Here is a 1,153,433-nt window from a genome sequence, read left to right on the forward strand (position 1 = left end):
GGCCTACACCAGAGCCACGTCAGATCTGAGCCACGTCTACAACCTACACCACAGCTCAAGGCAATGCCAGATCCCTAACCCACTGAGTGACGTCAGGTATTGGACCATCTGCTATGGATTTGATTTGTGGCCTTCAGTAAGTTACCTAACCTCCGAGATCCTTACTTTCCTCAAAGTTAAAGCAAAAGAACTGAATTAAATCATTTAATAAACACTTTTTTCTAAAGGTACATCATATACATCTTAACACGCCTTAAAGACTCCCTATCCTCTTCAGTGCCTTGGGCCACATCTGCTACTCTCGGCTTCCCTTCATCACTTCAGCCTGAGTGAATCTATTTCAGTTCCTGATTGCCCATAAGCTCTCTTTGTTTCCCAGTACTCCCACACTGTAGCCTTACCAGGAAACACTCTGGGCCCTCTCCCTCCTCACTCAACCCATCCAGTATTATCTAATGACATACATTTTTGACTTACGGCTGCTCTTGGGGTCACAAGGGTCCTTAAAAAGGCAAAAGATGAACACTAATAAACACCTCTACAATAAGGTAATGTAATTATGTAACAAATAAAACTCAAAGTTAGTTGTAGCAAAATTGAGGTTCTAAGACCAGGTCCTGCTCTAATTAGAAAGGTGACTAAACATAATCCAGTGACTTCAACCACTTAACCCCTTATCTGTTATCAGTTACCCCCTTATCTGACTTATGAAGTCATTTCCAGAATAAAATTCAATCATAGATAAGAAAGCACTTTTAAATATTTTTAAAATATGAACTAAAATATCACTAACACACACAGGGGGAGACAAAATAAAACACAGATCTTTCCAAGCAATGCTTCGCAAGGAATTCTGGCATCCATGAATTCCCCTAGGTGGATGGACCTGTCCTAAGAAGAGTCTATTAAGGGATAACCCTGAGGTCAATTTTGAGACAGAACATGGCACAAAGTTTGATTTATCCACATTATTTCTCATTCCCAACAACTATTGCTTCCAAAAGGTCATTTTTGGAAAGGTCAGGAAATGGAAATACATGCATCAGAAGAGACTGAAAAAGAGGATCTTCTTTCTCATAAACTCTACAAATGAGTACTTCAAGGTCCCAGTGAGAAAAGACCTTTAAACTCTCCCCATCTTCCACATCAGGATAATAACTGTGGGAAGGATGGGAAGCGCAGATCATATTTTAAGAAGCAATTGGGGCTGTAGAAGCAAGGAGAAGAATCTTGTTGTACTTTCCCACAAATGCTAGACAATTTTACTAATATAGATGCAGGGCCAGTTCTCTGAACATTTTTAAAGTAGAATGTATTCTTACTCCCCCTCCATTCTTGAGTATTTCCTTCTCCCTTTTTGGAGCCTCAATAGGCACAGAATGACATTGGTTACTCCTGGCTGCTCAAGGCAACATTGTGATTGCCCCATCAGCTCCACTCAACAGCTTCCACAATTTACTCGGTCCTTTGCTATTACATTCAGCAAGGCATGAGGCATAAAGAACAGCAACAACAAAAACCCTAAAATCAAAAACCAAATAAACAGTGTTTGTCCCAGCTAGAGTACTATGATCTGTTTGAGACTAAAAAAAAAAAAACAGAGAAACAAAAGATAAGCATAGGGAATTCACAGGGGATACTTCAGGTGGCAAGTGGGAGGTTAGGCTTTAGGTAACAGTGGAAGAAGTCTATTGTCACTGGAAGGAAAAAAGAAGCATGGTTATGAATGAAAGGGCTGTGAAAATTTGATAGTGGACAGATGACTTTGTTGTATTATGATGCTTCTTATTTCTTTGGGAAATGAGGGCCCCTGGAGGGTCAATGGAGAGAGAAGCTGGGAAGGGATCTCAGAGTTGGAAAGCAGATGTAGTAGGGAGCTCCAGGAAGATGGCTGGATAGTTCTGAGGCCAGAGATTTGTGATCATAAATGCAAAGCAGGACCAGCTCACAACAGTTTGTCCCCAGAACTGCAGCCACAATTCAGGTACAGTCTGAAGAGGGCAAATAATTGTCCTGCCAGTTAAGTGAGATGGAGGGGAAGTGTAACAAAGGAGTTGAGGCCGATGACAATAAATGTGATAGACCACGGAGTCTCTCCTGGGCAAAGAGAAAAGTGAGGATAAGGACACACTGCAGAGTTAAAAAGTGTTGGAGTCAATGCATTGGGAGTCTGCATGAGATAATAAAATGTTCAGGTGGACCTCCTGGAGCAGAGAAGCTAGGAAGGAAAGCAGTAGAGAACAAAGTAGACTGCTTACAATTGAGTCTTCAAAGGTGCTACACTTACTGATGATGATGATGGAGAAATATTTTACAAGCTCTTTTGATCAAAGTCCTTAGAAGAAAAGAATTTTACACAGATATGTAGTACACATACATTTTTTATTTAAAAAAATGCTGATCCGGGGAGTTCCCGTCATGGCGCAGTGGTTAACGAATCCGACTAGGAACCATGAGGTTGTGGGTTCGGTCCCTGCCCTTGCTCAGTGGGTTAACGATCCAGTGTTGCCGTGAGCTGTGGTGTAGGTTGCAGACGCGGCTGGGATCCCGCGTTGCTGTGGCTCTAGTGTAGGCCGGTGGCTACAGCTCCGATTGGACCCCTAGCCTGGGAACCTCCATATGCCGCGGGAGCGGCCCAAGAAATAGCAACAACAACAACAACAAAAAGACAAAAGACAAAAAAAAAAATGCTGATCCTTAAAATATACTCAATTTTAAATTCTATTCCATTTCATTTAAACATTCTAGATAGCAAATTTTTTCATCTTCACTGAGGCATCACAATCTGCAGTCTGTTCAAACACTGGTCTAGGATAGGTTCAATTGGGGTAACTAAGGTAGGATAGAATAAAATTATAGAATTGAAGAAAGTATGGACCTCAGGGTCTAGAGTGTTGAACTGCTATTGCAATCACCAAGAATAATGACAGAAGTAGCAGTAAAAAAAAAAAGAAAGAAAGAAAGAAAGAAAGAAAAGAAAAAAGAAAACTATCAGCCAGATGTGAAAACCTTGTATTAATTAATCTTTTCAATAAAAATAAAATATAAGTGAGTAAATGAATGGATAATGCATTACTCTTTACACATTTCAAATCCTTTTTGTAAGTTTACATGTGCAAATAGATTAAAATTAATTAATTAATTTTTTAAATAATTAATTTGTTATCTATTCATTTAACAAACACTTAAGAGGTTTTTGTGAGCCAAGAACTGTGCTAGTTTCTGGGTGGTTGTATATTATAGAGTGGAAAATACTTGGTTTCTACCCTTTCTACCCTCAGGTAGGTAAACTAGTTTGGAATAAAGACATGTAAACAATCACATAAGTAATTAAACAGAGTACCAAGTTGTGGTAAAAGCCTAGAATGCTAGCAGAGAGAACACTGGATTAGAAGTGGTATCTGAGGAATCCTCTTTGAAGTAATGATGTTTTGACTGAATCCCAAAAGACAAGTAAGAGATGGCCATTTGGTAAACCGTTTTTATCTTTCTATACCTTACTTTCTTTTTGAAATGAAATAGTTAAAACAATAGAGTCTCATTTGAAGGATGGAGCCCTAAAGTCCATGTTCAACAACTCTTCTGATTCTTGAATCCTTTCGAAAATATTGCTGCCCAAATGCCAATACAAACTTGCTCTCTTTCAAGAAAGGGCAGTTAGTGAAAACTCTTAAATTACTATTTTAGATACTTTCTCACACATTAATCCCTTCAATCTTCACAACTACCCCAAAGACGTAATGTTCTCTCATTTATAAAGGATAAAACAAATGGGGTTGACCTTGACACAATGGTGATAGTAATCACCATCTCTAGGACTTGTCCCCTGAGTTAACAGTGGCAAGATTTTTCTCTGATGCACTAACGTATGCAAAGCAGCTGCCTAGGTTTAAGGGACGGTTACAAGGTCATAGGAGAATATCTTTGAGTAACCATCTGGCCCTGATCCAATATAAACTCACATCTGTGCCCTCATTTGCATCATGCTCTAGCTAAATCCAGCCAAATGATGGATGTTGCATTCCTTATTGGTTCTCATTCTTTCTAATCGATCAACCCCTATGATTGTAATTAGGCACTAAATCTGGGAATAAAAAGATAGATTTGTAATCCTTCTCCCTTCAAGCACTTACAAATCAATAAGGGAAAGAGAAAACTAAACAGAAGTTTCCAGACCAAGCACAATGAGAAGTGCAGTTAAAGGTAACGAAAGGTTGCTACATGAGCACAAAAAGAAGGATGTATACAATATTCTAACTCTAGGGGCAAAGACAGAGTTTTACAGTGTTTTAAACAAATATCTTTTTTTTACCGTGGAGTCAATTTATTTTTTTTTTCATTTTTAAAAAATGTATTGAAGTATAGTGATTCTGTACAGCAAAGTGATTCAGTTACACATATACACATATCCATTCTTTTTCAGATTCTTTTCCCACATAGGTTATCACAAACTACTGAGTAGACTTCCCTGTGCTACAAGGCAGGGCCCCAATGACCATCCATTCCACATACCATAGTGTGTGCACACGCCAGTCCCAAAGTTCCATCCACCAATCCATCCCTCCCTTCACCTTTCCCCTTTGGCAACCATAAGTTTAAACAAATTGTCTTTTGATACGCGTTCATATTTCAAATCTCCCCCCCCCCCAAAAAAAAAGTTCTAATATACTCCTGAAGGAGCATGCCTCTATCAAGAACTGCAGTATTTGGAGTCCCTGTTGTGGCTCAGCAGGTTAAGAATATGACTAGTATCTACGAGGATATGTGTCTGATCCCTGGCCTTGCTCAGTGGATTAAAGGATCCAGTGTTGCTGTGAGCTGCAGTGTAGGTCACAGCTTGGATCTGGCATTGCTGCGGCTGTGGCTATGGCTGTGGCAAAGGCCAGCAGCTGCAGCTCCCATAGCTCCAATTTAATCCCTAGCCTGGGAACTTCCATATGTCACAGGTGTGGCTTTAAAAAAAGTGGGGGGAAAAAAAGAATTGCAGTATTTTTTTTCCTTACCAGCATTTATTTTCCATAATTTAAACTATACAAATAATAGAAATTTTTTCTTTTTCAAAAGTAAAAAAATGTTGATCATATTAGATATATTTTAAATGTTGATATTAAGTGTATTTAAATATATTTTAGAAAATGTCAAAGAAATAAGAGAAGAAATAGCAACACTGAGTATTTAGACCAGTGATTCTCAACTTCCCTCTTTAGAGTTTTCAGGAGCACATTTAAAACATTCTAATGTCCTGCCTCACCACAGACCAAATTATATCAGCATGGTGGGGTGAGAGTAGCATTCAGGGAGAAGGCATGCTTTTTTTTTTTTTTAACATACTTGCTTACTTCAATATACAGCAAGGGTTGAAACCCACTGAAAGAAATAAAAGGCTTTTTTTTTTCTCTCTCTTCAGTTAGTCCATGGAATTTTCCCAATGGTACTTGGACTTTACTGCATCGATTCATGCTGAGGAAGGCTACTCATTTCTATTCACCAGCACTCATTGATAAAATATTACAATCACTTTTTTTTTTGACAAATAGGAAATTTATTCTATATGTTATCCCATTTTGTATGGCTTTCATCTTTACTATTTAGTATTATCTATTACATTTCAATTTTTCTTTAAAAATTAGCATTATCTTAAATTGTTATATTAGGCAACTAAAATTTATAAAGAAGGAAGCCTTATATACCATTAAATATTTTATATAGCATAATAAAAAGAATAACTTAACTGGTAAGAATAACAAAAATAATACACCCTCTGAAAAGAAGTAAAATATAAAATGCATAAATTGGTTAAAAAACAGTGTAACTATATAAATATGTCCTCACAATTTGTTACATCTTATTGATTCTTCAATACAGGCATTAAACCATTCTAGGTGATGTGATAAACAAGGCATTATAGACTTTACATTGTACCATGGAGAGAAATGGTTATTAATAATACAATTGTAGAACTGTATTATTTAATTGTACAGTGGCATTATTTAATTATAATTATCATAAGTTCTTTGATGGAGAGGAAATCAGAATCAGATCTAAGAAGACTTCAGCATTCCAAGAATGATGTCAAATGACCCCCTTCATGGTGGATTATGCACTTATTTACTATGAGATATATTTCTTCTCCAGAGATTTCCTTGTTTGTGTATCAATTGTAGATTTTTGGTTTGCAGTTATTCTGAAGTTTTGAGATAAGAGTCTATGTGTATATGAGATTGTTTTAAGTTGTTGGTCTCTTAATTGCAAGTACATCTCCAGTGTTCCGCATTTGTACCCACCTCTTCTCATGATTTCTGATTTTGGTGGTATAATTGTGCATGGATGATTTCGTATCTTTATGTATATATACCTTTACTGGTGAGCCTTGTCATTTGTGGAATTTTTGTTTCCTGTTGCTGATCTTTTCTTTCCTGCCTAGAGAAGTTCCTTTAGTATTTGTTGTAAAGCTGGTTTAGTGTTGCTCAATTCTCTTAGCTTTTGCTTATCTGTGAAGCTTTTGATTTCTCCTTCAAATCTGAATGAGAGCCTTGCTAGGTAAAGTAATCTTGGTTGGAGGTTTTTTCCTTTCATCACGTTAAGTATATCATGCCACTCCCTTCTGGCCTGTAGAGTTTCTGCTGAAAAATCTGCTGATAACCTTATTGGGGTTCCCTTGTATGTTACTTGTTTCTTTTTCCTAGCTGCTTTCAAGATTTTGTCTTTGTCTTTAATTTTGGTCAGTTTGATTATTATGTGTCTCAGTATGTTCCTCCTTGTGTTTATTTTATATGGTACTTGTTGTGCTTCCTGGATTTGAGTGAGTGGTTCCTTTCCCATATTAGGGAAGTTTTCAGCTGTTATCTCTTGGAATAATTTTTCTGTGCCCTTCTCTCTCTCTTCTCCTTCTGGCACCCCTATAATACAAATGTTGGTGCGTTTAATGTTGTCCCAGAGTTCCCTGAGACTCTCTTCATTTCTTTTCAATCTTTTTTCTCTTTTCTGTTCTGCACCCGTAATTTCTTCTCATCTGTCCTCCACCTCGCTTATTCGTTCTTTTGCCTCCTGTATTCTTCTGTTAGCTGCTTCTAGTGAATTTTTTATTTCAGTTATTGTCTTTTGCATCTCTTCTTATTTAAGCTTTATATCTTGTATCTCTTTGGTTAGTGTTTCCTATAAGTTATCCATCTTTGCCTCCAGTTTATTTCCAATGTCTTGCATCATCTTCAGCATCAACAGTCTAAAGTCTTTTTCCTGGAGGCTCAGAATTTCCTCATTGCTTAGCTGATTTTCTGAGGTTTTTCCTTTCTCCCTCATCTAAGTTATAGTTCTCTGTCTTTTCATTTTTATAGGTGTTTGGTGTGGTGACCTTTTTATAGATAATAGAGCTGTAGCCTCTCTTACTTCTGATGTCTGCCCCCCTTGTGGCTGAAGTCGGTATGGGGGGCTTGCTGTAGGCTCCCTGATGGGAGGGGCTGATGCCTGCCCACTGGTAGGTGGAGCTGATTCTAATCCCTCTGGTGGGTGGGGCTTAGTCTCTGGATGAGATTAGGGGCTGCTATGTCCCTGAGGCTCTTTAGGTAGCCTGTTTACTGAGGGGTGGGGCTGTGATCCCACCTGGATTGTTGTTTGCCCTGGGGCTTCTCAGCACTGACTGATGGGTGGGGCCAGATTTTCCCAAAATGGCCACCTCCAGAGAAAGGCAACTGCTGAATATTCCCGAGAGCTTTGCCTTCAATGTCCTTCCCTCACAACAAGCCACATTCACCCCTGTTTTCCCAGGATGTCCTCCAAGAACTGCAGTCATGTTTGACCCAGATTCCTGTGGAGACCTCGCTCTGCCCTGGGACCTAGTGCACATGAAAGTCTGTGTGTGCCTTTTAAGAATGGGGTCTCAGTTTCCCCCAGTCCTGTGGAGCTCCTGTGAACAAGCCCCACTGGCCTTCAATGCCAGATGCTCCAGGGGCTCTTTCTCCCAGTGACAGATCCCAGTATGTGAGGGTTTGATGTGGGGCTCAGAACTCTCACTCCTGTAGGTGAGTCTCTGTGAGCCAGTTAGTTTTCAGTCTGTGGAGCTTCCCACCTGGGAGGTATGGGGTTGTTTATATCGCATAATTGCCCCTCCTACCTGTGGATGTGGCCTCCTCTTTTTCTTCTGGAGTAGGGTATGGGTTTCCAGTCCATTTTGGTGGAGACTGCTCAGTCTTTAGTTGTGAATTTTTCAAAATATTACAATCACTTTTCATCTCATCTTCTCGTGGTAAGTCTCTACCTGTACTTGGTTATACATTTATTCATTCATTCAGTACAGCAGTCAACAATTCAACACCACTGAGCACTAACTCTGTGTTCAAGTCAGTGCTAAGAACAGACAATGATGAAGTCACAGTGACTGCCCTTAGGGACTCCTGGTCCTGAGGGACTTTCACTCTGATAGAGTATAGAGGTATGAACAGGCAGGAATGAGGACTCAGGAAAGGAGCATTAACTGTACCTGGGCAAGGAACCAAAGGGGGCATCTCAGGCTTATCAAGGTAGATGATGCTTCAGCTGAGTATTATAAAAAGTGAAAAAGTGGTCATGAATTGTCAACTGTCAGCTCCCTAAAAGTCCATCAGTAAAACCTAAAGAGGAAACAAAGCTAAACTTATTAGACTTAGCACAACAAGGGATAACACCACCTTGACAAAAGTTTAGTAATATCTCAGAAAAGCGAAGGCAGGGAAAGACAGAGGAGTTTGAGACCTGGTCTCAGTGCCTTTGAGGTGGTTTTAGGAAGGTAGGGGATTAGATGGAAAAGGGCAGAGTTTATGATATTATTGTGGATTGGCTTTGAAGCCAGTCTATATGACGAAGATGTTTGTCTTGGTAAGTAAATCATTGTAGCTAGTTCATAGTCTTGTCTTCCAGGAGTGTGTATTTCCTAGAGCAAGTGGCTAAGTTATTTTTGCTTGTTCTCAGTATTATTTAATATAGGGACAAGGAAATATGTCCAGTCCTAGTACTGTTTACCACAGGAATATGAAATTTTGGTTTCTGTACTCACTAAAGGAGATGAAGAAGTGGACAGAAGGAAACTGGGCAATGAGAGCAAAATGTGCAAAGACAAAGCAATAAAACAGAGTATGCTCTAAAAATATCTCTCTTCTTCTTTCTGAATCGAGTCCAAACTCTTTAACTTGATGTTTAACACCTTCTAGTATGTGACGCAACTTACATCTTAAACATTATTTCCTAGTAGTCACCTATAATGCAACCCAAAAAATTGGCCACCATTCCTAATCTTTTTGTGTCTTTGCAGCACTATTTGTGCTTCTTCACATAATAGGGATCAAATCCCAGCAATTTACCATAGATAGGTACTATGGAAAACCTTCTAGTACTAGGGAAAAGACTGCTTGCACCCAAGGAACTTACATATTTTCAGATATGTTATGAAGGGAAATACTGAGCAGTGTGATAGAGGGCAATGGGGTTTTGAAGACACAGTCTTTAAAAAGATCTCCACCCTCTTTGAGGAAAGGGACCATAATTATGCATTTTTGTGATATGCACAACATTTTTCTGACATTGTTGACACTGAAAATCAGTGAGCGAATGAATGAATGCATAAGATACCGCGTTACTGCAGAGAATGTACCTTGAGTGGTTTTTATACAAAAGATTTCCTATGACTTTTAAAAGTCATCTTGATGGCAATTTTTTTTAATTTTTTTTTTGTCTTTTTGCTATTTCTTGGGCCGCTCCTGTGACATATGGAGGTTCCCAGGCTAGGGGTCTAATCAGAGCTGTGGCCGCCAGCCTACGCCAGAGCCACAGCAACGCAGGATCCGAGCCGCATCTGCAACCTACACCACAGCTCACGGCAACGCCGGATCGTTAACCCACTGAGCAAGGGCAGGGACCGAACCCGCAACCTCATGGTTCCTAGTCGGATTCGTTAACCACTGCACCATGATGGGAACTCCTTTTTTTTTTTTTTTAATTTTAAAAGATTATGTTAAAATCTGAATAAATTGTTAATTTATAAAGATAAATTGTTAATATAATTAAATAATTAATATAGTTAGTATAATTCTACATTATATAATTTAATGCAACTGTTAATAATAAATATGCAGTTATAATTTTTTAGTTAACAGATGAAGAAATGATGTTTTGTGTCTGAGAAGTCTCTGTTAGAGCCTTTTAGGGGAGGCTTGTCTTGCTGATAAAGAAGATAAATTGTTCCTAAAATCAATTACAGTTACACAATATTTAATATATTCCCCCCAAACTGATGTAACATATATACCCTTTCTCTCAGGCTTACAGTAAGATTAATAGTCTCTTCTTCACAGAGCAATAAGCTCATTACTCTAACTGCTTTTTCTGGCCAAAAGGAAGAATAACAGAACAATCACATTTTCCCAAAAATAATACACAATGAAGAATGCACCTTTGTGTTTACATGTGAGACTAATAGAACCTGGCTTCAATTATCTGAATGCTAACAATTTTCAAACCCTTACAAAAAAAATTAATTTATCTCTGCCAATTCTTTCTTCAACTCCATCTTTAGACAGGCTTTTAAAGAACTATACATACAAATACTGAACAATAACTATGTATCAGGCACCACACTAAATACTTCATGTCCATTATCTTATTTCATTCCCAAAATACCATAAAGGGGTAGGTACTATTTTAATTCCCTATTACATGTAAGAAAACTAAAGCTCAATGAAATTACTACATATGCCTGCCTGAGTATATTACATGTAAGAAAACTAAAGCTCAATGAAATTACTACATATGCCGGCCTGAACATAAGACAACGCAGAATGTCATTATATAAGTTAACTTTTCAATAACCAAATTAGAATACAAACACAATAAAAATGAGGATAAGAGCTGGACTGAATATATGTATACTGACAAGAAGGTAAACTTTAAAAGTCAAATATGTGCATATTTGATTTATTTTTACATATTTATTTTAAATCACATACCCTGTAAATTAATGCATTATATTAAAAATATTATTTTCCACCCTCAGATGTCATGATACAATTTCATTTACACTCTTAACATCAAAATCTCACATATCACTAGAACACTTTTCTTTTCTTTTCTTTTTTATTTTCTAGGGCCACACCCACAGCTTATGGAGGTTCCCAGGCTAGGGGTCTAATCAGAGCAACAGCTGCCAGCCTATACCAGAGCCACAGCAATAGGGGATCCGAGCCGCATCTGCGACCTACACCACAGCTCACGGCAACGCCGGATCCTTAACCCACTGAGGGAGGCTAGGGATCAAACCTGCAACTTCATGGTTCCTAGTCAGATTCGTTAACCACTGAGCCATCACAGGAACTCCTAGAACACTCTTCTGAGACAAGTAACAGTTTTCCTGAAACAACATTCATATGAAAGTTCCCCAGAGAACAAATAAGAGTTAGATATATTTAGATGATGGATGGATGGATGGATGGATGGATGGATGGATAGATAGATAGATAGGTAGAGATTTATCATAAGGAACTGGCTCCCGTGATTATTTGGGTAAATCCAAAATCTGCAGTATAGGTCGATGGCATGGGAGACCCAGGGAGAGCAGCTGTTTCAGTTGCAAGGCCATCAGGGAGGAAGAGGAAGATGAAATCAGTAGGCAGCTGGCTACTCTCAACCTGGGGAAGGATCAGTCTTTTTTTTTTTTTTTTTTTTGTCTTTTTAGGGCTGCACCTGTAGCATATGGAAGTTCCCAGGCTAGGGGACTAATCAGAGCTACAGCTGCCAGCCACAGCCACAGCCACAGCAATGCCAGATCCGAGCCACATCTGTGACAAATCAGAACTACAGCTGCCAGCCACAGCACAGCTCACAGAAATGCCAGATCCTTAACCCACTGAGTGAGGCCAGGAATCGAACCTGCATCCTCATGGATACCAGTCAGATTCCTTTCCACTGAGCCATGACAGGAACTCCAGATCAGTCTTTTTGTCATAGTCAGACTTTCAACTGATTGGATGAGGCCACCTACATTGTGAAGGATAATCTGCCTTTTTCTACTGATTAAACTGTTACTACAATATACTGTCAAAGTCTACCAAAGTCTGTCCATCTCATCCAAAAACACTCTCACCAAACACCCCAAAAAATGTTTGACCAAATATTTGTGCACACTATGGTCCAGTCAAGTTGACAAAATTAACCATCCTACCGTCTTAACAAGTTGTTTGAGATACAACACTTTTTGAATATGTATATAAAACATACAGTCACAATAAATCTTATCTCAGGGCATAAAAACACACTAGCAGAGTTCCCGTCGTGGCGCAGTGGTTAACGAATCCAACTAGGAACCATGAGGTTGCGGGTTCGATCCCTGGCCTCCCTCAGTGGGTTAACGATCCGGCATTGCCATGAGCTGTGGTGTAGGTCACAGACTCGGCTCGGATCCCCTATTGCTGTGGCTCTGGTGTAGGCTGGCAGCTGTTGCTCTGATTAGACCCCTAACCTGGAACCTCCATATGCTGTGGGAGCACCCCAAGAAATGGCAAAAAGACAAAAACAAAACAAAACAAAACAAAAAAAAACACTAGCATAATAAATTTTACTTTTTTATTTAAAGGTGGTTTATGTTTATGATCTCAATAAAGTAACTTCTCAGATTACTATTTTTAAGCAGTGGTTTTCAAACTTGCATGCTGAAATGACTTGGGAAGTTTTTTTTTTTAAGCTGTTATTGGTCCCAGCTCTAGAGAATCTGATTTAATTGCTATGGAGTGGGGCCTGGGCATAGGAATTTTAAAAGCTCACCAGGTGATTCCAATAACTGTTTGTAAAGTAATCTTTAAGAGACTTTTTTTTATACATCTCCCTGCCATTATGACATCATCCCCTAAGGAAAATCCAGATCCGAGCTATTTCTTCACCTCTTTTTTGCTATGTCCACTAGGTATTCTCCATAAGCTTCCTAAACCAGCACTGACAGAGATCATTTAGAGTTAATGTGACTCAATGCAACAGCAGCAGAAGCATTATACTTCTGATGTTTTGCCATTTTCAAGTCCAAGTTCATAGTAAAATGGATACTTTCACAATGTTCAGCAAAATGTGACTTAGGATAAATAGAAAAGTCAGTTAATAAAGACAGATGAGGAAATGACAAGAGATAATAAAATTGTTAGACAAGGACTTAAAAAACAGTATATACATATACACACACCTATATGTCCTCATTATGTTCAGGTATTCCCTAAATCCTTGAGCAAAGAACACATGAACAGAATGAGAAATGGTAGAAATACCAAAGAACTGAATGGTACTCATAGAGCTATGAATACGATACCCAAAAGGAAAAATTCATTGGATGGGTTTAAGAGCAGATTAGATACTGCAGAAGGAAAGATAAGTGATTTTTAAAAACATAGCGACAGAAATTATCCAAGGTGAAGGATGAGAAAAAAGTTTCAGCTCCACAAATTCTAAACACATCAACATTCCCTTACTGGGATCTCTGTTTCCTCTGCCCAGCAAGACCACCGCTTTCTAGGCTCTACTCCTTTGTGCCATGCCTTGGAAAGGCAGAAAGGTGGAAAACCTGGATGAATGTCAAGTTCACTTCTAGTATTTCCCTCCTATAGAGGATGCCTACTCTGCTCTGCAGGTTGCCCGTGTGTGAAAACAATCGCTTTTTATATTTTGTCCAATTTTACAGTTATTTGTTATAGGACAACAAGACCCATCCCATTATTCCACTCACATCAAATCATTCCATTTTTTTATGAGCCATCCTCCAGCCTGAGATCACTTTCCCAACCTCCTCTTCATCTTCAAAGCCTAACTCTAATTTTTTCTGTTCTTTGATATAAACATTTGCTCTCTCCATGAACATTTACAGGTTTATCACCTCACTTGACATTTATCACATGTACTGGAAGCAGGAATCTGGGAAGAAAGTACTATAGTTTATAGTACTACAATTTTTTAGAATCATCTTCTCTAAAACTTTTCTTCAAATTATCTAAATCTTATAATAAATATCATTCCCTGGCAAAGAAAACACATGCTATAATACCTATGAAAATTACCATTCAAATCAGGTGCAATATATGTAATAACATCCACTTTCATATAAACATTTATATATTTAGATCTCATGCATATACTGTATATATAAATGAGGTCTAATTTATATATACAGTATATGCATGTATTTTTAAACTATATTAACCTCTGAAATAAACTCCAACGTACTTAGTCAAATGTGTCATGCACCAAATTTCTGATGTATCAGAGGATACCAACTAATTAAGGGCTGCCAAACTAACGTGCCTTTGTTTAGTGTCAGAATACAGATCCTCCTGCCAACTCTATGTACTTATTGTCTTCTAAGTATGTAACTAACTAGTCTTTGTATTGTTCTTTTTACAAATTGTGTATATTTGCTTCTATAAAGCTTTACAAGCAAGTCACTGTTACTCACTGGGACGAATCAGAAGTTTCTTCATATACTACAGCTGAAACAAAACTAAAGAAATTAAACAGAAGCTGAGACTAACAGAATATGACGACTGCCATCCTTAAAACCCAATGTCAGGTTATTGAATCCATCAAGACCCTCTCATTTATCCCATTAATTGGCTTATTTCAAGTAAGTTCTAGAATTTTCAATTGTTTGAACCAACCATTAATAAAATATGGAACTAGAGAGTCTCACACTAAGTAAAGTCAGAAAAAGAAAGACAAACACCATGTGATATCACTTACATGTGGAATCTAATATATGGCACAAATGAACCTATTTACAGGAAAGAAACAAACACATGGACGTGGAGAACAGACTTGTGGTTGCCAAAGGGTAGGAGGAAGGAGTGGGATGGACTGAGAGTTTGGGGTTAGTATTTGCATTTGGAGTGGATAAGCAATGAGGTCCTGCTGTATGGCACAGGGAACTATATCCAATCATTTGTGATAGAACATGATGGAAGTTAATATAAGAAAAAGAATGTATACTGGGTCATTTTGCTGTACAGCAGAAATTGACAGAATAATGTAAATGGATTATAATTAAAATTTTTTAACAAATAAAATATTGCTTTTATAAGTTTTATATATTACATGTCCAAGGATGACACCTTTTTTTTTTTTTGGCCTCCAGGTGGCATATGGAGTTCCTGGGCCAGAGATCAGATCCTGTGGCAAGGCCGGATCCCTTAATCCATTGTGCCAGGCCAGTGATCATAACTGTGTTCTGGCGCTGCAGAGACACCACCAATCCCATTGCACCACAGCAGAACTCCTGATATCATTTTTTATTAAAGATAGTTCCCTTCCAAAAATTATTTTGAAAACTACCATTTAAGATGAACAAAAAGCTTCAATGTTCAACATTAGACCTACTCTGGCCCAAATAGTTTGCTTTGGGAGTTACCCTTGTGGCACAGTGGAAATGAATCCGATTAGGAACCATGAGGTTGCAGGTTCAATCCCTGGCCTTGCTCAGTGGGTTAAGGATCCGGTGTTACTGTGGGTTGCAGACACGGCTCAGATCTGATGTTGCTGTGGCTGTGGCGTAGGCCAGCTGCCACAGCTACAATTCAACCCCTAGCCTGGGAACCTCCATATGCCATGAGTGTGGTCCTAAAAAGCAATAGATAAATAAATAAATAAATAAAAATAGTTGCTTTGTCCTGGGCCTTCCTGTCTTTTTCTTGCCCTTCTGTAGTCTCCTTCCCCCATTTCTACCTCCAGTGACAGGCAGAAAAGCTATTTTCATACCATTTTCCTATCATTTATAATAACAGCATAAGTATAACAAAATTTAATATTTCCTCTATTAGTAAACATTCACTTTGTTTTCAATATTTCTTCATTACAACGAATACTATCATAAAGACATTCGGGACTATAAATTCTTTTCTTTTTTAGATTATTTTCTTATGGCACACTCAAAACAATGGAATATTAGATTAAAACTACTATTATCTGTTCCTTAAAAGACTTTTAGCAAATCATTTCAGTAGGTAATGAGAACCACTTCAAATCGGAAAGCAAATACTATCTTACGTCATCTGCTCAAATTTAATTTCGCAGAAGAACCTCTGCCTTTTAAGTCATAGATATGAACCTGTTAGACATTTGTTTTGCATCCCTTGCTCCAGGGAACTTCCCTCACCTCCCCACTATCCCTTGCTCCAGGGAACTTCCCTCACCTCCCCACTACCCCAAGGGTTATGTTCCTTCCTGAGTGCCTTCTGGGGCCTCTTTACTTTTACTTTTTATGGCACTAACTGTTTCATAATTGCTTCTTCATGTTCGCCTCATCTCCAGATTACATGTACCTGCCACCAGAGGCTTTACTTTGTTCACAGATATATCCCTCAGAACCTGGAACAGTGTCTGGCACAAAGCGAAGATACTATAATTTTTGCTGAATTAATTAGTTATCTTTATTAAGGAAGTGACTATCCTTTTCCATGTCCTTGAAAAACCTAGGTTTTGTTGTTTTGTTTTGTTAATTTTTGTCCTGGCACACAGACATACAAAATAATACATTTTGAATGTAGTAATTAACCAATTCATTCACTTTTAAAAAGGACATGATATTACAGAACAAACCAAATCAGATCAGGTATACTGTTTGAGGACCTGGGGATTAGAAAGTGATCTAGCAGTCAGGGTATACATTTGCCTATTTGACATGTGCAGGCAGACAGAATTCACATCAGCCTATCTGCATTTCTGGAGTTTCCTTCATGGCTCAGCGGTCAACCAACCCAACTAGGATCCATGAGGATTTGGATTTGATCCCTGGCCTCGCTCAGTGGGTTAAGGATCTGGCCTTGCTATGAGCTCTGATGTAGGTCGAAGATTTGGCTGGGATCCCACATTGCGATGGCTGTGGCTTAGGCCAGCAGCTATAGCTCTGATTAGACCCCTAGCCTGGGAACTTCCATATGCTATAGGTGTGCCCCTAAAAAGCAAAAAAAAAAAAAAAAAAAAAGCATATCTGCATTTCAGACCTGAACTTACCATTATCTGCATGACCTTAAGCAAGGTCTTTATGCTTCTTGGTTTCAGTTTCCCCATGTATACAATTATGTGGTTAGACCAGATAATCAGTATGTGTTCTTCTAGTTCATTTTAACTTTACTTTGGAAGGGAATTTATTGAGTTATAATCAAGATAATGTGACACACAGAGCTTGATAACCTGAAATTGAGCTGAAATTATGATTTATTTTGTCTTAACTGTAATTTCTTAATTACATTTCTTTGAAAAAACATAAACTACTTGGGAAAGCCTGAGGTAAAGTTAGATGACTGTCCTCTGGTAAGAGACAGTAAATCTGTGTGCCCCTAATGGTAATCAGATGAGTTACTCGGGCCATGATTATGTCTTTGTTCTGGTGGGGAGGTGATTATTGCAGTTGTTGCATAATCAGCCAACATTAAAGCTCAATGTAGCACTTTCAAGATTCTAAAAGCCTTTTCAGATACAGAGCACAAGAAATTGTATATCAACAGTTATTCAAAAAAAAAAAAAAAAAGTAGGGTACTCCCCATACCCATCTCCTTTTGAAAGGCCCAAGTCTAGACACCTTTTAAGACTCCAGGGATAAACCAAATTATCTAGGAATCTAATAGTTTTGCTCCTACAATTTAGTCCCTATTGGAAATGGCCCTAATCCCTCAGTAGACTAATTATTATATATTTGCCCAATTGAATGTGCTAGTCTTGGGAATGGTAAGGGAATAACTATATTCCTCCATCTTCCCCTGGTTTCTCCTAGAGATAAGGCATGAATGTATCACTTGGAGTGCAAGTCAGTAATTGGCGGTGCAAGAGGGAAGCCCACAGCCAGGTCAGGAGTGGTGGGACAGGCTTACATGCTAGAGGAGAGCTCAGAGAGGGCGCAGGGAGAAAGGGAAGACTAGGTGTTGTGCTTAGTAGGCTAGAGGACATGGCCTTTTGAAAGGAGACGAATCATTTCTACCCACATTCCACAGCTTCAGCTTCACTGCAGGGGAGACCAAAAAATATAGCCCTAAAGTGAGTCCAGAAAGAGAAAATTATGTAGCACTGTCACTGATACCCACTATAAGCCCTAGTCCCAAGAAGAAACATGACATCTCAAAAGCACAACTCTATGAGACTTATTGTTAAAGTTTTTCTAACTGAAAAGACTTGGAAATTGATTTCCCAATGATTTTCCTAGAGCCTAAAAAGGTAAGAGAAGCAATGTATTGATTCACACTTATATACTTATCCTCCCTTTTCATCCACACATACCTTCACTCAACAATATTTCTTTTATTCAAGGAAAAACATATCTGATTTTTCCATGAAATAATGCATCTTAAAGGCTGTCCTACATCTATATCTATGTATGCACATAGTACAGAACTAACTCAATCATTTTAATAGTTATTCACTGCACTTCCCTATTAAGTCAGGTTGCTTCCAGAGGACATACTTAAATAAGTACATCTTTAAATACATATGTAGTTATATATAGGTAATACAGATTCCTAGAGGCAAAAAGAATTGGGTTCAAAAGCCAAAAGTTAATGTTAGTACATTGCAGGGATCATTAACTCAACCAAGATGATGTTACATATTTTCTAACTGGTTTTGTTCTGCCCTAATTGTTTAACTTTCATCGTCTTTTTGTGCAGTATTTTATTATAAGAAACTATTATGTACCTTGGCAGCTAAGATGTTCATAGCAAATGTCAGGTCTAGAAGTAGAAATGAAAGCAAAGGCTGTAAGGAAAAGGAGAATGATAGAGAAGGAGAAAAAAAAATCAGTTTAAAAAAGTGAAAGAGGGAGTTCCCATCATGGCACAGCGGAAACAAATCGGATTAGGAACCACGAGGTTGCAGGTTCAATCCCTGGCCTTGCTCAGTGGGCTAAGGATCCAGTGTTGTTATGAGCTGTGGTGTAGGTTGCAGACATGGCTCGGATCTGGCGTTGCTGTGGCTGTGGTGTAGGCCAGGAGCTGTAGCTCCAATTGGACCCCTAGCCTGGGAAACTCATATGCCGTGGGTGCAGCCCTAAAAAGTAAAAAAAAATTTTTTTAATTTAAAAATTAAAATGTGAAAGAGGGAGGAAGGGAAGAATGGAATAAGGGGAGGAAAAGAAAAAAATACAGATAGACAAGCAGAAATTCAGAGAGGAAAGCAGGAAGGACCCCTTGGAAAATTGAATGATGTTTTCAAATTATGTTTCCAAAGCCAGATTAACATTGACACAAAAACCCAAGAAAGAGAGACAGTACAAAAACAGAAAACTTCAAACCACTATCATCTGCGAAATCACCCCTCAAATCCTAAATGAAACATTGGCAATAAAATACAGCAATATATTAATGAACAATTTTCCATAATCCAGTGAGATTCATGCCACAATAAATCCAGTATCTAGATTTCCTAAATACCTCAGTATCCTCACTACCAGAATAGTGCTTTGCACTTTGAATAAATATGTACTAAGTTGATGCTAAATGCATGAATAGCAAAAATATTTAAATATTTAATATAATATTTAAAATATTTAATATAATTCACCATATTAATAGATTTAAGGAGAAAAATTATGTGGTCATCTCTATAGATGCCAAAAAGGCATTAATAAAATTCAGCATATATTCCTGATTAAAAAAAAAACAACTCTTGATAAAATGAGATCCTAACTTAACATTGTTTTAGATAAATCAATTGAGAAACAACTAAAAATTCATAAGAAGCAGTAACAAAGCTCCTTAAGGTGATCCCACAAATTAACTGAAACTTCCAATTTCTTTATGTTCTACTAGAATTTCAGGATAGTATGATAGATATATATATATATATGATATATATATTATTAGAAGCTCTGTTGTTTTTTAATGAGAAAAGAATTATGTGGTTTAAAGAATAAATGTAAGTTCTAATGCACAGTGCAAGATGAAAGTTACATGCATATTATATGGATGAAATCAAAGGAAGTTCTTGCTATCACTTCCAAGTATTCATGCTTAGAACAAAGTAAATGCAAAGTAATTTCTTAGTTTAATAAAAATGAAAGCAGTGTTTCTTCATATTTGTTTTATGTTTAATACTATTGCCTCTTATTTGGCCCAAGTCAGGGCCAAAGCCTTGAAACGACTCCCATTACTGGCAACATACTGGCAGTAGGTGTAAGTAGAACACCCTAGGAAGACTGCTGTGTGAATCTCGGGAAGACAGCCTGTGAGATAAAAAACAAATCTAATAGAAAATATGTCAGGGAGTTCCCGTTATGGTTCGTTAGGTTAGGAATCCTACTAGTATCTACGAGGATGCAGGTTTGATCCCTGGCCTCGCTCAGTGCATTAAGGATCCAGTGTTGCCACAAGCTGCAGCGTAGGTCACAGACATGGCTCAGATCTGGTGTTGCTGTAGCTGTGGCATAAGCCTGCAGCTGCAGCTCCAATTCGAACCCTAGCCTGGAAATTTCCATATGCTACAGGCGCAGCCCTAAAAAGAAAAAAAGAAAAGAGAAAAGAAATCACCACAAATTCAGCTTTGGAGTCAGATTCAGAAGATCAGGAATGTGGTGTCTTGGAGTAAACTAGTTTTATATACGAATGGCAAGGTCTCGTTAAATAGTAATTAAATTTATTAGTATCATTCTGTCGTGAGGTTCAGTCTGTATTTCAAATTTCCATAGTGATCCAAAGGGGACTATCACAGGGGTGTCAACTTGCCACAAAATGATTACCTAGAAATTCTAAGTAAGCCCTGATACATTAAGTATACAAGCTGGGGGATAAATTTCACAACATTGAGTTAGATATCAAAGCATCATGGAATCTCAGTACTAACTTGGTTACAAGGCTATCAAACCCAGCCTTAGTCTGGGTGCATACAATTACTTCAGCCATGAAGTCAATAAAAGCCATTTCTCCTGAGCCCTTCTTGAAATGAGAAAGAGACTGAGTCCTTCAGGAACAGTCAAAATCAGGACAGTTCTCATAAGCATTCTTCCTTCAGTCTTTGCCACTGTTGCCATCTTGTCCAAGAGCTCTCTTTTCTGTATTTTCTACTGTAGTATTCTGAGATTCAATATAATGCTTGGCACATAGTAAGCAAAAAAAGAAATATTTATCCACTGAAATTAGTTGGAATACAATGATAAAACTTTGTTTCCTCAAGAACAAGTCTAGAACATCCATTGGCTAGTTTAGCTACAGCTAGAATTTATGCCAAACACTTTATATTTACTATTGATATTTGCACTTTATTCTAAAAAAAAAAAAAACCTGAAAAAGTAGTTATTATTTCCATTAGGTGACTAACAAAAAAGGAGGTTTAAAGAGATTAACTTGCCCAGACATACAAAATGCAAGAGAAAAAATTTGAATACCTGTTCAAACCCCAAGGCTGCTTTTCCACTCAGGTCTTCTTAGAACTCATTGCTACCTATAATCTCATGGCCAGCCTTCCCCACTCCACATATATACATTAAAAAGAATTGGCAGGGTGACAAACAAAAGCTATTAGATAAACAAACACATATAAAAGAATTCATCTGCTTAGAAATGCTGACTTTCTCATTCTAAGAATGCTTTTTTTGGTTTCGCTTTATCATTTATATATATACAATATATATAAATATATATATATAATATATTATATATAATATATTATATATATTTATATATATAAATTTTATATATATATATATATTGTTTTCTACTGTACAGCATGGTGACCCAGTTACACATACATGTATATGTTCTTTTTTCTCACATTACATGTTCCATCATAAGTGACTAGACAGAGTTCCCAGTGCTACACAGCAGGATCCCATTGCTAATAAACCCCGAAGGCAACATTCTGCATCTATTTACCCCAAGCTCCCAGTCTCTCCCACTCCCTCCCCTTCCCCCTTGGCAACCACATGTCTATTCTCGAAGTCCATGATTTTCTTTTCTGTGGAAAGGTTCCTTTGTGCCGTATATTAGATTCCAGATATGTGATATCATATGGTATTCGTCTTTCTCTTTCTGACTTACTTCACTCAGGATGAGAGTCTCTAGTTACATCCATGTTTCTGCAAATGGCATTACTTCATTCTTTTTTATGGCTGAGTACTATTTGATTGTGTATATACCACATCTTCCTAATCCAATCATCTATCAGTGGACATTTGGGTTGATTCTATGTCTTGGCTATTGTGAATAGTGCTGCAATGAACATGCAGGTGCATGTGTCCTTTTTAAGAAGAGTTTTGTCCAGTTATATGCCCAAGAGTGGGATTGCCGGGTCATGTGGTAGTTCTATGTATAGTTTTCTAAGATAACTCCATACTGTTCTCCACAGTGGCTACACCAGCTTACATTCCCACCAACAGTGCAGGAGGGTTCCCTTTTGGCATTCTCCAGCATCATCGCATTAGTGATTAACTTTTGCTCCTTCATTTCTACAGCAAGGAAATAAACATGATGTCTTTAGGGCACTAGCATGAACTTCACTCTGAAATTTTGCCCTAAAGGGAGAGCTCAGCAAGGGAAGATTGTCTTCCAAAGACTTATACACTAGCCACTTATTTTATGGTTACTGTTATTTTCCTAAACTAAGTTATGTAAGGAAAAGAAAAATACACTTTTAAAAAATTAATATCAAATAACTAATACTCTTTTTTGCATCATTAAAGGTCATGGATTAAATAGCTACCTTCTGACTTATAAACTCCTTTTAATTTTTTTAATAAGAAAATCACAAGAGTTTCTATTGTGGCTCAGTAGTAATGAACCTGACTAGTATCCATGAGGATGCAGGTTTGATTCCTGGCCTGCTCAGTGGGTTGGGCTGCCATGAGCTGTGGTGTAGGTCGCAGATGCAGCTCAGGTCCTGCATTGCTGTGACTGTGGTATGGGCCGGCAGCTACAGCTCAAATTCAACCCCTAGCCTGGGAACTTTCATATGCTGCAGGTATGACCCTACAAAGCAAAAAAAAAAAAAAAAAAGAAAGAAAGAAAGAAAGTCACAGAAAGAGATGTCCGTTCCCAAAGAGAAATATAATAAAATCCAAGGAGGACCTCAGTCAAAAGATAACACTCTCAGATCTCACTGAAATACAACTTCCAGTGGTTAGACCCATCCCTCTGCTAAGCTGTATTTACTCATGTACAGCCTTCAAGTTCATACAAGAGTTTACAACGGCAACGGAAAAATGAGAATCTGGAGGTTGGTGCTTGACAAAATTTTCTGTCATTTGACTTAGCCTATAATACCAATAAATATTTTGCAAAAGACTATTCTGATGTCTTCAATTCACTTCCAGTGAGAATATATTTGCACACACAGGTCTTTTGGTGTAACATTTACTAATGTTGCTATAATGGGGCACTTATTGTTTCATTGTATATTAATAAAGGTTAATGGTCTAGACTTTTTCCTGACAAAATATGACTAAGGGTGAACCTAAGTAGGCAGTAAAGTTGAATCATCCACTGCCTTCAAGGAACATAAACATCAATTTTCTAGCACCTCATATTTACCGATGAAATCACATTAAATGGTGAAATATTAGTTCTTTTAGCTTTCACTTGCTTCCTACAATGTAATAACGAAGCACTGTATCACTTAGTCTGCTCCTATCTTCTGCCAAATTCATCTTTGAGTTTCTGGCAGGGCTGAAAGAATGTGCCTGAGTTGATTATTAATGCTTTATTTTATTAAAAATTAAGCCACCTAGCGTTTTTTACATTCAGTTTCCAGAAGGATAGTCCATAATAGCTGATAAAGGCTACTCTTTGACTATCTTAACACTGAATTGCCTCATTCTAAAGGCTGAAAGCCTATCTCACAACCTGGGCATTTTAATGGTGATGTAAATTATTGACTCCAAAGAAATAACCAACTTTTCAAGGGGCAGCCAACTAAATCCTAGAACAAATTAGGCTCCATGTAAATCAGATAGGAGACAGCCATTATGACTCAGAAGTCACTCTCTGCATCACATGTATTATCAACAAAGCTATTTTCATCATGGTAATTGGCCTGGCCTAGGTGAACAGATTTTAGGACAAATGGATAAAAACCCATAACAAAAATAATCATAAACTTCAAAGTTACCCTAAACATAAACATCTGAAATTTAACCTTTTTGTTATGGCCTATGAAAGGCAGAAGATCCCAAGATACATATATGAAGATGTTTAGTTTCTTCTCCAATATTTACAGCAAGGACTGGTGATCAGACAGTGTAGTACGAATCACCAAACAACCTTTAGTTCATGTTATAACATTAATTGGGTGGCCCTGTGGAAAGTTAATTAAGCTTTCTAGCATATGTCTATCGGGTTGTAAACATAGTATATTTTACTATATCTTCTACATCCCCTTACAGCTATAAAATTTCAAAATTCTACAATAATTTATGATGAAGCATATAAGATCTTTGTTTTGTTCTGCTGAATCTAAGCACTCAGAATTGTGCCTAGCACACAGTAAATTTTCTATAACTATTTCTTGAATGAATGGAGGCATAATTGTTGAATGACCATATTTATAAAGTATGTATCATTTCAGTTTCTTCCTGGCTGTATTATTATTAACATAGAATATGGTATAATGAATTTTTGAAAACTCTCAAGGTACCATAAGCTGAAGTCCATGGTACAGAAAAAGAAGTTAAAGGGAAGTATTTTCTAACTTTTTCACTCTATAAAACTCCCAGGGATGAATATATGAGCAAACACATGCAGTACAAAAGATCAAGATCAATGAAAACTGGTGAATGCTTGGGGAAAAGAAAAAAAGGGTACAACGATTTTATTTTTTAAAAAACTTTGAATATTTAAACAAATATCTCCCAAGCTTCTGAGTTATAAAATGTTAAATTATCAAATTTTAAGACTAGATATTCTGACATCTAAATCACAAAGGAACCTCACCATGGCCTTGGGCATATCTATTTAACTCTTATTATCCACATGCATCAATTGTATTCCAGTTTGAAACCAGGAATACATGGTGACTATAGGAGAAATACCTTTGTTTTCATCATGGTAAGTGGCCTGGGCTATGTGAACAGATTTTAGGACAAATGGATAAAAACTATAACAAGCTGACAAGATGAGTAAGTTGCTGGTTAAGTGAGATGATCCTTTGAGTGAAAGCATTTATATTTGCCTATGTAAATGTTGGAACATACATCCCAAATATTGATTTGAGTGGAATTAATGCTGTTTTGTTGTTGGCAATATATAATCATACATTCAATTTCTACTTAGAGCCATTTCTTGTTTGTGATTGTAAAATTATTTCATTTGTACGGAGTTCCCGTCATGGCGCAGTGGAAACGAATCCGACTAGGAACCATGAGGTTGCGGGTTCAATCCCTGGCCTCGCTCAGTGGGTTAAGGATATGGCGTTGCTGTGAACTGTGGTATAGGTCATAGATGTGACTCGGATCTGGCGTTGCTGCGGGCTGTGGTGTAGGCCAGCAGCTACAGCTCCAATTAGACCCCTAGCCTGGGAACCTCCATATTCCGCAGGTACGGCCCCAAAAGGACAAAAAGTAAAAATAAATAAATAAATAAATAAATAATTCTTTCATCTGTAAACAAGAGATGCTGTCAGCTTAACTGCCACATTAATCTGACCAGATGTAAATATATCCAGGTCTACCATTAACTCCCTTATGTGCCACAATCCGGCACCCATGCATTTTTCTCAAAGCATGTCCACACATTAAGTCCTCCCCTTTACAGTCTTGTACTAACTCCATCACTGCAAATTCCACCCCAAAGCCCCATTTCTCCAATAGAAAGCACCAACTGATACTGATTTAGTGGATCCTTTTACATTTCCTTGCTGTTTTCACTTCTGAATCTATCTGAACTTAATTCACTTCCTTTTGTCTTATACCTATGGGGTCTCCATTTCCTGTTAACCCTTGATCACCTTTTCACAAAGGACCCACAGACAGATATAAAGGGTGTCAGGTTGGTTTTCATGGTTTTCATTGTTCCCTTTTCCCTCTCCTCTGGCTTCCAGGCTGGATCCAGCTGCCTGATGTTGCCCACCATTCCAGACCCCTACTTCCCACTGCCAACATCATTTTAGGTGGCATTATTTTCTACCTTAGGACATAATGCAACTACAACAAAAGCCTTAGGTTAAAGACCTCTGTCTATACCACCACTACCACCTGTGACCCGTGTCACTTTTACTTAACTAAAGATTAAAAACCTCAGACCAGAGAAAAAGTAAGGATCACAGATTACTGAACAAGCAGAAGCTTATTTGGAGTAGGTAGATAAGGCTGAGGTCTATAAGTCATATCAGAAACAGACCCTCTGACTTGATACTATCCAAATTTGGCTATTTTTTTTCAGCTATATCCCAAGTCTCCCCACTTTTATCATTATATCTGAAAACTGAGATTTTGAATGTCAATAAATTATCTCCTCAAATTTTTCTCCTGGCTAACAATATGTGCTGCAGTAATCAGGATTCGATACCATTTACTTAGCATTGACTTGGAGTCACCAGGATACAAGTCCTAGTTTCACAGTCACTTAGTGGCAGAGTTCACTAGCTGTGAGAACTTCTGCAAGTAACTTAGGAGTGTTCTTAGACTTTGTTTCCCAAGCTAAAATGGAAACAACAACTGTAGATTTTGTGGGTCCAACAATGTTTAACAAGAGAACTATTTATAAATGTGTAGGCAGAACTTAGGAATGCAACAAGGAAAGATGCAGTACCCAGAGTTATTAAGACTTAACGATCTCTGGGCCCAAGAGGCAGAAGATGGCAACATAAAACCAGAGAGCTCAGAGAGACCTTGGCAGAGGAAAGCAGTCAACCCAGTGTAAGAGCTGGGCAGGCAGAGAGCTGGGAAGTAAGTACACCGATACCACTTTCTTCCCTTCTCCCAGATCCCACCAGTATATCCCATTAACTGAACTCAACTGGAAGCCAGACAGCAAGACAACCCAACAGAAACTGTCTATAAAAGTCAGCCTCCTGGAGCACCCAAGCAGGAGATAAAGGGTGAGGAGTGGATATGGAGGGGCAACAGAATATATCCATCAAAGTACACATTTCACTCCTCAGCATCCATTCTGACCATTTATCTGGGTGAAAATAATCTATGTCTCTAACACAAATGACAAAAAAAAAACCCATTAACTATTACATTATTACAGAATGAGGCCATACCCAACAACACTTAAAGCATAAAATATTAGCTAGTATTATCACTCTACACATAAAAAAGCAGGAGTTCCTGTTATGGTTCAGTGGGTTAAGGACCCAACACTGGCTCTGTGAAGATACAGGTTCAATCACTGGCCTCATTCAATGGGTTAAGGATCCAGTGTTGCTGAGGCTGTGGCGTAAGCCAGCAGCTACAGGTCTGATTTGACCCCTAGCCTGGGAACCTCCATATGCCACAGGTGCAGCCCTAAAAATAAATTAATTAAATAAATAAATTTAATTAATTAATTAATTAATTAAAATTAATTAATTGATTGATTAATCTCAGTTAATAAATAAGTTAAATAAATAATCTCAGTTAATAAATAAATAATCTCAGTTAATAATCACCACTTCCTTTCCCACCACAAATTTTGTTTACTTTGCAACACCCAAGGATAGAAGGTGTGACTCAATCAAACCTTCATTTAAGAGTCCTTATTGGTCCAGAATTTACTAAGTTGCTACAGTTTTCCATTGACTGGGACTATTGGGCAAAAGAGCACTAAAGAATGTCCTAGCAAACCCCCTATCTTATAACCCTCTTTGCCCTGATGTTGGAACAGCAGCCCACTTCTTCCTTGGTATTTGAGTTTGCTCACTCTGGCAGATGCAGTGACCCCTTTCTCCCTGTTAGTTCAATCCAAGGGTATCCAGGGAGAGTCTTAGCTTTCACTTCTTCAAAACTAGGACTGGATCTCCAACTACAGCACTTCTCTCTCAGTTATATCTCCTCTTGGCTTCCAAATCCATCAAGCCCAAGACTGTGGACACAGATAGCAAAAACAACTTCAGCATGTTGTTTGGCGTAAAAGTGAGAAATGCCACTCCAACCTCCAACTTTTGAATTACAGAGCCCCATATTCTGACTAAGGGGAAGATTGGCCTATGTGGGCTCATGGTTTAAGGCATACACAACAATCTGTATAGCAGCACTGAACATCATAGGGTGTTGTATCAGAGCTGGTACTGAGGCTGCTCCATGGTCATGGGGGGTAAGCAGTAAAAAATCAGTGAATGCTCTGGGCACACACCCATCACTGACTTTCTTTGCTGTAATGCCTGCCGAAGTGGTGGAGGAAATGCTTTGTGGAACAGCATGGTGATGAACTCTGTAGATCTATAACTGGTAGTGCAGGAAGAAGCTCTGAGGGCAGGGTTGCCAATCTGTCCCAGAATATGTGTCCACTCTGATGGGATCAAAACACTGCCTCCTCAGTGCTGAAAGAGGACTGACATAATCAGTTATCACCACATGGCTCTCAGGTTCCCCTGAGGAATAATACCATGTCAGAGATCAGTGCTGGGGAGGGAAAGGCCATGTTTCTGAGCTCATGCAGAGCTTCCAACACTGCTGCCACAGTTGTATTTGTGCACTGATCCATCAAACACAAGCTGGATAAAGAGGTGGATGGCAACTATCAGGCCGAGCTGGTTACCGAGGATCTCCTCCACTGTGGATATCCTCTGTCGGGCATGGAAGTGAGGCACAAGTGTACCCCCTCTGGTGCCCACTGTGAGAGGGGCATCACATACCCCTCTCCCACACCTCCTATTAGACTTCAGCCACAGCCCTGAACCATATCTGCCCCGTGACTACAGGATAGGAGGAATTCTTCAATGTGGCCACTGAGTCTTTCTGATTTTCCACTCATTTCAAGGTTCAAGTATTTCATTGTTCCCTTTTCTCCTTCCCTTGACAAGAAGTTTATCTGTGAATATCCAATCTCAGAATCTTACTTTAGAAGCGTAAATTCTATGGCCATTCTAGATGCAATTATTTTATCAGTCACTTTATCAGTCAAAGCACAATCAAGCTAAACAAAGGAGAATTAAAGAGGCAAAGCTGTGGACACGTTGAAAGAAAGCAACAAGGAATGAATAAAAATACGATCAAAGAAGGTGGGTGGCAGTTCCTGTCATGGCTCAATGGGTAACGAATCCAACTAGAAACGATGAGGTTGCAGGTTCAATCCCTGGCCTTGCTCAGTGGGTTAAGGATCCAACATTGCCGTGAACTGTGGTGTAGGTCACAGATGCGACTCGGATCCGCCATTGCTGTGGCTCTGGAGTAGGCCATCTGATTGAACCCCTAGCCTGGGAACCTTCATATGCCACAGGTGTGGCCCTAAAATGACAAAAAAAAAAAAAAGAAAAAGAAGGTGGGTAATGGGAGGGAAAGGTCTCAGGGAAGGACAAGAACACTTATTGAAAACTACCATATGCCAGGCCCACTATTTATATTGCCTTGTACAACCCTTAAAACACTTACAAAGTAGGCATCATTATTTTGTAAGTGGGAGCCTCAGAGAGTCAAGAAGCTTGCCCAAAGGCACACAGTAGGAAAAAGCCAGAACATGAGTCCAGGTATTTCTGACAGCCCAGACCCTGTGCTTTCCCTTGCCTCATACCACACCAGAAGTGTTCTAGAATCCTCCCTCCTAGCACGGACCCACACCCTCTCCGTTATTTTCCGTATATGGTTCCTTTTCTGACCCTTCTCCCATTATTTAGTTGGTCCAATTTAAACCACCCAGCTAAACACTGACACCTCAATTCCACTCCATTCAGTTAGTATTCTGCCTTGGCCTAGGCTCTGAAGGAGACACAGAAAATAAACGCCTCAGATGGAGGCTTTGTTTATGAACAACTAAAAATGTGATTAATGGAGTTCCTGCTGTGGCACAGTGGGTTAATGATCCCACATTGTCTCTATGGTGCAGCAGGCTAGATCCCCAGTCCTGCACAGTGGGTTAAGGAGTCAGCATTGCAGCAGCTGTAGCATAGGTTATAGCTGTGGCTCAGATTTGATCTGTGGCCTGAGATACTCCACATGCTGCTGGTATGGACCAAAAATTAAAAATTAAAGTCTTACTGATATCACATCTAACAATCTTATTGAAAACCACACATACACACCCACACAATTTATTCTGTCATTTATCAAACCAATATTTCTTGAGGTCTTACTATTGCCATATATGTTTCGGGCAAAGAATCAGTGAATAAAATATATTAAAATTCCTGCTCCCGTAGAGTTTATAGTCTGTTATTTGAAAGAGATGTAAGGGAAGAAGCAGACAATAAATAAAATAAACACAAACAACAGAGTGTTATATAGTGATAAGAAAAAAAGGTAATGGGTGGAGGGTGAGAAGGGCAGCTGTGACTTTAAATAGAATAGTCAGGGGAGGCCCCATTGGGAAAGTGATGTTTCAGAAAGACTGGAAGAAAGGAGGGAATTTTTATTTGTTTAGATGGGAAGAGCATTTCAAGCAGATGGAACTGCAAGTGCAAAGGCCCTGAGGAGGGAGCATGCCAGGCATCTATGAGAAACAGTAAGGAGGCCAGGGTAACTAGAAAATAGTGACTCAAGTAAGGGTCTTACGGCATGAAGTTAAAGAGGTAATAAAGGCCAGACTGTGCAATGCCTTAATGGCTTTAAGAGTTTGATTTCACTCTGAGTGAGATGGGCAGCCCTGAAGAGTTGAAACCAAAGAAGACTATGATATGATTGCTTTTGTTTTTGTTTTCTGATGTTGTTTTGTTTTGTTTCTGTTTATTTAATTTTATTGAAGTACAGTCAATTTACAATGTACTGTTAGTTTTGGGTGTATAGCAAAGTAATTCAGTTATACATATACATAAAAACATTCTCTTAACAGATTCTTTTCCCATATAGGTTATTACAGAATACTGAGTAGAGATCCCTGTGCTATACAGTAGTTCCTTTCTGGCTGTCTATTTTATGTATAGTAGTGTGTATATATTAATGGCAAACTCCTAATTTATCCTTCCTCACCTCATGTCCCCTTTGGTAATTATATTTTTCAAAATCTGTGAACCTGTTTCTGTTTTATGAATAAGTTCATTTGTATCATTTCTTAGATTCCACATATATGATATCATACAATATTTGTCTTCTGTTTGACTTACTTTACTTAGTATAATAATCTCTAGATCCATCCATGTGGCTGCAAATGGCATTATTTCATTCTCTTTTTATGGCTGAGTAAATTTCATCGTATATATGTACCACATCTTCTTTATCTATTCCTCTGTCAATGGACATTTAGGTTGCTTCCATGTCTTGGCTATTGTAAATAGTGCTGCAGTGAACACTGGGATGCATATATCTTTTCAAATTAATGGTTTTGTCCAGATACAGGCCCAGGAGTGTGATTGCTGGATATATGGTAGTTCTATGTTTAGTTTTTAAGGAACTTCCATACAGTTCTTCACAGCAGAAGTCCTAATTTGCATTCCCACCAACAGTGTAGAAGTGATCTCTTTGCTCCACATCCTCTCCAGCATTTGTTATTTGTAGACATTTTGATGATAGCCATTCTGCCGAGTGAGTGATGATACTTCATTGTAGTTTTGATTTGCATTTCTCTAAGAATTGTGATGTTTAGCACGTTTTCATGTGCTCTTTGGCCATCTGTATATCTTCTTTAAGAAATGTCTATTTAGATATTCTGCCCATTTTTTTTTCTTCACTTTATTTATTTATTGTTGTCCAGGGTATGCAGTAGCCTGATGTGGGATCTTAGTTCCCAGACTAAAGACTGAATCTGGGCCACAGCAGTGAAAGCACCAAACTCTAACGACTAGACCACCAGGGAACTTCCCTTTTGCCAATCTTTTTTTTTTTTTGTCTTTTTTGTTGTTATTGTTGTTGCTATTTCTTGGGCCGCTCCCGGGGCATATGGAGGTTCCCAGGCTAGGGGTAGAATCAGAGCTGTAGCCGCCAGCCTACGCCAGAGCCACAGCAACGCGGGATCCGAGCCGCGTCTGCAACCTACACCACAGCTCACAGCAACGCCGGATCGTTAACCCACTGAGCAAGGGCAGGGACCGAACCCGCAACCTCACGGTTCCTAGTCGGATTCGTTAACCACTGTGCCACGACGGGAACTGCTTGCCAATCTTTTTTAATTGGGTTGTTTTTTTGATCTGGAACAGCATGAGCTATTTGTATATTTTGGAGATTAATCCTTTGTTGGTCACTTCATTTGCAAATATTTTTCCTGTTCTGTGGTGTTTTTCATTTTGTTTATGGCTTCCTTTATGTGCAAAAAAATTTTAAGTTTAATTTGGACTCATTTTTTTATTTTTGTTTTGATTTTCATTCCTTTAGGAGATAGATTTGAAAATATATTTCTACAATTTATGTCAAAAAGTTTTCTGCCTATGTTTTCCTCTACAAGTTTTTTTTTTTTAATTAATAATTTTTTTTTCCCCACTGTACAGCAAGGGGGTCAGGTTATCCTTACATGTATACATTACAATTACATTTTTTCCCCCACCCTTTCTTCTGTTGCAACATGAGTATCTAGACAAAGTTCTCAATGCTATTCAGCAGGATCTCCTTGTAAATCTATTCTAAGTTGTGTCTGATAAGCCCAAGCTCCCGATCCCTCCCACTCCCTCCCCCTCCCATCAGGCAGCCACAAGTCTCTTCTCCAAGTCCATGATTTTCTCTTCTGTGGAGATGTTCATTTGTGCTGGATATTAGATTCCAGTTATAAGTGATATCATATGGTATTTGTCTTTGTCTTTCTGGCTCATTTCACTCAGTATGAGAGTCTCTAGCTCCATCCATGCTGCTGCAAATAGCATTATGTCATTCCTTTTTATGGCTGAGTAGTATTCCATTGTGTATATATACCACATCTTCCGAATCCAATCATCTGTCAATGGACATTTGGGTTGTTTCCATGTCTTGGCTATCGTGAATAGTGCTGCAATGAACATGCGGGTGCACGTGTCTCTTTTAAGTTTCTCTACAAGTTTTATAGTAAGTCTTTAATCCATTTTGAGTTTATTTGTGTGTGTGGCATTAGAGAATGTTCTAATTTCATTTTTTTACATTTACCTGACCAGTTTCTCCCAGCACCACTTATTGAAAAGACTATTTTTTCTTCATTGTATATCCTTGACACTGTCATAGATTAGTTGACTATATAGGTGGGTTATTTCTGGGCTTTCTATTCTGTTCCACTGATCCACATGTTTGTTTTGTTTGTTGTGTTTTGATGACTGTAGCTCTGTACTATAGTCTGAAGCCAGAGAATATGATTCCTCCAGCTCCATTTTTATTTCTCAGGATTGCTTTGACTATTCAGGGTCATTTGTGTTTTCATAAAAAATATAAAATTTTTGTCTACTTCTGTGAAAAATTGGTAATTTGACAGAGATTGCATTGAATCTATAGACTACATTGGTAATAGAGTCATTTTGACAATATTGATTCTTCTAATTCAAGGACATGGTATATTGTTCCATCTGTTTGCATCATCTTAGATTTCCTTCATCAACATCTTATGGGTTTCAGAGTACAGGTCTTTTGCCTCCTTAGGTAAGTTTATTCCTAGATATTTTATTATTTTCGATGCAGTGATAAATGAGATTATTTCCTTAATTTCCCCTTCTAATTTTTCATTGTTAGTAATATAGAAATGCAAGAAATTTGTTTACTAATTTTGTATACTGCAAATTTACCAAATTTATTGATGAGCTATAGTAGTTTTCTGGTAGCATCTTTAGGATTTTCTATGTATAGTATCATGTCATCTGCAAACAGGGATAGTTTTACTTCTTCTTTTCCCACCTGGATTCCTTTTACTTCTTTTTCTTCTCTAATTGCCATGGCTAGGACATCCAATACTATGTTGAGTAAGTGGCAAGAGTGAACATCCTTGTCTTATTCCTGATCTTAGAGGAAATACTTTCAGCTTTTCACTATTGAGAATAATGTTTGCTATGGGTTTGTCATATACAGTCTTTATTATGTTGAGGTAGGTTCTCTCTATGCCCACTTTCTGCAGAGTTTTTATCATAAATGGGTGTTGAATTTTGTCAAAAGTTTTTTATGCACCTACTGAGATGATCATATGGTTTCCATTCTTCAGTTTGTTAATGTGGTTGAATGACATCGATTGATTTGCAGATATTGAAAAATCCTTGAATCCTTGAAATAAATCCTACTTTATCATGGTGTATGATCTTTCCAATGTATTGTTGGAGTCAGTTTGCTAGCATTTTGTTGAGGATTTTTGTGTCTGTATTGATCAGTGATATTGGCCTATAATTTTCTTTCTTTTTTGTGATATCTTTGACTAGATTTAGTATCAGGGTGATGTTGGCCTCATAAAATGAGTTTGGGATTGCTCCCTCCTCTGCAATTTTTTGGAATAGTTTCAGAAGGATAGGTGTTAACTCTTCTCTAAATGTTTGAAAGAACTCATGTGAAGCCATCTCATCCTGGACTTCTGTTTGTTAGAAGTTTTTATAATCACAGTTTAATTTCAGAACTTGTGACTGGTCTATTCATATTTTCTGTTTCTTCCTGGTTCAGTCTTGGAAGGTTGGTAGCTTTCTAAAAATTTGTCCATTTCTTCTAGGTTTTCCACTTTATTGGCATATAGTTGCTTGTTGTAGTCTCTTGTGATCTTTTGTATTTCTGTGGTGTCAGTTCTAACTTCTCCTTTTTCATTTCTAGTTTTATTGATTTGCACCTTCTCCTTTTTTTGCTTCATGAGTCTGGTTAAAGTTTTACCAATTTTATTTATCTTTTCAGAAGAACCAATTTTTAGTTTAATTGATCTTTTTGTTGCTTTCCTTGTCACTTTAGTTTATTTCTGCTCTGATCTTTATGATTTCTTCCCATCTCCTAACTTTGGGTTTTATTTGTTCTTCTTTCTCTAGTTGCTTTAGGTGTAATGTTATGTTATTTATTTGAGATTTTTCTTGTTTCTTTAGGTAAAGTTTTATTGCTGTGAACTTCCCTCTTAGAACTGCTTTTGCTGTGTCCCATAGGTTTTGGATTGTCATGTATTCATTGTCATTTGTCTATTTTTTTTTTAATTTCCTCCTTGATTTCTGCAGTAATTCATTGGTTGTTCAGTAATATACTGTTTAGCCTCCATGTGCTTTTTTTTGTAGTTTTTTTTCTTGTAATTGATTTCTAGTTTCACAGTGTTGTGGTCAGAAAAGATACTTGACATGATTTCTATTTCTTTAAATTTACCAAGGTTTGATATGTGGCCCAGCATGAGATCTATCCTGAAGAATGTTCCATGTGCACTTGAGAAGAATGTGTATTCTGCTGCTTTCAGATGGAATGTTCTATATATATCAATTCATCCATCTGGTATAATGTGTCATTTAAGAGCCATATTTTCCTATTGGTTTTCTGTCTGGATAACCTGTCCATTGATGTAAGTGGGGTGTTAAAGTCCCCCACTATTATTGTGTTACTGTTGATTTCTTCTTTTATGGCTGTTAGCATCTGTCTTACATATGGAGGTGCCCCAATGCTGGGTACATATATATTTATAATTGTTATATCTTCTTAGATTGATCTCTTGATCATTATGTGGTATCTTTGTCTCATAAACATCTTTATTTTAAGTCTATTTTATCTGATATGTATCCTGCCACTCCAGTTTTCTTTTTATTTCCATTTGTGTGGAATGATTTTTCCATTCCCTTACTTTCATTCTGTATGTGCCCTAGATCTGAAGTGGGTTTCTCATAGACAGCATATATGCAAGTCTTGTTTTTGTATGTATTCAGTCAGTCTATGTCTTCTGGTTGGAGCATTTAATCCACTTACATTCAATGTAATTACTGGTGTGTATGTACTTATTGCCATTTTCTTAATGTTTTGAAATGGGTTTTGTAGGTCTTTTTTCTTCCCTTTTTCTTTTGTTCCCTTGTGATTTGATGACTATCTTTAGTGCTGTGTTTGCTTTTTCTTTTGTGTGTGTGTATCTCTTGCAGTTTTTTGGTTTGTGGTTCCCATGACGTTTTGATACAGCAGTCTACATATATACAAGATTGTTTTAAGTTTCTGGTTTGTTGCTTTTAATCTTTTTTCTTTGTCTTTAATTTTTCTTAATTCGATTACTGTGTGTCTCAGCATGTTCCTCTGTGGATCTATCCTGTATAGGACTCTCTGCCTTTCTTGGACTTGCATGAGTATTTCCTTTCCCATGTTAGAGAAGTTTTTGGCTATGATCTCTTCAAATATTTTTTTCAGGCCCTTTATCTCTCTTCTCTTTCTGGGACCCCTATAATGGGAATGTTGGTGCATTTGCTGTTGTCCCAGAGGTCTCTGAAACTGCTCTTATTTCTTTTCATTCTTTTTTCTTTATTCTGTTCTGCAATAGTGATTTCCACCACTGTGTCAGCTCACTTATTTGTTCTGCCTCATTTATTCTGCTATTAATTCCTTCCAGTATTTTTCATTTCAGTTATTGTATTGTTCATTTCTGTTTGTTCTTTAAATCTTCTAGCTCTTTGTTAAACATTTCTTATGTCTTCTCAATCTGTATCTCCATTCTTTTTCCAATATCTTGGAAATCTTTACTATCATTCTCTGAATTCTTTTTCAGGTAGACTGCTCATCTGTACTTCACTTGGTTGTTCTTCTGGGGTTTTTAATCCTGTTACTTCATCTAGAACATGTCTCTCTGCCATCTCATTTTTGTCTAACTTTCTGTGTTTATAAAGGTCCCCTTTCTGAAGACTGCAGCGTTGTGGTTAATCTTGCTTCTTCTGTCTGCCCCCAGTGGGTGAGGCTGGTCCAGGGGCTTGTGTAGGCTTCCTGCTGGGAGAGACTGATGCCTGCCCACTGGTGACTAGAGCTGAAATAGTTTTTAAGGTAATTTCTAGCTCTAAGTATCAAGCAAAATGACTTTATATTCCTTCTTCTCCTCCTCTTATCCATAATATGCAATCAGAATTGCAAACTATTTGGAAAAGTCCTTTTTAATAAATGAGTCATAACCCTATAGGGCAGAGGTGCCAGCTCCTTGGGTTTGCGAAAAGGGGATCTGGTGCATGCCTTTCTAGGAGTGGTGGCCTCTGCTGCTCAGCATGGGGGAGCACATCCTGCAGGGTTTGATCTGACTTCTTTTTAATAGGATCACTCTGCTTATTTTGAATGGCTTGTTGGAGGACAAAGTAGAAGTAGAAAGACCAATTAAGAAGCCATTGAAAATACACACACATGGAGTTCCTGTCGTAGCACAGCAGAAACAAATCCGACTGGGAACCATGAGGTCACAGGTTTGATCCCTGGCCTCACTCAGTGGGTAAAGGATCCGGTGTTGCTGTGAGCTGTGGTGTGGTTCACAGACACGGCTCAGATCTGGCATTGCTGTGGCTGTGGTGTGGGCCAGCAGCTGTAGCTCCAATTCGATCTCTAGCCTGGGAACCTCCATATGCCACAAGTGTGGCCCTAAAAAGCAAAAAAAAAGAAAAAAGAAAATACACACACACACTCCAATCTACTTATAGGAGTTTCATCATGTGTTCCTTTTCTAATTTTATAAACATTTAGTGGGAATATACTATATGCAAAGGATATTATATAACCTTCTAGTCTGCCACCTACCCCCAACCAAGAACTTGAAAAGTGGCTGCTATAAACTGAATGTTTTTTTTTTGTTTTTTTGGTTTTTTTATTTTCCCACTGTACAGCAAGGGGGTCAGGTTATCCTTACATGTATACATTACAATTACATTTTTCCCCATATAAACTGAATGTCTGTGTCCCCCAAAATTCATATGTTGGAAACAAATCTCCAATGTGATGGTATTTGGATGTAGGGCCTTTGGGTTATGATTGGGTCAGGAGGAGAGAGCCCCCATAAATAAGATTAGTGCCCTTATAAATGAGGCCCCCAAATGGTCCCTTGCCTCTTCTACCATGTGCAGACAGAGCAAAAAGACAGCTGTCTATGAACCAGCTGTCTATGGCATATTTGGTGTCACCACAGACATATCAAATATGTCTATGGCATATTTGGTATCAAATATGCCAGAGCCTTGTTCTTGGACTCCACTGCCCTCAGAACTGTGAGGAATAAATTTATGCTGTTTATAAGCTACCCAGTCTTTGGTATCTGTTATGGTAGGCCAAAGAGACTATTCTTTACAAATATTGTACAGCCATCTTGTCCGCCAGTAAGATCTGAGAAAGCCTTGAAAAAAATTTTGGATCCTCAATGCCTATCAAAGTAAAGACACACACACAAAAAAGACACCAACTTTCTAGACTGCCATATAATCAGCTTACTATATTTGATATTGTTTCCAAAACTGCTCCTTCTTTCCAAAGAAAAATTGTAGTGTTCATAGAAATATGACTGCAGCCTTTAAAGAAGACACAGATAATATCAACAATTATTTTTATTGAAGAGGACATTTCCACAGAATTCAAAAGAGAACTGCAGTCATTTTTGCTATTAGAAAATATACATAAACATTATTAAAAATTTTTACTTTTCCTAAGATTCCAGGAAAAGGACTTTGTTTTTAAATACCACTTCAGATGTTCTGAAGGCCCAAAGCTCCACAGTAATCCTGCTACTGCCCAGGATGGAGATTACATAACAAGAATTTCTAATCATAAAGCAAGAAGATCAGAGAGGCATGGGGCAGAGTCACTGGGCTTTCTAGCTTTAGCAGATTTCTTATGTGGAAGCAACATCCCATAAAAGCCTTGACTTGAGAAACCGCATTTATGCTCACTGCTCCCGGGATCTTAGGAGAATGAAACAGACCATCATTTCTATCACGCAGTACTCTGACTTGAAGTAAGAGGTTGTGAAAAAGAAAGGAAAAAAATTGGGGGAAGAAGTACCATGATGGAGCTTGAATACCATCTGTTTCACACCTTGATGCCTAGTTTTCTTTCCCATCTCTTCTCAACTAGCTCATGCTTATTTACCCCCCAAGACTCCTCTTGAGCACATCTCTGGCAGAAGTCTTCAGTAGACGCTGAGTGCCCCTGAACCTCCCTAGCACCTTGTACATGTCTATCTTACCACTTAACATATGCTGTATTTGTCTTAAAGCATCATCCTTATATGCTCACTGCTCCTGGGATCACAGGAAAATGAACCAAATCATCATTTCTATCTCCTTTTTAAATACCATTTCCAAAAAAAAAAAAAAAAGGAATCAGTTGGAAGGTGACTACTGACAAGTCATTTTTATTAAATTATTTGTATCAGTTCTACAATAACAAAGTTTTACATCTGTAAATTGAAGATCTTTTTTATTCCTATAAAATAAAGGAATGTCTCAATAAAGAGGTTAAAGCTTTCCAATGTCAGAAGTCTTATTTGTGTCCTTCACATAACAAAGTTTTACATCTGTAAATTGAAGATCTTTTTTATTCCTATAAAATAAAGGAATGTCTCAATAAAGAGGTTAAAGCTTTCCAATGTCAGAAGTCTTATTTGTGTCCTTCACATAAAATAATTGGACAAAATACTGGTCTTTGGATTAAAAAAATTAATACTAACATAATTTATAAAATAACTCATCTTAAAACTATTGACTCCCCTAGAATTACATCGCTAATAAAAAGCTTTAGGGGGAAAAAATTACCGCATCTAGCTGAGCTAAAGGCATTCTATCCATGCTTCAATGTGAGGCCAGTGAGATATCTTCCTTCTAATGTGCTTTGCATGGAAAGGTATTTTTCAGAAGCCTCTTTCACAAGTTTTTTTTTTTTCTGTCTTTTCATCTTTTTGCCATTTCTAGGGCCGCTCCCACAGCATATGGAGGCTCCCAGGCTAGGGATCTATTCGGAGCTGTAGCCCCTGGCCTGCACCACAGCCACAGCAATGCCAGATCCAAGCTGCACCTGCGATCTACACCACAGCTCACAGCAATGCCGGATCCTTAACCCACTTAGTGAGGCCAGGGATTGAACCTGCAACCTCATGGTTCCTAGTCATATTTGCTTCCACTCTGCCATGATGGGAACTTCCCTCTTTCACAGTTTTAATCTCCACGTAGTACTAAGGCTTTTAGCTACATCTGACAAATTTACCTATAATTTTTGTCATTGCAAAAAATGTGGTAGACATATTCCAAATTGGCTAAAATCCAACTGATTTTTTCCAAAGTAGTAACTACCTAATTTAAATTAAAATTATCAAATTAGTATTTAAATATTAATTTGAATTATTAAAAATTAACACAATGGCTCACTCTCTCACTTATTTAAAGTCTTTACTCAAATGTGACCTTTTCAGTGAGTCCCTTCCTGTGTACAGTATTTAAATACTGAATCCCTTAACCCAAAGCAGACACAATCTCCCATTCCTGCTGTATTTTCCTTCACAGCCTGTATCATGTTCTAAAAATTTACTAAATATTTTACTTATTTATCACCAGTGTCAGTTTCACTAGAATGTAAGTTCTCTAAGAATAGGAATTTTGTGTTCACTTTTGTATCCTAAGAACTCAGAAGAATATCCAGCATATAGTGAGTGTTCAATAACTGTTTGTTAAATGAATGAATGAATGAGTGGAAAAATAAAGAACTCTCTTCCAGAAGACATTTAAATACATAACAGACAGACTGCTGTGTAATAGAAACTTTGCTGCTAAATGATACAAACCCAAAAAATGGACTGGATCTTCCATACAAACTCTAGAGGCAAGCAGCACAGATACTAGTGAACTTAGGCTCATATTATCAGAGAATTTGCTTCTGCTTTATCTGTAAATAGGTTTTCTTAGAACAAAGAAAATGATGGTTAAGTTAGCTAAAACCTTATACTAAACAACACAACAATAAAACATTATTCACAATTAGACAAGAGCAGAGTATTTCATAGGCTGGTCCTTCTTTCTCAAAAAAACTAAGTCTAACATTTTTCCAAATTGTACTGGGTATAAATTGTTTGGATAACCTAATCATAACATTAATATAATAGAACTGGCAATATCATAACACCCTAAAAGAAACAAAAAAGAAGGCAATGGCATGGGCATGGTTAAGCTTCCAACAACATGCTTTTTGACTTAGCAATCTCAAAAGGCCTGCTCTCAAGAACTTGAAAATCATTTGTAATAAACTGGGCTCTGTGACTCTGTCAGTTCTTACTTATTACTAATGATTAGATTATAAAGATTGATAATGCCCCATGGTTTGGGTTATTGCTTTTAGAGGACTGGGACAAGGAAAGTGGCTTAAGTCAAATATATTATTTAGAATGACTGCAAATGGAAATTGAATTCAAACAACGAAGGTACAATGCCTAAAACCAAATGCAAAGATTTAATATAAAAACATTGAGGTTTCAACAAACAAAATTGGAATTTACAAAACTGGCTTACAACCTTTTTATTTATTCAAATATTTACTTAGTTCCTCCTATGTATTATTACTACTTTTTTTTTTTTTTGGTCTTTTTAGGGCCTCACCCACAGCATATGGAAGTTCCCAGGCTAGGGGTCTAACTGGAATTACAGTTGCCTGCCTACACCACAGCCACAGCAACGCCAGATCCAAGCTGTGTCTGTGACCTGCACCACAGTTCACAGTAATGCCAGATCCTTAACCCACTGAGTGAGACCAGATATCGAACCCAAGTCCTCATGAATACTTCGTTTCTGCTGAGCCATGACGGGAACACCCTTTTACATATAATGTACATATAATAATGTATAATATGTGCTGTGGTGAACAAGTCTCCTGGTCATCTATTTCTTAAAGAATAGTCAGATATATAAATTCCAGGACCTTCCACTGTGGCTCAACCAGATCGGTAACATCTTGGAAGCACAGGGACTCGGGTTTGATGCCCAGCCCAGCATAGTGGGTTAAGGATCTGGCATTGCCTCAGCTGCAGCTTAGGTTGACACTGCAGCTTGGATCTGATTCCCGGCCTGGGAGTTCCATATGCTGTGGGACAGCCAAAAAAGAAAAATACAAACAATCCAAAAGCATAAGCAAAGAAACAGGAAAGAGAGTATATGGCTTAAGGCAAAATTAGAGCCTGCAATCTTGTCCCTAAATCAAATAAAAATGATTCAGAGAAAAAATGAATCAAATTAGTATTAAAAGTACTGGCGAGGAGTTCCCGTCATGCCTCAGTGGTTAACGAATCCGACTAGGAACCATGAGGTTGTGGGTTCGATCCCTGCCCTTGCTCAGTGGGTTAAGGATCTGGCGTTGGCGTGAGCTGTGGTGTAGGTTGCAGACTCGGCTCGGATCCCGCATGCTGTGGCTCTGGCGTAGGCCGGTGGCTACGGCTCCAATTCGACCCCTAGCCTGGGAACCTCCATATGTTGAAGAAGCAGCCCAAGAAATGGCAAAAAGACAAAAAAAAAAATACTGGTGAATGAAAGGGGAAATGTAGGGGGTAGGGATAAATTAAGAGTTTTGGATTAACATATACACATTACTATATATAAAATAGGTAACCTACTGTATAGTACAGGGAACTCTACTCAATATTCTGTAATAACTTCTAAGTGAAAAGAATCTGAAAGAGAGTGGATATATACATGTATAACTGATTCACTTTGCTATACATCTGAAACTAACACAACACTGTAAATCAACTATACCCCAATAAAAGTTAATTTTTACAAAAAGAAAGTACTGACAAATGTCTTAACAACAACAAAAAATTGATAATTAGTCCTGGTCCTATAACAAGTATTTAGTACCATATTTTCCCTTGAGGACCCTTGACAGTATGTGTTCTTCTTTGATCAATTCAAAACAAATATTTTGTACCATACATTCGACAAATAAACAAACAAACAAACAAAAAAGAGCCATGTCTGGCCGTGAAACAATGCAGAGATCCTCAAACTTTTCTCAGCCAATAATTTTCTTTCTCATCACCACTGATATCACTTCTTATATTCTCCCATATGTTATAATGGCAAAGAGCTCTGGACCAGGAATCATAATGTCTGGATTTTGATTCTGGATCCATCACTAATTATCTACATGAATTTTATGTGAACTGGGAGTTACTTAACATACAACCAACCTCAGTTTTCTCATCTTCAAAATTGGATAGTATCTGCCCTCGCTACCCCACAGGCTGGTTCTAAAAAATATATGGCATAATGTATTTACTAATAACCCATTTAACTACTATGGGGCAAATACTAATTACAATACCCACATCTTCCTTAATGCTATTTGACATTCAAGAGCCTAAGCAACTAGAAAGTGTAATTAATTAAGATATCACTGTATGTTAATTAGAGTCATAGTCCTATCTTTTTAAAATTATTACAGTGGATTTGAACAAAAGGACTTTTTTTTTTTTTTTCTGTATTTTCTAGAGCCGCAGCTGTGGCATATGGAGGTTCCCAGGCTAGGGGTCAAATCAGAGCTGCAGTTGCCGGCCTATGCAAAGAGCCACAGGAACTCGGGATCCAAGCCATGTCTTCAACCTACACCACAACTCACGGCAACGCCGGATCCTTAACCCACTGAGCAAGGCCGGGGATCAAACCCACAACCTCATGGTTCCTAGTCAGATTTGTTAATCAGTGAGCCACAACGGGAACTACTAAAAGGACTTTCTAATTGATATTCTGTGAAGACTTCCAGAAAGAAGTTAAAACTTATTGGGTGTAAATTTTCTATCAAGTTATCTTTTTTAAAAAAACCCTCCATATTCTGCAGTGCTACACTAATTAAACAAGGAGGTCATTAGACCAAGGTGGTTCTAATGCCTTGGCAGCCTATATAAGCAAATCGAGAAGCTTGTAATGCCTCAAAATTAAGAAACAAAACCTGAGAATGACCAATCACACACAGCCAACTAGGCTTTCCCAAAGGAGGAAACTGCTTAACTTTTAACCAATGAAATAATTTCCTTGCTTTGCTTTCATGTGTCCTTATGAAAGTCTTGCCCCTAGCTCCTGTCAGTGGAGCACTCCTAACCACTTCCAATTTGGTGCTGCTTGATTCAAATCAAATCAATTTTTTTGCTCAAACTCAACATGTTTAATATGCCTCGGTTATCTTTTAACAGCAGTATGTCTCACATTTTAATAGAGAAATCTAGGCATCTATCTAGACACTGACCTCTCCTTTCCATCTAGCCTCCCTCTTAATTCATCACCAAGTCAACTGTTCTCAATATTTGTTTAGAAGGCAAGGTCCTTCAGGGTAAATGGAAGACAATGGAACCTCTCCATTTTTTCCCCATGTTATTCATTTTTAGCTCCACCCAGTAAAACAAAAAGGCTCATCCCTCTTATATGGCTACTATCTATTAAGACTGGTACATTTTCCTTGTCGGAAGGTAGGTGAGGGTAATTCAGTCTTATCCCAAGTAGATTACTGAATATTTCTTCAAACCACATGAATACTCTTCCTTAGGTGGTTTTAAATACAGTTTTACTCATGTTAATGCACTCACATTCACATTTTACTCTCTTTTAGTGACTGACATTTTGGGAACCTGCACAGGAGGTGCATCCCTTCGTCAAACTCTAATTTTCTTCCTAGTGATCCTTACTTCTTACCTGGACCCTCTCTCCAAACTGATCTTATAGCTCTTGAAGCCCTTTCTAATTCTGACATCAATTACACTGTGTGTTTTTGTCCAAACATCAACCAATTCCCTAACACCAGCCAAGTGTCCTACAATTCAACTCAGTTCAGTCACATACCTGGAGACAGTCCTACAGGTTAAGGACTCAGTCCCACAAGACTGCTCCTCTACCTGCTGCCCCACCAACTTCAGATGCCAATTGCAAATCTAGGTTGTCATTTGTGCAGCTGGCTACAGATTGGAGGTTCCAACAGCTCCTGCTTGGGTCTGATTAATCTGCTAGAATGGCTCACAGATCTGAAAGACATTTTACTTACTAGATTACCTGTTTAATATAAAAGAACATAACTCAGGAACATCTAGATGGAAGAGATGCACAGGGCAAAGTGTGGGCAAAGAATGAGGAGCTTCTATGCCCTCTCTGGACAGGCCACTCTCCCCAAATCTTCCCATGTTCATCAACCCAGAAGCTCTCCAAAGCCCCTCCTATGGGTTTTTATGGAGGCATCATTATATAGGCATGATTGATTAAATCATTGATAACTGGCAGTTGATGGGCCCTCCAGACCCTCTCCTCTCCTTAGAGGTCAGGAAGTGGGGACTAAAAATTCCAAGCTTCTCATCACATGACTGGCTTTCCTGGCAATCGGTCCTCCTCCTCGGGTGCTGTCCAAAATTCACCTTGTTAACACAACAAAAGACATTTTATTGCTCTCTTCACTTAGAAAATTCCTTGTGGCTCAGCAGGTAAGGACCCAACATTGTTGTCTCCATGAGGATGTGGATCCTTCATGAGGATCTCTGGCTTCGTTCAGTGGGTTAAGGATCCTGCATTACCACAAGCAGCAGTGTAGGTTGCAGACTTGGCTCAGATCTTGCTGTGGCTGTGGTGTAGGCTGACAGCTGCAGCTCCAATTCAACCCAGGGCCCAGGGACTTCCACATGTAGCACGCAAGGCCATAAAAAGAAAAGAAAGAAAGAACATTCCAAGAGTTTTAAGAGCTCTGTGCCATAAATGGTTAACAAAATACCAAATATACATATTTCTTATTATAAATCACAGTATCACATCTTCTAATTCATTTTTTATACTGCAAGCAGAGTGAGCTTTACAAAATATCTATGTTACTCTTTTTCATGAAGCATGTTAATGGCTTCCATTTATCCTAGATTAAAATACAAAGTACTAAACATGATCTACGAGGCTCTCATGACCTGCCCTAGCTTCTCTCCAGTTTCCACCTTATGCCATGTTCTCTATCACTCTCTGCATGGCAGCCCCACTTCCTTCAGTTCTCCAAAGTACGGTATTCCTTCCAACCTTGGATCTTTCACACATATTGTTTCTTCTCTCTGGAGTATTTCCCTAGGTCCAAGGCCCCCCTCCCACATTCTTTGCCTATGAACTTTCTTCCCTAACCTCTCTGACTAGGTGACATTCCCATAATTTAGCCCTCCAACATGTACTTCCTTTTTAAAGCACTCATCCAGATTTAGTAAATTACTAATCCTCTACATATATATTTAATGTCTGTACACTCTTCCAGAATATACACTCAACAGGGCAGGAACTGTATCTTTCTTGTTCATGTTTATGCTTTACATATAGTTTATTATAACACCTGACAAATTAATTCTACTGCAGATGTTTCTATGGGCCCTACTACCCCATACAAAAAACTGTGAAACCCTCAAATGTGTTAATCATTATTGAAGTCATTCATTCTATTCCTCAAATATTTGGTTTTCCTTTTTCTGAGTATTTGGTTAAGTTATACTTCCCCACCCCCTCAAAGGTAGCTGTGATCATGTCACTTGCTTCAGGCAAATGAAATATAGGTGAATGTGATTTGTATTGCTTCCAGGCAGATGCTTTCAGAGGTAGTACACAGTTGCCACATACTGTTTCCCTCTGCCATGGTGACCGACGATACTCCAATATTACACTGGCCTGGGTCTTAGGGTCAGAACTATATGGAGCATGGCTCCAAGATAAATCACAGCAGAAATGTAATATGAGGAAGAAATAAACCTTGCTTTAAATCACTGAGATTTGGAGGGTTTTGTACTACAGTATAATCTAGCTTATTGTGACATTTTATTTTTTGCATTACTACATATCCAACACTTGGTCCAATACTTGACACATAGTAAGTACTCAAAAATGTTTAATGAACTTACTTGAAATTTGATCATGTATATACAGCATAACTTAATCACGTGATTTGTGATTGATTCTCTTTCCGGTTTCAACATTGCCAGAAGTGTTATTTAGTTGAGCAGATCCAACTCTAAATAGTCAGACTAAATCAATTTATCTAGAGAGAAAGACATTTAGGGAGTTCCCTTCTGGTACAGCTGGCTGAGTATCCACATTGTCACTGCAATGGCTGCAGCGGTGCAGGTTCTATCCTTGGCCCAAGAACTTCCACGTGGCTTCAGGTGTGACAAAAAAAGAAAAAGAAAAGAAAAGACAGACATTTAGCCCAACTGGGGTTGATTAATCAGTGATCTCATTCGTTGATTTTCAACCTTTAACGTACATGAGATTCACTCTATAGTGAATTTCCAAAACTTAGGAGCTTCAGCTCCATCCTCAGACTCTGAATTGGGACACTTGGACTGAGGGCTGGCACTTTAAATTGAGAAAAAGCTCCACAGTGATTCTTATGCTCGTAATGACGGAGAATCACAGATACTATCTTTTGTTTAAATCTATCTGAACTCAATGAAGACTTTTTTCCATTTCTTCAATAGCAGAAAAGAAATTCATAAGAAAATACGAAAGAATAGAGGAAACAGAAAGAGTGCTAGTGAAGAAAAATATTTACCAAAATTTCTAGTTAAAAACTCTAGTTTATATATCAACTGGAAAATATTTTCTCATAATCCATTTCCCAGCTTTCCTTTACAATCCCCTTGAGTACTTTAAATATACATAAATTTAATTTAAAAAATAATTTTTTAAAAAAACCTCTTTGAGCAAAAGTACTAAGTGTTGGAAAGGATATGGAACAAATGGAGTACATTATTAGCCGTCTTATAAATCAGTACAGCCGCGGGAGCGGCCCAAGAAATGGCAAAAAGACCAAATAAATAAATAAATCAGTACAACCACTTTGTAAAATAATTGGCAGTATTTACAAAGGTGAACATATGACCATCCTGTGACTCAATAATTACACTCACGGATATACAGCAAAAATATATGCATATTTATAATTGCAAAAAGACAAGTTCTAGAATGTTCATAGCAACACTGTTCATAATAGTCAAACACTGGAAACTATCCAAGTACCCATTGAGAATGGATAATGAATAAATTGTGATATATTCACACAAAGGAACATAGCAGAAGAATAAAATCTACAACTACATGCAACTGTATAGATGAAACTCAAACAATATCAAACAAGAGAATTCAAAGACACAAAAAGAACATACTATAAGGTTGCTTTTAGATAAAGTATAAAAATCGGGAAATATGCTGATAAATAGTCAACATAGGGAGTTTCCATCGTGGCTCAGCAGTAACAAACCCAACTAGTATCCATGAGGATATGAGTTCAATCCCTGGCCTCATTCAGTGGATTAAGGATCCAGCATTGCTGTTAGCTGCAGTGTAGGCCAACAGCTGTAGCTCCAATTCAGCCCCTAGTCTGGGAACTTCCATATGTTGCAGGTATGGCCCAAAAAAAGGGAAAAAAAAAATGTCCACATAGATTTCTAGGAGAAAGAACAACAGAAACCTTTCAGATATTAGCAGAATTCTATTTCTTAATCTGAATGCTGGTCATATGAGTATGTTCAATTTGTGAAAATTCACTGATTATTTATGATAATCACTTATGTGCAATTTTCTATATATAAATTACACGTCAATTTTTAAAAAATCATTTTCAAATCACACAATTAACAAAAGTTAAAAGAGCTCTAAAGACAAAAATAATGGGCAAAAAAACTGGAAAAGTCTGGGAGAAATTTCATTTTGGATAACATTGGATTAAGAAGTTAATCCATTAGACCATGTACATTTTGACCTCTGAAACAAGCTCTACCACCCAGGAAGTAGGTAAAAAACCAGCTCTATTGTTTCTCACTGCTTCCCACAACTCAGAGTCACTGATTCTCTTCAAACCAGGAGACTGGGAATTCAGAAACCTGATAGCCATGAGTCATAGTCAGCTTTCTCCCTCTCTATCAATAGTCTTTCTGCATCTATTCTGAGACTATCATCCTGGCAACTTCTCCCAACAAGATGCTTGGGGTATTACAGAATGTGTTTTTCATAAAATGTGATGAGCAGGATTGGACACAGAAGGCCAAGTAGGCACTGAATCCTAGTTGCCACGCTAGAGAGTTCCCAAGATTCCTTTCCTCTCTTTTAATTGATTAAAAAACCAAGGAGTCAAGACAGAAGATCTATTCTGTCAGTTCTTTCTAGATTTCAACTGACAGAAACTTAGGTAAAATAAAACTGGTAAAATGGGGAAGTTTATTGGGAGAACTCTCGGTTGTTCCATTCATTTGGAATATATTTTGAACAACTTCAGCAAAATGGGCAGAGATCCTCTTGGGCTCCAGGACCAGCTGGGGAGGCAATATCAGGAAGACTAAGCACAAACTTTGGATCTAGACTGCTTGCTTGTGTTTTGCACCTGGCTCTTCTATCTAATCCATGTGCCTATCAAGGATTATGAAAAATACAATAATGCATGTAACACACATGAAACAGTGGCCAAAGTAGAACAAAGTAAGCATTTTATAAACAAATTTTAGCTGTTGTTATTAATAACTAGAGCCAGGAACTTGTTAGGAACTATGTTTCCCAGAATCCCCTTCCTGTAAGGTTCTAAATTGGATTTGGCCAAAGAAAAGGAACTTATGATGAGACTTGGGAGGTGGAAATGAACAGTGATTATTATGCTTATGAGTCTTCAAAATCAGATAGAAAGACAAGAAAACCCAATAGGTCCCACTTCACCTTTTCTCTCCTCTATTCCACGTCCAGCTCTTCTTCCCAGCTGATGGAACTGATGACCATCAACAGCCCCAGGGCTAAGACCAGACACTTGGCTTTGACACACAGAGATGAAAGCCACAAAGAGGTAAGAGCTTCTCCTAAACCTCTCTGTTCACTCAGTCTTCACAGTCCCATGTCAGCAGATGGGCATGTTGGGCTTTTCAGATTCCCCTTCAAGCTCTGTCTGGTCTACCTTACCACTGCTTCAGGAAGACTGAGTAGTGATGTGTTTCCTCATCCACCAATTTCTCATTTTGGAATTTTATTTCCCTAAGGCCTTATTTCCCTAAGGCCTCCCAAAATTGTGTACAGTCTTATTCCTATAATAAATCCTTTATCCCATGACATTCACAGTGGCTCTGCTACTTTTATTAAACCCTGATATGATTATTGGTACTGGATGTGGTTACAGGGAAACAGAACATATAATTTATTTTTAAATTAAAATTTCTATTTTAAGGCAAAAGCACATTCAGATGTGGTTGTAAGATATAATATAGAGAGAACCCATGTACCTTTTACACAGTTTTCCCCAATGGTGATATCCTGCAAAACTGGAGCTCAATATCATCACTGAGTTACAGGTGCTGGTATAGTCAATATACAGAACATTTTCATCACCACAAGGACCCATCATTACGCCCTTCTATAGCCATAGCCTTTGTCAAAAATTAAGTAAGGATATTCATATGCTGATTTATGCGTTTTCTGTTCTGTTACATTGATGTATATGCCTATTCCTTTACCATGTAGCCTTGATTACTGTATCTATAGGATAAGTTGAAATGGGTGGACTGATTCCTCTCATTGTATTTTTTTAACAAAATTGCTTCAGCTATTCTAGTTTTTACCTTTTATATAAAGTTTAAAATAATTTTATTAATAGCTTCAAAAAAATCTTGCTGAGATTTTAATAGAATTGTGTTAAACCTATATAGCAATTTAAGAAGAATCAGATACCTTTATTATGTTGAGCCTTTCCATCCAGGAACATGGTGAATCACTCCATTTATGTAGATCATGTTCGATTTCTTTCATCAGCATTATAGTTTCCAGTGTGCAGTTTCTATACATGCTTTGTAATATTTACCTCTATGTATTTATTTTTTATTGTAAATGGTATTGTATTTTTAATTTAGGTGTCCATGAGCTCAATTGTAATATAAAGGAATACAAGACAATTTTATCTATGTTTATCTTTTATCCTGCTGCCTTGCTGAAACCAATTTTGAGTTCTAGAAGACTCTTTGTAGATTTGGAAGTATAGTCTATGAAGACAATCATGTCATCTGCAAATAGGGACAGTTTTATTTCTTCTTTTCCGATCTATTTGCCTTTTATTTCCTTTTCTTGCATTGCTGCACTGGTTAGAACCGGTGCCATGGGGTTGATTAGGAATGTTTTCTCTGAACCTCCAATTCTTTCCAGACTTCCTAAGCTCCTCCTACAAATGTGTAAGGTTCAATTCTTATAAGTCCCTTATCTTGTAAGCTCATAGAGACTGCTTTCCTGACTAAACCCTGACTCACTCATATGTGCCTAAGACTCCATGTCTTCTTCTCTCTACACATTGACTTAATTCTTTTGTGAAATAAAACTCATATTTTATGGCAAAACAAGAAAAAATTTAAACATAAAATTTGTTTCTGTCCTTTGGCCTCCTATCTTCCCTCTACTGTGCACTGTATACCTCCATCATGCATAGACCAAATCTCCTCCGTCAGCAGAAATCCCTTCTCAACCAAAAACAGCAACATTCCCCTGGCATCAACAAAATGACTCCTTAAAAGATACCATTCCTTCTTGATCTTGTAAGTGGCTTACATGTGAATTATGTAAACTGTCAATAGTGCATCATTTAATGCATAGCCTTCTGTCTCAAAAAACTTATATAACTGTGCCTTGACTTCTAATGGGTGGAACAGTTCCAGAGCTTTCTGAGATGCTCCTCCTAGGTTATAATCCTCAAATTTGGCTCAAATAAAATTTTCCATTTCTTTCTTGGATGAACTATTGATTTTTGGTTGACACTTTTTAAGATATATTTTTATTTGAGGCAATCACAGACTTACAGAAATGTCTTGAGAATATTACGAAACATTTTTTCCCTAAACTATTTGAGGATGTTTTAAAAATGTAATGTCCCATCCTCTACAAATACTTTAGTGGGGGGTTTTTGCCCATACCTATGGTACATGGAAGTTCCAGGGCCAGGGATGGAACCCATGCCACAGCAGCAACCCAAGTCACTGCAGTGACAACACCAGATCCTTAACCCACTGAGCCAGCAAGGAATTCTGATTTTTGGGGGGTTTTGTGGATTTTTTTTTTTTTGGCCATACCCATGGCACATGGAAGTTTCCGGGCCAAGAGTCAAACCAGAGCCACAGCAGTTACAACAATAAATCCTTAACCACTAGGCCACCAAGGAACTCCTTTAGTGTATACTTTATACAAATACTTTTATAAAGCCATATTATAATCATCAAAATCAGAAAATCTATATTGAGCCATTAACCAATAATGTTTAATGTTCAAGCTTAGCCAAATGTCCCAATAATGTCCCTCACAGCAAAGACACCTAGTTCTGAATCTGATGTTGTCTTTTCAACATGTCCTCCTCATGCTTTAGGTAATTCCTCAATTTCTGGCACATAATTGTTCTTTTTCTGTCTCAAACCTGGCATCAGCCATTTCCTCAAAGAGCCCTGTTTCTTTTCTGTGGAGAACAGTATTTAGAAGATAAGATCTGAGCCCTTCATTCTCTGCTCTCTTTCCCATGAAAGCCATCTGTTAAGGACTGAATGTTGACATTTCTCCAAAATTCGTATGTTGAAGCCCTAATCCCCAGTGTGATGGTATTTGGAGTGGAGCGTTTGAGAGATAATTATGTTTAGATGAATTCCATGATGGGATTAGTGTCCTTATAAAAAGGAGAAACCAGAGCTCTCAACCTGGTTGCATGTGAGAACACAGCAAAAAGGTGTCCATCTATAAGCTTAGAAGCAGGTCTTCACCAGCAACAGAATCTTTCCAGTCTCCATAACTATGAGAAATAATGTCTGTTGTTCAAGCCAACTAGTCTTTTGTATTTTGTTGTAATATCCCAGGTTGACTAATATAAGAAATTGGTGCCAAGAGTGGGGGTCCTACTGTAACAAATACCTAAAAATGTGGGAGCAGCTTCGGAACCTGGTAATGTGTAGAGGCTAGCAGAATTTTAAGGTACATGCTAGAAAAAGCCAGTATTGCCATGAAAAGATGGCTAAAGGTGTTTGTGAGGAGGCCTCAGAAGAAAAAAGGAACCTATAGAAGATACCAGAAAACTAGGTTCACCTCTTGGTGGGTGTTAATCTAAAAGATTCAACAAAGCCAAAGATTGGAAGAAGGAAGTATTTATTATGCTTGTATCAATTAAGCAGAACACTGGGGATATTTCCCAAAGGAGTGTCTCCAGTAAAACTGAGGAATTTTGTTTAGTTTTTTTTTTTTTTTTTTTTTTGGTCTTTTTAGGGCATGTGGAGGTTCCCAGGCTAGGGGTCTAATCAGAGCTACAGCTGCTGGCCAGAGCCACAGCCACAGCAACATCAGATCCAAGCCACATCTGCAACCTACACCAGCTCATGGAAACACTGGATCCTCAACCCACTGAGCAAGGCCAGGGATTGAACCTGCAACCTCATGGTTCCTAGTCAGATTTGTTTCCACTGGGCCACAATGGGAACTCCAAAACTGAGGAAGTTTTAAGCTAAGGGTACATACATACACATGAAAGGGCTTGAGCAGAGGAGAGTTCAACGTAGAATTGGGGCAAAGGTGGACAAAGTCTAGGCTTTAGTTGACCAAAGGCAACAAGGGTCAACATCATCATTCCATCCTCCACCTGGGTGGGGCCCTTAGTTCCTGCAGAACTCAAAGAGAGTATCAGATTGTTAGGTATATCCCTTGAGAGGGAACAAGGACTTAGTTTTATTGCTGAGCTGTTGTTTCTTAGCTGCTTTTCCTTTGTTCCTGCATTCCTTTACTTCCTTTAAGATCACTGATTACTGACAAGCATTTTAGCCAGGTTAGATAACAAAATGGCTCAAGCCAAAGTGAGTTCTCTTGTATCAAGAAAGACGTTCCTGGTTTTCTTTCTCCAGGAACCCCCTAACCTATCTGCTTACACTTACATCTTCTTAGAGAATACACAAAAAATCATGAGCAGAATGTGGTTAGAAATATGGACAGTAAGGGCCATTCTGGTGAGGCCGCCAATAAAAATAAGGAACATGTTAGTAGAAACTGGAGGAAAGGTAATCCGTATTGTAAAGAGGCAAAGAACTTGGCCGAATTTTGTTCATATTCTCACTTTTTATGGAAGGAGAACTTGCAAAGAATGAAATCGGGTATCTAGTTGAGATTTCAAAGCAGTGTTAAATGAGTTGCTTGGTTCCTCCTGACTGCTTATAGTAAAATGTGAGAAGAGAAAAAATAAATTTAAAAAAAAGAAAAGAAAACGTTAAACCAGAAAGAATCAGAGCTTAAGGATTTGGAAAATCCTCGGCCTTCCCATATTCCAGAAAATGAGAAAATGTATTCAGAAAAGAACCACTAATGGTATAGTCAAACAGCCATTTAATAAGGCAATCATTATGGGTATAAGCCCCTTCCCTAATCAGGCACCCCAACAGAAGCACTTTCAGTTTGAACTGAGAAAGACAGAGGCAGGATGAAATGAAGGAAAGCTCTCAGACTTCTTAGATGCTACAGATCACAGAGCTCCACAGCTGCCATTGTGTGGTATGCTTCAGAACCACAAGAAATGACCCTGAAGGCAATTCAGAGATGGTCAAGGCTGTTTCTTTGGTTTCAAAGCAAAGGGGATGGGGGCAGGGAGTGGATTGCTATCAACAGGCCAGACAGCAGCCTCTTCAGAGACATGGAGACAAGGTACCTTGGGCGCTAGGGGCAGGGCCACCTGATCCTTTGTGATATGATCCCCATCTGATAGAGTCCTGGGGGTGAGACCCAGGCCAAGCAGAGGAAGAGAAAAGAAAAGAAAAGAAAAGAAACAAGAAAAGAAAAAGAAAAAGACCTTGGTATCCATGTCAGTCCTAGACTCCTCATCTCCCTGTCTCATCCTCCTCACTAATTCAAAGAACTCACTTAAGATTCATCACTTAAAGTTCACCTTCAGTACCACCTATGAGAAGTAGTCTGTGACACCCGACTCCACCACAAGACTGAATTAAGTTTAAAAAAAAAAAAAAAAAGACTGAATTAAGTCTTCTTCCTTTATGCTTCTATAACACTTGATGCATACCTGAATCCACACAACTCAGATTGGGACTCAAACCCTGCCAAAACCCAGACTGGGACTTGAACCCATGTGCTGGTACTCTAACCCAGCCAAAACACAGACTGGGACTTGAACACACTATCTTGTAATTAGTGTCACACACACCTGGTGTCAGGACTTTACTGAAGTTCTTTATGTCTCAGCACAGAAGGAATTCAGCAAGAGGCAAAGTGATAAGTAAGAAGTAGATTTAGTGAGAAAGGTAGAGTGTAGCCATCTTAGAAGGCAAGAGCAGCCTTGAAAATACACATGCCATAGACAGAATGCAGTCCATCTCAAAAGGAGAGCAGCTCCAAATATGGGGCGGTGAGTTTTTATGGGCTGGGTAGTTTCATAGGCTAATGAGTGGGAGGATTATTCCAATTATTTCAGGAAAGGGGCTGGAATTTTCAGGAATTGGACCACCATCCACTTTTTGCCCTTTTAAGGTCAGCCTTGGAACTGTCACGACACCTGTGTGTGTGTCATTTAGCACGCCAGTGTATTACAAAGAGCGTATAATGAGGCTCAAGGTCTCGTGGAAGTCCAATTTTCCGCCATCTTGGGCCCAATAGGTTCCAAACATTATCTGTCCCATCCTCATCATTCCTTTAAAGGTTGTAAAGGTTGTGCCCTGCCCCCTTCCCTCCTGTTTCGTACCTTCTTTAATAAACTTACTACACTGATTTTTAATCATACATTTATGTATTTATTTTCTCCATTAGACTAAAAACATCTTAAAAGCAGACCACCATGTTTTATTCATTTTTGTAACCTGTGTAAAGGTATTATTATTACTCCCTAATTTTATCATTCCATTATTTCCTAGGCACATCTGACATACTAATTTTAGCAATCTTTTTTAAAAATAAGAAGAAACCTTTCAAAATATCTTTATCAGTATCCTCGTTTTAGAGCTCAGGTAAGTGAGACCCATGAAATTTAAGGAGACTTCTCAATTCATAACAGAAGTCAAATGAGAAACCAAATCTCTAGTCTGACAGTCAAGTGTTGTTTCAGTGCCTCGAAAACACTCCTTTATTGCTGTATCTTTATAAGCAAATCCATAAATGATCTATGACAGGCTGCTTCTAAAATGGTCCCCAGTGATCTCCCGTCTCCTGGAATTGTAATCCTCTCCCTGTGTGTGTGGTCTGGAACCCAATGACTTGCTTCTCGTGAATAAAATGCAATTAAAGTGATGGGATGTCACGTCCAAGAATAGATTACGAAAATCTGGGACTTCTGTCCTTGCCACTTTCTCTCTTGCTGGTGCTCTTTTGCTCTTTTTGCTGGCTCACTCTGATGAACCAGGCTGCCTAGGAACTAAAGACAGCCTCAGTTCAACAACCCAGAAAGAACTTAATCCTATTAATAACCATTTCTGTGAGCTTAGAAGCAGATCCTTCCCCAGTTAAGTTTCATATAAGACTACAACCTCAGCTGACACTTTGATTGCAATCTTGTAAGGGTCCTTGTGCTATCCTGTGCCCAGAGTGCTGACCCACGGACACTCTGAAATAATAAATTTTGTTGTTTTAAGCTAAAAAGTTTTGGGGTGAGTTGTAGAAGCAATAGAAAACTAATACAAATTTTGTACCTATAAGTGTCAGGTTACCATACAAATACCTGGAAATGCAATAGTTGCTTTGGAACTAGACTGAAAGGATTTTGAGTAGCATTACTGAGAAATTCTAAGTTGCTTTGAATAGGCTGTTAACAGAAATCTGTATTTTGAAAATGCTGCCAGTGAGGATTCAAAACAAAGTGCAGAAACTAGAAGGAGGATTCCTGTTATGGAGAGTAAGAAAACTTAGCAGAGAGAGGACAAGATGGTGGAGGAGTAGGGGGACACGCTCGCCCTCGCCCACAAACACAACAAAAAAAAAGCACATCTACAGAATAAAGGACTCGCACAGAACAGCAACCAATCGCTGGCAGAAGAACCTAAACTCCAATAACGGCAAGAAGTTCGTGACATTACGGGGCAGAACGGGAGAAAAGAGGAGAGTGAGAGAAGGTGAATCCGAGCGGGATGGGCGCTCCCGAAAGGGAACTGAGGAGGAGAAAGGGATCCCGCACCCTGGAAAGTCACCTACACGGGGGAAAGATCAAATGAACCGGAGGAATCTCCAGATGCAGAGAAGAGTGTAGCAGTAAGTTGGAGTACGGAAAAGCCGATCAAGAACCGAACGGACCATCTGAACTATGGGCACAGTCACCAAAATTGAGATGCCTGGGTGGGGGCTGCGCACCGAGTCCTCGGCTCCAGAGGTTAGTCCCCGGGAAAGGGCCGGGGGACGCCTGGGTGGGGGCTGGGCACCGAGACCTAGGCTCCAGAGGTTAGTCCCCAGGCTGGGGGGGCGGGGGGAGCGGAAACGTGGGGAGGTCTGAAAACCTTGACGGGGCAGACTGCCTGGGAGACTAGAAAACAAAGTGTCGCAGAGGAAGGGAGCAATACTCTAGGGGCGGGAAGTGGAAAGCCGCATCAGAGGGAACCTGGGAAAAGAGCCTGGTCTGCGCCCTGCGGGGAGGAGAGAGAAGAGGGGTGGGTCCCCATAGATACCCCCCACGCCACAGCAAGCTTACAGCCCCGCTAGCTAGCTGAAAGCTGTGCTGTCGTGCATCCCCTCCCCCCACCCCAACCACACCCCTATGCTCTGCCAAACCTGGGGCTGCTGCCATCCAGAGGGGGCTGGCCTCAACAATTGCCTGAACCTACCACCGCAGGGGCTGTCCCTGCACAGGCCTGCTTGCCCTTTGGAGGGGGTACACTTCCGCAGAATAGCACCAAACACCACCAGCCCCCGAGAAAAGGCCTGCAGCCCCAGAAAGCTAGAACAAGCTAGCCAGGCAGTGAATAGATCTGCCCATTACCCGGACGGTTTTTCTGAGTGGGCTGCCCGGGGAGGAGCCTTTCGTTTCAAGGCCCTGCTACCCCCAAGCCCCAGGGGGTGCCCTAGTGGATCTGCTGCATAGACTCAAGCTCCAGGCAGGACCCCCTACAGCCCAGAAAGCTGCAACAAGCCTGGCCAGCGGAAAGATCTCAGATGGTTTTCGAGTTGGGCTGCCCTGGGGGAGGAGCTCTTGGGTTTCCAGTGGCCCTGCTACCCCCCACAGCCCCTAGGGGGTGCCCCACTCCTGCGGAATAGCTGCTCAGAACCACCAGCCCCCTGAAGAGCCCCTGCAGCCAAAAAGCTGCAACAAGCTTGGCCAGACTGTGAAAAGATCGCCCTACATTCTCAGGCCATCCTTCTGAGTTGGGCGCCCTAGGGAAGAGCCTCTTAGGTTCTCAGTGACCCAGATATGCTGCTCCAGCCCAGGGGGTGCTGCTACTCCTGAGGACAGCTGCCCAACGCCAACTCCCTGCAAGAACACCCACATTTGATTGAAAAAAAATTATTTCACCCTACCCCTTCCCCCCTCTCTCCTAGTGCACCCCCCTATTCCCCCCTTCCATATACTATTCATCCCCCCATCCTCCCCCCTCCCCTCTCCCCCCCCCACCCAACTATTCTACCACCTCAACCCCTTGCTAATTCCCCCCCTCCCTTAATCCCACCCCACCCTTCCCCCACCTTTCCTCTTCCCTCTCCTCATTCCCTCCTCCCACTCATTCACTCTCTTGTCCTCTCCTCCCCTTTTTTTTATCTCCCCCCCCCCCCCCCTCCTTCTCCACTTCTCTTTCTTTCCTTTCTTATCTCTCTCTCCCCCCCCCTCCCTTCCACCTTCTACCCCCAACCCTACCACTTAGTTCTCCCCCCCACTCCTTCTAACACGACCCCTGCCCCTAAACCCCCCCCCACCCCTTAACCTTACCCCCCTCCTACCCCTCCACACCACCCCCCCCCACTGCCCCACCCATTGCCCATTCCACCCCCCCCCCTCTTTTCCCCCCCCTCCCCCCCCTCTCTTAGCTCCCCCACTTCCTATTCCCTCTTCTTTTTTTTTCCATCCCCTCATTCCCCCCCACTTTCCTTTTCCCCTCCCCCTTCCCCCCCACCTTCCCACTTCCCTCCCCCCAGAGCAAGATCTGGCATGACAAGTGAAATTGCTACCATACGTGGTGTGGACCCTCCCAGTCCTGTCTGCCTCAGGAAGCTCTTCCTTTGCTTCAAGAACACGTTAAGCCACACACCAACACTCAGAAAAGGCCCCACTGCTCAAAAAAATTGACCAAAACAACTGCCAGCCTCAGTAGGAAATATTCCACGGCAGTGACAAGGCAAACACATGCCAATAATGAGGGAGTACAACTCCTCAGAGAAGAAAACAACAAGCAAGATGAAGAAGCAGAGCAGTTAAACCACCTCCCAGTCAAACCAATCAGGAGAACTCTATCCGAAACAGTCAACACTTGAAATAGATCTCTGGCAGGCTGATCTGCTACACTAACAGCACCGGGACGCTTCATAAAGTAGATATATAGTTACAAATACTGAGGAATACCAGAGAAGATCATGAACGCAGTGAGCAGCACACTCAGGATCAAGTGATCACTAGGAAAATAGAAGTTGAGTGAGCCAAGAAAAACTTTTATAACATTGCATTGCCAGAGATGCAAACTTTGATTTTTGACTAAGTTGGAGTATTTAAAAACCTAGAATGGTACTATGTGCAGTATAGACACGAATCGGTCAGTGATATGGAAGATAGAATACTGGAAGAGTCAGCTCACATCCGGTCAGACATGACAGGTCAGGAAAAAGCCAATGGAAAGTAATATAATTCGAGTCAAACATTAAAAGTCATTAATAAGCTTGGATGGTAATTGGAAAGCAATTTAGGAGTAGCAATACTATGAATGGATGGACGACCTTATGGTGATGTCTTGAATTTTATGCAGATCTTATAATAAAGCCGGGACCAAATTATGTCTAATAATAGGAATTACATTTGAAGGTTTAGTGTCAGGAGTGTTAAGTAAGTTAGTAGAAAAACATAAGTTTAAGAATTAGAAACTAGGGAAAAGAACGGAAACAGAAGGGATTTTGGAGATAGGAGTAGTAGAAAGATACCCTGATTTTAGACCCTAACCGGGGCTGACAATTATTTGAAGAAAGAAACTTATCGAGGGAACCTCGCAAATCTAAAGGAGCTGGGTTTCAGAAGATTCAAGAAGCACAGAGGGCCCCAAACAAACTGAACCCAAAGACCCACACAGACCACCTCATAATAAAAATGGCAAAAGTAGTGATTAAAAGGAGGGATCCTAAAGGCAGCAGAGAAAAACAGAATGTTAACCTACAAGGGAACCCCCATAGAATATCAGCTGACTTCTTCTACAGAAACCACTACAGGCCAGGAGGGAATGGACAGAAAAACGATATTTAAAGTGCTAAAGGAAAAAATTGCAACCTAGAATATCTTCTAGTCCAGCAAGAATATCATTAAAATAGAAGAAGGGACAAATAAAATTTTTCCACAAACAAAAACTTAAAGAATAGACATACTGCACCAAAACCCAGGTTAAGGAAATATTGAAAGGGTTCTCTAAACCAAAAGAAAGGAAGGAAAGGGAAGAAAAAGAAAAAAGAAAAGAAAAAAAAAAGAAGAAGAAGAGGAAGAACTAGGATGAGGAAACCACAATCAGAGAGCAGTCACCCAAATAAGCCAGCATACAGATTTAAATCATGAACAGGCCTCAAACAAAATAAAATTAAAAAGAAAAAAAGAATCATCAAAACCATAAAATGTGGGCAAGGGATTGTTAGGAAGTAAATAACCCTTTGTGTTGTTTGTATGTTTCTCTTTCTTAATTTTAATATAGTAATGAAGTGTTTGACTTACAGGACCATCAGGCTAAAACACACAATTATGGGAAGGGGTTAGCCATTACTTACAAAAACAGGGCAACCCCAAGCCAAAACCAAATATTGCATTGCAAAAAATGAAAAAAAAAAAATAACAAGAGATAATAACAGGAGGACCATCAACCAAAAAAAAAACAAAAGGAAGAATGGGAAGACCCATAGAATCAATGGGAACTTGAGGTCAAATGCACTAAATCATCTCTATCATCTGATCCACCTTAAAATGTCCATGTATGAGCGAGGAAAAGGCAGTTAAGGATGCGAACGCCCCACCCAATCCACAGCCCCGAGTGGCGCCGTGGTGCCCGCAAGCGGCCGCGGAAGCGACCGCCTCGAGAGAACAGAGCCCTAATAGTATAAGCTGCGCCCGGCGCTCCGAATAGGACAAGCAAAGAGTTCCCAAGCCCAAGCTGTGCCACGCGCGCCCCGTTCTAACCAGACACACCTGCCAAGACAGCCGGACAGAGAGACCTCAAGAAGCAAGCTACGATAGGACATTAGACAAAACCTAGGACGGGGAGAGCGGAATCCCGGAATCCGTACACAAGGGATTGAGGAGAATTTAATATTGCCGCGATAAAGAGATTAGAATCTACCAGTTAAAAGCATGCGAGAGAGAGGAAGATATGTGAGAGATGCGACTGTAGGGGAGAGGGGGGGGAAACACAAAAACAACCACCAATATGTCCGCCAAATAGACATGACAGAAAAGCAGGAGTGCAACATCATATCGACAAATAGACTTAAAACAAAAGACCTAAAGAAAGACAAAGAAGGGACATACTTAATGAGTTTAAGGGATCATCCAAGGAGGAGGATGTTACGAGCGTCAACATATATGCCCCAATACAGGAGCACAGATTCATATCCCCCCCTAGTCCCCGCCTTTCCCGCCTAGGGGCAGGCCGCCCCTTGGCCCTCCCACGCACGTAGTCCCGATCGCATAGCACCATTCCAGAGTCCTGCACGTGACGCTAAGCCTGCGCGACTCGACTGCAAATGCTGCGAGTGAAGGTATGATCCGGACCTGAATGCCCCTCCCGGACGGAGGTGGACACGGGCGAAGCGCGCTATTCCTAGCCTGTAACTCAAACTCCGCCCCGCACAGGCGACAAAAACGTGGCTACAAAGACATTTATGTGACCAGGGATGAAAAACGGGAATCGACATGAGCCCGAAGCTGACGTCATAACATGAGCCGAACCCCACCCACTACGACTGGCTGTTCCAAGTGTTTCGCCAGACAAAAGAGAGAGCCGAGTTCCCTCCCAGGTGACAGCAGACAATCCTCTGCAAGACCTACCAGCTACAAAGCCGTAGCAGGCGCACCATGGCGTTATCGCCTTCATGCTCTCTGGCCCCACTAACCCACAGGCCAACAAACCCCGAAACCACCGAAACTCAGCGCAGGAAAGAAGGGAGGACTCCTTACTAGCCACGACGAAACTGTTGTTACGCCTTTCCAAACAGCGAGCCTGTCCAAAGGAGCCTCAGATACCGGCCATAAAAACAGGCAAGCTTCTCGGCATCGCCCCCATCTTGGGCCCCCCCCCCCGCCCACTCTAATAGCATTGAGGAGCATCGACCTTCATCTCAGTATCTCTCGGCCCCCACTGCCCTGACCTTCGCAATCACCCATGGGTGCACCGACGCGACCCCCCCATACTGCCTGGAGCCCCTAAACAACATTTGCCCCGAACCCCTATGGGGTCAATGAGGCACTCAAGAAGGAACTGTCACACCTACCTTGCGCACCCCCTGCTACTACGGACCCCCCCCCCTCGCAAAATCTACAGGGATGCTGCGAAGCAGTGCTCAGAGGGCCATTTCTAGCAATACAGGCCTTTCCACAAAAGAGCCCGCTCCCACCTGGACCCCTTCACCCCTCCCAAAGGGCATTCGCAACGACAGAACAAAAGTCTTCAAGTCCGCCGCCGGACGGCAACCTTCTTCCCGCATCCCGCCGCCCGACATCCACCTAGAGACTCCCCCACCCCTCGAGAACTTATTAAGACCCAAGAGTGGTTCTTGAAAAAGGTAAAAAAATTGACAGCCCCTGGCAGACTCACTAAAAAGAGGGAGACAGAAACCCAAAACCAACATTATAAATGAAAACGGAGAGCCGACGAACTTACCCAGGATCCCGCAGACAAATCCAAAAACCCTAAGAAATCCTATGCCACGCAAGACAATATACCCGGCACCATCCCTAAAAGTTCGCCAAATCTGAGGCAAACGGACGATAAAACACAACAATCTGATGCTTATACAGAACAGATCCTACATCACAAGTCTCGCACTCACAAGCTGACGGACCCATAAAGAAATATGAGTCTAATACCCCAGAGGCAGAGGAGGTCTGTATATGCAGACGCTGCGAGATTGAGAATAAAAGAACCCTCTTTAGAACGATGAAAAAGGAGCGTAGATAACAAGTCGAACAGACCCTAGACTAGACAGTTAACAGCAAGGAACGACAAGAGTGCGAAGAGCACCCAATTAAGCAGAAGAAAAAGACCAGAACTCTACTGCAACATGACCGAACAGTCCCACTCACTAGAAATGAATTGAAGAGGTCATAAAATCCACTCCTACAAATAAAAGTCCGAGGCCAGATGGCTTCACAGGTGAATTTTATCAAACATAAAGAGGAATTGGTGGCCATCCTCCTTAAACTCTTTCAAAAGGTGAAGAAGAAGGAATACTCCCAAAGACATTCTATGATGCCACCATCACCCTCATTCCAAACCAGAAGAGATACCACCAAAAAGAAAAAACTAGCCCCATATCATTGATGAATATAGATGCAAAATCTCAAAAATCTAGCCAACCGAATCCAACAACATATCAAAAAAATTACACCATGACCAGGTTGGGTTCATCCAGTTCAAAGGATGTGGTCAACATACGCAAATCAATCGCATCATACACCACATTAACAAAAAAAAAAGTCAAAATCATATGATCATCTCAATAGACGCAGAAAAAGCATTTGACAAAGCCCAAATCCATCATGTCAAGACCCTCGCCAAAGTGGTATCAGAGGGAACATTCCTGAATTATCAAAGCCATTTATGAAACCCACAGCAAATATAATACTCAATGGGGAAAAACTGAAAGCCTTCTCCCTCAACTGGAACAAGACAGGGATGCCCACTCTCACCACTGCTCTCAACATAGTTTGGAAGTCCTAGCACAAGCACAGCATATAGACAAAACTCAACAAGATACAATCCAAGCAAGAAACAGATCATCTAAACATAGAGTCAACAGCAAGAAAATGAAATAGAGACAATAAGCATAAACACATAGAAAACCCTAAGGACTCAACCCCAAAACTCCTTGAACTGATTATAAATTCAGCAAAGTAGCGGGATATAAGATGAACATTCAGAAGTCAGTGCATTTCTGTATACCAGCAATGAAATATTAGAAAAGGAATACAAAAAACGATACCTTTTAAAATTTGCACCTCACAAATCAAATCAATACCTCGGATACACCTGACCAAGAGGTGAAGGACTAATGATGAGAACTAAATCTTTAATCAAAGAAAAAGAAAGATGTAAAGAAATGGAAAGAGATTCCATGTCCTGGATTGGGAAAATCAATATTGAAAAATGGCCATACTACCCAAAGCAATCTACAGTTCAATGCAATCCCTATCAAATTACCCAGACATTTTTCACAGAACTAGAACAAACAATCCAAACATTTATATGGAACAACAAAAGACCCAGAATCGCCAAAGCAATTGAGAAACAAAACCAAGCAGGAGGCATTACTCTCCAGACTTCAAGAAATACAAAGCCACAGTCATCAAGACAGGTGGTACTGGTATCAAAACAGACAGACAGACCAATGGAACAGAATAGAGAATCCGGAAATAAACCTGACACCATGGTCAATTAATCTTTGACAAGGGAGGCAAGAAAATCAAATGGGAAAAAGAAAGTATTCAGCAAGCATTGCTGGGAACCTGGACAGCTGCATGCAAAGCAATGAACTAGAAACACACCCTCACACCAGCACAAAAATAAACTCAATGGCTGAAAGACTTAAATATATGACAGGACACCATCAAACTCCTAGAAGAAACATAGGCAAAAACACTCTCGACTCAACATCAGGAATATTTTCTCAGGTCAGTCTCCCAAAGCAACGAAATTAGAGCAAAAATAAACCCATGGGACTCATCAAACTGAAAAGCTTTGCACAGCAAAGGAAACCCAAAAGAAAACAAAAAGACAACTTCAGAATGGGAGAAAATAGTTTCAAATGATGCAAAACGAAGGGCTTAATCTCTAGAATATATAAACACTTATCAAACCCAACAGCACAAAAAACCAATCAACAATGGAAAAATGGGCAAAAGACCTGATAGACATTCTCCAAGAAGTATACAGATGGCCAACAAACATGAAAAAATGCTCAACATCGCTGGTTATAAGAGAAATGCAAATAAAACTACCATGAGATATCATCTCACACCAGTCAGAATGGCCATCATTAATAAATCCACAAATAACAAGTGCTAGAGGGGCTGTGGAGAAAAGGGAACCCTCTACACTCTTGGTGGGAATGTAAACTGGTATACAGCCACTATGGAGAAACAGTTGGAGATACCTTAGAAATCTATACATAGAACTTCCATAGGACCCCCGCAATCCCACTCTTGGGCATCTATCCGGACAAAACTCTACTTAAAAGAGACACGTGCACCCGCATGTTCATTGCAGCACTATTCACAATAGCCAGGACATGGAAACAACCCAAATGTCCATCGACAGATGATTGGATTCGGAAGAGGTGGTATATATACACAATGGAATACTACTAAGCCATAAAAAAAGAATGACATAATGCCATTTGCAGCAGCATGGATGGAGCTAGAGAATCTCATACTGAGTGAAATGAGCCAGAAAGACAAAGACAAATACCATATGATATCACTTATAACTGGAATCTAATATCCAGCACAAATGAACATCTCCACAGAAGAGAAAATCATGGACTTGGAGAAGAGACTTGTGGCTGCCTGATGGGAGGGGGAGGGAGTGGGAGGGATCGGGAGCTTGGGGTTATCAGATACAACTTAGAATAGATTTACAAGGAGATCCTGCTGAATAGCATTGAGAACTTTGTCTAGATACTCATGTTGCAACAGAAGAAAGGGTGGGGGAAAAAATGTAATTGTAATGTATACATGTAAGGATAACCTGACCCCCTTGCTGTACAGTGGGAAAATTAAAAAAAAAAAAAAAAAACAAGAAAACTTAGCAACACTGTCACCTGCAGTTCTGTGAAAAACAGAATGTATACCACTAGGCACCATGCTATGAGGAAACCCAAGAGCCACACAAGAGGGTACTTAGAAGTGTTCTGCTGACAGCCCCAGCTGAGGTTCCAGCATGAACTATTTCATTCCCAGCATGAAGGGGAATGAGAAAGCTTTCTCATGATTCTAGACCCCAGTTTTCAAGTTACTCCCAAACATAGAGTCGTCTTCCCATAGAGCAGAGTCCCATATCACAGAGCAGAGATAAGAATTTATTGTGTCCTTCCCAAATTCTTGATTCATGGAATTTGTGACTATAATAAAATGTTTGTCATTTCATTCCACTAAGTTTGGGGTGTCATGTTATGCAGCAATAGTAACTGGAGAAGATTACATCAACAAAAGTTGCAATGGGATCAGAAGGTGGTACTCAAGACCAGGGACAACAAGATATCTCAGTAAGGGTTACCCAGGAAATTAGACAGCATGTGAACCAGACACTTCTCCCCTGGTGCTATGATGTCATTTGCATAAGCTATAACCAGATGACATCCTTAGGAAATAAAAGCAAAATTTCTTAAAAGTGGAAAATAATTTTGATCAAAATGTGAATTTTGAACTAAGTATATATCTTTAAATAAATATTTATTATAAATACTCTATGGTTTATACTGAGAGTGACTGAGTTACTTGCAAAATGGCAACATTGGGAATTTTCCACTGTTTGCAAAAATGGGGGGATTCCAGAGCAAAACTGAGTTCAATTATAGAGAAGTAAAATTTATATTTATGAATTCTTGAGTTGTGCCTGTAAATTTTAAACCCTGCACACTTAACAATTATTTGCTTGTTTTGGTATCTCTATTCTCTACTGACAAAAGTCTTTCAGAGAACCAAGATTATGATTACACTGCTCATTATTCTATTCCTAGCTCCTAGCACATGATTTGTCACATCACAGAAGCACAATAAATATTTGTTGAATGAATAAATGAATAGAAATACATGCTAACTGACAATCATAGGGATCACCATGGTAAAATTCTATTCTCAACTAATAAGCAATTTTAGCAAGTATAAATCTTTTTGTTCACAATCATAAGCACATTATTTCCTCCAATTTAATTTAGTCTCAGGTCTGAGCTTCCTAGTTGTTAGACTATCAAGAATATTATCCCAGGTTTACCAGGGTTCTCTCACTCACCATCATGATAGCCATTGCCTTCATCAGAGTCCAAGCTTGAAATCTGTCCGCTCTTTGCAGCCTCTGTACCTCACTGAGAGCATGAGAACATTGTGTGAAGTTGGACTGTGATTCCATTGCCCTGGCTGCACTCTACAAACATTCCTGTCTGGATGCTGTCATTGTGATGAAACTAAAAAAACTATTGGTCCTTTGACAAGGATCCTCAAGGGTCTCCTCAGAGGCCTGAGTTATAGAGGATGAAATGTCAGTAGATGAAAGCATTCAGGCTAGCAGCTGAATGTGTTGAGAAGGGTCTAGACTACTTTTCCAAGATGCATCAGTACTAATTACCACAACAATTCTCAACTAATGGCAAAATATCCAGCATTTTTGCAATAAAGACAAAGTTAGCCTAAAGACTACATAAACCCTCCCCTCAAAGCAACATTGCATCTCAGGTCAATTTTCTAGATAATAAGTACCCTCTACAAAACCACTGTACTATTTCTACACAGCAAAGAACATTCATCCTGTATAAGCTGCCCCAGTATATGAAACAACAGACCACCAACTGTGCAAGTCACAGTGACCAGGATGGCTTGTCTGAGGCCCTCATTTTTAGTGCTGCTGAATCAAGTGGGACTTACAATTTAGCAGGTGTCAGGGAACACAGACCTCACATCCTACTGGCTGTGAACAAATGGCTTGTCTGAGGCCCTCATTTTTAGTGCTGCTGAATCAAGTGGGACTTACAATTTAGCAGGTGTCAGGGAACACAGACCTCACATCCTACTGGCTGTGAACAAAGCTATCAGGTATATCAGTGGAGTTCACTCCAGACACCAATATACATTATGAGCCAAAAGCACCCCACTGAGACTTAATTTAATTAGTTTAAAAACACAATCTTTATCATTCTAATGCTAAGTAGTTTAAATGGAATGGCTATTATCTTATTATTAAAATACTATGAATGTGAAATAATATTACCAGCTTCCATAAATATTTCATAAGAATTCTCCTTTGTGGTTGTGTACAAAGAATACAACCAGCACACTTTAACTTGCTTCTTCATTACCAGTAACTAAATAATGCAGATACCAGAAACTAATTTTTTAATAATAATCAAAGAGAAATTAAAAGAATCTACTTCCAAAAGGAGGAATTTCCGCAGGTTTACTCTTCTGCATTTAGCTCCATAAGATTAAACATCTCTACAGAAGGAAGAAAATTCAATTGCTTTTACATATAAATTAACTACATTTTTTTCACTGTTATCTATTTACTTGGCTCATGCATTTACTCTGTTTTTTTTTTTTTTGTCTTTTTGCTATTTCTTGGGCCGCTCTCGCGGCATATGGAGGTTCCCAGGCTAGGAGTCGAATCAGAGCTATAGCCACCGGCCTACGCCAGAGCCACAGCAACACAGGATCCGAGCCTCGTCTGCAACCCACACCACAGCTCACAGCAACGCCGGATCCTTAACCCACTGAGCAAGGGCAGGGACCGAACCCACAACCTCATGGTTCCTAGTCGGATTCATTAACCACTGCGCCATGACGGGAACTCCCATGCATTTACTCTAGAAGTTGTCCTTTCAATACAGAAAAACTGGGTCTAAACAAAAAAAATCATCTTAGTTTAAGGAAGAGTTAACACAACTTCCCTCAATCACCTTCCTATTCTCTTCATCCATGTGACAGTATGGCAGGCTAACTTGTTAGTTGTAAATAGGATAAAACCACACTCTTTGCAGTTCTTGAAAACGAAATGTTGAATAAAATAAGTGTTTCTTTTGATCTTTCCATAAAGTACTGCCACATTAATTCTATTACTCTGTGATTCTTTCTTACTAAAACAGAGTGAGTATAATGATGCCTTGTCTCAGGGAGGGTGATGAATTAGGGGAAAAGTAGAGATGGCTTTTGAGTTTCAAAACCCAAGATGCTTAATTTTCAAGGTTTTGAGCTTCCGAGGTCCCAAAATCTAGCTCTTAAAAATATAAAATGTATGCTTTATATAATAGACTGGAAATTACGAAGGAAAAGTCACATTACATCATCTGTGGACTAGACAAAGCCTCCCTTTGACTGCGGGGATGTGGGGCAGGAGCAGGAAGACAGGGGAGAGTGAAACAGAGAGGGCTGTACACTGGTGAATCCCTAAGAAAGAGCCCCTAGAGGCTGGGGATTGGGAGGCAGAGGAATCCTGGAATCTGAGGGGAGAGAGGATCTCTGTCCTTTGTTTTCACATAAAACAGATAGGAACTTGATAGCTGTGTCCTCCATCTGCAGCACAGTAGGAGGATAGTGGAGAGATGCCTGTGGGGCTTGTCTAAATGGAGAGATTTCCCCTTTGTCATTGGGGTTCAGGAGCCCAGCCAAAAGTTTTTTATGTACCAAGTGGGGAACAGAGGCCACATGATTGAGACAGTATAGTAGTGACACACATGGACCAATTACTGAAAGTGGGAAAAATAATGTATATCTCAGCTAACGTCGCAGTGAATAGATGACCATAACCAGGAATGAGAAGAAACCCTCCCAGAGCCCCCAGAAGCCTCTGGAACTCAGATACATGGGGAAAAGTGAAAGAGGGCAGCTACCCCTGAAATGATTGGATTGACTAATATTTCATCTTTACCAGCAGGCAGAATAAGAGTTCAAAATAAAAACTGTTATTAAAAAAGAGTTCTTTTTTATTTATGTATTTGTTTTGTACATTGTGGCCTGAAATCTGCACTTTCTAGATCTGTGTTCTTAAAACAATCCATTTTAAGAATACAAGGACTGTGATTCATCATTTAGGGAAAAAAAAGGGGGGGGGGGAAACTATGTCTTCTTTTATGTTCTTGGCCAGAGTCTCCTGAATTGTCCAGCTCTTGATATTTATGGATTCCCAGAACTGCAGTGAGAAACCATGATGCAGTCCACCTGACATTATTTCTACTGCAAAGGGATTTTTAAACCCTACCTCTAGCTAAACAACTAAGAGTCATAAATAACAAAAAATATTCCTAACCCCAACCTGTCCTCTGAATACTACTACTTTTCAGACACAGAGAACTGGAGATTTCAGCTTGACACACATTTCTTCTATATAAGTAAGAAGATAAATGAAATTTTATTTACAAGAATCTCATTTCACATGTAAAATGTATACCTATACTGTATTACTCAGAGCCTAGAGAAACTTTAGCTCCTGTGTATTTTCCAAATCTCTCTGCATTCCCTCAAAATTGTACCTTAAGGGACCCGTTTTTATCTTAATACATTTTGTAAAGAATAACATTAAATGAAATTGGAAAACTAGATAAATTTGTAATCTTCTGTATAGCTTTTTCTTCTAGAAAAATTTAATCAGTTTTTATAACAAACAGCAATTCCAAAGGTTAAATTATTTTTAAAGTTTCTACCAAGCCAAGAAATGCTCAAGAGGTTACTTATTTAGTTATGTCCACAAAGGAACTCAAGGTGACAAGAGCAAGAGAAAGTTGTATGATTTAACAAGGGCCCCTGTCAGAAAGCAGTCATCAATCCCAGGTCAAGGTTATGTTTGAGAGACAAAAATAGAGAGAGAATAAAATTGGACTTCCCAACACAAATCTTCCACAGACCTGCTTTGTACCTGCACCTCTTGCCCCAGCATCTATGATATTCCTGCTTCACACTGATGTTGTAATTCTCCATGAAATGTTCCCTAACTTGTGACGCCCCCCAACTCTGGCCTTTTTTTCATACATGTATAAATCTTAATAATCTCTTAAGGTCTAATCCAAATACCTCTCTTTCTCTTTTATGCACATGTGTGTGCGCGTACACACACACATACACACACGCACGCACAGGCGAACACACATCTAAGTCCTAATTGTTTTGTTTTTGTTTTTGTTTTTTGTTTTTTGCTTTTTAGGGTTGTACTCGTGGCACATGGAGGTTCCCAGGCTAGGGGTCTAATCGGAGCTACAGCTGCCGGTCTACACCACAACCAGATCTGAGCCATGTCTGCCGACTACACCACAGCTCAAGGCAATGCCGAATCCTTAACCCACTGAGCAAGGCCAGGGATGGAACCTGCAACCTCATGATTACTAGTTGTATTCATTTCTGCTGTGCCACCACAGTAACTCCTAAATACTAATTGTGTATCTCCCCACTATAAACTCAAGACTTCTATAGCTCTCATTGCTAGACCAGTAACACCTTTTTGATCTTCCAATCTGTCAGCTGTGTCTGATTTATCCAATGGACCTTGATATTATTTGAGGGTTGAAAATGTGACTAACATAAGTTTCTTACTCCCAAAAGAGCCCAGAGCCCTGTTAGTACTCAATAAAGCACTTACTGAGTTGAAACAACTCTGAAAAATCTTCCAGAGGATAAAAATTACATTCCTTGACTCCACCAAGAACCTTTCTTGCAATCTTCCACAAAGAAGAATTTACCAGAAGAATGACTCTAGTTGAAGTTGTTGACTATGGGAACTTTACATAGTAGCTAACCTAAGATACCCATAGATACCAATTGCAACTTTTTGTTTAGGGCTTTTGTGCTCTGATTTCGAAGTTTTTCATAGGAAAACTGAAGTTAGCTCTTCCTGAAACCCTCTATTTCAGAGATCATGTTACAAATAAAATAGTAAACTGATGCTAAAGTAGAAATGAACCAGAAGTAGATGGACAATATCTCCCTCAAATCAGACATGACCTTAAAAGTTTAAGACAAAGGCAATTGGCAAAAAAAAAAAAAAAAATCACTTTGAGCATACTTTCTGGAAACTTGTACAAGATATCTTGACAGTATAAAATCATTTAGATTCATCCATCCATCTCTGACAAACAGTACATAAACATAGCCTGTAGTATCTTTCTTCTTTATTAGGCTTCAAGATATATTCCTCCTTCAGTAAATACATATCCCTTCCTTCTAACTTAATCTCTCCAATTTTTTTCCGCAACTGTACATTTCTGGTGCTTAGCTTTTTTTTTTTTTGGTTTTTTTTTTTTTTTTTTTTGGTTTTTAGGGCTGCACCTGTGGCACATGGAGTTTCCCAGTCTAGGGGTCAAATCAGAGCTATGGCTACCAGCCTACACCACAGCCACAGCAACGCAGGATCTGAGCCATGTCTGCAATCCCACACCACAGCTCATAGAAAGGCTAGATTCTTAATCTGCTGAGCGAGGCCAGGGATCCAACCTCCAACCTCATAGTTCCTAGTCGGATTCGTTTCCACTGCTCCATGACAGTAACTCCTCTGCTGATTAGCGTCATGACATCTTGGTAAGTAGTTTTACAGAGCAAACAAACTTTTTTTTCTTTTTGTCTTTTTAGGGCCGCACCCACAGTTCTGATTTGATCCCAGTTTAGGGGTCAAATCAGAACTGCAGGCCTACACCATAGCCACAGCAACGCCAGATCCAGGCCTTGTCTGCAACATACACCACAGCTCATGGCAACACCAGATCCGTAACCCACTGAGTGAGGCCAGGGACTGAACCTGCATCCTCATGGATACTAGTCAGATTCGTTCCTGCTGATCCATGACGGGAATTCCCAAATAAATGTTTTTTAAAAACCATTTTTTCTTGCTTCAAAATTTAATTTCAATCAGAATTCTCCACCAAAAACTATGCATGAAGTTTAAATCAATATACCTAACCTTATTCTGATTCCAGCCTTCAGGTAAAAAAACTTCTTTGTTTTTTTGTTCCCTAACATTTTTTGTTCCCTAACATTTTGTTTATTTGTTCCCTAACATTTTTAAAAATATCAATTACAAGTAACAACCACTATTTATATTCACTGAAAATTATGTTAAGAATTATTCTCATCTTAAAGATACTTGCACCCCAGAGTTCACTGCTGCACTATTTACAATAGCCAAGACAACAAAACAACATAAATGTCCACAGACAGATGAATGGATAAGGAAATGTGGTATATACATACAATGGAATATTACTCGGCCATAAAAGAGGAATGAAATAATGTCATTTTTTGCAGCAACATGAATGGACCTAGATATTATCATACTAAGTGAAGTAAGTCAGAGAAAGACAAAATATATATCACTTATATGTGTAATCTAAAATATGACACAATGAATTTATTTGCAAAACAGAAACAAACTCACAGACACAAAAACTTATAGTTACCAAAGGAGAAGAGGTGGAAGGGATAAAATAGGACGTTTGGATTAGCAAATACAAACTACTTTATATAAAATAGATAAACAATATGGTCCTGCACAGGGAACTCTATTTAATACCTTATAGTGAACTATAATTTAAAAATGTGAAAATAATATATACATATACATAACTAAATCACTTTGCTGTACACCATAATTCTGATACAATGCTGCAAATCAACTATATGTCCATAAAAAAATTATTATTCTCATCTTGGTAAAACACTTTAAGTGCAAACATGTTAATGAAACAAACAAAAAATCACTAACCCTTCATAATGATGATGATAATTAAATAGGATGTTAAAGACCAGATTTCATATCCAAGCTCCTGTATACACAATATGTGTAACCCTAGGCTAGTTACTCAAATTCTGAGTCTCAGTTTCTTCATCTTTAAAATGCTATTATGAAGTTCCCTAGAGGTTTAGTGATTAAGGTTTTGGCATGGTCACTGCTGTGGCGCAGGTTCCATTCCAGATCTGGAAGCTTCTGTATGCTGTGAGTGTGGCCAAAAATAAAATAAAATAAAAATGTTGTTATAAGGATTAAATAAAATAGTTATGTGTGAAGCTCCTAATACAGAATCATCAATGAATACCAGCTCAGAAATTTCTTACCATCATATGCTACAATTATCATTGTTTACCCAAGTAGGGGTTTATTTTTATCACATAACAAGAAGACTTGTTATGAAGGCATAAAGTGCAGTGCTTAAGGAAGACATCCAAGACTCAGGCTCCTTGTGGATCTACCCATTTTAGTAAAGATCTTCATCCTTAGAGTCACAAGATGACTGCTCTACTTCCAGACAATTTGAATTCGTGTTAGCAACATATATCTTTTTCTATCCCTTTACTTTTAATCTCGTTGTGTCTTAATTTTTAAAGTGTGTTTCTTGTAGATAATGTAGTTGGATCAATTCTTTTGAATTTATAGCCAGAAGTGGGATTGTCAGACCATACAGTAGTTCTATTTTTATTTTCTTGAGGAACCTCCATACTGTTTTCCATAGAGGCTACACCAACTTACATTCACACCAACAGTGCACAAGCATTCTAGTTTCTTCAAACCCTCACTAACACTATCTTTGTTTTCTAGGGTTTTTTTTTTAGTGTAACAGCCCTTCAAACAGGAGGAGATATTTTACTGTGGTTTTGCTTTGCATATTCCCTCACGATTAGTGCTTGTTAAGGACACCTGTTGGGGAGTTATAAAGTGGTTAACAGGTTCAATCCCTGGCCTCATTCAGTGGGATAAGGATCTGGTGTTGCTGTGAGCTGTGGTATAGATCACAGACACAGCTTGGATCTCATTTAACTGTGCCTGTGGCTGTGGCTGTGGCATAGGCCAGCGGTTACAGCTCCAATGAGACCCCTAGCCTGGGAACCTCCCATATTCTATGAGTGGGGCCCTGAAATAGCAAAAAAAAAAAAAAAGATACCTGTTGGACAGTTACATTATCTTCTTTGGAAAAATGGCAATTTAATTCCTTTGCTGATTTTTAATCAGGTTATTTGTGAGGTTTTTTTTGATTTTTTGCTATTGAGTTGTAGGAGTTCCTTGTATAATTGATGTATATATGTATATTCATCAGATATATGGTCTATAAGCATTTTCTCCCATTCCATAGTTTGGCTTTTTACTTCGTTGACTTTTTCTTTTGCTATACAGAAGCACTTTAGTTTGATGTAGTTCCACTTTATTTTTGTTTCTGTGACCTGTGGTTTTGATATCACATCCAAAAAATCTTTGCCAAGACCAATATTAGGACATTGTCTCTTATGTTTTCTTTATAATTTCAGATCTTATGTTTAAATCTTTAATCAGTTCTGATTTGATTTTTGTGTTGTGTAAGAGAAGGGTCCAATCTTATTCTTTTAGATGTGGATATCCAGTTCTTTCAGCACTAATTTGTTGAAGACATCATTTCTACACTGCATATTCTTGACACTCTTATCAAAGGTCAGTTAACCATAAATGAATGGATTTAATTCTAGACTCTATTCTGTTCCATTGGTCTATACGTTGTCTTTATGCCAGTACCATACTGTTTTAGCTACTGTAGCTTTGTAATATACTTTGAAATGAGGAGGTCTGGTGCCTCTAGTTTTTATCTTCCCAACATTGATTTAGCTATTTGAGGTCATCTGTGATTCCTTATGAATTTTAGGATTGTTTTTTCCTATTTTTATTAAAAATAACATTGGGATTTTGATATTGATTACACTGAATCTGTAGATCACTTCGGGTAGCATGAACATTTTAACAATATTAAGTCTTTCAGTTTATGAACACAGGATGCTTTTCCATTTATTTGTGCCTTTAATCTCATTTAGCAATGTTTCATAGTTTTCAGTGTACATGTCTTACACTTCCTTAGTTAAGTTTATTTCTAAGGATTTTATCCTTTTTGATGTTTTTATAAGTGGATTATTTTCTTAATTTCTTTTTTGATAGTTTGCTGCTGGTGTATAGAAATGAAACATTTTTTAAAATTGGAGTACATTTGCTTTACAATATTGTGTTACTTTCAGGTGTACAGCAAAGTGATTTGGTTATACATATTTATATGTATATATCTATAACCTTTTTTCTATTCTTTTACATTATTGTTTATTAAAATATATTGAATATAGTTCCCTGTGCTGTACAGTAAATCCTTGTTTATTTTAGAAATGAAACATTTTTATGTTGATTTTGTACCCTGTTGTTTTACTGTATTCACTTATTTGTTAACAACTTTTATTGTGGAGTCTTTAAGGTTTTCTAAATATAAGATAATGTTATCTGCAAACAGAAATAATAATACTTTTTTTTTTCTTTTAGGGCAGCACTGGTACTATATGGAGGTTCCCAATCTAGGGGTTGATTCAGGACCTGTAACCGTGGGCCTACACCATAGTTCATGGCAATGCCAGATCCTTTAACTCACTGAGCGAGGCCAGGGATCAAACCTGCGTCCTCATGGATGCTAGTACAGATAGGTTTCCACTGAGCCACGATGGGAACTCCACTTCTTCCCTTCTGATTTGGGTACTTTTCACATTTTATTCTTGCCTAATGGCTCTGGCTAGTACTTCCAATACTATATTGAATAGAGATATCCTTGTCTCTTTCTGATTTTAGAGGAAAACTTTCAGTTTTGTATGTTTAGCATGATGTTAGCTGTGGGCTTTCCACAGTTGACTTTCATTATATTAAAGTAAAATTCTTCCATAAGAAGACTGGTGAGAGTTTTTATAATGAAAAGGTGTTGAATAATGTCAAATGATTTTTATGCATCTATTGAGATGACCATAACCATATTTACCCTTCATTCTGTTAATGTGGTATATGATTTTAATCAATTTTCCTATGTTGAACCATTCTTTTATCCCAGGAATAAATCCTACTTGATCATGGCATTTTGGTCCTTTATATTGCTGAATTCAATTTTCTAGTATTTTGTTGAGAATTTTTGCACCTAGGACTTCCAGTTGTGGCCAAGCAGAAACAAATTTGACTGGTATCCATGAGGATGCAGGTTCAATCACCAGCCTTGCTCAGTGAGTCAGGGATCTGGCACTGCCATGAGCTGTGATATAGGCTGACAGCTATAGCTTTAATTCCACCCCCTAGCCTGGGAACATCCATATGCCATGGGTGCAGCCCTAAAAAGCAAAAATAAATAAAAATAAACACTATTTGCACTGTGTCTTTAAAATTTAAAAAAAAAAAAAGAATTTTTGCATCTATATTCACCAAGGAGACTGGCTTATAGTTTTCTTGTGGTGTCCCTTTCTGGCTTAGTATCAGGGTAATGATGGTCTCATAAAAACACTCTCAAGTTTGAAAGTGTACTCTTTTTCAATTTTTTAGAAGAGTTAAGAAGAATTGATGTTAATTCTTTAAATGTTTGGTTGTAATTCACCAGTCTTCACTGGTCCTGTACTTTTCTTTGTAGGATGTTTTTAATTACTGATTTGTGATTACCCTCCTCATTTGTTATTACTCTGTTCAAGTTTTCTATTTCTTCACAATTCAGTCTTGGTAGGTTGTATGTTTCTAGGAATTTGTTTCTTCTAGGTTATTCATTTTGTTGGTATATAATTGTACATAATAGTTGCTTATGATCCTTTTTATATTTGAGACATCCACTTTCATTTCTGACTTTGAGTCTTCTCTCTTTTTTTTTTCTTAATTAGTATGGCTAAGGGTATGCCAATTTTATCTCTTCCAAAAATCAACTCTTAGTTTCATCAATTTTTCTATTTTTCCATTCTCTACTTCATTTATTTCCACTCTAATCTTTATTATTTCCTTCCTTCTTACAACTTTGGGCTTATTTTTTTACTTCCTTAAAGTTTAAAGTGTTTTTTTTTTTGAGATCTTTCTTCTCATTAACATAGGCATTTATCACTATAAACTTCCCTCTTAGTACTGCTTTTGCTGCATCCCATAAGTTTTGGTATATTTTTGATTTTCATGTGTCTTAAGATATTTTCTAATATCAATTTCCCTTTCGAATTCTTTGATCCAATGGATATGCAAGAATGAATTGTTTAATTTCCACCTATTTGTGGATTTTCAGTTTTCTTTTTTCTTTTTTTGCTTTTTAGGGCTGCAGTTGCAGCATATGGCAATTCCCAGGCTAGGGGTTGAATCAGAGCTGTAGCTGTTGGCCTATGCCACAGCCACAACAATGCCAGACCTAAGCTGCATTTGCAACTACACCACAGCTCATGACAATGTCAGATCCTTAACCCACTGAGCAGGGCCGGGGATCAAACCTGCATTCTCAAGGATGATAGTCAGATTCATTAACCGCTAAGCCACAACAAGAACTCCTCAGTTTTCTTTCTTTGTTGATTTCTAGTTTCATTCCATTGTGGTCAGAAAAAATACTAAATAAAATTTCAATCTTCTTGATTTTGCTAAGACTCGTTTTGTAACCAAAAATGCCATCTATCCTGGAGTATGTTCTGTGCGTGCTGGAAAAGAATTTTCTGCTGTTGGTTGGAATTTGCTATGAATGTCTGTTAGGTATATTCTGCTGTTGGTTGGAATTTGCTATGAATGTCTGTTAGGTCCACTTAGTCTCTAGTGTTGTTCAAGTCTGTGTTTCCTTAGGTTGATTTTCTGTCTGGATGTTTTCTACCTACCATTGAAAGTTGAATATTGGAGTCTCCTACCATTATTGTATTGCTCTCATTTCTCCCTTTGGATCTGTCAATATTTGTTGTATATATTTAGGTGATCTGCTTTAGGGTACATACATGTTTACAACTGTCATATCTTACTGATGAATTGATCCTTTTACCAGTATATAATCAACTTCTTGTGATAGTTTTTAATTGAAATTTATTTTCTCTAATATAAGTATAGCCATCTCTGCTTTCTTTTAGTTACCATTTGCATGATGTATCTTTTTCCATCATTTTACTTACAGCCTATAAGTATCCTTATATCTATAGTGAGTATATTATAGACAGCATATAATTGGCTCTTTGTTTATTTTTCTTTTTTATTCATTAGCCACTATATGTCTTTTGAATGAGGAGTGTTTGTGTCCCCCCCCCCCAAAAAATTATATGCTGAAATCCTAACCCCTAAAGGTATTAGTAGTTGGGGATTTGGGGAAGTGAATACTCATGATGGTGGAGTCTTCATGAATAAAATTAGTCCTCTAATAAAAGATGTTTCACAGAACTCACTACCATCATGTCATGACACAATGAGAAGGCTGCACCCCAGACAAAAGCTCTAACCCAAATACATCAGCAACCTGATCTTGAACTTCTAACATATAGAACTGTTAAGAAACAAATTTCTGTTGTAAGCTACCCAGTCTGTGATATTTTGCTATAGCAGCCTGAACATCATAGTGTCTCTATGATGACTGTTTTGACTTCCTGTCAGGTAATTCACACATTTCCATTTCTTTAGGGTCAGTATCTGGAGATTCATTTTATTACTTTGGTTGTGTCATGTTTTCCTGTAGTTATGTGTTAACATCCGTGCATTAAAAAAACAAAAGAGGAGTTCCAGTCGTGGCGCAGTGGTTAACGAATCCGACTAGGAACCATGAGGTTGCAGGTTCGGTCCCTGCCCTTGGCTCTGGCGTAGGCCGGTGGCTACAGCTCTGATTAGACCCCTAGCCTGGGAACCTCCACATGCCTCGGAAGTGGCCCAAAGAAATAGCAAAAAGACAAAAAAAAAAGAAAGAAAAATCTCCTGCAGAATTATTGGACCAGCTTTGACTGGGAAAGATCTGCAACCTGGCTAGATTTTGAGTCTTGGTGCCTAGTTGCCCCAAGCATCCATGTTTTTTTGTTTTTTGGTTTTTGTCTTTTCTTTTTTCTCTTGTTTCTTTCTTTTCTTTTCTTTTTTTTTTTTTTCTTCTTTTTTTTTTTTAAGATCCTGTAGTCTCTTGCTCCCTCTGGTGTCTGACTATGCTGGTTTCTTTGGCATTCGATGTGAAGTGAGACAGACTGGTCTTTCAGGGAATGCATTGAAAACCAACAATGTTGGAGACCTGTTTCACGCCTCTCCTTCCCTACTAGAGGAAAAACGTCAGGTCTGTGCCTTTTCCCAATCTTGGAGATCTATGCTAGCTTCGGGGACTCTCCTTCCCCTATTCCTTTGTTCCTACCTGTTCAAGGCATCCATACAATGATGATTCCTTCAGCACTCTATGTGTGGCAGAGCAAAAACCAGCCCCTTGGGGTGCATAGTGAAAGGTGGAGAGGGCAGCCAGTGCTCCACTCCCCCCTCCCATCACATACAACTATAGAAGTCACAGGCTGAGCTGATCTCTCCTGGCACTAAGCTGCACCAGTCTGGGGAAAGGGCTGATGCAGACAAAGTGAGATCCCTCTTCTTACCCATTTCAATCAGCTGTCTTCAGTTCTGTGTTTGGGATACTGCAACTTTTTAGCTGGATTCTGGATTTCTCATAAAGATATGCTGAGTCTGGCTATTCCACCATTTTTCTGACATCACTCAGAAAACTCAGGTGAAATTCATTTTAATGATACATTTTATTTAATCCAATATATCCAAAACCTTGTTCCAACTCACAACCAATACGGCAAAAGCATTAATTAGATGTTTTATATGCTTTTTTACAATCTGAGTCTACGGAATCTAGTGTGTATTTTACATTTACAGTAGATCTCAATGTGGAATAGTCACATTTCAAGTGCTCAATAGCCACATGTAGCGAATGGCTACAATCACTTTATACAGTGCAACTCTAGATCTTCTCCCCATCCATTGCCCTCCAGAGGTATTAATTCTGCTCCCAGGGAGATTCTCTTTGTCTGTTACCCTCTAGGGCTATAAGTGAGGTTGACATTATGGAAAATATCTTTCCTGGAGCTGTACAGTTTTTGTAGCCCATCCATACTCAGTGTACATTTGGAGGATCTACTAGTAAACTCAAAGGTTGAAAAACCACAGAGCTTTGCTTTCTAAGTTTGTGTATCTTTGGCAATAGAATTCCTTCAAAAAATATATATTGCTTCTGCTTCATTCCTTGTAGAGCAATCACAGTCAAATATTTTTATGTAGACATTCTCTTAGGATGTTTTAGGAGTGACCTAAATTTAGGAAAGACCAAGGACCTCAATATGATCTCTTGCTAAGGGCACAACTCTGTTTGCATTAGTTTTGGTGATAACTACAGAAGCAGTTGGCATTTTTATTCCTGCAAAGTTCTCAGTTAATATAGATTGCAGGCTGAAGTAAAGAATGTCTCCCTTTGGCATTCTCTTTGCAGCTCAGCTGTTAACGAACCCAACTATGAGGGCACGGGTTCAATCCCTGGCATCGCTCAGTGGGTTAAGGAGCCAGCGTTGCTGTGACACTACAACAGCGTTGTTGTAGTGTAAGCTGTAGACGTGGCTCATATCCAGCATTGCTGTGGCTGTGGCATAGACCAGCAGCTCTAGCTCTGATTCCACCCCTAGCCTGGGAACTTCCATATGCCATAGGTATGGCCCTAAAAAAAAAAAAAAAAAAAAAAAAAGAATGTCTCCCTTATTAAAGATGTACTTATTTCTGCCCTCGATCGCAGTAACATAGCTAACCACATGGTAAGCTAGGACTAAGAGGGTTCCCAGGATGTAGAATTGTCCTTTTTGGGGTTTTTTTTTTTTAGGGCCACACCCTCAGCATATGAAGGTTCCCAGGCTAGGGGTCGAATTGGAGCGGTAGCCACCAGCCTAAGCCACAACCACAGCAACATGGAATCCGAGCCACATCTGTGACCTACCCCACAGGTCACTGCAATGCCAGATCCTTAACCCACTGAGAGAGGCCAGGGATTGAACCCAAGTCCTCATGAATGCTAGCTGGGTTCATTAACCACTGAGCCACAATGGGAACTCCTACAACTGTCCATTTTAAGACTGGAATAGTCTCAGGCAAACAAGGATGGGTTTGGCACACTAGTCTGCAGACAGGTCTGGTCTAGACTTAGGTTCTCTCACTCAGAATTTTGTTTTCCAAATTTCCATCCCCACTACATTTTGGGATTTGTTATTGTAACAACCTACTTGCAGGTTTTAGATGCTCTGTTTGCTATGGATTGCATTTGAATGCATACATCATAAACCTGATCAGAGAAGCTTAACTAAATCGAGGAATTTTTTTTCCAGGTTTTAGAAGTATGAAAGTAGATAGCCCAAGTCTGGCATGGAAACTCTGTAAAAGCAGAAAGGATTCAGGTTCCATAAAACTTTCTTCTACTTGCCTTGAGCATTTGGCTGTTGTCTTTATGGTCGCAAAATGACTACTCCATCTTCAGGAACTGCATTTGCATTTTAGGCAGGAAGAAAGTTTAGGGTAAGGTACATAAAAAGGTGTATGCCAACTGAGGCTGTAACCAATATTAACCAAAAAAAATTACTTTCTCCGGAGCCCCATCCAATAGAATTCCACAGACATCTCATTGTCTCAGTCATATAGCTACTCCAAGTTGCAAGGGAGTATGGAATATGAGTATTTTTCATGATTTCAGAGATGCCTCTAAAGAATACGGCTCCTGTTAGTAAAGGAGAAGGGAGGGAAGGATGCTGATTGGGTAACTAACTAATTTGTAATTGAATGCTATGTAATATGGCTAAAATTTATTTTATTGAATTTGAAAGAATATATATATATATATATAAACTTTTACAAAAGTAATACTGAAGGACCTACTTTTACACAAAGCTCCTCACAAATGAATTTTCTCCATGATTTGATTAAATTTATGATTTAAATTTCAAGGAAATGTGGATGATTCCAAAGGAATTAGACTGAATCAAAGAGAATTTTGGTAACTCTGGTTCTTGGTCCTTTTTGATAATTCTTCAGTGTCTATGACTATTTAAGCTTGCATAAAGCCAAGGTCATAGACCCTCTCACTTGAGAAATAACAAATTAGTGGAAAATATTGGCAGAAGACACATATTTTGATTACATATTAAAGATTGCTGACTATTTTTTCACATCTAGAGAGAAATATGTTTTCTTCCATTTTTTTAAGTACATTAACCTTTGGGTACATTTTTCATTTTCCCACTTTTAAGACAAGGTATAAAGAAGTAGTTCTCTACTATAAGAAAACTAAGAGTGCAAGCACAATAATAAATGGCAACTTGCACTAGCAACTAGAATTGGAAAGGCAATTGGGAGTGCTTGTGTGTGCAGTAAATAGGAGGGACTCATCCTAAGGAAACGTGCTCCTACTACCTAGAGTTAGGCATTTACTACCATGCAGAAGTTCAGATATAGTGCTGCAAGATTATGTTTAGGATCCTATATTTTATATGAAATTTCCTCAGTTTTAATTATTGGCTTAAAAACAATATACAAAGTAAACATATCACATCCATGAGTCAGATCTGGATTATGATCCATCAGCTGGATACTTCCACTCTACAGAAAAACCCAGAAATTTTTCAAAATGTCAGGTCATTGGAAAGCAGTACAAGAACACCAGATGTTGAGACCTGGAACAGAGATAAAATAAAACCAATAGACCAGATTTGAGGGAGGAGGAAAATGGAGACCACACATGATATGCCCTGATATCATAAAAGTATAATAGGCACTTTAATTATATTTTGCCAAGACTCTTTGTACAGACTTCAGAGCCATTTTAAATTCTTTTCAAAAAATGAGAGTAATCAGAAGATATACAGATTGCCAGCAAACACATGAAAAAACGCTCAACATCTCTGATTATAAGAGAAATGCAAATCAAAACTACCATGAGATATCATCTCACACCAGTCAGAATGGCCATCATTAATAAATCCACAAATAACAAGTGCTGGAGGGGCTGTGGAGAAAAGGGAACCCTCCTACACTCTTGGTGGGAATGTAAACTGGTACAGCCACTATGGAGAACAGTTTGGAGATACCTTAGAAATCTATACATAGAACTTCCATAGGACCCCGCAATCCCACTCTTGGGCATCTATCCGGACAAAACTCTACTTAAAAGAGACACGTGCACCCGCATGTTCATTGCAGCACTATTCACAATAGCCAGGACATGGAAACAACCCAAATGTCCATCGACAGATGATTGGATTCGGAAGAGGTGGTATATATACACAATGGAATATTACTCAGCCATAAAAAAGAATGACATAATGCCATTTGCAGCAGCATGGATGGAACCAGAGACTCTCATACTGAGTGAAATGAGCCAGAAAGACAAATACCATATAATATCACCTGTAACTGGAATCTAATATCCAGCACAAATGAACATCTCCACAGAAAAGAAAATCATGGACTTGGAAAATAGACTTGTGGCTGCCTGATGGGAGAGGGAGGGAGTGGGAGGGATCGGGAGCTTGGGGTTATCAGATACAACTTAGAATAGATTTACAAGGAGATCCTGCTGAGTAGCATTGAGAACTATGTCTAGATACTCATGCTGCAACAGAACAAAGGGTGGGGAAAAATGTATACCTGTAAGGATAACTTAATCCCCTTGCTGTACAGTGGGAAAATAAAAGGAAAAAAAAAAAAAAGCACCTAAAATTCAGAACAGTCCAAATTACCCTCTATAAATGTGCTCTATAGTTTTTCTGTTTACTAACATTAATAAATGTGAACATTTTCCCATTAAAAAAATGATAGTAATCAAAGCACTTCAATAAAAACAGGACTGGCTAGTGTTGTTGGTACCAGTAAATGCTAATGAGTGTCAATAACTGTTTTGCAGACAAAGTACTAGGTCTTAACTTTTGAGCTACAAGTCTCCAAGGCTAGATATTAAAGAGAAGCAAGGGAGTTCCCATTGTGTCTCAGCAGAAGCATTTGGCATTTTTATTCTTACAAAGTTCTCAGTTAATATAGATTACATACTGAAGAGAGAAGATAATGAGCCCATCTGGTTTAAAGTCCAAAATGATTGTGTTAAATAAGAATATCAGGATATTCTATGACTGCAAAACTCATTTGGTTACCTATTACAGCATTCAATGGTGACCTAGTTTGAGCAAAGTGAACAAGGGAATTAAGGTTTCATAGAGGAGAAAATGACAGCAATCCCAGTTACATAAATGTAACTAATTCAATAAAATACAATTTTTCCCCCAGAATTTATTAGCATATCAACTAGATGAAATAAGTCTATACACAGACAGTTCCCATTAGTAACCTTTCCAGTAATAAATCAGATGGCATCATTCTGGATAATGAAAAAGGCCTGACTCTAAAAAGAACAGATGTAGCCCCAAAATACTAAAGTACAACTAAACAAAACCCAAACTCTGAAATTTTAGGACAATTTGTTGATTTATAAAGTACCTCCCACAAATTCATATATGTATATCGAAAACATTCCACATATGCTTCCACCAACGCTGAGTAGGAACATGGTTTTGACACATATGTTTTTACTTCACTTCTCTGGGAGGAATGTATAATCATATTTGCCTTAAATATGTATATTTACATTTATATTTAAATTGTCTTAAATATTTTGCTTTGAATTTACAATGGGACTAGCACACTTGAGAAAACACATTATTAGGAAATGTATTTACTTCCTTAACCATGTGAATTCCAAAAGGGAAAATATTTTCTTATTTCTTAGAAGGTAAAGTAACATTAGAAAATGAAGAAAGGAAGACATCTGTGTGATTAGATAACATGCTAACAGACCCCAAAAATTCACAGCAATACTCCTCTTTGAATATACATCTCTCCTTTCCTTGTCCCTCTTTCTCTCCCTTTCTCGTCCTCTCTCTCTCTCTGTTTCTTTCTGTGTCTCTTGGTCTCTCTTTCTCATGTGCACTGCAACCAAGGCACGTGTAAGTTCCCAGGCCAGGGCTCAAACCCATGCCACAGCAGTGACCCAAGCTACTGCAGTGACAACGCCAGATCCTTAACCCGCTGCACCACCATGGAACTCCTCCCTTCCTTGTCTCTACGACGCAGCAATCATGAAACAATATTTCACATATACCAAAGGTGATAAATAAAAACAATCTCTTAATAAAGAATGAGCTTTTGCTTCTATTGATCTTCTCTGTTTGTGTTTCAATTTCATTCATTTCTCATTTTTGCTTCCTTTCATCATTTTTTTTTGGATTTTTGAGATGATACTTAAATAATTTGAATTATTATTCAAATAATATAAGTGAACCTTTATGTACAATTTTGGGCAATTTCAATGAACTATAAATGAGCTATAAATGAACTTCTATGTACATTTTTGGGCAATTCCTTTTTTTTTTTTTTTTGGTCTTTTTGCCTTTTCTAGGGCCACACCCGTGGCATATGGAGGTTCCCAGGCTAGGGGTCAAATTGGAGCTGTAACCGCTGGCTTACACCACAGCTCACAGCAACGCCAGAACTCTTAACCCACTGAGCGAGGCCAGGGATGGAACCCACAACCTCATGGTTCCTAGTCGGATTCATTAACCACTGAACCACAAGAAGAACTCCTATTTGGGGGCAATTTCAGTGAGCAGAATTTTCACTGTCATTCAATTCTAAATTTATTGTCATTTTCATGGTAACTTCCCTTTTGTCTCATATGTACTACTCTTTTTTAGTTTACTCTATGGAGTCTTCTCAATATTTTTCTATTCTTGATTTTTAATTTTTTTTTTTTTTTGTCTTTTGTTGTTGTTGCTGTTGCTATTTCTTGGGCCGCTCCCGCGGCATATGGAGGTTCCCAGGCTAGGGGTCCAATCGGAGCTGTAGCCACCAGCCTACGCCAGAGCCACAGCAACGCGGGATCCGAGCCGCGTCTGCAACCTACACCACAGCTCACGGCAACGCCAGATCGTTAACCCACTGAGCAAGGGCAGGGACCGAACCCGCAACCTCATGGTTCCTAGTCGGATTCGTTAACCACTGCGCCACGACGGGAACTCCTGATTTTTAATTTAATGTATGTGTTCAGAGGACATGCCCTGACCTTGACTGAAAGACTAAAAATTAATCTTTTGAGGACTAATATCTGTGTCTAACACCAATGTTTATAACTGTTTCATGTATCCTTAAAAAGAATGTATAAAATGTATATTTTCTCTTTTGGAATACAGATCAAGTTATTACTTTTGTTCAGGATCATTACTTTTTATCCACTTGATCTATCAATTTCTGATAAAAAGTTTACTAAAAATCTCCCAATATCTTTGTGAAGTTGTCAAATTTACCTTATAATTATGTTAGTTTTACATTTTGAGACAATATTGGGCACATAGAAGTTCATAATTTTATATCTTCTTAGTTGATTCTTCCTTTTTATTATGTAATAATCCTTATTTCTGATTATGCTTTTTGCCTTAGTTTTTTACTTTGTATTATTTTGTTTTTCCAACTTTTTTGTTATAATTTTTTGATATATATTTTAGCCTTTCATTCATTTTCTTTTCTTTTTTTTTTTTTTTTTGGCTTTTTAGGGCCACCCCCAGAGCATATAGAGAAGGTTCCCAGGCTAGGGGTCACATTGGAGCTACAGCTGCTGGCCTACACTACAGCCACAGCAATGTGGGATCTGAGCCGCATCTCTGACCTATACCACAGCTCGCAGCAACACTGGATCCTTAACCCACTGAGCTAGGCCAGGGATCAAACCTGTGTCCTCATGGATGTTAGTCAGATTTGTTTCTGCTGAGCCACGATGGGAACTTCTATCCCTTTATTTTCTACCTTTCTATGTGGTTTTATTTCAGATTTGGCTCTCAAATATATCACATAGCTGGATTTTGTAATGTTTATCCAATCTAATTATGTCTTTCAATAGGGAAAATTAATACACTTTTACTGAATGTACTATCACACTGGTTATATTTCTAACATTTTCTTTTTTGTTTTCATTTTTTCTCTTTTGCTATTGTATTGATAGTATTATATAATAATAATAACTAAAATTTAGTACAGAGTATAAGGGTGTTACATGGACAAATTCATTTAACCTTCACAACAGCTCTATAAGGGAAGGACTATTAATATCCCCATCTTGCATTTGAGGAACTTGAGGCAGCTTATAAGAGATGCTGTTAGATCTGAACTTATCTAGTTCCAGAAATAGAATTCTTAATCACCACATTGTACTCTTCCTAAGGTATATTTTACAATGATATCTTTTTTTCTTTTTCTTTTTTTTTTTTCTTTTTCTTTTTTTTTTTTTTCTTTTTTTAAGGCCATACCTGCAGTATACAGGAGTTCCCAGGTTAGGGGTCAAATCAGAGCTGCAGCTGCAGGTCTACACCACAGCCACAGCAACAATAGATCCAAGTCGCATCTGTTACCTACACCACAACTTGCAGCAATGCAGGATCCTTAACCCACTGAGCGAGGCTAGGGGTTGAACCTGCATCCTCAGAAACACTAGTCAGATTCTTAACCCAATGAGACATAATGGGAACTCCAACAATGATTTTTAAATGACTTTTTGGTTTCAGAAAAGATTTACACTTACATCTATAAGAATTTTTCAAACTATGAACATTATAGAAAGTCTAACATTAACAACGGAAAATAGGCACAAATATTTTGAAAAACTACTATAATGTTACTCTTCTATTCATCGCCTAAAACTGAGGAGCAGGAGTTCCTCTTGTGGCGCAGCAGAAAAGAATCCAATTAGGAACCGTGAAGTTGCGGGTTTGATCCCTGGCCTCACTCAGTGGGTTAAGGATCTGGCATTGCCATGAGTTGTGATGTAGGTCACAGACAAGGCTGGGATCCTACATTGCTATTGCTGTGGCTGTGGCATAGGCTGGCAGCTGTAGCTCTGATTTGACCCCTAGCCTGGGAACATCCATATACTGTGGGTATGGCCCTAAAAAAAAAAAAAAAAAGAGTAGAGGAAGAAAATCAATATATGGCCTATGATTCTTTTAAATTGCATTTTCCTCCCAAAGCAAAAGAAATAAAAGCAAAAATAAACCAATGGGACCTAATCAAACTGACAAGCTTTTGCACAGCAAAGGAAACCATAAAAAACAAAAACAAAAAGACAACTTACAGAATGGGAGAGAATAGTTTCAAATGATGCAACTGACAAGGGCTTAATCTCTAAAATATACAAACAATTTATACAACTCAACAGCAAAAAACCCAACAACCCCATTGAAAAATGGGCAGAATACCTGAATAGACATTTCTGCAGATGGCCAATAAGCACATGAAAAAAATGTTCAGCATCACTGATTATTAGAGAAATACAAATCAAAACTACTAGGAGGTACCTACCACCTCACACCAGTCAGAATGGCCATCATTAATGAGTCCACAAATAACAAATGCTGGAGAGGGTGTGAAGAAAAGGGGACCCTCCTGCACTGCTGACGGGAATGTAAATTGGTACAACTATTATGGAAAACAGTATGGAGGTACCTCAGAAAACTATATATGGAAATACCATATGACCCAGCAATCCCACTCTTGGGCACATAGCCTGACAATACTTTCCTTGAAAAAGACACATGAACCCGCATGTTCACTGCAGCACTATTCACAATAGCCAAGACATGGAAACAACCCAAATGTCCATCAGCAGATGGATTAGATTAAGCAGATGTTGTATATATACGCAATGGAATACTACTCAGCCATAAAAAAGAACAAAATAATGCCATTTGCAGCAACATGGATGGAACTAGAGACTCTCATACTAAGTGAAGTAAGTCATTAAGAGAAAGACAAACACCATATGATATCACCTATATCTGGAATCTAATATAAAGCACAAATGAACCTTTCTCTAGAAAAGAAAATCATGGACATGGACAACAGACTATGGTTGCCAAGGGGGAGGGAGAGGGATGACTGGGAATTAGGGACTAATAGATGCAAACTATTGCCTTTGAAATAGATAACCAATGAGATCCTGTTGTATAGCACTGGGAACTCTACCTAGTCACTTATGATGGAGCATGATAATGTGAGAAAAAAGAATGTATACATGTATGTGTGACTGGGACACCTCACTGTACAGTAGAAAATTGATAGAACACTGTAAACCAGCTATAATGGAAAAAATAAAAATCATTATTTAAAAAAAGAATATACAAAAGCCAAAAAAACTACATTTTCCAAGTCAAAACCATTCACAAATTAAATCCATTTGAAGAAAAACTACTTTGACTTAGAGAACATAGAGCAAATGATGATCCAGGACTCCTCAGTCTAGGCTTTAAGAAGGTCTATCAACTTCTGCTTTGGTTCTTTGGACCCTAAGCTGGTAGGTAAGAAGTTAAGTCACTAAAGAGAGATGAGATGTGGAGCAGCCTTGAAGAATGCAAGGCAATGTGGAACAAAGGCCACATGAAGAAACACAAATGCCAAAAATGTGAGTGAGGAAGTTATTCCCAGTATTCTAGCCCCCAACCACTCTAGGCAACCCAGCTGAAGGATACCCAGCTGAGACAAACCATCCCCATTCTGCCCTGCCTATAATGGGAAATATGGAATAATTATTGTTTAAGCTATGCTTCCTTTTTCATTTCCACATCAAAGTCTCACACTGATAAATATGATTACTGAAGCCTATGTCATGTGCCTATGGGAGCAATAAGGAGGTCCACCAAACTGTACCCTGACTTCTCCATTAGGGGATGGGAAATAACATGGAAATCCTCTAGTATATGGAAAGGTAAAGGCAAGCATGACTAAGTCAGATGAGCACTACACATACCTAATAGCCATGATATGGAAATGTGAGCCATTAACCATAGATCATGCAATAAATTTAGATGCTACCTGAGAACAGGGACTTTATCTACTGAGTTCAGAGACATCTGCTTTTTTTTTTTTAAGAGCCACATCCGTGGCATGTGGAGGTTCCCAGGCTAGGAGTCCAATCGGAGCTACAGCTGCCAGCCTACACCACAGCCACAGCAACATCAGATCCAAGCCGTGTCTGCAACCTACACCACAACCACAGCTCACGGCATGCCAGATCCTTAACCCACAGAGCAAGGCCAGGGCCCAGACCTGCCACCTCATGGTTCCTAGTCGGATTCATTTCCACTGCACCATGATGGGAACTCCTGAGATATCTGAAAAGAATTTAGCCAATGCATATTAGTCACTATTTGTTAAACAAATAACAAAATTGTGAAAAGCTGATCACATTTTCAACATCTCTCTTTTCAATAGATAATATATCTTTCATGTTGAGAACAAAGAGTTTCCTATATATTTTTTTTCTTTTTGATGACTATTATTTTAAAGATGGAGATGAGGGAAGTAGAAGTAATAACATCTTCTGGGATTTATTAAAGAAATTGCTGATGTGAAAATGGATATATAACAATTAATATAACCTAAAGACTCACAGACATAGAAAACAGAGTGGTTGCCAAGGGGGAATGGGGTAGGGGAGGGATGGATTGGGAGTCTGGGATTAGTAGATGCAAACTATTACATATAGAATTGATAAACAATAGGTCCTACTACATTGCACTGGGAACTATATTCAGTATCCTGTAATAAAGCATAATGGGGAGTTCCCATCGTAGCTCAGTGGTTAATAAACCCAACTAGCATCCATGAGGACACAGGTTCAATCCCTGGACTCACTCAGTGGGTTAAGGATCCAGCGTTGAGCTGTGGTGAAGGTCACAAACATGGCTCGGATCCTGCGTTGCTGCAGCTCTGCGTAGGCTGGTGGCTACAGCTCCAATTGGACCCCTAGCCTGGGAACCTCCACATGCCACGGGTGTGGCCCTAAAAAAAAAAAAAAAAAAGACAAGCATAATGGAAATGGTTTAATACATACACACACACACGCGTGTAAAACTGAATCACTCTGCTATACACTAGAAACTAACACAACATTGTAAATCAACTATAGGTCAATTAAAAAATAAATTTTAAAAAATATATATTATCTAGTTAAGTTATTGAATTTCAAGGACAAAGAAATAGTGTTTCAGCCACTCAAGGGAGAAAACACATATGATAGTTAATTAGAAGTGTCAAGTGAAATGGGCCACAGGGTACCAAAATATTTGGTCAAATATTACCCTGGGTGTGTCTGTGAGAGTATCCCTGAGTCAGATTAACATTTTAAAAGGTAGACTGAGTACAGCAGACTGTCCTCTCTAATGTGGCTAGGCCTCACCTACTCAACTGAAGACTTGAATAGAACAAAAAAATTGAGTTAAGAGGGAACTTTACCTGCCTAACTAATTGAGCTGAGACATCAGTCTTCTGCCCTCAGACGAGAACTTGCACCAATTGGCTCGCCTGGTTTTCAGGCCTCTGAACTCAGACTGAAACTACACTACTCGCTCTCTTGGGTCTCCAGCTTGCCAACTGCAGACCTTGGGACTTGTCAGTCTCCATGTTCATATGAGACATAGATATATATATATCCTATTGGCTGTTCCTCTGGCAGTCCCTGACTAATACAAGCCACCTACAAGGAAAAAAAAAAAATCAAGCTGTCCTCAGAGAGCTCCAAGATGTTCAGTGCTTAAAAAAATAATGATCAAGTTTTCGAAGGAAAGAAACCCAGTGTCTACAGAATCTTGAGAAAGGTAACCAAAGAATTTCATCCACTGCCAGACTATACTTCAAATATAAAAGCAAGTATCTTCACATAGGCAAGATCTCAGGTACACATAGCTATGAGCCTTTTTTGAATATAAAATCTACCTGACAGTGAAATCCAACCAAGAGATGAATAAACAAAAAGATTTTCTTAAATAGAAAAGCTGTGGTGAAACAAGTGATGGCAAGACTTGTGGTTCCAGAACAGCACTGAAATGTTATGAGCTTGAAAACATGAAAATGACAACTTACCTAAGAAATCAGCAGGAGGAAGAAGGGAAAGGAGTAAACATAAAGGCACAAATATTTTCATTTATCATAATGGCAAAATAATAAATAACACTTAAAAATGGAAAAAATTACTCCAAAGACTACTTTTTTCATAACCTCTTGTTGTTAACCTTAAAAGGGTTTTTTCCAAAGTAGTATCTCTTTTCATGGATAAACAGTCATTTCAATTTAGCAATTCCTTCAATCTCACCCATTTTTTTTTCTTCCTTTAAAATGATATGAATTTAATATAAACTTAAATTTTAAAATTTTAATATAAAAAGCAGTAGTTGTAATCTTATTAAAAAATTATTTCTGGGAGTTTCCATTGTGGCTCAGCAGTAACAAATCCGACTAGTACCCATGAGGACACGGGTTCAATCCCTGTCCTCTCTCAGTAGGTTAAGGATCTGCCATTGCCTTGAGCTGTGGTGCAGGTCGCAGACATGGCTGGGATAGGGTGTTGCTTGTGGTGTAGGCTGGCAGCTGCAGTTCCAATTCAACCCCTAGCCTGGGAACTTCCATATGTGGTGGGTGTGGCCTAAAAAGACAAAATAATAATAATAAACAATAAATAAAAAATTATTTCTAACGTCTACATTCAAGTGTACATAGGAAAACGTTGGAAAACTTTTTTTATATGCCTGAGAAAAATAAAGTTTGTCCTAAGGACATTATATCCCACCAAAATGTTTTCCATATTAAAACAGTAACAAACATTCTCAAACATGAAAGAATCCAAGGAAAACAGCAAACTTGACACTTTTCTGGTTCCTTTCTGAGGAACTTTAAAAAAGTTTAATTTGTGCCAGTAAAATTAAACCAATAAAGAAATGAATGAAAAAGATGTGTAATTAGAATTATTTTTATTTTAAAATAGTGGGAGCTGAAACCATCTTCACCGCACAGCTTACTGTCTATATTCACATGACTTTATTATTCCACTGTCATCATCAATATAACTCTACTATTCCAGGAAACTCTTGCCCAGGAAGATAAAAGTTGCAAATAATTTTTTTGCTCATTCCAAGAATGTTATGAAAGATTCATAAATTCGTTAATAAAAAATATAAATGACAATTGACATCCCCAGACTCTGAACCCATCACCTCAATATCTAACAATTTTAAACTACTTAAAGGAAAGAAACCCACTGTCTACAGACAGAAACCCATGGCTCTTATCCAATTCTGATTAAGCCCCGGGACTGGAAGACCAGGCTTAAATAGGACTTCAAGACTCTTATAAATATCCCAACCTTGTCCTCTTCCTCTAAGATGCTAAGACACTGTCAATGCAGTGACACCCCCCCCTTACCATGGTAAGAATAAATTCGGCTTTGTCTTCTCATGAGTTGTTCGGGAGGTATTTTGGGGTAGCCAGCATTCAACAAAAATCATGACTAAGAAAAACAAAAACATAAATCAAGGTAGGAAAGTAATGACAAGAAAACCCAAGCAGACCTCAGAAGGTAAGGACAGGAGGGAGGAGTGACGGGGTGCATGAAAGCTGGAAGCAAGTAAGACCAAGATTCTTTAACAAAGGTCTCAGGTGAGTTTAGCTCCCTTTAGCTGTCTTAAAGATAGCTGTTGCATTCCTTCTTGGGAGGGTGAGGGAACAAAGACCGTCATAACGCCTTTGCCTTCGGTCTGGAGTAGTATTTACCGAAAGTGCGGCTCTCGGACTGCCTACCTCAGAATCATCTGGAGTGTTTGACAGAAATGCATTCTCGACCCTATCAGAACCCCTAGGAGACCTTGGAACAGACATATTTAATAAACTCTGCACATTAAGAAACTCTCACACCAAACCAGAGACTCGTTGAGCTAAAGGGTACAACTGTCATGTTAAAATTACCCTTTCCAGGAGCTTCTGCTGCAGCGGCTGCGGCGGTCGACGCAGCTGGGGGTTCGGGGGCGGGGGGGGGGGGGGCAAGGCGAGGCGGGGCGGGGCGGGGCGGGGCGGGGCTGGCGTCAGGGCGGGGCGGGCCAGTGGGCGGGGCCTGCACGCAGGGGCGGGACTAGGGCAGGAGCCGCAGAGGCAGTGGCTGGAAGCAGAGCTGGAAAGGCCAGTGGGAGGGTCAAGACTAAGGTATGTCTCGCTCACAGAGAGCTGGGCTGCAGTTTCTCACAAGCCGCATCCACAGACATTTTAAGGATGGATACCACTGCTGCGGTGCACAGTGCCTTGAACCTGGAGGCGCTGGAACCCACAGGTAAAGTTTCCTAGGATCTCAAAGTTCAGGCTACCATAGCTGGAGGTGGTATGATCCTCACATGCACAAGTCTGTGATTGGAAAGAAGTTCCTTTTCATGTGGCAACAGCTGTGTATTGGTCGGCTAGGTTTCTCCCAAGTGTTTTATATAAAAATGGAATTAATAAACCATTTTTTTAAATTACTTTGTCCAACATTACCTTTTATTAAAACAGCTTTGACTTTTGTCTTTTTTTTTTTTAACCTTTTCTAGGGCCGTTCCCGCTGCATATGGAGGTTCCCAGGCTAGGGGTCTAATCAGAGCTGTAGCCACCGGTCTACACCAGAGGCACCGCAACTAAGGATCCGAGCCGTGTCTGCGACCTACACCACAGCTCACAGCAACGCTGGATCCTTAACCCACTGAGCGAGGCCAGGGATTGAACCCACAACCTCATGGTTCCTAGTCGGATTCATTAACCACTGAGCCACGACGGGAACTCCATAAAACAGCTTTGACTTTTTAGTTAACACAGCTGAGAACTTTTGGATGGAGTAGATAGTGGCAAAGTAACCTTCAGGAAATCACATGACCAAGTCTTATTTCCTTTCATCCCATTCTCTTCTCAACTCCAGAGAATGCATTTCCCCTTCCCACCTCTAATTTTTTCTGATTGGATGGGAGCCTTCAAGGCAACCTTACTTCTTTGGAGCAACATCACGACTTCCATTCCTTTCATTTTTCGATTATCTGTTTAAAGTTTGTTTCTGTATAGTAATCTCTGTAAGAACAAGGAAAATTTGTTTTACACCTTTTTTTTTTTTTTTTTTTTTAAGGGCTGCATCTGTGGCATATGGAAATTCTCAGGCTAGGGGTCAAATCCGAGCTGTAGATGCGGGCCTCCACCACAGCCCAGCAATGCCAGATCTGAGCCACCTCTGCAATCTGCACCACAGTGCATGGCAATGCCAGATCCTTAACCCACTGAGTGGGGCCAGAGGTTAAACCTGCATCCTCATGAATACTAATCAGATTTGTTTCCACTGCACCATGACTGGAACCCTGGATTCATTTTAATTGAGGAGTACTCACCTTACCTTGTCTCCTGACAAACAGATGTGTATCCACTTCCACCATTGCCACCACCCAGCCCACATGTCCATCATTACCATTGGACTATGAGGTCTTTTTTTTTTTTTCCTTTTTAAGGCCGCACCCACAGCATATGGAAGTTCCCAGACTAAGGGTTGAATTGGAGCTGCAGCTGCAGGCCTACACCACAGCCATAGCAACTCAGGATCTGAGCCATGTCTGCGACCTACAACACAGCTCACAACAACACCAGATCCTTAACCCACTGAGCAAGGCCAGGTATTGAACCTGCATCTTCATGGATACTAGTAGGGTTCATTACTCGCTGAGGTCTTTGAAGATAAGAAAAATATGTCATTAACTGTATCTCCTAAAACACATACCATACTGCCTGCAACAAAATTAATATTTTAATTGTTTACAGTACTTTCTCAGGTTAGCTTTAGCACTTTGTATATCACTAGGTGGACACCACTTCTTTCCTCCAAAGCAAACTTTAAAATGAAATGTATAGTCTCAATTTATCTCACAGGATTTGCTGCAAAGGGAAGTCACTGTGAGTCAGCACATCATGAAGCTATTATGAAGATTTCAGAATGCTTTAAAAACATTCAATATTTCTCCATTGCCCCTTGGAGAGGCTCAGGAAATCTTCCTCCATTACATCTCCTTGTGACTTTATTTTGATTTCTAAACATTTTTGCAGGATATTAAAAGAAACCACTGAGGGAGTTCCCGTCGTGGCGCAGTGGTTAACGAATCCGACTAGGAACCATGAGGTTGTGGGTTCAGTCCCTGCCCTTGCTCAGTGGGTTAACGATCCGGCGTTGCGTGAGCTGTGGTGTAGATTGCAGACGCGGCTCGGATCCCGCGTTGCTGTGGCTCTGGCGTAGGCCGGTGGCTACAGCTCCGATTCAACCCCATATGCCGCGGGAGCGGCCCAAGAAATAGCAACAACAAGAAAGACAAAAAGAAAGACAAAAAAAAAAGAAAGACAAGAAAAGAAACCACTGAGAAAAATCTATGAGGCAGTTTGAATGAGTTGGAATTTGTAAGAACTTTCCTTTTTAACCTGGGACCTCCAGGGACTGGTAATGGAATTTTGCTCTTGAAATTAAGTTCATTCTATCTTTTTCTTTAGAAGCAATAGAGATTCTAGTAACAGTAGGGGCTACCCCCATTGTGGCTCAGTGGGCTAAGAACCTGACTAGTATCCATGAGGATGCGGGTTCCATCCCTGGCCTGGCTCAGTGAGTTAAGGATCTAGTATTGCCCCAAGCTTCAGCTTAGGTTGCAGATGCATCTTGAATCCCGCTTTGCTATGGCTGTGGCGTAGTCCTCAGCTGTGGCTCCAATTTGACCCCTAGCCCAGGAACTTCCATACGCCGTTAAGTACTACAGTAAAAAGAAAATAATAATAATAATGATAATAAAAATAATACTGCTGAACCATATCCCCAGAAATATCATCCAAAGTAACATGTAAATGGGTTAGTCATAGAGGAGGTCAGATGGGGAGTGTTGAGCATAGAGTGCAATTCAAATAACTGTAGTAACTGTGGTTACAAAACAGATTGCAGAGTCTGTAATTCTTGAAAGAAAGGCTACACAAAGTAAAAATAGTAATTTGGCAAAAAACAAATGAAAGTCCAACCAGAGCAAGGGGTAGGAGAAGGAAGGAGGCAAGAGGTGTCAGTGACAACGGAAATAGTGTAATAGTGTCATAAGACTGAGGGACAGATGAAGAGAAAAAAAGATGTGCCTGGACCAGGTACAGGTGTATATAGGACTAATACATGATATACATGTATTTACAACTAGAGAAGAACTAAAGTTAGGAGTTAGTATGTGATAAATATATATTTAAAATTAAAGGAGGATAAATATGTATTTAAAATTCCCAATAAATTGCTTGGGAACAATTGACTAATCTTTTGGAAAATTATAACGTGAGACGATATAATTTAGGAATAACTTCATCTGCAAATAGCAGAAGTCCCAACTCACAGTTGCTTAAATAAATTGGGGATTTATATAGCTCCCCAACAAGAACTCTGGGAATAGCAGTTCAGTACTGACGACAGCTCAACAGTGTCATTCAAGACCCAGGTTTTTTCTCTCTTCACTCCACTGTCATTACTCAGCAGGCTATTTTCCTCATCCTTATCACCTCAGAATATAGATGCCTGGGCACCCTATGGCCTCAGGCCTGTGTTCTAGGCATGGAGAGAGGGGAAACGTAGAAAGCAAAATGGGCAACCAGTCATACATTTACCAAATCGTGACAGTGGTGGCATCTGTAACTGGATTATTTTTATCTGTTTTTTTGTGTGATCTAAATTTTTCCTATAACTGTGTATTGAATTTTGTTAAAAATAAATTATGTCTGTTTCCATTTTGCAGCAAGATTAATTAATCAAGGAAATCATAAATTGCTTTCAAAATCAGTAAGTCTCCTTTGCTCTGTGATTCTTAATATTTTGAATCATCTCCTCAAGTTCTATTTTTAGCACAGACCACTTACTAGTTTCTTCTCATGGAAAATGAGCTGTATGTTCTAAACCCTTGGGAACACAAAAATTACGGGTTATCTTAGCATAATGCTGAATCTCTAAGAACTTTATTTAATGCATTTAGGTAAGCTGTGTATTTCCAAACATCTAATTACAAATATCTATTACAACTGCTAAAAATCATTCCTTGCTTGGTCTTCCCAGAAGGAGAAAATATCGGGTCAGAAGAGAAAAATCAACTTACAATAAACTTTTCAGTAGTTACTGTTATTTTCAGATTTTGCTTACATATTCTATTCTACCCTAGAATATTATCCTTTTTTACCATACAGATGAATATAATTTTTAAGAATTCAATTCATTTATAGAGTAACAAAAAGTTTGCCAGATTTGGGAAAAAAAAAACCAGAAAGGTCAGTGCTTGAGATAGAAATATATCTTCGCTCTTCCCTAAACTAAAATGATTGTTATGATTAAACTGCATGATATACTGAAGATTTTAATGAAGTTATTTTTTAATGTAACATTAATGGTAAAAAAGCACTTAAAGTTCAAAAGAAAAAAAATGGTATTTGAGTGACAGATTTTTCTTCACTCCTGGTCTTCAAAGAACTCAAGAAAGTAATTTTTCACATGCAATTTTCTTAAAAGTTAATATACAACCCTTTAATTACCAATCTGGACTTCCTCTCAATTCCTAGCAATGATGAAGGGAACAGGCATTTACCCAGGCTACTTTCCAGCCCCTAGGGCACAGTTCAGAGTCATTCCTTGTAAATAGAAACAGGCCGAAAACTGCCATTTAATTTTCCCTTCATTCTTTTCTCCACCTGTGGGATTGTGTCTAATTCATGAAAAAATGCACTTTGCGGATTTCTCTTGTAGCACAGCCAGTTAAGGATCCAGTGTTGTCACTGCTATGGCGAGGGTTCAATCCCTGGCCCAGGAAATTCCATATGTCAAGGGCAAGGTCAAAAAAAAAAAAATTAGGAAAAAAGTGCAATTTGTTACATGAACCAAAGCTAGTTATGTTGTCACTCTAATAATAGTCTGAATCCTAGCCTCTCAACTCAAGAGGTCTGTCGTCTTTAACAACTTATTTAACATCATTGGCCCTCAGTTTCCTCACCAGTAAAACAGGTGCCATTGTGAAAATTAAGAAGGAACATGTTTCAGAGTTCCTGACCTGGTAACAAACCTGACTAGTATCCATGAGGTTGCGGGTTCAATCCCCAGCCTCATTCAGTGGTTTAAGGAAAGAGCACTGCTGTGAGCTCTAGTGTAGGTGGCAGATGCAGCTCGGATCTGGCATTGCTATGGCTGTGGCATAGGGCGGAGCTGTAGCTCTGATTCAACCCCAGCCTGGGAATTTCCATACACCACAGGTGCAGCCCTAAAAAGACCGAAAAAAAAAAAATCATGCTTCATTAGTGCTTTGTGCATAGTAACCACTAATATATTTTAGTTGTAATATATATTACATAGTATGTTATATAATTAAAATCTTATCCATTTTTCAAGACTCTTACATTTCTTGTCCAGCTTTCACAATGGAACCATCACCCCATAAGGTAGTCTAAGCAATCTGTCTTTAAGATATGATCTATATTATTTGAGAATATAATTATACCCTGTTTCCTAAGTCATTCCTAGTTCTCCCATGTTCTCTCAAGAGGAGACCTTGTGCCTACAGCATCTCATATCTTGCCCTAATTTTGACTAAAGTAGAATAAGTATACACTGCAATCCAACAGCTCCTATGGTCTGGAGTCATTCTATGTTCTATACTTTCTATAAATGGGTGAGCTCCATCCATCCAACTTCCTTCTCCACTAAGCAGATTCACTTGAGGTTCAGGCCTCAGTTTCTTTGCAAAAAAAAAAACCCAGGTGTCCAGATCCCAGCATCTTTCCCTGAACCCAACCTTCTTGGTTTTCCTCTCTCACTGTCTCCTGCCAGCCTTGTGCATCCAAAGAAATGAGGTTATTCCTGCTTCCTGCCCCACCCCTCTGTCACAGGTAAGGATTATGTCACAAATGTAGTGATAACTTAAGATAAGAATATATATCTTATTTTCATACTAAGTGAAGTAAGCCAGAAAGAGAAAGACAAATACCATATGTTATCACTTACATGTGAAATTAAAATATGAGACAAATGAACTTATTTACCAAACAGAAATAGACTCACAGAAATAGAGAACAGACTTGTGGTTGCCAAAGGGGAGGGGGACGGAGGGGGAATGGATTGGGAGTTTGGGATTAGCACAGGCAAACTTTTGTATATAGAATGGATAAATAATAAGGTCTTGCTGTATAGCACAGGAATATATATTCAATATCCTGTGATAAACCATAATGGAAAAGAATACAAAAAGAATATATGTGTGTGTGTGTGTATATATATATATATATATATATATATATACATATATATGTATATATGTGTGTGTTTATGTGTATAACTGAATCATTTTTCTGTTCAGCAAAAATTCACACAATAGAAATTAACTATATTTCAATTAAAAATAATTTTTAAAAAGAATGTATATCTTAGCAATTGATTAGTCAAACTTTCCGTGTTATCAGAGTTCCCTTTGTGGCTCAGCAGTTAATGAGCCCAACTAGGATCCATGAGGATGCAGTTTCGATCCCAAGCCTCACTCGGTGGGTTAAGGATCTGGCATTGCCACGAGCTGTGGTGTAGGTTGCAGATGCAGCTCCAATCCTGCATTGCTGTAGTTGTGGTATAGGCCAGCAGCTGTAGCTCCAATTCGACCCCTAGCCTGGGAACGTCCATATGCCACAGGTGTAGCCCTAAAAAGGGGGAGGGGACTTTCCTTGGTTTTTAAGTTCTCTTTGCCATAACCTGTTCTCCAGATTGCACCTCCCTTGATATCAGTGTCCTGCTATTGCATTATCATTACCTTTGGGTCCTACCTATTTAACTTTCCCATGAGCACGTGAGGCCAAACTTTCAGCCTGAGCAGAGATTGTGACCAAAAGAATCGAGATTATACAGACCTTTAAGGAGAGGAACACAGTTTATACTTTATCATAATAAGAATTTTGAAAATGGAAGTAATGTGATAAGATTTGCCTTTTAGGAAGATTGCTCTGAGAGCAATGTGAAGATATCTGGATAATATCTTTTTACTATAAACAGCAAACCAATTACAAAAGGGAGGAAAAACCCGAAGGACAGGAAGGCTCAAAGTGACTGAGGAAAAAACATGATGTTAGAAATTAATAAGCAGGTGGAGAGAAGTAGAAGAAAACGCTGCAGAGGCAGAATCAACAGAATTTGATGATTATTTGAATATACTGTAGGGTAAGAAAAGCAGGAAAATTAAATAAGATGCTTAAGGTCAACTATCACACGCATGTTTCTTGCCTCATCAACTTGATTGCATATTTTTCTATATCAGGAACTATTTCAAATGTTTTTATACACATTTTACTGCCCGGAAAATAAGTGTTCAATTAACCAACAAAGAATCAATAAATCTGCCATGTTGTCTGTCACAAGCCTTGTCTATAAGGAATTCTCTTATTGAAATCTAGAACATGAGTTGTGAAACAGTTTTAGCCAGTTTTTCCAGGTTTGCAAGTAAAGAAACACTGACAAAAATTGCACAGATGCCTGGAAACTGGAATACCAATTCACACAGTTTGGAAGGTGATATGCTCACTTGCTTTTTCCCTATGTTATGAATAATCATTAGAGTTAATTTGGCTGGGTACTGATTAAGCTTATTTAATTTAAACCAAACTTAAATTATCTAATTTAAGGCATTGAGGCTGTTCTCAGACTTTAATGAGTATTCAAATCACTTGGAGGGCTTTTTTAAAATAAGATTGCTAAGGGAGTTCCCCTGTGGCACAGTGGGTTAAGGATTGAGCATCACTTCAACGGCTTGGGTTGCTGCTGTCACACTGAATGGGAAAAAAAAAAAAAAGAATCCTAGGCTCAGAGTTTCTGATCAAGTTTCTTAGGATGGAATCCAAGAAATAACTTTGAGAAACACTGCCTTAAAACAATGTTTCCAAAACACTGGTTATAAAAATCACCTAGAGTACCTATTAAAAATAAAGAGTCCCAAGCCCCACGTTTGATTGCCTCTGAATCAGAAGTTTCAGAGAAGGTGTGTAGGGATCTGTTTTTTTAAAGTGCTTCATATGATTCTTATAATCAGCCAAGCTTGGGAATCACTGCCTAAGATCATCCTATGAGGTAGGTACTGTTATTATTCTTATTTTACAAAGGGAAAAACAGAGGATTAGCAAGATTTAGTACTAATAAATGGCAAAGCTCCTAACCCTTCAACTAGAAGACAAACCATCGTTCATTCTGAAATATAAAACATTACTTATAAGGAGGTGCTGTGAGCATCATGGTGACAGAGAACTTAATCTTACTTATTTTAGTATCTCTAAATCCTGGCAAGAGGACACTGAATGGATGGTTTGAACCAAGCCTTGTTAAATAATGCTATGCCTACATAAAATTTAAAAGATAAAGTAGCTAACAACAAACAGACAAACACCCAGTCAGTTCACCCAGTGACATGGCAGAAGGCAGACTGAAATGACCATCTAAATAAATTGACGAGTCAGAGAAAGACACATACATATGATATTACTTATATGTGGAATCTAAAATGTCACACAAATGAACCTATCTATAAAACAAAAACAGACTCACAGACATAGAAAACAAACTTGTGGTTACCATCAGGGAAAGGGCATGGGGGAGGGATAAATTAGGAATTTGGGATTAGCAGATACAAACCAATACATGTAAAATAGATAAACAACAAAGTCCTACCATATAGGGAACTGCACAGGGAACTATATTCAAGTTCCTGTAATAAACCAAAATGGAAAAGAATATGAAAAAGAATATGTGTGTGTGTGTGTGTGTGTGTGTGTGTGTGTATAACTGAATCACTTTGCTATACACCGGAAACTGACACATTGTAAATCAACTACACTTCAACTAAATTAATTAAATGAACTGACTAGAAAATTAAATCAAAATCCCCAACTCAGTAACTCTCAGTAAGCAGAGAAAAAAATAGATATTGATAGTGAAACCAGATAAGTTATTCCACATGTATTTTATAACCAGTTAGATATTTATAACTTAAAAATAAAAAAAGTTATCCTGACATTAAAAGCTTAAAAATGCCTTACAAGTTGTTTTATTAGAATATTCCAGGATTTTCAGAAAATAAATATCACTGTTTGCAGAACTTTTTTTTTTTTTTTGTCTTTTTGCCATTTCTTGGGCCGCTCTGGCAGCATATGGAAGTTCCCAGGCTAAGGGTCGAATCAGAGCTGTAGCCACCGGCCTACGCCAGAGTCACAGCAAGAAGGGATCCGAGCCGCGTCTTCAACCTACACCACAGCTCACGGCAACGCCAGATCCTTAACCCACTGAGCAAGGTCAGGGATCAAACCTGCAACCTTATGGTTCCTAGTCGGATTCGTTAACCACTGAGCCATGAAGGGAACTCTTTTTTTTTTTTTTTTTTGCAGAACTATTACACATGCATACTGTCTTTTAAAAATGTTTCCTCTGAAATCCTCCCCAATTAGATTGAATGACTTTTTTAAATATATAGCAATAAAAATTATTTGGTTTGTAAACATATGTAAATAACAATGGCTAACATTTACAAGTTTGCTATATCTTTTAACACACTTGATCCTCACAACAAACATTTGAGGTAGGTCCTATTAGTTTCATCATTTACAGATAAGGAATTTAGGCCCAGAGTTCACTTAGTAGCAGGTGGAGGAGCCAGGCAATAAACCCAGGCATCTGGGTCCAGAGTTTACAGGTTAAATAAACCATATTATGCTGCCTCCTCTACATTCAATAAAAGAGTAGCATCCTCATTCCACTTACTTATCTGAATTTGCACCTCCAGTTATCATTATTTCCAGTAAGGGAAGCAGATTCTAGATGGAATGGGGATGATAAAGAAGGAGTGATTGAAGGAAGATATGCTTCATTTTGGCCATGGCTTAATCAGACAAAGAAGGTAGTTATTCCAGTTACAAGGGAGAGAAAATGACTGCCAATTACCTTTCAAAGAGCCATTCTATGGGACAAGCAAATTTGGCCAAGTATTTTGAACATTTTCTTAACACACAGCTTGCTACACTGATGTCCTTGAGGATCTGCTTCAAGGATCATATTCCAGGCCATTTGATGGATTCTGATTTGTGGTGCTCAGTCCCACATTCACCCTTTGGATTACAGAATTGCAATATAAGTTGAAACCACTGTCTCTCAGAATTGGAGTGGGGGTTTTAAATAATTCAAATGAATCTGAGAAACTTAAAGCCCCAAACCCACCATGCTTCTCTTGCCAGTGACAGCAGACCTTCCTCCCATCTCCCTTCTCCTGCTGGAGGATCCTGAAATCCCACCCAGAGGACTCCAGTTCTCCTCAGTTTTTGACTTCCTGCCTGAAAATACATGACATGGGTAGGATACCATTTCAATAATAATAATAATAATAATTCATTGTTTTACAAAATTAGATACACAACACATTCATAATAAATGTGTTGAATGAAGGGTTAGAAAAACCCTTAGATGTACACATGTAGCATTAAATTCCAGATTCTGGTGATGCATATTACAGCAACAATCTAGTAGGTCCTAATATTGTCTTCCTAAGCTTATTTTTCTAAGTCTAATCTGATTAAAGAGAGCATAATTAAACAAAGTTTACAAATGTATAATTTCCTTTCTGAACAAAAGAACTCTCCACTGTCTATTAATAAAAATAAGAATGAACTAGGGAGTTCCCATCGTGATGCAGCAGAAACAAATCCAACTAGTATCCATGAGGATGAGGGTTCAATCCCTGGCCTTGCTCAGTGGGTTAAGGATCTGGCATTGCCATGGCTGATGTGTAGGCCAGCAGCTGCAGCTCTGATTCAACCCCTAGCCAGGGAACTTCCATATTCCATGGATACGGCCCTAAAAAGCAAAAAGAAAAAAGAAAAGAAATATACGCCCCTGGTGGCCTAGCGGTTAAAGGATTCAACCTTGTTACTGCTGTGGTGTGGGTCCGATCCCTGGCCTGGAAACTTCTGAATGCCTTAGGCACAGCCAAAAAAAGAATGAAGAACAGATTTTCCTAACACAAGAAAAGTCCTAAAGCAATATTTATTAATTCTATCCTTAACAGCTTTTTTTCAAATTTTTTATTTTTGTCAAAATAATACATGAATATAGTTCAAAATAAAATAGGATGAAAATGAGTTCCCGTTGTGGTGCAGCAGAAACAAGTCCAACTAGGAACCATGAAGGTACCGGTTCAATCCCAGGCCTCGCTCAGTGGGTTAAGGATCTGGCATTGCCATGAGCTACAGTGTAGGCCACAGTTGAGGCTCAAGATCCCACGTTGCTATGGCTGTGGTGTAGGCCAGCAGTTGCAGCTCTGATTTAACCCCTAGCCTGGGAACTTCCATATTCCATGGGTGGGGCCCTAAAAAGAAAAAAGAGAAAGAAAAAAAAAGGGAAGAGCAGTTATCTTTTGTTTTATCTCTCCACATATTCATCTTCCTCTTTAAGGGGAAGTCTTTTCACTATTTACATTGGCAGTTCACATCAAATCTCAAAATACTATCTGCGTGCTGGTATTTTTTAATTTTCTATTTTTTTATTTTATTTATTTTCAGTATGGTTTTTTCACTGCTATGATGTATGGGTATTTAGAGCTGCTGCTTCTAGCCCCATCTATTCTTCATCTTTCTCCCAACACTGTTATATAAGGTTTTGGCACAATTGTTAGCAGCTGTTTACACATTCGGCAATTTGCAAAGCCGAGAATTCTACAGTGATTATATTTCCTTTCCAGTACAGATTTCCTGAGTATCTCATTATTTTTCTTCCCTTCATAAAATTTATTTTTTTATAATAATCCTCCTTTTTGTTCTATTCAATAGAGCAGATCCTCTATGAAATCTCTGTTTTTTCCAGAGACCTCCCTCTTGGTGTCTTCGTCCTGCTGCAAGCTATTTCTCAGGCTTATTTCATGACTATCATCTGAAGGATTTTCTCTGACTGCACTTCTGGAGGCCATCTTTCCTCCTCTAGCTTATTTCCTTATTTTACTAAGAGTATAGGCTCATCAAATTTCACTGAGGAATAAAAGTCATGCAGGGAAGACACACTTTTGCATACCTAAAAATGCATTTGCTCCACCCTCCGCTTGAATTACAATAAGACCGAACATAGAGTACTTAGTTAAAAGTCATCTTTTTCTTAAATCTCTGAAGACTCTATCACCACTATATCCCTGGCACCTCTTTGGCACTCAGTATGTGTTGAATGCAGGAATGGGTGAATATAATACTTTCCAAAACTTTTTAATTCTCTTCTGTTTCCCGCCATATTTCTGTCTCTGCTTTTGTCTTTCATTGCTTTCTAATCCCCCCAACCCAAAATATATAGTGATCGTCTTTTGTCTATTCACATGTTAAAAAGAGACTCTATCCCCGAAAAGCTGATGGAGGGTACTATCCATATGAATGGTTCTCAAAATGTGGTTCTCAGCATCGTCTAGGAGTCTGTTAAAAAGGCAAATTCCCTGGCTTCATCCCAGACATGGTGGATCAGAAATTCAGAAGATGACACCAAGAAATCTGTCTTTTCATAAACATCCAAAGTGATCCTAAAAGTTGAGAATCACATAGGTAGGACCAAGGATGGCACCCACTGCTCTGGGGTTACCTAGGAAGGGAGTGAGCATTTACACAGGGAGATCATTTCTATGGGACCATTTCATTTCTTCAGGGAAGAAATCTTGGGTCTCGTGCCCAGAGGGTAGATAACTAGTGCTCTCCTGGATGGTCAAGAATGGGAGACAGTGACCCAAGCCTCTGATAGGATGACAAAATCAACAAAGTGGCTCTTAGATTACTAGAAACTGCTGCGATTTTTGAACATGGAGCCCTCGTTCCAATTCTCTAAGAGACTTGGCTAACTGGGACAGTAATTAAGTCTTCTGTATCGCCTTTCTTAGACATGTATCATTTCCATGCACTCTCATCACCTGAGGTTGCCTAAGAGTGTCTTTTCTCTTACCACCTAAAAGAATCTGAAAAATACAATTTTTGAAATTACAAGCATTTTGTCATGATATGCACTATTTAATTACTTGCAACTCAAAAAACCAAGAAAGTATGCACAAATTTTGGAAAACAACAAAATATTTCCAGCTCTTCACTTTAGAAAGAAAATTTCCTTCAAAGACCACTGGGTGGCACTTTCTGCTCTGTTTATAATCACTGTTGACCTCTTTCCTTTGGGACAAATCAATAATGGGGTTCCTTTGGCCTCTTTTGGCACCTCCTCAAGATCTTCAAGAGAATAGCTACACTTCAGTGACTTGATTAGTCTTTGGTGACTCAATTAGTCTTTGGTGACTCATTCAATTAGTTTTTCTGTATTAGTAAAATTGAATAACGCCTTACAATTGCTCACTACTCTGTCACAGATTGCACCTATTTTTACTTTGCCCAGAAGGAAATCTGAATACTAAATTCCAAATTCAACAAAATACATCACAGTTGTCTCAGTCTAGTGTTACAGTCAAATGTTACTAACCCTATCACTCTGAGGATATTTTCCGCCCTTGTAACAAAATGAACTTCACAAGTTAAAGATGGTTCCTACAAATAAATACTTCAAGTCCCCTACAGAGAGCAATAACGATGTTCTTCTGAGTTTTATAAAAAAATTTATTCTTGGAGTTCCCGTTATGGCATGTCGGAAACAAATCCAACTAATAACCACGAGGTTGCCAGTTTGATCCCTGGCCTCATTCAGAGGGTTAAGGATCTGGCGTTGTCGTGAGCTGTATTGTAGATCACAGACACAGCTGGGATCCTGTGTTGCTATGGCTGTGGCTGCGGCTGTGGCATAGGCCAGCAGCTCTAGCTCCAATTTGACCCCTAACCTGGGAACCTCCATATGCCTCAGGTGCAGCCTTAAAAAAAAGTATTCTTACAAGTTTAAATAATATGCAAATCAATATCTCATTGATCATCAGAGGATTTCTTTTTTCTTATTTGAGAGGATATCCTAAAGATTGGTCTTCAAAATTTTCCCACGTGTCTAAATTTCATTCATCCTTTAAGAATCAGCTCCTGGTTCATTGCCTCTGATAAACCTTTACCAAATCCTCTTATCCTAAGCTAAATCAGAGCTACACATGCCACTCACATGGCACTTACCACACTTAGAATTATCTCTCTGTGCGTTATACCATCCTCGAAGAGTGAAGCTGTGTTGTAAGCATTTCTATATCCTATTTCTATGGAGCCCATTTCTATAGTGGCACAATGGAGATCTAGTTAGCTTTTCACTTGAAAAGCAATACAGGGGCTTAATTAGTTAGAATCCTGTAACGTTCATTCTTTTTAGTAAGAAGTCAGCAAGTCAGCTAACTTATGAAGTATATTATACAAAATAACACTAGTTAATAAGGGTGGAACTGAGCAGGAAACAACATGATTTCTGGAATGGTGGAGATGGTCAGACTTGGATCTTCCATAAGAGGCAGTTTACGTGATTGCTTCCTGTCTTCTAAAATGTCATGGGGTCTCTTAAAATACATGAGTTTTCATCTGGGGTTTTCCCTTCAAACCCTCACCTGTATCACTAATGCGTGTCGCAAAGGATGTGTATTTTTATAAGAGGAAGCAGAGGAAACACTCATAAAGTTGCTACAGTATTCAAAAAATTAAACAACTTTGAAAGGTCTGGCATACAAATTACAGTCACTGGCATGCAAATTATCACACACTGGCAGCTTCATGAGGTAAAATATAATTCTGTTTCCTTTGAATCTCAGCAGGTTATCTATTATTGGATTGGGGGATTTTAGCTATTTTTAGAGACATTCTAAGCAGAAGTGGTAAAATCTGATCTCCCTAGGAAAAAGGAATTTGACAATGAATAATTTTTTTTTAAGGTCTCAGAGAATGAACTGTGGTTAAATATAAAGAGAAAATATTATTAACGACCCTATCTATGTCTTGTTGGATGAAAAATGCTGAGTCTGTCTGAAGAGATACTAAAGGAAAACCAGACAGTAACCAGTCTTCTTGCTCGGCCAGAAAAATCCCAGTTTTCAGTGCATAAAATGTGTGAAAGTGACCCAGAAAAGATTCTCCCACTGGAACATAGCCCAGCTTCCTGCCTCTTGTGCTGGCTTCCAGGCAGCCTGGCAGCCAAACTAGACAAGAACCAGACGGAGTAGGGGAGAAAAGAGAGTGAAGAATGTGAGTGATTGGGACGACTTCTGTTGATATGAAACATCCCTTCATCAAGTTCTTTTCAACAGTTTGTCTAGTAGAAACCCAGAAAAAGTAAAACAGCATAAAATAAACTCCTTATTTGGTTTCACTCATATCTTTACTAAGAGGAATAAACAGGCAGATTTAAATGTCATTTTATTTCACTCCCTGCCTTGTGTTGTTTGGAGAGAATGGACTATATAATCCCCACTCTGGACTGGATGTTGGTCGCCTGAATGACAGGGAAATCTGTGTCTTTTGGTTGTTGAGAGTTGGAAAGTCCATAAGGCATGTGTTCAAGTTCTGCCACTCAGGCAAGTCATTCTATGAACTTATTATCCTAAAGTAGTAATAATGGGGAAAGCTACTTCACGGGACTTTCGCGTGAGTCAGAAAAGGGAATACTAATAGCAGCCAAAACTTGTAATCTTAGAATAAATACCCAAAAAGTAGTTGTTCATTGAGGAATCATAGACTGCACCAAATGCTTTAGGCAAAAAAGATTTTTGACAACAACCTTCCTTTTTGGAGAACAAAGAAAAAAAAGAAGAAAAAAAAAAAACTGGATTCAGTCACAAGTCTAACTAATGTGCCCAAGAAAAGGTCAACATATTCTGGCAACAAAAGTCCCAAAGACCCAGTGTTTGTCCAGAAGGAATAAGATAAATGAAGATCTGGGCTTTCTGTTCGGGTGTGCATTCCTGAAACCTGGCTTATAAATTTCTTCAAAATGCCATAAACCTCGTCCTCTAGTCACATCCATCACTCAGAGTGGAAACTCTTAGCCCTTTACATTAGATAATGTGTCAAAAACAGAACAGCTATACTTGTTCCTTCAAACTTCAGTGCACTAATACATGTACTCATATTGAAAGGCATTTAAAATTCTTGTTATTTGTAAAATTTATTAATAATAATAATTATATTTTATTTTGGAAAAGTTATGTATGTATACCCATTTTGACAATGACAGGAAACACCCTCGCCAGGTCCGCTATTTTGAAACTGAGCCAATGAAGTAGACAGAAGTAAATCTATTTTCTCCCTCAAACCCATCTCACACTGGGAGTTCCCACTGTGGCATAGCGGGTTAAGGGTCTAGCATTGCTGCAGCTGTAGTGAAGGTCCACTGCCTTGGCTAAGATTCTATCCTATGCCATGGGTGTGGGGGGAAAAAAACACTTTAAGTTCTAATGTAAATAATCAAGTCTGACACTTCAACTGCCAATACAATAATATGTGTTGTTGGTGTGAAAATGCAAGAACTAAAAGGTTATGGGAGTTTCTGTTGTGGCTCTGCGGGTTAAGAACCTGACTAGTATTCATGAGGATGCAATCCTCACCTGGATCAGTGGGTTACGGATCCAGCATTGCGGTGAGCTGTGGTGTAGGTTGCAGACGCAGCTCAGATCCCACATTGCTGTGGTTATGGCATAGGCCGGCAGCTGTAGCTCCAATTTGACCCCTAGCCTGGAAGCTTCCGTATGCCTTAGGTACAGCCCTAAAAAGCAAAAAAGGGAAAAGAAAGAAAGAAAAAGAACAGAAGTGTTAAGCTCTGAAAACTCTCATTTATTCAGTTTGCTTAACCTCTTGCAATGAGCAAATATGATTCAGTTATTCCTGGTGACATCAGTCTAAGGATTGATTCAGAGCAAAGCTAAAGACCTCTGAGGCATGAGCAATTTCTCTCCTCAGTAAGATCTGGGGGTGCCTCTTCTCCACTGTGAGAAACTACAAAGCTATCCATTGAAATATATAACACTCATCATTTTCAAATGTTCCCAGATTTGTACCAGCATCCAAAGATCAATTTTCAAATAACAGTTATCCCTTTATAGAAGGCTTTCTATAAGCACGAGTTCAGTTTACTATTGATAAACTTTAAGGAAAAAGGAATGTCACAAGATACCTTTTTTAATACAATTTTCATTATTGATGAATGGTAAGGCATAAAGTACAAATCATTAGAGTTCCCGTCGTGGCTCAGTGGTTAACAAATCCGACTGGGAACAATGAGGTTGCGGCTTCGATCCCTGGCCTCGCTCAGTAGGTTGGGGATCCGGCATTGCCGTGAGCTGTGGTGTAGGTTGCAGACTCTGCTCAGATCCCGAGTTGCCGTGGCTCTGGCATAGGCTGGCAGCTACAGATCCGATTGGACCCCTGGCCTGGGAATCTCCATATGCTGCGGGAGCAGCCCTAGAAAAGACAAAAAAAAAAGACCAAAAAAAATCATTTATTAAAAAAAATAGCTTGATTCACACAGAACAGTGCCACACGTATTCAGTAAAAATGTGTTGTATAGATTGTATAGATGCAGTGGTCCAAGTTGCCAAGTGCAACTCTGATAAAATTATTTGACATTTCAGAATACAGAATCTATATAATGGTGAGGTATCATAGAAATACATTTGATCTTGGGCCCTGGTTCCTGGTACAGAGACTAAAACCCTGAAATTTCCTACATGATAAGAGTGATAGGTGTGGCTTTTGCTCTAATGAAGTGACTCTTGGCCTCTGGATAGCATCAGAAGTGAGGCTGGTTGCCAGAAAGACCAAGCCTTGATTAGAAGCAGGGAACTTTCAGCCTTATCTCTCAACCTCCTGGGAAAGGGGAGGAACTGGAAATTGCGTTCATTGTCAATCACCAGTGACTTAATCAATCACATGTTTGTAGTGAAATCTCCATAAAAACCCCTAAAGAACAGGGTTCAGAGGCCATCCAGGTTGGTGAGCACACAGAGGTGCTGGGAGAGCGGATGTCCAAAGTGGGCATCCAATGGCCCTCTCCACACCTTGCCCTATGCATCTCTTCCATTTGGCTCTTCTGGGTTGTATCCTTTTATAATAAACTCGCAATGGTAAGTGCCTTTCTGAGTTCTATGAGCAGTTCTAGCAAATGATTAGCTCTGAGGAGATGGTCATACAGCTTGTCAACTCAGAAGCAGAGGTAGTTTGGGACTTGCAAATTGTGTCTAAAGCGGGGAGCAGTCTTGTGGGACTGAGCCCTTTCCTTGTAGGATCTGATCCTAACTCCAGGTAGGTAGTGTCAGGATTAAATTGTTAGACACCAAGTTTGAGTCTGGAGATTTGGAGAACTTAATGGTGTGAGGAAAAAAAAAAAAAAAAAAAAAAACCCACACATTTGGCATCAGAAATTTTATGAGTAAAAGTAATTTAAGTGGTTTTTAAAAAAAAAAAAAGTTTAATGGAAAATCATTTTTTTTAATATTATAAGGCTTAAAATAAAGTTAGAAATGAAAATGGATGTTCACAGGAAAACACAAACCTGAACGTTCATAAGATCTTTATTTGTAATAACTAAATATTAGAAACCCAAATATCCTTCAGTGGAGCAAATGTTTGAGTAAACTTTGGTACATGCATGCAGTGGAATACTACTCAACAATAAAAAGAATGAACTAAATATTGATATAAGTAACGACCTAGAAAATCCTTAAGAGCATTGTGCTGAAAAAAAAAGTTTGGGGCATTCCCATTGTGGCTCAGTGAATTACAAACCCGACGAGTATCCATGAGGATATGGTTTCGATCCCTGCCCTCAATCAGTGGGTGAAGGATTCCATGTTGCCATGAGCTGTGGTGTAGGTCGAAGATGCAGCTCAGATTTGGCGTTGCTGTGGCTATGGCGTAAGCCAGCAGCCACAGCTCCAATTCAACCCCTAGCCTGGGAACTTCCATATGCTGCAAGTGTGGCCCTAAAACACACACACACACAGAGTCAGTTTCAAAGGTTGTATTCTGTATGTTACCTTTTATATAAAATTCTTGAAACAACCAAACTATGACAATGGAGAACAGATTAACAGTGTCTCGGGAGCAGGCGTGTGGGTCAGAGGTTGCAAATCCAAGGAAGTAGCATGATTGAGTTTTCTGTGGTGATGGAACAGTTCTATATCTTAATTGTGGTGGTGGTTACAGGAATCTATACATGGGATTAATTGCACAGAACTATAAATAGGTGTGCATACACACACATACAAGAATGCAAGTTTAAAATGTTAAAAATTGGTGATAGCTAAATTAAGTCAGGTTAACAGTAATGTACCAATGTCCTGGGTTTGATGTTGTATCACAGCAATAAAAGATGACATCAGTGAGGGAAGCTAAGGGTACATGAGGCTCTGTACTATTTGGTAACTTCCCATGAGTCTACAATCATGTCCAAATACAATGTTATTTAAATAGTTAAAATATGGAGTTCTGGTCGTGGCTCAGTGGTTAATGAATCCGACTAAGAACCATGGAGTTTCTGGTTCTATCCCTGGCCTTGCTCAGTGGGTTAAGGATCCTGCGATGCCGTGAGCTGTGGTGTAGGTCGCAGACTCGGCTTGGATCCCGAGTTGCTGTGGCTCTGGCATAGGCTGGCAGCTGCAGCTCCAATTAGACGGCTGGACTGGGAACCTCCATATGCTGCAGGTGTGGCCCTATAAAGACAAATAAAATAAAATAAAATAAGTTAAAATATTATTCATATCAAGAGATCTAAATTTTTCTCTTTAGTTTCTTGTTAACATTGTCTTTTAATTTTATTAGGTTTTAAGAAAATAGGGATTTTTTTCCCCAATGTTATTTTGAGATAATATATGTTGTTATCTTTCCATGGACTATCTTTGATTTCACTTCATTCTGACATGACAGTAGGATTCAGCATTTCATTGACTTTCCCCACTTAAAAAAAAACAAGAGTTCCTTTCACAAGGCATCGGTGAACATTTAAAAATTTTGCTAAAATTTTCATATGTGAGACATTGCATAATATACAGCAGTTTTACTAACACACACACACACACCCCTCCTCTCAAATCAGTGTTCTCTATCTTTACTTGCTCATAGCCTCTGTACCATGTACCACTCTTGCACCCATGACCATGGCCCAGTCTTACTTCAATACAAGCAATATGTACAGATAGTTGTTTTTTGTTGTTGTCGTTTGTTTTTTACCACAAGAAGTTCAATGGCACGTGAAATTTATATTTTCCTAATGCTTAAAAGTTTGTAATTTGTATTAAAAATTATATTGCTGGAAGAAAAATTTTACATGTTACACAGTCTTTGGACTGCTTACGAGTTCCACCCCTCACATTTTTCTTCCTTCCAAAAGCCAGGATTCCCAAAATGTGCCCTTGCTCATGACTTGTAATAACCTGAGAAATGTAATCTGGTCATCTCCATTTTTTTTTTTTTTCTTTTTCAGGTGCATGCACACCATATGGAAGTTCCTGGGCCAGGGACTGAATCCAAACTAGAGCTGCAACCTACACACCACAACTGCAGCGACTGGGGATCCAACCTGGGCCTTCACAAAGACAAGCTGGATCATCGACCCATTGTACCACAGCAAGAACTCACGTGGTCATCTCTTTTGACCAAGTTCTAATTAATTCTCTTTTGGAGATCAGTTCTGCCATATTTTGTGCTTCCTCATCACTCCTGGAATTAAGGAAGCCACATTTTCTCGGTCTTATTTCGCATACAAGCAATAAATTCTAACTTGTTGACTTATCGGTTTAATTTGACAGGAAATCATCAAAGTCCTAATTATCACACTTAGCATTATATATCTTGCTGAATAGATACATACAGAAAGCTAAAATGACACAATGCTATGTTATGTTTAAAAAATGAGGAAAGGAGTTCCCGTTGTGGCTCAGTGGTTAACGAATCCAACTAGGAACCATGAGGTTGCAGGTTTGATCCCTGGCCTTGGTCAGTGGGTTAAAGATCCGGCGTTGTAGTGAGCTGTGGTGTAGGTTGCAGACGCGGCTCGGATCCCTCCTTGCTGTGGCTCTGGTGTAGGCCAGCAGCTACAGCTCCAATTGGACCCCTAGCCTGGGAACCTCCATATACTGCGGGAGAGGCCCAAGAAATGGCAAAAAGACAAAAACAAACAAACAAACAAAAAAGAGTAAAAAAGCATCATATATTGGAAAAAAATAACAACCGTACTCATTGTACAATGTAGCCCATGTAGACACATTGATTTGTTTGTCCAAAATTTCCTGCTTTCTTGAGCCGTGTTCTCTCCTCCATGCAGTTACTATGGGAACAGTCATTTCAGAGCTACTGCATGTTATCTTGTGAAAGCTGATTGTTAGCATCTCTTCCAAATCCACATTCAGTGACATCACTTTGGGAGCTTGAAATTGGCCGTGATGAGAGTTTTTACACCACAGAGACTGGCAATCACCACAAATTGGTCCCTTCCCTCCAGTACCGCCCCCCCCCAACCCTCACCACACCCTGCCTGTAAGATATATTTACTTCATTGGTTTCATAATAAATGTTTATTATAGAAAATCAAATTCTCTTAATTTATACGCAGTCTTATGTTAATTCACCGTTTTATACCCATTCGGTGAATTGCCTTGAAAATGGAAAATACATGACTGCATATACCTTACTTTCTCCCTGTAACCCACTTCAAGGTAAGTTCCAATTGTGGCTCAGTGGATTAAGAATCCGACATAGTGTCTATGAAGATGCAGGTTCGATCCCTGGTGTTGCTCTTTGGGTTAAGGATCCACCACTGCTGCAAGCTGCGGCGTAGGTCACAGATGTACCTCAGATCTGGTGTTGCTGTGGCTGTGGTGTAGGCCAGCAGCTGCAACTCTGATTTGCCTCCTAGCCAGGGAACTTCCATATGCCTCAAGTGGGGCCTTAAAAAGAAAAAAAAAAAGTTAAAAAGTACCACTGGACAGTACTAATCCAAATTCAACTTGAAACTTCAGTCTTCTACTTTCATTACCTTTAATTTCATCCTTCAGAATTTAAAAAATTAGGTCTATCACTCTCTCAGGTGGCATAGTGATTAAGGTCTCAGATTATAAAGGCAAACAGCTTAGTTTCAAATCCTAGCTTCAGACTGACTGGTTGTGGGACTTTAAGAAAGTTGCTTCACTTCTATATATCTCAGTTTTTTAAATCTGTAAAATGAGAATAGAAATAGTACCTTCTTTCTGGGTTATTGTGAGAATTAAATGAGTTAACATGTGCTAAGCTTTCAAAACATTCTCGACAAATCATAAGCTATATAAGAATTTGCTATTATCTACTTATCCATCCATCCTTGGAAATTTCTGCATACAAGATTTCTGCCTTTATGTTCACCTAAAAAACTAAAGAATACTTCTACTTAATGAGATATTTGGTGGTTTTTTCCCATCTTTGTAACTTTTTATAATACCTGATTTTATAGTATGCAAATGCTGTTTATGTAAATATAATAAAGCTTTATTTTATGTATAAATAATGGAATAAGTTCATCTAGAAAAAAACCGATACATAATAGCCAAGAAATTGTCTACATTTTTAAAAAGTTTCAAGGGAATGGTTCTTCTGGACATAAAAATATACTATAGATTTATAATACAAAAATAAAATTAAATTTGTGTTGCAATATATAAAAAGAACAATGAAACAAACTAAATTACCAGGAGTTCCCCCTGGCTCAGCTGTTAACGAATCCGACTAGTATCCATGAGGACGTGGGTTTGGTCCCTGGCTTCGCTAGGCAGGTTAAGGATCCGGAGTTGCCGTGAACTGTGGTATAAGTCACAGACCTGGCTCAGCTCTCGTGTTGCTGTGACTGTGGCAGAGGCCAGCAGCTACAGCTCCGATTTGACCCCTAGCCTGGGAACTTGCATATGCCACAGGTGTTGCCCTAAAAAAGCAAAAAATAAATTAATTAATTAAAATAAACTCTAATTGTACCGTGAAGGGGTTTCCCTGGTGGCTCAGCAGGTTAAGGATCGGGTGTTGTCACTGCTGTGGCTCAAGTGGCTGCTGTGCCATGGGTTCAGTCCCTAGCCTGGTAACTTCCACATGATGTGGGTGTGGCCAAAAAATATTTTTTTTAATTTTGCTATGAATACTGCTCAGAACAATTCCCCCCATTTGGCCTCTGTTAATACGATTTTCTTCCTGTGTGCCTGCTGCTATGATTCAGAATGCTAAGAGTCATGAGGTAAGAGCAGGCTCTAATCTTTGGTGTGTATTCAAAACAAAAATATGTTGACTCACCTCAAAAGAACATCTTACTTGAAGCTCAGTAGTCAGGGACTTGTACGGTACTTTTAGTATCAAGCCCAGGTAATTAATACCTTCAGTTGACTCTTCAAATGGGCTTGAGAGTATAAACGTCTGCAATCGTTTTTTTTTTTTTTTCTTCTAAAACCTGGGTGTAGTGGAGATTTAGTAGTGGCTGTAGGGCACACTAGAGCATATAAAAATTATTCGGATAGAAGCTGAATTTTCACTTAATAGCTGAGAGTTGTTTACTATAATTTAGTAATGTTATTCAAACCCTGTTTTGGCTGCCAATTTTTTGGTGTAAAAATATTTTTCTTAAATGATCATATTGCCAAGTGATGGATTCAGAAATGTTATTGATCACCACAATGTTAGCTTAAGAGCCAGTTCAAACAATCGCACAAAGCTAATCTACACAATTTAAATAATTACAGTAGATGGAAGAGGATCGAAATTTCCGAAGGGATTCCATATTGATTTCATTTTACTTAAAGAAAACAGGCATTGAAAGCAAATGTTTCTACTGGATGATAATTTCAGTTTTCTGCAGAAGTCATTGCTAGGCTCTCAGAGTCAATTGTTTGTCTCTTTCTAGAATGAAATAAGGTGGAGGCGACAAGCCCAGGGAGCACCATGTTTGAAAGAAGGGCTCTCTTTTATCACCTTCTTTCAAGCATTTTCTGCTCTCTCCTCAAAAACGCCCATGCCCTTTGCTGAGGCTTTTCTTCCTCAAGGACATCTGGCACATTGATCTTGCCCGGAACACTTATCACTTACCAGGACAAAGTACCGATAAACTATCCCCAGCAAAATATTAGTGACTTAACTCTATTTTAACTTCATCCTCCTTTTGACTCAGCCGATTCTGATTTTAACCCACCTGTCAGCATATCCACCTCCAGCCTAATCCTGGATTCCCCCCTCCCCAGATTTCTGTGCATTTCTACAGTTAACTCTCTCATATCACTAATGGGCCTTGAATTTTTTTCCCAAGACTTCTTCAATATCACCTCCCATGACTGAAGTGTACCATCATGTGAAACTTGGGTTTATCTCCTTGTTTTCTGCAAAAGGGAATATAGAAAGAAAGAAGAAAAAAAAACCAGACAAATAATTTGTGTGGTAGCTTTTTATGAAGGTCTGGAGACAAGAGATGAGGTTGTATAGCAGCTACATGCACAACGAGTTCAATATTATGTCCCCCAACTTTGAGAGACTCATCCTCTAATATTGCTGAGCTCTCTCTTTCCTTCTTTACAAACAGCATTTCAAAAATACCTCCTCTGGGCCTCTTGCCTTCTGAGATGGCCCGAACTCTTGTCTATGGAATGTGTTAGCTCTTTCTTTTTCTTTTTTTCTTTTTTTTGGTCTTTTTGCCATTTCTTGGGCCGTTCCGAGGCTTATGGAGGTTCCCAGGCTAGGGGTTGAATCGGAGCTGTAACCACCGGCCTAAGCCACAGCCACAGCAACGCGGGATCCAAGCCGAGTCTGCAACCTACACCACAGCTCACCGCAACGCCGGATCCTTAACCCACTGACCAAGGCCAGGGATCAAACCCACAACCTCATGGTTCTCAGTCGCATTCGTTAACCACTGTGCCACGACGGGAACTCCGGAATGTGTATCTCTTTTAACAAATCTACTTCTTACCTATCATTTTTGCCTCTCAGATTCCTTCTGTGCTGAGACATAGAGAATCTGAGCTTCACTAAGTCCTAACACCAGGTGTGCAATTTCTATCACAAGACAGTGGGTTTGAATCCAAGCCCATGGGCTCAAATGCCAATCTGAATTTCATCTGAGGTGCAATTGGATTGAGAGGTGTGTAGTTTCACCCCCAATGCCTAAGAAATTGGCCAACACATAGTAAATGTTGTTGACTAATGTTAAGTAGACATCTAAATACAAAAACCATTACATGCAAAAGAAAAAAAAACACAAAAATACTACCTCTGGTTTCCTCCTTTTATATCCCAAAGACTTATATATATGCTCTAATTAAACATTGGTCTTTTTGCCTGAATCTAATTTTTCTCTCCACTTCTCCAGTCTCTAAAGGCAAGGAAGTGAACGGAGATTTATTTACTCAATGAAATGAACTATGTCACACTCTCTACACTGTAGAATGGGCTACAGTTCATTTTTATTTTATTTTATTATTATTATTACTTTTCTTTTTTTTTTTTTTTGCTAGTTAGGCCACACCCATGGCATACGGAGGGTCCCAGGCTATGGGTCAAATTAGAGCTGTAGCCGCTGGCCTATGCCACAGCTACAGTAACTACAGTAACATAGGATCTGAGCCATGTCTTCAACCCACCCCACAGCTCATTATCAATTTATGCCCAGTCTGGCCATCTATACTCTGCCTCCTTGTTCATATTTCGAAGACAATCCCAAATACCATAATATTTTATCTGTAAAAATTTTTGTATGGATCTCTAAAACTTCATTTAAAAACACATAACCATAACTGCACTATCACAATAAAAATTAAAAGCAATTGTTTTATTTAATCATGATTTGTTTCCTAAGCCTCCCTTCTATTACATAGCACCTGGCACATGGAAGTACCCAATCACTATCTCCTGAACTACTAAACTTCCCGGAATTTTAATTTTGAAAAGGCAATATTCAATCTGGCCTCTCCTTCCAACAAATTCTCTAAACTGCTCAAAACTCAGTACAATATTATCTCCTTTAATGAAAATGTTCCTACTTCTCCCAAGCACAATTAATCACTTTTTCTTGAGGGTTCTTCCAATACATCATCTAGCATGACTCCAAAGATTATATATTGTAATTATTTATTTAGTTGTCCTTATTTACAAATATAGGCATTCCTTAAGTCAGTAATTGAGCCTCATTTATTTCACAGTAAACTCAACTTCCAGAGTTCCTGGTCATGAAAGGAGTTCTTTAAGTATTTAAGGAAAAGAAGAAGAAAGAGAGGGAGGACAAAAGAAGCAGGGCCTTGGTGATGCTCCACAGATAGGAAGTCCACTAGAGCATTCCTATAGCCCTGCCTGCCCTTACCCCACTCCAAAGTAAACATTAGGTACAGGGATGCTTGTCTCTTCTCAATATTGTTCTACCTCTAGCATCTGGAATAGTGCCTAATAAAAGGTTAATAAATAAATATTTATTGAAATGAATGTAGAAAAGGCCTTTACCTTTCCAAAAGATTGATTAGTTGAATGTGATTTCTTAAGTTAAAATATTTCTAGCAATTCCCTTTGTGGCTCAGTGGTAACCAACCTGACTAGTAACCATGAGGATGTGGGTTTGATTCCTGGCCCCACTCAGTGGGTTAAGGATCTGGCATTGCTGTGAGCTGTGGTGTAGGCTGAAAATGCAGCTTGGATCCCGTGTTGCTGTGGCTGTGGTGTAGGCCTGCAGCTGCAGCTCAGATCCAACCCCTAGCATGAGAACTTCCATAGGCCACAAGTGCGGCCCTAAAATCAACCTCATTAACATTTTTAATTACCTAGTATCACAAATTTTTGATAAATCAAAAATTTTATAAACATGTGTCATTTGTTTTCAAACCAGGATGTATTCCTCTCAGAAGTATATGCTATATATTGCCTAAAGGAATGCCTAAGAACCTATAACCCACTAGGAATTTCAGTGTAAACTAAATTTCAGTGCCTTTGGTTGCCAGATCTAAAGGCATAGGTTATTTCTGATCTTTATGTGAATGGTGACTCCACAGAGTTTTCTTATTCCTTCCTTCAGGGGAACTGGATCCATTACCCAGAACTGGAAGGGTGAGCATGCAGGAGGTAGACAGATCTGGAAAATTTTAATTTAAAGAGGTGGAAATTATATTCTACTTATCCTTGGCTCAGAGCACAGGTTCGATTTACTCGGACCTGGAGATATTATTTTATAATTGTTTGGTTGTCAGTAAGCTTTGGGCAATTGAGTCAGAGGCCTCTAATGAATTCTACTGGTCTCTGTCATCCTGGTATTAACTTAAAACAGGTACTCAAAGGCAGATCATCTATTTAACTTTTAAAAAGGCAAATATTCTTAACTTTCAAGAAAAATTGCCAAGTTTTCATCATATCCAGATATTTAGCTGTCAGTTATTGGCACTTGGCAGACTGAAACAAGGGACATACAGAGTAGTGGGGGAACAAAATTATTAAGAATGAAGTATGTGAGATTTCTGTTAACCCCCTGCCTGTACTCTTTCCACCCTCCTTTCAGTAGCCTTCTTCCCTAGAATACTTCAAGTCTTGATATTGTTTAATTCTGTTTTGTCCTCTGTTTTGTCCTAGAGGAAAACAGTCTTGTAATCAAACTCATGCCAAATTTTTCATGACATCCTACTTTATTCTACACACACATGTGCATGTATATACCTTTTTTTTTTTAACCAGGGGACTTCCAATTCATCCTGAGCTCTGTAATCATTTCTCTGAACTACCCATGACTGAAAAAATGCCCCCTTCTCACTAGAATTAAAAGTATCTCATTACGGAGTTCCCGTAGTGGCACAGTGGTTAACGAATCCGACTAGGAACCATGAGGATGTGGGTTTGATTCCTGGCCCCACTCAGTGGGTTAAGGATCTGGTGTTGCTGTGGCTGTGGTGTAGGCCGGTGGCTACAGCTCTGATTCGACCCCTAGCCTGGGAACCTCTGCAGGAAGCGGCCCTAGAAAAGGCAAAAAGACAACAACAACAAAAAAATCTCATTAGGAGAATGAATAGACAAGCCATAAAGTAGGAAAAATATTCTCAAATTACATAATATACCTATATCTATTATATAATAGACCTATATCCAGAATATATAAAGAACTCTTCAAATTCAATAATAAGAAAATAACTCAATAAAAAAGATATTTGAGGGAGTTCCCGTCGTGGCGCAGTGGTTAACGAATCCGACTAGGAACCATGAGGTTGCAGGTTCAGTCCCTGCCCTTGCTCAGTGGGTTAACGATCCGGCGTTGCCGTGAGCTGTGGTGTAGGTTGCAGATGCGGCTCGGATCCTGCGTTGCTGTGGCTCTGGCGTAGGCCGGTGGCTACAGCTCCGATTCAACCCCTAGCCTGGGAATCTCCATATGCCGCGGGAGCGGCCCAAGAAATAGCAACAACAACAACAAAAAAGACAAAAGACAAAAAAAAAGATATTTGAATCAATACTTCACCAAAGAAGATATAAAGATGGCAATAAGCAGGTGAATAGGTGTGCATCATCAATAATAATTAGGAAATGAAAATTAATACTTATAACGAGGTACCACTATTACCTATTAGATTATCTAAATTAAATGACTTACCATGTGAAATATTGGAAAGGATTCAGAATGAGTGGAACTCCCATATGTTAGTGGTAGGGAAGCAAAATAATACAATCATTTTGGAAAACAATTAAGAAGTTTCGTTAAAAATTTAACATACACTTGCCATATGACCCAGCCATTCCACAGCAAGGCATTTACAAAAAAAAAAAAAAAAGCTTAATTTAAACAGTTTTATATATAATAGCTCATACTGATACACAATGAAATACGAGTTAATCTCAAAATAATTATGCCAAGGAAAAGACACCAAACAAAAAGAACACTCTGTATGTCTACTTATATAAAAATCTAAAAAAAAGCAAAGTAAATGGTAGTAACAGAAAGCAGACCAGCAGCTATTTTGAAGACGAGGAAAGAGAAGAGGAGAGGGGAGGGATTGCAAAGAAAATTCAAGGGAATGATAGGTACATAATTATGCTAATTGCAGTGATGGTTTTATGGCTGTCAAAACATGTCAAAATGTGCAAAATTGTGGTTTAGGAGTTCCTGCCATGGTTCAATGGAAATGAATCTGATTAGTATCCATGAGGATGCAAGTTCGATCCCTGGCCTCACTCAGTGGGTTAAGGATCCGGTGTTGCTTTGAGCTGTGGTGTAGGTAGCAGTTGTGGCTCGGATCTGGCATTGCTGTGGCTGTGGCTGGCAGCTACAGATCCAATTCAACCCCTAGTCTGGGAACCTCCATGTGCCATGAGTGCAGCCCCAAAAAGACAAAAAAAGTAAAAAAGATATATGTGGTTTAATGTAAGCTCAATTATGTCTCAATAGAGCTGTTAATATATCTCTATAAGGATAGGGACCAAATATCAATCATATTTTTATCCCTGAGTTCTGGATGATGCCCCGGTACACTGTAAGTATACAACAACATGGCAAGAAGTAGCAGTTGGGAAATAAGGTAAGAGGATGGTGTCCAACTCCTGTGGTCACACAGATTGACTTTGGACAAATAAATCCATCATATCTCACTTTCTATAAGTGGCTGCATAAGAGTTATGCTGAAAACTGAGTCATGGGAATACTTTCAGTTTTTAATAAATGTAGTGGTACAGGGGGTTAATGATCCTGCATCATCACTGCAGCAGCTAAGGTTGCTGCTGTGGCTTGGTTTCAGTCCCTGGCCCAGGAACTTCCACATGTGGCAGGAGCAGCCAAAAAAAAAGTCTATAAAGGATTTAATATTATACATATCGATATAATTCTTTGGGTAACACTTTAGTATATTATTTTCTGTAGTTAGCTGCAGGTGTTCATTGCCCTTTTGACCCACTCTTTTTTGTTATTGTTTTGTTTTGTTTGTATTTTAGGGCCACACCTGCAGCATATGGAAGTTCCCAGGGTAGGGGTCGAATCGGAGCTGCAGCTGCTGGCCTACACCACTGCCACAGCAATGGTGGGATCCGAGCTGAGTCTGCGACCCACACCACAGCACATAGCAACGCCAGATCCTTAACCCACTGAGCGAGGCCAGGGATCAAACCCAAAACCTCAAGGTTCCCAGTCAAATTCATTTCCAATGTGCCATAATGGGAACTCCTGACACCTCCATCTTAAAAAAAAAAAAAATCACCTCTGGGGAAAAAAGGGGGACAGGTAGCTCACACTGTGGCTCAGCAGTAATGGACCCAAATAGTATCCAAGGATGCAGGTTCTATCTCTGGCCTCAGGGAGTTAAGGATCCAGCATTGCCATGAGCTGTGGTGTAAGTCACAGATTTGGCTCAGATCAGACGTGGCTCAGATCTGGCATGCTGTGGCTGTGGTGTAGGCCGGCAGCTGCAGCTCCTATTCAACCCCTAGCCTGAGAACTTCCATATGCTATGGGTGCAGCCCTAAAATGAAAAAAAAAAAAAATCACCTCACTCTAGAAGTCTATATCTACTGTTATTGTTAGATCTGAATATAGAATAATAATAATGCCATTAGTTGGACAGAAAACCTCTGCCAAGTCATTCCTCATCCAACAAGAAAAGGAGAAACACAGAAAGTTGGTAGAAGAGGAAATACAAATGACTCTTAAAGATGTGAAAGATGCTAACTAAATATAAGTTAAAACTATAATGAGATACCATTTTTCATCCCTAAGATTGGCAAAGACCAAAAAAATTGGATAACTTCCTGTATTGGCAAGTGTTGGGGAAAGAAGCACTTATATTCTTTTCTAGTGAAAATGCAGACTTACACACAACATCCATAGAAGACAATTGGGTAATAAGTCTCAAAATTAAAACACACAAAAAAACAAGGGAGTTCCCTAGTGGCCCATCAGGTTAAGGATCTGGCATTGTCACTGCTGTGGCTCAGGGGAACCCCTGGCCCAGGAAACTTTCATATGCCATGGGCACAGCCAAAAAAAAAATTAAATAGTCCATATAATTTAGCCCAACTAACATAGCCTGCTCAGCATAATACTTCAAATTGACGTTAACTGGGAATAAATGCCAGTCGTGCAAATGTCCTCTTTAACACATTGTTTTCTATTAATGTAACTGCATGAATATACAAGAGAATATCTAATATTAAATTTAAATTGTAACATAGATTATTGAAATTAAAGTTTTCACCTCATATTTTTTCTCATTTCTTCTATAAATTTTCATCAAGTGTGTCCATTATTTTTTCTTTTTTTGTCTTTTTTTTCTATTTCTTGGGCCGCTCCCGTGGCATATGGAGGTTCCCAGGCTAGGGGTCAAATCGGAGCTGTAGCTGCTGGCCTACGCCAGAGCCACAGCAAAGCGGGATCCGAGCCGCATCTGCAACCTACACCACAGCTCACGGCTACACCACAGCTCACGGCAACACCGGATCGTTAACCCACTGAGCAAGGCCAGGGACCGAACCCTCAACCTCATGGTTCCTAGTCGGATTCGTTAACCACTGCGCCACGACGGGAACTCCTATTTTTTCTTCTTAAATGCCCTAGCAACCCTATCCAAAAAACAGATAATACCTATGCATAGCTACACAGTATTGGGCCCAAAATATCTTATTTGTCTTAGAGTTCCCTTTGTGGCTCAGTGGAAATGAATCTGACTAGTATCCATGAGGATGCAGGTTCGATCCCTGGCCTTGCTCAGTGGGTTAAGGATCCGGCATTGCCGTGACCTGTGGTGTAAGTCGAAGACGGAGCTTGAATCCAGTTTTGCTGCTGTGGCTGTGGTATAAGACAGCAGATATAGCTCCCATTCAACCCCTAGCCTCGGAACCTCCGTATACTGCAGGTGTGACCCTAAAAAGACAAAAAAAAAAAAAGTCTTATTTGTCTTTATTCTTTCTGTGCTTTGCTCGGGCATAACACATTTGAGGATTTCATTACATGTTTGTTAAATTAATCTGGACACTGCAGGAATCTAAGAAACACTAAAGAACTGCTACTGATGGCAAGGAATTTTTAATATCATGACGTTGGTGATTTTACATGAGGCAAGAGGGCCCTATTTTTGATTCAGAGTCCAAGCAGAATATGCCAAAGCAAATTTAAAATAAGCCACTCACAAACACAGCATATGGAGCAGAGAACTGTAACATCAGGAAGTCATTTTAATATATAACACAAATAAATAGGCAACCAGTGGTTTGTTGAACGTATTAAAAGAACACACGGAGTTCCCATGTGGCTCAGCAGTTAACGAACCCAACCAGCATCCAGGCAGACACAGGTTCAATCCCTGGCCTCACTCAGTGGGTTAAGGATCTGGCGTTGTCTTGAGCTGTGATTATAGGTCGCAGATGCAGCTCAGATCCCAGGTTGCTGTGGCTCTGGCATAGGCTGGCAGCTACAGCTCTGATTGGACCCCTAGCCTGGGAAGCTCCATGTGCACTGGTGTGACACTAAAAAGACAAAAAAAAAAAAAAAGCACATCTTTTGTAAAATGCTATTAATAAGGGCTTGATACTTAAAGTCTGCACTTTGAGTAAATGCGTAATCAAAGACTGGCTTTGGGAGTTCCCGTCGTGGTGCAGTGGTTAACGAATCCCACTAGGAACCATGAGGTTGCAGGTTCAGTCCCTGCCCTTGCTCACTGGGTTAACAATCCGGCATTGCTGTGAGCTGTGGTGTAGGTCGCAGACGAGGCTTGGATCCTTTGTTGCTGTGGCTCTGGCGTAGGCCAGCGGCTACAGCTCCGATTCGACCCCTAGCCTGGGAACCTCCATATGCCGCAGGAGCGGCCCAAGAAATAGCAAAAAAGACAAAAAAAAAATCAACAAGGAAATAGAGGCGTTAAATGATGCATTAGACCAGATGGACTTAATAGATATTTATTGAATATTCCATCCAAAAGCAGCAGAATATGCATTCTTCTCAAATGCACATGGAACATTTTCTAGGATAGATCCCATTCTGGGCCATAAATCAAGCCTCAGTAAATTTAAGAAAATTGAAATCATATCAACCATCTTTTCCAAACACAATTCTGTAAGATTAGAAATCAAGAAGAAGAAGAAGAAAAAAAAAAACTCCACAAACATGTGGAGACTAAACAACATGCTACTAAACAATGAAAGGATCACTGAAGAAATAAAAGAGGAAGTTAAAACATATCTAGAAGCAAATGACAACAAAGACACAACAATCCAAAACATATAGGATGCACCAAAAGCAGTTCTAAGCGGAAGTTTATACCAATACAAGCCTGCCTCAGGAAACAAGAAAAATCTCAAATAAACAACCTAACTTTACACATAAAGCAATTACAGAAAGAATAGACAAAACCCAAAGTTAGCAAAAGGAAAGAAAATATAAAGATAAGAGCAGAAATAAATGAAATAGAAATGAAGAAAAACCATAGAAAAGATCAGTGAAACTAAAAGCTGGTTCTTTGAAAAGATCAACAAAATTGACACACCCTTAGCCAGACTCATCATGGAAAAAAGAGAAGACTCAAATCAATAAAATTAAAAATGAGAAAGGGGAAGTTACAATGGACATCAGAGAAATACAAAGGGTCATAAGAGACTTCCACAAGCAACTATATGCTAATAAAATGGACACCCTAGAAGAAATGGACAAATTCTTAGAAAAGTACAATCTTCCAAAAATAAACCAAGAGGAAACAAAAAAGATGAATGAATCAATCGCAGAGTTTTTTTGAGTACTTAAAATCAAAAGTCCTCAAATTGAAACTGTGATTTAAAAGCTTCCAACAAACAAAAGTCCAGGACCAGATGCTTCACAGGCGAATTCTATCAAACATTTAGATAAGAGTTAACCTATCCTTCTGAAACTATTTCAAAAAATTGCAGAAGAAAAAACACTCCCAAACTCATTCTGGCATCACCCTGATACCAAAACCAGACAAAGATACCACAAAAAAAGAAAATTACAGGCCAATAACACTGATGAACATAGATGTAAAAATCTTTAACAAAATACTAGCAAACTGAATCCAGCAATACATTAAAAGGATCCTACACCATGATCAAGTGGGATTTATCCCAGGGATGCAAGGATTTTTCAATATCCCCAAAGCAATCAGTATGATACACCACGTTAACAAACTGAAGAATAAAAACCATATGATGGAGTTCCCGTCATGGCGCAGTGGTTAACGAATCCGACTAGGAACCATGAGGTTGCGGGTTCAGTCCCTGCCCTTGCTCAGTGGGCTAATGATCTGGTGTTGCTGTGAGCTGTGGTGTAGGTCACAGACGAGGCTTGGATCCCGTGTTGCTATGGCTCTGGCATAGGCCAGTGGCTACAGCTCCGATTCGACCCCTAGCCTGGGAACCTCCATATGCCGTGGGAGCGGCCCTAGAAATGGCAAAAAGACAAAAAAAAAAAAAAAAAACCCATATGATCCTCCCAGTAGACATGGAAAAAGACTTTGACAAAATCCAACACCCATTTCTGACAAAAACCCTTCAGAAAGTGGGCATAGAAGGAATCAACATAATAAAGACCATATATGACAAACCCACAGCTAACATCATTCTCAATGGTGAAAAGCTGAAAGAATTCCCACTGAGATCAGGAACAAGACAAGGTTGTCTACTGTCAAACTATGATTCCACATAGTTTTTTAGGTTGCCACAACAATAAGAGAAGAAAAAGAAATTTTAAAAATTCAAATTGGAAAGGAAGAAGTAAAACTATCACTCTTTGCAGATGACATGATATTATAACTGAGAATCCTAAAGACAATACCAGAAAAGTGTTAGAGCTCATCAATGAATTTGGTAAATTTGCAGGATATGAAATTAACTCACAGAAATCAACTGCATTTCTATATACTAGCAATGAAAGATCAGAAAGAGAAATTAGGGAAACAATCCCATTTACCATTGCATCAGGAAAAATAATAATAATAAAACACCTAGGAATAAACCTATGTAAAGAGACAAAAAAAAAAACCTGTACTCTGAAAACTATAAGACACTGATGAAAGAAATCAAAGATGACACAGATGGAAAGATATACCATGCTCTTGGATAGGAAGAATCAATATTGCCAAAATAACTATATTACTGAAGGCAATGTACAGATTCAATGCAATCCCCATCAAATTACCAATGGCATTTTTCACAGAACTAGAACAAAATATTTTAAGGTTTGTTTGGAAGCACAAAAGACCCGAATAGGCAAAGCAATCCTGAGAAAGAAAAAACAGAGCTGGAGGAATCAGGCTTCTTGACTTTAGACTATACTACAAAGTTATAGTCATCAAAACAGTATAGTACTGGCACAAAAACAGAAATATAGATCAGTGGAACAGGATGGAAAGCCCAGAATTAAACCTATGCACTTATGGTCAACTAATCTATGACACTGGCAAGAATATACAATGGAGAAAAGACAGTCCCTTCAATAAGTAGTGCTGAGAAAACTGGACAGCCACGTGTAAAAGAGTGAGATTACAACACTCCCTAACACCATATACAAAAATAAACTCAAAATGGATTAAAGACCTAAATATAAGACCTGATACTATAAACTCTTAGATACTAAAACTCTTGGAGAAAAACCTAGGCTGAACACTCTCTTATATCAACCACAGCAATATCTTCTCAGATACACGTCTAGAGTAATGACAATAAAAACAAAAATAAACAGGAGTTCCCATCATGGCTCAGTGGTTAACGAATCCAACTAGGAATCATGAGGTTGTGGGTTCGATCCCTGGCCTTGCTCAGTGGGTTGAGGATCCGGTGTTGCTATGAGCTGTGGTGTGGGTCATGGACGCAGCTCAGATCCCACGTTGCTGTAGCTCTGGCATAGACCGGCAGATACAGCTCTGATTAGACCCGTAGCCTGGGAACCTCCATATGCCACAAGAGCAGCCCCAGAAAAGGCAAGAAGACAAAAAAATAAAATAAATAAATGGGACCTAATTAACCTTAAAAGTTTTTTCACAGCAAAGGAAATCCGAAACAAAATGAAAAGACAAGCCACAGAATGGGAGAAAATCTTTGCAAATGAAATGACTAACAAGGGATTAATCTCCAAAATTTATAAACACCTCCTGCAGCTCAATACCAAAAAAACAACCCCATCAAAAAATGGACAGACAGAGTTCCCGTCGTGGCGCAGTGGTTAACGAATCCGACTAGGAACCATGAGGTTGCGCGTTCGGTCCCTGCCCTTGTTCAGTGGGTTAATGATCCGGCGTTGCCGTGAGCTGTGGTGTAGGTTGCAGACGCGGCTCGGATCCCGCGTTGCTGTGGCTCTGGTGTAGGCCGGTGGCTACAGCTCCGATTCAACCCCTAGCCTGGGAACCTCCATATGCCGCGGGAGTGGCCCAAGAAATAGCAACAACAACAACAACAACAAAAAGACAAAAGACAAAAAAAAAATGGACAGAAGAACTAAATAGGCAATTCTCCAAAGAAGACATACAGATGGCCAAAAAACATATGACAAGATGTTCAACATCACTAATGTTTAGGGAAGTGCAATTCAAAACTTCTATGAGAGGAATTCCCATCATGGTACAGCCTAAACAAATCCAACTAGTATGCACTAGGATGGCAGGTTTGATCCTTAGCCTTGCTCAGTGGGTCAGGGATCTGAGCTGTAGTATAAGTTGCAGATGTGGCTCAGATCCCACGTTGCTGAGGCTGTGACATAGGCTGGCAGCTGTAGCTCCAATTCGACCTGGGAATCTCCATGTGCTGTGGGTGTGGCCATAAAAAGCAAAAAAAAAGTAAAAATAAAAATAAAAAACTACTATGAAGCACCACCTTACACCAGCCAGAATGGCCATTATCAAAAAGTCTACAAACAATAAATGTTGGAGAGGGTATGGAGAAAAGGGGACCCTCTTACACTGTTGGTGGGAATGTAAATTGGCATAATCACTGTGGAAAACAGAATGGAGATTCCTCAAAAAAGTAAAAATAGAATTTGCATATAATCCAACAATCCCACTCCTGAGCATCTATCCAGAGAAAATCATAACTCAAAAAGACACATGTACCCTAGTGTCCATTGTAGTACTGTTTACAATAGCCAAGACATGGAAGCAACCTAAATGTCCACTGACAGTGAAGTGGATAAAGAAGATGTGGTACATATACACAATGGAATATTACTTGGCCATAAAAAAGGAATGGAATAATGGCATTTGCAGCAACATGAATGGACCTAGAAATTATCATGCTAAGTGAAATTAGTCAGTGAGACATAAACATGATATGCTATCACTTGTATGTGTAATCTAAAAAAAATACAATGAACTTATTTGAAGAACAAATTGACTTACAGACTTTGAAAAACTTACGGTTACCAAAGGAGACAGTTTGTTGGGGCTTGGGGGGGAAGGGATGGAAATGTACTAAAATTAGGTTGTAGTGATGGCTGTATAACTATAAATATAATAAAATTCATTTGGGTCTGGGGGAGTCTGATTTTTTACTTTTCTACCATGGAAGCCTATTTTTAAAAGTTTCCTTTTCCCTTTAAATATTAAATTCACTATAACAAAGTCATTTTACCAAAAAAGAAAAAAATCTTATAGAAGGAAGGAGGAAGAAACAAAGGAAGGAAGTCAGGCAACAATTTCATCATATTGTAATAACCACATTAAAGCCAGAATAACTTTTTTAGACTAACTTGAAGATTGTTGGAAATTAACGGAAAATTTTTTCACATATTTTGACATACAAGGAAATTCTGGCTTACACATGATTTAACTTGAATTTTATTCTAACTAAAGCAGCCTGTTTGTGGCCTATCAAACATACATTGTACATCTGCTTTAATCATTAAGGAAAAGTGTCCACTGACCAGAAGAATGTCCCTGTTAAAAATGATTGAGGGTGTTCTCATTGAAGCACAGAGGAAACTAATCCGAATAGTATTCATGAGGATGTAGGTTCAACTCCTGGACTCATTCAGTGGGTCAGGGATCCAGTGTGGCCATGAGCTGTGGTATAGGTCGAAGACATGTCTCATGTTGCTATGGCGTAGCCAGGCAGCTGTAACTCCAATTCGACCCCTAGCATGGGAACTTCCATATACCACAGGTGCGACACTAAAAAAAGCAAAAAAGGGAGTTCCTGTCATGGTGCAGCAGAAACAAATCCGACTAGGAACCATGAGGTTGCAGGTTCGATCCCTGCCTCACTCAGTGGGTTAAGGATCCAGCATTGCCGTGAGCTCTGGTGTAGGTCACAGAGAGGCTTGGATCTGGCTTTGCTGTGGCTGTGGTGTAGGCTGGCAGCTGTAGCTCTGATTGGACCCCTAGCTTGGAAACCTCCACGTGCCATGTGTGTGGCCCTAAAAAGCAAAAAATAAATAAATAAATAAAAATAAAGATTGAGGAGTTTCCGATATGGTACAACAGGATCTGTGGTGTCTCTGCAGAGCCAGGACACAGCTTCAATCCCCAACAGTGGGTTAGAGGGATCTGGCATTCCTGCAGCTGCAGCACAGGTTGCAACTACGGCTTGCATGTTATCCCTGGCCTGGGAACTCCATTTGATGCAGGGTGGCCAAAAAAAAAAAAAAAAAGAAAAAGAAAGATTGAATGTCTCCAGTCCTGGGACACCCATGGTCCCTCAATGATAATACCTCCTTCCCAGGTGTCAAAGCCATACTGACTGGCTGGGTACATGCTGATTTATTTGCTGTTTGTTTCGAAAATCTTGAAGGACTGTATCCCTAACTTGTTTGATGTTCTTTGACAAGGTATAAATCTGTGCAGAGACCCTGTTTCTGTGGAGCAGTTCCTCAGAATCATCTAACAGGCTGTCTCCTGGGCTATAGTCTTCAGTTTGGTTCAAAGAAATCTCTTTTTTTTTTCTTCTTTTTTTTTTGCTATTTCTTTGGGCCGCTCCCACGGCACATGGAGGTTCCCAGGCTAGGGGTTGAATCGGAGCTGTAGCCACAGGCCTACGCCAGAGCCACAGCAACATGGGATCCGAGCCGCGTCTGCAACCTACACCACAGCTCACGGCAACGCCGGATCCTTAACCCAGTGAGCAAGGGCAGGGACCGAACCCGCAACCTCATGGTTCCTAGTCGGATTAGTTAACCACTGCACCACAACGGGAACTCCCAGAAATCTCTTTTTTATTCCTGTTCTAGTTTGGTTATTGATTGCCTGCATTGACAATGTAAATGGCCAAAGCACATTACTGGCAGTGGATGCTATAGGACCCTTGGGATTCCCATTACCAGGCCAGGCTCCTATGCACCCTTCTCTAGAGAACTGTCCTCAGCTGTGTGGAGCCACTTTACCAGGGAGTTTACCTGACCCCCACCACCTTCCTGCCCTTCCCCAGCCCCCATTCATAACTTGTGATTGAATCGTACAGGACTATAGAAGTCCAGCCAGCTTTTCCCTACATCTATAGGGCATTTATTTCAGAGACCACCCTTTGAGAAGCAGGCCAAGTCTAGACTTTGCCAAACTCTTATGCAAAATAAGTTATGTGAATAAAATACACATTCATCTTAGAGAGTCACTATCCTAGTCTCTCCCAACTAAAGACCAAGGTTTTCATTTTGTCTTGATCACATAATAACTCTTGCAATATCAAGAGAATAGTTTGCTAATCTGCTTGAGAATTCTCTATGCTGGGAGTTCTCTTATGCTCAGTTAAGGATCCAGTTAAGTTCAGTTAAGTCAAGTCAGTTAAGTGACAATGCGTCACTGCAGCGGCTTGGGTCACTACGGCTATGGTGCAGGTTTGATCCCTAGTCTGGGAACTTCTGCATGCCGTGGGCATAGCCAAAAAAAACAACAAAAAAAGTATTCTCTACGCTGGACTAAGAATGGTGCACTGGAGCAATGAAATGAGAGGTCAGAAAACCAGAGTTCTAGCCCTGGTTCAGCCAGTTATTTATATTAGCCATGTGATATGGGGCAGTCGCATAACCATTATGAATCTTCCTTTCCTCCTCTGTAGATGAATTATACTTGTACCTTCTAATTCTGTAGGTCGGTGTGAGAACAATTGAGCTAATAAATGAAAGAAATAAAACAGGAACAAACAAAAATAGGTCTGGGCTTTCTTCTAATTGAAGAAACTGAGATATATAAAGTATTGTAAAATTAGGAGTTCCTGTCACACAGCGGAAATAAATCCCAACTAGGAACCCTGAGGTTGTGGCTTTGATCCCTGGCCTTGCTCAGTGGGTTAAGGATCCGGCATTGCCGTGAGCTGTGGTGTAGGTCGCAGACACAATTCAGATCCTGAGTTGCTTTGGCTGTAGCATAGGCTGGCAGCTGTAGCTCCGATTTGACCCCTAGCCTGGGAACCTCCATATGCTGGCCCTAAAAAGCAAAAAAATACAAAATGCAAAATAAATAAAGTATTGTAAAATTAGTAATGAACACAGAAATCTCTAATTCTCCAGCGTTATGTTATGTGTGTCTTGTTGAGGAAGGAATGTTTGCAGTATCTGACTGTTCTCACTGGAGCAAATTTAAATTGATTTTGTGAACAGTAAATCAACATTTAATCAAATGTGGTTATTAAGAAAAAGGTATATAGCAATTCTTTCTTCAACGAACCTTTAATTCATATCCCAGAGCTGTTACATTTTTTATTGCACTTGTATTTTCTGAGATTGTAGTTTTATTAATAAGCGAAGGAAATGTTTGTTGCTTTTTTTTTTTAAATACTTACTTGTCTAGATGATTCCTAAGTTTCCTTATTTTGAGTACTTTTCTTATCCCTTGATGACTTTTGGTTTAATCAAGTTTACCACATTTTTTTTCTTTTGATATTGGCCTCCTAAGAAAGGTTTCTTGTGAAGCATTTGTGTTTTTCTAAAGTGCATTACAAGCTTTATTTCCTTTTTCTTTAAATTTTCTTTAGGTATACCTGAGTAATTAAGTAATCATATTATAATTACTTTATAAAAATATTTATTTACAAAAAATAGATTTCCATCTTTGTGTAAAATCAATTTGTAATTCCCAGCTATGTCCTGGCCTCTATATGGAATTCAGGTCATTTAAAGCTTTCTATTGCTAAAAAGGATATCTTAATTTTTAGAAAAATATTCCACATTTCATTATTACTTTCTTATTTACCGCTCACATGTCAGAGCTAGCAGTAATTCCAAGATAATGGACCACTTTATGCAACTTATCTATAAAAGAATTCACTAAAAAACTAAAAGAAGGGATTTCCCTCATGGCACAGCAGGTTGGGGATCTGGCATTGTCACTGCAGAAGCTTGGGTCTCTGCTGTGGCAAAGGTTCAATCCCTGGCCCATAAAATCCCACATGCTGTGGGCATGGCCAAAAAACTAACAGAAAATGTACAAGGACACTGAGCAGAATAATAAGTCGCATTTCTCTTCATCATGCATATCGAAAGCAGCCAGAAGTCAGCCATGAATAAGCTCAGTTACACATATAAGAGTAAACTGAGTCACAAGCAAAACAAATGAGATCATGATTCTTGATCATCTCCTCACTAAAGTTTTATTTTAAATGTCATCTAGCTGAACAAAGTAGACACGATGCTGTATGTCTTCTTAAGATAGTACCCACTGGCTTTGGTATAAGACACTAACTTCACTGTTAGAATTTCAACATTGAATACATACATTGGATTGAATTTTAAGTAATGTGCCCTATAAAGCAACTCAGTGAAAACAGTGTCCTGGAAGCCTGACCTCACCTAAACCTGACCAGTACATAGCTGTCCACTTATGTTCCCCTCTCAAACTGAAGTTTGGCAGTTACATCAACCTCTACATGGATTAAATTTTGAGCCACTGCAGCTGCTGACCTGCAACACCCCCTGAGCAGAGCTCAGGGTGTAAATCAGGAGTGAGGCACTCTGCATTCTGGGAAAACTGGAAGAACAGATCTTCAAACAGTCAGATATTTTTAGAAGATTTTATGTGCCCAATTCTTGCATCTCCTCATAACTAGAAAAACACTAAATCCTTCCTGGTGATGTCTGCTCTTTGTGCCTGGTAGTAACCTTCAAGAGATCAGCAACAAACTTTTGTAAAATGTGTGTATGCTGCATGCACCTCCCCCTCACCTTTACCATATCCTGATATTCCCCCTTCTCCTCCTAGGGTGGTATTTCAGCCTGGTCAGTAGTTAAAGATAAAACAAAGAGGAGTTCCCGTCGTGGCTCAGTGGTTAGGGAATCTGACTAGGAACCATGAGGTTGCGGGTTCGATCCCTGGCCTTGCTCAGTAGGTTAAGGATCTAGCATTGCTGTGAGCTGTGGTATAGGTCAGAGGTGGTTCGGATCCTGCATTGCTGTGGCTGTGGACCCACAGCCTGGGAACCTCCATATACCATGAGTGAGTGCAGCCCTAGAAAAGACAAAAAAGACCAAAAAAAAAAGATAAAACAAAAAATGTCAGTCATCTGTTAATGCAGTCACCTCCAAGAGTGAGAGCCCTACAGGCTGTGAAAACTCAGGATACTGGCCCTGACAGCAGGAGGTGCATATCAAAGGAACTATTTGAGCCCAGGCCTCTTTAGTTCCTGCCCTTTGTTTGCTTTGTCTGTTTGCCATTTCTTGGGCCGCTCCCACGGAGCTGTAGCCAGCAGCCTACGCAAGAGACACAGCAACGCAGGATCCGAGCCGTGTCTGCAAACTACACTACAGCTCATGGTCAACACCAGATCCTTAGCCCACTGAGCAAGGCCAGGGATCGAACCCAAAACCTCATGGTTCCTAGTGGGATTCGATAATCACTGAGCCACGATGGGAACTCCTCCTTCCTGCCCTTTGTTGCAAAAATTCCTATATATCCTAGCTCCTCCCTCACTGTCTCGGAGCAGTTTCTCAGGGCTACCTGAGATGCTGTCTCCAAGGCCTAATTTTGCCCCAGATAAAACTTAACTCTCAACTTTCAGGTTGTGCATTTTTTTCAAGTCAGCACCTTCTACAAAGTTAGATGTACTGTGTGAAGCAGGAGTGGGTGTAGGTGCAGTGTTTAAATTTTGAATCATCCTTTTGGTGTGAACTACATTACTAGAGAGAGACATGCTTGCAGATAACCAAAAGCATAGATAAGCTTCTCAAACATAACGGTGCCTTCTCAGGCAGTAAGGAAGGGTGCCTAGAACAAATGTGTAACAGATAATTTTTTTTTTTTTTTTTGTCTTTTTGCTATTTCTTTGGGCCGCTCCCGCGGCATATGGAGGTTCCCAGGCTAGGGGTCAAATTGGAGCTGTAGCTGCCGGCCTACGCCAGTGCCACAGCAACACGGGATCCAAGCCGCGTCTGCAATCTACACCACAGCTCACAGCAACACCGGATCCTTAACCCACTGAGCAAGGGCAGGGACCGAACCCGCAACCTCATGGTTCCTAGTCGGATTCATTAACCACTCACTGCGCCACGACGGGAACTCCTGTAACAGATAATTTTAAGCATCGACTTGGCTGAGCTATAATGCCAGCTGTTTGGTCAACTATATACTAGTCTAAAGGTTGCCAGGATGATATTTTTTAGATGTGATGAACACTGAAATCTGTACCCTTTAAGTAAAGGAGACCAGTCTCTGTAATGTGGGTAGCCCTCATTTGATCAGTTGAAGGCTAACCAACTCTGCTTCACAACAGCAACATAGAAACCTTATCTGGGATTCCAGGCCCTGCAGATGCTGGACGAAAGATGGCAACTGCTCTTAGATGAATCTCCAGCCTGCCCCACACATTTCAGGCTTACCAGCCCCCACCATCAGGAGACCCAGATCTTTGAAAGAAATCCCTCTCACTCTACACACACACACACACACATACACACACACACACATCCTATTAGTTCTGCTTCTGTGAAGAAGCCTGATTAACAGAATGGTTGTTAATAATTGCCCACCAGAAGCTCCGAGAGACTGAATATATAAATAAGCAATGAATAGAGCACATAGAAAAATGGAATTTTGACCTACACTATGCAGCAACCTCCCCAGAAAACCAACACCCTTATCTACAGTCAACAATCCAGGAAGCCCGCTGCTTTGAGTCAGACTTGCAGGAAACCTGATTGCCACCTCTAGTGACAATCCAGGAAACTAAACAATAACTTTTATAGTTGGCCCCAAATGTTCAGGATTTGGTTAATAACTGACAGCTTCCCTAATTTTTGTCCCTGCTTTTGATACAGGACAGACCCTAGAAATCTGTCATATATGCTCCCTGAGCCAATCACAGGGAATGCCCCCTTCAAGTTAGCTGGCCCACTGCTTCCTTAGGCCAACAGCCTCTTAGCAGCCTCTCATATTTGAAGCCTTCCCTTTTTTTTTTTTTTTTGTCTTTTGTTGTTGTTGCTATTTCTTGGGCCGCTCCCGCGGCATATGGAGGTTCCCAGGCTAGGGGTTGAATCGGAGCTGTAGCCACTGGCCTACGCCAGAGCCACAGCAACGCGGGATCCGAGCCACGTCTGCAACCTACACCACAGCTCACGGCAACGCCGGATCGTTAACCCACTGAGCAAGGGCAGGGACCGAACCCGCAACCTCATGGTTCCTAGTCGGATTCGTTAACCACTGCGCCACGACGGGAACTCCCTGAAGGCTTCCCTTTTTACACCACAAAGCTTTTCCATTCTTGTCTGTTTTTATTTACCTTAGCTTTTTAAAAAACATTTATGACAGCTACTTAATGTTATTCATTTAAAAGTCATCTAACAGTTTGGGAGTTCCCTTCCCCACTCTGTGGTTAACAAACACGACTAGGATTCATCAGGCGGCAGGTTTGATCCCTGGCCTTGCTCAGTGAGTTAAGGATACGGTGTTGCTGTGAGCTGGGTGTGGTGTAGGTTGCAGAAATGGCTCAGATCCCTCGTTGCTGTGGCTGTGGCGTAGGCTGGAAGCCGTAGCTCTGATTTGACCCCTCGCCTGAGAACTTCCTACGCCGCAAGTACGGCCCTAAAAAACAAAACAAAACAAAACAAGCCATCTAACAGTTTTAAATATGGAAATTTTTGGTTCTCATCCATATTAAGATCTTAAAATTTCTACATTCCTTATGTTCTGCTTTCCTTTGAGTCTGCCAAAACCCAAATGACAGTAGCTGACTCTCTAGTAAGTTTAGAATAGCTGTCACTTTTCTCATTCTAAAGATCTTTTGTTTATCCCCACAGCCTTAAAGTACTGAAATGGCAAGAAATCATCTGCCAGAAACCATAGTGGGGTATAATTGACTTCAAAATGCTCCACAGAGACAGAATTTCCACCCTATACACACAATTCAGAATATGCACAATATATAAGAACATGTATTTTTATGTATTCTCTTCCTACCCAGCACTATTATTAATCAACCTCAGTGAGAGGCTTTTGTTTGTTTTTGTTTTTTTGCCCACACCTGTGACATGTGGAAGCTCCCAGGCCAGGTATTGAACCCATGCCACAACAATGACCCAAGCCACTGTACCAACAACACCAGATCCTTAACCTGCTGTACCACAAGGGAACTCCAATGATAGGCTTTTATAACTGAAACAAATGGTGATAGCAAACATAACTGAAAGCTTTTAGTACAAACAATTTTTGAAAATCCACGTATTTACTCATGACTTACTGACAATAACTCGTTGAATATGCACCTAACTATAAAAGATTTTAAAACAAATTTACTGTTTCAAACAATACTGTTTTATATTTCCCTCTATAAAAGTGGCTTTTGGAGTTCCCCAGTGGCCCAACAGTGAAGGATTTGGCATTGTCACTGCTGTGGCTCTGATTTGCTCCCTGGCCCAGGAACCTCCACATGCCATGGGAGCAGCCAAAAAAAAAAAGTGGATTTTTAACCTGCCATGTACAGATTTTATAACTAGTCCGCAAACACTAATAGATGAGCATGATAGTTATACAACTGAATTTATAAAAATGAACTTAAGTGGTTGAAACCTCTAAGAGTTAGGAATTAAAAGAGCCCAGGAATGCAAGTTAATGCATAATATATAAACATAATATAGAAGTATCACAGTGGGATGCATTTGATAATTACATTTATTTTTTTTTAATTGTACAATCTTGAATCAGTAGAATTTCACAGACTTTTCAGATATTTAATTTTTGGCTTATGGTAATTAAGTGTAAACCATCGCTTTGAGTGCTGTTTCCAACAATATACAAAAATCACACTAGATTTAAGAATACTCATTTAATAATTTAAACTCCTCAGAAAACATCAAAATGAATTACCACTATACTGTAAACATGATCAATATAAACCTTAAGCTTGAAAAAAGAACACAATCTCCAACAGCAGCACAAATATCACCTACTTCAGACGCAAATTAACAAAAAGACCTTAACAGAATTATCTGTCAATTACAAAAGGGAAACTTTTTATCAGGGATGATCCCTAGAAGATTATAGTTGTGAAAGGTAATGAGGTGCCTTGGGAATTTTCACCTGAAAATTGTACGAAGGCTCTTTAATGGTCCATTCAATTATTCAGAAGTTTTGGTCTTCTCAGGAAGCAACTTCTAATAGCAATTCTGGAATGCTAGTTGTGACTTGCATTTGTAGGGTGCTGCATTAATGGTGCACAAGAAAAATACATTATTAAACCTTCAGGGAATGACTTCACCTTCTCCAAGAATTCTTTTCTGGAGACTCTCATCTTTTAAATCTACAGTTCAGGAGTCCCTAACATGTCTCAGTGGTAACAAACCCAACAAGTATCCATGAGGACACGGGTTAGATCCCCAGCCCTGCTCAGTGGATTAAGGATCCTGCGTTGCCTCAAGCTGTGGTTTTATGTCTCAGACACGGCTTGGATCCCACCTTGCTGCAGGTGTGGCATAGGCTGGCAGCTATAGCTCCAAATCGACCCCTAGCCTGAGAACTTCCATGCCTTGGGTGCAGTCCTAAAAAGACCAAAAACAAACAAAAAAAACTGCAGTTCGGCTGAGTTCCCTGAACATTTACATACCATGTTTATTGTAGTAAGAGAAGTGAAAATCTTTACAGTTCACAGTAAGGCCATTCCATAAATATAGGGAAACCACTCCTGCCCTGTGCTGTGCCCCAAAATTAAGCACACACACACACTGAAATAATAAAACTTACTGCTGCCTTCAAAGCTTGATCTAGATCGTCCATTAGGTCTTGTTTATCCTCTAAGCCCACAGAGAGTCGAATCAGTGTGTCTCTAATTCCAAGGACTTCTCTGTCACTCTTAGGCACAGATGAATGGGTCATGATTGCCCTGGAAAAAAGAGGGAGCAAATTTTTGATCACTATATTGTAGCAGTGGAATTTCTATTTCACAAATTGCAATTATCTTCAAAATTTTTCCTTTTTTTTAGAGCTTTTTAAATGATTTTTATTTTTTCCATTATAGTTGATTTATAGGGTTCTGTCAATTTTCTACCGTAGAGCAAAGTGACCCAGTCACACATACATGTATACATTCTTTTTCTCACATTATCCTCCATCAGGCTCCATCACAAGTGACTAGAGTTCCCAGTGCCATATAGCAGGATCTCTAAAATTTTTCTACCCTAGATATCAAATGCTTCATATACCTACAATGTTTCAAAGGCAAAAAATTAAGAAATTGTGAAAATTATCTCTTCTAGTTATGATTTTAAAAGAAAACCAAGGAGCTCCCGTCATGGCTCAGTGGAAACAAATCTGACTAGTATCCATTAGGACGGAGGTTCAATCCCTGGCCTTGCTCAGTGGGTTAAGGATCTGGAGTTGCCCTGAGCTGTGGTGTAGGTCACAGATGCGGCTTGGATCTGGCGTTGCTGTGGCTGTGGTGTAGGCCAGCGGCTACAGCTCCAATTAGACCCCTAGCCTGGGAACTTCCATATGCCTCAATTGTAGCCCTAAAAAAAAAAAAGAATAAGAAAAAAAGAAAACCAAGATCTTTTATTATTTTTACACCATCAGTAAGGTATACTCAATCAGACACTGAAGGGACCAGTCAAGCACCTCCAGGCAGGAGGGAAAGACACAGTATCCAATGTGTAGATTTTAACACCAGGCTGAATGAATACTTGGCCAGAAGTCATACACACCGTGACCATCCAGCTGGACCTACGAGAGGACTCTTGGACAAGAGCTGGCCAGCATTAATTCCCTCTGGGTCAAAAGATCAATCCAGAACTGGACTTTGGAGGCAGATTAGGGAAAGACAGCCTAGGATTACTAGTACCGATCGCAAAGCATTAGGAATTCCAGCATGAGGCTCATGACATAAGAGGCCTCAGTAGAGGTTCAAAACCATCTAGCAGGAGTTCCCATTGTGGCGCAGTGGTTAGCGAATCCAACTAGGAACCATGAGGTTGCGGGTTCGGTCCCTGCCCTTGCTCACTGGGTTAAGGATCCGGTGTTGCCGTGAGCTGTGGTGTAGGTTGCAGACGCGGCTCGGATCCCGAGTTGCTGTGGCTCTTGCGTAGGCTGGCAGCTACAGCTACAATTAGACCCCTAGCCTGGGAACCTCCATGTGCCGTGGGAGCGGCCCAAGAAATGGCAAAAAGACAAAAAATAAAAATAAATAAATAAATAAATAAATAAAATCCAAAATTTATGAAAAAAAAAAACCATCTAGCAATGCATGATCATCGTCAGCATGTGTAAGGGTAAAGCACCTCTTATGGGTCAGGTGTTGGAGCAAGAACGGGGAAACCAAGAGTGAGATATTTTCTCTACCCTAGATAACAAAGCAGGAGCTAAAAACTTGAAAACTCAGGAGTTCCCTTGGTGGCTCAGTGGTTAATGAATCCGACTAGGAACGATGAGTTTGCGGGTTCGATCCCTGGTCTTGCTCAGCGGGTTAAGGATCTGGCGTTGCCATGAGCTGTGGTGTAAGGTTGCAGACGTGGCTCGAGAAATGGCAAAAAGACCAAAAAAAAAAAAGAAAGAAAATTCAAAAAATAAAGTAGTCTACAGCGAATGCTGAACAAGCATGGAGGACTGCCAGAGCTCAGAGGAGTGAGAATCTAGGGGACGAGCCATCATGGAGGAGAGGCTTACAGTCTTAAGAAGCACTAAGATGTACACTGACGCCAGCACTCACCCCTGTCCCCCCCACCACCAGAAGGAATCGCTTTCTCCTATCTGCTTCAGGTCCAGAGAAACAAATCTTAGTTGTGCTCAAAGTAAATGAATATCTTCTATCACTATAATGAAGTTGTACATGCAAACATCCTCCTTAAAATGTTCAGCCTTTTTAGGCTCTTAGTTCCTTAAAAGAAAGTAAAAGCATAGAAATAAGAACTTAGGCCTCTGGGACCAATAGAGTTGGGTGTAAATCTCAGCCCCTCCTACTGGGTGTAGGGGCTTGAAAAGTTACCTGTCCTCAAAGTCAGATGTCCATATCTAAAACAACAGTAGCTATCACATTTTATTGCTTACCATCAGACAGGTACTCAACTAAATCTTTTTTTTTTTTTTGCTACTGTTTTTGGGGTTTTTTTAGGGCGACACCTGTGGCATATGTAAGCTCCTGGGCTAAGAGTCAAATAGGAGCTGCAGCTGCTGGCCTACATCACTGTCAAAGCAACGACAGATCCGAGCTGCATCTGCAACCTAGGCTGCAGCTTGAGGCAACATTGGCTCCTTAACCCCCTGAGCAAGGCCAGGGATGGAACCCATATCCTCGCAGACACTATGTCAGATCCTTAACCCACTAAGCCACAAATGGAACTCCTTCAACTAAATCATTTATGTGCATTACTTCATACTCTTAAATGGATAAAAATTGGATATAAAACCTATCTCAGGAGTTCCTGTCGTGGCTCATTGGTAATGAACCCAACTAGTATCCATGAGAACATGAGTTCAATCCCAGGCCCTGCTCAGTGGGTTAAGGATCTGGCGCTGCCGGGTGAAGCTGTGGTGAAGGTCCAACATGAGGCTTGGATCCCACATTGCTGTGGCTATGGTGTAGTCCAGCAGCCATAGATAGCTCAGATTTGACCCCTAGCCTGGGAACTTCTATATGCTGCAGGTGAGGCCCTAAAAACAACCACAACAAAAAACTATCTCAAAAGTCTGTCACAGTTATGAATGGAAGAAACATATACGAATCACTTACAAGCACCTGGAATATTTATGCCTAATAAAAAATAATAATTCATAATAGCAATTAGCATTTATTGGGTACTTAGTATGGATCAAGGCATTAGCTTGGGGATTTCTTTCCCCTATGTTCTCACAACAATCCTAAGAGCTGGGTACAGTGTTATCCACATTTTTACAGTTGAGGAAACTGAGATTGAAAGAAGATAAGTAATTTTCCCAGGGTCACCAAGTTAACACATGTTATTAGGTTCAGAGACCAACCCAGTATACACTAGCTCTACTTTCTTTTCCCTGACTTCAGTGCTGTGCTGGTTGTTGTATTGTTGGGAGACAATGAGGGTGATAGAACAGACAAGCCCTGACACTGGCACTGGGCTTAGAGCATAGCTGCAGTGCCTGAGGGCCAAATAACTTTAAACGAAATCCCCAACTAAATCAGGCAAGGTCTATCTTTTTTTTTTGGGTGGGGGGCACACCCACATGTGAAAGTTACCAGGCCAGGAAATGAACCAGCACCACAGCAGCAACCCAAGCCACTGCACTGACAATGCTGGATCCTTAACTCACTGCCATCACTAGAGAACTCCAGGTAAGGTCTATTTTTAAGAGAGCCTTAAGGTAATACATATTTCATCAAAATAAACCAATTTCATATGCTGAGTGTGCCCTCTTGTGCATCCAGACTTACTAGCAAGCATCTTCCTGAAAAACTAACAAAAACCTCCCTGGGTTATCTTAATTATCTGAATCATTATTTGGGCATAATTATTATTATTTTTTTTTAAGAGTATGAAATTGCCTGACTCTCTCAATAAACTATTTACTATAACAGGGCAGGAAATGCGCCGAAATTTTGGTAAGCCCTGACATTCCTCAGAACATAGTTATTCCAGAAATGTTTATGAAAATTAGAACATAGAAACATACCATTCATTTAATACAGTTGAAAATTAATAGGCAATGACATTGATTTATCCCTGTAATAATTATAATAACATGATCATAGAAACATTGTTAAAAACAGGAGTTCCCACTATGGTATAGTAGTTTAAGAATCTGACAGCAAGACAGGATTAAGATGGAGGAATAGAAGGACTGGAGCGCAACTTCTCTTCTAAAAACAACAAAATTCACAACTAAAGACTGAGCAATCTTCACCAAAATGGACCGGAAACCTTAAAAATACCCTACTCCAGAAGAAATAAGAGGAGGCCATATCAAGAGGCAGGAGGGGCGATTTCAACACAACCCCATACCTCCGGGGTGGAAGCTCCAGACTGAAAACTAACTGGCTCACAGAGACTCACCTACAGGAGTGAGAGTTCTGAGCCCCACATCAAACCCTCACGTGCGGGGATCTGGCACTGGGAGAAAGAGCCCCTGGAGCATCTGGCATTGAAGGCCAGTGGGGCTTGTGCACAGGAGTTCCACAGGACTGGGGGAAACCGAGACCCCATTCTTAAAAGGTGCACACGGACTTTCACGTGCACTAGGTCCCAGGGCAGAGCGAGGTCTCCACAGGAACCTAGGTCAAACATAACTGCAGTTCTTGGAGGACATCCTGGGAAAACAGGGGTGAATGTGGCTTGTTGTGAGGGAAGGACATTGAAGGCAAAGCTCTCGGGAATATTCAGCAGTTGCCTTTCTCTGGAGGTGGCCATTTTGGGAAAATCTGGCCCCACCCGTCAGTCAGTGCCGAGAAACCCCAGGGCAAACAACAATCCAGGTGGGATCACAGCCCCACCCCTCAGTAAACAGGCTACCTAAAGAGCCTCAGGCACACAGCTGCCTCTAATCCCATCCAGAGACAAAGCCCCACCCACCAGAGGGATTAGAATCGGCTCCACCTACCAGTGGGCAGGCATCAGCCCCTCCCATCAGGAAGCCTACAGCAAGCCCCTCATACCGACTTCAGCCACAAGGGGGGCAGACATCAGAAGTAAGAGGCTATAACTCTATTATCTGTAAAAAGGTCACCACACCAAACACCTATAAAAATGAAAAGACAGAGAACTATAACTCAGATGAAGGAGAAAGGAAAAACCCCAGAAAATCAGCTAAGCAATGAGGAGATTCTCAGCCTCCAGGAAAAAGACTTTAGACTGTTGATGCTGAAGATGATGCAAGACATTGGAAATAAACTGGAGGCAAAGATGGATAACTTACAGGAAACACTGACCAAAGAGATACAAGATAAAAAATTTAAACAAGAAGAGATGCAAAAGACAATAACTGAAATAAAAAATTCACTAGAAGCAGCTAACAGAAGAACACAGGAGTCAGAAGAATGAATAAGTAAGGTGGAGGACAGATTAGTGGGAATTACGGATGCAGAACAGAAAAGAGAAAAAAGATTGAAAAGAAATGAAGAGAGTCTCAGAGAACTCTGGGACAACGTTAAACGCACCAACATTTGTATTATAGGGGGTGCCAGAAGGAGAAGAAAGAGAGAAGGAGACAGAAAAAATATTCCAAGAGATAATAGCTGAATAATTCCCTAACATGGGAAAGGAACCACTCATTCAAATCCAGGAAGCACAACAAGTACCATATAAAATAAACACAAGGAGGAACACACCGAGACACATAATAATCAAACTGACCAAAATTAAAGACAAAGACAAAATCTTGAAAGCAGCTAGGAAAAAGAAACAAGCAACATACAAGGGAACCCCAACAAGGTTATCAGCAGATTTTTCAGCAGAAACTCTGCAGGCCAGAAGGGAGTGGCATGATATACTTAACGTGATGAAAGGAAAAAACCTCCAGCCAAGATTACTTTACCCAGCAAGGCTCTCATTCAGATTTGAAGGAGAAATCAAAACCTTCACAGATAAGCAAAAGTTGGGAGAATTCAGCAACACTAAACCAGCCTTACAACAAATACTAAAGGAACTTCTCTAAGCAGGAAAGAAAAGACAGCAACAGGAAGCAAAAATTCCACAAATGACAAGGCTCACCAGTAAAGGTATATATACAGTAAAGATACGAAATCATCCATGCACAATTATACCACCAAAATCAGAAATCATGAGAAGAGGTGGGTACAAATGCGGAACACTGGAGATGTACTTGCAATTAATAGAACAACTTAAAACAATCTCATATACACAGAGACTCTTATATCAAAACTTCAGAATAACTGCAAACCAAAAATCTACAATTGATACACAAACAAGGAAATCTCTGGAGAAGAAATATATCTCATAGTAAATAAGTGCATAATCCACCATAAAGGGGGTCATTTGACATCATTCTTGGAATGCTGAAGTCTTCTTAGATCTGATTCTGATTTCCTCTCCATCAAAGAATTTGATAATTATAATTAAATAATGCAACTGTACAATTAAATAATTCAGTTTTACGATTGTATTATTAATAATCATTTCTCTACATGGTACAAGGTAAGATCTATAATGTCTTATTTATAACATCACCTAGAATGGTGTAATGCCTATGTTGGAGAATCAAAAAGATGTAACAAATTGTGAGGACATATTTATATAGTTACACTGTTTTTTAACCAATTTATGCATTTTATATTTTACTTGTTTTCAGAGGGTGTTTTATTTTTGTTATGCTTACCAGTTAAGTTATTCTTTTTATTATGCTCTATAAAATATTTAATGGTATATAAGGCTTTCTTCTTTATAAATTTTATTTGCATAATATAACAATTTTAATATAATGCTAATTGTTAAAGAAAAATTGAAATGTAATAGATAATACTAAATATTAAGGATGAAAGCCATACAAAATGGGATAAAGTATAGAATAAATTTCCTATTTGTCTCAGCATATTTTCCATTCCACTTCAGCAGATGGAGTCAATCTGTTTCTTAAGATCCATGTTATAATAATCTGTGTGAATGTAATTGTGTTTAAATGCATGTATTTTATTCTGTAAAAAAAAATAAAAATTTCAAAAAAAAAAAAAAAGAATCTGATAGCAGTAGCTCAGGTTGTTGCAGAGGCATGGGTTTAATCCCATGCAGTGCAGTGGGGTAAAGGATCCAGTGTGGCTGTAGCTGTGATATAGGTCACAGCTGTGACTTGGATTGAGTCCCTGGCCTGTGAAATTTCATTGGCCACAGGTGCAGCCATTTAAAATATATATATATATCAGGATATAGCTCAGAAATGCTTGCTGGGACAGGTACTCAATAATAATCATTATTTTAACTATTGAGACCATTTCATAGATGAAAGATTGAAGCTCAAAGGTTAAGTGATTGATGGTCTTAAATTCAGATCTAGCCTGCTTTAACCTCCTCACTCATGGTTTCTGATGCAAAGTCTCAGGGTGAAATTGCTAACATACTCCTGAGTGACATCTGAATAAGCAGCAAAACTTCCTGAATCTTTGTTTCTTTGTCTGTAATGTAAGTTGTTGGACTCTCTGATCGGAGGCTGTTTTGTGTCCTAATATCCTCTGGTGCCTTGATGAAAGTAGATGAATTGTTTCTGTCAGTGAGTGAAGGGCCAGGAATTGGGTTTATCTTAGAGACAACATGAGCCATTCAAGGTTTACTCCAGAGAGAACAGAAAATAAATGGGCTGGATGGTAACAAGTGCCCTCCTCTGACAAATAAGAATGCAGAGGTTATCAGAAACACATTCTCCACCTTCCTGGGAACCTTGAAATTAGCGCTTCTGGTACAAAGTCTCCTGGGTCAGAGGCCTGAGAATTACTGCTGGAATCTCCTTTAGGCAAACAGGAAAAAAGCAATATTTGGGAGGACATAGCTTACTGATTAGTAGCCCCATTAGATTTTTATTTGTCTCCATTCTACTGAGTTAGAGCCCATTCCAACTAGACAGTGCCATGCTGCCCTACTGCTAAATATCTTGAATTATCCCCAATTTTATCCTACTCCTTTTCAAAACAATCATTGGAGCTGAAATCAAAATTAAAATACTGAGAAAAATAGGAGTCCCTGGCAGCATAGTGGGTTAAGGATCCAGCATTGTCACTGAAGCAGCTCAGGTCACTGCTATGGCATGGTTTGGATCCCTGGCCTCAGAATTTCTGCATGCTGCAGGTGCAACCAAAAAAAAAAACAGAAAAACAGAAATATACTTACGGAAGCTCAGCAAGACTTTCATATCCTCCCAAACTCTCAGCCAGAGTAAATAACTATGACAAAGAAAACATTAATTTAGATCTTCCACTAAAACAAAAATACTGAAATCTAAAATTAATGGTTTTAATAAAATGGCCTGGGCAGGGGATAGAATATAATAATGATTATGAATAAACTGTAAATTGAGTTAAAAAAAAACAACTTGGGGAAAAAATGAGAATAAAATCCATAATAATTATTTCACCAATTAGACATACTTTGTATTAATTTTTAAAATACTAAAAGTTGATTAAGGTGAATCTTTAATCTTCCTTATTTGACCTATTACTTAAGTAATACTGAACATGAGCTCTAAAACCTCAGAAGTATTACATTTGAGACCTAGCTCTGTGGTTATCCTTTAAATAAAGAAATCTAATGTCATACACACTTAATTGTTAATAGGTTATCACTTATGAAATTAACACATACATTTAACTCCTTTCTCCATACCCTACTATATTTCTGATTTTAGAAGTGGACGTATTTTAGAACCAGTAGGATTTTGACTAATCTGGCAACATCCTTTTCTTTAGATCTATAGAATTTAAAACTCAGAGTCTTAAATACATTACACATGAGCTTACACATGAGCTCAGTGTAAGCCCAAGGTATGTTTGGAGTTACACAGGCTCTTTCCCAGGGCCCCTGAGAGGCTCCTGCCTCTGTGACTGTTTGACAAAGGCCTCCCTTCTCTCACTCTAGGCAGGTGCAGCCTAAGATGCACAGGGTTTGGATAGTCATTACTAGGCTGGATTTCAGAACAGACTTTTGGCAGTGCACTGCCCCCAAACTACTGAAGTTTCACATAATATTTCATTTGAGGAGTTCCCACTGTAGTGCGATGGGATTGGTGGTGTCTATGCAATGCCAGGACGAAGGTTTGATCCCTCGCCTAGCACAGTGGGTTAAAAGATCCAGCATAGTGGCAGCTGTGGTGTAGGTCACAACTGCAGCTTGAACCTGATCCCTGGCCTGGGAACTCCATATGCCTTGGGGCGGCCAAAAAAGAAAAACTCACTTGAAAAGGTAGTTCACTTTAAATTTAAAAACCAGTACCTTGGAGTTCCTGTTGTGGCTCAGCGGTAACAAACCTGACTAGTATCCATGAGGATGCCAGTGTGATCCCTGGCCTTGCTCAGTGGGTTAAGGATCCAGCATTGCCATGAGCTGTGGTGTAGGTTGCAGATGCAACTCAAATCCTGAATTGCTGTGGCTGTGGCATAGGCCAGCAGATGCAACTCCAATTTGACCCCTAGCCTGGGAACTTCCATATGTGGCAAGTGAGGCCCTAAACACACACACACACAGAGCCATCTGGTTCTTCCATGTGGCTATGGATACTGCTAGGCCTCCAGGAAACTCGTGTTATCACTTATTTTAATTGATGTTCCAACCTTACGCATTTCACAACAAAGAGGCTTGTGGGTGTGACCTATAGGTACAAAAACATTAATCTAAGCTGGGTGGAAGTGAGAAATAATGAATATAATAATGCTAGAAGGTCTTAACTTGTCTACAATTGAAAAACCTGTTCTGAGAGTTTACCTTCAGGCTCTTGAGGAAGGTCTCAGCATGATGAAGGGAGCCCTTGATATAAAAGGCGATCATCCCAGGGCAACCTGTGCACTGACGCTTTGCCAACTCATGCTGAGGATGAGAGGGCAACCCTGTAATCAAAGTCTTATTTTAGAGTTAAACATGTAATTTCAGAACAACAAAAAAGTCACTGTTTTCTTAGCTAAACTGCGAATGAGCCTCGTAAGGAGCTGTATGCCACATTCACATCAGGCCTCTTGTTCTGGCCCCTGTCTATCTCTCTAGCTTCATTTTCACATATCTTCTCTAGCTTGTCCATGCTCTAGCCATACCAGCTTTCTTTACACCAGTGGTACCACACCCTTTTTCATCTCAGGACTTTTGCACAAGCTGTCCCTTTAAGTTGGAACATTCTCCCTACGGACTGCTCCCTTCCCTCTGTTAATTATATCCTCTGATTTCTTGCTTAATATCTGTTTTATCCACCAGACTAGCTCCATGAGGAGAAAGCAATTTCTTTGGGTAATAATTGGATTTTAATTCCTAATACAAAGCCTGGCCAATGGTTGGCAATTAATAAGCAGTTATTTTATTTTGTTTTTGTCTTTTTTAGGGCAGCAGCTGTGGCATAGGGAAATTCCCAGGCTAGGGGTTGAATCGGAGCTACAGCTACCAGCCTACAGACACCACAGCCACAGCCACGCCAGATCCAAGCTTCAGCTGTGACCTACACCACAGCTCGAGGCATTGCCAGATCCTTTAACCCACGGAGCAAGGCCAGGATCAAACCTGCATCCTCATGGATACCAGCTGGGTTTGTTACCGCTGAGCCACCACATTGGGAACTCCCAATAAACAATTATTGAAAGTCTTAAATCCCTTGTACATGCCCTTTGGACAAATACTACCCATTCAGGACACTGCCCAAAACTTTTCTCCCTCCCTCCATCAAAACATACACCAATCAATCCAGAATACATATTAGGGTATTTAGTCTCATGTGTATTTCTGCCTTGGTTTATCTAAATTTCTTGAGGGCAGGGATCAAGTCTAATTCTCCTGTGCACCCAAGACTACATGGCCACATATCTCAAAGGGGTTTAAAATAACTATTTACTTAAGACCAAATTAAAAGAATGGTAACATAAATCCAAAAGGTAGTACTTAAGTCTGCAAACTCCACGTGAGCATTTCTAGATGCTATGAGAGGTGCAGGAATTTTTTAAAAAAGTAAGAGAACTTTGGGGAAACTTTGTACATAGGCATCAAGTTTCAACTTGATAAGTATCAATTCTCAATCTATAGCAGGTAAAAGTTAAAACTAGTGCAGAACAGCAGACTGATAAAATTATAAGCAAATATAAGCCGGCCGGATGGTGAGTGTGAGCATGGGACCAAAAGCAGTTTGGCGCTTGGGAGGTCTTGCTGTAGTAGGAAGATTCTTCAATCACTATGTCAGCTGACACAGATGTTTCTCTTTCTTCACATGATGAGGATCAGGGATCTAAACTTATTCAAAAAGCAAAAGAGGCACCATTTGTCCCCACTGCAATGGCAGGTTTTGCTGCAATCACTGCATGTGGATTATATAAATTGAAGAGCAGGGGAAATACTAAAATACATTCATGTGGCTGCCCAAGGCTTTGTTGTGGGAGCAATGACTCTTGGTATGGGTTACTCCATGTATCAGGAATTCTGGGCACAACCTAAACCTAGAAGAAGAGATGCTGTCTTGGTCTTGGTGGTGCTTGCTTTAGTTAGACATCTCATATTGAGGTTATATGTTTATGTTGAAAATAAATTAAGTGGATCAGACATTAACACAATAATTTGAATACTGGTTTTCTTTCTTGGCGTGATTTGCCTGTCGACCAAGTTACTGGTGACCAGTTTAGTAGCTAGGTTATTCAGGGGAGTCACATTAGCACAAAAGAAACAGGTCACCTTTAAATGCATTTGGTAGTGGTAAAATATCCACCTTCCTAAACATCTCTGTTGAAATTAGTTCTAAAGAAGACACAACTTAGAATAGATTTCCAAGGAGATCCTGCTGAATAGCATTGAGAACTTTGTCTAGAGACTCATGTTGCAACAGAAGAAAGGCTGGGGGAAAAATGTAATTATAATGTATACATGTAAGGATAACCTGACCCCCTTGCTGTACAGTGGGAAAAAAATAATAATAAATAATTAAAAAAAAAAAAAAGAAGACAACATGCCAATCCTGAAATACTCCCAGCTGCTGCAGAATATCACATGCTTTTTGATGTAATGTAGAAATCCTATTTACTCCAGTTAATTTAACTCTTTTCTGACTGCCCTGTGGACTAAGTATTCAGCTTTAAGGGCTGGTTGGCTCTTGAGGTACCCTTTCAGAACAGGGCATGCAATATAACATTATAAGCCTTCTACAACTGACAGTATGTTTGGTGTGTTTTTAAGCCAAACATAAAAAACTGGTAACAGAGCTACATAGAAGTAGTATTTATTACAGAATCATACTTGTAAACAGGAGAATAATTTAATTACGGATCCCCATTTAGCACTTTTATAAATGCAGAGTTATGTTTTGCTGCTGTTATGTTAGAATAATATTTAAATTTCATCTAGAAATAGAAGTATTTGAAGTGCTAATGCAAAAGTAAATGAAAAATACTGTTTAAACATGTGCAGTAAGTTTATTTTCTCTGTAAGCATCATAAATGTTAAACTAAATAAATTATCTATAATGGAGGTTATTGATTTATGAGCAGGCTGGTTTGGTCAGACATTATACGCAAACTTTGGGAGACTATAGAATGCTTTGTTGCACCTGTGAAATTCTCTTGTCTCATCTGAATTTACATTCCATGGTGATAACACCGTAAATGTAGTGTTAATAAAGTAAGTGAACACACACACACACACAAAATCAGAAGCAAATAAACTCGAACGTAAAAGGTCACAATCCTGGAATAGGTATAGACAGACCTTTAAGCTAAAGGCCATCAGAGGAACATCTAATATATAAGACTAATTTTTTTTTTTTTTTTTTGCTTGCGGCATATGGAAGTTTATGATAAGTGAACAACATAAAAATACAAGAAAGTACTTAACATTTATAAATAATGTTACATAAACAGGATGTTTAGAATAACACTTAAAATCCTAGTATAACCACATGTGCTTAGAAAGCAGAATAACATACCAGGATAAATAACTTTTTCTACCAGAGGATGTGATTCCAAAAACTGAGCAACTGCCATTCCATTTTCAAAATGCTTCTCCATGCGGACCTGTAGAGTCTTCAGACCTCGATTGCAGAGGTAGCAGTCAATAGGAGACGGAACTGCTCCAAGAGCTGCAAGATGAACATGTCCTGGGTTGGACTGAAGTTGAGAAGGGACACAGAAAAGTCTCTCACCGATCTTTTCCATTATAGTGACTAAGAGGCTAGCTACAAAACCCAATGTTTGAGTTTTAGTAGGAAAAATTTGGAGTTCCTGTCGTGGTGCAGTGGTTAACGAATCTGACTAGGAACCATGAGGTTGCGGGTTTGATCCCTGGCCCTGCTCATGTGGGTTAAGGATCGGGTGTTGCCGTGAACTGTGGTGTAGGTCGCAGACACGGCTCAGATCCCGAGTTGCTGTGGCTCTGGTGTAGGCCAGTGGTTACAGCTCCGATTCGACCCCGAGCCTGGGAACCCCCATATGCCGTGGGAAACGGCCCTAGAAAAGGCAAAAAGACAAAATAGTAATAATAATATATCAAATTAGAAGCATGAGAAGGAGGCATCAAAGCTGCTTAGAGAAATGGGCTTTAAAATGAGGATAAATGAATATCCTGAAAACTAAGTACAACACAATGATATGAACTTTTCAAATATAAGCATCAGTAGTCCTTTCAATGATTTTAAGGAAAGGACACTGCGCATAGTTTAATCTTGTATTAATACTGAGTGTTCTAGCAGTGTTCTAATTAGCTTTTTTTCTTCCCCTTGGTCTTTTGTCTTTTTATGGCCGCACCCGCGGCGTATGGAGGTTCCCAGGCTAGGGGTCGACTGGAATCGGAGCTATGACTGACAGCCTACACCACAAGGTGGATCCGACCGGTGTCTGTGACCTACACCACAGTTCACCACAACATTGGATCCTTAAAACCCACTGAGAGAGGCCAAGTCAGGGATCGAACCCTCATCCTCATGGATACCAGTTGGGTCCATTATCCACTGAGCCACGACAGGAATTCCCCTAATAAGCTTTTGAATCAAGCAGATTGTGATCTACCATGCCTCCAGGATACCTGCCTCAGTTCTTTCTTTTTATAAATGAAAGGAATTTAGCAAGCAATGTATTTTCCCCAGCATCCCCTTTTGTTACTCTACTACTTATTCCCTCGAAGGGATTTTTTACTTCTAATTATGTCTGTATCTTATCTTTCAGTCAAATTGCAGTTGTAAAATCAAGTCTCTTTCAGTAAACTCTTAACCAAACCTGAGCTAACTAAACAATCTAAACAGAAAACAGATGTTTGAAGATCTGTTGAAAAATATCAGTTTACATCTTAAATGCCATTTAAAATTAATCACCATTCCAGATATAAAAGGTATAAGAAAGCCATTGTTCCAAATGCTTAAAAAAAAAAAAAACAAGTCTTAAAACTAAAAATTCACTTGAGCTTTACCAATTTATAATCAAAATTATTATGGATTTTGTTGTTGGTTTTTTGGAGGGTTTTTTTTTTTCCTGTGCTTGCAGCATGTGGAAGTTCCCAGCCAGGAATGGTACCCATGGCACAGTAGTAACTGGAGCTGCTGAAGTGACAATGCCAGATCCTTAAACTGCTGTGCCACAAGAAAATCCCAAAATTAACGTGAATTGTAAAAATAACAAAACTAATCCCTTGGTCATGTTGTAAAGCCCTATCATGCCATAACTTTTATTTTATTTATTTATTTATTTATTTATTATTATTATTATTTTTTTTTTTTTGTCTTTTTGCTATTTCTTTGGGCCGCTCCCGCGGCATATGGAGGTTCCCAGGCTAGGGGTCCAATCGGAGCTGTAGCCATTGGCCTACACCAGAGCCATAGCAACGCAAGATCCGAGCCGCGTCTGCAACCTACACCACAGCTCAGGGCAACGCTGGATCGTTAACCCACTGAGCAAGAGCAGGGACCGAACCTGCAACCTCAGGTTCCTAGTCGGATTCGTTAACCACTGCGCCACGACGGGAACTCCCATAACTTTTATTTTTAAAACCCAGTTTTTCTATTTTCCTCTAAAAAAAAATCTTATTTTCCCCCTATAGCTCTCATTTCTTCCTAAATTAGTAGAACGCTATTCCTTTACAACATTTAATGGAAATACAAATATCAAACATAGGGGAAATCCAGGCTTTTTAATACTTACAATTTTGCAAGAAACGGAGCCTACTATGAAGAGTCTCAGAATTAAGTGACACTAAGCCCATTACAACATCACTGTGGCCTAAAACAACAAAACCAAAAGCAACAACAACAACAAAAATCTTGTTAAAAAAAGTTGCAAACAATGTATGTTTGTTCCTTGTTTTATAATTTCTAAACATGACTTGGAAAAGCTCTCTGGGAAAAAGCCCTATAGAATAAGTTTAAATATACTTTATTCAATTTAATAGTAGTAAAAGCTATACCTAAACAATAAAATTAAAATCATATTAAATGTTTCTTTTTAGGCTATCAACAGTGTAAAATTATAACCTTTATAGTAAATTTTAACCCTCTGCTGAAAAACCATGAGCATAGTTTTTGTCTGTTTTAAATGGAATCCCGTATTTAATGAAAACATAATTTTCTTACTTTCTACATGTCAGAGAAAATCTGAATAATAATAGAAAAGGGATCAAAATATCAAAGCTGATGCTCTTTTCACCTATCCATGGAAAACAGCACTCAAGTGTAGGCTGTGCATGTCTTACCATTCATATATTTTGTTGCTGAATACATACAAATATCAGCTCCCAGAGCCAAAGGCCGCTGAAATAAATAAAAGGGTTTTATTTTAAATGGGAAATTGCTTGAAAATATGCTCCATTACTTGTCTATTTGCTATTGTAAATTCCATTCCTATTCTAACTTTTCAAAAATACATACATCTTAAAATTTTCCAGGATCTCCGATATTATCTTTCCCTTTTCTCATTCCCACCAAATACAAATACCATGTATTGGACCCAGTATTCAATCCAAAGGCACAAATTCCCTGGAAATGACAGGTAAACCCAAGTGAGCAGGTTTTCTGAACTTGTTTTTTTAGAGCAATTGCTGACCTAAACTGATTTCCTGGAGGAGAGATGTTTGCATTTTATGACTCAGTAAACTCAAAGAATAGCTGACAAACATTCAGCAATTGTCATGTCAAGAAGTATAAAATTAATTTGCTTAGATTTTTAATCATTGTAACCTTATAACATATGTTTTGACCTTGCTTTTATTGACTCTTCATTACTTTTATTTTACTAGTTGTGTCAAGTATAAAATAACTTATGAAGAAATTTGTTTGGATTGTTTTCCCTCACTCAATTTTCCTGGCAAAGTAATCCTTTTTAAATGTCTTTGTTTACAGTGAGGGTTATTTATAGTCAACTTGTTCACTGAAAAATATAACATCAACATCTTTCCATTTATATTTTCTTTAAAATTGTGTGTGTGTGTGTGTGTGTGTGTGTGTGTGTGTGTGTGTGTGTAACCTCACTAGGCAGGGGCTATGAGACTTTTCATTTAGGGTTTCAAAAATAAGATCGGAGTTCCCACTGTGACACAGTGGGGTAAGATCCAGTGTTGTTTCTGTGGCATCAAGGTTTCAATCCCTGGCCCATGGCAGAGGGTTAATGCAGCCAGGCATTACTGCAGTTATGGCATACATCACAGCTATGGCTTGGATTCCATCCTTGGCCTGGGAATTCCATATGCCACAGGTGCAGCGAAGAAGAAAAAAAAAAGGGATGATTTAAGTACTCAAAGCACTATTTACATAGGTATTTGCTCATCTCTAAAGTGATGGGCGCAATGCTGAAAACAAGCAGGGCCCTGTGTGGCTCCTGGGTCCAAAAGCCTATTTCTCCCACTTCTTATTTTTAGGAAATAGGCCTCATTCAGCCTTCAAGACCTTCCTTGAATTCTAATGGGTAGGTTCAAGCAGTTGCTACTCAGGAAAGGGAGAGGCAGCAGAGACAAAGGAGGAGCAGTCAGGAAACAGTGGTGCAGGCTTGGGGCAGGGTCCTGGTTTCTCCTCAAGAGATACACATAGCAGTATCTTTGAGCTCTTCTGTAGAACTGAAACCCCCAATAAATAGAAGATGTTAACTACTTGAAGAAACATTCTTCATTCCAGAAAGGTCATGGTGTGATAATCTCAAGAACAACTAAAACGCCAGCTTTGTGAAGCTCGCCCCTACCCTGATCCTTCCTCACATGTAATGCCAGATCCGAGCAGCATCTGTGACCTACACCACAGATCACAGCAACGCCAGATCCTTAACCCACTGAGCAAGGCCAGGGATCGAACCCACGTCCTCATGGATACTAGTGGGGATTGTTACCACTGAGCCACAATGGAACTCCTAAAGCTACTCGTTTCTACTTCACCCAAAACTCTGTCTCTGTGTTTCTATTTGGCACCAGTGGATAGAGGCTAAGTTTCAGCAACAAGGTCTCTTCCAGTGTTAACATTCTATAAACTCTGTGGTCAAAAGGAAAAACAAAAACCAGTAACTAACATACGTTGATCTTGTTGTGCACCAAGACTATGGTAAATACGTAACTCAGTGAAGTATTTTTCAAAATACTTTACTGGACGTTTATGACTCTAATGCACAGATGGTGAAAAGAGACTAAGAAAAAATAGATCATTCAGATTAAAAAACTGGTAGAGTCATGGCTCACACCCAAACTACCTGAATTCAGAGGTTCTATGCTGCAACTTTATGCTAATATAACCATGTTGTCTTGTGGGATTTATAGAAGATCCAGAAGACAAAAGGAAGGGAAGAAAGAATATATCCAGTTTTCTATGAGGGGAAAACAATGGGAGGACCTTTTCAGAAGATATGCTTTCTGAAACGGATGCATGTGGTTGCCTGGGGACAATGTGATTGTGATTCATTCGACTGGAATGAATCCAGATTGAAATGAAGCAAACTGCAGCCTCCGCCATGAGGAATGTGATGTGGGCTTCAGAAAGGTAGAAAAACTGGACCTATTTTAGTGATAGTAGTAGAAGAAAAAGGGCCAAGCATGATGAGTAACCTGGGCAGGCCCAGGCTAAAACAATTCATACAATATCCTTGAGAATACACAGGAGTCACTATGACTCAGCTAGAGCAATCCTACACTGTGTTAACCGGCCTACTGTAAGAGGTACATGGGTAAAGAGCTGGGATAAAGACTCCCAAGAGTGAAAATCACTTGGGACAAATCAATGATGCCAGAAGATTTTCACTTGGAAACTGACTAGCCAATGTAACTATCAGCCAAAGATACATCATGAGCCAAAGGTAGATGGCCCATGAAGCTGTCTAAATGCCATGTAGCCAGGAAATGTGCTTCATGAAAAGCAGGTAAAACACAGTAGTGCCTTCTGAATAAAACAGAGGACAATGAAGAACAGGTTTATGCAAACTACCAGGGAGTCAGCCACTCACAAGGGAGGCAGCAGCCTGGGTCAAATTCAGGGACCCAGTACAGAATGGGGAATGTAAACAACTGAGCTTTTAAACATCTGTGTAATTGAAGAGCTGGAGAAAATGAGCTGGGGAGTTCCCGTTGTGGCACAGTGGTTAACGAATCCGACTAGGAACCATGAGGTTGTGGGTTCAGTCCCTGCCCTTGCTCAGTGGGTTAAAGATCCGGCATTGCCACGAGCTGTGGTGTAGGTCGCAGACGCGGCTCGGATCCCGCGTTGCTGTGGCTCTGGTGTAGGCCAATGGCTACAGCTCCAATTCAACCCCTAGCCTGGGAACCTCCATATGCCACGGGAGTGGCCCAAGAAATAGCAAAAAGACAAAAAAAAGAAATAGCAAAAAAAGACAAAAAATATATATATATATACAAAGTCACCTACAACACATTAACCTAGGGTTGAAAAGCCATTAACTAAAGGTAGAAAAGATCCAATTTTAATTCTTTGTCTAATTAATGATGTAAACAAATCCTTTCTCTCCTAGTTACAGGTATCTGTTTAGTCTACTAATCATGCAAAAAAATATAATGTTCACTTACCTGGAAATATGCAGACATAAAAGTGTTATCCACAACCAAAATAATATCTCCATGTTTATGGACTATCTGTGCACAGGCTTCAATGTCAATCATCTTCAAGGTAGGGTTTGTGGGTGTTTCAATCCAAACAAGCTAAAATAATTCAGCAAATGACAAAAGTTCATAAAAATAATCTGCACAAACATAATACTCTCATATACTGTAACTATGTTGGAAGACCATGGATGACAAAGTTTGAAGGTCTGAATCTGAATTCTCACCCCATGAATTTCTGGGGTCATAGCTAAGTAACTAACCCTCTATATACCCCTAAGTTTTCATCTATACAATGATTGACAATATGCACCTTATACAGTTGTTATAAGGACCAAATGAGATAATGTACATATAAGCAGAAAAGCACTCAATTTAATTATCGTAATTACTTTCCATTAAAAAAGGAAGAATTCCAAAGACATGGATGGTTCAATGCCTGGGAATTTTGTCCTCAAAAATAAATAAAATAGGTTGTCTAAGGTTACATTCTTGAATTTTCAATAAAGGGAGCTATCCCAGGAGTTACTGGGTGACAGTGGGTTAAGGATACAGCTTACCACTGCAGTGGCTCAAGTTTGATCCCTGGCTCGAGAATCACATGCCTTGAGTGTGGCCAAGAAAAAGAAATCTAAATAAAGAGAACTCCCCCTATTACGCCAAAAATACCCTGAATAGCAACTTAAATGACACCAGGTGCCCAAGAAACTACAAAATAAGTCCCCAGAACTTGAGGAGTACGTTTTTTTCTTTTTAGGGCTGCAACCAAGGCACATGGAAGTTCCCAGGCTAGGGTTGAATTGGAGCCACAGCTGCTGGCCTACTCTACAGTCACAGCAACAGCAATACCAGATCCAAGCCACATCTGTGACCTACACCAAGGCTTGTGGCAATGCCAGATCCTTAACCCACTGAGCAAGGCCAGTGATCAAACCTGCATCCTTGTGGATACTAGTTGAGTTCTTAACCCGCTGAGCCACAATAGGAACTCCTGAGAATGGGTTTAAGAGTGAGGGAAAGAAGGAGTTCCTATTGTGGTGCAGAAGAAACGAATCTGACCAGGAACATGAGGTTGTGTGTTCAATCCCTGGCCTTACTCAGTGGGTTAAGGATCCGGCATTGCCATGAGCTGTGGTTTAGGTTGCAGACTTGGTTGGGATCCCTCGTTGCTATGGCTCTGGTGTAGGCCGGCGGCTACAGCTTCAATTGGACCCCTACCCTGGGAACCTCCATATGTGGCAGATGTGGCCCTAAAAAGACAAAAAGACCAAAAAAAAGGAATTGTCTGCTCTTGCTAACTAAGTCTTCAACAGTCAGCATGTATTGGGTATTATAATAAGCGTTTCACATGCCTTATTTAATTCACACAGCCACCTTTCTATCAAGCAGTTACAAATATCCACATTTTGCAAATAAAAAAATGAGATGGTGGTTAAATAACTTGCCCATGATAATACACCAACTATGATACAGAATTAGAATTTGAATCCCGTTACAGAATGCATGTACGTGTTATCCTACAGTAAACAGGAAAAGTCAGACCTGTCCTAATCTTGATGGATTCCAGTGGCTTCTAGTAAACTGTGTTATTCAGATTTAAATTATGTCCTCGCGTAAACAGAAATGATGAAAATAAAACATCACAAGAAAAACAGACAAACTGAAAATTGAGTTACCTTGGTTTCTGGTGTAATAGCTGCCTCTAGCAATTTGCTTTTGGAACAATCGACAAAAGAAATCTTTAGACCAAATTCAGCTGCCACCTGCCTAAAGTACCTATTTGTACCTGAGGTAGAAGGGAATCAGATAAAATGAAAAGAACATGGTATTAAGAAATATTCATTCCTTACAGTTATAAACACTAAAAATATAAGGAAGTGTCAATCACCAATAAAGAAACAATGAAATCTACATTGCTAGAGTAGTTTCACCATCTTGTATTAAGAATATAAGGCTTTGGGAGTTCCTGTCATGGAGCAGCAGAAATGAATCTGACTAGGAACCATGAGTGTTCAATCCCTGGCCTCGCTCAGTAGGTTGAGGATCCGGCATTGCCCTGAGCTGTGGTGTAGGTCACAGACGTGGCTCGGATCTGGTGTTGCTGTGGCTCTGGCGTAGGCTGGCAGCAACAGCTCTGATTAGACCCCTAGCCTGGGAACTTCTATATGATGAAGGTGCGGCCCTAAAAAGACAAAAGACAAAAAAAAAAGAATATAAGGCTTAAATTTTAAACTAAAAGTTGAGTAATCAAATAGAACATACTTAATACCCACATCAAGGAACATGAAGCAGAAAATGTTTCTTAGAATACACAATCTCTACTCTTCAAACATTAAGTGGCATACTCCCTGAAACATCAATCTTTTTTTGAATAATTCCTTTCTAGGATTCAAATCTAAAATAAATGAACCAATGTCAACGAAATGTTCAAAATAAAATTTTAAACTGATTATACGTTGGTAACAGGAAACAGTTGGTTATCATCCTTTGTACTTCTTCAATCTTTTTGTTATGTGGTTCTAAATGCTCTAACAAATGAGACAATGTAAATCAAACTACAAGAGTTTTACAGCAAAAGAAGATAAATCATTCAACTTAAAATAGTTTCTTTTATAAATACTGTTCTGGATTCGATGTTTATTTATGTAAATTTAAAGAAAAATTTTCTGCTACTAATAGTGAACCAAAAAAGGAAAAAAACTTTATCAAAGATAAACTGGAAGAAGTTCCCATCATGGCACATCGGAAACGAATCTGACTCAGAAACATGAGGTTGCGGCTTCGATCCCTTGCTTCTCTCAGTGGGTTAAGGATCCGATGTTGCCATGAGCTGTGGTGCAGGTCGCAGACATGGCTTGATCCAGTGTTGTTGTGGCTGTGGCTGTGGCCAGCAGCTGTAGCTCCGATTAGACCCCAAGCCACCTCCATATGCTGCAGGCGAGACCCTAAAAAGGAAAAAAAGAAAAAGAAAAAAAAGATAAACCAGAGGAGTTCCCGCTGTGGTGCAGTGGGTTCACACAGTGAGTTAAGACTCCAGCAGCTCAGGTCACTGCAGGGCCAGTTCGGTCCCTGACCAGTACAGTGGGTTAAAAGATCTGGCATTCTTGCAGCTGCAGCATTGATTACAGCTTTGGCTCAGATTCTATCCCTGGCCTGAGAATTTCCATATGCCTCAGCTGTAGCCATTTAAAAAAAAACAGATGAACTGGATTTTTGGTAGACAGACCCTAGGTAATATAAGGTTGAAAAAGAATATAAGGAATTGTCAAAAAAAAAATTTTTTTTTTCAGGGAGTTCCCACTGTGGCTCAGTGGAAACGAATCTGACTAGCATCCATGAGGATGCAGGTTTGATCCCTGGCCTTGCTCAGTGGGTTAAGGACCTGGCACTGACGTGAGCTGTGCCGTAGGTTGCAGATGCAGCACAGATCTGGCATTGCTTTAGCTGTGGTGTAGGCCAGTGGCTGTAGCTCTGATTTGGAACTATAGCCTGGGAACCCCCATATGCTGTGGCTGCTGCCCTAAAAAGAAAAAAAAAAAAAGTTAAGGCCACCTGTCTTCCTTACCTTCCTACCTGCCACTTTATATAAATAGCATTTAAACATTTTGCAATTAAAGTCCTTAAACTTGTATCCATAGATGGGCTTCAAGGGGTAAGATTCCTTGACCTTAAAATTAGAATGATAAATATTGGATGTGGTCTTAAGTATATTTTTGGAAAAAAGAGTCCACAGCTATGAACAGATTTTCAAAATTTTCCCTAAAAAAAAAAAAAAAGAAGGAATAAGGGTTGGGGGCAGCAAGGAATAAAGGTAAAGGGTTGGGTAGAGTTAAGCCCTTTGAGAATGACCTGGGTTATAGTCCATCTTCATTGCAGGTAAAAATTTTAATTTGTAATAGAACATTCTTCTTTTGGCGGAGGCAGGGGTGGGGGGGGTGGGGCCTGCACTCGTAGCATATGGAAGTTCCTAGGCTAGGGATCGAACTGGAGCTACAGCTGCCAACCTACTCCATAGGCATAGCAGCATGGGATCTGAGCCATATCTGCGACCTACACCACAGCTCATGGCAACGCTGGATCCCCAACCCACTGAGTGAGGCCAAAGATCAAACCTGCGTCATGGCTACTAGTTGGATTCGTTTCTGCTGAGCCACCATAGGAACTCTCTAGAAACCTCTCTTTAAACACCATAGTAGAATATGTCTGACAGTTAATCAAATCCAACATCTTCATTCCAGCAGCTTAAGAGAGATTGTTTAATAAAATTGTTATTAAACAATCTCGGAGTTCCCGTCGTGGCGCAGTGGTTAACGAATCCGACTAGGAACCATGAGGTTGCGGGTTCGGTCCCTGCCCTTGCTCGGATCCCACGTTGCTGTGGCTCTGGCGTAGGCCGGTGGCTACAGCTCTGATTCAACCCCTAGCCTGGGAACCTCCATATGCCGCAGGAGCAGCCCAAGAAATAGCAACAACAACAACAACAAAAGACAAAAAAAAAAAAACAATCTCTCTTACAAGTAGTTCTAGAGCATAGACCCTAAGTGTTTATGTTCCTCCTTTACCAAGTCTGAGCCAGCATGGAGGTGTTTATCACACCTTGAAAAGATAATCAATAATCCTGGTAGCATTGTTAATATACTTCAGGACCCATTTTATTGTCCTTAAAATATCAGCTGGCACAGCATGAACGTGAGCTCACGTACCTCCGTATACATCATCCATAGAAATAATCTGGTCTCCTGCTTTTAACAGATGGGTAATAGTCACAGTGGCTGCTAAACCTGAAGCAAAGGCCAAACCTAAAATAAAAACCAAATTAGAGTAAGCCAAAAAGTCAGACCTATAGGTTAAAAACACCTAGAGTATTCACTTGCATCACTTGGCATCCCTGTCTCTGTTGAGAAGAGGACACCATCACTATTAAGTCACCAGAAATCCCCTGCTTAACTCCATCACAAAGTCCCCCTTTCTACTTCAAAGATAAAATCTCTTTAAGATAAAAAAAATACAGGGAGTTTCCGTCATGACTCAGTGGTTAACGAATCCGATTAGAAACCATGAGGTTTTGGGTTCGATCCCTGGCCTCGCTCAGTGGGTCAAGGATCCGGCAATGCCATGAGCTGTGCTGTAGGTGGCAGACGCGGCTCGGATCCCATGTTGCCGTTTCTGCGGCTGTGGCCTAGGCCGGTGGCTACAGCTCCGATTAGACCCCTGGCCTGGGAACGTCCATATGCCGCAGGTGTGGCCCTAGAAAAAGGCAAATAGACAAAAAAAAGATAAAAAATACATAATTTCATTTTGATTATAACATTTCTCTGACAAGCTTTAATGAAATAATTATTTACAAAATTCTGAGATAAAAGATCACTTACCAATTCAATTACAGTTTAAAGGTATCTGGAGTTCCCATCGTGGCGCAGTGGTTAACGAATCCGACTAGGAACCATGAGGTTGCGGGTTCGGTCCCTGCCCTTGCTCAGTGGGTTAACAATCCGGCGTTGCCGTGAGCTGTGGTGTAGGTTGCAGACGCGGCTCGGATCCCGCGTTGCTGTGGCTCTTGCGTAGGCTGGCAGCTACAGCTCCAATTAGACCCCTAGCCTGGGAACCTCCATATGCCGTGGGAGCGGCCCAAGAAATAGCAACAACAACAACAATAACAACAACAACAACAACCAAAAAAAGACAAAAAAAAACAGTTTAAAGGTATCCAACTCTAAAGAAATTTCAAAGTTGAGAAACAGAGCTAAGATATGATTCATCCATTAACTATATGGAAAGACAGTGACTAAAAATCCCAAGGAAACCCCCAAAACTCACACTGACACTCCAATTCCTACACTCCTGCTGGGAGAAAACTCCTAAGATTTTTATTTTCTATTCACTGTTCTTCCCTTATTTAGCATCATTTGTCCAACAAATACAAAGATGATTTAATAGCAATTTACTCCCTTCAGGGCAAAAAACACAAGATTCAAGAGAGTTAATCCCTAATCTCTGAGAGCACATTATCAAGGACACCTGACTCCTACAAATGTTCCCTGGCCCTATTCTCAGACACAAAATAGCAGGTGAATGAACCAGAGTATAAGATAGCTTATATTCTTATAGGTAGTATTATAAAAATGAGTTACCTGTTATCTATTTATATGGACAGCTTCCAATGAAGAGTACATTCACATGAATACTAAATGTCAAATTCTGACATTTTGGAGTTCCCACTGTGGCGCAGCGGAAACGAATCTGACTAGGAACCATGAGGTTTAGGGTTCTATCCCTGGCCTCCCTCAGTGGGTTAAGGATCCGGTGTTGCCCTGAGCTGTGGTATAGGTTGCAGATGCGACTTGGATCTGGCATTGCTGTGGCTGTGGTGTAGGCCAGCAGCTATAGCTCTGATTCGACCCTTAGCCTGGGAACCTCCATATGCCACGGGAGTGGCCCTAGAAAAGAAAAAAAAAAAAGAGAGAGCGAGAGAGAGAGACAAATTCTGACATTTTGCTTCTATTCATATTTATTTTCACCTTATCTTTACATATATGCAAAGTAAGCCATCTGTGGGGACCTTGGGCAAATAATTCAATGTCTTAGAAAAGTAAGAGTGTTGTTGAACTAGCTAATCCTTGTTTCTTTCCACTTTTACATTCTGTGCCTCTATGATTTTTCTCCATACATATAAGAATAGATCCTAGATTTTTTAAAAGTTTTGAAATGAAAATTACTTACTGTACTTAGCCCCATCCAGCACTGCCACTGCTTTTTCCAAGCAGTTCCTGGTGGGATTTCCAGAACGGCTGTACTCAAAACCCTGAAGGAAAGTTAGAGTTCATTATTAGAGATTTAAATTTATTATCAGAGTATTAGACATCTCCACAAGTATGGGTCCACCCTGCCATAATGACTTTCTGTTATTTATGATGTCTGGCCATCGGACAGAAGCAAAACAGTGTCACGGCCAGAGTGGTACAGAGAAGCTCTGAAGTCAGCCAAACTGGATTTAAATGCTGTGTCTGCCACTCACAAAATACATGCCAACAGGTAAGTTACTTAACATTTCCCAGAGCCAATCTCCATACTTATAAAATGGGAATAAGATATAGATATCTATAGTTCATAAAATTGATGTGAAGATAATATTAGATCATGTATAATAAGTTCTCAGAGTTCCCATTGTAGCTCAGCAGAAATGAACCTGCAGGTTCAATCCCCGGCCCCATTCCCTGGCCCCCCTCCGTGGGTTAAGGATCAGTTGTTGCCTTGAGCTGTGGTGTAGAGGTCACAGATGCAGCTCAAATCTGGCCATGCTGTGGCTGTGGCATAGGCCGGCAGCTGTAGTTCTGACATCTAGCCTGGTGACTTCCATATGCCACACCTGCAGCCCTAATAAATAAAAAATAAAAAATAACTTCCCTGTGTGATGCCTATGCAAAACTCTGTTAACCACTAAATTAGCGGTGGGTTTTATTATTAGCATTATTATGTTAGATTCACCTCAACCCATTAATCTAGGGATATTAGGAAATAGCAACCACCTGAACCAACAAGGTAACCCTATTTCTTTCTTTTTTTGTCTTTTTGCCTTTTCTAGGGCCGCTCCTGCGGCATATGGAGGTTCCCAGGCTAGGGGTCAAATTGGAGCTGTAGCCGTCAGCCTACATCACAGCCACAGCAACTCGGGACCCAAGCCGCGTCTGCAACCCACACCACAGCTCATGGCAACGCTGGATCCTTAACCCACTGAGCAAGGCCAGGGATCAAACCAGCAACCTCATGGTTCCTAGTCGGATTTGTTAACCCTTGAGCCATGCCGGGAACTCCCAGTAACCCTATTTCTAACTTACTTTTTGTTTCCTAAAACATAAGTGATGCCTGTTCTGTTTAGTACCCAACAGGAAGCTGTGAACGGATCTTACAAATGCTGAATTCATCCAGTCATTTTGTTTTATTGATATATTTTATTGAAGTATAGTTGATGTACAATATTACATCATAGGTGTACAACATAGTGATTCACAATTTTTTAAAGTCATGTTCCATTTATAGTCATTACACACCACTGCCTATATTCCCTGTACTATGCATTTTTACTACATATTCTTCCAATTCATATATTTCATATATGGTCGTTGGTACCTCTTAATCTCCTGCCCCAATCCTCCCTCTCTCCACTTCCCTTTCCCCACTGATAACCCCTGGTTTGTTCTCTGTCTCTGAGTCTTTTTTTTTTCTCTTATATTCACTAGTTAAGTTTTATTTTTTAGATTTCACATATAAGTGATATCATTTAGTATTTGTCATTCTGTCCATATCCAGTCATTTTATTTAATGTTCATAACCTGCTCTGAAGAGAGTAAAGCCAAATGTTACAGGGAGTGTCAGAGCCAGAATTTAAAGCCAGGATTTAAACACTGACTACAAATCCTCCCACCTCATATAGCACATAACAAAACACAACCACTCTTTACCTCTTTGTTTCTGATCTAGGGGCTACCAGTACTAGTGACATATATTTTTTAAGCTGTGTTGCCTTGTTTCCCTGTTTTTGACAAACTGAGTAGACATATTTTATAGGACTCTAGGATATCCTCATCACACCCCATATCTCCTCGTTGATTGACCTGCAGCTATACCCCAGACAGAAAAAACTGGACTCATGGGAGTTCCCTTCGTGGCGCGGTGGTTAACGAATCCGACTAGGAACCATGAGGTTGCTGGTTCGGTCCCTGCACTTGCTCAGTGGGTTAACGATCTGGCATTGCCGTGAGCTGTGGTGTAGGTCGCAGACGCGGCTCGGATCCCATGTTGCTGTGGCTCTGGCATAGGCCGGTGGGTACAGCTCCAATTGGACCCCTAGCCTGGGAACCTCCATATGCCGTGGGAGCGGCCCAAGAAATAGCAAAAAAAAAAAACTGGACTCAGGTGGTTAAACTGCCATGGAAAGTAGCCCATGTCTCCATAAATATTCACCGCAGAGATTTAACTTTTTTGTGGAGATAGGAAGCATATTTCAGTGGCAAATTCCTACACTCTCACTCATTCGATGGCTTTCCAAACAGAACTGGGAAATTCCGTTGAAATGATGATGCTTTTTGGCATTCCCGTGGTGGCTCAGCAGTTAACAAACCCAGCTAGTATCCAGGAGGATGCAGGTTCGATTCCTGGCCCCGCTCAGTGGGTTAAGGATCCAGCATTGCTGTGAGCTGTGATGTAGACTGCAAACATGGCTCGAGTTTCTGTGGCTCTGGCATAGGCCAGCAGCTGCAGCTCCAGTTCGACCTCTAGACTGGGAACTTCCACATGCCATGGGTGCAGCCCTAAAAAAAAAAGACAAAGACAAAAAAAAAATTCTTTAGTGCTCTTAACTGATTTTTTAAAAGCATCAAAAGGAGTCTGTGGATTTTTACCACCCCGTTGGCTCTCTGAAAACAATCAGCTGTTAATATCATAGCTAAATTATTAACTTCTGCACAAAATGCTGAAGCTTGAACAGCTGCACATTCACAAAGCCCTACATCAGGAAGAAACTGTGTGCTTGGAAGACAGGCTGTGTACACATTTTGTGATTACAAAGTACAGCAGCTAGAAGAATCCTAAACCAGTTGTAGAAATGCCCTTAGAACTCACAAAACAGGAGTTCCCATCGTGGCTCAGTGGTTAATGAATCCGACTAGGAACCATGAGGTTGCAGGTTCGATCCCTGGCCTTGCTCAGTGGGTTAAGGATCCGGCATTGCCATGAGCTGTGGTGTAGGTCACAGACATAGCTCGGATCTGGCGTGGCTGTGGCTCTGGCATAGGCCAGTGGCTACAGCTCCGATTAGACCCCTAGCCTGGGAACCTCCATATGCCGCAGGAGTGGCCCTAGAAAAGGAAAAAAAAAAGAACTCACAAAACAAAAGGCTACACCTAAAAGAATTTTCCTGAATTTATAACACACTAAAGAGGTGTTTGAAGTATAATCAAGGTTTTGGATCTACAAATTTCATTCAGTTATAGTTGACACTTGACTCAGGGGTTAGGTGTGTCAACCACAACTCTCTGATAGTGAAAAATCCATGTATTATTTATAGGGGACCCTCCATATCTGAGGTCCCTCAGTATCCGTGGTTCTGCATCCCCAGATTTTATTTAACCAAACTTGGGTGTGTGCAGCACTACAAATTTTTTTTTTGTCTTTTGTCTTTTTTTTTAGGGCCGCACCTGCAGCATATGGAGGTTCCCAGGCTAGGGGTCTAATCAGAGCTGTTGCTGCCAGCCTACACCACAGATCACATAACACCAGATCCTTAACCCACTGAGCGAGGCCAGGGATCCAACCCGCAACCTCATGGTTCCTAGTCGTATTTGTTTCCGCTGTGCCAAGACGGGAACTCCCACTACAATATTTACTTTTTTTTTTTTTTTTGGTCTTTTTGTCTTTTTTGCCTTTTCTAGGGCCGCTCCCATGGCATATGGAGGTTCCCAGGCTAGGGGTCTAATCGGAGCTATAGCCACTGGCCTACACCAGAGCCACAGCAACATGGGATCTGAGCCACGTCTGCAACCTACACCACCACAGTTCACGGCAACGCCGGATCCTTAACCCACTGAGCAAAGCCAGGGACCAAACCCGCAACCACATGGTTCCTAGTCAGATTCGTTAACCACTGCGCCATGACGGGAACTCCTACAATGTTTACTATTGAAAAAAAATCCATGTGTAAATGAACCTGCACAGTGTAAATCCCTGTTGTTCAATGGTCAACTTAATTTCTTTCAAACCTCAGCAAATTTTAAATACTCCAAGATCCATCAAGTGTGCTACCAAAAAAGAAAAACGCTCAGTGATTAACACAGAGGCTCTCTCATCTATGACTCTGAGTAGGTTTCTTTTCTATAAAAAGGATGCTACCTGTCTTGCCGTCTGACCTCATTGTTGTGAGGATCAAATGGGAAAAGTGTAAAGTGAACATGCGAAATACCAGACTGTGAAATACCAAACTACTGAGCAATTAAAATGTACCATACAGCTTAGTATACATATCAACAATTTATGTGGTGGGAACTATTATTAACCCATTTATACAGGATCAACCTGAAGCTTAGATAAGTAACTTGCTCTAGATCAACCCAGCTCAGAAGAGGTGGTGTCAGAATTCAAAACTAGGTCCTCTGACTACATGGTTTATGCTCTTAATCACTAAGTCACACTAATGCAATGGGTTAGATTATTGCTAGCATTATTGTAGTATAGCACAGCGTAGCCTAATACCCAAGAATGGGTGGGCTTCTAGAGCAGTCTTGGAATCCCAGTTCTACCACTTTAAATGGATACAAACATCCCTAAATCTGAGGTTTTTCATGAGATAAATGAGAACTCAGCTCATACTAGAACTGCTGTTAAGGATTACTTGAGGCAATATATGTAACACACGATATAATACATGTAAGTATGTATATGGCACACAGCAAGTACTCAATAACTATTAATAACTATTGGAACAATATTGAGAATTAATAGCTTTTGGGAATGATCTTGATTCCAGGTGAGTTATAAGGCTCTTAATTTTCTTTTCGCTTAGTCCTTATTATAACTTCATAATTTTTGTCACTAAGGATAACTCAAGGAAGTTGATAGTTTTAAACAGCAACTTTGCCAAAAAAATACGTGAATATCAGTCCAAATCTACACGGCAAGTTGGACAAAGTGTTCCTTCCAGTCCTGCTTATCAAAAGAAATATCACTGAACCATCCAATACAAAGCTTTGCTAGAGGGTAGTAAACATCCTTCCTGATATACACAAATTACGTTTTACAAATTACTTGTGTACCTTTTAAATTTATAAGCCATCTCTTTTTTAATCGCCCAACACTGCACCGCCCCAAACACACCCAGCTCACCGAGTGCTGTCCAGGAGCCTCTTGCTTGAACGTGGTGGACAGTGAGATGGGGGGCACTACAGCTTTGGAGGCCCACTGCTCCGGCTCCTGGCCGGCATGGATGGCCTGAGTGGCGAAATGTTGGAACCTAGGAAGGAAACCGTGTGAGGAGGCGTCTTTTTCCTGCATGTTGAGCTTCGAAGGAAGGACAGAGTTAAAGGATGAGGAAGACATAACTAAGAAATTGCGTCAGCACTTGAAAAGACACAGAAAAATCTGGAGAAACAGGTAAAAGTATGCCAGGCGAGCGGCGGCGAGCGCACAAAAGCTGGACTCTGCAACTCTGATCCGAGACTTTATTAGCGGGCAGATTTCACCTCTGGGCGGAACCAACGCTACCCAATGAGCACAGGCCCCGAGGCGGCCCCAGCTCCTCATTGGCCGGCAGCGGAGGCGTTGCCTAGAGCGTCACCTCCAACGCCCTTTCTCTTACAGGCTGCGGAGTGAAGTCCGAGTCCGTGTTCTCTTGGTGATTGTCACTGCGGGTGAAATTCCTTAGTCCTGGCCCTTGGGGAAATTGCCTGGCTGGCCCCTGTGAGCCACCCGGGCGTCTGTGTGACCTCAGAACGGAGGTTTGCCGGAGATGTGGAGAAAAACTGGCAAGACATTGAAATTGAGTAACCTGTACAGACCACACAAATAACCTTCTCTTCCTGTTGCCTGACCCCTCCCCTCCATCACCAATACCCTTTGTCCTGAGGGTGGCTATGACGGAAACATGCTACCCAGTGGTTAACGAAAATGATGGTCCAAAGTGCCAAATGCGCAGCCTGGATTCTCACTAACAGGGGCAGCCTGCCTTTGAAGGAACGCTGAACTCATAACGACCCAGTACTTGCAGTTGACTGAAACAAGAGTGAGGGTCATATTTTTCTTAAATAGTAGTTAAGCTACTGTAGTGAAGATCTCTAAGCAAGCTGTCTGCTTGCTAAGAGCTATTCAAACTTGAGCTTTTTTCGACCATCATTATCTTCTTTCGAAGCACCCAGAGAAACTCTCCCTGATGGAAAAAAATATATATATATATTATATATATAATATATACATATTATATATAATATATACATAATTGTATATAATATATATACATATATAATGTATATAATATATACATAATATACATAATATATACATATATTATATGTGTATATATATATATTTCAAAGCATGGCTTTGAAAAACTTACTGGAGCCTCAAATCCTACACAAAGTGCCTTCGTTGTGAACATTCTTTTTTTTTTTTTTTTTGTCTTTTGTCTCTCTTTTTTTGTTGTTGTTGTTGCTATTTCTTGGGCCGCTCCAGCAGCATATGGAGGTTCCCAGGCTAGGGGTCGAATCGGAGCTATAGCCGCCGGCCTACGCCAGAGCCACAGCAACGCGGGATCCGAGCCGCGTCTGCAACCTACACCACAGCTCACGGCAATGCCGGATCCTCAACCCACTGAGCAAGGGCAGGGACCGAACCAGCAACCTCATGGTTCCTAGTCGGATTCGTTAACCACTGCGCCACGACGGGAACTCCTCACAAGCATCACTTTAATACAAACAACAAAAATCTCTTTGTTCCCTAAACAATACAGACTTGACCTATTTACTATTGTGATTATTTTTTAGGACTAGGGAATTTAAGAATACTTCTGTTCCTGCAAAGTATTAGCTAAATATCTGAACCTTTATTAAGCTGATTAAGAAAGAAGAGAATATAGAGCTCTTAAATTTTTGCTGAAAGGACTGGGGCAATTTGCTTTTCAAATTAACTACCAGGACACAGCGAGCAGTGCCTAAGGATCTGCAAGATTTCAGAGACCTTACAAAATGTTTAGCCCTGGGGGAAAAAAATGGATGGACTCCAAAACACTGATAGATATTAAGGTATATTTAATTAATATTTTTCTGTTAAAAATATATCAACTGCAACTCATCTCAAGAGTTATATACAGCTTTACATGGTATGCTTTTATGAGATATGATGCTTAGGGACCAGGAGGGCCTAAAACAGTCCTAATTAGTTTACCTCCTAATATTTGTTAACAAGCACCGAATTGGGTAAATATGGATTTTTTTTAGCATTATCATGAAAAAGGATTCTTTAGAAATGACACCAATATAAATGCTCTAAATCAAGGCTTTTTCACTCTCATAAATTGAGAAAATGTTACTAGTATTATGCATCATGGACTCCTATGACTTAGCAACTTGTAGGAATTTATTCTCCAAATATATTCTTACGTGTGTACGACTAAAGATGCTCTTTATACCAAATTTGGCTATTTTTAATAGCAAGATAAGGGGGAAATAGCATAGTTAGTCTGTTTTTGGTACAATTCTGTGATGGGTAGAGTACAGCAGAGAAGCCAAAGCAATGACAACGCCAAATGCTTAACCAGTAGGCCACCAGGGGATTCCATATCACATTATTTTTAGACAGACATATATGATTTAACGTGTGTAAAATTCATTCTAGTTGTAAAAACCATGACTCTGCAGTAGAAGGATAACTTTCTTTACATTTTATTTGCTTTTGTGTTCAAGTTTTATACCATAGGTATATGTTAACTTTTTTTTTTTTGTGGTGCCAATTTTAAGTAGTTTTATTTAAGGCATTGCTTTGCTAACTTTTAATAATAAAAATAATACCAGCAATCCTGATTTTTTTTTTTTTTCTTTTAGGCTGCCCTGCAGAATATGGAGTTCCCAGACCAGGTATCTGGTCCAAGCCACAGTTGTGACCTAAGCCACAGGTGCAGCAATGCTGAGGCCAGGGATAGAAACTGTGTCCCAGCGCTCCCAAGTGGCTGTCAATCCCATTGTGCCACAGCAGGAACTCACCAATACCGATTTTAAAAGAGCAGTTAAGGATTTCCCTGGTGGCTCAGTGGTTAAGGATCCAGTGTTGTCACTGCTGTGGTTTGGATCACTGATATGGCACAGGTTTGATTCCTGGCCCAGGAACTTACACACGCTGTGGGTAAAGCCAAAACATAAATAAAATAAAGTATTTAAGAGCATACTGGTATACTATATTAGGGTTCTCCAGAGAAAGAACCAATAGGAGCAAGAGAGAGAGAAAAAGAAGAAAAAGGAAAAGGGAAAGAGTGTTATTGTAATGAATTGGCTGATATAGATTTAGTCCTAAAGCCAGGAGGCTCAAGATCCTGGAAGAAACAGTATTTTATTTTGAATTGCCTAAAGGTAGGAACAGACTCAAGTCCCAGCTCAAAGACCATTAGACAGGAAGAATTCTCTCTTATTCTGGGCAAGATCAGCTTTTTGTTCTATTCAGGCCTTCACCTGTGTTTTGGTTTTTGCTTTGAGGGTTTTTTGGCCAGAAGTTCCCAGGCCAGGGATCAAATCTGAATTGCAGCTGTGACCTATACCACAGCTGTGGCAACACTGGATCCTTAACCCACCATGCTGGGTCAGGTATCGAACCAGTGCCTTAGAAGTGGCTGGATTGTGATGATCATTGTACAACTATAAATGTAATAAAATTCGTTGAGTAATTTTTAAAAAAGTGTCTGGAGCCACTGTAGATACACTGCCAGGTCCTTAAGTTGCTGTGCCACAGTGAAAACTCCAGGCCTTCAACTGTTTGGATGGGGAACTTCTATAGGACACGGACCAAAATTAAAAATAAATAAATTAATTAATTAAATTAAATGGCAGTTAAGCAAGTTATTTAGGAAAAACTTTTTTTTTTGTCTTTTTGCTATTTCTTTGAGCCGCTCCCGCAGCATATGGAGGTTCCCAGCCTAATTGGAGCTAGAGCCACCGGCCTATGCCAGAGCTACAGCAACGCCAGATCCAAGCCGTGTCTGCAACCTACACCACAGCTCACAGCAACACAGGATCCTTAACCCACTGAGCAAGGCCAGGGATCAAACCCACAACCTCATGGTTCCTAGTCGGATTAATTAAGCACTGAGCCATGACAGGAACTCCACTATGTCATGTTCTTAACCCACTGATCCACGGCAGGAATTCAGGAATATTACATTTTACTTCCAGATTTCCTGGAAGCCAGAGAAAATAAAGATTAATATAAAAGGCCAAGTAACTCCTTAAATCAGTTGAAATGAAATGTGTATTTCTTTAGATAGAAAAGCTTAATTCCAGAAAATTAAAAATGAGAACAAAAAAGGAAAAGAAAGACAACCTTCATTCTAGATGTTGAGTTCTGGAAGATATTTATTTTATGGATTGTTTTATGTACAAAGTACCATAATGTTAAAAGTATACAACTTCAGAACATAAGATTTTGAGAACGTAAAATTTCCATTTTTAAGTTTATAAATAGCTATTATTAATTTCATAGTTGACTCCTAATTTCTCCACTATTTCCTTGGGGAACTGTCTGAGAAATCTGTGGAAAGATCTGGTAAGAATCAGCATGCTAGAACAGCAGTTGCAATAATAACAACAAAAAAAAAGCCTACAACAATATGTACATCCATGTTTTTTTAAAAAAAAATCAACTGGGAGTTCTCATTGTGCTACAGTGGAATCAAATCTGACTAGTATCCGTGAGGATGTAGGTTTGATCCCTGGCCTTGCTCAGTAAGTAGGTTGGGGCTCTGGCTTTGCGGTGAGCTATTGTGTATATAAGATGCAGCTCAGATCCTGCATTGCTGTGGCTGTGGTGTAGGCAGGCAGCTGTAGCTTGGATTTGACCCCTAGCCTGGGAACTTCCATATGCCATGAGTGTGGCCCTAAAAAGCAAAAAAAAAAAAAAAAATTCAACTCTTCACTCTCCCCTTCCTCTTTCCATGCATTCACCCCCTTTCCTAAATTTCAGCAAACTTTTATATGAAAATTTTATGATAAAGGTCATAATTTAATTAAAATATGTGACCGTCTCTAAAGTTTTTTGATACTTAAATTGAAAGAATTTTAAATATTAAAATATTGCTATTGAACTCAGTTCAGCTGCCCCATTCACTCAAAAACCAATACTCAAGAGATGAGTTTCAGTAAGAAAGGAATAGTTGCTTTATTCAGGAGGTGGACAATCTAGCGAGAAGCTGGGCTCGTGTCCAAAAACTATCTCCAAAGATTCTGCTGGACCATTAAATGGAAAATCCTTGGAAGAGGGGGTCAGAGTCTTTGTTATCTTTCATTGAGTGTAGACTTTCTTCTGATTGGTTGGTGATGAGGGGACAGGGTGGTGTTCTAGGAACCTTGTCCTCAGCCTGATATTACCACCCTCCACCTGGGTGGGGGCATAGTTCCTACAGAAGAACTTAAAGATATTGTTCTGTGTATTCCTGGAGGAGAAACCAGGATCTTGACCCAAGACCAAACTATTGTTTCTTGACTCTTCCTCCTTTTTCTTCTGCGTCCCCTCCCTTCCCTAATAAGCAACTGTTTGAATCTGCCCTTTGGAACTCAGGGAAGGTCAAGGATGCTGAATGAAGCCTATTTCCTACAAACAGGAAATGAACATGGAAAGGGCTTGGACCTGCAAGGGCTCCACAGGGTCTTGCTTTATTTCAAGAGTAAGATCCTAGAAATCTGATGACTTGATAGAGATTTCTTGATCTTCATTTTTTTTTTTTTTGGCTTTTTAGGGCCACACTTGGGGCATTTGGATGTTCCCAGGCTAGGGGTCGAATTGGATCTGTAGCTGCTGGTTTACGCCACAGCCACAGCCACAGCAATGCCAGATCTGAGTTGTGTCTGCAACCTACACCACAGCTCACAGCAACACCGGACACTTAACCTACAGAGCGAGTCCAGGGATTGAACCCACATCCTCAGGGATCCTGGTCAGGTTCGCTTCCACTGAGCCACAACAAGAATACCCTGACTTCCACTCTTAATTCTCTCTCTCTCTTTTTTTTTTGTCTTTTTGCCTTTTTGAGGACTGCTCCCATGGCATATGGAGGTTCCCAGGCTAGGGTTCTAATCGGAGCTGTAGCCACTGGCCTATGCCAGAGCCACAGCAATGCCAGATCCAAGCCTCGTCTGCAACTTACACCACAGCTCACAGCAGCACCAGATCCTTAACCCACTGAGCCAGGCCAGGGATCGAACCTGCAACCTCATGGTTCCTAGTCAGATTTGTTAACCACTGAGCCACCATGGGAACTTCTCTTAATTCTCATTTATATGCCTCTGCTGAGCCAAATGGTGACATGAGGTCTATGGGAAGCTGGAAACAAGACAGGAGTCAACATCAGCCCCTACTAGGAAGGTCTGGTCCATCTGATCTCCCTGTCCTATGAGAGGAAAGTATGGAGGTTGGGGATTGTGGAGGCAGCGAGGTCTCATTGTTACCTGAAAAACTGGGTTTGCCCCTTGGTGGTGTCCAGCAAAAACACATAGATGTAGCAAAGAGTGGGAAAAGGAAGGAATATTATCTGCAGCAAGTAAGGAGAACACCAGGGATCTTTCCCAAAGCAGTGTCTCCCCAAATAGCAACACTGGGGAAGTTTTAAGCTAAGGGTACATGCATATTCAAGAAGGGACTAGAGCAGAGAGTAATTAGCATAGAATTGGGGCAAAAGTTAACCAAGTCCAAGCTTTAGTTGACTGATGCTAGGAGGGGCAACAGCATTTTTTCGTCTTCCTCCTGGGTGGGGAAACTCAGTTCCCGCAGAACTCAAAGACTATGAGATTGTTATGCATATCCCTTGAGGGGGAACTAGGACTACTTTATTGACTGCTTTCCCTTCATTCCTGCATTTCCTCTCTTCCCTTAAGATCTCTAATTACTGAGACCTCTTCAGGGGCAAGGTTTATGGCTAGGCTTAGATCACAAAATGACTTACACTAAAAATGGTTTCTCCTATGTCAAGAAAACCATGCCTTGTTCTCTTTCTCCAGGGACCCCCACCCCCACCCCAACCCTATCTGCCTACATCACCAGGGACTGGCAGGAAAAAATAGAATTGCCTTCCTCCACCTACAGCCCTGTCCTATCTCAGGCTACCATAACAACAAGACTTAAGACTCACAGCTGACAAAGGAAAATACAGCTCATTCAGGGGACCATGGTATGTCAGGTTCCCCTGGAAACAATCTTTGCAGTTCTAAGATTTGTGTGCAGGGGGGTTGTTGGGGAGTATTCTTGGGAATAATACTTATAAAGGGTAAAGAGAATTGGGCAGAAGGAGAAACTGAATTGCTGTGCAATTGTAATAGAGGTTTGGCAGGAACTACAGAGCATTCAGGACCTGGAATGGCCCTTCAGATTGTCCTGCCGTAAGTAAGGGGAGATAAGCAGTGAGGATGGGGGCTATCCCAAATGGAGTGGGGGGGGGGGGGTATGTCTTTGGGTCAGATGATTCTCTTTTCCTAAAGGCAATTCCCAGAGAGTGAATTCTGAGTCATCAGTCACAGCACTCAGAGCATCTGGGAGAGGAGTTCCCTCTGTGGCTGGGTGGTAATGAACCCAACTAGTATCCATGAGGATGCAGATTTGATCTCTGGCCTTGCTCAGTGGGTTAAGAATCCAACACTGCCATGAGCTATGGTGTAGGTTGCAGGCATGGCTCAAATCCCAGGTTGCTATGGATGTGATGTAGGCTGGCAGGTTACAGCTCTGATTTGCCCCCTAGCCTGGGAATTTGCATATGCCGTGGGCGGGGCCTTAAAAAGCAAAAACACACAAAAAAGCAAGCAGCTGGCAGAAAGAGTGCCTGAGTCTTGGGGGTCCAGGCGGCACACTACACCATCCACCTAGGGCCTGGGAGTTAACCCTTGTCATCAGCCCCTACTGCAGCTGCCAACCCGCAGAACCCCATGAGTGAAGCTCAGGGTGGAGACCAGGAGTGAGGCACTCTGTGCTCTGGGAAAACTGGAAGAACAGGTCTTCAGATATTTAGATATTTTTAGGAGATTTTTTGAGCCCAAATCTTGCATCTCCTCATATCTAGAAAAAACACTAAAATCCGTCAGTGACGACTGATGTCCATGACCAGTAGTAACCTTCACGAGATCAGTAGCAAACTTCTATAAAATGTGTGCATGTCTGCACACACCTCCCCCCTCACCTTTAAGACATATCTTAATATTTCCCCTTTCCGCTTTGGGGCAGTATTTCAGAGCTATCTGCAATTAGTTGACAAAACAAAAGATGTCATCTGTGAGAATAGCCCCTCACAAGGGTGGGCTAGTGAGCCCTGAGGGAATTCAGGAAAACATATCAAAGGAGTGATTCCAGTAAGTCCAGACCTTTACACCTCCCCATAGAAACTGGTTTTCTGTAAATCTTCTATAAATCTAGTAATCTGTAAATCTTTTGTTCCTACTGCTTCCCCTTTATTGCAAAAACCCATACATCCTTAGCTTCTCCCCTCACCTCCCCAGAGGGGTTTCTCAGGGCTACCTGTGATGCTGTCTCCAGGTTTAAGTCCTAATTTCACCCCAAGTGAAACTTAACTCAATTTTCAGGTTGTATTTTTTTTTTTTAGTTGACAGAGTAAAAGACAGCCAGATTAGTCTGGTCAAATAGAATAAACAGTGAAAAAGAGTATTAGAGAAGCCAGACATCAACTTAAATGTAAATATAAATCATGTTAAAAACAAATTATGAGAATACTAACAGTAACTATGGCAACAGATTTGATGAGACAGGAAATGGATAATGTTCTAGCAAAATGAGCATCACCAAAGTTGACTTAAGAAAGGGACAACTTGAATGGACCAAATAATAGAGATTAGTAAAGTGACCAAAGTTCTACCAATGAAAAATAATCACATACTTAACAGTGCAGATCATTTCAGTGCTACTTTATTTTATTTTATTTTTGTCTTTTTAGGTCTATACCCACAGCTTATGGAGGTTCCCAGGCTAGGGGTCCAATCAGAGCTGTAGCCATCAGCCTAGGCCACAGCCACAGCAACACAGGATCCAAGACACATCTGCCACCTACACCACAGCTCAGGGCAGTGATGGATCATTAACCCACTGAGTGAAGCCAAAGGTTGAACCTGTATCCTCATTGGTACTAGTCAGATTCGTTTTCACTGAGCCATGATGGAAACTCCCCTCAGTGTTACTTTATACAATTCTTCCAAAATATTAATGTTCATAGGAAACTCATTACTAGATCTGATGTTATATCTAAAATTATGAATTTCTAGGAAGCTTCCTGTGATGCTAATACACTACCCACACTTTGAATAGCAAAAATTTGAACGCTTCCAGTCATAGGAAAATATTAACATTCATTTATTTATTTATTTTTAGGGCAACACACATGCATATGGAAGTTCCCAGCCTAGGGGGTCCGCTGTAGCTTCCGGCCTACACCATAGCTCACAGAAATGCTGGGTCCTTTAAGCCACTGAGCAAGACCAGTAATTGAATCCGAATCCTCATGGATACTAGTCAGGTTTATTACTGCTGAACCACAGTGGAAACTCCAAAAAATTATTTGTTTTATTTTATGACGCCAGTATAACTTTAATGTGGAAACATGACAACAATACCATAAAAAGAAGGAAATAAAGGAGGGAGAGAGAGAGGGAGGAAGGAGGGAGCAGTAAAGCTTAGAACAACATTGCTTAATTAGAAATAGACTTCAGCAATATATTAAATAAAAGAGAAACTATGACTAAGTAATGAGTGTGGTTTAAGATCAGAAAATCTATTAATTGAATCCATTAAAGCAACAAATAAAATCATATGATTATAACATGTGCTAAGAAGCAATTGGTAAAAATATAGCCATTATTCCTAATGTTTCTGAAACTCAGCCTCTGTCCACCACTGCCAAATAGAGATGCGGAGACAGTTTTGGACAAAGGAGAAACAAAATAACTTTTATTGCTTCGCCAGACAAAAAGGCCACAGCAGGCTAATGCCCTAAAGATTGGATCATTCACTGAGAGAGAGTAGGAGATGGTCTTACAGCTTTGGAGTGGAAAATAGGGCTACAGTTAAGGATCAGAGTAGATGCAAACTTTCTTTTTATTTTTATTTTTATTTTTATTTTTTATTTTTGTCTTTTTGCCATTTCTTGGGCCGCTCCCGCGGCATATGGAGGTTCCCAGGCTAGGGGTCTAATCGGAGCTGTAGCTGCCAGCCTATGCCAGAGCCACAGCAACGCGGGATCCGAGCCACGTCTGCAACCTACACCACAGCTCACGGCAATGCCGGATCCTCAACCCACTGAGCAAGGGCAGGGACCGAACCCGCAACCTCATGGTTCCTAGTCGGATTCGTTGATCACTGCGCCACAACGGGAACTCCCTCTTTTTATCTATTTTATTTTTATTTTTCGCTTTTTAGGTCTGCAACCACGGCATATGGAAGTTCCCAGGCTGGGGGTCAAATCGGAGCTACAGCTGCCAGCATACACCACAGCCATGGCAATGCAGGATCCAAGCCGCATCTTCGACTTACACCACAGCTCGAGGCAACGTTGGATCCTTTAAACCACTGAGCGAGGCCAGGGATCCAACCTGCAATCTCATGGCTCCTATCGGGTTACTTAACCACTGAGCCACGAAGGGAACTCCCGATGAAAACTTTCATTCTTCTTCAAAGATAGTGTTTAGTGGCCCCAGGCCTGGTTCTGGAGGTCCTCCTTTCTGGAATGAGTAATGCTTCACAACATCTTTCATTTGTTGAGGGTTTAGTTGTGCAAAAGAATTCAAAAATGTTGTTAGGTACATTCCTTGAGGAGAAACCAGGACCCTGCCCCAAAGCTGCACAATGGTCTCTTGACTGCTCCTCCCTGGTCTCTGTATCCTCTCCCTTCCCTAATTAGCAAGTGTTTGATCCTGCCCTTTGGAACTCAGGGAAAGTCATGGAAACTGCATGAAGCCCATTTCCTAAAGACAAGAAATGGGGGACATAGAATGGTTTGTGTGCCCAGGAATCCACAGGGCCCTCCTCAGTTTCACTAATAAAACTTCTAAGTAGTAGTCACAGTGCGACAGAAACGAATCCGACTAGGAACCATGAGGTGGTGGGTTTGATCCCTGGCCTCACTCAGTGGGTTAAAGATCTGGCTTTGCCATGAGCTGTGATGTAGGTTGCGGATCTGGCGTTGCTATGGCTGTAATGTAGGCAGCTGTAGCTCCAATTAGACCCCTGGCCTGGGAACCTCCATATGCCACGAGAGCACCCCTAAAAAGCAAAAGCAAAACAAACAAACAAAACCCCAAAAAACTTCTAAATAAAATGGTAACATAATGAAATTACTCAAATGTAATAATGAGTATATCCAAAACCAGACTTAAATATTATCTTAAGTGATCTAACCTCATTTTACTAAAATTTATATTATTCTCATAAGTAGTTAAGCCTTAAAATAATTTTATTAAAACTTGTAACAGTTTTAGTGTGCTAAAAAACAAAATTCAACTGAGTAAATTTTTTTCTTTTTTTGGCTGTACTCACAGCAGCTGAAAGTTACTAGGCCTGTGATTGAACTTACACCGCAGCAGTGACCCAAGCTGCTTCAATGACAAGGCTGGATACTTAACCCGCTGCACAAGGCAACTCCAGGATGTAATTGGCTTTATTTATTTATTTATTTAGGTCCGCACCCATGGCATATGGAAATTCCCAGGCTAGAGGTCGAATCAGAGCTACAGCTGCTGGCCTACATCACAGCCAGAGCAACACCAGATCCAACTGCATCTGTGACTTACACCACAGCTCCTGGCAACAGTGGATCCTGAACCCACTGAGTGGGGTCAGGGATCCAACCCTGGTCTTCATGGATACTAGTGGGCGTCATATCCACTGAGCCACAAGGGGAAATTCTAATTGGCTTTATTAGGTTATTCATGAACTAATATTGGGCAACTCCCCACCTGGCAAGCAGGAGAGCATGCCAAGGAATAGTGCAAAATGTAAGGTTTTTATTAAAAAATGAAAAAAGATGGGGTAGGGATGTCATTAGTAAAAGAAAAGGAAGGTTTATCTTGGGCCAGGGCATTTCCTATTTTTAGTGGGGAAAGAAATGCAAGAGTTTTGTCATCCAGGTTGCCTCAGCTTCCTTTGGGGTAGGAAATGGGGATGAAAAGGAGTTTCTGCTGTGGCACAGCACAAGATTTGAGCCACATTTGGGAACTATATCACATCTCACAGCAACACCGGATCCTTAACCCACTGAGCAAGACCAGGGATGGAACCTCAGTCCTCATGGGCACTGGTTGGATTCATTTCCGCCGTGCCACAACAGGAACTCCCTCAATTAATTCTTATATTTGGGATAGTTGTCATTTCGTTATTTTGTAACAACTTGTTGTATTCTCTTTACTTTTTTCACTTATTTATTTTTTCCTTTTAGAGCCACACCCATGGCATGTGGAAGTTTCTAGGCTAGGGGTCCAATTAGTGCTGCAGCTGCTGGCTTACACCACAGCTTGTGGCAACACTGGAACCTTAACACACTGTGTTGAGCCAGGGATCGAAGCTGCGTCCCAACGTTCCCAAGACTCTGCCAATCCCACTGTGCCACAGCAGAAATTCCTAAAAATACCTTTTTATACATTTTAAAAATGTCATTATTGAGTTAATGGGCTTTATTAACTGTTTCAATTAACAAAATCATTATGATAAAAATTCTAATACTCAAATTGCTACAAGTTGGTGGGTGGGAATCCCTTTATGAAGGCTTTTTACTCTTAAACCATGTCCCTGACATTTTTGAAATTAGTAAACGAATAGACATTAACATTTTCTTCCAGCCACTCCATTCGATCTCATTATTTTTTTCATGAAGTAGCATTAGGGACAAAAATCTGGGCTGCTAGGGTTGCACATGACTTTTGGTGGTGGGCAAAAGTGCTGCTACTACTGTCAGTGCTAGATCATTTTTAGTAAAGAAATAGAAAAAAAATTTATTTGTAAGTTTATGTCTTTTTTTTTTTTTTTTTAGGGCCTGCAGCCATGGCATATGGAGTCCCAGGCTAGGGGTTGAAATGGAGCTGCAGCTGTCAGCCTACGCCACAGACACAGCAACGCCAGATCCTTAACCCGCTAAGCAAGGCCAGGTGTTGAACCTGCGTCCTCACAAATGCTAGTCAGATTTGTTTCCACTGAGCAATGACAGGAACTCCCTATTTGTAAGTTTATGAATTCACATTTTTTCCAACTCAAAATTTTGTGTTGTGGTAGAGTACTTTTCTTACTGTATGAATTTCAGCAACCACCAAGGCTTTCAACTATGTCCCGGCACTCTACAATCCTCAGTTTTTCTATTCTCTTATTTGCAAAACTGGTATGTTCAAAGGATTGTTTGGACAAATAGGCATGAAAATTTCTAAATTTTTGGTAGAGAGTAGACACATACCCAACATTGGCTTTGGCTATAGATACAAAACTCAAAATTATTTCCCCTTCCTTGGCAATTTCCTTTCCCCTGATCCACAGGCTGTGCTTCAAGCTGCCATGTTAGTATAACTCAACTTCAGCCCTTGTTTGATCTGGAGCTGGTATTATGAGGGAGCCTAGATCAAATTCCCCTTTACAGGCCTTAATTAATATTTTCTTTTTTCTTGAGAAATGATTGAAATTAGTAGATTATAAATGTTCCATTTTCACCAACGTAAATCACTTTAATGTCTATAGGTACCTTCTCCTAAAGATAGAAGACACATTTATCCGAGTTTGTAAGCTGTACACAGCTGGTTCAGTCAGCCATGACTGGAGAGGTGGAGTGGTCATGGAGGATAAAAACTGCCTTGTTTTGGAGTTTCCGTCGTGGTTCAGTGGCTAACGAATCCAACTGGGAACCATGAGGTTTTGGGTTCAGTCCCTGGCCTTGCTCAGTGGGTTAAGGATCCGGCATTGCTGTGAGCTGTGGTGTAGGTCACAGACACAGCTTGGATCCTGCGTTGCTCTGGCTCTAGCGTAGGCCGGCGGCTACAGCGCGAATTGGACCCCTAGCCTGGAAACCTCCTTATGCCATGGGTGTGGCCCTAAAAAAGACCAAAAAAAAAAAAAAAAAACTGCCTTGTTTTGTGGTTTAGCGCATAGAAGGCAATTTCTTAAAGAGGGGTCATTGTGTGCCAAGCAGGCAGCCCCAAAGTATCTATTACTAACTTATAAATGAAATAAATGATCCCTAAGAGGAATTATTGATATTCTAGAGCAGCACAGTTCAATAGAGTTTTCTGTAAGGATGCACATTCTTTCTATTTGTACTTTTCAACATGTAGCCATTAGCCATACCTGGCTTTTCGGTACTTGCAATGTCACTAGTCAACTGAAGAATTGAAGAGATAGAATTAATTTTATATAGTTAAAGTTAATTTAAACTTATTTATTTTTATGGGCACACTAGCAGCATATGGAAATTCCTGAGCCAGAGATCAAATCCAAGCCACAGCTGCAACCTATACTGCAGGTGGCAACACTGGATCCTTTAACCTGCTGCGCTGGGCCAGGGATCAAACCTGTACCTCTGCTGAGACCTGAGCCACTGCATTTGGATTCTTAACCCACTTCACGACAGCCAGGACTCCAAGTTAATTTAAATTTAAATATCCACATGCAAAAAAAAAAAAAAGGAGTTCCCGTCGTGGCGCAGTGGTTAACGAATCCGACTAGGAACCATGAGGTTGAGGGTTCGGTCCCTGCCCTTGCTCAGTGGGTTAATGATCCGGCATTGCCGTGAGCTGTGGTGTAGGTTGCAGACACGGCTTGGATCCCGCGTTGCTGTGGCTCTGGCGTAGGCCGGTGGCTACAGCTCTGATTCAACCCCTAGCCTGGGAACCTCCATATGCCGAGGGAGCAGCCCAAGAAATAGCTACAACAATAACAAAAAAGACAAAAAGACAAAAAAAAAATCCACATGCTATCTATTGTATTAGATAGCACAATTTTAGAATTTTCAGTGAAACCATGTATCATACTTAAGACTTCAGAATTTGTAATCAATCTTGGTTACAAATTTGGTCTTTGCCATTATCTGAATAAATTTAAGTAAGTTATTTTATTTATCCAAGACTCAATTTCTTTTTCAGTAGAAAAGTGGAAATAATTCCTATTTTGTGTAGGATAGTTTTACTCAAAGTGCTGTCTTCATATCAATGTCCATCTGTGGACTATTTACTACAGATCAGAAATTGAGTAAGCAATAGAAATTTTTATAAAAAGTTGACAGTAATTTTATATCTTTTGACTTTAATACAATTTTGTATGACATTTAAATTTGGGGTGGGCGCGTGCCTGTGGCATGTGGAACCCACACCACAGCAGTGACCTGAGCCACCGCATTGACAACACTGGATCCTTAACCTACTGCCCCACAAGGGAACTCCTTTAAAATTTTCATTTCTCTAACCAGTTTTCTTTTTTTTCCTTTTTCCTTTTCTTCCTTTTTTGACTGTCCAACAGCATATAGACTTCCTGAGCAGCTGAAGCTGTGACCTATGCTACAGCCATGCAACACCAGATCCTTAACCCACTGTGCTGGGCCAGGGATGGAACCTGCGTCCCAGTTTTCCAGAAAGTCTGCTGATTCCTCTGAGCCACAGCGGGAACTCCATAGCTAGTTGTAGGTTGTTTTTTTGTTTGTTTGTTTTGTTTTGCATTTTACAAAATATTAATCTTAAACAGATTGGAAATAAAGCTTGTACTTTGTGGTTTGAGAAGTACTGTCAGAGAGTCACCATAAAGGTGGAGGGAAAGGGTCTAGAATGTTATCTGTTTATATAGCAAACAATTGATGAATGGCTATTATTATGAATGTCAGTCTTATAATTTCTCAGTCTCTAAGGTAATAGAAAGAATTTCTCCTTTAAATTGCTCAGAATAGAATCTCATTGGATGATTCTATGACTAGCTAACTATGTCCAGGCACATAAGTCTGTTTCTTCAGACAGCCATAAGGCACAATATTTTAGTCACTTTGAGTTAATAGAAATATAATCTTTTTTTTTTTTTTTCTTTTTAGGGCTACACCCAGGATATATGGAATTTCCCAGGCTAGGGGTCAAATTGGAGCTGCAGCTGCCAACCTACACCACTGCCACAGCAACACGGGATCCAAGCTGTGTCTGCGAACTACACCTCAGCTTATGGCAACACTGGATCCTTAACCTACTGAGTGAGGCCTGGAATTGAACCCTTGTCCTCATGGGTACTAGTCATGTTCATTACCGCTGAGCCACAACCGGAACTCCAGCAATATATTCATTCTAATACTTTTAAGTGCTTTTGATTGAAGAATGTGTTAAAAATGTATGTAAAAAATAAAGTTTGTTACTCCAAGTATTTAATGAAATTTGTATTTGAGTGAGTAAGAATATTATAACAGAATTTAAGCACAGAGGGTGTCCCCATTGTGGCTCAGCAGTTAACAAACCCAAATAGCATCCATGAGGTTGCTGTTCGATCCCTGGCCTTGTTCAGTGGGTTAAGGATCTGACGTTGCTGTGAGCTGTGGAGTAGGTTGCAGACTCTGCTCAGATCCGGTGTTGTTGCTGCGGCTCTGGCATAGGCTGATGGCTACAGCTCCGATTAGACTCCTAACCTGGGAACCTCCATATGTCGCAGGTATGGCCCTGAAAATACAAAAAACAAACAAACAAGCAAAAAAAACCCAAAAACCTAATTAGAAAAGCTTAAACTAAGAACTAAGTTAAAGTTCTTAAACTAAGAATAATTGTCCTATATTGTCTGCATGTGTGTACACACATGCAGAAGGGCAGTTTAAAAAGCCCAAAGGGAGTTCCCGTCATGCCTCATTGGTTAACAAACCTGACTAGCATCCATGAGGACTCGGGCTCGATCCCCGGCCTTGCTCAGTGGGTTAAGGATCTGGCATTGCCTTGAACTGTGGTGTAGGTGCAGCTTGGATCCCACATTGCTGTGGCTGTGGTGTAGGCCAGCAGCTACATCTCTGATTCGACCCCTAGCCTGGGAACTTCCATATGCCACAGGTGAGGCCTTAAAAAGACAATAAATAACAAACATATAAATAAATGTCAATGTCAAAAAAACCATAGTGGCTTCCGGGTCATACTTGACAATTACCACATGGAATGTTTTAATATATCTAAAGAAAAAAATGACAAGTAGGTGCACATGAATTAGGGGATAGGGGTATTTATCACTCAGGAATTCAAAGAAAAAAGAGTTGCAGAGGCACAATTTGGCCCTGGCCATCCAAGCATGGCGTGCTGGTGAGGCATGGGTTGGTGCTCCTCAGGTCTTATAAATCTCCATCTGCCTCACAGACAGAAATTTCATTCCTGTGGAACAGGGCACATCAGCTCACAAAATACAATGCCATTAAACATTAGAATCAAATAACTAACTCCTCTTACTTTGATTCCATGCTCACCAAGCAGCCTTCTGTTTCATTGGCTTTGTATGCCATTTATCTACAGGGGGCTGTGCTGATAAGTAATTCTAAACCCACTCCATCATTAATTTTAGATTGGAATTTTGATATATCAGTCTTTTATCCCTGGCTCTCTGAAGTTCGCCCCTAGAAAACTGACTGACTCTGAAGAAGCTGGCAAAATTAGATTTCTTCACTTGTACTGGGGACAAGCTCAGGGACCGTAGTGAATCTATCACAGCAATTCCACTGTAGAAAGCTCTGGACTGTCAGCCAACATTTTCCAAATGGCAGCTCTTTGCATTCCCTGGGCCAAATGTTCATAACAGTCAGGGAACCACGGTGAGTTAGATTTTAGCAATAGGGGGTCCTCAGTAATTATATGATTGCTTGACTTATTTTTCTACTCTTGATATCATCACAAAATGAACCAGATGATTTTATTATTATTATTATTATTGTCTTTTTGCCTTTTCTAGGGCCGTTTCCCACAGCATATAGAGGTTCCCAGGCTAGGGGTACAATCGAAGCTGTAGCCACCGGCCTACGCCAGAGCTACAGCAACGCGGGATCTGACCATGTCCCCAACCTACACCACAGCTCACAGCAACACTGGATCCTTAACCCACTGAGCAAGGCCAGGAATCGAACCTGTAACCTCATGGTTCCTAGTCGGCTTCGTTAACCACTGCACCACAACGGGAACTCCAGATGATGTTATTTTAGAGGTTGCAAAAATAGAATACAAAATTAAGACAACTCAGAGCTAAAATTATAAAGTTTGAGAAGTGGAAATAAAATTGAGTGTAGTTGAAGTAAAAATAGCATCTTCTCAATGCCTATTTCATAAACTGTTTTTCCCTGTGTCAACTGCTCCACACTAACACTTTCTCAGTACCCATTTTTTCTTTTTCTTTTCTCCTTCTGTCTCTCTCTCCTTTTTTTTTTTTTTTTTTTATTTGCCTGTGGCAAATAAAAGTTCCTGGGCCAGGGATTGAACTTGAGCTGCTGCAGTGACAGCACTGGATCCTTAACCCACTGCACCACAAGAGAACTCCCCTTTTCTTTTATTAATGAGAATGAGGAAATTCTAAGGAGTAAAGATCCAAGAAGCATCTTAAAATCAGAATTGAAGCAGTGCTGCTAAAATTAATAATGCCATCCAGAAATTCCCATTGTGGTTCAGTTTGTTAAGAACCTGACATAGTGTGCTTGAGGATTCGGATTCAATCCCTGGCCTGGCTCACTGAGTTAAGGATCCAGCATTTCTACAAGCTGCGTTGTAGGTCACAGATGAGTCTCCAATCTGGCATTGTTGTGGCTGTGGCAATGGCTGGCATCTGCAGTTCCAATTCAACCCCTAGCCCAGGAACACCCATATGTCACAGGAGTGGCCATTAAAAAAAAAAAAATAGTACCCAGGAAAAAGATAAACGGGAGAAAAAAAACTCAAGGAAGCAAATCTATATAGTAAAGGAAAGTTGTATTATTTTATTAAGGTAATATTACATTGGTTTTTACATATGAGTTTAGGAGCTGTTAGTAAATCACAATTCTGGTTATCACACAGATTTTATGGGAAATGAAGGAAAGGAGCAGACTGAGCAGAAGATACATGAAACAACAAAATTTGTGTTCAATTCCATAAATGCAAGTGGTAGTTATCAATACATAATACTTACCATGTAATAGAATAATTCCCACAATATTCATCAAATTTGAATACAGAAATATAAAAACATCCATAACCCAATTGTACAAGTTGATTAGCACTTATGATGTGCTAGTTCTAAACAACAAAAACAATACTTAGTTTAGGTGACAGATGATAGTGAAACCAAACTTTGTAATGTGAATGACAGAAGCGAACTTTATTCCAGGTAATGGTTTTCAATCTACACACTATGAAGTAGTAAGATTTTATGATTCCATCTAAATACTGATCATAAATCAGGGTTCATTTAAAAAGTAAAATTACAGCATGCATCAAGAAGGTTAAATAGCAACCTAAATGCCCATGTGCAGATGAATGGATGAAGAAGATGTAGTTTATATATACAGTGAGATGGAATATTATTCAGGCATACAAAAGAATGAAATAATGCTATTTTCAGCAAAATGGACCTAGAAATTATCAGACTAAGTGAAGTAAGCCCATCCTCCTAATTTATCCTCCCCTTTCCCCCTTTGGTAACCATAACTTATTTTTCTGTCTGTGGGTCTATTTCTGTTTTGTAAATAAGTTCATGGAAAAAGGCTTGGGCTTTTCTTTTTTGTTTTTCTTTTCCTGCTTTTTAGGGCTGCACCCAAGGCAAATGGAGGGTCTCAGGCAAGGGGCTGAATTGGAGCTACAGCTGCTGGCCACAGCCAAAGCCACAGCCACACCAGATCCTAGCCTTTTCTGCAAAGTACACCACAGCTCATGGCAACGCCAGATCCTTAACTCACTGAGCAAGGTCAGGGATCAAACCTGTGTCTTCATAGATGCTATTCAGATTCACTTCCTCTGAGCCATGAAAGGAAATCCTCCTACTGTATCCTTAACTGATAGTATTTACCCCTTCAAATCACATGAAAACTGCTATCCTGAATTTGGTGTTATTATTTCTAAATATTTAGTTTTTTACTTTAACTATATGTATAACTCTAAATAACACAAACAAATGGTTGAGGGATGAGTAAAGTTGCCAGGTAAAATACAAGTTGACCAGTTAAATTTGAATTTCAGATCAAAAAACAAATTTTTTTATTGTAAGTATATCCCAAATATTGAATGAATATTTCTAATACTTGCTATATTGTCCCATGCAATATTTGGGACATACTTATATTAAAATTATCTGAAATTCAAATTTAACTGGGTGTCATAATTTTATTTGCTAAACCTGGCAGCCTAAGAGGTAAGTGGATGTGGGGTTCTGCATATGCATGAATGAAAGAGTGGGAACTGGGAGCCAGAGACACAACACTTTGGGGACAGTGTGAAGTGACAGTAGCTTAAACTCAAGTTGGTCAGTGTAAAATTGAGTAAAATAGTTCAATTTTAGAGTTATAAGGGAGATAGAAAGATCAAGATTTGGTGACTGGTTGGGAGTTCCCGTTGTGACACAGTGGAAACGAATCCGACTAGGAACCATGAGGTTGCGGGTTTGATCTCTGGCCTCACTCAGTGGGTTAAGGATCTAGCATTACCATGAGCTGTGGTGTAGGTTGCAGACACAGCTCAGATCTGGCATTGCTGTGGCTCTGGCGTAGGTCGGCAGCTACAGCTCCGATTAGACCCATAGCCTGGGAACCTCCATATGCTGAGAGTGTGGCCCTCAAAAGACAAAAAAAAAAAAAAAAGATTTGGTTATTGGTTGTATGTGTAGCTAAATGAGAGAGGGAGGAGTTTAGAATAATAAAAGTGATATACAGGTTTGGCTAGTGGGATTGCTGATGGAGATAAATTCTGTATAGGACATGTTGAGTTAGATGTCCTTTTGAGGAATATTCAGGCTGACAAAGCATGTAGTTGGATGTATTCTGGGGCAGTTAAGTAATTTAAAATAAAAGCAGGAATTCCCACTGTGGTGCAGCAGAAGCGAATTCAACTAATATTCATGAGGTTCAATCCCTGGCCTCACTCAGCGGTTGGGGATCTGGCATTGCCAGGAGCTGTGGTGTAGGTCAAAGATACCGCTTAGATCCACCTTTGCTGTGACTGTGGCGTAGGCAGGCAGTTGCAGCTCTGAATTGACTCCTAGCCTGGAAACTTCCATATCCTGCAGGTTCAGCCCTAAAAGCAAAATTAAATAAATAAATTAATAAATAAAATAAAGCAGGACCAAGAAGCCACGGACATAGCTGATCTATTCTATTTAATTTCTTACTTATCTACCTATTGTGTCTTAACCTCTTCTTTTACTAAAATCCCTTTTCATAGCCTTGTTCTCTTGTTCTATATTTTTGTTGATCCAAAAAAAGTAATTTCATTTACACATGTTGCCCTTTATCTTTTCCTTTTCATTTCACATTGACTTGTCCTTTCATTAAAGTCCTGGCATCTTTTGAGAGAGAGAGAGAGACAGAGAGAGAGAGAGAGAGAGAGAGAGAGAGTGTGTGTGTGTGTGTGTGTGTGTGTGTGTGTGTGTGTGTGTGTGTGTGTGTTATCTGTCTCAGGGGAATTGCTTCCTTCAGGAACTTCCACAGCTCTTGGCTCTGGTTTCCTTGGCAACCCCTGCCTCTCTTATTTTCTTTTCTGATTACTTAAGAGAAATCTGACTAACTCACTAATAATCACTGATCATAAATAGTAGAAGGAAAGAAAAGTGCTCAGCATGGTCTCTGAGAAAGGGAATAGGCAATTTAGAGGAAATAAAAATACCGAGACCTAGGGAGATGGACGTAAAACACGTGAAGGTATTGATTTACCAGGTTTGTTACTTTCATTAGTCAGTGCACTGTTGGCAGTATTGTCAGGGATGATCAAGACAATAACCTCATTAGCTAGGCAGCTGTACCATCTATCCAAGCCAAATTCTGCTGGGCCTCCCTCAACCAATATGGAGTGTAGGAAGTCATATTGTGAAAATATGAAATACAAATCTTCAAAGAAGGAGAAAAAAAAAAGATGATCAAACTTGCTTTAGTGTCTAACTTCAAAATCTATCAGTATACAGAGCAAATAGGAATCCATGAGATTAGTAACTGCTATCTTAATTGTAGGTCTGTTAAAGCATTTGCAAAGTATAACAGTGGAATTTTATTATTTTATATGGTACATTCTATATTGCACACTGTGATACGACTGCTTTTACTAAATAAAGATACCAGGATGGGGATTAAGTGTCTAAAGCTGATACACATTTTTCCTAAAATTTAGAAATATTCATTCTTCGAACCCAGCTTAATCCTCCAGTCAGTATTGGGTTTTAGTGACCAGTAAGGATTTAACAAAATTCTCATTAGAAAAGTTGAGACACCCACTTATCAGAAGGTACTTCTTCCTGCTATTCAAGACAAATGGATCATTGCTTGCATTCTTAGGAGGGAAAGGAAGAACTGTTAGTCTGTAAAACCAGAGTAAGTCTAGGAAATTTAGTTGAGTTACATTGTTGAGTTGTTGGGTTGAATTCTATCTCTGTAACATCTGAATAAAATGTAAATGTGTTGTTTGATGAAGTTATTTATTCATTACTTATTGATGTAAATGATAATCAACATAGTTCGTTATATTTAGTCCAAAACACTATGATAACAGGCCAGTTTTTTGTTTGTTTGTTATCCTCCCAAAGGAAAATCCCACTTTAAGTCCCTGGATGTAGTACTTTCCAGGTCTGCTCTTGCATTTGTCTCATCATCTTTTCCATCTCATTCTCATTATGAAATAGTTTTGTAGTTTGGAGCCCTCGGCCCCTCCTCACCCTGCCCAGACATGTGTTCAGATTGGGCAATGCTGATCAAGGTAATCTTGCCAGCTACAGGGATTTGTTGAGATAACCCAGCCTGAGCCAAACAACACACTCTAGGACATGGAGATTGGACAGGGTCATCTCATGAATGTCAGGCACCAGACCTGGGCAATCTTGGGCCCTCCTTCCAGACCTGAAGGAGGAAGCACGAGGCCCCCGTTACTCTCAGCAGCCATGTTGTGTCCTTGAGGGAAGCTGGTCTTCGGAGGATGCTCCAAATAGGGAGCGGTACCTGAGTGAGTCACTGAGAAACTGACATGCAGTTTGGAGGGACCACTCTTGGAGGCATCTTTCTGTTATGCAAGTCAAAAAATCCCTTTAATTTAAGCTGGTTTCACTTGAATTTGCTGTTGTTAAAAAAAAATGCCACAGTGATATATTTACTCTTGGGCCTTACATAAGTATCCAAGACACTAGTAGTCAGCTAAAGTGTAGTCAGACTGGGATTATCTAATGAATTTATTTAGCATCTCATCACTTAGTTTACATTTCTCTTGGTACATTTTAGTTACTTTGAGGTTTTATATTCTAATTGATTGATTCAACAACTGTTTATTATTAATATTAAGCCTTCACTATTTCACCCTGTGAGGTGCTGTGCATATAACAGTGATAAACATAGTTCCAATACTGGGAAAGCTCAAAGGACTAGTTGAAGAGCTGAAAAGGAATAATGAGGAAGTGTTCAGAAGTTAAAATGGAAAATCAGAAAGAAGCAAAGGAGAGACTCCTATTCAGAATGGTGCTGTTGGATAGGAGAGAAGGAGAAGGAAGGGAGAGTGTCATTAAAGACTCGTGAGGAGTTACTAACTTCTGTTTTTGTGCCATGGACCTTTTTGGCAGTTTGATGAGGCCTATGGATCCATTTTCTTTTTTAGGGCCGCATCCATGGCATATGGAAGTTCCCAGGCTAGGTGTCTAATCCAAACAACAGCTGCTGGCCTATGCCACAGCCATGGCAACGTGGGGCCCGAGCTGCATCTGTGACCTACACTGTAGCTCATGGCAACAGAGGATCCTTAACCCACTGAGCAAGGACAGAGATCAAACCCGCATCCTCATGGATACTAATCAAATTCATTTCTGCTGCACCACAATGGGAACTCCCAGAACAATGCTTTTAAGTGTGTAAAATACTTTGGATTACAAAGGAAATTTACAGAGTATTGAAATAGCTATAAAAATATTTTAAAAGAGTTCCCATCATGGCTCAGTGGTTAATGAATCTGACTAGGAACCATGAGGTTGTGGGTTCGATCAGGCCTTGCTCAGTGGGTTAAGGATCTGACGTTGCCATGAGCTGTGGTGTAGATTGCAGATGCGGCTCGGATCACTCATTGCTGTGGCTCTGGCATAGGATGGCAGCTACAGCTCCAATAAGACCCCTAGCCTGGGAATCTCCATATGCTGCGGGAGCGGCCCTAGAAAAGGCAAAAAAACAAAAAATAAAAAATAAAATAAAATATTTTAAAAAATAAATTTGTGATCTAGTAATATATGTGCTTCTTTATTAGGTCATCGAAGAACAAGATTTATCAGTGGGAATAATTATTAACATAATTTTAGGGAAGTGATGAATGTAAATATTATTTTGAGTTCTCTATAGCAACTATAATGTCATATGAAAATATCTGTGGTTCTTTTCATTGCAAAGGCACAGGTACCTCTAATACTATTGTAGTTTGTGGCTTTATTCATAATAGAAGGATGAGTTAAATTTTATTTAGAATTTTCCTTCAATGTAATTTCCTGGACCCTTGAATTTTATGCCAAGTTAAAAAAAATGTGTGTGAAGAGATAAAATTTAAACTAAATCTTGAGAGATTGAAGGAGGTATGTAGGCAAGTGAAACAGAAATGAATTCAGGACATAGGGAACAGTATATACGAGGGCACAGAGGCATGAGAGAGAATAAGGGAATGTGAGCAGAATGCTTTGGCTAGAGTGAAGAGTGAATTTGGCATTGTGATAGGAGGTTAAGCAAGAAAGTGGCAAAATCTCCTAACTTTGGGATACTGGTTGTTTGTACATTATAGTGTTAAATGCGATGTGTTAACCACTGCGCCACAACGGGAACGCTCTTTTATTTTTATTTATTTATTTATTTTTAGGGCTGCACCTGCGGCATATGGGTCCGATTGGACCTGTAGCTGCCAGCCTACACCAGAGCCACAGCAATGCAGCAGGAGCCGAGCCACATCTACAACTTATACCACAGCTCATGGCAACACAGGATCCTTAACTCTCAACCCACTGAGCTAGGCCAGGAATCGAACCTGTGTACTCATGGATGCTAGTAGGGTTCGTTAACTGCTGAGCCATGACGGGAACTCCCATATTATTCTCTTTATCTCTATTCATCATTTGGATGAATGGGCATCACTTCCTGTGCCTCAGTTGCCTTACCTGTAAAATAGGGACAGAAAGTAGGTCATAGAGTTGTTGTGGGGATTAAATAATATAGTCACATAAAACTTACTTGGAACAATGCCTCACATGTGGTAAGCTCTCAATAAATGACAGTCATCATTAGTATTATATAATATTATAATATCTTTTTCCCCTTGCTCAATCGGCCAACTCATATACATTCTTTACTTCCTCTAGAAAGATTTTCTGATCACTCAACTTATCTTCCCTCCTGATAAAATTAATAACTTCTAAATAATATCAGGATCTCATATAATTACAATTCTTGTATTTTTCACAAGATATTATAAACATATTTCTACATCATTTTTCCCTATTACACTGTGGAGCTGTTAAAAGTAAAGACTGGATATTATTTTTGATGTCTATAGTGTTTGATTTTACTGAGGGGACCCTGAGGAGTTTCCACATCTGTCCATGGGGGACAGCCACTAATAAGGTACTTTTAGATTCTGGATCCAGTGATAAAACAGATATATTGGAAGACTATTTGGTATTAAGTTTTTGATATTAATATGGTTCTGGCCATTCTTCCTGTACTCATCATATATGTGTGTGTGTGTGTGTGCGCGCGCACGCGCGTACACACGTGCGCTTTAAATTGCGTTATATATATATGTGTTAAATATCTGTGTGTTTCATATTTATTCATTTATTTATTGCTTTTTAGGGCTGCACCTATGGTGTATGGAGGTTCCCAGGCCAGGGGTCTAATCAGAGCTGTAGCTGTCAGCCTATGCCAGAGCCACAGCAACGCCAGATGCGAGCCGCATCTGCGGCCTACACCACAGTTCATGGCAATGCCAGATCCTTAACCTACTGAGCAAGGACAAGGATCGAATCTGTAACTTCATGGTTCCTATTTGGATTCATTTCTGCTGCGCCATGAAGGGAACTCCAACGTGTGTTTATGTATGTGTGTTATATGTGTGTGTGCGTGTGTTTTCAAGGTTTTGTTATAGACTGGATGTTAACCTCTCACTCCACACAATCTTTCTTGGGGGGTTCTATTACTTCTGTGGCATCAATTACTATGTAATGATAACTCCTGAATTTTAGCCCAGATTTCTGTTTCCTAAGGTTCATTTCCAAATGTCAAAAATATATGCCGTCCAGGAGTTCTTGTTGTGGCACAGTCGTAGAGAACATGACTGGTATCCGTGAGGATGCAGGTTTGATCCTTGGCCTCATTCAGTGGGTTAAGGATCCGACATTGCCATGAGCTGTGGTACAGGTGGCAGATGTAGCTCATATCTGGTGTTGCTTTGGCTGTGGCCGCCAGCTGCAGCTCCCATTTAACTCCTTCTGGGAACTTCTATATGACATAGGTGTAGCCATAAAAAGCAATATATATATATATATTATATATACATATATAATATATACATTTGCATGTATATATGTCCTATGGGTGAACAACAAAAGCCTTCAGTTCAATATGCCAAAATTGAACTAGTTTTTTTAAACTCAAACTTTCTCCAGCCTCATTTTTTTCTTTTGGCCTCACCCACAGCTTGTTGCTAGGTCAGGGATGAAAGCCACACCACAGCAGCAACCAGAGTTACAGCAGTGACAATGCTGGATTCTTAACCTGCTGTGCCATAAGGGAACTCCCAGCATCACTCTTACTAACTTGGTTTATGCATTCATAATCTCTTGCTACCTGAATTACTACATACTTCTTTTAAACATTACTTATTTTTTTTCTGATAAGAAGTGATACTTTCTTTTTGTAAAAGGTACTTCAGGCAATGCAAGGAATATGTGAATTAGCAATCCTACCTTCCAGAAATAAGTGCTATTCCCCGTGTGACATAGATTCTATCCAACTTTTACATGCATATGTTAACACACATTTTTATTTGATTTATGCAGTCTCTCAGTTTTCTTGTCTCTAGAGTAGCCCACTTAAAATTTTTTTTTTAATCTTTTTTATATGGCCATACCAGTGGCGTATGGAAGTTTCGGGGCCAGGGATGGAAACTGAGCTGCAGCTGCGACCTATGCCACAGCTGTGGCAATAGCAGATCCTTTAACCCACTGTGCAGGGCCGAAGATTGAACATGTGCCTCGACAGTGACCAAAGCCGCTGCAGTCGGATTCTTAACTAGCCACACCATACCAGGAACTCATGTAATCTATTCTTCTTTTTTTCTTTTCTAGGGCCGCACCTGCGGCATATGGAGGTTCCCAGGCTAGGGGTCTAATTGGAGCTGTAGCCACTGGCCTACACCACAGCCACAGCAAAACTGGATCCGAGCCACGTCTGCAACCTACACCACAGCTCATGGCAACGCCAGATCCTTAACCCACTGAGCAAGGCCAGGGATCAAACCCACAACCTCATGGTTCCTAGTCGGATTCGTTAACCACTGAGCCAAGATGGGAACTCCAGATGCTCAATGTCTATTCTTGATATATACTTTTCTAAAGTATGAATGAGTGGGTGACTTTTTTCTAAAAGGCAAACTGCATCATGCTATTCCCCTACTTTTTCTTTTTTTTCTATTCCCCTTTTTAATATTCCCTAAAAGTCTATCCATTTCTTGTAGGATAATGTCTGAACTTTTGAGATGACATAGAAAATCCTGCATGGCCTGACCCCTTTCTGTTTCTCTAGCCCTGCAGTTAGACTTGACAGGTGCTACATTCCTACTTTGATGCACTGGGCAAATTTTTTCAACTGTCAAAGCAAGATTAAAAATAATACTTATCATAAGGAAATAACATATAAAGTGCCAAACCTACAGTCTGGTTTAGCGTTAACAATAAATATTGGCTATTGTGGAAGAATACAATGGTTTTGTATATTTGTGTTCAGTCTTGCTTGCTTTCTGCGTAGAAGGATCCTTGAGGTGCAGATTGCCGGCAAAATGCTTGAACATAATTGGAACAACCCTCGACACTTCATTCCCCCTACCCCAAAGAAAGAAAAGTAAGAAGGGAAAAATGATACTGATTTGAATAGATCTGAAAGAAGATGGGAGGTGAAAACTGAGTGGCAGGGAAAGAGAGAGGACAATTCCCACAGAGTTATTTTTTGGCGGGGAGGTGGGTTGGCCATGTAATGAAAGTGGTGATAAAGTTGGTTTAAGAAAGATTTGAGGAGTTCCCACCCTGGCTCATTGGTTAACAAATCTGACTAGCGTCGGTGAGGACGCAGTGCTTTAAGGATCTGGTTGCAGTGAGTTGTGGTGTAGGTCGCAGATGTGGCTCAGATCCTGCGTGGCTGTGGTGTAGGCCTGCAGCTGTAGCTTGGATTTGACCCCTCCTCTGGGAACCTCCATATGCTCCGAGTGCTGTCCTAAAAAGCAAAAAAAAAAAAAAAAAAAGAGAGATTTGAGAGAAGCAGTTGTAAGAGTAAATGGGACTTTGGAGAGATAAACAGGTTTAAGGTCTTTAGGACTTTTCTAACTCCCCTCCCCTTTGGTTCCCCACAGCCTTAGTTATTTTGTCAAGGCGTTGTGGTCAGATTTACGTTCTTTCAAATTTGGCACTAGGTCGAGGTTGGCCATGAACTAGTCCAGTGATATTCCAGTTACACAAATATTGTTTGCCATCCTTCAGCGTCCACTCCCCATTGCTTTAACTCTGACGTCTGCCTGCAATTCATTCACCCAACAAATATTTAAGTGACCTCCCCTTTCCCAGTCTGCTGAACAGCCTGTTTTCCAAGGTCAGTCCCTAAACTGTTCGGTGGTGCTTTTTCGGACACTCCGACACTAAAATTTGCCTTTTTTTTTTTTTTTTTTGGTGCCACCCAGCACTATACGTTGATTTCATTTTAAGTTATATTTTGTACTCGATTGCCTGTATCTTTCCTCCTCTAATGAGCCCCTTGGAGTCAAAGGTGAAGTTTTATAAGTCTCCTAATTCAATGCATGGTATGAAGTAGATGTTTAGCAAATGTTTACCACACGAGTGTCCTGTGAAATTCAGTGACATCATATCCCGCGTGCCTCGGCGTCAGTCTGTAACCCTTTGCGGGAGGCCTAGAGTCGTCGTTTACAATGTGCACTGAGTATCTCAAACGCCGACTAAATGTTCAGACAGTTCACAAGAAGCGCGTCCACTGGGAGGTCTAGGGCTCGGTCTTCTAGTTCACACTCTCGTTTGAGACGGAGACACATTGCCCGGAAGGCGCAAGCATTCAGCAACTCTGGGAATAGAACGCGCGAGGGAGGGAGCCGGCAGCTCACTTATCGCGGTGTTTCCTCCCACGTCCCTCCCGGGGGAGTTCTCGCGAGAGAAGCCGGAGGAAGATGGCCGTGCCCCGTTTTTCGGTGTGAGGCAGTGGCGGCGGCTGCGTCGGTGGGGACTGGCATCCTGGCGTGGTGGGCACCTGAGCTCTAGCTCCCCCCAGCGAACGCGCGTCCCTTCGTGCCTAGGCGAGAGCCGGCTCTTGCTCCGGGAGATGCGTTTGTCCCGGGCTCGGGGGCGCTCTGGGAGTTCATGCTGCGCTGGAGGCTCCTGGCCACCGCTCTAATCGCCTTGTGCCACCGCAGCGCCAGCTTCGTCGCCAGCGGTGAGCCTCCTGGATCCCCTCTCTGCCCTCGGCGGCGATGACTGGGGAGAAGATCCGCTCACTGCGGAGGGACCACAAGCCCAGCAAAGAAGAGGGGGACTTGCTGGAGCCCGGGGATGAGGAAGCGGCGGCTGCCCTCGGCGGAACCTTTACCGGAGGCAGGATTGGCACAGGTGGCGGCGGCAAAGGCAGCAGAGCCTGTCATAAGATCTTCAGTAACCATCACCACCGACTACAACTGAAGACAGCTCCGGCCTCCTCCAATCCCCCCAGCGTCCCGGCCCTGCCGCTGCACAATTCCTCCGTGACTACCACCTCCCAGTCCCCGGCTCTTTTAGCCGGCACCAACTCCATTGCTGTTGTCGCAGATGGAGGCAGTTGCCCCGCACACTACCCGGTGCACGAGTGCGTCTTCAAGGGGGATGTGAGGAGACTGTCCTCTCTCATCCGCACGCACAATATCGGGCAGAAAGATAATCACGGTGAGGAGTGCTCGCCCCTCTCCACCTCTCCTTCCCAGAGCCTAGGTTGGACCTCCCCAGGGTTCTGAAATCGTAGGCTTCTCTCCAACAGAACCTTCTTTCCTCTCCTTTGCCCATGATCCGAGCCAAATGCCCGTAAATCATGACTGGTTCAGTAATAACATGCCAGTGGTCTCGGGGATTGGTTCTTGTGGTGCAAAGGAATGTCTCTTCTTGCCTACTTCAAACTGTGAGAAGCTGTTTATCTTTTTTTTTTTTTTTTTAATTTACTGGTGTATAGTTGACTTACAATGTTGTATTAGTTTCAGGTGTACAGCAAAGTGAATCAGTTATACATATAAATATATCTGTTATTTTCCCCATATAGGTTATTGCAAACCATTGAGTAGCTTTTCCTTTCCTATACAATAGGTTCTTGTTAATCATTTGTTTTATACAGTAGTGTGTATATGCTATTTCCACCCACCCAATTCCTCCCTTCACCTTTGGTAACCATAAGATTGGTTTTGAAAACTGTGAGTTTCTGTTTTATAAATAAGTTTTTTGTATCATTTTTTATTAGATTTCACATAGAAGTGATAATCCTGTGATATTTGTCTTTCTCTGTCTGACTTCACTCGGTACGATAATCTTTGTCCATCCTTGTTGCTGCAAATGGGATTATTTCATTCTTTTTGATGGCTGAATGGTATTCCACTGTGTATCTGTACCACATCTTTGTACATTCTTCTGTGGATGGATGTTTAGGTTGTGTCCATGTCTTGGCTATTGTAAATTGTGCTGCAGTGAACATTGGTATGTGTGTATCTTTTTGAATTATAGTTTTCTCTGTGTATATGACCAGGAGTGGGATTGCTGGACATATAGTCAGTCTATATTTAGTTTTTTAAGGACCCTCCATTAACTGTCCTCATAGTGGTTGCACCAATTTACATTCCCATCAACAGTGTAGGAGGCTTCCTTTTTCTCCACAGCCTTTCCAGAATTATTGTTTGTAGACTTTTTGATGATGGCTATTGATTTATATTTGGGACATGGCTTCAGTGTGTTGGTCCTTGACTATAAAAAATTTTAGGTTGCCTTTCATTCAGCCTGGGCTTCTTCCTTTCTTTTGGGAACTTTATCTTTTCTTTTTCTACCCTCCTCTCTCCTTGGGTGCTTGAATTTTCAGCATGTAAATTCCCACCCCTCTCATTATCCAGGTTCAAATCCCAACCTGACTGCAACTGGTTGTAATTTCTATATGCCACCAGGTAGTCTGTTTCTTTTCTTTCTTTCTTTTTTTTTTTGCTTTTAGGAAATTTTGATAGAAAGTGTTTACACTCTGAAAATGCTTTGATTTCTGAAAGCCACAGTGCAAATTTGTTGGTATTTGATATTTAGAGCAAGTAAGGTGACTTCTGAGTAGCTAGGATTTTGTTGAAGTAGAGCTTTTAGTTTTCCCCTTGTTTTACACAGATAATTGCTAGCAGTAATGTTTCATCTTGACGACCTGTGACTAAAAATAATAGTGTGATTTCTCATAGTAACTTTATCATATCCTACATGACAAAATATAGTGTCATTTGTTATTTTGTACTAGTACTTTTTTCCTTATTAGCTGAATTTTCTGTTTCTTCTAAAAAACTTAATGTGATTGAGTTGACATTTAAGCAACAGTGAATTTATTAATGAAAACTAATGTAAACACTGATATTTCAACATTTAATAGGTAGACAGTTTTAAACTGGGCAATTGGCAAATATTGTTGATAGTCCTGCTTTTAACTGAACATTACTATTGTATATATTCAGTTAGAACACACTCAACTCTGCTCAAGATAATATAACATTAATGGAATTCTTGCCTGTGGAATAAGCTTCCTTAATTCCACTGGACTCTAGGCTTCTAATCTAAAATTAGGGCAACAATAGAAATTAAAAGGAAAAAAAAAGTAAGATTTCTTTCGGTTGAATAATTTTCTAACAAGTACATTTGTATTCTGAATTTATAATATTGTTATAATATTACTGTCATTTATCAAAAATCAAATCCCCAAAATGTTTCTGAAAGCTGCACCCATTTTTCATTTCAACATTTAATTTGTTTTTGTTTTTGTTTTTTAGGGCCACACTTGCCGCATATGGAAGTTCCCAGGCTAGGAGTCAAATCAAGGGTTGCAGCTGCTGGCCTACGCCACAGCCACAGCAACGCAGGATCCAAGCCATGTCTTCAACCTGCAACCACAGCTCACTGCAACTCCAGATCCTTAACCCACTGAGTGAGGCCAGGGATCAAACCCACATTCTTGTGGATCCTAGTCGGGATCGTTAACCCCTGAGCCACAAAGGGAACTCCCTAAGATTTAATTTATTTCATTCCTACACTTACTTTACTGTTGCTGCAACAAACATAATATTGTTTGTTGATGATAATTGAATGGTAGCCCTTTGCAGAACAGTTTTTAGTGGGAGATGTGTTGTAGCTTTGGGTTGTTTAGCTACTAGGACATTTTTCAGATTGGGTCTTCACAATAGCTATATGGTTTATCTTTTGTCCACTGACTTTATTTCTTACTATAACTGATTTTTTTTTTTTTGTCTTTTTGCTATTTCTTGGGCCGCTCCTGCGGCATATGGAGGTTCCCAGGCTAGGGGTCGAATCGGAGCTGTAGCCACCAGCCTATGCCAGAGCCACAGCAACACAGGATCCGAACCGTGTCTGCAATCTACACCACAGCTCACGGCAACGCCGGATCGTTAACCCGCTGAGCAAGGGCAGGGATCGAACCCACAACCTCATGGTTCCTAGTCGGATTCGTTAACCACTGCGCCATGACGGGAACTCCTATAACTGATTTTTTTTTTAATTTTTATTTTTTTATTACCCAATGAATTTATTACATTTATAGTTGTACAATGATCATCACAATCCAATTTTATAAGATTTCTACTCCACAACCCCAGCACATCCCCCCACCCCCCAAACTGTCTCCTTTGGAGACCATAAGTTTTTCAAAAGTCTGTGAGTCAGTATCTGTTCTGCAAAGAAGTTCATTCTGTTCTTTTTTCAGCTTCCACATGTCAGTGAAAGCATTTGATGTTGGTGTCTCTTTGTCTGACTGATTTCACTGAGCATGATAATTTCTAGGTCTATCCATGTTGCTAAAAATGCTGGTATTTCGTTCCTTTTAATGGCTGTGATATTCCATTGTGTATATGTACCACATCTTCTTGATCCACTCCTCTGTCAATGGACGTTTAGGTTGTTTCCATGTTTTGGCAATTGAAAATAGTGCTGCAGTGAACATCAGGGTACGTGTGTCTTTGTGAGGCATGGTTTTCTCTGGATAGATGCCCAGGAGTGGGATTGCTGGATCAAATGGTAATTTTATTTTTAGTTTTCTGAGGAATCTCCATACTCTTTTCCACAGTGGTTGCACCAATTTACAATCCCACCAACAGTGCAATAGGGTTCCTTTTTCTCCACACCCTCTCCAGCACTTATTGTTTATAGACTTTTGGATGATGGCCATTCTGGCTTGTGTAAGGTGGTATCTCATAGTGGTTTTGATTTGCATTTCTCTAATGATGAGTGATGTTGAACATCTTTTCATGTGTTTTTTGGCCATCTGTATGTCTTCTTTGGAGACTTGTCTGTTTAGATCTTCTGCCCATTTTTTGATGGGGTTGTTTATTTTTTTTTTTTTGGTATTGCGCTGCAGAAGGTGTTTATAACTTTTAGAGATTAATCCTGTGTCAGCTGATTCACTTGCAAAGATTTTCTCCCATTCTGTGGGTTGTTTTTTCATTTTGTTTAGGGTTCCCTTTGCTGTGCAGTCCACTGACTTTAAAATATAGGATTCTGTTACCTTGAAATATACATGAAAACAGATAAAACTTTGTTTTTGAGAGTCGATGCCGTTTGAAAGAAGAGAGAGAGGACTACAACTGACAAGTATGATAGTATAGTATATTAGAACTGATGTTATGGTTGATCACAGAAGATGCTGAATTATAGGATTATTGGGTTTGCATACCTGTAATACAGCATTTACTAGTTGATTTGTTAAAGTACAGATTTTGTTCAAAGTAATTAGAGTCCTAAATACCCTTAAACTCTTTTCTTTAGCCCACTATTATTCTCTTTTTAAATTGTTTTAATATACTGCCTGTTTGAGGAGTTCCCATCGTGGTGCAGCGGAAACGAATCCGACTAGGAACCATGAGGTTGCAGGTTTGATCCCTGGCCACTCAGTGGTTAAGGATCTCGCATTGCCATGAGCTGTGGTGTAGGCTGGCAGCTGTAGCTCCAATTAGACCCCTGGCCTGGGAACCTCCATATGCCTCGGGTGCGGCCCTAAAAAGCAAAAAAAAATTAAAAACACACACACACACACACACACACAACAGCTCTTACAGATTTCACACACACACACACACACACACACACACACAAACAGCTCTTACAGATTTTCTTTAGAGCCCAAATCTCTCACTGTTATTTGTTGTTTCTTTTTTATGTGATGGCACAGATAAATGGGTTGCCTCATCCACATGATAGCCCTTTAGATATTTGACAAGAGCTGTTATGTTCTCCTTATCTTCTAGTTAAATGTTCCTAACTTCTCTATCCATTCTTTATATGACATGGTTTATAAAGTGATAAGAATGATCCCTGAAATATAGTAAATACTATATAAGTGTGTTAAATAAGTAAATGAAGATCTTAGTCATTTTTTTTAGTGAAGCTCTAGTTGTTAATTCTTCACTTTGAGGATGGTGCCCAGACGTAAACTTAGTGTTGAAGCTATAGTAGCCTCGTAAGCAAAGGCAAAGAGACTGTATTTATTGCTCTAATACTCATTTAGTAATGTCTGTTACTAAAGAGCACACATTAAATAATGCAGTGCAAGAATATGTATATTTTTTAATAATGTTTTTTCTCAAGTAAGTGGCTGTCTTTCTGTTCTATCCCTTTCTTGCACTTTTTTTTTTTAAACTTTAAAACAGGACTTTTACTAATTTTTATCTTGTGAGTTTTGACCCTTTATTCTTCTTGTCTGGAAAGCTTATTGAACCCCAGTTTGGTTGCTATTTAGCTTGCTATTCAATAGCCGTTTCTTTCAGTGATCTCTGAATTGAAGAACTTTTTTGGTGTGTGTGTATAGGTATATTAACAAATTATTGTCAAATTAAATAGGAGCAAGGGTAGAACTTTTTCTTTTATGGAAAAACATTGGTTAAGTTTGAATTGTTTTTTCTGAGCCATCAATTATTTTGAGGAATATTGTATTTTGAGGAATATTTGGATCTAAATATATCTCTTGAAATATAAGTTAAATACAATAATAGTCATAATATCATATATATACTGTGATATGTCAATGATTTTGACTCATAGTATATTTAGTAACAGCTTTTTTTGGGGGGTGGGGAAAAAAGGAACATTACATTAAATGTATACAGATTGATTAAACCTCATATTATTAGTATAGCTTTAGTTATGTACCTACCCCCTCCCTTTCCCTTTTTTCAGTGTAGGATTAAACTTTAAGCCTAAGCTTTTTTTCACATTGAGTGTAAAGATTTTTCTATTTTATAAGTAAAATATATATATTTTCCTCATGGTTGGTGCTAATAATTTTCACTTCTTTGAAGACCTTTAAAATTGAGAATACTTCTGAAGTATACAGAAAACTTTCTTGATTTTTGACTGCATTTTCTATTGGTTTTTTTCCCTTTATTAAGTTAAATATCCTTGGAAATTAAGCACCTTGTCTTGGATATTAGTTAGAAGCTTTTAGGTGCCAGAGTGATGAAAGCCCTTGATATATAAATTGCTTAAACCAGCCTTTCATAGATGTGAAAAATTTTTTATCTCTTCTGAGAGATTTGTCTGTTTCTTCTGTGTTTAATTACATTGTCTGACATGTGACAAGCCATCTTTTCTATACACAGTTAATTTCATTTTTACTGAGTTGTAGTGTAATCTTCTTGAAGGTATTTCCCACATGATTAGAGATTTTAAATTTAAGATATAATTCGGTTTGAGAGTATTTCTGCCAATGCAGGTAACAGGTGAAGTGATCAAGAAATGGCTAACTTGTGTCTGGTAGCTAGCAGATTTCCTCAGAGATTTAAAAATGTCATATATTCAGGAGTTCCTGCTGTGGCACAGTGGGTTAAGAATCTGACTGCAGTGGTTCTGTTCACCGTGGAGGTGTGTGTTTGATCCCTGGCCTGGCCCAGTGGGATAAAGGATCTGGCACTGCTGCAGTTTCGGCATAGGTCGCGACTTGGATTCAATCCCTGGCCTTGGCCAGGGAACATGGATATGTCTCAAGAGTGGTCATTGAAAGAAAGGAAGGAAAGAAAATCCGCACTTTCAGAAAGTTTAAAAATGTACATTTGAGAATGGAGACAATAGGATAATCTATTTGTTGCCCATGCAGTATGTTTATTTTGGCTTGTTGCATATAAATCTTCCTTTTGTTATTATTTTCTCTGCTTTGTTTTTGTCACTAACATTCATGATGTAAGTTTCGTAAGAGAATAATACACAGTATGTCTGAGAATAGGTGACTTGTGAAGGTAAACATTGCATGGCAAAAATAAAAGATCTCTCTCTCTCTCTCTTTTTTTTTTTTTTTTGCTTTTTAGAGCCGCACCCGAAGCACATGGAGGTTCCCAGGCTAGGGGTCAAATCGGAGCTGTAGCTGCCAGCCTACACCACAGCCACAGCAAGGCCAGATCCAAGCCTCATCTTCGACCTACACCACAGCTCATGGCAACGCCAGATCCTTAACCCATGGAACGAGGCCAGGGATCGAACCCTAAACCTCATGGCTCCTAGTCAGATTCGTGTCTGCTGCACCACAATGGGAACTGTGCACCAGGACGGGAACTCTGCACCACAACAGAAAAAAAAAAAAAAAAAAAATCTTGAGTTAAGAATCAGGTGAGGATTCAATCCTGTCGTGGCGCAGTGGTTAATGAACCCGACTAGGAACAATTGAGGTTGCGGGTTCAGTGCCTACCTTCGCTCAGTGGGTTAAGGATCTGGCGTTGCCGTGAGCTGTGGTGTAGGTCGCAGATGTGGCTCAGATCACTCATTACTGTGGCTGTGGTGTAGCCTGGCAGCTACAGCTCCAATTAGACCCCTAGCCTGGGAACCTCCATATGCCGCGGGTGTGGCCCTAGAAAAGACAAAAAAAAAGAAGAAGAATTAGGTGAACAGTTGTAGCCAAGAGGTACATCTGATGTGGCATATCTTTAAAAGATAGCTAGTAATTTTGTATGTATCTATTCTTCTCATGTTTTGTAGTCTTTTCTGAATTTTTTTTTCTTTTTCACTCTTTCTTGGGCCGCTCCCGCGGCATATAGAGGTTCCTAGGCTAGGTGTCTAATTGGAGCTGCAGCCGCCGGCCTACGCCAGAGCCACAGCAACTCGGGATCCAAGCCGCGTCTGCAACCTACACCACAGTTCACGGCAACGCCGGATTGTTAACCCACTGAGCAAGGGCAGGGACCGAACCCGCAACCTCATGGTTCCTAGTCGGATTCGTTAACCACTGCGCCACGACGGGAACTCCTTTTCTGAATTTTGTTTTGAGAGGCATTCCTCATTTCCTCATAGAAAAAGGTGGTTTCTGGAGGCCCAAGATACTCCATTAAAGTCTTCTGTACAGTTACTGGGTACAAGGATGACTTGGCTGTGAAATCTGTCACCCCACTGATCTGCGGGGTTGATTCAGTTGATCTTCATGACTATATTGTGACCTTCCTCCTTTCACCTCTCCGTGCATGTACATCTCCAAAAAAAATAGGACTGTCCTAGGGTTAAGTGGCTATGTTTCCTAATGCCATCATCATTAGCACTATAAAACGTGAACTACTACTTGAAATTGTGTTATGAATGCATCTGCAGAGCTACCTCTGCAGAGCTACCTTCACTTAACTTCCTTTGGAAGTTAAGAAAGAGGAATCTTTAACTTCCAACTTTGACAAAAAAAGGAAGCAGAAATGAGCAATTACAGATGATGTGTCCTAGGCATCGTCAATGCAACAGGAACATTCTGGAGGATGTGTTTGAGAATTTATGTCTGCCTCCAAATAATGTCATTCTTAAATCAAAGAGATAAGAGTATGAGGTAATTGTTAGGATGCTTTGGGTTCTAGAAAATGAGTGTAGTTTCTCAAAAATTAGATGGGGGCTGGAAAGACAAGCAATACATTTCTGTTTGTTTATTTTTATTTTTATTTTTATTTTTGGCTTTTAGGGCTGTACCTGCAGCATATGGAAGTTTCTAGGCTAGGTGTTGAATTGGAGCTGCAGCTCCAGGCCTTGCAGGATCCAAGCCATGTCTGACCTACACCATAGCTCACAGCAATGCCGGACCCTTAACCCACTGAGCGAAGCCAGGGATCGAACCTGAAATCTCATGGTTCCTAGTTAGATTTATTTCTGCTGTGCCACAACGGGAACTCCAGTATCTGATTTTATTTTTTTGTCTTTTTGCCTTTTCTAGGGCTGCACCAGCGGCATAGGGAGGTTCCCAGGCTAGGGGTCTAATTGGAGCTGTAGCAGCCGGCCTACGCCAGAGCCACAGCAATGCCAGATCCGAGCAGTGTCTGTGACCTACACCACAGCTCACGACCATGCTGGATCCTTAACCCACTGAGCAAGGGCAGGGATCGAACCCACAACCCCATGGTTCCTAGTCAGATTCGTTAACCACTGAGCCATGACGGGAACTCCAATATCTGATTTTAAAAGACTTTTTCTGGGAGTTCCCGTCGTGGCGCAGTGGTTAACGAATCCGACTAGGAACCATGAGGTTGCGGGTTCGGTCCCTGCCCTTGCTCAGTGGATTAACGATCCGGCGTTGCCGTGAGCTGTGGTGTAGGTTGCAGACGCGGCTTGGATCCCGAGTTGCTGTGGCTCTGGCGTAGGCCGGTGGCTACAGCTCCGATTCAACCCCTAGCCTGGGAACCTCCATATGCCGTGGAGCGGCCCAAAGAAATAGCAAAAAGACAAAAAAAAAAAAAAAACCTTTTCTGGCTGCCTTATGAAGCAGAAAAGAAACTTGGATAGGAATGGGTCAGCTTATCAAGTTATTATAATAATTGGAGATAAGTGGAAATAGTGAGAAGGTAGAGCTAGTACGGAGTTGATGATGGATTGGAAATAATATGTATGTGTATGTGAATTTTAGTAGTATGGTACCATTCATTAGAGGAAACAAAAATTCTCCCTTTTTAGTGCTTGCTTGGATGAGACTTAAAGGTATCTGTAGGAGCTGGAGCTATATTGGTTCTAATAATTGTTATTTCTTGCTTTGCTCCCTAGTTAAGGGACACATGAAGTCAAAACTACTTTTGTAATAATACAAAGTCACTGTTTGCCTTTTTCACTGGGCTAACATTTTTACTGATGGAGAAAAGTGGTTGGTAAAATTGTTGGAACCTTATTAACATGAATCAAGGCATCAGACTGCTAGTAGTCATTGTGTTAATCACTGCCATATATTTCAAGCAGGAAAAAAAAAAAAGCCAGTTTAACAATGTCTTTGATTTTTTGAAGTCTCTCTCTCTCTCTTTTTTTTTGCTTTTTAGAGCTGCACCTGAGGCATATGGAAGTTCCCAGGCTAGAGGTCTAATCAGAGCTATAGCTGCAGGCCTGCACCACAGCTCACAGCAACACGGGATCCTTAACCTGCTGAGAGCAAGGCCAGGGATCGAACACGCAGTGGTTCCTAGTCAGATTCATTTCCACTGTGCCACGATGGGAACTCGTGATTTTTTAAGTCTTAATCTCGAGTACATACTTTTTATATTCTTTGTGACATAATGTGGATTATGCATAATGCTTTTCTGCTTTATGCTGAAGGAACAATAAGGGGAAACATTTGTGCAGTTGTTTGAGTTGTGAGCCAGACTAGCTGCTTTTTTCATGGAACACTGTTTTTTCTTGGAAGATCAGCTTACACACAAACTATGGTTATTCCAATTTGGGTATCTGTTATACATTTTCTGGAAACTGAATGAGGTGAACCTGTTGACCTCAAGGATGACAGTTGACCATATTTGTTGCCAATTAAAAAAAATTCAAGCTTTGAAATGCAAGTTAGAATTTGGAAAACTTGTCTCTATCACTCTAAGCTTGACAGCTTCCTAGTGTTTAAAGATGGTTCTGGTCAGATTGGTGTTATTACCAAATGTGATTTTAAAAATTTTATAAAATGATAGGTGTTGACATTTGGATGATCTGCACTCAGTCAACTAGTATTTTTCAGACTGATCAATGCATGATGTTACAAAATCATGCATCAGTAAAAGATCCATTTAGAGTGCAAGAGACACCAATGAATTTCAATGTATTACAGAACAAAAAGTTTATTAATATGCTTTGAGGTTTCATATGGCAACAAACCTTTACGAAATGACCACTTACTGAGTTTTGGTGTAGTATCAAAAAATACCCCCAATTATTTGAAAAGACTATTAAAATACTCCTCCTTTTTTCAACTCCTTATTGTCTGAATCTGGATTTTCTTCATGTACTTCAATCCAAAACAACATTTACACTTGACAGAATGCAGAAACAGTTGTAAAAACCCAGCTGTCTTCTATTAAGCCAGACATTAAAGACATTTAGTACATTTTAATTTTTTTTTTGTCTTTTTAGGGCCGCACTGGCAGCATAAGGAGGTTCCCAGGCTAGGGGTCTAATCAGAGCTGTAGCCACTAAACTACACCACAGCCACAGCAACGTCAGATCCGAGTTGTGTTTGCGACCTACACCACAACTCACCACAACGCCGGATCCTTAACCCACTAATCGAGGCCAGAGATCGAACCTACAACTCATGGTTCCTAGTTTGATTTATTTCCACTGCACCATAACAGGAACTCCCACATTTTAATTTTTAATTAAAGAATTTAAAATAGTACCGGTCTTGTCATTTTTTGTTTTGTTTTGGAAAATTGGCAATTATGTTTTTCATAAAAAATTTATATTAACATGTAATGGGACTTGTAATTTTAAAATTAATAAGGAAAATTTTAAAACAATTTTGCTTTCTAAAATGGTAAATGTCAATAGGTCAGGTTTATCCATATAAAAGATTTTTGGAGAGTTCTGTTGTGGTGGAGCGAGTTAAGGAACTTGTGTTGTCACTTCAGCAGCTCAGCTTGCTGCTGTGGTGAGGGGTTTGATCCCTGGCCTGGGAACTTCCACATGCTGTGGGTGTGGCTAAAAAATAACAAAAAAAAAGATTTTTTGAACTTTAGTAATTCTTTTTTTTTTTTTAATAGTTTCATGCCATTGTGGTCAGAGAAGATACTTGAAATAATTTCTATATTCTTAAATTTGTTGAGGTTAGCTTTGTGCCCCAGTGTGTGATCAATTCTTGAGAATGTTCCTTGTGCACTTATTGTCTTTTTGCCATTTCTTGGGCCGCTCCCTCAGCATATGGAGGTTCCCAGGCTAGGGGTCTAATTGGAGCTGTAGACACCAGCCTACACCAGAGCCACAGCAACTCGGGATCCGAGCCGTGTCTGCAACCTACACCACAGCTCACGGCAACGCTGGATCCTTAACCCACTGAGCAAGGCCAGGGATCGAACCCACGACCCCATGGTTCCTAGTCAGATTCGTTAACCACTGAGCCACAACAGGAACTCCTGCTTGTGCACTTGAGAAGAATGTATATTCTGATTTTTTTGGATGTAATGTTCTGAAATGTCAATTAAGTCTAACTTTTCTGTTGTGTCCTTTAGGATCTCTGTTGCCTTATTGATTTTCTGTCTAGAGGATCTGTCCACTGTTGTGAGTGGGGTGTTAAAGTCTCCTACTATGATTGTATTCCCCTCAATTTCTCCTTTTATGTCTGTTAGTATTTGTTGTAGATATCTGAGTGCCTCTATATTAGGGGCATATATATTGACGATTGTAATATTCTCTTCTTGAATGGATCCTTTAACCATTAAATAGTGTCCTTCTTTGTCTTTCTTTATGGCCTTGGTTTTAAAGTCTATTTTGTCTGATATGAGTATTGCAACTCCTGCTTTCCTGTCTTGTCTATTGGCATGAAATATCTTTTCCCATCCCCTCACTTTCAATCTATATGTGTCCTTTGCTCTAAGGTGAGTTTCTTGTAGGCAGCAGATCGAAGGTTTTTGCTTTTTTATCCAATCTGTCACTCTGTGTCTTTTGATTGGAGCATTTAGTCCATTGACATTTAAGGTGATTATTGATAGATACATATTTATTGCCATTTTAAACCTTGTTTTCCAGTTGACTCTATGTTTCTCTTCTTTTCTTTTTTGGGTTGGATGGTTTCCATTTATTTTATGCTTGAGTAATTTTCAGTTTTTGTGAATGTAATGTTTGGTTTTGGTTTGTGATTGCCCTTTTTTTTATTTTTATTTTTTAATGAGAGTTTTTATTTATTTATTTTTTTTGTTTTTGTCTTTTTGCTATTTCTTGGGCCACTCCCGCGGCATATGGAGGTTCCCAGGCTAGGTGTCTAATCGGAGCTGCAGCCGCCGGCCTACGCCAGAGCCACAGCAATGCGGGGGTCCAAGCCGCGTCTGCGACCTACACCACAGCTCATGGCAACGCCGGATCGTTAACCCACTGAGCAAGGGCAGGGACGGAACCCGAAACCTCATGGTTCCTAGTCGGATTCGTTAACCACTGCGCCATGACGGGAACTCCTGATTGCCCTTTTTTTTTAAGCAAGTTAAGCCCTTCCTATATCTGCTTGCTTTTGCCTGATAGTCATATAGGCTCAGACACATCATTAAAATAAGAAAGAGAATCTATATTTTCTTACTTTCCTTCCCCACATTGTATGATTTTGATGTCTTTTTTTTTTAAGATCTTCATATTTAGATCTGTATGCTGGCTTATTTAACTGATTGCTTTCCAATTGTGGTTTCCTCCATCCTAAATCTTCTTTTTCTCTTTTTCCTCTCTCTCTCTTTTTTAATTTAGAGAAGCTCTTTCAGTATTTCTTTTAGAATGGGTTTAGTATTGCTGTATTCTTTTAGCTTTTGTTTGTTGGAGAAATTCTTTATTTCCCCTTCTAATTTAAATGATATTCTTGCTGGATAGAGTATTCTAGGTTGCAATTTTTTTCCTTTCAGCACTTTAAATGTATCTTGCCATTTCCTTCTGGCCTGTCGTGTTTCTGTAGAGAAATCCACTGAATTATGGGGGTTCCCTTATAATTAATGCTTTGCTTTTATCTGATCTTTAGTAATTCTTAAGAGTAAAATGGAGACTTGAGACCACAAAGTTTGAAATCTGTTGGGACAGTAAAAAGAATGCTAATTTTAGAGCCATGATTTCCACAATTCCTAGATATGTAATTGTAGGAAATTACTGAAGTACACAGCATAGTGCTGAGCACATACTGTATAAAAGAGGGCCTGTAAATGCCAGCCATTTGATTGATAATTCGCATACTTTAACACTATTGTGGTCTTAATAATATTGGAATGTCTTGCACTCATTTAACAAAACAGAGCTCAGTTTTGTTTAGTAAGGTAGACAACCAAAGTATCTAATTTCAGATTAAAAGTATATTTTGAAAAATTACCAGAAGGTTGTTTTAAGTCTTTAGTGTCCTTTGTGTAGCCAATTAACTTAAGCAGCAGGCTGAGGACTTAAAAAACTAAGGGGGTAGTTGATGAAGGTTCAAAACCTGGATGCTTGAGCATTTCCTTTCATGATACATTTGGTCAGTAAAATAAATGTGGTGTTTGGTAGATAGTAATGTTGATGATGATTATTTTGCATTTAAAATATTGAAATCAGAATTTCCCATCGTGGCTTAGCAGTTAACGAACCTGATTAGCATCCATGAGGACGTGAGTTCGATCCCTGTGCCTGCACAGTGGGTTAAGGATCCAGCGTTGCTGTGAGCTATGGTGTAGGTCACAGATGTGGCTCAGATACTGTGCTGCGGTGGCTGTGGTATAGGCCAGCAGCTACAGCTACAGTTCATCCTCTAGCCTGGGGACTTCCATATGCCATGGATGAGGCCCTAAAAAGACAAAGACAATAGATAAATAAATAAATAAATAAATAAATAAATAAATAAAATATTGAAATCATAGTGTGACATTTGGCAACCTTTTAAAAAAATTTTTTTGGAGTGTAGTTCACGTACAATGTTGTGGTAGTTTCAATGTACCGACATTTGGCCTTCTTGATTGTAGTATGTATTTCTGATTATGTTCTTACCTGTAAAGTGAGAGGGATTGGATTGTTGAACTCAAAGTCATTTCTAGTTTATAAATCTTTTGAAATTGTGATTCATTTGGACTTGTAATGGGAAGTTTCATTTGTAACTTCAGTAGGTACTGATGGTTTTACCTCTTCATCTATATGTTCCTGGAGGATTTAAGAAAACAGAGTAATTATCTAGGTGCATATATGCCTTGATTTCTTCATGTATGTGCTGTGTCTAAACTCTAGTGAGTCTCCTTAATTTGTGTAGTTTACATGCTACAAAACTATAAAAAGATATGGAAGAATGCATTGTAAAAATAAAATTCCCTCCCACACGTTTTTACCCACCTAATTATCCTCTTTGGCAACAACTACTCTTATCAGTGCCTTGTTTTCTTTTTCTGCTACCATTTAGAACATGGTAATTTCTTTCCCTCCTGAAAGATAGAGAAGTGAATAGAAAAAAACTATTATTACCTTTTTTACTATTGGGACAAAAATGGATATTTAGAAATACATATGTTTGATTTTAATTTTTTTTTTAACTGTCAAATTTCTATCTCCAGCCTAGACTTCTCCTTGGAGTTCCAGATTTTGTAATTATCTCTGCTTGGAAATCTCAGAGATGTTTCAGAATTTACTTGTCCAAAATGGGTTTATCTTATTCCACCACCTCCTACCTGGCCATCCAGTAAATCACATCATTTAGCTGTCCAGTTCTCAGGCTTCAACATTGGGATCATCCTTTAGATCACCCCCTCATTTTACCCATATACATCCAACAGGTTATATTGAATTTGTCTACTTTCTGTCTCCACTGCTACCACTTTGAGACCAACCAATTTTTATTATTTTTTCCTCTATAATACTGCGCTAGACTCATAACTAGTCCCCCTATGTCCCTCACCATTCTATTCTCTGGTAAGAACAGTGATTTTTTTGTTTTGTTTTGTTTTAATTATAGTCAATTTACAAGGTTGTGCCAGTTTCTGTTGCATAGCAAAGTGACTCATTCATACATATATATGTATATATTCCTTTTTTTTTTTCCCATCACAGTGTATCCTGGGAGATTGGATATAGTTCCCTGTGCTATACAGTAGGATCTCATTGCTTATCCATTTGAAACATAATGGTTTACATCTACTAACCCCAAACTCCCAGTCCATCTTACTCCCTCCCCTCTTGCCCTTGGCAACCACAAGTCTGTTTTCTATGTCTGTGAGTCTGTTTCTGTTTTGTAGATAGGGTCATTTGTGCAATATTTTAGATTCCACATGTAAGTGATATCATATGATGTTTGTCTTTCTCTTTCAGATTTACTTCACTTAGTATGGTAATCTCTAGTTGCATCCATGTTGCTGCAAATGGCATTATTTCATTCTGTTTTATGGCTGAGTAGTATTCCATTGTATATATGTACCACATCTTAATCCATTCGTCTGTTATGGACACCTAGATTGTTTCCATGTCTTAGCTATTGTGAATAGTGCTGCTATGAATGTAGGGGTGCATGTATCTTTTTTTTTTTTTTCTTTTTTGGTCGTATGTACAGCATATGGAAGTTTCTAGGCCAGGGGGTGAATCCAAGCCACAGCTGTGACCTCTGCTAAAGTTGTGGCAACACTGGATCCTTAACCCACTACTCTGGGGCAGGGATGGAACCTGTGCCCCAGTGTGACCCAAGCCACTGGGTCCTTAACCTACTGCACCATAGTGGGAGCTCCAGGTGTACATGTATCTTTTTGAATTATAGTTTTGTCCGCATATATGACCAGGAGTGGGATTACTGGATCATATGGCAGTTCGATTTTTGGTTTTCTGTAGAACCTCCATACTGTTTACTTAGTGGTTTTTACCAATTTGCTTTCCTACTGACAGTGTAGAAGGGTTCCCTTTTCTCCATATTTGTTATTTGTAGATTTATTAATGATGGCCATTTGAATGGTGTGAGGTGGTACCTCATGGTGTTTTTGATTTATGTTTCTCTAATAATTAGTGATATTGAGCATCTTTTCATGTGCCTACTGGCTGTTCATATGTTTTCTTTGGAAAAATGTCTGTTTAGAAGTCTTCTGGCCATTTTTCAATTGTTTGTTTGTTTGTTTTGTTGTGTAGTGGCATGAGTTGATTGTATATTTTGGAGATTAAGCCCTTGTTGGTTGCATTGTTTGCAACTATTTTCTCCTATTCCATAGATTGTGGTAGTTCCTGGCCCAGGGATTGTACCCAGGCCACAGCTATAACCAGAGCTGCAGCAGTGACAATGCAGGGTGATTCTCAGTCTGCTGAGCTCTGAGGGAACTCTGAAATTTTTCTATTATACTTTATTACAAGATATTGAATATAATTCCTTGTGCTATACAGTAGGATCTTGTTGTTTTTCTATTTTATATGTGGAAATGTGCATTGACAGATTTTAAGTAACAACGTTTATGTTTTGGGGGGATAAAAAACAAGGCTAAATATTTTAGCAGAGAGGGCTGGAAACTGAAAATTGAAATCACATATTTGGAAAATAAGTAGAAATTCTCAAATCGAAAAATACAACAACTGAATTAAAAACCAAGTAAATGGACTTTCTAACACGTTAGATGCTGAAGACAGAATTTCTTTTATCTTTTTAGGGCTGCACCTGCAGCATATGGAGGTTCCCAGGCTAGGGGTCTAATTGGAGCTGTTGCTGCTGGCCTATGCCAGAGCCACAGCAACATGGGATCCGAGCTGCATCTTCAACCTACACCACAGCTCACGGCAACGCCCTATCCTTAACCCACTGAGCGAGGCCAGGGATCGAATCTGCAACCTCATGGTTCCTAGTCGGATTTGTTTCCGCCATGCCAAGATGGGAACTCCTGAAGACCGAATCTGTTATCTTGGAAATCGTTCAAAAGAAAATATCCACAATGAAAAATGGAAAGGGATGAAGTTCCCTAGTGGATCAGTGGGTTGAGGATCTAGCATTGTCACTGCTGTGGCATGGGTTTGATCCCTTTCCCAGATAACTTCACATGCTGTGGGAGCAGCCAAAAAATAAGTTAAAAAAAAAAGAAAAATGGAAAGGGAAAGTTTTTTTTAAAATTTAATTAGAAAGGGTAAAACAGAGTTTTATGTTAGTTGAATCCCAGGAGAAAAGAGAGAAAATGGGGCTAAAGCAATATCTGAAGAGATAATTGCTGATAATTTTGATGAAAGACGCTAATTTGGATTTAAGAAGTCCAACCCAAACAGAATTAAAAAAAGGATTCCACATTGGAGTGAAATGGCTGGAGAAAAACGAAACAATTAAGTGCAGCTAGAAAAGTTACATTACTTTCAAGGGAGCAGTAGAAATTCCTATAGCTTCTCAACAAAAAAGGAAACCTTAAGACCACATAGAATACTGAAGAAAATAACCAATCAAGAATTATATACCCAGTACAATATCTTTCAAGATTGAAGTTGAACATTTAGAAACAAAACCTGAGAGAATTCGCTTACTGAAATATCAATAAAAGAAATACTGAAAGATTGTTTCAGATAGAAGAAAAGTGATTCTGATAGAAGATTAGAGAGGTAGGAAGAAATAAAGAGTGATGAAAATGATAAGTAAAACTAAATGAATATTGACTCCATCAGGTAAAAATAAAAGCTCATGGGACTAGATTACAGTATACAAGTCTGTAATGACGTTAGTCTTCTGAGGTCATTGACTTGCTCTCAAGAAGGGTAATGTGCCTTTTATCATTAGACTTTGATAAACCAAAGATGCATATTGCAAACTCTAGAGTTGTGCTAATAGAAATACAATGCAAGTCACATTTATAACTAAATTTTCTAATAGCCACATAAAAAGTAGGTGAAATTAATTTTAATACTGTATTTTATTTAACCTGAATTATCCAGAATATTAACATGATGAGACTATAAAACATTATTGAGATATTTTACACTCTTGTTTTTCATATTAAGTCTTCAAATCCAAGTAGGATTTGAATGGCACATTTCACTTCAGACTAGCCATATTTCAAATGTGCAGTGACCATATGTAACTACTCTATTGGGGTAGTACATCTCTAGAATAACTCTAGGATAAAAGAATAGTAAAATTTAAAAAACGTGCTTCCAGGAGTTCCTGTCGTGGCGCAGTGGTTAACAAATCTGACTAGGAACCATGAGGTTGCAGGTTCGATCCCTGGCCTTGCTTAGTGGGTTAAGGATTGGGCGTTGCTGTGAGCTGTGGTGTAGGTCACAGATGCGGCTCGAATCTGGCATTGCTGCGGCTCTGGTGTAGGCCGGTGGCTACAGCTCTGATTCGACCCCTAGCCTGGGAACCTCCATATGCCGTTGGTATGGCCCTAGAAAAGACAAAAAAAAAAAAAAAAACCAAAAAACAACAACAACAACAACAAAAAAACGTGCTTCCATTCATAGATGAAAGAACAAAATGGAATAATGAAAATAATCTCGAAGAAGGTGAGAAAAGTGATTAAAAAAGACATGAACTGGCAGGACAAATAGAAAACACCAAGCTTGATGGTAAACTTAAATTGCAGTCTCGAATTAAGCAGAATATATGAGACTGGATTAAATGCTCCAGTTGAAAGACAAATATGATCTTAGTGAAAATACACCCAACCACGTGAAGTTGGAAACACAGTTGAAGTTTAACAATATATAAAGCTTGAAAGTGAGAAGTTCTTCTCTGGTGCAGCAGGTTTAGGATCCGGTATTTTTACTGCAGCAGCTTGGGTTGGTGCTGTGGTGGTTCAGTCCCTGACCTGGAAACTTCTACTTGCTGTAGGCCTGGCCAAAAGAAAAAGTGAAAGGAGTGAAAAATATATTCCATGTAAATATTAATTAAAAATTTTGGTGTAGTTGAATTAGGTTTTTTTGGGCCATACCTGGCCCCCTCAAAAAAAAAGTTAGTTGTTGTTTTTTTTCTGGACCAGGGATTGAACCTATTCCACAGTGGTGATCTGAGCCACAGAAGTGAAAATGTCAGATCTTTAGCCACTAGACCAATAGGGAACTCCCTATGTTGGTTTTAAAGCAGAAACAACTGAGATAAAGAGAGGTGCTTCAAGATGAAAAATCATTCATTGAACCAGGAAAGTATAAGGATTTGATTTGTACTTAACGTAAGCCTGAAAATATATCAATTAAAAGTTGGTAGAACTACTAGATGACGTAGAAACTCTCAATTTTAGTGGGAGATTTTAACATTCCTCTTTTTTTAAACAACAAACTGATAGAAAAACAGTAAGGATATAAAAGATTTGAACACACTGGATTTAGCAGGTTTATATGAAATTCTGCATGCAAACCATGCAGGATACATATTCTTTTCAAGGATACAGAAAGCATTTACAAAAATTGACCAAATACGACAAATATGAGAATAAAGCAACTCTCAACATGTTTCAGATTAAAGTTATACTGATCAGAGTGCAATTAAACTATAAATTATTAATAAAAATACAAATGTATATTAGGAAAATATGAAAAAATCAAGCATCTAAGAATCCATTTCAAGAAATTAGAAAAAGAGTAACTCAATTTGTTCGGTTTCCTAATTTGAGTCTGTTTTACCAAAATACCATAGAAGAAAAGAAATAAAAGATTTATTGAATTAGAAAAAATAGATATTAAGTAGCAACATGCCAAAACCTTATTCTTTAAAAATATGCACAAAATTAAAAAACTTCAGACTGATCAAAGAAAAAGGACATAAATAACAAATGTGAATGGAAAGTGGGGCATTTTATAAACTCTAATGTCATTAGTAAATTGCAGAAGATTATTATGAACAAAATGCATGATAATAAATGACAATTTAGATGACATGGACAGAATCCTAGAGAAACTTAACTTGTCAAAACTCACACAGAAAGGAAATAGAAAATGTAAGTACTCTTATTATTAAAGACAATGAATCCAAAATAAAATGAGGCCTACTAGTACAGGCAAACATGTAGTTAAGCACACACAAATATGATATCAAAACCAGCAATTAAGAGAAAAGGAGAGTACAAATGCAGGATACTGGAAAAGCATTTGCAATTAAGAGACTAGCAACTTAATTTTGTGTGTATAGACTGCTATATAAAAACCTCATGGTACTGTGAACCAAAAATCTGCAATAGACACACACATACACACAAAAGCAATCCAAATACAAGACTACAGGTAGTCGTCAAACCACAAGAGAAGTGAATCGAAGGACAAAGAAAGGAAAAAAGAACAACAAAAGCAAATGCAAAATAATTAACAAAATGGCAGTAAGAAATTACCTATCAATAATTATTTTAAATGTAAATGGATTAAATGCTCCAACCCAAAGACATAGACTGGCAGAATGGATATAAAAACAAGACACAAATATATGCTGTCTACAAGAGACCCACTTCAGTTCTAGGGACACTATATATAGATTGACAGTAGGAGGATGGAAAAAGATATTCCATGCAAACAGAAATCAAAGCCATCTCATATCAGACAAAATAGACTTTAGACAGTTACAAGAGAAAGACATTACATAATGATAAAAGGATCAATCAAGAAGAAGATGTAATAGTTATAAATATATATGCACCCAACATAGCAACACCTCAGTATGTAAGGCAACTGCTAACAGCCATAAAAGGAGAAATCAACAATAACACAATAATAGTGGGAGACTTTTAACACCCCACTTAAAGCAGTAGACAGATCAGACAGACAGAAAATCAATAAGGAAACATTGGCCTTAAATGATGCACTTGACCAGATGGACCTAATTGATATTTATAGAACATTGCATTCAAAAGCAGCATGATACACATTCTTCTTATGCGTACATGGAATATTTTCCAGGATAGATCACATTCTGGGCCACAAATCAAGACTTGGTAAATTTCCAAAAATTGAAATCTGATATATCAAGTAACTTTTCTTATCGCAGCATGATAAGACTAGCTAAAAATCACCTGTAAGGAAAACTGCATAAAGCAAAAACGTGGATACTAAATAATATGTTACTGAACAACCAATGGATCACTGAAGAAATCAAAGAATAAAACAATACATAGAGACAAATTAAAACAAAAATACCGTGATCCAAAACCTGTGGGATGCAGCAAAAGCAGTTCCAAGCAGGAAATTTGTAGCAATACAAGCTTACCACAAGAAACAAGAAAAATCTCAACCTAACCTTACACCTAAAGCAACTAGAAAAAGAAGAACAAACATAACTCAAAGTGAATAGAAGGAAAGAAATAATAAAGATCAGAGCAGAAATAAATAGAGATGAAGAAAACAATATAAAAGGTAAATGAAACTAAAAGCCTATACTTTGATAAAGTCAACAAAAGTGATTAATCCTTAGCCAGAATCATCAAGGAACAAAAGGAAAGGACTCAAATCAATAAAATTAGGGAGTTCCCATTGTTGCTCAGCAGTAACAAACCCAACTAATATCCACGAGGAAGTGGGTTTGATCCCTGACCCCACTTGGGGGGTTAAGGATCCAGCGTTGCTGTGACCTGCAATGTAGGTTGCAGACGTGGCTCAGGTCTGGTGTTGCTGTGGCTGTGGCATAGGCTGGCAGCTGCAGTTCTGATTTAATCAGTAGCCTGGAAATTTCTGTATGCCTTGGGTGCAGCCCTAAAAATAAAAATAAATTAAAAAAAAAATGAAAAGGGGGAAGTTACAGTGAACATCACAGAAATACAAGGATTGTAAGAGACAACTGCAGGCAAATGTATGTCACTAAAATGAACTACCTAGAAGAAACAGACAAATAGAAAGGTAAAATCTTCCAAAGACTGAATGAACCAGGGAGAAATAGAAAAGATGAACAGACAAATCAGAAGTATTAAAATTGAAAATGTGATTTTAAAAATTCCAACAAACCAAAGTCCAGGATCGTATGACACACAGGTAAATTCTACCAAATACTTAGAGAAGATTTAACACCTATCCTTCTGAGACTATTCCAAAAAATTGCAGACTAAGGAGCACTCTCAAACTTACTCTACAAGGCCGCTATCACCCTGATGCCAAAACCAGACAAAGCACAAAAAAATTTGCAGGCCAGTATCACTGATGATGCAGAAATCCTCAACAGAATATTAAAAGGATCATACACCATAATCAAGTGGGATTTATCCCAGAGATGCAAGGATTTTTTAGTATCTGCAAATCAATCAGTATGATTCACCACATGAACAGATTGAAGAATGAAAATCATGTGATCATCTTAATAGATGGAGGAAAAACTTTTGACAAATTCCAACACTCATTTATGAAAAAAGAAAAAAAAAACCTCCAGAAAGTGGGCATAGAGGAAGTCTACCTCAACATAATAAACTCCATTTATGGGAGTTCCCATAGTGGCTCAGTGGTTAACGAACCTGACTAGTATCCATGAGGATTCAGGTTCCATCCCTGGCCTCGCTCAGTGGGTTCAGAATCTGGCATTGCCATGAGCTGTGGTGCAGGTCACAGACATGTCTCGGCCCTAGCCTGGGAACCTCCATATGCCACAGGCACAGCCCTAAAAAGACAAAAAGATACACTCATACACAAAAAAAGCCATATATGGTAAACCGAAACTAAAATCATTCTCAATGGTGAAAAGCTGATGTAATTTCTGCTAACATCAGGAAAAAGACAAGAATGTCCACTCTCACTAATTTTATTCAACATAGTTTTGGAAGTCCTAGCCATGGCAGTCTGAGAACAAAAAGGAAATAAAAGAAATCCAGATTGTAAAAGACAAAACTGTCCCTGTTTGCAGATGACAGCATAGATAATCTAAGAACGCTATCAGAAAACTAGAGTTCATCTATACAGTCAGTAAAGTTGTAGGATACAAAGTTAATACACAGAAATCTCTTGTGTTTCTGTATTCTAACAGTGAAAGTTCAGAAAGAGAAATTAAGGAAATAATTCCATTTACCATTGCATCAAAAAGAAAAAAAATATCAAAAATATCTAGGAATAAACCTAAGGAGGCAGAAGACTTGTACTCTGAAAATACTATAAGATGCTATTGAAAGAAATTGAAGATGACACAAACAGATGGAAATATATACCATATTCTTGAATTGGAAGAATCCATACTCTCCAAGTGACTTTGCTACTCAAGGCAGTCTACAGTTTCAGTGCAATCTCTATCAAATTACTAATGGCATTTTTCACAGAAATAGAACAAAAAATTAAAAAATGTGTATGGAAACACAAAAGATCCTGAATAGCCAAAGCAATCCTAAGAAATGAAAATGGAGCTGGAGGTATCAGGCTTCTTGACTTCAGAATATACTGCAAAGCTTTAATTGTCAAAACAGTATGGTCCTGGCACAAAAACAAAAAACTCTATCAATGAAATAGGATAGAAAGTCTAGAAATAAACCCACACATTTAAGGTCAATTAATCTGTGTTGAAGTAGGTAAAAATATACAATGGAGAAAAAGATAGTCTCTTCAATAAGTGGTGATCAGAAAACTGGACAGCTACATTTAAAAGAATGAAATTAGAACATTGTCTAACATTATACACAAAAATACACTCAGAATGTATTAAGGATGGATACTATAAAACTCCTAGAAGAAAATGTAGAGAGAACAGTCTGACATAAATTGCAGCAATAGCTTTCAGATCCACTTCCTGGAGTTCCTGTTGTTGCTCAGTGGTAACAAACTTGATTAGTATCCATGAGGACACAGGTTTGATCCCTAGCCTTTCTCAGTGGGTTAAGGATCTGGCATTGCCATGAGCTGCGGTGTAGGTCACAGATGTGGCTTGGATCTAGTATTACTGTGGCTGTGGTGGTGTAGGTCTGTGGCTACAGCTCCAATTCGACCCCTAGCCTGGGAACTTTGCTGCTGAAGCAATGCTATAAAGACAAAACAAACATACAAACAAGCAAACAAAGCAAAAAAAAAAAAAAACCCAAAACGAACAATCAAAAAATAGATCCACTTCCTAGAGTAATGAAAATTAAAATGGGACCTAATTAAACTTAATGTTGTTGCACAGCAAAAGAATGCATAAACAAAATGAAAAGACAGCCCCCAGAATGGGAGAAAATATTTGCAAATGAAGCAGTAAACAAGGGGTTAATCTCCAAATATACAAACAACTCATGCTGCTCGATATATGAAAAACAAACAAACCCAGTCAAACCATGGGCCAAAGATCCAAATCGACATTTCTCCAGAGAGGACAGACAGATGGCCACCCCAGCCCACAAGAATAGATGCTCAACATTGCTAATTATTAAAAAAATACAAATCAAAACTACTCTGAGGTACCATTTACACCAGCCAGAATGACCATCATCAAAAAGTCAAAACGGAACCCTCCTGCAGTGTTTGTGGGAGTGTTAATTGGTACAGCCGCTATGCAAAACAGTGTGGAGGGTCCTCAAAAAACTAAAAATGGAACTACTATATGATTCTGCAATCCCACTCTTAGGCATCTATCCAGAGAAAACCATAATTCAAAAAGATATATGCTTCCCAATGTTCATTTCTGCACTGTTTATAATAGCCAAGCCATGGAAACAATGTAAATGTCCCTTAACAGAGGAATGGATAAAGAAGATGTGGTACATATATACAATGAATATTACTCAGCCATAAAAAAAGAAAAAATAATGCCATTTGCAGCAGCTTGGATGTATTTGGAGATTATCATGCTAAGTGAACTAAGTCAAACAGTGACAGACAAACATCATTTGATAACAATTATGTATGGAATCTAAAAAAGGATACAAATGAATTTATTTGCAGAACAGAAACAGTCTCGCAAACGTTGAAAACAAACTTATGGTTACCAGAGGGAACAGATGGCAGGGAAGAGTGGACTGGTGGCTTGGGATTGGCACATGCTGACTGGCCAAGGGGAACCTGCTGTATAGCACAGGGAACTCTACCAATATTCTGTGATAATGTATATGGGAAAAGAATCTGAAAATGAGTGGGTGTGTGTTTATGTGTAACTAAATTGTTGTACAGTAGGAGTTATCACAACATTGTAAATCAACTATACTTCAGTAAAACTTCAAAAAATGAAAAAAGATAACCAATAAGAACAGCAGCAACAACAAAGGAAATTGAAACTTATATACGTGGATTTCTTGTTTTCTCTAGCTTTATCAGAAACAAAATGTATTTTGTTTAGAATAACAAGGTACTGTGCATTTTGAGACATAAGAAATTATCGTTGCAACATACTGTATTTTTTTAAATTGAGGTATAATTGACATAACAATGTTTTATTAGTTTCAGGTGTATAATACAGTGATTTTGTATTTGTATACGGTGAAATGATCACCACAAGATGTTTGGTTAACATCCATCATCATACATAGTTCAAAATACTTTTTTTTTGGTTGTGATGAGAACTTTTAAGATCTACTCTTAGCAACTTTCAAATATGCAACATATAATACTGCTAACTGTAGTAGCCATGCTGTACTTTATATCCCCATGACTTATTTTTTTAACTGAAAGTTTGTGGCTTTTGATTGCCTTCACCCTTTTCAACCATCATGCACTTTCCACCTTTGGCATCCACCAATCTGATCTCAGTGTGTGTGTATGATATTATATATTATTTATATTTTATATATATATATATTTTTAAAGATTCCACATTTGCATTAGATCATATGATACTGGTCTTTATCTGACTCTCTTCATTTAGTATAATGTGTTCAAGATCCATCCATATTGTAGATGGTAAGATTTCATTCTTTTTTAATGGCTGAATAATATTCCACTGTATGTATATAAATACATAAAACATATACATGTATAATATATCTGCTTGTGAGTCTGCCTCCTAGTCTCTGGCCTGGTGGCTCATCTAAGGCTTCTGTCCTGATCCCAGTCAGGTCAGTTCCCTGGGGGATGCTCTGTGTTTGGAATATTTACTGGAAGGTCTGCCTCTCTACAGTCACCATGGTGCATGCTGGCCTCAGGTGGCTCTGCTGCTGCTCTGACCTAATGAAAGCTCAGAGCTAGGGGCCACTGTAGAGTGCTTTCTAGGCAATCAGAAAGCATTATTCAGCCATTAAAAAGAATGAAATCTTGCCATCTAGCTGCCCTGCCAACAGCTAGGGATTGGTCTCTAGTCCTGATGGGTAGGCCTGGGGACTTGGCAGAATTCACAGGATTGGGGGAACCCTTAATATGAATTGCAGTTATTTTTAATAAAAGGGGCATTTGCAATAAGAATATATACATTTTTATATTATATATAAATAATTATATTTTGGTAATATATATACACAAACAGCGGAATATTTTATATATATCTACACACACCACATTTTATTTATTCATTAATTTGTCGATGTTCACTTAGGTTGTTTCCATATCTTGGCTATTGTAAATAATGCTGTAATGAACATGGGAGTGCATATATTTTTTCCAGTTAGTGTTTTCATTTTCTTTTATTTATTAAAACTTGAAGACTGGGGTTGGATCCTATTGATATTTGTGAGCAAGTATGGGTATATAGTAGGTATTTAAGTTGTGTGCTGAATGAACAAAGAATAGTATAATAGAAAAATTAGAAGCAAAGGAATCTGAAATCTGTTCGGAGAAGAAATTCCAAAAGCAAAATGGATTACCTTTTATGGGGGTTGGCATTTGGGGGAGAGGAGTAGGATACATTGTGTTTAGAAACCATAGCATCTTCTAACTTTGACTTGGCCACATAAGCAGGTTCATTTTATAGTTACATTATTTTTGCTTAAAATCATTCTGAAATTTGAAGGAGCTAAAACCACTTTTAAATGATTTTTCCAATGTTTTTACACTAATTAAAAAACTTTTTTTAATTTTAGGAAACACTCCTTTACATCTTGCTGTGATGCTAGGAAATAAAGGTTAGTAAATATTTTCTTTTTTTGTTTAATTTCACCCATGGATTATCAGTTTAAAAATTTTAAGATGAGTTTTATGTTTTGAGTTAAAAAAAAAATCACCTGATTATTTGATGTGCTAATTGAGTTTAGGATTCAGTATATTAAGAATCACAAATCCTTTGTCTTTTTCCATAGCACTTTTTTTCAAAGAGTTATTGGAAGTCTTGTACTAACCTTATGCCTTTTGAAACTTTTTTTTCCTTTTTTTTTTTTAGGGCCTTGTGTGAGGCATATGGAAGTTCCCAGGCTAGGGGTCAAGTCAGAGCTGTAGCTGCTGGCCTACACCACAGCCATAGCAGTGCCATATCTGAGCTGTGTCTGCAGTCTACACCATAACTCATGACAATGTCAGATCCTTAACCTATTGAGCGAGGCCAGGAATTGGACCCACGTCCTCATGGATATTAGTTGGATTCGTTACCACTGAGCCACTATGGGAACTCCAAAACTTTTTTTTTCTTTTTTGAACATTTTATCAAGCAAGTGTTCATAATTTCAGGAGATTCTTACTTCCAAATATTGTTTTATTAATTATTGTAATACTTTTAAAATTCAGAGTTTTATAGGATTTCTTTAATATGGACTGTTTTGTATATCTAAACTCCTAAGTCTAGGCTTTTTATTGTAGATAATTATAAAAACTTAGTACTTGTTTATTTTTCAAAATAGGTAAAGAAAGAAAACCAACTTATATACAGGGGATAAAAAGATCTACTTTTTAAGGCTATTTCTAGATGTAATAAAATCTTAGTTATCTAGATTCCTAGTAATCCTGGAAAGTGAGGATTCCAGACAGCTGACTGACAACCTTTCAAGTTTTATATATATATAAATTTTTTTGGCTGCAACTGCGACATGTCATGTGGAAGTTCCCGCCCAGAGATCAAACCCATGCTACTGCAGTGACCCAAGCTGCAGTGATGACAACATCAGATCCTAACCTCCTGTACCACAAGTGTACTCCAAGTGTTATATTTTTAAATTTTGTGTTTGATAAAAATCTTTGGAAAATATATACTCTTGAATTTTTAAACAGGCTGATTAATTTTTGTTAACACTTTCCTTTCTGATGATCTAGCAGTATCATTATGAACATCTCTTATTATTTAAGACCTGATTCTTTTTTCTCTTTTTGGCTGCACCCCTGGCATACAGAAGTTCCTGGGCAGGGTATCAAACCCATGCCACGGCTGTAACCAGAGCCACATCAGTGACAACACCAGGTCCTTAACCCACTGAGCCACAAGGGAACTCTTGTTATTGTTGTGTAGTGTAATATAGTTGTTGTTGTAAGCATTTGATTTGAATGCATGATGATTTGAAGGGTGCCACTAGACCTTGCTTTGTTGAAAAACAAAATTCTTTTGCTAGTTTGGCTTTTAAGTTCATATACTTAAGCATGTGATTTGTAGGAAATTTGATTTTGATTTTATTATTACTTAAATTGGGGACTCAAATCTTTAATTCTTTAGTTAGGCTATTTTTTTTCTCCTTATAAGGAACAGATTCATTTGAGTAACTTTTTTTTTCTTTTTTTTCTTTTGTCTTTTTAGGGTCACACCTGTGGCATATGGAGGTTCCTGGGCTAGGGGTCTAATCAAAGCTGTAGCTGCTGGCCTGAGCCACAGCCATAGCAACGCTAGATCTTAGCCATGTCTGTGACCTACACCACAGTTCACGGCAACACCGGATCCTTAATCCACTGAGCAAGGCTAGGGATCGAACCTGCGTCCTCATGGATGTTAGTCAGATTTGTTTCTGCTGAGCCACGAAGGGAACTCCTCACTTGAGTAACTTCTAAGTAGAGAGATTCATTAAGTAAGAGTCTGTTGGAGTTCCCACAGTGACACAGTGTGTTAATGACCTGGCTTGTCTTGCGTTGCTGTTTCTGTCCCCAACCTGGCGCATTGGGTTAAGGATCTGGAGTTGCTACAGCTTTGGAATAGGTTGCAGATGCAGCTCAGCTTCCATCCCTGGCCTGGGAACTTCCATATGCTGTGAGTGTGGCTGAAAAAGGGAAGAGTCTACTATTATAGAAATTCAAGATATGGGGACCCAGCTATGTTTTAGGAAGAGCAGTAACCAAGACAGTTTGGGAGATCAGCTATCTTTCCTGCCTCCCCTCTCTTCTTTCCTCCCTTCCTACTTCCCTCCCTTCCCCCCACTTCTCCTTTCCATCCTCCCCTCTTACTCCCCCCCCAACCTTCCTCCTCCCCTTCATACCTCTATGCCTGCCTGCGCCATGATGGGAACTCTGGTTCCTGACTTTCTGAACAAAAAGTTTTATTGGTCTAGTTTATCTCAAGCCAGGTCACAGTGATTGGTAACTGGCAATTTCATGAACTGTCCTTGGGATATAGATTTCTTCTTGTGAAATTAGCTTTAGCTAGGTTGGCTTGGGGTTAGAGCTGAGACTAGAAGAGGAAATCAGGAATACAGAGGAAGAGGAGTTCCCAACGTGGCTCAGTGGTTAACAAATCTGACTAAGACCCATGAGGTTGCGGGTTCGATCTCTGCCCTTGCTCAGTGGGTTAAGGGTTCGGCGTTGCCGTGAGCTGTGGTGTAGGTCGCAGAGGTGTCTCATGTCCCGTGTTGCTCTGGCCCTGGTGTAGGCTGGCGGCTACAGCTCCGATTCAACCTCTAGCCTGGGAACCTCCATATGCCGTGGGAGCGGCCCAAGAAATGGCAAAAAGACAAAAAAAAAAAAAAAAGGAATACAGAGGAAGAATATTTAATTTAGCAGGAATATGGGCAAGGCAGACCATGATAGTCATCTCTAGAATAGCTACCTTGGTAAAAAGATATCAGATGTAGTTGGCTAAATTTTAAATTTGATCACTAAAAACTTATGCTTTCTTTTTTTTCTTTTTCTTTTTTTGTCTTTTTGCTGTTTCTTTGGGCCGCTCCCACGGCATATGGAGGTTCCCAGGCTAGGGGTCTAATCGGAGCTGTAGCTGCCAGCCTACGCCAGAGCCACAGCAACGCGGGATCCGAGCCGCGTCTGCAATCTACACCACAGCTCACGGCAATGCCGGATCGTTAACCCACTGAGCAAGGGCAGGGACCGAACCCGCAACCTCATGGTTCCTAGTCGGGTTCGTTAACCACTGCACCACGACGGGAACTCCTGGTAGATTTTTTTTTTTTTTTTAGTGCTTTATACATATTTATTAATTTAACTCAACAATCATGTGAGGCAGTTACTATCATTATCCCCATTTTATAGATGAAAAAAGCTCTGAGAAGTTAAGCAACTTTTCCAGAGTAAAGTGGCAGTTTTTTAAATTTTTTTATCTTTTTGCCTTTTCTAGGGCTGCTCCCGCAGCATATGGAAATTCCCAGGCTAGGGGTCTAATTGGAGCTGTAGCCACCGGCCTACGCCAGAGCCATAGCAATGCAGGATCCGAGCCACGTCTGCGACCTACACCACAGCTCACAGCAACGCCGGATCCTTAACCCACTGAGCAAGGCCAGGGATCCAACCCTCAACCTCATGGTTCCTAGTCGGATTCGTTAACCACTGTGCCACGACGGGAACTCCGTGAAGTGGCCGTTTTGACTTGAACTTGGAGTATCTTATTTCAGACCTTGGATTCCTATTTATAATGCTGAACTGCCTTGCTCTCTTTTCACTGTGAGCCACTCAAAAAGGAAATGATCTAAATCAAAGTTAGCTAATATGCAACATGCTTCCCTTCTGTTTTCATGGCAGACATAGTTAATTGGATTCCAAGTCTGATTGCTGTTCTATATTTAGTATTTTAATAGTAAATATGGATTTAAGAGGATTTGACTATGGAATGAACATATTTACCATCTTAGGTCTCTTTGTTCTAATTTTAGGTGGAGGTATTTTTATGCTTCATCACAGGATTATATCAGCCTATCCAAAATGTGTTTCACAGAACATTAATTTCGTGGGATGTTGATAAGTGTTTAGAGGAAAATAGTGTTTCCAGGTCAACTTGGTTTGGAAAATAGCAGGGTAATAAGTATTAAGCAGTTTTCTTTATTGTGGGCCTTCTCTAGAACTTTGTTATACTAATATTCATTCTTTCTGAATTGGAGCCTTCTGTTGGATATACAGTTATTGTTCCCAACAATTATTTGATGTTATCTCTTTTTCACAAGTATCTTTCTTGTGTTTTTTTTTTTTTTTTCTTCTTTTTATGGCTGCACCTGGGGCATATGGAAGTTCCCAGGCTAGGGGTTGAATCAGAGCTGTAGCTGGCTGCTACAGCCACAGCAACACCAGATCCAAGCCACGTCTGCGACCTACACCACAGCTCATGGCAATGACAGATCCTTAACCCACTGAGTGAGGCCAGGGATCGAACCTGCATCCTCTTGGATATTAGTTGGGTTTGTACCACTGAGCCACAACAGGAACTCCTCTTTTTCACAAGTATCTTGAGAGACTAGAGTTCTATGGAACATATTTTTTGAAACACTTAGATGATTCACCATCTGCAAACAATACCAGTATTTGCTCTTCCTGTGTCCTTTTCATGTGGAGTAGATATAGCCATTAATATACTGATCAATTTATAATTTTCCATTTACATTTTTCCATGTGTTCTTTTTTGCTTTTTTATTTTTGGCCTTTTAATATTTTGATATTTGATTATTCAAGAGTGAGATTGATATATGTAGTGGAAGATAAAATGTCTACCTTATATTTAAATCTATAAATTACTTTTAGGAGTTCCCGTTGTCGCTAAGTGGTTAACGAATCCGACTAGGAACCATGAGGTTGAGGGTTGGATCCCTGGCCTCACTCAGTGGGTTAAAGATCTGGTATTGCCCTGAGCTGCGGTGTAGGTTGCAGGCGAGGCTTGGTTTCCACATTGCTGTGGCTCTGGCTTAGGCCAGCAGCAACAGCTCCGATTCGACCCCTAGTCTGGGAACCTCCACATGCCATGGGTGCGGCTCTAGAAAAGACAAAAAGACCAAATAAATAAATAAATAAATAAATAACTTTTACATTATACCATTGTTTGGCCTCTTCCATTTATTCTCTTTTATCTTCTCTTTTAGAGATTTAAACCTTTAATGATATCATTGTTGAAGGGGACTTTATTTTTTTGTGTGTCTTTTTTGTCTTTTTAGGGCCGTACTTGCGGCATATGGAGGTTCCCAGGCTAGGGGTCTAATCAGAGTGTTGCTGCTGGCCTATGCCACAGCCACAGCAATGTGGGATCTGAGCCGCATCTGTGACCTACACCAGAGCTCACGGCAACGCTGGATCCTTAACCCACTGAGCGAGGCCAGGGTGGAACCCCAAACCTCATGGTTCCTAATAGGATTCGTTTCCGCTGCTCCACGATGGGAACTCCATATCATGAAATTCTTAAAAGTCTTTAGCTATCTATCCATGTTTATGTTCCCCAACTTCTTTATTTATGCACACATACACATATTTATATAAAACCCTATGGTAGGTTTCCTTAGGAGTAGATCCATTTTATTTATTTTAAAAAATTCTTTTTAGATGGTCTGTCATCTTCTCTCCTTATTAACTCCCTTCTACCATTAAACCTAGTAACCCATGTTAACAGGCCTGCTAGATATTCTTCCATAGTTTTCTTCATGCTTATTATTTTATACAAGTATATGTGTCTATATCTGAACACACACTCATGATTTTTTAACTATTCCTTTTGTAAAAATGTGGTGCCTGTACACTTCTGCATTGAGCATAAATATTATATCATTTATCAGTACAATGTAGACATTTATTTCAGCCTGTTGAAATGGCTTAAATTTATTTCTATTTTTTTGTCTTTTTTTTTGTCTTTTCTAGGGCTTCACATGTGGCACAAGGAGGTTCCCAGGCTAGGAGTCTAGTTGTAGCTGTAGCTGCCAACCTATACCAGAGCCACAGCAACGCGTGACCTGAGCCACATCTGTGACCTACACCACAGCTCAGGGCTAAGCCGGATCCTTAACCCACTGAGCAAGGCCAGGGATCGAACCCACAACCTCATGGTTCCTAGTCAGATTCATTAACCACTGAGCCACAGCGGGAACTCCCTATTTCTATTTTTAACATTTGTCATTTTTTCTTTCAATGCTTTCTTATGAATAATTTTAAATATACAGAGACACTGAGAGATTATCACAACAAACATTCAGATACTCTCTACCTACCTTTAATAGTTGTTATTTTATCATATTTGCTTTATCTTAGTGTGTTATATATTTAATATTTTTACTGTACCATTTGAAAACTATATGTAGCCATCATGACATTTTACACCAAATACTTCACCATGTATTTCTAATAAGGATATTTTCCTTTATAACCACCATATCATTATCACACCTCAGAAAAATAGTAATATTGTTATAATATCTAATCATATTTGATTTTTTTTCATTTGTTCCAAAATGTCTTTTCTGGGTTTTTCGTATTGAATCAAGATCTGATTGAAGTTCATTCATTATATTTGGTTATTATGTCTCAGATAATCTAGAAAAGATTACCTACCTTTCCCCCTGTCTTTTGAACCTGACATTTTTTTTTTTGTATGTGAAAGGCTTTAAACAATTTTTTTTTGTATAGACCTGACTTTTTGAAGTATCTTGCCCAGTTAATTTGTATGTCTCCCATCTTAGTTTTGCCTGATTATTTTCTCATGATGTTATCTAATTTGTTCCTTATATCTTTTCTATAAATCAATAATTAGCTATAGAAGCTTGATTAGATTCAGATTAAACACTTCTGAAAGAATACTGCATAGGTGAAGTTAAGAACTTTGTATTGGAGTTCCCGTCGTGGCGCAGTGGTTAACGAATCCGACTAGGAACCATGGGGTTGCGGGTTCGGTCCCTGCCCTTGCTCAGTGGGTTAACGATCTGGCGTTGCCATGAGCTGTGGACGAGGCTCGGATCCCGTGTTGCTGTGGCTCTGGCGTAGGCCAGTGGCTACAGCTCCGATTCGACCCCTAGCCTGGGAACCTCCATGTGCCGCAGGAGCGGCCCAAAGAAATAGCAAAAAGACAAAAAAAAAAAACCAAAAAACTTTGTATTGCATCATATTAGTAAACATATATGTAATTTTAAGTTATCCCACTACTACTGTCACTAAATTTTGATCACATGTTTTGAGATGATAATCTCCAGGTTTCTCCATGTAAAGGAATAGTTTTCTCTTTATTACATCATCCTGTGATGCTACTTAGTCATACACACACACACACACACACACGTATATATATTCTCTTTCCTAGCTTTTTACCTAGTGGCTTTAGCTTTCATTGAGGACTTTACCTATATCAGTGATTACATTGGGGTTATACTCTGCTGATTTTCTAGTTTTATCATATATTCTATATTAGCTATCATTCTTCTGTAAGGAACTCATTGCCTTCTTATTTTTTTATTTTTTATTTTTTGCCTTCTTATTTTTTGATGTCATTCTGAGTCTATCTATTATTTTTTGTTTAATTTTTTTTTTTTCCTTTTCAATGCTCAGTTTCTCAGATTTGGCCAGTGGCTGGTCATTCAAGTGAATCCTTTGTCCTTCTGACTCTCTTTTAAAAAAAATGCCTACGTATTACTCCAGGAGTGTAGAAGCATTATACTTTAGTCAGTCATTACCCCATTATGGATATTCATATTTGCATTATAAATAATGCTAAAATAAACACTCTTGTACATATATTCTTGTATACAACCAGCGTACTTTCTTAAACATCTTTGTAAAATTTCTGTATTTATTTTACTTTATTCTAATATAATTTCGTAGTAGGATAGATACTCCTTCTATTACTAGTAATAGTACTAAAATAGTGCCATTCTTACTCCACCTCAGCTCACTTGCTTTATATTACAACTGTCATAACAACCTTGTTTCCTTCAGAGTACTTATCATTATTTGTTTTGTTTTGGCTTTTTACTTATTATATTTTAACCTAAGATGTGAGTTATCTGATAGCAAGATCTCATCTTCTCACTGATATCTAGGACCTAGTACTTAGAAATGGCAAATAATGGGTACTAGGTAAATATTTGGTATAAGACTGAATGAGTGAATCATTCATCTAGGGAATTTATTTTTTTTTATTTTTTATTTTTTTTTGTCTTTTTGCTATTTCTTGGGCCGCTCCCGTGGCACATGGAGGTTCCCAGGCTAGGGGTCAAATTGGAGCTGTAGCTGCCAGCCTACGCCAGTGCCACAGCAAAGTGGGATCCGAGCCGCGTCTGCAACCTACACCACAGCTCACTGCAATGCCGGATCGTTAACCCACTGAGCAAGGGCAGGGACCGAACTCGCAATCTCATGGTTCCTAGTCGGATTCGTTAACCACTGCGCCACGAGGGGAACTCCCATCTAGGGAATTTAAATTGGATAGTCATTGTAAATTTCCCATGAGCCCTCAGTTTCAAATGTTTTTCTGCCTTTTATTATGCTTTTTATTTTTGTTTAATTTTTTTTTTTTTGCTTTTTTTAAGGGCCACGTGTGCAGCATATGGAAGTTCCCAGGCTAGGAGCTGAATCACAGCTACAGCTGCTGGCTTACCCCACAGCCACTGGCCTACCCTACAACCACAGCAACAAAAGATCCCAGCTGCGTCTGAGACCTACACCACAGTTCATGGCAATGCCAGATACTTAACCAACTGAACAAGGCCGTGGATCGAACCCACATTCTCCTGGATACTAGTTGGATTTGTTACTGCTGAGCCACAACAGGAACTCCTTTTTTTTTTTTTTTTTTTTTTGGCCTTTTTAGGGCCTCACCCATGGCATGTGGAGGTTCCCAGGCTAGGGGTCAAATTGGAGCTGTAGTTGCTGGCCTACGCCACAGCCACAGCAACTCAGGATCCAAGCTGAATCTGTGATCTACAGCACAGCTCATAGCAACACTGGATCCTTAACCCACTGAGAGAGGCCAGGGATCGAACCCAAGTCCTTATGGATACTATTTGGGTTCATTAACCACTGAGCCACGACAGGAACTCTAGCTTTTTATTTTTAATTAAAAAAAAAATTTCTAGGAGTTCCCGTCATGGCACGGCAAAAACGAAACTGACTAGGATCCATGAAGACACAGGTTCGATCCCTGACCTCTCTCAGTAGATTAAGGATCTGGCATTGCCATGAGCTGTGGTGTAGGTCTCAGATGTGGCTCGGATTCCGCATTGCTGTGGTGTAGCAATTCTACTCCTAGCCTGGGAACCTCCATATGCTGCAGATGTGGCCCTAAAAAAATAAAGAAAAAAATTCCTCAACCTATAAGGGTTTTTACCTTAGACTTTTTTTTTTCTTTTGTAGAAAACTTTTATCCATGTCATGATGTATCATGTTAGTTCTTATTTTAAGACTCAGTTCAGATTACAAGTATCCCCAATGTTAAATGTTGGAAATGCCCCAGCCACTGGAGCTGGGAAGAGTAAATATTATATAAACAAAACAATTGAAACCACAAAATCCATTGATAAAGTACTACATAAGTTTTCCTTGAATAACTGGAAATGTTGAGAGCAGTGTTTTATACCCACTACTCCTGAACTTATTAGCCAAGATCCAAGAGGCCTGAGATCCCTCATTGCATCCTGAGATATCCCTTGTTTTGGGAACTTGTTCTGAGCATAGATTTTTTTTCTTAAATGTAATTATTCTGTCTCTGTGGCGTAGTCTTCAGTATTCTCCTTAAATTTCTCTGGGTGACTGTGCCTGGGCTAGGTGGTGAGCCAAGTATACCTTAGATCTTTTTTTTGATTAGAAGACTGTCCACATATGTCTTGTAACCATAAACAAGTTTTTGCCCTTTTTGGTTTTTTTATGAACTAAACAAAATTGTAAAATTTGAAAAATAAGAGTTTATGGAAACATTAGTGATCCTTTTTAAAAATACTTTTTTTCCCCCTGAAATAAATAATGAGCTTACCATTTGACCTTACAGACATACAAATCCTCTTTTGGGTCTTATAGTAGGAATTTTTTTTAATAATGATTTTTATTTTTTCCATTATAGCTGGTTTACAGTGTTCTGTCAATTTTCTACTGTACAGCAAGGTGACCCAGTCACACGTACATGTATACATTCTTTTTTCTCACATTATCATGTTCCATCATAAGTGACTAGATATAGTTCCCAGTGCTATACAGCAGGATCTCATTGCTTATGCATTCCAAAGGCAATAGTTTGCATCTGTTAACCCCAAGTTCCCAGTCCATCCCTCTCCCTCCCCCTCCCCTTGGCAACCACAAGTCTGTTCTCCATGACCATGGGTTTCTTTTCTGTGGAAAGGTTCATTTGTGCTGTATATTAGATTCCAGATATGAGTGATATCATATGGTGTTTGTCTTTCTCTTAATGACTTACTTCACTTAGTATGAGAGTCTCTAGTCCCTTCCATGTTGCTGCAAATGGCATTATTTTATTCTTTTTATGGCTGAGTAGTATTCCATTGTGTATATATACCTCATCCTCTTAATCCGAGATAGTAGGAATTTTAATGTAAATTATTCTTGAGGTTCTTGGGTTATCTTTGAGAGTATGGAAACATTCTCAAAATACCCTTGGGGGAGTTCCTATCATGGCTCAGTGGTTAATGAACCTGACTAGTATCCATGAGGATGCGGGTTCAATCCCTGGCCTTGCTCAGTGGGTTATGGATCCAGCATTGCCGTGATCTGTGGTATAGGTCACAGACGCAGCTCAGATCCTGCGTTGCTGTGGCTGTGGCATAAGCCAGCAACTACAGCTCTGATTGGACCCCTAGCCTGGGAACCGCCATATGCTGTGGGTGTGGCCCTAAAAAGACAAAAGACAAAAAAAATACCCTTTTGATTAGGGAACATAATAGTTTCTTTTCAATTTATTTTTAGGTGATAAAATAGATACTTCTTGAATCTAAAAATCTGAAACAATCCTGTTTATGTACATAGGAATTTTAAGAATTATTTAATTATTTATATAGTACAGTACTTATTTCATATATCTATTTATAATAATTTGATTTCTTCAGTTTTTACATGATTTTTAAATTTAGAGATTTTAAAAATTGCATGATTGGGAGTTCCTGTGGTGGCACAGTGGTTAACGAATCTGACTAGGAACCATGAAGTTGTGGGTTCGATCCCTGGCCTTGTTCAGTGGGTTAAGGATCCGGCGTTGCCGTGAGCTGTGGTGTAGGTCGCAGACGTGGCTCGAATCTGGCGTTGCTGTGGCTGTGGTGTAGGCCAGCGGCTACAGCTCCGATTAGACCCCTAGCCTGGGAACCTCCACATGCCGCAGGAGCGGCCCTAGAAAAGGCAAAAAGACAAAAAAAAATGCATGATATTTGATGTTATTACCTCTTTATGTTTCAGAATGTGCCCACTTACTTTTGGCTCACAATGCTCCAGTAAAGGTGAAAAATGCTCAGGGATGGAGCCCGCTGGCAGAAGCCATCAGTTATGGAGATAGACAGATGAGTAAGCAAAATAAATGATTGTTGTTGATATATATTATTAAAAGATGAAGTGATGCACTTGAAATATTTTCCATTTACTATAACTTTCTATACTATGAAAAGTTTGCAATTACTTATAAACTTACATATGAATTATTCATGACTTTATATATATAATTACCATTATTATATGTATAAATATACCTAGATAAAAATATAGATAGACATACAACATTATATCAATCAATTGACAACATATTGATTATTTGTTATGTACTGTGATCACCACAATAAATCTAGTTAACCTCTGTCACCGTATATAGTTAGAGTATTTCTGTTTTTCTTGTGATGAGAACTTTTAAGATCTGCTCTTTTAGCAACTTTCATATATGCAGTACAGTATTGTTAACTGTAGTCAACATGCTGTACATTATACGCCCATGATTTATTTATTTTAGAGCTGGACGTTTATACCTTTTGACTCCCTTATCCATTTTTTCTTGCACCCCATCCCCAATAGTTCCAATTTCTTATCTATATTGAGACCTAGCTGTTTTCTGTCTCTCTGGGAGTTACTTATGGTTTATATAGATTTATTATGGTATATTTATGTAATGGTAGTTTTAGGAATTCCATCAGCCTCTATTTTATTTTTGTAGCATATCAAAAGTTAGTTTGGAGGAAAGAGACAGCAGTCCATGTTGGTTTGCAGTCTTAATGGGAACTGTCAGTCTTTTTCATTTGCATCTCAACTTTACATTTCTTTCCCCAACTCCTTAAGTAGATTAACTTCTCTTCCTTATACACTTTCAAAGTGGTCCCCTCTTTACCTTTGCAGTATTCAGCATGCTTCTAAATAATTGTCCAGTGTCTCTTCCCTACTCTATCCTGACAATATAAGCTTTGTGAGAACTCAAGTCATTAATATGTTATTCATCCTTTCATTTCTGGGTCCTAAAACAATGATTAGCACAGGTATTTGTTTAGTTAATTAATGAAGAAAATAAAAACTGCAAAGAAAAGCTGAGACTAGAAAATTTTTTTCTGAAAAGTACTAGATTAGGATTTTCATTAAAATTTTTTTAAGTTGTACTGAAGTATAGTTGATTTATGATGTTGTGATAATTTCTGCTGTACACCAGTGATTCATTTATATATATACACACACATCTATTCTTTTTGAGATTCTTTTCCCATGTAGAGTATCACAGAACATTGGGTAGATTGATTGAATTGTTTGTTTTTTAGATATTGAGCTGTATGAGTTGTTTGTATATTTTGGAGATTAATCCCTTGTTGGTTGCTTCATTTACAAATATTTTCTCCCATTCTGTGGGTTGTCTTTTCGTTTTGTTTATGGTATCCTTTGTTATGCAAAAGCTTTTAAGTTTTGTTAGGTCCCTATTGGGTTTTTATTTACCAAAATTCTCCTACGTTGTTAAAAACTTTATAATATTTTTTCTTATAAGACAGGATTTCCCTTGTGGTACAGTGGGTTAAGGATCTGGTATTGTTACTGCAGAGGCTTGGGTCACTGCTGTGGTGTGGGTTTGATCCTTGGCCCAGAAGCGTCCATATGCCATGGGCATGGCCAAAAAAAAAAAAAGGCAAACAAACAAAAAATAAAAACACCAAAAAAGAAAGTGACAGTTACTATAGGAAGTTATTGAGAAAAAAAGGAGGTAATTTCACCAAGAGATGACCATTGTTAATATGTTGTTATATTTTCTTCTAGTTTCTTTTTCTGGTCATGTTACTTTTCTATTTAAACCTTTTAAAAATTCCTATTTGTGGGATGAAGACCAGAATCTCTAACTTGATTTCTGAGATCCAGTATGATAATGTCTTTTATCTGCATCCTTATCTTATGATGAGTTTCCACATGATTTTGATGTGTCAGCTCTTCTGGCTTTTCAGTTGCTTATACTCACACTTCCTTTCCCTTCAGATCTCAGTTCAAGTATAGGGAAGTCTTCTCTGACCATATACGAAGCCAGAATGCTACCCGTCACTTCCATTAGGCAGTAGGCTTCATTAGGGCAGGGATTGTCTCTTTGTTTCTTAAGTACCTACCAGGTGCATCGGAAACATAGTAGGAGTGTGCAATTAACTTTGATGTTGAGGAACCCATCTTAGTTGGGTGAGAGAGACCAGTGAATATTCTGCAGGATTCTGAAATATTTACAAAGTACTAAGGGGAAGCAGTTGAGGGAGAAAGTAAATCTCATTTTGGCACAGCGTTTGGTTTATTTGAGCTGAGTCTCAAAGGATTTTAGCAGTTAATGAGGTGGGTAAGGACATTCTAGCTGATTTACAGTGTTGTGCCAGTTTCTGCTGTACAGCAGAGTAACCCAGTCATATATATACACACACACACACATATATATATACACACACATATATATATACATACATATATATATGTATATATGTATATATATATATATATATACACACACACATTCTTTTTCTCACATTATCCTTCATCATGTTCTATCACAAGAGATTTGCAGAGGAGTTCCCATCTTGGTTTAGCGGAAATAAATCCGACTAGTATCCATGAGGATGCATGTTTGATCCCAGGCCTCACTTAATGGGTTAAGGATCCATTGTTGCCATGAGCTGTGGTGTAGGTTACAGACAAGGCTCGGATCTGGCGTTGCTATGGCTGTGGTGTAGACCAGTGGCTACAGCTCTGATTTGACCCCTCGCCTAGGAACTTCTATATGCCGTGGGTGTGGCCCTAAATAGAAAAAAAAAAATTTACAGAGATCTGCAAAACATCAGATGACTTTAAAGCAGGAATTGATATTATTAGATAAGCCTAAAGACTTTTTTTTATGGCCACATCCATGGCATATGGAAGTTCCTGGGCCAGGGATTGAATCTGAGCCACAGCTGCAACCTGCAGGGATCCCAGGCTGGGGATTGAACCCGAGCTGCTGCAGTTGGATTCTTAACCCACTGTGCCACAGCAGAAACTCCAAGCCTGAAGACTTTTAAAATGAGTAGGGAGGCAAGAGAGTTTTAGAGGGAAAAAAAAAAAAAAAGATTTTTTTTTTTCCTCTTTAGAGCCACACCCACGGCATATGGAGGTTCCCAGGCTAGGGGTCCAATCAGAGCTGTAGCTGCTGGCCTAGACCACAGCCACAGCAGTTCGGGATTTCAGCCATGCCTATGACCTACGCCACAGCTCATGGCAACGCCAGATCCTTAACCCACTGAGCAAAGCCAGGGATTGAACCTACATCCTCATGACTACTAGTCAGATTCATTTCCACTGAGCTACGGTGGGAACTCCTAGAAAAAAATTCTTTAGAACAAATGTGGTAAACTTGACTTAAATAAAAGATAATGTATTTAGAAACATAAGGGATAGATTAGAAAGATAAATGAAAGAATCAACTGTGGTGGATTATCTCTTGGACATGGGTAGTAATGGAAGGATCCAGAGTAACTCCAAGGAATCTATCATGCATTAATGGGAATCTCATTAAATAATCGATATATAGAGTATAAGAAAAAGGACAGTAGGGGTTTTAATTCATCGTTAGGTTTGTTGAGTTTGAATTTTCTGTAGTGTGATCCAGGTAGAATTATCCAAGTAAGAAGTAGGAAATAATTAGACTGGAGCATAGAAGGAAGTGGAAGGCAGAAAATACGCATTTAAGTAGTGCTTGAAGCAGTAGCTTCAAAAGCCTTAAGCACAACAAACTGAAAAACTTTAAAATTACTTATATGGGAGAAGAAGGAAGAGAAAGTTAAGTAAGTTGTGGTTTACTGGAGTTCTTTGAGTTTTTTATGAATTCTGTCTAATACCATCCACATTCTCTAAAGCTAATTTTAATCTTCATTATTAATTAGTGTAAATAAGATTCTTACAATATGGAGGTACAAATATTGATTCTCCCAAAATATTCTGGTAGTTTTGTCTAATTGTGATCTGAGTGTTTGTTTCTGCTTCCATAAGGAAGCTTGAGTTGATGTTTTTTGTTTTTTGTTTGGGTTTTTTTTTTTTTTTGGCTTTTTGGGGCATTGCTCTTGGTGTATGGAGGTTCCCAGGCTAGGGGTCTAATTGGAGCTGTTTCTGCCAGCCTACACCACAGCCACAGCAACGCCAGATCCAAGCCCTGTCTGTGACCTACGCCACAGCTCAGGGCAGTGCCAGATCCTTAACCCACTGAGCGAGGCCAGGGATCACACCCACAACCTCATCATTCCTAGTTGGATTAGTTTCCACTGCACCACGATGGGAACTCTCTGTTTGGGTTTTTTAGGGCTGCTTTGGCAACAATATGGAAGTTCCCAGGCTAGGGGTTGAGTCGGAGGTATAGCTGCTGGCCTATACCACAGCCAGAGCAAAGCCAGATCTGAGCTCTGTCTGCAAACTACACCACAACTCGCAGCAATGCTGGATCCTTAACCCACTGAGTGAGGCCAGGGATTAAACCTGCATCCTCAGGGATGCTTAGTTGGGTTTGTAACCTGTTGAGCCACAACAAGAACTCATTATAGAACAAGAATCTCTTTTCCTGTATTATTATGCTATATGTAGTGGTTGTCATTACATTTTTAATAATGTTTGGTTATTTTAACATAATTTTCTATTATTTACTGAATGTCTTCCATCAGTTAAAGTATATTTAGCTGATAGAAACTATATGGCTTTTGCTTTTCATTAAGATACCATTTTTCTATTTAGGAAATTAATTCATTCTTTATATCAACAAGGGTCTGTTTGAATTTGAAGGCAATGTAGATTGAAAAAACATTTATTAGAGTATTCGAGATTATAGTGGAGAAGAAATATAAAAAGAATTCTATAACATTCAGGTAATATAGCTGTGATATTAAAGTTAATTTATAATGAACATGAATGTTAGCCAGATTCATATAAATTGAATCTGTAATGAACCTTAATGTTTATCTAGGTTATTCTCATAATTTATTTGGATTTTATAGACCAGAAAAGAATTTTATTTGAAGATTGATGTAAAGTAGCTGACTTTCATTGTAGCATATAAGAACTTAAAAAAAGTGCTTTCCTCTGTTATCATTGCATTTAAAAAAAAGACATTTTGAAACCAAAAATAGTAGAAAGAATAGTCCTTAAATTGAAAAAAGTATAATTTATAAAAAAAAAATTCCACCCAGTTTTATCATTTGTCTGCATATCACTGGAAACTTGAATAGTTGGGCACTGAAATGTAGACTTGTGTTTGGGACCTGCTGACCTAGGTCACAGAGCTAGTGTATACCTGAAACTAGGTCCTATGTTCTCTAACTTCTAGGTCTTATCTCCTTCTTTCCTGAAAGAAAGATGTTTAGTAATTTAAGCATTACTCTTTGAATTTTGACTTTTAAAGATATATTGGAATTATAGATAGACTTATGGTTAAAAATAAGTATAGATTCTGCTATTTTCCATATTATTCCTTGAGCTTTTCCTAATTTGGCCTATGTGGACCAAACAAATCTGGTTTAAACTTTTACTGCTTTTTTCTGTGTCTACTCCCCACCCTACCCCACCTTATACTTCTGTATCCCACATAGGGCATTAAGTAGTTTATAAGAATACATACTGTAAAGTAGTAAAAATTACAGTATTTGGTATGTATACGTGTGTGCGTGCACACGCACGCGCGTGTGTGTGTGTGTGTGTGTGTGTGTGTGTGTGTATACACGGAAATGGGACCAGGAGGAAATCAGCATGTATTGATGTATATGTTTTTTCTTCTCTGTACATTTTTTCATCTTATCTTTTGCTAGGCTTATTTCATTTTAAGGCTGATATTTTCCCTTGTTTCAGTAAATGTTAGGAATTGATTGATTTTGCTAGTTAGTTTTAGATCTTTATCCTAATAAATAAAACTTGTATTTACCTAATTGCAAGCATAGTAGTAAGCAGTTTATATTGAGCCTTTAGTAGATTTTACTTTATTCTTATATACAAATGAAAAAAAGAAATTGAAGTTTAGGGAAATTAAGTGTTCCATTTTTACACAGCTAATAAGTAGTGAAGCTGTGGTTTGTGCTTAGGCAATTTGTCTAAATCTCTGTCTCTTAAGTTTTAAGAAAACACTGTGGAGGCTTTCAGATTTTATTAGTCAGGGGTTCTTTTCACAGATAAATAGGTGCCTTTTAGCATTTTTTAGTGCCATATTGGTTGTATGTAAGACTACAACCTAAAGTGAAAGAAGAGCAGATTCAACTGGTAACAGTTGCAGATAATTACATTTTTTTTTTTTTTCTTTTTAGGGCCACATCCACGGCATATGGAGGTTCCCAGGCTAGGGGTCTATCAGAGCTACAGCTGCCAGCCTACACCACAGCCATAGCAACTCAGGATCTGAGCCTCGTCTGCGACCTGCACCACAGCTCACAACAAGGCCAGATCCTTAACCCACTGAGTGAAGCCAGGGATCAAACCTCAACCTCATGGTTCCTAGTTGGATTTGTTTCTGCTGTGCCACTACGGGAACTCCAATTCCATTTTTAGAAAAGTAATGCCCAGTGGGATTTTTGAGCTCTTCTGTCTTTGAGATCTCCTTCTGTCTTTGAGATCTCCTTCTAGATCAGTGCTGACAACAGGACACTGCATCATCTGACTGAGGTTAGTAAATCTTGTCTCAGTCAGATAAAACCTTACTGATAGCTAAAAACCAGCAAAACTGGAGTTCCATTTTTGGTGTAGTGGGTAGGTATGGCTCAGTGGATAGGGATCCAACTAGGAACCTTGAAGTTGCAGGTTCAATCCTTGCCCTCCCTCAGTGGGTTAAAGATCTGGTTCTGCCATGAGCTGTGGTGTAGGTTACAGACACGGCTCAAATCCTGCGCTGCTGTGGCTATGGCGTAGGTTGGCAGCTCTAGCTCCAATTCAACCCCTAGCCTGGGAACTAACACATGCCGCTAGTGTGGCCCTAAAAAGCAAAAAATAAAAAAATAAAAATAGAAACCAGCAAAACCAGTGTGAATATGTTTTAGGTTGATATTGATGTATTTCTTTTCAGTTTTCCTTAAGGATCATAAGAGTTTTGCTAAAGTGTTTAGTTTATTCATAGTATCCATGATATAGCTCTGTGTGATATGCCAATGGTATTTTCCAGTATAGTGAAATTTTTTAAATAAATTTTTTATTGAGGTATAATTGGCAATGTAGTGTGGGGAAATTTATATTAAATTAAAAATTTTTAATTTAAATTTTAGTTACAGCTCTTTTAAGGAAGCTTAAGCAGCAATCCAGGGAAAGTGTTGAAGAAAAACGACCTCGATTATTAAAAGCCCTGAAAGAGGTAGGGTAAATTTCTTTGCTGTTTTTGCACCTAAATAGTAAGTGTACTTTTAAGCATTTTTTAAAATACAGTTTAATTTCTCACTAATTATTAAGCGTTAAGAAGTGGTAAAAATTCTCCTTCAATTAAGAAATAATGACATCACAAAATACTCTGACTATAATGTATAAATGTAATCTTATGGGAAGCGTTATTTACTTTGAACTAGGAAGGTAGATAAAGAATTATTGCTTTCAATAAATTAGAGAAGAGCTGTAAAAAAAAAGGAGGTAGGTCAATCAATGGGAGTAATTTTCCTTTGTCCTTTGGATGAGAAGATTTTCCACAGGCTGAAGCTGCTGCTGCTAGTACAAGCAGTTTACATTTTCTTTACATAACAAAACTCTTACTTTATGATGGTGAGAGCTGGGTGTGCTGGCACAGAAAGGGAGAGAGGTTTGTTTCTGTTACTTTTTTCCTCTGTATATTTGATGCCTGAAAGAACTGCGGGAGAAAGATCTGTTGTCATGACTGAGTCGTCTTTTAGGTATGCTTTTTTCTTTAAATCTAAATTTTTTGAGAATATTTGATACAGTAGTTCCCCAAATAGTTACAGTTTTAGGTGTTTAGCTTCTAATTTGTGAAATAAAAATTTTCTCTATAGATCACATATGACGATATACTTCAGATTTAGTGTTACCACTTTATTATTATTATTTTTGCTTTTTTAAGGGCCATATCCTCAGCATGTGGAAGTTACCAGGCTAGGGGTCAAATTGGAGCTACAGCTGGCATCCTACACCATAGCCACAGCAATGTAGGATCCGAGCCGAGTATGACCTATGCCATAGCTCACTGCAACGCCAGATTCCCGACCCACTGATTGAGGCCAGGAATGGAACCTGCATCCTCATGGATACTAGTCAGATTTGTTTCTGCTGTGCCACAATAGGAACTCCTATTGTTATCACTTTATAGAAAAAAGTTTCTGTCACAGTGGGTGATTTTGTTAGGAGCTATACAAATAATCATTTTAGAAGTCATTTTTTATAACACTTCTAAAGTTATTAACTACCTGGCCTGGTAACTTCCACATGCTGAGGGTGTGGCCCCCTCCCCAAAAGTTAAACATATTAAAGATTTTGAGTTATCTTGTGGCACAGCAGGTTAAGGATCTGGCATTGTCACTGTAGTGGTCATTGCTCTGGCATGGGTTCAGTCCCTGGCATGGGAACTTCCACATGCCATGGGTATGACCAAAAAAAATAAAATTATTAACTGTTTTTATAGTATGACAATGTTATTTTGGTTATATTGAGAAACGGAATATTTACTGATGCAAATTTATTTATTTTTAAATTTTTTTTCAAAATTTTATTTTTAAAGTTTTTATCTATTTTTTTTCTTTTTAGGGCCCCACCCATGACATATGGAGGTTCCCAGACTAGGGGTCGAATTGGAGCTACAGCTGCCAGCCTACACCATAGCCACAGCAATGCCGAGCTGCGTCTTTGACCTACACCACAGCTCATGGCAACGCCACATCCTTAACCCACTGAACAAGGCCAGGGATTGAACCTGCATTCTCATGGATGCTAGTCGGGTTGGTTAACCATTGAGCCATGATGGGAACTCCACTGATGCAAATTTAAATGCCTATCAATTTCAGATATGTTCTTATGTGATTAAAATGTAAAATCTAGAGTCGTATGTATTTTCCGTTGTAGATAAGTGTAGCGATGTCTGCTATTGTAATGTTTCATTTTAAGTAATAACAATATATAAAAAAAGAGATAAACATATATATTTTTTGAGTTTCCAACGCCAAACATTGAAATTATTTCCTCTTCCTATCTATAGACCATTAATGATAATAGATTTTTTAAAAGCAAAATATTAAGTAGGTATAAGAACTGCTAACAAAGGTGTGCATTCAATAATTATTCGTATTTCATTTCTCAGCTAGGTGACTTTTATCTAGAGCTTCACTGGGATTTTCAAAGCTGGGGTAAGAGTGTGCTATGTTTTACTCTAAAATACATATATATGCAGAAATGCAAGTGCAAAAATAACTTATATAAAAATGTTAACTAATACTTGCCTGAGGGAAATTTAAATACTTTTCATCACATTGAATATAATAGTTATAAATCCCTATTATCCCAACTTGATCAGTAACTTTCATAATTATTACTTTTAAGATTTGGGAATTCCCACTGTAGTGTGGTGGGTTAATATTCCACCTTGTCTCTGTTTAGGGTTGCCGGATTGATCCTTGGTCTGGCGCAGTGGGTTAAGGGGATCCAGCATTGCCACAGATTGGGGCTCTGATTAGATTCCTGACTTAGGAACTTCCATATACTGTGAGTGAGGCTGAAAAGAGAAAAAAAATAGTTGCTCCAGAAAAAGGATTGAGAAGCTCCCGTCATGGCTCAGTGCTTAATGAACACAACTAGCATCCATGAGGATGTGGGTTCGATCCCTGGCCTTACTCAGTGGGTTAAGGATCCAGCATTGCCGGGAGCTGTGGTGTAGGTCACAGATGTGGCTCGGATCCTGCATTGCTGTGGCTCTGGCGTAGGCCAGCAGCTATAGCTCTGATTCAACCCCTAGCCTGGGAATCTCCATATACTGCGGGTGCACCCCTAAAAAGCAAAAACAAACAAAAAAACCCCAGAAAAATGATTGAAAATTGTCTTGTCTTTTATTTTTTATTTTTTTAAACAAAATGCTTGTTCAAATATTACTCTAATTTAATATAAGGAATTTTCAGAGGGAAGAGAAGAATAACTGTGGGATTACTAGGTTATTGAATTTAGGGAAGTTTGAAATTTAGTCTTTAGATCCCTGAATGTGAAGAATTTGGTTAACATTTGATTTATTATATTTTGTCATCTTTCAATCACTTTTCTGCTTTTATTGCATGCTTTATAGCTGCTGTCTTAACATTATTTGGTTGCACACTCTTTCACTTATTTATGAAAGATGTTAATTCCTATGTATTTTACAGTCATTTATTGATTTACCTTTGGCAAGGTAAGTTTTCTCTCCTCTCCATTTTAAACATGAGTCTACTTAGGGAGAAAACTTTCATGTCTGAATACGAAGTTTCTTCGTAATGACCTTTACTAAGTAAACAGCTATCCAAACAACTAAATTTTGGGTTAAAAAACTTTTTAATAGGAAGTTTCCTTGTGGTGCAGTGGAGTAAGGATCCAGGCTTGCTGCAGCTGTCGGGCAGGCTGCAACTGTGCTGTGGGATTGATCCTTGGCCCAGGAACTTTCACATGCCATAAGTGTGGCAAAAAAACCCCAAAAAACCCCACAACTTTTAAATGTAATGTATATATAGGTTTGGGTATAATGTGCTTAACATGATTTTTAAAGCATCTGAATTAATTTTTATGACGTAAAGATAATTGAATGCTTATTACTGCCAAAGTAATCATAAAATAGTCATAAAAATGAATCAGAAATTGACAACTATAGAAACCACTCAATGTTTCACATGAATACTTTCAGACTCTTCAATTCTTACAAATGTGTGTGTGTACACATATATAAATATATATATATTCAGCATTGGTTTTTTAAAAATAGAATCATACTATTATGTCATCATGCATTTTGTCATTTTTACTTCATATATCATGGGTATCTTATATTTCAGTCCATGAGGAAGTATTTTGCATATATTTGTGTGTGTGTGTATTTTTTTTTTTCCTTTTCTTTTTAGGGGTGCACCTGTGGCATGTGGAAGTACCCAGGCTAGGGTTCGAATTGGAGCTGGTGCTGCTGGTCTATACCACAGCCACAGCAACATGAGATCCCAGCCGCATCTGTGACCTATACCATAGCTCATGGCAACGCCAGATCCCCAACCCACTGAGTGAGACCAGGGATCAAACCCGCATCCTCATGGACACTAGTAGGATTTGTTTCCACTGCGCCATGATGGGAATTCCAGAAGTACTTCATTCATATATATATATATATATATATATATTTTTTTTTTTTTTTTTTTTTGCCTTTTCTAGGGCCGCTCCTGCGGCATATGGCGGTTCCCAGGCTAGGGGTCGAATTGGAGCTGTAGCCACCCGCCTGCGCCAGAGCCAGGATCCGAGCCACATCTGTGACCCACCACTATAGCTCACAGCAACGCCGGATCCTTAACCCACTGAGCAAGGCCAGGGATCGAACCCACAACCTCATGGTTCCTAGTCGGATTTGTTAACCAGTGAGCCACGATGGGAACTCCAGTACTTCATATTTTTAACAGCTGCATAATACCTTACAGCATGGTTGATTGAAGTTTTCCTAGTGTAATTTCTAAATGTAAAATTTTAATCCCTAAATACAATCAATTTTTTCCAATATTGTTGCAACTTTAAGCTCATCAGGCTAGTTTTGTGTCCATCAAAATTATACATGATTTTGTTTAACTCTGATAGGTACTTTCTGCTCTATATATTATTCAGAAGTTCCAGTGTCATAGAACACTGAGAGAAAAAAAAAGTTTTGTAATAGCACAGTATAATAAAAGTTCTCCAAATTAGATTGGCCTAAAGACTGAATATTTTTTCACAGTGTTTTTTCCACCTGTAAAGACCCTAGTCATTCTTGGTGATCCTAAACTGAGGCTGTTCTTTGAAAATATTGGCTCTTTAACTGATTGTCTTAGTAATTGTTAGTGGTTTGAATTCTAAAAGTCAGTTTATCTTGCTGAGAAAAATGTTTTAAAATGTTTTAAAATCGACATTTCAGAAGTTGTGACTGAGTGGGTTAAGAACCCGACTAGTATCCATGAGGATGCGGGTTCAATCCCTGGCCTCGCTCAATGAGTTAAGGATCCAGTGTTGCTGCAAGCTGCAGTGTAGGTTGCAGATGCAGCTTGGATCTGGTGTGGCTGTAGCTGTGGTGTAGGCTAGCAGCTGCAGCTAAGATTTGACCCCTTGCCTGGGAACTTCCATATGCCTCACATGTGGCCCTGAAAGAACAGACTAAATAAATAAATAAATAAAATTTGACATTTCAATTATATGAAGAAATAGAAATGGATGTAATTACTCCTGAAGTTGTGTATAGTATCTATAGTTAAAAACACATTGTAAATATTGCATAGTCAAGTTCATTATGCAACCACTGAATTGCTTGTTTAAAGTGTTGCCTCTTTAAGAACTTGACTTTTACTTTATAGAAAAGTTAGCACATCTGTTTCATTATTGATGAAGGATTTTACTGATTTCATGTCAAAGTTACTAGTACCTGATTGTAAGATGCATCTGTAATTTAAAAAACTAAAGTCATTGGCCAGATTTTTAGTTTAGACACTTGGGATTAAAACGTATTGGATAATCTCTTTTATTAGGTTTGATTACCAAGCTTTTCCCCTAGAGTTTAGGCATGTTCCCTCCCCTTTTAAGATACCTCATTTTTTTTTTAAAGCAACCCCAAAATAAGGGGAAGTTAAGAAATAATTGAGATTCAGGGTTAAGTTTAATTTATAGGTACTGGAGCATGCAAGCTCTACTTTTTCTCCTTTAGTGTATGGCTAAAAATAACCTCAGGCTTGATCAATAGCAAGTCTGAAGGCAACTAAATTATTCTAATGTGAATTTTTAGGTATAGAATCAGAAGTACTGGCTCCTAACTGTTTTGACATGGCAAATCAGATATCTTTCCTGAGCCTCAACTTCTTCATTTATGAAATGGGGATAGATAATAATAACTGCTTCACCTATTTCAAGCTTTTGTTTTGGTGTAGATGAAATGAAATCATATTTTTAAAGGAAGCCCCTTAGATACTGTAAAGTGTTAAATAATTTATAGCCTTATAATCACTACAAATTTAGCATTATGTATATAGCATGTTTCAACAGAAAAACTAATAGTTTTTTCTTTATCTCATTATCTACAGAATATCCATCCTGCATTTGGGACTATTATTTGCATACTATAGATGGAAAACATTAGGCTTAGAAACTCTTCTTAAAATCGGGGAGTAAGTAATAGCAAAACCAAAATTAAAATTTAGAGACTTTTCATTTTTCAGTTCAGTGGCCTGCGATACCTTTTAGGACTGTGTTAGGCTCTCAGATTATGCTGAGATAATTTAATATATAGAGAGCTTAAATTTTCAATTTACATGAGGAAAGAAAGTCATCATAGAATTTTCTCTCTACATTCCCTTCCTCCTTTTCTGATTTTTTTTCAAGCATCATTTCAATGAATTATTATTATTATTATTATTATTATTTTTTAATGGCTGCACTCACAGCATATGGAAGTTGCTGAGCCAGGGATCAAATCCTCTGCCATGACTGCAGCAGTGCTGGATCCTTACCCACTATGCCACAGCAAGATCTCCCTCTTTTTCTGATTTTTGATAAATGGGTATTGGTATGCGAGTCTAAATTTTGTTTTGGTAGGTTACTGTACTACTTCAAAAGATGTAATAAATTTAAATTAAGTTAGAGTGCTGTCTTCTTCTAATCTTTTTTGTGCTATACAAAATATTTAAGGACAGGAAAACTGAATCTCAGTTAATGAAAGAAGAACTTTGATCATTTCTATAGATTTATGCTATTGTTCTTCTTCTCAAGTTGTTTTGTATAAGGAAAAATTTTATCAGAAAATGATTTCTTATGCTCTTTGACCAGGGTAACTCTTAGTTGATATTCCCTCTGAGCAGTAAAATTTTCTTATTTTTGTAAAATAAAAAGTCTGGTGAATTGTTTGCAGTGCTGGAAATCATTTTGGATTAAATGACCTGTAAGAATTTAAAAAGAGATTGTTTTATTTGGTATTCCTTTAATGTTAATTAGAAAATACTGATCTCTTTGGGAAAGATAACTAAAAACTAGTCTTTAATTTTCTTCAGTGTCTTTATTTCTTTGTAACCCAGGCTGATTTATCATCCATTTTCAAAACACTGAATTTTGTAAAATATACATGTAATGTATCTTACACACACACAAACACACACTTACATACACATGTACTTGTGATATGGTATTTAATTTCAAGAATTTTAAGTTGCACATTTTTTCTTATTTTGGTATTTGGTATTTGGTAGTTTATTATGTAGCTATAAGCAGATTTATTCATCCATAGAATACTCATATTTCCCCAAAATATAGCAGATAATGAATAATAAACTATTAGAATATAGCTTTGTGATATGAATGTGAGCAACACTGGAATGTAGATGTCTATAAATCAGTAGTATGTTTTCATTTTATAAATTTTGAAACTGAGGTACAGTGAGCTTAAGTAACCAAGGTCACATATTTTGGATTCAAACTCAAATTCAACTATCTAGCTCTAAATATTTCTTTTTCTATTATACATGTTACTTTCTGGTATTTATTTAAATTATATTTAGAGCATCAGATGGAATCCAGGTTTATTTGGTTACCCATTCAGGAGGGTTTAGTTACCATAGGGCATTGTTTTCCCACTTGTAGTATCCTGCAGTATATACCAAAGAGTAGCAGTGTATCAGCTCTGCTACTCTTGTATTATTTGGGGGGTAGTGAACTATATGTTGTAATTACAGTTAAATAGATATTTGAAGTTGCTCAAAATGGCTTTATATATTATTTTTACGTGGAAAAATACTATTTTAAAGGGAAGTACACAATTTTGGTGAAATAGTAAAATGTTTACATTACTCTTCTAATTAAAAAAGTCTGTAGTACTTTAGGTGATAATTTTTTACCTTTTCTTTTTAAAAATGCAGTGCCTTTACTTTCCCGAATTCTGCCTTCTGATGCATGTAAAATATACAAACAAGGTATCACTATCAGGTAAGGTGATTTTGATTTTTTTCTGAGTAACAGATAATTTAATCTAGAGGAAGCTTTTTTATCTCTAGTAGTAGTTTACAGTAAGATGTAGTACTTTATAACTTAAACATGTTGTAATATAAATATAAAACTATTTTATCTCATTTGATATGCTACAGATAAAGAACAAAGACATAAAATCTTGACTAAAACAAAGGTTATTCAACTACAGACTATATAGAAGGCAAGTGGAGTGAAGATTATGATATAATACTAAGAAGATTTAAGATGGTCATCTTCCTCTTCCTAGCTTTATAGGAAAAAGGGGACATAAAATGAAGACCCAACTCTTGTCTTTTTTTATTCATTCCTCTACCTACGCCTCCCTCCTCTGTCTACCCATCTATGCTTTTGTCCATCTATTCAGTCATCTATTCATTCTAGTGAACACTTGAAAGCTAATTTTAATTTTTTTCTATTCCCATTTAAAACTAGGATTAATTTTTGGATCTTAGGGGGAATCTATTTATTTTACTTATTTCAGAATTTTACTTTTATCAGTATTTCTTTAGCTTTATATTAGTATAGGTATATTAATAAGTTATACATCTAAGCTATATGTAATGCTAGTGAATATGCCAACTTTTTAATATATTCATATGTATTAATATATTTTTATATGTATAAAATGTTGTATGTCTTCATCTATCCAGAATGTTAGTTTGAGTATGTAATGGTGTAGAACTAGAGATGTCTTAAAAGGTTATCTTATATAAACTCTTCATTTTGTAGATTAGAAAGTTCAGACCCATGGAGTGATTTTTATGAACATTTTGCAAATTAATGACCGAGTCAAGACCTCTCTGACTTTCTCTCAGTTCTTATCATATCACAAGGCAGAAATTTAAAAAAAATCAACACTTTATGATATTTATTATACAATATGTTGAATTATAGTTAAGAGAATCTTTAGTTGGAAGTAAGTTCTAGGGTAATTATTCTCAAGCAATAGAATTTGATTAAGGTAGAATTTTCTGGGTTTTTGCTTTTAAAAATATCCTCCTCAGGAGTTCCTGTCATGGCTCAGTGGTTAATGAATCTGACTAGGAACCATGAGGTTGCGGGTTTGATCCCTGGCCATGCTCAATGGGTTAAGGATCCGGCATTTGGGGTAGCTGGATCTGGCGTTTCTATGGCTCTGGCATAGGCTGGCGGCTACAGCTCCGATTAGACCCCTATCCTGGGAACCTCCGTATGCCGCAGGTGTGGCCCTAGAAAAGGCAAAAAGACAAAAAAAAAACAAAACTCCTCAGATGTTTCTGATTATGAACATGCTTATGCACATTAAATTCATAGTCATTAAAAAAACTTGGAAAATACAGAAAAATGTAGAAGAAATACTAAGAAAGGATTTGATAATGATGTAGATTTAATTTAGTAGCCTGTTGTTAGCAATATATTATGGTTGTCAAAAATTATCAGTTTAAAAATGTTTAATATAGGTACTTGCCAAAGGTAGTAGGTAGATAACTTGGGAGAATAGTATTACCATCCATGTGCAACTAACTAAAGTTTAGTATTAGTTCTCTTTGATTATTATAGGAGAAAAGGAGTTTCTTTCTTTTAAAAAATTCTGTCATGGAGTTCCTGCTGTGACCCAGTGGGATCTGTGGTATTTTGGGAGCATTGGAATGCAGGTTCGATCCCTGGCCAGGCACAGTGAGTTAAGGAACCAGCATTGCTGCAGCTGCAGCCTGGGTGGCAACTGCAGCTCGGATCTGTTCCCTGCCCCGGGAACTCAATATGCCTTGGGGCGGGGGGCCAAAAAAAGAAAAAAAAAATTGTTTCACATTTATATATGACTTTTAAAATTAAATGACATGACACATATTACATAATAAATACAGATGATAAAACCACAAAATTGCTAAAATAGAGACATAAGAATAAGAATCTGAGGGAGAATAACTATGTCAAGAATGTAGGTTAAGGGGAAGCTGCTGTAATTAAGCAAGACACTGAAACCTGAGTTTGCTAGCCGCTGAGATTGAAGGGGAAATGTGAAATGTGATAGTTTCAAGAGTGCTGTTATCAAACTTTACTAGATTAATGGAGAAGATGGGTTGTAGGATGTATGGCAAAGGTTTTTTGCATAGATAAAGAATTATTTTAAAGAAAAAAAGTCTGTTAACATTAAGTAACAACTTTCAGATTATCATAATTAGTTTTTTTAAACATCACTTCAAATGAATTTTACTTGAATCTCATGACAGCCATGTGATCATTTAAAGTATCTTCTTTGGTTTCAAGGAGAAATAGGAAAGAAATAGTAGAAATAGGAAAGTGAGCAACTTTATTGTTAAGAATACTAACAAATATTTTCATATTTTCACTATTAATAATTATGAAGTAATCTATAACCACTGACTGAAATGATCATTGAAGATTGCCTATTTGGGCTATTTCTCTCTTAAGGGCAGGCCCTATTTCCTTTTTTAATACTACTTGGGCATTTTTAAAGGTTTTATCTGAAAAAGAACATTGCTCTTTTTCTTATTTATTTATTTACTTTTTTTTTCTTTTCTTTTTTCTTTTTTTTTTTTTTTTTTGTTGTTGTTATTTCTTGGGCCGCTCCTGCGGTATATGGAGGTTCCCAGGCTAGGGGTCCAATCGGAGCTGTAGCCACCGGCCTACGCCAGAGCCACAGCAACGTGGGATCCGAGCCGCGTCTGCAACCTACACCACAGCTCACGGCAACGCCGGATCCTTAACCCACTGAGCAAGGGCAGGGACTGAACCCGCAACCTCATGGTTCCTAGTCGGATTCGTTAACCACTGCGCCACGACGGGAACTCCTATTTACTTTTTTATTTGCTTTTTAGGGCTGCCCACACGGCATATGAAAGTTCCCAGGCTAGGGATCAAATCGGAGCTACAGCTGCCACCCACAGCAATGTGGGATCTGAGCTGGTTCTGCAACCTACACCACAGCTCACAGCAAGGCCCAATCCTTAACCCACTGAGTGAGGCCAGGGATCAAACCTGCGTTCTTATGGATACTAGTCAGATTCATTTCTGCTGTGCCACAACGGAAACTCCTGAAAAAGAACATTTTCTATTCAAATCTTTCATTTGTATAAAGAATTTTTTGTTCTTTGTGGTGAATTACATGGCAAAAATTAAAAATATTTAGGACCATAGGCTTCAAGCCAAGGATAGTTAATACATTAAAATACCATCATGATAAATTGTATCATTATGAGATAGGAATGATAGTTTACTTGGCTACCTAATTTGTCTAATATCTAAGATATATTAGATAGTCTTCTTTCAGCTGCAGATTTTAAAACATATATAAAGATTGACTATGACTGATTTTAGGTATGGCTAGATTTAAGAGCTCAAATGTCGCCACATTGGTCTGTCTTTGTGTCTGTCTGTCTCTCTGTTTACCTTTTCTCTCACTATTCCCATTCCCACCCCTTGTATCCCACTAGTATTCCGACTATGTTTACCCAGGACAGGCAAGAAGGGAATGGAGACAAAAGACTGTTCTGGCCCATTTCTTCTTCTTCTTTTTTTTTTTTTTTTTTTTTTTTTTGTGGGGCATAGAGTTCCCTGGTAGCTGAAGCTTGGAATCCAAATAGGCCACTCATAAAGTGATCTGTTCCTTAGCCCACATCTTACAAAGGTAGGGAATAAGCCCCTTATACTGGCATTATTTTTTTCTTATGCCACACGTACAAGCAACAACAATATATGCTTGGCAATACAGGCAGCCAGTGGCAGCAGGTGGCAGCAAGTAGCCCCCTGGAAGTGGACCAGGAGCTAGAATTCAGCTATAAAGCAGCAGAAAGAGTTCACTCCGACAGGAGTTGATGACTTCTTGATTCAATTCTAAGGGATATGTATAGTTTATATGGCTCAGAAAAGAGCCCCTTATATATAGGGTAACCATACTTCCCTATTCATCCCTGTTGTCCTAGTAAAATTATTAATAGTATCACCTTCACTTTTAAAAGTTACTAGTTTTGGTGATAAATTATATATAACCCTAGTTATTCTTTCAATGCAACATGCAAAATATGTTTCATTCTTTGGCTTTTGCTATACAGGGAACAGTAATGACCACTCACTTTACCTTGTCTATGGTGAAAACTGAAAAATATACAAAGTAATGAATTCTTATATTGCATTAGAAACTTAGTGGCCAGGGTGGATCTCTCACAAAAACTTAAAGGAGTTTCCTTGGGTGTGACCAGCATCTCTTAATAGCTGTGTGAACCTATTTCTTAGATTAAGGACTGTTTTGAGCAGCCAGTCAGAGATCCTGATCTACAAAGCCTTGTGCAAGATTGAAGCACTTCATGGGAGTTACTGTTGTGGTGCAACAGAAATGAATATGACTAGTATCCATGGGGATGTAGGTTCAATCCCCAGCCTTGATCAGTGGGTTGGGGATCTGGCTTTGTGGTGAGCTGTAGTATAGATTGCAGACACTGTTAGAATCCTGAGTTGCTATGGCTTGTGGCTGTGACTGACAGCTACAGCTGTGATTTGACCCCTAGCCTGGGAACTTCTATATGCTGCAGGTATGATCCTAAAAAGCAAAAAAAAAAAAAAAAAGATTGAGGCACTTCAGGGTACTTGTGAACTTTTCTACTCCATTATTCTTCCCATTTTCTGCAAGTAGTGATTTGTGTAATTTATCAGGTAGATCATGCCAGGGTCTTAGTTACAGTGAGCACAACAAATATACAAGTGTGTGAATCTATGAGTATTTGCCACAGGGATGAGCTATATTGTTCTCAAGCTGTGGAGATGAAAAGAAAATGCTAGGAAAGAGAATTCTGATCTTAATTTGGGAAGTCAAACAGAAAAGCCAAGAATTTGTAGTAAGTTAAATGATTTGTCAAGTTGAAAGATGAAGCAAGGATTGGCATCCTATCATTAAGTATATGCATAGATATAGAGCATAAGGATAAGACTGTGGACATTGTCTTTAATCTAAGAATGTGGTCCATCCATTGCTATACCCCCCTTATATGCAATTGACCTTTGAAGACACCAGTTTGAACTGCGTGGGCCCATTACAGACAGATCTTTTTCTTTTTCTTTTTTTTTTTTTGGTCTTTTTGCTATTTCTTGGGCCGCTCCCGCGGCATATGGAGGTTCCCAGGCTAGGGGTCAAATCGGAGCTGTGGTCACTGGCCTACGCCAGAGCCACAGCCGAGCCGAGTCTGCAACCTTCACCACAGCTCACGGCAACGCTGGATCCTTAACCCACTGAGCAAGGGCAGGGACCGAACCCACAACCTCATAGTTCCTAGTCGGATTTGTTAACCACTGCGCCACGACAGGAACTCCATCTTTTTCAACAAATATGTACTATAGTACTGCATGATCCAGGGTTGGTTGAATCTGAGGATGTGGAACTGTGGATATGGAGACTGTAAAATTATATGTGGGTGGGGATGGGTGTCAGTGCCCCAAAGCCATGTGTTCAAGGGTCAGCTGTACTCTGCTGAGCTAGCAACGTGATCCTAAAGGGATCAAACAATGTTAGACAGGTCTGCTTTCCTTTTCCACCCTTCTCAATTGAAGTAACTTTTAAGCAGTAGCCACAGTAAGTGAAATGATATATATTCAAAATTCTGTTGGTGTTTTTTAATGTTTTTTTTTAAATTTAGCTTTCATATATAAATTTGACTTTGAAATATGGTATTAATATCTTGGTTTGAGTTTGGAAGGAACAAAGCTTTTTTAATTAATTTGGAGTTTTATTGGAATTTTATTTGTCAGAATTTCTCATCCCCCCATCTTTCACAGGCTTGACACTACTCTCATAGACTTTACTGACATGAAGTGCCAACGAGGGGATTTAAGCTTCATTTTCAATGGGGATGCGGCACCCTCTGAATCTTTTGTAGTGTTAGACAATGAACAAAAAGTTTATCAGCGAATACATCATGAGGTGAGCATGTTGTCTTACCGGTATTACTGTAAATGGTTTAAAATATATCTATGTATGCAACCAAACCTCAGTGTAATTGTCTTAAAAGTTTAAGGCAGTGTTGAGATGATTCATTCCTAAAACTTTCATTTTCTTACCTCTAGCTTTAAAAAAAATTTTTCCCTCATCTGTTCTGTATCCTGACCAATCGACTGAGTCTGTTTATTCTTAATTCACTGATGATCTCCTAGTTAAACAAACTCCAATGTCTCTTGGTTCTCATTTGTTGAACCTATACTGGCCCTTTCATCAATTATTATCTAGCTACCTTAGTTTCTTTTATTGTTATGAGCCATCTCTATCTCTTTAATATGAATGCCTCTTTTGGCTCTCTGTCTGTGTACCCTTTTACTTTTCCTAACTCTTTGGCTACTTTTCTTTTCTCTGTCTTTTCGCTCTTAAAGTACAAAATTATACTCCTTTTAAAAATATACCTCCATGTTGGTATTGCTTCCATACGCACCATTATCCTTATCTCTTGTTCCCTGAATGCCCCTTTCCCTGCTATAAGCCAAAGAAAAAGCTTTTCTAGTGTCTGTATATCATTGATAGCCCTACAAATGTTTTGAAGTCAATATTTTGTTTTGTCACTTTGCATTTTGTTTTATTTTTCACCACTTCCTTTCCTCATATTGTCATTCAATCATATCTTGTAGCTCCTTCCTCGACATCTCTTAAATTAGACCTTCTTATACCATATCTGTTGATGAAACCTTAGTTATCTTGTAAGTATACTATTAAAATAAATAGTTTCCTGGTGTTTCCATCATGGCTCAGCAGTAATGAACCCGACTAGTATCCTTAAAGATGTGGGTTTGATCCCTGGCCTCACTCAGTGGGTTAAGGATCTGGCGTTGCTGTGAGTTGTGGTGTAGGTTGCAGATGTGGCTTGGATCTGGTGTTGCTGTGGCTGTGGTGTAGGCCGGCGGCTGCAGCTCCAATTAGACCAGTAACCTGGGAACTTTTCCGTATGCCACAGGTGCGGCCCTAAAAAGACAAATAAAATTAAAAAATAAAATTCCTAACTGGCACTGAGCAAGGAAGATATAAAATTTAGAGAAGAAAAAAAGACATTCCGTATGGGGGAAACAAGATGAGTAAAATCAGGGAAGTAGGAATAAGTTTACTTGGGAAACAGAAAAGCAATCTATCTGCAGTGAAGATTTCTTTTATTGAGCATTGGAACATGGTTTAAGGAAGGCCTTAACAGCCAGATAAAATAGTTTAAGATATGCTCTAGGTGGTAACAGAGAATCATGGATTCTTAAACAAGGTATTGATATGATCAAAAAGTAGTTTAAGTGAATAAATCTTATATAGTTCTTTGACTTTTCCTCCTAACCTCTCTTCCTTCCCAAACATTTATCAAGGACCTAATGCTGGATACTGCAAGGTGCTATAGACAGACCAATTGTATTAATAGTATATAGTTGTCTCTTGGTATCGGTGGGGAATTGGTTCTAGGAACCCCCAAGGATATAAAAATCCAACCTTCGCTCAAGTCCATTATATAAAATGGTATAGTATTTGCATACAACCTATGTGTACTCTCCCATATACTTTAGTTCATCTCTAGATTACTTATAATACCTAATACAATGTAAATCCTTTGTAAATAGTTGTAAATACAATGTAAATGCTATGTAAATAGTTAACACCATGGCAAATTTAAGTTTTGCTTTTTGGAACTTTCTGGAATTTTTTTCCCCCAAATAAATATATATTTTTGGGCTGTGCCCTCAGCATGTCGAAGCTCCTGGCCCAGGGATTGAACCTATACACAGCTGTAGCCAGAGCCACAGCAGTGACAATGCCAAATCCTTAACCTGTTGAGCCATAAGGGAACGCCTCCCCAAATATTTTTGATCCTAGATTGGTTAAATCCCCAGATGCAGAAGCTGCAAATATGGAAGTCCAATTATGTATCAACTGCTATCATATATTAAACATTAATTGCTTAATATATGCTTTTTGGGACTGTAATCTAAATACAGCTCTTCTCATTAAATCCTTAAAATAACCTTTCAAGGATTTCCCATTATGGCTCAGCAGAAACGAATCTGACCAGCATCCATGAGGACCAGGTTTGATCCTTGGCCTAGCTCAATGGGTAAAGGATCTGGCGCTGCTGTGAGCTGTGGTGTAGGTCACAGATGTGGCTCAGATCTGACATTGCTGTGGCCATGGTGTAGGCCAGCAGCTATAGCTCCGATTTGACCCCTAACCTGGGAACCTTCATATGCTATGGGTGCAGCCCTAAAAAGCAAAAAAAAAAAAACAAAAAAACCCCTTCAAAATAAATAGTATTTTTTATCTCGATTTCATCGATGAGAAAATTGAGGCTTTTAAATGTTAAATAATACCTCTAAGATCACACAGCTAGTATTCAAGATGGATTGGAAAAGGAAGAGTGGAAGTGGGGAAAATATGTTTTTATAGTTATAGGCATACTTTGCTTTATTGTTCTTCACAGATACCACATATTCTATAAATTGAAGGGTTATGACAACCCTGTGTCTAGCAGGTTTGTTTGTGCCATTTTTCTGATAGTATTTGCTTATTTTATGTCCCCATGTCACATTTTGGTAATTCTTCAAATATTTTGAACCCTCCACCAGCCAACAGATTATAATCTGCTGAAGGTTTAGATGATGGTTAGCATTTTTTAGCAATAAAGTATTTTTAAATAAAGGTATATACCATGTTTTTTTTAAAACATGATGCTACTGCTCAATGAGTAGACTGCAGTCTAGTGCATGTGATGGTCATGCCACTGATAGAAATGGGCATTTGGGAAAGGAAACAGGTTTGGGTTTTAGGTGATGTTCATATTGAATTGGTTGCTAAAATCAGTGAACTTGTTTCAGCCCTGTCTTTATTAGACTTTTCTGAAGTATTTGCGTTATTGGTAACTCAATTCTTTTTTTTTTTTTATTGTCTTTTTGCCATTTTCTTGGGCCGCTCTTGTGGCATATGGAGGTTCCCAGGCTAGGGGTCTAATTGGAGCTGTAGCCGCTGGTCTACACCAGAGCCACAACAACTCGGGATCCGAGCCACATCTGCAACCTACACCACAGCTCCCGGCAATGCTGAATCCTTAACCCACTGAGCAAGGCCAGGGATCGAACCCGCAACCTCATGGTTCCTAGTCGGATTCGTCAACCACTGAGCCACGACGGGAATTCCGGTAACTCAGTTCTTAAAATTTTTATTTCTTCATGATTTGTTCTTGGTCGATAAATTTTTTTCCCCACATCTCCTTCTTACTCTTTTTTTTGCCTGTTCCTTTTTCTCTGTTCATTTCTTTAACATTGATATGCCCTTAATGTGTTTCTTATTTTTACAAACTGCCAGAATAATCTCTTCCATTCCCACAGCTCTCACTACTTCTTATCAGTTGATAATTCACAGGTATGTATTTGCATCTTAGGTAGATCTTCTGAGTAGGGACTTGTCTATTTAAATGCCTAGTGGATATCATTATGTCTCCCAGATACCTCAAATGCAGCTTATTTAAGACTTAACTAATTATTTTTCCTCCATAAAGGGGAAATGCCCTCTCTTCCATTTTCTTTATTTTGGTAATTTTTACCATTCTGTGTTAAGCAAGAAAACTGGGAGTTTTTTGTACATCTTTTCTCCCACTGTCATGTTTCCTTTTTTTTTTTTTTTTTTGTCCTTTTGCTATTTCTTTGGGCTGCTCCTGCGGCATATGGAGGTTCCCAGGCTAGGGGTAGAATCGGAGCTGTAGCCACTGGCCTATGCCAGAGCCACAGCAACGCGGGATCCGAGCCACATCTGCAACCTACACCACAGCTCACGGCAACGCTGGATCATTAACCCGCTGAGCAAGGCCAGGGACCGAACCCGCAACCTCATGGTTCCTAGTTGGATTCGTTAACCACTGCGCCACGATGGGAACTCCTCTTTTTTTTTTTTTTTTGTCTATGTTTCTTAATTAGAAAACATGTGTGGTCATTTTTGTCTCCCTATTGTATTATAATTATCCCTTTTTTATTCATACTGCCATAATTTAGATATTCATTATATCAACTGGACTGTTACAAAAGTCTCATAAATAATTTTCCTAAAAAAAAAAAAAGAAGAAGAAAAAGGAGTTACCGTCGTGGTGCAGTGGTTAACGAATCCGACCAGGAACCATGAGGTTGCGGGTTCTGTCCCTGGCCTTGCTCAGTGGGTTAACGATCCGGCGTTGCCGTGAGCTGTGGTGTAGGTTGCAGACGTGGCTCGGATCCCGCGTTGCTGTGGCTCTGGCGTAGGCCGGTGGCTGCAGCTCCGATTCAACCCCTAGCCTGGGAACCTCCATATGCTGCGGGAGCGGCCCAAGAAATGGCAACAACAACAACAAGACAAAAGACAAAAAAAAATAATAATAATTTTCCTAGCCCTCTTCTCTGCTTTTAAATTATCTCAAATATTGGAGATGGATTAAACATTGAAAACAAATTCATGAAACTTGTCTTCCTTAAAGACACTTCTTCAGCATGTCATGGTTCCTTCTGTGACCTGGCTTTTGCTCACTTTTCCATCCTTTTCCTTACCTTATCATAGATATCCTCATGCTGAGTTCTTTGCAGCTTTTTCTAAGCTGTTTAGTGTTTCATTCTTTTGATCATGTTGTTTCCACTTCCTGAAATACCCTTCTTGTTGCACCCTCACATGGGCCACCTACTTAGTGTTACTTCTTCCCCTGTTAGGTGACCACTGTTTTCTTTATGTTCCCACTAAATCTGGCACCAAGGAGCTTCTAATACTTTTTTTTTCTGTGTATATGACTTTCTTCCTCTTTTGGGCTAAGCTCCCCAAGGTTATGGAGATGTTTTAGTTGTGTCCTCTGGTATGTAATACAGCATTAGTGCTTCCTAGGGTTTGGCAGACACTTTCTGTAAAGGGAGAGAGAGTAAATATTTTAGATATTTAAATTTATTTGCAGGTCATATGGTCTTTGTAACAACTACTCAACTCTGTTGTTAATAGTGTTAAAGCCACCATAGATAATATATAAATGAATGAGTATGGCTGTATTCTAATCAAAATTTGTTTTTACTTATAAACACTGGTGGTGGAATGGATTTGACCGCTGGCCGTAGTTTGCTGATCATTATTCTGGACCCTTAGATATTACTAAATAATTTGGTTTCTTCTGTATTGAATGATAACAGGGTAGCTAACTAGGCAATAGATGAGTTAGAAAGACGGTATTAAAAGACGGTATTAATGCCAGTAGTATAAATATTAGCTGATTTTATGGTATCAATGAAATCACTAACAACCTAATATCTAGGTTATATGTGTGCATATTTTATATCTAAAAGAATACTAAAAGCTAGATTTTGAGCATTAACACTCAAGGCAGGGAATACTTGTTTTTTATCCTAATATGTGTACATAAGTAACAACTGTTCATTAAGTATTTGTTGAATGAGTGTAATTGAGCAACAGGTATTTTTCAGTCATATGGTTAGGAGATAATCTATGATTTTTTTTTTTTTGTCTTTTGTCCTTTTTAGGGCCACATCCGCAACACATGGAGGTTCCCAGGCCAGGAGTCCAATTGGAGCTGTTGCTGCCAGCCTACGCCAGAGCCTCAGCAATGCCAGATCTGAGCCGCATCTGCGACCTACACCACAGCTAACAGCAATGCCGGATCCCTAACCCACTGAGCAAGGCCAGGGATTGAACCCACAACTTCATGGTTCCTAGTTGAATTCGTTTCTGCTGCGCCATGATGGGAACTTCCCTATGATTTATAGAAGAGTTCTGTTTCAAATGTTTATTTGAAAATTGGGGAGTTCCTGCTGTGGCACAGTGGATTAAGAATCCAACTGTAGCGGCTTGGGTCGATAGAGGCATAGGTTCGATCCCTAACCTGGCACAGTGGCTTAAAGGATCCAGTGTTGCCTCAGCTGAAGCTCAGATTCATTCCCTGGCCTGGAACTTCCATATGCAGTGGGTATGGCCATAAAAATTTTTTTTTTAATTAAAAAATTTTTTTTTGAAAATGGGATATTTGAAACTTAAAACAAATTTCTTCATAGGTAATGTTGTATATAGTTTTATTCCCAAGCTAATAAATAAAATCCTAATTGATTTATAACATATTTGCAGCATGGTGTTTAATAGTTCTGTACAATCTATGCCAGCCCAAATTTTTCTTTAGGAAATTGTGTTCAGAATTAGTTTGGAATTGACAGAACACTGTAAATCAAGTCTAATGGAAAAAATAAAAATCATAAAAAAAAGAATTAGTTTGGGTTACCAGGAATACATTTTCACCTGTTACAGCCTTATCATTAACGTCAAGACTTTCCATCCCTCACTTGTAAGGGTGAAGGAAATGGTACTATCTCAGTTCCAAGGTATTACTGTTTTTTTCTATAGACTTATAGATTCAGAAATGGACTATATCTGGGTGAAAGTTTGGTGGCTAAGGGTAGAAAGTGGGCTTCTTGGGAATCTAGAAATCAGGAGGTGTGGAAAATGAGTCTAGTCATTGTAAACCTTATGGATGGTTCTCATTCTTCAGTCAGCTGTCTAGGTTCTGCCTTTTTTTCTTAGGATTCTGTAGTCCTAAGTATCAGAGAATCTCTCTTGGCCTATTATAGAATAAAACCTCATCTAATACCTTCTCATTTACCCCTTTGTACCTGATCACTTAGTCTTCCATCTCTGAAGCAGGAACAAAGCTTTCTCTTTTAGAAAATAATTATTGATCAATTATTATATGTCAGCACTGGGGAATTTGATGAAGCAAGACTAACAATTGAGTTTAGAAATCATGGGTTGATATTTATGAAGAAGATCCCATGTGGCCTCCTTTCCTTTCTTTCCTCCCTTCCCCCTCTTTCGTACCCTTCTTCCCTTCCTTTCTTCCCCTTAGAACTATTGGGAAAGAAAGGCTTAAATGATAGTGGTGGGTCTTTAGATTAAAAAGAACTGAATAAAATTATTCACTTAATGAAAACAAAACCTTCCTATAGGCATTTTGTCTCAGTCCTATCTACTTAGTCTTTTATAATTACTCTACATGCTCTGAGAATTGTTTCCATTACATATCTGAAAGAGGTTAACACTACTATGTTTCATGTGTCCTGTATTTTTACATTCTTAATTACTCCTAATTCTAACTTATTGAGATATACGAAGTTAAAACTTTTATAATTGTTTTTAGAGTAAGTAGCACTTCACATTTTTTAGAATCAGTCCTTTTTGTTTTGTGTTTTTGTTTTTTGAAATCTGTAATACTTTAATTGTGGATATTTTCATATATGGCATTAATAACCTTTGAAAACTTAGATTCTTATATTTAACTTTTGTCCTCACCCCAGGAATCAGAGATGGAGACAGAAGAAGAGGTTGACATTTTAATGAGTAGTGATATTTACTCTGCAACTTTATCAACCAAATCAATTTCTTTCACACGTGCCCAAACAGGATGGCTTTTTCGAGAAGATAAAACAGTATGTACAAATCTAGATTTTTACACTTTAAAAATTGTCTAGTATTTAATGTGTCAAAATAATATGATGGAAATGTCTTCAAATAGTTTATTCTCTTCTACCTGAATCCAAAGAGTTATAATGGTTACAGAATTGGAAGATATTACAGAAACCAGGAGAGAAAGTTTAGCTCATTTGAATTTTATGTGGAAAAATATTCTTGTTGTCAGCTGCCTTGTTATTACACAGGGGACAGTGTCTTCACATGGTTCCATTTTATTTCTAATCCGTTATTTCTTAAGAAGATCACAGAGAGATACACTCTTAAATTCATTTCCCTGGACCGTTTTTCTTTCTATTTTTAGACTTTTAAGCTATTTATTTACCCAATATCTGTCTCTCATTATCCCATACATATGACTAAAATTAAATAAACTTACATTTCTGCAACACACTGTTATTAAATTAAATCTTGGTGGAGCTTTCCCCATTAGCAAATTGTAAATTCTTTCCATAATTCCCATTTCATCTGTGAGCAAGAGGCTATATAAGGCTGTTCAAAGTATGCTCAAATGTTTTAAAATGGATGTATGAAGAAGCATGTTATAAAATTTTAAAATAAGGAATGAGTAACATATCAGGTAAGGGTCAAGATTTTAAGAATTATATTTATCTTTTATACACATGGTAGAAATGACATATAAAAATAGCTTCTATTAGTCACGGTTCTCTGAAACAAAATCAGTAGGAGGTTTATATCTCTATCTGTGTATATGTTTATATTTGCATATAGATGTGTCTGTACATATAGAGATAAGAGATGGGTGAGGAAGAGGATTTATTTTAAGGAATTGGTTTGTATGAATGTAGGAGCTCGTGAGTCTGAAATTTGTGGAGTAGTTTAATAGGTTGGAAATTCAGAGAAGAGTTGATACAGTCTTGAGTTTGAAGTCTATAGGCTAGAATAGTAGGCAGGGTTTCTATGTTGCAGTCTTGAGGCAGAATTGCTTTTCTTTTGAGAGACCTTAGTCTTTGCTCTTAAGGCCTGTGATTGATTGGTTACGACTTTCCCACATTATGGAAAGTAATCTGCTTTACCTCAGGTCTACTGATTTAAGTGTTAATTAATCTAAAAAATGCCTTCTCAGCAACATCTTAGACTTACATTTGACTGAATAATCAGGTGTCATAGTCTAGCCAAACTGACATTTAAAATTAATCACACAATCTTAATACTTGAAGCTGAAAAATCCTGTTGACTACTGCTCACAATCCCAAAGTCCTTTGCAGAAGGTTATTCAGCTGAATATCCTCCAAACCTTTTTTTAATGCTTAATCTACATAAATATATATCCATAATAATATGTAGTTTTCATTATTGATATGTTATTTTTTCATAAAGTGTCATACTGTATCTATTGTATTGCAGCTTTTTTTTTTCAGTCTTTAGTATGTCTTAGAAGTGTTTTCAGTAGTTACTACATTCTTTTCAGCAGTTACTACATTCTTTTCAGCAACTCCATAGTATTCCATAATATAGGTATGTTGTAATTTACTTATGGAGTCTTATTTTTGGACATCTAGATGGACACATGTTTGTGTCCAGTTTTCTCCCACTATAAATGATGTAACATTTACTATCCTTCAAAAGCCTTTGCATTGTCTGTTATAGATAGCAAGAAGTGAAGTAGCTGGATTATTGGGACTCTACATTTAAATTTTTTTTTTTTGGTTGCACCCAGGACATTTGGAAGTCCCCAGGCCAGGGATTGAACCCCTCTGCAGCAGCAGCTTGAGCTGCTGCAGTGACAATGCCAGATCCTTAACCTACTGTGCCACAAGACAACTCCCTGATATGAGGGTTTTTTTTGTTGTTGTTTTGTTATGGCCGTACCCACAGCATATGGAAGTTCTTGGGCCAGGCTTTGAATCCAAGCCATAGCTTTGACCTAGCAGCAGCTGCAGCAATGCCAGATCCTTTAACCCGCTGCGTCAGTGTGGAGATGGAATCCATACCTCCACAGCAACATGAGCTGCTGCAGATGGAGTCTTAACCCACTATGCCATAGCAGGAGCTCCTGGTTTATTATTTATTTATTTATTTATTTATTTATTTATTTATTTTTTGTCTTTTTGCTATTTCTTGGGCTGCTCCCGCGGTATATGGAGGTTCCCAGGCTAGGGGTCGAATCGGAGCTGTAGCCACCGGCCTACGCCAGAGCCACAGCAACGCGGGATCCGAGCTGCGTCTGCAACCTACACCACAGCTCATGGCAACGCCGGATCGTTAACCCACTGAGCAAGGGCAGGGACCGAACCCGCAACCTCATGGTTCCTAGTCGGATTCGTTAACCACTGCGCCACGACGGGAACTCCTCCTGGTTTATTTTTAATAAATTCTTTTATATTTTAAGATTTCAAAATTTGTTCATTATCACCTGAGTATTTCTCAAACACAGAAAAATTCTCACTGTGAGATCTAGGTTCATCAGTTTTCCTCTCTAAGCCTCTTTGGTAACAAGTAGCCCTATAGGATTCCCAGTTGTGAGATGCTACACTGCAGTCCATTTGTGGGCTTAAAGTCTTATTTGTTTGTACTCTGTTCTTCTGGACAGCATTAGAAGGATAACTTCAAGAGAAGATAAAAATTGAAGCTGCTGCTCATCTAGTGCTACTGCTAAGCAGCTTAAAGCTCTTGAAGAGTGTCTAGGTGGTCTTCTTAAATCTTTGACAGGTGAGGGAGTCAGTAATGCTTATGGTTCCCATTTTGTAGGTAGAAATAGGTACAGAATGTTTTGCTTTCTAGTGACTGGTAAGGAAGCCACCAAAAGGAAGGTGGAAATAGAACAACTCTAAACACATAGTTTTGGAATGCCAGAACACTGCAGCAAGATGGAGAACACTTGCACTTGTTTTCAGTAAGTTATTGATCCTGTTTTTTCAGGTAAGTTATTTCAGACTCTGACCACACCTGTGGGTTAAAAAAGGTGAAGGTAAACGTTGAAGGAGGACTCTTTTCTTGATGTCCTTTTATTCCATTTGAGTTTCGCTAGCCCCGACCCATAATGTAAGCACATAATTGTATTGGTGAGCAGGAATACTTGGTTGTTCTCTCTTTGTTGAAAGAAGCAAGCAATTGTAACTTGTTTGGTCCATTAGAGAATATTGGAACAGGTACTTAATTTTAGTAGTATTAGAAATTTTTATGTCACTTAGACTATTTCTTTTTATTTCACTTTTTTTCTATCTATAAAATGGGAACATTAATTATCCCTGACCCCTCCTTGTTACTCATGATATTTGACTGTCAGCTAAATTGAGTTTTCAGATAGCTTTCTGCTACTTGGGAGTAGATTCTGAAGGAATATGATATGGTGTTTTTTAAGATTTAATTCATTTACGGATTAACTACTGTCCATGTGTATTATAAATTTTCCTTTACAAATTTGAAATGTGTAGTTTTCTGTATTTTTAACTTAATAGACTGTATAAGATAATTTGATAATTTCAAATACCAAAGGAATATTTTTACCTAAATGTTACAAATTTATGGAAAAATTATATATTACTTTGAAAATTTTAAAAATTTAAGGTAAACTTAATTTGTTGTATTATTTTGAAATATTTGATTTTGTTTTAGGAAAGGGTAGGAAACTTTCTGGCAGACTTTTACCTGGTGAATGGACTTGTTTTAGAATCAAGAAAAAGAAGAGAACATCTCAGTGAAGAAGATATTCTTCGAAATAAGGCTATTATGGAGAGTTTGAGTAAAGGTGGAAACATAATGGAACAGAATTTTGAGGTATAACTTTTACTTTTCTCAGTGTTCTAAGGAGAGAGGAGGTAGACTTCATTCCTGGCCTTCAGTGAGTTTATATAGTACACTCAGATTCTGTTTACCGTGTATCAGCTTTTGTTTTTCTGTGATATGGCCTTTGGTGATTTTTTTTGTGAATCTGTGCTTTGTCTTTGAGTCTTTACTAATGAACAGATTAAAAATTTATAAGCATGAAACCTAGTGTTAATTTTTAAATTACATCCGTTTACATATATCCTCTTTCCTACTTCAGGAACTGAAATCTTCTGTTTCTTTGAAGGCCTAGTAGCTAGAAATCTATCTATTTTATGAAGTTATTTCTAAGAAGCCTATATCTTCTCATAAATTTTTTATTCGGTTTGTATTTATTAAAAGCATGTTACATGCAAAGAATTGTGTGACATTAGGGAAAGGGGAGGGGAAACAAGGAAATACATATGTATATGAGACATGGTAACTGCCTCTGCAGTCTTATTCCCTAAGATGAATTGGATGGGTTCTTAAGTTGGTTTTTTTTTTTAACAATTTTAGACTTGTATAAAAAAGTACTAAAATGATATAAAGAATTCCTTCATCAAGATTCTCCAAATGTTCAATAAAACTAAAAAAAAAAAAAAATCCCAAATGTTAACATTTTACTACATTTTTTTATAGCAGTATTTTTCAGATTGTAGGATGGGGTCCCCTTGGTCGATTATGAATTCAATTTAGTGGGCTGTGACCACCTTTTTTTCTTTTCTTTTTCATTCTCTAAATTCAGATAATAGAGAAAAACTAGAGCACATAGTGTGGGTCCTTATTACTTTATGAAACAGTAGTGTCAGCGGTGTATGTTGTGTATATGTGCCATATATGTGTGAGTGCTGGGTTATAGCGTAAAATGTGAGTTACAGTCATAAAAGGATTTTTTTTTTTGTCTTTTGCCTTTTCTAGGGCTGCTTCCCGCAGCATATGGAGGTTCCCAGGCTAGGCGTTGAATAGGAGCTGTAGCCACTGGCCTATGCCAGAACCACAGCAACATGGGATCCGAGCCGTGTCTTCGACCTACACCACAGCTCATGGCAACGCCGGATCCTTAACCCACTGAGCAAGGCCAGGGATCGAACCTGCAACCTCATGGTTGCTAGTTGGATTCGTTAATCACTGAGCCACGACAGGAACTCCATAGTCATAAAAAGATTAAAGGCTGTTATGAGGAGGCTTGAATTTCTTAAATGTTCAGTCTTTATGATATTGTGCCAGATTACATTTTAGGGATACACAAAATTTTCATAATAACATGCCAGGTTTCACCTAATTCGTGGTATTACTTTGTGTGCCAGGAAAATTATTTTAACGTGTAGTAAGTTCATATGTTGAGTGAATCAGCCATAGTTTAGTTAAATGAGTACAGAATGTAAAGTGTATAAGAATCCACATTAGGAGTTCCTACTGTGGCACAGTGGGTTAAGAATCTGACTGCAGCAGCTTGGGTTGTTGTGGAGGTGAGGGTTCTATCTTTGGCCCAGTGCAGTAGGTCGCAGCTGCAGCCTGGATTCCATCCCTGGCCTGGGAACTTCCAGATGCCATGGGTGTGACCATAAAAAAAATGGCTTTTCAGGGCTGCACCACAGTGTATGGAAGTTCCCAGGCAGTGGTCAAATCCAAGCCACAGTTTTGAGCCTATGCCACAGCTACAGCAACACCTGGATCTGAGCCGCATCTGTGACCTATACCACAGCTCACGGAAATGCCGGATACTTAATCCACTGAGTGAGGCCAGGGATTGAACCCACATCCTCCCTAGTCGGATTTGTTAACTGCTGAGCCACAAAGGGAAGTCCAGAAATGATTTTTTTTGTGGTGGTACTTATTGCTGCCTTTGTTTAATTTTGTAGCAGACTATTTTGAGGACAAGTACTCAAATTTACTTTTCTTTAGGGCAGACATTGTAACTTTGATGCACTTGAATTGTTAAAGAGGTTTTAAAATGACATTTTATTTTTTATTTTTATTTTTTTTAAATTTATTCTATACTTTATCCTAATTTTATGGCTTTCATCTTTACTACTTAGTTTTATCTATTACATTTCAATTTTTCTTTAAAAATTACCATTATATTAAATTGTTATATTATGCAACTAAAATTTATAAAGAAGAAAGCCTTATATACCATTAAATATTTTATATAGCATAGTAAAAAGAATAACTTAACTGGTAAGCATAACAAAAATAATACACCCTCTGAAAAGAAGTAAAATATAAAATGCATAAATTGGTTAAAAAACAGTGTAACTATATAAATATGTCCTCACAATTTGTTCCATCTCATTGATTCTTCAATAAAGGCATTACACCATTCTAGGTGATGTGATAAACAAGACATTATAGACTTTACATTGTACCATGGAGAGAAATGGTTATTAATAATACAATTGTAGAACCGTATTATTTAATTGTACAGTGGCATTATTTAATTATAATTACCATAATTTCTTTGATGGAGAGGAAATCAGAATCAGATCTAAGAAGACTTCAGCATTCCAAGAATGATGTCAAATGACCCCCTTCATGGTGGATTATGCAATTATTTACTGTGAGATATATTTCTTCTCCAGAGATTCCTTGTTTGTGTATCAATTGTAGATTTTTGGTTTGCAGTTATTCTGAAGTTTTGATATGAGTCTATATGTATATGAGAGTGTTTTATGTTGTTGTTCTCTCTTTTTTTTTTGTCTTTTGTCTTTTTTGTTGTTGTTGTTGTTGCTATTTCTTGGGCCGCTCCCGCGGCATATGGAGGTTCCCAGGCTAGGGGTCGAATCGGAGCTGTAGCCACCGGCCTACGCCAGAGCCACAGCAACGCGGGATCCGAGCTGCGTCTGCAACCTACACCACAGCTCACGGCAACGCTGGATTGTTAACCCACTGAGCAAGGGCAGGGACTGAACCCGCAACCTCATGGTTCCTAGTCGGATTCGTTAACCACTGCACCACGACGGGAACTCCTGTTGTTGTTCTCTTAATTGGAAGTTCATCTCCAGTGTCCCGCATTTGTACCCACCTCTTCTCATGATTTCTGATTTTGATGGTATAATTGTGCATGGATGATTTCGTATCTTTATTGTATATATACCTTTACTGGTGAGCCTTGTCATTTGTGGAATTTTTGTTTCCTGTTGCTGATCTTTTCTTTCCTGCCTAGAGAAGTTCCTTTAGTATTTGTTGTAAGGCTGGTTTAGTGTTGCTGAATTCTCTCAGATTTTGCTTATCTGAGAAGGTTTTTATTTCTCCTTCAAATCTGAATGAGAGCCTTGTTGGGTAGAGTATTCTTGGTTGGAGGTTTTTTCCTTTCATCACATTAAGTATATCATGCCACTCCCTTCTGGACTGCAGAGTTTATGCTGAAAAATCTGCTGATAACCTTGTTGGGGTTCCCTTGTATGTTACTTGTTTCTTTTCCCTAGCTGCTTTCAAGATTTTCTCTTTGTCTTTAATTTTGGTCAGTTTGATTATTATGTGTCTCGGTATGTTCCTCCTTGGGCTTATTTTATATCGTACTCGTTGTGCCTCCTGGATTTGAGTGAGTGATTCCTTTCCCATATTAGGGAAATTTTCGGCTATTATCTCTTGGAATATTTTTTCTGTCTCCTTCTCTCTTTCTTCTCCTTCTGGCACCCCTATAATACGGATGTTGGTGCATTTAATGTTGTCCCAGAGTTCTCTGAGACTCTCTTCATTTCTTTTCAATCTTTTTTCTCTTTTCTGTTCTGCATTCGTAATTTCTTCTAATCTGTCCTCCACCTCGCTTATTCATTCTTCTGTCTCCTGTATTCTGCTGTTAGCTGCTTCTAGTGAATTTTTTATTTCAGTTATTGTCTTTTGCATCTCTTCTTATTTAAATTTTTTATCTTGTATCTCTTTGGTCAGTGTTTCCTGTAAGTTATCCATCTTTGCCTCCAGTTTATTTCCAATGTCTTGCATCATCTTCAGCATCAACAGTCTAAAGTCTTTTTCCTGGAGGCTGAGAATCTCCTCATTGCTTAGCTGATTTTCTGGGGTTTTTCCTTTCTCCTTCATCTGAGTTATAGTTCTCTGTCTTTTCATTTTCATAGGTGTTTGGTGTGGTGACCTTTTTACAGATAATAGAGTTATAGCCTCTCTTACTTCTGATGTCTGCCCCCCTTGTGGCTGAAGTCGGTATGGGGGGGCTTGCTGTAGGCTCCCTGATGGGAGGGGCTGATGCCTGCCCACTGGTAGGTGGAGCCGATTCTAATCCCTCTGGTGGGTGGGGCTTTGTCTCTGGATGGGATTAGGGGCAGCTGTGTGCCTGAGGCTCTTTAGGTAGCCTGTTTACTGAGGGGTGGGGCTATGATCCCACCTGGATTGTTGTTTGCCCTGGGGCTTCTCAGCACTGACTGACGGGTGGGGCCAGATTTTCCCAAAATGGCCACCTCCAGAGAAAGGCAACTGCTGAATATTCCCGAGAGCTTTGCCTTCAATGTCCTTCCCTCACAACAAGCCACATTCACCCCTGTTTTCCCAGGATGTCCTCCAAGAACTGCAGTTATGTTTGACCTAGGTTCCTGTGGAGACCTCGCTCTGCCCTGGGACCTAGTGCACGTGAAAGTCTGTGTGCACCTTTTAAGAATGGGGTCTCGGTTTGCCCTAGTCCTGTGGAACTCCTGTGCACAAGCCCCACTGGCCTTCAATGCCAGATGCTCCAGGGGCTCTTTCTCCCAGTGACAGATCCCAGCATGTGAGGGTTTGATGTGGGGCTCAGAACTCTCCTGTAGGTGAGTCTCTGTGAGCCAGTTAGTTTTCAGTCTGTGGAGCTTCCCACCCGGGAGGTATGGGGTTGTTTATATCACGAAATCACCCCTCCTACCTATGGATGTGGCGTCCTCTTTTTCTTCTGGAGTAGGGTAAGGGTTTCTGGTCCATTTAGGTGGAGACTGCTCAGTCTTTAGTTGTGAATTTTATTGTTTTTAGGAGAGAAGTTGAGCTCCAGTCCTTCTATTCCGCCATCTTAATCCCGTCTCCCTAAAATGACATTTTAATCATGTATAATTTTTTACATTAAAATTAAAGCATAGTTTAATTCCAAATACCTACATAATAGAACAAAAGAATATGAATTAAGTAATTCAACTTTTTTTTTTTTGCCTTTTTAGGGCCGCACCTGTGGTATATGGAGGTTCCCAGGCTAGGGGTTCTAATCCAAGTTGTTGCTGCCGGCCTACACCAGAGCCATAGCAACACCAGATCTGAGCCACGTCTTCGACCTACACTGCAGCTCATGGCTACGCCAGATCCTTAACCCACTGAGCGAGGCCAGGTATTGAACCCGCAACTTCATGGTTCCTAGTCAGATTTGTTTCCACTGCGCCACGACGGGAACTCCAATAATTCAACTTTTAACTTCTGATCAGAAATCAAAGGAAGTAGTTCCTGAGCATTCTGTTAATTAGCTTTTTCACATATTATCTCATTTAATTATTAATTACTATAATGACTAATGAGATGACTGTCATTGCCCAATTTTGTCTGAAGGAGAGATTTAAAGAAATTAATATACCTAAAGTCACAAAGCTATAACAAAGATGGGTTTTGCTTTTGGTCCTCTTACCCTAAATTTTTCTTGTTCTTGCTCTAAGTTCCTGCTCCCTGTCTGCTTTTGTTATATAGTCTCTTCTTTATGTGTTACAGATGTTTAACAAGTCTTAGCAATTCTTTCAAAATATTGTGAAGTTGAAATTGGAAAAGTAATGAGGGGACCTTGCTATTTGTAAATGTAGTAAAAATCAGTATTGCAGTGTTTTTTTTTCAGCGATGTGTCTAGAACATACTAGTTAAAAAATATGTTTTTTGCTTTGGAGCATTATTGAAAATTTCAAGAACTAGAAAATATGTATGACTATTATGATTGTTTTCAAAAGACATGAAAATGTTATGTTTTAAAGCCACATTTTAATGGAATTTCAGTTCTTAGAAATAAATGTCTAGTCCTTTTCAGAATGAATTTATCTTTTTTATTCTAAATGAATAGCTTTTGAGTTTCTTCTTTTCCTCCAGCCAAATACTTTTTTAAATTCCTATTAGAGATAGCTTATTGGTACCATTTAGGGAGAATTATTTTTCATTTAACTAGTTTTGCCATGCTTACTCTTTCTTTCCCCTTTCCTTTCCAGACATAGTTCAAATATTTAGTATATATTTTTGACAATATTTTTTGGCCATGCCTGCAGCATCTGGAAGTTCCTAGGCCAAGAATTGAACCTGTGCCATAGCAGCAACCCAAGCCACTGCAGTTGCCAGAGCCTTAACCCACTGTGCCACAAGAGAACTCCTATAATATTTTTTATGGTAAAATGTAAGTGCTCAGAAATCTTTAAGTCAGGGATACTCACTCCTGTATTTTTGGTGCTTTTTTCATCTTTGTCCTAACCAATTATTGTTGGAGAAGGGAGCAGTGCCCCATTTACACCTTAGGCTGTCACTATAAAAGTGTTGTGTGCCAGCCTATATATACACAGAATATCAAGTTAAACTCTATTTATGATTATGTATCTTTTAATATATAAAATCAATAACACAGATATAAAATACATGAATGTCTTAAACTTCTAGAAACTTTTGCCATGCAGAATATTAGAATATAACAAATCTAGCAATAAATAAAAATTATTTCTTATCTACTTTAAGGAAAACAGACATTAGACGTTTACATTTAATTATGTAGGAAAGATTTGATGTCATTTCCGTTCCAGAGCTTATTGACATGGAGAAATAACATTAGAAAGCCATCTGATTTTCTACAGCAGCCTTCACGTCTTCCTGTTTCATTAGATGGTAGCTATGGGAACAGTATAGAGGGAACACTGAAGGGTGAACTAGAGGTGTCAGTGTATAACAAAGGATCAATTAGATAAACATAAACCCAGAAGGACCTTATTAAAGTGTAATAACTGATATTCATAATGATGAGGTAAAGTACTCATCATTATTTTCAGTACAGTCTCTACTACGATGGGGAATGTTTAATGTATAGTTTAGAAAGATTTCTATTGGAAATAGAAGAAACTGCCTAGAGAAGTTTATTACCTGGAAAAAAATATATGACACGCCACATTATCTAACTATGCCAGGAAAATGACTCTTTACTATGATTTTATATATATATATATATATATATATATATATATATATATATATATATATGATAATGGATATGTGTGTGTAATACAGCCAAATACATACAGGTAATAAATTTAGTGGAAGTAAGAATAGACAAATTTTAAGCAGTGTTCTGAAAGAGAAATCGATCATGATGTACTTCGGTTAAGAGATTTGAATGGAGGTGTGATTAGTCTTTGCTGTGGTTCTGGATTGGAACATCTGTTGTAAATGTTTTCAGTCATTTCCACAGGTTCTATTACATGCACACAGGTTTGTTACAGGTTCTTTTAGCATATATCTGTCTACCTTCTGCAGTATCACAAGACACTGTCTTACCTAATGTTTTGTTAAAATATTTATGATAGTCACTAACTACCTTTTAAGCCCACTTGTCCTTCTGATAGCTATTGCCACATGCCATACTACTGTGTGTAATATCCTATTTTATGTATCATATTTGGAATTGGTTATGATGAAAGTTTGGCTCATTATAAGAGATTCCAAAATAACAGTAACCTAAGGTAGGAGTTTTTCTCTCTCATAAAAAAATCTGAGTTTATGTGGTTTCTTTGCTCTGTGAGTTAATCTCAGACCTAGCCTTTTTGGTTTTATTTCTTACCATTTCTAGGATCTGGCCCTTGTCTACATGGTATATGGTGGTTTATTACCTGTCTAGTATTCTAGCTATTAGGAGTAAATTGTTCCTAATAGCAGTTAGGAAGGAGTGGGTATGGTTGTTCTGAGAACCCAATCAGAAATTACATACATCACTCTGCTAAAATCCCATTGGTTAGAACTTAGTTACATGGTAACACTTAGCTAGCTGTAAAAATGGCTAGTACGTCTTTAAGAAGTCATGTGTCTGGGAACTGGAAGAAAAACTCCTTTACAACAAAGAACAGGAGAAGATTTATTGAGTAGATCACTAGTATTCTCTAATGTCTCATTGTTAGATATGTACGTGATGCTTCAGTTACCGCATAAACACTAGTAACTCTCACCTAATATATACCTTCACTTCCAACCTTACTCCTGATCACCAGGTCTGTAGTGCTGTTGCCTATCTCCACTTGGATAAACATAGCTATCTAAGATACAGTATGTTTAAATCTAGTTAAATTTTTTTCCTTCTTCCTGTCTTCTCTGCCCTGAGTAGAAGCACCATTATCTGCTACCATTACCCAAGCCAGAAACCTGAAATTTGTCCTTGGACTTCTTGGCTTTCCTTACCTTTGCATGTGATTGATGACAAAAATCCTAAAGATCTTTTAAATCTATTTCTCATTCTCCAGTTTGAAATGGCCACCTTTATTATTTCCCATTTGAATTACTGAGATAGCTTCTTAATTTATGCATTGTTATCAGAATGATCTGTCTGAAATAGGTTGAACTATGTAAAGCCTATGCTCAGTAACTAAAATGTAGAGTATTTACTATGTGTAAGGCATTGCTTTAAGTATGTTGTGCCCAACAAGCTATTTTTATCCTTGCAGTGGCCCTGTAAGGTTATATAGTTGACTGAACTGAGACAAAGGAAGTTGAAAAATTTGTCCTAAGTCAGCTAGTAATTGGTAAAGACAGGATTTGATCAGTCTGGCTCCAACGTTTTTTCTTTTTTTTTCTTTTTAGGTCCGCACTTGCTGTATATGGAAGTTCCCAGGTTAGGGGTCAAATCAGAGCTAAGGTGCCAGCCACAGCCATAGCCATAGCAACACAGGATCCGAGCCATGTCTGCAAATTACACCACAGCTCACGGCAATGCTAGAACCATAACCTACTGTGTGAGGCCAGGGATTGAACCTGCAACCTCATGGTTCCTAGTCGGATTTGTTTCCGTTGTGCCACAATGGGAACTCCCAGTATTTGTTTTAAAAACTACATTATATTGCTCACAGTATTTGTCTATTGCTTTCTGAGTAAAATACAATCTACTTAGTGCACAAACCTTTTCGAACTACTTTTTCTCTTCTGTGTCTTGCCCACCTACCCTTGTGTCTAGCTATATTCCCTTCATGTATGCTACTTATACCAACTAAACACACCACAGTTGTAGTTCCCTAATACAGCATACCTTTCCTCACCATTGTGCTCTCCTCAGTCTCCCTTAACCGGTTGTTTTGTTCTCTTTCTTTTAGACTTCTCCACTAGGAGACATCATTGCTGGCACATCTTTTTGGCCACCCCAGTCTGGGTCAGAGAAACTCTTCTCTGTGCTTATATGCCATCTTTCTGATCCCCCTACCATGGCACCCAACACCCTGGATTATAATTATCTACTTTCTTTGTGTTTCTTTGTAAGCTTCTCAGGGGCAGCCTGTCATCTTACATTTTGCCTGATGCGCAAAAGCTGTTAGTTTCCTTTCTTCCTGTATTCTTTTGCTGCTACTCAGAGATCATCAATGGTTTCTAACCAACAAAACTTATGGCTTTTTTTTCCGGGCTTCTTTTTCTATAATGTCTTTCTTTGTATTGTGATATTTAAACATACACATTCTTCTTCTCATAGTATCTTCTATCATGTCTATCACCAGAGATTGGATATAATTCCTTGTGGTATACAGTAGGACCTCATTGCGTATCCATTCTAAATGTAACAGCTTGCATCTACTAGCCCCAAACTCCCTGTCCGTCCCTCTCCCTCCCCATTCCCCTTGGCAACCATTAGTCTGTTCTTTATGTCTGTGAATCTTTTTCTGTTCTGTAGGTGGGTTCATTATGCCATATTTTACATTTCCTGTATAAGTGATATATAGTATTTGTTTCTCTTTCTGACTTACTTTACTTAGTATGAGAATCTCTAGTTGCATCCATGTTGCTGCGAACGGCATTATTTCATTCTTTATGACTGAGTAGTATTCTATTGTGTATAGGTAACACATCTTCTTAATCCATTCATCTGTTGATGGATATTTAGGTTGTTTCCAAATCTTGGCTATTGTGAACAGTGCTGTTTATGAACTCATACAACTCAACACCAAAAAAACCAAAAACTCAATTGAAAAATGGGCAGAAGACATCAATAGACATTTCTCCAAAGAAGACATATGGATGGCCGGCAGGCACATGAAAAAAATGTGCAGCATCACTAATTATTAGAGAAATGCAAATCAAAGCTACAATGAGTTATCACCTCACACTGGTCAGAATGGCCATCGTTAATAAGTCTACAAATAACAAATGCTGGAGAGGGTGTGGAGAAAAGGGTACCCTCCTACACCATTGGTGGGAATGTAAATTGGTATAACCACTATGGATAAGAGAATGGAGGTTCCTCAGAAAACTGATATCATATGATCCAGCAGTCCCACTCCTGGGCATATATTGAGCCAATTCACTTTTGTGTTTTCAGCATCTTTGATATTAACAAACTTAATATGCTGCCTATTAACATCTTAAACTCATGTCCCAAACTGTACTTCTCTGAATGGGACCTTCTCCCAGTGATACTATTTTATATCTTATTTATATCAGTCTTTCATTTATTGCCCTTTTGCTCTACAGTTTGTCTTGTTAGCTTTTTGTTTTGACTTCTACTGCCACTCCCTTAGTTCTTTATTGCCAGTTCATCCTGTAGTGATCCAGATTCTTAGTTAATGAAGAAAAGGTGTAAGTTTTAAAATCTGACTTGACCTTTACCAGTGTTGATGGTCTCCCTTTTGATATCCCTCCTTAGTTCAAATCAGTCTAGTGGGTTTTTTGTTTGTTTGTTTGTTTTTTGTCTTTTTGCCATTTCTTGGGCCACTCTCCCGTGGCATATGGAGGTTCCCAGGCTAGGGGTCAAATCAGAGCTGCAGCCGCTGGCCTATGCCACAGCCACAGCAACGTGGGATCCGAGCCTCATCTGCAACCTACACCACAGCTCATGGCAACGCCGGATCCTTAACCTGCTGAGCAAGGCCAGGGATCGAACCTGCAAACTCATGGTTCCTAGTTGGATTCATTAACCACTGAGCCACGACAGGAACTCCTCAGTCTAGTGTTTTTGCAATTCTCCCTGTCCAAAATATTCTTTAGTTCTCTTTTCTGAACTCCTATACTGCTCAGTTTTTTAAAAGCTCATTTTTTTTTTAATTTATTTTTGTCTTTTTGCTATTTCTTGGGCTGCTCCCGTGGCATATGGAGATTCCCAGGCTAGGGTCTAATTGGAGCTGTAGCCACTGGCCTACACCAGAGCCACAGCAACACAGGATCCGAGCCGCGTCTGCAACCTACACCACAGCTCACGGCAACGCCGGATCGTTAACCCACTGAGCAAGGGCAGGGACCGAACCTGCAACCTTATGGTTCCTATTCGGATTCGTTAACCACTGCGCCACCACGGGAACTCCTCATTTGGTTTTTAATCATTTAATATTTTGTATTCCTGATTAACTGTCCATGTTTATATGTGTTTTTTCGTTCCAACTCTGAATTGTAAACTCCTTGAAATCAGGGTTAGTTTTATACTTCTTTTTAGTTCCCATGTTCATCTAGAGACATTTAAGGTGATTAAAACATTGAACGAATGGATTTTTTTTTTGAGATTAAAAAATGATAATAAATGTTACTGATGGGGCTTAAATCACCATGGAACTATCTCAGAAGCAACCTCTTGAAGCATTGTATTGAAGAGATTAAGTAGATTGTAGTTTATTGTATGTTTCAATTTATATTTTAAAAAATATTTTCTTTTCCCCATCCTCTTGGTCTCTGTCTCCTTTTTTCCTTCTTGCTCCTCCCTCTTTCTTTCTTATTTTTTGGCAGCCGAGTCGAAGACAGTCCCTTACCCCGCCTCCACAGAACACTATTACATGGGAAGAATATATATCTGCTGAAAATGGAAAGTAAGTATTGTTCTGTTTATGATTTAAAATTTATTTTATTTTATTTATTTTTGCCCATGCTTGTGGCATTTGGAAGTTCCTGGGCCAGGGAGCTAAACCACAGCAGCTACCCATGCCATTGCAGTGACTAGATCCTAAACCTGCTGAGCCACAAGGGAACTCCTACTCTTTGCTTTTTAGAAAAAAAGCAATTGTAAAAACATTCATATGTAAATATTTAGGTGTAAAATTTATTTTATAGAGAATTATTATTAGAGTTTTGTCTGAAGCAGATCTTTTACTTCTTAAAATATGGGTGGAACATGATGAGGGAAAAGAAGCCCCACTTACATTCTCTCTTTGAATAAGTTGTAGATCCTTCTTTTTTACATTACTCTTGCCAGTTTATATACAACAAAAAAGCCTACAGAGCACTCTTCTAGGGAAATATGAGGAACGTCCCAATGCAGTTGATTATCTGAGTTTTTCATTATAGGATAAGCTCTATATTCTGTTATTATCCTGAGTCTTTAGCAAGGTGTTCAAGGCCATTCACTGTTTATCTACGTTTTTACCTTTCCAAGCTCATCTCCTGTCATCATTCCTTTGTTTCTGCCTATGCCAGATTACTTCTTACTATCCTTACACAAGATGTTTGCTTAATGTTGTATTGCTAATACTTAGTAGAGTACCTAGCATGTAGCTTGTATCTAGTTAATGTTTATTGAATAAAAAAGTGATGAATAAATAGTTTATTTTGAATGAATAAATAAATAAAAAGTTTTTTTTCTTGCCAATCACGTCAAAGAAGTACAGTCCTTTATAGAAAATATTCTTTTGGTGGAGAATAAAATGTTACCCACCTTCATGCTTAGGAAGAAGTTGTCTTTTTCTTTTGATGTTGAAAGGTTAATTGTTATACTTTTATAACTTCTCTAAAATGGTTACATCTTATTCTAAAATGAATATAAAATTCTTTATTCTTTACATCATTTTTTGATCAGTGCTGAGAAATATTGACAATGAAAGAGTTTGAATTGAATAAGTGATTTTAAAGATATACAATATGATATATTTTTTTTTCCCTTTTTAGGGTGGCACCCACAGCATATGGAGGTTCCCAGGCTAGGAGTCAAATTGGAGTTACAGCTGCCGGCCTATGCTACAGTCACAGCAATGCAGGATCCAAGTGCGTCTGTGACCTAGACCACAGCTCATGGCCACACCAGGTCCTTAACCCACTGAGCAAGGCCAGGGATCAAACCTGTGCCCTCATAGTTGTTAGTCAGATTCGTTAACTGCTGAGCCATGACGGGAACTCCTACAATGTAATTTTTAAAGTTTATTTTTTTCTAGTGACTTGCTTTGTTTCTAAAAATAGCGATTTTTCAGTGTTCAGGGTTTTGATAATTTTTTATGAACTTTTACACTTTGCTTTTTTTCTTGTAACCCTTGTCTCATTTATTATACATGTCTCATTTCCTTTTAGCATAATTTTATTTCTATGCTCAGAGTAAGAAAAAATATTAATGAATATCATTGGAGGATGACAGATCTTCTTAGGAAGTAGATAGCATATGGAAAAAGTTTCCTAATTTTTATTTTCTTTTTATTTTAGAGCTCCTCATCTGGGTAGAGAACTGGTGTGCAAAGAAAGTAAGAAAACTTTTAAAGCCACAATAGCTATGAGCCAGGAATTTCCCTTGGGAATTGAATCGTAAGTTTATTACTAATACAAGTTATGAAAGAAGCTACTAAATTCTAATGGCTCTAATAATATTTCTGTCTGAATGATGCATTTGAAGGCTTTGAACTGTAAAAGCAAATAGCCATTGCTCTTTCTAGAAGTTTTCTGACTCACAAAATATTAACATTTTAATCATTTTTCCAGATAAATTTTTGAAGTTTTTTAAAATATCATAAAAATAATACATGAATACATGTTTACTGTGAAAAAAATCTAACAGAAGTTTATTGAATAAAAATGGCAGTTTTATTTCACCTCACTAATCAGTTAACAGGTAAATAACTGGTGTATTTCTATCTAGATTTTTCTCTGTGTTTTTGCACAGAGAGAGGCGTTCCTGTCTTGGCTCAGTGGTAACAAACCTGACCAGTATTCATGAGGATGTGGGTTCGATACTTGGCCCCACTCAGTGGGTTAAGGATCCGGTGTTACCATGAGCTGTGGTATAGGTTGCAGATATAGCTCCGATCTGGGGGGGCATGGCTATGGCTATGGTGTAGGCTGGCAGCTGCAGCTCCGATTTGACCCCTATCCTGGGAACCTCCATATGCCACAGGTGTAGCCCTAAAAAAAAAAAAGGGGGAATAGTCTACATTTTGTTCTGTTCCTTTTTTTTTTTTTCCTTTTAAAGGTGTATCTTGGAGTTCTTACAATAATTACATTATCTATCTTTTTCTTCTTTCCTTGGTATTTTGTAGCATTGATGTACTGTTACTTATTTTATCATCTCCCCAACTGATAAACATTTAATTATTTGTAGTTTGTCACCATTATAAACAATACTCCAGTGACCATCTTGAATATATCCTTTTAAACATGTATACATAAGATGCTCGTTAAAAAAAAAAATCAATTTGGAGGGATGGGTGGAATGGGAGGTGGTTAGTTAGAGCCGATTCTGAACTGTTAACTTCATGCTTCTCACTAAAGTAGGAAATGAATTGAAGCTCTAGGCTTTCCTTCCTAGATCCTTCTACGTCCAGTCTGGCCTAATACAATAAGAAAAATTCTCATAGAAGAGAGCAGGACCCTTATTTTTCTACAGATTCTATTCACATTACATACTCTCCAAGAGCCAAGCTTTAGAAGAGTTGACAGAATTCAGTATACAGTCCTTAAGCTATTGATCATAGAGGGAAATAGATAAACAGTTCTCAGAAGATGTGGGAAGGGAGTTAGCCATACATACAAATCTATGTGCCTAATTTATCATATCTTGGTCCCAAATGACTCCAAGATACATCAGACTTTACATATATATATATGTATATATTATATTTATATATTATATTTTACATATATTCTAATGAAGACAAAAACTGGCAAATTATAAGATGCTGTCAGTTTTAGGAGTTATCACAATTTCAGAGGGTGTTAGTATGTTAAAAAAATGAGTATCTTAGAATTTATAAAATGTGGAAATTGTAACCATTCCTTTGAAAAAAGTAAAATAAGGAACAAAGAATGTAAAAGTCAAAGAACTCAGTCAAAGAACAGAAGAAGATTCTTTGTAAATACTATAGAAAACATAAAAAGAACGTGAAATTGGTAAACTAGATCACTCTGAGATGTTAATACAAGAGAGTGGAATGGAAATTGTAAAGCTAAGGAAATAAGCACTAAATAGCAGTGATGTGAAACAAATACATTAGAAACAACAATGAACAGAATAGATGTAGCCAAAAATTAAATTTTGATAGCTTATAGTGAATCTTTTTTTTTTTTTTGTCTTTTTGCCTTTTCTAGGGCCACTCCCGCGGCATATGGAGGTTCCCAGGCTAGGGGTCTAATGGGAGTGGTAGCTGCCAGCCTATGCCAGAGGCACAGCAATGCGGGATCCGAGCTGCGTCTGCGACCTACACCACAGCTCACGGCAGCGCTGGATCCTTAAACCACTGAGCAAGGCCAGGGATCGAACCCTCAACCTCATGGTTCCTAGTCGGATTTGTTAACCACTGCGCCACAATGGGAACTCAAGCTTATAATGAATCTGATGAAAGAAAAAATTGATAGGGAAAATAACAGTGATTATTTTTATTAAATTATTGGGTTTCAGTTGTTAATAGGGAACTCTAAAGGCATTCAGGCAGAAAAGGGGTAAAATGTAAGCCTGGCCTTACATTTTTTTCACATCATGACATTTCGGGTTTTTTTTAAATGATGTTATTTTGATCAATATCTTTGTTAATCAGGCTGGGTTATAATGACCTTTGCATATTTCCAGAATTTTTTTTTTTTTTAATTTTTAGGGCCACATCTGTGGCATATGGAGGCTCCCAGGCTAGGGATTGAATTGGAGCTGTAGCCGCTGGCCTACACCACACCCACAGCAATGCCAGATCCCAGCTGCATCTGTGATCTACACTGCAGCTCATGGCAATGCTGGATCCTTAACCCACTGAGCGAGGCCAGAGATCGAACCTGTGTCCTCGTTGATTCTAGTCAGATTTGTTTCCACTGAGCCACGATGGGAAATCCACCAGGACATTCTGAGGCAAAGAAGGTGTGATCTGATAATATATCTAGATAAAATGTCCCTTACATATCAAGGCAATTGAAAAGGACACAGAGGAATTCAGTAAATATAGCAGACAAGAGTCCTTTTTGAAAGAAAAATAGTTAATTCTTGAAAATGAGATTCATCCAACCAAAAGAAGAAAGGAGAAATTATAGCATAATGACTAGTGTAATACTGAATGCTAGGAAATCTTGAGAAATTGTAGTTGAGGGAAAGAGTATCAACTGAATTTTTTTTTTTTTCTTTTTTAGGTTCGCACCCACAGCTCCTGGAAATTCCCAGGCGAGGAGTCAAATTGGAGCTGTTGCTGCCTGCCTACGCCCCAGCCAAAGCAACTCCAGATCCAAGCCACCTCTGCAACCTACACCACAGCTCATGGCAACACTGGATATCCCACCCACTGAGTGAGGCCAGGGATCAAACCCAGATCCTCATGGATCCTAGTCAGATTTGTTAACTACTGAGCCACGAAGGGAACCCCAGAAACTGAAATTTTATGCCACTCAGATTTCCCTTCATTTTGCAAAAAACAAACATTCTTTTATCAGATCTATAAGAAACTGAGGAATACTAAACACATAAGTGCCTTTCACACTCAGAAAATTGCCAGTGAAATTCAGGCATCTAAACAGTGAGACTAAAGAACTCAGGAATATGTAGGCTTCAGGAAAAATATCATTGTAAGGCTTGAATCTACTGAAATATAGATCTAACATCAAACAATTGGCAGTTCCTGTTATGGCTCAGCAGTTAATGAACCCAACTATCATCCATGAGGACATGGGTTTGATCCCTGGCCTTGCTCAGCGGGTTAAGGATCCAGCATTGCCATGAGCTGTGGTATAGGTCATAGGTTGCACACATGGCTCGGATCCTACATTGCTGTGGCTCTCGCATAGGCTGGAAGCTACAGCTCTGATTGGACTCCTAGCCTGAGAACCTCCATATGCTGCAGGAGCAGCCCCAAAACGACAAAAAACAAACAAACAAACAAACAAAAAAAACAAACAACTGTGGAAATTACTGTTGTACAATAAACTTTTGAAGTTATAACTTTGCCACAGTAAAAAGAATAATAAAAAAAAATCAGGCCGTAGAAGGTGTCATTTCCTCATAGTTAATATTTGAAAGTCAATAATATTGTGTAAGTGGGAAGCATGTAATTTTAAAATAGCGTAAGAGACAATGAAATCAATTTAAAAATTATTTTTCTCCTTCCATTTTTCAGATTATTGAATGTTTTGGAAGTCATAGCTCCCTTCAAGCACTTTAATAAGCTTAGAGAATTTGTTCAGATGAAACTTCCTCCAGGCTTTCCTGTAAAACTAGGTAAGAGAAAAATTTACATGTAAGTTCAGTGTCTATTAGAAATATGGAGCTGTTTATTAACATTTAATAAGAAATATGCGTTGAAGGAAAATGGATTTCATGGTTTTTATTTTTATACAGTTTTTTATATAATAGCATGCATTGATATTCATATTTTGTCAAATATATAAAGTACCTTATGAAAATTCTAATTCTACTTGGTTTAAATCAAATATATGCAATATACAAATATTTCATTCAAGAGGGTGTGGGTGAACTTAGGATGCTCTCTGATAATGTTTTCATGTGAAATAGGAAGACTGGATTTTAGCCCAAATTTTCAGCAGACTCTGAGTTTCTAAATAATGGGGATGTTTCTGGAATCAGCAGTCATTATTCTGGTTTAAAGTCATACTTACTACATTTTATTTTTCAGTCTTTTTTAATTAAAAAAATTTTTATTTTATCTTTTTTTAACTTATTTTTTAGTCTTAAGTGTTTAAACTTAATTTCATTTTAAACAATAATCTTTCAAGACAGTAAACTCTTATTTTTGTACATATTTATCTTTCTAACTGTATCAGAAAATTGGGAACAAGACACCGTTTTAAAGGTCTTTTAGAAGTTGAGGCTTGGAGTTCCTGTCATGGCTCAGCAGTTAACGAACCTGACTAGTATCCATGAGAACGTGGTTTTGATCCCTGGCCTTGCTCAGTGGGTTAAGGATCTGGTGTTGCAGCGAGCTGTGGTGTAGGTTGCTGATGTGGCTTGGATCCCACGTTGTTGTGGCTCTGGCGTAGGCCAGCAGCTACAGCTCCAATTAGACCCCTAGCCTGGGAACCTCCATATGCCATGGGTGTAGCCCTAAAAGAAAATGACCAAAAAAAAAAAAAAAAAGAAAAAGAAAAAAGTTGAGGCTTAGATATAGCATTAATTTAAGGATGGCCTTCAATACCATCCATCAATCCAGCCACCAAATATTTAATCAGTGCTTGCTGTTTACTAGACTCTTTTTTAGGGATGAGGGACAACAAAAATCTCTGTCCTTTTGGTGTTTACATTCTGGGTGAGGTGCAGGGGTATTAGATAGTAAATATAACCTTTATATGTAATTCCTTAGATATATCTTTTGCTTGTTACACTCAGTATTACTGAAACTGCATCTCAGAATAATTAGGCCAAAATGCTTTTGTTGCTAAAAATTAAACCCAATCTTCTCAACTTTCCAAACGTTGGAAAACATTTTGTGGATTAAAGTGGATTTTAAAACATGTTCTCAATATGTCATTCTAGATTATCTTTGAGATGAAAAAGCACTGGGAACCCAATGTCTACTTGAATAAACTAGTAATAAGATTCTAGGCAGAAATGGTTAGCAAACAAGAGCTGAGTGTTTGGGCTCTGAATAGTGATCTTCACAGGAGCATATCCACAGAGGCTTAAAATCCCACTGCAGTTATGTGTAGACAGAAAATAGTTCAAGCATTGACTCTCTTCTATGTACTGTGTTTAAGAGACACAGTGACAAACTAGAATAAAGGGCAGAGATTAAATATAAGAAATTACTACAGTATCCACATTTTAAGAATTTCTTTAAGAATTCTTTATAAGTAAAAAATTTAAAATTATTATTATTGTTTTGTCTGCACCTACAGCATTCAGAAGTTCCTAGGCCAGGGATGGAACCTGAACCATAGCAGTGACAATGCTGAATCCCCAACCACTAGGCCATCACAGAACTCTAATATCACATTTTTAAAGTCCCACATCCAAATCAAACCTGACAAAACAATGCAGAAGAAATACTTTGAGTATATGGAAAGGAAAAAAAGTCTACAATACTTTTTTTACACATATTTTTTGATGTAGAGCATATGCTTAACAAGGGATTTGTAGTTTTTTGCTTGTACACTTATTGGGGGTTTGCTTACCAATCTGTCTTGTTTCTTCATCCTCCTTTTGAAGTGACCCTATAAAACTCGAGTCCTAGGTCAGTTTAATCTTCCATCATTTCTGTTTCTATATTTAGGGTAGAAGTTACAATTGAGGGGAAAAATTTAGAAATTGTTAATACAATTACTTGTTTTCAAAATCAGCCACAGCTTAAATGCTGATTATGAATCATCTTTTCTCTGATTTGCTATTTCTCTCATTGTGCTTTCAAAGGCTAAATTTAAGCCTCTTTCACCCATCACCACCTCACCATCCCAACCACTCCTTCCTCCCACAGTCTAGGCAGATGATTTTTGTTTCCTTGGTTACAATGAAAGGCCACCAGAAAGGAGACCTCCCTCATTACTCCCACCCCTTATACACATGTATTTGCCCCAAGCCTTATCTTTTCCTCTAATTTTCCTATCTCAGTGAAAGTGGTGACACTTTTTTTAGCTTGAATAATCTATTTGTACTGTGGATCTATTTTTCTCCTCACTTCATTAAAACATTTACTCTATCATTCTCCCCATATTTGTCCTTTACCTTCCAACTCCTTCTGTACCACCTTTTTCCTCTTAGCTATTAGGCTTTGTTCAGGTCTTTCTCCTTTTAAAATTGAATTAGGGGAGTTCCCGTCGTGGCGCAGTGGTTCACGAATCCGACTAGGAACCATGAGGTTGCAGGTTCGGTCCCTGCCCTTGCTCAGTGGGTTAACGATCTGGCGTTGCCGTGAGCTGTGGTGTAGGTTGCAGACGTGGCTCGGATCCCGCGTTGCTGTGGCTCTGGCGTAGGCCGGTGGCTGCAGCTCCGATTCAACCCCTAGCCTGGGAACCTCCATATGCCACGGGAGCGACCCAAGAAATAGCAACAACAACAAAAGACAAAAATAAAATAAAATAAAAGCTTTAAAAAATAAAATAAAATAAAATTGAATTAACCTAATAAAATAATCCTTTTAGGTCCACCCTATCCAACACTTGCCTTTAATCTTTTCATATTCAAGCTGCTTGAAAATTTACTTTTAGCTCTTCATTTTTTCTGTTTACCTTAAATTATATTATAAATGGGGGAAGATGATGGGAGATAAAGAGAGGCAAAGTTTTTCTACTTCACTTGAATTATTAAAATGACACCAGGAGTTCCCGTCGTGGCGCAGTGGTTAACGAATCCGACTAGGAACCATGGGGTTGCGGGTTTGGTCCCTGCCCTTGCTCAGTGGGTTAACGATCCGGCGTTGCCATGAGCTGTGGTGTAGGTTGCAGACGCGGCTTGGATCCTGCGTTGCTGTGGCTCTGGCGTAGGCCGGCGGCGACAGCTCCGATTAGACCCCTAGCCTGGGAACCTCCATATGCCGCGGGAGCGGCCCAAGAAATAGCAACAGCAACAACAACAACAACTACAGCAACAAAAAAGGCAAAAAGACAAAACAACAAAACAAAAAAACAAAAAAACAAAAAACAAAACAAAAAAAATGACACCAGGAATCTGTGATAAGTTAGTTATATATGGTATATACCTAAAGCAACTGCTAAAGAAGGTGTACAAAGAGATACACTCAAAAACACTATAAATAGGGAGTTCCTGTTATGGCTCAGCAGGTAACAATCCCACTAGTTTCCATGAGGATGCAGGTTCAATCCCTGGCCTGGGTTTGATCCCTGGCCTTGCTCAGTGGGTTAAGAATCTGGCATTGCCTTGAGCTGTGGTGTAGGTTACAGACACAGCTTGAATCCTGCCTTACTGTGGCAGTGGTTTAGGCCAGCGGTTGCAGCTCCGATTTGACCCTAGCCTGGGAACTTCCATATGCCGCGGGTGCAGCCCTAAAATGACAAAAGGCAAAAAAAAAAAAGATGAAATTCTAAAAAGTAGTCTTGTAACCTACAGGAAGACAAGAAAAATAACTGAAAAGGAGAGACAACAAACAAAAAATGAAACAGTGGACTTAGGTCTTAGTATATAAATAATTTCATTAAATGTAAATAGTCTAAGTAGACCATTTAGAAGATATAGAAAAATGGCTGAAAAAAAAAAACATGACCCAACTATATGCTATCTTTAAGAAACTCGCTTCTCGGAGTTCCCGTCGTGGCGCAGTGGTTAACGAATCCGACTAGGAACCATGAGGTTGCGGGTTCGATCCCTGCCCCTGCTCAGTGGGTTAATGATCCGGCGTTGCCGTGAGCTGTGGTGTAGGTTACAGATGCGGCTTGGATCCCGAGTTGCTGTGGCTCTGGCGTAGGCCGGTGGCTACAGCTCTGATTAGGCCCCTAGCCTGAGAGTCTCCATATGCCACGGGAGTGGCTCAAAGAAATAGCAAAAAGACAAAAAAAAAAAAAAGAAACTCGCTTCAAATATGGTATTGGCACGTTGAAAGTGAAAAGATAGAAAAAGATATATCATGTAAACATTAATCAAAGGATTAGAGGACTAGCCATATTAATACTAGATACAGTAGATTTCAGAGCAAAGAAAATTATTGGGGGGGAGGACATTATATAATGATATAGGAGTCAACCCATGAAGAAGAATAGCAATCTTAAATGTATAAACACCAAAAAACAGAGCTACAAGATAGGTGAAGCAAAAACTGAATGAAAAGAAAAATAGATTTTCATTTATAACTGGAGTCTTCTGCACCCTTTTCACAACAGTCAAGAAACAACTAGAAAGAAAATCAGTAAGGATACTATAGATAGCTCTAGAACACTATAAACCAAGGTACCTAATTGGCATTTATAGTTTACCCAACATCAGAATACACTTTTTTTTTCAAAGTACTCATGGAACATATAGCAAGATAGGCCATATTTTGGGCCATAGAACAAACCTCAATAATTAAAAAAGAGTTGAAAACCAGTCACAGTAGAATCAAAGTAGAAATTAATGTAATAGAAAGATAACAGGTGAATGAATATCCATTTTTGTGGTATTCTGTTATTCACTCTTCTAAGTAATATACAGGTCAATGGAGAAATCTCAAGGGAAAATAATATATAGAACTGGATGAAAATGAAATTACAAGAGTCAAAGTTTGTGGAATATAGCTAAAGCAGTGCTGACTGGGAAATTTATAACACGAAATTTATAACATTAAAAAAAGAGAAAGTCTCAACTCAATAATTTGAGCTCTTGCTTCAAGAACTTAGAAGAGCATATACAGAGTTCCTATTGTGGCACAAAAGAAACAAACCCAACTAGGAACCATGAGGTGGTGGGTTAGATCCCTGGCCTCGATCAATGGGTTAAGGATCCAGCATTGCCGTGAGTTGTGGTGTAGGTCGCAGATGTGGCTCGGATCTGGCATTGCTGTGGCTGTGGTGTAGGCCGGTGGCTACAGCTCCAATTAGACCCCTAGCCTGGGAACCTCCATATGTCTCAGGTGTGACCCTGAAAAGCCAAAAAACAAAAACCAAAAAAAAAAAAAAAAGAGCATATACACCCACGGCAAGCAGAAGAAAGGAATGAAATAGAAATAAATGAAAGAGAAAACAGAAAAAATAAAGTCATTGTAGCAGAGGGCTGGTCCTTTGAAAAGATTGATAAAAATCGACAAATTTGTAGCAAAACTGATAAAAAAAAAAATCAAACAGGAAAACACAACAGACCCTGCAGAAATCAAAAGAATAAGTGTAATAAGGGGAGTTCCCGTCGTGGCGCAGTGGTTAACGAATCTGACTAGGAACCATGAGGTTGCGGGTTCGATCCCTGGCCTTGTCAGTGGGTTAAGGCTCTGGTGTTGCCGTGAGCTATGGTGTAGGTTGCAGATGCGGCTTGGATCCCGAGTTGCTGTGGCTCTGGTGTAGGCCTGCGGCTACAGCTCCGATTTGACCCCTAGCCTGGGAACCTCCATATGCCGTGGGAGCAGCCCTAGAAAAGGCAAAAAGACAAAAAAAAAATTGTAATAAAGAATGAAAGGGGAAAAAAGGCATTCAGAACAGAAAGGAAGAAATAAAATCTTCCCTATTTGGAAATGACATGATACTATGAGTCGAAATTCCAAAGATTCTTAAAACAAACTAGAAATGATATGTTTTGCAAGATGGTAGGGTATAAATTAAACATACAAAAATTAGTAGTATTTCTGTGTATTAGCATTGAACACACAGACACCAAAGTTAAATATTTTTTTACTATTGCAAAAAAGGAAATACTTAAATATAAATTTAATAAAACATTTATAATACTTGTATGCAGAAAATTACACAACACTGATGAAAGAAATCAAAGAAGATCTAAACAAATGTAGAGATGTACCATGCTCTTGGATTGGAAGACTCAACATAGGAAAGGTGTTAATTCTCCTCTGAGAGATATATGGGTTTAACATAATTTTTATCACAATCCTATCTATCTATATTTTTTGTAGATATAGATAAGATTATTTTAAAATTTACAGGGAAGGCAAAGAAACTAGAATATCTATACTAGTTTTCTACGGCTGCATAACAGACACCAGAAACTGTGAATGGCCTAAACAATAGACATGTTTTGCTGCATAGTTGTGGAGATTAGAAATCTGCAGTTAAGGTATCAGCAGATTGGTTCCTTTTGCAGAGTATGAGAGAAAATCTGTTTCATGCCTCTCTCCTAACTTGTGATGAATTTTCTTGGCTTGTAGAAATATCACCTCAGGCTTTGTCTTCATCTTCACTTGGTATTCTTTTCCTGTGTGTGTGTGTGTGTGTGTCCAAGTTTCCCCTTTTTGTAAGGACACTAGCCATTGAGTTAGGGACTACTGTAATGATTTTTAACTTGATTACGTCTGCAAAGACCTTCTCTCAAAAAATAGTCACATTCTTAGGTTCTGGGAATAGGTCATTTTTGGAGAGGAAAGAATTCAACTCATTACCATAGTAGCCAAAACAATTTTGAAAAAGAATAAAGTGTGAATAATCAGTCTGTTCAATTTCATTATAGCTATAGTAAATTAAGACTGTATGGTATTGGCCAAGATAAAAATATATAAATCAACATAAGAGAACAAAAATCCAGAAACAGGTTCTCATAAATATGCTCAACTGATACATATATTTGTTTATGGCTGCACCAGTGGCATATGGAAGTTCCCAGGCCAGGGACTGAATCTGAGTTATAGCTTCGTTGTGCCACAGCTGTGGCAACACCCACTAAGCCACAGCGGGAACTTCTCAACTGAATTTTGATAAAGGTAGAAAAGCAGTTTATTGGAGGAATGGATAGCCTTTTCAATAAATGATGCTGGACGATTGGACATGCAAAAGCAAAATAATGAACCTCCACGTAAATCCTACACTTGATACAAAAAATAACTGGAAATGAGTCATGGACTTAAATGTAAAATAAAACAGTTAAAGCTTAGGAAATAAACATAGAAGAAATTCTTTGGGATCTATGTTTAAACAAAGAGTTCTTTTTATATATATATATTTTATTTTATTTTCCCACTGTACAGCAAGGGGATCAAGTTATCCTTACAGGTATACATTTTTTTCCCCCCTACTCTTTGTTCTGTTGCAGCATGAGTTTCTAGACATAGTTCTCAATGCTACTCAGCAGGATCTCCTTGTAAATCTATTCTAAGTTGTGTCTGATAATCCCAAGCTTCCGATCCCTCCCACTCCCTCCCTCTCCCATCAGGCAGCCACAAGTCTATTTTCCAAGTCTATGATTTTCTTTTCTGTGGAGATGTTCATTTGTGCTGTATATTAGATTCCAGTTGTAAGTGATATCATATGGTGTTTGTCCTTCTGGCTCATTTCACTCAGTATGAGAGTCTCTAGTTCCATCCATGTTGCTGCAAATGGCATTACGTCATTCTTTTTTAATGGCTGAGTAGTATTCCATTGTGTATATATACCACATCTTCCTAATCCAATCATCTGTCGATGGACATTTGGGTTGTTTCCATGTCCTGGCTATTGTGAATAGTGCTGCAATGAAGATGCGGGTGCACGTGTCTCTTTTAAGGAGAGTTTTGTCTGGATAGATGCCCAAGAGTGGTATTGCGGGGTCATATGGAAGTTCTATGTATAGATTTCTAAGGTATTTCCAAACTGTTCTCCATAGTGGCTGTACCAGTTGACATTCCCACCAACAGTGCAGGAGGGTTCCCTTTTCTCCTCAACCCCTCCAGCACTTGTTGTTTGTGGACTTATTAATGATGGCCATTCTGACTGGTGTGAGGTGGTATGTCATGGTAGTTTTGATTTGCATTTCTCTTATAATCAGCGATGTTGAGCATTTTTTCATGTGTTTGCTGGCCATCTGTATATCTTCCTTGGAGAAATGTCTATTCAGGTCTTTTGCCCATTTTTCCATTGATTGATTGGCTTTTTGGCTGTTGGGTTGTATAAGTTGTTTATATATTCTAGAGATTAAGCCCTTGTCGGTTGCATCATTTGAATCTATTTTCTCCCATTCTGTAAGTTGTCTTTCTGTTTTCTTTTGGGTTTCCTTTGCTGTGCCAAAGCTTTTCAGTTTGATGAGGTCCCATGGGTTTATTTTTGCTCTAATTTCGATTGCTTTGGAAGACTGACCTGAGAAAATATTCCTGATGTTGATGTCAGAGAGTGTTTTGCCTATGTTTTCTTCTAGGAGTTTGATGGTGTCCTGTCGTATATTTAAGTCTTTCAGCCATTTGGAGTGTATTTTTGTGCATGGTGTGAGGGTGTGTTCTAGTTTCACTGCTTTGCATGCAGCTGTCCAGGTTTCCCAGCAATGCTTGCTGAATAGACTTTCTTTTTCCCATTTGATGTTCTTGCCTCCCTTGTCAAAGATGAATTGACCATAGGTGTCAGGGTTTATTTCCGGGTTCTCTATTCTGTTCTATTGGTCTGTCTATTTTGATACCAGTACCACACTGTTTTGATGACTGTGGTTTGTAATATTTCTTGAAGTCTGGGAGAGTTATGCCTCCTGCTTGGTTTTTGTTTCTCAGGATTTCTTTGGCGATTCTGGGTCTTTTGTTGTTCCATATAAATTTTTGCATTGTTTTAAACAAAGAGTTCTTAGACTTAACACCACAGGCATGACCCACAAAAGAAAAAAAAAATCAATAAATTGGACTTCTTTAAAGGTAAAAACTCTTTGCTCCGTGAAAGACCCAGTTAAGAGTAAAAAAACACAAGAACTCTTAAAACTCATCAGTAACAAAATAAACAAGTCAATTAGAAAAGAGCAGAAGACCTAAAAGAGACATTTCACCCAATAAGGATATGTAGTGGAAAATAAGCACAGGAACAAAGTTCTGGAATTCGCTGGTGGCACAGTGCGTTAAGGTTCTGGTGTTGTCACTGCTGGGGCTCTGGTTACAGCTGTGGCTTGGGTTTGCTCTCTGGCCTGGGAACTTCTGCAAGCCTCAGGCATGGCCAAAAAAGAAAAAAAGAACAGGGTTCAGTATCATTAACCATTAGGGAAATGCAGATTAAAACCACAATGAGATGTCACTATATACGCCTAACAGAATGGCTAAAATAAAAAATTGTGACAACTCCAAATTTTTGTGCAGATGTGGAGCAACTGAATCACTCACAGTTACTGGTGATTATGTAAAATGGAACAGCCACTCTGTTTTTTTGTTTGCTTGCTTTTTGCCATTTCTTGGGCTGCTTCCGTGGCACATGGAGGTTCCCAGGCTAGGGGTCGAGTCAGAGCTGTAGCTACCAGCCTACGCCAGGGTCACAGCAATGTGGCATCCGAGCCGTGTCTGCAACCTACACCACAGCTCACGGCAACGCCAGAGCCTTAACCCACTGACAAGGCCAGGGATCGAACCCTCAACCTCATGGTTCCTAGTCAGATTCGTTAACCACTGAGCCACGACGGGAACTCCTCCTCCCACTTCTTTAATATAGTTCTCTTGATTTTCTTCTTGCCTCTCTGTTTGCTCCTTCTAGAGCACATCTCTCCTTCTACTTTTGTCACCCTACATTATATACTCATTACATCTGCCTTAACTTAAGCCAAAACATGTTACCACTATGCTCACAACCATCCACTAATTTCCGTCTCATCCAGAGTAAAAGCCAAAGACTTTTCCTTGACTTAAACCCCCTAAACCCCCTTTTCCTTGATTTGGCTGCCTGTTTCTCCTCTGACCTCATCTTCTGCCAGTTATTCCCTTACCCATTTGGCTGCAGCCACACTCATCTCCCAGCTCTTCACAGAGTAAACCAGACATTTTCATTTTAGGGCTTTTGTACTTATTCCCTCTACTTGGAATTTTCTTTCCCTAGGGTGCTGTATAGTTTTTATCCCCAGTCTTTGCTGAATTGTCACTTTATTGAGGTTTTCCTTTGAACCCTAATTAAGAACTCTCTTATCCTCAGTGTTGAAATTCCCTATCTCCCTGCTTGCTTTATTTTTGTCTAGATACTTAGTCATAATTACTTTTTATTCGTTTGTTGATTGTATCTCCCAACCAGGATATAATCTCCATAAATGATTTGTTTTCTCCTGTTTACTACTGCATATCCAATGCCTAAAACAAGGGTCATCAAACTTTTTCTGAAAGATAATAAATATCTTAGACTTCGCAGGCCATATGGTTTCTGTCACAACTGTTCAACTCTTGTTGGAGAATGAAAACAGCCATAGACAATAAACAATATGTTCCCATAAAACCTTACTATGGACAATGAAGTTTGAATGTCATGTAATTTTGTCTGCATGAAACATTATTCTTTTGTGTTTTTTAAAAACCATTAAAAAATGTGAAATCTTGTCTCAGCTCACAGGCCTTACGAAAACAGGCCAGGCAATGGGCCATAGTTTATCGGTCTCTGAATTAAAACAGCATCGTCACTTAATAGGCACAAATGAATGATCTTTTTTTTTTTTTTCCAGAAATAACTGGAAACACTGTAATCCTTATGTTGATTTAATTTTTTTGAATCTTAAATGCTAAATACTCAATTTCACATTCATAGAATCATTTCAGTTTTAAGGAAGCTTTAGAGTTTTTTTTTTGTTGATGAAATCCCTGGGGCCCATAAATTAAATCATTTGTCGGACTCAGAACTTAAGTTTTATAATTTGTGTTTTTTCCAGTAAATCATATTAGGAACAAAACTAAGCAGAGTGATTAAAGTATTTGGCCACTTTCAGTGTCGTTTCACTCATAATTTCAGCTAAAAATATATTTTCTTTAGAAGAATATTAGGCTCTGGTGGTATATTACTGCAACTCTGATGATAATATTTTTTATCCCATGTATTTAAGTAATGAATTTTTAGTGTCTTAAAACAAGAGGATGTATTTCATTTGTTAGAATGAAAAATTCAGCTCAGATTCAGAATATATGCACTGTAATTTGAAGATATCAGAAGGCACTAAGTACAAATGTAGCCATCCCTTTGCCCCCAAGAAAAAGGAAAAAAAAAAACCTAGTGGAACCTGCCATTATAATTCTAAGATTGGGGAGCAATGGGACGTTGAGTTTCTGATGTAATTCTTAATGCCTTGGTGTCTTTCTCTCCTCACCAGTAGCCAGACTCTTCCCGCAAACACACACTCGATATTAGACAATTATTAGGATTTGTCTGATCCTTGAATAATGCTTTTTTACATTTTAAGGAGTATGGATATCTCTAATAGTATGTTACAGTCTATAAAGAGGTTACCATTTCATTTTACAGTGTTATCATTGATTGTCCTTTCTAGATATACCCGTGTTTCCTACGATCACAGCCACTGTGACTTTTCAGGAGTTTCGATATGATGAATTTGATGGCTCCATCTTTACAATACCTGATGACTACAAGGAAGACCCAAGCCGTTTTCCTGATCTTTAACTGACACGGAAAATGATGTCATCTAAAACCAAGGAAAATAAGAGAATGCAGAGACCCCAGAAGTGAATCCAGATAGAAGGGACAAATGCTTTCATTGAAGAAAAGGGAATCATGTTGAATCAACACATCAGTGATAATAATGAAATGGGCCTCAAATAAGAATTTCAGCAGGTTTCCTGATGTGCCATTTTCAGTCTTTTTAGAAATATACATATTATAAGTGTAATAGTTTGACACCTTAATGACCCCAAGTCCTTCTTATGTAAAAACAGCTATGAGTGCTGTGATTTGTTTTTAAAAATTTTTACACTTCTTGTTGAAATATATATGCATATAAATATATCTTATCTATATCTAAAACACTCCTGGACCATTAACATAAATTAAATGTCTTAAGAGATAAGAAGCCCTTTTAAACTTGTCATCTTATATTCAAGGTGACCTTTATAAATATTCCTTCAAGTTTTGTTTTCACAAAATGTAAAGTATGTAACATTATGTATAGTTCAGTAATTTGAATGTTTGTTCAACATAATGAACTAGAAGGAATGCAGTTTTCTGTAGATGAATGAACCAAATGGTAACCATTAAACAGTTGCATTTATATGTTGCAATACATTTCAGAAGGAGCATTCACTCTGCAGGGAATAAGGTACCTCCTTTAGCACCTTAGTGCAATTCATTGTGGTGCTATTTGTTTTTACTTGAATTCTTTCTTCAATGGAAAATGTTTGGTACTGATCTTCCTTTCACAGAACCTCTAATTTTTTTGTTTTTCTATACTTGAGTTTAAAAGTCCTTTTTGTGTTCCTAATAAGGTATGGTTAGCAAAAGATATTCTTCTAAATCTGAGCACTTTAAAAAAAATTCCAAATTTTTAGACTTGCTTCACATTAAGTGCACATCATTCTGATTTTTCATTTGTTTTTAATGGAAAATGGATGCAATTAAAAAAATCACATATTATCACATATTTTGGACATCCCTACATATTTAATGCTTTCAAAATAAGGTAAAAACATTTTATATGCTAACAGACTATATTTGTTAAAAGTTAAATTCCAGAAACATATACACAAGATTCACAATTCTTACTGTTTTTTTAAGTCACAAGAAAATATTTATTGATTTTAATTATCTCCAAAGTGTTAACATCATGCATTACTCATTTTTGCACTTAAAACTTTTCATACTTATTCCAAGATGGTTTGAAGGTCCAAGAATGAAAATAAATTAGGGAGAATAATGTTTAACAGTCATAAAATGTTATGTTGTATTAGAGCTTAGCTAAAGAAATGTTTTTTTAAATGTATCCTGATAAATGTCTCAGAATGCATCTGTCAAGTTTTTTAGAGTGACCAGTATTTTAAACTTTTTCCAGGATTTTAAATAATTTGAATGAGTTTAGAGACCTTTATTGAAGAGATGATTTATTTAAAATTCCAAAGCATCAACCATAAGGAAAATTTTATAATAAACATCTTTAAAGCTGCATCTTCCATGATGATACATATACTACATTGCATATGTTGAGATTTTAGTAAATACTTTTTATAATGAAGAAAATAATCATAGTTAAAAATTCAAAGACCAATTACTACCTTATGTAGGTCTATTGAATTTTGTGGAAAGAGTGGGTAAAGGTTTATTGAATAGAAATTGATCCCTATTATTTTGGGAATGTTTGTTGATCAAGTGACCTAGAGATTCTATTATCCTGTCTGATTATATGAGGTTTGAGACACTGAAAGGCAATAGCACTGTTGCTTTTAGGCTCCCTGACTTTGTGGGAACATGGTATACTTTCAGGAATATATTGCAGATTTTCAGTGGGGGAAAAATGGTAAATTGAAGCTTGGGATTTATCAATTTTGCTGGGTTACACTGGAGGTAGGAAGACTACTGAAAACTTTTGCAGTTATTTGGAATTTGTTTTTAACTTTCCTCAAGAATAGTAGAGATTATCCATTCCAAAATGTCTTTTATCTGATCACAGAGGACAAGCAAATGTCAGTATCTCTTATGATGGTGAAAATAAGGAGTTATTTAATGCAAATAAACTTTTCACAATATTAGACTTTTCAAAATGTGCCTTTTACTCCAACTAAGGAATGAAACTATATGCTCTTTCAAGTAAGTAAGTAGATAAAAACAATATATATTTTGATACTCTTACCTGAAAATCTAGATTTTCGTAATGTAGGTGTGTAAAATTCTTTATGCTTTCCACAGAGAATTGATTGAAAAAGTTGCTTAAACTTGGGGGATGATAAAATGGTTATCCTCGGAGTTCCCATCATGGCGCAGCGGAAATGAATCTCATTTCATGAGAACCATGAGGTTGCGGTTCCATCCCTGGCTTCGCTCAGTGGGTTAAGGATCTGGCATTGCTGTGAGCTATGGTGTATGTCGCAGATGCAGCTCTGAATCTGGCATTGCTGTGGCTATGGTGTGGGCTGGCAGCTCCAGCTCCGATTAGACCCCTAACCTGGGAACCTCCATATGCCATGGGTGTGGCCGACAAAAGCAAAAAAAAAAAGGTTACCCTTTATGGCCATTTAGAAATGCTTACTATTTCTGCCACCAGAAATATGTAGGTTTCAGTATGTAGGATACTTATCCTTAAAAAAATTATTCCTAGAGACAATTTACCTGTTTGCAGACATTCATGTACACAGAATGATCAAACTTCACAAAAGGGAGGCGTAAAGCAGCTGCTGATTATTTTGAGTATAGTTACATACAGTGGTCTGGACACAGACACATTTCAGGGACACTGATAGCTGACAGAAGCTCTCAGTTTCTCCTGCTTGGAACTGGTTTTGAGCCCCACTCACACTAATTAACAATGTGTTTTCATGGTGGTGTACATGCATAGCTCATCATCCAGATCTTGGGGGAGGGTGGTGAATAATGAGTGTGTAATCAAGGCTTCTCCCTAGAACTAAGTTCACAGCAGACATTTGTTATACTTTTATTTGTAAACCACAAACATGGTTGAGAAAAAGTTGTAAAAAACCAGGTGAACTACTTCTAGTGTGCTAGCCTTTAACACTGAGCAAGACAATTACGGATTAGTATGGACACGATATAACTCCAGCAAAAGACATCTCAACCATGTTTTCTAAAATTAACAAAATGCATTCCCTCCAAAATTGCTATATTTGGAAACTTTCAAAGACAACTGACATTGAAACTTACCTCAGAGATAGGTGGATAGGAGATATTAAATCACTTGTAAAGACAGTAAAACGAAACTTGGTAAAAGGCCATCATTTGTATATTATGAATTAGCAAAAATTACTGCAAAGCATTTTGTCAGAAATTTGGACAGTAGTATCTTAAATTGCCACTTAAAAATGTCATCTTGAACAATACATTTTTAGATCATGTGACCATCCTTATAGTACTACCTAATGATAAACCTTTAAAATTGTCATAGCTCATTTTAGTGCTTGTAGCCATAATGGCACCTAAGGTACATAGAATTCTAATTATCTGTTTACTGCAACACCTAAAAAATAAAGCAAATTTCCTAAGGGTTTTTAAAAAAAAGTACTTGGCAATCATTTCTGAATTTGATATTTTGCAGGTGAAAATGACTGATTACCCTAAAGTAGAAACTGTGTGATATTAAAAAAAAAAGACCCACCTGTAGCTATCAGATTTTCTTGGTCATTGAAAATGGCTGACAGTGAATGGCTGGTAAGTTTTAAATAATGAGTATGGGTAGTTTTGAAGGCTAGAAGTGAAGGAGGAATTATGTAGTCTATATGTGTTATGTCTTACTGCAGTTGCTTTAAGACCTGACCTGAGTTTCAGCCCATCCTTGTAGGTTCATCCAGCTTGTGGTTCCAACTTACTCTTACCCTTCCAACTATTCATTTCTTGACTGCCTGGGGGGCTTTAATCTCCAGCATCAGATGCACAGCATGGAGAATAACTAAGAGACTATTAAACTGGCTTCCACAATTAAGGTCAAATCTCTGTAACCAATCTTTGCAAACTGTTGTGCTCCTTTGAATGAATGCTGACTGATAAGACCAAATTGATGCTTGCTGTCCAAAACTTAAGTAAAATTTAATTAAGTAAAATTTAACTTTTTCACAGTGAATCAGAAGGCAGTTTTTGCATTTAGTGTATTGATAAAATTTTGACCCTAGACCTTCAATTTCTTATGCACAAATCATACTTTAGCTTTAAAAAAAAAATCACATATTGACATGAGTAATTGACAATGCACCAGGGAAAAAATCTTTTCAAAGTGAGACTTTTAAAAAAGAACGTAAAAACTCTACTTCCTCAATTATTTTTGAAAGGACATTGTTTAAAAAAAATTACTAAATCAGGAGTTCCCATCGTGGTGTAGCAGAAACTAATCCAACTAGGAACCATAAAGATGCAGGTTCAATCCCTGGCCTCGCTCAGTGGGTTAAGGATCCAGTGTTGTCGTGAGCTGTGGTGTAGGTTGCAGATGAGGCTCAGATCTGATGTGGCTGTGGTGTAGGCTGCAAGCTGTAGCTCTGATTGGACCTCTGGCTTGGAAACCTCCATATGCCATGGGGGTGACCCTAAAAAGCAATAAACAAATAAATTACTAAATCAACTGTATTTTAACTTAAAAAATTTTTTTAATTAAAAAAATTTTAAAAGATTATATAAGATCCTTTCTCTGGATCATCTTAGATGATTAGTCATGCCTACTATAATCTGTAAGTATATTCTTAAGAATATTCCACTGGTAAAGAATTAGCATGGTTCACATGTGCTATTTTGGTAAAGAATGTCTAAATTTTACATATACTTTGGCATTATAAAATGAAAATACAACAAAAATAAAACTAAAACAGACTTCAAAAAATCAACTCCTGATTTACTCATTTAAAAAATACCTCTTGGAGTCCCCGTTGTGGCTCAGCAGTAACGAATCCTACTAGTAACCATGAGACTGCGGCTTCAATCCCTGGCCTTGCTCAGTGGGTTAAGGATCTGGCATTGCTATGAGCTGTGGTGTAGATTAGCTTTGATTTGACCCCTAGCCTGGGAATTTAAATATGCTGCGGGTACAGCCTTAAAGACAAAAATAAAAAAGAGCTCTTGGGAGTTTCTCTTATGGCTCACTAGGTTAAGGACCCAATGTAGTCTCTAAGCATGTGGGTTTGATCCTTGGCCTTGCTCAGAGTGATTTAGGGATCTGGTGTTGTCACAAGCTGTGGCATAGGACACAAATGCAGCTTGGACCTGGTGTTTTGGTGGCTGCAGAGTAGACTTCAGCTGCAGCTCCAATTTGACCTCTAGCCTGGGAACTTGCATATGCCACAGCTGCAGTTGTAAAAAGAAAATAAAAAGGAAATTTCTTGTGGCTCAGCAGGTTAAGGATCAGTTATTGTCACTATTGAGGCTCCATTTCAATCCCTGGCCTGGCCTGGCAACTTCCACATATCCCAGGTGCAGCCACAAAGAGAAAAAAAAAAAAAAAAAAAAAAACTGCTTCTGCTAAAAAACAGAAGTAATACCTCAGTAATAGATACATATTCCGGATGCTGTTGAAAGTACTAGTAGCATTTCCATTACAACCATATTTAAACACAGCTATGTGTACTTGATTAGAAAAATATTTTAGACAGCACAAGAGTGAAATGGATTAGCTAAGTTAGAGACAAAAGGAACAGAAATCTCAATTCCAGTTTAGATGTCTACCAGATAAACAATGAGATCCTGCTATATAGGAACTACATCCAATCACTTGTGACAGAACATAATAGAATGAGAAAAATAATGTATACGTATGTCTAACTGGGTCATTCCACGGTACAGCAGAGACTGACAGAACATTGTAAAGGAACTAAAATAATAAAATCTTTTTTTTGTTTTTTTTGGTCTTTTCTAGGGCCACACCTGCGGCATATGGAGGTTTCCAGGCTAGGGGGTCCAGTCAGGGCTGTTGCTGCTGGCCCATGCCACAGCCATAGCAACTCGTGATCCGAGCTGCATCTGTGACCTACACCACAGTTCTCGGCAACGCTGGATCCTTAACCCACTGATCGAGGCCAGGGATCAAACCCACCTCATGGTTCCTAGTCGGATTCGTTAACCACTGCACCACGACGGGAACTCCCTAAAATAAAATCTTTAAAAGGTACATTTAAAAAAAGAGACCTATCAATTTTCAAACAGCTAGTGCCCAACTGAAGTGGTACTGTTCTGAAAAAGTTATGCAGGCTATACGATAACCAACACTAGAACCTCAGTTTTAGGATGCAATTCCAACGTTAATGTAAAATTAGTTTTCACTGTTACCCAGTTTTTCTTGTTTTCCTTAAGTAAATAACATTTTTCTACCTTCCACATGTAATCACTACCAAGAAGCTTATTATCCAAATCCTATCTTCACAAAAATGAAATGGCAAATACAGACTTCTCCAAAGCCTTACCCGCATGAAATATATCTTAGTGCTTTTGCTAAAACATTATTACCTCAAACTATATAGTTTTGAAAAGCTCCATTATTAAGTAACAGGTACCATTTACTGACCCAGGCACACAGGACTACAGATATTTTCCTACCAACTACTTTGCAAAGTAGCTAACATTCCCATTTTACAGATAGGAAAATGAGGGTAAGTTGAAACAGGTCTCTCCAGATGCAAATGAAGCTGAAATTCATGACTGTCGGACTCCTTTATATAGCCACTACCTCATTCACTCTTTTAAGAATTTAAGCAAAAAAATAGCACAAACATTTTTCTAACAAAACCACTTTTATTTTTTTAATCATTTTCACTACCAAATACAGAACAAAACTTGGTGTGGAGGCAGTGTTCACTTGATTTCGACTGGTTTATCTGTATTAAAGGCTCATGTCCCAGTGCCACGCTACCTTTGTGCATAAATGTTCACTGAAAAATAACCTAAATATGGACTCCCTTCAGTGTAGCATGTTAAGTCAATGTCACTATTGTAAAGCCAAAAATTTCATTAATCCCTTTAAAGTTAACTTATTTGTATTCAGAGATCAGAAGTGAGGGAGTAGAATTTTAGTAGTATTAGGCTTAACCAAGTGAAACTGCCAATAATTTGTTCTTAATTTACAAAAAATGACAATGTCATACGGTTCAACCTTTAAATTTTTTTGATATTTTTTAAGTTTAAAGTGTGTTTAAAAATGCAATGATTATTAGGACGGATACTAGAACTTCTTACTATAGACAAAATTCCTTTTCATAAAATCTTTAAAAAGTTACTACAAACTGTAAAAAGAATGCTGCTTGTCTATACGGCATTTCAATTTTAAAAGTTAAAAAAAAAAAAAACCAACTTGGATAAAAGCTACAATTCCAAGTCTCATTTCCCCCTTAATCCTAACCACTCAAACACTACTCATAAGTGAATAAATATACTATTTAGTATTGTACAGTAGATACATACCATTGAGTTTCTACACTATTCCAGAAAAGTATGTTTATATTCACCAAAAATATAATTTTACTAGATATAGGTGGGATCATCTGTTCATCCTAAAGTTCATTGCTTTTCTCAACCCTACACACAAAATATAAGAAATAAAATTACACTTAGAAAAAGACTGTTTTAGATAGAAATTAAACTAATTTTAACAATTCTGATGACAACTAATCACTACAGTGATGGATTTCATCTTACTAAAGTAAAATATGTAGACTGAAAGGGGAAAGAACTTGATTTGTAAAATGAATGAGGTAAGTGTCATACATTCAACAGTGTAAATAAATACAAATACAGTTTTATAGGAACATAAACATAAGTTTAAGGGTTTTATTATCAAAGTCTTGTAAAACAATTTCAGAAACTGTACATCAACATGGCACAGACTGTAGCCTACTTTTGTTTTTACTGCACAAAAGTGAAGCCTGGAAACTCCTATAAGAAAACAGTTGCCTAACTACTTTGCATTTAACATGGAATCACTGTGTGCATAAGATTACTACTGCGGTAACAGTAACACAAAATTTATTGGTTGTATACAACTTGAGATCAAATAAAAAGTACATTATCAAGTAGATTTGTCTTTTTTTTTTTTTTTTTAAAGCATATGAAGGTCAATTTAAAATGCACTATCCCCTTTTTCCAACAATGAGATTAAAACAAATTAATAAAAGTGAAAACTGAAAATGAGGACGAGAAATGACTTGCTTTTACAGATGGACTTCAGGATAGGCAGATAGTTTTCACTGATGTAAATGTGGAATAAATTATTTTAGGAAAAAAAAATCCTAAATACCTTATGAAAAAGTATACAACTCTACTTCAAAATATGCTATTTACTTAACTGCCAAAGACAGTTTCACTTGAAATCTTGTTTCTGTAATTAAAGCCTAATTATAGCCATCAAAAAAGGTTAGTGCATATATAACCTTTTGAAGTTAAACAAAAACCACAAAAATTTAGCCACAAGGCTTAAAAGATTATCTATTTCAAATGCTCATTTCCAGATGTAACTATAAGAATGTTAATTTGTCATGTCAACAAACAAGACCATAAGTAGATCCATCATGTTGGAGGATTTTAATGACATTTAGGGTATTCCTGCCACAATTAACATGCAATCAGTGCATTCCCTACATGGCTCTATTACGGCAATGAATCAAATTCTAGAAATACTATAAGTGAACTTACTTAATAAAGGAGATCATACAACATAAACAATCCATGCCTGCTGTAGATGCATGCAGCTTTTCATTTTTGTCATGAAGCAGCACCAGGATAGTAAAACTGCTTGGTTACTTGATCGATTTCACCCTGTCATAAATTGGTTACCCATGTATCACCTTCTAAAAGCTTTTGGATGTAATAATATCAACATCAGGAGCTTTATAACCATTTATAACTCAGAGCTGTATACATCTAGGTTTGAGATGAACAAACACAGCATTAAGAAATCACACAGAGGAATGACACTGATGCACGTATACAGTGGGATTCCCACAGAGGCAACATTCAGTCACTCATATCCATGTCTTCTTCATGATGATCATCCCCATTCACTTTGGACTCTCTTAGTGAATCACCAGTTCCCTTTTCCACAGAACATTCTTTTGTTTTAGGGGAACCTGGTTCTGTTGGTTTCCTTTCCTCCTTTTTTTCTTTCTCACTGTCATACCCCTGTTCCTCTTCATCGTAATCCCGTGTAACCTGCTTTGCCAAGGAGAATAGTAAAAGTAAACGTCTTCACAGGAAAATCAATTCTTTAAAGTAATAGCACCACCCCAAACACCAAAATAAATTAGTTTGTAAACATACTTTTACATCTTTATCACTCTCTGATTTTCGTTCCCGTTCCTTTTCCTTCTCTTTACTTTTCTTCTTCTTGCTTGTGGATCGTTCTCTTTCGTCTCTGCTTCTTTCTTTGTCTTTATCTTTCTTCTTCTCCTTTTTGTGTCTAGGATGACAGTAAAATGCTCACAAGATGCTTGATATGAACTCCTCAAGAAGTTTCACCATTAATTAAACAGCAATAAGTTTACACTTGTTTTAGATGGCAAACATGACCCAAGTTCATTTGCTACAAAGGGGACGGCAAAGATCCAATTAAATCACTGGATACAAAGCTGTACACAAGTAAGATAGGCAAGAAGAATGTAACCTGGTTATAGGTCTAAAAAGCCCAATCCTAAACAGTGTTTACTCTAAGACAGAAGGGAACCTATCAGCACACTCTTAAGCATTTTTACTCCTGAAAAGGAAGAAAAACTCTAGAACATTTTCTGAAAAATAGATCTAAAAGATTAATATTCTTACCTCCTAGGGGATGGTGAGCGAGACAACTTTCTCTTGGGAGACCTAGGCTTTTTAGGAGATCTTGTGCCACTTCTGCTTCTTCGTCGTCGTCTCTCTCTAGAACCACAAATGTGCCAACTAGATTTTAAAATACAGTATTATCCCAAAGATGCAGACACATCATTGCAGATGTATCTACAATGGAGCTCCATTAAAAACAGGATTCTGATCATGCAAAACCATTTGTAAATACTCTTTCAAGCTGAAGAATCAAATGAGTAATAAAAATTGCAATTCTTTTTGCAAACTATGTACCTTTCCTTTAATGCCCTGAAGAAAAAACCTAATTTCAAGAAATTCTTCTTAGAGACATTCTATCAACAAAACATTAGAAATATTACACTTGAGGAAAAAACTAACAAAGTCTTCATTCAAGGAAAAACAGTCTGAAATACAGTATTATTTAAGGAATCAATTTTAGATTCATTCAGTGGCTAGAACATGTTTGGATAATATGTTATGAAAGGCAGCTGCTAATAAAATCTACAATTACTTCTAAATCATTAGGTAAAATTTAGAAAACTATAGAGTTAGTGGCAACAGAGAGATCAAAGTGACCTCCCCTTGTCCAGCAATCCATGCCCTACACTCCACTCCCTGCTTTGAACAATTAGCTTTAAGATGTTCCCTCTCATGGAGTTTCTGTCGTGGTGCAGCAGAAACGAATCCAACTAGGAACCATGAAGTTTCGGGTTTGATCCTTGGCCTTGCTCAGTGGGTTAAGGATCTGGCATTGCTGTGAGCTATAGTGTAGGTTGCAGACGTGGTTTGGATCTGGTGTTGCTGCAGCTGTGGTGTAGGCCAGGGACTGTATCTCTATTTAGAACCCTAGCCTGGGAACCTCCATTTGCCATGAGTATGGCCCTAAAAGGCAAAAACAAACAAACAAACAAAAACCCTCTCTAAACTTTTTTTTTGACTTTAAGGCAATCTTCAGATTCAATACCACTCCTAGCAAATACTAATGGTAGAGAGTTCCTGTTGTGAGGGAGTAGAGACGAATCTGACTAGTAACCATGAGGATGTGGGTTTAATTCCTGGCCTCACTCACTGGGTTAAGGATGCCATGTTGCCATGAGCTGTGGTATAGATTGTAGACTTGGCTTGGACCCCACGTTGCTGTGGCCCACAGCTATTGCTTGATTCAACTCCTAGCCTGGCAACTTCCATATGCTACACATGTGGCCCTAAAAAAGCAAAAACAACCCCCCACAAAGAACAATGGCATTTTCCACAGAACTAGAACAAATAATTTAAAAAACTGTAGGGAAACATGAAAGACCCTAAATAGACAAAATAAACTTGAGAAAGAAAAACAGAGCCAGAGGAATCACACTCCTTGGCCTCAGACTATATTATATAAAGCTACAGCCATCAAAACAGTATGGGGAGTTCCCGTTGTGGCGCAGTGGTTAACGAATCCGACTAGGAACCATGAGGTTGCGGGTTCGGTCCCTGCCCTTGCTCAGTGGGTTAACGATCCGGCGTTGCCGTGAGCTGTGGTGTAGGTTGCAGACGTGGCTCGGATCCCGCATTGCTGTGGCTCTGGCGTAGGCCGGTGGCTACAGCTCCCATTCAACCCCTAGCCTGGGAACCTCCATATGCCGCGGGAGCGGCCCAAGAAATATCAACAACAACAACAAAAAAGAGAAAAAAAACAAAAAACAAAAAAAAAACAAACCAGTATGGTACTGGGCACGAAAAAAAGAAATACAGATCAATGGAACAGTACAGAAAGCCCAGAAATAAACCCATGCAGCTATGGTCAATTAATCCACAACCAGAAAGCAAGAATAGAATATAAACGGAGAAAAATATCCAACATGTATAAACAGCTCATACAACTCAACATCAAAAAACCAATTACATTAAAAAATGGGCAGAAGAACTGAATAGACATTTTTCCAAAGAGGAAATGCAGATGGCTGACAAGCACATGAAATGATGCTCAACACTCAGGGAAATGAAAATCAAACCACCTTAAGTCATCACCTCACACCTGTCAGAATGGCTATTACCAAAAAGAACATAAATAAATGTTGGCAAGGACGTGGAGAAAGGGGAACCCTCATATACTGTTGGTGGGAATGTAAGTTGGCACAGCCACTGTGCAAAACAGTATGGAGGTTTATGAAAACACTAAAAATGGAACTATAATATAACCTAAATTCTACTCCCAGAAATACATCTGAAAAAACCAAAAACACTTTAACTTGAAAAGATAACATGCACCCCAATGTTCACAGCAGCATTATTTACAATTGCCAAGATATGGAATCAACTTGAATGTTCACCAACAGATGGATGGATAGGAGTTCCCGTTGTGGCACAGTGGAAATGAATCCAACCAGGAACCATGAGGTTGCAGGTTTGATCCCTGGCCTCACTCAGTGGGTTAAGGACCTGGCGTTGCTGCAAGCTGTGCTGCAGGTCGCAGACATGGCTTGGATCCAGCGTTGCTCTTGCTGTGGTGTAGGCTGGCAGCTGTAGCTCCAATTTGACCCCTGGCCTGGGAACCTCCATATGCCATGGGTGCAGCCCTAAAAAAAAAAGAAAACAACAACAACAAAAAACAGATGGATAAAGAGGATGTAGTACATATACATAATAGATTACTACTGAGTCAAAGAAAAGAATGAAATTTTGCCATTTGCTGCAACATAGACGGATTTGGAAAGCATTATGCAAAGTGAAAAATGTCTCCTGATGAAGTAAAAGTTGTGTGCGGTGTTTCCAGGACAGGGGTATAAATATATATACTTTTGTCTTTTGTCTTTTTTAGGGCCGCGGGGGAGCCTATACCACAGCCACAGCAATTCGGGATCCCAGATGGGTCTGCGATCTACACCACAGCTCAAGGCAATGCTGGATCCTCAACCCACTGGGCAGGGCCAGGGACTGAACCCTCCTCATGGATACTAGTTGGGTTCGTTAACCACTGAACCACGATGGGAACTCATATATGTTTATTTTTAAAGAAAACATTCCACACCCTGAAAAGAAATCCCATATCCTTTAGCTATCACACTCCAACTACTAATCTACTTCGTCTTTCTAGATTTATTCATTCTGGACACCACATCTGAATGGAATCATACAACATGTGATCCTCTGGCTCACCTGGCATTATGTTTTCAAGGCTCATTCATACTTTTTATCAGCACTTTGTTTCTTTTTTACTGCTGAATAGTAATCTACTGTATGGATGTAGAATTTTGTTTCCCCATGTTAGTTAATGGACATTTGGGTTGAATTTCTGGTTATGAATAACTTTGCTACAAACATTCATGTGCAAGTTCTTGTGTGGACATTTTTGTTTTTCCTGGGCACATCCCCAGGAACAAAACTGCTATGTCAAAAAACTAAGTTTAACTTCTTTAGGAATTGCCAAACCATTTTCTAGAGCAGCTGCACAATTTTACATTAATTCTTTCTATGACAGAGTTGTAAGAGTTTTTTAAAAAATACATTCTAGCTACAAGACCCTTACTGGAAACATAATTTGAAATTATTTTTCTAGCACCCTGTGGGGTGTTTTACTTCTTGACTGTTCTTTGAAACACATTTTTAGTTTGATTATTCCCAACTTATCTATTTCTTTTTTTTTTTGTCTTTTTGCCTTTTCTAGGGCCGCTCCTGCGGCATATGGAGGTTCCCAAGGCTAGGGGTCTAATTGGAGCTGTACCTGCCAGCCTATGCCACAGCCACAGCAACAAGGGATCCAAGCCGCATGTGCAACCTACACCACAGCTCACGGCAACACCGGATCCTTAACCCACTGATCGAGGCCAGGGATGGAACCCGCAATCTCATGGTTCCTAGTTGGATTCGTTAACCACTGAGCCATGACGGGAATTCCCTATTTCTCTTCTGTTGCTCATGCCTTTGGTCATATCTAGGGTATCACTGCCAAATTCAAGGTTATGAATGTTTACTTGTACGTTTTCTTCTAAGAAGCTTTTAGTTTTACCTTTTACATTTAAGTCTTTTATCTACTTTTAGTTAATGTTTATGTACAGTGTGATCCTCCAAGTGAATTTAAATAATCAAGATTAAGAAAACAAACATTGAGGTAAAACATGTAAATGAGATTAAGAGAAAATGGAATTAAGTATGGCCAGCCCTTACTATCATATGAATTCCACATTAAGTATGAAAAAAATATTTTCTGAGAATAACATCTGCAATACTGAATTTTCACTACAGCAGGTTAAAGACAGATTAGTCCTCTAATGACACAAATTACTTGCTTGCCTCTGATTATTTTATCAATGAACCACTACATATGGGAAAAAATATTTTGAGTATTAACACGTGCATATTTTAAGTATAACTAAGGATAATAAAATGAATTTAATGTAATAATGCGGTATACTTTTGCCATTAAAACTTAAGTGTTGGGGGGGGGAAACCACAAAACAAATGAATTAAGGATGTGAAATGCATATAGCAAACATAAAAACTGACCTCTGTTGAATTCCCTATTTTTAAAAGTATACTCTATACCATAAATTTTAAGTGAAAAGAAAAACTTCGGGTTGTTCTTCAAAAACTATCTTTAAAAAGAAACTTCACCACTGAAACATTCAGCTATGCACTGGAAAACATTTCATGATCACAGGCTATTGACAGTCTTGCAAACAAAGTTTTAAAAAATACCAAGAATTCATAATACCACTCTACCTGCTTGCACTTCTGGAACGTCTGGCTGTGCTATAACTTTTTGGTGGTGTTTTGGAACGTTTCTTTTCTTTGTCTTCTTTCTTTTTGTCTCTAATAAATGAACACAATTCATGAATATGTTAAAGTCAGCTAATACATAATTCTATCTCACTAGAGATCCAAACAAAAGTACAATGAAATCTAACTCCATTCTTAAAATGTTTTCCTGATAAGAACTATAAAAAAATACTAACTCAAGTGGCATATCATAAAGAACTTTAAAAAAAATCCTAATTTCCCAGTCTTATTCCATATAAAACTTCTCTCCAGGAGCAAAGCAGTCTATCTGGCAAGAAAACAAGTATATTGGCCAGTTTCTTGGTTTATCTAGCGATAAACACTAACAGTTTTATTAAATAATTTTCTGTAGGCTCTTCAACAGAAGATTAACAGTTTCCCAACCTACCCTGATTCTAAGTTCTCTACTGTCAGGCCAAAACTTATACAGTACTACTAAAATTTGTCATCCATATTATCGGTTATTCTTTCAAAGCACACACCCCACATTAACCTCTATCATGGATGAAGCCAACCTTCTAACTTTTTTCCTGCTACTGTATTTTCTGGGCTATTCAAAGCTATTAGAAAAAATATCATAATGGACTGGCTGGTAATACAAGCATGCCTAGAGTCTAAATCTTTTCACAGATTCTTTTAAATTTTTATTCTCCACATTTTTTTCTTCCCAAAATTCTATGCGGAAGATAATCAATATATACACATATGTCCCTTATACCCATAAACACATACCTATTTTCAACCATTCATAGTTTTAAAGTCTCTCTCTGTTTGTTCTAAACTAACCACCCCACCCCCCACCCCCGTGCATTCTCTATTTCTTTCCTTTCCATCTGTTAACCTGCTCCATCAGTTACCTGCTCTATTCATTCAAGAGTTACTATCTAATTCCTAGATTACTTGAACAGTCCCTTAGGTGGTCCTGGTCATGTTTTCCACAAATTGATGCTTATATCCCTTATAAGCAATCTTTCAAAGTACAAACTTGAAAATATTAATTCCCCATTCATCACTTTTCAATTTGTTTCGGTTCCTTCTTGGATCAGCTGCAAACTCCTTACTGTGAACAACAAAGCCTTATATATGTGTGATCTGTTTCTCTAACATTCCTCACCTTATTTACTGTTCCTTTCACATCAAAATACTTGCTATTTCAAAAATTCATGCTAATTTTGTAAACATTCTCTACCTGAAACCATGACCCACTCCTCTTTCTGAGTGCAGTTAAACTGACTGCAATGGCCATGCCTTTGTAATACATTTTTCTTTCTCTTAGTATAAAGAAAGTTCCTTCAGGGAAGGAATGCCTAATTGTTCTTTATATAATAGATGTTTCACTAAATCAGCTTGTTTGATTGACTGAATTAAGAGATGACTAACTCTAAAACATAACTAAAAGCCTCACCAGAGGCTGAACACTCAGTAAACCTCCCATTAACTTCTGTTCCCAGTTGAGTTACACAATTACGAAGAATAAATGTTGTTGCTTCCCCTACCCCGTGGTCCTTATTATTTTAATAACATAATATATAAAAGGGTAAAGTAGTAAAAAATAAAGAGCTGCTTCTAAAAATTGAGGCAAATATTTTAGAAAGATATAAAGGACAGGTGTTAAAAAAAAGTGAAATTGTACTATGTGACAATTTATAAATGGGAAAAAAATCTAGGTATTTTCAAGTAACAGAGTTCCCTGGATACTTTTACGGACAGTTCAAATGAAAAGACAGTGATTTGGTATCAAGATGAGGCTTATTAACTTCAAAGGGTTTGGCTATACACACACACACACACATAAAAATACATATATAAAGATTATTGAATGTGTGTTTTAAGCTGAAATAAAATGTTAAGGTGAGGATGCCTGTCTTTTAAGGAATTCTCACTTTAACTCTCTACTGTCCCCATATCACTGGATACAAGACCCTTAAGCATGCAATACTTAGTTCACATTTATAAGGTGCTCAAGATAAGATATACAAAGATGAATTAAGGCATGATTGTCTGCCATAAAACTCTTTGGCTTATCCAGAGGAATGCCTCGTAACACTAAATCCTTAGCAATAGTTGAAAGGAAAGGAGGTAGTGGAGCGGCAAAGAATTTTTACCACAAAGATATCTCGCCAGTCTCCTAAGACTTTGGTTACTCCCTCTTTTGTCATTAGAGCAGCAGTATCCAGGGGCGTTAGGAACTCTAAAATGTGTCTTCCCACTAAGAGCTAAGAATTTTTTTCTGTACCTGTTTTTTGATGTGCTCCTTGACCTCCTACCCCTCTCTCTGGAATGAGATCTTCTCCGTCTTGGACTTTTGGATCGTCGCCTACTCCTTGACTTAGAGTGTGATCGCCTTCTTGATCTGCTTCTTGATCGCCTAATAACGTAAAAGAAAGCAAATACACATATATACATGCAAAAAGACTAGATGTTTTGACCATTTCACATAACCATCAGATAATAGATTCAGATATACAGGCTAACCATCAGTAAGTGAGGGTAACTTCCTGCCATTATTTATTTACTCTACACAATAAATACTTTTGATACCCGAGGAATTAGTAATACCGTTTAACATCTGGAATTGCTAACCCTTTAATCTTATGCTCAACTCATCAAACCAGTCCTCCTATGCCCATGTAGTTGAAACTACAACTACAAACTTAAAAATACTACTAGAGAATGAAGAAAAAAAAAAACCAAAAACTGACTCATTTCTATCATTTCACAATTACATAGCATTTTAGCAGGTATGTCTTATTTGATTCCTTACTATAGCAAACTAAATCCATTTACCACTTATCAAATACTTATTTATGCCCAGGACATGCTCTGTAAAAATTAACCCTAACTTATTTAACTAATAGTAAACCTCATAAAGCACAGGTGCCATTATTAAAACTATTCTGTGGAGTTCCCGTCGTGGCGCAGTGGTTAACGAATCTGACTAGGAACCATGAGGTTGCGGGTTCGGTCCCTGGCCCTTGCTCAGTGGGTTAATGATCCGGCGTTGCTGTGAGCTGTGGTGTAGGTTGCAGACGCGGCTCAGATCCCGCGTTGCTGTGGCTCTGGTGTAGGCTGGTGGCTACAGCTCCGATTGGACCCCTAGCCTGGGAACCTCCATATGCCACAGGAGCGGCCCAAGAAATAGCAAAAAGACAAAAAAAAACAACTATTCTGTAATTCCCGTCATGGCTCAGCAGGAACAAATCCGACTAGTATCCATGAGGATGCGGGTTCGATCCCTGGCCTCGATCAATGGGTCAGAAATCCAGCATCCTCATGGATCCTAGTCGGATTTGTTTCTGCTGAGCCAGACGGGAATTACAGTATAGGAGTAATTTAAATGAAATTATAAAGTCTAGCTCAGTGCCCTAGTATAGACATATATGAAATACTGACTCCCTTTTCTTTTCTTCCTGATGTGCTAATAAATATAGCATCTGTTACCACCATTTTCTAAAACAGCTGTTTCAAAACCCATCAGTAGTACTGTCAGATCAAATTCAATACATTTTTATTTTTACTCATCTCTTATTTTTGACGATATCTGAAACTATTTACTAAAACAATCACTCTCACTAACATGTCTATATCCTACGGAAATTTTCATATAATGCTTGTCTACCTTTCTCTATGCTCCATAAGGACAGGGTGTGTGTGTGTGTGTTTGTGTGTACATATATATATATATATTTCTGTCTTATTCAACACTGTACCCTTGAGCAATTATTATGGTGCCGGACTTCAAGAAAAGGTACTACCAATATATTTTGAGTGAAATACCCTTAAAATATCAAAACCACTGGAGTTCCTGTCATGGCTCAGTGGAAATAAATCTGACTAGCATCCATTAGGATGCAGGTTTGATCCCTGGCCTCACTCAGTGGGTTAAAGGATCTGGCGTTGCCATGAGCTGTGGTGTAGGTCACAGACATGGCTCAGATCCCGTGTTGATGTGGCCGTGGTATAGGCCAGCAGCTATAGCACCAATCTGACCCCTAGCCTGGGAACCTCCATATAAAGCTCTATGAAGACCAAAAAAGGGGGAAAAAAAAATCCAAACCATCACTTTCTTATTAAGAATTATAAAGAAATACTGGAAAACCAAAATTGATGCTATTAAAATGAATTAGTATTGCTCATCTTTTGAGGATTTTGGCTTTAAGAAAATTTTAAGTGAACAGTCATTTTAGCTAACCCCCTGTAACATACACATGTATTCTCTAATGTATACAAGAAAAAAAAACTAGAAAAAGTAAGTCCATTATTGCAGGTTCCCATTTAAATAAAGTGACTGATAATATAGTTTTAGAAAATCTAATAAGCAAAGGTAGTGTATCAATTTATTTACTATAAGGTCCTGAAACTGCTACTTTCAGGAGCACTGCACTACAGAGCAATTTTGACAGAGTTTATATAAGCTTTTGAAGATTAGAAAAGTATAGAGATGATCATATATTCTAATTCAAAATAATGGTCATTTTATATTCCATGATGCTTAAAATACTACAACTCAAAAAAAGTCTTTGTTATGATGTGTTACTACGAGTGTCTAAAAGCACTTTGTTCAGGAAAATAAATGTTTCACTGATATTTCCCATTGATCCTAATTAAAATAGGTCTCCTTTTTAGGAGTTAAACTAAGCTATAAAAGCACTTGTCCTGCAAGGTCAAGATTCTAAGCATATGCACAACTCAAGAGATGTTGGAGGTTTGCTCCTAGACTACCGCAATAAATGGAGTAACATAATAAAGGGAGTCACAATCACTTTTCGGTTTCCTAGTTCATATAAAAGTTGTTTGAAGTTCCTGGTGTGGCTCCCTGGGTTAAGGACCCGACATAGTGTCCATGAGGATGCGGGTTTGATCCCTGGCCTTGCTCAGTGGGTTGAGGATCTGGTGTTGCTACAAGCTGCAGTGTAGGTTGCAGGCAGGTCACAGATGTGGCTTGAATCTAGCATTGCTATTGCTGTGGCATGTGCTGGTAGCCACAGCTTCAATTCAACCCCTAACCAGGGAACTTCCATATTTCATAAAAAGCAGGTGCAGCCATAAAAATGTAAAAAGTTTTATTTATTTAGCATTTTAAAATTTTATTTATTTCCACTGTACAGCATGGGGACCAAGTTACACATACACGTATACGTAATTTTTCCTCCCACTGTCGTGTTGTAAGTATCTAGACATATTTCTAGTGTTACACAGCAGGATCTCATTGTAAATCCATTCCAAGAACAACAGCTTGCATCCATTAACCCCAAGCTCCCAATCTCTCCCACTAAAAGTTTTATTTATACTATACCATAGTCTATGAAACGTGCAATTGTATTATACCTAAAAATCAGTGCACATGCCATAATTTTTAAATATTGTAAAAAGTTTTAAAAATGGAGTTTCTATTGTGGCTCAGTGGGTTAAACCCAAGTGTAGTCTTCGTGAAGATGAAAGGTTCGATCCTTGGCCTTGCTCAGCGGGTTAAGGATCTAGTGTTGCTGCAAAGTGAGGAATGGGTTGCAGATGCAGCCTGGATCCAGTGTTCCTGTGGCTGTAGTTGTAGGCATGCAGCTGTAGGTACAATTCAACCCATAGCTCAGGAATTTCCATATGCCACAGCTGTGGCTATAAAAAGAGGTGACATATTCTAGATTTGGGTTTTTGAAAGACATCTTCATTTTATTTGCTTTTTAGGGCTGCACCCATGGCATACGGAAGTCGAATCAGACTACAGCTGCTGGTCAATGCCACAATCACAGCAACACCGGATCTAAGCCACATCTGCGACCTACACCACAGCTCAAGACAATGCCAGATCCTTAACCCACTGAGCGAGGCCAGAGACTGAACCCGCATCATCATGGATCCTAGTCAGGTTCGTTGAACCGCTGAACCACGAATGGAACTCCCTTTTCTTTTCTGAAAGCTATCTTTAAGAATGAGATGGCTAGAGAAAGGGGGATGAGAGAAACACCACATGAAACAATCCTGTAACATGCTGCTACAGACTAAATGTTTGTATCTTCCCAAAATTCTTATGTGAATCCAAATAGCCAGTGTGATGATACTAGGTTATAAAGGCACAGCTTTCATGAACAGGATTAATGCCTATATGAAAAAAGTCTCAGTGACCCCCTGATCCATTCCATTACATGAGGACATAGCAAAGACAGTGGATTATAAATGAGGAAGAAGGTCTTCACCAGACACCAAATTTGCTGGCACCTTGATCTTGGACTTCTCAGGTTTCAGAACTGTGAGAAATAAATTTCTTTTGTTTATAAGTCACCTGATCTATGGTATTCTGTTATAGCAGCTGAATTGACTTAAGACACAGTCCAAGAACTGACTTAACAATGTTATGGGGTCCATTTCAAAATAAAAGATATGATTTACCTTTCCCACTGTCAACATTTGCACTAACGTTGCAAAAGCAATGGTGGTGTAAAAGTACTGGCATCTCCTTCTTACAAATCAAGACAGTGGCAACTAAACCTCCCTATTAGTTACTGTATTCTTCTTCACTGGCAGCATGCATTTGCAGTAAACAGAGAAAGAAGGAAAAAAAAAAAAAAGGAAAAACCCCACTCCTGACATTTTCACTAAGAATATTCTTGATAAAGCAGTAAAAACCATTAATTTTATTAAATCTAGTCCCCTGAGTACTAGTAAAGTACTAGTATTATATAGATTTAATACTGTTATATTAAACCTAGTCACTTGGAGGAGTTCCCGCCATGGCACAGCAAAAACAAATCCGACTAGGAGCCATGAGGTTGCAGGTTCGATCCCTGGCCTTGCTCAATGGGTTAAAGATCCAGCGTTGCCATGAGCTGTGGTGTAGGTCGTTGAAGCTGCTTGGATCTTGCTGTGGCTGTGGTGTAGGCCAGTGGCTACAGCTCCGATTAGACCCCTAGCCTGGGAACCTCCACATGCCGTGGGTGCGGCCCTAAAAAAAGACAAAAAAAACAAAAACAAAAAACAAAAACAAAACCATCTAGTGGCTTTGGGAATATTCTGTGCAATGAAATGTAAAGTACACACAAATCATTTCTGATACTTATTCAAGTTCAATGACTGTGTCAAAGAAGACACTCCTGTAATTTGAGTGTTGAGTTTATCTAACTGGCTTTTGCCAGTAAAACATCACCTTTACTTAAAAGAACAAACTGACATATCAGTTTTTCAAACTTGGGTATTTGGCAGACATTTTCATAAAAGAATGAATAATGTTTATCATTTCAAGGAAAACACATTTGTTGCCAATGGTAAAAGCTGAGCTTTCAAGAGAAAATTAAATTTTGGAGAACCTGAACCCACTATTGTGAACCTGACAGCCTCCTAATATAAAACAAGATATGTTAATATTTGAAAACTTGCATAATGAACTAAATTAATTATTTTCCAATTCACAAATGTCTAATGTTACAAAAGCATGCCTGGGAAAAAGATCCAAAATATAAGAAAGATTAATAGATTTTAAGTGTCTCAGGAGTCTAGTGGAAAGTCAGAACTAGAATTCAAATCAAGTTTCAAGTCCATTAGTACCTTCCATAGTACTAACTGATTTTACTGCTCAAATCTCAGTGGCTTCTTCCTATCTCTGGATTTTTTTGGGGGGGGGGTTGTTTAAAGTATCAATCACCTTTTCAGCCCATATCTTTTCTTCATTTGTATGTATGTCAACACTTACACTCTGCTAACCGCAGTGTTTACTAAAACCACTTTCGCCAGGAGCTAATTAGGTTATCAAGTAGCAGATTAAGCTATTACATTTAGAATGGATAAGCAATGAGGTCCTACTTTATAGCACAGGGAACTGTATCTTCTGGGATAGAACATGATAGAAAAGAGTATGAGAAAATGTGTATGTATGTATGACTGTGTCACTATGCTGTACAGCAGAAATTGGCACAACACTGCAAATCAACTGCACTTAGATTAAAAAAAAAAGAATGTGACATGCAGAAATCGTTTTTGTCTGAGGTACAACCCACTACCAAAAGCAATCACTCTAACCTGTGCCTAGAAGATGAGGGCGTCCTCCTCCTCCTAGAACGCGATCTTGACCTTGAGTGCCTTCGTTTTTCTTCTTTCTTATCTGGATTTAAAAGGAAAGGAATTTGAATTTAGAAGTCATTAAGTAGGAAGATTGTTCCCATTCAGGAAGTATTCTAAAAACCTAATACCTTAATTTTTGTCTTTTACACATGCTCTTTAAATTCAGGTTGCCAAAGATTCCTTTGACTATTTCATCTGCCAGACTTATTAGGACGCTGTAAGGTGTTATCCATAAAACCATTTATGAAAAGAATTACCTTTCTTATTCTTTACTCTTTAGAGGTTTCTAAGTCAGACGAGTCCCTTCTTCCATTCCCAGACTCTACTTTTATCTAAACACAGCTACAATTATCCCAGATTAAAACTTTAATCTTCACATGTTTATGTATTAATAGTACCTCCCGCAAAAGTACTTGTGTAAAAAGCATACTTAAAAATACATTTATAATAAATAAAAATACAGAAGTTAAAATTCTTAGTCCAGCAAAAAGTTCCTTCTTTCATTCATCACTTAGCTCTAGGCTCCTTTCCTAAATAAATAGTCTAATAAACAGGCACAACGTTTGGCCCCCATATCCAGAAAGTAATGATTCATGTGCACTTTTCACTCTATTTCTGTGAGAGAAGTGGATTTTTAGTAAGCTAGCTCTCTTCTCAATCTCTCTTCTTCCTTACAAATTTTTAATTGGGTAAGTTAGGGAACAGAGCTAGAATGATCTGTCACCATTTCCTAGTTTTTAAATAACACATAAATTCTTTTAACTTAGGACCTAACAAGATAAATAAAGTCACACCATTCTTTATACAAAGACTATTAGCTAAGTGAAACTGAGTTCCTCCCTTACATTCAGATCATTTCATTAATAGAATTCGATATGTCATTATTAATAAATTCACAAAAATCTTGGGGCAAAAATTAATAAAGAAACCATGTTTAGTCATTTCAGTTATGAGTTTTCAATGAAAACATAAGCAAGTGTTCTTGTTTTGGAGTCACACAGGTCCAGAGCTGTCTATCTAAAGTTCCTACTTTTGCCATGTGACCTTGGGCTAATTAGTTAATATTTTGGTGATTAAATGAGATAATACACACAAAGCATTTGGTATTAACTTACGCATGATACTTTAAAAATTATTTTCCTAATACTATATATATATATAAAATACCATTTACTAATGGAGTGAAAAATATAAATAAAACATTATTTTTAATAGGAAAAAAAAATTTCAGGACCAAAGATCCAAATACATATAGGCAGACAATGGGATAACCATTCATTTCATCTCAAAAAGATAATCTGCAGGAGTTCCTGTCATGGCTCAGCAGAAACCAATCTGACTACTATCCACAGGATGCGGGTTCAATCCCTGGCCTCACTCAGTGGGTTAAGGATCTGGTGTTGCTGTGAGCTGTGGTATAGGCAGGCAGCTGTAGCCCTGATTTGACTCCTAGCCTGGGAACTTTGATATGCTGCGGGTGTGGCCCTAAAAAGCAAACGACCATCTGCAAGAATAATATATTTGCTTTTCTTTAAACAGATGGCAGACACATCTTTAGTAGGTTTTCTTGGTCAAATGAAAGACTAAAAATCAAAGAGCCTGCCCCAACTTACATGAATATAAATGATTAAAAAACAATCAAAAAACCACCAAAACATCACACCACGTATTAAATAATCGCAGGCAGTAATATTTTTGAAGGAATCATTCCCTGTTTAGGGAGTGGGCATTGTCTGTGTTATACCCTGGTAGGATTTTAGTAACATCCCTGGCCCTGTACCCACTAAAAGCAGTTGGTACCAGTATGACAACTACCTGTCTCCTGATACCTCCAAATACGTCTGGGTGACGGCCCTACCCATACCACCCGCCACATTCCAAATGAGAATCACAGTACTATATGATCTTTTACCAAAATACGGAAAGTTAAAACAAACAAACAAAAAAACTAGAGTATTATTCAACAAATTTCCAAGCATAATTGCATAAAGCCATTTTACCTGGTTCTATAGCAGCAGAAATTAAGGACTGTGCTTCTCGTACTCTCTTCATGGCTTCCTCTATTTCTTTACTAGAGGTATCTGATTTCAGACTTGGTGAAACAAGACCAGCAGCTACATGATTCAACCTGGATCAGAACCAAGAACTGTTTGTGGAATATTTTAAAACATACTAACATTTCAAAATTTTGGTAAGATTTGCCTTAAAAGAGTGTTCCACAATAATTTTATAGTAAAATCATATATAGCATACTAGCCTTTTGAATATTTACAATGGCACCTGCATTTTAAAAGACTCAGAAACATGTTGCATAAAAAAAAAAATCTATTTAATTTTGCTGAACATCCATTAACTTTCCATACACATTTTGAGAAGTGTTAGTATATGGGAATATGCTGATGCTGAAGATTTTTGATTAACAGAACTTTCCAATCATATTATGTAAAAACTTTCTACATCATCATAATTTGTTGGGGAAGAGCATTACACGTTTGCAAATGAGGAGAAAATGAGACAGAAGCCAACAAGAGCACAGAAATTACTAATGAAATTCTTCCCTGAAAAGGCTAAAGATGCACCCCTTAAGGGTTTACAGAAGTAAAAAAAATACTGCAGACACCAAAACAAGGATGGTAGTTATTTGTGGGTAGAGTGGGAACTATAATAAAGAATGGGTACCCAGGGGGTTTTAACTGTATTGGTAATATTTTATAAGCTGGGCTTTTTACCTGATAATTTTTAAGGAAAAAAAATGCCACTAACTACTATAATCAAATCATTCTTTCTTGCCTCCCCCCATATTCTCCCACTACAGTGACTTTCACAAGGTTAGAAAGAAAAAGCATTAAGTTTAATATACTAAGAAATTACTAAATAATGAATTTGTGATAGCTAACAAGTAGGAGATGCAACAGTTATAGCATGAAGAGAACTTTTCAAAGCACCTAAAAGATGTTGACTATAAGATGTTGACTAAATGTGATATTACTACTCTTTTAGCCTGGGCTTTTACTCCTTTTCCCTCATTTCTATCTTCCTCTAATTCATCCCCCAGGGCTTAGTTAGCTTCTCTGATCTTTGAACTAAATTCTCCTTGCAGTAAGTTCCCACTGCACTCCTGTACTTCCAGTTGGATGCACATGTTTTGCTATAATTAATAACTAGAATATAAATGCTATGAAAAGTATCTACTATGAACCTTATAGTAGATACTCAATATAATTTTTAAAATGAATTAACTAAAGATAAAACCTAGCTCTTTTCTTATCATCTTAGTTTAAGCTATTTACAATGATTCTCAAGACTTACACTAAGAAATTACACCAAAACAAAACCCTTTATACATGAGCTCACCTCTGGACTTTTCTCCTTGTTTGTAGAAAACATAATTATGTACTCATGCCTTAATTTTATTTTAGCTATCAAAAAACAACTGTTCTCTAGACATTCACATACTGCATCTGTATCACCAACAGAAACAAAGAAAAAACCCTTACTTGGGATCAACAGTACTCATAAGCTTCAGCAACTGGTCTGCAGCAAGAGACTACAAAAACAAAAAATGTAACAGTGAGAACACATAAAACGATAAATGATTGCTAGTTTATTTTTTTGGTATGTTTCAATGTCCTTGGACAATCTGGCAAACCTATAAAAACTAACATATTCCAGGCACGACAATGACCAACAGAAATATAATGCTAGCCAATACGTTACATAAAGTATTCTAGTAGCCACATTAGAAAAATTTCTAAAAGGTGACATTAGTGACTACAGTACTGAATATCCATAGCTGTTTTATCAAGTTAAATATGAAGATTATGAAGCTCTACAGTCTAGATTTTACCGGGTTACTTCTTGCTTATTTTAAGACTTTGAGGGAAAGTAACATTTTAAAGAAATATGTAAAATAAAACTGAAAGTACTCAGTAATCAAAAGATTTCCATAAAGACTTTAGAAAAAAATTAAGCCAAATTACAGTGAGAGCAAACAAAAAATTTCCAAGTGTGATAAAACAAATTTTGAACACATTCTCATCCTTACATGACTTTTGTTCTGACTTTTAACAACACTGATGAGGTGTTAGCTTCCTTCTCTACTTTGAATTTTATAAAATGACAAAATCTTTAATGGGCAAGGGGCTAATAATGCAATGACCTCTAAAATCTTTCATTAACAAGTTTACATATGAAAAAATTATTTCTGTAACAGTTATCTCCTATTCTTGAAATGCAAACATTCAATGCAACAAACTTGTTAATTACAAAAATGAGCTCAGAGGTGAAGGGCATTAAGTTATACCTGAGAATTCAAGTTTGCTCCAGGAAGCCCAAGTGCAGCAAGGGCAGGATCAAGAGTAGGAGCTCCCAAAGCAGCCAGTGGAACAGCGCCGATCTGTGAAATTTCAAATTTTATTTATTTAAAATTTTGTTTTTGTTCCTTACAACTGGAGGGCTAGTCAACTTTTCTTCTTCCCCTATTATAGGGTCAGATAATAACTAGTTTAAGACTACAGGCTATGTGGCTCTGTTGCAGCTAATTTAACTATGCCACCATAGATCAAAAACAGTCATAGGCAATACATAAACAAATGTCCACTGCTGCATTCCAATAAAAATTAACCAAAAATGGGGGAGGGGTGTCCCTGGCCCAAGAGCTATAGTTTGCCTAATCTGGCTATATGTAATGGCTTTATTTTTTATTCATCACAGCACAATTATTCTTAAAATCAGAATTCATAAAAAATTAAAGTTTTTGATACATTCTCATGCTATTTATATTTATTGTTTCTTAGCTCCAAATCCACTGTTTTTTGCCCTGTTGTGACAGTGAATGCAACAGCCTTATAAGCACTAATCTGACGGCTAGCATGATGTTAAGCTGTAGGGGGAGCTGGAAGGACACTAACTGTGGAAGAGGTTTCACTTTCTAATTCCTATATCCCCTTTCTGTTACTGCAATAATACAAGGGATACACAGTGGCCTTCACCTCAGCAAGTTTCAGTGCTATCCTCTTAGGGAGCTTCCCAGCAAGTTCATGGCATCCCAGAGAACTTCTCTATTATCTACTCTTTGGAAGGAGGTCTGAGTCTTAGCTTCAAGGAGGAAGAGGAGCCCCTTCATCTAAATGTGTTTCTTGTATTTTCTTCCTCAGCCCTAGAAGCAGCGGTTGTTTCCTATTCTTGCAATTCCTGTACTCATTACAGTTCCCTTAGTAATCTCCTCTTACTAGTCAGTAATTCCTTAAGCTCTTCCTCTTCAAATTATGGTATGATTCAGTCATCTGCCAGACTTAATTCTGATTAATCAATTTAGTGCACACGAACCATGCAAAATCCTATAGCTTTGGGAGTAGTCTGACCTTTTCTACAAGCACTGTGCTAAAAACTCTCCTAGTTTCATTATTATTAAGTAAATAAAAGGTACCAAACTTCCTGTAATTTAACTGTTTACTGAGTACAGTTAAAATACTGATAATGCAGTTGATCCTTGAACACCCCAAGGACTAGGGGTCCTAACTCCCCATGAAATGAAAATCCACCTGGAACTTTTCAGTCAGCTCTTCACAGCTGATGTTTTGCATACCTGGATTCAACCAACCCTAGGGCCATGTAGTACCGTAGTATATATTAACTGAAAAAAATCCTCATGTTAAGTATACCAAGCAGTTCAAATTCATGTTGTTCATCAATTGTACTATTATAAAAATGGCATAACTATTATCCAGTTTTATACATCAAAGGTATCTACAAATTTCCCAGATCCTTGAATTCATCTTTATTTTAAGCCAGTTACTTAATGCAAACCCCAAGAGCAAAAGATCAAAGGGTGTGGAGAAAGGGAAAAAAAAGTCTGAACTTCACCTTAATTTTCTTTCCTGGTCCAAATTAACAAAGTATTTTAAACAACATGTTCAACAGAAGTCTTATACCTCATGAGATTCCCCACCCCCATAGAGTTACTTATAGGCTATTTTAAGAGCTGGGTGACAAAATCAATAAAAGATGTACAATTTTCAGAATGTTCTTAAAATGCAAACTTCCAAGACATTCTCTTTAATATTTATGATTATAAATACAGCCTTTCACAATGCTTTAGACCATGTGATAACACTCTGTGAACCATAATCACAATAGCACTTGAGAAGCTCAAATTATGTTTAGCTTTTTCCACAATTCTGTATTCTTTTCCTACTTAAAGAATTCAATAGAACTAATACCTGGGTAAGTGGGTTAGGGGTAGGCAGGAGTCCACCACCAGGCAGAAGACCTGCCACTGCATTAGCTGGTGCCAACAGAGACAAAGCCTTAGTCTCATCAGGAATAACTCCTGCAGAGAAACATCCTTGCATTAGAACACACTCTTTTGCAAGACAGAAAACACACAAAAACACCCAGAAAATGTCTCCCTGATACACCACCTGAGTTTGTTGAAAGTACTTATGTTCGCTAAAATATAAAACTTGATTTCTATGATTATTTATCATTAATTTTATGTCAGAATGAAACTTCAATGTGTGAAAATTTGTTTCCTTTTCTCTACAAATGGTTAAGTTTCTAGAGTAAAAAAAAATAGCACAATACACACTACTTTTTTGTTAACACTGCCAAGATTTCATCACCTGTACTCGATTTTTAAGTCATGAACCAAACGTAAGCAAGCACAGTCGGTTCTCCAGGGGTGTGCTCTCAACTTTCAAAAGCTGTTTTATGAACAACGACTCGTGTCGGCTGCTTCACTATAAAGCACACAGAAAAATCAAGATACACAAGACAAAAAAAGTTTGATTTAGGGGTTAATAATATGGTACAGTTACTATGATTTTCTTTTACACCTACCATACAAATTTTGTAAAAATTAAGAGAAGAAAAGTATGTAAAGGAAATATTCTGTTGGAATCAAGCGTAGGGCTTTTGCTGACTCATGAAAATGAATATGAATGTTTCTGAAGGTCTCTGAATACACACAGGATGTGTGTGTGGGAGTGAGAGAGAAAGAGAGAGAATAGGTAAAACAACATGGCACATTCCTTACCTGTACAGTAAAATGCTTTATGTTCCAACATGTGCCATGCTAACCATACCAAAAAATGCTTCTATAAAGTGTCAGTTCAAAAACTAACTTAGCCAAACACCTAAAGCCAAAAAATGACATGTATGTCTGTTTTTAAAGCCTAATCTGTGTATTCAGATAAAATCTAAGGGTCCTAAGACAAATATTTAAGTAGACAATTTAAATTCTATCCAACAGCAAAAGCCCTATACAGATGGATTAATCTGTTAATGTGCCCAAGCCCCCAAAATGAGAGTTCAATAATACAATTAAACTACATATTTGCAAATACCAGTAGTATTTCTGTAATACATATTAAGAAACTGCATCTCATCATAAAACATACAATATGTACAGGGCACTTAAGAGAAACTGGATAAGCTGCAGAAGAAAACTGTTGGGTGGTATTTTCAGCAGGGCCTGGTATATAGTTCAGGCTGAACCAGGGAAAAGAACTGTAAAACACAACAACAAAAAAGAAAAACCACTGTTAAATAAAGGTAATGGTTCCTTCCACCTAAACTGAGAAGTGCCGATAATATAAACAAATGTATACTACACAGCACTGTTATCTTGCTTGTGTCAGAGCTGTCATCAATTTAGATACCAAGAGTTATGAAGGGGGGGAGAGGGGAGAAGATCATTTAGATACAGGGCATTAATGCATCATTATTAACAAACCTACAAAGATTATGGGATAATTTTGCATGCAAAATTATGTCTCAAGAGGATATTAAGTTAACATCTTACTAAAATTAGTGCATTTGCAACATTTCTGGCAAACTAAATTCCTCTTGAATTTACTGAGAGACACCTGGTAGAAGATCTGCATCCATTAAAAAAAAAAGTCATGCATCTGATCCTCTGATTAAAAAAAGACTATTTAAAAATAAAACTACAATTTAAAAATAGCAATGAGGCCCCTCACCAGTTAATTTTCATGCGTCAAGAGTATTTTTTTTACTGCTGCTTTGATAGAACCATGAAATACTGCATGAATGTGTAGAAACGAAAGAAAAAGAAACAGACAAAAGAAACAAACATTAACCAAGGAACCTAAATAATCCCCAAATCCATTACTATTAAGAGTTCCTTCCAAATCCAGCTATCTCAATTTTACCAATTAAGACTACTCCTTACCGTAGAGGCTTTTTTTTTTCTCCCAAATAGACTTTGTACCTATTGTTTTAAAACACTGACCAAGAAAGAACCAACACCAAAGTGTAAGAGCTAAAACCAGGGTGAAGGGTGACAAAGGGATTGAGGACCTCAGTTATTTAGTGGAGGTGACATTAATACAGCATACCATACTAGTAATTAAATACACTAAAAAAAGATTCCAGAACTAAACATTTCTACAATTCTATATATATATATATATATATATATATATATATATATATATATATTCCCTAAATATTTCACTTGCTAAACAGATCCAAAAAAATTACTAAAGTCTAAAAATACTTATGAAAGTCAGATTTATATGATATACTGTATTATGTTCAGGGCTTGGGATACTGAGCCAATAAAAATTCTTTAAATTTAAAGGCTAACTAATGTTTTGCAATTTACTCACATGACTTGACCCTTGTTCCAAAAGTTAGGTTCTACATTTTACTTATCCTAAATTGGAATTCTGTAAATTTTTTCTTGGGATAAGTCTTATCTTACAACAGGCACACTGATAAAAAAGAAATTGCTGAATAAAAACAAACTAACTAGTTTCAGCACACATACACATATATATATATGTATATATATTTAAAAAAACCCTTAAAATTGGGCTCATACACTTTAATATAATGGAGATAGATCGGTTATTATATAGCATGCCTTAACCCATCTATGAATGCAACTTACTTCTTTAGAATACCACAGAGGCAATTTTTCTAAGTTTTAAGGACCAGACACTTCACAACTTTTACAAGGAATGGTGTAAATGTTCACATTGGTATGCAAAGATCTAAGATAGCATCTAAAGTTAACAACATCAAGATTCTGATTCCACTGACCAGTTACACTAAGGGAAGGGGAAAGCATTTAAATCCTGGTCAGCATGTATGTCAATAAAATTCAGTTTTAACATATTTCAGTGACTTCTTTGAATTTAGTTACCAAAAAGCAAATAAAGTAGCAGTACATTGGGAACAAACTAATTGTAAAATATGCCTTAGAAAGTTTTACAAAATGGAATTAGGACAGTGCTGTCTTGTCACAGTGGCTTTTTTAGATCCAAAAACCCTGCTCATTATTTTTCTGTCAAATTACTTTAACAGCCTAAAATGTAAAAAGAAAGAAAATGTAGTTAACAAATGGTTACACCGGGAAAACACTTGGGGGACTTGAGTGCTTGCTGGCCTTTAGTTAATGTCTAGAATCCCCTGTAGCTGCAGAGGACCCACTGTTTTTCAGTCATCTGGAAGAGTTTTGCATTTGCCTTCTCCACTATAAAAATCACACACACAAATAACAGAGAGAAGAATTTATTATTTAGAGATATTCTAGAAAATATAGCAAGAATGAACAAGAAAATCTGGCATAAAAACAAAACACCCAGTGCCCATCTGGCACCTAAGCTATAGGAAATCTTAAACTTTCATAAAAACCAAAATCATTGTGACCCTTGGTATACTGGAATTCGATGTGGGATATATTTTTTAAAGTTATCAATGAGAGGAATCACTAAGGAAATAAAACCAACCTAGTCATATTTATTCAAAACAGAAATAACATCATGCATTTATTTGAAGGATTCTATAATGTGCATGGAGTGAACCATTCACCTTCAGGACTTTTTCATAAAATGCAATGTTAAATTAACTACGCAGATGTATCTTAAGGAATTACCATCAGGGATACAATTTTAATGAACTTTAAAATGTTTCAAAAGAATGCAAAATGTTAAACATCTTATAAAAACATCTGATTTTGAATTTTGAAATTAAAAAACTGTTTTCAAGTAAAAATATGGACCACAGTATAACAAGGGTTTCAAAATGTTAACAGCTTATATTTTTAACATGCTACCAATGCTCACTCTAAAACTACACTGAGGTAGATGGTCATCATAGGATGCCCACAAAGATAGTTAAACAAAGCACAAACCTTCTGCATATGGTACGACTATCAAAGCTCTGTCAACGAATACAGTGTTTGTCAGATGCTGTGCCACAACTGCTGAGTCTGGATCATGGAACTTAACAAAGCAGACACGGGATGAGACTGGCAAAGGCGAATCACTAAAAAAAAACAAAACAAAACAAAAAAAAACACAAAACAAAAAATAGATAAAAGAGAAAAATTATCAGCTAAAACACAAACAAATGATTCACAAATACTTGTAGTCACGAAGTGAAAGAGGCAGATAAAAATATGTAACTGCACATACTAACCAGGTTTTAAAAAAACGACATTTCTAATTAAGTACTACCCACAGAAATGACTGTAGCAAATTGCACCTAGACAAAAACACTGTATCAAGCTAAAACAGTTTGAAAAAGTCTCAGAAACGACCGCAAAATGTCAACATCTATTTCATAATACAAACACTAGCCTTTTAAAAACACAGGTAACAAGTAATATAATAGTTTTAGCTTAGAAAATTTTCCATTATGGCTAACTTTCCAGAGTTAAAAAAAATTTCTTTCCACTTCAGGGACAAAAGAATGTCGTGGGAAAGCACATCTATTTGACAACTGAGTTTTCTTGACCTGCCTATTAAATGCCCTGACCTTTCACCTACAGAATATTAGAACTCCTAGACATTATAAATAATTAAGGCTCTCTCACTTAGAGGACTTTCACAAAATCACACATGGGGATAATACTCCACCCCCTACCCAATACATTAGGCAAAATTTCAATAAGCAAAAGTCACTTTCCTCAGCAATTGCTTTCTTATGTAAAACAAAAACAAGTTGCTAAGACGCAAATAGTGATAACTCAAAGTAAGAGTGGGGAGCAGGGCTGTTCTTTCCTAAAATAAAAGGTTGTTGAAATTTCTGCCCCTAAACTCTGTGAAAGGGAAAGATTAAATAAAGACAGGGGTTGCCCTCTAACAGCAAACCAAAAGCTATTTGAAAATCAATGCCCTAAGACAGTTAATAATCATGTCATCCTTCCTTGGTTTACAACAGAATTAACGGTGGTGGGGGGGGGGGGAAAACCAATTAAATCAAGATCTCTCATGAATGAAGTACTGCAGTCTCCTTTTTTAAATTCTCCCTGACAATTTTAATATGCACACAGAGTAGAGAACCACTGCTTTAACAAGCCAATTACATCTTGAGATTCAATAATGAAAAGGGAAATCTCTTAATATTTTTCAATTATTAGAATGGAGTTATTGTAAACTTTTCTGAGAAAATGAGATTTTCATTTATAAAAAAATGTAATGACATCATATTTGGTCACACTAAGTATTTCAGATATAAGTATTTAAAAAGAAAGTTTCTTATAACTTGGGTGCAATATGAAAATTAAAACTTCTTATAATGTGAAGACCAACATTAAGCCAATAACCTGAGAACACTGTTAAAATGTCTAATGTAGATTAATTTCCCTAAACCGCACTGTCCACATTAGGCACGGATCCTAGGCACGGATCCTTATCGAGGTTCAAAGCAAAGCTGTCAATATGTAAATCCAAATGGATTTAAGCAATTTTGTTACAGAAGATACTGCCAAGTGTTTTTGAGAGAATACAGTGTTTTCTTTTTAATGTGAAGTCTTAGCTGTCTAAAATTTAACAATGTTGTACCTAGTATAGCGAAAAGAATGCTGCTTTATTAGTTTTGGTACTAAAGTTACACATAGCCCTTTGCATTTCTTTTCGGACATCTGCATTTTTACAACTAAATTCAAAAGTGCTTCAAATGTTTATGCTCTTAACACCTAACACGATGCCTTGGGAAGTAGCAAGCACTTAAGTGACAGCTAGCATTTTTTTGACACCATCTACTGTCAACTAACTACAAGAAAAAAAAATGACTGTCAAACAATGGACTCTTAAAGATAAAATATGAACAATTTAAATATGGAAAAGACAGTCACAGAAAGACAACACAAAATGGCAAATATTGACCTCTCCCCATTTTAGATGGTCTTGTTTAAAACCATTGCTATTTGGCCCCACAATTAAACTGTTACATTTTCTCAGTTAAAATTGATAAAAAAAACACGTTACAATAGAGAACTGATACAGGAAATTCTTTTCATACCCTAGAATTTTGCACAAGAATCACTTCCAAAAATATGATAGTCTACTCCTCATCTTTAGGAATTAACATAGAAGAGGCAATGCAGTTGAAAAAGAACTGAGGAGCAAGATAAGTAAGCCTTCTGTGATGCTTTCCTCCTTAAGAGTAGCAGTGGTACTATTTCTACTGTTTCTTAAAAGTGTCCTCTAAGAATTGTTTCAGAATCTTCTGGGAGGCACACATAAAATTCAGATTTCTGCTTTCCATCTCAAGCCCACTGAATCTGAGAATCCCTTTTTTATAAGAAGGCTTTGATTCTTAACAAGACCCCCACTACTGTTCATGCTTACTAAAGTAGAACTTTTGGTTGGTTGTTACTGAGCTAAGAGATTTCTGAGCAGAGAATTTTGAGCTTATAAACAAAGCATCTCCTAAGCCATCACCCCCACCAAGAGCAAGTGTATGGACTGTGTTGACCTCCCATGCCCTTCTCCTAATCGTAAAGAAACACAGTAAAAATGTTGCATTATTAAAACAAAACCAAAAAACTTTAAAGGTAAATCATGTTCTCTCCCCTCCCTAACTATATTAAATTACTTATGTGATCATTAAAGCATCTACTTTTGGTCACTTCAAAGTCAGTAATGAATTTAAATTTATCTGCAGTGTTATAGTAGCATTCAATTACTACATGACTGACATATGCTTCCCAGGGATTATTTCATAAGTTATGGTCTCCATTCTGAAATTCCTCTAATACCAAACATTTGAAGAATACCTGCTAGGTGTAAAATGATTTCACTCACAAGTTGTTTGGCTAAATCAAGGAAATCCTGATCAAGAGGTAAAAAAGAATCATAACATTGGGGTTCAAATACTAGTTCTGACACCAGTAGAGGAGCCTGGGTAAACAAAAACAAGCTATGTGAATTTCAGTTCACTCATTTGTAAAACAAGGTAAGATACCTCCTTCCTCTGAATATGTAAGGAATGAGCAAGATAAAAACACGAAAGCATCTAGCATGTAACAAACAATGTTGAATTTCAAATACGTTATTTTAGGAAAAACTAGAATCAAAATGACCTTTTCTTCTAAAAGGAAGAATAAGAGAATACTGACAGATGCTTTAAGATTATCTATAGCTAAGGCTATCACACTGAAAAGTGGAATACTATTTCTGGTGAAGACAGAGCATATTATCACTGGGTGAAATTATAGGCCAGCAATTTCTGGCTTAAAAGAACCAAGAAAGATAAATTCAATAATGGAGCAAAGGGAGAAACCTTCTTGAGGAGGCTTGCCGGTGAAGTGTTTGGCATAACCACAGTCTCAGGAATTTTTCCCTCACACAGGCGTTTATAACTCAAATTAGAGTTTCTGCAGGTGTGGGGGTAGGGCTTCGTCATTTAAGTACTTTAAAAGTGCCCCCTCCAGGTAATGCCAATGAACCCAAGGGCTCTCATATTCTTAAAGAGTGAGGAAGTCAAACTTGTCAGTTGGTGAATGGTTCTACAGAGAAAAAGCTGTTCAATTGAACAGAGAAGGCAGGGAACAGGGGTGAGGTATTTTTATATAAGGTGATTAGGTGACCATCTGGGCAACAAAAGAAAGCAAGAATGTCATGGTCATATCTAGAATAAGAGTTCCAGGTGGATATGAATTCCTTTTGGGAGAAATACACACACCCATTAAAAAAACAAAACAAAACAAAAAAAAACAGTAAATCTGTTTAAAATCAATAAAATTTTATATACGCTGAGCCATTCAAACTTATTCTATGAATAGAGTAAATTTTTGGAATTTTTTGGAATGATGAACCCTCTTAGACTACTAGGACTCCATAGCACATTATGCCTGGCAAACTACTGTTGAGAACTATAGTAAGGTTAAAGAAACTGCCAATAAAGCTTTTATAAATTGTACAAGTCAGAATAACTACTGGACTTAAATTATTAAAAAAAAAATCATTAAATGAACAAAAGCAAGCATCTAACATTCATGCTACTCATATTGGAAAGGCCACCAAGATAATGTATAAATACCTTCCCTGTACATTTTCAGAAGAGAAAATGATCTGTATGCCCCAACATACATGAAAGAGTCAAAGAGCAAAAATGCGTCAACATTTTTCTCTTCCTCCCAGTACAGGGAAAGGAATCCTCTTAATGCATGGCACCCCAAGTGCTACAAAGCAAAAATTCAGAATCTGTTCCATCCTGACTCCCTCTAAGATAGGGATCATTTATTAGGCAAAAAAACCCCTTTGTCATCTTTTTATAAAACATCATTAAAAACAACATCTTCAAAATAAACAAAGCATGTTATAATAAGCAACTATAAAAAATTCTCAGTGACTTGTGGAACTGGAAATAATTCTTCATAAATCCAGTATCCCACATAGTTTTAGTAGTAACATGATTACAATCAAGTAATCAAAAATACTCAGATGTGTCACTTTTTTTTACTCCCATTTTACTGGTTAGTTTTACTAATGATTTAATAAAGAGTATGTTGTGATAAAATAACAGCAGAATGTCTACTATGAAAGGTATTTGTCCTTCATTGTTACAGCAAATTTCTGTTGAAAATAACTATAATGAAACATGCTGTTTCCAGAATTCTACACTTCATGTAAATTAATAACTTTGAAACATCCCTCCACAGATACATTTCCTCCAAATTAAATACAACATGTGAAAACATCAATATCATCTAAAAACACTTAAAAAAATTTTTTTTCTTTTTTCTTTTTAGGGTGGCACCCGCGGCATACAGAGGTTCCCAGGCTAGAGGTTGAATCAGGAGCTGTAGCTGCTGGCCTACCCCACAGCTACAGCAACGCCAGATCCGGGCTGTGCCTGTGACCTACCCCACCACTCAGGGCAACACTGGATCCTTTAACCCACTGAGCAAGGCCAGGGATGGAACCTGTGTCCTCATGGATGCTAGTCAGATTCGTTTCCGATGAGCCATGATGGGAACTCATTTGAAAATACTTTAAGTGATAAAATATGAAAATACTTAACGAATACCACAGTATAAGCAACTTATATTAGCTATTTTAGAGAGGCCTACAGAGGGTAATGGTTTACTGCAGCCACAACAGTGGATCCCTGGAGAATTCCAACATCATAGAACTCTCATTGTACAGCGAGCGGGTACTGAGTACACAATGACCATAAAATCGGAACTTTCACTCTTCCCCAAGAGCACAGTACTGTGTCAAGTTTTTGTTCTAATATTTATCACATCTTGTCATAGCATCCATAAATTATTTTTTCTTCAGTTATTGCACTCATTTAATATTTGGTGATAAAAATAAGAAATGTGAGACAACAGAATAAAAACAAAAAGCATATACACTTAAAAAATTAACATTCTATAAAATTCCTTCTGGAGAACAATTCTTAAATATCATAAATGTGTCCATTATTTAAACAAAGGAAAAGCTTAGATTTCAGCTATAACTCATTTTGTCATAAAAAGCACTCAAGCTCCCTGAATTAACTGTCAAAAAGAGTATTAACTCTGAATTATATTCACTGGACCAGAGTTACTAAACAATATTTACCAATAAGCGAACAACAGCCTACAAAGTTCAATATCAAATTCGCATAGAAAAGAATGATTGTTAAACACTTAATTTTTAAAAAGACACGAACCTATATACAAAACATAAAACGTGCAGTTTGTCTTGCTTTAAGTGCCTAAAGGAGGACCAAGCCGGCACAATTTAAAGGGGAAAAAAAAAAAAAAAGAATTCCAAGACTAGCCAGTGTTCCCTAATCCCCCGAAGCTCGGCTCCGTATTAGTAGGCCTTACTTCCGTAAGTAAACCCAACAGCCTGCCTCCGTTAAAGCTAAAGGAACCTAGCTCTAGGAAGCACTGACAAGGCCCCAGGAAATGGTGCGGGTTAGGCCCAGGCTGGGGAGGAGTTAAGCAGAAACGGTGATGGTGGACCATACTCACTCAGGCGGGAAGAGGCGCAGTTCGTCGATCTTGCCTAGGAAACCGAAGAGGGTCCGCATCTGCTCAGAGCTAGCGCTCGGGGAGACATTAGTCACCTGGATTACCTCGGTGCCGCCGCCTCCGCCGCCGCCGCCTCCGCCCCCCGGCCCGCCGCTGGGGCCCGGGCCCGCAGTGCTGGGGACGACGGTAGTGTTGCTCATGGCGCTGCTCACGTTCTCGCTCCTGCTTTAACACATCAAACACACAACAAACAGTGAGAGGGAGGGGGAAGAGGAACCGGTTCGCTGAAGAGAAGACAGAACGTTGTCCGGAGCTACAGCCGCTGCTTCCGTCGCCGCCGTTTCTCCTCCCTGCCGCTCGCCGGGGAAGGCGGGGGGAGAGGGAGGAAAAGAGCGCGCGAGTTCGAGACCACGAGAAAACAAACGGCCGCCCCCACCTCGCCTCCAACCACCTCAATTGCTGCCCGAGTTCCCCAGAATGCCTTGCGGGGCAGGGCGCGTCACCCTCGGCCCCGCCCCTCGTCGGCCCAGCAAAGCCTCACTCCAGCTAGTGAAACGCGAGGGATCACGCTCTAAGGCGTCTCAGCGCCCCCCCCCTTTTATTTTAAAAAAGCATGTGTTCACTCCTCACCAAAAACTGCATACTTTAGCAACCATTCTTATTAAAAAGTCCACGGTATTTATTTCTTTATATAGAGTATCTGCAGATCTGTCCAGTTAGTAATGAAATTTACCTCCTAGCTTTCAAGATTTTCCTCCCCACCCCTATAAAATTTTCTGAAACTTTACTGTATACAAATCTTGGTAACATTAAATGTGTAACGAATTTGCTTTGTCAGTAAAGTCAGAAAAATATTTTAATGTTCACATTACAGCTTTATAAGCTAATTGCACAAGTTCACTTTAAAGAGCAGTTTACAATACCTAAATATATTTAAGTATATGATGAAAATTTCTAGAGTAATTTACGTGCATATCCTTGCTTAAGGTAATTTTGAAGCTTTTGACTATGTAGCTATTCTTGCCTAATTTTTCAATCTCATGTGAACTATTCTCCCACTTCCACCAGGTGTTGTTATCCAGGGACTCGCAGTTCCTCAAAACATGCCAAAATCTTTTCACTGTGCCTTTACACAAATTATTAATGACTTGCCTCGTTTTATCTAACTGCAGTCCTCCATAAGGGCCTTCCTTGCCTCACTGCACAACTTCCACAAGGAGAGTTAGGGTTTCTTTCCACTCAACAAAAGCGTGTATATATTTGTTATATTGACCTGTGTCCCCGACAAAGCTCTGAGTTTTCTGGGTCAATTTAGGACCTAGCATGTCTATCACATAGTCAATGTCCAACAAATATGTTGAACACACGCCTTAATGACAGTGTCATTTATCCTAAGGCAATTGTTAAATAATTTACTTGATGCTAGATATTTGTAGAGGTGAAAACCTGAGGCCTTATAGAACACTTTCATTGGTAAATACCTCTGTGGAATAATGCAGCTGAGAGTGTAATTTTTGAGATATTAGAAACCGAAGTTACTGAGATTTGGATGTAGAGCCAGTTTGCTAGGTTTACTTACTAGTTAAGTCATTATGCTAGTTTTTTTTTTTTTTTTTTTGGGGGGGTCGCACTCATGGCACATGTTGGTTCCCAGGCTAGGGGTCTAATTGGAGCTATGGCTGCGGGCCTATACCACAGCCACGACAAGGCCAGATCCAAGCTGAGTCTGTGACCTACACCACACTCACTGGCAACACCGGATCCTTAACCCACTGAGCGAGGCCAGAGATGGAACCTGCAAACTCATGGTTCCTAGTTGGATTCATTTCCGCTGTGCCACGACGGGAACTCCATTTCTGCTAGTTCTTATATGAAGGGATGGGTTGGTTGAATGTAAGCCTAGCAAAATTACAACTAATTGAATGTCATTCATAAATGCGTACCTGTGACTATAAAATATGTCAGATAATTAATTTTCTTATTTTGAATCAGACATCTATAACTACTAATTACAGGTTCTTGAGAGTTTGATAGAATTAATTGGTTTATCAGGACCCACAAAATGGAGGCCAGCACAGTGGGTGGGCCCACAAAACAAATCTAAACCTAAATCAACATGCACTTATAGGAAACATCTGTCAAGGAAACCTAATATAAACAAATGGCAGTCTTCCACCTGAGCTTTACCTAGTTTACCTTCCCCTAAAAAACAAGGCACTAGCCTTATAAGGAGATTCTCCATCTCCTGGCCAAAGCTTTTCTAATCCTCTATAAAACTCTCTTTTGTGCTCTCTTGCTTGTCAGGTGCTACACCCCCCTAATCCATGGTTGTTTTCCTTTGAATAAGTGACATCAAACTCCTTACTAAATTGTTTTAGTTTTGTCACTTTACAAGTTTAACACTTATTAGAAATGGCTATTATGTGCCAAGCATACTACAATGTTCTTTGATAAAAGGACAAATAACACAAGGGCAAGATACATGACTCATTTTTTTTTAATGTTAACATTTTTTTTATTCTCTGTGGTGGATATGCAGAAATCTTTTATTCTACACTTTTCTATATGTTTTATATATTACATAACTAAAATTACAAATTCAAGCCAAAGAAAAATAGTTTCCATGATCATCTTTTACATCATCAGAAGCCAGTTAAGTATAACTTAACATACAAATAGATGGTGCTTCCATATGTAGTAACAGAGTAGAAAAAATAATCTTATTCTAATAAGGAGGATTTCTGAATATTTCATTTGGAAACCATCTAGCAGCTAAAAAAATATTGGACTTAAAAGTCAGAAGACCAGCTTAAAATACTATCTTGTCATTAACTGTGATTTGAGGAGATTTCACTTCACTTCTAAAAAGCTACTTCAGGCAGAAGCTGAGTAAGGAGCTGAATCATAATTCTGAAGATCTTTTAGGTCAAATAAACAGATCAAATAACTAAATAACCACCTTGTATTATCATTGTCTTCTCCCCATAGGAATGAAATACCTAAAGGCAAGTAACAAATATATCAAAGAAAACAGCAAATATATTCAATCTATACCAGCTTTAAATCACTTTAGATTTATTTAGGCTCCAAATTAAACAAGATTATAAAAAGTACAAAACCTGTAAACAAGTACCACACCTGTTTTATTTACCTTAATCCCAGGATCATGAAAATATTAAAACAAACTCACAAATTCCTTCAAATATTATGCACTAACTATGTTTCAGGATTTTCCTAGCCACTATAAATACTGCAGAGAAAAAAGAAAGGCAATGTCTTGATCTCATGAAATTCTAGGTCCAATAGGGCAAACTCTCAATAAACAAAAACAAAGGCGTAAGGGAGTAACATACTGTTATGAAAATAAAATAGGATAGGAGATGGGGGAGAAAGGGTTATCACAGAAGAGACATTAAAAGGAACAAGCAAGCCATTTGAATTTCTGGGGGAAGAGTAATCCAGGCAGTGGAGATAGCCACTCAGAAAGGTTCTGAGGGTAGTAACAAGTTTGAAGCTTTCAAGGAAAGCAGGAAGACCATTCTTTGTTGACCAAATGCTTTCCAGTTTATATTTCAGAGAAACTTATAAGATGATCCTGTCAGTATCATGTGGAAAGTGAAGTGAAAGAAGAATGCACAAGCAAGAGCCACAGCTCATTTTTAAGAGTGGGTCTGGGAAGGTTTCCAGTTATATTCGAATGAAGAATATTACCAGTTTACTACAAGTTAATGCTATTTTCTAATCCAAAATAAAAAGTAACCTGCCATTTTGGCTCGTAGTCATATTACAGCCTATTAATCATTACTTAGCTTAGACATACACTTTATAGTCCATGATTTCCGACAGGCTTTTGAAATATAGAAATTAAGACTACTGATAGTAGGGCTTTATTGCTCACAGGTGGGGACCTGCCACTACCACCACACTGCTAAGAAAAACCTAAAGCAGTGCTTAATATTGGAAGGAAAGTCTGTTAAGGAATATTAGGAAATAATACTTTATGCAAATCCTCAAAGACAATACCAATCCTCTCAGTCATAATGAACATGTTTTAGTTTTTTCCAGTATCAAGGTTCTAAAAGATCTCATGTATAAAAGAATGAAACAAGCCTATCTTACACTACTCACAAAAATTAACTTGAAGTGGACTAAAGACTTCAGTGTAACACCTGAAATTATAAAACTCCTAGAACACAGGAAAAAAAGTTCGCTGATGTAGGACTTAGGAATGACATCTTAGACATCTAAAGCATAGGCAACAAAATGAAAAACAAGTAGGACTACATCAAACTAAAAAAGCTTCTGTACAGCAAAGAAAACCATCAATAAAATTAAAAGACAACCTATGGAATGGGAGAAAATATTTCCAAACCATATTATCTGATAAGGGGTTAATAACTAAAATATACAGGGACCTCCAAAACACCTCACATCTGTTAGAATGACTAGCATCAAATTGAGTAGATAAATGCTGAGGAGTATGTGGAGAAAAGGGAACCCTTGTGCACTACTGGTGGGAATGTAAACTGGTTCAGCCACTATGGAAACAGAAACACTATGCCAAGATACCTGTATCCCCATGTTCATAACTGCATCATACACAATAGCTAAGACATGGAAACAACCTAAGTGTCCATCAACGCATGAACAGAAAAAGAAGTTGTGGTATATATACATATGTATATGCATATAATGGAGTATTATTCAGCCAAAAAAAAAAAAGAGGAAATCCTGCCATCTGTGACAACATGATGGGCTTTAGGGCATTATGCTAAGTTAAATAAGTCAGACAGAGCAACACAAATACTGTATGATCTCATTTGTATGCGTCTCTAAAAAACAAAGAAACAAAACCAAACTCATAAAAAAAAAAAGACTAGATTTGTGGTTTTCAGAGGTGGGGGTGGGATAAAGGAGAATTGAAAGGTGGTCAAATGTGGGGAGCCGAGAAAATGCAGGGACTCAAAACAAGGACCTTGCCTGACAGCAGAAAAACCTGAAGGCAGGTTTCTAACCAAGGAAGGGAGCTCACCTGAATGGTACAAGCTGACGGTGGGCTCCTGGTCAGGATAAAAAGCTCACCTGAACAGTTCAAGCTGAAGGTGGGCCTCTGGTCAGGATAAAAAGCCTGCCTGCGCGGGACAAGCCGAGAGCAGACCTCAAGTTACACAGCTCTCATTTTGATGTTGATGGGGAAGAACTGGGGCTTTCCTGGGAAAACAATTTCCATGTTTGCACAGAGAACATGGGTTGTTTCTTGGGTGACCTAGTCTTTCCTGTTGTTTTGTTATTCAGTTTTCCTCAGTCTTTCCTAATTATTTACTTATTATTATTTCCCATTCTTAACAAAGTTACAACAATAATATAGTAAGAATTTCATCCTAAAAGACTTTCCCGTATTTAAATCCAACTTAATTAAAACATAGTGTTTATCTACTAATTAGTTATACAGTAAACTTTAGAGTTAGGATTTTAATGAGGTTCATAGAAGTTAGACATATATTATTCTTGACCAAAAGACACCTAGCTATGAGTTATAGAAACTTTTAAGTGATAGCTAGTTAAGTTGGTTTATATTTTCTTACACTGTCTCCCTGCCATAACGCTTTAAAGATAAGCACCAGTCTAAAAACAAGATTTGTGAATGCCAAATTCTTGTGTCCATGACCTCTTCAACTTGTGGAGACTTGCTGGCCATGGGATGGTTTGTACTGAGTCTCCTCCTTTCCACATGATGTATTGTACCTAATTGCCCTTAAATTGTACTCACTAAATTTAGTTAAGACAAAGATGTTAGAACGTGATGTATAGCTGCTGTACCACGTAAAAGTTAACCAATGTACTTTTAACACTATGATGTAATCTGCAGTGAAAAACTGTCTATATAATCTACCACTTTTGCCAATAAAATTTGAGCAGTCCAGAGCCCTGAAAGAAGGGACACAGAGGCTGTCTCCGTTGCAAAAGCCGACATCCGTCCCTCTCCTTTGGCAAAAAGTGTATACTCCCTGGCCGCCGGAGCCAGCCTCCGGCAACAGTCAAATGGTACAAACTTCCAGTTATAATGAGTACTAGGGACGTAATGTACAACATATCTATACTTATACTACTATCTATAAGACATGATGAATATTAACCTTGTAGTAATCATTTCGAGATACATATAAGTAAAATTGTTATGCTGTATGCTTAAACTTATAATACAGTGCTGTATGTCAGTCATACCTCAACAAAACTGGAAAAAAGAACAGTTAAAGATATTTCTAAGAAAAAGATCTCACATATCTAGATGGACGTTCTTCAATTAAAGACATTGTAAACATAGGTATGTATAATAACTCTACTCACTGAACATCATGTTCCCAATAGGATAGGTCAAATCCCATTATTGTTAGCTAATTGTGTTCATACTATTGGAAAAGATTGTACAGTCTTCCAAATTGACACAATTTTGTAAATCTGCACAAGCAACAGGTCTTTTATAAAATCAGTTGTTTAGCAGCTCTTTCCCTCTAGCAAATACACATTTTGAGGACAAGGAAGACCATGTAATGTATTGATCTCTGTGTTTCTGATACACAAGAACATTTTACTGGAACAAAGTAAGCATTTGACAAAAACTTACTGAGTATCACCTATATGCTCAAAATTTTACAAATGCCTAACCCAATTCTCTCAACAAAGGCTTGGTGAATGAAGACAGGAATGGTTTTGTTAGATGTACAAGGAAGGTTGGTTGAGAAACCCTCAAAGTATTTAGCTATATATTTCCCCCCATAGCTATGGAAAGCAGTAAGAAAAACCTAGGAAATACTGCTGCTTACAAATTGTAACTTTAAAAAAACTTACCTGCAGATCTATTTCGTTCTTCTACTTCTACAAGTTAGATAATTGTATTTTGCTTCTAGTTCTATAAATTAGAAAATTATATAAATATTAATATCTATTTAAAAATCAAAACTCTAAAAGCCCATGCTCCCCTTTCTGCTCTATCTAAATGAAGGGGAAAGACCAAAGATTGAGAAAGCATTAGGGAACTGATGGACAGAAGGACAGAGACATAAGGGACAGAAAAAAGTCTACTTAAGTTTATTTCTAAATACTTATTTTGTTAACTTATATTGCCTGTTGACATCAGAGATTCTATATCTACATTTTAAAATTGACAGTCTGGGTCTGTGAATATTTTGAAATTGTGCCCATTTTTCAAAGCTTTGTTTTTAAAAAGTAGTTCAGGCATTAGATATTGTTGTGTATATCCATATGCATAGCACCCTCAGTTATTGTCCATATGTATGGCTTGGAAAATCAATTCATTTGTAACAGATTTTTTTGGCTTTTGGATTGAATGGGGTCAAGAGAAATATCTGGAGGGGGCAAGCTCCAGGTATTGACTACCCACTACTATCATCTATGTTACATAAGATTCTTTTATTTTTTATTTATTTATTTATTTATTTATTTATTTATTTATTATTTATTTAGCTTTTTAGGGCTGCACCCATGGCATATGGAAGTTTCCAGGCTAGGGGTCCAACTGTAGCTACAGCTGCTACAGCTGCCGGCCTACGCCACAGCCAAAGCAACATGGGATCCAAGTCACGCCTGCAACCTACACCACAGCTCACAGCAATGCCAGATCCTTAACCCACTGAGTGAGGCCAGGGATCGAACTGGCAACCTCATGGTTACTGGTCAGATTTGTTTCTGCTGCGCCACAATGGGAACTTCCTAAGATTCTTTTAAAGTAGCAACTAAAAAAACAACATTTGAGGAAAAAAAAATCCAGTAGCTATATGTGTCTTTAAGTAAATAGTTTCAAGCATTTTAATATTAAAGAGTTTTCCCCAATCAAGGAATTAAACATTTGTACCATTTGAGCTCTTTTCCCCCTTAAGCTAAAAAACTTTCTCTTCATGAAGGAAATTTATTTCTAAAGTGTCTCATACCCGATAAAATCGAAAGTGTACTCAACTTAGTAATTTGAGGATCTACATTAATTGAATGCTTTTAAAATGCCCTTTAATCTTCACAACACTTAAAAGCTGCGGGAGTGTGCAAAAATATAAGCCTCAAGTCAAACCAAAGGGGCTCTTCTACCAATTAAGATATTTGTGATCTTTGGCTTATTTGTGCTTCAACCTCCTTATCTGAAAAATAGGGATAATAATGCCTACCTTGCTGAGTTGTTTTTAGGATAAAGTGAGAGAACTACTACAAATGCTTAGAAAACATAGATAAGTACTATTATTATCCCTACTCTACAATTTAAAAATCTTTTCTTTTGAAAAATTGTTTCCTCAACTGGGTTCCGTTTTTATACCATCGCTCTATTTTAGGCTCGTACCTTGCAATACTTGTACTTCATCATTCATATAATTAATCAGAAGAGTTACTTTAGGAGTTCCCGTCATGGCGCATGGGAAACCAATCCCACTAGAAACATGAGGTTGCAGGTTCAATCTCTGGCCTCACTCAGTGGGTTAAGGATCTGGCATTGCCGTGAGCTGTGGTGTAGGTCACACACGTGGCTCAGATCTGGTGTTGGCTGGTGGCTACAGCTCTGATTCAACCCCCTAGCCTGGGAACCTCCATATGCCAAGGGTGCGGCCGTAAAAAGACAAAACAAACAAGAGAAAAGAGTTACTTTATATAGTATGAAGTATCTCTAAGTTAAAATCCCACATCTTACACATTTTAATATAGTTTTTTTGTGGCATATTCTTTTTTTTTTTTTCTTTTTAGGGCCTCATCTGATGCATAGGGAAGTTTCCAGGCTAGGGATCGATCAGAGCTGCAGCTGCTGGCCTACGCCACAGCCAGAGCAACTCAGGATCCGAACCTTGTCTGTGACCTACACCACAGCTCAGGGCAACACCAGGTCCTCAACCCACTGAGTGAAGCCAAGGATTGAACCTGCATCCTCATGGTTACTAGCAGGGTTTGTTACCACTGAGCCACAATGGGAACTCCTTTTGCAGCATTTCTAAAAAAAGATTATAAAATAATATAAATGTTAAATATTCAAACGATGAGTGTAGAAAAGTAGAAGTTCCCCATACGATTCTCCTATGTTCTCACTACTATAACAGGCAAATGTGAGCCTCAGTTTCCTTATGTGAATGGGGATAATGATACCATTTAAGGTTAAGATTAGAAATATAATGGATATGAAGCACCTAACACAGTGCCCAGCACATAAGTACTCAACAAATGGTATATGGTAATGGTGTATACCTTTACAAGTCTGTGTTCAACAACTTCTTTTCAACAGATGAATAACAATAATGCTTGAGTGTAACCTTAGAGCATTACTGTCAAATGTGAAAGTTTACTCTGTAAACTGTTAAGCGGTGGTAAACATGTGAAATATACTATTATTAGATGCCCTTTCTTCTTTAAGAGGCTGCTGTAAAGGAAACATGACAACAGATTTCAGATTTTCACATTCATTTTGCTCCTAAAGCAGCACTTTACCAATAGTATGTGTAGACAGATGATAAAACATTTCTTTTTTGATAAAACATAAACACTTCATGGAAAACTCTTTCTAGGAAGGCTTCAATTACTTTTCTATATTTTTAGAACAAGAATGTTATTCTAATTTTAAAAAGATACAAAACAACTCTACATATGCTTGATCAATCTTAAAACTACAATGACGCGGGTTAGAGCAACAGACTACCAAATGACCAAAGCTACAAGTGGGGGAAAAAAAAAAAAAAAAAAAGCAAAATATCTGTAAGTATAAGCAAAGAGATCCTGCTGTATAGCACTAGGAACTATATCTAGTCACTTATGATGGAGCACGATAACGTGAGAAAAAGGAATGTTTATGTGTATGTGTGACTGGGAAACCTTGCTGTACAGCAGAAAATTGACAGAACACTGTAAACCAGCAATGATGGAAAAAAATAAAAATCATTAAATAAAAAATATATCTATATCAGTAAGCACATGAAACAATCCAATTTCCTGACATGTACTAAATCTGAAGGCCCTAATGGTTTTTTCCTTCAACCGCCATCTTAGCTACTTGAAATTATGAACTGCAGTTGGTTTCAAGCCACAATTAGCTCGTGTTGAAGTAGAAACTCTCATACTAAGTGAAGTAAGTCAGAAAGAGAAAGACAAATAGTGTAAGACATCATTTACATCTGGAATCTAATATATGGCACAAACAAACCTTTCCATAGAAAAGAAACTCATGCACTTGGAGACTAGACTTGTGGCTGCCGAGGGGGAGGGGGAGGGGGAGGGATGGGATGGACTGGGAATTTGGGTTAATAGATGCAAATAATTGCCTTTGGAATGGATAGACAATGAGATCCTGCTATATAGCACTGGGAACTGTGTCTGGTCACTTATGATGGAGCATGATAATGTGAGAAAAAGGAGTGGATATTGTGTATGTGTGACTGGATCAACTTACTGTACAGTAGAAAATTGACAGAATACTGTAAACCAGCTATAAAGGAAAAAATGAAAATCATTTAAAAATTAAAAAAAAAAATGTGAAGACATTGATCAAATAATTATTTTTAAGGAATGAAGAGATGATGGAAAGATAGCTTTTTAGGAAATGAGGAACAAAAGAGAAATAAAAGGCCAGCATTTCCAAAATGGAAAAAAAAAAGCTATATTAACAGTAAATAAATTTAGTGATGAGTGCAAAACATGTATCTCTAGAAAGAAGAAAAGCAAAAGCTGAGTTGATAGATTTTCACTGTGGGTATCAATGTTTACTATATTTTAAACCCCCACTTCCAATAATAGTACCATCAAATCATTTAAGTATATGTAACTGTGATATTTTAAAGGATGGGGGGAAAAACCTGATGTAGAAAAAAAGTAGTGGGCAGTCTTGAAGGTATTCTGAAAGTTAAGCTAACATTTATTTTAATTGCAATTGTTGAGTATAAATATTCCACCTCCAAATTTGACAAATCAAATTTTTAAATAAAAATCTGTCAACTATGAATGTCAACAAACCATTAAAATTATTAACATTTTCTCTCTCATCAACTTAAGTTAGTATTAAAAATATAGTCTCAGGGGCCATATCTTGTCATATTAAATCTGTTGGGGATGTTTATTCACACAAATAGTATTTGCCATACATACTTAATTTCTCTGTTTTTGAAGTATTGAGCAAATAGAGTTGCAAGTCACATCCAAAAGGCAAGGGTGATATGAAGTCAAATTTTAAAATAGTGGATTTTGATTAAAACGAATTTTTAAACAGATTTATTTGGCAGTGGTTTTGTATTTGTTTATAAAATTAAAGACAGAATAGTATTATGCAGTACATTCTCTGGTTTGGTGTCCTAATTTTATCTCTATATTACTTCACTACTTTAAACATTTATAAAACCTACACAATTGTTAAAATTAAGACTTTAAATCAAAGAACACATTAATCTTGGAAAAATGAGAAAGAAAACAGCTATTAAATATTAGGAGTAAGAATCACTATGGATAATAGAAAACACTTTCAGCTGATTTTAGAAAAACAAATACCATAAATGCTTTTTATTTAATGACCTAAGCAATACCACTTTACAACCCCCACCTGTTTTAGATTCCTTTTTTCAACAGATAGAAAATTTACCGAAAAAAAGCGAAGCTAAAGCAATTAAGATAAAAAAAATCTTTTCTACTTTTTTTCATATGAAAAACACTAGCAATGTAAAAGCCTTTTTATAAGAAGACAATGAAAATGATATTTCCCTAAAGCTAGTGTACTAAAATTCTTTTGCACTGAAAGTAGACAAAAACAGAAGACTCAACATTTATATTAAATATTAAACCTCCTAGAGCAAGCCCATTGCTTCCTGATTCAAAAGTAAGAAAGAGAAGCACAAGGAACATACAAAGGATATACAAATGAATAATCTAAAATAAAATGCACTCTGGAAAAAATTACCACACCTAGCTCCAATAACAACAAAATACAATTCAAAGCCACATTTGAAACTATGTCATTTCCTTTACCACGATTTCTCAATTTGCCTCAATAAATTCATCTTATCAATTGCACCTTTCAGCTCTAAAAATGTCTAACACGTATCAATGTTCATAACACAGCCATTTTTGAAAATGTCTTATTACATTTTAATGACAGTGATAAGCAATTCTATATTACTTGAATAAGTCGTCTTCATCTCCATTACGGAACTGAACAGCATTCTTTGGCCAATATAATTCTTAGGCTCAAAATTTTTTGGTTTCTTCACTTTTTGTTTTCATTTAGCGAAGCCAGAAGAGTGAAAACTTCTATACTTTAATAAGATGAGTAAAATAAATTGTAGCTAGGCAAATTATGTTACAAAAATAGTCTCCAGCCCCCACATAGGAGGTACCTGTTCCATATTATTTTAATAACACATTTTTTTAAAAAAGCAAATACTGCCCAGTCTAGCCAATTTTCTTCAATGTAGTATTAGAAGTCCTAGCCATAGCAATCATACAAAAAAAAAAAAAAGAAAAAAGAAAAAGAAAGAAAAGGTGTCCAAGTTGGAAGAAAAGAGGTAAAATTGTCCTTATGTGAGGATGACGTGATACTACATACAGAAATCCTAAAGACTCCACACAAAAACTACTCCATCTGATAAAAGAATTCAGCAAAGTAGCAGGACACACGATTAACATTCAGAAATTGGCTGCATTTCTGTTTACTAACAAGGAAATATTTAAAAAGAAATATAAAAAACCCAATACCTTTTAAAATCATACCCCCCAAAATAAAATACCTAGGAATAAATCTAAGGAGGTGAAGGACTTATATGCTGAGAACTATAAAACATTAGTAAAGGAAATTAAAGAGGACTCAAAGAAATGGAAAGATATGCCATGCTCCTGGATTGGAAGAATTGTTAAAATGGCCATACTGCCCAAAGCAATCTACCGATATAATGCAATCCCTATCAAATTACCCATTACATTTTCCACAGAACAAGAGTAATACAAAAATTGATATGGAACCATAAAAGACCCAGAATTGCCAAAGCAATCCTGAGGGGAAAAAAATGAAGCAGGAGGCATAACTCTCCAAGAGACAATATTACAAAGCTACAGTAATCAAGACAGTGTGGTACTGATTCAAAAACAGACATATGGACCAACAGAACAGAAAAGCAGGCCCAGATATAAACCCAGACACTTAATGTCAATTAACCTTAGACAAAGGAGGCAAGAACATAAAATGGGAAGAAGTCTCTTTAGCAAGTGGTGCTAGGAAAACTGGACAGCTGCATGTAGACCAATAAAACCAGAACACAGCCTCACACCATGCACACAATTAAACTCAAAATGGCTTAAAGACTTGAACATAAGATATGACACCATAAAACTCCTAGAAGAGAACAGAGGCAAAACATTCTGACATCAACTCGTACAAATGTTTTCTTAGCTCAGTCTCCCAAAGCAATACAAATAAACAAATGGGACCTAATCAAACTTACAAGCTTTTGTATAGCAAAGAAAACCATAAGAAAAATGAAAAGACAACCTATGGAATGGGAGAAAAATAGCCACAAACTATGCAACTGACAAGGGCCTAATCACCAAAATATACAAATAACTCATGTGGTTCAAACATCTAAAAAACAAGGAACCCGATCTAAAAATAGGCAGAAGACCTAAACAGACATTTTTTCCAAAGAAGACATATAGATAGCCAGCAGGCACATGAAAAAATGCTCAACATCACTAATTATTAGAGAAATGCAAATCAAAACTACAATGAGGTACCATCTCACACTAGTAAGAATGGCCATCATTAATAAGTCTACAAATAACAAACACTGGAGAGGGTGTGGAGAATAGGGAACCCTCCTCCACTGCTGGTAGGAATGTAAATTGGTACAACCACCATGGAAAACAATATAGAGTTTCCTCAGAAAACTAAATGTAGAACTACCATATGATCTAACAACCCCACTCTTGGGCATATATCTGGACAAAACTACAATTCAAAAAGATATCTGCACCCGTATGTTCATTGCAGCACTATTCACAATAGCCAAGACATGGATACAGCCTAAATGTCCATTGACAGATGACTGAATTAAGAAGATGTGGTACATATACACAATGGAATACTGCTCAGCCATAAAAAAGAATGAAATAATGCCATCACGGCAGCATGGATGCAACTAGAGATTCTCATACTAAGTGAAGTCAGAAAGAGAAAGACAAATACCATATGATAACACTTATATGTGGAAACTAAAATACTGCACAAATGAACCTATCTACAAAACAGAAACTGACTTGAAGACATGGAGAATAGACTTGTTGCCCAGGGAGGGGTGAAGGAGGGGTGAAGGAGTGGGATTGGCTAGGAGTTTGAGGTTAACAAATGCAAACTACTACATTTAGAATGGATAGACAATACTGTCCTACAGTATAGCACAGGGAACTATATCTAATCTCCCGGGATAGTGGTACTGATTCAAAAACATATGGACCTGTGATGGAAAATGATATTTAAAAAAAAAAAGAAAAAAATTATATATAAATATATATATATGTATGAATGTGTCACTTTGCTGTACAACAGAAATTGGCACAACACTGTAAACCAACTATACTTTAATACAAATAAATAAATAAATAAAAGCAAATACTTTAGCTTACATGCTCATGTTGAAAAAAAGTTGGATTTTTTGTTTTAAGCATTCTTTCCAAAGTAATACAAATGATACAAAGTGCTAATTCCCATGAATATAACTATATACAATTACACTTTCTCATAAAAAAGCTCAATTGATAAGCTTTCAATTTCCATCAATTTAAAATAAAACACATAATTTTTCTGAGTCCATGAAATAATAATTTTCACCGAAACTGCTCAATCCGTACTTGCTACACAGGTACAATACACAGTGTATTATAGATATATTCTAGTAAAATTTTTACACACATTATTTTATATCTATTGAAGCTTACCACAAGTGTACAGTCACTTGGACTTTTCAGAATTACTCTGCCATTAATCAGGATATGCTTCTCATACAAAATGCAACAATATTTCAATATAATAATTAAATGTCAATAATGTAATATTTCACTTCAAGTACAATAAATCAAAAACTACACCTTGCCTCTAATTTTTCAAGAACATTGCACTAAAAAAGAATCTATTGTAGGGGGGAGAGGTGGCTACTGTAAAATTTTATACTTCAACAGTTAATCCTCCAAAGGTAGGCTGTTAACATCCTGCAACAAAGAAAAATAGTTTTCTCTAATAAATAAGTATCTTTTAAAACATAATTGAAGTGTCCCTTAAAATGGTTCTAGGACAAAAGCAAGTTGTAAATGATGAAATAAAAGCAATTAGGCAAATCATAATGATTAATAAGAAAGGTTTTAGAGATATCCAGGTTCAAATGCCTGGTCATACCCTCGTAGAAATTTGAACTTTGGCAAGTTTTTAAATTCCTCGTAGCTGCAATTCCTTCTGGTCATTGTGCTAAATATCAGATAGTAAGGTATTGTCAGCACTGAGCCTGACACTGAGGGCTCAATAACTACAATGATTACTGTAAAGACAAACTTAGGGTAGTGGTGGTGTTTACTGGTGACCCTGCAAAAACTGCTATGGTCCTTGCTTTAAAACGCACTCTTTGCTTGCTTGGTAGTGTAATTCCTGATACTTTTCTGTTCCCTTTCAATGCAAAGAACTCCACAGAATTAAGGGGGAAAAAAAAAAATCAAGCGGCGGGGGGGGAGGGGGGGAAGGTAGTTTAAAAACGAAATGTTATGGTTCGCAAACACTTGAGACTCAAGCAAAACTGCGTGTGTGAATTTGTCAATGGGCTGTCGTCTCACCTTTTAAACCCTAACGATCCCAGTCGAGTTGACAGGGGCTTAGGAGGCTATTTCCTGCTGTTGTTTTCAAAACAAAATCACTTCAGGAGAAAGAAAAGTCTAGCACCCTGGACAATACTAAAGGTGACTAGTTATTAATTACTTATTGAATGACTCGTTAAACTTGTACATTTCAGACACTTTGCAAGATAAGGGACTTTTGAACAAAATTTTTCATGTTCTATTTTGAATTAGATGGAGTCCCTTTCTTCACAAAATGCTCAATATTTTAAGTTCAATATTTTTATCTTCACCTAATTATTTTTAAAAAAATTAGATAGGCATGATCATCCCTAAATTGAAGAAAAAAGACAGCTTTACAAGTTGTCAAGTAAACTTTATACAGCGTGTAAGCTACAAAAGCAGCTGGGATTCGAACTCGTTTCTCTTGTGCTCCGAAGTCCAAGCTTTTTTCGCTACACTGAAGCTCGCGCTTCCACTTGTCTTCCTAAACCGCCCGGTATAGAGAACATTCATTATGAAGCTTTCCCTCCCCTTTTCTGTTGCCGACTCTTCCATTTCAAACTACCTCGTATGCTGGCCATAAACTCCATACGACAACGGGCAAAGGTGCACTAATTCTAGAAGCCAGAGTATAGGCCCGAAGAAAAGAAACTGGTTTTACTTTCTACGCGGAAAGGAGGTTTGGCCAGCACCACCAGCGACAAACACAGGCAGGGGTCCAGAGACTACAGACCGCGCCCAGGTCTCAAGTTTTAGTCAAGGCCCACGTCCGGCCAGGCGAGGGGAGAAGAGAAGGTTATCCTTTCCTGACACCCTCGCCGAGGCGGGAGCGCAGAAGAGAAGGTTGGAGGTGCAGTAACAGTGCACAAGATAAACTCAAACCCCTTCTTCAGCCCGTTAAACGCACTTACTTGAGCAAAGTAATTCCAAGACACAAGGCCGGCACCGGCAACGGGAAGGGCTCCTCTGTCCTCCTGCCTCAGGCGCTCGCGATGACGACATCAGAACCGCGCCGCCGAGAGCGAAGGCCCGGCGCACGGAGCACGCGCTCCCGGCAGGGGCGGGGCAGCCCAGTGGCGCCACCTTTAAGCGTCACGGGCGGGGCTTTGCTTCTGGATTTCGGGGTTTGAACATGTCGCGGCTGAAGGGAGTAGCTGGTCGGGATCCCCGAGCGGGTTTCCGAAATGAGAGGAGAGACTGCGCTGCCTCAGTACCCCAGGGACTACTAAAGGCGGCAAGGAAGAGCGGCCAGTTAAACCTGTCGGGCCGCAACCTCAGTGAAGGTAAGATCCAAATGGAAGACCCGATTTGGGAGCCTGGCAGAAAGTAGTTTGCCCCACGTATCCTCCCTTTCCTCTCTCTGGCTTGGCTTTGGCCACATTTTCCCCAGACGCTTAGCCAGGATCTCTGTCCTCGAAATCCGGCACTAATCACATTTCCACTGGTTCGGTCAGCCTGTTCGGTTCCTGCTTTTCGCTCCGGATATGTCTGTTGCAGGGATTGTGCTGGGAATATGGTCAGAATTTAAACTGGGTTCTTTCTGGGATTCTCACATTTTATGGGATAAACGCGACTGAATTAGGAATCAAATGACAGGCAAATGATTTGTTTCTTTGGTGCTCTGTTTATCTTAATTTAGTCGCTTAGGGCACTTACCAACGCTAAAATTCTCTATATAAAATACAGCATTTATGAACTTGTGAACTTAGAGTGAATGCTACTGTTCCTTGTCAAGACCCTTTTCTGTGTGCAACTCCTACAAGGTGTAATGAGCATATTTCCTAAATTGAGGATCAAATAGATGCCATACAGAGTGAATTTGGTGTATCCTGGAAAATCTAGTGAAGATAAGCACAAATCTGGATACCATGAATGAATAATAGCCAGCTGCTCTTCTGATTTTCTGTTCTGTAAGGGAGAGAGTGGGAAGTGGGGAAAGAGAATATGGCATTCCTCCTGTAATGTTTTCCTCTACGTATATTCAGGTTTTAGGCTATGTGGGATTAAACCTTTCCTTTCCTTCTAATGATTACTTTTTTATTGTGCCGTGTATAGAATTAACCATGTAAATAAAAGGATATATGACAGAAATCTCTGCTCTATCTAGAAAGGATTTTTTGTTTTTGTTTTTTGCTTTTTAGGCCCCCACCCGCGGCATATGGAGGTTCCACGGCTAGCGGTCGAATGGATCTACAGCTGCTGGCCTGCGCCACAGCCACAGTAATGCGGGATCCTTAACCCACTGAACAAGGCCAGGGATTGAACCCAATTCCTCATGGTTGCTAGTCAGGTTCTTTAACCGCTGAGCCACGAAGGGAACTCCTAGAAAAGGTTTTAATCACTGGGAACACAAATCTTTTAAAATGACAGATGTGCAGATACACTTGATTTTCCCAAAGCCTGGAACTTTTTACTTAATACCTGACTAGGATTCACTCCTTTGCTTCCTGCAGGAGTCTGCTCAGATAGGCCCTTCCTAACTACTCTATCTAAATAACATTGCTAACATTGTATTCTCTAACCTGCTTTGTAATAGTATTTATCACTATCAGAATTTATATTATTTACTTATTGTCTTCTCTGCCCTCCACTGCACTATTAGTTCCATGTGGTCAAGGAGCTTTGTTTTGTTCATTGTTGTGTCCCTAGTACTCATAGAATACTTGGTACTTAGTCGGTTCTTATTAGAAGGAATAAGTAAATAAACTAATATTCTTAAATACTATGTGTGTGCGGGATGTACTTAATGATTGGACCCAGATGGTTTAGTCTGTTAACATTTCAGGCAGCAAATTAGTTTTGACTCTTAACTCTATGATGATAGGAATCAAGGCCATTTAGGTCATTATTGTAATCCTAGGAAATGATGTTGAAGGTAGAGTATTTCATAGGAGACAAAAGATATAAATAAGAGAGGCACATGGTTTTTGTAGCTTATATATCAAAAAGGAATCTTTGTTACCATAATATAAAAGGTTTTTCTTTATCTAATTGTAGACTTCAACTTCATCTCTTGTCACTCAGCCTTTGATAGTCAAGTTGCTGTAATTGTGAATTATTTATAGTTCATAATTAACTGTGGGGCCATCTTTCTTATCTCCATATCTTTGCTCATGTAACTTTGAGATGCTTCCTCTCCTTGTGCTTTCTCATTTACAATGTGGTGTAATAATAGGACTTACTGAGGTTTAAATGAGATAATATAAAGTGCCTGGTACATAAAATACACAGTAAAAATTGGCTCTTGTGGTTTTTCCAGATTTCCTGTTTTAAATCTCACCCGCTAAATCAGTGTTATGACCAAGAATTATCTTTCCAAAACAAAGTTCTTATTGTGTCATTCATATTTAATGACTCCACAGTCCACAAGATTCAGTGTAAAGTTCTTAGTACAACATTCAAAAGCCTTTTATTTGTTTTGTTTTGGCCAAGCCCACAGTATGTGGAAGTTCCCAGGTCAGGGACTGAACCTGAGTCACAGCAGTGACCTGAGCTGCTGCAGTGACAATACTACAGCACAAGAGAATTCCTCAATAGCCTTTTTTTTTTTGGTCTTTTTAGGGCCACAGCTGTGGCACATGGAGGTTCCCAGGCTGGGGTTGAATTGGAGCTGTAGGTGCTAAGCCACAGCAATGCTGGATCCAAGCCACATTTGTGACCTACACCACAGCTCACAGCAATGCGGGACCCTTAACCCACTGAGTGAGGCCAGGGATCAAACCTGCATCCTCATGGATGCTAGTCAGATTCATTTCCACCAAACCACAATGGGAACTCCTCAAAAGCCTTTTGAAATTTTGCTCCTAAGTATTTACAATAAGGCCTCTTGTCTCTTTTCAGAATCCTATACTTTAAAAATGACAACAAAAAATTGTCTTTTCCTTAAACAACCATAATTTAAGAAAAAAATTTAGAGCTGTTTTAGGTTTCCAGAAAATTAAACAGGTAGTACAGAGAGTTCTCATATATCTTCTCTTCCCAGCTCATAGTTTCCCCTATTATTAACACCTTACATTTATGATACATTTGTCACAATTGATCAACCAATATTGATATATCATTATTAAAGTCTATTGTTTGTATTACTTTTCACTCTTAGTCTTATATAATACTATGAGTTTTGTTTTGTTTTGTTTTTAGGGCTGCAGCTGCAGCATATAGAAGTTCCCCAGCTAAGGGTCTAATCAGAGCTACAGCTGCCAGCCTATGCCATAGCCACAGAATTGCCAGATTCATGCCACATCTTTGACCTACACCGCAGCTTGAGACAACTCCAGATCTTTAATCCACTGAACAAGACCAGGGATTGAATCCACATTGTTCTGGATACTAGTTGGGTTTGTTTCTGCTGAGCCACAATGGGAACTCCAATTCTATGAGTTTTGACAAATGCACAATGTCACGTATCCCCTATTATAATGTCTTATAGAATATCTACTCACCTGGAAGCATAGTTTCTTTCTGGAATTATTTGTTATTAAAATATGAATGCTTTGGTTAATTCTTATTAGCTGTTTAGAATATGACAGCAAATTCCATTAAAACCGTCAGTATCGAAATAGGGTCAAGCTAAATAGTATAGCAGAACATGGATAATATAGATTTAAGGATATTATTTAAAACCTTGTAAATGTATGATTCGTGTTACACTTTTTTATCATGTCACAACAAATTACATGCTGAGTATGGCAAATTTTCATTACCCTAAAACAGACAACATGACTTCTTGAAGCCTAGGAGCCCTAGACCTATTTTCTTAATTCCACAAATGGAAACTGACCAAACTGCTTTCTTCAAGATAAGGAAGGAAATCCTTACACTCAAATTTCTCTTTCAAATAATATTGTTTCCAAACTTATTGCCTTCTTTAATAAGCTATCCACTTAGCAATCTTTCTGTCAGTTCAATAGTGTGGTTTCCCTTAGAATTTATAGCATTCTTTTGTTCTAAACTCTTGGCACCTCTTACTTTCATTCCGTTTTTGATGAGTCATCCCAAAACACTCCTAAACTAATATTCTGCCATGACCATGCAAGCACAAGACAACAATCAATACCTCATATTCAGTTCTATTTTATCTGGTACAATGAAAAAGAGCAGCAATATCTATATTGAACAAACAGTGATATATTCTATTACCACGTTTTTGCTTATAAAAAGAACTAATTCTTTTTTTTTTTTTTTTCCCTTTTTAGGCTGCTCTCGGGGCATGTGGAAGTTCCTGGGCCATGGATCCAGGGATTGAACCTGAGCCACAGCAGTGACCCAAGCTACTACAGTAATAACACCAGATCCTTAATCTGCTGTGCTGCGAGAGAACTCCAAAACAAGCTAATTCTTAAACAGTCCTTAGATATGAAAGCACAAAGAAAGTGCCTTAATCCATATGTGATGGCAGAATCTTGAGATGAACGTTTAATTTTTGATTTACTGAAATCCAGGGAAATCTGCTTGGATTATAAAACAAGGAACTAGATAGTTAGTTGAAAACCCCATTCCTATTTCTTGATCTGTTGAAATAGTTTTAACAGTTAATATTTCAATCTCTTGAGATGTGTATCTCAAGTTATTACCAATGCCAAAGTTTGTTTAATAAATTAGTGCAAATTTAAACTTACCTCTGTATTAATACCATGTTTACTAATTTGCATATTAATATGTTTTCTTGAGTAGGAGAGAAAAAATACAAACAGGGAAGAATGGAAGAATGAAACTATAGTTATAGTTTCAGTGAGGCTTATCATCACTATAAAACTGAATGTACCCTCAAGTTAATAAATTCAAGCATGTTTTTCTCTTAAATAGATTAGTAAACATGTTTCTTTTTTATGTTTAACATGGTTTCATTTTTTTTCTTACAATATCTACCACTTCAGAAAAGAACAGTTTTTTTCATGCATTGTAAAATAACAGTGGTTCACTTGTTCTAAACCATAAAGATATATCCCATTAAATCAACCTAAAACTGCAATTGAGTTAATGCCTTCCATATAACTTTTTATTTTTATTCTAGGGGTATGTGTGTGTTTCTCATTGAACTAATGATAGCTTGAAAGTGACACTATAATACTTTGGTTTGTCATTATTGAATTCTTTTAATGTAATGAGGCCATCGATGGCCATGAAAAAAATACTTGGATAAAATTGGAGTGTTTATCAATGAGCTTCCCTGATCCTTTACACAGTGACTTGATTTATTGGTTTATTACTTTTTTTTTTTTTTGTCTTTTATAGGGCCACATCTGTGGCATATGGAGGTTCCCAGACTAGGGGTCTAATCGGAGTTGTAGCCACCAGCCTATGCCAGAGCCACAGCAACGCCAGATCTGAGCCATGTCTGCGACCTACCACAGCTCACGGCAACACCGGGTCCTTAACCCACTGAGCAAGGGCAGGGACTGAACCCGCAACCTCATGGTTCCTAGTTGGATTCGTTAACCACTTCGCCACGACGGGAATTCCTTTTTTTTTTTTTTCCAATGTATTACATCTTTTTTTTTTTTTTGAAAAGATTTTTAAATCTCATTGTTGGTCCTGTAGTTTACCAACTACACATTTATTCATCCATGTAAACACAATTTTAGACGTGTTTTTTATTTCTTCTCTGTTTCTTTACCTACCCACTTGTAAGTATCTTCCTCAAATTAGACAGTTCTCTGCCATCAACCCATTTGTGAGTCCTTATTTCTGTAATTAGTTGTTGTCAATGGAGGAAAGAATGATATGCCAAAAAACATGTAAGAAATCTTTTTTGAGTTTTTGTTAAGTGTCATGCTGTCTATTATGGAAATCTCAGTCACATATATCTCTTTAATTTTTAATTAACCAAAATTTAAAGAAATTAAAAATCAAGTTCTTCTATCACTAGCCATATTATAAGTGCTCATTGGCTGTATGCAGCTAGTGTCTACAATATAGACTAAGGCAGACAGGATATTTCCATCATTGCAGAAAATTCTGTTGGGTAGTACTACTTAAAGGTATTATCTATCTTGTGAGAAATATATATACACACATACTTCAGTTTTTTTATTCATTCATATATATGCACATATATATTCATGAAATTACCTTAATATAGTGCATCATCTGTATTTTAAAATTCGACACTTTTTATTTTTATTAGGGCATAATTTGCAAACAGTACATGCATTCATTTTAAGTATATAGTTAATGAGTTTTGACAAACATGTACAATTATGTAACCATCATCAAGATCAAGACAAAGAACGTTTCCAGCGCTCGAAAAGTTCTCCTTGCTGTCAGTCCATACCCACTGCTAGCTCCATGGAAGCAGTGATCTTTTTGTCGATATAGATTAGCCCCTTGTAGAATTTCATTCAATTTGTTTGTTTTAGACTTCTTTGGCATTGTATAATTTTTTTTGAAGTTCATCACTGCTATGATGCGGTTTTGATCCCTGGGATCTACTTGGCATTAGTTTTATTTAACTTAATTAATTAATTTTATTTATTTTGGTCTTTTTGTCTTTTTTAGCCCCGCACCTGCGGCATATGGAGGTTTCCGGGCTAGGCGTCTAATTGGAGCTGTAACCGCCAGCCTATACCAGAGCCATAGCAATGCCAGTTCCGAGCCGCGTCTGCAACCTATACCACAGCTCACAGCAACGCTGGATCCTTAACCCACTGAGCAAGGCCAGGGATCGAACTCAAAACCTCCTGGTTCCTAGTCGGATTCGTTTCCACTGCGCCATGATGGGAACTCCATTGGCATAAATTTTAAAGTGTGTCACAAGGTAAACGTTGAGGTTAATTTTTTATCTATCTAAACATTTGTTGAAAAGACTATGTGGGAGTTCCCATTGTGGCTCAGTATCTATGAGGACTCGGGTTGGATCCCTGGCCTCGCTCAGTGACTTAAGGATCCAGCATTGCCATGAGCTGTGATTAGGTCACAGGCGCAGCTTGGATCCCGAATTGCTGTGGCTCTGGCATAGACTGGCAGCTGCAGCTCAGATTCTACTCCTAGCCTGGTGCAGCCCTAAAAGAAAAAGACGGTTGTGCAGAGAATGTATGTAGTAAATATAGTTGAATGGAGGTAAGAGTGATGTCTAATATGTAAAATACATTCTCCATATTCTGTTTTGGAATAAAATCAGTGTTCATGCTAATGTAAGTCGTACTTCATTGGTATTTGTTTCATTTGTTTATTTATTTATTTGGTCTTTTTGGTATGTCTTTGGGCCGCTCCCACATCATATGGAGGTTTCCAGGCTAGGGGTCGGATCGGAGCTGTAGCCACCGGCCTACGCCAGAGCCACAGCAACGCGGGATCCGAGCCGCGTCTGCGACCCACACCACAGCTCACGGCAACACCGGATCCTTAACCCACTGAGCAAGGGCAGGGACCGAACCCGCAACCTCATGGTTCCTAGTTGGATTCGTTAACCACTGCGCCACGATGGGAACTCCTGTTTCATTTATTTGAAAGGGTTTTTTTTTTAATGTTCGAGAAATTTTCTTTCAGTAGATAAGCTGAATTACTATTATAAACATGTACTTCCTAATATCTCTAATTTCTTTCTTTTTTTTTTTTTTTTGGTGTGGAAATAGTGCCTCAGTGTGTTTGGAGAATAAATGTGGATATCCCTGAGGAAGCTAATCAGAATCTTTCATTCAGTGCTACTGAGCGATGGTGGGAACAAACAGATTTGACCAAACTAATCATATCAAACAATAAACTTCAATCGCTTAGTGATGATCTCCGCCTCCTGCCTGCATTGACTGTTCTTGATGTAAGTTGACTAATTATAAATATGGGACTTTAGTTGAAGAGACTTTAAAGCTAAACTTAGGCTTTGAGAAGCAGAAAACTCATGTTTTCTTGGTAGAGTGCAAGGAAGAATAACAAATTATTTTGTTAGGCATAGCACAATGTTAGAGTGCAGTCAGAACATCAGGCTTCCAGTTCTGATTCTTCCACATGGTAACTGTGTGAACTTGGGAAAGTTACCTCTCTGTCCTTCAGTTTTCATATCTGTAAACCAGGAATGATAGTACAACTCTTTTTCAAAATTGTTCTTTGAATTAAATGAGTTAATGCATGCAAACAGAATCGGTATTTAACAAGTGGTTATTGCTGCTCATCTTTTAAAAATTGCTGTTATTTTTATCATTATTATTATTCCAGATGTTAAAGCAAGTTCTTAAGACTGATTTTTTTTTAACATACCTCTAACAGTGACTTAAATTATTGGGTTTAAATTTTTGTGTCTTTATTCAGGGACTGTGGTTTTAGGTAGTTGCACATCATGTGGTACAATAAAGCATGAGTAGTCTGTTTCACAATCTACAGGCTTCTTTTATGCTTTACCTAGGTTCATCAAAAATCTTCCAATCCATGTCAGAAAGAGTTGGATATAGTCATGTTTCTAGGGAAGTTTTCATTTTCTTCACTTGTAAAGTGAATGGATTGGAGTAAGATTCCTTGTGTCTTGAAAACAGTGTGATTCTGTTAAGAACATGAGAAATTCCCCCTCATTTATTTTTCATAAATGTTGACGTAAATCATATCATCATAGGGCTGTTCGTCTCTACCCCTTTCATCTCTCACTTGAGATTGAATTCCACTCAGTTGGGTGAAGAGATTTTGTTTTTTTTAATCGTAGTATTTAAAATTGATGTTTTATCACTTCATTATTTCTGAATAGCAGTTTGATTGATTTCAACCTCCTTTTTTTCTTCTATACTCAGTCAAATTACTAATGGCCCAATGATGTTATTGAATTAAAAGAATGAAATTTATCATCAGTTTTGTACAATGGCAAAGCTCATTGTTAATTATAAGACCAAGATATTGACTGTGTCTTTTGATAACTTTTAGATACACGATAATCAGCTGACATCCCTTCCTTCCGCTATAAGAGAGTTAGAAAATCTTCAGAAACTTAATGTCAGGTAAAATTTAAGCTTATTTATGTTAATATTGCTAGTATAAAGGTATAAATCTAATATTCTTTAAAAATTTTTTGTAACATCCAAAAAATGTTTTGTATTATCCCAGAAAGCGGTTAAAACAGAATAAAAATTTTAAGCTTTTTTTTTCTTTGGCTCCTCCTGTGGGCTGTGGAAATTCCTGGACCAGGGATCTAACCTTTACCACAGCAGCAACCCGAACCGCTGCACTGACTGCTGGATCCTTAACTTGCTGTGCCATATGGGAACTCCAAGAATTTTAAGTTAAAATTCTCAGATTATTTTATTTTTTTGGTCTTAGAATTGCCTACGTATTTTCTGGTTTTACAAATTTAAGGCCAGTTGATTTTTTTTAATACTTTTTATTTTTTTGAAATAATTCTTAGTGTTTATATTCAAAATCTTTGTTGACATCTCAAGTTTTAATTTACTTTGATATTCTAAAACATATCTAGGTGTTAAGCAATAAAAAGAAATTTAAAATAATTCTTTCATTAGTGAGGAAAATTTCATGTTTTTGACATGAGTAGTTTTTAAACTTTTCTGGAGATTCCTGGGATTCCCTGGATATGCTTCTGGTACTCATTTATAGGTACGTGAGAGGCCAAGATGGCTAAGGTTCTAGCTAATTCTTTTTGCCCTTCAATTTGTCTAGACTTTCAAGAAAGAATAACTGCCTAATGTGTTGTATATACACAGGGGAAAGGGATTAGGGAAGATTTACTTCAGAAGAAAAGAAAAAGAATTAAGTGTTCAAAATATAGTTTGAAAAGTTGTGGCTTATAAAATTTACATTGTTATAGATCTACCTAACATAACATGATCAAATCTCAGTTAGCTGGAATTTACTGGTTTGAGGGAGAACTGCTCTTTATTTTTTATTTTTTATTTTTTTTGTCTTTTTTTAGCTATTTCTTGGGCCGCTCCCGTGGCATATGGAGGTTCCCAGGCTAGGGGTCCAATTGGAGCTGTAGCTGCCGGCCTACGCCAGAGCCACAGCAACGCGGGATCCGAGCCACGTCTGCAACCTACACCACAGCTCACGGCAACGCTGGATCATTAACCCACTGAGCAAGGGCAGGGATCGAACCCGCAACCTCATGGTTCCTAGTCGGATTCGTTAACCACTGCGCCACGACGGGAACTCCAGAACTGCTCTTTAAATAATAGTCCTTATCTGGTGAAAAACTTAAAATTACCATAAATTATCAAAATTATCTATACAAAATATTGTTTTAGCATTTTTTTGCTAATTATTTAGACCTGCATCAGAACGTCTTCCCATACAAGCCAAAGGCAAGATGTGGCTTGAAAAGTAAGAGAGGGGAGGGTTGAAAGGAAGAGGAGAGAGTATGGAGCTGGTGTGGCTTTAGTTTCTACAAGAGTATGAGCTATGGATGGAGGAAATAGATGAGGAGAGGAAAAGAATTAGAATTACATCTTTGCCCAACTAGGTCTCTGTCAAATATACAAAGATTTCAGTTAAATAACCAACAATACCAACCACTTTTTGTTTGTTTGTTTTCTGTTGTATTTTAGGGCCCCACCCGCGGCATATGGAGGCTCCCAGGCTAGGGGTCCAATTGGAGCTACAGCTGCTGGCCTATGCCAGAGCCTCAGCAACACCAGATCCGAGCTCCATCTGCGACCTACACCACAGTTCACAGCAACGCCAGATCCTTAACCCACTGAGCGAGGCCAGAGATCTAACCCACAACCTCATGGTTCGTAGTTGGATTCGTTTCCGCTGCGCCACGACAGGAACTCCCAACCAGTTTTTAACAATTCTTTGTTCATATTTTAGAAGACATCTTTTGGCATTTTTGTTCCAGCTAGTTTTATTTTAATGTCATTTAAGGTCATTGTTACACCCTTTTATTTCCCATTTCCTGTCTGTTACTTGTGAAGTAATTGTATATGGAATGACAGTAGAGTCAAATTCTCAAAGGAGTAGTTAATTTGTCATGAATCTAGGAACAAGTCAAGGCATCTCTTAATCATCAGTGACTTGGGACTGAATGTCCAATAAGCTGAATATCTCTACAGAATGATTGAACTGAAAGTTAAGACCAAATTCAAATAAGATTGGAGTAACATATTTCATTTAACTAGGCAGGTCAGGTCCTTGAAACAGAAATAGCTATTTTTGTCTTGAGTGTTAAATCGAAACCTAGTCCCCTTGTAAAATATGATTTCATTGTAGTGTTTAGTATGTGCATATCTTTGTCAAAATTCTAAAACTCAGGCACAATACAATTTTTTTTTTTTTGGCTTTTTAGGGCTGCACCCTTGGCATACGGAGGTTCCCAGGCTAGGGGTCTAATTGGAGATACACCTGCCGACCTATACCACAGCTGCAGCAATGCCAGATCCAAGCCACGTCTGCAGCCTACACCACAGTTCATGGCAACGCTGGATCCTTAACCCAGTGATTGAGGCCAGGGATTGAACCCACAACCTCATGATTCCTAGTTGGATTCCTTTCCACTGTGCCATGATGGGAACTCCGAGTATAAAAATTTAGAGGCAGTGTATTCTTTTACATTATATGTAAAATCAAGTTGATTAAGAGGAGCCAATCAAAGTTTCACAAATTATATGTTTGGTTAAAATATATAACTTACTTCTTTGAAACTCTCAATTTGATTATATTCAGATTACTCATTTTAATGAGCATATACTTTTAGGACATAAAATTGGATAAATACTTAAAATTAGCAACCTTACTTCATTTTTTAAAATGAGCCCATGTAGTTGGTTAGCAGAAATGCTTTTATAAATATTTATTGTGTTTTCACTAAATTATTCAGCATTTGTTTTTATCAATCAATAGCCATAACAAGCTGAAAATACTCCCTGAAGAAATTACAAATCTAAGAAACTTGAAGGGCCTGTATCTCCAGCATAATGAACTAACTTGCATACCAGAGGGATTTGAACAACTTTTCAACTTAGAAGATTTAGTAAGTTTTAATTTTACAATATTTAATTAATTTGAGGCCAATGGGATTTTTTCAACAGACTGAAAAATTGGATGTATGATGAAATCATGGGTACATGGATAGCTGATTGTATGACTATAGATTATTATAAACTGTGCATTACAATTAGATTGCTAAATTAATAATTGTAAATTTATTTTTCCTATGTTATTCTTATAAAGGAAATCACTTTAATTTAGGAATAGAGTTTGAGAAAGGGGCTGATAAAGACGACTTTGTTATTTAGAAGCTTTTACAGCTTAGTAAAATAAAGGAAAGGTGTTTTTAGCATCTACCAATCCCCCTTTTTATATCCATTCCTGTCTCCTCCTCTATTGCCCTTATGGCCTCTGTCCTCTGAGTGTCTAGATAATGCCATCAGGGCCTGCCTTTTCTTTCCTCTTTTTCAAAATGGATACATTTCCTGGTAAAATTTTCATTCCATCCATTTCACATTTTAAATAGAGATTACTTTAGAGGAATACAAATATTATTTTAATCATATTAAGAATAATACAAACAATAGACACTTCGCTTTATATATAGAAAAGTAGATGGTTTATCCCGTTATAGATAAGAAACTAAGGCTCATAAAAAAAGTAACCTATTTGAAATCATGAAACTAATAAGTAAGGAATTCAGAAATTTAATGTAAGACCATTTGACTTCAAAGTGTATTTTTTTTCTCCCACTTTACTGCAGAGGGAAGTAAGACACTATAGTAAGGTATCCTGTCTGAAAGACTTAAGCTGTATTGGATTAGATGTTCTAATAATAAATCTCTCTACATAGTTATTTCATGTTACATTCTTCTTTTCACTACTACGTGTTTTGAAAAACTCATTAGCCTTAAAGTTTATTTTTTATTAAAGGAAAAAATTGCTTCTTTTACTTTTCTCTTGATATTTTCCCCATCTGTTCTAGTGTTTGAAATCAAAATAGATGCTCTCCCCAAGCATTTCTTCATTATCTCTTTGTTTTTCAATCTGATCAGATTGGGATAAGGTTTGAAAAGTAAGGCATAGGTAGATGAAATGATGGCAAAGGAGGGAACTGTCAGATTTTCTTATAAAATTTAGCAGTAAAACACAGCAGTTGATTTAAATTTAAAGAGTCTGGTAGAAAGCTGAAAGGAAACCTAATGAACTGTAGCAGTTCCCAGTTGTTTCCTTATGAGTTCCAAGATAGTCATTTGAATAATGAAAGGATGTTTTAGTTGAAAATTGTGTTCTTAAGGATGCAATATCAAATAAATCATAAAAGTGAGCAACAGTATATTAAGACATTAAAAGCATAATATCTGTAATCATTTAAGCAAGTAATATTTCTTTTTTTTTATTTTTTGGTCTTTTTGCCTTTTCTAGGGCCGCTCTCGCCGCATATGGAAGTTCCCAGGCTAGGGGTCGGATCGGAGCTGTAGCTGCCAGCCTATGCCAGAGCCATAGCAAAGAGGGATCCGAGCCACATCTGCAAACTGTACCACAGCTCATGGCAACACCAGATCCTTAACCCACTGAGCAGGGCCAGGGATCAAACCGCAACTTCATGGTTCCTAGTCAGATTCATTAATCACTGAGCCATGACAGGAACTCCACAAGTAATATTTCTTAGTTACATAAAAACTGATTAGTATAATGGTACTAAGTGATATATACTGTACTTATTTTCTATCTAATTTAATTATTAACTATAATAATTAAATATTTAACTATTAGTAATTCTGTTGTTTTGAATTCTTTAAAATTTCTTAAGAATTTGTGACTTAATTTTTCCCTTATCAGAAACTTGTTTCGTTTTTAGCTTTTGATTTTGAAATAATTTTATTTATTTATTTTTTATTTTTTTGTCTTTTTTTTTTTTGCTATTTCTTGGGCCGCTCCCCCAGCATATGGAGGTTCCCAGGCTAGTGGTTGATTCGGAGCTGCAGCCACCGGCCTATGCCAGAGCCACAGCAACACTGAATCCGAGCCGCGTCTGCAACCTACACCACAGCTCATGGCAATGCCGGATCTTAACTCACTGAGCAAGGACAGGGATCGAACCCTCAACCTCATGGTTCCTAGTCGGATTCTTTAACCACTGAGCCATGATGGGAACTCCGATTTTGAAATAATTTTAGATTTTACAGAAAAGTTATAAAGGTAGTACAGAGAGTTCACATATAGCCTTCACCCACCTTAATGGGTGAACATTATATAACCATGGGACATTTGTAAAAACTAAGAAATTGACAGTGGTATACTATTACTAACTAAACTACCGATTTTATAGTATTTTCCCAGTTTTTCCGCTAATGTCCTTTTTTTTTTGTTCCAGGATCCAGTCCAGAATACTACATTGCACTTAGTGTCAGTAACTTTTGATATTACAAAATATTTATGTATTAGTAATCTGTTGATTCTTAGACCTTAGAGTATTTGAGTTGTAGATTATTATGTTGTATGTCATAGATTATGATAATAAATTATTTTGTTATAATAATAGTATTTTTTGTGAAAATGCTGATCTAGCAGTTTTCCTCTTTCTTTCTTCTTAACTTAGTGATACAGAATGCAGTTTCATATTAGACTCAATCATAGTCTTCAGCGAACAGTTCCTTTAAGTCATTTTTTTCTAATTCATCGTTACCACTGGCCTTACCTAACAGTTTGATGATAGCTGGTAGAATACTTATACCTGATTTAAATGTCAAATATATGATTCATAACATTGTCTTTTGAAAGGAATTTAAAAAAATTCTCTTGTAACTATGTAAAGAAAAAAACAGGAAGAAAACTTAAAGCAACATCAAGATATGGAGATTAATTAGGCAAGCTTGAGTGGAAACTAGAGAGTAGAGTAGACTTTTGTTCTTAGTTAAAGCAGAGTTGCTGAGGTCAGCAGAAGAACCAAGAGGGAATGTTTTTTCCCTTCCAAAGTTAAAATGGCTGGGTTTTTTTCAGACTTATTTTTGTTCTTTCATGAATTTTATTTCTTGCAAAGATGTTTTTCATTTCATATTATAATTTAGCCATACTGTTTGCCTGATTTATCATAGGTACTGAATAAATATTAGATGAACAAAGGGTTTTTTTAAAAAAGATGCTGCATGATATACTATGGCTTAGTATTAACAGAAACCTTTATGTAAAATGTTTTTGATTGATAATTCATTTTAATTTCTCTGCTACATTATTAGGCATATAGCAGGCCCACAGAATGTATTAAGGTAATAAGTGATGATTTGTGAAATTGTCAGTGAATCAGGGTTACAAATGATATCACCTCTAAATCAGCTTTTTTGTTTTTGTTCTTTTTAATGTTGCAATGCCTTCTAAATTCTGAAATCCTTTTTAGGGATCATTTACTTATTTTTTTAAATTTACTTGTTCATTTGTTTTGTCTTTCTCTTTTTAAAGGATCTTTCAAACAATCGCCTTACAAGTATTCCTGCTAGCTTTTCTTCTCTATCCAGTGTGGTGCGACTCAATATTTCCAGTAATCAACTGAAGAGTTTACCAGCAGAAATAAGTGGAATGAAAAGTAAATCTCTATTTTAAAAATAAATTAATTTGAAGTTGATGCTACTTACATTTAGAAAAATAAATTTTAATATACTTAGTTATAAAGAATTATGTAATAAATTTTATGGCGGTAAATGCAAACAATAACAACTAGTCAGATTTTCTTCAAGCCATTGTCTGGCAAGTTCCTAAAGAATTGCCACTAAAAGGATACTTTGGCATATCAAAAAGAGAAAAAGAAAAATAAGATTATAAATTGTAGTAAAATTATATATCTGAGGAATTGATTAGATTTTGAGCCATGCTCTCTCTTCATTTGTTTACTCAACATTCACTGTGAGGTTATTCCCCTCTCATAGATGATTACCACCTATGAAATGTGGTTCTGTCATAGCTGTATCCTCCTTGAGGTTCATAAGTTACAATGTGCAGAGATGGTTTAGTTTTGCCCAAATTGGTAATCCTATTTTTTTTTTTTTTTGGCCTTTCTAGAGCTCCACCTGCAACATGTCGAAGAAGTTTCCAGGCTAGGGGTCGAGTCAGAGCTGTAGCTGCTAGCCTACACCATAGCCAGAGAAATGCCAGATCTGAGGCATATCTGTCACCTATACCACAGTTCATGGTGGCACCAGATCCTTAACCCTCTGTGCAAGGCCAGGGATTGAACCTGCATCTTCATGGATACTAGTGGGGTTTCTTACCATTGAGCCACGACAGGAACACTGTCAATCCTTTTTTAAAAAAAGATGTTAAAATTTAGTGGTTCTAGGAGTTCCCTTATGGTATAGTGGGTTAAAGATCTGGTGTTGTCACTGTAACAGCTCAGGTTGCTGCTGTGGCACTGTTTGATCCCCGGCCTGGGGATTTCCATATGCTATGGGTGCAGCCCCCCCCAATTTTTTTTTGGTAGTTCTATTAAAGTTTTACCATTGCCATTTTTTTTCTGTCTTTTTTTTTGGTCTTTTTTGGCAGGGCTATGTCCAAGGCATATGGATGTTCCCAGGCTAGGGGTCTAATTGGAGCTGTAGCTGCCGGCCTACACCACAGCCATAGCAATGTGGATCCGAGCTGCATCTGTGACCTACATCACAGCTCACGGCAATGCCAGATCCTTAATCCCTGAGGCAGGGATCAAACCTGTGTCCTCATGGATGCTAGTCAGATTCATTTCAACTGAGCCACAGTGGGAACTCCTGAACCATTATATTTGAAGCACTATAGAACTAATATTAAAGGATAAAAAAATTGAAGTTACATTTCAATACCTTTTAAATAAGTACACTTAGTTGTGTTGGAATTCTTGGTTTAGAGTCCAGATTCATTATAGTGAATTTATGCGTAAAGGCAAACTATAATTGATAACCACACTGTGTCAACTATAATGAGCCTTTTCATTTTTTCAAATCTCCCTTTTGTGGAGGAGGTCATAGATGTGGTTTCATATAATGATTATAGATCATTTTGAGGTAAATTTGTAAAATGGTGCTGTTTTTCTTTAGTGTATAATTGACTAACATATTAGTTTCAGGTATACTACATAGTGATATTTTTATACATTACAAAATGATCACTTGTGCTGTTTTACTTTAGATTAATGGTTATTTGTCATTTATAATAGGAATGCATAAATTAAATCTGCCATAAATAGAATAGACATTTTAGGGTAGCCTTTACTTGTGATACCAGTAGTTGGCTCTGCTTTTTTCATTTTTCAATAAAATAATTAGAAAATAGAGCTAAACATTAAATATGATATCTGGAGTAAGTATATAAGAAGCATAGGTTCTTGGTTTTTTTTCCCAAATTGAGTAGAAATATTGAGAGATAGGAAGAGATAGTAAAATCAATAGAAAAATACATTGAACTTAGAGCAGTTTTTCTAATATACTATATAAGTATGCTCAGATGCTTTCTGTCCTTCATCATGACAGTGAAACTTTTAAGCTATCATGAGTGGGACATTTAGTTATTTTGTTATTTCACTATTCATGACCAAATTCCAAGAACAATATCTAACATTTGAATAGCTCTTTGTAACTAAAAGTGCTTTCAAATATATTATTTTGCCATCATAATAGTTCTACAGGTTAGTGGGATGCATAGAATTTACATTTTAAATATTCAGAAACATGGGCTTAGAAACTAGCAAATTTAGAACTAGGGTTTGCATCTTCTAACTCCATCCCCATTGCTCTTTCTGCACCATGCTGCTTGTATTCTCAGTTGATGCTCTTAAAAGCTAGTTTCTAAATTTAAAACGAACTTGTTTGATAGAATTTACTGAATCTGGGGTAGATCGGGTTGTGACATTTTTCTCAGTGCTCTAGCCAAATAATACATAAATTTTCCTATTATAAGTTGCAAGCAGTACTTTACATTTGTTCTGGAAACGGTTAACTTCTTTAAACACTGAAGAAGTCTAAGGCAGTGGATCAGTTCAGTCTTGAATTATGTTAAAGTTGACAGGCTCAAAGTACAGGAAAAAAGGTCGTAAAATATTGCCTATTCAAACTATAGGGTTGAGAGTAAATTGTGGAAAATACATGTTGGCCATTATAAGTGGAAGAGTCTTAATATTGATTAGAGAGAAAACTACTTATTGCATTCTTAAGAGAAAGAAGACCTTTATTTTTTTCCATTTTTGTTTTCTGTACTGCCTTTTAAGAAAGGAAGATCCAGGAGGTAAGAGAGAGATGCTACAAGTGAGAACATTCTCCTTGAGCTATAGTATATCTTCTTGTCAAGAGGGCTAGCTAAGGGGTTAGAAAAAACATGTCATTTAAGAGAAATTAGAAGAAGAAAGGGAGAGAGACAATACAAAATAAGAGGGAATACATAGAAATCCAAAGGTGTTTGATAGAACATCAGCGTGCCTATTTTAACTACAGATGTGTCTAAGCTACTACTGGCCAGTTACTTGACATTCATTCACACAACTAGAATGCATATATATTTGTCTTTAAATACCTTAAACCTTTTCTATTTATTTATTTATTTATTTACTTACTTACTTATTTATTTATTTATTTTGCTTTTTAGGCCCTCAACCAGAGCATATGGAAGTTCCCAGATAGGGGTTGAATTAGAGCTGCAGCCACCAGCCTGTGCCACAGCCACAGCAACAGCAGGATCCGAACTGTATCTGTGACCTACACCACACACAGCTCACAGCAATACCAGATACTTAACCCACTGAGCCAGGCCAGGGATCAAACCCGCATCCTCATGAATACTAGTTGAGTTTGTCACCCCTGAGAACTCTGAGCTTTTTCTTTTTAAATATGTATAATTATTGAGGGAAATAATATCTCTGAATATATAGTTTATATACTTTAGAGTTGTCATTGTTTTTTTGTTTTTTGTTTTTTTGCCACGGCAGGAGTTCAGTGGCTTGATGTGAGATCTCAGTTCCCAGATCAAGGCTTGAACCTGGGCTGCATTGATGAAAGTGCCAAATCCTAACCATTAGACTACTAGGGAACTGCCTATTTTAGAGTACTTTATAAGAGTACTAGAATACTTTGTGTGTTTTTTTTTTTTGGTGGGGGGGGGCAGGCGGCGAAGGAGAAAAAATAGCTTTATTGCTTTGCCAGGCAAAGGAGGCCTCAGCAGGCTAATACCTTAAAGACTCTAGAATACCTGTTTTTTAAGTCTTTACAAAGATGACCTGGACTATTAAACATTAACTTTAATGTCATTATTTCCCCTTAATTATAATTAAATGTAAAAAATCTGTACCTTACATTTATATAATTCAGTGGTATTCTAGGATTTTTGATTATTGTGGCGGTATAGAACCTCATAGGTTTGTAAGTGCACATGATTACGTACATATTTTTTGAATGTATATACAACTATAAGCCAGTATTTTTTTCTCTATTAAGGTATTTTTGTGTTTCACTGAATGTATATTACAGGATTAAAGCATTTGGATTGTAACTCAAATCTCTTGGAAACTATACCTCCTGAATTGGCTAGCATGGAATCACTAGAATTGCTTTATTTGCGGAGGAATAAATTACGTTTTCTACCAGAATTTCCTTCTTGTAAATTGTTAAAGGTACTATTTAGTTGATTATTAAATGTTCATTTTCTGAAAGTTAATCATGAAAATGAGATTTTAAACTTATTTTACTTTGGGAATATATACTATGTGCTGCTTTTTCCTGTATTTATAATGTTCAGAATTTTAATATGACTAAGTATATTAATGATACTGTTAATAATAGATTTTTTAAACATTAATATCAGCTTTAAAATAAGAGTTTGCCTATTTAATCTGGAAGGTAGTTTATAACTGGAGAAGTATAGATAATGAGGCTAACAAAATGAATTGGGCCATAGTATAGGTAACCTGAAATAGCAGAAAGGAATATATATCCTGTTCTATAAACTGTCAACTTAAGTTTACCTGATCATAAGGTCTGTTTAAAGTTAATTACTTTTTTTGATGTTAAGTATATAATATTAACATGATATTTAAATTTGCCATGCTTTGCTTTCCTTTGTGTATACTTTTATGCCTTAGTATTAATTTATTTTAAATAGAATAGTGACAGAGATGGAAAGGACTGAAAAATTATTTAATAAGATTAATTATCTGTCTGACAATCAGATTGTGTTAATGGGAAATCAGTATATATATATAATAATAATAATGTTGAACAATAAACTTATAAATAAGTTTTAAAACTTATACTCATTTGTTTAAAAATTTTAATTTTTCATGAGTATCCAAGAATCCATCAGTTATTGGATTTGTATTTTTACTAATTCTATAAATTAACTAAGTCATTTCTCTGCTTTGGTTTCTAAACTTTGAACTTTCTACCAGATTAAACTTTTATTTTTAAATTACTAGAAAATTCTTGAAAATTCTCTTTTTTGCCATTTTTCTTTAGCCGTAAGATAGCTTAAGTATAATTAAGAATTTAAGCATGTTTATAATTAGAAAATTATGTGTTTTCCATGTGTTTTTGAGTGACTTAAGATTTCAATTTTATAGAAAAATATACATGATTGATCTTAATCTTTGGTTTTGTAGGAATTACATGTAGGTGAAAACCAGATTGAAATGTTAGGGGCAGAACATCTTAAGCATCTGAATTCTATCCTTGTGCTGGACCTGCGGGATAACAAGTTAAAATCTGTTCCAGATGAAATCACACTCCTACAGTCTTTGGAAAGGCTTGACCTAAGCAACAATGACATTAGTAGGTAAGTTTAAAGGTGGAATGAATAAGAAATCATGTCTGTATTGGTTTTAATTGATAAATTTAAAAAATGTTGTAGAGATCTTTTTGGTAACTTGAATTCAATATATGTCATTGAGTAGGTATATGTGCAGACCTACAAAGAGTAATTAGAATTTTTCTGGAGTTCTGGTTGTGGCTCAGCAGTTAACAAACCCAACTGGTGTATATGAGGACACAGGTTCCATCCATGGCCTTGCTTAGTGGGTTAAGGATCCAGCGTTGCCGTGAGCTGTGGTGTAGGTTGCAGATGCAGCTTGGATCCTGCCTTGCTGAGGCTGTGGTATAGGCTGGCAGCTGTAGCTCCAATTTGATCCCTAGCCTGGGAACCTCCATGTGCTGAGGATGCAGCCCTAAAATGACAAAAAAAAAAAAAAGAATTTTTCCTTGGCATCAAGCTTAAATGTGCTAACAGAATCAATTTTATTTACAAGTTACTCCATTCTCCTAGAACACAAAACTCTAGGAAAGGTAGATTTTTATTTCTTTCATTTACTGCTATATCTCTAAACTCATAAATCAGTGCCTGAGTACATAAAAGCTGCCTTAAATATTTATTGAATTTATTAAATGAATGTATAGCCATGGAAGAAATATGAAATGCTTTGAGGGCTTAAAGAAGATAGCAGGAATCACAATTTACTGAGAAGAAATCACGGTAGACTTTGTGGAAAAAGTAAAAGTTTTAGATGATATTTAGGACCAGGACTTGAGTGAAGCAAGTCAATTGCCTAGAGCACAAAATTTTAAAATACACTCACAGGGTCATGCCTCACTCCAGGCCACCAAGTAATCTTTGAAGGATGACCATGATTTTCAGGTGCTCGTATAAGTGGTCAGAATGACTCACTTGGTGACAGGAAATTGTACCAACAAAGCTTTGAAAGTTCAGAAACTTGGGATATATTCAGAGAACAGCAGAGAATCAAATTGAATTGGTAAACAGGGTGCAAGGAGGGAGATTGTAAGAATGTAGGTCTTGAAAGGTAAGTTGAGGCCTTGTGGAAGAGATCCTTGAAGTGCTGTGAAGAGCCAGTTTTCATGAGTTAAGAGGTGAGGAGCTTAAGGACAAAATCAACTTAATTGTAATCTCATTAAAGAAATTAATTGATAGTGGCTTGGATCCTTTGAATAGGTGTGGTTTTGTAGATGGGAATTCTAAATAAATTCTATTAGATGAATCTTACAATATTTATCACTAAAGAGTACTTGCTATATCCAGTTTACTCTACTGATAGCTTTGTAGGTTTCCCTCCTATGTAATAAGGACCTAAACTGTAATGACAATGGGAATGGAAAGAAAAGGAAATATGTGAGAGGTGTGATGAGTTAGAGTAAGTAGTATTTAGCAATTGATTGCCTGTGTTGGAGATGCAGTGGAAGAGGGCAGTGAGCAAAGAATCGTAAAAAGTTGTAGAACCATAATTTTTAGAGATGGAGTTATTTTACAAATATTTTGTAAAAAGACTCAGACTTACCTAGGATTGTACACCAGTTATGTGTCTGAGGTTTTGTGTTTCTCTGTGAGAAACATGGTTTGCTATTCACAGGGAAAGGGTTAATCAAGGCAGACCTTCCATGTGTATATTTCAATAAATTTTAAAAATCGAAATTACTTTCACAGTACCATGGCTTATGGTATGTCTTGACCATAGATTTGAAAGCTTGGACATTGACCATTTGTTCTACTCACTTCAGTTTAATGACAGAATTAATAAGTGACCTGGATATACTTATAACTAATGAATGAAATTATTGCTTGCCTCATAAATACTGATGCATTCATTTTTCCCCATAGCAGTTTTATTTTGGCTACTACATAAAAGCAGTAGAAAGCAAATATTTAAAACAAAATAGTGGAGTTCGCATTGTGACTCAGTGGTTAATGAACCCAACTAGTATCCATGAGGATGTGGGTTCGATCCCTGGCCTCACTCAGTGGGTTGGGGATCCAGCGTTGCCTTGAGCTGTAGTGTAGGTTGCAGACACAGCTTGGATCCTGTGTTGCTGTAGCTGTGGCATAGGCCAGCAGCTACAACCCCAATTTGACCCCTAGCCTGGGCAGCTCCATATGCCACTGCTGCAGCCCTAAAAAGACAAAAAATAAATAAATAAATAAAACAAAATAGTGACAAATAATATTTAAGTAAAATATTCGGTACAAATATATGTTCTGATATATATGTTTTTCTTTCTTCAGAGCTCTAGGTATAAAGTGTGTATATATCACAGGGCCATGAACATAATGAAGCTAATAATATTAGTTTCTTTTCTTTCCTCTAATCTGATACTTCCTAGATATAAGACCATTCTATTGTTCATTTTGTATCTCTCCAGAATATCCTTTACCAAAATATGGATTCCTCACAATGCTACCAGAGTAATTTTTATAAACTTTAAATTATCATGTCATTCTACTAAAAAACTTTGATGGTTCTCCATTGTTATAGCACTGTTTCCCGAATATGGCTGTGTATCAGACCCATGTGAGAAGCTTTAAGAAAAAAATGCAAACATTGAGGCAACAATGAATCAAAATCTTTTGACAATGGGACCTTAGACTTGTTTGTTTTAAAAAATTCTTAGGAGATTTTGATGTCTCTGGTTTCCTTGGTAACCAGTCTTACAAGAAAAAGCTGAAACTTTATCTTAACAGTCAAGTACATCTCATAGTAGGACTTCAGTCATTCTCTCTTTGTCATCTTTCACTGCTATAGGTATCTCAGTCTCTGACTACACTGAACTGGAAATACACTGACTATTCTTCATTTTGTTTCTTTACCTTAGAATGCCACTTTCCTGCCTGACTGCCTGATTGAATTCCATTCTTTTTAGGTCCAAATCCAGGCTTTGCTACTCTCTTCTCCCCATAGTTCCCTTGGTAATTCTACTTTGCTACTCTCAAAGCAACTCCTTGTTTGACATTTATCATATTTTATATATAAAATATATGTATATAGTCTTATGTTAATTTGTTGTATATAATTTACATACAGTAAAATTTACCAATTAAAGTGTATAATCTGATGATTTATGCCAACTGTGTATGTTTGTGTAACTGTTGTCACAGTCATGAAGAACATTTTTGTTTCCCTAAGTTTTCTTCATATGTTTCTCAGTCAATTCCCTTTTCATACCCCCAGTCCCTAGCAACCACTGATATACCGTATCACTGTAGTTTTGCCTTTTAAAAAACATCATACAAATGAAATCACAGTTTATAGTTTTTGTCTTTCTTCATGTCATAAAGCTTTTGCGATTTATTCTTGTGCTTTGTTTATCGGTAGTTCATTCATTTTTATTGCTGAGTGTTATTGCATTACACATATATACCACAATTTATTCATCTCTTCACTAGTTAGTTGATGGCTATTTGGATTGCTTTCAATTTTCTAACTATTGTGAACATTCATGTAAGTCTTTGGTTGGACATTATTTTCATTTTTCCTGGGTAAATATGTAGGAGTGGGATTGCTTAATTGTATGGTAAGTGTATGTTTAATTTCAAAAAAAAATTCCACTTTCCAGAGTAGCTCTACTACTTTATATGCTCATCAGCACCATATTTCCTATATTTTAATTAGCCAAATATGTGTGTTTTTCCTTTGTTCAACTAAAAACTTCTTAAGAGAAGGAATATTGATATCCCTATAACCATGCCTAATATATTATAGATGCTTAATAAATTTTGCAGTTGACTATTTATGTGCTTTCTTTTTGTGTATCAAAGATAAAAATGACTTTCCCTATTGAATGAAAATATGAACTGTCATGAAAATTTATTCTTTTTTGTCATTTTTTTTTCATTTAGGAAGAGTTTTATTTGCTTGTATTTACTTTTTATTACTGGATACAATTTAGCAAATGTTTTATATTTCACATTCTTTTTTAGCAATCACAGTATGACTATAGAAACAAAATTTTTTTTTCCCCTTTTTAGAGCTGCACTTACAACATATGGAAGTTTCCAGGCCAGGGGTCAAATCAGAACTACAGCTGCCAGCCTATACCACAGCCACAGAGCAACGTGGGATCTGAGCTGCATCTGCAACCTACACCACAGCTTACGACAACACTGGATCCTTAACCCACTGAGCAAGGCCAGGGATTGAACCCACCCATATCCTCATAGATCCTAGTTGGGTTCATTAACCACTGAGCCATGAAGAGAACTCCCAGAAACAAAAATTTTTCTTACATTTTTGGCATCTATTTTAGGCCTACATTTCTTGGGCTTTCTTTGACATCGTTTTGTAATATACAGTTTGTCATATTTTTTTCCATTTTTAAATGATTTTTATGTTTTCTATTATAGTTGGTTTATAGAGTATGTCATATATTTTTAGTTTATAGTCAGCTCTTTGGTTGAATACTTACCCTTAATGTTTTCTTAAATTCAATTTAATCTTTTGTAGTCTGCCCTGTTCATTAGGAAAACTTCATTTGAAATTCCTGGCACTGGAAGGAAATCCTTTAAGAACAATTCGAAGAGAAATTATAAATGTAAGCATATTTAGAATTCAAGCTCTGGTCTTTAAATTTTATATTTAAAAATATGTGTTTATCTATAAAACTGCAGTGTGTGTCTTGGTAAGTATGTGTCTTTCTCTTCACCTTTTCAGAAAGGAACTCAAGAAGTCTTAAAATATCTACGAAGCAAGATTAAAGGTACTTTTCTATTTTCTCCTGTATTTTGAAGGATAACATGAAATGTGATGAAGTGTTGGTTAATAGTATGTAAATTTATATGTATTTCATGAATAAACATTTAGAGAAAATGGTCCCTGGCAGGTGTGGCTCTAATTCTGAATCCATTTAGGCCATAAATATGCTGAAATTATAAAAACATCCTTAAATTCATAGTAATAATGCTCTATCCTTAATCTCTTTGATTTCTGTTATAGTGTACCAATCAGAAAATATAACAAAGATTCTATAAACACCGAATGCTTTATATTTGAAAAAAGAGCAAAATAAATATCAGGTATAATATTATAAGTTCTGTTGCCTGGGAGGCATAGTAACATATTTGCATATCTTAACATTTATAATTTTGGTATGTTCTGACAAAAATAACGACAAAACATATTTTTTTAGGATATGCTAATTTAGCATAAACATGCACCAAAAGAGAAAATGACACCATAAATTTAATTTTTCTTTTGTCTTTCTAGGGCTGCACCCACAGCATATGGAAGTTGCTGGGCTAGGGGTAGAATTGGAGCTGTAGCTGCCCACCTACACCATAGGCACAGACACATTACGTCCAAGCTGAGTCTGCAACCTACACCACAGCTCACAGCAACACCAGATCCTTAAACCACTGAGCTGGGCCAAAGATTGAACCTGTGTCCTCAAGGATACTAGTAAAATTTGTTACCACTGAGCCATGACGGGAACGCCCATAAATTTAATTTTTAATACTTCACAAAAATTGTGATATATCCAATTTTTATTTCATGTGTGTTGTTACAGCACGCACTAGAACATTAAGAAAAAAATTTTTGTACCAGTGTAATGCTGCATAACAAACCACTCCAACAATTAGTGGTAAAATACAGCAGGTATTAATTTACCTCACAACTCTATTGGTTATGTGCAGCCTAGCCTAGCACCATATTGCTAGTCAGTGTATGATAAATAAAGAAGATAATTGTTAACTTCAGCAATTTACATTTTCCACTCTGCCTTTCAAACAACCTTTAACATAATTTTCCAAAGACTCACTTTTTGCCAATTAGAGAATTTCCTTTTGTCTCCAGGTGTACTTTCTCCTAAAGAAAAATTTGATTATTTTGACATAAATCAGAGGTCCTGTCAGAATAATAAAAATTTTTGAGGGAATTTTTTAGGACTAGTTTTAGGTTTAGGACAAAATTGGGAGGAAGGTACAGAGATTTCCCGTATATCGTCTCCCTGCACACATGCATAGCCTCCTCCAATATCAGCATCATTCACCAGAATAGTACATTGTTTTTTTTTTTTTTTTTTACAAAGGAAGAGCCTTTATTGACAAATCTTAATCACCCCAAGTGCTTAGTTTTTTTAGGATTAACTCTTGGTGTTAAATATTCTGTGGGTTTGGGCAAATATATAATGACATACATTCATCATTATGATATCATACAAAGTATTGTCACTGCCCTAAAAATCCTCTGTGTTCTGTCTGTTCATCCTCCCTCACCCCGTGATCCTGCCATCCCTGGCAACCACTGATCTTTTTCTTCTCTCTGTAGTTACACATTTTCCAGAATGTCACATAATTGGAATCAGTCTGTAACCTTTTCAGATTGGCTTCTTTCACTTAGTAATATGCTTTTAAGCTTCTCCCATGTCTTTTCAAGGCCTGATAGTTCATTTATTTTGGGGGTTGAATGATATTTTATTGTTTGGATGTACCAAAGTTTATCTGTTCACCTACTGAAAGACATTTCGGTTGCTTCCAAGTGTTGACAGTTATGAATAAAGCTACTATATTTTGCATATGGATGTTCTGTTGTTTCAGCATCATTTGTGGAAAAGACTGTCTTTGTTCCATTGCTCTACCTTTGCTCTTTTGTCAAAGATCAGTTGACTACACTTATGAGGGTCTATTTATGGATTCTCTATTTTATTCATTGATCTCTTTTCTTTTGCCAATATCTTGACTACTTATAGTAAGTCTTGAAGTTGGACAACATCGGTCTTCCAATTTTGTTCTTTTCCTTCAATATCGTGTTGACTATTCTGCCTCTCTTGCCTCTCCATATAAATGTTAGAATAAGTATATTGATACTGACAAAATAACTTGCTGGGAATTGGGTTGGGATTGCCTTGCATATATAAAGTGGGAAAGAACTGACATCTTGACAGTGCTGCATCTTTCTATCCATAAACACGGGATATCACTCCATTTATTTAGAGCTTTGATTTCATTCATCAAAGTTTTGAGTTTTCCTTTGTTGTTCTTATTCATATTTTATTAGATTTATACCTGTGTATTTCATTTTTGATGCTAATGTAAATGGTAATTTGTTTTTATTTCAAGCTCTGCTTGTTTCTCATTGATATAGAGGAAAAACTTCACTTTCATTTATAGACCTTGTATCCTGCAACCTTACTATAATCACCTATTAGTTCTAGGATGTTGTTTTTGGATCTTCTAACAAAATGATCATGTCGTCAGTGAACGAAGACAGTTTTATGTCCTCCTTTTCAATCTATGTACCTATTACCTCATTTCTTGCTTTATTACATTATCAAGAACTTCCTCCAGTGTAATATTGAAGAAGAGTGATGAAAAGGGATGTCCTTGCCTTGTACCTGATCTTAGGGTGGCAGTTTCAAGTTTCTCAACATTACTTATGATGTTAGTTTTAGGGTTGTTATAAGTTTTATCGAGTTGAGAAAGTTTACTGAGTTCTTATCATGAATGGTTGTTGGATTTTATCAAACACACATTTTATGCATTTTTTTTTTTTTCTTTTTAGGGCTGCACCTGCAGCATGTGGAGGCTCCCAGGCTATGGGTCGAATCAGAGCTGCAGCTGCTACCCTTTGCCACAGCCACAACCACAGCCACAATGCCACCAGATCCAAGCTGCCTCTGCACTCTATGCCACAGCTCACGACAACACCAGATACTTAACCCACTGAGTGAGGCCAGGGATGGGATCTGTATCCTCATGGATACTAGGCGAGTTCTTAACCCACTGAGCCATAATGGAGACTTCATTTTATGCATCTATTGATATGACCAATATGACCATATATATATATATATATATATATTTTTTTTTTTTTTTTTTTAGCCTGTTGATGTGAAGGATTACATTAGCTGAAATTTTTTTTTTTTGGCTGTGCCTATGGCATGTGGAAATTTCCAGGCCAGGGATCAAACCCTTGCCATAGCAGTGACCCAAGCCACTGCAGTGACAAGACCAGATCCTTAATGCATTGAGAAACACAGGAACTCCTTTTTATACTTTTTAATATTAGGTTTGCAGGTATTTTTGTTGAAGATTTTTACATGTATGTTCATGAGAGATGCTGCTTGCTACTTTTTTTTCCTTGTAATGTCTTTTCTTTGGTATTAGGGTAATACCAGCCTCACAGAATGAGTTAGGAAGTATTCCCTCTATGTCTATCTTCAAAAAAAAGATTATAGGTGGTTGGTATAATTTCTTCCTTAAATGTTTGGTAGAATTCACCAGTCAACCTACCTGGGCCTGGTGCTTTCTGTTTTGAAGGTTATTAATTATTGATTTAATTTCTTTAGTAAGTATAGGCCTATTCAGTTTAACTTTTTTCTTGTATAAGTTTTGGAAGATTGTGTATTTCAAGAAATTGGTCCATTTCATCTAGGTTATCAAAATTTTGGACACAGATTTGTTCTTACTATCATCTCATTATCCTTTTCATATCCATGATGTCCTCTCTTTCATTTCTGATATTAGTAATTTGTGTCCTCTCTCTTTTTTTTATTTATCCTGGCGTTAGAGGCATATTGATTTTATTGGTCTTATTGACTTTTCTCTATTGATTTCTGTTTTCAATTTCATCAGTTTCTGCTCTAATTCTTATTTCTTTTGTTCTTACTTTGGATTTTCTTTTCTTTTTCTAATTTCCTAATGTGTAAACTTAGATTATTGATGGTAGATCGTTCTTCTTTTCTAGTACATGTATTTAGTGCTATAACTTTCCCTCTAAAACACTGCTTTCACTGAACCCAACAAATTTTAATAAGATGTGTTTTTATTTTTGAAATGTTCAAAATTTTTAAAATTTCTTTTTAGATTTCTTGTTTGAACTATGTGTTATTTAGGAACATGTTGTATAATCTCCATATATTTTGGGAATTTCCAGTTGTCTTTCTGCTGTCGATTTCTAGTTTAATTCCATCGTGGTCTATGAGCAGACTTTGTTTGATATATATACTTTAAAATTTTTAAGGGTATGTTTTCTGTCATTTTAATGTACAAGATTGATTAAATATATTAGGATTTATACTGTTGTATTGTAAATGACTTCTCACCCATTGGTCAGGACTTACATTATGGCCACTTATATAAAGGGAGCTAGGAAATAGAACTTTTTTTTTTGAATAAAAAGGCAACTTTATTATCATGTAATTCATGTGCCATACAATTCTGTCATTAAAACTATACAATTAAATGTTTTTTGCTATGTTATGATAAGTGCAACCATTGCCACAATCAGTTTTAAACATTTTCACCACCTCAAAAAGGTGATTATGAATAATGCTGTGATAAACATTTATTTATAAGTTTCAGTGTGAAGTTATGTTTTTATTTCTCTTGCATATATATCTAGAAGTGGAATTGTTGGGTCATATGGTGATTTTGTGTTAGGTCACTTAAGAACTGCCAGACTGTTTTACAAAGCAGCTGACCAGTTTACATTCTAATCAGCATCGTATCTAGTTCTTCTACATTCTCACTAACACTTGCTTTCTGACTTTCTGAATCTAGCCATTCTAGCAGATATAAAGTAGTGTTTCACTGTAGATTTGATTTGCATTTTCCTGATGACTAATGATGTTGAGCATCATGTGCTTATTAGCCATTTACACATCTTTGGAGAAATGCCTCTTGAGATCTTTTGCCCAGTTTTTAGTTGGGTTAGTTTTTTATGTATTATAGATATATCTCTTATCATATATACGATTTGCAAATATTTTCCAATCTTCTGTGAGTTGTCTTTTCATTTTCTTTTCTTTTCTTTTTCTTTTTGGCTGCACTCGCCAAGTTTCTGGACCAGGGATTGAACTCAAACCACAGCAGCAACCTAAGGCTGGCTGTAGTGACAATGCCAGATCCTTAACTCACTGGACCACAAAGGAACTCCTCCGTTTTCGTGATAGTGTCCTTTGAAACACAAGTTTTTTAAAAAATTTTGATGAGGAGTTCCCGTCGTGACGCAGTGGTTAACGAATCCGACTAGGAACCATGGGGTTGCAGGTTCGGTCCCTGCCCTTGCTCAGTGGGTTAACGATCCGGCATTGCCGTGAGCTGTGGTGTAGGTTGCAGACGAGGCTCGGATCCCGCGTTGCTGTGGCTCTGGCGTAGGCTGGTGGCTACAGCTCCGATTCGACCCCTAGCCTGGGAACCTCCATATGCTGTGGGAGCGGCCCAAGAAATAGCAACAACAACAAACAACAAGACAAAAAAAAAATTTTGATGAAGTCATTGTCTTTCTCTTTTTGCTTATTATGCCTTTGGTTTCATATCTAAACATCCTTTGCAAAATCCCGTTTTATGAAGATTTTTCCCCTACATTTTCTTCTAAGACTTTTATACTTTTGCTCTTACATTCAAGTCTTTGATCTTTTCGTTGATTTTTATATATGATGTGACATCGGCTCCAATTTCATTCTTTTGCATTTGACTGTAGTTTCTGGGCATCATTTGTTGAAAAAATTTCTCTTCTCACTGAATGGTCTTGGTATTTTTTGTTAAATATCAGTTGACCATAAATGTAGGATTCATTCTGAGCTCTCAGTTTTATTACATTGATCTCTGTGTCCATCCCGTGCCAGTACTACACCATCTTAATTACCATTACTTTGTGGTAAGTTTTGAAATCAGGAAATTTAAGTCTTCCTACTTTATCCTTCTTTCTCAGGTTTTTTTGGCTATGTTGGGCTTCTTGTAATACAACACAACTTCTACAATTAGCTTGTTAATTTCTACAAAGAAGTCAGCTGGGATTCTGATAGCAATTACATTGAATCTACTTGTCATTTGAGTTATCGGAAATAAAACATATGAAAAGACATTTTCACCAATAATATCTCAAGATCATGGATACTACTTTTAAGTATTTTCGAGAATTTTAAAAATGACTTTGTAGTATAAATATTGGTTTTAAATAACTTTTATTTTGCCAGATGACGGACTGAGCCAAAGTGACTGTGTTACTGAGACTGCCATGACATTACCAAGTGAATCTAGAGTCAATATACATGCCATCATCACACTAAAAACATTAGACTATAGGTATGTAATTCTTTTTTTTAATGTTGCAAGGAAACTTTCAGAAATGATCCTTTAGAAAAATGACAATTGATGAAGAAGAATTCATCAGTATTCATTAGTACTTAGAATAATAGCAATTCAAAAACTGTGAAGAGATAAAAGCATATTAAAAGTACAGTGAATTTAAATGCCCATCCTTAGGTAATTTTTATTTATTATGCTTAAGAGATAGATATATGGTTATTAATAATAAAAATTTCATAATGAACATTTTATTATTATAAAAAAGAGTAACTATTGATTGGTGATAAAATTTCTTGACTCAGTAACTGGAATCCAGAGAGAATTTTATATTGGAGAGGGAGTCCTATATTGGTAACTGAACTGCCTTCTCAACAGTCAAGATAAGTCTTCGTTTCAGATTTGTTGTGTTTCATTTATGTAGAAGTCACTACTCTAAGCCAACTTCCTTCTTTGACACTGTAACACAAGGTAGTAGTCTTCCATATTTGTAGTTGTGTCCCTCTTCTCATGGCATAACATAGCAATTTAGCATGTGCTTATTTTCCACATAATTTAACCATTTCTTCAGTAGATATTTTTGGAGCCTACTAGGTATCAAATTCTATGCTAGGTGTTGTAATACACTGAATGGTCAGACTTGATTCTTTTTTTTTTTTTGTCTTTTTGTCTTTTCTAGGGCCACACCTGCAGCATATGGAGGTTCCCAGGCTAGGGGTCTAACTGGAGCTGTAGCCGCCAGCCTATGCCAGAGACACAGTAAAGCCAGGTCCAAGCCACATCTGTGACCTACACCACAGCTCACGGCAACACCAGATCCTTAACCCACTGAGCAAGGCCAGGGATTGAACCCGCAACCTCATGGTTCCTAGCCAGATTCGTTAACCACTGAGCCATGATGGGAATTCCTCAGACTTGATTCTTGCCTTAGAATTTCTTAGCTTAGAGTTTCTTTTATTTTTGGCTTTTATTCCCCCTACGCTAAATGGATACCATATACTGAGTTTCTTATACTATGATGGACACTGTACTAGGCACTTTACATATATATCTTGCTTTTAATTGTCTAAACAGTCTATTAAGTAGTATTGATACAATTTTTTTGCAGGGGGGGATAACCATTCCCATTCTTTAAAGGCATAGGTATCACAAAAGCATAGTAAGGATAGCACTTAAGATCATATATCTTAGGTTGTTTTGATTGTAATTTATTGTAATTTGTCAATGACTTTAATTGGAAAGGAGTATCCAATTTTTTTTTTTTTTGGCTGTGTCCATGGCATGTGAAAGTTCCTGGGCCAGGGATCCACCCAAGCCACTGCAGTGACAGGGTGGTGTCCTTAACCCGCTGCACCACAGGAGAACGCCAGTGTATCCTATTTAAAATTTAAATTATTTACCAATCTTAAGGCATAAATGCCTTCAACTAAAGTTTTTAAAATAGCATAAATCTTCAAAGTTTGATTAGAGTAAATCTGTTCCCCGTGACTTGAGCATTTCTGATTCAAAAGATAAAAATGCTGCATTTGCACAGCAGAAAATGAGGCCCTAAAGCAGCAGAAGACATGATAACTGTGAAATTTAGCCTTTTATCTTTCTCTATTATAGTGTTTTTCTTATAAAATTCTTCCATGTCCCACATTATATGTAATATTGTTTTCTTGTTCATACAGTCATTCATTTGGCATTCCATTAGAGATTATTTTTATTTTTTTCTTTTTAGAGCATATAGAAGTTCCTGGGCTAAGGGTTGAATTGGATCTGCAGTGGTCAGCCTACACCATGGCCACAGCAGTGCTGGATCTGAGCTGTGTCTGTGACCTATGCTGCAACCCAGCAGTGCTGGATCCTTAACCCACTGATGGAGGCCAGGGATCGAACCCGCATCATCATGGACACTGCACCAGGTTCTTAACCTGCTGAGCCATAATGGGAACTCCAGAAGATTCTTTTAAGTGGACAGTGTTAGGCATAAAAATTTGTAAAAGAACATAAGCATAACAGCTAATTATAACCTCAAATTGTTAAATCCCAGAACATGTGGCACAATGTGTATGGCCCAATATGTTGTCTGATTCCTAACAGTTAACATTTTGTGGGTTGCAAGGATTTTGTGGCATTCTTTACAGAACTTTACAATCAGCTACTTTGAAAAAACCTCCTTATGAAATCTTTAAAAGCCTTTACAAATTAAAAGCAATAATCATATCTTTCCAAACTGCTAAGAATGATACATGTCTCAACCATTTTTCATTTAGTGATAAACAAACAGCTTTGATTCCTGATGAAGTGTTTGATGCAGTAAAAAGTAATGCTATCACTTCAGTTAACTTCAGTAAGAATCACCTGTGTGAAATTCCCAAAAGGTAAGAACTGTTCATACTGCTATTTCTGTTAAGTTTTGACTCATTCTCAGTTTTGCTTGCATCTTAGTTTCATGAATAATTATTTTTCATAGTTTTTAAATTAGAAGGTATATGTGATTTTTTCATTTTAATATTTGAGGGATGCGCTAAACTTTACTTAAGTATTCCCTGAGATAGTTACTTAGAACATTTGTTCTAAGAGAAATATAGGTTAAAACCTTTTTCTTTTACATTTTAAACTTGGAAAATAGGTATTAGGATTATTAAAAGTATTAAATTACTTTTTCGTATCAGAGGAAAAGTTCTAAGAGACCATCTGAAGTCAGGTCCATGTAGATTAATAGGAACTTGGGGCTTTATGTTAATGAATTGCCAAGCCATTGACTTTTTCCACTGTTAGTAAAGGCAGAATTGACTGAACCCTGTTAATGTTTTCCTCCAGAAAAGGATTCTTCATTTACAAATATTAGGAGTCGTTTGCATTGTATTTTGTATTGTTTAATACATCTCTATGAATGTTAATTATAGCAAAATCTTTTTTTTTATTTTATTTTCCCACTGTACAGCAAGGGGATCAAGTTATCCTTACATGTATACATTACAATTACATTTTTTCCCCCACCCTTTGTTCTGTTGCAACATGAGTATCTAGACAAAGTTCTCAATGCTACTCAGCAGGATCTCCTTGTAAATCTATTCTAAGTTGTGTCTGATAAGCCCAAGCTCCCGATCCCTCCCACTCCCTCCCCCTCCCATCAGGCAATTATAGCAAAATCTTTAGGTTATGAGAGAAAATTAATATAATATTGAACTTCTAAAAATGCATGTTATTTTGTCATTAACTATATACACAAAGAAAGCTGACAAATAACCTTGCAATTAAAACAGCAGTGTGGGAAATAGGATAGGGTAATGATAAAGAACTTAGGCAATAAACTCAGTTGCTTGTATCTGTATCCCAGATATACGAAGTTTGTGGCTTTGGACAGGTTAACTAGCTACACTTAGTTTCCTCAACTCTGAAGTAGAGAAAATAATAGACCTATTTACAAAATACAAATTAAATCATATAATCCACATAAAGCATTTAACCAGTGCCTAGCACTTAGTAAGTACTTAGTACTTAAGAAAAAAAGATGTATTGGGAAAATAAAATGGCTTTCATCTGACTGCCAAATTTTTTTAGATAATGAAAATTTTTTAAAAGTCAAACTATTATTTGCTCTCCATTTACAGAGAATAATTTGAGGAATATAGATCTTGAAAGAGAATTCCCTGGTGGTTTGGTAGCTTAAGGATCTGATATTGTCACTGCTGTGGTGAGAGTCAGATCCATGGCCTGGGAACTTCCATAGAAGCAACAACAACAAAAAAAAAAAAAAAGAAGAGGAGAGGAAAGAGTGAAAAAGAAAAGAAAAAAAGTGGAGTTCCTTTGGTGGCTCAGTGGTTAAGGAACCTGACTTAGGAACCTTTAGGATGCGGGTTTGATCCCTGACCTCGCTCAGTGGGTTAAGGATCTAGCATTGCTGTGTGCTGTGGTATAGGTCACAGATGTGGCTCGGATCCTATGTTGCTGTGGCTGTGGTGTAGGCCAGCAGCTGTAGTTCCGGTTCAACCCTTAGCGTGGGAACTTCCACATGCTGTGGGTGTAGCCCTAAAAAGCAAAAGAAAAAAGAAAAAGGAATTCCACTGTGAAAGGCCATCTAGTCCTCCTTTTTCTTTTATTTAAAGCACTCAGAAGATATTTAATAGAATAGTTGAGCAGGTAGATTTGCTCTCGGATAGGTTTGCCTTGGAGATCCTGGATCAAACAAGCTAATTGGGGATGAAGATGGAAAGAATTAAAAAATATTAATTACTTTCTCATTTTATCTTTTTATCCCACAGTCTGATTATTTTTATGGAAAACAATATGCTTTTCTGTTACTGGTTATTTCATCATGCTTTAGTAATTCTGAAGGCCAAGAAAGAAAGATAATAAAGACATACTTTGCTCCAGAGAATTTTTGAACCACTTTCCCTTTAAAAAAAATTTTTTTTTCACAAGTCACACTTTTCACCATATTATTTTATTTCACTTGATTTTGTCTTCCTGGGGCCACACCCACAGCATATGGAAGTTCCCAGGCTAGCAGTTGAATTGGAGCTTTAGCTGCTGGCCTGTATCACAGCCACAGCAATGCAGGATCCAAGCCACATATGCAACCTATACCATAGCTCACAGCAACACTGGAGCAAGTCCAGGGATAGAACCTGCATCCTCATGGATACTAGTTGGGTTTGTTACTGGTGAGCCACAATGGGAACTCCAATAATTTTTAGTTTAACTTTTGCTTTTTGGCAAATCATATATACCATTTTCTGTTCTATAATTAATACCGTACTTTCAAACTGCTAACCTTGACGAGGCTTACTTAGAAATATTTAATTCTTCCTAAGTATTTGGCTTAAGTTGCTTAGTAGTAACACTTAGCAAACCTAGGAATTAACTTAGTGTTTTCTTGCAGTCATGATTAAATGATACTTTGGATAACAGATACTACACTTTTAAAATGTTGACATATCATATTTAAAAAACATTTTACAGTACTACATAATTCTGCTACTTAGAAGTTGTTATATTATGGAGTCTAAAGCAAAAACTATATTACAGAATATATGTCTAATAATTTATTTTATGGATTCAAATCATTAACAGAATATAGTGTAAACATTGCCTAGGTTTGATCTTTTTTTTGCCCATAATTGGTTTAATATAAACTGAATATTTTCTTAAACTTCAACATACATTTAAGGTCAAATAGAAATTCTTGGACAGATAATATTACACTTCTTTAAAAATATGTTTTTATCACTTAAACATCCAAACTGAAATTTTTGTGAAAAAGTAAAAGTTACAGAAAAGCTTAATTTTTAAAAAGATTTTTTTTCTCTGTGGTCTGCTTATAGTTTTAAAGTTTTGACAGTAATCAAGTATTAACATTTAAAAATTATTTTTGTTTCAGGATTGTGGAAATGAAAGAAATGGTTTCTGATGTCAATCTCAGTTTTAATAAGCTTTCCTTTATATCCTTGGAATTATGTATGCTTCAAAAATTGACTTTTTTAGATCTCAGGTATTTATTGAGAATATTGTTTTACTTTTAACAATAACCTATCTTTGTGTTTTACCTAACTTTTGCCTTTTATCTCATGTTTTTATAAGAAAATAAATTAGTCTTTAGTTACTAGCAATATTTTAGGAAAAATTTACAATTAAGCATTTAGGAGATATTTTAATCAGATGTCACTGGAAAGCAATTTACAAGTTATGTGATAAGACAGAATTATTCAAAATGTTAGAAAATATTAACACAGTCTTTAGATCCAAGCTTAAGCAAAATTACAGATAATGCATGGAAAGTGTTTGCTTCACAATGTTTCTTTCCTCTTTAGCATGAAACTATCAAAACCCTAAGCTGTTACAGCAGCTAGCATGATTTCTCTTAAAAAGAAGCTTTTTGGTTCCAAAATATTGCATTAATCATATAAGGCAAGAAATAAAGAAAAGGAACACTATGAACAGCAACAAAAAGAATATAAACTATTTAAGGCTCTGCAGAGGTTATAGGAAATTTAAGTATGTCCTGGGAGTTCCCTAGTGGTCTAGTTATTGGGATTCAGTGCTTTCACCACTGTGCCTAGGTTCAATCCCTGGTTTGGAAACTGAGATCCCACCTGAAGGCGCTGCATGCTGGGGGATGGGGAGGAGCAGGAATATGTCCTAAGTTGAAGTGACAGTATCAGAAGAGTCATAGTTTTTGAAGATAAGAATAGGTATTTCACGGTTAGATAGTCATTTATTTGCTTGGGCTTTAAAACTTGATTTTTAGAATGTATCTCTACTACCTGAGCCTCTTACTGACCATATGTTGTTACTAGTATGTTTTTAGTTTATTTAAAGTACAGTTGCTCTTGCTTTCTTCAAACAATGGTTAAATTATAATAAGCTAGTTATACCTGTTTGAGGATTTATTCTTTCTGTAGAGACCAATTTTTTTTTTTTCTCGTGAGGTTAAAGCAAATATACTAATCCTCTGCTCCTACTAAATGTGGAATTACTTCTGTTTTCCAGAGGCAGTTACATTGGCAAAACAGTTTAAAACCACATTTTAGTTCAGTATTAATGGAGCAGTGATAATGAATTCATGCCCCTATTGTTGCTGTCTTTATTTCTTTCATCTCATTATCCTGAGAGAGAAAGAGAGAAAGAGTGTGTGTGTGTGTGTGTGTGTGTGTGTGTGTGTATGCGTGTATGCCTCTGTCTACAACTGTACCTGGCAGTTTCTAATTAAGTGACTAAAATACACTTCTGTGTTTGATATCAGTAGATATAAGACTCTAGGAAAAGATAGAAACCAGAAGGGGGTTATTCAGCACAAATTAATAAAGACAACTGGAAAAAGGTACAGAGAAAAGAAAAATGAACATATGTTGCGTTGTAGAAAGTATGACTCTTATGTTAGGCTTGTCTTCTGAATGCAAAAAAGTAGGTTAGAGAAAATTATTCAGTTGTGATAGATAGCCATCTAGTTGCATATAATTTACTCACAAATATTTTCTATTGCTAATATTTATCTTGCCTCTGAAATGCTTCTACCTTGTTAAACGTTCTTTTAACATCGTTCCCAGATCCTTCCAGTAGTAAATGAGATTCCCTTTACTACTGTTTCATTGTAAAAACTAAAAAACTACATATTGTGCAAATTGAAATTCTAAATTTAAGAGTAGAAGTGAACTCACTTAATACCTATGTCGTAGAAGGCTCCAAGTTTCTAAATATACAGAATCTCTTTACTTTCCTGTTTCATTTTTTCATTAATTTTTCAATTCTTCTTGAAGTAGAATTTCATGACTATATGTGATATGTGTATTTTAATCAAATACTTATCATATACTTGTGCTATCAAATAATATAGTTTTTTGTTGTTGTTGTGGGTTTTTTTTTTTTTTGCTTTTTAAGGCATATGGACGTTCCCCGGCTAGGGGTCAAACTAGCTACAGCTGCTGGCCTACGCCACAGCCACAGCAGTGCCAGATCCGAGCTGTGTCCGCAACCTGCACCATAGCTCCTGGCAACACCAGACCCTTAACCCACTGAGTGAGGCCAGGGATTGAACACACATCCTCATGGATACCAGTCAGATTTGTTTCCGCTGTGCCACAGTGGGAACTCCAAATAAGGTAGTATTTACAAGCATGACCTAAAGGGCTGTGATTGTGGAAATGTGTGTGTGTGGGGGGGGGGGTTGTCTTTTGAGGGCCGCTCCCACGGCATACGGAAGTTCTCAGGCTAGGGGTCGAATTGGAGCTGTAGCCACCAGCCACAGCCATAGCCACAGCAACACCAGATCCTTAAACCACTGAGTTAGGCCAGGGATTGATCCCGCATCCTTATGGATACTAGTCGGGTTTGTTAACTGCTGAGCCACAACAGGAACTCCTAATTGTGGAAATATTGTTGATTGCAATTTGAAAGAAATAAGGGATTAGTTTACAGTGTTTACCCTGTTAAATCTTTTATTAAGGAGTTGTTTGCATTATCAGTTGGTTGCACATTGGTATTAGGATTTGGCACATTAATCAAATACTTGAGGCAGCTGACTAACTCAGAATTCTCAGGATGCAGCCTTAATGAAATCAAGAATTGACAAACTGAGCTCATAATTTTTTTTGAAGTAATTCTTTTATTTATTTATTTATTTTTTGTCTTTTTGCTATTTCTTTGGGCCGCTCCCGCGGCATATGGAGGTTCCCAGGCCAGGGGTCGAATCGGAGCTGTAGCCACCGGCCTACGCCAGAGCCACAGCAATGCGGGATCCAAGCCGCATCGGCGAGCTACACCACAGCTCATGGCAACGCCGGATTGTTAACCCACTGAGCAAGGGCAGGGACCGAACCCGCAACCTCATGGTTCTTAGTCGGATTCGTTAACCACTGCGCCACGACGGAAACTCCGAGCTCATAATTTTTTTTGTCTGATTAACAGTTTAATTATAAGTTAAAGTTGTACAAATTTTCAAACTTTGTAAATCATTGTTTTCTTTCTATTTTAGGAATAATTTTTTAAATTCTTTGCCTGAAGAAATGGAATCATTGGTAAGACTACAAACAATCAATCTTTCTTTTAATAGGTAAGAAACAGAACTGACAGATCTGAATAATAATAATTCTGTGGAAAATTTCTAGGTCTTATTATAGAATACAACTAAAAGAACCAAATAAACAAAAAGGTGCAATGTTTTTTCTTTATTTAAATATCCAGGTTTATTTTCACTTAGTTCTACTTAGAATTAAAGGTGATGTTGCTTGCTAAGAATTTTCGCAACTGATGTCTAGTAGATTTTTTGTTCCTTTTAACCGTTTTGAGAAATTTGTAGCCTAGTAGGAAGACAAATATGCAAATAAATAATTGTAATTGCCAAAGTAGAAGCACAAAGACATAGGTGTTTCAAGAGATCATTTGAAGGTATAGAGGAGGTAAGTTTGAAACTAAGACTTGAAAAATAGATATTTGCCAGACATACAGGGACAGGACATCCCACTTGGAGCAAATTGCATCTACTACAGTACAAGATATGAAGAAAATGCTGTGTTTGGAACACTTGAAGAAGTTCAGTATGGCTCGGACCACAAAGTGAAGAAGTGGAAGAGTCGAAATAACAAATGAAATTGGGCATATAAGCAGTGGTCAGCCTTTTGAAAGCTTTTTATACCTGATGAAGTTTAAATTTTATTTTGAAAACACTACGAGGATACTACTAGTAATTAAGAATAACTAATATTTGGAGTTCCCATTGTGGTGCAGCTGAAATGAATCCGATTAGAAACCATGAGGTTGCAGGTTCAATCCCTGGCCTTGCTCAGTGGGTTAAGGATCCAGTGTTGCCGCGAGCTGTGGTATAGGTCGCAGACGTGGCTTGGATCCCACATTGCTGTGGCTGTGGTGTAGGCCAGCAGCTGTAGCTTCCATTCGACCCCTAGCCTGGGAACCCCCGTATGCTGCAGGTATAGCCCTAAAAAGCAAAAAAAAAAAAAAAAAGTATTTATTGAGAGGTTATTTATTGATATTTATTATCTACTGACATTGGACTAAATATTTTACACATATTACCTCATTTAATCCTCACAAAAGCCCTACATGGTTGGTTCTGTTATTGTGTTCATTTAGAAATTGAGAATTGTTGGAGTTCCCTGGTAGCCTAGTGGTTAAGGATTTGATCTGTGTCATTGCTATGGCTTGGATTCCATCCCTGACCTGGGAACTTCCGCACATCATGAGCATGCCATAGAAATCCAGGAATAGGATTTAAGTAATTTACCTAATGTTCACATTGATTATAGAGCAAGGATTTGAGTCAAGGTGTTTTGATTCCGGAAGTTGAGCTCTTAACAGCTATGTCATAATGTTTCCTATGATGAAAGTTGATTCTGGTTAACAACTTAATATAAATATTAATAACTAACATTTATTATAACAGATATTGTCCCAAGGTCTTCATATACATTAATTCAATCCTTGTAACAAGTATATAAGTTTAGAACTATTATTCCTCATTTATAGATGAGAAATCTAAGGCACAGTGATGTTAAAATACTTACTATTTAGGATTTTGTTCTGACTCCTCTATTTTTTGTTTTCTTATGGGTAGGTTATTACCGTTGTCATTATTTAAAAATGTATGCACTTCTCATATTTCTTCTAGTTTTTATTTGTGGAATTGAACTATCCGTTCTCTAAGCTACGCCTAACTTTTGTGTATTAAGTGGTGAGCTACATCTTTTTAAATTACCTTGTTCATAGGTTGTGGGGGAAGAAGAGGAGGGACTGCCTAGGGGTGGTTTTATCCACCTGCACTCCTGATTATTGACTCTCTGGTCCCTCTGGAACTTCAGAGCTGCCTTGAGTTTACACGTCATTGTTGCTTTTTTTTTTTTTTTTTTTTTTTAAATGTCCTGGCAGCATAGGAAGGGAAGTATGGGGAAGTGAAAAGGCCACAGCTATAAAACTTTCCTTCAGCCCATCCTTGTCTTTTCTAGTTGAGGCTGCAGGTCGCCTCATACTAAAACATACAAGCCTCTGTCCCCGAAGAGATCGAGAATTTTGTGTTAATTTTTGAGTATTGTTCTGAGAGCCATCAGCCTTTCCATCTCTTTTGTAGCATCTTTAGGGTTTCTTTTGATGAGAAAGCTAGCAGCCTATACTAGTTTTGTCATTTTTTTCAACAACCAAATGAGTGCGTTTTTGGTTGTTGAAAAAAATGACAAAACTAGTCATTTTTGAGGCTTAAGTCAAAGCAAAGTATAAATCTCTAATTTTTACTTACGATATTGGCAGTGATTCGGTTTTGTAAGAAGTAAAAGTAAGCTAAAAAAAAACCCTACATTGAGACATTTTATATAGAGCATTTCAGGAAGATTTCCTTGTCTTCTGAATGAGAAAAGAAAAACATGGGAGAATTTACTCCAAACTTTTGTTTTATCTTATACATTAAATAGAAATGGTTACAAGTCTGTCCACTTACCATATATTTCAACATTTCCAAAATTAGTCTATATTCTAAAATATTCTGTGAAATTGAGTGCAGAACTTAAACCAAATATAAAAAGTTTATGTTAAGAAGGCTTTATCTCATGATATCAAACTTAGGATCATCTATTCAAAGGAATGATTGTGCCTCTGATTCCTATATATTTAGGTGTACTGTTCATATTTTAATAGGTTCAAAATACTACCTGAAGTTCTGTATCGAATTCCCACACTTGAAACAATTTTGATTAGTAACAATCAGGTTGGATCTGTGGACCCTCAGAAAATGAAGACAATGGAAAATCTGATCACATTGGACCTTCAAAATAATGACCTCCTACAGATTCCACCAGAGCTTGGTAATTGTGTGAACTTAAGGTAAATGCACCATTCTACTAAGTTTTTCCATTTTTTTAATTTGTTGAAGTGTTGTTTATTTTGTTTTGTTTTTTTGTGGTAATCTTGCAGGCAATTTGAAATAAAAAATTTAATGTCCTATTGAAATAACAGGTAACAAAACTCAGAATCCTGGAGTTCCCGTCGTGGCGCAGTGGTTAACGAATCCGACTAGGAACCATGAGGTTGCGGGTTTGGTCCCTACCCTTGCTCAGTGGGTTAACAATCCGGTGTTGCCATGAGCTGTGGTGTAGGTTGCAGACGCGGCTCGGATCCCGCGTTGCTGTGGCTCTGGTGTAGGCCGGTGGCTACAGCTCCGATTCAACCCCTAGCCTGGGAACCTCCATATGCCGTGGGAGCGGCCCAAGAAATAGCAACAACAACAATAACAACAACAACAAAAGACAGAAAAAAAAAAAAACCCTCAGAATCCCAATTCTGTTTTTCAAATTTTACCAAATATATTTTTTAGTTTTGTTTAAATAGTATAAACAAATACTATATATTTATAGTATTTATATAAATACTATAAATCAGTAATAACTGATTGTTTTTCATGATACTTAGCACTGTGCATGTGTATAACCTGAAACCACTGGAAATATAAATTCCTTAGCTGTGCATATAGGGTTTTTCAGAATCTGATTATATTATAGATTACCACCATTTATTTCAAGTCCAGAAGGGTCTTTGTTACTCTCCTGTTATCCCAGTCCCAAGTGCCTTTATCCTGCTTTTATGTTGTAAGCCACATGGGAACTCCAGCCTTTACCCTGCTTTCATTGGGTTAAGTATCACCTTTGAAAATATTTCCTATACTCCAGGCAGAGTTAGTCCCTCCTCTAATTTCCCATCTGCTTTGTTTCTTTGTCCTACCTTATTTTACTTTTGGCCACTCACAGCATGTGGAAGTTCCCATTCCAGGGATTAAACCCACGCCACAGCATCACCCAAGCCACTGCAGTGACAAAACCAGATCCTTAACCCACTGCACCATCAGTGAACTCCTCTTTGTCCTCCTTTAGAAAGAAGTTATCCCAGTGCCTAGAACATGGTAAGCACCTAATAAGTGCTTGTTAAGTGACTATAAAGGGAACTGGAGATGTGAACAGAAAGCCCTGTGTCTAAACAGAATGTGTCAGAATAGTGTAATTTGGGGGGGGGGTCTTTTTGTGTTTTTAGGGCCACCCCCACGTCATATGGAGGTTCCCAGGCTAGGGGTCCAGTTGCAGCCACAGCAACGGCAGATCCAAGCTGCGTCTGCAACCTACACCACAGCTCACGGCAACGCCGGATCCTTAACCCACTGAGTGAGGCCAGGGATCCAACCTGCAACAATGGTTCCTAGTTGGATTCGTTTCTGCTGCACCATTACAGGAACTCCCAGAATAGTTTAATTATTGAAAAATGCATATGATAATTTAGCATATTTTACTAGGACAGCACTAGTATCTGCTCTGTACCCCATATTACTGAATTATAGAAGGCAAGTAAATTAATTCTTATGTGCTGTAGTTGTATTCTATTAAGTCTCTGTGAACACCAAATTAGTAAATACTGAACCATTATTACTCTCTGTGTGAATTAGGCTCCTTCAAGCTCTGGTCACATTTTCATCAATCAGTCAGTACATAACCTTGTGTTATGTGTGTTTCTGTATTATGACACCTTATTTAATATTATCGATTCATCAATATTGAACTATGCCAAACAGCACTGTGACTTATGCCTGAATGAAGCTTTTTTAATATATATATTTTCTCTGTAAGGTACATGACATCCTTCTTATGCTTAGAAAAACTAGACGCTTCAGCATTATACTTGTAGGCCATATTAAACTACAAAATCACCACAAAAAGTACAAACATACAAAAATGTCACAATAAATACACAGTGGAAAGGACACTTGTTTACAGTATGAGAGCTGAGGCAAAAAAGGCAGTGTCACTTTGATCTCAGCTAGGAATGTATCTGTTAAGTGACTCAAATTTTTTGCTGCTCTATGCATGTCCAAAGGTGACCTTCAAAGTTCCACATGTATTGATCTGTGAGTTACAAATAAATTTTAGTGAGTAGGCAAACTAGCAGTGGAGTCCGTGAGTAATAAAGATTGACTGTAATGAACTTTTTTTCTGTAAATTAAGAAAATCGCTCTTTAAAAGAATTCCCAAGGCACATAGAAATATTTTAAGATATAATTTAGATTTTCTGTATAACATGTTGTGAATCCTAAAATCTCTGCCTTATAATTTATGTCATTAGTTATGTAAAGAAACAAATCAACCAGGCCTTAAATCTTAAACTGAACCATATTTCAGAGCATTTTAGATTTTATATGCGTATCTAGTCAAGGAGGGAGTGAGAGGTCAGACAAGTGTTAACGTTTCCCAGTGTGGAGAAGGATACATTGACTGTGTTATAGTCTTTGATTTGAGTGTTTGTCAGTTTGCTCATTCTAACACTTGTGCAAATATAATTCAGCCATTTAGTACATGATCATCATAGGATTGAGAAGGTAATGAGTAAAATGATGGTTCATATCACAGCTCTTCTATTTAATAGCTGTGCAATCTTGGTTTTTTTTTTGTTTTTTTTTTTTTTTTTTGCTTTTTAGGGCCACACCTGCAGCATATGGAATTTCCCAGGCTAGGGGTCCATTCGGAACTACAGCTGCTGGCCTACACCAGAGCCACAGCAACTAGGGATCTGAACAGCGTCTGCAAACTACACCACAGCTCACGGCAACACTAGATCCTTAACCCACAGAGCAAGGCCAGGGATCAAACCCACAACCTCATGGTTACTAGTCAGATTGATTTCCACTGTGCCACAATGGGAACTCCTGGTCAAGTCTTTCTTACCTTCCTGAACTTCTGTTTCCTTATCTATAAAATAGAAATATTAATGGTGACTACATCATAGAGTTGTTAAGAGAGTCAGTGAATGTAAATTAGAACAGTACCTTTCGCATAATAAGTATTCAATCAGTGTTGCTATAACTGTAGTTATTATTCCAACTGTTTAAATCCTTAGATTTGAAAATGGACAAAACTTTAAAAACACGTACATTTTTATGAAATAGCACATGAAGTTAGTAGAAAAGCTTCCTAATGGAAAAATGTTAAAATTCTTAATTTCTCTCTTTTGTTTAGAACACTACTACTAGATGGAAATCCATTCCGGGTTCCACGAGCAGCCATATTAATGAAAGGAACAGCTGCTATTCTGGAATATTTGAGAGACCGAATCCCTAGTTAAATTGGAATTGTTATATAATCTTTGTCATGTTAATATTTAGAATTCTTAAATTGATAACATTTTTCTAGGGTATCACGTACATTTATAATGGTGTAACCACATATAGTGTTCCTAATTTGCTCTGAATGTTTTTCATAAGATTTACCCAACTCACTTTCATTCCCTTATAATAATTTCTTCAAAAGTGAATTTTTATTTATCATTGTTTAATACTTTTATAATGACAAATAATTTTTGTAGAGGTGGGATTTTTTTTCCTATTTCTGTTTGTGTTATATATGTTATGACCAACTGACTTGAATATGACCATCCAATTTCTACCTTTTTATTGGATATAAAATTGAATTTTATTTAATACTGTTTGTTGAGATTTACAAAAACAAGGCTTTTCATTACCCATGATAGGACTTTTTTTGATGCGGTTAGTGTCAGTATAAGTTTTAAATGAATATTTACTGTCTTGTTTTTGTTTTAAAGTAGTTGAAATTTTTTCCTAACCTTTTTCCCATGTTTTATGAATTCATTTTGTCAGGGTTTCTAATGTCACAGAAATGCTACACAAGATATCACTATTGGTAGAGAAAATAGTAAAAGTGTTGCTATAATTGCCCTCACAATTTTGAATTTAAAACTTTACCAACTGTTTTAAAGATGTCTTAGTATTAAGTTTCCATACAATAATCTACTACTTCTGGATTCAAGAAATTTGAAGAAATTGAATCTGCATATTTTTCCCATAGAGTGTGAGCATTTAAAAAAATACCTTTGTTCTTTAAAAAATAAGTACTGAAATTTTATTAATTCTATGTATAACAGCAACAGAGAATAACTAATGCATGAAAATCTTGAACTGTATTTTTTTTAAATACTTACTGAGCAGGTATTTGTATATATAATCTACTCTGTTGATCTGTTCTAATCCATCCTTGTGCATTTTCTTAATTTCCATGGCCTTAATTTTTAAATTTGCTTGTAATCTCAGTAACTAAATTGTAGTCATGTGGTAATTTTCTAAAAGGAATCTGTTATAGGTGAACTTGATTTAATAAAAATTAAATATAAACATTTGTATTTATTTCAGAAATATCAGAAGTAGGCTAATGAGTCATTATAAAACTTACCATGTGATTCTATTAAGTAACCAATCAATAGAACGTATATTAGTTTATATAAATAGATGAGTAGGTACGTATGTAGGTAGATAATTAAATAGCCTTTGGATGATTGAGGCATGCTCATATTATGAAAAAAAAATTATTGCTAATAAAAATACTACATGTTCATTAAAAAGTTATGTTTTTCAATTTTTTTTTTGTCTTTTTGCCATTTCTTGGGCCGCTCCCGCGGCATGTGGAGGTTCCCAGGCTAGGGGTCTAATCGGAGCTGTAGCTGCCGGCCTACGCCAGAGCCACAGCAACGCAGGATCCGAGCCACGTCTGCAACCTACACCACAGCTCACGGCAACACCAGATCGGTAACCCACTGAGCAAGGGCAGGGATCGAAACCGCAACCTCATGGTTCCTAGTCGGATTCGTTAACCACTGCGCCACGACGGGAACTCCTGTTTTTCAAATATTGATTACAGTGTTTATGTTTTTGTTTTAAAAGAAACATGCCCTTTTCATACAAGGACTCTGGCTGCCTAAGAAATCTGATATTAAACAAAAGACACTTTACAATAAGGTGACATTTTATTATTTATACAATAAAGAGACTTCTTATATTATTCAAAACACTTTTTTAAATACTGAAAAAGTTGAGTACACCAAAGCCGAAAAATGGCTCTGCTATACACTGCACAGCATTATTTTAGTCCCTGTATTTTGTATCTGTACAGAAAGCATCTTCAAAATGCATTCTAATCACATTGTACACCTTTACTGATTAGTGTCAATACGTAAAATAAAACTGGAGAATACAGCTTGCATTTGCAAATTAACTGACAAAGTAATTTCACTGATTCAGTAAATTTAAAATGTAGATTCATAGGACTTCTTTGCACATAAAATGAAGCAGCTTTCAAGGTTGTCATGATCTCATACTGCAAAAAAACCATTAACTACATTCACAATCTATGTTAATAAAGTAGTAAATATGTCTTCATTCAGTTTTTATTTACATCTATATGTAGTTCAACTAAAAAGTACTGTTAATTGTGATACAGTAGTATTTTTAACACATACAAAAATGACAATTTTTATATATAATTTAAGCTCAAAATCACAATTATCTCAAAATATTAATTACAATACAGCCATTTCAATTAAACATGTCATGATTTAATTTTTTATAAAATGGTAAAATTTTTTATTAAAGTAAGCAATTTGTTTTGAATTGGCTAGATAGAGTTCACCCATGTAGAAAACCTTAAATGGTAAGAGGTGTTTCCGGCCCCCTCCCAACCCAAATTTGAGTACAGCCACCTAGGCTAGCAAAGAGACAGAAAAGGCCCCAATTTATAAAGATTAAGCCTCTTTTGCTATACTGCTGTGGCTTGTTTTTTCCATAAAAGCTTTACAAGGGGAGTGTCAGTAAACGATGCAGTGAGATGCATGCATTAATATACAATATGTCTACATGAGATGTGTTTCCTCTAGTGCACATTAAAATGTTCACAAAGACTGCAAAATAAGTCATAAGTAAAGAAGCACTTATAAAGATCTACCAATGGCAAATTGTAAACTTGAAAATTACTTGATAGTATCAGGAGTGTCTTTGAAAACAGATCCCAATTCAAGTTCTTTCTGGCTAAAGGAGCTCTGGCCTTAAGATGTCACTGTTGTGCTGCACATATGGTAGTGAAGTCAGATGTCATAAAGGAATATGAGTCTAGAGTCTGTCTTCATTTTACTAAAATAATGGCCCAATGTTGCATCACTGCTTAGATTTTTTTTTAAACTTACAGAAGAGTGAAATATTTCACTGATGAAGTTCTGTGACCTCAAAAGGAAAATGGAAAATTTGTGCGTGTGCATGTGTTTAGCATATGGAAAGTATTAATATAAATAGGTAGAATTAGAGCTTCATTATGCAGTAAAGGATTATGCCCCAAAATAACTGAGGCCAAAAGAAATCAATTATCACATAGTTTAGAGATGAAAGAATTTTCATGAATACTTAAAGAAAAATTCTAAAAACAGTATCTTTTAAATTCTTAATCAATTAAAGTCCTATCACTATCTTTGTTTAGAATTGATGTTGTTAATTTAATATTTCTTTTCTGAATAGAAAGAGACAGTAGTTCCTATGGTTTACTTATATACAGCTGGGTGGGGGCGTGCCCTTGGGTGGTTATGAAGTGGGAAAAATGAAACTACAGTACTTGCAAACCCGACTTTTGCAAAGTCACTTTTGATGGTCTTTGAAATTTACAAACAGAATTCAACAATTATTTTTAACCTCTGATTTTCACCTAGGAAAGAATTCCTCCTTCACATGAAGACAATGTCACTGTCCTCAAGCTTCCTTTAGCCCCTTCTATACACTATTTTGAGACAAAAATATCTGGTTTACCTGTCTATCAGTTATCTTTCTCTTCATTCCAAACAGAAAAACTAAGACTTGCATTTCTGAGGAGGAAAACAGGGTTGGGGATGCTAAAGGGAAATGCCTAAACACTATAAAGCAGTATTAAACATTTATTGCATTCCATTGACACTAGGTGTCATCAAAGCTAAAACCAAAGGTTCCAGAGTAAAACTTAAAACATTCCTTTCTGCCCTGAACAGATGCCTTTCCCACATTCAAGACCAATAAGAGTCCTCTGAGTGGAAAGACTGCAAGTATTGAAAATAAAATATATTTAATCAGTACATTCTGAAAATAAATGACCATAGCAAATATGGGAACCGCTTTCAGTTCATCCGCCTGAGAATTTCATCTTGGTTTTCCTGTGAACTATTCAAAAAATTACCTAAGATTTCCTGACTAAATAAGGGAAGGGGAAGAGGAAGAGAAAGATACAAAGAAATATGTGATTTTTTTCCATTCATCAGATACTTCCCCTAATCTAGCTATTATAAGGGTCAGTTGACCTGCATACCTGGGCATTATTTCACCTCATTATTTTATCTGTGCAAAACAAGCGTGCAAAGAAAAACACCTATGTGTGTCTATACAGAGACATAAAACCTGAGTCACAATAAAAAGTTTTTAATATAAGAAAACTTTTTTAATGTAGGAAAATAACTCTTAAAGGGCCAAAAATACCTTTGTACAATATAATCTGCTAACTTTAAAACCTCGATGTGCTAAAGCATCACATATTTTATAAGACCCAACCAACAAAAGGAATCATTTACAATTTTATTAACTATAACTTACATACCCATATTTTAATTTCTAACATCTATTTTCATTCCCCTGAATTCATGAACTTTTCTGAAAAAAAAAAAAAAGCACATTCAAATACGAGGACTGTTTAATTTCTCATGAACAGTTCCTGCTTTTTTCTAAATATTGAGGACATAGGAGGTTTGGGGTTGCTAGGCATATAACTTAATGTCAAGCCACAAAGGAATTCTAAAATTCGAAAGAAAATGTATAACCTATTTTTAAAGGACATTACCTGGAATAATATTTTGTGGATAGAGTTGAGTCAAAGTCTGCATGAAACTATTCTTGTTTGCAGGCTCCCTTTCAGCAGACTATTATTAACTCTTAAAAACTCTTTTCTCTACATTCCATTTCCTTGGCTTTCATTTTATTTCATTTCCTTTGCTTTCCACACTTGAACCCTGAATTGTGCCAGCTGAAGCTGGTTCACATTCAGCCACCAGTTAGTGTCCTCTTCACTTATCTACATTCTTTGTTAACTCTTCCTCTTTAGGAGCTCAGTTTCCTGAGATGACTCCCTGATCTTCTCTCAGGTGCCACTTTACTATTTATTGGAAGAAAATCCTTTTAAACGCCCCACTGTCTTATCATTAGACACCGATTTAAGGCTAATTCAAGACATACTTATTCCCTGGGCTGTACACATTTCAGATGCACACTGAGTACATTTTATAAGAAAATGAGTGCAAGTTGCTTCTCCCCATGCTGCCCCCAGATGGCACTGTCACTAATTACACCTTTATGTCAGTTCTGACACTTAGAAGGAAGGGGAAGCCTCCTGAACCAAATGGTTCAATCCTTGCATCTGTATTGGATATAAGTGCCTTTGCATACCTGCACTAACAGGTGAAGGGATTCTGAACAGTGCCCTCGAATCCTGAGTTTCCTCTCGGTCAGCAGGCCTGGTTTGGAGAAAGGGCGGAAAATGCATGTGGTAGAGGAAGGGGTTACAGGCATTAGCCTGGGAACTGTAGTCTCTTGCTGCCTTTTTACGTGACACTTGCCTGAGGATCACTAGAAGGATTTTGTATTGTGCAGAAGGCTAAAAGCAGAGTCACAATTTCTCTGCCAACAGACTTGTTACCATGGGAACCAATGCAGAAAAATGAAAACATGACAAGAAGCTGAGAATTAAATGTAGAGAAAATATTTGACAGAGAGTTGATTTCTACAATTTGAACATCTGAGATTTAAAGAAACAGGCTATTCTTTGTGTGGCCAGAACAATGAAAATGGACAAAATGACTTGCCAGTCATGGAGGCTACGTGGGGAATGCAGGAAGAAAGCAGTAAGCATGCTGTACTTTGCATAAGGGGGGACTCTGTACCCTGGTGATGTTGAACTCTTCGTCCCAAACGTTAAATTAGCCATATGATCAAAGATGCCCTTCACAGGCATGTCCATGCTTACTTAGCTTGATGAGTGAAAGCAGCCTGTTGTAACAGTGCTCACATTTTCAAAGCCCGCACACACTGCCTGACCAGAGTACTGCACACCTAAAGTGTTACTGCTTGAAACATCTTCCCAAGTACTACAAAACAAAAAAACCAAAAAGCACAGCTTTCAAATCTGCAGTCCCCCAGCACCCCCGCCACCTCCACCAGGCAGCTATTGTAAGTAAGCTAGAATTTAAATGAGTTTTATTTAGAAAACTGTTATTTCACTTTACCTGATAAGTCCTTCTTTGTCATTCTGGAGTTAATAATAAACTGATCAAACCAGACCAGGATTCCAGGACAATCTATAACAAGGACTTGAGTTTCAGCCTAATCTGTGAAAGCAGACCTACTTACTGTACTTTCAGAGGCTCCAGGGAGACACCTGTCTGGTCCACAAAGCTTTTCAAAAGGCTACTTTCTGAAATGCCATGATTAATGCCTCATTCCTGTGATGTCAGCCTTTGGCCCGTATTTAAATGCAATTACCCTGAGGAGATGAGGGAAGGTCTCACTGTAAATGACTTTACCCTTCCTAGAGAGCTACTTTCCAAGCAGTAGTGACATCCTTCACCCGAACCATGCTCCCAACACACACGAATTAAAAACTAGAAACAATATCACCCAGGAAGTAGGAGACAAGCCATTATTGTATAGTGTCTTTAGGGTACATTTGACTTCAAATGGTCTGAATGAAATGAAGGACACTGGACATAGATTTCACTGGAAATGCTTTTTTCTTTCTCACTAATGACTTGCTGTTCTACTGGTTAGAATTCCTTACTGACTCCTTTGACACTCTCAGCAATGAGTTCTTAAAATGCCAGAGGCCCATTACATTTTTGTTTTTTTCCAAGAGTGCATACAGTTCTGAAATCCAATAAAATGCCTTATTTTTCTGCAACCCGCTGAGCGTTTGGAGGCAAACTTGATAATAAATAGAAATTTGACCATAGTGCTCTTGCTTATGCTAAAATATCTTCTTATATCAATATTTCAATGAGTTTCAGGATGTGAGACATCTATGCGTGATTTTTCCAGGTAGAAAGCATTAGAATAACCTGATGCAAGACTAATCTTTAAAGCTACCTGAAGCACTGCTTTATACCAAGGACAGTTAAGCAGATCTCTTTTTGAGATAGGGAAGTAAATATAATAAATGGGGTCTTCACTAGCAGTTATGCCTGTGAATTTGATGTATGATAAGAAACTGCTTCTTTTGATTTCTCTTATGGTCTCTAAAATCAGGCAGCAGATGCCTGGAGGAAGACTAACTTGTCTGCATTAAACTAAAGAATGATTAGCTTTTTCTGTGTGTGTTTTAATACTGATTCTCTTTGTGTGTGAGTGTGTGTGTGTGTGTGTGTGTGTGTCCTTTTTTTAGGGCCGTACCTGTGGCATATGGAAGTTCCCATGCTAGGGGTTAAATTGGAGCTGCCGCTGCTGGCCTACACCAGAGCCACAGCAACGCCAGATACGAGTCATGTCTGCCATCTACACGGCAGCTTGAGGCAACACCGGATCCTTAGGCCATTGAGCAAGGCCAGGGATCGAACCCATGTCCTCAAGGATACTAGTCAGATTGATTACGGCTGAGCCATGACAGGAACTCTAATACTGATTCTCTTATTGGCACATCATACCTTGGACAAACATGAGCTCCTTCAGGCTGAGAGGCCATCTGATGTTATTGTATTTAATAGAATTTAAAGAATTTATATTTAAGAAGGTAAAGCTGTTATAACACATCTCTTGATGTACTGAGAATTTAAATTTGACTCTGTTTTTTAAACAATTTGATTTCTCCTCCCAGTTTTTTGAGGTTGTATAAGCGATTCCCTGCTCTATCATACACCTTAAAGAGTCATAGACAAAACTTCTACATGGTTTTCTCTAGTTTATCATACTAGTTCAGCATCTAGTTCACAAAAAAGCCAATCTTGCAATATTAGGACATTTACTGCTTTCAACTGCCACAGATGTTTGGAAATTAAAACAGTTGATTTGTGAGTGGAATGATGATGTCTGCATAGAAGGCATACGATGAGTAAGTCTCTATAGAGAGCTCATGTACAGGATGAAGACTGTTATAAATAGGTAACAATATTGTTTGAGTACTGGAAACGTGCTCAGAGAGTAGATTTCAGGTGCTCTCACCACACCCAAAATAGCAACCAAATGAGGAGATGAGAGGTTATTTAGATTGACTGTAGTAATCATTTCCCTAGGTTTTTGTATATCAAATAAGCATGCCGTAGTCCTTAAATGTATATAATTCTAATTAAAAAACTGAAAAAAAAAAAAAAAGACTGGCATCACACTCTAGCTGTTCTTTCTGGATGAAGGTGACATTTTGACTAAATAATTCACTTTAATAGCACACCTTAAAAATTGCCTTTCTATATTGACCACTGACTATACCTCGTAGATGCTGGGATTTTTCCAATACCTTTCAAACTTGGTCTTCAGTGAAATGCCCAAAGTAATATCTGAGAGTCAGAATCCCTGTGAGTAAGAATTTAAAAAGCACGGTCTCATTTCCAGATGCGAGCATGCTGCACAGTCCATCGCAAATTGTTTTAATTAAATCCTACTTTCTAAGTTGATGCACAAAGACACGAAGTTGCTCCAGAGTAAAACCCACCACATCTCACCAAATGGCAGCTAATTTTCCAGAACATGGTTGACCTCATGTGTCTTTTTTTTTTTTTGGACCTCATATACTTCTTTAATCCCCCCTTAATTAGACAGTTGCTAGCCCACCTCTAGGTTAATCCTAAACTGAGCGTGAAAATTCTTGATTTTACCCTCAAAGAGCAAACAAAAATTTTGGGATTTTGTTGCATGTAAAACTGTCTCTGCTATTTCTCTTGCTAGTATAATCTCTGAGAAGATTCTTCCCTCCGAAGAACTTGTGGGAATTTAGATGCCTTCAACCTCTTAGTGCCTAAGAGATGTTGTCAGGGCCACTGAAATGGTCAACACCAGAGGGTCCTTAGAGAAAGCTGTGCGGATTGGCCACGTAGGCATTTCAGCCACCCATCTCAATGGCACACGTGATTCTTGGTCTGTATCTGTATAGTTCTGGGCACGCTTTAGCTTTCTACTTCCTAGAAAATTTTATCACAAATACTCTACAAGGACTTCCCATTGTTGTGGCTCTGTGGTTAACGAACCCAACTAGTATCCGTGAGGATGCCGGTTCAATCCCTGGCATCGCTCAGTGGGTTAAGGATCCAGCATTGCCATGAGCTGAGCTGTGGCATAGGTCGCAGGTATGGCTCAGACTTGGCGTTGCTGTGGCTGTACCATAGGCCAGTGGAACCAATTCAACCCCTAGACCGGGAACCTCCATATGCTGTGGGTGGGCCCTAAAAGACAAAAAAATAAAAATTACTCAAGTTGCAATTCTTACTGAACTCAAACGGCTCCTGTTCTTAAACACAAAGAATCTTCCTAATAGGGAGGTGTTTATGAATAGCAAAGAGTGTGATCTTTTCCTTATATATAAGTACATAAGTATTTAGAACATGCAAATCCACCAGAAGTATCTACGCTTTTAAGGTGTTTAAACCTCAAATTAATTTAAAGCAAAGATTTCAAGAAACACTAAAGATTAACTGTCTGTTCTCTCGTTTTCCTGCGATTGACGGTAGTGGAACCATAGACCTTTGTTATCAGGCTTTGGAGCTCTCTCTCCAGGAAAAAAGAGCTGCCCTTGATTTCTGACTTTGACCCCTGGGGCAACCCTTTGGAAGGACAAAACTAAATGAAAGAGGAAAATGAGACCTTAGCCCAGTGACCGTCCTTGCCAGATATTGTTCGTTCTAGACGCTACTGTAGTTACTTACATTCTCACTGTCACCTGAGACTTTGTCCTTTTTGGAAAAGACTATGTATAAGGGACAGGAGCCTCTCTTCCCAAGGGAATAGAAAAGGACTCCTCATCCGCATTAGAAAAACAACAAAGCCGAAAGGAAACATTTGCTATTTTATTGCACTGGAAAGAAACGATAATACACTCTCCCCTCATATTTTGTACCCACAGAGTAGCATTTTTAAAAACTTTTATGTGTCTGTCTCCCCATTAGACTGCTTCTTAGCGGAGGGACCATGGCTTATTTGTATTATTTATATCTCCCACTGTTCTCAAAATCCTTTGCTCATTTATGTATGTTTATTAAATTGAATGTACAGCAAGAATAACATAAATTGTTTTAATCAGGGATAATTGTTCTTAAAGGATAAACACAGAGTGGCTAAAGGACAAATCTTACTTAGAAAAGAATTCCTTAACCACCTCTCTAAGCTATCCATCTATTCAAACCTACGTACAAGCCTGAGAGAATATTCTCAGTATATAGTGCTGTAGGGGTGTAGGTAAATGTGCTGGGCATATTTATGGTAAATTTAAAAAGAAAAGAAGAAGGAGTTCCTGTCGTGGTTCAGTGGTTAACAAATCTGACTAGGAACCACGAGGTTGCGGGTTTGATCCCTGGCCTTGCTCAGTGGGTTAAGGATCTGGCATTGCTGTGAGCTGTGTAGGTCACAGATGCGGCTCGGATCCCACGTTGCTGTGGCTCTGGCGTAGGCCGGTGGCTACAGCTCCGATTTGACCCCGAGCCTGGGAACCTCCATATGCTTTGGGTGTGTGGCCCTAGAAAAGACAGAAGGACAAAAAAAAAAAAAACCAAGACATTTTATAATGTCTTTGGTATTTTATAATGATCGAGGTCACAGGGAGAACAGCTAGCTATCATTTTTGGGAAACATGGGAAAACCTGAAAAAAAAAAAGTGCCTGATTGTGTGTGTGTGTGTGTGGAGAGAGTCTTCAGTTTGAATTTCTCTGAGAAAATGGTCACAACAGATCTGTAACATTTGCTAGCAACATTCATAGTTTCATAAAGAGCATAGCAGAGTGATGGCCTCTGCTCGAGAATCTGTCCTGATCAGCACACTGTGTGATTCTGTCAAATACAAAATACTTCCTGCTGAGTTGGATGACACCACAAGTGTGGCTGAAAATTAGGTCCAAAGACTGGCTCTCAGAGATGGGTAATTTAAAACAAACAGAAGGACAACACGTAAGGACAAGGGTTACTAGTTAAGAACAGTTTGTATAATGATAACATAGAGGAAAAATCAAATTAGGAGAATGAGACTTGCCCACGAACTAACAACATCTTACAGGTGATTTCTGGCTTAATGGACAATAGAAATAAGTCTTGAATGTGTCCATCATTCACTTATTTTGCTGGGAGGTGACACAGTTGGACAATCAGCAGCTAGGTGGGAGGGGGGAAGCCTGTGAGGAGTGATGCAGGCATTTTAAACAATGGTTCCTCACTGCTTTCTGTTTTTCCTTTTTTAAATTTACAGACAGCCACACACGCGGCACATGGAAGTTCCCAGGCCAGGGGTCGAATTGGAGCAATGTGGTTTCCCAGCCGCATCTATGACCTACACCATACTTGCAGCAATGCCAGGTCCTTACCCCACTGAGCGAGGCCAGGGATCCAGGCCACAGCCTCACAGACATATGTCAGGTTCTTAACCTCTGAGCCACAGTGGGAACTCCCCTCCCTGCTTTCTTTTCATCCCTCAGCTGCTTAGGGCTCCTCACCACAATCCAAACTGGGTGATTTTCTCATTTGTTGTACCCCCAAACAGCTTCCCAGCCTCTTTACTTTATGGCACAGAGAGAAAACGACCATGTTTGTGCTGCAGCAGGGGGTACAGGTGAGTAAAACAGAGATGGTCGCTCCAAGCCCCAGGTGAAAGCAATAGGCCACTGGTCCCTGTGCTCTGAGACGATCTCAGTTCTTGGGAGAACTAAGCTGACTGCTAGATAGAAAGCGCTGCCGCTGAGATTGCTCCCAGGAATGCAAAATTTAAATTCTCTATACGTGACCGAGAAAGTATTCTAGGTGCTAGCCGATGCCAAAAATTTAGAGGCAGTGCAGTACCACCCACCTTAACAAAACCAAACAAAAAACCCCACTCTTGGACAAATATAGCTTTCAATTCACTTTCTCATCATTGTCAGTACAAATTCTTCCTAATTTTCATTCTAATATTTAGTTCCAGATTCTATAACCAAACCTATCATGAAAGGCTTTTGAAAGTCTGAGAAAGGATGGAAAAAAAAAAAAAGGTAACTAAAAAAAGCCAAAAGTTGTATTCAAAAGAATGCAACCATTCTTTGCGGACACCTTCTAGATTTGCTTAAAAATGTGTGGCCATGCTGCGTACAATTTAAATTTGTTTAGGAGATCAGTTTCTTTTCTGAAAAGAGAGGAAGCATACTTAGTAAGCAAACCCAAGATGCTGCACTAAAATTGGCCGGCTCGAGGTCATAGAGAAGGTGTAAAGCACTAACCCCCAAAGAAGGTTTGACCGAATTTGCTATGAACACTTGGCGAGCATGTGGCCAGAAGGAAACTGTTTCCTTTGGAGCAAACTAGAGGATTGAAATAGCTTTACATAGACTTTGGGAAAGAACACCCATGTTTTCTTTCTAGTTTTGCTTGGGTTTAGAAGAAACAAAGATTAAATGGTTAGCAGAGAAGTGCCATGAACTCACAAATAAGTAAGCTTTTGATGGACTTGGCAAAGGGGAGGCCCAAACAAGGATGCTGGCTAAGCTCTGAGGATGAGGATATAATTCACCTAGAAGAATAAACAGAAACATTTGGTTTTAAAAACAGTGATCTAGCCATTAGAGGCCTTGACTTCCAAATGCCCAAGAACCAAAATAGCTTGAAGACACATGCCACCAAGGCTGCCAGGGGCTCTGTGCCTGCAATGCCCAGATATTCTGGCTGAAAGAAGGGAGACTGGGGGAGATTGGAAACTCCCCTTTGAATCTGATGATCACTTTATGGGATACATTTTGAAATATATTCCTTATTCACTTTATAATAAATTCTGATTATAATATGCTAATTACTTGTACACATAGATAAAATGAAAAATTAGGAGTTTATACTAGATACCTTGTTACTGCTACGTGTCAGATACATACATTCATACTGGACTAGTATTAGAATTACAGAGCCAAGGCTATGCTAGGCACATGTAACTCCTGATGTTTAAGCTATGGAGAGCTCATTCAAAAATACATATTTTAAATAATTTGTAGCAAATATCCTTCCACATATTTGGAATGAGCATATCTGAAGGAAGTTTGTTAAAATAATGATAGGTAGGCACAAAATATTTGGAAAACAGAAGCAAGTTAGAGAACTATTAAACTGGTAGATATAATCATTAAGCCAAACAACTAGAATATCAAAACTTGAAATCACATGTTCACTTGAGGCTCAGAGAGAGAGCAGAGTCTCTCTGTAACTGGGTCCTGGGTGGTTGATACAACCTGGGAGGTTTAGTCAAAAAAGACAGAACTGTTTAAAATAGGCTCAAAGCTTTTAATATTTTTTCTATTATTGTTTAATAGCATTGTTTAAATTTAGAGCATTATTTAAAATTTATTCTCTCAAAAAAGTATGGAAAGGGGTGTTAAGAGTTTTATCAACAGTTTATAGACAGTTATTTTAGTAACAGTTATACCATCACAAGCATAAACAAGGACTGTTGAGATAATGTGGCTATGCAAGCCACAGACTTGCTGCGACTTTGATACATAATAAGATATAGGGCTCCCTCTAGTGGCAGCTCTTCCAAATGGCAGACATGTTCTTGAAAAATGTGGAACTGTTCCATGTATGAGGATAGTATATGTCAGACTTGAATCTGGTAATTTAAAAGGAAGGTCTCACTGGGCTGAAACAGATGATTTATTGTTTACCAGGGCGGGTTACTGAGGAAAGTAGTAGCCTGTTCTTTGGAGGAATTTAATTCTTCCCTGAAGGCTGATAGGTGAACCAGATCCTCTCAAGGTCCTTTTCTGTCTTATGATAGAACAATCATTTTCATTTCCTGGCAGAACTTTTACCTCTGCTATATTGTTTGATAATAACCTTTATTTCAGAGAGGTGCTCTGGCAATATTTTTAAATAAGTTTTAGTGATTCTTCCTTTACTGAGAAGTTACTGGACTAAAAATGACCCACTATGTTACCAAAGTAGTTTCTCGTAATGAATGGCAATTACATGAAACGTATTTCTAATATATGCCTTATTTTTCATTTTGAATTCTTTCCACCACTGGAAGAGTATCAGGGAGGAAAGCTACCAGAAGAGCTGAAAGCTCACTCTTTTGGCCAGAAGAGATGGGAGGGAGAGAGAAGGAATTCTGGGACTGTCTGAAGGAGGGGTATGGCCACGAGGGGACTGGAGGGTGCATCTGAATTTGGGTCTGATCGCTGTAATCCAGTTTCTGTTCTTCTCTGCCAGTCCTTTTTCTCTATTATTTTCCCTTTCTCATTCTTATTCCCTTAATAACTTATTAATTTCTCTCCTTCATCCAGCTATTCTTACTCTTACTTTTCTAAAATACTCTTACTTAAAATACTTAAAGTACTCTTAGTTTTACAATACTCTTACCCACTTACTACTCTAAATAATGTTACTCTCTCATTGCAATTAATATTACACTTTTCATTTCCTTTTTCTTTTTTCATCTTTTTTTTTTTTTTTTTTTTGGCCGCACCCATGACATGGAGAAGTTACCGGGCCAGGGATCAAACCTGCACCACAGCAGCGACATGAGCCAGAGCAGTGACAGTGCGGGATCCTTAACCCACTAAACCACCAGGGAATTCCTACGCTTTTCATTCTCACTTCATTTTTGTTCAAACAGAAATTGGCATTCTTTTCCTCACGTAAATATATAGACATTGAGCTATAAGACCAAAGTGTAGGCATCTGGACAGTTTGAGGCACCATACTATCAAAGAAAATGATGGAAGTTTCCTTCAAGATATACTTAGGGTTTCTAGACATAAAATTTAATGAAAAGAAGCCATAATCAGCCTTTTAGCAAATTCTCCTCTTATAAAGAGGAGACATCAAATTTGCATCAAACAAAGAAATTAAAAGGCAGAGGAGGCAGTTGGGGTAATTAGTATTATTAGTACAAGCAAAATAGTAAATGATAAATGGATTTAATGTTTGAGACTGTCTTACTCAATTCTGTAGTCAGTTTGCTATGAAATCCAAATAGAAAAAATTGGGAAAAACTGTTGAAAGAAAGCTAAGAAGGAAATGCTTTATTTGTAAAGAAAGTAAGATCCTATGAAGTAATCAGAGAACTTTGGTTAGAAGCTTACTAACCTAGTGTTTTCTCCACTTAGACACTTTTTTTTCAGGGGCTGGATTCCATTTTTTCCCCACTACAAGAGAAGTATCTAATGAAGGCAATGCCAATGGCAGTGTAAATAATTTTCTTTCTACTTCGAGATCAACAGGCTAGAATCTGACCTCTACAATAGTTTAGGAGGGGGACCGTGGTTTTTATCAAGGTTGCCGGATTTTCTGTGATCTTTGTAAATAGTTAATCATGTTAATTTTTGCAGTGGCCCGTAAATTCTGCCCAGAGTATATTTCATTTTCACTTTAGGGGTGCAGCTAGTGGAATCTGTCCATGAAATGATCCAAAATGCAGTGTGAAAATATCATAGTCATGCAGAACTATGGCCACAGGCTTGAGGATAGAATTTTCTTTATTCTAGAACAGACAGCATGAGGCAGTAGTTACATTAAATTTTAGAGCTAAATTGAGGTTGAGGATGCCCTCTTCTCAACGGCCTTTCCCTGACCCCATCACCTATCATAGCTCCCATACCTCCAAATTTTAAAAATACCTTTGGCAAAGTAATCTTCCAAGTCACAGTGTACAGCTAGAAGACCTAAACTAAAACCAGATCTAACCATGTCCTTTTGTCTCCTTTGTTCACAGAGTCACTGTACCTCTCCAGGCCTTGGGCCTCTGGTAAAATAAAGGAGTCTTGAGTCTCTCTATGATGCCTATAAGACCAAAACCATGGCTCTGTAAGTTCAACCTTATGCAGTCATTTCTCTAAGAGATTGCTGGCATCAATAGGCAGGACTTCTTCCAAGAAGAGAAATAAAACCCAAGCAAATCAAAAGGCTAGACATTATGTACTCCGATTAAATGAACAAAAGCCACTTCTTAAACTTTTTGGACAGTATTAAGGTCCATACAACACATGAAAGAGAAATTAAATGCAACTGTTGCAGCACAGCACAAGAACCTAAAAGGTCTTAGAAGAACTGCCGAGGACGGGAGGAGGATTGGGTTACAAGGCAGAATTAAAAAAGGGAAAATTAGGAAGGAACTGAGGATGTGCATATTTCATGATTTAAGGTTACTATGCAAATTGAACATCATCTTCCTGATTAATTCAGTATTTATTAGGTGTGTTTATGTGCCAGACCTATCTACTGGATCATTGTACAGATATTTATTGAGCACCTACTATGCTTCTGACTCTATGACAGGCACAAGTGATACAAAGTAAGCAAAACCAGACGTGCCCTCTGAAAGCTCTTCTGTCTAGAGTGTCTCTTTTAAGTTTTGTCTGATCCTTTCAAGGACTGTGCAGGTGACAGGAGAGAAAGAACAAATGTATATCAAGCCTCTATATGACCTTCGGTGGAAAGTGAGAAGTACTATAAAGTATTCAAAAAATAGCATGATGGTATTCATTTGAAGAAGAGACATTTCTTCCAATTAAGACTAGGGAACATTTTCTGGTGATGCTCAAACTGAACCCTGAAGGCTGACTGTAATTTTGATAATTCAGAAAGGGGAGGGTTGAGGAAGCCATTCCAGTAGAGAAAGTATTGTGGGCAAAGGCTGAAATAGGAAAGTACTCATTGAAAAGTAAGGACTTTCAGGTGTCTAAACACCAAGCGTGTCTAGACTGGGTGAAGAAAAACAAGCATTTCCTAGATTCAGGTAATCAAAACTTTCCTTGGTAGAATAAACAGGTGTCTATGATATGTGAATAGGTGTGATCCAACCTCATGCAAACAGTGTTTTCACAGGATGGGCTAAATAGCACACCATGAAAATATTCTTCACCACACTGAGGGAGTGAAGTAAGTCAACATGAAGTGCAGCCAGCTGAGTGAATATTCAACTCATTGCATTTCTGAGTGGGTCATTCTAAGACTGGATCCTATGGACTCACATGCTCCCTGGAATAGTCGATTAGGGGCAGTGGTCATAGGAAGGACCCTTTGGGGACATTTAGCATAGAAGAATCTCTTCAATCAAACATGCCAAGCCTTTTATAACACTGACTTCCATCTCTTTCCCCCATTGTGTTGGGGGTATATAGACACAATGCTGGTTGAGGGACATTCACTTATTCTAATAGTCTCTCTCTTCTTTGGGAATGAACAAACTAGCAAAATTCTATTCCAGATTTAAGGGATTACAGTTGCCATTTATATTGTCCAGTAAGGCATCCACTGTTGCCACTTCTAACCCATCAAATACTGTCCTAAGTCTAGGGAAACCTTCAGAGCAGCTTCCCAAAGGCCATAGGATGCAGTAGGGAGACAGCTTCAAATGGAACAACGATGCGCAAACCCCAAAGTGAGTTGACTAAAAATGCTGGTTCCATTTGAGATCCACGGGCTGAGGGTGGGGACAAAGGGACTCACCACATTGCCTTGTACTGCCTTTGATCTGGAAGTTCTCTCATCTTTCCACTTGATTGTAAGATTCTGTGCAGAGGAGACCATGTTATAGCCCTTGGAGTGCCTGGTGTCTAGTCGATGCTCAACAAATATTTATAAACATTGCATTTAATGCTTTCGTTAAATTCTTCAATAAAATGTCCCCCAAATGTTTTGAATTTATGAAAGACATACCTTAGGCATCTGAGATTCAGCTACAGTAACTGTTCTCCTATGGAGGAATTACAGAATTTGCTGATGAAAATAAAAGTCTCTATACTTTTACTCTAAGTAAAGAGATACTTAACTACTTGTAGGCTGCTAAGTCACCATGTTATTTTAAAGAAACTGGCACAAATAATACAATTGGGCAACGGTGATAGTTTCAGGAAAAATCACATGTACTTTTCAAAAGTAGAAAAAGATTGGATGATTCATTTAACTTTTTTCTCAATACTCATTCCTAGACACGTTGAAACTTATGCTAGTTTAAAGAACGAGACATTTTAAAACTTTTTTTAAGGAGAAAAGAAAATTATGCCAGGTTTGAAAAATCATACCTGTAGAACTTTGACCCTTGGGTTTTGCGGGGGGTGGGGAGGAGGTGCAGAGGAGGCCTACACTGGCTCCAACACCAGACTAACAAAAGTAACAGGATTTCAGTGCGTTCTTCATAAACACTATTGAATTGCACAGTCTTCTACTCTGAGGTGCTGCTAACAAACACAAAATTAGGCAAAGAAAGAGGGTTTTGTAGCCCAGGAAAATTTAGGGAGGTATTGGTGCGGCTGCAGAGTCTGCCTCACATTCAGGCCGGCTTCCTAGCTTGCTTGGCACTCAGTGGGTTGTTACAAAGTGTGAGCTGACTGTTGCCCAAAACCAAACAGGGGAAACACTACCAGATGAAGTAATGCTTCTAAAGTTGGAGCCAGTGAATTATTTTCCTTGTCTGTTTTTCTCTCCTTACTTCCCATAGAACTGCTCTCAGGGAAAATAATGATAATCACATAGTTGAAAGTCCAAGGGCTTCAATATTCCTAGGTTTTCATTTATTCTTTTTTATTTTTGTCATACCTGTGGCATGTGGAAGTTCCTGGGCCAGGGATCACCACAGCAGTGACCCTGGGTTGATACAGTGACAATGCCAGATCCTTAACCCACTGCACCACCTGGGAACTCCTTCATTTATTCTTTTTAATAAAAACTTGGAGTGAACTTTCACCATCCATTTATCAGAAATCTTTGCATTCTCCAAAGTAGAAGTCATACAGTTTATACCCTTACAGGCAGTGTTTCCAAGCCATTTTCTTGCAGACAGTGTCAAAGGTGAGGAAGATTGGAACCTCCCATAAAAATCAGCTGGGAGGTTCAGAGAGAGTCCTCAATATGTAAAATTCAACATTTTGAAAACAGAACAGTTCTATTAAGGCATTGCCACTCTCACCCTTGTGCATAAGCTTTGTTGGATGTTGTCAGAGACATCATGCTTTGAGCTTTGGTTAAAGCAACTAATCAGGTTCCTTGATCATCCAAGGAAGTTCCTCCCACTTGGAAGCTGGAACCGAACCATCAGCTGATACTCAGGGGTCTCAAAACAGAACTCTAAGGGGGCCTCTTATCCGTGTGTCAGCGGGATACAAGCAGCCATCCACTGCCTTTGGGACATCATGGGGAATTGGAGGAATGGATCTATAGCAGCAACAGCAGCAATGAAGAGAGGTTGGTTTTGCATACTGGAAAGAGAAACACCCTCAGCAGATTCAGAATACAAGTAGAAGATGTGACTGCATCTGCCTTAGTTCTGAACAGTGGGGTGTTTCAAAAATACTCCTCTGAATACTTTAGATCAAATGAAGCTGAAAGGATGCCTAGGAGAGTGCACACCCAGGATCACCTATAATATTAACCAACATGCTTTCTATGCTGCACATTTATTTTTCCACAGCCCACCTTCTATTTTCTTGCTATAATGGATACTTGGTGGGGGAGGCGGGGTGTCTTGCTGAGTGAAGGGGAAATACATTCTGGACCAAGTCAGGATGCTTTTCTTTTTTCTTTTCTTTTCTTTTTGCCTTTTTAGAGCCACACCTGTGGCATATGGAAGTTCCCAGGCTAGGGGATGAATCTGAGCTATAGCCATTGGCATATACCACAGCAACACAGGATCTGAGCCGCATCTGCACCACAGCTTGGGGCAACTCTGGATCCTTAACCCACTGAGCAGGGCTAGGGATTGAACCCACGTCCTCAAGGATACTCATTGGGTTCATTTCCACTGACCACAATGGGAACTCCCAGGATGCTTTTCTAAATGAAAGGTGTATTGCTAAGGAAAAAAGTTCATGCAAATGATCTTGAATCTGAAGATTTCCCCTCAATTCTCGGATGATCAGATAACTACAACCATAAGAGAGGGCACATCACCAACCCAGTGTTTGAAAATTTTATTCAGACTCAGAAAGATTTAGCATTTCTATGAGAGGAACGTTAGGGAAACGCAACCCTACTTTTCTTGATACTACTTAAAGGACCCATCTTCTTAACTTATTAGAGTGCATTATTTGCATAACTTTTTACTGACCATGTATTTCAGTTAATCTGCTATTTGGTCAGTACGTCAGGAATTAGTCAAACATGTTGGCTGATTGAATTTACCAAAGACTTAGCAATAGTCCTATGCCAACATGGTTTTTTATCTGCTTATTTTGTAGTGCCTTTTGTTAAGAGTATATTCGTCAGAGTAGACATTTTTTTTTTTGTCTTTTTGCCTTTTCTAGAGCCGCTCCCGCGGCATATGGAGGTTCCCAGGCCAGGGGTCGAATCGGAGCTGTAGCTGCCAGCCTACACCAGAGCCACAGAAATGCGGCATCCGAGTCGCGTCTGCGACCTACACCACAGCTCATGGCAATGCCGGATCGTAAACCCACTGAGCAAGGGCAGGGATCGAACCTGCAACCTCATGGTTCCTAGTCAGATTCGTTAACCACTGTGCCACAACGGGACCTCCAAAGTAGACATTCTTGATCTGTGTGCCAAAGAGGGGCAGAAATTTATTGGGGAGAGCCTTAAAAGCCAATGGAAATACAAGTTGACAAACACACTATATTTTCCAAAGCTTTAAATTGTGGTGGAGATATTAATTTTATAATTAAAGGTAAAATGTTTTTCTAGCTTCCTTCATCAATCATTTCGGCAAAGTCAGATACTTTTTACCTAATATTTAAATATATAAAACTAATTTCTTCAAAGGTTTCCTCCCTTTGAATATTTCCTCTCTTTAGCTCACTAAGATATTCCCGTCCTACTTTTAAAAAGTAATCATCGTTAAGATTAAAAACTAGTTAATGCTGATTTGTTACCCTCTCTTTAAAACTGTTCTCCGTCTTGAAGGTGGTAATCCAACGTAAGGACCAGAAACAATGAAGGTTGTTTGACATCTCTGTAATTACAATTCTTATTAACTAGGACACACATATTTTATAGGTTTTGATGAACAATAAATTAGCATGATGCAAATGTTTGTATATTATACTGACTTTCAATATTCCTTGTGAAAAGCACCCTTATATTTTGAAATCACTATGTTTGTTTAGGTAGCTTGTATTGTTTGGCAGGCTGGAATTGTCTATCATGAGAGCTTTTGTGACAATGTATGATAAGCCATGTAAAATAGTTTAAAAAACTATTTTAAACTAACGCATATTTGGCTTGCAAAATCTGCAGCAGTTCTACTAATCATTTTTAGTGCTGATTCTTTCCACCTCTGATTTTTCTCATTCCCCTCCATTGTGTCTTACTGATCTGTCAGGTAGAGACAGCTTCCTCAGCAGAAAGATCCCAGTACAAATCAAAGACCAAGGTAGGTCAATTGGCGTCAGAATGAATTCTACTCTTTTTTTTTTTTTTTTGTGGCTGTTGATTTTCTTTCTTTTCTTTCTTTCTTTCTTTCTTTCTTTCTTTCTTTCTTTCTTTCTTTCTTTCTTTCTTTCTTTCTTTCTTTCTTTCTTTCTTTCTTTCAGGCATACATCCTTAACAATTGTTTGTTTTTGTGAACATAGGCCAGATTCTAATTTCAGGCATCAAAACCAGTTGTTCCAAAAAAGCCAATACTCAACAATCAGTGTGCTACTGGTTTTGGGCACTCATGGAATTGATTAGATTTTTTCTTCCCCCTTTAACTGGTTAGTGATTTTTTTTTTTTTTTTTCAGTCAACCTAAAAAAAAAAAATGCTTCTTTTCATTATTACCTGCCTTTTTTTCAGCATGCAGCATGGCAGTACCATTGACAATGAGGTGCTTTGGCACATCAGATTTCTTTTCCAGTTGGTCAGGGATCCCTTTTCTCTTTTCCTCATTTCCTGAAAACAGGAAGGATTAAAGCATGGCCCAAGACAATGCTGACACATCAGGAGTGGTAGAGAAGTTTACTAGGATCAGGATCCTTTCAGCTTGGCCTCAGAAACTTCTCCTGAAGCCCTGGGTTTGATGTGGGAACCTGACATAAGAAAAAAGACTTGGAAAGTCCCTTCTCTGGCTTTTCTCCCACCTCGCCCATAAAATATTAAATAAAACTAATGGGATGATTTGAAGTGCTTCATTGCCACCAAACTATACCCATGAGTTTGTTTTTCCTATAAGTGATCCTGCAGGGCCAGTAAGGGCCTCTCTCTTAATTTAATGATGATCCTCCTATAACAGTGGCTGAATAGGGTGGCTTGGTGTGAGTTTTTGACAAAGAAAAAAATTAGGCTCTGAAAGACATTTCTCATCAGAAATTGTCCATATATTAAAATGCATTTAAAAGTTACTTCTGGGAAGCATACTGGTTAAACATTTAATCATTTGCTGAATGTCAAAGCCTATAAAATCATAATATAATGTTACCCTGACATAAAGCAACATCAAAATTAGTGCATCATTTATAAAGTGAAGTATCATTTGCCTTCAAGTGACAAATTCTATTGCCAAAAAAATACCACTGTACTTCTAATAAGTGACACTCATTTTAATAGACCCTACAAAAATACAATATTTTCAATATCCCCATAAAACAGTTAACTTACAAATATTACTCTCAGAGCTTTGGTGATATTAATATATGACAGTATTGTGAAAATCTTAACAAAATACTTGGAACACTAGCAAGTAAAGGAAATTCACTATATATATATTTTTTTTTAAAAAAAAAGAGCTATGTGAAAATATGAGAGAGGTTGCCTATAACCCACTCTGGGAAATTATTCTGGAATTTCAAATTAATATTTTAATCAAATTAATGACAAATATATAAAAGAAATATTTTTAAAGGATTATAAAGTGACTTTTTAATCATTTATAGAGGAAAACAGTTCCAATGTAAAAATAACTAATAATGTACTAAATATGCTTGTCTTTGTTTTTGGTGAGACAGAATTTGAGATTTTATACACTTTGAAACTTTTGGGTAAAAAAGTATTTTCTCCATTTCTGCCTTCAAAAATAGGCACTCAAATTAATAACACAGGTAGACCATGGCTCTGAGAAATTATATTTGAAGTTTCATATTTAAATACCAAAGTTTATTTTATCACCCACTATAACTTTCTAACAATAGTCTTTCTTAATGATAAATTTTATCAATACCCCAAACTCATTTTAAATGATTTAAAAGTAGCAAATTGGATAAAGCAACACACAAATAAATTCCACATTTACAAGTAAAGAAATCACAGAGGCTACAGTTTATAATCAACATAGACTTGAAAGAAATAAAGCAACACCTTTCCTGCCACCCATCATTCACTGCTTAAATTTGTGGTGAAAAAGATTTATCTATAATGACCTTTAGTCTGTTTCTTAACTCTGCATGTATTGTAATTAGCTGAAGGCATCGAACAAATTAGTTTGTCCTATTTTTATTTGGGTCCCAGAGATAAATGGCTAATTTATGAAATATTTCACTCTGTGTTATGAGAATTTAGCAAATGAATATGGAACCAAATATAAACACTTTATACCATATGTACAGTTACTTTCATAAGGCATTATCATGTAATTTTTATTGAAAAAAGATTCAATATAGTAAAGTCTTATTTTAAGATATATTTTCTTTCTCAATCCGAGATGTTTAGTTTATGAAAATATTGTTTTTTTTCTCTATATTCTTTTTGTATATAGGCCAACATATACCTTGTGCTAGAAATATTTTATGGGAATTACAATTCTTTATATTCGTATTTTCTATATAAAGGCATATACAACTTTGAGGCAGTGTTTCTGATGGAGAGCAGAATTCGTAAAGAGCTTGTGTGTGCTTCCGTGCTCTGAAATTATATGAAATCCACTTCGAGAAGAAACTTATTTGATTAAAAAAAAAAACAAGAACAAAAACAAAACTGCACCAATGCACAGCCAGAGGCTGACAGTTAAAACTAATACATAACCACATGAACATCATATTTATATAGTTAACATTTTTAAGGATGATCAATGCTAACATGTAGTATTATACATTTGGCACTAATGTTTGCCATTGGTCCAGCAATTGGCAAAGTTTGTTTCTATGTATAAATTTATTTTTGAACATTAGGTCTGGCTAGACGTATCTTCACTATTTATAAAAAATATTTAGACAGTAAGCTCACGTTGAATAACTAGGTCTACTGTGTTCTGGAAACTCTTCAGTAGTAATACAGCTTTTTCATGTTCCATATGTACAAAACTATGTCCGTTTGCCTGTAAATGCACAAATAAAACAGGATGATCAGTGTAAGATACTTATCACTCTATCATTGTTTATAATAATAAGATTCAAGGGAGTATTAAGCAACCAAAAGTCATCTGTTTTTAAAATCCAGCTAGAAAGTGCAACTATAGAATTGCAGCTATAGAAACAGCTAATTACCTTCACCACACTTCAACTCAACTTATTAATTCAGCAAGTATTTATCAAGTCTCTAGTGTATCCTACTTGAGACTGTCCTAGCATAGTCCTGGCCACTAGGCTAATCATAGAGAAACACTGGTGAGTAACAGACAGATACACTTGAAATATGGTTATTGTTTTTTTTTTTTTTGGTCTTTTTGCCTTTTCCTAGGGCCACTCCGCGGCACATGGAGGTTCCCACAGCTCACGGCAACACTGGATCCTTAACCCACTGAGCAAGGCCAGGGATTGAACCCGCAACCTCATGGTTCTTAGTTGGATTCGTCCACTGTGCCACAACAGGAACTCCGATTTATATATTTTTATATTAAAAGGATAATTTTTATTTCCCTCATTGTTTAATGATGTTTATTTTTTTCACTATACCTGATTTACAGTGCTGTCAATTTTCTACTGTACAGCAAGGTGACTTAGTCACACATACACATATACATTCCTTTTTCTCACATTCTCATGCTCCATCATAAGTGACTAGATATAGTCCCCAGTGCTATACGGCAGGATCTCATTGTTTATCTACTATAAGTGCAATAGTTTGCATCTCTTAACCCCAGACTCCCAGTCCATCCCACTCCCTCACGCTCCCCCTTGGCAACCACAAGTCTGTTCTCCAAGTCCATGCATTTCTTTTCTGTGGAAAGGTTCATTTGTGCCGTATATTAGATTCCAGATATAAGTGTTGTCATATGGTATTTGTCTTTCTCTTTCTGACTTGACTTCACTTAGTATGAGGGCTTCTTCCCTCATTGTTAAATGCAAATATATTCATTATTTATACCAGTAATTCTCAATCCCATGCAGAAATGAATTAGTTTCTGTGTGAGCTAGGCTAATCCTGTTACTCTATAAATGAAAGAGCTACACCTCAGAGAGGCCAAGCAACATGACTAAGGTCACGCAGCTTGGGATGAATCATCTGATACCACAATATTCCTTCTAATTATTTCTCCCAATACTTCACTGATATAATACCTCACAACTGCTGTCAGTGATTTGAACTGATATTTCACTGATCATGATGAAACAATGAACACTTTTTCCTTAAAATTGCTGCTGTATCACCTCCTAACATAATATTTTTTTCTTTACTGTGGTTGCAAAGCTGTCATTCTCATGTGGATTCCTAACAGGTTTAATTTCACTTATTTGGGAAATACTGGTATAAATAACATTTAGTCCTAAGTTAAAAATCTACAGAAATGCTGAACCTCACATTCTTACAGTTTTAACTGTGGCTTCATTGTATTGTAGCTACATGTGAACTTTCTCAAAAATGAAAAGACTAAATTAGACTATCTGCTTGGGCAGTGAAGCTTGAGAGGAAATAGATTAAAAAGGGTAAAACTCTTAGGGTAGAATCTATAAATTTGGCATCTGACTGGATAAGGGTATAAGAAGCAAACAAGATTCAAATGGTAATGCCATTAACGGAAAATGGGAACCTTGGAGGAAGAGTAGGCAAGAGAAGACAATGTAAATTGTGATACTGATGACACATGAAAGGAAAATGTTGTTCATATATTTAGAAATAAGAGACTGGGGTTCAGTAAGGAGGTCAGAGTGGCAGCAAAGGCTAGGCTTTTACTGCAGTCTGGCTTTTACCACATGGAATACTGAGAGGTTTATCGAGAAATTCAGTTTAAAAGGGAGCACTGTGAAAGGAAGGAAATCTAACTAGGGGAAGCAGAATGGGGTTGTTGAGCAGAATGGAAAAGACAGAATTTGTTGTTGACCTAAGCATCTAGGTACATCTATCTGAAGTGAGGGAAGGCAAGGTGAAACAGGACCCAATCCTTCCTGCCAGAGGACAGCAGGAAGCTGGCTCTAGCCTGATAGCTGATCTAAAGAATAGGCATTCTCTTGGGTACCAGTGCTTTGAAGGGGAGGGAACAGGAAAACTGGCAGGAGGAGAACTGGAAAGGGTGATCCTGAAAGGCATCATGGTAGAGGGCTCATAAAAGTATCAGGAAAGCCAAGAGGATCAAGTCATTTTTAGTGGCTTCAATCAACACTAGTTTTCTGCAGTAGAGAGGAGAGAGCAGAGAAAAGCATAGTTAGATTAAGTCTGGCCTTGAATCTTGGTCCATTTCCAATAAACCAGGCTTCAAGATGTTCAGGTCCACATCCAGGTTCTGATTCAAGGCTAGAGAGACCCCTTGTATAAATTAGCTTTTAATGTGGCATTAAAGCATTGGCTTTTAGTTTTCATGCTTTGTAAGCACAAATGGTAGTTTATAAAGTTGGAAACTCAAATCAAGAGCTGATGTCTCATAAGGAAATATGTAGGTTGATAAATTAGATCACTGAGTCAAATAAACATTAGGACTCTACCTGTAATTCTAGTCCCCAGAAATGTTTTGGATCTAAGCCAGAGCTTTGGTGAATCTCAAGAGGCCTATTTAAAAGACCACAACTAGGACTGCTTGGGAATGGCTTCAGTTACCAGAAGGATTCTGAAAGACCAGAAGGCAAATTATTTTAGAAAGTTTATTAAAGGCTAAAAGAATTAATACAGGTCAAGTGCTTAGGACAGGGCCTGGCACACTATAAACAACTGATAAATGTTAGCTTCTACTATTCATATTACTTCACTATTACTCCCTTGAATTTAAGACACATAATTTGTATTAAGCCACAAGAATAGAAGGACAAAATGTCAAAGGAAGGAACTTGTTTTTTCTTGTTTCGTTAACTTTAACTTTTTTAAAAGATGAAAATGTGAGGATCAGAGAGATTACATGAAATAGCCAAGCTCACACAGCTAGGGGTTAGATGAGAATTTATGTCTCAACTCTCTGAGTCTTGACAAAATTCATTTCATTGGGTGTTGTTAGGTCAAAACAAATGTTTTAGGTTCATTAAATGAATTCATGTTTTAAGATTAATTGAGCTGTTTCTCGATGTAGGCCACTATGATGCCAGGGGAGGCAATGACAGAAGGGGTTGGAAGAAGGGTTTGAATGGAAGGAGGAGAGAGAATCTCGGTTTTCGAGAACTTTCTTCTTCCTTAGGACAGAAGAGCTAAGAGAATTTATATTGTGTTTGTTAAAGTGCATATGGTTACCTGGCTTACATCTTTGATGGGTCAAACAGGGAATCAGACAGTTATGTTACTACTATGTATCTGTAGGGCTTTTCCAATTAAAATGAAGACCAAAAGAATCATAACATTTCAACTAGAAAGGTTTTCTTTTCTTTTTCTTTTTGGCCATGGTGTGCAGTGGCTTGATGGGGAAATCACAGTCCCTGGACCAAGGATTAAACCCAGGTTACAGTGGTGAAACACCAAGTCCTAAGTACTAGACCACCAGGGAACTCCCTCAACTCTAAAGGTTTTGCGTGTGTGAATAGAACTGAGGAAATAAAGGCAGATACTATGCAATATTAATTGCAGAGTATAAATCCAAGGATGCTTTGAAACAAATGCATCTAATCTATAGCTACACATTTGATATTTTGAATACGTGTATAATACAAATGCAAAAGATGATCTGGCTTTTTTTTTTTTCTTTCTTGCATTTTCTAGGGCCGTACCTGCAGCATATGGAGGTTCCCAGGCTATGGGTCTAGTCAGAGGTGTAGCTGGCAGCCTACACCAGAGCCACAGCAATGCTGGATCTGAGCTGCATCTGCGACCTACACCACAGCTCACAGCAACGAAGGATCCTTAATCCACTGAGCAAGGCCAGGGATCGAACCTGCAATCTCATGGTTCCTAGTTGGATTTGTTAACCACTGGCTATGTCGGGAACTCCTGATTTGGCTTAAAAATTTTTTTTTATTATAGTTGATTTATGATATTTTGTTAATCTCTGCTGTACAGCAAAGTGATCCAGTTTTACATATATGTAAAATGTATACACATATACATTCTTTTCCTCATACTATCTTCTTCTATCATGTTCTATCACAAGTGATTATTTGAAGAATAAATGCTAAATTAATAAAGTTCTCAAATATGTTGCTACAGAGTTCCTGTTGTGGGTCAGCAGGTTAAGAACCTCACTAGTATCCATGAGGACACAGGTTTGATCCCTGGCCCCTCTCAGGATCCAGCGTTGCTGTGAGCTGTTGTGTAGGTCACAGATACAGCTGGGATCTGGCATTGCTGTAACTGTGATGTAGGCTGGAAGCTCTGATTCAGCCTCTAGCCTGGGAACTTCCATATGCTGCAGGTGCAGCCCCCAAAAGAAAAAAAAAGAAATATGTTGCCACACAGACTGTCATAGATTATACCAAAATGTGTGCAATTTTGAAGAAATTGTAACAATGAAAAATGAGAAATAAGTGAATGGCTTATGAAATGCAGTTAAAAAGAAAAAAATCTAGGAAAGAAAAGATATTCTGAAAATTTTATGCTTCAAGAATGTATAATTAATGGGTTTTTGGCTTTAGCTGATTTGAAAGTATAAGGGGTCACTTTATGATAATTTTTATGTTATTTCCAGAGATACCCTTCCTTGTTTTAATTCCATTTGACATCTGTGTCACAAAATGTTTTTAAATTGCCCTTTTGCATTATGTAGACATGAAAAGATAGAGAGTTAATGAAAATATTTGCAATTCCAACAAAACGTAAGAGCTTTGCAATTACAGCTCATCAATTCACTGTAAAACACACTCGTTTCAGGATTTCATCCTCTTGTTCCTTCCTGAATTTATCTTTGATGTTCTTCTGGTAAATGTCTTAAGTGGATAAATTATGGATGTTTAAACTACAGAAATTCTCCAGAGGATGCTGTAATTCTCCCAGAAATTCTGTTGTACCCCTATGACTCAAAGCCTGAAATTTTTAAAAACTAGTTTTTGAAAAGCCTTGGCCACAACATTGGTGGGATTATTCAATAAAAAGGACAGCGTTACTCTTTGTAGAATCTAAAAGAGAAATGAGCTTAGAGACTTGGAATGTGATATTGAATGGACTTACACTCACCTTCAAGGGACATTTAAAGGGCCAGTACACATGTATTTTGTGTGTTAGATATGTATATTGGTACATTAATATAGTGTACTTTGAATGCCTATAGCTCTTGGGATGAGGGAATATGAAAATACATAGCAATTATGGGGCAAGTCCTTCCAGTTCTCTAATCCTGATAGCCAGACATTATGAAACCAAACAGTGGGAATCTTAGGTAATTATAATTGTTTCACATTACCCAAAATTATGTCCCACTGCAGAATTTTAATTTGAGAGAGTACTCATTAAATATTAGGATGTAGTTAGGGCTGACTATACTGTGTAATCAATACTATGTTGACTATATGCCAAGTCTTTTGAAAATTTTCCCTTTCTATCAAAAATCTGAACTACGGACCTTAAAGTCTCAGAGAGTTCCAGTGAAAAATTTACACTGCATTTTTTAAGTGTGAGAAAGTTTGAAGTTTTAGTGGGTTTTACTGTAGTAGTAAAATTTTCTCATGGAATAAAACACAGATAAGAATTTCTCTTCTGTCTTAAGTGCACACCTACTGCAGCTTAATGTTTCTTGAATTCAGGCTCAAAGAAAAAGACATGGCAAGATAGAAAAGACTCAAACTGAAGACTTTGTCAATTACTTGCATAGAAACTCAGGGCATGGAAGCCACAAGATAGTATCCTGATGCTATAGACTTACTTGCCTGCTTTGATTTTAGAATACCAGTTTTCTTCCTATCAAACATGTTGAATGAGCATCCTAGCTAATGATTCCCTAATTTGGTTTATAAGCAGTTCCCAACAAGCTAAACTTTATTTCTTTTATTTCACCGTGAAAGCAACTACAAACTCAACCTCTCATATTCAGGGAACTCTGTGTAGTCAGGGTGGCCCCTGTTTTGGTGGAGAGCTTGCTGTTAAAAGAAGACAGTCTGGGAATTGATTTTCACACATGTTTGAAGTCAGCTTTTTCCCGTCTCTCTTAACTCATGTCTACTTCCTGGGCTAGGTTGTGTTAAGGTAGAAACTTAGTTACATTGTCCACATTGCTCAGCATAATACTTTGTACATAATGGGCATTTAATGCATATTTTCCAAATCAATAAATAGAAAGTGTGATAAATATGATGCTATCAGTAAAATTTTCTCCAGTGGAATCAGTATCATGTAATAGAAAAAGCTCAAATAAATTAACCTCTGTCAACAATAGATAACTTGCAGGGTTGATGTGTGTTATAAATGACACAATATGGGTGCTTAATATTATTTTTATTTTGGCCAAATTTTGGACGTTAGAGCCGGCTTAATGAATTTAACTTTTTAAAACTGGTCTTCATGTTTTACTCAGCATCTAAATACTATTTTTTGAATCTGTATTGAACTTTATATATGAATAACAAACCAAATGGATAAAGATATGCAGTGAAACTCCAGCATAGAAAAGCATACCCATTTAAAAACTTATTTTTGTTTGTCTTCTAACCATGCTGTATTTTAAAAACATTTTTCCAATGTATTTTATCATTATAAATGATAATTTCTCTGAACCCTGGGAGTTACATGATGCTGAACCCCGCCCCCCCCCCACCCCTACCACCTGCCTTTCCCCAAACTTCTCCATTGTTTTTGATTTTCAACCACCAAAAAAGGTCAATTATAAAAAAGTGTTAACTAATTTAGCCTTGTTGGAAAATGTTTGGTGAAATTTCCAAATACTTAAAAGTTTATTTCTTTAAGGGCCTCACATTTCATTTTAACCCTAACTAAAAATTCTCCTATTTTGTAGCCTTCCTGGGGAGAAATTTTTTAAAATTTAGAGAATTACGCATACTCTAAACCATTCTTAACGACTCATGATAATAATTAGGAGCATGAATATTCTCGGGAATAAAGCCATGGACTCAGTTAATTGCTTCTGTAAGAGACATTCCCCTAAGTATGTTCTCTGGAAGTAATTAATTGATGTTGTTGGTAAAGAGGGTTGTATAGTTAAATATGTCAGGAAATATAAGTTTATAAGATCTTTCGAGTTCTCAGGACATTAGAACATTGTGAAATTCTGAAATAAGGGATAGAATCTAAGGTGGCTATGAAACTTCTGTGAGTAAAAAATCTTTTTAAAAAAAGGTATCTTGGAATTCCTGTTGTGGTGCAGGGGAAACTAATCCGACTAGTATCCATGAGGATGTGGGTTTGATCCCTGGTATCCATCAGTGGGTTGGGGATCTGGTGTTCCTGTGAGCCATGGTGTAGGTCGCAGACATTGCTCGGATCCCATGTTGCTGTGGCTGTGTAGGCCGGCAGCTGTAGCTCCAATTTGACCCTAGCCTGGGAACTTCCATACGCCGCAAGTGCAGCCCTTAAAAGGCAAAAAAAAAAAAAAAAAAAAAAAAGGATCTTAAGGGATTCCATTGGGAAAGGCTATTCTATACTGAATAAGTCTGCTGTACTTTTTGAATTTCGTTTCTTTTGGTCTACATATTTCCTAGACAGTAGAACTGTTAGCTATGGCTTCCTGCTCAGGCAATGTGCCTGGATCCAGAGGCATTCCTCTTGGTGGTCTGGAAAACTAAGTAAAAGACTACAAGTATGAAATAAACTCTTCTACAAGTAAAGGGCATGAGATTTAGCGCATGGCGTTTGCAACACTAATTATGGCTTCCTGAAAGCATTTCATTTGTTTAACTTTGTTGAATAAATAAACTTTGATAAGATAATACTGTTAGCAGCTGGTCATTAAAAGAGGTATACAATTTCCATTCAGAAAAGGAAGGTTTAGAATTCCTGCCGTGGCGCAGAGGGTTAAGAATTCAACTGCAGTGGTTAGGGTCACTGTGGAGGCACAGGTTCAATCCCTGGTCCAGCACAGGGGGTTAAAGGATCTGGTTTTGCCCCAGCTGCAGCTCAGTCAGATTCAGTCCCTGGCCTGGGAACTTCCAAATGCTGTCGGTATGGCCATTTAAAAAAAAAAAAAGGGTAAGGTTTGATTCAGTGGTTGTATACAGATAGAGAACTGTATATCTGTATACCACTGACACAGCCATCCACAGACATTTATTTCATTTAGACTTCTGGGAAGTCTAAACTTTCTTTTTTCATTCTGAACGTTGAAAGCTATCACTCACTATCTTCTCCTCACCTCCACCCCCACTCCAAGCCCTGTCCATGTTTGAATTCTCCAACTCAATGAGAATCTTTAAAAGTCTGGGGTTTTCTTTCTTCATGCCTGGTAAAATAGAACTGAATGCCATAAATCAATTATAAATCTTTGTGTGTGTGTGTGTGTGTGTGTGTGTGGTCTTTTTGCCTTTTCTAGGGCCGCTCCTGCGGTATATGGGGGTTCCCAGGCTAGGGGTATAATCGGAGCTGTAGCTGCCAGCCTTCACCAGAGCCACAGCAACTCAGGATCTGAGCCGCATCTGCACCTACACCACAGCTCACGGCAACGCCGGATCCTTAACCCACTGAGCAAGGGCAGGGACAGAACCCGCAACCTCATGGTTCCTAGTCGGATTCATTAACCATTGAGCCACGACGGGAACGCCCTAACTATAAATCTTTTACTCCTTCTTCTCCTGCCCAAGTTGGGCTCTTGTCTGAGGAAGGGGTGGGGTAGGTAAATGAAGAGGGTAGGGATTGGCTGCCATGATAGCCTAGAATTCAGTGTACCTACAAGTGAGCTGTAGGTTATAATTGTGAGTCATGTTAAGTATAAAGTACAATATATTCTTTTTTCCAATCTATTCATCTTTTCAACAAACTATAACTAATACATTTTCTATATTTAAATATATATTTAAATTGTAAAATGGATAATTAATTAAACTGGATTTTTTTGTTTGTTTTTTTAGGGCTGCACCTGCGGCGTATGGAGGTTTCCAGGCTAGGGGTTGAATTAGAGCTGTATCCACTGGCCTACTCCACAGCCACAGGGATGCCAGATCCGGGCCTCGTCTGCAGCCTACACCATAGCTCACCACATTGCTGGATCCTTAACTTACTGAGGGAGGCCAGGGATAGACCTGCGTTCTCAAGGATTTGTTTTTGTTTTTGTTTTTTTAGGGCCGCACCTGTGGCACATGGAAATTCCTAGGCTAGGGGTCAAATCCGAGCTAGAGCTGCCAGCCTACATGTCAGATCCTACAGCCACAGCAATGTAGGATCTGAGCCGAATCTGCAGCCTACACCACAGCTTATGGCAATGCTGGATCCTTAACCCACTGAGTGAGGCCAGGGATTGAACCTGCATCCTCATGGATACTAGTCAGATTTGTTTCTACTGAGCCACAATGGGAACTCCTAAACTGAATTTTTTAACTGGACAGAACATTAGAAAAAAGAAATGGTGATATTAAACCAACAAAACTGCCACTTCAAAAATGGTCAAATATGGGCACATTCACATGGTTCAACTGAATAACGTTTTTTATGGTTCATAAGCTCTCACTTATTCTCTCTCACTCTTCTGTAATTGGACTTTACAGAAGGGGAGGCTGTGAAGGGTCAGTTCCCCTAGTACAGTGCTCTTCCTCATGCTACACTGTCTTAACACAAAATGACTTACTAATGAGCACAGCAAGTCATTTGAATATGCTCATGAATTATAGTATCTATTCTAGGAAAATGAATAGTAAAATGACAGAAAAATTATGTGAATATGTTTTAATTAATATCATCTCTTAATATACACACCTTCCTGTAATTCAGATAACAAGCTTATAATACCATAGCAGACTAAGAAGAGAGTTGTAAGTAAAAAGAGTTACAGAAAAAGAAAGAGCTAGCTCTTGTATAATAAATTCTGGGTTTGGGGGAGATTTTGGAAAGGTATATCTCTTGCTAGTTTATGTGTCTTTTGCTATTTGCTATTGGGTTAGATCAAACCCAGTAACTGCCATTACTTAAAGGAGGGCTCACTTTTTGCTTTTTCCTTTTACCTTGATTTTCCAGGTTGTATGTTGTCATTAAGTTCTGTAAATAAATTTGTTCTAGTGCAGATATATTCTAATGATCTTGTGATAGGTAACTCAGTGTTATAAACTCATTTTTCTAGAGTTTTTTAAACAAAGAGCCACAGTATTTTAAAGAGACAAAAATATAACTTGCTCTCTTAGCATCTGATGTTGACAATGAGTTCAGTTTAGAATTAGCCATTTTTATTTCCTTCGGAAAGTATAATGGGTCACTTGTGCTTTATAACTAGTATGAATGAAACTATAAATACAGCAATTTATTTGATTAAGGTTTAAGAGCATTTTTCTTTTACTGAAAATGGACTTTGATTTTATTGTACTAGATACAAATGAGTTCTATAGCAAAGATAAAATGTTACATCCTTGATAGTCATTTGTCAAGAGAAGAGACATTTCAGGTGCAGCTCTTCTGCAGTTTTTGAGGATTTTAACTGATTTGGCTACCAATTCTCTCCTACTTCTTGCATGTGAATTCATTTCTCTGTGCCCTTTACTGTTGCTGTATGCCTCTCAGAAACTAGAAATACTAAATTCTCATTTTCCTACCTATAACCCTTCTAGAATTTCACAGCCAGAAGCTCATTCCATCCTTGCAACTAGATATTATCTTTAAAAAATTTTTTATTATAGTTGATTTACAATGTTCTGTCAATTTTTGCTGTACTGCAAAGTGATCCAGTTATATATATATATATATATATATATATATATATATATATATAGTCAATTCTCATTTCCTTCTGGATATCTATATCTGTATCTATCTCTATCTCTCTATTGATACATTTTTAATATCCAGTAAAGTATATTTCTTTTTTTTTTCTTTTTCTTTTTTTCTTTTTTTGTCTTTCTGTCTTTTCCAGGGCCGCATCCACGGCATATGGAGGTTCCCAGGCTAGGGATCCAATCAGAGCTGTAGCCACTGGCCTACACCAGAGCCACAGCAACACGGGACCCGAGCCGCGTCTGTGACTTACATCACAGCTCAGGGCAACGCCAGATCCTCAACCTGCTGAGTGACACCAGGAATCGAACCCACAACCTCACAGTTCCTAGCTGGATTCATTAACCACTGAGCCACACCAGGAACTTATATTTCTTTTCTGACTCTGAAAGGAAAAACCTTTCTTTTCCTCCCTCTGTCATGGATGAAGGCAACTTCCCAAACTTGTTTTAAGCTATGGGATGCTTTTCCGCTCAGCCTGGTATTCTAATAGATCAGAGATCTGAGATTAACTGGTTTCATTTTTTTACAGACTCTGAGATTCAAAATAATGTTTTTGAAATTCAGTAGAGAAAAAAACTTGCCACTTCCTTTGCTAAACAGCTGTATGTACCAAGTGCTAGGGAGTTACATTATCAGATTATTCTTAGCTCTTTTCCATGAGAATTGATAAAATTATTGAACAGTTGAGTTTTTGAGCTGGGGGACCTCTGATGCACTATAAACCACAGTTAATGTTAATATAATGAATGTGAGTTCTATTGACATGATATAAAATGCCTACGATCAGAGGGCTAGCTGGGCAATTAAAAAATATAGAACTTCAGGAGTTCCCATCATTGCTCAGTGGGAATGAATCTGACCAGCATCCATGAGGACACAGGTTCGATCCCTGGCCTCACTCAGTGGATTAAAGATCCAGCGTTGCCCTGGGCTGTGGTATAGGTCACAGAGGCAGCTCAGATCCCGTGTTGCTGTGGCTGTGGTGTAGGCTGGCAGCTACCATTCTGATTTGACCCCTAGCCTGGGAACCTCCATATGCCTCGGGCATAGCCCTAAAAAGACAAAAAAAAAAAAAAAAAGAACTTCAATAATAAACTGGTTACGAAAATTTTAGATTATTTTATGTATCTTTTTGTTTCAGTGTTTTAACTCAAAAAGGCAACTGCTGACCTGGTATTCTGCCTGCATGGAATGGACTTCGACCTTTTGAATAGTATTTCTACTGTGACATTGCCACAGGTTGGAGCAAAACCATAGTCTTTTCAGATAATTATCACTTTTGAAAACTTCAGTTTTTATGATCTTGATAGCTAGTTTAAAATATTTGTGAGAATAAAATATTATGAAAATGTATGAATATAGGGTTTCTACTTTTCTAAGGTTCTTCGAGAGGGTTCAGTAAATAGGAGGAAGAAGACCTACTCAGAGCTGAGTTGCATTCTGGTAATTATTTGCACAGCCAGCCTGACTGGAAGGCCCTTTCCCACACATCCTGTATTCTTAGTGTCCCTGATTCTTCAGTTTATTATGTAGAATCACTTTATAATTTCTTCAAATGGTCAAATCTATGCAATGTCAGCTTTACCCAGTTATATAGTGGGAAATTTCTGTGGTCATAAGTCCAAATATTGAATCTTAAATAAAATTTTTTAAAGTGCTTTTTATTATTTAAATGTCTTTTTTGTCTTTTTGTCATTTCTTGGGCCGCTCCTGCGGCATATGGAGGTTCCCAGGCTAGGGGTCGAATCAGAGCTGTAGCTGCCGGCCTACACCACAGCTCACAGCAATGCCAGGTCCTTAACCCACTGAGCAAGGCCAGGGATCAAACCCGCAACCTCATGGTTCCTAGTCGGATTCGTTAACCACTGCACCACGACGGGAACTCCTGAATCTTAAATAAATTGATGACGCTTAGGAATCTTGCTCTGTTATGCAGGAAATGATTAAGTGAAAGTGAATTTAGAGAGAAGGACAAAGAAAGCAAAATGGATAAGGTTACACCACGCATGTATTTAACTATTTTCTGGAGTGATCCTTTTCTGATACACAGAGCTTTAAGTTAGAGAAATGTCTTTTCCATCACACAATATATTTTAAAAAGTCATCTTATATATAGCTGAACTTTGTTCAAGCATCTGTGCAGGGGGAGTAGATGGATATAAGCATGTGTTTCACATTATTCAAACAGTAATAAGCTTACTAATAAGAAATTAAACATGGGCCAGTACCTTCTCACTCATCTAAAGTCACATATACACCCTATTTGGGTACTTCATTATTCTTATTTACATTTCCTAGCAATGCATAGATTCTTGTACAAATCAATTCTTACAGCTCCAAAATAACACTATTTATTTAAACAAAAATATGCAGAACACCTGCCATGGCCAGGTACAGGGTGTACAGGATTCTATCAGACTGAAATGGCTTCTGACTTGCCTCTCAACCCGCACCCTCCATCAAAGGCAAATCAGAAATGTAAGAAGAACTTATTTTCAATTATTTAATTCAAGTCATTCAACTTAAAAACATGGGTACATATTTGTTTCAATGCTGGCCTTGGAAAGCACTGCTTTTTATGTGTCTTACCTGAAGGATTTTGTCACCAGGCTGCAGCAGGTTGGATGCTGGTCCATCAGGCTGAACCCTAGTAACAAAGATACCCTATAAGTCAGAAGTAACAGAGGTTAGGATTCTATTTTCAAGACCTAGGTCTACTTAAACAATTTTTTCATTCATATAGAAAACAGAGAAAACATATTAAAAACAGTTTATACATGTAAAGTTCAAAGATTATTACAGTATTTTAAGCAAGGTACCACCTTCCAAATCAAGTTTAAGAAAAGCAACATTTTTACTTGCATAAAAAATTCTCATATTGCTTTCAATAAATTAATGTCACAATATATTCTTAATTTGTTTCTTAAATAATTTGGTATATAGTAAGTACTAAACCATCTTTTGTATAACTTCTAAAATTGTCTTATTCATCATTGAAAATATCTCCTACCTGATAGGTTGTAAATTCAATGTACACTTTAAAAATGTTACCAGAATTATATATAATACTGGTTTATTAATAAATATTACTTCATGTTAATGAGAATTTTAAAGTAAAACGAATAAATTCAATGTGGGAAAATTCCAACATGAATATTAAATATATTTTGTGTCTGCATAGCTACAAAATTCCTAACATGATTTAGTTTATAAAAAAGTCAAATTAATTTTACCTATTATGTACACAAAGCAAACATTTATTGAAGATCTCCTATTTGCTAGACTTTCATTGCTAGTACTATAGAGATATATAGAATATAATTTTGGCTTCAGTGAGCTCACAATACAGTAGAAGTCAAGAAAACCACCAACTGTAAAACAGTATTGCAAGTATTATGGTAGTGGTATGATAGATTATTTAAAAAATTTCCAAGACATGGAAGCAACCTAAATGTCCATCAACAGATGAATAGATTAAGAAGATGTGGTACATAAACACAATGGAATACTACTCAGCCATAAAGAATATGAAATAATGTCATTTGCAGCAACATGGATGCAACTGGAGATTCCCATACCAAGTGAAGTCAGAAAGAGAAAGACAAATACCATATGATATCACTTATACATGGAATCTAAAACATGGCACAAATGAACCTGTCTACAAAACAGAAACAGACTCACAGTCACAGAGAACAAACTCACAAACATAAAGAACAGACCTGTGGTTCTCTAGGGGGAAAGGGGAGGGAGTGGGATGGATGGGGAGTTTGGGGTTGGTAGATGCAAACTATTACATTTAGAATAGATAAGCAATGAGGTCCTACTGTATGTATAGCACAGGGAACTATATCCAATCTCTTGGGATAGAACATGATGGAAGATAGTATGAGAAAGATAGTATGAGAAAGTCACTATGCCGTATAGCAGAAATTGACATAACACTATAAATCAACTATACTTTAATAAAAAAAGTTGCATCTGGCTTATCCTTAGAGTGTCAGAGCTTCTAATTATGAGAGTATTATAGCTACAGAACATTATGTGTGGTATAAGAAACACTATTTTTGCTGAAACTTGTTTATGTGTATATTTGTGTGGGAGATTATTTGCAAGGATACACTCCTACATACCAGCAGTGGTTGTACTGTGTAATGAGACATCATATAAATGTATGCATATATTTTTTCTTTCTTTTTGCTTATCTGTGTTTTCCAATTTTTCTGTGGTGATAAGGCACTACTTACAGCATTAGGAAAATAGTAAAAACTTAAAAAAAACTTTTAAGTTAATGGTGTCACTATTTGGAGTGATATTCAAACGGCTAGTTACTTTGATCAGTTCAGTTGTACAAAAGGTCAGTTCAGAAGGAAAAAGAGAAGTGGTTGTTGGAAAAGGACAGTTAAATAAGGCACAGTGGTTAATCCACTAGACCAGTGAGTGTACGGGTTGTGAAAACAAATATAATGCCTACAGTCCTTTTAATACTGGGCACATAACTCTCATACTCCATCATTCTAGGAGACTATATACTCAGTTCCAGAGGTCCCCCTCTTTGCTCTTTGAGTCTCTGTTACAACAGGCAGAATGACACTACGGCCTAAAATAAGCCACTACATTTCTAGGTGATGAAGGTGAAATTGTTTTGACTATTATTTTATCGCAGCAGTCCAAGTCTGTGTTACCTAGTTAATTTTGATTGCTTTTCTTCAGCTCATTGTGCAGAAACAGTTTTAATAATATTTGTATGAATCCAGACCATAACAGCTAAATTATGGCCAGCATGTCTGCAAAGTTGAGAGGAACTAGCAACACGCCACTACCTCACTGCTGAAAGAATACAAATGTAGCGCAGGTTTAATTTCATCCATCACAAAGCTCCACGGGATCCAACTACTGTTCTGAAGACTTGTTTTGAAGCTTACTGTTATGGTAGCCATAGTCTTCCAAAACACTTACTGCAGTTTTCTAAAGCTTTAATATTTCTTTTCAATCAATAAATTTTAGAGACTAAGAAATTGCTACTGCCCTTTGGTATGATTTCCTTTCTCCTATGCAGATATATTATTAGCCAGCATATTGCCACATTAGTTGAAACAGCAGTGAATGTTGTGTTTGATAATGGTCTGTAGTATTTATTATTTGTGGAGGTGGAATGTTTCCCAAAAGATTGCCTGAAAATGCCAGTGCACTGATTTTCCACTGTATTTATGTATATAAACACTGTCATATGAAAGAGACCACATAACTATGGATCTATTTTGTGGCCTCTGTTAGGATGAATATTGATGAGAAATAAGAAAACTTTGACACTGTTTTAAAAAGGTTCATTGTAGCAGTATGTCACCCTTTCAACAAATTAATTTTATTCTGACTTCAGAGATTACTTTGACACTGATGATAGATTTTTGTGAAGAAGCATCAGACTATTTATATTCTGAAAAATTAGAACAATAACTTCCCACTGCTTGGTAAAAAGCCATCTTCTAACTTCCAAACAGCAGTAAGCCATCAAAGATCCAAATCATGGCATATGACCAATTTCATAACTCTGCTGGCAAGATTTAAAATATTATCCTTGCTTATAACATCTGGGAGAGTGCTAAATGTGGAACGAACTGTCATGTAATATGTTCAAACTAGTGAAACAACTTGCCCTAAGTTTACAGCAAATCGATTTTGCCCAGGGAAGGAAAACACCTTAGCAACTCTTTTTTAATGAGTAGTGTGTATTAGGTTATTTATTTATTTATTTATTTTATTTTATTTTTGCTGCTGCTGTAATAAGTTACCACAAACTTAGTGGCTTAACACATCGCACACTTATTATCTAACAGTTTGGTAGGTTAGATCTCCAACTCAGGTCTCACAATCTACCACAAAGGTGTTGGCAGGGCTGCATTACTTCCTGGAATCTCTAGAGGAGAATGTTTCCTTGTGTTTTCCAGATTTTAGGAAATGCCCATATTCCTAGACTCATGGTTCCCCTTCTCCCATCTTCAAGGCTAGGACTGACTATTCGTCTATATTCACAGCTCCCTCTGACCACAGCTAAGAAAGATTCTCTGGTTTTTTGGAGTTCCTGTCATGGCTCAGGGGTAACGAACCCAACTAGGATACATGAGGCTATGGGTTTGATCCCTGGCCTCACTCAGAGGGTTAAGGATCCGGCATTGCCTTAAGCTATGGTGTAGGTCGCAGAAGTGGCTTGTTGCGGTAGCTGTGCATAGGCCCACAGCCTGATTCAGTCCCTAGCCTGAGAACTTCCATATGCTGTAGGCGTGGCCCTAAAAGAAAAAAAAAAAAGATTATCTGTTTTTAAGGACCTATGCAATTAGATTGAGCCTACTTGCATCCAGGATAATCTCCTCATTTCAAATTCCATAATTTACTATCAACTGCAAAGTCCCTTTTGCCATGTAATGTAACATATTCACAGGTTCTAGGAATTAGGATGTGACTATATTTGGGAAGCCTTTTTTTTTTTCCTGTCTACCACTCAGTGTAAGAAGTGACTAGGAAGCATAGCTCTGGGGTTAACCTGCCTGTGTTTATCATTTAGAAATTGGTGACCTCAGGCTAAATTAATTAACTTTTGTTAACCTCTTCTCATCAGTAAAATGGTTAAAATAATGGTTTATACCTCATAGTGATTATATTAAGTGAGTGAATTCATACAAAACACTTAGATCAGTGGATGGCACTCAATACAGAGTCAATAAATGTTATTATAATTATTGGAAGTGTGAAGATTGAGCTACAATCCAAGGTATTTTTACCCAGAAAAACCTACATTGAGAGATTGCTGAGTCTCCCAGAGCCAGATTTATTTTCAGGAAATCCTCCTGGAGTGTATTGAAAGGCCAACGTTTGTTATCTTTTCCTTCAATTCCCAACAGATAAGAGGATTTGCATCTTTTATTTAGGGGCGAGATGGGAAGAGGGTTGGGAAGTCTCTTCTATATCATCTATGGTTTCTTAGCGGTGGTTCTCCATGATAATGGCTTCAATTGTAGTTAACTCTTTTTTTTTTTGTCTTTTTGTCTTTTTGTTGTTGTTGTTGTTGTTGTTGCTATTTCTTGGGCCACTCCCGCAGCATATGGAGGTTCCCAGGCTAGGGGTTGAATCGGAGCTGTAGCCACCGGCCTACGCCAGAGCCACAGCAATGCGGGATCCGAGCCGCGTCTGCAACCTACACCACAGCTCACGGCAACGCCGGATCGCCAACCCACTGAGCAAGGGCAGGGACCGAACCCACAACCTCATGGTTCCTAGTCGGATTCGTTTGTAGTTAACTCTTAATAGTGGACATGGGTCCTAACAAGAGGGCTTTCTGATGGTTCTTTTCCTTCTTAATTTCTCTCTTTCTCTCTTTTTCTTTTTCTTTTTTTTTTTTTTTCTTTTTGCAGTGCCTATGGCCTGCAAAAGTTCCCAAGCCAGTGAACTTGTGCCACAGCAGCAACAATGCTGAGTCCTTAGCCACCGGGCCATCAGGGAATTCCTCTGATGGTTCTTAATAACTTTTAGAAGCTATTTCTTTTGGCAGCTCCAAGTCAGGATCATCAACTCTGTAACAATGGCTGCTAGAATTTAATTAATGGCTATGGAATTTCTGAGTGTGTTTTTCTAATGTTTCCAGGCTCAAGGCCAACGCCAGTGGTCTTCCTTTAGTATCACGTCTACAGGGCATCTCACAACCAACCAAGATAAGTTTTTAAGTCCTTTCCAAGAACCAAGTCTTTACTCCCATCAGACACCAATATCTGTGTGTGCTTGAGAGAGACACAGACCCTATGGACTCGTGCATCACATAGGGACCCCCACGGGTTTGAACTAAAGCTAATCTAGAGAGTGCTGGCTGGATGCTACAAAAAGGCATGACCTGTTGCCATTTCATATTTCTTCCCCGGAGTTTAAACCGGTCTTCATATAAGTCATAAATGGTTTTCCCAAGAGTGTCCATAATAGATTTTTTTAAAAAGTTTTACCTTTCACAAGTAATTTAGAAAAAGGATGAGTATAAGTTTCTCCAGAGTGTTAAGATCTGACCTTGTCTTAATGGTTACCTAGCTTGTACACCTCTAGACATAAACCTTGAAGGACTCAGAAAGTTAGTCTGCAAGGCCAACATTTACCATTCTAACTTTAGAGGAGAAAGGAACTTTATATGGCTATTTAATGATGAAGGTGAATGACTGTGACAGTCTCAGCTATTGTAAATGTAGACACCAAAATAGAACTTGTCTTAAGGGAACTGCAACTTCACTTTGTGAAATACGTTTTTTTTAAAAATTCTGAAAAACTTTGGCTCTAGCTGATGCTAAGAAATTGGTTTCTAGAAACGCCATATCTCAAATAAACATTGCATAGTATTATAATTATAATTCAGAACATTTTGGTTAAATATTATAGAATATGGTATTTTATGATTTCATATTATAGAAATTCAGAGTGTTTCTGGAGGAAAAAAAATGACTCATAAAAATAGCAAACACATCCATAGATTAAATAGTTTGTAAGGGGAAATTTTTTTGGGGGCGTCATATATTGGCAAATTTTTTTTTCCCATGAATTGTGCAAGACTAATAGTAAGCTTTGTTATGGCTCACAGAAGCAGCATTACACACATAGTAGACTGTATTTACTTAATCCCTGTGATTATTAGAAGACTTGATACATCAAGAATAAAGGTGTTATCAATACTTTTACTTCCGAGAATCCAAAAGTGTGATGACAAAATATTTTAAGGTTAATTGCTAAGAGTCATATCTTAGGCTTTAAATGATTTGCCAGCTTAACAACTGAGGAATTTATATGTTGCAAGAGAAGAGATTTATCCCACAACCATTAGAAACTAAAGATGAAGGTAAAGGGAGAAAAGAGGGAAAGAAAAGAGAGAAAGAGAAAAAAGAAGGTCATTGACAGCTGAATATAGTACTTCAGTGTATGACTGAACTTTACCTGACAAGACAACGAAATGTAAAATCCATAAAAGGTGAACAAAAAGAAGAATCACTTTAGAAACCTTAAAAATGTGAGCCTCAAAAGACAGAGGTACAAATAAAAATGATACAGCTGACAAAAGTCCTCTAAAAACTTCACAAAGATCTTATGCATAGATGTTTAAAGAAATTCTAAACTCTCATGAATTTTTAAATAAAGAAATATTAAAATAAAAATCACTTGGCTGCATTTGTAAAAAAAATTATTAATAATGCATTGGAGGAACAAGGAGACTAATAAACACATAGAAATTGGCTATGCAATTACAAATATCTTAGTGACAATATGATGAAGTGATTCTAACAGAAGAAATACACTCACATCATTCTTTTATGTCACTGTAAAGGTTTGTTTAGTAGTCCTGCCCCCCAAAAATATATATAGACAGATATATAGGTTTCAAGATACTGCCTTTATGACTTGATAAAAGCATCCAAAAAGCAAACAGTTTATTTCCTTTTATCTGAGATTCCTGTTAGAAATGACAAATTGACTATGGGAGTATTTCTTATACTTTGATGCTGATCATCATGCTCTTTTTTCTTTTGGGGAATTTGAATATAAGAGTTAATGTTTGGCTTTGGTTATTCTACATAGACATACTTTGTTTTCCTGTGCTTCATTTAATTTTTAAATTTTTTTTGTCTTTTGTCTTTTTAGGGCCGCACCTGCAGCAGGTTAGGGGTCAGTTCAGAGCTACAGCTACTGGCCTATGCCACAGCCACAGCAACACCACATCCGAGCCGTGTCTGCAACCTACACCACAGCTCACGGCAACACCGCATCCTTAACCTACTGGGCAAGGCCAGGGATCAAACCCGCAACCTCATGGTTCCTAGTTGGATTCATTTCCGCTGTGCCACGATGGGAACTCCTGCTTCACTTTGTTACTTTTACTTTATTGCACTTTACAGAAACTGTATTTTTTTCTTTTTTTTTTTTTACAAAATGAAAGTTTGTGGCAACCTTCCATCAAGCAAATCTATTAGTGTCATTTTCCCAACATTATCTGCTAATTTCAGTTTCTGTGTCACATTTTGGTAATTCTCTTAATATTTAACTTTTTAAAAAATATTTTTATTCTATTTGTCGTGGTGAGCTGTAATCAGTGATCTTTGATGTTACTACTACAACTCACTGAAGGCTCAGATGATGGTTAGCATTTTTTGGCAGTAAAGTTATTTTTAAATTAAGATATGTACATTGTTTTTTAGACATAATGCTATTTCACACTTACTAGACTACAATATAGTGTAAACATAACTTTTAAATGCACTGGGAAACCAAAACTTTTGCAAGACTCATTTTATTGCAATATTCCTTTTATTGGAGTGGTCTGGAATGAAACTGCAATATCTGAGGTATTCCTGTAGGAATTATAATCATCATTTGCCTTTAATTAATTGCTCTAGCATTCCAATTTTACCTATGAACTAAAAAAAAATCTCTGGGAGTCTGTCTCCTGTGACTGAAAGTACGTTTGCTTCCTGTTTATTTCTGTGTAAAATTCTCAAGCTTAAAAAAAGATGTTTCTTGCATTTGATTTCCATATTTTCTTTTAAAAATAAATTATCACACTCTTTTGCATACTGTCTTTCCAGATTTCTTGCATCTTTTGGGGGAAAACAAACAAAATATTTTCCATTTCTTTTATTTTATGAATTCTATAAAACTTGTATTTAATATGAGACCTCAACTGGTGGTAAATATTTGGATTGCTGGGGTTCACACAGGTTACTGGTTCTGTTGGAGCCCCTACCAGCTTTTCTTCTCGGCTTATACATAGCATAAAATAATAGAAATTATTGAAAACAAGAATGGGTAACTGTAGGTGGCTGTGGATCTCCATCCTAGCTATTCCTAAAATAGTACCGGTGATCAGCTTTCTGATTATCATCGCTGCAGGCTCCCCCGAAGCCCCTTCGGCTATAGACCTTTTAGATGCTATCTACACCATTTCACAATAATGAATTGAAAAGTGAAAAATTCAGTCAACACCCCCCCCCCTTTTTTGGTCACTTATTCTAAAATAAGCTGAAACATTGTTTTGTTGTAAGCTACATTCAAACTATGATTCTTTTAGATTCAATATGGTTTTATTTAATGGCCAACACATTGGTGTAGAGTCAGACCATACTGGAAGTATTGCTTAGAGCTGGCCTTGAAATCAGGAGGTCAAAAACACCAGTAGCAAATGCACAGAAGACACTATACTTGTGGATTCCCGGTACAGTGACTGACAAAGTGGCTCTTGGGTTTAAGCTGTGCATTGTCAATGTGTGGTAGAGTGAAAAGGGAAGGGTTTTTTTTTTCTCACTTTTTGGTCTCTATATTTCTATATTATTTGAATTTTTTTTTTCTTTCTTGGGCACACCTCTGGCACATGGAGATTCCCAGGCTAGGGGTCAAATCGGAGCTGCAGCTGCTGGCCTACTCCACAGCCACAGCAACAATGGATTCGAGCTGGTCCGTAACCTACACTACAGCTCAACACAATGCCAGATCCTTAACCCACTGAACAAGGCCAGGGATTGAACCAAATCCTCGTGGACACTAGTGGGGTTTGTTACCACTGAGCCATAATGGAGACTCCCATATTATTTGAATTTTTATAGTGACAATGTTTCATTTATCACTTGTGTACATTCTTTTTCTTTTTAGGGCTTCACCTGCAGCATAAGGAGGGTCCTGGTCTAGGGGCTGAATTGGGGTTGCAGCTGCCAGCCAAGGCTACAGCCACAGCCACAACAATACCAGGTCCGAGTTGTGTCTGTGAGCTATACCACAGCTCACAGAAATACTGGATCCTTAACCCACTGAGTGAGGCCAGGACTGAACCTACATCCTCATGGATACTAGTCGGGTTCTTTACCCACTGATCCAAAATGGGAACTCCTGTTATTTGTGCATTTTTTTTGTTTTGTTTGGTCGTCTGTCTTTTTAGGGCCATAACCGGGGCATATGGAGGTTCCCAGGTTAGGGTCTAATTGGAGGTACAGCTGCCGGCCTACACCACAGCTCACACACAGCAACACCGGATCCTTAACCCACTGAGAGAGGCCAGGGACCGAACCCACAACCTCATGGTTCCTAGTCAGATTTGTTTCCACTGCGCCACGATGGGAACTCCACTTGTGTAATTTTTTAAGCGGTGTAAGGTAAAGAAAAAAAGACTTTGCAGTTGTACCTATCTGAGACTATGATGACTTTAAAAGGTGATTATGTTATCTAGAGTAAAGGCATTGAAATTGCTTTTCATGAGCCGCAGAAGTTATCTAAGTAAAAGGGGTTATCGATTCTCTGTCTCTTTGACCATTCTCATGTTACGGCTCACAGGTGGACACCTTCAAGAGAACTGAGGCCGCCCCAACTGGTGTGTGCAAGTCATACAAAGCGCAACATATCATGGGTCTTGCTGCAGTGTAGGAATAAGCAAATCTTATACCTTAGTCCAGGTATTCTCCTAAATTAGTCATTTGGGAGCAAGGCAGAAGCATTTTTTAAAATAGGGGATATAATGATTGAATGATATTTCTCTCTCAATAAAGAGATCTTAGGATACCTCAATAAACATGGAGAAATACAAATTTAAGATATGATTCTTCTCTAATCACTTTAATGTTTAGTCTAAGACTCCCTGTTTTCTGTTAATGAATACCTTGGAGGATAAATGATAGTACTTTGTTATAGGAATGTGGTTTGTGTATAGTGATGGGGTTTGATCCACTAGGTTTCAAATATAGGCAGTAATTTCTACTCCATTATACTTAAAAAATAGAATTGGTTACTAAGACCATTTATAACTATATTAATATTATAAAGATGATTTCAATTAAATAAATGCATAATTGTAATTTTGTATTTCACACAGTTATCCTAAACTGTTATGACTTACTGCTTAATGTAACTCTGCATTTATTAAAAATGTATTTTTAAAATATATTTTATTGTATTTTAATTATATATGTATACTTCTTTTTTTTTTTTTTTGTCTTTTTGCCATTTCTTGGGCCGCCCCTGTGGCATATGGAGGTTCCTGGGCTAGGGGTCGAATCGGAGCTGTAGCTGCCAGCCTACGCTAGAGCCACAGCAACGCAGGATCCGAGCCACGTCTGTGACCTACACCACAGCTCACGGCAACGCCGGAACCTTGACCCACTGAGCAAGGGCAGGGATTGAACCCGCAACCTCATGGTTCCTAGTCGGATTCACTAACCACTGCACCACAACGGGAACTCCTATATATGTATACATTTTTAAATAACATACCTTAAATTTTGATCTAGTAGGCTTTTTAATTGCAACCTACACCACAGCTCACAGCAACGCAGGATCCTTAACCTTCTGAGTGAGGCCAGGGATCGAACCCACAACCTCATGGCTCCTAGGTGGATTCATTAACCACTGAGCCACAACGGAAACTCCACTCTAGCAACTTATATAGCTGGTTAAACATTTTGGCCTTAATTTTACTGTAAAATATTTTACTGATTGCTAAAAAAAAAATCACAAAATGATAGCAATTTCAATTCTAGCGTTTTTTTTTCCCTAAATATATTTTTGAATTAAAATGACCCAATCAATGTTCTTATTTAAGAGGTACTTTTTCTTTTAGGGCTGCACCCACGGCATAAAGAAGTTCCCAGGCTAGGGTTCCAATTGGAGCTGCAGCTACCAGCCTACGCTACGGCCACAGCAACGCTAGATCTGAGTGCTAGATCTGCACCCTACACTGCAGCTCATGGCAACCCTGGCTCCTTAACCCACTGAGGGGGGCCAGGGATCAAACTGGCATCATCATGGATACTACTCAGGTTCATTACTGCTGTGGCATAACGGGAACTCCTAAAAGGTACTTTTTAATTGCATTATTTTTTGATAGGTATGACGGAATGATATTTTCTTAAAGAACGAAGTCTGTGTTGAGTTATATTTTATTACATTCTTACACAAGTTGAAATCTTTACATATCTTCTTTATAATATCTTGACACTGAAATGATCCAGTTGTCTAAGGCACACTGCCATGCCTTCTTAAAAGGCCTCATATAGTTGGTCATATCTGTAGTTATTCTATTAATAGGAGATTAGGAAGAGTACATTTCTATCAATATTTCTGAATAGAGTCAGGATTTTTTTTTTAACATATAAGACAAAGAACAGAATAGGAAAAAATATTCATTAAAAAAATTCTTACTTTTAATGTTCTCATATGACCAAGAGGCATTCTGAATCCCAAACTACAATGTGACTAGGATGCAGCTTTAATAATTGTGATGTAAAATAATTTATGCTTATTATTTATTTTAAAAATTCAGTTTTACATGTAAAAAGATCTGTTTCAATCCCTTCCTAAATTCCTAAAAATGCAGGGTATAAAAATATTATATCTATTCCTTGCTTCTAAATGTTACTTTCACATAAGTAACAGATGATCCAAATTACTTTGCATGACATAATCACTTGAATAGAATAAGGATGCGACAGATATATAAATTATAAGATTAATTTAGAAATGTGTAAAATAAATCATATTTGTCTAGGAGTTGTACAAAATGAAGGAAATGTGTTAATGTAGTTTAATATTTATGTAGTAAATACAAATCAAATGATGTGTGAAGCTGTAGACAGATATGTTTGCTATTCTTGATTTTTATCTTCATGGAGAACGCATGACAAGAAATAGACATATGGAATGTACCTTTTCATGAGTTAAGAGAATATCTTTTGCAACTTTTTGTTTATGGATCACCCAATGTAATGAGGCTGAGCAAACCTGGAAAACTATTCTTGTGCATTTTCAAATTTGCTCCTGCAAGCGCACCTCTGGGTATTGCTATCCCCAGATAAAGGTATCAAATAAATACTTTGGATCTGCACATTTAACTTTTCTTCTCTTTTTAACATTAATCATATGAAAACATTTATTTGATGCAATACCCATCTCTACACCATTTTTTTGTCTTGTCTTTTTTTTTGGCCACACCCGCGGCACATGGAAGTTACCAGGCTAGGGGTCGAATCAGAGCTGCAGCTGCCAACCTATACCACAGACACAGCAATGCCAGATTTGAACCACATCTGTGACCTACACCACAGCTCATGGCAACACCAGATGCTTAACCACCTGAGTGAGCCCAGGGAGTGAACCCACATCCTCATGGACACTAGTCGGGTTTGTTATTGTTGAGCCATGACAGGAACTCCCAACACCATTTTCTTCCCCTAAGGGTGGAAGGTGGGATGTAAATAAGAGGGGCCTAAGTCTTGTTGCAGGCTGTTTGGCATCAGTTTTATAGAATTTATATAGAATAAGATACAGTAATTTATTCTGAAATTCCAGAACATTTATTTAGAGTTTATTGGTGATTAGAGTATTTCACATTTACCATGCCTCCAATATACTTCCTTGGTCTTGGGTTTTATCTGTACCATAGACAAATTAAGCATTTAAAAAAGAATATGGATTGTTTCTTCCATCATTTATGTGTCTATAAGCAGACCGCGCAAATGGGTGGAAATATGGGTGGGCTCTCTGGCATCTGCTGAGCATGAGATAAAACTGTAGAGAATATGGATTTTTTGGTCCCGGGGTCCCAGGATATATATTTCCTGCTGTGAAATGATTTGAAGATATTTATAATACAGCTTCCATTTTGATCCTGTGACCTGCTAATTGTTCATGGATCGTTCAGAGTATATCGAGAAAGGGCTGTGAATTTTCCTTAATATCTGTAAACTTCAGAATATTAGTCCTTCCTTCTCAAATGAATCAAGGAGGGCTATCAGTCCCTGAATGATGAACTATGTGAATGCATTATTAAAAATTCATTTATTTTCAGAGTCTTGGGCTGCCTTATGAAATCACACAACAACGTCATATCAATCATCCATTGATCCATTCTTCCTAACATCATCTGGTGGATACAATATTGGCATATTACTTAAATTTTGCAATCATGAATTACTATTTTATGAATATTTAAATATAGGAAAAGTTTATTGTGGTTTCTTTTGAGGTGGAATCTACACTGTAATAATAGCTTATTCCAAAAGTTATATAAATGCTTAGCAATCCAATGTATACAGTATGCCTCTAATTATTTAAGTTCAATAGAGAATAAATAAATACATGCTGACTTCCAAGGACTTGTTGATGCAAATATCTAAGCTGTAACAATGAGAGTGTTCTGTAATTCTTTTAATATTAGATGATTATATTAGTCTCAACTCTACAGGGTATACATTTGTCACATGGCTCTTCGGCTAAGTGACATTTGCAGATAGAGATATGCATCACAGTGCTTATTAAGAGAAAAGGATTTGGAGACAGATCAGTTTGTATTCACATCTTGTTTGCTGCAGGTCAGCTAAATGACCTTGGACAAATTAATTAACCCCGTGGGTTATCAACAAAATGGGGAGTAATACTCAAGTAACACAAGTTGTTATGAAGATCAGGTAAGTTCCTATGTATGAAGAACCTAATACAATGAATAGCACATTATAGATACTCAATAAAAGGCTATACTTTTATTATTATCATCAGATGTGCTGTATCAAAATTTTATCTCTTGGGAGCATCTTGACTTGACAGCAATGTTTCTCTTTAAAAATAAACCAGATAATGGCTCCCATCTACTTCACTGGGAGGGCAAAAGCAAGCCTTATGTAAGGCCATTTTCATCTGGTTTTCCAAGTATGTAAAGGCTGTTTTCACCTGGCAGTGAACCCCAAAAAATGAATTCCACGATGAATGAGTTGGGTTGTTCAACTACTAAATATTGTTCCTGTAATATCATGAATTGCCTGACTGATTTGCTCCATCCGTTTAACCCAAGGAGATCATAGTTGATTAGGACTACCTTGGGGTCTTTGAGAAGAGTTAAATTTGCAAAACCAGATGCTGTTCTAAGCTCTTAGAGTCTGGTACCAAACAGTCTTCATATCTGGCTTAACCCTGATTTCTCCCTAAAGCCTCGGTTAACTTTTGGACTGTACCAAGAGTTGTTCTGCAATATTCTCACACTACCACAGAACCTAAACTGGAACTTCTACCAGACTGGATGACACAACTTTTGGCCCAGCTCCATACTCTCGGCTCTTTGAGATGACGACTTCATGCTTTTCCTATCTAACTGTATACCAGGTAATTGATTTGGATGCTACTTCACAGTGGTCCTTGGCATTTGGCTGAAACAGTGGTTTCTAGCAATTGTAATGAAGAGACTGGAATGAACTTTTGACACTTTGGTACAGAAAATCTTCAATGACTCTAAGACATTCAGATATCTTGCATACTTAGAATTTTGAATGGCATTACAAAACACTTAAACATTCATTAATAGTAAGTAAAATAATGTGTGTTTTGGAAACTACTTCTAATCCATGACTTTTTATTAGAAGAAAGTATGCATCATATTAAAGTTTAAGCTTTTGCATGACTACAATTCTTTATAAAGCATCAACTTCTGATCCAGGCACTATATGTTGAATTAAAATATGTATGTAATTTGGTTCTCCTCACTCTCAGCTATAAATTAGCCAATTTTTGAAAAAAATCTGTTTTTCAGCATTGGAGAGAGGAGTACTTTTAAAATTCATTTTCATTTCCTTACTGTTTGGTATTTTTGGTTTGGCATAGGCACTGGGTTCTATTCTAAATTTTATGCAACCACTAAAAAGACAGGGCACTGGGGTTAAGAATATGCAACTGAATTTCCTAGAGATTACAATTCCTTTCCTTGTGAATGAATTAAACTCTTATAGAAATTATCAGAGCCAATGTCTTTAGATCCCTTCCACACTTTAAGTAGTCATCACATGGTTAGTGTGATCAATAAATTAAAGGCAATCTGAGTCTTCAAGAAACTTGGAACTTTTAATTACTCCCATCCATTTTGCAATAATAGAGACTCGCTTTTCAGATTTAAAGTGTTTTAGAAAGTAATCAGGGAAAGAAAAGTGCTTTTGAGGGGAAATCTTTCAATGGATATTATGTAATTCAAGCTCTATATATGTTGCCTTTAAGAGAAAATTATACGATCATAGAAATAGTTCAGTTTCATAGAGTCATCAAAATGAGAAATTAAATTAATAGTTATAAAGCGTTCATATTCTTCATAGCAGAAGGATTACAGGCAATGATTTGAAAGACTTACACTTACTGTCCCCTTCAGTTGAAAACAACAGTATAAAAGAAATAGCATTCAAAAGCCATCTTGACTATCTAGCAACTTGTGTGTCCTTAATTGAAAAATATTTATTGATTACCCTGTGGCTTCCAAAAATATAGTGAAAAGATGTATATGCTGGTGAGAAAAGAGAGAAAAACATGTCTTTTGAATTTAAATGATAATGAATATGAATGATAATGTTAACTTTTCATGGAAAAAACTTACGGAGGCAATGTAAAACCAAAAAGAGGGATCGAGATGATTAAGACAATGATTTGGGACTTTCATTTTTTATTTTTTGTCTTTTTAGGGCCTCACCCATGGCATATGAGAGTTCCCAGGCTAGGGGTCAAATCAGAGCTACAGCTGCCAGCCTACACCACAGCCACAGGAACTTGGGATCCTAGCCGTGTCTGTGACCTAACCACAGCTTACGGCAATGCTGGATCCTTAACCCACTGAGCGAGGCCAGGGATCGAGCCCATGTCCTCAAGGATACTAGTCAGATTTGTTACTGCTGAGCCACAACAGGAACTCCCAATTTGGGACTTTTAAAAATACAATCATGTGTTTCTGATAATTTTGAACTTTCATATTTTTTATCTTAAGATATATTAAAAATTTCTTCAAGTTCAGTAAACACTTGGTGCTACTAAGCCATGAATAGTTAAATTCTATTAAATCAATGATTATCCTATCATTTCAAAATGGAAATGTAGCAGTTACTTATGCATGAACTTTTCTAACTGGAATTCCCATAATTATATAGGGCTGCCTCACACACATTCCTTATACATGAAGAACTACTTCAACCAGTTGACCAAAGGAACTCCTATCTATGGCTACTGGGGATTTCTTTCCAGGTCCTTCCATTCTAATGTGTATGGTAGTTCTTCATCTTGGTCCAACCTCTTCCTTTCTTCTTCAGAAAGGAGAGGAAGAAGGGCGTGATGAATGGTAGAAAATAAAAAGATTAGGAAGAAGTAGAGGAAAATAAGGGATTAAAGGCTAGAGAAATACCTAGAGTAGGGACATCTGAATTTTTTTCAGAAACAAGTCTTTTGATCAGAAATTGATGTGTGAGCTATTTTTTTAATAGTGGTGAATTCAAAGGATCTTCACCAGCTTATAACTGAAAGGTAAATCCTGTGGAGATTTTGTTCATATCTAATTTCTGTCTTACTGCATCATCCCAAAGTTTTATGATGTGATTTAATGCAATTAAATTTGATGAAGTCAAATGTAAATAGTTTCAATTATCAGAGTTCCCATTGTGATGCAGCAGAAGAGAATCTGACTAGGAACCATGAGGTTGCGGGTTCGATCCCTGGCCTTGCTCAGTGGGTTGAGGATCCAGCGTTGCCATCAGCTGTGGTGTAGGTTTCAGATGCGGCTCGGATCTGATGTTGCTGTGGTATAGGCCAGCAACTGTAGCTCTGATTCGACCCCTGGCCTGGGAACCTCCATATGCTGTAGGTGCGGCCCTAAAAAGCAAAAAAAAAAAAAAAAAAAGAGTTTCACTTATCATCAAATTATAATTACTAATTGTTTAAAAGCAGAGCTTTTTAAATACTGATGGTAGAGGGCAAATCATGTAACTCATAGTATATATATATATATATTTTAAATAAAAAAGTCAAGTGGTTCCCAGAGGGATCAGACAGGCCAGATGTTTGGCAGTGGTTGAGGTTAGAGCTGGCGATGGAGGTGAAACTTTAATCCTGGTTTGACAAATACGGGTAAGAATGAGAGAAGGACCTGATTCCTCTGCCATGCCTAACTCTGATTTTCTCATACAATATTTGTTCTTTGTGGTCTTTCAGTTCTACAGTTCTATTAGTGAAATACTTTATGACATGATGGATTAAAGAGATGTCAGTCAGCTGGCCCTAGTACTGAATCATTATTTAATCATTCTGGTACTATGAGAAAACATTTTCCCAAATAAATGCTTTTGGAAATGCTTTATTAGGAATCACGTGCATTTCCTCCTTTAAAAATATATACTATTGTGAACAAAACAAAAAGCATAAACACAAGCAACTTTCAAAGAGAATGCTTAAATTCTTAATCTTAGGATTTGTCAAGCATGGCAATGAATTCTTTTTTCCCCCCCATGCTGAAAAGTTTCCAATTGGCTTCTTAGTTAACTAGCTTATTAAGGCATAGTAAAAACACTTAAAATCACACACACAAAAAAAATTGCCACAGTGGAATACAGTGTTTTTCTAATGAAAATTGGCAATAAGAAATTCACTTCTTACCTTGTCAGAAGGCTTAAAAGGATTTCCTTGTCCGCTAATTCCACCACTGATACTAAATCCAAGGCCAGGATTCTTCTCTATTCTCACACAAAACTACGTAAAAAAGATACAGAAAGGTAATCAAATACATATAAAAACTAAATATCTTCAAATAACTGTATCCAATTAGAGAAGATTTACATTTTATTTATCTCAGGGCTAGCCTATATTAACCTGCTCCACAAAAGACAGTATAAATTTTGATAAAATACTTAATGTTTCTATAGGCATCAGTTATGATTGCAACTGACTTAAAATAACCTGGGCAAGAGACATGAGTACGTATTTATTCATCACGGTGTGCAGGACTAAATTTTGATTAGTAGTTTTCAAAAATTAAAATCCTTTTAACAATGAAAAGATTGTGCATTATTTTTATTATCTACTTTAAATGCACATAAATTCTGAATAATTAGAAAGGACCATATGACTAAGTGAAAGAAAATTTGCAATGTGGAGTTGGGGAAAAGATGGCTATTTAATTTAAACAAGTTGTTACTCTTTCCAGGAGAGAAGAACAAATCATCTCCTTGGTAGATAACTCTACTGTTTAGAAATAGCACTATTTTTAATTTGAGAAAGGGGAGAGGTTTTACCTATAGTTTGAGTAAAGGTGAAACAAAGGAAGAATGAAACACTCAGTAAAAAGAATTTGGGGTTTTGGCAGCAGGTCCTGAGGAGGCAGTTACAGATCTTAGGGGAAAGAGAAAAACATTAAAAAAGAGAGAGGTGAAAAATATGGAGAAATTGTGACAGGGAAGAATGGATAAATAGGACTGTGAAGGTTAATATTCTAGTATTCTGTGCTCTATAACTCCCTAAACTCCAAATCATCAATGAAATCTGTTAGACATCAGAGTCTTATGCTTTGCAGTTCTATGGGGAAAGGATGGCATTAGCAGTTAGTCCACCTTGGAGTGAAGCTGTAGTAAAGACAATAGCTGTTATAAGAAATGATACGAAGAAAGTAGATCAAGAATTCAGCAGAAGTGAAATCAATGCCAGGAATGATGTAGACAAACTATAATAAACCTAGGAATTCATGATGATCCTGATCCGGGGAATGCGTATGTGTGGGCTCTGGTGAAAATGCTAGTTTTCCAAGTAAAGTTTGGACAGGGTGACCCCAGATATAGGAAAGACTTGGGACCACAGAGGGAGCATATGGTTTGGTTTCATAAAGGGAAAAAAAACCCCCAACTTTTATAACTTTTTTTTTTGTCTTTTTGCTATTTCTTTGGGCCGCTCCCGCGGCATATGGAGGTTCCCAGGCTAGGGGTCGAATCGGAGCTGTAGCCACCGGCCAGAGCCACAGCAACGCGGGATCCGAGCCGCGTCTGCAACCTACACCACAGCTCACGGCGGCAACGCCGGATCGTTAACCCAGTGAGCAAGGGCAGGGACCGAACCCGCAACCTCATGGTTCCTAGTCGGATTCGTTAACCACTGCGCCACGACGGGAACTCCTTTATAACTTTTAAATACAGAACAAATACTGGAACTAGGCTGAACCAAATATTACCAGAGATTAGCAGGCAAATGACTAATAAAGAGTTAAGGGAAAAAGTCTAAAGAAATACATTAGCATATATTTTCTATTTATATAAATATACACTGGAAATGTTCTTAAAGATGACTGGAAGTGTTTGCTTTCTTAAAGGGCTTAATGTTTTCCCCAGCAGCACTGGTTAGTTTATTAATTTGCTTATGGGCAAAGGAAAATTACAATATGCTCTCTACATTTGTATAATGAAGGTACATTTAAGCCTTACCTCTTAGATCCTTCAAGGCAAACTTGCATCCTATTCCTGACTTAATTAGCATATATTGTGAGTCTATGGGAACTAGATCAAATAGGTTTGGCCATTTAATGAGACTATTCTTAATTCACTGTCACATCTTTAATAGCAAATATAATGTTTAACTATTACATAGTTCACCTGCAACACAAGGACAAAAAACTATCCACTAATGTAATTTTTATGATAGAGTCATTAATGAACAATTTCTAAATGAGGAGTAACTGCAATTACCATAACTACTCTCCTATGTTTTTATTTTAAAGATAGGTTTAATTACAACTTTTCCTTTAATTGAACTGAATTTGTTAAAACCAGTTCACATAGGTGCTGGATACTACAGTTTCTAATAGTTTTGTGTTTATATGGCTCACGGTCTATGGATATGAACATATAATAGCTCGCTGTAGCTCAAAGGAATATTTTAGCTTTATTCAACATACGAGTTCTCCTTGCAGACATTTTTTATTAGTAGTATTAATTAGAAAATGGGAAAAAAGGAACTAATATGACTTAAACATTTTACCTTTGCATTTTCCCATATATCTGTGCATTTCCAATTAGGTTATTTAAACTTTGGGTTGTATCTTTCTAATGTGAACATTTTATATTGCATAGTGTAATATGTAGAAAGTATATATGCACTTCCGGCTTTACCCAGATCCCTGTAAAATCTACATAGAAACATATGCAACGGATTTTATTTACAAAGTAAATTGCTGAGAATATTTTCCAGTCATTCTCTTTCAAGGTAGTGACTGTATCTATTTTATATGATTGTCAATCTGGAGAGAACTAAAAATCTAAGGAAAGCAAATTTCATATGTGCCAAGTATATGAAGAACTACCTCAATATATTTTTTAATAATGGAAATAACAAAGATGACACTGTGGTTTTATAAATATGACAAACAGCCATAAATTCTGATCTGAAGCTAGACGCCCCTTGGGGATGCTATGGTATGGCTAATAAGTTGGGCTGTGACTGTTGTGTCCCATAAAGCATGTCAGAGAGAGTATTCATGTCACATACAAGGAGTTCCACCTGTCTGCTGAGGCCCAAAGGGCCCATAAAATGTTAAGAGGAGAGAATTCCTCACAGCTGAGAAAGGGTCTGAAACTAAAGAGGTTTTGCAAAGAGGAGATGGGATGCTCTAGCAAAAGGTCAGACTTAGGAGGCTACTAAGTAGCTTATATAATGAAAATCCGCTTTTCAATTTTCTATTAAGATATTGATATCAAGAGGTGAACTCTGACTGAAAATATAAGTAACAGCTTGGCAGTGAATGATGCATTTGCCTCAGAGTTGGCTTCCATCATTTGACTTTACTTGATATTTCTGGTCTGTGTTAATCTTGCTCTAATTAAAAGAGTGGGTTTTATCTTGGAAAGGCTCGTGACCAAATGGATTGTTATGTAGCAGTAAGACTCTGTGAGGTCATAATCTATAATCTCTAGAAGACAGCAATCTGATTTGGTCTTGCAGTGCTCTAAAACCCAGTAGAAAGAGCAAAGAAAATAGTTGCGCGGGTGTGTGTGGGTGTGTGTGTACTTCAGGATTAGAGAGTTGCTATTACAGAAAGATACCTGGTGATTCTATAAATAACTTGCTTACCATGCTTTGTTCTAATGAGCATTCTCTTTAAAGTCTGTATTCTAAAGCTTTCAGTGGATTCTTACTGTTTTTGCTGCTCAAGATCTATTCATCCTTTTTCTGACAGATATAACCTCAACTTCTCTTTGAAGAATCACTGACTTCTCTACCCTCAGACTGTATGCTTTCGATGAGTCATGTTATCTAGACCTAAAACAAAGCAGTGTATTCCCTAGAAATATGACTGTCTATAGGATGGGCAGTTAACCCAATCAAACAGGAGCAGTGAGATGCCTATCAAGATTTTTCAGGAAAGAGAATCTTAATCTTTCTTGTTAGCTTTAAATCTGAGAGGGTCTGGAGCTCTTGAGCTATCTTTATACCCTGAGGAAAAAGCCTTTTTGAGATGGGAATCATCCCATGGAGAAAGTCATGATTTCCTCCAAGCCTAGCAGTAAGCCTTATCTGAAGCTGCCCCCATCCCTGGAGTTTCAGTTTACATGAGTTGAAACAGTCTTTTTTTGCTTAAGTCTGATTAGGTTGAGTCACTCATAACCAAGAGGCATAGCTGATTAAAAAAAAAAAAAATGGAAAAGAAGGTAGCTTATTTCTAGATATAAAAGAATTGGCTTATCTTTTATTTTAAAGAAGAAACAAATTACATACTTGCTTGAAAAGCCTTTTGGGAAGTGAAGTAAGCAAAACTTCAAATAATCTGTACTATAGGAAATTCAAGGTAAGGTTTTGATCTGTTGGAGGATTGTTAATTGCTGAACCCTAAGAAAGAATCTTGTAAATAAAAAATGTTTCACTTCTGAGGCCATTTCCAGGCCTGGAAACTGAAGAGTATTATCATAGAGAAGCTCTGGTGGAGAAGCATCCTCATCCACTGGATTTTTATGAAAGTAGGACATCTGAATCACCTCCTGGTGTTTCTTTTTTACCTCTTCATTGACTATCTAGAACAATGGGTGGCACATAGTTAGCACTCAGCTTTTGGTTGAATAAACAAATGAGGTGTGACATGCCTGTTTGGCAAAAGATACTCTCAATTATTCACTGTCAAAAGTGTATGATGATCTTTCTTAGAACAGATGCTGAGTTTTTAGAAGATGTGTCAGTTGTTCAAAGTGCTTCAATTATATTATTACTGGTTAGAAAAACCATTGTAGCGTTGAAAGTGAAAATTGCTGTGCAAATTATGATTCATGCCTTCATTCCACAAATATTTATTGATTTTCTACCAAGTGTCAGGCACCTTATCAGATAGACAAAAAAATTCCTTGCCCTTATGGAACTTAGATTCTAATGAGGAAGACAGTAAATATGTGAACTATAAATAATTTCAAATAGCGAGATGAGCTATGAAAAAGAATAAAGCAGAAAAGGTGGCAGAGATGATGGAACAGGAGTGAGGAGCTATTTTAGGTAGTCAAGAGGGCCTCTCCGAGAATGTGACATTTGAGCTGAAATATGAATGAGGTAAAGGATGAAGCAACAGACAATAGGAAAAATGAGAAAACTATTCCAGGCAGGGAGAACAGTAATTTTAAATGCCCTAAAGACAGATGGGTCTTTTAAAGTCAAGAAACAAAAAAACGGTGTAAGGATAGACTTAGAGATCAATGAAAAGGAATTAAGAATCAAGAGATAAACCCTAATATTTGTGACGAATTGATATTAAACAAAAGGTCCATGGTAATTCAATGACGGCAGAATAATATTTTAAACAAACGGTATAAGGACAGCTGGATGCCTACATGCAAAATAATGCCTTTTACTTCCACCTCACGCCATACATAAAAATTAATGCAAAATAAATAAGGGACTAAATGGAAGAGCTAAAACTATAAAACACTAAGTAGAAAGTACAAGAGTAAATCTCCATGATCTTGAGTTAGGCAATGATTTCTTATATATGAAACCAAATGTTACAAAGGAGATGACTGACTTTATCAAAATTAAAAATTTTGGTGCTTTAAAGAGATCATCAAGAAGTGAAAAGACAATCCGCAGAATGGGAGAAAATATTTACAAATCATCAATATGATTAGTGTTTTGTATCCATAATATATGAATGTTAAAAAATTCAAATAACCCAATTAAAAATGGCAAAGAATTTCCACAGTTATTCAAAGAAAACATATGAATGACTCGTAAACACATGAAAAGACCTTCAACATCATTAGTTATTAGAGAAATATAACTTGAAAGCACAATGAGATACTATTTCACAAGATGGCTATAATAAAAAAGACAGGAATTCCCGTTGTAGCTCAATGCGTTAAGAACCCAACCAGTATCCATGAGGATGCAGGTTTAATCCCTGGCCTCACTCAGTGGGTTAAGGATCCAACATTGCCACAAGCTCTGGTATAGGTTGTAGCTGCAGCTAATCTGTGGTGTAAGCTGGCAGCTACACCTCCAATTTGACCCCAGCCTTGGAACTTCCATATACTGCAGGTACGGTGATAAAAAGAAAAAAAAGACAAAAAAATTTAAAAAGACAGACACTAACAATAACAAATATTGATGAGGATGTGGAGATATTAGAACATTTGTTCATTGCTGGTGGGAGTGAAATGCAGCAGACACTTATGAAGAGTTTAGGGAGTTCCTGTTGTGGTACAGTGGAAATGAATCCAACTAGTAACTATGAGATTTTGGGTTCTATCCCTGGTCTTTCTCAGTGGGTCAAGGATCTGGCATTGCCATGAGCTGTGATATAGGTCACAGACGCAGCTCATACCCTACATTGCTGTGGCTGTGGCATAGGACGGTAGCAGTAGTTCCAATTCGACCCGTAGCCTGGGAAACTTCATTTGCTGTGGGTGCGGCCCTAAAAAGCAAAAAGCAAAAAAAAGAAGTTTAGAAGCTCCCTAAAAATGATAAGTATAGTTACCATATAACAAAGCAATTTCATTCCTAGGTAACTACACACCAGAAAGCATACATTCACATACAGACTTGTTTGTGAATGTTCATAGCAGTATTATTCATCATGACCAAAAAGTGGAAACAACCCAAATGTCCATCAGCTGATGAAAGAATGAGCAGTATTCTTAGAATACTGGAATATATAATATAATGGAATATTATTTGGCAATAAAAAGGAATGAATTACTGATAAATGCTACACTTAGCACATTATGCTAATTGAAATTAGCCAGTCACAAAACCCCTCACATATTATATGAACTCATTTACATGAAACATCCAGAACAGACAAATGTATGGAGGCACAAAGTAGTTGAAGATTGTCCAGGGCTGGGAGGGGAAAAGAGGTGGGGGCACATGGAAGATGACTGATAATGGGTAAAACTTTCTTTTTGGAATGATGAAAATGTTTAAAAATTAGATTATAGTGATGGTTGTACAACTGTACACATATACTAAAAACCACTGAATTGTTCACTTTAAATAGATAAACTTTATGGGGTGTAAATTATATCAATAAAGCTATTAAAAGCAACATCAATGACAAGATCAGCATGACTAGTGAGAAAATAGCTTAAGAGTAGGAGAGAGTGCAGGGGCTAGATCTGTAGGCACTTTATGTCACTGTAAGATTTATAAGGATTCAGAAATTTCAAATTAAGCAGAAGAGCGACACTCTGATTTACGTTTTTTTTTTTTTTTTTTTTTTTGGCCATGCCCATGGCATGAGGAAGTACCTGGGCCAGGGACTGAACCTGTGCCATAGCCATGACAACATTGGATCCTTAACCTGCTGAGCCACCAGGGAACTCCTGATTTGTGATTTAAAAAGATCACACTGGCAGGGAAAAATAGACTGTATAGAGGCAACTGGAAGAAGAGAAAAACAGGTGGCTACTGAAGCAGATAGGAGTGAGGTGATGGTCGAAAAGGTGGTGCCAATACAGGTAATGGAAAGTGGTGAATTCATAAAATATTTGAATGGATTTGCTATGTAGTTTACATGGGCTGTGAGAAAGGGGAATCAGGTATCTTCGGCCATAGCAACAAAACCAGCCATTAATTGAAATGGGGAAATCTAGAGGAGATGCAGTTTTGTAGGTGCAGGGCCAAGCAATGAAGACTTCCTTTTGATTATGCTCAGTTTAAGGACATTCATTGGACATCCAGGTTGAGATATCAACAAGAAAGTAATTGAATATAAACATGTGGAGTATAGGGGAGAGGCCAGGGCTGGAGATAGATAAATTTTGAAGTCATCTATCCTGGAAATGAAAGAGATCATATAGGTGTGAGTATGAATGCAAAAGAGGAGAGTGTCAAGGTCTGACCACTAGATAGCGCTACCTTTTAAAGGTCGGGAACAAAGAGGAGCCGATAATGAAATCAGGAAAGAATGGCTCCTGTGGAAAGAGGAAAACCAGAAGTGATAGCCAAGTGAAAATAATATAAAGAAAGAGGTCAGTCACACTACATGTTGAGAGATCAAATGAGATGAGGATGGAGATTTGACTGTGGGACTTGACAGAAGTAGAGGAGTGCTTCATGACACGTAAATTAAACTTGAAATAAAATTTGCTGCTACTTTTACTTTAAGTTCCTGATTTTCTTGCTTATTATATAACAGTGCTTATATCATAAAGAGTGCTATGCAATTATAAAGTTTTATAATTTTCGTTGTGATTAACATTAATGTGCACTGCACAGACACATGAAATCTATATGAAACTTATCTGCAATTCTCCAATTTTTTTTTCCTTTTTAGGCTGTGCTTGCTGCAATATGGAAGTTCCCAGGCTAGGGGTGGAGTAGGAGGGTAGCTGCTGGCCTATACCACAGCCCTGGAAATGCAGGATCCTTCACCCACTGAGCAAGGCCAGGGATTGAACCTGCATCCTTTTTTTTTTTTTTTTTGTCTTTTTGATATTTCTTTGGGCCGCTCCCGCGGCATATGGAGGTTCCCAGGCTAGGGGTCGAATCGGAGCTGTAGCCACTGGCCTACACCAGAGCCACAGCAACGCGGGATCCGAGCCGCGTCTGCAACCTACACCACAGCTCACGGCAACGCCGGATCGTTAACCCACTGAGCAAGGGCAGGGACCGAACCCTCAACCTCATGGTTCCTAGTCAGATTCGTTAACCACTGCGCCACGACGGGAACTCCTGAACCTGCATCCTTATTGATACTAGTCGGGTTCCTTAATGCTGAGCCACGATGGGAACTCCTCTCCAAAATTTCTAATGAACCTGTGTGATAGACTCAAAAAGGTAATACTAATTATAAAAAATATATAAATGTTAATATTCAAGAATAATTACCATTTTTTGATCTTTCTTCTATTTTCATATCTTTTTCTGTTGGGAATTAGAGATGCAAGTCCAACTCAAAGGGCTAAGATTTATTTTGAAATAAAAAACATACTAATAGACTGATGAATAAAATCCTTTGAGTAGCATTTTCTAGGTCTTTTTCAGAAAAAAGAAAAAGCCAACTCTGTCTGTATCTAGCAAGTAGAAACTTAGATTTTTTTTTTTTAGTATATAAATGAATTTTAAAGGTTAGTCAGTTCATTTCCTTCATTTTACACTTCAGAATACCAAGGAGATCATACACATATGTAGCGGAACACTGAGAGAAGTCCTGTGATTCCTACTGCAGTGTTTACGACTACATGACTACACGAAACTCATGAAGTCAATTTGCAGAATTTGTGGTGTTGAGTTAGACATTATTTATGTTGAACTATGAAATTTCAGAGTTGCAGCATGACTTTGGTCACTGAAGAGTGAAATTCTTTGGGAAAAATATACATCAGTAGCAGAATGAGGTAAAGGATGTACCTGAAATCATTTGAGCAAATAATATACATTAAAAGCATTTTAACATCTATTTTCTAACCATCTTTATTAAATTATTTCCTTTTACTTTTAAAATTCTTTTTTTTTTCCGCCTTTTGTCTTTTTAGGGCCGCACCCACTGCATATGGAGGTTCCCAGGCTAGGGGTCTAGTCAGAGCTACAGCTGCTGGCCTGCACCATGTTTCCATAGCAATGCCAGATCTGAGCCACTTCTGTGACCTACAGCTCACGGCAACGCCGGATCCTTAACCCACTGAAAGAGACCAGGGATCGAACCCTCAATCTCATGGTTCCTAGTTGATTCCTTTCCACTGAACCATGAAGGGAACTCCCCTAATTTAAAATTTCTTAATTAAAAATCTCCATCTTTCCAAGTTGTTCTTCTTACATTAAACACTCAGAATAAAGTATTTTTCTGACTTGGCCCCAATATAGGAAAGCCTTGCCTGGGACGCTTGTAAGCCCTTTAGGCAGCTGATTAGAGCATCTAAAGAAATGTTTGTAATCATGTGTCAGCCAACTGCTTCATGTACTCCACATATTAGTAAGTATTAAAATGATTTCTTCCAGGGTAGACTAGCCATAGTCTCCTTCTGGGAAGGTTTCAGAGCTCCCGTCCCCTTCTCCGCCCCCCACCCCAATGGATGTGAATTGCTTTGCATAATTCAAGACGATATTTCTAATGTAATTCTAGTGTAATGTTATAAGTTTTCTTTCAGGCACAAACTTTAGTTAGAATGTATGTTCACAGGAACTGGCAAGAGACTTCTGTGGAGCTCTGGCCATCCTGACATGTTAGGTTCATTAGCGAGTATGTTCTCTTGTCTGGGGAAGACATGGACTCAAGGGTGCATTTTTCTATCTTTACTCCTCTAGTGTGGGCTTACTCTTGAATTCTATGTTTGGCTGTAGTACAGCGGGCTGAAGCATGTAATGCGGTAGACTCATGAAACTGGATTTTTTTTTTTTTGTCTTTTTGCCATTTCTAGGGCTGCTCCCACGGCATATGGAGGTTCCCAGGCCAGGGGTCTAATCGGAACTGACCACAGCTCCACCAGAGGCACAGCAATGCGGGATCCAAGCCGTGTCTGTGACCTACACCATAGCTCAGGGCAATGCCGGATCGTTAACCCACTGAGAAAGGGCAGGGATCGAACCCGCAACCTCATGGTTCCTAGTCGGATTCGTTAACCACTGTGCCATGACGGGAACTCCCATAAAACTGGATTTTAATTTCAGCTCAGCTTCTCTGAATCTTAGCTTTCTAGTCAATAAAACAAGAACTGCTCTAACCATCACAACATTATTGGTGAGATTAAATCAGTTAATATGTGAAATGGTTTTGAGACATCTGAAGTATCATGCTGATGTTTTTCCTTCCTATTTCTGCTTTGGGATCTATATGTTCCACATACGCAAATATGCTTTGCCGTGGATTATACATTTGTAAAGAGAAAAACTAAGTTTATGTTAGTTTCTTTAAAAAAAAATCTGTAAGTTAAGGATAGCTTATGTATACTCCTAAATAGTATTAATGGAAATATGTTATTCAGTTGGTAAATTGTTGAGCTATATAATTATCTCACATTTCAGTTCTCAGCCTTAGATATGGAATAGAATCATCTGGGGAGTTTCAAAAATTCCCATTACCCAGCTCACATCCAGACAAATAAGTTTCTTTGGGGATGAGGCCAGAGCATCAGTATTTTTCAAAGCTCCTGAGCAATATCCACATTGCATTTGGAGGTTTCTCAAAAAAACTAAAATAGAACTACCATATGAACCAGCAGCATACTTGGTTATATATGCAGAAAAAATGAAAATACTAATTTGAAAAGATACATGCACTCCAATGTTCATAGAAGCACTATTACAATAGCCAAGACATGGAAACAACCCAAGTGCCCATCCATAGATAACTGAATAAAGGAGATGTGGTATATATACACAATGGAATACTACTAAGCCATAAAAAAAGATGAAAAATTTTTGCCATTTGCAATAACGTGGAAGGACTTGCAGGGTATTATGCCAAATGAAATGAGTCAGACAGAGAAAGACAAATACTGTATGATATCTTTTATGTGGAATCTAAAGGAATAGAACAAATGAATGTATATGTAACAAAGAAACAGACACACAGATATAGAATACCAACTTGCAGTTACCAAAGAGGAAAGGGAAGTGTGAAGGGACAAATTAGGGCTATGGGATTAGCAGACACAAACTACCACGTACAAAATAGATAAACAACAGGGAATTATAGCCACTATCTTGTAATAGTTTATAATGGGATATAATCTGCAAAAATACTGAATCACTACATTGTACACCTAAAACTAATATAATGTGGTAAATCAACCACACTTCAGTAAAAAAATCTCAGCAGATTCTAATGTATACCTAAGGTTAAGAACAACTGATATAAAGTATTACTTTAGGGAGTTCCCATCGTGACTCAGTGGTTAACAAATCCAACTAGGAACCATGAGGTTGGGGGTTCGATCCCCGTCCTTGCTCAGTGGGTTAAGGATCCAGCGTTGCCATGAGCTGTAGTGTAGGTTGCAGACGTGGCTCGGATCCCGCATTGCTGTGGCTCTGGTGTAGGCCAGTGGCTACAGCTCCGATGAGACCCCTAGCCTGGGAACTTCCATATGTGACGGAAGCGGCCCTAGAAAAGGCAAAAAGAAAAAAAAAGTATTACTTTATTGTGAAGGTGAGGATAAGGTGAATAGGATCTTTAAGTTTCTTCACTTGGACTGGCAAACAAAGAGAAGTGCTGACAGGATGGACAGATGGCTAAGAATTTTTCATGTGCAATGAGAAGAAGTCAAGTATTCACTCTCTGGCTTTCTTCAGCTCACTACTTAGTGTACTTATTATTCTCTATTATGTTCATCAATAATCAAAATGGTTTATGCATTAGAATTTCTTTCTAAATAAAACTCTGATAATGAACTTCAAGCAACATGCACATTATTTTGTTGCAGAAATCTGTCAAAAAGAATATCCATTATTGTATACCATATTTCTATCTATAGAAATTAATACCTTGAATCTGGGGGGCACTTTGTGGTTTAAAAGTCACTTCCATATATTTTATGTCATTTAATCCCAGGGTTGAAAACAGACTTGATACTTAATGTCTATGAAAAATAAGTGTGTAAAAATAAGTGTATTAAGTTATAATTCTTAGATATTTTGCCCTGTTTTATTGTGGTGGATAGCTTGAAAGCTGAGATGATTTCATCATTGAGGAGGAATTACAAAGAACTACACGTTGGTGACAGCAGAGCATTACACCAAGTGTGGGGCCCTTCCAAGGGCAAGACTTTGTGCAACTGCACAGTTCATACACCTGAAGCCAGGTGTGTGTGTGAAAGACATGTACCATGTGAGCACATGTACACTATATATGGTATAAAGAGCATTGTGGGCACTAAATTTATGACAATCATTATCCCTTCTTTTCCTATTTTCATTCAGACGTCTCTTTCCTGAACTAAAAAAAAAAATATGTATTCGTTTTAATCAGTTATGTTTTTTACCTTTAGCACTTCAATAAGTGATAACTTTTTAAAAATAAAATAAAAAATATATAAAAACAAACAAAATTGTAAAAAAAAAAAAAAAAGAGAGTTCCCATCATGGCGCAGCAGAAACAAATCTGACTAGGAACCATGAGGTTGTGGGTTTGATCCCTGGCCTTGCTCAGCAGGTTAAGGATCTGGCATTGCCGTGAGCTGTGGTGTAGGTCCCAGACGTGGCTCAGATCTGGTGTTGCTGAGGCATGGTGTAGGCTGGCGGCAACAGCTCCGATTAGACCCCTAGCCTGGGAACTTCCATATGCTGTGGGTGTGGTCCTAAAAAGACAAAAGACAAAAAAAAATTATAAAAATAAAATCTCTAAGCTTTAATTGAAATTATTTTGCTGTATCATGCTGTACATAGCATGTCTATAATGTCTCCTTGTGCTTAAAAATTATGAACAATTTAGGTTTTTATGTATTGTACTTGACCAAAGTTTTTTTTCCCCACACTTGTGGCATGCAGAAGTTCCCGGGCCAAGGACTGAACCTGTATCACAGCAGTGACAATCTTGAGTCCTTTACTACTAGGTCATCCGGGAACTCCCATAATTGAACAAATTTAACATTGTTATGATCATTTAAGAAAACTGTTTTTCTCTTTATGGCCCTTTTAATGAATCGCTAGAAATTCCTTATGAAAATGGAGTATCTTGATTTATACGCCTGAAACTCATACTCGAAATTTTCAGTTACCACCTCGGTCTTTGCACTTCAATCACTACTTTATAATTTTCATGTGAAACTATATAGTTCTTGAATGTTTTATATATTTTCCTCCGTTTCTTCTTGTTAAATATGGAAAAAGTCTTGCTTTAAAGCACACACACACAAATTAGAGATGTCTGAATTTTCAACAGAAAAATGACTTAGTAAAGTAAAAATACATGAAATATTTTTATTGTGAGAATGAATTGCAGAAATTTCAGCTTTTTTGTTTTTATATCTGTAGAGTAGGGAGGATGGGCGCGATAATCATTAAGTTCTCTCCTGTATTTTAAGTCTTAAAATCATTTCTATTTCTTTTTTTTGTTTGTTTTTCCTCTCGTTAGAGCCACACCCACTGCATATGGAAGTTCTCAGGCTAGGGGTTGAATCAGAGCTGCAGCTACCAGCCTGTGCTACCAGGCACAACCACACTGGATCCGAGCCTCGTCTGCCACCTACACAGCAGCTTGAGGCAATGGTAGATCCTTAACCCACTGAGCAAGGCCCAGGGATCGAACCCCCACCCTCACAGAGAAAACATCGGATCCTTAACCCGCTGAGCCACAGCAGGAACTCTCATTTCTATTTCTTCTGTTTCCTATTTCTTTACCCTCAGTTTCAGGCTTACTTTGTAAACATATGGGCGTGTATCATTTGACTCTTACAAAAACTTTTTGAATGTTGTGGTCGGGGTGTGTGTGTGTGTGTGTGTGTGTGTGTGTGTGTGTAAGGTTTTCAGTTTATAAGGAAAAGAAAAACAACCTTATCAAAGAGTTAACGCCTTGGCCAGGGTGACACAACTAATAAAAGTTAACGTGTGAAACTCAAACTCCAAATTCTGAGACCTACCCCTGGTACTTTCTTTCCTGAATGCTATAGAGCTAAAGGAAGAAGTGGAGAGGTTAGAAAAAGAGCTGAAAGAAAACAGCGTTGTAGCTGGTGGTGTGCTGGGAAATGTTTGGGAGCTGGCTGGGGGGAGGGAGCCCCTGATGGGTAGTGTTTCCTCCTTTCCCCAGTGTAGTTATCCCCACATTTTCAACTTATAAATGTGATGTCACCGAAGGTGGAATTGGGAAGAGATGCACACAGCAAGGAGCCAGGATAAGTCAGCTCCAGCATGACACTGCAGTGGACAAATACTACCCCACATCATGAAGAATGAAACTGTCTCCAGATTTGTAACTCAGGGGAGGGGGGAACACAATTTGAGGACTAGTACTAGTTGTTTAAAGCCTCCTTGGCTTTCTTGTAATTACTCCAAAGTTTTCAAATCATTTAGCTTGAAACCGAGGCAGAAAAAAATGGGAAGACAAAAGAAATTACACTTAAGCACCTTCCTTAATACAGCCATTGAAGGTTTAAGTTTTCACCTCTCAGTTTAAAGGACACCTGATGTTGTTAGATCCGCACATGAAAACACTTGCAAGTGACTATAGATACATCCTCTGAAAGAATCATGATGTTTTAAATTTAATAAGCATATAAACTGAAACTTAGTAATTCTCTAAGTCAAGCTATACAATTTATGTATTTTTTTTTAAGAAATGATGTAAAAAAAGACCTTTAAATTTAGAGTGTTCAGGAAAACTACATCCTAATACTGAAGCTACTATTCCAGGTAGGTGAAACAGAGGGCCTTGATCTCAGTGGATTTTAAATGTGCTGATTCTGGAAGAAAAAAATAATTGTAATAACGTATTTTATTAATTATTCCTGCAAATAGGAATAACCAAATCAGAGAACTGGACTGAGGTTATGATATTTGTGAGGAGAGGGTATGAATGATTTTTAACCTAAGAGGACTATAGTAAAGCTTGATTTAAAACTTTATTAACTTTTTAGAATCTTTGGAGAGGTAAAAACCTCGCACCATTACCTGATTAAAGACACTTCTCTGGCTTATTTTTCTTTAGAACAAACATTTGGCTTAGATCAAAGCAAGACAGGAACAAAATTATCTTAAAAACCCCCATGATTCTGAGAATGATTAATATATAATCTTGGCTTCAAGGAGGTATTAAGAGAAGCAGGTGATGTCTAGAGCAGCTCAGATCCAAGTAATACATGGCTCTTAACAGCATAAAGGAAAAAACTGGAGAGTGAAAATAATCTTGTCTAGTATATTTAGAAAACAAGAAGGGTGAAACTTCGAGTAAGCAATAATGAAGTGAAACTTTTATAAACCGTACTAAGGGGTTAGTGAAGTTAGTGGGAACTTTGCCTAATTATCTGAAGAAAGAAATAAGAGAAAGGAATTTTCTGAGAGTGTTAAGATCTTGATGTCTTTCTAAGCTTAATATAACTCAATAGATGAGGTCGTATTCAGTGTTCCAGTCTTAAGGAAGAAAAACAGATTCTACAATGGAAAAGCATAATCCTAATTTTAGATAGGTCAGAAGAGCAGCAATTTTTTTTTATGACATTGCACTTAATCAGTAAATTTTGGTACATTTCAGAAATGCTTCCCTCCTAACTACTCTTTATCATTTTTCTTCTTAGCAAAGCTTATCTCTGTACTATTTAATAATCAAAAGTAAGACTTTTAAAAAATGTTCCTGCAAAGAGAGAGGAATATACAGTTTACTTTTATGACTGTCAGTTTCATCCCAGGCCTTGGTAAACTCACCTAATCCATTGAAGCTCTTTGTAACATTCAAAAGCTGTGCTGTAGAGCTATGTTGGAGTGAGGAGTGGGTAGAAAAAGGTTTCTGATAAACCAGAAAAACTATTCGACTTCTTCAATTTTTCCTTATGTGAAATGGATGTTTTACTGACCATTAATTCCTATATGTTGTGAGAGTGATGGGACTTTCCCAAACATTTCCTAAAAAATCTTCAGTTGTAAAAAGTCTTCTCACCTGCTCTGGATATCCATCCATACTCCTTTGCCCTTTAGTTTGAATTAAGCACCGTCCAGGCTGAGGTCCCCGGGTGGCCTGTGAAGAGGGGATCTGAATAGGCAATGGTGACTGAAATTGCTGGATGGTCACTTTGTTTATGTTTCCCTCGTATGGCTGCTGCTCCCGGCTACGATGCTGAAGGCTTTGGGACCCCATCAAGGTCTGGATGTGGCTGCCTGCCTGTGAAGAAGATAATCTGTCAGAAGATTTGTGGTATAGAAAAGATGTGGTTAGTGTAGACAAAAGCATGCCGAATACCTCTCTGGTAAGTAAAACGGCATCATTTGGGTTTTTAGCCACGGCTGGGAAGGATAATGAAGAAACAGAAAGGGTCCCCCTACTGTGAATTTGTGAAAATGTTAATATCAGAGCAAGGGTGCAGTAAATACATTTGCAGTCATCTGATAGCTTGCCAAAGATTATTTTAACCCCCATTTTAAGGGAACAAAGTTCAGCCTGAAAAATCTCAAGAAGAAAAAAGGTACAGTTTAAAAAGTAAAGTGGAACTCTATCTGGCATTTCATTTTGAATAGTAGCAGGAAGGGAGACGTAATATTTGAAACATTGGGTGGAAATGATAGAACCCAGTTCCTAATTTCCATGCAAAAGGATTGAATTGCATATTTTCCTTTATGCCACACACACATATAGTAGGCTCGCTGAGGTAAGCATAATCTGTATTTATTAGTTTTCCACATTATTAAACCAAGAGCATAGTTTTTGTAACCTTGAAGTTCCATTAAAAATGAATCATGTGGGGTTCCCATTGTGGTGCAGCAGAAACAAATCTGACTAGTAACCATGAGGCTGCAGGTTCGATCCCTGGCCTCGCTTAACCAGTAGGTTAAGGATCTGCTGTTGCCGTGAGCTGTGATGTAGGCTGCAGATGTGGCTTGGATCTGGTGTTGCTGTGGCTGTGGTACAGGCCAGCAGCTACAGTTCCGATTAGACCCCTAGCATGGGAACATGCATATGCTGCAGATGCGGCCCTTAAAAAAAAAAAAAAAAAAGAATCATGTGATAAATTCCTGTGAGTTTCTGCAGCCCATGGAAGCACTAGATACGGAAAGGTCTAAGGGAGCTCCGCATGCAGATCATCTTGACATGAACTTTCAGAGAGATTCATCAGTACCTCATTTAAAGCAACATCAGTCCTTTATCAACCCTTAAGGGTGGATGTTGGAGGAGAAAGAGGATGCTCACTTCGGTCTCCCATCTTTAAATGATGTGGTGCTAAAAAATAACCCTATATCTTGTTCACTCCGATTTTCTCACCTTCATTCTAGCATCAGCTCCTTGAGTCATTCTACCTGGTATCTTTTCTATCAAGCAAGCCATTATGTTTGTGAGCTGATAACCTTCATTTAAAAATGGAGTATGATTTAACATGGATGTCGAACATGGGAAGAGAAGCTTATCATTAATACTTTTAAACACATGTTTTAGTACTGTGCTTGGTACTTCATCCATTACTACAGAAGGATCTGAGGGATTACTTTCTAGATATTCATTTTCTTTCTTGTTGATCTTTTCAGCGCAGGTACTTTGGAATTCAAAAGTAAATTTCACCTTGGAATTCATCAGTTAGGAAAGTCTGTGAATCTTCCTGACTAATCAAGATTTTTAATACTATGAAAAAGTCAGATTGCTCCATCATAAGTGACTAGATATAGTTCCCAGTGCTATACAGCAGGAACTCATGTACAGTAGAAAATTGACAGACCACTGTAAACCAGCTATAATGGAAAAAATAAAAATCATTATAAAAAAGTCAGATTGGAGGAATAAAGGGAAAATATTAAACAAGTTTTCAAGGAAAAGATGAATTTTAATTATTTTAAAGTTCTTAACGAAGAGCAACATAAGAGACATACAGAAATGGCAGTGATCATGGAAAATAAATCAGAGAAGATGGAAGGCATATTGCTTTGATTCCAAACAAGAGGTCATGTCGGTGAGAAAAATATTCAGAATTATCTGGCAATACGTAGGGAAAAGTAAGCAATCATTCTGAATAATTTTAGATATCCAACTTGTGCTATCATGTGCAATTTTTTTACATTCAAAAACAAAGATATTTCAGTCATGGGAAATTGCAGGAAAAGATGCAAAAGAACATTTTGAGTTATAACAGCGCAATATCAAAGTGATTATCAATCCAATACTATCCAACACAATTAACCAGGGATCACAAAACTATCATAAACACAACTAAAACAACCTCATGAAGGCAAATATGTATTTCTCTAATGTATCTATCTCCTTCTCAGAAATCTAAATGAAAGATGTCACAACTCTCTCCACCATTCTAGAAGACTGAACATCTTCTGGTCAAGTTTTTCCCTACTGCAAATGCAATTCCCTCCTACCTCCATGAAATTTCATGTTCTCTTGTTTGACAGGAGGGGAAAGCCATAATAAACCTAGTATCACATTTTGAGCTGCCGTATGCTGAATGAACTAACTGGCCTACTGAGTTACTTACGCAGTTAAAGAAAATGACTTCCTGGATTTAGAGGAGTTGGTGCTGTAGGCTGACTAATGCTGACTGGCCTGGCTACTGAGCAATCAAGTTGATTTTACATTTATACCTGCTTCTCATTTCCACTAGTATAATATTCATGGGTCTTCAGTTATTGCTTGAGTCAGTGGAAAAGAGGAAGACTGGATGTTTAATTGAAAGTGACAGACAAGTAAAGAATTTTTACACCCAGAAAAACTTAGAGGGACCCAGCATACTAACATAGTTTTAGTCCCATGATGCATAATCCACATGAGAAAATCAATAAAGATTGCTTATTAGTTATTTCATTGACAAGAATATTATAGTAGTGTCCAAGGGTAAAGAAACCCTGTCTGTATTATAGAACTATAATAATCTTTAGATTTATTTCTTTATTTTCTATGTAACTTTATTTTTCATTATAGTTGATTTATAATGTTCTATCAATTTCTACTGTATAGCAAAGTGACCCAGTTACACATATATATATACATTCTTTTTCTCATATTATCTTCTATCATGTCCTGCACAAGTGATTAGATATAGTTTCCCATGCTATACAGCAGGACCTCACTGCTTATCCATTCTAAATGTAATAGTTTGCATCTACTAATCCCAACTCCTAGTCCATACCACTCCCTCCCCTTCCCCCTTGACAACCATAAATCTGTTCTCTTTATCTGTGAGATACATGCAGCCCTATGTTCTTAGCAGCACTATTCACAATAGCCAAGACATGGAAACAACCTAAATGTTCATCAACAGATGAAGGAATGAAGATGTGGTACATATACACAATGGAATACTACTCAGCCATAAAAAAGTACGAAATAATGCTATTTGCAGCAAGATATATGGAACTAGAAATTCTCATACTAAGTGAAGTAAACCAGAAAAAGACAAATACCATATGATATAGCTTATATGTGGAATCTAAAATGTGGCGCAAATGAACCTATCTGCAGAATAGATTTATTTATTTATTATTTTCTTTTTTGGCCACCCCAGGGGATACGGAATTTCCCAGGCCAGGGATCAGATTTGTGCTGCAGTGCAACCTACACCACACCTGTAGCAATGCTGGATCCTTAACCCACCTTGCCTGCCTGGGGATCAAACCTGCATCTCAGTGCTCCTGAGTTGACACAGATCCCATTGTACCACAGTGGGAACTCCCCTTTAGTTTTATTTTTTATGGTTTATTTTTTTCTTCAGATGGGACAATTTGAGCTTTAATTATGCTTTCATTTGAAACTCTTTGGGGGCAAGCACCGTGTCCTGCTTACCATCTTTAATAACTGGCTCAGTAACTGGCATTTAATAAACAATGGCTACCGTCCAAACACTAGGTGCCAGACAATTTACTAAAATTTGCCTTACATACTACCTCCTTTAATCCCTACAATAGCACTAAGGGATAGTTAGCATTTATTACTATTACTTAATTTTACTGAGGAGGAAACTAAGGTTTGGAAAGGTTAAGGAACTTTCCCAAGTAATTTGCACAACTGGTAAACTGGCAGGACTGGGACTTGAATCAAGGCTGTTTGACAACCAAAGTTCATGCTCTTAAACACAAAATTATATTGCAGCCACCTTTGCCCCCAAATTGATTCTCTCCCTCCAGTACTTGAACTGTGAAATGAAAAGGAACCACACATGGAACAAAAGGATCAAGTTGTTCAGGAAGGATATATTAAATTTCTTTAGTTAATGAATTAGGTCTAGTGTCTATCTTATTTTACTTTATTTTTTTATTTTTTGTCTTTTCAAGGGCCGCACCCGAGGCATATGGAGGTTCCCAAGCTAAGGGTCCAATCGGAGCTGTAGCGGCCGGCCTACGTCAGAACCACAGCAACGGGGGATCTCAGCCGCATCTGCAACCTACACCACAGCTCATGGCAATGCCAGATCCTTAACCCACTGAGCGAGGCCAGGGATCAAACCTGCAGCCTCAGGGTTCCTAGTCAGATTCGTTAACCACTGAGCTACTATGGGAACTCCATCTAGCGTCTATTTTAGATCCTAGGTTTGTGACTTAGAACTTCATATTTAAGCAAATAGGAGAATGCGCTATGTATTTAGTAATCTTTTCCATGATTATGAAATAACGAAGCTCATGTTCTCAGGTAGTTTGGAAAAACATAAAGTGAGCAAGGAAGGAACATTATGTAAAATGATTCTGTTCACATCAGTAGCAGTTTTTTCACTCTCTCCTGGGGCTATAGGCGGCTATGAATGGGGGTGGGGAATGACAGCTACAGAAAGCAAATAATTAACACTAAATTTTGTGTAAAGTTAAGCAAACATAAATGACACAAGGCATCTAAGGGGACAATTATGGTGTGGAGGAACTGTAAAGAGAAATGTTTTTGACTGGTACAGTGGTTTAAGAAAGGTGATGAAAATGTAGAAAATGTCAAGAAGCTGGATTTGTTGAAGCAGAGGGTTAGCTATGAGAACACTGACTCATATTTAAGGAGAATTTGAACATGAGGGTTTCTATAAAGCCTGAGCTACACATTTTGAATGATAAAAAGAAATAGAGAAGATTTGACATTTGTTTTGAACTTTCAAGGGGAGATTGGACAAAACATCATGTATTTGAGGAGAATAGTGTAGAATATGATGTTTTCAAGTTGACCCCCCAAAATACTGTCAAGATTTAAAGGGAAAAACTCCAATATCCAAAGGACCCAAGGAGATATTTTTGTCAAAGCCATAGAAGAAATGTGATTTGACACCAAGTGGTGCTGTTCATACATACAATTCATCCCATAGCAACTCAAGCTTATTATGTGGAAATTGGGAGGTTTTGTATATATAAAATAAATGATGTTTTCACTAAAATGATGTTGTGGTTCACACTATTCTTTTAGAAAAGAGTGTTAGACTGAGACCTGTATTACTTAATTTTGTTATCTGTTTTACTCCCCATTTTGGCTCTTGGACCACCTATGGTTGCTTCCAAAAATCAAACACAACCTCAAAGGATGACAATATATGCCACTGCAAATATTCAAATGGACACAATTCCTTCTCTAAAATTAGGTCCAAAAGAGTTCTAAAGATGTTTGGAGAAGAATCATGTACAAGGGCTAATTAAATAATTGATTTCAAGGAAACAGCCACACTCATCTAAATGACTCAGTTTAAATAATTCTGTAAACAAACAACAAAACAGTCCTATCACTTTCTACAGGGACTCTTTTTATTGATTGACTGATTTTTTTTTCTTTTTTGGGCCATACCTGTGGCATATGGAAGTTCCCAGGCTAGGGGTTGAATCAGAGCTGCAGCTTCTGGCCTACACCTCAGCCACAGCAATGCCAGATCCAAGTATCTGCAACCTGTGCTGCAACTTGTGGCAATGCCAGATCCTTAACCCACTGAGTGAAGCCAGTAATTGAACCTGCATCCTTGTGGATATTAGTCCAGTTCTTAAGCCACTGAGCACAATAGGAACTCCCTCTCTCTTTTTTTTTTATCTTTTTTTCTTCTTTTAACATGCAAGTTAACTTTTAGCAATCAGGTAGTAGGGCTTCTGCTTCCAGGAAGATGGAATAGACATACTTTCCCCTATCCCCTCCATTAAGAGGGAACCTCCACTGAGGTATCAATGGAGACCATCCAGGAAGCTGAAACTTCAATCCCCACCTAGTGATAATAAGGAGATTTTGCCTCAGTGTCATTGGAGACTAAATGGAGAAATTGGACTTGTACTTCCACGTGGCCAAAATGAAGCAGTGCCCCTTCCTTGCCCACCTGGAGTGGTGTCAGAGAAGGCCAGCTGCAACAGATAGTTCAAATACAATCCAGAGTTTTATAACTAATACTTTTTAAATGTCTAGGTTTCAATCATACCAAGAACCAGGAAAATCTCAAAGAAAAAAGAACAATCAACAGATGTTGACGCATAAAGGACAGAAATTAGAATTACCTGACCAAGATTTTTTAGGACAGTAATTTTTAAAAAATGCTTCAGTGACTAATTACACATATGTTTGAAACAAATAAAAAAAACAAAACAGAAACCCACCTAAGAAATATAATGTCTAAGCAAAGAATGAGAAGATTCAAAGAAGAAACAAACGGAATTTTAGAGCTAGAAAATATAGTAAGAATGTAGAGAATATTTGAAAGAAATAGTAAACTGAAAGACAGGGCAGTAGAAATGATCCAATCTGTGACAGAAACATATTGAAAAAAAAAAATCAACAGAGTCCCAGGGACTCTGTTCAAAAGTCCCAACAGTCATAGTATCAAAGAAGAGGAGAAAGAAAGTGGGGCCAAGAAATTAAAAGAAGAAATAATGGCTGAAAAATTCTGAAATTTGGCAAAAGAAAAAATCCTATAGATTTAAGAAACAGAGAGAATCCCACACCGGGTAAACCCAAAGAAATCCATGCATAGACATATAATAATTAAACTTCTAAAAATGAAAGACAAAGAAAAAATCTTAAAAACAGAGAAAATTACATCTTATCTATAAAGGAAAACAATTTGAAGGGCAGCGGATATCTCATCAAAAAACACAGAGGACAGGAGGAAGTGGCACAATATTTTTCAAGTGCTAAAGGAAAAGAACTGGCAATCCAACATCCTATACTCATGAAAATATTCTTTAGCAATCAAAGATACATTGAAAAATTCTCAGATGAGAGCAAATAAAGAGAATTTGTCAACATTTGACTTATTCTAAAATAATGGCTAAAGGAATTTCTCTAAATCAAAAGAAAATGATAAAAGAAAAAAAAACTGGGAACATCAGGAAAGGAGAAAGAACACAACAAGCAAATATATGGGAAAACACAATGAGCTTTCTTTATCTTCTTGAATTTTCAAAATTATGTTTGATGATTGAAGTAAAATTACAGTATTATCTGAGGTGATTCAAAATGTTTGTAGAGGAAATATTTAAGACAATTATAAACAGAGGAGGTTGAAGGGATATAAAGGGAGGTAAGGTTTCTGTATTTCATTTGAACTGCTAAGTGATGACGGGAGTAGACTTTTATAAGCTATGTATATATAATGCAATACTAGGAATAATCACTAAAGAAGATGCCCCAAAAGATATATTAAAAACACTATAGGAATTCCCGTCGTGGCGCAGCAGAAGCAAATCCAACTAGGAAACATGAGGTTGTGGGTTTGATCCCTGGCCTCGATCAGCGGGTTAAGGATCCAGTGTTGCTGTTAACTGTGGTGTAGGTTGCAGGTGAGGCTCAGATCTGGCATTGCTGTGCGGTGGCATAGGCTGGCAGCTGTAGCTCCGATTAGACCTTTAGCCTGGGAACCTCCATATGCTGCAGGTGTGGCCCTAAAAAGCAAAAACAAAACCAATCCACTATAGATAAATAAATTAAATTCTAAAAATATTCAAACAACTAAGAGGAAGAAGGATAAAGAACAGAGAAGCAAAAAAAAAAAAGAACAGAAAACAAAACAAATTAAGACTTAAGACTTAATGTGTCAATTATTAAATTATATGCAAAGAGACTAATTACCCGAATAAAAAGACAGAACTTGGCAAGGAGGATAAAGAACATTACTCAACTTTATGAAGACTATAAGAAATCACTTCAAATACAATGAGGCCGGCAGAAATTGAAAGGATCAAAAATAAATATGCAAATAACAAATTAAAGACAAAGACATGTGGCTATATCAACATGAGATAAAGTAGATTTCAGAGCAAAGAAAATATACTAGGAATAGAGAGGAATTTTATATGATGAAAGAAGAGTCAATCCACCAAGAAGATACAGAGATCCTAAATGTATACACAACAAAAAATAGAGATTCAAATGTGTAAAGCAAAATTGATAAAACTAAGAAAAAAATAGACAAATTCTACAATTCAACAGCCAAAAAAACCAACAACCTAGTGGAAAAATGGGTAAAAGACCTGAATAGACATTTCTCCAAGGTAGATATACAATGGCCAACAAGCGCATGAAAAAATGCTCAACATAACTGATTATTAGAGAAATGCAAACCAAAACTATCATTAGATACCACCTCACACCAGCCAGAATGGTCCTCATTAATAAATCCACAAATAACAAGTGCTGGAGGGGATGTGGAGAAAAGGGAACCCTCCTGCACTGTTGGTGGGAATGTAAGCTGGTACAACCACTGTGGAGAACAGTATGGAGGTACCTTAGAAATCTGTACATACATAGATCTACCATATTACCCAGCAACCCCACTTTCGGGCATATATCCAGACAAAACTTTCCTTAAAAAAGACACATGCACCCGCATGTTTACTGCAGCTCTATTCACAATAGCCAAGACATGGAAACAACCCCAAATGTCCATCAACAGATGATTGGATTAGGAAGATACACACACACACACACACACACACACACACACACACACACACACACACACTGGAATACTACTCAGCCATAAAAAAGAATGAAATAATGCCATCTGCAGCAACATGGATGGGACTGGAGACTCTCATACTGAGTGAAATAAGTCAGAAAGACAAAGACAAGAACCATATGATATCACTTATATCTGGAATCTAACATATGGCACAAATGAACCTTTCCAGAGAAAAGAAAATCATGGACTTGGAGAACAGACTTGTGGCTGCCCAGGGGGAGGGGGAGGGAGTGGAATGGAGTGGGAGCTTGGTGTTAACGGATGCAAACTATTGCCTTTGGAATTGGATTAACAATGAGATCCTGCTGTGTAGCACTGAGAACTATGTCTAGTTACTTATCATGGAGTATGATAATGGGAGAAAAAAATATGTATACATGTATGTGTAACTGGGTCCCAATGCTGTACAGTGGAAAAAAAGTTGTGTTGGGAAAGTAACAACAACAACAACAAAGAATTCACAGAAAAAAAAAAAGAAATAGACAAATCCATAATTGTTAGAGTTGGAGATTTCAACACCCTCCTCTCAACAATTGATAGATCTAGACTGAAAATTAGCAAGAAAATAGAATAATTCAACAATACCATCAACTAACCAGATTTAATTATCACTTAAAGAACATTCTATCAGGAGTTCCTGTTTTGGCTCAGCGGAAACGAACCCGACTAGGAACCATGAGGTTGTGGGTTCAATCCCCGGCCTTGCTCAGTGGGATAAGGATCCGGCACTGGTGTTGCCGTGAGCTGTGGTGTAGGTCACAGATGTGGCTCGGATCTGGCATTGCTGTGGCTGTGGCATAGGCTGGCAGCTGTAGCTCTGATAAGACCCCTAGCCTGGGAACTTCCACATGCCACTAGTGTGGCCCTAAAAAAATCCAAAAAACCAAAACAAAAACAAACATTCTATCAGACAGCAGCAGAATATATGTTCTCTTCAAATTCCCACAGACTATTTACTAAGACAGATTATACTGCAATTTGTAAAACAAATCTCAACAAATTTAAAAGAACCGAAATCACACAGAAAGTGTTCCCCCAATAACTATAAAATCAAACTAGGAATCAATGACAGAAAGGTAAAAGGAAAATATCCAAACACTTGGGAGCTAAACAACGTAGTTCCAAATTATTCACAGGTCAGAGAAGAAGTCTCAAGGGAAATAAAACAATACACTGACTTTAAAGTAAATGAAAATTTGTAAAACAAAGTTCAAGTAATGCATATAGTAGAAAAGAAGACACCTCCAATCAATAATTAAGATACTACCTCAATTGCTTAGAAAAATAAGAGTCAAATAAACCAAAAGCAAGCAGAAGAAAGGAAATAATAAAAAGAGCAGAAATCAATGAAACAAAATAAACTGCAGATAAAATAAATAAAACAAAGAGCTGGTTCTTTGAAAAGATCAATAAAATCTACACACTTCCAGCAAGACTGAAAAAAAAAAAAAAGAAGACACAAATCATCAAAATCAGGAGTGAAGGGATATCACTACAAATCCTGAAGACATCATAAGGATAAGAAGGTAATATTGCAAATACATCTACACACAAATTTGACAACCCATATAAAATGGGCCATTTCCTCAAAAAACACAAACTATCATAACTCACCCAATATGAAATAGATAATTTGAATAGTCCTGAAACCATTAAGATTGGAAACTATAATTTAAAAACTCCCAGGAAAGAAATCTCCAGGTCCAGAAGGTTACACTAGAGAATTCTATCGAACATTTAAATAAAAGATAACAGTAATTCTACACATTCTTTTCTAATAATAGAAGAGGAGGGAACACTTCCCAGGTTATTTTATGAACAAAACCAGATAAGGACAATACAAAAACAAACAAACAAAAACAGAAAGAAAGGAAGAAAGAAAAACAAAACTATAGACAAATATCCTTTATGAATATAGATGCAAAAATCCTTAACAAAATATTGGCAAGTAAAATTCAGCAATATATAAAAAAATTAAACATCATGACTAAGTGGGGCTTATCTGAACAATACAAAGCTTCTTCAATATTTGAAATCAACAAATACAATGCATCATATTAATGGACTACAGAAGAAAAATACCATGATCCTATCAATGGAAGCAGAATATATTTCACAAAATACAACATCTATTCATGATAAAAACTCTTAGAAATATAGGAACGGAGGGGAACTTCCTCTCCTTGATAAAAAACTTTTACAAAAATGTACAGCTAACCTTATACTTAGTTAAAAAATGAATGCTTCCTACCTAAGGTCAAGAATAAGTCATAGATGTACACACTCATTCTTATTCAACATAGTGCTGGAAGATCTAGTCAGTAGGATAAGGCAAGAAAAGGAAATAAAAGGCATGGAGATAAAGAGGAAAAAATTAATTGCCCTTATTTGCAGATTACATAACTATTTGCCTAGAAAATCCCAAAGAATTAACAAAAAAATTCCTAGAACTAATGAATTTAGCAGGGTTGCAAGATACAAGATCAAGTGTATTTATGTTATGTTAGCAACGAACAATATGTGGACATCAAAATTTAATTGAAATACCATATATAGTCACTCAAAAAAAAAAAAGTGAAACACAGGCGTAAAACAAACAAAGCTTATGCAGGGTTTATATGCTGAAAACTACACAATGTTGATGAAAGATATCAAGGAAGATTTAAATAAATAGTGAGACATACTGTATTTATGGACTGGAAGACTTAACATAGTAAAGATGTCAATTTGCTCCACACACGTTTGACAAATTCCTATCAAAACCCGTCAAGATTTTTTTATATAGCGATAATATTATTCTAATATTTTTATTGAAAGCTAATTAAACTAGAATAGCTAATGTAATTTTGTAAAAGAAGAATAAAATAAGAATCAACCTATCTGGTTTGGGATTACTGTAGTTGCAGTAATCAAGACTGTGTGGTACTGGCAGAGGGACAGACAGACCAATGGAACAGATCAGAGAATCTATAAGTAGACCCACCAAAATATACCCAAAGGATTCTTGGCAGAGGTACAAAAGCAATTCAATGAAGGAAAGATGGTCTTTTCAACAAATGTCTCTGACACAATGGGACGTCCGTAGGCAAAAGAAGTCAAGCTTGGCATAAGAATTAACTCAAAATAAATCATAGACTTAAATCTAAAATGTTAAGAGAATTAAAAAATATGCCACAGAGCTTGAGAAAATATTAGCAAACCACATATTTGACAAAGGATATTATCTGGAGTAAACAAAGAACTCTTAAAACTTAGGAGTAGGACACTAAATCCATTTGGAATAATGCTCAAAAGATATGAAGATGTTCTTCACCAAAGAGGACATACAGATGGCAGCAGAGAAGCATATGAAAAGATGTTCAGCACTTAAATTCAAGTTAAAGCCACAATGAGGTACTACTAGTGCATATCAGAATGAATAAAAGAAAACATGGTGAAAACAAGAAATGCTGACAATGATGAGGAGTAACTGGCTGGCTCACAGATGCTGCTGAACAGGTAAAATGGTAGAGCCACCCTGGAAAAACATTTGGCAGTTTCTTAAAAAACTAAGCAGGCGTTCAGCCTGGTACCATATCGTTCAGCAATGACATTCCTGGACATTTATCCCAGAGACTTAGAAAGACTTGTGTTCACACAAAAACCTACCCACGAATGTTTAGAGCAGATTTCCTCATAATAGTCCCAAACTGGAACCAATCTAGGATTTCCTTCAGTGGGTGAGTGATTAAAAAACAGTTAACAGAAAAGAAAATCATGGACACGGAGAACAAACTTGTATTTGCCAAGGGGGAGAGGGAGGGAATGGGATGGCCTGGGAATATGGGGTTAGTAGATGCAAACTGTTGCCTTTGGAATGGGTAAGCAATGAGATCCTGCTGTATAGCACTGGGAACTACATCTAGTCACTTATGATGGAGCATGATGATATGAGAAAAAGGAATGGATATGTGTATGTGTGACTGGGTCACCTTGGTGTACAGTAGAAAATTGACAGAACACTGTAAACCAACTATAATGGAAAAAATAAAAATCATTATTAAAAATTAGAAAAAAGAAATCCTAAATATTCCAACCTATGAAAATTCACCAATCACTCAACTCCATAATTCCCATTCCCATAAACTTTGTTTTACTCAGAGAGGTTGTGCCTTACAAGTTATTTGTTAGCATGCAGTAAATTATGCATTTTGGTGCAGATTTTGAGAAGTTGCCGCTTTTATGGGAGGGACAGCATATACAAATTAAACAGAAATTCTTTCGTAAGTGGAGATACTACTACTTACTCTTCACTAATATGACTATTATTTAGATTACAGTGATTCACCTTCATTTTTTTTTCCTCTAGATACCTCCATATTCACCACTGTATATGTTTTCAAGATACCTGTCCAGGTGAAGAGAACAGCCTGTGTTCATGTATAAGATTTCAAAGGAATGCTAACTCATTACTTTGGTCTCATTAACAACCTGCTATTAAGAACAAAGCTAAATGAAGATTTAGCTTGTTCACAATGAATATAAATTTTTATCCAAAATAATAAATGTTATAATAGCTGCCACTAATTAAACATGTATGAGAGGCACTATGATAAGTGTTTTACATCATGACCTTAATTTTTAGAACACTCTACAGGTATGTATCATTGTCTTCTCTTCCCAGATAAGGAAATTGACCAGAAAAGTGTAATACATGCTCAAGGGTCAATTAAAGACAAAGTTAAGGCTCAAAGTTTCTCCTGTGTTCCTACCTGAAAGAAAAAAGGAGCAAGATCTTAGGAGTTAATAAAAAGTAGGAAGTTTTTTTTTTGTACAGCCTGGGGTATAGCTTAGTTATTACGAATTAGTGTAATCATCATTTTGCGGGACTTGCCTCAACATTCAGTGCAGTTTTATCACTTTCACAATTGGTTTTGGTGACAGGATTTAACGTTATTCTGTGGAAAACGGAGATGGTATCAAACAGGTAGGAGTAATACGAACTTAGATGATATAATCAAGAATTTTGATGAGCTAAATTATTGAGAAACAAAATGAACAAAATGGACTGAATTCAATATGATGGAAAAATTTGTAGATAAGTTTCAGACATGCTTAGGATTCCTGATTCTGTTCCTTCTGAGATTCATAAAGGTAAAGAATTTGCAAGTGTTTCAGATTAAAAAAGAATGAAGACTTGGAAAATAAGCACATTTAGGAATAGCTAACATATTTGACTCTTTTGACTCTTATAGGGTCAAGAAGAACAAGTTGAAGAGGACTAAAAAAAATTTTTTTTAATATATGACTGGTGTCAGGATTTTTTTTCCCCTCTCTTTTTAACAAAGAACATAAGAAATGATACCAAGTTGTGGCAAAAAGTCCTAGCTAAATATATATCAAACATACCACTGAAGGTTATTTGCTATTGCAACGGGGCTATGCTGTAATGTTTCCTGAAATTTTTTGGTTGCTTGGTTGGATGTATATCAATATATTAGTCATATAATAGAGTGGTAGAACCAGACATTACTGGGCTCCAATCCTTCGTTCCTCACTTCCATGCCCCTGGCTCCTTTTCTCATAAGGTTGTAGTGAGCATAAGAGAGTATTTATCTCAAGCCCCTTAGTACAGTGCCTACTATGTATCGTAGGTAACTGTTTTATGATTATAAGAACCAAACCATCAGGCTTTTTCTTCTTGTTTTATTTGTATTCAGACAGGGCAGTTTTGATGCCAAGAATCAATGTTCTCTCATTTGGGCATTAGAGGACAAACCTGCACAAATATGAGGAAAGGAGCTCTGAAGCTTGAAGAAGGGGTCAAGAAAAAGTTCTTTCCTCTGCCCTGGGGATTTGTTGACAGTGCATCCTGTGGCACACTGCAGTTTTGTGGAGTGGGGCATTCAAATTATTTGCTGATCTTAAATTTTTTAGAGTCAAATACTGGTGATAAATGTCAGTACTTCAAATGACAGTTGAAAAAGGTGAGGCAATAGGGCTTTTTCTTTCAGTGCTTATGCCTTAGGATGGCAGCTGGTTGATATCTGTAGGCAGTCATTTGTGGCTTATTGATTCTCTGTAAGCAGATTCTTCTATGATTAAATGTCAACTTACAAAACATAGCTCTAGAATTGGAAATTATTCACCAAAATGAAAAAACAACAGAGGATCCACAATAGTACAAATGATGGAGTTAGAGCTAAGTCTACACTTTCTACCTACAATTTGTTGTGTGATGATGCTGACGTCTATATTCCTGAAATAAAACAAAAAGGGAGATGTTAGTAATAACAATAAAAGTTTGACTATAATTTACTTGATGCTTGAGAGCTCTAGGCACCTATGGGTTGTGGAGAAAGTCAGATAAAAATCAAGTGGTAAGAAGTGCAATCTTATCATTTTGACATCTTTAATCATCTGTCAATTGTCATGTTGTTTAGGTCTTCAAATTACCTACTCAATCACTGACATTTTCATTATAATGGATTAATTTTGCATTTTCTTTTTGCTTTTAGATTTCTTCCAAAATTAAGATAGTATAAATGTTACTGAGTTATATCAATTTTCTGAAGTAGAATAGTTGTTTGTTTTAGGGAACAACTATGTTAAGAATTGATTAAATAAGTAGTTTTAATCAGCCACTCTTTCTATCATTAAGTCTGTGGCAAGTTTTTTTTTTTTTTTTCCTACCTCTCACTTAATAGCCATTTCATAGACACTCTTTGGGTTTGCACTTTAATTAAGGAATTATAATTTAGAGTCAATATGGATGAGAACAATCTCCTGATTTTATGATAATGATGTTCCTTACTTGGAGACAGCTATGTTGTTGCACTGGTATTATGAGATAAAGGAATATGCTTTGTGAGTTAAATAATTAATGTTGTGTTAAGCAAATCCAATACAAAAGTGACTGTGAGTCTAAATAATATTTTATTCAGCTGTCTCTCTTGCTGTAAGTTAGAGAATAATTTTTTCATTTAAATTTCTACAATTTCATATCTGTATTATTTTTGAGAACAATTTTTAATTACATAACAGAAATAGAGTAAATTTTAAAAATACTTATGAATTAAATGATACTGCAATCAACTGATTAAAATATACCATCTTGGCTATTCAGATTAACAAAAGAAATATTTGAAATGATCATTAAATAGAGGAAATTATTTAATTGATTTTTTTTCAAACCTTCTTCCTGATTCAGCTACTATTACTAAGTGTATGGAACTGCCTCTGAAGGATCCCATTGTCATGAAATTTTTGACTTCCTATTTTTGCTTTGGCAATTAATTCTTGTTTAACAAACATCTACTTTTGCTTTGGCCATTTTTTTTTTGTCTTTTTGCCTTTTCTAGGGCCACTCCCACGGCATATAGAGTTCCCAAGCTAGGGGTCCAATCAGAGCTGTAGCCACCGGCCTACACCAGAGCCACAGCAACGCAGGATCCGAGCCGCGTCTGTGACCCACACCACAGCTCACGGCAACACCAGATCCTTAACCCACTGAGCAAGGCCAGGGATCGAACCCACAACCTCATGGTTCTTAGTCGGATTCATTAAACACTGCATCACGATGGGAACTCCTGGCCATTAATTCTTGTTTAACAAACATATCTTTATATATTCTTCATCCTTTTCTCTCTTATATCAATAATTATTAATTATGGAGGGATTTGAATCTAACTGGATGTGTTCATTCTTATTTCTCTAGTATAGCAAAAGGCATGGCTGAATGGACTCACTAGAAAAGGTAACACGATCATCAGACAATAACCTTTGTTTTAAAATAGTACATTTAATTCATCGGAAAAACAGTTCTAATGCCTGTAACCCAAAAGAAACGCAACTTGAAATTTTCAAGACAGGATTTGAGCCCTTATCTTCTAACTCCTCTAATTGTTCTTTGGATTGTTCTACATATTTTGACTTGTACAACAGTCTCATACAGTGCATTTTTATCCTGCTCCAAAACAATAACTGATATTTATTCCATAAGGATCACCCTGAAGCAAATCTAACAGAGACAGAGGCATATATTTGTTAGGGAGGGGAAATTGGAGGATGTCTTAATATAGTCGATAAACATAAGCATCAAAAATTTGAAAGAGCCTTCAATAGGTGTTTGATAGATGCCTAAACATGTCATCAATAATTGATCTGTAACCATGAAAGTCCCATAAGATTTTTTTTTGGTCTTTTTTTGTCTTTTCTAGGGCCGCATTCATGGCATATGGAGGTTGCCAAGCTAGGGGTCTAATCAGAGCTGTAGGTGCCGGCGTATACCAGAGCCACAGCAACAGGGGATCCGAGCCGCATCTGCGACCCACACCACAGCTCATGGCAATGCCAGAGCCTTAACCCACTGAGCAAGGGCAGGGATCGAACCTGCAACCTCATGGTTCCTAGTCGGATCTGTTAACCAATGAGCCACGATGGGAACTCCTCATAAGATATAATTTTCACCTATTTCTCTTATCCCTAACTCTTCCTAACCTGGTGAGCTTATTTATATCTGTGGGCACATATCTGGAATCTAATATTCCAAATGAACCTTTCCACAGAAAAGAAACTCATGGACCAGAAGAACAGACTTGTGGTTGTCAGCAGGGAGGGAGTGGGGTGAACTGGGAGTTTGGGGTTAATAGATGCAAACTACTGAATTTGGAGTGGGTAAGCAATGAGATCCTGCTTTATACCACAGGGAACCATATCTAGTCACTTGTAATGGAACCTGATGGAGGATTAATGTGATAAAAAGAATATGTATATATATGTATGATTAGATCACTTTTCTGTGCAGTAGAAATGGACATAACACTGTAAATCAATTCTTGCGGAAAAATAAAAATCATTACAAAAAATGAAAAGGGAGGACGCTAAAAAAAAAATCAGTAGGTATGTTTACTTCTCAGGCAACTGGTGTGATTGGAACTGTTGTGTCAAACTCCCTTTTCAACTTAAAGGTGAAATTAAGGTGTGGATACTTAATATTCACACAAATATTCAGTTCCAGATCATTTCTGGATATCAAAATTCCGAGGAAAGTGGAGTTGTGTTATTACAGCTCTAGAGAGTCATTTTTAAAGTTCTGCTAAGGATAGAGGTTCTTTTTCATTTGGAGACATTTGGTATCCTCCCATGGTGCTATTTTCTTTTTTAAACTTGTGTCCCTTGATAGAAATGGCTTTTGGTCAAGAGAAAAACTCTGCACATATTTGTATAAGAAATATCTCTCTGGGGGAACAGATAGTGCTAAAAGTTTTTGTTTTTGATAATTAAAAAAATCTCTATTTATATAACTTCATCAATCTGCCCTTTCACTGATCCACTTCTCATTTTGGGTGCAGACCTCACTGACAGCAAATGCATTTGACAGCTATTTCTTCTTGAAGTTCAGCAGCCTCAGTAGAAATGACAACAGCATGAGTAGGGGACACTGGAAGAGGTTGGTTGAGGGAAACAAGGAGAATGTCAACCTCCCAACTGACTCAAAAAGATCTCTTTCCTATTGTTTATAAATACATTTGGAGTTCAAAATGACTTTATACAAAGGATTCCAATCTGTTGTTGAGTTTCAGTGATGTCCCAGTCTACCAGAAGAAAAATTTATTCCAACCAGTGCAAAATTTGCTCTTATCAGAGAAGAAAAATGAGGTCTGGGAAAGACAGTCAGAAAAGAGGGAGGCAGGATTGTCCTTGGCATAACTCACAGTAATAAATACTGTTTTCATTTGCTTATGGACTGATGAAGTCAAGGCATTACCCCTGGGCATTCTTCACTGTTAATAATGTATATTGCTTTAGGTGAGAAGAAATACAAAGCCTCAGGCAAAACTTACACTACTTGACATATTTCTTTCTGTAAAAGGAGAGTTTAGCTACAGCATTGACATTCACTAAAATTTCAGAATCATTTTCTTAATTTCAATTTTACTTTAAACTAGAACAAATATTCTTGACTTTACTTGATGGAAATAAATTTGACTTTCATATTTGTTGCATCCACATCTTGACTTGCTCTCGTATAGCCTCATCTCTCAGTTTTCCAATATTTAAAATTTCATCTCTCTTTTTTTGTCCATTCTAGACTTTATTTCTAGGTAAGTGAGCTACATCCATCCTCCACCCTTGTTCCAATTCTCACTCCCAGCCTGTAAGGAATTCCAGCAGCAATATTACCAGTCTCAGTTAAATTACAAAAGCCAAGAATTGCAGTTACTTTTATTCCAGTTCCACATATAGAGTACTGACATAATTGTTTTTTAAGGCAGAAGGCTTGGAGAAAATTAGTTTGCAATGACTACAATTTAAAGATTACATATTTTAGGTAAGATTTTTTTTTTATATAGCAGAACAAAAAATGGTTTTATTTGAATGACTGCATGTATCAATTTTTCTTAAGTCGATATTTATTTATTTATTTATTTACTTTTTTGCTTTTTAGGGCCATGCCTGCGGCATACGGAAGTTCCCAGGCCAGGGGTTGAATTGGAGCTGCAGGTGTTGGCCTATACCACAGCTGTAGCAATGTGGGACCTGAGTCACGTCTGCGACCTACGCCACAGCTCACGCAATGCCTGATTCTTAACCCACTGAGTGAGGCCAGGGATTGAACCCACATCCTCATGGATACTGGTCAGGTCTTTACCACTGAGAACTAATGGGAATTCCCAAGTTGCTCTTCTTTTAAACATCTAATTCTCATTTTAAAATGACATCGATTTACTGTCATCCTACGAAAAATTCTACAGTACACTGATTTTTGCTACCAAGTGAAAAATCAATCCCAGAAGTAGTTTGATTCAGTTGTTTTAAACACAAATGATGGCTTGGTTGTATGGTCAACAGCAAATTTTGAAAATTTAAGATTTTCAAAACATGTTTTAGACCTTATCTTTCTAAATGTGTATGAAAAGAAACATTGAGGTGCATTTTATTATAAAATGTGATTAACTTCCAGATTATAATAAGGCATGAATAGTTCTTCCAGAAATTTAACACAAAATTAGAAAAAAATACTTCATATGGTCTAGGAAAGCAAAAATTCTGATTTGGGGGCCTGTGAAAGAAAAGATTAAAAGGACAGGAGTTCCCATTGTGGCGCAGTGGTTAACGAATCTGACTAGGAACCATGAGGCTGCAGGTTCGATCCCTGGCCTTGCTCAGTGGGTTAAGGATCCGGCATTGCTGTGAGCTGTGGTGTAGGTTGCAGATGTGGCTAAGATCCCATGTTACTGTGGCTCTGGTGTAGGCCGGTGGCTGCATCTCCAATTCGACCCCTAGCCTGGGAACCTCCATATGCCGCGGGAGCGGCCCTAGAAAAGACAAAAAAAAAAAAAAAGAAAGAAAAAAAAGAAAGATTAAAAGGACATATAAATGATCAAACATCACATAATTTCTCTCAAATTTCTTTTAGTTTCTCCTAGTGAGTTCCTGGGCATGCCTCAGAGATGACAAGTATCTGGAAATCCTGAAGCTCTTACTGGCTGAGCTGGCAAGTTCAGCATAAGGAAAAGGTTTGTAAGCCAAGACTAAGTTAGCTGCATTTTTATACCTTTCTATTCTGATGTGGACCCTTGACACCCACCTTTATTATTCTAGTTAAGTGATGTTATTTTGCACTTAACTTAGAATAAGACACCTGAGGAGGGAAGCGTCACCAGCTCGAAAGAAACCTTTGAATAGCTAGTCCTTACATATTGAAAAATTTTCAGATTTAATTTCACTAGAATTTTAAACTTTCTTGGTATCCTTTCCAGAAGGGAAATGTTTTAAATTTTATTTTAATATGCCACTTCAGCCTTTTTACTGCAATGTTTTTCTGCCCCAGCATTTCAACATATCCTTACAGGTATTATCCTTCAGTTTTAAATCTCCTCAGGGATATTCAACCTGTTTACGACTCTCAATACTTTTAAAAGAGTTCGTCATTTCAGAATCAGGGAAAAACAGTCTTGTCCTTCCTATGGAGAATTTTACCAAATCAGAGTGTAGTGTCGGATTTTAAAACTCTATCCATTTATATTTTGCACTATGACCTTTGTACTATATTTAGTCACCCATGTGATCTTGGCAAGTAACTTAACCTAAATTCTAGATCACTGAGAAAGTCTAAACTCAATTTCTTCTTTCATTAAATTGGACAAAAATCATATAGTCTACCTCATATTATGGTTGTGAGGATTAGATGAACAAATACGTTAAAGCACTCTGCATAATGCTTGATCCAGAGTAGTATTTAATGTTTAGTATCTAACTGTTCTTACCACAGCGACTATGGCATAATCCAATAGACTGAAGCAGTAAAAGCAATGGTATGATAGGACTCTAAAATATAAGTACTTCTTCTGATAGTACTGTTGTTTTCAGCTACTGTAAAAGTTTTTAATAGCAGTTCTCAAAGTGCTCAAGTAGTGTTGCCTGGAATTCAGAAGAGGATTTATATTATTTCGATGTGCTTCTCGCAGTAATTCCCAGATGTTTTGAATTAATGGGCATCAGAATTTGAGATTTTGGAGACTGACATAGAAAGAGAGACTTAAATGCTACCACCTACTATTACACCACTAAAAAAACAAAATAAAATAAAAATAAAGCTATGATTTAATGTTCTTAACTTTGCCATATATTAGCCACTCTCAGGTACTTAGAACAATGACAATAGATACAGGAGCAAAACTCTTTCCAAAAGATGAACTCATTTTGTTTCATTATTTTATGTATCTAAACCACAGCTTGGAGGATACCCACATTTGTTCTCCTATAATGCTTTGAGTACTGCTAGGCATAGCCGTAAGTATTACCAATACTAGTTTAAGAACTATGATAGCTAGAACAGAGAGCCACAAGTTCAAAGACTTTCTAAAATGGATTTCACACTGAATCTCTGCACAGTAGTTTCTGATCACAGTAGTGTCACACAGTAGCATTATCATAGCAGTAACATCATAGTAGTGTCTCTAGGTATAGTGATAAGATTTTAAAAAATCTTCTGCAGAGACTTTGAGAAAGACTTAAATGGGGTACTGGCTAAGACTTCACTACTTATTATCCTTTGACTCCCCACTGTAGTTTAATTTCTGATTTTTTCATACTTATCCTAATTAGTCTCATGACTACTCCTTTCAGGACAGCTGCAAGACTAACATTGACTTTAAAAGACATTCACTGTAGAATAAAATGTAAACTCAAAATATAATAGTACAACTTTCATATCTATTTTGGTAAATCCTGCAGCCCAGACTAATAATCCCATTACCATTTTCAATTCCTTAGGTCAATTCCCACTATAATGGTAACTTAGTATCTTTAATTAATACATAATAAAAATTAAATTGGAATATTTAGAGCATTCTTTATTCTCTTTACTCTGGGAGGTAACAGGTAAACATGTCTAATTATAGGTTCTAAAATCTCAGACTTTGGGCAAAAGTACCCGTATAGGGTAGTCAAAAAATGTTTATGCTAATATCAAGCCAAAAGATACTACCAAAAAAGACAATTATAGGCCAATATCTTTGATGAATATACATGCAAAAATTCTCAACAAAATTTTAGCCAACTGAATCCAACAAAACATAAAAAAAAAACATACACCACGACCAAGTGGAATGCATCCTAAGTTCACAAGGATAGGTCAACATATGCAAACCAATCAATGTCATAACACTACATGAACAAAAAAAGAGTAAAAACAACCACATGATCATCTCAATAGATAAAGGAAAAGCATCTGATAAAATCCAACATCCACTCTTGACAAAAACTTTTACCAAAGTGGGTGTAGAGGGAACATATCCTAACATACAAAAGCCATTTACCACAAACGAACAGCCAATATAATACTCAGCAGAGAAAAGTTGAGTCTTTCTGCTAAAATTTGGAACAAGACAAGGATGCCTTCTCTCACCACTTTTACGCAATATAATATTGGAAATGCTAGCTAGCCACAGCAAGAGAAAAAGAAAAAAAAGAGATCAGTTGAATTTCTGTATAATAACAATGAAATATCACAAAGGAAATATAAAAAATACCTTTTAAAATCACACCCCCAAAAATTAAATACCTAGGAATAAACCTGACCCAGGAGGTCAAAGATTCATATGCTGAGAACTATAAAACATTAATCATGGGAATTAAAGAGGATTCAAAGAAATGAAAAGATATGCCATGCTCCTGGGTTGGAAGAATTTATGTCATTAAAATGGCCATAATACCCAAAGCAATCTATAGATTTAATGCAATCCCTATCAAATTACTCATTACATTTTTCACAGAAGTAGAACAAACAATCCAAAAATTTATATGGAGTCATAAAAGATCCAGAGTTGCCAAAAAAATCCTGAGGGGGGGGGGGAAGCAGCAGGTATAACTCTCCCAGACTTCAGACAATATTACAAAGCTACAGTAATCAAGACAGTGTAGTAATGGTACAAAAACAGACATACATACCAATGGAACAGAATAGAGAACCCAGAAACAAACCCAGACACCTATGGTCAATTAAACTTTGACAAAGGAGGCAAGAATATAAAACAGGCAAAAGACAGCCTTTTCAACAAGTGGTGCTGGGAAAACTGGACAGCTGCATGAAATCAATGAAACTCCTAGAAGAGAACATAGGCAAAACAATCTCTAACATAAACCACACAAATGTTTTCTTAGGTCAGTCTCCCAAGGCTATAGAAATAAAAACGAAAAGAAACCAATGGGATCTCATCAAACTTATAAGCTTTTTCACAGCAAAGGAAACTGAAAAAAACTGAAAAGATAACCTACAGAATGGGAGAAGATAGTTGCAAATGATGCAGTTGACAAGGGCCTAATCTCCAAAATATACAAATAACCCATGCAATTCAACAGCAAGAAAATAAACAACCTAAGTAGACATTTTCTCCAAAGAAGACATACAGATGGCCAGTAAGCACGTGAAAGAATGCTCACCATCACTAATTATTAGAGAAATGCCAATCAAAACTACAATGAGGTACTACCTTACACAGCTCAGAATGGCTATCATTAATATCTACAAATATCAAATGCTAGAGAGAGTGTGGAGAAAAGGCAACCCTCCTATTCTGTTGGTGGGAATGTAAATTGGTACAACCACTGTGGAAAACAGTATGGAGGTTCCTCAGAGAACCAAACATAGAACTACCATATGATCCAGCAATCCCACTCTTGGGCATATATCTGGACAAAACTACGATTCAAAAATATCCATGCACCCATATGTTCATAGCAGCACTATTCACAGTAGCCAAGACATGGAAACAACCTAAATGTCCATTGACAGATGAGTGGATCAAGAAGACGTGGTACATGCACAGAGTGGAATACTACTGAGCCATAAAAAGAATAAAATGATGCCATTTGCTGCAACATAAATGCAACTAGATATTTTCATATAAGTGAAGTAAGTCAGAAAGAGAAGGAATAAATATAATATGATAACACTTATATGTGGAATCTAATATATGGCACAAATGAACCTATCTACAGAACAGAAACAGATTCGGAGACATGGAGAACAGACTTGTGACTGCCAAGGTGGAGGATGGAAGAGAGACTGGGATGGACTGGGAGTTTGGGGTTAGTAGATGTAAACTATTAAATTTCGAACGGATAATCAATGCGGTTCTGCTGTATAGCACAGGGAACTAACTATATCCAATCACTTGGGATAGAATATGATGGAACACAATATGAAAAAAAGTCCCATAATATGAGACTGGGTCACATTGCTATACAGCAGAAATTGACACAACATTGTAAATCAACTACAGTTTAATAAAAAAATAAAAAATAAATAAAACTTCAGATTTTAGGCAAAGGTGTCATAACACAGGGCAGTCAGAAAATGTTTATGCTAGTAGGAGGAAGATATGAGTTTACACATGAAAGACATGATAAAATTTTAAAGGAGTATTACATTATTTCACACTTGAGAATTTTAAAAGGCTAATGAAGTTTTCAGATATATTAATTATTATTATTATTGTTATTTTTTAGGGCCGCATCTGCAGCATATGGAAGTTCCCAGGCTAGGGGTCAAATTAGAGCTGCAGCTGCCAGCCTATACCGCAGCCACAGCAATGGCCAGATCCAATCCTCATTTGTGACCTACACTGCAGCTCCCAGCAATGCCAGATCCTTTAACTCCCTGAGCAAGGCCAGGGATTGAATGTGCACCTTCCTTGGATATTAGTTGGGTTCTTAACCCGCTGAGCTGCAACAGGAACTCTAGATTAATTACTTTAGACGTTAACAAGAATAACTAGCTCACAAATGTTTAACCAATGCAGAACTGCACAAGATTCTCAAAGCAAGTAGAGAAGCAAGCAAACGATCATCATGACTTGTATTGATATGATTAAACAAAATATTATGGACTTTGAAAACAGATTTCATGTAAAATGGATGTATGAATAGATAATGCAAACCCTTGTTAATTTCATTTATAGTGATAAATGATTATGGCTTTTCCTTTTATGGGAAAATCATAGTCGGCCTTTTCATCTATGTAAGTAATTATGATTCCCTCCTTTGGTCAAGCTATGTAAGAGTTCTTGCTTGGCTCTGATAGGTACTCCTTCAATTTCCTACCATCACATTCATGCTCTCTTCTTTCCTCGTAAAAAAGCAGATTTCCCTATTTTCCTGAGATTTTCAACTTCCTCTTCATCAATGACTTCTCATCACCCTTTGAATATGATCTGGTGTCTGTCATACTTATTCCTTTATAGATTGTACCATAATTCTCTCTGTCCTTTTAAAAGGAAGCTCCTTTCTTTCCTTTCTTGCATTTTCTAGGTTTCTGTCTCTCTTTCTTTCTTTTTCCCTTCCTTCCTTCCTTCCTTCCTTCCTTCCTTCCTTCCTTCCTTCCTTCCTTCCTTCCTTCCTTCCTTCCTTTTCTTTCTTTTTTCTAGGGCCAAACCTGTGACACATGAAAGTTCCCAGGCTAGGGGTAGAATCCGAGCTACAGCTACTGGCTTACACACAGTGACAGCAACGTGGGATCCGAGCTGCACAGTTCATGGCCGGATCCTTAACCCACTGAGCAAGGCCGGGGATCAAATCCACATCCACGTGGATACTAGTCAGATTCATTTCTACTGCGCCTCGACGGGAACTCCTATCTCTGTTTCTTAATGTAGGTTCCTATGGATTCTGCCCCATCAACTGAGTAAATCACTTTTGCTACAACCACCAATGACATTTTTGTTGATAAATCCAAGGAATCTTTAGTGCTTATTTATTTTTATTTTGCACCATGTGATACTGTTGATCCTTCCCTCCTTTAAACATTTTTTTTTTCTACTCATTTCCATGATGGCACTGTCCCTTGTTTTTCCTTCTACAGTTTTTTAGTGGACATTGGAATTGAAAGCCCCATCTATTCTATATTCTACTCCAACTTATTAGTCAAAGCAATTATATAATTCTATTCAACTTGCTAGTGGTAAGAAGTTCTTAGCTATTTTGGATCAATGAGATGTAAAAAGTTTGTTGGGGGATTTAGGGAAGAACAGTTCAGCTTGTAGAGATAGCTACTGGAAACTGGTTCTCTCTCCTGAAGGAGGAAACTTCTATCTTCAACTGTCATAGGTAATCATCTTATAAGAGGGACCAATTTTAGGATAAAATCAACAGTGTGAATGGAAGAGTTGAGAGGGAAAAAAATATAAGCATTTAAAATTATGTAAGTGAAGCCTAATCTGAGGCTTTTCTTAGATTTTGCCTACTTCTTAAGTTAGCGAAATATTTCTTTAATGTTCAAGGCTGGACTTTTCTATAACTTGTGATAGGTAGAACCTTACTGGTAAAATCTTTGGTCATTCCTCCTCTATTCTTTTTTCTGAGAACATGTCTTAAATGTAGCTGTTCTTTTGCATTCTGTGTCTTCTGTCTCATTCACAGCTCAGTTATGGCTTATGTTTTGATGACTGCTAAGCTTGTATCTCCAGCTAAGCATTCTCTCCTGAACTTCAGAAAAATATATCTAAATATCCACTAAAAATTTCCACTCAGATTTTCTAAAGGTACCTTAAGTCAACATATTAAAATAAACTTTCCTCCCCTCCTCTGCTTCCACCTATTATTCTTTTGCTTTCTCATCTTAGTGAATGGCACATCATTTCTCATACAAATTAGAAATCTAGGTATCAATCTTGGAACTTTTATTGGTCTCCTATGCCCTATGTCTAGTCAATCACAGGATCACATTGGCTCTACCTTTTAAGAGTATATTGAATCTTCACATTTCTCTCTACCACCATTGGTCCATCTACTTTTCCCCAGATCACAATAGACGCTTTATAACTGTTTCCATGGCCTCTAGTCTTTCTCCTCTCCAATAGTCTCTGAAAAGCTACCAAAATGTTCTTTAGATGAAAATTTAATGATGTCTCTCTCCTATTTAAAACACTTCAATGTTCCTCTTCTCATTTCTTTCAGTATAAAGCTCAGCATAATCTGGTTTATGCTTATCCCCTAGCCTTATTTTACACTACTCTTCTCTCTTTAATTTCTTTACTAAACAGGTGTCTTTTTCAGGTGCTCTCATAGCCCTGTATCCCATCTTCACAGGATTAACCACACTATACTATTTACCTACAGTGCTGGATATTGATAAATAGGCAGATTAATAACACGCATAAAACTTGCAAATCAGGGTATTAAAAATTATTGGGGGTAAAATAATTTGATATTTAATATATACATTTTAAAAAGCTCTGAAGTATTCATTAAGGGAAAAAATCATCCCCTAGGATACAAAGAAAGTATGTGATTATGTACTATATTTGTTATGAAGCACAATTATAAACATTCATGAACTAAAGAACTAGAGTGTAAAAACCACAATTCACCTTAAATAGAGCAGTACTACTACTGATATCAGCTTCCTCCCTGATCCTACACCAAGCCTTCCCTTTAGAGATAACCATAGTTCTAAATTTCATGTTAACATTCTCTTATAAAAATGGTTCCCTCGCTCATACCCTTATGCTTAAATATGCATTTTTAGTTTTACTTGTTTTTGAGATTTATAAATATGAAATTCTTGATATGTGCCATCTTTTGAAAATTGTTTTTCACTTAAATTATTCTTTTAATGCCTATATATGTTATCCTAACTATACTTAAATTTTCATTGCTGTAAAATATTCCTTTGCATGAATAACAGAATTTATTTGCACACCTTCCTTGTGATGGACATATAGGTTTATCTAGTTTTCTACTATTGTAAATATTATAAGTATCTTAAATAACATACATGAAAGTTTTTCTAGGATAATATTTTAGGAAGGCAGGTGTTAGAATGTAGGATATGTGCATATCCAGCTTTATAAGATAATTTTTTGCCAATATGATTGTACTTTATACTCCCACAAGAAGTATAAAAGAGTTTCCATTGCTCTTATACTTGCAAACAACTTATATTTTCTTACTTATTTTTGTCAGACTAATATCATTTTCCTATTTCCCTGACTGATAAAAAGGTTAGTTTTATTTTAACATTTTACTCTCCTGATTCCCTTGTATTTTACCATATTTTTGGTATTGTGTTATGTCTTACCATATTGATTTTTAGAAGTTTAAAAAAATATACTCTGGAATATCAATTCCCTATCCCCCGTGTTACAATTATCTTCTAGGTTATAACTCTCATTTTACTCCCTTTATGGTGACTTAACATGAAGTCTCACAATTACCTACTTATGACTGAACCTACTTCAATACACTAACAGGTCCTAGAGGAAGACACCATACTGTATCTTGTTTATTTCTGTCCCCTAACATCTAGCAGGTACGTAACACATGTGCTTCTTTCCACACACAGTTGCTCACTACATGTTTGATGAATGAATGACAGGATGAATGAATTGCTATGACTTTTGAAATGGCAAATCAATCTTTTTTGTGGTCAAATTTTATTTTATGGAAATTGGCTACGCTATGGTGCTGAATCCAAGAGAGTCAGAAATCTACATGACACAGTTTCCTGTTCTTGGACTTCAAAGGTGGATGTCAGGCATGAATAAGAGGCAAGAGATCTTCAGAGAGGTGGCAGGATGTTGTTTATAAAAATTCATCACCAGCTCTGAAAAAATTCATTCTTTTCAATGCATTATAGTTAACCAAACTCCCTATTGTAAGACAATATTTAGCCTAAGTTTATCACAATGTTAGAAATGATGTTAAGACGCAAGATATGGATTACATGTTACAATGGATATGCAAGGTTCACGGTTTGTGTCATTAATTTGAAATTGGTTACCTTTTTAGTAATGGTGTCCGGAGGTACATCCCGCCTCCCAAGTGGATAAGGATTCCATTGGCCACTAGGAGATACATCTTCTTGTCCATTGTCTAAAATGTTGCTTTGCTGGGACGGGGTCTATTGCAAAAATGGTATGGCATTCTTTAGTAATGTAATAGAAGCTTATCATAGTTTTCTGAAAAGAGTCCCCATGATTATGGTAAAATTAATTTTGTTTAATTGCAGAAAAACATGTATCCTGAACTGGAGGTATTATTACACACTATTTACTTGGTAAGAATTGTAAATTAACAGCTTTTTGGAAGCAATAAGAAATTCAATGAAAAGGATCATCTTATAGTTATTTACTGACTTTTAAAGAGAAGTTTAAATTTACAGTACCAGGATAAAAATAATCAGAATAAAATTAATCAATTGTTAAAAACCACCATATTTAAAACGTGCTTAATTTGTTTCTTTAGTATGATCTTACCATTTAGAATATAAACTGAAACCATATCATACCTAGTATGTAACTTCCAATATTCCAAAGCTTAACCTAAAACAAATGTTATAAAGCTGTATTGATTCCGGGAGCATGTGTCTTGCACTAATCCAAAATGGTCCTAATCATAGTATGGTGTGAGATTAGTACTATGATATTATCTATGAATCACTCTGAGGGAGAGACTAACACATCAAAAATTATTGCACTATTAGAATTTCAGTGTAAATAAATCATGACTGCTATTTCAAATTTATTTATTGCATAAATCACTTGTGCATTAAAATTTAAACTCTTCATATATATTTTATTTTTTAGCTGATTTACTGCTTATTATTTTTAACAAATATTACTACTCCTATCTTTGTTATTACTAATACTAGATATTTTGGGAAGTCTCTGTAGTCTGCCCTGAGTAACAGAAAGAAAGTAATCATATGGCCTCCAGTGGAGGGATATGGTAATAGCATATTTTTCCTGAGGAAGCAGATTAACTTTTTGCATAGGCTTTCTCCTTCCCTAACCTACAGCATATACAAGTACCGCTTGATTTCCTGGGGAATTCTTATCTGGGTGAGGTATTATTTATGCCGTTTTCTCCATGTGTTTTGGAGGATCCCTATGGATAAATAAAGCCTGGTTAGAAAGTGAATCTGCAGCTCGTTGTCTGAAGAACTGTCCTCCAACCCTGGAATGAGAGAACTGGACCTTTCTCCTCATAATATGGTGCAGATGGCCTGCTTGCCAGGCTTCATCTGGTTATATGGAGTGGCCCTAATTGTTCTCCTTTAGAAAACAATTATATAACCACTCTATCTGCATTTTGACTACATGCATTTTTAAAAAGCATTGCTTGGAACTATTTAAAAATAATATTGGAAGTTCCCGGGTGGCATAGCAGGTTAAGGATCCAGCATTGCTGCAGCTAGGGAGCAGGTCACAATAGGCTCAGGTTTGATCCCTGGCCTGGGAACTTCTATATGCCATGAGAGGAGCCAAAAAAAAAAAAAAAAAACACCAAAATTAATGAAGCAAAATTAGATGAACTTTTCCTAGGGTCTAATCAGTATGGTGAAAGGGAAGAGATTTTCTTTTCGTACTTTGGCCATGAGAATTGCTTTTTCATGAGCTTGTCAGAAAGATGAAAAAACAGAAAATGGGTATTGAATTGAAGCTCTTGGGTTAGTTAGGAATGAATTTATACCTATTTCTTTGAAAATGAAATGCAGGTACCATATTTGAAGTCTATATTATTTGAAAATAACCAGAGAGCTATTCAATGCCCATCTGTCTGTTTTCAAGTATTACTTTTACAGTCTTAACCCTTTCCAGACTACTGTGTTTGCATGTGTCCACACGCAATTTTTCTAGATATTAACATGACAAATAAAATTGTTTAAAATTAAGCAGTTAAAGCATACTGATGCAGAGTTGGCACTACTGATTGCTGTTTTCTTTTTGAATTTCTAGTACCCATGTATTTTCTGGTTTGGTTTATTCTCCAATGACGTGGGGTAATAAATATGTTCATCTGTGTGTAGAACACAGATTTTTGAAGAGTGGCCAGAATTCAACACAGATAATCCTTTTTTTCCCTCCATATCACCCCTAATCTCTATCTCTATTTCCTCTACCAAACTTGCTTCAGCTGCGCAGGCATGACTCCTAGTCACAGAGAGCAACTCAGAATTGCAAAATTCTTTTTAACATAAAAAAGGCTAAATCCTTAGTTGAAATCCTGATGTCGTGATATAGATTCTTCATTAGTTTAGCAATTAATCTCTCTCTTTTTAAAATGAGCATCAACAACTACACCAATTCCTTAACATTACAGAGGCCAAAGAAAACATAAACATGCAAACATATGAAAAAAATATTTTCCCTAGACAGCAAAATTAAAGGAATTTTCTTGAAAGCACTTTCCTTTATTAACTTTAAGAATGCTCTGGCCTCTTTCCCTTAAGTGAGACACTCTAGGTGTGACTTAAGTTTGCAGAAATAGAAAGACCATGAAAAAAATTATTAATGTTTGGGAGGGAGGAAATCAAGAGAGAATTATTTAGTGGGTTCACATCCTTTCCCAAAAGGAGTGAGTATAGCTATTTACAAAAAATTTTACTTTTGATAAAGTGCTGCTGAACTCTCTCTCTCTCTAAAATGCAGTTGCTTAGTTGTTAAAATTCTATGAAAAGTTAAAGAGGAGTAACTGAAAAATGTAAAAATAAGTAATGAAGCTATCACTATTGAAAGTTATTATTTCAAAGAAAATAACCAGATTGAGGTTCAGTTATTTATTCAATTATGTTTAGTAGCACATTGTAGTTATTTTCTTTACATAATTTAAAAGATTAAGAATTAGTCTTCCTCATCATTTATAACTAATTAAATATAAAAGACATGGAAAATCAGCATAATGTACCATTTCTTCAGACTCTAAATTCTGCAGATCCTTAATATTTCAAAATAAAAGAGGAAACGGTCAGTGTGATTTACTGAAAAACCAGAAATTATATTTATTAAGAAGTTCAGCAATGCTAGAGAAATTTTGTTGAACAGATGCTCGTCCCAAAGATAACTGTGGACATCTGTAGATTTAGCATTTATGATTTAGACTCCTGTGAATTATCACAAGTATCTATTGGGAGAAGTAATTTCCAATTTCGTTGAGACATAAATGTGCATGAATATGGGTGTCTGCATGTCCCTCTATATATCTGTGTATGTATGAGCATGTACATGAGTATGTACATACATGTGCATATCTGTGTGTCCATATGTGAGTTTATGCGGATGTACAGGATTCACATATATGCGTAAATAAGCTTAGCTGATCCATAGCTTTGCTCTTGACTATTAATTGATGGGTGCACTGAAAGCTTGGGAAATGCACTTATTGCATTTTGTTGGAGAAATTATATGAGACCAGAATCAGGACTTGGCACTTTGCCAAATTGAATATATCCCTTAAGAATTCAAGTATCTGTTTGACTTCGTTATGGCACATATCACAAGGCACATATCACAAGGGTATTAAAAAAAAAGTGTGTTAAAAACTTTCCCCAAAGTATTTTTGGTGAAATTATTGTTATATTATTCTCTTTTTACTGAAAAAAGTAGGTTATAAAGACAAAGCTTGGATATAAATCATTATGATGGTAATTTAATGCCCAGATGTTTTTTAAACTAGTATCTCATCATAATGGTGAGGAAGCATCTATGAGTACTAAGATTATTTTGGTAACTTTATTCACTTTCTATAAAGATTTATGGTGATTTGTAGGCTGAAGGCTTTCTTCCTAATTAGAAAGATAAGTGGATACTTCCTGAGCCATAGGTAGCCAATAATAAATGCAGCAAAATCAATAGAAACTATAGGCATAAATTGCCCCAAGGTGCTGTATAAATCTTGCTTTGCTTTCAGCAATCAAAACAAAGCAAAACAAAACTGGAATTAAGTAAGTAACCCTTGGAACTAGAGTGAATGAATGCATATTAAATATTAGTATGATTTGATCCTGAGTCTTTTGCATAGATCCAAAAGAAAGGACATTAGAAATTTAAAATGAGTTCAAGTGTAAACTTTGCGACCTAAACTTCTCTAATTCAAAACATTGTGGAATGAGTATCACCTAATAAAACAGATAGTGAGGCCATTTTTTTTTTCCAGGCAAAATTGTATTAAAAGATTATTTAATACATATATTTCCATGATTTCAAATTCCTTCCTCTGAAATTATAATTTATATTAGTGTCTGTTTCAATAAGCCAATAAGCAGTAAGAGCTATGGTATAATATTATGGTGGTAGAAGTTAAAAAGAAAGAACAAGAAAAAAGCATCAATTTCTCCAGTGTAGAAGACACCACACGTTGATATTGGCAGCTGGACACCTGCAGATGGGGAGTTAGAAAAGGCCAGTGGTTTGTCTCTTGTCTCTGGAGCCACCGTAGCATGGATGATTACCTCGTACTTTCCTTTGGTATTTCACTGCTACCAACATATTTCTTGGTGCTTCAAGTAGATCTTAAAGAGCACAAGGTAGCTACTAGCATTTATTAAACTTGGCTAGCTAAGAGAATACTGTATCTGCAGCATAAAGGGGATAACTTGGGTCATGATAGGTTTTGGACTAGTTAATATATTCTACTTGTGTATTATTTTCTCTATCCTATAATACATACTTTTCTGGATTGTTATGAAGATGATATAAGATAATAATGTATACAAAAGAGTTTTGGTAATTATTATGGGTTATGTTCTATAAAATGTAAGGTTTTATAAACATTTGAGAAGACATCATCGTATAGCAGAAACAGCAGAGATTTGGATGCCAAGCAGAGTCAGATTCAAATTCTCCTACCATGCTAGGTGCAGGGGTTACAATCGTAAAACAGAAAAAATATGAGTTCTTTTGTGTAACACATGAGCCTCTCTATACAATAGTGATAAATATTTCCATTGAGGGTTTTTGTAAGGGTTGTAAAAAAAAAAAAAAATTTAAAGTATCTCATGGTACCAGGTACATAGCAAATTTTCAAAAAATCCTAATCTTTATTCTTTTCCTATTGAAATATTTTTCCTACCATTAATCTGGATAATAAAAACAATAGTTTGAGCTGACATTTTACAGTATTATATTTCTCTTTGATAACATAAAATTTCAAGACAATAGCTAAGCTCAATTACAATGGAACACATCCAAAGAAGCACACTGAACCATTAATAACGTCATAGAAAATTGCCTTAAATGCTTTTTGGAGAGGCAGTTAATAAGTGATAAATGAATAAATGAATGAATGAAGGGATAAATAAGTCAATAAACATAAATATGAATAATTTATAATTTAAGAGATGATTTATAGGTCTTAGATGTTCTGGTTATAAGTACTATTAATTTTTTAGGAAATTAGAATAAGCATCAAAAAATGAAAACATTAAAGGATATTAAATTTATTTAACTCATTTTGTGGTTGCATTTATTTGCATTTTGTTAATATTATAAAAGGTTTTATAAAATTACCATAGAAAATATAATTCACTATTTATAATATAGAAAGCCTAAATTTAGCTTGTAGTCCATGAAAAATGTATAATACTCAATATGGAATGTTATAAATATGGAGAAAAATAAAAACATTCAAAACACATAGCAAAATCTGGGAGTCTTTTCTTTTTTATCCACATAAATATTTGCTGTATAAATAATTTATCAAGTTCAGAGTTCTTCAATCTTCATTCAAAATAGCTACATACTTTAATTAGTTTATTACAGATGTGTCTAAAAGAAAATTGAGAAAAAAACAGATATGTTTTGGTAACCTAAAAAAAACCCCCAAAAACCTCAAACCAAAAAACCAAATAATGTGCTGAGTCAGGAGCTCAGGTAGCACAAATACTGCCTTTTTGTCAGTTTCCCTAACAGAGGGATGGGAAGGTAGGAATCACAAAACGTGCCCTCTCTGGGTACATAACTTGCGAAAAGACAGTCTCAGTGTAAGAGAGAAAATATTAAAAGTGCTCCTTTCTCATAATTGCAGGAAGTAAGCCTTGCCAGCCGTGTAGGGAAAGGGTCTGGATTTCAGGGCCCGAATGTTCCCTGGGGAGGGCACCACCTACGCAAAAGTATGCTGCAGTTCCACATCTGGTGCTTAACTGGTAATATGTGAACATGTTCATTTAGATTCCTTAGGACACTTCATTCTTTTTAGGGCACCCCAGAGTCATTTACCACAGCACCTAATTAGAGATGGATGGCCAGCATTAGCATTCAGGAATTTTATGAATAAAAAAATAGCTCCAGGATTTCCATGGGAGAATAAACAGGTTTGCCAGTGGCTTTTGTTTGTTTGTTTTGTCTTTTGTCTTATTAGGGCTGAACCCATGGCATATGGAGGTTCCCAGGCTAGGGGGTCCAATCAGAGCTGTAGCCGCCGGCCTACAGAGGATCAGAGCCACAGTAACAGGGGATCAGAGCTGCGTCTGGGACCTATACCACAGCTCACGGCAATGCCAGATCCTTAACCCACTGAGTGAGGCCAGGGATCAAACCCACAACCTCATGGTTCCTAGTCGGATTCGTTAACCATTGAGCCACGACAGGAACTCCAAAGGTTTGTCAGTTTTATCTACTGAAAATATTTGTATTTTGATCTTACTCTATATTTTAATGCAATCAGAGGCTGTAATGATATCTTAAATAGTTAATACTAATTTTTATTTTTTATTTTTTGGCTATTTTATTTTGTTTTTTTAAATTTTTTTTTCCTGTAGCATATGGAGGTTCCCAGGCTAGGGGTATAATTGGAGCTGTTGCCACCAGCCTCCGCCAGGGCCACAGCACCACCTGATTCAAGCCATGTCTGCGACTGTCTGTTGACCCCAGGGCAACGCCGGATCCTTAACCCACTGAGAGAGGCCAGGGATCAAACCTGAAACCTCACGGTTTCTAGCTGGATTGTTTCCCCTGCGCCAGGATGGGAACTCCCAAATTTTTATTATCTCAAATAGCAAGACAAAAGTATTGCAATAGGTTTTTAATGCATTTGTAAATCAAAGGCAAATAGTTTTTGCCTATCTTCTATCCTGGTGAAAAGGGTTCCAGGAAACTTAGCCTCAAGCATAGGAGTGTCACCTACGAATAGTCCATGGAGCCAGGCAAGGAGAATCTGAGAGGCTGCACCTTAAGAGAGGCTGACCCTAAAGCTTGACAGAAAAAACAAATAAATTTTCAAATGAAGAAGCTCTGCAGAACAGAGATATCTGAATACAAAGGCAAAAGGGCAGAGATTTAGATAGGAATCCATGGAAGGAAACAGAGCCTGGAGTAGTCTTTAAATTGATTATACACCCAGTGCCCACAACTGATAACGTTCCTGCAATAGCGGCAGGGTAGGAAAGTTGCCCCAGATCCCTAACTGCCTACAGTTTGCAGGTCTTCAACTGATTAGGAGCAATGGAATAATTGCCCTGACCCTTTTATATCCCTTGCCTTCTCTCTTTCTTTTTTTCTTTTTTACGTAGATAATAAACTATTTGATGATAATTCATTTTGAGAGAGATTCTTTCAATATTTACTTATTCTTTTCAGTGGGGAGGATCCTGGATGGCAGCACATTATTTATTTATTTATACTGATTTACAACATTGTGTTAGTTTCAGGTATTCAGCAAAGTGATTTGATTCTATCTATCTATCCATCTATCTAGCTATCCTTTTTCAGATTCTTTTCTATAACTGAATTATTTTTGGCTTGAAATTTTTTTTTTTGCTTTTTAGGGCCACACTCGTGGCATATGGATGTTCCCAGGCTAGGGGTCTAATCAGAGCTGCAGCTGCCGGCCCACACCAGGGCCACAGCTATGCCAGATCTGAGCCACGTCTGTGACCTACATCACAGATCAAGGCAATACCGGATCCTTAATCCACTGACCAAGGCCAGGGATTGAACCTGCAACTGCAAGGTTCCTAGTTGGATTCATTTCTGCTGCACCATGATGGGAACTTCTTGGTTTGGAATTTAATGTAACCTCCAAAGAGAATTTGCTAGGTCATCTCTATGCCCAAGTGAGGAAGGTTGCAACATCTCCAGATATTAGAACTCTGCCATATTTCCACTGTACATCATCTTAGAGCTATAGTAATAGCTAATGAATCTGTTAACTAGGGTACCCAAAACATCAGAAAATTAATAGAGCAACACAGAGGTATCTAAGGTATATCTGGAGAATAATTTATACATTGAGGAGTGGTGTATCAAGTGTATTACCACTTTTCGGACACTGAATATATCTGTATTAGTCTATAGACTGATGAGACAATAGGGTTAAAAACTAAACAAAAGAAGGGGCTATCCATGTGATATAATTTCAAGGGATTCAAGCAATAGCTTCTTTTTTACCAAGATCTCTCTAATCTGTTCACTGTATTTTGAAATTCTATCATTGTAGTTTAAGGGTTTGATTTCTATTTAATTGCCAAGTCCTCTAGGAAAGGTGTCTATTTAAGTTGTTATAGCTCCTTTGTTGCTTAGTGCAAATAAGTTTCAAGGCCTTTGTGAACACTGGTTTTGTTAGAGCAGAAGGTGAAAGCCCTGGGCATGAAGAGAGGTGCCCGTGAAAAAGTCTTACTGATAGTAGTGGGCTGGAGCCAGCTTGTCCTAGCCCACTAGAACTGACTATACTCAGGCCCAGTTCTGAGTTCAGGGATGTCAAGTCACTACTTTGAAACCGATCAGAGAGGAAGTGTTTTATCACTAACGGAGGCAAACACCACAAATCAGGGCCTTATTTTTCTCCCTGGAAAAAGTACCCTTATAACTCTGGTCCTGCAACAGGAGACTGAAAATAGATTTTTTTTTTTTCCCCAAAGTGATCATGGGAGATAAAAAAAAAAGCTCTGAATATAAATATCACTTTTTTTATTCTCCTTGAATAGGAAGCAAGCTACCCAGAGTTAGGGATTGTTATTAAGACTAATTTGACAATAAAACATGAGGTCAAAGTCTTCTTTCTGCCCTTCACTTTGCTGGAATGGCAGTTCGTTCCATATGGTCACTAATTTTATTAAAGAGCATTTGGAGGCTCCCATCATTCTGTTATTTTTACTTGTGCACTGCTTTTTTCATAAAAGTTTATTAGGTTAAAGACTACATTAATAACATAATTATAATGACATATTGGGTGAAAATGACTCATTAGTCTCCATTGAAATAGAACTAAGACAGCCGGTATTAGTCAATTTGAACAGGTAAAATGTGCATTTTCTGTTTTGCTTGAATAAAACAAGTAAAAATGGTCCTTTGACAATGGAAATGTTTCCTCCTACAATATATTCCCTTTCAAATGAGCCCACATTATTATTTAAAACCATGTGAACTTTCTACTTTTCCACTAACCCAGGATGAGTAAGAATTTGCTAGCTAAGCCACAGATTTGTTTCTCATGCTTTACTTCTTTGTGATATTTCCCACAAAGAAAATGGGCTGAAGAAGCATTTAGAGGTGTCGATCACTTAATTTTCATACTAATTTATAGGCCTATATCTTTTCCAAAGGAATCAACTGAAATTTAATAATAATTTCTAGTTCTTTTCTCAGAACGTATAAGCAAGAAAATATAGGGCTGTTTCCAAAATTTTTTTTTAAAAGTATGTGTATATATGTGTGTGTGTGTTTATATGTATATATATAGAGAGATATATAGACACACCAAAGAAAGAAAAACAAAGAATAAATGAAAATAAATAATTAAAACAAATGAGTCTAGAAGCAACACAAAAAGCCATGTACCTGCTCAATCCAAAAAGCAAAGCTGTTAAGCAGGAACCTGATATAATCAGTCTAGCTATAAATATTCATTTAGCAGCTACGAGTTTGGGCTCTACATTATTTGCCCTTGTGCTTTTTGGACTCCTGAGAGTCAATAAGCAGGGTTATATGAACAGCCTAAACACATTACATGAACAAACAACATTAATTGGCTTTGGTATGCTGACACATGTAGGGCAGTCTATACTTACTTTCTGAAGAGGTAGTTCTTGTAGATCAAATTTAGACTTAGTCTGCAAGTTTAAAGTCATGCTTCTGCCTGCATGCATTGCTGAAATACCTCCATAGGGCAGCATGCCAAGGTTAACTGTGTTGTGTTTGTAAGCAGCATTCTGAGTAGAGGAAATAATCATGTGACAGGATGTGAACACATGCTCAACAAACTGCTTATTACATGAACATGTTTAAATTTATAACATTTAACTTTAAGCAGGCAAACGGTAACTTTCTTTTTTAAACATGCACTTGATCAGACAGAAGCATACAGTAAACGGTGTTAGTTATGCACATAATGAGTACCATCCAAAACTACAGAAAAGACAAAAAGCCAAAATAACATTCTGTTTTACATTTGCTGCCAACTCGAAGGCATAAAACCTCGTATCTCATTTATAATTACTGTAGTGACTTTGGACACATGTCCATTGGTGGTAGTTTATTAATTTAAAAATTTCAGACAGTGAGGTCTTCACCAAATTTTGTCAGCTGCAAATCTCATGGTCTCTTTCATATTGTGAGATTAGCACACACAAAAGACAAAGAGCAGCTTCTAGTTCTGCCTCAAAACTAATGCACTGCAGCATGAAAGCCAAAATCAGTTGCCTTTGTTTCTCAGTCTGTAGGCATAATTATGGCCACTCAGAAAAAGAGCTGGTCAAAAATCATTCAATCTGACTAGTGGATGATTGAATTTACTGATTAACTTAGTTAAACCAGTCAAGTTGTGTGTGAATCAAAATATTCTTTTTTTGTTGTTTCTTAAAAATTACATTTTAAATTGGAGAAATTTCATAATGAAACTAAAGGAACTATGATTTGAACTATTAATGCTATTTATCTGCTATATACATTCTAGTGATATTTGCATTATGGCTAGCATTCTATAGGGGCCTCTAAAGGTATTCCTAGTGTCTACTAGAGAGTTTTTTCTTCTGTGGAACTTCATTTAAAAAACAAAACCTTTTGTATACCCTGTCATCAAATTGTTTCCATCAGTACCATCTCCACTTTCTACCTATCATAGAAATGTAATAATTGACAGCGTTTGGCCCTCGTAGGTAATTCACTTAATTTGGAAAAAAAAAAAATCTACAGAGGTTAACCTGTTATGGTTTAAAAACCTGAATATTATTGGACATTAACAGCAGGCAGCTATTCTATTCTGAGGGCATTATTTGAAAAGAAATGAGTTTTATCATCAGAATTTCATTGAACTCAACTGAAAGACTGTCATACTCCTGATGGTGTGCTTGTGTACCAGTCATATTTGCTATGGATCCCTGATTATTTCATCCAGAGCTTTTTTTCATTTGTCACCATGTCAAAATTGAAAAGGACACTGAACATTTCAATCTAGCACTTGAATGATTCTTTAAGGTTTAAAATTACTTCAGTCTAGGGCTCTCTCGGCTATTATGGAAGAGTAGTCGTTTTAGCCATATGGAGTTCATGCTTTAAATTCTCTCAGTCCAGTGGGGCTCAGTAGTGCATGAGCCTTGTGGTTAAACAAAGGAGAAAAACAGGCATCTTTCATCTAGGGTAGTGCTTGGAGGTGCCTCTCTAAGGTCAACACCCAAGCAAGATCTTTAACTAACATTACATTGAGTTGTGCCACATATCCAATGTTTAGATATGTCCAGAACTGCTTCTAGCAGTTCTCTTTTATAAGGAATGGGCAAAGATCTTGTAGTTTCTAGGGTAACTATTTGATTCCCAGGGTTCAAACCACTCAACTAAATTCCACTGTGATGGAAGTGCACCATGTCTGGTGTAATCTTTTTTTGGACAGAATGTTAAGTATCACAGTACAAAACTGTTTTCTCTTAACAAGCCTGTACTCCAGTATGCTGAATTTATCTTGTTTTGAAGTAAGATACAGCCTGAATAGCTCAGTTACTCCACTGAAAGGAGGGAAGAAAAGTTATTCAGAGGAAAGAGGGAGAGCTTCTAGGATTCAAGAGCTTGAAGCAATACTGTAAGGTACTTTAATTTCTTGGAATTAAATGAGAAGTTATTAAATATACATTGAAATTACTCTGAAAAATGAAAGACAAACTGAGGGAGTTATAAACACACAAGGGATACATGAAGACTAAAAAAGAGAGGTGTTGTCACAGCAATGGAAAAATACACACGAGTTTCAGTTCTCTGGATCTGGGAAGAGCAAGGCTCCCAAACTTCGGCTGGTTCAAATCCTCCTCCCCGAGTCCTATTCTCCTCCCTCCAAATTCCTGCTCCAACTAGAAGAGTCATCAACTTTTCAGTAAATCTGATCAAAGGAAAGGAACCATTTGTCTGGGAAGCCAGTAAATAAATGATAGTACCAAATGCTTAGAACTTTGTCTTTTCTTTTTCATACTTTGTTTTCACTCACTCCTCTGTTGCCTCAAATTACAGTCATTGTATATATGCTCCCACAGCTTCTTATAACCTTTCTTGGCTAGTTCATCTTACCCTGTTACGTATGGTCGTGTCTACACGAGGCCAGAGTACTGTTTTATTTGGCCCCAAATATTTTCGCCCTCCAAGTTATTTGTCTACATGGAGGGTGTAACTTGAGGTAAGGCATGGTGACAACCGACCAGGTGTCTCCCACTGACAACCAGTCATGAAGCTTTGATGAGGCTCCCTTCAATGGGACTGAGCACACCTATTTGAAACAGACATTCTGATGAAATATTCTGCAAGTCAGAACTGGTTTCCACATTGAGAAACTAACACCCACACCCACATTTATTAGTTTACTCTTTCCCTGTACATAATTGTTTTCTTGTCATGTAGACACGACCTACAAACAATATAATCATTTTAAAAGAGTACACCTGAAAACATAAAATTCAACGTTAAGAAAATACGTAATAAACGCAGTGACCTGTGCTTCTAGCAGGACACCAGATAAAATCAAACTATTGAGTGAAACATTCTAATGGTATATTACCCAGATCCCCAATTTACACTAAGCATTTAAACCTAGAACATGAGAACAAATGGTCCTATTTTATAAAAAGGACTTTTAAGAGTCTAAGGTCGATGCAAAGTACACAAAGCCCTCTATACCAAAACCACAAAGTATACTCGGTGGTGATGCTCAAGTGAGCATAGTTCTAGAAAATGAAACACCAGATTTCTCTTAAGAGAGCTATCAACCACAACAAAAAAGCAATTCTAGGCCTTATATATGTATTTTTTTACTGTCCCCAATTACTATGCATTCCATGATTTGTTGTGATTTAATTTTTTACTGAATTGGCGTTAATTTCCCCCTTTTATCTGCAATATACACACTAATTTGAACATTTGTAGTCTTCATAAAGACATCACCTATTTTTGTTGTCTGGAGTATGATTTGAATTAAAACCTTTCTCTTTATTCGGAAACCAACATTTTAAATGTCAGGATTTTCATTAAATAAAATAATGTGTAGGAGGGCTTTCAATCTCTGCTTATTTTATGTTTCTGTTTCTTGCTGGGAAGATTATTGCTCATTAGATGTAATAACTTTAGTAGTCCCACAGCAGTAACTATATGCAGATTTTATAAACAAATGAGGTCTGACTTTAACATAAGTGAGTCCATGCAGAAGGGGGCAAAATACTCACTTTTTATAGGTTCAGTAAAAATCACACTCTTTAGGTCCCTAAAGAACCGTTTTGTGTCCTAGGAGAGGCATTTTGCCTTCATGGCTAGAAAGCAATTGAAGCACCATCCCGTATAATAGAGTTGAATTCTTTCTTGCTAGCCATATTTAGGATAGTTTTGAGAAATAATTCACCTACAGGTTATGAACTCTCAAAGAGCGTTAAACAATATCCATGAAAAACTATTATGATCAATTTCCCCACAAGATAAAGAGAAATGAAATGCTGATCATCTACTCATTCATGTAGTTCATGCTTCACTACATGTGCTTAGAAATGCCAATAACGTAAAACTAAAGGCAGGAGGGATATTCTTACAGAGAAAGGCCAAACATACCCTGTCTAACCTTCTAGCTTCTATATGTCTAAGCAGCTGTTGTCTCCAGTCTGCAGGCATTTTACCACAGCTCTCCTCTCCCTTCACTGGAGTAGGCCTCGTCTTTATATCACTGTTATCTGATGGCTTGTCACCATAGTTACCCAAGTTATAGTCAGATGGTATTTTTTCCAAAAGAGCTGCCATAGTAGGCCTAGCTGAAACTGGCCTGGTCTGGGAGGCACCGTAACTCTCTGTACTGTAGCTTCTTGCCGACAATGGCCTTCTTTGGGTAAGGTTTTTAACTGGAAAACTTCCCGCCTGAGCTTTCACTTCTTGATATGAAGGGTGTTCATCTTCATACCTGCCATTCCTTTTCAGGAACTGGGACTCAGTCACTGAAACGCTGCTTTGGCGATCCATACCTCCCCTGTACGGAGGCCGGCCGTACCTATCACTCGGAGGCAGCTCATGAGGTTCACTGACCCTTCTAAACATGGCCATTTCGGTGGAACTCGCCAGGGAGTCAGCTCGTCTCAAGAAGCCAGCCCTGGCGCCTTGGCTCGCAAACTGGGCATTGACCACAGCATCCTCATTAACCGATGGCTGAGAAAAGGAAAACATTTGCTCCATGGGTGGGTATCCTCTGTAAGCTCTGGGACTAACCAAATCCTTGGCGATGGTTTTGCCGGGCTGTTGCACGTACTCAGAATTGTGTTGAAAAGGGGGTGGTATCCTCTTTTCGGCTTTGACTTCCACTGCTCCTTGGGGATTGAAGCTTTGGTCAAACTGATAGACTTTTTTCGTCATGGAGGCTTTCTGTTGCTGTGGCCCTTTACTACTTCCGTAAGTGAGCATCTCGTCGTCCAGCATTGGGACTGACTGGCTTCGAGACATGCTGGACATACCATGCTCTGGTCCCAACATTTTATCGGGGCGTTCGTGACTTCCTAAGGGATCACTCCCAGAAGCATAGTTTTCTAATGGTATATTATAAACCTTGTAGGTACCAATGTCAATCTCATCGATACTCTGTGACTTTTTGAACTTATTGGACTTGATATCTTTCATTAGCGGGGAAAGCCTCTCTGTGCTTTTGCTAATGGAAATAACACCTTTAGAAGATTCTGGGCGGCAGTGGATTTGAGAAAAGACATTACTGAGACTCCTGTTGGGGTTAGTATCGTGATACTCCCATGGTACTCCTGGAGAAAAAGGACTAGGTATTTCAGCAGGTTCTTTCATATGTTCTTTCCTTTCAGGCAATGGGCTGGTGGTAGGGGTTGTCTCTAATTTGGAAGGGAAAGCAGTCCTGTCTTCGAAAGGACTAGGGGTTCTGGTCCAATTCTGCCAAGGATTGGAAGGAGGCACTTCTGTTTCGGGTGTGTGTCTGTGTGTAGATTGCTCAAGTTCCAGGGGAACGCCAACAATCCTATCCTGCCTAATCAAAGGCCTGCGTCCGTGAGAAGATGTGCTTCTAGATTTTGAACTTAGGAGAGGATTACTGTTGGCATTCTCGCCTGTGGTCTCCTCTGCCACAAACCCTGTGTTATCATAATGTGAGCCATCAGTCCAGTTGTCAGCGAAAGCATCACTCATTGGCAGCCGGTCAGGACGCTGTGGTAGATTCCCTGGGGGGACAGCCTCCCGCTGGCTGAGTAATGGCTTTGCATCAAGAGGCTGTGGGAAAGATTGTGCAATCCTGTGGACACAATGGGAAGAAGAGGTGTGACAATGAGGAAGATATAGGTCTTGGCCAGAAAGAGAACAAGCAGGCTAGAATGCCACCATCCTTTGTTTAATTGATCATTCATTCACACCTCACTAATGATTAAGAATTGCATTGTTGGAGGTCCCATTGTGGCTCAGCAGAAATGAATCTGACTAGTATCCAGGAGGACGCAGGTTTGATCCCTGGCCTCGCTCAGTGGGTTAAGGATCCTGTGATGTCGTGAGATGTGGTGTAGGTTGAAGATGCGGCTCGGATCCCATGTTGCTGTGGCTGTGGCATAAGGTCAGCTGCTACGGTTCTGATTTGACCCCTAGCCTGGGAAGCTCCATATGCCTCAGGTGTGGCCCTTAAAAAAAAAAAAAAGAATTGCATTGTTATTTCCTGTCCAAAAAAATTCAACGCTTTACCTTGTTTTAACTTATATTTCTTCTCTGTAATCATCACCTTCTAATATATGTAATTTACTTACCAATTTATTATGCATTGTCTTGTGTCCTTTGCTAGAATGTAAACTCATGAGGGCAGAGGTTTTTTTCTCTTCAGGCCTAGCATAGTGCTTGGCACACAGTAGGTACTAAGTATATATTTGTTGAATGAATGAATGAATGAGTAAATAAAAGAAATATAGAGCTTTTCAGTAAAGGTCCTGAAACCTGCCTGATAATTAGAACTACCCGATTCCTGGTCCCATCTCTGTAATTTCTGATTCAGTACATTTCCAAACTGCTGATTGAGAGTACCTTTCTTATCAATACTTGGTCTACCTAATGAACCTAAACTGTCTTCAAATAACACAATCGAGGGCCAGGTATTGGAATACATTAAATCCATTTTATAGTGAATGCATTCACATATCTTTTCCTAGAGTGTATGTTATATTATATTATATTATATTATGACTTTGGCTCATTGGCATGTTTATTCCAGTGACCACCGTATCTCTAGAAAATACTCATTTTTTAGTTTATTCTAAACCATTTGCATACTAATGATACTGAATTATATATTTTTTATTAGTGAGAGACAGATTTTTAAGTGCTTTTGCTAACTGACAAAAGGTACATTTAGAAGGTATCTCCAAAAATACCTAAATCAGTCTCAGCTTGTATAACAAATAGTGAATTTATAAACCGAGAGAGTATTTGTATCATTGGCATCAATGAGTATAAATAGTTATTCATTAATTACCAAGGACTATATTTCTAATAGTAGTGATTTTATCAGTAAAATATGAGTAAAAGTCATTGACAATTTTTATTTGCTATTTGCAGTGTAAAACATAGCAAAAAGTCACAAAACAAGGGAACCAGAACTGGGCAAATACTACCTCACAGGGCCCTTTGTTGCACTCCATTGCTTTGATTTTAATCTGTCTATAAAATGGAAGTAATATAGAGGAGGACCCATTTTGGGGAGATTAAATACTTTTACTTACATTCTAACCTTTCCAGGTGGTGATAAAATGATAATGATGAAGATGCTGATGAAACATTCATTGAATGTTTACTTTGTGCTAGACTTTCTATCATCTAACTTTAATTCGTAACATCATTTTGGATGGTGAAAGTCCAAATGTGTCATGATTGTGGATTGAGGCAAACATACTTTTTGATCCAATTAAATTATTTTTTTTGTTCTGTCATCTTAACCTGTTAATTTCCTACCATCTCTCTCATAAACAATGGTTTTGCTGCATAAAAGGGATTCATCCCCTCTTGGAAATCTCGGGGGGACTACATTTGCTTACCTGTCCCTTCTGTCTTCTATGTCACTCATGTGCTGAATACAATTCCCAAATTAGAAGATTCCATTTTTTTAAAAGTTGCTGAAAATAAGCATTTGGGGACAGAAAAGAGGGAATTCTAAACACACCTGTTACCCCACAAAGAATTATGTACTGCATCTTTAGCTGTTGTCTGCAAGGACCCCACTTTAACCCGGGTGTTAGAGGATCCTGAGGAAGCCTGGGAAGGTGAGTAGTCTGAGTAAGTGCCTGAGGAAACACTGTTATTCAGACAGTGAGTTTTGTCAACTTCAGACTCATCAGTTGATTCTGCAAGGTAAAGGGGAAAATATTATCATGCTACATATACTGACAAGTATCAAAACAAAAAAGCAAGTAAGAAAAACAGCATATTGATTAAAGTGAGATATGCGTATTTGTAAACAATTTCTATAGACTACAGTGTATCATAATTTACTGGCAATTCATCATGCACATGCAGTTGTGGCATATTTTCCACATCGGATTCACAATGTTACCTTTTTTGTCCTTCCCTAGCAGAACAAGTTTGGGTGGGTAGAGAGGGGTCTCAGCTAATGAAGGGTGAAGTTCCCCAATCCTCATTTCATTAGCTGGATGAACAAAAGAATCCTGAGAGATATAATACAGGACAAGGAAAGTAAACATTTAAACATTGGTTAACCAAGATGGCAATATCCTTATTTGGCTCAGCTATAAGATGGGGCTCCAGAATTTAATTCACTGTGGCATACTAGGAGAAGTGAATTATATGTATCTCTGAGGTAAGCACTAAAATGTTTTGTTTTCTAATTTAAATGAGCCCCTTTATTCATCAGACAGTTTTCTGAAAGCTGTTTATAAGCCTGGCACTGTGCAAAGAACTGTGGAGTTTCCAAAGAAAGACAAAATGTCACCCATGCCCCATGGAAGCTTACACTAGTTAGGGAGATATATATATAATTCATAAAACAGGGTTGGATTATAAGAAGTCATATATAAGTAATACAATACATACATATATAATATATACACAAGTAACAGTTCTAAGGGGTGAACTCTTAAGAGGTCAAAGAGGAAAGAATATATCACTGACCAACTAGATTTTTTTTTGAATCCTTAACAAAGTTAATGCACAATTGGGCCCTACAATTCTTGCTTTTATTGCCATCTCCCTCTTTTTTTTTAGTCTTTTCTAGGGCTGCACCCTTAGCACATGGAGGTTCCAAGGCTAGGGTTCTAATCGGAGCTGCAGCTGCCGGCCTACACCACAGTCACAGGAACGCCAGATCCGAGCAGAGTCTGTGACCTACACCACAGCTCATGGCAATGCTGGATCCTTAACCCACTGAGCGAGGCCAGGGATCAAATCTGCAACCTCATGGTTCCTAGTCGGATTCATTAACCAGGACAGGAACTCCCGCCATCTCCCTCTTAATTCCTTCTGTTTTTCAAGTGACCATCTCAATTTCTTTAGTTCTACCATGGTTTCTAGTTTTCTTATGATTAATCTAGGCTGCTAAATTTTCATTATAAAATCACTCCCGGAGTTCCTGTCATGGCGCAGTGGTTAACGAATCCCACTAGGAACCATGAGGTTGCGGGTTTGATCCCTGCCCTTGCTCAGTGGGTTGAGGATCCAGCATTGCCGTGAGCTGTGGTGTAGGTTGCAGACACGGTTTGGATCCTGCGTTGCTGTGGCTCTGGCGTAGGCTGACAGCTACAGCTCTGATTAGACCCCTAGCCTGGGAACCTCCATATGCCGCGGGAACAGCTCTAGAAAAGGCAAAAAGACAAAAAAAAAAAAAAAATCATTCCCTAAGTGTAATGAGCAACACTGGTACAGGAATATAACTTTATGAAAAATAAACATATTAAAAACCATGAATTTTAAACTTCTGTAATTCAAATTATTATCCCAACTAACCAGGTAGTGGGAGAACATTAGGGAAGGCAAGAATACCAAATTCTCACTTACTTCTAGATATAAAAATGGCTTATTTATGTTCATGAGTAAGTAGTGATATAAGTTTATGCACAGAAGTTATCTTTTTCATTAGCCTTTATGTTAATTTGAATTCAAAGATTTTTTTTCATTTATTAATACTTGTTTGAAATATTAATGCAATACATTTATAAATATTTTGTTAAATTTGAGAAAGAATATACTTGAGGACAAAAATATAGTAAATGAAATGTCCCCGCCTTATAACTAACTGGTTGGTAATGATCAGATAGAAACTCTTACTATAAATTTTATCCCTTCCTCCACCACCAGGTTTCCTATGTGACAAATTTCAGGTCTTTAGGTATTGCTGAGAAAAATCCATTGCTTTAACTCTTGGCTTAACTCTGTCTATTGGGTTGCTTTTGATTAGTTTTGTATGGGAAGATTTGCTTATGAAAAGCCTGGGTATATCTGACACTTTAAAAAAAAAAAGTTTTTCAGTAGAAGAAGACTGGAATATCATCTAGTTCAATCCTGTTTTTACCAAGAGGTGGATTCTGAGACTGAGTAAGGCCCAGGCTCATACAGATAATTAGACAAAGACAGGACTCTTTTAGACTATAGTTCAGTGATTTTCCCTACTGTTGTTGCCTCCTGGTGAGCTCAGCTGTGAGGACTTTAGAGACGTGACACGCAGTCTTGGATTTGAAGAGAACCAGAAAAGAGAATGGGATTGATGGACGTTCTGGAGATGAAGAAGAAAATCTGTTTGCATAGATTTTGAAAATTATTTCAAAAGTTTAGCATAAGAAACTTTTGATAAAGTTTTACATTGAGAGAATAGAGAATAAAAGCCTTTACACACGTTTGGAAAAACTGCAAGTTTGAGGAATGATACTATGAAAGGTGTAAAATATGTTAAGACAAAAATTTTAAGTGGCATATTTGTTTTATTCTTGCTTTAGTTTTATTAACCAGATTACCTTGTTAATAAACTGTAACTCTCTAGATCTGATTCAATTTATCAATAAAATGAAGGTAACAGATAACAGGAATTAGTGCACATTTCTGTCTAGTACTAGCATTCTATGAATTTAAATATAACATTTGTTGAAATAATATTTTGAAAAGGAAATATCCTCATGACTTTACAACATAGAAGCATAAACATTTTGTTTTAGTCAAAAACAAACAAATAAAATAGTTGTACAAGCACAGAAATGTAAATATAATGAAAGGTTCCACTACTTTTTCCCCCCCATGCCTTATACATTCAGTATGCAAGTTATCTTGTACGTATAGATCAAATATTCACACTTGTATCCCCAAACTGTGACTGGAGCTCTGCATGGTAACTACGGTTTGACTCATATTTAAGTCTCTGGCTTTGCTCAAGAATTTCTATTTTGAATCAACAAGAGTCCTAGGGACTAGGAAAAATAATATCAGCTAGTCATGAACTTGCATCTCTTCTCTAGCATTTTGTGGTACTTCACCTAGGTAGAGGACTACTACTGAAGCAAGAATAATGGGTTTAAACTGACCCAGCTAGACTCTTATCTTTCTTAGCAAAACGATGATAAAGATGATGATGATGATGACAATGGCCATCAGTTACAGAGAATCTGTTACATATCTGCTTCGATGTTACTATGCTAATCACTTTATTTTATCCCTTGCAATTATGTAAAAGATAACCTTATTTTTATTGTTACTAATTATTTTAATTTTTTAAAATCATCTTTGCTTTATAGATAATGAAATGGAAGCTCAGAAAGGTAAACTAATAATTCCAAGTCACAAGCTTAAGAGGTGGTAGAGCCAGGATTTGAACTGGGGTCTGTCCTTCTTGAAGGTCTATTATGTGACACTGTATATGCTATATTGTCTTCCCTAAGAGAAGCTCACTTCTCAAATGGGCGCCACATAATAGACAACGTTAACTATCCAACAACGGACACTGATAATCGACTTTGCCTCCTTTAAATCTTTTATAAATAGGCTGGAAGAATCGAGTTAGTGTTAGAAAAGTGGGTGAAAAGTTTTTGGGACTGCTATTAGGGGTAAAGACAGTGGAAGTAGTAGGGAGTCAAATTTAGTGGGGGTCCCATTATAAGTACACTGAATCATAATTTTTCTGGTGAGGGGACAGAGATTGAGGGGAAAGAAAAGGTACCCCCTCCCTTCTTCTATTTTATGCCATTGCCCTTCCACTGTTTAAACTAAATCTTGGTGAAAGGGAGCCTAAGAAGGAAGTCAAAAGGGAAAAAAAAAAAAAAAAAGGTTGTATCTGAGCTTGTGAGTCAAAGTCTAGTATTAATAAAAGAAAACTTTCAAGAGTAATTGACTATCCTCTTTTCCACAGGAGAAAGATGTGATTCCTCTTTAGAGGTGAAATAGGACTGAGATTCATAATAAAGGCAAAAGTGCATACCTTTACGAACGTGGTGGACATGGTGAATGAAGAGGGATCGATGAGAAGTTTTCTGAAATGCAAGTTAGTGACTCACAGAAGGACTAAAGGAAGATGGGGCAGGATCTTCTGTGCAAGAGGAGGGAATGGTTATTTACTGTCGCTTTCCTCTGGGCCAAGAACTGTGCTTGGAACTGTTATAAATATTTGTTTTCCTCTGATTTCATCTCCACAAAAACTGCAAAACAGTGTTATTACTATCTATATTTTTTAAAGTAAAGAAACCAAGGCTGAGAAAGGTTTCAGTGACTAGTCAAGGTCACACAATTAGTAACAAGGTAGAGTCAAATTTTGAATTCATACCTTTAGACTCTGAAGTCCTTTCTCCTGTTCCCAAACTGTGTTCCTGAGGCACCGATGGTGCTGTTGCTAATTCACAGGGACACATGGGTTATTTTCAGCATTTGAGGGACAAAAAAGCAATACATGACATACATCAATCAGATACTGTGAGAACTGCTGTCTTGAGGTAGCTCTCATTTTCACCACTCGATAGCACATTTCTTTTGATTTTAGTCTTTGTGAATCTATGTTTTTGGTGGTTTCTGTGATCAAAAATCAAATGCCATTAGAAATTGGAGCTGTAGTATCCAATATGATTCTAAGATTTGAGAAGGTAGATGGTGTCCAGTAGGTGCATAATTCCATTATTAAGTAGTTTTTGTTATTTGAGAATGAAATAAACAGCTATTTTCTCTTTAAATTTATGTGTGCTATTTTTCAAATAACCACTAAGTGGGGTATAAGTATATACTAAGTTGTTCACACCTAACAACTTAATAAATGGAACTGTTAGTTATTTCTTTTGGTCTAGGATCACTATAACAAAATTATTAAGACATTAAAGGCATTCATATACCAAGAGTTTAAGAACCTCTAGCCTTTAATTAGTTTACATCACAACTTTATTCACTGTACTATTCTCCTTCCTTCTTTTCCTCCTCCTTCCTTGCCCTCCTCATTCCACAATATCCTCTACCATATTTTACCATTACTCATAATATTAGTGTACATGATATAGATACCTTATATTTTCAGGGTTGAGAAAGATTTCATTTTATTGGCCATTGGGTAGATTATTATTTCTAGAATACATGTTATTCAACGTAGAGGTGATAACATGTGGATAGGTAAGATAGCCAACAATCAATCATTCATTCAACAAACACTCAGAGAAGTTGCCCTTGCCTTGAATTACCTTCTAATTGGATGAAGAGACAGACATGTCGCCAGAGTTAAAACACTGGACTGCTATCAGTCATTTACTTACTCCACAGATATTTCTACTTCATACCAGGCACTGTGCTAGACACTAAGAGGACAATGATGGGCAAGACAGAAGTGGTCCTTGCCTCCATGAAATGCACAATCGTGAAGCTAATAAACAAAATTATCATTAATGTTTCGTTATATTTAATGCTAATAAGTAGGGTGATGTGATAGAGAAAATCCAAGAGACCTATTGATCAGAGTGATCAGGGAAGGCCTTCCTGTTGAGGTATAACCTTTATACTGAAACTTGAAGGATGAGGAAGTGATGGCCATATAAAGAACAGGGTGCTACAGACTGGATGTTTCTGTCCCCTCCACAAATTTATATATTGAAACCTATATGATGGTATTTGGAGCCTGGGCCTTTGGGATGTGATTAGGTCAGAGGGTGGAACCCTCTTAAATGAGATTAGCACCCTTATAAAAGAGACCCTAGAGGGCTCCCAGATCCCTTTTGCTGTCTGAGGTCACAAAAAGAAGATGTCTGGTTAAGAACAAAGGAAGTGGTCCCTCACAGACACTGAATCTGCTGGTGCCATGAGCTTGGACTTTCCAGCCTCCAGAACTATGAGAAATGAATGTTTTTGCCTTTCCTGAGAGACCAATAGCTAGCACCTGGGTTTAACTGTATACTAGCTCCTGGTATCTTTGTACCTTTGAAGCTTTGGTTTTAAGTCTCTTGAATTTTTGAAATCTGGCTTCTTTAAAAAAAAGGTTTCTAAGTCATCCAGTCTATGATATTCTGTTTTAGCAGTTCAGACAGACTAAGACACTGGAAAAAAGCAAATGCAAACTACACAAGGTATATATAAAGGAAAATGGGGGCAGAAGAGAATCTTCATATCTCAACTGCCTTGTTCTTATGGCTCTCCTGACCACATTCTCTGTCTACAATAATATGTTAAAACTCTTGGCCTAGAGTTGGCAAATAGAAAGTAATCAATTAATGTGATTTATCTTCCCTTTCCCCTCTTTCTCTGCTGCATTTTTAACCCTTCTTTTTTCTTTCTGTTTTCTGCTTCTGGTTCTTCCTACCTCTGTTTTCCATATTTAACCACATAGGTAGGTATATCATGCAAGCAGGTACTACCTTCTTCAATATTCTTGGCAGTGTGATCTAAGTAATGATGACCTTAAAATGGCCTAACATATAACAAAATTCCATAACAGACACTGATCAACTAGATACTTGGTTATCTGCATTTATTATATTTGGAAGTAGAATGAAGTATGGTCCCTTAATTTGAAGGCAGTTATTCAGAAGGGGAGGATGATACAGAAAGCAACATCTTGCTCTAGGAGGGCTAAAAGTTTGGGGAAAGAAGATATAGAATTTTGGTTTTAGAAAAAGTGTTTATAATATCAGTGAAATTTCTACTCAAGAGGAAAAAGCCAGTAGAAGAGGAAAATGAAGAAAGAGTGGGATGAATCAAGGAAATAAATATAAAGCTGAAAGTTGAGCTTTAGTCTTATTTAGATTGACTACTCTAGCTAATTAAGAGTTAATTAGCTAGGCATTACAAAGTCACTATAGTGTTTTTTTTTTTTTTCCTAAGGAGGGCAACATTAGATGTGTGTGTTTTAATTGAAGTGTAGTTGATTTACAATGTTGTTTTAGTTTTATCGAAACTAAAAGTGATTCAGTTATATGTATATATAGGTGTGTATATACATACATGTTCTTTTCCATATTCTTTTCATTATAGGTTATTGCAAGATACTGAATGTAGTAGATTAGATGTGTGTTTCAAAAAGATGATTAGCAAAGCAATGAAGTGGCTGGGGACAAGGTAAGCCAAGAAATTGACAGTTCTTATAGAAATGCAGGACAGAGTTGAGGGCCTGAAGAGATAGAGGAGATACATTTAAATGAAAATTTATAGACACTGGAAATTTTTCGGAAAGGCAGGGAGTGAAGAGAAAGAAGAAAAAAGAAATCAAGATACTTTGTAGATTTCTACCTTGAGTGAATTGGTAGCTATTGGTGCCAGCTGAGATTAAGACTAGGCTTACAGATGCAGAAGCAAATCTGAGGAGGAAATATTACATTTAATTTTGGATTTGTTAAACTTGAAGTACATGTGGGACAATTTCCAGATTTTTCTCTATTATCAGGTTACTATTAAATACATGACCAGAGCCATCTTTTTCCCACTTCACCTCTCCCATTCCCATATTAAGCAATTTTAGGATCTACTAATTTTGTAGTACAGTTATTCAATTTATGGGTAATCTTGACCTCACAGTTATTTTGATGTTAAATTGTGATGACATGAGATCTAAATATAAAGTGTATGTTTATTTATTTATTTATTTATTTGGCCTTTTTTCCATTTCTTGGGCCGCTCCCGGGGTATATGGAGGTTCCCAGGCTAGGGGTCCAATCAGAGCTGAGCTGCCAGCCTACGCCAGAGCCACAGCAACGTGGGATCCGAGCCGCATCTGCGACCCACACCACAGCTCACGGCAACGCCGGATCGTTAACCCACTGAGCAAGGGCGGGGACCGAACCCGCAACCTTAAGGTTCCTAGTCGGATTCGTTAACCACTGCGCCACGCCACGACGGGAACTCTGAGTGTATGTATATTTAGTGTGTACCTGCTAAATACTGGTTGTTTTCTTTTTTTACATTATTGAATTATCTTAGGGGTAAAAGTTTGTTGCTTTGCTATAGAATATTTATACTATTTTAGAAAAAAGGTACAAAAATACTGATTTTATAAGCAAAATGAAAAAAAAAACAATGAAAATGAATATTTACTTAAATTTTCTTCCCAGATACCTAGCTGTATTCCTTTCTTCTGGGGCAGGCTGGTATTTCCATTGGGAGATGTGTACATCCTGCTTATTTTTGCTTAAGCATTATTTCTCTTTGAATGACTTCCTCTCTTTTTGACTTTAAAAGAATCACCCAGTCTTTAATATGTGATTCAACCTTAAACATTTCATGTATTTTTTAAACTGGCAACGATGGCTTATCTTTCCAATTTCTTAGAGTATTATATTCTCCATCACACAACCAATTATGTTAGCATATTTTATATGTTTTCTAATTTATTCATCTATGTTAAGTTTACCTGGTTAGGCTGTAAATTATTTGGGGACTAGTCACACATTTTATATTTCTTTTCTCTCTCTCACAGTGTTTAGCACAGTGCTAAATATACAGTTGGTGTTTAATCAATGCAACAAACTGATGCTTTAAAATGCAGATTTGTAAAAGAGTTTTGTCAACTTAGATATTTGAGCAGCAGGTACAGGAACTTCTAGATGTACTCAGACCAATTATGTTTCTAATGAAGATAAAAAAATGATAATCAAATTAGTTGAAGAGTAGATGAGACAGTACAGAGGTGGCAAAAAATGGAGTTGAATTCTTTTCAGACCATACAAATTGATAAGGATGAGTATCTGGTTCATTTTAAAATATAAGAACTAAGCTTCATATTAGATTCCATAAAGCTAAATTTCAAAGTTATTGCCCCCTTTTTACTGTTTATAGTAGTGTTTCCTATAAAGGGTGTAAACCAAACACAAAACCATTTTAAAGAATTGGCCCTAAATCTGATCAAGAATTTTAATGAGATTTACATAATAATAATAATAATAATAATAACTTCATTTAGTCTTTTCTGATGACTCATATAATAAAAGGCTGGGATAGTCAGAGGAATATCATGAAAATGATTTAATACACTTACTGGTCAGGCCTAGCTGGGTGTGTAAATTATTCCTTCTGTGTGTATTGGAACTTTTGGAGCTGTATTACTGATTTTAGGCCATGAGGGTGTCATTTATTAAAGGCAACCCTCATAGTTTGAAAGAGTAGAGAGACTCATTTATACATTAGGAAAAAAAAATGCACTTATCAAGAAAGATCTGTTCACTTAAAAAAAAACATTTAGTAATTCCAAAAAATCCAAACCACACTGGCAATTACCAATAACCTTGAAATACCTCCACTGTAATCTCCTTTGGGGCTACAGGCCACTTGTGTTCATATTTTTCTTTCACAGTTTGCTCCGTGTTAGCAGTTGGATTTGAACTCTCAACACGCACTCCATGGCTTGGTTTACCCACCAGATTTTGAACAGATTTTACCATATTCTTTAAATCCTCTGGATAAGGAGTTGGATATCGTTTTAGGTTTATTTCAACCTAGAAGTTTATAAAAAGAAATTTAACATAAAAATACTTTCAGCAAGCATGTCCACACAACTATTCCATTTTATATGTAGTAGTATAACCAAATGCAATATAGTGAGTGTTGAGTTGGCTGAATAACTGTGCTGTAGAGTAGAACACATGGTGTTCTTTTTTCATTCTGCCTCCTGGGACTTCTCTCTATCCCTGACCACCCTTCTAGATTAAAAACATCTTTTGGATTGTATCTTATCTCTAAGACCCACTCTACAGATGGCTGTAATAGCAGTAGGTCAAACATTTAAGTGACTGGTAATCTATGAAAAATTTAATCAATGTACTATCAATTGCTTTTATAATTTAGAGGCTGTTCTCTTCCCTATCTTAATTATCTATAAGTAATTATTTTGATGTTAAAATATCTTTGGAATATCAATCTAGATTTATGAAGGAGACTCCAAGAGATTTACAAGTAGAGTTATCATATTAAAAAATGGGGCATTGACAGTATCTGCTATCAAATACGTACTTGTGCTATGTTAATTAGCATGATACATCAAAAGGTAGGGGAGCTAAGTCCTAATAATACCTATGTTATTATAGGTAATATCCTTCAGAGAAGCTCTTATGTTTAGTTTTACCCTAGTAAAGTAACATAGTTTATAGCTACATCTTACATTAAAGAGATAAAAAATTGAGAACATTAAGATATTCTAAGTAAATATGTAAATTTTGGCTTATATTTATCTAGATATTTATTTCCACTCTTGAATTCATTTTTGGTGTCTCAATCTTACTTTAGGGAATATGTACATTAATTATTCACATTTAATTTTGAAAGAGAAAATATGAGACATTCCACAGAATATCCCACCATCAGAGTACTTATACGTAAGAAGGTATAGATACAAATTATCCATGCTGATTAAAAAGGATGGGAGGAAACATAAGGGGCAGATTTACTTGGCCTGGTTTATTCCAACAGTCATGTCTTTTTGTATCTGAGTAGAACCAACTTTACAAAATGGAATGGTTTGTGTGATTGTGGTGAGTATGTGCTGTGAAAAGTGTGTGAAGGTGGGCTGGAGGAGAGGAGAAGCTAAAAGAAGGAGAGTGGGAATGAGAGATAAAAGAAGGAGAAGGGAGGAGCACACATGCCCACCCCTACACAGCTGTGTAACATATGAAATGTAAGAAACTATGAGAGTGGTATAGATCTGAGAGTTGTAAATATGAATTGAAACACTTTTGCTCATCTGCAGTTTTAGCTAATCCACCAACTTTGTTAGTCTAGTAACGCATCTTCCCATATCTCACTGTCCACATCAAATACCGGGGTTGGACCTCTCTGGAAGATCTCTAACATTCTTTTCAGTACTAAAATGCAGAATTATTTTTCCAATAAGTTCTTTTGAAAACCAATGAAAAACCAGATAATTTTGTTAGTGTAAATACCATTAAAATGTAATTTAATCTTTAATATACTGAAGAAAATAAGGATGGAGTTAAGAATATATAAAAATAAAGCTACAAAAATGTAACCCAAGAAAAAACTTGACTTTACATGAAAAGAAGTAGTTGTTAGAGTGTAATATATATATATATATATATATATATATATATATATATATATATATAATCTTAGAGTACTTTATAATGCATTCTTAAATAAAAATAAAAAAGAATGATAGCCATGCTAGACAAAGTCTATTGGGATGCATGCATTCTTGGATCTGCTGTTTAAATTGGTATTAGGAATAGTAATCACAAATTTAAAACTAAGTTTTAAATTATATTGTTGAACTTGTTTAAAAGTACTTAACATCAAAGGGCTAAAAGTCAAAAAACTATGTTTAAAAATGTAAATTATAGAATGGTATGACCATTATTCCAATTAAGAGGATCTTTTAATTTTTAAAAACCAGTGCTATATGAATGAAAAATAATTTTTGAATAGAACATTAAATTAAAATTTTATACACCTTAAAAATCCTCAGTGCTAAAATTATTGAATCAAAGGCAAAAAAGTAGGAAGTGTTCTTTTTTAATTGAATTAAATACTACATTCAATAGCATAATCTATTTTTGTAGATGTTGTGTCTCATCTGACACAATTAGATGCCTGTTTACTAATGGCCATGATACTGATACTTTCTGGTTATTTAATAAGCAAGTTAATGAGATATTTTGGTCACACCACGAGAATATATTTGGGTATTTTATCTCTGTAAAAATATTTAAATCTAGAAACATAAGTGGATTTGCCATGAAGCTAATGAAGCTTATGCTTTAGGGTCTGTCAATGGCATGGGCTCGTTCCAAAGCCTTGTGAGGGCCCCACTTATGTATTTCCCTGGTTATTTTATATTCTTTTCCTTAAAAAGGCCCCTCTCCAAACTGTGGAAGCCTCAGGTCTCATAAAACTTGGATTTGTTCCACCTATACAATAAGATCCTTTCTTCCCATTTGCTAGCCCATCGCAGAATTTACTGGACTTAGAGTCAGAAGACCAAAATTTAAGCCATAGATTTGCTCCTGACTAGTTATCAGCCACAAATCTTTCTGTCCACTTGCTACTCATGTGAAATGGGAATGATAGTATCTTGGGTTAATCTACATTTCAAATGAGATAATAAATATGAAAGTACTTTGAAATTTTTTAAGTTCTATGTAGAGATTAGTCTAATACCAGATTATACTTATGTATTATTAAAATATGGATTCTTTTGGCAATCTATCTATATATATATATGTGTGTGTGTGTGTATGTCTAATCATAATACTTGTAACTGTCTGGATTATTTTTCAGATTGTATGTAGCAACAACTATTTATTTATTCAATATCTGCCATATGCCAGGCACCATGCAAAATATTTTACAGTGATATTTATTATTAGGTATTTACATAATAAATAATACCTTATTATTTGCCATACAGATTTAAATATAAATGAATAATAAATGGTTATAACTAATATATTAATTAATCAGTAATCTATAATTAACTATAATTAGATCTCATTTAAATTGCACAACCTATTGTAGCATCTGCTTCCACTGTACAAAAAGAAAACAGGAGCTTAAAGGGAGTAAATTACTTGAAAGTCATACAGCTATAGGTAGTAATGCTCAGATTCAAACTAAGGTCTTTGATTCTGAAGCTTATGCTATACAGGTATTTGGCACAGAGCTATTCTCTGGTATAGGTGCAGCAGTATTTGTACAGTCTTATGGAGGAAATAGTTTAAGTCTAAAGTAGGAATTTTATTGAGTTAAATATGAGAATTTCAATTTTTAAAACATAGTTAACACAATATTTATAATTTATTTTAAAATGAAACTATGGTATTTTATAATTCTGCTATACTCATAAGCTGTGTAAAAGCATATCTTACACCTTTTTACAGATTGTTTTGCCTCATTATTTTTCAGCTCATGTGTGATGTGATTCAGAAATGAATAAATATGATCAAAAACACAATTATATTAATAGTTCAATAATGTCCAAATACAAAAGCAGTTTCTTTACATTTCTAAATATATAGGCTATAAATACTCCCTTATTCTAATATGGGCATAAAGAATATTTAATAGGTGAGAAAAATTTATCAATTACATTCTTACCAAAATGTTGTCTTTATCACTCACCATAAAGTATTTGCTCATTTTACATATACATTTTATTAAAATGCAAGATTTTCACCAAATGTTATTTTAATTTTGGAAAATAGAAGTGTTTGACATTATATATATATCTCAGACCTAATCAAAGTGCAGTAAATGCAAATAGCAGCTGCAAGATGTTGGAGACTCCTAGAGATTTAGCAATGAAGAATTAATGTTAGTAGCTAGGGCATTTAGAAATAATATCTTGAATTCACATAGAACTACGCTTTTCTCATATAATGATGAAATTTTAATTTGATTTGATTATAATTCCAGTAAGAGAAATACTAGTCAATATGTTGATTATTAATTGTTATATATCTTATTCTAAGAATTAAATGGAACATTTCACATAGAAAGGAAACCTATAGCAGTTTTAGTTAGGATTCTCAGCTTGCCTTATATTGTAGAAAGAATATAAGACATAGAATAAGAATCTAGTCCATTACATGTAGATGATAAGTTTATAAAAATGCATTGTTCTTCCATATCCCATTACGATTTTTTTTCATTAAACACCCCGCCCGCTGGATAAGGAAGCCCTACTTGCCACAACTCCCAAGCCAATCTTCTCTTACAGGAATTCTCATAATCTGTACCTTCAAATTAAAGGGAAATTGAGGTTTTCAACAGATTCCATCTTTGTGCTCAAAGTTCTCTCAGCACATTTCAATTCAAATCTCATGCAGTTTTAAGAATCAAGTTTTAGCTATTTAATCTCCCCAGAATTGATATTATAAAAAATATGTTTGTCTGGGGACAATTTAGATTGCATCAGTAGTGTCATCAACATTCTGCCCGACTATTGGTATTCCCACACTTTAAATTAAATAAAAAATCTTTACAAAGGAAAACATAAATAAAAACAAAGCACCCAACTCGAAAACCATGCCAGATATCCCACTGATAGGCACCTCGTATTGATGTTCCCTCCCCTCTGACTCAGTTCTCCCCACCCCACTGCCAGTGTCAATGAACAAAAAATTAAATTGGGATCAAACACTGGCAATTGGAAGATTTCTATACGACCAACATTTCTCTCCCCAAATCATGCAGAACATACCCCATAAACCACTGTTCCAAGGTTGCCTCTACATAGGGGATTCTCCTACCCAAAACACCTAGGCCTACCTGTCTGCCACTTAGAGAGGGAAGAGTGGTGGATTGTGCTGCAACTGGCAATGGAGTACACATGCTCCTCTCCTGCTGGAGGCCACTTATACAACCCCATGCCAGCTGTGGGTCATTCTGGGGGACGGGCATATCTTGGATCTGCTGATCACACCTGGCCCATGGTGTGCAGCAATCGCCAGACAGTCTGGCAGGTTGGAGAGTAATCCCACGCTGGCCCCTTTCCCAGGGGGCTTGGCAGGAGTGATCCTGTGGGAGAAGGAATCTCCATTTTCTGGGAGAAAGAGGAGCACTGTAGCAAAACTTTCACTTTATCATTTTTCTATTCTTGATTTTTTTTTTCATTCTGGGTAATGCATTTAAAACAACCATCAGAAAATCAGTTTTAACTCTGTGTAATAAAACAGTACCAATATCACATGAAGCTAAAGGGTCACACTTTCTTTACACAATGCAGCATTCATACTACACTAAACACATTCTAAGTAGGGCATTATACTCTAGTCCATTTGGAAGTTGATGGCATAGGTCAGTGGTTCCTTTTAAATTTTTATGTAAATTAAAGGTAAAATGGTGCTAAATTTAATGTACATGTAATGAACCAAAAAGCATATTAACTTAGTGTAAGATTTCAGCATATTTCATTCATCATACTTACATGATGATTTATTTAGAAGTTTGTTTGTGTTCTAATTTGTCCAATAGCCAATGCCATTGAAACTATTCAAATTAGTCAAAGCCAAGTAGTTTGAGATTTTGGGAAATACATTGTTTCATCAATATATAAAATAAAATAAATACAGATAAATATAAAGAAAATGTACTCTAAAGTATAATGAACCTACTCTGATTATAAACAAACCTGATCACATAACACACAAACAGGGCTTCTAAATAACTGTTTGCATTTACTGTATTTTATGTTTTCATTGACGTATATACCAGAGTATATTAAATGCATTCTTTTCTTCTTGGAGCCTTTGAATATAGATTTTTTTTTTTTAGGAAAAAGTATGTAGTTTTTGACATTAAATGAAATAAAAGAATGAATCAGAGGTCCAGAGTAGAATGCATCATCCATTGGTTCCGGATTTAACATATAAAATCCTCACAAGAAGAATCAAAATGTTCTAAAAGTCTTTTTTTTTTTTCTGGTTTATTTTTAGTTAAAAAATGTCTCTTTGGTTATTAGATAGCACTAATCAACCACTCAGAAACATTTTTTTTTAAGCCCAAATCCTTAACAAAATTGTCATTTTGATTTGGGAATCCATTTCAGGCTTTCCACAATGATATCAGGTAGGCCTTGTCAATTACTTTACTGACTAATTCCAGTAAGGTTGTAGAGTGTGTTGGTTTAGAAACTGTGAGAATGAGGGGCAGAAAATAACACATAACACAGTCTAGATCTATTAATAGGATGCATACACAATTACTTAAGTACTTAGTCACTAAGGATGGAGCTGTTAGTGCTCATGGCAGAAAAAGTGCACAAATAATACCATAAAAATTAGTGAGAGATTCAAGGTGTTGCCATGATGATAACATGAAGATATAATGTTGATATAATCCATATAAATTCTGATATTTTCAAGTTTATATATTGGAAAAACATAAACTTCAAAATTCAACCCTGTTACCTGACTTAGATTAGTGTCAATAAAGGATTTTTTTTTTTTTTTTTGCCGCATCCACAGCATGGGGAATTTCTCAGGCTAGGGATCAAACCTGTGCCACATGAGTGACCTGAGCCACTGCGTGACAACGTTGGATCCTTAACTCTCTGAGCCACATGGGAATGCCAAGAATTTTCAAGAATAGGCTTTAGGATGAAGAATTTGAAATTACTTCCTCTAAGGGACATTACCTGCTGTTGGGCAATCACCTCCATTAAAACCTGTCTTTACGTTTAAGAAGACTCATAGAGTTTTCTCAAGTATCTCAGTGACATAGAATCTTCCAAAGATTTTAATGCCAATGTAATATGTTACTCCATTGGCTCTTTCACAAATGTGTATTTCGGCCTCATACAGTCTGCATGATGATTTGCCTTGCTCAGCGATTAAAAAAACAAAACACATTTCAGTGTTTCAAAGATGTAATAAGGGGCTTAGGTGAAGCTCAGAGCCCAGACTTTTTTGTCTTGTTTTGTTTTGTTTTTTGCTTTCTCTCAGCTTGAATCTCCTTCATGTTGTCATTCTGTAAGATGGGGTGGCATAACACATTTGCTCAGTCAGGATGTTAGTCTCATTCTGAAGCACAACAATGGTTCCAAAGTCACCATCCCACTATAATGAAAGCTACCACGGCGAGACTTGAAGATGTATCCGACCTTCTAACAGAGGTCAGTCAATTAGTCCCAAAATCTGTTTAAATAACAACAGTGAACAAACAAAAACAATGAGAAGAAACAGGAAAACAAAAATTAAAAGGTTCACCTTAACTTTCCCAGCATTTTCATCATCTTCCTTTTTGTCTTCAAATTCAAAGGCGACAGTCATGCGTTGTTGTCTCTGTTCTTCCCACAGGGTAGGGTTAAAGCTGTCACTGTCTGACTGGAAATCTACAGGTAGATTCCAAAGTTATTGGTTTTTTTTTTTTTTAACATAAGTTGTTACGGATAGAGTTTAGTACACTATGCAAAAAAGGGTGATGGTACTAAAAAACAAATACAAAAATAAAAAAGAAAAGAAAATATTAAAAAAAAACAGAAAGGAGGAAAATAAAGGAAGAAAGAAAGGAAGAAAGAAAAAACAAAGGGGGGAAATTTCCTTGATATTTATTACACAATCTTTCAACACCTTAACTCACACTCGGCTTTGCTAAGTATATGTTAATCATATTGGTTTTCCAATATACAGAACAGGCTCTCCATAGCATAATTATGATAACAGAGAGAGCTAGACTCAGTTATTTTAAACTATTTTCTCTTTTAATCCTCAAAACAGCACAATGATAGTACTAACATAATCCTCAATTTATTTATTATTTTATTTTATTTTATTTTCCCACTGTACAGCAAGGGGATCAAGTTATCCTTACATGTATACATTACATTTACATTTTTTTCCCCACCCTTTGTTCTGTTGCAACATGAGTATCTAGACAAAGTTCTCAATGCTACTCAGCAGGATCTCCTTGTAAATCTATTCTAAATTGTGTCTGATAATCCCCAAGCTCCCTCTCCCATCAGGCAGCCACAAGTCTTTTCTCCAAGTCCATGACTTTCTTTTCTGAGGAGATGTTCATTTCTGCTGATAATCCTCAATTTAATAATGAGAAAACTGTAGCTCAGTTTTAAGAGACTTGTTCAAAGCCATGTAGTTTCTCCATGGCCAATGCAAGATTCTATTTCATGTCTGTGTAACTACAGAGTCCATTATTGTAACCACAAATCTCTATCAGGATTTTATAAAAGGTACTCCACAACTTTGGTTCTGCAATAAACTCTCCAAGATTGCAACCTTTCTTTTTGCTGTTTTGTGTGTCTGGTGGGGGGCACTAAAGGGGTGCTTGGTGTTATGGTAAAAAACATGGGAAAAATCTTTTTAACATTCCTTAAACATTTAGGTCTCAATTAGTCTAAATGTGTCTCAACAGGGGAAAGAAATGACTTATCGATATTTAATTTATATGTTGGTTAATGGTAATATCATCTTTTTACTATCATTGTGAAGATCACATGAAAATACAATAAAAGCGTTTAGTTTAGGCTAAATTCTTTCCTAAAAGGGTGATCTTTATTATACAAAACTTTGTTGCAAGGAAATCTGAAAATTCATTTATTATACTTCTGCCTGAAAAAGCAAAGGATGACTTGCTTAAAGTTCAAGAAAACTTTTCTACTACCAATTCTGTTTTCCTCAAAGGAAAACAAAACAAACAAAACAAACTAGGCTAATTCCTTAACATCACATCTTACATAACTAGATTTACCTCATTCCCTGGAACAAATTAGATATTTACTCAGATTAGATCTCAGAAGTGGCCAGTGAATATGAGATACTTTTCATTTTCCACATATCCTTTCAAAATGAAATATTTTGTTAATCTAAGGATATTAAAATGAAAACATATGTAAAGTTGCATGAAGAAAACAGATTCCTTACTTAAGATTTTTCTTATACCATATGTAAACATGGTGGCTTTTCTTTCATAAAGTCAAAAGATCAAGTTTACTTACTGACACCTGAAAAATACATATGAAACAATCTTTCCATTCCTACTTCCGTTAAGTCAAACTTTTAATAAAAATACCCTAAAATCTCAAAATGATTCATTTTACTTATTAAACAAAAAAACTAAAGTCACTTATTGTAAGTATCCTAAAAACAAGAAATACATAAACAAATAGTTTTATTTATTTATTTATTTTGCCTTTTTGCCTTTTCTAGGGCTGCTCCCATGGCATATGGAAATTCCCAGGCTAGGGGTCTAATCGGAGCTGTAGATGCCTGCCAACGCCAGAGCCACAACAACATGGGATCCAAGTCGTGTTGGCGACCTCCACCACAGCTCACGGCAGTGTCGGATCCCTAACCCACTGAGCAAGGGCAGGGATTGAACCCGAAACCTCATGGTTCCTAGCGTTCCTAGTCGGATTCATTAATCACTGAGCCACAACGGGAACTCCCTACAAATAGTTTCTTTTAAAAGTTTGTCTCATTTACATGGATTGGGTGGATTTAATCCATGGGTGGATTAATGTGGGTTTATTGTTTTGAGAATTACTGTTACTATAAGACTGTGGTAAATGTGCATGGCCTGGGCTAGCCTGGACTAAGGAGCCTATGCTGAGTTCCAAATGGTAAGGGATAAACCTCCTTTAGAAATTTTATGAATACTGTGATCATAGGATAGAAGATTTTATTATTGAAAAAGGTTTAGGTTTTTAAAAAATTATTCCTATCATAATTGCTAACATTGTTTTAGAAAAACCCAACTTGAAAAAGAAAATTTGGGAGTTCCTGTTGTGGCGCAGCAGAAACAAATCCAACTAGTATCTGTGGGGATGCCGGTTCAATCCCTGACCTCCATCAGTGAGTTAAGGATTCACTGTTGCCATGTGCTGTGGTGCAGGTCGGCAGCTGTAGCTCCGATTTGACTCCTAGCCTGGGACCTTCCATGTGCCGTGGGTGTGGCCCTAAAATAAATAAATAAATACATAAAATAAAGCAAAAGAAAAAAAGAAATTTGGTCATTATCTGCAAGTCATCTATTTACGGTTGCCTCTTAACATGGAACAATTTAGTGCCTGAGATCCCAGGACTAAATGTTTAAACTGTGTTCATGAAATTAGTAAAGACAGGAAATAAACCAGCTTATGGAACCTTTCTTAAGATCTGACTCTTGGCTCATTCCAATTAGCTGGGTACCACATTTGGTTAATTAGTTCTTTATCTTGCAATCCACCAAGAGATGATGTTGCTCCTGAAAGTCAATATGATTTTCATGAAAGATACAAAGAGGAAGACTTATGTTTTTGAAATCTTACTTAAAATATTATGATATTGAAGATAAGATTCATGCTTAGAGTTAACTCCTAAGTGATTTATGTGTGCCATGTAATTATCTTTTTTTTTCCCCATTATAGTTGGTTTACAGTGTTCTGTCAATTTCTACTGTATAGCAAAGTGACCCAGTCACACACATGTACTTATCTTTATAGTCATGCCATGTGCTGGTACTGGTCAGAGTTGAGAATAAAATTAATCCCCTTTTCCCACCATCATCCAAGTACAGAATGACTGTTTACCTTCATCACCACGAGGTTGCTGGGGAAACATGTAGTTAGTCAACACTCTTTGCTTTGTTTCTGGATGGGCTTCAGTCTGTAAAGGGATAAGGGCTTTGGACTGGAAGCAAAGGAAACAAATTAGATTAACAAGGTAGCAAATATGAAGAATATTTCATTTATATAAGATTAAGGTCAATAGTCTGGCCTCGCTGTGCTGAATGAACAATTAATTAAAAGAAAAGTGAGGAAAAAGGTAAAATAAAGTACAGCATAAAATAAGACTATTGTAGAGAACTACTTTGAAATTCTCATAATGATATTTTCTTTTTCTCTACTACATTCTTTTATAAAACCTATTCATTTCCACTGAGAATGTCAACTTTAATTCTGAAGAGCCCAAAATACATTAAATTTATTTCAACTAAGTAAACTTTTGGTTTAGTTCTACATGTCTGTTCATTTTCATGAACTGTTGCACTAAAACGACAAAAATGGAATTTGCTATCAAATTCATACTATACATAAGACCATCTATGAATTTAATTAGGTTAAAACATAAGCATTTATTTTTAAGAGAAAATTTGTAACCAAAGGCAGAGTCTGCAAACACATAAGCTACTGTACTTGTATCTGATATATCACAATATATTTACTTATGTAAGGTAATATTTAATTCTTTATTATTAAATGTAAATTTCAGATATACTATTTTGAATGTTTTTTGAACTTTGACATTATATACTATATATAAATATATTGAAAATGGTCATCTAAATATGCTTATTTCATGACATTTATTAATGACTGAAGCACAAAGGGGATTTGGGATACCAACTAGTCTCATGAAAATGTGTCAGAATCATATTAAATTGCTGTTCTAAATAAAAGCAAAATGATGCAGTCACTGTTCTGTTCATTTTCCCACCAGAATAAAAAAACGATATCAGGGGATTTTTTTTTTAAACTGCAAGACTGTAGAATAGACTGTTCCATTAGCATGTTCACATTGATTCCAGAAATTATTTATTTATAATGATATATTGATGCCTTGAAAATTCTATAGTCCATTGATAAGACTTGAATTTGAATGACAATATAATTTTTTATTTAGTATAAAGAACTATAATGGAAATCCTTTATAATGGAAGCAAGGACTATAATGGCTGTAGAACTATAAACATTATTCTTACACTCACAGTTCACATTTTGCTATTTTAATTTTTTCACAAAAGTAGTTTAGCACCTATAAATCTGAACAATTAACTCATTTACCAGTAATGCTACTTTTATGCTCAGAAAATAATGGTAACACACTAAATTCAAGATGATTTATTTTCACTTGGTTATTCACATTTTGGGATAGGATGTTTTAAACTATAGGATTACAAGAAAAAAAGTAAATAGAAGAAAAATAAACTATGTCAAAACTGTCTATCGCCAGTTTTTCTGGTGGCACATCAGATGCCTTAATTTCGTGTAATTTTCCAGTTAAAATTATTCACTAACACTCAATTACTGATTCAATTATAGTCTATTTTCATATGTATGAGAATCAATATTAAAGCGGTTTCACAGAAAATACTGATAATGGCAACAAAAGATATCTGCAAATTTTTTTGAATAAAATTTTAGAATTAAGTTGATTATAATTAAAAGTATGAGAAAAAAAGGAACATGGAGGATAATAATTCCCTCTTGTGGGGATTGTGCTAATGATTTCTTATTCTTTATCTTCAGAGATATAATTAAAGTTTGTCCTCTAAGGACATGTATGTACCACCTGGAAAAATGATCATTTTGTGTATTAGATCTCTGAGAATGAAGTAGATGCTAAAGTGAAGTTTTTAAAGGGAGTGAGAATTATAGCACATTTTTGTCCACGGCAGTGAAATATATATTTGTATTGCTACTTTCACAAAAATCTCTCCTCCAGGGGATAAAGAATCTCTATTTTGCAGTAATTGCCAATTATCTACTGGGACTAAGTAAAGTTTTAATTATAGTTCATTTTAATAAAACAAAATAAATCAGGTAATAAAAAATTTTACCTGATTGTCAGAAAGCCACAAAGCTGCAAGCTCCTTAAGTTTGGTAAATGAAAATGGTAAATTCTTCAATCTGCAAAAGCAAGAAAATTCTAATAGCATGGATGAAGATGGATAAAGTTCATTTTTTCAAAGAATTATTTAAAATACTGTTAACTTATTCATTTCATTATTCTCTCCACTTTTTTTCCCCATTCAGTAGCCTAGCCAATCTTTAAAAAGCAAGAATCTCTAGTTAGCAACCCTTCAAAGGCATCCCATCATATCCAGGATAAAATCCCAAATTCTTAACATGCCTTGTCAGACCTCACAAGATCTGATCCCCTAAAACCTCTCCAGAGCTGCTTCTGTCACTCTTCCTGATCTAGTCCCATCATTGCCACTGGCCTTCTAGCAGCCTACTCCGAGGATTAGCTCTCCACCTGCAATACTCTTTCTCCTGTACCTCACTTAACTAAAATGCCACATATTCTTTAGCTCTTAGCTTAAATGCCATATTTTTCAAAGAGGCTTCTCTTGACTTGTTTAAATTTCTTTCCCCAACCGATTCTCAAAGCACCTGTATTTCCCTACATTGACCATAACACAGTTTGTAGTAAACATATTATACATTTATTTTTGTGATTATTTTTTTACCATCTGATATCCCTTCAAAACTGAAGGATCCAGAGGGCAAGAAGCTGTCTCCATCTTACTACTAAAGGAATTTACACCTCTTAATGTTGTTTTGACTCCTCAAAGTGTGCTCTTCTGTTCTTTTATGCCTCATACGTTGTGCGGTAGATATTCAAAGAAGGAATCTTTTAAAATAGCTTTTTGAGATATGTGAAATTGCCATCAGCCTTGGTATTCAATCAAAATAATTTCTTTAGATTTGACTTCAGTCTGTGGAGGGCCCAATCACCAACTGTCTCCTTCGACATACTATATGATATCCATGAAATTGTGCACAATCAATATATTGTGAATACATGGCTTACAATCATAGCTAGTCAGCATAGTGAATAATTCAAATAAGGCACACCACTTTATTTTTTTTTCTTTTTCCTTTTTCTTTTCTTTTTTTTGTCTTTTTGCCTTTTCTAGGGCCGCTCGCATGGCATATGGAGGTTCCCAGGCTAGGGGTCAGTTCAGAGCTACAGCTACTGGCCTATGCCACAGCCACAGCAACGCCACATCCGAGCCGTGTCTGCAACCTACACCACAGCTCATGGCAACGCCGGATCCTTAACCCACTGAGCAAGGCCAGGGATCAAACCTGCAACCTCATGGTTCCTAGTCAGATTTGTCAACCACTGTGCCACGACGGGAACTCCAGCACACCAATGATAATTTATTGTTACTTTCTGAATGTTCACTTTTGAATACAGATAAACATTTTAGGATAACTTAGAATGAAAATTTCCTTAAGTCTTTACTATGCTGGAATTCTATCAGCCAAATGATGGATACCTATATTTTGATAACAGAAGTGGAAAACACTAAATAATTAATAACAATTATGGAAACAATAGTACATGCAAAAGCAGTTAAGCACGATCAAATAATTTAATAAACATGAAAAGATCTGACAAGCCAATAAGCTTATCAACAGAATGTGGATTGGCTAGATAACTTTCAGAAGGATATAATAACCCTTCTGAGCTAATAAATTTCTGTAAAACATAAGTGAGGCTATAAAGAAGAATAACAGATTAAATTACATCAATTATTTATTAATAGGATTATTTGCTATCTTATCATTTACTGAACAAAATTGCCTATAAAAGTTTTTTCTAATTTTTCATTATTTAATTTCATTTAAGCCAGAAGTTGTGAGGGAAGGTTTATGGGGGGAATTTTCCACATCACATGGCGATGAAATAAAAGTGGAGTATCAATTCTGCTACATCACAATTACATGAGGGGAAAACTCTCCAAAATCGTATACAATATTTAAGATAAATCATTAGTCAAGTCATAAATGTAGAGTATAGAGAAAAGAAAGTGTTGGAGAAGGAGATTACCTGCGTTTTTCCTTGCTATTCCAGTGACCACTATTGAAAGTGAGCCTTTACTGAGTATGAAAATGTGCAGTAAATTGATTCTAAGAGCAATTAATCTTGCCAGTATAAAAAAATCTTTGTTCCTGAACTAAAATGCCAAATTGAAAAAAATCTATTATGTTTTAAACATAAAATAGGAATAAGCATGACTTTTGGATAACATTTAATATTTAATCTTTTATCCAAACAGTTCATTCTCCAATAGTAATGTTCAACTTTGGTCTCAGCTCTGACTGAATATTGATTTTAATCTCAGGTTAAGATTAATTGGCTAATTCATCAATTAAAAAATATTAATTTGGATATATATATACTATGTTTTAATCACTGTATTAGGGATAAATTAGCTTATATTTCTGATCTAATGGAATATTTTTAAACTTCTGTAACTGAGCAGGACTGTGTGAGGGGGAGGCCTTTTTAGAGTAGACCCCCATTCATGTACTCCACCGGTGTTTCTGTCTATTAATCAGAGAAGTGAGAAAATATAGAGAAAAAGGAAAATAGTCAACTAAGACCAAAAAAAAATAATAGCTTAGTCATTCAACAAAGTCAAGAACTTTTAGTTCTTCTTCAAGGACTATAGACAATATTCTGGGCCATGTCCTTGGAGCTGTTTTGCAGGTGCTGAAGCCCATACTGGGTAGAAGAAGTTAACTGTGTGCTGCCCACCAACAAGTAGACCCCAGACTGGTTGGAACCAGAGGTTGATGATACTGACTCCCAATTACTTCACAACCAACCAATCAGGAAAATGTCCATGAGCTGATCATGCCCTGTTCCTCAAACACTATAAGATTCCTCCCTACCCACTCCAAGGGGACACAGTCCTTGAGGCACTAGCCTGCTGTGTTCCTCTTTGCCTGGCAATTAAAGCTGCTTTTTCTATTTCCTCCAACTCTGTCTCCACATTTCTATTTGGCATCAGTTTACAGCGGCAGCCAATATTTCGGCAACACTCCTAATATTATGAGATTCTCAATGTCTAATTTATATCTTTTTCACTAGCATTTAGCAATGTGTCTGTCCCATGGGTAGGTACTTATATATGCTATATTTGATGGATAAATACCTCCATTAGCATTCCTATGAGTCATTTAAAACTATTTTATAAGCATATTTTCTATATCATCATGCAAATTACTAATGCATAAAATTTGAGCAGACCATGAATTTAGGAGAGACTTCTAGTGCTTCATGAAAACCCTCCTTCATTTTCTTGTCTGGTAATTCAGTCAAAACCAGAAATAGAGTTGATTTGACATGAGTTACTCTTGCTGCACCAAGCTATGAAACTTCTGTGTCACCTTTATTTTGAAAATAAAATTCTGAAGCTTTTTAAAAAATGTTTTATTCCTTACCTGGGAATATTATTGGGCTACCAAGTGAATGTGTTTTGAAATCTACATTATTATTTTTTCTTAAACTAATAAACAAATGATAATTCCCACACTTAGTGCAACTTTGGAATCTGAACATTCTCCATGATTCCATAGAAGCTAATCTTTGATACTTTTGTTGCAAAGTCTTTCAGCTTTTATTTTATCATTTGTCTGACTGAAACTTAATGAAAACAGAGTTCAAGTGTCTATTCTACTCCATAATCACTTTATATTCTGGGCTGGTATTTTTAGTCAATATTTATTTTTTTGTCCTTTCCTATTTGAGGACAATTATGGTGGAAAGGAAATTGAACTGCATTGTTACCTTTTCTTTTTACCCATTCTCCAATGTAACACTTTGGTCATGAGAAGAGGGCCTATCCTTTCTTTGTCCTGTTCTGAATGCGACTACATGGCCATCTGGTTGTCCTTACTGTACAAACCTTATGACTTTCGAGTACTAGGTTCTTGGCAATATTCTTACCAGTATTCTGGTGGTGTAGACAGTATATACAAAGCTCAATTAATTTACTGGAGACATAAATATGTACATGAAAACATACATATACACCTATGCACATATTTTTACTAATAAATTGTGTATCTTTATTACAATTATTTTTACATGTCTTTATAATATTATGCTTTCTGAATATGGTAGGTTTTTGGTATGTAAATTTGGGTGTATGAATTTTATATAACTTTAATATATATAATATATGCTTTTATATAATCAAATAATATCTTGAAATATCAGTTTAAAAATAAATTTAGCTCATCATTTTCTAAATGGATATTTGCATACTTTTATAAATATTTGCATTCCATATACCTCATAAGACAGAACATTTTTTCAAAATTATTAATAAGAAAAAGAATTTGCTTTCAGAAAATAACTAATATGCGATTATGAAATGTTGTAGCAATACCTGTTGTCACTCAAATTTAAGACTCTTAGTTTCTGCATCTGTCCAATCTCTTCAGGAAGAAATTCCAGTTTATTGGAGCGTAGAGACATAACTGTTACATTCTTACAGCTTCCAATCTATTGGTAACAAAAAGAAAATAAGTAAAGAATCACAGTATAAGCCATTTTTATATTAATATTTATAATTTATAAAGTAAATTGATTTTTAGATTTCTTTATCACTTTTAAGAATCTGTGTACTGTTTCATTTTTTATAATCTGTGTTTAAAATATGTGTATATAAATGATATATTCATTTAGATATTAAGGCAATGTATATCTCATATTCTTTTACATATGCTCACCTTATATTCTGAGCAGTTATTTTTAGTCAATATTTTTTTTTGTCCTTTCCTATTTGAGGACAATTATGGTGGAAGGAAGAATTTCCTTTATAATTTTATGATTACAATGCTAGTGTCATTGTTTTCATAATTCATATTGTTTTTGTCCATCCAAGTAACTACTAATAACCTATATTTATATTAGTTCATACATACTCAGAAATGGAGTATTGTTGACTTTTTGGACCTTGGAAAAGTTGTTTTGCTTCACATTACAATAGTATTTGTGATTTTTATTCATAACTTTCGGCTCTAAAATAATGATATATGGATTATTATTCTTGTACTATGAAAGCTGAAAATATTAAATTGAAAATATACTTCACAGTTTTTTCTTGACACTAATAAACAAAAGTCCCATTCAAAGATAGTGCTAATGTACTATTTTGGTGGATCCTGAAGTTAAAATAATATGCAACACGATACTTTAAAAAACTTATTTACATTAAAAAACTTTCACTTAGAAACTGAAATGTAATTATCTCAAAATTTTACTTATTAACTATTCTTAAAAGCAAGATATATGTTAGTTAAACTTGTATGCCTTAGCATGAATTAATTTACAATATTTTATAAATATTTTTGGCAAGCAATGTTTAAGTCAAATGCATTTTCTGGGTCAAATATAAGAACTTATCACTTGTCATTTAAAAAATAATAATTAACAAATATATGCATTTTTACTTCAACACATGAAGCCACATTGCTACTGCACCAGTTAGGATTTAATCCCAAAACAGATTCATTAAAAGTTAATTAACAGAAACAGTTTGGGAATTCCCTTCATGGCTCAGCAGTTAACAAACATCTATGAGGATGCAGGTTCGATCCCTGGCCTCCCTCCGTGGGTTAAGGATCTGGTGTTGCCATGAGCTGTGGTATAGGCTGCAGTCTCAGCTTGGATCCCTGCGTGGCTGTGGCTGTGGCTCCAATTTGACTCCTATCCTCGGAACTTCCATATGCCGTGGGTGTGGCCCTAAAAAGCAAAAAAGAAAGAAAGAAAGAAACAAGTTGATTCCTCACTTCTCTGGGTAATTCTGGAAGGAAGTTCTCATCAACTGCTAATGTTCGAAGACTGTGAAGGTAGCCAATAGTAGAAGGTAGAGATTCCAGTTCATTACAGCTACAGTCAAATTCTTCTAATAAAGATAAACTGAAAATTTAAACACATTAGTTAGACATTTTAAAAGGTCAGATGGCAAAAAATTTTTGAAGAAGCAATATATTTAAATCTACCAACTGAAGTTATTTATCAAACAATTCCATAGTATTATCTGAGTTAATTTATTAGTTCAGCCAAATGGTTCAATACCATTAAATAAGTGGTTCAATTTGGTAAAAAAAAAAAAAAAAGTATAGTTTATTTTTCCTCTTTCTTAATCCACCTGTCAATTTAACTGAGCCATTGACAGAAGATTTTGTTTGTTTTTCATTTTTATACAACTTAGATGTCATTTGCAGTCAGATGCTCATAATGTGTATCTTGGAATGAATGCATATACCTGGCATGAGCAGGGAGAAGGACACAGAGGGCAGGTCCGAGAAAGGTGAGAGAAGGGGGCCAAAATTTGAACAAAAAATACTGACTCAATGCTAGATATTTTACTAAGCAATTTATTAGAGATAAAAATAACTTGTCTTTTCCTTATAAAAACTTGGAGTTCTCTGATGGCGCAGCAAGTTAAGGATCTGGCATTGTCATTGCAGTGGCTTGGACTACTGCTGTGGTGCAGGTTCAATCCCCGGCCTGGGGAACTTCTGCATGCTGCATGCATGCTCCCCCTCCACAAAAAAACTCTATCAGATATCTAATATTTTAAACCCATTTTTCACATAAGGAAATTGAGGCATAAAGAGGCTAAGTAATTGCCCAAAGCCGCACAAAGTAGGGAAGCTAGCACCTAAATGCAGATGATTTGGCTCCACTGTATTTTCTTGCCCCTCAGCTTGTGCATTGGTAGCAGAGGCTACGGGGAGGGCTCATTTCAGCCTGCAGATACGTTTTGTTTGGTTTACATAGTATTTTAAAAAGTGATAAACCCTACATAACGACTCAGACTTTTCTTGCCTCTTGAAAAAGAGGATCTACCAATACTAGTCTTTATTCTTCCATGATAAGTAATGGAAATGGAGTAATTAATGGCTACTGCCTTCAGATGACCACAGTTCTCCACTTTGCCACATTCCCCACCACTCCACATTTAGCCCCCTTTATCCCAAATCCACAGAAAGAAATTATACGAATACACATTCAAGTTATCACAAGGGAACAAGTCATTTCATTACTAGGTTTGAGATAGCTCGGAAAGAAAGAGGGCCTGGTGCAGAGAAAGCACTAGCTCTATTTAAGTTGTCACTGATGTTAATATTACTACATTGTTATTATCATTCATATCATTGATTTACTGTTACGGGAAGAAATCCTCAAGGGTGATGAGCTCATTTTTGAAAAGGGAAGAATGAATTAGAGGTCTTTGGTGCAAGGTTGTAAAATCGGCTTCCTTTTTTATATCTTAGAACTAGCTGGCTTGAATGCAATTTATTCCCATCATTTAGTTAACAAGTGAACAGAGATTAAGCATTTGGGTTTTAAGTTAGAATGGATTTGTGTTTCAGCTCTGTCACTTACTAGACATAGTATCTCAATATCGAAAAATAAAATGACAACGGCTCAAAAATCAAAGCTGCTTTTATTTACTGCCAGGCAAGGGACACACAGAAGAAATTCACTTAGTAGTGCTCTGAGGGGGAAAATTCAGTGCCAGAAGGGAGTGGGGCAAGAGGTCATGATGATTATGTTCATTAACGATGAAAAATATGCATTATGGAGAGGGCGGAGTAAGTTCACAAGTCTGTGTACAAGTAGGTAACTCAAGTCCTATTATTCATGGGTCAGGGAAGAATCTAATTCAGTCAAGTCCAGTCTGACCCTGATCAGATCCGTAACTCATGATTCATGGTCCTTAACATCTTTAACTGGTTAGAACCCAGACGTGGTGAAACACAGTATTCAGCTGTGAATAATAGCTCCGAGGCAAATGCTTTTCCTTTTATAGACAACTCATGTTACTTTTCTATAGGCCTTAGTATCTTTGTATTTGCAATGAGGATACTGATAATTCCTGCTTCATGTACTGGCTTTATTTCACGAAATAATGAAAGTAAAGAACTTAGTATAATACCTGCCATAAAATACACTCAGGAAACCTATTCCCTTTTAATTAGTGAACCCTGAGAAATGAACCTCTAAATCCTTTGAGGCCCCCCACATGCAAGGGTGATCATATCACTGGGTGTGCATTGGTGGGGGCAGAAATCAATATACATGGGAAACCCAGTAATAGTTTGTTTCTTAAAAAACTCTAGTGCAGTGTTGTACACATAAAATACACTAAGTAAATTTGGTAGAATTTAATGAAAGAGGCTTCTATGAATAGTTTGGGGTCCTGTACTCAGCAAGAGGTCATAAAATATCAGAGATTTTTTAAAATAAAACCTTCAGATGCATGTTCAGAGGTAGAAGTCAAAGAATTAAACAATTGAAAATATAATTAAAGTTTCTTATTTTTTTCCTTCTTTCATCAAAACATGGTTTGAGGTTAGTCTTGAGTCACAGTAAGACAGTCCTACCTTGCACAGTTATGAAATGCACAGATTCCAGTTACCAGGGTTTCCTTAAATCACATTAGTTTCCCAACAACATGGCTCAAATTTCAATTACCTCAACATATTAATCGTGAGGCACTGCATAAAGTATGAGTTTTGCTGCTAACTCTTCAATCCATAAATCACAATGTAAATAACAGATGTGCATCGTGATCAGTGGCTAGTCACATTACTTTTTTTTTTCAGTCTGTCAGTGATCAGCCTCTGCACATCCGCTACTCAGTTCACATACGAACAGTAAATCTTACAGTGGTACTGCCTTTTTGTCAATCAGCCGTAAAGAGATACTTTAACATTTAAAGCACTACTCATGTTGGATAAGGCTCTTGGTCATCGCAATTCTCTTGGAGATTTAAATGACAATGTGAAAATTTGCTTTTTATCACTAAGGACAACTTCAGTAATCCAACCAATGGACTGAAGAATTATTTCAACTTTGAAAGCCTGTTATCTTACAGAGATTTGTGAATAGGCTATTGATGCTACAACTGGAGATCCTACAGTTTCTTTAGCTGAATTTTTGAAGAAATATGACATAAAGCATACAATTGAAAATATTTAAGCATCATAGCAGAAAGTAACAGCAAGTATGTGCATGTAGTATAGCAGAAACTTTTAGCCTACTGTGTAAATAATTTTGCAGGATTTGAACTGAACATAAATGGAATTACAGAAGAAAGAGCTGACTGTGGGAAGCTGACTGCCACTATTCAAGAGCCCATAGATATGCTGGCAGAGGAACAAAGTGAAGATAATTTTGTTGATGCCAATGATAAAGTGGTTGCAATGAAAAAGGATGAAGATGTCCCAGAAGGAGTGATCCTGGCAATAAACTTTGCATTAAAGGAAATCTCAGAGATATTTCATGATATCGAAAGCACAAGGGATAAAAGTTTGCTAGCAAAAAACGCAACAACCCAAATGAAAAATGGGCAAAAGACCTGAATAGACATTTCTCCAAAGATATACAGTTAGCCAAAAAGCACGTGAAAAAAATGCTCAACATCACCAATTATTATTAGAGAAATGCAAATCAAAACTACTATGAGATACCATCTCTCACCAGTCAGAATGGCCATCATTAATAAGTTCACAAATAACAAATGCTGGAGAGGGTGTGGAGAAAAGGGTATGCTCCTACACTGTTGTTGGGAATGTAAATTGGTACAACCTCTATGGAAACAGTATGGAGGTATCTCATAAAACTAAATATAGAACTACCATAAGACCCAGCAATCCCACTCTTGGGCATATATCTTGTCAAAACTTTCCTTGAAAAAGATACATGCACCCGTTATGTTCATTGCAGCACTATTCACAATAGCCAAGACGTAGAAACAATCAAAATGTCCATCAACAGATGAATGGATTAAAAAGTGGTGTATATATACACAATATAATACTACTTAGCCATAAAAAGAACAAAATAATGCCATTTGCAGCAACATGGATGGAACTAGAGCCTCTCATACTAAGTGACATAGGTCAGAGAGAGAAAGACAAATACCATATGATATCACTTATATCTTGAATCTAATATGCAGCACAAATAAACCTTTCCACAGAAAAGAAACTCATGGACTTGAAGAACAGACTTGTGGTTGCCAAGGAGGAGGGGGAGGGAGTGTGATGGACTGGGAATCTGAAGTTTATAATGCAAACTATTTAATTTGGAGTGGATATGCAATGAGGTCCTGCTATAGCACAGGGATCTTTATCTAGTCACTTGTGATGGAACATGATGGAGGAAAATGTGAGAAAAGCAATGTACATATGTATGTGTGACTGGGTCACTTTGCTGTACAGTAGAAATTGACAGAACACTGTAAACCAACTATAATGGAAAAAATAAAAGTCATTTTAAAAAAAAAGATAAAAGTTTGGAAGTTGATCCAGGCTTAAAAAGAGTATGACAATTCATTAACTCACAGAAAAGATGTTTGGAAAGAATTATAACTTCCACAATGATAAGAAGGCAAGTAGTGTTTAAATTAATTTTGATAAAATTTTCACCAAAAAACCCTTTAATTTTTGATGTTCCTAAATAATGACAGTGTATTAAATATATATTGGTTTTATTACTTTTCCATTTCTCTATATATTTATAACCAACAGCAACAGTAGTTAATATTTTGAAAAGGTTTAAAGACCTTTCATCAGAACAATCATATTTCCCCATTGATTATTATGAGTATTTTGCATATTTCAGCATCCATGGTTTCATAGTCCCCTACTACTATGCAGAGTGAGGACTTCCTGCAATAAAAAGAAAACATTTTTACTGTACCACAGCCTATACTGAATTAACAACTTATAGCCTGAAATTATTTTACATCTTTGGGTTACAAAGAAAAGCTATTAGGTGCAAAACAGATGTCCTTCAATGAACTCTGAAATTCAGAGGATTCAAACTCAAAATCTAACATTTCAGCTGACTTCATTGATGGCTACCTTGCTGGAAATCACCTAAGGTACTTTAATACAGGATCTTATATGAAACCAGCTGTACCGCAAATTATAACAGGCATTCAAAAGACAGACCAAAATAAATGAAATAGGTCTGACAGAAAAAAGCATATATCTTATCATCTCACTTATGTGTCGAATCCAAAAACACTTATGTGTGGAATCCAAAAACAAACAAAAAAACCAAAAAAGCAATAAAACAACCAAGCTCACAGATACAGTGAATGGATCAGTGTTTGCGAGAATTGGAGAGTGGGGCAGGGGGTGGGAAAAATGGGTGAAGGTGATATAAACCAACTTCCAGTTGTAAAACAAATGTCATGGGGAGATAATGTATAGCATCATAACTATAGTTAATAACATGGGATCGTATATTTGAAAGTTGTTAAGAGAATAGATCTTAAAAGGTCTCATCATAAGAAAAAAAATTTTGTAACTATGTTTGATGACAATGTTAACTAGACTTACGGTAGAGCTCACTTTGCAATATATACAAACATCCAAATCATCCTGCTATATACCTGAAACTATGTTATCCTTTGAACAAAAAAAAGGACAAAAGCTATCTTTTTTTTTTTTTTAGAAGTCTTTTCTTTAATCTATAACAGTACGGATTAAAAGCAAAAAGAAGCTGCAAAAGAAGTGTAAAGTACTTTAAAGCAATGCTTCCCAAACTTTAGTGTGCATATGAATCACCAAGAGGGAGTTCCTGTCATGGCTCGGTGGTTAATGAATCCAACAAGGAACCATGAGGTTGTGTGTTCGATCCCTGGCCTCGCTCAGTGGGTTAAGGATCTGGTGTTGCAGGGAGCTGTGGTGTAGGCCAGCAGCTATAGCTCCGATTAGACCCCTAGCTTGGGAACCTCCATATGCTGTGAAAGCGGCCCTAGAAAAGGCAAAAAGACAAAAAAAAAAAAAAAGAATCACCAAGAGAACTTGCTAAAATGAAGTGATTGAGGCAGGGCTCAGATTCTCATTCGTAACAAGCTACTAGGTGAGGTAGAGCTGTTGGTCCTGGGACTAGATATTTTAAAATAAAGTTCTTGGAGATATTTCAAGAGTAACATTAAAACACACACACACACACAACATATATTAATGACAGCTAAAAGCCACATATAAATATTACAAGAGTTGTGTTCAGTAAGGCTTGCCTTAGCTAACATATAAGTGCAAGTGACACAATTGGAAATACTAATGCTTGACATTCAACAACAATATTGACTTAATTTTCTAAATATATTCTCTAATTTTTCTCTTTAGTTTGGTCACCATGAATTAGTCTTGCATGAGAAGATATTATGATATCATTAACCCTCAATTACCTCTAGCTAATAGGGAATATAGTACATTGATAATCTATATTTTCACTTTAACATAATTTATGCCTATTAGGAACCATTAGATACCATTAAATTTTTTATTACTGTAGATGCTAATAAATTTAAAAATAAATGACTTTGGGCTTCACTTTCTTAGCTCACTTTTAACTCTTAACAAAAGCAATGTGACTCAGTGGAGACTGTTCACATAGGTTTGAGTTCTAATTCTAGCGTGGCCACTAAATAGGGAGTGAACTTCATCTATTTATTAATCCTTGTTTCCTCATCTATAAAATTGGTTGATAATGCCTGATATATAGAGTATCAGTGAAAGAGGATTCAACATGTGCTACCTTGCTAGCACATTGATCTTGGACTTCGGTTTTAGAACCATGAGAAATAAAATTTCTACTGTTTTAGCTACCCAGTCTATGATATTTTATTACAGCAGCCTGAGCAGAGCAAGACAATGCATTATCATATTTGTAAATAAGTATAAAATATTTTTCTTTTTAAAAACTGGATGTTTCATTCATGTTATATTACTAATCCTCACTTAGATGAACATAAGTGAGGATCAATAAATAAATGTCTTTTTGCTTACTGTTATTGATGACTATTTTTTGAAGGCTATCTAACAATAAGTCTCACAATAACTTCTGAGAATGTATTACCATTTACATTTTACAGATGAGAAAACTGAAGCTCTGAAATGTAAAGTGACACATCAAAGGTCAATTAGTTAACGAGTAGAGAAGTCAGGATTGAAATCCAAGTCTAGTTGCAAAGCTTGCAAAAATATTCCCCTGTGCCATACTACCTAGGTACAATGAAGGAGATTAAAATGTTTAAGACATGATATTAATCCTTCAGGAGCCCATATTCTAGTGGGGAAGGCATGACATTGTAACTGAAAAGTTAAATGATGAAACGAAAGCTAAATAAGAGGCTGATATAAGAAATGGAAAAATACCACAGGTTAGTCATCTCTATATAAAGATTTCCTAAATCTTATTTGTCCATGAAGGTTATCTTTATGTCATACCTATTAAAAACTCAAGTAATGACTTTTTAGAGGAACATAATTTAGGAAATGCTGGTCTAGTTAGTAGGTGCACTAGAGCTTTTAATTTAGAGGAAGAAGCTGCAGTGGTCTGGGTGAGCAGAGGGAGAATAAGTCTTAAAAAGAAGTAAACATATTTTTTGAACCCAGATTCCCCAAATTTGAATTAATATATTTTTTTTTACCTTAATGGACTTTTTAAAAAACATTTATTGAATGGGTGAGCCTTTTCTATTTATTAAAATTTTCAATCATCACACCATTCTCATGAGGTAGGCATTATTACTATGATTTCCACTTTTCTGAGAATAAATCTAAGGCTCTACCCAATAGCACATTGAAGAGCCAAGTTCTGGGCCCAAAAGGACTGGCTCCAGAGCCAAAGCAAACTTACCACTGTGGTGAACTTCTCTAAGGGAGCTTCATTTTAAACCAGCATCTCAGGCAATTCTGATGCAGGCACAATGGAATAGGATTTGAGAACATAGTTATCTGACAACTGTGTAAGTAAGCTGAGTCCACATAATGGATCTCAAATTTTAGCACCTATCAGAATCCCTGGAAGGGCTTGTTAACACAACAGATTGCTGGTCCAATGCCCTTGGTTTCTAATTCAGTAGATCTGGGACTGTCTCTGCACGTCTATCAAGTTCCCAGTTGAAATTGATGCCATTGGTGAGGGGGCCACAGGTTGAGCACCAGTCTGGACTAGATAATGGAACAACTTGAGTATTAGTGTGAAGGAATTTGGGTTTTATCCAAGGCAGTGTTATGTGTGTGCATGTGTGTGTGCATGCACATACACATGTGCTTTGTTTGTAACTTTTTGACTAGAATAACATCACATGATACAAAATTCAAAAAGTACAGAGGATATACAATAAAAGCAATTCTCCCTATTTTACTCTATTGCCCAGCCCCCAAATTCTCCTCCCCAAAACCATGTACATTTCTGGTTTCCTCTGTATCCTTCCATGCTTAGGGAACAGAGGGAGGTACCAGAAGAATAAAGTTCACTTATTTTCTTGTTATTGTAGACTACTGGAATCTGCCATCCAGGGTATTGATGCCAAATAAACTAAACATCTGGATCAATGAATTAGAATTTTAGACATATGTGGAAAGTACAAATGAGGAAACTAAGCCACAGAGAGTTTAAATTATTTGTCCAGGTTCACACAGTAAGTGGTAGAGCCAGGGTTCATAGCCATGGTACTTGACTCCAAAGCCAGTGCTCCTTGCATTATCCCCCAGGAGTCTGAGGCCCATAGGAAAGAAGCAATTTACTCAGCTTTGCACAGTTACTTAGATTTTCTCATTCCAGTCAGCGATCTTTCTCTTTGACCACACTCTATGACGGAATGACTTTTTAAAATACCCGTTCAGATGTCTGAGCTTTTATTGCTTTTTTCCCAAACTACAAAGCTAAGAGAGAGAGGGTTTAACACGTGTTTTCTCTTCCTGGAAGATCTTTTGCTTTTAGAGCAATGGGGCCCTTAAATGGCCAAATATTACAAAATGTCTGATTCAACTATCACATATACATGCTAAGAAGCATTATACATCAATTAACAGTTTAGCTTTGAAATCTGGTAACTTGTCTCAGCCTCTGTTTCTGCATCTGTTGATGGGAAGATAATAATATACACTGAATAGTGGTGTTGGGACCTTTAAATAAGCATGCATGCAACTGTAAACCAACTATAAGGGAAAAAATTAAAAAATCATTAATTAAAAAAAGAATGCATGCAAAGCAAACATGTATCTGGCACAATGTGAAAACACACAAAAAAGTTGTTTATTACTATTTTCATTGCATATACAGTTCTTAGAGTGGCTGGAATTCTAGGCACAAATAAGGTTCAATGACAAAAATAACTAATTTTACAAGTCATTTGGCACAAAAGTCATAGAATCAATTTCAACTGCGAAAGATGTTGAAAATGAATTCTTCCAGCAATTTTTACTACTTGGATTATTAGAAATTATCAAAGTGAAGTCTAACCTATTGAAATATTCTATGTACAGAATGAGAACATTTTTGGTCACTACAGTTGACAATAACATTTTGGGGGTGGTAACGAATCTGACTAGTATCCATGAGGATGAGGGTTCAATCCTTGGCCTTGCTCAGTGGGTTAAGGATCTGGCATTGCTATGAGCTGTGGTGCAGGTTGCAGACGCGGCTCAGATCTGGCGTTGCGGTGGCTGTGGTGTAGGCTGGGAGCTACAGTCCAATTTGAAGACCCCTAGCCTGGGAACTTCCATATGCCAGGGGTGTGTCTGTAAAAAGACAAAAAAAAAAAAAAAAGGTGTGCAGGAGCTCTAGGTAGAATATCTCATAGTAAAATCATACTATGAGTAGAATATCTCATAGTAAAATCCTACTACTTACAAATCACTTTCTGCACATGATCTGGGTGCCATTAAATAGAATTCTAACCAAATTTCATCTCTAGATTTGGACTGAAACTCTGATCTATCATTTCTGAATTCCCTAAGGAAAGCAACGCCATTACGATAATAATAATAACAGACCATTATTATTATTATTTTTACTTCATACAGATTGCTTATTAAGGTACACTATAAAATTTTAGAAATTTAGTTTTTTTTTTTTTCCACAGGTGAAGTGACAACATAAGTTAGGTAATGGCTGTCATAATTTTACTATCCAAACCATAATGTGATATAGAACAGAAATCTTCAACTTTTTCATTTTAGGACCTCTTTACACTCTTAAATATCACTGGTAACCCTAAAGAACTTTTGTTTATATGGTTTATATCTATTGGTATATACTATAGTAACATTAAAACAGGAATTTTAAAACTACTTATTATTCATTCTTAAATAACAATAAATCTGTGGCATATTAACATAGGTAACATTTTTATACAAAGTAACTATATTTCCAAAACAAAAATATTTAGTGAGAAGAGTGACATTTTATTTTTGCAAATCTCCTTAATGTTTAGCTTAATAGAAGGTAACTGGATTCTCATAACTGCTTATATATTCAATCTGCTGCAGGATGTTGTTTTGATTAAATTATATATAAAAAATTCAACCTCACACAGATATGTAGTTGGAAAAGGGAAGAAAGACTATTTTAATAGACTTTTTGGATAATCATGATTATTCTTTGATACTACACCAAAATTCACCAAGTGGCATTTTTTTAGGGGATACAGTAACTGCAAGGTAGAGTCTGAAATACATCAATGAATCTTCTTATTCTTCACACTAATACATTAAAATCAACTAGTCTTTTTGCACTATGAATGATTCTATATCTCATGTCTGATTTTGTAGCTCATGCATTGGTCATTTGGAAAATGTTGCTTCACTGAGTTAAAAAAAAATCCAAATGTTGACACAGTTCATAGTACAGTGACAACAAATCACACTCATTATCACACCAGTAATATCACACCAGTCTAATTATAAAAGCCTGTAAGTATCAAGAAGCTGTTAAACTCACAGTGGCAGATTCAAATTTTCCAAAATTCTAATTTTCTTGATAGATCATTGTTGGCAACAAATACTGTCAGTTGTTTTGCTTGAAGTGACAAGCTCACTTTGTTGATTTTTGACGAAATGACTGCTGAATACCCGTCTGAATAACCACAGCTTGTCAGTGCTTCTTCCTCTTTTTAAAATAGACTTTATTTTTATAGCCGTTTTAGGTTCACAGCAAAATTGAGCAGAAGGTTCAGATTTCCCATATACTTCCCACTGCTTTTTTCCCCATTAAAAAAATTAAACTATATTTGATTTATAATGTTGTGCCAATTTCTGCTGTACAACAAAGGGATTCAACTATATATGTATTCTTTTTTATATGATTTTTCATCATGGTCTATTCTAGGAGATTAGATATAGTTCCCTGTATCTTACTACTTTTTTTTATTCTTCTTTTTCTTACTTAATAAAATTGCTTTAATCAAAGGAAGGCAACAGTACTTAAAAGTAACTTAAAAAAAAGATCTTTTATAAGATTCTTTTTTTTTTTTTTTACCATTTCTTGGGCCGCTCCCGCGGCATATGGAGGTTCCCAGGCTAGGGGTCCAATTGGAGCTGTTGCAGAGCCACAGCAACGCAGGATCCGAGCCGCGTCTGCGACCTACACCACAGCGCATGGCAACGCCGGATCGTTAACCCACTGAGCAAGAGCAGGGATCGAACCTGCAACCTCATGGTTCCTAGTCGGATTCGTTAACCACTGCGCCACGACGGGAACTCCATTTTTTTTTTTTTTTTTTTTTTGAGATTCTTAACCTTCATCCCTCTGCAGCAGTAATCAACTTTTGAATTGACTAGATCCATTTATCTTTGATAAATCTTTTCAGGGCAAATAATTACCAGTTAAAAATTAAAAAAAAAATGAAAAGAAAATTAAGTATGTAAATAACCTAGCATCCAAGTTCACTTGTATACTAAAAAAGTAACTCTTCTTTGCCTATTTTTAGGTTATCAAACCTCTTTAATTTGCCTTTACAAGAGCAAGGGTAGCTAGTTTATACAAATTTATATAATAAATATAAACGTAAGTGTGAAAATACCAATCATGACCATAACAGGGATAAACAAAGCTGAATTCAATTTCCCCTGAGTATTGACCTGAAGAAGGAAAGTTAGTACCTAATAATATAATTAAAGAGAAAGAATTTTAAAAATGTCAGACTGATAAAGATGGTTACTTAAATATACCCAAAGGAAAATAAATTTCTCTCTACTTTATATTGAAGAAAATGGAGGTAACTGAAGAGAAACATGTGACATATGGTGTGGACATTAAAACACTAAAAACGGCTGAGACTTACTATTCTCTAAAGTCTGAACTTTAGAATTTAGTCAATCTGTTCTATTCTTTGAAAGTGGGGTTTCCCATACTAATGGTTACTTGCCAGCTTGGGGTGAAGGAGGAAGATTGTAAAGGGCACAGGAAAGCTTTGGTTTTGACAAATATGTTACCATCTTGATTGTGGTTTCATCACCTTATGTGAACGTCAAGACCTCAAATTGTACAACTCTACATATGTACAGTTTATTGTATGTCAATTATTCCTAATAAATCTGTTTTTTTTTAAAATGCAGGCTTCCACCCCACCCCAAATATACCTGAATCTGTTAAATTATGGATTTATATAATTTTTCACATGAAATGAGGGGCAAGATTCCTATAAAATTGCCTTATATAATTTTAGAATGAAAACAGCTCACTGATTTCTCACCTTACACAAATCATAAACAAAAGCATTTCAGTGAAACATTGATAACAACATACACACATTTCCTAAAGAACTGTGAATCAAACATTAATGGTAACATAAAATTATAAATAAACTGCTCTCAAACAAATGCAATATACTTTCTCCTTAAAAGGCAAGAAGGTCTTTTCAACATGAAGCATCTTAAAAAGCAAACTAAAACAGATGCTTATCTCCTTAGAGTCTAAAAATACATTAAATTTCTGAAAATATCATTTTACTAACAGTGTAATGGTAACATATACATAATGCAGATCTTCATAAAAATTGATTTGAATTTGTGAGACATATTTAAGTGAATTTAGAGCTGCTACTCAGTCAAAAACATCAAATTAATAGTATCTGGAAAATTATAGGCAATGGTATAATTGAAGGTCTGGGTAATCACTTTGCTTATGAAAGAGTCATGGTTAACTATTTCTTATGATATTATATGCTTAAGTGTCAGTGCAATGTTCATATATAAAATTAAAATAAGATGCACACAAATACATAACTAAAATATGGTCTAAAATGAGTTTACATAAGAACACGATTATTGATACCTCCAGTAGAAAATGTTTTAAAGTAGAGAACTCAGTATATTATTTTGCTTCTGACTTTGGAGAGATTGGCTGGTATGAAATTTTGGCACTTACTTTCCGATTGTATTGGGTAGCATTGTAAGTTGATTGTCATCTACTTTTAGAGTAGTTAGTTTTTTCAACAATCCTAAAACAGAGAAGAAGATTTATTACCACACAAGAATGGATTTCTGATGGAAAATACAATATAAAAGAAATAAAAGTAATTGCTAGTGATGAATGTTGGTCATACTAATTGGATGCACTATGCTTATATTAACCTAAAAACTGTATTTTTGCGTCCAGTCTTGACCTTCCAGTTGCAAAAAATTTACTTACATCAATGGGAGTTCAAGTGCATTACTGGAGACAAGTAAACAAAACACAGGGCTCCACAGAAACCTGAGTTGGCGGTACTTCTACCACATTTCCCTTTTCTATTATGCAGCAAATGGATCAGATGAATTCATCAAGCCAGTTGTGATTCAATATTTAATTAACTTGTAAGCACTAATAACTAACTTTCCTGTTGTGATACAAATTGAAAACAAATCTGAATTAAGCCTAATAATCAACGAATGGGTACACAAGTACTGCAGTCTAGTGGTTATAATTATAGACTTGGAAAATTACAACATGACTTCATACACTTTTTTGTTACCATAAATCCTTGACTTGGATCAGGAATAAGCACAAAAACTTGCCATTTTGAATATACTAAGCAGAAGGGGCCAAGAATTGAAGTTCCAGCTATTTATATTTCACTACCTGATTTATGCCCTCCATACCCTACTGCTTGATTTACTCCTATTCCCAGGGTTTTAATGAGCAAAAATCACAGAGAGTTGAAGAACAGCTTCCTTTACCCAGCCAAAACATAACCCATAGTATCAATATGGCTTAAATAGCCAAAATCCAAGAGCAAAGCATTAACAGTGGTTAATTTTTATTTTATGTTGGAGCTATATGCTCTAGACAACTTTTCTAGAAAACTTGTTCTGATGGATATAGTAGGTTCCATGAGCAAATATGTTTGGAAAATGCTAAATTAAACAAAATCAACTAGATTTCTTTGATCAAGTTTTCCTAGAAACTGTTGAATATGCTAATACCGCAGGGTGACTCTCTAAAATGATTGTGGAACTTGTGTGCACACACAGAGTTACCTTTTATAGAGGTGTTGTGCGAACATGCTCTGAGAAGCACTGCTGTAGGTCATGCCTACCCACTGCAAGTATTTTGAGCCTTCCTTAAATGGCAAAAAGTAAATCACAAAAAATCTGAAATAAAACTTTTTGTACCATAAGTTTCAGTATTCTCAGTTACCTATTCTGCAGAAGCACTCAGAATCTCTACTCTAGTGAGAAATGTTTCTCACTATCAGACTGCTGTGAGAAAGTACCTACAATATTTGGAGCTTAATACATCACCTTGTGCCCTTAGGATACGAGGCTGAAAACAGCAGCACCTGGGAAAGAGGACAGTTCTTATTGGGGTATTTTATCTCTGAAATTTGAACACTGCCATATTCATATTTATCTATGTTCAAAGGGTGACTGAGTCACTTAAGCTTTTCTAGTGTGTGTGTAAAAAACTATCGACTTTGGAAATGTAAAAGAACTCTTGAACTTGTTCATCAATTGTTAAAATAAAACTGGGTACTAGGAATTACAACTAAATTTTTTATGAGTTGTTAGACCTGATAAAACTACTGCATCTGCCCGACACTGGAGCCAGAGAAGGGTTGACATTCATCACTTGACTGGCTCAGGAGACATGCGGGGCTGGGTTGCAAAGCAGTCTTTAAGAAAATCTCAGTCCCCAGGTCTGAGAAAATCTTCGAGCAGGATAGGGATTAAGAAGAAAAGATTAGTCAGCAGTGTTTTGGGTTTTTTTTCCCCAAAGAATGGAGTAGTGGCTCCGACAGTTGACAGAGGCTGCTACAGCTTTAAAAGTTAGGCTTCCTTCCTTAGTTACACGTCTGTGGGCTTAAAGGAACGTCACACATTTGTGGTGTGACTACGTTGTCACCCATATATTCCACCCAAGGGTATGCTCTTTGGACAGATCCTAGAGCTTCTGTAGGAATCTGCTTGTCTGGAAAATGACTGGAGTGGAAAAATGTCATCAGCCTCAGCTCTGTTGCTCATGACTTCCTTTGGTGGATAATTCCCTTACTGTATATCTGTATCATATCCGCTTGGACTCTCTTCTACTCTCAGGAATCAAGGAACCATTTTATCCTATTCCTTCCTCATTTCCCAACCTCTTTATCCTATATTCCCAACTAAGACATACTGAAAAGAGAAAAGAGGTCTTTTACTATGATTTTAGCTGTGTATTAAACACTGATATAATTTGTTGTCAAAAATAGAAAATATTTACATAGCACTTATGAATATATACTAGAATTTTGAAAGCTAATAGCTGTGTACTTATCAAATCTAAGATTATAATAATTATATTATTACAAGAGCTAAAATTGATTGAGCACTTATAATGTGTCAGGTATTGTTCTAAGCAATTTTACATATATTAATTCATTTTCTCAAAATAATCTCCTGATGCAGGTACTAATATTACTTCTGCACTTAAAAGACAGTGAAACTAAGGTACAGAGAGATTAAACAGCTTGTGGAGGGTCACTCAGCCAGGAAGGCAGGAAAGCTGGAATCTGCATTCAGGTAGCTAGATTGCAAAACCCACATCCTTCACCACTAAGTGAATAAGATTAATTATTTTGGGAAGTAAAAAAAAAATATATTCTCCTTTAGAAAGTTTCTCTGCTATCCAAAGAAGCTGATTATTAAAATTCTATCTAGAAAAGGAAAAGAGCCCCTTTCACTTTCCCTGGAACCTACACAAGTAAAGGGACTCAGCATACATAGAGTTTGTTGTTAAATATACCACTTCATTCAAATGCCCCGTAGTTGCAGAATTAAAATAGGAGTAAAGGAAGTAAAGATTTTTAGTTGCTACTTTCCTTTATTAATACTGTGACTTTTCTTGTCTTCTATTCTTTTAAATGTTGGTAGCCCAATAGACAATCAATGCTCAAATAAAAAAGACAAGAAGCAATTTTTCATCCAGTTGGAATCCATTAATTAATTTAGGGCCTTTGAACAGAGTTCTTAGTCTTCTATCCCAGGTATTTCTCTTGATCAATAAGAAAATTCTCAGAGGAGGGTCCATCATTCTACATGTATAATCAGGTACTCTGGAACCTCTGTAGATGTATAAATGCAATTTTCCCTAAAAGGTCAAAAGAATCCAAAGAGTTCAAAGAGCAATCTAATAACAATGCTCTTTTAAAAATTATTTTAATTTTATTTTCAGTTATTTTGTGTCTTTTGATGGTGGAACTTGTATTTTTTTTTTTTGACTTTTAGTGTTTTCTTTTTTTTTTTTCTTTCCTATGGCTGCACCTACGGGCATATAGATGTTCGTGGGCTGGAGGTGAACTGGACCTGCAGCTGCCGGTCTATACCACAGCCAGAGCAATGTCGGATCTGAGCTTCATCTGCAAACTACACTGCAGCTTGTGGCAATGCCAGATCCTTAACACAATGAGTGAGGCCAGGGATTGAACCCATAGCCTCACAGACACTATGTTGAGTTCTTAACATGCTGAGCCACAACAGGAACTCCCCAAAGGTACTTTCTTAATTTGAGAACCACTCAGATTCTAAATGAAGGTGTTAAATATATAATAACACTTGCCTGTGCTAATCTGTTTAATGCTGGCCAAAGATCTAATCTGATATTTTCTATCACCTATACATGCTGCTTTCCCCAGACCAGAAGGCTATTTTTCTAGTCTGCTTTTTCAAGGGGAGATATTTTAAATAATTATATCATCTTTTATTTCACTATGTGACTTTTTCATTTCCAGAATTTCTAATTGGTTCTTCTTCTTCTTTTTTTTTTTAGGGCTGCACCCATGGCATTTGGAGGGTCCCAGGTTAAGGGCCCAATCAGAGCTACAGCTGTCGGCCTACACCACAGCCATAGCAACATGGAATCCTTAACCCACTGAGCGAGGCCAGGGATTAAACTTGTAACCTCATGGTTCCTAGTCAGATTCGTTTTCGATGTGCCACAATGGGAACTCCTTTTTATTATTTATTTATTTATTTATTTATTTATTTATTTATTTATTTATTTATTCTAATTGGTTCTTTTTTAAAACCACCTGTTCTTGGTCATAGCTCCTGTTTTTATTTTTTTAAGTTATTAAAAATATTTACAAATATTTTTTCCTTTTATCTATTTGAGGTTCTGCACATACTTAAAATAATTGTTTCCATTGCTTGATAACTTCGGTTTCCCTTGGGGTAAGTTTTCCTACTGTCTGAGTTTTTGGTTGTTGTAATAAGTTTTCCTTTAAAATTTTTGCTTTCATGCTCATTCGAGAGGGTGAATATTTTCTCCTCACCTATGCTCACCCCTCCTGTCTGGTTACTTTTATGGTTACCTCCAGCTGACCCCCAAGTTTCTGAAGTTCAGAACCAGGTCTTTTATTAGCAACATAGGGTTCTCATTCAATGTGGATTTGAAGATTCAGTCCAAACCAGCTTGTGACATGCTAATTTTCAGCCATGAATCTGTATCTGTTCTCTCCTCCCACCCTTGCTCCAGATATTAGTTGCAGTGTTTTTCAGTCTCTTTTCTCATAAAAGAGTTACCTGCCTCAATCTTCAAAGTTTCTATTTCCCTATTACACTTAAGGTCCTTTTGTTTTTATACTGCAGGAACAGAATCTATGGCTGCCACTTCTGTTTGTGGTCTGGAGACCACTGGGCCTGGGGTCACTGCTGTTTCCATTATATCTCAGGTCCAGGTATATGTTCATTCTTCTTAAGCAGGGCCAAATTATTTTATTTACTAAATGTTTAAGGAGGATTTACTATACACCAGCATAGTTCTTTGTATGGAGGAGGAAGTAATGAACAAAAATACGTTCTTCTAATGTAAGTGGTTATTCTATTCTCATTATGTCTTTGAAGAGGTATGGGGTGGTGACTGAGTAGGAGGAGAACTTGTAGTATTTTGAGCAGATGGTTATCTTAACCAGATGACCATTCCTATTATCTTGACCAGAGGATGCTCTTTCAAACAATTATATTTCCTTACCTTCTACAACATAAAATACTATTTTCTAAGCTTATCTGATCATAAGATCCATTTAGGATGTTTAATGAGAATACAGAACAAAGGGCCTATTACACACATTGAATCAGAATTTTCACAGAAAGAGTCTGGAAACATAGAAGTGTTTAGTAAAGCTCTCAGATAAGTTTCATGGTGGAGTAAGGTGGAGAAACACTGTTGTGAAAATATATAATTATATAAATTAAAGCCATCAAATCTACAAAGAAAGAAATTGTAGCCCATTTTGTTAAAATTAGTATTCTCTATTAGCCCGAAAAAAATAGTGAAAATGGAAGCAATAAAATATTGAAGAAAAAATTGGGAAACTGACTTATATTCCAGCTTCTTTTCAATCAGACTACCTAGGTTGTGACCTAATTTTCATTAATAAGTTCCATTATTAATAAGTTCCAGGAATATGACACATCTAATTCAAAGAGTGTTAAACACTATATTTCAAAGTTAAGTAGTTTGATAATTACTCTCCTAGGTGTGTCCTCTAGTAAATAATAATGGTAATGTATCTATACAAAAGATTTAATCTCTATTTAAGTTAGATTCTTTCATTATTTTACTCATAAAAATTTATGACCAAAATGGATTGAGTGGTGAATATATATTAATAGATAAAATATATGCCCTCCTGGATATTAACAGCATGTAAAAGATGAGGTGTCTTTTTTTTTTAGTTTATAGTTCTCACCTATAGAACTATAAAGACACTTTATATTTATTATGCTATCCTTATGTTATTCCTAGATTATAACAATGTTACAACAATATTAAAAATAGAATATAGCAATCCTGGGGATATAAGATACTGTAATTCTATAGTGATAAAAGGAGACATTCTTGGTTATCTAAGTACTCTTAATCTAAGATATATACTCCTCATACTAACTTTTTACAACTTAGATCTAAAATTTTAAAATCTATCAATTCAGGATCATTTTAATAGAAGAGGCTTTTTAAATTTGACAGCTAGAGTTACCTCTTCATTTAAAGATATTGGTAAAATATTTTATTATCTCGAATGATGATCATTCTAATTTATTAAAATCATGCTAACAGTATATTCCCTACCTCTGCAGACAAACCACAGTGACAAAAAAGAAAACAGTGTATTTGACATAAGCATTCATGACAAAATACTATGTTCTCACCTATAGAGTCAGGCAACTGTTGCAACATATTGGATGACAGTAAGAGGTCCTCCAGGGCTTCACATCCAGAAATGTCCATGTCAACTGTTTCTATTCTGTTTTTTGACATATCCAGGTATACCAACATCTTTAACTTCCCTATAGACTTGATGACATTGCATAAACTCAGGGTTAGTTGAGAAACTTTCACCAGATATTTTAAAGTTGTAAAGACCACAACTAGAAAATTAATCTTAAAAGCAAATGCAACAATAACAAGTGCTGGTGAGAATGTAAAGAAACTGTAATCCTCATACCTTTCTATTAGGAATGTAAAACTATGCAGCCACTTTGGAAAACAGCTGGGCCATTCCTCAAACTGTTAAACATAGAGTTTCCATATGACCCAGCAATCCCTAGGTACACACTCAAGAATAAAACATATGTCCACACAGAAACACGAATGTTCGAAGTAGTGTTATTCACAACAGTCAAAAAGTGGAAATAACTCATCAATTGATGAAAAAATAAAATGTGGTATATTCATAAGCTGGAGTATTATTTAGCAATAGAAGCAATGATACATGCTACAGAATGGATGAACTTTGAAAATATATGCAGTAAAAGATGCCGGTCACAAAAGACCACCTGTTGTATGATTCCATTTATACGAATTGTCCAGAATAGGCAAATCTATGGCAAGAGAAAGTAGACTGGGGTTTCTAGAGGCCAGGAGGGAGGTCAGGAGGAAGGGAGTAACCGCTAGCGGCTTCCGGTTTCTTTTAACGGTAATAAAAATGTTCTAAAAATTAGATTGTGGTGATGTCTGTTCAATTATATGAGTATTCTAAAAGCCATTTAACTGTGTGTCTTAAATGGGTGAATTTTATGATATGTAAATATATCTCAATATAGAGGTATATGTTAAAAGATAACACAATATTAATTTCAAAGTTGCCACTGAACTAAATAAATACATGAAAGAAAGAAAGTTGCTACCAAAACAACATACACTGACATGCTGATTCTTACAATTTCAGATGCAGCAGAAAGGTATAAAGTGTGATTTGGACTTTATCCTACTAAGTAGAATCAATATTTTGTCCATTCAACTGTTCTTTTTGCGGATTTACTATGTACCACAGCTTGTGTTGAAGAACAGTCATGAATAAGTCAGCTAAGCATGGGGAGAGACTTGTCATGATACAGATAAAGTCTTTATCTTTAAGGCGCTCATAGCAGTGAAGGGAACTGTCAAATAAGCAAATAATTATAATACGTATGATATGTGCAATAACAAAAGCATGCAGCGAATGCCATAGAAACACAGGGCTGCAAATGGCCTGGAAGGCATTACTTGTCAAGAGAAGTCTGTACTTGTCTGTACCTGGAAAGGAGCACGGAGAAGTGTGTAAAAGCACAGTGTGTTTGAGGAAGTGTGGGAAATTCACAATCACTGAATATAGTGATGAAGGTAAGATTATAAGAAGCAGGCTAGCTGTTAAAAGGCCTTACATGTTATGTGAGGATTATGTGAACTCTTATAGGCAAGGAGAGCTATTCCAGGCTTTTAGGATGGCAAATGACATAATCAGATTTGTGGCTTGAAATAATAATTTCCGGGAAATGTGATGGGAAGATTCATGCCTAGAGTTAGAGGAGATCTGGCAGGATTCGAAGGATCTGGGAGATGAAGGGACTTGAGTTAAGGCAGCAAAAGTGAGGATGAAGAGGGGATGGGCTCGAGAAAAACTGAGAAGTGGAATAATTGGATTGGTATCTGACTGCTGAGGACAGGAGAGGAATCAAGTCAAATGCTGGGTGAGGAGTGAACAGTGAGCACTTAGATGGGACATAAATCCCAGGAATTAGAGCAAGATGAAATTCTTCATTTTTTTTTTTTCCTTTAAGGGAATGTTTGGCAAATATATATTCCCCACACATCTGTGGTCAGTGGTTCATCTATTTGTTGGTCTCCTTGCATATATTTTACTATACTGTCTCTAATTATTTGACAGAGTATAAATAAACAAATATTGCATTAACAAATTTATAACACAAAAACACTCGGCCCTGTGCTAAGTACCTTATCTATTAGCTGATTTAATACTTTATATTCTTGATACTCAAAGTGTGTTTTACAGACCAGCAGCATTGGCACAACTTGGGAGCTTGTCAAAAATGTAGCATCTCAGACCCACCCCAGACCTACTGAATCAGAATCTGCACTTTGACAAACATTAAAACTTAGAGGTTAAGGAACATCAGACATTGGGTTCCCTGAGAAATGGAGACCAAGGGAAATTTATGAGAGGGATTCCTGGGATTAATACTAGTGGAAAGAAAGAGGGAAGGAAGGAAGCAGGACAGCAGATGAAGAGCTTGGGCTGTGATGAAGTTTTGAGGACTTCCCCAGCTGACCAAGGAGTTCCGAAATTGGGACTGCCCTGAGGTTGTCTTGAGTAGGGTGATGGGGTCAGGCCTTCATACCCTTGCCTTGGTTGACCTTGGAGGGATATTTCCTGGACTAGGAGTCCAAGCCTGTGTGAGAAAATTCTCATCAGCTGAGGCAATGCCTGAAGAAATTAGAAAGCTGCAAGCAGCATTCTCATAGGCTGGGGGAATAGAGTGGGTTCTTCATTCCAAGAAGATGGCGTATGACAGGATTCACTACAAGGAACATTCCAATGTTGTCCCATTAATAAGAGGAGCTAATATTCAAACTCACTTTTATCAGATTACAGACTCAAAGCCTATTGATTAGATTGGCACTGCTTGACCTCTCACTCACTGGTAATTAACCCAGCACTTATCTCTAGCTCTGCCCCTTCAGCTCCCCATTGGGCAGAGAGTGTGAACACAGTCTTAGAGTTGAAGAGCTGCTAGGTTAGAAATTGAGTACTTGGAGTTCCTGTCGTGGCTCAGAGGTTAACGAATCTGACTAGGAACCATGAGGTTGTGGGTTCGATCCCTGGCCTTGCTCAGTGGGTTGAGGATCTGGCGCTGCCGTGAGCTGTGATGTAGGTTGCAGACGCGGCTCAGATCTGGCATTGCTCTGGCTGTGGCATAGGCTGGAGGCTACAGCTCCGATTAGACCCCTTGCCTGGGAACCTCCATATGCCGCAGGTGTGGCCCTAGAAAAGGCAAAAAGACAAAAAAAAAAAAAAGGAAAAAGAAGCTGAGTACTTTGGGTGAGTCAGGCCAGAGGGATGACTTTCTCCTCATGCCTGGAAATGTGTCATTGGAAAAACACTGTCACTTTACTTACAACATGCTACCCCGAGGAACTATTATGTTACCTTAGCTTATCTCTTCTGGTGAACACAGAAAGAATGATATATGTGTATGTGTGTGCGTTTCTTTTTTTTGTTCCTTTATCCTGAGAAAATTTCTTTTCTCTTGGAAGCTTCCTGAAATGCTGTCTCCATCACACCTCAACGTTTTGGTGTGAAGGTTCTAAACATCTTTTTATGGGGAAACAAAATAACACTTTGATGTTTATTTTCAAGTCTTTCTAAACCCTACTTTTCAAGGCAATAGTAGCCTGGACTGATAAAGGCTTTTGAGGCTCAGTGTCTCAGAGTTCTTGAGGATATTAAATATTGCTCCAACATCTTTCTGGACATAAGAGAGGTCTACAGATGAGCAGTGGACAACAAATAACAAATGTGGAAGCCATCACAAGCAACAGAAGACATTGCAGTTCACTGTTTACAGTCATATTTTAATTGACTGATCTTAGAGTGATGGTCACAAGAGAGAGCTACGTAGCAAACTAATTTTTGACCATTATCTATTTGCTGTTTGGGTTTTTTTTTTGTCTTTTGTCTTTTTGCCATTTCTTGGGCTGCTCCCATGGCATATGGAGGTTCCCAGGCTAGGGGTCTAATCAGAGCTGTAGCCACTGACCCACACCACAGCTCACGGCAACGCCAGATCCTTAACCCACTGAGCGAGGCCAGGGATGGAACCTGCAACCTCATGGTTCCTAGTCAGATTCGTTAACCACTGAGCCACGATGGGAACTCCCTCTATTTGCTGTTTTAACTTATGAAAAACAGAGTGGAAAAATGATAGCCCAGCTTCCAAAAGTTTTTAAAAAGTATATTAGCTTAATGTATGATGATACATGAACTAATAATAAAATGAACTTGCTTTTTCTCCCCCTATGTCTTGTGACACTAAATATTTAGGATTAATCATGCTATGAAACTGACAGATGTGGGTTGAAGACTGCCTTCAAGATTAACCTTTCAAAGTCAAGCATTTCCCTGCCTGTTTAAGGCAGGGAGGTATGGGGTATTCCCACAAGGAGAATCACATAATGTGGAATTCAAGTGTACTAACTAAAGCAAGAAATCCACTTAAAGCTGGCAGTCTATACGAAAAATCTACCTTTGAAACAGACAAATTAGACTGAACTCTCTGTTTTGCAGAAGGCTTAATCACTACGTTTCCATTTAAATAATACACTTAACTAAGGAATGCAAAGTCTGAGTTGATTTCCAAGATTGAATTTTGGGAACATAACAAAGAGCCTAATTCTCATTTGCACCTTCTATTGATTCTCTAGCAACAGCATTTTGGAGCATCATAGTGAACAAGAGCCTCTGGAGCTGGTTTGAATTACAGTTACACCATTTACTGGCCATGTGACCTTGGCCCAGTTATTTACTTTTTCTATTTCAATTTCTTCATCTATAACATGGGGATGGTAATAAGCCCTACTTCATGAAGTTGTTACAGGGATTTGGAGAGTCATTTGTAAAACACCTACATAGTGCCTAGCCCGTGATAAATTCTATGTAAGTGTTTTTGAATAAATAAATAGATTGAAGAAGCAGGTATAGAATTTTTCCAACTAGATATACATTCTGATTCCTCAATCAGCAAGAAATTGATCACTGTCTTACTTGTGCTGGAGTAAGTGTCTTACTTGTGTGCTCCAGGGTTTGTACATACCTTGAATACGACACAAATCAGTCTCTGTTATATGCAGTGGAATCCCGATTTGTCTCTCCTCTTATGTGTGAGCCCCTCAAACAAATATATTCAAGGTCATTGCATATATTATCTTTGTAATCCTGATATTAGCATGGTTTCTAGTTCATAGAGGTATATTTGTAAATAGTTTTTGAATAAATCAATAAATAGAAAATGTGCATGCTTTCTGTTTTGCATCTATGATGATAGCAGAAATGCATTCTTTTGGTATGAGAAGACAGTATTTTTTTTATCATCTTCTGTCAGATTTTCTTCTTTGTATAGTCTCATGCTTGTTCAAAAGACGATAAGCTTCTTGTTCTTGTTACTTCTGTAATTATTTTAAGGAAATTTTTAATGTCAATTCAAAGAAGGAATAGATTGGGCTTTGGGAACACACATCTAAACCTCAGTGGCTGAAGAATTATTACACATCCAGCTGCTCTGGTTACTCAGCCCAATGCAAGGATTTAGATTTGGCTTTCACCACTGGAAGGCTTGTGGTTAGTCTGGTTAGAGCATGCGCACATGTGTCTGTGTGTGTGCGCTTACATATGAGTGCATGTGTTATGAGTGGCAAGAGGAAGTGTTTTATGGAAAGCCATTCTTTCACCGGATGGAAAAGGAATGAGTAGTCACACTCAATGAGTTGACTGGTAAACCTAATATTCGGGAGGTATTACTGGTTTTTCTGTTAGTTGAGAAAAAAAAATTGGCTCTAGTTTAACTTTCTATTTTTAACACTTTATGCTCCCTGCCTTCATAAAAAATTCAAATAGGTTCTATTAGAAATGACCTGAACTGAGAAAGAATTTTTGTTTCGTGAAAGAGCTCTAGCAGTATGAGCAGAAACTGTTATCTAGTTACCGATAAGAAGGTTAATTTTGCAAAACTAAAACTGGGTATTATATAGAGCATTTTCTTTTTTTACATAACAACATGAATTTTTCAGCTTTTGAAAAATAGTAAGTATGGAAAGAAATGAAAAATATACTCCTAGAGAGAACAAGAAAAATCTTTCATACACCTATTTACACACCTATGACAATCACGAAAGGTATATAAAATATTAAAATATAAATTAGTGAAAAAACATTTAGTGACTGAAATCTCCTAAAAAAATGTTTAACTTTGAGATGAAAACATTGAGATTTAAGATGTAACATTAATCAATATCTGTTACAACTAATACACAACGTAGGTGTTAGACAACATGGCGTAATAAAAACTTACATACCCCAGGCAGCACTTGCAATGCATTGTTATCCATCCACAACTCCCTTAAATTCTGTATTTGATCCAGAACTTCAGGCTGGAAAAGAAGTAGGGAGAAAGGAGGGAGAAGAAGAAAACTAAATTAGTCTTTTCTTATCATAATATAAGATGTAATTTCTTGGATCTGGACCTTTTCTTTGGGAATCTAGTATTAATTCTCTAAGAAATTCCATGTTTAACAGAACTCCTTCAGCAAAACTGGTAGTCACGGAGGTAGCCAACCTAGAATTGATGTAGAAACAATAAGAACAACAATAATAAAAGTTAGAATCTATTACTCTCCTTAACACTCCATAATACTCTGTCTTCTTCACTAGAGAATAAGTTTTGAAGAGCAGAGAAAGGTTTAGTTTGAAATCACTTTATTCTTATATCCCCTTGTTTGCCACACTGTTTAGTAAATAGTAGGTTTTCATCAAAATTGTGTACTAGTCCCATACACATAAACATCTCTCCTCTCCCTCAACAGGCACTACGTTATCATGATGTGATAATAGTATGAATAAGACACATTAATTTCTTATCTTTTCATTTACTCAACAAATAATTATTTCTTGAATAATGAGTATGACTACTATGTAAAAGATACAATGCAGGATCCACAGTTATTCAAACCCAGTTCATGCTTTGAAGTAGCTGATCATCTGATGGGGAGATAAATGCATATAAGTAACTAAAACACAAAGCATCATGTGGGAGAAAGGAATAATGTAGACAAGCTCAAAGAAGACAGAATATGATTCAAATGTAATATACAGTGCAAAATGAAACACTTTAATACCTTAACTAGAAGCTAAATTCTATTGCCTGGGCAGCAGACTATGTAGAGAAGACAGAGGTTGCTATTGCTGCCAACATCATTTCTTGATTTATAGACCTTTCCTGATTTCTTTCCAGAAATTATCCCTTCCCCCACTATGAGGCCACCTGCTTCTCTTGATGTTGATTCCTTTTTTACCATTGCAGGGAACTGACAAAGTCCTAAGTGCATTCTATTCACCTGGCCAAAAGATTTGGCTCCACAATCCATTCAGAATAGATAAGAAGAAATGGATCTTTGGGAATTCTAGGGAAAAGCTCATTCTCTCGCCTTCTAGATTTGAAACTGTAAGGGTACAGCCCTGGGAGTTTAAGGCATGAAAAAAGTGGGAGAGCCTGTTTGAATTCAAAGATAGATCCTGATGACATCATATAAGCTCAGAATTAAGCCATAGTTGAAGTCAGATTTTTTGTCTCCTCCAAGTGAAAAAATCATCACTGAAATAAAATACAACCATAGTTCATAAAATTTCAGACATAATTAGGAAAGCCAGTGTGTTCGATAGAATACTTTAGAAAAGAATGGAATTATATCGATGTTACTACAAGAATATTGATAATTGTGGGTCAGACCATACTCTTCAGAGACTTCCAGAACTATTTTGGAGATTGTCTGTGATACCTCTAGCCTACAACTGCAGTGGAATGTGGTACTATTTTTGAGAGGTGCTTCACAAAGATCAAAATCTAAAGTTATGCATGGAAAAAAGTTAGGACTGTGTGAGTAATTGGGAGTGGATATTTTTGTGTAGGAAACCATGCCCACGGTCACTTAGATCATAGCGAACAGGTGGTGAACTTCTCCACCTCTGCATTGGAAGACATCAGTCATAGGGTGCAATTTTTCTAAGTCTAGGAGAGGAGAAAGAGTTGTATACCTGATAAGTTCAAGCAAACTTACATATGTAATAAGACAGAGATTAGTGGATAAGCTTAAAACAATGAGCATTATTCAGGACAGACTAGACTGTGTTGTGGTAGCAAATTAATGCTGAAATCTCAGTGACTTAACATAACAGGATTACTTCTCACTCCCACTACATGTCCAGGGGGGATTTCCATCCCCACGATCTTGTGTTGCCACCAAATCAAGACTTCCAGAAGAATCAAAGCAGAGAAGAGCGAATATGGAAATTAGCCACTATTCTTAAAGATCTTGGTCTGGAAGTGACACTTTTCACTTCTGCTTCCAGCTCATTATCTAGAACTGTTTATATGGCATGGAGCTAAGTTTAGGGAAGGCTGGGAAATGTAGGAGGAGTTCATGAAATATTTGGTGACTACTACTGCCCTTGCCACACAGTGACAGTGCATGAAAAAAAGAATGACAAGTATGAATATGTAGTACTTTCATAATTTAGTTTTTCCTTTATTCACTATATACTTGATTAAACAGCTTCTAAGTTCCAGGCATTGCTCTAGAACCATAATGCACGATACGGTCTCTGCCCTCAAGAAACTCACCTCTATTTCTTGAGCAAACATACAAATGAATGTAAAGAAGGGAGAACCTACACGCTTTAGTACAAAGGGAAATCAGACAAGGATTCATGGAGCTGAGATGAGAAGGTGCTGGTCAGAAGAGAGGAGAGGAGAGTAAGCATATTTTAGACAGAAGCTGAGTGGCTTCTCTGTTGAAGATAAATAAGCAACAGCATGGTGTATGAAGGAAAACCATGGGCAGTTTGCCTTCCTGGAGTGCTAAGTTTGAAAGGAAATAAGTAGTAGAAAATGAGGCTAACAAAAGAGAATGGTGTCTATGAAGGCCTCATGTTTTATTAAGGAGATAGGAATTTATCTTATGGTTCAAGGAGTGTCACTAAAAGTTTTCTAATAGGAAGTGATATTTTATATAGATTACTTTATCCTGGTCATAAAAGGAAAAGAAGAAACCAGAAAAGCTTTGTAGGACCAGTAATAAAAGAGCTAATGAGAAATAAAGAGAAGTTGGATTCAGGAAACTTTTAGAAGAGGTATGTCCCCCGGTTTCCCAGCACGTGGTGGTGTTACCACTGGAAAGACAGAATACGGACGTAGGACCAGATTTATGAAAGAGACCGAATTCAGTTTTGATCATGATTAGTTGTAAGTTCTTGTGAGATACAGGTGGAGATGTCCAGAAATCATCTGGCTATTAAAATCTGAAGCTCAGGGGATAGCTTTGGGCTGCACTAAGGATGTACAAATTTTTTACTTTTGGAAGTAGAAGCGGGAGTTCATGTGGACGAACTCCCTGATGGGAACGTGAAGCAAATCAGAGGTGCATCTAACTGAGGAGGGAACCCTATGGAACTCTTAACACTTGAGAATTAAAAACAGCAAAGCCCATTGACAATTCCTGGGGTGGGGAGGGAATAGAATCTGGGTAATAAAATAAAGTTTAACTTTTTTTTTTTGTGCTTTGTCTAGTTTCACTTGCTCTTAGAGTGCTACCTCAAGAGGTTAGCTCCCAACACTTCAGACCAGAGATCCCAGGGCTAAATGGCTGTGCCAACACCTCAGCTCAGCAGCCCTGTGAGAAGGGATGGGCATGCACAGCAACTCAAGATGGTGGCGGTGGGCTGTGTGCAGAGATGCTGTAGCCACTGCATCTGGAGCCTGAGGACACACTGCACCAGCCTAGGAGAACTCTGCTACCTCCCACCCCCTCCCAGATCCCTACAAAGCAGCCCCATCCTGGTCTTTTCATGAAGAGCATGTGCTCTAGAGAGCAAGCTTGCACCTCTCCATTCTCCAACCAAAGAGCAAGACTTTCCTTTTGCTTCAGAACTGAACACAGTCTTGCTCTCTTGGCACCAAGGATGCTGGGCAGGAAGACCCATGTGATTCAAAAGGGTCAGTATCAGAAGGGCAAACTACAGAAGAAGGCAAGAAGAAATGGAGTCCCAGAGAGTAAGGGGTTACTGAAGTCTAATGAACAACTTTCCTTTAGAATAAGGAAGTGGGGAGGGATAAATGGTGTATGGTAGGTGGGCACTGTAGAGGGAAGGCTGGAAGTTGACAGAAAGCATGTCTGAAGGTCTTAAATTCTCTTGCTGAAGTAAGGAGCAAGGCAGTCTGTTGAGCAGGCAGGGCAAGGTTTTTGTATACAAAGAGCACTTAAGAAGAATGGTTCACACTGGAATTGCTTGCAGAGAATAAAGACGGACATTAAGGGCAATCAAAAGAGTTCTATCAGTGACAATTATTTTAACTTTTTGGGGAGCCAGGTGGGGGAATGACAGTCTAATGACAGCTTAGGGAAAAACAGAAGAAACAAGAGATGTTTCCGTGAGATCAGAGAGGAGTGTAGTAGGACTGAAGGATTGAGAGAAGTAGGATTAAGAAATGAGAATGAGAGCAGAAGTTAGGAGTTCAAGATTTCTAAAGCTGTTCCAGGCCATGATGAAGCTCAAGTTATAACCCTGGGTAGTATGAAGTCTTGGGGCGTCGGGGCAGCGGAGGATGCCGTGGGAACATAAAGCCTTGCATGATGTCTAAGGATTTGGATTACCTTTGGTGGATGGCATAACTTGCCCCCTTGGCTGTGTCAGAGACAAAATGGCAGATAAAATTGACTAATCATACCTCTAAAATATCACTCACACTGGGTTCTCCTGAGGCAGCCAAGACTACTTGGAAAGGGGTAATTGGGGTTAACCAATATTTCTCTTTTATTTCAGAACTTCTCAATTTATTTAATAATATAATAAGGTACTAATAGTCCTACTTTATGGAAGAAGTATCTAATAATAATTTCCTGGAGAAAATGAGAATAGTTTGATGGAGGTTGCATAACTACAGCTGAGATTGTTACTCAGTTCTCCTGGCTCCAAAGATGACATCATGGTACAGCTTAAAACTGACATACTGAAATAATGAAGAATGCTAGTGATCACAAATGCCCAATAAAGAAAGTAAAGCATATGCCAGACTTCTAAAAAGAGATAATATTTTTATTACAGGATGTTATAATAAAAAGTGCTACAGTAGAAATTTTAGCAACTTTCTAATAAAAGCAGAGACAAAATATATTTAGCAGATCAATACATAACCATCCTGAAGCAATATAAAGATGATGCAATGACATCTCATGATCAATAGACACTTTTAAAGTAGATCTTGGAATTAAACTAAATGGCGTATATCCAACCCAACACATGAATTGCCTTCTTTCATATCACTTAATTTCACTCCCAAAGTCAATTGTTTCCATTAAAAATGAGTGGACTAACGCAAGAATGGCTTGGCATATTCAATGCTGGCAAAGGTGCTGCGAGCTGGGCACTCATATAAATGGCTTTGATGATTGTAAGTTAGTGTAGTCTTTTAGGAAAATATTTTCAAATATATATGTCATGTCTCAAAAGTGTTCATATTTGCCTTTGGGCAACTATCTTACCAAAATCATGTGAAATATAGAAAAATATTATTGCAGAAAAATTTCATTGTAGAATAATTAATAATATTAAAAAGTTGGTCACAATCCAAATAAACAACAGCACAAGGAAAGAGAAAACCAAATTGCGATAAAATCATTTGTTAGTATAGTACACAACAATGAAAATAAATAATCTATATTTTAATATAAGACATATCTTGCAAACAATATTGAATTAAAAACTAAGTATAGAATTCTCTGATGGTCTAGTGATTAGGACCCAGTGCTTTCACTGCTGCAGCCCAGGTTCAGTCTCTATCAATCTCTAATATGGGAGCTGAGATCCCACATCAAGCCACTGCACACCATGGTCAAAAAATTTTTTTGAAAAGAAAACTCATGTAGAGCAAATCAACTTGCAAAAATTTTTTAAATGGTATATATTTATGAATACATATATGTATAGTAAAAATAGGAATATGTAGAATAGAAGCACACCAAATTAAAAATAGTAATTGTCCTGAAATTGGAATAGGACCAGGAGCTCTAACTCAAATACAAAAAAGTTAATATTTTTTTAATTAGCAAGTTTTTGATATGTTACTGTAAAATTTTTATATTTTTATATGTTTTCATTTTTTATAATGTTAGAAAAAATATGATGGAATAATGACTTATTTTTTCTTCTTTTGCATTTTTTCTGTATTTTCCAAATTTCCCATATTATGTAGGCATTAATTTAATCATAGAATCAGAGAACATTTCAGTGTCTTTTCTTTACATTTACATTTACTTAAAGCACTTTAGAATTCTCTTTGAAGTGCTCTTACTTTGATTAGTTGAAATGAGCTAAGAAAATGGTTACACAAATTTTAACATAAATAGAACATATGTTTTGCATTAACGAAATCAGTCCTGCCATGTATATGCAGTTTTAGTCTGTCCTCTTGATTTGACTATATATATTACTTTTATTCCACTAATTTGGATAACAGAGTTTGCTTATATTTATTTATATGCCTATCAATTTTTTTCTTCTAATGAGGTTAAGAGAAATGATAACTGTAAAACATAACAACTGACAGTTACCTAATTTTGTCAAAATTTAACTAAGTAACTTTAAAAGTTAAAAAGAGAACTTCATAGCTTAAGTGTTTTAAAACTGATGAGATTATCTGGCAGATACAGTAATAATGAAAAATTCTTATTCCAAGAAACTATGCAGAACTGGAAAGCAACAGTATGGAATCAGGTTCAAAACATGGATAAACGCAGACACCTATGGTCAATTAATCTTTGACAAAGGAGGCAGGAATATAAAATGGGAAAAAAAAACAAACATCTCTTCAGCAAGTGGTGCTGGGAAAACTGGACAGCTGTTTGTAAATCAATGAGACTAGAACGCACCCTCACACCATGCACAAAAATAAACTCAAAATGGCTTAGAGGCTTAAAATACAAGACAAGACACCATAAAACTCCTAAAAGAGAGCATAGGCAAAACATTCTTTGACATTAACTGTACAAATGTTTTCTTAGGTCAGTCACCCAAGGCCACAGAAATAAAAACAAAAACAAACCAATGGGACCTAATCAAACTTACAAGCTTTTGCATATCAAAAGAAACTGTAAAAAACAAACAAACAACAATAACAAAAAAACCAAAAAGACAACCTATGGAATGGGAGGAATGGGAGAAAATACTTTCAAATGATGTGACTAACAAGGGCTTAATCTCTAAAATATACAAACAGCTTATACAACTCAACAGCAAAAAAACCAACAATCCAATCGAAAGATGGGCAGAGACCTGAATAGACATTTCTCTAAAGAAGATACACAGATGGCCAACAAGCATGTGAAAAAATGCTCAACAACCCTGATTATTAGAGGAATGCAAATCAAAACTACTATGAGGTACCACCTCACACCTGTCAGAATGGCCATCATTAACAAGTCAACAAATAACAAATGCTGGAGAGGGTGTGGAGAAAAGGGTACCCTCCTTCACTGTTGGTGGGAATATAAACCGGTACAACCACTATGGAAAACAGTATGGAGGTATCTCATAAAACTAAATATAGAACTACCACAAGACCCAGCAATCCCACTCTTGGGCATATACCCTGTCAAAACTTTCCTTGAAAAAGATATATGCACCCGTTATGTTCATTGCAGCACTATTCACAATAGCCAAGACATGGAAACAACCTAAATGTCCATCTACAGATGAATGAATTAAGAAGACGTGGTACATATACACAATGGAATACTACTCAGCCATAAAAAGAACAAAATAATGCCATTTGCAGCAACATGGATAGAACTAGAGACTCTCATACTAAGTGACATAGGTCAGAAAGAGAAAGACAAATACCATATGATATCATTTATATCTGGAATCTAATATATGGCACAAATGAAACTACCTACAGAAAAGAATCAAACTTATTGTCTTGGAGTACAGACTTGTGGTTGCCGAGGGGGAGAGAGCAGAATGGACTGGGAGTTTGTGGTTAGTAGATACAGACTGTTGCATTTGGAGTGGATAAGCAATGAGATCCTGCTGTATACCACGGGGAACTATATCTAGTCACTTGTGATGGAACTTAATTGAAGATAATGTGAGAAAAAAAATGTTTGTGTGTGTATGACTAGGTCACTCTGCTGTACAGCAGAAATTGACAGAACATTGTAAATCAACTATAATAGAAAAAATAAAAATCTTAACCCCCAAATGCTTATAAATATACAAGAAGGTGGTTTCTCAAATCAATAAGTGTAAAAACTCAATGCAAATCTAAAAAATTATGTTCTCTAATCAAAGTGACCTAATTATGATATTTCATTGAGATGTTTCAGTTGTTTATTTGTACTAAATTTTGAGATTAATACTTCAAAGTATTACTTCATTTCTTTTACCAGTTTTGTTTGATAATGTTAGAGTTTACAATTTGCCAAGGAAGCATGACTATATTTTAAGACACTTTCCTTGATTTTCCTCCACTTTTTTTTTTTTTTTTAAATTTAACAATGCACTGGGAGTTCCCGTCGTGCCTCAGTGGTTAACGAATCCAATAGGAACCATGAGGTTGTGGGTTCGATCCATGGCCTTGTTCAGTGGGTTAAGGATCTGGCGTTGCCGTGGGCTATGGTGTAAGTTGCAGACGTGGCTCGGATCCCGAGTTGCTGTGGCCCTGGTGTAGGTCGGTGGCTACAGCTCCGATTCAACCCCTAGCCTGGGAACCTCCATATACTGTGGGAGCGGCCCTAGTAAAGGCAAAAAGACAAAAAACACCAAAAAACAATGCACTTAGCTTATTACTAGCTCTATAGCTCTCATAACTAGGAAAACTTTTATTTATGCATTCCATGGTGCACTGTTGAAACTCTTTCCGGTACACAAAATTAAATGACTAAAATTGTTCAGCTTTTGATGACTAGCCTATTTGTTCAATCTCTCAATTGTTCTGTTCTACACGCTTTAGACTATTTAACTTCTCCAATTAATTTCTTTGGGGATAAAAAGTTAGCTCTATAGGGTCTGAACCTATTTCCAGTTTACATTAGTTTCACGTTTCTCAATTTTATTTCAGATGTCACTCCTACTAAAATGTTCATAAATTTTAAAGCTTTGGTTTTGGTTATGATTAAGCGACACATAGGAAAAACATTTTTATATTTTAGAAATCACACACACACCAAAAAAAACACAGGAGTTCCTGTCGTGGTGTAGCGGAAATGAATCCGACTAGGAACCATGAGGTTTTGGGTTCAATCCCTGGCCTCACTCAGTGGGTTAAGGATCTGGTGTTGCTATGGCTGTGCTGTAGGCCGGCAGTTGTAGTTCCAATTTGACCCCTAGCCTGGGAACTCCATATGCCGTGGGTACAGTCCTAAAAAGACAAAACAACAACAACAACAAAAAATATATATATATATATATATCACAAATTATTGAATGAATAAATAGCCTTCCTGACAATAATTAATGAAATGCATTGCTATAAAACAAGATTAATTTATAAGAAATTAAAATGCTTTCAGCCATAAACTATTATATTTTAATATATATATGAGTACAGTATGTTCCATTTAAATACTCAAATGAATATATTTATGGCACACAGGAAGTAATCCACAGATGACATAATGTTGTCACAGAGGGACAATCCATTAAAGGACTGAATTAGTATCCAAAATGATCTGAAAATATCGGTAGATTCATTAATTCACTAGTTTATAAGAACATTCATTCAATCATGCAAAGAAGGCACTATAAATGTCTATGGGAGTATAATTCAGACTGTGACAGGGTTGTTTCAAAATCTTTTCTGTCCATATCCTGTTCTACATGCAACATATGTGGGCTGTTCCCCTCTACGTGCTTAAGCCTTAAGTGTCTTCAATAAACCAGAGTTTATTCAGAATATCTGGAGACCATGCCACAGGAGAAATGCTTAACATGCCTCAAACTGTCAGGCTGAAGAACAGAAGATGTTAAGTGTCAAAGATACCCATATTTGAATATATAAGGGTTGTTGTAAGGAAGAGTGGCTGGGTCTGTCCTCTCTTTATTTCCAATTCAGAACTAGAATCAATAAGGGATACTGCAGGAAAGTGAATGTAAGTAAGTCTCACAACTAGATCTGTCTAAAATGAAATAATCTAATTTCCTTTAGAAGATAGTCACTCTTTTCTCAAAGGAACACATAGCTCCCTAAGAAGATTTGCATAAAAAGAACCAAACAATAATAATAAAAGCTAATTTCTATTGGTTATTTACGATAGTAAGGCAATTTTCAAACTGTAGATTATTCATGTTGAATCTTCACAACTATTACTGGGCAGGTAGATACTAATTTGAACAGGCAATCAGTAGAATGATTAAGGGCATGGCATGGCTTTAGGAGCTAGACTGAGTTCAGATCCAGGCTTCATCACTTACTTGCTATAAAATGTTGACTTGGGTTCCTCTTCTGTAACAGGTAGATGACAGTACAACTACCCACAGAGGAGGAAAATGAGGAATAACTGTTACAACATTTAAAGCACTTCTAAATGCCAGGTTCTAAGTGTTAGTGCTCAAGGCTCAGTGACTGTGAGCAATTATCCCCATTTTGTAGACAAGGATATTCAGGCATACAAATGCAAATTACTGGGCCAAGAATTATATGGCTAATATACAGGGAAGACAAAAGCATGATCTTAAACTTTTGTAAGATATGATGAATAAGGTTCAAAAGGAGAGGAGTATTCCACAGCAAAGGTATTGTGCACATCTTGCATGATGCTACTTTGGTGGGTGGCCTTAGAATGAAGGTGCCAAAGGAGATCAGATGCTAAAGATAGACTTTAATTCATTTAAGAATTTTATTCAGTTAATATTTATTAAGAGTCTATTATGTGCCAGGCATGGGAGAAAGTGTAGTGAATTAAACAACCAAGCTCTCATGACATTCACAAACATTCTGGTGTTTCATGTCTCTTAGGCTGGGTCCTACAAAATGTTAACAACTAGACGAGGGAAAGCAATTCCGGTTTCATGATTTCTACTCTGTGTACCACCCTCCACCTAGACTGCAAACTTTGATAACCTTGTTTCAATCTAAATTTAACAGTAAAAATTGTATAACACATCCATTCTGTCTCATCATTCAAACTAGCCCTCTTGCCTTCTTTCTCCAAAAAACTGCAGCTACTTTCTTTCTCCACCCTTTCATCACACTGCAGCCCTAGGCCATTTCATCATGTCCACTTTTGCTTGAAACAGTTTTTCTATCACCCAAAGAATACAAAGCTGGCATACCTTGACCACATGTGATACAATGACTCTCATCTGACCCTTGCTTACTTCTCAGCCTTTTCTTTCACGGCACCCTCATTTAAATGTGAACCTCAAGAAAAAGCCAACTATTTGCTGTTCTCAAAGGCATTAAGCTTTATCTTGCAACAAGGTCTTTGTAAATGGTGTTCTCTAAGCTTGTTCACCTAATCCCTGATTGGGTTAGAAATCCTCCCTTCTGTGTTGGCATCCCTACTGTAGCCCTTTGCAAATTATGCTGTGAGCTCCCTGAAGCAGAGAATTGCATCTTGTTTACCTCTGTATTTCCAATTCCTTTCATAGTACACACTTGTGCACACTAGTGCTTTAAAATTTCCAACTGAATTGAACAAAACAATCTATATTCATAATCCATTTTTTCTTCCACACTATCTCGGTAACTCACTACCAAAATCCTACTTACCCTTTGTCATCACAAATATCTGTATCACTTCTGAATCTCAACTGCAAATACCACTGGTGGACCATAAGCTCCTGTACTTCTATCTCACTTATTCCAGTAGCCTAGAACCTCTTCAAGCAGTTAATGATTCTATATCACTGATATGCTAAATTTACCTTTATTCATCTAGCTTTTCTTCTTTATCATGCTGAGATTCATGATTAAACGTTCCAACATTATAAAGAGTTTCTTCCAAACATTTGGAAAACGTGTCCTCTTTCCTTTTGTCACATTTACCTAGATGAATTTATTTTTGAATAGACAATCCTATTTTCCCTGAGAAGTTACTTTTTAACTTTCTGAGACTATTTTATTGTTCTTCAATCTTGTAGCCCCTTCTTTTCCCAGTTCATAACTTAGCCTATTGGTCTCTAAAATAAATGAACAAGCAAACAAACAACCAGAGGTGGACTTATTCCAAAGGTAATGAAGGTTAAGCTTAAGCCTCTCACATGCATGGTTAGAAAAAATTGCAGAGGCATATCTTTAAAAACAATTGGTTAAGATTGCAGTTTTTTTGCTACCTAGACTTTCCTTCCATCATACTTTCCTGGGTGTACTGGCACATTTGGAGTCAGCTTTAGTTTAAGTTGAGTTGAGGATGCATTAAGTTTGGATTTAGTGCAATATGATTTTGTGCTTTGGAGTCACTTCTGGAGTTGGATTTAGTGCAACATGTTTATGTGTTTTGTAGTCACTTCTGGAGTTCTCTTTCATTAACCACCTCTACCCCATTCTCCCCCACGCCCCAAATTTCTGTCATTTTTTGTCCATTTCAGCTCTGGATCATATATCTTCAATCTTTTCTTGTCTTTGCAGGGATCCAGAGCTGGAGTAATCTTTTTTCCCAACATACCTAGTCTCTACTAGGTCACCCCCCAAAGCATTCAAACATGCTTTAGTTTGTCTCATCATTAAATAAAAATACTACTTTCATTTCCTCTATAATCTCTTCCAGCTTTTTTTCCATTTGTTTGCTCTTCTTCACAGAAACACTTTAGAAAAAGTTTGGCCATGATTTACCTTTGCTTTTTTATCTCCCATGTACCCTTAAAGCCACTTAAATGTTTCACTCAAAACTGCTCTTGTGAAAATCATCATGACCTGTATTTTGAGGCTGGGGTCCCTAAAATACAGCTACATAAGCCATACGTAGAACTTAATTGCTAAAATTAGACAATAAAGGATAAATAGCAAATCAGGAAAGAAAAAATAATGTTAAAGTAGAAATGAAAAACTTATATTAAGGACCAGTTGGTTAAAGAAAATTTTATAGGTGTAAGTATTTTCCAGATACAGAAAAAATGGGTAGATCTCAATGCAATTTTAAATTTTAGAATCATTATATATGATGATATATGGAAGTCCATTAGCGCAAAGTATAATATTGGTTAACTATATAATTTCCATGTTATACATATTTTCTCCATCTCATTAATATTTGAAATGTTGGAAATACAGACATATACTCTTAGATACACCATATTCTACAATTTACACATACCTATGAGCTAATGTTTGAAAATATCTAAAATCGCTTCATTTTTTCAGATAAGATAAATATTTTTTCCAATATACTTTATACAACTGAAGGAAAAATGATTCCGAGTCATTATTTTTTATTTACCACTGTTATTCAATCCCCTAATAATTCACAATAGCAGTGAGAATTGTTTTTAATGGAACTTCTAAGAAATATGTAAAAATCTATGTATAGCAGTAGTCTTATTTTTTATAGATACTGGGAAAATTCTTTTTCTATTACCACTTGATGATAACATTATTGAATTTTACTTAGTACAGTGAAAGTTAGTATATCTGGCAAACCAAAAACCTGAAATCTTTTGAAATTGCTAGTTCCATACTCATTGTTGTGACCTTTTGGAGCAGTGTGCTTATTACCAAAAATATCACCAATGACCTTTGAAGTTCATCAAGATGTACAGCAAAACTGATGTACTTTCTGAATCATAAATGACTACTTCTATTCAGAGTGATGTCAATGTAATTCAGAATTTAAATTCTTTGAGAATCAGTAATCAATATCTGGTATATAAGATAATGAGTTTTCTATGAAACTGTATAATGCTCAATGATTTGTACAGAAAACCACAGAGAAATTACGTCACCAGTCAGCTAAGCAGTAAGAAATGTATCAAATAAGAAATTGGATTGTCAAGTACGCATGCATATCTTTTCTGCCTGAAAGCCAGTAAATGATAAGACTTCATGCCTTATGTCAGTATCTTAAATTTGTTCAGTAGAAGTGAGAACATGTATTAAAAACTAAAAATCTTTCCATGTGAAGAGCATTTTGTAATGTGTTTGGTGGCAAGAGTGGCTCATTAGAGGTAGGCAGAAACAGAGCCAAGACAAGACCCATTTATATTTGGGTTTAAAGATAGCCTGCCTTTAATTTGTGGTAATTAGGAAATGGGAAAATGAGTCATCACCATTGTATCCTTACCACTTAGCCTTAGGCTTAATACATATTTATTAAATGAAAAACTAAAAAATAGTATTATCTATAATTAGAAGCCTTTAATCTTGCTGCACTTTACTTTTCCCATTAGAGAAGTGGAAACCCTTATACTTATTCTACTTATTTCACTGCATAGTAATGGTATTTAAATCAATAAAATCTTGTATGTTACACATTATGGGCTTTATTTATTTAATTATTTTTCTGACTCCAACAGCAGCATGTGTAAGTTCCCGGGCCAGGGATTGAACCCACACTGCAGTTTTGACCTGTGCCACAGTTAGGGCAACACCAGATCCTTAGCCCACTGTGCCAAATGGGGACTTCCCATTACAAGCTTTTAAACTGCATTTTGAGAACCATAAATACATCTAAACATTATTAGAGCTCCATGAGTTATTTTAAATAAACACTGAGTTATTAATTTTGCATATTTTAATTTCATTATTCCTTAACATACTATAGTTTATTTATCAATCCTGAATAAGTCACTTCTACATTTACAACATAATCTAATATTTACCCTTCACTTATACATTTATTCTCAATTAAGGATCAGATCAGAACACAGATGGTATAAGTACTGCTGCATATTTATTACATGTGTTTTGCCATAACCCACATAGAACAATACAAACTGGTAAAGAAAATTGATAACGTGCTATAACATTTATCCCTAAACCTGGTTGGTCTAATACTTCATATCATCATCATCATCATCATCATCATCATCATTATAATAATAACTAAACCTAGCAACTTATAATTTCTCATTATTAGTATTCAAACTTAGAATATTTATTTGTAAATATTCTAACTGACCACTTTGGAAATTTGACAACTACTTACCAAGCACCAAGCTCATGTCCAGTGCCCCCTTATGGGATATAGGTGCATGTGCATGTGGGGGAGGGAAAACTCAAGAGTATTACAATGCGACCTCAAACAAAATATAGATACAGGTAAATGGAGAGAGATATGGGATCCGGGACTAAATACTGTGGTAAAAATTATAGTGGTACACAAAGCTAAAGAACAAATAAAATGAAGGAGGAAAATAATATCCATCTATCTGATCAGATATTTTATTTTTTTTTCTATTTGTAAGCACATTCTACTTTTAGCACAGGTTCAGTGATGGAGTAAGAAACAGGGAAGATACAAGTTATGTTGTTATCATTTAGCAGTTTATCCAGCTATTCTTGTCTTGCAGCTTTGTGTTTCATTTTACACAGTTGCCACCTAACATTCCTCCCTTTCCTTAAAAAAGGGAAAAGGGGCAAAGATCTCTTCTGAAACATCTTCCTGACCAGATACTTTATAACTAGTGAGAGAATAAAGTCAATTATGTCTTTGGTCAGATTTTAACATTTCCTTGTTTCCAGATTTGCTTTAAAACACTTCAAAATTCTCAGCTTTATTTTTCTTTGCCCAAATTCTATCATATGAACTACACTAATAAACTATATATTTTTTAATAGTTTCATGCAACAGTTGAAAGAGCTGTTTGCCAGGGTATATTAACCTGTCAATATAGTTCTACATCAGTGCACCCAAATTATTCCTATGGTACTGTGTTGATTCCTTTATTAACCCCCATTTGAGGGCTAATTACTGCTCTGTAATTTAGTAAAATTATAATATTTATTGGTGCAATCTACAAGGATCAAGGTTATATAATTTGAAATTACATGCTCGACTGTTTTGCTTGTCATTGTAAAAAATTTGGTTGTTTTATCAGACAAATTGTTCTTTTATAATACAAATGAACAGTGCGTTTTGAGGTTGTAACTCAGCTCAATGTGTACTGCATCAACTTCAAATGAAAAATTTCCTTATCTATATGATCTTGCCTAATATTTATTAAGGCGAAAGCATCTTCATATACTTTCGCCTTAATAACCTGGCTTTCTACCCTCACTTTTGTGATTCCCTCTCAATCTATCATTGAAGTCACTCACCGTGCTCCTTTCTAAGCCCCCATCTGCCCAAAGTGCTTTTCCTCCTTTTCTTTTCCTGGCTAGTTTTCACTCATCTTTTATTTATTTATTTATTTTTGTCTTTTTAGGGCCATACCAGCAGCATAAGGAGGTTGCCAGTGAGGCAGAACACTAACTCAGGTTGTTAGTGTGGGAGCATGGGCTCTGATACTTTCTTTTGATACGGATATTTTTTTAACCTTTGTGGCTTAAGGGCTCCAGGAGTAACATTATAGGAAATGCTGCATTCCCCACAGACTGTTTACTGTAGGAAATGTGGATCTCTAGCCCACTCCTCAACTGATAAAAAGGAATGAGAGGAATGATGACTTAATCTAAGGAAAGAAAAGGACAAAGAAACCAAAAAACTCACATGGGACATTTCCAACCCAAAAAGCCCTATTGGATAAGGAATGATATAGGTAATTGAACAAGGCCAATGGGAGAAAACCACACCTTTCTGGACCCCACATTGGTACCCCTCCCCACTGTTAAGAGAGAAAAATCCCTATAGGACAATAGCGAAGGGGTCTCTTCTCCCCCCTCCCAGCTGTCCTGGGAGCTATTTGCTTTTCTTTAATAAAGACTTTGCTTGCTTGCTGCCTGTGTGTTCACGGAGTTCACTCTTCCGACTGCCGTGAACAAGAACCCAGATTCTGGTATCATATTTCTGGTATCATTGGGCTCGGGGTTGAATTGGAGCCGTAGCTGTTGACCTACACCACAGCCCCAGCAATGCCAGATCCTTAGCCCACTGAACAAGGACAGGGATCGAACTTGTGTCCTCATGGATGCTAGTCAGATTCATTTCCCCTGAGTCATGACAGGAACTCCCCACTCATCTTCTAGATTCGGTTCAAGATCACTCCTTCAGGAAAGTGTCTGTATGGCCAAACTCCATGAGTCAATCCTCAATGCTTGTCATGACTGGAATTTTACATTTCTGAGCATACTTGATGAATATTTGTTTTCCTCGCTAGACTATCCACTCCTCCAGGGCATGGACTATCTCTGTTTTTGCTTTACTTTTGTATCCTAGGAATCTGATAGAGTGGCCAATACATGTATTCTTCGAACAGATTTTATTGACCACCTAACATACATCAAGCACTGAGCTTAGTGGGGGGGGGGATATAAGAGAGAATAAAACACAGTTATAAACCTACATTCATCCATCCAAGAGTTACTGAAGGAATGAATGAATAACAACTTGTTGATACTAAGTGGATTACTTCATATTAATCTCTCTTCTATATAAGAATGAACCTTTCAATTTGTGTCATGCACAAGGTCCTTTACCATTAATATCTTGTGTACAGTGCTTTGCAAGTAGTAGCTTGCTAATAATAATCATTTAGCAGCTTGATCAATAAACGAATGTCCCACTGGATTAATTACAGATATATAGATTAATACCTGGCTATGTTACAGGTCCAAAGGGATATATTTTAACTGCAAATTTATTATCCTTTTTGTAATAAGTCATTCTTTTCTTCATGTGAACAGAATCATTTTTTAAAAGTGTTGTCTATCATTATTATGATTAATATTCAAATTCATATAACCGAGTCAGTAAGGGATTTTGCTTAAAATATGAATTCCTACAAATGATGAGAAAATAAAAGTTTCCCAGGCTTCAATTGGCAACATATGCTATGGTCTACTTTTTTCTTTTTCATACAGAGTTATGAACAGATGCTTGGGCAGGTTAATTCTGTACTAAATCTTGTACTTCTACATGTGCCATGGAGGTGGATGCTCGCCAAGATAGCACTGTAGCTCCCTTGTTGGTCATTAATCACATCAAAAGCACTTATTTTGGCTTTTATTAAATTAAAATGAAAATGAGAGTGCTGCTAACAAAGGTTTATTTTATACAGTGGGGAGGCAGCCTCATCTCTCATTCCTCTGCCACAAGAACCTTGCTCTTGTTAAACTAATCTAATCATCCACCCTCAGCATGCTTGTGTTTCCTCAACTCCATCTATGATCATATCAGTCTCCTGGCCATGATTCTCTCTCCACTCCTCACCCATCCAACCAACTCATTATTCAAGGCCCAGCAAATCCAATGCCTTAGGAAAAGCTTTTAAAAATTACATTAGTCATCAGTCATCCTATTAACATACAATTGCACAGTGTTTGAAAATCTGCTCTGTTTAAACAGCTAGGCCATATGCTTAAGGGAAATACAGAGAGTAGGTAGTCACCTGCTTTCTCTTATGATGCTATAGTTTAAGACAGGAAAAAAAAGTTAGCATTCATTCAATAAATACTTATTAACTGGTGACCATTTAAAAATTTACTCTGGGAGTTCTCTTGCAGAGCAGTGGGTTAAGGATTCAGTGTTGTCACTGCAGTGGCTTGGACCACTGTTGTGGCTCAGGTTTTATCCCTGGCCTGGGAACTTCCACATGCTGTGGGCTTGGACAAAAAGAAAAAAAAAAGGAATATAAAAATAAAAATTTACTGTGGATAAGAATCACCTAAAAAGTTTGATAAAATGTAGATTCTTGGGCTCCACATGAAACCACTGAATCAGAATTTCTGAGAGTGTGACCCAAAAGTCAAACATTTTTTTTTGTCTTTTTTTTTTTTTGCTATTTCTTTGGGCCGCTCCCGTGGCATACGGAGGTTCCCAGGCTAGGGGTCGAATCGGAGCTGTAGCCACTGGCCTACGCCAGAGCCACAGCAACGCGGGATCCGAGCTGCGATCCGAGCTGCGTCTGCAACCTACACCACAGCTCATGGCAACGCCGGATCGTTAACCCACTGAGCAAGGGCAGGGACCGAACCCGCAACCTCATGGTTCCTAGTCGGATTCGTTAACCACTGCGCCACGACGGGAACTCCTCAAAAATCAAACATTTTAACAAATGCTGATGGTAGCATTTGAACATGCCTTTTTTTTTTAGGGCTGCCTCTGCAGCATTTGAAGTTTCCAGGCTAGGGGTTGAATTGGACTACAGCCACAGCCATAGCCATAGCAACTCCTGATCTGAGCTGAGTCTGTGACCTATATAACAGCTCACATCAACACTGGATCCTTAACCCACTGAGTGAGGCCAGGGATTAAACCCACATCCTCATGGATGCTAGTCAGAATATTTTCTGCTGTTACACAAGGGGAACTACAAGCATGCTTTTTAAATATACACTGCTTGGACACGGGGGTTACTGAGATGAATGCACAGATTCTTTGCCCTCAAGAAGCTCATATCCTAGTTAGGACAGGTGGTTAATCACAAGACAAACTGAATTTTATGTAATGATTACCTCAGAAAATAGAATAGGCTTGTGAGATGGTTTCAAGGACCATAGCAGATGGAAAGAATTAGTCATTCTGGACACACTGAAACTATGTTAGCCTCACTAGGTTTTAAGAGATGAAAATCTCTCAATGGGCAATATTCACCAATCAGTAGAGGAGGTAGAAGGAAAAGCTCTGCTCTGTGATTATGCACCTACACGGTTAAGGACAGCTATGCTGTAAGAAAGTAATGTGTACAGTGGAGATCTCCTTAGAGAGGGTTTTATAGGAGGGAAAGGTTATTTCTAGCTAGTAACATCAGGGTATTTTGAGGGAGGCAGTGCATTTGAGTTGGGCCTTGAGGAAGGTTAGAATTTACAAACTACAATATAGACACGTGCACGAGGGAAAGTGAGGCTATTCCAGAAAGAAGAATCGGTACAGGCAAGGACACAGAAGCAGGAATGCAAGCTGCATGTAGGGAGAATAGCAAGCAATTTAATTTGGCTTAAGTGAAGGGTATGAGAAGGATAACTTTATTTTTCTTGTAGTTGTGGGTTTAGGGAAACACTATAGGAAGGCAAACTGGATCAGATGGTAGGAGACCTTGAGTATTAGACCTCAGGGTAGCATTTATTGCTTGGCCAACTCATTTGACACTCAATACACACTACTTTTTAATGCTTTGTCTCCCTAACAAACTTATATTTTCCTTGAAGGCAGGGGTATGTTTCATATTTCCTTCTAAGTACCTCGGAATGCGGTATAATGCCTGACACACAGCAGAAGTTTGTTTCCTAAACTGTTATAACAATTTTCACTTATCACTGTTTTTAATCTTTTCTAATAAAAGTTCTAGCTCCTACCACAATTTCTGACACAGAGTAGATTGTAAATTTTTAAAAAATTGTTGATTTAGTGATTGATTCCCTCTTCATATTAGGGATAAAATTTTAAATGTAAACTTGTACATATTACTCTCTTATGTAAAAATTTTCAGGCTATCTTTCATTAGATAAGTACCCAATACTTAGCATGACATTCAAAGACTCTAATGGTTTTACTTCAGTTCTTTTTCAAATCCTGCCTCCTTCTATTCTACAAAAGTATCTGTTAACCAGAATATCTAACCACTTAAAGTTCTCCAAGCTTACTCTTCTGTTTTATCCATGGATAACTTCCATGAGCTGTTCTCTTTCCCCCACTTACCTTTCAAGTCTTCCCTTGCCTTGAACCTCTCTGTGTTTCCCTCTGAAAGTCACTGTTCAATATTCCTGTTTTATTGTCTGTCTATCTATCCATCTACTTTTTGTCTGTTAAATGTGGTGCTATCATTTGCATTTCTCTTATTAGGCTTGGATTTCTGAAAGGTAAAGTTTATGTTTTATTCATCTTTATATCCTCAGTGCTTGCAGAGTAACTGAATAAACATGGTGTAAATGTATGGTGAATAAAGAAACAGCAAATTGATTCAGACGTCAAAATGGGTTTATCTCCCATCTCTCCCCAAGTTCCACTGAAGAAACAAAATAGAAACTAAACTAAAAACAAATAAAAGGGAAACTATGCTGCTGCTAATAAACAGAAAATGGTAAAACTAAGTAACCAGAAACAGAGAATCTTGTAGAAGAGAAAAAGCAGATTCAATTATATTTAAAAAATGTAATGCTAATCACCTACGACTTAATATAAGCCAAAATGGTCCCTCTGGGAAGTCAGAATTGCTTGGTTTATCTAATGTGTTTTGAAAGTTTGTGTAAATTAGTACTGCCTTTGAGGGGGAAAACTTGCAGCATCTATTAAAATGAAATACGCATAGCCAGTGTTCCAGAATTTCTACTCTAAGAAGCCATTCTTTGCAAATATGTGCAATGGTATGCAAAAACTTGGTCACTGCATCATTAAAATAGCAAAATATTGGAAACAATATTCATATCCATCAATGGCTTATAGATTAAATAAACAATGTGACACCCATTGTAGGGAACTACATATAACTTTTTAAAGAGAATAAAAAAAATGTACAATGCCCATGATAAATTCTTAAGTGAAAAAAAATGCATACGTACGTTTGTAAATGCATAGAAAAAAATGTGGTATGCCAGACATTAAATGTGCCTATCTCTAGACTTGAAGGATGCTAAGGGGGATTTTTCTCTTTTTAACTTCTACATTACCATCACTTCTATAACTAAAGAGTAGTATAAACAATTGAACATTTTAAACTAGGAACACTTCCAGACATGGAATAGTGCAGGCTGAGAGCAAAACATATTAGTCCATAAGGAATAACTGAAGGACTTCTAGATAGTCAGGATTAGTACTTAGAATTATTTCACTATTTGAGACTGCTCATTAAAGATCTGTCCCATTGACTTCTAATATTCAAGTAGAGAAGGAGGCAGTATTCCAGCTGATTTTAGGTTGGCATAACAAAAACAGCAATGAAGTTCTACTATGTATTTATCCTTATTAGTAATTCTTCTTCCACATCTTACAGTGAAGTACAGCTTTAGCCTCTAGAAAACCCCTAACAATGACCAGAAAAGATGGTATGTTGAGGCGCCCTCTGCTGATTGTAGGTCTCAACCAGAGTACCTCATGATAGGTAGCTGACCATAGCATTTGATTATCCAGGCATGGATAGCAGACTGTGACCTAGAGATTTGTCACCTAAAGAAGGGCCCTCTGCTGCCGTCCATCTTTCCTGAAGGCCCCAAATGATATCTGCTTTTTTGTCTACCTGCTTGCTCACCCACCAGGGCCAATTTGTAGTATCCTGCTTAAGGACTCTGTTTAGGGGCAGGAAAGTAGGGGAAGGGAAATAGAACTTAATTCTATGAGATAGAATTATTTTACAGTTGGAGTGGTTCAGTACTGTGCCTTTCTCAGGGAAGCCTAAAAGTCTGGCATGGACTCTCAACTGAGATAAAGGTCGTGGGCTAATTAACAATTTATAATGCACTAAAGTTTGGAACTTCCCTAGTGGATTTGTTTATTGGGGCTTATACCTTGCCATCACCAGTCGAACAGCCTGCATTGGCCATGTGTACAGAAGGGCATGAAAGGTGCCACTGGAGACTTTTAGGGAGCCCTCATGAAACTAAGATTCATCATACAAATCTTGGTGGTTTTATCCAGAGATGAAGCATGTCCTTGTGTTAATAATAAGGACTTTGGGAAGCTGTACTTGGAAGGCTCTTGGGCCCCAAGTATTTGCCTGCATTCTCTTTCTACTGCTTTACAGTATAATTTGCCTTTATTGGAAATCTTATGTGAGAATGCTCTGTGGAGTCTCACAAATCCTTTCAATTATCCGTGTTGTAATTTCTGCAAGAACCATGAATAAAATATAATGCTGCATCACAATTCTGAAAACCTAGGTGCTTAAATCAACACTCATTTAGTAGTTCACAGTTCTGTAGGTCAGAAGACAGGGCATTATGTAGTTGTGTTCTCCACTTAGGGTCTCAAAAGGCTGAAATTGTGGTACTAGCTAGACTTCATTACCATGTGGAACTTGGCATCCTCTCGCAAACTCATGCAAACATGGCAGGATTCAGTTATTGAGCATTGTATGAAGAAGGTCCATGTTTCTTTGCTTGCTGTCAGCTATTGCCTTGCTAGGGTCACTCTTAGGTCTAGACACTCCTTATTCCTTGAAATATGGCTCCTAACATGAGCCCCCTCACACTTTCAATCTCTTTAATTAAGAAGAGCCTATTCCCTTTCAAAGGATAACCTAATTCGGTCAGATTCACCCAGGATAATCCCTTTATTTAAGGCTGATTTGGGAATTTTATTACATCTGCAAAATCATGTCACAGTAGTACTTATATTGGCGTCTGATTGAAAAACTGAGAGGGTGCAGATCATGGGGACCATCTTAGAATTCTGCCTTCCACAATAGACCCAGTTGTTAATTGAGCCTATTCATATAGACTATAGAATTATGTTCTGTGGAGCCCCAAGAAGTAGGAGAAGACAGGGTATGACACCTCTCTCTCATTTGAACAGGGTGTCCCTAGTTTTATCCATTGTACACAATTATAGTCTATATAAATTGTAGCTATTACGTTTTGTTTATACTATTTCTTTTGGTAATGACATCTGACTTCATAGTTTTAAACTGTATGTTTAGGCTGATGTTTCTTAAACATATTTATCTGGCTTGAACTTCTGCCCAGACTCATAGTTAACAACCTTTTTCACATCTCCATTTGGATATATAATAGGCAAATCAAATGTAAGATTTCCAGTTGTGGGAACATTAAGATAATACGGGAATAATATAGCATACAATTAAAAAACCTTAAGATTTCCAGAATAAAGCTGATATTTCCCTTTAAAACTATATCTCTTGTCACCAGAATCTCTAGCTGGATTGATTAGTTCAGGTCTTCTCTTATACAAAGATAGTCCATACAAAATGGGAAATTTTTTCAAATGTGCTGACACCAAAACAAAAGTATCACAGAACATTAATAAACAGGGAAACATGGCCCAAACAGAGAAACAAAATAAATCTCCAAAACCAACACCAAAGAAATAAAGACATATGAATTATCTAAGAATTCAAAATAACCATCATAAAAATGCTCAATAAACTTAGGAAAATGAGTTAAAAAAAATCTTTTTTTTTTTTTTTTTTTTTTTAAAAACCCAGAACATTTGGAGCTGAAAAATACCATAGCTGAACTGGAAAATTCACTAGGAGTGTTCAACAGCAGATGTGATCAAGCAGAAGAAAAGATGAGACAATTGAAATTACCCAACCAGATGAAAAAGAGGAAAAAGAATGAAAAAGAGTGAAGAAAGCTCAAGGGATTTATAGGATACCATAAAATGTATCAGTACATGCATTATGAAAATTCCAAAAGAAGAGAGAGACAAAGGCAGAAAGCTTTATATTTAAAGAAATAATGGCCCCAAACTCTCCAAATCTGGGGAAGGAAGTGGACATTCAAATTAAAGAAGACTTTAGATTTCTAAAAAAGATGAACTCAAAAAAATCAATATCCAGACACCTTATAATCAAAGTGTCAAAAGCCAAAGGCAAAGATAGAATTTTGAAAACGATAGAGACATGACTATTTCATGCAAGGGAACTCCCATAAAACTATCAGCAGATTTCTCAGCAAAAACCTTGCAAGACAGAATAGTGTGTGATGGTACACTGCAAGTACAAGAAGAAAAAAACTTCCAACCAAAAATACTACATATGACAAAAAACTGTACTTCAAAAATGAAGATGAAATAAAGGCTTTTCAAATAACTTCCCTCCTTCCCCCACCCCCCAAAAAAGAAAAACAAAAGCTGAGAGAGTTTCAACATCTGCCTTATAAGGAGTCTTTAAAAGAGTCCAATTTGAAATGAAGAGTCCAATTTGAAATGCTGAACAAGAGCACTAAAACATGCAAAAGCATAAGCTTGCTCATAAACATAAATATATAGGTAAATGCAAATTACTATAATTCTGTAAAAATAGTACTATAATTCCGTATAAATCACAGTTAATTGTGCTATAGAAGTTAAAAGACAAACGTATAAGAAGTTATAACTAAAAATAAATTAATAGACACACAATATTAAAAATGTAATTTATGACAGCAGTAACAAAGTGTGGGGAGGGAGAAGTAAAAGTGTAGTTTTTGTATACAATTCAAGTTATTTTTAGCTTAAAGTAAATTCATATAAAATGTTTTATGTAAGTCCCATGGTAAAAACAAAACAAAAAAGCTATTGATAGAAGATATGAAAAGGAAAGCAAAAAAAGGAATTGAAACATGTCACTACAAAAAAAATCAACAAAACAGAAAGGAAAACAGTGAGAAATAAGACAAAGCAGACAAAAAATGGATCTGAGCCTCGCCTGCAACCTACACCACAGCTCATGGCTGGATCCTTAACCCACTGATCGAGGCCGTGAAATCGAACCCACAACCTCATGGTTCCTAGTCGGATTCATTTCTGCTGCACCACTGCAGGAACTCCAAGAGATTCACTTTAGATTTAAAGACACACATAGGCTGAAAGTAAAAAGATGGGAAAAGATATTCCATGCAAATGGTAACGAAAGAGAACGGGGTGGCCACACTTACATCAGATAGACTTTAAATTAAGTGCTGTTAAGAGACAAAGAAGGAAATTGTGATAAAAGAGTCAATTCATTAGGATATAATATTTATAACACAAATATATATAGGCACCCAATATTAAAGAATCCAAATGTATAAAGAAAACATTGGGAGTTCCCGTCGTGGCGCAGTGGTTAGCGAATCCGACTAGGAACCATGAGGTTGCGGGTTCGGTCCCTGCCCTTGCTCAGTGGGTTAATGACCCGGCGTTGCCTTGAGCTGTGGTGTAGGTTGCAGACGCGGATCGGATCCCGAGTTGCTGTGGCTCTGGCGTAGGCCGGTGGCTACAGCTCCGATTGGACCCCTAGCCTGGGAACCTCCATATGCCGCGGGAGCGGCCCAAGAAATAGCAAAAAGAAAAAAAGAAAACATTGAAAGAACTTAATATAAGAATAAACAGGAACATAATAATCATAGGGGACTATAAAACCCCAGTTTCACTAATGGATAGCACAGTCATACAGAAGATCAAGCAAGCAGAAGACCCTAACAACAAACACCACAGACCAAATGGACCCAGCAGACATACACAGAGCATTTCTTGCAACAGCAGCAGAATCTACATTCTTCTCAAGCACATATGAAACATTTTTTGGGATAGGGTACATATTAGATGATGAAACAAGTCTTAAAAAGTTTAAGATTGAACTAATAACAATTATATTACCAAGTATATTTTCTGACCACATGGAGGGAAACTAGAAATTAATAGCAGAAGAAAGGCTGTAAAGTTCACGAATATGTGGAAATTAAATAACACACTCTTGAGCAACCAAAGGGTCCAGAAAGACATTAAAATGAAACTAGAAAATATCTGGAAACAAAAATGAAAATGTAACATATCAAAAACTCAGTGTGGTGCAGCAAAAGCAGCACTAAAAGGGAAGATTATACTGATAAGAACCCTATGTCAAAAAAAAGAAAGATCTCAAATAAACAACCTAACTTTATACCTCAAGGAACTAGAAAAGAAAGAATAAATGAAGCCCAAAGTTAGCAGAGGAAGGAATAATAAAAATTCAGGCAGAATTAAATGAAATAAGGAATAAAAAATGATAGAAAAAATCAATGAAAATTAATGAAACAAAGTTTTTTTCTGAAAAGATATAAAGTTGACATATATTTGACTAAACTAAGAAAAAAGAGAAAATTCAAACAAATACTCTCAGAAATATAAAAGGAAACATTAAAACTGATGTTACAGAAATTAAAAAAAAAAAAGATTGGCGTTTCCATCGTGGCTCAGTGGTTAACAAATCTGACAAAGAACCATGAGGTTGCAGGTTTGATACCTGGCCTCTCTCAGTGGGTTAAGGATCTGGCGTTGCCATGAGCTGATGTGTAGGTTGCAGATACGGCTTGGATCCTGTGTTGCTGTGGCTCTGGTGGAGGCTGGTGGCTACAGCTCCAATTAGACCCTAGCCTGGGAACCTCCATACGCCAGCCACGGGTGCGGCCCTAGGAGAGCCAAAAAGATTAAAAAAAAAAAAAAAAAAGAGCACAAGAGATTACTACAAAGAATCATGTACCACCAAATTGGAAAACTTAGGAGAAATGTATAAATTCCTAGAAATATATACCTACCAAGATTGAATTAAAACCTGGATAGACCAATAACGAAGAAATTGAATCAATAATCAAAAATCTCCCAAGACCAACAACAAAACAATCAGGGCCAGATGGTTTTACTGACTAATTCTATCAAATATTTATAGAAGAATTTAAGCCAATATTTTTCAAGCTCTACAAAAAATTGAAGAGGAGGGAACACACACGAACTCATTTTATGAGGTCAGCATTACCTTGATACTAAAATCAGGCAAAGATACTACAGAAGCAAGCAAGCAAGCAAACAAACAAAAAACCAACTATGGAATACAATCCCTATAAACATAGATGAAAAAATTTCCAACGAAATCCTAGCAAACTGAATGTAACAGCACACTAAAGAGATCATTCACCATGACCATGTGGGATTCATCCTGATGAGGCAGGAAGTTTCAACACATGAAAATTAATCAATGAGTTGATACACAACTGAATGAAGGGTAAAATACATGCTTGTCTCTAGATGCAGAATCAACATCCTTTCATGATAGAAACACATAAGGAACTAGAAATAAAAGGAAGCACCTCAATGTAATAAATGCCAAATGTGAAAAGTCCACAGCTAACATTATACTCAACAGTGAAAAACTTGAAGCTTTTCTTCTAAGATCAGAAACAAAGCAAGGATGTCCACTTTCACCATTTCTCTTCAACATAGTCCTGGAAGTCCCAGCCAGAATAATTGGGCAAGAAAAAGATGCAAAATGCATCCAAATCAGAAAGGAAGAGGTAAAATTATGTCTGTTCTCAGAGGTAAAACTATCTCTGTTCTCTGTTCTCTGCAAAACATGGTTTTGCAGGTATAAAACCCTAAAGACTCCTCCAAAAACTGTTAGAACCAATCAAAAAATTTGGTACAGTGGTAGGATACAAAATCAACATTCAAAAATAAGTTGCATTTCTATATACTGTCATAAAAGTATCTGAAAAGGAAATCAAGAAAATAATTTCATTTACAATAGAATCAAAGTGAATAAAATACTTACAAATAAATTTAACCAAGGTAGTGAAATACTTGTTTACTGAGAACTATAGAACATTGATGAAAGAAATTGAAGAAGATATAAATAAATGGAGAGTTACCCCATGTTTATGGATTACAAGACACAATATTTTAAAAATGTTGGAGTTCCTGTCATGGCTCAGTGGTAACAAACCTGACTAGTATCCATGAGGATTCAGGTTCCATCCCTGGCTTAGTGGGTTAAGAATCCGGCGTTGCCGTGAGCTGTGGTGCAGGTTGCAGATGTGACTCGGATCCCGTGTTGATATGGCTGTGGTGTAGACTAGCAGCTGCAGCTCTGATTTGACCCCTAGCCTGGGAACCTCCATATGCCGAAGATGCGGCCCTGAAAAGGGGAAAAAAAAAGTCCACACTACCCAAAGTGATCTAAAGATTCTATGTAATCACTATCATGAATGTTTTTTTAGATCCTGTGAGGCAGCCTGACGAAGTGTTCACATGGCCATATGAACACAATTTACACAAATCTTTTTTAATATAAAAAGAAAAACAATTCACATACCATAAGTATTATCCTTTCAGAATATAGAGTTGATTGATTTTTACAATACTTACAAAGTTGTGTATCCACTATAACTATATAATTGTAGAGAATTTCATCACCTGCCTCCCCCCAAAAAACCATACTCATTCTCTCCAATCTTCCCTCCTCCCTAGATACTACTAGGGAGGAAACTACTAATGTAATGGAAACTATTAATCTACTTTCTGTAACTGTGAATTTGTCTACTCTGGTCAGTAATCATGTAATACATGACCTTTTGTTTCTAGGTTCTTTCATTTAGCATGATGTTTTCAAGGTTCATCTATATCAGTCCTTAATACTTTGTTATTGCCAAATATATTCCATCATATGGACGTTCTGCATCATGTTTATCCATTTATTAGTTAATGGATACTTTAATTTTTTCCATTTTTTGGGCTATTATGAATATGCTGCTATGAATATTCTTGTGCAAGTTTTTTGTGTGGACATATACTTTATTTTTTTTATTACTTAATGAATTTCACTACATTAATAGGTGTACAACAATCATCACAACCAAATTTTACAGCACGTCTATGCCAAACTCTCAGTACATTCCCCTACCCCACACCCTGTCTCCTTTGGAAACCGTAAGTGGTGTGGACATACATTTTAAATTCTCCTGGGTAGTGTGGTAGGGTGAAGAATAGTTCCCCACAGATGTGTATATCCTACTCGCTGGGACCTGTGAATATATTACCTTATATGGAAAAGGAGACTTTACAGATATGATTAATTTAGGGATCTTGGGATGGAGAGATTATCTGAGTGGCCCAATGCAATCACAAGTGTCCTTATAAGGGAGAAATAGGAAGGTGAGGGAAGGCAGAGTGGGAGATGTGACGACAGAAGAGGCTTAAAGTAATGCAAAGAAGGGGCCCTGAGCTGAGGAATGTAAGTGGCTTTTAGAACTTGGGGAAAGAGAAAATGGGTATTTCTCTAGAGACTTCGGAAGGAATACAACCATGAGGACACCCACAGAACTTTAAAATAATATTGTGTTGTGTTATATGTGTTATTTTAAGCTACCAAATTTGTCCATAATTTGTTACAGTTCAACAATAGGCCTTGTATTTTGGAACTTGGCAGTGGGTTACTGCTGTAACAAATACTAAAACTTCAGAAGTGGCTTTGGAATTGGGTGGTAAACAGAAGCTACAAAAAGCCTAGCTGAAAGTTTATGATAGAAAAAGCCTAGATTGCCTTGAACATGGTAGAAATATGGATGACAACGAATCTCTGCTATTGAGGACTCAGAAGGAAGTGAAGAGCATGATAAGGACACTCTTTATCTTCTTAGACAATACCTAAATTATCATGAAAAGAATTCTCATAGTAATATGGACTCTAAGGGCATTGCTAACGAGGGCTCAGGAGGAAATAAGGAACATGTTAACATGGAAAAAGGAGTAAAGGGGATCTTTTTTCTATAGTAGCTGAAATGTCTGATACAATCATGTGAAAACCATAATTTAAAAAAAATTTTTTTTTTGTCTTATGTTTTTAATAGGGCCATATCCGCAGCACATGGAGGTTCCCAGGCTAGGGGTCTAATCGGAGCTGTAGCTGCCGGCCTATGCTAGAGCCACAGCAACACCAGATCCGAGCCGCGTCTGTGACCTACACCACAGCTCACAGCAACGCCGGATCCCTAACCCACTGAGTGAGGCCAGGGATAGAACCTGCAACCTCATGGTTCCTAGTTGGATTCGTTTCTGCTGCACTAAGATGGGAACTCCTAAAAAGCATAATTTGTAAGAGGTAAATTAGATATTTAGCTGGAGAGATTTCCAAGCAAAATTTTTATGGTGTGGCCTGATTTCTACTTGCTGATTGTAACAAAACACAAGAGGAAAGAGTAAATTCAAAGAACTATTAAGGAAAATAAACCAGGACTTGGCTTGGGAAATGCTCATCCTATTCAGACTACAAAACAGGCTAACATTAAGAGATTCACAGCCAGGAAAGTGTGCTCTGGAAATAAAGTCAAGGTGTGCCAGGGCAAACCTTTGCTAATGCCTTGTAAGGATTCAGGGTCAAAGTATTCATTTATTCACAGAAAGTTCTAACTGCTTAAGCAGGGGTCTCTGGAACCTGTTAGACATTTTAGAGGAAGCCGAGAATAGAGATGGGATTACCCAGGAAAGATCTGTGAGGAACCTCTTATATAATCAAGAAATCTTCAAGAAACAAATTGGAGACACACAAAGCTCGTTAGACCATTGTAGCAACAGAAACGCTGCCTGCATGGACTGGAAGAAACAGGGAGAGAGAGGATGAAATGAGAGACTGTCAGACTCCTAAAATTCTACAGGAAGGAAACAGGCTGATAAATATACTTAGCTGCAAAACCATGCTTTCCTTCCTGGAAAAGTAAGAATGATGCAGAGGGTAAAGCCATAGGCACAGAACAATGAGTCTTGAGCTACAGAGGTTATTCCCAGGCCATGAAACTTCGTGAAGTTTGCTGGGGTGCATTTTGAAATTGGTTTTGAGTGTAGACTACGTCTGTCCTTCCATTCCCCACCCTCCTCTTTTTGCATGGGAATGTCTATAACTGTTACCCTCTGCCTGTTACACAATCATATTTTGGAAGCAGACTGGCTGTTTTCTAGTTTTACAGGTGGAGAGGGATTTAGCCACAGGATAGATGATACCCAGCACCTTTCCCAGGCCAAACCTAGATGTTTTAGTTGATGAAATTTGGGACTTTTAAGCTGATGAGATTAAATGAGATCTGTTCTTGAGTTGATTTTGTAATGACTGAGAATTTTAGAGAGCTCAGATTGAGGTGGGTACACTTTCACGTGGTTAGACGTGAATTTGAAGGAACAGAGACCTTACTACTGGTTGAGCGATGGATTTACAAAGATGTACATGTCTTAATACTCTGAGCCTGTGAATATATTACCTTATAGGGTAAAAGATAATTGGCAGATATGATTAAGTCAAACATTTTAAAGAGATTATCCTGGATTATCTCAGTGACCCCAAAATAATCACAAAAGTCCTTATGTGAGAGATGCTGGGGAGTTGGAAAAGACAGAGAAACAGATGTGATGATGGAAGTGGAATCAGAGTAGGAGACATAAATGACAGATAAAGAGATTGAAGTAGTATGAGAAAGGGACTACTAGCCAAGGAATGGAGGTAGCCTCTAGGAGCTGGAAAAGGCAAGGAACAGATACCCTCATGAATCCTCTAGAAGGGTCAAAGCCCTGAAGACACTTAGATTTGAGGACTTCTGACCTACAGGACCGAAAGATAATAAATTTGTATTGTTTTGAGCCCCTAAATCTGTGGTCATTTGTTACAGATCAGCAATAAGAAAGGAATACAGATCTGTGCCGAAGCCTGAAATGCTGGGTAAAAGTAAAATCTTGTTAACTATAATTTTATCCTGACCCTCATTATGTTGCCATGGAATGCCTACAGGGATTTTGGGGAGATAGATAAAAGGAAATTGCATAGGAATACATTTAATACAGGTTTAACTGAATATATTTATATGGTTGCAATCATGCCTGCCTATAGTTAACTTGTTGTTAGCCATCTAGAGTAGAAATGACTTTCAGAAATACTCCTCTTGTCCATTATGTCAACTCCCTTGACAATCATGACCTGAAGGTATAGGTTCAGGGAAAGTATTGGTACATGATATGTCCTTTGGTTCTTAGCACCACAGTATCTAGATAGGGGAGGAGAAACAAGGCTTTAAATGTAGGGAGCCAGAGGTTTTCTCAAATCTGACAATCCTAAAATTTTACAAGCATATCAATGAAAATTTGTAAAGATAAAAAATAGTTTCCAAAAAAATGCTCAACATCGCTGATTATAAGAGAAATGCAAATCAAAACTACCATGAGATACCACCTCACACCAGTCAGAATGGCCATCATTAATAAATCCACAAATAACAAGTGCTGGAGGGGCTGTGGAGAAAAGGGAACCCTCCTGCACTCTTGGTGGGAATGTAAACTGGTACAGCCACTATGGAGAACAGTTTGGAGATACCTTAGAAATCTATACATAGAACTTCCATATGACCCCGCAATCCCACTCTTGGGCATCTATCCGGACAAAACTCTACTTAAAAGAGACATGTGCACCCGCATGTTCATTGCAGCACTATTCACAATAGCCAGGACATGGAAACAACCCAAATGTCCATCAACAGATAATTGGATTCGGAAGAGGTGGTATATATATACACAATGGAATACTACTCAGCCATAAAAAAGAATGACATAATGCCATTTGCAGCAACATGGATGGAACTAGAGAATCTCATACTGAGTGAAATGAGCCAGAAAGACAAAGACAAATACCATATGATATCACTTATAACTGAAATCTAATATCCAGCACAAATGAACATCTCCTCAGAAAAGAAAATCATGGACTTGGAGAAGAGACTTGTGGCTGCCTGATGGGAGGAGGAGGGAGTGGGAGGGATCGGGAGCTTGGGCTTATCAGACACAACTTAGAATAGATATACAAGGAGATCCTGCTGAATAGCATTGAGAACTTTGTCTAGATACTCTTGTTGCAACAGAAGAAAGGGTGGGGGAAAAAATGTAATTGTAATGTATACATGTAACAATAACTTGATCCCCTTGCTGTACAGTGGGAAAAAAAAAAAGTTTCCAAATTATCAGTAGTAAAAACCATGATAAAGGAAAGCCTGGATAATTTTTCTATTATTGCCATAGAAAATTATATACAAAGTATTTGTCATGTGAAAAGACTGTCAAAGAGCATGAAGCCAACATATAGGGGGAAAAATGAGTAGCAGAGATGTGTGCTATTATGCTGTTTTTTTGGATTTAATGATTTGATGTTTATGATGTTTTTCAGCTTTTCAAAATTGTATCCTATTTAATTTGTAATTTTAAATTCATAGTTTACTCATCTTAAGGAAATACTCACTTTTGTACTTGATCATGTGTTCCTAATTTTGTATTTTTTTTTCCCACACCCACGGCATATGGAGGTTCCTAGGCTTGGGGTCTAATTGGAGCTGTAGCCACCAACCTATGCCGGAGCCACAGCAAAGCAGGATCCAAGCCACATCTGTGACCTACACCACAGCTCAGGCAATGCCGGATCCTTAACCCACTGAGCGAGGCCAGGGATTGAACCCACAACCTCATGGTTCCTAGTTGAATTTGTTAACCATTGAGCCATGATGGGAACTCCTTGTATTATTTTTGAAAGAAGGGGTTCCTAATTTTACATGTTCAGATCCTTCTGGCTATATTTTTAAAATTTATCTAGAGAAGTTCCCTGGTTGCTCAGTGGATTAAGGATCTGGTGTTGTCACTGCTATGGCTCATATCACTACTGTGGTACAGGTTTGATCCCGACCCAAAAACTTCCATATGCCAAGGTCATGGGCAAAAAAGAAAGAAAAGAAAAGAAAAGAAAATCTACTGAGAAAACTCCTTAACACTTCCAATGCTGCTATTACCCCAATCCAGGGCACTACCATTTCTTACCTATACTATTGCAATAACTTCTTAACTGGTCTCTTTGATTCCACCTTGCCCTTTATTCTGGGCATAATAGTCAAAATGATTCTGGTAATATAATGTGATGTAGTATAAGGAACTTAACTTACTGTAACCTAATGTAATACAATGTAACAATATAAGGCAGACCATGGATTCTACTTGTTCAAAAGCATCTTACTCAGAATAAAAGCCAAAATCCTTCAAATGTCTTATAGGATTCTACCTCTCCCTGTGCAGCCACCTCTCAGCTTCCTCAATTAACTTATCACCTAGTCTTTTCACTTCTGCTACTCCAGGTATGCTAGTCTTCTTGCTGTCCACAAGGCAGGCTTGTTCTCATCTCAGGTGTTCATACTTCCTGTTCCTGCTTTCACCTAGGTATTAACATGGTTCACTCTCTCAGCTTCCTTAGGTTTTTATTAAAGTGTCATCTACCGAGTGAAGCTTCCTTGTCCACCCTAATTAGAACTAAACTCTTCATTCATGCAAACACACACACCCAGACCCCCACATCCACTCACATCCACTCTCTTGCTCTCTCCATAACCCTTTATTGTCCTCCTTAGCACTTTCATTGTCCTCTAGTTTTGGTTTGCTGTGTAACCTAAAACTGAATAAATATTTTAATAAATTTCATTTAGATAACACATCCAGATATTATTTCAGCATATAAGTGAAGAAGATATATTTTGAATTTGATTACTTTAAATGTTTTTTGTTAGGTTTGGGGTGATTCACAATCCCTATTCACAACTCAAGAATATTCTCATGGCTTTACTTGGTGATTGTATAATATGCCTATTTTCTTTGTAAAGTCTTGATTATAAATTTGATCTCTTACTTAACATAGTTTACCCGGATTCAGTCAGAAATAATTTCTTTTTCTTTAAATTCTCTGGTTGAAATCTTGACAGAATCGCCAGGGCACTTGACTACATTGAAATATATGGCATTCTTAGAAGAAAATCTATTTATGGAAAGGAAAACAGAGCTAATTAATTTCACTTATAGTGCAGTCTTATTGCAACAATGAGAAATGGCAATGAGGGCAAAAACTGCTTCCTTTGAAAACAGAGATATTTTATTGCTAGAAAAGGGAAAGTTTAAAATCAAGAAATTAGTTTAAAAAAAAATTCTTTTATTTGTTGTGTGACATTCGAGATTGCTTATTATTGCCCTAGGTTAACAGATGTTGCATTTATGTAAGCGAAGACCCCAGTTTGATCCTCCTATTAAAAAAAGCTTCCATAATTATTTTCATATATGATATATATATATATATTTTAATTGAATGAGTCATCAAAGATTCCTTTCAAATTCCAGAGTTAGTGGAAATACATTTTAAAAAAAAATCTATTGGTCACAGTTCTTTTTTTTTTTTTTTTTTTTTGTCTTTTTGCTACTTCTTTGGGCCGCTTCTGCGGCACATGGAGGCTCCCAGGCTAGGGGTCGAATCGGAGCTGTAGCCACCAGTCTACGCCAGAGCCACAGCAATGAGGGATCCGAGCCGCGTCTGCAACCTACACCACAGCTCACGGCAACGCCGGATCCTTAACCCACTGAGCAAGGGCAGGGACCGAACCCGCAACCTCATGGTTCCCAGACGGACCGTCAACCACTGCGCCACGACGGGAACTCCAGGTCACAGTTCTAAATGTTTTACTTTAAAGTTTCATGGAGAAACTCATTTAGAAGTATGTCTCAAGTGAATTGCAGTTGATTCCTCAAAGGATACCTAATTATGGAATGATTGCTCTTCAGATAAAGTATTTCCTCCACCTCTATTACTGTCTAGTTTGAATTAAAAATTTTCAATTTATGTAGGCATGATTCTGATGATGAGAATTGACTGAAGTCTTCACTTTTACAATCAAATGATTCATTCATTCATTTGAAATATTTATCAAGTGCCAGTTGGGAGCCTGATACTCTACTAGGTGCAGGGAAAACTTTCTGGAGAAAATGATGTCAAAGTTGAATTGGCAAAAGTAAACACTTGTTTTATTTTAAATGTTTAAGCTACTGCCTTTTAGCTGTGGCCCATGTTTCTAATATTCTCCTTTGTAATTCTGAGGTTAATGCTTCTGTTTTGACAGGTGGCTCTGTATCAGGCACTGACAACTGGTTATACTGGAGAGAGCCTGGGAGGTTAGAGGAGGAAGAAGGGACCTGCTCCTTCTACATACTTCCTGGGCATTTTGGCATCTCAATAGCAACACTGCTCGCTGCAATGACACTAAACTTCAGCAACAGTGGTTGCTGGATGGCTGGTGATGATGAAAAATTGCATTTTTATTACTTTGTTCTTATAAACTTTACTTGAAGAATAATTAACAAAATTTTATTAGTAGGTGTGGAAAACCTATGTTGTAATTATTTATAAAGGATATGTAAATATAATGCTTGCCTCGGGTATAAATGCATCCTAGGTAATTAAAAATGAGCACACCTTGAGTGAACTAGGAAGTTGAAGTCATTGGTTGTTATGCTTTTGGTGAAGTTTAATTTAATTCTTTTTTTTTTGTCTTTTTGCCTTTTCTAGGGCCACTCCTGTGGCATATGGAGGTTCCCAGGCTAGGGGTCTAATCAGAGCTTTTGCTGCTGGCCTACACCAGAGCCACAGCAACGCGGGATCTGAGCCATGTCTGTGACCTATACCACAGCTCATGGCAATGCTGGATCCTTAACCCACTGAGCAAGGCCAGGGATCGAACTTGCAACCTCATGGTTCCTAGTCAGATTCTTTAACCACTGGGCCACTATGGGAACTCCAATTTAATTCTAATCAATTTAAATTACAAGTTAAAACAGAGCTCAACTGTTTCAAATTTCTATGAAAGCACATTCATATAATTTATAAAGCCAAACAGATATTCTATACAATTGGCATTTCTTCTCAGTTATATCATTCAGAGTGTCTCCATTGTTTATTTGATTTATCTATTTGAATTTTTTGTTTGATTCTATGAAATAAAGTGAAAAGAGTCAATAGCAACAAATTCAGTTTGAATATTGAGATTAGAAATTCTTACTTACTGTGATATATAGCCTTACTAATTAAGCATTTGAAACAGTGACTTTTAGAGTACAGACCACTTTTTAAGCTTTACTATGAAGAAGTTTTATGGAATATAAATCCTCTAATACAGTCCATGGCTGGCTAAATTTGTGAAATCTTTTATGGCTTGACATACTGTTTTGAATATTAGATAGTTAAAATGATGATACTCATTTCCTGATGAATTCTCTGAACTTACATTCAATCCATCTTTGTATGTGTTTAAAAAATGTTTATCATAGCAAATTTTTTTTTTAATTTTTAAACATTTTTGTTGCTGTCATTTAGGTGTTTTGGTTTTTAAAAATTCATGTCTTGTTCTTTAATCCAGAATTTGAGTGGCCTGTAGTTTAGAAATATTTGTCAGTAATTGACACATTAAACAGCTCAAAGAATTGAAAATACTCTTGAAATGATCTCAGTGTCATGCCATAAACTCTGGAGACTGAAGGTGGGCTAATGTTTAGTAGAGAGGCAGAAGTACTTTTAGGAACATGAAATAAATATTTTAAAGTTACCCCTTGTCTGATTACTTTTCCAGAAAGCAAATACAAAATAATTAATAAAATGGTCTTTCAAAATCAGTTATGATGTCATAGCCATATTCATATTTAATCCAAATTCCAGCAGGAGAAACAGAAAATATAGATAAAAGGCTACATTTGAGGATATAAAGACTGTTAATTTTCCAAAACTGATGAAAAACATGAACCCACAGAGAAAGTATATGAGAATAATATGTACCAATCTTATGCATGATCATAGATATTAAAAAACCCCACACAGGACTGAACTGAATATAGTTTATACAGAAGGGCATAATCATCATTATATCATGATCATACTGGATCTACTTTAGAGATGCAAAGGTGATTTCACATGAGAAACTATATAGTTTACAGCATTAACAGATGAAAGGAGAAAAAATATTATTTCAATAAATGCAAAAAAACATTTTATATAGTTTGGCATCTCTTCATGATAAATTAGAACTAGGAAGGTATGTTCTGAACCTATTAAAACCATCTAAAACTAGTACTAAAGAATATTTTAATGACAAACATTAAATGCACCTCCGTTAAAATCAGGAATAAAAATTTTCTTCTCTTCAACTATTCACAGATTATTTGATTAGCTACCAAAAATACCTAGAGAATCTACAGACAAATTATTCATATTATGAAGTTTAGTAACTAGATATAAGTAAAAAAGCCAAAAGTCAAATTTATTACTAGATCCCTGCAAAACAAAACAAAACAAAACAAAAAAACAGGTGTAGGATACTATAACTTTTGAAAAATTACACTTATAACTACAACAAAAAGATAAGGCACATAGGAATAAACTAACTGAAAATGGACAAAACCTTTTTTTGAAGGAAACTAAAATTTCATTAAAGATACTAAAATGGACAAAAAAATGGAGATTGTCATGTTTGATGTCAAAAAAGTATCACAAAAAATCAATTCTCCATTGTCTGTCCAATCAAAATTGATTTACAGAATGCATTTCTAATTAAATTCTAACACTGTTTTTTCTTTGTGAGAAAACTCAAAAAATACTTCTACAATTCAGGTGTCTAAAATGTCCAGGAGTTCCTGTTGTGGCTCAGTGGTTAATGAATCTGACTAGAAACCATGAGGTTGCAGGTTCGATCCCTGGCCTTGCTCAGTGGGTTAAGGATTCAGTGTTGCTGTGAGCTGTGGTGTAGGTCCCAGACACAGCTTGGATCCCGCATTGCTGTGGCTCTGGTGTAGGCTGGTATCTGCAGCTCTGATTAGATCCCTAGCCTGGGAACCTCCATATGCTGTGCATGCGGCTCTAGAAAAGGCAAAAAGGCAAAAATAAATAAAATAAAATAAAACAAAATAAGATAAAATAAAATAAAATGTCCAGGTGCCTATGTTGTAGACACTTGTCTTACCAGATTCAAAAACTTAATGTTTGTGTTAAGACAGTGTGGTCTTGGAATTCCCATCGTGGCTCAGTGGTTAATGAATCCAAATAGGAACCATGAGGTTGAGGGTTTGATCCCTGGCCTTGCTCAGTGGGTTAAGGATCAAGCGTTGCCGTGAGCTGTGGTGTAGGTTGCAGACGTGGCTCAGATCCCGCATTGCTGTGGCTCTGGCGTAGGCCAGCAGCAAAAGCTCCGATTAGACCCCTAGCCTGGGAACCTCCACATGCTGCGGGAGCGGCCCAAGAAATGGCAAAAAGACAAAAAAAAAAAAAAAAGACAGTGTGGTCTTAGTACCAAGAGGGTAAAAAGATTAATGAAGAAAGTAACCTATGAACATATAGAAATCATATTTTGTTAAGAGGGGGCATTCTTATTCAAGTGAAAAGTAAGGACTACTTAATATTGCTTGGAAAACTGGGTATCTGTTAAGAAAAAAATAAATACACAATACAAAAAATGCCAAGATGGAAATAAATTTGCTTATAAATGAAACCGTCATTTTTTTTTTGAAGAAAACATATGAAAAGATCTATTTGACTTTGAGGAGCTACAAACTTCTTAAGCAAGACACAAAATGTGCTAGACATAAAACTTACACATTTTATTATATTACTGTTAAGAACTTCTGGTCATCAAAAGATATTATTAAGAAAGTAAAAAGATTTGGTAGAGACTCAGAGGAGGTATCTGTAGTACTTATAACCAACAAGGGATTAATATCTACAATGTATAAAAGATCTCTGGAAATCTACAAGACAACTAAGAGGAAAAATGGCCAAAAAATACATAAACAGGCATTTCATAAAAGAGGAAACACAAATGGCCACAAGCTTCCCAAAAAAATTTCATTCACATTAGAAGTCATAGATATGCAAATTAAGATCATAATGAGATGCAAAAATAAAAGTCTAGCAGGTGAAGATGAAGATATGAAGCTTGGAAACTCTTAACACATTGCCGATGAATAACTATTTTGAAAACAAAACATTATTTTTCAAGTTGAATATGTATACAACTTATGACCAAGAAATCCTTCACTTCCAAACATATGTCTTAGAGAAACTCTTACACATGTGCACTTATAGGAATATTCATAGCAGCAATGTAATAAAAATTAGGTTAAAATGATTGCCCATGAAGAAAATAAAGGGTAAGTAAAGTTGTAATATAGTCGTATTTTTAGAAAGCTTGAGAACAAACAAAGTGAAACAATATGATATTTAGAGACACATGCAAATTACAGAATGTTAAATAAAATTCAGGATTGTAGTTACCTCTTGGAATAAGGCAGAATTAAGTAAGAGCATACAGGTAGCTCTTACTAGTGATGTGCTAGTTCACAAGAATATGGTGGTGGGTTTAGATGCATTTTATTGTGCTTTGTAACTTTACATATATTACATATATTATTTTATGCATATAAAATTTGATATAATAAAATTTCAAGCCTCTTTATTTTTATTATTTACTCCTAAATTAAAGTTTTATTTCACTGTTTTGTGGCTGCTATTTGACAGTATTCCTAATTCAGCTGCAAAGAAAGCTAAAGACTTACAATGTCTGTAAAGAATCTAATTGCTTGAATTTGATAGTCATGCATTAATATAAAAATAGAATGCACACTATAATTTTTTTTTTACTTATTGTCATCTCTCCACATCTGTCTCTTTCCCATGCCACACAAAATGAATCTCTAACACTAATCTCTTAGGTGTCAATATCTAGCTACAGATTGGAATTTAATTCCCTTTCCTCCAGGCCTCTTATCAGAGCAAATTCTCTTATTTTCACATTAAAAATTGTTACTGTCAGAGAAACAACAGTTAGACACACATATATGGTTAATAAAAGTCAAATATTTGCTTAAAAGTAAGTAACATTAGAAATGTGAAGTTCCAGAATTATAGTTTCCTCTCCACCTTGCCAAATAACTGAGTATTAGCAAATAAAGCATCTCAGTATAAATGCAAAAAAAAAAATTAAGGGACATATTTTGTGACAAGTATGAAATTTTGGGAGTTCAAAAGTAAAAAATGTTTTTGCTCAGATGATTTTTTTAGACATCATTTAGCTTAAGTTAAAAAAAATATATATTTAAGTTATTTTTACTAAGCATATTTTCAAAAAATAATTATACACTATTAGCCTTTGTTGATACAAATATTTATAGTAAAATATTGACTCACAAAGTATTCATACCAAATGCTTGCAAAATTATATATTTGACAGAACTGAAATTTACTTGAAACATACACTGTGTTTATTATAGATTATCTCAAAAACTCTATGAGATAGATGGGATTTATACCATTACTTTTATTCTTTTTTTTCTTTTTTCTTTTTTTTTTTTTTAAGGATCACGCCGGAGGCATGTGGAATTTCCTGAGCTAGGGGTCAAATTGAAGCTGCAGCTGCCAGCCTATGCCATAGCCACAGCCACAGCAATGCAGGATTTGAGCCGTGTCTGCAGCCTACACCACAGCTCACAGCCACGCCAGATCCTTAACCCACTGAGCAAGGCCAGGAATCAAACCTGCATCTTATGGATACTAGTTGGGTTCATTACTGCTAAGCCACAACGGGAACTCCGATATCCTTATTTTATTGACGAAGTTGAGGATAGAGATTGAGCTACAGACCCAAAGGTATCCATCTAGCCAGGGACAGAGCTGAGTTAAGCTTCAGTTGTCCAAATCCATTTTCCATGTTCTTTCATCTACTAGGTCAATTTATAGCTCTTCATGAAATCATGGTCAGATCTAACTTCTTAAGAACCAATTTAAAAACTACCAGTATAAACTAGTTTTGCCACTGTTATTCACCACCTTCAACCAATCTCTTCACCCACATTAATAAATATCTCCTTTATGAAGTTCCCTTTGTGGCTCAGCAGTAATGAGCCCAACTAGTATCCATGAGGATACAGGTTTGATCCCTGGCCTTGCTCAGTGGGTTAAGGATCTGGCATTGCTGTGAGCTGTGGTGTAAGTCACAGAAGTGGCTTAGATCCTATGTTGCTGTGACTGTGGTATAGCCTGGCAGCTACAGCTTCAATGTGACCCCTAGCTTGGGAACTTTTATAGGCCGCACAGGTGTGGCCCTAAAAATGCAAAAATAAATAAGTAAATAAATAAACAAATAAATAAATATCTCCTTTAAAAATGCCAGTGGTGCTTAAAATTATGTATGGGGCCCTCTTGTCCTACTCTCTGGTTGAGGCCATCATGCGAGCTGCCCCAACAGTGTTGAGGTATCCAAAGCAGAGCAAGCTTGGCAGTGCAATGCAGCAAGCAGAGGAAAGCTCCAAAGTTCATTTTTTTCTGCACCTCTCTGTTTGTCTATCTCGTGGACTCTCAGATCCTATAGACTGGCTAGGGGGCCACTATTGAGGTTATGGCTGATGAGGTTCCTTTGAAACAGGAGGGAAGGGGGCAGGGACCAACTCTTAAAAAGTGATAAAGCTGTTGAGGACATGATATAAGCTTGTTAGAACCAACTATGTCTAAGACAGCAAAAGATTTGATTTCCAGGAGACCCTGAGCCTCATTATATGCTCATTGTAATACATTAGCTAAGTAACACACACGCAGGTGCCATAGCAGTTCTGAGGCCAGCCCTAAAAGGCCAAAAGTGGGTGCTGGCCCAAATCCTAGAAATCCCCGCCCCTTCTCCAAAATAATTGGAATAATCCTCCTACTTGTTAGCTTATGAAATTATCCAGCCTATAAATACTCACCACTGCATATTTTGAGGCCTTGATTAACTTTTGAGCTGGACTGAATTCTGTCTATAGAATGTGTCTTCCTAGGGCCTCTCACCTTTTGAGATTGTCCACACTCTATAGAGTGTGTATCTCCCTAAATAAATCCACTTCTTACCTATCACCTTGTCTCTCACTGACTTCTTTCTGTGCTGCGAAATAAAGAACCTGAGTTTCAGTAAGTCTTAAAAGTCCTGACACCAGCTGGGTGGTTTTGACTAGAGGACTGTGGACTCGAATCCCAGTTCGTGGCTTCAAGTCTCAATCTGAATCTTGGCTGGATCTGAATCCCATCCAAGTTATGCAGTTTCACCTTCACAACAGAAACCAGGGTGGAGGCTAGGTGATGGCATTGCCAGCAAGAGGGAGATGGCCAGTGCCCCTAGGGAGTACTGCCCGAGCCAAAAGAACTGACTTCAGTTTCAGAACTGCAGATTTAACACAGGAGGCAATATCAGCTGCAGACATCAGCCCAGCAGCCAGCACTGATGAAAACCAGCCTGAGGCCAGGGGGTTCCTTTCCCTCTTATCAGAAAGGCATGTAGCTTCCTTTGCACTTATCCTTCTTTTTTCTTTTTCTTTCTTTCTTTCCTTTTTTTTTTTTAAGAATTTGAGGTTTTATTTTATTTTATTTTATTATTTTATTTTACTTTTTGGCTGCACTCGTGGCATAGAGAAGCTCCTGGGCCAGAGATCAAACCCAAGCCACAGCAGTAACCTAAGCCACGGCAGTGGCAACACCAAGTCCTCAACTGCTAAGCTACTGGGGAGCTCCTCAAATTTCATCTAAAGGACACAAGCAGAGGAAGACCGGTAGGATACAGAGAATTTCTATGCAAAGAAGGTGAAAATAACCTAAAGGGACTATGTAACTTCTGAAACTATATTTAACTTCTGATCACAGAAGAATAGAAGTCAGTTTTTACCCTCAATCAACAGCTGATAGATGCTGGAATAATGATCAAAGTAGTTACAGTCAAATTAAAATAAACTTTGTACATTCAAGTTGGAGTGTGAATTACACCCTCTTACCCCTGTACACTGGCACTTACTGCGAATGACTTTTTTCCATGCATTATCTCATTTAATTCTCCTACAATCGCTGGAAGGGAGGAATCACTACACTCTACATTTTATAGAAGAGGAAAATGAGGCTTAGAGAGGTTAAGTCATGTGTACAAGGCCACATAACTAGCAACATGGCTGGGAAATAAAAACTGATTATTCATTTAAACGCTTTAATTTAAAAATGGTTAAAACACATTTTAGATAAATTGATTTTTGAAATTTGAAGATGTTCAAGTGGAAGACTTCTGAATAAAACAGGCATTTGAGATTTTGGTCTTCAGGAACATTTCAAGAAAACTTAAGTCTGAAAGGAGCATTTAAAATTCTGCCAATTTGGCTGGCAGTGAAGTCATAAAATATGTTCACTAGAAAGGCATTTGCAGTACAATTGGAAATAAAGGGCCATTGACCACTTCTCTTATGCTATGCCCTGAAGCAGCCTCCAAGGCAGAAGTGTTCAAGGTATGGACTTTGACTTAATCAAGTCTTGGCTTAAGTCCCATTCAACCATATAAAAGCTCTGTGAGTCAGTGACCACTTTGAGCTCATTTCCATAAACTTAACATGGTAATTCAGGATTAAATGAAGCAACATATATAACATACTGAACATGGTGACACAGCTGGTGCTCAAAAGTGGCAATGTGCCTCTGCCTGTTCCCTTTCTCTCCCTTTCTTTCTAGTTAATCCAATATTATCCAGTTCTCTGTGGCTTAGTATATAGTTAAGCAATCACTTTAATTCCAGATTTTATTTTGTTTTTATATTTAGCAAATGCAAATGTGCACTTGATGATTTAATACCTGAGGTTACAAAGACAGAGCAAAAGAAATAATCTCCTGGAGTATATTTATCAAGATTAGACAATGCATTTGCTTACCAGCTCACTGAATTCATTATTGCCTAGGTCAAGTCTTTCCAACTGGCCCAGTTTGTGCATTGACCTATAACAGACAGAGAAAAATACTATTGTGAGGCAGTGCATGACACTTTGTTCCAAAAGACATACTACCTACCTCTCTTATCAGATTTACCTGGGTTCATAGTGCACAGAATTCATGGTAATTTTCAGGGAGCAGTAAATTGCAAATATACAATAACAAATGCAAACTGCTGCTTGAAAAACTTTAGCGGCTTACCGTGTTTCAAAATGCAGTCTATGGTTGGAGAACAGGCCTGGCTGCTTAACAAACATCTGGGAAGCATGTTAAATAAATATCTATACCAGTATGAGGTCCAGGTTGGGGTTCCAACATCCATATTTTTAAGAAACCCCACATACTTGAGAACAAGAACCAATGGATAAACCCAATTCTTAGCAAAGTATTCTGAAATTCCATAATACGGCCACAATTTCATCATCAATCTTGTCATTTTTCCACTTCCACAATTTCATCATCAATCTTGTCATTTTCCACTTCCTCTGTTATGGACAAACCTTTTTCTCTCCTTTTTAAATTGAGGTATAGTTGGTTTATAATATGTTTCAGATGTACAACATAGTGATATAACTTTTAAAGGTTATATTTCTTTTATAGCTTTGTAAAACATTGGCTATATTCTCTGTGCTATACTATAAATCCTTGTAGCTTATTTATTTTATACATAGTAGTTTGTACTTCTTAATCCCCTACCTCTAACTTTTGTCTCATTGTCTCCTAAACATATTGGCTTGCATTGTTGCTACAGTTTTGAACAATTGCAAACCTTATAAGAGTTGGTGCCAAAGATTAGAGGTACAAAGCATATGTCATGTACAATCAACATTTATCAAACCATTCTCCAGTATAACTTATAAGAAAATATAGCATTTTTCTGATTTTCAAGTTTTTTATCTTCCCACTAACCATAATACTGCCTTCAAGTCCTGACTCTATAGAAACTCTGCAGGTACTGTTAACTCAAAAAAAAAAAAAAATTAGGTCCTTCATCTTTAAATCCACGTAGTAATTATCTTAAAGAGTTTTTATAAGGAACAAATGAAATACTACTGTAATATCCAGGCTCTGTCAGGCACACAGAAATGCAAAAAAATAAATGTGTACTCTTTCTTCACTTGGGAACTGTTACTGAAAGATGGTTATATGTTAGACAATCTTATGGGGTCTGGGAAATAACACTGGGTAAAAAGAAGCAAAAATTCCTGCTCAAGAGGACTTTACATTCCAAATAAGTCAAGGTTTTAAGTGCTATGGAGAAAAGTTAAGCAGAAGAGGAAGACAGAAATAATTAATATAACAAGATTGCAATTTTTGTTAGGGTAATCAGGTAAGGTCTCACTGAGAAGAAATTTGAGCTCATGCTTTAAGGAAATGAAGACACATGCTGGTGCCTAGACTCTAAAGCAGGGACACGTGGTTTACTTGAAGACATGCCAGGTGACCAAAGTGAGGGAGAGGAGAGGTAAGGCGATGACAATGGGAAGTTAGATAACATGGGGTATTATAGCTCAACGTAGAGACTTTGGCTTTGATTTTTAGTAAGATGGAGGGTCACTGAAAGGTATTGATCAAAGGCATATTGAAGTGACTGTTTTAGAAGGATATCTATGATTTCAGGCTTATAAAAAGGCTGAGGAGGACCAAGCTGGAAGCTGGGAGATCCAACAGGAGGCTAATGAAATAGGCTAAATGAGAGGTGATGATGGTTTGGCCAGGTTGGTGGCAGTGAAGGTGGTGAGAAGTAGTTGGATTCTTGACACATTTAAGATTAGATCAAATGTTTTGCTACTGAAATGGCTATAGGGAGTAAGAGAAAGAGTTGAATGTGACTAAAAGTATGTTCTGATTTGAGCAACTAGAAGAATGAAATTGAACTGCAGCTTCATCAATGGAGAAGACAGGATGGAATAGGGTTTGGGATAGATCAGAGGTTTGGTTTTATATGTTTTCACCTCTGTCCAGCCTCTCTAAGATTCCCCCCAAAAGATAAATACCTGAGGTGATGGATAGGTTACTTAACTAGATGGGAAGAATCTTTTCACAATATATACTTATATTAAATTATCACAATGTACATTTTCAATACCTTACTGGTTTATTTATCAATTGTATTAAGTGAAGATGTGTGTATGTTGTATGTACATTATCACAATGTACATTTTCAATACCTTACTGGCTTATTTATCAATTATACCTAACCTCAGTAAGGAGCAAGAAGAAAGTATTTGTATTAAGTGAAGATGTGTGATATGTTGTACTTGAAGGTCCTAAAACAAATTTTGTTAGTTATGTGATTCATCTTTTTTTTTTTTTCTTGTCTTTTGTCTTTTTAGGGCTGCACTTATGGCATATGGAAGTTCCCAGGCTAGGGGTCAAATCAGAGCTGTAGCTGCTGGCCTACACCACAGCCATAGCAATGTAGGATCCGAGCTGTATCTGTGACCTACACCACAGCTCACTGCAATTCTGGATCCTTAACCCACGGAGCAAAGTCAAGGATTGAACCCGCATCCTCCTGTATATTAGTTGGGTTTGTTAACCACTGAGCCACGACAGGAACTCCAAATTCTTTTTTTTTTTTCCGAAGCTAAAAATGGATGACCCCTTAAATCATCTCTTGTATGATAGAGTTTCCAGACTTCTAAAGACTCTGATGGTCTTCATAAATGCTTCTCTTCCAAACAGGTTCAGGTTCAAATCCAATATCCTTGTTTTGTAGAGAAAGCTTTATTGGAACATAGCATGGTCATTTGTTAACATATTATCTATGGCTGTTTTGTACTGCAATGGCAGAATTGAGTAGTGAGACAGAGACAATATGGACCACAGAATCTCTGAAGACCAAATGGCACTCAGAATTAAACACTGTTCTTTACATGTGACAATATCTAAAGAAACCATTATTTCTTACGTTTCTAATAGTGTAGTTTAAGTTTGATTCCTTTTGTGTGGGTTTAGGTAGCCTCTATGTCACTGCTAAGACTTTTTCTTTTACCATCCTAGTCTTCACCTACTGCTTCTGAAATCTTAGCCTTATACATTCATATCTAATTTTAAATTAATAGCATCCCTTCGTACCATTTCTTTGACATTCTTCTGAATGGACATTTTTCCTTTTGCTTGCTCTGGCTTTCCCATGATGTTTTCTAAACTAGTTCTTAAAGCTTAAGTTCTGTTATCTAAAATATATTTTCTTCTACTTTAATTTTTTTCTTATTTTATATTCTTGATCCTCATTTCCATTAATTACAATCACCAAAGTTTCATTCCACTATTACACTCTTATTTCCTTTTTTTTGTGTGTGTGTGTGTGTGTGTTTGCCTTTTCTAGGGCAGCTCCTGCGGCATACGGAGGTTCCCGGCTAGGGTCTAATCGGAGCTGCCTATGCCAGAGCCACAGCACCAAGGGATCCAAGCTGCCTCTGTGACCTATACCACAGCTTATGGCAACGCTGAATCCTTAACCCACTGAGCAAGGCCAGGGATCAAACCCGCAACCTCATGGTTCCTAGTTGGATTCATTAACCACTGAGCCACGACAGGAACTCCTGCTTCCATTTTCCCATATGATTTTTTACATATCTTTAAATTTTTGCATATCTTTTGCATATCTTTAAATTCTTATTTGTTTTTTGAATATGCCATTCTGTATTATTTCCTACATTTTACAACTTTCAAAATGACTGTCTTGTACCCACAAGATTTTAGACAGCCTATTGCTTTTCATGTTCATGTGCTAGTTGCTAAACTGTAAATCATTCTGTCAAATTGTCCAAAAAAAGTTCCTTTTAGGTGAACATATGGAATAGATTTTTAGTTTCATCAGGATACAAACAAGTAAGACATAAAAATAAAATAGAGCTCATGGTATTTTTATTTTACTAGTGTTCTTTGAGAATGTTCATTCATTCACTTTGTGCTTCTTACGGCAGGTGCCATTTGAGCCCTGGAATTACAAAGATTCCTGGGATGCAGGGTTTCTCAGCCTTGGCACTATTGATATTTTAGACCAGTGAATTCTTTGATAAAATTAACACTGAAAATTGAAATATTTTTTGTTAGTGTTCTAATTAGTTCACCCCTGCTAGACTGGAGCTCCATGAGAGCAAATGATTTATCAGTCTTATAAATAGCATCTCAATCAATGTTTGTTGAATGAAGAAAGTCATACAGGCATCAAAGAATGATTCCTTACTGGTGAGACATTTGAATTCTAGAATATTTACAAAGACAAATCCCTAGATTTTTATCAGGCATCACAATTAATTAACAATTGCCAAGAAGATATACTGATAGGCCTGTTTTAATGAACATGTAACCAATATACATTAGCTTACTTACTGTAAACTATGCATGATGATAGAAGCAGATAAGGTTGAGGTTTATCTGTCCTGGGATAGCTATGTCTTGTATTAAGTTGACTTCCTGACATTGCCAATGATAGCTTTTGAAAAAATCCAAATAACAAAAGAAATACCAGGCGAAATATTTAGGTGAGTTTTTCATTTCTTTGGATATCTGGAATATAGTAGCTAAACTATGAATGGAGAGTAGTTAAGAGCACAGACTTGGGATTCAGACAACCTAGGTCCAAATCTCAGTTCTACACCTCACTAGGTATTTAAACAAATTAAAGAATGTCTTTGCGCCTGAGTTTTCTCATCAGCAATATGGCAATGATGATGAGAATCCTTATATCATAGGGTTATTTTGATGATTAGAACAGGTAATAGAGGTGAAGCAGCAAAATAATGCCTGACCTATGGCAGGTGCTCTTTAAAAGTTGGGTATTGAAATATTTATGGAAGAATTTCAGAGTTGGAAATATTTTGAGAGATACTGAGGTCAGAGTTTGCTGACATTTTCCTAAGGACTTATAACAAATGTTGCATAATTTTGAAAAAATTCAGATGATCAGTACATTTTGGCAAAATTTGCTTAAAAATGTTAAATAGATTTCTTATTGATGCCACTTCTCAGAAAATATACACATGTTTGTTGTGGTTATCTAACAAACTGAATTAGTTTAGACTATTTCCTGTTTTATCTGACAAAATCAATTTTTTAGGAATTTTAAAAATTATGGTCAATTTATAATGTTGTGGCGATTTCTGCTATACAGCAAAGTGAACCAGTCATACATATAATATATATTCCCTTTCTTATACTGTCTTCCATGATGGTCTCTTTTCTTTCCTACAGAACATTTCTTAGACTATGACAACATTTTTAACAATTTTTTTTTGCAGATGATGAATTGTCCATCCCACTCCATGAAATCATAGACATACTTAGTCCATGAAAACACAGACCTAGGTGTATTTAAATATCCTATCATGAGTACAGGAGTTAAATTTGGTCAGATCATCCTCATTTGTCTGCTTGAAACTCTGACTGGTCAGGCTCTACATCTCAGCTCCCAATATTCACTTCAGGATCTTCTTGCATTTATGACTGTTTTGGACATGGTTCCATTGTCTGACTTTCACATTCTCCTTAAAAGACCATGCTTATTTTTGCCACTTGGCCTCATTCGCTGCAACTTTACGAAAAAGAAAAGCTCACTTTTTACTAGAGGAGACTTGGTGACTTATTCAAGGTCACACAGAAAGTTAATGACAGCACTGATACAGAATCATCTCCTTTCCTAGCAGCGTCCAGTCACCTAAGTCTGGCCTGAATTGTTTGGCTTGACCATTATTTAAATATGAATGTTTTTATGAAAAGTATATGCACTACGGCTCACTAACTATAGTCTATGCCAGGGGTCAGCAAATATTTTCTATTAAAGGCTAGACAGAAGTGTTTCATGCTCTGTGGGTTATATGGTCTCTGTCTCAACTACTCATTTCTGCCACTATAGTGCAAAAGAGCCATAGATGATATGTTAGCAAATGGACATGGCTGTGTTCCAATAAAACTTTATTTATAAAAAAGGAGTTAACAAATTTGGACCATAATCCATGGTTTTCCAACCTGTCTACATGAGTCTTTAAAATCTTATATCTAGATAGCTCCATGGATTTATGCTATAAGCCTGGCGCATAAGAATATTTAAGTCTTCAAAACTTGATATAACAGAAAAATTATGGACAGGAAATGTTTATTATTTACTAGATAACTATTTATATTTATACCCTATTTGAAGTTCTCATTTCTTAGGGTACATTTTACTGGAATCTAGGGACATTTGTTCTTAATATTGTCATTTGGTTGCATTTGTGAAAATTAAGTCCTTACTATCATGCCATTACTTTTTAGCATTTATCTAATTGCAAACCTGGAAAAATACTCCACTTGGAGCAATGACAGGAAATAATGCAATATCTTGGTGCATCTGTCACTTTTACAAAATTATACAATCTATGATTTCCTTTTCATCAGGTTCAGAGGTTTTATCTATTTAAGTGTTCAATGACTTCTGAAGCCACATAAAGTTGGCAGGATTTTTGTTTCTTCATAAATTCCCAGTGCAGTAACTTCAGTTTGCTGACTCTCGCAGGATTCTGCAAATTTTTTTGGCATGAGCTTATTCATTCCAGCTTTTAACTTGTCTTTCAAATGTTCTTAAACACTCTCTAATTAGTGGCTATTCATGTCACAAGGATAGGAAAACTCCCCTCCAATGTTTCTTTCTTACTGGAACTTAGGGAAAGAATATACTATTTTTTCCACTTAATCTGTGTCCTATGTTAAATGGACATTATCATTCTATACATTGGACCTACCAGTTTTGCCACATTACCATGTTCTTTTCTTGTTTATAATCTTTCTTTAAATGAATGTTCTATTATACATTTTTGAAATAAATCATCCCTGAGAGTACAGGTACTAAAGACAGGATATTCTTTAAAAATGCAACTACTGGCATACTTCATTTTGAAGAAGTACACACTTAGTATTTTTACACACCAGGAAAAATTTAAAATCTAGTGTCCAATGACCTATCATAATTTCTATGATAAAACGTTTTCTATAAAAATTCTCCAACGATTATTACTATATCTTAAACCAACGTCACAGCTACAATATATATGTATCCTCCACCATTTCAATTCAACTTCCTCCTACGAACAACAGCAAAAAGATTAACTGCTCCTGGATCTTCCAGAAGGAAATGTTGCCAAACTAACACCTATTATTTTGTCAAAGAATATTGGGAAGACAATTTTTTTTAGATTAATTTGTGAATGCTTCTCAATTAAGATGTTCTTCCTTGTAGGATTTAAATTACTATAATAAATATTTAAAATATATAATTTGCTTCTGTCGTGTATTTTGAGTATTTCCTTGAGAACATTTTTTTCCTTTTAAATATTCAACATTTAAAGTTTAGGCTGATTTCATGATGTCTTATTGGAAAAAAATTTCTTTCCTATAACTATTTATCTCTAATTTAACACATAACATGAAAAAAAATCTGTATAAAGAAATAAACTCACAAGTAACCCCTCATGAATACTGCTAGTTTATACAGCAAAGTAAATTTCTCCAATGAAATAGACTGAAGTGTACAATGGAACTTTGAGAACAGCAACCAACTATAAGCCAAATTCTACACTACTCCTTTTAATGAAAAGTTTAATTAGACTAACAAGAAGCCTAAATTTCATTACTCTTGCTCTAGTCTTCTTGGGTTTATGACCAGAATCAATCATTCATTCACTCTGGACATGAATTTTCCCACTGGCCAAAAATTATTGTTCATTCCTAACTCATGACAATGTAGCAAAGATATAATTCACTTATAAGACTTTCCGAGCCCTTTGTGGAGGAACAGTGCCATATAAGCAGGAACTATAAAATTATGTCCGTGGATGGCCACATTGCAGGAACTGAAGCTCCTACCTTGCACTGAAGCAGTCTTATCAAAAGGTTATGGGAAACATAAGCAGCTATGAAGATGCTCATTTTCACTAGAATATGCTGCAACCTGTATGCTCATGAAAATATTTTGAATGCCACTGAAAAAATACTCAGGCAAAGTTTAGGGTTTTTTTTATTTTTTGTCTTTTTTTGCCTTTTCTCAGGCTGCTCCCATGGCATATGAAGGTTCCCAGGCTAGGGGTCTAATTGGAGCTCTAGCCACCGGCCTACACCAGAGCCACAGCAACACAGGATCCAAGCCACATCTGAGACCTATACCACAGCTTACAACACTGGATCCTTAACCCACTGAGCAAGGCCAGGGATCGAACCTGCAACCTCATGGTTCCTAGTCAGATTCGTTAACCACTGCACCACGACAGGAACTCCGAAGTTTAGTTATTTTAAAACTCTTACAGATAACTGAGAAGGGAACTACAGAAAGTTCCTTTTCTAAAAGACTCTTCTCACATACACAGGCTCCTTGTTTCAGGCTCATTATTTCTTCCTATTATTCACTGAAAAAAGTACTACTTGTAATATTAGGCATTCTAAATACTAATTTGTGTAATTTTATGTAGATTTGGCCTGGGGTTGTTGATACCCTGACTGATGCATAATACAGACACAACCCTGTGACTAAGATATCAGAGAGTTTGAACTTCAGCAGATGAAGGCCTTTGAGAATAATCTGCCAATGTAGCCATGGCTGGTTTCCCAGGCAACTGTCATTTCCTTTCCCTCTCTTCCTTGCCAATGCCCTGCATCAGAGACTGGAAATGCCAGATAGTCACGAGGCAGACCTCCTCCGCAACTAGGATAGGAGCATATGACTCAGATCATATGACTCAGAATAGGAAGAAGAGAAGAGATTCAGAGGGAGATTCTGAAAAAGATCTTTCTCCTTGATTTAAAAGAAGGAGGGAAGCATAAGAATGTTTTCCTTATCCCTCTTTTTTTTCATGGTTGGATGAGAATAGGATGTCTGGAGTTGCAGCAGACACTATAAAACCATGAGGTAACAAGTCCAAGGATGAAAGCCAACATGTTGGGAACAGCAGTGTAGAAAAACCAAAAAAGTCTGAGCTTTTGACAAAATCAGTAAGCTACTGAAACCAGCTCTGGAACTGTATACCTTGAGACTTTGTTATTGATCACAAGCTACCTACTATTTAAAAAGTCATTTTTACTCAAAATCTTGTTTCTTACAGCCAAAAGCATACTTTTAAGTACATGCATTCTACTGAGTTATCAGGTACCGACAAGAGTGTCACGTGGCTTGCTGGTGGCAGATCTAAAGGAAAAGTCAAGGTCTTTTAAGTCCCAGAAGTGTCTGATACGCCAAGCACTTTTTAAAAGTCCTGATTTATTAATTTGAGTTTTAGTAGATTTTAGGCAAAAAAAAGAAGAGAAAAGAAATACAATGAACAGTTTTAACACGTTTACTCTTGATTAGAAAAAAATGGACAATACTAAGCTAACAAGCAAATGAATATCTTACTACTTTAATTAGGTACAAAGGTGTTTTTGGTATCATGAGAGATAATGTGCATTTTAAATAATTTAAGAATAAATAGAGAATACGCATGAAAGTATTTGCATAGCTTCTGCAGCTTTAATTGATTTTATTTTTCTGCTTTTATTGAGATATAATTGAAACACAGCACTGTATACATTTTGTGTTCAGTAAAATGATTTGCCTCACATACATCATGAAATGATGACCACAATAAGTGTAGTAAACATCCATCATCTCATGTAGAGACAAAATAAAAGGAAAAGAAGAAAACTTTTTCCTTGTGATGAGCACTCTTAGGAGGTGCTCTCTAAACAACTTTCATATATAACATACACCTGTTAATTACACTAACCATGTGGTACATTAAATCCCTAGTACTTACTTCTCTTCTAACTAGAAATTTGTACTTTTTGACCACCTTTTTCCATTTTCTCCTCCCTGCTCCCTCCTCTATGGCAACCACACATCTGATCTCTTTTTCTATGAGATTGTTTGTTCGGTTTTTTGTGTTGTTGTTGTTGTTGTTGCCATTTCTTGGGCCGCTCCCGCGGCACATGTTGGTTCCCAGGTTAGGGGTTGAATCAGAGCTGTAGCCACTGGCCCACGCCAGAGCCACAGCAACGCGGGATCCGAGCCACGTCTGCAACCTACACCACAGCTCACGGCAACGCCGGATCGTTAACCCACTGAGCAAGGCCAGGGACAGAACCCTCAACCTCATGGTTCCTAGTCGGATTCGTTAACCACTGCACCACCACGGGAACTCCCTGTTTGGTTTTTGAAGTATAATTGACCTACAAACTATGTTAGTTCCTGATGCACACCATAGTGACTTGACAATTCTATACACTGCAAAACGATCGCCATAATGTGCAGTTACCGTCTGTCACTATACAAAGATTATTATTGACTACATTCTCCATGCCGTGCATTTCATCCCTGTTACACATGTATTTTGTAACTAGAAGTTGGTATCATTTAATCTCCCTCATCTATTTCACTCACGCCCCCATCCCTCTCCCCTCTGGCAACCATCTGTTTGTTCTCTGTGTTTGTGACTCTCTTTCTGTTTTGCTTTGTTTGTTCATTTGTTTTGTTTTTCAGATTCTACATATAAGTGAAATCACACGGTATTTATCTTTCTCTGTCTGACTTATTTAGCACAATACCTTCTAAGTCCAACAACACGCAAAGTAGTTTGTGCTTTTTCTTTCCTGCATTTGACTTATCAATATTCTAGTTTTCCATTTTTACAATTTCATTTCCACAAATTATTCTGTGAGTTTTGGTATGATTTCTGATGTTTGTAATTTCTGTTTTTCAGAAACCATGTCTGTGATTCTATATATATTCTGTTTTTTTTTCTTTTTAATATTTCATAGTTTCAGAAACAAGGTAAGGCTGTTACTATTTTTTAAGTCTGTATTCCTTTTCTCTTTTATATTTATTCTATCTTCAGAGAAGATTGCTCCACAAATCTTTTGCTCTATATTCAGGTTATTCTTAAAATAATATTTGCTTCAGCCTCAAATAGATATTTTTTCTTCTATGTATTTATTATTGGAGATTCTTCCCTTACTATTTGAATGCTAAAATGTACATTACCGGTGTCTATCAATACACTGAAATATTATTATATTTTATTTAATAATTGGAATGATACGTGCATTCAGCTGCACATGTTCAACTTATAATAGCAATTTAAGAACAGATTTGATTAGGGTAACTTTTTGATTGGTCTTAACCAGGACTAAATTCTTCCCTATGAATATAATTTAGCATGAATATTATCATGCTAAAATATGATTATAACAATCAGTACTTAGAAGTGAAATAAAATACAATAGGGTAGCTATCAGAAATAATGGACTTGGAGTTCCCGTCGTGGCACAGCGGTTAACGAATCCGACTAGGAACCATGAGGTTGCGGGTTCGGTCCCTGCCCTTGCTCAGTGGGTTGGTGATCCAGTGTTGTCGTGAGCTGTGGTGTGGGTCGCAGAAGCGGCTCGGATCCCGCGTTGCTGTGGCTCTGGCGTAGGCCAGTGGCTACAGCTCCGATTGGACCTCTAGCCTGGGAACCTCCATATGCCGTGGGAGCGGCCCAACAAATGGCAAAAAGACAAAAAAAAAAAGAAAAGAAAAGAAAAGAAATAATGGACTGTACAATAGAAATAACAATGGGTAAGAAATCAACGCTAGATGAGACCATTGTGAAGTGTGCTTCATAAGGAAAACTCATTTCAGTCAAAGAACTGTAAAAGACACTGAGGTCTAATTGCATATTTCTTGTGGGTAATTGTATTTATATAAAGGCAATCTTGCTTTTTAAAAATTATAAGTTCAACCACTCCCTCTCAACATACTGACAAAAAAATTATATTTCTGAACCTGAATTTTATTGGGGGAAAATTACCTTTTCGTTAATGCTGCAAAACACTTAGCTAGTTGCCCAGAGAGGAAGAAAAGTCTGATTCTTCATATCATCATTGTTGACAAAAGGGCAGCTTGATTATCCTTACTTTTGTACTGTCCTGATACTTTACAAATCCCTTATAAATTAAGCCTTTTAAATTCATTAACCAAATTATTCTTTCATTAATATAACAAACATCTACTGAGCACATATCAGATGCTAAGGGCTGGGACTAAGATGTGGACACTGCCTTCAGGTACCTCACAACTTCGTGAAGTAGACAGAAAAACTTACAAATTTACAATAATAATGGACAATATGAACTTTTTATTATGTATATGCAAGTGATTCAAGGATTAACAGAACAAACAGAGTCCCCGCACTTACGGGGCTTCTATTCTATCAGAAAACTCAGAAATTAAATGATTTTGAAATGAATGTGTTAATTTATTATACCCTGAGGTTCATGCTACCCAGATGGTGTGAGAGTTCTGTGAGAACTTGTAATTCAGGGACCGACCTAGAAAAGGCTTCATTATCAGATCATACTGGAATTAGGGCTTCAGAGATGAAGAGTTCACCAGGTGGAGAAGGCACAAAAGGGAATTCCAAGCAAGGAAAATGATACAACCATCAGAATTCACCTATGTATTAAAGTATTTGACTTATTCTGGAAATGCAAAAGTAACTTCTCAATAAAATTCTCTGCAACCTGAGGTGACTCAGAGGAGTTCTTTGTTTTCCTAACATTAGTGTCCAAAGAAGAGAGAGAAAGTTCTTTCTCAAGACCAATTCACTCATGGAGAAGACTGGTTCAGAACTCTCCTCCTGTCAGGCAATAGTGCGTCATGTTCCCAGGATCTAACTGGTCTTCATACCATGAGCAGAACTCACAGGTCTTGGGGATGGAGAACCATCAGTGCCAAAATGAAAAGCTGGAGCCCACCTCCCCTATAAGGAAAGGAAGGAGTGATTGTCCCCATAAAGCCATAGTAAAACCAAATTGCCTCTTACTTCACTATTTCCTAGTTTGATGAATGGTACCACTACTCTCCTTGGAGCCTAAAATAGAAACTTGGAAGCTATTCTCTATCACTTGGAAGGTGATAGAGAAACTTTTTTTCTCTACCACCTTCCAAATGAGTCAAGTACAAACGCCTGTTTATTCTACCTCCATCTTATGTCTTGAATATATGTTCCCTTTTCATTCTCTCTGCCTGACGCAGAGAAGGCTTTATATCAGATAATAATGGAGTTAGCGCTTAAGAGATAAAGAGTTCCTTAGCTCCTCTCACTTGTTAGTTTACTTACTTCTTGGACTATGGTGACCCAGGCCTTGGCAACAGCCTCTTTGCCAGTCTGCCTGCCATCAGTTCCTTCCAATCCGTACTGATTATTGTCACCAGAATAACCCACAAAATAATTTGGTCATGGCATTTCTGGGCTCAGAAATCAAATTATTTTAGGAAAAGTTCCAAGTTCCTCAGCATTGCATTCAAGGAAATTTATAATTTGACACCAGCTTACCTTTCTGGTTTTATTTCCTGCAAAAAACTTTATACATATTATAATCTACAGCCATTTATAGTATCCTAAATGAGCTAGGTTCTCAAATGGGATTCATTCATGGTAGATTTAGCTTTGGAGGTCATAAGGCTAAATTTAGCCTTTTTAAATATATCTGAGTACTTCTCAGATTGAAAAAAAAAATGCAGTTGAGAGTAAATGCATTTTTATGAGGAGCAATTGCCAGGGACAATATTTGTTATGATCTCACCACTTAAAATAATATTATGTCATCATATTATTATAATTATTATAGATCAAAACAACAACGACAAAAAATAAAACCTTTCGGTTGTAGGAAACCAACATGAAGTCCCTCATATGAAGCTGAGAAGTAGATTATTTAAAAATCTTGGAGTTCTCACCGTGGTGCAGTGGGTTAAGAGTCCACCTGCAGCGGCTCCATAGCTGCGGAGGTGCAGGTTTGAACCCTGGTCCAGCACAGTGGGTTAAAGGATCCACCACTGCTGCAGCTGCAGCATATTTCACCACTGTGGCTCAGATTCAGTCCCTGGCCTGGGAACTTCCATATGCCATGGGTGCAGCCATGAAGTTCATAAAGTTAAAAACAACAATAGCAACAAAATATAACTCTCTTTGTAAGGGATGCAATGTACAATATGATGATGAATACAAGTAACTGCTGTATGATATGTACCAGAGTTATTGAGAGGAAATCCTAAGAATTCTCACCATAAGGAAAGAAATTTCTTTTTCTTTTTTTCTTTTTATTGCACCTAAATGAGATGATGGATACTAACTAAACATGGAAGCAATCATTTCCATGATGTTGTACACTTTATTTATTTATTTATTTGTCTTTTTGCCTTTTCTAGCGCTGCTCTCATGGCATATGCATGTTCCCAGGGCAGGGGACGGATCGAAGCTATAGCCGCCGGCCTACACCAGAGCCACAGCAATGAGGGATCAAGCCGCATCTGCAAACTACACCACAGCTCACGGCAACGCCGGATCCTTAACCCACTGAGCAAGGCCATGGATCTAACCCGCAACCTCATGGTTCCCAGTCGGATTTGTTAACCACTTTGCCACGATGGGTACTCCCCATGATGTTGTACACTTTAAACTTATACAGTGATGTATGTCAATAATATATCAATAAAACTGGGGGAAAATGAAGAAAACTTGATATAACTAAGAGTCACCACATATTCAGATAAAAGGAAAGTAAACAAACAAAAAATCTATGTAAAGAAGTTTGTCTTAGAACATCAGTGAGTAGTAGGAAGAGTCTATTACTATCTCCAATTTAAGAGCTATTAAAATAGACATAGATTCTGGGATTTACAATAAGGAACCAGAAGTAATGGAATCTCTATTATGGTGACTTTTTTTCAAATTCAACCGTTCTTCTAAACCATTTAACACCACTGAATCTTCTCTATTCATCTAGTTTACAGGTAACAGACTTATCACTAATAGCACTTCTTAGTTAGACTAGGGGTTTTCAAGTTATATCCTGCAAGCCAAATCTGGCCCACTGTCAGTTGTTACATAGTCTACAAATAAGGAATAGTTTTTATATTTTTAAATAGTTGAAAAAAATCAAAAGAAGAATATAATATTTCACAACATGAAAATGATACGAAATTCAAAATTTTCAGTCCTTAGATAAATATTTATTATTTGGCCCATTGCAGGAAAAAGTTTTCTGATCCTTGACCTAAAGTGATATGTCTTATGGACTGAGTGTTTGTGTCCCCTAGGAATTCATATGCTGAAGTCCCAATCCTTGATGTGATGGTATTTGGGGATGGGGCTTTGGAGAGATAATTAGATTTAGATGAGGTCACAATGTCCCCATAACAGCATTATTGTCCTTAGAAGAAGAGGAAGAGAGACTAGATCCTCCTCTCTCTGCCCTGTGAGGACACTGAGAAAAGGCATTATCTGCAAGTCAGGGAGGGGGCCTGAATTAGCCAACATTTTGATCTTAGGCCTCCCACCCACCACAACTATGAGAAATGAATTTCTGTTGTTTAAATCACCTGTCATGGCACCCTGAGCTGACTAATACAATAACTAAAGTTTGGAAATTGTAGGCTTGGTAATTTTTTAATTGCCTGCCCTACATCTGGCGTTTTGATAATTCCCACTTTTGGAATCTTGGTAGGATGCAAAGCTTATCTACTGAGAAGGGAAAAGGAGCCCTGATAGCTGACAGCTGACAGCTGAGAGCTAGCCTGGTTGCTACCACCAAGCACTAAACTGTGGTACTTCCCTGCTGATCACAAGTAATTTCACAAAATTATCTAACTCAGTTGAGGACTCTTCAGACAATGATGGAACAAAACAAAAACAAGTCAACTACAAAAATCATACCTGAATAGACACAAAAGCTGACCTTGTGCTTCTATCACAATGAGGGATTACTGTTTCTCCAAGGGCAACTCCAGCTCCTCTCTAATCTTCTGGTCTCATAGGTTAAAAAACACTAAAATCTCTAATAACCAAATATCCCAGAGAATACCCAGTCCAGAAGAGACAATGGCCTTCTTAAATCTTCTCCAAAATCACCTGTAAGTCCCTCCTAGTTCCCTCTTACCGAGGTACTCTCTGGTTCTCCATGGCAGGCAGCCTCCCTTGCTAAAGCAATTAATAAACCAAATGTTGATGAGTAAGTATCTGCAGTGGGTTTTGCCTGTTGCGGATCAACATCCCTTTTAGAAGCCAGACACCTGGTTCTCAAGCATCAGTGAGCTGGACATGGGGGCTATACAAGTCAGACACACGTTCCCTTCTCTCCACAGCAGCTAACTGGGGAGAATTCATTAGGGCTTGAGCAGTAGAAACAGCAGTGACAGTAACAGAGATGGCAGGGGGATTAGCAGTGGTCCGTACCCAGGGCTGGCAGGATATCAGTGACAAACTGTGGCATTCAGTATTCAGTGTTGGCAATAATACTATTGAGTTTTTTTTTTGTTTTTCGTTGTTGTTTTTTGGCCAAGCCCACAGCATACGGAAGTTCCAGGGCCAGGACTGAACTGGAAGCACAGCAGTTGACAACACGAGATCCCTAACTTGCTAAGCCACCAGGGAACTCCCACACTTTTCATTTTTTAAATTTCTTTTGCCTGTTCCTCCTAAGATTTACTTGTCTTATCGTCAGTTCTTCCATTTATGCAATGTCCTATCATTAGAGTCTCTTTCAGCTTAAATTACAGAGTTGGTTATCATGAAACTAGTTAAGAACCTATTGATAATAACAATATTCTATCTATGGTCTGCATGCAACTTCAAGCATTTTATGACTGAAATGTAATTCTCTAGCCACAGATCTCTTCTAGGATCTAGGTTTAAAGTTTTTATTGTTTACTTAACAGTTTTGCATACACCATATGAATATCCAATTGATCATGTTGAAAACAAAATTAGTCATCTTTCCAGCCCTCCTCTATCTTGTCTGTGAGTTGATACCACCTAAAGCAGAAACCCATGACTAATTATTCACCAAGAACCCACTATGGGTTCTACTCTCTCTGAAGTCTATTTCTTCTCATTTCTATAGTCACCTTCATAGCTCTAGTCCAATGCTTTGTTTCTCCCATGGATTTCTTCCACGGCCTCCTCCACTGGTTACTGTGTCTTCCATTGTGCCCTCTAGAGTACGCTCTCCACAGAGAAGCCACAGAAATCTTTGTAAAATGAAAGTCACATGATGTAATATAAAACCTCTCTTTTGGCTCCCTTTTGCCAGAACCAAGTCATTTCCAGAATAAAAATTCAAATGATACTGGCATGTTCAGAAATACTCTTTTTTTCTCTCTTTTTTTTCCTTTTAAGGCCCCACTTGGGGCATATGGAAGTTCCCAAGCTAGGGGTCTCATTGGAGCTGTAGCTGCCAGTCTACATACACCACAGCCATAACAACATCAGATCCGAGCTGCGTCTGCAACCTATGCCACAGCTTGCAGCAACGCTGAATCCTTTAACCAACTGAGCGAGACCAGGGGTGGAACCCGCATTCTCATGGATACTAGTTGTATTCTGAACCTGCTGAGCCACAGTGGGAACTCCCAGAAATGCTCTTGAGTGAAGACTTCCAGGATATGTTCAAGCGTACTACATGGAACTTGTAACGGTATGCATGTTTCTAATAGAGATTCTTTTTGGTCTCTATTCTATGCTCTAAAATCTTTGCCAAGCCTGATGCAACAAAGTGTCACGGTATAAGTTGATCTATTCATTCGTTTAACAAATATTATTAAACATCTGCTATGTACTACCCCTTTTTCTAAGACATGATAGATAAGTGTAAAACAGATTAAGTCTGCCCTCAAGGAGCTGCCACTTTAGTGGGAGACAGGTGTGAAAAGGAAATAAACATAAATATACATCACATAGTAGTAAATGCAATGAAGACAATAAAGCAGGGTGAGAACAATTGAGAGTATCTGAAGAGCTGCTACTTCAAATAAAACGGTCAGAGAAAGCCATTTTGAAAAACTAACGTTTTATCAAAGTTCTGAAGGAAGTGAAGCAACATAATGACACAATGTAGCAGTTATAAACACAGAAGACTAGACTGTGTAAGATCACAAGTTCTGTAGTCACACTGTCCAGGGTCAAATTTGAATTCTGACACCTACAAGCCTTTTGATCTTGGGCAGGTATTTAACCTCCCTATGCCTCAGGTTCCCTATAAAATGGAGACAGTGTGAGTATTACATTGTTGGGTTTACATCTACTTACTTAAATGTTAGTAGATGTAAAGTGCTCAGAGCACATGATAAATACTCAAGAAGAGAAGTTATTCTTGGAGTTCCCATCCTGGTGCAAGGGAAAAAAATCTGACTAGGAACCATGAGGTTATGGGTTCGATCCCTGGCCTTGCTCAGTGGGATAAGGATCTGGCATTGCCGTGAGCTGTGGTGTAGTTCGCAGACATGGCTGGGATCTAGCGTTGCTGTGGCTGTGGCATAGGCTGGCAGCTATAGCTCCAATTAGACCCCTAAGAACCTCCATATGCCACGAGTGTGGCCCTAAAAAAGGAAAAAAAAAAGTTATTCTTATTCTAAAAACTGTATGCTAAAACAAATAATTGAGGTAATGAAGAAAAACTTTCAACATTATATAATGTAATCCATAATCTGTCAACAATATGGGAAACAAAACCTTTAGTAGAAACCACCTAATGAAGACTCAGAGGCTAAAGTTTGAGCAGGTGCATAAGAAACCACAAAGAAAAATGTCCTATCATTCATCCACATATTTACTGAATACCTACTATGTGCTAAGCACCAAGGCAGACAATAGAAATGGAGGTAAGAAAGTTAGACATTATTTTTTTTCAGAAATTTTATGGTATAACAAGACATACAGTAAAATAGTAATTACAGTAAAAAGTATACAGTAATGTATAGTATATACAAGGAAGTTCTATAGGTGTATTTAACTGGAATAGTAATAAGGGCTATGAAATCAAAAGCATACATGCCATGTTCATTGCAGCACTATTCACAATAGCCAGGACATGGAAACAACCCAAATGTCCATCAACAGATGATTGGATTCGGAAGAGGTGGTATATATACACAATGGAATACTACTCAGCCATAAAAAAGAATGACATAATGCCATTTGCAGCAACATGGATGGAACTAGAGAATCTCATACTGAGTGAAATGAGCCAGAAAGACAAAGACAAATACCATATGATATCACTTATAACTGGAATCTAATATCCAGCACAAATGAACATCTCCTCAGAAAAGAAAATCATGGACTTGGAGAAGAGACTTGTGGCTGCCTGATGGGAGGGGGAGGGAGTGGGAGGGATCAGGAGCTTGGGCTTATCAGACACAACTTAGAATAGATGTACAAGGAGATCCTGCTGAGTAGCATTGAGAACTTTGTCTAGATACTCATGTTGCAACAGAAGAAAGGGTGGGGGAAAAATGTAATTGTAATGTATACATGTAAGGATAACCTGATCCCCTTGCTGTACAGTGGGAAAAAAAAAATTAAAAAAAAAACATACATGCCAGATAATGCATAGAAAATCATCTAGAGTGAACGAAACCATTTCATTAGCCTCACTTTTAATTTCAACTGTTTTTTTTTTTTTTTGGTCTTTTTGCTATTTCTTTGGGCCGCTGCTGAGGCATGTGGAGGTTCCCAGGCTAGGGGTCGAATCAGAGCTGTAGCCACTGGCCTACGCCAGAGCCACAGCAACACAAGATCCAAGCCGCGTCTGCAACCTACACCACAGCTCACGGCAACGCCGGATCGTTAACCCACTGAGCAAGGGCAGGGACCGAACCCGCAACCTCATGGTTCCTAGTCGGATTCGTTAACCACTGCGCCACGACGGGAACTCCTATTTCAACTGTTAATCAAAGTGTAAGCTACCTATGAAAGAGTACATACCAGAAGTATAATGCTCACTGAATTTTCATATACTGAATTGGCTACCTATGTAATCAATACCAAGATGAAGAAACAAAATGTTTTCAGAGTCTGAAATCAGGCTCCCTCATGCACCCTTTTAGTCACTAACTTACCTCCTAAAAGATAACTACTATTATAATTTCCAATAGCACAGACTAGTTTTGCCTCATGAAAAAATATATATATTCCTTGTGCCTGATTTCTTTCCTTAAATATTTATAGAGACTTGTATATGACTATTCATAGCAGCCTACTCATAACAGTGAAAAACTGGAAAAAAACACCTCAAATATCTATCAAGAGGTGAAAAGATAAAGAAATTGTGCTATATTTATACAATGGAATAATACTTAGTAGTAAAAATTGATAACCATCACAAGATGGACAAATAAAATAATACTCAGTTAAAGAAGCCAGAGCAACAACAAACAAACAAACACAGAATATACTCTACAATCACATTCACATAAAATGCTGGAAAATTCAAATTCATCTGTAGGGACAGAAAGCAGAATAGCGCTTGTCCAGATGAGGCATGGGTAAGCAGTACCAAGAGGAAACTTTTTCAGGTGATGGATATTCATTATCTTGACAGTGGTGATCCTTTTGCTGATATATATATATATATGTTTCGATACTCATCAAATTGTACACTTTCAACATGTGCAATTCCTTAGAGTCATTACTTCAGTGAAACTTTTTTTTTTTTTAAGAGTTGGCTACTTTACTAACAAATGTTACCAACACTTTCTTGAATTCAGTATGTATTCAAACCTCTAAAAATTATGATCACACATCCTCAAAACTTCAATCCAGTTTGAATGGACTCTACCTTGCTATACCTGGTAATTAAGAACAAGACTTTTTTTTTTTAGGGCCATACCCACAGCATATGGAGGTTCCCAGGCTAAGGGTCCAATCGGAGCTGTTACTGTCAGTCTACACCAGAGCCACAGCAACGCCAAATATGAGCTGCACATGCGACCTACACCACAGCTCCCGGCAACGCCAGATCCTTAACCCACTGAGCAAGGCCAGGGATCGAACCCACAACCTCATAGTTCCCAGTCAGATTCCTTTATGCTGTGCCACGATGGGAATTCCAGAACAAGACTTTTTGAGTCAAGCTGCTGCCAGGGTTAGAATCTTTCCACTTCTTCTTACCAGTTTTGTAACTTTGTGCAATTAATTTCTTTATGTTTCAGTGTCTTATAAAATAAGGACAGTACTAAAGCCTACTTCCAAGAGTTAATGTGAGGGCTATATAAATTAATATAGGCAAAGAATTCAGAACTCAATAAATATTAGCAATTATATTACCTATAAATGTTAAATTCTGTTTTCTATATTAGGTAAAATTAAATGGCCAGTATCCCCTGAAAAATTGACTGAATTGGGCTTGTTTCTTTTTACTGATCTAACCATTATACTGACATAAAAACTCTACTTGAATAGGCTGTGCCATACTTTTTAAACCCCATTTCTTGATATGCACAAGCTAATATATCCAATACAAAAAAAATCCTAGTACTTTACATAATTCATTAGTATCTGATTCATCTCTCTACTTTTGCACATGACTTTCCTTGGCTAGAATATCTCTTCCATAGAACCAAGAACTTAATGAAAGGATCAAATATATGTTTCAAATTCTCAACACATAGTATAGCGCTCGACACATTGCAAGTTTTCATTAAACGTTGGGCAAGTTTTCCTTGATCTAATTTTCATTCTCTTATAGAATTTTCTGTCACTAATGCTAAATACATTTATTTCTTATTTTGTTCCCTAAGCTAGGTATTAAAGGAATATACTGTTTTACTCTTCTTGTAGAATTACTAAATGCCAAAACTAGGATGATAGTTTAGCGATTGCCATCTCAATGTATCTATATTTATTGTTCCTTTTTAATCCTCTTTATTTCCAAGTCATTTTTTTTTTTTACAATTATAGGTGCCCACATAAACCTATTCATCCAGAGAAGACTGATGAGGATTACATTCTTTTGCTTTTTCCTAGAAATTTTCCAGTTTCTACTTGGTTCCCTAAAGAGTAAAATGTATATCAATTACATATATCACAGAAAAAAGTTTGATTTTCAAGCATGATAAATGTTATATATCAAAAAGTAAATTTAGAAATATCTTCCAGCAGCAAATGCTTTGATATTAGAAGCTACACAGTTTCTGTATTTATCTACATCAAGGAATACTGAAAACACATTGTTCGGTAATTACTATAGAAATATCCCCAGTTGCGTTAACTGCATTTATGATAATTACTGCAGAAAATTTATATTCCAAAGTTTTACCAGTTTCTGTGAAATTTTTCTGTAAAGTATCAACTTATAATTACAATGCTAAACATTTGTCCCCAGGAGAAATATAATGTGGAATTAATATAATCAATAAATAACATAAGCTAACACAAAATCCGTTCATTGCCTGTGGCACTAAGGACATTATTTATATGGTAGCAAATAACATTAAAGTTCTTATTACCTGAGCAGAAAATATCTTTTATACCTTTCTTACTAGGTTAACGTACAGATCAAAAGTTTACTGTTGAAAGCTTTGAAAAATTAAATGCATGTTAGCCGCATAAGGTATTGTTACATTTACAATCTCATATGTTAGGAAATGCAAAAGAAGAAATCACCTTGATGTTAAAAGTTTGGAAATATAAAATTGATAGTTAAAGACACTGAGCCATAAATTAAAAGCAGGAATGGGAGGTCCTTGGTGGCTTAGCAGTTAAGGATCCGGCATTGTCACTGCTGTGGCTTGGGTCATTGCAGCAGCCTGGGTTTGATCCATGGTCTGGGAACTTCCACATGCTACGGATAGGGCCAAAAAAAAAAAAAAAAAAGGCAGGAATGAAACCCTACATTATTACAAATTGATACTCCATAACCCTATGAAACCATTGATCATTTCCTTGATTTATCATTATGAGGACTGGTAAATCTACGAGTCCAGAACCTAAAACATACCATGACATTTTTTAAAAAAGCATCTCAAAAGAAAAAGCAATCCTTGTCATATGTGACAAATATCCATAATCTAGAGGAGGCATTAATAGAATTTGATTCCTGATCAAGTTTCTCTGAGATAAATCATCAAGTGAACACCATCAGCATAGATAATTTGAAGTTGCTAAAAATATAATTTAAGAACTATAATCTGTAGGCAAGACAGTGCAGTCAATACATTATGAAGCAACAGAGGAAGAAATGGGTTTGAACCCAGGTTCTGCCACTTTCTACTCTGCTTAATTTCTGAGACTCAAGTTTCCTCATTGGTTAAAAAAAGTGACCACACGTCCCTTACACTGTTACAAGGTTTAGTGAAACAAAGTTTGTGGATAAAGAGCCTGGTATACCCACTAAATAAACATTACACTGTTACAAGGTTTAGTGAAACAATGTTTGTGGATAAAGAGCCTGGTATACCCACTAAATAAACATTCATTCCCTTTCACTGTCAAGGAACACAAGATCACTTATAGGCTAAATCAGTTTTGTCTAGATTACTGTTTTATCTGAGGGGAAGACAAAGACTGAGTTGTAATGTACATGACTTCATCTGGCTTCAGGTCTATCAAAATGTCAGCCACTCAGAACAGAAGAGATTTAAAAATATGTATTGCTGTGTTTAAGTACATTATTTGCTTTTTTTTATGGAATGTTATCCCAACATTTATTTTCTCTTGAGTTTTAACTCCTGCCTTAAATATCAACCCTTCCTTGTTACTCCCACAGTCAAAAACTTTTAATAGCTGCCAGTTAGCCAGAACCATCTCAATCCACCTTTGCACTTCTACTTCCACGACTCATTTTAACTTTTCTGACTGTCAGCAAAATCAGGCCATTCCATAAATACTCCCTGTACTTTCTCACAGCCTTCATTTCCTCCACAAGTATACCACTGCTTTCTTCCCAAGAGCTGAAATATAACTTCCCCTTTAAAACCTAGGTCAAATGTTCTCAAATGTGTTCTTACTTCCAACTGGAAGTAATCTTATTTTCTCTCAGTATTTATGGGGTGATTACTTTTCTCCCTTTCTTTCTTTCCTTTCTTCCTCATTAGCTATGCATACTCTTTGCAAGCTGCTATGCTAGGAGCTCTGCAGGATGAATAAAACAACAAACCTGGCCCCAAGAAATTTGCAATTTAAGTAATGTGAAAAATAGAATACATATATATATATATATGTATAACTGGGTCGCTCTGCTATACAGCAGAAATTGACAGAACACTGTAAATCAACTATAATAAAAAATTTTAAAAGAAATTTACAATTCAAAAAAACACAAAGGCAAAGCACATAAATAAATGACTAAAATTTAGGTATAATGCAGAGGATGGAAGAATAGAACTGTAGGCCTTATATATTGGAAGATTAAAGTATGGATAGGAAGAAACCAGTATAGACAATAAGAAACCAGAGGATATTAGATGAGAAAGGCCAGAATAATTACCTTAAGTAAAACATATGCACTAAATTTTAGAATGATGGACTAAAATTATATTTTAATAATTCAAATGAAAGTAACACCTAAACAAGTACTCAAACAATAGTCCAGTAGCCTGATTAATTGAGACTAGCAGCACATAGATGTATTGGTTTCACTGGGGGTTCTGATTAGAATAATTCTTACAACAATTTCAAAATTTCTGAATAGATATAGAATGCCTTTAGAATTTAATCAGATTGTTTTTTATTACATAGAACACTATTTAAACACTAAGCAGGAAATTATATTTCCTTGATTGCCACATGTCGTCAGATCATTCGACACACTGAACTTTGGACAAAGTAGTTTACTAGCCACTGGAGATGCAGTGATGAAGAGGATGTAGTCTTGTCTTCAAAGAGGTCAAGGAAACAGACCCTTAAACAACTGATTATAATATAACATGAGAACTTTTTGGCAACATTATATTCAAAGTCCTATATGTGGTACAGATAGGCAACCAGAGAAGTTTTCACAGAAGCATTGACATGTGTGCTAGACCTTAGTCAGATTAATATATGGAAGCAGAGCTATAGTCAACCCCAAACAGTTTTAATGTAATATGCTTTATGGTTGGCTTTACAGATTTGTTATTAATTGCATTTGAACATGGCTGTGCCTATTGTCTGGGAAATCCTTTTCAAATTGAATCATAAAGCCAGAGAGGGAAGTTCTGATTTATAGAGTAATCTGGAAACAGTCTGATTTGGTCAGCCTTTTCCCTTGTTTCCTTATATATGCCAAGAATAAAACACCCTCTGACGAAAGCCCTTTGAATTTCACTTCCAAAAATGTCTCCCAAGTCTATTTACTTTCCTTGACCGTTCTGTTGTAACGGTCACCTTCTCTTTGCCAGATTACAGCACTGGTCTCCCTGTTCTCCGTATTCACTCCTATAATTCCCTTGTCAAAGATGCTTAAGGAAACATTGCCTCCAAATGACAACTTCTTTCCTTAAGTTATTTGATGGTTAAGAGGATCTAATCACGTGGTTCATAGCCTTTCTCATTGATAGTTTCTGTCTTACTGTATAATACATCAAAACTCGCAGGGAAAGCTTCCTCTCTTACCCCATGTAAACCTCTTATTTCTGCCATCATGTTCACCCCATTTTCTACTTTTGTCTGTCTCTTTCCTCAGGGCTGGACTAAGTCTCATGGCGTACATCCCCGATGAATCACGTCTCCTCACCTCTGCCTTCCATATGGAGGAGAGTACAATTCTTCTTTAAAAAATTTCCTTTGAAAGAATCTTTTCAGTGACTGTTGTCTTTTCTCCTCTCACAAAACAGAGGTGGGGGAAGAAACTAAGTAGGCAAAGGCAGAGGAAAAAAAAAATCTACCTTATCCAATTTCATTTAAATGTCTCTTTTCCTCCTTAAACCCAGAGAATGCAAATACTTCTCCTATGTCTCTGACCATCTCATAGAGTGATCCTATGATTTAAGTATATTAGTATAGCTTTCATCTCTTCTCTTTTTAAGACCAAAGTTTGTTTTTCAGCTGGTGGATACTCCTCATTACTCTACCAGAAGCAAACAGACCACACCAACATTCAGGACTCTGGATATGTCCTACCCACTCCAAGCCACTTTAGGGAACTCACCTTTGGAATTGAGATCTAGTTCTTACCCTTGCATGGCCCCAGAAGGTCTCTAACTAGGGATTAGAAGTCTCTGTTCAATCCCTGAGGCCACAGTGGACGAGTCTCTTAAGAGGTAGAGAGTGGCCAGTTCATTCCAGCTTCTCTTGGTAAGCCCTTGGGAAACCTGTGTTGGTTGCTTTGTTCTGAGGTTTCCGCCTTGGTTCACCTGGTTACTGGCCTGAAGCCAATCATGACATTAAGCCCGGAGATTTTTGTTAGGCTCTCCTATTTAGTTGTTTCTTTGTTTCTGAGCTTGTCCTTCCTGTACACCCAAGTGGTGGGCTATTCTGGCCAGCACTTAGTCCTTTTATCACTGCAATCCTGTGATTTTTCTAGTAACTAGTAGTCTACACAAGCAACTCCCAAACTTGCTTTGTCTTCTGTCTCACAGTAGCAGCTAGATCAGCATGGTAGCCCTTCTTGGCTAGTGGGGGGTGGAACTTGAAAGCATATCCAGAGAATCAGCCAGTAGCCCTCTTTGTCTGCAGAAAGAACTTATTTTTTTATGACCTTTTTATTGGGTGGCTAATAATGCCATGAAGTGTTTCTCGAAGTGAATAAGAATTTTTTAACCAATCCTGCATTATCTAAATAATTGCAATTCCAGTCTCAGTGTGCCCAACCACATTGTCCCAAGTGGTTTCTAAGGAAAATACAGATTGTTCTAGATTCACTCGCCCTTTACTTTTTTTCTATACAGTTTTATTGAAGTATAGTTGATTTACAATGTTGTAATAATTTCTGCTGTACAACGAAGTGATTCAGTTATACATATACACACATTCATTCTTTTTCAAATTCTTTTCCCTATTGATTATCACAGAATATTGGGTACAGTTCCCTGTGCTGTACAGCAGGTCCCTGATGGCCAGTTATTCCACATACTACTGTGTGTATATGCCAATCCCAAGCCTTAAATCCATCCCTCCCCACTACCTGCCCCCTTTGGTAACCATGAGTTTGTTTTCAAAGTCTGGGAGTCTGTTTCTGTTCTGAAAATAAGTTCATTGGTATCCTTTTTAAAGATACCATATACAAGCGATATCATGGATGTTTTGTCTTTCACTGTCTGACTAACTTCACTTAGTATGATGATCTCTAGGACCACCCATGTTGCTATAAATATAATAAAGGCCATATATGACAAACCCACTGCTAACATCATTCTCAACAGTGAAAAGCTGAAAGAATTCCCACTAAAATCAGGAACAACACAAGGATGTCTGCTCTTATCACTTCTTTTTTTTTTTGCCTTTTGCCTTTTTAGGGCCACACCCACAGCATATGGAGGTTCCCAGGCTAGGGGTAGAATTGGAACTAAGCTTCTGGCCTACACCACAGCCACAGCAATGCAGGATCTGAGCCGTATGTGTGACCCACGCCATAGCTCATGGCAATGCCAGATCCTTAACCCACTGAGCAAGGCCATGGATCGAACACATGTCTTCATGGATACTAGTTGGGTTTGTTAACCACTGAACCACTATGGAAACTCTTGCTCTTGTCACATCTATTCAACATAATTTTGGAAGTCCTAGCCATAGCAGGTAGAGAAGAAAAAGAAATAAAAGCAATCCAAATTGGAGAGGAAGAAGTAAAACTATCCCTGTTTGCAGATGGCATGATACTATACTAGAAAGTCCTAAAGACACTACAAGAAAACTTTGAGAGCTCATCAATGAATTTGATAAGGTTGCAGGATGCAAAGTTAATACACAGAAATTGATTGCATTTCTATATACTAATAATGAAAGAGAAAGAGAAATTAGGGGAATAATCACATTTACCCCATCTCATCAAAAAGAATAAAATACCTAGGAATAAACCCATGTAAAGAGATGAAGACTTGCACACTGAAAACTATAAGATATAATGACAGACATCAAAAGTGACACAAACAGATGAAAAGGTATACTATCCTTTGGGATTAGAAGAATCAATATTGTCAAAATGACTATATGATCCAAGGCAATCTACAGATTAGACATAATTCATATCAAATTACCAGTGGCATTTTTCACAGAAATAGAACAAAAAATTTTTAATTTGTATGGAAACACAAAAGGCCCCAGATAGCTAAAATAATCCTGAGAAAGAAAAACAAAGCTGGAAAAATCAGGCTCCTTCACCTCAGACTATAGTACAAAGCTATAATCATCAACAACTGATCCATGTTGAAGGAGGCAAGAACATACAATGGAGAAAAAACAGTCTCTTTAATATGTGGTGTTGGGAAAACTGGATAGCTACATGTAAAAGAATGAAATTAGCACATTCTCCAACATCATAGACAAAAATAAACTTGAAACGGATTGATTAAAGATCTAAATATAAGACCAAATATTATAAAACTCTTAGAGGAAAACATAGGCTGAACACTCTAACATAAACCACAACAATATCTTTTCATATCCATCTCCTAATGAAAATAAAACCAAAAATAAACAAATGGCACCTAATTAAACTTAAAAGTTTTGCTCAGCAAAGGGAAACCATAAACAAAATGAAAAGACAACCCACAGAATAGAAGAAAATATTTGCAAATTAAGCAACTGACAAAGAATTAATCCTAAAATACATAAACAACTCATGCAGCTCAACATAAAAACAAACAAACAAACAAACAAAAAAACCCAAAAGCCCAAAACAACCCAATTAAAAAAGAAATGGGCAGGAGATCAAAACAGATTATTTCTCCAAAGGAGATATCTAGATGGCAAAAAAAAAAAAAAAAAAAAAAAAAACAGAAACAAAAACAAAAACCATGAAAACATGCTCAACATCACTAATTATTTTATTTATCACAAATTAAAACTGCAATGAGGCATCACCTTATACCAGCCAGAATGGCCATCATCAAAAAGTCTACAAACAAAAAAGGCTGGAGACGGTTTGGAGAAAAGGGAACATTTTTACACTGTTAGTGGGAATTTAAATTGGTGCAACCACTATGAAAAGCAGTATGGATGTTCCTCAAAAAACTAAAAATGAACTACCATATGGTCCCACTCCTGGGCATCTATTCAGAGAAAACCATAATTCAAAAAGATATATGCACCCCAATGTTCACTGCAGCACGATTTATAATAACTAAGACCTAGAAACAACCTAACATCCATAAACAAAGGAATGAATAAAGAAGAAAATGTGGTACATATATATGACGGCATGTTACTCAGCCATTAAAAACCTAAATGATGACCCTTTCTAACTGCAGATGCTAGTTGGTTATGATTTATTGGTTTTCTCTAAGGCAATGTATTCTTTAGAAAAGTGGTTATAATCTAAGAAGTTAACAAGCTTGTGATATCTCCAAGTAGTAATCACAAACAGGAAGTCCAATGTTTGGAAATACCCATTGCAAACCTTTAAGTTGCAGTGGAAACAAATGTTCAAGATTTAGTCTTCAACACATTTTATTAAAATATCTTGACTGATTTTCTTCTACTTTCATGTTATTATGCACTTCTGATTCTTCTACTTTAATAAATTCTCTTTCCATGCCACCCTGTCCTCACGTTCTTGGTGCCTTTGTATTCGCCACACCTTGGCCAGGTTCACTCAACATCTTTCTCATGGGCTGTTTTCCCAGTATTCATAGTCTTATGAGGAGTGAAATACCTCTGTTCCTTTTGTCTCATAACGATCCGATAGAAACCTCAAAAACATGCTGAGTGAAGGAGGCCAGACACAAAATTTTATGATTCAGTTTACATGAAATGTTCAGAAAAGGCAAATTTATAGACAGGAAACAGAATAGTGGTTGCCAGGGGCTGGAGAGAGAACTGAGAGATCAGATGGAGGACCGGCTGTGACTGAGACAAGGGATGTTGGTAGAGATGATGGAAATGCTGAAAACTGCATTGTGGTGATGATTTTAGTATAAATCCAATAAAAATTATTAAATTGTACACTTTAATAGGTGGACTTTATGTTTGTAATATACACCTCAATAAAGCTGTTAAAAAATATTGTGTGGCTTTTGTTCTTTGCTTCTTTAGTGAAGTTCTCTGTGAATCTTTTTTTTACATAATGATTTTTACTTTTTTCCATTACAGCTGGTTTACAGTGTTCTGTCAATTTTCTACTGCACAGCATGGTGACCCAGTGATACATACATGTACTTAATACATTTTAACCCATTATTCACAAATCTATCATTCCTCTACTTAAAACTCTTTCTTTCAAACTGTTTTACCTAAAAAATGAAGTCCAACCAAGGCACATGGGCCTTTTATGTTATTTCCCTATTTACTTCATGGCTACTCATTCCTCACACAGGCTATTTTGCATGTTTAATTCCTTGTGACATATTTTCTTTTTAAGCAACACCCCTTCTGCCCACTTGTTAGATTCAAATTTTTGTTCACAAGATTCCTCAGGCTTTGCTTCCTTTGTAAATTTTTACCAGGACTCTGCTGATAGGATTAAGCATCACTTTACACTATTTCTGTTCAGGTTGTCACCTTTCTATAATCCTGTGTAACATGCTGCATTCCATGTAATGCTTTCCTTGCTTATATTGTCTCTGTTCCTTTCCTTACCAAACTGCAATCTGCCTAATGGCAGGGGCTCTGTTGTATTTGATGTTTTTAATGTTAATCACAGAGCTTGACACACAGTAGGCCCCTTACATTTACTGAGCTGGACTGAATTAAAGGCTTGCCTTCTATCCAACATTTGCCCAAGCACAAGGAATGACTCAGAGTTCTGTTTCCAATGTTATATCCTTATATATCAAACAACTGAAATCAAAGCAAGTTGTATGTACTGGATGAAAGGCAGGGGGAATTTATTGGTTTTATAGAAGATTTTTACTTCAAGGAGATTTTGAGCAACTGTGTGGTTTCCACATCCTTAGGCTGTTCTCCTCCCTTCTGTTCTGAAACTGTTATTTTTACTGTAAAGACATCCAGATGCTATAGCTTTGCCCTACTAATATTTTCTGGCTTTCTGCCAATAAATACATAGAAACTATCAGTCTTTATCCAATTTATATTGATTGCATGTGGCAGAAGCAAGTATTATAAAATAAAACCGACAACACCTAACATGACTACTTTGTGTTTTGTTTATGACCAGTGATTTGTAAAACAGTCATATATATTTTTTTTGCGTGTGTGTGTGTGTGTGTGTGTGACAAAAGTTAGATCTGCCAGTTTGGCTCCAGGAAAAGTTGACTTTATTGAAAAGAAAAGACAAAATGGCAGAAATGTTAATTGTAAACTTGTTATGAACTGAAAAATAGGGATGGGAGAGTATATGGAATTCTTAATACACATGCAGGAGCCTGCAATTTCTGAGAAAGACAAGAAAGATATATTTTACTTTCTGAGGCACTTCTGAGAGCCATAAAAACTGACTTCTCTTCATGACTTGTCAAGAAAATGTCGAAAGGCAATTCAATATATTTTTCACGTGGTGCCCAGGTGCCTGGGAAGGACACATATCTTACAAGGAAGGAAATGATTCTGTCGTCCTTGGTATCCTGGAAAATGGCTAAGCATATATTGTGCTGCTTTCTTAAGTTATTCTGTATTTTAGTTATCAATGTACATTTGGTCAAATTTTGGTTTAATATGTATAGCCCACCACCTGTGAATGTATAATCAATAGAATATAATTCTAAAAGATAGCTCAATAGGAGATGGCTACTCTTTCAATCATAACAAATGCGTATAAACACATCTTATATGTCATCTAGTTTAAAAAATATATATGACGCCTCAGCATAAAAGATTAGAGTGCCATAAACACTGTAAAGGCATTTACAATCATTTACACTTGTTGGAACACTAACAGTGACACAGCATTAATAGTGAGCAAAAACAAATCACATATTATAGTTAATGATATTTGATTTAATTTTAGTAATCATTTCTGCTGATACAGTTTTAAACATTCCATTTTGACAATAATTATTTGTTACTTGTTAATGCCTTTTCATTGAGAAAAGTTTCCTTTATCCCATACATACAAGCTCTTAATGGTAATACAGTATCATAAGAGCAGAAATGCCCCATGGTTTATTGCAGTAAGGTCCTGCCAATAAGACCAGAAATGCAACATGGTTTACTGCAGTAAGGTCCTGCCAATAAAATAATTATCCAACAGAACTATTGTACATTGCTGCGGACTTTAACCGCAGGTCTGTGAAAACAGACTTTAACAATGGAAAATCCATTTCCTCATTTGGAACATGATAGAGGCAGAACAGCAATATTTATTATATACTTTAAAGCTGCTTTCATGCCAGGTGTTTTAAATAATCTTGAAAATGGTATGTGAAGGACATGGTAAGAATGTAACTGAGCTAGTGCCCTGTGGGGCTCTTTGTCACACAGCCTTTCGGTGTCCTCCATTTCTCATTTTTAGGGATTAAACTTCAGTCTCCTTGACATTCCCTGAGTTCCAAAGGACAGTTGCTAATGAGGGGATGCAGAGATCAGGAAGGAGCAGTCAAGAGACAAGAGTGTAGCCCTGGGGCAGGGTCCTGGTTCCTCCTTAAGGAATATACATAACAATATCTTTAAGCCTTTCTACAGAACTAAAACCCCCAACAAGTGGAAGAACTACTAGATGAAGCATTCTTCATTCCAGGAAGAAGGAGGACCACCAGAGCCAGTTCTTGGGCCACTAAACACCATCTTTGGAAGACAATACAAACATGCCTCAATCCTGATGCTTATCTGCAGCCCTATTTTCCACTCCCCAAACTATAAAACCACCTCCTAATCCTTTCCAAGGGGGGGCGCAGTCTTTAAGGCATTAGCCTGCTGTGGCCTCCTTTGCCTGGCAAAGCAATAAAGCTATCTTTTTCTTCTTCAACCAAAACTCAAAACTGTGTTTCTATTTGGCAGTGACGGGCAGAGGCAGAGTTTCGGCAACAAGAACACATTATAAACTACACTAAAATAACACGATTTATTTTAGAGTCTGAGATTTACTTTTGTGTTCTTAGAAGAGCAGTATACCTTTCAATATATCGTTTCTAGAGATATATATGTAATATATGTGAAAATGACAGAAGTTAATGGGCATATGACACACACCTAAAAACAATGTTGTATAAACTCAAGTAGATTTATGAAGGTTTACATAAGATCTTTATAAGGACTCATGGAAAAGTCAGTATTTATACAATTTGAACTGAAACCCAATATCCACATTCATATGTATATATGCTTTTTACAAAGGGCTATGCATTTGAGGCCATTATTTTATAAATTCACATAATTAAAATCGGTAAAAAAGAATGGAAATACTGAGAAAAGTACATTTCGACTCAGTGTCGATTTTGTTTAGAGAAAATAAAATAGAAACAAACAATAACAACAAATAAAAATACTATTAATCTCAATGAATCTATCTTGCTCTTATCTGGTTTATGAAAACAACCTTCAAATTATATTTAATAAAGCAATAGTTCCAATAGAACTAAATTCTTTCTATCTTGCCTGTTCCAAAACGAGCAAAGATGGGGTGAAGAATGACCATGTTGTACTGCGCCAAGATGAAGATCTCTGGATGCTAAATTTCAAACTCTTCAAAATGTCAGTATGAAATGTATCGTACTTTTCTAAGTCAAATTTATAAAATGTTAAAAGCAAATGCACCGATTAACTGTTATTTATTTTTCAAACACACCATTACAGAGAGTTGTTTTACATGCAAATCGAAATGTTATGTCATTGAACTGTATACAAAGCCAATGTGGTTAATTAACAAATGTGTTTTATAGTTACAAAATAACTGTTTCACATTAAATTACATAAAATGAAAGAATAAATAAAACCAGTCAGTCACTGGCTTTCCATATTATGACTGGGGCCATCTAGGAATAACCCTTTTCTTTATAAAATAAGTGCAGAATGAAACACCAGTAGCAGGTACAGCAGAAAACCTGGACAACTCTATTCCGTCTCTGAAGTTTATAACGTACCAGAGAAATGCTTACTTACTGCATTAGGATGCTGTTTAAAATGAGGCTTATTCTGATCTATTTAAAAAATATTTATACAAAAATTATATGTGACAGCAGCTTTATATAAACTAAGAGTGAAACAAATTGGACAAAAAATATGGGTATTAATGTTTTTCTGAGGCTGATAAAATTTCATATTCATTGAAAGGTAAGGTAACTGAACACACTTGGGAAAAAAATCAGGTTTCTCTAGATTAGTCAGAAATGCCATTGTTAAACTTTAACAAAGACCAAACATTTTGCATAACACTAGGCAGTAGGAAGGCAGCCCCCATCAGCAGGTAGCACAGCGAAAATGTTTGGTTTCACAGTATAGTTTGGGAGAACTACCTCTACAAAGTCTACTCGTGCTGATGCTCCTGATGCTGCCATTTCTGGTGCCCGAAAAGCTGCTGCCTCCACATCCTCTGTTGTAGGTGTCACTGTATAGTCTCAGGCGATTGGGCAAGGGGCACACTCTGGATCTTCAGATGCTAAGATGAGAAAAATCAATTTCAATGCCCAAAAGATGGAACTCCTAATGCAGAAGGTGACTAAAATAATGACCAACTGGTCTACAGCACAGGGAGGTGAAATGTTTGTTTGTTTTAATATAATTTCATATAAATAGGCTATAAACAAGATTTTTGTAAAGCAGGACAGTTTTAGGACTAGGCAAATACTAGATGGGATAAAAACAAGAAAATCAAGCTGAGTGGACAAGATGTGTAAAAACATGCATATTTCCTAAAAGGAGAAAGCAAAACATCTACATAAAAATCATTGAGTAAAACCATTCTCATGAAACTAACTTGACTAAATTTTTATTTCCAAGGTTATTTCTACTCATTTAAATTAATTCTATAATAACAAGCATTCCTGATGCATGTTATTTAAGGCAGAACACAAATGAACACATTAGTATCACTCTGAGTTTCAGTATCCCTTTTTTCCTCTGAAAATAACAAAATTTGTCTTTTTTTTTTTTTTTTGCCTTTTCTAGGGCCGCTACCACAGCACATGGAGGTTCCCAGGCTAGGGGTCTAATTGGAGCTGTAGCTGCCGGCCTATGCCACAGCCACAGCAACAGGGGATCCGAGCCACGTCTGCGACCTACACCACAGTTTACAGCAACGCCGATCCTTAACCCACTGAGCAAGGCCAGGGATCGAACCGGCAAGCTCATGGTTCCTAGTCAGATTCGTTAACCACTGAGCCACCACGGGAACTCCTGAAAATAACAAAATTTGGTTTATCAATGTCTTCTGTTATATACAATTTTCTTCTTAAATATATCATTCCCATCATATGTAGAATAATTCAGCTTGATCTACAGTGTTTGACAAAAGCTCTTATATGAGAAAACATCACTGACAAAAATCAGTGAGATACATATGCAAGGGAACATACTGTAATAGAGTACATTTTATTATATTAAAAGAATTTTGAGTGGAAGAATGTTCTGATTTGTAAAAATAATCATTTTATTTTTTAATTTAATATTTAAAAAAGCAACTTTTGACCAGCATCTTCATGTTTCAATAAAAATATGTGTTATTTGTATTTTAAAACATATTTAAAAAAAAGTTAATTTGATTTTTTTTAAGCATATATGAGAACAAAATCATTTACAAAGTATTTGCATCTCTGGAAACACAGCAATAGCTCAAATGAATATACAATGACTATTTTGAATTAAATCAGTTAAATAACCATCTTTTTACTTTAAAAATTGGCATTTTTATGACAGTCATTTTTACAGCTTTTGCACCTGAATCCATTATATTTGATATACTGTAAAGTGACAAATGATCATAAATTATAATGAGAGACTCTTATTGAACATAATTTTTCAGCAGGAGCCATCCTGAATCAATTAATCATGCTACTACTCTACCTTAATTTTTCCCTCCTTTTTTTCAAGAAAAGCCACCAATCATGTTTCAGTTAATGACTTATACATATTTTACTTATAACTCTGATGTACATTTTACTCAAGTTAATTAAATGCTGTAATTTTACTAACATATAATGATTTAAAAATTGGATATGCTTAAGTAGCAAAACAAAGCAAATTATCATTTCTCAGATAAATGCAATTATGGTTATACATAATTTTAAATGATGATTGAATACCTTATCTGCATTAGAAATTTCTCTTTTGCTCCAATTAAAAAGATTTATTTTTAAATTAAAAATAAAAATATAATTTTATATTACAGTATGTTTACATACAACTAAAATTAATGTACATTAATTTTAAAGCATTTTCACAGTAGCAGGCAAGAACTAGAGTCTTCAGATTCATGATTGTTAATTACATTAGAAGAATATGACAAATGGTATAAAAGTTGAACAATTTCATGCTTACAATAGGTAAATCAAACATGTTCATAACGTGCTTGAACAAAAATTATCTATCTGCATGTTTAATTGACAGCAATACATACACAGATTGTTAATGAGTATATTTTGTTTCAGAATTTGTTAGAGTATTTTTTAAAATTTATTTATTTTGGGATATAATATTAAATGGTTACTTAAAGAGGTATTTTTTTTTGAAAAATTGATACAGCTCTTTTACAACATTATCTTAACTCTCTCAAATTTCATTGTTTACATTCTTGATTTAGTGATAGGAAGAAAATAACAGCATGTTACAAAGAGTGTCATGTTTCCTATTTTATATACATGACTATATAAATTAGATGAGGATAATGCTATACAGTTCAAGTTCAAGCTTACATTGAATATAATAGTGCATTTTTTTGTATTTTTCTTGCATAATTTGAAATATGCAACTGGATAGCTGCCAAACTTAAAACAATGAAATCTTGGTGTTTTGCCTCAGACCTCTCTGCTCTATCATTTGACCTTCTCATAGGGCATATAGATTATTCAAGAATGAATTTGTCTAACAGAATAGTAAGGTAGCAGTCAATGTTCTCATTCTACTACTGAACCAAACAAAATTCAACACCAGATGAAAGCTGAAAGTATTACAACATACAGTTTGGCTTTGATGATGGTAAAGCTAGAGCACGAGGACAAATCATTTTCTTTAAACATCATGGGGATCATGTATCAGTTAATGACATACATATTTTACTTATAACTCTGATGCAAATTTTACTCTAATTAAATGCTGTAATTTTACTAACATATAATGATTTAAACATTGGGTATGCTTAAATTGCAAAACAAAGCAAATGATCATTTCTCAGTTAAATCTTTATAATGGCAAATAATATTTTATTCTTTAAATACACTGCATAAAATTTTCCAACCTACATGCCACTTGCAGTATGAGATTATTAAATTCAATGAGTTAAGAATGGGTTTTTATTATAAAATGCACTCATCTGACAGAGTAGTCTTCAGTTGACTATATAAAAAGTTGAATTAACAAATAGAATTGTGTCCAAGTTAAATCAATTTATAAAATTCCTTTGCTTTAAAATATATCTTGTAACATTTTGAAATACTTTGCTGATATATCCTAAGGTATTTCAAAGAAGCTTAGTACAAAAATGTAAGAGTGTCATATCTATGCCCTCCAAGTCACTACAGAAGTACATTAACAGGCAGAGAAGGGAGGAAGTGACAGACTCTGTTTGGAGAATTCAAGAAATCATTCCAAGTGATAATCTGAATCTTTATTTTTCAATAAGAGATTACCATATAGTGAAAAAGAGGGAAATCTAGGCATAGCGAATTGCATGTATGAATTTATTAAAACTTTAAAGCAAATAAGTTATTAGAAAGGGTGAGATAGTCTTTCCTGAGGAAGCTTAATATGGAGAGGATTGTTAAAAGATGAAGCAACTTGTCACATGTCCTTAAATATTTATTTCTATACTTCTTTTTGCTCAATGTTAAAGAAGGTGTTTCAGGTGAAATTCTTACTTGTGTACTTGGTCCTAAGTCCTGCCAACCTTTTCTAGGAAGCATCTGGCTTAAGTTTTCTTCTCTTTCTCCTTCAGTGTACCCTCTCTACTTTTCCTTTTTCTTTGGCTGTGTGCAATCTACACTTCTGCTACCTCCTCTTCTATATATATATATGTCATATTTACTTCAAATTAACATTTATTTCTTGGTCATTGAACTAAAATGTATTGAGCTTCTACTGTGGGGGGGGGGCATGTGCTAAACAAAGGAGAGCAAGGTGAATTGGTCTCTCCTCTTTTCTTCTCTTCTGAATAGGGCAGTCTATCTTACTTCCTCACCAAATAGTCACTCATCAATCCACTGCTCTCTGGATTTCTAGCCTTTCTAATTTAATAAAACTGCCTCAATTTTAGGGCGTTAGTATTACTAGTGGTTAAACCATGCCAGTTTTGGTGACCTAGAAAAGTCTAGAACTGACTTCCACTGATTTGCTGTTGTCTGTTGACCTTAAGCTTCTCGAGTCACTGTTTTCTTAATCTGTAAAACAGACACAATGATCCTTCCCTCAGTTTTGAGTGAAGCTCAAAATGAAATATAACTATATGCTTTATAATGCTTTACACAGTGCCCAGCACAGAGAAGTTCAAGGAATTGTTGTTAGGTATCCATGTCCAACAATCCTTCCAATTCTAAATCCAACTAACATTTCCCTTTTTTTCTATTTGAAGGCTCTTTAGATTGTTGATGGTTCCCTTCATCCAAGCTCTTTACTTCCTCAGATTCTATGATGAGGCACCCTTCTGCTTTATCTCATACGTTCATGTCTCCTCCATGGGCTTATGTTCTGCCATGCTATAAGTGCTGATTTTCTGTTCTAAGTCCATTGCTCTCATCACTCAGATACACAGATCTGCTTCCATGATTTCAAGTAATATATGTACTAACAACACCCCAAACTAGACTTCTGGCTCTATTATCTGTCTTTGAGTTTCAGATTCTTACACCTAACTCTATACTAGGTAGAGAACTGAATCTCCCCAAATTAAATTCATAGTTTGCCCTCCAGACTAGCTCCTCTCTCTGGATTTATTATTATTATTGTATTTGTTTCACATTCCTTTACATTCACTGCTTTAAAGTGGATCATTAGTTCTTGTCTGAGTTATTACAAAATACTGATAATCTACCTTTTCTCTCTCAAAACCATATTCTACGTGGTTAACAAAGGAAATTTAACCACATCCCTCTCTGTTACAGGCTGAATTGTGTCTCCCCTTCCTCATATATTGAAATCTTTTTTTTTTTTTTGTCTTTTCTAGGGCTGCACTCTCGGCATATGGAGGTTCCCAGGCTAGGGGTGTAATTGGAGCTGTAGCCGCCGGCCTAAGCCAGAGCATCAGCAATGTGGGATCAGAGCCGCATCTGCGACCTACACTACAGCTCATGGCAATGCTGGATCCCCAACCCACCGAGTGAGGCCAGGGATTGAACCCACAACCTCATGGTTCCTAGTCGGATTCGTTACCTACTGAGCCACGATGGGGACTCCAATATGTTGAAATCTTAACCCCTAAAACATCAGAATCTGACTGTACTTAGAAACAGGGTTTTTAAAGAGATAATTAAGTTAAAATGAGGTCATAAGGGTGGACCTTAATCCAATATAACTGGTGTCCTTATAACAGAAGATATGGACAGATTCACAGAGGAAGACTATGTGAAGACACAAGGAGAAGTCAGCTATGTGCAAGTCAGGGTGAGAGACCTCAGAAGAAACCAGCCCTGCTGACATGTTGATCTTAGACTGCTAACCTCCAAGACTATGAGAAAATAAAGCCACCAAGTTTGTTACTCTGTAATGATGGGGCTAGCACATACATGCATTACCCTGTGTATATTTCTCTAACCGTTGTTCACAGTATGTTGGAGAGAATCTCAACATAATGAGCTCTCATAGGGCTACCATGCCTTCCTATTGAGCTTCCTTTCTGAGCACTCTCTGCCATCGTGCACTACTTCAGCAACCCTCAACTGTTTCCAGATCCCCGTGCACACTGTATTCCGCACTTTTTTGTACCTCTACTACTACTGTCCTCTTCATATGGCTAATTTCTTTCTTGTTTGTTTATTTATTGTGGCCACAACCTCAGCATATGGAAGTTCCTGGTTGAAGGTGTGAATCCAACCGATTCTTTAACCCACTGTGCCAGGCTGGGATTGAACCTACATTCTGCAGTGACCCAAGCGGCTGCAGTCAGATTCTTTGTTTTTGTCTTAAAAGAAATTTTATTTTGTACTTTTTTTTTTTAATTTTTATTTTTTGTCTTTTTAGGGCGGCTCCCATGGTGTGGCACTTGGAGATTCCCAGGCTAGGGGTCTTATTAGAGCTACAGCTGCTGGCCTACCCCACAGGCACAGCAATGCCGGATCCGAGCTGCATCTGTGACCTGCACCACAGCTCAGAGCAAAGCCGGATCCTTAACCCACTCAGCAAGGCCAGGGAATCTAACCCACAATCTCATGGTTCCTGGTCAGATTCATTTCTGCTGCACCATGATGGGAACTCCAGCAGTCAGATTCTTAACCCCCTGAGCCATAGCAAGAATTCCTCTAGTCCTTTATTTTTTATTTTATTTTATTTTTTTCTGTCTTTTTGACTTTTCTAGGGTGCTCCTGAGGCACATGGAGGTTCCCAGGCTAGGGGTCTAATTGGAGCCATAGCCGCTGGCCTAAGCTACAGCCACAGCAATGCCAGATCTGAGCCATGTCTGTGACCTCCACCACAGCTCACGGCAATGTCAGATCATTAACCCACTGAGCGAGGCCAGGGATCGAACCCGCAACCTCATGGTTCCTAGTCAGATTCGTTAACCACTGCGCCACAACGAGAATTCCCCTCTAGTCCTTTAGACTCAGCTTAATCATTACCTTTCCAAGGAGCCATCCCTTACCCTACTGATTTTTTTCTTTTTCTTTTCAGGGCTGCACCTGCAGCATATGGAAGTTCCCAGGCTTGGGGTCGAATCAGGACTGCACCTGCTGGCCTACACCACAGCCACAGCAATGCCAGATCCGAGCTGAGTCTCCGACCTACACCACAGCTCATGGCAATGCCGATCCTTAAGCCAGTGAGTGAGGCCAAGGATTGAACCTTCATCCTCATGAGCTGGAACAGGAACTCCCCTAAATTGATTTTTTGACTAATGCACATAGAAAATTTATAAAATATAAATAAATAAAAAGATGGGGGAAAGTCATCGTATACTTTTAACCCTAGTCTGACCATTATAACTTCAGTGCTTTATCTCCTAAATATATCTTGTGTCTTTCCTCTCCACCTCATGTCATTCATCTAAACTGGTCCACAGCACATCTAAGTTATTGAAATGGTCTCTAAATCCATCTTTACGTTTCCAGATACCTTCCAATCACCTTTCATCATCTACAAATTTGCTTCATAACTGCTAAGACAACTGTTAAGAATTCAAAGAGATCATGCCACGCTTCAGCTTAATGTTCTTCAGTGGATTCCCACATATTTCAATACCATGTTTTAACCCTTTGTAGGGCTCTGTACTTAGGGTTTTATAGGGATTATTCAATCAATCTTGCAACCCTCTGAGGAAATCAGCTATTTTTCCATTTTTAAAGAATTTTTCTTAAATAACTTTAATGTGACTATTTGCTTAAGTGTCAGTGTGCCTAACTCCATCCTCAGACTGAGAACTTGGACAAAAAAATCTATAAAACTAAGTTACTAAAAAAAAATTGCTAAAGCATCTAATATAAATGTTGACAAAATCTTCATTGTAGATTCAAGGTAGAAAGGATACTAAAAGAGAAAGAGGAGACTAAAAAATAAAGGACTTGTAATAAAATCACAGTCAGAACTGAAATAAATTTTTTTTTTACATTTCTCAGTTCCTTTGGCATAGAAATGTATGATAATTTGGCAAAGTCCCCTGTGATAAAGTCTACTAAACTCATGACTAAACTAGTATATTTATACTGGTGTCCCTAAGGGCCTGTAAAAAATATAATATAGTACTCCCACTGTGAGTTTAAATATATATATAAACTTTAAGGTTTAGTAGATTCACAAATGTTGGAAAAACAATAAACATATTGTGAAAAATATTATTATTCTAAGAGTAACTCAATAAATCATAAACAGTAATCGATAGAGGCACATATTCATCATTTCAAACATGGAAACTTAATGGAGCCATGACAGAAAGCAATAATTACCAAAGGAGCACTAATGCAGATTTGATATTTAGCGCTAACAAATTAATTTTGAAGTTAATTGAAAAGAAACTTTGCTTTGAATAACACTATGTAAGTAATGGTTATTGTGATGCTTTTTACTATGACTTTTAAGAATGTTTTGATATAAACCTTATATAGGATACCTGGTTATACATATATTCTCTAAGGCAGGATTATAATAAGATGTTTTAAAAATAGAAAATGATAAGTAATCCTTGAAATCAGAAGGTCTTTGTCTAAAAAGTCTGGATGCCATCAGATCCTAACTTCTAAAAATTCTTTAAATTTACTTTGGGAGGATGAAAAGATACACCTTTCTACCATGCAGCCTGCTGTTGTGTGCTATATATGGCTGAATATTCACATTTTCTTTAGCTTTAATGGCTATACTTCCAGATCTTACACCTTCCCCAATTCTGACACAGCAAACCTGTCTCCCTTGGAAACCACATCTCCTATAAAGAACCATTAGCTTTAGTGGAGAGGAAGTAGGGAGAGGATTCCACTTTCTCTCATTTTTGCCATGTATTCTTTTCTTTTCAGTCCTAGTGCCTTAAACCACACAGGCACACATGCACACACACACACACACACACACACACACACACACACACACACACCAAATCTCCTTTTGCCATTGGAAAGAAGACTCAATTTCCTTTTCAATATTGGAGTATTAGAAATAATAATAGACTTCCAGAAAAAGCATTTTGTTGAATTTATCTTAGGTTTCATTCTTTTGCCATTTGAAAATTCGCCCCTTAGATGAATACAAATCAACTCATAATGAAAAGTTAGATAAGGTATATTTAGACACAGTTATTCCTTTTCAAACATTGCATATACCACAAAATTTTCTTTTGGCAGGAGCACCTAGGAGCTTTGTCTTGATTCATTACTACTAGTGGATCTGAAGTTATTCTGGTCATGGGCTGATTTTCAGATCACTCCCGAGGTGACTGGTACTTTGTTCAGTAACTCTGCCTCTCTGTCACCTCTATAAAAGGAACTTTGATCAGTGGCTCACTTATCCTGGTGTTTTAAGGGCCTTAGTTCCTTTGCTATAGGAATCTGATGGCTATTAGAGTTGACTCCTAAAAGTTCACCATTGCTCCATTCCATCAGCTACACTTAGTTCTTGCTTCTAATAACCAGGCTTCATATAGCCTAGGGCTTGATATAGCTGGTATTTAATGAATATTTGCTGAATATTGGCTGGATGTTTTGAAGCAGGTCAATTGACACCTCTGCTAGGATCATAGCTGGTATGTAAGTATACGCACTGGTAATCAGTTTACCCTTTTCAGGCAAAGGAAGTTATTTTCTCTAGATTTATTGGGAATAAAGTGGAAGTAGTTCCCTTCTGCTAGAATATTCTCAGGTAGAATAACAAGAATCACCCTAATTTTGTATTTTTGGTCTATACTCACTCTGTCCCTGATAGCTAATTGCAGCAAGCAACATTCTACTTGCAAATGGATACTGAAAGGTTCTCAAGGGCAAGCTTATTTTTGTGCCCTCATATTCCTCTTTACCAGAAAAAAATAGTCAACTTCCCTTGGAGAGCAACAATTGCCATATCAGTATGTCTAAGCCTGAACCATATCTCATTTATTTGTCTAAATATTCAAATTTCTCTAGCATATGACATGGTATTGCCTCTATGATTCCATGTAGCCAGTGGGAAAAAAAGACTGTCTCCACACCTTTTCTTCTTTGGTTACAAAGTTCCCACTGAAGACTAGAGGTTTTTAATATTCTTTGTTTTAAGGGTTAATACCTTTTATTTGTGTTTCATCAGTGGCAGAAATCTTGCAAACTGTCGTTCAGTCTAGTGATACAATTGTCATAGTGCCTTAAATAGTTAATACTCTTTTTTTTAAGAACATCAACAAACATGGACTACATTTAGTGACCAAATTATTGAGTACTACCTGCCACAGTGCTTAAAAGATTCAAAATGGGCTTCACTAGCCCTCTGTTCTGGCCGATATGTTTTTTACATGCATTGTTAATAGTATTTGTTTGAAGCTGCATTGAATATCATCCTAGATTTTTATTTTTAATTTTGTCAAGGAAGGAGTTCATGTTGTGCCTAAGTGGTAACAAACCCAATGTGGATACATGAGGATGCAGGTTTGATCCCTGGCCTTGCTCAGTGGGTTAAGGATCTGGCATTGCCATGAGCTGTGCTATAGGTCACAGATGCGGCTGGAATCTGGCGTTGCTGTGGCTGTGGTATAGGCCAGCAGCTTCAGCTCCAATGCGACCCCTAGCCTGGGAAACTCCATGTGTTGTGGGCGTGGATCTAAAAACCAAAAACCAAACCAAAACAAAAAATTTTGTCAAGGGAACTCATCCATCCATTCATCCATCCAATTAGCCTTTCATTTATTCAACATTCTTGTTACTGCTCTAGGCAACAGAGATGGAAATATGAAAGACATTCCGCCACAAATGACACTGTTGGCATGCAAGTGAAATAAGCAAGTAAAGAGACAATTATAGCAATAGGATATTTTTTTTTTTCCTGCTAAGAGAGAACAGAAAAGGGATGATTGAGCCCTTTTCTGAGTGGGTTCAGAAAAGGTTCTCTGGAGGAGTTATCTCCACTGAATTACAATGAATAAGTGAATTAGTTCATAAAAGAGTAGGGAAATGTGTACAAGGCAGAAGGAAGGAAACATACATAAAGGCCCAGAGATGAGTGTGGTTCGGCGTGACTGGAGCATAACATGTGGGGAGGAGAAGAAGAGATAGCTGAAAGGCAGGCAACACTGGATCATTAACCCACTGAGCAAGGCCAGTGATCAAACCCACATCCTCACAGAAACAATGCCAGGTTCTTAACCCACTGAGCCACAATGGGAACTCCCAAGGGCCATTATCTTAAGGTGCATAGATATTTTTTCTTGAAGGTCATTGAAATTTTAAAGGGTTTTAATGTAGAAAATGACTTAAGATTTGTACTTTAGTTCTGGAAAAACATAGTAGAGGGTGCAAGAGTGGAAGCAGGGGAATAGATGATTTTAATAGCTGAGGCATGAAATAATGATAAGCTGAACTAAAACTATGACAAGGGAAACAAAGGAAAAATAGATTCAAAAGGAACTACTTATAGTTGTAATTTTATATTTATTTATGTGATTATTTGATTACTAGCTATCTCTTTTTTAAAATATAAGCTCCATGGATACAAAGATAGGGCTTATTTTTGCCTACCATCATATCTCCTATGCCTAACATGGTGCTTGGCACAAAATGCTTAATAAGGATTTGTTGAGTGAATTCTATAATGAATTAATTTTAAAAGTACATTCATATTAAATGCATGTTGTGAACTGAACTGGACAGTGTACTAGGCAGTGAGTATTCAGTGATGAATTAACCAGGCAAGATTCTTGCTCTCAAGGAGAAATTTCAGAAAGTGGAGAAACAATAAGTAAGAGAACATATGATACTCATCAGTGTTACAAAGAAATTAGAATTTTAGGAAGTGCTGGGATTGGAGAGTCTCCTTTAGATGGAAGGATTGTCAAAGAGTTTTAGAGCAAGTGACATCTGATTGAAGATACGGATGATAAAAGAGGAGCCAGCCACAGGTGGATCTGGGGGCAGAGAGTTCCAGACAGAAGGAAATGAATAAGCCAATTAGACAGAGTTGACAGAACTTGTTGACTGATTGGATGTGGGAGTAAGAAATAGGTCTAGGATGAATCACAGGATCTAGAAAACATTATTTCTATTATTTCTAAGAGAGTTTGAGGATACTGGAAAAAGTACAGACAGTGATGTAAACATTAAGTTCAGCACTGGAATTGTTTGGCTTTTAGGTACTTATGAGGCCCTGAAGTAAGGAGACAGCAATTCATCCCCAAGATACTTTCTAAGAATAGAAAGGATATAGGCCACAACTCCAAAGGGTTGTTACAATAGTGTTCTCCAGATGAAACTCCTTAGCTAACAGTTTCTTTGGCTGATACATTTGGGGCAAGTCTTCCCAGTACGTCCTACTATTCATGACCAGTAGACATCACTCTGTTCAGAATTCTTTAACTTGGCCACCCAAATGTAACATGACTATTAGTTATTGGAAGGCTTTGGACAAGACCAATTATTTCCAGGCAGAAATCTGGAAATCTAGACCCTTCTACTGCACTCTTCACTACATAGCTTCCACACTGTTTTAATTTCTGCTTTCTTAAAAAAAAAAAAAAAAAGTTTCACCTCTGTTGAACGAGGCCCAATGGCTGGAGGATCTCATCCACGACTTTTGGCCAGCAAAGTAATTCTACATGTCATCTACCTACTACCATTTTTTCTTGTCCAACCTAGACTTGAGGATTGGGATCAGAGCTGTGTGGTATGCTGCAAATATGTTTCAATACTAATCTTAGGCCATAGACAGTTTCCTTTAAGCCATTGATGAGAAGAGAGAAAATGAAATGTCTTTACTGAGGATACTTCCACGTTAATTTTGAAAGGTGCTGGACTGACTAATGACCATCCAAGGTAGAAAGGGCCCTTTGTGTAGAGACATACCAGTTTCTTTCATCAATGTTTAATTTTTTTTTAGAACAGAAAAATAAACTATTGCTATCTATATACCTATTTCATCTCCAAATATCTTACAAATACCTTTATTCACTTTAGTAGTATATTAGGGCTTAGTTCTTCTAAGCATACATGAGTATGATTATGTGGTTAGCAAATAACATAACTGTTACCACCAGTTATTTCTACTCAGATTTATGTCAGATAGATCTATCTTGGAAGCCCTAATCTATTTCTAAGTGTTGTACAATATTGGGCAAGTTGTTCAATCTTAAGACTTGTTTTCCCCATTTATAAAATGGAAACTGATAATGGTACCTATATTATAGTGATAATATATGGATTAAATATATTGATAAATATAAAACACTTTAACTCAGTCCTGGGCAGAAATAAAATATTGTGAAATGACTGCTGCTATTGTTATTATAGCTGCTAAAGAATTCATAGAGACCAGTTTAAGTCATAAGAGTAAGTTTTGTTTCTTAACAATTTTAAAATGATGGATGTAAGATTTTAAAAGGCAAGCTTGAAGAGCTTGAGTTCTCTTGGGTGCCAAGAACTTCTCCAGATAATGTGTAACAAAGAATGATCCAGACAAGAAATACAATGACAGTCAACTATTTAGCAAAATAAAATCCAATGAAGAATGTTCATTTTATGGAGTAAGGCTTTTAAAGTTAAACAACATTAAAAAAAAAAAACCTATCAGACAATTAATGTCTGCTTAAAGAAAGAAAAAGAAAGAACTAGAATGGTGGATTAAATCATGTAAATTGTGGAAACCATTGGAAAATGATAAGTGAGTTCATAAGCTGACTGTAGTGGAAATGGATATATTCAATATAAATATCCACTCACGTCATTTAGTTCAGTTTAACTTATTAATAAAGGAAAATTAGCACAGTTTCTTCAAATATTAATACACCTTATTAAAATCTAACTAATTGGAATATGTTCCCTAAGAAAAATTTTTTGATTTAAAAGCAAGTCAAAATGAACAAACATTTTTTCAGTTTAAAGAAGCTTTTCTCACTGTTTTGGATTCCTTACCCCTTTCTCAACTTTACTAGTTCTTACCAAAAGCATTATATGTAGAGAAAGGTTGACACTTACATTTTCATAATTTAGCTAAGAAAAGCTTCCTCCAAAGTGATTAATTTCTACTTGTCAAAAGAAACTTAATGTCAGAATTCACTAACCTTAACTGCCACCAGAGCAAAATCAAAGGGAATAAAAATTTTGATTCAACTTATAATAAAAGTCTTCACTAACCAACAGAGAGAAGACAGAATATTCAGATTAGCTGTCTGTCAACAGTGTGTTGAACTGGAGGATCATAATTGATATAAGGATGGTAGTTTTTTGTTTTTTTGCTTTTTAGGGCTGCACCTGTGGCATGTGGAGATTCCCAGGCTAGGGGTCTAGTCGGAGCTGTAGCTGCTGGCTTATGCCAGAGCCACAGCAATGCCAGATCTGAGCCATGTCTGTGACCTACACCACAGCTCTTGGCAATGCCAGATCCTTAACTCACTGAGCGAGGCCAGGGATCGAATCTACAACCTCATGGTTCTTAGTCGGATTTGTTTCCCCTGCACCACAACGGGAACTCCCAATGATGATAGTTTTGATAACAGAGTGTAGTATATCTACTATATACATAAGTGATACTAATATAATGCTAGAAAAGCTACAGTAAACTTAATCTGAATAATGAAAGATGAATAATGCATGTTTTTATTGTCTGAAAATTTTAAAATACTGCCTTCATCTAGTTGGAAATTATCAAACCCCTCAATTCTGATACACTTATTAATGTAATCCTCATATACACACTCAGCAGAAACATGCAGTATTATGGGCTGCATGTGAAGCAGTGGATTTGGGTTTGGGGTTGATCTGAGAAAACCCTTTTGGAGGAAGGAGGGGAGATAATTTTTGTTGATGAGTAATGACCTTCATTTACTTATCAGTTACCTAGGGTTAAGAGTGGCAATTTATAGTTGCAAAACCCATTTCCATCAACTTAACCCTTTCCAGATCTTTCCAGAAAGTCTGTCCTAAATTGCCTCATTAGTTCCATTGTCTATTAAACACCTGACTGGAATATGAATACCACCCAAATTTTATCCTTCTTATTTGTGTGTAAAGAGGCTCTTTGTTGTATGTCAACACAGAAGCTCAGCTAAACTGTGTTTTGTGTGTGTGCTGATTGAAAAAAGAATATAGACGTCCCATATTATCTTGTCTAATTATCTTGCCTCTTGAAGCTATGTGGAGCAGGATCATCATTCAAATGACTCTATTCTTTCTACATCACAGAATGAGGAAAAAGATGTTTTCCTTGCCAACAGTGATTATCTGTTGAGCTTGCTTAACAGGAAGATCACCAAGAAAACAGGTGCAGTAGAGAAGAATCGGATTATTCAATCAAGTCAAACATATAAAACTACATCCTGAGTTTTCATAATTCGAGTGGGTTATTTTAGTCAGAAATTATTTTTTGTGTCTTTGCTGTAGGTTTTCTCATGCTATAAGTTGTGGTGGCATGCTCTGAATGCATTAAAAGATTCATGCCCCCATTAAACAAGTCAGCAAAAATTCAATGCAGTAGCTCTGAGTCTGTAACACCACCACACATTATTTATGAAAGCTATCCAGAATGTCAAATTATTCCAGTTCATCCTTATGATTATGTGGCTGTTTGAATTATACTGCTTACTGCCATTATCTGAACTAGAACCTGTTATAGCAAGTTATGGACCTGAACAAGCACATATATATGTTAATTGGAATTTGGCATGTGTATGAAGTGTTGATGAGGTTCTCAAGATGCCACAGAATTCTGGTTAAGAACAACTTTTCTTTTTCTTTTGCTATTTCTTGGGTCGCTCCCGTGGCAGATGGAGGTTCCCAGGCTAGGGGTCGAATCGAAGCTGTAGCCACCGGCCTACGCCAGAGCCACAGCAACGCGGGATCCGAGCCGCGTCTGCAACCTACACCACAGCTCACGGCAACGCTGGATCGTTAACCCACTAAGCAAGGGCAGGGACCGAACCTGCAACCTCATGGTTCCTAGTCGGATTTGTTAACCACTGCGCCACGATGGGAACTCCCAAGAACAACTTTTCTAAATTGACTGCAGATAATTCAAAGGTTTTGAATTAATCTTTATATGATTTTCATGGATATTCAGGTGATTATATTCTTTTTATTTAAGACAAGAACACTGTGAAAACATAATAGATCTTAATCTAGTTATTAACAAGTAAGTATGGAAATAACAAAGAAAGTTGAATACTTGATTTTAAAAGTATCATTCAATGGATAAATATTACCAAACAGCAAAAATATACATATCTTCATTATACACTACGTGAACAAAAAATAATACATTGAAATGTTTCAAAGATTGTTTCTATAAATCAACACATTTTTTTTTCAGTCATACAAATGAGCCATATGTCTACTCAAGGCTTTGAATAATGAGGTTTTTTTTTATGATTTTTATTTTTTCCATTATAGTTGATATATAGAGTTCCTGTCAATTTCTACAGTACAGCAAAGTGACCCAGTCATACATATATTTATTCCTTTTCTCACATTATCCTCCATCATGTTCCATCACAAGTGACTAAATATAGTTCTCTATGCTATACAGCAGGATCTCATTGTGTATCAACTTCAGATGAAATAGTTTGCATCCATTAAGCCAGAAATCCCAGTCCATCCCACTCCTTCCCCCTCCCTCTTGGCAACCACAAGTCTGTACTCCAAGTCCATGAGTTTCTTTTCTGTGGAAAGGTTCATTTGTGCCATATATTAGATTCCAGATGTAAGTGATATCATATGGTATTTGTCTTTTTCTGATTTATTTCACTTACTATTAGACTCTTTAGTTCCATTCATGTTGCTGGGAATGACATTATTTTGTTCTTTTTTATGGCTGGGTAGTATTCCATTGTGTATATATACCACAGATCGTCTTAATCCAATCATCTGTTGATGGGCATTGAGGTTGTTTCCATGTCTTGGCTATTGTGAATAGTGCTGCAATGAATATATGGATGCATGTGTCTTTTTCAAGGAAAGTTTTCCCAGATATATACCTAAGAGAGGGATTGCTGGGTCATATGGTAGTTGTATATTTAGTTTTCTCAGGTACTTCCATACTGTTTTCCATAGTGGTTGTACCAATTTACATTCCCACCAACTGTGCAGGAGAGTGCCCTTTTCTCCACACCCTCTCTAGCATTTATTATTTGTGGACTTGCTAATGACAGCCATTCCGACAGGTGTGAGGTGGTAACTCATAGTAGTTTCGATTAGCATTTGTCTAATAATTAGTGTTATAGAGCATTTTTTCATGTGCTTTTTGACTATCTGTACATCTTCTTTGGAGAAATGTCTACTCAGGTCTTTTGCCCATTTTTCAATTGTGTTCTTGGTGTTTTTGCTCTAAGTTGTTTGTATATTTTAGATATAAAGCCCTGGTCAGTTGCATCATTTGAAACTATTTTCTCCCATTCCGTAGGTTGTCTTTTCGTGTTTTTTTTTTTAACGAAAAAACAAAAGCTTGTCAGTTTGATTAGGTCCCATTGGTTTATTTTTGCTTTTATTTCTGTTGCCTTGGAAAACTGACCCAAGAAACATTTGTATGGTTGATGTCAGAGAGTGTTTTGCCTATGTTCTCTTTTAGGAGGGTTATGGTGTCTTGCTTTATGTTTAAGTCTTTAAGCCATTTTGAGTTTTTGTGCACAGTGTTAGAGTATGTTCCAGTTTCACTGATTTACAGGTGGCTGTCCAGTTTTCCCAGCACTACTTATTGAAAAGACTGTCTTTTTCCTATTTTATATTCTTGCTTCCTTTGTTGATGATTAATTGACTGTAGGTGTCTGGGTTTATTTCTGGGTTCTCTCTTTTGTTCCATTGGTCTGTATGTCTGTTTTGGTACAGATACCACACTGTCCTGATTACTGTAGCTTTGTAACATTGACTGAAGTCCAGGAGAGTTATCCCTCCTGCTTGGTTTTTGTGCCTCAGGATTGCTTTGGCAATTCTGGGTCTTTAATGGTTCCACATAAATTTTTGGATGGTTTGTGGTAGTTCTGTGGAAATTGTCATGAGTGATTTGATAAGGATTGCATTTAAACTGTAGATTGCTTTGGGTAGTATGGCCATTTTTGTGATATTAATTCTTCCAACCAAGGAGCATGGAATATCTTTTCGTTTCTTTAAATCCTCTTTAATTTCCTTGATTAATGTTTTATAGTTCTCAGCATATAAGTCTCTCACTTCCTTGGTGAGGTTTATTCCCAGGTATTTAATTTTTGGGGGGTGCAATTTTAAAAGGTATTGTATTTTTGTATTCCTTTTCTAATATTTCATTGTTAGTATGTAGAAATGCAACTTATTTCTGAATGTTAACCTTGTATTCTGCTACTTTGCTGAATATGTTGATCTGTTTGAGTAGTGTTTATGTGGAGCCCTTAGGGTTTTCTATATATAGTATCATGTCATCTGCATAGAGTGAAAATTTTACCTCTTCTCTTCCAATTTGGATATGCTTTATTTCTTTTGTTTGTCTGATTGCTGTGGCTAGGACTTCCAATACTATGTTGAATGACAGTGGTGAGAGTGGGCTTCCTTGTCTTGCTCCAGATTCTACTGGGAAGGCTTTCAGCTTTTCTCCATTGACCATTATATTTGCTGTGGGTTTGTCATAAAGGGTTTTTATTATGTTCCCTCTATACCCACTTTGGTAAGGGTTTTTATCATGAATGGATGTTGGACTTTGTCAAATGCTTTTTCTGCCTCTATTGAGAGAATCACGTGGTTTTTGACTTTTCTTTTGTTAATGTGGTGTATGATGTTGATTGATTTGCTTGTGAACCTGGGATGAATTCCATTTGGTCATGGTGTATGATCTTTTTTATATATTATTGGGTTAAGTTGGCTAAAATTTTTTTGACAATTTTTGGTTTCATATTCATCAAAGATATTGGCCTATAATCTTTTTTTGGTAGTATCTTTGTCTGGTTTTGGTATTAGGGTGATGGTGGCTTCATAGAATGTCTTTGGGACATACTTCTTCAACCTTTTGGAGAAATTTAAGGAGGATGGGTATAAGTTCTTTTTTGTATGTTTGGTAGAATTCACCTGTGAGACCATTTTGTCCTGGATTTTTGTTTGTAGGGAGTGTTTTTTATTACATATTCAATTTCGTTTTTACTGATAGGTCGTTCAATTGATCTGTTTCTTCTTGATTCAGTTTTGGTGGGCTGTATGTCTCTAGAAAGTTGTCCATTTCTTTTAGGTTGTCAAATTTGTTGGCATATAATTGTTCATAGTATTCTCTTATTTACTTATTTATTTATTTTTTGTATTTCTGCAGTATCTGTTCAGATTTCTCCTTTTTCATTTATTATTTTGTTTATTTGAGTCCTTTTTCTCCTCTTCTTGGTGATTCTGGCCAGATGTTTGTCAATTTTGTTTACCCTTTCAAAGAACTAAGCTCTTAGTTTTATTGATTTTTTTCTATTTTTTATTGAATATTTTATTGATTTCCTCTCTGATCTATATGATTTCCTTCCTTCGTTGACTTTGGGTTTTGTTTGTTCTTCTTCTAATTCTTTTAGGTATTAGGTTAAGTTGTTGATTTGAGATTAATCTTCTTTTCTGAGGAAGGCCTGTATCACTAAGAACCTCCCTCTATGATGCCCACTGCGCTTGTGGCATCACATAAATTTTAAATGGTTGTGTTTTCATAATCATTTGTCTTGAGGTATTTTTTACTTTCCTTTTTGATTTCCTCATTGACCCATTGGTTTTTTAGTAGCATGTTGTTTAGACTCCATGTCGTCAGTTTTTTCTCATTTCTTTTCCTGTGGTTGATTTCTAGTTTCACGCCATTGTGGTCAGAGAAAATACTTGAAATAATTTCTATACTCTTAAATGTGTTGAGATTAGCTTTCTGCCCTAGTATGTGGTCAATTCTTGAGAATGTTCCATTTGCACTTGGGAAAAAAATGTAAATTCTGACTTTTTTAGATATAATGTCCTGAAAATGTCAATGAGGTCTAACTTTTCTATTGTGTCATTTAGGATCTCTGTTGCCTTATTGATTTTCTGTCTAGAGGATCTGTCCATTGATGTGAGTGGGATGTTAAAGTTTCCTAATATTATTGTATTCCCATCAATTTCTCCTTTTATGTCTGTTAGTATTTGTTGTATGTATTTGGGTGCTCCCTATATAAGGGGCATTTACATTGACTATTATAACCTCTTCTTGAATGGATCCTTTATCATTAATAATGTCCTTCTTTGTCTTTCTTTATTGCCTTGTTTTAAAGTCTATTTTGTCTGATGTGAGTATTTCTACTTCTGCTTTCCTGCCTCTTCCATTGGCATGAAATATCTTTTTCCATCCTCTCACTTTCAATTTATATGTGTCCTTTGCCCTAAGGTGAGTCTCTTGTAGACAGCAGACTGTAGGCTCTTGCTTTTTATCCAATCTGCCATTCTATGTCTTTTGATTGGAGCATTCAGTCCATTGACATTTAAGGTAATTACTGATAAATATGTATTTTTTGCCATTAAACCTTGTTTTCCAGTTGATTCTATGTTTCTCCTTTGTTCCTTTCTTTTTTTGGTTGGTTGATTTCCTTTTATTTTATGCTTGTGTCCTTTTCTTTTTAGTTTTTGTAAATGTAATGTTTGGTTTTGATTTATGGTTGCTCTGTTTTTCAAGTACGCTAACCCCTTCCTATATATGCCTGCTTTAGCCTGATAGTAATATAGGCTCAAACACATTTTAAAAAAAAGAGTTGGATTTTCTTCCTTTCCTTCCTCACATTTTATGATTTTGAAGTCCTTTTTTAAACATCTTCCTGTTTGTCCCTTCACTGTTCCTTCTTTTAATCGTCACTTTTCAATAGTTTTTTCTTTTCCCTTTAGATCTGTATATTGGCTTATTTAAGTGATTGTTTTCCAATTGTGATTTCCTCCATCCTATTTCTTCTTACTTCATTTTTATTTAGAGAAGCCCTTTCAGTATTTCTTTTAGAATGGATTCAGTATTGCTGTACTCTTTTAGCTTTTGTTTGTTGGAGAAATTCTTTATTTCCCCTTCTAATTTAAATGACATTCTTGCTGTACAGAATATTCTAGGTTGCAAATTTTTTCTTTTCAGCACTTTAAATATATCTTGCCACTCCCTTCTGGCCTGTAGTGTTTCTGTAGAGAAATCAGCTGATATTCTTATGGGGATTTCCTTATAATTTATGCTTTATTTTTCTCTTGCTTCCTTTAGAATCCTCTATCTTTTAACTTCTGCCATTTTTATTATAATATGTCTTAGTGTGGGCCTGTTTGAGTTCAACTTGTTTGGGGATCTCTGTGCTTCCTGTATCTTGATATCTGTTTCCTTTAGATTTGGAAAGTTTTCAGACATAATTTCTTCGAATATAGTTTCAATCCCCTTTTCTTTTCTTCTCCTTCTGGAATTCCTATTATGTGTAAATTGTCCCACTTAATATTATCCCATCAATATTGCTTTCATGTTTTTTTTCATTTGGTGTTCTCTCTGCTGTCCTGACTGGGTGATTTCCATTATTCTATCTTCCAAGTCACTAATTCGTTCCTCTGCATTATTCTTTCTGCTCTTCAGTGACTTTAACTCAGTTTGTATCTCTGCAAATGAATTTTATTATTTTTCTTGGCTCCTCCTTATATTTTGTAGTTCCTTTCTAAAGTAATCTGAATTATTGTTTATATTTGCTCTTAATTCCTTGATATTCAGCCTTAATTCCTTCAGAATTTTTACTACCTTCTTTTTGAACTCATTGTCTATTAGACTGCAGAGGTGGTACAGGCAACTTCTAGTTGCAGGGCCCTGGAAAATGGTAATGAGCCTCAGGCAGATTTAGGCAGTGCCTGGAGCATTTGGCAGTGGCAGCAGCAGGGTGTGTGAGTTCCCAGGGGAGCGAGAGCAATAAGGGTGGTGTTCAGTCACAAAGCCCTTCTCTGGGGTGCCATTTGAGATGATCGGGGCTGCAAGTGGTGCCTGTTTACAGACCCATCGTAGTGGTTGGCCATGCCCACTTCTAGAGTCAGAGATAACTGTGGTGATTTACCCCTGCTACCTGTAGACCACCCAAGAAGCACTACATCCTACTTAGCCCACACAGGAGGTGCTGCACTGGCTGCTTCTAGTTGCCTGGTCCTGGGAAGTGACAGTGATCAGGCATGTGTGGGTGGTGCCTGGAGCATTTGGCAGCAGCAGCAGCATGGCAGGTATGTTCTCAGGGGAGTGAGAGCAACAATGGGTGGTGCTCGGTTGCTATGCCCTCTTTTTTGCTAATCTCTGAGGTGACTGCAGCCACAGGTAGAGGCTTTTCACAGATCTGGTTTCTGAGATGATTGCTATGGTTTGTCCCCACCACCTGTAGATCACGCAAGAGATGCTGCCCCAATGCCATTAGCCCACACAAGAGGTGCCCAGCCACCTGTAGCCTGCACAAGAGGTGCCCAGTCTCCCATAGCCTGAGCAAGTGGCCTCTTGCCACCTGCCACCTGTGCTAGAGATGCCCTGCCCTCCAAGAGTCCACGCATGTGCAAAGTAAGAGATTCCTATGGTGGTCCACCCTTCCCCTTCTTGCCATCCCCAACAATGGTGCCTTGCTTCTCCTGTGGGCCCAGACATCCTCCCAGATTCCCTTGGCTATGGAATTCCACTCCCAAGCCCATGGCACACTGCTCCCTAACCCCTCAGGCTGTCTTCACACAGCCAACCCTAGTCCTCTCCCCAGAACCGACCTCCAGAGCCTGAGTGTCAGTGCCCAGCACCTGGGCAAATGTCTCAGTCTGTGGTGTCCAGGGCTGGTGGTGCAGATATCTGTGTGGCTCTTACTTTGCTTTTCCCCCCATCAGTCCAGCTGCAGCACTTTTCTCAGTGACTTTGAGGTCCCTCTGTCTCAGATGATCTCCATGTTGATAAGTTGGCTTCCCAGGGTGTGAGTTCATTTTCTCTTCAACAGCTCCCTCTCAGGAGTGCTAATCCCAACTTGATTCCTTTTCTTTCTCTCTCTCTCTCTCTTTTTTTTGTTCTACCTAGTTATGTGGAGGGTTTTGTGCCCTTTTTTTAGGTTTAAGTTCTTCTGCCAGCATTCAGTGGATGTTCTGTGCAAATGGTTCTACATGTAGATGTGTTTTTTTTTATGTGTTTGTGGGAGAAGGTGAGCACAACATCTTACTCCTCCACCATCTTGATCCTTCTCTAATGAATTGTTTTGACTAGAATACAGTTGCCAGATTTCAGCAAAAGAGTATGGGACACGTGATTTGGAGTGTGGTGTACACAGGATAATGCCCAATTGCAATTATGCTATAGGTGTATTGCCTTCTGGTTTTGCTTTATGATTCCGAGTTAAAATATGCATTCTGTGAAAACAAATACCATTTATTTTTTCATTTATTCAGTGATTGATTGTTTAACTTTGTGCAAGGTGGGATGCCAGGGATTGAGGAGGTTACTATAATAAATAAGGCAAAAGGACTGAGAGGACAGTTTTCAGAAACTAGAGGTCAGATAACTCAAGAAATGCAAAATGAGCACTTTCACCATGGCAATTTAGTGCAAATATCATATGACTCATGGTTTAGTGGGACAGAGGGGGTGATTCTAATATCAGTATTTTGGCTTCCTGAGCAGTAGTTATCTGGATCCTGCTGTGTTAATTGCCAGTGTAAGTTACAGCAAAGCAGGAGCAGAATTGTGGTAAACTTGGAACCCATAGGCCCTCTCAAAATTCCCAACTCGAAGGACGAAGGGAGAAAAGAAAAGAGAACATGCAGAGAGTCCTTCTAGTATGGTAATATTGTGTAGCCCACACAGGTTTGCCCTCTTCTCTATGAATTTCTTTTAATCTTGAGCATGGACTATTACATATCTGAGTCCCTCTGAGAAGCTTCTTTTGTTTCTTTTTTGTTCCCTCCCTCTGCAAGCTTAAGAACCATTTACCATGTATCCACTATGTCAACACTATTAGGTATAATATACATATTATATCATCTTAATGCCTAAGTTCATCCATGTGGGAAACTGAAGTTGAAAGAGGCTAAATCACTTGCTCTAAGACACACAGTAAGGGGTGAAAGAAATTTGAATTCATGTTTGCCCAGTCTAGAGCTAAAGCCAACATCACTTGGCCATGATAGTTTCAACCTGCTCTTGATATAAACAAGGAACCATGGGTTGGGCTAAGGAAAAATATTCCAGATTTTATTTTGTAAACACTATGCTGTACAGCAGAAATTGATACAATACTGTAAATCAACTATGCTCTAATAAAATTTAAAAAAATTTTTATCTGCTGTATAGCATAGGAAACTTAACCCAAAATTCTGTGATAATCCACATGGGAAAAGAATCTGAAAAAGAATGGATGTGTGTACATGTATAACTGAATTACTTTGTTGTATGGCAGAAATGATTACAACATTGTAAATCAACTATACTTCAGTAAAACTATAAAAACTGAATGAAAACAGAGAAAACAAAGCACCAATTGAATTTTTAATTTAAAAAAACCCAGTATATTCTGGAAATTGAAGTATTTTAAAAGAAGATTTTTAAGTTTACTTCTAAACTGTTGAAACAGCTCATTTAACAGCTGTTTTTTCCCAAAGCAATACTTATTTTTATTACACACTTTTCAAGCAATAACTTTATTTTGTAAGAGACAAATAAAGATTCTGAACTAATTTTGCATCAGGCCACTCCAGGTATGATGGCTAAAAAATATTTTATACCAAAAAATTCTACTCCTGTTTCATCTTACTGTTTAGCAGTCCCAGAAGGAAAAATCAGTATGAATTTTTGTTTGAAAATGCATGTGTAGAAAAATAACAGAAAACAATAGAAGAAATTTGGGGGAAGTTAATTATCCTTGTTACAATTACATCATAGGTTTCAGCTTGAAAATTAGCCAGATTTACCTATTAAATAGTTAATTTTCAGGTAGAACAGGAATAGCAAATATAATCAGTTTAATGAGATTTTGTATCATCTGTTGAAAAATTTTTAAAAGGAATGCCTGCCAAATTTTATAAGGGAGTACATTTTATTCATGGACCAATACTGAATGTTAGCCCTTATATTTAGTAAAAAAAACATACAAAATATCATATAAGTTACTGAATTACAACTGAAGCAAGAATTTCAGGTTTCTGTTACTATAAAAGGTAACAGTTATCCATTGCCCAAATCAACTGAGTTCATATTTCTCATCTACTTTCTGCCATAATTTGCTAAGTTTCAGTTCTGCCTTCATTTTGGATTGAACTCTTTAACATACTTCTTTCCATGACAGTCCAAATCCTTTTAAATGCAACATTTCCTATTAGGACTTATACCTAAAAGGAAAAAATAAAAGGTGCTAATTTCTCGATGATAACTCAAGTAGAAAGGAATTCCATTAAAACATGGCTTATCTTACCATTTCGGATAGATCACAAACCACCAAATAATGGTTTCTTCAATACAACAGTGGAACACACCATATATCATCTATTAGTGTTCTTTCTTTGTTTTGCTTTATTTTTCATAATGGTATTCTTATCAAGGGGATGTGCAGTAGTTGCGTATGGGTATGAAGGATGATTTAAAGATTTTGTAAGCATTCCCAAGAAGAGTGTGTTTAATAAGCCATAGGAGCTTTGGTAAAATGTCTATAGAAAATTGTAATTACTTTGTGGATATTCTGATACAAAGTCTTTTAAGTGGTTTGCTTCTCAGGCAAGAACATTTGGCAATCTAGAAGAGGCCATATTGCCTCACAGTACATTGTACCTTAGTTATTTCTTTCTTTAGAACCTATTTTCATTTTTACATAAGGCTATGGAAATTCATTCCATATAAAAAGTACTATAACAAATTTTCTTATAAGGAAAAATATTCAAAAAATATATCCAGAGATAATAATTATTTTTTCAATTAAGATAGATATCATATTGAGTAACTAGTCCAAGAAAGTAAATAAAGTCCATGCATAAGCATCAGTTTAAGTCACATTTTTATATCGCTAACATTTCTTTTTTTTTTTTTTGTCTTTGTTGTTGTTGTTGTTGTTGTTGCTGTTGTTGCTATTTCTTGGGCCGCTCCCCAGGCATATGGAGGTTCCCAGGCTAGAGGTCCAATCGGAGCTGTAGCCACCAGCCTACGCCAGAGCCACAGCAACGCTGGATCCGAGCCGCGTCTGCAACCTACACCACAGCTCACGGCAACACCAGATCATTAACCCACTGAGCAAGGGCAGGGACCGAACCCTCAACCTCATGGTTCCTAGGCGGATTCATTAACCACTGCGCCATGACGGGAACTCCAACATTTCTTTTTAAAAGCAACAGACAGCAACAATCAACTTGCCATGTGTAGTGTGCTCTCTTCAAGGCTAACAATGAGTGGGATGGCTAAAAGTATGTAAGAGAAATAAAATGAAAAACAATGTGCATTGTGCTTGAGTTAATTTTTCAGTAATCAAGTACCAGCTTCAGTGGACAAGTTATTTAATGAGAAAATATCACTGAATTTAACTTCCTATTCCTTTTTGGTTCTTCCCATCAACCAGGTATTCCCCAGGTGCCCACCAAATGCTTGGCAATGTTTAAGGAACTAAAACACTTCTTTCCACAACACACTGCCTGCCTTCACTCATCAAAAAGTTCCTTGAGAACTTTCCTTATACCCCACTTTTGTTGCCAATAAAAAGATGAATAAATAATATATAATTCATCCCTTTAAAAGTTTACTGTCTTCTTGGGGATACGCATAGACAACAAATCCAATATAACATGATACAACCTGTCATAGAGGAAGGTACAAAATGCTGTGGTAGCAAAGCATAGGGAATAACTACTTGTGCCTGAAGTGTCAGGAGACACTTTATAGAGAAACTGGCATTTGGATTGTACTTTAATGATTCATAGTATATAAAAAAGAGAGGAGGTCAAATAAAACTTTTCTTCCTGACCCCTTCATACCCTCAGTTACTCCATCCCCCATCTTGGACTCGGTAGCCCCAGACCCCAGTCTCTCTCCTGTAAACATCCTAAGTTCCCTTGCTCCTCTCCTCCTCCATCTGGCGCTCCTGGCAAAACCCAGTCAGCTGTCTCCTTCTTTGCCTGCAGCAAAGTACCTGACTTTCTGAAGAAGACTCCTCAACTCTGCTGAACGGAGTTCCTTCAAATATATAACCTTATATTTCAAATGGGCAGTCAATTTGAATGCCAGATGATCCTATGACACCACCCTTGTGTATTCGCTTTCCTATTCACTAAGAGAACTTTTCTCTCACACATTCTCTCATTTCCTCAAATATCCAACATTCCCTACTCCCTCTCAATCACTCTTCTTCACACATCGTAGAGAAAATCAAAGCAACTGGTTGAGAACCTTCTTATCTTTCTACTCCCAAGCCATCAATCTATATAGTTGTATATCTCTTTTCTCTAGGACTCCCATGGTTCCACATTGGAAGCATCCTTGCTTCTATGGCCACTTCCTCTACTTGTGCTCTGCATCATATTGGCTTACCTCCTCAGGCTTTTGATGTTGTAATTATTTCCCTGCTCTCTCACATTGTTAATTCCTTTGTTTCTACTGGATCATTCCCATCAGCTTGCACATATGCTTTAACATCACCTTTCTTAACAAGTCCTTTTCCTGACACCATACCCTCATCCAGTTACTGCTTCCTTTTCACTGTTCATCCAGCACCTATTCTCCTTGAAAGAATTGTCTGTTACTTGTCTTCTTTTGCTAATCTCTATTCTATCCTCCACCACACTTCAATGAGGCTGCTCATAATGCATTACTGAAATAGCTCTTATCAATAACCTGGATCTTCCTAATGTCAATACTCAGTTTTATGTTCCCATCATACTTCACCTCCAAATAGTGTTTGATACAACTGACCTCTTTTTTTCTAGACTTCAGTGGCACTTCCTGCATTTGCTTTCCTTCTTAAGTCTCTGGTTGTTCATTTTTGGGATCTTTTGTAGGATCTTCATCCATGCTTGAACTATAAATATCAAAGTGTCCTGGGCTCAATTCTGGGTCCTCATCTCTTCTCTATTTATACTCTCAATTGGTTACTTTGACAAATGTCTTATTCCTAAAATATCATCTATAGAGTGATAACTATTAACTTTTTAACTCCATTTTCCTGAGCATATGATTTATGTATTAAAATACCTACACTCGATTATATAATGGGCATATCCCACTTTTCACTGCCAATATCAAATTTCTGATTCCCTGCACCTGCTCCACTTCAGTTTTTCTCTGTATCAGGAAATTATGCCACAGGCCATCTTGTTAGTCAAACCCAGTCTTTGGGAATGCTCCTTAATACCTATCTTTTTGTCTTACCACAAATTCTTTCCATTAGCAAGGCTCAACCACTAAATGAATCCCAAATCTGACCACTTACCATTTTAAGAGCTAAAATCCTAGACAAAGCCGTCATTGCTTCTTGTCTACACTATTGCTATCATATCTTAACTGATGTCCTTTCAGTTTTTCCACCTAGACTCCCTTTGCTGCAGAGAAGCCATACTGATCTTTATAAATATTTGAGCAAACACACTTCTTCATCATGAGGTTTGTCATTACAATTGGATTTCCAAACATGACTCACAGACACTTCATTTTGTCCCACCTGCCTCTCATACCTCATCTCATACCCCTTCAATTTGTCATCACTATGTTCTGGCTACATTGGCCTTTTCATTCCTGACACATTAGGCTTGCTCCTGTCACAAGTGTTGTTGAATCTGCTGTTCTTTGTTGGTTTTACTCTTCCTCTAGAACTTCGTATTATTCTCAAAATTCAAATCATGCAAATGCCACATTTTCACAAAGGTCTTTTCTGACCAGTCTAGCCAAAGGAAAACAAACAAAACAAAACTAAAAACAAAAAACAAAAATCAGAATGAAAAAGTCCACAAAACCAACAATAAACCAATGAAACCAAAACCCTCCCCAAACCCAATCACTTCATATAATGTTATCATGTTTTTGTTATAGAAATGATTTGTCTCATTCACTGTCTATTTGTTTATTGTCTGTCTCCCTCAACCAGACTTGATGGTCTTTGAAGAAGAGAGAATCTGTCTTTATTTTTCATTATCATATTGCCATATCCTCTAGCACACTGACTAGTGTCTGAAACATGTTAAGTACATGTTCACTTATTATTCTTATTATTTTTTGGCTGTGCCTGTGACATGTGGAAGTTCACAGGCCAGGGAACTGAACCTGCACAACAGCGGCAATCAGAGCCACAGTAGTGACAATGCCAGATTCTTAACCCATTGTGTCACAAGGGTACTCCAATTAAAGTTTTTGGTTTATTTTTGGCCATGCCTTTGGCATGTGGAAGTTCCGAGGTCATAGTTAAAGTGATTTTTAAATGAAGTGAGAATTTATTGTGAGTATACAGAGGCAAAAACCTGCAAGTCATACTTAGGGAAATTAATTGAGAGTGGTTGGAGGGAACTTTAGGGGTCAGACTGTGAAGGGTCTTGAATGCCATGTTTATTGTTTTGGATATTATTGTAAAAGTAATGGGAAGCCAAAGATTTCAAATTTTATATCCTCTCTTACATAGAGCCTTTAGTTATGAGATCTTCCTTATAAAACGAAGTATATGTGAGTATATTTTAAAAATGTATTCCTACTTAATTGGATGTAATATTTGAAGAGATGCCCTTTAAGATTCTATTTAGGAGTTCCTGCTGTGGCTCAGCAATAATGAACCTGAATAGTACCCATGAGGAAGTGGGTTCGATCCCTGGCCTTGCTCAGTGGGTTAAGGATCCGGTTGCTGTGAGCTGTGGCATAGGTCAGAGTGGTTCGGATCCTATGTAACTGTGGCTGTGGTATAGACCAGCCACTGAAGCTCCAATGTGACCCCTAGCCTGGGAACTTCCATATGCCTCAGGTGCAGCCCTAAAAAGCAAAAAAATAAAAATAATAATAATAATAAAAATTAAGAAATATTCTATTTAGTATAAGAAATGTTTTTCATCTTGCTTTTGGAAATCTGACAAAATATTTATTTATTTATTTATTTATTTATTTATTTATTTATTATTACTATTTTTTTGGTCTTTTTTTTGCCTTTTCCAGAGCCACTCCTGCGGCATGTGGAGGTTCCCAGGCTAGGGGTCTAATCAGAACCGTAGCCACCGGCCTATGCCAGAGCCACAGCAACGCAGGATCTGAGCCGCGTCTGCAACCTACACCACAGCTCATGGCACGCCAGATCCTTAACCCACTGAGCAAGGCCAGGGATTGAATCCGGAACCTCATGGTTCCTGGTCGGATTTGTTAACCACTGTGCCACGATGGGAACTCCCTGACAAAATATGTTATCAAAGTAAAGTTTTTCTAGAAATATGTTCAATTTAGAAAAGTTTTACTATAATTAGAAAAAATCAATAGACTTAATAATGTTTTCATTTAATTAAAACACATAGTTTATCTAAATTGCCACTAAACATTTCCTAATAAAGAATGTGTTATTCTTACTTTTTTAAACCACCTCATGAGCATATTTCCTACCCCATCTTTTTAGAATAAATGTAAATATTTACACCTAATGTTTGATAAGAGTCATAGCACTTTAATCTGATTAATTTTTTCTTTCTTTCTCTCTTTCTTTCTTTTGCTTTTTAGGGCTATGCCCATGGCATATGGAAGTTCCCAGGCTAGGGGTTGAATCAGAGCTGCAGCTGCCAGCCTATACCACAGCCATAGCAGCACGGGACCCAAGCCTTGTCTGCAACCTACACCACAGCTCTAGGCAATGCCAGGTCCTTAACCCACTGAGAGTGGCCAGGGATCGAACCTGCATCCTCCTGCATACTAGTCAGGTTTGTTTCCACTGAGCCACAATGAGAACTCCTGAATAATGTTATTTCTAATCCTACTTATAAAATTACACATTTACTTCATAACTAGAAAAAATTGTTACTATGTACTAAAGGTTAACAGAGGTCTTTTTAATGTACTGAATTAAGTTTAACTATAAAGAATAAAATGAATAGAAATAAAGTATAGTTAGGTAAAGGTTTGGGATCATTCCGAGTATAAATAATGTAAAACCAAACATAATGGAATAGGAAGTTTGTCAAGAAAGAAATCACAATTTTTAAAAACCATAAAAGGGTAAACTAAAATTTCATATTACTAAAAGGAAATATAAAATATACATCCAAGGAAATTAATGTTGTGAAGTTAATATCTTATGTGAATTTTTGTTTTTAATATTGCTCAGGCACTGATCTTAAATGTCACAGAAGCTGTGGAAAACTATAGCAACTTAGAAATATTTCCTTTGCGTCTGTTCAGCCGAAAATCAAGCTTTTTTAGGATGTATTTTGCATATTGAAAGACCTGAATTAACCCTGACTTGAGTAGAGAGAAGACTGCAGGCAAGAAGGAAACAGAAAACCTTTGGAAAGTTACATATATTTCATTTGTCCTATATAAGCCAACTATCAATAATAGTTTATTGTTTATTCATCAAATCCTTTTCTTTTCTTTTCCTTTTTATAGCCTCACCTGTGATGTATGGAAGTTCCCAGGCTAATGGTCAAAATAGAGCTTCAGCTGCAGGCCTGCGTGCCACAGCCACAGTGACACTGGACCATTAACTGGCTGAACAAGACCAGGGCTCAAACCTGCATTCTCATGGACATTATGTTGGGTTCTTAACCCACTGAGCCAGAACAGGAACTCCAACAGTCCTCTTAAAAAGTGAAAATTAAAATACGGATGGTGATGAAATCTTTTAAAATGCTGGAATAAAGAAGCATCACCGTCGGTTTTTTTACTGCCCGTTCCAAAATAATACAGACGAGCCCTAGTGAAAATCAAGTCCTCGATTCCTCCTGAGTGCCCCGTTACTGAGACTCTGCCATTCCAAAATGGGTAATTTGGAAGGAAAAAGCATACTGCTCAGCAGTTGCTTCCTTGACAGTTGGTCTAGGAGTTGGAGCTTCAAATAACATATTCAAGATGATAAACAAACAAACAAAAACAACAAAAAAGCACTCTCACAAAATGAAGCTTATTAGATTCCTGAGTCAAACCATAATTAGATCAAAATTCCTGTGAAAACTCTGCCTTAAAAAATACTCTAGCACATTTTCTAAGCTACCACTCTGAAGGTAGACTCCACAGCTAATTTCAGAGCAAAAGTAATGGGAAAAAAAGGGATGGTTTGCAGTTATTTTTTTTGGAAGGTTCCAACAAAGACGCTTGGAGGTATAAAGGTGTATTGTATACTGTATGTGGCAGGAAGACCCTGTGGGATGGTGCATGCTGAAATGTAATGACACTAAAAACGTTGAATTCAAACTATGAAAAGTCTTGACATGTTTGTTGTCTGCAAGTTGTGGGAAGTCATTGTTAGCTTTTACATTGACATATATCACAGTGTTTTTAGTTGCAAAGCTCTGATAACAATAAAGAGATGGATTCCAATGGAGGAGATAAGAATGGGGAGTTACTGAAGGCTAAAGCAAGTAATATTAAGACTTCAAGGAGTGCAGTGACAAGTGCTGGAGAAGAGTGTTTCAACGTGACATAAATTGATGAACAGTGGACTAGGGGGTAGTAGGAGAGGAAAATCCAGTTGAGATTTCTAATTTCTGTAATCGTATTATCATCAGGCAGTTTATAATAAGATGTCTGGGGTTTTTGTTTGGTTTTTCTATGGAGTGGTAGGAGGAGAAGAGGAACGAAGCTCTCACTTTTGATATGTGGTGAATATTCCATTTTAGATCTGGCTATTGGAATATGGAACTAGAAACTAGGTAAATGTTTGCTATTCACTACTACAGAAGTAATATGAAACCACAGGAGTAGATCTGTCACCAAGGTCCTTTGTGTCTATGTATTTTTCTAGTCTAAGACTCTGGGACCAAGATCAACAATAATGTAAAGTTCTGAATATGTATTTAGTAAAGATACTACATTTATTCATAAAGGGATAAGCAATCATCTACATTAAATTGTTTGAATTTGCAAATCTGAAAATGGATATATTCCTCTCTGTGTTTGTTGAGAATTTTTATTATTTTTTATCATGTCTTTTAGTATCCAAGTTCAATTTACCCAAAGAAATTAAAAATCTTAAAAAAAAGGTCTTTAAGATTTGATAACTAGATATTTAGCTGAAGTTTTTATGTGCTTTACTGAGAGACAATCATTTGCATTCTCATTATAGTAGCACTTGAAAAATAAGAAAGGCATATTAGCATGATGTTATTTTAAGACTTTATTATTAAAGAAATTCTAAAAAAACTCCCTTTCTAATAAAGATATTTTTATGAGATAAAATAAAAAAATATATAATTCATGCTAATCTTCTTGAGCACTTTTAATACATCTAAGTACCAGAGTATACTATTTTCTTGAAATACCTTTCTGATTCTAAATGATCACAAGATTCATTTTCATCAACTATTATCCAAACTATATTTTACAGTTTATAAAACTAATGACCACCTCGTATTCTTCTAAAATGATGCTGAAATTCACAGAAATTAAATAATTCCCAAATAAGAAGCAAGGGCCTGATACAAATCCAGGTTTGTCTGACTGCAAAGTATGTCCCCATTCAAATCCATTCTAGCTCTTCTCAGGTGAAACAGATCTAAGCACAGGTGAATTGTTCCCTGAGAGACTAAGCCTTAAGATCTTACGAAACTGAAGCCATAGCACTTTCAACCTTGCTTTATATCAGGTCATTTTCATCTTTTGGTAAATTTAATCATCAGGGATCAGAGTGTCTATTGATTGAAATACTCTGAAAAGAGCGATTTAAACCTCTGGTTTTATTTGGCTTTTGTGCCCTCTCCCTAGCACCTCACTGGACTTGACACAAACTTAGCTAACCATAATACTCTCAATTTTAATCTCAAGTTGAAAGTATAAGGCTAAAAAGAAATATAATTAGTTCATGAGATAGAGAGCTCACACTTTTGTGAATTGTTGGAAAGCATGTTTGCTATTTTGGAAGGGATTCTAATAATCACATTGTTACAATGCATTATAATTTGTAGTATGCTTTTAAATATAATGTCATACTTATCATTTATTTCATTTGAATATAAACTATCAGACCAGGTGAGAGGTAGTAAAAATCCTAGTTCTAATGGCAATTCTCTAAAATCAGAGGGCACTTTGGTTACCCTTGATTAGCTAGCTTGTCACATTGTCACTTTTGATAAAGATAACATGGAATGGGATGGTACTATGGGTTTAACAAAACACTACGCCTTGTAAATTGATATACGTTAGTAAAACCATAAAGTAATATGATTATAAAAACACAATGTATCCAATTAGGTACTAGAGTCACAAAATCAGAGTTAATAGAAACATCAAAAAGCTATTCTGTAAGCTGTGTCTGACAATGGAACTTATGTTACAATAGCACTAAGGAACCTATTGAATGTATTTCATTGTAGTAACAAGAACGGTAATGCCAAATGAGATAAATTCATTAATAGGACACTGAAATGAGAATAGAAAATGACCTAGTCACACCTGTCCAGCTCAGAATACATATTATTTTACGGATTTTTCTTCATTAGGCTGACAATGGTAACTGGTAGGAAAATAGATAACAAAGAGAAAGAGTTTAAAAAAAAGAAAACATGACAGGTATATTAATTTTTTTGTAAGTCTGCCTAGAATCTTATACAAAAGAATAAATGAATTTATATGAAAATTAACTTAATATTATATAAAAAGAATAAATGAACTTATGTGAAAATTAAAAACGTTATTTACAAATGAATAGAAATTTGAGTCAAAATTATGAATATACAGTATTTACTGCCATTCAGGTTAGGAGACAATCCACAACATATATATTATTCACATATGTAAACCCTCTATCACTGAAATTCTCATTTTTATAAACAGTTAAGCATTTTAGTACATAAGTGCATATTCCCTCCTTGTCCTCTATATATGCAAGTTTTTCAGACAGTGCTTTTAGTTATAATGTCTCTGTGTTGATAGTGGGATTTTTATTTTTAAAGAATTTATATTTGAAAATAGCCTTTTAAAATAAATTTTTTTATAGAAACAATAAAAAATTACAAAAAACTTTCAAAGTACCACACAAATAACTTTTCTGAACTACATGACAGTAAACTGCAAACATGGTGTCCCATCTTCCCCCAATACCTCAGTGTGTACTTTCTAAAAGAACATTCTCCTACCAAACCAAAAGCAACAATCCAAATTAAGAAATTAACACTGATACCTGTCAGTAGCTAACCCTCTGACCCCACGAAAGTTTTCAAAGTTTTGCCAGGTGTCCCAATAACTTTTTTGACATATACAGCAAAAGAACAAATTCAGAATCACTGCTTTTAGTTATAATGTCTCTTTATAGTCTCTTCAATCTGAAACATGATTTTCTTGACTTTAATGATCTAATGTTTCTCAGTAACAGTGCTTTAATGTAGCTCTGGTTTTAATTTATATTTACATTTCAAGGGGATCTTTTTCTTCGAGAATGTCCAGATAAGGTATGTTTCTGCACCTTCTGTGAATATATGTGTGTTATGTATATGTCTACAGAAGGGGGTACTGTAGAGTTTCTAAACCTATTTTTCGGGGGGGGGGGAAATAATAAAAGCAGTGATGCCCAAGGAATAAAATCATGTAAGTAATAGATACACCATTTACTAGTTTTTTTGTTTGTTTGTTATGTTTTGTTTTTGCCTTTTTAGGGCTGCACCTGCAGCATATGGGGGTTCCCAGGCTAGGGGTCAAATTGGAGCTGTAGCCACTTAATTTACAACACAGCACAGCCACACCAGATCTGAGCCATGTCTGCGGACCTACGCCACAGCTCATGGGAATACCGGATCCTTAACCCACTGAGGGAGGTCAGGTATTGACCTGCATCCTCATGGATACTAGTCAGATTCATTTCCTCTGAACCATGACAGAAACTCCATAGAAGCTATTAGTTTTTATGCATACATAGTCCAGTAGTTTGACAGTATCATTCATGCTTGTGCTTGAGAAAGTTTTCCTCTAAATAATTTCTTAATGACTTTTTCTATAGAGTTCAAAAATTTTCATAGATTAGAGTGAAATATAATCCTATTAACAACACCAAGGAAAATTTTCTCAATAAAATATTATCTTTTGAGTGAATATGCTAGACTAAAATAATCCATTCAACAAATTTCGTCCTTTAAAATTGGGAGGGCCCTTTTTTGGGGTGCTCTGTCACAGTATACTAGGTATTTCGGTATGGCATATTTTACATAAAAGCCAAATTATGTACTTCTAGGTGAAGATAAAAATGTGAAAACTCACAATGGGCCATGAATATCCTGAAAATAGAAACAATTGGGATTGTATAATTAATACTTTTCTAGATTCCATAGCTTTTTTCAGCTTCTCAAAGTAGTCAAGGATCTAAAAGAGGCCATTGGACATCACTTCTCCGATCTGAATCCATTCTTCCAACAACTTTTAGAATTCCTTATCCACCCAGGTCCTCCGTTTTTCCTCTTTGGATTTGTTCACCAAGGTTTACTTATTTACTGACATTGCCCTAGAAATTCTATTGGAACATGTTTGAAATATTACTCCCTTAGTCAGTGTATTATGACAGCAGACTGAGGAAATCATGCTTCATGCCTTGTGTACCCAGAAGGCATGGAAAACATAAACATTAACATTAACTGAGTCCATTTCCTTTTCTTCATATTACTTCATATTTTCATAATTACCAGAGACACGTTTACCGATAATGATTTTTTGAGTCAAGATGAATACAGTCATAATGAATTATCAGTGGACAGGCCATATTTTAACTCTGAAGTTTGAGAAAAATTCTCATAAAAATAGAAAAGTTTTATTTAAACATAATCCCCAGCATTATTGCTAACCATTTATATGCTATTATATTACTTCGATAGAAAAACTTCCTAAACTTCATTAAAAAATTCTTATCCTTTATTTTTGTCCCAACATATGTATCTTGACTAAATGTATCACTTTTCAATGACAAAAATCAAAGAAATAAGTTATACTACTTTTGGATTTTCTCTATGTGTTATAAATATTAATCACTTTAATTTGAAATTATATTCTTCCCTTATCATGCTTTAGCTATTATATGTAATTTGAAACCACCTGAAGAAGTATGTGTGTGCATATGTGTGCATGTTTAAAAGCCAAATCTCAGGTATCAGCCATTGAGAACTGCTAATTATTTATCCTTTTTTTTGCCTCTGTGATGCTCATGAAAGACTCATTATACTTATTTGGTATCCCATATAGTTTTCTATGGGAAAAAATAATCAGGTGACACAAAATGTCCAGGTCAAATGACAGATATTTCCCATTGTGAATCAATATATCAGCATTCTTGTTTATTCATGGAGTGTTACCTATCGGTATTATTTTAGGCACTGGAGATTCAGCAATGACAAAAAAGAAAAAACATTCTTTTTTAAAAACAGACTTAATATCCTCCTGAGGAGATCATCTCCAAGCAAAGAGTTGATGGAATTCAGAGAACCATAAGTGAGAAAATCAAATGGAAGAGTGAAATGGTATAAAGGCTAAATAGGAACAACTTGATAGGATGTGATCAGGGAAAGCCTCTAAGGAGGTAACATTTGAAGAAAGAAAGAAATCCTAAGGAAGATCAAGTCTGCAAATATTTGAGGTAAGAGAATTCCAGATGGAGAAACAGAGCAAATCTCCAAAATGGGAACAACCTCATTTTTGGACTATCCCTCAAAAGAATAATAAAGAGGATAATTTTGCCATGAGGAAAAATTTTATCACAGAATTTAGTTTTTTCTTTTACTTTTTGGTTATCTAGTTTTTCCATAATGTCCTCAATTATTACACATAATCAAGACTGTATCAATGCTTTTTCAAGCAAACATGTACCTGAGCAATTTAATTTTCTCACTCATTGTTATATCTAGAAGGGTGATAATGAAGGAACAGTGTGAAAAAATTTATAATACTAAATTCTATTTAATAACAAAGAATTTATCCTAAACTCTGCACATAGCAAAATGTCTCCATGAGTTTACTTTAAAAGACACCTTTTAATACATGTTATGTCATAATTCTTACATACATTTTTCACAGCATGCCAGGCATATAGAATTTAAGACAGAAGACGAAAAGAGAAAAATCACTGAGGACCCACTCAAAAGTTGGCATCTCGTTTGTGACCCTGAGGAAATCATACTTACTTTTTGGAGTGACTACTTAAAAAAACTAAAATTGTTTTCCTGAAACTATCTTTCTTCCTATATTTTCATTGGAAGTGCAAAATAAAGGATAGGAGGGAGCTCTCACATATCTTTCAGTTACAGGTCCAGATTGGTGATCGAAAGGTACATAGAAAAAACACAGTCTATTTTCATTCAAGACAGACTGTCCACAATTCTCATGTGTATACACATCAAACCTAGGATAAGGTTCTCCATAGTTTGTGCATGTCCTTGATTCTTTTGTCCATAAGGTAAAAGCTAAGCACAGTAGATTGAAAATAACTTTGAAGATGTTTTTAAATGGAAAAACTGTAGCAGCTATACAAATGACACAAGCATAACCACCTACCAAGGAGACCAATGTCATTTCTATACATCTTCACAATTTTTTTTTTATACCAAAGTAAAATGCATGTCATTCTACCTATTTGAATTGCTGAATTCTACTTCATGCTGGGCCAGAGTATCAAAGCCTGCAGAATACCCACACACGGCTGATGAGCACTCTTTGCTCCAAACTGCTCGCGCAGCTCTCTCATGTGAAGGCTATATTGGCAATCTATAGTCAGGCTTCAATTTATATTTAAAATTTACATTTGAAAATATATATTTAGAAACCTGACAACCTATGTCAGATTTATTTTTCCGTTATATCCAAACGGTTATTTAAGAACAGAGGGGAAAGGATTCTCTTCCATACTGTCAATATTTTCTCTTTGACCCAAATGTATGCATTTAGAGGAAAGCAACAATGCTCTTTCATCATGGTTTAGTTTGTGTTTAGCCTTGTTTCCACTCCACTTTAAATGCACACATTTAAAACATGAGGGATGGAGATGCATTGGCAGTAGACTAATGCTGAACAAATAATAGTCTCAATCACATTCACATCTCTGTGCTCCCATGTGGAAGAGGTGCCTTCCATTAGAACTATGCATAATACTTTGGCTTTGAGAAAGGTCACTCAGAGGTGACGGGTGTCCAGAGATGGAGACATTTCCTCCTTTTCACGTTCTCCCTTTGTCTTCCACTTACGGAGGAATGAATAGGTGTTCTATCTCTATGTTTATATTTAAATGAAATCACATAATTATTGAAAGCTTCATACTGCATAACAGAATTTTCATACACATGTGTATCAAAATGTACTTGAGAGTATTTTATTGATATATTGGTTGAAAAGCAATCAGTGAAATTCAGTGTAGTTTGCTTAGAGAAAGAATTTAAAAAGAGAAAGATAAAATTAAGTTTTGGTTCAGCATATGAAAGGTCTCTAAATCCTGCTGGTATGTTTGAAAATTTAATCACTGAAGTCAGTATTTTTCTGCAGTACCACAGGAGTTATAATAGCAATACAGTACTTTCAGTATTTTAATTTGTAATATATACAAGTCATAATGATTTATTTGAGTAAAAAAAAACCTCCACTTTAATTAAATTTTGGACTTTCAAAAATATTTTTTCTGTATTGCACAAAATTCTATTATTGGTCATAAATAAGGTAAAGCAGGGTGAAATGAAGAATTTTATTAAACTAAACATTGCATAAAATTTTGCAGATTAGCTTCGACATAAAAATATTGTTTTTATATAAAGCAGATTTTAAATAGACTATTTAAAAAGTACAGCTTCCAAGAATGTATGAATATAAATTTTCTGCCAAACCACTCTAGGATCTCTAGAAAAATTCTAATTATTTTCATGAAATATTTTTGTATATTTTTGCTTTAAAAACGGAAAACTATCACACTCCATAAATTAACTTGAAGAGTTAAGTATTCTATTAGGTTGGACCTTTTGAAACTGTTGATTGTCTGAGGGGTATAAAAAGTCAATTTCATAAGTTTCAATGCAGTAATTTCCTGGAGTGTATATTCGTCTAGGAAAAGAATCTTAAGTGGACTCTTCCCACCTTTACTTGCAATTATACAATTTTATAAGCCATATATTCTTACTTAATATGAATCTCCTATAGTATACTGTATTTTTCAGCCTCTAGAAAAAAATCATAGAGAAATTAACCCAATCATAATGACAAAGTATAGTCAAGATTTAAAAAGTTATTTTTTTTTCCTATGAGTGAAAAATCACAAATTAAAATCTAGAAAATACCAGTCACTTACTTTGGTAGAGTTTTCAAATGATTTTCTCTTAACTCCAATATCCGCAATTTGGCAAGTCTGTAAAAATGAATTTAAAAATCACTTCTTAATATTTCTCCATAAAACAATATTCTTGTGGTAAAGTTAGCTGTCACTCTATTCTATTGTCCAAACAACTATGTCCAAACATTACATACCATGGTTAGAGATTTTTAAGAATTATGAAAACCGATTATGAGTAGGGTTGCATCAACACTGGACAATGACCAATATTGCTTTCCTAAAAATAAAGACCTTTCAAAGATATCATTGAGTCCAAGTCATCTAAATTTCCTAAGTTTTATAAAAATGTATTCACTGTTGTTTAATTATATGCATTCAACATCTTGGATGTCTACTAAATACTAGAGTCTTTGTTCACTTTTGTTAAATTATAAAACCTTTTTAGATTATAAGAATAAAACAGAGCATTTCTGGCAGATAATTTACATAAAATTGAATTCCAATCCCAAGTGGTTTGGGTTTTGGTATTATGTAACTGTTTGCCCCCATTATTCCCCCTATATGAAGACGAGCAAAAGACAACTAATAAAATTCAAGACAAAAAACTTGTGCACATGATACAATTAATTAAACACTTCTTTCTTTTTTTTTGTCTTTTTCAGGGGGTTGCACCTGTGGCATATGGAAGTTCCCAGGCTAGGGGTTGAATTGGAGCTGCAACTGCTGGCCTACACCACAGCTACAGCAACACCAGCCAGATCCAAGCCTCATCTGCAACCTATATCACAGCTCAAGGCAGTGTCAGATCCTTTAACCCACTGAGCAAGGCCAGGGATCAAACCCAGGTACTCATGGATTCTAGTCGGGTTCATTACTGCTGAGCCACAATGGGAACTCCTAATTGAACATTTCTGATCTGATAAATCAAAAACACTATCTGTAGTGTTGTGATCGGTGCCAGAGGGAAAATCTAGTTTATATGAACAAATGGTGAAGTACCAATCACTTAGAAAGTAGGCAAATGCTCCTTTGAATATCTGAATTTTCAAAACCATCTGGGTGTACAGTATTTGTAGGTATTGTGGTATCATCATCCACAAAAAAGTGAGGGAATTTGGAAAAACTTTTGAGGTTTTTCTGTATGCAACTGGAGGCTGCTACCTGTTAAAAGACTACATTATTCCACTGAGTTCTTTTTCTTTTTTTCTTTTTTTTTTTTTGTCTTTTCTAGGGCCGCTTCCTGTAGCATATGGAAGTTCCCAGGCTAGGGGTCTAATCGGAGCTGTAGCCACTGACCTACACCAGAGCCACAGCGGCATAGGATCCGAGCCTCGTCTGTGACCTACACCATAGCTCACGGCAAGGCAGGATCCTTAACCCACTGAGCGGGGCCAGGTACTGAACCTGCAAGCTCACGGTTCCTAGTTGGATTCGTTAACCACTGAGCCATGACGGGAGCTCCTCCACTGAGTTCTTCTTAATGTTATGTTTTAGCTTCTGCCAGCAGATGGGTGTCAACTTATATTTAGAATGTTATTTGAACAATTTCAAAGATGATCACTTAGAAAAATACAGTTAACAATAAACTTAAAATGTCTTAACTTTTAATATTACTTTTATATTTAAAATAGCCAAGACATGGAAACAAAGTTTCCATTGACAGATGAATGGATAAAGAAAATGTATTTAATATATATGCATTATGGAATATTCAGCCATAAAAAAGAAAAAAAAGTCCTGCCACTTGCAACAACGTGGTCCAATATGGATGGACTCTTGAGGATATTATGTTAAGTCAAATAAGTTGGGCAGAGAAAGACAAATACTGTATGATCTCGCTTACATGTGAAATCTAAAAAGAAAAAAAAAAGAAAAAGAGATGAGATCAGAGACAGGGGTGGGCGTGGGGGAATTAGATGAAGGTGATCAAAAGATACAACTTTACATTTAGAAAATAAAGAAGCACTGGGGATGTAATACATAATAAGGTGACTATAGTTAACACTGCTGTATGGTATATGGTATATCTGAAAGTTGCTAAGAGAATAATTCTCAAAATTCTCATCATGAGGAAAAAAAACTTTTTTGTAATTTATGAGGTAATGAACATTAACTAATTTTTTTGTTGTTTTTTTTTGCCATTTCTTGGGCCGCTCCCGCAGCATATGGAGGTTCCCAGGCTAGGGGTCCAATCAGAGCTGTAGCCACCAGCCACAGCAACGTGGATCCGAGCCGCATCTGCAGCCTACACCACAGCTCACGGCAATGCCTGATCCTTAACCCACTGAGCAAGGGCAGGAATCGAACCCACAACCTCCTGGTTCCTGGTCAGTTAACTACTGAGACACAACGGGAACTCCCTATTAACTAAATTTATTGTGCCAATCATCGTGCAATAAATATATCGTCATTATGTGTATATCTTAAACTCATAGAGTGCTGTATGTCAATTATATCTCAATAAAACCGAAGGAGAAAAAAAAACTCACTCTAAAACACCTAGAAAATATTAAGTATAAAAATATTAAAGATAAAAAGATGAAAAAATATCATCCATAGTTTCACTCAGGAAAACACAGTTTATATACAGTTATGATATGTTTTAAACATAATAGGAATTAAAAACTTCTAGGCAAGATTATGAATTGCTACATGGTATTGACATATGGATGCACCTTAACATATTTAGCCAGTCTCTGAGATGGATGTGTGCTTCCATATTTTTCATATTGTAAATAATGATAAACATCCTTGTTCATAAATCCTAGTGTGATATATGATGATATGATTTCTTTCTAGAAGGTAACCACAACGTTGTAAATATTTCCCGATCCTTTAAAGCACACTTGGAAGTTCCCTTAGTGGCTCAGGGGTTAAAATACCCGACTAGGATCCATGAGGATGTGGGTTTGATCCCTGGCCTCGCTCAGTGGGTTAAGAATCGGGTATTGCTCTGAGCTGTGGTGTAGGTGGCAGATGCGACTCGGATCCCACTTGCTGTGGCTGTGGTGTAGGCTGGCAGCTGCAGCTCAGATTGGACCCCTAGCCTAGGAACTTCCATATACCATGAGTGTGGCCCTAAAAAGTAAAAATAAAAAAAGCACACTGCGTTGCATGGAGTATATAATATTCTGCAATCTCAGTTTCACCAGTAGTGTGATGTTATCTCTTTCTTCATACTCTGTAAACAGTTTTACAGGTTCCATCCATTTATTGTTACATTTGTATTACTTATGATGATAAACTTTTTATGTGTTATCAATTTATACATTTATTTTGAACTGCTTGTACATGTCATTTACCCATTTTTTCTAATGAGACCTTTGTTTTCATACTCATTTGCAAGAATGCTTTATAAGTATATAATTTGCTTTCTGTATACGGTAGAAAGATTTTCCCATTTATTACTTTACCTTAATATTAAAGGTTTTCTACTATTATTTTATTTTAAAGCATTTATATATTCAAACCTGTCCATTCATTTGTGATATTTTCTTTTGTTTCTATGCGATAAAGGTATTTTCCAACCCAGGAATCAAAAATATTCATGTGCATTTTTTCCAAATCATTTCTGACTTTTTTAAAATTTAACTCTTTAATTCATCTGGAATTTGATTGTTAACGACATGAAAAAGCCTAATTTCAGTTCATTTTTTGCAAAATGTTTCACTAATTGACATGGTCTCATTTATTGGATAATAACTGGGTATCTTCAACTACAATGGTCACTTGACACCTTACCTACTGGTGCTGGTAAAGTGCTTCCCTTAAAGTGAAATACAATTGTATCATTTACATTTCTTATTCTTACCTTCCAAAATTGGCTGGAAGAAATTCAAGAAAGGCGTCATTCAGGTAGAGCTGGGTCAGGTTTAGAAGCTGCGTGAAGCCATCAGGGAGTCTAGAAAGGAGTTAAAGGTTTAATCACTGTATCAATGTTGCCATAGAAACAGAACAAAAATATATATCTCTAAGGAGAAAAAATAGAAGTGTAATACATTTTTCAACTCTCCTTTGGTATCACAGTAATGGAAGAATTTATTGACCGTGTTGTTACAGCTTGAAAATTTTGCCTGTTATTAAAATAAATGGCATTCACCCACCTCCACACTGCTCTCCTATGCTGAGATTTATGTCACTGCCACAGAGAGCGACATCATTTCTTACTGTTGTCCTAACTTTATGCACACCCGTGAGATATTTTTATGGAAATTTCAAGTTTATGTCATGTTTTTAAATTTTATTTATTTATTTATTTATTATTTTTTTTCTGTTGTGCCTGGGGCTTGCAGAAGTTCCTGGGTTAGGGATTGAACCTGGGCCACAGGAGTGACCCTAGACACAGCAGTGGCAATGCCGGATCCTTAACCTACTGAACGACCAGGGAACTCCCTAATGTTCTTTCCCAATAGAATATTCACATATATAGTCAGGCAAGGCTATCTACTCTTTCTCTTAATCATTAAAATTTGTTTACAGATTGTAACAATGACGACTAAAGCTGCCCAACATGAAAAGAGAAGGAATATTTTGTCCCCTTAACTGATAATTTCTTTAATGCAGGTCCAACATAGTTGTACATTATAATTCAAATTGATTCAATTCATGTGCACTAAGAATGAATAAGAACATTGAAACAGTAATTAAACAGCATCCTAAAGACTGAAGAAGCATTAAAAGAGTTGAGAAAATATCCTTTGGGAAAATCTTAACAGTTAGATCAAATAATTATTTGAAATGTTTAAATAATTTTTACTAAGAAGAATTAAATCAAGAATTTTTCTTAAAAGGATATTGATTTTTTATAATTAAATTTCTATTTAAATACTTAATGCCTTTATCTATGCTTTAGACAAGACTATGTTCTTTTACAAAATACTTCTAAGTAGTGTTCAAATTTGTCTTCTCTTCTCGCTCCTTGCATTGACTGACAAATTAAAAAGTTGCCTCTACTCACTACTTTTTACTACTCCTCAAGCCATTGCTTTCTGGCACCTACCCCAATTCTATTTCTGAAACTGTATTCACCAAAGCCTCTGATGACCTCTTAAGTCCCAATTCCATTACTTTCATTTCATTTCTAATCCACACTGCCTATCAGCAGTTGCCATCATTGCTCCCTCCTTCTCGGCTTCTAACAAACAATTTTTCCTGCTCTCCCTCCTACTCCTGGAACACTATATCTGAGTTTCTTTTCACGTTTTTTTCTTCCTCTGCCCAATAATTTTTTATGGAATATTTTATGTATATAAAAGAGTATATGTGTGCCCACAATACTTTTTGTCTTTTTAGGGCTTCACTCATGGCATATGCAGGTTCCCAGGCTAGGGGGTGAATTGGAGCTACAGCTGCCGGCCTACGCCACAGCCACAGCAGTGCCAGATCTGAGCCGTCTCTGCGACCTACACCACAGCTCACGACTCAGTCAGATCCTTAACTCACTGAGTGAGGCCAGGGATAGAACCTGTGTCCTCATGGATACTAGTCAGATTCATTTCTGCCGAGCCTTGATGGGAACTCCCAATATAATTTAATAAACAGAACCAGTATCTTTAAACTGGTTATGGCTTTCTATCTGCTTCACAAATTCCTGAATGATGTTTACTATTCTGCTTTTTCAGGAGTTTTACCACATCTATTTAAATCCATAAAATAGAGTCACATAGTTTTCCATTATATAGATCAAATCATATTATGAATACTTTTTTTGAGACTTTAAAAAAAATTCACATTAAGTAATTCATTTACTAACTGAAGTTCATTCATTTTGATGTAGATGACTGATCACTGTAGCATAGCATTCCATTGTATGAATAGACCACAATTTATTTATCATTCTGAACTGAATATTACAGTTGTTTCTACTTTCTTTGTAGATTTTTCTATTTCAAACACTGCTTCATAAATTGTACAAAAGATTACTTATGTTATATTACTGGTTGCAAAAGATTAATGTCCCTAGGAAGAGCTCTCAAGTGTTGACTAGCAAGAGTATTAATACCTCTGCTCCCTCACCCACTGTGCCTGACAACTCTAATACGTGTTTAAACTGTTTCCCAGAGTTCCCCCGAAAGTTTAAGGTCCAGGGGTCCATACTAGAATAAATAATTTGATAACACTTCCTTAATAAGTATTTCCTGAGATCATTTTCTAAATATATTGCTTGAATTCTTTTCTAAACTTTTTTTTTCCCAGAGAATCCAAACTAAACACAATTAATATTGTTATATCAACTTGTAGGAATTCTTTATACACTCAGGACAATGACCTTATATATATATATATATATATATATATATATATATATATATATATATATATATATATCTTCTTTCACTTTGTATTTTGGAAATGAATTGTTTGTACATGGTTTCATAGAGGATGTTTCCATAAATTTGCTCTCAAAGGGAGGTAGGATTCATAAAAGCAGATAAGAGGCAGGGGAGGAGTGAGAGTTTTTATAATGTAGAGGAAAAATTCACCTGAAATGGGTGACAAAGAGATGAGCCTAGAGGGATTGCTTTATGCATGAGAGTATTAGAAGTTAAGATTTGAGACTATTACTAGCGGCCAAGATTTAGAGGATGTTCAATGCTTAACTCAAAGGTCTGAACTTTATCCTATAAGATTAAACCATCTATTGTGGGTCTTTGTTTTACTCAATGTTTTCATTTCTTATACATTAGTGGTCATATCCTAATAGTCCAAGAGTTTTTATGATGATGGCACAGATGTTCAAAAGATTTCAATTCAATTTAGCTACTATCTTTAATGTACTTTTGGTTCCTATAGTCATTCAAAAAAAGAAATCATTTATGACTTTTCAAAAAAGAAGATTAATGGGTATGAAATAAAAAGTGCTAAAACCTTTGATCTAATAATTTATTTTAATGTTGTAACATCAATAAATAAACATCCTTTAAAAGAACTAATTTTCTAGTTATAGGGATATTTGAATGACAGTTTACCTTAGTCTATTATTCACGTATACATGCAGTAAATGGTATTACGTTGCACTCCTTTTTGATCAAAAATATATTTTTTTTATGCTTTTTCTCTGGCCAAGTTTATGCTAAAGGAAAATCTGGCACTTGCATAGAGCATTTCTCTAAGGATTTAAGAACTGACTACATTGGGCAGCTTCCAATTGCAAAACTGGACTGCCAAAAATAAGTTATATGTATAAAAAAAAGCCAGAATACAAAGTAAGATAGTTTTTTTCAGACTGGTTATAAACAAAGACATGTTGACATTTTATATTGAATGTTTCTTTTTAAAAAATGTAGAATTAAAGGGTATATTTATACAATATGTCTTGTTTAATAAGTAGTATGTGTATTTTTTTAATTTCAATTTACTTCAATAAGAATTAGTTGAATGGTTACCCTGGCACTTATTCAAAATTATTGTCTTCTTCCTAAGTTCCCCCATAATATTTTATTCAAAGATTTAGCAAAATGCTTGTAGCAATTATGTTTTGTACAAGTGTTGGGAATTTTTTATTCCTGGAATAAATTATACATTCTTTGAGAAGGAATTTTTTAATCTTCTCAATGATCTAGCATTGTATTTTGAAAACATATCATTTGAAAAATATGTAGTCAGTAAGTCTGTTAAAGGGACATTCAACTTTATTTACTATTAATTTTATAGTATGATTCTGTAGTTTTAATAGTGACAATGGTTCCACATGTCAACATTACCATTTTCAGGGAATGTACAAGGACCCACAAGGACGATGATATTCCTTAGCAAACCAGATAAACTTGAGAAAGGTGAAAATCATAGGTTGTCTTTATGCTCCTCCAAGATAGTCAACGAAATCCAACATTTTACACTAAGGGAACTCTAACGAAATGTTTTCCCTTCCCTAAAGTAACTGGTGATTTTCCACATTTGATTGATCTATTAAAAAATTCAATGTATAGATTTTTTAATATGTATTGGTAAATAATTCTCTTCCTAAGGAAACAACTTCATTTTATTAATGGCTTACCTTAAAGTAGCATATTCAAACTACAATAAAGAAAAGATACTAGAATCAGATAACCAAAATGTTTAGTGGTTTAGCACATGGGCATTTATGTCAGAAGACCTAAGTTTGAATCACAGTTCTTTCAACTATTTATCCCTGTGACCTTTGCAAATTAATCTTTGTAAGACTCAGTTTCCTTTTTGTAATATGATGATAATATTATCCACTTTCAGATTTGCTCCAATGAGTAAATGATTATTTGCCCCATATCAAGAACTCACTAGATGGGAGCAGTTTTATTACTTTTCCTTGGTGTTGTTTTTATTATGAATTTTCAATATTAATGAGAATACTAATTTAAATACTTATATTAATGCTAATTTTATTGTTGGAGAAGGCAAATTAAAATTGGCTACAGACGTCCTTGTTTCAACATTTTTCTTTTCTGATTGCGTTTGCTTTAGAAGTTTCATGAAAACATATTGCAGGTATGTGACCTACAATAGAACAGTTAAATGAAATTAAAATACAGGTGCTGTAAGTTGTGATTAAAAAGTCAATGTAAGAACTTCTACTCTAATTGGAAAGATATTTTACACATAAACATTTAATTTATAAGCTTAAGATTATAAAATTAACATTATGTTATCAAAGAACATTTAGAAAATAGAGGAAGGAAAAATACTGCTCATAATTCCACCTCCCTTAATACAACCATTATTACCATTTCATTTATTTATTTTTGACCTTATTTCCAATTAATTATTTTAGCATCACTGCAAACTCGTATCATGATTTCTCCCTTACTTTGTAATTATTTTTCAATTTTCTTATATAACCAGAGTGACTACATAATCTATCATTCAAAGTAGGACACTTTTGAGAGTTAAAAGGGAGCTATTATTAATCATGGCACATCAAGAAGTATAAATGGGATGGCTTGTGCAAACAAAGACATATGGTCACCCTACATATAATCTTCATATCCATTCAGTAGATGTACCATGATTTATTAATTATTTCCTTATTGTAGAGCATTAAGAACTTCTCAAATTTTTCAAAATCTATCTTTTAATTTAAACCAAAATCAAAATATTTCTTCAGAATTTGTGAAACACAATAAAGGGAACCCAGAAATGTAAATACTATCTTTGTGCATTTCTGTATATAAAAAGGTATATAGATAATATTTACCTACTTCATAATTGCTGTGAAGATGAAAATGAAATAATGTATCTAAAAACCAGAGACATGATAGGTTCTCAGCAAGAAGTTGTTATTTTCAATTTTATAATTTTCATCAGTGACTTGGTTAAGGCGTTCAGACTATACCATAAAGTTCACATCTAAAGGTAAAACTAGGGCAATAACACTGAAAACTGTAACTTTCATATTGTATCAGAGAAAATAAAGAGAAAAGCAAAGAAGAAAAAAATGAATGAAACCTAAATCTGTTTTTAAAAGAACAATAAAATTGATAAATCTCTAGTATAACAAATCAAGCAAAAAAAGAAAAAAAAAGAAAAATTATTGATACCAGAAATGAAACAGAGAGGATCACTAGAGAACTTACAGATATTAAAGGGCTAATAAAAGAATATCATTAAAAGCAAGATGCCAGAGTTCCCATTGTGACTCAGTGGAAAAGAACCTGACTAGCATCCATGAAGATACAGGTTCAATCCCTGGCCTTGCTCAATGATCTGGCATTGCCCTGAGCTGTGGTGTAGGTCACAGATGCTGACATTGCTGTGGCTGTGGTATAGGCCAGCGGCTACAGCTCTGATTCAACCCCTACCCTGGGAACTTTCATATGTCATGGGTGTGGCCCTAAAAAGGCAAAAAAAAAAAAAAAAACCCCAAAAAAACCCTAAAGTGAGATTCCAATACATTTGAAAACATACGAAATGCACAAACTCCTAAAAAACATAAACTACCAGAAATCACTCAAGAAAAAAAAATTTGGTAATTTAGGTAATTAGGTAATTTGAATAACCCTATAACTATTTAAAATTATGAAGATTAAATTTGTAATTAAAACTTTTACTGACAAATTTTACCAATATTTAAGTAAAATTCTATACAATCTCTTGCAGAAAATAGAAGAGAACATTTCCCAACTATTTTATGGGGCCAGTTTTACCCTGATACTGAAACTAGACAAAGAAATTACAGGAAAAGAAATTTCAGACTAATAGACCTCATGAATTTAGATGGGAAAATCCTCTACAAAATATTATCAACTCAGAGCCTATTAATGTATAAAAAGTGTAATACTTCATGAACAGGTAGACTTTGTCTGTATCATCAAAAAAAACCTTTGACAAAATTCAACATCTATTATAATGAAGTTTCAGCAAAACAGATATCAAAGATGTGGCAGTCTCCATGATCTTTGTTCCAGAAGTTCAGAAAATCTTCTCCTCTTGAAAACTAGTGACTTGCTTCTAATCAGTGGAATGCAGCAAATAGGACATCATTCTCACAACCATATTATATCATATGACTCTACCTTGCTAGGATACTCACTCTAATCTGAGTGAGCTTGAAAAGGTTTTTCTCCAGTTGAGCCTCCACTTGAGAATACAGCTTGACTGATGCTTTGATAGCAGCCTAGTGAAACTCTCAAACAGGGAACCCAGCTAAAGCATTTTCAGATTCCTGATCCACAGAAATTTAGAGATAAAAAATGTGCGTTGTTTAAGCCACAAAAGTGTGTGGTAATTTCTTTTTTTTTTTCCTCTCTTTCTTTCTTTTTTTTTTGTCTTTTTGCCATTTCTTGGGCCTCTTCTGTGGCATGTGGAGGTTCCCAGGCTAGGGGTCGAATTGGAGCTGTAGCCACCGGTCTACGCCAGAGCCACAGCACGCAGGATCCGAGCCGCGTCTGCAACCTACACCACAGCTCACGGCAACACCAGATCATTAACCCACTGAGCAAGGCCAGGGATCGAACCCTCAACCTCATGGTTCTTAGATTCATTAACCACTGTGCCACGATGGGAACTCCTTTATTTATTTATTTATTTATTATTTATCTATTTATTTTTTGTGTGTGTGTGGTAATTTCTTATACAGCATTAGAAAACTAACACAGATTTTGGTACTTGGAATTGGGATTCTGTTGTAATAAATTCCTAAAAAAATGTGGAGTGGCTTTGAAACAAGTAAGTGGTCAGAGACTGCATGACTCTTGAGGAGTATCATAGAGAAAGACTAGATCTTGAAAAGTTTGAAAGTAGAAATCTAAACTTTGAGGGCCCTGCTGGTATGAGCTCAAAAGGAAGTGAGAAATAAGTTAATGAAAATTACCTAAGCCTGATAAAGGGCATGTATTTAAAAAACCAGTAAGTAAAAATCATATATAATAATGTAAGTCTGAATACTTTCTTTCTAAGATTTGGAATAAGGCAATGATGTCTATTATCATCTCTTCTATTCAACATTGTAGGGGAGGTCCTCGCCAGGATAATAAGGCAAAATAAATAAATGAAAGACTTACAGAATGAAAAGCATGAAATAAAAACATCTTTTTTTTTTGTCTTTTGTCTTTTTAGGGCCAAAGCTAGAGCTAGAGGTTGAATCAGAGCTGCAGCCACTGGCCTATACCACAGCCACAGCAATGCCAGATCTGAGTCACGTCTGCGACCTACCACAGCTCACGGCAATGCCGAATCCTTAACCCACTGAGCAAGGCCAGGGATTGAACCTGCGTCCTCATGGATGCTAGTCAGATTCGCTTCCACTGAGCCACAACGGGAACTTTATTCACAAGTGACATGATAGTCTACATAGAAAATCTCACCCCTTCCCCCATAAATCTACAAAATATTTACCCAGAACTAATAAGTGAATTTATTAAGGTGGCAGAGTATAAGGTCAATATACAATGATAAATTGTATTTATATATATCAGCAATAAACAATTTAATGATAGAAAAATCATTTGTAATTGCCTCTCAGACATGAAATTCTTGGAATAAAATGAACAAACATGTGCAATATTTGTACACTTAAATCTGTAAAACATTGATAAATTCTTTTTAAAGATCTAAATCAGTATAGAGATATACTATGTTAAAAGATAGGAATACTTAATATCTTTCTCATGTTAATTTTACCCAATTAATATAAAGATTCAATACAGGGACCTAGTCAAACTGACAACCTTTTGCATAGCAAAGGAAACCATCAAAAAAACCCCAAAAAGACAACTTAAAGAATGGGAGAAAATAGTTTCAAATGACACAACCAACAAGGGCTTAATTTCTAAAACATATAAATAACTTATACAACTCAACAGCAAAAAAGCCAACAACCCCATTGAAAAATGGGCAGAATACCTGAATAGACATTTCTCCAAAGAAGATATACAGATGGCCAACAAGCACATGAAAAAATGCTCAACATCATTGATTATTAGAGAAATGCAAATCAAAACTACTATGAGGTACCACCTCGCACCAGTCAGAATGGCCATTATTAATAAGTGCAGAAATAAATGCTGGAGAGGGTGTGGAGTAAAGGGAACCCTTCTGCCCTGTTGGTGGGAATGTAAATTGGTACAACCAATATGGAAAACAGTATGGAAGCTCTTAGAAAACTAAATACTGGAGTTCCCGTCATGGCGCAGTGGTTAACGAATCCAACTAGGAACCATGAGGTTGTGGGTTCTATCCCTGCCCTTGCTCAGTGGGTTAACGATCCGGCATTGCCATGAGCTGTGGTGTAGGTTGCAGACGTGGCTCGGATCCCAAGTTGCTGTGGCTCTGGCATAGGCTGGCAGCTACAGCTCCGATTCGACCCCTAGCCTGGGAAACTCCATATGCAGTGGGAGCGGCCCAAGAAATGGCAAAAAGACAAAAAAAAAAAAAGAAAAGAAAAGAAAACTAAATACACAACTACCATATGACCTAGCAATCCCACTCTTGGGCACATATCCAGACAATACTTTCCTTGAAAAAGACCCATACACCCACATGTTCATTGCAGCACTATTCACAATAGCCAAGATATGGAAACAACCCAAATGTCCTTCAACAGACGATTGGATTAGGAAGATGTGGTATATATACACAATGGAATACTACTCAGCCATAAAAAAGAACAAAATATACCATTTGCAGCAACATGGATGGGACTAGAGACTCTCATACTAAGTAAATCAGAAAGAGGAAGACGTATTCTATGATATCACATATCTGGAATCTAACATATGGCATAAATGAACCTTTCCACAGAAAGGAAAATCATGGACATGGAGAATAGACTTGTGGTTGCCAATGGGGAGGGGGAGGGAGTGGGATGGACTGGGAATTTGGGGTTAATAGATGCAAACTATTTCCTTTGGAATGGATAAGCAATGAGATCCTGCTGTATAGCACTGGGAAATATATCTAGTCACTTGCATTGGAGCATGACAATAATAAAGAATGTATGTATGTATGTGTAACTGGGTCACCTTGCTGTACAGTAGAAAATTGACAGAACACTGTAAACAAGCTATAATGGAAAAAAAGAAAGTCACTATAAAAAAATAAAATAGATAAACAACAAGGACCTAATGTATAGCAGAGGGAATGGCATTTAACATATTGAATAAACTATAATGAAAAAAAGATTCAATACAATCCCTATCAATATTCCACAAGGCTTTTATATTTTTGTAGAAATTGACAAGTTGATTATAAAAATTATATGGAAAAGTAAAGGGTAGAGAATAGCCCAAATAATTTTTTTTTGTCTTTTTGCCATTTCTTGGGCCACTCCCACAGCATATGGAGGTTCCCAGGCTAGGGGTCTAATCAGAGCCATAGCCACCAGCCTACGCCAGAGCCACCGGCCTACGCCAGAGCCATAGCAATGCGGGATCCGAGCCGTGTCTGCAACCTACACCACAGCTCACAGCAACACCGGATCCTTAACCCACTGAGTAAGGCCAGGGATTGAACCTGAAACCTCATGGTTCCTAGTGGGATTCGTTAACCACTGAGCCACGACGGGAACTCCAAGCCAAAATAATTTTGATACAGAAGGACGAAGATGAGGGACTCACATTCCCTGATCATATGAATTACTACAAACTACAGTAATTAAGATAGTATAAAATTGGTTAGGAGAGGCATACAATTGACACAAAAAATAAAGAATCCAGAAATGGATCCAAACACAAATGCTCAACTGATTTACAAAACAGATATTCAAATAATTTTATAAAGAAAGGATAATCTTGTCAACAATGGTACTAGAACAATTAGATATCTATTTGTAATAAATAAATAAAAGAACCAGGACCCTCATACCTTACAGCTTACATGTATATAAAAATCAATTTTAAATGGATTGTAGACCTAAGTGTAAACCCAAATCACAAAATTCCAGAGGAAAGTATAGGGGAAAATCTTTATGACTATGAATTTAGTAAAGATCACTTAGACAAGGACAAGAAGCATAAACCATAAAAAAATTATAAATAGGCCTTCATCAAAGTGAAAGCCTTTTTAATTTTGAAAATCACTATTTAAGAAAGAGGTCATAGGAGCAAATATTTGCAAATAAATATCTGGTTTTTACCCAGAATTTATAAGGAATTCTTACAATTCAATAAGAAAAAAAAAGTCAATAGAAATGAACAAAAATTTTGAATTTTTACCAAAGAAGCAATACAGATTGTAAATAAAAACATGGAAAAATGCTAACTTGACCTTAAAACTGTAAATTTACACTACAGTGAGATATGACAATGAGCTACCATGTCTACTGGGCTGTCTAAAATAGAAAACATAAATAACTGATAGTACCAAATTAAGGCAATAATGAAAAACAATAGAAACTATAATCAATTACTAGTGGGAATGAACAATGAAATTGTTATTTTGGAAAACAATTTGGAAATTTCTTCTAAGGCTAAACATGCACATAACATACTACCCAGAAAACTAGTCCTAGGTATTTACCCCATAGAGGTGAAAATGTATATTACACAAACACCTATACAGAAATGTTTACACCTACTTTATTCATAATAGCCCCAAGGTGGAAACAACTTAAGTGTCAATTGACGAATACATTTAAAAATTGTGTTATATTCATACAATGGAATTTTATCTAGAAATAAATGGGAATATAGTATTGATTCTTGAAATGGCATGAATAAATCTCAAAATCACTGAGTTAAGTAAAAGAAGAGACAAAGTATGCCACCACTTATATAATCTTTTGGAAAAGGCAAAACCATGGGGACAGAAATAAGATCAGTAGATGACTGGGGTGAAGGAACTTTTTGGGAGGATGGAAACAGTCCATATTTTGATCACGGTTTTTGTTTCACAACTGTAGACATTTGTCAAAATTCACTGAGCCATATACCTTAAAGGGTGAATTTTACTGTATATAAATTATATCTTAAAAAAAAAACAACCTGACTTTAAAACTGGTATACTATTTAAACAGACTTTGAGGAATTTTTAAACAATGGATTCCCAAATTTGTTTTTAGTGTTAGGTATTTTTTGATGAAATTGGTTATATTCATTTATCTTTTAAAAAGTTAAATATATAAAAGGAATTCAGAAATAGCCAATAAAACTATAGAGTTGAAGCTCTTAAATGATGTCATTTATCATATGATTTCTTGTCCCAAAGACCTGACTGTGATTTCTAAATATGATGGGCTATTAAAGAACTAGAAATCAAAAGAATTCATCATCTGCCCTGGATCATGACTTAAGTCAAGGACATATTTGTAGTTTTAATGTGAGAATTTAGCAATATGTATTCCTTTTTTTGAGAAAATTGCATTTTGGTCTGAGAGTTTTGGAGAATACTTTTCAGTTTTTTTTGTTTGTTTTTTATTTTTTGTCCTGCCATATTCTTCTTTTGAGGTAGCAAAGTTATATCTTTTAAATATGTTTTATTTCTTGATGTTTCAAATTTTCTACTAAAGGCCTCAAGTTATTTCACAAACCATGCACTATAGAGAATCTCATCTAAACTTCTATCTCATCTTTTATGTTCTGTTCATTTCTAGTCTCATCTACAGCCTCTTCTCATGATCCATAGAGAAACCATCTTCACAACGCCCTCTCCTCAAATCTACTGATGAAAAATTACCTTTAAATTCCTTTGATAAATTTCCATTTGTCTTTTTCTGGAAATACTAGGTTCACTAAATGCCTCTTCAATAAGCTTCCACTTTTCCCAATCTTCCCAACTTCATGTGGGCAAAGAACTGAGGGATTTTTCTCAAATCTTGTCAGTTTCTGTATAATTAAAATGCCACTCTTTCTTTGCAACTCATTATCTGCACCCCAATACTACTGATTGGTTTTAACCACTTCCAAACATTCCTACAACTTTCAATACACTTTCTCAACTCTATGTCCACCTCATATGTTAAGAGACTTTAAAATTTAGGTTCATGGCTCATCCAATCCCTTTGCTTCATGATTTCTTGACCTATTTGATTCCATAGCACACTCTATTATTCTGATATAATTGTAATTTGAAACATGGTCACATGCTGGGTCTCACTTTTCCACAGCATTTCTCTAACAGATCAAGAAACACAAATATGGGTTTCTGGCTGTGGTGCAGTGGGTCAAGGATCCAACTGCAGCCGCTCAGCTTGCTGCAAAGGTGTGGGTTTGATCCCCAGCATTGAGTAGTGGGTTAAGGGTCTGGTGTTTACGCAGCAGTGGCATAGGTTGCAGCTGCGGCTTGGATTTGATCCCTGGCCTGGGAAACTCCATGTACCACAAGTGCTGCAAAAAAAGAGAAGGAAAAAAAGAAAGAAAGAGAGAGAGAGAGAGAGAGAAGGAAGGAAGGAAGGAAAGGAAGGAAGGAAGGAAGGAAGGAAGGAAGGAAGGAAGGAAGACAAATTCTCTTTTTCTGATCACAGCATTTTTACCATCCATGACTTCCATTTGGCTATCCTCATAGCATTGTCTTTTTGCCCTTCCTGTAATCTCTGGTACAAAATACTCCCATTTTCTGATCATACTTAATTCATTTTCCAGCTTGAATTACATAATGAGCTATTTTCTTTTTTCTTTTTTTTGCTTTTTAGGGCCACACCACGGCATATGGAGTCCCAGGCTAGAGGTCAAATCTGAGCTACAACTGCCGGCCTACGCCACAGCCACAGCAATGCAGGATCCGAGCCTCGTCTGTGACCTACACCACAACTTAGGGCAACGATGGATCCTTAATCCACTGAGCAAGGCCAGGGACTGAACCTAAAACCTCATGGTTACTAGTCAGGTTGTTTCCTCTGCACCACAATAGGAACTCCATGATTGGCTGTTTTCATGCACTTTACACCCTTGCACTCTCTTGAACTTTCATCAGAAACTTGATGCTAATTTTCCAGCATGACCATAACTAATAACTGTTTTCCTAGTTTTACTACTCTTCCATGGAATGCTGTCTGAGACTCGCAAAAAATGATGACAAGGTTTGCTTCAAAGTAATGCCGTCTTGTGCCAATTAGGACTTCACTGTTACACAACAATGCTTTTAATCATCTTCTGTTGAACTATTCTGATTTGATTATTCCTTTCCCATCATTCTATTAAATTGAATTTTAAATACAACATTAAAAGTCATTTACTATGAGTTTCCTTTATCTTGATACATAATTATCCAGAGGAAGCATAAATATAAATAAAATGTAAGTGCTCATACTCACTTAGAAATTGGATTGACACTGGCTTCAATAATTGTTAAACATTTACAGCACTTTATGTTTTCTGGGAATTCTTGTACACCTAAAATTTAAAAGAAAAAGAGTACATGAAAATATACTATAGTTCTAATATAAAGAATAATTATTGCACACTGTAAATATGATAAGGCTAATCATGAGTAAGAATAATAACTTAATATTATACATTAGTGCCATATAATACACATATACATTATAAATATAATGTGAATATTAAATAATATTTTATGACAGTAACAATTTGAAATTAGGATATAAAATTGAGAACACTTGTATATTTAGCATAAGTCTTTGCTCTTTACTAACCTAAAGAAATAAAGTTGGATTTATTTAGTTGTCACAGTGCTGCTACTAAAGAAAGGGAAAATCAGTAGATATAAGAAAACAGAAAATAAAATCTTTACTCTGTTCATTTTATAAGACTGGGAAGAATGAAAATGCATATTGGAAAGATATCTAAGGACAAATAATAAAACTGATAGATATTCCAAAACTAATAAGAAGCTCCAAAACATTTTTTTGCAGGTCTTCCCTACTGGCGCAGATATAGCTCTGCAGCTGCCTGAGAGGGTGAGAAGGTGAGCAGCCCTTCCTGGAGTCCTCTCTGGAGTCTCTGAGGCAGCCAGCCTGGCCGATTGCCCTTGGAGAACTGCTCATCTGCTGTCACAGCTGTGCTGTTGGCTGTGTGTCAAAAGTGTACATGTTTTTCTTACTGAAAATCGGTAAGCCACAAACCTAATCCATAAATGTGATGGGCAGAAGAATAAAAGTTGTGGAGGATGCTTCAATCAGTTGATTATAAATGACTTATATATAAAGTGGACCACTCCATATCCACCAGTTCCACAAGGATTAAAAAAGCAAAACAAAATGAGGTTAAAAAAAAAAGAAAAAAAAAACAGTCAGGAAGTTCCAAAAAGCAAAACTTGAATTTGCCACACATTGGCAACTATTTTCATAGCACTGGCATTTCATCGAGTATTATAAGCAATCTAGAGATGACTGAAAATGTACAGGTGGATGTGCTGTGCGTAAGTTATATGGAAATACTGCACCATTTTATATAAGGGACTTGAGCACCTTCGGATTCTGGTATCCGCAGAGGTTCTGGAACAAATCCCCCACAGATACTGAGGAACAGCTTCTAAAAGAAGTTAGAAGAGACAACAGCTATGCTATAGAAAGCTGTTCCTATATCCCTGCAGTACTGCTTGCTCTTCATTTTTCAAACTATGACTAAGCATGTAAAAAATGTGCATAAAGTACTAGTCCTGCTACTTAATTTGTATCTGACAGAAGGATAAGTAACACTTTATGGGAGAATTTAGTTGAACTTTTTTTTTTTTCCCCCCCGGCCATGCCTGTGGCATGTGGAAGTTCCAGGGCCAGGATCAAACCCAAGCCACAGCAGTGACAATGCCAAATTCTTTACTGCTAAGTCATGAGGGAATGCCTAGTAGAACTTTTGATGATAGATAATCAAGGAAAAAATAAAAAAAAAAAAACCAACTTTCCAGGGTCTCTTGACCTTACCACCATGTCCACAGGGGATGTGTGTGTGTGTGGGGGGGGGTGTTGGGAAGCCGAAGGAAACAAGTCATTCACTGCAGAGTAAGGGCACAAAAGATGGTGTGGGGATAATTCTCATGCCACTTCTCCCTCTGTGAAGGTGCATCTGAAACTATGCTGAGCTAAAATTACTGCTGAAGTGTTTTGGCATTTTACCAAGAACTCAAGGAGGATTAGGAGCACCATTATGTATGAATTGAATGAGAAAGGCCAATTCTCTTTATTGGGAAGGTCATAACACCTGGAGCTGCCCTTATTAACCAGACGTTAACAAAATAGCAAAGAAATCAATAAACGAACCCTTGAGCTATCCTCAACATTTCCCCTAGCGTTCATAGTCACTTCGGATACTGCAACCAACAGGGGTATAAGGGTTTTCTTTTCTCCTTTTAGCTTCTTCTCTTCAGTCCCCAGTCTGGGCTCATTACAAGCTCATGTGCCTGATGCTTCATCTCCACAGGTTCCTACCTTAGGATGATATTTCCTTAAATTATGTGTAAACCAAGACATGGAAGCAGAAGCAAATCAAAATGCAATTTTGAAGAAAAGACTGTACCTCTTTATCTCTACTGAAAATGGAATTCCCTGCTGTGGTGAAAATGCTACCACATTATTTGCTTAAAATGTTGTTTACAATTTAAACTTCAAATTGTTCAGAGCAGAGTCTATTAGATTAAAGTGGAATCCCAATTTTATCACTTACTGGTTGGGTAACCCTAGGCAAGTCATTCAAATGTCCAATGTGTTAGTTTCCTACTCTGAATTATGCTTATTCTATGAATGGATACATCAGAGAGTTGTACTGAGGATTGAAAGAGATAAAGTAGATAAAGTAACTGAAAGTGTTGCATATATGTTATCTATAATTATTAGAAACAAATCGAAGCAGAGGGTGTCTGTCAACAAAGGAACAATCATGTTGAAAATGAGCTGGCTTGAACAAATTTTAAAAGTTATTTACCTAAGAGACCAGCAAAGAGGTAGGAATTAGTGTGCTGAAACAATTATCTCAATATCTTATCACTATGATAGCTGAGATAGATATTCTTGGAGATGGGAAATAAATGAAAAATATGTATTTATAAATATATACACTTGTATATTATAATGTAAACATATAAATAAATGTACTGCTAGTCTATGCTGAGAAATATTTTGTATTTTTGCAGAGGTTTTTAGCTATCTTAATCTACTTGTGAAAGTTGGAATACATTTAGAAAAATAGGTCGCCAAGGGAATTTTGCCTATATACCAATATATGGCCCTTAGACTTTAGGAAAAGCTCCTAGAGTATATATCTTCATCTCACAGTTCGGTCTAAACGTGGTGAGTGGCATAGCACAGTAGTTAAAAGCACAGGTTGGAAGGATGACAGAATCTCAGTATTGTCACTTAACTAGCCATGCAATCTTACTCAGACGTTATAGTATCTGAATGTCACTTATTCATTTATTGCCTAATTCAAAACATTGTTCTGAGTATTAGATAGTGTGAATGTAAAGCACTTAATAGCATGTCAGTCACTTAATAAGCACCTAATAAATACTAGATAAAAGTTCATGTATTAACAAGAGGAAATTTGACTTACACTTCTTTACGCCACTATGTAAAATAATTTAATTCTTTTAATAACCCTGTGAGACATTAGGAAATATTATTTTCATTTTATAGATAAAGAGCCACAAATTCACAGAGATTAGCTGACTTACTTAAACACCTAATAGGTGTTTATAGATGGAACAGATATAGGTGGAATTTAATTAAATTTTTTAACACCGTTTTCCTCTTTACCACATTACTTCTTATTAAAATTGGGTTAGATTTTATTGTAGAGCCCACATTTTTATTAACCAATCTTTGCAACTGGTCTTTCTCACCCTCTGAAACAGTGTGTTTGATTTGTAAAAACGATTTTATATATATGTGTGTGTGTGTACACTCTTCAGTTCTAAAAAAGTTCACACACGCACATGCACGTGTGCACTTTTTACTGATTTTCAAATAATTTATACAGAAATAGAACTTTAACAATATATCTTATACCAGGCAGTTTTACTTGTGATTATTGTAAGAAACAGATTCAAGCATTTTGTAGACCATACAACTCAAGCTTTAATTCTTATTTTTCAGTTGAGACACCACATAAACTTTCCTACTCAGGCCCATAAGGAACTCTCTTCTATAGGCACCATGAGCTCAATTCTTTTGGGAATCCCTGGAGATTCTAGCTCATTACATTTATATTAGACTCAAACCCAGTCTGAACAACCAATAAGGACTGAACTCTAAAAAAACTACATGGAATGCACTGTGTTTTATAGGCAAAATGATATATATAGTTTAAAAAACAGACAATTGCCTTATTCAAAAATAGCAGATGACATCAATAAATGTCTACCCTCCAAATTAGGACACTTCAATAACTATGCCATAAAATCTACTTTGAGTATGTCCAAAGATACTGTCAAATGAGAAATAACATACCTGCATTTAAATTTAAAACACCTTGGAAACAAAGCCTTCAATGCAATGGAGTTATTCAAAATTTCATTAAAAAATATGAATACCTTGAAGAACAAAAGACGTAATAGACTGCTTTATCTGATTGTTTTCTTTGTTTTTTCCTTCAAAAAAAATTAGATTGAAAAAGTTCCTGCTTGCTCAACTTTTAATTATTTAAGAACTAATCCACTTTGTAGGGTTTTTATTCTTCTCTTTCCTGCTGCCTCCATTTGAACACTGCACTGTTCAGTCATTCTTCCACCAGAGAAGGGAGGGGGGAGAATTCTGAAATCAATCAAATATAGGTCTTTCCTACCCAGCATGGGAGAAATTGAAAGTCCACAGGTGAATTTAAGTTTTAGTATATTCAATTAATTGTTTTTATTTGGATTGCCCTATTACTAATGCAGACAACCTAGTATTCACAGAAGAATCTTAAGTCTGTAATTAATACAGTTTTCAACTTTAAGTATAAAAAACTTGGCGTCCAAATGAAAGTCAAAACTATAAGTGTCACAGAAATTTTGTTAGGTTTTAAGTTGGCTTTAAGTTGTTATTAAAATATGAAAGCAAATATTTTACCCATACAATAGATAATAGATAATAATAGATAGCAATAGATAATAGATAATAATCTATGTGGCAAACAATTTTGTGATTATCAAATATAGAACATAATAATAGCAACAGCAACATTGATTCCTGTCTCATAAATGGAAGATCCTTGAGAGGCAAACCTGAGTGAAAGACATTTCTATAACATATAAGCTATAAGTCATTTATATATTCAACAAATATTTATTGAATGCTTATTCTGTGTTAGAAATTGTACTAAACTTTGATGATACAATGAGAGAAAGATGGATATGTTCTCTTAATTTGGGGAGCTTATATTCTGGCAAAGGGATATTTACAATCAACCATAAATGTTTTAGAAATGAGACATGCTATGGAAAATATAATTAGAGCAAAATAAAGATGGATCAAAAATGCTTGAAAAATCTCAAACTTAACAAGGGTGATAAGGTTTAGCCGTATTGATTGGAAAGATGGCAGTTGAGGGAAGACTTGAAGACAGTGAAAAAGATAGGAATACAGATACCTAGAACCTGAAAGCAGAAAGTAAGAGAATCTCAGGCAGAGGGAATAGACAGTGAAGATGCTATAAAGTTTATTCCTGGTATATTCTAATAATAGCAAGGAGGTCAGTGTGGCTAGAACACAGTGAGGAAGAGAAGAGTAGCAAAAAAATAGGTTAGAAAATTAAGAAGGGTATGTATGGTGGGGAGGTGAGGGTGTCAGCTCATGTATGGACTTTCAGGTCATTACAAGAGCTTTGGTTTTTACTCTGAACAAAATAGAGAAACACTGAAGGATACAAGTGTGATAAGGTCTGATTTTTAATTTGAGAGTATCACTCTTGCTCCTGAGTAAGGTAGCCCATCTGAGAGGGAGGCCAATTATAAGCTGTTGTAAGAAATTCTAAGGAGAGTTGATGGTGGCTTGGATGCAGGGTGGGAGCAGTGGAGGGAGAAGGAAGTGGGTGGAAACTGGTCAGTTTCTTTCGAATAGAAGACCTGATGGATTGGATGTAGATTATGAAAGAAAAAAGGAAATCATGGATAATTCTAGGTTTTTTTCTCCCGAGCAACTTGAATAAAGGATTTGTCTTGAACCTATATGGAAAATAAAATATGTGAAATAGGTTTTGGACAGAAGATAAAGAATTTTCTTTTGGATTTGTAATTTGAGATGTCCATTAGACTTCTAAGAGAAGCTGTCAGGTATATGTAGAAGAGAGGTCTAGACTGTAGATTTCAAAATGCAAAATTCATTGTTATTTAGACAGTATTTAAACCATGAATCAAATATGAGCACCAATGATGTAAATGTAGATAGTGAAGAATAAAGGACCAATGACTGAGCCATTAATTACTCCAAAATAAGACTGGAGAGAAGAGGAAGAATCAACACAGCAGACTGAACAACATCAGTCAGCGAGGTGGGATAAAAAAAAAATAAGAGGATTGTCTTAGAAGTCAAATGAAGAAAATGTATAAGGTAGGAAGAAATGGTCAAGTGTTTCAAATGATGTTCATAGGTCAAGTAAGATGATGACCAAAAAATTGCCTTTGGATTTGGTAATGAGGAGATCAGTGTGACTTCAACTGGAGTAGAAGGCTTAAAGCCAGGTGGGTTTAAGAGAGGATAAGAGGAAAGGATTTGCAGTTAGAGAATATAGACAACTTTATCTAGATGTTTTGCTGCATCAAAAGGGGTGAGGAACTATTATGGGAAGAAGATGCAAGATGTTTTCTTTAGAAATGTTAGGAATAACAGCATGTATGTATGCTGATTAACATAAACACGTAGAGAGAAAAATCTTGATGATATGGTAGAAACTCAGGAGAATTGCTACAGTGATATCCATGGGCAGGCAAGAAGAATGCTTATCCAATGGAGAGACTGGTTTCAGAGAGAAACAGGAGTAGTTCACCTGCACTAACAGGCAGAAATGAGAGAGTATGGGTGCAAATGTTGGTAGATAGGTAGATAAGGATGGTTCACAGTTTGCAAATTATCCTTTGAGACCTTTAAGTTTCTCAGTGGGGTAGGATCAATGGCCATGAACATGGGAAAGAAGGTGTAGGAGGTTTGAAGACAGAAGAGAACATGTGAAATAGTCACCAGAGGAGGAGAGTCAATAGACCAAGGAAGTACAATATGATCTTTGGAAAGCGATAAGGCTGCACTTCAGAATTACAATCATGAATGTCAAGTTATCTCTATCAGTGTGGCTGGGTGTTTTTTTTCCAGATCCTTTCAAACCCAAGTAGAGAACTAGATTCAGATAGGGTAGTAATTTTACTGAGCATGTGCAGGGATGTGAGAAAGAAGCAATGTGTCAAGGGGATCATCTGATGACTGACCACAAGATTCAAGCCATGCAAAAAGGGCAGAGCATCATCAAGGCCAAGAGAATTCCCGAAAAGATGGTAGTATTAATAGAGTGATGGTTCTGATGGGATTGAAGGAGGGATGGAGTGGTATAAGAGGGAGTGTTCTGGGAAGAGAGAAGGATGGAGTCAGTTAGCATTCAATTTCTTGATATTCCTTTTTTTTTTTGTCTTTTTGCCTTTTCTAGGGCCACTCCAATGGCATATGGAGGTTCCCAGAGTAGGGGTCGAATCAGAGCTGTAGCTGCTGGCCTACACCAGAGCCACAGCAACTTGGGATCCGAACCGAGTCTGCGACCTACACCACAGCTCATGGCAATGCCAGATCCTTAACCCACTGAGCAAGGCCAGGGATCAAACCTGCAACCTCATCGTTCCTAGTTAGATTTGTTAATCACTGAGCCATGAAGGGAACTCCTCAATTTCTTGATATTCTTGACAGTAGATCAGACTTAGGAAAGCAACGGAAATTCAGCAAGAGTCTGTTAAATTGTACCTAATGATATTGTTATGTAAATACCCTGAAGCAATGAACTAAAATGCTTTACAAACACCTGATCTTAATAAATACCCTGAAGCAATGAACTAAAATGCTTTACAAACACCTGATCTTAACTACGGATGTTTTAGATTCAAATTACCTTTTCTAAGATGAAAGGTAACTTTCTTTCCACACTAACATAATATAAAAGACTTCCTACAAATACCAAATTTTTAATGATTTAGCATTGTCTCAAATTCATTGAAATTTATGTTCATTACTTATACATTTTTATATAAATCTGTACACACCATAATAGTTATGGATAGTGTATTTTGAAATGCTTCTTTTCTGAATTTCAGAGATATCATCATCCCAAATGACTTACTCCATGGTGGACATGCTTTAGGCTGAAAATGAGTAAAACTTAAATATCTTATATAAAAAGGAGGGAAATATATGTATAATATTTTAGCATTTTCATTTAATATTTTAAGTATGGTATGAATTTTTAAATATTCCCAATTTTGAGAAGGCAAGGCATGGTTGTGGATATCTATTAAATTGGATTAGATTTAGGAACAGAAAGAATATATTTTATGGAGAAAACCTTATAAGCACTTTGCTTTATTTCATCTTCACGGCAATACTGTTAAGTGATTTATTATTCCTATTTAACTAATAAAGAAACTGAGGCCTAGAGGCTAGCTAGGATTTGAAACCAAGCCAAACTTATTCCAAAAACTATCACATTTTACATTTATTGAGCTGCTTCCATCAAATCCAGGATTCAAACTACTTTGGAGGTATCCATTTTAGCTACTCAGGATTGACAGTGCAACATTTACAATAGAGCACTATGTACTGGAATTGTGCCATATAGACTCTCCAGGTCAAACACAAAAAGCCTCAACTTTCTAAAACCCTTGAGTTTAATGCACACTCAAGCTTGACTATGATGTGGCCTTCTCACAGAGGCACTATAAATTGCCTTTATTCTATGATGACTTTTGGTCAAATTTCAGATAGCATCAACTTTCTGGCACTTTGAATGCATTGCTCAGGTAATAAAATTCTTTATCTTTGAATTTAATATATTGACTTATATAAGCTATAAGCTTAGTTCAGGATCTTTGTCTTCTTTATATATTGTTCAATCAACAGCTATTAGAAGGGATAAACAAGAAGAGGGGGTTACTCAAAATAGGCAAAGTATCAGTATGAAAACGTGATAACTGATGGTCTGATAATAACAGAGGTGATGGGAAAACAGCAAAGTTAACATCAGAACTCTTAGAATCTACCTTTCTTATTTTATGTAGAAGTCGGCAGCTCCACATACTAAATAATTTAGTAACACAAACCATAATGAACCCTAGTCAATCTGGAAAAGTTAAATTGTAATCATTATACCCACTGAAAGAAAATAATGAAACATTGTTGGGATAATTTCCAGTAAGAATGATTCAAATAAAGTTTTAAAATTTGACGTGTAGAGGGATAAACTGTAATTTTGGAGGGAAAATTATTTTCGGTATAAACCCACATTCCCCAAGGATATTTAGTAAATGAGACAATATTCAATTAAGTAGGAAGTAATGATTACAGTTAGATTTCTGAGGGGCAATCTCTTACAGGAGAAAGCAAAAACATTCACCAATTAAGTTAGTAAATTTGTGGGAAACTGCACAAGTCAATCATACCTTAAAGAGAGACAGAGAAAGAGGGAAAAAAAGAACAGAGTGGAGGATTTGCTTTACTTCCAATCCTAGTGAAGGGAGCCAAGAACTGAATAGGAACCCAAGCAAGGAAAGTTAAAGGTCTCCTGTTAGACTGCCTATTTTAATGGCATTATCAAGAGAAAAAAAAAATGAAGGTGAAGTAATCAATACTTTGAGACAAGTCATGCAATTGATTCTGCCTTTGGGACATGTCTGCCTGGAGAAAATTTTGAGTTTTTATGGCCTTGATCGACAATGAGTTCATTCACAGAGGCATGAACCCGACTTGGTCAAAAATTAAAATGGCACTTGACACCCTCCTCACCCTCTCTCTGCTTCAACAACGAATATATTGAATCCATATTATGTGAAATGGACCTATTTAATAATCTTATTTCATATTTTACTTATGATTTTTTCTTTCATTACCAACCAACCACTTCACTGAGCATTTACTTTGTCTGCACTTTGACAGCAGCTATTGTGGATCTAGAAACAGTGCAAGGTGCAGTGGTTTTTGTTTCCAAAAAGTTTATATTGAAGTTACACTGGCCTAATGGAGAGAGGACTCAAAATGCTTCATTACCAGTTCGATTTTGTTCTTTTACAATTTCCAGGAATTTACAGGTACACAGAAGACAGATTAATCAACCAGTTCAGGAAAGACTCTTCTATGACTCTAGAAAAAACTTATCTGTCTAGGTGGCAGAGCCCAACAAGGATGAGGGGATGGAAGGGTTCCTTTCTTCCTTATATTTAGATTTATTACCAGACCATAAACTCTATGCCACATGGAGTGAGTGCTGATAGCATTCATAAAAATTATTTGTTGATTTTATTTCCCAAAGACATTAGTAAGAGTTAAAAGTCCTGGCATCCAGCTAAGAAGGTGGCAAGAGAGCAGACCTGGTTTTTGTTGCCATCATATTCTTTAATGAAAATAGAAGGAGTCAATCCTCTGTTATTAACACTATAATTTCTTGAGCAGAAGTATATTCTGTGAAAAGGAAAGTAATCTTATATTGGGGGAAGTGCTAGTGATTTTCAGATAAATAGCATATTAAGTGTGTTGAAAGGGAGGCATTTAATAGGGCAAAATAGCAAGCTTTACTCTAAACAAATGGCCTAATGATTTGCCAAACATCAAAGAGCATATTTGTTGGTAATTGAGAACAACTGCATGGTAATATTTTCTCCCCAACCCACATAAACCATTCTAAAATAGACTTCTCTAAGAATTTATATATACTCTACCAGAGTCCCTATTCTTCTGTTAATATACTCAACATTTTAAAGATTTTTATCATTTAACTAGTTGCTCATATCATCTTTCTCTAGCATGCTTAAGAGAAACGCCCCCTTTTCACTGAAAGCTGAAGATACTATTTGTCTTCAGTGTTTTGCATGTATTTGGGGAAGGGGTGGAATAATTGGCAAGTCAGTAAAACACATAATAATGCCTTCAACTCTGATTGCCTTTCATTATAACTAACAACAGTGATTTTGCCCACTATGATGCTGTTCAAACCCATTCTTGTATAGAAATAAGTTTTAGAGGATGAGAGAAAAATCACTTAATTGCTGCAGAATTAGGAAGGGCTTTCACATTAATTCATTTTCATTAAAGTCCTTAAATTATACTGTCATAGTTTCTCCGAAGCTATGACAAATCAACAATCAGACTTAAAACTGAATCACTGGCTAATTAAACCTTACCATTCATTTTCTTGCTTTATCATATAAAACAATTTACTCCATTATGACCATGTATCAGCTCCACAAACAAGCATAGACCATTTATTCAGACATCTCACTATCATAAAATGCATTTATCTCTGAGGGACATAGATTTTTATTTTACTACAGCATTAAGATCTGAAGAATAAAGGATAAAAGATCCATTGGCATGGAAAGCCAATGCATTTACCCAAGGATTGCTGTAAAAAATTTTGGGAAGAGAGGAAGCATGATTTAAATGCAGCATGAGTATTTATTTACTCCCTCTGTCTCTGTCTCTGGCAGAGAAAGAGAGAGAGAGAAAGGTTAATGTACTTATTTTTAAAAAGAAAAAAATAGAATTTTTATTGAACACAAGAAGTTAAAATCTCATTTCTAGTTAATTTTGTTCCAGTTCATTAGTTATGTTCAATGTTCTAAGTAGGTAAATGTTCCAAATACTGCATGCTTTCAATGTTTCAAGTATACAGATGTCACTAAGATAGAGCATTTGTCCTAGAAAAGCCTATTATATAGTGAAAAATTAAATGATCCCAGCCTATATTCAATAACCTGAGAATTTGCATTTTTTATTACAAGAAACAAAGAATATTTAAAACACTGATCACATCCTAGGCCACAATGTGAAAGTCAATGAATAATAAGTCATCCAGGCCATGTGGTGTGCAACTATTTCAATAAAAATAATATAATAAAGAAGCTTCAAGTATAATAGAATACTAAAAACAACCAAGTAAACTCTAAGAAAGTGTGTGTGGGGCACAATAAAAGCAGCTGCAGTATAAAGTAGACACATAGAAATTAGTGATTGGAAAATAAAGCAATCAAGCAACCAATATTAAGACTAATAAGTCAAAAGGGAATTACTTGAAAGATAAGTGAAGTAGACAAATCTCTGGTAGCATAGAAGATAAAACATATATGATAGATGGAATAATTAAACAATATTAGGAATACAAAGAAAGAAACAGCCATGAATGTGGTAGAGATTTATAAAACACATAAGATAAGCCTATGGACAATGTTTTACCATAAAATTGAACATCTGGATGATGGAATAGATTATTTCCCAGGAAATTATAACTTACGAAAAAGTGACTCAAGATGATATAAAGGCTATGAGAATGGAAAAGAAAAATAAAACTGTCAGATGAAGATGATATGCTTTTATACATAATAATTCAAAAGAATCTATTGCTTATAAATTCAAATTTATAATTCAGCACCATGGCCGAATGTAAGAGTAAAATATCAAAATTAGTAATGTTTCTAGACGGCATTAACAAAAATTAGAAAAAAAGTTCTTTCTAAAGGGAATATAGCTTATAAAATTGGCAACTTAAACTACTTTGCGATAATTCTAATGAAATACATGCAGATCCTCTTGAAAGAAATCAAAAAACCTTTATTGAAAGGCACAAAATAAGATCTAAATAAAGGTAAATACCATGTTCATGGATTATAATACCACCACAAAATATCAATTTATCCCAAATTAATCTTTAAATTCAAGCCAATTAAAAAAATTCCAATAGATTGCTGATGAACCTCAACAAGTTAACCTAAAATTTATATAAAGAACTGAGCACCAAAAATAGCAAGACACATTTTTAAAAAGAAAGACTTGTATTTTCAGATATTAAAACTTAATACTAAGTCACAGTGATTAGACAATATGATATTGGTGAAAGAATAAGCAAATAAGAAGATGGAGCAGGACAGAGAATTTGAAGTAAATGTCCTTTCATGTAAAGAGATATAAATTAGAAAACACATTAATAAATGTTGGAAGAACAACTACTCATCTATTCATACGGAAAAAACTTTGATAATATATAGCACAAAAAACAAGTTGCAAATGAATTAAAGCCTTAAATGTGGAAAGAAAAACTAGTTGTTTTAGAAGAAAATGTAGACAAATATCTTTATGATATTAGCATAGGAAATAATTTCTTATATACGCTGTAAAAATACAGCCAAAAAAGAGGAGAGTGATACATTTTAGTACATTAAAATTCGCAACTTCTCTATGACAAATGGCATCCCAAGCCAAGTGAAAAGACAAACCACAGACTGGTAGATGATATTTGTAACCCATGTAACCAACAAGGGACTAGTATTCACAGTATATAAATCTTTCAAATCGCTGAGAACCTAACAGCAAACAATCGAAAATAAAAATGGATCAAAAAAGACAATTTGTAGAGAAAGATACTCTATAATTCCTAATAAAAAGAAATAAAAAATGCCAACTCCACTGGTGATTAGGGAAATATGAATTAAAATACTGAGCTACCCTTATAAAATCATCTGATTGGCCAACATTTAAAATATCAAATAACTCAAGTATTGACAAGGATACGGAGCAGTGGCAACTTTGTTACTCTGCCGGTACAATGAGATGCGCATTGATCTTTAAGGACAAATTTTAGAAACATAATGTAAAATGACAACTTGCAGAATAATACACACAATGTGTTAGCATTTCATTGAAATTTTAAACACACTGAGAAGAAGGAAAAAGGGATGGGAATGAGAATTCATAAGTTTATGTAATGTTTTATTCGTTAAAAACCTACAGTGTTATATCTATAATAAATGTTAACACTTTAATCTACATGGTGGGTGCATTGCTGTCTCATATTTTCTTCATGCTTAAAATGTTTAATCATTAAAAAATTAAAACTACATAAATATTTTAATATAACAAAGTATAGTGTTTTTAATACTAAATTGAGTTCTGAATGATAAGTAAGATTGAACCATGTGAAAAGAGGTGTGAAAGGTGATTTAGGCAGAGGAAATGACGTCCTAAGTAGAGTCATGGAGATGGTGCAACAGCATTAAATATTTAAGGCAGCTTTTCAATATCTAGCTCATAAAGTTAAAAAGTGCAAATCATCTGTAGTGAGATGAGTGGATAGGATGGAAGAGTAGGTGGTCAATTGTGGGGCTTTTCATGCTGTGTTAGGGAGGCTATAGTCTTCCTGGATCAGCTGAAATATCTCAAGTAGGAGAGGAACCTTGTCAGATTTGCAATTTAGAAAGAGCACTAAGGATATTTTGTGGAGAATAGGTTTGGGAACGGTGGTAGCAATAACCAGGATGGGGAGATCAATTGGGAGGGTAATTCATAGTCTCAGAAACAGACAAGATGCTAAATTAAGATGATAACAATGGGGGCAGTTCCCATCGTGGCTCAGCGGTAACACACCCAACTAGTGTCCATTAGGATGAGGGTTCAACCCCTGGCCTTGTTCAGTGGGTTAAGGATCCAGCATTGCCGTGAGCTGTGGGGTAGGTCACAGACTTGGCTCAGTCTGTGTTGCTGTGGTTGCGGCTGTGGCTATGGCTGTGGCCGTGGCCGGCAGCTGCAGCTCTGATTCGACCCCTAGCCTGGGAACTTCCATACTCTGCAGTGTGGATCTAAAAAGCAAAAAAAAAAAAAAAAAAAGAGAAAAAGAAAAAAAATGATGAGAATGGTGAGAAGGAAACAGATGACATATTTCAGAGGAAAAACTGGCAGGATTTGGTCCATGGGAGTCAGCGGAAAGAATTGATTTTTACCCTGAATGCCTGTGTGGATATTAGTAGCATTAACAGAAAACTAGGTATAATGGAAGAAAAGCATATCTGGGTGGATGATGAGTTTGGTTTTAAATACATCATGTCTGGAGGTGTTTGTGGATCACACTGTAGCTATGTCCAGGCTGCAGTTGGCTATACCAGTCTGAAGCCCAAAGAAGAGGTCAAAGCTTGATGTGAACAGGTCATTATTCCAAGAACAAGGACATTAAATATATTACTATTTGGCAGCTTGGAGCTGATTTTAGTGGTTACTCATCACTTATTGGAGCATCTTTCTATCTTTTCTAGCACTCAGTTACATTTAACAGATCCCAGTGTAAGAGGTGGGGAACCCTATACTATGTAGGGTCCCTAACGTAATGCAATGTAAATATGTATTATATATTTTAAAATAATGCTAAGGTATAATGTTTATTTACCTGCTAAACATTTGGTGAGCCCCTGCCATGTACTGATATTGTGTTAGCAGCTCCAAGCAGAGAAATGAATAAGACAGCCCCTGATTTAAAGGGTTTTACAATGTATTCAAATACTTAGGGATGTAGAGAAATTGAAATACAAAGTGAGGTATGCTCAAAGCAAAAACATATACAAAGTATAAAGATATAATGAAAGAAGGAGTTATTAATTACATTTGTGTATAGAATGTCAGGAAAATTTCCCATAATAAGTGACATCAGAAATGTCTTTTTAAAGGTGAAGAGGACTCTGGTTGATGAGGGACAATAGTGGGAGGACAGTTGGTTTTACCTGAGGATGAAATGGAAGGGAGATGGGTTAGTTGGAGACATGGCTAGACAGGTAGTAAGAACTATTCACACAAACTTTACAGATATCTTTGTGCCCACAATAGTTCACTTATCTAGGGGTTTTAATATAAAATCATATTTTTTAAATAATGCAAGGAAAAATGGTGAATCCAGGATGACAGCTGGAAGAATTAGATATGAAAAGACTGGAGTCACAAGGACAACCAAGATCAGATTTAACCTGTCTCCAGTTGAATTAGTCTCATCATAAGGAGTCACTCATCAAATTCCAACACAATTCAAGCAAAAGTTTACCTAGATTGACTTGAATGACTAGCACTTAAACATTCTATTTTCTGTTCCTAAATACCAATACTGATTACATTCTCTTAGGTCTTGGCTCTTTTCCTCCAGGGCTATTCCAACCTTGTCAAACTGTGAGGCTGACACTGCACTTATTTTCTGCTCTCTGCTATTTCTTCACTTGACAGACTCCTAAAGGATATATTATCCTCCCTTAGTAACTGTCTCAGTCTCTGCCACAGAACTCAGTGACAGCTTTCTAGGTATACTTTTGCAAAAAGACTGATGTGTTGAAATTTTTTACTGTTTGTGTAACTTCTAGCAATGGCTGATATGCCATCATGTTCATCAAACCTTTTGTACTATACTAACTTTGCAGAATTATTTGAAATGTCTTCCTTGTTTTTTTGCCTAAGTATTTTCACGATGTAGAGATCATAAGCGTAGCGAACAGTCCCTAAATACTGCTTCCCAGGACATCTAATCATGCTCATAAGCTTATTTCTGAGTAGAAGTACAACTTGCAGTTTACAGCCTGGCCACAAAAATTTCCTGATACAAGAGGACCACTAGGAGAAGATTATAATGTTCATAAAAATGTCATATTTCTTAGGATTTTCATGTTTATATTTAGTGATTAATTTTCTCTTGGTTCTTTTTAAGAATATGATGGTATTTTTTTTTTTTTACTTGAACTATCCTGCCCAAAGGTTAAGGGATGTGTTATATTTGGCCATATAACATTTCTCAGAAATTGTTATTTGAAAATAGAATTTGATGTGTGAATGTATATAAGTATAGAAGCAGCATTAATTGTTATGAAGGTACAGACATATCAATTCACAAAAGTATGTGGCCTGTAAATCTATTTTTAAAAGGATAAAGGTAGGCCTTCATGTCATTTTTCCAATCAGCCTAAATCTAGTTGTTGTTCTCTCTCTTATTCAGCAAACAGTCCTTTTAAGACTGTCTTTCTAGTTTCATTGATTTGCATGCAGCTGTCCAGATTTACCAGCAATTCTTGCTGAATAGACTGTCTTTTTTCCAATTTATGTTCTTGCCTCCTTTGTCAAAGATTAATTGACCATAGATGTCAGGGCTTATTTCTGCGTTCTCTGTTCTGTTCCATTGGTCTGTCTGTTTTGGTACCAGTACCACACTGTCTTGATGACTGTGGCTTTGTAATATTGCTTGAGGTCTGGGAGAGTTATGCCTCCTGCTTGGTTTTTGTTTCTCAGGATTGCTTTGGCAAGTCTGGGTTTTCTGTGGTTCCATATAAATTTTTGGATTGTTTGTTCTAGTTCTGTGAAAAATGTCATGGGTAATTTGATAGAGATTGCATTGAATCTATAGATTGCTTTGGGTCGTATGGCCATTTTTACAATATTAATTTTTCCAATCCAGGAACATGGAGTATCTTTCCATGTCTTTATGTCTTCTTTCATTTCCTTGATTAACGTTTTATAGTTCTTGGCATATAGGCCCTTTGCCTCCTTGGCCAGGTGTATTCCCAGGTATTTGGTTTTTGGGTTGCAATTTTAAAAGGTATTGTGTTTTTGTATTCCTTTTCTAAAGTTTTATTGTTGGTAGACAGAAATGCTACTGATTTCTGAATGTTAATCTTATATCCTGCTACTATGCTGAATATGTTGATCAGTTCAAGTAGTTTTTGGGTTGAGTCCTTAGGGTTTTCTATGTATAGTATCATGTCGTCTGCATACAGTGACAGTTTTATCTCTTCTCTTCCTATTTGGATGCCTTTTATTTCTTTTGTTTGTCTGATTGCTGTGGCTAGGACTTCCAATACTATGTTGAATGAAAGTGGTGAGAGTGGGCTTCCTTGTCTTGTTCCAGATTCTACTGGGAAGGCTTTCGGTTTTTCTCCATTGACTATTATATTTGCTGTGGGTTTGTCATGGTTTTTATTATGTTCCCTCTACACTCACTTTGGTAAGGGTTTTTATCATGAATGGATGTTGGACTTTGTCAAATGCTTTTTCTGCATCTATTGAGATGATCATATGGTTTTTGACTTTTCTTTTGTTAATGTGGTGTATGATGTTTGTTGATTTGCGTATGTTGCCCACATGTTCATTGCAGCTCTATTCACAATAGCCAAGACATGGAAACAACCCAAATGTCCATTAACAGACAATTGGATTAGGAAGATGTGGTATATATAAACAATGGAATACTACTCAGCCATAAAAAGAACAAAATAATGCCATTTGCAGCAACATGGATGGAACTAGAGATTCTCATACTGAGTGAAGTAAGTCAGAAAGAGAAAGACAAATACCATATGGTATCACTCATATATGGTATCTAATATACAGCACAAATGAACCTTTCCACAGAAAAGAAACTCATGGACTTGGAAAACAGACTTGTGGTTGCCTGGGGGGGAGAAGGAAGGAGTGGGAGAGATTGGGAGCTTGGGGCTAACGGATGCAAACTATAACTTTTGGAATGGACTAACAATGAGATCCTGCTGTGTATCACTGAGAACTATGTCTAGATACTTACAACACAGCACAACAATGGGAGAGAAAATTGTTTACATGTATGTGTAACTGGGTCCCCATGCTGTACAGTGGGGAAAAAAAAGTGTGTTGGGGGAAATAACAATAAAAAATAAATTAAAAAAAAAACTGTCTTTCTGAAAACCCTCTAAGTGGTAGGTCAAGTTGGTGTAGAAAGATGTGTGTCCTCATTATACTCTATCGTTCCCTTCAAATGAAATGCTCTCCTTTATTCAGATGCTGCTGTGTTTCATGGAACACCTCAAGCCATATATTTTTCTTGAACTCTTCCCTAGTAATAAAGTGGTCTTTATTAATCTTATTCACTAAGAATTTACAACTATAAATTGTGCTGTAATTAGCCATTTCATTGTAGTGTTTTATGATCCCATTGATTATTTATAGTTCTTCTTCTCTCCCCAGGGACATGGTAAACTTTTCTATGACTCTCATAGACTTGAAGGCATCCCTAGCCAATTTAACTGGGTACAGTTCAACAAGTGTTCCATGTTCCAGGAGGACCATTCATTCATGAATCCATTCAATAAATTGTGTTAACCTCCTACAATGTGCCACACACTGTTTTAGGCAGTAGAGATATATCAGTGACCAAAACAACAATAAAAAATTGAAACATTACTGCATTTTAATCTGAGTTAGGGGAATCTAGACAATACACAAACAATTTAAACATATAGTTTGTTAGTTTTTCTTAAAGGCTACTAAGAAAATCAAACAAGGAAGGGAATGAGGGTATTCTTTTAATGGATAAAAATAGCAGAATATTCATTTTAAATAGGATAGGCCAAAATTTATTACATATGCCATGTTTACATGTGATCAAGAGATTTTCCTGGTATTCCTTAAAAAGATGGATTAAATTAAGGTCCTTATTTATCTAGACTATCAAGCTAATCTTACTTGACTTCTTTTTTTTCTAGCTTGCACACATTAGTTTTTTCCCCCTTTAAAAAAAACCAATTTGAGGCATCAATGATTCACAAAGAACTGCACATATTTAATGTATACAAATGGATGAATTTAAACATATGCAAACACCAATGATATCGTCATCACAAAGTAACAGACACATCCAACGCCTCCCAGAGTGTCCTCATGTTCCCTTGGTTTTCTTTTCTCCTTCTTTCTCTTTTTTTGTGTGGTAAGAACACTTAGCATGGGATCTACCCTCTCAACAAATTCTGAAGTGTATAATATTGTTAACTATGGGCATTTTGTTGGATGGCAAATCTCTAGAATTTATTCATCCAGCACAAATGAAAATTTATACCCATTGAATAACAATTCCTGTGTGGGCTTGCTTATTGTTTCTTAATGTAACTTTACCTAACTACACTGACTGGATTATGTTCTGCAATATGTATGTCCTTCACCTCCAATGTATCTTCACACACAATTGTTTACTTAATTATCCATCATAACTTGTTTAATGCCTAATGCAGATACTGTAATGTAAGTTTCATGAGGGCAGGGATCTGTTCTGTTCATGCCTGTGTCTTTGGCATCAAGCATATTGCCTGAAGTTACCAAAGCAGTACACACACACACACACACACACACACAATTTAACAGACTAGCTTAATGATGGAGGAGTCATGTTTTATATCCTCACAGTGCCTAAACAATAACCCTTTTGACTGATCTTTGCTTTATTTTAATAAAATGGAATACCAAGTTTATCTGGAAGGAGATGAAGATTTAATGAAACACGAGGATATAGGAGACTCCCACAGACAATTAGAAGAAAACATTATCAACATGACTATCAACAAAATCACCAGACACAACAAGTTTGGCCACAAATATTCCAAATACTATTGAGCACTTATTATTCACCAGGAATTGCTCTAAACTAATGTATTTGAGATACATCAGTGACCAAAACAGAATAAAATCCTTCTTGTCACATAATAGCATTTAAATTTGGGGGTGGGAGAGGATATACGAATACAAAAGATAATTAAAGTATATGTATCGAGAAGACTGTCAGTGCTATAGGTAAAAAGTGGAGCAGAGTAAGGGAAATTGGAAGTTCAATTCCAAGTAGGGTGAACAAGTAGGTCTCACTGAGCAAATGATACCTGAGACTGTTGGAAACAATTTTACTCTAAGAATGAGGTAAATAAACAGTGTAAAGTCAGGAAAATATTCTTGAAAAGATTAAATCACATATCTAAATCCAGAGTGAAACAAGGCCTGGATGAGTCAGGGACTTTAGTAAGAGGAGGGAAGAGAAGTGTTCTGTCTTTGATTTATAATTTAGGATTTAACTTTTCAACAACATTAAGCTAGAGTTGCAACGACATCAGAGAAAAAGTGTTTTATCATTTGCTAAGAGAAAACATTAAAGCACATTCTCAGTTAAAAATTCATGTTATTTAGAGAGTAAATGAGAAACTTACCATTTTTACTGATGTCGAGTTCTTTAAGGTTAACTAAACTAGCAATGGTGGTTGGCAGATTTGAAAGGTCGTTATCAGGAATACTTAGTTTTCTTAGAGCTTGACAGTTGAACAATTGCTGTAAAAAGAAAATGATGATTAATTAGCTCTCAATTTGGTTAAATCCATTCATATATAAAGGTGGTAACAAAATTCAAAGCACCTTTACAAAAGTGGTAGGAAAATGATCAACTACAAAAGTCTCACCTATATCCATCCTCTGGATTCTTTTCAGAATTTTTTCACATTCCATTCCCATGTTAGTGCCTCTGCTACCCAGATCCCCCACCTAAGGTACTCTACCTTTCCTCCTTCAGTTTAACATTAATGTTCAATTTGCCGCTGAGCCAGTGGAATTTTTTTCTTTGAAATAATTTTTGGAGTTGCCCCTTCCTTTTTATTCCCACAGCTACCAGGATTACTTCAATTCTCTTTCTCCATTACCACAAATTACTTCCATTTAATCACACTGAAGAGTTGTTTATCTGACATGCAAGAACTGTAATACAGTTGGATACAGGAGATCACATTTCTTTTGTTGTCTCCCCACCGCCCCCACCCCAACTGCTTCATAAATATCTAGCAAATGAAACATTTATTTCTGATATTTGGCAAAAACAAAAACAAACAAAAAAAAACCCACTAGTGGTTGATTCATTTCTGCCACCAGTCCAAAAGCATTAGACAGGGAAGAGTCAAGTGTTAATGCAATAGTTCTCAAATACAGCATGGTTTTAATCAATGGTGGTTAGAGGTAGGTTAAAATGTGGGTTCTTGGGGTTCCCATCATGGTGCAGGGGAAATGAATCTACAAAACATGAGGTTGTGGGTTCGACCCCTGGCCTCACTCAGTGGGTTGAGGATCTGGTGTTGCCATGACCTGTTGTGTAGTTTGCAGGCATGGCTCGGATCCAATGTTGCTGTAGCTGTGGTGTAGTCTGGCAGCTGTAGCTCTGATTGGACCCCTCGCCAGGGAACCTCCATTTGCAGTGGGTGCAGCCCTAAAAAAAATTAAAAAATAAAATGTGGGTTCTTGGGTTTTACCCAAAGAGGTACCAATATCGTGGGTCTGGGATGGGGTCAAAATCTGCATTTTTAACAAGCATTCTAATGATCTGGTTATTTTTATTTAGGTATTTCCAGTATCATGTTTCTGGAAACAATAAGTTAGATTTTTTAGCTATGTCCATTTCATCTTGACTACTCAAGATTTGAACAGCTGGGACAGAATTTTTGATTCATTTCTGGAAGAATTATCTTAATGAGATCTTTTCTGTTTGACATTTCTAATTCTGTTTTGCTAAATTTCCACAGATGAAGTCTGGTGTCCATGACTATGCAGTTGGCCCTCAGTACATTTAACTATTGCTTGTTCTTACATGTAATTCATAATTTATAAGCAAAAACATGGCTGTTATTTCTTAACTCATTAGCTTTTTAAAAATAGATTGTGCTAGACTTAATTAAGACAAAATCTGTAGTTTCTTGCTTTTGGTTAGTCATTTTTGGCTCCTTACAGAGTATTTGCAATACTTCAGGTAGTGCTAGAATTGCAATATTTTCCACAGAAATGTTGTTACTTCTTTCTATAAAATCTAAAAAAAGATAACTTCATGAATAGTTTCCACTAACTACTAATTTTCTCTCAAAAACAGATAAATATATGTCTATATTCATGGTGAAAGCTAATTTAAAATTTTGTCCAGTCTCTTTTATTCTGTTAGAACCATTACATCTACATGCAATGTGGCTTGATTTAAAATAATCAATTGCTGGGGAGTTCCCATCATAGAATAGGGGAAACGAATCTGACTAGCATCCATGAGGATGCAGGTTCGCTCCCTGGCCTTGCTCAGTGGGTTAAGGACTCAGCATTGCTGTGAGCTGTGGTATAGGTTGCAGACTTGGCTTGGATCCCACGTTGCTGTGGCTGTGGCATAGGCTAGTGGCTACAGCTCCTATTTGACCCTTAGCCTGGGAACCTTCATATGCCACAGGTGCAGACCTAAAAAGACCAACAATAAATAAATAAATAAAATAATCAATTGCCTTATGGCTGACATTGGTAAGATGTAATAACTACTCTTTAGTCTGATTTCTACAACCATTTTATGCAAATTTCAGACAAATAATTTTCCAAACTGAGTTTTTTTGTGTGTGTGTAAATTCAAGTCGCATTATCTCAACTAGATTCTCAGATTATATCAAGAATTAATAGAGGTCCCTGTATTCTTTTCCAGTTTTAGATGAAGCCGTATTTGGAACAAAGAAACTCCTGAACATACTATTTCATAAGAGAATTCAAGATCTCTCTGGTAGAGAGGCTAAGAGCATAGCATTTGGAATCAGATTGATGTGGATTCCATGCCCATGCATCTACTTACTAGCTGTATAATCTTGGGCAAGTTATCTCACATCCCTGAATCCTATCAATTTCCACATCTGTAAAATGGGATCAAGAACATTATCTAACTTGCAGGATTGTTGTAAATGTGTTACTATATGTCATCAGTTCTAAGTCTTTCATTTTTTCACATATTAACATCTTTGACATTTGGGATGCATCTTCCAATCGAAATTGTTGCATTTTTCTTTTGACTGCACCCACAGCATATAGAAGTTCCCAGGCCCATGCTGCAGCAACAACCCAAGCCACAGCAATGACAATGCCAGGTCCTTAACCTACTGAGCCATCATGGATTGTTAGCTTTTTAAGCAGGTTTTTTTTTTTTTTTTCCTTAGTAGTTACTACAATAATGGTAATGGTGTGTCTTATAATCAGTGGCCTTGGATTTGATGAAGTGAATTGTTTGTAAAAATGTATAACAGTATTTGGCCCATAGTAGAGCTTGGTAACTGTCAGTCATTATTAATAAAGAAACAGAGGTATATCTACATAATAATCTATATTTTACTTTTTCTAGATGATGAGGTCTTTGACAGCAGGAGTCATGTCTGGTTCATCTTGGCATCAACCTGTTTCACCTTTACATATATCAAAGTGACTAGCATAGTGGCTTATACATATTATGTTGTTATGGTGAGTAAGTGTCTTTGAAAGTATACTTAGGTAAAGGGGAAATGAAGAGAATGTTAAGTTCTAGCTAAGAGTGATACTTTACTGGTTTGGAAGTTTCAGGCAGATAAACAATCTCAGTGGAATCTAAATTCCACAAACAAAGCAGAGAACATTTGAATATGAGTCATGACATCTATAAAATTGGCAAGGAAATTAAGAAGGCATTTTAATGGTTCTTTCAATATTCAAGCTTTGAATGAAAAATGAAGTGAAGAAAGATCGTGAAATAGCGGTAATTCTTCAATATAGTCTAAAACAACAAATATAATTAATAGCTAATTAAAGAAAGACTGTTAATGATTATGGTTATCCTGCCTTTCATATGCTAATAATATTTCACAATTCAAAAAATTGTTTTGAGTCTTAAAATATTTGTGTACTAAATGGTTCTTTTTCTTGGGCTGAAGGAAGCAATTTAACTCTGACAGAAATTGGTTTGAGAAGAGTATGCAGTTTAAATGACTGACTCCAAAAAGTAATGGTTAGGTCTTTTCTAAGAGAGCTGACTAAAAAGAGAAAGGCCTGAGCATCGAAAGTAAGAACATATTTGGGACCAAAAGTGCATATTCTAAAAAGCATTATTCATTAATTTATGAAATTTATTAATTTAGTGTTAGTGCTACAAACGAGACACTATGCTGAGTGCAAGGGACACAAAATGAATAAGACACAGCAACTGAGCCCGGAAACTTAGTTAAAATTTAGTATTTAGATATTAAATACTGTGTGAAAGTATTTAAAACATCACATGTGAAGACAGAACAGTGGTAGAATATCTGTCCTGGTTTACGGTGATGATGGTGATGAGGCTGATCCATGCAAGTATTTCTGGAAGAGGTAATGAAACAATGGATCACCTAAGAGCCAGCACAAGTTAGAGGAGGAGAATGTTGTCCTTGTAGCATCTAAAGATACTCCCAATTCAAAGACTGTATAACTCAAACTAGTTTCAAATATTTGCTTGCCAACATAAGGAGACTTGCTCTTAGAGTCTTCCCTTAATGGCTTGTAGTCTTTCCTATGTCATAATAAAGCTATATTTTATTCTGGAAAAAAAAGTTTTGAGTCCACAACATCTACATGCATTTAAAATATATTTATTAAATACCTATTATATGGTATGGACTATGTTCAGCACTGAAGATAAAGACATGAAAAAATAACCATTAACCTTTGTGTTCAGCATATGATGGACTAAATATTCAAAGAAAAACTTTTTAGTGCAGCAAAATCACACACACACACACACATTCCTTTATGGCATAGTTGAACTCTGGCTGTAAAATATGGCAATTTCTCAAATTCCAGAATAACAAGAAAATGCTAATACACAGAGTTAAGTGGGTCTGTATTCAGCTTTTGCTCTGGGGCATCCATTGGTCTCTGGTGACTGAAGACTGAGGGGTTTTTTTGCAGGTGGAAGGATAGAAAGCTGCTTGACATCTGAACAGAGGTCAGAGATATGTTTAGTGACTACTCTGTACACAGCTGAGGTCTCCTAAGGGTGACACCCTCAGTGAGTGGAGTGAAAAGAAGAAAACTGGGTTCTGCAAAAGGAGTCAGTGGTGAATGCATGACTTTCTCGGTTTTGGCTCTGAGGGAAGTGGAGAGAAAGATAGAGAGAATAAAAGAAAATGTCTAAATGTGGGATTAAAATATAATGTCAGTCAAAACAGAAAATAATACAGTAGTGGCATAAAAATAGATATATAGATGAGTAGGACAGAATTGAGACCCAGAAATAAACATAGTCAACTAATATTTGACAAGGGAGCCAAAAAGATGCAACAGGGAAGGGACAGTTTCTTTAATAAATAATATTGGGAAAAATGGATAACTGCAAGCAGAACAATGGGAATCGGACCCCATCTTATACCACTCACAAAAAAATACTCTAAATGGATTAAAGATTTAAAGGGTAAGACTTGAAACTGCAGAATTCCTAGAAGAAAACATAGGGGAAAGAGCTCTTTGACAACGGTCTTGGCAAAGATTTTTTGGATATGACACCGAAAGCAAAGGCAACAAAAGCAAAAATAAGCAAGTAGGACTGCATCAAACTATAAGGTCTGCACACAGCAAAAGAAGCAATCAGGAAAAAAAATGCAACCTACAGAATGGGAGAAAATACCTTCAAACCATTTACCCAAAAAGGGGTTAATATCCTAAATATACATGAAACTCATACAACTCAATAGTAAAAGAAAAATCTAATTAAAAATGGACAATATTTGAATAGACATTTTTCCAAAGAAAACATACAAATGGCCAACCAGTGCATGGAAAGATACTCAATATCACTAACCATCAGGAAATGCAAATCAAAACCACAATGAGATAAGAACTCACACCTGTTAGAATGGCTATGATCAAAAAGACAAGAAATAGCAAATGTTGGAGAAGATGTGGAGAAAGGGGAACCCGTGTACATTGTTGATGGGAATGTAAACACATATGCACGACACAATCTATGATAGGCTGAATCCCCAGATGCAGAACCACAGATCTGGTCAGCCAACTGGGGGCTGGAGCAACACATGCATATACCTGAGGGTATATAATACATATTTTTAAAAGTCATAGTGATAAAATAAGAGCCCATATTCCTCAATCCAGTTCAAGAAAGCTATTTTATTCTCTTCCCAATCATGTCCCTTTGTCTCCTACCCAACCCCCCCCAAAACAACCAATTTCTCACTCCCTCACTTTTTACCCCATGTCTAGTAATCCTAAAAATATACATTGTTTGGATTTGTCTGTTAATCTTTATATGAATGGAATAATATGATAAGCTTCTTTTGTAACTTGACTTTTTCATTTAATGCTGTGTTATTAACATTATTTCATGCACAGATATCTACAATCTCTCCAACCCACCTCTACTATTTTATGCTTCCTATAACACAATTTTTCTCCTATGTTCTACTGTTCATTGACTTTTGGTTTATTTCTCTTTTTTTGGAACAACAAATGAGATGTATTCTTATATACATCTGCCGATGCACATATACAACATTTCTCTGAGGAGGTAAGCATTTCATTCAAATTTACTAAGTAACGGAATTATAGAACATGTTTTCCAATGTGGCTGTGACAATTTAAAGTGCTACCAACAGAGATAGGAGTTCTTACTTCTTCATATTATTTCCAAAATTTGACATGTTCAGACTATTTTTTCCAATCTGAGGTATGTAAAATGGTAACACACTTTACCCATTACATAAGAAAAAATAATTGAACACCCTTTTGTGTTTTATTCATCTGTAAGGGCTCATCACATTCTGGATACTAATTCTTTGACAGTCCTCTCAATATATGGCTCATCAATCCATTTATTTTATGGTGGTTTTTGATAAAAAGACATTTACAATAGTCAAATTTATCGCACAGTTTTAATATGTGCAGATGGTCTCCTATTTTTTTCCTCCTAAATATTTTAATGCTTTTATTTGACTCTTCTGGAATTTATTTTTGAGAATGATGTGAAGTAAGGATGCATTCTTTTCTCTTTATAGATGACCATTTGTGCCATTTTAAAAACAGGGCATTACTTTTCCATTGCTTCGCAAGACAGATTCTGTGGTATATCTGATTTCCACATAAGTATGGGTCAGTCTTTGGATTTTCTGTTTCTAGTCCATTGGTCTATTTGTCTATCTCTCATTCCAGTTGGGTCATCAGAAACCTATGACTGTGATCTCTGCTTGTGCTAGAGAAGAATGGGGAAGGAACATCAGAGGATTCCTGGAGAAAGGAGAAGTGGTCTGAGTGAGGGGAACTTTTATGAGCAGAAGGTGGAGAGGGGATTAGGGGCAAATTGGGAAGAGCAAGGCAGCTCAGGAAGCTATAATGAGATGAAAGGACCAAAGGTATGGTGGCATGGCAAACAGTTAAAAGTGGCTTTATTCTAAGCTTTGTGACAGGGATAGAAAATGCAGATTTTAGCCAGAATATGAAAGGGTATATGAGTCAGGGCTTTAGGGAGTATGGAGTTAGTAGAGGCAATCTATTACATATAGAATGGAGGAACAATAAGGTCCTTCTGTCTAGCACAGGGAACTATATCCAATCTCCTTGGATAGAATATGACAGAAAATAATACATAAAAAAGACTGTGTATGTATCTGTGACTGAGTCACTTTGCTGTACCTTAGAAATTAGCACATTTTAAATCAACTATATTTTAATAAATAAATAAATAAAAAGGAAGAGCCAGGGCTTTGTATTACAGGAGGTGTTTGGATGGTGATTTTTAATCATTTTTGATTCAACATTATGGATACTATCTCCAGGAACACACGCACATACAAACACGCATGTGCACATGTACACACACACACACACTCTCTCTCTCTCATCCAATGTCAAGGAACATGCAAATAAATGGAAGTCCATGCATGGCTCTGTGGACCAGGTCAAGGACCTCTGTAATAGATGATATCATGTTACTTCTGAAAAAGGAAACGTGATCAGGTCCATCTCCTCTCTCCTCTTTTTTTGGGACAAAGTCCAAATTTCTTAATATGGCATTTGATGTCCTTTACATCTCCAGAGTCTCACCTTGTCAGTCCCCTGTCTCCTGTCTTTTTCTTACACCTTCCCTTCTGCTGCCCTGCATTATCACATTTCCAGTCACACTCGGTAGGTACCAGTTTCCACATTCACCTTGCTGTACCTTGCCTTTTTTTCACCCCACTTTCCCTCTTTCCCACTTTCCCTCTACCCGCTACTCTAAGCTCAGGCCCCCTCACCTTTCAGGTCGCAGCTTAAGACTGGTTTACATGCACTATTTGTGTACTTTCATAACATTCTGTATGTATCCCCATTGAAGCCTGGATGCCCCTGTTTGGGGATTATTAGACCGTAAGCTTCTTTAGTTTCTTCAGCATCTGCAGTGTACAGTGCAATGCCTGACACATGGTATTTTCTCAGTAAATAGTTGTTCTTTCACGAATATTCTTAGGCAGGGGAGTGGCAAATAATAAGATAGTGCCATTTCTTGAGTGCCTATTATATAGGTGCTAGGCAGTCAACTAGATTTTTAAAGTATACAATCTACTTCTTGCAACAATGTTGCAAGGGAGGTATTATTATCCCTATTTTGCAGATGAGAAAACTCAGGAGTTTAACTTTTACAAGGTCATATACATAGGAAGTGTCCAAGCCAGCACTCAAATTCAGTTTTGTTTGGTAAAAAGCCATTTCTACCACAGTGCATTTCTCCCTCTGTACCACTACATCTGTGCTTTGGAAAGATAATAGTGACAACTGACATCAGGTGGTGGGTTTCTGGGAGGGGAAAGTGAATCAGACAAGGGTAACCAGCAGCTCATCATAATGTCTTATGGGGATTAGGGAAGAAGAATCAGATTCAGTAACTATCTTTTGACAGCAAGGATCTAAATTAGAGTAAATGTGAGTATATGCTATAGTACTCTATAACACTGAAGTGCTATGTAAATGCAAACTATAATAATTTGAATTAGCATTTTATTATCACCTTTATAATGAGGCTTGGAAAATTAAGGATGCAATAACAACTATGGATATGAATGACTAGATCTGAAAACATAGTTCCTTAGAAAAAAATAAGAAATGTTTATTTTTTCACCACAAATTAAGCAAAAAAGTATTAGTTTCTTGTGAATTAAAAAATAAATAAATAAACCTTTTTCCTGAGAAGTGTCATGTAAGATCATACATATTCAATGAGAGGGTTATTGATGCCATGCGTTGGCACAAGTGGCTTCCACCAGGGAAAAGAACTGATTATTTAATGAGTTGGCATTACTGGATGGCTGGTTTCTTAGAAGTTCTTCCTTTGAATTCCTTTAAGTGTTCAGGTGATAGCATTTCCAAATTCATTTGAAAGCTGTTTCAAAGAAAGAATTATTTTGTGCATTCTATAGTAAAATGTTTTAAAATTCTTTAGTTTAATACAAGCTTTAATAATTAACTTTAGTTAGGAAAGAGCCAACTCAAAAATGGTTTTAATGCATGCATTTGGTGAAATAATAAGTTTCTAATTATGACAGTCATTAACTTTTTTCTTTCTTTTCTTCCTCCCTCCCTCCTCTTTCCTTCCTTCCTCTCTTCTCTCTTTCCTTCCTCTTCTTCCTAACTTCTTCCTTTCTTTCCTTCCCATTTCCCTTCCTTCCTGACTGCTTGTATTCAGTGAGCACCTCTTGAACAACTACTCAGTAGCAGACATATTGCCAGGATCCAAAGGTGAATAACAAAGCATTCTCTTCCTCAAGTTTACCATCAACTGGTGGTTATACTACACACACACAATGACATGCAATTAAGCAAACAGTAGATGAAAACAACAACGTGCGGTGCATTGTATTCCAAGAGAAACATTCCTAGATTTGCTCTTAACCTAGAGAATGTGGATGCTGGGATTTGTGTGTCCTTCCAACTATTCTACTCTGCTCCCCCCACCCTCAACATTATCTATCACCCATCCCTTTGATGTTCATAAGCAGGGAAGTGAATGACTCAGATTTTTGTTTCTGCAAAAGTGGCACCTATGTCTAGAAGCAGGCAGACCAAAGACTGCAACATCTAGGTGAAAAATAATGGGTGTCTTAGTTAAGGCACTGTCGGGAAAGGTGAGGAGGAAGACGCGTTGGGAGGAGGAGAAATCATTAAGACTTGGTGCCAGTGCTGTACAGGCAGTCACAGGAGGGAGGATTTTGCAATGCAACAGCACTTTAAGGTTTCCAGTACTAGGGAGCTGTGGGCTGGAGTAGGAGGTCTGGGGCTGGACTGATGCTGGTAGCATCAAATATGATTGAAGCTGAAGGGGAAGGGAACACGTAACACCTTCTAGAGCATTTTGGCAATTTCGAAACTGCTGCAGAGAAGAGCTCCTTTCCTCCTTGTGGAAAGATGGCAGTGACAATAAAAACTCAGGCATTTTATCCTAGAAAACAATAAATATCATTGTTGCTGATTTTAAAATAAAGATCTTTTCAGCAGCAGTTTGTCCAATGGTGGTGTTGAGTCATTTCTCCTCCTGGAACAGCAAGTTTATGTTAGCATTTGTCATTATCTTAGAAGAAAAGGAATCTGTTTTATTGGAATAATACCTGTCTGTTTGAATATACAAAGCATGACATTTGCTATACTCATTTAAAATTTTTAAAATGAAAATATTCTTTAATTTACATATTCATGATTATTTTACTTGATGGTAGCAAGTTAATAACACCAAGAAAGAAATCAGAAAAAGTGAAAAGACAGATATAAAACCACTGCTTTCAATGTTCTTAATTTTTATTTCTGTCTTTTGTCTTTTTAGGGTCACATCTGTGGCATATGGAGGTTCCCAGGCTAGAAGTCAAATTGGAGCTGTCACTGCCGGCCTATGCCACAGCCACAGCAATGTGGGATCCGAGCTGCATCTTCGACCTACACCACAGCTCACAGCAATGCCATATCCTTAATCCCCTGAGCAAGTCCAGGGATTGAACCTGAGTCCTCATGGGTAAGAGTCAGGTTCGTTAACCACTGAGCCATGATGGGAACTCCTAAATGTTCTTATTTTTGACCTAGCTCACTTATTGCCAGGTGTTTGGGGAAAATTCCTGGTAATCTCTCTAGTACTTAAGACAGGTGATGTGTGTGTGTGTGCGTGTGCATGCACCTGTGCCATTGAAAATTTCTCCTGTTGCTTTTTAAATAACTACTAATTTGTTTAAAAATTTTGGTTAATTAACATTTATAAAAGTATTGGCTTTGTCTTTAGAGAGTAATCAATACGTTGTGTGAACCACTGGGTTGAATGATATGCATTTATATAAGTATAAGCTGGTATATATGTATATATGTGTGTGTATATATTTAATTATTTTATTGTCTATGCTTTAATCATTTCTAGGTACCAAAAACCCAACATGTGCTGACTAGCTCTGTCCAGGTCAGTAAACCAAAGAGCAGATGGCTTATGCTATAGCTGAAGTCTCTTTATTCTCTTGTAGTCATAATGGAAAGATTATACCTTTTGGAGGTAAGCAGACCTAAATCTGAATTCTGATTTCACACTTAACAAGTCACATGCTATTGAAAAATTCCATATATTTTGTCTAAGGCTCAATTTATCATTTAAAAAGCCTAACTACACTGCACCCTAGTCTTATCTGTAACAGTGCACTTTCACCTAGCAGACTCCTTGACTCTCCAGCAGAGCAGGGAACAGTTGTCTTTCTGCTGTGCTTTAGCATAATATTGTGTACATATATCTACAATACACTTTTGCAAAATCATAATTATTTGTACAACAAATATTCAGCGAGACCCTAACTTTGAATCAAACATTACATTTCCTAAAGAAACAAAGATTTAATAGACATAGTCTCATATTTTAGTGTCTTTCTTCTTCAATCCTATTTCCCCAGAATAGAGTAGAGATTGAGTAAATATGTATTGAATGAATAACTACATTAGGCTTGGTAAGTGCAGCTGTAGAATCATACCCACGGTAATATGGAGACAGAGAGGAGAGCTAAATAACTGCACCAGTGAGTGAAGAATGAAGGTTGTGGGAGAAGGTGGCAACTGAGATGAATTTTGAAGTAGCATATGAGGCAGAGGAAACAGCATGAGCTTAGAGGCAAGAAAGAGCTTTGTGCTTGAGGAACACTGTCTGTGAGAGCAAGAGTAGGTGACTGGAGAAGCAAGCTGTAGCTGGGTAATGAGATGGCATTGGCATTATTTGTGCAGGAGCATGGCTCCCATTGGCATGATTTGTGCAGGAGCATGGCTTTTTTCTGTAAGTTGGAGAGAAGACAGGGAATAGGCTTAACCTTGGTTACAACCTGGTCATATTTACATTTGGATATATTACTGTTGGCTCTGTGAAGAATACATTGGGAAAAACAAAAGCAGATTTAAAACATATCAATAAAGAGACTGTTTTATTAGTCTGCTGGAAGATGGTGAGGGCCTGACAAAGGCTCTCTTCAGAAGGTTGAAAGATTAGGTTTAAGAAATATTTAGGGGGTAAAATTGATTGGACTTGGCCACTGATGTGGTGTGGAAGATAAGCAGGAAGAGTAAAGAATGATAGGGTCCTGGTATTGGGACTAAATGGACACCAACTAAGAGCAGAGCAGGAGACAGGTTTCAAGGGGGAAATCAGATCTGTTGAGTGTGAATATTCCAGTAAGTGCAGAAAGCACATATAAATCTGAGGATTGAGATAGGGCTGCGCTGGCACAATGGATCTGGGAGTCTTCAATGTGGGGGCTGAGACCATGAGGAAGGATGAGCATGATAATCTAGAGAGAATAGGAAGATCAGGAAGCTGCCCTCTCCACTCCCCTCAAGTTGTTACTGTACAAGTTACAAATGACACTGTATTGCCCCACTGAATGGATTATCCAATTTTCACCCTACTTGGCCTCCCTTCTCCCTTTGATGGTGTCATCACTCCCTCCTTAGAAGCCTTCGTTCCCTTGATTTCCATACCTCTGTTCTAAACAGAGCTCCGACTTCTGTCTGTGGGCACCTGCCACACACTGTTGGCCTTGGCCTGCTCCAGTTCTCCTGAGAGTGTTTCTCTGCAGGTGGGTGGCAGTGTTCCACAGGCAATGGCAGAAGCAGCCATCATTTAAGTTAACGAGTAAATTCATGTGGTGAACATATTTTACAAGCTTTTACATAGTCAATTCTTAATTATTTAGAACAAAGTAAGAGATCCTTTATTCCTATTAAAGGCCACTGACACACAGAATAGAGACAACTGAGAGCCATGGGAATTAAATTCAACACAATTAACCTCTATTGCCACCTCAAAAAAAGAAAGAAAGAAAGAGAGAAAGGAAGAAAGAAAGAAAAAAGAGAAGAAAACAACCGGTAATTCATCCACATAAAATTTAAAGGAAACAATATTTAATGTTCTAGGCAATCAAATAGCACGCACACATATACACACATCAAAATGAAAAATCAATAGAAGGCTACACTGTTATCAGGAAATCAAGAAGCAGTAAAAAAGGCTTCTAAGGAGAGAGAGGGAGACTACTGACATTTTCTCTAATCTCTGGTCAAGATTTAACTCACATTATGGAAACAGCAAACCATGTCTTTGTATAGAAAGGATAAATATCTCTAGAATTTTGTTAAAATTAATTTTCACATAAAATTTGGAAGAATAGATATCTGCGAAAGATTTTCTATCTTTTTACATCTCTATTAATTTAGAAAAGAAAATAACTCCCTTCCTGTAAAGTGGTAGACCATTTCTCATTTTATAGAAGAAAGTCAACAAACACTTCAGTGTTCTTTATGGTATCACAGTCCATAAAAATTGCCACCATTCGTTGAAGGGTTTATGTTTTGCCAGTTATGTTTTACTCACACTTCACATACATTATGTTATTTAATCTATAACAATGAAGAAAAATTATCACCAAATCAGTAGATGACAAAAATAAGATACAGGTAAAACAATCTGACAAGGGAGATGGTACCTCCTAGATGGGGGAGGAGAAACTAGGATTAAAGATCTCCCTCAAACTCAAATCTGCCTGATTCTAAAGTTCTACTTCTTTCCACTACACCAGTGGAATCTCACTGCTAAATACTCTTCATGTCAGCAACCAGAATGTCTAGTGAAATTTTGGAGCTACACTTGGAAGTTAAATAATACCATCTAATAGGCAAAATGTGCACCTAGATTATTCACAGCCTTTGCTTCTCTTCCTTCCCATCATCTCAGCACTTTTGGAGCTGTCATTATCTATGGAGTCTTGTCAAGGGCCTTTTAACCTTCTACCTTAGTACCTCTAACACTAGAAAACAGCCAACATGATTTTTTGTCTTTATAATTCACATGAATTTTGTGTTTGATTTCATAACATATTTAAATTCCTCTTAGAAATCTCAGCATTAATTGTCAATCTCAGAAAAATATACCACATGTGTGCTATAGTAGATACTAACTTATGGGCTCAAGTATCTGTACTAATTTTTGGAAGCAATTGTTCACATGGTGATTTTTACATATGACTCTAGGTCAGTTTTAAGGATGGTCAACCTCTCAATCCTACTGACATAATCCCATGTTTCTACAAGTTGAGCATAGCCTGACTTCCCAGGAGTACTTGGTTAAGAATTAGATCTTTAAATTGTTTAAACCTAATAAATCCTATAGAGAAATTATTTCTCCAGAAATTTAAAAGATTTAGAGAAAACGAAGAAAATTAAAAAAACTTCAGTAAAAAAAATTTTTTTAAAAATAGTTTAGAGAAATAATACTCCATCAGTTTCCTTTCCTATACTAAGGGCTATGCTGGGAAATGAATAATATTAAAACCTGTAATAATCTGTTCACTATTAGAAGAACTACTGAAAAGACTAGATAGCAGATGTTGACTCTATAAATTTACATTTCACTTTTTATGTCATTTAATTTGCTCAGATGATACCTTATGATTTTTCTTGAGCAGCAGGCATGTTATTTATCAAGGTGTCTTACGGATCATTTTCCAAAGAAAGTACCATATTATATTGGTCAGATTTGGTCAGAGCTACTCAAAGTTTAACCCCTGGTGCTTCTTCTCTTCCAGATCAATTTTCTTTCTTTCTTTTTGTTTTTATAAAAACATTATATCAATTCACCGTTCTTTCATTTCCATCTCATCATTCCTGTTCTAACAGTGGTTGTTTTAAACTTTTCAAGCTACTATTTCTTGTACTTCCTTCTATATTTCTAGAGAATATACATGTACCTTTACTTCTTGCTTATCAATTGTAGCCACTATTTATTTCATATATTTCAGTTAAGTCATATCACTTTGCATGACCACAAGCACCATCACTCTCTTTTTCTTCATCTTCCCAATACACTTAAATCCAAATTCTTAGTTAAATCGACAATGTTTTGTTTGAACCCGATGTTTGCTTTGTTTTTTAGTTTCTTTACTTTTTATTTACTCAGTTTTCTATGCATATATCTTTAATAGTTTCCAAATGCTCAAACAGCTCTGTCAAACGCCCAACGGTAATATTAGCATTCAAAATGCTTAAAGCACATTAGAGTTTGATAGTTTCACATTTTATCCTGGAGGACCTCCTCACTCCTGCACCCAGTACAGCCAGCCCCCATCTGGGCATATTACTCTCTCACTGTGATGCACATATGGCTTCCACAGATACTCATTTGTAGCTCTGCTGAATTGGGCTCTGGTTTCCTGGATCCCATACCTTCTTTCTTTTGGTTTCCTCCCATATGGTCTAAGAGAAACCTGGGAGTCACCTGTGACTCATTTTGCTTCTTACCCAGAAATCAAGCTATCACACAGATAGATGACCAAATTCAGTAAATTTTGCTTTCCCAAATCTTTGCCAATCTGTGTCCTTTGTGTAATCTTCAGGGTCACTACCCTGAGCCACTACCTCTCACAGATTCCTTACAAACTCTGCCTAAACGGTCTCCTTGCCTCTAGGTTTAATATTTTATGTCTATTCTTAGCGCAGCTAGAGCTATCATTCTAAAATGCATATTTGATCTTGCTGCTACTCAGATAAAACTTTTAAATGAATTTCCATATATTTTAGTGTAAAATTCAAACTCCATATCTTAGCATGGAAGGCTTTTATAATTTCTACAGCCTCATTTCTCCCATTCTCTCTTTCGCACTATGTATTTAAGCAATACTTAACTTCCAATTTCTTACTTATCTGTGTCTTAGGTGCAATGATATTCCTTAGGGGAAACATGAAACTGAATAGTTCCAAAACACCCACTGTTTCCCTACCCATTATAATAGCATACTTGATACAGTTCCTTTTTCCAATGTCTGTTTTTCTTGCTAACGAGTACATAAATCTGTTCAATGGTTATTTTCCCAGTGACTAGCAAGTATCTCGAACATAGTAAATATTCGATGATTATTTTTTCATGAAGAAATTCATGAATATACATATAAGGTTGTGATATCAATTTTCTACAGGCGCTAGATAGGTAACTTCATTACCAGGGTCAGCTTGGGTGACATCTGTGGCAAACTAAATCTGCTGCATCAAAAGAACCCAATGATAGGAGATAATAAAATCCACCTAAGTTTTCCCACTTGAGCATACTGAGCACATGGACACCACCAGATTGTTTTTTTTTTGTTTTTTTTTTTTTTGTTTTTTTTAAATAGAGGCCAGGAATCTAGACGTTTATTGCAGAAGTTAATATTTTACCAGTTGGATATAACTCATTTTAGAAAAATAGGTCAAACAAAACATGGCTGCTTATTTCTGATCTCTGGTTGAAAGATTTTTATTGCCAGCCCTGCTCTGAGGAGGCTTGGTTTCAGCTCTCTCAGTATCTTTTGGTGTCTTTATGAGAATACTCAACTGATAGCGCACAATTTCCATCCAAAATGGAATCTGCCATGTTTCTGTACACAAGAGCCCCTTCCAGTATATTTTTAATAATATCATTTTCCCAGTTCTCTAGGATGAAAATCTAATCATCCTTGATTCCTCCTTCTTATTTATCCTCCAGACTCTAGTGAAATGCTCAATTCCAGAAAGTTTTCCTTCAGATTTATAGTTGAAAGGACATGGGATTTGGAGTAATATGGGCCCAAGTTTGTCCTCTGTGAACTTTGACATTTCCTAACCTTTGGGAAATTCTTTTAACCTCATTGTGTTTCAGTGTCCTTGGGTTTAGAATATTTTATTATTGTTACAAAACGTCAGAACACCTCCCTTGAAGCCCTGTATATTATTTTGCAAAGAGTAAGACCTCTAACAGTGGCCAGAGGTGAGGAAGGACAGAAAATATTGGTAGATATCAGCATAGAACAAAGAAAATAAAATTCTCCCTTAATTTTTTCCTTAATTTTTGAGGTTGATTCTGGGGGTTGAAATGAAGTGATGTAATTTTTGTGGATCCTCCATAATCTACTGCCTAGTATAATACACTTTACATGTTTTTCTTACTGTCAAACTCTAAGCACTTTATTCATATAAAATAGAGCTTCCACACAGCATTTTCTCAAATTAAGGAATGTGCTCTCTCACTCTAGAAGCAGTCAAGGGAAGGATGTCACAGAACATACTTTTACATGTATGGTGGCAGAGGGCGAAATAAGTCCTTTAAAATGCCTTTCAAGCTTAAGTTTTTGTAACTCACTCATTTGAGACGCATTTTAACAGATAAAAAGGATAAACAATAGAAGGAAGTATCCTGACAGAGAAGTACCTACAGTTACTGGTTATTATCACAGAAGCGCTGTAGTAAGTGTAAAGAGTTCTGAAAAGAGAGGACTTAGGTTTAGCACAAGTTCTGACATGAATTCATCTCATGCCTTCCAACATTCTGCTTTAAGCCCTTTGAACTTCAGTTTCTTCATCTGCATTAGATGCTAACAAATTTGTTTCTGCCCATTTCCTAGGACTGCAGTGAGCAGCAAATAGTATAAAGCACGCGAAAGCACTATAAAAACAGCAAAGTGCTATATGACATTTGAGCTAAGAGAAATGGCTTATTTTGATGAGAAAGGGTATATGTTTGATGGAGTTGATTTGCTTCTTTAATATAAATTTAGACAAATATATTACTACAATAACAAAAATTTCATTGGTGAACAAATGGCTATGCATTTGTTTATAATATGGATTTGCAGTTGTGTCAGTTTTTGATTTCTTTTTATTAGAGGCCTTTAAAAAAAAAAACAACTGGCCATTTTAGATGAAGATGAGTATTTTTACTTAAGCCTCAAAATCATATCTCAGGCTCAAAATCAATAGGCGCTGAAGATCTTGCTTTACATGAAAAAAAGAACCGAAAGGTATGAACTGCTGCACAGAATTCATAAGACAATGGTAGTAAGGGGCATACACTGCAGCTCTTGTGAGGAAGGTACTGCCAAACACCCACATGTAACCATGACGTTTATTTAAGATTCAAATTCCACATGCCTCCCATATCTTATACAATGAAGGATGCCCTTAAAAAGAAGGTTGAGGTTCCAAAGGAAGAAGCGGAATGGATTCTGGACAAGCAACAAAAAGTGCCCTCCAATAATCTTCATATATCTGCAAAATTTATTAATCCTTTCCTCTTTTAATTCACTGATATCTGCTACTTAGGATTTGAGCGCCTGAAGTCATGTTTTTCTTAGACCATTATATAAAATTGTTTGAAATCAAGGGTTCTTGCTTGTATAATGAGAAGTCTAATGACCTCGCAGGAGCCAAAGAAGAAATATTTTCAGGGGGAAAATTCTGAGTTGCTTGTTCATAATTATGCTTTGTTTACCAAAATGTTGAATGAACATTGATTATTTTTTTTCTCTCAAAGTGGAATCTTTCAGAGGGAAAGAAACTACTTGTATCACTATAGTTGCTGATGAAGCAACTGTCATGCTTGGAAAATATGAAAAGCTTCCCTCTAGATTAAACATGGCTTAAATTTGCAAATGTAGAATGCAAAAGCTGAGACTTGTTTAATAAAGTTGCCTCATTTAAAAAAAAATTTAAAATAAACAGATAATTCCTTAAGTGTTTGTTTTGCAGAAATATAGAACCATCCATAACCTTGGCATGTTAAGGAGAGTAGCTTCACCTATATCTATGGAGCCAATAAAAGTGAGAAAAATGACCTTTTCCAACTCTCTCACTCCTTCAAAGATACTCAATGTGCAACCATGTGTATGATTCTGTCCTCTAATGCCAAAAGTATGGAATTATCTGAATATAATAAAACCATGTCCAAAATAAAATGGCCACATGAGTGATGCATAAATAATCAAAAATTGACTATGTTTACTCTCCTGCCTAAAGCAAGATAAATTCTATACTTTTGGCATTGGAGGACAAAATCATACAAATCTCTTCTTTTATTGCAATTACTCTGGCATTCATGTATACAGTTTTTCTTTTTCACTAAATAATGTAGACAGACTCTCTCGGAGCCCAAGGGAAAGTAAAACGAAGGACAAGTTTGTGAAGAACACTGGTTATACGTGGAAAATTTTAAATAACTTTTTCTTACTCAGATTTCTATTTTTGTTCGAAATGTTTTATTGCTTCAAAAGTTGATATTATGAATAATTTCTCTATTATGCATGTCAGTGAGAAACTGGAACTTTACTGTAGCACCCCATTCAGTTTTTGAATTGTTTTATCTTCCAGCTGAAGACTTACTCATCTGATCATTTACTGCTAACCTTTACCCAAATATCAAATCTCACTGAAATTTCAATTTGAATGAAAACTCATTTGCTAATTTTTACTGCCAATTTTGTGGAAATGTTTAAAAACAATTTAGGTAAAATATATACATTGATTTGTTAATTCACTCAGCAAACATTTCTTGAGTACCAATTATGGGCAGACAACTGTTCTAGGAGCCAGGAATACATTACTGAACAAGACCACAAGTTTGTAGTCTCACAAAACCTACATTACTGCACAAAGAGAATGAAAATATTAAGTAATGGCAAGAATCATGATGAAAATGAAGCCGAGAAATTGCTGGGAGACTGCTAGGTTGAAAGGACACTAAATGCCTCTTTAAGAAGTGACCTTTTTATTTTGAGTTTGGAGTGACAGGGAGGAATCAACCATGCAGATCTGAGAAAGCAAATTCCAGGCAAAGGGAATACTCGAGGGTAGGAATGAGTGATGCAGGTTCAGAGACCAGAAAGAAGCTGAGTGTGCAATGAATGAGGAGAAGAGCTGTACAAGCTACAGTAGAAGGTATAGATAGAGGGCTAAACCCTGTAAACTGAAGTAAGCCAGGAAAGGCCCTAAGGTTTTTGTTTGTTTGTTTGTTTTTGTTTTTTTTTGTTTTTTTTAGGGCTGAACCTGCAGCATATGGACGCTCCCAGGCTAGGTGTCAAATCAGAGCTGCAGCTGGAGCCTATGCTACAGCCACAGCAATGCCAAATCTGAGCTACATCTTCAATCTAAGCCACAGTTTGTGGTAATTCAAGATCCTTAACCCATTCAGTGAGGCCAGGGATCGAACTCACATCCTCAGGACGCTATGTTGGGCTCTTAACCTGCTAAACCACAATGGGAACTCTAATATTTTATCCTAAGGAAGATAGGTGCCACTGAAGAATTTTTTTTTAAAAATAGTGACAGCAGGGAGTTCTTGTGTGGCTCAGCAGTAACAAACCCGACTAGTATCCATGAGGAAGTAGGTTCAGCCCTTGGCTTTGCTCAGTGGGTTAAAGACCCAGCATTGCCATGAGCTGCAGTGTAGGTCGCAGATGTGGCTCGGATCCTGCATTGCTATGGCTGTGGTATAGCTCTGATTCGACCCCTAGCCTGGGAACTTCCATATGCTGTGGGTGCAGCCTAAAAAAAGAAAAACAATAGTGATATTCAATAACATATATTTTTAAAATACCACTTTGGCTACCATGTGGGAATATGTTGTGGTAAGTTAAGGGTGGTGTCAAAGAGATTAGAGGCTACAGTAGTTATTCAGGTGAGAAGCTGATGGTTTCAGCTAGATTGGTAGGAGTGAAGAAAAAAAGAAGCACTTCAGATTATGCTCTGTAGGTAGTTAATAAGATTTCCTAATAGCATGGATTTGGAAGATAGAAGATTAAGGCCTAAAAAGAGATTTAGAAAGTGTTCCTATTGATAAATCAGGAAAGCAAGGAGAGAAGGGGTTGCTATGGATATTGGAGGAAGCCATGTGCTGTTGTCATGGAAGCTAAGAACAGAAGGTGTCTTAAGAGAAGAGAGTATTTAACAGAGAGATTGATTTAGATGACGGAAGAAGGAGCAGTGTATTTGCTAGTACAGAGTAATTGGTGACCGTGAGTAAGAGTAATAGGGTGGGAACCCAGTGAAAGGGTTGGACAGACAATGGTGGATATACACAGGATATACACATTTTTCTTAAAGGATTTTGCTGAGAGGGAAAGCAGAGAAATAAGACAAGCTAGAGAGAAGTCTGAGGTCAAGATAAGTTTTTGCTTGTTTTTTTAAGATCAATGGCATTAAAGCACATTTGTACACTAATGAGAATAAATTAGAAGAAAGAGGGAGAAACTAAAAGAAGGAAATAGGTAATGTAGTTATAGGAGAAAAGTCCTGAAGACAAAAGGACACGGGAATCACAGAATGTAAGAAAGGGTTGCCTCTGAAAGGAACAGGTATACTTCATCCATTGTAATAAGAGAGAGGAAAGAAAATATCGTACAGATGATGATGGCTGGTAGGATCTAAGGAACATGATGGATACTGAATTTACTTCAAATAATAACAGTCTTCATATGTTAAAGAAATACTGGAATTGATAAGCCAAGAAGATGGCAAGTGGCAGTCTTTCCATGAGAGGAAAGGATGGGTGAATAGAGTGTGTGAAACTTAGGGTTATAGAGGAATGTAATATACAAAGGGAATTAAGGTTCTTAAATGTATGAACTAGCTATATTTTGTGAACTTTTTCTTGAAGTGGTGGGCAGTTAAGAAACAGATATCAAAGCCAAGTTCTTCTAAAGTCGTATGAGCTTATCTATCTGCACCAGTGTGTTAGCAGTAGAAAACAAAAAGAAGACAAAAGGAAGACCTGAATAAACAGGAGAAGACAGGAGATGCAAAATTTATTGAGCATCTACTGGGTGCTAGGTACTTCATATGTAGTAGTATATGGCATCTACTGGGTGCTAGGTACTTCATATGCAGTAGTATATGTTCTACGACTGGTTAACACAATTGAATCGTATTAGAAATCTTCTAGAGATATAATTAAGCCTAAAATTTTGTTGGGGGGAATGAGTAGTGGTGTTGGCATTGTTATTTTGTATAAGATAATGGGTAAAGCCTCTCTGGTGTGGTGGTGATATTTGAGCAGAGCCCTGAAAGAAATGGTGGAGTAGGCCGTGTGGACAAGCAATGCTGGCAGAGAAAGCCAAGTCTCTGAGCAGGGCACTTGCTTGGCTCTTATGTGTAGGCTCAGCACAAACAGCTCCAACATAGTTGTCAGAACCCATTTGTTGTTCATTAACTTGAGCTCTATTTTACCTGCTGGCTGCTGGCATGATCCAGGTTCATTTTTGCTGCTTCTTTATTTTTCTTAAGAGTCAGTGAGGATTTCTTCCATTTCATGGCCAATGACTGGATTCAAGCCATGACAAAATTTTCGCCAGTCTAAAACATCCCTCTTTGAAAAATTCTTGTTTGCTTTATATTGGATCATCAATGTCTCAGCTATACAGCTCTGCATGAGTGGCCAACGTGGAGTAGTGAGCATCATGCAACTGTTTCCCTGAAGACCTTGTTGGCACCTGGCTTTCCAAGGTCTGTTTTCTTCCCAAGAAAAGCAACTGTAGATATGGAGCCTTTTTTTCTAGCATCTTTAAGCTTACTGACAATGTTGTACATTGGATGTGATACTGTTAAGATGATGAAGCATCTGGGAAGCATGTCCTTGAAAAAATGGACAAAGAAACTTGGAAACTTGTCTTGGAAAACAGAACTCTAAAGCAAAGTATATGAATTCTTTTAAAAGATTTTAAGGATCAAGGCAGCAATTCCAGAATCATAATTCCTTGTCCCAAAAAGGCATGTCTTAGTAATCTTTGTATCATTCTAAGTGCCTAGCCAAGTTTTAGATGGATAGATAGGTGACTGGATCTACATAATTAACATGTCTCAGGACTTTCTAATAGTCAGAACTTTCCAATAATACAATTGTCTGCTTCTTAAGTAACTTTTTCCACTCATGGAAAGGTTCATGAAGAGGATGAATGGTGGTTGCAAGAGATAAATGACTCTATGTTACATATTAGAAAGTAAATATTACATATATTAGATATGTATCTAATAAATAGACATTTCTGTACTAGGTGGAAAGTTGGACTAGTTATTATAGGTTCTTGGAAAGCAATGATCTCTGCCAACACATGCATGGGGCCCAGAGCAAAACTCCAGTTATGCACTGAGCTTTTGACTTGTTACTGCAGCATAATCTATTCTAATGATTACAGTCTTTGGTAACAGTTTTGGATAGGAATTTAACATCTCATGTGGCTAAAAGAAGTTATATTTTCTGGTCTCAATTTACTTACAATAATTGAGGGCTAAATAAAACAGTTTCCAAAGCTGCATTTACTCAAAAACTTTGTGATTCTGTGAGTCAAGAAAACTCTCTGGAGACGTGGTGGTAGAATCTATCACAAATATGCTGGTACAGCAATAACCTGTCAACCGCTATGGACAGAGAATTGTTTTCCCCTAGAAGCCGTCTTTGGAAATTTCAGTTAGGAATGAAGTCATGCCACATTTTCTGATTGAGTCAATATCCAGAACTATCTTGAAATGTTATAAAATCTTACTGATTAACCCAGGGTAATTAACATGGTAATTTTCCCTCATCTGTGATAAGAGAATAATAAATACCAAATGTTGGATTTTTTTTTATTCCGGGTACTCCACAAATATTATCTCATCAAGTACCCTATCTACCTATGTATGCATGTATGCATGTATGTATGTATGCGTATGTCTCTACCTATCATCTATCTAAACACAGATGCTATTATTTTCCCAGTTTTGCTGGTGAAGAAACTGAGGCTTTCAGAAAATAAAATACCTTCCCAATCGATTAACACTGCTAGGATCTAATTCTAGGTTGTCTGAGTCCAAAGCTCAGGTCCTTAATTTCTAAAATACCTCTGGACAGATACATGGCGAAAACTTTGTAAATAGAGCATTTCAGTTTCAGTCCCATCCTCTTTTACATATGGATAAATTGACCTCTTATACCAAATTCACTGTCTGTGCCTTTCAATTTTGGTCACACATCAGCTTATCAAAGTTATTTGTTCTCTTTCTTAAAGTTCCTTGCCAGTTTCAAGAAGTTTCTCTGTGGTTTTCCCCTTTATTGCTCTTTTCTTCCACATTCTCCTTTCCACATTATTTCATATATAATATACACCTGTGATGATCTATTTACTCTGTCTATAATTTTAAGTTCCCAATTCTAAACAACAAGCAAAGCAGGACTAAATTATAAGCTGTGTGGGTTCTATCGCTGTGTGAAAGGCATGACATTCTATAGTTTTACCTTTTACTACAGAAAATTAAGCAACACAGACTGAACTATTCCTGATAAAAAAAACTTCCTGTTCTTTCATATCTATATTTGCATCTTTTCTGAAACATTCTTGACATTCTTTTCCTAACGCCATCAACCTTGACTCTTTGTTCTGTACCATTTGTATAAGATCTTACAGTAGAGATTAATGGCCAGCTAGAATATTCTCTGTATAAAATATCAAAAAGAAAAGAATAGAAGTACTTATATAAGGTGATTCTCTCCGTAAAGTAACATCAAGAACACAGATGGTTGGAGTTCCTGCTATAGCACAGTGGGTTAAGAATCCAACTACAGGAGGAGTTCCCGTCATGGCTCAGCAGTTAGCAAACCTGACTAGCATCCATGAGGACTTGGGTTTGATCCCTGGCCTCACTCAGTGGGTTAAGGATCTGGTGTTGCTGTGAGATGTGGTGTAGGTTGCTGATGCGCCTCGGATCCCCAGTTGCCATGGCTCTGGCATAGGCCAGCAGCTACAGTTCCAATTGGACCCCTAGCCTGGGAAGCTCCATATGCTGTGAGTGTAGCCCTAAAAGAAAAAAAAAAAGAATCCAACTGCAGCAGCTTGGGTGGTAGTAGAGGTGTTTCCAGGTCCTGTACAGTGGGTTAAGGATCCAGCATTGCTGCAATTGTGGTGGAGGTCACAGCTGCAGTTCAGTTTCAATCCCTGACCTGGGGAACTTCCACATTCAGCGGGTGTGTAGCCATTAAAAAATACTGGAGTTCCTGCTGTGGTACAGAGGAAACGAATCCAACTGGTATTGATGAGGATGTGGGTTCGATTCCTGGCTTCACTCAGTGGGTTAAGGATCCAGCATTGCCATGAGCTGTGGTATAGGTTGCAGACACAGTTCAGATCCCATGTTGCTGTGGCTGTGGTGTAGGACAGAAGCTGTAGCTCCAATTCAACCCCTAGCCTGGGAACTTCCACACGCCTTGGGTGCAGTCCTAAAAAGCAAAAAAAAAAAAAAAAAAAAAAAATAATAATAATAATATAGATGATTTTCTCATTATTCAACAAATCTAAAAACACAATGATGAGAATGTTAAAGTAATATAAAGAACACAATAAAATAATACGGCAGATAGAAATACTTTATCTAATCTAACTTTGAAAGATTTAAATCCCCTAAAAGCCCAATACTTTGCCTGTAAGTCCTTACAAACTTTGACTAAGGGCAACTTTTCCTCATGAAACAATGATTTTACCACATTTTGTTTGCAGTGTATTTTGGGGTAACCTCCCCAACAGTTCCACCTTGTTCACTTGTGTTGCTCCCAGCAATTACAACTCCACAGGAGTGACCCATCATTGTTTAGCCCAATCAGCATGATCCCATTTTCCTCGACATAGTGGATCCCACTGCAAAGGGACTGGATCAACAATGAACATGGGATAGAATGAAGGCCAGTGAGATCTAAGATAAGAAATTCTGGGGGAAATGCTTTCTGTTCTTGGGAAAAGGCAGTTTTACAAAGCTAAATATTTCTCCTTGGAGATGAACTCTAGAATATTCTAGCCATTCCTCCCCTATGAGAGAAAGCCAGCCTCAGAATAAAGCTGATCACACACAAGCAAATGGAAACATACCAGAGCCTGTCCCGAGATGCATTATCCATTTATGTGAGTCTATCAAGCCTGTTTCATAAGTCATTTTGGATTGGGTTTTCTATTACTTGAAACACAGATGAACAATGAACCCTAATTCATACATCATTTAATTTGTTTCTTAATTTACCCATTTTTCTAATAATACACTTTTAATAATCCATGTACTTTTATGATCATATCTCAAAGTCAGATAATTTAGATCATATCTCAATATGAGACGCATTAGAAGAAATTAACTTACAGGGCTATTTTAAGAAAGTAACAATATTGAACTTTGGGAGCCAAAGAAACCTTGAGAGATTATGTGAAAGATTTAGAACTGTATAAAGCATACCAATAACAAAAGACAACCATTTCTTGAAATCTAATGCATTGGAAAAGGGTATTAAGTCCTTGGTTTGGGAGTTCCCACAGTGGCTCATCAGTAACGAACCCCACTGGTATCCATGAGGATGCGGTTTCAATCCCTGGCCTTGCTCAGTGGGTTAAGGATCCAACCTTGCAGATGCAGCTTGGATCCTACGTTGCTGTGGCTGTGGTGTAGGCCAGCAACTGCAGCTCCCATTTGACCCCTAGCCTGGGAACTTCCATATGCTGCAGGTGTGGCCCTAAAAAGGAAAAAAAAAAAAAAATCCTTGGTTCACTTGTATTATTTTTATTTATTGTTAATCCAAGGCCTCTTAATTAAGATCGTAGTGACTAACTTGATATATAAAACTCCAGTGGCATTATCTGCCTGATGCATCAAGTCAAATGATGCTGTGTGACTATCAAGGCCTTTCACAATCCAGGTTCTCTCTGCTCCCCTACTCTACCTACATATCTCAGCACTTATCCACTTGTGCCTGCAGCCCCAGACTCTTCACAGCTTTGCTGCCCTTATCCTCCCTGTCTCCATATATACCATCTTAGTTTGCACATCTGTGCTTTTTGGTTAAGTCCTCCCCTGACCTCTCCAAGAGTGGAACTCTTTGCTGTACATAAGCTCTACCACAGTATTTGGTTCTCTGGTTCTGATTATATATTACTGTGCATTTGCCTCTAATGCTTCAGTTTTCTCTGTAATTAGACTGTCATATCTTGAGAGTAAGGATGGAGATTTATTTCTCTTGTAACTCCCCTAAAGCCTCAAATACTGTGTAGCAGAGTAGACATTACATAAAGACATACTTGATTAATTAACAATGTTTTTACTATTTGTCTTACAGAATCTATAGCATGGATCTAGAAAAAGATTTTAAATGACTGGTTTGGCTTAAGGCTGCCAGATTTAGCAAATACAAATACAAGATGTCCAGTTAAAATTTACTTTCAAATAAATAACAAACTTTTATTTTATTTTATTTTTTGTCTTTTTAGAGCCATACCTGTGGCATATGGAAGTTACCAGGTCTAATCAGAGCTGCAGCTGCTAGCCTATGCCACAGCCACAGCAATGCCAGATCTGAGCTGCACCTGCGACCTACACCACAGCTCATGTCAACTCTGGATCCTTAACCCACTGAGCACAGGTAGGAATGGAACTTGGGTCCTCATGGATACTACTTGGGTTCATAACTGCTGAGCCACAATGGGAACTCCAACAAACTTTTTTTTTTCTTTAGTATTGCTTATCAGATGCAATATTTGGGGCATAATTATACTAAAAACAAACAAACAAACAAAAAACAAAACCAAAAAAAAAAAAGCCAAGAAATCTGCTTTTGTTTTTTAGTTTAAAATTTAAATTTTATTGGCTGTCCTTTATTTCAGTCGTTTAACCTTATGCAGTTTTGCTAATTAAGTCCTATAGGACATGAAGTTCCTTGCATGGTTTCTTCTAGCAGCAACAACACATAGATTGATTACCCATTATGTGCAAGTCACCCTGCATCCTCATGTACAAGAAGCAAAGATGAATAAGATGCTACCTCTGCCCGGAAGTAGTTCATAGTCTGCTGGGAGACACAGCCCATTTCAGTCCAGCCTCTACTTAATGTACCATCTGGATGTTAATCCATATGGCCAAGAACCTCTCTAGGTCTGACACAGCCCTCCTGGGCAAAAGTAAAGTACACAGGTTTATAAGTTTAAAAGTAGACATTAAATAATTCCTGTCTCTGAGGTGTTATATAATAAAACACCATAGTTCATCATCCTAAACGAAAACAATTATTCATAAATTCTTTTGATCAGAACATTTTACTCAGCTTTTGATAATTTAGTTTTTTTATGAAAGATCTCTTTCTTGTTCCTGAATATTTAATATGCATTTTTTAGCAAAAGAAATGGTATAAGGTATTGCATGACATTTTCTCCCTCTGAGACACTGCAGAAATGCCATGCCAACTACTTAATGTGAGTCACTTACTGAGCTGATCAACAGAATCCAATGATTTAGATTTCAAACCTTCTGCTGTGTGGCTTTGGCCATAGCAGACATTTTCTTTGCATAGAAAAATGTCATAACAGCAGTGTGTGTGTGTATGTGTGTATAAAGTTCGACATTGTTTAAAAATTTTAGCTTCACTATATGTATTAGTTGTAGGCCAAATAAATTCAAATTTCAGAAATAACAGGCTTTTTTTTCATTAAAGTATCACTGATTCTCTGTGTGTGTGTAAAGGGATTTCCTAGACTTAGAATATATAATTTAAGACTTTAAAACAATTTCACCTTAACATAAAACACACGAGTTTTTAGCTCTTGAATAGGAAGTATCATGTCTTCCTTTTCTTTTCTAAACATAAGCTACTGACCTCAAGACACCATCTGTACTTCCTTGGAGATCATATTAAATTAAGATAAAAAGGCATAATACATAAAATGATGATTTCCATGGAGTTCAATTGTTTTTTAGTGTATCACATGGAGTTGTAAATGGAGTGGTATTTAAAGGCAATGAGAATATTAGGAAAAGTTCTATTAAATTGAATGATTTGTCGATTACCAAGATACAAGGCTATAGGTAGCATTCTCCTTATGCCAAATCCTTGGAAACTGGGAGATACTCATTTAAAGTAAATATTTCAGGTCGTCAACAATTACCTTTGGTAGCTCTTCAATTTGATTGGCATCTAGGTAAAGCTCTTCTAAAGTCCGTTCAAAGTTAAAGACCTCCTTTGGCACCTGCTGAAGGCTGCAGTGGGAATAATCTAACACCGAGATGATTTCTTCTTCACCTCGGAAACATCGGCACGGCACCAGACGGCCGATGATTTTCCGCTTGGTGGTCATCTCCAGGCACTGCACTAGAGAAGGACAGAAAAAAACAGCAACTGCTTAACCACTTGCCTTTCGAAGGCATTCTTTACAATATTTACAGCTCAGACAATTAATTATGGTATATATTTGATAATTATAAAATGCTTTAAAGTTTACACAGGGCATGTGTGTGCATTATATCATTTACTCCTTAAACCGCCCTCCAAGCTATATGACAGGTTTTTATTCCCATTTAACATGCAAAGAAATGGATTCAGGAGTTCACACTGTGACTCGGCAGGGTACGAACCTGACTGGTATCCATGAGGATGCGGGTTTGATCCCTGGCCCACTCAGCGGGTCGGGGATCCAGCGTTGCCCTGAGCTGTAGTGTAGGTCACAGTCTTGGCTCAGCTCCCCCATTGCTGTGGCTATGGCTGGCAGCTGTAGCTCTGAGTGGACCCCTCGCCTGGGAACTTCCATATGCTGCAGGTGCAGCCCTAAAAACCAAAACCAAGCAACCAACCAAACAAAAGAAATGGGTTCAGAAAGGTTCAGAGAGTTCTCATCCTCATATAGTTTTGGAATGGCAGAACTAGCCCAGAATACAATCATGACTCAGAGCAATGCTTACAGTTGCATTTGAAACATGGATCTATAATACGCATATGTTTAAATTTTTCACAAATTGCAGTGCAGAGCAGAAACCTCCACAATGTGTTGGAAGAAAAATACAGTTCTCTCATTTCTGCAAAATAGTCAAGTTTTACCCATATGTTTATGATATCCTTCCTCTTTTTGACTCAAATTTATTCCAGTAATCAATATATATATAACCAATTATAAATCCTTTGATTTTAATGGGAGAAAACATTTGTAGTAGAAATCTCTGACTTCCTGGCATATCTTTCTCTAGGTGAAACTGACCAAATGCCATGAAATCTTGCATAGATTGGTATCATGGCATCTATACCATTTTTTTTAAATTATTGTTTTTCATGTCATTCTTTTCCTGGACAGTAAACCTATTGTGGATAAGAAGCTGTGTTTTGTTCATTTTTACATTTGTTTTGGTGCTTGACATATAGTAGATATGCAATAACAAATGTAAAATGAACAAATGAATGAGTGAATGAATAAATAAAATTTTTTGAGACTCTCCCCTCAACCACCATAAGATACTGATCATTTGCTTGAAAAACTTCTCATTCAAACTAAAAGGTCACTACCTCTGTGAATGTCTTCCTTTGAGCTCCCAGAACACTAATCACATTGCTCCCTAATTATGTGTACTATTTTCCCATGTATGGAGTGAGTTCTTGGAAGAGAGGATCTTGTCTTATTCATCTTTGAATTCGCAGTACACAGTACAGTTTGTCATCTACAGAAATGTATTGAATGAGCATCAGTTTGAAAGCTGCATTGAGTTTGTTGATTTATTTTTACTTATCAACACAAACCTATTGCCAAAAGAGAAAATAGTTTACAAAAATAATACAGCATTTTGTTTTCAAATGCCTTAGATTAAATCATGTGGAGGCAAATAAGTAAAAGATGCTTAGGAGATGTTGAAAGTTCAACCCAAAGCCATCCTTATTCCTCCTTTAACTTTCGAAATAAATAAAATCATATTTTGGGGACAGGTTCATGAGTCAGCTCTTTTAGATGGTTATTTGCACATGGTGATCTGCAGAAGGCTGACAAAAAACACTAAAAAGATGACCTTTCTTCTCTATCACTTTCTATCTCTTGAACCTTTATGCTTCTCATTTCTGGGAGCTTGAATCAAATGGTTTTGTAACTGTTATTTTACTTGAGCTTATTTGAAAGCCCTACTTGTAGACTGGTCTCTATGTGGGATCTGGCCTATATTAAGCAGCCAGTAAATACATTTGGTAAATATATGACATATATTAGGCACACAGTAAATGTTTGTTGAGGTTACTGTAGTTGTAAAGGTAAATGATGATCGCTCAGGCTATGATAGTGACAGTGAGGATGGAGAGAAGTGATAGATTGGAAAGATATTTAGAAGCAGAATCTAAAGTATGGGTGATATATTAAATGAGGTGGAAGAGGAGACTGTGGAATCAGGGGAAGTCTTAAAAAATTCCCAGGCTTTTAATTTGTCACTGGTAGCCACACTGACTACCCAGCTGTGATGCCATAGAACTGACTTAAGTCATGCATCCTGTCTGCCTCTATGATTCACAGGTGAAGAATCAGTTGTTCACAGATTTTTTTTTTTTTTTTGTCCAGTGCCTTGCACTTACCCTTTTGTGGTAAACCATGTGATTATTTCTTGATAACTTGTCTGTTGCTGTGATTGCATTTTTTTTTTTTTTTAATGATGAAGAGGAAGAAGAGAATATCTAGGCCTGTACTTAAACTATTTGGCCAGAGTGTCTGCCATCCACTAAGACTTTTGCAATTTCGTTCACTTAGGATTGCTCCCCCTATCATTGATCCCCAGAGTAAGTTCTTCTGGCTATTTGTCTACAGCTTGTTTCATTCTTACAATGGGCTGAGCTTTCCTCTGGACCACTTTCTATTTCTTTCAATTCCTCTGAACTGAGATTACATCAGAATCAATAACTTCACTGATCCTCTCCACTGAAGGCACTCCCCCTCAAACTCTCAATAATATGTGGTTTATTTACAATCTTTAAAAGTGGAACATGCTGATTTCTCATCCTTTAAATACTTCAGGGTTGGAAAGTGGAACCGTTATCCCCCAAGCTCTCTAAAAACTAATATCCTTCTTTCATCCTATAAAGGCCCTATTCCTCTGATGCTCTCATTATCTGGCAGTAATATCTTTTTCTACTCTTCCTCATACCATTCATTTACTATATCTTGAACCCATTGATGACTTTGGTGTCTCCTTTATGGACTATCTCTCTATCATAACTCCTTATATTTCTGATTTATGCTCTCTGCACATAATAGCTTTCAACATTTTTTCCCCACCTCACATTTTTAAATACTTTGATTGCAGTGCTACTCCGTGACTTTTCCTTTACAGGTTTCTAGTACATAACATGATGGTTTACATGTCTTCTAACAAATTCCCACACACTTCTAGCCGACCAAAATATATTTAGCAATTTCATTTCAGATTTATAGTACTTATTTTATTATGACTACAAAACCACTGTAATTCAAATACATTTTACTTCTTGTGCATCTTTTCGTTTCCTTAAAGGTTCTTTTATGTATTTATTTGGTTAGTTTTGCTATGTACCTTTCGATAGTTCACTTTCCTAACTGTCTGCTCTTGGTATAATGAAACATGTATAATCTGCCACTCCACCCCCTCTCCCACCCCCCGGAATAATCCTTCAGGAGCACTGACTTCCTGCTCCTTTCTGGAATGCTTGCTTTTCTAGACCTGGAATTTCCCTTCACTGTCATTCTGTAAATTTGACATTCCTTTCTTCTGTTTTATTCTTATTTCCTGGACCCCATGTCTTTTTCTTTCTAGATTTATTGCAATATAACAACCAATGGTGGAATATAGCATCCAGTAACTTAATGTGAAAGAATCTATGGCAGGAACATTTTTGAGACCTTTGCACATATGAATAGGGATTCATTTCACCCACAAACAATTGAAAGTTTGGCTGGACACATGCTTCTAGGAGAGAAATACTTTTCTTTATAAATTTGAAGATATTTTGAATGTAATATTTTCTAGCTTTTAAGGTGTTGCTGGGAAATCCAGCTCCATTACTCTTCAAAAATCCTGTTTTATACCCACCCACCTTCCCCTCTGCCAGAACATTTTAGAATTCTTATCTTATTTATAGTCTTTTGAAATTTCATGACAATGTGCTTTGATTTTTCTTTTTTTAATCCATTATACCGGGGACTTGATGGGCCTTTTCACTTTAGAAGCACTTATTCTTCAATTATGTTAATCTTATGGTATTTAATTGATAATTTCCTCCTCTTCCTTATTTTTATTTTCTTTTTCTGTAATCCTGATTGGTTGTACGTAAGACCTATCTCAGAATTATGCTGTAATTCAATTATTTTTTCTTATAATTTCTATGTTTTTTTGTCTTTTTATTTTATTTTCTAGGAGATTTCCTCAAATTTATCTTCTAAATCCCATCTACTGTATTATCTTTTATCTGATAACAGGTTTCTACCATCCATAGATGACTTGTTGCTTTCTAAATGCATGTACTTTTTTCACAGTATCATGTTTTATTTCAGGATGCCATATCACTTTCATTTCTCCCAGAAGATAGTAACTACAGACTTTTTTTTTAACCTTTCCCCCCTGCTCCTTGCATTTTTTCCTGAGATCTATTTTCTGCTTGCTTCTTTCGGTCTATATTTTGTGATAGGGGTTTTCCACAAATATCTTTTGATGCCTGGCTGTCCTTCAGTATTGAAAAGCGACATTCTAAAGAGCTAATTGGAAGTTTTGTATGCATGACAGGTTTCACTGCAGGATGACTGGCAACACGCCAAAGAATATTCTGGTCTTCTGCTTGAGGCATAACTATGCTGTTTTATATATAAAGATTTAAGTCATTTTTCTATTTTCAGTACTAAGTTCCTTTAGTTCTTCGTGCAGTACCTGTTGTCTCTAAGACTCTAAGGAGGTCCATAATATTTGCATCCCTTTGTGGGTACTTTACAATGTAGCTGACTATGAACTTGTTATATAGATGAATATAAATTATATCTTTTCTCCCTGTCTCCTTAGAATTTGTTGAAATCTCTTATCTCCTGGGATCTTCTCTTCAATTTCTTCTCTCCTTGCGTACATGCACATTTTAAAATTCCTTTTAGTTTAGTGGAATTTTAGTTGTAAGTTAAGATAAATAAGGAAGGTGGGCAATTAATGTCCATGTTTAAAAGCAAGTTTTCCTGGAGTTCCTGCTATGGCACAAAGGGATCAGCAATGTCTCTAAAGCACCAGGACGCAGCTTCCATCCCTGGCCAGGGCATTGGCTTAAAGGATCTGGCATTGCCCAGCTGCAGTGTAGGTCACACCTGCATCTGATTCCTTGGCCAGAAAACTCCATATACCTATGGGTGGTTAAAAAAAAAAAAAAAAAAGTAATCTCCCCTTCCCCGACTGAACAGAAAATTACATATTTCTTTCAAAAACACTCTCTTCCTTTGGCTCCTGTGACTTCACACCCCTCTGACATTAGCCTTCTGCTCTGGTTCCTCCATATCAACCTTTTGAGAAAGTGTCATCTTCTCTACTGAACATTCAGATATACAGTATTAGAGGTTTCTCTCCCTAGGCTTGGGGCCCTTCTAATTGTACACTCTCTTCCTTTCAGTCTTTACAATCTCACTCACCTTTCTCAACTTTTTTATTTAACTTTGATGAGGGATGGCTATAAAGCTTTTCAAATCTCTTTTCAGATTTATTTCCTTCTTCATTTAAACTTTGTGTTTTACGAGCATCTCAAACATAACATGTTCAAACTTGAGTGATGCTCTTCAAAGGTAGTCAAGAGCTTGGACTCCAGAGCCAACTCCCTGGCTGTGTGACTCTGGACACATTGTTTGATGTTTTACCTTGATACATTTATTCATGTCTAAAATAGCAGAGTATACACCAAGCACTTAAAAGTCTGTCTTCAAGTTTTAAGCATTCGCTAAATGTTAGCAATGACTGTCCTGCTCAAACCTCCTTTTCTCAGACTCGGTGGATAGCGATACCCTCCACCTGGTTTCTCAAGATAGAAATCTTGTTATTGTTCCTGACTCTTCTCGTGTCCTCATTTCCCACATCCGACAATCACCAAGTCCTAATCCTTCAATAGCCTAAACATATTCTGATTCAGGTCTATTTTTCTTCATTTCAACTGCCCAGCATGCTGTTTCAAACTATTATCTCGTGCATTTGTGCCTGTCTCTCTCTTTCTGTTGTTCCTCCACCACATGAAGCTGGGGTGATCTTTTAACCACACAAACATTATTATGTCATCTTCCTTCTTTACATATGCCAATGACTCCTCTCTGCCCTCCAGGCAAAGTCCAACATTTTTACTGTGGCTTGTAAGTATGATGTGGTCCTCTGATCTGACTGCTGCCTTCCACACCCACACTCAGCTCTCTGTGCAGCCTGGCCAGGTACTAGTCTTCTCATTGTTTTCTATGCTCTTTGTATTCATGGTTTCCTTTGTATTTCTAGGACTATATATGATCTTTCTTTTACTAGGGCCTTCAGAAATAGGGCTGCATTTGCACAAGGTGCATTTCCTTGTTCTTTTAAAAAAATTTATATTAGAAGGGAAAATATCCTTCCTTTATTCAATATGTTCCAACTCAGTATGTCCTCTTCGTTCTTTGTTCCAACTACATGCTGTAATACCCTTTGATCACATTTTAATTACTTATTCAAATCAGTCTTGCTCACTAGACTGAAACCTCTGTGACCACAGGGACCATGGCTAGCCTGTTCAACAATGTTTATTTCCAGTAACTTGTCTAGGATCTGGTTCAGAGTAGATAGTTTAAAAACAGTAACTGTATTAGTAAGTGAATAGGGAGCTAAAGATTATTATAATGGCTTTATTTGTATAGTCCTTGCAAAAGTTCAAAACAATTTGCAATCTATCACCTTGCTTTTTTATGAGAAATAGGCATTCATGTATTATTTCCTGTATTTCAATACAAAACCAATTAAAGTTTAGTAAGTCTGTGATGTGCAAAAGGTCACACACAGAGTAATTAGTAGCCCTGAGATTAGATTTCTTATCTCCTTATCCCAAAGCCATCCCTTTTTTTTTCCATTAGCAGACCTTACATTACATTGACAGTGATATATACATATATATATAAATCAGCATATGAGAATTTATCAAACATGAATTTACTAGCAGTTCTACCATACACACACACACACACACATTCACATGCACACTTGATAGTTATTTACATATAGAATATTTCATGAGTGCAAACAGAATGAAAGGGTAGCAGTGAGGGAAATAACATCATTCATTCATCTGGTGATAAGAGTTAAAAAATTTTTTTTTGAATGTCAGAAGTATAGAAATATAGTAAGGTAAAATGGAGAAGGTGTTTCAGGAACTGAGTGGAGCATAACATATAAGAAAACACATGCTATACAGAAGCATCTTATACCTTCTTCTGAAACATGACTATTGGCAGTATATGGAAGAAACATATAGCTTCACACCTAGTGTATGGACTTTGACTCAGAAGCAATCTAATTTCCTGTTTTACTCCATATCCTTAGCAAACATCCAAAGAGGAATTCTTCGATTTTTAATTTTTCAAAGGGATTTTAAAAGGCAAGAGGAAAACAAGTATTCATCTCTTCCTGTTAATGTCTTTCCAGTAAGTTCCTTAAATCAAAGATAAGAGCATCCTTTTTTGGATTCTCTTTTCTCTGGAATCATATATTTAAAAAAAAATCTAAATTGAATAACTAAAGGGGATTTTTTTTTCTTCAATCCCAATATGTAGTTAGTGGTCTCCTTTTCGAAATTCTCCTGAGTCAAATGCATTTAAAGAGCAGGCCTCCATAACATGGTCTAACCTAGGTGAAGTAATGAAAAGACACTCATCTCGCTACATTCTTCAAATCCTTCTATATTCATACTTTACACCAAAGAGAATTTCAACCACTTGAGAATTATGCCTATGGTAGTTAACTCAAACAGTTAAAAAAAAAATCTATATATCTATATATCTATATATCAAAACACCTAAAGTTCAATACTTTTGTATTCCCTAGGATTTTTAGACTGATGGATGCCCATGCTATGCTTGCGCAATACTTTTTCCCTGGAAAGTTAAAAGGACAAAGGAGAGTTCAATCTTTCCAAGATTTCTTGTGATAAATACTCTGGCTGTCCTCATTAGTTGGCACAGTCTTACATTTTTTCAAAGGACAAATGTTTCTAATTTCTTCACTGAGAAACCCTTGCTTTACTAAGTGTGCCACAGGGATATGGAAACCTGCCAGCCTCTCTCCATGTCCTACTTCAAGAAACATCTTTAAAACCATTATCTAACCTTGAAGTATGTCTCTGAAACCCCCTCATCAAGACAACATACATGGTGATCCTAGCATTTCAAGTGGCGCATCTGAGATTTGCTTGTTTTTTGATTGTTGACATGATCACATTTCAAAACTACTCAGATTTCATGGGTTTGTTTTCATCTTATCATTACACTATCTGAAAGCCGGCAATTGTTATCCCCAATTTGACTCGCTATCCTTACAAGGAAATCAGACTGTCTTCATGAAGATCAATGGACTATTATCAAGATAAACACACTTGTGGTCTTTACTGCTGATGTTATCACATCAGCAATCCAAATAAGAAATAAAGAAGGAAAGCATGTGCCTGGTACCGACAAAAAGTTTTTTTTTTTTTAAATATTTCTGAGTTCTGCTTTTAGACAAGTGACTTCTTTTAAGACAGCAATGCTTCTGTTCTCTTTCCTCACATATTTCCCGGGAATTTTCATCCACTGACTCCAGAGAGTCTCTTTCTAGGAATGATTCCTAGTGTAAACCATCATGTGTGATTTATAGTTTCTAACTTCCTAATGAACCACCTGTCTTTAAAACTCAACGTAACTTGAAAATATTTTTTGCTAAGCTCCTATTCCATACCCGACACTGTGCTTTCTTCTTGATTGCTTGTTTCGATTAGTTTTCTTGTTTTAATTCTCTTAATTCTGTACCTCACAGTCATCTTTTACTACTCCTTTTTTTTCTTCTGGAATAGGTATTCAATGTCTTCCCCTTCCTCTCCTTACCATTAAATCTAGTTCAGACCCTTACCATTTCCTAGTTGTACTGCCCAAACAAATACAGTACAAAAGTGTACTATTTCCAGATGTCTTTCCTTTCCAATCATTTATTCAACATATATTTACTAAACGTTTACTATGTGCTGGGTACTGGGTACCATGGTGGGAAATACCATTGAATAAAAGAGCTATGGTCCTGGCTCTAATGGATTTACTGGTAGTAAGGGAGATAAACACAGACTAAAAAATTAAGCAAATCAATCCATAATTGTTCATTGTGATAAATGTGCTAAAAGAGTCTAAAGTTTTATCTATTTTACATATTTTCACATATATTAAGTATCTTGATTAATCCCTCAAAATGCATATCCATTCCCCAGTTTAGAACCTTCATTGAGTCTACATTTTCTTTTCTTTCTTTTTTCTTTTTCTCTCTCTCTTCCTCTCTTTCTTTTCTTTTCTTTTTTTTCTTTTTTTTTTTTTTTTTTTTTGCTTTTTAGGGCCACACCTGCAGCATATGGAAGTTCTTGGGCTAGGGGTGAAATCAGAGCTGTAGCTGCAGGCCTACATGACAACCACAGCCATGCGGGATCCGAGCCTCATCTGCAACCTACACCACAGCTCAGGGCAATGCCGGATCCTTAACCCACTGAGTGAGGCCAGGGATAGAACCCGCAACCTCATGGTTCCTAGTCGGATTTGTTTCCACTGGGCCATGACGGGAACTCCTGTTTTATTCTTTGATTTACTTAAGTCCTTGCCTACTAGTCATAGTGTGCCACAGTTTAAAAAAAAAAAAAAAAGATATACAGAATGAGTTTGGATCACTTATTGAAACTCTAATTCTTTTTAAAGTCTTCTCCAACTATTCCAGACTATAAATAAAGCTGCTATTCTTCTTCCTCTTCCTCACTATCATTATTGCCATCTTCACACTAACTACTCTAAACAATGCCAACATAAGCATTATAGAATCAACCTGGAAAAAAATCTCCTTAGAGAAGATTTGTACTGAATGGTGGCATTTACAAGCTTATTCAAAAAAATCTCTCCTGATTGTATCACATATGTGAGTAATGATATAGTGATACTTCTGTTCTTCTTTCTACATAACCCTCTCTTAGAATTTTTATCTACTGATTTAAATATGCACATATGGCTGCATAGGACAGAATAAAGCAAACTTCAAGCTTAGATTAAAAATAACACAAGTTCAGAAAAAAGTTCTTATTCTAATAAAATACCACAGTTATGTTTCTTAACGAATTTCACTTTCAGGCAAGTTGTGAACCTGAGCCATGAGCAATAAGAAGAAACGAATTTCTAAGTATTAGGGCACTCGCAAAGATCTAACTTTCAAAAGGTAGGTAACCTAAAGCAGTGAGTCTCTGGAATAATATCTGAAGGCTTATTTATATAGATACAGAATAAGGAAGTAGAAGAGAGGTTGTCTATACAGGCAATTTAATTAATGATACCTTAAGTTTGATTGGAACCTTAATCACTTGCTTCATTCTTGAATAAATTACTCAGATGATGGTCTTATACCTCACTATTTCCCAAGATATTTTTATACTGTGGTATAAGATAATGCCTGATGTTATTAATGATGGCTGAGTTATTAAGAATAAGATTAATTATTCAGCATGGTTTATTGAGAAGCCAGTGATATGTATAATATGTATAGACATAATTTAATCAATTATTTTATTTAATAAAAATTTGAATATAGTTACTATTTATTTTTTTTTAAAGTTCACCCTATGTGAAACACTTTACTCCACACTTTCTTCCAATGGCTTGAGTTGAGGCTTCAGTGAGAGCCAGTAAGAAAGCATTTTCCATAGAGTTGTCTCAGCTCAAGGATTCCTTGCCTTTTGAGATGTGACACAATGTCAATATGGTGCCCTTCACGAGACATGATGAAAGACCTACATTTTCAATCTGATATAAACAACTTAGAGAAAGCATTTTTAAATGGCATTTCATGCTGCTTTATATTCATTCTTCAATCATAACTATGGATAGCTTCTGATATTGTTTCTGTTCATTAATATTCTAATTAATGCTGATGATGGTGGTACTTGTGCCTTCAGGATGGTTAGAGCAAATTTGCAATTTTGAAACTCAACTAAATAAACAAGGCTTCTGTGATAATTTTTAATCAATTAAGACTCTTTGGGTATAAAGCTAGGCATTTACTTGATAACTGGAAAGATTTTAAGGCAGTCATGAAATATATAAGCCTGCTTGAGGTCACCTTCAGGCTGAAAGAAGAGTTAAAAGAAAAATTAATTTAAAGAACTTTCTGGGGAGTTCCCGTCATGGCTCAGTGGTTAATGAATCCGACTAGGAACCGTGAGTTTGCAGGTTTGATCCCTGGCCTTGCTCAGTGGGTTAACGATCCGGCGTTGCCGTGAGCTGTGGTGTAGGTTGCAGACGCGGCTCAGATCCCACATGGCTGTGGCTCTGGTGTAGGCCAGTGGCTACAGCTCCTATTCGACCCCTAGCCTGGGAACCTCCACATGCCACAGGAGCGGCCCCAGAAAAGGCAGAAAGACAAAAAAAAAAAAGAAAAGAACTTTCTGCAAGGAAGTTAAAGGACTGTGAGAAGGCTTAATAATCGTTAAATGAAAAGTTCATGGAAGAGTAACATGGAAGAATCAGAGGCTCATTTTAAAAATGAACTATTTTTTGCTATGATTCTGAGTTTTTTCCACTGTTCGTCTCTGACGTGAGTTTAAAAGCATAATTTCAAACAACAATTTAAAACATCCTAAGTATTTACTTATCTTTATTCATTTTGTAAATAATAAATGTTACATATGGAATTTTGTGGTTTATATTCTTACTGAATTGAAGAATAATTTAGGAGATAATTTAAAGCAACAGGATTTGAGAGAACTAAGAGAATGAAATCAGCAGCCAAATTGTGCAAAGAGAATTGGAAAAAGCCTAAAGAATGTAGGTGAGCTCTATGAATGCAAAGCGCCTGCCGAACTAACAGGGTCCTGCTGGTAGACAGAACGTACTTCAAAAAGACCACATGCTACCAGAGTAATCGTTTCTAAAATTCAAATCTGAACATGTCTAAAACTCTTCGCAGGCTCCGTGCTACCTCACCATGAACTCTGTATTCCCAAGCCGAGGGTATAAGGCTCTGCCAAGACTTCAGTCTCCTGGCGGACCACGTTCATGCTTTCCCTTCGGTGCCTTCTTGCCTTTGCATTTCCTGTTCTTCTCCTCAACCATCTGGCCTGCTCATCTCCCCATCGGTTATTCTTCCTTATCCCTTTCAACTAAACTCAGAGATTATCCTTGAAGAAAAATGGTCCTCTGCTATCTCTGTTACAGGTGAACTGTACCCTTCCCAAGTTCATGTGTTGAAGTTCTAACCTTCAGTACCTCAGAAAGTGACCTTATTTGAAAATAGGATTGTTATAGGGACAATTAGTTAAGATGAGGTCCACTGTAGGCAGGATTCTACTCCAGAATGACTGATATTCTTAGAAAAAGAAGGCATGGGAAAAAAAAAAAAAGAAAGAAAGAAAGAAAGAAAAAGAAGGCATGTGAAGAGAGAGACAAACATAGAGAGAGAAATGTAGAGAGAAACGGTGATGTCCATCTCCAAGCCAAGGAGAAAGTCTTTGAACAGATCCTTCCAACAGACCTCAAAAGGAACCAACATCTGGACTTACTACTTCTAGCCTTCAGAATTATGAGACAATAAATTTCTGTTGCTTGAACCAACTAGTGTGTGGTCTTTGTTACAGCAGCCTTAGCAAACCAATAAAACCCCCTTCTTCGGCTTCCAAGCAAAAGCCAGGTGCTCTTTTCCAGCGTCTGTAGAACCCAGGACCCGATATGGAAAAGACTTATTACAACTCTTTCCTTGTAAATCTATTGAGGTAGCATTCATTAGGCCATGAGTTCTGTCTTTTTGTTGTTGTTGTTCTCTTAATGAGGCAGACGTGCAATGAAATTCTCTTTTGTACAGATGAGTGAATAGAGGAAGAAATGAAAATTTTGTTTGGTCTTAAATTCACCAATCTGTTGAAGAAGATGTAAAACTGCAATTTCAGATGCAAGTAAAACTTTACAACAAATGTATAAAATTAGATACTCTGAAAAACAATATGTGTGATACCACAGAATGAACAAAATGGATAGGTTGCCCCTTCATTCTCAGAAATAAACATCCTGGAAAATAAGTGACTCTCCATGTCTTTAATCAGTACACATCGGAAATATAATAAACTATTTGAATCTAAAAATTTAACCCAGGAGTTCCCGTCATGGCACAGTGGTTAGGAACCATGAGGTTGAGGGTTCGATCCCTGCCCTTGCTCAGCAGGTTAAGAATCTGGTGTCGCCGTGAGCTGTGGTGTAGGTCGCAGATGCAGCTCGGATCCCACGTTGCTATGGTTCTGGTGTAGGCTGGAGACTACAGCTCCGATTCGACACCTAGCCTGGGAACCTCCATATGCTGCGGGAGTGGCCCAAGAAATGGCAAAAAGACCAAAAAAAAAAAAAATATATATATATATATAGAGAGAGAGAGAGAGAAAATAAAATAAAATAATAAAAATTTAACCCAAAGAGTTAAAGATTTCAAAAGTGTCTTGAAAAATTGATAGTTGGTTGTCATTTAGAAATGAAGGGTGTATCTTATTTAGAATAAGCGGTTCTAATAGAAAAAGGAGCACTGCATGTCAACATGGATATCCTAAACAGACAGTGGAAAAAAAATTGAAGAACATCCGAGAGAGGATTATAAAAACAGAAATTATACTACCTTAGAATATACACTATTAACCTCCAGGTCATGTGAAATGTATATGAATGACGTTTTTCTATTCTTTCTTTTCTTTTTTTTTGTCTTTTTGCCATTTCTTGGGCCACTCCCACGGCATATGGAGGTTCCCAGGCTAGGGGTTGAATCGGAGCTGTAGCTGCCGGCCTACGCCAGAGCCACAGCAACGTGGGATCCGAGCCGCCTCTGCAACCTACACCACCGCTCACGGCAACACCGGATCTTTAACCCACTGAGCAGGGGCAGGGATAGAACCCTCAACCTCATAGTTCCTAGCCAGATTTGTTAACCACTGCTCCACGGGGAACTCCTGAATGACAGTTTTCTAATGAACATTATCACACTGTCATAAAGAGAAAAAAATAGGAGTAATGAGGGAAGAGCTGTTTAGATATTTTGGGACACATAATTCTGCTCAATCAAAACTTTCTTACTTAAAATTCCATTTGTTATTTTCTTCAGAACATAAAGTGGTATCTATTTATTATTTAGAATTTGGAAAATATAGAAAAGTATAAGAAGTTAAAAGTCACCATATTCCTATCATCCAGGAATAAAACACTGCTAACATAGTGGAGTATTTCCTATCATTAAAGTTTGCACTCTGAATACACACATAAAGACACATGCCTACACATACAACAGATACATATATTACTGAGATTAAATATATAGTTTTGTGTCATGCTTTTCTACTAAGCATTATACTATAAACATTTTCTCATATCATTAAATATTCCTTAAAACATACTTTTTGAACACTGTGAAATACTCTGCTGTGAGTGGGTGTACCAGTTTATTTGACTAATCTTCTTATCCTAGAAATTTATAGTTTCTTATTTTCCCAAATTATAACTAATGCTTTGATAAATAACCTCAAATATAAGTTCTTATGCATTTCCTAGATGAAAAGAATTTGAGCACTGTTATTCTTCTTGATAAATATTGCACAATTGCTCAACTATTTGTTCTAGTTGATACAGCCTAGAATATTATATATGAATACCCAACTCCTTGCACTATTGCCAGCAGATGTTATCAGTTTATTTTCAGTCTTTGTCAGTTTGATAGACAGTGTTTTTAATTCAAAGTGTTTTTAATCTCTTCTTATTTGTTCCTCCTTGGATATATGCTTATAAAATCAATTTGCTGAATACACTTAACTCAATGGCTTATAAATAAGAAACATTGTATTTTTTAAACATCATATCTGGGAACTCTCTTCTCCCCTCCTGGACAAGAACTTCTGCCAATCCCATAGCTTTCTAAACTTTTAGTTATAGGAATGGTCTCATTTAAATAATTAGGCTCTTTCATGAGCATAGTTCCAGTACACTGTGTGAATAATCCAGCTCTTTTTGGAAGTTTTTTTACTGGCCATGGATTTTGGCAGATGAGTCCATATAAGAGAACCAACTAATGTACATAAAAGGTACATCTTTATATGTGAATGGTTAATAGAATTTAATCTCTCATTTGGTTGTGTATTTCAGATTGTGTGTTGACAATAATGTGAATAAATGGGGACAAAATATTTCTAAGATTTTGTTCTCCATTGTCACTAACAGACTCTTTCAAATGGAAATGCCTCTTGATAGCATTTCTGTTGACTGACCTTGAAATCTAAATATCCTCAGCTTTAGATCAAGAATGTTTATTTTTCCTACTGACACAGGATGTCACAGACCAAATAATTCTTTTACTAATTCAAATTCAATGTTGTACTTTGTTTACAAGCCCAGTTAGAGCTCAATCCACCTCTCGCAATTATAGTGAGATTAACATATGAATGCTGTCAGAACAAATCTTCTTTCTAATTCACATTTTCTAGATATATGTAGAACAAAATAAGGTACAGAAATGTGCATCAATGGAGACAAAATGCACCTGGTTTCTCATTACGTAGCAACAACTGTCTTCCTAGACTGGCTCTGAAATTAGGGCTAAATCTAATCTGAAGCAGCAAAGTAACATATTTTCATCATTCTCCTGGGCCATCTGCTTAGTTCTTAAGGATAATAGACAATAATTCATTAAAAGGATTTATATTGTATTAGTGTGATTGCATGTGTGTATTAGGTTGAGGGCATGCAGTGTTAAAGCAGGGGAAAAGATGAACACTTTGAGATAAGTGAATACACCAGATAATTAAGCAATCTTTTAGCTTCTTAGCTTATACTGTAGAAATATTTTTCCCCATAGTAAAGGGGATCTACATATTTAGAATGATTAATTTTTTTTCCTGCTTGTCTCAGTTATTGTGAGTATTGGGGATCTATTTTGCAAAGATTATGATAGATATAGTTGGGTAAAGTATAGAAATTAAAAAGAATTTAATCACTTTTTAGAACATTTTCCACTTAGAAATAGAGCAATATGTACAATCATACAACCAAGATATCAGTGTAAGAGGCAAAACATTTTTTTTTCTTGTTATAAGTTTACATTTCAGGTAAGTCTCTCAGATTGTCTTCCCCAGTTAATTTTTCTCCCCTGTATGGATTCTTTTATTGTCTTCTACTCTCACTGTTCTTTAAAATGATAATAATGTTTAACATAGGCTTTCATTTTTTTCTCCCCCAAGTTTAACCTTCTTAACGTACTGCCATTTTTCAGTTAATCAGTGTCAACACTCATCTAGTCTTCGAAATTACAATCTTTGTTTAATCCTCCACTCTTTATTTTCTATCATTTTACATGTTATCAGTATCACAGATGAATCAGAGTTTTCAAATGAGGCCTCTACTCTCTGTAATTGTTGTTGGAATGTTGGATCATTTTGTTTTTACTTCCCTTAACTTCTTAAATAGCTTTCTAGTTGGTTTCGTATAACCTACCCTGCAAATACTGTTGAATTCTTCCACCTAACACACATCCACAACACCTCTGCATTCTTCCGTGATTTTGAAAATGCATTTCTCTACCAGTGATGTCTTTTTTTTTTTTTTTAACTTGGAGAAATCTTTTTTTTTTAAATAATGATTTTTATTTTTCCCTATAGCTGGTTCACAGTGTCCTGTTAATTCTCTATTGTACAGCAAGGTGTCCCAGTCACACATACATGTATACATTCTTTTTTCTCACATTATCATGCTCCATCATAAGTGACTAGATATAGTTCCCAGAGGAACTATATCTGGGAACTATATAGAGCAGGACCTCATTGCTATAGAGCAGGACCTCATTGCTTATCCATTCCAAAGGCAATGGTTTGCATCTATTAACCCTAAATTCCCAGTCTGTCACACTCCCTCTCCCTTCCCCTTGGCAACCACAACTTGGAAAAATCTTATTCGTCCTTAGGACAGCTCAAATGACACTCCCTCTGCAAATCTTTTCCAATGTCTTCAGCATGTATATTACATCTCTTCTTTTGCCCTTAGAAGGCCTTCTAGCTTTTATTCTAGTAAATTGTCAAAGCTCATTCTATGCATTATCAGGACCCCCACCTGCTCATCCCTGACCAAGACAGATCATTCTAGAATTCTTTACTTTAAGAGTAGCCCTCCCTAGCCAGCTGAGGTCTCAAATTTCTTTTCTAAATTTCAAAAGAAAGTCAAAGGACTTTCATGCTTTACTAGACATCACATTCAGGTGACATCTGAATGATGAATCATCTTCCTTATGAAATGTCTTCTGTAGTAACATTTATGTTTTAAATAACCATTGGCAGGTTGTAAGAAACATAATCAGATGCTGACTCTGCTTTCTTTCACAATAGTATATCGCTTTTTTTTTTTTTTAAAGCAAAGCCATGGCTCAGAAATGCTACTTTGCTTTAGGTACAAGATAATATGTATCAATCTTTAAAAATTCTTTGTCATTTATAGATTACAATTATGTTCTTTTACATAATAAAAAACATATTGACAAAGTTGAAAGCCCTAATATAATTATATTTTCAGTCACTAATATTTGAAATAATGAAGAGTTATCTATGGCATATCTCCATGAAATAAAAGTCACCCTATTTTCCTGCTTTACTCTGAAAATGACTGACATGCTAGTGTAGAATTTCATAAACATTATTAAATAAATGGGTCTCATATCCCCAAATTATTCACAGCAATGGCTGAGAATCTCACAATATTTATACAGACAGGCACAAAGATATATATTCACAAATGTAAATATCTTCTCATGCCATATAATCTGAAGACATTAAATATATCCAAAATAAAACATATAAGGTAATATAAAATTATTTTACTCATAAAAATATTTTGCCTCTAAAATTACTATTGGTTTGGAAATCTTTTCACTGGAAATATTTTTTGCTGGTTGATTATATATAACTCATATAAAGCAGCATCCTTATAAGTATACTATATTAAGATATCAAGAAACCTGTATTCTAATCCTAATTCCAATACAAAGCAATGTGTCTTAAACTATTTGATGTTTAGTTGTTCTTGAGTAATAATTTTAGACTAAAATAGCTCAGATCCTTACAAAGTAATATTTTATGAATCAAATTATTTCAAATACTTAGCTCTGCATTATTCTATTTAGAATATATGAGGATTTTAGGCATTTTTTTCTTCTGAGTTTTTATGTCACATACTTTGCATTAGCATACACATACACAAACATAGTTTTAGATTTCTGTTCTTGTTCTTTTCAAATTATGCTCAAGTCTCCATCATTGTTTAATTTTTATCATCACTCTCTGAATGATTTGTGTTGGATTAAACAAATGAAGTTCATCTTGAAACATCCCAAGGATTCTAAGTGGGGAGATGATCTGATCAGATCTCCATTTATGTCTTGCTCCACAGTGAAGAATAGCTGAGCAAGTCTGGGAAACCAATTAGGAGGTTTGTGACGACGTTGTGGCCAGCAAGAAGGTAGTGATGCCAGAAGAAAATACAATAAATGATTTAGTAAATGAATAAATTAGAGTTATGATCAGCAAGACTGGAAGTTGGCTGCTCATGGTTGGAAAGTTTCCTTTAGCTTTCTCCTACACCGAATATCTTTGCAGGCTAGTAGAGTTTGGTTATTTCTTCCACGCCTTCTCATGCGTGTCTCTGTTTTTTCTTTTTATGGCTAATCATTGTCAAATGTCTGCTTCTCACCTCCAGTTCTCATCTACACCGCATTTTGGTGATCTCTACTTTCACTGCCGGTGCCCAACATTTTCCTCTTGTCTGAGGTTTGTCTTTCCTTTTGGTTTCCTATTCTTTCCTGCTTTTACTCACTCCCTCAGGTCTTAGATTACATGTCACCTCTGTGGCATTTTCCTGATCCTCCTAGATTAGATTATGGAGTTGTCTGATTTAGCAAACAAAAAATAATGAAACAAACAACATCAAAAGCTGGGATACTCAGTTAAATTGAGAATTAAGACAAGCAATAGAGAATAAAAGTATGTCCCATGTAATATTTGGGACATGCTCATACCAAAAAATATTTGCAATGCAAATTTAATTGGGCATTCTATACTTTAACTGCTAAGACCAGACTGGGAGCTGCACCTGAGGCATATGGAAGTTCCCTGGCTAGGGGTTGAATTGGAGCTACAGCTGCTGGCCTATGCCACAGCCACAGCAACATGGAATCAGAGCCATATCTGCAACCCTACCACAGCTCACAGAAACACAGGATCCCTAACCCACTTAACAAGGCCAGGGATCAAACCTGCATCCTCATAGATACTAATCAGATTTGTTTCCACTGTGTCACAACAGGAACTCCTGGGAGCCTTTGCTGAATGCTCCTACATAACTCAGTGAACTCAGTACTTTTGCCTAAGGTAATATAATTGTTTAAATGCCTACCTTCCTCGTTAACCTGCAGAATAAGATAGATGCAAGTCTGCCTTTCCTCACTGCAGTTCCTCCAGTGCCCACTAGTGCAATGCCTGGCACATAGTGCATAATTAATGAAAATATATTTTGTGTAAATTTATGAATGGATATATCTACTAATCTGCTCTTGTTTGGAAGTTGGCAATTGTGGGCTGAATAGATGACAAAGGCATTTTTTTTTTTTTTTTACTGTAAACTTTTTAAGTGAATTCAGTTTGATTAATGATAGTTCTTTGACAGCTTAAGCTAGTACCCAGTTTCTCCTTTGGTTATTGACAACTTGATAATTCAGATTTATAGCCACCATTATACATAAATTAAACTTATTTTTGTAAGATATGACTTTAAATCTTCAGCAACTAACTCTTCATTACATTAAATGAGATATAAATTATCTAACAGTTAACCAGTAAATTGACTAGTTAACTAGTAAATAGCCTGTGTTTCCGTTAATAACAAAAATGTAAATATTCAGAGCAATTTTTAAAAAAAAAAAAAAGAACACAAGGGACTGTCAAATCACTTAACTTTCTTTTTTTTTTTTGTCTTTTTGTCTCTTTGCCATTTCTTGGGCCGCTCCTCGGCATATGGAAGTTCCCAGGCTAGGGGTTGAATGGGAGCTGTAGCTGCCAGCCTACACACACACACAGCAACGCAGGATCCGAGCCGCATCTGCAACCTACACCACAGCTCACAGCAATGCCGGATCCTCAGCCCACTGAGCAAGGCCAGGGATTGAACCCGCAACCTCATGGTTCCTAGTCGGATTTGTTAACCACTGAGCCACGACAGGAACTCCCAAATCACTTAACTTTCTAAAAGTGTCCTCCCAATCTTGTTTCAGTCTTGTTGCACTCTCTCATTCTGTATCTATTCTGAGACTATTCAGTTTAAATCATTCTGTAGCTGCTAAGCAGCCTTGGTGGTAGAAAGATAGTCTCAAGCCATCCTGAGCCTTGGTGAGTTAGAAGCATTCCTTCTACATTCCTGGGTTTCCAGGAGACCTGCTGAAAGCCTATGGCTGTCCTCCATGATGACTAATATCTTTAATTACTGTGCTTACCCTTATCTCAGCCAGCCTTCCACTAGCTCCAGCAAGGCCAAGGGAAACTCTCTAATTTACATCATGGTATTTTCTAGCAAGTGCCTATCCCTCTACTTTTTCTTTTCCAAGTTAGAAAGCAAGAGATGGAAAAAGAAATTTGATTTTCTTCTCTTTGGCCTTTATACATAAGCTCTAAGCTCAACCTAATCTTAACGGTGTTCTTTCCCAACATCATTTCACCTCTGTTACCATAGAGACTAAATACTGCTGTCTTGCTTTTAGTCAGGTCTCTCAAACTCTCTTTATTGTTCAATACAGGAATTTTACATTATACTCAGTAACCTAAAAATTGCTGTTTGGGGCACAATTATAGTCTGCTTTTTCTCCCTAAGGAATTTCTCACTTGGGCCATCTTTTTCTAGGTCCTATTTGTTTCCAAGCTATTAAGAGTGCTCCAAAAACTTATTCCTGCTTATCTACTTTTTACTGAGTCTCCAGGGTCCACTTACGTTTTTTTCTTTTCAAGCTGCCAAGAGTCAAATTTGTAATTCCTGATAGTTTATTAAGTAAAACACTTTAGCTCTTTCTGTGTCTTATTTCTCTCACATGAACTACCCTTGGGGGGCCTTGCTTTTTACAACTAACAGATCCATCAGTGTGTTGTTTTTGAATAAAAACATCCTTTTTTTTTCTCTCTCTTTCTCAGAGGGGTACTATTCAATATTTCTAAGCTACTAGTTCAAACAACAGCCTACTGATAAACTAGCACTACTTACAATAAGAAAAACACATAAAGGCCATTTTTAGACGGGAGGCCTTTTGTTTTCAAGAGTTCCAGATTTCAATTTTGAAGGATACTTGATGAACTTACAATGGAGAAAAATAAAAGAGTAAAAACTAGCATAGAAAATATTTTTAAAAAATAGGTTTGTATCTTTTATAGTGCCTCTAAAAATACTCAGCTGCAGATTAGTACCGGCTCTGGGGTAGGTAAAGCACAATGATGAGAGGACGTAAATGGCCAATGAAATTATAAGATCAAGGTTCAAATTTCAGCTCTACTCATGATTAGCTCTATCATCCCAGTTGCCTTCCCAAGGAAAGAACACTATGTTAATTGCTAAACACAACCGAATGAAGTACTCAATGTAAAATTTCTTATTAGATCTCAGCACATTTTTCTTTTTCTATCGTCTCAGTGAGACAAAGATGGTCCTTCTCAAGCAATTCAGCCCTCAGTTGGAACCCAAAGGGGTTCTCAGGGCTTATTGATAAACAAGATAACTTTTCCCTCTGGAATAAAAGGCAGCTCCTGCCAAAACATGGTCAGAGTCCCTGTTGGACATGTGCAATGTGAGCCCACAATCAAATTCCCTGATTTGAGGTTGTGAAATAAATGCAGCAAAAACTCCTTCTTCTACTACCTTCTTGTCACACAAAAAAAGCAAAAAACTAAATTCCAGGTGTAATATTTACTAAATGATTCAGCTCCTTAGTCTTTGATCCAAAATTTGAGTAGAAGACTGTGGTAAGTTTATGGATATAAGGATAGATCCAGGCAGGGAAAGACACAACCACAAGACAGCAGGATTTCACAATAAGGTTTGTTGGTGGCACTTGGACTAGTTTGCAAGAGAGCTCTGGGGAGTGCCTTAAGGGGGGGGAGACCTTCCAGAGACAGTGGTGTGGGATGACCACCAGAAGGGGACTGGACAAGGGAAAGGAACTGGAGAAGAGGCTTGTAGGTCAGGTTGTTTTCAGCAGTAAGATGGGGAGTCTCTGAGTTGGAAGTGCTATGAAGGGTAGCAGCTTCTTCTGTAGCCATAGGGTTTGTCTTATCCATGGCTAGCATATTCTGGGTGCAATTTTATAGGGCGTGTAAAGCAGGCACACTCTAAATGGCTAAAATAATGCTTTGGGGGCTCTATTTAAGGCAATCATGTGTGTAAGAATCTGAGTTTGGCTCTGGTAGGCTTTGAGCCAGCAGTTTTAGCCTGCCATGACCACAGACGATGGGGGCAATACACAGAGGTCACGCTTTCAGAACCTTGGTTGACAACTTTATTGTCTGAAATCAATTCAAGGGCTGATAGGTATCAAAGGCAAAGTAAAGATAATGATGGTGATAATAATAATGATGGCTACATTAATTAGATGAGGAACGGCCCTAAACCTCCTAACATGGAGAAAATGCTGGCAGCTTTCGTCCCTTTATACAGATTAGGAGACTAAGTCCCAAAAGTAATGAATGGATCATGATTCAAACTCAGAACAGTCTAACTACAAAAACTGTATTTATCCTCTACACAAAATCCCTTCTTATCATGAAAATGGACCATCATATTAAAATTAACCTAACTATCCAGATAGAAAGTTTCATCCTTCAGAAGATGTTCTGTTCCTCTGAAAGAGAATCATTACTTAGCTTATTCACAAATACTGATGAGGTCTTTTTGAAAATCAGTTTTTGATGATCTAAAATGTTTCATTCATTCAAATATTATTGAATTATGTTAAAATATGAAGAAAATATTCAGCAATTTTTATTTCTGTAAAAACCTAAAAATAGAAAACTAGTAATTATAAATAAAGTTCCTTGTTTTTTCTCAAAGAGCTGAAGATACAGCAACGTGTCTTAGCAAATGTTTGCATATTAAACATGGTAGAGTTGTTGAATAAATAATTATTGTCTATTCTTAGTGAATGAGTCAAAAAAAGTAATTAAATCTTATAGGAATTAAAAAAGCAAGCTATATAACAGTATTTCTGCAGTACTTAGTCTCACAAATTCCAAATGCCATTTTTGGAACTCAAAAATTGTGAAATAATCTCAACATATGCCATAGAGGCTTGTAGAAAAGCAGAAAAATTATTATTTTAAAAATAACGGAGCAGTATTAATGTTACTAAATATATACATTTTCCCAAGCATCAAATTCTGAGCATTTTTACCATCAAAAGTAAGCTAGATTTACAATTAAATTTCTGTTGCTTTCATTGAATTAAACAAAAACTTTTGAACAAAAAACAAATTCATGAGTCCACAATGCAGAGAGAGAGAGACTGAAAAGGGAACTTACTGAAAGAATACTAATATACTAATACAGTGTAGAAAAATGATAGAATATGCCCTTTTGACAATCCCTAATGGCAATTCAGTAATGGATCATCAATGGATGCTAAAACTATTGGGTAAAAGTTGTTGGAGTCAGGATGTTCAAATACTTTCAAAACCCACACACTATTTACCAGATGCAAAGGAGAAAACCTACCATCGAGGGATTTGACACCACCTCAATCTAGTGGTCAAATTTAGTATCATCTATTGAGAGACAAATTGTCATTATACACCATCCGATGCGATAAGAAGTAATCAGTGCCAACAATCTAGTACCTTGCTTAATGAGTCTATGATACAAATCCGGCATCTAGGATATTTTAAGAGGTGATGAGGCAAGACATTCTAAAAATTTAATGTCATGTAATTATTAGGACTAAAGGGATATAAAGACAAAAATGTACACACATTGATTGATTTCAAAACAAAACAGCCATAAATGGCATTTGGGGGACAATTTGAGAAATACGCACCACATATTTGATGACACCATGGATAACTGTAAATATCTTTGGCATGACAATGGTGTAGTTTTGGAGAAGGCTGTCCTTATTTTAGGAGCTATAGAGTACAACCTTTAAAGATAAAAATATCATAATGCCTCTAACTTACAGGGAGAAAGATAAAGCCAACGTGGCTATTTGCTGATAGTTGGTGGAATCTAGGAAAAAGATATAGGGCACTCCTTTGTCTTTTTTTTTTTATTAATAATGGATATTTCTGAAAATTTAGAAAATATTTCTTATTGTTTTCATGGTGTTTATTTGCATACTGCCATTGGATAAAGAAGCTGTTTATCCACACAATTTTAAAAATTATTTATCAGTCTTTTGCCCATAGTGCACTAAAATGGAATTTTAAAAAATATGCCTCAAGCAAAAACAACAACAAAAAGTAAGTACCAAAGGGAATAGGAAGTCAGGGAATAAGTGAAGAGTTCAAAACTGTTATTCAGATATTTTACTTGCAAAGTAACTCTATCCTTAAAAATCTACCCAGAACTGAATGTATAGAAAGTCATGCATAATTGCTTATAAAAGCAAATTCAGAATAACTTAAAATATAGTCATAAAGGATTGGTTAAGTAAATATAGAATATACAGGAGTTCCCGTTGGGGCGCAGTGGTTGACAAATCCGACTAGGAACCATAAGGTTGAGGTTCAATCCCTGCCCTTGCTCAGTGGGTTAAGGATCCGGCGTTGCCGTGAGCTGTGGTGTAGGTCGCAGATACTGCTCAGATCCCGCGTTGCTGTGGCTGTGGCGTAGGCCGGTGGCTATAGCTCCAATTCGACCCCTAGCCTGGGAACCTCCATATGCTGCGGGAGTGGCTCAAGAAATTGCAAAAAGACAAAAAAAAAACAAAAAAAAATATATAGAATATACATATATTAGAATACTACACAACCTTTAAAAATGATGTAGATGAATAATGTTTACTTTCGTTATATTACCCTACTCTGGTTCATACGGCTCTCATTCATTCAGAGATAATAATGTAAAATCCACATAATTACTACTTTTAATTCAAGACTGATGACATTTAATGAGAGAATCTTTGCCATGTACTGCTAAGAGAAAAAAGCTGAGCAAGTTACATATTCAGAATTATTCTTTTTCATGAGTGTGAGTCTATGTGAGTGCATGCGTGTGTGTTTAGGTAATGGTACCCGAAGCTGAATAGGGTTATCTCTGATGGCTTATGGATACTTCAAATTTTCTTTGATTTAAGTATATGTATTTTCTAACTTTTCTACGATGATGATGTTTTACCCGAGTAATAAGATAAAACATTAATATAAAACAAAATAAAGTTAAATAGGGTTCTGAACTCTTGATAAATATGTCTGACATTCTCAATCTGGTATTTATGCCATTTTCTGTGAAGCTCCGACTTTTGCAATGTCCCTTGTTACAAGTAAGAGCACCACATCATCAACTCAAACTTCTATTTATGACCACATGGAGACTGCGACAGCAGAGAGTAAGCCCAGCTAAGTTGCTTATGGTAGGATTAGTGCAATTAACAGTGATAAGAAAGCACGAAGGATGATTTCTAAGAAGGCAAACTTGCTTGTTTAGATGCATTTGAGCAAAACCACAATTTTATCAAAGATATTATTTCTCTGCATAAAAACAGGTGCTATGTTGAGAAAACAGTGAAAGAAGGTTTTAGTGCTAGCAAAGAATGGTTTGATAGCTTAAAGAAAAGTTGAGCATGACATTTAACTACCGAAATTTAGGAGAAGGCTGCAAAAACTGATGTGGGAGGCCCCGATTTCAACAAATTTCCCACTATTATTCAGAAATGAAATTAAAAATAAATTGGGAGTCACTTGTACCTAAGACCAGATGAGTCAGGTACTCAGTTAATGCAAATAAGGAAACATAAGCAGAAAATAACAAATACTTAAACCATGTTATTATCCTTGTTTTCTGGATGACTTAAATAAAATTACTTCACTGACTTAATTTTCACACTCTCTTCTCTGTCCCTGGGTGAATAATGTACCCTCTCATAGAATCTGAAGAAAGGCATGTTCACAGAGAAGTGGAACAAGGACCAATTATAAGCTTAATTGCATGTCTAACAGGGAACATCAAGTATCATCAGGAATCTTGCCAGAATTCTGTTAAAGGGCTTTGGATTAAGAGTCAGGGGACCTGAGTGCTAGTCCCAGTTCTGCCATTAAGTAGCCACATGATCCTGAGTCAAATCCCTAAACCGTTGTCATCAATAAATAGAGGATATTGGTACCCATTTCTAAGATTCTGTAACTTTACCATGCCTTAAATAAATAAAAAAATACTCCAATTATTACTATTTTTTGTCTTTCCTACCAAAACCCATCTAGATCTCTTCCTCACTGGAATCTCCCCTAGGAATTAGATATTCTTTTCACATCTACCCAGTACAGAGCCTCTGGATTAATTCCCAAGCCACTGACTAACTCTTACTTTTTCAGGAATGTATGAAGGCCCTATTAACTATAAAAGGCTTTATTCCTACGGTGTTAAAATGGTTTCCTATAAAAGTATATTTGGGCAAAGCTATGCTCAAAGGAGCATCTAGATAATCCAGTCTGTGTTCACATCTAATTTTTCAGTTCAAGGAAAATACAGTAATTTTGTTTATAAAAAGGAGATAGAGCCAATTCCTCTTTTTGTGAAAATTTAGGGTCAAAATATTGCAAGTATTTATGACGCCTAGTTGAAATATTGCAGAAATTCTCTATATCTTCTTCAGTAGAGGGGCTCCATTATTATATTTACTGAAATCTAATTTTTCTCCAGATTGTCATCTCTTTTATCAATAACCATCCTTATCTCTTTCCCTCACAACAGAATGCTCACATACAGAACATTAAAATAGCTACCATTTGAGAGTTCCAAAATTTGAACAAGATATTTAGATTCTTTATTTTCAAACTTTTAGATGTCCTTTTTTAATTGACTAGAACTTTTTGAATTTCTTAGTGATTGCATATTTTAGTCAAAATTGTGTACATCTTTGGGACTGTTACCTATAGACATGTTACCTATTTTTCATTAGATTGTTAACACCGTCCAGTTTTTTAATACTATAAAAAAACTTTGAAAATTTTATATGCCATAGTGTTAAATGTTTCCTTTATTTTAAAAGTCTCAATTTTTCTTGAAGTTATGTTCCAGACGTTTTTCAAAAACGTCAATATTTTTAAAATTGGCTAAGTATAATTACTGCTAAATTGGAATTATTTTGGCAACTTGCAATACATGTGTATTAATGGATTATTTTTCTATTTTATTATATTTTCTAAAAATTAAGTGGTTTGAAGAATTGGTCTATAGTTTGCATAAACAAATCAAGTAAAATACTCTGTCTAGTGGTGGGGTTTTTTTGGGCGGGGCGGGGGGGGGACTGCTCTGTCCGTGGCATGTGGAAATTTTTAGGCCCGGGATAGAACCAATGCCACAGATGTGACCCAAGCCAGAGAAGTGTAGTGACAATGCTGGATCCTTTAACTGCTAGGCCATCAGGGAACTCCCAAGTGTTTTAAAATAAATTATCTAGTTAGTAATCAGAATGTCATGTTTTTCCTATAAAGCGTTATACACTTAGGACAGTATAAAGGACATTTTTGTGTTTTATCTCAAAATACCAAATAATAACTTTATTGCTAATAATAAGCAAGATCTTTTAAGAGAGTCATTCCTTTTTCATAAGTACTTATAAACTGTTCGGAACATCTGATGTTATTCTCTTGTCCTCAAAATGCATCAGTAGAGAATCCTTGGATAGATCTGCTAACATTCACAGATGGAGACCACTTTCAATAAGTTTAGCTCTGAACATTTTGTTTCAGATAATTGTTTCCCAATTTGCCATTTAAAGGAGATGTGAACACCTTTCAAAATTACAATCTGAGCAAAAATCAACTTTGGAAAATGAGTTTTGCTTTGTGTTATTATTTTTTTTTCTTCAGAAGGTTAAGTTAGTTGCAATTTACTTACTGTTAGATATTCCAAATGGATCTTATTTTCTTGTGCTGCTTCCACATTTTGGTAAAACAGTAGTGGATTTATATTATTGCCCAATAGCTAGTCTATTAGCACACTCTTTAGCGATTTGTTCCTTTCCCTTAGGCGTAGCTGCAAACCTCTAAGGCAAAGTTCACTCTCTCAGTTGCCAAATTGGTAATAACATTAATGGAACAGTAGGATCCTTGATTGTAGATGAAATTTGTGTGGGTTTTTTTTTTTTTTCCTAGTAGAAAAAGTTGATCTGCTCTCTTAAAATGAAAGGAAATGTAATTAATTTCCACATTTCCTTGGCTGATGATCAGGGAAGGAGCTGGAATTTGGAGTCTAGTGTTCTCTTTCCAACTCTCTTAGCCTCCACAATGGCAGATATTTTGATGTGGTAATAACTACCCAATCTGTCTTGTTCACAAGGAGAGCTTTGCACAGTAGGGGAAGCCAATGAACTGCAGGATGGCTTTATCCTTCTTTCCCTTGCTGCATATTTTATGGCCTTTAATGTAGCTTCATTCCTTATTAAATGCATTCTCCAGGCAATTTGACAGATGGGACTGATTTTTTTTTTCTTTTCTTTCCTTTTCTCTTCTTTTTTTTTTTTTTGGTGTTTATATGTATTTTCAAAGCAAGAACAGATCTGCCTTTTTCAAACAGTCTCCAATTAGAACTCCATAAAGCTGTATATAACTTAGGGTTTTTTGGGGGGAGGGTTGTGGTTTTATGGGGATTCAGTATATTAGAACTTGACAGTTTCCAAAAATAAAGCCTGTCAATACATCCTAAATATTAAACTATTCTATTGATAATTTGAGAATAAAAATAAAAACATGGCCTCACAAATTCTGAAAAAAGTAATAAAACTGCCATTAAATACACATTCCAGGTGACTTCTATAGACGGTTGATGTTATACTAAACACCGACAGAGAACCAAGGATGCAGGGTGATAAAAGTGGTTGGCATGATGGTTTAAATGCATATTGATTCAAATGCCTCCTGGGAACTATTTTTACACCATCCTCACACTCAGAGTTGCCATAAATTAATAATCACCAAAATGATGAACAGCTTTTATTTAACCTTTTTCTATATTCATGAGTATGTGATTATGGTAAAATTTCATATTTATAATTGTACAGTCCGTTTACTTAGTGTCTTCTTCTAAGGAAATAGAAAGCCTCACATGAAATATGTAAAACCAGACTGTTCACTGCAGTCAGAGCCTTGCAGTGATACATCAAGACTTGGTTTGTAATTTCTAAATTCCTTAACTTAGAGTTCCTATGGAAAGCCTCCTTTCAATTGGTAATTGATTTAGGAAAAGCAATTCTATAAAATATGGTTATGTTTCACATAACATGAATTAATAGCAATGGCCATGGAAATCCATTTAGGCTTACATCTGCCCATAAGGTGCAAAAGAAGCTAAGAGCAACAATCACTGAAGAACAGTGAAGAAAAAGAAAGCTACTTAATGGGAGGTCACATAAGTAAAAGAAGCATCTATCTAAGAAGAATACTTGGCAGTAAAGGAGTCAGCTGGCAAGAAGGTGGTGGGGGTTGAAATGTGGAAGAGAGGGTTATTGGCTGCAATAATAAAATCTCTCACTGCGAAGCATTTAAAATGGTAGCCTAGCCCTTCACATTCATTTTGCCCACTTTCTCCTGGGATGCTGTGAGGCACTGCCAAACCTAGATCCCCTTGTACCATGGAATGAACCATTCATTCTTCCAGCTGCTGGAAGGTTGCCTAGGAATGGCTCACAGGTGCATTCTTCTCTGCACTGTCTTTTGCTGAAGGAACTCCCCCCTCTCCTCAAACTCCTGCAATGACTGGTTGATACTTGTTTAAAAGCCCAGCTACCTTGGTTTAGCTGGTAAGCACTCCCAAATAATCCTTATCTTTATCTTGGAGCCTATTTCAAGGAACTCAATAAGATAATAATCTTTATCTCAGAGCCCATTTCAAGGAACTGAACTGAAGACACACTTTGGTCCTTAGCCTATATTATTATGAATTTCTTCCCCAGGTCCTCTACAATATCTCAACCACCAGATTCCATGAACACTTAGGTTTCTTTGCAGCTTTTATTTAACTCTCTTGACCTTTTTTTTTCTTTTTCTTTTTTGCTTCCGTGAACTCACTTAACCCCAATCCTCTTCCCACCTCTCTAGTGTTTTTTGTTTTTAAACCCACATTTTGCTCTTCTTTTTGTTTGTTTGTTTTTGCTTTTTATGGCTGCACGTGCAGCACATGGAAGTTCCCAGGTAAGGGACTGAATAGGAGCTGAAACTGCTGGCCTACACCACAGCCATAGCAATGTGGGACGTGAGCCACATCTGTGGGTCCCAAGCCACATCTGTGACATAGCACACTGCAATGCCAGATCCTTAACCCAAGGATCGAGGCCAGAGATCGAACCCCCATCCTAACAGATACCAGTCAGGTTCGTTACCACTGAGCCACAAGTGGAACAAGTTTTCTCTTTTTATTTTACTTTTTCTTGAGAAATCTCATTTACTCTCTTAGCTCTGGCTCTCATTATCATGGTAAAATCTCCTAAATCCACATTTTTAGTTCAGATCTACCCTATATTTCAAAAAACCTACTTGGTATTATTCCTTGGATAATCCATGGCTGCTCCTGACAGCCATGCTGTGTACCTCCTAGCATGATCCTCATAAATCTACTCTTTACCCTGCAGTCAGAGGTGTGATACTCAATGCATTAATAATGACTGCTATTGACATTGCTCCATTGTTGTTGCTTTAAGGAGTTGTTCCATTCCTATTTCATAAACATATGACTCTAGAGTTTTATAACACTGGTAAAATTTTATGAGTCCTCTCCATCCAATTTTTCTCATGCAACTCTTTTATCCTGGAAACACAGTAGAGAGAGAATGGTCCTTTGAGTCATATAGAAATAGATTGTAATACTGATTTTCCATTTAGTAGTTGTGTTATCAATGGAAAAGTCAGTTAACTAGCTTCTCTGCAGCTCAGTTTCTCATCTTATAGAGAGATCATGATGGCTAAGTGAGAAAATCTGTGTGTAAATGACCTCGGACTACATAAAAGTCAATAAATGCCAATTTCCCTCCCTTCTGTGCTTCCTTTCCTCTCCAGGTTTATGGTTCCAGCTATGGTTTAAACAGCTCAGTTCCTAAATTTCAGCTAGAAAGTTCTCAACCAGACTACAAGTAGCAGCTGGGGTTCTTTCTTCAGCACAAGTAGGAATAAAGTCAGATAGATGTGGCTGCACCGGGAACTCATTCACCTGGCATCAGAACACGTCATGACACAGAAGCCAGGATGCTGACTCGTGTGGAGATCCCCAAAACAGCACAGATCTGGCCAGGAGCCTGGAGTGTGCAGCTGGTAGTGATCTCCCTCTGCCCATCGTGGCTTGAGAGTCAAGTACAGTCTGTGTCAACTTCTCTCCTTATTTCTAACTTTGTCTCATGCAATTACTACTTTGCGGGTCACCCAAAATGACTTTCTTTTTTGTTTGTTTGTTTTGGCTACATGCACAGCATGTGAAATTTCCCAGGCCAGGGACTGAACCCACACCAAAGTTGCAGCCTGTGCCACACTGAGGCAACACTGGATGGATCCTTAACCTGCTGTGCCACAAAGTAACTTCCCACAATGACTTTCCTTTCTCACATAATATTCATAAGCTTTAGACACCTAAGTTGTGTATTGGCATTACAGGCTCGAAAGAGTCATGTCGTCAATTTCATTCTTTAGATTTCGAATTTCTGTCCAGATAGATGCTATGTGTAACCTGTAACAACTGGTTATCAACTTTAGGTTATTCTTTTTTTTTTTTTTTTTTTTTTTTGCCTTTTGTCTTTTTAGGGCTGCTCCTGAGGCATATGGAGGTTCACAGGCTAGGGGTCTAATTGAAGCTATAGCTGCCAGCCTATGCCAGAGCCCCAACAATGCCAGATCCAAGCCATGTCTGCAACCTATACATCACAGCTTATGGCAATGCCAGATCCTTAACCCACTGAGCGAGGCCAGGGATCAAACCCGAAACCTCATGGTTCCTAATTGGATTCATTTCCACTGGGCCATGACGGGAACTCCAACTTTAGGTTATTCTTCATGGACAATATTATATTATTTTTATTTTCCTCTGAGTGTTTAGCAAACACAATAACTGATGCACTCACTGTAGGATATTCACGGGGAGGTTTTTTTTTAAAGTAGGATAATAGGCTTATTACACTTTAAGGAATAAAATAATTATTTGAAATAACAGCTGAAGAGGATTTATTTAAAAATAGCAAGTTCTCATAGTACATTAAAATGATTTTATTTACAGGAATTCAGTAATTACACAATTGTGCATTTTTTGTGGGTCTCTCTACCATTCACAAGTACAGGTCTCTGTGATTTTTCATCTCAAAAGGTGGCATCCTGACTGATTTTTATATCTCCTGTTCCTCTCCAATCTAATACATTTTTCACGCGGTTAACAGAATTCCTGTTTCAAATCATAGCCCTGCACTATCACTCCTCTGTACAAAGCACACACTCATGAGTATGTGGACTTCTTCTGTTTTATTTATGGCTATATCCCCACTACCAGAACAGGGGCTAGCATATAGTCAATGCTCAATAACTATTGGTTGAATAAATAAATCCTAGTGTATAATTAGCACAAATTTGTCCCTTTGGGAGATAATTTGCCAGTTTTATACTCTTCTTTACAAACTACAATGAAAAATTTTATTCCAAAAATGTTTACAAGAAGTTAGTAAGTTATGAATACAAATAATGCTCTAAATATATTTTCTTTTGAAATATATTTGTCCAATTTGATCTGTATTTTTTGATTCTTAAAAAATTATTATAAGTAATGTTTCCTGTGTGCCCACCATGTGCCATGCGTCCTGTTGCTTCTTATTCTAATCCATTTCTCATACTCTTCTCAGATTTACATTTCATAAGAATAACACAAAATATCTCATTTACAAAGGCATGGTTTTTGTCATTTTTGTTTGATGCTTTTTTCTCAACACCTAGATGATTTTATAAGACAGGTACCATTATCCTCATTTTACAGATGAGAAAAGAGATGCAGTGAAAGGTTAAGGAATGTGCTCAATATTACACAGCTTTACATGGTAATGCTGGACTTTAAACTAGATGATTCAACTCCAGAACATTCATTTTAACCAGTGGATTCTATCACCTCTGTGACATATATCTTTGTATAATTTATGCCTATCTAACACTGTAACTTGTAAAGAATAAAATATCTCTATCACATGAGCTGAATAGTGGTAAAAGTAAGTTTTAATTTCCAAATACTTGTGAGGGATTTTGTCCAAATAATGTATAGGGATTATCCAGTAAAACATGGAGGTAGGTAAAAAATAGCCCAAGAGGACTTCTGGCAACTTATTTGGTTTCAGAAAAATAAAAATCATCAGTATTTTTCTCCTTTTCCTGGCATTTTGAGATCTTTTTTTTTTTTTTTCTCTTAACCCAGTAAGTCTAAAATGAGGTTTTACTATTTCTTGTTTACTGACATTTCTTCTCTAGAACATAACATTTTTCAGGACAACTGCATAAAAGTGTGAAACCATCTCTGCATTTCATATCAAATATAAAACATTCCATAATTGTAAAGACAGACTCTTCCAAATGAATTAAGGTTAAAATAATGAAATAATTTAGGAAGACAGATTTCCTGTACTTATAATTTACAAGAACTAAATAACTCCTTCCAGAGAATTAATTACCCATATAAATTATATGCAGAAGAGTTATAGCAAAAATTAGTTAATTTCATTACAAAAAGAAAAGACGTATTTTGCATCTCATAGCTAAAAAGATGACAGAAACTAGCATAAACAAAATCAAAGCTTAGCTAGGGAAAATATTTGTAATACACTTGAAAGAAAGAAGGATTAGTATATATATGTATATATATATATATACACACACATAGTATATATACATATATGTATATATATACATATTTACACACACACAAGGTCTAGGTAGAGAGTGATAAGAAAAAACTAACACAATAAAAAAGTAGAAATAATATACAATTTACAGAAGAGCATATCACTAATACAGATATGAAACAATGCTGAATCTCTCTAGTAGTCAGGGAAATCAACTTGAAGTACTTCAGATATTACTATATGTTCAGCGCAATGAAAAAAATAAGAAAAGTGATTACAACCTCTTGTGCGTGGCAAAGTGAGGACAGGATACTTACATACAGAATTTTGTGGCAATCCAAACCATCACAGCTTTAAAATACCATACCCATCTAGGACGTTCACAGGGTAATACGCGTCATATGCATCACTATAGATAATAGTAAAAACGAGAACAAGCTCTACACAGGAGAATTTTACAAGCTCTACCAAAGATTACAAAAAGGCATGCCATTATATATAACAACTTGATCGCTCCTACAATATGCTGGCATAGATGCAAACAGTCTACAAATATGGTCACTTAGAACAGCACTGCTTGTGAGTGCAAAAGACTGGAAGTGGTATAAATGGACATGATGTACTATTAAGGAATTGTAAAAAAAAAAGAAAAGAAAAGAAAAGAAGGAAATTCTTTACAAGCAGATATCAGATTATCTCCTATATTTTCCATTATGTGGAAAAAACAAGCTTATTGAACAGTGTCTTAAAATGCTATCTATCCAGAAAAGAAGCAAAAAAAATGTGTGTCCTTAGGCTTGTATGTTGGGAAAATGTTTTTGGAAATTTGTATAAGAAATTGATAGTACCAGTTACTTCTCTCTAAACAGGATAGAGTTGAAAGAGACTTTCTTCAGTTTATATCATATGGAAGGTTTGATTTTTAAAATGTATAACCTATTACTTATTAATATTAATAATAATTTGTAGTACAACAATATTAATGTACTTAACTCCATGGAACTGTATGCTTAAAATGGTAAATCTTATTTTATGTATATTGTACCTTAATAAAATAATTTTAATTACATATATAAGTATATATGTGTGTGTGTATTTTTTTGTTGTTGTTGTTGTTGTTGTTGCTATTTCTTGGGCCGCTCCCGCGGCATATGGAGGTTCCCAGGCTAGGGGTTGAATCGAGCCGTAGCCACCGGCCTACGCCAGAGCCACAGCAACGCAGGATCCGAGCCGCGTCTGCAACCTACACCACAGCTCACGGCAACGCCAGATCGTTAACCCACTGAGCAAGGGCAGGGACCGAACCCGCAACCTCATGGTTCCTAGTCGGATTCGTTAACCACTGCGCCACGATGGGAACTCCGTATTTTTTTAAGTATACTTATATTCCAGCAAGCCTGGGTGTGTATCTCTTAGAAACACGTCAATAAATAATTCAAGTTAGCTCATATACAATTATATTAAGTGTTAAATCCCTATTAGGTATAAGGAATTATTTAATAAAACTTATCTATATGTCATAAATTCTAAGGAACTAATGAACAAAATAACACATTTATGAATGGATACATAGCGGTGGTATGTCCATACAATGAAATATACTCAGTGTTACAAAAATAAGTAATCAAGCCATGAAAAGACATGGAGGAAACTTAAATGACTATAAGCAATAGAGCCAAACTAAAAAGGCTGCATACTGTTTGATTTAAAATATATGCCATTCTGGAAAAGGCAAATCGGTAGACAATAAAAAAATCAGTGGTTGCCAGGAATTAGGAGGCATGATGGACAGAGGACTTTTAGGGTAGTGAAACCATTCTGTGTGATACTATAATGGTGGATGTCATTATACATTTGCCCCAACCCACAGAATGTAAAACACCAAGAGTGAATCCTAATGTGAACTATGAACTTTGGGTAAAAATGATCTGTCGGTGTAGGTCATCAGCTGTAGGACATGTACCATTCTGGTGAGGGGTGTTGATTGTGAGGAAGGCTATGCACATTTGGGTCATGTGATATATGGGGAATCACTTTACATTCTCTTCAATTTCGCTATGAATTTAAAACTGCTCTAAAAATAGTTTATTTTAGGAATTCCCTTGTGGCACAGTGGGTCGAGGATCTGGCGTTGTCACTGTGGAAGCTTGGATTGCTGCTGTGGTGTGGGTTTGATCCTTAGCTTGGGATCTTTCGCATGCCATGGCATGGCCAAAAAATATTTTAAAAAATTAAATAAAAAAAGTTTATTATGAAAAAATTTAAGAGCAAAAAAAGAAAACATGAGCAAAAAAAGAAAACATGCATCAGTCTATTTTAGTTAATATGTAAACATTTCTGTTCTACTGAAAAACAATGCATTCAAAAGTGGGTTTTGGCAGCAGCAATTCTCCTAGAGAGAGAAACTGGAAAAACCATGCAAATTTAAACATCTGCTTTAATACATCAGAAAGCTGATAAAGCTACAAAGCTAGCTGGGTTACATTTTGAGAGTGGAAAAGCCAAAGACAGTGAGCTAAACATCAGAAGCTCCTTTTTCTATAGGCATTTGCCAATTCTATGACAGAAAATATAGTCTGAGAATCTGGCTTTAGCGTGGTCAGAAAGCCACAGCTAGGGAAAGATAAATAAGAACAGTTTTGGGAATTCATTTTTTTTTTGGTTGTTTTTTATTTTATTTTATTTTTTGTCGTTTTAGGCCTGTGCCTGTGGCATATGCGGGTTCCCAGGCTAGGGATTGAATCAGAACTATAGTTGGTGGCCTATACCACAGACACAGCAATGCTTGATCCAAGCTCCATCTGTGACCTACATTGCAGCTCATGGCAACGCTAGATCCTTAACCGACTGAATGAGGCCAGGGATTGAACCCACATCCTCAAAGAGACAATGTTGGAATGCCAGCTTTGGGTGATCCTGTGAGCCTAATGTGAAAATTAAAGAACTGAGAAAATGTAAATGTATATTTCATCTCTCTTTTAAGTCATTTGCAGTATTTTGGCTTTTTTTTTGGGGGGGGGGAGGCCGCACCCACGGCATATGGAAGTTCCCAGGCTAGGGGTCTAATCAGAGCTACAGCTGCAGGCCTATGCCACAGCCACAGCAATGTGGGATCAGAGCTGCCTCTGCAACCTACACCACAGCTCAGGGCAACACTGGATCTTTAGCCCTCTGAGCAAGGCCAGGGATAGAACCTGCAACCTCATGGTTCCTAGTCAGATTTGTTTCTGCTGCGCCACAATGGGAACTCCCATTTGCAGTATTTTGATGTGTCAGGATACAGAAAACTAGAGTTTTATTAACAAACCTCTGAAACACAGGGAAGGATGTGTTGCCTTTCCCAGCAAAGATTCATGTGGGGCAAGGATAATGGTGAACACACCAAGATTTCAGTTGAAAATCTTAAAGTCTACATGTTAGAAACGGATCAACCAGAGAGAGACTGAGATAATTCATCACTGTCCCTGAAAAAAATTTGGTGAAACAGTTATTCTACTTTAATTTCCTAAATATTATCACCTAGAGAGTCTAAAATTACTTAAATACATGGAATCATTATGACCAAATTATAAGGGAATAAACAGACACTAAAAATACAGGCATAGGTGATTAAGATACTATAATTATCAGACAAGACTTTAACTACAATTGATATGTTCAAGAAAACAGTAGGAAAGATGGACACAATCAGATGAAAGTAAATAGAATTTCACCAAATAATTAGAATATGTATAAAAGGATCAAATATATATTTTATAATTGAAAAATACAGAATCTGAAATTCAGAACTCCAGTAAATAAATTTAAAATTAGATTAAAAATTGGACTTACGAACTGAAGACAGATCAGAGAGAAGATCCAACTAAAATAAGAGGGGAAAAGAATGTAAAATAAATAGAATATAAGAAAAATGCAGAGCACAGTGAACAGAGGTAACATATATGTAGCTTAAGTACCAGAAAGAAGAAAGAAGAGACTGAAACAGCACTTGCAAAAGATGATAGTTAAGAAGGTTACAAAACTGATAAAAGCTTTAACCTAGAAATTTAAGAAAATTCACAAACTTAAAGTGAAATAACTGGAAAGACAACCTCATCTAGGCTTATCACAATCAAAATGCTAAAACTAAAACTAAAGAGAAAATCTTAAAAGGCATCTAAACAACAACAACAACAAAACACAATTTAAAAAAATGGGCAAAGGACTTGAACAGACATTTCTCCTAAAAAGACTAAGAACAATGAATATGTGAAAAGATGCTCAACATTACCAATTACTGGGGAAATGCAAATTAAATCCACAATGAGATATCATCCCATATTTGTTAGGGTGACTACTATTAAAAAAAAAAAAAAAAAACCCACAAAATGAGTGTTGGCTGGATACGGAAAAATTTGGTTTGCCTGTGGTTTATGCACTATTGGTAGAAAAACAAAACGGTGCAATCACTACAGAAAACAGCATGGCAATTCTCAAGACAACTAAAAAGAAAATTACCAGGATTTCCACTTCCGGATATAAACCCAAAAGAACTGAAAGCAGTAATTTGAAGAGATATTTGTACACCCGTGTTCCTAGCAGCACTACTCACAATAGGCAAAAGGTGGAAGCGACTCACATATCTGCCAACAGATGACTGGATAAACAATAAGTGTTAGATACTTAAAACAGAATATTATTCCAGAGTAAAAGAAAGGGAATTCTGACACATGCTGCAACAATGGATGAACCTGGAGGGTATCATGCTAAAGGAAATAAGTTGGTAACCAAAGGACAAATACTGTTTGATTTCACTCATATGAGGTCCCTGGAGCAGTCAAATTCATAGAGAAAGAAAGTAGAATAGTAGCTGCCAGAGGCTGGTGGGAAGGAGAACAGGGAGTTATTGTTTAATGGGTGCAGAGTTTCAGTTTTGCAAGATGGAAAGAGTTATGGAGATGGACAAAACCAGGTGAACGTGCCTAACATTAGTGAACTGTACACCTAAAAGTGGTTAAGGTGTAAAATTTTACATCATGTGTACATACACATAGTTAAAAATCATTTTAAAAAGACTTTAAAACCATGAAGCAACAAAACAAATAATAATTAAAAGAGTACCAATAAGACTAATAACTTCCTTCCCAAGAGAGAGAAGGGAGATTATAACACAACGGAATGGCATCTTTGAAATGCTGAAAGAAATTCTATATCCAATAAAAAAGTTAAGAAGCAAAGATGAAAACTGATAAAATTTCTTTCTAGCACTTTGGCCCTTAAAAAAAAATACCATAGTCCTTCAGACATAAGGAAAATATTTCCAAATGGAAACAGAGATATGCAGGGAGAAATGAAAAACAGTAGAAAGGGTAAATATGCAGGTAAGATAGACACTGATTGTACAAAACATTAAGAGAAATGTCTTAAATGATGGTTAAGATATCTGTAGAAAAACACATCATGGTAATAATGGAGAAAGATGGAATCATAGTCTTCCAAGACTCTATCAATATCAGAGAACTGTTAAAAGTAACTATTTAGAAGTTCCTGTCATGGCGCAGTGGTTAACGAATCCGACTAGGAACCATGAGGTTGCGGGTTCGATCCCTGGCCTTGCTCAGTGGGTTAAGGTATAGGTTGCAGACACGGCTCGGATCCCGCGTTACTGTGGCTCTGGTGTAGGCCTGCAGCTGTAGCTCTGATTAGACCCCTAGCCTGGGAACCTCCATATGCCCGTGGGAGCAGCCCAAGAAATGGCAAAAAGACAAAAAAAAAAAGTAACTATTTATATTAAACTGTAATAACTCAAGGATGAGCGCTGAAATATCTAGAGTAACCACTATGAGATCACTATCAGTATATATTTAATCCAAAATCCAGAAGAATGCAATAAAGGAGAGAAAAAGGAACCTAACCAGGTGAGTTAAAGAGAAAATAAATAGTAACATGGTAGATATAAACCCCAACTATATCAGCAATTATATAAATGTAAATGGATTAATTACTCCAAGTAAAAGATCAATATTACCAGATCAGATTTTTTTAAAGGCTATGATGCTTACAATAAATCATAGGTATAAGAACACAAGAAGATTAATAGTAGAAGGAAGCCAGAGAAATACTATGCAAATATTATCTAAAACAAAGCTAACAGTATTTGTAGTAAAAACCCAAGAGTAGCTTTTTAAAGCAAGAAATCATCATTAAAGATAAAAAAGGGACATTTCACAGTGATAAAGTGGTCAGTCCATAAGGAATGTAAATGTTAACTGTGGTTATGTAAGTTTGGTGTCCTTTCAAGCAATTTTCACTTTGTTCTCATACATTCATGTACTGTTTAAATTTTTACAATGAGCATGGGTTTTATATACATACATATAAATAGAAATAAAACAAAAAAGCTATTTTTATTGTGGACAAAGAAAGGAAGAAAGTAATACAAAGATGTAAGAGTAATCTGTTAAATTAAAAGTTTAGAAAGATTTGATGGCTAATTTGCCCTAATTAGAACTATAAAAATTAAGTTTATAGTGACGGGGCAAGAAACATAAAAACAGCACTAATGAGAATCAGGTGGAAAATCTCACATAAAAGTGTTATATAATCTCATTTTCCTCTTATTATCATTTGCTTATTTAAGGATTTGAAGATAGTCAAATCATTATGAGTGTATTTTCTGCAAGAAGAGGGTAACAATAATTTGGAAAGAATGGGAAACAATCCAAAGGGGGGAAAGTGTTGATTCATTTTCGTTCATTCACTAATTACTTATAAGTACCTACCATGTGCCAGGTACTGGTTGAAATCATTACTTATGATGCTATATGTATATATACCCACACACATTGGTCTCTGTTTCCAGTCCTTGACCCAGAGTTCTTGAAACCCTTATAAATTTTTAATTGATAAAATCAATAGGAACATCTTTTATTCTTTTGTGGGGGAGGGCATATGGAGGTTGCCAGACTAGGGGTTGAATCGCAGCTAGAGTTGCTGACCTAAGACACAGCCACAGCAACACCAGATCCGCAACATGTCTGCGCCCTATACCTCAGCTCACAGCAACACTGGATCCTTAACCCACTGAGCAAGGCCAGAGATTGAACCTGCATCCCTATGGATACTAATCAGGTTTGTTAACTGCTGAGCTGCAATGGGAACTCCAAACACCTTTTTTTCTAATTATTGATCTTTGACCCTGGTTCCCAAACCCTGGTCCTAAATCCCTTGGAGTTTCCTGGGTGATAGGAGTATCTTTTATTCTAATGAGGCAACTCTGGGTGGGCTTCTGGAGTGGAGACTGGTCCCTGGAAAGACCTTGATTAAAAGCTTGGCATTTTCAGCTCTTTCTCCCATTTTCCACGATGGAGAGAGGGCCTGAAAATAGAGTTAATAATAGATCATACCTATGTGAAGAAGCTTCCATAAATCCAATGGGGTTCAGAGCTCTTCCAGGCTGGCAAACTCATCCACGCCAGGAGGGTGACACATCTTAACTCCATGGAGACCCTTGCCCTATGTATCTCTTCACCTGGCCATTCATCTGTATCTTTTAATATACCTTTAATAAGCTGGTAAATCTAAGTGTTTCCTGAGTTCTGTGAGCTGTTCGAGCAATTAATCAGATCCAAGGGGCATAAGTCTTCAGAACCTCCAACTTGTAGCCGAGTCAGACAGAATTTGTGGATGATCTGTCCCTTGCAATTGCCATCTAAAATGTGTGTGTGTGTGTGTGTGTGTGTGTGAAGGGACAGTTGAGTGTAACAACTGAGTTAAATTGTAGGATACCCAGCTGGTGTCACAAAAAATTGCTTGTCGTGGGGAAAATTCTTCATACATTGGTGTCAGAAGTGTTGTGAGTATGACAGCAGTATGAGGAGAGAAACAAGTGCACTGAGTTTTCCCCAACGCAGAAGCATTTGTCAGCCTACTGTGGAAAATCATTCATGAGGTTATTAAATGAAATAACAAAAGGTCACTTATATTTGATAGGATTACCCAGTAATAAAGATTTCCCTAACCGAATTATAGTAAATTGAATTAGCTCTTCAAATTATGGGAAGTTTTGAGCGAAATTTCTTAGTCCTAAGACTAAGTAAACCTGAGTTAAAAAACATAATTCTATTATTGGGATTGCTATAGGAAGGACACAAAGTAAAGAATAAAAGTACTATATTGAAAGGCTTCATAAATCCATCCAGCTTCCAAAGTTGGATTATCTCCTTTAGGACTTCCAATGACTGACTAATTGTCATGTCCAAAACCTTTCTGTCCTCGGCCATTCTTCTCCTAGGCTTTTCAGTAGCATTTAACACAGCTGACCTTTATGAATCCTTCTGCTTCTTTGGCTGCTTTAAAACAAAAGAAAATCAGCACTGGAAGCCAGTTTTTCTCTTCCTTCTAAATATTGCTCAGTCTTTGTTGCCAATTCCTCTACTTCTAAACAGAATTTTGATGACTGAATATTGATGATCTTGGGAATTGTACTGTGGTAATGTTTCTTTTTCACTCTGGCTGGTTAAACTCTGGTGGCTTCGACCACTCTCCCTATTCAGATAAACCAATATGTCTTCTAGTTCTATAGCTCTAGTTCTGCATTTCCACCAACCCTGTGATATCCTCATTCTGCTACGCTAGAGGCACACTGATTTCACACTGAAACTAAAGTAACTAATTTAACATCCTTTACTGAAAGCAAACTCTTCTTTTAATGTTCCAGGTCTCAAATAATGGAATCACTATTCCTCCAAACCAGGCTCCTAGAGATACCAAAGAAGGTATTTCTTTCAAATCAAAATTGTCCTCTCTCTATTGCCACCATTTAGTTTGTCTCCTGAAATTTCCCACCTGGATTACTTCAAGCATCAATCTCTTTGTGTCCACAGTCTCTACCAAGAGTCTACCAGATGTTTTTCTTATGTACTTTCTTCAATACCTTTAAATCTATGGTCTTCTTCATTTCTTTCTGAGCTAAAATTGAGGCTATTACCAATACATTCCTAAAAAATTTTCACAATTTTCTCTCCTTTAATACAAAGATAGGCTAACTGAACTATCTTTGTATTAAAAAAGAATCTGAAAAAATATGTAATAACTGAATCACTTTGTTGAACACCTGAAACTAACAGAATATTGTAAATCAATTGTACTTTAATTTTTAAAAAGTCTTTCAATATTGATGGTGCTTTCCTTTCCATCATCTTACAGTGCAAGCTTGTATGACTGTATGACAATTCAAGATAAAAAGTCTAAATTTAAAAACCAAATACAGGAGTTCCCGTAGTGGCTCAGCGGAAACGAATCTGAGTAGCATGCATGAGGATGCAGGTTCAATCCCTGGTCTCACTCAGTGGGTTAAGGATCTGACATTGCCATGAGCTGTGGTGTAGGTGGCCGACACGGCTTGGATCTGACGTTGCTGTGGCTGTGGCATAGGTGGGGGACTACAGCTCTGAGTCGACCCCTAACCTGGGAACCTCCATATGTCATGGGTAAGGCCCTAAAAATAAAGACCAAAAAAAAAAAAAATCAAGTGCATTAAAGCTTTTAATTTACATTATAATGATGTTTTTCATCTCTACTGAGTCACTGCTTAGCATTTTTCTTGTCAAAATGAGTGGTTCAGACTGTATAAATATTTGATAGTTTATATGTAAAAAGTTTATCATCCATGAGTTGTCATTTATGAAGCCTCGAAAGATTGAAAGGGAAGAAACTTCTGCTGATTTATATAATTCTTTAGGAATCTGTATTATTAAGAAATTAAAACACAATTTTAAACATTTTTATAATTATATAAATTTCTACTACTCTAGGATTTTAAATATAAAACCATAAAAAAACATAAAAATTTCTACAATATTCTGATTGTGGATACTGCCATTATTTCTTATATATATATATTCTCTTTGCAAATATATTTCAATCACTATTACCATTAAAAATGCCCACTGAATTAAGAACCATATTAAGTTTATCTTAAAAATATATGTATATTATGTATATATGGGCACATAAGGATATTTATGTGTATTTATATGTAATTTTAACATGTAAAATAAGTTTCTACTTGCAAACTTAGTTCCTTAACACATAACAATGAAAGATTTGATGTAAAAACTTTCTAAAATCCTTTTTGTTGATTCTATTATAATCCTCAAGATATATCTGTGGAGAAAAAGTCAACTCCATCCACTTTAATACGGAACAATGAGATTTTCAAGGAATCTTCTTGCCATTTAAATAATCTTATTTACTCTTCAAGTCCTTTTTGTACCCATTCACCCAAACATTTCATGTTCTTATCATTGAACCTCCTATTTCACTTCTTGCAAATGCCAGTGAGTACTAATAAAGGGAAAGCTCCTGCTTTGCGATTGTATTTTGATATTACTTTGAAATTTTGAAATGTAACCTTCAAAAGTGAATGTAATTTCACTCTACCTCTTAAAAGCATGATTGTTAATATAATTTCTATTAATGGTTAAGGAGAGGAATTAATGTATTTATATCATGGTTAAATATGTCACAATGCAAGGGGAGATATGACTCGATTTAAAGGAACATCTTTTTTTTTTTTTTGCCTTTTTAGGGCTGTACCCATGGCATATGCAAGTTCCCAGGCTAGGGGTCGAATCATAGTTATAGCTGCCAACCTATAGCACAGCCACAGTTACAGAGGAGCCAGGCTGCTTCTGCGACCTACATGGCAGTTCATGGGAACGCCAGATCCCTAACCTGCTGAGCGGGGCCAGGGCTCAAACCCGCATCCTCATGGATCCTAGTTGGGTTCGTTAACCACTGAGCCATGATGGGAACTCCTATTTAAAGGAATATATTTTGAATTGGGGTTCTGAAAATAACACCTGAGAGAGAATACAACATTCTAACTCATCTTTAGTTATCAGTTAATCAGTTTCCTGAAATCTGTAGTTATCATTTTACTTCCTATTTTTTGTGATGTAATATAGTTAACACAAATACTATTAAGTATAATTTTAAACTTACAAGACTATTTGGTCATTATCAAGTAAAATTCCCAGAATACTACTAAATTCTATGTACTTAAGCATAGTAAAATAACATAGTATCTACTTGCTAGTTATTCCTGTCTCTGCAGACTTCTAGGTTGTGACCACTTTGACTTGCATTTTTTTCATGTAGCGGGCTCCTTTAAAAAAAAAGAAAATGTAAAAAATTTTAATTAACTGTATTTATTAATTGACAAATGCATCTAAATGAACATAAAAAGCAAGAATGGATTGTGAAGAGCTTAATCAGATGCTTTTCTAATTGTCAGATTACACAGCCTATCAGCATATTTCCACAAACACTACCACGTTAGGTATCTGAGCTGTGAATATATAAATTCAGTGTGGAACAAAAGGATGATATTATTATTTAATATTCCCTCTTAAAATAACGCTTCACCAGCTGCAAGGAAAATTCTTTGTATAGTGATTTTCTTCCTTGTCTGATTTATTCCTAATAATTAAAAAATAAATGTGCAATGTATTTTCTTTGTTTTTAAAAATTATAAAACAGAATTTCTTTTAACATATTTCAAAATTTAGAAGCTTTTAGGTCAGAGTTGCCTTTTACTCTAGTTATCCTGAGTGAATAAAGTTTTATGTTCTTAATGTTAAACTTTAAATCCTGATTTGGTAAATCCCAGTACTCATTAAACAAAGTGCTTTGACACTAGCACTTATTATAATGTGTATATATTCATAGCTTAATGTGTTCAATATATTAGAATTACAATAACTTAGCCTAAAATACTCATATATATTTGCAATAAGAAAGTATTTTACAAAAGTGACTTCCATGAGATTAATGCAGCTATACACATACAACCCATGGTTGATATGAGGAAAAAAAGAGCAAAATGATGCCTTGAAATTATTTGTTTGAATATTTAATAAAAAGCCTTTATATTTATAAAATGCAGAATCTCTACAAAATTATTAAATATATAGGTCAGGACACTTGGGACTCTCTATTTATTTGTAAAACAGAGAAGAATCCACACCATGCACAGAATCAGGCAGGGCCTGATGTGTTTCAAAAGTCGTAAGTGGCAGCTTTCTTGTTATTTTCCGAATAAAGTCAATAATAAATAAAGTCAACTGTACACAGTAAGACTTAGATACTAAAAAAAATTCTTGAAATTAGGATATTCTGGAAAGTTATAAATGTAGTAAAAAAAAATATATATATATATATACCAGTTAAAATGCTGAATACTGTGTTTCTTTAATTGATGTAATTCTTTACTTATATAAAATGCCCAGTTGTAGTATAAAGTTTAGCAAATCATGTGTTTGGGCTGAAGTAATTTTCTGATTATAAATGCATTATTAAGATGAAATAGAAATAAAAAAATTTATACTTATAATTATTGTTAGTAATTTTACATTTTAATTTATATTAGAATTAAAAGTGTTTTATAAACCACCATTACACTGTTACATTATGAAATGCTTATAGTCTACAATATATTATCCTGAATTTTATAGAAATATAAATATATAGTCTGATTAAATACTATTTAATACAGTCTAGGCCTACAAATTATAAAACTGAAATCATCTATTTTAACTTCCTTATCCACAAAATAGCAGTCATAATTAAACCTTAAGTGTACCATAAAGAGTTTTTAGAAGAAGTTATAAAAGTAAATTCTTAATAGTTAAGCACCTGCTTAGGAGAAAGGTATTTATTATTATTTTGTTTTATTGTAACAAGTAAAAATATAAGCCTAAAATATATTATTCTGTACCCAAGAAAGTGATATATACTTAAAAATAAATTATTGTATTCTTGTATTCTTTTATTTTTTTGCTGTTTTTTGAAGTCAAAAATTGCCCTCCCACTTTCAATCAGGTTCATCATTCAATATAATGAAAGAAATACACATCTGAATTTAGAAAAATAGATTATTACTATAACTACATTATTTTATTATATTATACTACATGATACAGTACAATATACTATTGTAATAACAATTATGTTATTATTATATTTATACTATTATAGTATAATATATAGTTATGCTATTTTAATGATGGACTTGCTTTTGTTCTCTGCAAATCACTGAAACTGGGTCCTGCCACAGCTCATGAGATATGCACACTCTTCAGAGAAGGGAAATAAATTATGTTAGGAAGATACACACTCTTAAGCATAGCGGTTTAATTCCTCAAGAGACCTAATAATCTTAGTTATGGGTAACATCACATTTTTAAGGCCAATGTTGAAGGGAAAGCAAAAGAACCTCTGTTATAGAGACCAGCACACCAGCCTTGGTAGTTTCCTTTTACTACCTTAAAATAAGATCTTTAAAAAATTTTTTTGTCTAGTTTTTGTTTGTTTTTTGTTTCGTTTTGTTTTTTCATTACTATCTCTGTGCTGGGGGGTCTAGGATACCCTCAGCTAAGTGCTTGAGCCTCCAGGTTAAAGTCCATTTTAAAAGATTCATTTGGAGACCTTATATACAGAAGCATTGTTGGAAAGCTTTTTGAAAGGTTCCTTGCTTTGGGCTAAGTTCTTTTGTGTATTTCTGGTTTTCAGTTTTTAGTCAACATTCTTGAAATATGACCTCCTCACTCAATACCTTAATTGTATATAAATGATGAGACCAAAAAAAAAAAAAAAATCCCCATTCACTCTGTGCATTAGGCAGATACTAATTCTTACTAGCTCCGGCTCCTGATTACAACCTTTTCCTTCCTGCATTTCTTTTTTTAATATGTTTCGATGGCCCCAGCTGCATTTAACCCCAGTTTGAGCAGCCCCTTTGTCCTGCTACTCAAAAGTAGAAAGTACACATGAAAAGTCCTTAAGTTATAAGTTCCTTCTTAAAATATAGCCTTCTTAAAACAAGACCTTCTTAAAACAAGACTTTCTTAGAACAAGACCTTTTCAGTTATGCTCCTCATCAGTGTTTATCACTCAGTGGACTCTGCAATATTTAACAAGTGTTGGTATGGCACTTGAGCTATGACTGCACAGTAAATAGGCCAGATTGAGATGCCCAGCACTACAACTCCCAGCTTCACATTTCAATTATATTTAAATAAGATTGTCTAATGCAAGTGTTTAACTATTCATTAAAATTAACCTTTCAAATTCAGAGTGCCAGTGGGCACTCTTGATAACACTAAAGTTTTAGATTTAGATTCCCAACCACTATTGTATAAATGAAAAATTCAGGGGGTTTGAAATGTCAAGCATGCTTTGAAACAGAACTTTAACTCTGCCTCATGGTTAATGTTCTCTTAGTGTTTTGTGATGTGATTACAAACAGTCATTGACTATTTAATGCAATAATGTTCTTGGAGCTAATGAAGAACAGGCACTGAATATCAAAGAAATTCAATAGCAGTAACCCAAGCAAGAATTCTGGCAGAGAACATATTTAGGTTGAACTGCCAGCTTGAAAGACTTTAAATAGCCATAGTCTGTTAACTATTTGGGGAGGAATTTCACCACAGCCATCCCTAGCAGGTGCAAATCTACTGTATTTTTGAAGGTCACTAGCATCTTCAGAAAATTCACCAAGATTTGTTGTCAAATCTTGCAGGTATCCACATATGAGAATCAATGTCAGGGGCTTTCAAGAGAGCATGAGACCATACCTCCAACACTAGATTTGTGAGATTCAGGTGGAACAAAGGATCTCTTGGCAGTAGCACTGTCAATCATTTGAATTTAAAGGCAGAGCCTCCAAGTCCAGATATGAAGCTCTTTCAGAAACTAGAGGGCAAAACAGAATTTTAATATAAGACTGAGGTCTCTGTGGGCTATGGGATAAATTATGAATAAGCCCCCTACATGAACTTATGCAATGCAGATTTAATTATAATCTGAGACATAATATGACAGAAGTGTGTGCAATGTACTGCAGGACACTGGAGGAGGGGGTTCTCCACACAATCTGGGGGTGATGGAAGGCTTCTGACTCAGCAGTCAATCAGTGCCTTGGATGTCTCAAGTATTTTATACAATTTTACTAAATTTTAATTGAATATCAATCAATAAAACCAAGATTCCTTACATTTCTTCCATTTGTATGTTCTACCTTAAAGTCTATACAGAAGACAGGAAAAAAAAAAATGGCAGAGTCTCCTGAATCACTCTGAGGCTCTCATTATTCCTTTTGCGTGTACTGCCCTCTCTAAATTCCTTCAGCTCTACAGGGAAAGGAGGAACAGACAAGTATAGAACTGCTTGACCTGCACGGTGCTGGCAAGAAAAGGAAGCCCTACGGCTGAAAGGAAAGCTCTGGGCTAGATGGAGCCATGCTCTCTGCCTCTTTCGCTTTAAGTCTCCTGTCTTGACTTTTTTTAGAATGTATTTTCTCAACTATTATCCCAAGAAATGAATCTTAAAGTTTTGCTTCACATATTCACATACGCATTTGCATATATCGATTTTTCCTCATTTTATAACAAATGATAATTCATACACAATAACAATATTCCTTAAGCATCCTGAAACAGAAATGAAGTCATAAATTGAGATAAGCCCATATTTTTTCTTTCTTGTCTAATACAAAGTTTCATGGTAGTGACAATCATTAGACAATTGAATACAAGCACCAAAACTGCATGGAAGGGAATAAAATGAGTACTCTGAACTGGATAACAAAGGAGTAGGTTGGATGATGGTTCAGACATATTTCCTTCCCAATCTTCATATATCCAAGGGACGAGTGTACCATTGACTTTGGGCTTGGCTCGTGACTTGTTTTGGCCAATAAAGGAGGTGGAAGTAATGGTGGTCCAGTTCTGAGTCTAAGCCTTACAAGTCCTTATGAGTTTTTTTGTTCATACTGTTACACCTCAGCCATGTGTAAAGGCTATGAAATGAACATGACCAGATTAGTCCACTGGTCCTATGAAGAAAATGAGAGCTATATGGAGCAGAGTTGTAAGCGGAGGCACCCTAGGTCAGCTGATATCCAACTGACTTCAGACTGAACAAGCCCAAACGAGATCAGCAGAGCCAGCAAACCAAGCCCAACCTGGCTCAACACACTCCGAACCAACATCAGACATTTGGGCTAAATAAACATCAATTATCGTATGCCACTGAGATCTTGCTGTTTTTAGCTATGTAGCATGACTGTAGTCATAGCTAACTGTCACATATCAGATGAGGCAGTCAGGGAAGACTTCACTGAGAAGATAATATATAAGGAGATGCCTAAGGAATGAGAGAGAGATGATTATGTAAGCAGCTGATAAGAAAACTCCTGGGAGAAAGATCAACATTCAAAAAGACACTAAGGTATGCGGCATGCTTTAAGGAACTAAACAGGGACCAGTATACCTGAGCCTCACTGACAGGAATAGATTGGGGCAAAATCTATAAATCTATAAATCAGTCCTTGTATGCCCTGGTGAGAAATTAATTTTTAAAATTTCCAAGAGTCAGTAGAAGCTTCCGATTATCTGTTCAACTAGCTAAGAAGTGGAAAATGAGTTGGAAGAGAGGACAAGGAATCTTTAACTTGAAAGTGAACTTCTACAGCAAGCACATTATTTGTACTTCAGTTTTGTGCATTATATGTGTATATGTATGTATACACACATCTATATAGTGGTTTTGTGAGTGCTGATGGAGATCAGAGGCCTTTCCATACTTCTTCATGGTGCTGCTACCTGGTAGGCCAGGTGTGACAGGTAAGAGCAGGACGTTCTGGAAGCTCTAACCAATTTCACAGAAAACTCTGCTGATCTCTCAGCCTAATTTTATTGGCCTAATAGTGTACATAATTTCTCTTACTCGGTGGTATTTTTATAATACTACTACCTTCTTATACCACTCCATAGAAACATGTGGACCAGCAGAGCATATATTATTCAATAAGGGACACAAACGAGTCATAAATAGCCTACTGGCATCTCACCTTGGCCTGAGTCTCTATTGCTTTTTGTCGATTCTAAAGTCACTCTGCTTCCTCACTGGTCTCTAAGACTACTTTCTATACTATAACATAGCCTAGAGGTAACTTCCTGAAACATTTCATTGTTAAGTGTTTGACTTGAGGGAATAAGGGTGAAGAAAAGGAGAACTAACATTTACTGAGTGCATCTTTTACTCCAGATATTGTCCTAAGTGATTAGCGATGATATTTCTCTCAGGTTAGTTTTCCCTAGCAGCAGACTCTGTCTAAGACAAAGATTTGAGAGCAAATACTTTATCTGGGAGGCAATCTTAGAAAACATCAGTAGAAAAAAAAAAGTGAAACAGGGAAGGGAAGGAAGCCAGTATATGGATGTGTAATGAAGCGATTGTCACTGTGGGCAACTAAGACTCATCCACGTGGAACAGACCTCAGGGTGAGCCATCAGAGGATGAGGAATGTGGGATATTTACTCTCCAAATCTTATCTGTGAATGACGGAAGGCTGGACCTGGAGCCATTAAATCCTCTGAACTTCCAGGCTGCGCTGAACATAAGCTGAAATGAGATTCTCAACACAATTTGACAGTGCTTGCATTTAGATGCCAGGAGCACCTAGTAGAATATTAACGGACGGGAGGATCTGGGAGGGCCCCCAACAGCAACAGAATCTTCTTCTCATTTATTCCCCACGAATGTCACTGTTTTAGAGAGATTTTCCCCGATCACTTCATTTCAAGATACATACTCCAGTTTTCTATCTTTTGTTCCTTCCCTTCTAAGCTCTTATCACAATCACCCATTTGCTCTTTAAGTTGCTTCTTGCTTGTATATTTTCTGAATTTGTTACTAGACTGTGAGCAAAATGAAGTCGGGAACTGAGTTTATTTGTTTAATAAGGCTAAGTAAAAGTAGGAACCCAGTATTTGTTGAATTAACTATTGAGTGACAGCCTTATAAGGTAGAGAGCGTGACCTTCATTGCTGAATGGGTTTACTAAGGCCATATTGGTGGTGATAGAATTCCAAACCAGGAAGATCTGACACAAAATCCCACACTTTTTACAACACTGTGATAATGACATCAAGCTGTTTTTCCTATTTCCTGCCTCAGAAAACTCAATTATTTCCTATTTCTTACATCATTAAATCTAAATTCCTCTGCCTTACTTTCAATTCCTTCTGTAGTCTGGCTAGTTAGATTCATATTGTATCTTACGAAAAAATTAGTGCACAAATACATTATAGGATGAATGTAATGTTGCTTGAAACCTTATGTGGAAATGACTTGCAGGCTGCTTATTGTCAACAATTAATGTAATATGAGAATAGTGTGATCTGCCTCTAAAAAGACTAACGTGAAAGGCTAAATGCATATAAATATAACTTCTAGAGCAGTGAGGGGATGGGTGTTAGTGATGGTGCATACAAGGCTCTTTTTCTGAGGTCAAAATGACTAGAACTCGGAATAACTGATAACAGGACAGAAAAATTCCTTTTATCAATGCATGATGACTGATTTTGTTTTAGATGTTGGGCCTGAACAAAAAAAACCTCCACAACTACAGAAGCAAAATGGAACCAGAAAAAATGAAGTTAGAAATAGGAGAGCAAGAAAACAATGTATCCCTTCTTATATTTGCTAATGATGGGTTGATATTTCATTTACATTATCTCATTTAAAAGCCTTAGGACCAGGTCATTAGCATGACTGTAGGGCTTGACAAAAGCATGAAAATAATTTAGCTTTCAGTCATGCAGTAACAAAATTACTGAAAGTAAAGAGCTGCAGCCTGAGTCCTAGGGTGAAAATTCACATAAGAAATCATTACGTAGGGGTTCCCATTGTGGAGCAGTGGAAATCCAACTAGTATCACTGAGGATGCGGGTTCCATCCCTGGCTTTGCTCAGTGGGTTGGGGATCCAACATTGCTGTGAACTGTGGTGTAGGTCACAGACTTGGCTTGGATCCCATGTTGCTGGGCTGTGGCTGTGGCTGGCAGGTATAGCTACAATTCAACCTGGGAACCTCCATATGCCCCAGGTGCAGCCTAAAAGCAAGTAAATAAATAAATAAATAAATAAATAAATAAATAAATAAATAAATAAATTTAAAAAATCATTAAGTAATAATATGATGGGTTTTGTTGCTTTTTGCTTTTTGTTTTTGAGGAAAGATGTGGTTGAATGTATTGATTGACCAAAAATATTTGAAGCATTCCCTATACTATTGCTTCTCTTTATGGGTGTTTCTTCCCATGAGGATCATAATTCTTGCCCCAAGGATGTTAGTCTAGGTTATGGGACTCCCCTAGGCTAATGGAATACAAGTCAAGGAGAAGCCTGGGAGTCTACTAATGATCTTCCTCTGTGACAAATCCTAGCTATGGGCTCCCTTTTCTTTCTAGATTCCAGAACAATGAGATGATGGAATAGCACCCCAGTCTATATGCAGCCAACATATAATGGTAGTGGAAAATAAGCCTTTGTTGTTGTAAACACTAAGATATAAGGTTGTTTATTATTAAAACAGTGAAAGTTGTGTCTGAAAACGTGGGGAAAAGTGTCTTTCTAATTCTTGGTAAGTTTGCAAATTAAAATTGAGATCTTGAAGAAAACCACTTTCTATTCATAATTTTAAAAGCTTAATGTAAGAAAAATTATAATTGGTATTTATGATATTCGAAAGAGCTTAATATGTTTGGGTATAAGTGCATAGATTCCAAATGAAATGAGAAATAAATTATTCTTTGAGTTGCGACGTTTAGTTGAAAAACAAGGGAGATTTTATTCAGCTGGTTACTAATAGTATTGTAATGCTTACAAAAACTTGAAATTTACTATGTTTATATATTTAATTGATTAGATTTGCAAGAGTGGTTTAACTCCTTGGGAAGATTTTGCTTGTTATATCAGGGTGGGAAATACTTAATAAAGAAGATACAATGTATTAGATTTATAGAGAAAATAAAAACATTTAACAAAAATTTTAGGTAATAAAGTTTTAAAGTGATTGTTAAAACTAACCAGATTTATATGTAGAAAAAGATTATATATTCAGCCTTAAATAATACTGAAGAACTAGTTTTAAGTTAAAAAATGTAACTTGCATAAAACGAAAATTAAGTAAAAATTGCAAATAGCCAAAAATTGTCTTTACTGTGCACAAAAGTCATCTTTTAACATAAAAAAACTCACAGCAATAAAAGTCACCATGAAGTAGTAAAATAATTCCCGTTTTATAAATTAGGAAATGAAGACTCAGAAAAATTAAAGTTGCCCCAAACAAAAATTATGGTAATTTACTCAGTTTGGTAATTCTACAATTTGTAAAATGGCTTTTAAATGCTTCATAAAATGTACTTTATTCTCTTTTTTGCATTTCAAATGTTAATGCATGTTCACTTATAAAAGCTTTCTAAATCTTATCCATAAATACGATCTTAGCTATTACAGATATTTGCATGTTGAAAAAAAAAATTCTCTGGTTGATTATTCTTTTAAAAATATTTTTCTTCCCCAACTGGATAGATTATTCCTTAAGAGAAGAAATGTATTCTACCTGAAGTGACTGAGAAAGAAAGAAAGGAAGGAAGGAAGGAAGGAAGGAAGGAAGGAAGGAAGGAAGGAAGGAAGGAGGGAGGGAAGGAAGGAAGAAAAAAAGAACGAAAGAACGAAAGAAACAGGTACACAGCAGGTTCTCAGAAAGTGCTCACTGAGCTAATGAATAAAGTTTCATAAAAAATAGGCATTTTATTTTATTATCATTTTGCTTCCTTTTTTATGTCCATCATAAAAGAATTTGAAGAAGCTTATAATAAAAGATAGGTACAAACTAGTTTTAAGTTAAAAAAAAATAGAACTGTAAAAAGGAAACGAAAGAAAAGATCTTATTATAGGACTAATATATTTACTGTGACTTAGCATGGAATACATCTCTCCGTTTCCCTGGAAGAGAGGCAACAGGGCAAACAAAAGCAGAGGCCACACATTTTCTTAATCTGTTTCAAGGAAGCACATTAATTCTGAGGCAGAATTCCTAAAGGTGTTTAATTTTCAATTTACATAGCGTACAACCTAAAACGCCTATAAATAATAGCATTGACCAAATCCTTTACTTTTTCACGTGTAGTAAAGAAACAGAAGACTTTTCAATAAAATAAATAATAATAAGTCAAATGCATGATTATATCTATCTACCTACCTATCTATTCTTTTATGTGAATAGCCTTTTACTATGAAGTATTTTTCGGTTAGTTAAAGGGTAAGTCTCAAAATGAAGTTAATACATGTTAACGCACATTATATACATGGTATATATGTGTACATGCACACATATATTTGTGTGATTTGGGGAATTTAAAGCAACATTTATATCATCTGTTGAAGGATTCCCATTGATCATGTAACCAAGCAGGGCCCTGTGCAACTCCTGGCCCCAAAGCCTTTCTGTGTCCCCCATTTCTTGTTCTTAGGAAATGGGCCTCATTCAGCCTCCATGACCTTCCCTGAGTTCCAAGAACAGTTTCAGATGTTGCTAATCAGGGAAGGAAGCAAGAGAGGAAGAGTCAAAAACAACAGTATAGCCTTGGGGCAAGATCCTGGTTCCCTATCAAGGGATACACATAATAATATAGGCATCTTATACACCTAAGAGAAGAGTTCTTCATGCTTCTTTTAGAAATGAATCCTTTAAAACTGAACAGCTTAGAGTTCTTCCTTGTCCTTCTCCCTGGCTTAATTGCACCCTACATGCAATTGCCTGTAAACAAACGATTAGGCATCCGGAGCAAAATTGCCTCTAGGTTAAAGATTATTAGCACATGATGCTTTTCAGGAGCTTTCTAGTTTATTCAAATCTCTGATCAATATGCCCTTTTCTCAAGTACTATTATTCCAGGCCCAGAAGACCACCATCATGATCATACCAAGATTTCCTGACTCCAGCTTTGATGACTAAGATTTCCCCAAAGAAAGAATGCATGTTTGTCCCAATCCTGATTTCTATCTGAAAACCTGTATTCTTTTCCTTTTCACTACAGAACTCCTCACAATTCTTTCGAAAGGGATGGGAGGTACAGTCTTTTAAGGCATTAGCCTGCTGTGACCCCTGCTTTGCCTGGAAAGCAAAAAGCTATCTTTTTCTCCTCCACCCCAAACTCTATCTCTGTGTTTCAGTTTGGCACCGGCAGACAGAAGCTGAATTTCAGCACCAATCAGAAATTTAGATATTTAATAGAACGTTCATATGTAACTAGGTGATATCTTAAAGCACTCCAAAAATTATGCCATCCTTGGATAAATTAGAGTTAGTGCAATTTAAAATTAAAAAATAACCTCCTCTATATTCTCACGGTCACATCTAAAAATTTATCTAAGATACATAGAATTGACTTTGAAATTGAAATAAATGAGTAGTAATTTTATGAAACAAAGTACAGAGTTGTTTTTGCACTGAAGCATTAAACAATTAGAGAAAGTAAATAATCTATTTTTAACCATATATCTTAATAAATGATGCCAGAAAGTCATATTTCCGTGACATTTTTCAAGATAAAATAAATTAGGACAAGGTAAAAGTGAAATGTTGTTTTGAGTTGGAGGTAAGACTCATTTAAAAGTTTTGGTATTTTTCAGACTCTTTTAGGTTATCACGAGAACTGAGAAGCATTAAGCAATTGAAGCCTGGAGTCTATGCAGATGAATCAGTGAGCTGGGAACAGGCCACCCCATGAACTTTGCTTAATGATGGTGTAGATAATACATGGCCCCAGAAATATAAGTTATGTTTATGAAATAAACATTGCATTTGATCCTAAGAGAGGAAAACATGTTTCCATAATGGCTAGTCATAAAACTGCTCATCCTTTCCTGACTGTCACTGATTTTTTTTTTTAAACACAAACAGTCATTGTGGCTATTAAGTACAGATGATAGTATGCCTAGAATACTGTCTACATTTCACATATCATCTGAAATGTTCATCTCATTAATATGCTTTCCAAGTGCTATAATTACATATTCAATCAAAACTCACTTTTACATCCTTTATATTTTTGAAGTTTATTTCTCTCTTATACTCAGTCTTGACTGTATCTTTTAGTATAAATTGTGGTTCTTAAATGTTGGCAAGTATCGCCTTTGAGTCAAGAATTAAAGAGTCAGCCTTTAATATTCTTTTTTCCCTTTTTTTCCCCTTCCCAATTAATTTGATAACAAGTTTAGTTAAGCTTTTGGCTGAAGTGAGGGGAAAATCTGAAAAACAATAAAAACCTAGGAAAAAGCTTAGAAATCATTTCGTGGTTGATGATGCAGGAACGATTGTTCCACCATGGATTATTTCTGGTAATATTGTCTAGCCAAAGTATTATGAATAACAAGATGTGAGCAAAAATGTTGCCAATCACAAAAGCTGTCATGTTTACTGTCATCTCTAGTACTTGACTTCAAAAGAGAGCAATAAGAACGGATGCACTTTATGATGTGCTTTATCTTGCCTGACAGTAAACTGATAGGCATGTGACAAGCTGAACGCTACAAGTGAAAATATGTTCTTGATTAAACATGGTGCGTGAAGACCCGTGAGCCGATAGGTAACATTATTCACTCCAGTCATGCAGCCAAAAAGTCATATATAGTTTTGCTCTAAAATTAAAAAGGAAGTATTTAGCTTTAGTCTTGATCACAGGTGTCCAAATTCACACAAACTAAAACAACACCACGCCTGTTCAGATATTTTTTTATAAAAGGATGTAAATGAATTAACAAATTTAGGAAGTGTATATGCAAAGAATTTCTTGGCTTTATATCACATGGACACATCATCGATTCAAACAATTAAAATATGTAAAATGTAATCTTTGTTTTATACAATATTGGATATACCATTTTAAAATCTTTGAGTACAAATAGGCTTTGTACATTAATTTGAAAACAAATGAAGCCAACTCTCTAAAATAGCATGCTCCAGTTGAGTTTTCTTGAATAAAACTCGACAATCTTCCAAGGGGGCTAGAATACATTCCTTGCTTTTGGGACTTTTATTTCATAGAAACACCTACTCTGCATACAGAACATTCTCACAAGGATCAGAGTTTTAATTGTGTTGGGGCCCAAGGCAGGCCACCCCAAAATATGCCTCAATAGACATGTTATTTTGAATTACAGCTACTTAAGAAATGGCCAATGCAGAGGGACACATTGGGCCTCCCACCTCTTTGAAAGCAGGAAATAAACCTCACATGGAAAGGTGCACTTCCGGCCTCTGGAGGTAGAAAGACCCCCTTACCGACAGAGAGAGGGACTTAGAGGGGAGAAGCCTATAATAAATAAAACTGTTACTTCTTTAATTGACTACCCCAAGCCCAAACTTCTTGAATTCTTCCTGATTGAGCATCTCAAACCTAATTTTTTCATCTTATCAATTCCTCACAAATATATTGTTTCTTTGTCTAGAAAATATTACAGTTGCCTGCTTTGACCACTTCTCAGGTCCTCTTTCAGTAAGACATCCATGCATATGAATTCAAATGTGTTTCTTTTTCTCCTGTTCATCTGTTTTGTATTGATTTTATTATTAGTCCAGTCCAAAGAACTCAAATGGGGCCAAGGGAGATATGTCCCTCTTTCTGATAGTTGCTTTTGGGTCCAGCTGTAAACTCCAAGGAACATGAATTTGTAAATACACCACTGACTTGATTAGTTATCAGTTTAATGACATTTTCAATTAATATGAACAATAAAACATAGAAACTGCAGTATATGTATTTTTGGGGGCTGTACCCACAGCATGAAAAAGTTCTCAGGCCAGAGATGGAATGTGAACCACAGCAGTGACAACACCAGATCCTTAACTGCTAGGCCACCAGGGAACTCCCTATGTATTTTTTTTAAGGAATATGTCTTTTGGTTTTCATTAATTACTGCATTCATGTAGCAAGTATTTACCAAGCATATCCATATGCCAGGCACTGAGAGCAGCACTGGTGATACAGATGGGACAGAATCACAGTCCCTGTCTCCACAGGGCTGACTCTGGTGAAGCAAAAAAGACATAACACTTTATTAATAGTGTTACTGCTTTGGAGGGGGGTATTTTATGCCAACTTGGTTTAAATAGGCCTGAAATATTTGAAAGGTACTGATTTTCAAACTGATATGTTGTTCTTTTAAGATACTTAGTTTCTTTGCATGCAATATCTCGTTTGACAATTTAGAGAGCAATTTTCTTGAGGCTTGGTGTGTATCATCCACCATTTTAAAGCCGTGAGTATAGTTTTATCTAGCATAATTTAAAAAAAAATTACCTTGAGCCTAATGCAAATCACTGAGGTTTTGAAGTTAGGTCTGCAGCAGGTCAGAAGTCAGGATGCCAGAGGTTAACAAGAGAGAGGTGCCCACAACGGGGCACAGAAGGGTCATGGGCTTCAAACTACAGTGGAAACCTCCAGGGAAGTTTTCAGGCCAACAAGGATTCCTTCTTTAAGGGAATGGCCTCAACACAAAATGCAATATGACCCTAGTCTTGGGCATAAAGTCTCAAACTGGGCTGATCAAATTCTCTCTCTGCTGAGAAATAAAACTTGACATGCAGAGAGTGATTTTGAACCTTTGGAACTGAATCATATGAATAGAAGCTTTTGAGAGAGAACAGCCTTGGACTCCTACTCCTCAGTTCCCTAGAATCTTCTAGCTCCCTGTCCCTTCTTTCTTCTTTTGTTCTTTTCTTTCCCTTGGCTTGAGTGAGGCAGTTGGAAGTGCCTCCAAGCTCCTAGATAATTTTTTTTTCAGGGCAAGCTTTTCTATTCTATGAAGTAGTGGCACAAACCTCAGCAGGGGTAGAACTAGCTCATGGTCGCTGGCTTATTCTGTTTTCTCATCTAATGCTGGAAGGGCAGGGCATGAAAGTGCCAGATTAATGGGTTTTCTAGGCCAGCAGAAGAACTAGATGTACTAATAAGTATAATAGGATGTTCAAATACAGACTATCAGAAGCAGCAAGATACTATACAGGTGACATTCCAAAGCCGCACTGATGTATACAGAATTTACCAAGTAATACTAGCATCAAATAACTATATAGGATTTACTATATTCCAGGAATTGTCCTAAGACTTTTACATTTATTAGCTAATTTGATCATCCTCATTTTTTTCAATGAATAAATTGAGACCCAGAGAGATTAAGAAATGTACCTGTGTCACAAAACTAGTAGGTGGTAAAGCTATCAGTCAAATGCAGACAGCTTGGCTCCAGTTCTTTGTTCTGAACTATTCTAATCTGTTGTGTGCCAGCGAAGTTCAAGTACTGCAACTTCTGGATACCTCCCACTCCCACTGCCTGCCCCACCACCTGTACTCCTGCCAGATCAATGATTTAAAAGGGATCAGAGTACTGAAAGACACGGAGAATTTGTAAAGGAATTTCTTTGGAGTAGCTATTGCCATGGCGTGAGCACCTTTCCCACCCATGGGTAAGGAAGCTCTCCTGGTTGGCCTTTCTATCTAGAACAGGATTCTATATGTTGATGTGCAGTCATATCATGGCAGACAGGACCCGCCAGAACCTCTACCAGAGCTGGTTCATGGTTGTACAAGGGGACTGTTGTTGGCCACTTCTCAGGATTCTCTGAGGAGACATTTTCCTTAGACTTCCTATGGTATTATCCTATTTTCCCTTCATGGATGTGGAAGAAGTTATGTGATTGGTATGTTCTGAAGAAAAATTGAGTGCTCAGACCCCTTCCCTCCCTTCTTTCTGGAGGCTGCCTGGGACATCTGGTTTTGCCCTGAGTTTCCAGTTGTACAGCACAAGGCCTGGTGGAATGAAGCTACATGGGTAATTCTTAGGAAGGTACTGGTAGCAATGTAATGCACTTGAGCTATATTCTCCAATGTCAGTTTTATCAGTAATAAACATCAATAGACAAAAAAGTGAATTTTAGTGACTCAAATAGCACCTGGAGAAGTTTTTAATGGGACCAGGGCATGTGGCTATGGGCTTTTAGCTTTAGCAAGTAGGCCACTCAAGATTTGATTAGGATTTATTGTAGTTCACAGCAGTTTTATTCCCAAGCAAGTGGTGGTTTTTGCGCCAATGGGACTGTTTTATCAATACTCTATTGGCCCTGCTGACCTTAGTGGACACTGGGCACAGCATTTAAGCTACTGCAGTTTGACTTTGAGCTTTGGTCTGGATACTCACATGAGCCTGGTCCATGGCCTCTTTAAATCAGAATACCTCAGTGTGGATGCACTCACAGAAGAGTCGTTAATTTGATTAATAAACCATGAAAAGTATCGGGGAAGCCTTATAACAAAGAGAATCTTTCCCTTCCTAGGTGTAATTGAAAAGACAAAAAACGAGTCTTCGAAATGACTGCAAACATAAAGGCCCCAAAAATAAATAATAAAATTTGTGTTTGGAGCAATTGGTTGTCAAGAACTGAGTTTGTTAAGGTATCCAGAAGGAATTGGAATAGTATGAAAAGAGGCATGCTTCAGTTTTATTAGCAGAGCAGATGCAGTAGAAAAATAAAAACAAAATAAAGGAAAACTGGTTAATTACACTAGAGGCAAAGACAGCTTGCCTCAGGAGACATATTGAGCTTTTTTAGAATGTATTAGACATATGAAATAGAAAATGAGAATTTGCAGGCAAGAGAAACAAATATTAAAAGGAAATGGATAGAGTCAGCTCCGATGAATCTTAACGAAGAAAGTGGAAAAGTAAGAGATGTTTCAGTTGCACCAAGTCAAAAAATTGTGACTGGAGCTTAAAGAAGTCTACCCAAAGCAGAGAGACAGGATTTCAGAGCACAGTCTGCAGTGAATCCCCAAGAGATGGCAGGGTCTGGGAAACTACTGAGGATGTGGCCTTTCAAAACTATAGGAAAAAAAAAAAAAAAAAAGCCCAGGGTGAGAGCAATTGACAACTACAACTCAAAGATTGGGGACAAGAAACCAAAGCACAAAATCCGCAAAATCTATCTTATTGGCAGGAAACCCACAAAATATATTTAAAGTATTCGTCAATGAGTTTCAAAGCGATAAAATCATTATGGGTAAGGTTCCAGGTATTGCCTTGCTCTAATTTGCCAAAAACTTAGAGACTTATCATTTAAAGGAAGATCTAGTAAAGACAAGATTTAGTAGAGGAGACATATTATAAGAAAAGGCATGCTGAACAATGAGATTAAGTCTAGGCTTGATTTTGATCATGACTTCATGGGAAATTTCTTCCTGAGTTGGATTCATTCATGGGAGGATGGATACGATTTGTTTGAATTGTGCAGGCTTTTGAAAGACTCAGAATTTACTAATTTTGTATCTGAGATATAGGAGACCTCATGAGACAAAATTTAGGAAAAAATGTTAGAAAAAAAAATTGAGTCCAAAAGCAATGAAAAGCTAAAAAACAAAGTACAGTAAATAGTGCTACTTTCACATTATTAAAGAAAAAAATAGACTGACTAAGAGAATAATTTAAACTCTTAGAAATTAAGTTCAGACTCACTGAAATAGGGTGGCCAGATTTAGCAAATAAAAATTAAGTACATTGTAGTGGTTAATTTCCTGCATCCAAAAAAAATTTTTAAATAAAAAGTAAAAAATAAAAACAAGAGTTCCCTTTGTGGCTCAGTGGTAATGAACCCAACTCGTATCCATGAGGACATGGGTTCAATCCCTGGCCCTGCTCAGTGGGTTAAGGATCTGATGTCGCCATGAGCTGTGGTACAGATTACAGCCGTGGTTCTGATCTGACATTGCCGTGGTTGTGGTGTAAGGCCAGCAGCTGTAGTTCCTATTCAACCCCTAGGCTGGGAACTTCCATATTCTGTGGGTGAAGCTCAAAAAAAAAGAGAGAGAGAGAAAGAAAGAATGAAATTATTTTTATATATTTTATATTCTTTTATACCTTTATTTTATATAATAAAATTATTATGGATCATTGAAGAAATCAAAGAGGAAATTAAAAAATTAAAAGATACATAGAGACAAATGACAATGAAGATACAACAATCGAAAACCTATGGGACACAGCAAAAGCAGTCATGAGAGGAAAGTTTATAGCAATACAATTTTATCTAAGGAGAGAAGAAAAAAATGCAAATAAACAATAGGGAAGGAAGACCAGACAAAGCACAAAAGAAGGAAAGAAATAATAAATATTAGAACAGAGATTAATAACATAGAGACAAAGAAAACAATTGAGATCAATGAAATCAAAAGTTGTTTCTTTGAAAAAATAAAAAAAATTGATAAACCATTAGCCAGACTCAACTAGAAAAAAAGGGAGAGGGTTCAAAATGATAAAATTATAAATGAAAAAGAAGTTACAAATGACACTGCAGAAATACAAAGGATCATGAAAGACTACTATGAGCCAATAAAATGGACAACCTAGAAGAAATGGACAGATTCTTAGAAAGGTACAATCTACCAACACTGAACCAGGAAGAAACAAAAAATGTGAATAGACCAGTCACAAGTACTGAAATGAAAACGTGATTAAAAAATTTCCAGAAAACAAAACTCCAGGCTTCACAGCTGAGTTCTACCAAACATTCAGGGAAGAGTTAACACCTCTTCTTTTGAAACTTTTCCAGTAAGTTGCAGAGAAAGGAACACTCCCAAGTTCATTCTATGAAGCCACCATTACCCTGATACCAAAACCAGACAAAGATACCACAAAAAAAGAAAATTACAGGCCAATATCACTGATGGACATACATGCAAAAATCCTCAACAAAATATTAGCAAACTGCATACAAATATACATTAAAAAGATCATACACCATGATCAAGTAGGATTTATCCCAGGGATGCAAGGATTCTTCGATATCCACAAATGTATCATTGTGATAGATCACATCAATAAGCTGAAAAATAAAAACCATATGATCCTCTCAATAGATGCAGAAAAAGCTTTTGATAATGCCACAATAACAACTCGAGATACCAAGGCTTAGGTGAGCTACCATAGTGGCAAATTGTCACACATTCTTTCTAGGAGAGTTAGCACTGTTCATGAATCCACTGGAAGAGGACAGGAAAAAGAAGCTCTACATATAGACTCTGCCTCTGGTGTCTTCCCTTGACTGTATTTAATCTATATCCTTTCCCTCTGATAAACCATAACTGTGAATGTAAAAAAAAAGAAAAAGCTTTTGATAAAATTAAACACCCATTCCCCCATTCCTGATAAAAACTATCCAGAGAGTGGGTATAGAGGGGAACTACCTCAATATAATAAAAGCCATTTATGACAAACTCACAGCTAACATCATTCTCAATTGTGAAAAACTGAAAGCATTTCCATTAAGATCAGGAACAAGACAAGGCTATTCTTTCATCAATGTTGTTCAATATAGTCTTGGAAGTCCTAGCCATGGCAATCAGAGAGCAAAAAGAAATAAAAGGAATCCAGATTGGAAGAAAAGACGTAAAACTATCACTGTTTGCAGATGACATGATTTTATACCTAGAAAATCATAAGATACTACCAGAAAACTATTAGAGCTCATCAATGAACTTGGTAAAGAGCAGGATACAAAATTAATACACAGAAATCGATTACATTTCTATATGCTAACAATGAAAGATAAGAAAGTGAATTAGGGAAATAATCCCATTTATCTTTGGTTTTTTTTGTTTTTTGTTTTTTTTTTTATTTTTTTTGTTTTTGCCATTTCTTGAGCCGCTCCCACAGCATATGGAGGTTCCCAGGCTAGGGGTCTAATCGGAGCTGTAGCTGCCAGCCTAAGCCAGAGCCACAGCAACTCAGGATCCGAGCCACATCTGCGACCTACACCATAGCTCATGGCAACACCGTATTGTTAACCCACCAAGCAAGGGCAGGGATGAAACCCGCAACCTCATGGTTCCTAGTCGGATTTGTTAACCACTGTGCCATGACGTGAACTCTTTTTTTTTTTTCCCATTTACCACTGTATCAAAAAGAATAAAATACCTATGAATAAACCTACCTAAAGAGACAACATACCTGTACTCCGAAAACTATAAGATGCTGATGAAAGAACTCAAAGAAGACCCAAATAGATGGAAAAATATACCATGCTCTTGGATTAGAAAAACTGATACAGAAAAAATGACAATACTACCTAAGGCAATGTACAGAGTCAATGCAATCCCTATCAAATTACCAGTGACATTCTTTACAGAACCAGAACAAAATATTTTAAAATTTGTATGGGAACACAAAAGACCTTGAATAGCCAAAGCACGATTGAAAGGAAAAAACAAAACTGGAGAAATGAGGCTCCCCAACTTCAGACTCTACTACAAAGCTACAGTCATCAAAACAGTATGGTACTAGCACAAAAACAGGAATATAGATTAATGGAACAGGCTATAAAGTCCAGAAATAAACCCAAACACCTATGGTCAATTTAATCTATGACAAAGGAGGCAAAAAATTACAGTGGAAGAAAGATAGTCTCTTCAATAAATTGTGCTGGGAAAACAGGACAACTGCATGTATGAGAATGAAATTAGAACACTGTCTAACACCATACACAAAAATAAACTCAAAATGGATTAAAGACCTAAATGTAAAGCCAGATACTATAAAACTCCTAGAGGAAAACATAGGCAGAATGCTCTTTGACATAAATCACAGCAAAATCTTGTTTGATCTACCTTCTATAATAAAGAAAATAAAGACACAAATGAACCAATGGGACCTAATTAAGCTCAAAAGCTTCTGCACAGCAAAGGAAACCATTAAAAAAATGAAAAGACAACCCATGGAATGGGAGAAAATTTTTTCAACTGTCTCAGCAAAGTTTTAATCTCTAAAATATACAACTCATACAACTCAACAGCAAAAAAAACCCAAACAACCCAATTGAAAAATGGGTAGAAGACCTAAATAGACATTTCACCAAAGAAGACATACAGCAGGCACATGAAAAAAATGCTCAACATCACTGATTATTAGAGAAATTCAAATCAAAATTATAATGAGGTACCACACCTCACAGCTGCCAGAATGGCCATCATTAACAAGTCAATAAATAGCAAATGCTGGAAGGGTGTTGAGAAAAGGGGACCCTCCTACACTGTGGTGGGAATGTAAATTGGTATAACCACTATGGAAAACAGTATAGAAATACTTCAGGAAACTACAGAACTACCACATGGTCTAGCAATCCCACTCCTAGGCATTCATCCATACAAACATTTCATTGAATAAGACACTTTCATCTGTATACTCATCACAGCATTATTTACAATAGCCAAGACATGGAAACAACCTAAATGCCCACTGACAGATGAATGGATTAGGAGGATGTGGTTCATATGCAATGGAATACTACTCAGCAATAAAAAGGACAAAATAATGCTATTTGCAGCAACATGGATAGAACTAGAGACTCTCATACTAAGTGAAGTCAGTCAAAAAAAGATACCATATGATATCACTTATATGTGAAGTCTAAAATATAGCACAAATGATCTATCGACAAAACAGAAAAGATCATGGACTTGTAGGACAGACTCGTGTTTGGCAGAGGGGAGGGGGAGGGATTAGAACGGATTGGGAGTCTGGAGTTAGTAGATTAAAACTCTTGCATTTGGAGTGGATGGGCAATGAGATCCTGCTGTATAGCACAGGGAACTGTGTATCTAATCACTGGTGATGTAACATGATGGAGGATAATGTGAGAAAAATAATGTATATATACGTATAACTGGGTCACTTTGCTGTACAGCAGAAATTAACAGAACACTGTAAATAAATCATAAAAATTTTAAAAATAAAAACTAAAAAATAAAATTATCATAAACTTGAAAAAAAAAGAAAGAAAGAATAAAATTTTCTGCGTCAAACTGACTGGACCACAGTGCCCACATATGTGGTCAAACATTACTCTGGATGCTTCTATGAGGGGGTTTTTAGAAGAGATTGACATTTAAATCAGCAGACTTTGAATAAAAAAGACTGCCCTCCATAATGATTGTGGGACACATCCAATCAGTTGAAGGTCTTTATAGAAAAAGACTAACTTCCTAGAAAAAGAAGGAATTTTGCTAGTAGGTGGACTTGAGACTTGTGTTGCACTATCAGCTGCTCCATGGCCCTCCAGCCTGCAGATTCTGGATTGCCAGCCTCTATAATCATGTGAGCCAACTTCTTTAAAAACATAGATACACATATCACATAAACGTAAAATCTACTGTTTCTGTTTTTCCACAGAACCCAAATACAAATACCAACACCCAATTAAGTTTGAGTTTCAGATAAGAAATGAATAATATTTTAGTTTTAAATATGCCCTAAATATTGTCTGAGATGTATTAACACTAAAAAATTGCTTATCTGAATTCAAATTTAACCAGGTGTCTTGTAATTTATGTGGCAACATTAGCTGAACATCAGTAGGACAACAGAGAGAGCTGAAATACAATGTGCCTATTTCACTTCTGTGAAAATGCTAGGGCAGAAAGAAATTCTACTCAAGGCCTTCTTGGAGCAGTCCAATGTTAAGAAAAGCAAGTTTCTTGAAAGAGTAGACATCCTCATTAAGTCCCCAAAGGCACACATTTCTGCAGTAACAATAGCTGCTTTAGTCCAGGAACATGCTGAGGTTAATTCTCCAGGTAAGAATGATAGCAGTTACATAGGCCTAAGCAATTCCATAGCAGTATACATGGCAAAGGATACTAGGTTTCTAGGACCAAAAACACATGCTCACCAGACTTAGTAGAAACCATGCCACTAGCCAAATTCTCATTCAGCCCATAACTGGCACTCAAAGGGGCAAACTTTTTTTTTTTTTTTTTTTGTCTTTTTAGGGCCAGACCCTTGGCATATGGAGGTTCCCAGGCTAGGGGTCAAATTGGAGCTGCAGTCACCAGCCTACACCACAGCCACAGCAACGCCAGATCTGAGCCACGTCTGTGACCTACACCACAGCTCAAGGGACCCTTAACCCACTGAGCAAGGCCAGGGATTGAACCTGCACCCTCACAGATGCTAGCCAGATTCATTTCCACTGAGCCACAACGGGAACTCCCAAAGGGGCAAACATTTTTAAAGATTTAAAATTATTGGATTGTGAAAAAAGGCACTGCAAACAAGTTGAACTTGGGTATTCAGCATTGCAAGTTTCTAAACTTTGCAAAAAGACAAAAGTGTCTTAATAGCTTCTTTCCTTTGAGAAGAGATAGTAGGAACAGTTGATTAATCCCCCACATAACACATTGCATCATGCCAAAGTTTACTTTTGAATGGGAGAGTTCTCCCAGTTGAATTTAAATGCAGAAGTCACACATAGAGTTTACAACTTGTAAACTCTTTGTTCTGATGTTGTCTTTTGTAAAATCCCTATTTTCGTATTCTCCCTACTTGAAATTGCCCTCAAATCTCTCTCCACTCCTAAATCCTCCATAACTTTGCTCTATTTTTCCACAATATGAATCACCTTCTAATGAATTATAACTTATTTATGTTGTTTAATGTCTGCTTTCCCCAACAAGAGCATAACTGTTGGGAATGGAAATGGGTACCTGTTTTGGTTTTTTAATTTTTTCCCACTATGTATCACAAACATCCAGAACAGGGAGAGAAGCACTCAGTAGACACCAAAACAGTAGATCTCTGTGGAATAAATGAATGTAATTTAAGCATATGGCAGAAGCTTTGCTAACCATGTAGAGCATTATTTGGGAAAACAAGTAGAACATAGAATGAAGTGTCAAGGTGTTGGTTTACAGTGGGCGTGGGCTGAAATCTATATTGCTCCTCCTCACTGCCTCCAATGATACCACAAGAGTCCACGAAAGAATAGTAATTGATATACAGCAGGGATTACCTTAATAAATTCCCCTACAGTTATCTAATGCATAAGCCCAGCAGTTTAAGAAATAAAAATTCTAAGAAACACTGTAAGTTTATGTATGCTTACATACACTAAGATATATGCTTCTATCCAGGCATCTTCGTGAGATCTCTCCACACAGATCTCCCCAACACTCTTGACCTCCTACCTCATTCCTAACTCTTATTAGGAAATGCAGTGATTTATCTGACTCAAATATTAAAGGAGAACTAGACAGGAGTAGGCCAGTCCCTTCCTCAATTTTTCTTTGGGGGGAAGCTGCTTCAGGAAAGACATAGCACATGGATCTATTTCTCAATGCTATAAATTTTGTAGGAGGAATTCCCCATGTGAATAGGCCTGTTTTTGGTTTGTTTTTGTACAGCTTTGGCTCAGTGGGTAAGTATGCATATATCTTGAATGTAGTATGGCCAAACATCTCAGCTATGTCCTTCAACTGAGCTTTTATTTATTTATTCTTTAATTTATTGAGGTATAGTTGATTTATAATATTGTATTAATTTCTGCTGTATAGCAAAGTGATTCAGTATACATATACACATACACATTCTAATATAGAATATTGAATAGATTTCCTTCTATGATACAGCAAGTCCTTGTTGACCATCCATTCCATACACAATAATGTGCATCCAATCCATCTCTCCTATCTTCCTTTCCCCTTTGGTAACCATAAGTTTGTTTTTTAATTCTGTGAGTCTGTTTCTATTTTGTAAATAAATTCACTTATGTCATTTTTTAAAGATTCCACAGATAAGTGATATTATATAATATTTGTCTTCCTCTGTCTAATTTAATTTACTTAGTATGATAATTTCTCAGTGCATCCATGTTGCTGCAAGTGCATTACTTCATTCTGTTTTATGGTTGAGTAATATTCCATTGTACATATGTACCACATTTTCTTTTTTTAATCCATTCCTCTGTTGATGGACATTTAGGTTACTTCGATGTCTTGACTGTTATAAACAGTGCTGTAATTTTTTCAAATTATCGTATTCTCTGGATATATTCCCAGGAGTAGAATTACTAGATCATATGTAGGTAGTTCTATTTTTAGTTTTTTGAGGAATCTCCATACTGTTTTGCACAGTTTTTTGTACCAACTTACATTCCCACCAACAATGTAGGAAAGTGCCCTTTTCTCCACACCCTGTCAGCACTTACTGTTTGTAGACCTTTTGATGATGGCCATTCTGGCTGGTGTAAGGTGGTACTTCAGAGTAATTTTGTTTCGCATCTTTCTAATAATTAGCAATATTAGCATCTTTCATGTGTTTTCTGTCTTTGAGCAAATATCTATTTAGATCTTCTGCCCATTTTTTGATTGGGTTGTTTGTTTCTCTGATATTGACCTGTACAAGTTGTTTGTATATTTTGGAGATTAATCCTTTGTCAGTTGCTTCATTTGAAAATATTCTCTCCCATTCTGTGGGCTTTTTCATTTTGTTTAGTTTCCTTTGATATGCCTGGATATTTCTATTTCTTTCTGGTTTAATGTTGGAAAGTTGTACCTTTGTAAGAATTTGCCCATTCCTCTAGATCATCAATTTTAGTGGCATATAGTTTCTTGTAGCAGTCTATCATGATCCTTTATATTTTTGTGCTGTACACTTAACTTCTCCTTTTTCATTTCTGATTTCATTGATTTGAGCACTCTCCTTTTTTTCATGACCAGTTTGACTAAAGAATTATCAATTTTGTTTATCTTCTCAAAGAACCAGATTTTAGTTTCACTGATCTCTTCTATTGCTTTCTTCATTTCTACTTAATTTATTTCTTCTCTAATCTTTATGATTTCTTTCCTTCCACTAATTTTTCTTTCTCTAGGTCCTTTCGGTGTAAGGTTAGGTTGTTTCTTTGAGATTTTTCTTATTTCCTGAGGTAAGACTGTATTGCTATGAACTTCTTAGAACTGCTTTTACTGCATCGCCAAAGTTTTGGATCATCCCATCTTCATTGTCATTTGTCTCTAGGTATTTTTTTAATTCATCTTTGATTTCTTCAGTGATCCACTGGTTGTTTAATAGCATATACCTTAGTCTCCACATATTTGTGTTTCTTAATTTTTTTCATGTAATTGATTCCTATCTTCATAGCGTTGTGGTCAGAAAAGATGCTTCATATGATTTCAGTTTTCTTAAATTTAGTGAGGCTTGATTTGTGACCCAAGATGTCTATCCCAGAGAATATACCACGTACACTTGAGAAGAATCTGTATTCTGCTACTTTTGGATAGAATGTTCTTAAATATCAATTAAGGCTATCTAGTCTAAGTGTCATTTAAGACCTCTGTTTTATTCATTTTATTTTCATTATAGTTGATTTACAGTGTTGTGTCACTCTTTGCTGTACAGCATTGTGATCCAGTCATACATATATGTATACACATTATTTTTCTCATATTATCTTTCATTGTGTTCTATCCCAACAGATTGTATCTAATTCCCTATGTTGTAGAGTAGAACCTCATTGCTTATCCATTCTAAATGTAATAGTTTGCATCTACCAACCTCAAACTCCTCATCCATCCCACTTCATATATTTACAATTGTTATATCTTCTTTGATTGTTATGTAGTGTCCTTCTCTGTCTCTTGTAATTTTCTTTATTTTAATGTCTATTTTGTCTGATATAAGCATTACTACTCAGGCTTTCTTTTGATTTCCATTTTCATGGAATATCTTCTCCCATCGCCTCATTTTCAGTCTGTATGTGTCCCTAGATCTGAAGTAAGTCTCTTGTAGATGGCATATACACAGGTCTTGTTTTTGTATCCATTCAACTAGTCTTTATCTTTTGGTTGGTGCATTTAGTCCATTTACATTTAAGGTATTTATTGATATGTGTGTTCTTACCGACATTTTGTTAATTGCTTTTTTTAGGATCACACCCATGGCATATGGAAGTTCCCAGATGAGGGACTGAATCCAAGCTGTAGCTGTTACTTACTCTGCAGCTTCAGTAGCACAAGATCCTTTAACCCAGAGTACTAGGCAGGGAATCAAACCCACACCTCTTCAGTCAGATTCTTTTTTTTTTTAAGTCTATTTTCTCTCTGTGGTTCAGACTAAGTGATTCTTTTGTTCTTTTTCTTTTACTTTTTCTCTTTTTTTTTTTTGTCTTTTTGCCATTTCTTGGGCCGCTCCCTCGGCATATGGAGGTTCCAAGGTTAGGCGTCGAATCGGAGCTGTAGCTGCCAGCCTACGCCAGAGCCACAGCAACTCAGGATCCAAGCCGCATCTGCGAGCTACACCACAGCTCATGGCAATGCCGGGTGGTTAACCCACTGAGCAAGGGCAGGGATCGAACCCTCAACCTCATGGTTCCTAGTCGGATTCGTTAACCACTGCGCCAGGACGGGAACTCCTACAGTCAGATTCTTATCAGTCAGATACAACCTGAGACACTGCAGTCAGATTCTTAACCCACTAAGCCATAGCAACAACTCCCAATTTATTAATTCTTTTGGGTTTGGTTTTTTTTTTTTTTGGCCTTTTTTCTTCCCTTCCTTTTTTGTTCTCTTGTGATTTGATAGCTCTCTTTAGTGTTGTGTTTTTCTTATTTGTGTGTATCTATTTTAGATCTTTGGTCTGCAATCACCATGTGGTTTTGATATAGCAGTCTATATATGCAAGACTATTTTAAGTTGATGGTCTCTTAATTTCAAATGCCTTTCCAATATCCTGCAATCATACTCTCCTTTTCTCATGATTGTTGGTTTTAATATTATATTTGTGCGTAGATGATTTCCTACCTTTATTGTGTGTTTGGTTTTACCAATGAGCCTTCTCATTTGTTATTTTCTTGTTTCCAGTTGTGGCCTTTTCTTTTCTGTTTAGAGAAGTTCCTTTAGCATTTGATGTAAAGCTAGTTTGGTGGTACTGAATTCTCTTAGCTTCTGTCTGTAAAGCTTTTGATTTCTCCATAAAAGCTGAATAACAGCCTTGCTGAGTAGAGTATTCTTGTCACAGGCTTTTCTCTTTCAATACTTTAAATATATTGTGCTACTCCCTTATTGCCTGCAGAATTTCTGCTGAAAAATCAGCTTATAAAAATATATATATATATATATATATATATATATATATATATATTTTTTTTTTTTTTTGCTTTTCCCTAGTTACTTTTAATATTTTCCCTTTCTCTTTAATTTTGGTCAGTTTTATTAATTTGTGTCTTGGAGTTTTTCTCCTTGGGTTTATTCTATATGGAACTCACTGTGCTTCCCAGACTTAATTTAGTGTTTCCTTTCCCATGTTAGAAAAAATTTCAGCTATTATTGCTTCAAATATTTTATCAGGCACTTTCTCTCTCTCTTCTCCTTCTAGGTCCTTTATGATGCAAATGTTGGTGCATTTAATGTTGTCCCAGAAGTCTGAGACTGTCCTAATTTCTTTTCATTTTTATCTTTATTTTGTTTATTCTGTTCTGCATAAGTGATTTCCACCTCTCTCTCTTCCAGCTACTTTTCCATTCTTTTGCCTCAGTTATTCTGCTATTGATTTTTTCTAGGGTATTTTTCATTTCAGTTATTGTATTATTCATCTCTATTTGCTTGTTCTTTAAATTTTCTAGCTCTTTGTTGAAACTTTCTTGCAACTCCTCAATCTCTGCCTCCATTCTTTTCCCAAGATCTTGGATCATTTTATCATCATTATTCTGAATTCTTTTTCAGATAGATGTCTATCTCCACCTCATTTAGTTGTTTTGTGCTTTTTTATCTTGTTCCTTCACCTAAAATATATTTCTCTGCCACCTCATTTCTAGCTTTATGTGTTTGTGGTCTCTTTTCCTAAGGCTGCAGGATCATAGTTCCTCTTAATTCTGGTGTGGTGAAATTGGTCCAGGGGCTTGTGCAGGCTTCCTGTTGGGTGGGAATGGTGCTTGCCCACCAGCAGGTGAAGCTGGGACTTGTCCCTCTAGTGGGCAGGGCTGTGTCCAGGGTGTGTTTAGAGGTGGTTGGGAACTTCAGTACAGCTGTAGGCATCTTGTCTGCTTCTGGGTGGAGCTGTTTTCTATCCTGCTGGTTGTTTGGCTTGATGTGTTCCAGCATTGGAGACTGCAGGCTATTGGGCAGGCCAGCTCTGGATGCCAAACGACCTCTGGGAGAGATCATACCAATCAATATTCTCTGGGCCCCCTGTCACCAGTGACCTTGCCCCTCTTGTGGGTCTCAGTCAACCTTCCCCTCTCCAGGAGACCCTTTAAGATCCACAGGTAGGTATAGCCTAGGCTCCTATAGATTTCCTGCTTTGTGCCGGGTCCCAGTGCACCTGAAATCCCGTGTGAACTAAGACTGGAGTCTCTGTTTTCCCCCTTTCTGTGGAGTTCCTGCACTCAAGCCCCACTGGCCTTCGAAGTCAAATGCTGTGGGGTGGGGTGGAGGTTCTTCCCATTTCCACCTTCTCAGGTTTGGGAGCCTGACATGGGGCTTAAAATTCTCATTCCTGTGGGAAAACCTCTGAGATAGAATTATTTTCTAGTTTGTGGGTTATCCAACCAGAAGGTATGGAATTTGGTTATATCATAAACATGGCCTCTGGCCATCTCATTGTGGCCATTACTTTGTCCTTGAATGAAACATGTCCTTTTTGGTAGGTTCCAGTCTTTTCTGTCAATGGTTGTTCAGCAGTTAGTTGTGATTTTGGTGTTTTTGTGAAAGGAAGTAAGTTCAAGTCTTTCTATTCCACCATCTTGTCCTGAAGCAAAGGGCTGCTTTTTTGTCTAGATGTTTGCTGCCTCTTTCCTCAGCATGTGCTGGCTGTTTTCCCCTTGATATGGTATATGCAGGCGTGGGAGCCCTTTCACCCTCCTGGGACAGCAAGGGCAGGGCTTGGCACTTGCTTGTATGTTTTGCAGGGGTGAGGGGAGCTAGCACACCCCTGGAACAATGGGGAGGGTCTGTTGCTGGCTTGCTGGTTTTGTGGGAGTATCTGGGGCTCACTGTAATCCTGGCAGAGAAGGGGCAGGTTTTGGAGGGGCAAATGGGACTAGCACACTCCTGGGACATTGCAGGGCAAAGCTTGTTGCCTGCTTGCACGTCTCCTAGCTACTCCTGGCCTCTGAAGACCACAGTGGTGGCAGAGGCTCGCACCTGCCCCTAGATCTCTTGTAGGTGGCACCTTGTTACCTGTGAGCACTCACAGGGGAAGAAGCTCTTATGGCAATCCTACACCTGTCCTTACATGACCCTTAACAATGGTACCTTGCCTTTCTGGCAGGACCAGGTTTCTTCCAAGTAGACCCTCTTATGTTACAGTCCAACCTCTTCAGGGTGTCTCTGCAAAGCCAACCTTGGTCGTCTCCCTGGGTCTCACTTCTGAAGACTGAGTTTCAGCTCCCAGCCCCCACTTGTTCCAACGGTCAAGCACCTCAAGCTGGGGAGCAGGGGGTGTCGGTGCTGACCATCTATGCAGGTTATTCTCCCTTTTGCCTTCAACAAATTGGTTGCTACTCTTTCCTCCTAGACTCCAAAGCTCCCTTCCTATCCAAGCTTATCTCCCTGCCAGCAAAAGGCTTCCCAGGGTGCAAAAACCTTTTCTCCCTCACAGCTTTCTCCTTGGGACACAAGCCTTGTCCTGACTCCTTTCTCTTTCTCCTCTTTTTTCTTTCTTTTTCCCTTTGCCCTACCTGGCCTTGTGGGGGTTTTCTTTCCCTTTTGGAAATCTGAGGTCTTCTGATGGAGTTCAGTAGATGTTCCCTGTGAATCACTCCACATGTAGATGTATTTTTAAAGTTTTTGTAGGAGGAGGTGAACTCCGCATCGTATTCCTCCGCCATCTTGATCCCATCCCTCCCAATCTAGCTGATAAAAGTAATAAAGTTAATGCTTGATCTCTAACTGCCTGATAGCTTGTCAATATCATAATTAATTCCAACACTGATGTTTTAGACATATGGGTGTTAATTTATAATTCTTTATAACTCTGGAATACAGAAGTTATCTCTTGGATGCCTTTAAACTACAATTAATACCATGGCCTGAATCAAGTTGTATCTTTTATAGTTTGTTCTTTCTTTTGTTTGTTTATTAAACTTTTATTAGAGTGATAGTTATATATCAAATATTGTGCTTAATGTTAATAGACAAATAAGTTGTATGTTGAAAAAAAATGGAGTTAGCTCATGGCTCAGTGTGTAAAGGATCCTATGTTCTCACTACTGCGGCTGTGGTTACAGCTGTGGAGCAGGTTCAATCCCTGGCCGAAGAACTTTTGCATACAAAAAAAAAGAAAGTATCTGCCCACCCTTACGCAGCTCACAGCTCAATGGGAAAGAAATGGACATGCAAGCAAAAGATAAGATACTGTGCTGTAAGCACTGCATTAACTATTTGTCCAAAGTGTTTCATGGAATGATAGGAGGGAAGACCTGCCCAATGCCAAGAAGAGAAAGAGAATCTTTTATAAAGAAGGAATAAATTAGTAGGGTGGTTACTACTGAAATAAGTGGAAGATATCGAAAGGGCTGAAATTTTATTTGAAAATCTTTCACCAAGTGAGAAACCAACCCTTAGCAAAAATATGTAGTAGATGAATTTGTTTTTCAAAATCCTCATCTATGTAACCATTTTTTGACCTTTCTTTTCTCTTCCTGGGTGTCCAAAGATTTCTTAATATTTGACTCCTTCCAGTGACTGAGATCAGTGATCTAAAATCAGTTTTATGTTAAAGAGTCTTAGGAATTGACTATCATTACCCTCAAAGGAATTTGCATTTTAAAAGAAGTCCAGTGGAAATTCAAGCCCTAACATGAATGGTTTGCTAAGCTAGAGGTGCTAGGAAAGTAAATGCTAGTGGATCTTTTTCTAAAATTATTTCATAAGAATTATCTTGGGAGAAATCTCCTTGTAGGTAACCCAAGGAAGCTGGTTTAAACCTGTGGGAATTCCAAAGAAAAGTTTAAGATATATTTTTGCCTGAATTTCTATTACTACCTTGAATAGAAAATCTGTCTAAAATACAGTAACTTTGTACTAAGTTTGCATGAGTTTGATTTCATTTCTGATTGGCCTAAGAATGTTCAGGCTATGAACCTAATTTAATCTAATCTCCATTTAATCTTATTTTTACATCATGTCAAAATTATTAGTGACTAACATGTGTTACTTACACATGTGGGCTGATAAAAACCCAAGTTTAAAATGAAACATTATTTTTTGTTAAGATACTCTATACTCACAGTATATAATAGAAAGCCATAAATTTAATAAGATTTCCTGGCTAATAAGAAATCACTGACCACTTGTTTCTCTTGAGTCCCCTTGCACTAAAATCATACACACTATTTCTTTGGCTTTGCTGTAGGACTTAAGAACCTTAAAGAAAGACCTAAAAAATGAGGAGTGGGGGAGACCAGTCTCCTGGAATGGATGTGCTGAACTAAAGAGATGATTAGAGCTGGGTAGGAATGTATAATTCAGCAACACTGATGTTTTAGACATATGGGTGTTGATTTATAATTCTTTAAGTTATACATACATGTTATATACATTTTTTGTATGATAGTTTATGTTTTAAAAAATCTAAGGATTAAGCAAAAAGTGAATTCTGAGAGCTAAAATGAGAACACAGAATACTATCATGTACGCATATAGCATGGAATGGTAGAAAAAAGATACTCTGAAGTCAAACTTATGTTTGCATTCCAGCTTTTGCATTTACTAGCTATATGACATTGCATTATTACTTGATATGTCTGAGATCCTATAGCCTCGTCTATGAAATGTGAGTGATAACTGGTTAAGTTTGAAAGAAAGAAGCGCTGGCTATAAAATGGAAGGAAGATGTACAGGAAATGGGTTTTATTCCAAATCAGAAAGAAACTGTACTTTAAGGAAAGTTAACAGAGCAACTGAAGATGATGGACATATAGCTGCCCACAAATTGGAGACATTAGACAGGAAAAGAGGGCACTGAATGATAAATAAGGGCCTGGAGGTCACTTTAATATCAGTACCCAGATACCCAATCTCCCAGGTACCACCTGTTACTTCCCTTTTCCTATTCCCATCCCTAAAATATTTTAGGATAGCTAACTACATATAGACAAATATACACTGCAAGCATTAGTATGGGATGTAGTGTTAAATAACCTTAACTGCTCCATTATGCTAAACCTAGTGGCAAATACATTATCTTCCTTTCATTTCCTTACATCACCTAGGATTATTTACTACTAAACCAGCTCTTGAAAGTATAATAAACTTAAACCAGTGAGTACATAGCATTCTTATGGTGTATACTAATGGTACAGGAATAGGGATTTATCCCAGTTTAGGCTAGTGAAATGATTGGAAACATTTTTAGAAGCATCTGGGAGGTTTCCTAGCATAAAGAGAAACCTGGGTAAATACAGTAACTCTTCCTCTGTACAGTGACATTATTATGCACATGTGTGAGGTCTGTAGCCACATAGCATGGTGCCACCAGCCTGAGGATCTCATCAAATTTCCTTAGCAGATATGAGCTCTTTCCCACTCCCCACTTCATAAGACCCCTGACCAAGTGAGTCATCAATACCATACTTGAGACATTGGGGCATAGTTTAAAATAGGAATCTGGTAAAGAAATCAAGTATCTGGAATTTGAGATGAGGTCAACTAGAAGAAGGGTAAGCTTAGGCTCTTTTAAATTAATGCACTCCACCTCTTATATTGCATTTAAGGTTCCCCACTTCTTTATCTGTTTACTATAAATCCATCCAAGGATTGATTAGTATTCAAGCCTTCATTCATTGACACATATTTAATATAAAATTCTTTGTTTCTTTTTAGGGCTGCACCTGTGACATATGGAAGTTTCCAGGCTAGGTGTCAAACTAGAGCTGTAGCTGCCAGCCTATGCCATAGCCACAGCAAACACGGGATCCAAGCCGCGTCTGCGACCTACACCACAGTTCATGGCAACAATGGATCCTTAACCCACAGAGCAAGGGCAGGGATCAAACCTGCATCCTCATGGAAACTAGTCAGGTTCATTACTGCTATGCCAGCATGGGAACTCCAAATATAAATTTCTAAGTGAGGATGGTGTACCAGCTCTCTGAAAGAGATACAGAATGCCAAAAGAAGAGGTAGCTAGAAAGTAAGAATCACAGCACAAGTGAAAGGTGACAACATGATACAGAGGGAAGTCCAGATTGAATTCTAAATACCAATGGGTCTTCATAAAACTGTCCTTGAATTATCAGGGAAAGGTTAAATAATGTTCAATAATTTCAATAACATGAAAGCAGGAACCCGAGTAAGTATCATGACTTTTAACAAACTGGTTAATACAGGAATATTTTGACATTTGGAAAAGTAGCTTTCAATTACTTGAAAACAAAATATTTTTAAATGTTATCTCCTGATAATATACAATAGATTATTTATATTAAGGAAAAATATCAATGCTATAAGGATAGGATTATTTTATTAGAAATTTAAATTTTATAAGAAAGTAAAATAAAGAAAAAACTCTTCAATGAGCTTTTCTTATTATGCAGAAAATGAATAGATAGGCTTTGTGGAATTTTGGTTTACACAGTATTGACTCAGGGTAATTTCAAGGCAAAAATATACTTTCATAGATATTTCTCTATATGAAAATAATTATGTTGTTTTTTTCTTTTAAACAGGCCACAGTTCCAATGATGCAACCAAGAATTAATTAGCCATGGAAAACTAAATTGGACTAAGGAAAAAAAAAGACATCATAGTAAAGCAATTAAAACAAAGTTGGAGAAAATATAAATTTGTAAAAAATAAATTGAAGTCATAAACATTTAGGCTTGAACTACCATATGACCCAGAAATCCCTCTCTTAGGCATGTAACCGGACAAAACTTTTCTTGAAAAAGACACATGCACCCATATGTTCATTGCAGCACTATTCACAATAGCCAAGACATGGAAACAACCTAAATGTCCATCAACATAGGAATGGATTAAGATCCATGATATATATACACAATGGAATGAATACTACTCAGCCATGAAAAAGAAAAAATAATGCTATTTGCAGCAACATGGATGGAACTAGAGACTCTCATACTAAGTGAAGTAAGTCAGAAGGACAAAGACAAATACCATATGGTATCACTTATATTTGGAATGTAATATACAGCACAAAGGAAACTTTCCACAGAAAAGAAAATCATAGACATGGAGAATAGACTTGTGGTTGCCCAGGTGGAAGGGGAAAGAGTGGAATGAACTGTAAATTTGGGGTTAACAGAGGCAAACTATTGCTTTTGGAATGGATAAACAATGAGATCCTGCTGTATAGCACTGGGAACTATGTCTAGTCACTTACAGAGCATGATAATGTGAGGAAAAAAGAATGTATACATGTATGTGTAACTGGGTCACCTTGCTGTACAGTAGAAAACTGACAGGACACTGTAAACAAGCTATAATGGAAAAAATAAAAATCATTATAAATGAAAATAAATAAATAAATATTTAGGCTTGTTACAGCCTCTTGAATGAACTGACCCCTTTATCATTATGAAATCATCTTCTTTATTATGTTTTACTTTGAACTTACTTTTTCTAATATAAATATATTCACTCGTTTTCATTTAAATACTTATAAATCTTAAATATATATAACTCCTTTTCATATTGTTATATTTAAAAAGTATTTATTACAGGCAACATTTTTTTTTTCTTTTTTAACAAATCTGACAAGCTTTGGCTTGTAATTGAGGTATTTACACCATTCACACTTAATGTAATTATTGATCTATTAAAGCTTATGTCTGCCATTTTGTTTTCTGTTCCATTGGTTTCTCATTCCTCTGTTTCTTTTTCCTTGCCTTCCTGTGGCTTACGTGAACATTTTTTAGTTTAATTTCATTTATTTATAACTTCTTTAGTAGAAATAATGAAGTAGCAGCCATATTGACAATGTACATGTAGCAAGGACCTACAGGAGACCTCTAGAACTGAAACGCGGCCCTCAGCTGGAAGTCAGCAAAAAATAGAGCTCTTGGTCACAGAACCATAAGAGAACTAATTCTGCCAACAGCCTAGGAAAGCTTGGAAGTAGATTCTTCCCTAGTTGACTTTATGAAAAGACTTCAGCCTGATGACACCCTGAGGCAGGAACCTAGCCAGGCTCTGCCTGGATTCTTTACTCCAGAAACTGTAGGATACATTTTTTTTTTTTTTTTTAGGGCAGCACCCTTGGCATATGGAGATCTCAGGCTAGGGGTCAAATCACAACTGCAAATGCCAGCCTACACCACAGCCACACCAACTCGGGATCCGAGCCACATTAGCAACCTACACCACAGCTCACAGCAACACCAGATCCCCAACCCACTGAGTAAAGCCAGGGATCAAACCCATGATAACTAACACAGTATCACAAAGAGATTATTGTTAGTCTAAATGAAAACTCTTTAAGCAGATTGATTGGGTAGGAGCGAGACTGCATTGATTTGGAGAAGTGAATAGGGGGTATGTAAATGGAGAGAGTACAGATGACTCCTTAGAGAGGTTTGCCTAAGAAGAAAATGAGAATGTAGGGCTGTAGGTGAATGGTGCTTTTGGTTTTGAAGACAAAGGTTTTATTTATTTATTTTTTAAACGGGAAGTAACTTGAACATGCTTAAAAGTCTTTTACAAGAATCAATTTTTACTGAAAGTTTGCTTGACTATACTAGATGTAGCATCAATATAAGTCACATGAAATAATTTTTAAGAGCTATGTCTGTTGAACTAATGTTAATATTAACATTGAAAATATTGTAAAAGAACATAAAAGATTATAAACGAAAGCAGTATGAATTATGTTATTTAGCAAAATCCTCTTTGCAATATATCTAAATGCAAGAGGGCTCTGCATCTGGAGGATCCTATTGTCTGAGTCAAGTTCTGCTATTCTTTCAATTTTCAGTAAAGAGAAGCTACTACCATTTGGCTTTCTATGATGATTTTCTAAGATGGCAGTTTTCCATAGGGGTTGACCAGTAAGTCTGGGTCTAGATCCCACTTTGAATTTGTAGAATCATAGGGAAAGAACCTGTGTTAGACTAACTGTATGAGACAAATTACTATCTAACACAAATTACTATCCAACACTGCTGCAAGAATTCTAGCTTTATGTCATGAGTTTACAACTTGTTCCTTTCTAAAAATAGTGGTTATTTCTAAAAATAGTGGTTATAATTCATATAGATTTTCATTTCTATGTTCAAAACCTGCTTTGCTATCTTCAAATGGTTAGTTTGAAATAAGAACAATAGCAATAAGTGAAAAGCAAGAGAGAATGGAAAAAAAAAACTTGCAATGTCTGAACTTCTATACCAGGTACTTAATATACATCTTTCTTAATTCTCCAAACAATCCTTCAAGGTAGGTTCTTTCATTATCCTCATTTTCCAAATAAGTAAACTGAATCTTAGATTAAAAAAATAATACCCAAGGACCTGTAGCTGGTTATATTAAGTGTCACATTAGAGAATAAAATTTTATGTGTGACTGAAAAGTTAATGTCTTAATTAATTGCAATAATATCTTGCTCCTATTCTAAAAAAGACTTCTTTCTTAGGGAATTAACACTGACCTGTACAGGACAAGAAGTAGTATTCATTAAACTAACAAGGGATAATGAAGACCTCTCTGCCAGAAAATAACACTTTATACACTTCTCCCTTCTTGTTATGTCTTTCATGGTCAAATATAGTTAATCCAGCTGAGTTCCCTGTAGTGATGAATCCAATCGTTGAGGACTTGCTTGTTATAACACAAGCAACAGTTAGGTTATTTATCCTATATCAGACAAGACTTAACTCTGAAATATGTTTATCCTTATTAGTTTTTTGTATCTATGATGATTTAATGTCATCTGCAACCAGTCATTTGATTTCAGCTAGTGGTTTCAGACTTGAGCTTCCATCAGAATCTCTTGCAGGGCCTTCTCAAAACATAGATGACTGGATCTGCCCTTCACGGGTTTGGATTCAGTAAATGTGGGTTGTGGTGCTTAAAATGTACATTTCTAACAACTTCCCAGATGCTCTTCCTGCTAGTCTAAAGACCACCTCTGAGAACCACTAGCCAGAACCACAGTTTCAAAACATTTTCTATAAAAAATTAAATGAGTACTGTTGGCTTTGTAGGCCATTGAGTCTCATTCACAACTACTCAACGTTTCCTTTGCCATGGAAAGCAGCCATAAACAATACCTAAATAAATGGGATATGGCTGTGTTTCAATAAAATGTTATTTACAGAAACAGGTGTCAGGATGGATTTTATAAATGGACCATAGTTGGTCAGCCTCTGGCTTAGAACAACTCACAAAGAGAGATCTGAAAAATCACTTTGCATATGTTAAATAGCATCTCTGTGATAATCAACTATAGATTTATTCACAAAAAATCCTTTCTAAATTTCTAAATTAAATCTGCAGACTTATACCAGAGACTAAGCTGATGGTGTTAAACCAGCATAAAGGAGAAACCTCAAAGCTTTCTCATGAACCAATAAAAAAGCAAGTTTTATACAAGAGGCTGAATCTTAGAAACATTTTTTGTTTTAACATACCCATGACCTGTATCTTCATTTTCAAATTTTAGTTTTAACTCGATAGTGCTTACAATGTTAGTAACAAGCTATAAATATACCAACTAAAACTAACGCTGTATTGAATGACATAGATGCCAACCCAATCAGATTATCTATTGACTATAATAAAATGAAACAAAACAAAAACATTCTATTTTCCATCAGTAGACCTGGATTTACTATACTTGGGTCTTTTATCCAGAATGGTGTACTTCAAATTAATTTAAAATGCCAATATAAGCTTAAAAGTCTACTAAACTGTATATACCGGTGAACCCACTGCATTAGGCTTGTCTTTCTAAAATATAATTCCTGTAAAAATACATAATTCAGATACGTTTTTGTCATAATGGATTATAAATTAGTTCCTTGAAAATAATTACGTGCAAATGCTGTGAGGAAAGCTAGTATTATAGGTCATCTTATAAACTTAAAATGCAAATTATTATGTCAAACATCTCCAACAATGCTACAGACTAGAAATACATAGATAAAATCTCTACGATTATAATTGCAATATTTAAATAATTTAAAGATGGATTAAAATGACTTTATGATGGGATACATGTCTTTCAGCTTTCGAAATCTTTTCCTAAATTTGATTTAAATCAAATGTTTCAATTTGATCAATAGGCTTATATTTACCACTAGACATTTATTCTTTAGTCTAATGCAGTGGTTTTCAAAGAGTTCTCAGTTTTCAAAAAAAGCTTGAAAGAGGATTATGGTCAAATGAAACTGGAAAATATTTATTTTAAACACATTTAAACTTTTTTTTTTTAACTTTAGGACTTCTTAGAAACATTAATATTCATGGAATACATATCTAAGAAAGATGTGGTAAACTGTGCAGGCTTTTCCAATCCCATTTGAACATGGAACCAAATTATCAGCAGAGCATTTTGAAGTACAAGAGAAACATTCAAGGAAACAATGTTCTTATTGCCTGAGTCCAGGTACCATGTGATAATAGGTTTCTTAAAAAAATTCAATTAGATTCAACAAGTATTTGTTAAGAACCTCTATTATTTGACTTACCACTTAAAGGTTAATCCTTGAGCTTTGCTCTGTTACTCACCAAAGTCTATCTAGAACACAGTTAATCCTATGAAACATACTTACACTCCTCTTCGGGCCTCTTCCGAAGTGCTGCACGGACTTCTTTACAAGGACTTCTCTGATATTGGGGGGGATTCCTTCCCCTTATTAGGTTCTCCATCCTGTAGGAGGAAATCAAAAGAGCATATTAATACCAAAGTCTTGAAAAATTTTGACAAGTGGTTTAAATCAAGAGTCAACAATTCTGGTACCTACATATGCTTGGCAGACCACACCATTGAGAGGATCTAGCAAAGAGGAAGACAGTAAGGAGTGGTGGGGACTGTGGTTAACTGGAGCATGCTTGACTTTTCCAAGGCATTCCTATTTATTTATTTATTTATTTATTTATATAGGTCTTTTTGCCTTTTCTAGGGCCACTCCCACCACATATGGAGATTCCCAGGTTAGGGGTCTAATCGGAGCTATAGCCACTGGCCTATGCCAGAGCCAGAGCCACAGCAACGAGGAATCCGAGCCGCATCTGCAACCTACATCACAGCTCATGGCAACACCGGATCCTTAACCCACTGAGCAAGGCCAGGGATCAAACCCGCAATCTCATGGTTCCTAGTCAGTTTCGTTAACTGCTGCACCACAAACGTAACTCCAAGGCATACCAATTTAAAAAATATAAAAACACATGTGGATGAAACTCACACACACATTCTCCAATTAGAGACTGTTACAGACTGAATATTTGTGTCCCTGACCCCTGTATCCCCTAATTCATAAGTTGAAACCCTAATGCCCAAGGTAATGGTATTTGAATGTGGAACCCTTGGGAGGTAACTAGGTTTAGTTGAGGTCATGAGAGTGGGGCATGCATGATGAGATTAGTGTTTTTATAAGATGAGGAAAAGAGACCAGAGCTTGCTCTCCCCTGCCATATGAGGACACAGTGAGAAGGCAGTCATCTACAAACCAGGAGGAGGGGACTCACCAGGAACTGAATCTGCTGGTGCCTTGATCTTAGACTTCCCAGCCTCCAAAACAGCGAGGAATAAATGTCTGTTGTTTAAGCCACCCAGTCTGTGGTATTTTTTTATAGCAGCCTAGGACTAAGTCAGGGATCCACTGACTTATAAAGCAAACAAATTTATCAAAAATCAAGTTGCCCTTTAGAAAGAAAGATATTATCTTTCACCAACATTCTGAATATCAGTTTTCAGGAGCTGAATTGCTCCTTTCCTTCCATGCTAATAATTAAATTGAGAGGGGTTTTCTAATTCTAAAAACTGTGACTTCTTGAAAATGTAATTAAGGAGTTCCCTGTGGCTTAGGGGTAATGAACCTGACTAGTATCTATGAGGATGTGGGTTCTATTCCTGGTCTCACTCAGTGGGTTAAGGATTTGGCATTGCCATGTACTACAATGTAGGATGCAAACATGGCTCGGATTTGGTGTTGGCCATAGCTGTGGCTGTGGGGTAGGCTGGCAGCTGCAGCTCGGATTCAACCCCTAAACAGGGAATTTCCACATGCTGCAGGTGTGGCCCTAAAAGGCAAAAAAAAAAAAAAAAAAAAGAGAGAAAGAAAAGAAAATATAGTTAATATAAAGTGTACTTCTCAGTTACTTTCAATACTGTCCACCAGAAAATAATATAAATGGGCCAAATGAAACTTGGGTTGGCATATTAAACAGCATGTATTCTGTGATCAGTATTTTCTGGTTTTAGTAAACCTTACAGTTTTGTGTCACCAATGCATATTTTGTTTATTTTGAAAACATTAAAAAACTATTGCTTGTCCAAGAGGTGAAAATTCAGAACGAAACAATAGTATTTACCATTTTGAAAATATAAACACAGCTTCTTACCATTTACGTAATTACTCTAATGGGATAGCACAGCTTTTTGACAACTGTGTTGGCTGGCAGCATATATTGAAAACAGGTATGGTTGTTATGGGTTACAGTGGTGGTCTCCTAAGTTTAGTGATACAGAGAATTGTATTTCCAGTGCCTAGAGAGGAAACTAGGAAAGGATAATCCAATAAAAGCAATATGTAAAATGGTGTGAAATATGAGATACTGGAATAAAGCTTTTCCTATGAGAAGCTGTCACTGGTTCCTAAAAACACTTCCAAATATACTTCCTGAAATGAATCCATTCATAGGTAGGGACTGCTTATGAGCTATGTATGTCTGCACTCATATGCCTGTGATCACGTATATAAAGAACAAGACAATATTCTTCAATGTGTGATGATAACTTGAAACTTAGTTTCACTTGAAGTTTATTTCAAGTGAGAAAATGAGTTATTTATCTCAATGTTATGATAACACAATGACAGGAAATCAAGTGCAAACCTCAAGAGTTTAAGACATAATTTAAGACATAATTTGCTTTAATACTATTTATGGGGGAAATTATGCTTCCAGGACTATCCCTGCAGTTGCACTATGAGGATTAGCCACATAAATTATATAAAATGTTCTAGTTTCTGACTCTTGAATTAATTCAATGCACAAGTTTGATTACATGTTTCAGCAAATGCATGAATTTTCATGGTGATATAATAACAATTTAAGTGAACTTGTAATTAATCACTAGTATTTACAAGCTCAAGAGAGTAAAATACGACAAACAAATGCAAGTATCTATGTGAAATTGTGATGTAACTTTAAAAACCAATTTTAGTCATCATGATTATATGGATAAAGGATGACAACTTACCCTGGTTGGAAATCCATGTAAACCACTCTCTTGGATAGGCTATTAATTTTCCTTTTATATATCTGACTATCGAGTATGTGGGGAAAAAAAGTGGCCTAGTTGATTTCCATACAACTATGTTTTAGAGTATGTCATATAAGTTAGAAAGTACTGCCAAGGGCTCAAAGAAAGTTGAACTTACATGAGTGCTATTGGCATCAAAGATCATCAGGGATCATGGTGCCCAGACGTTGCATTAGGGTAACGCTCACAAGTAGACGTGCAAGAGATTATGCAGAGTTAGCAATGCAGCACAGTTTAAATGCAACAAGCCTGGATTGTGGAATCAGACTGCCTGGGATCAACTGCCTTTCTGCCTCTTAAAGGATGATTTTAGGGAAAGATACTTAGCTACTCTATACCTTAATTTTTTTCATCAGTAAATGGGGATAACATTGGCTACCTCATAGAATTGTTGTGAGGATTAAATATGTTTATACTACATATCTGCTTACACTGTATCCACCACAATGCAAGAGCTCAGCAAATATAATTATTATTAATCATAGTTATCCTCCCAAAATGAAATTGTATATTATTTTAAGTGTACAGTTATGTTGGGAAAAATATGAAATCTAGCCTTTATTTAATAAAGGAAAAAAAAAACAGAGGACACTGTCGAGAAAAAAATTCCAACTAAATTAATGTTCTAGTTATTAGATAAACACAAAGCATTCACGCATCTGAATTGCTCATTTTTGAAATGAAGACCTTAATAAGCTATACTTCATTTTATTCATTAAGGTTTAAAGGATTATTATATGGCAATCTTACAAGGATAGTAAGATGGATAAAAGTGGGTTGGTATCCACATGAATTAAATAAACTGCTAAATAAATTACTCTTTCTTAGAGAATTCAGAAAATATTTCAAAATTGTATAGTGCTATTTAACCTTAACAAGAACAATGAATATATCTTGTAACATGTTACCATTTATCGTTTATTCCATTTAATCATTATAACAATAGAAAGAACTTTTTAAAGATGAATAAGCTAACGTTTAGAAATGTTCAGTGAACTGATCATGGCCACACAGGAAGTAAGAGATGCAACTGAGACTTAAGGTTTTCTGATTTTTTAACCTTTTTCTACTTGCTTTTTAACCAACTATTTCCATGACTCTATGCTTAACTATAGATAATTTCACTAGGAGACTAAGTGCTTGAGATTCTACTATGTTGTGCATATTTAATTTTTGATGAAATTCTTATTGAACATGATATTTATGTTATATATGCTTATATGTAAATAGTACATATTACATATAAATATACTACTACACATATATATATATCTGTAAAATATTTATCTGCTAAGTACACGTCGATTTTTAATCATTTAGCTATTTTCATTGAAAAGTTTGCTTCTGTTAGTGATATTTTAAGTTTTTAGAACCATCAAAAAGATAACTGGGGTCAAGGAAACTCAGTATAAACTATATCTACAAAACAATAATAGATGAAAAAACTTAAAACAGCATAAAAAGTCCTTTTGCTCATTGGAATGCTAAATGTTATACCCAGTAGAAAATACACTTTGAACAAAATTAAATGTTTTACACAACTATGTTAATATCCAAACTCTTATATAACTTCATCTTCTTGAAACTATGCTACTTGAACTCTTCCACCGGTGTCATCTGTGATCTACAGCTTGCATTAAATGGTCAGACAAAATGACCAAGAATGAAGTCTTGGAGCACCGCCAGGACACAGCAAAGAAGCCATTCTAGCTACTCTCAAGCTTGGCATGCCACCAGTAGGAGTGTGTTAACAATTCCAGCAAGGAGAGATTAAGTGTGATGACCACCAGCAAGACAGATGCTCTAACAACTCATTGAAGAGCTCTGAAAACTGCAGCCTACACGTCAACTGCTGGGAAGAAATAAGGGCAGCCAGATTAACATCAAAGAGCATGAAAAAGCAATCAAAGGTTATGAGCAACTGTATTCACAACTCTCTTTGGTTTCTCCCAAACTTAGGTCACAAAATCATCTGAGGAGCTTTAAACAAATATAGACCCTACCATTCCCGGTACTGAAGATTTTCATTCAGTAGACTTGGGTCAGGTCCATACATTTTTTTAACATTAATCAAGTACTTCTAAAGTAGTCTTACACTGGTCTGAATATCAGCCACCGGGGACCCCTGAAAATAAAAAATATATACTTGAAGATGTAGGAAAAGGAAGTTCAGTGAATTCATTGCTGATACAGAGGTAAGGTGAGGGCCTGGTGAGAAGACTGCAGTTAGGACAGACACTATAAAAAATGAAAAGAGTAGCCAAAGTGACAGAGTCCAAGGCTTGCAAGTTGTCTGGAGTTCAACCAGATGAACCTGGAGGCTGACAATTTATAATGATGATAATATCACAGAGAAATGATATCCTCCATCAAGTTTTGGCAGACACAGGTGGATCAGAAAGTAAGTGTGGGCTGACCTAGAATTGTGGAGTGGGTTGACAATGTGGCTAGTCAGTAAAGAAAGGGAAGTACTGGTAAAATATGGTTGAAGTGGATTTTCACAGGAAGGATGAGGACAAGGAAGAATGACTGAATCCCTGAGGTATAAGAGAGTTGGATTAAGAAAATAAAAATATCAACTATCAGTATCTCTACAATGCCTATTATGTGCCAGGTGCTATATTAGATTATATATATATATATATATATATATATATATATATATATATATATAGTGTCTATATTATTCTCATTTTACCTATGACTAATCTAAGGCTCAGAGATGTTAAATAACTTGCTTAGGATCACATAGCAAGTAAGTGCAAAAATCAGAATTTAAATCCAGATCTGACTCCAGAGCCCATGGGGTCAACTACTATGTGAACTGCATAACAGAAAAGTCTTTGATGATGGAAATGCTCAATACCTGTGCTGTCCAATACAGTAGCTGCTATCTTTATATAATAGTTGAGCAGTTGGCATATAACCAGTGTGTTTGAGGAACTGAATTTGAGATTTTTAAAATTTGATTTTTAATTTATTGAAATTTAAATTTCAAGAGTGATAGGTGACAACTGTCATATAAGTACAGCAGGTCTAGATGCCCCTATTTATTTAACATATGACTGGTGAAAATCCACTTTTCCACTGAAGACCTCTAAATTAAAGTCAGCATAAGCAAGGAAGAAAAGCCTTAGAAAAGTATTGTGTATGAAGATCTTTTGGAGAGAAACAAACAACTTAACTCCTCACTCTAGAATTGGCTCGAAGTAACCCCCTAGGAACTTCCTTGCAAAAACACACTTTTCATGCAACTATGATTTTCAATTACAAAGCTCTTGTCCTAGCACATCCAAGTGTTTTGGATATACACTCGAAACCTCTTCCTATCACAGGGGCTTCTCACATGCTGCTTCCTTTGCCTCAAATGATTCTTCTCCTACTCCATCTGAATAACTCTTAATCATCCTTCTAGTCCTCATTGTAATATGATTTTTTAAGAGAGTTTTCTTTAACCTCTTAACTTAATTAGATCTCCAACTATGATTCCATCCTGCAGCCTAGAGTTTTCCATCATGACACGTACCATAAATTGCAATTATATATTAGCCATCCGGAATTTCTGTTTAATGTCTGCCTTGGTTCTGGTCTGTAAGCTCCATGAAGGCAGAGACAATGTCAGTTTTATTCTCCACTCTATTGGAAGAATTTAGCACAGTGCTTGGCATTCATACCCATTGCTTGAATGAATGAATACATCTACTGCTCCTAATCTTGCCATAGGGAAAATATATGATGCTGGGATCACTATGTGTGATCTAGGTGTTCAATCTAGTGAGTGGGCTTCCAAACACTGCAGCTGTCAGCCCATCATCCCCAAACCATGTGCTTTCCTTCAGTCATTCCCCGGTACCCCTAACACTTTCCTTACAGGTCATCACCTTGATTTTTCAATAGCCTCTCACCATCCCACTCTTCACCCAGCAGCCAAGCCTGAACAGACCACAGAGAGCAGGTCAAATTGCCCCAGATTCCCTCCTTGCGGGACCTAGGAGATGAGAGGAGGAGAAGGAGAGGAAATAGAACATCAGGGAGCTTTTTCCTCAGAGAGAAACAACACTTCGAGGACTTTAGCAGAACAAGGGGAATTTGTTGTGGCCACATAGGGGGATTACGAATAAGAAAAGAGCTTTTATTAGACATCAAAAGATCAATTAAAGAACGAAATCAGGGAGTTCTCATTGTGGCTCAGTGGCAACGAACCCAACTAGCATCCATGAGGATACAGGCTTGATCCCTGGCCCTGCTCAGTGGGTTAAGGATCTGGCACTGAGTGAGCTGCAGTGTAGGATGCAGATGTGTCTTGGATCCAGTGTTGCTGTGGCTGTGGTATAGGCCAGCAGCTGCATTTCCAATTTTACCCCTAGCCTGGGAATGTCTATATATCACAGGTGTAGCCCTAAAAATATATATATATATAAAAAATTAAAATAATAGAAAAATATACCATGCTCTTGGATTGAAAAAATCAATATTGTCAAAATGACTATGCTACCCAAGGCAATATATAGGTTCAATGCAATCCCTGTCAAATTACTAAGGACATTCTTCACAAAACTAAAACAGAATATTTTAAAATTTGTATGAAAACACAAGAGGCCCTGAATAGCCAGAACGATATTGAAAAAGAACAACAAAAATGGAGGAATCAAGCTTCCTGACTTCAGACAATACTACAAAGCTACAGTTATCAAAACAATATGGTATTGGCACAAAAACAGAAATATAAATCAATGGAAAGGACAGAAAGCCCAGAAATAAACCCAAGCATCTATGGTCAACTAATCTATTACCAAGGAGGCAAGAACATACAGTGGAAGAAAGATGGTCTCTTCAATAAATGGTGCTGGGAAAACTAGAAAGCCACCTGTAAAAGAATGAAAATAGAACACTAACACCATACACAAAAATAAACTCACAGTGGGAATTCCCGTTATGGCACAGTGCAAATGAATCCGACTAGGAACCATGAGGTTGCGGGTTCCACCCCTGGCCTTGTTCAGTGGGTTAAGGATCTGGCATTGCTATGAGCTGTAGTGTAGGTCACAGATGCAGCTCAGATCCTGTGTTGCTGTGGCTCTGGTGTAGGCTGGCAGCAATAGTTCCGAATGGACCCCTAGCCAGGGAATCTCCATATGCCTTGGGTGCAGCCCTAAAAAGCCAAAAAAAAAAAAAAACCTCACAATGGATTAAAGACCTAAATATAAGTCCAGACAGTATAAAACTCCTAGAGGAAAACATAGGCAGAATGCTCTTTGAAATAAATCACAGCGACATCTTGTTTCATCCACCTTCTAGAATAATGAAAATAGAGATACACAAATAAGCCAATGGGACTGAATTAAACTCAAAAGGCTTTGCATGGCAAAGGAAACCATTAAAAAAATGAAAAGACAACCCACAGAATGGGAGAAAATCTTTGCAAATGATGTAACAGACAAGGGCCTAATATCCAAAATATACAAACAACTCAAACAACTCAACAACAAAAAAACAAACAACCCAATTGAAAAATAGGCAGAAGACCTAAACAGATAATTCTCAAAGAAGTACATACAGATGGCCAACAGGCATGTGAAAAAATGCTCAACATCACTAATTATTATAGAAATGCAAATCAAAACCGCAATGAGGTAACACCTCACACCAGTCACAATGTCCACCATTAACAAGGCAACAAATAACAAATGTAGGGGAGGGTGTGGAGAAAAGGGGACTCTCCTACACTGTTGTGGGAATGTAAATCAGTACAACCACTATGGAAAACACTATGGAGATATGTCAGGGAACTGTGTGTGACTGGGTCACTTTGCAGTACCACAGAAATTGAGAAAATGTAAATCAACTATAATTTTTCAAAAATTTAAAAATTATAAAAGAAAAAAGAATAAAGAAAAGTACTGGCAAAATTTCACATTGGAAAACAAAATAAAAGCACACTTATCAAAATCAGGACTACACTTCAGTTAGATTAGTTAGAAGAGCGCCTGCTATTACATTCCATGTTTCCCAAGATGAAAAATAGGACTAAAAGCTAAAATGAAACTTTGAAACAAATGTGGTCAAATAGCACCCTTAAAGAGCAAACGGACAAAATTAAAGTATCATGTAAGAACTGAATAGTGAGAAAAATACTTCAGTGTATTTGTTTTGTTAAATGATATTGTAATTGCTTGAACCAAAATTGATAGCTGTATTGCTTTTTAAATTGTTTTAAAATTTTTTATATTATTAGGAAATGATTTAAGGTGAAATAGAAAATCAGTTTATTTAAATAAAGGCCATGAAATTATACAAAAAAAAAGCAATATCAACTTGTTTTGCTTATAAGATGCCAAAGATATGGAGGCTATTTGTTCTCCTACCACTGACCTTAATACTGTATTTGCTGCTTTGTGAGCACAACCCAAACTGGAAATATGTACTGCTTAATTGGCCTATTTGATAAATAGACAATTTAGACACACTCCTAAATGAAGTTCAGTGCACAAGCAATGAATTGAGTATTTGCAAACGGATTTACTTTATGCTCAATAGACTCCTTAAGACTGCTTAAGGAATTTTAAAAAATTATTTAACTAGATATAAAATAAAGTACAAAGAGTAAATATCCTTGACTTCTTAGTTTCTAGAAAACTAAAAAGCTCATTTAAGAGTTCCCACTATGATACCTTGGGTTAAGGATCCAATATTGCCATAGCTGTGGTGTTGGTTGCAGCTGTGGCTCAGATTCTCGACCCCTGGCCTGGGAACTTCCATATACCACAGGTGCGGCAAAAAAAATTTCAATTATATTTTAATAATTAAATGATCAAATAAATGTAGCCATTTTCCAAAAAGTCAAGAAGCATTTCATTAAGCCTTTATTTAATTTGATTATAAGCAGAATTAGGCACAATGAGCTACATACCTACAAAAAAAATAAAATCCTCTCATTTAGAATGATTATCTATACGAGCAGGAATCTTAGTAAGATATGTATAAAATATGGTAGCATTTGTTGCCTTCAATCTGACAATGAATGTACAAGGAGAACTTCTATTAAAGTACAAAGCCATACAACATTGACTACAATCTGAAATTTTGCCCTATTAGTTCTGTGGTAAAGATGGTACTAGCGTTCAATTAGTCAGAGTCCAAGGATTAAAATGTCTGTCATGTGACATAATTCAAACATCTTTTTTTTTTTCATAGCAACTCCGTCTTTCTTAGAGTCCCTAAACATAGTGCCTAGACCATGGTAAACACTCCATAAATATTTAACAAATGATTTAATGGATAGATGACAGAAGTCTGCTTCTTTTGTAGCAGGGACATTTGGAAGATTCCTCTTTTTTCATTCCAAACTTTACCCATCCTTGAAGGCCTATTTTGAAGTTCCAATTCCACTCAGAAACAAATCCAACCACTTCGAATATACACGGTGTTTGTTTTCTCAATCTTCCAGGTTATATCAATTAAACTTTTGGAAGAGGAACCAGTGACTTTCCAGCTAGTGTTATTCTTCATCTCAGTGTCTGAGCCCTTTCCTCATATAGATTCTAAGCCATTTGAGCGCTTTGACATAACAAACTACTATTCTCCAAATACTTTCATATAATTTATTTCATCTTATTTGCTTGACAATTCTGAAGCAGGTGTCAGCATATCGCAAGACATGTTTCTTTGAAAATTCCATCTTTACTTTACCCTTCTTTACTTTATCCCATCTTCTTGCCTTACTTTATCCCATCTTCCTGCTTGAAAAACAGTAAATGACTTAAGCTTAAGAACTGTTATGTGCCTAGAGGTCAGAGTAAGAGCTTAACCTTTTACCCCCAAAGTGGCTTTTAAAATAGTAAAAGAACTTATATAATAGTAAACAAACCCTGTATCATCCACACACAGCCACTCCTCACTTGATCTCTTCTAAAGAGCACAATAAAAGCAGTGTGATTTCTTGAGGCAGGGCTCTTGGTCCCTGAGACCTTGAGTCCCCCGGTTCCCACCTTTACTTAAGATAAATGTCTCTGTGTCTTGTTTTATGTCAACTTTTTTTTCTTTAAGTTCCACAGCACCCGTTCTTCAGCCCCATCCTGCTGAGCTGGCCTCTGGCATCAGCACATCACTATTTATAGACAAGAAAATTGGAAGCCTGAGCAATTAAGTGACATATGTAAAGTAACACAGAAGGGCAAAAGGAAGGACTTGAACTTAAGGTCCTTTGATTCCCAAATCACAGCATTCATTTCAAAATGCCACTAAGCATAGAAAATATTGTCAGCGTTTTCTTTCACGTCTAGTGTCTCACAAAGTTTTCTTACTGATTTGTATACATTCCCTAAATCTTAAAACATGGAATATTTATGTTATTGTCACTTTGACTTATGCTTCTGTAAGTCTAAAAACTATATGCAAATAATTCATGGCAAATTAAAATAAATAAAAATAATAAGAATTTTTAAAATGAAAGTGTGCTTAAGCTGCATATGGAAAAAGGGAGAAAAATATTGCTATGTTATTTTTGGAATTAGTAATTAGTGGTTTGTTTTACCCAGAGAAAGGGAAGAGCAAGGGGCAGTGTGCTATGATCATCCATCCCTACAAAGATCTAAAGCCAAGCGACTCCCCAGCACTTCAGAATTCCTTCTTTGGCTTTGAATTCAGGAAAAAAGAGGGAAGCAAAGAAGCAATGGAAAGTGCTCTTGCTTTTTCACTGAGCTGCCTTTTTTTTTTTTTTTAAAGAAACTTGAGTCTATATTCAGCACAGTGAAACAAACTCCATACCAAACTAGAACCAAACCAGAATCATGAATGCCTATGAAGCATAAAGCAGTCATTAAGAAGTCTCAAGTGTTTATAAAGATCCAATTTGAAGTCCAAATGACAGCGCAAAAATAATCAATACCCAATTAGCTCAGTCGATAATGTTGAGTTGATATTTAATAAGAAGAAATTGAATGAAATTAAATAGCAAGATTGTTGCAAGGGGAAAACAATGTCTTAACTACACTTAAAGTGCCTGGAAAGAGAGAGAAATGCCTAGCAGAATAGGAAGATAGGTGAAGCACAGTCCAGTTGGAAAAGAGTCAGATGCTTGATTTTTAAAGCAGAAAATGACTTACCAAACATTAAAGAATCATCAGTAGTTTCAGAGGAGAAACCTATTTTTACACTGCCATGTCACACATTTAGGGACTGACAAATATAATAGCATTGTTTTCATCTTTTTTCAAGGAAAAAATTCAAAATAGATGGGCATCATTTTGGACTTCTTGCATTGTAGATCCTACTTGTTCTTTTTTTTTAAAGTTGTATTGAATTATAATTTATTTACCATCCTGTGATAATTTCTGCTGTACAACGAAGTGAATTAGTTATGGATATATATAAACATATCTTTTTTTTCAGATTCTTTTTCCATAGAGGTTATTACAGAATATTGGGTAGAGTTCCCTATAACAGCAGGTCCCCGCTGACCATCCATTCCATATAAAATAATGTGCATATGCCAATCCAAAATCTCTACCTTTCCTGAACAACAAATAAAAACTAGAATGTAAATGGTATATAATTTACTCTATAGAGTTGTAGCAAACAATTGTTCCATGAAAAAATCTATGAAATTAATGAGAAGAGCATGTGTAGAACTGGGAAAAAAGTCCAGTTCCTCATAAATTTAGCAACACACTATTCACAAAATTCTAGTTTTAAACTGATTTACTTTTCTCCTATTTATTAAAAAAAAAACTTTGTGTTTTTTCTCACATACAAAGTGGTACTGTATCAGAAATCTATTATCTTTATGACAGTATTTTATGAACAAATTGAATTGGTACAATGAATAACAATCTTCCTTAGTAAAGCTCCATACAGAAATAATTAGGTTATACACAAGGTTTAGGAATATGTTCATTGCCAAAATCACACACACACAACAATTAAGTTCACTAAACTCAGGTATTCAGAAAATCAATCCTTTAATGCAACATAAATTAAGTAGACGAATTAATAAAACATTCACCTACAAAAATGAGTGACATTCACACAATGGAAAAAAATGTAAAGATGGCATAATAAGAAATAAACCAATATGTCCAAAATTTATTCAAAAGATGTTTATTTTACCCTCAAGAGCAAAAACAGAGCTGGTAATGTAGAAGAAATACATCAATTAAAAAATGGTGAGAATTCTTGAAAAAGTTCTAATGTTGAATCAACATACTTATGTAAAAATAAAACTGACACAAAGAAATACAGAAAAATGCTAGACTAGTACCACACAGGTTATAATAATATTACCAAAATTTTATCTGAACTATCCATCTTTCTCTCTCTTTTTTTTTTTTTGGTCTTTTTGCCTTTTTCTAGGGCCGCTCCTGTGGCACATGGAGGTTCCCACGCTAGGGGTCTAATCGGAGCTTTTGCTGCTGGCCTATGCCAGAGCCACAGCAACGCGGGATCTGAGCCACATCTATGACCTATACCACAGCTCACTGCAATGCTGGATCCTTAACCCATTGAGCAAGGCCAGGGATTGAACCCGCAACCTCATGGTTCCTAGTCGGATTTGTTAACAACTGTGCCACAACGGGAACTCCTGAACTATCCATCATTTTTTAAATGTAAGAGCATATGGAAACTATTTCTTTAAAAAAACTGTATTTTTAGTAAGGTGAAATACAATATAACTACCTGCCATCTAGAAATGAACACAATTTAATACATATTTTTAAGCTCAGTTTGTTTCCTTTTCTCCATTCCTTCCCCCACACACTTTGACTTTAAAGGTAGAGGAGGAAGGGAAGAATCGGGAGGGTAGGAATAACACATACACATCACTGTATAAAATAGATGATTAACAAGAAAGTACTGTATAGCTCAGGAAAACCTGCCCAAGAGTTTGCAATAACCTCTACGGGAGAAAAAACGGATAGATTTCTCTGTATGGCTCATTCACCTTACTCTACACCTGAAACTAGTACAACATTGTAAATCAACTATAAGCCAATAAAATTAATTTAAAAAATAAAGGTAAAGGAAAACCCTTGTGTCAACATTTGGGTTTCACGATTTTCAGTAAATGTTTATGAAATGAGAAGACCAATGCCACCAGAATGTATAATCATCTCTCCTCTGGAAAGTCTTCTTTGATTTTACCCACCACCCCAGCTATCCTCTGTCTCCTACACAAACGTTTTATCATCCTTTCCTCCACTAAAAATCCTTGAGGGCAGAAGTTATATCATTCCTGAGGATCTAACACAATTCACAGAACATGGTAGAAATTAAATATTCATTTTTAAATAATTGAATGAATAGGTGATGTTAGAAATAAATGCATGCCCTGTACAGTTCCTCAGTGATCTACGGTTATACCTCTTCATATATATTATTTATTCGTCATGAAGAGCCTATGGGCTTAGTATATTATAGATGAAGAAATTAAGACTCACTTGCCCAAGGAAGTTTAGCAGCAAAGCTGGACTAACGTTTGGATTTTCTGATTCCTGCTGATCTTTGCACCTGAGCACAGCTGCCTCTATGCGCTGCTCATTTCCAAGTGATTCCACTTTCACTTGGGGCCTCTTTAAATCTCAGAGAAGGGGCTACTATGACTTACGGCAGTTGTTTAGATGCAGAAAAAAAAATGTTTTGCAAGAAAAGCATATACTCCTTTCTATAAGTGAAATGAGGATAGCTGGCAAATCTGAAGTAATATTATTATTTTTCCAAATGTGCATAAACATCTAAATATATACTACAATGTATAATATAAACTTGATATCATAGTCTTTATAGTCCAGAGGTGCAAAGATCAAGTTCTCCCCCAGAGTTCTGCCTTCAGCCTGCTCTCCTTTTGCATTGTATCCTTGGGGTACCCTTTCAGCTATAGTTACATCCCACAGGCCAATGGCTCTTAGTCACTAGACCATGAGATTTTTGAATGTTAGGACAATGTTCCCCCAGTAAATTTTCTAGAATTGTCACACAGGAGATACTCAGCATTTTCTGTAAAAAAAATAAACTGTTATGATTAATTAAGTGATACTGTTTGATGGCTTTCATTCTTACTGATGAGAAAAAAAAGAATACTTCATAATCAGAATCCTATTCATAATTTCTATGATGTTTTAAAGCACAGCAACTTTCAATCTCTTAGTATCTTATACTAAGATAAGAAAAATAGAACATGCTGTATCTTTTACTAAGAAAAGAAGAGTCTCAAGATGAGTCATCTGTTTAAGAAGATATGCTTCTGGGAAAAACCCAATTAAGTTTCTATTTGAGACTGAGTGAGTACCTGAACTACTCAGATGGACATCAACATAATATGTACTAATTCTAGGAGCATTTAAAACAATCTTTTGGCTTTTCTAAAAATTTATGGAGTCACAACAAAAGATCACATGCCATGGAGCATATCAACTTCACCTGGCATTTTGTTCTTAGTCCCTTTCCATTACACAGCCAGAAGGGTTTGATTTTGTTTCCTTTTGCTTCCTTTTTTTTTTTTTTTGCTTTTTAGGGCCACATTCTTGGCATATGGAAGTTCCCAGGCTAGGGGTTGAATCAGAGCTACAGTTGCCAGCCTACATCACATCCACAGCCACACTAGATACCAGCTGTGTCTGCAACCTACACCACAGCTCACAGCAACGCCGGATCCTTGACCCACTGAGCAAGGCCAGGGATCAAACCCAAATCTTCATGGATACTAGTTGGATTCGTTTGTGCTGGGCCGCAATGAGAACTCCTTCTTTTGCTTATTTTCTACTGGCTTCTTTTGTGGGTAAATAAATACTTTATCCGTGAAAGGAATGTTAGAGGATGCATTCACAGCCTCTCTCCTACAACCCTTACTTCCCTATGGTCTATGGTCAATTCAGCAGCCTGGCAGTCTTTTAAAGTCATGAGTCAGGTTGTATCACTGCCCGGAGCCCAGCACTGGAGGATTTCCATTCTACCAGAGCAAAACCCCAAGTCCTTACCATAGCCTTCAAGGCCCCTTTGTGTTCTGCTACCTGTAAACTCTCCTCACATCCTTTCCTTCCTCTTATTAGTCAATCCACTTGAACATAGGTAGGCTCCTGCCTTATGCCTTTACTCTGGCAGTGTAGTCTCTCTGGATCCCCTTCACTTCGGTCAGGTCTTTACTCAAAAGGTGCCATTTCAGGCAGTTCCCGTAGTGGCGCAGTGGTTAACGAATCCGACTGGGAACCATGAGGTTGTAGGTTTGGTCCCTGCCCTTGCTCAGAGGGTTAACGATCCGGCGTTGCCGTGAGCTGTGGTGTAGGTTGCAGACGCGGCTCGGATCCCGAGTTGCTGTGGCTCTGGTGTAGGCCGGTGGCTGCAGCTCCGATTCGACCCCTAGCCTGGGAACCTTCATATGCCGCGGGAGCGGCCCAAAGAAATAGCAAAGACAAAAAAAAAAAAAAAAAAAAAAAGTTGCCATTTCAATGATGTCTATCTTGACAAAAACATTTGATAATGAACTTTGAACAGCTCTCCCAAGAGTTCATGCCTTTACTAATACTCATGATCCTCCTTGTCTTGTTCTAACTTTGTCTTTATCCTAGTGTTTATTAACTTCTAACATAATCTTTTAATCTACTTCTATGCAGAATTTAGTGTTCATTGACTGTAAAAGTCCATATGTGCTTTCAAAAGAACGTATATAATCCGCGCCTGCGACCTTCACCACAGCTCCCAGCAACGCCGGATCAACCCACTAAGCAAGGCCAGGGATCGAACCTGCATCCTCATGGACACTAGTCAGATTCGTTTCTGCTGAGCCACAATGGGAAATCCCCCCTCCCCTTTTTATAACTCTGATTAAATGTAAGTTAGACCTTTGCACTCTATCCTTGGTGCTTCTTATACTCTTGTGCTGGGAATCCCCTCTTTACCCCTCTGATCCGCCCTTCTCCACTCTGCTCTGTGTCCTGGCACACTAACCTCTGTGTCATACATCAACAAAGTTCCCTGGCCTCTCGCATCCAGGAGTGTTTGGTCAGTGAAAGGTACCAGCAGGGTACTGAGTGCAGGAGGAGGGGAGTGGGGGTATTTATATCCCCACCTGCATCCTTAGCAGGTTGTGGGTCAGCATTAGCTGCATTCTCCTACCAAAGGTTGCAGTTTCTCTCAGGTGACTCTTTGCTATAGCTACAATTATTGCTCTGTCCAGTTTCTTGCAACCTCCTTTTCTATGCTCCTTTACACATGGGGTGAAGATGACTCCCCCCCGCTGTTCTTAGTCTCTGGAGTTGCTTCAGCCTGTCTGGCTGGTTTCTTTCATTCTGCCTATCCTGTTTTTATAAATCCGCCTGGTTATTTTCATAGACTCCTGTTCTTTTCTCACATTTTCATTCCTTATTTCTTAAAGCACATACATTTAAGAAAATTCCAATATCTGAAGATTTTGTGATTTGATTCTTCTGGTCCTTGTTTCTGCTGAATCTGATTGATGGTGTCATGTTTCTTACGGTGTCTGTTTTTTTTGTGTGTGTTATCATTTCACATGATGAGCTCATTGTTCTTGGAAATTTTATCTTTGAGGATTTTTTGAGGTCCCAATTGAAATGTAGTGACCATAGAGAATATCCAAGTTTTACTTTCTGATTGCCTGGCCATTTCCAGACACTATAATAGAAGTTCAAGATTTCTAGAGTTTAGCAGATGCCCTTAAGGCAAAATCCAGCTTTAATTCTTACCCAGAGTTTTCTCCTGGATTTATTATTTGCCTACTTCCTTATTTTCAAACCAGTTCAGCAATCATTTAAAGAAATACGATTTACATTTTATCCATATTTTTAAGTTTTTTCATGGGAAGGTACTTTCAGAGTTAAATAATTAGTGTTTCATGTTGACAGTAATAGAAGTTATATTTTAAAATAAACAAATTCATTTATCATAATGACGTATTTTGTAAAAGACAAAAACCAACAGGAATTACTTAAAATACTTCCATTGTATTCAACATATGAAGAAACTGGGCCTTAGAAATGCTAAGTGTGTAAGTTGCAGAATAAGAAGCAGGAAAAAAAGAATTCAAATTTACATTTCTCTAATTCCAAAATCTCTATGCTACAAGACCTCTGTTAACCCTGGCTTCTTTATATTATGTCAGAATAATATTGCTAAGAATATATAAAATTACTTTAGGTTCAAGTCAAAGCCCTTAAATGCCCAAGCTATCAGTACAACAGTGATGATTAAAAAAAAAAAAAACAGCTGCTATAAGGTACACTAGAGTAGAATCAATAAAATGGTAAATAGATTCCAATCATTTTCACTTTTAGTAAACGAAAGAAATTTACTTCACTTGGAAGAAATAATCTGTGAGCAAGAATGGAGGATAAATAGATCCATGTGTGAACTGGAGATTGGCACTTGCCATCTGCCTCTATGTGGATCGAATCATGAACCACTGCAGCTGCTGACCCTCAACACCCCCGAAAGGAACTCAGGGAGGAGATCAAGAGTGAGGCACTCTGTGCTCTGGGAAAACTGGCAGAACAGGTCTTCAGATAGTTAGATATTTTCAGGAGAAGATGCCCAATTCTTGCATCTTCTTGTATCTAGAAAAGCACTAAAATCCTTCATAGTGACATTTGCTCCTCATGACTAGTAATAACCTTCATGAGACTAGCAGCAACATTCTGCAAAATGTGTGCGTGACTGCATGTACCTCCCCCTTCAACAAAATCGCATATATACTGACATTTCTCCTGCCTTTTTGGAGTGGTATTTCAGAACTATCTCAAATGCTGCCTCCCAGCCTATAGTCCTCATTTTGCCCCAAATAAAACTTAATTCTCGGCTTTTAAGTTGTGCATATTTTTAAGTCGACACATGTATACTTGGTAAAGAATTTAAATAAATGGATGGCCTGAAAGAAAACAGGATAAAAAAAAAATACAATTTCATCAGGACTATTCCTAAACAAAATTTTTTAATAAGAAAAAATGCATCTGCATGAGCCCTTACGTCTCTTTTTGTTCAGTTTCCTCATGCCTCATGCTTTCTCCACTTTTAATCTACCTAGTTTCTCTGAAGATCTGGGTGAGTCAATAACATCTTATGGTGGCTTCATTCAATATTACTACTTACACTATTTTTTATGTAGAATATAGATGACAAAAAAATACATATGCATTTTACTTATGGTGATTCAGACACATAGCACCTAGATAAAGGGGCTTCTTGGGAGTCTTTACAGTACTTTTCAAATTAGACAATATTAAGTAAACTTCTAATCTGGTTTCACAAACAGTTCTAGTTATTCTGAAGTAATTCTACCTATAAGAAATGTCTTGAAGCACTGGTAATCCTTTACACAAAATCATCTATTTAAAAGACAGTGCAGAGTTCCCATCGTGGCTCAGTGGTTGGCGAATCTGACTAGGAACCATGAGGTTGCGGGTTTGATCCCTGGCCTCCTCAGTGGATTAAGGATCTGGCATTGCCGTGAGCTGTGGTGTAGGTCACAGACGCGGCTCGGAGTAGGCCTGCGACTACAGCTCCAATTAGACCCCTAGCCTGGGAACCTCCATATGCCCTGGCAGCAGCCCTAGAAAAGGCAAAAAGACAAAAAAAAAAGTGCATTAGAATTCTAATAAATTGCTATTTTAAACAAATAACTACACTGTTCTTGACTAGTCATGTAACTGAGTACTTGGGACCCTATGAGACCTTCCTGGGACAGGGCCTTCTTTCAAGTCCTTTGCTTTAGGGCCTCTCTGAAGTACGGGATGCACATTTCCTGACTTGTCTTAAATATGAAAAGCCCCCACCCAATGGAAGATATTAACTACTTGATGACTCTGAGCACTTAGCGCCCCCCCCCCCCCCCCGCCCCAGGCTCCCTGGAGCCTAAGGATTGACAATGTTAACCCCTGTGATCCCGCCCTGTTACCTCACCATCAGCCAATCAGAAAGTTGTGCATGATCTGATCACTTATCCTGTGACCTCTCTCCCTCACCTGGCTTTCCAAAATGCTTTGTTGAAAACCCTCAGCAGCATTCAGGGTTTTGAGGCCCTAAGCCACTGGTTTCCTTGCCTGGCCTAGCAAAAATCTCTGCTCCAAACTCTGACATTTTGGTTTGGCCTCACCATGCATGGGACATGTGAACTTGTACTAACAATTTTACTTTTAAAATATTACTTTCCTTTTGGTCTTTTAGAATGTGGCTGAAACTCAGCCTTTGTCCACTGGAGCCAAATAGAAACATAGAGTTTTGGGTGAAGGAGAAAAAAAATAGTTTTTATTGCTTTGCTGGGAAAAGGAGGCCACAGCAGGGCACAGATCATGCCCTCTTTTGGGAGAGAATAGGAGGTGGTCTCATAGTTTTGGAGTAGAAAATAGGGCCAGAGATAGGCATCAGCACAGATGCAAGCCTTCTTTCTTCTTCAACATTGGTGTTTAGTACCCCCGGGGCTAGTTCTGGTGGTCCTCCTTCTTTCCGAATGAAGAATGCTTCATCAAGTATTTAACATACTTCTTTTGTTGGGGGTTTTAGTTCTGCCAGAAGAGCTCAAAAGATACTGTTGTGTGTATCCCTTGAGAGAAATCACGACCCTGCCCCAAGGCTGCATGATTGTTTCTTGGCTGCTCCTTCCTTGTCCCTTCGCTCACTCCTTTCACTATTAACAAGTGTCTGAACCTACCCTTTGGAACTCATGGAAGGTCATGGAGGCTGAACAAGGCCAATTTCCTAAAAGCAAGAAAAGGGGGACATATTTCTATATACCCAGGAGCCCCACAGGGTCCTGCTTGGTTTCAAGATAAATCAGAGAGGAACAGTATTTCAGGAATATTTATCACTATTAGAAGCATACAAGTGCTGGTGGGAAATTAGGTCAGTGTGAATATGGGTCAGTTACCAGTGCCTCCTCACACACACGCAGACTGACAACCCAAGTATCTAGTTTGGAGTCTAAAATTGAAGGTGGATTCTTATGCCTTAATAAATCATCCTGGCTTTGCGCTTAACTGAGTATTTATCTATTATATTTTCCTTTCCTTCATTTTTTTTTTAAATTTTTTGTAACTGTAACATAGTGACGGACCAGAGTAGTGACTTCTTGATGCTGTCCATTATACGGCCACTAAAATGATTTATCTCTTCTGTCATTAACACCATAGACATTGATCAGCATTTAAGCAATCTTCAGGATCTAAAGCTCCTACTTAATAGAAACACTCATTTGAAACTCTACTTTTTATATTGAGAGAAATATTTATGTAGAAAGACATGCTAAATAGTCTGGGGAATCTTGTTAGGAAACTAAAGCCACAAGTGGATGACTTCATCATTTTTAAAAAATGATTAATTTTTTCCCATTTATCTATGAGTATATACAAAATAAGCTAAATGTCATTCTTTCACATGTTACACAGCACCGATCTTTTTGATGTTTTAATTAGAAAATCAGTAACGTGTTGAAATGGGATGTACTGTTCTACACATAGGTTTTTAATTAGTCCTCTTGATATTTACTGCCTCTCTTTCCCTTGGTTCTGTTTTCTAGATTAGTGGTTCTCAAATGTTGTACTGACAAAAAACTTCACCAGGGAAATAAGAAAAATAAGCAATGTTTTGAGGTTTGTTTTAAGCAATCTTTTTGGAATTAAAATATTCTTTCTCATAAAATGGTGGTGATTAATAAAAGGTAAATTTATCCTTATTTTCTAATAAAATGTTGTCCCAATTTAAAAAACTGCATTGCTCTGTGAAATTCCAATGTCTGGGGACCACAGAATATGATCATGGGGAGAATCTTTGGAGAAACTCTTGACTAACTTGGTAACCTGGAGGTTGGCCTTGCTTGGAGAAAATATAAAAAGCAAGGGGAAGTGCTCCTGGCACACAGCAGGCATTCCAAAAACAGTAGCTGAGTGATTGTTAAATGAATAAAAGTACAATTGCAAATACAGATGGATATATTTGAATGTGTGTTGTCTAGTCAAAGGTTTTGCACTCTGAATGAACTGTAAGGGAGATCTGCTCAGCAGCACTGTAACGATAAACACTACAGCTTATCTTTTAAATAATCCCTTCTATAATTTTGGAATTCTATATTGCTATTAAATCCATTTTCTGTGGGTGGGGTTTTTAAAAATTAAGGACTCATGGTCAATCATATTTTTTCCAAACACATAAGCAATAACTCTTCATAGGGGTAAAGTTAAACAGCTACAGTTGGTGTGGGAGTGGAAGTAATTTTCCAGTTCAGCATCATAGCCACCCTTTCTATTGGGTGAAATAGAAGAGGGCATCTTTTTTATCTTGGAAAAAAAAATTGAGAAACATTGATCTAGAATGCTACTGTGAGTTTAACAGTGTTCATTGCAAAGCGCTAAAAATAATCATGTTTACTTATCTTCTATTCAGATACTGAGAAGCCTCAACTATCTGAATAGCTGAAACTATGCAAGGAAGCCAATAGCAACACAAAAATAAAACCTCTAAATCTTATAAAAACAAATTTTGTTCTGAGACTTACATGAGATTATACACATAAAATGCTTACAGGAGTACATGGTGCTCAGTAAGCAATCAATAAACTCTAGCTAATCTTATTGTAGTATATCAATATTTGTAATCATGATATTTAACGATGAGGAAAAGTCTAAATTATATTTACTCTATTTTATTGACAAAGGCAAAGAAAAGTGCATACTATGGTTAGGAAAATGTCCATCAAAAACTTTTCAATAAAATGAATACCGAGGCTTAATGATCCTGCTTCAATTAATAAACTAATAACCAAAATGTATTCAAAATGTATAATTTATGTAACTCATTTTCGCTCACAGTTACCCTATGAGGTCAGCTTTTCATAGAGGAGGATATAATTGCTCAAGGTCACTCACAGCTAGAAAGTGGTGGAACTGGAATTTGAATTCAGGCCATTTGGCTCTAGAGCCCACACTATTAACCAAGAGAATTGGACAACTCTTCTTTTAAAACTAAAATTTATTGTACCTATATAATGCCTATGTGTTGTCTTATTTAACCTTCCAAACACCATTATGGGATAACATTTTTTCCTAATTGTGCTGGAAAAGTGAAAAGTTATTGCCATACACAAGTGGTTAACTTGGAGCCTTCTCATTATAAGCACGCGGAGGAGGCATCTTAGAATACAGTGTAGAATTAGACTTGTGAATCCTGGCAACCATGGGTTACTATAGGTATTCACTAGTCCTGACTATCAACTCTAGAAAGCAGAAACTGAGCCACATTCACTGCTAGACTCAATGTCATTCAAAGTACTTAGGACAAATCAGTACCTAATTTGATATGTGTTAAAACAATATTGGCATAAGTTTTTGATAAGCCAAGACCTGGAGTTTCAACTGCAATGCATTTCAGAGGAAGTGTCACTTGGAAACATATGGGTCAGTCAACAAAGAAAAGTTACCACTCATGTTCACTTAATGCAAATGAAACCAACCAACACATTGTTTCAAAGAGTATTAGTCAGCCATAGTGTTACAAGCTCATATAAAAAAATGTATAAAATTTTCTATTCCCAGGATAGCTCATCAGGCCCTGTTAACATTATTGAAACACTTGCTGTTTTGTTCATGTTATTACATAGTTTATTATTATTACAAAAGCTATTAGATCCACTATTAGGATAGTTAATATACCATCTCATAAATTTAAGAACTCAAATTTTCAGCAATTCTTAAAGCAATGTTTGAGAGTAAAATTTCTAAATTTGACAAGTAAGAATGTTTCCACATTGGTGCTTATTTTACTATAAATTCTTTAAATTCTTTGACACATTCTAGTAGATGCCCTTGTATCCTTTCCCCCCTTTTTACCAACAGAGCCCCAATTTTGTTTGCGATAGTGGGTCCCAACCTTCTTTGAATCTAGGGATAGCAATGTGACTTACTCTAGGCCAAAGTTCCGTAAGCCAAGGTCAGTAGAGGCTTCTGGGAAATCTCTTTAAAAAAGACAAGCGCTGTTGATTTTATGTCTGTTTCTTCCCTTTGCCTTTTCTCTTCTTCCAGATTGTAACATGGGTGTGATGGTAGAAATGGTGCATGCAAACAGGCAGGAAACAAGCAGGGTGAAAGCCACATGTCTGGGCAGACAGTTGGAAAAAGCTGGGGTTTCTGGTGGCATCTCTGAGCTACTTCACTGGCCTGATCCTACTACTTATAGTGGGGGTAAGTATAGAAAAAACGAACAAAAACACATGTTGGTTTAAGTCAGTTTGGGGGGATTTATATTACTAGTCATTGAATGTAATTCAAAACTGATACAAATGTCCTTTAGTAATAAATGTATCCAAGGGGACATAGAAAATCTGTGAATTCTTTTATTTAAACCCATTAAGTATTTATTGAGCAGAAATTTATCACAGAAATCTGAGCCATTTCACAGCTTTCTCAACATGCCTAACTTGCTCTAGGGATTCATTTACTTACTGGCCTGATGACACCAATCAGCTGTGAGATATGGAATACTGCACCATCTCAGAAGAAAACCCCAGTTATGAAGAACAGCAACAGGGTACACAAACTGAAGCCAATCGCTTGAATTACTGGCCAGTAGATCGGGTATGGGTAATTCTGATAATTTATCACCCAAATGTCTATTTTTTACTAATTTCATTTCTGAGAGGTACATCCCATTAGCGTTATTAAAACAATGTAGTGAATAAATGGCAGGCAAGTTGCCATATTTGCTATTAACTTGTCTTAACTTTTCTCTCACATGTTTGCAGAAGGAAATTAAATGCAGCTTCTCTTGCGGCCTAACAGCAGCCATCATCTATTTAAAAATGAACCTATAATGCACAGACAAAGTACACTGGGTAAAGGTTCAGGCATGACTTTTTCAAACTGAAAAGTAATGTGTGAAGAATGGTAACTTTGCTTTTTCACCTAGCGTCACTTCGTAAGTGCACTGTTGGGAGGCATTTTGAGGTCTATTCGGCACATACTCTGTGATAAGGCTGGCCACTTAAACAAGGGTTGGTCTTTCTTCTTATCAGAACTCTAATTTTGGAACCAAGTATCTATTAGGAATTTATATTGGAATAAACATACTTAAGATAGATCTTTTCTTACCCATTTTTGTTTAAATAAAAAGTAACCAGTTTACAGTTTAATATTTCACCTAAAATTGTTTTTTGATTTTCTACATAGTTTTTTATTTATTTTTTGGTAAGATGAAGATGGAGATGCACTAAAAGAGAAGTGAAATAACAACCTAACTAAACCAGTGACACACAATTAAAACTTTCACATTTGGGGGGGGGTCTTTTTCTGGAGTTTCTTGTATAGCTATATTTTTATATTCTTATCCTGTTTCTAAGATAAATATAGAGATCTTGATATCATGTCTTTGCTTTTCCCACTGTGCTTTTGACTTTTAAATAAATTACCCAATATATTTTATCTGCTGCTGCCTTTTAAAATAACTCTAGCAGATGTGAGGTAAAATAGTCTTTTCATGGACAGATATGCTTAGATTTCCAAAATACCATTATGACCAAAAAGGAGGCATAATTTGATGTCAACTACAAAGAAAATTACAAGTAAATTTGTTTCAAACTTTAATTTTTTTTTACGTCACTATTAGAGCTAATTTGTAAACTAGGTTAAACTGCCTGGAAAACAATTTTAAGTATTTTTATTTCTTTAAATAGATTTAAACATTTGAAAATATATATGAATAATATGAATAAATATTAAAAACTTAGCTTATTCATTTCTCTAATTTCTTTCCCAAATTTAATTATACTCAGGTAGTACCTCTGGCTTTTCAACTAATTAGAAAGAATTGACATTCGTCACTTGTTTTTATGAATCTAGATGTGCCAAACTGTCTTGGCAGATCATTTAGCTGGAGGCCTCAGTCCATTATGCTTGAATTGACATCTATACTTGTCACCACTGCTGTAACTTTCATATGAGGGCAGCATTCCTACCGGTGGCAGCTATAATCAAATGAAAAATGTGCTAACATATACCCATTAAATTAGGTAAGCTATTGACAGTGCCAAAGAAATGATGCTTGCATATGTTCCCAAATTCTGCCCAAGTGTGTCTGCAAATTTAAAACTCTCAGTGCATTTAAAAAGAAAAAATTTAAAATTTCAGATTATAATAAATTGCACATTATATTTTATTCAGAAGGTGTGGCTTAGCAACGTGAATTGCATATAAATTCAATTATAGGCATGCAAGTACAAACAAAGACTCTAGAGAGAGCCCAAAATGGGTGCTTAATGAATACTTACTAGGTATATGAAATGATGTATTCCTGCATAACAAAAGATATAGATGCTTAGTGCTTCTTATTAGAAAGTTTTTTTGAGAACATGCCAAGGCATTTTTTTAAAAAAAATTTGATCTGTTTTTATGAGGAAAAAGTAGAACTAACAGTAGATAATAGGGAAAGAATTTGCTATGAAGGGAAAAAAAACACACAAATAAAGAAGTAACTTTTTATTGTTGTGCTATATTCTTGAGTTTCACTACCAGATAGTCAAATTGACTTAACTATTTTGTTTGGGATTATAGATACATTTTCTTACTGCATTTTATAATCTCTTATTGCATGCTTGTCTGTTATCATCCATACAGGATTTCTATCTGTACTGAGGTCATGCCTCATTTCCATGTGACTGTCATCGAAGGTTAAGAATCAGCCTATGAGGGAGTCTGTCTTGAAATCCACCTCATTCTTTAAGCCATTCTTAAGAGCCTTCATCAGTATAGGGCTGCTTGCAGAATAAACCGGGCAGTTTGTTAATTGTCTAAGGGCCCTTGAGTTAGGAAGTCTGTTCACCAAACCATATGCTCCTGAATGGAGCTACACCTGCATGGAGGAAGGCAAGTCTCCTTTCAATTAGCACCAAGGTGCCAGATGGGCTAGCCGTGTCTTTGCTGACATTTGTCCTAGAGGGTTTCTGGAGATTTCTGAATTACTCCACTCTTATCTTCTTCCAATTCCATTATCCAAAGATGTCAAGATTTATTTTCTTAAAAAGATAATTATAAAAAGATGAATATAACTCTCTGTCTTAACAGTTTGATGGTTCCTCATATTCCAAATATTAAATGAAATTTCATATGTCATAAAAAGTCCTTCAAAATCTGAAGCCTAGCAACCTTCCCAGCATTCACACTCATTCTTCCATAGCCCTGGAAATCCGCCTAAAGTCTGGCTCAGGCAAAGCAAATGGATCATTCCTCACTTTCCAGAGCACAAAAATATTTTTTTCCCAATCAAAATGGGGAAATAATAATAATAACTAATAATAACAACAACTAACAATTTTGGAGTTGCCACTGTGTCTAGGCACCATTCTAAGCACTTTATGAGGTAAAGTAGTTACTATTATTATTTCCACTTTATAGATGAGCAAACTGAGGCACAGAGAAGTAAAGTAACTTACACAACATCATGTAGCTAATGAGTGGTGGAGCCAGGATTGAAGACTACGGAGAACGAGACGGAGAGTCTAAGAATATCTGTAAGCTCACATTTCAATAAAAATAATCTCTTAGAAAACTGCGTATCTTGAAAAACTGCAATTTAAGATGATTCATACATCTTTACTTCTATGTCAGCACACTTTTATTTTCTCAAAACAATAATAATATAGTCTCAACATTTTCTGCTGGTTTTCTATAATCCACAGAAACAATTCCTCTTCAAACGCATGCTTTGTGTTGTCTAGAACATGTCTCATCACTTATTTTTACCAGGTGTCTCCAAAATCCAAAATCCACTTCAAATGTTTGTAACAGAGAGAACTGAATACACGGACATTGGTGACACAGGAGGAGGACAAGCTGAGAAGCCCAGCAGGGGACAGAGATTAGCAGCAGCGGGAAGGCACTATCAATACTCATTTGTAGAAACAGCGGGAGGAGGTGTGTTTCTGAAGCCCAGACATCAATTCACTTGGATGAAGCTGAACCATGGTAGGTCTGCCTGGGAGGAGCCAGAACCACAGGGGAAAAGGACTGTCTTCTCCCTTTCCTCTTTCTCTCTCCTCCAACCAGAATCTCCCATAACTAGTTCTAACCAGAAACCATCACGGGACCATGGACAAGGTAAAGGAAGCCGTGAGGCCCAGGTTGTGCACATCTGGTGATCGCCTTATTCTTAGGCTTTCTTCAAGAAAATCTCCTGCTCCTCTTAGATTCCCCCACAGATACAGACAATTCACTTGTAATAACACCTCAAGTAGTATTTTTTAAAATAAAATAAATAATAGTTAACAATTTGTGAGCAAGTATCAATTGTGCTCCATATACCCCATCCTCTTTTAAACCACCAACCATCAGGACAACCAGGTCTATATTTTCTCCTAGAAGGAAAAGTTCTATGAGGACAGGGTCCATGTCTATCTTGTTCCCTGCTATTAGCTGAGCATTTAGTATAGGTCTTACCATGCAGTAGGAAAACCATGATTTTTTATTGAATCATTAAATTTCCTTAAAATAAATCTGAAAAAAGGACTTTGGGCTAAGTTTTAAAAAGAATTTTTATGCTAGCTAAAGGTATTTTCATTTGCATTCTGAGAAACTCACTTGAAGAATTACTTACTTTAAAACCTAACCAGCAGCAAATCAGAATGCTGGACACAACGAATAGTCACAAATTTCCAGATGATTAGGCTATGTATTAACATTTGAGGAAAGCCATGTCAAAATGTATTTATTTGAATGAGTATAACCTGTTTCAGAGTTTTTCTGAAGCAAATTTTGTATGAAGTTTGTGACTTGTGGTATGTATTCCTCTTTAGAATTGATGGAATTTCCTTAAAATATTAATTCATTTATTATTAATATTCGTAGTCATGTAAAGAAAGAGTAAAATCATTTTGAATTATTATATTTTTGGCCATACCTGTGGCATATGGAAGTTCTCTGGCCAAGGATAAAATCTAAGCCACATCAGTGACCCATGACATAGCAGTGACAGCATCAGGTCCTTAACCTGCTGAGCTTCCAGGGAACTCCCAGACTAAAATCATTTAATGAATAAAGGTTTCTAAGTCTTAAACAGTTTTTTTTTCTTTTAGTAGATTCTTATTTAACATAGAAAAAGAGAACCACAGCTCTGCTGGCAATCAAGAAGCCTAAGCAATGTGGGGCAGAAAGAATGGGAGACATTATCATTGGCCAATTCAACAGCTGTTCCCATTTTTTAAAAAATTAAACTCCAATTTGGTTTGAGAGAATGATGCACATATTCCCAAGGTATGAACAATGCCTGTTAAAGCAATGCATGGGAATCAAGTTCTTCCCCAGACATATATTTTCGAAGCCTCCTTACATGTGAGCATGTGAGCCCATTTTGGCCTATGGATGGTAAGATTATTAAGGGGTTTCTTGGAATGATACTCCTTCCCAGAAAAAAAAGAAAAAAAAATCCTCTTTTATGCCAAATCCTTATTTCTTGTGGCAGTGCTTGGGATTGAGGATTCCACTTGAGACCTAAGATTCATAAAAGCCAAGAGAAACAGAGGGTCCCGAATATTGTAAATCTAAGAAAGAAGCAAACCCCAGAATTTCCTCCCTTTAGACGTCTTACTAAGTTAGTTTAAACCCTTGTTTGGTATATTCTGGCAAAGGAAAAGTAAACCAAAAATTATATATATCTTAGCAGCAAAATCAGAATAGTACTTTAACCAGAAATGTACTTTCTTTGTTAGAAGAAAAATTAAAAAAAAAAAACTAAGTATATGCTGGGAGTAGATGTAATTCTACTCAATGTAAATCCAAACAGAAATCATGTTCAATAAATTTTTATTATAAAAATTTTTCAAAATAATATATCCTCCTTGATCAACAGAAATGGCTCCTATAGTGTCCTGGCAGACATAAATGCAAAATTGCACCATAGAGAGCAGTCTGTCATGCAGAAAAAGTGAGACAAGTGGGATATTTACAGAAAGTTATTCCAACTGAAAATAAACTTAAAATCTAAAATACTGATTCCATGGAGAAACCACCCAACATATGATGGGCCTTCAAAACAATAAAAGGCACAATTTCATTCCACAAGCATGATAGATAATAGAAGCAATAGAGCCAATTTTTTTTTTTTTTTTTTAGTGTTCAATGATATAAAGGAATAAATATACTCCAGAAAACAAGAAAATGAGTGTGTGTGTGTGTGTCTAAAATATATCTAGTTAATGAGCTAGCTATCTCAGGTGAATTTGGAAAAGAAGGAAATAGAAATTAAATATATAGTCTCTGAAATAAATAAAACATAAATCTAAAGGTTAAACAGCAAAATAAAATCAACAGAAGAGAAAACTAGTACATTACAAGACTGTCCTGAAAATTCACCCCATATGCAGCATGCAGACTAGATGAGAAATATGAAATAAATATTAAAAAGCATGTCTGCTGTTCATATTATATGTATATAGTACATACATATAAGAGGATTTTGAAAAGGAGAGAATGAGGTAGAAGAGGTATTAAAAGAATTGATAGAGATTTTTTCCAGAATAAATAAATAATAAGCTTCAAATGAAAGGAGGCCACTGCTTCAAGCAAAACAAATAAAAGTAAATCTACATCTAAATCAGTTGCAGTGTGAATACAAAACATTAAACGAAAAGATAAGGTCTTAAAAGGGGATAGTAAGAATGGTGGCTGATTTTATGAGCAAAAGTGGTAGCCAGAATTAAAATGCCTTCAGTGTTGAAAAAAAAAAAATGGTGACATCTTAAAATTTCACTTTGCATACACTTTTAACACTCAAGACTGAGAGCAAAATAAAGGCATTTTCATTAAAAAGTTGGTATCCTTCTACTTCACAGAATCTTTAAAGGCCACGCTATAAGAAGAAAGCTAAATTTGGGGATGTGAGAAGGAAAAATCACTGGTCAGCAAAGACATTAGTATAATATATTGGTAAAATCTAAATTGGTATTGCACTTAAAAATTAAATGAGACTAAATCTGTAGCCTTTAAAGTTAATAATAATGGAACTGAAACGCTCGACAATGACAAAATGGGAAATTAGATAACAACTACTCTTTTGTTTTTCATCTTAACCAAATCCTAACCTTTAGCACTCTTCTTCCATTCTTACAGGCCGCAGTTCTTCAACCAGTATTTGCCAACCATTTCTATCTCATGTTTCAATCTTTCTCTGCCTTCCCAGTTAATCTGTGATATGGTTAAGGAGACTGTATCAAGGACTATTTGCTAGATTAGAAAATGTTGACATTCAGGAGTTCCCGTCGTGGCGCAGTGGTTAATGAATCCGACTAGGAACCATGAGGTTGCAGGTTCGGTCCCTGCCCTTGCTCAGTGGGTTGACGATCCGGCGTTGCCCTGAGCTGTGGTGTAGGTTGCAGACGCGGCTCGGATCCCGCGTTGCTGTGGTTCTGGCGTAGGCCTGTGGCTACAGCTCCGATTCAACCCCTAGCCTGGGAACCTCCATATGCCACGGGAGCGGCCCAAGAAATAGCAACAACAACAACAACAACAAAAAGACAAAAAAAAAAAAAGAAAATGTTGACATTCAAATTGGACATCAATATTTAACTTTCATTTTGCCAAGAAACTACAAAGCCAAATATGGGTGATTTCCTAATATCTTGTTTTTATACCACTGTTGCTGAAAATGTCATAATATATACCACATGCTATTACAACTGTTTGAATTATAATGGATTTGCTAATTTACACTATTTTATTGCTTTATTCCCAAAAGATGAAGAAAAATGTGAAACAATGGCTTAAGTGGAAATCTATGCAAAAATAATCATCAGACCCTTAGGGCTTTTTAAAAATGCCTCCCAGCAAATGAAAAAAAAAAAAAAAGAATGTAAAATAAATATATGAGACTCCAGCACTTTAACATCAATTCTTAGTTATTGATATAGCTACAAAAAATGAAATTAAAAACATATGGCAGAGGGAGTTCCCGTCGTGGCTCAGTGGTTAATGAATCCGACTAGGAACCATGAGGTTGCAGGTTCGACCCCTGGCCTTGCTCAGTGGGTTAAGGAGCTGGTGTTGCGGTGAGCTGTGGTGTAGGCTGCAGACGCGGCTCGGATCCCGCGTTGCTGTGGCTCTGGCGTAGGCCGGTGGCTACACCTCTGATTAGACCCCTAGCCTGGGAAGCTCCATATGCCGTGGAAGCTGCCCTAGAAAAGGCAAAAAGACAAAAAAAAAAAAAAGGCATGTATCATCCACACATTTCTGTTTTAAAAAAGGGAGTAGATCTGCCAGCTTAATTTTAAGTATGCTATCCAATTAGCCATTGTGTATATTTTTAATCATTCATATAAATAATATACTATCCATAATCTTTGAATGTCCATGGCATATCATCATAACAAACTATTATAAACTGTCCACTATAAGTTCTGAAACTTAATATAACATGACCTCTGACCTTGAGGATTTTATCTGGGACAAGAGGGAAAGCCCTCATTATATTTTATTTTATTTGTTTAGTAGAAAAATCTTTTGGGGACCAAAATTTATCACTGTTCTAAATTAAAAGCAGTTAGGACTTTTTATAGTATGATTTCTATAAAACTTGATCTTTAGTTATGGCATTATAAAAGTACAGTAATATATTTTTTTATTTCTATTCTTTATAAGATATATTTTTTCATTAACCATCAAGTTATTTACTACAAACATATTTTCTAAAAAAGATAGTAGAGAGTAGTGGCTAAGATCCTATGCCCTGGAGTTGGATGATTTGCTTTCGAATAGCAGTTAAAACACTGGATTGCTTGTGCTCCATGCTCTTTTCCCTGACCTATAAAAAATGATGAATGATGGGAAACATGAAGAAAATTTCCTGAAAGTTGAATAAGCAGAGAAAAAAATTAGAGATATCAATTTTGAGAATTAAGTATCTTGACTTATTAAAATTTCAAAAAAGAACACAAAGATGGAGAAAAGCTATGAAAATGAAATTTTCTGGAACTCTTGGCCGAAACCTCTATGTTGTGAAAGCCCACCGTAGCACCAAATATTTTATGATGTTTAATGCTATAACACAGCAAATGCAATTAAAAATCTCATTTTGGAAAGGCTTGTTACTAGTATACAGAAATTCAATTAAGTTTTGCATATCTAACATACATATTTTGAACTTGTATTAGTCTTAGTAGTTATGTTGTAGATTCCTTTGGTTTCCTATAAGATCAATCATGTCATCTGATAATTTTTTTTTTAAGGTTTACTTCTTTTCCAAACTTTATGCTTTACTTTACTGCAGTAGCCAGAGCCCCCAGTACAATGTTGAATACAAGTCCTGGGAGTAGATATTTTTGCTTTGTTCCCTATATGAGAGGAATACCTTCAATCAATCATTGAGTAAAATGTTAGCTGTGGATTTTCATAGGTACTCTTATTAGATGGAGAAAGTTCTTATCTATTTCAGAAATTGCTAAGGATTTTTATGATTAAAGGATATTGCATCTTGTGAGACACTTTTTTTGCACCTGTTGTGATGGTCATATGATTTCTTCATTCTGTTAATATGGTGATTTACACTAATTTGCGAATGTTAAGCCTCATATAAACTTCACTCATATGTGATGTATTCTCATTTTTATATATTTCCATATTCATTTTGTTAACACTTTGTTATAAATAAGAATATGGAAAATCTGAATATCACTCTTAATCACCTTAATCTTATCGACATTCATGTAATATTATAGCCAACAACTGCAGAATATTTTGTTTTTCCTTTGGTGCACATGAGACAGCTGTGGTGTAGGCTGGGAACTTCCATATGCTGTGGGTGCCACCCTAAAAAAATAAATATATAAATGTTTTTTAATTCAAAATATTTAGGGATTTTCTAGTTTTTTAAAAAAGGTTTAGTTCCACTAATTTATTTCCACTGTAATCAGAGAACAAACCCCATGTGTCAACAAAGGGTTGCATGGCTTTCTTCCAAAACCATGTTGTTCTTCCAAAACAACATGGAAACAACCTAAATGTCCATCGACAGAGGAGTGGATAAAGAAGATGGGATACATATACACAATGGAATACTACTCAGCCATTAAAAGGAACGAAATACTGGCATTTTTAGCAACATGGATGGATCTAGAAATTATCATGCTAAGTGAAGTCAGTCAGACAATGAGACACCAACATCAAATGCTTTCACTGACATGTGGAATCTGAAAAAAGGACACAATGAACTTCTTTGCAGAACAGATACTGAGTCCCAGACTTTGAAAAACTTATGATTTCCAAAGGAGACAGTTTGGGGGGTGAGGAGATGCGCTGGGGGTGTGGGATGGAAATCCTATAAAATTTCATTGTGATGATTGTTGTACAACTATAAATGTAATAAATTCATTGATTAATTTAAAAAAAGAAAAAAAAATTCAAGCCCACCACCCATTAAAAAAAATCAAAAACAATTACACTATTTTAAGATTCCTGTAAACGGTTTATATTAATCTGGCATTAATCCTTCCACTAGTTGAGTAAAGCAAACAAATAATTTGAGAGTAATGGGAGAACAGAGAGAGAATTGGGGGTAGTTTAGCTACACCCACCACTTGGCCTAGCAAGGAACAAGCTATGGCCAATCTATCCCAATACAAATTACTCATCATTAGGAAAGAGAGAGTAAACTGCAGAAGAATGCGGGCTGCACCTTTTAGAAAACAGCTGAGGGAAGCTGGAGGAGAAAAAGCTGTCCAGGAATTTCTGTCATACAAGTGTAGACGCACGAAGGACCCACTTCTACAGGCTCCTTTGCAGATTTTAGTTACTACCTATGCCCCACAAGAAGGGTGGCAGTTAACACCCTCCACTCAGAAAGTACAGATGCAAGATGTCATGTGGTAAACATCAACTCAAGTCTTTATAAGGGTTAGATCAGCAACCTTTCTTTTGCTTCCAGGACCAACACAAAAGAGGAGAAACTGTTTTAGAAGCGGAGGAAGAGAAGTGAAGAAGCAGATCATTTCACTCACCTACTAAACTGAAGACTTGCCTAGAAGGCAAAGAAGGATTTGCTTTGTGATTGAAGTTTTAAAATTGTGGAATCTACCTAAAGTGTTTTTAAGGGGCAGGAAAGGCATAATGTGGCTGAAGACAGTTATTAATGGGAGAGAAAACCCTCAAAACTGATGTCTGAATCTCACTAAAGCAAGACATTTCATAAGTAGGATTAATTATAAAACAAGCTTTAGGAGTTCCTGTTGTGGCACAATGGAAAGGAATCCAACTAGTATCCATGAGGAGTCAGTTTCAATCCCTGGCCTCTCAGTGAGTTAAGGATCCGGTGTTGCCATGAGCTGTAGTGCAGGTCAGACTTGGCTCAGATCTGGAATTGCTGTGGCTGTGATGTAGTCTGGTGGCTACATCAAGTCATTGAGATTTAAATTAAGATTACTTTAAATTTCCTTTTAACATATTTGTCTTCTAATGTAAATATACTTACATTAATGTTAACAATGAAAATCTACATGATTTTCTGTCTCTGTGTTTGACAATCCTGGAGGTAGGTATCTCTTGCTACTCCAGTATGAAACAACACTGAAAATGGCAACAATAACTTGTTACAGGAAATAGCTAACACTGTCATTTGAGACTGCGAACTAACTAAAACTAATTTGCTAAAATTGAACAGTAAACTGAAACAGTTTATATATCAAGCCTATCAGCTTACTCATCAAGACTAATTCAAGACACTTGCCTAGCTATACTCAACAATTCAAAGCCATTGTCATAAACCATCCAAAACCCAACCAGTTCCCTACCTTCAAGAGCCACCTTAAAATCATCCAACCTAGGTTCTAAAATCCTAAAAATATTTTCCCCAGATCTCTCAATTCTATACTATTAAAACTGTCAGGAGGATCTTCTCTAATTACTGCACTAGGTTGACTATGCTAAGCTGTGTTTAATCAACACATTTTCTAGGTGTTCTGTTGGGAAGCTGACAGTAGACGATTCCTGGAAGTGCCATTGGGATCTAGTCAAGTTATCCTAACTGCTGTGGCTCAAAACCCCTGACGTGGAAAAGGCTCTCCCTTGTATTTCCTTGAATCTCCCACTCAGGAGTGTCTCCAATTGTGATAGTGAGAAAGGTTCTTCATTGGATTTGAGCTCTGCTTTCTTTTCTAAAGCTTCTGAATGTTAAATTTCTTTTTTGTCTAGGAATCTTCTGTCTGTTCAGATTTTAAAGTAGTTATCTTTGATGGAAAAAATAACACAACTAACAATACAACCAATGGTCTCTTTATACTTGTCACTTTCCATGGTGAGTCTATAAAGGAACAATCTATTGAAAGAAAATGATAAGTTTGGTAAGCCCAGTCTAGGTCTGTTCTAAAGCCTCAAAACAGACAAGTTTAGAGGGATTGTCAGACTGGCTCCTTTTAAAATTACTTTGCCTTGGTTTATACTGTTTATAACATGTTCTTTCTCCTACAGCAATTATGGATTGCATCTCTAAAAATTAATTGTCTGTAATACCTAAATAAAGGATTTCAATCTCTACCATTATGATATTATGTTCCTGGAGATTTCATCAGCTGGAAAAGACAGCAGAAAAAAATCTCCATTAAGACAATAAAAGGACATTATCAGGTACTGTTAACAATGAACACAATAGTAAAAGGCTAGAGTGTCATTCCTCACATCTACATCCTCTGAAGACCTCAAGCCGAAGACTTTAAGGGGCAAACTTTGAGGAGTTCCTGCCTTGGCACAGCAAGTTAAGGATCCGGCATTTTCTCTGCAGCAGCTTGGGTTGCTGCTGAGGTGCAGGTTCAATCCCCAGCCCAGCACAGTGGGTTAAGGATCTGGCATTGCTGTAGCTATAGCTTAGGTCGCAGCTGAAGCTCAGATCCCATTCCCGACCAGGTAATTTCCACATGCTGTGGTGCAGCCAAAAAAAAAGAAAGAAAAGATAAAAAGGAGCAAATTTTGTGGGCATGATAAAGTGTTTGCAAAGACTTTCAGAGCAAGTGGACAATTGCATGAAGCAGGCAGCTGCCACTGAAAACCCATAGAACAAAATTCACATATCTAGAGTCACAGACTCAGTCTTATCTGGATTGGCATGCTTTTGTTTTTTAGTTTTTGTAGCTATTTTATAACTTCTTTACTGTTTTGAATTTCTGTGTTATTAACAGGTATTTTTCATTTGGAAATTATGATATCTTAAAGTCCCTATCTTTAATATTGCTTTTTGCATTCTTAAACTTTGGTATAAGTCAAATATCAGGCAACAACTAACTTTCTTGTGTTAGACTAAAACATATGACCAATCCAGCTGTTGGACTTGTATTCATTTTTATTTCAGTTCCATCCATCTTCCTATGATACCCGTTTAAAATAATAAGTGAGTTGGTCTTTTGGGTAGTTGGACTGAACTATGAGGGCATTTATAGAGGGCAAATAATGCAACAAGCCAGAAAGTCATAAATTGAAAACCACTTTAAGGATGCACCTATATGAGAAGGCTCTTGTCTTCGCAGAATCAACACTCTGAGTCCTTTCATAGGCTCATTTCTATGGCAAAATTTTCAAAGATAATAGAGCTTGGTAAAAAAGGTAAATAAGTACTGGCATCTATTCTGAGGTTGTTTGACTTTTATAAAAGTAATATGAAAATCACATGACTAAAACTCAGCTCTAAACTCTTTTGCTTTATGCCTGTCAGATGATCTCCATATTAGAAATTTCATTGTCTGGTGCATTGCTACTTACTGATGAAGATGGCAGAACTTTTAAATGCTGTTCAACAATACAATTTGATTTCAACTGAAACAGATCATTGAATGGCCTCTAAAAAAACTATTGTTGGATTTGGGACACAAAAGCCTATTGGTTACTATCTACAATTTAGATAGGATCCTTTACCTCAATAAACTAATACCTGCAATCAAGATGGTCTCTGATATTTCTCAGAGTCTAGTTTGGACCATTCATTTTCCCCCTTTAAAAGAAAATAGATAATCCAAGAAGGATAAAACTGGGTCTCAGTCTGAGTTTAAAACTTTAACCTCTGAAGGCAAAATTCTGATTGCTTTCTTCAACTTACAAGCCTATTTATTTCAAATTGTATAAGAGCCTTGAAAACTGGATGGACTCCTACCTACTTTAGCACATGGAACAGTAAGAAAACACAGTAATAGGCCAGACACTTACTCACCCAAGAGATTCACAAAATTGGAAGACAGTGTTTCAAAATAGAGCTGCTTTAGATATAATACCGACAGCTTTGGGTGGCACATGTGTGTGTTTTCTTAGGTGAAGAATGTTGTACTTATATTCTAACATATTTCTATGGTTCCAGATAAAACAAAATAATTCCAGAAAACAAATAAATAATACAACTAGGTAATTTCTCTAATGTCTCCATATCAGTTCTGCAGGTTCTTTAGACTGTGGATAGATGAATGCTTGTCTCTTGGCTTATTTTATGCTCTTAATTTGGAAGCAGACTGAGGACTCTGATTATCATATTTCTATTTTTTAAGTGTGGCAGGGATCAACTTTGTGATTTCCAGAGTCTTAAATGCTGCCACATAGTGACTGTTCTATTTCATCAAATGACACAACAAACAATCTTTCAAGAAAAAGAATGAGAATATGTGCCACTTACAGAAACTGGGATGTCTACCATCAGCAGCTGATCACATGACCTGCTACCACATGATCATGGCATCTGTATGAAGTATGGGTCTGGATTAATCATTACCGGACCAAGATGGTCTACATCACAGTTTAGGATTAGAAATGACCATTCTAATAGTCACAAATGACCATTAAAAGAATGGGACTGGAGTTCCTGTCGTGGCGCAGTGGTTAACGAACCCGACTGGGAACCATGATGTTGCGGGTTCGATCCCTCGCCTTGCTCAGTGGGTTAAGGATCTGGCGTTGCCATAAGCTGTGGTGTAGGTCGCAGATGCAGCTCGGATCCCGCATTGCTATGGCCCTGGTGCAGGCTGGCAGCTACAGCTCCAATTAGATCCCTAGATGGGAACCTCCATATGCCGGGGGAGCGGCCCTAGAAAAGACAAAAAAAAGAATGGGGCTAAAAACTGCAAGAAGTGTGCATCCTCAACACTGTTAAACAATGAGAACAGGATGACTTTCCTGTACCTAAATTAAGCAATACTGAGTCAATACATACTTCCCTGTCCCAATGTAATTATCGAGAGCAAGTAAAATAAATTTGGTACAACTCTAGGAAATACTTGCTACTCAAAGATAATTCCATAAAATAACCAAAAATTTTATTTGTCAAGATTAATATATTATTTACCAAAACTTATTTCACTGTACCCTGCAATCCCAACCCATTTCTCTCTTTGCAAAGTCTGCATTGTAGCCTCAGACAAGGCTCTTAAACCCTAAAACAATCCTACCTTGACCTCCCTTTTCTGAGACACTAGTAAGATCATCTCAAGGTGGTGTTTTATTGTAAAAACTGCACTGAGCTTAAAAAACTTAGCTTTGTTTCATCAGCACGTGTCTTTGCTCATGTTTTAGGAAATTCTTAGTTTATCTTTGAGAAAATCAACTGTCGATGTGTTGAAATTATTCTACATAATTAAGTATAAATCACACAAGAAGAAAGAAATGTATCAGGAAATAAATTAACTATAGGGAAAGAGACTACATAAGATAAAGAAATCACAAAAGGTCATCCACCAACATCTACAAATACTCATAAAAGGGATGAGAGAGTGAAGAGAACTGATGTGTATTTGGAAACCTCTCTTGAGAAGGGGTTTGATACTTTACATATACTATTTCATTTAATTATAAAAACAACCCTACTGATTCTCCAAAATTTTAGGCAAGGAAATAGAACTAATGAGATTAAACATCTTGCCTATGCTACCATGTATAGTTAGTGACAGAGACGTGATAAGAAATCAGATATTCTGGAGACCCCGTCATGGTGCAGAGGAAACGAATCCGACTAGGAACCATGAAGTTGCAGGTTCCATCCCTAGCCTTGCTCAGTGACTTAAGGATCCAGCGTTGCCATGAGTTGTGGTGTAGGTTGAAGACACGGCTTGGATCCCGTGTTGCTGTGGCTATGGTGTAGGCCAGCAGCTATAGCTCTGATTGGACCCCTCTCCCAGGAACCTCCATATGCCACAGGTGCAGCCCTAAAAAGCAAAAAATAAAATAAAGTAAATAAAATATAAAAGAAATTACAATCTTAATGGAAAATATAACAACTGCAACAGACTCATGGAAGAATTTAAAAAAATCTAAATTTATTTAAGACTATTAAAGACATTCATCCAGGAGTTTAAAACCTACTGCCAATATAAAAAATCAAACAGCCACAAAAACTCCCACTTAGCTAGATGGTCCAGATAATATAAATTTATCCTACACAAACTATTCTAGAGAAACGAAAGAAAAAGAAAGTGAGAGAGAAAAGAGAAAGGGAGGAAAGGTGGAAAGAATATAGAGGAAAGGAAGTGAAAAAAAAAAGGGGGGAATGTTCTCCAAGTAATATGAAGTCACTAGAAACTTTATGTAAGAGAACAAGACAAGGGCAATAGGAGAGAAGAAAATTAGAGTCTACTTTCATTCATAAACATAGCAGAAATAAAATATTAGCAAGCTAAATCCAGTCAGTATAAATATTTGTATCATTCATGATCAATATAAGTTCATTCCAATAATGCATGGCTGGTTTAACTTTAAACAGTCTATTATAATTTTTCCAATGAACATATTAAAGTAGAAAAACTATGACTACCCCAGTAGGTGCTAAAATTTTAAGGTAAATTTCAACTCTTAGTTTTTCATCTCTCTCTCTCTCTACTCATATATATATATATATATATATATATATATATATGAATCTTTATCCATTCATCCATTGACAGACACTTGGGTTATTTCCACATCTTGGTTATTGTGTTAGAAGGGCTATCATAAAGAAGATTAGAGATAAGTATTGGTGAGAATATGGAAAAAAAGGAATCCTTGTACGTTGTTGGTGTGGATGTAAACTGGTTTAGCCACTATGGAAAATAGTATGGAGTTCCCTCAAAATATGAAAAAATAGAAAAAATATAATATTATCTAGAAATCCCACACCTGGGCACACATTTAAATTTTAAAAATAGGATAGCGAAAAAATATCTGCACTCCCATGTTTTTTGTCGCATTATTCATAATAGCCAAGATGTGACAACCATTTTTAAAATAAACATGACTAATGTATGTGTACGCCTTACTTTGCTATCTCTTTAATGACATTGGTTTCATAGATAGGTACTGTTAATTTTTACATACAAACTACCAATTTTTTGGTCGTTTTCTTTGAGCAAACATTATGCTTTTGCTCTGGATGATGATTTTAAAAATGCAGAAGTGGAAAATAGATTATATTACAATGTTGCTATAAAATAAATTCCAATAGGAAAATTCTAATTATGTTCATTATATAAGTATTTCAGTATGGACAAAAAGATTAAAAATTTAGTCAATTAATTTTGTCAAAAATACAAAGCTGCATTACTTGGTTACTCATACCATTTATGCTATTAGCTCTGAGTTCTTCTCTTTTGATCTTATCTTTATTACCTATTCTAGATTCCTATAATTACTGCTTTACCTAATTAATTCAATGCACCAAAATTATTATTTCCATAATAGATTCAATAATTATTTAAAAATAGTTTTATATCATTTTCTTCCTTTCCGTCTTTTAGTAATTAAAAATTAATCACACTCACTAAGCTTAAAGCAAACACTAAAATTATTCAAATATTTGAATGTTAGACACTTCCCACTGCTCATTCCCCAATTTTCTTCTCCAGTCTATTTTCTTTTATATTTATTCAATCTTCAGTCAAGTTTCTGCCTATATTGTTAGAACTGTTGGCCTCCTGTGATCATCCTTAAGCTTAGACACCATAACCTGTCATGTAACCAGGGGCTGAGATGCCAGTGGCTACAGTGTAACAAGTTCAAAATACCCTGAGAGAGGTGGTCACAGTAATTGCCCCACATAAACAGAAAGTTTAGAGAGGAAAGGGTTATTTGCATTCTATGGACACAAAAAGCATGAGTCTACTTCTGTTTAAGGGAATTCTGAGGTTGTTAAGAGAATGAGCCTTGCCTTCACTTCTCACGCAGAACACATAAAATGATACAAAGTTTCAACAGAACCACAAGTTTTGTAATTTCACTGAATGACAATTGTAAATAATACAAATAAAAAAGAAAGGAAAAATTCCCTATTTGGAAATTATAAAAATACCCTACTTAACTCTTAGGTTAGAGAGAACATTAATACAAGAACTTGAAACTATTTAACAAAATTTTAGCCTTAAAATTATGTAGTTATTCATTAATTTATTCATTAATTCACTATTCAAATCACTGAGGTTCCAGAGATGAACAAGACAAGCACAATCCTTGCTTGGTTGGTTTACAGTTTTGTTGGGGAAGAGATAAAAGCACATACTCATTAACTCATTCATATACTCAATAAGCCAATAAGTTATCAAGTAATCAAAGTGCAGAAAACCCCGAGAAAAACAAGAGCAAAATATAATAAATAAAAGTATAATTATGAGTACCCAAAAACATAAAAGAGAAAAATAAATGTAAAACAGTTTCTTGAAAAAAATTTAGTAGAGTGGGATTCTACATAGTAATTATATAAAAAAGATTAATCAAAAGTATGCAAAATTAAGTATGAATAACATAGAAAATTAAAAATGGTATAATGGAATTTTTGGCACTCGATTATTGAGTCAACAAATACTTACTGACCTTGTAATATATCCCAGGTACTGTGCTAAGAAGCATTGAGGATACAACGGTGAGCAAAGCTGAGTGTCTTCTTTCCTCACATAGCTCAAAGTCTACCATGAGGTGTACAAAAAGTATTCAGGGAAGGAAAATAAAATGTGGTAAGTACTAGAAGAATGGAAAGGTACTATGGACACACCTAAGCATGCCTACTCACCCTATCTTTGAAATTCAAAGAAGGGTTATAGGAAGAAATGCATGAGTTTCTTCCAGAAGGAACATCTTGCAAGAAAGTCTGTAAGGTTAGAAAGAACACATTTTATTAGATAATCTAAACAAGATTAAGACTGCCTGGTGCAGAGAGAAGAAAAATATTAAGAGGGGAAAAAGAAGTTGTATTGAAAACAGATGTCAATCAAAAAGTCTTTGTAAGCCATAATAAATTTTAACCTTAGGTCACTGGAAGTCTTTGGAATGACTTGAGTAAGAGGCAGACATGATCAGATTTAAGATGAAGATGAACACACTGGCCTGTATAAAGTCAAAAATAAGATTATCCACATACTGAGAAGGCTGATTATTGGGTCAAGTTTCTTTATCCAGCAGTTAGCTAGAGTGTAGTCAGATACTAAAGTAAAGATTGGGGTTATAGGGAAAGGTGGTGTCAGAAGCCTAAGCAGAAGCCTTAGTGCAGAAGCCTAAGCAAGGCACTACTGCCTAATTTAACAGAGTTCTTTACTGAGGGTGATCTGACACCAGCCGCAACAAAACAATATCTTCTCTCCCCTTTTTGGCTATTACTCTTGGTCAAAAGCTATTTCAAGGCTTATAGAGAGAGGAAAGAAGACAGATGGACAGGGCAGGCTGCTGGTATTCCTTAGTCCCTGGCCACAGTGATATCAAATAGAACTAGAAAATCACAATATCCCTAAATTATCAACATTACATCAAGGTCAGAGGTGATTATTACTGCTACAAAACACAGAGTGTAAAATGAAGAAAGAGGAGGTCCTATGGCAATACTCAGAGGGATATCAACAATTAAGAAATGTGAGTTAAAGAAGTGTCAAGACTGTGAGGTAGTGAGAAAACAGGGAACAAACAACATGAGTAGGGTATGGTGTTATGTAAAACAAGAAAAAAGATTTCATGGAAGTTGTTGTCACTGTGGCCATTAGCGGTCTTGGCAAGAGCAATTTTGGTGCAGTGATAAAGACAGAAATCATGCTGCAGTAGATTAAGCTGTGTAACTGGGTTTTGAGAAGTGCAGGCAATCAATGTAGACAATTTCCTCAGAGCGAGTGATTTCTGAGGCATGTGACCCAGAAGCCAGTAAGAAAAACAGTGACAGGAGTTTCCGTTGTGGCTCTGCAGCTCACAAACCTGACTAGTATCCATGAGGATGCGGGCTTGATCCCTGGCCTCGATCAGTGGGTTAAGGATTTGGCGTTGTCATGAGCTGTGGTATAGGTCGCAGACGTGGCTTAGATCCTGCATTGCTGTGGCTGAGGTGTAGGCAGGCAGCTGCAGCTCCAATTTGACTTCTAGCCTGGGAACTTCCACATGTCGTGGTTGTGGCCCTACAAAGATAAAAGAAACAACAACAACAAAAAGAGCGAGAGAGAGAGATGGAAGTTCCTGTTGTGGCTCAGTGGTTAACAAATCTGACTGGGAACCATGAGGTTGTGGGTTTGATCCCTGGCCTTGCTCAGTGGATTAAGGATCCAGCATTGCTGTGAGCTGTGATGAAGGTCGCAGCTCCAATTAGACCCTTAGCCTGGGAACCTCCCAATGCCGCAGGAAGCGGCCCTAGAAAAGGCAAAAAAGACCAAAAAAAAAAGGAGAGAGAAAGAAAAAGAGTGACAGATGTGACTACATAGCTATCAGGCAATTTATAAGACAATGGGAAAAATATTTATAATACACATTTATAAAATTATAAATAGCTCCTAGAAATATAAAGATAAAAGGTTAAATAATACAAGCAGGAAATTAATAGAAAAAGTAGCCAATGAATACTTGAGAATGTGCTGATATCATTACTAAAAAAATTAAAGCAGTGAAGTACAATATTTTACTTTTATATTTTCAAACTTAGTTATTCATACATAGTAAAGGTAGTAAGTATAGATAAATGGAAGAGTAGATGGGCTGGTAATCATTATACACATTTTTGTAAGGCAATTTGGCAGTAAATACCAAGGTTTTAAACACTGAAATCCCAGGACATGTCAATAGCAAGCCTGAAAATCTACCCTAGAAGTAGAAATATGTGCTAATTTCACAACTGTCTGGAATAGCAACTTTTTTTTTTTGTCTTTTTGCCATTTCTTGGGCCTCGCCCACAGCATATGGAGGTTCCCAGGCTAGGGGTTGAATCAGAGCTGTAGCTGCCGGCCTACACCAGAGCCACAGCAACATGGGATCCGAGCCAAGTCTGCAACCTACATCACAGCTCATGGCAACACTGGACCCTTAACCCACTGAGCAAGGCCAGGGATCGAACCCGCAACCTCATGGTTCCTAGTCAGATTCGCTAACCACTGAGCCACGACGGGAACTCCTGGAATAGCAACAATATTGAATGGTCCTCCAGAAGAAAGGGGCAACCCATTTAAGAAGGTTTGCTGTGAACAGGAGGAAATAAATGGATGGTTGAGAAAGGGGACACGAGATAATATAGTGAAGAGCAAGTTGTTAGTTGTTGATGGGAGACAGTTGTGAAAGATTAAATGAAGAAGGGAGGGAACAAGTAGAGAGAGATGTTGGAATAGAGACACAGTGGATGCAGGAAAAAGACAATGTAATCCCAAGTAAGAGCAGCAGATAAGAACTGCAATATATGAGGGAAGAAAAGAGGACAGGTACACGTGCCAGTATGATTATAGGGTAGGTGACAAAAGACTGAAAGATTTCACATCAGATGGTGTCTATATTCTCTAAAAGCAGCATAGTTGGTGAGAGTTGGATGAGTATTCAAGTTAGATTTTTAGAGACATGAGGAAGATTAAAAAGTAAGCAGTGTATAATACAATGAGAACAAAAAAATAATAGTAAAATACAGAAATATTAACTCTAATGGCATCAGTCTATGGGGTTATTTACTTTTCTCAATAGATAATAAAGGCAGAGAGAACTTCGTGAGTAGGAAGAACAAAGAGAAAGGAACTGAGGATGTATTGGAGAGACAGGGGTTAAAGTGATACACTGAGTCAAAAGTAGGTCAAAAGGGAAATGAAACTGAATTGATAGAAAGTATGGAGTTTTTATGGGAATAGGATCTCAATGTGTTTGGATAATGGGTGATAGGCTGAGTGACTGAGCTTGGAGAAATGCAGGCTGCAGAGTGAGGTGCTTAAGTAAAGTTATGAAGAGTTGGTATTTCCAGCTGAAGAGAACCAAAGCATGGATAATATGCTCCTTGAAGGAAATACTGTACTAAATACATAAAACTCTCAATCAATCTTAATTTATAGTTTTATTTGCAGTTTAAACAAAATTCCTATGCAACTGAAAATGGCATCAAAATGGTTATTATAATGCCTTTTTGAGAAGAGCCAATAGATTTTTAATAGGTTTTATTTTTTAGAGAAGTTTTAGGTTTACAGCAAAATTAAAGAGAAAGTATGCTGAGTTTTTATATACTCCCTGTCCCCTCCAATCCGAAGCCTCCTCACCTATCTACATCCCATACCAGAATGGTATATTGGTCACAGCTGCATCCATTATTACCTGTTGAGCCACAATGAGAACTCCCACAGATACGTATTTTTGAAAATATTTTCTTTCATGCTCTGGTTTGTCTTCTCATTATCTTGACAGTGTCTTCTATATAGCATACATTTTTACTTTTAATGAATTTCAGCTTAACAATTATTTCTTTCATGGATCATGCCTTTGGTGCTCTGCCTAAAAAAATCAACCTTAAGATCATCTAGATTTTATCATACTTTATCTTCTAGGAGTTTTATAGTTTGGCAATTTCAATATGATAGAGGATCCATTTGAAGTTAATTTTTGTGAATGTTTAAGATCTGTGTCTAGATTAATTTTTTTTACATGTAGATGTCCAGTTTTTCCAGAACTATTTGTTTAGAGAGACTATCTTTTCTCCATTGTTCCTTTATTTCTTTGTCAAAGATCAGTTAATCATATTTGCATGGATCCATTTTTGGACTCTCTCTTATGTTCCATTGATCTATTTGCCCATTCTTTCACCAATTCCATAGTGTCTTGATTACTATAGCTTTATAGTAAGCTAGAATTTGGGTAGTTCCAGTTCTCTGACTTTGTTCTTCTCCTTCGATATTGTGTTGGCTATTCTGGACTTTTCATATGAACTTTAGTATAAACACATCTTATACTAAAATTTATACTATCTCACAAAATAACTTGCTGAGATTTTGATTGAGGTTATGTTGAACATACAGATTAACTTGAAAAGGACTAACATCGTGACAATATTGAGTGTCCCTATCAATAAATATGAACTGAATCTCCATTTTTTAGTTCCTCTTTGATTTCATCAGAGTTTGTAGTTTTCCTTATATAGATATTATACATGTTTTGATAGATTTGTGCCTAAGTATTTCATATCTTGGGGTGCTAATATAAATGATATAATGATTTTAATTTCAAATTTCAAGCCTTCATTGCTGCTGCATAAGAAAACAACTCTAGATATTTGTAAATAGAGCCTAAGTATTTCAAATAACCCATGGGTCAAAGAGGAAATAAAAATAAAAATCAGAAAATATTTTTCAAAGAATAACAGTAAGTATGTCAAATACCAAAACTTTGAGAAGTTTATAGGTATATTTTTTGTAGCTAAACTTGTTTATAGCCAAAATTTTAAAGAACTTATAGACATAAATTCATGTATTAATTAAAAAGACTGAAAATCAATAATCAAGAATACATTTATATAAATTAGAAGAAAAAGCACATGAAATTAAGCTCCTAAAAGTAAATTTGAAAGAAAATACAGCATAAAATAATGCAATATAATTAAATATATAATAGAAGAAATGAATAATGACGGAAGTTGGTTATTTGGAAAGAATGACAAAATTAATGAAGCTTCTTACTAAGATTGATTCAGAAGAAAATAGAGAAGGTGTATATAATATCAGGAAAGAAATGAAGCCATCACTAGAAGTTCTGCAAAATTAACAATTATTAAAGGCTATTATGAATAACATTATGTTCATATATTTGAAATTTAGATGAAAGTTAAATTTCAAGTAAAACACAACCTATCAAAATAAGGGAAAAAAAATCAGAAGACTCCTAAAATTATTAAAGCCATATAGCTTGTAATTAAAACCTCCCCACAAAAAAAACTGCTTGCTCACATAGCTTTGGCAGTAAATTCTACTAATTATTTAAGGGAGAAATAATGCCAACTTTACACATACTTTCTGAGAATATAATAAAAAGAAAAACTGTCCAACTCATTTATGCAATTAATTTCATTCTGATATTAAAGAAATCTGTCAGAACAGTATGCGAAAAGCTTTGACCCCAATGAAACATAAATAAAAATTACTGGAGTTCCCAATGTGGGTCAGCAGGTTAAGGACATGACTTTGTCTCTCTAAGGATGTGGGTTCCATCCCTGGCCTCACTCAATAAGTTAAGGATCTGGCATTGCCATAAGCTATGGTGAGGGTCACAGATGCTGCTGAGACCCAGTGTTGCTGTGGCTGTGACAAAGGCCCCAGCTGCAGCCCCAGTTCCATCCCTAACCCAGGAACTTCCACATGCCCCAGGTGCGGCTGTAAAAAAAATAAAATTAAAATTAAAAAATAAAAATAAATTAATAAAAATTACTAAAAAAATAAGCAATTGAATTTTTCAATATATGGAAAAGCTATTATATCATGATCTGGTTGGGCTCACTATAGAAATGCAGAGTTGCTTTAACTTCTGGAAAAAAATTGATGTAATCCATAACATTGAATAAAAAGCATTTAATTTTAAAATCGTAATACTTTTATCTGAAAAGCATATGATAAATTTCAATATTTAATCACAAAAAATACTCTTAGCAATATAGGGATAGCAAAAAATTTCCTTAAACTGATAAAGGATATTTACCAAAAACATATCAAATATAACACTTAATGGTGGAATGTTGGAATTTTCTTCTGATTCTAAAAATTAGACAAAGGTCTTCCCTATTATTATTTATATCTTATGTTGTATTTATAGCTCTATAAGGTAAGAAAAAGAAACATGATGTATAAAGATTATTAAAAAAGTTACAAATACAGATGATACAAATGTATGTACACAGCAAATCACCAAAAATCTAGAATAAATTATTACAATTAACAAGAGATTAGCAACAAAAGGTATGGCTACAAGACTGATATTTAAAAATCAATCTTATTTCCAAATACTAGAAACAATATTTTGGGAAATTATACAAGTTGGAAAAATTACCATTCACAATAGCATAAAAATATACAAGAGGAGAATGAATTAGGCATACAATATCTTACAGAATATCATGAAATATTGTTGGGGGAAAGTAAAGAGCTACAGAGCTAGAGTATATGTAGATTGGAAGATATGATAGAAAGATTAATTCTCTGCAATTTATGCTATTTATATTTTATTTATATTGTAATAAAATCCTAATCAAAATCACAATAGGGTGGCTTTTTTGAGGTATTAGACAAATTGTTTCTAAAATGCATATTAAAATGGATCTAGTAGAGTCTGATATCATGTAACAGAGATAAGGATCTATGTAAGTATAGGAAATTATAGAAATATAGAGCATATAGCCAAACCAATATAGAAGAAAAACAAAGAGGGAGGCTATTCTCATAAATAGTATGAGTTATTATAAAACTATAGTAATTAAAATATGTAATAATAGCTTAAAGATGGAAAAATAAATCAATAGGAAAAAATTAAGGTCAAGGAAGAAAAGATACATATCTGAATAGTTGGTTAGTAATAAAAATGATACTGCTAAACACGGGAAAAGGATTAGCTTTTCAATAAATACCGCTAGATGAACTGGATAGCCATCTTGGAAAAAACAAAATAAAACTTAAAATCTACCTTACATTACATATGAAAATCAAATATAAATGAGTATAGATTGAATATAAAAAGCAAAAAAAGTAAAGCTTCTAGTGATAATATCTTCATAACTATGACAGCCAAATATTTTTAAAGATATGAAAAGCATAACCCACTCAAAAAGGATTGACCAATTACATGTTAAAATCTATAAACTTTCTGCTTATTAAACATAAGTGGGAAAATCAGCCATGGAGGGGGAAAGATATTGCAATCACATTTAGTGAATCTAAAATATTTAAACATACTATTTAAAGAAACTCTACTAATAAATAAGAAAATGATGACCTGAAAAAAAAATACATATGAGTATTGAACAGGAACTTCATAAATAAACATATCCAACTGTCTAATACACATATAAAAGATGCTCAACATGATTAGTCATCAGGAAAACGTTAATAGAAACCACAATAAGATTCTACTTACATGTCTACTGGAACAGCTAAAATTTAAAATTACCGAGAGTATTGTTCACAGGGATTGATGTTTAACAGCAGGAATTCTCTGTTGAAGTGATTGTAAGCAGTTCAATAACTCTGAGAAACAATTTGCCACTATTTGATGGAGTTGAATATACATATATTTTATGATCAAGCCATTAGACCACTGGGTGCCAAAGAAATGTGTGTGCAGGTACAGGACATGAGTGTTTACTGTAATGTTATTTATAGTATCCCCAAACTGGGGACACGCAAAGTGCATTATCATTATAAACGAAGACATGGACACAAGTATATTCAAGAATGGAGATTAATCAAAAATAAATATGGATAAACAATCTCATAAATGCAATACTCACTGAAAGAAGAGGACAGAAAAGTGAAGTGATAGACGTTTTTAAAACAATAATGAAAACTTCAATTAAAAACTTTTTTTTGAAATCTTGACTCATAGAGTATGGAGGTTTAAATTTGCACCTGATAGTCGTACTACTAGGGAAAAACCACAGTTATGGGTTTTTATAATATAAGGCCTAGTTCTTGAGGCATTCATGTGGTAAAGTAGTTGGTTTAAACTGAGAAATCAAATGTAATATTTAGTCACACAGGCCTGTTGTTTCTTGTAGCAAAGTGACATATCTTTGAAATTTAGATAGAAATATTAGTTTTCTCTCAGTTGATTGAGATTATTCTATTTTTCTATGTCAATGGATAATCCCTCCATCACTAAATCACTAAGGACTGCAGCAAATTTATCTTTTGCCTTCTGGTACCATTTAAAACTTTATAACCCAGAGAGTATTGACTTGAGTTAGCTGAATTTTAAATTAATTGTTCTTCAGAAGGTTTTTATGAAACCATGTCCCTGTGGTTGATTGGGGCTTAAAGTCCTCTAAAGGAGTGTCGATTTCTACTGTTTGTTTTACTTTGAAGAATTTTACCTTCAGATTAGATCAGAAGTCAAGGTAAGGATTTAAAAATTCTTATTCCTTTCTCAAAGCTCCAAAGGGGCAAGAAATCTGGACTCTGATTTATAAAAATTCTCTGGGCACTCCCAGGAATGCCAGACAAGTTGGTTCTTACCCAGACTAGGCAGATCAGGGACAAAGAACCACCTCTAGCAGCCACCTCTAATAAAGTTGTAAGCTTCTAACTGTTGAGTATATTTAGTATCTTGAGTTTTCACTTGCTAAATTGAATACCAGTCTGATCTCTAATACATTTCAGAGAATTATTGGAAAGATCTTTCCTACACTTGGAAAAGCCTATGATTAGAGCACTGTGCTTTTCCCCTGAGACATCACACCTCCTAAAATCCATTAGAGTTCTTTTTGCCACGTCCATTTCAAGATGAGTTTCTATACAGTTCTTTCCATTCTGAACATTATGTCAGGTATTCAGTTTCAATAAGAGCCAGTATTTCCTATGTGTTCCACATCTCTAGACAGTGATGCATAATGTCCATCATCGCATCTCTTCTTCTGGTTATAGAATAATGATTAGTTGTCCTGAAGTCCATATTAGAGATGCAAAGGCCATATAAAATAACAGAGTATTTCCAAGTTATAAGAAAAAGGACAATTTTTTTCATGACCTTTTCAAATAGATTAGCATGCAATAAATGGTCATGAACTAATTGACAAGCCATATATAGACAAAAGTCATTTAGATAACAACTATAATGAAAATATGGTAAGCCCAGACAAGAAAGTTTCTTTCCAAACCTAGTACCAAGAAAACAATGATTTAGAAGTCATCTACTTTCTGTGTGACATTTATCCTCATAGGATTTTCCACCTACATCGATAATTAGTAAACTCAGAAGGGTAGAAATCATTTTTATCTATAGTTACAGGGAATGAACAACAGTTATATATAAGACAGTATTAAGACAGAAGTGGAGGATGGTAGGATTTCTTTGTTTAAGGAAGTTGAGTTTATTTTCAAAGTAAGCCAAGTAAACAAATAAATGATGTAAAATATAATAAAGTCTCTAGGAAAGATACAAATAGAAGATGGGGTGTTCAGAAATGGGAAAGATTATACATAAAAATCTAGTAAAGCTTTGGGAAAAAAGAATTTAGCCAGACACTGAAGAATCAAAAGCACTCAATAAAGGCGTAAATTGGTTGGAGAGAACATTACTGATGAAAGAAAAGGCATAGGCACGTAAAAGGTCGAGAGTGCAATACAAGTTAGGAAAAGAGTGATCCTGCCCAGTAAGGGTTTAGAGAAAGTACATGGCAGTATGGGAAGAAATGCCAAGGCAGAGGAAGAAGTTTGGGATAAATTCCAAGTTGAAATTTTTACTTAATTCAAGAGATACTTGAGGGGCATTGGACAAATATTTGAACTATGGGAGAGATTCCATCAATCAAAAATGAGTAGGAATATTTGGATTGGGGCAAATAGAAAAAAGACAAAAGGCAGATGAATTATATAGCCTATTTATTGCAACAATTCTAGAAGAGGGTGATGAGATACTTAACAGGAAGAATGGCAGCAAAGAAGGAGGGTGGTGATAAATTTACTTCTTCCAGAGACTGAACTTGCTAGAGCAGTTGCTACTAGGTAGTCGGGAGTCTAGTACAGCTATATCTTTCCAAATGAGAACCATGGAACCTGACAAGGCAATTTTCAAGCTAGCACTTTGAGCATAGAAAAATAAAATCATACTTTAGTAAAGAGATTGCATATGACTATTAAACAACTATGAAATTTTATATGATATTTTAGCCAGGAAATTTTGTTTGTTTTGTTTTGTTTTTCTCTTTTAAAGCCACATTTGCAGCATATGCATGTTCCTAGGATAGAGGTCGAATTGGAGCTGCAGCTTCCAGCCTATGACATAGCCACAGCAACACCAGATCTGGGCCACATCTGTGACCTATGATGCAGCTTATGGAAACACCAGATCCTTAACCCACTGAGTGAGCCCAGGGATCGAACCCAACACATTCTTAACCCACAGAGCCACAATGGGAACTCCTTAGCTAGGAAATTTTCCAGTGGGAGAAAATCTTCCAAATGCATCTGAGTCTAGAACATGATCGAAATTCAGTTCTAAAGATTTCCTAAAATCCTAAGATTCCAAACAATATGAGTTAGAGAATCTGTGAAAACTAATAAAATCTATAGAAAATCAGATGGCCAGGATTTGACTTAGGAGAGCTATTTTTTTTTTTTTTTTTATAAAGGAGTTTAAAGAAATGGAAAGAATAAGACAATGGAATTGAATAAATCTAGTTTTGAATTCCAGTTCCAGAAGATGTTGGGTAACTTACCTCACTGTCTTACATTGAAATTTCCTCTTCTATAAAATGAGGATAACAATGCTATCTCATGGGATTTTTATGAATATTACTTCAGATATAAAAGTAAAGCACACTGTTAATACCTATTTATCATGAGGGTTCAATTACAGAAAAAAGAGGACACCATATTTACAAAGCAAATAGCAAATAAAAATGAATAGGAAAAGATGAGAACAATCCTTGGAAGAAATATTGTCAAGAACATTCCACTGCATTTCCATTAAAATAGTTATAATTTCAAAATAAAAACAAAAAATTAGTGACAAGAGTGACATTATTTACATTATTGAAAGCTCCTTTTAATGTTGGTTGAATGTAACCGGATTTTCACATCTGCTCTTGTGTATGAAGAAAATTTAGCTTCACGTAGATAAGTAGTTGGAAAAGGGAGAAGTATTTTAAGATAATTTTGGATACTCACTGATACTACATGAAAGCTTATTTCTTAAAGCCTCCTTTTAATATGGAATCTAATCATATCAATAAAGCTTTAATCTTAAAATCCATGGCTCTGTCTTTCATTTTGAGTGGATAGTTTACCGATATGTGATTTTTACAGTATCTAGCACAGCACCGGTCATTTAGAAAACCCTGGAGCACTGAGTTATACATATCTCCCAAATGGTGGCATATTTCACTATACAATATCATATTATCCCCAAACCTGTCAGAAAAGTATTTGGACACTGGGGAGCCTTCAAGCTTATAGTGGCACAAACAAGTTTTCCAAAATTCTAATTTTCACTTGAAACTCTGAATTTTACCATTTGCTACCACAAATACTGACAATTATTGTCCTTGAAATAATTGACTCACTTTATTAACTTCTGAGGAAATTTCTGCCAAATACCCACGTCTGAATTATCTGTTCTTTCAAGCAGAAATAGTAGTCCAAGGGAAAAAAAAAAAGACAAATTCAATTTGAAACCCAAACAATAGAACAAGGGCTTTTACGCTAGATAATCAGTGGACTTGGGTATGCAACAGAAGTGCTTTATGCATAATTCCCATTTCTTCATACAGAATATAAAAAGATGTGCACTTGAAAGGTAAAGATTTACTAAAATAATCAATCTTTCTTCATCAAGGTCATTCTTTTACATTTATTTTTTATTTTATTATTTTTTATCTTTTCTTTATTATTATTATTTTTTAATAGTCATTTCTCCAATACAATTTTTTTCTACTGTACAGCATGGTCATTCTTAAGAGAAACTAGTAATGTTTTGACAGCTAGCAAGTGTCAGTGAAAACGATAGTACTGTTACAGTTTGATGGCACTGCTTTGACTCATGTGAAGGCACCAGCAGCTTTGCTCACCATCACTTTTTTTCACCATCAGTGCAAATATCAACATAATGATAAAGACATTATTATTATTATTATTATTATTATTATTATTATTATTATTATTAGTCTGCAGCATATTTTGCCTGTGACATGTGGAAGTTCCCAGGCTATGGGTTGAATTAGAGGTACAGCTGCTGGCCTACACCACAGTCATAGCAACACAGGATCTGAGCCATGTCTGCAACCTACACCACAGCTCAAGGCAACACAGGATTCTTAATCTACTGAACAAAGCCAGGAATTGAACCAGTGTCCTCATGGATACTAGTCGAGTTTGTTATAGCTCAACCATGATGGAAACTCCAAGACTCCAAGTCTTAACAACCTGCCTAGTCACGCATCGTAATTACTATGGACCATTCCTTCTCTAAAAGTTTTCTATTATGGCTCTTTTTTTTTGGGGGGGGGGTTATACTCCATCATTGCATATTATTGCTATGTATGAGGCTGTGGGTTACTTTTTCTTTTAATTCTCATCTGCTAACCCACAAGGAACCATGTATTGTCCCATGTATTGTCCCTATGTTTTAACCTGGATCCGGTAACTAAATTAGGATTTGGGGTTGCCTTGATGGAAGAGAAATGAGAAAAATGTCCTCTGATGGGAAAAAGAATGAAACAATTATGTGATGTTCTGAAGAGTAGACTATAACAGACAGTGCTAGTGCTCAAGTACTCAGCATTTTCCAGGTTCTTCCCTTCTTCCTGAGCAAAGTGAGAGTACTTTTTTCTACACACCTTTGGCATGGCCTTGTGACTTATCTTTGAACAATGGAATGTGAGTGTAAGTGATGTGTGATACTTTCTGAGTATATAACTGCCTCAATCTCTTTTCTCATCTTGTGGGTGGTGAGGAAACTTCCAAAGATTTAAAGAGAGTAAATGAAAAAACAAATAAATAAATAAATAAAGCCTGGATCCCTGAATGACTGCTTGTGTAGAGTGCACTCTATTGACCTGTACTGGACTTTGAGAAAAAAAAATAAAGTGAAGTAAGCCTTTTATTACATTTGCTGAGATGAGCGCCCCCCCCCTTTTTTTTTGGTGGTTGTTATACCGGTCAGCTATACTGACCATAAGGGTTGAGATGCTGTCTTGCAGGCAAGACTATTTCTTCCACTTGGTAGACTCAAGCCCCACAACTCTGAGTACTTCTGAATTTTGACTCTAAGTATATAACACACATTTCAACTCAAAACAGATTTTCACAGCACACTCTATCCTTGTTGCTAATGTGTTCGTCTTAACACTCCTAAGATAATTCTGACCTTTTTTCTTTAAACTGGTGATCCAATAACTATTGATTGGGAACCTACTAGTGCCAGGCACTGCGGCAGGTGCTGGTGGTACAGTGATAAGCAAATCAGATGTGACCCCTCACTTCCTATAAATGATATGTTTGCTTCTGCTGACTTACTTTCATTTGACTTGTATCTTCTTGATTTATGTTAGATGCCATCCTAGTCCTTCCCAGAACTGAACTCTAACCTCCAGCTGCTGCTACCCATACTCCAAGGAAATTGGGACATCCATTCAACTATCACAGCTGCCAGCAAAATGTATGCAAAAGAGAACAACACTTGCAATGAAACTGGACACCAGACGATTGCAGGTTTTGTTATTGATAAGAAAGAGAATTTCTTTGTCATGTAATTTGGGACAAATAGATGTAGGATAAAAATGCAAATACTGTATGGAAATTAAATTCTTCTCAAAGAACAGTGAATGACCTTGGCTTCCAACAGTTAAAGTTAGGCACAATTTCTGACAGAATTTCTTTAAGAATGCATGTTCCTTTTACTTTCATGCAGTAGAGTCTGAACATGAAAGTTTCATTAGATTGGGAAGTACTTCACTATGGAATCAATCTCATTGTCCCTACTCTGCCCTACCTCTTGCCATTATGAATGTGTCCCTTCTACTTTAAAATACAGGCTATTTCATTTCTCTGGATACTTGATAAAGTTAATATTTTTGACATGTCTTTAAAGCAGAATCCAAATTACCTTTGGTCATTCATTAGCAATGTGGAGTACTTGGAGTACTTTAAGTGAAATTTATTTTTCAAATTGTCTTTCTAGGCTTTAGATTATTATTTTCCCTCACCATGAAATCTATGAATATATCAAGTCATCAAACCTTTGGAAAAGACGTTCCCACTGTTTTCTACATTACAATAATGATAAATTTAAATAAAAGATTGCTGAATTAATTGAGGAAGCAGACACTCAAGACTTGAAGGCTTCATTTTTTTTTCTTTAAACATTTCATTACAAGAGTTCTATTACAGGTTTATATACAGTACAGTGGTACTAAAGATTTTTATTGTAACAGAGAATTATTAATCTGTTAATATTTTAGAATGTAAGCAGGAAAAAGCTAGGCACACTTTTTAACAATAACCAAAATGACTTGGATTTTACTGATAAAAACCCACTTTCTACATACCTAAAATTGACATTAAATTTTATTTGCTGCAATGTGATTATAGCCTGAAGTTTTTAAAAAATTTATTCAATGTTTATGGTAAGCTTCTTGAAGAGGGAGATATTAAGAATCATACTTTTTTGTATACTTTGCAGTGCTAGCACAGCACTGCTTTCAAAAATGCATTTGAGAAATATTTACTGAATTCCTTTAATTTTTTGTCTTTTAAATTACAGTAAATTCAGTTTCCTTAATAAGAAACTTGGTAATACTTACTTGGTGATTAAGTCTCAAATTCTTGTCTTCTCTGTGATGAAGGTGTTTATTGGATGGATGGGGTGAGAGTGGGCTGTGGGATATTAGAAAGTGATTGCTTCCTGATTATTGAGGGTTTTCTCATTTCAGTGTATGCTTATAACATTGTAATTTTAAAAATTATTTACAATTATACTGATTTTGCTAAAATAATGTTTTTTATTAACCTCACAGTAATATTAACCTGCATTTCATACAACTGATTTTTTATACCCTTTCCCCTCAAATTTCTTACTTCATTAACATATGTATATGTGCATATATACAATTGCATGTACATGTACAGTCTCTTGTTTCAAGAATGTGTTTAACTTAAGTCCACTTATAGAGATTTAACTGAAGGTTTATTTTTCCTCACATTATTAGAATTTTGAAAGTAGGAAGCTGTGGACATTGATTTAATAGCTCAACAAAGTCATCTCCTTGTTCTTTTTATTATTTTGGTATTTTGCTCAAGATAGTTACTGTAGATTTCTTTCAGCTTGATAACGTGGGAGAATGAATAGTATCAATAGCCTCTGGTTCATTTATTAGAAAAGAAAAACCATTTCAAGAATACCCTAGTAGTCTTCTGTTAATGTTTCACTGACCAGAATTATTGTTATAAGGCCAAGCCTAGATGCAAGTAGCAAAGGAGAAGGAAACTAAGAGTATTTGGTACAAAAGCATTTATAAATTCTTTATAAAAGGGATTAAATAGTTGATAAAATCCAACAAATTATCTTCAAGTAGGAAGAGTAATTTCATGGATCTATATTCCAGTGTATTTAAATTTAATCTGAGTATCTTATACAAATTATTTGGCTAAAATTAAAGAAGAAAACTACCCCAAACTCTTTTAAAGACAGCAACACAATACACCTGGACTAGTTTTTATCCTATGCAGTGGGATACAATGCAGAGGTATCTATATGTTACACTGAGGAACATTTTATATAACCTGTGTCTTGCCTCCAAATGTGTGGCAAATTGTTTCTAGTCATTCAAGTAATTAGAGTTGCCTGGTGTTATTAGGAATTCCACTCATTGCCACAGTAAGTAGATTAGTTGCATTTTACAAATGAGATGATCACGAAAGTTGTTAAATTTCTGTATCCCTCAAGTCACACAGAAGTTAATAGGAGAGCCAAGATAAGTAATCAGTGCCAAGAAAGGGAACAGGAATGAGACAATGAAAGTTGCCTAAGGGTGATCTAAATTGCTCCTTTCCCTTTCAGCACAAAAGAACACAGCCCGAATTGGTGTTTGGTCCAAGATATCAACATGCCACAGAGGCCAGGACAAACAGAGCTTTATCTGCCTACAGCACTGATAGGTAAAAATGAACACATTCCCTAGCTGATTTGCATTCAGTTTTAGTGGTGTAGAAAAGAGTGATAAAGTTATCACATACTCCAGGGTTGTATTCCAATTGTATTTAATATTGCCTGAAATATGTTGACAATGAAATTTGGTATGGAAATTGTTATAATGAACAGTTTATTATTATGCTCCTGGGTCTCTATCTTAACAATAAAGTTCTCTGAGAAAAGAACCTGTGTCTGTCATACTCATTTTACCTCTCATGTGCCACTTCAAGCACAGATGTGATTAACAAATGCTCCTGATAATTTAAATAAACCCATAAATTTTTCCAGTGGAGAGCCTACGTATGTATATGACATGTATTCATGGATATATCTTACTATGAAAAAAAAGTGAACTGGTTTATCAAGAACAGAGCTATCAGATGTATAATTAGATGAATGGTTTCCAATTGCTGAAACTCTATGAATGATAGTATTGTATTCTCATAATTATATACTAGATATAGAGTTTTATATATTTCTCATTAGTCCTTACTATTTTCTAGGCTGCTAATGACAATTCATAATTGTTTTTCATTGTCCCTTCCTCTTGGCTATGTTGGGGTTTTTTTTGTTTTTTGTTTTTTGTTTGTCTTTTTGCTTTTTATTCTGTAAGCGCAACTTAATGACACCAGGAAGACAATTTTCCAGAAAAATTCCTCTTTTCTAGCTTCCTCACATAAGTGGAGTTTCAAGAAGTGATCACCTCAGAGGTTATCCAAATGCCTACATTTGCCAAATCTACAAACATGTTGCTTTGCTCAACATTTGTAAATATATGTTCACTCAAGCACCAAGTATTTCAAATCAAATGGGCCAAATGCATGCTAGTCAGTGTGCTAGGGGCTAAGAATACAACAGTGAACAAGACATACGCCTCTCCTCACCCACTGTACAGCCAAGCAAAAGAAGCAGCAAACATAATACACTGTGGTTCACGCCACAAGAGATGCATTGAGCGATTACACATGGAGGTCACTGAGAGACACTTCACGCTGACTGGAAGGTGATGCGAGCATTGAAAACTTGACAGCTGAGTGAAAGTTCATAAGTGAAGATGATGAGGGAAGCTAAGATTGTTTCAGGAAGAAGAACTATGGAAAGACCAAGAAGTGAGAAAAAAAAAAAAAACAGGCCAATTTAGAGACCCTAAATTTATTTAATGTATCTAGAGCTTAGAGTAGTAAGAGTGAAAGAATGAGCCTTGTTTTTGTACTTGTTATGTGAAGTTGGGCAAGTTACTTGATTTGGGTAAGTTATTTAAACTTCTCAGCCTCAGTTCTCATTTGTATAGTAGAGATAATGATACTTTCAATACAGAGTTGTTATAAAAGTGACTATATGTATACATATATTTAATTTAACAAAATTAAGTTAAAAACATTGGGTATGTATTAAATAATTTACATTTACCTGGTGTAAAATATACAAACTAATTTAAGGAAACAGGTCCTCACACCAACACTCAAATTCCTGGTATGTTCTTTCACTATTATAGATATTCCCTCAAGCCAAAAGGAAGCTTCTATGTCAGTAACAAGAGTTTCAGAATAAACCTAATCTTCTGATTAAAAATACAGGATAACAGCTTATTTTCAAGACAGGCTGTAGTTACTTTCTATTAATTAAACTCCTGTATATCAGATCCTATAGCAGAACATACAATAACCTAATTCTTAAACTTTTCACAAATTTAATTCATATGTATTCAAATATTTTCTGGGTATTGGAATATTAATTCCAATAAAAAAGTATAGAAAATTACATAAAATATATTTGCTATTGATTGTAAAAATGCATGAGTGATGATTTTTTAAAAAACCTTAGCTCTGGTTTTGATGTATTCACTTTAACCTCTACAGTCTTAAAAATCTATAGTATAATATTTTGTTGCAGAAAACACTGACTTGACATATTTTTTTTCTTTTTACAGTCGCACCTGTGGCATATGGAAATTCCCAGACCAGAGGTCAAATTGGAGTGGCAGCCATAGCCTACATTGCAGCCACAGCAGTAACGGATCTGAGCTACATCTGCAACCTACACTGCAGTTTGTGGCAATGCCAGATCCTAAACCTGATGACCCACAAGAGGAACTCCTGGTTTGGCATACTTTTTTTTCTTTCTTTTTTTCTTTTTCTTTTTTTTTTTTTTTTTTTTTTTTTTGCTTTTTAGAGCCGCATTTGAACCATGTGGAGGTTCCCAGGCTAGGGGTCTAATCAGAGCTACAGCTGCCAGCCTATGCCAGAGCCACAGCAATGCAGGATCCGAGCCACGTCTGTGACCTACACCACAGCTCACAGCAGCAATGCCGGGATCATTGACCCACTGAGTGAGGCAAGGGATTGAACCTGCAATCTTATGGTTCCCACTCGGATTCATTTCCACTGTGCCACGATGGGAACTCCTTTTTTTTTTTTGTTAATTTTTTTGCTTTTTAGGACTGCACCTGCAGCATATGGAAGTTCTCAGGGTAGGAGTCAAATTGGAGCTGCAGCTGCTGGCCTCCTCCACAGCCACAGCAACATGCAATCCAAGCCACATCTGTGACCTGCACCACAGCTCACAGCAATGCTAGATCCTTAACCCACTGAGTGGGGCCAGGTATCAAATCGGCATCTTCATGGATACTAGTTGGGTTCACAACCCACTGAGCCACAAAGGGAACACTCTGGCATACTATTTTAAATGCAGTTTGCTCAAATGCATTTATTTACTTTTAAAACAATATTGGTCAATAATATACCATAATAGAAATTTAAAGACATCATAAAAATGTGGATAACACAGAACAGCAAAGAAAAAACCCGTAAGTCAATCCTCATTATTTGAAGATTATATGAGTTTATAAAATTTGCCTTTTCAAAAAAATTTATTTGTAAATCCCGATCCAATATTTGTGGCACTTCTGTGGTCATTTCTGGCTGCATGCATGTACAGAGTGGCACAAAAATTACATAGTTCAATGTGCACATTTCCAGATGAGGTTGAACATGGTGCTGCTTTGCTTTTTTCATCTTTCATACCTCAAACAAGTATCTTTTTGTAGTCTTCAATGCCACACTTTTGCATGTTTGTACTTTTTGTTGGTGCTTTTGCTCTGAAGATATTCCCCAAGCATTGCATTGAAGTGCTATTTAGTGTTCCTAATTATAAGAAAGCTGGCAGGCACCATATGGAGAAAATGTGTTTGATAAGCTTCACCCAGGCATGAGTTACAGTGCTATTTGGCCATGAGCTCATTGTTACTGAGTCAACAAGATATATTATATAAGGTGTCTTCAAACAGAACATACATAAAACAAGGTTGTATATTCACCAGTTAACAAAAGCCTTGTGACCAGAGGTTTGCAGGAACCTACCCCTGTAGTTTGCCTAGGAACAATGACTCAGTACTCACTAATTCAGTGTTAGCAGCAACCTTAAAAGAACATAATTATCATGAATAATCAAAATCAATTGTCCTGACAAAATTTACCTCATAAAATTTTAAAATGCTACAAATCTAAAATAAGGTCAATATGATGAAAGGTAAATGACAATTTAGGAAAAATATTTGCAGCACTTGGGATAGCAAAGGTTTAGTATCAATAATGTGTGAGAAAACAAAAAAATATGAAAATAAAATATAGTAAGATCCAATTGACTTTAATTCATTTTGCTAAAATTATAGTTAAAATCATGGATCACAAACTTCAAAAGTATTAAGGAAAAATTTGAAGTAAAAAAAAAAGTTGTTGACATAAGTGTTTTGATAATGAAAGTATCTTTGTTGGAAGAACATTTAGCCAATATTTATGTACATTTCCATAATACTTTAATTAAATTTATACCTAGTCTGTATCTTTTCATCATAAATTTGAATTTCTTGCCTAAGTGCATTTAATAATAGCAATAATCTTTCTTATAAATAGGTTTAATAAAAAATTCAAGAACTGTTTTTGTGTAACTGTGAGCCTGAAGATGCCTGTTATAAAAAACAAAACAAAACTGAATTTGGTAAAATATTCTGTGTAGAAAACTGTTTTTCTGTAAATTTGTGAAATATTTTTGTTTTGGAGATTAAATATACTCACAAGTCTTGTAACAGTTTAACCACTATGTGTTAATTAAGAAATGTGTTTTTTGGTAAGATTAGGAACATTTTTTTAAAAGAACTGTTTCTTTAAAATGTTCTATAAAAAACATTCAACATGTCTCTAATCTAATTACATTAAAATACAAAAAAAAAAAAAACAAAACCAAGCCCCAAAACTTTGTCCATTCTTCCACAATGGCAAGTACTGCCGTGAACAAAATACCAAGAGACAATTTAGTAAAGTACTTCAAAAGGCACTACTCATGATCACTAGCAATCATGAAAATAGGAAACAATGAGTTACCAATATCAGAATATATATATATATATATATTTCCATGTATATATATATATTTCCATGTGTATATATATATATATATTTCCATGTATATATATATATATTTCCATGTATATATATATATTTATATTTCCATGTATATAAGGAAATATATATATATTTCCATGTATATAAGGAAAAATGAGGGAGAAAAGAACAGATTAAACATCATCACTGATTAGCCAAATCTAGATCATGGAAAATTTTTGAGGAAAAATGATCTTATTTCTTCAACACATAAATTGCCTAAAAAGGAACAGGAAGTCATTACAGAGTTCAATTCTTGTCTGTGAAAGATATATATACTGAGCAGTTATAGGTGAAGTGATATATTATATGAATTTTTAAAAATAATATTATAGTAAATAAACATCAGCATAGATATAACAGAGCAGAAAAGTAATAATCACTGTTGAAGCTGGCTTATGGGTTACACTGGGGTTCGATCCAACATTCTACTTTTTTGTATATATGAAAAAAACATGGAAAGTAATTCTGGAAGGTAGTTTGTAAAATGCCAGTTGTCCTTTCATTTCTATATATATTATTCTATATGAATAGTTGGCAAGAATGTTCAGTGCTTATTGCAGCACTGCATAAGAAAAAATATGAAAAAGAATGAATATCTAAAAATGGACTACTAGTGAAATAAAATACACATATATCATTCATTAAAAATCATAACTGATAAGAATGATTATTCACATTTGCTAAAAATAGGGCTTTGATGTTAAGCAGAAAGGTTCAAATTATATCTATGTCTCCTACCAGCTGGTGGCCAGTATAAACTACCTCATGCATGTGAGCTTCAGCTTATTCATCCATAAACTCATAAGAGTAATAGCACTCATATGAATGAGATATTTTTAGGGTTAAGTGTTATTAGTGTTTATTTCTTTGTGGTGTGATCACTGTTGATCTTTCCTTCCTTACACATTTTTTTTCTTCTGTTTCTGTATGATTCTCTCAGATTGCATAAATGTAAGCAATTAACAAATTTATCTAACCTTTTGATTTAATACAATATTTTTTCTTCAGCTTAGAATAATGTCAATATTAACATAGTAAGTTATTTTCTACTGTTGTTATATCTAATGAATCATACGTAGAAGTGGGTTAGACTTGAACAGAGGATAAAATGTCGTATTATCTGGCTGAATGTACAGAATAAAAGCAACATTCTAAGAATTACAAGAAAACAAAGTTGGCTCAAGTTCAAATTGTGATGCTCACATTCTGCCTCCATTCTTTTTTTTTTGTTTTCACCAACCAGCTTTCTCATCAAACTAAAAAGCCTAATGTGTTCATCTTGCCTCTGCTAATCATCAAATACCCCATTATCTGAAAGTGTCTCTATGGAGAAATACCAATTTTATAAATATTATGTTGTATTAGACTATATGAACTCCTTTCCTGCTATGTATCTTAAATTAAAGATATATATAACAATTTAGAAAAAATTCCAGTTCTTATTTTAAAGCTATTTAAGTAAAATATTTGATAGAATATAAGATCTCTGAGTGTGGGGGTCTTAACATGTCTGGTTTGCTTCTATATCTCCATCACTCACCAAAATGTCCAGTATATTGAGAGCACTTATATATTCACAAAATTTGCTGAAGACGTTGACAGGAAATTAAGTTAGGAACTGGCAAGGTGACTGTTTTGGAAAATTTTTAAAGATCTTTTAAGGTGTTGTGGGGTGACCAGCAGACAAGACTCTACCTGAGTGCCTGACAGAGCCATCACATCATGTGATCACTTCCAGAAAACAGGTGAGTAGTGCAGCAGAGAATTTCAAACATGGTCTCAGAAGTCGCAGGTGACAGGAGGTGGTGCCACAGTGTTTGGGGGTGAGGATGATGCCAACAGTCTTACAGAGCTTTGGAACATGAGGTGGAGGGCTGTGGCAGAGGTGGTGGCCAAAGCAGAAGATGGCCAGAGAAAGATGCCTTCAAGAGTCCTTTCAGGTTAGTCTTGCAGACAGAAAGAAATGAAAGTGCAAAGGAATAAAAGTTTGGTAGAGTTTGGCAAAAGCCATTTGTAGTTGGGCCATGTCAACGGATCACCAGTGTTTCTACACTGTTGAAAAATCACCTGGACTACAATAGAATGTTAGTTTTGTTCCTGGAAAATGAAAAATCCAAAGTGAGAAAGCCCAAGATAGCATCCTAGAGCGGAGAAAAGAATGTTACTACCTTGAATGTCAGCTACTCCCTTTGGAAGAAAAACGTATTTCAAAACAAAGAGAAGAACCTGTTCAAAACCAGTAGGTATGTCCCTTTAGCATGAACTCTGATGGCCATGATGACTCCAAGGACTTATTTGGGAAGGATTTAGCTCAAGTTCCTCTTCAGGAGGCTGACTTTTTAGAGCGAGGAGATTCATTACAAACAGAAGTGCCAATACCTCTATTCCTCAAGACAGATTTGATTTTGAATATTCTAGTTCAGGTGAACATAATCTACTGACAATGTCTTTCATAAAAATCTGTCCATCTACAAAATTTGAACAAAAATTTTAATGATTTTGGTAATTTGATACTATGGAAGACTTTGAAACAAATCATTAATCAGAGTTCTTTTTTTAATTGGAAAGAAATAGATTTTCAGACGCTCTCATAAACAAACACATCTGAAAATGCAGAATGAAATGTATGTCAATGGAACAAGGACAAAATTAATTTATTACCGAGACGGATTCATCTAGAAAGAATTACTAACACAAAAGAAGTCATTTTTGAGCCTAAATTAGAATAAACTAAACCTGAGGTTAGAAATTCAAAACAAGGAAAAAAAATAAAAGAAAAGCTAACATAAAGAGAAAATCAAAGTGTATATTAAGGTATAGAGAGAAGAAAATTAAAATTAAACAAAAAATTATGTCTATAAATATTTGGATGAATCTGGCAGCTCTGTCAGTTTCAGAAATGCTTACAATCTTAATTTGGTGTCATGTTACTCCTTTCTGACAGAACAAAATGAAAAATGATTCTAAAAGAGAAGAAAGTAACAATGAGTCTAAAATGAGCACTGGCAAATTAAGTCTAGGAGATGACCATGACGACATTTTTTTTTACCTTCCAGAACTCCTGCTTGTATATTCAAAATCTTGCCAACTCATCAGATAAGGAGTCCCACCACCAGGTCTCCACTAAAAGAGCAGTAAAACATACCAATGGGAAAGAAAAAAAAAAGACTGAGGATTCCAAACCATATAAAATTTTGTCAGTGTACCACCTGAAACATTTCAGGCACCTCATCTTATTCTGAAGGATATAAATGTCTCCTTGTCTTCTGCAGAGAACATTAGAAAATCAAATATTTTTCCAAAAAAGAGGAGTTCCCATGGTGGCTCAGTGGTTAACGAATCCGACTAGGAACCATGAGGTTGCTAGTTCGATCCCTGGACTTGCTCAGTGGGTTAAGGATCCGGCGTTGCCATGAGCTGTGATGTAGGTTGCAGATGTGGCTTGGCTCCTGAGTTGCCGTGGCTCTGGCATAGGCCAGCGGCTACAGCTCCGATTGGACCCCCTAGCCTAGGAACCTCCATATGCCATGAGAGTGGCCCAAGAAATGGTAAAAAAGACAAAAAATATATATACATTTTTTCCAAAAAAGAATAAAGTCCAGCATTAACCTTGCCTAAGTGTAGGTGAGCAGAGTGAACCATCAGCCTCTCCTATTTTCCAACAATAATAATAAAAAAAACACTCAAAAAAATATCAATCAAATACAATGATGCTTTTGTTGAATGGATATTGTTGAAATTCATCCTACACCTTTCCCCCTCCTTTTCTCAAAGAGAGAACTGGTAAGATAGTATGTAAGTGAGTCAAACCGGCATGGAAATTTCTTCAAAACTATTCTGAAAATATGAGGTTTTACCTTAAGCCTTTAATAAACTCAGGCTTATTTTTTTCCTTTAAATATAAATAGCTGGAGTTGAGTACTCGAGTTGAGTACTCTAGTAAATATATACTTACTTTACTGGAAACCAATGAGATGTTTTAATTATGTTTTGGCATCTTAATTTTTTTTAAAGCCAGAGAGATGACAGTCAGTGATTGTTGAAGATAGATGGAGGGGCTTTTGAAACTCCTTACTACAATATTTGAGTAAAGGTAACTCCTTGATATTCAAAATAGGATACGCCCTAAACCGCTTATGAACCCCTTATACCACTGTCATATTTAATTTCTCAAATACATTTGACCCTTGGACAACATGGCAGTTAATCAGAGTATAACTTACACTGTGCCCTCTCTATCCAGAGTTCCTGCAAACCCACACATTCAACCACCCACAAACGGTGTGTATTGTAGTATTTACTACTGAAAAAAAAAATCAGTGTACAAGTGGACAGTGCAGTTCAAAGCCACTTTGCTCAAGGTCAGCTATAAAAGATTTGAGATTGTGATAAGAGAGTTGATGGTTTCTTAAGGTTGGGGACTAGATAAGTGACTAGATCTAAACAAGCTTTACACTGTTTAAAGTTATGCCTCAGAAAAATTATAAATGTTAAATGTGTGAATTCCAAGGGCATTTTGTACTTGCCCTGTATAGAGTTTTCCACCAACCACGTGAGAAGGGATTAGCGCTGTTCAGAAAGTTGGAGACATGTACAGGCACAGGTGTATATAATCTTTCAATTTCTATAGCATTTGTACTTTGTTCCTTTAAAAATAAAATTCTTTACAAGATAAAATAGTAATTTTGAGATTGATTTACAATTTAGTTTTTAGAAAGTATTACTCTAGCACTTTGGGATCTAGCATTGGGATACTTCTCTACAACTGGCACACTTATTTTTCCAGCTAGAACTCTCACTGAACCCTAAGTTCTAGTCAAAGTCAATGTTCATTCTAAAAACGTAAGTAAAGAAGAAGAACTCATGTATTCCTGTTGTTATGTTGTTTTTCCATGACACATCTTGACCTTATCTTGGACTACTGAAATCCTTTCCATCCTTCAAAACTCTTACTGAATATTGCCATTTCTAGGGACTGTCCTCCACTACCCAAGCCAGCAGATGTCTCTATCTAAACAGAACTAGAGTCAGATAGCACTTGACCACGTACCTCAATTGCAGGTATTGATAATATACACATTCCATCCGCTAACAGACCTAACTACTTCTAAAGAAGACATGTCATCTTAATTTGTTTTGGCATCCTCAATGGCACATAGTCAAGCACCTTGCACAAAGCAAGTTGTCAACAGCTTTGTTGAATGCATTCTACATTTCTAATAGAACAATCCAGTTCTGCCAGGAAAATCATCCTTACTAAGATGAGAAGACACCTGTCTAGCCAACCAATCACTGTGATGTCCAATGAGGTGCCCTATGTCAAAACCAGATTGCTCTCACACATTTATTGATGACTAATTTTCAATATTTTTCTTACATATACATGATATATCTTTTCTAATTCATTGCCATGATACTATGAGTAGTTCTTTAAGTTTCTTTTACAGAGTAGGTACTTTTAAATTTATATTATTTCATCTTTCAAATCCTGAAGTGGCAGGAAGTTTCTCAGAGCCACCTAATCCTGCCACCTCACCTAATGCCAGGAAACTCAGGGGCTTGTGATAAAAATATTGGTGGATTCAGATCTACTTATAAACTAATTACAGCAAAGCCCATAAAACAATAAAAAGTGATGCCAAAGACATCATACTCCTTCACTAAAACCTAATCTATCATGCATGTTATTGTCTTGGGGTTGTGCTCTCTACAGGAGCTAATCCAATAAACCAAATCACTAAATCAAGTTAAAGTATTAATGACCTAATGTTTTTTCTAGTTCCAAATAACATTTTAATCTTAACAGAAGACTTCAATAACTCATCTGCCTCTCAACACTAGAGAGGATTATTTGAGGATTTTACAAGTTGTAAATTATTTTAAAGGGCCAATATAAAACATCCCATTATTTTTATTGACATTTACTTAAAATAAAAAATGATTTTGTTTTGAAGACCAAAAATAAAGTTGTGGTATTTAGCTCTATGGGCTAGGACCAAATCGGGAATGACTCTGCCAAATAAAATAAAATTAGTAAACTGTGTAATTGAGGGGCTTGGAATTTTAGATCTTGAAACTGGGAATAGCATATCCACCTATGTAAAGTTCCAGAAAGAGCAACAAGGAAGTCACAATTTGTATTCTAAAAAAGTCCCAGATAAGGTGTTCCCGTTGTAGCTCAGCTGGTTAAGAATTCAACATAGTGTCCATGAGGATGCTGGTTCGACCCCTGGCCTTGCTCAGTGGCTTAAGCATCTGGCGTGGCTGCAAGCTGCAGCCTAGGTCATGTAGGTCACAGATGCGGCTCAAATCTGGCGTTGCTATGGCATAGAACCCAGCTGCAGCTCCAATTTGACCACTGACCTGGGACCTTCCATATGTCGCAGGCACAGCTGTCAATAAAAAAATAAGTAAATAAATAAATAAACAAGTCCCAGATACACAATTTGTTTCCCTAGGTCCAAATAAAAGGGGGGAAAAAAAGTCTTGAAATATTCTAGAGCTTAGTAAGAGAGAAAAAGCAATTTATACAGCTGATATAAATAAATTTAAAAATTTAGTCTATATGTTTGAAAAAGATTCACTTATTTTCTAACCAAATTTTTGAGAATTAAATCTAACGAATAAGAAAGAATGAAAAGGCACAAGTAGAACAACTACAGGGAGACTGGTTACTACACACTTCCTAACTTGTCATCCACGTTCTGATATCCCAAATTACATACAATAAATTTAAATTCTAAAAAATTTGAAATGTGGAGATTATTAAAGGGATATTACATAGGAATAAAAGCATTTGAGTTGTATGATACCAAATATCTAGCCCCTAGGATCTAAAAAGGAATAAATAAAACAAAGATTTCTACATATTTTTAAAAAATCTATTTCCACTAGTGTTTTGGATTAAGGTATTAGTCAAACAGAAATTATAATGTGTAAAAATATCTGGTAAAATGGTATTTCAGTAATGAAATATAATTAGTATGGATTATACTAAATGTAGGAGCTACATTTTTATGTAATGAAAAGAATTATGATATACATTATTACGTAATGACAAGACATAAAATATAATTACTGTAACATATCAAATTATTTTCAACATACTTAAGCTCTTTTCCTAACATCAAGGGAGCTCTTCCATTTATCAAATCTATCAACAGCATTACCAGATTTCACCAGGATCGTGTAACTAACACAAGTTATGGATATTATTCTGAATCATCTTAATTTTACTATATAAGCTGCTTACTGGTAGCAGACTGCATAGTGGCCTCAAAACCATATATCCAGGTCCTAAACTCTGATACCTGTGAATGTAATCTTATTTGCAAAAAGGGTCTTTGAATCTCCAGGTGAGATTATGCAAATTTAGGGTGGATCTTGCATCCAATTACAAGTTCCACACAAGTGAGACAGAAAAAGACAACAGAGACACAGGGGAAAGCCATGTGAAGATGGAGTTAGGTATGAGAGTGATGCGTGTATAAACCAGATTGCTAAAGGCTGCCTGAGCATAAGTCACCAGAATCTAAAAGACAGGCACAGGACAGACTGGTTTTCCCTCAGAGAGAAATCTTCCTCCAGAAGGAATCAACCCTGCTCCCACATAGATTTCAGACTTCTGGTTTCCAGAGCTATGAGAAAATACATTTCTGTTGTTTTAGGTCTCTTAGTTTGTTGTAATTTGTTACACCATTCCTAGAAACTAATATAATACAATAGAACAAAAGTGTAAAAATAATAATAATATCCATAATTTTAAAATTAACTTTGTTTTGCCAAAATCTATTTCACTTAGAATTTTCCATTTTCATGGAGTTCCTGCTGTGGAGCAGTGGAAATGAATCTGACTAGGAACCATGAGGTTGAGGGTTTGACCCCTGGCCTCATTCAGTGGTTTAAGGATCCAGTGTTGTCATGAGCTCTGGTGTAGGTCACAGATGCGGCTCGGATCCCACGTTGCTGTGGCTGTGGTGTAGGCTGGCATCTGTAGCTCTGATTTGACCCCTAGCCTGGGAACCTCCCTATGCCGCAGGTGTGGCCCTAAAAAGCCAAAAAAAAAAAAAAAAAATTCCATTTTAAGGTTTGTAAACTTCAGACATACAATAAAATACATATCAAAATCTAGCTATATAGCACTTGTAAGACTCTCTGGTCTATTTCAAAGAACATTTACTCTCTGGTAGTTTAATTTGTGTACAATATTCTACGCATTAAGCATTATGTTCAATCTTGTACCACTGATTAGGAATACTGCTTTTGTCATTTAGTACCATCAATCATGAAAATGTAAAAAGAAATAAATATATGGATTGGAGTGAACCCATTTGGAGATGACAAAAAGATGTTAAAATTAGAACAGAGAGACAGAAAATCTGGGTTCTATTTCTTGCTCTGGCATTTTAAAGTCATGGGATTAACTTTCTTTATTTGTAAAGTAAAACTGACAAAATTTTCTCACCTATCTCTTTAAGATTCTCTTTGAAATAAGATGAAACATATATGAAAGTGTTTTATATATTGTTGGGGTTAGATCCTTGAAAGTTTTCTTAAAATTGATGTTTTATAATCATAAAATTACAAAGAAAATATATGTGCGAACCAGTAAAAGTACTTCTATAAAACTGAATACAGCTGTCAATAGCAGTGCCTTCTTTAAAAAAAAAAAAAAAAAGGAGCTTCTTCTAAAGGTGAAAAGTAATACATTAGACTAACATAATTTAAATTTGAAAATCTTTTGGGGCTTAAAGAAATGTATATTCATCTTATTCTTGTTAAAAAACAAAAAAGAAGAAAGTGTGAAAGAAGTTTGGAGCACTACACGATGTCTTTATTTTTTCATGGTGATCTGGCAAAAGTTTTTAATTGATATTTGTTTAAAAACACTTATCATGGGAGTTCCTGCTATGGCACAGCAGGCTAAGGATCCAGCATTGTCTCTATGGTGGCTCAGGTTCAATCCCCAGCCCAGCAGAGAGGGTTAAGGATCTGGCATTGCCACAGCAGTGGCATAAGTTGCAGTGGCAGCTCAGATTCTATCCCCAGCCTTGGAACTTCCATATGCCATGTGTGCAGCCATAAAAAATAAAAAAATAAAAAAAAAATACTTGCCATTAACAATTTGAAGATTATGTTGTTAAGAATTACTATATTGGCAGGGGAAAAGGTGCTAACCTAAGGAACTCTAAATGAAAGGAGTCCATTAAAGGCAAAAATAATTGCACATAAGTATTGTTCTCTAGTTAAGTTGTCTACCACAAGAGAATGATTTAACAATGCTGAAACCATTATACATGTATAGTGGGATTGAACAAATAAGTAAATGGATGGTGAATGGTGGAAACTACGTTCTCACTCTTGGGATGGATGTAGAGAGAACCAAGAAGAGGAAAGTAGGATGATCCATGTGGTGATGCATTAGAGTTGGAGACAATATAAACTCATGTTTAACCTAACACAGATACAGACAGTTATACATGGAAATCTTTCTGGGCATGCATATATACATATTAAATGAATGCACACATATATTTCTTTATTCTGTTAGCTGAGAGGGCCTGGAGGCAATGGCATCCCAGTAGCAATAACACACCTAGTGTTCAAATTTTGGTTTCTAATACCATACTACCATTTTTTTTTTTTTGGCTGTGCCTACAGCATACAGATGTTCCCAAGCCAGGACTGAACCCACACCACAGCATCAACCCAAACCACAGCAGTGACAATGCCAAACCTTTAATCCACTGTACCACCTGGCATCTCCATTTAATAACATTCTTTAATAAAAGTTTCCAGAGGTCCTTGGAAATACACAAAATGAGCCTGGAGTATCTTCTAGCACCACAAAGTAAGGAAATGATACAAAACTACAGGTGTGTGCCAAAGGAACACAGGAGTCAAATAAGAGAGCACTAATAATGGTTAAAGCTGGAAAATTTTGAGCAACAAATAAGCCATATTGGATTATAACTATATACAAGTACAAAATAAACATCCATGATTCCTCTTGGCACATTATCACTGTGTTCTTCCTCCCCAAATCCCACAGTCTTAGTCTAATCATAAGAAAAACATAACACAAGTCTCAATAGAGGGATATTCTAAAAAAAAAATCTGACCAGTATGCTTCAACATTGTTAAGGTCATCAAAAAGAAGGAAAACTGGAAAACTTAACATAGTCTAGAGGAGTCTAGGGAGACATGATAACAGAATGCAATGTCATATCCTAGACGACAGAAATAGAAAAAGGATGTTAGGTAAGAACTAAGAAAATATGAGTAAAGTATGGCCATTAATTAATAGTTATATATCAATATTTGCTAACTAATGGTGATAAATGTACTATATATTACTAATGTAATATACTAAAGGGGAAGGTTGGCATGAGGATATATGGTAACTCCCTATATTATCTTTGCATTTTTTTTCTATAATCTAAATGCATTACTCCTAAAAATGTTTAAAAAATCATTACAGTCATGGAATTCTAGAGAAAAAAGGGGACTATTCCCCCATTCCAATGACCTCACTTTACATGTGAAACCAAAATACACACTTGCTCACAGTCACAAAAGTTATTAAATTAACTAAACTGAAATTTGTACTTAGTTCAATGTTTGTCCTCTATACTATGAAATCAATTTATTACTGAAGACAAATATAAAATTCATGGTTTCACTTTTCTATTACTTGTTGATGATGCCATTTCAAAGGAGTTCATAGTAATTTGCTACCAGCAGATTTAACTGAAAAAATACCACTTAGAGAATATCATACCATACATTTGATTTTTTTAATTAACCGAATATACTGAAAATGACCTTTTCTAAACATTATGTATGTCCCTTTCTATAATTCAGTGATTCCCTAAGGTAAATTTAGATGTGTATTTTTGTTTGTCTTCCAATTCCAACTTTGGTCCTTGCAATGTCTTTGTGGAGATCATCTATATCTTCCTCCATAACTACATTTGTAGTTTTTTCTTTGTTAGATACTTCACTAGCCTTCAGTAGCCAGTTCCCTTCTTCAATCTTGTTAGTTCTAGGAAATCTGCTACATTGTATTTGAGGGGACCAGAAACACAGAAAATCTTCCGTTCTGCTACTTTTTACCAATATAACTTGAAGTAAATCTGTAACTTTTGTGAGCTTTTAAGGACTGTATAAATATACAATGACATATATGCTAAACTCTATGTATAAATCTTAATTTTGTTTTTATAGAAAATGAAAGTAGGTAACTAAGCTTATAAGAAGATTTTGGACAAAAATATTTACAGTAGAAATGAATAGTACTGATAACCAATTAATATTTATGGAGACTTAGCCTTTATTTAGAGTTTATCAGATGTCTGGTACTATACTAAAGTGCTTGATATCTATTATTATATTAAATAGCTATGTAGTATATTTGTTATAATTTTATTGACATTGGAAGAAATTAAGCCCCAGAGAGACTATATCACTGTCCACGAGAGCTCTAGTGCTGAAATTTGGTGGGCATAATTTTTTTCAACTTGGATTAGTTTGCTTTATCTTATTTTATTTTGACTAGATTAAAAAAAATGATGTGAATACCATATGTACTCAATTCTATTTATATGATCCTAGGCCTATTATCCTCTTTGGTCCTTTGACCCTTCATTTATAAATCTGAGATCATTTCTACCTCACCCTCATGAGGTATACATTAGCTAAATATAGGACATGAGCGATGAATGCTCTTTTTCTTTTTTATACTTTCCCTGAAGAGATTCTTCCTAGAGCTTCAGGCACATGTGAAGCACTTATTATGCTTCATTTGTCATGCCAAGTCAGGTAAGAAAAGTGTGTGGACAAAATATATGCAGTCCATGGTGACTCTGAAATAGTCTGAAGCAGGTATATATAAAAGAAAGAGAAAAAAGGCTCAAAAGAGACCATGGTTAATAATGTTCAGTAGAAATACCTGGAATGTGAAATCTGTAGAATGCTGGATCATTGACTTTACTAATGGCATCCATGACAACTAATTGCATCCAGTATCCCTCTGTGCATTTTGGCTGGAAACATCTTGGTATGGTGTTATGGTTGATTTTATGTGTGAACTTGGCTGGGCTACAGTGTCCAGGTATTCGATCAAACTTTATTCTGGATGTTTCCGTGAAAATTTTTGGGGGGACAAGATTAACATTTAAATTGGTAGACTCTGAAGAAGTGGATTACCCTTTGATTCTTCAGAGACCTCTTCCAATAGTTCAGGACCTTAAGAGAAAAGGATTGACCTGCCTTCCCTTCTGCCTGCACCCCTCCTCCCCCATTATGCAAAGCAAGATCAAATCTTGCCAGGAACTCCCTTTGGACTTGAACTGAAATTTCTATGAGTCTCCAGCTTGCTGGCTTGTCCCATGTGATCTGGGAGTTATAAAACCAGAATCAATAACCATGTGAGCCAATTCCTCAAATTTTGATTAAAAAAAAAAAGTGTGTGTGCGTAGATACAGATACAAATTTTATATGTAAAAGTTCTCCAGTCTGTTTCTCTGGAGAACTCTGTAAGAGAGTATATAGCATTCTGGGCCTGACTTAAACATTTAATGATGTAGTGGGAAGATACATATAATGGGAACAGACTTCCTTTCAGTCAGAGCTCTGCAATTTCCTAATTCTTGGTTAAGTTTCTTTGGTTGCTTCTTATTTACTCTACTCCACGGGACTTCTATTTTCTGTATTTAGGATATGGTGGTAATCACATCTACCCTATAAAACATCTGTGAATATCAACATACATGAAAGGTATTTTCTAATTATAAGGTATAATATTGGGGATCATAATTATTCTTACCATGCTAAACATCTCACATTGCTTTCTAGGAAAAGATCAGTTGAGGAATGGAGATAAAGGGACTTTTCCCTAGAGAAGCATAGCCTATGCCTCAGAAAACCTAAACTTGGCTTTTGGAGAACTCTTTGCAAAAAAAATTTTTTTTCTTTTCTTTTTTTTTTTTTTGTCTTTTTAGGGTCACACCGGCAGCACATGGAGGTTCCCTGGCTAGGGGTTGAACTGGAGCTGCAGCTGCCGGCCTACGCCGCAGCCACATCAATGTAAAATCTGAGCCGTGTCTATGACCTACACCACAGCTCATGGTAATGCCGATCCTTAACCCACTGCATAAGGCCAGGGATTGAACCTGTGTCCTGATGAATGCCCGTCAGTTTTGTTTCCACTGAGCCATGATGGGAACTCCTGGAAAAAATTCTAATACAAAGAAATATCTCATAAATTTGGATGATAACAACAAGCCTCCCCTCACATCAACCACACACCAATTAAATGTTCAAGAAAGCCTTTACCAAGATTACCAGACCAGAATTGCACTACTGTGTCTACTCAAGATATTGCCATCACTATGTATTTTAATTTACCTAACCCAGATCAAAACATAGTTCCTGATATTTCATCACAGATCATATTCCTGAAAGTTTAGTCTCTAGACCGTAAGTAAATGAAGTTTAGTAACCTGACCCTTGACAGCATCAGAGCTGGAAAAACAATGTAAGTAGTTAACTGTGACTAAACATATCTTTCAAGGCATGCCTTAATCAAAGGGACAACACATTGAGATTTAAATCTATTCAATGATACATTAACAGAATTTTGCTCCTTAAATCAATTTTCCTTACACATAAAAATTCCATTTGATGGATAAGAACAGGACCTCACAGAATACTGTGATTTTCTTTTCTGTCAGCTCTTCCTTGCTTTTTCCTCTCTCCCTGTTTTCCATGAATGTGATTTAAATGAGCTCACTGAGTCACAAAAGTGTTTGCAAAGGTGCAAATTACAAGACAAGTGATCACAAAATGTGATATTGATTTAATATCCTTGTAGTTCATGTTGAAGTTACAGGAAGTTGGACATTATCAAAAATAGGTAAGTCCTTCAGACATCTCTTCTCAGTATCTTTTCTACACTCACTCTAAAACCTGGCCAATTTGAGGTTTCAAGTCAATAACCTCTTTTCAGTTAACAGCAACTTAACTGAGCATTTATTATGGGTCAAGCAGTTTCCTAGATGCTACAGACACTGTGCTTGATGCAGGGATGAATTATCTTGAAGATTGATTATTTAAATTACACTTGGTGGGGCCAGTCTTATTTAAAGAAAATTTTTATTTTTAGTACTTGGTGGAAGGAGATAAAGTTTAGAGGAGCTGAGAAAGATAGTAAGTTGTTCTTCCTTCTAAAGACTCAGAGAAACCAAACCCTTTAAACAATAACAGATTCCAATAGCTTAGAAAATCACTTGTACTCTGTGTAGTCTCTGGGACTTTTGCATGTGAATTTTTTTTTAATTTTAAATTAAAAAAAATGTTTTTTAATCTCTGACCATGGCTTTCTCCATCTTCTTCCCCACCTCTTCCCAAGATGTAAGTGTCACTTCCACTCAGAAGTTCTGTCTTTTATGTCTATGTTCAATGATAATGTTCCCCTCTCAAATAATCATGTATTTTCCCTTTTCTCAGATATATAATGCTAGCTTCAGTTTTATTTTGCTTTTCCTACAAAACTATTAACATTATGACACCATGCATTTGTTTATTGATATTTATCTTTAGGGCACACAGAAGCATTCAAAATATATGCGTCAAATAAATAAATAAATGGATCAGTTAAGCCACAATCAGTACAGAAATTACAGATCCTTTCCCTAAATCTAATGACCTTCATGTCTCTACCTCATTCATTCTTTCATTTATTCATTCAACAGTTACCTCGAAATCAGAATTAAATCCTAAACATGTTCTGCTTAAGAAAATATGTCTGGATATGAATGAATTAATTAACAAGGTCATCAGTAATTGATGTTGAAATACTTATTATTTTCATTATACTCTACAAATTACTTAGTTTTAAAATATTCATCAAATATCACCTATTTCCCTCTTATCCTTTCACACCCCCAACACACTAGAATATAAGCCCCACGAACACAGGGATTTTTGACCTTGTGTTCAGTGCTAAATTCTTAGAATAAGTTCTAAGTTCTTACAGTAGGCCTGGTATACAGTAATTACTCAATACATATTTGTTTCATGAATAAAATAATAAATTAATGAATATACAGCAGAAAGAACTGTGGCTTACAGGTTAAAGCTCTGGACTCAGATCCTGGCTGGGAAACTCTAATAGTTCCAACTCCACAGTGTTTTGTGAAGATTAAATATGATAATGTTTGTGAAAGAAAATGGGAAACACTGACTGTCAGGAATTATCAGTAATACTGAATCAAGAAAACATCCTCTTATAATAAGACTGATCAAAGATAACAGTAGTATTTATTGGGTTGTATTTTTCAGGTTTATGATAGTCAGTGATAAGTTAAATTAATTTCTGAAATTAATCTCCCTGTCTCACCAATGCACCAAGGGACTGGTACCAGTTGTTACCAATTAACACACCATAACTAGCTCAGTGTGGATCGTGTGCAGCTTTTACACCAGTGAAGGAGGGGAAGGAGAGGGAACGCTGCTCACAATCCAACCGCACACTCCACAACTGAATCCAAAGATGCACCGGTGGGTGACCTCCATTTCTGTTCTCCAAGGAGGTACAAGGAAATTTTTTAAAGTTATAATTCCCAACGAGAATGTAAATGGTTCAGGTTCTACCTGGTGATGAATTTCCCACAAATCCAAAAGATTTACTTCCCATTCATTTAAAATGAAAGAAAAAGGTTCACTCCAATTAAAGCTGAAAATGTGTTTACAGCCACTGTTTAGCTATAAAACAGGTTAGTTATCTTTCTGAGGCACTTTAATAGATATTGCTTCCATCCATGGGTTTAACTCCAGTCATTAACACTAAGGGCTCTAGAATCCAATGGCCAGAATTTTTGTTCTGGTTTCACCATTTAATTTGCTGTGTGGTCTTGAGCAAGTCACTTACTCTTTTTTAATCCAGAAGTGATACTAACACTAGCGCTGTTGTGAAGAGTAAAGAAGATAATCCTAATTAAATAATTAAAATAATGCTTGAAACAAATGAAGTGCTCTTATTATGAAGAAGGACTTGCCTTAGAACAGAAAACAAAAAGTCTTTGCTTTTAAGTACCTGGATAGTCCTTCTCCAGCAGACACAGACCCACAGGTATCACTGTTCATTTGTAGTGATTGAGGGTAATTACTTAGAATGGTCAAATAAAAGGTAATTAAATTCTCACATCAGATCACATAACCTACTCTATATGAGACAGTTTAATAGCCTGAGTAGGCAATCACTTACTTAATATATTATTAAATATATATATTAAAATAAAAATGTGTGCTTTACTATAAAAGCTGAGCAAGTTAAATTTACTGGAAACTTAAGTAGTATAGTTACAGTTAAATATTTTTCAAAGGGGCCAATGATGAGATATTTGTCATGATTTTATAATATACGAAATCTATTATTCAGGTGCCATCTGGCAGAGTTAATTGCTGTTGGAATGTGTAATGTGGTACATCATTTCGCCACACTTGACATGGCATAAAGCCAGCACAGGTAAGCTTTACTAAGTGTGGTATAGCCCATTGCACCAATGGAGCAAGAAAACGAAGGGAAGGGAAATCATGTTGAAAGTTAGCAGCTGCACATAAGAAATTACTATTGAAAAACATACGCGTTAGCAGGCAGCTGTTGGTCCAGGAGCAGTTAGAAGTCAGAATTTCTGGGTTTGAAATTCAGCCCTTTTTATTACCAGCTGCAGATCTTAACAAGTTACTTAATATTCTTGTGCCCTACTTTCTTCATCTGAAAAATGGGCACTATGGTTGTACCTATTTCATAAGGCAGGTATGAGGTTTAAATGAAGCAATTCATGTGAAATGTTTAAAACAGTGCCCGATATATGGTAAATACTCAAAAAAGTAACAACGATCATTTTTACAAAACTCTCTCTAGGTACAGTGATATCATCTTCTATGTAGGCTGATATTAAAAGGGAATGATGTACGACTTCTTCTCCCTCTTTAGGATAATTTAGGTAACACTTCCTCCAGGTTGGGTAGGAGTTAGGCAAATAGGTAGCAGAGGCACTGAAGAGAGAAGCAACATAAGAAATGGAATGCAGGAGTTCCCGTCGTGGCGCAGTGGTTAACAAATCCAACTAGGAACCATGAGGTTGCAGGTTCGGTCCCTGCCCTTGCTCAGTGGGTTAACGATCCGGCGTTGCCGTGAGCTGTGGTGTAGGTTGCAGACGCGGCTCGGATCCCACGTTGCTGTGGCTCTGGTGTAGGCCGGTGGCTATGGCTCCGATTAGACCCCTAGCCTGGGAATCTCCATATGCCGCAGAAGCGGCCCTAGAAAAGGCAAAAAGACAAGAGAAGACAAGACAAGACAAGACAGAAAGAAAGACAGACAGAAAGACAGAAAGACAGACAGAAAGACAGACAGACAGAAAGAAAGAAAGAAAGAAAGAAAGAAAGAAAGAAAGAAAGAAAGAAAGAAAGAAAGAGAAAAGAAATGGAATGCAAAGGCAGGATTTGACCAGATATAGAATTCGAAAAGTTAGTTGTTTGCACTGGAGACTACGACTCAGGGGGAAAACATGGGTGGTAGAGAGACCAGTTAAAATGCCATTGGAATACTTCAGGCCAGAGATTTGAGGATCTGGACTAAGGCTCCCATAACGAGATGAGAAAATTACAGGTGAGCATGAAAGTCTGTATGAATAGAGCATGGATACAACTTAGCAATGAAAAAGATGTAGGAAGCTAAGAAGAGCAAGAATTCAATTTCAAGACCTGAGAAGCAGGTTATAAAAGTAATTCCAAAGGCATTTCAGAACCATCAGGAGCCATAATAGAATTGTTAGCACCAGACCAGAACCTTCCGGGGGTTACTTTGAAGGAGAGGGAACAATTACACTTAGGTTCCTGTTTATATTCTGGAATGCCTGCCAAATTAAATTGGTAACAGAAAGCACAAAAATTAGTGTAATCCTTTCAGAAAATAATTTGATAATATGTGTAAGGAGGTATAAAACTCTTCCCAATACATCACACAAAATTTTTACTTCTAATAAATTATTTCAATGTGTTTAGAAACTAAGGGATAAAGAGCTATGTATACAAAAAATGTGACTGGACATTACTGACAACAGCGAAAATGTCTGCAAAGCTGGAACGACTTTCAAGAGAAGGCTAGTTGCGTAGCACACAAACTTCATAGGACGTTATACAGACAATAAGAATTACACATTTTAATAACTCGTACCACTTACTGAATTCACTGTACTAGACACTTGATAGATTTCATTTAACCATCATAATTCTCAATAGTAAGTATTGTTACCCCCATTTTACAAGGAGAAAATTAGACTGCAGAGAAATTAAGATATTTCCTAAGGTCACCTGCTAACAAGTGGCAAAGGGGACTAGAGAGATTGCCTGGGATGGATCGTGTTAGGGGATTAGGATCAGTTTGTGTGTTGATGGCTGTAAGAAGTTCCCAGCTCTTGCATCCGCAGATGGGAAATAGCAGAGTATGGATTTTTTTTTTTTTCTTTTTATAGCCACATCCACAGCACATGGAAGTTCCTGGGCTAGGGGTCAAATCGGAGCTTCAGCTGCCAGCTTATGCTACATCCATGGCAACACTGGATCCAAGCTGCTTCTGTGAACTATGCCACAGCTTGTCAGGTCCTTAACCTACTGAGCCACAATGGGAACTCCCAGAACAAGGAATTAATCTAAGGTCGGGTTCATCTGACTACAAAAGCTGTGCTCTATACACCAGCTTACCAAGTCACGTTTAAATGAGAAGAGATGAACATCACACACAGTCTATGGTTTCAACTGTGAAAAGCGTACACCCAAAAAATAAATAAAAGAAGGATACAGGAGAAATGAGAACAGTTGGGTTGTGAAAGTTTAAAAAATTTTCTTAGATGGAGTTCCCATTGTGGTTCAGCAGGTTAAGGACCTGACATTGTCTCTGTGAGGATGCAGGCTCAATCCCTGGCCTGGCTCAGTGGGTTAAGGAACTGGAGTTGCAGATGTGGTTCAGATCCAGTGTTGCCATGAATGTGGCATGAGCCTCAGTTGCAGCTCCATTTTGACTCCTAGCCCAGGAAATTTCATATGCTTCATGTGTGGCTGTAAAAAGAAGAAGAAAGAAGAAAAATTTCCTTAGATATTGTTTCAATTTGGTTTCATGAAGAAAGGACATTTAAAGGCAATTTAAAGCCAAGTAGGTATTTAAGTTTAAAAAACTTTTATAGTATATTTCACACACCCAAGTCTCTTGTTGATATCTCAAACTGTCAATACATTTAAATTTTTTTTTAAATTTTTTTTTCTTTTTAGTTCCTGGGCTGGGGATTGAATCTATCTCAGCTGCAACTGCCAGCCTATACCACAGCCACAGCAACGCCAGTTTCAAGCTGAGTCTGTGACCTACACCGCAGCTTGTGGGAACGCTGGATCCTTAACCCACTGGGGGAGGCCAGGGATTGAACCTGCATCCTCATGGATACTAGTTGGGTTCTTAACCCACTGAGCCACAATGGGAACTCTACAATTTTTTTTTAAATACAAAAAGATTTATTGAATATCTACTATTGGCTTAAGAATAAATGTGAATATATCTTTAACCACCCATGAATTGATTCTAAAAGTAAAACAGTATAAAACAGTAAAAAGCATGCAGTAGATGTTCAAATACAGTTTAATTATTAAAACCACTTGGATTCTACTGTGGGTTTTTCATAAACTTACATTATTTTTCACTAATTTGCTTATAATAGAATATAATTCCTTTCTCAATTATTCCAAGAATAATCAAATTTCTAAATACAGAATTTTCATTTCAAATGCTCCATTACTCACCCTCCCTTCCATGCTACATATTGCAAAGTCAGACAAACTTAATTCTCTGGAAAAAAAACAATCCTTTGAAAAAACATAGCATAAAACAACATATTAATTATAGATATTTACGTAAAAATAAAAAACTAAAACCTTTATGAGGCATTATATGGTAGCACTTACATGTCAGGATTTCTAGGTTTGAATCCTAGCTCTGTCTCTTAAGACCTGGAGAAAAATCACTCATCCTTTGCAATCACACGATATTATTTTATTTATTTTTTCCTTATTTGTAAAATTGAGAAGATAAAATTCCTTTCTCCCAGAGATGTTGTCAAGCTTAAATACATGTCAAACATTTACCAAAGTATGCCTGATCAATGAGAATACTTGGTGTTATCATTAAATCTAACAACAAGATACTTGGCTTTTCTAATCCCAATATAAATTCGTAAATTTTCACAGTGCCCTCTAAGTGCCCAGTTTCGCTTTAGCCAAAATCTTAGTAGAGATACAATTGCCATAAATTTAGTCCTGACCTCAAATCAGGCAATCCTTACCCTCTAGATAGAAAATTTACATTGGCGTTTGGCTAGCATAGATACTTTACAATGGAATGACCTAAAGCTCAAAAGTTATGAAAACTGTTCAATGTTTCCAAAATTCAGCTTTTTTGAGCAAAAAAAATGTACTCATTCTCCTTTTTTTCCCCTATTATTTTGTCAGGGATAAAATGTAATCTCTCTGAATTTTTGATTCTTGATTTTTTCAGGTGATGCCCTTATATTATTTTGAAATGGCAGATTTTACATAATGATTTAATTTCATTTAAAATTTTGTTAAAGTGGATCATCTGCTTCTTTTTATAGACTGAAGAGATAACAGATGTGTGTGCTGGTATGTGTGTGTGTGTGCATGTGTGGGGTGGGGGCAGGAAAGATGAAAAGGCATATGAGTCAGGCAAGACAACCTACACTACCTTATTGTAGCATGTGGCACAAAGTAATTGCCCTTACTCCTCTCTAGACTATAAAGTACTTAAGAGTAAGCGCATTCCCAGAACTTGACATAGCACCTTGCACACAGAGAACATAATTAGATTAATATGTATTTTCAGTAAGTATTTACAGGACAAAGAGAAAAAAATGAAAGAGGAAATAAATGGAGGAATGAGAATAGTAAGAGAAATGAGGAAAGTTTTTGTATGACTAAGGTAAGATGGGAGCACTGCCTTAAAGAGCTATTTACACAGATAGATGTGTTAAATCTGCTAATGTTTTCTTAATAAGATTTTTTTTTGGCCTCACCCACAGCAAAGGATCAAAGTTCCTGGGCCAAGGTCAAATCCAAGCCGCAGCTGTGACCTACACCACACTGTGCCTGGCCAGGGATTGAACCCGTACCTCAGCAGAGACCAGGGCCACCGTGGAAACATGTGATCCTTAACCTGCTGTGACACAGCAGACACTCTCTAATGAGAATTTTTAAATGGCCATTTCTTGATTGATCTGATTCCTATTACTCTAATTGGATGAAGAAATGGATAATTACCCACCTAATCACCAATCCTGAATCACAGAATTTTGGTGAACTTCCTTATAGCAGAGAAAAAGGAAGAATATTTATCTTGGTGATACTGGGTTATGAAAAACTGAAACCAGAGGGAGCTGTCAAAATACCAAAGGTAAGATTTACAAACATCCATAGAATGTAAATCCATCATGGAAGGTATTGTTTTTATTATGCTTTTCTATAGGGAGAGTATTTGAGGATCATGCGGCTTTACTTCAAAGCATACAATTGATGTTTGCTGGGCAGAACATTCTGCCAAATAGCTTCTTGCTCCCCGCCTTCTTAATGAAGTGGTAACACAAAGTGTTCCCAACAACATTAGACACTGGTGTGAAAAAATGGAACTAAATGTATGTGAAGTAGAAGCTCTCCCACGGTAACAGCATACCCCATCTTTTTGGGGCACTGATGATCCAAGTTTTTGTTTCTGCCTGTTTATTTTGAGGCAATCTTTAGAAAGTCCCAAGGGGTAAAGCAAATGAACTCCTCTAACTGCTAGTTACAATGTCGTCCTCTGGTATGCTCACCAGAAGCAACAATCAATGATTATATCCTGCTATTTTCATAGGAGTTTTTGAGTTTATTTTCCCATTTCAACTAATCATTTTTATCCTCATCTAAGAAAAATTAGACTTCAACTAATGTATGTACACAGTAATATAGATTAATTAATACACATTAATAATTAATTAATATAATTAATTAATACACATTAATCTATTAAATATAGATTGCCTATATTTAAGCAAAACAGCTATACACTCTAGCCACTATTTCTTTAGTAATAACGTCAATAAAGGATTATCAGTGATGTTGTATAGTCTCATATTTTAAAAAGTGTTTTCATATTTATTCTCCTTCAATTCGTAAATCTCTGTGACATAAACAGAATTCAAAGAGACTAACTTTCTGCAAAGGTCATAAACTTTACGGATTTTTGACATCTATGGCTTACATTTAATATTATGCCTGGGCTAATGAGCTGGCTAGAATTGGACATGGTCAGCTGAAGAGGATACCTGTTGCCAGGTGCAACTAGGTCAAGATTGGGATTGTGAGGATTAATTAGATACACCATCAAGTTAGAAACCTGGACTATACATCTACTACCTCTTTAATGCTCCGAAGACATGTATTCACCTGAAATTCTAGTCAATTTTATATTAGCATAACACTTGTTGTAGCAAGGATTTCTAAAGAAAACTCTCCATTCCCCTTTGTTGCTAACATTTTTGGAGTACCATAGGCTTACTTTGTGCAGAGTATTATTTTTTGTTGGGCAAAAGTTGCAAAAGTTCATGGCTGATAAAGCAATAATCGTTAGCTACTACATTTATTGTTAATATTATTAGAGTTTGCTGATTCTGACTGCCAACCAACTCTGTTAAGAGCTATGAGAGAATATAGCATAACTTTACTGAGCACCTATCATGCTCTGGAAATTTACTGGGTGGTCCATTGACATTATCACATATAATACTCACAATAAATTCATCAGATATTAGCCTGAGTTTGTAGATAAGAACACTTAGGCACAGCTTTGTCTTCAATTTATACTCTAAAGGGGATACAGAAGATAACAACGAGCAATCGAACTTGTTACCTATGCTTTTGGAAAAATTTTAGGATATAATCCTAAACAACAATAGAAACTCTAAATTGCAGAAACTAATAATATTATGACCATGCAATATTTGGATATATTTCATGGATAATATTCTTCCCTACATTTTCTTCCTACCCTCTCTGCAGTGGCCTTCACTGCAGAGAGGACGAATATAGCTGAAAACAAAGAAGTTATTGCTAAGCCTTGAATTTCAAAATAGAGTGTTTAAAGCCCCTATCAGGTACAAACACTTGTTGAGATAAAGGTTTTTCTTAGAATTTCAAAAGCTGGACATTAAGTATCCAGCTAGAAGAAAAAAATGGCATAGTTTGGGACTATCATCCACATATTACAAATAAGTGCTTGGTGACTTAATACCTGACTTCCTACCCCAAAAGAAACAGGCATTTCACCATACAGAAATAGGAAATAATTCAAAGTGAACAAAAACTGTATGGATGCCATGCATGCCTAATGATTGGTTAATTGTTAAGATTAAAACTTCCAGATGAGTGTGACAGAAATATCCAAATGGTTCTAATGGTGTCTTTTCCCAAAATACAATCCTAGGAGTCTACAAGGCTTCTTAAAACACCCCAGATCCATCCCACATCTGGCACCTGGGCAACACTGCAGGGAAGGGGGTGGTCTCTAAAGACATGAGCCTAAGAGTCACCTCATAGACTTCTTCATACCCCAGTGAGACCCAAAGGTTCCTAAACCAAATGTTCCTGAGTTGAGCACAAAAGTGCCAAAAGGACAGATATATATACAGGAATGGGGAGTTGAGGTAAGGTGAACATAACATGCAGATACCTAAGCGATCATTGGTCCTGGTGGGATATACGGAAATGTTAGTGGCCCAAGAACTGGGTTGACCCAGTCGCTGAAAACCTCAACAGAGGCCAGAGAGCAGAGGAAGAGGGTAGCATGGTGAATACGTATCCAGGTGTCCCTCTCCCTCTCTCTCTCTCTCTCTCTGTCTCTCTCTCTCTCTCTCTCTCTCTCACACACACACACACACACACACAGCAGTAGCAGCAACATGGAAAAGAAGAGCAATATATACTGTATACTGTTTTAGAGAAAAAGTAACTTGATAAATTTGCCAAGAAGATATACACTTAACAAGTACACATGAGAGCTTACGAGATACTTTGTATGAGTCGAATAGATTTTTTTTTTTTTAATTTTCAGGGCCATACCCACAGCATATGGAAGTTCCCAGGCTAGGACTCAAATCAGAGCTGCAGCTGCCAGCCTACACTACAGACACAGCAATGGGGGATCCGAGCCATGTCTGCAAACTATAACACAGCTCATGGTAACGCCAGATCCTTAACCAACTGAGTGACACCAAGGATTGAACCTGCATCTTCATGGATACTAGTCGGATTGCTGTGCCACAAGGGGAACTCCCACAAATAGATTTAAAGGGCTGCATTTTGGAACGTCAGAGTTTGTGACTGTGACTGTGTAAGTTTTAACCTACTAAAATATTAACACTTTAATAGTTCATAAGTTTACAGAACATTCCCATCTATTCATCTTTAATACTTCACAAAAATTTTCCTCTATCTTATTTGATTCTCATAGCTAAATGGTGGAGATATACATATTACTATTTTCTTTATACAGATACAAAGAAACAACTGTTAGAAAAGTTATACAGCCCATTTCAAATTTCCTAGTTTATTACCTGGTAAATCTAGAACCCAAATCCAGATTTTATAATGCCAAAGCCTGTATATTCTCCACTATTCTATATTGGCTTGATTTTATTTAATGATGATATACTCAATTTACAAAATTAAATGTTTAGAATCTTTCATCTACGTCTAATGATAAGAAACAGTCAATTTAGTGTATAAACTTTATCACATTATGCCTGATGAAATTCGTTATATGTATATACAGGTTGGTCATCAATTTTTTATTAAGTTCATTTGTTCTTTTGCTACCATTTATTCCTCAAGTATTTATTGAAATAGGTACCATGGGCTAAGAGCTGGGGTGTACAAAGAAGAATATACTACTTCTGATATCATAAGGCTCATCCTAGCAGGAAAGACACATAAACAATTAAAATATAATTAGCCTTCTGGTAGAGGTATATGCAAATTACAGAGGAAAAGCTACTGACTTTTTTTGGACTGAAAGAAAGAGAAATGTTATAGAAAGGCTTCATGGAGAAAGTGATATTTGTAACTAGGACCTAAAGAATGAGTAAAAGTTTGCCAGTATTTCTGGAAGATACAATGGCTTGGGGGAAGGCAGGGTACAGTTTTGCAACTTCTAGACCAGAATATTAAAATAATATGACCAAAATATTAAAAGCATGGAGGAGAAGTTAGAGCAGAAGTCACCGTGTGTATATGCAGCTCATGTCAAAGAGTCTGAACACAGGGAGTCAGGGATGCTTTTGAATCAGGAGAACCTCCCAAATTTCACAGTCTCAAGGCCAGAGAGCCTAACAGAGGATGGATGGGAGGAAGAAGAGTCCAGAGGAAGCGAGGGACAGTCAGGGGTCACTGTCGCAGGGCAAAAGCGACAAAAGGGGTCCTGAACTGAAGGACCAGTAGCGAGACCAACAGTGGAGGGATTTGAAGGGTATTTAGGAATTAGAGATCACAAAACTACAAGAAAAAGTATAGGCTGGTAAGGGAGGGAAGAAGTAAGAGATTTTAAATTTGGGTGACTGAGTAAAAAATGTAAGCAATAATCAAATAAAAGTGATTTAAGAAAGAAGACATTTTCTATTAGTAAAGTACCCTATGACATTAGACCATATTTTAACACATGCTTACTTAAAATTTCCCAGATAACAGGCATCTAGGTAACAAACACACAATATATTTCTTTAGGTAAATATACTAAAGGAAAGAAAATATTACCCCCTACAAATGACATCATTTAGACACAGTTGTGAAAAGAGCATGAACGTGTTAGGTGTTGCTAGAATCGCTTGGGCTCTGTCTTGCTCCTCAGAATTCAGAAAACAGTAATTCCAAATTTTAGCAATAAATAAGATGCCATAGGCTCTTTGATTTTGTTGCCTAGTAATGGACAAAGGAATACTGTTTGGAGAAAAAAAAAAACAGGTATTTATGTAATGTCCATTAAATTCTTAAATAAATTCAAATGCCAAGAATAAAGTTAGCTAAAAATGCTAAAATTAATTAGTTAGAAATGCTAATATTTACATGAATAGTTTGATTTTAAAAATCTACACTGGCATTTACTAAACTGAAAAGACATTTTTCAATTAAAATAAAATAAATTCCACTTACTGGAATTATTTTCGTTACTGGCATCCATTGGCTCACCTAATCCTCCTTCAATACCCTATCAGGATAGAACCGCTTGTCATAGTCTACACATCAGAACCCAAGGCTCAGGGAGATTAGTCTGTCCATGATCTTCCAGCTGGAAAACAGCAGCACCAGAGCTTGTTCCAGACCAGCGGAAGCTGAAGCCCTTGCTCCTGACCACAAATGCTACATGATCTCCCTTCAAGTTTTGTCTTTATGATCAACAAAACATACATTTCACTGCGACCTTGGGCAACTCACTGATACTTTTAGGGGAAGTATGGACTCAATAAGGGGAGTGGTATAAGGACTACATTTATTAAGCCTCAATTAGTACTGCTAGGCTCTTTACTTGTTGCTTTGTACCTATGTAATCTGCAAAACCTTTGAGGGAGATTATAATTATTATTGTGATTGTACCCATTTTACAGAGGGGTAAACTACAGATCAGAGAGGAAGAGGAATCCAAGGCTTACATCTTACTGGTAAAGAGTAATGGAAACCCAGGGGGATGTTCTGGCCACTTCATCCCCATGTCTCTTCCTCTGAAGGCATATACAAGTTCTCTTTGGAGACCTCAGCTCTGTTTAAACTGAGAGGAATGTCTGCATAAAGAAGGATCAGAGAATAAGTTTGAGAAAGTTGTAAGTGAAATTTGAAAGCTTGTGAGCTTCAACTTAAAAATATCAAGATTTTCATAAGCAGTGGGGAATTACTGGATATCTCCCAGAAGGAAAATTAATTTTATAGGGAAGGCCTTTACAAAGATTAATTTGACAGATGGGTGAGGGAGACTAAAGTCAGAAAAAACAGTTACATAATGTATTAAATTCTTACATATAGGGAAAGACATAAAAGGAAATAAAAACTTAAGTGTGTCAATATTTGAAATTGACAACAATTTAATTTTATTTTGGAATTTCGTTTATCATGTGACATAACTGGAGGTAGTAAGCCTGACAGTCAAACCAGCTCTTAGTACCTCAATTTTTTAACAATAGCAGAGTTAATTCTACAATATCCCTCTGTTCTCTGTAGATTCCTATACATATCTATAGTCCTTCCATTTTAAGAACCATTTTTGTAAGCAAAGATTTTTATTTAGTTGACACTCAGCATTTTTGTGATATGAAGGAACCAGAAGTATTATCTTGAATAAACAATGGGGAAGTTTGCAAATTAAAAACTTTAGAACTATTTTTTTGGTAATAGTCTGTGTAGTTCTTCCTGAATCCACCAGTGTGGCTGGCAGAGTCATCCTGACAAGGTCAGTGGCCTTCATTTAACCGGCTGCAAGTGTTTTATCACATACTGCACTTCTAAGAATGTTTACTGTGATTGCCCACAATTTATTCTTGACATCTGCAGGCTCTCTCAAAGCTTCTCTGTTTGTGTTTAGGGTGCAAATAAGTATCGACATCACAGATACACCCATGTGCAATGGGAATTATTTTTACAATAGTGACTTAATTTACAAATATATAAATTATGTGCAAGGTATAGACTACTTATCTTTTCAAAAGCTTTATGTTTCATCTAGCCTCATCTATGCAAATGGTAAGTGTATGCCCAGGAGAAAAAAAGATTACAGTATTCTACAACATGAACTTTGCTTGTGCAATAAAACTTTTCCTATAACTATCTTTTCAACAAAAGAGGGAACGAGTTTTTAGTCTATAAATTGTGCATATTCCCTTTCTCTTCTTAATTTAGCACGAAGACCTTTAATGAATATATATACACGTATATGTAACATAATATACTATATATCATATTATTTCTTTCCTAAAAATATATTCTCACAGAAGTGGTGAGGATTACCTAAAGGAAAAAATGATAGTATCCCTGGATGATAGTAGGTCTTAAATGACCATAGGTCTAGAACAAATGTTAGCTTCTTTCTTCTCTTTTTATTCCATCTGTACATAAATTCATTTGTTTAGGACTGTCATATGCCCACTATGATATATGGAATAACTGGCCAACAGGGACCTGTGGTATAACACAGGGAACGCTGCTCAATATTCAGTGATAATCTATATGGGAAGAGAATCTGAAAAAGAATGGATGTGTTTGCCTGTATCACTGAATCGCTTTGCTGTACCGCAAAAATTATCACAACATTGTACATCAACTATAGGTCAATGAAATTTTTTAAATGAAAAAAATTAAAAATAAAATCCACTTCATCAATGTCCTAGATAAACTATTTCAAAGGATTAGAAAGATAAAACTGTAGATCGGTAGAGCAGTTCACATTCAATAAACATGTATGGAGCCTGCTGTATAGCACTGCGCTATATGCAGAGGGTCAAAAAGAGAATATGATGGCAGAGGCTTTCCACAGGAAGTGATCACTGGGGTGAACCAGGTACATAGAGCAGGTAATGAGAACAGCACAGGAAAAGACCCTGAGGTTGTGGGAAACAGACCTCTGTAAGCACCAAAAGAGGGCCAACATTTTCAGACATTATAGGAAGTCAAGCTGGAATGTGGATACTAACCAGACTTGAGGGACTTATAGAAAAAGACTATGCATTTTGATCTTCCTCCCAAAACAAAGGGCAAATCAGTAAACTGTTTTCATTTGAGAGGAGACAGGAGGATTCAATTTGGATGTCCAAAGTATTACTAAGACAACCATGTGCTAGATACCTTTTATTACATAAATTATTTACTCATCACAAAATTTATGTGAAATGGGGATTATTATGCTCATTTCAAGGATAAGTAAATTATGATGTATAGGGTTAAAAATAACTGTCCTAATGTTACTCAGCAAGAATGGAGGAGCAGAAAAAAAAATTAAATCTGTTATTTTTGGTCTGATTGCAATTGAACTACGCATATCACTAAACCACAGAGGCCAGCAAAATAAAACTTTGACAGATATTTGCGAAAATAAAAATTTCAAGTCCAGGATGGCAAATCTCAAGAGAGTAATAATAGGATAGCCAACAAGGATAATAAGAAGTCCATGTCTTGTAATATAGAAGACCCTCAAAATACCCTCAAATAGTTCTGTCATATAGGATAATAGAGAAATGAAATTCTGAGGAAATAATCATTCGGTCCACCTTTGCCTCTGCAGCTCTTTTTTGCTGATCTGCTTGGGGTTTACTTTCAATAAAACTGTAACCAATCTCAACAGGATATTTAGGATGAGGGAAGTAAGGGATCCCAAGCTCTGACAAAATCAAAAAGCAAAAGCCAAAAGCAAAGCTAATGCCAAAACTGAAGAGCTATATTCAGCAAAATGAGTAAGTCTTTCCAACTGCCTCAGATTAGCCTAGAATCCTGTTTTCCTTATCTTTTGCTTATTTAGCTGAGCACAGAAGATACTCAGTAAGAGGCAAAACTGGCATCCCCAAATACCTTTCTGTCCTGGAGAGGCCTCAAATATACACTGATAATTGGTGTGATACAGTGAAACCCTCTAGGAGTCTCTGTGTAGATATCACCCTCAGCAAATTAAAGGAAAAAAAGGAAGAGTTAATGCAATGCAACCCTGTTTGTACCATGAGACAATTCAAATGACTTTGTTCAACTTTAATTCTCATGGTAATCTGTAACTGAAAATAAATAATGCCTGTCTTTTCTTAAAAATTTTTCCCTATTGGGAGTAAAATGTTTTTCTGTTAAGACAGAAGGTGAGAACTTATAAAATAATTTTATTTTGGTATGCTAATTCTTGAAGATAAAACACAGTGATTTTCAAACACAGCAATCTCACTTGTCTCTGTCTTATGCATTAGAGTTTTGGGTACTATTTCACTTGATAAAAACACTCCACAATTACAAAGATGTTTGGAAACCACTCATTTAGTGGTGATCGTTACCATTCAACGCAGGAGTCCAGTGGTTTCAAAAGAACACCAAGGAAGGTTAAACATGAACGATAAAACATATTTGCCTTTGAAGAACTTATTTTAATTATAAATATTTCTAATTTTAATGGTTTCATCTGTTATCAGAAAAGGAAACCAAAAAATAAAATTTGTAAAACTATAGTTCATGAAATAAATAATGGTTATAACATAAAGTTCTAGATAAAGGAGACCTGAACAAAAAGAAAATATGTAAGGTTTTGAACATTAAAGGGAATTTCAGATTACAGCTTTATCAACTGATACTTATTTATTAGTTATTTGAAAGTTCCACAGCAAAAAAAAAAAAGACTTTAAAAATCAAAATCATGCCACAGATCCTTTAGATTTTCATAAAAAATAAAAATTTTATTTCATAACTAAGCTTCAGCACTTGAAAAGATAAGAAATTCTGTTTCCCCCAGCTAAAAGCAAATTAGTATTAATCTGAATTTTAAGATGAATGTTATTTTTTTCTAAGTGCCTCATGGTAAGGTAATAATTAAGCTAGAGAAATAGTTGGGCACAGCCAAAATAATTTGATAAATTTGTAAAATACATTTGAATGCAAGAAAAAAATCAAAATATATTCACAAAAAGTACTATATTAAACAGATCTGGATGCTAGCCAGGATAAAAGAAAAACAAACACAAAAACAAAAACAATAAAGTTCCCTTTGCGGCTCAATGGCTAACGAAACTGACTAGCATCCATGAGGACACGAGTTAATCCCTGGCCTCCCTCAGTGGGTTAAGGATCTGGCGTTGCCATGAGCTGTGGTGTAGATTGCATATGCAGCTCAGATTCCACGTTGTGTGGCTGCGGCATATAGCCATAGCTCGGATTCAACCCCTAGCTTGGGAACATCCATACGCTCCTGGTGTGGCCCTAAAAACACAAACACAAACAACAACAAAGAAGAGACATAAGAGAACTCACAGTGGATATCTACTGCTGCTGTAAACTTTGGTGAAGGCAGTTGTGTTATGTCAGGAAAACTCTTTTTGAGCATAAATGCTAAGAATGCTACTTAAGCCACAGACAAAGATTTGGAAAGAGTCAGAGTTTCTAACATCATCTCAAAGCTTTGATACCAGATACCATTCATTTTCTTGCCATGCTCCACACTTGGTTATATGACTTGCTTTGACCAATAGAATGTGAATGGACATAAAATATGATATGCGTGAGCAGAAGAGTCCACTGAATTTGAATGGGTCAGTTTGGCCTCTTGTTCCTGACCTCAACCAGGAGACCAATACATCCCAGATAGGGGCGGCTCTACTCCTGGAAACTGCAGGGTGAAGACTGGATGAACACAGCCAAGCTGAGTTTCTGCCACCCCACACTTCTGTAAGTGAGAAATAAATGCCTATGGTTGTAAGCCACTGAAATGCTCTTGGATTTTTGGTTACCACTGCAAATGCTAACTGGAAGAGGTAAAATAATATTTTACTTAGGTTAATCCATAAATTGTTAGTTACTTGCAGCTGGACACATTCCTAAATAAGGTATCAATAACATGTACCTAAATAAAAGATTATCACTTTACTTAAATATGCACTCTCTGGGCAGCAATTTACATTGTTTCAACTGGACAAACTTAGCACCAGGAAATCATAAAGGTGGAGGGCTCCAGGAAAAGGACCACGCAAGGGGTAATTTGCAAATGTGTATGGCCTTGCCCAGAGAGTCCACAGTATGGCTGCCTGGGTGGCTACAGGGCTACACGAGGGTATGATGTACTTGAGATGGGCTGCTTAAAACAAACTATACCAATGGTTAATAGCCTTCTGTTCATCTCAGGTAACCGAATATAAAAGGACCAGGAGTAAACTGTCCTTTCCAAATTTTAAAGCATAATGGAAAGAGGTAGAAGAAATCAATATTCAGATGGAATGAAAACACATTTGTGTTTTCATGCCAGCAAATAATTAGAAGAAAACCAAGAGAGCAAAATAAAGTGAGTCACTCGAATGCATACCCAATTATCACTTCTTTGAAAACATATTTTTCCTTAAAAAGAGCCTTTAATTATTTTCCCCACAAAAGTGTTCACTATATTTCCAGTAATTGTATATGGGAATGTTTAGTATTATAAAACTGATGCTCTAATTCATGCTTCCTCAATATGTCAGCCAGTTATTGTTTCCTTAATATTCATGTCAATGTTCTAGTTATACTTGAACAGATTAGCTCCCTCTCTAGGATCCTTCAGACAATAAATTGTATCTCCATGTGTCCAGTTGTTCCTGTCAGAAATCCTGGAATAATCCCTGATACTACACTTTTTCTCACTAGTCCTCTCCCACTATCAATTCGGCAAGAAACACAAGAGTTTCTACAAAGCATATCTCATTTCTCTTTACCTCTTTCAGTTTCCATTACCAAAATCCTAGTGCAAGAAACCTTAGTCTCCTGCCCAACCAACTGTAAATATCCTCTAATTTATAAATCCCTATTTCCTCTCTGACCTTCTTCTAATGTGTTTTAACAAAGCAGCTCAAGTTTTCATTTGAAATATCAATCAGTTCACACCACTCTTCTGTTTAAAAATGCTTAGTGACGCCACACAGGATGTAGACTAAAATCTTTAAATTCTTAACCGAGTCAATAAATTCTGAGATGATCTGGTTCATGTCTGTCTTATATATGCCAATCTCTCCATGCTCCCAAATATTCAGCCACATTGGCCTCTTTCTGGTCACACTGCCTTCCAATGAATGCACCTCCTTCTTCTGATTTAGTCGTTGCCTTCCATCATTTGCCCAGCCTGGAATTTGCTTTCTCCCTCTTTGCCTGGTTAACTCCTAACATTTCAGATGTCATATTTAAATATCAGTTCATCAGAGATGCTATTTCTCATGCTCAGATCCCTATTCTAGTCACTCTCAGTACCTTGGTCTTTTCCTTCCTAGCTCTTGTCATAACTTGAACGTGGACATTCCTAGAGAGATCATTTGTTTAATTCTGTCTACCCCATTAGGCTATAAGCACCGAAAACAGGGGTCACATGTGTAATTAGCCTTGCCGAGCACAAGACATGGCACAGAGTACCAGCACAATAAGTACTTAGAATGGATGAATAAATGCATGAACTTCAGTAAAATTTATTAAGCTGAGGAAATGTTGCAGATTCTAGTAGATATAGTAGAGTTTTTTTTATTATAAATATTGTCCCCACAAGCTACAGAATAAGAAAATATGTATCTCCCTGGTTTCTTCAATTTTTTCACCAATCACAGGAGTCCCTACAGTGTTGTACAAGAACAACAGCAGAATACTTAGACTTCAGGTGTATCAGAATATACGTGTGTACACAAAATTATACATTGAAAAAGCCAAAGTGCTTCAACCCTATACAAACTTCTCAAGCAGAGTGATCTTTGTATCTTTTAAATACAGCTTTGTTAATTATTATAATTTTAATCAGTCAAAAAACAGTATGCATTTTTATATTAAAATGTAAACTAGAGGTATGTTCCTATAAAGCCCTGTAATTGTGACCCCACAAACTGGACATCAGGATTCTACTTTGATTAGAATTCCACTCCATGAATTTGAAAGGAAGGAAAGGTTAGGCTATCTTTAGTAACAAACAACTCCCCCAAATCTTAACACATCAACATATTCACTCTTGTCTTTCTACATGTTGAAAAGGATGAACTTATTTAATGTAGTTGTTCAGTGACCAGGTTGATGGAGGCTCCATTGGGACACATCTTTCTTTCTTTTTTTTTTTTTTTTGCTTTTTAGGGCTACACCTGTGGCATGTGAAGGTTCCCAGGCTAGGGATCGAATCCAGGCTACAGCTGCGGGCCTATGCCACAGTCATGTGGGATCCAAGCCGCATCTGCGACCTACACCACAGCTCATGGCAACACCGGATCCTGAACCCACTAAGCAAGGCCAGGGATTGAACCCGAAAACCCATGGTTCCTAGTCGGATTTGTTTCTGCTGTGCAATGGGAACTCCGGGACACATGTTTCTATAATCAATATCTCAGGGGAAGAACAAATAATGCACTAGGTCACAGATATTCCTATTCAAAAGAGATACTCCTCATTCTTAGCTCCTATTGCATTGGCCAAGGTAAATCACATGACAGCCTAACTTCAAAGAGAGACTGGGAATTTAAATCCTATGATGTTTTCAAAAGAGAAAGGAAGACGCAGTCTAGGGGAACCACACTAAAGCCTGCAAAAGAGTCAGAGGCATTCAGTGGCGTAAGTGAAACCATTCATTCACACAACATGCCATTTTTTTTTTTCCTATGCTATGCTGTGAGCTAGTTTGCTAGGGATAAAAAAATCAATCAAGCCCCTGTACATGTGCCGGTTTTAGAGACAGTCATTTGAACAGTTCCTTAATAATGCTAAGAATGATGCATATTCACATTTCGAGGCATCCTGAAAAGACCAGCTTAAGGTGATCTTGGATGGTCACACAAATCACACAATTTAAAGAGTTGATCTTTTAAAAAGGTAATCAAAGAACTTGAGACTTCATTAAACTATATTCACATTCTATATATTTTTCATTTAACTAAACACACTAAAAAGAATGTACCAGCTTAATCGTTATCTTTACTCAGCTTCAAGGTAAATTTCTCACTTGTCTCAGATCCAGAAGAAAGTGTAAAACATTTCAAGTTGCATCATAGAGTTTTTTGTTGCCCTGCTTTTCAGGGTAAAAACTGAAAGGTACTATATTCCTTTTATAATGTGAGTCCACCAGATTATAATTCTTGACTCTCAATAAAATGTTCTATCTTTTGTACCAAAATGTACACTATCATCCTTTGTTAAACAATAATATTGAAAACACTAAGTGACATTTAAGATGAGAAAAGGTTCATCCATATTCTCAGAATCCAAATCCAACTTCCTTTTTGTTCTGCATTCCTGATTTTTACAAATTGTCATGCAAAGAAATTCTACCTGGAAAAAGGGGAAGAAGATTAAGAATATATTCCAATCTAAAATTAATGGATAACTTTACACATTGAAAGAAGACATGTATCCTTGAGGTCTGGGGCCTCCCTGGTCACAGGCAGTGCCAAAAGGAGTGACAAGTGCATCCCCAAGATCAACTACAGAGAGACTGAAATTGTTCCACTAGCCATCACTATTACACCATGTAGTCATAGCTGAATTTATGCTAATTAATAAACAATGGACAAAATACATACCTTGCCAACTGTTTCAGGAGACAAGGCTCAGGGAGTGTATTTAGGATAGGCTACACAGAAAGTATACCTAGGACTAAGAGCGTGACATATATATACAGTTATATTTAGGAAAAACAGACATTAAACACTGTTTATATAAACCTTGCTCTAACTTTTTTACTCCCCAGCACATTTTAGACTTTAAGATAAATGCATTCTCAATGACCCATTTTCCTAGTTTTTCCAACATATTTTCATCAATGGGTATCTACTCCGTCTCAGTTCAGAATGTGATCCTGTTAATCTATACATTTGTAATAGCTTATTTTCTTTATAATTTTTATGGAGAAAATAAATATGTACTGCAGTTCTCATAGTTTCTCCTGTACCAAAGTACAAAAGTACATTGCCTTTCCTCTTGTTCATATCCCACTTTGGTATCTACTGTGTTTGAGTTTCAGCAGCTTGCTTTTTGTCTGCAGGAAGCAAACCTTAGTTATGTCGAGGCTGAAAAAGCAAGCAAGCAAGAAAATACACAAGCAAGCAAGCAAACACAAAACATCCTTACTCCTTAGAGTACATGTCTAAATAACATCTCTTCAAATAGCATTAGATATTTTGAAAGATTAAACAGGTATTATTATGGAGGCTCAAAACCTGGGCCGGTAAAGGTTGACATCTTGTCTTATCTTCAATCTAATCTTAAAACACTCAGATTTTGTCATGTAAAATGGTGTGTGGGATTATATTCACAGATGCAGAAACATGTTCCGTTTTATCACACCCACAGGTCCCAGAACAGTACACTGAAAGCTGGCATGAATTAGAACCATTCCACAAATGAAAAGCATAGCTAATATGCTGATATGTAATGCATCAATTTAGTCATGTTTTTTCTTCAATTTTCAGCATTATTGCCATGATAAGAAGTTTTAATTCATCCTTTAAAAAGGGTTATTAGATGTGACTATGTAGTTATGTCCTGTTAAATAAATACTTTTGTTTGTAGATATTTCTATATTATTTATAAACCAAATTCATGTTTTGAGCTGTATATTATAATTTTAAAAATGTTTTGTAAGTATTACTAATAGATTTTGGCAGCAGATTAGAAAATATCTTGCCTTCAGTTTTCCCAGTAATCAAAGCTTCTAGGTAAAGTGGACTCAGAATTTTAGCATTAGAAAAAAATATTAAATGAGGAGCCCTTATTCAAATTTGTCTGATTAAAGAACGAAGAACTTCTTTCTTTAAAGTCATAACACTCATAACCTGACAGACAAACAAATATTTAACAGTAAGAGGAAATTCATTATTTCAGAGGACCCTTCAAAATGTAATGTAATGCAAAAAGAATTAAAAGAAATGAGTATTTTTGAATTTTTAAATTTTTTTTGGCCATGCCCACAGCCTACAGAAGTTCACAAGCCAGTGATCAAACTTGAGCCACAGCAGTGACAGGGATAATCCTTAACCGGCTGTGCCACCAGTGAATTCTCAAAATGAGTATGTTTTTTAAAATTGAAACTGCATCATACTTTATTTTCCTGATTAAAAATCTTTCCTAATCAATATACAAGGCAATATATTTTAGAAGAGTCTAACCTTACTTTAAATAATTCTTGCTTTTTGCTAAGAAAACTCACGGATTAATCTTTCATGAAATTAGCAAATTTAGAAGAGAATTCATTTATCTAAAATGAATTGAACATTACTCCATCACCTACTATTAATTTAGTTGGCATTATACCAAATAGATCAATAATATAACATTTTAATTCTCATTAAAAAGGATATAGTATTGGAATTCAGACTGCTTTAATATTAGTGAAATTTAATTCCATATTCCTTAAATAAAGGTACCTTTAAAAAAGAAAATATTAATAAATGTAAAATTTATAGAATTAAACTGCCTAGACAGTCAAATCAAAATGGAAAGATAAGGCAATTGTCCAAAAAACATAAGCCAAATAAAAACTAAGGCCAAAGTTCAAGTGAAAAATGAAATGAGAAAAAAATATATTTTGGGTGGGTCATCAGATTGGCTGGCTTCATTAACTGGATTTATTGGATTAAGGTTGTTTTCCCCGTTTCCCTTTGTTCAGGTGTTAAAAACCCCACTAATTCCAAGGGTGTGGTTTTACTGGCAGAGGTTGGGAGCCAAGTGATCTGGTTGTATTTATGTTTTTCTTACTAACAGATGCGTGACCTTGAATAAGAAAGCAAACTTTCCTTTTTTGTAAAGTAAGACCCTCTCACATCCTTTCCATTTCTGAAGTGCTATGATCTCACGAAATGGTAAGATTACAGCTATATGAGAGTATGTACTTTAAAACAGAACGATTACAGCTGTCTGTGTATGTGTGTGGTATGCCCAATGTTCAGCAATATGGTATTACCCTAAGGGCACTGCTAATATTTAACAATCACTGGAAGTTTAAATAGATATTTGATTTAATTACAATAGCTTTTATAATTGTCTTAAGAAATTAATCACACTTGAAGTAGGGGAAAGAACATTTTTTCCATGTCTTGAATTACACTGACTCAGAATAACACTGGAGTAAATATTCAATGTGCTATTAGTGCTCAAAGCGTGGTCTGAGGAACATCTCCAACCTGCATGATTCTGGAAGATGCCTACTTGTGGTAAGAACTGCAATGGTGAATACATTAGATGCAGAACACTCAATCAGATAACCCTCAAGTCTAATTATTTACATTTTAAATTATTTTAGTTACACCATTTGTGTCACATTAATTCTCCAAATTCAGCTGACACATTTTTGGCTTTGTGTCCATTACTCACCTTTTTAGTGAAGCAAATGTCTTCATTACATTTAGGCACTATCTCAATAAGGTTCATTTCTTGCCTTTCCTTCCATTACCAAAGCATCTGATAATGCAGACAGCCATCTACAAAATATTTTGCCTCTACACAAACATATCTTTATCTCTTTCGATATGATAGCAGCATAAAAGCCTGTAATTTTTTTTTCTTGGTGAGTTAAGTAAAATAGCCCTCTTACACTGTTTTTACCATCTTTTCCTCTCCTGGCTCTGTATTCCACAGTACCACCTCCTTCCCTCTATCCCTGTGAAAAATCCTATAATGATAGTACTTACACTGTCAGTATTTTTCTTTTCAGGTCGCCTATTTTTTCTGTATAATTGAAATCTATAGCTTCTTACTTGTTGTCATACTGTTTTACCTCTTGAACGGCACAAAATTTAATTCTCTTCATCTGAACATACACGTACCCTGCAATCCCCTCGTTCTCAATAAATCTGTTATATTACCACCCTGGGCCTGGTATCACTCTCTCCTGAAGTTAAACATGCCCCCAAACTTACTGAACTTCATGTACAGCAAAACTACCCTCACACAACTGAAGAAATCACATCTTTAAGAAGCCAGTAAATTAATTAGCTGAACAATTACAACTGCATCTACTCCAGTGTTAAAATAAACAGATCATGCCAATGCTAATATAAATTTCAAAACTTCATCTCTGGTAACTATTATTGCTTTCATGTTTATTCAAGTAAAATAATATTTTTGTATAGAGATTTTAATTTATAATGAAAGTGAGTATATGCAGGAAATCCTTTGGGCTATTAAATTTATTTAATAATTTTTCCATGTGTCACTGAATGACACATGGTAATTTTTCATTATGGTTAATAATTTAAATAGCACATGCGATACTCCTCAAGAGGTTTATATATCGAATATATCATCAGAGTTTCAAAGTGGATATGACAGCTATTGACTCAAAACTTGTTTTATTGAACACTTCTTTAATATATTTTGATATGACAGATTGTAACAGCTTATTAAATGTTCCCATCATGAATTAAGTATGCCAGGAAGATAAGCAGCATTATCTTCTATACCAATATTAAATGGCGCTCACAAAAGTAATCGGTGCATTGCCAGATATGTAGATCACTTTGTAAAGCTGTTTCAAAATATTAAGTTTTCTTTATTCAATAGCAAATAATTCAATGAGCTACAGAATTCAGTCATTTAACAAGCATCAATTTTTGCTTATGAAGGAGACGGCATAGTATGGAGAAAAAGGTACAGGAGCCAAATTTGGGTTTAAATCTTCATCACTGACTAGCTACGTTACATGGACTTACCACTTTTCTCTTTGAAGCCAAATTTTCTAACCTTTAAATGGTAAGAATAATGTCTCTTAAAGGATTATTTTGAAGTAAAACACCTGACTCATGGTAGGTTACAATAGAGCTGGTAGCTGTTATTATAATTATGATTACAGTTCACGCACTATGGCTAAGGAAGCAAGATGACAAAGGATGGTTCCTGACCACAGAGGCTCATGAATGTTAAGCATAATCACTTAATTCCAAGACAGGAAATAAATACATTTAACTATTTCAATGGCATACCTCAAAAACTAACATACCGTCGTGACATACACACACACACAATTATAGTGGTAAACCTGATTTGTACCAAAAAGTTTATGTTGTAATCTTCTAAAATGTACCACTTTGTCATATTATTTGCTATGTACTAGAATTATAAATTAGCAATCATCACTACTTCTATTTTACAGCATTAAATGAGGCTGATTTATATCACCAAGCTCATGTATTAATTCTGGAAGCACCTATGGTTTTCTTAATCCTCTTTCACTACCTCAGGATAATTCACTAGAGTATTTTTTATAAAAACATGAATATTTCCAATGATTCAAACTTGATTCATAAAACATGGTTAGAAAGCTCATAAAGGAATAAGATTATTGATTTCCTTCATAAAGGATAAATACTGATTGTGTCAAAAATATTATTGATCATTTTCCAAACATTGTTGATTTATAGTACCACTTTTAAATTTTAGTTTTAGTGACAACTCATGAATCAGTATTTTAACCAAATACAAAACTATACTCTGGGGGACCACAAAATCAGGGTGGTCTGATTTTGTGGTCCCCCAGAGTATAATTTAATAGTTACAGTATATGGTCAAATTGCTATTTTAATATTAAAATTCCAATTTTTAATCCTATACATTAAAAACCCTCCACTGAATACTGATATAGTGACATAATAAAGAGCTTCAAAGTCAAAATGTCAGAGTTATCAGAAGATCCTAGAATCATCTTCAATATGTTTTTCCTTGGAGATATGAATTACTTAATGGTCAATTGGCTTGGCACAAACTAAAGGTCTATTCTGTGTCACAGATGTGAATTAATGGTCTCCCCAAGTTATTCTGCAAATTCATGTGACTAATTAGACGTACCCAAAAAAGAATAAAAGCATCTATTGTTACTGGAGAGAACAAAATACTCCAAGTAATGTCTTTTTTTGATGATCAGTGAGTGTAATTGTTATACTCAGTGAATAACATATATTCTCTATATGAAGATTTTTTCCAAAATTTATGAAATAATTTATCTGAAGGAAAAAAAAATGGAGTAAGGATCTAGAAATAAATCACATGGTAATTTATCAATAGTTGTTTACTCTTTGTTTACTCTGTTAATTTGAGTATGAAATTATGGAATGAGGGATCCATCCTTATATTGAGGCAAAAGTCATCAGAAGATAAAATCATAGTAAAAAGAGGTGTAATTTTGATACATCAATGAAGATATAATTTATCTTCATATTTTCAGCTGTTTTTAAAAGTGGACATTTTAAGTCATAATTGAAGAAACCAGATTTTTATATCAAGTATTACCATTACCAAGAACTGCAAGTGAGAGAGATCTAAGAAATACTCCTGGGAATTGACACTATGTGGATAACATGGTAATTTAATGGTTTCATAATTGATAAAAATTATAGTGAAATTAATTTATATCTTCACAGTTTTTGAAAATCCAAAGCACACAAAAATAATACAGATTCACAAAAACACTTTAAGCTATATTCTGTATTTTACAGAGGAAGCAGAAAAATTAAAAGCTTACAAACAAAAGTGGAATGAGATTTTAATTGAGAAAATTTTCTACTGCCACCCTAAAGCAGCACTAAAATTCAGAATAAAACATGGCCACTGTAACTGAAACAGGTTTATTTCTTTAAGAAGTGGTTTCTAATTCTGAAGCTGCATATGTGCAGGCACACGTGATGGGGAATGTAAGGGTTGCCATGGTAAGTACACATCTTTTCTTGGACAGTCAAGTATTTTTAAAAAATGTATAAAGAAGTCTCACTTCATAATATGTCATGGAAATTGACTCTGCTTTCCTTACCACCACATATTAGTATGATGCAATGCAGCACAAGACAGAAATAGCCCACATTTTTTTTTTTTTTTAACTTCAGCCCATTAAGATCACTTATAAAACAAGGAGTGAAAAATGAAATAAGAAACTCCCGAGTAACTCTAATTACATGATGAGTCCAGACCAAGTTCTAGCTCCATGAAATTAACAAATAATCACACTTCAGGACATTCCACAGGCCTGATAAACTCCGTGGGAGGCCAAACACAAACATCGCTAAACACTATCCTCAGTATACTTTATAGTCATGACTTATTTCTAAGGAAAAATAAATTCATTCCTACATCCCTACTTTCTCATTCCTTCCCGGTGTGATCAATGGCTTCAAGAAGTGGGGATCTGACTCTGCTGTACTGTCTTTTGCACAAAATCTCGTGGTGGTTTTCTAAGAGTCAACTTAAGACGCCTAGATAGAGGCGTGACACTTGGACTGGGGAGGTGGCAGAATCTGTTTCCAAACGCAGCAGGTTCTGAGGCGCTAGAGAACCCACGTGTGCAGAGGCTGGAGAACTTTTCCGCCACGTCTCCGGAAGGAATGCCTCACTTTTAAACAGGGGGCTAGCTAGGGCGAGGAGTGGGGGTGGGTGGCAGGTGGGCAGTAAAGGAGGAGAGATTGGTGGTGGCGGGGAGCAGAAGGTTCAAATCCTTCACAGGTATCTACATGTGCTTCTCCACATTCTATTCTCGCCCCCGTCAACTTTATTATTTTTCCCTCTTATAGGTGGACTTAAGCAACAGGGATGCTGAGCATCTCATAGGCTCAGCCTGGAACAAAGAAAATCGAGTTCCTAATACTGTATCTCTCCCGTTGGAGATCACGTGTCCTGCTTTCGCTGGAATGCACTCTTCTCGCCCACGCTATGAAATCTCTATTGTGCTTAGAAATTTTACCCAGGTTAAAATGTGCTCACATACTAATTGCTTTGCATCTACCAAGAGAACCACATTTCAACGTAAACAGGTACACATATTTACGTGGTTGACCCAGTTACCACTGCAGGTAAATTCGATGTGTCGAAAGTGTATTGGGAAAGTAATGGAAAAGAGCAGGTGGAGGACCTTTATATCATATCAGTCTCACTGAGCGCCACCCCCAACCTCCTTTTCTAATTTCTTTTGAAGGAGAACTTCGAAAGGAACATGGGAGTCGTGGGAGTCGCAGATGGTTCCTTTCTGAAGCCGATTCCCCCGGGAGTTGTGAAAGTGACCCCTTCCCTTCTTCGCCTGGCACTGCGCCCTCTCGCCCAGCCCGCCTGCTTTGTGACTTGGTGGGGAGGAGATAGTGAGGGAGAGGGCGGAGGCGGGTCCTTTATTCAGCCCTGATGGCCAAGAAGTAGTGTAATGAAGCAATTTTGCAGCCATCTCCGTTATTATGAAGTCACACTATTTTTAAAGGCATTCTGTACAACCCTATCCCCTCACCCCCCAAACACTAAGACAGGAGACCTTTGGCAGCTAGTTTAATTCTCCAGGAGCCAAGGTGCCATGGTTATTGTAATGTTAATGTGCTTCCCTCCTTTTCCACGTAGCATCCGAAACTAGTCCTGCATCCTTAATGATTCTAAGAGGAGGATGCAAGATGCTGAATGGGCGCCCAGCCCCGGGATTGGAAATAGTGCAGGTTCACCAGCTTGGCGGTGCAACACAAAGGAGATGTCTGGGCAGGAGTTACCTAGCTTAGGGAAAAGGAGACATCGCTTTCCCTGACTTCCAGGAAGAAAGCTTTCACTCCATCGCTCCCCGACTTCTTTTGGTTCTCCAATATGTTATACTCCTTCTTCCCCTCCAAACCCCCCAAACCGCACCCTTTCCCTTCAATCCCCAATGGCAGAAAGAGCTTATAATTATATATATATTCGAACAAATAAGACATCAAACAGTAATACTGAAGCTTCTAAGATAAAAGGACAGATGAGACCTGCCACAAGTGTGTGTGTGTGTGTGTGTGTGTGTGTGTGAGAGAGAGAGAGAGTGAGAGAGGGGGTAGGGGGAGGGAGAATAAAGGAGCGCTTCATCCTTTAGATACCTTCGGGAAAAAGCTGACTGGAGATACCCAAGATGATAAAGAGCTAAAATCAACCTCAGCTCAACCAAAGGTCCCAGCACCAGCGCCAAAACTCGCTCTTTACCTTTCCTTTTCGCAATATGTAACCCTTTAAGCTCTCCTGCTAGCGCAGACCACTGGGTGCTCCCCTGCACCCGCACAGCTAGCACCCCATTCCAAATGCCCCGCAACCTACCACATCCCCGCCGCCTCCACGGGCCACCACGCAAGCAGCTCCCAGAGAGCGCTGAAGGCTCGGGTCCTCCCACCCCCGCCCCGCGCCGGCCGCCTGGGTCCCGCATCTCCGGCGCTCACTGTCACCAAGGCTACGAACGGTGAGACCCCCGCACACACACACCCCACCCCCGGCCACGGAGCGATAGTGTCCTACTCACATCACCGGCGAGAGAAACTGCCCATGAGGTTCTGGAGAGAGTGAATCGTGCAGCTGCCAAGGGTTATTCCTTAAAGTGTTCGGGGGTCCGCAGTGGAGTGAGCACGAGGGTCCTCGGAGGAGAGGAGGGGCGAAGAAGAAGAGGAGGCGAACGAGGGGATTCCAGGCAGGGGCCACGTTAGACCATGGTGCCGGTGTCCTTCAGGTGGACGGCTGGAGAGGTTCCGGCGGGAAGCTGCCGAGGGGAAACCCGAAGCGCTGGCGGGGGAGGCAGGAGCGCTTCCACTCCCCAGCTTCCGCCTGCCCTGCGCGCCGCGCTAGCGACCGCAGCAGCAGCGGCGGCGGCGGCGGCGGTGGCGGAGGCGCAGCTCCCTCCCCACCCCCAGAAGGCTCCACAGACAATAAATCCTGGGCGGAGAAGAGATGAGCAGGAAAGGCGAATCTTGCACTCAACTCTGTAACACCCTCGGCCCGCTGCCGCGCCTTTCCTGGGCGAGGATCCCCGGAGACCCAGGCGCAGCGGGCGGTTCCGAAGGGCCAGGCGCTCCCGCGGCTGCAGGCGACGGCTGTGGCCCGAGTGGGTGGTTGCCGGTCCTTCCGGCGAGAACCCGCTGCCAACAGGCTGAGTGTCCGTGGCTTCAAGCCTGGGGTTCGCCCGGAGTGGGGTCCTCCTCGGTGCAGTGGCTCGGTGCACAGGTGCCAGGATTGGCAGGCGAGGAGGCGCTGCTCTTGGCTCTTGGCTGTGTCTCCCTGCTCTCCCCGCCCCCTCTCTTTTTTCCCACCCCCTTTTCCGACGACACCAGCTGCAGCTGCTTCGAAGTGTGAAAAATGTCAAGGAGATTTTCCAGCAAAGGGGAAGGGGGTGGCCACGTTCACAACCCTCGGCCCCTTTTTGACATTCTCGCCTTGCCCCTCTGACCTCTACTCGGTTTCCCCCAAATTGTGAGAAGAAAAAAAATCCCAGTCTGGCGGAGAACTGAAATGGTCGCAGTCTCCTGGCTCCAGCACAGGCTGTTTTTAGAGAGCGGGACTATAGGCCGAGCTTTCTGGGTTCTCTCAGTCGCCCGCTGTGCGCCAGGCAGGTGCTGGAGGCACTGCGCCTGGCAGCGCGCGGCCGCCGGGCTCCCCTTGCTGCTGGACCTGCCCGCCGCGCTGGAGCGGTGCCGCTCGGCGTCCTGCAGCGCGGGCGACTCCGCCGCACCAGCGCCTCCCGGCCTCTGCGCCTTCTGAGCGCCCCTGCACCCGCACCGGCTCGGTGACGCTGCGCTCGTGGCTCCGCAGGCTGCTGCTCTTGCTATCTCAGCAAAGAGGCGGCCGGGAGCGCCTCCTCGGGGTTTCCTCCCCCGCCCGCCTTCCCCGCTGCAGGTTGTTGGCTGCCAAGGAGAAAAGTCTCTGCTAGCGGGTCGGTCGCTTCACATCAGTCACAGCAACGACCTCTGTGCCTGTTCTCACGTTCCCCTCTCATTTTGGAGCCGGGGCTGCTGCCCTGGGAGTGAGCAGAAAGAGAAGGGGTTTTCCAACTACCCTTCATGTTTTCACCGCCACTCCTCCTGCCTCGAACACACACTCACACACACTCACGTAAAGGCACACACAGCCACTTTATTCTCTCACGCTTCTCCTTAAACTCTCATAAACAGCAATATGTTAAGAAAAATATTGACGAAGCTAGTGCTATATTTAGACTTCTCTTTTATTCTCTAAACCCGACGGGTCAATTCTCTCTTTGAAATTAGATTTATTATTTTGGAATCATTTTTGTTTTCTTTTGTGGAATATAGGCTGTAGGCTTTTTGTTTCCTCATTATAAGAAAGAAGGAATTCCCCTTTGGTTCTCTACATGGCTAATACAGTCAGACTGCATGGCATTCAATTGCCACTGTGGGGTGGATGCAAGCTCACAGTTTACTGAAAAGAAAATGCATTTGCTCATATTCTTAGATTTGCCAAGCTAAAATCTTCAAGGTCAAAAAGCATCTTCTGACTGCTAGGGATTGTCAAGGAAGAGACTTTGGAGATTGACACCTAATTTGCAGAGTACCAAGAATGATTATTTTTCACTTACCCGGGCCATGAAGGTGGGCTGAATTTTAAGGATAACGTCCCAGTATATCATATTATTTGCATGTAGAAGAAAAACGAGATGGGAGTATATTTTGAAAAGGCAGATTATTTTAAAAATGTGTTATAAAACACCACCAAGAAAGGGTTTGAAATGGCAATGAGATGAAAATAACATTAAAAGGACACATTTTTTAATTGACCTCTGTAGAGCTGTATTTTTTCATCCATTGTTTTGTCCTTGTAAACAGTTGCCACATCTCAGTGTCTGGGCTGGATGGAAAATTGTTTGGAGCTGATTCTAATCCCTCTGGTGGGTGGGGCTCAGTCGCTGCATGGGATTAGAGGCAGCTGTGTGCCTGAGGGGTCTTTAGGTAGCCTGTTTACTGAGGGGCAGAGCTGTGATCCCACCTGGATTGTTGTTTGCCCTGGGGCTTCTCAGCCCTGACTGATGGGTGGGGCCACATTTTCCTAAAATTGCCACCTCTAGAGAAAGGCACAGCTGCTGAATATTCCCAAGAGCTTTGCTTTCAATGTCCATCCCTCACAACAAGTCACATTCACCCCTGTTTTCCCAGGAGGTCCTCCAAGAACTGCAGTCAGGTTTGACCCAGATTCCTATGGAGACCTTGCTCTGCCCTGGGACCCAGTGCATGTGAAAGTCCGTGTGCGCCTTTTAAGAATGGGGTCTCCGTTTCCCCCAGTCCCCTGGAGCTCCTGTGCACAAGCCCCACTGGCCTTCAATGCCAGATGCTCCAGGGGCTCTTTCTCCCAGTGCCAGATCCCCGCACGTGAGGGTTTGATGTGGGGCTCAGAGCTCTCACTCCTGTAGGTGAGTCTCTGTGAACCAGTTAGTTTTCAGTCTGTGGAGCTTCCCACCCCAGAGGTATGGGGTTGTTTAGATGAAAAACTTTAGGTATCAGTTGAAAACTGAAAAAAACATAACCTCACACAATTATACAATTGTAGCAATCCTTTACAGGCTTCCAGTTCTCTTGGATACGGTTTGCACAGAACTTTCACATATAGTCTTTCATTTAATCCTTTCCTAAAACTGGTGGATAACATTTTCCACACTTATAGGAAGGGCACGAACACTCATCTCAGAAAGGTACCCAATTGCCCTGAATTTCAACTCAGAATTTCTTATTTTAACTCCAGGATTCATTCCTTTTACCAAAATACTTGGAAAAAAAAATTTTAATTTAAAATCATAGCCAACTATGAAGAAACCACAGATCCTTACAAATAGGTGAGATACCTACCAATGAAGTTACCTCCCCTGTGTTAAGTGAAACTGTTTTCCTAAGTGAAAACAAAATTTTCCCTTCCAGTGGGGAGAAATCTCAAATTAAAAATTGATGTAATATGTAATATATTTCAAACCATATGTTCTCCTTTCCTCTTTGTAATATCCAAGAATCTTCATTTCAGACCATAGAGATCCAAATAGATAAAAAGATTTTAAATATGTGCAGGTGTAATGCAGTGCCTATGGGTTTTAACAAACATGATTTTACTGTTAAAAAAAACATAAGAAGGAAGAAGAGTATTCTCTTTGGAATAGGCTTTGTATACAATGGCCCGATTTTTTCCCCTAAGACTTCCAATCTTGAACAAATTTTGGCCACCTTCACTATTTAAACAATGAAGCATATTGAAGAGATTTCAGTGGTTTCATAGAATTACAGAACTATTGAAATGCAAATGTGGGTGCTGTCTTGAAATTCCAAGTTGCCCTGTCATCTACACTCTGGAAATGCAGATGACTGTCTGAAGATTGGAAAAAGATGAATGCTGAATATCCTTAGGCTGTCACTCAAGCAGAGGTCCAACACCAAAACCAGTAACAACTTTAAAAATTAGATCAAGGCAGTTTTAACAGATTAGTTGTTCAGATTACATCTATAAATGTCTAAACTTTACACCCACAAAATTTTATAAACTGTTAATCAATTCCTTTGAGTCACACTACTAAAATTTTTGAAATGGATATCTAGTATGTCAATCCTTGTCCTAAAAGATTTCCTCTTTGGAGATTCCTGATTTTAAAAAACCTCCGTATGGAAAGTACAATACTTTCAATTTTACCAACCATTAACATCCTAGCAGATTTGGCTTAATTAGATATGAGTCCTTGGGGAAACAGAAAGCGTTGTTAAATTTTGATTATGGGGATACAGATTTGAAGACCTTGGAGCTGGTAGATCTTTTTTTTTTTTTTTTCTTTGTCTTTTGTTGTTGTTGTTGTTGCTATTTCTTGGGCCGCTCCCGCGGCATATGGAGGTTCCCAGGCTAGGGGTTGATTCGGAGCTGTAGCCACCGGCCTACGCCAGAGCCACAGCAACGCGGAAACCTAGCGGCGTCTGCAGCCTACACCACAGCTCACAGCAACGCCGGATCGTTAACCCACTGAGCAAGGGCAGGGACCGAACCCGCAACCTCATGGTTCCTAGTCAGATTCGTTAACCACTGCGCCACGACGGGAACTCCCTGGAGCTGGTAGATCTTGATAGGTCGGGATCAGGATCAGTGGGGGTGCCATAAGTGAATGGCCTGCTGTTAGCTTTTGAAAACAGGGAGAAGCTCTGAACAGGAAGTGGGAGTCATTAGGTTCTTCCTCAAATTAATCTGTTAGATGGCCTTTACTGTGACACTAACCACTCAGATTAACAGTAAATTCGGCTAAAGAAAATGGTTATTGTTACATTTAATTACTTTGGATAATATTTTAATATTTTATTTTTAATTAAAAAGAAATTTACATACATAAATTACAATGAACACTGATGTACCCATCATGCACCTTAAGAAGGAAAATATGAATATTGACACTTCCTCTACCATTCCTCTGTGTCTTCTCCTCTCACCCCACAAAGCTAACCTCATTCCTAAATTTTTTACTTATTTGTACATTTGTACATTAATAAAATTCATGCCCTTTTGCTGCTAACAATGTTTTTATATTGCTTTGGAAAATTAATCCTTATAGAAATGCAGTATGTATTCTTTTGCAACTTGCTTTCGATTTTGAAAAAACTACCCTATGTTTGTGAGAATGAATCATCTTGATATGTGTCACTCTGATTCACTAATTTTTACTACTACATGATAGTGTATCTGATGACAGTTTTTGCTTTTATAAGTAATGCTGTTATGAACATGTTTGTTTATATCTCTTTATGTGTATATATGACTATTTTTCTATTTTATATGCCATCTAGGAGTGGATTTCCTGGGTTGTAGAGTATATTCAATATTCAAGTGTTTTCAAACAGTTTACATTTCCACTAAAATTTATAAAAGTTTTCTTTAATCCACATCTTGGTAGAACTTGGTATTACCAGACACTTTCATACTGTCCTGTCCAGTCTGAGGGGTGTGAAATGGTATTTCATTACAGCCTAAATGCATGTTTTCCTGCTTACTTATGAGACTGAGTACTTTTTATATTTGTTAACTATCCAAATTTCCAATGTGAATTGTTTATATATTTTATGCATTTTTCAACTTGGATTTTCTTGATGTGTTTATGCGTATCGTGGATTCCAATCCATTGTCAGTTTTAGCTCATCTTCAGTTTTCATACTATGGTACATTTTTATGAAAAGTTTTGATTTAATGTCAACTTAATCAGTACTTTATGATATGTGCTTTGTATCTAGTTTAAGAAAATCTTTACCATCCCAAGAATATAAATACAAGAATATAAATATATTTTCCTATACTGCATGCTAAAACTTTTATAATTAGATTTTTTTTTTTTCTTTTAGGGCTGCACCTGAGGCATATGGAAGTTCCCGGGCCGGGGGTCATATTGGAGCTGCAGCTGCCAGCCTACACCACAGCCATAGCAAAGCAGGATCTGAGCCAAATCTGTGACCTACATCACAGCTTATGGCAACAGCAGACTCTTAACCCACTGAGCGAGGCCAGGGATGGAATCAGCATCCTCATGAATACTAGTCAGGTTCGTTACTACTGAGCCATGACAGAACTCCCTCCTAAACTTTTATAATTAGAATTTTTATCTTTCAGACTTTAAACTATCTGAAAATGACTAGATAGGATAAGCTCTTGTGATTTTACAATCTGTTTTTTTTTTCTTTAAAAGAATAATTTTTTTTTTAGCAGCAGAAAAGTTCATTGTCTATCTAATTTTTTTTATTAAAGTATAGTGGATTTACAATGTTGTGCCAATTTCTTCTGTAAAGCCAAGTGACTCAGACACATACACTCATACACACACCACATATATGCTCTTTTTTTAATATTATATTCCATCATGGTCTTTCCAAGAGATAACAGTGTGAGAAAAATTAAAGAAGCTATCATGGATCTACTTTTGCTTAAGAATTAATAGCCCAAAAAGAAAGAATGAAGAAAAGTCAAAGACATTTTTAAAAAAGTATGATGAAATGCTTTGTTTTCCCTCGCAATATTTATTATGAAATTATAGTACTTTAGTCTAGTTTTCAACTGAAACAATTGAGAGAGATAGATGGAACCAAATACAAAGACTGAAACTTGAACAATAATTGGGAGGCAGAAGTCAGTCAGTTATCTCATCAGGAGTATAATTGAAACATAAACCAGAATTAATTCCTACCTCACTCCATACATAGAACTACATCATACTGGCAATATTCTCTCACAAGCAGTTCATAGCAAATGTAACATACCAGTACTCCAGTAGGGAGTTTATCTTAAATAAAATACAAGTAGGAGTTCCCGTCGTGGTGCAGTGGTTAACGAATCCGACTAGGAACCATAAGGTTGCAGGTTCGGTCCCTGCCCTTGCTCAGTGGGTTAACGATCCGGCGTTGCCGTGAGCTGTGGTGTAGGTCGCAGACACGGCTCGGATCCCGCGTTGCTGTGGCTCTGGCGTAGGCCGGTTGAATCGTACAGCTCCGATTCAACCCCTAGCCTGGGAACCTCTATATGCCGTGGGAGCGGCCCAAAGAAATAGCAAAAAGACAAAAAATAAATAAATAAAATAAAATAAAATAAAATACAAGTAAAAAGACCAGCTAGGAAGAATTAAATACATATTTTTTAAACAGTGTAGATGAGTTCAATAACACATCAATGCGTAAACATTTTCTGAGAATGTCTTGGACATCTCTGGGTAATATCACGTATATATAAAATCATAAAACACACTTTTTTCCTCCTAAAAATAATATGTATACTTAAAGCAACTGGAAGTTCTTTCTGATTCTGAAGTTACATTATCCCATGATAATAAATTTAAATACAGTACATTATTATTAATTTGAGGATTTTGGCATTATAAAATAATAGGTAGGGAATTAATGGTTTTAATTTTTTTTTTTTAAATGACAGCTATAAACTGCTGAAGAACTTTCAGTGGTCTGCAAGTATAGGAATTCAAACTGCGTAACTAATCAGAGTTCAAAGGGTTTCATCCACACACAGTGAGCCTGTGCAACATCCACTTTTCCCTTAGATAACATAGTCTTTAATCCAAGAATCAGTACATTTTAATATTAAGTTGGTGCTAAATCAGTCAGTAAGGAAACACCACTTTCCTTAGAAGTTCAGATAAAATAGTATTTGTTGCTTTTTTTTTTTTTTTCCCCAGCTTTGGGCTTTTTTACAACTGCAGATGGATAAATGAAAAATTAGCTATAGTCAAATGCTTCTAATGGTTCTACCTTTCAAATAACTACTAGTGTAGTCCTTGTTATCAGCAGGATCGTGGAGTCCTGCTGGCCCATCCTATAGGCATGCTTTATTTTGTTGCTCTTCACTTTATTGCACATCACAGATGTTGTTTTTATAAATTGAAACTTTGTGGCAACTGAGCACTGAGCAAATCTACGTGAGCTATTTTTCTAATAACATTTGCTCACTTTTTGTCTCTGTCACAATTCAGAAATTCTCAAAAGATTTTAAGCTTTTTTCATTATTATAATTTGAAATAATTATAATATAATGTAATATAATATTTGCTATGGTAATCTGTGATCAGTGATCTTTAATGTTACTGTTGTAATTCCTTTGGGGTGCCACAAACTGCACCCATGTTAGAGAGTGAACTTAATCATTAAATGTGTGTGTTCTGGTGGTTCCACTGACCAGACAGTCCTCCATTTCTCTCCCTCTCCTAGGACCTCCCTATTCCCTGAGACACAACACTATTGCCAATCAATAACCTTACACGGCCTCTAAATTTTTAAGTGAAAAGAACAATGTCTCACTTTAAATCAAAAGCTAGAAATGATTAATCTGCCAAGATTACTTACTAAAGGAAGGCATGTTGAAAGCTAAGATAGGCATCTTCCACCACACAGTTGGTCAAGTTGTGAATGCAAAGGAAAAGTTCTCAAAGGAAATTAAATGTGCTACTCCAGCAAACACACATATGGAAAAGAAAGCAACATGTGGTTACTGCTGATATGGAGACGGTTTTAGTGGTCTGGATAGAAGATCAAACCAACCACAACTTTCCTAAACCACAGCCCAATCCAGAACAAGGCCCTAACTCTCTTCAATTCTAGGAAGCCTGAGAGAGGTGAGGAAATGGCAGAGAAAAGTTTGAAGTTGTCAGAGGTTGGTTCATTAAGTTTAAGGAAAGAAGCCATTTCCATAAATGAGTGTCAGGTGAAGCAGAAAGTGCTGATGTAGAAGCTGTAGCAATTTATCCAGAAGATTTAGTTAAGATGACTAATGAAGGTGGTTACACTAAACAAGATTGTCAATGTCGTGAAGCAACCTTTTATTGGAAGAAGATGCCACTTGGACTTTCAGAGCTGGAGAGGAGACGTCAATATGTAGCTTCAAACAAAGGGCAAACCAACTCTCTTTTTATGGGCTAACACGGTTGGTGACTTTAAGTTGAAGCCAATGCTCACTCAGTATTCCAAAAGTTCTAGATGCCTTAAGAATTATGCTAAGTCTACTCTGCCAGTGATCCATAAACAGAACAGCAAAACCTGGATGGCATCAAATTTGTTTACAACATGGTTTACTGAATATTTTAAGCCCAGTATTGAGACCTCCTGCTCAGAAAAAGACTCCTTTAAAAATATTACTGTTCATTGACAGTGTGCCTGAGCACCCAAGACCCCTGGTGGAGATGTACAATGAGATTAGTGTTGTTTTCATGCCTGCTTAGACAACATCCATTCTGCTGCACATGGATCAAAGAGTCATTTTGATTTTCAAGCCTTGTTATTTAAGAAATGTATTTTGTAAGTTTATAGGTGTCATAGATAGTGAAGACATTCCTCTAATGGATCTGGGCAAAGTAAATTGAAAACTTTCTGGGGAGTTCCAACTGTAGCACAGCAGGTTAAGCCCCTGGCATTGTTTCTGTGATGGCATGGGTTCAATCTCCAGCCCAGAGCAGCATGTTAAGGATATGGCATTGCAGCAGCTACAGCGTAGGTTGTAGCTGCAATTCAGATTCAATCTGGCCCAGGAACTTCCATATGCCACAGGTGTGTGTGTGTGTGGGGGGGGAGACTCACCATTCTAAATGTCTTTAAGAATGTTTGTGACTCATGGTGGAAAGAGGTCAAAATATCAACATTGACAAGAGTTTGGAAGGGCTGATTCCAACCTTCCTGCATGACTTTGAGAAGTTCAAGACTTCAGTGGAGTAAGTAACTGCAGACATGATGGAGAGAGAGAACTAGAATTCTAACTCTAAATTCAAGAGAACTACAATTAGAAGTGAAACTTAAAGATATGACTGAATTGCTGCACTCTCATGATAAAACTTTAATGAATGAGGAATTTCTTTTTTTCTTTTTGGTCTTTTTAAGGCCACACCCACAGCATATGGAGGTCCCAGGCTAGGGGTCCAATTGGAGCTGTAGCCACCAGCCTACACTGCAACCACGGCAATGCTAGATCCAAGCTGCATCTTACACCACAGGTCACAGCAACGCCAGATCATTAACCCACTAAGCAAGGCCAGGATTGAACTGGTACCCTCATGGATACTAGCTGGGTTCATTAACCACTGGGCCATGACAGGAATAACAGGAATTTCTTTTTATGGATAAGCAAATAAGGTGGTTTCTTCAGATGGAAACCACTCCTGGTGAAGATAATGCAAAGATTGTTGAAATGACAGCAAAGGATTTAGAATATTAAAAAGTTAGTTGATAAAATAGTGGCAAGGTTTGAGAAGATTGGTTCCAATTTTGAAACCAATGTGGGTAAAATGCTGTCAAATAGCACTGCATGCTTCAGAGAAACTGTTCATGAAAGGAAGAGTCAACAGATATGGCAAATTTTAATGTTGTCTTATTTTAAGAAATTGTCACATTCACCCCAACCTTCAGCAACCACCACCCTGATGAGTCAGCAGCCAGCAAATTTGGGGCATGACCCTCCACCAGCAAAATGATTATGATTTGTAAAAGTCTCAGATAATGATTAGCATTTTTTAGCAATAAAGTATTTTTAAATTAATCTATGTACATTTTTTAGACATAATGCTATTACAAACTTAATAGACTACAGTATAGTATCAACATAACTTTTATGTGCACTTGGAAACCAAAATATTTGTGGGATGTTTTATTTCAATATGCACTTTATTGAGGTGGTCTGAAACTGAACACACAGTGTCTCCAAGGAGTGCTTGTAACTGTATAGTTGAAAGAGAATTCTTAGAAGAGAATGTCTTTCCATTCAAAGATGGGAAAATAGACATATGCAGAGGAATATTTATGCTACATTTTTGTTTATTATGTGAAACCACATCTAAACCCAAATGGAAATGATGGAGGCAAATATAAATTCAATATAATTATAATTTGATTATGGCAAGATATACTAAGCTGTGATATCGCTGTCTATTTGCCTGACAGAAAAAAGTCAAATAGTGGTGCTAAACAGTAAGTTCAGAAATTTGATGAATTTTAAAAATTACTTATTTTTAGTAAAAGCCAGATAGAATAGTTTGGACATAGGTAGTCAGGAGCCCAGGACTTTTTGGTTAGTTCTCTTTTGCCTACTTCAAGATGAAGGAAGTGCCTTTTGGTATATAAATCCAACTGGACTATTTCAATATATTCCAGAATGGTAATATTTAGTATAGATACTGAGCATATTTCAAGGTGGAGACTCGATGCTATTGATTTATAAGAATAACTGGTATAAAGTTACATTGCTTGCTATTATCCAATTTTATTTAGGTTTTCAACCTTATCATTAGAAAAAAATATTTGGTATCACAACATTGTAAATCAACCGTACTTCAATAAAATTTTTTTAAAAGTATTTGGTTACCATATAACAAGTAGAAATAGATTCATTTAGATTCAGGATAACATTTTGTTTCAGTAAAATTTTCTTCCTGAAAATAGAATTACAAAACCTTCCAATTCCAAATTTTGGGGGTAAATGAAAATTTCTAGTTTGACATATTATTCTTCAATAATAATTTAGATGGTATATTATTCAATGTTGAAAGTTGTTATTCTGTATTATTTTGAAGATATTATTCTGTAGGTTTTGGTTTTCATGGCTACTGTTGAAATATATCCTCTTGGTCTAATTGTCATTTCTCTGGAGCCAATTATTCTTTTCATTCTTGTGGTCATTGTGATAGCCTATTTTTGTCTTTGAATACTCTGTGTTTAGGCATGAATTTCCTTCCCTATCATTTCCTAGCTTTATTTAATTTATTTCTATTTATGCTGTTGGAGATTAAAAATTGATGTTGGAAAAAAAATTCAGCCTTTACCTTTTTATACACTGTCTCTTCCATTCCCTATAATCTCTCTCTTATTTTATCTTCTATATCACTAACTACTCTTTAATCTTACTCTTTGTCTCTCTGTGTTGTATTTTTTGTAATATGTAGCCTTTATCTTCCAGTTAACTGATTCTCTCTCAACTAGCTAATGTAATTGTTTAACCTACTATTGAATTTTGAGTCCCATTTATTATAATTTCAACAAGATTTTTTTACATATAAATTTTTCTGATCTGTTCTGAAAGCATCATGTTGCATGTCCATGTTTCTGATTCACTCTTTTATATTGAATGCTGGTCTAATAATTTCAATATCTGTGGTTCAAGGAGTCTAATTTGGGGTGGGAATTTTATTTATTTATTTATTTGCTTTTTTAGGGCCTTACCTGCAGTATATGGAAGTACCGGGACAAGGGGTCAAATTGGAGCTGCAGCAGACGGCCTACAGCACAGCCACAGCAATGCAAGATCCAAGCCACATATGTGACCTACCCACAGCTCATGGCAACACCAGATCCCTGACCCACTGAGCAAGGCCAAGGATTGAACCCACATTCTCATGGACACAAGTCAGGTTCATTACTGCTGAGCCACAACAGAAACTTCCTGGGGTGGGGATTTATGTTCTCCTGACTCATGGTAATATATTTACTTGGATTCTGAGCTCATTATCAGTTGGATATTACATGTGCAAATAATGTGAACCCTTGGTTAAAGTTATTTCCTTCCAATAAAGATTTGCACTTTTTTTCAGGTGACACAGAGAGCTAGCTACCCAAATTATTTTAATTTTTAGCTGTGGGTTTCCCAGATTACTCAAATAAGTCCAAAGTGCTCAATAAAACATATCTGTGATTATAAATGCTAAAAAGACTTTCTTCCCCACCCAGAGACAAGGTTGAAACAATGTGCTTTGTAATTACTATTTTCCAGGAGTAAGTATTTTTACATTAAACTTTTGGTGAAAATGCAGGCCTTCAAATTTTCTGTCTTTAAGTAGGGGTTTCAGTGAATTCTCACCTATACTAGGCTAAAAGTCTAGTGTCCTACTCAGCCTATTACTAGGGAGATTCTAGATTACTTGGCAAATTTAGCACATACCTTCAGAAGAGTTGTGTACACACACACACACACACACACACACACACACATATGATAACGTCTCGGTCCATCGATGTTGCTGCAAATGGCATTATTTCATTTTTTTTATGGCCGAGTAATATTTCATTGTATATATGTACCACATCCTCTTTATCCATTCCTCTATTGATGGACATTTAGGTTGCTTCCATGTCTTGGCTATCGTAAACAGCGTTGCAATGAATATTGGGGTGCATGTATCTTTTCAAATTATGCTTTTTTTTTCTGGATAGATGTCCAGGAATGGGATTACTAGATCATATTGTAGAGCTCTGTTTTTAGTTTTTTTAGGAACTGCCACACTCTTTTCCAGAGCACTGGTATCAATTTGGATGCCCACCAATAGCGCAGGAGGTTCCCACTTCAGAGGAGTTGTATATTTGATGCTTCTTACCACTGTGGTTCCTATTTTCAATCTTTTTGTCTTCTAATAATTTATCTTCTTTCTTGGAAGTTGTCCCCAAAAATGATAAAAAAGAAGGATTATTATTTTATACAGAATTTCTAGATGTTTTGTCCTAGAAGTGTTTTAATGATATTTGGGTTGCTGTATTTTGGAAATAGGACTATTTATCTATTGCATCACAGTTTTGAGATGACATTTTTTAGTGTCATAACGTTAAACTTACTTATTGACACTGGGTAAATGGTAAATGGTGATTGGTAAATCATCTTTTAAATCTTCCTAATGTAATAGACAAACACACTTGATGTTTTAATTTGTATATCTGCAATAATTATTAAATTGAAGTTAAGCATTATACCTTTTATGAAAATCTGAAATGCAGAGGATATGCCATATTACCTATATGTAGACAAGATGATTTTTTTCATCATATTTTTTACCTGTGGCAAGAAAATAACCAGAAATGAGACAATGATATAGAAATGAAGAACTTCCCTATAGAAAATTAGTTTCTAGTTAAATCTCATGAGACCTTAGTAATAAAAGGAAAAGGTGCTGAAGTTTTCTGAATTCATTACATGTCTTCACAACCCCAACCCCTAGGTCCTTTTCCTCATTTCTCTACCAAGAAAAATGTCACAGATCTGAAAAATCTCTGATATCTTCCTGGATTTCAACCTCATCAATAAATAAACTTCACCCAGTTGATTTAAAGAATGTTTTGGTGTTCAGCCCTAAAAAACAAACAAACAAAAAAGAATGTTTTAGTGTTCGGTCAGGAATTTGGCATCATGTGAATATAGCTAAAGGGTTTTTGATAACTTTATTCTTCCCATCAGACACTAAGAGTGCACACTGGGTAACCTTCAACCTCAGTAACACTTGCTTAGTTTCATTGCTTGAAAATACCATACACCAGTATCTCTGAGCTTGGATTACTTAGTGCATTTGTTCCTGCATAAGAAAATAAAATTAAATACAGTTCACTGTCAGTCATTTTGCTTTAAGCTTGGTATTTGATTTCAAATAGAAATGAATAGTATGTGTTTCTTTACGGTGGTTTCTCTGGTACTACAAAGCATTTAAAAATAATAAGTAAGAATCTAGGAGTGTTGAGAATGAATAGATAATATGAAAATCATCAAGAATGCAATTTATTCACAGTATTAAAACAGTGGAGGTGGTTTTAACTTTCATCATATGAATAGATATTGGATCAGGATGCAGATATTATCTTCTAAAGTCTAAAATAACTGGGAAGATTTTACCATTGCTATTTAACCTTTATGTATTGTATATCTCTGAACATGTCAAGATATATTGCTAGTTCTCTAAAATATACACTTTATTAATTTAAGAATTCCATGCTTATACTAACATTAAATTTAAACAGATTATTTTACTTCTCTAGAAATAAATCACAATTTTATATTGGTAGCAGAATTATTACACAAAAAATGAATTTAAAGTTGAACTGGCTGCTTATATTACCCACAGTGAATTTAAATGTCTTTTAAGACTGTAATGTATACCAAATGATTTAAGTAAAAATTCCTTTTTATTTTACTTTACCATTGTTTTTCCTATGCCCGCTAATATGTCTGATTTTTGGAAATTATATATGCCAGTAGCAGACTTTCAGTTCTGTTTTCAATGAACATGAATGAAAAATGAATTCATCTTTAATGAGTACCTACTATGTGCAAAGCACTTTCATTGAAAAAAAGAATATAAATTACACTGCCTTATTTGCATGACCAGCAGAGGCATCTAGGTCTATTAGAGAATAGGAAGAAGGTCAGAAATTCTATTTATGTGATGAGGTTTATTCAGCAATCTATAGAGTTGATGCTACTGCCTGTTATCTTGCTCCACTGTGATTCTGAGAATTTCTTTACATCTAGAAGTTAGAATCTTTTTAAAATTGTTTTGTTTGTTTTCTTCCCAAGAAGGAGTCCACTATTTTAACCCCCAGAAGGCTACTTTCTGTTGTACCATCTCCAGAAAATTGTTTTTGATGATGTATCTATCAATCCCTGCCTCTAAATTCCCACAAACTTTTACAATAAAGATGAAATAGACCGAGCTTTTGTCTTCCAAGATTTTAAACTCCAGTGATCTCACACAGATGTTGTTTAGAAAAATTCTAACAAAAAATGGGCTATTGGATTCTCTTATGTCAGTAAAAAAAAAAAAAAAAGAAAAAGAAAATCAATTATATACACTATTTCAGAAGTGATGGAGATAAGGAAATAGTCCTTTCACTAATTCTTTTTTCCAGATAGTCTATTCTATAAATAAACAACAAACAAACAAAAAAACATAGAATAGAGCAGTACCTAGTGCAAAGAACTATGGGTGACATAAGGAAGTAAGGTGCAATTCCTCAAAGTAAGTTCAATCCAGTAAGGAGCTTAAAATACATACATATCTTTGACAATTATTTACAACTCATTGTTTTCTAAGATGTGATGATTCATAGTAGTTGAGTGAGTTTATTATTTTATTTTTCTGAAGATTGGAATGGGCATGAAAGCTGAAGGTAGAAGTTAATACTGGATACATTATTCTGCAAATAAAGTGGGCAGTGAGTGACAGTGTTTACAATTGACATGAACAAGAAATCTAAGAGGAAGGGAGCGGCTATGTACAATACTGGCCACTACTTGGTGAAGAATTACAGAAGAGATCCCAGGGAATGAGATAGTGTGAGGTAGAAAAGTCAGAAATTATGGGGGTCAAATGGCAAATTCAGCCCCATGACACCATCAAATCTGTGGAGAAGGGAATAAACTGAGGAAATTCTGAGTGTGTTTAAATTTCTTAAAGTAAGCTATAAAGGAATGATGTTTACGGTGGTTTCCTACTTAGAAGAGAAGGCACTTGAATAAGACCTTAAAGCTTGAGAAGAAAGAAGAAGATTTGGAGAATAACGTAAAAACACTTCATTTCCAAATTTAATATAGTATTTAATATAGTATTTAAGAATCCTATATTGGTCGTACTACTTTTTAAAAAATAATAAATATTATCTAAGTAACTTAGATTATTACTTTTATAGTTCAGATATGTTTTTCATGCATGTTTGCTTGCAATTCTCCAGCTTACACCACAGGTGCACCTGACATCACAAGTGGCTGTGATTACCCTTTACATGACTTTTTCCTCTTCCAAACTTTTCCCTCCAGCTTCTTTATTCTCTGCATGGCTTTTTAACTGGAAAATATGATAGATCTTTGAGTTAAAAAGAAAGCAATTTAGTTATGTTCAAATTGTGTTTAAAATGCTCAAAGAAAAATATTGTCGGGGGAGTAATATGAGTGAGTGATCTGCCACATTAGGCAATAGTGCTGCATGTTAAAAAATCAGAATCAAGTTTTCAAATGCAATAAAAGAGGTTTTACTGTAATGTGAGTTCCTTGAGATCACAAGCTTTATCTCTCCATTGCTGGGCATGTATCATGTGCTCATTAAATTTTTGTTTAATGGGTATTTGCTGCATTAATATAAATCATTCACTGATTAGTGGAAAATGATGAAGTTAAAGTTGAGTAGAGTTATGAATTCATTCACCTATTTCTTCAATGAAAACTGATTAAGTTCTAACAATGTTTAGGGAACTACTTCTGGTACTGGAGCTATAACAGACTAGCATATTCTGACTGTAACTCAAGGAGATTCCAAGGGAGTAGGAAAGATAGAAGGAGAAAGCATTAAAAAGCAGAAACAAGAGAGGATGTTTCAGATTGTAAAGCTACCATTATATAACTTCAAAAAATGTTTTTGGAGATGAGATTAAGATGGTGGAATAGAAGGACTGGAGTTCAACTTCTCTTCTAAAAACAACAAAATCACAACCAAATGCTGAGCAATCTTCAGTCAAATGGACTGGAAACTTTCAAAAAGATATCCTACTCCAGAAGACAAAGAGAAGGCCACATCAAGAGGTAGGATGGGCAATTATGCAACATAAACAACCCCATACCTTCTGGGTGGGAAGCCCCATGGATTAGAAAGTAACTATCTCACACTCACCTACAGAAGTGAAAGTTCTGAGCCCATGTCAAGTCCCCACACCTGGGGATCTGGCATTGGGAGAAAGAGACCTCAGAGAATCTGGCATTGAAGGCCAGTGAGGCTTGTGCACAGGAGCTACAGAGGACTGGGGGAAATGGAGACTCCAGTCTTAAAAGGCCACACACAGACCTTCACATGCACTGGGTCCCAGGGCAAAGAAAAATCTCCATAGGACCTGGGTCAAACCTGACTGCAGTTCTTGAAGGACCTCCTGAGAAAAATGGGGTGAATGTGGCTTGTTGTGAGGGAAGGACAGTGGAAACAAAGCTCTGGGGAATATTCAGCAGCATGCTTTTCTCTCGAGGTGGCCATTTTGGGAAAATCTGGCCCTAACCATCAACGCTCAGAAGCCCTTGGCCAAAAAACAATGCAGGTGGGATCACAGCCCTAACCATCAGTAAAAAGGCTGCCTAAAGACCCCCAGGCACACAGTACCCTCTAGTCTCACTCAGAGACAAAGCTCCACCCACCAGAGGGATAGGAATCAGCTCCACCTAACAGTGGGCGGGCACCAGTCCCTCCCATCAGGAAGCCTACAGCAAGCCCCTGGACCAACGTCAGCCACAAGGGGGGTAGACACCAGAAGTAAGAGAGGCTACAACCCTATTATCTGTAAAAAGGTCACCATGCCAAAAACCTGTAAAAATGAAAAGACAGAGAACAATAACTCAGGTGAGGAGGAAAGAAAAAAAAAAACCTCAGAAAATCAACTAAGTGATCAGGAGATTCTCAGCCTCCAGGAAAAAAAAGACTTTAAACTGTTGATGCTGAAGAAGATGCAAGACATTGGAAATAAACTGGAGGCAAAGATGGATAATTTACAGGAAACACTGACCAAAGAGATACAAGACATAAAACTTAAACAAGAAGAGATGCAAAATAAAATAACTGAAATAAAAAATTCATTAGAAGCAGCCAACAGCAGAATACAGGAGGCAGAAGAATGAATCAGTGAGGTGGAGGACAGATTAGTGGAAATCACAGATGCAGAACAGAAAAGAGAAAAAAGATTGAAAACAAATGAAGAGAGTCTCAAGGACTCTGGGACAATGTTAAATGCACCAACATCTGTATTATAGGGGTGTCAGAAGGAGAAGAGAGAGAGAAAGGGACAGAAAAAATACTCGAAGATATAATAGACAAAAACTTCCCTAATATGGGAAAGGAACCACTCACTCAAATCCAGGAAGCACAACAGGTACCATACAAAATAAGCCCCAGGAGGAACACCCCGAGACACATGTTAATCAAACTGATGAAAATTAAAGACAAAGAGAAAATATTGAAAGCAGCTAGGGAAAAGAAACAAATGACATACAAGTGAACCCCAATAAGGTTATCAGCAGATTTTTCAGCAGAAACTCTGCAGGCCAGCAGGGAGTGGCATGATATACTTAACATGATGAAAGGAAAAAACCTCCAACCAAGATTAATTCACCCAGCAAGGCTCTCACTCAGATTTGAAGAAGAAATCAAAAACTTTGCAGATAAGCAAAAGCTAAGGGGATTCGGCAGCACTAAACCAGCTTTACAACAAACACTAAAAGAACTTCTCTAGTCAGAAAAGAAAAGGCCACAACAGGAAACAAAAATATCACAAATGACAAGGCTCACCAGTAAAGGTATAGATACAGTAAAGATACAAAATCATCCATGCACAATTATGCCCCTGAAATCAGAAACTGTGAGAAGAGAAGGGTACAAATGCAGGACACTGGAGATGCACTTGCAATTAAGAAACCAACAACTTAAAACAATCTCATATATATATATATATATATATATATATATATATATATATATATATATATATACAGACCCTTATATCAACACTTCAGAGGAACTGCACAACACTTCAGAGGAACTACAAACCAAAAACCTACAATTGATACACAAATAAGAGAAATCAACTCATATACAACACTAAAGATAGTCATCAAACCACAAGAGGAGAGAACTAGAGAGGAATGGAAGAAAAAAGAGCAACAAAAACAAATCCAAAGCAAATCATAAAATGGCAATAAGAACATACATATCAATAATTACCTTAACTGTTAATGGACTAAATGCCCCAACCAAAAGACAGAGACTGGCTGAATGGATACACAAACAAGACCCATGTATATGCTATCTTCCAGAGACCCACTTCACTTCTAGGGATACATACCAATTGAAAGTGAGAGGATGGAAGAAAATATTCCATGCAAATGGGAATCAAAAGAAAGCTGGATTACTCACATCAGACAAAATAGACCTTAAATTGAAGAACACTTTAAGAGACAAGGAAGGTCACTACATAATGATCAAAGGATCAATCCATGAAAAAGATATAACAATTTTAAATCTACACACACAACTTCGGATTACCACAATATATAAGGCAACTATGAACAACCTTAAAAGGACAAATCGGGAGTTCCCGTCGTGGCGCAGTGGTTAACGAATCTGACTAGGAACCATGAGGTTGCCGGTTCGGTCCCTGCCCTTGCTCAGTGTGTTAACGATCCGGCATTGCCGTGAGCTGTGGTGTAGGTTGCAGACGCGGCTCGGATCCCGCGTTGCTGTGGCTCTGGCGTAGGCCAGTGGCTCCAGCTCCAATTCGACCCCTAGCCTGGGAACCTCCATATGCCGCAGGAGCGGCCCAAGAAATAGCAAAAAAAAGACAAAAAAAAAAAAGGACAAGTTGACTATAACACAGTAATGGGGGGGACTCTAACACTCCACTTACAGCAATGGACAGATCATCCAGACAGAAAACCAATAAGGAAACACAGGCCCTGAATGAAGCATTAGACCAGATGGACTTAATAGATATTCATAGGACATTCCATCCAAAAGCAACAGAATATACATTCTTCTCAAGTGGACATGGAACATTCTCTAAGATTGATCCCATCCTGGGCTACAAATCAAGCCTTGGTACCATTAAGAAAATTGAAATCACATCAAGCATATTTTTTCAACCACAACGCTATATGACTGGAAATCAACAACAAGGAAAAAAATGCAAAAAAACACAAAGACGTGGACACTAAACAACACGCTATTTAACAACCAATGGATCACTGAAGAAATCAAAGAAGAAATTAAAAAATACCTAGAAGCAAATGACAACAAAGATATGACACTCCAAAACCTATGGGATGCAGCAAAAGCCATTCTAAGAGGAAAGTTTATAGCAATACAAGCCCACCTCAGGAATCAAGAAAAAGCTCAAATACACAAGCTAACTTTACATCTAAAGGAGTTAGAGAGAGAAGAACAGACAAGACCTAAAGAAAGTTAGTAGAAGGAAAGAAATCGTAAAGATCAGAGCAGAAATCGATGAAGTAGAAATGAAGAAAACCATAGAAAAGATCACTGAAACTAAAAGCTGGTTCTTTGAAAAGATCAACAAAATTGACAAACACTTAGTCAGACTCATCAAGGAAAAAAGAGAGAGGCCTCAAATCAATGAAATTAGAAAAGAAAAAGGAGACGTACCAACGGACATCACAGAAACACAAAGGGTCATAAGCGACTACTCTATGCAACTATACACCAATAAAATGGAAAACCCAGAAGAAATGGACAAATTCTTAGAAAAGTACAGTCCTCCAACACTAAACCAAGATGAAATAGAAAAAATGAACAGACCATTCACAAGTACTGAAATTGAAACTGTGATTTAAAAACTTCCAACAAACAAAAGTCCAGGACCAGATGGCTTCACAGGCAAATTCTATCAAACCTTTAGAGAAGAGCTAATACCTATCCTTCTGAAACTATTTCAAAAAATTGCAGAGGAAGGGATACTCCCAAACTCATTCTATGAGGCCACCACCACCCTGACACCAAAACCACAAAAAAAGAAAACTACAGGCTAATTTCACCGATGAACATAGATGCAAAAATCCTCAACAAAATACTAGCAAACCACATCCAAAAATACATTAAAAGGATTGTACATCATGATCAAGTGGGCTTTGTCCCAGGGAGGCAAGGGTTCTTCAATATCGGCAAATCAATCAGTGTGATACACCACATTAACCAACTGAAGAATAAAATCCAAATGATCCTCTCATTCAACGCAGAAAAAGCCTTTGATAAAATCCAACACCCATTTCTGATAAAAAACCCTGCAGAAAGTGGGCACAGAGGGAACTTACCTCAATATGATAAAGGCCATATATGACAAACCCACAACTAACATCATTCTCAATGGTGAAAAGCTGAAAGAATTCCTGCTGAGATCAGGAACAAGACAAGGATGTCCTCTCTCACCACTACTATTCAACATAGTTTTGGAAGTTCAAGCCATAGTAATCAGAGAAGTAAAAGAGATAAAAGCAATCCAAATTGGAAAGGAAGAAGTAAAACCATTACCATTTGCAGATGACATGATACTATACCTAGAGAATCCTAAAGACTCTACCAGAAAACTGTTAGAGCTCGTCCACGAATTTGGCAAAGTCACAGGATACAAAATTAATACACAGAAATTGATGGCATTTTCATATACTAACAATGAAAGATCAGAAAGAGAAATTAGGGAAGCAATCCCGTTTACCATCACATCCAAAAGAATAAAATACCTAGCAGTAAAGCTACCTAAAAAGACAAAAGACTTGTACTCTGAAAACTATAAGACACTGATGAAATCAAAGATGACACAAATAGATGGAGACATACCATGCTCCTGGATTGGAAGAGTCAATATTATCAAAATGACTATACTACCGACTAACACTGTGGGCAAGTAACTCTCGTTAGCCTCTACCCAAACACACTGTGCCACTGCCTGTACTTTGTTTAATATTGTTGACTTTGGCTGTGTAGAATTATCATACAGAGGGGTCACCTCACCAACACTGTGGAAGGGAGATCCTCTCTGCTCCAGAATTTCCCCTCATCTACACAGCAGTCCTTCTTTAAAGCTGGAGATGAGAGGTTATAAAGCATGTCCCCCCATCACCTAATTTCTTTACTTCATGATTTCTTTACTTCATGATTTCTTTATCTTTCCAATATTCATAACATTTTCAGAAAAAGCAAAATTTCCCCTTACCCCAGATTTGACTAGGATTTCCCCTAAGTCATCGTATGTGCCTTCCACAAAAGCCATCCAGGCAATTGTCTCATCCCATGGGTATAACAGTAGAAAAACTGCAATGGACACAATTTATATGACAGAAGAGTAAAAGTATATTTTCTTACATTTTAATATGGTAACATATTCAGAACTACGAGAAAGAGATGTCATACTTTTTTCTTCCTTTCTTAAACTTGAAATCTTTAATAACATGAATATTCCTAGAGTAAATTTTCTTGAAATTGTGGGAAAGAATGGAGACTTTCAGAAAGGAATACATGAACCACAAGGTCAAATACAGGAAAAAAGTTCAAAAAGATGAAGATTTGGGATGCAGCACTAAAGGGTCAATGAGGAATTTCCTGGAGATGTTGAAAAGTTTGTGTTTGTTTTTTCATTTACTTTTGAAGGAGATTGCAGAGGAGTGAGAAATAAGACGGAGGTAAGAAAACAGAACCAGTGAATGCCACTATTTTTTCCAAGGAGCTTGGTTGAGAAGTGAGTGAGATAAGGCAGAAGCTCGAGGGGAGACCTTTTTAGAGTAATACTTATTTTTGGTGGCTGAAGCATGAACATGTTTACAGTAAGTGCAATAATTTCAGAGGAAGTTATAGAAAAGAGATTGGAGCTTGTTCCCCAAAGCCATAAAAAAATCAGATTGGGATGACAAATGGAGAGTTACACTGGAAACAATTTGAGGGCCACTTGTAGCCCTGAAGCAGGTAGAAAGGAAATGTGCACGTGTGTAAATGTCCAAATGTTTCATAATTGGGAGAACAGATGATGATGGTGGTGGCTCAGGCCAGGCTGCCTTAAATTTTGCTAAAGCAGGCAGCACAGATGTTTGCTGAGAGTAACCGGCCTAGGGGGTTTAAAGAAAACTAAGCAGAACACTAAAGATCTTAAAAGTCCTAGAGAAGAAATGACTAAAATATTAGCTAAATACAAAAAGTGATCAAGTGCTGAGACTGGAATCCATGAATTTGAAGGCATGGTGGTACCAATGTGTGTGGATATATCATTTTTATCACACAGCACTCAGTAGCCTGGATCAGAGGGGCTTGGCTGTGAAATTGATCTGAGGCAGTGAAGACACAAAAGAACATGAATTTGAAGGCTCCAAGGCAGAAATTGAGGTCAGAAAGGGAAAAATAAAGTGGACACCATAAATGGAAGGATCAGGGGCCTGACTATATTCAGGAAGAGGTAAATTGTAAACAAAACAAAACAAAAAACCTAGAGTACCACGGGTGAGAACAACTGAAGTGTGCTCTGCTGAAGTGCTCATTGTTGCTGAAATGAGAAGTGGCATTTGGAATAAGTTCAGTGTCATGACCCCTTTCATGATACAATTTATGGCTCTGTGAATGCACATATGAATAATATTAAGCAAGCTAAAACTATGCCTAGATAAATATGCATTGCCCAGAAAATGAGAACCAGTGAACAAAAACTAGCCTCTCCTAGTTCTTTATCTCGTTTATGTACATGTTTCAAAGGAATGTTGGATATACAAAAAAGGCAAAAGAGGGAAAGTAAAGTGAAAAAAACCAATACATTTGCCAAGATGGATAAAGCCAAATATAATATATTAATACTAACTCTTGGTTTCAAATGTTTTGTGAAGAAAAATATTGTTCCAGAATACAGGTTTTGCAGAAAGAGCTTGCAAAGACATCAAACACAGTACAGTTACTTTAATAAGCAAACTATAGAATAGTATGCAGACATGATCTCACTAGCTTGAAAAGATGACATACATGCTTGTGTGTGAACAAAATATATATATACACGTATTTTTTGCCTTTTGCCTTTTCTAGGGCCGCTCCCACAGCATATGGAGGTTCCCAGGCTAGGGGTCTAACCAGAGCGGTAGTGACTGGCCTATGCCAGAGCCACAGCAACATGGGATCCGAGCTGTGTCTGCGACCCACACCACAGCCCACAGCAATAGCAGATCCTTAACCCATTGAGCAAGGCCAGGGATCGAACCCATGGTTCCTAGTCAGATTCATTAACCCCTGTACCATGACGGGAACTCCATAAAATAGTATTTTTAAATGGATAAAATTAATAGTTGAAAACTGATAAACTTAAAAAACAAACAACACCCAAACCCCAATAGTTCATTGTTATCCCAAATGTGTAGCCAGTTTTCCCAATGCCGTATATTGACTCTTTGATTTTTTACCCTACTGTTTTCCAATATTTGTTATAAATCAGGCTTCCTTCTACATGTGTGTCCATTTCTGTTTCACTCTTATGAGTGACTATATCAAATGGGTCCATGACAAAAGAAATATAGTGGGCTTTAACTTCTGATAAGACAAGTTCTTCTCCTTTACATTTCAAAATATTCTTGGCTCTTTTAGTCTATTCATTAACCTACATATATAATTTTGGTTAAGACTTTCAAAATTACTGAAAAGCCCTGGTGGAATTTTGATTGAAATAGTGTTGAATGTACAGATTAAACTGAGAATATCTTTTAGCAAGAGAGAGTCTATCCATTCATAAGTATGTTGTTTGCTAGATTTAATTAGATATTCCCTCCATGCTCTTCCTGGTCTTTCCCATCACTAAAATTTATTCTTAGTTTCTTTATAATTATTCTTATATTGTGGCTATTGCTATTTAAAACTATTTTTAAACTGATGTTGATATTGAATGAGAATTATTATTGATTTTTTGACATCCAGAAGCTTGCTGATTAAAAATTAGCAATTATTTAAATTCATTACTAGTTCTCAGAATTTGTCAAATCTACTAGTTTTATAAGCAGTCAGGTCACCTAGGAATAATATGATATTATTTTTTCCATCTAAACATCTATAGCAATCAGTTGGAAGAAACATTTGAATAGAGACCAAATATAGTTGGGGAGCAAGCATTGTAGGTATTTGTGGGAGGAACATTCTACAAAAGAGGTCTGTATTCTTTAAGTATTGCTATTTTTATAGTGTCTATCAGATCTGTATTTCTGGGTCCATTTTTTTTCCAAATATTAATAATATTCTTTCTGTCTTTCAGTGTTTCTAAAGATAGAGGTTTTGCTTTTATTAATTCTATTTATATTATAGGTTTATATAAATATATTCTCCTTATTACCTTTCACTCATTATTTCCATTTGCTTTATTCTTTCTATAATTTTTTGAATTAACTGCTTAGCTCATTAATTTACAATCTTTCACTTTTAAATATTTTTGATTTTTCAAGATCTCTCATATAAATTTTGATTTTTAGAGTCTTAATTGTCATATGCTTAACATTACACAATTTGCACTGTGGTTTCTTCTTTGAGATATTTCAATAAAATATTTAAAGTATGTTTTTTAATTTAGATCATTTGAATATTTGGAGGTGTTTTGTTATTGATTCTAATAATGTTTTATGTCAGAAAGCACATGATTTTTATTTAATTTTTTGCTATTTTTCTTTGTAGTTTAGTAGGTGATCAAATTTTGAGCATGATCTTTATGTGCTTCAGTAGAATACAGATTTTCTAATTAATTCAGTGTACAATTAAATAATTAAGTAGTTTAAATTTTCTATTTCTTTACAATTTTTTCTCCACTGAATTTATTAGTTACCAAAAAAAGTATATTAAAATTTACTATTATTATAGATTAATCATTCTTTTCTGTAATTTTATCAATTTTTGCTTTATGTAATATGAGGCAAGGTTAACCAGTGTTTATACATTTTTTTTCTTCCAGTGTTATTGAGATGTAATTGACATATAACACTGTATAAGGTGTATAGCATAATGATTTGATTTAAATACATCATGACAGGGTTACTACAATAAACTTAGTGAATATCTATCATCTCATATAGGTACAATATTCAATAAATAGGAAAAACATCTTTACTTGTGATGAGAATTCTTAGGATTTACTCTCTTAACAACTTTCAGATATAACATACAGCAATGTTAGTTATATTTATCATTTTGTACATCACATCACTAGTACTTATTTATCTTACAGTTGAAAGTTTGTAACTTTTGACTACCTTCATCCAATTCCTACTTCCTTCAGCTCCTGTTTTTGGTAACCACAAATTCAATCGCCTTTTCTACCAGTTTGTTTCTTTGTTTTTGAGTATAACTGATCTGCAACACTATGTTAGTTCCTAGTACACAACATAGTAATTTTATGTTTCTCTACATTTCAAAATTATCAAACAATATGTCTAGTTACTACCTGTCACCATACACAGATATTACATAGTTATTTATTTGATGTTGAGTATTTTTGATATTGAGTTGTAAAAGTTCTTTGTATATTTTGGATATTAACCACTTATTGAATACATCATTTGCATTCAGTAGGCAGCGTTTTTGTTTGTTGATCAATTCCTTCACTCTGCAAAAGCTTTTTAGATGTAGTACCATTTATTTATTTTTGCTTTTTTTTCCCTTCTGAAGAGACATAACCAAAAAATATTGCTAAGACTGTTGTCAAAGAATGTATTGCCTGTTTTCTTCTAGAAGTTTTATAGTTTCAAGTCTTACTTTTAAGTCTTTAATCCATTTTACATATATATATATATATGTAAAATTTTCCCTTTCAGGGCTGTATCTGTGGCACAAGGAAGTTACCAGGCTGGGGGTCAAATTGGAGTTGCAGCTGCCAGTCTATGCCACAGCCATGGCAGTGCCAGATCTGACCTGCATATGCCATAGCTTGCAGCAATGTCAGATCCTTAACCCATTGAGTGAGGCCAGGGATCAAACCCACATCCACATGGATACTAGTCAGGTATTGAACCCACTGAGCCACAATGGGAACTCAAGATTTTATATTTTCATATGATATGAGAAATTCACCCACCTTGATTCTCTTTTCCATGTAGTTGTCCAACTTTCCCAACATCATTTACTAAAGAGGCTATATTTTCCCCCAATATATATTATTGCTTCTTTTGTCATAAAGTAATTGCCCATGTAAGTGTGGGTTCTTATTTTGGCTTTCTATTCTGCTGCATTTTATCTATGTCTTTTTTATGTCAATACCACACTGTTTTGATGTCTGTAGGTTTATAGTATAGCTTTAAATCAAAGAGTGTGATATCTCCAGGTTTGTTCTTCTTCCTCAAGATTATTTTGGCTATTGGGGGTCTTTTGTTTTCCATAATATAAATTTTAAAATTACTTGTTCTAGTTCTTGGAAAAATATTATTCTTTTTGATGCAATTTTAAGTAGGATTGTTTTCTTAATTTCCTTTTTCTGATACTTCATTGTTCATGTATAGAAATACTATAGATTTCCATACATTAATTTTGTATCCTGCAAGTTTACCGAATTCACTGAATTCTTAGAATTATAGTATTTTCATGATGAATGTCATTGTTATTGTTATGCTTAGCAATTTTCTTTGTCCTAAGTAGTATTTTTGCCATTTAGTTTGGTCTGGTATTAACAAAACTATACACTCTTTCTATTGGTATTTGCCTGACATACAATTTTTCCATCTCTTTATTTCCAAATTTTGTTTATCTTTAGGTGTTCAGTGCAAGTCTGAAACAGCAGTGGATGTCCTACTAAGTAGCATATACCAGTTTTTAACACTTTTAATACAATTTGAGGCTGCCTTCTAATGAGTAAGTTAATTACATTTACGTTTATTGCCACTGCCGATATTTTTGGACTTATATTTAACATTTTCTGTTTTTTGTTTTTGTTTTTGGCCACGCCTGCAGCATGTGGAGGTTTCCATCCAGGAATTGAACCATGCCACGGCAATGACAATGCTGAATCCCTAACCACTAGGCCACCAGGGAACTCCAATGTCTCAATTTTTTAAAATCAAAATTTTAGCTTATTTTTTCTCCTTCCCTGATTTGTATTAGATTGTTTAACCTGTGTTCATAACCATTTCATTTTCCTCTCCTCTATTGCTTTGAAGTTTATATACTATACACTTATTCCTTAAGTAAATGTTTGACTTAATGAGGTTTATTCTTATTTCATATTTCTCGCTTATTCCAGAATACTACATGGAACTTTCAACATTTAAACTCCCTTTCCCATCTCTATCTGATGTCCAATATTTTAATTTCAACCTGATTACATACTCAAATTAGTCAACAACATCATTATTATTTTGTACAATTGATGCCTATTTGGATTTGCCAATACCAATTACCATGCTAATCATATTTCTTATAGTACATTCTTTCCTACTGGATTTAAAAATCTCCATACCAAAGCATAGATTTTATGACTATTTCAAACAGGTTATGAATTACAAACTCTCTTAGGTTGTCTAAAATGTGTTTGCTTTCACTCTTGATTCACATGTTATGTGAGAATAGAATTTTAGATTGATGTTACTTTTCTGTAGCATTTTGAAGGAGATTTTCCAATATTTGTCTACCTCCATGACTGTTACTATTATTGCTGTCTGCCTAATTATTTTTTTTAGGCAACTTGTTTTTTGTTTTAAGCCTTTTTTATGCTATACATGCAATTTTAAAATTAAATAACATGTATAAAGCAAGTAGAACAAAGCATGGCACAGAGTAAATACAAAAAAAAATCTTAACCATTACTATTATTTTAGTTTAAACATACATATTTTTCTCTTACAAGTTTTTTTCAGCTTCTTAAGTTGCTAATTCTTTTGCTTGTATTTTCTCATAACTCTCCCTCATGATGAATTATTTCCTAACACGGTGGTAATTTGTCAGGTTTTTTGTCTATTTTTGGTTTTGGTAGGAGGAGTATGATGATAGGCAATTCCTAGTGGAAGATCCCAGAACTAGCTGGGTTTTTGTTTTATTTTATTTATTAATTAATTTATTTAGATTTGAATTAATTTTGCTTTTTAGGGCTGTATCTGCTACATATGGAAGTTCCCAGGCTAGGGGTTGAATCACAGCTTCAGCTGCTGTCCTAAAGCACAACTACAGCGATGTCAGATCTGAGCCATTTCTGCAATCTATAACATAGCTCACAGCATTGCTGGATCCCTGACTAACTGCCAGGACTCAAACCTGGTCCTCATGGACACTAGTCGGGTTCTTAACCCACTGAGCCACAACAGGAAGTCCTAATTATGTATTTTTATGTTTTTAATTTGTATTTATTTATTTTTTACTCAATGAATTTATTACATTTATAGTTGTATAATGATCATTATAATCCAATTTTATAGAATTTCCATCCCACAACCCCAGTGCATCCCCTCACCTCCTGAACTGTCTCCTTTGGAAACCGTAAGTTTTTCAAAGTCTGTGAGTCAGTATCTGTTCTGCAAAGAAGCTCATTCTGTCCTTTTTTCAGATTTCACATGTCAGTGAAAGCATTTGATGTTGGTGTCTCATTGTCTCACTGACTTTACTGAGCATGATAATTACTAGGTCCATCCATGTTGCTAAAAAATGCCGGTATTTTGCTCCTTTCAATGGCTGAGTAATATTCCATTGTGTATATGTATCACATCTTCTTGATACACTCCTCTGTTGATGGGCATTTAGGTTGTTTCCATGTCTTGGCTATTGCAAATAGTGCTGTAGTGAACACCAGAGTTCATGTGTCTTTTTGAGTCATGGTTTTCTCTGGATAGATGCCCAGGAGTGGGATTGCTGGGTCAAATGGCAATTCTATTTTTATTTTTCTGAGGAATCTCCATACTGCTTTCCACAGTGGTTGCACCAATTTACAATCCCAGCAACGGTGTAATAAGGATTCCTTTTTCTCCACCCCCTCTCCAGCACTTTTTGTTTGTAGACTTTTTGATGAAGGCCATTCTGGCTGGTGTGAGGTGGTACCTCGGAGTGGTTTTGATTTGCGTTTCTCTAATAATGAGTGATGTTGAACATCTTTTCATGTGTTTTTTGGCCATCCATATGTCTTCTTTGGAGAATTGTCTGTTTAGAGCTTCTGCCCATTTTTTGATGGGGTTGTTTACCTTTTTGGTATTGAGCTGTAGAAGGTGTTTATAAATCTTGGAGGTTAATCCCTTGTCAGTCGATTCATTTGCAACGATGTTCTGCCACTCTGTGGGTTGTCTTTTCATTTTGTTTAGGGTTTCCTTTCCTGTGCAGAAACTTTTAAGTTTAATTAGGTCCCATTTGTTTATTTTTGTTTTTACTGTCATGACTCTAAGAGGCAGATCTAAGAAGATGTTGTTGCCGTTTGTGTCAGAGAGTGTTTGACCTATGTTTTCCTCTAAGAGTTTTATAGTGTCTGGTCTCATATCTAGGTCTTTAATCCATTTTGAGTTCATTTTTGTGTATGGTGTCAGGGAGTGTTCTAATTTCCTTCTTTTCCGTGTGGCTGTCCAGTTTACCCAGCACCACTTATTGAACAGGCTGTCTTTTCTCCATTGTATACTCTTGCCTCCTTTGTCATAGATAGGTTGGCTGTAGGAGTGTGGGTTGAATTCTGGGCTTTCTATCCTGTTCCACTGATCTATATTTCTGACTTTGTACCAGTACCATATGGTTTTTATGACTGTTGCTTTGTAGTATAATCTGAAGCCTGGGAGCCTGATTCCTCCAGCTCCATTTTTCTTTTTCAGGATATCTTTGGCTATTCTGGGTCTTTGGTGCTTCCAAACAAACTTTTGTTTGAGTTCCGTGAAAAATGTCCTCGGTAATTTGATTGGGATGGCATTGAATCTGTAGATCGCCTTGGGTTATATAGTCATTTTGGTAATATTGACTCTTCCAATCCAGGAGCATGGTATGTCTTTCCATCTATTTGTGTCATCTTTGATGTCTTTCATCAGTGTCAAATTGTTTTCAGAGTACAGGTCTTTTGTCTCTTTAGGTAGGTTTACTGCTAGGTATTTTATTCTTTTGGATGCGATGGTAAACGGGATTGCTTCCCTAATTTCTTTCTGATCTATCATTGCTAGTTTATAGAAATGCCATCGATTTCTGTGTATTAATTTTGTATCCTGTGACTTTACCAAATTCATGGATGAGCTCTAACAGTTTTCTGGTAGAGTCTTTAGGATCTCTAGGCTAATTATGTATTTAAAAATTGCTACATTTTTTAAACTCTTTCTATATATTTGTATGGGAGACTTTTCCATGCCAACTCAATTTGCCATAATCCTGGTAATCTATTTGTATTTTTTCTTGACACATAATATGTGCTCAGTTAACACCAGTTTTTGGTTTTATTAATGAGCATCTAGGTAGCTTAGAGAACAAGTGCTTAAGGGAGAGATCTATATTTATTTACTATATTCAGTTACTCATAAGATCATACATTACTAGCTTATTAGAGACTTCATAACAACATTATCCTCATTGTTTGGTAAGCAGTATCCTCATTCTCTTTTTATAAATAAGGAAAACAAAGATGAGTTTAAAAAAATTACTTATAGGCAACAAATACAACTAGGAAGATTATTCAAGATGTTAACTCCAAACACAGAATTCTTTCCATTGTAGGGCTACTTGTCAGTTTATGTGAAAATTTCCAGACAACATGAGTGTTATTCTCTGTGTTAAGGTTTAAATCCTCACACTCAGTGAGTATTATAAAATATAAATGGCATATCAGAAATATGAATTCCCATCACATTTTGTGTGCTGTGTCTATTTTTCCTGCCTTGAAATCTAAAATGTGGCCAGAGTCTCTGTGTCAAGGGGTGTACATGATAAACAATGACTTTCACAAGAACTGTGTAGGAGAAAATGGAAAATTAATATGTGATGATTTTGTGTTCTATTTCAAGAAGTTAAAGCTACTTTTTCTTTTAGGTTGACTTGTCTGAGAGAGGGGAACCATAATTGGGATTTAAAACCAAACAGCTATCTTATAGTATTTCTTTTTAGAATACTAGTAAAATTATTTATATTTTTAACAGACTTACTTCACAGTTGCCTTCGGAAATTTAGCCTGCGGTCCTTTGTTTGAGGAAGGGAAGCTTATTTGTTTAATTAGTACATTATCTTACAGATGGCCAGCAAACACATGAAAAAATGCTCAACATCGCTGATTATAAGAGAAATGCAAATCAAAAGTACCATGAGATACCACCTCACACCAGTCAGAATGGCCATCATTTATAAATCCACAAATAACAAGTGCTGGAGGGGCTGTGGAGAAAAGGGAACGAACCCTCCCGCACTGTTGGTGGGAATGTAAACTGGTACAGCCACTATGGAGAACAGTTTGGAGATACCTTAGAAATCTATACATAGAACTTCCATAGGACCCCGCAATCCCACTCTTGGGCATCTATCTGGACAAAACTCTACTTAAAAGAGACACATGCACCCGCATGTTCATTGCAGCACTATTCACAATAGCCAGGACATGGAAACAACCCAAATGTCCATCGACAGAGGACTGGATTCGGAAGAGGTGGTGTATATATACACAATGGAATACTACTCAGCCATAAGAAAGAATGACATAATGCCATTTGCAGCAACATGGATGGAACTAGAGAATCTCATACTGAGTGAAATGAGCCAGAAAGACAAAGACAAAGACCATATGATATCACTTATAACTGGAATCTAATATGCAGCACCAATGAACATCTCCTCAGAAAAGAAAATCATGGACTTGGAGAAGAGACTTGTGGCTGCCTGATGGGAGGGGGAGGGAGTGGGAGGGATCGGGAGCTTGGGCTTATCAGATACAACTTAGAATAGATTTACAAGGAGATCCTGCTGAATAGCATTGAGAACTTTGTCTAGATACTCATGTTGCAACAGAACAAAGGGTGGGGGAAAAAAATGTAATTGTAATGTATACATGTAAGGATAACCTGACCCCCTTGCTGTACAGTGGGGAAAAAAAAAAAAAAAAGAACATTGCAGAAAGACAGATGATCAGTGAAGGAATATTAATATTTTAAACTAGTTATAAAAATTTGGTTAGAATAATAGATATAATAGAAAATTCATATAAATAAAAATCAGTTGAAATTAAAAAAAAATTAATACATTATCTGAAACAGTATGTATATGTGTATGGACACACACATGCACACATATACATTATAAATGTGTTAGTGTAAAAATTAGATGCCTTTGGGTTTTATAATATAATTGTTTTAACTTCATACAGAATTAAACTGTAGGGAATACATTTTAAAGAACTTTTATCAGTTTTCTATCTATGAATGTAAGAGCTAGAAACAAAATTAGAGATAATCTAGTTCTCCATGTATTTCAAAGATAAAATAACATCAAAACATAGAACCAATATTAAAATATTAGTTTTAGCACCTTTCAAATATATATGATTCCTCTCAATATACTGAAATACAATGGGTAAGGTAATGAAATTTAACAAAATAAAATGCTGATTTTATTTACTTTAAATCGAGATGCATAAAATATCCATTACCATGGAGATTCATTTATTATGTATTTTACCAGATCAAGTTAGTCTATGCAGACAACTGAATTAGCTTGTTTGAAAATTCACAGTTTTTAATGTGGCTGCTTCACATGGTAAAATCAATTGAATCAATGATACAAAGCTCACATTAAAATATTTTTTTAAATTACGTACCTAGCATTTTTGCTTTAGTGTTTGTCACTAGATTTGAAATCAAAGACACCACAAATGTTGGCTTCTTCCAATAATAACTCCCTTGAAATCAAAATTAGTAATACTAAAATAGATAAGTTTTCTACTGGCATTGCAAGTTTCTGATTATGAACTGTCTGGATTCAATACTGAGCCAGTTACTTAACTTTTCTGTACCTCAGTTCCATCTTTAGAATGGAGATCATGATACTGTGGTGAGAATGAGTTGTGTTGAATATATCTGGCACTTAGTAGAATGGCTGATGGATGCATAGTTACTAGTGAATTAGTAATCACTGTTCTTGGTGGCAGTGGTGTTATTTTTTACTTATTCATTTTATGTCATTAAGAACACTTAACATGAGATCTACCCTCTTAATAAATTTCTAAATCTACAATACCTTGTTGTTGACTATCAGTACCATGTTGTACAACAGCTCTCCAGACTTAATCATTTTGCTTGACTGAAACATTAAGCCCATTGATAAGTAATTCACCGTTTCCTCCTCTCTCCACCTCCTGGCCTTCCACTCTTGGAACCTATGATTTTGACTATTACTTTTTATTACCACAATAACAACCCCAACAATAGGGAGTCTTCAAAATAGCTTAGATCACCTCATAAACTGTAGTAGAAAAGTGTATATTGAATTATCTAGATGGTTAAGATTTATAGGATAATTAAACTAATATAGAATTTAATTACCCTAACCAAATGTACTATTTGGAGATGGAAATTTAGTTGCTGGTCAAGAACAGGACAGAGATACTGTGATTTCAGATAATCTAAATCTCTTTTCGTTTTCTGGATTTGCATTATGCCTGGTTCTCAACCTCTTAAAAGTGATAACATGATTAAAAAAAATTAATATTAACATTAATATTTCAGAATAGTCTTAAATTTGAGTATTTAATAAGATCAAAGGTAAACAATATAATCAAAGATTACTAATTCAAGTATATATAACTAGGATAGACTGAGACTTACTAAGGCAGCCTTTCTGAGATATAGCCTAATTCATTTAAGTATGAATAATAAACTCTGTATAAATTATTAGAAATTAGACTATAGGATTGGACTCATTTTCTTTTCTCACTTTTCCACATGCAGTTCTGTGTGCTCAGAAAAGGAGAAAGACATTCATAATTGGCAATTGAAAGATTAGCAATTTTCCCTCATATTTCTCTATTTTTTCTCACTTCAAAACATTTTGCTGAACTATATTGTGATGCTTTGGCTTATATATGATTATATTTACTAATGAAGTTATATGTCTATGGGTTGAAAACAATTTTTAGACCACAGTTTTGCATTTGTTATATATAGTTTTTGCCTTGCTAATATCTACTTTACCTCTTTCCCATTGTGTAGATGCCATTCTGGGATTTTGACCACCCTGAGCAACGGCTGAGTTGAAATGATCAGAGAAATTCTGAGTTTCCTGCTACTAGTGATGGTTTAGGGATGGGCATGTAACTCAGGCCTAAGCCATCTGGTACAGGATTTCTCTTGATTACAATAAATTTGACCTAAGTTATCTCATTCAGAGGGGAGCTTAGGACATAAATGGCAATGGCTGGAGAAAGAGAAGTCCTTTTCCTCCTGGGTGTTATCAAGGAAGCATGAAGCAGTTGTTTTTCTGTCACAAGAAAAGGAATCTGAAGATGCAGCTAGTCTATGATGATGGCAGGGTTGAGAGAATCAAAGAGAAATGCAGCTGCAAAGAAATGTAGGTACACCTTTGAAGACAATTGCTCCTTAAAGAAAAAAGTTTCCCAGGAAATCCTTTGACTCAGTCTTTGAAACACATTCAGGATCTGACCAACTTGCATATTTATTGCTATGCCCTAGGCCAAGACACTTCATCTCTTCCCTGCCTAAGCAATAGCTTTCAACTGATCTTTCAACTGATCTTCCTGCTTCTATGCTTGTCCCATTCAAGGCTATTCTCAGCATAGCAGCCAAGTAACTTGTTGAAGGGTATGATCTTGCCACTTCTCTGCTCACTATCCCCTAATATCTTCCTATCTCATCCAGAGTCAAATCTAAGGATCTTATAATAGCTCACTGTTTCTACCTGCTGTGAATAGTGTTTTCTCTCTTTACCCATTTTCTTCCACCTTAACCCTCCCTCACTCTGCTTAGACCTAAGTGACAGCCTTTTGCTTCTTAGCATGCTAGGCAAATCCCCATCCAAAGGTCTTCCACTACTTATTCCCTCTGCCTAGAATGCTTTACCCCCAGATTTTCTCATGGACCACTCTCTCATTGTGTCCAGATTTTTGTTCATGTGTTATTTTTCAGTGAGAACTTTCAAGACCAAACTATTTGTACCCCTCACACACACACACACACACACACACACACACACACACAGACCCCAACTCTACTTGATTCCTTCTCAGTTTTATTTTTTCGCTATTGTCCTTATCATCATCTAATTATTATTTTACTTATTAATTTTACTTATTTTTTCTTCTCTTAATTGAATGTAAGTTCCAGGAATGTTTCTATATCTCCAAAACATTTCCTGGCATAGAGTTGTCACTTAATAGAAACTTGTTGAATGACTCATTAGTCTCTGACTAAAATTATTCCTAAGTTCAATCTCTTTTTGACTTTTTAATTTACATAAAGAATACATTCCTCTTATTATTTAAGTCAATTTAAGTTGAACTATCTTTTCCTTGCAAATCAAAGCATTGTAACTGAAACAGTAATTAAATATTTGATGGACAGAAAGAACTTGCCAGAAGCAGACCTGGAAAAGAGAATTCATGTAAAAGTGATTTATTAGGAAAAACTTTGTTATGGGTTGACTTGTGTTCAGCCAAAAGATATTGAAGTCATAACTCCCAGTGTCTGAGAATGTGACCTTATTTGGCAATAATGTCTTTGCATATATAATTAGTTAAGATGAGGTCATACTGGAGTAGGGTGAGTTCTTAATCCAGTATGACTATTGTCCTTATCAAAAGGGGAAATCTAGACATAGCCATGAGCTCAAGGAAAGGCCATGTGAACATGAAGGCCAAGATTAGGTGATGCTTCTGCAAATCTAGCAACTACAAAGATTGCCAGCAAACCCCTAGAAGCTAGATCAGAAGCATGAAACAGATTCTCTCTCACAGCCCTCAGAAGGAACTAACCCAGTGGACACCTTGATCTCAAGCTTCTAGCCTCCTGAACTGTGAGACAATTCCCACCTGTTTTTGGTACTTTGTTATGGCAACCCCAGGAAACAAGTACAGACTGGTAGGGGATTTAGGAAGTGGGGCTGGGTCAGGAAGAAAGACAAGCAAAAGGGGCAAAGTTTCACAAATGGTAACATTGGTTGAATCTCACAAAACTCTATGAACAGTCTTGGTGCCTTTTCTGAGTTGTCCTGGTCAGGGACAAGAGAGCAGGGAGCTTTGGAATTTTAATGCAGAGCGGCCATTGTTTAAGGGTGCCCTCTGATTCTGGGTGGATAGAAGGAGTTCTGGGTTTCCCTGTGTTCAGACAAAGCTGGTTCCAGCAGCCAGAGGCCAGACTGTGAAAGTGATACATGGGTGCTAACTGCTAGCTCTTGGGAAGAAAAGAACAACAGTGGATTTTATGTGGAAATTTGGCAAAGAGCTGAGAGCATCTGTCACAATGGACTGGGAAACAATTAAGGGCTGTTGAATAGCTAGAGAAAGTGAGGAAGTAAATCAGACATGCAATCCATTGCTTTTCTGTCCAGTAAGCTTCTGGTAGTTATATTTATTAAAACTTTTTGAGTTAATAAATTGGGAAAAGACTCCTATTAGAAACATAAGATGTGCGCTGAATATCTATAAATAATTTCTGAATGTTTAAAATCACACTGATTTGAACTTTACAGAAAAACGAAAATGGGAGCAAATGAGAAAGTAAAATCATTAAGATATAATAATAAGGGTATGAAGGGTACAACTGTCTTTTAAATAGCATGTATGTGTGAGAGAGAAGGTTAGAGGAACTCATTTAATTAAATTTTTTTTTATTATTAGAGTATAGTTGATTTACAGTGTTTTTTCAAGTTCTGTTGTACAGCAAAGTGACCCAATCACACATATTTCCCAGTGCTTTACAGTAAGGAGTTCATTTTAATTTGTCTTCAGAGTAGTTGAAATATAGGAAAGCAAAAAAGGACCTAATAGTTGGCACTTGTTTGAGTCTATGTTGTTGTTTCCCAGATCCAGAGAAAGTTTCATTTTGTGATATTTTCTTGCCTGTCTGCAACTGAGAAACAGAGGGATTGGTTTCTAAAAGTTAGATAAGAAGCTCTTGATTCCACTGCTTATTAAAAAGGAATGTGTCCATAGGTGTACTCAGTTTCAATAAGATTAAAGAAGTGTAGCAATAAAAGATATTGTCACCAACTGTATGGGTGATCTTTCCTGTGCAAGAATCCACTATCTTTCCTACACTACTCAGGTCAAGATTGCAATTTAGCTTTCATTTGTGATGTTTCTTTAAAAGGCTTTTCATCCCTTTCAGGTCATTATTTTTGATACATTTGATTGAATCCATGCACTATCTAATTGAAGATTCTTACCCTGATATTAACAAAAAGTAAGGTTTTGTAGTCATAGATCATTTTCTTTTCTTTTCTTTTTCTTTTTTTTTTTTTTGGTAGGGCATTTTGTATATAATGGGCAGAATAAGTCTTTTATTTTGGAAGACTTTATTTGAGGCAAATCAATAGCCATTTATCCTTTCCTCTTGCTAAGAAAACCATAATTTCATTCAAGAAACAATGTGTCTGACCACCAAGATGAATTGGCATTTGTCGAAGCCAATCATAACTTAAACGATTCCATTCATTCTAGTCAGGTACTATTTTAACCAATGGAATGGAGACCTCTGGGAAATATTTTTGTCCCTGTAAAGACCCACAAAAGGAAGAAAGAACTCTTCCCTCTCTTCCTCATTTAGACACTTGTGACTTTGAGGCAACAAGCCAGAGACAAAAAACCAGCAAGATGCATTTGCCCGAGAGGCAGTATTGAAAAACACCTGGAATCTTAGCAATGTTGGGCTGCTGTAGACAAACTTGTGATCATTGAATTCACGTTTTGTTAATGAACACCAAGTATAAACTAATATCATTTAGACCTCCTTTTATTTGGTACCAAATGCAATCTAGCTGAGACAGTTATTTTCTGCATACTTGTCATGTGTTTGTCTAAAGAATTTCTTTATTTTTATGTCTGAACATGAAGCTCCTGCACATGTGTTTGTATTTCCCACTATGCTGGTTGTGAGTTATTCCTTGTGATGTGTGTGTGATCATCATATCATTTTCTCCCCACGTGATCTCTCTGTTTTAGCTTACCTTCTACACATGTTGTCTTATTGGTGTTCATTCAGCATGATACTATAAGAGACGGTCCTTGAGTCAGACAAAGCCCCTATTGTGTCATTTAATATCTGTGTCAAGTTAAACAAGGTACTTAATATCTCTGAGGCTTCCATTTTCTCATCTGTAATATAAGGAAACCAATGGCATCTTCATTATCTTTTATCATGAGGATTAAATAAATGCTCAGTAAATAACCAGCAATGATGCTTAAAAGATAATTCATCTGTTCTAAACATTTGCATTATCCATAACCTAGTGTGTTTGTTTGTTTACCAGTGGACTCAGCTGCAAGATAGGTTTTTTGTTTGTTTGTTTGTTTTTTCTGTATGTTTGTTTTCACTGCTATATCAGTAGTGCCTTGAATAGTGCCTGGAATATTGGAGGTACTTCATTAATATTCATTAAATGATTGAATAGATTAACTTACTGACTTGGGTTTTGGTGGTCCTATAATCTACAGCTTACAGTCTTAGAGGAAATTGCATAAAATTATGGGAAATAATGCACCTATTTTACAGTACTGATGTACAAATGTATTTTGCAAAGAAATGTGAAGATCAGGGCTGCTTCCATGCCGGACTTGACTGACAGACAAGTTTTATTTGTCTCAAAAAGGTTTCACAAGTTTTTCAATTAGTTGTCAAATGTTTAAAAAAGAAAGCCTGCATAAAATTAGTTTCTCTTTGCAACTGGAAAATTTAAAATCACTGCATGACAATGAGCTGAAACTGAGTAGAGGCTGCCTGCTTTAGAATGTGCAGGCTCTCAGAATCCCTGCACTCCCATTTTCTGATACTGGTTTTCACTGCTCAGTACACTTGCACTGTAATTTTTGTTTTGTTTTTGTCGTTGATGTATAAATGTAATATATTTCAAGTGTACATTGTGATATCTTGGTGATTTGATATATGCAATGTGACATATTGTGATAGGATTTTCTCATCAGTTAATTACCATGTCCACTCCTCACATATTTATTTTATTCCTTTATTTTTTCTGTGAGATGCCTTTATTTTTTGCACCATCATTTTGCTAAGGTTACCTTACTTCATGTATGACTATTATCTGTCTGGTTCTTGTGCGCCTTTGAGGTTGTGACGTTTGTGATCCAGATCCAGCCCTTAAATCTTGCCTGAAACTTGCTGCTACATGGTGACCTGTATCATTTCTGTCTTCTTTTATCAAGAAATTTGACAAAAAGACTCAAGATTATAAACTATTATTTAGTTTATACGGTAGAGTTTCATTGCTTTTCCTCTTTTTTAGAAAAATTATCATTTTTAATTGAAATAAAATGTATCTATTTCCAAAAACAGTACTAAAAAGCTAATGCAACAGGATAATGATACAAACTTCTTTTTCAGTTTCATTGGATGCCCAAGGTCCAAGAACCAAAAAATTGCTAGCAAACACCTCTATGGCCCGAAGTAGAGGGGCTTACAGAGCTCTGTCGTACAGACTAGTCAATCTTGGAACTGATTCTCCCAGCTTTGATGATCCTCCACATCCTGCAATAAGAGGGGAGGCTGAGGAGTTGGAAGAGAGGGTTTCTGGAGCATTTTGGTGTGTGCTGTGTGATTTTTTGCCTCTGTAAGGTGGAGGGGAAGGGACGTCTATCTCTCACCTCAAGATGCATGAGAGGGACCTTGAAACGATCACTCTGATCATTTGCACGTATCTCTTAGATTTTAAAGGGACTTCTGTGCTAGTGACTGACTCACAGCTGGGAAGGCTAAAGGCAAACTCTAGTAGGTTGAGTTGCCTGCCTGGCAGCGGAGCAAACAGAGAAGGCTTTTCTGATTTTTTCCATTCTTGGAGGGAAGCTGCACTTCCATTTTGTCTGGCAGAGATGTGAAACTTTCCCATGAGCCCTATGGACCCATAAGATGTACATGGTCTGGAGCCAAGATAAAATAGTATATTTTAAAAGCCGAAAGTGTTACTGGATTTGGAAACTGAGGGTATCATCCTAAGAGACCAAGTGACCAGTGGAGAACCATTACTGTTCACAGCAAAAATGCTTAGCGGAGTCCCTGAAAAAATACCCCTGAGAAACAACAAAAGTGTCATTACCCACAAAAGAAAAAATTAGCAGGTGAAGGAAAAGGAAAAGCACTAAACAGAGAAGTCTTCCATTTGTTCCCATCATGACTCCCAGCATTCACTACAGGCTCCTAGTCTAAAACAATGCTGAGGATTGGGGAAAAACTTTAAAATGGGGAAAACTACAGAGTTCTGCAATTATGACCTGAGTCAGGACTATGTAGTTACTATGCTTAGATCTAAAAATGACCAATTTTGCCTACTACAAATTTTATCTGGGTGACAGAGAAAAAGAGACTGCGGATTTTACTTGAAAGAGCTGTTAGGTGCATCAATTCATTTTCTACTTGCTCCATACTGAATCCTGCCCATATAATTAAATAGTTGCCATTATATTTAAAAATACCTTTATCTAGCACCTTATTCCATTGTCATGCTTCCCAGAGGCAGCCACTTTAGAATTTTTTAGCTGCTTCTTTTGGTATTTACATCCATACCTCTAAATGCTATGCATATTCAGATTTGTCTTGATTGATTAATTTTGACGGAATCTATTAAGCTACTCACTATGGCAGTTAAAAGTTTGGATGAGCTCACATTCTGCCTCTTATCTTCCCAACATAATTATATCATAATTCTTAATAAAAATCATTAGTATTTGCATTGCTAGGATTATGCATATTACTGAGCTGTGTAGTATACTATGAATATATTTTAAAAAAAAAACGTTTTTTTTACCTAGAGCTAATTATTGTCTCATTTTTATCCAATTGCTTAATGTTACATGTACCACTTGCTATTTTTTTCTAAATATTCTAATAGGCCTGCCAAATACCTTGCAGTAATGTTCACAAATACAACCAAACATCATGATGATTTATCATGTCTATGATTTTATTTTCATTTCCTTTCTCCCTGTCTCCCTCTTCTCTCCAGTCTTCCTTCATACATTTTTTTCCCCCAGCTCCAATAGGATAGATTTCTTTCTCAGTCTGATGAATAAGCTGTTACCCAGGGACTTCCTTCAGTTCTATTTTGGAAATTCCCTTTGCATATCTTCTATGTTGCTCAGATTTTTCTTTGCTTATCTCTTTGTTTTGTTGAGACATATCATTCATTGGTCTCCTGAGAAGGTCCATAAGATGTAAATTTTTGGCTATTTACATGTAAGAAAATTTTACCCTCACAAGTGATTGAGAGCCTGATTAAATATACTATGTTCATTTGGAACTTATTTTCTCTAAATACATCGAAGATATTGATGATGGTTTTCTAGTATCTGCAGTTGCTTTTGAGAAGTCCAATACCATGTTTTCTTCTTATTCCCTTGTAACTGACTTGCTTTTACTGTCAGAAGGTTTTCAGGATTTTCTTAGTATCTACAGTGTACTGATAGTTTATAACGCTGCCTTAGTATAGATCATTTTCATTCATTGTGTTAGATACTTGCTGGATCTTATCAATGCAAAACACAAATCCTTCAGTAGTGGAAAATTTTTCATATTAATTCTTTGATAATATTTTCTTTCTTTTACTCTATTTTTCCAAGAACTTCTATTATTCAGGTATGCGACCCCTTATATTGACTTTAATTTTCCTTTTTTTTTTTTTTAATCTATTTCTTGGGCCGCTCCCGCGGCATATGGAGGTTCCCAGGCTAGGGGTCGAATTGGAGCTGTAGCCACCGGCCTACGCCAGAGCCACAGAGACGCGGGATCCGAGCCGCGTCTGCAACCTACACCACAGCCCACGGCAACGCTGGATCGTTAACCCACTGAGCAAGGGCAGGGACCGAACCCGCAACCTCATGGTTCCCAGTCGGATTCGTTAACCACTGTGCCACGACGGGAACTCCAATTTTCTATTTCCTTCTTATTTTTTCAATATCTTCCTCTTTTTATTTTCCTCCTAGGTGATGCTCTTTCCAACACTTTGAACTATTTTTAAAAGATATTTGTGGGAGTTCCCGTCGTGGCGCAGAGGTTAACGAATCCGCCTAGGAACCATGAGCTTGAGGGTTTGTTCCCTGCCCTTGCTCAGTGGGTTAAGGACCCGGCTTGCCCTGAGCTGTGGTGTAGGTTGCAGACGAGGCTAGGATCCTGCGTTGCTGTGGCTCTGGCTGGCGTAGGCTGGTGGCTACGGCTCCGATTCGACCCCTAGCCTGGGAACCTCCATATGCCGTGGGGGTGGCCCTAGAAAAGACAAAAAGAAAAAAAAGATATTTGTATTTTATCCATCATGCTCCTTATTTTCAAGAACTCATTCTTCTCTGATACTTTTATAAAATTCTTCTGTACCAATTCAATGTTTTTTCATTCTGATGATATCAATTATAGTTCTTCATTGCTTTTCTTGAAAACAAACTGGTCAGGAGATGTAAATTAGGAGTGATTTTCACTGTGCTCATTTCTTGACTGTTATACTTTAAAGTCTTTTATTTTTAAAAATAAATAAAACTTACCTGACTATTAAAATGTCTACTTCTTTCATTCTATTATTTTTATTTAACTATAGAACTATTTATTATTATAGAAATAGTTCCATAATACAAAATAGCAGTCATTTACATCATTTTACACAATAGAACTTATTTCTTATGTTTGCATTTATAGTGTTTATGGATGATACCTTTGATATTCTGATGACAAAACTATTTTATTAAGTCAAGAATGACATTTAAATTTCACTCAAAATCTATATTTTGGGGTCATTGATTATATAGGATAAAATATTTTACAGATTAGCATATATGTAGAATTATTTAAATTAATCTCCCATTTATTAAAAATGATAACTGTTGCAATAAATAGTACTTGTTTCAGTGTTTTGTTGCAGTACACCCTAATTTGGGGGCCATGCTTTCACAAAAAAATATATGCAGCAGTTCCCCCTTGGATCGAAGAACAGCATATATTTACCATTTGCTGCAGTCTGCTGAAAGTCAGAGCAGTTTGTGCCAAATGCATTGCAGATGCTGCAGCAGCAGTAATATATTCATGATGTGCACAACTACATTTTGACAGGAGCAGTTTCTAGATGTGTTTAGTCAACTCCTGGCCTTCACAAGGAATATAAATATAGATTGCTTCATATTCTATGCATATCCATCAAATGCGAAATAAAATGGACCCTTATAATAAAATGGTAATATAAAAATCCATGAAGGTGATGGAGAATAAAGTAATAAAAATTTCATTCAATATAATTTGAAATCTGACAGGTAACCTATGAAGTATTGTTGTTTTGATGTAGACTGTCTACTTAATTCATACTACAATCTATTAGCCAAGTAATTCAACAAGTCAAGGAATGTTCCATATAATACCTAAAACGAAATACAGTAAAAGGTGGAGTTAGCACCATTCAAAGATACATGTGATTCTTCAGATGATTACTGGAATTGAAGTTTATATATCAGTAAGGCTATAAACTGTACTATAATCAATAGATTTTTATTATTATAATTATGAATGTTTTCTTTTTAGAGAAAGTATGGTATAGATTGCTCATCTTCCCTCACAGTTTTTCTCTCCTCTTCCAGAGAAATAGATCTTAGGTAGATCGCAACTGATAATAGATTTTATTCCATCCTCCTTTTTTGCAGCTAAGTTGCCCACATGACTAAATGTTAACCAATGGAATGTCAGTAAAAGTGGTATGTGTGATTTTCAACTTTTGAACTTATTAGGAGGTGATAATTCCCTTTACCTTCCATTCCCTCTCTTGGCTAGCTGCAATATCAACCTAGTGGTGAGAATTTTTACAGTATTCAGACAAGAACAACACCGTACAAGTGATGGCTTTCTTGATGAAATTATGTAGCAGGGTCAACAAACAAACTTGAACTTTTACATAAACAAGGAATAAACCTTTCTTTAAAGTTTTTCACAGAATCTTGCCTAATCCACCATGTCAGAATTAATCTTTCCCACTTCTATGGTCACTTAACATGTAATTAGGACCCTTTGGGTATTTTTATCTTATTCTGTTTTGGGTTGCTTTTTTTGTTTGCTTTGTTTTGTTTTTAGGGCCACACCTGCATATGGAGAGTCCCAGACTAGGGGTTGAAGGGAGCCATAGCTGCCAGCCTAGAGCACAGCCACAGCAATGTGGAATCCAAGCCGTTTTTGTGACCTACACTACAGCTCACAGCAACACCAGATCCTTAACCCACTGAGCAAGGCCAGGGATCGAACCCGCACCCTTGTGGATCCTGCTCGGGTTTGTTAACCACTGAGCCATGAAGGGAACTCCTGGATTGCTTTTTTGCATGTGTATATTTGTTACTCTCATAACACCATGACACAGTGTTGTTTTTCCTTTCTTAATTCCTCCAAGAAACATCGAGTAGACTATATTCCAGTCTTACTGGATTCCTTGAAAATGTTAAAAATAATTTTCTCATAGGGTCTTCATCTCACTACTCCTTCTACCTGGGATATTAGTCTCACAGATGTATTTTGTTACATAATATTATATAAGTAATATGATGCACTTTGTTCAGAAATACCTCCTCTCCCAGATGCCTTCCTTTATCCAATTTTACTTTAACTCTTTACTCTGCTGATATGTAATCATCAAGGATCCTCGATCAGAAATCTTAAGAAATTGCTAAGATAGAAAGTAGGGAATATCAGGGAAAGATTCCTGAGGAAATGGGAGTAATTTTGGAGAAAGAGAGCTCAGAGCCCATGGGTAGAAGTGGAGGGAAGAATGTTAGGGTCATCTCTTGGTGAGGGGCATTTGGTGCTATTGCGGGTTGTCTCTTTCTTTTCTTATGATAGTGAGCAGTCAGAGTATTTGCCAAAAGGTTTGAAGGAGTAAAAGTGTACATTGAAACCTGGTAAACAGAGTACTCACATTAGCAAACAAACACAAACTAGTTTGGCATCCAACTAATTTGCTAAACCCAAGTGATTTGGCACCTAAACTCCAAAGACAAGCATCACAGGCAGACAAAGAGAGACTCTCAACAGATAATCAAGATAATGAAGAATCGTGGACTGTTCAAGAACAACAGACACCATGAAAGAGACATCAAACTCAACAAAAATGTTAATAAAATAAACAGAAAAAGAAATAATATTTACTAGTCCTTCTGAGCCTACTCTGCGAAATTTAAAACAAGAAGCACAGGAGATCAGAGAGAAGGCAGATACTAACTAGAAAAAAAAGTCATTGCTCAGTTTTGAGTTTTGAAAGAGAGATTTACATTGCAAGACTGAGACAGTGGTTTGAGAGCCAAATATATTTGACTTTAGTTAAAAGGAAAGATTGTCCGTGTTTTTATAAGCTGAGTTTTAATCATGAACAGGAAAGCATGGAGGACTGAAACAAAGACTGCCTTCGAACAAAATCATAGAAAGAGGAGGCTTAAAAGGGAGAAGCCTAGTGCTTTTTAGATGGTAAATTTCCAAGAAGTGGCTCTCTCTACACTACCTTCCTCAGGTCAAACCCTGATATGCATTTGTGTGTGTGGGTGCATGTGTATTTGATAAAGACGAACTTTCTCTCAGAGGTCTCCCCAAATATACAGAGGAGCAGGGATTTGGCTTTACATGTCTGAATACAGAGAGCTTACCAAGTCCTTGGGGATGCCCACTGATGTCAAGGAACAATGGAGAGAAATGTGTCTAGGCTCTGAAGACAGCTGCTGCTTGGTGAAGGCAAGTAGCTAAGAAATTCAGAACTCCCCACCCACACCCCCTTCACCACCAACAATGTTGGAGGAGCAAAGATACCGAGAGGGCAAGGGAAGAGGATGTAGAGTCATGGAACATGGGACAGGAGCTCAAGGGACACCAGATAACAGCAGCTGACGCTAGTGCAGAGGGCGATCCAAGATTAGGTGTGACCCTACACGTGGCTGTGGAGATCAGGAAGGAGAAGGCTGACATTCAGAGCCTATAGCTCTTCTCTGACATCAGGATGATATACATGTGCCTACGTAACAGTTTTCACTTGTATAACAGAAATTCCTCTAGCAAGTGTACGCAGAAGATTAAATTATATTCACATTCTGTTTTATAGCTGCAATTCAGTAGATATTCATATGTGCTTTTTAATATAAATATAATTGTAAGCAAAGATTATGAGTAAAATGTATGTAACATTTCTTAAATTATTATTTTACTTTATCAACATTTGTTCTTATGATTTTACTATGAAAATTCTTTATTTTGACTCATCTTTTTTTTTTTTTTTGGCCGCCCATGGCATGTGGAACTTTCCTCGCCATGGATCAAATCTGAGCCACAGCAGCCATCTATAGAGACAATGCCAGATCCTTAATCTGCTGCTTCACAGTGGGAACTCCGATTCACCTTTCATTTGACTCAAATTCCTTTAAACAAATTTTAAGAATGATACATGGATGATGTATTTGAAAATGTCTTTTTATTGCTAACATATGTGAATGATGATCTGAATGGGTAAAGGTTTTCGATTTGTTCAGCTTTGAATACTTCTCCACCATCAACATCTAAAGTTGCAGAAGAGAACTGAGAGGTAAATTTTTTTGTTTGTTTAATTTTTTGCCTTTACAAAAGACGTAGTTCTTTTAGCTGAGTACTTTTTACATAAGCAAAGTATGAAATTCATAACAAATAGAATTTGTGATTGTCAATCTTTGCTTTTTTTTTTTTTTTGCTTGTTTTTATCTTTCTGACAAACAGACTTCAGTGAATCCTTTGTAGATGCAGATTTATATAATCTTTTATTTCAGGAAAATTTTCCTTCATTTATATTTGAAATTTTTCGTGTTTACTAGTTCAGCTTTCTTCTCTAGGCATACCAATAATCTTTGTATTGGATAGCTATTGTCTTTTCATCTATCACCTTTTTGTTTAAACTGCTTTCTAGCGTATTATATATAATTTTCTGAAATCTTTGTCGCGTGCCAGTCATTTGATCTTCTGAAAAGTGGGCTGCATTCTTTCTTTCCTTTGGCTTGTTTGTAAGTTTTACTCTATCTTTACTTTTCTGTTTAATTTTTTTCCTGATTCTGTTACTACCCCTTTTATCTAATTTATTATCATAACTTCTATTTTATGAAATTTATATTTTCTTCAGTGTCCTTAATTGCAATAAAAATATTTCTCTATTTTATCCTTTGCCAAAATTTTTGCTGAAGTCCTATTTTTTCTATTTACTTATGTTTAAGTAGGGTAAGTTCTATATAAGTCCATATGTCACAGAGTACTATAAGTAGAATCTCCTCAACTCCTGTTATGTTCGTCTGTGCAGCCAATGCTCATATATATACATGGAGTCTCTACTCAGTGCCAAGCACTATTTTTGGCCCTAGATGAATAAAACTTAACAAGACAGGCCAGTCCCTCTAGGAGGTTATATTCTAGTGTGTAAACTTAGGGCATGGATATATACATAGAACACTGTTAAACATCAGTAAGCACTATGGAGAAAATGACATGTGGGGATGCAGTAAAGCATGACTGTAAGGCTGATACATATTTAACTAGCATTAGGTAAGGCTCTCCTGAGGATGCTAGAAACTATTGTTATAAATTCATTGCTTAGCACCTTTGTTGCCTAATGGGAGCCCAAAAGAACTGGGATCCTGAGCAATGCAATCCAAGTCATCATTTTTAAATCAGATTTTTTTTCCCGTTAGACTGGGAATATGTTTTATCCCATGGATAGTGCATTTCCTTAGAATTACGTTTTTCCTTTATATCTTGAATGAATCATCTTGCTAAAGATTTACATCCGATAACACGTAATTGCCAAGATTTTTATATCATAGCCTAAATATTTTTTTATCTCTGTACAGCTCTTTCTGATAAAAAGTTTACATATAGCTCTCACTTCTCATAAGAAGGCCAGGTTAGATGAATGTTCTAGTTCTGCCTGTACTGGTGACTTTAAGAAGTATGTCTTTTACCTTCTACCACATAGCTCACTTTTATTTTTACCCTTTATCCATCAGAACCTAGATATACCAGTAGAACTTCCTCACTTGATGCTCATACCACTGCTCTACGTTTGTGAAAAACCAAGCTACATATTGATTAACAGCATCCATCGTTAAGTTGGCCCAACATTGTTTTGTTTCCTTTCTTTCTTTCTTTCTTCTTTCTTTCTTCTTTCTTTCTTTCTTTCTTTCTTTCTTTCTTTCTTTCTTTCCTTCTTTCTTTCTTTCTTTCCTTCTTTCTTTCTTTCTTTTTCCTTCCTTCCTTCCTTCCTTCCTTTCTTCCTTCCTTCCTTCCTTCCTTCCTTCCTTCCTTCCTTCCTTCCTTCCTTCCTTCCTTCCTTCTCTCTCTCTCTCTTTCTTTCCTTCCTTCCTTTCTTTTTCTGCACCTGTGGCATATGGAAGTGTCCAGGCCATGTACTGAATCCAAGCTGCAGCTACGACCTATACCACACCTGTGGCAATGCCAGATTCTTTAATCCACTGCACCAGGCTGGGGATTGAACACACACCTCCACAGTGACCCGAGCCACTGAAGTAGGATTCTTAACCTACTGCACCACAGCAGGAACTTACAGTCTTGAATTGTTTTCTATCAGATGAGTTTTTACCAGAATATCTGGCAAGAGACTGAATGCTCTGGTTTTGGAGTAAACAATAGTTTAATCTTTATTTGGAACTTTCTGTTGTTGTTAAATTCCTTCATTTCTAAAGGGAATTGTTTACTAACATGTATTTATTCTAAAAATTTCACCATATTTGTCGGAATTCCTCCTTGATAGTGTTCTTCTTTGTGCATTTAGAATATTTGTTATTATTTTGTCCTTCAAATATGAAGTATTATTTCCAACATTTACTTACCAAAGTATATCTACTGGTCGTATAAGAAGAAATACAACACAGCATTGTCTGGTCTTTATGAAACCCTCCAGATTTATTTGTTCTGACCCACTTCATAAGATACAGAAAAAACAAAAGACATAAACATTTTATGGAAATATATTTAGTTCATTAAGTCTTTACCATCTTTCAGTAGCTCTGAATATTAAAATATATACACTTGTATGCATGCCATAAACAACTTATAGCTCTCAATCACTATATATTTTTCAGGGAGATATAATGATGAAAGTATAAGAGGAGATTTTTTAGAAGAAAATAAAAAAGTGCATTTTGGTTTTCTGCACTCTTAGCACTACAGAACTTACACATATTTCAAACATCATGAGCAAACCCAGGATTCTTCACATTCATTTGATTCCAGAAACTGGTTAAGTTTCCACTATTAATAATACAGAGAATATTCTCTGGAGAATCATGATATGCTCTGACTAACACTGTAAGACTGTCACTTATATTATTTAGTCCTTTGTAATATCTCAGAGCAGTTGACTTAAGGGTCAAAAATTGAAGCCAAAAGTGAGATGAAAATAAAAGGAAAAAAATCCTTTAATACCTTCACTTTGTTTACAAAGTCCATCATCAAATTGCAAATGCTTGCATCCTAAGCATATATAAGATGATGCATTGTGGTGTATAATTAAAAATTTTAAATTCCTCTTTATATCTATCTTATACTTGAAAATTGTGTATAATTTGCATATTTTTCATAATAACTTATTACATTAGAACACACATCTACTGTATAAACAGTTAAACCTAAATCCACAAATCTTGGAGTCACACGGTCAGAAATTTTTCACTAATAACATCCACAATTAAAAAAAAATGGATATAACTGGATGTAGTTCAAATTTTCCCTCCATCATCCATTGAATTGCCTTTGCAACTTTGTCAAAAATCAATTTGCTGTGGTTGTGTGGTCCTATTTCTTGATTTTTTATTCTTTTGCATTGATACAGGTGTCTGTCTCTTCACTAATATCACATTGTCTTGATCGGTGTAACTGTATAATAGGCTTTAGTATTAGAGTGATTTCATTCACTTTATTATACTTTGGCAAAATTATATTAGCTATTCTAGACATGTGCCTTTCCATATTCATTTTATTTTTTTAAAAAGAAATATATATATCCCTTCTTTTTTCCCATATCTATATTTATTTTAGAATAAGCTCATCTATGCCTTCAAAAACTCAACTAGGATTTTGTTAAAAAATTTCATTAAATCTATGGAAAAACTTGGAGAGAATTAATATTCTTAATATGCTAAACTTTTAATACATGAACATGGTATTAAGCCTTCTTTCCCCCCCAAAAAGTTTCTGTGAAAATTATTTAAATAATACACAGAAAGAATGTGCATATCATTCACATAATACAGTAACAAACAGAAACTTGGTCTTATTAATTTAGATTTCTACTTGTCATTTTTCCCACAACTATGTTTTTCATCATTTCCCCTATGAGTTGCATTCCAATTTTTGTTTGTTTTTTTAACGACTTTACTGAGCTATAATTGGCATACAAAAAGATGTATGTATTTAATGAATACCCTTTAATAAATTCAGAGATAAGTTTACACTTGTGAAACCATCACCACCAACCATACCATAAACATATCTGTCCTCTCCAAAAGGTTCTGTACACTCTTTTTTTTTTTTTTTTTTTAGGGCCACGCCTGGGGCATATGGAACCCCAGGCTAGGGGTCAAATTGGAGCTGCAGCTGCCAGCCTACACTACAGCCACAGCAACACCAGATTCTATGAAATGCTTTAGTGCATCAACTGATATATCACCATATATTTCTTATTTTGTCTGTTGATATCATTTTATTGACTGATTTATTTTCAAATATTGAACCAAACTTGCATACCTGTAATAAAAACTGTTAGGTCATGATATATAAGTATTTTAAAAGCATTGTCAGAATTGTTTTATTAGAATTTTGAGTATTTTTGCATCTGTGTCTATGAGCAATATTGGTTTGTAATTTTCTTTGTTGTACTGTCTTTTTTTTTTGTTTGGGTTTGGTATCAGGGTGATACTAGTTTCATAACATGAGCTGGAAAATTTTCCTTCCTAATCTATTTTCTGAAATAACATGTAAAATTAGTGTTAATTATTCTTTAAAAGTTTGATATAATTCTCCAATGAAACCATCTTGACTTGAAGATTTATTCTCTGGAAACTTTAAAATTATATTTAAAAAAATTTTTTTTGTCTTTATAGGGCCACATCCACAGCATATGGAGGTTCCCAGGCTAGGAGTCTAATCGAAGCTGTTGCTGCTGGCCTACACCAGAGCCACAGCAACGCCATATCCGAGCTGCATCTGTGACCTACTCCACAGGTCACAGGAATGCTGTATCCTTAACCCACTGAGTGAGGCCAGGGATCAAACCCGCAACCTCATGGTTCCTTGTCAGATTTGTTTCCACAGTGCCATGATGGGAACTCCCCAAAATTATATTTAAATTTCTTTAATGATCATAGGACTGTTCAGGTTGTTTCTTTCATCTTGGTTGAGATTTGGTGGTTTGTGATTTTGCCCATTTCTTATAAGTTGTCAAATTTATGAGCATACACTTGTTCATATATTCTCTGGTATGTGTAGTGATATCCCTAGTTACATTTCTAATGTTGGTGATTTGTGCCTTCTTTTATTTTTGCCAGACTTTCTATTAATTTATCAAGTTCACTGATTTTTTTTAAAAAAACGAACTTTTTGTTTCATTGATTTTCTCTATTTTTTCTTATTTCCAATTTCATTGATTTCCACTCTTTGTTTTCTTTCTTCTTCTTGCTTTGGATTTATTTTCCCCTTCCGCTTCTAACCACTTGACAGAAAGAAAAAAAACGAGGTGTTGATCAATGTTGCACTGCCTTGTCTAAGGCTATGTCAATAGAATCCTCCCAAATAAAACACATAGTTCATTTATATTCAAAACTGAAATCCCTGTTTTGAACTTTCATAAAAAGGTTGATGGTCAAAAGCAGCTGTACAGTTAGTATCCTGAAACATGAGAAATCATGGGAAAATTCATTTTCTTTGATGAGAATGCTGAGGTTGAACTGTTGTTTCAGGGTGGTGTTTACAATGTCCCTGGCTCATCCAAATTAACTGAATGTTTGACCTCAATCTGGATGCCTGACACTGCCTAAGTGGAATAAATGCTGCTTGATTATGATAAAATCAAAGCAATGAGCAAGAGTTTTTTTTAAATATCCTTTTTTAGACAACACTTTAACTAAAACAAATATAACCCATTATAAAACACATGAAACTTTTGGTCTGCAAGTGTTCCAGCAATAACCAAACTAAAATATCTTTATATTGGGTAGAGAACTTTACATTGAAATAAATCTTTGAATAAAGATAAAAGTTTTAGACAGAACAAAATACTATAGCTTTTATATCTTTAATTCATTTCTTTGAAATACTACATTTTACTTTGGGTTAAATCTTAAAATTAGAATAAAATCTTTAAATGATTCTAAAGAAGAGCTACCATGAAGCACAAAGTATTTGACATTAAGATTTTTAAATTTTTTTATTATTTTTAATTTTTTTGCTTTTTAGGCCCACACCCGCAGTATATGGAGGTTCTCAGGATAGGGGTCCAATCAGAGCTGCATGTACTGGCCTATGCCAAAGCCACAGCAACACAGGATCCAAGCAGCATCTGTGACCTACACCACAGCTCACAGCAATGCCGGATCTTTAACCCACTGAAAAAGGCCAGGGATCAAACCGGCATCCTCATGGATACTAGTTGGGTTCATTTCCGCTGCACCACAATGGGAACTCCTGATATAAGATTTTTAATTTAATTTAATTTATTTATTTATTTTTGTCTTTTTTGGGCGGCTGCACACATGGCACATGGAGGTTCCCAGGTTAGGGGTCAAATAGGAGCTATAGCCCCTGGCCTACACCATAGCCGCAGCAACGTGGGATCCAAGACATGTCTGTGACCTACACCACAGCTCATGGCAACACCAGATCCTTATCCCACTGAGCAAGGCCAGGGATCAAACCTGCATCCTTATGGATACTAGTCAATGTGTTTCCCCTGAGTCATGATGGGAACTCTTGATATAAGATTTTTTAAATGATTGAATAATTATTTTTATAAAAATTCCTTAAACTCTTGGTTACTGCATATATGTTACTTTTATCTAAATGATCTTTATTATTTTATAACCCTTAAAACTCACTCAAATTGTTCCTAATTAATTAAAAATCTTTTCTCTCTTTTTTTAAAAAAACCTGTTTATCCTATTCCACTTATGCTTTTTTGTTTAATTCTCTCTTAATTTCCAAGCACTAATCTAGTTAGTTTCTAGATATTTTACAATATATTTTCTTTGTCACCATGTCTCCACTTAATTCAGTTTATCACCTGTTACCCACAACACTGCAATTTTCTTCAATTTCCCTCCCACTAGTCCTGCCCCAACCAAAGCAACTTCCATCCATTGCTTCTAAAAGTAGGAGCCATTCACCAGATCATTGGAATCATACAGAACTTTCTTCACTTGGCTCTATGAAAACAGGTAGAAATAGAACATGTCTTCCAAACACTGGTATGCCTTGAGATGAATAAAATAAATTTCCCGTGAACTATCAACATCCCAAGCTTTAGAAATAACTCAATTTAAATTTTATATATGCATATATTTATGTTTTATGTGGGTGATGTATATACCATGATACTTATGATACTGAGATATATGACTTCATATATATGCTATTTTTGATTTACAATGTAGTAATAATTTCTGCTATAAAACAAAGTGATTCAGTTATACATATGCACACACCCATTCTTTTTCAGATTCTTTTCCCATATAGATAAGCACAGAATATTGAGCAGAGTACCTGCTATATAGCACAGGGAACTAAACCAAATGCTGATCTTTAAACTTGGTGTTTGTGCATTTTCTTTTTGCCATTTTTCTTTAAACTCATTGCTTGACTCAATGCTTAGCAGTTCTTAACTTTATGCTATGCCTATAAGAAAATAATAAATATTACTTCTTTCAAGGAGAAATAGCATATTGTAGTACAATCACATTAGCTCTGGGGTCAGGCAGAAAATAATGTGGACATCTCAGAACCCAGTGCAGAGCTGCTTCACTGTCCACTGTCTACACACTTAGCTTTAGGTCAGACCCAATTGGGTTCCTTTTCTCTCGTCTCTCTTCCCTTTAAAGAGAAAGCACAGAGAGGGAGGCAGCTGGATTTGCAGAACAAAAGCTACTTAATACTAAAAAGCACTGGTGTCGGAACAATACAATGTGAAAAACAACAGGAACCAGAATGTATGAGAAAACAATTATTATCTCTCTTTCCCAGGATCCAGATTATCAACCAAACCCCTGCCTAGAAGTGAGATGCTGTTTTTAATGGTCATTCTGTTAGGTACTGGTGGAGAGCAAGATACAAAAGACAGTTTCCATTTAGATTTGAAGTTACCTAAAATCTTTGAACCTTGGTTTGTCACCTATACAACTGGATTTATTATCCCTTCAGTTTCAAAAATAATGAGTAATCACAACAACTGCTATTTATTTACTGCTTACTCTGCAGCAGGATTTTTTTTTTTTTTTTTTTTTGTCTATTTGGGGCCACACTAGTGGCATATGGAAGTTCCCAGGTTAGGGGTCAAATCAGAGCTGGAGCCATTGGCCTACGTCACAGCAACGTAGGATCTGAGCCATGTCTATGACCTACACTGCAGTGCACAGCAACACTAGATCCTTTAACCCACTGAGCAAGTCCAGGGATCAAACCTGCATCCTCATGGATACTAGTTGGTTCTGTTACTGCTGAGCCACGATGGGAACTCCCTATAACATGATAATCTAGGTGCTTTGCAATGCATTACTTTATCATGAAGAAACACTGCTGAGTAGCTTCTGTAATTACCAAAATGAGGAAATTTAGGCTTACTTTGCCCAGGGTGACTTACACAAAAATTGCCAAGTAGGCAATTCAAATATAGGACTTCCTGATTCTGGATCATGATTTTCAACCAACGTACCATACTGCATTGAAGTAAATGAAAACATATATGAGTGAAACAGATCTATAACATGTACTAACTACATGTCAGTTTCTTTTTCTATGTCTGGAGTATTAGCATGTAAAACAGTGAAATACTATTGCTTTTGCTTTACAGATTCATATATCAATGAGCCTTCAAAGTTTTAAAATAATTTTGAAGTATTTAATGTAGAACACAAGAGTATAGGGAATAATCAGGGACAACCTCTTGGAGAAGGTAAAATATAAAATGACTTTAAAGGAGATGGCACCCATTGATCAAAAGAAAGGAAATGAGAATGTATTTGCCTTATACATGTACTGATAGATATATGATAGAGATAGATAGATAGATAGATAGATAGATAGATAGATAGATAGATAGACAGACAGACAGATAGATACTACTGTTTTAAATGGAATTGGTTGTATTTTCTTTGATTTTATGAAGTCCTTGTTACAAAGTTCTTCATTTGCCAATAGAAGCTAAGTGCCTTATTTCCCCAATCAAATTGACTTTGAGCTGTGATGACCTATTTTGGTTCTATGAACCACAATCTTGGGAACTCTTTAAATGTGAGTGCATTCAGTTCTTCATTAACATTCTGATTTACATGTCCCTAGTGCTGCTACAGCTGCTTTATTCAGCATAGGATCATTATTGGAAATGCTTTGATAGAATCAGAGGCAAATGTTCTCCTGCCTCACTAGATATAAGCTGAACGGCTAGATGTATTCATAAGCCAAAAAAAAAAAAAAAAAAAAAGCTTAAAAAGTAAAACAGAGGTAGCAAAACTAGACAGTCACAGATTTTTTTTTGGCAGAGATAATATACGGCTGTGAGACTATTTACCAAATAAAGTGAATAACACTTTATTTATGGTCATTTTATTAACTTGCTACTTATGAGTAGTTTTACTTGAGTTGGGCCCACATACATAAATTTGTTGCATTTGGTCAAATAATAGATTCGTTTCCACTTATATCTGGACGTAAGTGTTTCAGTGTAGAATCTGAATTAAAGTTCTCTGTAAACTTAAACCAAGCAGTGTGCCACCATTTTGTTACAGGAATATCTCAGTAAAACATCAGGTTAAACACTTGTACTTGCAAAGTGTTCCTGAAATGTTGGTGGAGATACGTTAATAATAATTTAACTATATATTTAGAAATAAAAATCCAATGTACTTGCACTTAAAAGTCAAAATTTATAAAGAATGAATGAAGGTTTTTCCTGAAAGGGGTAATTAATGAAACTAATGATTAGTAACCATATAGACCAAGTATTGTGGTAGGTGCTGTGTTGGAGACTCTAACTCTGTTCTAGGATCCATCTTCCTCTTATTTATTTTGTTATTAGACTCCAAAACTTCCAAATGAAGGCTGGTCTTCTAGAGACTACTCTGGCCATATGGATGTTGAAATAACCCTGTATTTCAATGAAATGACACTGTATTTCAGCTTCTTTAAGATAAGCTATTGCCCTAGACTTCTTCTCTTTCTTGCCCTCCAAAACAGGAATGCAGACATGAAGATCAGCCAGCTTCAACCATAACATAGGCTATGAGAAAACATTAAGATGGAAAGAAAGTAAGTCCCTGAATGGCTTCTCAAAGCAGGGCTCACCTCTCCACCCTGGTCTGTTAGGTGGCAGAGGATAAACTTCTTTTTGAAGTAACTGTAATTGTAAATCTTTTGGTTATAGTGCCTTAGTCTATACCCAGTATAATAAAGGGCTTTACATATTTCTCCTCATTTAATCTTTAAAGCAACCAGATGACATGGGAACCACTATCTCTATGTTCAAGACACAGGGCTATGTAAGTCATACATAGTGGGGAAAAGATTTGACTACCTAACACATGCCTTTTTAACAGTAATACGATTTTTGTTCTGAATTCATATCTCCCTTAACTTCACATGTATTTGCTATTGAATGTCTTTCTCTGCTCTGCTCCGAGGTGTCTAGTTCTTCTATGACTTCCCTGGTACATCTTGCTATCTCAGCAGCTATTCTCAATCATTTCTGGATTCTGCATTTCCCAGAACTGCAGTGATAAGTTGTTTGGTTTATAATGCATACATTTTCAGGATACATAATTGAAGAACTATATTGAAAGGGTTCTCTTTTTCATGAGTTCATGTAAACCAAAGAGAAATAAATCAGATTGCATTAAAAAGAACAGTTCAGTGAAATAAACACACTGTATTCCCTGTAGGTGTAGTACCAACTGTCTTCCTCTCCTTCACACAACCTGAGTGATTTACTTATCAATGATCTCTAGGGAAACTGGGATCTCAGATCTCTACCTCTCCACCCCCAACGACTGTTTCTTTCAATCCACCTCAGCAATCTGCTCTTCTGGATACACATTGGATGCTGTCATCATCAGAAACTCAGCTTTCTCTTGGATCTGGATTTCCAACATTCCGCTAGTTAACCATAACTTTCTATATATACTAAGACATTTGTTCTAGAACCACAACTCCTTTAATTCTTCCATGTCCTTAAGACCCAAGACGTGACTCCACCTTTTCTCATTATCTCTGTGTCTCACCCTCCCATCTTTCCTGAATTCCTTTTTCAAGATTAGTTCCCTAGTCTCTAAGTATAATCACATCTTGGCAAACATGCTCAGCCCACTTACTCCTCTCTCTCTCTGTTGTCATCTGATATACTATCCCCAACCCTAGAGAAGCCAAATTATTTTCTCCTCTGTGCCTGTACCAAGGAAATGAAGACTGCCAGAGAAAATCACACAGCACTGTTTTCACTTTAAATTCATGATGACAAACCTCAAACAGGTCCCACAGCAGTTCTGCTGTGTTTTCCTATAAAATTCATTTCTCACTCTCTGAAATAATTATTTCACACTTTGTTCCATCTGCTCCTGTTTCCTCCTGTTTTGGTAAACAGACTCTCCTTTTTTCTTCTTTTTCTATATTCCATCCTTCTCATCATCTTGAGGAACTGGCTTCTGCTATCACTCCAACTATCATCACTCTCTTTCCTTGCTTTATCTCTTCCTCAGCCAGAGGGATGTTCTGACAATTGCCCCCCTTTTCTGCATCATCGTCTCCTTTTCTATTGTGTATCATTCTCTCAGTATATAAGCTGCCAGAGTATTTCCCATCTTACCAAAAAATATGTCCCTGATCCTGCAATATGCCCACTGTTTTGTCTACATTTCTTTTCTTCCCTTCATAGTAAAATATTTTGAGAGAATCTCCTAATGTATTCATTTTTCTTATCTTTTTTTATTCTGTTAATATTTCTAATGTCTTTTGTTCCCCCCCCCAGGCAACTGAAATAGCCATTTTCTATGTTTATCTTATTGGACCTTGAAGCATGGCTGCTCTCTTTTTGAACAAACTCTTAAATTTTATTAATTTTATAACATTGTAGTCTTCCATTTTTTTTTCAAAATGTTTTAGCTGTTATTTTTATATACAACTATTAAAGTTCTTTGTAGAGCTCTGTTCTTGGCCCTCATCTTTATATTTTCTTTGAAAAGTTTTTATCTTATTAAAGTGTAATTGATTTACAATGTTCCTTCAATTTCTGCTATATAGCAAAGTGACCCAGCCACACATACACACATATTATTTTTTTTTTCATTTTCCATCAAGTTCTAACTCAAGAGACCAGATACAGTTCCTTGTGCTTATACAGCAGAATCCTATCACCCATCCATTCTAAATGTAATAGTCTGCATCTACCTACTCCAAACTTCCCATCCATCCCTCTCTCTCCCCCCACCCCCTACCTCCTTGCAAACACAGATCTGCCCTTCATGTCCATGATCTATTTTTGCATTGTAGATAGATCTTTTGTGCCATATTTTATACTTCAAACATATGTGGTATCATACGGTATTTGTGTTTTTCTGAATTACTTCACTTAGTACGAGAATCTCTAGTTCCATCCATTTTGCTGCAAATAGCATTATTTTGTCCTTTTTATGGCTAAATAGTATTCCACCGTATATATGCACCACATCTTCTTAACTCATTCATCTGTCGATGGAGATTTGGGTTTTTCTATGTCTTGGCTATTCTGAGTAGTGCTGCAATTAACATAGGGGTGCATTTATGCTTTTCAATAAAAGTTTTGTCCAGACATATGCCCAGGAGTGGGATTGCTAGATCAAATGGTAGTTCTATATTTAGTTTTATGGGGTACTTCCATACTGTTTTCTACAGTGGTTGTACCAGTATACATTCCCACCACTGGTGAAGGAGGTTTCCCTTTCCTCCACATCCTCTCTGGCATTTGTTGCTTGTTGACCTGCCAATGATGGCCACTCTAACTGGTGTGAGGTGGTACCTCATTGTAGTTTAAATTTGCATTTCTCTAATAATTAGTCATGTTGACCATTTTTTCATGTGCCTGCTGCCCATCCATATGTCTTCTTTGGAGAAATGTCTATTTAGGTTTTCTGTCCATTTTTAGATTGGGTTGTTTGTTGTTGAGTTGTTTGTATATTTTGGAGATTAAGCCTTTGTCAGTTGCATCATTTGCAAAGATTTTCTCCCATTCTGTGGGTTGTCTTTTTGGTTTTTTAATGGTTTCCTTTGCCGTGCAAAAGCTTTTGAGTTTACTTTTGTCTTTATTGCCAGTATTCTAGAGGTGGATCAAACTAGATGTTGCAGTGGTTTATGGCAAGTATCACTCTGTCTATGTTTTCCTCTAGGAGTTTTATAGCATTTGTCCTTACATTTAGGTCTTTAATCCATTTTGAGTTTATTTTTGTGTATGATGTTAGACAATGTTTTAATTTCATTCTTTTACATTCAACTGTCCAGTTTTCCTGGTACCACTTGTCAAAGAGATTATCTTTCCTCCACTGTGTGTTCTTGGCTTATTTGCCACAGATAAGTTGACCATAGGTGCTTGGGTTTATTTCCAGGCTTTTTATCCTGTTTCATTGATCTCTATTTCTGTTTTTGTGTCAGTACCATACTGTTTTGATAATTGTAGCTTTGTAGTATTGTCTTAAGTCAGGGAGCCTCTTTCCTCCAGTTCCATTTTTTCTTTTCAATATAGCTTTGGCTATTCAGGTTATTTTATATTTCCACACAAATTTTAAAATAGTTTGTTCTAATTCTGTAAAGAATGTCATTGGTAATTTGATAGGGATTGCATTGAATATGTAGATTGCCTTAAGTTGCACTGTCATTTTTACTATATTGATTCTTCCAATCCAAGAGCATGGTATATTTTCCCATCTATTTGGGTCATCTTTGATTTCTTTCATCAGTATCTTATATTTTCAGAGTACAGGATTTTGTCTCTTTAGGGACATTTATTCCTAGGTATTTTATTCTTTTTGATGTGATGATAAATGGTATAGTTTCCCTAATTTCTCTTTCTGATCTTTCATTGTTAGTATGTAGAAATGAAATTGATTTATGTGTTTAATTTTTTATCATGCAACTTTACCAAATTCATTGATGAGCTCTAATAGTTTTCTGGTAGTGTCTTTAGGATGTTCTAGGTATAGTATTATGTCATCTCCAAACAGTGCTCCTTCATTCCTATTACTTTGAAAATCCTCTTTATGTTGTTCACTCTCATATCCATAGTACCAACCTTTTTTTTCTGATTTTTTTACTTTTATAACTAAGGCATATTGACTTTCTCCCTCACATATTTTGTAAGCATTTTAGAATTAACATACCCAAAAAGAACTATTGAGTTTTCCCCAATTTTCTCCCCCAGTCCTCTCCCATATCACTAAATGGCTTTAAAATGGAATAGATGCCCAATTCAGAAACCTGATAGTCTTTCTTATTATTTCCATCTCTTGTAGATTGCATATCCAATCCACCCCCAGTTCAATTGGTTCTACATAATGTATTTCAAATATGTCTGCTCCACTCCATCATCATTGCTTCTACCTTAGTGCAAGCAACCATCATCTATCTCCAGTATGAATTATCTCCAAGCTTGTCCCTATAGTTTCACTTTGAACATTTACAATCTCTTCACTAAACCATCATATGATAAAAATATTTTCTAACTTAACAGTCTTCCATATCCTTCCATTGTCCTTGGAAAGAAGTCCATTTAAAATTATCATAGCATACACTGTCTACCTACAGATATGCACTGTTGCTTGCCTATCCTCCAAACTTACATGGTCTCACTCTTCCTTTTGCTTCACTTTTACACTTCAGCCACATGTACTTTCTGATAGTCCTTGGTATATGCCAAGCTCTTTCTTTCTGAGGCTCTGCACCTCTCTTTCCCTGTAACTAGAATCATCTTCCTGGAGCTTCTTGAAATACAGCTTCTTATCATATTTTAGGTTGAAGTTTTTGTTTTTGTCATTGTTGCTAATGCAAATCAACCTGTCTGAGTTACCTTCATGGTGTACAGCATTTAATATAAGAAGTATTATAGAATTTGCTCTGTTTTCAAAATAATTTCCTAGAAGTGCTAATGAAAGTGAACACTTTATGGACAATTTCTTTGATAATAAAACTTCAGCATAATTACTCAAGGTGAAAATTAATGCTAAGTTTTTTTTTCTGATTATTCAGGTTACAGTCAAGTTGCTTCAGTTTGTGCTTAGCTGTTAAACAGCAACAAAAGCCAGTCTGGGCTATGGTTTGCATACTATTCTTAGATACTGTACTGAACTGTTTATCTATTCATTACAATTTCTCACTCCAGATTTAATGCTGCAAAGAACCCTAGGGAACAGAGTCAAAGCCAATATGGATTAAGGTCCTTAGAAAACTATTCATGACACGGAGTATATAATTGAGTGTGTATTCTATACAAAGCAGTCTTAAAAATTCAATTTGATTGATAATATGTGTTACTGAATGTTATATTGGAATGGCGCTGCTCTTGCAATAGCAATTAAATGTCTGCCTTAGTTTTATAAAACCTTTATAATTTGGTTGAAAAGAATGATCTAAATGTGAAACTGGACTCAGCAGGATTGTAATTTTATTTTTCTATCTTTCAGAAAATACAGTCAGTTTTTGCTAAAAAGTGTAAACAACATAGACATTAACATCTCAAGTGTCACCTTTAACTAAAGAAGTCTTACTGAAACCAATTTGGGTGTATCTTTGTATAGTAATACCTCACCCTCAACTGTTTAGAGTTACACATTCCATTTGGAGCTGGTTATGAGTAAACCATATGTAATAAGTTACCCAAAAGCTTCATGCACCTTTCCTGTTAACTTGCCTCTGATTTCTACGTTATATAAGACCTTAATGTCTTTGAAAGAAATTCTATGAATTCCACTCCTTAATAGCTGTGATATATGCTATCTACTAATTCAACATCAAATAATAAAAATACTGTCATATTTAATTGCTTTTAATTGTCTGAGGTTCTACTGAAGAATAATTTTTACAAAGCTATTTTGAAAAAGTAATTTTCATAATTTGATTTTTTCTTTTTGAAAGAGCAATGCTAAATGGCTAATCTTGAATATTTTAATGGGGACATTAAAAAGCTGTAATTTGTGAATGTGCTAATATATATAAATCTAAATTCTAAAATGATAGTGGTATATACCTGTACTAATCAATAGTGAATGCCTATTGAATTCCAAACATTGTGCTAAGTTGAGTAGCCATGATTGTAGAAAAAAAGAAAATCATGTCAGCAATTAAAGATAACCACAAAAATCTTTTATATTCTTCCTATCGAGTAGTCTATGTGAGATAAAATAATTGCTTCTATTGGTAGAATAATAGAATGACCCAACCATTGTGCCATTTGCCACTTCCTGTATCTTGATTATCTACATCTTCTTTTCTTTTTCTTTCTTTCTTTTCTTTTTCTTTCTTTCTTTCTCTCTCTCTTCTTTCTTTCTTTCTTTCTTTCTTTCTTTCTTTCTTTCTTTCTTTCTTTCTTTCTTTCTTTCTTTCTTTCTTTCTTTCTTTCTTTTTTTTGCTTTTTTAGGGCCAAATTCATGGCATATGGAAGTTCCTAGGCAAGGGGCAGAATCAGATCTGTAATTGCTGGCCTCAGCCACAGCCACAGCAATGCCAGATCAGATCTGAGCCCCTTCAGGAAACTATACTGCAGCTCACTGCAATGCTGGATCTTAAGCCACTGAGTGAAGCCAGGGATTGAACCCATGTCCTCATGGATACTAATCAGATTCATTACTGCTGAGCCATAGCAGGAACTCCACGTGTTCTTTCTTTTGAGACTTAGTCATCATGCTGAGAGAAAACCCAGTCCTATTGGAAGCAGAGATAACAGTTACTATCAGGAGTTCCCGTCGTGGTGCAGTGGTTAACGAATCCGACTAGGAACCATGAGGTTGTGGGTTCCGTCCCTGCCCTTGCTCAGTGGGTTAACGATCCGGCGTTGCCGTGAGCTGTGGTGTAGGTTGCAGACGCGGCTCGGATCCCGCGTTGCTGTGGCTCTGGCGTAGGCCGGTGGCTACAGCTCCGATTCAACCCCTAGCCTGGGAACCTCCATATGCCGTGGGAGCGGCCCAAGAAATAGCAACAACAACAAAAGACAAAAAAAAAAAAAAAACAGTTAATATCAATGCATCAGCTGTGGTAGTCAGCCCTTAAAGTGGTCCACAATGATTTCTGGCTCCTGGTATTCATGACCTTGGGTAGTCCCCTCCAACAATAAATAAGGCTGAACTGTGTGACCAATATACCACAGAGACAACAGTGTGTGATCTCTTAAGCTAAGTAACAAAACCAATACAACCCCTGTTTTGCTCTCACTTGGACCACTTGGGTGAAAGCCATCTGCCATGTTCTAAAGTCACTGAAGTAGTTCTATGGAGAGATCTACAGGTGAGGAATGGAGGTTTTCTGCCAATAGCTAGGACCAAATCATTATATAATCTGAGTGAACCCTTTGGAAGCAGATTCAACAACCTCAGTCAAGCTTCACATGACCACTGCCCTAGTCAGTCTTGGCTGCAGTGTCATGAAAGACCCTGAGCAGAACCACTCAGATAATCTTCAAATTCTGACCCAGAGAAACTGTGTAAAAAAAAAGTTTATTTTCTTTCAAATTTGCTAAATTTGAGTTAAATTGCCATGCAGTAATGGATAACTAATATGCCAGCCATTCAGTGAAGCCATCTTGGAAATAGATTTTCTAGTTCTAGTTCAGCCACCCTACTGCTACTGTGTAGAACAAAGAGAAACCTTCCATGCTAAGTCCTGTCTGAATGGCAGATTTGTGAACAAAATAAATGATTACTGTTTTAAGCCACAAAGTTTTGGAGTCGTTTGTTGTGCCACAATCAATAAAGGAACATGGCATGTTCAACAAATATACGTTTCTATTACTAGAGTTTACCATACAAAAAAAATAAATAAATGAATTCACAAAAGTACTATAATGAGGTGATATTTGGGCCTTTGGTGTACAGAGGAGGAGTAACAAAACTAGACTTAAGGGTAAGAATTCTGAGATGGCTTCCTAGAGTAAATAATATCTGAGTCTTGCAAGATAAGAAGCTTTTATTATCTTGATGTTTGTAAATGTGGTCTGCCCATTATTTACTTCTTTATTTCTCACTGTCCTTAGAAATCCATTTATAGTCTTTTATAAATATTGATAATTAATGATAGCTATCAAAACACAAATATGATTCTAAAATTAGTCATTATTGTCATACAAAAAATTAAAACCAATGTTTGATAAGAAGTACATTTAACACATCTGATTAAATCAAGACTATTCTAGATCTAATTAATCATATTTGATATGATTATTAATATAATCACATTATTCATATTTGTGGAGAGGACACTCAGTCCTAGCATCATCAAAATGAAAACATTTTATGCTTATTACAGATGTGGTTTCAGGATGTTTGTCTTTGGAATATTTATTAACCATTAAGGTTTCTTTACCAAACTTTTAAGATTTTTTTGTCTCTCTGTCTCACTCCCTCTGCTTCCTCTGGGCTATTCCAGTACCCCCTGGTTGACAGTGGTAAGTATGTGGGAACAATCTAAGCATCAAGTTTCTACAATCATTCTTCAGCTTACATTGTTCATCATTTCCAGATAAAGTGTTCTTCAAGACGGTAATACCAATAGTAGAACTGGTGACAGGTGGGTATGCAACCACATACTTATTAAACATACTAACTTTTGGCAAAGTCATGGGGAAAACAGGTATGCCATTAACAAAATATTTTTCAAGCACAGGTTCAAATTTAGCATTGGTGATACAATTAAAATTTTTTCACTCATGTGCTGAGTTTTTGTTGATGCACAAAAAAGATATCCTACTCTAGAAGACAAAGAGAAGGCCACATCAAGAGGTAGGAGGGGCAATTTTGTGATATAAACAACCCCATACCTCCTGGGCGGGAAGCCCTAGAGACTGGAAAGTAATTGGTTCACAGAGACTTACCTATAGGAGTGAGAGTTCTGAGCCCCACATCAAACCCTCACGTGCGGGGATCTGACACTGAGAGAAAGAGCCTGAGAGCATCTGGCATTGAAGGTCAGTGAGGCTTGTGTGCAGGAGCTCCACAGGACTGGGAGAAATGGAGACCCATTCTTAAAAGGTGCACACAGACTTTTGCGTGCACTGGGTCCCAGGGCAAAGCAAAGTCTCCATAGGAACCTGGGTCAAACCTGACTGTGGTTCTTGAAGGACCTCCTGGGAAAACAGGGGTTGAAAGTGGCTTGTTGTGGGGGAAGGACAGTGGAAACAAAGCTCTGGGGAATATTCAGCAGCTGTGCCTTTCTCTGGAGGTGGTCATTTTGGGAAAATCTGGCCCCATCCATCAGCACTCAGAAGCCCCCAGTCAAACAACAATCCAGGTGAGATCACAGCCCTAACCATCAGTAAAAAGGCTGCCTAAAGATCCACCAGGCACGCAGCCCTGCCTCTAATCCCATCCAGAGACAAAGCTCCACCCACCAGAGGGATAGGAATCAGCTCCACCTACCAGTGGGCAGGCACCAGTCCCTCCCATCAGGAAGCCTACAGCAAGCCCCTGGACCAACGTTAGCCACAAGGGGGGTAGACACCAGAAGTAAGAGAGGCTACAACCCTATTATCTGTAAAAAGGTCACCATGCAAAAATCCTGTAAAAATGAAAAGACAGAGAACAATAACTCAGGTGAGGAAGAAAGAAAAAAAAAAAACCTCAGAAAATCAACTAAGTGATCAGGAGATTCTCAGCCTCCAGGAAAAAGACTAGACTGTTGATGGTGAAGATGATGCAAAACATTGGAAATAAACTGGAGGCAAAGATGGATAATTTACAGGAAACACTGACCAAAGAGATACAAGACATAAAACTTAAACAAGAAGAGATGCAAAATACAGTAACTGAAATAAAAAATTCATTAGAAGCAGCCAACAGCAGAATACAGGAGGCAGAAGAATGAATCAGTGAGGTGGAGGACAGATTAGTGGAAATCACAGATGCAGAACAGAAAAGAGAAAAAAGATTGAAAATAAATGAAGAGAGTCTCAAGGACTCTGGGACAATGTTAAATGCACCAACATTTGTATTATAGGGGTGTCAGAAGGAGAAGAGAGAGAGAAAGGGACAGAAAAAATACTCGAAGATATAATAGACAAAAACTTCCCTAATATGGGAAAGGAACCACTCACTCAAATCCAGGAAGCACAACAGGTACCATACAAAATAAGCCCCAGGAGGAACACCCCGAGACACATGTTAATCAAACTGATGAAAATTAAAGACAAAGAGAAAATATTGAAAGCAGCTAGGGAAAAGAAACAAATGACATACAAGTGAACCCCAATAAGGTTATCAGCAGATTTTTCAGCAGAAACTCTGCAGGCCAGCAGGGAGTGGCATGATATACTTAACATGATGAAAGGAAAAAACCTCCAACCAAGATTAATTCACCCAGCAAGGCTCTCACTCAGATTTGAAGAAGAAATCAAAAACTTTGCAGATAAGCAAAAGCTAAGGGGATTCGGCAGCACTAAACCAGCTTTACAACAAATACTAAAAGAACTTCTCTAGTCAGAAAAGAAAAGGCCACAACAGGAAACAAAAATATCACAAATGACAAGGCTCACCAGTAAAGGTATAGATACAGTAAAGATGCAAAATCATCCATGCACAATTATGCCCCTGAAATCAGAAACTGTGAGAAGAGAAGGGTACAAATGCAGGACACTGGAGATGCACTTGCAATTAAGAAACCAACAACTTACAACAATCACACACATATATATATATATATACAGACCCTTATATCAACACTTCAGAGGAACTGCAAACCAAAAACCTACAATTGATACACAAATAAGAGAAATCAACTCATATACAACACTAAAGATAGTCATCAAACCACAAGAGGAGAGAACAAGAGAGGAATGGAAGAAAAAAGAGCAACAAAAACAAATCTAAAATTAATAAGGAAACACAGGCCCTGAATGAAGCATTAGACCAGATGGACTTAACAGATATTCATAGGACATTCCATCCAAAAGCAACAGAATACACATTCTTCTCAAGTGGACATGGAACATTCTCTAAGATTGATCCCATCCTGGGCTACAAATCAAGCCTCCATAACATTAAGAAAATTGAAATCACATCAAAGATCTTTTCAAACCACAACGCTATATGACTAGAAATCAACAACAAGAAAAAAATGCAAAAAACACAAAGATGTGGACACTAAACAACATGCTATTTAACAACCAATGGATCACTGAAGAAATCAAAGAAGAAATTAAAAAATACCTAGAAGCAAATGACAACAAAGATATGACACTCCAAAACCTATGGGATGCAGCAAAAGCCATTCTAAGAGGAAAGTTTATAGCAATACAAGCCCACCTCAGGAATCAAGAAAAAGCTCAAATACACAAGCTAACGTTACATCTAATGCAGCTCAAGAGAGAAGAACAGACAAGACCTAAAGTTAGTAGAAGGAGAGAAATCATAAAGATCACAACAGAGGGAGTTCCCGTTGTGGCACAGTGGTTAACGAATCCAACTAGGAACCATGAGGTTGCAGGTTTGATCCCTGGCCTTGCTCATTGGGTTAAGGATTTGTTGTTGCCATGAGCTGTGGTGAAGTTTGCAGATGTGGCTCGGATCCTGCATTGCTGTGGCTCTCGCATAGGCCGGTGTCTACAGCTCCAATTAGACCCCCAGCCTGGGAACCTCCATATGTCGTGAGAGCAGCCCAAGAAATGCAAAAAGACCAAAAAGACCAAAGGAAAAAAAAAAAGATCACAGCAGAAATCAATGAAAGAGAAACAATGAAAACCCTAGAAAAGATCAGTGAAACGAAAAGCTGGTTCTTTGAAAAGATCAACAAAATTGATAAACCCTTAGCCAGACATATAAAGAAAAAAAGTAGAAGACAAATAAATAAAATTAGAAATGAAAAAGGAGAAGTAACAATGGACATCACAGAAATACAAAGGATCATAAGTGACTACTCTATGCAACTACACACCAATAAAATGGAAAACCCAGAAGAAATGGACGAATTCTTAGAAAAGTACAGTCTTCCAACACTAAACCAAGATGAAATAGAAAAAATGAATGCATCAATCACAAGAACTGAAATTGAAACTGTGATTAAAAAACTTCCAACAAACAAAAGTCCAGGACCAGATGGCTTCACAGGCAAATTCTATCAAAGATTTAGAGAGGAGCTAATACCTATCCTTCTGAAACTATTTCAAAAAATTGCAGAGGAAGGGATACTCCCAAACTCATTCTATGAGGCCACCACCACCCTGACACCAAAACCACAAAAAAAGAAAACTACAGGCCAATTTCACCAATGAACATAGATGCAAAAATCCTCAACAAAATACTAGCAAACCACATCCAAAAATACATTAAAAGGATTGTACATCATGATCAAGTGGGATTTATCCCAGGGAAGCAACGGTTCTTCAATATAAGCAAATCAATTGGTGCGATACACCACATTAAGCAACTGAAGAATAAAAACCAAATGATCCTCTCATTTAATGAGAAAAAGCCTTTGACAAAATCCAACTCCCATTTCTCATAAAACCCTGCAGAAAGTGGGCACAGAGGGTACCTACCTCAACATGATAAAGGCCATATATGACAAACCCACAGCTAACATCATTCTCAATGGTGAAAAGCTGAAAGAATTCCTGCTGAGATCAGGAACAAGACAAGGATATCCTCTCTCACCACTACTATTCAACATAATTTTGGAAGTCGAAGCCATAGTAATCAGAGAAGTAAAACAGATAAAAGGTTACAACTACAGATGTGATAAATTCATTTCAGTAATGAAAAAAAATCAAAAAAAGAAATGAAGAATCTGAAAAAAAAGATAAAAGGAATCTAAATTGGAAAGGAAGAAGTAAAACTATTATTATTTGCAGATGACATGATACTATACCTAGAGAATCCTAAAGACTACCAGAAAACTGTTAGAGCTCATCCATGAATTTGGTAAAGTCACAAGATACAAAATTAATACACAGAAATCGATGGCATTTCTATATACTAACAATGAAAGATCAGAAAGAAATTAGGGAAGCAATCCCGTTTACCATCGCATCCAAAAGAATAAAATACCTAGCAGTAAACCTACCTAAAGAGACAAAAGACCTGTACTCTGAAAACAATTTGACACTGATGAAAGACATCAAAGATGACACAAATAGATGGAAAGACATACCATGCTCCTGGATTGGAAGAGTCAATATTACCAAAATGACTATACAACCCAAGGCGATCTAGAGATTCAATGCCATCCCAATCAAATTACCGAGGACATTTTTCACGGAACTCAAACAAAAGTTTGTTTGGAAGCACCAAAGACCCAGAATAGCCAAAGATATCCTGAAAAAGAAAAATGGAGCTGGAGGAATCAGGCTCCAGACTATAGTCCAGACTTCAGACTATACTACAAAGCAACAGTCATAAAAACCATTTGGTACTGGTACAAAGTCAGAAATATAGATCAGTGGAACAGGATAGAAAGCCCAGAATTCAACCCACACTCCTACAGCCAACCTATCTATGACAAAGGAGGCAAGAGTATACAATGGAGAAAAGACAGCCTGTTCAATAAGTGGTGCTGGGAAAACTGGACAGCCACACAGAAAAGAAGGAAATTAGAACACTCCCTGACACCATACACAAAAATGAACTCAAAATGGATTAAAGACCTAGATATGAGACCAGACACTCTAAAACTCTTAGAGGAAAACATAGGCCAAACACTCTCTGACACAAACGGCAACAACATCTTCTTAGATCTGCCTCTTAGCGTCATGACGGTAAAAACAAAAATAAACAAATGGGACCTAATTAAACTTAAAAGTTTCTGCACAGGAAAGGAAACCCTAAACAAAATGAAAAGACAACCCACAGAGTGGCAGAACATCGTTGCAAATGAATCGACTGACAAGGGATTAACCTCCAAGATTTATAAACACCTTCTACAGCTCAATACCAAAAAGGTAAACAACCCCATCAAAAAATGGGCAGAAGATCTAAACAGACAATTCTCCAAAGAAGACATATGGACGGCCAAAAAACACATGAAAAGATGTTCAACATCACTCATTATTAGAGAAATGCAAATCAAAACCACTCCGAGGTACCACCTCACACCAGCCAGAATGGCCATCATCAAAAAGTCTACAAACAAAAAGTGCTGGAGAGGGGGTGGAGAAAAAGGAATCCTTATTACACTGTTGGTGGGATTGTAAATTGGTGCAACCACTGTGGAAAGCAGTATGGAGATTCCTCAGAAAAATAAAAATAGAATTGCCATTTGACCCAGCAATCCCACTCCTGGGCATCTATCCAGAGAAAACCATGACTCAAAAAGACACATGAACTCTGATATTCACCACAGCACTATTTGCAATAGCCAAGACATGGAAACAACCTAAGTGCCCATCAACAGAGGAGTGTATCAAGAAGATGTGATACATATACACAATGGAGTATTACTCAGCCATTGAAAGGAGCAAAATACCGGCATTTTTTAGCAACATGGATGGACCTAGAAATTATCATGCTCAGTGAAGTCAGTGAGACAATGAGACACCAACATCAAATGCTTTCACTGATATGTGGAATCTCAGAAAAGAACAGAATGAGCTTCTTTGCAGAACAGATACTGACTCACAGACTTTGAAAAACTTAGGGTTTCCAAAGGAGGTGAGGGGATGCGCTGGGGTTGTGGGATGGAAATTCTATAAAATTGGATTGTGATGATCATTGTACAACTATAAATGTAATAAATTCATTGAGTAATAAAAACAAGACAAAACAAAACAAAATACAACAGTGTATACCTAGACCTACTTACTCTAACATGGTGCTAATTAGGCAATGTATGGCTTGGTCTACTTCTAATTTACATCATTTGCATACAATGCTATTCACCTAATGGCATTACTGGAGGTAAAGAGCCCTCCTTTGGGGGGAAATCAGGAGGAGTGAGTATGCACACAACCTTAACCATTATCTTAGCAATTCTTGGGGAAACATTCCCTTTATTGTTTATTTACTTAATTTTTCTGATTTGAGAACACAGAAATTTGTGCAATTTCTCACCTTTTTTGTCTGTTTCTTACATTTGGGGGAAATAAGCCCTTGCTAAAAAATTCCAAAACTAAACCATTTTATTTCATATGATTACATCAGATGCTTTTCCTTCCTCCTATTAGAAGACTCTGCTTCTCATCATCTATGTTTGTTCAAAGATCTCTTTGGGTCTCCTAACAAAGGCAAACTAACACTGGGTTAAATAACACTGATTTCATGCAAGCATACAAGTATAAAGAGTCTAGATCTTAAATGGAGGGTCCATAATATCATAGACTGCCATCACCATAGTGTGCATACTATATCATAGTCTAAGATGACTGCTATTATAATGGCTACAATTTGAGCCAATGGGAAAAAGATAAATGGGAGTAGAGAGCATGATTCTTCCCTTTAAATATCTAACCTGGAAGTTGTACATGTAACTTTCATTCAACACTAGAACTAGTCACATAACCCCATTTAGCATAAAGGGACACTGAGAGGTACAGAATTTTATTGGACATATAGCATACTAAAACTTGGGGGTTCTATTACTAAGTAGAAAGAAAGAAATGGCAATGGATATTATCCAATTTCATGAAGAAGAAATACAGAAATGTTGTATTCTATTTGTAATTATGGCTCCTGAGGAAGTTTTTATAGATGCTGAATAAATATTGTTGAATAGCTATGTAGAATGTATGTTTAAGGAAATGGTAGTATGAAAGACCATAATTATTCTTCTTTCTGAGGCAGAGCCTCTTGCACCTCTTAAGATTCTTTTGGTATTAAAGAACAGATAGCCATTTAACAATCTCATGGATCTTAGAGTGGAAAAATTAGAACTGGAACTTTCAAGTGGAAAATTATAAGAGGTTGCTTTGCATCTCTCAGGCATGACATGGTCTCTCTGTACTCTGCCACTCTCTCAAATTGGCTTGCATTTATCGGTACCACAACCCCCACCGCATTCTCACTTGATCAATTTACACATACACATATAGTCAGAGAGTGGCCACCAACTTCAACTTGACCTCCCAACAGTAGTACATTCTATGAACAATCTTATGGATTCCAAATTTCTGGAATAGAAATCAGATTGAGCCAATCATTTCCATAAGTCACTGACCATCCTGTACAAGTTTTCTCTGAGCCAGATATTTACTCTTGGCTTATTAATTATTGCCATGTACCATTTTGTTTGTCTGAGATAGAATAAAAACAAAAAGTGAATTACTAAAATTTGTAGAGAGCTGCTATAAGATTAAAATTACAGAGTTCCCATCGTGGCTCAGTGGTTAATGAATCTGACTAGGAACCATGAGGCTGAGGGTTCGATCCTTGGCTTTGCTCAGTGGGTTAAGGATCTGGCATTGCTGTGAGCTATGGTGTAGGTCACAGATGCGGCTCAGATCCTGCATTGCTGTGGCTCTGGTGTAGGCCGGGGGCTACAGCTCTGATTCGACCCCTAGCCTGGGAACCTCCATATGCTGTGGGAGTGGCCCAAGAAATGTCAAAAAGACAAAAAAAAATATATATATATATATATAATATTAAAATTAGAAAAGAAAGGCCAGGGTGTAATAAATGCTGATAGTCCACCCTGCAAGTCATTTGCCATCATTGTCACTGTCATCATCATCCTTATACATCTATGATTAACTTGACATTTTGTAGAGGGAAATTCATGAGATAGATATTTATATAGAACTTTTTGAGATATAGATTAATGTAAATAGCAAAACAAATGAGTTTAAAATCACTGAAAAGCTGGAAAACTGCTTAATTTCAAATGCTTATAGAAGAACTAAATAATACCACAGGAGATGGAGAAAGGCAATATTAAACCTAAAATACTGCAAAGAAAAAAAAATATATAAAAGAGAAAGGCTAGTAAGAATATATAGACAAGTTAGAAGAAAGTAATATATAATAAACAAAATAAAAATGCATACACTTGCATTAAGAATTGGGTGCAAGTACATAGTAAGAGATGAATTTCAAAAATTTCCAAAAATAGCAGTTCCTGCTGTGGCACAGTGGATTAAGAATCTGACTTCAGTGGTCGCTAAGGTGTGGGTTTGATCCCTGGCTCTGGTGCAGTGGGTTAAAGGATCCTGAGTTCTACAGCTATGGTGTAAGTCACAGATGTGGCTCAGATTCGATGCCTGGCCCAGGAACTTCCATATGCCACATGTGTGGCCACAAAAAAAAAAAAAAAGATTCCAAAAATTGGTTTGAGTACCACTCAGTGAAATATCAGAAACCCAAAGCCCAGGCTGAAAGATTTTTCAAAAATTAAGGAATTTATCAAAGTTTCAATATTTTTGGCTTATGTTCTCTCAAGAAGCAAGGAGGGATGCATGCTATTCACAAATAATTTCTGTTCATATATCCCATACCTATTTACTGAATGCCTAAGATGTGCCAAGTACAATTGCCTTCGAGTTGGGATTCTCAATCAGCTGTTCTTTCAGCAACTGGTCTTGTATGTGTCAAATAATAGCAAATGTTCCAGGTGCTTTGAATGTAAAATTATCTAGAGGAAGAGAAACTTTTTGCGAAATAATGGACTCTCACCCCCTTTCTATGGTTATTAAGTAGACACATATTCTGAAGCAAATTTTGAGCTAACTTGCAGACTACTGAGAATGTGCAAGAGATGTCTATGCCTGAAATGCTATTACGAGTAGGGAGTGTGACAAGTTTATTATTTACTGAGTCATTGTAAGCAGACAGTGAAACAATTTAAATTGTGGAGGACTTCTCTAACAATGTGTTTATGATTTTGGAAAGCAATTTGAATTTTTAAAATCAAGGGATTATATAGATACCGTGATGGTTAATTTTATATGTCACCTCAGCTTGACCTTGGTGCCCAAAAATGAGGTCAAAGATTATTCTGGGTGTTTCTGTAAGGGTGTTTTTGAATGAGATTAACATTTAAATCACTAGGCTTTCAGTAAGGCAAATTGCTCTCCATTGGAGGGTGGGCCTCATCCAATCAGTTGAAGACCTAAATAGAAAAAGGTTGACCTCCCCAGGCAAGAAGGAATGTTATCAGAAACTGCATCATTGGTTCTTTCCCAGTACTCCAGCTTAATGTCATTTGGATTTGAACTGTGCTATCAACTCTTCCTGGGTCTCTAGCCTTCTGGCACTTTCTCAGTTTTGACTTGCCAGCCTCCATAATCATGAGTCAATTCATTAAAATAAATCTTTTTACACACACACACACACACACACACACATACACACACACACACCCTGGTTGGTTCTATTTCCATGGAGAATCCTATGATACAAACACCACACTTTCTCTTGATATTTTTATCTCATTCATATGACATGTTTTTTTTTTTTTACAAGAATAAGCATTTTATGCTCAAAACATGCATTTTAGTTGTCTTCATTTCTGAGGCATTCTTTTTAGTTTGTCTAAAAAATTTTTTATGACACCATCTCTGAAAGAAGGCATTTTGTCTTCTGGTTGAATATGACACAAAAACTTGTAGCATAACAAATGATGACTTATACTTCTCCTTGGAGAAAAGACTGAAGTGTTTTTATGTGCCTTTTCAAAGGAAATAGTTTTGGCAAAATTCCTGTGAAACCAAACTAATATGGGCCAGAGACAGATCCACATGTTAGATCTAATATTTGTAACTCAGTTTGGCTGATCTTTATCTTTTGCAGTCAGAATTAAGCAAATCACTATTATATTTACAAATTCATGAATCTGCACTGCTGAGATCCATGTATTTTATTTTTATTTTTTCTTTCAACTGTACTGTTACTATTAATTTCTTTCTTTAAGAAATGCATTCTTGGGAGTTCCTGTTGTGGCTCAGCGGGTTAAGAACCCTACTAGTATCCATGAGGATGTGGGTTTGATCCCTGACCTTGCTCAGTGGGTTAAGGATCAAGCATTGCTGTAAGCTGTGGGGTAGAATGCAGACACAGCTTGGATCCTGCGTTGCTGTACTGTGGCGTAGGCCAGCAGCTGCAGCTCCAATTTAATCCCTAGGCCAGGAACTTCCATATGTCTCAGGTGTGACCTTAAAAAGGAAAAAAAAAAAAAAAAAGAAATATATCTTTCCAACTCCCTGAACCCAGGATCCAGTTTCACCCACCAGCAGCCTGTACTAGCCCTGGGAATCCTGGCCTGCATACATAATCTTTGTATGGTAAGAGATGGCAAGTAGATATAATAGTGATAATTTTGAAACATATAGAAATATTAAATTTCTATGTCATGAACCAGGAAATAACAGTGTTGTAGGTCAATTATACTTCCAAAAAAAAAAAAACTGATACAAAAAAAGAGATCAGATTTGTGGTTACAAGAGGTGGGAGTTGATGGTGAGGGAATTGGATGAAGGTAGCCAAAAGATACAAACTTCCCATTAAAGATAAATAATTACCAGGCATGTAATGTACAATATGATAAATACAATGAACACTGCTTTATTTTATACGTGAAAGTTGTTAAGAAATTCTAGGCGTTTTCTATACCATAAGAAAAAGTGTTTTATTTTTCTTTGATTTTCTATCTGTATGAGAGAACGAATGTTCACTAATCTTATTGTGATAATCATCTCATGATGTGTGTACGTCAAATAATTATAATTATATACTTCAAACTTTTTCAGGGCTATATGTCAATTATATCTCAATAAAACTGGAGGTGAAAAAGGAAATGCTTTCTCCCTCATGCCCATCACTGACTTGTTTTTTAGATGTATTTATTTGTGTGGCTCTTGCATCCTTGAGACATGCCATTTATGGATTATGTCGATAATAGGAATAGTTTGAAAAAGATATTTGGCTCCAAGTTCAACTGAGTGAAAACATGAGAGCCATATCCCTTGACCATCTGGCAGTGTCTTTGGTAAACAGCCTCTTTGTCGACCATTTCTGTGATATTTATCATTCTTCTTCATCAGCTAGAAGTGTCACTGCTATTCTTCTAGCTTATAAGGGTGATCAAAACTGCTTAAAGTATCCTGTGCGTCTGATTCTTCTTAAAAGTCTACTGCCATCCAACTCTTCCGTATTTAGGGCCTTCAAAAGATGACCTTACTTCTTCAATATTTTATCATGTCGCCATATCCCCTACTAGAGTATCAGAAAGCCAGGCTTTAAGCCTCAGTTTTCTCCCATCAGCCATCTCTCTAGGTACTGGAGCAAATTCCAAAGAAGCTGAAACTAAGTACATTTGTATGACACCACTCAATAGCCCATTAATAAATGCCCTTTTCCACCAAGGAAACAAACTCTCAAAACATGTTAGATGTGCTTAAACTCTCTGAGCTTTAGATAAATATGGCTACTTATCCACTTAGGGAATAGCCCTTTAGTTTCCATTTTTTGAGTTTTAATCCTGGTGTTCTGGAGCCCAAAATCTTTACTTCTGAAGCCCTTTTTCAAATAATAATCTACTTCGGGCTGCTGAATTCCTGTAGAAACGGAAAATTTCTTTCAAGCACCTTTATTCTCTACTGCCTTAGCCCATCTACAGATATTGATTACACAAGATCTTTGTTAACTTCAAATCATCATAGGGCCTTTCAAACTCTCAAAACACTCCTACCATTTAGTGAAATTCAAATGTCACCAGTTTTGTCAGTTCTCAGTCCCATTGCTTCCTATCACCGTATATTAATATAATGGTTCAGCAAGATTTTGGTGGTATGGCAACCCGTCATGTTAATCCATACTTTATTTTCCTTCGATACTGTTGACTGTCACAAGGGATGTTGAGCAAGCTGTATACTGAGGCACACAGAGGCTAAGCAGCTAACCCATGTACTATGTTAAGTCTTGGAACTGGCCCACCTCATCATGTTAGCCATATGCATGGTCCCAGACTAGTTCTTAGGTATACGTGAGGGGCAGAAAAAATAAGAATTGTACCCCACAAAGGCACAAAGAACAATGTGGTAAACCCATACTATAACACACACACAATAATATGCTCCCTTACTTTGATGGCCAATGTTAAGACATTTTAAGATTTACTAGGAGATTGTCGATAATCAGACAGATGGTAATGCAATGAAGGATTTATAACCAAAGAAAAAAAACAGGAATGTAAAGGATACTCTTCATTTTTGTCATTTCTGATGATCAATTTTGTCATTTCTGATGGATCATTTACTAACGGTGTATTCTGTCAACTTTTGAGAAAAATATAGACTGCCAATTAGTGGTTTAGAATATATACACAATGGAATACTACTCAGCCATAAAAAAGAAGGACATAATGTCATTTACAGCAACATGGATGAAACTAGAGACTCTCATACTGAGTGAAATGAGTCAGAAAGTCAAAGACAAATACCATATGATATCACTTATAACTGGAATCTAATATACAGCACAAATGAACCTTTCCACAGGAAAGAAAATCATGGACTTGGAGAACAGACTTGTGGCTGCCCTGGGAGAGAGGGAGGGAGTGGGAGGGATCGGAGCTTAGGGTTATCGGATGCAACTTGGAATGGATTTACAATGAGATCCTGCTGAGTAGCATTGAGAACTATGTCTAGATATTTATATCACAACAGAACAAAGGGTGGAAAAAAAAATGTATACATGTAAGTGTAACTTGGTCCCCATGCTGTACAGGGGGAAAAAAATAAGAAAAATAAATAAATAAATAAAAAGAATATTCTGGTTGTGACTCAGCGGGTTAGGAACCCAACTAGTATCCATGAGGACATGGGTTCAATCAGTGGGTTAAGGATCTGGCGTTTCAGTAAGCTGTGGCGTAGGTCAAGGATGCGGCTTGGATCTGGTTTTGTTCTTGTTGTGGAGTAGGCTGGTGGCTATGGTTCTGATTTGACCCCTAGCCTGGGAACCTCCATATGCTGCAAATGCAGTGCTAGAAAGACAAAAAAAAAAAAAAGAAAAGAAAAGAATATTCCAATCACTTGTCCTTTTGGGGAAGTCAAATTATAATTGGTATATTTGTCAGTATTTATTCATCAATTGAAATAAGCAAACAATGGAATAATTTGTTTTAAAATCCATTATTTAATGATATACTTCCTCTAGTATATCATAGATCTAAACAAATTAATTTTTACCAGTTCAAGGTGTTCCAAATTAAAAAAAAAATTGGTATTTTCAGTATTGATTATTTCACACCTAATGAATAATTTTGGTACTTTGACATAGTATTATATTACATGGCTTGTGCTGTTTTTTAAAGAATAAACTTTATGTTTTAAGGGAGTTTTAAGCTCACCAGAAAATTGACTGTTCCCATATAATCATCCCCATATATGCACAAGCTCCCCAACTACTGACATCCTCATCACAGTGGTACATATGTTATAACTGATGAACCTACACTGACACACCAATATCAGCTAAATGTCATGGTTTATATGAGGGTTCATTCAAGGTGCTGTATATTTTATGGGTTTGGGCAAAAGTAAAATGACACATATCCATCATATACAGAATAGTTTCACTGCCCAAAGGTGGTCAAAGTGTGTGGCCATGAAGTTGTACATTTTACTTTCCAGTAGAAAAAAACAGACCAATCACACCTTGCTTTCTGATGAGCTCCAGGAAAGTGACTAATTCTCTCTTGCCTGTATTTTATAGACTGATGTATTCTTTTCTTATTTAAAGTACACTTATGACAAATTCTTGTCAACGAGGGTCACCTTCCATGCTCTCGGAAAATTTCAGGAAATCACTAGATGAATTTCCTGGTACTTAGCAGGACTTTGTAGCAAAAAAATTAGCCTTTGACAGAGTGCCTTTGTAGGTTTTGAAAAAATAATTGAGAATTTGACTTTCAGCAGATAGAAAAAACTTATTATACAGCTTATTCCACATTTAAATCATCTGTTAAGCTTTTAAAACTGTAATGCCTAGGCTCTGCCCCACTGAAGTTTCTGATTATGTACATCTGAATTATAATTTAGATATATGGACTTCAAGAAATCAGAAAATAATATGGAAGCAGATGAACTAGGCCAACTTGACAGGATAGACTGCAGTTGCCATCTATTTGGGCAGCTTCTTTTCCTGCTCAGGGACTACTCCTTGTCTTGCTCAGTTATGACATGGATTGTATAAGAATAGAATCACAACTGACAAGTTTCATTGATAAAGTGACATCCTGGAAGAAGCAGGGCCTTTGAAGTTGATTTGATCTGGATTTTAATCCTGGCTTGGCTATTTATTTGAGTCAGGTTCCTCCTTTATATAAAGCAAATACAAATACCTCTCCAGTTCCTATAATGATTAAACATTCATGTAATAAGACTGACCCAATACCTGGCAAAGAGTTTGTGCTGAGTAAATATTTCTCTCATGCAATACCCCATCCCTGTACATGCCACACTCACAATAGGATACATGTGGTTGAATACAACTGAGAATGGTGGGGCTCACTACATAGATATACTAATTCAATTAGTCATATCTATAGCAACAGACCTGCATAGATTTATAAAGAGAAATTGGTTGTTTTATTTTAATTAAAATGGGTAGTCACTAGATTGGTATTAATAGATTATTCCTAAGCAAAAGAGCATGCTTTGTTTTTAAGATTCTCTATTGGTAGCGTCTGTCACTTGACTGCATTAAAAAAATGCACATGTTTGTGGGTATAAAGGAAGATTGATGTTATGTGGAGAAAGGCCTTAACATTTTTCTTCTTAATATAGGTGGAGCATGCCCTGATGCAGACATTATTTTCCTTTACCCATATTCTTTTATTTTTTTGAACTTCATTCTATCTTGAACCAGGTTGTGAAGTTTTGCAAAATTTTGCATGTGAAAAAAAATGATTTTGAACTTGTCAATCCATCAGGCAGGATGACTGGAAAATATTTGAAAGAAGATACAAAATGTACTTACCAGGAAGCTGAAAATATAGAACAGTGTTTTTTTCTACTTGTCACTGAAAAAGAGCATGACAAATTCATTGTTATCCTGAATTCACAGTTGTCAGCTATTCTACATACAGTGGTCATATAAGCTCTATGGTTGTCACAAGCAGTAGAACTGGGTGTATCTTCACAAAAATACCAAACACCATTGTACTACCAAAAAAGAAAAATGCCATTATTCCTAGTAAGACAAGGGATATCAAAAGGTCTTTGATTTGTTCACTAAGTGGTTGGACAACTTTGGCAATGAGGCTGAGTGTATTGTTTCAATAGGTACTGGGGGCAAGTAGGTTTGTTTCTTGTAATTTTCACCCACTTTTCTAGCCAGTTTTTCTATAAATGTATGCAGCTGGTCATTAAAAAGATCATATTGAAGGGCATTTATCCATTATCAATGTAGAGGACAAAAAGTAAAATTTTTAGGGAGACTGCCATGTGCTAGGCATTGTGTGGACTGCACATGATCCTTGAACAACATGGGTTTGAACCACACAAGTTCACTTATATGCAAATTTTTTTCAGTTAATACAATGGAATTTTTTTTGAGATTTGCAACAATTTGAAAAAACTTGTAGGTAAACTACATAGCCTAGAAACATTGAAAAAAATTAAGAAAAAAGGATGTCAAGAATGCATAAAATATATGTAGATACTAGTCTATCTTATCATTTGCTACCATAAAATATACACAAATCTATTATAAAAAATTAAAATTTATCAACACTTAACCCACACAAATATTTATCAGACATGGTTCCAGAGAAATGTAGACAATGGAAAGATGCAGTCTTAAATAATAACTGTATAAAATTAACTGCAGTACATACTGACCTACAGTAATAATTCTGTTGCCACCTCCTGTTGCTATTTGGTGAGCTCAAGAGTTGCGAGTATTTGTTTAAAATGCCCTGTGATGCTAATCATCTCTGAGGTGCAGTTCCTCTCCAGTAAATTGCATACTAAAGTAAAAAGCTATCTTTTGTAGTTCTTGCATATTTTGCATGGTGTTTAGCCCAAGATTGTAAACCTTGAATAACAGCAGGGACCCATACAAAGTGCCACTACTGATGCCGGAAGTGCCTCAGAGAAGAAGAGAAAACTCATGACATTAGAAGAAAAAGTTGAGTTGCTTGACATGTACTCCATTGAGGGGGGTCCTGTCATTTCCAGAAATGAATCCAGTGTAAGGACCGTTATTAAAAAAAAGTAAATTTGTGAGGCCATCCTTGTAGCTATCTATGCCTGCAGTTGTGAAAATCTCATGCTCTTTGCAAAATACCTTTTTATCTTGTATTGAAAATGCAGTTTTTATGTGTGTGCAGGGTTGCTGTAAGAAAGACATTCCTGTAGTCTAATATGATTTGAGAAAAAGCAAAGTCATCATATGAAAACTGAAAGCAAAAGGAAGGTAAAGGATCTAAAGCTGGGGAATTTTTTGCCAGCAAAGGATGGTCTGATAATTTTAGAGAGAGATTTGGCTTAAAAATTTTCTCTGAAGTTAAGACGTTCCTTGAAATGGGGCTACCATTTCAAGTTCTTTTGATACTGAATAATGCTCCTGGCCACCCAGAACTTCATGAGTTAAGTTTGGAGGATAGGTTTATTTAGTGAGATGATAGCTAGTGGTATATACGTTGCAGGAGAAAAGTGGTAGAAAAGAGCATTTTAGGCAAAGTGAGTAGCTGGCACAAGGCCACAGGGGCAAGACTAAGTATGGTTCTTTGAGGACCTGGTGGTTTAATACGGCTGGAATTTTGAGTGGGGGCATTCACGACAAAAGACGATGTTTATAAGTCAGAAATGAACCGGTTCAGGAAGGTTCTAAATGCCACAAAGAAGACAATATTTTACCCCCAAATTACAAGATAGCAGTCTAAAGGCAATGAACATACTTGCAGAGAAGTTTTGTAGCAGCATGCAAAATACATAGAATGGGAAGAATATTGGAATTCAATTAAATCCCTTTGGTTAAGAGCTGAAATACAGTTACTCAGCTTTTACTCCCCCAGAGTGATTCCTACCAATGTTGCAAGAGGAGGATGTTAAATTGCACAGAACAGATCATCACTATTTCTGTAACCAAGGACAAAAAATACAACTCTCAAAAGCAAGCAAGATTCATGGCTGCCTCCAGGGACATTCTCATTAGATAAGGGCTGTACTATTACAGCATGCCATAGGACAGAAAGCTGCGCTGCACTTGCGGACTTGTGGTGGAAAGGCACTCCCAGCAGTTAGAGAACAGAGAATACCTTCAGCCGTTTGATCCAGGAATGCAGTTCCAGATGCCGCCAAGAAAAGCCTTCTGGTCCTCTGTGGGTACGGCCTCTGATTACTGCTTTTTACTTCAGAGATGTCTGCCATTATCTGAAGGTCACATATCTGCTTAAATTCAGACAAAATCAAGACATAAACAAGTCCATTAAATGGTAGAAAATTGCTTTCAATATGTTTAAGGCTCTGAGTTTTAGGAGTGCCTGAAAAATGATAAAATGAGGCATGGAGCCATTTAGAAACCACCAATACGATACAAACCTTTTTATTTCAAACATTGTCTTGATGCTTATAGGCAGTGTTTTGGTAAAGAAGAGATTTTGTAGGGGCCTAAGAGACAGACCTAGAGTATATGGGGGGGAAGGGTAGGGCAATAGACTTTATTTTAAAATAATAAAAATATTTCTGAAAATTCAGAATTTCCCCTTTTTAAAAAGCACTAAATTTTCTGTGGCTGGAAGTGTTTAGATTAGATGTATGTTAGTCTGAGAGCTGGCTTTAGTCTGCAAAGTTGTTTTTTTTTAATTTTAAACTATTATGGTTTTATTGAAGCAAAGTGAACATACCCATGTAACTAATACTCAGCTCCAGAAATAAAATATTATGTGATGAAGACAAATGTAAAAAAATTGTAGTTACTTTTTTACAAAGTTAAATGTATCCAGCAAAAAGCCTGTTTTATCCTGTGATTATGCCTTTTTTTTTTTTTGATACCCTTTCTACTAGTAAATGATATTTGTAGCTCTTAAGCTTTCTTGGTTGATGTTATTATTGTCTTTAAGTTGACCAAATGTTATAAAGGCAACATTGACCTCCCTGGATCCTTCACGAAAGGATGTCTTTCATCAGCCATGAAACCTAGAGAGTAGATAACTACCTGTAAAAGATGATGGACAAGGCATTTATTTATTGGAAAGATGATGAATAGAACAACTTTAAAAGTTCTTTTTCCAGTCTAGAAATCAAACCAATTAAATACGATTTTATTTCAAAAGTTAAAGGATCTCTCTTTTTTCATTCTTCTTTGGCTTATTTGAAAAATTGCTCTTTTCTGTTTGTTTCTTCAAAAGTGAGTGGATCTAAAATACATATTTGCTTTTTATTTTTAATTAACAAATGTGTTTTCTTCTTTTCACCAATTTAGCCTGCTTCCCAATAGCTCAAGTGATGTTAGAGTCCTAAATGGTAAGTAGCTTATGATTTCACATAAAAAAAAAACTATAGGCAAATTCATTAGAAAATTTGTAATTATTCTGGAATACACTATACTTCTAAAATTAATATAGCAAATATAATAATTGTATGAGAAATGCATATAATAGTTTTATGCTTCTAAGTTATTTTAGAGCTATAAAGGATTTTTAAATAGCATTATATAGTTTCATGTGATTTTTTTTCCTGAAAATATCACTAATAACAATAAACTGGCTCAGCGTTTAACAGATCCGACTAGGAACCTTGAGGTTGTGGGTTCGATCCCTGGCCTTGCTCAGTGGGTTAAGGATCTGGTGTTGCTATGAGCTGTGGTGTGGGTCGCAGACATGGCTCGGATCCCGCGTTGTTGTGGCTATGGTAGTATAGGCTGGCAGCTACAGCTCCGATTCGACCCCTAGCCTGGGAACCTCCATGTGCCGTGGGTGCGGCCCTAGAAAAGACCACCCCCCCCCAAAAAAAAACCCCAAAATACTCCTTTGCCATGATTTCAACTTGTTCAGAAATTTTACAATACAAGAAAAGATCATTGCAAATTGATTGCTGCTCCCGGAAAAGCAGCTCAAAACCACATTACTGATGACATGTTTGCTATATTATCTTTGCTTGCAGAAAGATAGAAGTTTAGAGAATGATGGTTGAGCAGAGCTGACTGTGTTTCCAATCAAAAACTCTAGCTGACATGCTTTATCTGGCAGCCTTGAATAATGGCCTTATTTTTTAAAAACTCAGTTATTATGTGTCTACTAAAGTCCAGGAATATAGTTGTGTCCCCTTTGCCAGTTTGCTGAAGATAAAAACAAAAACCTACCAATATAAGTCTAGATAATAGATATATAACTTATGAATCTATTATTTCTCTTGATGGTGAAATAGATCAGAATGAAGCATCCAGGAAAGGAGGATATTGGACATATGGTAAGTGGTTTAAACAGATAAGCCACAATTTTGTACCATGTGCAACTACAGCCTCTGAAATGTTATTTGAAGACTAAAATTACTGAAAAATTAAAGAAAAATGGTATTTCATTTAACAATTATTGTTATAATTATGAAAATTTACCTAGTAACTTTATTGACATGCAGTCTTTGAAATTACTCCCCACTCCCAAAATACAACATAATTTTAACTTTATATAAGTAGGGTAATTCAAATTGAAATAAGATGTCTTTCTCATAGTTACTAAATCATTCAAAATTAAATATTTAAAAATTCTTCAATGCTGGAGAATATGTATAAAACTACAGCAATTATATATTGTAAATTATGTTGTAGATTGGCACAAATATTTTTTAAAGATTATCGAGAAATGTCTTTAATGAGTCATATATTGTTCATATACTTTGAAATATTAATGGTCCATTTGTTCCTAGGAATTTACTTTGAAAAACTAATTCTTTGGGAAAAAACTATATAAATTTAGATACTCACTGCAAACTTTTTTTTTTTTTACATGAGATCATTGCTAATGTTGTGAAGTAGGGAGATACTGAGGAAGTTATAGAATATCAGTTCAATAGAATATAATCTCATCATAAATATTGGTTACAAAAATAATTTAGCAACTTTCTAGAATGAATTTTAAAAGTAAGAAGAAAAATCCACAAAAATTGTGATGAAGATATTAGAGTTTCTAAGGTAGCCAGATTGTGAGGGACCAGATTAAAAGAAGGTGGAAAATTAAGATGTACCCAACTTTCTGCAAAGTTGAAAAAAAAATTTTTTTGCTTATTGTCAATAAAATCAGGAGTCCAAAAGGCCAAGAGGCTTGCAGAGTAGATGCTGGCAAAGAAGCCAGTAGAGTCAAGGCAATCTCTTTAGGCTGAGAAGATAAAACTTGAGTTTGAGACTGCCAAAGTGCTTAGATTTGAGCATTTAAGATCTCAGGTGAGAAGAAAGTGCAAATAAGTCACCCTGACACTGGGCACATTTAACACCCAAAACTGCGATTTCAGCTGCACATGATAAAAAAATAAAACTAAGAAATCAAGCAGAAAGTACTGCGAAGCAGAGTAGAATTTTCGGCAGTTTTCTGGTGCTGAGAAAAGAAATCAAGTTTAGAAATCGCCATGAATCAAAACTTTAAAATATAAGTCAGGCTGTCAGTTGGAACTCCAGGAACATGGGCAAAAAGAGAAAGTTGGAGCCTAATAGAGACTGAACACCAGCCTAGTTGAGTTCTGCCCATGATTACATTGAGGCGATTTGCCTTCTGTTGCCTATAAAGTGTATACTACCTCTAAAGGGAGATAATGTCCCTGAACCCACAGATTTTCAGAGGTAATATCTGGTAGTAAAAAAAATATATTTTTTGAGGAGTTCCTATTGTGGAATCCAACTAGTATCCATAAGGATGCAGGTTCTATCCCTGGCCTTGCTCAGTGGGTTAAGGGTCTGGTGTTGCCATGAACTGTGGTATAGGTCATAGACGCAGCTTGGATCTGGCATTGCTCTGGCTGCAGCTGTGGCTGGTAGCTGCAGCTTTAATTCAACCCCTGGCCTGGAACTTCCATATGCTGTAGGTACAGCCCTAAAAAAGAAAAAAAAAAAGTGTTTGAAATAGTACCACATTAACTACAACTAGACTGTTAAACATCATGGATGCATATGGAAATATTTTAAGAACCAACCAAAAAATGACAAAAAATGTATAACTGAAATACCAATTGAGAAATTAAAATGGAACCCTAAAACTATACAAATAATGGAGAAGAAATTAAAAAAAAAGGAGGAATAGGAGCCAAAAAACACAGACTGAGGAGCAAATTCAAACAGCAAGTGAATAATAAAAATTCAAGTCTAAATTCAACTTGAAATTATCAAACATATTAATAATTGTGTTAAAGTTTAATGTAGCAAACACTCTAATTAAAAGAGATTGTCAGATTGAAAAATGCAAGGCTAAATTATTTGTTGTCCTAAGGGATATACTTTAAGTATGAAGAAAGAGGGGAGTTGAAAATAGTGTTTTGTTAAGGACACGACATTGTCTCCATGAAGGTTCAATCCCTTTGTTCACTCAGTGGGTTAAGAATCCGGTGTTGCTGCAAACTGCAGCATAGATCATAGATGAGGCTCGGATCTGGTGTTGTCATGGCTGTGGCGTAGGCCAGCAGCTGTTATCTCTCATTCAAATGAAGCTTACAGGAGATAATTAATATAGTCTACACATTGTGCATTATAAATGGTAAATCCTATTATTTCTTTGGTTAGATTAAAAATTAGATTTAAACCAGAAGGTTTTAAGCCACAGGTTAAAAAATTTATTATGTCTTGAAAACACTTTAGATTTAATATGTGGCAGACAATGGAAAGTCACTGAAGAATTTTATCCAGAAGAGCACCATGATACACTTTGCATTTTAAGAAGATCATTCTGCTTGTAGTATAGAGGGTGAATTGGAGGGCACAATAAGGAAAATAGTTATAAGACTATTTCAGTGTCCATGAGAGAAATAATAAAGGCTTGAACCAAGTCAACCACAGAAACAGAGGGAAATGGATAAGTATGAGATTATTAAAAGCTGGAAGTAATGGGACATGGTTACCAATACAACATTGCAGTGTGGGAAAAGAAGGAATCAAGAATGACATCCTGCTTCCAGAAGGATGATGACTTCATCAGAATAGCAAACCCAAGAGGAATGGTAGGTAGGAAGGGAGGACTAGATTTATAAGATAAGGTTGGTTTTGAAGAAGCAGAGTTTCAGTTGCCTTTAGGACATAAAAGCACAGAGGTTATCACACAATTGGTTACGTTGGCTTCAACTTGGAGTTCAGGACATTTGTGAGTTTCCTACATATAATACATAAATAAAGTTATGAGACCATAGGTGACCACTTATAGAGATTAGATAGAGTGATGAGAAGAGAGCCAAGGATTAAAGTCTGGAAAACAAAAAAATATAAAAGATTGGTAGAAGAAAAATAACTTAAAGGAAGATTTAGAAAACACATCCATGTAGTACAAGGGAAATCAGGAGATACTTACATTCTTACATGCCAAGGATGCCAAGGTGAAAGTGTACAAAGAAGGAAGTGGTTAATCCTACCAAATGTTGCAGGTCAGTAAAGTAAGATTAGCAGAGAAGAAATACTGTATGATTTGGTAATCATTATTTTGTTTGTGATGTTTATAGCAGAGTTTCATTGCAATGAATATTGTAATCAGATTATAGAAGGTTGAAGTATAAATGAAACACTGTAGTAGACTGTTTTTTTTTTTCCCCCTAAAGTAAGCACAGCAATATTTCTGATCTGAGATCTTCCTCCAGAATTTTTCCACCTCCTATCAATGGTGGAGTCTATTTTTTCTTCCCTTGAACAAGAGTAGGTCATTGTGACTGTCTCAGTGAAAAGAATATAGCAGTATGACTTCCAAGCTTAGTTTATAAAAGAAATAAAGACTTTGCCTCCCTCCCATCCCCCACCTCTCTCTTTCATTGTTGGTTCTTGAAACTTAACAATCATGTTATGAGGAAGCCCCGGACTCATGGAGAGTCTACATACACATAGGTATTCTGGCTGAAAGACCCGGCTAAATTCTCGGTGCTAACATCAGCACTAATTTCTGGAGTAAACAATTATCTTCAGTTTTGATTTTTCTTTTTAAGGCCTCACCCATGGCATATGCAAGCTCCCAGGCTAGGAGTTGAACCGGAGCTGCAGCTGAGGGCTACACCATAGCCACAGCAATGCCAGATCTGAGCCACATCTGTGATCCACTCCTTGTGGCAATGCTGGATCCTTAACCCACTGAGTGAGACCAGGCATTGAACCTGCATCCTCATGGATACTATCTGGGTTCTTAACTCATTGATCCACAATGGGGACTCCTGGAGTAAATAGTTCTTTCCAAGATTTTAGTCCTTAGCTTTCAAGCTGCTCCAGGTGAAACATCTGAAGCAGAGATGAGCTATCTCCATCAAATCATTCTCAAATGGCAGACTGAATATGCTGGATGTATTAGGTCATTAAGTTTTTGATGATATTTTACATAGCCACAGTGAATAGTACAGATGCAAAGGAAAAGAAAATATAAATGTAAAATTATTGTTTGGAAGTCCTTAGCAATAAAGAATTACTAAGAAAAAGAAATTAATAACCAGATGAGGATAGAAGTTCAAGAATGTTTGGGAGTTTTTAATTTTGTTATTAAAATAGGGTCATCATAAAATGAACTGATATAGTGGGTAGGAGGATATAGAACTCACCTCCCCTCATGAATGCATCAAAAATACATCTAATTTATATTGCAACAGAATAAAGGGAGGGGAAAAAATGTGTACATGTAAGTGTAACTTGGTCCCCATGCTGTACAGCGGAAAAAAATAAAAAAATAAAGACACATAAAAAAATACATCTATACAGGGAACGATTTTCACTGAAAACTAAATAGAGCCTAGCAGAAAAACTCCTATAAAACCAAGTCTGTAAGAAAAGGAAGATAAGTGATCAAGTTGGGACCTGTGTCCCTGAGAAGGGCTCAGAGGAAAAGGGAAATTACACAGATAGAGACCCCTCATGGGGAGTGATCAGTTTGAGACACATATTGGACACCCCAGCCTGAAGTTTCAACACATGGAAGATCAGCCCACCTTCTCTGGTTGGAGGGCTGGTGGAGCCAACAAGAGGGCTGTGGGAAACTCAGGCTCCACTCATGAGGAACATGTAAATACTTGCTTGCTCCCAAAGAGGATGAAGAGGGTGAATTGAAATTACAACCACACAGGTGGCTGACGTTTCTATGACCACCATTGCACATAACCCAATGTAAGCTAACAGCACCAATTGTCTCAAGTGTTAGCCCTGTACAGGAGCAAGAGCTGTCATGACCCAAGGAAAGACAATGAGGCAGCTCAAACCCCAAGTGGCATCAGGGAGGGGATAGTCATTATTAGTGATTAAACAGACAGTGCATCAGAGGCAGTCCAGATTTGTGATGGTGACCAGACCACCACAGCATGCACCTCAGCCCTTGTTGAATTGTCATACCTGCCCCTTTTATTCTGGCACTTTTCCTCTCTGGGCTGAGGAGCTGGCACTGGGAGGAAGAAGAACATATACTTAAAGGGAACAGAGTCAGCTCAGAACCAAACTCAAGGTTTGTGTCCCAGCAATTTGGGACCTGACTTTGCCTTAAATAGGGCAGTCATGGTCATTTAGAAAGGGAAAGCCCTGCCTCACACCTGGCTATAGCCCTAGCCCCTCATTCTGAGCCTCACTTCTCCCAGGGTAGTAGCAGCCCATCCACCATTAAGAAAAATGTGACTTTTGTTCATATCCAATCCAGCTCTCCCATCAAATCCACTGAGTACATGAAGACTGTTTAGGGATGCTCCCATATAAGGACCACTTCGTCAATAGCTACAGATGTAGCTGTTTTACTTAGTTTCATAGAGATAGATAAAGTTAAGCAAGATGAGAAGATAGAGGACTTTGACTCAAGCGAAAAAAAGCAAGAGAACTCCCCTGCAAAAACAGCTAATGAAACAGAAATAGATAACTTACCAGGTAAAGAATCCAAAGCATTATTAATAAGAATACTTAATTAGCAAAAAGGATAGATAAACACAGTGAGAATTTTAACAAGGAACTAGAAAATGTAAAGAACCAGTCAGAACTGAAGGATACATTACTGAAATAAAAAACACATTAGAAGGAATGAACTGCAGACTAGGTGATAGAGAAGAAAGCATAAGTGATCTAAAAGACAGAATAATGGAAATCATGCAATCAGACAGCAAAAAGAAAAAAAAAGTGAAAACAGTTTAAGGGATCTTTGGGATAACATCAAGCATACAAAAAATCACATTATAAAGGTCCTCAGAAGGAGAAGAGAGAGAGAGAGAGAGAAGGAGGTCAAAAATGTATTTAATTAAATTATGCATAAAAATGTCCCAAGCCTTAAGAAGGAAACATATCCATGAAACACAGAGGGTCCGAAACATGATGAACCCAAATATACCCACACTAAAACATATATATATGATAAAATAGCAAAAGTTAAAATGAAGGAGAGAATTCTAGTGGGAGCAAGAGAAAAGCAAAGGGTCATATACAAAGGAAGCTCCATAAGGCTGTCAGATGATTTTTCTGCAGAAACTTTGCATGCCAGAAGAGATGATAAATTTAAAGTGGCAAAACCTTCAACCTAGAATACTCTACCCAGCTAGATTATTATTTAGAATTGAAGGAGAGATAAGAAAAATTTCAAATAAGCCAAAACTAAAAGTTCATCAATACTAAACAAATCCTAAAAGATATATTAAAGGGTATTCTCTAGTGGATCCTTAATGGAAAAGAAAAGGTTATAACAAGAAGTAACTATAGGAAAGGAAAATCTTGCTAGTAAAGACAAATGTGTATTAAAGACTAAGGATCAACTATTTAAACTACTACAAAGATTAAAAGAAAAAAATGTAAAATCCACTATTACCACAATAATCCATGAACAGATAAACATGAAGATGTAAAATATGACATCAAAAACATAAAGTGTGGGAGAAGGGAGTAAAAAAATGTAGATCTTTTAGAATGTGTTTGAACTTAAAGGACTACCTTTTATAACAAATAGACATAGTTATAGGTGAACATAAATGAACCCCATGGTAACCACAAATTAAAAATCTATAATAGATGCACAAAAACAAGAGGGAAAGGAACACAAGCATACCACTAAAGAAAATCATCAAATCATCAGGGAAGAACTAGGGAAAGTACTGAAAATTTTCTGAGTGTTTGACATTCAACTTAAGCATTGTTTATACATAGGTTACTATTCACTTGCATTTGTATAGATAAGAGAGGGTTGAGTCACACTTCATTTCAGTTTCCATAACTTATACTCAAAGGAAATTTTAATTGTGACTCAATAATTAATCACATTTTAGGCAGTAGGTCTAAATCCCAGAATGAGTGAGAAGTGGACGAGAAAGTCTTTGTATTGCCATGATATTTAATGGTGGAAACCCTGAATATAAACTTGCATTTTTCATGACAATTAGTTGATGTTTTTCCATCCTTTGCAATGAAGTGAACTATACCTGATGCATCGTAAAGATAGTTTCCTTAAATAGCTAAAGTAAGGTGTGAAAGTTTTCAAGACGACAATAACAAATTCATGAAATTTACTTATTTTGCTCTCACAGACAGACTGATAGCAAGCTTCTTGCATAGAGACAGTAAAACAATGCATTTTCGGTTAAAATTGAAGTTGTTGGAATTGCTTTCAAAATATGCACATATCTAGAGATACATATTTATGCTGTTTGGAGGATGCTCCATTTTACTTTGACAGCAAAACCAGATGCAAGTAGATACAATAAGAAATCACTGTATATTTTCTTCTGATCATTTTTACAAATGTGGCAATGGTTCAAAAGGCCTCTGTTCAGTTTGGAGACGTGCATGTGCCTGCATGGGAAATGCTGCATTATATAACTGTTTATTTCCTGTTTGTCCTTTTTAGTATGTACTATAAAGCAACTTCTCCATGCTTTATTCTTGATTAGATAAATGAATCCATTATCAGCCTTTGCACACTGAAAATGAGCAGTAAGAAAAAAAACCCATTGAAGTTTGTTCTGAATTATGCTCTGTTTTTCTAGCTCAGCACTGAAGAATTTCCTATGTTTGATAATCTCGTATGTATCTACCATTATTGCTAACATTTCTTCTTTCTCTAGCCTCAGTGATAAAAGTATGTGTACTTCATATTTTTTAGCCCATTTTTAAAGAGATAAGTGAATTGCTTTCATTATGATTATGGATGAGTGAATTAACCTCACTAAAATTCAGTCTGTTTCTTTGTAACATGGAACAATAATAGCAACTTCATGGATTTGGATGAATACCAAAGAGGTAGCACTTTTGATGTATAAATCTGTAAGCTATTAATTGTTCTCCCCAACAGCTCCATTTTAGAAAGACTCTTGTTTAAAGGCTATGTTCTAAGCTGAAAGAACTTAAAATATTTGCAATATTTAAAATATTTTGAAACTCTAAATTTGCTTAGTAGTAAGAAGACATTTCCCATTACTTTCTCATCTTCATCTTTAAAATGAGGATAATAACATCAAACTTGTAGGATTATTATAGCAGTTCAGTGAAAAAAATTACATACAGATCCCTAAGAAGAGCATAGGGCATATGGTAAGCACTCTGTAAATACATTGTTATTATCAATATTGCATAACCAAGTCCAGAAGCAAACATTTGGAGGCAGCAGGGACCAATATGCAAAATAATCTGTTGTTCTCATTACATGAGCTTAGTTGGCTTCCTCCAGTGAATATGCCCCAAGATACTGGATAAGAACATGGGCTGAAGATTTTTCCCAGTATATATGGAGAAATATTCCTCTCCCCTTTTACTCTACACATTCCATAAACACATTTTGTAAATTTCCCAAACATGTCATTTGTTAAATGTTAGCCCAGTCAGCTTGAATTTGTAAGAAAAATGGATTTCTCAATTGGAAGAAGACAATTCATCAACTAGAGACCCAATGATGATAGGAGCTGTTAGGATTATTTATTTATACACTTGGATGCTCTTTCTTATGTGCTATACATTGTTCTAAATGCTTTGACAATATTAACTAGTTTAGAAATTATAATATATGATTATAATAGCTTTCATTACACATAGGAACATTGAGACACATAAGATTAAGTAAATTTTTCAAGACCACACAACTAATAATTGGAGTTGATTTGAATACAGTTAGTCTGGGCCAGAGCCCTAGATGTTAAGCACTCCAGGGGCCCTTTCTAGAAACTTTTGGTGCCATCTCTAACACAGCTTCATCTTACATTCTGGTCAATATCTCACCTTTTGGCCTCTTGGTTGACTGGGCCATGTGAGAATGTCAACTTTATTCTCTTATCATTACTTGGTCAGGCAAGTGTGTATAATGGAAAGCACTTAGGGCTGAGAATAAAAATTTAAGTATTGTTTTCCTTGCTGTGTGAACTCTACTTATTCCACCATTTTCCATAAGGTATTATTTTTTGTCTTAAGTTCACAAGGGAGGATCTAGGGTTAAGTAAGTGGGAAATTATAGGCTAAAGAAACTTAGCCAAAAATTTAAATCACAGAACCTCCAAAAAATTGATATTCTGATATTTTTCACAGAGGGAACATAAGAAAAATTATTTTACAAACTGATTTGTGTGTGTGTGTGTGTGTGTGTGTGTGTGTGTGTTTTTAGGGCCGCACCTGTGGCATATGGAAGTTCCCAGGCTAGAGATCAAATAGGAGCTGGAGCTTAGGCCTACACCACAGCCACAGTAATGTAGGATCCGAGCCCTGCCTGTGACCTACACCACAGCTCACAGCAATGCCAGATCCCTAACCTACTGAGCAAGGCCAGGGATTGAACCCGCATCCTCATGGAGAGTAGTTGGGTTCATTACCACTGAGCCACAACAGGAACTCCACCAACTGATTTTGACCGAAATTCTTTTACACAGAAGATTTCAAAATTTTACACAACTAACAATTTGAAGAAATAATTATGGAAATGCTTTATTACCCTAACTCTGTGACATGCTTTCTTATTTTTTATGAAGAAGAGCTTTTTTTTTTAATTGCAAAATGTAAATTTATTTTTTTTTTAATTTTTATTTATTTTCTTTCCACTGGGGACCAAGTTACACATACATGTATACATACTTTTTCCTACCATTGTTGTGTTGTGATGTATCTAGACATAGTTCTCAATGTTACACAGCAGGATCTCATTGTAAATCCACTCCAAGAGCAATAGTTTGCATCTGTTAACCCCAAGCTCCCGATCCCTCCCACTCCCTCCCCCTCCCCCTGGGCAGCCACAAGTCTATTCTCCAAGTCTATGATTTTGGTGTGAGGTGGTAAGAAGAGCTCCTTATGATTTTAATTATGAAAATTAAGAAAGAAAATCAATTGTATTTATACTCACATTGATTCATTACTATGTTTTAATGCAAAATCTGATCAAATATCTGGAAAATTTCTTTCTTAGGGAGCTGGAAGATAAGTTCAAAACCAGGCTGACACTCATACTCAAACTAATACTATACAGTTCATATTCCTGCAAATTTGTGTCTCATTTTTTACAGGCAGGAAATCTGTATCCCTCATGTTTGTATCCCCTGTGCCTAGCAGAGGTCCTTGCATGGAATAGGTCTGGATGGGATGAAACTAGTTATGCAAGCTTTTTCAAGAAAATTCCAAGAAGGAATATCTACTGAGAGTACCATTAAGATTTGTTTTCAGGAACTCCATCATGGAGCAGCAGAAATGAATCCAGCTAGGAACAATGAGGTTATAAGTTCAATCCCTGGCCTTGCTCAGTGGGTTAAGGATCTGGTGTTGCTGTGAGCTGTGGTGTAGGTCATAGACGTGGCTCAGATCCTGTGCTGCCGTGGCAGTGATATAGGCCTGCAGCTGTAGCTCTGATTTGACCCTTAGCCTGGGAACCTCTATATGCTGTGGGTACAGCCCTAAAAAGACAAAAAGACAAAAAAAAAAAAGGATTTGTTTTGTTTTCAGAACATTGTAATGTTTCTATAATACAAAAGATGTAACTCTTAAATCCAAGGAAAGTTTTATTGTTGACCAAATACAGAAAAAGCAGTACTCCTTGATAAGTAGAAAACAACTTCTGAAGATCTGAACAGAAATAGTTAAAATGAAGTGTTTTCAATCTGTCATTTTCCTAAAGTTATAAAATAATTTCTATTTAAAAATTGTTTTTGATAGATAAATTCTCTCATTGTAGTATGATAATTTTTACATCTGAAATGTCTCCTGAAATCCAAGAACTTCAGTCCATGGTGCTCAGTGTTTTATGTTGAATTTCTATAAGCTATATCAAAGATTTATTGAATACATTTTATTGTGTTCACTGTGTAATCATTCACTTTTTTTTTCTCTCATCATAGCTTAATGTTGCATAAGTCCTGAAGTTAGCAATCAAAACCCTGAACCCAATCATGTTAATTTGACTGTTATGGATATAACAGTTTTGTGAAAAAAAAATCTACTTAATTGTTTTGTGGAACATAGAAAGAGACATAACATTAATTTTATTTTTAAAATGTTTTAAATTGTTTTTTTCTTTTCACGGTTGCACCTGAGGCATATGGAAATTTTGAGGTTAGGGGTCAAATCAGAGCTGCAGCTCCTGCAAATGCCACAGACACACCAACACCAGATCTGAGCCAAGTCCGTGACCTATACTGAAGCCTGTGGCAACACCAGATCCTGAACCCACTGAGTGAGGCCAGGGATTGAACCTGCAGCTTCGTGGACACTATGTCAGGTTCTTAACCCACTCAGCCACAATGGGAACTCCAGAACTTTAATTTTATTGATGTTATATCATTGTATAATTAACAATATTGCTACTAAAAATATGGAGACCCCTTGATATCTTATAGCTATATGGATTAATGTCCAATGTCTAAAAACTGAGACATCGCTTCTCAGCCTTTTGGCTAAGATCAAGTGTAAAAACTGAGACATCTGGGCAGCACTAAAGGAGACAGTAGGTGTCCAAAACATATAAGTGGTTCCAAGGTGAATCAATCCAGGTGACAGTGCTGCATATGAAAAGTGCTGCTCATCTATACCCATGGGGGTGAAGATGTAGGACTAGAACATAGGAAGAAAATACCTTCTTCCAGTCTCAAATTTGAAGACTACCTCTGTTGCCTGCTAACAATAGCAGGCCCAAGCACTTCTATTTTAATACCCTGTGTTCAGCATATGGAATTGGTCTGTTAAATTTAGATATGACTGATATAAATATAATTCTTCCACAATGGTGGAATATGAAATTGCTTGAAAATATTATATCTCGTTATATATACTTTTCTTCTCTCTGTCTTTGTCTCCACAGTCAAGTACTTACACAGCTGTATAAGAATTTATTTCTCTACAAATATTTTTCAATATCTGATTTTAAAGTAATAAGGGATGATGACAAATACCTAGACTTTAAATATCCAGCTCTTACCTATGTGCTACTGACTTAACAATCCGTAAAAATTTCAAATGCTTGGCAGAATTTTCTTCACTTTAATAGCAATTGTTAGTTTTAAAAACATAATTATTGGTTCTATATTTGTATCATGAATGCCTCAGGGAAAAGCAAATCTCTTCCAACTGCAACCTATTTCCCTAATAAAGATGATATTTATTAGAAATTCCTTTAGAAAAGATTTTCAGAAAAATACATGTCATGAACTCTTATATAGAAAGGTATTACAAAATGTCAAAAAATAAGTCCAGCAATGAATATGTGGTGATTTAGTGACTTTAATTGTACACTTTAAAGCTAGAAGTACACCCTTTAATGAGATACATACACTAAAAAACTCCCACATATCAGACAAAATTTAACTTTTCTTAGATATAGAATTTAGACTTTATTTTGAAAGTAATGCAAAAGTAGAAAATAAAACAATAAAAAGCAAAACCAAGGAGTTCCCATCGTGGCGCAGTGGTTGACGAATCCGACTAGGAACCATGAGGTTGCAGGTTCGGTCCCTGCCCTTGCTCAGTGGGTTAACGATCCGGCATTGCCGTGAGCTGTGGTGTAGGTCGCAGACGCGGCTCGGATCCCGTGTTGCTGTGGCTCTGGCGTAGGCCAGTGGCTACAGCTCTGATTCGACCCCTATTCTGGGAACCTCCATATGCCGCGGGAGCGGCCCAAGAAATAGCAACAACAACAACAACAACAACAACTAAATAAAAAAATTAAAAAAAAAGAAAAGCAAAACCAGGAAAATGCTACCATTATCCTACAAAATTTCTGATGTTTTACATATGATCATACTGGGGTAATGGGACAGGGGCATAAAATAATTATTAGATATGTTCATAGAAATAGAGGGAAATGTCAATAGAGAGAACTGGTTGTAAAAAAAAATCATTTGTATGTACTAATGGAAACAAAGAACCTGAGGGATTTGTTATAAGAACAAATTAGACCTGAAGAAGGGAACAATAGTGTATCTGAGGATAGAGCAATAAAATGTTTCCAAATTGATACATGAAGAGAAGAAAAAAGGTGTAAATAAATAAGGATTGAAAGGGGCATGGTGAAAAGATTTGATACAAAATATAATTGAAATTACACAGGAAGAGCAAAAAGGGAATCGGGTAAAAAATAATAGTTGGAAAAAACAGGGTTCGGAAAAAAAGAAAAACCTTTTAAAAAAAGGAAAACCTTAAGAATAACTGGAGAAAAGGCACAGAGCTTTCAAGGAAACATCAATGAGACTGAAAGCTGACTCATCAAAAGAAATGATAAAGCCAAAGACAACAAATTGCAATGTTAAATTGCTGAAAAGAAGTAGCTGCCAACTTCAGATTCTACACAGGGCAAAAGCATTCATTAGTAAGAAAGAAAAATAAATCATTTTTAGACAAAAATTGAGATAGTCTATTGTCAACCGTCATGCACTTCAAAAAATACTAAAAGTACTCTTCAGACAGAAAGAAAAGAGTCTCAAATGGAATCAGAGAAATGCAGAAAGGAATGAGGAGCACCATACATGATAAATAATGGAAAACACTACTAGAAATTTGAGTGCTTTGGTTAAGATCTAGCCTGGAGACAGAAAACAAACCAGTTATTAGAAAAGAGAAAACTTAATGTAAAGGTTTGTTCATAGTCAAAGAAAGCTCACTATTAAAAGGAGTAAAAGGAGGCCCTAGGGAGCCCATTAAGCAGCATGTGCAAGTAAAACAAACAAACAAACAAACAAACACGGGATCCGAATCACATCTGTGACCTATGCCACAACTCACAGCACTGCTGGGTCCTTAACGCACTAAGTGAGGCCAGGGATCAAACACACATCCTCAAGATACCAGTAGGGTTCGTAACCCACTGAGCCACAACAGGAACTCTCAAAAATCACCATTCCTTAATTTAGGGTAAATGGTCAACAAAAAAAGTCTATTTTTTATTATAGTTATTATTGTAGTTATAATATTTTAAATTAAATATAGTATGAAGAGAGGACAAGATGGCGGAGGAGTAGGGGGACACGCTCGCCCTCTCCCACAAACACAACAAAAAAAAGCACATCTACAGAATAAATGACTCGTACAGAACAGCAACCAATCGCTGGCAGAAGAACCTAAACTCCAATAATGGCAAGAAGTTCGTGACATTACAGGGCAGAACGGGAGAAAAGAGGAGAGTGAGAGAAGGTGAATCCGAGTGGGACGGGCGCTCCCGAAAGGGAACTGCAGAGGAGAAAGGGATCCCGCACCCTGGAAAGTCACCTACACGGGGGAAAGATCAAACGAACCGGAGGAATCTCCAGATGCAGAGAAGAGTGTAGCAGTAAGTTGGAGTACGGAAAAGCCGATCAAGAACCGAACGGACCATCTGAACTACGGGCACAGTCACCAAAAATTAAGACGCCTGGGTGGGGGCTGGGCACCGAGACCTCGCCTCCGAAGGTTAGTCCCCAAGAAAGGGCCAGGGGACGCCTGGGTTGGGGCTGGGTACTGAGACCTCGCCTCCGAAGGTTGGTCCCCGGGCTGGGGGGGCGGCTTGGGAGGTCTAGAAGCCATTTGAAGGGGCAGAGATTGCCTGGGAGACTAGAAAACAAAGCTGTCGCAGAGGAAGGGAGCAATACTCTAGGGGCGGGGAAGTGGAAAGCCACATCAGAGGGAACCTGGGAAAAGAGCCTGGTCTGCACCCGTGCTGGGGAGGGGAGAGAAGAAGGGGTGGGTCCCCATAGAATACCCCCCACGCCACAGCAAGCTTACAGGCCCGCTAGCTAGCTGAAAGCTGTGCTTCCCAGTGCATCCCCTCCCCCCACCCCCGCCACCCCCTATGCTCTCGCCGAACCTGGGGCTGCCTGCCATCCAGGAGGGCTGGCCTCAACAATTGCCTGAAGCCTACCACCGCAGGGGCTGTCCCTGCACAGGCCTGCTTGCCCTTTGGAGGGGCTACACTTCCGCAGAGCAGCACCAAACACCACCAGCCCCCGAGAAAAGGCCTGCAGCCCAGAAAAGCTAGAACAAGCCTAGCCAGGCAATGAATAGATCTGCCTAATTTCCAGATGGTTTTTCTGAGTCGGGCTGCCCCGGGGAGGAGCCTCTTCGGTTTCCAATGGCCCTGCTACCCGCCCTAGCCCCGAGGGGGTGCCCTAGTGGACCAGCTGCATAGGACTGCCAGCTCCAGGCAGGACCCCCTACAGCCCAGAAAAGCTGCAAACAAGCTCTGGCCGAGCCAGGAAAAGATCTCAGACGGTCTTTCTGAGTCGGCGCTGCCCCGGGGAGGAGCCTCTTCGGTTTCCAATGGCCCTGCTACCCGCCCAAGCCCCCAGGAGGTGCCCTAGTGGATCAGCTGCATAGGACTGCCAGCTCCAGGCAGGACCCCCTGAAGCCCAGAAAAGCTGCAACAAGCCTGGCCGAGTCGGGAAAAGATCTCAGACAGTCTTTCTGAGTCGGACTGCCCTGGGGAGGAGCCTCTTCGGTTTCCAGTAGCCCTGCTACCCGCCCAAGCCCCCAGGGAGTGCCCTAGTGGATCAGCTGCATAGGACTGCCAGCTCCAAGCAGGACCCCCTGAAGCCCAGAAAAGCTGCAACAAGCCTGGCCGAGTTGGGAAAAGATCTCAGACGGTCTTTCTGAGTCGGGCTGCCCCGGGGAGGAGCCTCTTCGGTTTCCAGCAGCCCTGCTACCCACCCAAGCCCCCAGGGGGTGCCCCACTGCCGCGGAAAAGCTGCTCAGCACCACCAGCCCCCTAGAAGAGCCCCTGCAGCCCAGAAAAGCTGCAAACAAGCTTGGCCAGACTGTGAAAGATCTGCCTACATTCTCAGGCATCCTTCTGAGTTGGCTGCCCCTAGGGAAGAGCCTCTTAGTTCTCAGTGACCCAGACAGCTGCTCCAGTCCCCAGGGGGTGCTGCACTCCTGAGGAACAGCTGCCCAACACCACCAACCCCATGCAAGAACCCCACAGCCTAAAAAACACCATAGCAAGCTCTGCATGACCAAGTGAAATCTGCTACCCATCGTGGTGTGGACCCCCAGTCCTGTCTGCCCTCAGGAAGCCCTCCTTTGCTTTCAAATGAAACACTGTTAAGCCCCATCAATACTCCAGAAAAGCCACACTGCCTCAAAAAAGATTGACCAACAACGCCACCCTCAGGAAATATTCCACGGCAGTGACAAGGCAAACACTGCCCGATAAGGAGAGTACAACTCCCTTCAGGAGAAAGAAAAACAACAAGCAAGATGAAGAAGCTGAGAAACCACCCCCAGTCAACCAACAGGAAGAACTCACCTAAAACCAGTCAACAATGAAACAGATCTCTGGCAGTCTGACAGACCTGGAGTTCAAAAGAGAAAGAGTGAAAATACTGAAGGAATTAAGAGAAGATATGAACAGTAATGCAGATACCCTCAGAAAGGAACTAGAAAATATAAGGAGGAGCCAAGAAAAACTAGAAACATTCATTTTGCAGAGATGCAAACGGAACTAAGGGCAGTAAAAACCAGAAGGAATAATGCAGAAGAACGAATCAGTGATATGGAAGATAGAATAATGGAAATCACTCAATCCGGTCAACAGACAGAAAACCGAATCAAAAAACTGGAAAGCAATATAAGAGACTATGGGATAATATAAGCGGGCCAATCTACGCATAAATAGGAATTCCAGAAGGAGTAGAAAAAGATAAGGGGATTGGAAAATATATTTGAAGAAATTATCGATGGAACTTCCCAAATCTAAAGGATACGGGGTTCAAGATACAAGAAGCACAGAGGGCCCCAAACAAACTGAACCCAAATAGACCCACACCCAGACACATCATAATAAAAATGGCAAAAGTTAGTGATAAAGAGAGGATCCTAAAGGCAGCAAGAGAAAAACAGAATGTTACCTACAAGGGAACCCCCATAAGAATATCAGCGACTTCTCTACAGAAACACTACAGGCCAGGAGGGAATGGCAAGAGATATTTAAAGTGCTACAAGGAAAAAATATGCAACCTAGAATACTCTATCCAGCAAGAATATCATTTCAAATAGAAGGGGAAATAAAAATCTTTACCAACAAACAAAAACTTAAAGAATACTGCAACACAAAACCCAGGTTAAAGGAAATATTGAAAGGGCTTCTCTAAACCAAAAAGAAAGGAAGGAAAGGGAAGAAAAAAGAAAAGGAAATAAAAAAAAAAGAAGAAGAGGAAGAACTAGGACTGAGGAAACCGCAATCAGAGAGCAGTCACTCAAATAAGCCAGCATACAGATTTAGTCATGAACAGGCCTCAAACCAAATAAAATTAAAAAGGAAAAAATAAAAAAGAGTCATCAAAACCATAAAATGTGGGCAAGGGATGTTAGGAAGTAAATAACCCTTTTTGTTTGTTTGTATGTTTCTCTTCTTAATTTTAATATAGTAATGAAGTGTTTGAACTTACAGGACCATCAGGCTAAAACACACAATTATGGGAAGGGGTTAGCATACTTAAAAACACGGGCAACACAAGCCAAAACCAAATATTGCATTTGCAAAAAAATGAAAAAAAAAATACACTCAGCAGATAATAACAGGAGACCATCCAACCAAAAAAAAAAAAAAAAAGAAAGGAAGAATGGAGAAGCATAGAATCAACTGGAACATGAGGTTCAACTGGCAATAAATAATCATCTATCAGTTATCACCTTAAATGTCAATGGACTGAACGCCCCAATCAAAAGACACAGACTGGCTGAGTGGATAAAAAGGCCAAAAACCTTCATAGTGCTGCCTACAAGAAACTCACCTTAGGACAAAAGATACATATAGATTGAAAGGGAAAAGGGTGGGGAAAATATTTCACCGCCAATAGACATGACAGAAAAGCAGGAGTCGCAACAGCTCATATCAGACAAAATAGACTTTAAAACAAAAGACATAAAGAAAGACAAGAAGGACACTACTTAATGATTAAGGGATCCGTCCAAGGAGAGGATGTTACTAGCGTCAACATATATGCCCCCAAATACAGTAGCACCCAGATACATACAACAAATATTAACAGACATAAAGGGAGAAATTTGATGAGGAATACAATCATAGTAGGAGACCTTAATACCCCCCTCACATCAATGGACAGATCCTCTAGACAGAAAACCAATAAAGCAACAGAGATCCTAAAGGAAACAATAGAAAAGTTAGACTTCATTGATATCTTCAGGACACTACATCCAAAAAAAGCAGAATACACATTCTTCTCAAATGCTCAATGGAACATTCTCAAGAATCGAACCACATCTTGGGACACAAAAGCGAATCTCAATAAATTGAGGAGCATAGAAAATTATCTCAAGTATCTTCTCTGACCACAATGCCATGAAATTAGAAATCAACCATGGGAAAAGGAAAGAGAAAAAACCTACTGCATGGAGACTAAACAACATGCTACTAAAAAACCAATGGGATCAATGAGGAAATCAAGAAGGAAATTAAAAACTACCTTGAAACAAATGATAATGAAGACACAACCTGCTCAAAATCTATGGGATCTGCGAAAGCAGTGCTCAGAGGGAAATTTATAGCAATACAGGCCTTCTCAAAAAAAGAAGAAAGATCCCAAATGGACAACTTAACCCTCCACCTAAATGAATTAGAAAAAAGAAGAACAAAAAGGGCCTAAAGTCAGCAGAAGGAAGGAAATTATAAAGATTCAAAGAAGAAATCAATAAAATAGAGACTCAAAAACAATAGAGAAAATTAATAAAACCAAGAGCTGGTTCTTTGAAAGGTAAACAAAATGGACAAACCCCTGGCCAGACTCACTAAAAAGAGGAGAGAAAGAACCCAAATAACCAAAATTAGAAATGAAAAAGGAGAAATCACAACAGGATACAGCAGAAATACAAAAAACCATAAAGAATACTATGAACAACTATACTGGCAACAAGTTTGACAATCTGGAAGAAAATGGACAATTTTCTAGAATCTTACAGCCTGCCAAAACTGAATCAAGTAGAAACAGACCAACTGAACAGACCGATCACTAGAAATGAAATTGAAGAGGTCATAAAATCACTCCCTACAAATAAAAGTCCAGGACCAGATGGCTTCACAGGTGAATTTATCAAACATATAAAGAGGAATTGGTGCCCATCCTCCTTAAACTCTTTCAAAAGGTTGAAGAAGAAGGAATACTCCCAAGACATTCTATGATGCCACCATCACCCTCATTCCAAAACAGACAGAGATACCACCAAAAAGAAAACTATCGCCCAATATCATTGATGAATAATAGATGCAAAAATTCTCAACAAAATCTTAGCCAACCGAATCCAACAACATACAAAAAATTATACACCATGACCAGGTTTGGGTTCATCCCAGGTTCACAAGGATGGTTCAACATACGCAAATCAATCAGCATCATACACCACATTAACAAAAAAAAAAGTCAAAATCATATGATCATCTCAATAGACGCAGAAAAAAGCATTTGACAAAGTCCAACATCCATTCATGATCAAGACCCTCGCCAAAGTGGGTATAGAGGGAACATTCCTGAATATAATCAAAGCCATTTATGAGAAACCCACAGCAAATATAATCCTCAATGGGGAAAAACTGAAAGCCTTCTCACTCAAATCTGGAACAAGACAGGGATGCCCACTCTCACCCACTGCTCTTCAACATAGTTTTGGAAGTCCTAGCCACAGCAATTAGACAAACCAAAAGAAATAAAAGGCATCCATATAGGAAGAGAAGAGATCCAAACTGTCACTGTATGCAGATTGACATGATACTATACATAGAAAACCCTAAGGACTCAACCCCAAAACTACCTTGAACTGATTCATAATTCAGCAAAGTAGCAGGATATAAGATGAACATTCAGAAGTCAGTTGCATTTCCTGTATACCAGCAATGAATATTAGAAAAGGAAATACAAAAATACGATACCTTTTAAAATTGCACCCTCACAAAATCAAATACCTCGGAATACACCTGACCAAGGAGGTAAAGGACTATAGCCGAGAAACTATAAAACTTTAATCAAAGAAATCAAAGAAGATTGTAAAGAAATGGAAAGAGATTCCATGTTCCTGGATTGGGAAAATCAATATTGGAAAAATGGCCATACTACCAAAGCAATCTACAGATTCAATGCAATCCCTATCAAATTACCCAGGACATTTTCACAGAACTAGAACAAACAATCCAAACATTTATATGGAACCACAAAAGACCCAGAATCGCCAAAGCAATCCTGAGAAACAAAAACCAAGCAGGGAGGCATAACTCTCCCAGACTTCAAGAAATACTACAAAGCCACAGTCATCAAAACAGTGTGGTACTCGTATCAAAACAGACAGACAGACCAATGGAACAGAATAGAGAACCGGAAATAAACCCTGACACCTATGGTCAATTAATCTTTGACAAGGGAGGCAAGAACATCAAATGGGAAAAAGAAAGTCTATTCCGCAAGCATTGCTGGGAAACCTGGACAGCTGCATGCAAAGCAATGAAACTAGAACACACCCTCACACCATGCACACAAATAAACTCCAAATGGCTGAAAGACTTAAATATACGACAGGACACCATCAAACTCCTAGAAGAAAACACAGGCAAAACACTCTCTGACATCAACATCATGAATATTTTCTCAGGTCAGTCTCCCAAAGCAATAGAAATTAGAGCAAAAATAAACCCATGGGACCTCATCAAACTGACAAGCTTTTGCACAGCAAAGGAAACCCAAAAGAAAACAAAAAGACAACTTTCAAAATGGGAGAAAATAGATTCAAATGATGCAACCGACAAAGGCTTAATCTCTAGAATATATAAACAACTTACACAACCGAACAGCAAAAAAGCCAATCAATCAATGGAAAAATGGGCAAAAGACCTGAGTAGACATTTCTGCAAAGAAGATACACAGATGGCCAACAAACACATGAAAAAATGCTCAACATCGCTGGTTATAAGAGAAATGCAAATCAAAACTACCATGAGATATCACCTCACACCAGTCAGACTGGCCATCATTAATAAATCCACAAATAACAAGTGCTGGAGGGGCTGTGGAGAAAAGGGAACCCTCCTACACTGTTGGTGGGAATGTAAACTGGTACAGCCACTACGGAGAACTGTTTGGAGATACCTTAGAAATCTATACATAGAACTTCCATAGGACCCCGCAATCCCACTCTTGGGCATCTATCTGGACAAAACTCTACTTAAAAGAGACACATGCACCCGCATGTTCATTGCAGCACTATTCACAATAGCCAGGACATGGAAACAACCCAAATGTCCATCGACAGAGGACTGGATTCGGAAGAGGTGGTGTATATACACAATGGAATACTACTCAGCCATAAGAAAGAATGACATAATGCCATTTGCAGCAACATGGATGGAACTAGAGAATCTCATACTGAGTGAAATGAGCCAGAAAGACAAAGACAAATACCATATGATATCACTTATAACTGGAATCTAATATCCAGCACAAATGAACATCTCCTTAGAAAAGAAAATCATGGACTTGGGGAAGAGACTTGTGGCTGCCTGATGGGAGAGGGAGGGAGTGGGAGGGATCGGGAGCTTGGGCTTATGAGACACAACTTAGAATAGATTTACAAGGAGATCCTACTGAATAGCATTGAGAACTTTGTCTAGATACTCATGTTGCAACAGAAGAAAGGCTGGGGGAAAAATGTAATTGTAATGTAAACATGTAAGGATAACCTGACCCCCTTGCTGTACAGTGGGAAAAAACAAACAAACAAACAAACAAAAAAACTACACCTGGGAGGGAACACATGCAAAAAAAAAAAATAGTATGACAACTCCACAGGTGCGGTCTAAAAAAAAAAGGAATGGTGCTTTTTCAAGTCACTGTTTCATTTAATTTTCACATCAGTCCCATGAGGATATTTATTATGCTGATAAGGAATTGTTTCCAGGAAGGTTAAACAACTTCCTTGTAAGTGATAGAATTGAGATTAAAACCCAGGTCTGCTGCTTTCAGAGGACATGCTCTGAATATCTCTACGGTACCTTTTCAAATTCTATGTTATATTGCATGCACTGAAGGGAACAGCTGCAGGCTGAAGGTCTGTCTTAGTAGAGAAGATACAAATGAGAAGTGTGATAAAACATTTAGGCTAGAGTGACTGAGCACCACTTGGGACATAATTGTTGCAATCAAGTTATGAAAGAAACGAGACAACATTGGCAGAATTACTGCTATTGACTCTGATGAACCGAGGCCTGGAAGAGTGTGCCATTGGTTCTCTAAAATGTCAACTGGTCACAAGCACCATCGAAAAGGGATCAGAGTCACAGCAAGCAGCGTAGTCCAAGAGGTAAGAAAAATAACAAGAAAGAGCCAGTGAATACTAATGAAACACTCTCAGGTAGCACAAGGTCAGATGAGGGTGAGATGTTTTTCATTTCTTAGAGCACCTATTTATTTCCCCTATGGTCTAGGGAGTAACCAGGGTTTTGAGTAGTTTTACAGGTGGATATTGGGAAAGGCAGGGAATAGAGAATGTGGTTTAAAAACCTTAAAATCTTACCCTACAACCATAAAAATCACCCCATCCATTTAGTTAAAGTCGATAAAATTTCTTACCTGGTTCATAGACTTCAAATGAAATGCAATATATCAGTGCATCTCAGACTTTCTCCCAAATACCCTCAAACTCTTGGGGTTCTTGAAGAACAACACAAATTAGCTAAAGCAAGTCTAATATTTCTTTGAAACGTGTTTTAATTTAAAATGGCATGCTTATTTTGCAGTCTAGTTCATAATACACCTATATTTGACTTACCATGAAATCATGTTTCACATCACTTAAAACAGAATACAATTGGCCTTCTAGGGAGCTTTACCAACCCCTTTCATACTTACATATCTCTGTGGTACATGCCCATGTAATCACAGAAGTATAACTGTAAGAAAAAGACCTTAGGAGTTCTCTTGTGTGGCAGAGTGTTAAGGATCTGGTGTTGTCACTGCAGCAGCTTGAGTCGCTGCTCTGCGGCTCAGGTTTTGGCCTAGGAACTTCCACATGCCATAGGTGCAGGCAAAAAAAAAAAAAAAAAAAAAAGGGAAAATAGACTTAAAGCTATTAACTGTAAAAGGCTATGAGAGTATTATTTACCATCATTGCTAGTAATTTTTTTTTAAACCAGAAGACCACTGATAAACATGAGTTAGGAAGCAAATATCCTGCTATCTTTTCCATCAGGCATCTGTCGTAAGGGGTAGAGGCAGTGTAATGATGGCCAAGCCATCCTAGGGTTTCTGTCCTACTTCTCTTCCTAGGTATTAACCTAGGTATTAGCCTAGGAAGGGAAGCAGAAAAGCTTATTCCCTCCTAGTATGGGCTTCTTCCCACTAAAAATTATTTTAACAAACCACTAAACAGAGTTTCTTTGAAAGCCAAGAATGTCAGACACTACTTGACAATACAATTGTGTATGTACCTATCATGAGTTATTTACCTGCCTGTTGATCAATTTAACCATAAATACTATTGTAAGAAAAAGAGAAACTAATTAAAAATGAGCTTATATGTGAATCAATAATCCTTCCAATAAATGGTTTGTGAAAAGAGAACTAGATGACCAATAAATCAATTACATATGGATTTAGGGTCTCTTTTATCCTCGGGCTCAGAGGAGACAAGAGATTGTTCTCAGTAGAAGTGGATAATGCTTTGTGATTTGGGGGCATTTCAAATTCTTTACTTATAGAAGAGAGCATTTTAAATATCTAGTGACTCTGTTATGCTTCTACTGAAAACTCAAAACAGTCCACGGCCCAAAAGGAAAAAGTGCTAGAGCGGAAAATGCTATGCACAAGACAGTATAAGATTATCATCAAATGATCCTGGCACTGCTTTCAACCTCATCACTTACTGGCTGTGTGAATTTGGGGAAATGACTTCAGGAGTCTTGGTTTCCTCATTTGAAAAGGGAGATACCTTTTGCAAGGTAAAAGGTATATCTCACAAGATTGTTCTAAGGATCAAATATGAAAATGTATGTAAATTTCTTGGGTTAGTGCATTTGTATATAAGTGGGGAATACAGTTTATTGTTATGAGCACAGACACAGGAGATAGACTAGGTTTAAGCTGGGTGCCACTGTTTCCTAGATGTGTCATCTTCAGCACACTTAAACTTTCTGAGCCTCAGTTTCCTTATTTCTAAAATAGGAGTACTAAAAACTCTTAGACTAGATCAATAGCTAATATAGTGCCTGATGTCTGTAAACATTTAGTAAATGATAACTATTTGTACTCCTTTCTGGCTTTTCCCCAATTTTCTCAAATTTTCTGAATCTGCATGCTTATTAATGGGATGGGACTGGCAAAATATATTCCACTATTGATTACGCTTAATCATTATTGAGTCATACGTACATGTTTTGTAATTTCTTAGCAGTGAGAAGTGTGTGGACAAGAATGCCATCTTACTGTCAGTGCATAGCTAACTGTGAGTAATTGTTTTGGGCATGGCTCAATGCAAAATGCTCTGGGGGGTTGGTATGGGACATGCAGAAATAGATATATAGGCACCTGCCCCTATGGAGCTAATGATGCATTGCCTGAAATAAACAATGGCTGTAAAAGAGAGAAAGCTGAATATAATGAGTCTTCACAAGAGATGAAAAAGTAAATTTGATCTGACTTAGAGAATAAGGGATGGATTAATGGGACATGGATACCATCTAAGTGGGGCACTGAAAGCTCTGCAGAATTTCAAAGAAATGTGAAAGTTGAATAAGGTCATCCTAGGTGGAGAAGACAATGTGAGCCAAAGACACAAAAGAAAGCAAATACAGAGTTTGCTTGTAGAATGGTGAATTTTGGTTGAAAGGGAAATTGTCTTCTGGAATCTTTGAGTGGTCCTAGTTCAGTTTTGCTGGAGCCCAAAGTGGTGTGAACTTTTGTGTGTAATTGAGAACTAAAGCTGAAAAAGTAAATTGGGGGTAAAATTTATGGAGGGTTTACTATATCCCAGGAGATTTTAAGCTTTAAAAATTGATAGTAGGGAGGTTTTGAAGATTATTTTAGTGAAGTATAGCAAGTAAATTTCAATTAAACAAGAAAAAATATTTATAGTATACATATTATCACAACAGGAATTGTGCTAGGCAGTAGGGTTATACAGAAAAAAAAAATGAGACCTGAACCTTATCTTCATTGCACATACAGTGTAATAATGGACACACATATAAATGATAATCAGTGATAGAAGTCTGTGCAAGTATCAGAGACTTCATTGATTAAAAGAAGTTATTAATTATATTGGAAGAGCGAGTGTGTGTGTATGTGTGTATGTGTGTGTGTTTGTGTAGGGCGGGGGAGGGACTTAAAAAATAAAAGGCACCTACGATGATAAGGTAAAATGGGCATACCAGGTAAGGAGGACTCATATGCAAGAGAATTTGGGTTGTATTATGAAAACCACCAGTTCCCTATTTCTGAAGTTTGGAGAGAGAGAGAGAGAGAGAGAGAGAGAGAGAGAGAGTGTGTGTGTGTGTGTGTGTGTGCATGTCAATATCCATGCCATTGTGGGCACATGTATATACTCACATATATTGGGGAGGTTCAGCAAAAGTGAGAGAAGAGACTGGAGCGTGGTTGAGAATCCAAACAGTGAAACTGAATTATAAAATATAAAGTGGATCAGAGAAACATAAAATTTCAACTGTCTACTAAAGACAAAAACATTTTGGACAGAAGAGGGATGGTCAGCAAAGACAGTGAGATCAGTGAGGATTGGCCTTCTTTAGCTATTGAAGTCAGCAGAATCCCATTAAGAGGAGAATCTGAAACAAGTGTCTATGTTTGGATGTATTGAAAGTCTCTAGACTTCTATTTCCTTAAACATATCTCTAAATTAGAAGAAACTTATTAGGAACACAAACCAATGAAAATAAATGTTGTAGAAGAATAGTTCTAGGTGGGGGCACTCAACTGAGATTAGAAGATAGGAAAAATGTAGAAGCCACTCTTCAGGAAGTGGAAGCAGCAGGAGTTCCAGCAATGTCCACTTGAAGTAGTGGTTCCAGAAGGGGCAAAGGTAAGTGAGAGCCACTCCACTCCTGCTAAATAACTGAGATGGCAGCTGCAGGAATATCAGCCATGTGTGAGCTCCTAGGCTCCTTTGGAGTGGTGATGACATCCTACAGTTCTTAATCTAAGGGTAAATAACACTCTTTGGTTCCTTCAGCCCTTCCAACATTTTTATATCTAACACCCTGAATTAAATTTCTGTCTACTTCAAAAAACTTGAGCAGTTCCTGTTTTTCTGATTTGATGCTTTATCTAGGACCAATATTCTTGGACTTTGGATAGCCAAGATTTTTGTGTTTTATCCCAGTCTTTTAAGTGGTGGCTATGATGAAGGATTTCTTGAGAGACTGAATAGCTACTACACTGGGAATGTTAAAGAACATTAGATGAGTTATAGATTTACAACATAGTTTGAATTCGGCCTCGTCATGTCTCTTGCATTAATGCAATGTTTATGAAGGAGTGGGACCCTAAGAATGAGAATAGTTGCATTTGGGTAGATTTGTATGAATCTGAGAACTCTGAACCTCTATATTACCTTGAGCCTCCCTCGAATATAAAAGTAACCCTTTCTTTTCTACTTGAAGAAACCAGTCATCTCTTGCTTGAAGAACATTGATGACTTTGCTTAATGGTGTCTGATTTTCTTGATTTCCATTCCACCAAGCTCCATTTATATTCAACTATAATAAAAAACCCCAGGTATAGTCCAGTGGAATAAGTACAAAGTCTCAGTGTGGAGAAGATAGCTACCCCCTATTAAGTATTGTGAGGTTTGTGTTTATATCAGCAGAGACTGGGAAATATGTATCAGAATGTAGGTTGTGCTAGTTAAGAAACCACATTATGCTGGGATTATTTTACTGATGTGGCTTCACTTAATGAACTGTTATGGGGTAAACTGCTTTCTTGCTCCAGTGACTCAGAGGATAGCCATGTTTGGAGATAGGTTCTTTAAAGATGTATAAAGTTATATGAGGTCATTGAGTAGGTTTTAGTCCATGGGATTATAGTTGAAGATAGAGCTTTCAATGAAGGGACTGAGTCAAAATGAGGACATTAAGGTTGAGTTCTAAGCCAATATGACTCTTTTATAAAAAGGAGAAAGATAAGGGATAAACATAGAAAAATCATATGAAGGGCATTGAACAGGTGGCCATCTAAAGCCAAAGAGAAAGTTCTCAGGAGAAACAAAACCTGTCAACAGCTTGATCTTAGACTCCTGGCCTCCAAACTATGAGGAAATAAAGTTTTGTTGTTTAAGCCTCCTCATCTGTGGTATTTTATTATGACCAACACTGACATTCATATGTCATATGTTGGCTCAAGAAGCCAGGATTAGATCAGGCAGTTCATCTGATTTATTTGAAAGCTTTGAACTCATTTGATACCCCAACTCAGTGATGATTAACATTCAGTGTCAAGATTTACCTGGAATAATGGAGGACGGTGGTCCTTGGAAGTAAAAATGAGAATCACCTGGAAGGCTTGTTAAAACACAGATTACTGGGCTCCACTCCCAAAGTTTCTGATTTAGTAAGTCTGGGTTGAGGACAGAGAATTTGCATTTTTAACAATTTCCCAAGTGGTCCATGGGTCACAATTTGAGAATCAAATCAAGGCAAGTACACGGGTCCTCCTTTCACCAAGAAACTTCTTAATAACTGGATAAAGGGAGCACCATCATTCATTAAAAGGTTTCTAGTGAAATGTTCTGAAGATTAGGAAAAATGGTTGGAAAGCAAGGAGGGCAATAGGATGCTTGAATGGTGAAGGCCTTGTGGCAAACTTAAAGCCCCAGATAGGAGATAGGGTATAGTTGATAGGCAGCAAAGCCAGAGACCAAACAAAATGTTTCACCCTCAGGGAGTTTTAGCAGTGGCTAAGTTACTTCTTTTTTTCCTTGGAGTGGAAGAGGTGGGCAGCCTACTAAAATATTACTTCATCTCAATAACATAAAAACCACAAAAATAAAATTCTGGTAGCCAGAACTTTGACTTGATTTGTGACAAAGTGCTTTTTCCCAATTCATAGATCCTGAGTCACTTTATTCAAGGGAAAGTCAAGTTCTCTTCACTGCCGCAAATAATACCGTAAATCTTCAAACCTTTACTAAAGGAAATGGAGGGAAATAGACTAGGGGAGGATTAATAAACAATGGTTTAGATTTGACACTAATCCTCAGAGACCTAAAATAACACTGTGGTCCAATAAGTCCAGGTACGGGCTTGTACAGGTCATGTAGTAAATAAAATTTTGGTTTTAGACTTTTTCAAATTGAGCCCCGGTGATTATGCAGGTATAATATGTCCCTGAAAACACAGTTGAAATAACATTTTTTTGGCAACTAGTAAAATCCCACATTGACTTCCTCTCCTACACAGTAAGGTCTATTATTAGGAAGGGCCAAGCTGAAGCCACTGAAATGTCAATAACCATGAAAACAGTAAATCAAATGTAATACTGCATCCTTGGGGGCATTTCAGATTTGAAAGATGCAAGGTAGTGATTCCTGTGACATCTTCACTTCATTTACTTTTTGACTTGTGAATAAGACCAATGGATTCTGGAAAATGACTATGAGTTATCATAAACCTAACCAGGTGATCACTCCAATTGCAACTTCTTTTCCAGATTGATCTCTTACTTAGAGTAAATCGGCATAGCCTCTGGCATTTGCTATGGAGTTACTAAGCTGAAAAATGCTTTTCTTATACTGTTTACTAAGGATAATGATAAGTAATTTGGTTTCATCTGACAATGGCAACTGTAGACTTTTACTGTGTTATCCCCAGGCTGTGTTAGCTCTATGGCTCTCTTGACATGATTTAGGCTATAGGAATATTGATACTTTACAAAAATGTCACATTAGTCCTTTCCATTGATGACGTCATGCTTTTTGGACATTTTGGCAAGATGTGTGTGTTCGAACTGACTTGGTAAGACACAAAAAATTCCAGAAGATACATTTATGAAAACAAAGGGCAACCTAGTAAAGTTTCTTTGAATATAGAAACTTTACTAGGACATGAACAAATTGAAAGACAAACTTCACTACATATACAACCTACCACTAAGAAAGATGCACAATGCTTGGTGGATCCATCTGGATTTTAGAAACAATACATAATTATATTTATGCCTGCTTCTCTGACTTGATTACTAAATAACCCATAAATGTTACTTTTTTGAAAGGTGCTAGAGTTAGAGAAGAATTTACAACAGATTCAGCAAGTAACACACGCTTTCCCCCACTTGATTCATATGGCCCAGTAGATTAGGGGATGCTGGAAGTATATATGGCAGAGATCCTATTGATGTAAGCCTAGATAGGGTGAATCACAATGTTTAGGTAAAAATGTCTCAAGTTCTTGTAGAAAATGACTATTTTCTTTTATAACAATAGCACCCTACTTGCTATTGGCCACAAGAAATGTCTGAATCCAAGACTATGGAAGAGCAAATGACAAAATTGGGCTCATCTGATTCACCAAGCCAGAGAGTACATACATCATTACCCCGTAGAAGTGAATAATACAAGATTGGGTTTGAGCAGGCGTTGAAGGTATGAAAAAATTGCTGATATTAGGCCAATATAGTAACTATAATGTTTATTCTCCTTCTATGACTCCTTAGAGCAGAAGTTGGCAAACTTTCTGTAAAGGGCTAGATGGTAAATATTTTAGGCTTAGAATGTATATAAATGATAACTGGGTCACTTCACTGTACAGCAGAAACTGACAGAACATTATAAATCAACTATAATAAAAAAATTTTAAATAAATAAATAAATATTTTAGGCTTTATGGGCCTTAATGATCGTTATCATACCTACACAGCTCTGCAACTATAGAATGTAAGTAAAGGAATGTGACCGTGTTGACATGAAACTTTATAAAAGCATGTTAGATTTGGCCCATGAGCCAGTTTCCCAATCCCTGTCATACAGAATTCTTTACAATTAGTTTACTCAAGGAGAAAAATATTAGGCCTGCACTTAATAACCATTCTGCATGATATGCTGGAACTAGCCAGAAGAGAACTGTTGCAACATTACAGGGCTACTCAAGGAAAGTCCTGAAAGAGAGATGGGTAGGGAATTCTCTCTAAGAACAGACATTTAAACAGTATATCTAATTGACACTTAAATAGAGAGAGGATGGGTCTACACTGTATTATCTACACTAATCTAAGGAACAGATTGGCCGGGTAGTCAAGACTTAGAGTGAAAAAGATTGGAAAATTATTAACGAAAAGACATACAGATGAGGTATGTGGATGGACATCTCAGGACTGGCACAGACTGTGATGATTTTTTGTGCTCTGTGTTAATAACCAATACAGCACATTCAGAGCAGAAGAATGTCTCAATAGTCAGGGAGATAAAATGGATTTTTGTGATCAGTCAAGTTCAGGCAACCTCTTTCTTCAACTTACTGTTTAGTGGGTTGATTTGTATCCTGCAAAAGCTATGTCCAAATCTTAGCCCTTGGTACCTGCACTTATGACCTAATATGGAAATAGGGTCTTTGCAGCTATAAGTAAGGATCTTGAGATAATGTCATCCTGGATTTAGAGCAGTATCCAAATCCAACCATCAGTATATTTATAAGAGAAGGAAAGGGAAGATCTGAGACACAGAGACACACAGGGAATAAGGCCGTGTGGAGATGGAGGCAGAAATTAGCATTTTTGCCAAGGAATACCAGGAGTTGCTAGTAGCCTCCCTAAGTAGGAGAGAGGCATGAAGCAAATATTTCCTGAGGGACTCTAGTAGGAATCAATCCTGGCAAACTTAATTTCACTTGATTTATATGAGAAAAAGCATTTCTATTGTTTTATGTTATCTAGTTTGTGATATTACAGTAACCATAGGAAACTAAGATATGGCATTTGCTTAATGAAAAAGTAGACTTGGTATCAAGGGCTGAAGGCTATGCATATGCTCAATCACCCAGGCCAATATGGCTACTGCCATGCAGTGTTCCCAGGCTGCCAACATTGAGACCAATACTGAGCTTAGAATACAGCATCCCTTGGGGGGAAGATCAAGCCATCCAGCAGCAGACTGAATATACTGAACCTGCGAGTGGGCCGTGGTCAGACACTCATTTTTTGATATAAGGGATGTCTTCCATACTTGTAATACTTTCATATGTGAAATTCATAAAACATCTTATTTAGAGTCACAATAATGTGACAAAACATTGGTCCTGACCAAACAACTAATCTGACATTGAAAGGAATATAGTATTATCTTAAAAGTATGGAATTCATTGTTTCTCCATTATCTTGTTGTGGATGGTCTTATTAGAATAGACCCATAGGAACGGCCCATGAACTAATAAATTATGGCAACGTATGGGTAGCAAAACCTTGCATTTTTCTGTAAGATCTGGGATATGTTTTGAGACATGTTACTGTTTCTTCTATGGCCATATCTGGACTTCAAAAAGAGATTTGTGGAAGGGGGTAGAAGAATTAAAGTTGACCAAGATTCTGTGAGGAGGGATATCATGTGTTGAAAATGGTAAATTTTGATTTCCACACGTTTGTTCTCAGGAAATTTCATGGGGAAATTTTTCTTGTCTTTAAAAGGAAAATAATCTTCCCATTTTTCATAGGTGGATAGCTAAAGTAATTAAAATAAACACTTTCAAAAAATTAACATAATGGAGCAGAATAGGAGCACTATTCTATCCAGCAGATGTGAATCCTCATTAATGTGAATTTAGAGCTATTTCAATATTAATAGCTATGCCAAAGTAACAGGCTGTTCTATTTTGGTTAAGTGATGAGTGCTTGGAAAATACTACGTTAGAAATCCTGTGTTCCAATGATGGATTTTCAGTGTTCCTATCCCTACCCCTGGTACCACTATTCTTCCTGTAGTTAAATTTTAATTGTTGATGGTTTTCTATTTCCTTCCCTTGATAGTCTTAATTTTTATAAGCTAGCCCACTGTGGTAATATTGGAATTTGGGAGTTTTATTTTCTGGTTTTATGTTTAATTTTGATTGTGCACTCTATCCTCATTATCACAAGTGTAGTTTACCTCTATTTAAGACAATGATAGCTCAGATGGAGAATGATGAAGCACACATATTACCAGCTATAAATATCACTTTCAAAAAGTCATTGTGTTACATTGAACATCAAGTGTTTCTAATCACATCTATAAATCTTAGAAATATGATTAGAATATACAAGCCAAAAATAATGATTTCCATAATATGCTTAGAATTGGAACATAATGAAACATTCAATTTGTAAACCCACAGAACCTAAACGTTCTGGTATTATATAGTAAAATTTCAAGCCAAAAAACAATGCCATTTTTTAAATGCTGCTTTTAAAATAAATGTGTTACAGGCTACCCAGTACAGGCATACCTCAGAGACATTGCAGGTTCTGTTTCAGACCATGGTAATAAAGCGATATTTGCAGTAAAGCTAGTCACATGAATTTTTTGGTTTTTCCAGTACACTTAAAGTTTCGTTTGCACTATGCCCTAGTCTATTAAGTGTGCAATGGCATAAGTCTAAAATAGTGCATACACCTTAATTAAAAACACTTGCTTAGGAGTTCCCGTTGTGGTTCAGAGGTAACAAACCTGACTAGTATCCATGAAAACGCAGGTTCGATTCCTGGCCTCGCTCAATGGATTAAGGATCCGGCATTGCCATGAGCTATGGTGTAGGTCATAGATGAGACTTGCATCCTGAATTGTTGTGGCTGTGGCATCAGCCAGTGGCTGCAGCTCCAATTCGATCCCTAGCCTGAGAACTTCCATATGCTGAGGGTGTGGCTCTAAAAAGACAAATAAAACAAACACTTTCTTGAAAAAAGCATTGCTAAAAAAAGCTCTCTCATCTTCGCCTTCAGCAAGTCCTATCTTTTTGCTGGTGGATGGTCTTGCCTTGATGTGGATGGTTGCTGACTGAGCAGGGTGGTGGTTGCTATAGGTTGGGGTAGTTGTGGCAATTTCTTAAAATAAGATAATATAATTTGCCACATCGGTTGACCCTTCCTTTCACGAAATATATAGCATGCAATGCTGTTTGATGATAATATTTTACCCGCAGAACTTCTTTCAAAATTGGAGTCAATCCTTTCAAACCCCACCACTGATTGATGATTTAAGTTTATGACATATCCAATCCTCTGCTTTTGTTTCAACAATTCTCAGAGCACCTTCAACAGGAGTAGTTTCCACCTCAAGAAACCACTTTCTTTTCTTATCCATAAGAAGCAATTCCTCATCCATTCAAGTTCCATTGCAGCAATTCAGTTACATTTTCAAGTTTCATTTAAAATTCTAGTTCTCTTGCTATTCCCACCACATTTGGAGTTACTTCCACTGAAGTCGTAAAACACCCTCAAGGTCCTCCATGAGAGATGGAATCTTCTTTCCAATTCCTTTTAATGTTGACATTTTGACCTCTTCCCATGAATCACAACTGTTCTTGATGGCATCCAGAGTGATGAACACTTTTCAAAAGGTTTTCAGTTTAATTTGCTCAGTTCTATCAGAAAAATCACTATCTATGGCAGCTTAAAAAACCTAACGAATACATTTCTTAAATAGTAAGACTTGAAATGCAAAATGACTCCTTCATCCAGGTGCTGTAGAATGAATGTTCTGTTAACAGGCATGAAAACCACATCAGTCTCACTGTATATTACCATTGGAGCTCTTGGGTGACTAGGTGCATTGTTAGTGAGCAGTAACATTTGAAAGCAATCTTTCTGAACAGTGGGCTTAAACTATTCAGTAAACCATGTTGTAAACAGATATATTATCATCCAGGCTTTGGTGTTCTGCTTATAGATCACAGGAAGAGTAGATTTAGCATAATTTTTAAGAGCTCTAATATCTTCCGAATGGTAAGTTAACATTTGCTTCAATTTAAAGTTACCAGCTGCACTAACCCCTAGTAAGAGTGTCAGCCCGTCCTATGAGCTTTGAAGCCAAGCGTTGACTTCTCCTCTTTAGCTATGACATCCTAAATGACATCCTCTTCCAATTAAGGCTGTTTAATGTACATTACAAATCTGTTTTTTAGAGTGGCCACCTTTATTAATTATGTTACTTTCTGGATCACTTGCTGCAGCTTCTACATCAGTATCAGCTGCTTTACCTTGAACTTTCATATTATGAAGACAGCTTTTTTCCTTAAATCTCATGAACCAACTTCTGATAGTTTCAAACTTTTCTTCTGTAGCTTCCTCACCTATCTCAGCCTTCAGAGAATTGAAGAGCGTTAGGGTCTTGCTCTAGATTAGGCTTTGGCTTAAGGAAATTTTGTGGCTAGTTTGTTCTTCTATTCAGACCTCTAAAACTTTCTCCATTACAGCAATAAAACTTTTTCACTTTTATAATCACTCATTTGTTCACTGGAGTAGCAGTTCTAGTTTTCTTCAAGAAAGTTGCACTCAAGTTGGCTGACTAGTGCAAAAGGCGTAGTCTTTGGCCTATCTCAGCTCTTGGCATGACTTCCTCACTAAGCTTAATCATTTTTAGCTTTTGATTTAAAGTGAGAGATATGCAAATCTCACTTTTCATTTGAACACTTAGACACCATTGCATGGTAATCAACTGGGCTAATTTCAATAATTGCTATCTCAGGGAATAGAGAGGCCTGAAGAGGGGGAGAAAGATGGAGGGATGGCTGATTGGTGAAGCAGTCAGAACAAACACAACATTTATTGATTAATTTTAGGGCTCCTCAAAACAATTCCATGGTAACATCAAAGGACACTAATCACAGATCGTCATAAAAGTATCATAATAATTAAAAAGTATGATATATTGGGAGGATTACCAAAACGAGACACATAGACACAAAGTGAACAAATGCTGTTGGAAAAATGGTGCTGACAAACCTGCTTCAGGCAAGGTTGCCACAAACCTTCAATTTGTGTGAAAAACAGTTCTCTGTGAAGCATAATAAATTAAAGCATGGTTAAATGAAGTATGCCCATATAGTGATGCTTCAATTATAAACAACCTGGATGGAGAACTCTTTTAATGAGAACCATGAAATTGAAAGAAAAAAAAAACCCCATCAATTATGTTAAATAGAGCTGCCTAAGAGTCTACCCTCCATGCAAAACCCCTCAGAGCACTTATCTATACATTAAGGCCCCATTGAAGAGAAGTAATTTTTGAAAAGTCAGGGTGACATTTATATTAAAAATTTTTCCTCTATAATTTTTTGCATTTTTCTCTCTGAAAATCCTGGGGGACAATTCCCAGAAACAGAAGTGCTTAATACCTTGTACCTCCACATATTAAAATTTAAGATAGTTCTTTATTTTATTTTATTTTGCCTTTTCTAGGGCTGTTCCCACGGCATATGGAGGTTCCCAGGCTAGGGGTCTAATCAGAGCTGTAGCTGCTGGCCTTCACCAGGGCCACAGCAACGCCAGATCCGAGCCTCGTCTGGGACCTACACCACAGCTCATGGCAACGCCGAATCCTTAACCCACTGAGCGAGGCCAGGGATCGAACCCACAACCTCATAGTTCCTAGTCAGATTCGTTAACTACTGAGCCACAACGGGAACACCAATATAGTTTTTATAATCTGTGACCTAACCTTGTGTATTGACTGGTTCCTGTGACTAAATTTCAGTCACGATGCATTACCTTACTTAAATATTTACCTTTTAACTATAGTTTCCTCAAATTTTGTTAAAGTGACTGGCACGTTCCTTGGCACATAGAAACCTTATTGAATGATAGGTTTTGTGTATTACTCTACTCATTTCTCTGCACTTGATAAATTATCCTGAAGACTAATTTTCTGATGGTTCTGGAAAATAAATTATTGTAGTAGAGCAGTGCATTTGGAGAAGAAAACTGTGATTTACTCAACCCTTGATCTACCATTATACTTTGGTGTATGGGGGTGGGGGATGGGCATGATTGGAGAGTTGAGCCGCCAGCTAGATCTTGGGAGGAGCTGTGAAGCGGGGGTTGTTCCATGTGCCAATGTCTGCTTAACCTCCCAATGCCTGCTTAACTTCCCAATGCTTGTTTAAGCTCAATGTCTTAGAGGAAAGAGACAAGCCCAGTTATCGATCAGTCAGGTCAAACTTGTGGGCATTTTGTTCAGATTGTTCAGTCGGGACAAGGAGTTTAGCTTGTCCCTACTGTGAGACTTGTCCCCACTGTGAGACAAATAATGGGGATTTGAAGATTCTGTGTCTGGCCTTGTCATAGATAAATAAGAAGGTCACCTGGGTACTTTATAAGTCACATGAGGAAGAATGAATGGTTCTTTGCGATGAAATCATTTCCAGAATATAAAAGGGTAGAGGGATTTCTTAACCATTGTTGTTTTTCAGGAACAAGACTTCAATTAAAGTTCAAAAATGTCTCCTCTAAGTGAAATAGTAAAATGTTGGAAAAAAACACCAACCTCTCTTTGAATGTTGCTCCATTTTGTAGACAAAATTTGACTGAAAGTCTCAGGTGAAACTATGGACTGTCCATTGCCGTGGCGAAGTGAATTGCACCAGCTCCAGCATCCAGGAACTATCTGTGGTTCTTCAAGAATTCCACCTTCAGGCAAATATGCCAACAATTTAGGCGATGCCTGTGTTACTCTGACATTGTATTTAATAAGGAATAAAGCAAAAGCGAAACCCTTCTTTTACCCTCTAGCCCTCAGCGTCTTCTAATTTTTGCTTTACTGAAATAAAATAAATAAATGAAAACAGGGGGAGTTTCCACTGTGGTGCAGTGGGTTAAGAATCCAGCATTGCTGTAGCTGCAGCGTAGGTTGCATCTGTAGATCAAATTCAATACTTGACCTGGGAACTTCCATATGCTGCAGATGCGGCCAAAAAAAGAAAAAAAGGAAAATAGTTTTCAATATCATTGGATGTTCCTAATATAAGGTTAATAGTACTTTATCTCTTGGCTTTGTTGTAAAGATTTAGAGATAGTATTTAAAGATAGTTTAGATAAAAGCAGAAAGCTTGTGGAGGATATGTTTTCATCTGGAAGTGACCTAAGTCTTTAAATAATCCCAAGCAAGTGACTTTCCTACACTTATTAGTTTCTTCTTTCAGCCAACGAATACTTACTGAGCATTTAGCATGTGTTAGGCTTGGATGATGGTAACAGAGGAATGAATGGGATGCTTTCCTGCTGCTATGCCTTTATAGCCTAGTAGAGAGTCTAACATTTAAAATTAGATTATAACCCAATGCCACAAGTACAAGTAAAGGTGAATACAGGATCTTACTAAAAAGCAGGAGAAGGTAAAACTAACTTTCCCCTAAGAAAACTCAGGGGTCTCCTCATATAAGAATGACATTTGAATGAAATGCTGAAAGATAAATCGACAATTAGACAGACAGAAGGTGGGGAAGGACTTGCCAGGAAGTAGAAATAGCAATTGCAGAGGCAAACAGGTATATGAAGCCTGTCAAATTTGAAGACTCACTGGTCATACAAGTTGGACAGAGAGTGGGGTAGTGGAGAAATGGTTGACTATGGGGCGATAAAGCAAGGTATTTCTCAAAGGTCGATCCCAGGAACTCTGCTTCAGAATGTCTTGGCCTGACAGTTTAAAAATCGGATTTTTATAGTCTTTAATTGAGATTTACCGCTGGAGACTCTCCATGGAGTAAAGATCTGATATCTATGTTTTAAACCAATATTCCAGGGGATTTTGATCCACTCTGATGTTTGATCTTTATTGCTGCAGAGTTTGACAAAATTTAGATTACAATGTTCATATCTACTAAACTATAGAGATTAAACTTTTTAAGTATTTGCAAAAAATGAAAGTTTGAAAACTGGAGTTAGACTGATCATGTTTCCATACATTAAGCTCACTGGCTTCCGTGTAGGTGATGGACAGGGAAGGTGGGGAGGGGGTGGCACAGCGATAATAATAAAAATGAATAAAGATGTGGTTGCTTCAGTCATGGCAAGAGATGTTGAGGGTTTAAAGTAAGGTGGGAAAATATTTGAAAGGTATTTAAAACATATAATTGGACAAATTTTGTGAGCAATTAGATGTAGAGGATAAAGTGAGGAAAGAATCTGGAGTGACTGTGAGCTTCTTGCTTTGGTGATGGGTATGGACATACCCATTCCGTATGTGTTAAATGCTTTACACACATCAGTGTAGCAATACTTTCGACACTTCCGAAGGAGCCAAGACATTTGCCTTGACTTTATCTCTCTGCTACGGTTCCTGAGACCGGATCGTAGAAATGTGAGTCAAGATGTTCTCTGTCCCAGAGTGCATAATAGTTAAGTACCAGTGACAGGATTCAAATGCAGGCAGGCTGGGTCTAGGCCTTATGCTTTTACCTACAACACCCACCATATTTCTCCATAGAATTAACCAACACACTAGGGAGGGTTGCTATTGTTTCACTCTTGCACATCACAGTGAAGATTTCACTCAGGCAGCCTGTGATATCCTAGACAGATTATTGAACTAGCCCTGACAATAGTAGTTTCTCTGTACACTGCAGACCTCTGTTTACTGAAGTATTCATAACAGCTCTCTCTTTTATGAGGTTAAGATCTGAGAATTAAAGAGTTGGTCTCTCTTTAGATAGCCTGATACCAAATTACTCTGTTCAGAACCACATTATTGGCCACCAATTCTGTCCCTAAGGGAATGGCATCTTTTTTTTTGTTTGTTTTAATAATAGATAATCTTTCATTTAACAAAGTATGTTCCTAGGCTGTTTGTAAGAAAAATGAGATGCTCTTTATCTTCCTGTGCCCACTGTAGGATAGAAGGAAACTGTGAAACTTACGTTCTGCTCAAGAAAGGATGAAAGACAGAGAGCTGAAAAGAAAAGACAAGAAAGAGGGAACAGATAAGAAGGGGCAAGTGAGTCTTTCCAGAAAAACTTCTTGAAGATAGAGGCGGCCAAAGGAAGTGTGGAAAATCCAATTTTCTCCTTGCTGTATGGAGCTGCGAATAAATAATGGAAAAAGGGCCATGTTCCATGTATGAGTCAGTGTTCAGCAGAGAAAATATGACTCTGTAAGAGGTGATCACATACTCATAAAATTGTACATAAAATATCACTGAACAGACCTTGGAAATTTACATAAAATGACCTAGAAATATCCATCTCACATCCAGTAAGAAATCCAAAGCCTACTTAATGCTTTTACTTTATTATTTTTTTTTCTTTAGGGCCACACCCATGGCATATGGGAGTTCCCAGGCTAGGGTTGAATAGGAGCTGCAGCTGCCAGCCTATGCCACAGCCACAGCAACACGGGATCTGAGCCCTGTCTGTGACTTACACCACGGCTCACAGCCAGATCCTTAACCCACTGAGTGAGGCCAGGGATCGAACCTGTGTCATGGATACTAGTCAGGTTCATAACCTGCTGAGCCACTAAGGGAACTCCTTATGTTTTAAGTTGATTAACCTAAGAAAAGGATAGGGGAAGGAGATGGGGAAGAGAGAATAAAAGGGAGGGGAGTGAAAGATTTGGGGGCAAGGGATTAACACTTGAGAGGTGAGATAGAAGCAAGGAGTAGGAAAGGTTTGAGCAGGTGATGCAGGGAGAAATGATGCTAGTTGTCATGAATTAAACCTCTTCAAAATTTTATTGAGAATAAAATAAGATTTAATTTTTCAAGCAGTGAAATCCTTCCAAGATTTCCTCTGTTTCATAATGGTTGGGTATTAGGAACCACATTCTGAAGATTCTCTTGACTCCAGGGCTTGGAACACAATTTATATCCTACCAGTGAGGGGAGGGTTTGAGCAGGATTTGGAAAGTAGAGGGGAGACAGAAGCATATTGTTTTTTTTCTTTGGTAATGGTTGGCAAATCCATGGACTTTAGCAGACATAGGATTTTGTGGAGGTTTTGCTATGATCAAGAACAGCTTCCTGCAGTTATATTGTACCCTGGTTGCCAGAACCTGGCAACCCCCTGGTTCTCCACACTACACCTGTAGTGGTGAATCTGAAAGCCAGTGGAAATGTCTCCTAATATGTGCATCTGGAGCCCTTCCAGTAGTTTTGCAAATAACTAATTCCCTGTATTAAGTCCACTTTTGCTAAAAATTCTGAGTGCTTTCTGTGTCCCAACTCAAACTTAGTTTTGGAATTGATGATGTTGAACTTTACCTGAGCCCTGTGTACCTAGAAAATATTGATAATTCTGAAATAGCCCATCCTTATTTTCCTCAGTGGCTCCTGCCTGCAGATACGATACGATAAGACTTTGCTCCATATTTTGTTATAACCTATAACACAGTGAAGACTTCCTGTTTACCTGCCTCTTTAAAACCCATGCCCCTGCCTTCCTTCTTCTTTTTGAGACATTCTTTAATAAGCCTTCTTCCTATTCAAAATAGCCTGAACACAATCATCTTGATCGTCTGGTGCATTTTGTCTTTCACAGGATCATGCTTTGTTAATAAGACTCTGCACAGAAACTACTTATGTCAAGATTTCTTAAAAGCTATCTCAGCAATTCTTTCAAGATCAATGGATGGGATTTTTTTTTTTTATTATTATTATTTTCTATGGTCCTCCTTAAGCATATAGGTTAAAGAAATTTCCTAACACCGAAGTGAAATAATTAAGAATTTACTGCAACTTACTCTAGATTCTTACTTACTCTGATCTTCAATTTAAAAAAAAAATACCTGTTATGTTAAAATTGCTTTTTGATTATTAGGAAGGAGACTGTTAAAACACAAACTTTTCCAAGACCCAAGCAGGTAGGTCATATTATTTTTTAAAATTCTATTGATTGCATTTGTGTCGTAGAGAGGGCACTTATCTTTAACGTTTAGATCCTCTGTAAAAGAAAATGATTTACTAAAATTTTGTGATAATATACAGCAAAGGTAGCTCTCTTTTTGGAAAGATATAATAATATATTTGTGCATTTATATAAATTTCTGTTATGAGCATGCTTATCTAGTAAAAATGCAGATTTTAATAGAGAAAAGTTTACCTTTCTAATCATAGCCTAAATCCCAAACTTCTTTTTTATTAGTTGCATTCACCATCTTGTCTTTCTTTTATAAATAATTCTCAAAATAACAAAAAATGTCTATAGGAATTTGAGACCATAGTATAACATTCATAGCACTTTTACACTTAAAATAAATTTAAATCCTTTCTTCTTTTCTCAAGAAATGTATTCTGTTATGCTCCTATGTTTTCACCATAGAAGCCTATCTCCATATCCAATTCATAATAGCTAATTTTCCCCACCAATGATTCCATCTTCTTTCACATGTGCATAAATTACAGCTGCTGTTCTAAACAGTGGGAGACAAGAAGTGTGATACAAAGAATAGTGAGAAATGAAAACTGTAGAAATTTTGTGTTATTAAACACTTCCAGGCTTGCTATATTGAAAACAAAGTAAAGAGTAACATCAGTTAGAGTAGACTGTGGTAACAAAATAACTCAAATTCACAGTTGTTTGAATATCACAGTTTTATTTCTTGTTCACTATAGATTAGCAGGTAGCGCTCTTCATCTTAATGTCTCAGGAACCCAGAGGATGGAGCAACAGCATCTTAAATGCAACAAGATATCATATCAGAGTGAGAGGAGGACTCAAAGTCTCATATAGGCAATTAAATGCTCTGTGACTGAACTGGTCACTTTCATTCACATCCATTGGTCAAAACTAAGCACAAGGCCCCACTCGATCACAAATTATGTCCAGAGAGTAGACAGAAGAAAGCCAGAAATACTTGGTGCACAGCACCATTAATGACTGCTACAGGAACTGAGGCAGATAATTGATTCTATAAGATCTTTATGAACAGTAGTATTTGGGTTGAACTATCTGGGTCATACTCAGATTTGGCACTGGGTTATACCTACAGAAAGCAATTTTAGAGAACTTGGCATCTTTCATTTGGGAGATGATAAATATTTACAGGTAGTCTGTAGTGGGACTGCTTTTATAGCTACTTTATCCATTTTTTTTCATCGTAAGAGCATTTATGTATTTAATGAATATCCAGTATATGTAAGGCATTCAGAGAATATGAAGATGGACCATCATGCATTGTGTATTTACAAAACTTCTATTGTACAAAAAGAGATAAGGCCTATGCATATTTATTATAGAAGTCCTAAAATAATAAATGTGAGAATTTGAATGAGGAAAAGATTACTTTGGGCTAGGTGGGGAAAAGAGAGAGATCATTTTTGTTTGGGGTCTTGAAGATTAAGCAGCATTTGAGTCCTTATAGAAGTCAGTGAGCATTATAGAGAAAGCAATGGTATGAACAAAGCAAAGGTACTGGAACATTGTGGTTTGTGTGAAAAACAGAGTAGGTCAGCAAAGAATATGTGAAGTGAAGAGGAGAGAATATTGCAAGTGTAGTAAAAATATGGTGATAAAGGAGATGAACTTAACTGCAACTATCAGCAAAGAATTTCATCTGATATTGAATCGAATGTCATAAAATTTAGAAAATGATACAGAGAATTTCACATAGTCCAAAAGATAGAATAGGATATCTATTTTATGACATGACATTGAGGAAATTAGGAAATGTAGCTGTGAATGAATTTTGAAACAGCATTCACAGGGAAAAAGTTAAAAATTATTTAAGGTTAACTCTAGCATATTTAACATGTGGAGCTCATGCAATTGATTACTAGGTAGCATCAGGAGTATTGTGAAAGCAGTAATATAAGTTCATTCATCCATTCACTCACAAATTTATTATTTTAGCAATCACTTAAGAAACTATTGATGTACCAGGCACTGATTTAAAGGCCAATGGTATCTGAGAACAAAGAAGACTTTGAGTCATGGAGGAAGAATTGTACTTAATAAATGATGATAGTAAAATGAGATACCTGTTATGACACATCATAGAAATATATAGCCTGGGTACTTAACCTAATCTAAGAGTCAGAGGAGGCCTTTCTAAAGAGAAATAAACATATTTGACATCTATTCTAATGTTGTCTACATCAAAATTTAATGATTATAATCTTGTCTTTTGTCAATGGTGAGGGAAGGCAAGAGAGGTGTCAGTTGGCTAGAACACTAGAAAACAATTTTTATTTTACTAAGTGTATCAGTCAGGGTTCTTTGTTACACACAATACAAACCCAGTCGCATTGATTAAAGCATTAAATGAGTTTATTGGAGAGTTCTCAGAGAACTCACGAAATCACTAGATAGGTAGGCCAAATAAATAGATGAATAAAATGACCAGAAATAAGAGAGGTTCTGCAGTGAATGCCACATCCCAAATCATGCTATGTAACTGGTTTGATGACAATGCCACTGGTCCCACTGATGGATACAAGTCTCAGTCATGTACCTATCAAACCTGTCAGTCCTAGATACTGCAGACTGCCTCGGACCCAGCTGCCTCTGGAGACTGCTGCTGCTGCCACTACTTCTCCATGTCACCATTCCTCAATTTAAAGAACATATCTGGCTGCTCCTTTGCCTTTTGAGATGAGTATGACATCATCTCAATTCTCACCTTACCTTTACACTAAATTTTCATAAATATTGCTTCCTGACCAGGAAGAAATTCTCCAATACCATTACCATGTGATTCATTTATCGTATCTTGATTTATCTGGTAAAAGTTAACCTAGCCAAGCCATTTTCCTCAGTATAGCTTAAACTACTGGTTTACACTTCAGTACTTCTATCAAACACACATTTGGGGGAGATTTAAGGGAGGTTTCATCCTTGCAGGAGAAAATATCTTGGAGTTTACTACCAAGATAGCATCACCATGAAGACCCTAAAAGAAGGCTCTGAGTGGAAGAATGAAATGCAAGATTTCCCTTTGAATAGAAAGTTGTTTGGATTCTGATGATATTTTCACTTGTCTTTTATTTAACTTTAAAGGCAAAAAGTTTTGCCAGAGTATTTTGAAGTTAAGTGATTCTTCGCTTATGAATTATGGCCAGTGAGGTCATGTTTACTGTTTTTAGATTCCATCTACATCCTGATAGTGAGCCCCAAAAAAGAAGCCTCCATAAGTTTTCTTCTGAATTTTTACAAGCTCAGAAAGATAGAGTTCTGGAGGCAGGAGGAGAATTTATAGGGGAAAACATTATTTTCAATATGATTTATTATAAGACATAATCATCTTTGTGTGATTCAAAAAAATCAGTTTCAGAAACTCTTCATGGCTCATCAGTTAACGAACACAATTAGCATCCATGAGGATGCGGGTTTGATCCCTGGCCTTGCTCAGTGGGTTAAGGATCCAGTGTCGCCACGAGCTGTATGTCGGTTGCAGATGCAGCCTGGATCCCACATGGCTGTGGCTCTGGCATAGGCCTGTGACTACAGCTTCAATTGGACCCCTAGCCCAGGAACCTCATGCCACAGATGTGGCCCTAAAAAGGACAAAAAAGTTTTTATAAGGAACAATATGAATCCAACCTATAGTTTAATTTTACTAGAAGATGTTTAAGATTGATATGAGAAGTCCTCCAACTGCCAGTTATATACTGTCACCTCCTTTTATCAACTCTGTTTTCTACATTCCTTCTTTATCTGAAGTTGGGTATTATCTTTTGCTTATGTAACAAACACTTACAGTAATACTGATTTGGGGTTATTAAATGTCAATCCTCCTACTTCATATACTGACTGAATATCTGCTTTTTAAATGTTAAATGAAGAAATACTTTGTGCCATCAGTCATCATGTTGCTGTAGTTTAATGGTATTAAATAGAATCATGATATAGCATGTAACCTTGACAAACGCAATTTTTACTTCCTGTACAAGGTTGAAAGTTATTGGTATATTTCACTATCTATACAGCAATCTCTTAAGTAATGCACAAATAAAGAAGGAATATGGTCTTGAATCACAGAATTCAAAATTTTTATTGGCAATCTTCTATACATTATAAAATCATATCAACATCAAATTTGAATATATTTGTCATTTATTCATCATCAGATTTAATTTAGCATCAAATTCTAGTTCAAGGTAGATAAGGTGATAAACCAAATCCAAGATGCTGTCTCAATCATTCAGTTTAAATATAGACATGCTTATGACCTCCAAATCTATATTTGGACTGGTGTCAAATGTTCTTTAATTGCCAACTTTCTTATGATGGCAAGAAAAGATAACCAACAGGATTCTTTAAAGATACAGCTACTCAGTCAACCCAACAACAACAACAAAAATACTGCTCAAAAGAGCTTCTTAAAAGCACAAATGTCTTATTCACAAATTCACTTAAAAATATTTATGAATCTGCCATTATAGATTAGGCCTGTTGTGTTTTTATCCTGAAACAGGTGTTTTGCTACCTTTAGCCTTCATAGTTTTCAGAATAGCTGCTATTATCTTCATTTTGCAGATGAAAAATGAGAATCAGAAAGGTTTATATGAATATAGCAGATAAATTACCTAACTTTAATCAAATAAACTCTACAGATTTATGTAATGTCAAGATTCACATAAAATAAATAAGCATAATATACTAGTCAGGAAATTTTTATTTGACAAGTAACTAAAAGTGAATTAAGCAATTTGAGGTTAGTTTTGTCGTATAATCAGATATCTGAAGATATCTGGAGATTTCTGCTAATATTGGTTCCATAGCTCAAATATGTCAAAAGCAATATATCTGAACTTTCTGAAATTCCCTACACTACACTTCTGCCCTGGCTACAAAAATTATCATATCCAGGAAGAAGAAAACAGGAAGAAAGTGGTGTCTACGATGCTGATTCAGTCCCTTTAACCTAGAAAGCAAGAACTTTCCCTGGAGCTATTCTAGCAGATTTTCAATTATACACCAAGATCTGCATCACATGACCATTCTCTTCTTGCAAAAGAATGTTAGAAAATAAATATTCTTTCAGCCTCTGTGATAGGAAGAGCAAGGGGAAAGAGGGTAGAAAATGGGTTTGGATTTCCCTCACAGTGCAACCAGAAATCATCTCAATACTTATCTAAAAATATTGCCTTACTTCATGGGAGGAAAAAACAAAAAGCAAAACAAAACAAACAACTCATAAGCAACAAAAAAACTACAAACAGTAAATCATTCTGGAAAAGGGCATGCCAAGATATGTGTACATAGGTTCATTTACATGTGCGCCTGAATGGGTGTGGAAAGGGTGAGTGAAATATGAAGATTAACGTCTGAAACCTAAACGAAAGATATAGACATAGGAAGCAGGACCAAGAAAGAATAATAAGGCTTAGCTTTTTTGTAATTTGTAATTTGTAATCCAGGAAATTAATTAATCAATTAATTAATCCAGCTAATTTGTAATCCAGGAAAAGTTGCAGAAAACACATATCCTTCCCTCCATGGCTTCTCACTGCCTAAAAATTTTGTTAGATTCTTTTAACTTGATCTATAAGGTCCTTTGGTAAATGCCTTTAAATCCATTTTTATTTTACTTTCTGTTCTTTTATAAAAAAGGGTTATTGAAGTATAGTTGATTTACAGTGTTGTGATAATTTCTGCTGCACAACAAAGTGACCCAGTCATGCATATACACATACCATTCTCTCTCAGATCATTTTCCCATATAGATTATCACAGACTATTGGCTAGAGTACCCTGTGCCATGCAGTGGGTCCTCTAGATTACCTTCTACGCAATAATTCTGCATTCCAGCCACTTAAGTAAAAACCTATTCTTGGATATACCCCATATTTTTCCAACTTATTCATGCTATCCTCCCTCTTAATGATCTTTATTTATATATTCTTATTTTTAATTAAGATATCTTACTATTCAAATACTCTAAGACATGTCTTAGGTGACAATTTCTCCAAGAACACTTTTAATTTCTCCAACCGAATGTGAACATTCAGACAACTTAAACTTCATGACACTTTAACATTTTTTCTTATATGATATTTGACATGTATTTTCACTTAACTCTATACTTATTTTCCTTTCATAAAATGCGTATATATATATAATATATATTTTAACCTTTTGCTACATTCAGCAGCAAGTCTAATACCTTGGATAGAAAAAAAAAAAAAAACCCTGAATGAAAAAAAAAAGTGTTGACTTAATGAACAACACAGAATTTTCTACTGATGACTTTTATTGATGTTTACTTACATGGCATCATACCATATAAGAGGATCAGGCATCCTTAGTCAAGACAAACATTATTGATGGTTGCTGGATAATCTTATAGAAACACATTGAAATGGATCACATTGCTGTACAGCAGAAATTGGTACAACATTGTAAATCGACTATACTTTAATAAAAAAAGATCTAAAAAAATTAAAACCAACAAAAAAAACCCCAAATCGAAATGTAATAATAGATTATGAGGATGGGAATTGGTGCAACAGGTCTATTAGAAATGTAAATGCCAATTTATAAACATCAATTTTTAGGAAGAGAGTCCCAACTCCCTTCCCTTCCAATCACTCTGTACTATATATACATTATTAATGACTTTGAAGTCTGAATTCAATGGCATAGGATCAAGTGTTAGGCATAAAGGAAATGTGGTATTATTTTAATAATGTTATTCTAACCACACAAAGGATTTCTGTTAGGTTCCAGGAGGGATTGGTTTTGGATATAAAACTCTTCCAGTCTAATTAATCATTGAAGTTCAGTTTTATATAAGATTTATGTCTCATGAGCATGGAGTCTGTGGTCTCCCTTTTCCATGCTGGTCTTGTAGAAAATCCAGCGGCTATCATTTAGAAAAAAGTTGAGGTGGTATCAATTACTTATTAAACATATTACTCTTGAAATGCAGGGTTGACATTTGCACTGTGCTCACTAGATGAGTCAATTACTCTAATACTCTTGATATTGAACAACTACACATGATCCTTCCTCATCAATAGCAGCTCACACTGGATCTCATCTTACTAAAGTAGCTCATTCATTGATCTGTGCTGATTGCTTGGCATTAAGCATATAAATAGCATTTCAGAGTTTATTGTATGCTTCTGAAGCTCTATACAATATTGAGTACGATTACATGATTATTCTGTTAGGCTACCAAAGATGATAAATAGAATGGGGTTGTGGTAGAGCAGAGAATACTTAATGACATACCTCAGTCACGACATCTATATTTCTTTCCAATGCAGGGGGCACTAATGTCATTAACAGAAAATTAAAAATCAGCTCTTTTGTGGGAAAAGTAAAGTTGCCCCCTGTTGTTGCAGTTTCTGTAGAAGACAGAGACAACTGGAGGAGAAATATACATACACAAAACAGTGCTGGAAGGCACAGCAGGGTATATACAAAGCATTTTAAAAGAAAGCAAATATCAAGGCTAGTATTTGAAATATTTACCAAGGAGTTTTCCTCAAGTCATCTTGTACTCTTTGTACTTCTCCCTTTGGAGAAACTATATAGCACAAAACCTCCCCCCCAAAAAAAGTAAATCACTTAGGATTACAAAATTTAGTCTTTAGATTTTTTTTAAGTCTATTACTTTGAAAAACTCAGATATAACATGCCACAAATAATAACTGTGAGAGATAAGATGAGGAAATAGACTACTCACCACATCTCTCTCTCCAGTCTAGATGAAAGTTCTCTGGAAGTAAATGAGACAAAGACCATAGAGAAAACCAAACAACTTAGTCTATGATGTTTACTCTAGGAGTAGATTTATGCCTTGTCCCTGCCTCAGCACCTTCAGAGCTCTCAGGGAAGGATATGGGAGAATATTCTGGATATACTTGGAGAACTTCAAGAAGAGATGAACTGTAATACGGTCCCCAGAGTAGAGCCTAGAGTAACCACAAAACAAGAATGTTGCTAGAGCAAAAGCCAAAGCAAGAACTAAGCCAACAGCCTTCAAAGTGGAAGTTCAAAAGTTACTCTTAGTCTTAACGGGTTTAGAATTAGCAGAATGAATCTCTTGTACATAGAGAGCAGTGTAGTCATGCCAAAGGCTTTAGTGCCCTGAATTTGGAACAAAGGGGATGAGTAACTCCCTGGGTAAATCTGTGACTGTAGATGAGATGGGAATAAACAATGATTGCTACACAATAATGAAGATTTTATTGTACTATCCTGCTCTTAACATTGCAAGACCACTAGGCCACATAATCCCCTATTCCCATAGTATTTGGAAATAACCCCTGGGAAATGATGGTGAGACTCCAAATTAACTGAACAAAAATTTCCAATTTCTGGAGGAATGTAGATTTAAAATAAAGTCCATTTGTATAAAAAAAATAACACTCTACTTCTTACACACTCCAATTTATGGCTTGCCCGATACATAAAACACACCAGTGATAAAGACTTTGTGCTCAACCTGAACTCTAAAGAAAGATATGATTTTATGCATATAACATTAGAATCAAACACAAGATATTGACATTCTAATGCAGGTGGGTTTAAACAAGAGCACTCCATGACTCAGAATATAGACCATATAGGAAGGCAAAGAATGGGGAGAGGAAGAGGATCAGAATAGAAACTTAGGTCTTAAAGACATAGAATTTAATGGTTATCATTTTTTAAAAGAGAGAACCCAAATATGTATTATTAAGAGTAAATAATATATAATACATACGGTAAAATAAATTTGACTTCTGTTTCTACATCGTAGGTTTGGTCATTCTTAACAAATCCTTTTGCCTTCATATGACCTGAGACTTAGGTAATTTTCATACATTGTTACAGACAGATAGTTGACCAAAGTATCTTGGGAGAGAATACGATGGAAGACAGTATGAGAAAAAGGAAAAGAATACATACATATATATATATATATATATAGAGAGAGAGAACTTGATCACTAGGCTGTATAGCAGAAATTGGCACAACATTGTAAATCAACTATAATAAATAAAATAATAAAATGGGAAAAAATTAAAAATTAAAAAAAGAGAAAGAGAAAGAAAAAAAATAATAACCTGGCCTTCTAATTATACTTGGATGGAAATGATTTGTTCTAAAACTTCATCAAGTATATATCTGAAAATGAGCATATTTCATCTTGAAGAATGGCATTAATGTGTCATCTCCCATCAACTCTACTCCAACACTAATATGTTGGAAAAAATACATAACCTAGATCTTCCATGTGGAAGCCTGATATTTCCTCAAAAAATATTCAGTGTATAGCAGAGAGTAGGAGAACAAAAGAACTTAATATTATTTTCCATTTAGAACATGAAATGTGTATCAGTGGAGGGGAAATAAAATTTCAACATAAAAAAAGAAATTATAAGAATAGATTTAACTATCTACATGTTTAAATGCCCCAAACAAAAGGATCTAGGTATAAGTAAAATTATATCCTACACAGCACATGACACACCTGTTTAAAGCAGGGATGTATTAACCTAGGACAGGAGGATGATTGGAGGGGTTAGCTGGAGTATGCATAACAAGTTGAGAGATTTTCTTTTATATTCTGAATCCTAAAATACAGTTTTGAGATATAGATGAACAATTTCAAGTTAGTTTCATAATCAATGTTTAACTAAGCTATCTTTGGATAAACCTTTCAAAAAAACCTCTAACACCTACTAAATAAAGGAGAGTAGCTCTTGATATTTGTTTTTGTTGTCCTGAGTGTAAAGACATAATTTCAGAATTTTCCAGAGGCTGAAAACTGTTGGAAAATGTACTTTGCTGTGAAAATTTGGTATCAGAATTTATTGCCAGTTCTATTTTCTAGGGCAAGCAAATGGGCCTCTGTTATCAATTCAATGTTTGAACCCCCCCCCATTAATAAGTTGAAGCTCTAACCCCTAATATGATGGTATTGGAGATGGGTCCTTTGGGTAACTAGGGTTTCATGGAGTTTTGAGGCTAGTGCCCTCCTGATGGCATTAGTGACCTTGTAAGAAGAGCCTCCAGAGAACTCACTCTCAGCACAAAGAAGAGGTCCTAGGAGTTCCCGTCTTGGCGCAGTGGTTAATGAATCCGACTGGGAACCATGAGGTTGCGGGTTTGGTCCCTGCCCTTGCTCAGTGGGTTAACGATCCGGCGTTGCCGTGAGCTGTGGTGTAGGTTGCAGACCCGGCTCGGATCCCGCGTTGCTGTGGCTCTGGCGTAGGCCGGTGGCTAGAGCTCCGATTCAACCCCTGGCCTGGGAACCTCCATATGCCGCGGGAGCGGCCCAAGAAATAGCAACAACAACAACAAAAAAGACAAAAGACAAAAAAAAAAAAAAAAAAGAAGACGAGGTCCTGTGAACACACAGGGAGATGGCGCTGTCTGAAAGCCTGGAAGTGAGCTCTCACCGGAATCTGACCAAGCTGGAACCCTAAGCTCCAACTTTCAGCCTCCAGGACTGTGAGAAAATACATTTCTATTGTTTAAACTACACAGTTAATGTATTTTGTTATGGCAGCTTCTATTATTGCCTCGTAAGTAACGCGTGGGATCATGTTCCAAAGGGTCTAGAGAGAGGAGTTTTCAGCCATAACTTCCTGTGTTGCTCATGCAAACAAATCCTCTTAGCTCTGGGGCTCCAACACAATCACCTCTAAAGACCTCCTTCCTGTTCACTTCATGACTTGTGGCTTCTGCTCTCCTTTGGCAATGGCAAGCAATAGTTGTTTTTTCTGCTTTTAGCATTGCTACCTTATCCCTGAGACCTAAGTTCCACTGTACTTTATACAGTTATCTACCCACTATAATTTCAACAAAGAAGCAGGTAGGGCTTTTGAGTGTTTAGGGTGAGGTTGGAAGTAAGATGGAGAGAGAGAGAAGAGAAGTAGAAATGAATATTGTCAACTTACCATGTGAGATGACAGAAAGAAACTGAGGGAGGATACACTACTCTTGATGTATGATTTAATAGGGAATAAACAAACAAAAGGGCTGTAATTCTTACGCAACCCAGGTTAATACTAAGAGCCACCACCTGAGTACCAGGTCTTGGTGGGTTTGCCCACATTTTAAAGGTGAGACCTTGGTATAATCTTAGGTAGGTCACATCAACTCTCTGGGCCTCAGTTTCTTGATTGGTAAAATTAGAAGTTTGGATCAGATGAATTCTAGGCTTGCTTTCAGATCTTTTTTAGAATAGGATGTTTTATTTTTGCTTTGAATTCTGTCAGATAGAGTGCCTATTGCAAAAGTAATATAGGTCACCTTTGTTCACTTTTTTTGGGTACCAGTTGATCTGTCCTTCTTTACAACAGAAATCCTGCAGGAGGAAATCTTAGACTCTGGGTTCAAAGAGAGTTTAGGTCCTCTGGTCCATTTCTTTTCTTTTTCTTTTCTTTCTTTTTTTTCCTTTTTTTTTTTTTTTTGTCTTTTGAGGGCAGCACCTGTGGCATATGGAAGTTCCCAGGCTAGGGGTCAGACAAACCAGAGCTGTAGCTGTAGCTGCCAGCCTATGCCACAGCCACAGCAACACAGGATCTGAGCCGTGTCTGCAACCTACATCACAGCTCACTGCAATGCAGGAGCCTTAACCTACTGAGTGAAGCCAGGGATTGAGCACACATCCTCATAGATACTAGTCAGGTTCATTACTGCTGATCCACGACAGGAACTCCCCCTCTGCTCCATTTCACTCAAGGCAGCCAACACAAAAAATGCTGTCCTGATGTCGAATGGAGACTTGGTAGGCTCTCAATTAACTCTCCTAGAACATGTTCACAAATAGTTTAGGAAAAATAAACTGATTTTGTTGACCAAATCAAGACCTTTGATATATCTTCTAAATAGCAATTTGTATTCAGGGTCTACCTATTGGTACCAGTCCATTGGTGAACACTATATAAGCTTGATTTCCACCTGGCTGAATGTCCTTCATTTCTTGAGTCATTCCTCATGGGACATGGGTTCTAGATCCCTCAAGCCTGTGTCAAAATTGTGATAAAAGTGCTCTGTTCTTAAAAATATATTCTAATTAATTGGATGGTCTATGGTTGAGTGCTTGCACCAAAATTAAAACACCCTACAAGAAGTTCCCTCGTGGCCCAGGGATAAGGATCTGGGTTAAGGATCTGGTGTTGTCACTGCTATGGCTTGAGTCACTGCTGTAGCATGGGTTTGATCCCTGGCCCTGGAACTTCCCATGCTTTGGGTGTGGCAAAGCATACAAATAAACAAACAAAAAACCTAAAGCCAACTGAAAGCCTAGGAAATTCATTCACATTGTAAATCCAGGTATAAGGTATGGTCACGGTATGAGAGACCATCATCTGTTAAAGAAACCATGACAAGGTTTGGGGGGTTGTAGAGCATACAACTATGGAGTTTGTAAAGCAAAGGAAAAAATAGGCTTGTTATAGTTGAATATATGATACACTAAAACTCTGGGAGAAATGACATCCTTTGCAGTTACAATAAGAGATAATGAGGGGGGAAAGAGTTTTCTTAATTTGTACTTTACAAAGCTGTCACAGATGCAATGCTGATGAGACACTTGCCTTAAATCTCCAAGGCAGAAATAAATACAAATATGAGTCCATTTACACGTCTTTTCTTGACATAGAGGGGAGAAAGCCTGTGATTTTTAAAACATCAAACAATTTCTAACAAATCTTTCTGACCAAAGGCAAATTCCAAAATGATTAATGAAGAAGGATCTTTCCATCCTTCTTCATAGGATTGTCACATCTATAGGATCATCTCTGACAAGAAACCAAGCCTGTTTGAGATCATCAAACCCATTTTATAATGATTTTTTTTTCATTTTCTGAAGAATGCTTCATTCGATACATAATTTTTTAGATCGTGCATAACAGTGACAGAAGATTTTCCTTTAGGAATTTCCTGAACTTTGCCATTTCAAAAAAATTATAAGTTTTTCTGTAATTTCCCATTGCCCTTTGAATGCCCCATTTCTTATCCCAAACTTAAGGTGCTATTTATATTCAGTCCATCCTATTCCTTCCCTTTTCACTTCTCAAAGTGATTAAAGGTCTTAGCCTGTTACAGGATCAGTTCAAAGGCCAAAATTCCATCAATCAAGTCTTCTAAATAAGGTGTCAATGAGTAATCCATTAAATAAAACTTTGGGGCAAAATTCTTCTCCATCTCTGGACTTTTGAAACCTATGGAACAAGTTATCTGCCCCCAACAGTCCCAGCAGACAATCGTGGTGCAGGAATAAAATATAAACATTACTGTTATTTTTTTTTAAAAAAGCTGGAAAATGGAAGGTAAAGCAGAATCACAGGTCTAATAGAAATTTTGAATCCAGCTAGGGCTGGTCATACTCCAGCCAGAGTTCTTTGATTAGGTTTCAAGGCCTGGAAACCGTCTTCTGTGGCTCTCACTTCTGCCTTCTGGGTACTTGCTTATACCCTCTGGGCCCTTGATTCTGCCTTCTAAATCAGCTTTCCTTTTTCACAAAGAGTAGCAAGTGTTTGCAGCTGAGTATTTTGATCAGTCTGCCAGTAGAATTCTGGAGTTCAGGAACTTCTTTTAATTCATACTCACTGTTTCTTATAGTCCAAGCCAGAAGTGTTTCTGCTGACATAATTTCCTCAAGAATCCTGTGGGTCCATTGTGATTTTAGCAGGGACTCATTCCATTAGATAAAAATTGCATACACAGATTTTTAAGATCATGCCTCCTCTAGTCTAACCTCCTATTGAAGATGCTTAGAGAAAATATCTTCAAGCTACTCAGAGGCCTGGTCTGATTGAGAGGATCTATAAGTACATCCTTAATCTCTTGTGAATGAATCCTCTGATTTTTTGGTCTTTCTAAAATTTCAACAAAGAACGGCAAAGTCACACCCTCAGCATTTTCTCCAGAGTATGCTTTCCAGACAGTGAGTCTCTTAGTTAAATAGTTCTTCCCTCAGTCTCTTTCCTCTCCCATTTTACTATAAGCAACAAGAAGAGACTAGGCTGAACTTGCTAGGAAATCTCCTTAGAGATCTATCAAGATTCATCACTTATGAGTTCTGCTTTCCATGTAACTATAGGGCATGATTTCTGCCACTGAATAATGAAGATCCATCCCTCTTGCTCTAATTTCCAATAATGAAGTCCTCCTCACTTCCTCCTAAGCCCTCATCAACAGCATTTTCAACATCTTTCTTTAGTGCTCCTCAGAATCCTCCTTCAACTCCTTCCATCTTCTGCTCATGGCTCAGTTCCAAAGCTATTCCATTTAGAGGTGTTTGTTACAACAGCACCCCACTTCCAGGCCCCAAGTCTCTATCAGTTTTCTATTACGATGTAATAAATTACAATTTACTATCTTAAAGCAACACCCCCATTTTTTTTTCTTTTTACAACCGGAGCGGTTGTAAAAAGGCACACGGAAGTTCCAAGACTAAGGTTTGAATCGGAGCTGCAGCTGCCCAGCCTATGCCACAGCCACAGTAATGCTGGATTCAAGCCACATCTGCAGCCTATGCCGCAGCTTGCAACAACACCGGATATTTAACCCACTAAGTGAGCCCAGGGATCGAACCTGCATCCTCATGGATACTAGTCAGGTTCTTTACCCGCTGAGCCACAGTAGGAACTCCACAACACCCATTTATAAACTCACACAGTTATGTAGGGCAGAAGTCTGGACATGGCACAACAGGGTAGCACAAGGCTGAAAAACGGGTTTCTCCTGGGGCTGCAGTTCTCATCTGCGGCTTGAGGTCTTCCTCCCAACTCCCTGATGGTTGTGAGAGTTCAGTTCCTAAGAATCGTAGGCCTGAGGCCCGCTTTTCTTGCTGGCTCTCGGCAGGGCCACTCTCAGGCCTTGAGGTTGCTCCTCTCCATCGGCAGTTGAATGTCATGGAAGTCTGTGTTCCTCCAGGTCAGCCAGAATGCATCTCTCTGAGGACTCCTTCTGTGACCAGCCAGAGGAAACTACTTATAAATGGCTCATATGATTAAATCAGGCCCATGTGGATGATTTCCCTTTCTTAAAGTCAACCAAGCCGTATGACATAACCAAATCACAGGAATAAAACCTAGCATCTACATGATAGGAACATAATTTAAAATCCTTGGGATTATACAGGGCATGTACATCAGAAATGTAATTCTTCCTACCATCATAATATGTTAAATAATTTTGGAGTTCCTGTTGTAGCTCAGTGATAATGATCCTGATTAGTATCCATGAGGACATGGGTTTGATCCCTGCCCCCACTCAGTGGGTTAAGGATCTGGCATTGCCATGGGGTGCAGTGTAAGTTGTAGACACTGCTTGGATTTGGCATTGCTGTGGCTGTGGTATAGGCCGGCAGCTGTAGCTCCAATTTGACCCCAGCCTTGGAACTTCCATATGCTGTGGGTATGGCCCTAAAAAGAAAAAACAAACAAACAGAAAACAATTGAACAATGTCATCTAGCTTGATGTCTGTCTCTAAAGGTCTACATAAATGAGGCTCAATTATTTTTTCCCATCCAACTCTACTATCTAAGAGACAGTAACAAATTCCCCAAATTACTATATTATATGCTTTACTATTTTAAGTAATGCTTGAGGAATCCTAGTGAAATCTATACTGAAATTACAAGACTCCATTTACTAAATAAATACAGCAGAAACCTAAATTTTATATATAATTACTTATGAAGAAGAAAAATCTTTTAAGTACAAGTAATTCAATTGGTATTGAAAGATCAATCATTTTCCTTTCTTACAAAAATTGAATTTACACAAATATTTATGGGAAGGAAACAATTATGTATATTCTCACATTATACATATTTGCAAATTAATAAATATAATATCAATGTTGAGTACCAAATGGGAGAAATAACTTTTTATATATAAATGCACCTGAGAAATAGTTAGGAGGCTGTGTATCAGTTCTCCATATCTTTTATTTCTTTTGAGGGCCACACCTATGGCACATGGAAATTTCCAAGCTAGGGGTCGAATTGGAGTTGCAGCTGCTGGCCTAAACCATAGCCATAGCAACATGGGATCTGAGCTACACCACAGCTCTTGGCAACTGAACGAGGCCAGGGATCGAACCTGCATCTGCATGGCTACTAGGCAAGTTCACTTCCACTGAGCCACAATGGGAACTGCAGTAGTTCTCAATCTTGATGCCAAAATGTACACTTGGAAACTGAAAAAACAAACTTCTAATTCAGTTGCAGGTCATGGCCTAATTATTCTTATAAATGGCCTTAGCTGGGGTTCTCAGGGTGTTCACAATTCAAAGTGAAAAAAAAATATACATTTTGAAAATTAACTGTTTTCACCAAGGATTTAATATTAACTTTAAAATGATGGTAGAGAAAGGTTATAGATAAAGAAAAATACAAAGTCACAAGTGTATAGCCGACTGAATGATCACACAGGAACACACCCACGGGATGCCCACTCAGGTGAAGAACAAACAACAAAGAACCAGTACTCTGAGTGTCCTGTTTTGAGACCCTCCATTCTTGGTGGGGTCTGATCAGCTAGTGAGTCTGCCAAGAGTTCTGTTCACTTTCTTACCTCCTGGCTACTGATTTCAAATCAGCAAATGCTTCAAGGGGAAAGTTGTCTTAAGTGTCAGTTGCGCTTCCACTGTTTTCTTCATCTTTGGGATAGTCTGATGAACTTTACTTCCTTGGTAGCTTACAAACAAGGCTTACCTACAGATCTTATTTTATTATTTTGTTTAAAATTCTCTAGATGGTCTAAGCAGAATTGGTTCAAAATAAACTAATCTATATTGTCTAAAAAAAAACAACAAAAAAAACCCCAAACCCCCCAAAAATATAATTTAGAAGTTCCCATTGTGGCTCGGAGGAAACAAATCTGACTAGTATCCATGAGGACGCAGGTTCACTCCCTGGCCTCGCTCAGTGGGTTAAGGATCTGGTGTTGCCATGAGCTGTGGTATATGTCACAGACGTGGCTTAGATCTGGCGTTGATGTGGCTGTGTGTAGGCCAGCAGTTACAGTTCCGATTTGACCCCTAACCTGGGAACCTCTATATTCCGCAGGTGTGGCCCTAAAAAAAAAAAGTAATTTAAAGCCTCCATTGGCTATCTAAGTTCTTAAAAGAGATAGGAACTCAGTAAATTTATGTATCTGATTTTTCTCGATGTGGATGAACTCAATTTAATTCATTGTAAGTACTTGGCTCTCTTTAAAGAATCAGCTGGTGACAGTTTACTTTGGCCAAAGAAAGGAGTCCTTTAAGCACTTTTCAGATGGTCATCCAGAGGTGGATGCTAACTCTGTTTCTGTAAAGGTTCTCCTGGTAGGGACTGTCTGTGTTGGTGATGGTGGTGTCTAGAGACAAGTGACAACACCTATTTCCATTGTACAATGACAACTATGGCTCAGAACGTGGTTTTGGAAAAGCCAAAGTATTTTGAAATCCTTTTGCATTTTGATTTTCTCCCCTTTAGTCCTTTTTTTGCTAACTCTTGGCATTAAGAGAAACACAGCTATATGGTTAAGGAGAATCCACAGATCAAGGGTGTTACTTAGACTATTCAAGCCAAAACAAAGATTACTTGGTTTATACCCACCATCTCTGTTTTCTCTCTTGTTCTTTCTATTCACATTTAAACCTTAATTATATTTATGGACATGATATTATGATGGTTAGGGCATTAGAATCTGTCTTTACTTATTGGCATGTTAATGTTTTCATCCCTTGCTTCATTCTTGATACTAATGATGCTGAAAATAGTGAGGAAAGGAACATCATTCTGAATCCATATACTTCTCTCAGGGTTGTCAAACCTCAGAGAAAAGCATTTGGTACATTTCCTTCTTTTCTAACCATTAGTGGTACTAAGTAACTCAAAAGTACACAATATACAAAAAGTTGAGTTTTCTTAAAGTGTGGTCCACAGATAACCTACAGAGGGTCTGTGTCTATAGAATGTATTTTCAATATTTAGATTTGTAGTTCCCATCCCAGAGCTAAGTCTGAATCTCTAGAAAAGGGTCCAGGAACTGGAATTTTAACAAGTTTCCTATGCAAATATGATGTTTTATACACTTGGTTAAATATTTACAGTAGGAAGTTTTGTCTCATACCTTTCCTCACAGAGACTTCTAGACAGGTAGGATTATCTCCAATTTCCTAATGAGAAAACTGAGATGCAGAGAGGCAAACCATTGAAACAAATTCACATGTAAATTGAGCTGGCTGCCACCCAGTTCTGACATCAAGTTCAATGCTTGTCTCACCACATCAACTTCATTCTCTACAGAGAATATCTATCTTAGAAAAGAGATTTTTTTCCACCACATATAGTCTTTTTTTAAAACTGCATAAGCCCAGAGAGCCTAACATTTGTTCCATGATTGCAATTATTGTGATAGTGTATTATTAACAACTTTGAGTGCACACACTGGACTTTTCAGTTTCAGAGTGCCCAATTTTGTCAAGGCATTTTAGTGTTTGCTTGAAGGCTCTGTGTATAAAAGCCATGCCCTGGAGAGAGTGCTTTTAACACCCGTGCTCAGTAGTGCAATGTGAGGTCACCAGGAGCGGGGCTGCTGCCACCGTGAGAGCAGATATAGATGACTTCTAACAGCCTTTGATGAATGACTCAGCCTCGGCTCCAGAGAGGTGAAGCTCATCAGATCCACTTAGAATTACCTTCTGTAGCAAACAGGAAAAAGTGCCATTTTCCTATCAGAGAATAGGAAATTGGCCAGCAAAGTTACTGATAAAGAGTACTGATAAAATTACTGATAAAATACTACTAATTTACCGGACTGGATGAAATTTGGGGTATTTTTTTGTGGTTTATTCCCTCAAGGAGACACAGGGAGATAATAAGTGTGGCCACTATTGACAGCTAGTGATACTCAACACTGACAATATGCCACAAACTCAGCTTAGAGCTTTATGACAACTGTCTGACTTTCAGAAGAGAAAACTAAAGACTAGAGAAGTTAGATCATGTGCCCGTGGCCACCTTGTATAGTAAATCCTTGTCTATCTGATTCTAGAACCCATTAACTTGGCCACTTCACTATACTGTCTTTCTCGATTTATTAAAGGTCTATTTTCATAAGATGTAGATGCATCATAATTTAAAACAAGCAGAGAGAAAAAACAGTGGGAATGTGGGAACATCTTTTTTTTTCCCTTTGAGTAGAGAGTTTTTCTCGTAGTATAGCACCATGCAAGGGGGGAGATAGGGACACTAGCCTTCATTTTCTGCCCAATTTTCATTTCTGAAAAATCACAGTAGTCTGAAATATGATTAACTGATCATACAGACTAAAGAGATACAGTGGCCAGTAATTGGCTTGTGTATCTATCAGGCCAGCTGGCCAGAAGGACAGCTAGGGTTTAACATGGTAGAAAAGGCAAGGGATTTTAGAAGTTAAAGAAGACAAATAGAAGCCTTAACATACCCAAAGGGAAAGCACAGTTTTAAAGGATAAGCCACTAAATTCAGAACCAAAAGGAACATAGGGCAACTGTAACTGAATTTAACTCTCAGGTGTGATGAGTGCAAGAGAAAAATAAATGCAATGAATTTAGGGAGCAGTGGCACTAGCAAGCAAAAGTATTCTCCTGGGAGTTTTCCAAATCTGTATTAGTAGGCAGAGCCATATCTTTAGAGGAAATTAGTTATAATTTAGGAGCTACATCCCCTGAGTCCCTGTGACTCAAAGAGCAGAACAACTTTTCAGCCCTGCTGGGCAACAGAAGGATTTATTATTACATAGTAGTGTTCTCTAAAGTTATATAAAATTGTCTATTTAATAATGTTATTGGTATCCACACATTTCTTTTTCCTTAGTCCACAATGACTATTTTATCACTTTTCCTCAGATAATAATTTTATGTAATTATCTATATAAAATATAAATAACATGTAATTATTTTATTTATATATAATTATAACACATATATAATATATATGATTCATATAATAATTTTATATAATTATTTTTCATATTTTATCCATTAATATTCAAGAACATTTTTCTCCAGATAAGAAATTAAGGCAGGAAGTTTCCATTGTGGCTCAGCGGTAATGAGCCTGACTGGTACCCATGAGGATGTGGGTTTGATCCCTGGCCTTGCTTGGTGGGTTAAGGATGTGGTGTTGCCATGAGCTGTGGTGTAAGTCACAGTTGAAGCTCAGATCTGGCATTGCTGTGGCTGCGATATAGGCTGGTAGTTGCAGCTCTGATCTGACTCCTAGCCTGGGAACCTCCGTATGCTGCAAGTGCAGCCCTAGAAAGCAAATAACAATAATAATAATAATAATAATAATAATAATAATAATAATAATAATAATATAGCATTACCAAAGAATATAGAAGTATCAGCTAGTTATAGCTGAGTCACCCCAGAATTTAGTAGAACTAGGCATTCAGCAGGGATGCCTGGAAATCTGGCCTTTCTTTCTTTGTAGTGATTCACCTTCAAGGACGCTAGGCTGAGTTTCTTCACATGCAGTTTCAGGCACCATTACATGAATGCAATCCTCAATGTCTAGCAAGCATCTATTGCATTCAGTATGTCCTGAAGTCCTAATGGACAAAGCAAAGTGATGTGGCCAAGCCTTGTGTCAGTGTCCAAGGGGGCTACATGAGAGCGTACACAACAGATGTAATTCATTGGGAGCCTTTAACGTAACAATCTACCACAACCTAGAACTCCCCTTCTCTCTAACTCCATAAGCAGGGTATTAACCCAGCATTTCTACCTCACTTTCCTGAGTAAAGCATGCTTAAGGGCAAACTACTGTGCAAGTAGAAAAGATACAGAAAAGTCCCATGGTTGAGGTACATGTTTACTTCATTTATTATGATTGGACCTGATTATTGTTGCCTCCATGCTATTCTTCTGTTCTCCTACCTACTCTCCCCACCCCCTGCCAAAGACTTATCACTTACTATAGACATCCTTTCCCCTGTCTTCTCTTTTAGCACTTTTATCAGTTAGGAATCAACCAGAGTAGCAGAACCAATAGGAGTTAGATATTAAAAGATTTATTTACAGACTAAATTTGATTGTGGGAACTGGTTAGGAAAGTCCAAAATTCATAGCACAGGTCACCAGGAAGGGCAAAGAACTCTGGGATTCTGGGACATGAGCTGAAGCTGCTGTGCACAGGTAGAATTTATTCTTCTTCTGGACAAGTTCAGCTCTTAATGAATCTAGCCCTCCCAGATTATCTAGGATAATCTCCCTACACCGGGTCAACTGAATAAATACTTTTGTCACACCTGCAAAATACCTTCACAGCAACAACTAGATCAACATTTTATTGAGTAACAGAATGGCAGTCTAGCCAGGTTGACATATCCAAAGACTGACACAGCAGTTTTATATTTATTTATAATTTTTTGCTTTTTTTCTTTCTTTCTTTTTTTTTTTTTTTTAATGGCTGCACCCACAGCAAATAGAAGTTCCCAGGCTAGGGGCTGAATTGGAGCTGCAGCTGCTGGCCTCTGCCACAGCCACAGCAACGTGGGATCCAAGCCATATCTGCGACCTACATCACAACTCATGGCAATGCCAGATCCTTAACCCACTGAGTGAGGCCAGGGATCGGACCCGAATCCTCATGAATACTAGTTGGGTTTGTTACCACTGAGCCACAACAGGAACTCATAGCATAATATTTTTAAATACTTGCTATACTGCAGAAAATATGAAATCTCTTAGGCTTTATTGACCTGACTAGTCACTACTGCATTTTTTACCTGAAAAGTGTGTGTTGTTTTCTACAAATTCTAGCCCAGCTGCCTAATTCCCACTCATGATATCCATATAATCTTACAGTCCTGTAGTGTTTTATTCTCTCAGACTTAGGGGCAGAAACTGACCATGGAAGCTTCTAATTTTCAGTTTACTTCACTATGTTTCCCCCATTTTCCCAACAACTCTTAAGTGATTTACAACTGTATAATTGATACCCTGCATAAAATACAGTCTGTTTAAATACCTGACATGGTTTCTGTTTTCATCACAGGACCTTGACTAAGGTGGTATGTGAAGTATATTATAACATCTAGTTCATTATAGTAACTCAATTCATATAGGTTATTTAATAAAAGAAAAAAATATATATGAGCAGCTGGGTTTGGGTGGAACCTTGCTTAAATGTGCATGTTTCCATTTTTCTTTCATCTATTGCCATCTTTCTACTGATTCGTCCTTTTATCTACTCATCATTTGATTATCCCTAAAGACCCTGATCCACCACAGTCTTTACTGTCTCCGTTAATGGCTACTCTACTTTTCCAGTAACTTAAGTCAAAACTCTGGGGATAATCTTGACTCCTCTTTTGTTTTCATATCCCCTATGTCAGTCAATCTCTTGGTCTCTCTGCAAAATATTTGCTCTTCTTAACATGTGTTCTGTCACTACATTCGTCTAAGCTTCCTTCATTTTAAGTCTTGACTGGACATTGCTAACAGTGGTCATAATAATTTCTTAGAAATGAGTAAAAAATGCTATGAAATTTACCTGAAAATGTGGCTTATTTTTTTTTTTCAGTGCCTTTTGGAATTTGCTTTTCACCATTTCTAGAATGTTCTTTTCTGAATCCACCTGGCTTATTCCTACAATTCCTGGAGGTTGTTACTCAAAAGTATTTTAGCCTTTCTTGGCCACCACATTTGTATTTCAATTCACACTCATTTTCTGCTTTTTTTCTTTAGCATTTTTCCTCCTTATTATCTCCTCATATAGCAAGTCAAGTTCTTCAGAGCATAATCATTGTCTATTTTGTTCCCTGCTACATTCCCCAAGTCTAGAACAGGGCCTGATTTGGAGAAGATAGTTAAAATTTTTGTTAAAGAAGTGAATATATGAAAGAACATTATTTAATCGATGCAATTACTCCAGAAGGATGACTATATAATTATGAAAAACAACAACAACAACCAGAAAAACCCTAGCCTATGTATATTGAATTAGACATGAAAAAGAATTAGGTTGTTTTTCAACTTCATGAAAATTTCAGAATGTTTTTCCTTAATTGCAAATAGCCGCTCTAAACTACTGTAGAGCATCAGATGGGGAAAAACTAAAATACAGAAACAAAATTAAAGAATATTTTTAGTAGCAAAGGATAGGTTTTATAGAGACATAAAATTGAAATACACAGCTTGATAATTAACAGGAGGGATAATTTTAGTATTGATGTGATACCTAAGATCCTCTCTTTTCACAGAGTTCAGAGAGTCTGGAAAGAACTAAAGCTTAGAAACAAATTAAGATGACTTCTATCCTAAATCATGTTAAGGGACGTCTTGATGTTCTTGAAAAAAACTTCCGGTTTGACAAATGATTATCTTCTACCAGTTGAAGTATTCCCAAATTGCCATATAAATGCTGGTCACAGAGTTGTCTTGGAAACTTCACTAGAGGTAAGGGGTATGCCAGGAACTAGCAATAATGTGGACTCAGAGAAATGTCCTAAGAGTCTCAATTAAGGGCTATTTCCAAACTCTAAATCCAGATCTAAAACCTGAGGTAGAAGTGGGATTTAGTAAAGTCAAGTGTAATTTAGGTTAATATCACCTTCTAAAGGATGTGATAGCTGGGATGTAGAGCTGAACATTATCTAATTCTTCAAGATAAGTGAGATTTAGAGAATCAGTTGTGATGTTGAAGTCACAGTTAAGGAGAATCATCTAAGCCAGTATAACAGACATCAAATCCAGGATCCAATTCTAGAAATCAGAACTGGCAGCCACTCATCACTGGGTCAGGTATCTGGCATTCAGCTTTGGGTTTTGCTTTAGTCTCAATTCCTTAATGTAGAGGTAATTCATGTGGGAAAAAAAAATATGTGTGTGTGTGTATATATTATACACACATATATACATTTATCAGAGAGTTAGACCAGGCAGCTAAAGATAAACTTGCCACAAAGGTTAAGGAAATTCTTGCCTGGTCCTTTCTTGTAGACTCAGAAGTTACATTTTCCATAGTCACTTAGCCAATTGGATCAAAGAGAAACAGACTATATACATGCTCACAATCCATAGACAGTACAGAACTCCTGGTATCTCAGGTATCTCATTCAGTCTCTCTCTTATTGCCTCAGTGTCTGGGTGGGGTGGAGTCCAGGTCTCTAGCCATAGCTGTTGGGAAAGACCAAAAGAGAAGAGAAATCCTGATGTCTGATTTCTTTATTAAGATATAAAATTCGGGTTTAGAGTGACAATAAAGTGAATGCCTCAGATAGCAAAAATTAAAAAGAGTAACAGTAGTGTTCAAAATATAAACTTTATATCTAGAGGATGTGAGAGAGACTTACAAAATATTCTGTAAAGAGTTGACAGGGTTACCTGTGAGTGAAGAAATTATGTATGAATTTATATTTTATTTTTCTATTCCTCCTTTGGATTTTGCTAGTATTTTATGGAGGTATGTTTATTATTTTTCTTTTTTTTTTAATTTGAATTTTAACTTAGTCTAGTAGCATTCCAAAGTCACCCATTTTCTGTTAGTTTCATAAATATTAAGTGGAGATCTTATTCTAAACTATAAGGTAAATCACCAATATTTATTGTGGATTTACTATTAGCTCACAGCTCTGCCAAATGCTCAAGAGTGGTGAGTTATAATTTTTTAAAAAAATTAGATTGGAGAGTCATAAACATTTTTAACACTTTTCACTTTAAAAATGCATAGTGCAAATTAATACAACATGTTACATGAAATTCAAATCCTCCAAATCTACATTGGGACTACTCTTTGCACCAAACAGTAAAGTCTAAAGTATGGATAAAATGTAAAATGCTATGCTCTTTCTTCAGTTTTTATCTAATATGGAAACCAGTCCTAAAGCCATGCAAAGTTAAGTGGCAAGGGAGAAGCAAATGCATGAATGAATGAATAAATGAATAAATTAGTAATTGTATATGCATACATGCATATATACAAAATTTCTGCAAGGAATATACAGTTAATAGATAAGTGAGAAGGACATATGCTGTGCCAGTAAATTAGGTAACAATTATTCAAAACAGCAAAATTATCTGTTAGGTAATTTGAACTTATAAAATAGATTGATCCAGTGTATCAACATTAAACTGTAATAAGAAAAGACGCCCCAAACAGTGGTTGAAGTCTATCCCAACTTCATAGATATAATAATTCTACTTCGCTCTTGTTTTGTTTCTATATATAGAATAAATAAGAAGTAACATAATAATAAATAAATTCCCCAACTCCCAGTCCTCTGTGGCCATGGGTTTGTTTCTGTTTTATAGATAGGTTCATTTGCACCATGTTTTGGATTCCACATATAAGTGATATCATATGGTATGGTCTTTCTCTTTCTGACTTACTTTATTTAGTACGAGAATCTCTAATTCCATCCATGTTGCTGCAAATGGCATTATTTTGCTCTTTTTTATGACTGAGTAGTATTCCATTGTGTATATGTACCACATCTTCTTAATCCACTCATCTTCCAATGGACATTTGGGTTGCTTCCATGTCTTGGCTATTGTGAATAGTGCTGCAATGAACATAGGGATGTGTGTATCTTTTTCAATGAAAGTTTTGCCTGGATATACGCCCGGGAGTGGGAATGCTGGATTATATGGTAGTTCTATATTTAGTATTCTGAGCTACCTCCACAACGTTTTCCATAGTGATTGTTCCAATTTACATTCCCACCAGTGGGGTAGGAGGGTCCCCTTTTCTCCACACCCTCTCCAGCTTTTGTTATTTGTAGACATATTAATGATAGCCATTCTGACTGGTGTGAGGTGGTACTTCATTATGGTTTTGATTTGCATTTCTCTAATAATTAGTGATGTTGAACATTTTTTCATGTTCCTGTTGATCATCCATATGTCTTCTTTCAAGAAAAGTTTATTTATGTCTTCTGCCCATTTTTCAATTGGGTTGTTTGATTTTTTTTACTGTTGAGTTATATGAGTTGTTGGCACATTTTGGAGATTAAGCCTCTGTTGGTCACATCATTTCCAAAGATTTTTTCCCATTCTGTGGGTTGTCTTTTCATTTTTTTAATGGTTTCCTTCATTGCACAAAAGCTTTTGAGTTTAATTAATTTCAATTGGTTTATTTTTGTTTATATTTCTGTTGCCTTGTGAGACTGACCTAAGAAAACATTTTTATGATTGATGTCAGAGAATGTTTTGCCTATGTTCTCTTCTGGGAGTTTTATGCTGTCTTGTCTTATGTTTAAGTCTTTTAGCCATTTTGAGTGTATTTTTGTGCATGGTGTAAGGGTGTGTTCTAGTTTTATTGATTTACATGCAGCTATCCAGTTTTCCCAGCACCACTTGTCAAAGAGACTCTCTTTTTCTCATTTTATATTCTTGCCTCCTCATCGAAGATTAATTGACCATAGATGTCTGGGTTTATTTCTGGGTTCTCTACTCTGTTCCATTGATCTGTATGTCTGGTTTTGTACCAGTACCACACTATCTTGATTACTGTGGCTTTGTAATATTGCCTGAAATATGGGAGAGTTTTGTATCCTGCTTGGTTTTTTCCCCTCAGGATTGCTTTGACAATTCTGGGTCTTTTATGGTTCCATATAAATTTCTGGATTGTTTGTTCTAGTTCTGTGAAAAATGTCATGGGCAATTTGATAGGGATTGCACTGAATCTGTAGATTGCTTTGGGTAGTATGGCCATTTTAAAGATATTAGTTCTTTCAATCCAGAAACATGGAATACCTTTTCACTTCTTTGGATCCTCTTTAATATCCTTGATTAATGTTTTATAGTTCTCAGTATATGTCTTTCACCTTCTTGGTGAGGTTTATTCCTAGGTATTTTATTTGGGGGGGGTGTGATTTTAAAAGGTATTGTATTTTTATATTCCTTTTCTAATATTTCATTGTTAGTATACAGAAATGCTGAATATTAATCATCATTAACCAATTTCTGAATGTTAATCTTGTATCCTGCTACTCTGCTGAATTCATTTAGGTTTAGTAGGTACAAACTATTGCATTTGGAATGAATAAGCAATGAGATCCTCCCATATAGCACAGGGAACTATAGCAAATCACTTGTGATGGAACATGATGGAAGACAATATGAGAAAAAGAATGTATATATGTGTATATATATGTATAATTGGGTCACTTTGCTGTACAGCAGAAATTGACAGAACATTGTAAATCAACTATAATACAAAATCTAAAAAAAATAAAATAAAATAGATGAATTAACAAGAACCTACTGTACATCACATGAAAATCTACTCAATAATTTGTAATAACTTATATGGGGAAAAAGAGAATGGATATATTTATATGTATGACTGATTCACTTGCTGTACACCAGAAACTAATACCACATTGTAAGTCAACTATACTCCAATAAAATAAAATTTAAAAATAAATAAATAAATAAATAAATAAATAAATAAATAAATAAATTCCCTGGTCAATCCAGTATCTGGCTTTGATTTAGTATGGTGTTGTCAAAAGAATTTGGAGTTGAAAACAATATAAATTTTGAATATTTTCTACCATTTATTAAATATGTTTTGGGGGAAAAGTCTTGACCTTTCCAGCCTTAGTTTACTCATATTTAAATTGGGCATACTCTAGCTATTTATTGCTGTGTACAAATTACTCTAAAACTCAGTGGCTTTAAAGAATAACCATTACCTATGCCATTATACATCATGCTCTTGTGAATCTCTCACTTGGGCATGGCTCAGCTGGGTAATTTCTCTGCTCCACAGAGTGTTGACTGAGATCATGCATGTGTTATTCATCTGGGACACTGCCTGGCCTGGAGGGTCCTACTTGGCTTCACCTCCTTGTCTGGCACCTTGTGTAGTGGATGTTTGGACTCAGCTAGGGTTCGATGATTGGCTCACCAGCAGGTGGCTTCTCTAGCCCTCTGATGCCCTCAGAGTAATTGGACTTCTTCACTCTGGCTAAGGACTCTAGAGAGAGTTTCTAAGAGAAAGGAAATGGAAGCCATCAGTCTCTTAGGGCCTCAATCCTAGAAACTGATAAAGGATCACTTCTGCTGTTTTCTTTTCATCATAGAAATCACAGAGACAACCTGCATTCAAAGTGAGGACACATAAACTCTAGCTCTTGATGAAAGGAACGTCAGAGGGTTTATGGCAATCTTTCCTTGGCTTCAAGGGATAATATTTTATACCTCATTAGAGTTATTGTGAGAGTTAAATAAAATTTAAAATATGTGAATCAGGTTTATTGAAATACCTGAAAAGTTAGAAAGCAGGCATGCTGCATGATTATCTCCCCAGAATGATTCCTATAAGCTTCCTTCTTTTCTAGGGTTCCTTTATCTCTAATCCTGCATAAAATCTCATAGATATCATAACACAGTCATCATCAAGTATTCAAAGGTTATTTTCTTTTCCCAGGTTTTAATCATAGAACAGTCCATAATCATTTGGAACAGTGAATTCTCATTCAATTAAAAACGTTTCCTCCACTTTATCCTCTAGTGGGGATTGGCTGGGGATGGTTCCATTCTTGTTTTCACTTCACATCTTTCAATGCCAAATGGTTGTTCTGTGACATAGTATAAGGTAAGGAAGCTATGAAACAAAGGAGGTCTTACTTGTACTTGTAACCTTTCAGTGACATCAACTAGACATGATGAATGAATGTCCAAAGCCGTTTACTTATCTCTCTTGCCACTTCTATGGATCTCTGACTTTAGCTCCTGGGTGCGAGTGACAACCTCCAGCTGGTCACATCTATCCCCCTTCAGCTTTTGCCTCTAACACCTCTGGTTTCTTTGTATTGAGGCCACCTTGTCTTTGGAGGAAGGAGATTGACATAGAGTTATTTTCAGGACAATTCACAGCAATCCTCTTTTTGACACTTGGAAATCACACAGGAGAACTCTGAAAGTTTGGCTTGCTTTCAGTGAAGACTTTTTTTATTCTACTGCTTTAGGCTATTCCAGCTAGTTAAAGTTGTTAACCTTTAGACATGTTAGGAAAGAATCAGATAATAGTCACTGCATCCTTCAGATTGCCTACCAGACTCTCCAAATTCTTAAAGCACCTCTTTTTTCTCTGGCAAGAGCAAAATAATCCCTTCCCATCCCTTATTTTTCAGAATTGTTGACATCAAGTGGTAGAATATAGGACATACTGATAATTTTTCCAAAGCCATCCTAATGTTTGTTAATCCCTCACATATGTTATTTATCCCTAAAAAGGCTTATGAGTTAAGAATCACAATACCATTTTTATAATTTTAAGCATCCCATGCCCAGGTGATCTAATGTTTTGGCTTTTTAAAAACATGGTACCCAAAATTTTGATGCCCATTCAAAGGAGGGTCTATGTTTCCTCCTGTTGAATGCAGGCAGACTCGTATTAATAGGATATAGTGGAAGTAACACTGTGTGACTTTTGATGCTGGTTTATAAAAGATGATGTAGTTTATGCCTTGCTTGGTGAAACACTTGCATTAGAAACCTTGAGCCTCTGTGTACGTAATCCAAATACCCTGAGGCAGACATACTGTGAGGAAGTCAAGCCACATAGAGAGGGCACAAATAGGAATTTCAGTTTGCAATTCTAATCTCATTCTAATCCTAGCCCAAGTGCCACACATATTGTGTAAACGAGCCTTTGGAACATTTTGGTTCACAGTTTCTGAGTCACCCTCAGTCTTGGAGTCAGCTGAGATATCATGTTGTATATAAATTTCTAACCCACAGAATCTATGAGCATAATAAAATGGTTGACTTATGTTTCTAAGTTTTCACATCATTGGTCACCCAGTAGTAACTGGAACAAATGCTCTGTGTGTGTGTGCACTTGCATGTGCATGTATGTGTTTTCTCCAGTTTGGGGATCTCAACCAAATCTAAGTAAGAAAGAGTCCCATATTGATATATGACAACATAAAGTACTTGAGATACGATATGTACTTCATAAAAGATGGTCGTTATTCTTGAATAACACAAGGAACAAAATCTTTGCAAGAGCTGATTTTAAAAACCATTTTTCTAAAACATTCCAGTAGGAATAAGAAAGAGCTAATGCCATTTGTAGCAACATGGATGGACCTAAAGATGATTATACTACGTGAAGTTAGTTAGAGAAAGATAAACATCATGTGATATCACTTATATGTGTTATCTAAAAAAAGGATACAAATGAACTTATTTGCAGAACAAAAACAGACTCATAGACTTTGAAAACAAACTCGAGGTTGCCAAAGGGGACAGGTGGGGGTGGGAGTGGAACAGGGATTGAGGATTGGCATATGCACACTGGTATATGGAATGTCTGGCCAATGGGGAATTGCTGTATAGAACAGGGAACTCTACCCAATATTTTATGAAAGTCAGTATAGGAAAAGAACCTGAAAAAGAATGGATGCATGTGCATATATAACTGAATCACTTTGTTTTACTATACTATACTTCAAACCAACTATACTTTAATAAAACTTGAAAAAATGAAAAAAAAAAGGCTAGTTGAACAGTCTTTACCATTCTGTTTTGTCAAAGCATTTATTTGTTTGCCTGTCACCATACTACACTGTTCATATGACATGTGCTCTGTCCTGTGACAAGGATCAGTAATTCTACTGTACACAGCCTGCTAAATGCAAATGATGGTATTTGGGAGAAAGCTGCAGGGCTGCATCCAAAGTAAATACAGGAAAATCTCACTGGATCAGAAAACAAAATGCAACAACATCTGCTCCCACCCACTACTTCTTCTATCTTACAGTGGGTTTAAAGAATCATAAAACCATGGGGAGTTCTGAGAAGATAAGTGTGGTCCTCAATGAGAGTTGTTCAAGTCCTCAGACATGTTGCAGAAACACTCATGCACTGAAGGACTCATCTGGGTAAGAAATCTGTCCTTCTTTGGTAGTGGATTTATTCCTGATAACTTGTAAGAAAACGGAAAATTTAAAAATGTTGAACTAGTTGCAAAAGAGCACACTAGCTTAAGAAATAATTTTTCTTCAGTCAACTGAAGAATTTCAGCAGTTTGATGAACACTTATTTTTATATACTATAGCCCCAATTCCTCAATACTCTTTACTATTTTGCAGTAGATCCCTACAGAGGGGTTTGTTGAGCCCCTTGCCTTATCCTGAAAGAGACGCTTCTACAGTCATCATGGTGATATGTTGGTCTTCTATTAACCAAGCTTAAATTAGCTCCACTCAAGAGACTAGACAGAACAATATTTCTACTGTCTTCTCTTAGGCTAACTGCTTATTTCTTTATCAGTCACTTAGGTACGATACAACTACTGGGAACCAACAACCATGACAACTGTATAAGGAGTTCTTTCAGGATAATGCCGAAGACTAAGCAAAAAACTTAATGAGTATTCACTATGAGAAGCAAAGTCAAAATTACAGCCTATCAAGTAAAGACTGTGTCAGCAGTGAGCATGAAGAAGGGAGCCAACCCAGAGAGTGGAGCAAAGACAGATGATTAAAAGGGAATCCTAATACCATCTGAGTTCTGAATTCCCTCCTTTCTTGAGACCAAAGAGTTCCTTGGCATGTGGGTTCATGAGATAGCACATTAGGCTTATAAATATAATCCTTCCTTTATTTGTTTAAGCTGGAAACAATGTTTCCCTGTATCTTGCTAAAAAGAATCCCAATACACTTACAGCCTCATATTTTAACATCCCCTCTTCACACTCTGAACTTAAGCCACAAAAATTATCTCTTAGATCCCTGAATTTGAAATTCTCTTTTCTTTTGCTAAGTATTTACACATGCTGTTCTTTCTGCCTTCTCACTTCCTTCTGCTCTGGAGCTCACCCAGCTTATATCTTGCCCATGCTCTATAGCTCAGCTTAGAAATCAGTTTTGGAAGATTATCTTAACCCCTCATAACAGACCCAAGTTCTCAATGCTCCCATATCTCCAGTATATCTCCTGTCATAGAAGATATTTGCTATATTTGTTTATGTCTTCTGGTAGCCTGTAGGGTCCCTAAAACACAAGAACCTGGGATATTCATACCACTGCCATGTCTTCAGGTCCTGCAATACTGTCTGGCACATGTAGGTATTCAGTATCAATATCTCAAATAAATGTATAGTTTTACTGAAAATAAACACTGTCTTGTGCTCTCTCTGTATGTATCTATATATACACACATACACACTAAAGACACATTAATCACATTGGTTATAAAGATAGTGCATACAATAAAAACTGTGAAGTAAACAAAAATATTCTTTTTAATCTGAATAATTTGTGCTTCCCTGTTCCTGTGAGTTTGATTTCCTTCTTTTCTTCCAACTGAAGTGCATTTTTTAAATTGAATCTGCCTTTCTTGAATGGCCTCTCATATTCAAAACCCTCGGATAGTTCTCTTTTTCCTGCAAAACTCAACAATTTTTGTCCTATTCCTTCATTTTCTTCTTGGACCAGCACACTCATTGACACCTTAGCACAGTGTGTGCTAATGCTTACATGCTTTTTCTAGTAAGTTCATGTGCATATTATGAGTGGCTTTCTGAAGGAAAAGCCTCAGTCACAAAATACAACTTACCTCATAAGAAATTTATGCAAAGGCAGCCCAGAGGGAAGGTTATATTTTTAAGCAGGTAAGATCCTATATTTCTCAAATTAAATCAATAGCCACTCATCCTCCTTTTTGGTGGGGTCAATCCTACCTACATATAATATCAGTGTATCTCACATAAATGAGGAAAGAATGATCAATATTCTTATTTTTTAAGCTCATGAAAGTAAGTGCCTTGTCAATGACCAAGCACAAGATAAATATTTACAATGGCAATAAAAAAATCAGACCTAAATTATTCCAATTCTGATTGTATTTTATTTAGCAAATTTCCCTTTCTCTTCAACATCCTTTAGTAGATATTTTACTCAATGAGAGTGGCAAAGAACCAATAAAATTGCTACACTTAGCTGAAGAGATGTGAATAGTGGTCCAAACTTGTATTTTCAGAAAAGATTATACTCTTCAATTTTTTTTTTTTTACAAAGATCTTCAAAAATTTTCTCTGGTGGTTTTAAGGTTTTTCCCTGCTCTACTTTATTCATACACTTTTATAGCACTTTACCGTATTGCATCATAATTTCTTTCTCTATTTATGTCCCCTGGAACTAGTCTGAATTCAAGGATAGACTCTTTGCTGTATTGATTTTGTACTCAGTACCTGGTACTCTTCATGTACTCAGTAAGGATTCCTGCTAAAAAATAAAATTCATTCTGCATATTATTTATATGAGTGCTTTAATAACATGTAAAGTCTAGAATTCAAATGATCTTTATTACTTCTCCTTAAATTGTTTCCTTCTGAAGATGCCATGGCACGTTAACCAGGGTTCTTTTACTTATCATCCAGAAAGGAATGAACATGAATGTCTCATCTATTTACATAAAGTAGCAAAGGCTGATGGAGTGACTCTCCCACTTTTTCTTAATTGGCAATATGCTTCCAAGATTTCTGTTCACTCTCTTGGGTCTTCCTCCAGACTACTATTTGCAATTGTAATATATGAAAATAGTTTAGGTAAGGAAGGTATCTCTGGAAGATTGAAAAGTGTCAGATCCTATGGCAGTTTGACATTTCAAAATCTTGAGCTTTGTTCTAAGATTTGATCTTTTGCTGTCCACTTGTTTGTGCCCTTATTTTGTCATATTCTTTATGTTAAATTCCATCAGTTTTTCTCTGGATTTTTATGTCTAATTGCTTTTAGTTTCAAATGATAAATAAATTAGCTGCAATAAATTCATCTTGATTATTATATTCCACAAGCACATTTTGTTCACCTGTCTTTCTGTTCATTTGCTCCTTAAGACATTTATTAATTTTATATACCTATTTTATATCAGGTACTGGGCTGGAAATATAAACACCAAGAGTACAGGCAAGGAACAGATTTAAAAAAACAAATAAGTACACTTTGATTTTTATATATTTTAGGAGGTTTTTTTTTTTTTGGTCACAAATAACAAAGGCTCAGCTTGAACTAGCTTAGGCAAAAATGGGAACTAGGAGCTATGAGTGGCCCATTCTGGACCATATACCCATCCTGAACTAATGGATTATCCAAGTGATAGAAAGTGGGGAAGAGGAGTCTTTGATTGGCCTAAGTTAGGTCATTAATCACTCCCTATCAGTGAACTGGGGCCGCTGGGTCATGTCAAAGTTGTATAAAATGGCTACCTCCAAAGCAAAGCTATACAATGGGTAAGAAATAATCACTAGGAAAAAGACCTGTGTAAGAAAAATTATTTTCCTCAGACATTATTTCAATGATGCATTTAGGGAATTGTGGGGTTACAAGTAGGTCACATATTAGAGGATGAAGTTTGAGAAATTTTATGTATAAAGTGCATCTAGAGCTTAAAGTCTCCAGTGGTAAATGTATGTCTGCTGGGTACATAAAGTCTGAGAGTAGAAAAACACCCAGGTAAATGGAGCAGCTGGAGAAAGGGCTTGAGAGTAAAAGAGCCTGATGGGTTAAGGGCACAGTGTGTGGTCTGAAAATAGGTTATACCTATGGATGGAAGAGAGCTGGCTGATGTGGGGGATTCAGGAAGAGACACATATTGGAGGGGCAGTGAGTAGCCAGGGAATGGATTTGTTCTATACATTAGCTACTCTCAAATTTTTATTTATTTATTTTTTTAATGATTTTTATTTTTTTCTGTTATAGTTGGTTTACAGTATTCTGTTAATTTTCTATGGTATTGCAAAGTGACCCAGTCCCACGTACGTTCTTTTTCTCACATTATCCTCCATCGTGTTCCACCACAAGTGACTAGATATAGTTCCAAGTGCTATAGAGCAGGATCTCATTGCTTATCCATTCCAAATGCAATAGTTTGCATCTATTAACCCCAGATTCTCAGTCCATCCCACTCCCTCCCCCTGCCATTAAAATTGTATATGGAAAACCAGTACATGAAAGAGCTAAAACATCAGGTGGTGTGGCTGAAGGCAGAGAAGTGAGCTGCCAGGAAGCTAGAGGGTTTGTGAAGTGTTTGTCTGTAAATTCCAAGTCATAAACCACTGCTCTTGATTCAAAATTGAATCAAAATTACTCTGGTCAATTTTTAAATAGATAAGTAACTTAAAAGATGTAGAATGTTATTAACTTTCCTCAAATTTGGTTGCAGAATAATGAAAGTATGTAATTTATATATTAGAGTATCCTTGTTAAAATAATCTTTTTCATCACTACCAAGTAGCATTTATAAACCATTTACTATTCATGAAGCCCTGTGTGCTTAAAAAGAAATATGACGTGTTAAGTTTAAATTAAATTTCATTTTAAAATATTAATGGTTTAATGTTAAAGCTACCATAGGGAAACATTAAGGAGCTTAAATCTAGAATAACAAATTTCATAGCAAATATAATATAGTGTGGATATCCTACCTTAGGGTAGCATGAATAATTTGGATTAGATTTCAATATACTTGTACAGGAAAATAAAGGAGTATGGATGTAGTTTTGAAACTCCAGATGTTCAAATGAAATGAATAAATAAGGAGAATAGGAACTCCAGGGGCCTTTTTAAAATTCTCTTGGAAAAGTAAAAATTGGTGTAAGAAACAAACAAAAAAACCACACAAAACTTTTAACTCTACTTTTGGTTTTGTAATGTCTGATCTGTGCAAGTTTCATTCATTATCCGAGACAAAGTATCACAGGTTGGCATAGATAAATTTTCTGTAACTCTTAGTGTTTGTAGTCTCAAAACCACATTGCAGTAGTTGTGGCTCAATTTCAATCCCTGAGTCAGGAACTTCCATATGCTGTGGGTGCATCCAAAAAAAAAAAAAATTAGTGTCATAGTTTGCTATGAGAAGTGTAACTAAACTACTGCCAGAAAACAGAGAGTAAGTGAGTATTATCATTCCAGTTCCTCTAAAACATAATTAGAATATCACTTTGTGGGCATGAAAATACAATAAGAGGCAATGGAAAAACTGGAATCAAGCTAAAACAATTGTATATGTCTATGTGGTAATGAGAATGTTCTTTCCAATGGGATAGAAGCTAGAAGTACTACAAGGCCCTAGAGACTCCTCTAGGGTGGCCAGTGTTTCAGTGAGGTGGACAATCTTGCCTTTTTGACTCTCCTTATATTATTTGGCTGTCACAGACCAATCCCTTGTCACATCCAGTTGATGGACGCTTTCTTTATAATTATTACTATAGCCAATTAGATAACTGTGAATATGAATACTCTGAATTATGATATATTGGATTTTATAGATACTTTTTGCCTTCTTGGAGAGCAGTCATATTTCCATCATTTTCAATTTTTTAATTTTTTTTGAATGACAGGCTTTTTAGGGAATAAGCTCTGTCATTTTTGAATCTCTCATCTCTCAGACTCTAGATCAGTGCTCTGCTCATGTGAGTGATAAAGAATGATTGCTTAATTGATTTATTGGCATGATTCAAAGTGAATTCTTATCTGTTCAAACTAGTATCCATATCTTTAACATGATGAATGATTAAAAATAAATATATAGAGCATTTTTAGCAACATGGATGGACCTAGAAATTATCATGCTAAGTGAAGTCAGTCAGACAATGAGATACCAACATCAAATTTTTTCACTGACATGTGGAATCTGAAAAAAGGACAGAATGAACTTTGCAGAGCAGATACTGACTCACAGACTTTGAAAAACTTATGGTTTCCAAAAGAGACAGTTTGGGGGTGGGGGTATACACTGGGGTTGTGGGATGGAAATCCTATAAAATTGGATTGTGATGATCATTATACAGCTATAAATGTAATAAATTCATTGAAAAAAAAAAGAAAATAATATGAAAAAGAATGTGTATATGTTAACTGAGTCACTTTGATAAACCCCTAAAACTAACACAATATTGTAAACCAATGATACTTCAATTAAAAAAAAAAAGGGGGGAGTTCCCTGGTGGTGCAGTGGGTTAAGGATCTGATGTTGTCACTGCAGAAGCCCAGGTCACTGTTGTGGTTCAGGTTTGATCCCTGGCCTGAGGACTTCCACATGCCACAAACTTGGCCAAAAAAAAAAAAAAAACCTAATGAAAAAAAATTTAAAGCTCAGGTAAAACCTACAAGGATGATGTTACCATGCGTACTTACAACCTTAGCCTTGATTTAAAAATAATACTGAATTTTCTATTCATTTTTAAAAGTTTTATTAAAGTGTAGTTGATTTACAGTGTTGTGCCAATTTCTGCTGTACAGCAAAGTGACCCAGTCATAATATATACATATTCTCTTTCTTGTATTCTCTTTCATCATGGTCTATCCCAAGATAATGAAATATTTATAAGCCAAAAATTTTCTAATTATTTTATACCTGTCATGACTGTAATTTTTTTTTAATTCTAATGCAAGAGAACCACTTGGAGACATTAAAAAGGGTTTTGTCTTAAGTAAACAATAAACAAATAAATAGATAGATAGATAAATAACTTTCCTGAGTAAATATTTTATTTATAGATAGTTCTGGCATTAGATCAGAAAACTCATCTCAGTCTTTCGTTTCCTCTAGGATAAAACATTTATTCTCTGTATCAGTTAATGATCTGTTGCAGGTATCAGATAGCCAGAAAATAAATGGTGCACTAAGAAGATTGTTGGAAGAGCTGGAGGACCAGCTATAAGCTGAGCATCTAAGTTACTTCCAGACACCATCCGAGAATGGCCACTAAGGGAACTGCTTCCTTGCAATCAGGATGCCTTGGAGTCAGGGAGCTGCTTCTCTGATCTCCTTGCTCTTATCTCCAGTTCTTTCTCTTATCTCCAGTTCTGCTCATCTGGAGGTCAAGATGTTCTCACCAAACTCGCAGCTCTAAGGCTCTACCACCTCAGCTCTAGATGCTAAATAAACAAGAAACCAGCTCAACTACTAGCTTCAGGAGCACATCATTGCAGTTAGGTTTCATGCCAAAGAATTGGATGTTCTGCAGATTTCTTTCATTTTTCCTCTAAGTGCCTGCAAATGTGGGGAACAGTTACTGAAACCTCTGACAACACTAATAAAAAAATTCCACACTCCTCATCCTTATTTGCCAGTAGAAACAGAGGAATTCCCAGGAAGGGGACTCTACATCACTTCTTACTTCCAAGTTTCATAAGGGTGTATATTGGTGAATGGGAAGCTAGATCTTATGTGGAATTGAGCTGTCAGGGAGTTTGAGAAGTAGGATTGAAACTGCAGTGAAGCAAGAGAGACATCTAGGGAACAAAGTTCAAGGGGGCACTCATTCTTAGGAGCCAATCCTGTACTTGCACAAGCCTTAGACGCCTGGGGGGCTGGATACCTCACTTGTCTCACTCTATAGTCTTGGTGATGCTGAGAAGTCTTTAGCAAATGCAGTGGAATGAAAGAGAGTTCACAAGCCAGTCTGGCCACAGTCTTCCTCTTACCCACTTAACGTTAGTTTCTCTTTTTGCAAAACCACCACCAAAAGCCACACAAAGCAGGGTGTGAGCTTTTGTTTACCACCATACAGTTAACTGACAAATAAATTAAAATTTATTACCCTGTCTCCATTTTAAATTAAAGACAGCTCTTATCACCAGTAAAATAAAAAAAAAATTCACTGAGACTATAACATTCAGGAACTTGCTTGTTTTATCTCTTTGTTCAAGAATCTTAGTAGCCATAGAAACATGGTTCTGATCCATCTGATTCATGTTAAAAAATAACTTTTTGTTATTCTATACATCATATAATCTTTTTTAACTAGGAAAGAAACTGTATTCCTATGTACTTTTATAATTTAGAGTCATTATCTCATAGATGAAATGTCAAAAAAAAAATTAACACCATGATTCAGCCTTTGTGCCTAGTAGGAAAAAACATAATCAGAAGATATGGCTGCAAAATTCCACAGATAAATAATCTCAGATATGTGGATGTTACTGAAAGTTTTTTGAATTATTTTCCCCTTTTGACAAAGAACACTCAGAGAACTTACCTAGGGTGATAATAAGCATTTAACAAGGAAGACAGAATCAAGTCTATTTACCTCTAATGTTAAGTTCTCAGCTCATTTATTTGTGAAAGCAGAGATGCATACCCAAGAGGAAATTTTCCCTTAATTAGACACTAACAAGACAAAAAGTTACCAGTACATTCTAATCACAAAGGTACACTGCAGAAGGAAGACAGGACTTGTCAGATGGGTGAGGGTGAGAATTGCAGTTTTAAGTGGAGTATTGGGGAGTGCATTACTGAGAAGGAAGCTTTCTAGTAATAACCAAAACTGAAGGTGGAAGGGGTAACACTTGCAGATATGTTGGGAAAAGGACAGAGGATTCAACAAACAAAAACATTGAAATAGAAGCACGTCTGGGAGTTCCTGTCATGGCTTAGCAAAAATAAATCTGACTTCAGCATCCATGAGGACACAGATTCGATCCCTGGCCTTGCTCAGTGGCTTAAGGATCTGACGATGCTGAGAGCTGTGGTGCAGGCAGCAGACACAGTTCAGATTCTGCATTGCTGTGGCTATGGCATAGGCCAGCTGCAGCTCTGATTTGACCCCTAGCCTGGGGACCTCCATGTGCCATGGGTGTGGCCCTAAAAAGAAAATAAATAAATAAATAAAAGAAGCAGCAGCATGTCTGGAGTATTGTAGGAGTGAAAATGATGTTTGGTGGGCCTGGAGTTGTGGGCAGGAGTGAAGTAGGCAATGAGACGAAAGAGATAATAGAGACCAGATTATGGAAGGCTTTTGTTCTTACCCTTTGTAAAGACGAGTTATTTACAAAAAAATCCATCCATTTAAGACCTAAAAACAAATAGATCAAAAATAAAAATAAAAAGACAGGAACTCTGTTGAACTGTTATAGGAGACCTACTAAAACATCTAGAGAACATATTATATTTAAAGATAAAATGTTGAAATCATTTTCTTTAGCATCAGGGCAGATCAAGAATCCCCATCTCACATGCTTGCCACTTTTCCTTAAGATTGCACTGGAGGTTCCAGACAGAAGAGTTTAAGAAAAAAAAAAAAGAAAAATCAATATTGCAGATATTGGAAATAATATGATTTCTGTTAAAAATAATTAAGGAGGGCTAGAAGTTAAAGACTAGGCTCAGGTCACTGCTGTGGCAATAGTTCACTCAGGAAATTTTGCATGTCACAGGTGCAGCCAAAAAAAGTTAACATTAATTTGTGCAATCTAACAAAAATGATACAAAAGAACTTAAAAGCAGAAACAGACTTAAAGATTTAGAAACTACACCTATGGTTACCAAAGGGGAAATGTGGGAGAGGGAAGAGATAAATTAGGGCGCTGGGACTGGCGTATACACACTACTATATATAAAATAGATAAGTAACTAGGACCTATTGTATAGCACAGGGAAATCCTATTCAATCCATGTAATAACCTTTATGGGAAAAAAATCTGCAATGGAATGGATTCTTGTGTATGCATAACTAATCTACTTTGCTATACACCTGAAACTAATAAAATTCTTCTAGTCAACTATAGTCCAATAAAATGTATTAAAAAATTAATAAATTCACAGATAAAATAAAGGATAATGGATTTCAAACAAATATGCAAAATAAAAGCAATGACTGATCAAAAAATGAAATTTAAAATAAACCAATTAGTTTATCACTGAATCACTTTGTTGTACAGCAGAAATTATGACATTTAAATCAATTACACTTCAATAAAAACTAAATTATACTTCAATTTAAAAACTGAAAACAAAGTAAGCCATTTAGTATCTGTAGGTAGGAAAATCATAATATCTAAAGTTTTTTTAAAAAGTTTGACTTTCATGAAAAATATCTGAAGATGTTATAGAAAATCTAAATATAGAGAAGTGTCCATTTCTTCAGTTAGATTCACTGAAATAAAAATGCCACTTCTCTCTAGATCATTTGTAAACAATATACCCACAGGATTTTTGTAGAACTCTACAATTAGATTTTTCAATTATTTGGAAGCATAAAAGGTCAAAAACAGCCCTGAAGAAGATTTTCTTTATGATAACAAAAATTACTATGAAGTTAAAATTATTTTAATAGTATAATATTGGCTTAAGAATAGAATTCTAGAAAAAAAAATGGATCAGAATAGGAAGTCCATAAATGGTCACATCTGCATATAAAATTTTTATTTAATTTATGACATAGTTGTCAATGCAGATCAATGTTTCCAAGAAATAAATGGTTTTGAATCATTGCTTACTCATGTGGGGAAAAAATATCAAATTAAATCTCTATGTTATTCAATAATCAATTCTAGATAGAAAAAAGATTTAAATGGGAATGAAAACCCCCTATAATTATTATAGGACATTTTATGACCTCAGGGCAGGAAAAAGTTTATTAAACAAACAAAGCAAACAAAAAAAAGAAAATGCAAATCATAAAAAAGAATGATAAAGTCTAATATTAGATTAAAATGAATAACTCCTGATTATCGCAAACACCATAAAGATCATAAGGTACAAGCTAAGAACAGAGAAAATTCTCACAATATGGATAACTAATAAAACATTATGATCCTGTCAATCAACAAGAAAAAAAGAAATAACCAATTAAAATTAAACAAAAAGATCAGAGACATGAAGGACCTTTGAATACCCAAAAAGTTGCTCAAGCTCATTAGCAACCCCAGAAGTATATGTTGAGGTCTCAATAACACATAGCTTTATAACACTCTGTTTTGGCAGTTATTTGGAGCATCGCTTGTGAATTATTGCAAACACTTTGGAAGACAGTCTATCAGTATCTATTAAAGTTGAACAGTTAAGTTCCACTCCTAGGTATACACACTGGGAAAATCCTGTACAAGTACAGAAGAAAGTAATTTACAAGGCAGAAATGTTTGCAATAGAAAATAAATTTTATCATTTTAAATGACGATCAATTGTAGCATATATGAACAATTGTGCTAAATTCATTCAGTATAATAACATTTAGCAATGAAGATAAATGAACTACAGCTATGAACTGGGTTGATCTAATTTCCGAAAACACGATGTTGGGAGGGATATATATCACAAAACTACACAGTGTAATTCCATCAATAAAAATTTTTAAAAATAGGCAATACTAATTATATATTCTTTAAAGCTACTACACATAAAATAGATAAGTAAGTAAGATCTACTTACATGTGGCAAAAGCTGTAGAGAAGTTCAAGAAGGTGCTTAGCACAAAAATAAGGATGATAGCTTCCTTTTGAGGTGAATGGGCCTAGTGTGATTGAGGGGGACACTTAGGGGGCAAAGACAAAGCTCCTAAAATACTAGTCTCATTATCTTTTAACTTGGGTTGCCTTAGTTAACAGTCCTTAAATTCGAATATGTGTTTTAAAGCGCTCCAAACTTAAGGTATGTTTAACAAAGTATTTTATACAAATAAATGTGGTTTTTTTGTGTATTTACCCTTGTAAAATACTTTCTAAATTATTCCAGCACACATCTTTACATGAAATACTTTTATGAGTCCATGCATCCTGGTCTTCGGCTCTATTTGGTTAACTTGCATGCCAAAATTCTTCAGATTTCCTCACAAATCTACAGTCACTTACACCCACCACAACTCTTTGATCACCTAAGAAACTCACTATCTGATAGAGGAAAAGTCCAATAAAAGGACTTTTATCGGCATATATTTATCCTCAATTTCACCTTTTTCAGCAGGGGTTCAAAAACTGCTGAAATGTGAATGAGATGATCTGCCAGGTATTTATAGACAGTATCTCAATTAATTCTTAGGAACTCATGATGCATCTGTTATATTTTTATTTTACAGATAAAAAATAGTCTCAGGAATGATCAAGTAATGTATGCATGAGTGCCCAGATAATAAAGGGTAGAAAAGAAAATTAATTTCTGGTTCTCAGACCCTGAAGCCACAGCCCTTCCCATTGCACATGGCCACCCTACGAGGAGACTGAGATTGCCAGGTGCCAGCGACCTCAAGCACAGTAACTTCAGTGGAGTAAGAGCTTAATAGAGAGCTGATGAATGAAAAATAAATACATGAATTACCTGAAAATACAGTCCTTAATTAAACATTGAATTTTGTCCCTTAATCCATGATTTTTTCCTACTTTCAATTATGTGTCTACATAAATCTGGACCACAGAAGATTATCTAATAATTGGAAATCATACTTTCTTATATATAAAATATTTTAAACAACATGCTAAATAAATAATCTTACCATAAAAAAATTTCTTTTTTCCCCCCTTTTTAATGATACTATATTATTGTGCCTATGAAATCAGGGCTATAGCAATATACTTTACTAGCAGTAACTACTAATGATAAGCTCTGCTATGAACATTTCATTGATAAAAGTTTCAAGTTATAAAAATGAATTAGGCCTCTGTGTTACAAATTCTATCCTTTTGAAATGCTCCTAAGAGGTTATATCACAGCCATATTGTGCTACCTCGAGGAAACTTAGTTTTTAACATAAGGTTTCCTCAAACTCAAACTATACTTAATTGAAGAGTCTAGAGACTCTCTCCCTTTCCAATGAAGTAGCTATGCATGTTAAATAATTATTGTGCTTCAACAGCTTCTTAATTTATAATCAAGATCAATTTGATAAGCAAGTGTCTGTACTATTCCCCGAGACCTCTATCCACCAGCTTGGGAATGTTTTGCTAATAGAATCATGAGGCTTTTATTGTAGAATTAGTGAACAGGAGAAGAACGTTTATTGGCATGTCATACATGTAGTATTTTTTAAACCTATAAATAATGAAATAAACTACATATATTTTGTCTGAAAGTAACTTCTAGGTGTTGTGAGGGACTTGGCCCTGAGAAAGAGCCTGCTCAAGGGCTTGTGGATTGTTCTTGTATATCATAATACAGCTACAGATGACTACGTGTCTTCTGTCTTAAAGAGTGAAAAACAATAGGCATTTTATCTTCTGCATAATTTATATTTAATATTTACGAAATGGTCATTTTAAACAAATCCTTCCTCACTGCCTCCTTTCCTTCCTTCATTCTTAAGCTGTTGTATTAATTTGTCACAAAATTTATAATTTTCAGTGTCGTACTCCAAAAATACCAGAGAAAATTCAATAGCTGAAGACCCTTAAACTAAGAGTAGAAAAGATATCAAATACAGGCTCTAGTCTCACCTCAACTTAATTGTATACTTTTAAGCAACTGATTCAGTTTTCTCATCTGCAAAACAGGTTTATTAAAGGAAACTCAAATGAGATTGTTTACGTCAAAGCAAATTAAAAATGGCAAAGCTTCACGTAAATGCAAGTCATTATTTGAGAGGAAGATAATTTTTCTTTTTTACCCTTTAATATTTGGAATTACAATGACTGGAATTACTCTAATCCACTAAACCCAAAATATTTGGCTTTTTGGAGAAGAGAAGTAATTTGAAAATGGAAGTCTTCCAAACTGGTCTTTTGATAAAAAGTTGATATATTTGATGTGCAGACTCAAATGAGGATATCATTTTACCTAAAGCAAACTAGCAGAATGCTTTGCCTTACAGCAGTAATCCTATTCAGTATTCAATTTGTCAGCTGTGCCGCAATGGGGAATATTTTAAACTGATTTTATGTTAAATTCAAATGCAAAATGCAGAATACATAAATATTTATCCAAGCTATCAAATAAACCAAATTCTCAGAGTGACAGTAAATATATATGTATTTTACAAGATTAAACCTCTTCTGGTTTCGTTTTTACTGTGTTTCCCTAATAACCTCTCATTTAACTTGGTTTGTTTTTCTGCCCTTACAGATGAGTATAGGCTTTTAGTCCTTGGTCTGCTTTCTATAGCCTGAGTGTGATCAAGACCAAAATAAATAAATAAATAAATAAACAAAAAGGTCTGGATTTTGTTTCTTTTTTACTCAGCAGAAAGCAAGTGAAGAGAAGATTCTGGGCCAGGAGTGGTGGATGGGCTCAAGGATACCAGCATCTTTACTTTGCAAAATTTACTTGCTAATCGAAACCAATTGAATAAATTTAAAAAAAAAATCAGAGAGAAGGTCTTAAAAAAGATTACAGAAATAGTGAAGGTATTTTTATTATGTCAAAATTCATTAATAATTTGAAAAATATTACCCAAAAAGACTTCCATGATTGTATTGATTAACATGTTAAAGTCTTATTTTCTCCCGTAGCTACCTATGAAACTACGGAGAGACTCTTGGTTTTAGTTTTGTTACCTATTCCCATAACATTGGGTCTACACCTTACACTCTCTGAATTTTAACTTCATCTATAAAATCTTAATAACACTAAGAACATGAATCCTGAAAAGGTTTCCATTATTATCTATAAACACATACACTGAGGAGGTTTAAATGGATGAGTAATTCATACCATATGTATACTGTTTTATTCATATTAATAAGCTTTTTCTCTAGAATGGTCAGAAACAGCATGCTTCATTTACATTAACAACCATGCAACTTTTTGAATTCTTTATAATTTGAACAAAGTAGGTGGTTACTGCTTTATTTATCAATGAAGCAAAAGAGTAGCAAAGCCAAAGCCCAGAAGAGGCATAAATCGAGATTACTACATTCCTGGGTTATGGTAAAGAAAATATCTATTGTTATGACTTTGTGTCTTTGTCCCCACCCCTTCCCCAGAAGAGGTTTCAGAGTTTTCAGTCATGATATGAACCATGCATCCTTCATGGGTTGGTCAATCAGAACACTCCATTTGTTGCAGTCAAATCAGTCAGTCCTGTCAAGGATAGTGAATGGGATAAAGCAGACTTTCTTAAGACATTTGATATATGACTAATCAGAATACATTCTTATAGACTGTCTGTAAATTGCCCTCCATACTGCAGAGAAAACAGGAAAAAAGTGAGAGATGGCTGATAACAGTGGCATCAAAAATGGAAAATCATGGTCATAGAAAAAACACTTAGGACCATGATTATAGTGGTGTTCTGGAATACTGCAAACGGAATATTCCAGTAATATTCCATTTGTAGTATTATGAAGCTTTTATTTCCATATCGGGTATGATTCATTACATTAATATCTCTAAATCAGCAAAATGAAGTTCATCAAACAGAGAATGTCTAAGCTGCTGTCCTCAGGTTTCCTAGGTTAAGGAAATAGTCCCTGTCCTCACAGTCACATAGGAAGAAGAGAAACCATCCATCTAAAAGGAGAGAGACATATCCTAATCCCGAAGGAGTAAACCTTTCATTTACCATTCAAGGTGTCTGGGGGAAGAAGAGAAGGAACAATAGCCACATCAAAATTATCCAGAATTTATCTTCTTCTCACTCTCCAACCCAGAAAATACTGTCACAACATTTAAGTAATACCTTTATTCTTACAGAGGAACATTTGCAAGAACATTTGAACAAGATATGTTGTAAGAGAAAGGAAGGAAAGAGGCCCCGTTGTCTCTAACAGCAATTATCTTCCCCAAAGAATCATTTCTGTCATATATAGTCCCAGGTAAAGTCCTGGGAATATTTCTATTTCTATTTTCCTGTAGGTGATTTCACTAGTCCTTGGTTTGAAATTTTACCCATATGCTGATGAAATCGAATTTTATAATTTCAAGCTATAATTATCTCTTGAATTCCAGACCTGTGTATCCAACTTTCTGTACCTTCACATGGATGTTTACTATCCTGTCTGAAAGAGAACTTCCATTCTCTCAAGTATTCCTTTTCAAAGTAAGTATCTTTCTGTTCATATTCACAATTCGGGAAAATCCTTTATTTACTCTTTTTAATCCATTCAAGCCAAGCTTCCTCACACAATCACCAGAGAGATCTTTCTCAAATATCTTATAAAATCTAAATTTCTTTTGGCATGCAGTTCCATTTATGATTTACTTTTCTTCTGTCTTTAATAAGTACTATTCTTCCACATGACCAGTGATCTAGCCCTAATAAATAATATCCATTGTTATCCAAAAAGTGATAAGCTTTTTCCAAATGCTAAAACCTACGTAAGGTATTATCATCTCCCCACCCAGTTCCTGATGGCTTCCCACCCCTCTTTAAGACTTCCATTCAGGCATTACTTCTCCAATCTGACCCTGATATACAGGAGCTGTCTTCTGTCTACATATATCAGTTATTTTCACTCAGAATCTAACGGTGTGAAGTAATATGAAACTTTGTTTCTTTTCTCTCCTTCTTATTAGACAATGGAGACTCTGAGGCTAAGGATTTTTTATGTTTTTGTTCCTTTTGTCTGGCTTATCTTTAAATCAACAAAAACCTAGCACAAAGTCTGGCCAAAGATGGTACTCTACTGATAGTTTGTTGAAGAATACATGCTATCACATAAAGAGCATAATTTTATTCATTTAAGATAAATCATTTAAGAGTCATTTCATATTACTGTGTTAATTAATCTATTAAGGGTTTGGTAGTTACATTCTTCCATCAATACCATCTTCACCCTTAAGTGCCTGACAAACGAATCTGCAGCCTGAAATGATTTCTTAGCCCTTACTCTGCTGAGAAGAGATAAAAATCATTTGTATGAAAACTCTGTTTAAAGACTGAATTATTGAATCTCTAGTTTAGTTGCAAGGTATAATACCTTCTTCATCTGTGAGTTGAGGTTTGAGGCATTTTCATTACAGGAGATTTGAAGTTTGCATTTACAGTAGTGTTACAAGGACCATCCCCACGAGCCGAGAGATGTTTTAATCATCTGTGGTTAAAGAAGAAAGCCCCAGGGCTGAAAAGAAATAAGCAGCTCTGGCTCCAGTTATATAGAGATCATGATCCCTGAGCAAAATTAAAGGTGAGAAAGCTAAATCTAGAAGAAAAAATATTTTTAAATATTAGTGAGAGAAAGGAAAAGTAATCTTGGAAAAAGAACATAAGGTTGGAAGTCATTAGACCTTGACCCTGAACTTTGCTTATTGGGGGCCTTAGTGCAAATTCTCCATTTGTCCTAAAGGTGTAGATACAGCCAGATATGTCTGCCTTCTCTCCTGAGGCAGGAAGTGAAGGATAAAGTGGGAAAATAAATGAGGAAACAATTTTTTTTTTGTCCTTTTAGTGCTGCACCCACGGCATATGGAGGTTCCCAGGCTAGGTGTCGAATCAGGGCTGTAGCTGCCAGCCTACGTCACAGCCACAGCAATGCCGGATTTGAGCCATGTCTGCGACCCACCCACAGCTCACCACAGCTCACAGCAACACTGAATCCTTAACCCATTGAGCATGGGGCCAGGGATCGAACCTGCCTCCTCATGGATACTAGTTGGGTTCATTAACTGCTGAGCCACAATGGGAACTCCAAACGAGGAAAAAAATTTGAGAAAGGAAAATCTTCTTCTAACTTAAGCAAGTATTATTATTAATAATAATAGTAATGATAAATATGTTTTTAAAAAGCAATATTAATAAAACTAGATGACTGGTGATGGTGCTCAGTTTTGGGGAGTCTGTGAATGGATACTAATATTGAAGTGTCAAGTTGCTCCCCAGATACCTGAAACTTTTGGCAGTAACCTGAGCCACAGTGGTGACAATGCCAGGATTCTTAACCCAGTAGGGCTAAGGGAGCCCTAAGGGAACTCCCTGAAACTACTTTGTTCACCTTCGTCACCAATGTACCCTCAGTCATTCCTTCACACTCAGAATAAGCTAGAGAATTTTAAAGTTATGGGGTATTTTAAAAATCACTAATCTAATTGCTCCTTTATTTCATAGCAAAGGAAGCATGTAAAGTCCAGAAAGTTTACATAATTTGCTCTAAATCACTCCGCCAGGGAGTAGTAACACCGCAAGATCATCTACTTACCAATCACCAGCCAGGTACCATTTTTGCCCCATGTCTTTCTCCAGCTTGAAGCCTGACTCCTTGAGTTCACATGGCAGAAGATTGCAAGTAAGAATTAAATCCCATCTCTATCACTGACTGCTTGACTCAGGCAAATCACTTATCTTCTCTGAGCATCTATTTTTTCATCTGTAAAGCAAGAATAATAATAAATGGGAAAAGTAATTAAAGAAACATTTATAGGATGCCAGATTTAATGCTTGGTTCTGAAGACACAGATTTAATTGAAACACAGACCATACTCCTAAAGACCTCACAGCTTTTCAGTGCAACACTTCCTAAGCTGTACTCAATGGTACTCTGGTCCTTTAGGAAGTTAATAACGTTTGGATGGAAACATACAGGAAATGATTAATTTTATGTCAGCTTCTGAAGATTTGTACTGCACATTAGCATATTGAAGGCTTTCAAAAATTCTGCTTTAAATCAGCTTAGTATTAACAAAGATCCTGATAATGTTTCTGAAGTGCCTTGTTGAGCATAAAACAGAAAACGGGTATAACATGCATAGTGCTCTTTCGCAAATTCTTATTAATTAGATTTTTGTCTTTTTTTACTTCGCTTTTTTTTTCACTCATCAGTTTATGTCTCCTAAGTAGTTTAGTCATTTATGGGCTCTAGGGGTAAATTCAGATTCAGCTAACACAATTTGCCAGGCACTGAGGTAAGCACATTCTCTATGCTTCCTGGCCCAGCGCATAATAATCACTGTAAAAATATTGGCTGCTGCTGTGAGGATGAAGTGAAGTGCAGATTCCTCTAGTTACCCATGAGCTGAAAGCCAGTGTCCATGAATCAGAGTACTTGTCTTTAATACTGCTCAGAATTAAACTACCGCTCACTCTTCTCATTAGCTTCTTTGAAAGCTGGTCCTTCATTAAATATATGATTTCATTTTCAAAGTCATATTAAAATAAGTGCAACACTTTTAATAACAACAACTGCTGACATTAATCAAGCACCCCCATGTGCCAGGCTCTGCATTACACAGAGATTATATATACGTTGTTTTTGGTTTCACCCAGTTTTTTTAGGCAGCTACTGAGACGATGCTGCTTGGGGGGAGTTTATTTTGTTAAATGTAGTGAAGAGATTTGCTGATATTTAAGTTAAACCTAAAAGTTGCATTACTGTGATAAAACCAACTTGTCCATGATATATTTGTATTGTTTTTGGATTTGGAGAGCTAGTATATAGTAAGAAAATTTATAGCAATGTTCATAAGGGATACTGGTCTGTAGTTTTTTTTTCCTAAAATGTTTTTGCTAGATTTTGATATCAGGGATATGCTGGCCTTATAAAGAAATTGGGAAGTGTTCTCTGGTGTTCTGTCTTCTAAAATATATTGTGAAGATTGCTATTTTTCTTTCTTTAAGTATTTGATAGAATTCGCAAGAATCTATCTTGTGGATCTGCAGTGTCATTTTGGAAAGGTTTTGATAACAAATCTTTTAATGTATACTTGTTGTTTCATAGTCTCTATTTCAACAACTTGTGTCAGGTTTCGTTGAGCTACACTGTTCAAGTAATTTGTTCATTTGATCTAAGTCGACTTAATTAGATTTATGTTGTTCATAATAAAATATTCTTATTAGCCTTTTAATATCTGTAGGATCTATATATGAATACATTTTTATTCTTGATATCGTTCATTTATATGCTTCTCTTTTGCTCTTTATCAGCATAGCTAGCCTTTTATTAATTGCATAAATTTTATCAAAGGACAAACTTTTGCCTTTGTTACTTTCCTCTTTTATATCTGTATTTTATGACACTGATTTTGTTCAAATTTTTTCACATTTTTTATTATATTTCATATTTCTGTTGACCTTGATTTAGAATTCTTTTGTCTTTTTACCTATTTTATGGTGGACAATTGTAATACTGAATTTAAACCTTTTTTTTTGCTACTATAAGTAATTAGAGCGTAAATTTCCCTCTAAACACTGGGTTAGCTGTCTACTACAAATTTTTATATATTGTATTTTCATTATCATTCAGCTTGTTATATATTTTAATTTCCCTTGTCATTTCTTTATTGACCTTTGATTCATATAAAAGTGTATTGTTTATTTTAAAAATAAAGATTTTCCATATATCTCAGACATCTTTATTTATTAAATATTAATTGATTTAATTATCTTATGGTCAAAGAAACTCCATTTTGAGAATCAATGTTTTCAAATTAGTGAGAGATATTTCTGGCCCAGCAGGTGGTCTATCTTGGTGAATGTTCTGTGTACACTAAAAAGAATGTGCATTCTGTAGTTGTTCAGTGAAGTATTCTATATCAATTAGATTTAGTTGGTTAATTTTAGTTTAGATGTTCTATCAGTTACTTACTGAAAGAATGGTACTAAGATATCCAACTATGATTATGGATATTTTTCTCTCCATATCTTGCTTCATGTATGTTGAAGTCTGAAGAGAGAGAGACGCTTCATGCATTTTCAAGTGTATTATATATACATACAACTAAATAGAGACACGGATTGTGCATATATATGTATACATATAGGTTTATGTGTACATATATGTGTGTATACATATATGATAATTCTTCTTTTGAGATATAATTCATCTAATTTTAATACAGCCATACTTTTTTTTCTTGGCATAGTATATATTTTCCATTTATTTAGCTATCAGTGACTATATTTAAAATGCATCTTTTTTTGGGCATTCCCATTGTGGCTCAGTAGGTTAAGAACCCAACTACTACCCATAATTTCCCTTTAGCCTGAAAAAAAACTTTTTTAGCATTTCATATACCGTTGGGTTGCTGAGTCCAACACGGTAAGCTGTGACTCTCAGCTTTTATATATCATAAAATGTCTCTCTCTCTCTTTTTTTTTAATCTTTTTTTCAGGACTACACCTGCAGCACATGGAAGTTCCCAGGCTAGGGGGTGAATCAGAGCTATAGCTGTCAGCCTATGTCACAGCCACAGCAACAGGGAATCCAAGCCGCGTCTGAGACCTACACCATAGTTCACAGCAACACTGGATCTGAGAGAGGCCAGGGATTGAACACACAACCTCATGGATACTAGTCAGATTCATTTCTGCTGCACCACAATGGGAACTCCTTTCTATAGCTGTTTCTGATTTCCTTTGGGGAATATTCCTGATATAAATGAGCTAATCTATTAACATTTTAGGAAGTCATCTTAGAAAACTGGCCAGCACTGTGGTTTTGAATTAACCTTCTGACAACTTATTTTCCAGGTGAAAATTTAAAATAAGTAAGTCCAACTGGAAGAAATAAGCAATCTTCTGAAATGGGCTTTACAAATAATGCTAATAATAAAAACGACTTATGTTCTCTATTCCTTTATGTAGCATCCACATCGACATTCATATTACTGCTGTTAACTTAGGGTACTGCATTAATTTTCAGAAGAGTTCCATTTATAAAGAGGCAGGAAAAGTCCTGCTTCCAGATAAGTACTTCTTATTTCCATTTCAGGTGAACAGAAATTGAATGGAAATAACAGTTCATAAAAAAAAAAATAAGTTGAAAATAAGTAAGCTCCTGACATTCAGTAGAAATGGCAGCTTGGATGGGAAAGAAAATTTTGTTCATATCCAGTACCAGATGTATCTGCAATATTATTGAAGAAGTAATGAGGATTTATCTCCTGAGGTCATTTAATACCCGTTACTGAAGGAGTTCTCAATTACTTGCACTGTAGGTACATGCACAGCTGGGCCTTTAGTGCACACATTGCAAGATATATTTCAGTTGTGTTGACTATATTTTCTAACCCTAACATCGTGTCACATGGCCTGACAATGATATTTAATATTGCAATCAATATAACATTATATAATACAGAATATTATGATCATCATAATATATATGTAATAGAACTAGGAGAAGAAACTAATGCTAAGTGAATATTTATTATTATGCATTATACACATTGTATATTTCTCTATTGATTTCTAACAACATCATTATCGCTGGGCAGGAATTATTCTTTTTAATATAAAAAATAAAGATATAGCTAATAAGTGAAAAGATAAAATATGAGTTTGTCAGTCTGACATATATATGTTAACACATATTTGTATAATATCTTTCAAGAAAAGCAGATTAATTAAGAAGCCACTGAGTGCTGAGATTAAGAGCATACACATTGAGATAGAGTCATCAACAAAAAATACTTAAGGATATTTATGAAGTAAAAAGCATAGAATTTGGCAAATGTTTTTATGTTAGTAGATGAAGTAGAGGAAGAATTTAGAGAATATGCTAACACTTTTTAATTCCTTGTATATAAAAATATTACTAATAACTCCCTTTTCTTTATCCTGAAATAAGAATTCTAGATATCTAGAAATTACCTGCATCTATTTGTTAAGCAAAATCACTATAATCTTTTAAGTGTGACATGTAAAAAGAGAAATTCAAGAAAAATAATTTTTATTTAAATGTTTTTTTTAATTTGGGGGGCCACATCTATGGCATGTGGTAGACCCCAGGCTAGGGATGGAACCCTGGTCACAGAAGCAACCAAAGCTGTTGCAGTGACAATGTGAGATTATTAACCCTCTGCACCACAAGAGAACTCCAAAAGAAAACTAATTTTAGAAAAATGTACTTCAGTATATAAACCACAGCATGATTAATTTGGGAAGGCATAAGAGGGTTGTTATGCCTTGAATAGGTGGATGAATGAATGAATAAATGAGTAAAATGATTCTACAGATGTTTGCACCCATATGAGTAATCGCTATGAATATAACAGCTACAAATGCTGACTTACAGAGTAGTTATGTATTGGTGACTCAAACACTGAGCTGTGTTGCCAACAGGGATATAATTTTCTGTAATGAAGAAAACATTTTGGCATGTTCGGGAAAAAGGACAATTTACATGGTGTATGAATTTCTGGAAATTTACCATGTGTTGAAACTGCCAAAAATTCTTCATGCTTAATGTAAAACAGAGCTTGATTCAAGGTTGAAGGAATTTCAAACAACAGTTTTTTACCTATCTGAATGTTTAGGATATCTAAAATTCATACATGGTGTGAAACAATCTTGGGGGGACATGGGAACCCTGATCTACATCATGTGTAGCATCTCTGGCCCCTACACAAGTGGTACTGGTAACCCTCAATTCTCATGACGACCACAACCCAAAAGGCTATGATGACACACCAGAAATGTCCAAAATGCCCCTTAGGAGAGTATCTTTCCTTTTGAGAACTGCTGCACTAAGATTCTGAGCCTTGGTGTTGGAGATTATGCAAACACCATTCATAAAGATTGGGAACGAGTAAGGAAGAGCAAGTTTGGAAGGTATGGGTAATGAGACAGATTTTAGCTATATTGAGATGAATTAATATAGGATATTCATGTAGGGCTACATAGGACAAATGGAAAATAAAGAAAAATAATTTAAAGGAGAGGCTACACAATAGTTTGAAACTATGGGACTGAATAGATAGTCAAAGAAGAGGATATAGAAATTAGAAGGAGGAGTTCCCATTGTAGTGCAAGGGAAATGAATCTGACTAGGAACTGTGAAGCTGCAGGTTTGATCCTTGGCCTTGCTCAGTGGGTTAAGGATCCGGTGTTGCCCTGAGCTGTGGTGTAGGTCATAGATGCGGCTCGGATCTGGCATTGTTGCTGTGGCACAGGCCGGCTGCTACAGCTCCGATTAGACCCCTAGCCTGGGAACCTCCATATGCGGCAGGTGTGGCCCTAAAATGACAAAAGATTAAAAAAAAGAAATTAGAAGGAAAGAAATATGAAGACAGATCCACACAATATTACATTTAGGGTAAAGAAAATCCAGTGGCAACCAGCAAATGAGACCAAAAAGTAAAATATGGAGGGATAACAGAAGTAGGACATACATATTTTAAGCAAGAGAAGGGAAAGGGGAGATTTAGAAAAAGTGGTTAGCACTCTCAAATATTTGGAAGAAGTGAAGGAGAGTGAGCTGAAAAACTGAGATAGTTTGGCAGTATTTGGTGAGTGATACAGGTATTCCCTATTACCCCTCATGTTCCTGCCTCTATGAGAGCAAAGCCTAGAGGAATAAACTCAGCTGAGGAAAAAGAGGTAAGAGTACCGAATATGCATTCAAGAAATTTAGTGGTAAAAACTGAACAAAGAGACATTTTCTGCAAGCAATATTATGGACTAGATAATTGTAAAGCCATCTTGAAACAAAAACTTAGATAGTGAATAAATGGCAACATATTTTGTGTATGAGAGAGAGAGAGTGAGAGAGAGTATTAAATCAAAAATTCAGAGTAAGATAACTCTTCTTGGGTGGTGGGGAGAGGGACATGATTGTGTAGTGTCTTCAAAGGCAGTGGTCATTTTCTTAAAATAGTAGTAGTAGGTTCTTGTTTTGTTATTATTTATAATGCATATATTACTGGGGTGTATTTAATATTTCACATGAATAGAAGGTATATTTTTACTGGGGTGATAACAACCAAAGCATCATCAACCTCAGTGTAATCATTTTGTCATTTGTACATCATGTTCTCTATACCGCGATCCTTTCTGTTAATTTTCACAGAAACTGTGGAAGATAGTGATTATTACCCACATGTTATAGAGGATGAAATTATATCGATTATGAATAAGGGCTCTGGAATCTGAGGAGTTAGGTTCAAGTCTACGAACTGCCACCTACTGGCTGGGTCCTGAAGTTGTTTAACGCTGTGTTCAGGCTTCCACTTCCTCATCTGTAAAATGGGGATACCAGCACTGTCTACCTCCAAGACTGATTATGAAATAATAAATGTACAACCACGTTATTTTCTAATTCATTTTAGTATTCCTAACTGATGGTGTCAAGCCTCACAGTTCCAAAGCCCATGGTCTTCTGTCGTTAAACTTAAGTGAGGAGATTAGCAGATAGGAAGAAATGGACTATTTAAGAGAGTGAGTATAATTAATATATCAAGGTCTCAGGTAGTAGGAGAGAATGGATCAGTCTCATTTCTTTTATGGTTCAGCCTAAAAGGCCTGATGGGATAGAGCAGCTAGTTTCCTTTCCAGAAGTAATTTTTCAGCTTTCTGTGCCCTTTGCAAAGTCAGAGATTTTTACATGAGATAGATCTCAAGGGCTCTGCTTGGCACCAGGAGTAAGTGTATTTGATCGGGTTTAATAGGAATAATATCAATGCCTTTGCTGAGGTAAAAGTCAGATTTTTTTTTTCCCCAAATATCCTGATACCCCATCCCCCCAGAAGAAAGAGGTGCAGTTTTCCATATTTTAAACACAGTATACACAAAAACCAATTGATGTATCAAGTAGGAGCCATAGATGGCTGTTATTTCCACATGAACATATTTCAATCTAAAAAAAAATCATAAAGCACTTTGTAAAAATTGGACAGAGTTTCATGGAGTCATTTGAATATAGGCTACGGAATGTCAACGTCCATTGATGATCAGCAAACAAAGATCATCACATCATGATGGCTGTTTCAGTGGCAGTGTAATATGATGGGTAATGTGGGCTCAGGAGCCAGAGTACTTACCTGTGTATCCCAATTCTGTTACTCACTAGCTGTGTGACTCTGGACATACTACTTAACCTCTTTGTCTTTCAGTTTTCTCAGTTTTGAAATGGGCTCATTAATAGTACTCACCTCAAGGAGTTTCAAGGTTTAAGTGAGTTAGTACTACACAGCATACTGTCATAAGAAAAATTCCAGGCACTTAGTAAGCCCTCAATCTGTACAAAATGTTACCACAATTATAATTATTTCTTTACACTACTGACATTGTTTTACATCAGAGGAGATTATTACAACTCAGACAAGAATGTAAAATTTTGTGAGATAAGAAAAATTGCTTACTTTACTTATAATGATCGAAAAAAATCAGTGGAAGACATGCTTTTATCAGGTTGGGAGAAGAAAATGAAAGCTGAAAGATAATCATTTAGGTTGAGATGGTCAAAATACACACTCTTTGAAACACTTTGAAACACACTTTATTTATGGTTATTTCTATCAAGGAGAAAATTTCCAGATACTTTTGCAAATATAGATATAAAGATGTTCAGGAGAGTGTGTTTAATAATGCTAAAAACTTGGCAACAACCTAAATGTCCAACAATGGAAAATTAATTTACTAAATCAGAGTATAATAATATATGCATTAAATTTTATTATTAAAGAATATTCCTGTGTAAACTGATAAGTAGAAAATTAAATGGCTACAAAACAGTATTTGCATTATCATAATGTATGAAGGCAAATACATGTATTAAAATTTATTTACAAATTGTATATCAACAAAAACAGTGAGGTATTTAATTAGTGAATTGCGGTTTTTTTCTTTGTGATTTTCTGTATTCTTCAAGTTTTTGGAATTGAAATACATTCATTTTATATTTATAAAAGGTTACTGAAATAAATTATGACTATAAATATTGGATATGTTAATTGTAAAATTACCAATTTGTATCATTCAAGTTATATAAAAAGGATATTAATTTCAGGAAAATAATAGCCAGCATCCTTAAAAGTAAACTAGTTTCCCCTCTGACATATTCAAAAAACACAATCCACATACTGTAGGACAGAAATTTTAAAATAAACTATTAGTTACAAAAGCATTACAGACCTAAACTTTAGGTGGATGATTATTGGTAGACATTAAACACATTAGGAACCTAATGGTGATTTGATTACTCATAATAAAGGATAACACATCTCTAAATAATATGTGAATTATTGGTGTGCTGAAAACACTGATGTTCATTTTATTACTAGTAACTTCATCTACTAAAAATGTGAATCTGTAGAATTCCTTTACCCTTATCAATATACATTTTTTTCAAACTATTTACCAAATATTTTTCTAAATTATTAGGTCTTGGACTAGGCAATTTAAAAAGAGAAATGAATTGTATGGTCCCTGCTCTCTATACAAGTTATAAAACAGTGTTTTGCAGTACATTGTATTGTTATGTGTTGTAAATAATGGATTGTATGAATTTGTGTTGCCAGGCCCTTTCTAGATTATTGGACAGCAATACCATAGAAGTGAATATTGTTTCCACAAGACTCTTAGGAAAGCAAAGCCTTTTATTAAAAAGAGGTAGTTTGTGCACAAGAGAGAAAGCAGGGAAAAAAGTGTCAGTTCTCCAAGAAGAAGGGTCAAGTTGCTCTTATAACAAAAGGGAAGGTTTGTCTCATGATCACTGATAATTTTCAGAAATCATGAAACTTTGATCAGTAGCAGGTGGCTCCATGGTGGCTGTCAGGAAAAGGGAGGGCTTCTGTGAGGGGAAAGAAGTGCATGAAGAAGTTTCTGCAAAAAAGCAAAGAATCTGGGGGGAATAAAAAGCTTATGTATATATGTATAACTGAATCTCTTTGTTGAACAGTGGAAATTATCACAACATTGTATACCAACTATAATTCAATAAAACTTAAAAGATAAAAACACTACAGCATAATGATATAACATTCCTTCTTCACTGATTAAAAAGAAAAGAAAGCCAGAAAGCATAGGAATAGATAAGGTTAATATTTACATTTGAGGTTCTTGTAATAACTAGGTACACTCCTTAGTTTAAGAGAGATAAAGCTGGAGTTCCTGTCGTGGTCAGTGTTTAACGAATCTGACTGGCATCCATGAGGATGCAGGTTCGATCCCTGGCCTCGCTCAGGCTCAGTGGGTTAAGGATCCGGCATTGCAGTGAGCTGTGATGTAGGTCGCAGATGCGGCTCTGATCCTGCATTGCTGTGGCATAGGCTGGCGGCTACAGCTCCAATTGGACCCCTAGCCTGGGAACCTCCATATGTCGCGGGTGCGACCCTAGAAAGAGAGAAAGACAAAAAAAAAAAAAAAAAAGGAGAGAGAGATAAAGTTAATCTTTTATTCCTGTTAAGCTTTTATAGTCTGGTCTTTGTCTCTGGGACTCAGGCCCCCAGGGCCGCTGTTCCTGAGCTTGCAAGGCCTGTTTTGGCCAAGGATGTTTCAGGGTTCCTTTTTCCAAAATAGCTGTACTCTCACCTTCCTGTGTCAATTTATATAGTTACAACACGATGTTTTTATTCTGGATTAGCACTTAAAATTAATTTTGTTGCATTGTATTAATACTTTGTAGAGTTTTGATCATTAGTATTGAGAAATTTGACTCACCAATTCACTTAATGCCACATATCCAAATAGACACCATTTAAATTGTGTGATACAGTGATTTTTAAAAACTTAAAGTCAAATATTCTGTCCTTTATCATCCAATTTTACCCAAATCAGCTTTAAACTACTTTAGCCGTCATTAATCACTTATGGAGACAGAAAAGTACCTCTAGATTAATTAAGATAGCGATACCTGACATTTGTGAATTGCATTGAAGGAATAATACTTGTCCAATCCACTGGTTTTAAAATTTTTCCAGCTCTTGACTTGGCATGTAGTTGTCTAAGAGCTTGACACAATCAGGAATAAATGTTGTTAAGAATTAAAGGAGGGTATATTTGGATTTTCATGTCATTGACATTCCCTGGATAAGAGGTGCACAATCAGTCACTCGTCATTTTGAGCTACAAAGAGATTTTGTGATTCAAATAAGAAAAAAAATTTTTTTTTTCACTGAATCATCACAGTTGTAGAAGTGGTTTTGACTTTGATGGCACTCAAAATTAGTGAGGGGAAAAAACCCTCAAAAGCTTGCAGTAACATCAAAATATTAACATTGCATCAGCAGACATAGCTGTCTACCTATTTCAGGACTGTTTTAGTCTCATATTTCAGAAGAATTAATAAACCTTTATCTTCTCAGTATACTACATACATCTTTCTGGGTCTCTGCCAGTCTTTTGGATGGACATGAGCTGATTAGTGTCCCTAAAAGTTTTAGCCAGAACAACTCAGAAGCAGTTCTGCTACCTTGAATATATTTATGACAAACTCAAAGTGTTGTAGAAGTAGAAAAAAGAATTGAATCAGGAATTCTTGGTCATTAATGGACAAAAATACTCTTGGTGAAAAATAACACACCGTAATCTTGACAGCAAAATCTGTTTGACTGTGTCCTGCTTCTCACATCATGATCAAGTTCCTATGCCTGCTATCTAAAGAGACTAAGGCCAGAACTAATTGACAGGTGTATAAAAACCCACTAAGAAAGCTCCTTGGAAGGGAATACATGACTGCACAAAATAAAGTGGTTTGGCTCAAATAACAGAAGTCTAGATGGGAGAAAAAGTAGATGATATTGATGATGAAGATGATAGGAAGCATTTACATAGTTATCACTTGTTGAAAACAACTGTTCTTACTGATTTGTATGTTTTAATGTATTTATTCCTCAAAGAAACTCCTATAATATTAGTACTACTTTTATCCCACTTTAAGGATAGGAAAACTGGAACTCAGGCTGGTTAACTTGCCTAAGCTCACACAGCTAATCCATGACACAGCAGGGATTCCATCCTGGCTGTTTGCTCTGTATCCATGTTCTTAATGCTTCTGTTTTGTCATCAGCAAATACTGAATGAGTGAATGGATGCATAGTTGCAAAATATTTTCAAAAATCATAATCAAATATATTACATTCATATACACACTGAAAGTTCTTGGCCCTGTCTTTCAGAGACCTAAATAGTGATAAGCAACTTAAGACCCACAGGTCCCACAGAATCTAATTTCAAAAACAAGAGAAAAAAAAAGTTAATGTGAACACTGCAGCATGATAGCAGTTGATAGTTGGAACCTGTAATTACCGAAGGCAATTTTAATTATCCACCCCTCATATTTTTTAATTCTCCAGGAAACAAAACTCTCATCAATGTTTGTTCCCACAGCATGTGAAACTGCTGAAATCTCTGCTTGGCTCCTCATCTTCACAGCCCTGCTTTCTCAGCCTCTCAGCAGCTGTCTATGAATCAGCCAGTGCCTGGTGGGGAAGAGCAGTATGGACTCTAGATCACCTCTCTGGGTTTTCTTTTCCTCCGAGTTCTTAGTCTCACAAGCCCTGTATCTTGGTAGCTCTCTGATAACTGAAAATAGATTTGATTTTAAAATACTCTTTTCAGCTCTTCAGCTCTTCTGAATGGCAGGCTTGGTTCAGAGCAAGGCTAATCCATCATTGTTAATTAAAGACATGCCCTCCTACCTAAACTTTAAGGGGGGATTTTTTTTCCAAGGCAGACAATAGAGACCTTTGATTATTTGACCACTAGGACAATTGTCTTATTCTCAAATGCTCACCAACCAGTTATGGGCGGCTAAAGGGATGTACCCTTGCATACTAGCCTATATAATCTTCTCTCTCTCTTTTTTTTTTGTCTTTTTCTAGGGCCGCACCTACAGCATATGGAGATTCCCAGGCTAGGGGTCTAATCAGAGCTGTAGCCACCAGACTATGCCAGGGCCACAGCAATGTGGGATCTGAGCCACATCGGCGACCTACACCACATCTCATGGCAACGCCAGATCCTTAACCCACTGAGCAAGGCCAGGGATCAAACCCACAATCTCATGGTTCCTAGTCGGATTCATTAACCACTGAGCCATGATGGGAACTCCACTCTCTTTTTTAATTGGCATTTTTATGGCAGTTATCCTTCAGGTTTTATAGATTATGGGATACCAGAACATAAGTCCCACCATCAAAGCTTTTTGGGGGTAACGCACATCATTCAGTTACCATGAATTTGGAGTCAGATACAGTAACTGTACAAGTCTTGGGTTATCTCCTTATGGAGAAAGAGAGAGAAAGCGGGATTTTTTTTTTCTTTTTTTAAATGGCTGAACCCACAGTGTATGGAAGTTCCCAGGCCAGGGATTGACTCCAAGCCATAGCTGTAACCTACACCCTTGCAGTTGGATTCTTAACCCACTGTGTCACAATGGGAACTCTGAGAGAGAACATTTTTAGTTACAGAAGAAATAGTTGCATTGTACTACTTAGCATTATTTAAATTATGGTTATGAAGCAAGACGTGTGTATGTGTATGTGTGTGTTTACATGTGTATGTGCCATCCAAGAGGCTGATCATATTTTATATTTGTTATTTTTATAGCCAGTCTTCTGTGTTTCCTTCTATTAATTGAATAAATAATTTAATTTGAATATAACTCTTCCCTACCTTCTTAGTTCAAGTGATAGTGGTATGGCCAGCTCTTACACTTACTCCCAACCCTAAAGGGAACCCAGCACCAAGGTCTGGCTAACTAAAGCAGATCACCCTCTAAACATTGGTACAATACTTGGACACAAAACTGACATTCTTTCTAAAATAGCCAGACTCAAGGTTTTTGCTAGAATTATTGGAAAGAAATATACTATATTCCTGTGGATGCAGCTTGGATGATACAAGTTTGAAAGTATCATGTGCTACTACAAGAAGAGAGGCTACCTGTGAGAGAAGGAAAGCTGAGAAATGGAGAGGGACAGATTCCTAATGACCTGATACTTTGTGACAGCCACCTCCACCTAAGGGAAAAGGGACCTCTTAGATAAGGATCCCAGGGGTCAAAGAGAGTAGACTGCACACCATAGGAATTTATACATTTCCTTTATGTTCTTCTTTTTGCTCAAGCTAGTTTGAATTGGATTTTTATAATTCATATCTGGAAGAATTCTAATTAATTCAATTGTGACTGCCTGATGGAGAAGGACTTGCCAAGCAAAAAGGAAATGGGAGAAATTTCAAAGGAAGAGAGAAAGATTTCGCTGATGTCAGTAGATGAAAGCCACTGTGATGCTTCCCATAAGACCCTTGAAATCAGGAAAATAAGATTGCTCTGTGCAAATTAAACCAAGAAATCAATGCCTAATGAATAAAAATTAAGATATGCACAGTCACACTGAAGCTACAATGTGGATTTTGTCCTGGTGGTATAGTCTTTGGAACTAAAAAGGAGGCCTATGGCTTCCTTTCTGTTGGGCCTGGTATTGTAAAGGGTTAGTTGGAAAGTCACACAAAATCTCTTCATGGGCATTTTCTCCCCCCCCCCTTTTTTTAATCCAAGGAATCAGACCTAGGCTGTTTGACCCATAGCGGTAGTCACACTCTGTTCCCTTTTAAGGCATTTAATTTGTAAACCTCTGTGTAGAATGCAAAAACTCAGAAGAGGTGTGGGGGGAGAGGGAGAGGGAGAGAGACTCCTATAATATGTTACAAATCCCGCAGGGCTCCAAAAACCCACGTGAGGGAAAGAGAGGTTGGATAAGGTTATTTTCAGTGAGCTGAAAACATTGTACTTTAATTATAAAATTACAGGTTAAATAAGCTAACAAAAAGGAGGACAGGAAATTAAGACAGAGGCAGTTTGGGAACCAAGGGATTTCTCCAGTTGCTGTGGCAGATGCTGGGTTTCCTGCTGTGTTTCCTTAGAGAGGTTTCTACTCAGATTTCGTGAATAAGCTCAGAAATTCCAACCTACGGGTTTTTAAGATGCACAACAACACATAAAATGGTTTGATCACATTCTGGAAAAACAAAATTCAATTTAGCCAATCATGTTTTTGATCTATAAAATATTGGTCTAATTTATTAAAAATAAAATATAACTGTTTCGATTGTTATGTTAGGGTCACATATAGTTCATTTCTTTGGTCCCTAAACCATAGCGATTCGATAGATTTTGTAAACAAATTAACAAATAGTTAAAATTTTATCATAGTTTTCCTACCAAACCCTTAGCAAATTTGCTTCTTCAAATCTGCAGTTGGTTTTATAGAATTAACTACTCCAGTAAGTCAAAATGCTTTATTCAGTTATTTTGTGTTATGCTAGCTAACTATTAAGAAAAATGGCTGTGGCACAGCACTGAAATGAAAATAAGAGAAATAAACATTTTTCCTGGAAAAGAAAAATGCCAAGAAATGTCTACCATTAACGGCCTTTATTTTGTGATGCAGAAATGAAAACATACAGGTAACATACTAAAAAAGGATGCATTTCCATACCAAGTAAATTATTACACTGGATTTTGCAGTTTGTCACTGCTTTAATGTGATGGTTGAGAAACCATTTTTAGAACTTGCAAATAGAGCAAGTTGACAATCCTTCAGACTCTACTCTTTGAAGTCTATACACTGGCCATATCAAGTGCCCATAGCATTATGTTGGCTGCATGTTTCCTCTGACCCTTAGGGACTTTTGCAATAATGATGTTCGCCCTTTGATGTATACACTCAAATTTTTTGATCTTGAAGTAGAAAGTAAATATATCTGCTTATTTCTCAAACCATTTTCACACAAGAAGCCTGTGTTCACCTACTGGTTATTTCCTAGAATGGTTTTGTTTCCTATTGAAGCTTTTCTATTTACAAAATATAATAGAATCTAACAACTGTGTTATGATCGTTTGAGTTTCCTTCAGCACCCCAGTTAATTAACCAGCAGATACAGCAAGGCATTTGTACAGTGAGAGCTGAGGGTCCAGAAAGTAAAACCAAAGGACCTGCTTCGGCAAGGAACGTTAACAAAAAAGTATTTGAAACAGCAAGTAGGTGGAAGCCCAGCAGGAAACTGGTGGTCAGAGGCAGCCTGGAAACCACATTAATGAACATCCAGTTTGACGCTGAGAGGACAGTGTCAGCTACTTCCCTCCGTCCTTCTCTGAGATTGTTCTTCTATCAGGAAGGCCAGGAAATTGACTAGATTAGTGCCTAATTAAATAAAAACAAAATATACCCACAGAAGAAGTATTCTTTTCATCACTGTAGAGAATTCTTTCCATTTCATCAACTGCAGAGAATTAATGAGTTAAGTTTGCAGAAGAACTTGCCATAAATGCTTAAGATTATTTGCAAAAGAAATCTAGAATTCAAACAGAATTGGGATGTACTAAAAATGAATTATAATCATGACCCTCATACAAATGTAGGATGAACATGTGTTGCAAATTTATTTAACTCACTAATTGATGAAGAATCAATATGATAGTCAACATGGTTCAAAGGGTATGTTAATTGGATACTTATAGGACATTTGATGAGAGAATTTTAGGAAGATTTTAGGTTAGAGTAAAAAACTGGTACATGTTACATGGTTCACGTTTAGGATTACATTTTCTTACAGCAGAAGTTGTTTGCATTTTTATCATATATTTATCTCCAAGTTTCACATGTAACTTCACAGTCTTAACTCCTAGTAGCTAATAAATAGCAATGTCAAACAATGGTACTTTCTCCTAAAAAAATTACTGTTAGGTGATTCTGTTAAACAGTGCTTCAGTGTGACGTTGAAAAGATAGGCAAGCATTCTTTTGCTTTATTTATACGTTTTAGGATACTTTTTCCTAATGATACTAAGTAGATAGGCAGGAAATAATTCCTTGTATTTATAACTTAAGATGTGTCATTATTGCCACAATATGTAATAGCCATAACTGATTAGTCTTCATATTTTCCTGTTATGCCAACTAATTGCTTAAAAATATTGCTATTTGTCACTTATCTCTTGCCTAAAATGTTTTATAGTTCTTTGAGAAGAACTCAGCTTTCTCAATTTGTAATCTGTAAAACCTTCAAGGGCACATAGTTGAACTTTGTGCTAGAATATAAAAAACAAACCATGTGGTTTCAGATCAAAGACAAAGACTAGCTAAATATTAGAACTTTCTCTTCTGGTCTGGTGGATATAATAGGAAGAATAAGAACTAGAGAGATGCTGGGGAAAAATTGGGATATTAAAACTCAAAGAACTTGGTAAAAATCTCTTTATCTGAGTTCAGTTTGGATTGGATATTATGATTTCTAATAAAAAACTAAATCTCAAGTTTCTCTGAGATTTCTCTCTGCTTAGTTTCTGCTTTCTCTAATTTTACTTTAGGTCCTATGGGGCCATGGCTAGTACAGAGAGAAATCTAGGGACCGTTATATCCAAATACTGATTGACAATGATGTCTTGTTAACTGCTTAACTTAAAATTTTCTCAAGAAATTATGAATCTCACCTTTGAATCTCACTGAGATTAAACATGACAATAGACCTGGCAATTCAATCTTTATTATTTTAAAAAGTCATCCAGTAAGGCTTCTTCTCATGCTATTGAAAATTTTATAAATAGACATGACTTTTGCCTTTATAAAGTTGACCTTTGCAGCCATGGTACAGACAAAAAATTTCAGGGCCTCATTTAAGAAATACTTAAATCAGGAGACCACCCAACCAAAAAAAAAAAAAAAAGGAAGAATGGAGAACCATAGAATCAACTGGAACACGAGGTTCAAATGGCAATAAATAATCATCTATCAATTATCACCTTAAATGTCAATGGATTGAATGCCCCAATCAAAAGACACAGAGTGGCTGAGTGGATTAAAAAGGCAAAAACCTTCAATATGCTGCCTACAAGAAACTCACCTTAGGACAAAAGATACATATAGATTGAAAGGGAAAGGGTGGGGAAAAATATTTCACACCAATAAACATGACAGAAAAGCAGGAGTCGCAACGCTCATATCAGACAAAATAGACTTTAAAACAAAAGACATAAAGAAAGACAAAGAAGGACACTACTTAATGATTAAGGGATCCATCCAAGGAGAGGATGTTACTATCGTCAACATATATGCCCCAAATACAGGAGCACCCAGACACATACAACGAATATTAACAGACATAAAGGGAGATATTGATGAGAATACAATCATAGTAGGAGACCTTAATACCCCCCTCACATCAATGGACAGATCCTCTAGACAGAAGACCAATAAAGCAACAGAGATCCTGAAGGAAACAATAGAAAAGTTAGACTTCATTGATATCTTCAGGACACTACATCCAAAAAAATCAAAATACACATGCTTCTCAAATGCTCATGGAACATTCTCAAGAATCGACCACATCTTGGGACACAAAGCTAACCTCAGTAAATTGAGGAGCATAGAAATTATCTCAAGTATCTTCTCTGACCACAATGCCATGAAATTAGAAATCAACCATGGGAAAAGGAAAGAGAAAAAAACCTACTGCATGGAGACTAAACAACATGCTACTAAAAACCAATGGGTCAATGAGGAAATCAAGAAGGAAATTAAAAACTACCTTGAAACAAATGATAATGAAGACACAACCGCTCAAAATCTATGGGATGCTGTGAAAGCAGTGCTCAGAGGGAAATTTATAGCAATACAGGCCTTTCTCAAAAAAGAAGAAAGATCCCAAATGGACAACTTAACCCTCCACCTAAAGGAATTAGAAAAAGAAGAACAAAAAAGGCCTTAAGTCAGCAGAAGGAAGGAAATTATAAAGATCAAAGAAGAAATCAATAAACTAGAGACTCAAAAAACAATAGAGAAAATTAATAAAACCAAGAGCTGGTTCTTTGAAAAGGTGAACAAAATGGACAAACCCCTGGCCAGACTCACTAAAAAGAGGAGAGAAAGAACCCAAATAACCAAAATTATAAATGAAAAAGGAGAAATCACAACAGATACAGCAGAAATACAAAAAACCATAAGAGAATACTATGAACAACTATACAGCAACAAGTTTGACAATCTGGAAGAAATGGACAATTTTCTAGAATCTTACAGCCTGCCAAAACTGAATCAAGTAGAAACAGACCAACTGAACAGACCGATCACTAGAAATGAAATTGAAGAGGTCCTGAAATCACTCCCTACAAATAAAAGTCCAGGACCAGATGGCTTCACAGGTGAATTCTATCAAACAGATAAAGAGGAATTGGTGCCCATCCTCCTTAAACTCTTTCAAAAGGTTGAAGAAGAAGGAATACTCCCAAAGACATTCTATGATGCCACCATCACCCTCATTCCAAAACCAGGCAGAGATACCACCAAAAAAGAAAACTATCACCCAATATCATTGATGAATATAGATGCAAAAATTCTCAACAAAATCTTAGCCAACCGAATCCAACAACATACCAAAAAAATTATACACCATGACCAGGTGGGGTTCATCCCAGGTTCACAAGGATGGTTCAACATACGCAAATCAATCAGCATCATACACCACAGTAACAAAAAAAAAAGTCAAAAATATGATCATCTCAATAGACGCAGAAAAAGCATTTGACAAAGTCCAACATCCATTCATGATCAAGACCCTCGCCAAAGTGGGTACAGAGGGAACATTCCTGAACATAATCAAAGCCATTTATGAGAAACCCACAGCAAATATAATCCTCAATGGGGAAAAACTGAAAGCCTTCTCACTCCAATCTGGAACAAGACAGGGATGCCCACTCTCACCACTGCTCTTCAACATAGTGTTGGCAGTCCTAGCCACAGCAATTAGACAAACAAAAGAAATAAAAGGCATCCATATAGGAAGAGAAGAGATCAAACTGTCACTGTATGCAGATGACATGATACTATACATAGAAAACCCTAAGGACTCAACCCCAAAACTCCTTGAACTGATTCATAAATTCAGCAAAGTAGCAGGATATAAGATGAACATTCAGAAGTCAGTTGCATTTCTGTATACCAGCAATGAACTATTAGAAAAGGAATACAAAAATACGATACCTTTTAAAATGGCACCTCACAAAATCAAATACCTTGGAATACACCTGACCAAGGAGGTAAAGGACCTATATGCCGAGAACTATAAAACTTTCATCAAAGAAATCAAAGAAGATGTAAAGAAATGGAAAGATATTCCATGTTCCTGGACTGGGAAAATCAATATTGTCAAAATGGCCATACTACCCAAAGCAATCTACAGATTTTGCAATCCCTATCAAATTACCCAGGACATTTTTCACAGAACTAGAACAAACAATCCAAACATGTATATGGAACCACAAAAGACCCAGAACCGCCAAAGCAATCCTGAGAAACAAAAACCAAGCAGGAGGCATAACTCTCCCAGACTTCAAGAAATACTACAAAGCCACAGTCATCAAAACAGTGTGGTACTGGTATCAAAACAGACAGACAGACCAATGGAACAGAATAGAGAACCCGAAATAAACCCTGACACCTGTGGTCAATTAATCTTTGACAAGGGAGGCAAGAACATCAAATGGGAAAAAGAAAGTCTATTCAGCAAGCATTGCTGGGAAACCTGGACAGCTGCATGCAAAGCAATGAAACGAGAACACACCCTCACACCATGCACAAAAATAAACTCCAAATGGCTGAAAGACTTAAATATACGACAGGACGCCATCAAACTCCTAGAAGAAAACATAGGCAAAACACTCTCGGACATCAACATCATGAATATTTTCTCAGGTCAGTCTCCCAAAGCAATAGAAATTAGAGTAAAAATAAACCCATGGGACCTCATCAAACTGAAAAGCTTTGGCACAGCAAAGGAAACCCAAAAGAAACCAAAAAGACAACTTTCAGAATGGGAGAAAATAGTTTCAAATGATGCAACCAACAAGGGCTTAATCTCTAGAATATATAAACAACGTATACAACCCAACAGCAAAAAAGCCTATCAACCAATGGAAAAATGGGCAAAAGACCTGAATAGACATTTCTCCAAAGAAGATACACAGATGGCCAACAAACACATGAAAAAATGCTCAACATCGCTGGCTATAAGAGAAATGCAAATCAAAACTACCATGAGATATCACCTCACACTAGTCAGAATCCACAAATAACAAGTGCTGGAGGGGCTGTGGAGAAAAGGGAACCCTCCTGCACTGTTGGTGGGAATGTAAACTGGTACAGCCACTATGGAGAACAGTTTGGAGATACCTTAGAAATCTATACATAGAACTTCCATAGGACCCCGCAATCCCACTCTTGGGCATCTATCTGGACAAAACTCTACTTAAAAGAGACACATGCACCCGCATGTTCATTGCAGCACTATTCACAATAGCCAGGACATGGAAACAACCCAAATGTCCATCGACAGAGGATTGGATTCAGAAGAGGTGGTATATATACACACTGGAATACTACTCAGCCATAAAAAAGAATGACATAATGCCATTTGCAGCAACATGGATGGAGCTAGAGACTCTCATACTGAGTGAAATGAGCCAGAAAGACAAAGACAAATACCATATGATATCACTTATAACTGGAATCTAATATCCAGCACAAATGAACATCTCCTCAGAAGAGAAAATCATGGACTTGGAGAAGAGACTTGTGGCTGCCTGATGGGAGGGGGAGGGAGTGGGAGGGATTGGGAGCTTGGGCTTATCAGATACAACTTAGAATAGATTTACAAGGAGATCCTGCTGAATAGCATTGAGAACTTTGTCTAGATACTCATGTTGCAACAGAAGAAAGACTGGGGGAAAAATGTAATTGTAATGTATACATGTAAGGATAACCTGACCCCCTTGCTGTACAGTGGGAAAATAAAAAATAAATAAATAAATAAATAAAAAGAAATTCTTAAATCAAGATAGCACTTGGTTGTGTCTCTATAGGTAAATGATGAGTTAGTATTTTACAATTTTAGATATTATTATGTAAAAATGACTTTTAAATATTTTTTAAAATACGTTAATCATTCACTCATATGAAACAATAGTTAATATCCTAGAATTAGTTTATTTTTAAATTTTTAAAAATTTATTCATTTATTTTTTACCTGTGGCATATGGAAGTTCCATAGCCTAGGCCACATTTGCGACCTACACTGGATTCTTAACCCAGTGAGCAAGGCCAGGGAACAAACCTATATCCTCATGGAGACTATGGCTGGTTCTTCACCCACTGAGCCACAAAGGGAATGTTAAGAAATAGAATATTAATCCTTAAGTCTCTCCCAAGACTTAGTTTCTGTGTTTAGGTATAAATTAAAGTGAATGTCTGAGAGACAAAGTTTGTTGTGTTTTTTGTTTTTGTTTTTTGTTTTCCAGTTTTTTTGAAAGTAAAAATCAGTCTGGAGGAAGCCAGGCAGGATAATACAGTCAGGAAAGTCAATGTGCTTTGAAAGACTATCTGAACACTGAGGTCCCTGTGACCTGTGACCTATGACCTCGAGGAGAGCCCCTCAAAGGATTGTAGAACCAAAATTCCAAAGTGGGAATGTAGAGTCCTGAGAAGCAGAGGCGAAGAACGTAAAGAGAAAAGCAAGGGTTCTGCAGCTGCCTTGCTACTGTGCAGGGAAACTGAGTCCTGCAGGGTGTGCAGGGTACCGAGAATGCAAGAAAGACTTGAAAAAGAAACATCACAAAACAGCTTGGGGGAAATCAGTATTGTTGCATATTAAACAGTAGACTTTTAAAAATGCTGAGAGAGCCTGGGTAACTGCTACAGCCAGAATCATACCAGATTCCTCACAGCCTACCCTGTGATGATAATCAGGTTCAAGGAGAAAAAATATCCTAAATGCCTGTTCATAGAGGCTGGCACAGACCAAGCCAGATAGATGACAGGGATAGGTCACTAGAAGACAGAGACAGGTGTGTGACATGGTGTTGAAAGAGCAGGAGAAGGACTTAAAAGGGGAAACCAAGAGATGGGATCCAAGTTGACTTACAATGAGCAACACAGAAGTCAGTCCACATAACAATGTCATGAACATGGGGTTGGCCACAAAGCCAGATCCTAGAGGGCTTCTAGGGGAAGAGAGACGCATTGTGCTGAGTTATTTGGGAAATGACTCATCAGAGTAGGGGGTGCATCTTCAGGTTTTGAAAATTGTTAGGACTTTACTAGGTTGAATAGGCGAAAGGCTACAAAACAACCAATACTGAAATCTTGCTAAAAATAACTACTAGCTATGAAAAGCAACAGACTTTGTCATATTAAATATAAAACATGCAAGAGAAGATAGAAAATAGAAAAGCAAAAAATAAGACTTCTCAGTTCTATCGCACATCTCTTTTCTTCTAGT

At 36.8% G+C, this 1,153,433-nt stretch overlaps 5 protein-coding genes and 1 pseudogene across 20 annotated transcripts; 3 read left to right on the forward strand and 3 right to left on the reverse strand.

The window, feature by feature from the left end:
* Nucleotides 1-140,497: 140,497 nt before the first annotated feature.
* On the reverse strand, nt 140,498-172,681 carry CTH (cystathionine gamma-lyase). The gene is made up of 12 exons (XM_047788656.1): nt 172,354-172,681; nt 167,200-167,281; nt 165,183-165,278; nt 162,156-162,265; nt 160,447-160,578; nt 157,147-157,204; nt 156,600-156,677; nt 154,397-154,549; nt 151,219-151,340; nt 149,632-149,684; nt 141,584-141,722; nt 140,498-141,044 (listed from the first exon to the last, which is right to left on the reverse strand). Exons 1-12 carry the CDS (start codon nt 172,564-172,566, stop codon nt 141,018-141,020), a joined length of 1,263 nt encoding a protein of 420 aa, XP_047644612.1. The 5' UTR covers nt 172,567-172,681; the 3' UTR covers nt 140,498-141,017.
* Nucleotides 152,644-153,043, forward strand: LOC125132195 (HIG1 domain family member 1A, mitochondrial-like; annotated as a pseudogene).
* Nucleotides 172,682-201,756: 29,075 nt separating the features above from the next.
* ANKRD13C (ankyrin repeat domain 13C) lies at nt 201,757-304,722 on the forward strand. Of its 2 annotated transcripts, XM_047788657.1 has the most exons (13): nt 201,757-202,536; nt 229,578-229,619; nt 240,982-241,086; nt 248,271-248,356; nt 250,298-250,343; nt 256,077-256,143; nt 261,952-262,096; nt 269,485-269,616; nt 273,236-273,397; nt 285,311-285,390; nt 286,988-287,086; nt 290,863-290,963; nt 302,517-304,722. In XM_047788657.1, exons 1-13 carry the CDS (start codon nt 202,092-202,094, stop codon nt 302,645-302,647), a joined length of 1,641 nt encoding a protein of 546 aa, XP_047644613.1. In that variant the 5' UTR covers nt 201,757-202,091; the 3' UTR covers nt 302,648-304,722. The 2 variants fall into 2 exon arrangements, with proteins under 2 accessions (XP_047644613.1, XP_047644614.1); XM_047788658.1 differs by lacking the exons at nt 248,271-248,356; nt 250,298-250,343.
* Nucleotides 304,723-310,427: 5,705 nt separating this feature from the next.
* On the reverse strand, nt 310,428-358,313 carry SRSF11 (serine and arginine rich splicing factor 11). 11 transcript variants are annotated; one of them, XM_047788665.1, is made up of 13 exons: nt 358,226-358,313; nt 341,478-341,699; nt 335,415-335,548; nt 331,474-331,583; nt 329,556-329,648; nt 328,750-328,799; nt 327,253-327,380; nt 325,211-325,292; nt 319,440-319,571; nt 317,147-317,236; nt 312,425-312,541; nt 311,927-312,065; nt 310,428-311,818 (listed from the first exon to the last, which is right to left on the reverse strand). In XM_047788665.1, the coding sequence occupies exons 2-13, from the start codon at nt 341,675-341,677 to the stop codon at nt 311,624-311,626; spliced, it is 1,470 nt and encodes a 489-aa protein (XP_047644621.1). In that variant the 5' UTR covers nt 341,678-341,699; nt 358,226-358,313; the 3' UTR covers nt 310,428-311,623. The 11 variants fall into 11 exon arrangements, with proteins under 11 accessions (XP_047644621.1, XP_047644625.1, XP_047644622.1 ...); XM_047788669.1 differs by having other exon boundaries at nt 312,425-312,520; nt 358,226-358,312; XM_047788666.1 differs by having other exon boundaries at nt 310,428-311,821; nt 312,425-312,520; nt 358,226-358,312.
* Nucleotides 358,314-358,379: 66 nt separating this feature from the next.
* On the forward strand, nt 358,380-405,633 carry LRRC40 (leucine rich repeat containing 40). The gene is made up of 15 exons (XM_047788659.1): nt 358,380-358,597; nt 365,888-366,069; nt 367,158-367,231; nt 370,083-370,212; nt 373,629-373,752; nt 377,651-377,793; nt 378,778-378,950; nt 383,401-383,488; nt 383,608-383,653; nt 389,873-389,981; nt 392,240-392,347; nt 395,353-395,463; nt 398,443-398,520; nt 401,109-401,294; nt 404,465-405,633. The coding sequence occupies exons 1-15, from the start codon at nt 358,447-358,449 to the stop codon at nt 404,568-404,570; spliced, it is 1,809 nt and encodes a 602-aa protein (XP_047644615.1). The 5' UTR covers nt 358,380-358,446; the 3' UTR covers nt 404,571-405,633.
* Nucleotides 405,634-426,937: 21,304 nt separating this feature from the next.
* LRRC7 (leucine rich repeat containing 7) lies at nt 426,938-955,172 on the reverse strand. 5 transcript variants are annotated; one of them, XM_047792054.1, is made up of 25 exons: nt 762,952-763,154; nt 734,125-734,242; nt 713,537-713,615; nt 699,689-699,778; nt 695,896-695,952; nt 621,756-621,819; nt 577,011-577,085; nt 570,812-570,956; nt 564,573-564,645; nt 551,168-551,297; nt 549,763-549,878; nt 545,410-545,479; nt 543,380-543,479; nt 540,063-540,187; nt 537,625-537,873; nt 532,641-532,841; nt 523,511-523,622; nt 523,121-523,301; nt 519,538-521,218; nt 515,535-515,675; nt 505,533-505,652; nt 476,320-476,541; nt 459,939-460,031; nt 442,086-442,160; nt 426,938-428,667 (listed from the first exon to the last, which is right to left on the reverse strand). In XM_047792054.1, the coding sequence occupies exons 1-25, from the start codon at nt 763,138-763,140 to the stop codon at nt 428,560-428,562; spliced, it is 4,614 nt and encodes a 1,537-aa protein (XP_047648010.1). In that variant the 5' UTR covers nt 763,141-763,154; the 3' UTR covers nt 426,938-428,559. The 5 variants fall into 5 exon arrangements, with proteins under 5 accessions (XP_047648010.1, XP_047648011.1, XP_047648012.1 ...); XM_047792055.1 differs by having other exon boundaries at nt 428,453-428,667; nt 570,812-570,949; nt 577,007-577,085; XM_047792056.1 differs by lacking the exon at nt 515,535-515,675 and having other exon boundaries at nt 428,453-428,667.
* Nucleotides 955,173-1,153,433: the final 198,261 nt, after the last annotated feature.

Source organism: Phacochoerus africanus, chromosome 8, assembly GCF_016906955.1.
Source record: "Phacochoerus africanus isolate WHEZ1 chromosome 8, ROS_Pafr_v1, whole genome shotgun sequence".
NCBI classification, from domain to species: Eukaryota; Metazoa; Chordata; class Mammalia; order Artiodactyla; family Suidae; genus Phacochoerus; species Phacochoerus africanus.

Bases quoted from the DNA above. Each gene is read 5' to 3' on its own strand.
- CTH (XM_047788656.1), bottom strand. From the start codon at position 172,566: ATGTCTTCCTCATCCTTTAACTCTGTCCTTCCTTCGAAGCTCAACATG. The intron at 141,723-149,631 runs GTAAGTATATTT...TCTTTTTTCCAG, and splicing joins GAAAGTCTTGCTGAGCTTCC to GGCAATCATGACCCATTCAT. The intron at 141,045-141,583 runs GTAAGTTTTATT...CCATTAATGCAG, and splicing joins ATCAAGCTTTGAAGGCAGCA to CACCCTACAAATGCAAGTCA.
- ANKRD13C (XM_047788657.1), top strand. From the start codon at position 202,092: ATGACTGGGGAGAAGATCCGCTCACTGCGGAGGGACCACAAGCCCAGC. The intron at 241,087-248,270 runs GTAAGCAAAATA...TTTAAATTTTAG, and splicing joins TTATGGAGATAGACAGATGA to TTACAGCTCTTTTAAGGAAG. The intron at 287,087-290,862 runs GTAAGTTTATTA...TCCATTTTTCAG, and splicing joins TTTCCCTTGGGAATTGAATC to ATTATTGAATGTTTTGGAAG.
- SRSF11 (XM_047788660.1), bottom strand. From the start codon at position 341,677: ATGAGCAACACTACCGTCGTCCCCAGCACTGCGGGCCCGGGCCCCAGC. The intron at 327,381-328,749 runs GTAAGGGTTTTT...GTTCTGATCCAG, and splicing joins ATGAGTACTGTTGATCCCAA to GTTGAATCATGTAGCTGCTG. The intron at 311,822-311,926 runs GTATGTTTACAA...TCCTTGGCAAAG, and splicing joins AGAGTGATAAAGATGTAAAA to CAGGTTACACGGGATTACGA.
- LRRC40 (XM_047788659.1), top strand. From the start codon at position 358,447: ATGTCGCGGCTGAAGGGAGTAGCTGGTCGGGATCCCCGAGCGGGTTTC. The intron at 373,753-377,650 runs GTAAATCTCTAT...TGTATATTACAG, and splicing joins AGAAATAAGTGGAATGAAAA to GATTAAAGCATTTGGATTGT. The intron at 401,295-404,464 runs GTAAATGCACCA...TCTTTTGTTTAG, and splicing joins GGTAATTGTGTGAACTTAAG to AACACTACTACTAGATGGAA.
- LRRC7 (XM_047792054.1), bottom strand. From the start codon at position 763,140: ATGACCACCAAGCGGAAAATCATCGGCCGTCTGGTGCCGTGCCGATGT. The intron at 695,953-699,688 runs GTAAGAATAAGA...TCATTTTTACAG, and splicing joins CTTCCAGCCAATTTTGGAAG to ACTTGCCAAATTGCGGATAT. The intron at 460,032-476,319 runs GTGAGAAGACTT...TTTTTTACGTAG, and splicing joins TGGATGGATATCCAGAGCAG to TTTTGTGTGAGAATAGAGAA.